The sequence below is a fragment of the Molossus molossus genome, unplaced genomic scaffold (genome assembly GCF_014108415.1).
Source record: "Molossus molossus isolate mMolMol1 unplaced genomic scaffold, mMolMol1.p scaffold_m16_p_3, whole genome shotgun sequence".
Taxonomy (NCBI): Eukaryota; Metazoa; Chordata; class Mammalia; order Chiroptera; family Molossidae; genus Molossus; species Molossus molossus.
Window position 1 is genome coordinate 66,297,119 of NW_023425366.1, and position 1,147,285 is coordinate 67,444,403.

The 1,147,285-nt window shown below is 37.8% G+C and overlaps 10 protein-coding genes, 2 long non-coding RNA genes, 1 other non-coding gene and 1 pseudogene across 31 annotated transcripts; 10 read left to right on the plus strand and 4 right to left on the minus strand.

Annotated features, from left to right (window-relative positions):
- The first annotated feature begins 8,070 nt into the window (after nt 1-8,070).
- On the plus strand, nt 8,071-70,987 carry SLF1 (SMC5-SMC6 complex localization factor 1). 3 transcript variants are annotated; one of them, XM_036279229.1, is made up of 21 exons: nt 8,071-8,175; nt 17,192-17,305; nt 17,478-17,553; nt 20,647-20,887; nt 26,725-26,887; nt 33,005-33,148; nt 35,856-36,002; nt 36,833-36,979; nt 37,886-38,008; nt 39,114-39,167; nt 40,420-40,578; nt 41,407-41,570; nt 43,640-43,771; nt 44,360-44,525; nt 51,890-52,037; nt 60,086-60,231; nt 63,020-63,183; nt 64,458-64,591; nt 66,766-66,858; nt 67,276-67,458; nt 70,133-70,987. In XM_036279229.1, the coding sequence occupies exons 2-21, from the start codon at nt 17,192-17,194 to the stop codon at nt 70,612-70,614; spliced, it is 3,180 nt and encodes a 1,059-aa protein (XP_036135122.1). In that variant the 5' UTR covers nt 8,071-8,175; the 3' UTR covers nt 70,615-70,987. The 3 variants fall into 3 exon arrangements, with proteins under 3 accessions (XP_036135122.1, XP_036135121.1, XP_036135123.1); XM_036279228.1 differs by lacking the exon at nt 8,071-8,175 and adding an exon at nt 12,930-12,952; XM_036279230.1 differs by lacking the exons at nt 8,071-8,175; nt 33,005-33,148.
- A 2,078-nt stretch (nt 70,988-73,065) lies between these two features.
- LOC118641611 lies at nt 73,066-77,784 on the plus strand. Its single transcript, XR_004961634.1, has 3 exons — nt 73,066-73,156; nt 73,979-74,040; nt 77,623-77,784. It is a non-coding gene; the product is annotated as an uncharacterized LOC118641611 (long non-coding RNA).
- Nucleotides 77,785-77,876: 92 nt separating this feature from the next.
- On the plus strand, nt 77,877-83,220 carry LOC118641612. The gene is made up of 3 exons (XR_004961635.1): nt 77,877-78,025; nt 79,370-79,426; nt 82,779-83,220. It is a non-coding gene; the product is annotated as an uncharacterized LOC118641612 (long non-coding RNA).
- MCTP1 (multiple C2 and transmembrane domain containing 1) lies at nt 80,910-571,368 on the minus strand. Of its 7 annotated transcripts, none has more exons than XM_036278918.1 (23): nt 570,236-571,008; nt 370,030-370,144; nt 333,721-333,863; nt 317,822-317,901; nt 313,999-314,110; nt 299,495-299,533; nt 292,271-292,330; nt 286,444-286,521; nt 281,323-281,493; nt 278,315-278,445; nt 262,429-262,615; nt 257,391-257,484; nt 237,623-237,725; nt 235,744-235,846; nt 235,310-235,411; nt 234,855-234,929; nt 232,754-232,873; nt 174,572-174,691; nt 148,643-148,696; nt 91,285-91,394; nt 88,797-88,906; nt 83,817-83,914; nt 80,910-82,879 (listed from the first exon to the last, which is right to left on the minus strand). In XM_036278918.1, the coding sequence occupies exons 1-23, from the start codon at nt 570,953-570,955 to the stop codon at nt 82,808-82,810; spliced, it is 2,997 nt and encodes a 998-aa protein (XP_036134811.1). In that variant the 5' UTR covers nt 570,956-571,008; the 3' UTR covers nt 80,910-82,807. The 7 variants fall into 7 exon arrangements, with proteins under 7 accessions (XP_036134811.1, XP_036134812.1, XP_036134813.1 ...); XM_036278919.1 differs by lacking the exon at nt 570,236-571,008 and adding an exon at nt 417,629-417,830; XM_036278920.1 differs by lacking the exon at nt 299,495-299,533 and adding an exon at nt 571,105-571,368 and having other exon boundaries at nt 80,952-82,879; nt 570,236-570,639.
- A 45,554-nt stretch (nt 571,369-616,922) lies between these two features.
- Nucleotides 616,923-617,040, plus strand: LOC118643017. Its single transcript, XR_004961912.1, has one exon. It is a non-coding gene; the product is annotated as a small nucleolar RNA SNORA31 (small nucleolar RNA).
- Nucleotides 617,041-728,804: 111,764 nt separating this feature from the next.
- On the plus strand, nt 728,805-787,609 carry FAM81B (family with sequence similarity 81 member B). Its single transcript, XM_036280567.1, has 10 exons — nt 728,805-728,847; nt 729,211-729,308; nt 732,163-732,227; nt 746,835-747,078; nt 751,968-752,086; nt 761,673-761,802; nt 775,871-775,977; nt 783,761-783,896; nt 785,425-785,620; nt 787,302-787,609. The coding sequence occupies exons 1-10, from the start codon at nt 728,838-728,840 to the stop codon at nt 787,433-787,435; spliced, it is 1,239 nt and encodes a 412-aa protein (XP_036136460.1). The 5' UTR covers nt 728,805-728,837; the 3' UTR covers nt 787,436-787,609.
- A 16,541-nt stretch (nt 787,610-804,150) lies between these two features.
- Nucleotides 804,151-885,565, minus strand: TTC37 (tetratricopeptide repeat domain 37). 5 transcript variants are annotated; one of them, XM_036279461.1, is made up of 45 exons: nt 885,474-885,565; nt 884,152-884,223; nt 883,132-883,228; nt 882,136-882,289; nt 880,058-880,148; nt 876,517-876,660; nt 875,175-875,266; nt 874,691-874,766; nt 873,736-873,876; nt 871,668-871,766; nt 871,451-871,559; nt 864,908-865,048; nt 864,012-864,113; nt 862,977-863,116; nt 861,218-861,304; nt 861,028-861,131; nt 860,465-860,591; nt 859,663-859,842; nt 859,224-859,348; nt 858,065-858,318; nt 856,822-856,924; nt 854,483-854,659; nt 854,250-854,394; nt 854,007-854,085; nt 853,857-853,918; nt 853,685-853,741; nt 852,184-852,252; nt 849,176-849,250; nt 848,092-848,233; nt 845,899-845,992; nt 842,701-842,778; nt 841,088-841,212; nt 840,148-840,271; nt 836,684-836,905; nt 835,361-835,433; nt 827,860-827,913; nt 827,571-827,682; nt 824,436-824,564; nt 821,050-821,171; nt 819,636-819,794; nt 814,922-815,074; nt 810,080-810,210; nt 807,801-807,924; nt 805,817-805,887; nt 804,151-804,528 (listed from the first exon to the last, which is right to left on the minus strand). In XM_036279461.1, the coding sequence occupies exons 5-45, from the start codon at nt 880,145-880,147 to the stop codon at nt 804,258-804,260; spliced, it is 4,962 nt and encodes a 1,653-aa protein (XP_036135354.1). In that variant the 5' UTR covers nt 880,148; nt 882,136-882,289; nt 883,132-883,228; nt 884,152-884,223; nt 885,474-885,565; the 3' UTR covers nt 804,151-804,257. The 5 variants fall into 5 exon arrangements, 4 of the variants coding, with proteins under 4 accessions (XP_036135354.1, XP_036135355.1, XP_036135358.1 ...); XM_036279462.1 differs by lacking the exon at nt 883,132-883,228; XM_036279465.1 differs by lacking the exon at nt 805,817-805,887 and having other exon boundaries at nt 804,410-804,528; nt 885,474-885,558.
- A 183-nt stretch (nt 885,566-885,748) lies between these two features.
- ARSK (arylsulfatase family member K) lies at nt 885,749-932,916 on the plus strand. Of its 3 annotated transcripts, none has more exons than XM_036279371.1 (8): nt 885,749-885,970; nt 892,485-892,614; nt 898,250-898,409; nt 915,482-915,764; nt 918,738-918,909; nt 922,408-922,632; nt 930,893-931,117; nt 932,522-932,916. In XM_036279371.1, exons 1-8 carry the CDS (start codon nt 885,845-885,847, stop codon nt 932,809-932,811), a joined length of 1,611 nt encoding a protein of 536 aa, XP_036135264.1. In that variant the 5' UTR covers nt 885,749-885,844; the 3' UTR covers nt 932,812-932,916. The 3 variants fall into 3 exon arrangements, with proteins under 3 accessions (XP_036135264.1, XP_036135263.1, XP_036135262.1); XM_036279369.1 differs by having other exon boundaries at nt 885,912-885,970; nt 892,485-892,517; nt 932,522-932,837; XM_036279370.1 differs by lacking the exon at nt 892,485-892,614 and having other exon boundaries at nt 885,861-885,970; nt 932,522-932,837.
- Nucleotides 932,917-936,168: 3,252 nt separating this feature from the next.
- LOC118641804 lies at nt 936,169-937,849 on the plus strand (annotated as a pseudogene).
- Nucleotides 937,850-943,689: 5,840 nt separating this feature from the next.
- GPR150 (G protein-coupled receptor 150) lies at nt 943,690-944,991 on the plus strand. Its single transcript, XM_036279372.1, has one exon. The coding sequence runs from the start codon at nt 943,690-943,692 to the stop codon at nt 944,989-944,991; it is 1,302 nt and encodes a 433-aa protein (XP_036135265.1).
- Nucleotides 944,992-959,816: 14,825 nt separating this feature from the next.
- RFESD (Rieske Fe-S domain containing) lies at nt 959,817-969,713 on the plus strand. Of its 4 annotated transcripts, none has more exons than XM_036280534.1 (5): nt 959,817-959,925; nt 962,824-962,892; nt 967,025-967,204; nt 967,340-967,374; nt 969,044-969,713. In XM_036280534.1, exons 3-5 carry the CDS (start codon nt 967,030-967,032, stop codon nt 969,305-969,307), a joined length of 474 nt encoding a protein of 157 aa, XP_036136427.1. In that variant the 5' UTR covers nt 959,817-959,925; nt 962,824-962,892; nt 967,025-967,029; the 3' UTR covers nt 969,308-969,713. The 4 variants fall into 4 exon arrangements, with proteins under 4 accessions (XP_036136427.1, XP_036136428.1, XP_036136430.1 ...); XM_036280535.1 differs by having other exon boundaries at nt 967,095-967,204; XM_036280536.1 differs by lacking the exon at nt 959,817-959,925 and adding an exon at nt 960,571-960,644 and having other exon boundaries at nt 967,095-967,204.
- A 2,324-nt stretch (nt 969,714-972,037) lies between these two features.
- SPATA9 (spermatogenesis associated 9) lies at nt 972,038-1,004,177 on the minus strand. The gene is made up of 5 exons (XM_036280533.1): nt 1,004,117-1,004,177; nt 1,003,843-1,003,931; nt 995,442-995,669; nt 976,256-976,351; nt 972,038-972,361 (listed from the first exon to the last, which is right to left on the minus strand). Exons 1-5 carry the CDS (start codon nt 1,004,175-1,004,177, stop codon nt 972,083-972,085), a joined length of 753 nt encoding a protein of 250 aa, XP_036136426.1. The 3' UTR covers nt 972,038-972,082.
- Nucleotides 1,004,178-1,034,082: 29,905 nt separating this feature from the next.
- On the plus strand, nt 1,034,083-1,094,980 carry RHOBTB3 (Rho related BTB domain containing 3). 2 transcript variants are annotated; one of them, XM_036280601.1, is made up of 12 exons: nt 1,034,083-1,034,366; nt 1,034,539-1,034,764; nt 1,040,747-1,040,933; nt 1,055,539-1,055,690; nt 1,065,251-1,065,362; nt 1,067,749-1,068,114; nt 1,075,582-1,075,694; nt 1,078,937-1,079,057; nt 1,083,721-1,083,894; nt 1,086,588-1,086,754; nt 1,089,005-1,089,101; nt 1,092,223-1,094,980. In XM_036280601.1, coding segments are annotated over exons 1-12 (1,833 nt in total). In that variant the 5' UTR covers nt 1,034,083-1,034,364; the 3' UTR covers nt 1,092,339-1,094,980. The 2 variants fall into 2 exon arrangements, with proteins under 2 accessions (XP_036136494.1, XP_036136492.1); XM_036280599.1 differs by having other exon boundaries at nt 1,034,085-1,034,366; nt 1,055,536-1,055,690.
- Nucleotides 1,094,981-1,110,261: 15,281 nt separating this feature from the next.
- Nucleotides 1,110,262-1,121,579, minus strand: GLRX (glutaredoxin). Its single transcript, XM_036279686.1, has 4 exons — nt 1,121,468-1,121,579; nt 1,118,444-1,118,673; nt 1,113,052-1,113,171; nt 1,110,262-1,111,468 (listed from the first exon to the last, which is right to left on the minus strand). Exons 1-3 carry the CDS (start codon nt 1,121,577-1,121,579, stop codon nt 1,113,061-1,113,063), a joined length of 453 nt encoding a protein of 150 aa, XP_036135579.1. The 3' UTR covers nt 1,110,262-1,111,468; nt 1,113,052-1,113,060.
- Between the last annotated feature and the right edge of the window lie 25,706 nt (nt 1,121,580-1,147,285).

The window sequence follows — 1,147,285 nt, forward strand, 5'->3', positions numbered from 1 at the left end:
GCATCGTCCTATACACCAAAAGATTGCGGGTTCATATTCCTGGTCAGGGCACATACCTCGGTTGCAACTCAATCCCAGTAGGGTCAGAAATGTATATGGGAGGTAACTGATCTATGTTTATGTTTCTCTCCCTCTCCTTCTCCCTCTCCCCCATCCCTCCCTCTGTGCTGGTAGGTTTATAACCCCATAATTGATGATTGGTAAATTATTGTGCTGCTCCATAATTGATGATTGGGAAAGTCACTGTATGCCCTCTAGCTGAACCCGTTTAGTCAAAATAACCTCAGTAAATTGGAACACTCCCTGAACCAAGAAATTGTTGGGAGCCAACTATGTGTCTGACAGAGTCCACAGAGCCTGAAGGTCTTGAGTCAGAGATTTTCGACTTTCCCCACCATCTCAAGGAATCAGGCTTGCATTGTGTTTGTGCAGGTCGGGGCTAAGTGTGACCCAACGTACCTTGAAATAACTGAAATACTTGGGCGTTCCTGTTATCCGTAAGGCAAACTTATTCTATACAGCATTGCTGTGGCCCTGGGCATTATATCAAGAAGATCCAATTTTCTGTGAGGTATAAAAGGCATGTAATAAAGCATATCGGGGCTGATTCTGCAGACTCTGTCACAGGGGTGGTCGGAATCAGACACCGCCTGGCTAATAAACGGCTCTTATTTGGACTTCAATTCTCTAGTGGCCTTTCTTTGACTCTGTCGCTCCACAACATTTGGAGGCCCTAGGGCTGGTCTCCGAGAACTCAGATCAGTCGCTGGCCGGCTTTGCTCTCTATTTTGCTTTAATTTGGCTCTGATGGTCTCTCAGTTCTCTCACGCCACAACACTTCCTTTCCTCTCTCTAAAATAAATAAAAACATATCCTCAAGTGAGGATTAAAAACACACACACTTAAATCAGGTAAACTCCAGACCTAAACTGTTGCATTAGCTGTGTTCCCCAGAGGGAAAATGGACAGTAAATTCAGCATGGCTGCTGAATGTTAGAAACAACCTCCCTGACACTTTATGGCCAGAATCAGGGAAGAGTTCCTTTCAGTAAATCTTAGCAAAAAATTAACAAAAGTGACAGAAAAAAAAAACCCTATCATATTAGCCAACTGGAAAACAGTAATTATATGCTGTAAAAGAACAAACAAGAAACCTCTTCTTGGAAATAAGAAGGCTCTTCCTGGAAGCAAGATAGAAAAGAAAGAGCTCTAGCCCAGGCTGTTTGGCTCAGGGATTGGAGCATCGGCCTGTGGACCATAGAGTCCCAGGTTCAGTTCCCGCTGGGGGTATGTACCAAAAAAAAAAAAAAAAGAAAGAAAAAAGAAAAGAAAATAAAGAGCTCTAAATTTAGATTCTTAAAACCTAGCTTCCGGTTCAAGTCACATGTTTCCTGAGTTATTCAGACAAGTTATATCACCTCTTTACTCCTCACTTCCTAATGTAAGATAAAGGAAGTTAGTTTAAATCTTTTGCTTTAAAACTCAACTGTGATCCACAATAACAAACACAATTTATAACCAAAACCTGAAGCCACACATATCTGAAACAAAAATGAAACAAATGATGGGTCATGACCTGCCATTTGAAAAGCATTGAATTGATTAATCTCTACAATTACTTATTAAAAACAATAAAAGGGGAGGGGACCCTGACATACAAAACTATAGTATCTTGCTCTTTTTAACCACAGAGGTATCTTTGTTAAGAAAGATAATAAAATTCAAGTTTAGGCTATAGATATTAACATTTCTCAGCTGTTTAAGATTGTTGTGTTTATTGGCTACCTGAATGGAGACATTTAGATAGCAGTTTGTACTTAATTATGTAATATCAAAAACTCAGTTGCTTAGCTAGTGTTTACATTTTCAGCTGTTACTTGGAAGACATCCTTTGATTCCTTTTAACAGTTCTCTGGCTAACAAAACTGTATTATAAAATATAAAAAGTTGTTAGCCTGAGAACATGTGCCTAAAATGATAAGGTCTATGTATGGCAGCAGGGACTGTACTTTTCTTAGGGAAGGTCAGGACAGGCAATAAAATTCAAGAGTTAAAATTTTAAAACACTTGTGGATTATAGCTTGTGACAGCTGTTCATTATTTTCACTAATAGCTAGCATTATATGGAGTACTGGGGTGACATGGCCTTCCTCTCTAACAGATGACTTTGGCTCAAGGATTCCCCATGGGACTGGTTGAAGAAGCAGTTTGAGATTCTACTTACCCTCCTCTCCTGCCTTCCTTCCTCCTCTCCTCTCCGTCAGATTGTCAGACCTGCATTGAGGCCTGAAGGCACTTTCTTCCCACTCTTGTTCCCTTCTCCTTTATTTGTCATAGGCACTTTCCCCAAAACACCTCTTACATAGCTAACCCCCTGTTGGCATCTGCTTGTTTGGGAATTTGAGCCAATAAAGTGCTTACAAGTACAGCCACCATATTCAACTTTATGCATCATTATTTTTTTCAATCTCCAGAAAAGTCCCATTTTTACAAATAAAGAGTAGGAAAATAACTTTCCCAATGTAACACAACTAGTGACAGAGCTGAGATTTGAACTCAAGTCTGTTTGACATCACAGTTGGAGCCGCAGACCTTATTTTAAAGCAATTAGACTTTATTAAACAACAACAAAAAATACGAGACCAAACTCCAATTTTTCTGATGCCTGTGTGCTTTCACACATCATATTTAATACTAATAAGTCCATAAAGTTGATTTTACCATTTTACAAATGAACAAATTGTGGCTCAAAGAATTTAAATAACTTCTTCAAGATCTTATTTTTTAAGTTCATGAGTTTGAGCTCATGCTCATGTGGTCTCTAAATTCAGCTGTTTTACATTATACTCCTTTGCCTAATTAATCAAAATGACAATTGTCTTTTTCTTTTTAGTTTTAGATAATTTTCATGAGAAATTTACTCAGCAAAAATCCGCAAAGGATTTAAACAGCTATATGTGTTTGCTCTCAATTTCTGTGTGGGGTGTGTGTAAACATAAATATTATGTACACTATTCTAGCCACTTAGAATATTTCCTCAGCTGCCTCCCTCCTTGTTTATTTGCCATTTAACCAAAGTTTAAGAAGAAATAGCAGGAGCATTGTTTCGAAAACCTGTCTCCAATAATAACAATTAAGGCTGGGAGGCAGTGTTCTTTTCCCACTTCCAGGACTTTTTAATATAATTATGCTGATTTTTGCCTTTGCCTCTTGACTCAACTATAGTCTTTGAGTTCACCACTCACAAACTTCCCTTAATCAGAGTCACCTGACTGCAGAATCATTACTCCTAATGACCAGACCCTGTTTATGAGACTATAAAAGGACACTGCCTAGCAGTAGTCTGCATTATTTCTGGCAGAGATGGATGCTGAGCAGCCTGGAAGTAACTCAGTAGTATTTGAAGTCTAGAAAGGGCATGGGATTTTTGTGTTGTTTTGTGTAGAGAAGGCACTGCAGAAGGTCATGAAGCAGAAAGGGGTAGTCACAGAGGACTAGGGCATAGCAAGGGGAGGCAGATCCAAGTCTGACCCCACCATGGGGGTCCTGGAATTACTCCTGGGAAAGAAGAGCTCCAGGGTCCTACCTAGTTCACCCTGTGACTGCAGATGAGAAAACTGAGGCCAGAGAGGAGCAGCTGGTTGCTTAGAGTCACAGACATGGGGAAGGGGCAGGAGTAAGTAGGAGATAACAAGAAGACGTGAAACCTCAGAGCCTGAGAGAAACTCAGACTCCTGCTGCCGTCACAGCTGGGTCCCAGCGCCCAGCCTCCACCCCAATGTTCTTGTGGACCATTCCCAGTGTGAATTCCCTGTTACCTCAGGCTGGGGGCCCAGAAACGGGGATAAATGGCCTCTCAGAGTCCCCTCCCACCTCTGGGCCAGAGCTTACTGGAAAGAGAAGGGTGCTCCCCAGCCAGGAGACCTGAGTGGGGTAAGTGGGCAGGTGAAGAACTGGGACTGGAGTAGACCTGTGGGCAAGTTTTCATTTTTCTTTTTCATTTTGGTATGTTTGTATATTCTTATATTCCTATAACAAATGGGTATTCTTTCCACAAGAAAGAAATCAAGTGCCAACCCCACCCTCCACACTCTCCTGGTTATACATACAAATCATTGCTTATTGAGAAAAGCCTAATGTCTTTAACATGACCACACTGCTATCCAGAGCTTGCCCTGAACTCAGCTTTTTTACCTTTACTATTAGCCTGTACCCATTCTACATATCTGAAGTGAAGTAGTCACTACTTGTTCTTTTCTGACACATTTTCATCCTCCAATGGAACACCCTTCCATTTTGTCCCCGTACCAAAATCCTCACCTTCCTTTAAAGCCCAAACTCTGCATTACCTTCTTTATGATGTCTTTCCTCATCTGTCCTCCTGAAAGGAAAATTTGTCTGTGTCCAATGATTATATGTAAATTGTTCCTCATAATAACTATTTGTGTATATGACTTTCTTTCCCAGTAGACTAAGTGAAAAGATTTGTCACTTTTGGCTCATTGATGATGGATTTTTACATCCACCAATCCTTTCCCACAAGATTAGGGAGAAAGAGAAACAATATTTAATTAATGGCAACTATGTATTCAAACAGTGTGTTTGAGGCTTTATACATATCATTTCACTTAACCCTTATGGTAGTTGCTTTTTACATATGAAAACAAGCTCACAAGGATTATTGCCTTACAGGGGGCATAAGCTAGCAAAAAGCATGCCTGAGTTTTTGTTTTGTTTTTAAATTTTGGTCTTTTTCCATTACAAAAACAATTGTACATCTACCTATGTTGAAGACACCAATATATACATGTAAAATTCCACTCATGGTTTTCTAGCACACTAGAACTGCTGTAATCAGTTAATATTTGAGTGAACTAAAGTCAGAGGATTTTAGAGCTAGAAGGGGCCTTATAGATCATCTAATCCAACCCCTGTATATTATAGATGAGAAATATGATCTTCAGAGAAATAAAATTTCCTGTGTATACATACATCTACTTAGTGGATGAGCCAGGATTAAAATCCAGTTGGAGGCAGTATAGCAAAGTGGTTAAGATTATATGGCCTTTGAAGTCAGCATTGGTTCCAATCACAGCTCTGATATTTCATAATTGTGTGTAACCTATGATGATTTACAAATCTTATCTTTGCTTTAGTTTTTTTCATCTGTAAAAAGAGGATAATAAAACCCTGTAGTGCTGTGAGGATTAAATATAACACTGCATAGCAGAAAGTAAACAACAATAAATATTAGGTATTCTTTTATAGCCTGTCTCACTGTTCAGCCTTCATTATAGGATACCACCATTGCCTTTTCTAAATGACTAAATACCACCACTGCATTTTCTAAATAATATTTTGAGGTTAAAGTGAGTAATAATAAGTGTACATTTATTTATGTGATAAGTCCCTTTTAAAAAAACAAGTACTTCTCTGTAGATTAAAAAAAAAATTAAGACGGATTTTTCATTCAGTAAGTGTTTATTGAGCCCCTACTTACTACATGTCAGGTACAGTGCTAGATGCTGGGTATGAGATAATGAAAAAAGTGATATACTCTCAACACTCATAAACACTGAAATGTGATTACAAATAATATCACTGTCCTGGTCAGGTAGCTCAATTGGTTAGAAAGTGGTCCCCATACACCAAGGTTGTGGCTTTGATCCCAGGTCAGGGCACATAAAAGAAGCAACCAATGAATGCATAAATAAATGGAACAATAATTGATGTCTCTCTGTCCCTCTCTCTCCCTCATCTCTCTCTAAAATCAATAAATAAAAAGAAATAAAAAAAATTCACTGAGCTCTACCTATGGGACATGTAAAGCATATATCTTTCATATAGTTAGGTTGATACAAAATATAATAAAATACACACTAGAATTTTGAGAGTAGTTATATATACTTGTGTCTTTCAGTATAACAAAATATTCTTTAGAATTCTGTTATTTCCAGTATTGGTCATTTCAACTATATTTTAGTGAAGTCTTTCAATTGGGCTATTCCTATTTCTCTACATTAAATAGAATATTGAAATTGGTAGATATGATGAAGCATATTCCCTTAATGTGTGATAATCACTATCTGGCTGTTATATGAGTAGGAGAGAACAGTTTTGCTAATAATGAGCAAATAACAATTCTTAAAGGGCATTAAAAAGTTCAGTTTCGTGAATTTGTGTTCATTCATTCGCTTCCTCTTTCTCCATACACACACATGCATAAATATATATATTTACATATATATAAATGTGTGTGAAAAGCTGACTAAAGAGAAAGCTGATACTCAGGAATTAGAGTCATTAATATACTGAGGGTCTCTAGATAGCTCGTATTTGAGTTAGGATAATAAAACTGGCCAAGGATCAACACAGAAAATAAATTGGATTATTTATGTCATTACTTTATGGTAATCCATAAAATCCTTAACACATTCCTTAATATTTAACACATTAATATAAAGAATTAAAAAACCCAAAGCTTGGAGTCAGTGGACTAGGTTCAAACTCAATCGCCATTTAATTGTATAATTTGTGGGAACACCTTTTAGTCTGTCACATATCTTTGAGTCTCAATATAAAATGTTTGCAAAATAGGGATAATATGATTTTTCTTGTAGAAATGTAAGTTTAAATAAAATAATAAATGCAAAACGCCTGGCAGACAATAACTGTGTGTGGTTAGTATTAGTGATTGGCTATATTAATTTGACAGGAGATACCAGAAACCAAGAACAATGATTTAAAAAAAAAAACAAAAACACTACCTGTCTAAAAACTAATTGCTATATAGAAACATGTAGCCTCCCTTAAATCCTTTCAACTGGAGAAAAAAAAGATTCAATAAAAATGGCAAAACTGACATTAAACAAAATCAATGCGCTGTTTTAAAAATGGTGCATTACTTTTAAAAAGTAACAAGGCAATTGCTGATGCATCAGAGGCCTTGAATTGAAGGCAGAGTTATCCTTAGCACTTGTTTTACAATTAGCTGTTTTAGGGGAAAAATTAGCTGGCTTTTCTGGAGGAAAAACGTGATTACTTAAATATCAAGTGGTGAGTAAAAACTACTTACCCCAAGAAACTGCATTACTCAGGAAAGAGTTGCCAAGGTTTACTACATCACGTTTGTTTGTTTTTTAATAAACGGCTGAAGGAGCACCTTGCCTCATATTATCCCTTACAATTATTCTGGCTACTTCAGACCTCCATCCAAAATTCTCCCGAATCCTTCAGTACCGAGGAAGCCTGGAGCAGGGAGCCAGCACACTTTCCAAGAAATCGTACCTATTTCCTGAACACTGGTGTTTCCAAAAGGTAAAGCGTATTTAAAGCACCGCCCTTGAAATTGTAAGCGTGTTCTCTATATCATGAGCTCATAGCAGCCAAGAAAATAAAGACCATTCTCACTCAACTCAAAACTGCAGCGGGAACGTTGAATTAATTCTAGATCAGGCACGACCCCCTCACCCACTCCCAAAATGTTTGTAAAAGGTGTCCACGACTGCCTGCTTCTCAGGCACTGCAACCTAGGGTGCTGGAAACAGTGTTCAGGAAAAGGATGGTAAAGCGGCTCTCGAAAATGCAGGAGACCAAACCCTGCCAACGGGAGAGGAAGAGCACTCTTTGCTTATTGGTAGAGAGGCTCGGTACTAAACCGAGTTGCGGTACACGGTGTTTTCAGCTTTGCCCAGGGACACTTAGGGACGGGGGACAAGTTCCAACTTGGAGAGAGACACCGCGAGTAAAGAAGGTGGTAAGCCGGGATCCCAAGGCCTTCTCTAGCAGCATACACGGAGGGTTAAGCACCACAGGGATGGATGGGGGCTCCGGTTCCACGCTCTCCCGCTCTCCTCTTGGTCCAGCCAAGATGCTGTACAATGCCCTGACCGCAAACACCAGGCCCAGAAGGCAACACATAAAAATCACTTACCAGTGTCCCACCTCCTGCGCTGCTGCTCTAGCAGGAGTCCAGCCAGTCCACCTGACAACGGCTGGAGAGCGTCAGTGACAACCACCCGGAAGTGATACAATAACTTCCGGGACCACGGAGCGCGCGGCGGGAAATTATTTCCCAGAGCCCGGATTAGGGAAGCAGCCCGAGCTGCAGCGGCAGTCATCTTCCCTGTCACCACCGCTACCCGCCGAAGGAAGCAAGACACTCCGGCCTGGAAGGTAAAGGGCCTCAACTCGGAAGACACAGTGTATCCCGACTCTGTGGGCATGTTTCCTCTGTGCCCCCGAAGTTTCTGCTGCTCCCAGTTGTGAGGCTGGGAAGGGGCTGGGGTGAGCGGCAGGGGCGCCTGCCTCTTGCGCTTCCTGCAGCCGCTGTACTTCCCCTGTACTTCCCCTTGGCCCGAGGACGAGGCTCCCGTGTCCGGGCGCTGTAGTGGCAGCCTCCGCCCGCGCTGCCCCTCGCTGCAGTGCACGGCTCCTCCGTTCCCGCCTCCTTGTTAGCCTGAAGCTCGGTCCCCTGCCAGCCAGGCGCTAGGCCACCTGCGTCTCTCGTTTCCATAGGACCCACTGGGACGCGGCTCCCTGAGCCCCAGATTCTTGGCTGCTTTCCGTAATTCCGCGTCACAGCAGGTGGCTGGCATCTCCCAGGCCCACCTCCGTGTGACTAGGAAAATGGTGTCATTCTTTTCTTCCTAGTAGAGTTTTTAAAAGTCCTCAAATTGTAGTGATCATATCTCTGTAGCTACTACTGTAGGCCTTTAAATATCACACACATACACTCTCTGTACACACGCTTCCCTAAAGAGGGGGAGGGTCTGTGTTCCTGGGGATGATTATATTTTAGCTGCTTGAAGACTGGGAATAAGAGTGGTAATTTTGAGATATTTTTCCCCCACTCCCAAAGCCTCTGATTAAATGTTGACAAAAAAGTGACCTGCCTTAGGTACTCCGTATCAGAATTTGACCCAGAAATTAGATGGAGCTTGATTTTGGAAGCTCCAAGCTCTCTCGCTCTCTCTCTCTCTCTCTCTCTCTCTCTCTCTCTCTCTTTTTTAAACAAATAACTATCATATACCAACAAAAGCAAAAAAAAAAAAAGAAAAAAATTTTTACCATTGGGTCTTTAGAAATGAAAATTTAAACAACGATATGTACAGTATACATGCGACACACTGCACCGTGTGAACTTTTTTGTTTGTTATTACGTTATGCCTCAGTTCCTAAAAGTAGCTTTTGATATTCAAGATGTTCCCATTTTAGGAAAGTTTAACCTGTGTTGCAGGTATTCAGTACATAAGTTGATAGTTTGGGATGGATTTTTATGAGGGCATTAATTTGATCATGTCTTCTAAGTTAAGCCAAAGAGTAAATTTAATAAATTAGGATGTTCTAATACTTGAATGTATAGTTTTTATTGTAAAGACAGTCTTCAATAGTGCATATAAGCCCCTATGAAATCTGTTTTCTAAATCCACATTTTCTTTTGCTTTGTCTACCTGAGTTCAGTTATATGATTGAATATTTTCCTGCTTCATAAAGCAAAAAGCATAAATCATGTGAGGTCTTTGAAAGGCGTTCAAATGTGGATACTTTTCATAACAAAATTCAGACCTCTGAACATTTCATAATAGTTATACACAATTTTCACTAATGTCTAAAAACATTGGTTTTTAGAAACCCAGTAGGATGGCTTTATTAATTAAACAGTATTTTCTTGATGATTGTAAGGTAGTCTTTGCCCTATTTACAGAAAAAAATTAAAAAAAAAAATCAACAATTCCATATTCCATATTGGTTCCGAATAATAAAAGCTAAAGATGGTGAAGAACCTCTGTTCTCAAAAATATAACTAAAATGGAATATGACCTGTTACTCTTATGATTGACTCTCCTTGAATATGCTAATGCAAAATATATGCTATAAAATGCACTGTACTGTTTCTTACATCTTACTGCTTAAAAGTAAAATATTCCTAAAACTTTTAGGTTCTCATAGTTTTTACTTTATATCAAAATTATTTGGTATAAAATAATAATACAGTGTTTTTTAATGTTAGCAGTTGTTATTGAATAATAGTTTTTTTAAAATATATTTTTTAATGAAGAAGGAAAGCCCATATGAATTTGCCTAGTGATTAATACCAAATCCATTTTGAGAGGAAAATAATGAAAACTTTCTTTTTTTATAGGAAAAAAACATGGCACTCTTTTGAAGAAATGTTCGAAATTTTACACATTACTGTTATTTTTCTGAAATTAATTTATGACTGTTTAAGTATTTTCAGTGATATTGATTATCTTAATGTATCCCACACTCATAGTAGATTCCATTTTGTGCAGTGTATTTTTCTCTTGCACTAACTGAGAATAGATTGCTTGTAAAATTATATTGTGGTTAAAAGTAGTAGACAGAATTCTGATAGAGTGATATTGCAGAAAAGGCATGTAGTTTTTTCAGAAATAGATTTGAATTGGGGGTTTTTTTTGTATGTTATTTTTTAATTAATTTATTTTTGTTACAGATGTTTCTCCTTTTTCCCCCATTGACACCCTCCTCCCAATTTTGACCCCTCCCCCCCACCCAGCATTGTTGTCTGTGTCCATTGGTTATGTTTATATGCATAAGTTCTTTGGTTTTTCTCTTTCCTATGCCCTGCCCCCCTCCTCTGAGGTTTGTCAGTCTGAACCCTACTTCTATGTCTCTGGGTCTGTTTTGTTCATCAGCTTATTTTGTTCATTATATTCCACAAATAAGTGAGATCATGTGATACTTGTCTTTCTCTGCCTGGCTTATTTCACTTAGCATAATACTCTCCAGTTCCCTTCATGTCATCTCAAAGGATAAGAGAGCTTTCTTTCTTATAGCTGCATAGTATTCCATGGTGTATATGTACCACAGCTTTTTTTTATCCACTCCAGATTTGAGGTTTTAAATTTTTTTTTTCACCATTTACTAGCTCTGTAGCCTTGAGCTAGTTTCTGCAGTATCCTTAATTTGTATATGAAGGGTAAACAGCTCTTACATTGTTGAGAAAGAAATGAATTAAAATATATGCAGTGTATAGACCACAGTAAATCCTCAATTGAAATCTATCTTTTTCAACCTTGGACCTTATGCTCCTACAAAGTAGTAATACAAAGTTCTTAGGATACTGATGAAGCGTGTGTGACTTTTATCCCCCATGGCTAACCAATACCTGCTGTCCATTCTTTTTTCACTGAACGTCATAACTCTTGTTTTCCCTAAGGACCCCATTATGCCTGAGCTAGCATCTCCAGTCCAGCCTGCTCCTTGTAAAGTACTGGATATATTATATATCTCCATAAATCTTCATAACTTATAATTTCTTTCTCACTATAGTCACTTTGCTGCTGCTTCTCTACTTCCTGCCAAATTTACCATCTAAGAGACTGGTCTTGACTGCTTCTTTCCCAGATAAAGTCATTGAAGTAAGAACATTCCTCAAGTCTTGCCACTGGAGACTTTAGTAAAATAATTAATTTATATTTGTATAGATCTACACACACACACACACACACATCCCATACCTTTGAAGGATGGGGCAGAAAACAGACTCTACATCTTTAAAAAAAAAATTTCCAAAGGCCTAATTTGACTCCTAGGCCAAGAAGGCACAAAATTCCTAAACTCCACTTGATGTTATAGCATTGAGAGCCAAATAGTATTTTACTCATACAGCATAAGTACTGGGATTTATGTCTACTTTATGCAATATTGGTTAAAACAGACATCCAACATTTTAACTGACCCTATTTAATTTTAACACTGTTTTACTTTCCCTATTAAATTCCTTGGGTAACATGAATCATGAAAATCTTTCAAACTTCAGTTCTAAGTAACCTTATTGGTTGTATTCAAGGCTTGGTGTATTCCTTCCAGAAGGGAGGAGTATAAAGGTTATTTTCCTTAGGTTTAAATTTTTTAAAAAGTAGGTTTAAAATTAAAATAGTTCACTTGAATAACAAACATGAAGAAATCACTGGTTTTCCCTAAAACCTTAGAGCCATAAAACCATGAAGAATATTCAGTGGCATGGAAAAACAATCACAATATAATTTTACATAAAAATTACGATACAGAAATATATAATATTTAATTTTTGTGATACGTATTTTGAGGAAAAAATTTTAGTTCTTAAAATGCAACTATATAAATTCAACTTTTTAATAAATCCCATAGTTATCTGAGTTAATAGCATAAAACTTATAAGATGCATTATATTCTTAAAGTTGTATAATACCCTATGGTTGGTCATGAAATAAATTCTAATTCAGAGTAGAAAAAGTTTCTTCTATTTTTTCTACCACAGACCTCTTTAAAGCATCCTTTAGACCCTGTTTTTTTTGTTGGGTTTTTTTGCAGCATTTTCCTCTTAACCCAACTGTTACATTCTGTACTTTCATCCTCCCCCCTGGACCATACCTTTGTATTTATATCTGTATTCCTACTCTACTTTTTTCTGAGTTCTCTTTTCAACATATTATGGCTGTCATATATTTTAAGTGTGTTCTAGCTATGTGTCATAAAGAATTCATAGGACCTAAAAAGCTAGTGCATAATGTTCTTAATTATGATGAGTGCTATAGGTTTATTTGCATGTCTAACTGGCACCAACTGCAAAGGAATTTCAGGCATCAGGGCTAGGCCCATGTGGGAGATATTTTGGGAAAGTCCATACCACAGAGACAGTTGCTTGCTCTGCATAAATGCCAGCTCTGTTCACAATCATTATCTCCTTAGTTGTGTGTATTATATGGTTCAAGGTAAGTGACTAGATTTTTTTAAATTGCTACAATATTTTAAAAAATTACTACAAAAGCTTGTTCTTATAACTAAGAATCTACTATATAATTTAAAATTTCTGACAGTAAAGATAACATTTAACTGTTAAGTAAATGCTCTTTTTGGTTTTTTTCCCCTTTTGTTGTGTTAGGGTGTAGTGTCTTCTGTGTGAATGCTTGAAGGACCACTTCCTGTAAGTTCTAGAAAAATAGATAATTTCCCTAGAAATACTACTGGTACAATTACATTGTAGTATATTTACATTCTTTCTTGGGTTGGAAGACTTCTAGAAGTTAGCTCTTGATCCTCCATACCGCAGAACATATCACCTACACAAAACTTGACCCTACTTTTAAAGACTTTGAATTGTCTGAGTCATTGATAGGTATTACACCAGATTTGTATAGTTCTCTCTTTGGGTTTATTATATTAGGCTATTGTTTTTTGTTTTCTTTATCCTTCAGGGTCATAGCAAGAACCACTAAATCACTTATTTTATAAATATAAATATATCTATCCATATATTTATATATGCCTACGTCTAATAAATAGATATCAATTTTCCAGTGGAACTGTATGAATTAGATCTGTGATCTAGGTTAATAGTTTGTCATATAATATGATATTAAGAGGAATTGCTAAATGCATTGTAAATGCTGATGCTTCAAGTAGATCATTTTATTATAGGAAGCTATTAGATTAGGTTAATGGAATTTGTTCTTAAATCTGTGCTACTTACTGCATGCAATCACTAGGATTCAAAATTTTGTGAAAGTTTAGCAAGTAGCCCAGTTTTTCTGATAAATTTGTGAGTAAATGTGCATTCTGATTATTATTTTTTTTTAGTATTAATATTTTCATGATCTTTGAATCAGGACATCCTATTTTTCCCCTGTATTTCTTCCCTTTCCTCTTTGCTCATTTAATTTCAGTTTCATGTTTGTTTTTCAAAGGAAAGAAATTGCTTTACAGGGCTTTTGCTGATTTTCACTATTAAGCATAGGTGGTCCTGTTCTTATTTTACTGTGGACTCTGACAGAAAATTTAGTTAAATATACAATGTGGATATATTTATTCTAAAGACAATATAATTTAAGATGAAACTTTGTTTGTACACTGACTCTAGTAAGTCTAAATGACTTAATCATTTTTGTTTCAAACCAAAATGTTAAAATGTCACCTTGTTAAGATAAACATTCAAGTTACAAAATAGCTAATAATTTGATGTAGAAGAGGAACATGGGATGAATTGTTTTTCTTACATTTCTATAGAACATATATTTAATTATTAAGAAGCAGGATGAAATTTTTAAAAATTAATTCATTTATTTTTGTTACAGATGTTTCTCCTTTTTCCCCCACTGATTCACCCTCACCCTCCCCCTCCCTCCCGGCCCTGTCCCAGCTTTGTGGTCCATGTCCATTGTTCATGCATACATGCATATAAGTTCTGTGGTTTATCCCCGCCCCCCCAGAAGGATAAAATTTAAAGGACAACCTTTTTTTTTTTTTTAATCCTCATCCAAGGACATTTTTCATTTTTTGTTCAGATAGAGTGGGAGGGAGAGAGAGAGAGAGAGAGAGAGAGAAATGTCAACATGAAAGGGACACATCGAGTGGCTGCCACCCACGGGACCCAACCAGGGCCGGGGACAAACTGCACATGCCCTTAGCAGGAGCGAACCTGAGTCTCTGGACCGCAGGCCAATGCTCTAACTGCTGAGCCAAACCAACTAGGGCTAAAGGACAATCTTTAAATAAAACTTTTGCCTTACAGTGATTTTTACCGGTTTTACTATACTGGATTTTAGAGTAGCCAGATAGGCAAGATTTTAGATTTTTAAACCTACCCAAACTTTTCTTTTTTGACAACATTTCATGAAATAGCTTTCTAAATAGCTTTAGAAACTCTTGAGTACATAAATAAAATACATATAGTAGATAAAATATGTATGGTTAAAACACTTGTATTCCTCTGATAAAATGACTTTCAAGAACTTGAAAAATACTTAGATCTGCCTTTTCCCTTGACTTCCAAGATGATATTCATAGATATGTTGATTTCATTTGTCTAGTATTTCTGAAAGGACCTATTATTTTCTAAAGCAAATTTGCTTAAATGATTTATTTAAATAATTCCCTAGAATTTATGAAAGCATTTCTTCTTAGTTATGATTATATGCCTTATAATCCACATTTGGCTTTATTGTATATGTGTTTTATTGTGTGTGTTCTGCATTAGATTAAATCATTATTTCTAAAACAGAGCCTATTCTTTGTAAAGTTTATGTGTATTACCAGTCTGTATTGGGTATTATCACTCAAGAGTTATGTTATTTAACCCATGAAAATGGTTTGAAAAAGTGGATGATTAATATAATTGGATGATTGTGCAAGAAGCTATTTATATTTATTTACTAATGATAGTATTTTGCTTATATGATTATTTCATAAGACACCAAACCCTATAAGTACACTTTAAAATTCTGTACTGACCAGACCCTTGTAACTTTTTAAAAATTTTATTTCATTGAAGAGCCTTATCCTTAAAGATACTTTATATTCTGTATCTTGAATGATAGGTTATTAAAGGATTAATATAGTACATCCCTTTTTCTCTTTTGGAACCAATAAAGAAATATGAAAGTCAGATATATTGAGGTCAAAGTTTCAGCTTTTTTATTGAACAAATATTATTTTGGAGGAGGTGACCTTGATGTGCAACAGTGGTGTGCTTCTTAGTGTATAGCCTCTGAATTGGTTTACCCACCCAGGCAGTCAGTGCAGGTTACTACTGGAAGTTTCTTAAGACATGTCAGAAAGCATGAATATGAATGTCATTGCAAATATGCAGATATGCTGAGCAAAGGATAACCAGTGAGTTCTCTCAAGTAGTTTCTCTTCCCTAAGCCAGGGCGTGATGAAGAGTAGAGAAAAGCCAGAAGTATTATTACTCTTACTGAATTACCCTTACCTTTCTTATTTTCCTCTTAGAAACTTTAAGTAAGGGAAATGAAGGGTCACTTTTAACCCTGAGTAATGCTTACTTTATTTATAGCTAGACTTTCTTTCAAATTTTACAGTATGTGGTTCATATATATTTAAAATAAACATATATGTATATGTAAACACACACACATATTTAGTCTTTGAAAATAGAATTTCTATAAAGAACATTTTTACTTTGCCATTTGTCTTTTACTAATCTTGGGTTCAAACAATGCTAATATTTAAGGTTTATTTATTTTTAATGTAAACTTATAATTTTTAATTGCCAGTGACATTAATTTAATGCAGAGGTATGGTGGCAAAATTGTTAGAGAAATGGGAAGTTACCGTGATTGCTCTAGTCCAGTGGTTCTCAATCTTCCTAATGCTGCAACCCTTTAATACAGTTCCCATGTTGTGGTGACCCCCAACCATAAAATTATTTTTGTTGCTACTTCATAACTAATTTTGCTATGGTTATGAATCGCCATTGGAAATAAGTGTTTTCCAATGGTCTTAGGCGACCCCTGTGAAAGGGTCCTTTGACCCCAAAGGGGTCGCGACCTACAGGTTGAGAACCACTGCTGGTCTCTGCTTTTCTCATCAATAATGAGAAACTACATTTTCTCTAAGATGCTCTCTACTTCTTAATTTCTGACCTCATGTAAACAAATAAAAAATTGTATTCTAATTAGAAGTGCCTTTCTTGCTTAATGAATGTGCCACCTCACATACAGCTGCTTTGTGAACTATATTTAAACATGGATTAAGGTCCCTATCAAAACAAATTGGGAAACCATGTATGTGTCATTTTAGGTCTCCTTTGTAGGTGATGAAATTAACATATATATCAGTTATATAGCAGAGTTAAATGTAGATTAGGAATGGTATCCAGATTCCTTATCTGTATCTACTCTACTTAATTATTTGGTGTAAAGGCTGTGGGAACATGAATTTTATCAATTTCCCCAGTAACTTACATAAATTCTTGAGTAACTGTCCACAAACTTTAAAAATCAGTATAAAATCTGATTATATTGTCAATGAGTGTACTTATTTCACAAGCTTTTAGCAAAAACAGCACTTTTAAAATTAAGCTAATATTGTGCTAATATTTATATAATTATATATTTCTGAAGAATTATATTCATTCATCAGTGTGAATGAAAGTAATGTAGTAATGCAAAATTTAAATGTTCAAACCAGAAAAAAAATCACTTTAAGGTCACATTTTGAGAAGATAACTTTTAAAACTAATTTCTATTTACAAAAGCAATTTTAATATTGGTATTTATAATTAAGCCTTATGTGTTTAATTTATTTTATGTTTGACCTAATGCTTTTAGGTTTTATTTATAGCACTCATAAATAAGGAAAAATAATAATGTTAACCCAGTGAATAGTATCTCTAACATGTTATCTTCTTTATGTGTATATATATTAGATGGAAGATGGTGCCCCAAAGCATATCATTCAGATGACAGGATTTAAAATGGAAGAAAAGGAAGCTCTAGGCAAATTGCTTTTAAAACTCGATTGCACTTTTATTAAGAGTGAGGTGAGTACAGAAACTTTACTTACCAAATGCTGAAGACATAGAAAAATAACTAGAAATAAAATGCTGGCCTAAAAATAGTAAAATGCTCCTTTAATATTATAAAAGTAAAAAGAATGTGTTATAAAGCAAATCTTACCTTAGTAACATTTTTCACGTCGAATTTTTCTTCCAGAAATACAAAAATTGTACACATCTTATAGCTGAACGCCTATGTAAGAGTGAAAAATTTTTAGCAGCTTGTGCAGCAGGTAAGTTAACTGCCTTCCCTACATCTTTGGGAAAAAAAAAATCTTCATGTTAAAGATAAAGTACCTTAGTCCCTAGAAAGATAATATGTTTATATTATGACATTTTTCTGAAAATACTTATATTTCATATACTTTTTGCTTTATTTTTCTGAGTAAAACTTTGTAGTATATGAGAAATGTATTAAATAGGCAGAAATATTTCCTTCACCAAAGTGCTTTATGTAAGAAAAAACATTTAATGGAAAATTTGCCACAAAATGCAAAAAAAAAAAGGACTATTGAAGTCTCAGCTGTTGCCAGTCAAGTATCTTTTTTTTGATCTATCATTGGAATTAGTTAATGTTTTTGTTCTTTTGCCTCCCCTCTCATCCATGTTATGAAGCAATGATCATGCTATTTTATTTTTTTAAGATTTTTAAATCTACTCTCTTTGTCACCATTAATGTTCCTTTTATAGTTTTCTTTTGTATTACTGATCTGGCATCTCAGTAGTCTACCAGTTGCAAAAAACATGAATTTAACTCAGGTGAATTTACCATTTTTTAGAGTGACTTACCAGAGAAACACTTGGATTCATTATTAATTCCACAAATGAAAACATACACTATTTAAAAATATCACTGATGCCCAGATAAAGAAACTATAGAATGTTTGTAAATACCCTGAAAAATTTTCTAACTCAAATTTGTTTTACAAAGCATAGCAATGCTGTAAACATTATTGGAGAAGTTTTTAGCATACAAGGAAGAATATAAATCTATCCTAAAATAGGGATTAATAATAGTAATTATATTTTAAGTAATACCACATTTTATTTTATTAAGCCTATATCTATATTTTATGTACTAACAATTAGAATTAGAATTATCATGGGAAAGATTACATACAATATTTAGTGATGTTGCAGGCTTCTCACTATCAAGAAATTTAGGAAAACACAATATAGTTCAGAGATAATGTTGGTAAGTAGTTCAAGAGTCTCATATTGAGTAAGGTTAATTTTTTTCATTTATAGTTGATATACTACATTATCTTATTTTCAGGTGTATAACACAGTGATTAGACATTTATATACCTGTTGAATTGATCACCCCATCAAATCTACTATCCATCTGGCACCATACATAGTTGTTATAATATTATTGACTGTATTCCCTATGCTGTACTTTACATTCCTGTGACTGTTTTCACAACTACCAATTTGTACATATCAGTCCCTTTCACCTTTTACGTCCATCCCTCCAATCCTCCTCCCATTGGCAACCATCAATTTGTTGTGTCAATGAGTATGTTTCTGTTTTGTTTGTTGATTTTATTTTTTTTTATATTATTCTCCTTATAAGTGAAAATATATGCTATTTGTGTTTTTCTGACTTATTTCACTTAGCATAATACCCTCTAGTTCCATCTATATTATTGGAAATGGCAAAATTTATTCTTTTTTATGGCTGAGTAATATTCGTGTGTGTGTGTGGTGTAACATCTTCTCTGTCCATTTGTCTGTCAGTGAATACTTCAGTTGTTTCCATGTCTTGGCTATTGTAAATAATGTTGCAATGAACATGGGGTGCATATGTCTTTTCTAATTAATGTTTTGGATTTCTTCATATAAATACCCAGAAGTAGAATTGCTGGTTCACATAGTAGTTCAATTTTAATTTTTGGAGGAACCTCCATAGTGTTTTCCAGAGTGGCTGCTTCAGTTTACATTTCCACCAACAATGCACAAGGGTTCCCTTTTCTCCACACCCTTGCCAACACTTATTGATTTACTGACAATAATCATTTTGACGAATGTGAGGTGATATCTCATTGTGGTTTTGATTTGCATTTCTCTGATGATTAGTGACCTTTACCATCTTTTTATGTGTCTGTTGGCCATCTATATGTCCTTTTTGGAGAAATGTCTGTTGAAATCCTATGCTCATTTTTTATTTGGGTTATTTTTTTGATGTTGAGTTGAATGAATTCTTTATATATTTTGGATATTAACCCCTTATTGAATATATCTTCTGCGATTTACTAAGTTGCCTTTTCATTTTGTTGATGGTTTTCTTTGCAGTGCAAAATATTTTTAGTTTGCTGTAGTCCCATTTGTTTATTTTTTCTTTTGTTGTCTTTGCCCTAGAAGACATATCCAAAAAAATATTTCTAAGACCAGTGTCAGAGAGTTTATTGCCTGTGTTTTCTTCTAGGAGTTTTATGTTTTCAGGTCTTATATTTAAGTCTTTATTACATGTTTAGTTTATTTCTGTATATGTTATAAGAAAGTGGCCTGATTTCATTTTTTTTTATGTATCTGTCCAGTTTTCCCAACATCATTTATTGAAGATACTCTCTATTTCAGTGTATATTCTTACCTTCTTTATTCTAGATTAATTGACTCTTATAGGCATGGGTATCTTTCTGGGCTTTCTTTTCTCTTCAATTGATCTGTTTGTGTGGTTTTATGCCAATGCCATGCTGTTTTGATTGCTATAGCTTTGTAGTATAGTTTGATATCAGGTAGTGTGATACCTCTAACTTCCTTTTTCGTATTCAAAATTCCTTTGGCTAGTCAGGGTCTTTTGTGGTTCATAATAAGTTTTAGGATTATTTGTTCTTGTTCTGTGAAAAATGACTTCGGCATTTTGATAGGGATTGCACTGAATCTGTAGATGGCTTTGGGTAGTATGGCCATTTTAACAATGCTAATTCTTGCCCCGGCTGGTTTGGCTCAGCCGTAAGAGTGTCGGCCTGCGGTCCAGAGAGACCCAGGTTCGGTTCCCGCTAAGGGCACGTACCTCGGTTGCAGTTTGTCCCCGGCCCTGGTTGGGTTGTGCAGGTGGCAACCACTCAATGTGTTCCTTTCACATTGATGTTTCTCTCTCTCTCTCTCCCTCTCCCACTCTATCTGAACAAAAAATGGAAAAATGTCCTCCGGTGAGGATAAAAAAAAAAAATGCTAATTCTTTCTATCAGTGAGCACATATATTCTTCCATTTATTTATATCTTTAGTTTTTAGAAAGATTACATTTTATTTGAGATTTGCTTTTTATTGTTTACCACTTATCAGAACCAAAATTCTAATTGACAGTTTATTTGCTTTTTAGGAAAGTGGGTACTAACTAAAGACTACATAATTCATAGTGCCAAAAGTGGTAGATGGCTTGATGAAAGAACTTACGAATGGGGATATAAAATTGAAAAAGATTCCCATTATTCACCTCAAATGCAATCTGCACCTAAAAGATGGCGTGAAGAACTAAAACGCACTGGTGCTCCAGGAGCCTTTCACAGATGGAAAGTTGTCCTCCTTGTTAGAGCTGATAAAAGAAGTGATTCTCTTGTAAGGTAAGATAAGACTTTATAAAAGCTAAAGCAATTAATGAGAAAATAGTGTTGATTTGCTTGAATACCTTTCTGTATTTCTTTGCAATTATTAGTTTAAGTTTAAGTGAGCCATGGTGGTTTACTCTTTGATTTCCTAATTAAACCATTCTACACATTTAAGTATATATATCTAATGGAACAAAATGTATTTTATAGTATTGCTTTAAATTATTCTTGTGGTCTTTATTTTACTTTCCTTGTTGTTTTTATTTTTGACCAAGTCAAGCCAAAAATGCTTTTTTTAATTTTTTTTTAGTTTTAAATCACTTTTAGATTTTTGCAAGTGAAATACTGCCTTATCACAAAGGCTTTCTTCTGGGTTTATATAGTGCACTCTTCATGGTTCATACTGTTTTCTTCATAGTTTTATTTTTTTATCTTCTAAAATGTCTTCTCATTGGGTAAACTAATTCTATGGTTTCATGACTTGGGGTTGGGGGTTGGGGTCACCTTTATTGAAGTATAATTTGTAGACAGTAACATCCACACATTTCAAGTGTACTTTTTTTTTTTTTTTTTTTTTTGGCACATGCCCCTAGCAGGAACCAAACCCAAGACTCTCTGGTCCACAGGCCGACGCTCCAACCGCTGAGCCAAACCGGCCAGGGCTCAAATGTACATTTTGATGAGCTTGGACAAATTTATACATCCATGTTAACCCCCACTACAATCAAGATCTGTAACATTTACATTATCCTAAAACGTTTTGTTATGTTCTCCTTGTACATTTTATTCTGCCCCACCAATACCAGACAGCCACTGATTTCTTTTGTCATTGTTGATTCGATGTGTTATTTTTCTTAAAAGGTTCATATAAATGGTATCATATTGTCTATACTCCTTTGATTTTTAGACTTATCCACCTTGTGTGAATCAGCAGTTAATTTCTTGTTGCTGAGTAGTATTCTACTCTATGGATATATCACAGTTAATTTATTTAACTACTAATGGATATTTGTGGGGTCTTTTGACTTTTCTAATGTGAATAAAGTTGCTGTGAACATTTGAGTACAAGTCTTCATATAGACACGTTTTCATTTCTCTTGGATAAATATCTAGGAATGAAATTGCAGGCTCAAATGGCGATTGTGTTCTTAACATCATATGAAAATACCAAACCATTTTCCAAAGTAGTTGTACCATATTGCAAACCCACTAGCAATGTATGAGGGTTCCAGTTGCTCTGCAGTTACCTTGGCACTATTTTCGAAAATCAGTGAACCATATTTGTATGGTCTATTTCTGTACTTCTTATTCTGCTCCATTAATACCTTTCTCTACCTATATCAACAACACACTGTTTTAATTACTGTAGCTTTATAGTGAGTCTTGAAAGTAGTTTATATGTATCCTCCAGTTTTGTCTTTTCAAATTTGTTTTGGTTATTGTAGATCCTTTATATTTCCATACACATTTTAGAATCAGTTTGTCAATTTCTACAAAAACACAAGCTATAATTTTGATTGGGATTGTACTGAAGTTAAGGTCAAATTGGGAAGAATTGAGATGTTGACAATAGTGAGTTGTACTATCAACAAATTGTGTATCCCTCCAAGTCTTTTTTAGTATCTTTTTTAAAGTTTTGATCATTTTTAAATTTCTGTCATTAATGTTTTATAATTTTCATTGTATAAATTTTGTACATATTTTGTTAAATTTAATACTAGGTACCTAATGTTTTGGGATGCTATTATAAGTGGATTTTTTCTGAAAGTTTTATCTGAATCTAATGAGACAACTGGCTTTCTCCTTTATTCTGTTAATATGGTAAAATATTCTGTCAATTTTTATTTTGTTTTATTTTATTTTTTCTATCACCATTTATCCCCTCTATGCCCTCCTTCACCTTCATCTCGCCTCCTCTCCACCATCCCACACTGTTGTCCATGTCCCGTCAATTTTTAAATGTTAAACCAAACTTGTATTCCTGAGGTAAACTTTACTTTATCGTAGCATATTATTTGTTTTTAATAATTGCTGATTCTATTTGCAAATATTTTGTTAAGAATTTTGTAACCTCAACCCGATAAATGATATCTATGACAAAATGTAAACTTAATGTCGTAGATTATTTTTCCTCATAATTGGGAACAAGACAAGCACACTTACTGTAACTACTTCTATTCAGTATTTTACTAGAGGTATTAGCCAGTGCAATAGGACAAAGAAAGTAAATACGAGCATAGAGTTGGAAAGAAAATAAATAAATAAATAATTGTTTTTATTCTAAAAGCCATGGTCATATACTAAATAATTTACTGAAAAAAGTTATTGTATTAATTAATGAATTTAGAAAGATCGCAGGATAACTCACTATATAAAAATTGTGTTTTTATATGCTAGTAATGAATGGTTGGAATTTAAAATTTAAAAATCAATATGGCCAATTTGGCTCAGCAGTAGAGTGTTAGCCCACGGACCACAGAGTTGTGGGTTCGATTACGGTCAAGGGCACATACCTTGGTTGCGGTTCATCCCTGGCCCTAGTCGGGGTCATGCAGGAGGCAACCAATCAGTGTGTCTCTCTCACATCGATGTCGTCCCCTCCCCCCCAGTCTTTCTGAAGATAAAAAATGGATAAAAGTATTCTTGGGTGAGGTTTATATATATATATGAAGCAATGTCACCTTTGCTCATTAGTGGTTTGATTATGTGTCCAGGTGTGTGTGGGGAGGGGAGGATTGTTATTTGCTTGGGGTTCTCTGAGCTTTTTGAACATGTGCAGGTTTTTTGTCTTATATTAATTATGAAAAATTCTTGGCCATATTCTTTTAAATATTTATTCTGTTGTGTTCTTTTCCTTCTGAAGTGCTATTCCCATATTTTGGACCATGTGGTTCTGTTCCAGTTTTTGCATGCTTTGTTCTGTTTTTTTTGTTGTTGTTTTACTGTTGTGTTTCAGTGGTATAATTTCTATTGACCTATCATCAAGTTCAGTGATTCCTTCCTCAGTTTTGTGCAGTCTGTTGATAAACCTGTCAAAGAAATTCTTCTTTGATATGTAGTAGTGTCTATTACTTCTACAATTTTTATTGTATTCTCTTCTGAATTCTCCATCTCTTCATGTAGATTGTTCACCTTTTTCCTATATCCTTTAACATGTCAGTCACAGTTACTTTAAAGTCACTTTCAGAACATTTCAACATCTGGATCATCTCTCTGTGCTGTTTATTCCTTTATCTCTTGATTTGTTTTTTTTTTTCCCCTTTTTGTATATGCCTCGTTGTTGTTTTTTATTGTACGCATAGATATCATATATAGAAGTAAATACTATTTATATCCAAAAACATATTCTACCTCTTCTGTAAGGCAGTTAGTAGGGGGGTGGTTGAGTTAATCTTGTCAGTTGAGCTTGGTTTAGGTTTTGTTAATGGTATAGTCACTTTAAATATATCATTTTAATTTACTCCAGCAGAGTGCTACAGTTTCTTTAGGCTTAGTGGCGGGCCTTGGGTGCTAGAGGGTTTTGTATTAGTTTTCTTGCTTTACTCTCATCTTGGTAGTCCCTATACTACCAAAAGGACTCTTACAAGGACTCATAAAAGGATTCTGTCTTCATACTGTGTTCATCCCTTGCTTGTTACTCATTTCTACAGTGGGGTTAAGGGTGGGTATATTTTTAGTTTCTCTGGATAAGTTCCATTCTTAAGCATTCTTTGTGTTCTTGGTCCCTGGGGTTGGGACTTTCTCAGTGTTTGTGTCTCAATCCCCCAAAGCAGCCATATTCTTGCCTGCTATCTTTGAGTAGGGTCTTGGGCCAGAAATAATTTTTATCCACTACCCAGTATTAGATCTCTGATTTGTATTGGTACAGGATCCTAAGCCCTAGTGGCATTCCTGCCCCTCTTCCAGGATCATTTTTTGAGCTGTGCAGCAGGTTTTTCTATCCTTCCACAGAGGCAAGTGGGTTTTACTTTCACTCTTCCAACACAAGCAGTGCACCTTTCCTGGGTTTTGAAGGTAGAAAACTTGCTTACCTTACCCAAATGGCTTAAGGCATTTGCATACATGAGAGAAGAATCCAGAGAAGTGGATCTGGTTTTATGTCTGTTGCTTGGTGGCAGTCAGTCCTGGCTGGCCCATCTGTGCTACCAGTGGGGGCTTCCTCTATTACCTGTTCCTATATTTTTTCATGAATACTTAATGGAGGTCTGTGGCAAAGATGTTGCAAGTGAGAGCCGGCTTTCATTGTGTCAGGGACTCCTATTTACACTAAACTGTCATGATACCTTCACTGGGGCTTAAATTTTTAAAATTATTCTTGACTCTTACCTGCTTTTATGACAACCACTTCTCTCCTGAGTCTTGGCAAAGTGAAATAGTTTGAGTGTTCAGTCTCTTCACAAAGTGGTTTATCACTCTATGGAAATTCAGTTTCTATGTTGGCTTGTTATCTCAGTTTTCTGACAGGTTCAGGAAAAATTATGATTTTTGTAGATTATTTGGCTTTTTTTTTTTTTTCCTGTTAGGTGGTAGCAGTGTTCTCTTACAGCTTTCTAAATCCTTAAGCAGAATCATAACTTTTATGAAACTTTTGGGGTGTGTGTGTGTGTGTCTTCTAAGTCTAAATGTAAAGTGTATTTCTTAATGTGGATTCAACTTTTTCAAAAGCTAGTTATTAGAAGAAGGTTGGCAACTAGTGCCATGTTTTGTGGTTCAGAGTGATTTCTTTGGTGGTATGTTGCCTTCTGAGGTAGCTACTTCCTTAGACTTCTTTCATTGTTTCTTTGGCTTATTGAAGTGACTTTTCCCGAAGAAGTGAATTTAATATTCTTGATATTTATTTATTTATTTATTTATTTAACCTTTATTGTTGAAAATATTACAGATGTTCCTCCTTTTTCTCCTGTTGACCCTCCACCCCCACCCCCACCTTCACAGCACTGTTGTCTGTGTCCATTGGTTATGCATATATGCACATAAATTCTTTGGTTTCTCTCTTCCTGCCCCCCACCACCCAATCCCTCTGAGATTTGTCAGTCTTTTCCCTATTTTCATATCTCTGGATCTATTTTGTATGTCAGCTTATTTTGTTTATTGTATTCCACTAAGTGAGCTCATGTGATACATGTCTTTCTCTGAGTGGCTTATTTCACATAGCATAATACTCTCCAGGTCCCTCCATGTTGTCTCAAAGGATAAGAAATCTTTCTTACAGCTGCATAGTATTCCATTGTGTATATGTACCACAGCTTTTTTATCCACTCATCTACTGATGGGCACTTGGGCTGTTTCCAGATCTTAGCTATTGTAGATAGTACTGCTATGAACATGGGGGTACATATATTCTTTCTGATTGGTGTTTCAGGCTTCTTAGGGTATATTCCTAGAAGTGGGATCACTGGGTCAAATGGCAATTCAATTTTTAATTTCTTGAGGTAACAACATATTGTTTTCCATAGTGGCTGCACCAATCTGCATTCCCACCAGCAGTGCACTAGAGTGCCCTTTTCTCCACACCCTCACCAACACTTGTTGTTTGATGATTTGTTGATGACAGCCATTCTGGAAGGTGTGAGGTGATACTGCATAGTCATTTTAATTTACATCTCTCTGATGATTAGAAACATTGAGCATTCATTTATATGTCTCTTGACCATTTATTTGTATGTCCTGTTTGTAGAAATGTCTATTCAGGTCCTCTGCCCATTTTTTAATTGGGTTCTTTGTCTTCCTTTTGTTGAGTTGTATGAGAACTTTATATATTTTGGATATTAACTCTTAGATAATTTAGATTATTTGTCTGAATATACTTATTTAAAAAAAATACTTTCTATACTATTTACATTTTTACTTAGAGTTTTGGAGGCTGGAAAAGCAAATGTTATTTTACCAAAAAGTTCACCAAGTGGAATAACTCATGTGATTGCCAGTAATGCGAGAATCAAGGCTGAACAAGAAAAAGATAATTTTAAGGCTCCATTTTATCCAATTCAGTATCTAGGGGATTTTCTTTTAGAGGTAAGTAAAATAAATAGTAGACATTTTACATTTTTTGAATGTTTACTGTATAAAATAATAATATAGTGATATATAGTAAAATTATGTTCTGAATTTTGAAAATATAATGATTAAAAGTAATTAAAATGACATTTTAAGGCAATTGCTCTTAACAAGAATACGTTTGTTAGTTCTGAAAGAAGCTTACTTATTAAATTTAAAATAGTCTTATTTTGAGTTTCTGCTTTTGTTTTCAAGTGCCTTAGTGATGTTAACTACAAAATAATTTTGAGCATTATAATGTAAGTATAAATAAAATAGCAGTGGACTATAGTATCATATGAGAATTTTGGAGTTATTTTATACCATTTTAAAAGATGGAGACACTTCTAAGGATTTAGAAATATTTTCCTATCCTATGCTACTTCCCTTTTCCAAACTACTCCTTAAGTAATTTGAATGGGAACAACCTTAGAAGAAACCCTCTGGAATTAAGCAAAGAAGAATTTTGAAAAAGGGTTATTCAAGATAGAGGAGAAACTTCAGTATGTCTAAAAACTGAACTTGATCCTTCAGGGAAAATGGACTCTTCTTCAGTGTTTCTGATCTCAATGTAGATGGCATAAACTTTTTTCTAATAATTTATGTTAGAGACCTGGGGATCTTCCTTTCCCTTATTCCCCAATTGTTAGTTACCAAGTCCGGTTAATTTCATTTCAAATACCTCTTCAATAAAATTGTGTTTCTCCTTTTATACTAACATGATATTTAGTTTATCCTCTTTACCCTGTGCTCCTCGAATAGACTCCTAGTCTTCCTATTACTCTACCTTTATACTCTTGCTAATTTCCTAATTATTCTTACCTATTCTTTCTCTAGTCCATGCTACTTCATTCAGAAGGAACAGCCAAAATGTTCTTTCTAAAGCAATTCTGATCCCGTCACTCTCCTATTTTAAACCCCCCAATGGCTTCTCATTGCCTTAGGATAAAGTTCTAAACCTCTAACATGGCTTACAAGTTCCCATAAGCTTCCTGTCACTCCTAACTTTTATTTTTATTCATTTTTTAAGTGTATTTTATAGGTATAAATCATTTTATAGAAATCTATTGCATGTCTACATGCCAGCAAATAAAAAATAGTTAGGAATAAAATCATAGGTGTGCAAGCCCTGTGGAGAAAATTTTAAACTATATTGAATGACATTGAGGAATCCCTAAATAAATGGAAAGATATATTCACTTAAAAAAGTATTGTAACTCTGCCCTGGCCAGTTTGGCTCAGCGGTTAGAGCATCGGCCTGCGGTCCGGAGAGACCCGGGTTCGGTTCCCGCTAAGGGCACGTGCTTCGGTTGCAGTTTGTCCCCGGCCCTGGTTGGTCGTGCGGGTGGCAGCCACTCGATGTGTCCCTTCGCGTTGATGTTTCTCTCTCTCTCCCTTCCTCTCTCTCCCTCCCACTCTATCTGTACAAAAAATGGAAAAATATCCTCCGGTGAGGATCAAAAAAAAAAAAAAAGAGTATTGTAACTCTGGCCAGTTTGGCTCAGCCGTTAGAGGGTCAGACCGAAGGATCAAGGGTTCAATATCCAGTCAAGAGCACATACCTCGGTTGCAGGTTCAATCCCCAGCCCCAGTGGAAGGCAACCAAATGATGTGTCTCTTTCACATCAGTGTTTCTTTCTCTCTTTCCCTCCCTCCCTTCCACTCTATTGTAAAGATCAATGGAAAAATATCCTTGTGTGAGAATTAACCAAAAAAAAGAGGTATTGTAAAAATGACATTTCTCCGCATATTGATTTATAGATTTAATACAATTTTGGGCATAGTTTTATGGTTTTGTGAATATAAATACAGTGTGTACACAGATTTTCAACAGTATACCACTCCACTTCTCTATGTTTATTGTACTATAACAAAACTGTCTTCTCCCAATTTCTTAATAGTGTAAGCCACTGTCTTCTCAAAAGCTATATTCCCTGATTGGCGAGATCCTCCCCATCACTCTCATTTCCTGTGCTCATCATTCAGGTTCTAGTGATAATGTTGCCTCTTGATCACCGTGTTAAGTTAGATTCACTTATAATGTGTTCTTATAGCATTATTTTGCTTTAATTATAATTGATTAATTGGCTGATTACTTAGCCAATGCCTATTTCCCCATCTAAACCAAAAGCACCATGTCATCAAGGATGATACCTGTCTTTTCCATAATTATATCTGAATCATCTTGCATGAAACCTGGAACATGAGTTCTCATTTTATGTTTCTTTCTTTAATAGAGAAATTTTGAAAAGCCTTTGTTTGAGTCTTCTAAGAGTATGTGTAATAAATATATCATTCTATAATTACCTTTCTTTACTGAATAGCAGCATTGTAGATTGGAAATTTGACCTCAGTTCAGAGGATGGAGCTGCTTGAACTACAGGTAGTCTTATAGCCCATCAAAGTGAAATTGCTAGGAATGGGCATGAGAACCAGTTCTGATCCATGGGATATGAGAAGAGGTATACAGGTATATGAATTTCTGGAAAGTTTGTTCTTCATTCTGAAAACAGAGTCACTGGTAGCCTGGCTCCTTCCAGAGGTGAAGATGGAGAATGAAACCTAAATTACCACTAACAACCATTCTTTGACCATGAGGGGAAGTAGTCTTAGGATGAAACCAACTCTGTGGACAGAAAAGTATAGAGACAGAATCTGGATACTTGTTGAGATACTTGAATTGCTGGATTAACCGCCCCTGAAACCACAGTATTAGACCACATTGCCATTCTGTGAGGTAGTACATTTCCATGTTTAAGTAGTTTGAGTTCACTTTCTATTGCAGCCAAAAGCATCCTGATTTAACTATCTGAACAGTTTAAAGGTAGAATTAATTGTCAACAGAATTAAAACAATTCTTAACTAAATAGATTAGTAAAAGTACCTGAATTTTCTTTTTCAATGGGAAGAAATAATTAAAGTGTAATATGTAGTGTGTTTTATCCACATCTTCTTTGCAGTAATCTCAAAACAGTCAGATTCATCTTCTGACATACTGAAGGGAAGCAATAGTATATCAACTAAAAATAGCAGATAATCTCTCCTTTATCTTTGTTTTTAGAATACATTGTTTTATAAATTCTGGCTTAGACAGCTGGGAGTTCATAACCATTCAGTCCAAATAAGAAAGGCATTTTGTGCTCACTTCCAAGAATAAAAGAGTTAACGTCATTTTGATGTCATGCTTTTCTTCTGCAGCTTTGGCACATAACATATTTACATCATTCATTAGATGGCTTCTCAAGTGTCCTCTAAGAATTGCCATTAAAATGACTTCGTTAAAAATAACAATTAAGAAATTATTAAAACAAACTTTTGTCTAACCGACTTACACTTTTTGGAAAGCTGATAAGTAACAGAATCAGGAATCTGTTTCATTCAGGTTTATAGATATGTACTGAAAACTTGCTGTACCAGGCAGTATGCTATGTACTAGGGAAAAATAAGACCACAGGTCAGACTTAAAGGCACTTATTGTTTAGTGGTAAAAACTATTAATTATAGTTCAGTGTATATTGTGCATTGGAAAAATAGTGTGAAAGGTACAGGAATGCAGTGGAGCAAATGACAAATGTGTCTCATTTGTTTCACCCAAGGAAAGCTTCACAAAACAGAGAGCATAGTTTGGAAAACTAAAAAATACTTGCAATATCCGCTTAAGAAAGGAAATATAATGAACCACAGAAAAGTCTTATGGAAAAGTAGTAGGAATGACCAGAAAAAAAAAGCTTTTTGAGCCAGATCAACAAACTTGGGGCCCATATTTATAATTTACTAGTTCCGTGACCATAGGGAAGTAAGTTATCCTGTGACTGAATTTCTTCCTTTGTATGTACTTTGGTTGTTATGAGAATATTACAACTATTACTCTGGGCTAATTGTTGAGTGATTACTGTGTAATCACAATGCTAAATATTTTTAATGCTTAATCATATTTTAAACCTGATGTTTTTGTGTGATGTTTTATGGTCCCCTTTTACAGTTGGTGAAGTGAGGTGCAGATTAAATAATTTGCACAGTTATGGGATCCCACAACTGTGTCAAATAAAAATTTAAGGCCAAACCCTCAATAAATTTTAGGGGTTCTCTCCTCAAATCTCCTTTTTCTTCTTTCATTTGGGGAATTATTAGGTTTCCTTGATATTCACCTTGTCTCTTTCTGGGTAGTTAAAATTACTTAATGCTATAAAAACAGTATCATAAACTAGTAGTTAATCATAGGATTATGAGATATTATTTAAGAATTAGGAAATAATAATAGTTAAGGACCATATATAGTGCTCAAAAGAATCTTATTCTTTGTTTGACCTCTCTGACATTCAAGTCTCATGAATTCATTTAAGTTACTTAGCAAATGACATTGCAAATCAAGGAATAAGACCTGGAGACCAGAGCATACCTATACCTAGCCCAAGACGTGAAACATCCTAATCAGAAGCCAAGCCAACAGTCATTGCCACACTGTGCTGCCCTACTCATAGATAACAATAATTTACTGAATAAGGAGGCTTTTGGTCATCTGTTCTGAACATGCCTTATAAAATAGACTAGACATGGCTCTTCTTTCTTGGATCATATAGGAGACCAACACCTAGACAGTGTACTAAAAGTACATAGTTGGAACAAAAGAAATATGTATAGAGTAAGAAATAAGAAGTGAATATTTATAGGTAAATAAAATAATTCCTATGTGTTTTATAAGAGTAAGCCAATTTGAGAGAGTATTGGTAGCTTGGAGAAAATATGTTGATTATTTGTTTAACTCTTTAGAAAATAGATTATTTTTAAAAGCCTTCCCAATGCAATGCAAGTTATGACTTTTAATTTATTTATTTAGGATTCTTGCAGTATACATCCTAATTCACAGGTCAATATATGGCATCTGAAATGGATACATAAGTAAATATATTAGAAAACATGTTCTTGCCTAATTGCTAATGATAATGGTATGTTCTTTTATATATTCTGTGTAACTGGAAAACATACAGGATTAATTTATCCTATATTTTAGACATTTCTTGATGATACGGGCCTGAAGATTTATTCTTCTGTTGTCAACTATGTGAAATTTAAAGCCAGAAACTCACTTGATTCCACTTTAGGTTGTCCACAACAGAAATTGTTATTTGTACATTCAGAGTAATTCTTTTCTTGATGCTAGGAATAGGAAGCAAGCAATGTCTTCGTTTTTCTTAGATTTCAATTTCACTTTTCTGAGTAGTTGAAGAAATGTATTCAGCTACTCTCAGTGATTGTTCTCTGTTTGCAGGATTATATCTTGCTAAAGGGCCTCTTATCCACATAGGAAGCTTTGTACAAGTGAAAGGGAACCAAAGATTACACCATGGGCCTTAACCACATTTCAGCTTATATCATAATTGGTCCCAAGGAGGACAGTGATTTTCTAGTCTCTGTGTAAAGGTAGTGAATCTCTGAATGCCCTTTCATAAATACATTTTGGGAATTGTCTTGAACTCATCTTTACTCCCAACTCTTTATTCTACTAAATTCTAGAATTATATATATGCAAGTATTTTTTGAATCAGTGATAGGTAGTTTATTAATCAGTTTGGATTTCTTGGCAAGAGAAATATAAGTGTTTGAGATAGATTTAGGTGAAACTAATTATTTATAGCTATTCAGGTAAAATCAGAGTTGTAAGGTCAGTCAGTTTTCAGCGCTTTTCCTATCTATGTGTGATATACTTGCAAATGAGAAGTCTTACCAGTAAATTGAAAAACAATGCAAGAAGTAATCTATAACCTGAAATTTTTAAATCTAGATTTGGACACACTAAATAAAATAGTTTTGTTAATGATTATTTGTAAAAAGTATTGACTGTTACTGGATCAACAAGGCATTAGCTTTTCTTGAGATAAACAGAAATCACTTTTATTCAGAATCTTTGTTGTAATGATTTTTTTCCCCTGAAAGAACTCACTAGGGTTTAATAATCTTTAATTTGGGAGAGTGCATTTTACCTACCTGTTTGGCTGTCAAAGTATTCTACAATTATAAAGTTAAATACCATAAAAAGTATAGTTATTTTGAAATTATACTTAATTTATTGCCTAAACGATATTTATATACATACAGAAAGAAATTCAAAATGATGAAGATTCCCAAACCAATTCAGTTTGGACTAAACACAGTAATCAAGAAAAAAACAAAGATTTCAGGAAAGAAATGGATTTTCTTGAAATGAAAGATGTCTTCAGAGAGACCATGTGTAGAACTCAGGTAAAACCTTATTGGTTAAAAAAAAAGTGCATTTCTAGTTCCTATAGAATTGTTTGAAAGGTGATATATGAAGAAATAGCATGGGTTTTGGAATCACAGAGCTGGTATTTGAACCCAGCTGAGTTTTAATGTCTGTGATTTAAGCATATTAGGATATTAACTGTATGTCTCTGTTTTGAGACTTTTATTGAATATAGAAACATAGTTCTTATAACATAATGTATTCTCAACACATGGTAATTACTTAGAACTCCTCTGTATGTTTAATTGAACATGTCTCGTAAAAAATTTTTATCTATTGACAATATGTTTATTCATAATTCATGGTCTAAATTCAAGTATTTTACTGTATATAGAACAAAAATTTTTAATTAACACAAATGAATTCAATTTTGATTAAAATTGAAAACAGAAAACAGGGAAGGACTTTGAACTTGAAACAATGAAAAGTACCTTAAGATAGCATATATATGTCTCTCAAGTAAAAACTTTCCAATAGCAGCAACAACCAAAAAAAGACATGATTAATGTAATTTCATACTGTGTTTTATAGAACATACTCTTTAGTTGATTTACCAAATCATAAGCCTAGTAATTTTATTATTAGTCTAAACTAAAATGTTTTTAAATGTGACTAGAAAGTAATTAAAAATTAATTGTTTTTACTGCACCTATCAAAAATTTTATAAAGAGAATTCTAGGAACAATTGGAACTTCATAAAATAAACAGTACCTTAAGAAATTATATATATGGAGAAATTAAATAAAACTTTCTAAGAGCTTAAAATGTTTATGCAGTTTTTTCTGGCTTTTCCAGAGTATAATTGATATTTATGTGACTTAAAAGACTACGACTTTCTGTGATTAACTGCATGTACATGGTCTTAATAAGATGCTTTTCAAGTTGTATCTGCTGAAATAGTTATTATAGACCACAGTATACTTTTTTTTTTTCATTCACAACGAATGGAGTTACTAAAATAAATTTAGCTTCTTCTTTAACATGGAAAAAAGAATCAAAGGGAGATTTCATAAAAGACATAGAGCTTATTAAAATATATCTGTATACACCTTGAACTCCTTTTAGGACTCAAGAGGATATGTAAAATTCACGTAGAAATTTCCATCTTTTTTTTATTTTTTATCCTCGAGGACATTTTTTCCATTTTTGTTCAAATAGAGTGGGAGGGGGAGAGAGAGAGGAAGAGAGCGAGCGAGCGAGAGAGAGAAACATCGATGTGAAAGGGACACATCAAGTGGTAGCCACCTGCATGACCAAACCAGGGCCGGGGACAAACTGCAACCGAGGTACGTGCCCTTAGCGAGAACCGAACCGGGTCTTTCTGGACCGTAGGCCGACGCTCTAACCGCTGAGCCAAACCGGCCAAGGTGAAATGTCCGTCTTTTTAAAAAATTTTTTTAAAATTATTGTTACTGATTTTTATAGTGACAGGAAGAGAGAGAGAGAGAGAGAAATATTGGTGAGAGCACAGCATCAATTGGCTGCCTCCTGCATGCCCCCTAGTGGGGATGAAGCCTGAAACCGGGCATGTACCCAGACCAGGAATCAAACCAGCAACCTTTTGGTGCACAGGACTGATGCCTAACTAACTGAGCCACACTGGCCAGAGCTAAAATAAATTTCTTAATATAATAAAACACAATATAGTTTATGATACACCTTATCTGTTTAATGTTATTATATCCATGTCCTGTAAAATGATTTTCTTGAGATGTTTTTAAATAATTTTTCTTTATTGACTTTTTTAGAGAGAGAAGAAGGGAGAGGGAGAGAGATAGAAACATCAATGAGAGAGAACATCGATTGGCCGCCTCCTGCATGCCCCCCACTGGGGATTAGCCCACAATCTGGGCATGTGTCCTGACCGGGAATCGAACCCGCGACCTCTTGGTGCATGGGTCGACGCTCAACCACTGAGCCACACCAGCCGGGCAAGATGTTTTATTTGATATGCCTAGTAGTGGCAAAATTCTATTTGATCTACAGCCTAAATTATTTTTACAAACATTTAGAGAAAATAATTAAGATAACCATATTCTGTTTTGACTGACAAATGGGAAAAAAAAGCAGAGATTCCCAGAAAGATTAAGTTAGTAAAATAAAAATACCTAATTGAATGTGTATGTAAACATAATATAAGCCTTTGTAAACTAAAAATCTACATTTTTCTGCTTTATTTATTATAATTGTGATGTAATATAATTCACAAGGCTCTTTACTGTATTTATTCTTATATGTATATTTTACAACACCTACTTTATTATTTTATTTTGAGAGTACATTTATTAAAGCTGGGGACAGTGAAACAAGAAAGGGCTTAAGATAGGAGAAGCAACAGCAAGGAGGCTAGGCGGGGCTCCTTTGGCTGTCTAGAAATGTTATAGGAAAGAAATGGCCCTGGCAGGCTGTTTTGGCTCACAGGGAAGTCCGAGAAAAGTGGGCCTTGAAGACCAGTTCAAGGGGTTAGCCTGAGACAAACTGCCTCTGCTTATTGCTCCCCTGGTTACAAATCTCATGGGGACCCTTAGAGTATAAGACCCCGAGAGAGAAGGCATGGGCGTGCTCCCAGGAGGGAGAGCACACCAAAACCTATCTTGAGTGGGTTTTTCTGTTGTGACTTGTTTTGGTTGTGGTAAGGTCATAGTTAACCCACAGTCTAACTAAAATATTTTTATAAACATGCAGAAAAAAATGCAAAATCATGATGAAGATGTTAATGTTAGTTCTGTATTCACTGAACATCAAAAGAAAGAAAAATTCAGAGAGTCCAGTAAAGATTTGAAATTTATTAAAATGAGAAATGCCTTAGAAAGACACACATATAGAAATCAGGTAAGATCTTCCAATTAAAAATAATTTATATTGTACAACTCTGTTCTAAATTTACCAAATATGTTATTTATGAAATTGTGTTTAATTTTATGTACTAACTTGTTTATAAAGCATTTGTGTACAGTTTTTAAAATAATATAAAATGAGTGCTATGTACTCACTAGCTAGTTTAAGCAATCGAGGATTCCCAGTTTTTTAAAACCTCATGTATGTGTTATTTTCACACTGCATCCCCTTTACTTCCTGGTATCCATAGCTAATCTTTGTCTTATAATTTGTTTTATTTTCTTGTTTTTCATTATAGTTTTACCAGCAATGGAAGTATCTTAATGATACATATTTCTAACAATGTATTCCTTTAGCTTTGCATGTTAAACTTTTTTAAAGTTCATGGTATTTAGTCTTCTGTGACTTGCGCTTTTTTTTTGTTTGTTTTGCTGGATTTCTTGTTGGTTTCTGATTGATTCGTTGGTTTTTGCCATTATGAACACTTATTTCCTCTATAAACCGTGTGAATATTTTCTTACGTAACTCTTGGTGCAACATGTTCAAGAGTTTCTCTAGCTTAGGATATATTCCTAGGAGTGGATTTCCTATTTTGGGCATAAGGATTGTGCATGGTCAACTGTACTCAGTAATACTGAACTGTCTTCCAAAATATGTTACTTATGTGATGCTCCCTCCAACAGTGGGCGAGATTTCCTGTTGTATATAATTCTGTTAATATTTAAGTGTATTATACTTTATAAGTCAGACTCGTCTTAAGTTTATTTGGATTTCATAACATATTCATGTTGTGATTTGTTTAATTATGCTCTAAATACATGTAGAAGGAAAGTAAGAAAAAGGATGAAGACATTCAAAGGAGTTATACTATGAGGAAAAAAGGCAAGAAAGAAAAAGAAAGAGATGATAGGAAGGATGTCGAACATAACAAAATTAAAAATACCTTAAGAGAGCACACATACAGAGATCAGGTAAAACATTGTAAACTAAGCTAAACTATTTTCATTTTTTCTTGTGCTTTCCTAATATAATCTAGACACATGTAGTCTGATTTTTATGATTGCTTGCTGTGTTAAGTATAACCTGTGTTAAATGTAAGATGTGTATCTTATGAAAAAAACCTTCTTGAATTAATCTGGTACGATATGTGTAATTAATGTTAAGATTAACTTTGTTTTACAATGAAAGTATTTTTACATGTCTACACAAAGAAATTTGAGTTAATAATCAGGATATTCAAATACATTTTGTTTTGCCTGAATGTAACAAAAAAGAAAAGGAAACAAACGTTCTGAAAAAAAGAGGCTAAAATTCTTAAAATGAAAATACCTTAAGACTACATGTGTATGTAGTTTGGGTAACACATTCTGGTCTAAAGTTTAGTTTTTATTTTTCTCTTCTCTAGTATAATACAGACCATTTTAATAACATAGCTTGTCTTTTAAACGGGATCCTTCTTGAGTTAATTTTTTAGAGTATAACGTTATTTTACAATTTAAACCACAGCATGTTTGTATACATGTATTTGGGAGAACCTTCAGAGAATGGTAAAGGTAAATAAATAATGGATTGTGTTTTATGTGAACATGGCAACAACAAAAAAACAAAAACAAAAGAGAGGTTCTAGGAAAGATTTGGGACAGCCTGAAATAAAAATACCATAAGAGAATACATATGTAAATGTCAGGTAAAACTTTCCAAATTAAAATGTTTGCTCTTTTAAAACTTTTTATTTCATATAATATGATTGTAAGGACCTTTGCTGTGGTTAACACTGCATGAATGTGTTCTTGCATTATATTGTCCATTGTGATATTAATCATTTGTGTTGACACTTTCTTTAGTACATTATCTAAAGTATTTTTTTATGTATGCAGAAAGAAATGAAGATTTCTGTTTTTGCTGATCATGCCAAAGAATCAAAAACAAAGGATATCAGGAAAGATGTGGATATTGTTGAAATAAAAAATGCCTTAAGGAAGCACATATATAGAACTCAGGTAGAAGTTGGTACACTAAAGTTTTTATATTGTTTCCTGTTCTTCTCTAGCGTAACCAAAATATAATGATAATAATAATAATAATGATAAATGGCTCATTATTATGTTTAATATGTCTTAAAATAATTTTCTTATTTCATTAATTTGTTGTTTACAGTAACAATTTGTTATGGCCATTTAATAAATATGCTAAATTCTCTGTTTATACCTTCATGATTACAGATGACAGGGTTTGCTGTCTTTCCCACAGCAATTCGCCCAGGCTTTCACCTAGAAGAGGGCAGATTTCTTTAGTCTCCTATCCTGTCTCCTTTCTTTTGCATAAGCGCTGGGTGAGATCCATGGAGAAGATGATGCTATTGGATGCAAACTCTCTTATGTCTTTGATTCCCAGGGGTTCTCTTCTCTCATGCAGCCTCACTTGACCTTTAGGTAGCAGTGAAAAATTTTAGCTGAAACTTTCTTACATTCTTTAATGGAGGCCTCCTCTTTTTACCATGCTCTATCCCAGATAAATTAGTGCTCATATCCAATGTCCTTAGAGGCTCCTGTCTTTCTCCATATTTCAGTTTAGTCAACTGTACTAAGAGGCCTCTGCAGTCTAATGGGTTCAAGAAAAATTATGATTTGGTAATTTTTTTAGTTTTTTATATAATCAGGATATTATCTCTTTATCTTTGAGGCAGATGTTCTAATTTAATATTTTAAACAAATATACAATTATAGGTATTTTAAAACAATAGAGGAAGATTTACATGTGATTATATAGAAAACATGACTACATATTTTTCTTCCATGGACCTTTATATGAAGTATTCTCCCTATTTATGTCTCTTATTATTAAGAGGTCTTCAAAGTAAATATGACTACCTTCTAAGTTACTTTAATTTAGAAGGAGAAAATAGAGAATGTTCATACTCGTCAGAGTACCATTACCCTAAAATGATAGATGTCTCTAGCCTGAGCAAACATGAATATCACATCTATTATTGATATTAATGTCTTCCTGAATTTGTTTTGTGAGTTTGTCCAAAGTTTGTTAGCAGAAATGTATTTTTTGACTAAAAAAATGTTAAATTTTAATTATATAATTGCTGTTTTATAGGCTATCAGATACAGTTGCATTAGGATAGATAAACAACCAGTATACAATGTGGAGGTAAGGGGCTTGGAGTAGGGTGGTGATGGGCAAAAATGAAGTTTTGTGTTTTGTTATTTTTAGTTTTTTGATGTAAAGGAGTATGTTATCTATACAACAAAGCTTCCTATTATTATTATTTTAATGTATTGATTTTAGAGAGAGGAAATGGGGGGGAAAAGAGAGAACACTGATTTGGTGTTTCACATATTTATGCATTCATTGGTTGATTCTTGTATTTGCCCTGACCAGGAATCAAACCCACAACCTTGGCATAGCAAGACGACACCAGGGCCCCCTACTAAATTTTAAATGTAGTTTTTCTAATTAGAAACCAAAATTAAAAATACTTTTCTGTCAAAGCTTCAAAAAAAATTTTATATGGTGGTAAAATCTAATAAGAATTAAAAACTTACCTTGTGCTCCTAACAAGGTAAAATGTTCTCACATTTTATAGCTTTGTAAATACTACTTCTAGACTAAGTTTTAATATAATATTTAAAAATGTATATCTCTTTTATATAATTGTTCACCTTAAAATGATTATTTTATTCTATGTAGTCTTTTAGAGTATTTTTGATTCTTGACTAGTTCAAAGTAGTTTTTTGTTTTTTTTTTTTTTTGCATTTATTTTCAGATAAGTGGAAGGGAGAGACGGAGAGAGAGAGAGAGAGAGAAACTTCGATATGAGAGAGACACATCGAGTGGTTGCCACCCACACGACCCCAACCAGGGCTGGGGACCGAACTGCAACCAAGGTACACGCCCTTGACCAGAATCAAACCTGAGACTCTTTGGTTTGTGGGCCAACGCTCTAATCACTGAGCCAAACTGGCCAGGGTGGTGCTTGATGAATTTTAATATATTTAGTATATCTTAGTAGACACAGTTTGCTTATAGGTTTGAAAATAAAAAATTATTTTGCACCTAAAGTATTATGTGCAATTGTAGCTCTGACTTAGTTTTTCTCATCATTGGCCAGACTTTGCAAATGCCTTTTAAAGTTTTGCCTTTAAAGGTAGTATTTCTCATTATTTAAGGCAACAGAGAATAATAAATAAAGCAGTAATACATTTTTTGCAGTGCCTTATAGTTATAAAACACATTTATATAAATCATCCTTTTTGAGCCACATAACAATCCTTTGAAGTTGTAAAGTCAGGATTTATTGTTACTTTACAGATGAGGAAATTAAGGCCCCTTGATAATTCGAGATTTGATTCCAGAATTTTACCCTTATCTTTTTTAAGTCATAGAATCTTTTCTTTCTTAGGTTAAAAATCCTGAATTTCCCAGAGGTGTATTAAATTTAATTGAAAGCCTAATAGAAGGCCAGTTTTTTAAAGAAGCAATTGAAGAGCTTTCCTCTTTGCAAGCACATTATATCCCTCCTGTATGCCTTCTTCATGCTCTTCTAGAGAACATTCTACAGGTAAGAACAGTCTTTCACAAAGTGTTAAATATGAACATCTTTTCATTTCTGGTATATTTACAACATACATTCTCTTTTCAAAACTTCTTCCCTTATTTTAATAGGAAATGTAATACCCATTTATTTCCATTTCTCTTCTGTTTTTAAACTCTTGACTAGGTATTACTCTGACTGCTTTTAACTAATTATTTTTTCAGAATTTCCAAGATAATTTTATCTTAGAAAAATTAATCTGAATTTTTTCATGGCAGTCAAGTATCCAACCTGAAAATTAAACTACAGTGACCTAGAATGCCATTTGGTAAATTACTCTTTTAATACATTGATAATAATCATTTTTATTTATAGTATAGATAGACAACATACTTTTTAAACTGTGAAAACTAATAGGAACAGCTTTTCAAAGGTAGCTTTCTAAATCATGTTCATCATCAAGGTGCCAATTTGAAGAAATAACAGGTTTAAGTTATGTCAGACTAATGTTGGTGATAATAAGAATGTTACATGAAAAAATTCTTACATTTAGTTCCTTTTAAATTACATTTGGAAATAATCTGACTGTTACTGTTAAAAATGAAATGGACATTTCATATAAGTTAGTCCCAAAAGCTAGGATTATCTAATGTTTAGATACATATTTAGAGTATGCCCCTCTCTGTTGTAGTATTTAATTAGCTAAATATAATACTTCTCTCTGAACTTTTGTCCGAACACATTTATTTAGCAAGAAAATTAGGTCAGGGTTATTATAGTTTTAGACTGAATTAGCTGGTGAAAATATACTTTTGGCTATAGTGTTTTATTTGTTTGTTTATTTTTAAATAATAGGATAACCTAGATACGTTTTCTGGTCGATACTTTCATATATTGTCAGCTCTTCTTCACCTACATCCTCCTTGGAAGTCCCCAGCCATGTCAAGATATTACTTAGAATTGTTTCAGTGTCCAACTTGTATGAAAGGAGCATGGTCTCTAATAGAAGTGCTTATCAGGTAAAGAATTTCAAATACCAGGATTTAATTTGCTTTAGTAGTTGTTATGTTTTTTAGATATTCATGAAAGAAGTACATGTCTTTCAAAATTTAATGTGTGCATGAATATAGAATGAGTGGTATTTATTGTAAAACTCATAAAAAGGCCATGTCTAAGTTGGTCATGTTTGTCAGTCAGTTTATTTAAAAAATAAATATTTATTCAATGCATGAAATGGATTCACAGGAAAGCCAAATCATTATTTGGTCTTATTTTTTTAACAAAACGTTAAGTTTGCATATTGTTTTAAAAATTAATTTAAAAAATTATTTTTGAATATGAATGTCATCATCAAACTTTGGTCATCAAAAATATAAACATTTTTAACTATATATAACATTTAGTGTTTGTTTTTTTCAGCTAGAAATTTGAATTTTGAAACTGAACTTACTGTTTGTTGACTAAATATGTCATCTCTTATGTGTCAGATGCTTCTTTTGTCTTCCAAATGTTATTGTCTCCATAAATCCTTCCTATTTCTCCTTTCTTCCCAATAGAATTAATCATTTTTCCCTTTTCTGATACCTCTCTGTTCCTGATAGCCTTCCTTTAGTTGGGAAGTACTTTCTTTTTATCCAAGTGTTCAGTTTTAAGGGGTCCATAGTATTGAGACAAAGAATACTTGACTAGCCAGGCAAAGACTAGACATTTGGTTATCAATTTGAGATCATAAAGATTCACCTACCATCTTTGTTGTGATATATTTTAAGCAAGCGAAACTGCTGGCTAGCATGCATTCATTCATTCTTTCAACAAATGTTTGTTGAATACTTACTGGGAACCAGGCACTGTGCTACATTTCAGGGATAAGAAGATAAATATAAAAAACTGTTCCTGCACTTTTGAAGGTGACTGGAATGTAAACACAATTCTAATACAACAGCACTAGCCCAGCATAGGTATAGGATGTGAGGATATATGGTTTATGTGGCTGACATTTTTCCAAATCTTCCTGATTTCCAAATCTGTTTCTTCCTACACTGTCACTGCCTTTATTTTAAAAGTCATAATTACTTCTTATGTAAACTATTGCTGGTTGATATTAATCTACTTTTTAATGTATTTCAAATATTTTATAATATGCATTTCAAAAAAGAAAAGAAAAGATACTATAATATTCATCTCTGGCAGTTTTCAGATAAACTGAATAACTGAATATGAGCATGGAGGATCTTCTAGAACAGAGCTATTAAGGATCTTGCTAACCTGAGAATGTGGTATTCAAAAAGAAGTTGGGGAAGGTAGAGACAGAAGTAGAAAGTTAGAAATATATAATTAATATAATTGACAGTAAAGTTGGAAAATTTTGTAATGAATATTGCTGCCTAGACTCTCTCTCAGACCTGTAGTTCTGAGTGATATTATATTCTCTTTTAAAAAATACTGTAGAACTCTGCTGTCCAGCCCAGTAACCATTATCACATGTAACTATTTAAATTTAATTAAGATTAGATAATTAAAAATTTAAGTCCTCCATTGCTCAGCTACATTTTTCAGTAGCACATATCCATCATCATGGAACATTCTGTTGGGCAGGACTACTATAGGGGATAGATAGAAAGAAAATAAATGCTGAATTTTTAGAACTCTAAAAAATGGCCCTAAAATGACCTTCATTTTACTAAATAATGAATAAGAAAATTATCTTGAATAAGAGAATGGTTATGGAGAATATTGTAAGTTAAGAGTATAGCTGGTAATCTGAATAAAAAGGATTTAATGAAATTCATTATTTTTTATTCTTTGTCAGTGATATAAAGAGTATAAAGGGAGAGTACCAGATGGTTGTTAAACATTACAATCATTGGAAAAGAGAAATTAGATCTGTATTATTAAAAATGTAGTATTATGAGATATTTGACATGGTTTAATTTTTTAAAGGAAGAAAATATTAATAAAATTTTATTAAATTTGCTTTATATTTTGTTGAAGCAAATGTTATTAACATTCCAGTAATACCCTGAAAAATATTATGTCCACAAATTACTCAATAAATAGCTTGTATTTTTGTTGGGTTCATGTTTTTCAGGTCTTGCCTTTTCAATGAAAGTTTCTGTCATCAAATTTCGGAAAATATTACTGGCTCTAAGGTGCTTTACCTGACACTGCTCAAATTTTTCTTTAATTTAATTGAAAGTGAAGTACGCCATCTGAGTCAAAAGTAAGTTTTAATCACAACCCCACATTTTTTTATATTTATATTGTTTTACGTACCATTTTTCTAATCATTTATATACTTTTTTTTTTTTAGATCACCTAGTTTTCTAGTTTGAAGTAGATTTATTTTTAAAACATGTTTCTAGACATAGTCCTTGAGTGGTAGTACAGGTTTATATACTCTTTTTATGTGTCCTTAGTTCACATTCTTATTTTTCACTAGCTTATACATTTGGAGAGGGTGGAGTGTTTTTACTTTTCACAATTTACATATTTTATAATTTTTTAGTAATTGAATGCTTAAGTAAAAAGCTATACTAGGTTTTAATGCTGAATCTGTAATATTCTTAAGTTTCGTTTATGCTCTAAAACTTAGATTACTAGGTGTACTTGGTGGCTATGTTGAACTCAGGCCATATTTTATATTGTCCTTTATTAAAATTATATATTATAATTTTTATGTATTATGACCTTTATTCAGAAATTACTAGCATTTTTTTGTTTGTTTGTTTACTGACAAGATATTGTATCTAATAACTATAGTGATCAAATTGGCCATAAAGATACACATTTTTGTTCATATTTTCATTAGGTTGTGTGACTGGTCAGATTCTCAGAGTCTGAAAATAACAGGAAAGGCATTTCTCCTTGAAATCTTCTGGTCAGGAATTGAAACCTCTGGTCTTTTGACCAAACCAGTAAATATGCTTTTAGAGTGGACTATATATTCTTACAAAGAGAAATACAAGTCTAATGATGTAAGTATGATTAACTTACAAAAGAATAATTGTTTATGAAAAAAGTACATCTTTGAATGATGCATCTTTTTCTTCTCTTTATTCTTTGAATTACTTGAAAAAAATTAAAATGAACCCAAACATATCAATGATTTCTATTTAGTTTGTCTAGTTTTAAGGGAAAAGGTTTTTGAAGACTTGTTTCTTTGTCAACTCAAATTGGATATAGGAACTAGGGACAGTTATTTGATCTTCAATGATAAGAAATCTATAGTTAAGTTGCTTTTGTACATTTCTATTCTTAAGGAACCTGTGATTTTATATAATTTTTTTTGTGTGCTAATAAAAATTTCTACTTGTTTTTAAAACTACCTTTCTGGATGTCGAGTTTTTCCTGAACTATTCTTTTATAGGCAGATTTTGCCTGTCATTCGAAATTTAAAATAGAGTGTGCTTTTAGTGTATTATCCATCTGAAGGGTAGTTGGGAAAGTTAAATACAGTAAAATATGTAAAGTGCATAGCAACATACTGTGCCATAATTTGGGTGCATTATAAATATTAATTACCTTTTCTCCTTTTCAAAATGATCTGCCTTTGGGTCTTTATTATCTACATTTTGTATGTTATATCATTAATTTCTGCTCATATTTGTTTAAAATGTTTTGATTTTTTTTTAATTTAATTTATTTATTTTTGTTACAGATGTTTCTCCTTTTTACCCCACTGATTCCCCCTTCCCTCTCCCTCTCCGCCCTCTCCCCAGCTTTGTTGTCCATGTCTGTTGTTCATGCACACATGCATATAAGTTCTGTGGTTTATCTCCCCCTCCCCCCTTTCTGGGGATAAAATGTTTTGATTTTTTTTAGAGAGAGAGGAAGGGAGAGAGATAGAAACATCGATGTGAGAAACATCCCTTGGTCACCTCTTGGTCACCCCCTACTGGGGATTGGGCCACAACCAGGGCATGTGCTCTGACCAGGAATTGAACTGGACCTCAGTCCATGGGATGATACTCACTCCACTGAGCCACACTAGCTGGGCTTTTTCTTTTTTTATTATTCTTTTACTGTCTCTTCTACTTGAAAGTTTGGATCTTTTTTTTTTCTCTTTATTTCTAATACACAATATACGTTGCCTTTTGAATATACCTTGAAACCCATCCCATAGGTTTTGATACTTAAGGCTACTTTTTTTTTTTTTTTTCAAAGTATTTTTTATTTTCAATAATGAATTCCCCTTTGATCCAAGAAATATTTTAAAAGTGTTTTACAACTTCTAAATGGATGGGTTTTCTTACTGTTAATGGATTTTGTTTGTCTATGCTTTTGTTGTTAATTTCTAATAGTGAATTTTGGTTAAAAAATGAGCCCTATATGATTTCTGCTTTCTGAAATTAACTAAACTTTTCTTTTTGACCCCTAAAAGATTAGGGGCCAAAATGTTCTCTGTTGTCTTATAGTGTTCTCTATCACCTGTTAGCTCAAGCTTGATAATTGTTTTAATTAACTCTTCTGAGTCTACTTTGTGGATTTTTAAATTTTTTTTTGTAGCAGTTTCTGCTTTATATATAGTGGTGCCATGTTATTATTCGTGACTGATAATTATCATTATTCCAACTAGGTAATATTTTTTTCAGGAACAGTAAGTGTAGTAGTTAAGGTGAGGAGCTCTGATGTCAAATGCCATAAAGTATATTCCATCTTAAAAGTAAGGAAAACTCTTACATTGTTTCTATTCTAATAATCCCTCTGATCCACTTTTTCTCTAATTTTTAAGTTCCAATAAAACTAATATTTCATCTCCTCTATAACTTGTGTTTTTTACTCTTATTTATATTTTTAATTTTTGACTATATTTGGAACATTCTGGATAATGCCTTTTCATCCAATTTTTGGTTCACTGTTCTCTTTTTAGCTGTGTCTAATATGTTGTTAACCATAATTGTACTTTGAATTTTTGTATTTTTTCCAATTTTAGACATTTTTACTCCCAAATTACTGTGATATGTTTTTATGGCTTCTTGTTCCCTACAAAACTTTCAGGGTTTTTTTTTTTTTTTCCCTTGAACATGGCAATAATGGTTATTTTATAGTCTATGTCTGATTATTCTATATTTGTAGTCTTTGTGGACCTGTTTCTATTGTTTGCTTCTCTTATATCCTTTCTATTCCCCTTCAAGCTAATTATTGTTTACTATGTGCCGTAAATTGCTTTCAAAAATTATAGAAAAATCGGTGGCAAAGACATAGAATATCTTCCTCCAAAGAGAATTTCTATTTGCTTCTGCTAGGTGCCTATGTGTATTACCAACTTCAGGACTGCCGTAATACAATATCTAGGTTGGAGGGTTTCTGGATAGTCCAGGTGAAGTACAGGGCTACAACTACATTTTTTTTTTTTGCTTCTAATTCACTCTTACTCTGAGGAGGTGTTAGGTCTTTAGCTATGACTTTTATACTTCTTTTTCCTAGGCTCCAAAAATCACACTTCGGTTTCTCAGCTCTCTTTCTGGGGTTAGCAAAATGTTCTTAGGGCAAAGCTTCACTTGGCTTTTACCTTCTCCCAGATCTTGGCTTAGCAGTTCCACATAACTTTCCAGAAGATGTTTTACATATTTTATTCAACATTTTTAGGTATCTTCTATAATAGGGTTTATCTGAATTATCTAGACCTCCGTTATCAGAAACAGAAGCCCTTACTGGCTTTTAAATATTCTATTTAGGGGATGTCTGAGGCATGCTTAAAAGAGGAAAAATATTTTAATGGCCCTAATTTTTTTTATTAATATTCAAAAAGAAAAATTACTTCTATGTGCAGCTACACTTTGTGATCAAGTAATCCTGTTATATAGCACCAACCAGCTGAGTAGCCATTTTCTTATACATGTATCTGATTTAAAAAGAAATATGATTATACAAATGTGTATAAATTTAAAATAGTCAACAGAATAGAACTATCTACACTTCATTGCCAGATGAGGACAGTACTTATAAACTAAAACTAAAAACATTATTAATGACCATCTGCCTTTGTATGTACTTTTTAGACAACAGAATCATTAAGGATAGAAAATATTTCCTCATTTTGACATTTCTTTTTTATCCATTTGATTGTATAAATGAAATGGCTCATTTATGACAAAAACAATAATAAAACCAACATTTTCACAATTTACTAAATCACCAAAGGACTATCACAGATAAGAATTTACTCAGGAAATATTGAAGTAAATAGTAACATATTTATACATATTTAACTTGAAGATTTTTGTTCAAATTTATAAAGTCAACATATTTGTAAAGCAATCTGTAGTAAATTGTAGCATCAGTTGTAACATGAGAACTGGTTTTAAGCTTTGCAAATTAATATTTTATTTATCATTTTCATTGCCTAAGTTCATATAAACTGTGTTTTTATTATGTTACCTTATCTGTTAGATTCATTCTCTGTACTTAATTAAATCTTTTTGGCAATTTCCAATTTCAAGAATTCCATGCATGTTCACAGACATCATTTTCTGTGCTGTAAAGCATTTGTTTCTTGATTTGCTGAGTTGAAGCATTCAATTTAAGTCATTAGCTAAACAGAAGTCCTCAGTTTATGCTAATATTGTTTTGTCATGATGTCAATCATCACATATTACAGAGTGACACCATGGCAGTGAATTTCATTGTCATTAATCTGAGAAAGCTTTGGGCTTTCCTTGGCAAAGAGCAGAAGTGGGCTGTATCAAGATTATTGAAGAGGTACAAATTTTACTAAGCTTGATGGTTAGTCCTGTTTCTTTGTGATGTCCTTAAGTTCTATTTCATGATATTTCTAAGATTAGAGGTAGAAATGGAACCTAGTTTGTATTTAAAGATAAGGAACTTAAGGCTAAAGAGTTTAAGTAACTTATTCAATATGTCACAGCCTGTTAGGGCAAAGTTTTACTGGATCCCATGTCTACTACAGCATATGTTCTCTGGTTTCCTTCAAATACAAGTGTTTAAAACAGAAAGAGACACAATGTGTGCATTATGTTTACATCTTTCTGACAGAGGTACTAGAGGAACAGTGGGATATTCAATTGCAGTGGAATATTGTAGAAAGCCCTACCTGGGAGTCAGGGAGCCAAGATTCTAGTTTGTTTTATACTATATGCTAGTCAATTTTTGGAAGATTGCCAAGTTTCTAAACTGGAGATTATTTGTAATGGCTGATAACAGAACTGTATTGATAGACTGTCTGAATAAACTTTAACATATTGATGGAGGGGTTCTGAGGTAAATATATGTCATGTATGCAAATCGTGTTGTCTTTCATTTTTTGGTTAATTCTTAGGTATTCATGTTCTATTCTTTCAGTTTTAGCAAACATTTCAGAATTTCATGACACTTATCTCTTTGGTGGTTTATTTGCCATTTTTCTCACTAATCTACTTATGGAGCATATATATATCCACCGCACTAGAAATAATAACATTGTTTATACCCTGTTAAAGTTGCATTGACTACAATCCATAGTAGAATGTCTTGGCCTTCTGTTTATATTGAGTGCCATAGTTAAAAATATAGTATAAAAGGATCCAAGAATCTGGATTTGATAGTGTCTTTTTATATAAAATTATCTATTATGGATGTGTGCTATGTGTTATGTATGTTAGCTAATGGCACACGTATAAGAATAACTTTGGCAAGATCTTTGTTAATCATGGTAAAGGAACTTCAGTTATTTCTTGCAAGTACCACAAGGCCTACCTATTTCTAACTGTTTAATAATGGTAATACCAAGGAAAACTGAATATTAAGCAATATCGATATGTCTTTGTGGTATTAGGTACATGTGTACATAAATTTGTGTAAGGAAAGTGGAAAAGTCCCAACTGGTTGATTTTATATTATTTTTAATTGATGGGAGTGCTGGATTGTGGTTTTATATGAGGCTTATTAGCTCTGTGGTCTAACCTCACTTTTCTCTATTTAGAGGCCTATGACCAGGGATCTGAAATGATCCTGATTTATTATTCACCTGAGCTGGGGATTACTTTGAGAAATTAAAATCTACCAGTCTCTTCCTTCCTGGGTAGTGTCATTGCCGATATTCAGATACACGTTATATTGGAAGGAATGTTCTGTGGCATGGATCTTGACACTATCAATTTGCTTGTTTAAATGTAGATTTTTCACTCTCCTCTTTTATGTTCTCTTGATAACTTGAACCATGAGAAGTAAAACTTGCTCAGAGTGATCATGCACACATTGGCTTTACAAGGAATGAAGTTGGCTTCCTGCAAAGTTTTTGAAATCTGGCTAAGACCCAGTGCTTAAGGAGTCAGTTCTGGACAATTGCGAGGTTTGGACTCTCCCCGGGCACAAGGGAGACACTGGCACTTTTCCAGCCTGCTAGAGCCAGTCCTGCTGCTTGCTTCCCAAGTCACACAGCTATAACTGCAAAAGCTTAAATCCAGCCCTCTTTTAAGGCAGGAGAAGAGATGGGGCTGACACCCACTCATGAATCCTGGGCTGGCAAGATAAGGTAGTAGTCGAGGTTCTATATTGTGGCCCTTGCAAATATCAGAGGAAGAGCAGTGCTTCCCTAATCATAAAGCTTAAAATCCTTTTGGCCTCATTCTTCAGAGTCTTTCTCCCAGATTTTAATGTCTAGCCCTGATAGAATACAGTGTGCTTTCCCCAGTGTGATAGGGCAACAGGGGATTGCACACCTGCTAAGGATCCTGACTCTGTGGACTTTCCCTCAGTGAACACTGTTCGGCATGCCTGATGTATGTGCTGCTTGAGCATTTGCTCTTGTTTGCACAACAAACCAGAAAGAGAACTTCAGTTTTGAAATCATTTAATAGCTTCTATGATAATGAATGATACTCTAATGAAATACAATAGGAATATACCTGTCAGAATCTTTTCTGCTAAGGTCAAAGGAAATAAATCCAGTAGTCACTGAGGGTTCAAAGTGCTAGAAATTTCTGTCACTAATCCCTTATTAGGCATGGTATGATGGCAGAACTTAGCAGTTATAATGTATTTGGATACCATAATATTTATTAAAACCTTTTCACATGCCTTATACCCTACTGTTAACTCAGTGATTTTTCTTCATGTCTAGACAACAAATACAAAAAATACAAGAATTTCAATGACATAGTTTTAATGTCATTGGGAAGAGTATATTCAATCAAAGGTGTTTAAAAATATTATTTCTATACCTCTTCATTTTTACCTTTTATGTATTGGAAAGATTTTTAAATACTAGGGTAAAGCACACGTATTATAAGTAAGTTTTGCATGCCTTGCTATAAGAATGTAATAATGTTTATTATAGAAGTAATAATATAAACAGTATGCATACTATCGGAACTGTGATCTTTATATCTCTAAGGTAGTGATATTTGATATAATTTAATTAAAATTTGAATTAATTTCTTTACAACAAAGACTAATCTTAATTGCTAAAGCTTTTTTATATATTGTATTTTTCAAGTCCTTTTCTGGAGAAATGTAAAGGTTAATTTTAGGTATAAACAGTAGGGATGGCTAATTTTTTAACTGATTTCATAGAAAGAGGAAGGAAGGAATGGAGAGAGAGAACATTGATTTGTTGTTCCATTTATTGATGCATTCATTGGTTGATTCTTGTATGTGCCCTGACCAGGGATCGATCCCTCAACCTTGACTTATTGGGATGATGCTTCAACTTCAACCACTTAACAAATTTGGCCAGGTCCTAATCAATCAACCTCTCTCTCTCTCTCTCTCTCTCTCTCTATATATATATATATATATATATATATACACATATATACATATATATATAATTTTTTTAATTTTATTTTTCTTCTTTAGTTTGTTTTTTATCACCATTTATCCCCCAATACCCTCTTGCACCTCTACCGACCCCTATACCCCCCACTATCACCACACTTTTGTCTGTGTCCATTAGTTTTTTCTTTTTGCTCAATCACTTCCCTCTATTTTTCTAATAGTCATTTTATAGTCATCTACTCCTGCTAACAGAAATCCACTGAAGCCAGTTACTTTCTCACTGTTTTAATCGATTTATTGCCTGACCGATAAATATTTGACACCATTGGATGAAGTCATCTAAAAAGTTTGTTATAAGCTATCTATATATAAATCCTGTTTATTTGTTTAATTAACTGTTTGTCATATAGCGATACATGGAGATATAGATAGGAAAGGATGGTAGAGGGAAGGAAGTAAAGGGAGAGAATTGAGAGAGGGAGTTAGTTTGCTAGGATTCTTAAGAATACTTTATATTCTTATCATACTCTGTGTTTTTTAAATAGTTAAAATATAAGTAGTTCAAAATAAATACTGATAGAATTCATATATTTTAATAATATTTTTTTCTTCTTAATGTTAGGTCTTTAAACATGAACTAGCTTACTTGTTGACTGGAATTCTTGGAGCAGCAATAGATTATTGGATCTTCCTTGGTCTCAAAATGGGTAGAAATGTGATGCGGCACATGTCTGATGACTTAGGAAGTTATGTTTCCCTTTTGTGTGATGGTAAGTGTGTCTATGTTTTGTTTGTCTTAGACCCATTGTGGAAATTAGTTTTGAGTTTTCTTTAGGCAGTCTGTAATCTTCAGCATATGTTCATGCGAAGCTTTCCTTGACGTATTTACACACACACACACACACACACACACACATACACATATATTGACAATATAAAGAGGAAGGTAAAAATTACCCATAATGAATGCTCCCACACAGATAACCACTGTTAAGCTTTTAATATATTTCTTTCTAGTATTTCTAAGCATTTCTACATAGTTGAGCTCATACTATGTATGTAATTTTATTATTTTCCTCCAAATGTTACATGAGCCTCCCACACACATACATCATTTATTATTTTTAAATATTTTGATGATTGTATGAAAATTTAAATTAGATTATAGCATAGAAAATAGTACCTGGAAGTAAATTATTATATATAATGTTCCTAATGTTTTCTTTAATTCTACAACTAAAAATTAAAATTAAACAATCTTGTGCTAGCAGACATTTAATCAGACAAATTTAAAATCAGTTTATTCTAATTTTATTAGAGAAATAGAATACCCATTTATGTGTACTGTTTCTGAATCTCAGATGGTAAGAACTCTTCATTATCTTTAATACTTCTAATTAAGTTGAGGAGAAGTGTGTCTCTAATCTTATCTGCGCCATATGAACAGTTCCTACGTATCTTCTTGAATGAATTCGTAACAGTATTAAAAATGAAATACATTGGCCCTGGCCGGTTTGGCTCAGCGGTTAGAGCGTCGGCCTGTGGTCCTGAGAGACCCGGGTTCGGTTCCCGCTAAGGGCACGTACCTCGGTTGCAGTTTGTCCCCGGCCCTGGTCGGTTGTGTGGGTGGCAGCCACTCGATGTGTTCCTTTCACGTCGATGTTTCTCTCTCTCTCTGTTCCTCTCTCTCCCTCCCACTCTACCTGAACAAAAAATGGAAAAATATCCTCGGGTGAGGATAAAAAAAAAAAAAAATGAAATACATTGAATCAGAATACTTACTATATTTTTAAGTAACTTGGGTAATATCACTAGTTATAACATTTTTCCTATATACCTGTTGCTATATAATTTTTCTTATTATAATATAAAAAGCTGCTACTATTTTTTTCCATTGAGTCTGGTAATCTAACACATGAGCATGGATGAAGCAAATAGATGTAATAAAATTTATATATATATATATATAAATTTCTTTATCTTTCTTTTCTTTCCCTTATCTAAAGTTTTCTCTCAAATAAATGGGGGGAGGAATATTATTTAAGCAATGTGATGACAAAACTCATTTTCACGTGCTCACCTTATGAAAGGTTCTCCCTAACTCTTTTTGGTCTTCAGAGTTAGGGAGGCTTCCATAAGACCTTATTGTATATTCCTCAACTTCAAAGCCAGTGTAGGAAACTATGAAACCTTTCTTTCTCTCTGTCTTTACTTTTGTAATCCTAAATTCCTAAAATAAACATATTTTAAACCAAGTGAGTTTTCTGTGGCCCTCAAATATAAAAGATGATTTTTGTAAACTTAAACATATTTTAAGCAGCCAAGTAAATATTGTTTTGTTACATGTGTTTTAGTGTCTCCTGGTTTTATATAAAAGAAAAAGTTCTTAAAAAAAAAATAAAAGAAAAAGTTCTTGAATATGCTGTCAATCACTTTAATTCTTTGTAAAGGGAATCTAAAGTAAGAATCCAGGTTATAACTGGGTTCAGGATTTATTCAATGCTGCCCTCTGCAAAGTGAGGTCTCTTCTTACACTACTGAGGTTAGAAGATTTTTATCTAAAGCACTTTATCTCCTTTTTTTCTCTTTCTTTTTCTTTGAGCTGAGGGGTGATTACTGTTCCTTTTGTGGAGTAGCTGTCCTTTGTTGCATGACTTTTTAACATTTCTTAGCTCAAATTCAATCTTCCTTCAGAACCCTTTCTTATTTTTTTCCCACCGTTCCTACTAGGTAGTTTTTCTTTTTCCCTCCCACATTTTAGATACAGCAGAATTCTGGCATTATTTGCCAGCATGATAACTAAACATTCAGTTAAGAAGATTCTGTTTTCATTCTATAATGGAATCCCATTTTATTTTGGCAGTTTAGGACAGGATTAGCAGTGACTTTAGAAACTATCAGTGTAGTTGTATGTGTTGTTTCCAGTATGTATTGATTTCCTTTAGGGAAAAAAAGTATGAAATTATGAGCCTTGCATTAACAGAGTTCTGCTATTAACAGGGTGTATCAGCTTTAGTGCTTTCTTTACTCATATTCTGAGATTTCTCTTCACTGTAAAGCAAGGTGATGTTAACCACTATTATTCTCAGTTTTCACATGACAAATTTAAACCCAACAAGTTTGAGCCTGTAACTGACTTAAGCTAAAATTATACTTTAACATTGCCATTAAAATCCTGTCAACCAACTGAGTGATTATTTTGCTCTTCAGGATCTGTTTGATCACTAATTAAAACTCTAGATGAGATTTAAACTATATTCCCTGTTTGAAAAGTATGTGTAAGCCTTTCCTTACCCTTCTCAAAACACACACACAGTTTGTTAGGCTCCAATTTAGGCTCCTGATAGGCAGTTTTTAAAAATGTAACATATTTCTCAAAATAGTTCAAATTAATATCTTTCTAAATTTTTGTTGTTACTACATTTTGATTTTTAACTTTTGTCAAGAGAAAAATCAAGTGAGCAGTTTACCCTAAGATAGCAATAGCTTTTCTAATGCTAACATGCAAAATTAAAGTGTTTATTTTAGAGTTAGTAGAATAATACACAAGATGTTCCAATAATGTCCTTTTTGTCAATAGTCAATATCTTAATGAAGAACCACTTCTTTTTCTCTGAGAATACTCTCTTTGTAAAAAAATAAATAAATATATTTGCATTATTTTTCAGCTACACTGGCCAGGGCAGATATGCTTCTTTTTTTTTTTTTAATGTACATGACTAGAGATTTAATGTTCAAAAGATGATTCTTCAGTTTACTGCTTTCACAGTAACAGTCTCGAAGGTTGTGAACAGTCTGTTGTAATAAAAGGTTGTAAATAATTTCTTTTTCATTTTCAATTCTTGCAAACTACTTCTGTTGAGGCCATTTTGGAAAGGGTTATTTGAATTCAGCAATCATGTCTGTATGGGGGCATGTGGGCTCTACTTGACATCAGACTGGAGCTGTTTGCCCATATGGCAGTCTGCCACAAGGCAAGAACCTCAGGTCTCTTTAGTCAAGGCAGTTTCTTTCTTAGCCTGGGCACTGTTTAAGTTTTAGGCCTGATAATTCTTTGTTTGAGGGGAGGGGGTGTTCTGACCTGTGAACTGTGTATTGTAGGATGTTTAGTGACACCCCTGGCCTTTGCCCACTAGAAGCCAATAGCACTTCCCCAGTTGTGACAACCAAATATTCCAAATGTTCCTTGGGGATCCCCCACCCCCTGTTTAGTACATTGTTCCTTCACACTTCAGACATAATCCAGCCCCTAAATGAAAAAGAAACAGTCAAGGACACAGGACATGAGAGCCTGAATCCTTGGGGAAGGCATCTGAGCAGGACAGGACTATCATTGGGGGTACCTGACAGCCTAAAGGAAATCAGCCCCTGAGTGGAGTGGTCAAGTTTTATACTCTACAGTCGACCCTCGTTTATCACAGTTAATCAGCTCCAGACTCTACTACAATAAATGAATTTCTGCGAAGTGGGATGCCTGATTTACTATACAGTCGTCCTTCGCCACTTCACGCTTCGACTTTTGCGGCTTCACTCTATTGCGTTTTCTTCAAATGTAGTATACGTGTATATTTATATTATGTTTATCATTCTGTCCAATTATTTTTAATTATGTGGCTTGTATCATAATTCTATTGAAAAAACTAGTGGTTTTTTTGTTTTTTAATTTTAAAGACTTCTCTTTCAATTATAGTTGACATTCAGTGTTGTATTAGTTTCAGGCATATAGCATAGTGGTTAGACATTTATATAACTTATGAAGTGATCCCCCTAATAAGATTAGTACCTACATTACACCATACATAGTTACTGCAGTATTACTGACTGTATTCCTTATGCAATACTTTACATCCCATGACTGTTTTGCAACTGCTAATTTTTTTTTTTATCCTCACCTGAGGACATGTTTTTATTGATTTTAGGGAGGAAGGGGTGGGAGAGAGAGAAACATCGATTAGTTGCTTCCCATATGTGCCCTAACCAGGGATCTAACCCGCAACCTTGGTATGTGCCCTGACTGGGAATTGAATCTGCAGCCTGTTGGTACATGGGACAGTGCTCTACTGACTGAGCCACTCTGTCAGGGCATAACTGCTCATTTGTACCCAGCCCCACAAACTCCCTCTCGTCTGGTGACCATCATTCTGTTCTCTCTATTTATGACTTTGTTTCTGTTTTGTTCATTTATTTTGTTTTTTATTCCACATATAAATTAAATCATAGTTTTTGTCTTTTCTCTTTGTGACTTATTTCACTTAGCATAATACTCTCTAGATCCATCCATATTGCAAATGGCAAGATTTTTTTTTTTTAATCCTCACCCAAGGATATTTTTCTATTTATCATCAGATAGAGGGGGAGGGTGGAGGGAGGGAGGGAGAGAGAGAGAGAGAGAGAGAGAGAGAGAGAGAGAGAGAGAAACAGAAACAGAAACATCGATGTGAGAGAGACACATTGACCGGTTGCCTCCCCATGACCCAATCAGGGCCAGGGATGAACCGCAACCCAGGTACGTGCCCTTGACCGGAATCAAACCCGAAAATCATTGATCTATGGGCCAATGCTCCAACTGAGCCAAATGGGCCAGGGCAAGATTTTATTTTTTTTTTTAACAGCTGAGTAATATTCTATTGCATATATGTGCCACTTCTTCTTTTTTTTCTGTATGCACCCAGATCAGGGATCAAACCCTCAACCTGGGTATGTACCCTGACTAGGAATTGAAACTGTGACTTTTTGGTGCATGGCATGATGCTCAACCAACTGAGCCACACCAGACAGGGCTGTACCACATCTTTATCCAGTCTTCTATCGATGGACACTTGGGTTGCTTCCATATATTCAGTATTATAAATAATGCTGCAGTGAACATAGGGATGCATATATCTTTTCAAATAGTGTTTTGGATTTTCTCAGATAAATACCCAGAAGTGGGATTTCTGGGTCACATGGTAGTTTTATTTTAATTTTTGAGATACCTTCATACTGTTTTCCATACTGGTAACACTGATTTGCAATCCTACCAACAGTGCGTGAGGATTCCCCTTTTTCCACATCCTTTTCAACACTTATTGATTTATTGACCATAGCCATTCTGACAGCTGAGATAATATCTCATTGTGGTTTTGATTTGCACTTCTCTGGTGATTAGTGACCTTAAGCATCATTTTAGAGGTCTGTTGTCCTCTTTGGAGAAATGTCTATTCAGATCCTCTACCCACTTTTTTTTTTTTATTGTTTGGGAATTTTTTTGTTTTGTTTTGTTTGTGTTGGTGTTAAGTTATATGAGTTTTTACTATATTTTGGATATTAACTCCTTATCAGATGTATTATTGGCATATATCTTCACTCATTCAGAAGGTTGTCTTCTCATTTTGTCTTCCACCCTGTGTTTGTTTCTACATGTTAGGTGGATCTGCTACCCCTCCCAGTCCTGGTAATGTATCCTTATGTAGTAGGTGTCCTGTGAGTCCCAGTGCCATAATTATCCTGATCACCTGAACTGGGTTCTTCAGGGGCATCCCTTCTGTGGGTTGTGTGTGCCCTCCTTTTATTGTTGAACCTTGATTTCTGTTGTCACATCAGTGGGTGGTGTTGAACCTCATGCTGACTGTGAAGACTGGCCATGACTATAGTGGACACGCTGTTATGGGTGAACTTGTCCCACAGAGCAGGATTTGTTTTAGCAGAGTTCTGGTGTCTGGAGAGTTCACCCTTTGTTTGTGTGGTTTGTGGATCTGATTGGGTGGTTCTCTATTGTGGTCTGAGGCCACCTACCAGGTGTTGTTTCTGTAGCTTCTTTGAAGGGACTGCTGTGCAGGCCAAGTCAGCCACTGCCTGTGCCTGGCCAGGGGCCACCTGGTAGGAGCTACAGAGTGATCTGCAGTTGGTAGCTGCCTGTGCTGGGCTTGGAGGTACCTGGGCGAGATGCTATCCTGGGAACCAAGGCTGACTGCCCTAGTGCTTGGCTTGGGCTGCTTAGCAAGTGGTATAGGGTATGCCAAGGCTGGGCACTGCTTGTTTGGGGTTTGTGGACCTTTGAGAGATTTTAGGAAACTCCTAAGCACATACCAAGTTGGCCACTTGTGAGGAACAGCCACTGAAAGAGGTTCCAGCCTGTTTGTGCATTGGTGTGGTGGGATCTGGGAATCACCAAGGTAGGGTGAGCCATATTAGCTGAGTAATAGAGACTCAGATTTGTCCCCCTTCCTGCGCCTGCAGGCTGGGTGGGGGAGAGCTTAACAAAGGAACAGTGATGCCTGGCAGCAGTTCTGTCCTGGGGAGAGCTGCCCCTCTAGCCATTGCCCTGGAGTCAGACACTCAGTTCCTCCCCATATGTCCCTGATGCTTTTCAAGCTATTATGTATACCTTTGCTGGAACTTAAGACAAGTGTTTGTGTACAAGTGAGTCTCTTTGGCCTATGTAAGAAGCTTGGGTTTACAGCAGCCCTCCATCTCACCTGGATGGAGTCCTATTGATTTTTACAGCCAGATGTTTTGGGGATTTCTCCTCCAGGCCCTGGTGCTCCAGGCTGGGGAGACTGGTGTGGGGCTGGGATCCCTCATTTATCCAGAAGGCCCTCCTGCCACACGTGGGTGTAGGACCAGCTCTGTGTTTTCCTCTGCCCCCTCCTATCAGTATCGGTGTGGCTTCTTCTATATTTCCTTAGTTATAGAATTTCTCTTCAGCTAGTCTTCAGGTGATTTTTAAGGGTGATTGCTCTATTATTTAGTTGTAATTTTGATATGATCATGGAAGAAAGGGAGCACAGCGTTTACCTACTTCACCATCTTGACTGGAACATCAAGTCTATCAGGCCATTCTGTCCAATTTTTAAAATGTATTTGAACCTATTATGTTTATTGTGCTAATTTTATTGACTTTTCCTAATTCTATATTTTTCTAGTGTTTGTAGTTAATCTTCCCTATTGTATAATATCACAACTTTTTATCTTGTTTTTGCTTAATTTTAGCTCTTTTGGTGTTCTATTGATTGGTCTTGCTGTTTCTTTATCATTCCACTTTATTATCCATTCTCTTATGCAGAGAATATTAATAGAGAACTCAATATTAAATAGATTACATGGGAATAGTCACTCTAGTCCTTTATCACTTTGCGTCATGTGTATATTTATGCATTTCCATTTTATTGGAGAACTTGAGGATTTTGGAAAGAAGAGACTTGTTAGTCTTGGTGTTTTTGTTTTGTCATTTAAGATTATACTTTTCCTCTACTACTTACCATAGTAGAGCGAGTGCAGACTTCTAAAGAAATCCTTATACATTCTCTTGTGTTATATTTTCCCTTCTTTCCTCTTTCTCTTCAGTGTTGGGATTCATGGTTATTCTCAGGGGAAGGGGTATAATTTATTTCTTCCTATCAGCTTAAGACTGATCACTGCAAATTAAATAAACTGTGCCCATGTAAAAAACAGTACTGGTTATCCAAAGGTGGAACCCTATTGTGGGAAGAGGTCTTTAACATTAATTGGAAAGTATAGTAATAAATCCCAACATCTATCTATTCATATATCATCAATCTATTCAGATGTGTATATATAATTTCAAGACTTTTATTTAAAATAATAAAAAGTAATGATTGTTTCAAATGTGAGAACATTACCATAAAACAATTTCTCGTCAAAGGCAAAGAAAGAATAGGAATGTTATCTATTTTTCATGGTTTAAAATTATGTGGGTGAATTTTACTGGTGTAGAAATCATCATTTGCATGAATAAAATCCATGGAGGAGATAGTCTCTAGAAAGAAATTTTATAGGGTGTAGCAATAACTATATTTACTTCTCTTGTTTTCTACAGACTTTTCTTCACAGGAATTAGAGATTTTCATTTGTTCTTTTTCCTCCTCTTGGCTTCAAATGTTTGTTGCAGAAGCAGTTTTTAAAAAGTTATGTTTACAGAGTTCCATCAGTATTTCCTCTGAGCCACTCTCTCTTCAGAAAATGGTAAGCATAACTTTTAATTTCCAAAGAGTCCATAAATTCAATTTTAAAATATTCTTAGTTGTGACCTGCTGGTGTGACTCTGGACTGAGCATCGTCCCATGGACTGAGAGGTCCTGGTTTGATTCCCCATTAGGGCACATGCCTGGGTTTCGAGCTTGATCCCCAGGAGGGGGCATGCAGGAGGCAGCCATTGATGTTTTTCTCTCACATTGATGTTTCTATCTTTCCCAAAAAATCAGTAAAAACATATTTTTAAAGTACTCTTGGTTGTTTCTAATAATTAGAGAGTATTAATCATAAATTTTTCAAATCTATATAAGAGTATGTATTTTTCTACCTCAATAATTGAGGAATTAGTGAATAGAAGGTTTAATTACTTGAAAGTAATTAAGGATTGATAACAAGCTCTGACCAGTGTGGTTCAGCAGTTAGCGCATCTGCCCACGGACCAAAGAGTCATGGGTTTGATTTCAGTCAAGGGCACATACCTTGGTTGCAGTTTAGTCCCAGGTCTAGGTCATGCAGGAGGCAGCCAATCGATGTGTCTCTCTCATATTGATGTTTCTCTCTCTCTCTCTCTCTCTCTCTCTCTCTCTCTCTCTCTCTCTCTCTGCTTCTTTCTTTCTGTCTCCCTTTCTCCCCCCACTCTATCTGAAGAAAAATGGAAAAATATCCTTGGGTTAGGATTATGAAAAAAAAAAAAAGAATTGATTAAAAAAATAATACAAGAATCTTTGTTTCTTCATTTGCCATAGCACATAAGATTCTTGTTTTGATCTACTGCCATTTGCGACAACATTGGATAGACCTTGAGAACATTATGCTAATAAGTCAGTCAGAAAAAGCGAAGAACCATATGAATTCACTCATTTGGGATATAAAACTGAAACTCGTAATAGACACAGACAACAGAATGGTGGTTACCAAAGGGAAAGGGGTGAAGTGGTAGTCAAGAGTAAAGGGAGGTGCAGCCACTATGGAAAACAATATGGTGTTACCTCAAAAAATTAAAAATTGAACTACCATTTGACCCAGTGATCCCACTTCTAGGAATATACCCTAAGAAGCCTGAAACACCAATCAGAAAGAATATATGTACCCCCATGTTCGTAACAGCACTATTTACAATAGTGAAGATCTGGAAACAGCCCAAATGTCTATCAGTAGATGAATGGATAAAAAAAGCTGTGGTACATATACACAATGGAGAACTATGCAGCTGTAAGAAAGAAAGCTCTCTTATCCTTTGAGACTACATGGAGGGACCTGGAAAGTATTATCCTAAGCAAAACAAGCCAAACAAATATTATATGATCTCACTTATTTGTGGAATATAATGAACATAACAGTCTGAGGAATGGGGTAGTCCCAGAGAAATGGAAGTGGGGGTGTGCAGCCTGACAATCCCAAGATGGGGGTGTGGGGGAGGGATAAACCACAGAACCTATATGCATGTGTGCATGAATAATGGACATGGACACCGGGGCTGGGGATAGGGCAGGGAGGGAGAGGGAGCGGAGAATCAGTAGGGGAAAAAGGAGAAACATCTGTAACAAAAATAAATTAATTTAAAAAAAAAGAGAGTAAAGGGGGCCACATACATAGTGACGGAAGATGATTAGACTTTGTGTGGTGGGCATACAGTGGAATATACAGATCATGTATCACAGAAATGTACATTTGAAACTTGTAGCTAAGGTGCACGTACCTCGGTTGCAGTTTATCCCCAGCCCCAGTTGGGGTTGTGCAGGAGGCAGCCACTCGATGTGTTCCTTTCACATCGATGTTTCTCTCTGCCTCTCTTCCTCTCTCTCCCTTCCACTCTGTCTGAACAACAACAAAAAAACAATGGAAAAATGAAACTTGTATGAACCTATTAACCAATATCACCCCAATACATTTAATAATAAAGGAAGACCTAGGGCCAAAAAAATTCTACATAGTACTTAATGATATTTAATAATTAAAATTACAAATGATGTCCAAGTTTCCCTTTTATTCTGTATAGACACACACATAAGCTGCATTTGATCCAAGTTTTTCCAGTTTTATCGTGGCCTTTTTTAAAAATATGTTTTAATTGACTTTAGGGGGAGAGAGAGAGAAACATCCATTGGCTACCTCTTGCACACCCCCTACTGGGGAATTGAGCCTGCAACCCGGGCATGTGCCCTCATCAGAAATCGAACTGGCGACCTCTGGGTGCATGGGGCAGTGCTCAGCCAACTGAGCCACACAGCCTGGGGACCTTGGCTATCTTTTACCATCACTAATACTCCCGTAGTTTCTTCAACAAATGAGAACTATAGTTGCTAATTGGTCATAGTGGGCAAATCTGACTGTTTTGCAACAATCTTTGTCTTTAACAACTTTTGTACTCTTCATTATTTTATTCCAGACTTGTTTTCTGTTGAAGGAAGACATTAAAATTGAAGTGACAAAATACCAGTTGTACATAAACCATAAATATTTAAAATATGCAAATAAATTATAACAATTTGGGAATGAGATTAATCTAAAGAACTTTTCTAAATGAGCATCCCAATTGAATTTGAAAAAATAATTATTTTCAAGAAGGCATTTTTCTGTGTACGTCATGTTGACTTAATGATGTGGAACTAGTAGCTTTCTTAATATTTTAGTGTGTTCAAATGAGATTGGGGTGACAGCCATAGTGATGAAACCAAGGAAATATAAATAAAATTAAATGGTAAAATGAATCAAGTAATTTTTACTGCTTTCCAGGTCTCTGTAGTTGAGAAACTAATATAATTTTATTTTGCAACAGATATACTCGTATTTGCCAGCTTTGGGGAAAGCGGGTGTGCATTGTACAGGAAAGATGCAGACACCAAAGAAAATAGGACAGCGGCCTTGTCTTGAATCTCAGAGGGCCTTACTAATGCTGAATGGTGCTAAACAGAAACAAGTTGAAGGGCTACCAGAGTTACGGTGTGTAATGCTTATGTATCAACTATGCTTTGTTTTAGAGGACAGCTCTTTTTCTGATATATTTCTTGAACTTTATGGTTATCTGTGATATTTGCTGAATTATACTGATTAGCAGAAAACTCAGTTTTATTTTTTGTTTCTTTTTTTATCCTCACTGGAGGATATTTTTGCATTTATTCTCAGATAAAGTGGGAGGGAGAGTGGTAGGAAGAGACATGAGAGCAACACATTGACTGGTTGCCACCCACACGACCCCATTGGGGGTTGGGGACAACTGCAACCGAGGTACGTGCCCTTAGCGGAAACTGAACCTGGGACTCTCTGGTCCACGGGCCAATGCTCTAACCGCTAAGCCAAACTAGCCAGGGCCAGTTTTTTTTTGTTTGTTTTTTTAAGAAATAACATTTTTTAAATTGACTTTTAGAAAGAGAGGAAGGGAGAGGGAAAAAAGAGAGATAGAAATATCAATGAGAGAGAACATCAATTGGCCACCTCCTCCATGCCCCCCACTGGGGATTTGGCCCACAATCTGGGCATATGCCCTGACCAGGAATCGAACCAGTGACCTCTTGGTGCATGGGTCGATGCTCAACCACTGGGCCACACCGGCTGGACAGAAAACTCAGTTTTATACCTATAAATACACATGATCCAGATTTTTGCTTTCTTTAACTCAAAGCACGTGCTTTCTTTCTAAGATTAAGTGGTTTCCAAAAAAATAAACTATTCATCACATTGTTTCCAAAATGTTTGCCCTGTGATTTAAATTACTACTTGCATATAATAAAGTTGGATTTCAGAATGCATGGTCATGTGAGATACTTTGAATTGTTTTAATAGCTTCCCCCCAAATGGGAAACCTTCCTCTAAAAGTATGTTATGTAAAACTCAAAAATCTAGAAATGTTTTTAGGAAGAAGAAAATAGGATCAGATATTAAAAATGGGGAGCAGAGGCCTGCATTTTAGTTTTAGCATTTTGCTTTATTCTCTCTGCGGAATATTGTTTATTTGATTTCTTTCTCTATGTGACATTTCATATTTATAAACTTTGCAGTGGGCAATTGGGGGTACCAAGTTAATAAAATGAAAATCAATTCATTAAAATTTGTTTCTGTACAGTTGAAATAAATGTAAAAATAGAAAGCGGTAAAGATTTGAATGAATGAAGGGGTTTAAATTAAAAGGGCCAGATTTTTAAAAATCTCACCAACTAATACATGTCGCCATGCCTTGGTAAAAAAACAAGCTTTTATATTTCTTACTTTCTTTTCAGAGAACTGAACCTTGCTAAATGTTCCTCTTCATTAAAAAGATGGAAAAAGAAGTCAGAAGGAGAATTGTCCTGTTCCAAGGAGAATTGCCCCTCTTTAGTAGCAAAGATGAATTTCCACAAGACTAATTTAAAAGGTATTCCAAGTGTCCAAATTAATTTATGCTAGGAACTTTTCATTGTTGTAATCAGTATTTGCAAGTATAACATACTGGCCCTGATGAATACCTGAACTTAACTCTTAGAGTGGGTCCAGGAAACATTTTCTTGAAAAGCATATATAACTGTATTTTAAGAAAGTAATTTTTAATACCTAGTATAATAGACTATTTCTTCCTTCTTTTCTCTCCCTGCCTCTCAGATACAAAACACAGTGTATAGCTCACACTGAGGTTTTTCCAGACTTGCCCGCCTTACTTTTTTATTCTACCTCAACCTGTGCCACTTAGGATCAGTGTCTTTTGATTTGAAAGTATAATTCAGTCTTCATCTCTTTCAGTACTAGACATTTTGTGAACAAAGAATGAAGACTAGGCGACTAGGCTGTGTTACATAGCCGTGTTAAGCATATGGACTCTTCCAGGCATTGAGCCCAGACTGTGAAATGTGTTTGGCTTTTGGTTCTAACTATACTGGAACCTAAGTACCTAAAGGATGGAGTAACAAGAATAGTGTTGTAATAATTCACTCCAGCACCTCGTATACTTAGGCATCTCCTAACTCACAAATTTAAGTTACCTTTAATCTATTCTTGGCCAAAATAATTTTCTGAGTGTCTTATTTATGTGCATTATTGTCTTCTTTGTTTTTGTTTTTTAATTCTCACCTGAGGAAATTTTTCCATGGATTTTTTTCAGATAGAGTGGGAGGGAGGGATGGGGGGAGAGAGAGAGAAAGAAACATCGATGTGAGAGAGACACATCAATTGGCTGCCTCCTGCACAACCCTGACCAGAGGCTGGGGATCAAACCACCCCCAAGGTACATGCCCTTGACTGAAATGAAACCTGCAACTCTTTGGTCCACGGACTGACCCTGTAACCGCTGAGCCAAACTGGCCAGGGCTGCAGTATTGTCTTTTTAATACAAACATTATCATTATGACAACAGTAGAAACAGTAACAGTGAAGCTCTTATACCCTCTCAACATGATATTATTTCATAATTGCATATCACAAATTCAAACTAACTGCTCATTTGTCTCAAAATGTGAAAAAAAAATGTATTCAACGAGAACTCGGATATTAACTTCACGAGACACTGTCCTTTTTTTTTTGTTTATTGTGTCAGAAAGTAAAATGAATATGAATGACTTTAGGCTGAGCAGCAGAAGGGACTAGAAGGAAGGAAGAGAATTGAAAAGGAGTAGAGAAAAACTTAAAAAGCCTTTCAATGCATGTAAAATAATGTTTTGGTAGAAGTTACAGAGATAGTCTATAAAACAAAACACTAAAAATGTTCTTAGTATTTTACAGCAACAAAGAATTTAATTCAGCAATTTATTTGTTTTCTAAGCATTTACTTTTAAGTATTTTTGATTCTCCTTACTTCAGATTATCACTGATGTCTTATTAATCTTGGTTATAACAGAGATGGATATAGATAATTTTAGCCATCCCTAGTAGAAAAAACTTGGCCATTCTATTTGTCATTCTTGTTCAGCTTTAAATGATACTAGGAGGTTTTTTTTTTCGTGTGTGCGCGCGCGCACGCGTGTGTGTTTATGTTAAGATTCCCCCATTTCTTCTTCTCTGTGCTGCTGTAGCCAAGCCAGACAGCCTATTGAGAAGCAGCAAACCATCTAATGGATTTGAAGTTCTGAATTATACTTGAGTGTGTAGAGCCACTCGTGCTTAGCCAGAAACATTCATTTGAATTAAGCTATAAATGTTGTATTAAAAAGAGCCATACATTTAACGTAGGTTCATGAATAAATTTAAGAGAGGGCAATTCAACTCTAAACTTTTATTGCTGCAAAACCCAGTATTTTTGGTGTTCTCTGATCATTTGGGGTTTTATAGCGGGATTGAAGCTTTAAACCTTGAACTAGGGGGAGACAATGCCTGTGTTAAATCTTTTGCAGTAGAATTTCATTGCTGAATTACTGATAGAATGGAAGCTCAATGGATTGGTGGGGTTCCCTCCCCCTCTTTTTTTTTTTTAAATGCGAGAGATGTTTAAACCAGTGAAAAGGAAAACTCAGTAAATAATTTTCTGGCATGGGGCCCGATCTCTTAGTTCATGCCCTTTGATTATTTTCTTTAGTTGATATCTTGTCTTCTCTGGAATAATCTATTAATATTTTATGGCAGGAGAAACAGCCCTCCATAGAGCTTGCATAAATAACCAAGTGGAGAAATTGATTCTTCTTCTCTCTTTGCCAGGAATAGACATCAATGTTAAAGGTAAGTTCTAAATCTTTGTGGTCTAATCCACTATCTTAATATTTGTGATATTAAATAGTTAAATGTCAACGTTAAGAAAAATCATTTATTTTTCTAACATATCTTTAAAATATTACTAGTAGCAAAACCAAGAAAATCATCATAAATTGATTTATAGCTGAAAGTGCAGAAACATTTTTTTATGTCCATATTTTGATCAGATACCAACATCAGTGTTTTAAAATTGTTTTATTATATTTCAATTTATTTTTCTTACAATTTTAAAAATGATTGCACCCTTGACATTTTTATCAAAGCATTCTATTTGTATATGAAGTAACTAGAAAGTCACACTGATAAGGGGAGTAGAGCATCATTACTTCACTACCAAAAGTCCTACTTTTGCTGTTTTAAAACTTGTCTTGATTTTTAATTTAGACAATGCTGGCTGGACGCCTTTGCATGAAGCCTGTAACTATGGCAACACAGTGTGTGTCCAGGAAATTTTGCAACGTTGTCCAGAGGTAGATCTGCTCACTCAAGTGGATGGGGTGACTCCTTTGCATGATGCACTGTCAAACGGACATGTAGAAATTGGCAAGCTGCTGCTCCAGCATGGGGGTGAGTGCATTTATGCTAAACGGATTTTGATCAATTATCCCATTTTTTGATGAATCCCTCAGAGATAGATGGCATTTTATATATTTAAGATCTGTAAGGAAAGATGCCTTTATTTTATATTAATGAAAAAGTAAAGATAAAAAGTCTCCTAGAATGAATGCACCTTTTATTTAAAAGGTATTAAATACCTTTTCATGATATGTATTTATTTATTTATTGTAGTATTAAGCTTATTTAGGTTTGTGTATGAGAATGTATTTTGAATTTAGTGTGTTGGTTTTAAATTCTTTTACTTAAAGTGTGTAATGTCTTTGTGAAACAGCCATTTCTGAAAGCTTATTAATAAATGGATATAAATGTTCAATTGTGATTACTTGGATTTTTCATTCTTGTTTCATTTCCTATATATGACTGCTAACTCTATTAATCTTTTTTAATGAGTCATTTCTTTACAGACTATAAAAAAAAGGTATCCTAGAATATCTTCATTCACATTTTGCAGTCAATTAAGTTAAAGTAGGAGGATTTTCAAATGGTAATAACTGTTGTGCAGGGATTTTGTGATAGAGGCAACTTGAGCTTAGTATTCACCTACTGCTTTTTATGCTAATATTTTATCTCTGCATTCAGGACCCCATCCCTTTTCAATAACATTCTTCTTATATATGAAGTTAATAATATAAATTTTACATCAAAATATTCAAAACTGATTTATGTTTTCAAAGAAAAACAAAGGAAAACTGATGACTTGCTTATAATGCAGAAATAAAGATTTATATAAATTTCCGGGGATTTTTTTGTGCCAATTTTATCTTGAAATTTAAAATTATTTTTTCTCATAATTAAAGCTATTTGATTCTGCATGAAAATAAAAAGCATATTTTCTTTAGATGTCTTTTTACTGTCTCTCTCTCTAAGAAAGGCTGTATAGCATGGCAGCTTAAGATGTTTGGTTATTTATAGTCTTCTCCTGCCCCCTAAAGGCCTTAATGTGTCTGTTTTACTGACACCATTTCATAATCAATATATTTTTCAGTTCTCCATTTCTAGTATTATATGTTTACTAAAACATAATGTTCTGTCTCCTATGTGTTTTATTTTTCTATTCAACCATGTATCTGACATCCCAAGCCAATATTGGGCCTTGCTTCAAATATTCTAAGTGATATAACAGCCATTATTATATTAAGTTCAACTCTTCAGAAGAGAATAGCATTATACCAACCAATGTGAATTTTTCTTGGATCCTTGGTTAAGATGAGTCTCTTTTCCTACGAGGAAATCTACTTGTACTTGCATTCATCAAGGTCCTTTGTCAGTCATACAGATTTATCTTTGCCTTAGTCATATTCTGGGTTTGGACCTGTCAAATGGTGTGATGCTATCATTTTATTAACTGTATTACTTCTTCATTGTGAGTCACTTAGGCTTGAGAGCAATAATTTTAAGAGTTTATTTGTGTTTATAAAACCTTTACTTTTGGTATCTCATGTCTATAATTTTGTTGTAATTTTTTTTTAACAGGAGTAACATGTAGCACTTTTTTTTGAAATAAAACACAATGAAAAGAAACCTAATATTGATTTAGAATTCTCTTTTTCATAAATTACACATGAAACATATCATCAGTGGTTAATCTTTTAAATACATTTTATATGTAGACCACTACATATGTCTGATCAGATTCATTATTAAGAGTTTGAGCAGGTATAATCTATTCTCTTTCTGTGACAATATGATCTATGTTATATGGTAGGGCCTTCTGATTGTCTGCTAGTACTAAAATCTTTATATTCCTTATAACAATTTTATGGCAAAGTGTATAAATGATTATGGGACTTGACTGACAGATATTCAGATATTTCTGTACTTTGCTATGTGACCAAATACTGAGTTATTATTGTTTATCTCCTCCTCCATCATCTTTTACTACCTAGAGTACAAAACACTATTGTCAGTGGTTTCTAAGTAGACAAGTAGATGGATTTAGCTAGAATAAATAGATGAAATCTGAGTTTGACCTAGAACAGTTAACATTTTTTTTTTTTTAATCGGCTACCTGTACTAAAAATTGAACATGAGCAGCCTGGCTGGTGTGGCTCACTGGTTGAGCGTCAACCCATGCACCAAGAGGTAGCCAGTTCATTTCCCAGTCAGGGCACATGCCCAGGTTGTGGACCCGGTCTCCAGTGGGAGGCATGCAGGAGGCCGCCAATAGATGGTCTCTCTCATCTATGTTTCTATCTCTCTCTCCTTCTCCCTTCCTCTTTCTTTAAAATCAATAAAGAAAAAATATTTTTAAAAAATTGAACATGAGCAATGGTAAATGAAAAATGTATTCTGTGTTTGTGCAGGGTTTTGCAGTCTTTGCACTGCTACAGTCACCTGTCATCAATGGAAAGGGGCACTATTTTCCAAGTTTCATCAAAGTTTTTTCATTTATAATCACATTTATTATTTAGGCGATTCACATTAGGCAGTTGAGTAGAATTTTTGTTTTTCCAAACATACCTTTATTAGGCAGTTAATATGTATAGCCAGTTAATTATGTCGACAATGAATTAGTACAAAATATGATTGTAAAGAGTCCTGGATGCTTAGATAAAAGGAGAGAGAAAACAACTCTTAAGCTGTCAAAATAAAAATGTTTTAACATTTGCATTCTTTTTCACAGGCCCAGTACTTTTACAGCAGAGGAACGCTAAGGGCGAATTACCCTTGGATTATGTTTTATCATCTCAAGTCAAGGAAGAACTCTTTGCTATCACAAAAATAGAAGATACAGTGGAGAACTTTCATGCCCAAGCAGAGAAACATTTTTACCACCAGCAACTTGAATTCAGCTCATTTTTACTTAGTAGGATGTTGCTACATTTTTGTTCAATCTTTGATTTATCTTCAGAGTTCCTCTTAGCTTTCAAAGGGTTAACTCATCAAAATGAAATGCTTATGGCTTGTAAGAATTATAAGGAAGCCACCAGTGCTCATACTGACTGGTTATTGGATCTTTATGGTAGAAATATAAAGACTTTGCTGAAGCTCCCAAGTATTCTTAAGGAACTGCCTGAGAATTTAAAAGTGTGTCCTGGAGTACACACTGAGGCCTTAGTGGTGACATTGGAAATGCTGTGTCGGTCAGTCACAGAGTTTTCATGATGATGCCAAAAATTTGAGTCAACTTCTTAAACCTGCTCAGCTTACTTTGTCATTTGTGTGGACTTCATAGCTCATTAACAAATATTGATTTTCTTTGATTTATTGCTAGAATTTACAGTCTTGATGAATTCTAAAAGCACTTGAACAACAACTGCAAAACTATTATATAAGCTTTTCTGTCTTTTTCCAGTATGGAATATGACTCAAAGGTTAAAAAAAAACAACAACAACAATAGTTTTGCTTGGTATACACTGCTTTCTTTAATCTTTATTATTTTTTGTTCTGAAAATGATATTATTTATCTATTTATATTGTATATGTAAAATTTTTTTAATTTAATTTTTTTTTTTTCAAATTAAACTGTAATGTTCTTTATTCTAGGTCTCAGAATCATGCCAAGGATATTCATGCAAATGTACACCTATAAACATGTATCTCCCTATTTCTTCTCTATAGGTTTTTGGACTAAAATATTCATTTTAGTTTTGTGTGTTTCTAAAATAAACATTTTTCAAATTTACAGTAATATTCTTCTGATTTTTAAATGCAGTGAACATGCAAAGTTTAATAAGATGATCCCTTCATCTATTTTATTATAGCAGTTCACATATAAGTGTTTCCAGTCTGTATAACCAATATTCGGTAAGTGAAAATGCTCTATAATAAGTTTTATTAAATAATAAGTTTATAAGTGGTAACTAAATAATAGATTTCAGATTATCTAAAATCTTAATGTACAGTATGAATTTACAGAGTAATATCATTTCAATTTGCAATTTTTTTCCTAATAGCTATTTATTGTAAAACTAAAAGAAAGGGTGTAGATAATAGCCACTTTTGAAATTGGAGTTGCTTCACTAGTGGGAATAAGTTACATTGTGATACAGTTGGAAAAAGAAACATTAATACTTCTATTTAGCCTTTATGTAACTGAAGTGATTATCTCCCAGCAATTAATCTGCTAAAGAAGCACACTTTAGTTTTATCTTAGAAATGGATCTTTTAATAAGATACAGATGCTGAGTGTTTTATTACTAGGTTTATAATCTAAACTGAAAATTACTATATTAGTATGTCAACTCTGATTAAAAGTCAAAAGTTTTTTTCTCTATTTTCAAATCAGTAATTTTTACACATACTATAAGAAATACTGTTTCTAGTTAGCCTTCAAATGTGACATCATACAGATTCTTTTTAATCTTTACTTAATCTGCCAAAGTCTCAGAGAAAACATGATGAGAGAACACCAAGGAACATTAAAATGCCCATAGATTCCCCAGATGATGAATAAAAAAATTTTTATTCCAAAAAGTAACACCACTTTACTTCATTGTGAAGGCATCTAGAATAATGTTTGCTTTGTAAACTAATATAAACTTAAAAACATAGACTTTGACATCAGACAGACATAGTTCAAATCCTTGTCTAATTTTTTATTAACTAAATTGCAAGGCAAGTTCCTTGAGCTTTGGTTTCTTTACCTGTCAAATGGAAATAACACCAGGTCTCTTTGTTGTGATAGAATTATTAGTGCTATCACCTTATATGACACTAATAAATGTTACTTCCTTTCTAGATCTTACTCTTCTTAGTTGTAATGAATCATTTAAGTATAAATTTAAAAAGGGGGAAAAAAGTCAGGGTTTTACACTAAGAAAAAGTTTTTTAAATTAAATATTCCTAAGAAATATTCATTTAGTTGCAATTAGTATATTTGCATTTCATAACTGCCAACTTCTACAAACCATGATGACATGAAGTATTAAACACTCAAATGCCATCGAGGTCTCTGTCTTTAGGAAGGTATTGCAGTTTTGCACTTCTGCAGAAGCACAACTTGGCAAACATCACTTACAATGCTCTGTGGCCTACTTAGCAATACCAGCAAATGTATAGGAACCTAAACCTGCAATGAGAACATTTCAATATAATTTATTTTAGAAAACATAATTGACTCAAATCTATCTAAGAAGTGGGGGAAGTAAAAATTCTAATAAAATTCATAGTCATTGAATTCTGGCTTTTTAGTTGTAGATGTCTCAAAGTTGCAGTAGCTGAAGACAAGGCTGAGTAATGCTATTCTTTACTGTACTCTTCATCTCATAGTTCAATGGAATTGTTTTTTGTTCGTTTGTTAAAAAAAAAACCATAAGAGTTCCTTATTAACAATGTAAATAAAGCTTGAAAGGAGATTTCTGAGCTGTTGAAATTCAGTTTTCATTATGTGTAGTCCCCACAAATATTTGGAATATAAAAACTTGAAAATGTTCACTGGAAATTCCTTCAGAAGGATCTCTATTAAGTAAGAGTTTTCTAGCTTGTTAGTTCTTAATTCCCTATGCACAATAAAGTGGTTGAAGTGTATACATTTTCTATCATATCATTAACTCCAAGATGACCAGAAAAACATTAATTCTTGTATAAATCAAATGTGAAATTAATCTATTTGAATTAATCGTTTCTTGAACACTTATTATGTAGCAGGTGGTGTGCTTGACAGGCTGACCACAATAACAGAAGAAAAGTTAACTGTCCAGGAAGGTAAACTGGTCTTAAATATTGTTAGTTTTATTGTCTTCTGTATTGGCTGTTGAAAATTAATTTCAATTTTGTCTGTTTCTAAAATTTACAATAATGATACTCTTTTAGTTTTTAAATGTGAATATTATAAAAATCTGATAGTTTAATCCTTTGATCAGTATGATTTTAGCAATTTCATTTTAGTGAATAGAATGTAGGGTGTTCTTTTTCATTCTTAATGAACTAGTACTCATTCCTAGATAAACACAAATTTATTAATGCTAGTATAATTTATATAAGTGCTAGGAAATGTTTGCCGTTTTTGTTTATACAGTTATAGAGAGTTAAATGAAGTGAATACCTCCATGTGAAAATTATTGGTGGAATGTGCAATCCATATGACTTTACACACCTTTCCAGTTAAATAGTGAACTTGATGAGACACTGTCACTATTGTTCCTTAATCAGTAGGAAGGGGTCATCCTTGAGTGATATGAGGCACTCTTCCCCTCAGGCATTTATCCCGTAGCTTCCACGGCCGTTGCACCTCTTTCTGACGTACAGTTTGCAGAATTCAGAATGATAATTGTTTTTATAACAAATGTGGATTGAGTGAGAAAGGTCAGTGATAGCATTCTTGAAATTAGGCTGTTGCTGTCAAAACTGGAGAAATGCAATAGTTAACTATTTCTTGTAAATCAAATTATCAAAAAATTCACCTTGTATATTAAAATGAATAGTGGGAGGATATACTTTGGTAGTTATTTGCTCTGATACAGAATTAAGATTTTTAGACTATTGATTAATTAGAAAAGGTTGTGGTACTATTTTATTTGGTTCCAGGCATACATCTTTCAAGGTACTACAACTCCTACTAAAAGAAGACCTTTTCAGAAGAAACACATGTAAGATATTTTGACATCATTGCTTGTTAGTTTAAAAAAGAGTTTTCCTTCTTGATTAAACACTAATATTCAGTACATCTATATATATTTATTTGTGTTTTCTATTTTATGAAAGCACGAAGAAACAAAGACCCATAAACATCTTTGTTTCTTGAGACATGTTAATTTATATGAATTATTAGAGTGGGGAAATTTTTATTAAATTATTTGAAAAAGAAGCTTCTTAATAATGTTTACCAATCACAAATCTGAATGATTAGCTTTTTATCGTAGATGAATCTGCTGTTTGGGAGTACTTTTATATTATAAATATTAAGTTATATTTTTTGTATATTTGATATACAAATATTTTTTAATATTTTGTATATTTGAATTTAGTACTGTGGGTCCTTTTTGTATAGTTATATAGTTTTGGTAATAAATACACTTATACTATCTTTCTTAAAAAAATAAAAATCTTGAAACATAACCCTTAGTATTAGATACAAGTGACTGATTTTTAAAATAATGCTGTCTGTACTGTTGAATGTGTGTGTGTGTATATATATATGTGTATATATATATATATATTTTTTTTTTTAAACAAATATAGTGAACTCCTTTCTGGTCTTTTAATTTACTTGTTGAATTAAGATCAAACAGTGTAGAGTAACTAGTGATCACTTATTATAAAAACAGTATTTCTAATAAAACAAGCAATATTATGTATACATGTAAAATACTTGTAAAGTTATTTATACATGTAATATTTAACATAGACCAAAAAATAATAAAAGTTTCTTATTTAAACACATCCTTTTAAATAGCTGTCTCCAATTAAAATTGAAATATTTCTTCCAATTTTTTTTTATTATGGCCCCCAAATCTTTTTAGAATGTTCAGTCCAGATTTGGTAAATCTAATTCCCTTGCTTTCAAAAGTATCTAAATTGGATCAAATGAACTTTATGCATAATGGGTGTTAAACATTAATAGAGAATGGCTAACTCCTTTGGAACATATGATTTAGTTCTACCAAAGATCGGACTTTTAAAAGATGTGCTTAGCACTTCCAGCAGGTAATTGCACTGAATTGAAAATCTGCAGTCCAGCTTTGAATTTACACCCATTATGCTATCATTTATCTTAATAGTAGATGAACTTAAATTTCCAATGATTCTTCATTCTTCTGTCTTCAAATGAAATAGTGATGTTGAATAAAATCATTCATCTTAAAGTAGTGACAGATAAAAAAGAACTTAAGTTTGTTGTCAGTACTTCTCAACTTAAAGGTTAGGTCAGCAATGGTTTATGTCATGCCACTAATATATTTTTCTAGTGACCAGAATGGTTTGATTTATAAGTTTTTTGTTTTAGTTTTAAGGCATATGTATCTTGAATATCAAACTTCATCCTAAATATTTTGTACTGTTTCTGTTTTGTATTGTTTCTCTTGTAACATAGAGACAAAATTACAGAATAATAATTAAATTTGGTAGAATTAAAATATGCATTTCATTATTTTTTTCCAATTTGTATTAGTTTATTTTTGTTAAGATGTTTCTCCTTCCCCCCCAGACACCCTCCTCCCCATCCTGCCCCCCATCCCCCTAGCATTGTTGGGGGGATACACACATACAAGTTATTTGGTTCATCTCATCCATCCCCCCACCCCCTACTGTGAGGTTTGTCAGTCTGAACCATACTCCTTTAAAGAGCCTTTTATGAAAACTAAAAAGAATTGTAACGATGAAAACAGTACAAAGGAATGAGGAGGGAAATGGGTAGAAATGATTCTAGTTTAAAGGAATTAAGAGGGTAAAGACTCTTACATGCTGTTTAATATATTGATTGAGAAGTTGGGGAAGGTGTAAAATCAGATATAAGACATTTGGACAAATCTCCTAATCTCAGGAATAAACTGTCTATGAGAAAATTTTAATGATGTTTGATATACCAAGGGTAAAGATAATTCTTTTGTGGAAGGGTCTTTTAGGGGAAATTTAATAGAAATCAAAATATAAGAAAAATACCAGCTTCAATGGTATCAGCAGAAATAGGCTATTTTGACTAGTAATATTCAGTGTTTTCCTCAAGTTTAGGCAAATCTAGATTTCTCATTTATTTTCCTATGATTTCAGTTCTTTTACTATTCTTTTTAAAATCTTTTTTTTAAGTTCATAGGTTATTGGAGGAAATGGACTCAAGGAGAGGTTGAAAGTCATTTAGAAAATGTGGCTGAGCCTGGCCAATGTTGCTCAGTGGTTGAGCATCGACCTATGCACCAAGAGGTCGTTGGTTCGATTCCAGGTCAGGGCACATGCCTAGGTTGTGGGCTAAATTAAATCCCCAGTGGGGGGCACACGGGAGGTGGCCAATTAATGTTCTCTCTCATTGATGTTTCTGTCTCTCTCTCCACCTTTCTTCCTCTCTCTAAAATCAATGAAGAAAAAAAATATTAAAAAAAAAATGTGGCTGAAAAAAAGGGGGTGGGGCTGAATTGGTTCTCTCCATGCCTTTTTTTAATCCTTACCCGAGGACATTTTTCTATATTTTGTTCAGATAGAGTGGGAGGGAGAGAAAGAGAGAGAATCATCGACATGAAAGGGACACATTGAGTGATTGCCACCCACACCACCCAACCAGGGCCGGGGACAAACTGCAACTGAGGTACATGCCCTTAGCGGGAACCGAACCTGGGTCTCTCTGGACCGCAGGCGGACGCTCTAAACACTGAGCCAAACTGGCCAGGGTGCTTTTTTTTTTTTTGACTAATTTTTTTTTTTAATAGAAACTATTTAAATATAATTAAAATTTTCTCTAAAATTACACAGAGGCGAGGATTGCAAGCAAATGCATTGCTACATGTCTTCACAATCAGCCTTTTCTGATTTTAGAAGTACTCATGGAACCTGAAAATTACTTGTCCTCTCATGGGTTTGTTTTTGTTTTTTCTCTAAGATTCAACATCAAAAAGCAGTGAGACTCTTAACATTAAGTGATACTTATCAAAGGAGTTCACTACTGTGTTATGAAATGACAAATTTTCTTCTATCATCACTGATCTGCAAAAATTCACTTGTTAATATAGATCTTCTTATTTACAACATTGATGTAGATGCAGCCAGCCATCTACTGAGAAAAGTCTGAGCCAATGTCTTGCCACAGTCCTCCAGAGCACCTCTTCTGTGAAGGCCTGGAAAATAGCTTCTTATAAGATACTGTTTTAAGTAGTATAACGAGAACACAATGTTTTAACGATTGTTTCATATAAATGCATGGGATGCCTACATCATAACTTCAGAATGCTAGAGAATATATCACATCAAGGTATTTTTGAGGGGAGATTTCTCACCAGCCTGTCAGGGTTGTATCATAGACATGAGAGATCATGGGAAATCATGTAAGTAACTAGATCTGTGTTCTTTGTGTCAGCATCATAGTGCCACAAGAATGGGTGGTGTGTATGTGGTACCCTACCCCACAAGAGTTAGTGCGCCTGACTCTTAGTTATCAAGTGCTGAATATTTTGTGATATGCCCCCAAAAAACTTTTTCTCTGTTATATCTGAAAATGCATTTTTTTTTTTTTTTTTATCCTGCAGGGAAATTTAAAAAGTAATGTTCAGCAACTTCAAATAAATTGGAACACCACATTGATCTGTTTTAAAACTACTCCATTCCAGCTGGTGTGGCTCAGTGGTTGAGCATCGACCCATGCACCAAGAGGTCACCAGTTCGATTCCTGGTCAGGGCACATGCCCAGGTTGTGGGCCCAATCCCCAGTGGGGGGCATGCAGAAGGTGGCCAGTTGATGTTCTCTCTCATCGATGTTTCTCTCTCTCTAAAAATCAATAAAGAAAAAAAAATTTTTTTTTAAACTACTTCAAACATTCATAGTATATTGACTTTTCCAGGTGGGTTCCCATGTGCTTCAAAAACCCTGCTATGGTTTGCTAGGTCTCTGTACTAATGGAACATGAAGTTTGTAAGAATTCTAGGGCAAAGGTAAGTGGTAGGTATGCCATTGTGTAAGGTTGGGTCAGAGCTTGGGTCAGCTACCTCCTTTATTATAAAACAAAGATAATAAAATCTCTGTATAGTAGAAAACAGATATTTAAATCTTTATCAAATTTGACACCAATAAATTGTTTTTCATGGTCTCAGTATTACATGTTACACACTAATTTTGACTTGTAATTGTCATACTCACTACTATATGAAGGAAGACTGTTTTGTGGGAATAATGTAGAGTTTAATTGTAAGGTTCTCCAGTTCTCTGAATAGCTTTATTAAAAGAAGATCTCTGAACTTGGGACAGATATTGGTATTTCCTTCCCCTCATCTTTTTTCTGTGGTCCAGCTGTGTCTATAATTTGTCTTAACTGTTATTGCAGGTATATCTCCAGTAATCAAGAGACAATTAAGAGTGGTCAGGGCCAGGTGTGCACCTCTCTCTAGAGGTAGCATTTCCCCTAAACTTGTTAACATTTTGAACTCGGGCAAAATAAAGTGCCTCAAGTTCACTCATAACATTCAGAAGCTTGTCTTTAAAAAGTGGAACTGAGCCTATCTTATCACCTTGCCTCACCAGTGGCAGCAATAGCTCCGCTCAGCCAGATCTTGGGGTCTCATCAAATGCATTCCTCCTGAGAAAATAAGAGGTTGTTTGCAGGTTTGCTCCTTGACTCAGGTTGGTCATCCCTTTACTCTTTGGGAGAATTACACTGCGATTTTATTTTTGCTACAGCTGGAAAAACTTTGCACAGCTACTTTCATAACTATTTGTTTAGCTTGATACAAAAAGAAGGTTTTAGCTTAGAGTAACACTGTTAATGGACTAGAGCAGAACAGCAGTGCCATTTGGTTACCTTTTTAAAAATGGAGTCATAACTTTTCAGTGATATTTGGAGACACAACCGTAATATAAATTAAAAAGCCTATCTACAAAAGTACTGCTTGTGCATAGACACGTTTTTTGATTTTGTCAGTTTGGAATGCGAAGGAAATCCCAACAAGTTGAAACTTATTCTAGACAATTACATATGTATTTGATTGTTTCACTTTTGGGTGGGGGTGGTCAACTCAGATCTCCTGAGAAAAGCACAAATATAATTAAATTTCAGCAAACTTTCCAGAATTGTTAGTTTCAATAGCATGTGACCACTTGATACATTTTTATTTCCATAATATTCTTACATAATGAGAGATTTTCCTTGAATTTTATTAAATCTCAGAGACTCAGCTGTAATAAATCTTATGATGTGATTGCCCCTGTACAAATGTAAAAGCTGAGGTATGAGAGGTTACATTTTCACCAAAAAAAGGATGTGTTGTATTTTTTTCTTTCAGTAAGTCATACCATTCGTCCTGGGAAAGAGAATTATAACTGAAAGGAATAACACTATTGTAAGTATTCATTGCATTATTTTTTGTGGTTTTAATTTATACTTTATTGAGCAGTTTGAAAAGGCTGATTCTAGCTACTCTAATCGGGTGTGGAACGTATGGACCATGGGATGTGTAAGTCCCTCATAATCAATACCAGCTAACATCACACGCCTCACCAAACTAGCCTGACCAAATATAGCAGGCTAATTTTTAAGTTGATAATTTTGTATGGCATGGCTGGCGAATGATGTTATAAATATTCAAATGACCCTTGGTACAAAAAAGGTTCCTCACCCCTGCTAGGTATCTACACACATACTCATACTTGACATGTAAAGTCCCAGAATTTAAATAAGCATTAATTTAATAATACCTGAGGCTTTTGCAAGAAGTATAATGGTGGCTGTGTCTTTATTTGTATTTCTGGAGCATCAACTGCCTTGTATATTTTTTTTATTTGTTTTTAAGCTAAGTGAGTAAAAAGTCAAAGATGAACATCTAGTTACATTTAACAAATGTAGAAACTAAAATTAAAGCCTCTGAGTAAGACTTGTTAATACAAGAGTAGACTACATTCAGTATTTAGGAACACTTGGATATTGAGATCAAAATGGGGGGAAAAAAATTCCTGTTGTACCTGAATAAGAGAGCTTACTACTGAAGTTTTCCTCACTTTTAAATACAGAATAAATTCTGTAAAAGATACTTTCAGAAACGTGTCAATTTAGTTTTGCTCTCACTATGATTTAGCTCCAGATTGGATTTTAATATACTATCATTAGGTTGACCATTGCCTATGACAAGGCAAGTCATATAGTAGGTACTCAATAAATGTACCACAAAGCAAAGTCATTTATGGAATCTCTCAGTTCAGATTTTCCTTGTGCATAAATGGTTCAAAATTAATTTAAAATCCCTACAAAATTTATCAATTTGGTCTGTGAAACAGTACCAAAATGAACCAGAAGTACTAAGTTCTTTTTATAGGTGAAAAAAAAAAATGCATTTCTTATGAAGTATCATAGTTTGGAATATGAATGACCTTTAATGAATTTATTCACTAAAAGATACGGAGGAATAGATTGAGTAGTTCACATGACTTCTGTATTTAGCAGTCTAAATAGGTGTCAGACTTCTAATCTTTTAAGTAAAGATATCTTGAAATATTTACATGACAAATCTCTCAGAACTAAATAAGGTTAAACAGCTTTATAAACCCCTCACATAAGGGAAAGAAACAGTTAAAATTCTATTAGACGTAGTCTCTTCTTTTTAGCCTGTGAATGCAGCTGTTTTCATGCCTCCAGATAGTTCTTACTCCTTTATTAGCTTCATTGGATACTCACCCCTCTGAAGGTATGGAGTTTTGTAAACAACCTGAGTTTCAGGGAGAGCCTTGTTAGTCCAAACCAAACATGAGTTTCTCTAAGGAAGTCTCGTTTATAATATGCACACAATCCTCCATCACTCCTCTCTCAGCCACCGAAGAAGTACTGATTACACTTAGAAAAGATTTTTTTTTTTGTATTTAATGCATTGAATGTATAGTTAACATTGCCATTGAACTAAACATCTGAAATTTCATAGAACGAAACAGAAATTAGTCATCTGTTAATGGTTACTATCCATTGGGTACATCTAAGGTTATAGAGTATCAGGCTTGTAGACATTTGGGTAGACACTGTCAGCGTGAAACGTAAATCTCACACAAGATGTAATCAAAAGTTATTTCCTATCAATAAAGTTTCTGTAGTAACATCAGTATTATGTCTCAGCAACAAACAATGATGGTATGCAGATGTAAGCATGTCTTTACAAACATGATGCACTAAACAGAGCATATTGAGGTCAAAGCCTTTCTGTAGAAAGGGATTTAATTGACATTCTTTCAACCACAGTGTATAAACAGATCAAAATAGTTCTATTATAAGAAATAGTATTTAACAACATAGCTTTAAAATAAAAATACTTTAAAAAATCAGCTTTGATGAGATTAAATTTATTTTTAAAGAATCTTTAAAGTGAAATATTTATTTCTTGCTTCTGGCTTTTCTACATTTTCCACCATAACCCCCACCTTCACCCTATACTAGTCTATTATTAATAAAGTAGTGCAAAACACTGGAGAAATTCCAACCAGGCTTAATCCCCTGCCAAGGCGGAGGAAGTAAGACACTCTCACCAAATTATTTCTTTCCAGAGGTACACTCCCTTGATATAACAGGAAGTTAGATAGAAAAACTACCATAAGAGTCTTGGGAATGCAATTGTTAAATATAGATTCTATAGTAAGTAGTGAAACATTTTTAAAAGCAAACTCCCCCTCCCCATAAGCAGTTTATTTTACAAAAGAGGCGCTCATGCATTCATATTATCAAGAATCATCATTTTTTCTGTAAATGAATGAAATGAAACACTGGCATATCGCTTAGCACACTGCATTCTCCTCTACATTAAAATTCACACTAATAAAAATTATATACATTAAAGATTTCAGTAGCCTAATGAGAAAACAGATACTTTTTTGTGTGTGCGAGAACACTTGAGCAAGTATTTTTAGATATACAGAGGTATAATCTGCCGCCAAAAGCAATGTGATATAGTTTGCTAGTATGTGTGACTACTGAACTTTTGCTAACTTAGTACAAATTAAAGTAGTGGTAGGTATAAAAATTCAGATAGGCAATTATTTATAAACCTGGCAGTATTTATGTATAATCTTGTAGAGGTTTTAGATGGAATGATAGAAGGTTTGTAAGTTTTCTTTGTAGGATATAAGAGTGTAGAAGGTTTCTTTTGAGAGGGTGAATATACCTTCACTCATTAGCTTAAAATCAGCTTAGTCATGTTTAAATACTTTGCTCAGGAATAAACATCAAGATCTGAAATCAGAATTTATGTGAAATTGAAATGCATCTGTTCCATTATTCACATCGTGGGACTCCCTTTTGAAATGTATAAAACATAGGAAACTGTAATGTACTTCTCAGATAAAAAATAGTCACATTTAAAATCAAATGGACATTTACATGTTATGTAGATTTAATCAGAGCAAAGCATTTAATCTGGTTCTTCCACTTGTAATTAGAGAAGTGTGTATCTTCCAGTGTTATCGTTCTTACATTTGTTGTTCCAGTGTGTTATATTATTAGCCACAGCTAACAAGGCTTTCACACAGTAGTAAGTAAACCTTTATCAAATTGATTCTGTACAATGGAAGTATATTTTCAAAGACATATGCCTTTATACACTATTTACAAAATCTCTCGATTATTATTATTATTTTTTTTGAAGTAAAATAAATAAAAAGTGGAAAGAAAGAAAATGCTGCTGAGGCTTGAAGGCTTTTTCTTTTTATCTTCCCAAACAGATGCTGATCTTCTCAGTGCTGGGAGCTAGCTAGCCAAGGTTGTTTTTCTTCCTTTTACATGGGCTATGAGAAGGATCTGGTTTCAGTTCTTGGTATTGCACCTGTTTAAACAGAGTTCAGAGAAAGACTGGTCAGGTGGCCACTTTCTGGCAAAGGAAGGAAAAGCAAAGGAATGAAAGACGGCTTGGAGGAAAGTGCTCACTCTGGAATCTGTATGAGAGCTGCAGCTGGGATGCAGAAAACAATAGAATGATACAGCAAGAGTCAGAAGGGAGATCCTGCCAGAAACTACATGAGAGCCCCGATGTGAACTGTAGTGACAGACTGGGGTTTTCACTGTCCATAAGACATTCCACTAAAAGCAAAACCATCTCCATCTGTTCTGAAGGGACTGATAATGGTTCTTTGAAACTTATTGTTTTAATACAGGCTTAATCTCCATCCAGCCCATTCTCATGTCTGATACTAAATCAAAAACCTCAACTGAAACAAAGGAAAGAGGTCACACTGTAACCCAGTTTCAAGATTTTGATAAAAACATTTCTCATTTTACTTTGAAAATAGTTGTCGATTAATGGACATTAGTTAACCTCAAGTGATTTTAAAGAATTGAGATGTGTTCCAGTCTTCAAAGCTGTCACTCATCCCCTCCACTAACTCCAAATATGCATCTTTAAAATTTATTTAATTTGCGCATATTGTGCACAGAAGTGTTTTTCTCCCAAATGTCCACTGGCACACCATGCTTTCATCATCTAATATTCCTGTTTCCTTCCTTCAGGTAATGGTGACCTCCCTTCACAGATTTCAGCTGAATCTTCCTGAGAGGAGGTTTGGCTCTGATGGGTTCTTAATGCAATCCCTCTTGTTCCCCATTCTCCTCTGTAAACTCTTCTAGGTTAGCGCCCCAAGTGGGCTAAATTTCTCAATGGCAAAAGCTACAGGCTTTGTTCACTTTACCTGTCTCCTCTAAAACCTTTGGAGTTAAAAAACATTGCTACAGTACAGAAAATAGTAATAGTAATAAAATCTACATACCACTTGTACATCTGAAGGGACTCTGGAAAGGAAGTCAAGAAGTTCATTGTTGTCAATTGCATAGGGACACCGAAGCTTTTTTGTAAATTTATTGATGCCTGAAAATGTGATAGATCAAATATTATTGAAATCTCCACAGTTTGTAGTTATAGAAAACACATTTCTGGCAAATGCATTAAACTGATTCAAAGATCTAGATTAAGCTGCCTTTTAACCTTGACTGAATGAACCAATAAACCCAACTTCCTCCCTTGCTCCCTTCCTGTGTCCTTCCTTCCCAACTCAATGGCTGCTGTTTTTCTCTTTGTACTAAACTGGCCTCTTCACAGAAAAAAAACAAAAACAGGCTTTCTATTTGGGAAACAAACAGCACCTGGCAAGAATGTCAGTGACCTTATTTGCCTCTCCCTTCCGTGTTACAGTGCTTAGAAGCTTTGCTTTCATGTCCCATATATGGTGAAAGTTGTCTTCCTACATTTTGGATTGGGATTGTTTTAAGGCAAGAAGTCTTATTTATTGGTTTCCTCTTTCAAAAGATAAATCTTCGCCCTGGCCGGTTTGGCCCAGCAGTTAGAGCGTCGGCCTGCAGTCCTGAGAGACCCGGGTTTTGTTCCCGCTAAGGGCATATGCCTCGGTTGCATTTTGTCCCCGGCCCTGGTCGGTCGTGCAGGTGGCAGCCACTCGATGTGTTCCTTTCACATCGATGTTTCTCTCTCTCTCTCTGTTCCTCTCTCTCCCTCCCACTCCACCTGAACAAAAAATGGAAAAATGTCCTTGTGTGAGGATTAAAAAAAAAAGATAAATCTTTTTTTTTTTAAATGTGTGTGGGGGTGTCACTGTTATGCAAGCTAAATGTTTAGAACACACTTGACCTTGATTTTATTTTAAAATGACTTTAAATGTAAGAGGATTTATCACCAGCTTAAAGAAAAAATAGATTTGAAGATGGCGATATAAGAGGATCCTGACCTCACCTCCTCCCATGAGCACACCAAATCTACAGATGCTTATGGAAAGACTTTTCTCTGGAAAAAAACTGGCTGAGTGGATACTACACATTGAATGAACAAGAAATGGCCCACATCCAAACCGGTAGGGGAGTTGGGCACAATGTCACAGTAAACTCCCCTACCCTCAGTGCAGCAACCCTCAGTCTGGAGGAACCTCCAATCCAGACCTTCTCCCCGAGGAGCAAAGGATTCGAACCCCACATCAGGCAACCTCACCTTTTAAGACTTGTATCTGGGAGACAAGCCCCCAAAACACCTAGCTTCTTTTTCTTCCAGTTTTATGGAGAAATAATTGACATACTTTATACTATAGTTGTTGAAGGTGTACAGCATAATAGTTTGATTTACATATATTATGAAATTATTGTCATAATTGATTGACTTAACATCTATCAATTTATATGGCTACGATAAAACAAAAGAAATGTCTTGTGATGAGAACTCTTAGGATCTGTTCTCTTAATTTTTAACTTTCCCATATAGAATACAGCAATGTTATTATATTTCACTAGCATAATACCATTTAGGTCCATTAATGTTGTTGCAAAGGGCAAGATTACATTCTCTTTTATGGCTGAGTCATATTTCACTGAATATATGTACCACATCTTCTTTATCCATTTGTCTATTGATAGACACTTAGGTTGCTTCCATATCTTGGCTATTATAAATAATACTGAAATGAACAGAGGGGTGCATATATCTTTTCAAATTAGTGTTTTCGATAATACCCAGAAGTGGAATTGCTGGATCAAATGGCAGCTCTATTTTTTGAGGAACCTCCATACTATTTTCCATAGTGGCTGTACTAATTTACATTCTCACCAATAACACACAAAGGGTTCCCTTTTCTCCACACCAGCATTTGTTATTTCTTGTCTTTGACAATAACCATCCTTACTGGTATAAGGTGATAGTTCATTGTGGTGGGTTTTGTGTTTCTTTTTTTAAATCCTTACCTAAGGCTTAGTTTTTATTGATTTTTGGAGAGAGAGAAACATCAATCGGTTGCCTCCAAAACACACCCCAACCTGGGATTAAATCCATAACCTTTTATGGTGTACAGGACTCCAACCAATTGAACCACCCAGCCAGGGCCATTGTGGTTTTAATTTGAGTTTCCCTAATGACTAGTGATGTTGAACATCTTCATGTACCTGTTGGCCATTTGTATATCTTTTTTGAGTTAGGACCTGAATAGACATTTTTCCAAAGAAGATAATGCGGATGACCAACAGGTACATGAAAAGTGCTCTACATCACTAATCTCAAGGGAAATGCAAATCAAAACCACAATGACATAACACCTCATACCTGTTCAAATATATATATATATATATATGTACATATATATACAAGACATAAGTGTTGGCAGAGATGTGGAGAAAAGGGAATCTTTGTGCACTGTTCGTGGGATTGTAAATTGGTTTGACCACTATAAAAAATAGCATGAAGCTTCCTCAAAAAATTAAAAATAGAACTACACTATCATCAAGTAATTCTACCTCTGAGTATCTGAAGAAAATATAAACACTATCTCAAAATATATATGTGTACCCCATGTTCATTTAGCATTATTTACAATAGCCAAGATGGAAACAACCAAAGTTTCTACTAATGGATGAAGACAGTGTGATACATAATATTACTCAACCATAAAATAGAACAAAATCTTGCTATTTGCAACTACATGGATGAATCTTGAGGGCATTATATTAAGTGAAATAAGTCAGACAGAGAAGTACAAATACTGTATGATCTTACATATGGAATCTAAAACAAAAATGAGCTCATAGATTTAGAGAACAGATAAGTGGTTACCAGAAGAGGCAGTTGGGTGGTGGGTAAAGGGGGTCGTAGGGTACACATTTTCAGTTATAAATAAATCATGGGGATGTACTAAACAGCATGGTAACTATTCTTAATAATACTGTATTGTATATTTAAAAGTTGCTAAAAGTACATCTTAAAAGTTCTCTTCACAAGAAAAAAATGTTTCCATTTCTACATCTCTGACATTGGGATTTTTAGAAATGAATTTTCCTCGTAAGGGATGCTGCCGTGATTGAGTCACTTGGATCGCTTCTTGGATTAGAACAGCTGAGAACCATTAGAGACAAACAATATCTACCTATACTAAATTATTCAAGTTGATCCTCTATACTACCTGAAGAGTCAATGTGGAAAGGGATTATGCAGGTGAAATGTCAAAATAATGTATAATAAGAGTATCTGTCCTAATATTCTATGGTAGAATTTCATTGGGATAGCTATTCTTTTACATTTATATTGCACTTGAATTACCAAACATATACACATAAAAATACATAAACAGCTTTATATGAAATCAACAGTCTGTTGAAACCTGGGCCATAAACTTGAGAATCTTGGCTCTTCTTTAGAGAGTACAGCAGAATAATTTTCTGCAATCATGATTTTGGTCCCTGTGTCCCCATGTGAGGCCCATCTGAAATTTCTGGTTAATATTTCAACAATCACCTACCACTAAAGGAATACTGTTCTTGGTTTAATTCATTGAATGAAACAAGAGGCCCAAACACATTCTCTAAAAATTACATTTAAGACAGCTAGCCGTGAGGCCACCCCAGGTTACGTAGCCAGATGTCTGCCATGGTCTCCAATTTCCAAGAACCTGGGCAAACAAAAGCAGAGGTTCACCACCTATCACAACTGAGATGGCAGGTGTGACCCTAGGTTGGTTAGAGGTAATAAACTGCCACACCTAATGCTCTACCCTAATTCCTTCACTGTAACAGCATCTGTTTTAAATATCAGAGGAAGGAATGAAAGATGAAGACTGGAACATACAATAGGGAAACAAGAACATGGTGGAAAATGCCTCTTCCCTAGTGTAGAGAAAGGACTGTCTTGGTTAAAACTGTTTCTTTAAACTATAGAAATTAAAAGAAAAAGTAATCACTATTACCCGTACCCTTCTTTCCTGGTAATAATGTCAGTGGTAAGGGGTAAGAGGGCTTCTTCATGATAGGAAAAGACAGGTCAAAAAAGAATAGGGAGATAGGAATCTTAAAACTGGCGGGCTTGGAGACATCAGACCCCTTCTCACTTTATTCCAGCCTTTAAAAAAAAAAAAAACATTCTTTTTGCTGTCAGTGCACGTTTTCTGGAATTAAGACACAGGTTCTTTGCATTTTGTATAGGTTTAGTATTCTTAGGTGTATGGAGGCCAAATGCAAGTAGAGAATTCTACTTTTACCCAGTCTTGTTTGTGCATATATACTTAATGCTGTCATTTTATGTGTTAGTCTTGGAGACAAAGAATTGAATTTTTTAAACCAAGAATTTTGGTCAGATAAAGGGAGAAAAATTCAAAACTATAATGAATGCTGAAACTTGGTACATGAGAACTTTTGGCATGTGGCATAACTGCATTAAAAATTAGGACCCCAAAATAACACCTTTAAAGTGGTTTTTTGCAGAAGTATTCTTATTTAGTACATATAAAACAGGTTTCTTCTTCCTAAGCAGCCTGTCAATGCCAAGGACCCTTTTTCTGGATCTTAAAGGTGACCTCTTAAACAGGCGGCCGTATATATACCATGTTTACAGACACTTCCACAAGACAAAGTACCATAGCACAAAAGCATATTGTCCTAAATGCACCATATGGATCGGAATGCCTGTTTATGTATAAGTGGTGAAAATAAATCAGAGTGATATCTAGACAAAGCTACTCTTTGATATATGAAGAATCTGCACAACTACATGTTTATAGTATGATGGAGCCTATGGTGCCAGATAAGAAAAATGCATTTTGTAGGTAGGCTTAAATCTTTATACTGTTGTGATTTTTAACCAACCTGTCTCTTTTCATCATGGAGTAGCTTCATGACCATAAATATAGGGAACTACTGGCAGTATAATTCATCCCTTAAAAATAGTTTGTTCTTAGCAGCTAAGACAGTTTTTTAAAAAAGGCTTTACTTACCCCAGACAAGGACGATGTATCTCAGTGGAATGAAGTACAGGATGACTGTGAACACACAGAGGGCTACAATGGCCAGCCAGCTTAGGAATGGGACCGTCCAGTTGAAAGTACTGAATGAGAAATGAACATATTAGCAATCAGGCATTTCTTATCAGGAAATGAGGCCCCCAAAGATATTTAATGAAAATATGAAATTGTACATAATGTGGATAAATATTAGTGATTTTTATATACATATATAAATACATATACATTTTGTATACATACATATATATAATTATATTTTAGTAAAAGAACCAAAGTTGGATCAATCTTGTCTTGTTTTCAGAATCTTAGCGTCTGGCTTTTCTGACTGTCTTTTTCCTCCCATGGCCAGACTGAGCAACCTGTAACTGTTGCCAGGTCAAAGACTGTGTCTCCCTCCCTTACTGAAACCTTCGCTGCTTGTGGACAGAACAGAGGCCGAGGGTCCGCTTGCTTCCCTGTGGCTCAGCTCAGAGCCATCCATCACACTGTTCCATGCATGAGGGCACCGGTTCTTCGCTCAGAAAACCCTCCTCCGGGCAGCTGCACTGAAGGGCTCCCAGTGTTCTTGCTCCCCTCGGAAGAATGAGTAGCCAGGAATCCTTACCAGTGTAGCTAAGGTCAGGGAAAACAAGACCACCCTTTTCTATTTCCACAACGTGTGACAGAATCTAAATCTAGGATGTGACCCCCCCACCCCCTCCGCCCACCTTACCATTGCAAAAAGAGATGCAATTCAAGAAAGTTCTAGAATGACTGGTAATAAGATGTAGTAATAATAGAGGCTTTTCATTTTGTACTTCAAGATTACTTCTGAATCTGCTTTCTGGATAGATGCATTATATTCCATGTGACCACAGGGGCTTTCTCTTTTTAATACTCAGAAGATGACTGCGCAGAAAAGCTGGCTCCTGTAAGACACTCTGATCCTATGCCATGTTCCTGTACCTCAGCTTGTACTTATACCTGTATCACTACTGCACCTATGGAAAGTCCCACAAAACCCAGTTGACCTCAAGGCTGGTCCACAACCAGGAGCTGGTCATATCCTTCAGCTGGCCATGATGTTTTCTGCCTAAGCACCTGTTCTCAGTTCTACCACCGAGCTATAAAGAAACCTTCTTCTCGGGCCTTCACTAACCAAGCCTCAGGGCTGACCCAGGGTCTTCTGGTAAAACGGAGGTGCTGCGGTCAGGTATTAATACCCAGTGCACCTCAGAGAAAGGACAACACAATAGGAAAATGCCCCATTTAGGACTTCACCCTAAATGTGTTTCAGTGGACAGGGTGTGGAGAACAGGGAAACATTCTTAGCAATGGAGAAAAAACATTGAGAGGCAGAAGGGAAGAAAAGATGGAATCAATTTCCATAATCCTGAGACTGAAAGTTGCTTAGAGGTACAGCTGGGAGTGAGAGGGACACTGGTCTGTCTAATATGATATGAGAATGTGGAAACTCGGCATCTCTGCACGTGAGGAAATGTATTAAATTATATGAAATAAGATGCATTATCCCTTGAAACATGAAAGGCACCAGATGAATGACACACACCTTTAATTTAAATAATTTACTCCTCTCAAATTCTGTGTTTGCCCAAGGAGCCAAATCTGCAGAACACTTTTGGTCATGAAAAATAAACAATGAATAGATATGTGAAACTGGGGGACGCGGGCTACACCGGAAACGCCGCACCCTCCTTGAGGCTCGTGCTTACGTAGTTCAGTGGTATGGGGCCTTAGTTTATTGTTTACTGATAATTATGGTAAATCACCTTAATGTTTTTACAATTAAACAGTTGTTTTTAAAAGTAGATTAGTAAAATGTATTATTTGAAGTAAAACACAAGTAATTAAGAATGTAGGTTTCTTAATTTTACATTAGATATCAATGAAGCTATATTTCCTTATTTTAAAAAAATTAGGGAATGGCAATCCTTTTAAAAAATTTAAAATTTCACGCATTTTTTAAAATGACGAAGCATTCGTTTATTTCATCTATAATTAGCTATATAAACACAAATTTGAATGTATATTTTGGCAGGGTGCTATATATAATACAATTTTCAATATAACTCAACCAATAATAAATGCGAGCATGCCTTCATTACCTGAAATCCTCATTTTGCTTGGTTTATTTTATTTTTTCTATCATGATTTTATATTCTGTTTAAGAACAAAATCTTTCACTGTGAAAATGTGCTAAAATTTAGGACGGTATTATTTCTTCAAAGCTATAAGTATGACTTCTTTCCAACCAATATGTTCTAAATTTCAGGAAGGAAATTGACAGAACTTTCATAAAACCAAAGACTGGCAGGAACAAAGTAAATAATGATGAAACTGGGCAATAGATCATCCAGAAGGAGTATCCCCTGCCAAAAAGAAGGTGGCATTTCACCCTCTGAGAAACAAATGGACACTCTGCCCCACAGAAGGCCAGGGCTCACATGTCAGCATCACTTACTTCTTTATCCTTTCACCAAAGGAAGCCACTTCATCTAGGATGTTCTGGACACTGATGCATACCTCCTGGATGGCGTAGATTTTATTTATAAACCCTTTTTTCTCACTGTCCTAAAATATAATAAAAAGAGAGGTTCTGTATGAGTAATGGTATTCTTCAGTGCTTGAATTCTTTGAATTGTCCCTGTCTTACATTTTTAGACTTAAGTAAACTTTATGTCTGAGTATATATAAATGGATACAGGGAGCCCATGAGAATTTCAGGATATGAGGAAGGTGGCGGAGGGAGAGTAGCCAGTATTACAGACCTGTGCTAGTATAACAGTGGCTGCGAATTACGGCGCTCAGACTCTTGCTTGTGCCCTGGTGAACAGAACAATCCAGCCGGGGGGGGGGGGGGGAGTATAAAGGTCTAAGAGAGGAGTCACATCTCAGAATGACCAATCTGGAACCTGTGCTGACCCTGGACTCACCATGACTCACTTCTTAGCAAACTCAGTTTTTTACCTTGCCACCCATAAGTTTGGTCTTAGCTTCAGATATTTCAACAGCAGAGACTGCTGCATACAAATGAGAGGACTTATGAGCAATCAAAACTACAAAAAAAAAAAAAAAAATGACAAGGTCAATGGAAATCCATTAAGTGGACACTTCCTAGTTAGTGCCTTAGGTAGATGAGATACACAGTAAGCCTGGCCCTCTTCTGAAGAATACCAGCCACAGCCCTGCCGGTTTGGCTCAGTGGTTAGAGCGTCGGCCTGCGGTCTGGAGAGACCTGGGTTCGGTTCCCGCTAAGGGCACGTACTTTGGTTGCAGTTTGTCTCCGGCCCTGGTTGGTCGTGCGGGTGGCAGCCACTCGATGTGTCCCTTTCACGTCGATGTTTTTCTCTCTCTCTCTTCCTCTCTCTCCTTCCCACTCTACCTGAACAAAAAATGTCCTCAGGGGAGGATAAAAAAAAAAAAAGAATACCAGCCACAGACTTCTTCCAGTAGCATATGCTATATTAGGGTTCTAAGTAAACATTTTCCCCCTTCCTTGGACTTGGTTCTTCATTTTAAAACTTATGCTAGATTTAAGCAAACTAGTGTGCTCCAGGGAACGGGTGGATGGGGATTGAGCACACAGCACCCAGAGAGTGGTGTGAGCCTGGGGGAGGTGTGTACAGTTTGTAATTTTAGACCCGGAGGAAGAAATAGTGGTGGCCTTTCACGATGGAAAATTCTGCTTAGTAGCCTGGCATCGCAGGCACTTGCCTAGGCTGTTGGGTGGAGGCCATCCAACCCTGATTCCATGACTCCACTCCTCCATGCCAGCTTCAATCGCTCTGAAAATGTAGATCCAATTTCATTACTTTAATTCTTTTCGAACACTTGCACACTGTGCCAGAACGCTTGAGACCTCCTGTGGCAGTCAGCGCTTGCTGAAAGCAGCCAGGAAGCTAGAATAATAATGTCGTCATGTTGCACATTTACATACTGACTTTCATTTCAGAAGAGTCTAAAGCACTTTGCACTGTGAACACTTGGCGGAGGCTGGCATCCTGCCACCGTAGAAACCAAGGGCAAGTGAGTGACCGGTGTGTATGTAGCCTCCAAGGACAACAGGGTACAGTGGGACTGAGGACATGGAGACCAGTTTTATAACATGATCTTTAGATACTAGTGACTTAGAGCCTTTGTTTTGAGTTTGGTTCCCATGGGAGCTATTGCCTACATTATCATCTTGCTAATGCCACAGTGGGCTGTCAGACAATGAGGTGGATGTGATGCTAAGGCTTCAGAGTAGAAGAACAAAATACGTCCCCTCTATCTTCAGCTCGTCCTTTACCTGTCATTACAGACATGGGTGAATCCATTTGTCTTTTTCTCCCTCCCCAGTAATAAAATGCGTAATTTCACCTATGCGATTTTACACTTTAGAATAATATGGACAACCAGTGGTTCCTTCTAGTTCCTTTCATAATTACAAAGTTGGTCTGCTCTGATCATCTCCATGGCCTTCAGTGTTCTCTCTCAAGCCTTGGCTAAGTTCATTTACATCTAGGAAGTAAAGTGCTCTTATAAATATCTACGTACAGAATAAATCAAGCTGGCATTGAAGCATTCTGGTTATACAATGAAAGTTCATTGAGGATAATGTCTTCCCAGTTTGAAATTATGATGTGAAAAATATTTCTTCATAATTGCAGTAAAATTTATAAAATACGTAGGCATAACTTTAACAAGAAATATGCAGAATCTATATAAAGAAAATAGAGATACTGTGTTTCTGCATTGGGTCACTAAATATTAAAAGAATGTATTCTTTTTTTCATTTGAACGTACACGTTTAATGCAATTTCAAGCAAATCCCAATGTGTCTGGAGTGGAGTAAAATGAGGAGAATGTGATAAAGTTTATTTAACATTTGTTTGGAAGAATAAATGAGGATAACCAAGAAATGTTTGTAAAAGAGAAATAATGAGAAGGTATTTGTTGTACCAGGTATTTAAGTAATTAAAGTATGAAAGATGAGCAGTGAAGGAGAGATTGGTATATGATAAAGCACCAACATAAATCCATCACAAAGAAGGAAGTATTATGTTACTAGTAATTGTGTTAACTATTTGGGGAAAATTATGTTAAATCCTGCCTTAATAGATTCTCAAATCTATTTGAGATATCCCAAATCTACCTTAGCATCTACCTCAAATAGCCCAATACAACCTAGATTAATTAAAAAGTGAAAAGCTAAGAGAATTATAAAAACAGATAAATATAGGTAAATTATTTACTAACCTTGGAATGGGAAAGAACTCTACACATACAAGCAGTAGAGGAAATCACAAATGAAAAGAACTGATACCAAAGTTACAGGTCAAAAGTCATAAATTTAAAAGGCTAAGTGGGAAAAAATTAGCAACAAATATGACAAATCAAGGGATGAGATTTCTAATATATTCAATAAGCATCTGAAAAAAATCGTTGTAGTTTGTTTACAGTAACAGAAAAAGTCACTAACGGTATATATAATTGATAGATTAGTATGAAATCACAAAATATTGTTTCAAGAGAATAATGAAAACAAAAATTCTTATGATCTAAAAGAAAATTAAAAGGCAGAAAGTAAATGTAATATACAGAATAATCCTAACTTTTTTTTTTAAATAGGTAGGCTGGAAAAAATGTGAAGGGAATGTGTCAAAAAATTAAAGGTAATGAAAGTTTATCTTCTTCTTCCTTTCCTGTAATATTCTATTTTTTTTTTTTGCAATTAATATGTTTCACTTTCATACTCATATTCTCCAATGTCATTATTAAAGGAACATGGGTAGAAAAAATAAATGAATTGGTACTCATTGAGCATGATTACATGGCTTATTTTTTAATGTTTTTTTTTTTTTGTATTTTAATACCCACATTAAATTATTTTTAGAAAGAAGTAGACTACAGACACTCATTAAACACTGAATAGTGCTTTACACATAACTCATTTAATCCACACAACCATTCTACCATGAAGATCTTCATCCCCACTGTACAGAAGAGAAAACTGAGGGAAATGGCAGAGCTTGGATTAGAATTACAACTGGCCACGCAGAGTCTGTTCCCTCCGGTATATACCATGAGACCTTCCCACTCCACCCAGGAAGCTTTCGTGTCTACTTAGAATCCCTGTGAGCTAAACAGACAGGACTTTAAAACATTTAAAAACTTATATTGAAGATGCTGTGATCAGCACAACATGAAATTTAAAAACTTGATTCAAAAGTGGAAAGTGAAAGATGTGAAAGAAACCACCAGATTTCATTTCAGTACAGGGTGGGCGAAAGTAGGTCTGCCATGCCATTTGACCTTCTGAGTTAATAAAAGCCATTGTAATAATCATAACCTGTATGCCTTTCTGTAGGAACAACTGTAAACCTACTTTTGCCCACCCCTGTATTACAGTGTGCCAATATTAAATAGAGCACCTTCATGAATGAGGTGTGTTATTTTAAGGCATCTCAAAGACTGTATTTAGTAGATACTTTCAAAGGTAAAGTGCTAAAATTATTGGCTAAAGACTTTTTAAAATCTGCTCTGTTAATTTTCTTTGTTTCTTCTGCACGTCCACCTACTCTAGCCCCTCACCCCGGTCACCAAAACCCAAAATAAGATAGTCTGTAATGCTGGCAAAGTTTTGAAAAGCAAATACTTTGGGATAAAATTTTTATTTTAAAATCTCTTTCATCAACTTCTATATTCCTCCACTGTGGTCTCCAACCAATGAAGTAATTACTCTTTATATACGGTATATGACCCAAAACTGCAATGGGTAATGGAATTGCTCTGTGTTGCATTCCAATATTTCATACTTTTTTCACTAATGTTCAATACTTTATTAGTATAGAATAAATTGGTACATTTCTTTTATTGTCGTTTTTGCTTTCCTTTATAAACCAGCTTGGATGAAAGAAATATCATAGGGTAGTTAATCATCCAAAGGCTTCGTAGTGACATTGGTTGTTTAAAAAAAAAAAAAATGCATTATTAAGGTTTCTTTTGAAGATGTAAAAAAAAAATTACCCATAAAAAAGAGCTATAACTATAAATCTGAGAACATATGAGATTTATATTGTACAACTTTTTCTAATGATTCTATATAATTTTTTAAAATCTTGTTATTATATTTTAAATAGTCCATAAAACATCAATAACTGCAACTTGAAATACAGTGATTCTTTTATATTCACCTGTTTTACTATCACATATCACAACAGAAAGTTAACTATATTTTTCCAAAGAAGTATCTTCTTCCTGCCTTTGAGATATTTAGGAAAATCTAAAGACCTAAAGAATCAAAAGGAGAATCTTAGGTATTTGGAGAATCCTATTCACTGATTTCAAACCAGTGACAAATGCCCCTGTTCACTGATTCTGTTCCAAATGGGAATAAGAAGCCAAGGACCTAGGTGTTGAGATGTGTATTGTGGGGGTGGGTTCCTCACACATTCAGCTGCATCCTGCCATGGTCATTAACGCTACTTAGGGGGCCCCGTTTCTATGACGTCAACAGGGTCATGGTCAGGCCTGTTGACATTATAGAAAGTTTGCTTGAAATATTAATGTTATAAAGTTAATGTTACTTCACTTTCTCGGGCGAGATTGTGCTAAGAGTGCAAAGTATATGTGTGTGGGGGTGGGCAGTTGTTAAATCTTACATGTGGACTAGCATAAAATGGAACTGTCCCAACAAACCAGGGCATGTGGTCACCTTACTCATTATCCCCCGCCCTTCCCCAAGAGCTCATCTTGGTCATAATTTTGCTTTTCCTTTTAAGTCTACTTGCTAGGTAACCTCTGGCAAAAGGGGAGAGAAAAGATTGATATTTGGTATGAGACAATTATTTATTATTAACTATAGCTCTTCTGGGAGCAAATATAGCCTCACAAAGCAGAAAGTGTACAATTGTGTTTAGAGTATTTTTGCTGGATGTGATTTATTTTTTATGCTAAAGATACTTTTGGTACACAACTTCCTTAGTTCGTTCAGTAAAAGGACCTGCAAAACAAATTCTTCTCAGATCTATACTTCTATCCCATGAAAAATATATTCAATACGAGGTATACATGGAATCAAGGCACACAAAGTGATGAAATGTTTTTTCTGTGCCAATGTTCCTTCTTTTTCAGATACAGAAAACATGTTTCAGCCTGAAATCTAGAATACTAAAATTCTCACAGAAGCTTAGCAACTCACAGAGACCCTTGACATACTGAGTCTTATCTCAGCATCTTACTCAGTTCTTATTATGTCAAATCTCATCCAGGTTACTTCATGCCTTGGCGATATTAACCTTAAAAATAGAAACCCTCCAAAGAATTCTGAGATATATTTCAGGTTAAGAGGACAGGTAAACACCACTTAAAACTATTTTTTTTTTCCAAAAAAATAAAACAGTTCTAAAAACATCTACATTTCAGGGTTATAAAGAGGACTAAAATAAGACAAGACAGGTGGAGCTCTTAGTACAATGCTGGGTACAAATGGTCTATAATTATAATAAATAGTAATAGTAGTAGTATATAAGTAGTATTAAAGTTGCGGCTACAATGTCTTATTAAAAGAATTCAGATTATTTTTATCTATGCTTCTATTAGAAACAAAATTTCAAAATATTAGAATTCCCAAATATATGACACCTTTCATGCATGTTTAGTTTTGCCCCAGATGACATAGTGTTAACCTGTCAGATTCCATTTGAGAAAATGATGGTAGATTCTTTATAATGTTACTTTGAATCTTTTTGTGCCCCGTCTGCTGATTCTGCACATATTTTGTGCGGAATGAGCATTTATCTGGTCTTAATTTTTTTCCTCTGTGCAAAGTAGCCCTATGCCTTTCAGAACTCATTTTCTACAATGCAGTGTGTAATCACATGTAGTTGTGCTTTGCCGTTCGTTGATGTTGTACATTCTGCATGTAACTTGATAGGTGTCCTCATCAGCCACAACCCCACTCTGCCTTTCTGAAATGGGAGGGCTGGTGGTTTACTGGAGCAGGATTGGAGTCCAGAAATAGCAAAAGCAACCTTATTTGGCCCTGGCCACATTCATGCCACACAGAAACCACAACCATGGGGCCACTGGGGAGGGACATGTGTCTGACAAATGTGATAGGCTGTTAAATAGTTCATGCCATCAGCCATGAGAACCAGGACTCACAGATAATTTCATTCTTTGACAGCAGGGGGGAAATCACATTTCTTCCGGAATTTGATTTTTCATTAAGAGCTTTCCTTTGTAAAATCTAATGCTTTGAAATGATCTGTTCTCTCTATAATGTTGTTACTTTGGGCCTATAAAAGTGTCTTGTGATAAAAAGTAGTTGAGAAGAAAAGGTATCTTCTGGGCGAGGCAACGTAAACACCAGGCATTTTTAAATGACAGCCGGTGCTTGTAAGGGTTATGCTGAAAGCCAGGAAAGAATAGAAGGAAGGGAAAGAAAGGGCGGAAATAGCAAGAACACAAAAGGGAAGAAAAAGGAAACAGGTGGAGACTGGGAAAGAGAAAGGAGAAGGGGAGGGAGGGAAAGATTCCCAGAAGAGCTACTTCTAGGGACTGAAGGAGGATGAGGACTAGACTTAGAGCTTGGGGCTGAATATGAAGAAGGGGAAAAAAAAAACATCTTGGATCAGAAACAAAAATTACAAAGCCAAGGCAAAAACAAAACTTGTTAACTAATTTCGTCACCATCTATAAGCAGAAATAATTATTATTTGTAAAAGACTGTCCACAAAATATTTCATTTTCATTTCGTGTAAAGGTAAATAAACCTCACAGATGGCCTCCGGGATGTACCTGTTGTCAGGGGAGAGAGTTCCTTGAAGCCGCATTGCTCGCTCCTCAAACCCCCTTATCATGTAGGTCCTAAGGGGCTTGCAAATCTCCCTCCTCGTAATGATTTAAGAAAACTTCTTTTAACTGTCCTGCTAGTACTTGAAAGCTCTTAAAAGATTAGGACGATATATCAATATCAAAACCTTTGACTTAATCTCCTTGCCAGCAGGCAGGAAGTGCACTTTCCAGCAGCGAGTGGCTTTACAGATGATCCCATGTCGGGCGTGGGTCCCAGGAGCAGCTCTGCGTCTAGAGGACTCCCCAGGGAAAGGGCCAGCGGCCTGGCTGCAGGCTCACCTTGACAGAAGCCACAACCGCTGTTCCCAGGTAACCAGAGAGGAAAGGGAATGAGTGACAAGGGATACTTTCACCCAGGACATTACACGTGTTGAGGCAAGAACGTGTATGCTTCACAGGGTTTTCTGTAAAAGGTTTTGAAAATGTGAAAGCACAGGCAGGATTATGGAGGCCTAGGGAAAGTTACTCCTTAGACCTCTTTTTTTTTTTTATCCTCACTCAAGGATATGTTTATTGATTTTTAAAGAGAGAGACAGCCCAGCCAGTGTGGCAGTGCTTGAGCATCGACCCATGGTCCAAGAGGTCACTGGTTCAATTCCCGGTCAGGGCATTTGCCCTGGTTGCGGGCTCAGTCCCCAGTAGGGGGTATGCAGGAGGCAGCCAAATATTTCTATCTCTCCTGTTCCCTTCCTCTCTCTCTAAAAATCAATAAAATTATATTTTTAAGAAAGAGAGAAAGAGAGCCCTGGCCGGTTTGGCTCAGCGGTTAGAGCATCGGCCTGCGGTCCAGAGAGACCCGGGTTCGATTCCCGCTAAGGGCTTGTACCTCCGTTGCAGTTTGTACCCAGTCCTGGTTGGGTCGTGCAGGTGGCAGCCACTCGATGTGTCCCTTTCACGTCGATGTTTCTCTCTCTCTCTCTCTCTCCCCCGCCTTCTCTCCCACACTATCTGAACAAAAATGAAAAAATGTCCTTGGGTGAGGATTAAAAAAAGAGAGAGAGAAAGAGAGAGACATCAATTGGTTGTCTTGTATGTGCCCCTATTGGCGGGTCAAACCTACTGTCTAGGTTTGTGCCCTGACCAGGAATCAAACCCACAACCTTTTGGTGTACTGGACAAAGCTCCAACCAACTGAACCACTCGACCAGGACCTTACACCTCATGTTTTAGGAAAGAAAATGGTTAATCAAATTATATCCTAAAATCCCTCTGGTTACCCATTAGCCATTTCACAGAGAAGATAACTGAACTGTGGAATGGCCTCCACTCCTCAGAGCTGTCTGGAAGCTTATTTGAGGACATTGCTTGGGGTGGGGGTGAAACTTCTCCTGCTGTGTTTATGGGGTCAGCAGTTGAAGCTTGAGTCACAATGAGGAACACAGTCACCAACTTATTTCTGAATCCAAACAGCACATGCTAGGCTAGTCTTTCTTTATCCCGACTTCTAATAACAAGTTGCGTGTACATGTGTGTGTTTTTAAAAAAACTCTCTTGAAATCATTTGTTCATTTTTAAGTATGTCCTTAAATAAAGCTAGAGTTCAAATGCAGAGCTGAAAGGGCATTCGGGTGTTTAGAGAAGGCTGTGAACACTCTTTTATTCTACATGACCACACACTTGCTTAGAAAATGTCCGGATTTCTATTAACTGGCCCCATCATTGCGAAGTGGGGTTCAAGTCCCACCTCCACTATTTTCTTAGCTATGTGGTTTTGAGCAATTTACTTATTTTCATCTGTGAAATGGGGATAATAATGGAACCTGTGTTTGTAATGGTTATAAAATTAACTGAGTTTAATCTGTTTAAAGCATTTACCACAAATGTCTGGAACACAGGAAATATTCAATACACGCGAGTCATTAATATTAACAATTTGAACAGAGTGAAAAAGGAAATACTATAAAGCTTCTAAATGCTAAATAAAGATGACAGGATTTTCTCTTAATTATGATATAGCTCAGGAATATTATTTTATGTTTGCATGACTTCTTTGTCATCTAATACAATCATGGATTATCTTATACATGTCATTTTACATGATCCAACAGTCACATGGTTCTCATAATAATACGTATTATTCTCATTCCCTACATGAGGAAATTAAGAACCAGTTGCCTAACATCCCAGCTCAAACTTTTACCCCAATCTACGCTCTCTTTGGTGTCTTTAGCCATATCTGTTCTCACCTGAGATCTGGGATTTGAAAAATGAGCAGAAAGTTCCCCTGTTGATAACATTCCCTGCTGAGAGCTACACGTTTTTCCTAGGCCAGTGCTAGTCATACTCATCATGGAAGGACACATGTTTTTATCATGCGGTTTGTAAGTGTTAGTGCCTAGTCAAGTAAAACTTCCCCTGAGAGCCAGTGATTCGTCCTTCAATACGCCTCATGGCTGAATCAGGGACGCATTTATTTAAAAAAATTTTTAATGGGAATATCCAAAGCAGAATTCTTTTTTTTTTTCTTTTCTTTTTTATATATGTTTTTAGAGAGAGAGGAAGGGAAAGGGGGAGAAGGAGAGAGAGAGAAACATCGATTGATTGCCTCCAGCATGCACCCCAACTGGAAATCAAATCTACAACCTGGGCATGAGTCCCAACTGGGAATTGAACTGGCAACCTTTCAGTGCACAGAAGGACACCACACCCACTGAGCCACACTGGCCAGGGCAGGATTTATTTAATTTTAAACAGCACAAGCTTTGTTGCTAGTTTACTTGCTAGTGCAGTTATATTTTTTAAAATATATTCATTTTATTATATATACAAAAAGGCATACACACAAAGGTGTGGAACCCTCAAAGATTTTTTTCTTGAATAGATTTGTTATGAAAATAATCATTTACCCATTTACCTTTGTATTGGACCTTTTTTTTATGGTTTATAAAGCCTTCTTCATGTATCTTCCCACTTAGATTGCAGGGGCAGGTGGCTCCCCCATTTTACAGACAAGGATACTGAGGTTAGGAGAAATTAAGATCTCGTTATTAAAGAATTTCTGGGACTTTAACCAACATCTCATGACTGAAACTGGGCTCCTCTCAGGTCACTGTTAAAAAGCCATCACCTCACATACGATATGTCTTCACTATATTGTTGTAGATATTTAAACTTGGCTCTTCCCCAAAACTAATCTTGAGCTATAATCCAATTGTGCGGGAAAAGAATCTTATTAACATTACAAAAACAATGCTCTTTGTGACATCTCCAAAACCAAGTCAGGATTACTCTGAAATCCGGAGGCTAACTTTTTTTTTTTACAAATATTTTACAAGACAAACTTGTACCTTTCTGAAAAAGCACATCTGCTGCACATTACTCCCTCACAGAAAGAGAGGGAATCACCATCCTTTCTTCCCATCTGAGCTGAAAAGAGATTTGTTGACATATTCTAAGGCCAGCATAGACAAAACAGCACAGGAAAGAGGAGGCGGTCAGCGGGACCAGGGCGCAGCTTTGCTTAAACTAATTCCACATGCCCCGTGAACCATTAGCTGTTTTTTATTTCCTGCTCTAAAGATCTGTAGTGAAAATAATCTGGGGTAGGGAAAAGCTGCACTTATTATTTCTTTTTCCCCAACAAGATGCTGTGTTAGCAAATAGAACATATGAGCCACCTTCAGAAAACCAAGGTCTTTAATGATCCATTTTTCAAACACTACTGGTATTTCCTTTCCAGACAAAGATGGACTGTGACTGGAATCAATTTCATCATCTGTATGGTTACAATTGCCGAGTTTCTGGAAATAATCGCCATTTAAATACTGGCTAATATTTGTTATATGAAGCCAACAACAGTTTTATTGCTATTTAATTTCCATGATTTGTTTGTTTGCTGTAAGTTTTCAGTGTTCTGAGAGCAAGATGTTTGGGGATAAAGAAAACTCTTAAGAACAGATCAGGGGGGTGGGGGGGAAGCAATGTCGAAGCCATGTTAATGGCCTGACTTTAATCAACCAAACAAGGGAAATTAACAATAGGAAAAAATGATTTGCTCTACTATTTGGGGCTTTTCTCCCTCAGTTTTCTATAAACGGCATAATATAACATCTCCTACCATTTACAGACCTTGGCATAATGCAGGAAATGAAGGACAAGATTGAGAACTCAATTGTCTCCCTTAAGAAGATAACAGGGCTCATCAATGAAATTTGACAAAACAGAGATGATGTTGGTACAAATAAAGGGCCTGGCGAACTGGAAGGGAACTAGGCTGTCTTTCTCGCTGGAGGCCATATGGAACACATACCTGAATAACAACTTCGTGCTCTACAGGATGCTGCTGATATATGGGGTGCATCTAACCCCTAAACCCCTTCTTTACTGCAGACTAAATCATACTAAAACAGGCTTTTGGGGTCAACCTGGAAGAAAACGCCAAAGGCCCACTTTATAGAGCTGACAGCAATATTGTTATTTACTTAGCTGTACAGATTAAGGTCTTCCTTTCCATTTGTGTGGGGAGGGGATGAAAGGAGTGAGAACAAGCAGGGAAAACTTGGGAAGCAATTTGAAAAAATATCTCAAATTATTTCTCTAGGGATGGCCATCAGTTCAACAGAATAAAACAAGTGCTTCAGAAAGAGTAGTTTATACTTTTGCATTTAAAATAAAAGGAGGACATGGATTGAGGCTATGATGTACTTTCCTGGGCTGGTCCTCATCATGCAGGTGGAAGCTGTGGGCTCGAAGCCTGTTGTACATTTTACAGCTGTGTGATCTCGTATAAGTTACTTAACCTCTTGGAGACTCAGCATCCCCTCAGTAAGCTGCAGACAATGTCTACCTGATGGTGTTGATGTGGGAACAGCGAAATCATGTATATAAAGCAACCAGCACATTCGTCGATACTAAATAAATGTTTCCTTCTCCCCACACATTGTGTTTCTTCTCAAAGGGTAACATTTTTATTTTTTGCCTAATTTCTCTTCTTTTCCTTTTTCCTAGAGTTTGTATGTAGAAGCCTAATTATGATCCACTCCATTCACAGCATCTCTCCATTTGAGCAATATCCTGTTTAGCCGAATCTCAATCCAGTCTTTTTATTCATTTATTCAATAAATATTAATTGAATGCCCACTACATGTCAGGCACCATTCTAGGCTCTGGGATGCAGGAATAAATAAGACAGCACCAAAAAAAAAAAAAAAGACAAAAAATAGCAGCAAGTGAAAGTACAGTGAAGAGACTCAACGTAGGTGCACGTGCTGGAGAGCAACCCGGCGGACCGAGGGCTGCCCTGAGGACGGGCTGCAGAGCTGGGAGCTGTTTCACTCCGAAACAGAAACTACTGTAGGTATTTCAAACAAATGAACTTAACACAGTGAAGCAGCTACACTGGTGATGGAAGAACTGAGAATCAAATGGAGTGACAGACATTAGGAATGCAGGAAGCCACTACTAGACGGAGGGGATGTTTCTGGGGTGCAGATGCTAGACATACAAACCGGAGCCATGGACTGGGCTGCTTCGCAGTATTTGTGATTATGGAGGAGAGGCTGTCTCAGTCTGGTGGGAGTTAAACCACGGAGGGGACCTAGCACCTAGTCATTCTTGGAAAATGCGTCCTGAAGCAGAGGTGGGGAGGTGCGTGGGGCAAGGAGAGGGCAGAGAGGAGAGAGAGAGAGAGAGAGAGAGAGAGAGAGAGAGAGAGAGAGAAATTGTCCTGTATTTTTTTTCCTTCTTTCCTCCTTCCAGCATCTCCCATTGGTCAAATCTCCCAAAAGCACTGTGAAGGGAGCTGGGAAATGTGGTTTTCAGGAGAAGTGGGGAGGGATCTACCTGGAAGCAAAAGGCAATAACCAGAACAAGCTCTGAATGACCAGAGGAGCTATCTGGGGAGTGACCAGGGGACCAGCACAGGTAATGCAAATGTTCTAGAGGAGAAGCCAACTGAACTCTCTGAGGAAACAGAGGATGTCTAGCACACGGTGGCCAGGTGTGGGGAGAGCAGCACAGGAAGATGCAGGGACATAGTGCCACCTCAGGCCTTGTCAACCCAACAAGAAGGGGGATTTTGTTATTAGTGTGATGGGAAGCCATTGGAGTGTTTTAACCAGAGGAATAACATGAGCTAATATACATCTCTAAAATGTATTGTAAAATGTATTGTAGAGGAAAAACAAGATAGAAAATGACTGTTGTAGTCCGCAAAGGGATGAAAGCTGAGACCAGGGTGGACATACTGAATATTTTGGAAGTAAAGTCACCATGGATGTGTTAATAGGTTGGATCTGGGAGGTGGGAAAATGAGAAATCCAGAAACTGCCTACATTCTTGGCTGGTTTCATTGAGCTAGAGAGGAGGAAAAGCTGCATTTGGGCCATGAAGCTCTACGAGATGCTGGGTGGGCATCCAGGAGGTGGCATCAGTAGGTAGATGGATGCAGGAGGCAGAACTGCAGATACAGATGTGAAAGTCCTTGGCATGCAAAGGTCCTTAAGATCATACTAATAGGAGGAGTCGTACAGGGAGAGGATACGGACAGAGAGGCGCCCAGACAGAGTCCCAAGACACAACAAAGCTGTTGACCAGAGGAGCCAGCAAGGGAGACTGAATATGGCTGAAGTAGGGGAAGAATTAGGAAGAGGCTTCATAGGAGTCAAAATAAAGTACTTCCAGAAGGAGGGATGGGTGGCCTCCCTGAAATTCTGCGGTCAGGTCAAGAGGTGCCAGCGGATTTGGCAAATGAAGTTTATTGACCAGCACAATTTCAGCTCAGTGGTGGGGACAGAAGCTGCTGATAGACTGAGCAGAGAATGTGAATGAAAGTGGACACACTGTGCACACCTCTCTCAGAAAGGGCTGCTGAAAATGGGGAGGGTGCTGGAGAGCATATGCTTTGGTCAAAAAAGGGGACTGGTTTTTATTTATTTATTTATTTATTTATTTTTATTTTTTTTATCCTCACCCGAGGACATTTTTCCATTTTTTGTTCAGGTAGAGTGGGAGGGAGAGAGAGGAACAGAGAGAGAGAGAGAAACGTCGATGTGAAGGGACACATCAAGTGTCTGCCACCCGCACGACCGACCAGGGCCGGGGACAAACTGCAACCGAGGTACGTGCCCTTAGCGGGAACCGAACCCGGGTCTCTCAGGACCGCAGGCCGACGCTCTAACCGCTGAGCCAAACCGGCCAGGGTGGGGACTGGTTTTTAAAGAGGGGAAATACAGCCTGACTCTTCAAATTATTGTCTGTATTTAACAAGATCCCTAGGTGAACCCGGCCAGTATGGCTCAGTGGTTGAGCACTGACCCATGCATTAATAGGTCACTGGTTCGGTTCCCAGTCAGGGCATATGCCTAAGTTGTGGGCCTGATCCCTAGTGGGGAGCATGCAGAAGGCGGCCAGTTGATGTTCTCTCTCGTCGATGTTTCTCTCTCTCCTTCTCCCTTCCTTTCTCTCTCTAAAATCAATAAAGAAATAATAATAATAATAATAATAATAATAAAGTTCCCTGGGTGATTCATACGCACATGACTGTTTGAGAAGGGCTGCACTAGGGTGCATTCACTGGCTCCTGGAATGATCTAGTTCAGAGAAGGGGACATGGCAGACAATGGGCACTAACTGCAGGGACAATGCATCTGGGAAGGGATGGGACAGAGCACAGGTAGAGAGGAGAAGCAGAGATCCCTCTTCTTCTGTGACCAGAGGGAAGGTAAGAGAGTGAGCACATGAAGTCGGTCTTAGATTTGGCAGAAGACAGATATGAAGGTGTGGGAGCTCCTGCTTGCTTCTGCTTTCTCAATGATGCAGGAGGCAAAAATCATTAGCTGAGAGTGAGCAGGGGCAGTGGTGGGTGGAGGAGGTTGGAGACAGCAGCAGGTGTGAATGTCTTTTCACGGGCAAATACATTGTCCTCAGGTCTGTCCACAGGCCCTGTGGGGTGATCCGTATGAGCTCTGCACTGTCCTACTTGCTACTGATTTTGCATTTCAGTGTTTCACTACCTTAATAAAATTAAGAATTTTATCCATCTTGCCTAGCCAGTCTTTTATTTAACCCCCTTTTATAAAGCTTAAAAGGATGGGATATCCTTTACAATTTAAATGTCTAAGCCAGTACTGTATTCAACGGCCACGATTTGTTCCCGTAAGAAGAAATAGGACCCTTTTTTTTGGACAAAGTCAACCTCTGAAGGCCCTGCCCCAGCAGAACTAAGTCAATCCAGCCTCCATCTGAGCCAAAACTGGGCACCTAAGAACAAAAACATATGGCCCTATCATTGTTTCTTTCTCACTAAGTCCCACTATTTTTTTAAATTTTTCTTTATTGATTTTAGAAAGAAGGGAGAGGGAGAGAGAGAGAGAAACATCGATCAGAGGGAACATCGACTGGCCACCTCCTGCATGCCCCCAGTGGGGATTTGGCCCACAGCTGGGCATGTGCCCTGACTAGGAACAGAACCAGCGACCTCTTGGTCAACGCTCAACCACTGAGCCACAGTGGTTGGGCTAACTCCTGCTTTTTTATATCTGGCGCTTAATTTCTAAAGAGACCTAAGACAGTTCTTAGCTAAGAACTGGATAAACAATCTAGAATGCGGTCAGGTCACAGGTGATCTATGTTTGTTTCATTATGCTGACACGATGGCTGACAAATCAGTCTCCAAAACAGGTGAGCAGCCCAGCCACGTTGATACTGTCTACCGGAAGTACTCGTTGCTGCTGAAAAGGAGTTTTGTTGACTTGTAGATCCATTTGCATCCGATGGGTCATATTAAAGGATAAAAAGGAGGTTACTATTGTTCCGTCACAGCTGCTTTAGTTTTAGTAATATGTGTTTCTAGTCCCGGTTCCTTATTTTTTATTTCTTTATTATTATTATTATTTAAAAATCCTCATCCGAGGACACTTTTCCATTGATTTTCAGATAGAATGGGAGGAAGAGAGAGAGGGAGAGAGAGAGAGAGACATCGATGTGATGAGAAACACACCGATTGGTTGCTTTCCACCCGACCCCAGCCAGGGCCAGGGACTGAACTGCAACTGAGGTACGTGCCCTTCACTGGAATCGAACCTGCGACCCTTCGGTCCACTGGCCAACACTCTAAGTGCTGAGCCAAACCGGCCAGGGCTAGTCCTGGCTCTGTAAATAAACATTCCTCAAATATGCATTCTGAGTAGACCATTTACCCCACTCCTGTTTGTGCGAGAGATTCCAGCACCAAATAAGAGGAATTTTTTTGAGGAAAGCTGGAAAGAACTGGTGACAGAAAGCCCTGCACACAGGTGGTGACCCAGAGGACATTCTAAAGCCATACCTTGTAGAGGAATTCACTGGGCATCTCATGAATGTGCCCCTGCCAGCTGCCTGGGTCTCCTGTTCTTCCCTGTTAACCCCCATTCCCAAATGTTTCACAAGGGACTTAGAAATAGATACTCATCACCATTTGGGAACCTCTGTGATAAAAATCATAAACATTTGAGTTCTGGACCACAGTTAATGTAGCAACTCTAGGCAAAGACACACACACACACACACACACACACACACACACACACACACACACACTGCAGGAGATGTTGATCATCAGAAAATGAAGTACCTGTTTGGAAACAAGAAGAAAGCCTCTCACAGGAAGGAATTGGGAGACAGGACCACTGCAAGAGGGTGTGATCTTACTTCCAATTCTTTCTTTGAGTGTACAGTCCAGAAGGACGAAGAAAATTATTTTGATATGTTTTCTTGCAGAGCTTAATAAGCCACTACATATTTAGAGGAATTGAAGATTATTCTGAGTTTAATAAGGTAAGTAAATCCTGAATTTGTAAAGCGTTTCCCCTTACTGCTTTGGGTATAGTAAGTTCTCAAAAACGTTACTTATCATTTTAATATTACCACTGTTATTTTTGTTACTACTATTGAGTGTTGGAAGACAGATTACAATAAATATTGACTTTTCCTCCTACCTGATTTTTTATATTTCCATGCTATCGTACATGCACAAACATTTAAATGCCTCTGTTGATGAATGTGCCTTGATTGTAAGCATGAAAGTTGCAACAATCTGCTCATCCTCAAACACACTGTGCAGAGTTGATAGAAATTATTTTTAACCTTCTGGTTTGTGTGACTTTTTGGCACATCTACCAGTATTATGAATTAGATATTTTATCTGCGCCAAACTACTGCTCTGCAGAAATACAAACAGAAGCATCGCTCTCCAGACAGACACATCGCCGGGGGAAACAAGGACAGCATTATGCGCGGACATTCACAGAAAAGAATTTTTAGTATTCACTTTATTAGTCCAAAGGCCAAAATTTTCCTTGTTATTTCTGTCTTGTTTTCCTATTTCTGAGAGTCATTTAAATACTTCTCTGGATGAAATTGGCATTTATTTATTCCCATTAACTTAATAGAGGTAGCAGGCAATATCAATGAAAAATGTAAAATCAGTGATGCCAGGGAGCATGTAAGGTCATTTTACGGAAGAACCACCTGGTGGGAAATGTCCTGGAGGTTTCATGAGCACAGGGAGAAAATTGTTCCCAGTGACTGCAGTGTGGAAACACAGCTTTCAAAGTACTAAAGGGCAGTGTTATCTCCTTTCAGAAGGGGTTCATGACCGGAGATGCTTCTTTAACATACCGATTGCTATGACTTCTTTCTGCCAGTATAAAATGTTCACCCATCCAAAGGTTTGTATATTTCTTTTAGTATCCTATTAGCTTAAAAATATAATCAACATTTTAATTGCTTAAAAATGAGTCAAATCATCCAGGTATGGTTTGTAAAATTGTTTATACATATTGAAATTTTATACTTATAACCTTTAAAGTTGAATTTTGCACAATTACTCGTAGAACAATTTTATCTGGTCCAAATGTGACAAATTTGCTCATTCTCATCTACTTTATTATTTAAGTAAACTCGCTGCTTTAGAGATTGTTAAAAATTACTTGGAATGCACATTAGAAAATCATTTTATGAAATCAGTACTCAAAATTTTTAATCCGATTGAAGTCAGAGAGCAAGGAAGGGCAGAGAATTTTTCCGTTAAAAGTTCTGCTTTATCTTATTTGTGGGAATTATATGAGTGATGAGGAATTTCTCAGGGCTCGAAGGTAGACATCAAAAGGTTTGTGGCTTTAGGCAAACATCCAAAACCCATACTAATGTAATAAGTTCTCCAGTGTCCTCAGGCACAGCAATGCGATCAATAGAAGATTTCCATCTTCTTTTCTTAGAACAAAATTCTGGAGGTCACAGAGAGGCTCTGTGGATATTCTGTATCAGCACTCATAGGTGCTAATCATTTGGTCTTAGATGGTCATAGCTCCCCTGGCAATACTCCATCCCCACACCAATGAAATGGGATGATCCAGATCTTAAAGGAGCATGTGTATGATTAAGTAAAATATTTGATTAAAACATTAGTCCCTCCCTTATTTCCAAACCAACCTTTAGTCCTTCATTCATAACCAGGACAAGTGATGGACATGAAGCAGAAAGGGGAGGAGGGCATCCTGAGAGCCTTGTGCATGCCTGATACCGGGCTAAACTCCTCACTTGCATTAGAAGCATACTCCGTGAGCAACCCAGCAAAGACTGTCCTATTAGCCTCATTTTGCAGATAGAGAAATAAAACCTTAGAAAAATCACAGAACATGTAAGTGGCTGAGTGGGGACCAGAACTTAGATCTATAGATAGATCTATAGATAGTAAAAAACAAGGAAAAACAAAGATCAGGTCTAATGTTACAGAGAAAATCTCAATGTATGTATAATTCTGTTCAATCAACTAACTCCAATTCTAGTTCTGTGATCCCTATGTGCAAAGTGATATTGTAATTAGCATTCAAATTATCCCCTCATGTACCTCCCGTACTCACTAAATGTACCAGCTGCCACTTACATACCACCACCATCCTTTCCAGAATTTGTGTAAGCGCTGCTGAAATGCAAACATTCCCTAGGACTCATTAAAATAGCTGTTCATTCCTCTACAGATAGACATGACAAGAAAAATAGAAAACATTTTTTTGGGAAATAGTCTTATAACACTATGGTATTTCTTCCCAATCATAAAGATAGTACATGTTCATTGTGGAAACTTGGAAAATAAAAACAATCATAGAAGAAAGTGAAAACGTCTGGAAAACATTGTTAACATTTTAGAGTATATACCTCCAGTCTCTTTCCTATTGATTGATTTTTCTTTAATGGTTAATCATGTGATTGTTATGTGTCGAGCATTGTGTCAGATGCTTTGGGGTCAATGACCAAGACAGGCTTGATCTGAATCCCTGACACTGAATATACAAATTTGCTGTACTTTTCAAAGAAGATTGTGTAGTGTAAGCACATATATTTCTTGCTTTTAATCCAAATGCTGAACATTTTTTGGTTCCTCTCATTATGTTATCATTTTAAATAATGATGCAAAGAACATTGTACATAAGTTTATGGTTTATCTTTTATAATAGTCTCAAGCTAAAGTCCTAGAACTTGAAATGTAGTATTGAAGGATATATATGTTTTTAAAAGTTCTTAAAATTAATAAAAATAAGGTTTTAAAAATAGGTAATACATATTCAAACTGGTATGGAAAACACTCCCTTTTACTCCCTGGCTCCCAGCCAGTTTGCTCCCCTCCCTGGAAGCAACAATGTCACCAATTCCTGATACAGTCTTCCAGAGATTATTCTATTGGTAAGAAAGCGAATACATATGGTAGTCATGAGTGTGTGTGTGTGTATTCTTTTCCTCTCTTAAGACACAAACAGTATCATATTATAAACATTGCCATGCCACTTTTCTACTTAACTCCATTATATAGATAAATGATAGATAGATAGATAGATAGATAGATAGATAGATAGATAGATAGATAGATAGATAGATGATAGATAGATAGAGCCACATCAGTGCTAAAAAGCTGCTTTATTCTTACAGCTGCATAACAGTCCATTATATTGATGTACTGTAATTTATTGAATCATTTTTCCCTTAATGGATGTTTAAGTTTTTTACCAACATTTTGCTATTACAAAAAAGTAGAAACAAGGAATAACTTGTGTATGTAGATGATAATTTCACGCATGTGTCAGTGTATCTGTAGGATACACTTCTGGAAGTGGAATTGTTTGGCCATAGGATTTGTGTTTTTGTAATTTTGATATCTGCTGCCAAATCGCCTTCCAAAAGAGATTGTTCTGTTTCCACTCCCACCAGGAGGACATGGATGTGCCCAATTCCTTGCCAGGCAGCGTCAGAGATGTGCCTTATCTCTTCCATGTGTTTTCAAGAATATTTGCAGATCCAGACTAGTTGCTGCAGTGGCTCCATAGTGTTAGTTTTTACACTTTTTGCCAAATATGTGTCTATATTCAATTTTGTATTAACTGATAATCATTTTTATTTACATGATTATTGAGTACATAATATATATTAGACAAGAGGATAATTTTCTTCTGGCTATAGAAATGGCCAAACACGTTCAGTATTTTACAGTATAGGAGGGTCATGAATAATTTCCAAACTACTAGTAGATTAAGTAGAAATTTTTTAATTAAATGGCAATTTGCACCAAAACTGCTATACTGAACGAGACTTTGTTATTTATACATTACGTCCATGGTATCTAACCCCATAAATATGTTTAAATCCATGTTTCTATTTTATTGCTTTGGATGGAATTTTCAAACAGGAAAATTCAACCCAGTAGTAGAGACAGGCAGTACAGCATTAGCGAGGCGCATACGCTAAGTCCTCATGAGCGGCTACCACTACACTGGTAATATTGTTGTGGAAGCACAGTCCCAAATCCAAATGATCTACCCCGTCGTAAGCTGTGTTCCTCCATGTTTACACATAAGATCAATAAAAGCAACGTAAACATAGGTTAACACTGAGAATTTAGCATAACCAAAATCTTGTTGAGTTAATCTAGAAAGATCAATGCCAAAGTGCCAGGACTCTTAAACACACACACACACACACACACACACACACACACACACACACACACAAGAACATTTTAAATAAATATTGCAAAAAACAAAGAATATGTGAACATCTTTGCACGAACTTCTTTTGAGTCATTTTCAGAAGGTAATAGAGGTAAGCTCTGATTGCCCGATTGGCAAAAAACACTATGCAGTTGAACCTGACTTACTAGAAAGGATACTGGTTTTTATTTGTTTCTTTTTTACCAGAAGGAGAGGTTCATTAATTCATTGAGAGCCTACTCTATGTTCCACACCATACCAGGACCTGCAATAAAGTTCTAAACCCAACAGACATGGACCCTGTCTTTCTGATGCTTATAGACATAAAATATCACAAGGGAGACAGTGTACGCCAATACTGAGCTCCCGGGTAGTAGCAGCAGCATCGCCAGACGGGGTCTGTCTAACGCATTACGCCAACAGCAAAGAAGAAGAAGTAGAAATAGGCTGTAACCCAGAGCAGTCAGTTCAGATATTAGGACGGAGCACGATTTCCAAGTCACTAAGCACCCAAATAGATTGATTGTATTCATTATCAAAGATACTTGCCACTATTTGACTACTAAATAAGAAAGCTTCCTGAGTAAGCCAATAGGAAAAATTAAAATAAAATGAGGAATCCTGTAGGAGTGTCATTTAGATCGATTCAATTTTGTACACAGAATGTAGCATAACCAAAATCTGATACGCTCGAAATAACTACCACTGAGCAATAGTTTCCTTTTCTCTCTCTATTAATAACTGGTTACATACGTTGTAAAGATAGATTTAACTAATAGAAAATCTAATTTGATTTCATTAGAAATTGAATTCTCAAAATTAGCTAAACCCCTTTCTCCTAAAGAGCAGTTAATCCTAAATCACGAATAACACACGTTCACCACCCAGTGGCATGTTCAGCAAACTGCAGGTACGTTACACTTGAAACAGGATTCTGCTCAGTTAACTAACGGATAACACCACAAACTTTAGGATAACTCCCATTTTCTACATAATTTATGATGTCTTAGCCCCTGGACACTTAGCAGAATAACCCCTCTCTTTATTCTCAATCCCCATTGTGCAGACCACCTTCACCTTATCCTGGCACTGGGGTACTAGCCTCCTGAGTGGATTATCCAACGCCTCTTGAACACTGACATTCATATCACTTCCTGCTTCAGAAATATGAAATACGTCGCTTTGCAGCACATCCAATAGAGGCACCTGGGCCTGACACAGAGTGACTGATCCTGAACTCGCTCGGGGAGCTGGAATCTAGCAAGAGGTCCGTGCGTGATCCCTCCGCGATGGCACATTGCACCTCCCAGCCTGTCCCGGTACTGAACCCCGGCTGGAAGCCTCCTCATCCCTCCCCTCCACCTGGGGAATTCCTACCCATTCTTCAAGCCTTCCTTGAACACTGTAGTCCTTTCATCTCTCCCTGGGATGAATTTTTAAAATGATGATTCTCTGTAGTGATAGATTTGCTTTTGAGTTGTTTTTACTACCCTCTTATTGGTGTTAAGTCTGTGGCCTAGCAGACTGTTCTCTGCAGATGCAGGAAACCCCCTGCCCCTAGCGATTGTTTGTGTGTGTTTTAAAAGGCCCCTCCCCACTACACCCAGAATACAAAGCTCAATAAATACTGGAGGGTTACATCCACCAATCCTTAATAGCATTTCATTATCCCTCGGTCTGCAGATGACTCCCAGGTGTGGCTTCTGATCACCCTGTCATCTTTCACTAGTTAAACATGTGATCTTTTCAACAGCAGCAGTAGCTTCATGTCAACATATCTGCATATTCAGGGAGGAGGAGAACTGGCAGGATGTTTCCCAGTAATTTGGGCTAAGAGAACAGTGCTTCCTTGATTACCTGGATATTTAAGGTAAAAATGAGTGTTAATATTGGCAAGAATTTGACTCATTTATTCATTTCACTTTGTATTTGCGGGTCAGTGGTGATTTATGAATAGTTTTCAAAGGTCACTATCCATCTTTAAAATACATCAATCTTAAGTAGCAACCTTCCACTTTGAAGAAAGAAACTTACTGTTTCACAAACACGTTCGACAAGAATGTGGTTTGATCAACAGGACATAGGATGCATGAAATCAACATTTATTCCTGTGACATCGCCTAAGGCAGCCAGTGCACTGCTGGTTCTGATTAAACCTCTTGCCACAACAACTAAGGCATCTGGGGAAATGCTTTGTTCTTAAATTAATTTAAATACATCCTGGAATAACAAAAGGTATTAAACTTCGCCACATGTCCCGCAACGGCAGGCATTCTAACAGGAAGATTTGCTGGTGTGTGTTGGTCTTCATGAAATGGATGATGGGGAGAACACACCAGCCCACTGGCATCTCTAAACCTCCTTTTTAACCCTCTGGTTATAAGCATACAACAGGATCTTAGTGTTCTTTAATGTGAATAAGGTTTAAGGCCGTTTTGAAGACTTTTTTTAAGGCTCAAATCTCTTCATCACATGAAGTGCTACAGCAATTACTTGCCAGACACAATATTTTCCTGAATCATATACACTGAAAATATATGTATATACATTACAAAAATAAAATTCATGTTGACTTATCATTCCTAAAATAACTTTCTCTACTCATATCCATTTATCTCTAGACAAACAGTCATTGAAAATGTGATTTGCCAAGGATTTGAATTTGTGTATCTACAGGCTGCATATTCTTACAATAAAAAAGTAGAAAAATCTACTTACATGCCTTCAGTTATCTTTGTTGAATTTGATTTTTTAGGTATAAATAACCAAACTCTCAGTGTAAGCCTGACACTGGTAATGAATGCTTCCGACGGCAACAGGAAAGCAGACTACTGCTGCTATTAAATGCAAATGTTTTGAGTGCAAGCGGTATTAAAGTCTAGTTTAAGCCACTGAATGAGAAATTCGGAAGTTAAGTGGCTCAAAAGGAATAATTTAAACCTGCTGAGTCAAGTTTTTCCAGTGAATAAGCTGCCCCTCGGGAGTAAATCTGGTGTGGTTGTAAGTGGTAGAAACTCTGTCTGTTGGATCTCATAATTTTAAATGAATTATTCTTGATACTTTAGCAATTTTTATTCAAATTACATAGGGCTTCATTCTGACAGAGGCCCCTACCTCTGTTTATTAGTCAGTCAGTCCCTACTTCCTGAGTACCCACTGTGTGCAGAGTGCGATAAACCAGGCATTTGGAGGTGCTGGATTTCTGTGCTCTCGAGGAGCTGAACAATCGATCCCTACTTGCTTTCAAATACTTGAGAATCTTGCATCCATTAATTTGGGGGGAGAGATTATCAGGTAGGTGGGATTAATCACAGAATTCCCAGAGAAGGTGAGGACACAGGACACAGAAATTTATGAATTACTATTGTATGCGGATTAGACATCAGTGTGCTGGATTACAGCCAGGAATTCACATCCAGGAGAACTGAGATTAGAGGGAACTGATGGGCAAGCTGTCAAGAGCCTTGGCGACTAGGAGCACCTATTCAGACATCTTGACACCATCTCTTTCCTCCCCGAAGTGTGAAGTGTTGACTATTTCTCTCCAGTCTACATGTAATGTTAAGAGAACCCTGATAAGTGCATTAATTAGAGTGTTTTTTTACAAATCTATTGTCAAAACTTAAAATTTCAGGTATTACACAGAAAAATCCTTGGCTTTTGGAGATAATCTCCCATCATGACTCTTGTAAATCTAAACCTTTTTTAAAAAGGCACTAATGATCCCTCACAATAGAAGTATAAAAATGTAAACCTGGTTTACCCATTTTTAAGTGTACTTTCCTTCCTACGTCAAAGTATAAGAGAAAACATTAAGAGATTCTCTGGTTTCCGACATTAAAATATTTGTATCTGCTTTTAGCAAATAAAGTGACTTTACTTTTCTTGTACTGATAATTATGGTGGTAAATTCAAGGTGGAGTCCAGTATAAAAGCAATATTGGATGATAAAAAGGGATTAAATAATGCAAACTCAGTACTCAGGCCTGACAGCTACTGTGGGAGGCTCTGCTAATGGTAAAACATACATTGTGTAAAAGAAAAGATTGTACTTATGTCTAGGCTCCACTCAGATGCTTCAGTCATGGCTGGATAACAGCAGCCATGCCACGAAGTTAGGGACGTCCTCTGGTGAGAGTCAGTGGCACCTCCTGGGTGGGAAATTTCTGCAGAGCCGCTTGTGAGAGCAGAATGTTGGGAGAACCGAGGGCCAGATGTTTGCATGACTTGAACTGAATTCCACTCTGTGATGTGGCAGAAGTTTCTTTGCTTCTCTAACCCTCAGTTTTCTCATATGTAAGATCTGGTTTAACAGGAATACCCATCTCTTAGGACTGTTATCAGAATCAAATATAACAAAATTAAAATGCTTATTCTAGTGCTTGGCCCGCAGCAATATTCCATAAATGTCAGCACGTATTTTATTTCCAGAATGTTTAAATTGTATCATGTAAGCTGTGTAGTTAAAGGCAGAATCTTGAGTGTCACTAAGGCAATAAAATATTAGGGTAAAAGTTATGGAAAGTGGAAAACTATAAGGAGAAATTATTCTAACTCTTCTATTATAGCCCAACAGCAGAAAATAAAAGCAGGTGCACATCTTTGTTATTAATTTTAAGTATTTCTACTGTTTTTTTATTTATTGGGCCTGGTTATACTAAGACAGCAGAGTACCATGGCTGTCATTTGTCTCAGTGAAATCAGAGCTGAGCCAGGAATGGTGCCAGCTGACCATCAGATCGAACACACAGCCTTCCACAGGGCTGCATAAGCACAGGCTAAGGAACCAAGTCACTGCCTGTTAAAACCGCTTCAAAAGGAGAATTAGGAATTTCTGGAGCTTCTTGATTTTGCCAAGACGTGGGCAGCAGAATATCCCTTTGCTGTTTAAGAATTTAATGTTAAATTCTTAAGTGGAGGGAAATAGAAAGAAAAGGACTATATTAAACTATCAATACCATTGATTAACTTAAATGAGTAGCATCTATGTCCCTTTATGTCAGACTAAGGAAGCGTCAATTAGATCATCTTTCTATCTATTATGCATGTACTCAAGCAATAATTCAGTCATTAAAACCATACTGACACCTATTATCCACTAGGCTGTATGCTGAGTGTGAGTGATGCAAAGACGATAATACTCAGTTTTTGCCAGAAGAGAACAGGCTAATAAATCCTTCGGAACCTATCTGGAGGCATAGAGAGATGGGAGATGGCAACTGGTGGAAGCAGGGAAAACTTCACGGGGAAAGCAAGTGATTTTTATCATCTATCAATGAGGATGATCAAGAACAAACAAAAATCTAATGAACACATCCGTGCAATCCAATGTAAAAACAAAAACAAACAAAAAAAACAACCCTGGGTAATTATTCACTGCTTTGTCACAACTACCATTTTTCTAAAAATGGGACTAAATTAGAGCCGACTACACTAAAATTAACCCAAAAACTATATTTGGTGAAGTATTAAATGTTGGGCTGATTAGCAAACCTGTCAACTTACTTAGATTCAATTCAATAAAAACATAATCGAGGGTCCACGATACGCCAAACACTGATTTCTTGCTAGGGAGAGGGCGGACAGCAGAGAAGATAGAAATGAAAGCCTGCAGCCTACAGCATCAGGAAAATGAAATGAGATAAGGGAAAATTTGAAACAAGCTTTATGACAGGTGCTAACAAGTTGCTATCAGGGACACGAACCCCATGCCTGCACCAGCCAGGCTGATGAGAGAACAGCACCATGGAGAGGGACACCCACCACAGCGTTGGGATCCTGGCCATGCCTGCGGAAACTCAGACCCAGTGCTGCCAGAACCTCCTATTTTTCAAGAGAAGCTCAAACTTCAATTTTTTTGTGAGATCTCCAGATTTTTAAAGATTGTTTTAAAATCCTGTTCATGCTGAATTCAATGCGTTGATTGCAGCCTCTGTGATTCCAAAACACACAGGAACTTTATGGTGTGGATAATGAGATAATACAGGGCAGGGGCTTTGGCACTGGATTCAAATCCCACCCTACCTGTGCTGTGCAAATCTTTAAAATGGCTTTGAGCTTCAGTTTCACAGTCTTTACATGGGATAAACAGATCTTCCTGATAGGGATTTTGTGAGAAGAAAATGTGTACTAGCATATAGTATACTCCCCACAAATGACAGTTTATTATATCATCAGAAAAGCCTTCCTAAAAGAAGGGGGAGAGGAGCTGGTTCTCAAGGGATAGGCAGGATCTGGACAGGCAGAGATGGCCTGATGGGCTTCCCAGGCATTCAGGGGAGAAGGAGCAATGGCTTGGACACTAGAAGGAGGCAAAACGTCCTGTCTTGGAAAAGTACTGTCACCTGGTCTGGTTGGAACAAGCACAAGGCGGTGTATAGAGAGGATGAATACCAGAATGTCAGACTGTGACCCAAGCTCTGGAACTCCTTGAATGCTGCACTAGGGAGGGCTGGACTTTGTGTCATAGAAAAAGAGAAGACACCGAGGTTGTTGAGCAAGGAGTCAAAATCAGACCAGCACGGTTCTTTATGATGCATTCATCCCACCGATGTTTACAGAGGGCTTTCTATGTGTTGGGCACTACACTTGGTCCTGGGGATGCAGTGGTGACCAAGGAAAACACAGAAGATCCCTGGCTCAATGGGTCCTCTGTGCTAGAGGTTACAGGAAGCAGATGTGGGTTGGATGTCAGGGTCTGGGTCGAGGAGACCCACAGGAAGGCCATTGCTACTTCCAGCAAGAGATAATGAGGGCCTGATTTACAGCAGGGTGGGGAGACTATAAAGAAGAGGAAACGAAGCAACGAGTTGTTGGTGAAACTCAGATTTTGGGGCTGGGTGTCAGGGCAGTTATGATGCATTAGCAGACACAAGGAAGGAAAGAACAATGAGGTGACTTGATCCTTGTAGAGTTTTAATCAAATGACCTGTTAATGGCCCCATCACTGCAGCATCTTAGCCAAATGATCATTTCTGAAGCAACTGGATTCCTTACCAAACTGTAATTCTTAATTAAATGACACCCACAGATTTGATACCAAGACTAACTAAACCTATGTTCGGCTCCTTTCCCAAAATACAGTATCAAACACAGAGCCTGAATACAAAGCATTTCCTGTCAGATAACCATTTGCTTTTATGATGGTGAAAACCAGACAAGAGGAAAGACTCCAGAGCATTCTTAGGATACACTCCCACCTGCATAGAACGAAAATGTTCTCCAGCTGTGGCTCACGCCTGTGCATGGACTTGACTATAGCAAGGTCCAAGAGGGAGTTTGGGGTTCAGGTTTGAGGACTTGCTTAATGACCACCCTCCTGTTTGGGAGCAGTATATCCACAAGTAAACTAACCACTGCCCCAAATGGATCTATGATCTTGTTCCCAGTGGTGACCCCATGGCTATGCCAGAACTGAGAGTGCCCTGTGGTGCGAGACACAAAGCAAGATGAAGGAGCTGCACTGGCTTTCTCGAACTATTCTTACAGAGTGCCCATTTCTTTCCGTTTTTCTGAGGGAATAAGGAGGAGTCATGTGTAATATATGGGATGTCCACCCAAAATATATATACAACTTTGAATAGTTTATAAAGCCAATGTTTATTAAAATACATTTCATTTTCAAAATGTAATAAAATCTACAGACACTCTCGAATACATTGTTTGGGGACACCCAGTATATAAAAATAGATTGGATCTTCCTGGCATTATTTTCTCTCTCTCTCTCTCTCTCTCTCTCTCTCTCTCTCTCGCTCTCTCTCTCTCTCTCTCCTCAGTGGGTAGGGATAGAGGGCATTTAGAGTGCCATGAAAGACAGAGATGGAGAGAAATGACTTTCTATTCTTCTCCCTTTGAGTATCTTCAACAAAAGCATCAGGTACTATTGCAGAGCAAAGTTAGGGAAGAATCATTACATTTATATTCCTAGCATCTAGCAAGTGCCTGACATATAGTAGGTGCTTGAAATTCTTAAAGAACTAAATGTGTTTTACTCAATGAATCTTCTAGTGAATAGCTGCAAATAACAGAATATTCAACTATTAGGAGTTTAGGTAATAGAGTTCATTTTCCTCATACAATAGGAAGTACAGAAGTTGATGGTCACTGATGGTGTTTTAGATGCTCAAAGACACCAGTGGGGTCCCAAGAACTTTCTATATTTTCATTTCCATATGTTCTTTCTTATTGTCTCTGGTGGGATGGAAGCCCCGGCCCTAGGCATTACATCTGCATTCAAAACTAAATAAAAAGAGGCAGGATGGAGCCAGCAATATCTGTCCTTTTTTTAATAAAGAAGGTAAAAAGCTTTTCTAGAAACTTCCAGAAAACATCTCTGGCCACAATTATATCAGATGATCATTTGTAGCTGTAATGAAACCTTAGAAAATGAGTATTTAGTCGTCCTTTGCTATCAGGTATGAAATCAGTCTTTTATTAGCAGGGGAAAGATGGGCGTTGGGTAGACAGTGAACAGTGTTACACTTTTAGAGCCCTTTCTGCCTCCACCCCTCTGAACACTCAAGTTACTTATGGCCCTATATTAACTTAGTTTTGTCACTTTTTCTCTCTTACTGAAGATGGAACCTATGTTTTACTCATTTTCCCCTGTCTTTTACACAGTAGGCCCTCCATAAGTGCTGTTAAACTAAAAACATTATAAATGTTTTTTGAAGTACATGTAAAATGATGCTTTCTAAGTAGCTAGGAAAAGAAAAAGAATGAATTCATTTTTACACTTGTGCATTTAGCTACTACTCTATTTTAAACATACTAGTTAAAGTAGGCTTAAGTGAAGTTTCAGAAAGAGATGTAAGAAAAAATATAAACAACAAATATAAAACATCCTTATAACAACAGTGCAGACAAAACTAAAATTCATCTCTATAACATGAAGCTAATTTCTTGTTTTCTTTTTTCACTAATGCATTCTGTACATAAAGATAGATAAATTATTCTAGAAATACTAATTCTTTCAAGTTTAGTCACGGTACCATTAGTGGATCTCAGTGCACATGAAATACTTTCCACATTCCTTGCTCCAGTGCTCAAAACCACACAGTCTGGCTCCAGCCAACCTTCCTAGAGCTGCCATTCACGACTCCTGTAGCCCAGCACTGTGCTCCAGCCAAATTTTTCTACTCACTGTTCCTCAGTGCCTCCTGGGCATTCTACTTCCCTTGACCTTAAATACCTTGGACTCCTCTCTTGGCTCGTCTGAATCTGACTTCGCCTTCAAAGGGTGGCTCAAAGATCAAGTTAATAATTAGATAATGTGAATTTCCAGCATTCTTTAGGCTGGACGTACAGACTACAAAATATCTTCTTCCTATGTTGGGTTGTTATTCTACTTGTCCAAGAGTCACATGCATGAACTAGCATCCTAGCCCTTACTCTGCAGAGTGCCGAGCAGCAACCATTTCTTTTGTAATGGGGCTGCCAGAGTCCTAATAGTGGCTATATCACCACTTAATGACCAATTATTAATTACATGTTAGCTAACATTTACTATATAGGGACTGTATAAAGGACTATATTGTGGTCCTTATAATAGTATAAGGTACTATTTGTATTCCCATTTTGAAGATGAGGAAACAGGAAATACAACTTTGTTTCTAATGTCGGAGACAGTAATTTTTTCTGTAGAGGGCTATGTAGTAAACCTTTCCAGCCTGATAGCACAGGCAGCCTCTGGTACAACTACTTGCCTCTGCCACTGTCGTGCACAAGCAGCCATAGACACTAGCAGACAAGTGGATGCAGTTGTGCTCCAATAAAAGGTTATTTACAAAAACTGGCAGTGGGCTCGATCTGGCACACGGGCTGTAGTTTGGTGACCTCTGCTCTAGTCCATATGATCCATTTTCGACATTAGGCCGCTTGCTCCACACTGCACCACAGGCAGATCTAGCGTGCAGCTCTCCTGATAGATTGCTCAGTGGTCTTTAATACCAACTGAACTGGGATAATTTATCCACAGTAAATAAAGCTTTTGAAGCTATAAGACAGACCTGATACTATTGTCAAATTAGATCCCTGTAACCCATTAGATTTATAGATATGCATTTTATTCTACTTCTGGATCTTCCAGAGGTAAATGAACTTTTGTTCCTCCAACCCCAGTTTCCCTTCTTTATTGATCTCTGACTATAGCAGGGTTCTGGGTTACCAAGGTAAATGCACTTTTGAATTCTGTTTCCATATTTATCTTGCAGAGGAAAGCATTTCCCAGACCAGATGAACACATGCCACAGTGGCATGTATAGATAGAACTCAGTGCTTGTTGAAAAGCAGGGCTTGGTGGGTTTGGTGCTCCTGAAGCCCAAGGACAGTAGTCCCTTAACAAGTTTCCTCAGAGTGACTCTGAATACAGATGGCTCCCCGCCAACTTTCTAACTTGGCCTCCTATTTTACCAGGGACATTCTGACGTGGTTAGAAAGGGCAGGTATATCCTTTGTGGTGACAGAACAAACCCGTGATTGCTTGACCTCCTTGGCCCCGTGCTCTGTAAAGTTTAGTTCTGCATTGTTGATTCAAATCTTTGACAGGAAATAAAATTTCTGTGGGGAAAGCTGTTATTCTGTGACCTTTGTTCCTTCTATTAATAGCTGTGGAATGTCCTGGAAAATATAGTTAATATTTCCTAGCACATCTACTTCTTGAGCACTGTCATGACCACGCTAAGTTTCTTGATTGTTGTCTTAGGATTTTGCAATGGTACTAACAGTTTTCTAGAAGATTTTCTTGGAATCAGAAGTATTCTAACACTGTGTTTCAAGCTTGCTGTTGGGCCCGCAAATTAAGGAAAAAATGAGAGAAGTAGATTGTACCTATTATACTTTACTCGCCTGGGTAAAGACAAGATGCTGGCTCGGCTGGTGTGGCTCAGTGGTTGAGCATCTTCCCATGCACCATGAGGTCAATAGATGGATGCCCAGGTTGGGGGCTCGATATCCTGGGGACGGGGGTGTGCGAGAGGCTGACGATCAGATCAATGTTTCTATCTCTCTCTCCCTCTCTCTCTAAAAATCAATAAAAACATTAAAAAAAGACAAAATGTTGTTACCTTGACTTTTCACAGTGGACTAACCATTGGCAGACTGGCCCATTGAAGAGCACTCAACACAATCAGAAGTCTGGGAGATGAGCTGACTCTGAAGGTCAAGAAATAGTTATCCTTCAAGCTTCTGCTGCAGTTGTGGCCCCCACAGCATACTTGTCTGTGGCTTATGTCATGACCTGGGTTATGTTTTGATGCTGAGTGTCCATATCTTATTAGGTTATGCGCATCATATTTAAATACTTAAATCAACCTTGAAAGAGGTTCAGAACCCTCCCAGCCTATATAATTTTTGCCAGTCCAATCTGCCATTAAGGAGACTAAAGAAAAAAATGTTTTTTCTTTGAGTACACAGAAGTAGTTGCTGTGGATAACTGGGCAAAAGACACCTGCAATGGTGTCTAATAGTTGACACCTCTTAGCACTTAAGTTATATGCAGCCCTGTGCCCTGAAGCCTGCTTTTGAAGAATAAAAAATATTAAAAGTAGTTTATCAAAGCAGTGAAAAAAGAGCTGTTTTCTCCAAATTTCAGAAACTATGATAATGTATGTATCAAAGTGAATAAGAAAAGGGTAAATGATCTTCTAGGGGTGGCGCCTTGGGCCAAGAGCCATATGTATATTTTATCAATGCTATGAAGTAAATGCTGTTACTACATCCATTAGACAGATGAGCAAACGGAGACTATAGAGAGGTTAGGCAATTTACCCAAGGTCATTTAGCTAGTGAAGCATGGAGCTGGAATCTAAATTGAGGAAGTCTGACTCCTGAGTCTGACTGAACCAGCCACCACCCTCATTTGTACAATCACCTGGTAAAGTCTATATCATTTCATGGGGACCTGATGAAAAAGACAAAGAGAGGATAGAGCATATTCCAGTTTCCTTATTCCCCAGAACACTGCTGCCATATTACAGGGCAGATCTGTCCAGTGCTCTCGTCCATGCCTGGGTGGTCACAGAGGGAGGTGGCTGTCACGGGAACCTGTGATCACAGTTCAACATCACTATTTCCCAAAAGTGACTGAAGTTTGCACCTTCCTTTTGTAATGTTATTTCAGTGAAGGGGAAGCATTAGGTTGTTAACGGCTCAAATTACATATTTTTGGGTGGACAAGACTTGGCTTTTATGGTCATTTTCGCCATTATTTTAGACTCGTGAAACTCCTACACTTTTGTACTAATCACTAAGGCCAAGCACAAATATTCTGGCTCTCTCTTCTCAGGCCTGTGGGAAGATTGCACTTCTCCAGCTGCAAGAAGAGACTGGCATGGGCCAGTGGAAGGTGAGCAGCCGTGGTCTGTGTTGCTTCCAGGAGGAAGCCCTAAAAATCAGTGCGTGCTTTGCCACATTTCTCCCTCCGATTCGGTAACTTGCAAAATAGCAGCTGTTCTGTCAGCCCAGGGCCCCGGAGAGGATGACAGCCCCTCTGATGAACACATAGTATAAGCAGACATAAAGCACTGCAGTCTGAGCCCCCAAGATTTGGAGTCATTACTGCAGCAAAACCTATCCTATCCTAACTGGTCCACTCTTACAGAAAATATTGATGCTTAACTCAAAGCAGCAACATAGAGAACATAGCAGAAAAGTAGGTAGGCTTCTTGCAAAGGCCATCCATGCTACCAGCTAACAGGAAATATCCAGGTGTTTGCACAAAGACTGGAAATAGCAGTACAGAAAGACAAGTGCTCATCATCCGGGACTGGACCTGGTCAGGGCTCCTCCGGAAGTAGAAGTTGGAATTTCCCTTCCTGCAACTGGCCCGAACTGTCGGCAACACTCAAGAAGCCCTGGATCCTTCCCAGGGGCCCTTACATGCAAACAAGCACACCCGGAAAACACTGTGGAGCTTGCAACTGAAAACTGGCCTGGCTGAGGTAACCACTCAGACACATACTATTTTAGCTTTCCTGACAGACTTGATCAGTCTGTAGAGCGACCAAGGACTTTTCTCTCTCCTTTCCTCTGTTCAGTAATCATCGAAAAGAGCGATGCTGGAGTTAGGGGTTTAAACAGAAAGAAATTGAAATCCATGACAGTGATGACTTAATAATATTGCAAATTATAGTTTTTAGTTCAGGTAATTTAGCATACCAAATCACAGTTTAATTTCCTTCTACAGAGCCCAGGCATGCGAGATCGTGTGTGGGAGAAGGGCCAAGACAGGGTGGAGGGAGGGGGTGAAGATGAGAGTAAGGAAAACCTTGTCAACGTCCCTCAAAAGCAGGTGTCCTTAAAAATGGATAAAAATGACCTGGAGAGTGTAAACCACAGTGTGTTAATATGTGCGAGGCCTGTACCCTGATCTTCGGGAGGCCGCGAGCCCTTGCCTTCCTTTGTTCGGGTGCATGCTTCTCCTGCCTAGTGGAATGTGAGGTTCAGGTCCCCAGGAGGCATGCATAAAGTGTGCAGAGCCCTGACAGCTGTGAAGAAAAAAAAAAGACTTTGAGAGTGTCAGCAAAACAGAGCCGCTGTTGAATGGCACGTGTCCTTGATTGTGCTCCGTATAATGCCGCGTGAAGGAATGCAGAAGGGGGAGCTGAATCACTTAACCATCGTCTTTTGTTCTAGCATCAACCTTCCAGAAATGAACCACTGTTCAATCCCTAGTCACCACGCACCTTGCAAAATATTCAAAATAGTTTCCTCAGGTACATCAATTAATTCGCCTGGCTGAAACCGTGTTTATGTGTTTGTAAGAGGACTGGGAAATAATTCTTTGGCCTGAATTTCATCCAAAATGATCACCTGAGCTGCAGTTATGAAAGGTAGTGAGGACAAGCCCTTTGAGCCTGATGGGGAAATATTAGTTGTTCAAACCTGTCAGTATCACCCAGTCAGACTGTAGCTGATCAGCTTGACCAAATGTTCACCAGAGAACCCTGGAGTATTTACATGCCTTGGCATGTACCTGAGTTCAGGGGTTAAGGGTCAAAGAGCTAGGTTGAACATTTAGGAGCTAGAAACTCAAGTTCTCAAACTCTAAAGTGACTCAGAATCACCTAGTCAAAACAATTCCTGGGTTTCATTCCCCTTATGTATTAGAATCTCTTGGGGTGGGGCTAAGGAATCTATGTTTTAAAACGGTCCCTAGATGACTTTGATGAAAACTAGGGTCTTTTCTTTAAAACATCCTCAAATTTAGCTGACTAGTAAAAAAACAACCACAACAACACATAACCTCTCATAGACATAAAAATCACAAACACAAAAGCACCCAAGGAAATAAAACTCAATCCAAGGAACTCATGTTAAGTAGAGAGATCACATCCTGTACCATCTAAACCAAGACACTTCAGAAAATAAAATCGGCCACTACTAATATACCTATAACAGATGTAAACAGGGACTCTGCTAAGGCAAACCAGGATTTCTGGTCACCTGAGTTCTAAGACTAATTTAGGCAGGAAAGTTGATTAGTATTTAAGCCACTAATTCAACAGAAAGCCCTCATCCAAGTCTTGAAGCTTATCAATCACTGCACATATTTTCATAGGGAGGGTTTATAAGCTCTAGATCCAGAGGCTCTGGTTTAAAGGCTCGTACTGGCTTGGACAGTGAAGGATAAACTCTCAGTCCCCAATTACCCTGAGTCGGAAGAAACTAGTAGAAACCTTGATCTCACAGGGAAGAGTGCATACAGCAGTGACATTTATCCACAAGCCACTTCATGAAATGTAAAGGACTGGTCCTCAGAGGCAGGGAGGATGATAAATAAACTGGGTATTATTCTACTCCTTACACTCATCCTTGTCCAGTTTGTAGGAAACACCTTCCCCCAAGTTTTCAGTTTCATTCTCACGTGGTTTGCACAAACCACCTAATAATTATTGTCACATGGATTTCCTACTGCTTTCTTCCTGAGGGAACTATTTCAATAGTTTTGTAGGACAAAGAAAGAATGGGCTGTGCATTTGCATTATTCAATGTATGCAAAGTAATCAGTGTGTAGAGAATGTTTTAGAAGTGCAAAGTAGCTAAATGCAAAAGCATGTATTTCTAAGAAATTTCATTTATTTCTTTAGTTTCAATAATGATTGTGGTAAAGTTACTTTTGCAAATAACTACAATGATGTCATTGAATGTTTACTTTCAGGTATTACTTCCATTTCTAAAATAAACTCAAAATTCAGTGTTCATTCAATTATGCATCTCTTAGCAAACAAAACTCTACTCTTAGCTTTATGAGTAAATTCCTCAATGTTGCGACCTCCTTCCTTAAATGTGAAGACTAAAGAAAATGTATATACAGAAGAATCTGGATCTTCATAAAGTGACTTCTCTTCTAGAAATTCCATGTAGGGAGACTATGCCTCTTCTGTGCATAGTTGCCTGTGCATGGAATGAAAGGGAAGCATAATTGGTGTGCTGACCCCCAAGAGAAAAGCAGTATCTGAGGAAACATTGAAATAATTACTAAATATGTCTATAAAAGAGGCAAGTGATAGTTACAGGAGAAGGAAAGGAAGAGAAAAATCGTTCTTAGATGATTATAAAATATATCTTATTTACCTGAGAGAGTTAAAGTGCATTGCTATGCTTTTTAAAAACTGGTCTTAATTACCCTTGAGACCAGAATTCCATATGAGGTAAATATGTTTTTAGATAGTTTTCTAAAATATGTATAATTTACTCAAGGAAAAAAGGACTGTCTTCTCTGGAGCTCATCGAGCCTCACAGGTAAATACAAATTTAAGTAGATTCCTAAGAAGTATATTATGTACAGTGGCTGATGGAGTGGAATGTCTATGAAGAAGCTGGGAAGGTCCATCAGTTAAGTACATAATAAAAATGTATTGGAAAAATACATCATTTTCTCAGTGGACTATAATTGGCTATGCACAGTAAAAAGTCTTATTTTCAGAAATGTATTCCGCATCCACAGAGTTTTAAATCTCAAGAACTGCGTTATTCTTAAAACTCAAAATGCTAAGCAATATTAGTGAAAGTGACAGAACCACACGGTGGATGTCATTCTATAATTTACAACTCTCTTTGACAACTTTCTTTTTTTCTTCTTTTAATGTGGACTTTATCTAAAGCCATAGGTGAAAAGTTAAAGAAGATGGAGCACAAAATTCCACTTTCTTTACTAAACAGTTTAATTGATGCTTTCAGAAGTTTTGAAGTACATTTAACTTTAACCATATACCTTCTTTCAGTATCCAGGAAGAATTTTCTATTACAAACAACAACGAGGAAAGAAAGAGAATTTAAAGTGTCCCAAGTAACACAATTACCTTGTTCTATTTACACCTTCTTTCGGTGGGCAAGCCTCCCCTCTCTCACTGATTAACAAGCTTCCTCCTTCCAACTCTTCACCATTCTTCCATCCCATCCACTCAGCGTTGGCTTCATTTGTCCCTTCTCTTATCAGGACTGTTTGTACCTGTCATTAAGTCCTTTCTGTATTATCCTGTTTCTGTACAAATCATTCTGGGCTGTTGAGTTGTGAACACTTCTGCTTTGGTTGCTATGTCCTCCTGTTATGTCACATAGCCTGAGACGGGCTTTCACAATTACTTGAGGATCTGTTCATTCATCTTCTGTTGACAGGCTATCACATCCCTCTTAAGTATCCTTTCAATCCTCCTCTTTTCTCAAGAGCCTTCCACTTCCAACTCACAATAGGTGACTATTTCTTCCACTTTCCTGAGAGAGCTGAGGCCACATGTGTTTCCTTAACACCCAACCTCTCCCCCAGAAGCTCCCCATGGAACTTCTCCCCTTCTCTTGTGTTCTTTCCTCCACCCACCCCTCTCTTCGGAGACCTTGATCCTCTAGCTCTGGAATTCAGCTTTCCCTACTGGTTCCTTTTAAAATGAGTTCTCCTGCCCGGGCCGATTTGGCTCAGGGGTTAGAGCATAGTCCTGCGGTCCAGAGAGACCCAGGTTCAGTTCCCGCTAAGGGCATGTACCTCGGTTGGAGTTTGTCCCCGGCCCTGGTTGCTCGTGCGGGTGGCAGCCACTTGATGTGTCCCTTCACGTCGATGTTTCTCTCTCTCTCTCTCTCTCTCCCCCTCCTGCTCTATCTGAACAAAAAATGGAAAAATGTCCTCGGGTGAGGATTAAAAAATAAATAATATAAAATAAAATAAAATAAAATAAAATAAAATAAAATAAAATAATAAAGAGTTCTTCTGGGAAGGGGGGGGGGGAGATAAACCAAAGAGCTTATATGCATATATGCATAACCGTGAAAATAGACAACAGTGTGGGGAAGGCAAGAGGGTGGTGGGAGTAGAAAGGATGGAGTCCATGGGGGAAAAAGGAGGGACATCTGTAATACATTGAACAATACAGATGTTTAACATAAATAAATAAATAAATAAATAAATAAATAAATAAATAAATAAATACAATGCGTTCTCCATTACTATAACGAACCCTAAGTTCTTCCCAACTCCATAAGTCCCTGTTTTTCCTCCTCTCCTCTTTCAGAGTCAAACCACTTTGAAGGGCAGTTCATACAAACTGGTTCGAGTCACCTTGTGCTTTCTGCTCTCACCACACTAGGGAAACTATGAGCACCAAAGTCAAGACTGGTCAGATCGCTAATGTTCATGATGCTTTTCTCAGTTCTCATCTTCCATGAGCATGTGCCATATTTAATTCTAGTGATAAATTTCTCAAAACTCTTGGTTTCCATGACAGGAACCTTTTTAATTACCCTCCTACCACTCTGATGATTTCTTCTTAGCATTTGCTTTGTTCTTCACCCTCCCCGGCCCCTTAAATTGAGGCATTCTCTACAGAACTGTCATTAACCCTCCGACCTTCACTTTCAACAGCCTCTGTTTTAGTACGTACTTTTATCTCTAATGAGTATTTCTTAAATTTAAGTCTCTGTCCATAACCTCTTCTTTGAATTCCAGATTTCTATTTCTAATATCTGCTGAAATACCCAGTTTGATGGCCTGGTGACATTTCAAGCTCAATATGTTAGAAACAGAAGTAATTTTCTTTCCTTCTAAAATCTATTCCTACTCAGACCTTCTGTTCCATTTAATAACATGGCAATCTTCCTGGGCACTAATAATACTGCTGCTAACAATAATGGTACTACTACTACTAACACTGTACTTATGAAATTCTGACTGTGTCAGACATTGTCCTAATATTCATGCATATTTATGCACTTAATCCTCATAACAACCCTATATGGCAGGAACTACTATTAATTCCATTTTATAGAGTAGGAAACTGAGGGACAGAGGTGAAGCACTTTGCCCAGGATCACATAGCAGCCTGGTTCCAGGGCCAATATTCTTAATCCCTACACTATCTTGCTTCAAGGAATCTTCAATATTGTTGGACAGCATTCTTAAGATAGGTATTGCTGAGAATGGCTGAAAGGTGTATAATTTGAGGTATGGAGAACTTGAATTTGGGAATGAAAAAGAGAGTGATTAATAGGGACACATTGGAATTCTGTGACAACAGGGACTGCACTCAATTTTGAGTCATCTATGGTACCACAGGTAGTGGCTGGGTCTCAGAGACCAGTGAATGGGGATAGGAATGAATTATATATACATAGGGATCAGAAAGTTCCTTTTTCTATCATATTGGGAAAGGTAGGTGCAATTTGGTTTTTTAATGGGAGGTGTAGATGTTAGAGAGGGGATCAGAAAGATACCGGCAAAATAAAGAAATGAAAATGATTTGATAGTAACTTTTCTTTTGTTAAATAATATCTAGTATACAACATGGCTAGTTTGAGTGGTTATGGGACTCACATCAAAATTGCTGTTTTACATTTATACATATCTATTTATTGAGTATATAAAAATGCTTACTATTTTTTTTTACCATTGTGCATAATATGTACCATAATACTTAGTTCTGATACTAGAATTTATGTTTTTTTTTGGAGTCAAGGTACAGTAAAATTAGGTAAGATCATGAGTTAATATAGAGCATAGAAATGTTATAAGGCAATGTGGCATAGTGGTTTAAATCATTGCCTTTGAAGTCTGGATAAAATAGTCTAATTTCAGCTTTTTTTGTGACCTTGGACAAGTCACTTAGTTTAGAAAAATGAGAGTCTCATTTCTCTCATCTGCAAAATGTGTGCATGATAGAACTTACTTAATAGTGAAGAAGAAATTCGATGATGTATGTAAAGTGCTTACTACAATGCCTGATACATATTTCCACAAAAAAATTAAAAGGGGGAAAAAAGATGAATGTCCCCTGAGGAGAACAAATACATCATTGTATGTTCTGAAGTAGAGCTCACTATTGGCTGGGGTTGAGCTAGAGGGCAGATTCCAGTTGGATCTTAAAAGATGGATGGGATTTGAATAAGCAGAAAGGGCATTTCTTATAGATAGCAAGACAGAACATGTCGAGAGAATCTAAAAGGAAGAAACAAAATGAGGAATATTACAATAGCAAGATCTATATAGAATTTTTATTATGAATTAGGCAGAGTTAGAATCACCAAAGATGATTTCAATTTTTGAGTCTCCATGAATAAAATAATTGTGCTACTAACAGATATTCATTAACTAGGAAAAGAATCTATTTTAAGAGGAAGAATAAAAGTTCAGATTGAAATATACTGAGTTTGGGGTTATGATGGGACAGCTTTCAATGTCCAAGAGGGTGGAAAGAGACAACAGACGGGACAAAAGACATACCAGAGCTTTTTAGCTCCTCAAGGAGAATTAGGTCTCATTTCTCTCTCTCGCTCTCTCTCTCTCTTTTTATTTCTCTTTTAATCCCTCTTAGCACCTAGCATTGTGCTTTGAACATCTCAAGTACATAATACATTGTTACATAAATGAATGCAAATAAAGATTTTGAAGTTATATTCACTGAGGTGACAGTTAAAGCTGTGGGTATAGACCAGTTCTCTAAGGAAGAAAAAAATTGGGAGGTACACCCAAACATTGGAGATGAAGACAAAAACTAAAGTGTTCGAGTAAAACAACAGGAGCGTACAGGGAAATAGAAGGGGATGTCAAATGGCGGTCAAGTGGGCAATGGGATCAACACATTTTAAAGTTGAAGACCAAGTGAGGTTACTGAAGCCTTTAGGGAACAAGTTTAGTAAAGTGTTATAGATGGAAGTCACAAAGGAAGAGTGAAGATTGAGCAAAAGTGGAGGCCACAGATGTAAAGCACTCCTGAGAGTGCTAGGGAATGAAGGAAAAGAAAACTCACAAATAGATTTTGCAAATATCATGCTCAGTGAAATAAGTCAGACAGAAGAAGTCAAGAACCATAGGATTTCACTCCTATGTGGAATATAAAACTGAAAGCAACAAATGAACAAACAAGACAAACAAAAACTCATAGACACAGACAACAGCATGGTGGTTACTAGGGGAAAGGGGTTTAAAGGGGAGGTAGAAACGAGTAAGGGGGTCAAATATATGGTGACGAAAGTACACTTGACTTTGGGTGGTGAACATGTATAGATGATGTATTATAGAATTGTACACTTGAAACCTATATAACTTTATTAACCAACATTACTCCAATGAATTTAATAATATTAAAACAGAAAACTCACTATACTCTTTTAAAATGTGTCAGTATATGATGTACAAAATAGACATTTGTCATAGTATGCAAATATTTATTAAGTGCATGCATACATGAATATGTGAAAGAATGAATGGAGTGAATCATTCATACTAAATATGAGAAAAATACCATATTTTAATTTCTTTTTACTTAAGCAGAAAATTTCTACCTTCATTTTTGTGCTGTGGGCATATAAATAGATGACAAAGTTGGCCAACCCTTGTAAGATAAAAAACTGATCTCTTTCTATCATATTACTCTTTTACATGTTGTTATGGGAAAAGACCCACACAGGAAGTTATATCACTATGATTTATATTGTGGGGAGGGGAGTATTTATGAATAAACAAAAGGAATTTTAATATTGATTGTTTTAGTATAAGCTATAAGCCCTCCAAGTGGGTGGCTCCAAGTGGCTCCCACCTGGATAGTTTCTTTTATTCAAACTAACTGTATGTTTGGGAAATGTACAATTTTGTCATCACAGAGAAAAGTCTGCACAGTATCATTAAAATATGAAAAGCAAACATGACTTATGGAAACAAAGAACACCTGAAATCAATAAGCATCTATTTACTTTTCCTTATATAATGAGAAACAGATAAAAAATATTTTATATATGGGTTTGGCTTTTTTTTAATGCTATGAAATTCATGCTGAGTGAAGAAAACGCATGCTTGATACATTCAACTTATATTACATTTTCAAGGTGAATTACTAAATCCTAAAAACCTGACCTTCTAATGAAGGCACTGATGCAAGCAGAGTTGGTGAAAAACCACAAAGATATAAAAATGCATAGATATATGATCAACTAGGGACAAATTTGGATGGAATTATCACCAGATCTTACAGACAAGGCGTATCTGTCAAACATGCCTACCATAGGCTTTGATTCCATTAATTCCTCGAAAAAAGACATCAGGTAGAGCTCTGGATACCAGGTGTGTAAACACCATGAGATTCTGATATTACAATATCTTTCCCATAGAAACCCGAACACAACCCAACCAGAGGCAGCAGAGAGTTTCCACTGGGAATGCTACCTACCCTTTTACTACTGGTATCATTATTTAAATGTTTAATGTAGGAGAAACTGAAGGCCAAAAAAGAACATGCCTGCACTTAATTTCAAGTGACAGCTAATACCGTGCATTAAAGGTGTAATACTATACACATGGTAGTTATATATAAATAGTAACATTAAAGGGGATACAACATCCCTAAGACATCCTAATTCTAAAACACTTAAAGAGCACATTTGCTGTATAGCTTATCTTTAAATTATTTTAATTGGTTTCAAGAAGACTTCAGATTAGTGATGGGCTTTGACTTTTTCTGATTATAAGAGAGAAATCAGATGAATGCTTTTTAGGCAGCCTAACATCATTCCCAGGTAGGCTCCCCTGTAACCTGTGCTACTTAATGCCATTAACTATTAACAAATGGCATTTTCACTTAAGTGTTTTATGTAAATTTTGTTTTCCTAAAGTTGTTAGTTCTCTCAATAAATATAGCTAATGCAAAATGTCTTTTTTTCTTTTGTTCTTACTCTGCATTCATTATCCATTTCGAAAAGAAAAGGGTGGGTGGGGGGGAGCCAGAGTGACAGAGCTTGAATACTTAGTAACCATTTTACTGTTGAGAGTTTATATATATATATATATATATATATATATATATATATATAATAGATAGATAATTTTAAAAATTCAGTTACATTCTTTAGATCAATTACTTACAAATAACTTATCTGAAGAAAAAAATCAAGTAAATCTGTCAGTTGTGGACGTTTATTTTTCCATGTGTTATCTAGAGATAAGCTAGCCTGTACTGTTACATTTCCACTGACATAATTGTGCATGAATTCTGATCTGATTTGGTATTACATGGTGCAAAAGGTGACACATTTTCTCTAATATATCCCATTAGAAAGGAAAGAAATAGCTAAAGTATGAAATCTGAGGACTTTGATTCAGAAACTATGCGACTTTGAGGTCAGCTCAATGGAAAAAAGGAACTTGTTCAACCACCCAAGGCACTGAGGTTGTGACAAGCAAACGTAATACCCAGGGTAGTTACTCTGTTGGATAATCAATAAAATCTTAACATTATCAGACTACAACAGCTGTATATTCGTTTATCATATTGCCTTGTATGTCTCCAAAATATTCAAGTGTGGAATCACAGAGAATACAGATGCTGGCCCCATTCCCAAATCACTGCTGATCAGAATACTCAGCTAAGACACCAGAACCAGGAAATAGCATTTATGTGCACAACAGGTCAACTATTGATTTTTAGCATTCACATAATGCTTCCTCACTATAGCAGAAAAACGTAGGTCCAAGGATCCCTGAAAAAGGTCTTGACAGAGCTACTTACAGTTTCTACAACAAAAATTTGAGAGATATTAGTGATCTTTTAAATCCTATGAGAAATGTCTTTGAACAAATTAGTAAAATGCCAGATGTGAACTGTTAGCTATTTCAAGTTACATTTTCTAAAAAGTAGGATCACGTATGCTTTAAGAAAGAAATATTCTTCAGCCTCCCTTGTTCACTTGACTTTTTAGTTTTGGCAGCCAGAAAAATAGTAAAACCTTCCAAACACAGGGCAGTGGCATTTTGCCCTCCCTCATGGATGGAGGACAATGGATGTCCATTACAATTTAGATAGGAATTTAAAAAGTATTCTTTACAACCCCTTCCTAGGCCCCACTAACTTCAATGGAGAACTTAGCTAGAAGATGATATTTTGGGATTGAATCTTTATATAAGAGCAAAGCAAAGTATTTAAGTAGCCTTTGAGATTTCAGCAGAGAAATAAGAATGACAATTCATACAGTCCGTGGTTGCTTCTCATCTTGCAAATAATAAAAGAAAATGAAATAAAAATATGTAGGATAATAAAACTTGGACATATTAGGCAATGTGAAAGTGCTATGTTTATTTAACATTTGTGATAACCTAATTCAGCCCGACGTGCTGATAAACTTGGTAGGTGGTAAGCTCCACATTCCTTACTGCTATGGGATGTCTATTAGAGAAGCTTTTGCTCTTTGGAAATTGTGGCTGATTTTATTTTCCAAAGATAGCCACATAATATCTCCCATTCCATAGACACTTACACAGTATGACCTTTACACTCCTGTTTAAGACACTGAATCAAATTTGTCCTCTCTTTGAATCTGGGTTGGCCTAAGTGACTTGTTTGACTAATAGTATGTGACAGAAGTGACATTTTGGGACTTCCATAGCTGGGTCATAAAAATCCTTGAAGATTCCACTTGGGTCTCTTGAAACACTTGCTTTTGGATTCTCTCTCGCAGAACCTAGTTGCCATGTTATGAGAAGCTAGCAAGCAACCTCTAATTATGAGACAGAGCCATCTTGAATGTTCAGCCCAGTTGAGCTTTGAGTTGATCACAGCCCTAGATATCTCTCTAGGACCACAGGAGAGATTTGTGCAAGAACTGCCCAGGTGAGCCCAGGCAACCCACTAAATGATGAAAGAAGAGTAAATTATTGCTTTAGATCACTCATTTGTGTGTGTGTATGTGTGTGTGTGTGTGTGTGTGTGTGTGTTACACAATACATAGTGGATTTTGGAGGGTGAAAGACTAGTTTGAAGTTTAGCTGTTTCACTACTTTTGTGACTTTTAAGGAGTTACTTTATGACTTTATGTCTCAAAAGTGTCAGCCTTTTTTTTTTTTTTTTTTAGACAGTCCTTTCTTAAGGTTTAATTTATATTTCTACTAAATTATTACTGGACAGTATACATACACAAAAATATATAAGAATGCCTAAAGCAGCTAAGCAGCTGTATTTATAATAATTCAAAAGTGCAAACAATCCAAATGCTCATGAAAAGAAGAATAAATAAACAAATTGTGGTATATCCATATAATGAAATATTACTCAGGGACACAAAAGGATTAATTAATGATCAAAGCAACAGAATGGATAAATCTAAAAATCATTATGCTGAGCAAAAGAAGCCAGACACAAGAGGGTGCCTGGTGTGATTTCATTGATTTGAATTCCAAGAAGAGGCAAAACTAATATTTGACAATAGAAATCAGAATAGTGTGGGATGGGAATTGACTGGGATGGGACATAAGGAAATATCTAGGGCTTTAGAAATATATCTAAATTGAAGTGTTAGTTACATGAGTGTATACACTTGTCAAAAATTATAAAATATTTCCAATCTGTGAATTTCCTGTAAGTAAATTTTATCTCAGAAGAAAAAAACAAACAAAAAACTAAGTAGGCATTATTCCAGTCTTGCAAGCAAATAAAAGACATCCATTGGAGATTTTAGTAAATGTCTTTTTAATACCTTCAGAAACATTCTAGAGAATATAAAGAAGATTCTTCTGCCACGTTGTCCTCATATTTTTTTTTAAATAAACAATCTATAGGAGAAAAATTTTTTTCTCTCTACCCTTCTAGGCTCTTGGCTGAGATCTCACCGTAATAAAAAGATAGATTAACAGGAGAAAAACAAGCAGATGATTAATAATAGTTATACCCAGGAAAACTGAGTAACTTCCTTAAAAGACCCAAAGCATCACCTTAAATACTATGTCCAGTTAAAGATGAGAGATGATGTTGGGGGAAGGAAACCATTTATGGTAGATTACCAGGAAAAGCTCACTAAACAAGGGTAAGGCTCTTATGCAGATTTAAATCTCTGTCATGTCCATTGCTATGAATTTCTAGACATTTATCCTCTTCTTCCTGATATAGAGAGGAAGACAGAGGTGTCAGTCTTTTCATCTAAAAAATAGTGATAATAGTAGCTGTTTCTCAACTGACTCATGTTCCTCCAGCATCAAATATTTTTTAATGACTCTTAGATCAAAGCCAGAATAAACATGGTTGCTATACTAGCTTTTGCTCTAAACCAACTTTTGAGGCATTAGATATATTTTGTTTCTTTTTACACTGATACTTCTTGTTTCTACATTGGATCTGTGTTTACTTATTGACAGCACACTGAATGGGTAAAAGGAACTGTATATTGAACTGTTACTATAATTTTTTCCCAAATGTTCCCCTAAGACCTACTGCCCAGGGAAAAGAGGACTGGGCAGGCATATAGGATATTTTCTCTGTCTATACTGACCAGAATGGTTTATGGCTATATAAAATCGCATTCCAAGTGGCCTAGTTGTCATCTCTAGGAAGATCAACAGGCTTTGCTACATCATGACTGGGAAGAAAATTAATTAGAGGATCTGTTTTCTGATCTCATTTTCTTTACCATCAGACAAGTTACCTAATTCCTAGACTAAGCTTCTTCTGTATTAGACAAGTGAACTTGTTTTTAGGCTCAGCTAGTCTTTATTTTAGAAACATTATCTGATGTCTAGATATTAGAAACATTATCTGGTTTCTAATCTTAGCTACTTCCCCATTAGCCAAGTTAATCTTCTTGATACTGAACCATGGGAATGATACTTAATAAGCCAATACACAGAGTTATTGTGAACATTAAGTAGGTAGGGAGGGAAAGTACTTTGAAAAGTGTGAAGTGCTACACAAATATAAAGATATCTCAGCTAGGCATCTCACAGTCACCCACAACCTTACATTTCCCCTTTGTCTATTCAACAAAATTTTTTTCCAATAATATTAAATTGATGATTAAAAATTTCTTTCAAATCTATTTCTTTCTGTTCTCATTATTACTATTCAAATGCAAGATGCCTTGTTTCTTGCTGGGGTCACTGTGCCACCTCCTAGCATGTTCCTCCACTTTCAGTCTCATTTCCATTTTATTCCACCCTCTGCCCTATTGCCAAAATTTTCTTCTTGAAGCACAAATGTCATCATGACAATTCCCTACTTTAGAACTGCCTTAGATTCCCCATTGCTTAGAGAATATAATTCGCATTCCTTAAATGATGGGTCAAGACTTCAGTCTTTTTTTTTTTGGCTATTAATACATTTTAATGGTCTGCCTTTTTTTTTTTCTTAAGAAAAATTATAACAAAAGTACATGGAACTTAATGAGTTTAACTATACTGGGCAGATACAGAATCTAAACAAGACAAGTAAAGTACAATCCTCCTTGTGGGGGTACAACCTTCTATTCTGCTAAGCAGCAAGGACCACCCCGTAATTCGATGTGGTCATCTCATACCAATTATTATAATCTCAGAGACTGGCAGACTTGGAGACAAAACAAATTACAAAAAGTAAAATGGAACACATCCAACTGCCTCCATTGCCCTCTCCATTTCTCCATTTCTCATTTTCATCTTGTAACCAGATGAGATGAGGACATGGGTTAGGTGCTTGGCTGACTGAATGCCAGGCAGACACACTGAGTCCCTGAGGTGACCAAGAAATGTACTTGGAATCAACAACCCTGAGAAATATAAGCAGAGGGGAAGGGGCGAAAAAGGAGCTACAAGACCTACTGGTGGAGGCCTGATGTCCACAGCACACGTTTGCCTCCACAGTCTTAAACTTATTTTCCTAGTGTTCTTTCCTTCCAGGTCCACCCACACTCTGTGGCCCACTACACCACTGCCTCCTGGAGTCTGCAGACCACACTTCCCTTACAGTCTCATTCATCCCTCAAGACAAACCAAATGCCGCCTCCTCGGTGCACCGTTTGCTGACAGCTCTGTGAAGACAGTCACACTCCTGCTTTCCCACCCAGACTCTGTTCATAACTGGATCACAGCATTTTTTCACTGTATCATAATGACTACTTTACATAAGCAAGGGTCACATCAGGCAGTCACTACCAAAAGCCCATATTGTGTCAAATTTATCTGTCTACTCAGTGATTTGTCCCTCAATGTATTTTAATGAAAAAGCATTATTTTTCAATTAGAAAGACACAATAGCAAAATGGTTAAACCTTTATCTGAGATTGGGCTTCAAGGGGTGGGGTTTGTCTGTGAACTTAGAAGGAAAAAAATATTTTAAATCCTGAGACTTTGATTTTTATTTCAGAAAATTATGTTTTATGCCAAATTATAATATCAAGACACTGATTCATACAGAGTGATATGGAATAGAATAGTGTATCTATCTGCCTTGACTAAATTATGTTGCAGTAGCAAAGATCTCAAAATCATAGAGGCCCATAAAGACACAGGTTTAATTTTTTGCTCACACTGTATGTCCACACGGGTTAGTGCCATGACATCTTTATTGCAGAAGTCAGGCTAAAGAAGGCCCTCCACCCAAAGTGGACAGTCCCAGCAGTATTTCAGAAGGAAAAGAGCCATGGCAGAGCCAAGGATAGCTCTCAGACCTTCTACTGGGGGGCAGCATGGGTAGCAAAAGTAAGTTACATGTCAAAGCCTAAGATTAGTAGGTGGGGAAGGCTCTTCTGAACAGAAGGCCACCTGTCCTAGATGTCGCTGAAGGCAAACAGGTGACATTGTCACTAACATGTTAAACCCCTCAGAATACTTTCCAGTTGATAGGCATCTAAGAAAACACCCCACTAACATGATTTCAGTCATACATCTGTGTTTACTTTGAGTCTAGTTTAAGTTGAAAATAAAAAAAAAATAGTAACTTAAAGTTTTATTATTTATATTAATTATGGAGTATGATGAAACACAAAAAGGACAGCATTTCTTGCATGGCATGGTTCTGGCCCATGGAAGTATGGGCCCAATAAAATTGAAGGAATACCTCTCACTGCCTACTCGGAAATCTATCAGACACAGTGAATTTTTAAAATTAAAAAAAAATGTTGATTTTTAAAGACTTGGACTTTACCTGGTTTTGTATTTGCCTTGTGTGTATGTGTGTGTGTGTGTATCATCATATCACCATGAAAAATAACCTATACACCACTGGAAATATTTTGGTGAAACCACACATTTCTTGAAGTTGTGTTCTCATCCAATGATGTCAACACTATGAGAATTTCTGACATTTGTTTAATATTTCCCTTTTGCATGTAACCTAATGAAAATAGATTCCTTTATTTGCATAGGCAGCTGTTCTTGGCAAGTAATTACAGTCAAGGAAAAATTCCTACTTCATGAACCCCTTTAGAATCTGCAGAGTCAATATCATTAATATGGTAAAGAATTTCTTTGCCAAACAAACTTTCAGGCAGAATAAAAATCTTGGCACTCTGGGCTCGGATGAAGCATCTGTGATGCTTGGCAACACATCTGGTTCGACTGCTTTGGTGAAGAAACATACTCCTCATCTCAACATACAGTGGTGTCAGCCGGTGTCAACGGCTCTGCCAGGGAGCCTGAAAAAAAATTGTGTCTATTTCTACAAATGTTGTCAACTTCCTGAGAGCCAGGGCTGACATGATGCTATTTCGAGAGGTTTTGTCAAGAAATGGGAGTACGTGAGGAAGTTCACTGCTGCAGTACAGAAGTTAACTAGCTTTCCAGAGGACCTGTCTTGAAACATTTGGTTGCCCTTCAAATGAAAAGTTCTGCTTGTTTGAGGCAGAGGAAATCCAATTATCAGAATAATCCAACAGTAAAAAGTCCATTTATAGTTTGCTTTACTTGATGGCTCTTCTTGTCAAATTATCTAGGCAAATTTTCCCATCTAAATTCTTTGAGCTCAACTGCCACTCTGGAAGGGCATGTAGGAGGCAGACAGCCACCTAAACATTCCAAGGCTGGGTAAGTGCTTTGGCAAACTGAAGCAAGGAGTGACAAACTTGGCTAGTTTGTTTACCAATAGAAACCTACAAACAGCTGGAATCATTAGATAGAACTCTTTGAACACTATTTCTGCCTTCAATGACCCTAATGTGAAACCGTGAATATTTAATCCTTATTAAAATAATGTAGCACTGCCCAGCCAGCCGGTCTGGCTCATAGATTGAGCATTGACCCATGCACCAAAATGACCCAGTTTGTTTCCCGGTCAGGGCACATGCCCAGGTTGTGGGCCAAATCTCCAGTTGGGGGCATGTAGGAGGTGGCCAATTGATATTCTCTCTCATTGATGTTTCCATTTCTCCCGACCTCTCTCTCTAAAAATCAATAAGAGGAAAAAAATAATAATGTAGCATTAATGACACAGGCTTTTCAAAAGATGATCTCATTGACATGGTATGAATTCAACAAGGATTCTGGAGAGCTGAAATGCCCCCATGTCTGACCCTCCTGGAATGAAGCCACAGCAGCTCCCACCTTGTCTGTGGCTGTTCTCTTCTGCCAAGTCAGTGTTTTCAACCCTTCCTGCCATGAAACTGCAGTCATAGACAGATGTGAAAAATAACAAGCCTATTGCTATGTCAAAAATTACTCCATAATTTCAATATCAAAGCCAAACATCAGCCTTCTTGTAGCAGGGGTAGTGAACGTCCCGCCTGTGAAATCAACACCAGCTAACAGCACACGCCTCATCAAATTAGCCCGACCAAATGTAGAAGGCTAATTTTTAAGTTGATAATTTTGTATGGCCCTCAAATGATGTTATAAATATCCAAATGGCTCTTGGCAGAAAAAAGGTTCCCCTCCCCTGTGAGGCTTACTTTTGAGCTGAATTAAGCTTTAGTTTTACTTGCAAAATTTGCATTTAACTCAGGCGTTAACGTCAAGAGGAAAGTGGTAAGCGCAATAGAAATATACCCTTATAAAGATACTTTATAGTCTTCATAAAATAATCCAATTTTCATTTAAAAAAATGGTATACAAAGTTTTGTAATACAAATGTTTACGTGTTTTCTTCTGGGGAAAAAGTTTACAGCCTTGTTCCTATTCTCAAAGGGTCTCTGGCCTAAATCGGACTAATACCCTCTGTCTTGGTGCTTTGCAGAGTGAAACATTTTAAGGAACAGAACAAATGTGGTAAGAAAGGGATATTCTTCTGTTGAAAAACGAAGCTAGCCTTGCCTGGGTGCTCCCTTCATCAATGAAGAAAACAGGCCCCTATCCAGGAAAGGGACCAGCTGCACTGGAGACAGGCACTAACCCACTCTCATGTTCGAATAAGGTTTTATAAAATAAAAACAGAAGTAATCTGGATGAAAGTCTTTGATTTGTTAGATACTGTTTTTAGTTTACCTGGTCAGTGAAAGACTTGTAGCCACATGTATGTAGAAGAGTAGGACTAAGTTAATAAGGAAACATTAGGAGTTCAGATCTAGTACTTTCAGTGCAGTGTTTTGTTTTGTTTTTTTTTTCCCTCACCCGAGGACATTTTTCCAGTTTTTGTTCAGGTAGAGTGGGAGGGAGAGAGAGGAAGAGAGAGAGAGAGAAACATCGACGTGAAAGGGACACATCGAGTGACTGCCACCCGCACAACCAACCAGGGCTGGGGGCAAACTGCAACCGAGATATGTGCCCTTAACGGGAACCGAACCCGGGTCTCTCTGGATCGCAGGCTGACGCTCTAACCCCTGAGTCAAACCGGCCAGGGCAGTGCAGTGTTTTCTTGAGAAGTATAGAAAATGCAGTAGGAAGGCCCCTGTATTAGTTCCTATTGCTGCTGTGATGAATTACCATCAACCTAGTGGCTTAAACAACACACATTTATTATCTTAAGAGTTCTGAAATTCAGAAGTCAGAAATGGGTTTCACGGGGCTAAAATCAAGATGTGGGCAGGGCTGCATTTCTTTCTGGAGGATCTAGAGAAGAACCTATTTCCTTGCATTTTCCAGCTTGCAGAGGCACCCATATTCTTGGCTTGCGGCCCCTTCCTCCATCGTCAAAGCCAATAGAGCAGCTCTCCACGCCCTCGCCCGGTCGGTGTAGGAATGCCGATGGGCTGGTTTAGGCAGCGCACTCCGCACCGGGTACTGTGCGGGGTCACCTTTCGCTGCCCATCCTGGGTGCTCAGGTCTCCTTGTGCTGTTGAGCATGTGGTGCAGGGCACGGACTTTCTTGGGCCACAGACACTGGGGCTTGTAGTACTTCCCAAGGTTCTCTCTCTTAATGATAGTGAGAACAAGGGTGATGGACTTCCAAACAGCTCAGTCTTGGAAAGCTTGAGCCTGGTCTTCTAACCGCGGGGAACTGAATTCTATGAACAAACTGAATGAGCTTGGAAGTGAATTCTTCTGTAGAGCCTTGAGATGAGAATTCGGCCTGCCTGATACCTTGAGTGTGTGACTCTGAGCAGAGAACCCACTTGAACCATGCCTGGATTTCTGACCTACTGAACTGACAGCTAATAAATGTGTTGTTTTAAGCCTCTAAATCTGTGCTAATGAGTTATGTAGCAATAGAAAACTAATAAACTAATAAAATGGTTTTCTAGTGAAACATGACTTGGGATTTCTTTAAAGAACTTTTTTTTGTCTTCTCTTCCCTTGCCTTCCTCCAGAGCTTTGCTCTGTTTTCCCACCATGCAGTTATTTCATTGAATAAGAAAATGCCATATTGTCAGAATAAAACCTTCTCTCATATCATATATCAGAGTTATCTCTTTTTTCTTCCTCACAGTTGATTTGAGATGCAAAGAGGTATATACACGCTGAGGGCCTGGAGAATCAAACTGGAAAACACGGGTTTCAAGAATAAAAGCAAACAATCTGTGCATTTTGAAGTAACTCAGGTAAGTTTCATTCACGGCATCTAGCTATCTTGATACACAGCAGCCCTGACATAATGGCTGGAGAAAAAGGAGAAGCAATGTGAGCATAAGTACTTGGACATTTTAATATCTTCTACTAATAAACATTACTAGAATGCCATGCCTTTGAATCCATGGTTTTTTCCTGAGGAAAACATGCATGCTCTCTTCTGCTTCCTGATATTGCAGCTGGATCCTATTATAAGGGTAGGACACACCATGGGAAGCATGCCTAAACTTTTTAAGCTACAAAATGAAAGTTCATATCCATTAATTAGCTGTGTCTAGATTATGCAGATTGGCCACTGTATGATATATAACATAGTGAAAAACACTATTATATGGCTTGTTGATAGCTTCTCCTAGGTAATTAAGCTAAGCCTTCTTTACTGAGATATTCTATTAACCACAAAGGAAGAATTTGGTGTCAGGTCAAAAATCAGATCAACTTGTGACTTTGTGGTTGATGGTGGGAAAAAAATGCTCTACAACAAAGGGAACTGAGAACACACTGTGATGTCTAACATTTAATTCGGGAAAAATTGCATCTCCAGCAAGCTTAACATAATGTTACTGCATAATGCAGGTAAGTGAAAATATTAACAAGTAAATGATTCCTAAGACTCACCATTTAAAACTCATCTTCTCTACCTTTGTGAAAACTATAGAATTGAATTAAGAAAAAGCCATGTAAATTTAGACTTAGCAAGTGTCAACAATGGATTCTGGAATAAGTCCAGGGATCACAAACCCTCAGCTGAATAATGGTTAGCTATTTTAATAAAGAGGAAGAACTCCCACACATAAGAATATACTAAAGGTCATAATGTACAAAACTTCAAGATCTGAGGATCTAGGTAAACCATGACTTAGCTTTTACCAACTTTAACCAAAGTCTTTCAAGGTGCTAAAGTCCGCACTAAAGAAAAGCTATTATAAAACTACTATGTTAAGTAATTATAGCTTTGTCTGCTTCAACTTCTTATATCATCTATATAATTATATTGAGAGAAAACACTCCAAGCTCAAATGAAATAAATGACTTCAGTTTATGCCCACACGGACCTTGTCAAGTAGCCAATGACTTGCCCTTTCATTGTGAATGACTAATATCAATGTTGGCTCTAAAGAAAGACACTTTTCATAATCGCCCAACAATCTGCTAAGTGAAAACATATGGATAGGCTTAGGCAAAGCCTGCCAGGGGTCTTTGCTGAATGGAAAACAGGTGCTCTCATTCTGTGCCACGTAATACCCCATTTACCCCCAAGTCCAAAGGTTACAGGACTAATAGTTGCCTTGTGGTAATCAGGGAAAGCCAAGACACTGGCCCTGGCGAAACATCTGGGACATATTTTACATACTTGCAACATGTGCTTCAGGTTCAATTAAAGTGAGGCTTTGGCACATTTATTAATCTTTTTTACTTTTATCCTATAAGAGGACCCACTGACCTGACCCCACTATTATACCATATGAGAAAACAGAGAAATAATGAGAGCTAGAGGTCAGTACCTGCTCGTATGGCAAAAAATACATTTGTTTTCTCATGAAATTCCATTATGCGTGACTCTATACACAAACTTTAAATAGAGGAACCAATGAATTTTTTAAAGTAGGAAATTACCCTTCTCCCACTCAGACACACTGATAACCAAGACTTACAATATTACTGCGCGAGAGCTAGTCAAGAGATGGACGCCGGTAAACAGAAACTTGAAGGATCCTTTCATATTTCTACTTCTTAGAGTTAAAACTTTTTATTTCAAAATGTCCACTCTAGGATTCTTCCTTCTATTATGCAAGCCCTGAAAGTCTATTGTAAGTTATTACATTTTGGTTTTTTTGTTCAGATATAATTTTTATGCTATAAATTACATTATGAATAAAAAGAAAAACCTCCTTATATATCATTCAAATAAAGAACTAGATTTATGAAAATCAGCTCACAATCCTTTCATATGGAAAGCATGTTTGTTGGCATCCTGTACAGAGGAATACAGTTGAATGCACATAATAATTTAAGCGCTCCTTTCAATCATCTTTGGTAACTGGATCTAAAAATGTGTCAGAGAGGGGGTGTCAATTTCAGACAACCAAACACCAGATCACAAAGATGCCACCTCAGAGATCTGGTACTGTGTTCACCACAGCATGTTCTACTTGGCATCTACGTTTTGTGAGCTGGTTAACCAGGTGTGTATTGATTCTCCACTGTTAACATCCACTCTATTAAAAAATGACCACAAAGGAGAGATTGGTGGTAAAGAATATCAACAAACTGGCTATAAAATACAGGCTGACTTCAAGCAGGGACACTGAAGTACTAGACTTCACTAAGGGTTTCCATTTATTAACATTTCTGGGGTAACGCCCGCTGCCAGAATGGATCTTTATGGTTGCTTTAATAATAAAGCAGCAACAAGCAAGAGAAAAAGGCCATAAATGGATGGCAGCTCAGTGCTGATCAGCAGAGAAATGATGATTCAGAGCTGGCATGTTGAGTTAAAATACAAGCTCTCTACAGCTCTACCACTGACCTTAACAATAAATCATATCATTTACCACCGTACGTGGATACTCATGTTATTTAACACTAAAAACAAGCACATACATGTTTTTGGAGGAACAACATTTTTGTTAGTTTATATCTGATGATATCAATAATGACTAAATGATGTACATAAGAAAATTTTTACATAAAAGCTCTATCAATTTAAAAATGTTTGAAATCGCATTAGAAGGGAGAAAGTGTATGTGTGTGTGTGTGTGTTTCCATTTTTTTGAAGCATTAAATATTAGGAAAAAAATCATTTGGGAGTTAACTAATCACTGTGAGTTTTTTTTTTTGACATTTTCAATGCTTGCTTCTAGCACACAAATTCTTCAACTAAAATATAACTGTACATCTCTACTGAAATCAAAGGTCAAGGGTATAAATTAAGACACACAGTTTTTCTCCTTTCTTCAAAAAAATTTCACTGCTTTACTCTAACAGAATTCAGATAGATTCTGGTGAAGGTCAAAAGCTGGTTTTACATGCCGAGAGACATAGAAATAATGAATGATAGTCTCTCTCCCTCCTCCCAACTCACCCTAGGACTTTTTGGATTTTAGATCCTGAACTGCCCAAGCACGATCCTCCAGCATCACTACCCTCCGTGCCACAGAAAGTTGTTCCTCCAACCCCAGGCGCTGCTGCGGTGGTGCAAGGGCATTCTCATTCCTCCCTGCAGTGTGCTCTCTCCCCCGGGGACAACCAATCCAAGCAGTCCCAGAAACTAGCTGTTATTTACTGTGGTCACCATCCACAAGCCAAGCAGCAACAGAAAACTAGCCTCTGACCACACTTTCTGGACCAAGGAACCACGGGGCCATTCCGAGTCAAGTCTAGGCGGAGGGCAGCAGCACGGGAATTATTTAAATGCCCTTCGCTCACATGTGTTCTTCTGATGAGCAATTTTTCAGAAATTGCAGATGACAATATCCATGTTCGACTCATGCAGCCTGCTATTTTTTCTCTTCGCTCTTCCCCCAAAGTGTAGCCCGATTTGTAATACTCAAGATAGGACAAATTTTTGCCCTTCAAAAACAGTTGTCACTGCCGTTATCTTCACGAGAGCTATCAAGTTCCAGACAAGCTGAATTATTTTTTTTTTTGTTCCTGGCAGAAAAATATTTGACCCAGCTCTGGACAAAAGCAAAGACGATTTATAGCCCTCTCTCCCTCTTTGCAACATGCGGTGGCATTGTTAGGATGATAAACAGCACTGTCCAATTTTCTGGACTCAAACACTTCAACTCCCTTTTTAACTGTCTGTGAAAACAGTGTCATGTCTACATTTCCCCATCCCCAGGTACCCAAGTGCTGGGAAAGATAATTACCTTGTCATCTCTGTCATCTTCTTCTTCCTCGTCCTCTAGCATGTCCTCCACTACCTGCAGACAGAAACAGAAGTCGTTTTCATGCTCTTAAAGGAGAGAATTTTGTTCTGTCATTTTGAACCTTTTGGAAATGAAAACTTTATTAACATTTGAAACAGATGCACTGAGAGGGAATATTTGATCTAGAGATAGGACGAGGAAAATGCTGTGCCTTTAATTGATTAAAACCAGGGAATTGAATCCCAGTCAGAGGAACCTTATTTGTGTGAAATATTCTGTGACAACGTAAAGAATTTGAAATATGCACAAGGTAAATGAGCACTAATTTGAGGGATGCTTTAAGTCGGGAAATTTCCTTTTTACCTACTCTGCTGTCTGTATCAATCAGGCACTTTAAATTTAGAGCTAGATAACTAAGCAGAAAACAGCGCTGCTATTTTTAATTTACTTTTCACCAAACTCTAAGATAAAGAACTATGTCTGTTCATTGATTCATGCTGGTGATCCATGGCATAAAACTAAAAATATCTTTCATGGTTTAAATTTTAATCCTTATGTATAAATGTCAAGTCTTGGTGATCTCTGTACTATTTTTTGATTTTATGGTTTACCTGATATGCTAACTTTAATTCTCTGTGATTTTACAATGAGAATGGACATTATTATTGAAAGAAAATCAGAAATGTATTTAATAATCAAATGTGACTAATCGTATATATTATAGGTGAAGATGCATGTATGTAGGTGGGTATGTGTGCATGTCTTTTTAATGGCCCATAGTTTACCTACTTCAGCAGAATAAAGTAGTCATTTTGGATTGTCCAAATAATTTCTGTTTGCCTCGATCAGTATATAACTGCAGCCATTATTGATGGGACTTCACCCTGTTTCAGGTGTTATATTATGGTTTTATATACCTACACACACCACACATTCAATGGAAACCAAAAAAAATTTTTTAAATTGGAGGGGTATTCAAGTAAGTGCCAATTTATGATTTTATTTCTGTCATTTCTAATTCTTGTGGCATTTGAATTTTTTATCTAGTCAGTATCTCTATCTCTGAATATACTCAATAGAATCACAATTATCAAATATTTTTAAACCTTTCTCCCAAAGTTCAAAACTTTAGATGACAGAGACCACTAGCCCTTCCTTCATGTCGTTTTATGATACAGAGAGGAATGTGCTTAGTTATTAAATAACTAAGACTGTATTATGCATAGTTACATAAACTAAGATAACATGTCAGGACGCTCAGTTATTCTAATAATTTTCCTCAAATATGCAGAAAGCATTAACTGCTTTAAAAGACTAGCTTAAACATAAACCTTCATTTCTTATGAAGTCATATGACTCAAAGTGTCTGACAACCTGTGAGATTGTTCCTATTCTAATTTCATACTTTAAACCTTCTAGAATGCGGTAAAATTTTGTGGTCTTTCATTTGGACATTAAGCTTTTTGAAGGACCCATCAGAGCACAATGTGCTGTCTCCAGTACCTTGTGAGAGTTCCCACACATTTTGGGGACATATAAAGCAATCTGGCCTCAACATGAAAGAAGCATCCTTGACCTTCTCTCTATACCTATATTCAGCCGCTCCATAAGCACTGTTATAAACCCCCTTGTCCAAGGAGCACAGTGCTAGGTAGTGTGGAAATACAAAACGAATAACACAGGTAATTCATCTATATTCATGTCAGCTCTTAAAAGGCTTCCAATCCAGTAGAATTTAAATGACAACTATCAGATAATTTTTCATGTTGAGTTTTGATTTTTGTAAAAATTTGAAATATTCATATCATAAGTATACAGACAATAATAGTCACAATGTGTAATGTAGGCACTATATGCCAGGCTATTCCAAATTGGGCTATTTGTGATGGAAGTTTAAACAGGAAAAGCAGTTATAATATTTCAGTATATGTGTTACATCAAAAGAATTCACCTAACAAATAACTGAACTAGAACTCAAACCCATACTGTGTGATAGTAGAGAGCTTTAAACCCCTACACAGTTCTAAAAAAAGAAAAAGGAAAAGAAATTACCTCACCCTCACAAGATTTAAAAAACTGATTATGCCCTGGCCAGTTTGGCTTAGCGGTTAGAGCGTCGGCCTGCGGTCTGGAGAGACCCGGGTTCGGTTCCCGCTAAGGGCACGTACTTCGGTTGCAGTTTGTCCCCGGCCCTGGTTGGTCGTGCGGGTGGCAGCCACTCGATGTGTCCCTTCACGTCGATGTTTCTCTCTCTCTCTCTCCCTTCCTCTCTCTCCCTCCCACTCTATCTGTACAAAAAATGGAAAAATATCCTCGGGTGAGGATTAAAAAAAAAACAAAACTGATTATAATTTGTATCTCGAATAAAATGATGTTTTATTTCTTTCAGTGGCCACCTAAGAGGCATTGATAGATGAATGGATAACAAAGTGTGGTACATATATACAATGGAATATTACTCAGCTGTAAACTACAATGAAATCTTGCTATCTGCATCAACATGGATGGACCTACAGAGCATTATGCTAAGTGAGATAAGTTAGACAGAGAAAGACAAATACCATATGATTTCACTTCTGTATGGACTCTAAAAAACAGAAACAAACTCATAGGTACAGAGAACATTTTAATGGTTGCCAGATGGGAGGACAGGTTGGGGGATGGTGAAAAAGGGAAAGAGATTAAGAAGTACAAATTGGTTGTTATAAAATAGTCATGGGGACAGCATAGGGAATATAGTCAATAATATTATAATAACTATGCATGGTGTCAGATGAGTACTAGACTTATTGAGGTGATCATTTTGTAAGTTGTATAAATGTCTAACTACTATGTTGTACACCTGAAACTAATATACTATTGTATGTCAACTGTAATTAAAACATAAAAAATTAGCCTGGCTGGTGTGGCTCAGTGGATTGGTTGTTGTCCCATGCACTGAGAGGTCTCGGTTTGACTCCTGGTCAGGGCACATGCCTGGGTTGTGGGCTCCATACCCACCCAGGGAGGGGTGTGCAGAAGGCAGTTGTTCTCTCTCACATCAATGTTTCTATTCCTCCCTTCCTCTCTCTCTAAAAAATCAATAAAAACATATTAAAAAATAAAAATAAATTATTATAAAAACAAAAATTGTGTATATTTAAGGTATATCACATGATGATTTTTAAAAATTGACTTGAGAGAGAGACTGATCAGCTGTCTCCCATAAATGCCCCAGCCAGGGATTGAACCCACAACCTGGGAATGTGCCCTGACTGAGAATCCACTCTGCCACACCTTTTGGTATATGGGATGATGCACCAACCAACTGAGCCACACCACCCAGGGCCAATATGATAAATTAATATACATTAGAATAAGCAAAAATTTTTTTGCTAAAATTACTTATGCAAAGTCATTTATCAAAACTGTGAAGAAAAAGAAAATGAACACTATATTTTCACTAGTTATTATTAAGAGCATATTATATGCCTCCCCTCTTTAGTACTTACTATCATTCTGCAGGTGCTAGGAAGACAGAATGGTGGTGTTAAAATGTGACTAGCAGATACACAGTGGGTGTTCAAGAAATTTGAGAGAGTAAATAAATGAATGCATCATCTATTCTTCATATCCTTGAACTCACTTTGGTAAAGTGTCTATCCTTTATCTCATAGAACTGAGCTAGCTTGACTGGAAAAATGTCTACCTAATCAATGATGCAGATTAATAAAAGCAAATAGTCAAAATGCCTTCAAATATTTGCCTGGAAATATACACCATGAATATTTAACCTTCATTTTAAGATTTGGAGATCTCCACTATCTTCAAGTTGATTTTCAAAAATTCAAAATATTACTGAACCATAAACCAAACCCAAAGCTTTATTTATACATTTTTACAAACCAACTGCAGATCCTATGTTTAAGAATGACTCAAAGTGGTCTGCGGATCAGGCTCTTCCTTTGTGAAACCCAAACTGCTCTCACCCTTCACAAGTGGGTAATTGGCTATGCAGGCTCCACGAATGGGCAGCCAGAACCACCCAATGCAACCATTTGCTTTTACATTTGGCAGAAGAATGTTGTGTTTGCGAGAGGCCTTTGTGTTGTGTTTAGTGCTCTAGTGAGGGCTTTCCCCTCCTCCAATGCCCCTTTAATGTTACATCATACGCATCTACAAGTGAGGATTTATAATATAGATGGTTTTCTATTGATGCCTCTAAGCTGCTTCAGAATGTATCTCACTATTATATTTTGCTAAGGTGAAGCTCAAGGTGGCTTGGAGCATGGAGATAATAATCGCACCTGTCCCATGTGTTGCTCAAGGAGCCAATGAGACAGCGTATTTAAAGTGCTTAGCACAATTTCTGTATTGAAGAAATTTAAAAAATGTTAGCTATCAATAAAAATAAAAATAACAAAAATTTAATACTATTTAAACATGAATTTTTGGAAATTTATATACATATTTTTCTGGGCAAAATATTCAGTGTTCTTAATGACATACAAAATTCCACTTCATATTCCACTAACACTGAGAAAGAAACATACAGAAGGGCACAGGTAGAGGCATGGATAAAGATGCCCAATTAAAATGATAATGCTTTCTCTAGTAATTTTCAGGCTTTAATGGTCCAATGAAATAGATGGCTGTGAAGGCAACAGTGTCTCAGAAGCTGGGCTGTGCTTTAAGATGTAAGCCCCGGCCGAATGCAATGAACATAGAAACTGCAAACTGAGCTTTTAAAAACAAACTGTATATATCACTGACGTGCATTTAATGACTGCACAAAATTGCAACCTTTCCAAGAGAACTCAAATAACACCTACTATTTAGAAAGAGAGTGCTGGAGTTTCACACTTAACTAAGGAAAACAAATAAAATAAAGGAGTCCCAGCTCTTTTCTCTTCAAATAAAAAAAAGAATTACTTAGTTTGGGTTTCAAGTATACGAAGTCCAGTGGCCCAAGCATTTGTCAGCAATAATTTAATAACAATAGATATGTAGTATTTCCTTAAGAAAATAAATGAAGAGCAATGGAAAAATGTATCTCTTAGAAAACATACATGTTTACAAAGTTGTTTCTTTTTTTCTTTTTCTTAAGGGGGAATATCTCAAATTGGCTATAGAATTCTCTTTCCAAATTATGCTTCCTGATACGTTGCTTGAAAACAAGTAGTATTAATCAAACAAAGGAAGGGCACTAGGGAAATCAGAAAGATGTAATGCAAGCAGTTAAAAGTGACATGACCTTCTGTAATGTCGCTCGTCACAGACTTATATGCCACACACTGGAGGAAGGTCTTGAAAGAAACTCATTCTTGATACTATTCCTTGAATGTAATACTAATAAAGATGACATTTTAAAAAACACACGTAGACAGCCCAAATGCAGCATGCCAGCCACATTACAGCCAAAAAGAATAAGCAGATAACATTATTTTAAAAAGCATAATATTTCTTCTTTCCTAGTCCATGTTTGCTGAACATTTGTCATTACCATATAAAAGATATGTTGCTGTACATTTTTTAAAAATCTATTTTCAAAATGGAGCAAAAGGGCATCTGTAGAATCTACGTGTTTTGTACAGTTGTACAGGGGCTCTTTTAACATTATGACTCAATTATAATTCAATACAACTAAACACTATGATTTTTATTTTCTTGTAAATAAAATTTTATCTGGCTGAAAATGTTAATAATGATGTTGGTAATCTGAGTAAAAACATGACACCATGTTTAGAATTATTCCACCAGACAAAGATGTGTAAGTGAGGGGACCAGAGAGAAGCAGAAAAGGAAGACCGAGGCAAGGCTAAGGAAAGTGAATTCAGGTAAACGTCATGTTAAAATCATTACAGTGGATACTACTCATTGCTTTTGATAACAATTTAGGGCACAAGTTTTAAAACTAAACTGACAAAAGGGGATAAAACTTCTATGAATAATTATTAAAACATGTCATATCAAATTTTCCCAGGAATTAAGTCTTCTACTAATCTATATCCCTTTAAACAAAAGGAACCAAAGGAATCTTGGTTATGTTACCCTTATCTCCAGTACCCCAAAGCCTAAGACCCTCAAAAGCCAAAGCCTACACAAAACCAGTTTCTTTTGTATGTTTACTTTTTCCTCAGAAATAATCTTTGAATTAAGTGGATGTTTTGCTATATACAGAATGAATAGTTGCACAATTCAAATTGCTTTACTCAAAAACACAGTCTATAAAAAAAAAGCAACACATTTAAATTAAAGAAATCACTGCTGTCCAGATGTTCAACTGTGATGTTAAAAAATTAAAGGCAGAAAATTGTCACAAAAGAAATGTTTCATATTTAATTTCATATTCATAGAACATCCAAATGTGTACACATGCTATTTGGATACATTACAAACTAAATGCCTATTTCCACCCCAGAGATAGGAAAGAATTTGGGGAGAGGAGTATTCTTCAACACAGTCTGGAGTCCATTTATTCCACTTTGTGTGTGCATAATCTGAGCAGAGCATGCTTTTGTGTGCCAGTGGATTTATTACACGTGCAAATATCATATGGACTGGGAAGATGCATAATCACTCAGATTATTTCAGATCACTTGAAAGTACTGGAGGTCGGGCTGAAGACTTTTGCGGTCAATAAGATTATTACAGGTGAGCTTGTGCTGTCATTTCACAACAGGAGATCTACTTCTCAAGATTTTTGAGAAGAAACTTTTGCAAAATGAATGACGCAATTAAACTATGCATATAATTTACTCCACATCTGAAAGAACAATAAGACCCATGAACAGGTCTGGGATATACTGTCTCATCCAGTATATCTCAAAAGCAACTGCATGTATGATGGCTGCTTAGTTTGATTCACGCTATTAAGAATTTGACCTTGGAGTATTTCAGCTACAGTAGTCATCAAGATAACTGAACCACTAGATGTAATAATAATTAGTGTGATAGACTTGCCAGTGAGGTTGAATATATTGCAGTACAAAAGAAGGCAGACTAAAAAGAAAAGCATTATTACTTACTGCTAAAAGACTTCCTGATTTTTACAGAGACACTCAAATACAATTATTTCTTCTTACAGAATGCATTTCCTAGGCTCATTCTGGGAAGTGCCATGTTGTAATTTAGTCTGATTCTTAATAGGAAATGTGGCTTTAATGTGGCTATCAGATGACTTTTGATGCATGCCACTGATTACACACAGCCTGCATTCTGCATCATCATCAACAGCGTTCTTACTTGCAGTATAATATGCTTTGCTGTAAAGAGCAAGGACAGTAAATTTACTTTACTGGCCAAGAGTATGTAACCTTTTATTTTTTAAGTGTCAGCTTAATATGCAGAAAAACCCTTCCATTAAGAAAGGCTAAATATAAACTTGATGATCAGTATAAGCATCTCAAATGAATTTCTTCTTGTTTTTCCTTCTCAGTATTCTTAAATGCTCATTCTTATACTTACACAAAGCACCGTGAACAGAATTCTCATGTTTATTTGAACTATGTCTCCATCTAAAGGCTTCACAATGTATTGTATTTTTTGCTTGCAGGGGAAATGCTAATCTTGGTTGTCTTGAGGATATTGCATATTAATTCAATTCAGTCGGGAGAATAGGTTAACTCTTAATCTACAATATGCTTTTTAAATAATGCTTTCTTGAGACTGTATTATTTGTCAGGTTAAAAAAATATAGAGAAGGCCAAAATATTAAATTGTTTAATGTGCTTTGTAGATGAAATTAAAAGGTAACTATTAGACTTACAACTAATGTTTTTATAAATATTAATATTTTCAAAGCAAAACATTTTTCCATTAATAAACATAATTCAAATAAAAAGAAAACTATGTACTTAAGCCTTTATATATAAAACAAAACTTCCATTCCAGAGTCACAGATTTGTAACAAAAAAGGCATAATTTTAAGTGTTTCAAATATTAAAAACAACCTAAGGAATTTTTATTTTTTTAAGTGTCTAATGAAGAGTCCACACTGAGTATTGAAAAAATTTTCTGCAAAGCAAAAAGGAGTTGCTATGACTTCTGAGAGAGTACTAAGTCCTCCAATCTCCAGTCTTCTCAGAAACTTTGCTCTAACCCCATCAGATATGTTTGGGAGCATTAAAGCCACAACAGGCAAGAAGTTCTTTTTTAGGTAAATATGTAGTTTAGCACATGTCATGCAGGGAAACGCTACATTTGGGGAATATTAGGGATCTTTGAAGAATAGAACTTGAAAACAAAAAAAATCATTTATCTTAGAGATTAATGTTAGCAAACTTTGTTAGTTTTGATTCACTTTTACAAAAATTCATAGCTACTGCCTATTTGAAGTAAAACATTGGGAGTAGTGAAGGGGTAAGAGAAATAGGTGGACATTTGACGAGAAAAATATTCTGATGCTAATTTGATTTCTCCTTTCCTTTTTTTTTTTTTCCCTTATGCCTAGAATATTTTGAGGCCTGAGGACACTGTCAGAAAATCTGACTTTAAAAATGGAGCATGTTTGGAATGTCAAAAATCATATAGTCAGAAAACTTCATTTTTTCCCACATCTCCCTTTTCTATACATAATAAAGAAAATAAGGATATTTTTGATCTATTTTGTAAAGAATAATCACCTCACAAAAGACAGCCCTTGTGGATTTAGACCTACATTTGAGCTGGAAAGAATGTCTGTGGCGAACGGTGAGTTATAGCATAAAAGCTTGAATGAAAAGAATGTTCCCAAAACCTCAGACAAAACCTCCGTTAACCACTTTATCATGAGCTTCCCACAATATGACATAAGAGCTCTACTTTCTAGGGAGAGCTGGCCTGGTCCACTTATCACTTCGGCTTTATGTAGTGTACTGTGTGATTGCTAAATTAGTGCATAATGCATTTATAATATTTATGGTACCAATATTTAGTTAAATAACCTCTATGTAAGATTTATGTTGCTTTTTTTTTATTTCCCATTTAATGGCAAATTATGAAGAGCATGTTTCATAAAGATAATTCTCCATTTAAATTCATCAGTCCATTAAATATTAAAATTATGTTTCTGATGCAATCGAGAACAAATTTGTCCAGCTTCAGTGATTATTTGCACTCATAAAAATTAGGCTTGATTAATAAAATTTAAATGCTTGATTAAGTTGACATTTTCATGTTCTATTCTGATTTATTAAAATTAGTCCCCGTGCCCAGGCCTGGAATGCTAGTGTAGGTTTACCTTTCTCCTTCCCGTGGTTGACATCCAGAGTCACGCTGTTAGGAAGAAGTGTTTTACTTTGGATTTAGTGATGGTTTCAGGGAAATGCCCTGTTCTTTGCTTAAGGTGCTGTCAACCTTTGTCCTTATGCATCATGCACGGTGAAAATTTGTATAACAATAATCAAGAAAATTGTTTCTTTCAAGTATTTATGGATATAATCTGTAAAATGGCATACATTTATAGTACTTCTGTAAGATTTGGTTACCAAGAACATTTAATCTGTAGAAGATTGTTCCAGTACCTTCATTTGCTTTCTCTGGTGATTAAAATATGTATTTTAAAAAAAATTTTCTGAGGGACTTCCATATACACAGCAGGGGGATTCTAGACACGGGAACTCTTTCTGTGGCAACGCTGTCTTTGTCTGCAAGCTCAACACCAAGAATGTCTAATGGCCATGGAAATGCATCCTCTCCAATGGTACTTACAAGGGAACGGTTCTTCACGGAAGGTAGTGACTTATATATTGAAACTCCCATTATACCCGCACTGGCATGTCCTGTTTTATACAGGGTTGTGTGCTTAATTGCCATTTATTGAGCACTCACTATATGCTTAACACAGTATGTTAACTGTCTCTAATCCTCACAAGCCTTCAACAAGGCAGGCATTATCAGCATTTTAACCGGTGAGAAAACTGAGGCTTAGGTCAATGAATAAATTCATATAGCTAACAGATGGAGGGGCAGGAATGTAATCTTAGGTCTTTCTAATTTCACAGTTTGGGCTCTTTGCCTCTACCAACTGGAAAGGGATAGTGGCAACACTGCTTTTAGAAATGTTTATGCTTTGCCCACATGAGTAACACATTTAGAAACTTTGGTTAGGTGAATTGCCTTTTATTTAGGTGTACTACCAGAATATCCAATACTTTTTAAAATAAATACTATCATAGTTATCACATTTTTCTTGAAATAAATTCAGTAACAGCCCTGGCCGGTTTGGTTCAGCGGTTAGAGCGTTGGCCTGCGGTCCGGAGAGACCCGGGTTCAGTTCCCGCTAAGGGCATGTACCTCGGTTGCAGTTTGTCCCCGGCCCTGGTTGGTTGTGCGGGTGGCAGCCACTCGACGTGTTCCTTTCACATCGATGTTTCTCTCTCTCTCTCTGTTCCTCTCTCTCCCTCCCACTCTACCTGAACAAAAAATGGAAAAATGTCCTCGGGTGAGGATAAAGAAAAAAAAAAAAAAATTCAGTAACAAATGACAAAAAATGCCTTTGAAGGTGTATTGACATTGGGTTACCTACACATACTATTCCAGTTCTTTATAAGGCATGGTGGAAAGGCTTTGAAATTGTATGCTCTTAATAAATGTATCTCATGCAACACTAAAACAAATGAATACAAAACTCTCAGGATTATTGGATCCCTAATGTGAGTTCTGATTTATAAACATTTTCCACATGCAGATAAAGACATATCATTTGGTTTTCATGTTTAGTTTGCTAATTGACATCTTGCTAATTCTTTGTACCTTTTCAAGCCTGTGGCAATAAGTCTACACAAATATGATATGAAACCATCTGCCAACACTAACCACTACACAAGATATGATGCTCTACACTAGTAATGCAAACTAATCATGGCATCATGAGTGAGCCAGAAGGTGCTTCTACTGGCCCTACATCCTACCTTCCTTACCATAAAGTTGCAGAATTCTGGTGACCTACAAAAAATAGCGTGCAAAAATTATTCAGAAAGAATGAACAGGACATCACTAGAAATAACTAGGATAACATGTCCTTCCTGAGACTGGGAACAATACAGTGGGCATCCTTTTTTCTCCTTTCTAAAGTCTCATTCTTTAATTATAGAATTCATAAGATTGTGGGGACAGATCTATAGGAAGAACAGGGATAAAAACATTTGGTTGACATATGGATAAATGCCTGTTTTGGACACTTTAGAGACCCATCTAGATGGTGAATTATTTGGATCCATGGGAGGCTTTGAGGGGAATTTAAGAAGTTGATTTTCTAATGAGTTCCTGAGCTCCAGGGGTCAACTGGGGTTTAAATGAGAGCCAACCAGCCATTTATGGGGCAAGATCTTAAGGTTTCCTTCAAGGATACCAAGATAATTAATTGGGTAAAAAAAAGCTGGATTTCAGGACAGAAATCCTCTAAAAGAATGAAGAGCATCTCTCTCCCTCATTACTTTTTCATATGGATCTTTGGAGAATCTGAGCAAGGTGGGAGAGATTCAGGAAGATGGTGGGAGTGAAAATATGAGATTAACTGTAAACATCCTCTGTGGCAGCTATCACTAACTTTAAATTCTAAGTCTCTTTCCTGAGCCCTAATAGATATAAGGCGAGAAATTTATGTTCCTGTGAGGAAAATCTTTAGTAAATTGACTTTTAAAAATAGAAGTGTTTATCTTTACATCCTTCTCTATATGAACTGAATTGTCACGTACAGGTAACACTAATTTTCTACAATTCTACAATTTTGTCCTTTCAATTTAAAGTTTAGCTGCAGTTTGAGGATAGAGTAAAAGAATTGCCAATAGACTGAAGAATTATTAAAGGCAAACATGGAGTTATTTATTGGGTGAAAAGAACAGAATGAAGTATGGAATAAGAGCTGTGGCCACAGAGAACTAGATCTCCTTTCTTTATATATGCAATACACACATATTTGGGATGATCTAAGTGTTTTTGGGCTGCACACCCTGCAGCCCTCTATTACTGCACTCATTGTTTTTGTTTGTTTTTTTTTATCCTTACCCGAGGACCTTTTTTCATTTTTTGTTCAGAGAGAGAGAGAGAGAGAAAGAGAAACATCTACATGAAAGGGACACATTGAGTGGCTGCTACCCACACAATCCAACCAGGGCCGGGGACAAACTGCAACTGAAGTACACGCCCTTAGCAGGAACCAAACCTGGGTCCCTCTGTACCGCAGGCCGATGCTCTAACCGCTGAGCCAAACCGGCCAGGGTGCACCCATTGTTTTTGATTAAGCTGTTTCCCTCACTGCAACACAAACTGTCATGGGCAAGGTCCAGGGTTTAATCATCTGTGAACAACAGCTAGCAGAGTGCCTGTAAGTGTTCAATAACCTTTGTTGTATTGAAATAATTATGCATAACACTTAGACTTTTTTTGATTTGGACAGAAAGATTGCACTTAAACATTTACTCATTCATCAAACAATTTTTGAGCAACAATTATGCTGCTAAATCCGAGGCATGTTGTTCAGTGCTGGGATTAGATACAGAAACAGAGGATATAATTAGAACAACCTCAGGCTGGTGAGGAAGAGCAGCAGTGAGATGATGACTAAAGTACAGTCAGAGGGAGCTCAGACGGGTGAGTCCTCTTCACCTCTTAGAGAGTGTGTTGGTAGGGTGGGCTGACGGTAGGGAAGAGAGTCAGAGATGGTTCTCCAGAGGAAATGGTAGATATAACTGCTGATTACGCAGGCACATACAGTCTGTATAAAATGTTAAAACCTTAATGGGTGGCAAAAATATTCAAAATGCATATAGTCTGACCCAGAAATTCTTCTTCAAGGACTTTGTCAAAGGGCATTACCAGAGACCTGCTCACAGATTTGTTTTAGATGTTCTTTACAGTATTATTTGAGATGGCAAAAACATTTGAACTAAACATTTCTAAAATGAGTGTTTCATTAAGAAAAAATACTCATGGTGAAAACTATGTAGCCATTAAAATTCATGTGATTTCCCAATAATTTGAGGAATACTTCATATATGTTGCTGAATATAAAAACTAGGTAGATGCTAAGGGTGCATTTAATGCGATTCAATTTTTGAAAAAACAAAATATGTATGCCAAGCAAGAAATATACATTACATTCATAAACATGTTTGTAAAGAACAGAGTAGAAGGCACAGAGAGTATAGTATATCCACTCCTAGCAGAACTGCAAATATATGCACTTCGCTTCGGATACTGCTGCTATGACTGCAGCCACCCTGGTTCTCCTCTCCTGATGCCACGAACCCACTGTGGGTGCCTCAGAGCTCTCCCTTCTTCCAAGATGGATGGCAACTCCTTCACCACTCCTCTGGGGTGGGGCCTTAACACCCACGGCTAATCAAAGCCAACAGGGTCCCCTAAAAGTTCACAGTGCAGGTCAAGAGGGTGCCCCAGGTTAGCTGAACCTCTCAAGGAAGTGGGCCTTGTCTTTGCCAGCCCCCAGTGGCTGCAGTCTTGGTATATTGGCTGGACCCCAACCCCTGCAATGTATGTCTCCAGTGGCAAGGACTTCAAGCGCCTCAGTCACTTGTCTAACATGGTGCCACATACCACGTCAAGGCTGGACAGATGCACTGTCTGTCCCCGGTGTCCAGATGGCTTCCAGGACTCCTCGGAGCTGGCACAACACGTGCACCTCCACTAAGTTCAAGATCCAGGCTGCACTGCCCTTCCCTGGGCTATCATGTCTACTCAACGGTGCCAACCCACAATAATCACTGTCTCTCCAGAGGTTACCATCTTATTCTAGGTCTCAGTTTCCCCATCAATACAAAGAGAGAAGCATCCTTCCTTCCCTACTTCCTACTGTGTTATGTGGACCAAGTCTTTGCATTCCTGAAGCCTGTGGAATGGGTCCTTTAGAGGAGAGGCAGGAAACACTCACCTGGGAGCCAGTCAGAATTGGTTTCAGGTCACATTGCATTGTGTGAGCCTGTGCAAGTGACATAACCTATCTGAATCTTGGTTCCATGCTCTCCCAAGTGGTGAGTGGTTGCTTTCAGGTGAAAAGAGATGACAAAGGGACATAGACACCTTCTAGTTCAGTGGTTCTCAACCTTCCTAATGCTGTGACCCTTTAATACAGTTCCTCATGTTGTGATGGGAAAGGACCCATTCCCCCAACCATAAAATTATTTTTGTTGCTACTTCATAACTGCAATTTTGCTACTGTTATGAATCGCCATCGGAAATATGTGTTTTCCAATGGTCTTAGGAAACCCCTGTGAAAGGATCGTTCAACCCCCAAAGGGGTCATGACCCACAGGTTGAGAACTGCTGCTCTAGTTCATTTCTGTAGTTCCCCCAACACACCTGTATTCCTACTACTCCCACCGTTTGCTCATTAAACATTCCATACTCAAAAACAAAAAATATAACACATACACAAACAATCCTGCTGAAATACAAGTGAGATAAAGATGAAGCTATGGTTTTGTTGGAGCCTGCTCATAAGAAATCTTTTGTGCCATGCTTGAAGATGTGGAAAAACCAAAGTAGCAGAGGGAGACTGTCAGAATTTTAGTTCCGAACTATCATCTTCCTACAGGTCTTGAGGTAAGAATACAGGTGCAATTTGAAGTCAAGTTGCCAGAAAAATACAGGACATCCAGTTAAATTGGAATTTCAGATAACCAATGAATCTTATTATAGTATAAAATCTCCCATTGTTTATCTGAAATTCCAATTGAACTGGGCATTTGTATTTTTTATGTGCTAAAAATAGGTTTATAGGCAACCCTATATTGGGGACAAATTCAGGAGGTTTCAGGGGCTCCAGTTTGAGGGAATTTTGTAAAGTAGAAGGCCTGGTCATTAATTGAGGGAAGAGATGGTAGCATGGTGATGATGAAGAGTGGATAGATGTGGAAGGCCTATTGGTCCATGTCCAGAGACATAAGGTGATGGTCATCAGCATGTGGGGAGACCAATCTGTATAGTGAACAGTTGGCATAGCTAAGCAGTTGGTGAACAGCTTGGAAAGTGGTCACAGGGGATGACCTTTTCTACTGACATCTGATTGGGTGTTGGTTTCCACTTCTTTAAGCTAGCGATTTTGTTGGAAAACTAAAGGTCTTATTCTTTTCATGGTCCTCCTCACATTTCTTGCAAGCTGGTGACCTTCTGGAAAAAAAATGTAGAAAATTGGTCTTGAAATAAGCAGGAAAAAGAAAAGAGTGATCATCCATTTTTAGATGTGTTTACAGGCTGTATGACTCAGTGCTGCTTCTGTTAAGAGCAAGTGCGTAGTCTCCTCTGGTACTGAGATGCAAATATAGGAGGCTGTGGTCTGTGCCACTATCTGTGAATGATGAAGCCCTGATGAAGTAAAGAGGGTCTGACTGTATATCCAAAGTGCTTTACATATGGAGTCCTTTCCTCTCAGCTCAGCTTTAGCCAGTCTCTCTAGGTTCTGTTAGGAATATTTCAGTTATTTATTAAATGAGTAAAATTTATTTAATAAAATAGTTCATTTGTTTAAATATTTCACCATGGATTTCTTTGGAAATGAAAATGCTGGCTGAGAAAATAATAAGTTTCTTTGATTTATAGGAACTCAGGTCAAAAATCAAATGTTTCTCTGGTTGCTTATTTTTGGTTGACCATCCTATATTTTCCAATCAGGAGCATTTCTGGAGGCAAAGAAAATTATTGGGGTGATGGCAGTTTGAGAACAGACCTCCTGGTCTCCCCTCTTAGTGTTACAACAAACTAGACAACTATAAGTCAACAGAGGATTCCCTGCTCCACACACAAACATATTTGAGAGAGCCACACACAGACATCTAAAGGTGGGTGTATCAGAGAAAGCAGGGAGGGAGGATGGTTGAAGGACAGAGACAGGAGCCACAGACACAGTCCATCACTCACAGTGGCCCTGCTGACATGGTAGCGGTAGAGGGTCAGATTGTAGCACTCATTTGGCAGGTCACAAAAAGACAGAAGCAACATTCCAGCCTTAGTGGCTTGTACACATTGCAGCTAAACCCAGTAGAAAAAACAAAGTCACAGATGAGTGAACTCACCTCCCTGGCCCCACCTATTCCTTCCCCATCTCTTCAGGGAACTCAGTAAAGGCAGCTGGGATATCCAAGCTAGTACAGCATGGTTGAGGGTTTCTGGTTGTTGGAAAGCAGTGTTGAGAACTCAGGCCCAGAGCCCCACCACCTGCACATCCCACCATGGGAATGGTGTCCCGAAATCAAGGTGACCCAGTTATAGATATGATGCCCACCTTGGGGAATATGAAGCATTTTTAATGGCCAAGGCAATATGGCCCCACTAAGATTCTGGAAGTCCTAGTAGTGTATGTAAAAGAAAAACTTCCTCTATAGCACCATCTACTGGAAAACAGACCTCTACTTATCAACCTGCTAAATTTTTAAAAACAAAAATCAGAACTTAAAAAATACAATTTTAGTCCCTCTAATGCCCCAGCAGATAAATAATTTATCAAATACCATGACTAATCAAGGTACCAAGGTACCTCATAAAGAAAATAAAAAGTCTCCAGGAAACAAACTCAAACATGTGGAAGACTATGACTTAAATGACTAAGAATTCAAGATTGCAGTTCAGAAAAAACAAAAAACAAACAAACAAACAAACAAAAAACTCACCAAGATACAAGAAAACTCAGAAAGGCAGTTCAATGAGCTCAGGAATAAAATCAATGAACATAAGATTTTTTTTTCTTTTAGGAAACAGAGCAGACCAGATGGAAGAAAGAATGAGTGATCTTGAAGATAGAAATATAGAAATGACTCAGGTGGAAGAAGAAAGTAAATTGAGAGTTTAAAAAAGTAAAAGAGGTCTATGAAAACTATATGACTCTATTAGAAAGAACAATATAATACCAGAAAAAGAAAAGGAGAAGGGAACAGAGAGCCTATTAAAACAAATAATTGATGAGAAGTTCCCAAAACTATGGAAAAAGCTAGACCTTCAAATCAAAGATGCTAACAGAACATCTAATTACCTCAATACAAAAAGACCTTCTTCAAAATACATTTTATTTAAATTGTCAAAAGTTAATGACAAAGAAAGAATTCTTAAAGCAGCCAGAAAAAGAAAAAAAAAAAAAAGAAGACTATAACCTATAAAGGAAACCTTATCAGATTATTATCAGATATTCCAGCAGAAACTTTACAAGCCAGGAGAAAGTGGACTCTAATGTTCAAAATATTAAGAGAGGAATCACCAGCTATGAGTAATATATCCAGCAAAGAAACCCTTTACACAGTATGAGGGAAAAATAAAAACTTTTTCAGACAAACTAACTAAGGGTATTTACCATCCCAACACCTGCATTATAAGAAATGTTGAAAGGAACTCTTCTACCTGAAGTAAAAAAACAAAAGGATATAATAGCACGAAACTGGAACTCTTATTTCAAAATAGGGTATTACATACTTAATTTTAACAAAGGTTACAGGGGGTAAAAGCAATAAAAAAAAAAAAGATAATAGCTTCTGCAATTTGGAAAGAAAAGCACAGCATGAAAAGGGATAATTTGTGACAACAAAAACATAATAGGGGAGGAGCAAAAGGACTGGACTTGCACAGGTGAATGGAGATAAGATGCAATTAGAAGAAAAAGGACTATTGTACATATGATACTTTTTTTTGCATAAACCTGATGGTAATCACAAAATAAAAATCTACAATTGAGACATGTAACATAGAAAAGGGAAATAGGAAAAAAAATCATAGAACACCACCAAACTAAAATAGGAAAAGAAACAATGGAGATATAGAACAATCAGAAAAGAGAAAATAGCTGTGGTAAATCCTCACATATCAATAATAATCACTCTAAGAGGAAATGGAGTAAACTCACCAATTAAAAGGCACAGAGGAGTAGGATGGAATAGGAAACAAGACTCTAGTATATGTTGCCTTCAGGAGACCAAACTTAGCTACAAAGACAAACATAGACTCAAAGTGAAGGGGTGGAAGATGATACCTCAGAAAAATAAGGTATAGCTGTGTTTATATGAGGAAAAATATATTTTAAGATAAGGTAACAAGAGACAAACATGGACATTTTATAGTGATAAAGAGGATAGTTCATCAAGAAGACATGACACTTACCAGTATATATGTACCCAAATTGGAACACCAAATATATAAAACAATTACTAGCAGATCTAAAAGGAGAAACTGAGAAATGTACAATTATAGTAGGTTACCTAAATACCCCATTGACAACAATGAACAGATCAACCAAATAGAAAGCTAATAAGGAAATACTAGTCTTAATTGACACATTAGCCAAAATGGATATAATATTTACAGATCTTTTTATCCCCAAACAATAGAATATATATTTTTCTTAAGTGCACATGGGACAGTGTCAAGGATAGACCATATGTGGAGCACAAAACAAGTTTCAATAAATTTAAGAATGTTATAATCATGCCAAGCATATTTTTTTTACCACAACAGTATGAAACAGGAAAATAACTATAAAGAACACTGAAAAAAACACAAATATGTGGAGAATAAACAACATGCTACTGAACAACTATTGAGTCAAAGAAAAAATAAAATAAAAGATCAAAATATTCACAGAGACAAAGGAAAATGACAATATAGCATATCAAAATTTGGGGTATACAGCCAAAGTGGTACTAAGAGGGAAGTTTATAGCAGTACAGACCTACCTCAAGAAACAAGAAAACTCTCAAATAATCTAGCACTTCAACTTAAAGAGCTAGATATATAAAAACAAATGAAGCCCAAAGTAAGTGGAAAGAAGAAAATAATAAAAATTATTTCATTTTAATGAAATAAAATAAAATAGAGAACAAAAAGACAATAAAAAAATAATGAAATAAAGAGCTGGTTCTTTGAAAAGATAAACAAAATTTGCACATCTCTGGCCAGACTAACCAGGGAAAAAAGATAAATGACTCAAAATCAGTAATGAAATAGGAGAAGTTACAATGAACACCATAGAAATGCAAAGGATTATAAAAAAAAATACTATGAAAGGCAACATGCCACTAAATTTGATAACCTGGAAGAAATAGACAAATTCTTAGAAATATATAACCTTCCTAGAATGAACTATGAAGAACCAGAAAACCTAAAATGGAAATTGAAACAGCAATAAAATACCTCCTGAAAACAAAGCCCAGGGCCTGATGGCTTCACTGGTGAATTCTACCAAACTTTCAAATAAAATTTAACCCCTATCTTTTTTTTTTTTTTTAAATGAAAGAAGAGGGAACACTTTCTACCTCATTTCATGAGGCCAACATTACCCTGATACCAAAACCAGACAAGGACAACACATACAAAAAAAATTATGGGCCAATATCTCTGATAAACACAAATGCAAAAATCCTCAACAAAATACTAACAAATAGAATACAATAATACATTAAAAAGATAATACATCACAATCATGTGGGGTTCATTCCAGGGATGCAAGGATGGTTCAACATTGCAAATTAATTATTATGATTTATCACATTAACAAAATAAATAAAAAGTATATGATCATATCAAAAGATGCAGACAAAGCATTTGGCAAGATACAACACCCATGTATGAGTAATACCTCCACAAAATAGGTAGAGAAGAAAAGTACTTCAACATATATGACAAACCTCAACTAATATAATGCTTTATTGTGAAAAACTAAAAGCTTTTCCTTTAAGATCAGGAACAAGACGAGGATGCCTAATCTCACCATTATTACTCAATACAATAATGGAAGTCCTATCGATGTTCTTTCTCATCAATGTTTCTATCTCTCTGTCCCTCTCCCTTCTTCTCTCTCTAAAATCAATAAAGATCTGAAAACAAAAAAAATACATAGAAGAAAACATAGGCACTAAACTTATGGACCTTTTCTTAGAGAGATTTTTATTAATATAACCCCAAAGACATATAGATGGCCAATAGATATATAAAAAGATGCTCAATCTCACTGGCTATAAGGGAAATGCAGATCAAAACCCCAGTTAGATACCTCCTCACACCTGTTAGAATGGCTATTATCCATGAGACATGAAATAACAAATACTGAAGAGAATGTTGAGACAAGGGAATCCTCATACACTGCTGGTGTGAATGTAAATTGGTGCAGCCTCTATGAAAAACAATATGGAGGTTCTTCAACAAATTAAGAATAGAGCAGCCACATAACCCAGCAGTCCCTCTTCTTGGTATCTCCTTAAACATTTTGAAAACACCTGTTGTCAAGTTATCTGTACCGTTATGTTCAATGCAGCATTAATCACAATAGCCAAGACATGGAAACAACTTAAGCATCCTTTAATTTAATGGATGATTGGATAAGAAGATGTGGTACATGTATATAATGAAATACTACTCAGTCATAAAAAAGACAAAATATGGCCATTTGCTACAACATGGATACATCTTGAGAGTATCATGCTAAGTGAAATAAGTCAGGTGGATAAGGACAGGAACCATATTATTTCATTTATATGTAGGATATAAAATAGAAAGCAACAAACAAACAAAAATAACCCTCATAGATACAGACAACAGTATGGTGGTTACCAGAGGGGAAGGGGATGTCGAGAGGGTAAAGGGGTTCAAATATATAGTGATGGAAGAAGACTACAGTCTGGGTGGTGAGCACCAGCATGAAATATACAGATGTTGCCTTATGGAATTGTACACCTGAAACTTATATAATGTTATTAACCAATGTAATCCTAATACATTTAATTAAATTAAAAAAGAAAAAAATTCACTTCTTACAAGTTATATGTATTTCTAGAGATAAGTGCTCTGAGCTTTATCGAAACAGACCTAACAAGAAACAATATTCAAACAGAGAAAAGAAGCACCAAGGTCTTTGCCGTTTGAAGGAGCTAACAAACCTTTTAGTCTTTACTAAAGCATTTTAGCAAATAAACTTTGGCTCAATTTGTGTCACAGATTCTGAGCAGAATATGATTTCATTGATCATCCTTCCTCTTCAGTTTTAATGCTTTCATTGATTAGGCAACTAAGATTATGTGGGAGGAATATCATACTTGTATGAATGTTCTTTTGAAGTGTAATTTAAAAATGCTGTTGAAGAATTTTTGTATGTCAAATATATTCAAAGACTTTCTTTACTTATGTGAAGGATTCATCTTTAATTATTCCTCTCATTTTCATCTGGGTGGGTGGAAGGTAGTCCTCCAGGTCATGTATGTTTTTGAAATGAAGGGTCACCTAGGATCAAATAGGTGACTGTCTCTAGTTCTTGAGAGGTCACTGAGTACTTCATAAGAAGTAATTGGAGAAAACCTGGGGTTTTATGTAAGGATCTGGACATTTAGAAAGTAATCCCTTGATCAAGTCATGACCAAGCATGTACCATGGGAATAGCCACGGTTTCAGAACACAGCAGCATTGGGTTCACATCCCACTTTCTCTATGGAATTCATTATTTATCCTCTTTGATTTCCTCATTTTACAAATGAGGAAATCATTTAGAGCCCTGGCTGGTGTGGCTTGATGGTTAGAGTTTCAGCCCACACACCAAAGAGTTGCGAGTTGAATTCTCCCCAGGCCTGCTTAGGGCGCATGTGGGAAGCAACCAATCAATGTCTTTCTCACACTGATGTTTCTCTCTCTCTCTCTCTCTCTCTCTCCCCCCCCCCTCTCTCCCCCTGTATCTCTTCTCCTCCTTTCCACTCTCTCTTAAATTCAAGGGAAAAAATATCCTTGGGTGAAGTTTACAAAAAAAAAACAAAAAAAAAAAACAAAGCATAACATTTAGAATAATTTACTTGATGCACTTACTGTAAAGAATAAAAACAGAAGATGTCTCTAAAAGGCTTAGCAGAATATCTGATACATAAAAGTTGCTTAATAAATATCTACTCCATTTCAATGAATGAGAGATAAGGAAGATATGGAGGGGCAGGTGGAGTGAGGAATATAAGGGCTTTCCTTCAATCAGTCTGCTTGAAGGTGGAGTTGGTGCTACTGCCTTTTCTGCAGCTCAAGGGAGAAACTTGCTGTAAAGATGCCCAGGGAGACTTAGGATGTACCAAAACATAGCCCCCAAGAGGAAACGTGACTGACTGACAGTAAGGAGTAACCATACAAACATCACATAGATTGACAGGTTCTAACACCTGCTCTGCTGCTTTCTAACTGTGTGCCTTTGGTTAAGCTATTTAATTTCTCTGCCCTGTTTCCCTGGATGTAATCAAGTAGTGATAATGATACCTCTCATAGCGAGTGCAATATTCCCGTCTTTCATTCTGAGGCTGGATTCTCCCCTCTCGAGGAAGGACTCTTGTAGCCATGCTTATGTCTCATGAATATGATCCTTTGTTCTTATAGAAAGAGACTAGGGGGACCCAGCCCAGACACAATCAGCTTCTCTCTCCTGGGGGAGGACTAAATAACATGCAAGAAAGTACTTAACACAGTGCCTGGGGTGTAATGTGGATTCAGTAGTAAGTGAAGGCCAAAGTGAAGGCCACTTCCTGGTATCTACTCTAACTTACAAAATTTCAGTCCACAGTAACTGCCATGTGAAAAGTTGGTACAAGCCTCATGAGCAGTGCAGGGGGACATTTCCCCCAGGTTTTGCATTGACAGCTCAAACCAAGACACATCCCCATCTTTATACCTCTTCATGCCAGGGACATTTCTGAATGAAGCATACATTAAACAGCTTTCTCTGGAAAAGCCTAATAATTCTCATGCTAGAAATTGTAATGTCACGATCCGACTATAGGTAGATTCAGATCTAGGACTGCTTATTTTTAACAAGCCCAGCTAGGAAAAATACCATTTCAAACCACACCTCTTGCTCACGTGCACCTGAGTCTATAGCATTAGCCTCAGGAAAGGCCGTTCCCTTACACTGCCCTCAACGGGCCCAGCTCATTAAGGGTAGCAAAAGGTACGCGGCAAGGATTACATGTGATTTTCCTCATTAACTGGAGCAGGCACCATGGTGGGAATAAGATAGAGGAGTTCAGATCCTGTGAACTTAAGTCTCCAAGAAAGGAAATGTTCTCCTAAATAAATGATAAACAAAGAGATCCTTTTCTATGTTAGTATTAATCCCAACTATCAATCAATATGTTGAAGACAGAATTTTTAACCACCTATGCACTTCTCATTTTTCACAGTGCTTTTTTTCTTTCTCTTTTAACTTCCTATGTAAGAATTATTTCCTTTTCTCTCTTTGCTATACAAACCCGAAGGTCATTTTGATTTATATATTTTTATAATTTTCATCCTAATTGAATTTTCTCAGCGCAATGTACAGATGATTTTGTTTTCATGACAGAAAATTCATTTATAATTCATTCATAGTCTCTTTCTCTCCATTCCCCCACCTCCCCAACAGAAAGTTTCATAGTTTGGAATCAGCCAACAGTGTGATTAATGCACTTCAGAGACCTTCCCTAAAGTTTTCACACAAGCTGAAAAAATTCTATTTTGTTTCGGGAATACCAATAAGGACTTAGGGCAAAATACTATTCTACTAGAGCTATGCACTGTGCAGCTGAGTCATTTAAACACAGCACGACAACCCTACAAACACTCTCCCTTAATTTACATGTGTGTGTGAATATATGTGCATATATGTGTGTGTATGTATACGGATATGCATAAAATATGTAACCAGCAAAGTAGAATCCAGGTTTCTTTTCAAAAGGAGCAACCAGTTCAAATGCACAGCTGGGTATGCCAGAAAACACATAATTAGACAAATTGGATTTAAGAATTACATAAGGTCTCAACTGAGCCAGTGAATGAGAAGCTGAATGAAACGTTGTGATTGCTGCTCTGGTGCCTCGAAAGAACAGAATATGTGGATATGTGTGTTTTGGGCAAATAAAAGGCAATTACTGGGAGTTATGGAGTGTCGTTGGCATTCCATGAAAGTTAGACTATACAATATTTCACAGTGGGCTGTACTAGGAATAAAATGTTATCCATGGCTGAAAGGGGGAGTCTGTTAGAGATGTGCCTAAAAGAAAAGATTTGGCAAATACTATTTTGGAGTTATATTTTTTTGAGGGGGGTGGAAGAAAGTAGAAAACTTACATAATATGTAACTTTTCAATGGGTTTATAAACCCATCTTAATTATATGGGGATATATCACATATTATTTCCCCTCTAGAAGTGAATCTTCCAAGTATATTCTGGAGAAGATAACAAGCAAAGTCTTTAGTTTCAGAATTTTTCACTAAGAATACTTAAACCAATGACTACATATTGAAGATAAGCTCCCTTATAGGATTAGGAAGCTGAAACTAAATTACCACTTTTTCATATTTGCAAATAATCTTATTTGCAAATTTGTCTCAAGGCAACTGCATGAAAAGTAGACAGTCTTCTCTCTTAACAATCTCCCTGAAATAAATGGGACAAAAAAGCAATAGTCTGAGAGAGTCCTATTTTCTTAAAGAAAATATTCTGCATTAATTGACAAAAGTACCTGGGTCCCCAGGACTCCAGTGCTGATGGCATTCAGGGCTTGCCTCTCAGTGTGCAATTTAAAAATATATCCATAAAACCCTTGCCAGTAATACCTTCTTGTCTGCTGACGCTGTCTAACTATTCACATCTCTATTAGCAATCTTACATTTAGTTTGTTAAACTTTACAAAATATGTTTGAATATCTCTAATTTATAAAGCATGTGCTAGAGACAGTGGCAAGTACAAAGATGAGCAGAGATGAGTGGAAGGCCCTCCCTCAAATTTGTAATCTAGTGAGATAGCCAGACACTTGTGTTGTTGGCAACTTTGCCACGTATTTGATGATTGTGCATCAGGATTTTTCTTTTATTTTGATGAAGAAAATTATTTTGAAAAGCATATTTTGCTTGAGTTACCATTTGAAGTGTATTTTGCTCATGTTGTTTAAAAGGGAAATTCTTTGATGTCATAGGTATCTCTGTGTAAATATTATAGTGCTATTATAATAAAGTGTCACATAATGTTTTTAAGCAGATAATCAAATAACTGTTTCTGCATTATTATGGGTATAGTAGTTGGCAAAAAGTCCTGATTATAAATCAAATGAAGACCCTTAATGACAAGTTAAAAAAAATATCTATGTAATCTGATGAGGACATGTAACTACCAAGGTTTGTCATGTTTGACAAAACTTTAAATTCTTATCAACAGTTGTCTACCGAGTTATCAAATTACAAATGTCTTATTTGGATAAATAACCTTTACTCCCATTTATTTATATATGAGAAAGCTTTCTGAATTTGTATATTTGCTAAGGGTATAGTCACTGAGATACTGTAAGAGAAATGAAGGTTGTCAGAAGAACAACAAATGTGATTGTTCCAAAACTCTTTCCAAGAAGAGAAAAGGTGGTCTCAGACATCCTAAAAACTTTAAAAAATGCCGGCAAGGGCAGGAAGTCAGTATAACTTTCCCTAGGTTAAATGAAAGCTCTTAATCCTTGAATAGGTCTTCTAATACATCTGTGACACAGGAAGAATGTTTGCTGTAATTAGGTGAATGTTTATTGAATTAGGTACTTTATGTACTTTTCCAGACCAACAACTATTATCAATCCTTCCTTCATTCCAATGACAGACAACAGAGAAATGTCTTAAATAAAATACATTTCATTTGGTCTGATCATTAATAATTTGTGATATCATGTCTTAATCCAGAATTCATTAATATTAAAAAAAACCCCACAGAGAATGAAAGAAACAATCATTTGTAATAACCCATTTATAGTTAAAAATCATAGCTCATACTTGGTGTGCTCCTGACTTTAATTCCTACTAAATGAGTAATGTTAGAAATAGTGAATACTTTCTTTTGTGTTAGGACCAAAGAATTGCTAGTTCTGAACTGATAAAACTTTTCTCCAAACCTGAGTATTTACAGACAGAATTTCTGGTTTGTAAAAGCAAATTCAATGTTGATCTTGTCAGAGAGACTAGGAATAAGAACAAAAACACAAATAAGAAAATAGAGACTTACTGTATCACGTTGCCTGTTATCTTTTCCTGATATTATCAAGAAGTAGTTCCATGTCAATAGTAACAACAAAACCAGTGGTATCATGTAGAGCTCAAAGTTCCAGACAACAAAGAGAAAGAGCTGGAGGAGAGAGAAGAGAGAAAAAAAGATGAGTCAACTCTAAATTTCATTAAATGGACTCTCTTATCAATACTCCACTTCAAAAAACACAAAACAAAATGCTTTAGAATGGAAAGATTTATCTTGAAAACAAAGCCTTAAAACTTGTTAGGCGTTTTCCCAAAAGTAAAGTGACCCTGGAAAGTCACAGGTAAGAGTTTTACTTTGTTTAATTCCTATGAATAAAAAACTGATATCATTACATTGTCAATGAGGCTATTTCAATTTTTCTCCTTCAGTGAAATTATTGTTAGGTTGAACAAAATAAAGTAAAAAAAAAAAAAAAAGAAAAAAGAAAGGCAGCAAAATGATCTTTATATTGTCAGTATTGTCGGAAATAGCTGGTCTACCTGCCTTTTAATAAAAAATGAATCATTGTTTAATATCAGGGACTTAAAAAAAAATCTCACTTGGATAACACAATGTAACTAGCATAAAAGGCAGATGAAAATACCAAGTGTATATAAGAGAGCCTCAGAGATTTCATATTATGAATAAAAGCACTGCTGCCAACAAGTGTTAAAAAAAGGGTTGGCTTAACATTCAGTATTACCATAGAAATAAAAAAAGCTATTTAAAAAATAATAATAATTTTGCCAAAGAAAATTTGCATGAGTCTTTCTATTATCCTTTAAAACTCCCTATTTCTCTAAGTATATATATATATTTTTAATTGGGAGACAAATATTAGATTAAGAACTCACCTAGGTGGGCAGAAGGAACCATTGTAAGAGCATTTGCATTGCAAATATCCAGCATTGGCTATCAAGTATGACTCTCTCACATCCCGCCAGACTCTTACAGTCCTGAACAGATCATTGAAATTTTCTGGCTCTGTGGCAACTGCTGCTAAATTAAGGTCATGTTAAGTCAGATGGTTGTTAAAAGCCAGATTCTCCTCCTGATGCTAACTAGCCCTATAACTTTTTGGAAATATGCATATTTTCTCTTCAGTTTGTTCCTCTGTAAAATGGGGATGATAAGAGTATCTACCTGAGGTTGTGAGAATTAAATCGCTGAAACTTTTTAACGATTTAACACACTGCTTAGTAGCCAGTAAGCACTCAGAACATATTATTGTATAAGTGATATCAATACCTTACAAAACTCAAAAGTTAAGTATCGACTAAGGCCCTCAGGTAATGAATATTTTAATAGTGAAAACTAGAAAGTCATCTACCTGCTGGAGTTTAGCTGAACCATAGTATAACTGGGAATTTGAGCCAGATGGTAACACAAACACCTTGTGTTGATAGACCAGAAGGTGTAGGAGCTTTACCCTGAGAACACAAGTGTGGAGAACAGTAGCACAGGCCATTTGCAGTGTTCTTAATAAACCCAAGCCAAGTGTACAGCCTATTCAAATGACAGAGAAAGTGAAACTGTGTGGAGTGGGGGAGAGACCCCTGCTTTAAAAGCCAGAAGACAGGTTCTAAGCCTTAGAAGGTCACTCTGCCTCACTGTTTTTCATGTCTAAACGGAGGTGGATAGATCTAATCACCTCTAACATACTTCCTCTAATATTTAAAGTGGCTTTATGATATTACTGTATCATTAGAGTTTTCTAAATGTGACATTGAATTTTAAAAATTATATATTTTACTGAATTATTTGATATTCATAACCCAGATAGATACCAAAAGCATAAATAATGGTTTAGTAACCCAAGAAATGAATTTTGGACAGAATTACATGGTAACTATAGATTCAAGTTCCTGAGTAAAAAAATTTTGAATATATAATTTATTGAACATGAGCCATTTTTTTCTTTCACCAAAAAAGTAAAACACCTTCCAGAAAAGAAGATATTTCCCTTTAATTTTTTGAAATTTATACACTATATATACAGATGATACAAAATATAATTGATGACTATGATTATTCCATTGAAATATATTTTCAAAAGATAATCCTTTATTCAGGTAGTGAAGCAAGGCAAATTTGGCAGACATCAACACATGCGAAAGGAAAATTATTTTTGGCTAGAATTCATACTAATTCTTTACATATTTATCTGTAAAATTTTAAATTTAGATAATCACTAGAGTATAAGCTCTTATGGGTAGGGAAATATACATTTTGTTCCCAGTTCTATCCCCAGAGCCTAGACCAGTGCTTGAGGCACAATGGGTGTTCAATCTATACATATCAGCTAAATTAATGAATGAATGAATACTGGGTTCTCAAGTCATTTAACATAAGTCTTCCTAATTATTTGTATTAGTAAATGTATTACAGAGCCATTGTATAAATCCAAGTGACTTCAGAAAAATGTATAAAGAATTACAACCTGGAATGCCACTAACAAATTTCTCTCTGAGGTACATAGGTAGAAGTACCTTGATACTGGTAGAAAGATTCTCCTTCCATCCTATCAACGCAGTCATGAATTGTTTGTGTATTATGGTATGACCACAATCTTTCCTACATGGCTGCCTTTGCTGAGGACATTCACGTGACCCAGTGTGTTCTGGCCTCATATGATTCCATTGCTCAATATGACCAACTGTAATAATTTTTAACCTGGTGAGCATATTATATCCCCCTTGTAATATCTCCTCATTGGTGGGAGAGTCCTGTTGTTGCTCAGAATAAACTTTCTTGTAGTGTCCATGTATTGATGTTAGTTGTAGGCTAGATGTTGCATAGAACAAACTTTTTAGATGATAATCTAGTAAGTAATCGAGACATCTGTCATGCTGTTTTCTTCTCTAGGCTCATTCAACATCACCAGTTGCTTCAAGCACCAGTTACAAGGTGTGGTTTCTAGCAGTCTCCATGGCAGACATCTTCTCACCACATCCAAATCAATACATCAATAGAAACTTTCTTAAAACATAGCACTCAGAATGGACACAACACTTCTCATGAATAGCTATGATTATTGATACACCCTCACAACATGAGCACCAGAACTCAAGATGGAGAAAAATATAGGAGAGAGACAAAGGAAGATACTTCATTATTAGTTTTATGGATAGTGGAAGTGCAAAAATAGTCTGTTTTAATATTGTGTATTCTTTAAGAATCTAATTTTTGGGTAACTAAGTAAGAAGCCTGTAATGTTGAAAATATCTTTAAAAACAAAACAAAACAAGGGTATACTCTGAAAATGATAAGATATTGAAGAAATTGAACAAGATACAACTAAATGAAAGAATATACCTTGGTTATGGATTAGAAAGATTAATATTGTTCAAATGTCTTTATTACCTAAAGTAACTCACAGATTCAATTCAACACCTATTAAAACACCAATGGCATTCTTCTCAGAATTAGAACAACTAATCCTATAATGTATACAGAACCACAAAACACTTTGAATAGCCAAAGAAATCTTAAGAAAGAACAGAGTGGGAGGTATCATACAAGCTAATATGAAACTATACTACAAAACTACAATAATCATAACAGTATGGTGTTGGCAAAAACAAAGAAACAAAAACGAAAAACAGGTATATTGATCAATGGAATAGAATAGAAAGCCCAGAAATAAATCATCACTTACATGGTCAATTAATCTATGACAAAAGAGGCAAAGATACACAATGGGGTAAAGACAGTCTTTTCACTAAGTGGTAGTGGGAAAACTAGACAGATAATTGCAACAAAATGAAATTGGACCACTTTCCTACACCATTTACATATGTGTGTGTGTGTGTGTGCGCATAAACTCTAAATGGATTAAATATATAAATGTTAGACCTATAACTATAGAAGGAAGCATAGGCAGTAAACGCTGACATTAGCATTATCTTTTTGGATATCTCTCCTCAAGCAAGGAAAATAAAATAAAAAATAAATAAATGAGGCTAAATCAAACTAAAAATTTTCCACAATGAAGAAAACCACCAACAAAATGAAAAGACAACCTACTGAATAGGAGAAGATATTTATCAATGATACATCTGATGATGGATGAATATCCAAAAAAAAAAAAAAGAACTCATAAAGCTTAACATGAAAGGAAAAAACAACAACAATTCAATAAAAAAATGGACAGAGGACCTAAATAGACATTTCTCATAAGAGGATATACAGATAGCGAACAAACATTTAAAAATATGCTCAGTATCACTAATCATCAGGGAAGTGCAAATGCAAATTACAATGAAATATCACCTCACACCTGTCAGAATGGCTATCATTAATAAATCAGCAAACAGTGTTGGTGAAGAAGTGGAGACAAGGGAACTTTGTGCACTGTTGGTAAGATTGTACATTAGTGCAGCCACTATGGAATACAGTATGGAGAGTTTTCACAAATTAAAAATTGAGCTGCTTTATGAGCCAATGAGTCTACTTCTGGGTATATATTGGAAGAAAACAAAAACACTAATTTGAAAAGACATATGCATCCCACCTATGTTTATTGTAGCATTAATAGTGATAGTATAGATATGGAAGCAACCTAGATATCCATCAGTAGACAGATGGATAAAGATCTGGCATACATATACAGTAGATTATTATTCAGCAATAAGAAAGAATGAAATCTATTCACCTGTGATGATATGGATGGACCTAGAGGGTATTTTGCTAACTAAAATAATATCAGACAAAAAACAAATACAGCATGATCTCAGTTATATGGGGTGTCTATAAAACAAAACAGAAGTAGACTCATAGATACAGAGAACAAGCTTATGGTTACCAAAGGGGAGGTGATAAGGAGATGGGAATAAAAAATTAATAAAGCAATAAATAAATAAATAAGAAATCTTTGAATAAGCTCTAAATGCAAAAGCATTTATTTTTTCTTTCTAAAAAATAAAACTACAGAGTTCAAAAGTTAATATGTTAATAATAAAATGTATATATTGAACACTGACTATGTGCTGTACAATACTGGGGGTTCAAATTAAGATATGACACGGTCTCTGGACTCAATTGCTAAGAGTCACTAAAAAAAAAAAAAAAGCAATCATTCACTATAGTATTAGTGATGTTTCTAACACTTGGTAGTGGGGAGGATCTTTTAATAAAGAGCCTTAGAGGAAGAAGAAGGGCATCATCTAGCTCATTCTCTCCACACTGAGCTTCTCTTCTCCCTAGGGCCATCTGCACTAATACCTCCTCTTTCCTTCAAAAATCCAAGATAATTCTTAAGGTTGGGTCTCCAGTGTCCTACTAGGGCAGCAGGAGGAAGAAGGCAGCTCAGAGAAACCTCAGAGGGCCGAGAAAATGCAGGATCTCATACTTTTTCATGGACTTGGGTTGGTCGGGGGAGAGATATAATCAGATAAAATGAGGTAAAAAGTCAAAGAATTAAAAAAAAAAAAAATCACTGACACATCCACAGAATATAAATATAAACCATAAAATGCCTAGAATTTATCCTGACCCAATACTTCCAGAACTCCTTTTTGCCTGTGCAGGACAATGGAAAGATGACTCAATGATACTAGAATGTCTCAATGTCAATTTAGGTAATAGAAATTCTTGTTCATTTGGACAATATTTAATTTCCTTTGACTCCATCACTATGGTATAATTTTTTTTCCCTCTCTCTATTACAGTCTCCTCGTCTTTTTCCTTCTCTCCCCATATTTTTAACAAGTAAACTTTGACTATCTACATTTTACTTTAATGGAATTCATGCCCCCCCCCATTCCAAACAAAACATCTAGCCCTATATTAGTTATCCTTGCTCAGTAGAGACTAAAACTATTCCAAAAAATCGGTGATTTTCTTTTTGAAATCACTAGGTAGCTGTTATAATATACAATTAGAATTCTATAGCACAAAATCTTCATGAGACATTGGTCAAATGGTAATAAGTACACATAATCTCCTTCATTAGAAAAAGGATACTGAGAGTTTTACCCATTCTTCTGGATGTTAGAGGCTCTCTGTCGATCTGCCTTGGACTGCCAGCCATGACCATGGGATCCCTCAGGAGCTGTGTAGTGTGCTGCAGTGGGACAGGTGTTTGACTCAGGCCCATGTTTGCATCAAAGCTCTCTAGTCACTAGCTATGTGACCTTGGGCAAGTTACTAGATTTCTCTTAGTTTAACATCTGAAAAATGGAAATCATAGTACTTTGCAGATTTGAGGTGGAATTAGCCTAGTGCCTGGCACCTATAAGATGCTTAATGAGCAGTAAGTGTTATTACAAGCAGGAATATGTTGGCTCATACCTCATATAATATTTTTGGCCCTTATTGCAACTCATCACTTTTGTTTTATCTCCCTAGAATCTACAGATAATGGTTGTTCCAATAATAAGAGTTGTGTTAAAGAAGCCATGTCAACTACAGGAGGAAAAGGTGATGAAATAAATGAGTGCCATTTTTAGTATTTTTATATTTAGCTTGTGGTGAGTGCATGTAGTATTGACTCCACTTGTTGATGGCTCCTTGTGTACATGCCTTTTGTAATTCCCTCCAGTAATGACACCAGATTGGGCAAATGGCTCATTTGGGCCCAGGGAAGAGTAGCAACTATGAATACAGAGACTTAAAAAGCACTTGCTCTCTGGGCCTTGCCCTCTGCAATCTTAGAACCCTGAGACATGTCTACAGTCCCAGGCTAGCCGGCTGCCCAACAAGAGACCTGTGACAGACCCAGTTGCCTCCATCACCCCTGCTGAAAGCCAGACAGCATCCAGAAGCAAAGCTGCCTAACTGGCCAGAAGCTGACTAGAGATACAGGAGTGAGTCCTACTGAGAACATAAGAAATACCCAGCAGAGCTTGATCCGAATTGCTGACCCAAGGAATCATCACTACATAAAGGGTATTTACTTTAAACTACTAATTATAGAGTAGCTTTTACCACAGCAAAAGCTAACTGATACATAATCCTCCTCCAAGGAGACAATGTAGTATGGACCAGAAGCCTGAAAAAGCGGTTTTAATTTTATTTCTGCTATTTGATCAGCACAGGACCTTGGGCAAGTCAGTTATCCTCTTTGATTTTAGTCTACTATCCAAGAAATGGAGATGGTAATACCTGCTTGTTTCACAGGTTGGCTGTGGGAAAGAAGTGATGCAATGTATATGAAAATGTTTGATCACAAAGTACTACTCGTTTAATGCTTTTCATATTTAAAATTATTTCTGAAAAATTGCACACACTTTATAAACTAATACTACAGGATAAGTCAGTATCATAATTGTTCTTTGAGCAGTTAAAGAGGATGGGTGGTATTCCTCAGAGGGAGTTGTGTGTGGTGGTGGTGGTGGTGGGGGGGGGGTTGTTGGAAGTTATAAGTGTTAAACACAAGAGGTTTCAGTTAAGTTTTTTACTACTTATAAAAAACCCCAGATCTTTATAGAAACTTACTATTACTAGTAAATGGCATTAGCATGCAGTGTGGCTTTTGTGAACTCTGAAGTTAAAACAATTGGGTTTTGAAATGTTAACAATTTTTAACAACCTCATGCCCCTAGATACAAAAGAATCTTGTTCTGAACTAGTAGTTTTATAAATGTCAATTCCTGTCCATAATTTTTTTTCATTTTTAAATCTACATACCTTTTATCTAAATGAATGTTATCTTGCCAATGCCATTAGTATCAAAGTCACAAAATGAAATTCTTCATTATCTATTTGGGCCAGCCTTTAAGAGCAATCTACATTTAAAACATAAGTATTCAGAATGGCTTTCTGGAAAATCTATAATTTACTGAAAGTAAATAACATAATTTGTCCTATCAAGTGTCTTATATCACATTGCATAGAATGAACTTTACGGATAAAGTCCTGAGAGGCAGGCTGGGAAGGCAGAGACCATTATTTTCATTTTACAAGTGAGGAAGCCAAGGCTCAGGAGTCTGAGATTTGTCTAAGGACACCACTACTGAGTGGCAGGCCCAGGTCCTCTGATTCCCAACCCAGCGTGCTCTTCCCACAATGCTCTTCTGCCTGTAAGGTGAAGGATTTGACAGCAGTGTCGATGTCCTGAAGGTATCAATTATTTAGGGGCTGATTATTCAATTTGTAGATTTCTGTACCTCTATTTCTTTTTCCTTCCTTTTGCTTTGGGACAACTACTTTTGCATTAGTGGGAAGAAATGAAATACTACTTCCTAGGTGTTCTGGTAAAGGTCCGGTATGACAAAGAGGTCAAAAACTAATGGCTGAAATGAGGTTTGTGGCACCAATATTATTCTTCCCCTTTTCACTGTCTCGCTTGGCTCTAAAGAATCAAAAGTTGGCTATTCACAGCGTTTCCATTAAATGGAGTTTTATCCTGTCCAACATGTTTAGAAAGGTTAGCAAAGTGGCTAAGAGGCAAAGATTGGAAAATGAATAAGCCAATTACATTTTTACAGACAAAAACAAAAGCCCATTTTCATATGAAGATTAAAGAAACAAACAAAAAAATCCTTTTCTACTCAGGAGCTATGTGAAAGTGGCCTAAGGTTTCTCACTTGTATTTAAACAAGGTAAAGTACGTAAAGTACAGTGAGCAATTCAAAATAGTAAGATTTTAAAGCAACACCATTTCTTGCTCTAAACAGGCATGATTTTTCTTTCTTTGCGTCTGGGGTTTTCAGTGCCCCAGACAGGCCTGGGTCATTCACATCACCCACCAAGTGATGCTCTCATCAAGTGCAGTGGAAGGTGTCTGCATTCAATGATCATTCAGTGCGACATGTGACAGTATCCCTGGGGGGTGCACTTCAGAAAAATCATTTAAGTTGGAATATTGAATATCCTATTCTTTTGCAAACTACAGTATATTTTAAAAAGAAATCTCATCCAAAATGATTAACACTTCCTACTGTTCAGGAAAAAAGCCTGCCCTTTCAGACTAACAGCTGTGGATCATTAGCTCTCCAGTGATGAGATGTGTTTGATGAGTATTTTTCTTTCTAATTAAGAGATGAGATTCTCTATTTGACTGTCTCTTCAGAAAGAAGTGAAGAAAAAATCCTCTGCCTGCATGGAAAGGCCATCTCCTACAAAACAATTAATTATTTCATGGCCCTTTTAGAAAATCTTTTCCTCCCTAATTTCAATTCATTTCTTTCTTAAACTTAACACATTTACACCCAGGCCTTCCCAGTATTTAACCCATTTTTCACCCAACCTTCACCCTCTGATGTTTCTCTGTTTCATTATTCAACAATATCTTTTTCAGATAAAATATAAGGAGGAAATATATATATGCATACCCTAACAGAGAGCATCTGGTATAGAAATATTCTCTGATGTATGAGAGGCCTCAAATGAGAAAGATAATAAATAGTAGTATTCATCTATTAATGTTTAATATTTCTTAACAATAAGCCTAAAGAAGAACTGGAGGTGAACCTTCTCTGCCCATTTACTACCCTTTGCATTAAGGCATGCTATACCGATCATCAGAGTCTTCAAAACTGCATCTTCTGGAAAGGGGGTGTTTTCAGCTTGATTTAAATAACCAGATGGCATCACCATCTGTACTAAGGTCTTTACTTGTGATTGGTTCTACTGAAGCCTTTGTAGCACCGCCATTCAACAAGGGAGAGAAGATAGGCAAAATGAACCTGACCAATTCCAGTATCATGATAGACTTCTCAAGGTGGTTCTATTTAAAGTATGACATATTGCTCCCTTGAAGAGAAGCTTTGATTTGCTTGGACAAATTTCTAAAATAAACAGTTGCAGGGAATTGGCGACAACCTTAGACCCACCAGATCACTCCAACTTGTTCTGCTGTTTCCTGAGGTCATGCCACCAATGACACAGGGGCCTCATCATGCTCAGATACATGTTCATATACAGTGGCTTTTCTTCCTTCTCTCAATTAGAACGAGAATGGACATGCTTCCCTCTGCTGCTTTCTTTTCAAATAGTTTCACCCAGACACCAAACTGACAAGAACTTTTGTTATGTTTTAATGTGTTTGGGTGTGTGTGGTTTGTGTGTTTAGAGAAAAAAAAAAATCAAAGTGTACGCTCTACCAAATGATCCCTTATATTGATTAGGTAAACTCTGTCAAGATAACTATCTATGTTCGTTCTGGTTACAGAATGAGTATATGGTTAGGATTAGGGGAAAAAGAGAGAAATTGGTTGATTTCAAAGGCACAGCTTTGAAGCAAATGTATATAACTTCGTTCATTTATTGACTGTTGGTGTTAAAAATCATTGTTTACTCAGATTTACCAAGACTACTTATAAAATACACATCAGAAAGTCCCAATTCCTTACAGTGTGAAGCTGTACAATGGGTTTTTGAAGTTGCTATCTGAAACTTAGTCCACAATCTGAGTTCGTTTATGCCTTTGCAAAAAGCAAGGCTTGACTCTGTCTATTAAAGAAGCAAATGTGACAACTAGATAGGACTCATTTGAAGATGTCTTACATGCGACCCTTGCAAACACCAACTGAAGAATCTCCACAACAAAATGGACCAAAACAACCTCAAAGATAGTGCTGTCAACTAATGATAGCATAATGCATACAATCCTTGATGGAGATATTACATCAATAGAATCTGCCAGCCAGAAGGCTTGGGAAGTTGTTTATTTATTTAGATATTTTCCTTTTCTGTTTCAGATTACAAATTGTACTGATATTTTGTGTCATTTTTATCAGTCAGAGATGAAAGGCTCTGGCTTTGCTTTGAGAATACTGACAACTCCAAAATGCAAAGCCCAGAGTATGTCCAACTTGAACATCACATCAACCACACATGAATAACTGATAAGAAATCCCTGAAATGTTGTGAGTTTAATGTTAGCCAAAGTTTGGATGTAGAATGAAAGCTACAAATGCTTATAGATGTCTGGAGAATATTGATTCTCTGAGATCCCTTTCATTAGAAATCAGTACTTTACCTAGAAGTTTATAATACCTATCATGGTAGCTAACAGTTATGGGTTTTTTTTTTTTTTCCATTTTAATAGCTTTATCATTCATAGGAGTTCTGCATTCAAGATCAGGCTGCATGCAAAGTCATTCTTGCAGATTACAGATCAACACATATTTATTGTTTTAAATGACCAAATATAGACAATTAAGTGGGATTGGTGAACTAGTATTTGGTTCATGAGGCGGTTATTGGTATCAAGTAACAAGCACTAAAAAATACTTAAGGACTACATCAAAGAAACACATAAGAATGAGTTAAGGGTATTAAGCTCATTGAAGCTTGTGTTTTTCTGGTTTCCCATTTCTCCAGGATCCAACAGGTTCCGGAAGGATCCATGACTATCTCACTGGTATAAGTAAGAAACAGTCCATGTTGTATTTTCTAAGTAAAAAAAAAAAAAGCCTTTTAATGTTGGTTCTCAATTTTTTTCTTGTATTTATGCCTCCAGTGCCAATGAAAAGGTCACCTTTTCCCCATTCTATTAGAATCATCATATGTCTTTTAAATTCACAAACTATTATTTAACAGAATTGTTGGATTAAATGTGATATTTTATTTAAGGATATTGTCATGCGAATGTACCATGTCGATATCTTTCTAGGACTTTAGAAGTGCTGTAAAGATTTGTCAAAGCTTATTCTAGATAGTTATCTTTTGCATGTTTAAAGAAATGAATCTGTTACCATTACTATTTTCAAAGTAGGTTATTGATCAACTTCCCTCTTTGTGTGTGTAAATGCTATGTCTAGACACACAAATATACCAATGTTTACTGACGTACAAAACATAAAAGTTTCCCTAAGCATGAAATCTGGCATTAGAGCTATCTCTATCATGAACAGGTACAATATTTAGAGCAACAGCTGGCACTGAGTTGCTCACGGGGGGAAACTCCCTCTGTTCTGTATACTGTGCCAGAACATAGGGTACTCAGCTAACAAGACAAACACATGTTAGTGAAGTCTGTGATACAAGTTACTTTAAAAATGAGTCCTGTAGTCTTTGTATTCCCCATTCTCTCTCGTGAAACAGGAACACTTATAGAAAAGCAGATGATCAATTATAGTGATTGGTTTTTACACAGTAGCTGATATGCAGGGGGTTGTACTCTGCCAAGTTTGGGGGTGTTTAGCGCCATTCTGATTCATCCCCACTCAAATGATTTCACTCAGACTTATCTAACTTATCATGAGTATCTTCCCTGGGCTGCGGACTTCTGATCTTCCTTTTTAATCCTTCATAGTATAACCTAGCAGTTACTGCTGGGTATTCTTTGTCCAGATTTAATATCTTCATTTCAATCTTAAAATCACAGAGCCAAAGTCAGCACGTTTTTAAATTTTCACCCTCATAAATAGATTTAAGACCTAATAATACCATATATTTCAGCTATCTTACCAGCCTCTGAAACTTCATCTCCCATTCTGTCTTATAATTTTCTAATTTTCTCCTTCACTGGTCTCATTCTCCCCAATCCCTCTGTTCTGGAAAAACTTCAAGAGTTATGTTTAGCAGCTCCAGCTATGTCTGAACATTTCTCTTTGCAATTCAAATAATCATTTTAGGCTGATTTTAACAGCCTCCTGTACTCCACTCCATCTTTTACCCTTGCTGTGTAATGTTTACTGATGAATGTCTTTCTCCCACGTCTTAACAGATCTAAGTGGTTTAGTTGCTGTACGGGAAGCCTAGAGGTTTGCACACTAAGTATACATTTCTCTTGGCTATTTTCCATATCTCTAAACATTCTCTTAAATGCAACAGGGCTTGTGTTTCAACGGTAACAGAAGTTATCAGAGAACACTAGTTTAGACAGCAAGCAAGCCGAACTCCAACTGTTCAAACAGCCTGACTTTTACAGTAAAAGGAAAGGCCCTGGGCCAAGACCACTGAGATGAGCAGGTATTTTTAGTTCACTTGCAGGCCAGCTCTAATGTAATTCTGAAATGTTTTCTTCAAACCAAACCCAACTTTTTCAAGGCTGTCCAAATCTGTTTTCTTTTATAGCAAGTACAAATTCTTGGAGCAAAGGGAGCATGCGTATCATTTGCAATGCTGCTGCATGTCTATGGTGTTGATGCCCGATGGCTCAAATTAGTGCACAAAACAGATGAGCGCATTGTAATGAGCTCTTGTCAAACTGTTAGAAATACAAAAACCACTTCCACTGTAATAAAAATTACGAAAAAGAAAAATCTCTCATCTCGTTTTCAGCCAAAATAGTTCCTGAAATGTCTGGTAGTTTAGGATTCCAGAGTTCTAAAAGAAGGCCATTTCATTTTCAGAAAAGCATTCATTGCACTGACATGTAGATGCTGAGATGTATTATCTTTCAGGCATTTTTGTTGTTGTATTTGCTTGCCTAGAAAACCTTATTTCTAAAAATGACCCGTTAGGAAGTGGACGCATTTTGTTCAGCCACACGATACTGATGTATGATTCCCAACACTTAATACTTCTTTGGGTAGTTTTGTAATCAAGATTTTCTGAATTTTTGTAGCAGTTGTTGTCATTATCCATTTTCCTGAATAACTAAATAGTGCATTCTATTTAAACAAAAAAAATTAATTAAGGAGGCTGAGTCATATGTTCAGAGGGGATGGCTTTGATGCTAAATTCTCATGTGATTATTATCCATTTCTTATTGATGATTTACTTGGATATTTATTTTTGGGACAGTGACTCAGACTACACTTTGCTCAACATTTAAATTATTCCCATGCTTCAGGAGGGTGCTGAAGCTCTCTGGAGCTTAGTGTCCTCTCACAGAAAAATATGGGTTATTAATAGACAACAATTTCAAAAAGTAAATTTAAATACTAACCAAAAGTTGGTGCAGTTTGAGATTAGGTGAGATACACCAAAAAATCATCTTCTTCTACTTGTTTCAGAACTTTCCCAGAGATATTTTCAGGTGTACTTGTGGGAATAGCAGGATGGTATAAATGTGACCTTGGGCTAGGCAAAGAATTCATAGATATAACACCAAAAGCACAATCTAAATATGTATTTAAAAATTAGATTTTGTTCAAGTTAAAATCATTTGTGCTTCAAAAGTAATCATTAAGAAACTAAAAAGAACTTAGCAATTGTAAATAGTGCTAAGATCTGGAAACAGCCCAAGTGTCCATCAGTAGATGAGTGGATAAAAAAGCTGTGGTACATATACACCATGGAATACTATGCAGCTGTAAGAAAGAAATACCTCCTATTCTTTGAAATGACATGGAGGGACCTGGAGAGTATTATGCTATGTGAAATAAGCCAAATAGAGAAAGACAAATACCACATGATCTCATTTATTTGTGGAATATAATTAAAAAATAAGCTAATGAACAAAACAGACCCAGAGACATAGAAGTAGGGTACAGACCGACAAACCTCAGAGGAAGGGGCAGGGGTGGGGGAGGGAAGAGATAAACAAAAGAACTTATGCATATAAGCATAACCAATGGACATAGACAACAATGCTGGGGGAGGGGGGTGGGAACTGGAGGAAGGTGTCAATAGGGGAAAAAGGAGAAACATCTATAACAAAAATAAATTAATTTTAAAAATATTATATGTGTGTGTGTGTGTGTGTATATATATATATGTATATATATATATTTAAAAAAAGAAACTAAAAAGACAAGCCGCATACTGGGAGAAAGGAATTGCAAATCATATGCATATTTGATAAAGGACTTGTATCCAGAGTATATAAAGAACACTTAAAACTTATTAATATAAAGACAAAACCCCAATTAAAAAATGGGCAACAGATCTGAACAGACATTTCACCAAAGAAAATGCATAAATGGCTAATAAGCACATGAAATGGTCAATAGCATAAGTCACTAGGAAAATTTAAATTAAACCACAAGGAGATCCTGCTTTACTCCCACTACTGTGAATATAATCAAGGCAGAAGGTTCTAAATGGAAGATATAGAGAAGCTAAAACTCTCAGACATTGCTGGTGAGGATATAAAGTGGTGTAGTCCCTTTGGAAAACAGTTTGGGAGTTTCTTTAGAAAGTAAACAAACAAACTTAGCATATCAACCAACAATTCCACTCCTAGTTATCTACCCAAAAGAAATAAAAACATATGCCTACATAAAAACTTGTACATGAATGCTCATTTATAACAGCATTATTCATGATACTTCCAAAATGAAAGCAACCCAGTTATTTATCAACTGGTGAATGGATAATCAAAACATGCTCTAGCCATACAATGGAACATTACAACAATAAAAAGTAGACACAACTGACACATTCTGTCACGGACTCAGAAACATGCTAAATGAAATAAGTTAGATGTAAAGACCACACTTATTAGATTCCATTTACATGAAATGTTGAGAAAAGGTAAATTACTATTGAGGTAAGAACAGGAGAAACTGTAATTGGCATGAGGGATCTTTCAAGGTGATGGTCATTCTACTCTGTAAATTTACTAAAAATTAGTCAACTATACAGTTAAAATGGGTGAATTTTATGGTATATAAATTATACTTCATTAAAGTTGTTAAAATAAAAGGTGATAACTTCTGACCAAGGCAATGAATGATCACAGATCTTGGATGTATTTGGCCAACACTCTGAAAATATTTAAAATACTAGTAGATGACACCATCTCCATGGTACCTCTTTGGGCAGCTGCTGCTCCTTTGAGATCAGAGACGTTTTACAAAGGTTATTAGGAAATAGCTGAAGCAAACATCAGTCTCAATCATTGCTAATTACAGTTAAGAAAGCAAGGTCCCAGAGGAAGGTGATAAAAAAATGATAGTAAAATGCTCCCACCCTAAGGTAAAACTATATGGAATTCTTCTAAATTCCCATAAAGATATGACTACTATTAAAAGCAAAAATGTTAAATCCCTTACCCTCAGAATAAGAAATGGCTGAAAGGATGCAAAAAAAAAAAAAAAAGCTAAGAACTCAGAGAAGATATGGGAAAAAATAGAAAAGGAAGGCAGTATAGCTTACAGCAACTGCTAAAGGAAAAAAAAAAGTCAAATAAAGCAAAACAGAACAAATCTTAGCACAGGAGCATGTGAATAGAGCATACAAGTTCATCTTCCCTGCCCAGAGGAAAGCACTATAGGGTAAGTATGACAATGTTTTTCTTGCTTTGCAGTCATGCTGGGGAACTCTTAAATTTGGGCCTCGAGTCTTAGGCTTTCATCTGAATTCTTCAGGGATCTCTATTACCATGTTACCTGCAGTACCACAGATCAGGAAATAAAACGTCTCACCCCTACTTCCATCCACAAAAAATAGCAGAAAAACGTTAGGAGGCATTTGTTTTAGTTTTCTGGTCAGCAACAGTCAGCAGCTCCCTTTGGTTGATTGGGTTTGTTTTTTCTCTGGATATTACATCAAGAAAATAGAAATGAAAACTGCTGAACACAGCAGGAAGAGTGAAATAAATCTGAAAACCGCTTCCAACTGTTTGCATTCAAGCACTTCTAAAACTCTAGGATAATCCTGTATCTTCCCATACTGCTATATACATTTCTTAATTTTTTTTTCCACGATAAAGCTTAATACACGTGCTTGTAAGTTAACTAAATTATATCAACCATGGAGAAGCAGGTGAGCCCTGGCAGATGTCCCACTGTTTCTACAGCCATTTCTCTATCAATTGCTGCAATCTAAACTGGCTCCCTGTTTTCCTGTCAGTGCCACAGAGCTATTCTATCTCCCAGGGCGACAGGTGTGGCTTTGTCCTCCAAGTGCATGACACTGGGCAAAATCCAGCTCACCTTTCAGAAGCTCACTGGTGTGGCAACACTGCACTTCTTTCATTTATGTCTTTGCCTTTCAGACATGTTTGACCACACTTCTGTCCAGATGTGCTCATTCCATTTCTTGCTTTAATAAAGACATCAACTCAGTGGCAACTCTGAATTCAGCATTTCCTAGTGTAATAGAGAGGAAATGGTGGGTTTCCTCTTTTTCTAGCTCCAGCTTGATCTTGAGGAGGCAAGGAGAGGTATCTGGCGTCTAAATATCAATTAGAACCGAGCACCTCCTTGCAAATTCCACCAAAATTGGCCTGGGGTTGATGTTAAAGAGAGGGCCATATACTCCCTACAAACAAAACATATACCATACCATCTGTCATGAAATTCTCTCGATTGTCTTTATAGCTTTATTTCCCTCTCCTTTATGCCTGATTCATGCAAAATGAAGGGTAACTGACATAAAGACAGAGAGGCAGAGCCTCAAAGGGATCACTGTGTAAAGGTAAAATCAAAAGGGCTGAAAAGTGTGTTCTAAGATTTCTGCATCAAACCATTAAGTCTGTTTTTCCTTCTGTTGAGAAACTCTGCATGAGAGCCTTATATCAGCTGAAACGCTTTAGTGTCCAGGGAAAATAGGTTATATATAAATACACTTACTAAGTGTATGAAGAGAATATGTTTGTGTATATGGATATAACATGTGTATATATAAATTTATATTGATCTATACTTTTATTTATTTATCCCACGAGAAGTATGTATTCATAAATATTATGTGATTATTTGTAGGCCCCTCTCCCTCAGCTGTAGAATGGAAATATCAATTCAATTACAATGTGAAAGTTCATTAAATGCTATTAATGATATATTTTATCTCACTTCTAAAGAAATAATTTTACATAGGATTAATATAGCACTGTTCATATAGTTAAGAAATTTTATTATTCCTTAATAGGAATTAAAAATGAAGCTGGCTTTAAATAATTTTAATTAAGTAAAATTATTGCCATGAAGGTATAATTATATCTAAGCATTTCTATGCCCCATGAGATCATTTAACATTTTTTTTGCCTTTATAATTTTTAATTATTTTTATTCCCATATTGCAGAAAGAAAAGTTGAGTTTGGGGTGAAGAAAATATTTTCTAACATGTATACTAGTAATCTCTATTTCACTATCTCATTTTCAGAAATAAAGTGGTAATACCGCACAGGATTTTAAACAATTTTCTCAGACTCTCTTCAAGATCATATTTAAAGATCCTAAATATATATTTTTAAAACTTGTTAAATGTAAAATATTCTTATATTATTTAAAGACATCCTTTTATTAATCTCTTTAAGAACTCCTTTCCGATCTTAAGATCTATTTAAAAGATTGTGTTAAAGATAAAAGGTGTCAAAGATAAGAAATGTTCTTGATAACTGGTACTGAAAACCTGTAACAGAGAAATCCTATACCTTGCTGAAAACCTCTTATCTTCTCACATCTTCAAGGTTCACCCAGTGCCTTGGCACAGCTAAATGTAACTGGCCTATTATATAGAAGTAGTTGACATTTGCTACAACATGACTTTTCAAGTCCACATCTTTTTGACAATTACAAGGGTCTTAATTCCCTGATGCACCTGGCATCTTTAAAATTACAGTGCTGGTTTTATTTTTGGGTTGTTGCCTTAATTATTATTTCTTTTGCTAGACTTCAACCTCAATTCTAGGTAAGTTCTAGTTGTATGAGTCTGACTTGATCTGCAACACAAGAAAGCTAATGTGAGAAGGGAGAATGAGAGAACCATACCCTACCAAAAATCAGTTAATTAGATTATTATTTGCATGTGGTAGTTCCTTTTCTTATAATTGTTGGTTTAAATATATGGTGTTTACTGTCTTTATTTAGACTGATGGCCCACCCACTATCAATCTATAGTTCACTTCTTGTTTCTTTACTCAGCGCCCTGAATTTCCTTGCAGAAACCTTTTACTACTCTCATTTGATGGTTTCTGATGGGGTCAATTTTGCCTTTGGCTGCAGAGGGATGGACAACTGACAAAGCCCTGGCCAATGAGAGCAGCACCTGTTCCTGGTCACAGTCATTCGCTCATGGACTGGCCAATCAAAAGAAGTGAAACTCAACTCTGGGTCTTTGGGCCTACTGAAAAAGAAAACCTCTCTTTTCCTGACTAAAAACTTGACTAATATAAGCCTTTGGGTGCTGATGACCATTTAGGGAAAATCCTGCCTAAGGTCAAGGCTAACATAGCAAGAAATGACAGGAAACTGAGCTCTGATCGAATCATTTAGCCACTAGATCCACACATATCTAAAAGTATCACTTGGCCTTCCACACATACAAAAGAAGGTAAAAAAGATAATTAAACATTTCAGTGTAATTCTCATCTTTTTGAAAAATTCACAATTCATCCACCACTCCTGGCTTCCACCAGACTGACGATTAGAATCTCTGGCAGTGGTGCCCCAGAATCTGTATTTTCATTATTCCTGCAGTGTTTCTGGTGACCAGTTAATTTAGGGAACCATTATGGGCATTCCTCAAAGGTTATCACTCCTTTTCCAACATCATCAACAGGACAGATGAAGTTCACATAATGCCCCAGAAGCTTCCCAGAGAACAGACTATAAAACAGATAAAGTATGCTCCAGTCGAGGAAGACAAGAAACTGTAATTGTGTGGGGGAGACTCAAAGAGAGCTCTCCTTTCTTCTTTCAAATAGCCTCTTGGTAAATTAAAACAATCTCTTAACCCCTCTGTGTTCTGGAAATGGGGTGCTCACTTTCCTTGTACCTGTTTGACTAGGACTAGTCAAAGTAGGATGACCAGAGACAATATAATTTGAAAGACAACAACCAAATTAAAATTTTTTTTCACTGCCTTAGAGAATTTAGGTAAACTGTATAGAGGAACTGAGTTTGTCTGTTAGTTCTTCGAGTGCAGGACGAGGGATTATTTTTGGGACCTATTTTCCTGAGGTATAAATGGAGTGAGATCTCAATGAACTGGCTGCGTTTATTTCCCCCCATTTTGTAGCAACAGAGATTACTCAAAATTGACCCACCTGTGTTTCTGATTGGCTTCCAGTAACACTCTCCACATAGTACAGTTGTTTGGAAAGGTTGAGAAAAACGAGGTTTTGTGCCTTCAGGTCTACTAGAGGGTGGTTTCCAATCCCTGCAGATTTTTCATCTATATCTAATTTTAGGCAATAGGCCAGTGTGACCAGATCATTAGAAAGGGGTGACTATTTAGTCTCCAAAATTATCAACCTCTTTTGTATCATTAGACATCGTGAGCTAGTTTTCCCCATAATAATTTGCAAGTCAACCTTCTTAGGACAAATTTTTATCTGAGGAACAGATAGATGCTAGGGATAGCATTCTACCACTGACAACTATACCTTTTAAGGAATTGGCCACACATGCTTTCAGATGGTTCACTCTGGGACTTTTCAAAACGGACAGGAATTCACTATGGACAAGTTGCATGAGGTCCTCTGGGTCTCCAGCGAGCAACGATCCTATAGAATCTGTCCCTTTGTATCATCTTGAGTTGGATTTTATGGGCAAGTTATCTTGGTGGATAGGAATTTCCACTGAGATAAAATAGGATATGTTCTACCCTCCTTCATACTAACCCACACGTTCTTTTTAATTTGTACCTTAATGACATCTCTTTTGACTGAGAAGAGAAGAGAGAAAAAGCATTTCCTAAAGTATCGATGTCATGGCTTTTTGTCAGAAAACAGGTATGCGTTTAAAATACAGTCTACTATTTAATTATTTTAAATATTACATTGAGATTAATCATATTAACATCCAAATAATTATTTTTGGCAGATGCTCTGTAACATTTCCTCACTTACAGCTAACCACTTTGAACAGGACTCCATCACCCAAGGGTAACAAGTTTAGGTGGAGGACTCAGGAAGTTCTAAGGTGAGCTGCTCTCTGCATGCTCTAATGGGTCTTCCTTATGCCTACAGCAGTAGGCGTTTCATAACATTCTCTTTAACATTTTTGCAGGCTAAAATAATCACAGTCATGCTCTTTGGCATAGAATTCTGAGGTTTGTGAGAAAAATCTTGTCCCATTCTCAGCCCATGTCCATGTGGAGGCGAGGTGGCATTTCGCAGACGTATGTTTTGGTTCGGCTTCTCAACTTTTAAAAGAGTTGTCAACTATATTCCCATCTCTGCTGAGGCTTAGCATGGTCTGTCCCTAATTGGCAACAGAATATTTGCACTCCAAGTACTTGTCAAAAGAGGATAACACTGAATGCTTGCTGCCCAGTGCCTATCAAAAATCAGTCATGAGAAATTATATTTACAGGAAGGTTGCTTAAAGGACATATATTCCTTTTTAGATCTTCAATTTTATTTTGGATTTAGTCAACTCCTTTGAGAGTAAAATACTTAAATCCCATGGCTACGTCATCTCAAAATAATAGTTATCATCTGTGACCATGTGCCTAGCACTGAGGTAGGTGCTTTTCATAATTATTAATAACCTTTATAATAACTATGCAAAGTAGGGGTTAATATCTCTGTTTCCCAGATGAGGAAATGATCCTAGCACCATTAAATCACTCACTGAAGACCACCCAGCAAGTAAATGGCAGAGTCACAATTCAAACCAAAGTTTGTCTTGCTCTAAATTTCATGTGCTGTATACAGAACTAGAGTTGCTTTTACAGAGTTACCTTTTAGTGTTGCAGAAGTTCCTAGTGAGGGAAATTAGAAGAAAGAATTAGAATAAAGAATTCTATGAAACACAGCATTGTTTTAACTCTGGAGATTACAAAAAAACGTGTTTTTTATTATTAATTTTAGAGAGAAAGGAAGGGCTAGGGAGAAGGAGATAGAAACATCAATGAGAGAGAACATTGATTGGCTGCCTCCTGCATGCCCCGACTAGGGATTTGGCCCACACCCTGGGCATGTGCCCTGACTGGGAATCAAACTGGTGACCTCTTGGTGCATGGGTCAATGCTCAACCACTGAGCCACACCGGCCAGGCTCTAACTCTGGAGATTTTGTTTACATTATACAGTGTCAACTTTATGGAGGTTCTTGAATAAGAACTATTCTGGTCTTAGTACCAAAAATAGTTGGGCTTTCACTGAGTAACTGATAGGTTTAATATAAAAATATGTGAGTCATGTAACTGATAGTTTTTTCCTTCATCTACTGTCTGGGACACTCAGATCCCAAATGTTGACCTTCGTCTGTCTCGTACTTGAGCTGTGCACCGTATGTGCCACCTTCCCCACTAGTATTCTGAGTTGTATCCTCTCATGCCCTGGCCTTCGAGGTGATTCCTCTACTTTATGCCTTAACTTTGATTCTGCGTGTATTTTTGTAACCTGCTTTCATTTTTTCTTTCTTTTTTTGAATGAGAAAGGATATAATAAAGCTCAAATAAAAAATCGGCACTTATTAGACATTTAGTTTCAAAAGCTATGCTGGCTGGCATTACATGATATCTTCTTTTTAATCCTTATAGTTACTGTGAATTAATATCTCTGTTTTCCAGATGAGGAAATGATCCTAGCACCATTAAATCACTCGTTGAAGACCACCCAGCAAGTAAATGGCATAGTCACAATTCAAACCAAAGTTTGTCTTGCTCTAAATTTCATGTGAATTCTTTAGGGATCTCTATTACCATGTTACCTACAGTACCACAGATCAGGAAATAAAACGTCTCACCCCTACTTCCATCCACAAAAAATAGCAGAAAAACTATTAGCCCCATTTTACAGATAAAGAGAATTAGCGTGAGAGAGGTTGAGTAAAACACCCATGTTCACACAGCTGACTTCAGAATATGAACTAACCACGGTGCATGTGCCTCTTCAGCTCCGCATCATGGTCAGGTAATAAGAAGAGATAGACACAATAGAATGGGAAATAAAGGGTGAAAGAAAATAGACGGGGAAAAGATAGCATACAGGGAAGAAAAGGAGCAAGTAAAAACAGATGAGAGAAAAGTAAGGTGGAGAAAAGGAATGGAAGGTAATAGAGAAAAGAAAGAACACAGGACAGGGGAGGAATGCGATTACATTCTGCCTCAAAACTATCTGAACTCTCAGAATCATTTTTTCTTGAAGTTTCAGCCCAGGCTATTACCAACACACAAACACTAACTCTTCACTGTCAACTTCTGTACCTCTTTTTATCTGAACCACTCCTCTGCCCAAGTACATGCTATTCTCTGTTGCTTCTGGCCTGTTTTGTGTTTCTGTTCTCAACCCAAGTAGATTCTACCATTGGTGGAAGATGGTCTTTATTGCATTTGACCCAGCAGAGGCAGCATTCATGAAGTTTCAAAATGTTAATTTCCAGGAAAGAGCCTGGTATTTTCTCACTCCAAATAAATTCATCTCTGTTACCATCCATAGCAGTAAACAGAAAGAAGATTCAAGCATACAAACAAAACCAAAACCAACTCCTTTGTTTTTCTGATGGCAGGCCAAGAAAATATCACTTTTTAGCTAAGGACGTAAAAGGGAAATGTGAAAAAAAAATCGTTGTCGAGAAGTACAGCTATTTATAATTCTCAAGAAAAAAAAAGCTATTTACATGGGCTTATATACATCAGAATAAGTTATCCCTGGAATTTGAATTTATAATTAACTTTCCAAAAAACTTTAAAAGTTGCCCTTGCTGTATTAGAAAACAGTTTCCCTCCTTTTACTTTTAAATTTAATATTTATTTTTCAAATAAAGGATTTTTAAACCCACAGGATCTCAAAGGATCTGCTATAGATTAAAGAATGCTATGGGGTTTAAAAGTTCACACTGGAACTAGCTAGGTGTCTGTAAATTTACCAGCTGAAAATACCTTCAAGATTTAGTGTCTGTCATATTGATAGTCTTTGAGACAATTAGGCTATATAATTACTAATTTCTTTATGTCATATTTGGATTTGACATTTCAAATATGAGAATTTCTTTGAGTTCTCTTATTTTCTAGATCAAATCTAGTTTTTTATTAAGTTCGTTCCTCATGGAGGAAACATGTATTTGGGGTGAACATTCCTTGTGTTTCCATGGCCACACTCTTGCTTCTATCCTTATCTTTTTTTCTCTCTATTGGAGAGATTTCTAAATATGACAAGATGGGTCATTTCTTTCTTTTTCTTTAAAAAAATTTTTTTTATTGATTTTTTAGAGAGTGAGGAAGGGAGAGGGAAAGAGAGATAGAAACATCAATGAGAGAGAACATGGATTGGCTGCCTCCTGCATGCCCCCCACTGGAAATTGGGCCCACAACCTGGGCATGTGCCCTGACCAGGAATTGAACTGGTGACCTCTTGGTGCATGGGTCTATGCTCAACCACTGAGCCAATCAATATGGGTTATTTCTTAAGTTGCATTGGCTCTCCTAAACTGAGAGGAACTATAAAATGGTGAAGCAAGACTGGGTTTGGTCCCAGGTTTAGCTTCAAATCCACCACCCATGATGTGGGCCACTTGGGCTAAACCATGGCCCAACCAATCACACAAAATTGCTTTGAAGATAATGTATGTGAACATGCTTTGTAAATGGTAAAACATTAACAAATTAAAGATAATTAAATCCAGACCCAGGTCCATATCTAGATATAAATAAAGGAAAGACTCTGGATTTTCATTCCCCTGCTGCCAATTAGCTAACATTTATTGAGTGCTGTTAGGTTATGCAGGGACACATGGAGCCACAGACTTCTCCTTTCAAGTGTAGGCTACTGAAGTGCAGGGTCACCTGAACTACTCAACACCAATATTAGTAAAGTAGTCATCATTGCCGAAGACTGAGAATTAAGTTTATAAGGAGGAATTGCAAGAAAAGTTCTCAATTACTATATGGTTATTAGCTAACATAGTTAAGAGTTGATGATATTAAGAATGTCTCTGAACAGCACAAAATGGGCCAACATGTCATGTTCAGGTTCATTCAATTTTTCATCACTAAGCATCCACAAGAGCCTCTAAACCTGCTGTATGCTTCCAGCTCGCAATAAATTATAAAGAATTTACTTGATCTTTTATAACAACATACAAATAAAAAATGTTTACAAATAATTTTTATACACCCTTGTTTAGTTTTTAAACTCCCAAACTTAATGTCAGAGAAATAATCTTTGAATGTCCTTTGAGGACACACTGAACATTTGCTTCTCGTAGTTGACTGATACCTGACATGTTAGCCATTAAGCATGGTGTTCCATCTTGTCAAAGATGCTTACATAAGAATTCTCTTTGTAAATTAAACTTGAGTTAAGATGCTTAAAAAAAAAATCGCCCTACTGGTTTGGCTCAGCGGTTGGAGCTTCATCCTGTGGACCAGAGAGTCCCAGGTTCATTTCCCAGCTAGAGGCACATTGCAACCCCCCCCCCCAAAAAAAAAAGATGCTTAAGAGTATAAATGTCCACAAAGATTTCATGGGATGAATATATATTTTTTCTGGTAGCAAATATAGGTGATTTAGTTCTTCAAATTATAATAAAAAGCAATTTGTTCATGCCAATAGTACTCAGGAGAGAGAGAAGGGGAAAAGTTCTAAGAAAGAAATACTTCTACAGAATCTTTTACTGATCAAGTAGCAACCTAGGACAGTTTCTTTAATGAATCTGCTGATGTTTGATTAGGGTATTAAAAGATTTCTAAAAATTGGGGCAATCCCAAGGGTTTTGCGGTTTCTGTGATATCCTTAATTAATTCCACTTTGAGTTCATTATTCAACAGCTGCTTTGGGAAAATAAAAGGTCTGCATCTCTTTACACAAATGTTTGGGGGATTTTATAATGCAGTCCCTCCTTGCATAAGCTATTTGTTCTAAACTAGATTAAGAGAAGGTACTCCTCATTACATTGCCAAAGGATGAATAAAGTCATCCAGTTCTACCTCTACTTTCTTCCATGTAGGAAAAGAAAGTTTTCAAATACCACCAACACCATGTCAGGAAGATAGAGCCATTTCTCTCCCAACTTTCATGGCTTCATTTCTACCTAAGGTTATTTTTGCTGGGGAAATATGCCAGTGATTTCTTTGACGGACAACTTAAACATTAAGATCTCCCTCTATAAATTGCTTTGAAAAAGTACTCTTGGCCCCTTTGACTCACAGTCCCCAATTATCCTTTGATTTCTTCCCTCAGTCATTTTGACACAGGTTCTCTTCTCTGGCTTTGGGCTATCTGAACTCTCTCTCTCTCTCTCTCTCTCTCTCTTTCTCTCACACACACACACACACACACACACACACACCCCTTCAGAACGACTTCATGACAAGGGGTCTGATTCTGAACACTACCTTAAATTTCAGCTGCCCTGTTGGCTCCTGTACTTACAAAGTCTGAATTTATTGTGGGCCCTTGTAGTGCAATTTTTGACACATCATTAAGCTCTCTTTTCATTGGGAGCCTAAGGGCATATTCAGGCTCGCTGCGAAAAGCTAGCCTAAATAACGGTTAAAACACGTGTCATGAGCTGCAAGGGGCTTGTTTGCCAGCAGGGCAAACAGTTCACTGCAGCTCAAGCAATATCCTACAACAGGGTGGGTAGATATAATGAGATAACCACACACCACAAGTGAGTTGTTTATCTTTGTCTTCAAGCATCTAAGAACACAGTTATCTCAGTAGGATCGTGCACCCTGGAGAGTTATAAATATCTTTCAGAAAGTAAAGAAAGACAGTCCAAGAAAACACACCCAAAAAATATAAGCAAAAAAAGAGTTGTAAGCAATTTTTTTAAAGCAAAATTTCAGCTGTACTAGAATTTATTGAATCATGCCAATAAGTTCTGAGTGCCTTTTTTGCAATATGTTTTACTTTAATTGTATGCAGATTTATTCTAATGTTATGATGCTAATCAACCTGTGTAACTATAATAAAATAAAGGCAATGTCAACACCTCATCAACTAATCACACTGCTTTTCTTATCCTAGACACCGTATCCTCCCTACACAACACCAAGCTACTATAAAAATTATTTATACAAATAAACTATTATCTAAACACTGAAAAGGCATAATAAATTATGCATAATATGGCCCAATTAGTGGTAATTTCTTTGTTTTAATTGTTTGTATAGTTTTAATGAAGGGTTTGCTAGAAGGTGGAACCATTTTTATATTTAATGAAAAAAAAACAAATTTGTTTTTAAGAATGAAAACAAAGATAATTATCTCTTAAATTAGAAGCACACTAATATATGCATGTTCCTAAATTATTACCAGTATTATTACTTTGAGCTGTCAAAACTTTTTCTTTCTGGAACTCTGATGTTGGCTATTCAAGTTATTTTCCCCATTTCTGTTAAATGTATTAATATCTTGCTGTTCATCAAGTGCCAAAATAAAGGTTAAAAAAGTTCCCGACATTATCTACAGAAGAAAAATACGGGTGGGTGATGACAACTATGATCTTTCAAGATGCAGTTTACGAATACATAATAACCTAAGAAAGTGAGAAAAAAATAGATTTATCAAGAAAAGAGAGAACTATCCTAAATTCAACACAGCAAATCAGCAAATTTCTTCAGGGAAAGACATCAAATTTGAAAGGCATCAATACTTTTCTGCTGTCACCAAACTGTTATTTATGCTCATATGCCAGCTGGGCTTGTGTATGTGCGTGCATAATCTTTCTCTCACCACTGATGTCATCATTAAAGCTGTGCAAGAATTTTGATTTTCGCTTTGCACAATCTTCAGGGGAGACTTGGACATGATGGTGAAAGTTTGTGACAAGTTTGTAAAGTAAGAAATGCAGGCTGTAAAGCAGAAAAATGTCACCCCTGCAAAATAGAGGAAGCTTTCCTAACTGTCTGATTTTGCCTGTCCAGTCCACAGTGAAGAAACCGGATAGAACAAATGCAGAGAAATGGTGGACCAGTTTTTGTTTTGTTTTGTTCTTGTGGAGGGAAGAAAAACTTTAGTATTACCCACTTAACACTTCCCAGAATTAGCTGTCCTTTTAGAATTTTCAAGCATATTCTAGAATTCTTTCAAGACATATATATTCTACAACATGCAGAAAGATATTGATCACTGGACATCTGTTTCTCTAAGCTGAAGCTAGTACTACTTTCTAACTGCTGTAAGCCTTATGAGGCTTATGAAGGCTTCAAGGTATTAAGATGTTTAGAAATTTTTGTTTATAAAATCTCAAAGCTGCAATGCATAAATTTTCAGACAAGGTGGCAATAATCAGGAGCAAAAAGAAGCATCTGGTTCTGGAGCTGAAGAGTTTAGGATGCATGGGTGACAACACGTACAGAACGTGGAGGGTGGAGCCTGTGAAAGGCCCCATATCATTAACATTGCTCACTGAGTTCTCATTTTTTACTGACCTAACAGTTCCTTAAGTCTAGAAACATGCTCTTCTAATTCATGCACTTCTAATTCTAAGTGCATTTTCAGCTTTTCCATAGACAATCTAATCCAAACAACCTATGCCCAAATACAACTTCATTTGAAGACCTAGTAACTGGATTATGTGATAGTATGAAGTTATTCCACATTACCTTTCTTAGTTTAGTTAGTGGCTATGAACGCATAGGTTTGAGGGTTTGGGTGCTGGGGAGGGGACTGAGGAAAGGTGAACTTGGGAGTGGCTCAGTCAATAGACAGCTTTCTCACATTTTCTTACTTTAATTTCACAGATCCCTACAGGTAGGTATGAGTTTTTCCATCCTAACAAAGGAGCTAACCGTAGGTCAGAGAGGTCAGATAATTTATCCAAGCTGGGAAATATAACAGGAAGAAGTGAGTTACAGTGGCCTGGGTGAGGACCCTGGCTCTGTCCTACCAACTCTGTTGGTGCGTGACCCCTCATATGTGCCCACTAAAAAATTGCTTCTGCCTATGCTGTGATCTCCAGGACCTCTCATGGCCACAACAGCACTAGTATCATTCTTAGTGGAGTCGTAATTTGCATCCATGCAGTTTTACTTCAAAGCATGTTTCCTTTTCTCGCTCAAGTTCCTCAAACTGGATTATGAGAAGAAATGAATGAAAGCACAAACCTATCTGTATGTCTACACTGTGTCATAGAGAGGTGCCCGAGGCATACAAATTGCTGACCAGTCCTCAAGGGCTTACTATCCGGCTGGGGGGAGAAAACACACACCTAGGACTCATTCAATACATAAAACATGATATTGTGTTGTGAAGCAGAGGAATGAATGGCAAAGACAGAAAGCACTTTAGGAGTTGAGGGGTTTTCATTACTATATTCCTTTGCCTTCTCCAGCCTCCTGTGCTTTTCTGGTTACCATGGTGGCTGGAATCAACTCAGATTCTTTATAAAGACACTCAGGGTTCAGACTTAATGCTGGAAGATTTATACTATGAAATTCCCTTTCCCTAGTGATTTCTGGTTTCACAGTCTGCGTCTTTGTCTTTGGAATAGATTTAGAGGAACCACCGATTGCTCATGGTTCTGGTCTAAGAGGCAACCTTAGTTTCTTATATAAACTAAAGCTGATAAAATTTGCAATTTTCTACTTACACCGTCTTTTGCTTCCTTTACACAAAAGAAGAAGATAAGCAAGGTAATTATTGGATTCTGCTCTGTGGTTTAAAAATCACACTCTTCAAAATGATGGGCCATTTGTATCTCAGGAAGCAAAAAGGTTTTGATTGGGAATACACTCTGCAAGACTGAGAAACGCCAATCTTATAACGTTTTATCCCCCCTAAAAGCAAATCTTCTTGTTGAAACCGGACTTTTAATCTCTTTCCGGGAAGATTCTATGGTTTTGACAAAAGTAAAAACGAGTCCGTGTCCCTGGAGGAGGAGCAGAGCACGGTGGCTCAGAACAAAGCCGGAGCTAGTCTGTTTGGCACGAGATCCACTATGAGCAGCCCTGGGTCCCTGGGCAAATTACTCCTCTGTCCCTCCGTCTCTTCATCTGTGTGCAGAGTAAGAACAACAGGAGCAACTACCTACCTTATGAGCTTGTGAGAGTTAAATAAGTTACTATTTATAAAGTCCTTGGAACAACTAAGGTTGGCACATGGTAAGCACAATTTAAGTGTAGGTTAAACAAGTCAAGAGAGTCGAGCTTGCTTGCTAGTTTTCTTTAAGGCTTCTCTCCCCTCGGAGGGGTGAGAAAGTAAATATCTGAAATGTGAGGCCCTCAGGTTTGAGGGTGAAGATTGGGACACTGGTTAATTGATTACTCTACAATTTATTGTCAGATTACTTTTCATGCTCAAGTAATGATAAAGTATTAATCTGTATATTTAACATCACTTTCTGCTTGCAAGGAGTCAGAAAGGCAGATATCCTGAGGCAAAGCTCTCGGGCAGGACTTTGGCAATAATATTTAAGCATTCCTTTATGTACCACCATTTGATTTAAGGCTGCGATTTGTTAACTGGGTCAACTGTAATACATATCCTTTCCTTTTTTTTTTTTTTTTTAAATACACCTGTTTCTGGGATTTGATTTGGCTCTTAATTCCAAATGTTCTGAAACAAAATCAATCTAAAATTATACACTTATCTAGAGTTACATTTGGGCCATATGGTTTGAGTTGTCCAAATGTCACAGAAGCAACAGCAGCAGCCATCAACATACTTTACACTTACCCAGCATTTTTCCTGCCAGAATATTATGTTAGAAAAGTTTCATTAAGACAGAGGTGTTAACCCTAATTCCAAAAGGACAGTTTCTTAACTGCTGTTTTGGTTTAAGCTGTTTCACACAGAATTGCTACATAAGAGTTTCTCAAAGTCCATAATAGATTCATGATGGTATTCTTTATAGCTGATAGTCTACTCAGGGTGGGGAACCTTTTTTTCTGCCAAGGACTATTTGGATATTTATAACATCATTCATGAACCATACAAAATTATCAACTTAAAAATTAACCTACTATATTTGGTCAGGCTAATTTGGTGAGGTGTGTGATGTTAGCTGGTGTTGATTTCTCAGGCCTTATATGGCCCACGGACCAGACATTCCCCACCCCTGACTCCTATGATATGGAAGAGAGATGGGAAGCATGTAGGACCAAGACCATTTTTTTGGTTCTCTGAGAGGACTCAACTAAATTATTAGACACACTGGATCAGAGACAGGACAATGATGAGAAAGTCATTTCTAGAAACTCCTGTAAAATGCATTGGAAAAGTCTAGGCAGTGAGGACATCTAAGTGCATTACCTTAAGTCCTTACCCATTTGAACTTGAAATTTTCTATCAGATTACCAGACCTGCTCCTAAACAGCCAGCACAATGCCAGATATATAGGAGGTGTTCAATCAATAAATGTTAAGTGGACAAAGAGATGCATAATTAAACAGTTACAAATGTAACAACCAGAGAGTTTTACAGTTTATATTTGGAGCAGATGTGATGGATTTAGGCAGAGAAAAAGCAATGTGATCATACTGGACAAGGAAGATGACAGGGTTAGCAGGAGCAGGTGTTGACTGGTTGGACTGATGGGACTGAAGGGATCCTGAGAATTGTTCATATTAAATTTATAAGTAGTATAGTGTGACTCAAGACAAAATTCCATCATTATTTTTCCTAAAATTAGTTCAATGGTATTGAATGCCTCTGGAATTATCTAGACTGGAATACTGTGAAGATCTATGCTTGCCTGCTGATTAACCAACTAACCAATCAACCAACTAACCAGCCAAGCCATGTGCTCCTTTCATGATAACTCCTCTCAGATGCCATCCCTAGTAAGTAAGCTCAAAGTGAAATGCAAGAGGTCAAAATTCAATCTTTTGAAACAGGTCCCAGATTTTAACCCTTACCGGTACTTGGCTATTAACTCCAAGTTGAAGTTATCACACTTGAATATCCAGAAAGTTTTATAATCAACTGTAACCATATCTTTGGGTAAATATCCCTTTATTCTCAGATTCCACTCTACATGCTAACCCAGAATAGGAGGGCACTAAGCCAATATATAGTATTTCCTCTGCAGTTAAGTTTTCACATGGGAATACTAAAATACTCCAGGGTTTACACAGCAGTTTGCTGAAGACAAGCCTAAATAAGACTAAACAAGATAGAAAACTTATTTTTTTCTAGTTGGTAGTAATTTTTTTTTACTGTAAAATAAAGATGAAAATGTTCTAGAATATAATGGCCAATTCACATTTATTTCAAAGTATTATAGGATACTTAAAAAAAAAGTCTCGCCCTTAATGGTCCCTCTCAGACTGGACCAGCACAGGCCTCCTTGGGTTGGGGGTTCACTCTGAACTACTAATGACAGAGTACCTGGAAAGCACTGAAATGCAAACCCACACAATGGATTTGAAGCCTGGCTCTAGCACTTTCTAACTCTGTGATCTTAGACAAATTTCTCTTTCGGAGCTTTGCCTTCCCCTTCCATGAAAAGCTAAAATAATAGCACCTTTCTTTGGAGATGATTATAAAGATCACATGATGACATTTCCACACAGCCAGGCATATAATACATGCTCAATAAATATTCATTCTTCTTAATTGAAGAAAATTAATCGGCACATCAAATTCTAGGACCTCCTATACCCAAGATTTTGTATTGAATTATGTCCTCAGGTAATAATTGAGATCCGGAGTAATGACCTCAGACTATGCACTAGAAAGACGGTCGCATCTGACCACCACTGGTGACAGAAAACCAAGTCCTTTGAATAAACCTGGAATCGCTGTAGGCTAAAACTGGGTTGGGTTCAAAGTGACACCCATCTTAAACTCAAATCATGTAACTAGGGAAAATCGCCCTTCCCTCAACACTTAGAGGGATTCTTAGGCATCTAAATCTGGTAGTGGAAGAAACAGTGAGGATTGTTTCTCATTTAAGAATGCAAACAGTATGAATAGAAAAACAGGACAAAATTAAGAAGTCTAGGCTACAGAGGAACAGAGAAGTGACAAATAGCACCCTCGTCTCTTTCTCATTCCTAAGTTAGAACACTAGGGGCCTAGGAGGATAAGTGTGAGAGAAAAGCTCTGCTTGGATCTTCCAAAAGAAGAGCTAATAATGTGAAAAGACCACTTGATTGGAGCATTTAGTCCCATGGCTGCTGCAGATTTCTTAAGGCTCTCATCCTTTCCCTGAAACCCCTTTGTTTCCTCTTTATTTCTTATTTTGGGTTGGGAGACAGAAGTACCTTTATTGATCAGGGCTTACTAGCCATGTGCTATTGAGTAAATGATTTAAACTCACTGGACTCAGTTTCCATTTCTAAAATAGAAGTACTATCATAAGATGCAAGTACTCTTATAATAGGAAAATAGTCTAATATTTGCAAGGTAATCTAGGTAAATTTCTAGAAAGGTGATATTACCACCAGAAAGATAAGTAAATTCGTTTTGAAGTTGTATTTGAAAATTAAACAAGATGTTTTTAAAGAGCATCTGTGTTTATCTGATGTGGCTTTTCTTTTCTTTCTTTCTTTGGTGGGGAAAGTTTTTGATAGACAGTAGCACTCTTAGGTTTGACCACTTCAAATACAACATCTAAGTACTGGGTACACAGTAGGTGCTCCATGTGGGAAGCACCTTCCACACTGGAGTGCTACAGCAGACAAGAGCACAGAGCTGTCTCTCAAGCGTGCATCCTAGGCTTAAAGGAAGGTCCTTCCCTTGTCCCTCTAGGATTGCCAGTCAAGTTCATTAGGGAATGAAGGTAGAGAATTAAGGACACACCCCTAAGGTGGAAATTTTGACCTAAAAACAAAACAATGGCATTGCAAAGAAAGCACTTAATAGATTGGCAAAAGGTAACTTGAGTCCCAAATCTATGGTCAATCACAAAGATTGGCATTTAGATGGGAAAAGCTCTGAGGATATAACATTTTTCTATTAAAATAGCTGAAAAACAAAGCTGATTTTCTATGCCGTTGCTACTCATCATTTCATAGTGGCACAACTCCCACTCCAAATGTTGTGGAATTGCATTCCGAATAGATTTGTTTATCAATTCTTCTACCCTATCCATTTTTCAGCAGCTGATTAGTCTCCCTGGGATGTAGACACATCTCTGATCAAGAGCTGCTTGACTCTTTCCCATCCTTACACATGCATCCCAATATCCACGTTACTTATAATAAATGTGCTTATATGTACATATATAAACACATTTGTATGCATATATGTTCCCAATGCTGTATTCAAAGGCACATTCCAAATGGATGTATATATGCACTCATATACATATAGGAATCCAACTGGATTCCCAGAGGGAAATGTGGAACACATTGTTAAAATGTCTGTCATCCATGTAAGAGAAACAGAAATGAGCTGGGCATTAAATTTGCATACAGCCCCGAGCACAGAGGTTCCTGTATGTGCACCGTTCTCCTGTTCTTGATGATGGGCATATCTGACAGAAAGATTCTGTCAGGATTAGCTCAGGAAAAACACCCCCAAGGAGATAATTTGAAGACATACTGAGAATTTGCCTCAGTACATGAAAATAAACATGAAATCCTCAGCACTCTCTGCACATTGAGAAGTTCCCACCAACACCCCGCTGCACACCGGGGGATAATCTACTGGAGCTAATTAACACACAGTCATACACAGCTCTGTTAGAAGTGGTTGCCACTTAGGATTGATTTAGTTGCTGCAGTGCTTAAAAGAGACTTGAGAAGGTTTTTGTGTAAATGTGGGAGGAAAATAGAGGAAATAAAAGTGTAAAAACAGCTGCAAAACTAAAAGGGGCTAAGGTCTCCCCTCCCCACCGCCAACGCCCTGAAGACATCAGAGAAAGTTATTGAGAAACCATTAGTATTCCGGTAAAGAAAGCTTTTTACTTGATTTTGTTTCCTTCTACATCAAAATCTCTCTTCCTTTCTCTCTCTTTCTGCAGTCTATAGGTTGTGGCTAAGAAAAAGGGCATGTTTTACTTCATAAGCAAACAAGCTCTTCATTAAATATGCATTGTGTCATCTAAAAAAACAGCAGTCTTTTCTCTTGGCATCCACTTCTTGCTTTATTTTATCTTTCTGATTTATGTAGCTTTTCAGCAAAGTTATTAATTAGTGCTATGTCGTGGGAAAAATCATCAAGGAATAAAGGGCCACAAACAATTCCTTCTTATTAAACTTTGTGACATAATCAGGATAGAACACATCTAACTACTTAAAAATGTTCTTCCTCAAAGTGAATGTTAAGGATGCTATCTTATGAATAAACAATGTCCTTAATAATAATGATGGTGAAATATCACAACTGAGTAAATAGAGAGGCTTTTGCAACCTGCTTTTTATTACTGAAACATGATGGAAATAATGTAGAAAAGACCATTAGTGTAAACCCCATTAAGTCAGGCTTTGTGAAAATTTAGAGAGTTGCAATTGATTCTTGTGCCCTGATAAAAGGGTTTACTAAAGAAAATTATAACAACATAAAAAGGATTTCAGAGGAGAGCGTGTTTACTTTGGATTTGAGAATCCATTTTTTATTTTAGCGGTATTGTTTGTATCCAAAATCGCTAGAAATCATTCTTGATTCAGGGTAATGCTATTTGGCTATATTTTGCTTTCCATTAGTTCAGACACTGTTTATTAAGAATAAAACCTACATGACCAATGTTCTATAAAATATATATTTTTTCCATCAGGTTAGACTAGCTTGCAAAATAAAATTCAACAAAAATGCATTGACATTGAGTATTTTATGTACAAAGCCCTCTACCATAGTCTGAGTAGAATAGGAAAACATACAATATCTTCTTTATTCTTTATTTTATTATTATTATTTTTTTATTCTCACCCAAGGACATTTTTGCATTTATTTTCAGAAAGAGCTGGAGAGAGAGAGGAAGGAAGACAGAGAGAGAAACATCCATGTGAGAGAGACACATTGAGCGGTAGCCACCCACACAACCCCAACCGGGTCTGGGGACAAACTGCAACTGAAGTATGTGCCCTCAGCGGGAACCGAACCCAGGTCACTCTGGTCCGCAGGCTGATGCTCTAACCATTGAGCCCCGGCCAGGGCTCTTCTCCATGCTTTATAGCCTCAAACCCAGGAGGGAAGAAAGACATATTTGCAAAGAATTAGGAAATGGCAAACAAGTTCATCTTAAGAATCAAGTCTAAATAACTGGCAGTAGTAACTTGGAGTGTTTTGTTGAAATATGACCCCGGCAGGTGCACAAGTACCCGTGCTGGGTACTTGTAGACAATGTCACTGACAACTCTGGACTAGAAAATGGAATAGAAGAGTGGGATGGAACTATACGTAAGAAAGGAGGTTAGAATGGTTACTGAGGTTTTGTTTTCAGTATCTTAAAAAAAGAAAACAGAGTGACAACAATGGTTTGGGGACTATTAATTGTGCCTCCTTATATGAATTTTAGAATGGTTTATGTAGGAATAAACGTGTGCACAAAATGTTCAATTCTAAATCTGAAGAAGATACAAAACTTTACAAGTGTCATGTAAATGCAAGTGAGAGGTCGCTTTGAACTGGACACAATACTGGAGGAGAATTTGTGGGTTCTGGGAATTTTCAATGTGGGGCCAGCCTATCTGAATGAGGAAACCTTATTAAGTAGAGAGAAAGGTTGTGTTTTGGCAAAAATTAAGATTTTTTTTTTTTGCCATATCTCCAAATGTTAAAAAAGATGAGCTGGAAGCAGCTGCTCAGTCTACTCTAAATAGAACAGATACCAAGCACCAAAAAGGACTATGAAAGATCATTCTCTTCCTATATTTCGCCTCAATCTGCTTCTTGGACGTTCCCTATTAACACTGTCATCAAGTGACATTGGGAACTGACAAAGCGTTGGTTCTTCATCTTCAAAAGGAGTTTGAAAGATAAGAAAAAAATTTAAATATTTTAAGAAATGTGTGGACATTTTGATTCATTTTATTAGTTTACTTCTACAGCTACATCATCTGCTGCAAAAGAACTACAACCCTACAGATGCCACTTCAAGAGGCTGCTTTTCCTTCTGGGTCTAAGGCACCGAGAGACACCGAGGGAGAAAGGAGGATTGAGGAGTGTCAGGATGTCAGTGAAATAAAATCCTGGCAGCTCCCCAACTGCCAGTTGTAAGAACATTTTTCTGACCCTCCTTCACTCACAACTTTTACTTTACATTGATGTTAAAAACGTAAATCTGTAGTGTCTTTCTCTTTCTCCTCCTCCAGCAATTTCTGGTTTCTTCCCTGTCTTTTGAAACTCTGACTCCTTTCCTCTCTTGGTTTAGTTCTTTCTTCTCCAAGGCATTATATATCCCTTCGTGGAAGGAACCAGCTGGGTTTTCTAGCCTGAATTCACATTAGAATAACCCAAGGGTAGTCAGATTTTACTCATCATACTGAGCCCTATCCAAGACCAGTTAAAGCAGACTCAATAAAGGGCAGAAACTGGGTGTGTGTGTGTGTGTGTGTGTGTGCTCCCTCAGTGATTCTAATGAGCTTCCAGTAGAGTGGATTGTATTAGACCAGTGGGTCTTAAAGTGTAGTCCCTGCATCATTATCATCAGCATCACCTGCAAACCTGTTAAAAATGTAAACAACCTGAGCCCCACCTCCACCATCCTACATTGGAAACCTTGGGAGCCTAGATTTCTGTATTTTTAAGAGCCTTTCTGGTGATTCTGAAACACACTAATGTTGGAAAAGCTATGTGCTAGACCATTGACATTTTTTGTGTAAGTTAAGACCTTTATTAAGGTCTTATTTAAGTGTGGTCCTCAACCAGAAGCCTTAGAATCACCTAAAAGCTCTTGGCCTATGGAGGTTTTTGTATTTTTTTATTTTATTTTATTTTATCCTCACCCAAGGACATTTTTCCATTTCTTGTTCAGATAGAGTGTGGGAGGGAGAGAGAGGAAGAGAGAGAGAGAAACATCGACATGAAAGGGACACATCGAGTGGCTGCCACCCGTACGAACAACCAGGGCTGGAGACAAACTGCAACCGAGATACGTGCCCTTAACGGGAACCGAACCTGGGTCTCTCTGGACCGCAGGCTGACGCTCTAACCGTTGAGCCAAACTGGCCAGGGCCCTATGGAGGTTTTTTTTTTTTAATCCTCACCCGAGGACATTCCTCCATTTTTTGTTCAGGTAGAGTGGGAGGGAGAGAGAGGAACAGAGAGAGAGAGAGAAACATCTATGAAAGGAACACATCGAGTGGCTGCCACCCACACAACCGACCAGGGCCGGGGACAAACTGCAACCGAGGTACGTGCCCTTAGCGGGAACCGAACACGGGTCTCTCAGGACCGCAGGCCGACACTCTAACTACTGAGCCAAACCGACCAGGGCCCTATGGAGGTTTTTAATCTGGATTTTAACAAGGCCCCCAGGAGATTTGCATGCAGATCAAAGGCTGAGAAGCACTGTTCTAAGAACTTATTCCAAGTTCCATGCACTCTGCCAAAAAGTTGGCTGTATGGTCTTATTAATAAATGCAATAATTATTCATCTCTCACAGTGGAACCCACTTATTCTTGAGCTATTAAAAGAAAAACAAAGTTGTGTTTTCAATGTAGTGCCAGGTCTAAGTCTTTCTCTATATTTCTGTTTCTGTTCTAAAGGTATTTTCACATCTCCTGAAAAAAATGAAGAAATAAAAAAATCAAAATGCTTGATGTTTTCCTTAATTCTGAGATGTATCCATTTTATTCCCTTGGAAATGAGTTCTTTGAGGTTTGACAAAGAACAATGATGGTTTCTTTGCTCTGTGTCCTCTCCCTCACACAAGAAGGGATCTCCAGAGGTAAAACAAAAATCTGTATTGACTGTATTAGGAGACAGCAATGTGTGCATTTGTATGTATATTGGGGCAGGTAAATTAGAAAGAAAGAGAGAAATGTCATCCCCAGCTAGTCAAGTTCATCACCCCTTAAGGTCATGCCCTGGTGTGAGGATGCCCCAGACTCCCCCGTAACAGAGGGAGCTCTGTTGTTCTTGTGATTATTCTAAAACTATGAGAACCAGTGTAATGGCAAAAGATCACAAACCCACCTGCTCAAGCACCTGTTTTTCCACTCTTCTATTTTCATCTGCAACTTCATCCTCATTTAGCTCAGATAAGAACTGATCCCTTGAAACTGCAGGTACTTCACATGTTTGGTATCCTAGCCTAAACCTTGATTTGGGAGAGGGTGGTAAGCAGGTGGAGAGAAGGGCTATGGGATGAACTACATTTTTAGCTAATAGAAAGAACATTTTCAGAATTGAAAAGAGCATGACTAAAAAATAATATTTTAATAGTATGCCTGAATCTGATGAAAACCAACATGTAAATCAACTATACTTAATAAAGGAATATGTCATTGAATCTTATAATCAGAAAGTCTTGGAAAAGTAAAGGATTCAAAATCAAATGTGTAACATTAAGAAATGAAAAAGCCTCCCTACCACATTACAATGATTTCTCTCATCCTAGTTTCACCAGTGGGTTTGAAACTTCTTAGTCACTCAAGTTACTTCTTTCTGAGTATCTCCCCTACCTCCAGCCCTGGGGGTTACCCTGTGAGAAAATGACTTCTCTATCTAACCACTTCAGATGTGAATATTTGTTGTGAACCAGCTGCAACTCTAATAACCACTGATCCATGGAATCAAAGGCTACTCCTTACAAACAATAAGCTCTTCTTGTTCCTGAAACCGCACTCTGTAACCTTTGCAAGTATTATAAAGAGTGGGCATGACAGGTCCAAAATGAAATCTCAGCCATAGTTTCTTATGATTGGATTAATTTCTAACTTTAAAAAGTAGTAGATGTTTTATCAACAAAGGTGGTAACTGAGGGTTTACAATTTCTAGGACTAAAAGGCAGTTTTTGCAAAATAAGATGTATCATACTGCCAATTTGGTCAATAGCTAAAACTTAAAATGCAGATAGTTTGAAATATGTTGACAATCAAAGGATGGTTTCTCTCCCATTTAAATATAATAATCCATATTAAGAAATACAATAATCAGAAACAATTTGTTCAAAGGATCCCTGAAATAAACCAAGCTCCATTCTCTAAAATTCAGTAAGTTCCTAGGTAGCTAAGGAATATACATAGGAATGAAGGTTCATAATTTTTTTAACTCCATAAAAATAACATGGAATTAGACATTCATAGGTATGAAATATTAACCTGTAAGTAAAATACATTGATGAGATTTCAGTGTAATTAAAAATCCATTTTCCTCCTCAGTAAGATGTGACTTTAATAAAAATATAAATGTTTCCACAGTTAGGTCCTAACCAATTTTGATTCTCAGTCTAGAATAGAGCCTGTACATTTAGTGGGCATTCAGTCAATGTGAGGAAGAAAGGAAAGAAGGAAGGAAGGAAAGAAGGAAGGAAGGAAGGAAGGAAGGAAGGAAGGAAGGAAGGAAGGAAGGAAGGAAGATAGGGAAGAAAGAAGGAAGAAAGGAAGGAAGGAAAGATCAAAGTTGGACAAATAGCCCTGTTAACAAATGAAAATGACCTTTCTGAGAGAAACAGAAAGCTATACTTTTGAATATTTTTCAATATTTTGAATTTAAAAACATCATGTCCCATTTTCAACCTATTAATTAGAAATAAAGGTACATTTTGGTACATGTTTTGCATTTGTTTGAATTAATATACGTATCAGTTATTCCAAAAATGGCTGAGAAGAAAGGAAACAATCCTCTTTGCCATTAAAAAAAAACAAAAAATGCAATGGCACTTCATAGTATTTGTTTAAAGATAACGAATCACAATAATAATGCTGGTTCTTTTGGCTTTTAACTATTCTCAATAATAAGATAATAACAGGTAAGATTAAACAAGCCTAAACTGGTAAAGGTTCTGAATTGCTAACAATTGTCACATTGCCTGTGAGAGTCCCTGACTTCTGAAGCACTTCTTTGTAATCTTTGCTACATAATTACTAAAATATTATTCTATAATTTAAAAGTCTTATGGATGTCTCTGTTATATGAAGGGTTGTATGAGAAACAAAGCTTTATGTTTCAGACAAGAGGCCTCATGATTTTCTATATTCCAGGTTATGTACCCAAATAACTGGCTGTCTCCCACCTACAGATAGGGTCACAATGCAAAGTAAAGTCACCTCTGAGCAAAATCATGAACTTCAAGGCCAAACAACTGCATAATCTTTAGGCCACAGACCATCATCAAAGTCTGGAATTTATGCAAATAACACTGCTTACATTTAACAGATCTAATGGTGTAAGCTTTTCCAGCCTAAATAAATGAGTAAATGGAGAGCTTTTAATGGTGCAAGATTGCTACCTACAGGCCAAACTGCAGAATGACATATGATACGATTAGGGGGGGGGGGTGGGGAAGAGGTAAACAATTTGTTATAATGTCACATAAGTTATTTGCGGACAAGTAGATAAGCCCAGAAGCATGTAAGATTGGGTAACAAATATTGGGATATATATTGACAGTTTTTGTTTTCAAACTGCAATCCAGTTTTAGAGTTTTCTATTATTTCCCACGTTTTTCTTTTGGGTACTTTTTTTTTTTTTTAATCTGCTGAAAAATGTAAATTGCTTTTCTGATGGGAAAAAAAGTTATCTTTCATTAATGTATTCTAATAGCTCTGAATATACACTAATTCTATATATAGATTCGATGTAGAATCTAAATGGATGATTTTTATTGTTTTGGTAAAGGAATCAATAACAAAATTTGTAATAAGTTTCCATGGTCCCCCAAACAAATCTCATCAGGAGGCAGTGATAGGTGGAAGGGACTGTTTATACTACATATTCCCTGACTCTGTATAGCTTTTAAAATTTATTTGTTCAATAACTATCTACTTTCAGTAGAGTAATTTAAAGATTACATATATTTAAAATTTATCCTTCTTTAAGAAAATAGTAAATACTTCAGTAATGAACACAGATAATAGTTCATCTTAAAATAAAGAAATATGATTTTTACTTGCCAAACAAATAAAATTCTTAATGAATTCTCAGTCATTTATATAGCAGCCCACATAGTCTGAAATACAAAGAGCAATTTTTAAAATGCGTATCTTTAAAATGGTAAGACACGTTATTAGAAATGCATTTTCCTTTGACTATAAAAAATTCCAACTCTAGAGAGAGTAGGTTTCAAAACTGAGTAATATATTATGGTTAAAACACATCAACAATCTGTCACACCATATGTACAAATAAACATATCCCACTATTACTTGCACATGCTATAAATGAGGCCAACAAAACATCTGAAAGGTAGAGCAAATTCTTTCTCATACTGTTTTATATGCTAAGTAACATTGTCAGCATTTTCTAAGATACTCATAAAGGAAAGTTATTCTTCAACACTGCTCTTTTTATAGTTCAAACATTCTGCTTGCCCATCTGATGAAGATGTTCACACATCCTTAATTGTAAACATAACTTAGAACATATTCAGGTTGAATAAGGACATAATGCTGTTCTTTATCATTGGATTTTGGTCTTGAATAGCAAAATTTTATTTATGACGTATCATTAAAATATTTAGACATAATAATTTTAGGTGAAATTCAATTTAAAAACTCAAATACAACAAAATAATCAAGAAAAGGCATTGTACTAGTAATACATATGCTAGTTTATCTTGATTTATAGCCAACTGTGTGTGTTTCAGCACTTTTCCCCAATTAAAGTATACATTTTAAGCACTTAGATGAATGAGTGGCATAGAACCTATAACTTTAAAAGTGGACGTGGTGAAGGCTGCAATCTACAGGTCTTTTTTTCCTTCTCTTAGAATCTCCTGAAAAGCAAATTTTTTATATATGGCATTTAATTATATATAATCATAATATAATTATGTAATGATTAAATGCCCTCCATTTTATTTTAATTAAATAGATAATCTTTTTATTAGAAACAGTTTTCTATAATTAAATTATTCAGGAAAAATTTTAATAAAGATTGAGGATGAACCATATAATTTCTAGAAGCAGATTAATAATAAATATTCTGTGAAATTAATATTTAATTCATCTACCAATATTTTCCTCTTATATATTTTTTCAGTAAATTGTATTGTTACTTGCCAACTAATTTATATTTTGTCAGTCAGTATAATTATGAAGAGAATTTGTGAAAATGTTCGGGATGTATGAGAGAGTTATTATTTAAGGGTAAAAATAAATTTTTAATATTGCCCTCTTAGGCAAAATAGATTGTAAAGGCCTTATTATTATTTACCTGGGCAAATAAATTCATATGTAGTCCTAGTTTTACCATAACATAATTTTAAACCATAATAAAGGGTAAGACTTTCCCTGTTTGCATTTAAGAAGGTCTTAAGAACAAAATATAAAGCTGAATAATAAAAAACTGTATTATGGTTGATAGATACTTATCCTAATGCTATCTATCAAAGTCACCTAAAATTATTGATTATAAGATATAGTGCCATTATTCTGTGGCACAGCTCATGGCAAGGTAGCCTATTGTGTTTACATGTTGTTTTAATGTAGATTATGTATTGGGAAAATTGCCCATATATGCAATATAACTATTTTTTGTTAGCTTGCAAAATTGTACTTGACATTTTTTTCTTATTTGTGTACCTTCTTTGTTCTCATGCTAGACATGAATGAATTCTAAAACCAAATTCACATTATCACTATGAATTCTAAACCCATCAGGTCTCTTGCTAGCAAGAGATATTACTTTTATCTTAGTTACATTCTCTGCAAAACTTACTGGGAACATACTTCCAGAAAATGCCAGCCAATAAACTACACTAAAATAATTTTCTTTATAAAAGCACAGTGATCTTTGGCATCATTCACTATTTTCAAAGCCATAAAAGAACAGATAACAAATATATGACTCACAAATTATCAATTATGAAAAATAATCTGGTTCAGAAAGCTGCACTAATGTAAAAAGATGGATCACTTGTCACAAACCAATAAAGGCTATTGTTTGTGAATCCAATATTTGCTTTTATCATTTATGTTGGGCAACTTAAAATGATTTTTAAACCACATTACTTTTTGGGGGAAAAAATTGCGATAAAGGTGAACACGGAGGTTGGGAGGAGAAGAAACCAGATGTGTAATCTGTCATCCTTGAAACAATTTATATTCTTACATTGAATCCAGCCTACAAATCTAAGTTGCAAAGACCTAGTCAGCAATGATAGATGCATTAGAAAGAACCCAACTGTGTTCCAGAGAATCAACAGTAGCAGGAATATTAGTATGACTATATCTTTCCCTTTGATGTGCCATCCTATGGCTGGAAATTTGCAGCTATCATGCTTCATTATGCAGGGAAATTTAAACCCTGTGTTTTTTCAAGCTAAGTGTGGTGTGTTGCACTTCTTATGTGGGTACCTGCTTTTGCTTATTTTGTATTACACAGAGAAAAGCACAGTGAGGTTACCAAGCTAGGAAAAACTTTATGACCAATCTCCTCCAGATTGTTTCATAGAAGGAAGAGGTACAACCAAGAATAAGCATCCTTGTGAGTGACTGGGTCCATTTTCGTATTCTACCTGCTCTCTGATATCCTAATTATAGCCTTTTTATACCTGCTTGTAAATAAGGACTTGAATGGCAAGGAATCAGCAATACTTTGTCCACAAAGCCAGTAATAAAATGTGCATACGTTATCTAGGGGTGGGAATGGGGCCACCCCTAGATAACAGATATGATCATCAGAGGATACAGGGCACAGGCGAATTTCAGTGACATAAAATATGGCAGACACAAGCAAAGTGTGGCAAGGACCATAATGCACACAATGGGGAGTAAGCCCTGGAAAATGATGTGCCCAGATGGGAATCTGGTTGAGAGACTGGAGAAGAGTGAAAGAAGGGATGGGTTTAAGGGTAGAAAGATGGTCACATCTGAGAGACATAACTGACAATGGGCTTTTACCATTTAACACTTCTTTCCTCTCCTTATTCAGTGAAGAAACGCCAGAAATCCTGAAATAAACAGGAAAAGGGGAAGTCCAAGTGCCTAGTTATCTACGCCAAAACACAGCAAGAAAAATTTATGTATTAAACCCTGGTTCAACCTCTAACGGTTTGTTTGGGGTAGGGGTCATGAATTTGCCTGAAGTGGGGCTCATGAATGTTCCTGGAGATATGCCCACATGGACTCTGAAAGAAGTGAAAATGAGGCGTGGGACAAACATAATTGAGTAACTATTCAATAATGGTAACTGCTAACTAATGAAGACCTATTACAACGAAATTTTAAATAGCAAGTGTGCTAATTGACTATGTTGGAGCTCAGAACAAACATATAGCTGAGATGTTTGATTACTTAGGCAGGGTTCCATGTCAGTGATCAACTGTAACAATGTAAAAATGAGTGTGTCTATGACAACTCCTGAGCTTACTAACGAGTGGGTGACCAACTTGAGGGATGAGTTTCTCCAAATAATATACGATCTATTAGTCCCCACACTATGTGACCTGGAAGCTCATCAGGTGAGGTATGCTTTTTCTTGTCCCTTCCTCAAAACATTCATCTTGCTCTCAGCCTTGGCAAAGTTTGAATCAGACCCTTAAGAAAAGAATATTGCATAGGATTTACTTTTCTTTAATTAGAAAGGGCACATAAACTTATGAATCTAATCTTCTTATACAAGGGAAACAAATCAACATATTCCAATCAGCTCTGAGTCTAATATTCAGCCTCATGAAGAGTGATTTTAATAATTTCAGAAGTTTCCGGACAGGGCCAGTCTCGAAGTCATAGACAACCTGCGTAGTAACATCCAGGAGGTGGCTGTTTAATCATCCACAATTTTAGACAAAAACTTTCTTTTCCAATGTCATTCTAAACTAAAATTCAAAACAGGTGTTTGATGCTAAGGCTGTAACCAAAATATTCCCCCTTATAACCTGCAACTCTGATAAGACTTCCCTCGGAAATATAATGGTTACATAGCCCTTGTACGGTTTTAACAAACCCTATTTTCTTCTTTCTGCACCATACAATGTGCAGTCTATTTGCACCCATTCAGGACTAAATTACAGATAAAGTTACAGCAAATTTGTTTTCTCAAAAAAGCAGTCAGCCCTAATATCCCTTGAGTAATAAAAGCCTTGTCTTTCATTCAGAACTAGAACTGGCATAATTTTCTCCAAGAAACAAACTCTACTTCCTGCGACAATGGACCTGTTCTTAAAATTCTGAATGGGATACAGCTCAATTTGCAGGTGTTCAGGTATAAAGGTAAAAGGGCATTTGACCCCCCAACTGGCAATTGTTGCTGTGGTAGGTAACTTCAGTCTCCTAGTTATATCATTCTATTAGATAAGCTGCCAGAGTTTTCAGCTCTGAATTACAGAGGTAGGCTCAAGTGAATCAATAATTTATACAGATATATCTCATTCATTCTGATAGTATAAAGATACATACTAACAGCCTGCTGCAGCCACGGAACAAAGCCAGAAAGACATTATTTAAAAAGAAAGAGAGAAAAAGAAACCCATTTATCTATGTGAAGAAAACCATTACGTAATAATGACCTAATGGCTTATTAATTTTATTTTTTGACTGTTTTAACAAACAATGTGATGAGAGACATAAGCTCTTTATGAATCTCAATTAGGTTGCACTGGTGAATGTTAAGCTAACATTTAAAACTTTCGATTCATTTCTTTAAAAAAGAATAATATTTTACATAGAATGTAATACAAATCATTTGAAAAAATTTATGCATTTAAGAAGTTTACCTGATCTAGCTTACTAAATTACTCACATATTTTATTACTGAACTTCAGTACAAAATTGCCTTCTAAACGATGAGAATCAAATACATTTAGGAACTGTACACTAAGAGTATTGTTAATATAGGCTTATGGTGTTAATCATTACCTAGGGAAAATTACATAGTGTTTTATTCACTAATACTATGACACTTTTATTAACTCATAATCCCTGTGCTAACAGTGGTGCATTAAACAAGTTATAATTAAGAGGGCAGCAAATATTAAAAATGCCTACTTTAAAATTCTTCAATCATGTTAAAGGGAATCCTCTAACACATGAGATCCTCTAAAGGAGCACAGACCAAAAACAGTGTGGTTACAATGTAAATTAATAATAGCTTATAAGGCTTAAAGAATATTTCCATAAGTTCCCATTGTCTTGTCCTTAAGGATGAAGGGAAGTCGTGATTTAAAAACACAATTAAAAAATCTATCCTAGCAACTTTATTTATCAACAGTGACTGTTTCTTGACAGATCTGAAAATTTGAGGATAAGATGCAGTAGAAGTTGGCTGCTTGTTCATTTTACCTTTCAGTTCAAGGCCAAACATGTATCCGGCTTGGACACATGAACCAACTGCATTCGGATTTGGTTTAGGAAGACTGTGCGAAATCAATTAGGGTAATAGATCCAAGGAGAAGGGGGATCACAATTAGAAGTAATAGTCAGGTACCATATTTTCCTGCACATGGAGAAAATATGTTTTCCAAGAAAATCTCTTGGGAAACAGGGCAGATGAGAAAAATCTGAAAAATAAATAAATAAAAGTGTACACATGAGAGAAAAAGAGTGAGAGCAAAAGACAGAGGCTAACGCTGTGGTCTCTACCTAAAGCCCTTAAACCTTTTTATGCTATACTCTGGAGCTGCCTGCTGTAAACAGTTAACATTTCTGGCTTTCCAAGGAAATACTACAGGTCCCTTAAAAGTATAGAGAGGAAGGAGAAATAATGGAGTGCCCCATTTCTGACAGTCAAGACGGAGAGAAGTGTTCCCACACTGATCTCATTAAGATGACGAAAATAATGAGTGTGAATCTTATGTATGAATCTCCTAGTAGATAGAGGAGAGCATAAATGTACCCCACATTTACCCTTTATGATGCCTGATATACTACATTTATTCTCAGCTTCATCTGATACTACTGTTGGGGGTTTCTGTTACAATATTACAGCTTTAACTTCGAGTTTTGCCGCCGAAGTCATCTGAGTCAGTCATTCAACACAGTTTTATTGAGTGTGCATGAAAACGGGAAGATCTGTTAATGGCAAGTGAAATGCATCTCAAGCAGAACAACCTGGATTTATTTCCTGTCACTGGTTCTAGTAATGGATTAAAAATACTGACAAATGGCATTTTTAAGTTTACAATCTATTTTATTTCTTGGTTCCTTAAACTTAGGTTAAGCATTCTAGTCAATTAGAAATAGAACCTAGGTATTATTAAATATGTCTCCAGTATATTTTTGGAAGAAAAATCATGCACTTCCCACAAACACTGATGGGATATTTTTCCTTGTGATTTATCTCTCTTTTTGAGGTCTAACAGAATATTTTCAAATAAGAATTTTAAGCTAAATCATTTTTCAAGATTAATACATAGCTCTCAGAAACAAAAACTTGTGTTATTGTGGTCCCGTACATTACTCAAGCCTAAATGATCCATAGGCCCTTGTAGTTAAGGACTTCAAAGCATTTCATAGAGATGATTTAATTTAGATTTTTCACTCTAGTAACTCCAGTTGCAATAAATTGGTGCACCAAGTTTATAGCAAACTATACCTCATATAATTTATATAATTATATAAGTGGGCAACGTCCTACAAATTCTAATAGAATCTCAAAATATGCCCAAATTATTAAATTAAGATAAGAGCAATATAATAAAGTTGGATCACCAGTTATTCTAAATAATTCAGAATACATACACTTTCCCCACCTCTGGCATTTATTTAGTCTAACGAAAATTTAGCCATGTACAGGTTCATCTTAGCTACAATTAAATCAATATGGATCAATATAGATGGTTTAAACTGTTTAAGTGACTCAGTGATAATATGTATTTGAAACCTGGGAAATATATTCTTAATGAGTCTACATTTACTTTTGGGAATAAGTAATTTATACTACTTAGAGGCTTAATGACATTTCTTGTCTAAAATGTACTTCACTTAAACACACAGTGAACTCTTAAGAGTTCTTTATTACCATATGCCCATATCTGCACAGTGTTTGGGGAGCTATAGTGTGGTATGACCTCAACTAATAGAAAAGTTCATCAAAACATAAGAAATATACTTATTACTTAAGCTGCAGGAATACTACTAAGAAAAGTGAACATAGATTTGCAAATTTGAGGAGTCAATACAGCCCTCCCAATCAACACACTCCTTATCAGAAAATACCAAGGGTTGGTAGTCCAATTTTACACTCTTAGAACTCTGCAGAACAATGTCAGACACTTGGTTTTTCTTAATTAACAGCAACTTGACTTATGAGATTCAGGATCTCTCTCTCTCTCTCTCTCTCTCTCTCTCTCTCTCTCTCTCTCTCTCTCTCTCTCCCTGTCTTTCTGTCTCTCTCTTTGCCTTTATCTTCTCAATGCTGCTGTCTTTGTAGCATCCATTACCAGCAAGTGGGGGAGAAGTATAGTTAGTATCTTAGTAAGTCCCTTTACCTTTTAGCAGTTTAATTTCCTCTGCTGTAATATGATCTCTAAGCTCCCTTTCCATTTGTAGCACTCCATGACTTTACCTGTGCCTTTCAAAGCCCATACAATCTCTACTTTTGCAGGCTCCATGCTTTGGCCACTAGGAAGGTGCTCTATCCTAAAGCTGAGGTTGGACATATGTGTTCCCAGCACCCTAAGCACCCAACTATGATTCCACTGAATCTAATTCCTACATGTAATGTCTCTATTCTATTGCTAGTTCTCTATGAAGGACTCAATAGGCTTTGTGAGTGCTTCTATGTCATAATTTATGACATTGCTATTATGGAAAATATGTTCCAAGGCCTAAGCAACTGTCTTACAAAACAGACATTTACATCTTATTTGGAAATTGGGAGCCAATATGAAAAATATTTAGGAGTTAGAAATAAAAGCATGATAGGAAGCTCATATTCTGAAAATTTTAAATATGAAGGAAACAATGCATACCTAAATAAACTAGTATATGCTGGGTTTAAAGGTCTTTCTCATAAGTACCAGCTTCCTGGTTGAGGGGTAAAACAGCAGTCCGAGCTTCTGTATTTATGAATTAATTTTCTCTGAGTAGCAGCCATCACTTTACTAATATCACTTCAAAAATATAACACATCTTTTACATAACCTCAGTACACTAATTTATGGATAATTAATGAACTGCTTTAATCCTTGGTGGTCTATTATTTTAAACTAAATCCAAAAGATTTCTCTAATTGACTAAGGAAAATAATATTAAACTGTATGCTATATTCTTATTTGAAAAATGTAAGATTTCCTGAGTCTGCTTGGTAGGAACTGCATAGAATGCCAACTATGGGAAATGCAATAGAATTATTTGTATTTGGCAAAGTGGGATATAAAACATCATATGTTTACATAGTATTGATAAATTGCAACAGTAGAAGGTTTTTTATTCCTGTGGGGAACTGCTATGCAGAATAGCCAGTGTAACAGGTATCTTTACAGTTTCAAATGACTTTCCTACTCCACAACCTTTATTCCTGCCCTTCCAATGAAGATCTAATAGGTAATTGAGCCTAATGAAGTATGCTTCTATATTTCTGACATAATGATATTCATTTAAGAATATAAAGATTATATATTAGTCATAAATATAGTGCAAAGTATGGACAAAACCCATCAAACTTTCATAATGAGAGGGGTTATGTTACTTAGGCCAGAATAAATGTTCACCCTACTTCTTCATTTCAGTGGAGCACAACAATGCACCCATGGAATTGGTGGAGAGGAAAAAAAACTCTCATATGTGTTTTCATAAGGGGAAGATTTAATTCTATATCTACGAAGCCAAACAAAATTTTTCTTTTAGTTGGACTCCAGTGTAGTCAATGATTTTGTATAGAGATTACAAATTATCTTTCTCCAGACTGGATAACTATGGGGATAATTTGCAATGTATACAAACTACAGTAAATCCAAACTAGATTATATCAACAGCATAAAAGTAAATATTGTTAAACTCACATTGAACTTCATTTAGAGCATACACTCTCAATAGAGGCTATATAGCACTCAAGGGGGCAAAATTGGATCTTTGAGGATAGAAAAAAATATTAATTTAATTTATTTCTTCCTTTACCATTTATCTCTATACCCTTATCCACCTCCCCCCACCCTTCCCCTCTGCAGTCACTACATTGTTGACCATGTCCGTGAGATCTTTCTCTTTTTTGAGAAAAAAAAAAATCTTAAGATAGTACTATGATTTGTGGCCCTCCAAAACTTAATACTCCCTGACAGAATCTTATTCCTTAGTATCTAATTTATCTCATTAAATTAAATGATTTTTTTCTCCTTAGATGGTGAATATAAAAAAAAAAAAAGATTTGAGAAGCATTGATTTAAGATTTTTAAAAAATATATTTTATCTCTAAAATTTTTGTTACTTTCCTTAAAATCAGCGTTGGCTTTCATTTTATCCAATTATCTGTTTACACTTGATATCATTTCTATTTTTCCTTGCTTCCTAGCTTTTCTCTAATTTGTCCCTCATTAATTCCCTGAGCCGGCAGCTGAGGAGTGGAGTGAGAAATGGCCATTCATCTCTACTCTACTACTGATCTCCACTGTTACCACTTGCTGGGTGAAAAACAGGAGCAACTTCCTTAACAACAGTTCAGGTTAGCTTCTCACTTGGTAGTCTAACTCTAATACATTCAAAATTCTAAGGTATATATTTATAAATTGGTCAAAAAAGAAAAGGAAATGGGACACTGGAAAACATTCTATTCCCTTTTCTTAATATTTACCAGATACAAAGGGGCATGGAAATACGTGGAGAGTGAACTTACTATCTAAAGTATATTAATGATTGTATTTCTATTATAATTTACAACCATTCAGAAGTTATTACTCTTTCCAAAATTTTACCAAAATAAATTATATAGTTATCTCATTCATTTAAACATTTTTCTTTGCAAAACACTTTACATAGAAATACTTTGCAATGAAATATGGCTTGCTAGTTTGTTCAGTATGTATGTCCCTCACACTTTAAATTAAAGTGTTAGGAAGATAGAAAATTCTTCAAAGGATAAGAACTTTGCTTTAGGAATCTGGTGACAGAGAGTGAGACATCTCTGATTTTATTATTTTTTAATTTTTTATTCTTAGTCAACTCTATTATAAAATCTGAACCATGCACCATGTTTTTAAAGGGTCCCATAAAGGTTTTGAAGCTGAAACTAGCTGATAAGTAATGCAAGGAGGCCACTAGAGATGGAATGGGCCCGCAGACACACAGCAAGACGGGGACTACACCCAGGCATTGCTGTGCCCCCACCAACCTTCACTGCAGATACCATTAAGGTTCATGGGAAGGCTAATTCCTATACTCAATGTCATATCATAATTATTTTTGTGATATCTGTGGTTTATGTTTAATTATAATATAGCACAACAGCACTATACCTGAGGAAAAGTGAAATATTTTATTTTCCCCAAATCACCCGTGGAAGAAAATGTCCCCAGATTATAGCATTTTACTGCTCCTGCTTTAGAGGACAAAGGAGGGAGAGTAGAGATAATAGAATGTGTGTGATGTGCTATAAGAATTAAATTCTTCTTATTATAAATATAAAATAAACTTTAAGAGGAATAAACTTTTCAGAGAGTAGTACACTCTGTGGCTTATGTGATTATCTCCCACCAAAGAGCAGGAGGCCCTTTAGCTGACATTTATTAAAATAAACCAGAAAAGTACATTGGTATCATTTAAAGAAAACTAAGTAGTGACTTAAGGAAGTGCTGTCATCTGTATATATAAAGGCTACAAAAACAAAACAAAAAGACTATACATTTAAATAGACCTCCAAACTGAACTAGAGCATCATCCCTGGAGAAGGATTAGAGAAGTCTAGTCAAAATGCTTTGTTTCATTAATATCTGATTTGCTACATTTCCTGATTCAGGGTTGATTTTAGCTAACTGTGATCAATCCTAAAATCAAATCTGCTTTCAAATTGTGGGTTTTGATGCAATTATAATGATTTATATGCAATGCTTTGTGAAAGGCACCAATTAAAAATAACCTAAATTTTCATAGGCCTATGTTTTGAAAAATTATTCTTCCTTGAAATTCAGATAACTTTTGGGGGAAATAAATGTATATTTTGAGTATCAACTTAAAGTCCCAGCATGTTCATATGAATTGGGCACCCAATCTATTTACTGAAAAAAACAAACAAACAAACAAACAAAAATGGTAGTACTATAATCTGCTAGATGTCAATGATCTTTGACTTTGTAAAATACATTTAGGCAAGTTTGGTGGTATACGATCCTCTAACTCAATAAAATTCTATATAGGCTTTCTTCTTTCCTCACACATTTATGAAGGCAATATTTAAAGTAGCTTTAAAATGTGTATGCATCAACTTGGAAGTATTGTTTAGTAAACTTAGTGTTATATAAGATGAGAGCATAAATGAAGAAGGGCTTGGAAGTTCAGATTTACGTAACTTTAAGAAAAATCATGCATACAGGAGTAGGACCAACAGTTATAGATAATTTTGCTTTAGTACTTGTTTCTTTGCTTTTCAGAGGCCCTTCTGTTTGCTATTGCAGGGAAGTAACAAAAATTACATCTGGAACATTTCCAATTTTTCTGCTAACCCTAAAATAAAATCTCTCCAACAACAACAACAAAAGGCTTCTATAATAATCATTTGAAAATTGCCATGGACTTCAAGCATTATTTTGTTGGTGTGGTATTATTGATGTCTGAAATTTTGAAAGAGAAATTACTGTTGGAAACCTAAATGTTGTACAATCACCCTATATTGTTCAGTAATATGAATGTGAAGACTAGAACTACAGGTGACGTAGATATGCCTTTGTTTTCACATTGATATTTCTCCTTAAGCAATGCTCTGTTTTTAGTCCCTGAACATGAAGGCCACTTAAAGTGTCTTTATTGTTTATAATAACTTTTAGAAAAATCCATATGTTGTTTAACAGCAGTAGGCTTTCATACAGGAAGTACTTGATAAGGCAGCCTTGGGAGCCTATTGTCTTCAGAACGTTGTATTATATCCCATCCCCTCTGCGAGTCAGTTCCTCCTGCTCTGCTTGTGCTTCCTCCATTTTCTTTCTTTCTTTCTTTTTTTTTCTTTTTTTTAAAATCATTTGGCTGCACAGAGCTGCCTCATGTCATTCTTTGCATACATCATCTCTGTTTTTTTTTCTTTTTTCCTGCACAATGGCCCAGCTTTTCTGAGAGTAGCTGTTGTCCCGAGTGTGAGTGTGATCTTTTACTAAAATGTGGATTGAATGAAGGTGGAGCACACGTTATCTGGAAGCAAAGGAAAACCAGGCATTTGAAAAGGACCCAGAAAGGCACGAGTAATGAACCAGAGTGGCCTCGATGAATTGGTATAGAGGGAATTCTCAGTTTTGACACAAAGGAACACATGGATACCAAGGAAAACTAGGGAGAAAATCTCAGTAGGAAGCCTGCCTCACAGGTGGGTCAGTACAGAGGGTCAAAGCTGGTAGTTCTCCAGATAGAAAAAGAAACAAATGTATTTTATGAGTAACAGTTAAGCATTCAAACATGCCTTATTGGAGCACAAGGTACATTGAGGGGTTGACATCCCTTCATAATTCATGTTCATTGTTCCTGTAAGTAAAATATGTGTCTCCCTGTAGTTATTCTGTTAGGAACTGTACTTTGAAGGCAAGAGGACATTTTTTGATAATGCACATCTTAAACTTTTCATTAAACTACCAAATTTAAATTCTACCTTTTTGTGCACTCTGACATTTTTGTCTGGCATTTTCATTAATTTTGCGACATACATAAATGTAGCTGAAATGTTAACTGATCAATACTTTGTCTCTCTCATGTAACACTAGCACTCCGTTCCCTAAGGACCACACAGCAGAACAGAAATTAAATGTGTAAAATATCAAATGTTAATGTTAAACACGGCGGCACTTACTGTATAATGACAGAAAAGGCTAAAACAATTCCAAATGGACAGATGGTACCACAAATTATCTACAATCACATTTAAAGATTAAAGTTTGTCCTGTAAAATAATTCTTTGACGCACACTGAAGTGTGTCCTTTTACTGATAGCTCAGTTGTCCAATTATTTTTGTGCTCATTACAGTGAGAAATGACAGTACGGGAAAGAAAGAGAGAATGTACACTCTTTTTTCCCCCCATGTTGCACCCACTGACATCCATAAGAACACAAATGTCTGGTCAAGAGCCTGATGAAAATTAGGCCCAATTTATGAGTCATTTCCACGTCTCCAATAGATGGTTCCAAAAGACAAGCAGTGCCTTCCGTCAGTGTTCGCTCTCAGGCATGCAATATTCACAGTAAAATTTAAAAACCTCATTCATAGCACAAAAACAAGGACATTCCCAGCAATATGTTTGCCTATAAATTTTATCCATCACCTTGTAGGCCGATTTCAGCTTCTAACATCGTCAGCTGGCTTTGAACCTTCCCTGCAGCACAGAAGGATAGGGCTAAGGAGGCCCGAGCGGCTCTGACCCTGCATGTCTCATTCTCTCCACTTTACTTGACATTAGGACAAAAAGTTACTGTTTTTCCACTTTGATTCCATTATTCTAAATTTATTTTGGCTAGTAAATTAGAAAAGAAAAATAAAACAGAATAGAAAAAAGACACTTAAACATTATAAAGTTTACTGCTCTGGGCCTAAAACCAAGCCACATAATGGTACCAATGCACATGCTCCATGAGGCAGCTGCATTTATGAAAAAGTGGGCCAAGTGAAACCAATATTATAATAATAGACCCATGATCCAGCCACAGGGAATGATGGGAACAATATGTTTGTAACAATGGGGTGCTGCTCATACTTTCCTGCTAATGGAAAGCAGTTCTTTTCAATAAACTGGCCTAAAAAGGCTCTAGTCATGCAATGATATCTTTGAAACATTTCATTTTTAAGTACTCACATCATTTAATATCTATAAGATAAATAAAAATCCTACAATAGTTTTTTTTTTTCTGAATTATTATGATACTGAAATTACACGGTACATAATTAAAAGTTCTTTTAGAAAGGAAATAATGTCTGCTCTGTGTGACTTTGGCCAAGGTACTTAACTTTTCAGTACCTCGGTTTCTTCCTCTGTATATTGGAAAATAATAGTATTGACCTCATAATAAGGTTTTTGGGAATATTAAATTGATTAATACATGAAAAGCACTGTCATGCATTAGTGCCTAAAAAAACAGTTTTCTGGCACATAAATGCTTAATACATATTAGCTGTTATTATTATATAAAGATCTTTTGGCATTAGAATTTAATCTGAGGTGAAAATAGATGATTGATTGATTATAAAATAGTTTAGAATGTAAATGTAAGGTCTAGGGAAAATTGCTACAACAGCAGTAAGCTATGCCTATCGTCACTTAATAACTAGCTTTATTAGAGCAAACCCTCATTTATCTGACATCATTGACTAAAGAGCTTCTCCACATAAGAAAAATTTTCATATTGGTTCATTGGTTGGTCAATTGATTTAGACAGCCATTTATACTGGGAGCCCACTCAGCGCCAGGTACCCCATAGGTGATGGAGGAGTACAGGTGAAAAAGGCAAGGCTGGCATTTTCACGGAACTCTCAGTTCAGGTTTAGATAAGTGAAGTTTGGCTTTGTCATTTATTGTTTTCATCACATTCAACAGAATGTAATTCGGTACTTTTTTTTCTTTTCTTTTAATGAAACAGTTAATATTACTGCTTCTCCTCAAAAGTACTTGTAATGTGTGTTCAGTATTAGTTTGGCCTCTTTTTCAGCACCCGAGTCAGCAGTGCCTGTTCCCACCTCTACTGTGCTCCCTCCTCCCTTTTTTAAGCTTCTTGCTTTCGGCTTGTTTCACAGGCCTGTCTGTTAGAAATTGACCACCAGCTAAGAGAGATATTACATTTCTTACCCAGTGAACTTTGACCCTCTTACAGTGAAATCACTCAAGTCTTATCATGTACATGTACCTAAGTTTCTCGGAATTTCAGTGCCTGGTGTTTTTCTTAATCAGAAAGAAATTCTGAACGGAGTCTGCCATCTTGAATTCACTTCACACGAGTGACATCTAGAAGCCAGATGAATTTTATGCAGACTTACAAAACACACTGTAATGCTAACGTGTTAAAAATGAATGTTCCTGAACAAATTATATAATTATGTAGATTTCTCTGTTTTCAAATTTCACAAACAGCTGTAGGGAATGACTTTGGAAGGAGTGAATCAAAGATGGCAGCGTAATCTTTTTGGTTGAATATTACTGTGTCTCTGATAAGGCGCCCTGGAACTTGGGCACAATGGCATAAAATGCTCAAAGAAACTCAATATCATTTTTTCCCTCATTAATATCAAAGTGCCTCTATGACAGTGAGAAATCATAATAAAGTTTGCTTAACAGTACCCCCCCATATACTTAATATGTAAAATAACTAAATAAAAGAATATTGAAAGAGGTAGAGTTTCCTTTCTAAAACTTAATGACGATGACAATCTCTTTCTTTAAGGAGACAACAACATGTCTATGGGAAGCAGGCTGCCTAACTTTCTGGTAACTTACAACATAAAGGAACATACACAGTCTTTGTTCCATGTGCTCAGACATTAATGAAAGTCCCATACAAGGCCTGAAAGGAGGATAGAACTCAAAGTCCTAAACAGATGTGCACACCCTCATTTGAATGGTAATATTAAAATGTTGACTTGTTACTATAATTAAGGCTCTTCATGAAAGGCCCCATAATAAAGTCATATTCTGTTAAACCGACAATGATAAGGAAGCATGAGGTACTTATATTCTAACAAATATGACAATAAAATGAAGAATTTCAAAAGAAGGATTTCACTTAAACTTCAGACTGAAATCCTGAACAAGCAAAAATAATGTGAAAGCAGAAATTTCCAGCTAAAGCTCAGAGAAAAGTATTCTTTCTATTTGCAAGTTGGTCTCCTCAGCAGTTTTTAAATAACCAAAGTAAAAGGCTACAAGATGAACATTGTTAGAGGACTATTTGGATCTATCGAATTCTCACTTGTTCCTTTGTAAAAACTGGAAATCTCAGAAATAATAAATGCCGCTTAAATAGGTCATATCCACTTTCAATTGATTCACATATTAAAGTCTTACCAGTTAGCAGTCTACTGTCAATGATTCTCATATTTTGGAAAAAAAAAATATCTATAGAATGAATACAATTTAAATGAGGATGGTCAAGATTATATTAATTTTTCTTTAAAACTAAGGACTTTTCTTGGCTCTGTTATTGGGATTTGGGATTATGCAATATATAAAATTTTACTTTTTAGCTGTCATGGAGAAAATTATACATTGGCAGAGATGCCTTGCGTTCCGGAAGTCTGGGGGGTGGTGGGGGGTGGCTGTATTCTTGGACTCAGACCTTGAACAATCCATCAGGTTCTGCCCACGGCAAATCTGTCCAGTCAAGTCTTAAAATAGGAGTTTTAAAATGGCCACATCAACATAACTGTTACTATAGCCACAGAAACACACAGCTATGATTACTGAATTTAATGAATAACAATGTAAGTAATACAGTATGATCATACCACAAAAGCAGCAAGGCTCCTTGGGGGTGAGTCCCAATCAAAGCAACTATTAACGTAGTATGCAGCATTTATAAGCACCATGACACAACGCTTCGTTCTGATAAAGTTTCTTAGTAGCAGCTGTAATGAAGATGAAATATTATTAGAATTTGCAGGACTAAAAACCATCAGATATGCTGCAAAATTCTTCAAGCTTACTGTGATTTAAAAAGGATTCAGTAAGTTAATAAAGTTGTAAGAATATACCAAGCAGTTTGGCTCATGTGCTAAAGGAAAAGCACTATCTCTGGAGGAAGTAGAAGAAACTGAATTATAAGAGCAATTTCTTAGCTAAATATATGTTTTTAAATAATATTATCAGGTAGGTTGGACTACTTTTGTTCAAAAGAATAAAAAAATCTCCAAAGGATTAGAAACATTTTTTGCTACTTACTGCAAACCTTAAATATATTTTTAACTCTTAAATCATATTGAGGTTTTAAGATTCTTTGAATGCTTTAATTTCAAGCTATTTCAAAGTGAAATGGATGACTCGGGATAGTTTTATTTAGGGTCTTAGAGAAAAACCTTCAAAGTATTGCTTTATTATAGAAAACCTTTTTGCCCTACCATTTTAGTAGGATTCTCCCTTTCTTACTATCATATTCTCATTTTTTCTCTTTCCCTCTCCCTCTCTCCATCTTTACCTTTCTCTTTCCCACAATAAATTTAACCTATATTTTCTCATAATTTTGGAGTTAGAAAAAAATTTATGGTAACCAAGTGCTTTACAAAATCCTTTACTAAAAAAGGTATATGAGAATTGATATAATTTAAAATTTAAAACTAAGACATGACTACGACTATAAGAAGAACAGCTCATACACTAGATGTTGTTCAAAAATTATCTATAGCTATGTTAATAATTAGAATAATATATCTGCAGGCTAGTATTTTGTTACTTTCAAATACACTTCAATGCTGATCTGGTATTTTAAAGATGTAGCAATGTAAAGATTACTGAGGTCATATGGAAAAAATATATGTGTAAATATAGATGCAAGTACATATCAGCTTTAATTAGTTATTCAAATTCCTTTCAGTCAAATTTAAGAGTCTCCCTGCTTGTTTTCCTTCTTGGCCCCTAATCAGTTCCTTTAAGAGCTACTTTTATGAATTTTATCTATAATTGTGGAAAAATATAATCTGTATTTCTATTTAGATAGATACTGCATTTGTAACTCATACACTGTCTTTCAACAATCCAAGATCCCATTGTTTATGGTGAACTGATTGGATTCAAAATAAAAATAACTTTAGTCTTCTAATAGCACAAAATTTTTAAATATATTAATGCACACAAATAAGTTCTGTAAACTTTACAGACATATCAAATACATTTTATTTTAACTGTGTTAATTTTGACTAAACATTTTTAAAGGGGTCATTTAATGCTCTTTCTTAAGTTGATTCAAACCTAATTTAATACTATAAGTCTAATTACAAGCTATCAAGCCTAATTTAAAATTTCTTCATGAAAGAAAAAAAATCAGAGTTCCTAATTTTCTATTTTCTTAGCTGAAAATGTCAATAAAAGTTCACTTCGAAAAGATCATAGTCAAAATCTCATTAAGAAGGTTTTCCTTAAAAGATGGAGCCCCCCTCTCTTGTGGATTAGAGGGAAGAGCTTTATGCTGGGCTCGCTTTACACACACCTGCATCATACCTGTGGGTGGTCTGGACATATATTTGAACCTCAGCTTTCGGTGTTCTCATTTACACATTCCATGGCAATCAAATTGTATTTTATGTTCAAAATGATCATTCTCTTGCTAACCCATGAATACAAATCCATTCCATGCAGCATCTACAGTATCCCCTTTCCTTTTTGACCACCCCCATCCAATTTATTAGTTTGATATTGGCCTTGTTTGATCATTTAAGGAAAGGAAGGAAAAAGAGAAAAAGAAAAAGAGAAAGACCCATTTCCCATAAGTAGATGATCAAAAATGTTATAGTTTTTTCCCCCCTCCATACCTCCAAAGTTTATTTCAATTTAGTTAGATGTTTTACAGATATAATCAGGTCTTCCCAGAGGGATTAATCTTTCTTTGCTTTTTACCTGTTTAGAGAGTCTGTTTTCCTCTTCAATGTACTTCTGTTCTTTGGGTATTAATGTTCGTAAGCTGGCTTTCACCTATACATCAACATATGTGTCTGTTATGGATTAATATATTATAAATGTTTACAAGTTTTTCATGCAGTTCAATTTGCAATAGTTTCTAAAGTTTCAAAGACCTGGCTGCTGTGCTCATAAAATATAAATGTACACAGTGGCACATGCACACACTTCCATTTCTTACGCAGGCAGGCAGCGGCTGGAGTTCAGCCCGAGCAGCCGCCGCCAACTACAGCAGAAAGTGTGGGTGTGCCAGGCAGTGGCAGAAGCGTATTCTCCAGGATACATCAAGGTTTAGAGAAAATGAGGAATGACAGAAATTCTCTACAAATCAGGAACAAAAGCTTTCATGAAACTGAACTCTTTAGCAGTACAAAAAAGCCAAAGTTAAGACTTACAGCATTAAAAATCACATCTATTTCAAGATAGATGACCCCCTTTGTTGGCCCTGTCAGCTGCTTGTTTTTCAAGACGTAGGCTTTCTGTTCACCATTTTGAATCTGCGGGAAAAGGACATGACAGCCGTCTGTCTCACGGTCTCTACTGAATACACTCCCTCTGTGACCTTTGACCCCCAGCTGCTGAAACTGACAGAGAACCCAAAACAACTGTGGCAATTCTGACAAGTACCTGTTCATTACCAGGATCAAGTCTGTCAGGAAAAATTAACTATCATGGGATTCAACATGGCCGTGAATTGAGTATGTTAAAATTTTTAGTGTTCTTATTACAGACCTTGGTTGAGAAATGACAGATATAGAGCTGAGGTTTTTTTTTTTTTTTCCTTGAGCAAAAGCAACACAGAGCAGGGTGTCAGGTGAATAAAACTTACAGACAGCAATGGTATAGCAACTCTGCCCAGAAAGTCAGCACTTCGATCCCGATCTTCATCATAAACTGTCACTTCAAGAACTGAATGGATATCTTTAATGTTGCTGCATAATAAATATACATAAGAAAAAAAAAAGACTTCATCAGTAGAGAACAAGAATAAAAATGCTTTTGGAAATTTAGATAGTTCCAGCTGATTTTGTGTGTATTTATTTTTGTGTATGCTATTTGCATACACACATACTTGGTTTCTGACAGAATTTCCCACAATGCACCTTAGTAAACTACAGTGATGGTTCTATTATCTAAAACTTTGAACACCATCAATTTCAAGTTATAATTTTTTAATGAAATATAATTTTCCACCTGGATGGGCACAGAATAAATTATTACAAAAAACAAAACAAAAAACCCACCCATAAGTAGCACTGATATTTTTTAGACTTTTCCTTCTTACTATACAATAATTTCCATCTTCCTATTACCCTACATGAAACACCACCAGGTTTGATATTAGCAGGTCACAATATATTTAATATAATTTTGTTTTTTATTTTAATAGGACATCTTTTTGTTTACAGCTCTCATGAAAACATTGACTTATTTCTGTTAGGTTTATAGTAAAAATTAACTAACACAGAAAACAGAATGGAGAAAATGTAACATTGATAGCAACTGTACCACCCTAGGATTTAGAAATTAAGTGGTGTTTCATTATGTTCCAAAGACAACATATGTTAATAAACAACTGTGCAAGCTCTTCATATTTTTGTTTCTGGAAAAATAAACCCCAATTGTTGACAGCATTAATTCTTTGATCAAATTGTTTACCAAGAAAACATGAATTAAGAGAAGACAAAAATGAATATATTCATTACTGAAAGACTGCAAGCACATGTGAGAAGAGACTTTATCGGAGCACAATCAATTAATGGCTTTGATAATAATCAAACCTATTCATGCAATTATGCATTCCAGAGAAAAACACTCTCCACAACCTTCTTAGGAGTGCAAGTCTCCTGAACAGGGCTTTCATCTTTTATAAAAATGTAGAATTCCTTAAAGATAAATTGGTCAGATAATTAAATTTGATTAGTTACTGGTTCTTAAGCAGAGACATTATAAGAAATTAGTAAGGAATTTAGCAGTTTTTCAAATTAAAAAACAAACAAAAAAACCTATGTTAGAAAACTTTTAAGAAGCACTTCTGTTTAGAGTTTTCTTTTGTTCGGAGTTCATTGCTAAAGCCCAGTTTTTAAACACACACACACACACACACACACACACACACACACACACAGAAAACACAATGAATTTAGGGGATACTATAGTGTTGCATTGGCAGCTTTTACAGTGCATGATCAAAATGGTTTATAAACTTTTTAAAACAAAAGGAAAATTAACTCATAGGGTGTTTTGGTATCTAGGACAATACTTAGTATTCTTATTGGGTTAAAATGCAACAAACCAAAACTAAAGCATCTGCCGAAGTGGAGACCGGATTGTTTGCTGATTTGAGCAATGGAACAAATAGAGCTTTGTCCTCCTTGGTGTCAATGCAATCGAGGAGAATTTCAATAGAAAGTATAAAAGGAAGAAGCTGTAAGGCAATTCTGTTAATGGGAGAAAAATCTTTAGTCAAATCATATAGAAAGTTTAAAAAATATATCTGTGAAAACAAAGAAAAATGGCATACCCTTTCCCCAGGTTTCACTATTAGGAAGGTGGTGCAATTATGATATTCATTGTTGCTAGTAAAGGCAGCCTAGATGCATTGGGTTGTTCATCAGTTAAGAACAAACACACACACACACACAATCTCAAAAATAAATATACCTTAGTACCATTTTTTAAACGAGCTCAAGGTAATTACTACTTACAATGTGAAGACTTTGTTCCACTCAGGATTGAGATTTTTGTAGACGGTATGTGTTAGCAGCCTATCATTATTAAGTTCAACCACACAAAATGGGTCACTTTTACCTACGAGAGATTTGGGGGAACATTTTTAGTATAAATAGCACCCACAACTCAGTGTCATAATCATGACAACATCTCTTAAAAATTAAAAAACAGTGAGTACAATTTAAAATAATTTTTTAAACAACATCAAAATAGAGTTAGCTGCAATTGAATAATGTTAGTCATTGTGATTCCCTGAAATTTAGAACCAGAAAGAAAAGTGAAAGAAAGTAAATTATACAGTTGATATTTCAGTTTGTAATTTTGACAAAAATAATAATATAATGGCTAATTATGAGGGAAAATGTGATGCATGTCCATCCTTAAGTCAGTTTTTATTTAATTTTGTAGTGATCACTTGAAAGATTCAGGCCCTTTATTTTTATCCATATATTTCCCAACTCATCTGACTAGTAACTTGTAACAGAAATTTTTAAAGTTGATTTTGGGAAAACTGTTATATTGCAGAATTACATTTTAATCTGACTTAAGATTTTTTTCTGAAATATCTAAGGTATCACAAGAGAGTAAATTAGACCCTCTGAAGCTGAAAAAAATTCTGTCACTTGAAAGTTAACCTCAACAACCAATCTGCATGTTAAAGAGCAGTATTTTTATTTTACATTTTTGTCCACTGAGAGTAAAGGATTGGGAAGTCATCTGTTTATGGCAACTATGTTCTTCCACAGTCAAATCTCATCCATTCGGCAATTATATTTTGTGAATGTCCTCAATATTTTGTAATGTTGTGTCCTGTATTAAAGAACCCATAAAGTCAGAGGCTCTATGGGGCAGCATTAATGATATTACTGTAGCATGTAATTTGTTTGATACCTTATACAAATGACAATGAAATCAATATTTGGACAAAGCTGTCCAGAGGTCATATCTTTTAAACTACAATATTGATTTAGACTACATAAGAGGTTAATGTGAATATTATTAACTTTAATGATAGAGAATAATTGTTTTAAATGCATTGTGAATTGTAGTCACAGTTTACACTTCTATGAAAGCTTAAATATCACTGAAGATTTTTAATTAAATTTTAATAGGAAAGAATTCATTAGCTATCAGTGACAGATAAGCGATGTATTCCCACACAGCAATGTATTTACTTTACATATTGTAATTCTTAAAATGAGCTGTACAAACTTTGACTCACCTTTAATGTAATTTATTAATTTTATATTAAAAAAAGAGATTTAATATTTTTGTGTTAGTTCAGTAGCCTCATATACCCTAGGATAATTGCCTAATTTAACATTATAGTAGTCTTCTCAATTTGTGATCCTGGAATAATTTTCAATCAAGAATAGAGGACTGAAAGTCTTCTAGGTCTGGTGTGAGTTTTACCTATGGCTTAGGATGTGTGTTATCTTTTTTCCCTACCTTCACTTCTTTTGCCCTACCTGCTACCATCCTCACTTACAATTCACACACCATGGACAATAGTATAGAAAAAGAATAGTTTGTTCATTCAAACAAATTGTAATAAGTTTTATTTTCTCCATGAACAACTTTATTTTCTCCCATATACTTCATGTATAAGCATACAAATTCCATTCAAACAGTTCTCAAAACCTTAGTGATTCTTAAAGCTCGTGTTAAGTATCTTCTTTCCACCTAGCTTTGTGCTGGGTAATAGCTATGGTATAAATAAAAGAACAGAGACAATAAACTATAAGCTCAACTAGTTTATAAAAATGTTGGAGAGATAAGACATATCTACTATAACAACGAGAAAGAAAATTAAAGCCATATTTATGATAGAATTCCTTGTCAAAAGAGTAACTACATCACTTTAGACAAAACTTGAGAAGAAATGATTAGCTTTGGAAGCACACACTTAAAAGACAAGTGTAACTCTCATACTCCCTCCTGGATCTCCTTTTAATTTTTCTCATACATTCACGTTAATCTTAATTCAGCAAAAAGAAAAAAGACAATATAAAGATAACACTCTTTGGTATATTTGTTCCCCCATTATCACTTGCTTTACTTCATTTACTATTCTGGTTTACTTTTATTTTATTTTATTTTTCTTTATTGCTTTTAGAAAGGGAAGAAGGAAGAGGGAGAAAGAGATAGAAACATCAATGAGAGAGAACATCGATTGGCTGCCTCCTGCATGCCCCACACTGGGGATTTGGCCCACATCTTGGGCATGTGCCCTGATCGGGAATAGAACTGGTGACCTCTTGGTATATGGGTCAACGCTCAACTACTGAGCCACACTGGCCGGGTTACTATTCTGCTTCAAATGATTTGGCTTTATTTGCCTCCAAGTGATCAATGTGCAATAAATTCTATCAAAACTGCCCCACCTCTCCAACAGCAAAATGCAGGAACTACCTCCAGAGACCAATATCTATGGGGGAGAAAAGGTACTTTCAACATCTATAAGCAGAGGATGAAAATCTTTATTTGACTTTCTTTCATAGGAATTATATTTAATTGTGTATAAATTTTCCACTTCTTTTCATTTACCTCACTACTTTCTTTGTTACTATACCTTTATTTGCTAACAAAAAGACATCTGGAGTCTGATTGGCTGAAAAATTTTAAAGAAACAAAATCTGTTCTTAATGTTTAACACTTCCCATATCTTGTTAAGAAACAAATATATTTATCAAACCCTATGTCCATGAGGCAGTTGCTATTTAGATTTTCTTTATTATTTCTCAAGACCATTCCTAGGGAAAACTAATATTAACCATTGATCATTACTTTACTTAACTCTCTCGGTCACTCTTTTTGATTGGAATAAAGCACTAGAGACCAAAATAACAGCTTGAGAACTTTCTGAAGCCACTACTCAGTCAATTTGCTATTCTAAATCCCAGTGACGTAATATCATTGTCAAAAATACTGTCCTATCTGCACTTCTAACTTGAAACAGGTAAACCATATAATTTTTAAGAGACCACGTTATTAGAGACTGTGTGGAATGCAATGGTACTTACATTTTTTTTTAAAACAAAACCTTTTCCTAAAATAGATCAAACTCCTAATTAACATGGCTTTCATTTACACTGATTTTTCCCAATCTAAAACCCATTATTCTTTGTTGTTGTTTTTTTATCCTCACCCGAGGACATTTTTCCATTTTTTGTACAGATAGAGTGGGAGGGAGAGAGAGGAAGAGAGAGGAAGAGAGGGAAACATCGATGTGAAAGGGACACATCTAGTGGCTGCCACCTGCACGACCAACCAGGGCTGGGGACAAACTGCAGCCGAGGTACATGATCTTAGCGGGAACCGAACCCGGGTCTCTCCGGACTGCAGGCAGATGCTCCAACCGCTGAGCCAAACCGGCCAGGGCTAAAACCCATTATTCTTAACGTGCTTACAGCCTTTTTAAAGACTGAACTGTGGGCAGTGACATGAACAATCCTTGAAAATTCTGCCATTTTATAATTTTCTGAAACCTTATTCTCAAGTTCAACACCTTTGATGTCTTCTCAAAGCCTGTAGGTGAAAATCCACATTGCATGACATGGAATATAGTTTTTCAGCCTCATCTCCAATCTCAAGATCTTTTGAGCCCCTCACTTGAACTCCACCAAATCTTTCAAATTCTCAAATACTCCATGTACTTCCAAGAGCACTGTGCAAGGCACTGCAGTTCAGAGTGAGAGGCCAGTGGTCTAGGGGGAAAGGCACAAGTTTTGGAGGCTGATCAAACTGGGATTGAACACTCACTGCATGATCCTGAACGTATTCTTTTATGGAGAAAGTAGTAACAGGACTGGCTCTTTGCAGAGATCATAGTTGGAATAGAATTAGCAGAATGTCTGGCACACTAGCAGGGCATCAGTACATAATAGCTTTAAGTAATGTATTTTCAAGCAGAAATATTTAAAACATCAAAATGTGTTTAAAGTATAAGAATAACAGAAAACAATTCATATCTTGAGTTAAATCTCTTAGGCAAAAGAATAAACATTTGTAAAATATTTTACAAAAAGTATAGTAAATAAAGGGCAATTATAATGTGTATTAGTATAATAATTGCAGAGATTTACTGAGTTTTATGTTATTATAAGCCCAACACTGTGGTTTATGTTCATTTGCTTGAGACTTTATGACTACTCTATGAGAAAGAAACTTTTACTATCCCCATTTTACACATGAGGAAACTGAGGCTGGGAAATTATATAAGTTACCAGATTGGAAATAGTGGTGCTGTCATTTACACCCAGGTCTATCTGACTTCCAGAGCCCTTGCTTTACCCCTATGGCCCATGTTCCCTTCAATGAAATATCTTTAAAAGGAAGCCACTAGGCAAGCCCTTTCCCAATAACTATGTCATGTCTTAATAGTAAGCCACACAGAGGAAGAACTGGCTGGTGTTTTTACCATAGATTCACTCATTCAACAAATATTACTTACCATGTTCCAGGCAGTGTTATGTGTTGAGCAGGTATAAGTTCATAAAACAATTGAAAAAACAACAGCCCTGAATTCATGATATTTACATTGAGAAAGAATAAAATTCTCATTATCTATGAGTATTGAGAGTATCTATGAGATAATGAGTATTTTAGAAGGTGGCAAGTACTATGAAGAAAAATAAAAATGGGAAGGGTGATGAGGAGTGCTGGTATGTATGTGTAATTTTTAAAGGGGCTGTCAAAGACAGTCTCATTGACAAAGTGACACGGGCAAAAGAATGAAGGAGACGGGGAGTGAGCCTTGGGTTACCTGGAGGAGCAGGTCATGGAAAGGTCAGAGAAGTGACTGTGTCTGATGTTTCTAGGAACACCCAGGAAGCCAGTGACTGCAGGAATGGACTGTGGCCAGGAGAATGACAGAGTGCAGGGAGAGTGGCAGGCCTCTGTAGAATCCCTCTGTCACTCTGAGTGGGAGGGGAAGCTTTTGGAGGAAACTGAGCTGAACTGTAACATTCTGAGGACTGCTTTTGGAGAATAGGCAGAGAGAGGGCAATGGAGGAGTTAGGGAGAAGTGTTAGGGGACTATTGCAATAATCTAGGTGATGGAAAGTCGTTAGATTCTGGATATATTTTGAGGGTAAAACTAATAGGATTTGCAGATGTCAATATTGAACAATCTATTATGCCGGATGCTATTATTTGGAGATAAAAACAATTCATTGAGCTTAGCCAGGCCTGTGTTTTTTTTCAAGGTCAAGATGTATTCAACAAAGTACATAGACTGGATATCTAAAATCTGACAAATAAGAAAAGCAGACAATTTTCCATTAACTTCTATTTATCTTTTCCATATAAAAAGTTATCTTTTTACAGGTATTAGTAATGGATGCTACTATCAGGTCTTTACACAGTGTGTTATTTTTTTACTAATTTAGAAAGTATTCTTCTGCTACTGCATGATTCAAAAGCAATTAAAAATTAGCAGCAATTTCAATTAAAATAATAGTAAACGTACAGTATTGAATTCTATAAACTTATGACTAAAATGCATACACTATAGTTTTGTTTTAAAAAAGTAGCTACCCACGGTTAATGTGCTTATTTGGTTTGCTAAATGATGCTTCAAATGACTGGCTTTTCAGTTCCTATATTTTGCAGCCCCGATTATGTGCCACTTAAACAAATGAAAACAATCACAGAAATACCAGTGATGGACTTAACCACTCATTATCTTCTTAATTATTCCTTCTTTTCATCCTTTTATCATTGCAGTTAGACCCTGTGGTATGCTGCATTGCTTGCTGATAGTATCTGAGGGGTGAGGTTGACTACAGGATGGAGTGTTGATGTTTATAAAGTGCATTATACTCTGCAAAGCTCTGGAGTGATGCAATGTCATGAGTGCAAAAAACAAAGGCAGGATCCCAAACTGAAGTGTATTTTGTTTCTGATAAATTTTGGCTATTTAAAAAGCCTAAATGTATGGGAACACAGATTATATAATATCTTGCTTCCCCTCTTACTCATTCTTGTCATAAGACTAAAGTAGACCTGCAAGTACCAACCGGATCTTCCTTAACATCTACGATTTGAGCCAAAATACACCTATTCTTGCCCTTTTCAGTACATAAAACTGGAGATTTGGTTTGGATGCAAGACAGGAAAGGCAGCAGTGCTGGCTGAGGTTGAGGGCAGTGGGGCTGATTGCATTAAGCGTCATGACAGCTAGAAGAGAGTCAGCTTTCCTTGAGAACATGGTAATTTTCCAGGTCGACAATTTTCTGGGAAGAAACAGGAATTCCTTTTGAGGCATTAATTACTTACGGAGTGTCTGCTCTTCTCACCTCAGAATTATAAGTATGATTAAGACATAGTCCAGCTCTCAAGGCACACACAATTTAGTGGGCATGATAGACATGTAAATATACAATTATAATGCAGGGTTGTAAGCACTGTAATAAAAGTAAGTGAAGGGTTTAATAGCAGCAATGAGAAGGAAGTATGTCACACTCTAACTCTAGAACAAGAAGGGGAAAAGGAAGGAAAGACTTTTACCCAATGGAGATGACCCTGGTGATCTGGCGTGAATACACATCTCTATTGCTAACAATTTTAGAAATAAAAAACAATTATATTAAGAAGACTAACAGTTTATGATCAGGGATATTTAGCTTAAATCTATTTATGTATTCTTTACATAGGGTTTCTACAATGCAAAAATCTAGATATATGCTACCTATCTACTATAAAATAGATTATAAAATAAAAAAGTCAAAAGATACTTGAGGTATTATGAGGACTAATGCATTTATACATAATCTAGTTAAACATTAAGGGCTATTTTATTTCTATAGATTTTTATAGGGATTAAAGCCTCCCAAGGGAGTTACAATTGGAAAGATACTTTTTACCCTAACTCATAAAACTAAATCTATAACAGATTTTAAAACATATCCTTTATTACTTCAGTTCTATTATGGTGAAAAACTGTTCCTTCAACAATAAAAACAAATGTCAGAATTGTCTCCAGTGGGCATCCTTTCTGGTAATCTTCAACCTGTTACTGAGGTTTAAGTGAGATGCACAGACTGGCTAATTTTTTCTCGCTGTTCAGCCCTTGATCTTGAGGTCATAGCACTGACATATCTATAAGGAACTGCCTGCCTGCTACTTGTTTTATGTGCAAGTGAACAACTTCACTTTGTGCAAACTACTGGTTCGAGCGTTAAAGTCACTCAAAAGATATTGAATGATAGTCTCACTCCCAGAATAGAAAGTTAATCCTGATCCATCAGTGGTGGGCTTTGTCCAGGGTCATTTTGCTGCTGACAAGTAGCACAGTCTGCTGGAGGATGTGATGTTACAAAAAAAGTGTGCGTGCACTCGTGCACGCATGTGTGTGTGTGTGTGTGTGTGTGTGGCGGTGGGGGTGGGGCAGTGACCACCTCTTTGTTGCCATGTCTCTGTACACACAGAAGGGCTTCGAACAGCATGAAAAGCAATTCATACCCATGGGGGCCTTTCAGTTTGGGCTCACCTTGCACAAAGTAAGCTCTCTGATTTAATTTCCTTGTTGCCACAGTTTGCAATGGCTATATTTTAATTTCTTCAAAAAAACAATTATAATCAAGGTTACCATCTGTCCTTTCTACAAACTGGAATTTCAATCATAACATATAAGAATGCCATAGTTGCCCTGGCCGGTTTGGCTCAGCGGTTGGAGCGTCGGCCTGCGGTCTGGAGAGAACCGGGTTCGGTTCCCACTGGGGGCACGTGCCTCGGTTACAGTTTGTCCCGGGCCCTGGTTGGGTCATGTGGGTGGCAGACACTCGATGTGTCCCTTTCACCTCGATGTTTCTCTCTCTCTCTCTCTCCATCTCTCCCACTCTATCTGAACAAAATATCAAAAAATGTCCTCGGGTGAGGAGAAAAAAAAAAAAAGAATGCCATAGTTGAAGGAATTCCACAGGGTCCACCAGAACAACAAGCAACTTATGTTAGAGACATCTTCCAACCCTCCTCTTATCAGGGGCTTTGACTTTAGCCCTTTTCACTGATTGACCTAAACATATTTTAAATGTCTGACTGGTAGAATTACATGACTGACACTCTTCCCTAGGTTCCCACTGGATCTGATTCAGAGACTGAATAATAGTACCAGGGCTTTTCTTTTCTCACTAAGTCATGAGCAAGTTTCATTGTAGCTGGAAACTTGACCCCCAAAGTTGTGGCTCTCGGCCCACTAGATCTAATACATCTTTATCCATATTTAAATTTTTCTAATGCCCTCCTTACTATTATGAAATAAAATAAAACTAACCCATATATTATCTCAATATTTAATAGAATGCCTTAATGCTATTATAAAGCAGGGCAAAATTAAAAGTTGTTTACAATAAAAGTATATGTTGATTTATTTAACAAGTATTTACTGAGTGTCTACTATGTACCTGGTCATATGAACAAAAATGGAAAGGATCTGGCCCTGGCCAGGTGGTTCAGTTGGTTGCAGCATCATCTCATACACCAAAAGGTTGCGGGTTCAATTCCTAGTTAGGACACATACCTAGGTTGCAGGTTTGATCCCCAGTTGGGGCATGTATGGGAGACAACCAATTGATGTTCCTCTTACATTGATGTTCTTTCTCTCTCCCTTCCTTCCTCTCTCTCTAAAAATCAGTTTTTTAAAAAAGGAAAGTTCTCTGGTTTCTTGGAGTTTACTTGCAGTGGTGAGAAAAGAGAAAGAGAATAAATATTGGATATTAATAGTAAGTAGATTGTGTTGTATGTTAGAGAGTGATACATGTCAATGCAAAACAGGAAAAAAACAAAACAGAATAGGATAAGGGGTTTAAAGAGTGTAAGAGAGGGGCACAGTTTATCATTTTAATTAGGGTAGTGGAGTACGCCTTAACTAGAATGTGAGGTCTGAGCAAAGAACTAAAGGAAGCGAGGGAGTAGTCACGTGAATACCTGGAGAAAAGTGTTCCAGGCAGAGGAAGAGACAGGCCAAAGCCTGGTTGCTCAGGGTCCCTGATAGTGCGGCAACGTGAGCAATGGGAAGAATAGGAGAACACGCCAAAGAAGTTATTGGGAAACATAATCTCTTGGCGGCAACGCTAAGGTCTTTGGTGTTTACTGTGTAAAATGGCAGTCATTTGCAAGGCTTGTGTAAATAATATGTATTTCAGGACGTAATCTAGGCTCAGATAATCATGAAACAGAATTAAACCTTTATCAGTGTCCATATTTAGTCATGTAGAACAGGGGACAATTTTCACTAATTAAGATTGTCTAATGCTTTGTAGGACATTTAGCACCTCCAATGTCCTACCAGTAGGGCTCCCAATCATTGTGGTAATTACATTTTCTCACAACTCTCTAAAATGTCCAAGGGGCTAAGAATCACTGCTCTACAGCAACAGTTTGTTTTTTTTTTAATATGTTCTTATTGATTTTAGAGAGAAAGAAAGGGAGAGGGAGAAAGAGAGAGAAATATAGATGAGAGAGAAACATCAATTGGCTGCCTCCTGCATGACTCCTACTGGGGATCGAGCCCTCAACCCAGGCATGTGCCCTGACCGGGAATTGAACCAGCAACTTCTTGGTGCATGGAATGATGCTCAACAAAGCGAGCCACACTGGTCTTAGAAAATCTTAAAAATTATTGAGTATTTCAAAAGGCTTTTGTTTACATATGCAATATAGTTATCAAAATTTACCATTTTAGAAATTAATAATGAGAGCATGTAAGATTCTTTCTGTTTTGTTTTGTTCATCCTTACCCAGGGATATTTTTCCATTAATTTTTAGATAGAGTGGAAGGGAGGGAGAGAGAGAGTGAAACTTCAATGGGAGAGAAATAAATTGATTTGTTGCCTCCTACAGGACCCCAACTGGGGCCGGAGATTGAACCTGAAAACCAGGTATGTGCCCTTGATTGGGAATTAAGCCCAAGACTCTTCGGTCCTCGGGCCAACACTCTGACCACCGAGCCAACCCCACTAGGGTGAGCATGTAAAACTATTAATTATTCATTAAAAATAACACTAATAAATTAGTGATGTGTTAACTTCAGAGTGATCAAATACCATGTAGCTTTTGAAAAATTATATTGCACACTCATAAGGGAATGAGAGTGGGGAAAAAAAAAAAAAAAGCAAAGAACATCTTAGTCTTATTATGAAAGTAGCTGTGACTTCATAGAACCTTGAAAAGGTATTGAGAATCCCCAGAGGTTCCTGGGTCATACTTTGAGAATCATGACAAAGAGCAACAAAAATAAAGCTTCATGTAAATATGAGTTTATTTCCTCTGGAATCTGGAACTAGATGCAGAAGAATATTTATGGTATTGTGTATAATGAGATGCAATCTTGAGTCCTAGAATTGAATCATCTTGGTATATGCTGGGAAGCTTGAAATTCATGACAAAAGAATAAGAAATACAATGAGACAGATAAGAAACTGAGAAAGTAAGAAAAGGAAGGCTATGGAATCTATACAATTGAGGAGAGGCTATAAAGAAAAGATGTCTAGCCCTGGCCGGTTTGTCTCAGCGGTTAGAGCTTGGCCTGTGGAACAATGAGTTATGGGTTCGATTCTGGTCAAGGACACATACCTGGGTTGCTGTTCATCCACGGCCCTGGTCAGGTCGTGCAGGAAGCAAGCAGTTGATGTGTCTCTCTCACATCAATGTCTCTCTCTCTCCCTCCCTCACACTCTATCTGATGATAAAGAAAAAAATATCCTTGGCTAAGGATAAAAAAAAAAAAAGAAATTATGTCTAAACTTTTAAGAATATAGACAAATTGTGGTAAAAACATTTAAATATTTTATTTTCCATTAGCATTAAATATAGAAACTATATGCAAGTGATTTGATACAAGATTAGGAACACAAAAGGTGTTTGGTCTAAAATGAGTATAAAAATATATCACAAGCTCCTTTGTCTTTACAAGCTTTCATAGATACTTCAGAACCTATGGTAAATATATTGATGCCCCACAGAAAAGCATGAGATTTCAGATAATCTTCCCTATAAGTAAATTAGTTAGCTGAAGAGATCCCTTACAGTGGAATAAAATTCTTTAGACTTAAAATAATTAAGTATTATATTAAGTGATTAAATCTTTTTTATATTTTTAGGCAATAAAACTGAAAATTATCATTTGTCTTTAGAATGATATCTTTGTCTTTTTATTTCTCCTCTATGTAGTATCTACTCATTCAGGAGTCTGTTGTTAATCTTGGCACCTACTTCAAGATCTCAGATTCTGAGGGCTGGGAGAATACTCCTTAGAGGCCAAGTTCAAAAGCTCATCTAGGGTTTGAACCTCTTTGCAACCATGAGGTTATAGCTCTTCTTCAACAGTGACGGGGAAATCAGCACCTCTGCAGGAATATTCTGATCTATTTTTTGGCATTTGTAATTTTTGAGGCATGATTGTTTACATTGTGCACAAAACTATGTCTCTGTAGCTTTTATTTGTTCTACGATTTTCCCACTGTAGTAACTTTTATATTTAAATAAATCAATGAGTATAGAGTGGGTGCACAGCATCTGTCACTTAGTATCTGATTAATGTTCCTTACCTGCCGTCCTATACTAGATAGTGAGGATGCCTTGCTGAGCATCTATCTCTTCCAGAACTAGAAAGGCCACAAAGTCCAAAGTGATATTTGTAGACTTTCTTGCAGCTGGGGTTGCAGATATCATTTAGGTTGTACCAATCAGATATGCTAAGACCACACATTCGAACTCAGTTAACTGAGCAGGTGGAGTCTATTTTGCTGCTGAAGACAGCAAGCAGGAATAATGTAAACAGTTGTCACAGTGTTTTCCTAGCCTGCTAATATAGACAAATTACTTAACTTCTCTCCACACCTCAGTTTTCTCATTTGTAAAGTGAGGATCACAACAATATCTAATTAGGCTATTATGTGATTAATTGTGACAATCCTTTTACCAAATTTGGAGTAGTGTCTGACATGTGATAAGGGTTCAATAAATGTTAGCTGTTGTTGCTATTATTATTATTAAGCACCAGATATCCCAATCGAGAATATATTCTGGTTAGTTTGCCAATATCTTTCTTTCTTTTTTTTTGGTACGTGCCCCTCGCGGGAACTGAACCTGGGTCTCTCTGGTCCGCAGGCCAACGCTCCAACCTGAGCCAAACCGGCCAGGGCTTTTATTTTTTTCTTTACTGATTTTAGAGAGAGAGGAAGTGAGAGTGAGAGAGAGAAACATCAATGAGCGAGAATATCGATTGGCCACCTCCTGCGTGCTCCCCACTGGGGATTGGGCCCACACCCTGGGCATGTGCCCTGACTGGGAATCGAACTGGTAACCTCTTGGTGCATGGGTCAATGCTCAACCACTGAATCACCAGGTGCCAATATCCTTCTTTAAATAAGAGCTCCCCATACTGAATTCATAACGCAGTGCATCTGATAAGTCCAAAGAGAGTATCATTCTCAACATTTCCTATTTATTCAATGTGAACAAACTGATGCATGTGTAATTCACTCTCATGTATTTAAACTCAATTAAAACCCTAAAATGTTTTCTATATTTCCTACTGTTAAAATAAGACATCACTGTTTTGTACCTAGTTAAAACTTTGATTTGTATTTTTTAATTTAAATATAGTTGGTATACAATTTTATATACCAATCTACTAGTTTTAGGGGTACAATATATTGATTCAACATTTTTATACCTTAAAATGTGATCACCCCACTAATTCTAGTAATCAGCTGTCACCATGTAAACTTACCACAATCTTATTGACTGTATTTACTTGTACTTTTTAATGCCCATCTTGTTGAGCTAAGCTATTTCTTTCAGTCTTAACTAGCCTATTATACAATTATAGATAGATGGATAGATACACAATATATATAATATACATATATAGATTGGTCTCATATTAAATGAATTAACTATCTTTCCTAGACAGTTTGATAAGAAAGCAGTCAATTATCTCCTCAAAGTCTAGTAAATAGGTCGAACAGGTCAGACCAAGGACAGATCCCTGTATTCCTCTGCTTGGCATCCCCACTGACATCAGCCTTTTAATACAGTCACTCTTTGGGCTTGACTGGTTAGTCATTTATGTGTTTAACTATATTATCATATAACCCAAATTTCCCTGTAGTAAGATTTTTTTTCAGATGCTCTCTGTGGCATTTTTCAAACCCAACTTTCTAGGAGATGCATTGCTTATTTACACAATTATATCATAATTGTAACAAAATATAAATTGTAGTTTTATTTTAAACAATGCTTCTAGCACCTGAAAACATTTCTTCAAGCACCGAGTGAAATCCTGGAGCTAGCCCTCTAAACCAAATCAGCAATAATCTATTTCTTTACTCAAAGGATCATTTTGTAATCATAGTTCTACAGAACTCAATTAATAGTTTTGTAGTATTTATCCTCCCCTCATTTCCCATTGATAGTGGGACCACCACTTTCTCAGCCCATAGTCCTTCACCTCTAGAGCACATCAAACCCAATTATTAATCTCTTTTGTTATCCTACCTATTCTTCCAGAGCAGTATCTTCTAACCAAGTGACTTGCATATGAATCACACATGATTTCTGCAATTCCCAGTAAAACACTAGTTCATACTCAGGCTTCACCAGTCTTTGTGTTAAATTACCATTCTAATTCCTCTTTTCACAAATATTTGATATCTATGGTTTGGTTTTAGGACACTTTTGCACTTTTATAATTAGATTATAATTTTTAAAAATGCAATTACTAACAGGAAACACAACTTTTATATCTATATGATGACATAAAAGAATGAAAATCAATGACTTGTTTTCTTTCCTTTTGATCCTTTGATTAATCTCCTTCTAAGGAAAGAGATTTATATAGTAAGATATTTAACATGTATGTGTGTGATATTGTCTTCTAAATTAGTATATTATAATGATAAGAATATCAGGTGTTGGATAATTTTGATGCATTATAAATTGGATGAAATTTTTTCTCAAAGTATACTCTCTACTTAATAGTCTTTTCTACAAGCTTAATTATTAAAAATCAAACAGGGATAACATTAAGTTTTATAATGGAAGTAAAGCATACTTTGCTTGGGTAATTGTAATATTTTTCATGTAAGACATAGGTTTATTTTCCAAGTGATATAATTTTAATATTTTCAGATAGTAAAAGTTCACAAAATTAAGAATGACATGCACATATAACCTCTTTTATTTGGTAAAAGATTTCAGCCTTGATAATTTACAAGTATGAAGGACTTCCACTATATTTTATATAATACTTTCAATGGAACTATGTAGAGTTTAAAGAATATATATTTTTTCTTCTTCCAACACAGATTTTAAATAATGAATCATGAAATCTAAGGCTGTATTTATCAGATATAATCAATGTTATTGAATGTAATAATGATAATAAAAGTAACTAGCTACTAAAAATTCAAACTGCTACATTCTGTATAAGAAGCAATATAGCTACTTCTTCCAGTAGACCTACTGTATTCTGAAGGCCATTCAAGCAACAATTGCATAATGTCTTATGCAATTTGCTTGAATAACCCACAAAAAATTTAATTTTTAAAGGACAATATTATATATATGTTATGTATATGTGCTTTGCATTTCTCCAACTGTATATAAAACTTTCAAAGAACAGACTCGCCTTTTTTCTATACAGCTACCTTTTCACTTTCTCTGAATAGACCCATAACGTTCAGGGAAAATACCAAGAATAATAAATCCAAATCTTTGTATAAAATACACCTTCATGACACACTCAAGCTGGAAATCACAGGAACCAATAAAAATGCAGGCAGCCTACTGATAATGAGGTCAGAAATACAAATAAATTTACTTTTAATGAAGACTGGAGGCACAGTAATCAAAGTGTTAAAATTCATTTCATGCATATCTCATTTGCTTCTTCGCTGATATTTACCACGCAATTCTGTGAGAAAGTAGAGGCCTAAGATGCTCCAGATAAATGGCTCAATTAATTGTACAGAGGTAGACCTCTTTGAGCTGAGCCAGAGCTGTGAGCTCTTTATTAAAAGCACTATTCTGTAGCCCATAACCTTGTTCCTTGACTCCTCTCTGGTTTCCAATTTAAACAAGTCCCCATGCGGCCTGCTCTAAAGGGCTTTGTCTCCCTGTCATTGTTAAGAGAGCTGAGGCATCCTGGAAGTGTGAAATCAGACCTCATGAGTTGAACGGTTCCCCAGGGAACGCTGGACTGCGCAGAAGGTCAAAGTCATGGGCCGGACCATCTAAAAGTGTCTGATCGCCCGTCTGTGACACAGCAAGTTGGGGAGGGGGGAGGGCTAGGCTGAGAGGACTGAAATTGAACACATCTTAATTAAAGCCCACAGACAGCAAAACAAAATGTTTTCTAGGCAACCTGTCAAATGAGGCTTAAATTTAGCTCTGCTAATGAATCTGAGCTGCTAACTGTTATTTCTTAAGATAATAAGACTAACGGAAGCTGGAAAAAACACAAAAAACTGTAGCATGTCTTTTTCTGCTGTTTTGCCACTTAAATATTTTCTAACAATGAAGACAGTGTTCCTAAAGAATAAACATAAGAGAAGTCTATGCAAATAAAGGGGTAGTAAACATCTCTCTTAATAACTAGTAGGTTTCCAGACTATGAGGCTGGTGAGTCCAACCAAGTCTGTATTCAGATATGCTCATTTAAATGGGGGGACTATTTCAGTGACAGATTATGTTCATTGTAATATTCTCTCTCTTCTTTTTTCTCTCCCTCCCTCTCCATTGTTTCCTGAAGGAGATGGTGCATTAATTTGAGGTGTCAATTCACCTGGCATGCAGAAGTTTTGTATTAGTGTACCTTTTAGCACAGTGAAAAGGTAGGGCATCTGTTGAAAGGGTTTCACAGTGCTCCCATATCACTGTTTCTGAAACTGAGTGGCTGGGATCCCTAGGGAGGCTGCGACCTCTTCCTCTTGAGCTTAAAAAAACAACCCAGGAGAAAATGAAGGGGAGGGGCTGAGGAGAAGAATTCTTTTCTCTTACTTCTCTTAGAACTTGAAAGAACCAATAGGCCAGGTCTAAATACTCTGCAAAGAAAGCTTCACTCAGTATAGAAGACTTTCAATGTTCTGTTGAAAGCAGAAATTAGGACCCATCCAAGAAAAATAATAATTAGGATCTAGAAAAGGCAGATTCCAACGTTAACTGTATTCCGCCGCCAGTAAACAAACAAACAAACAAACCCTGCCCCCCACTGGTTTTTCTCTGCTCACAGTCTATCCAGTTTTAAGGAACACTTGATTTAGTTGAAGAGAGAATCTTCCCCAGTGGACACAAGGGCAGACAATGTCTTAGGTTTTGCTTTGATGGCACAGAGAGACATTAACCTTTCACTGGCTAGTTGAAAGGTAAGTAAGTTGTACTGCACAGTATTTTTCAGTTAATCAAACTTCTTCCCCCCGAAGAATTTAGCTGACCAACTTTGAGAACCAGAGTGCCACTTTCTCAGGCTGTGAAAGGCGGCCCACAATTTGACTGAAATTTCAATCCACTCTTGTGCCTTGCTCAATGCATGTGTATGTGTGGGAGTTGTAAATTGAGGCCTTAACCACCAGAGTTAATCTCTTTTTTAAATCTGTATTAACCTTAATGATTTGAAGTGCACTGTCCAACACTGGGCTATTGAGACTGAAGAAAAAACTACCCTCAACTATCAACAGTTTATTAGGGGCTTAACTGAAGTGACCTACTGTAGTCGTGTTCAGCTGAACAAGGCTATAGGCTTTTTGTGGAAAGGGAAAGAATTGAGGGTTTCATTAAAAAGTAATTTGTGCTTTATACTCACTCATTCAAAGAGTCTCAACTGCTCTTTATTCACACAGAGTTAATACAGTATCACAATGTTTCTCAATGAATGTGTTGTAACAAAAGAAAAATTTTACATTTTGAAAGGAAAAAATTCTTTGTAAGTGCGGTAAGATTGATGGCTACTTAAAAGATTATAGAGTCTCTTTTTCCTGTGTTCATGTTAAATGATGAAACACTGTAATTTAACATTATTTGCTTAAATTATGAAAGTTTAACTTTATGTTTGGATCATTAAAATATTTTTAAAATAGAGCAAAGTTGGTCAAATATAAGTGTGTCTTGTTAGACTTGTCTATAAAAAAAATGTTCTGAAGCCAACCAAGCATCATTTATATCAGGTCAGAAAATATTCTTCACCCAGCATAGAGAGTTATCAGTGATTTAAAGTACTTCTTTGAACAAGCAAGAGATGAAGTATACAAAAAGCTTATTTGTGCCCCAAATGTAATGATAAAGATCAGGAAGGATCAGTATAAAAAATATTCATTCTTTTCAGAAGCAAGGATTATTTTAAAAATTGGTATTGTATTCAGATATTTCTGAGTTAAATATATGCCCCTCAGTTTCTGCCACCATCACAAATGTCATAAAGACCACAAAAGGTCTAAGAGTGAGCAAGGTCAAAGACTGAATTATCCTCTTGCCCCTGAACAGTTCAACATCTCTCTTGTTGAATTCAGAGCACATTAGATTATAAGGTCAGTGTGGAATGAGGAATCATTAGATTTATATCCCTAAAACTGGAGGGGGAAAAATGAAGAATCTGTGATTTAGTATTTCCCAAATTAACACTTATTTTATCAGATCAAAATTATGTCTCATTGAATCCTTAGGAAGAAGGCTATTGTTATTCCACTTATTTACATATTAGGAAATCACAATCATTGGGAAGAAATATATCTATTTTTGTCAGCTTTGAAAGAACATGCACTTTAACTTCCATAGTGGCATATAAGCCAACTAGGTTAATACAGCTTGCATATTCATGAAGTTTTGAAAGTAATGACAGCTTCCCTCCAAGAGAAACAAACTATCTAATTGCATTCAACTGGTGTAGTGGGCAGCTATCTAAGTGTGTAAAGTAAGTGGGACTTGGATTTTTCTATAAGAAATTATTGTGCATATTATAAATGTTCAGTGATAATTTAGAGCACTTAGGTTCCCTCTGAGATATAGATTATTTAGGCTTTTCTCTCTATCTTCAGATGTTTTCAGGCAAACACTGGGTGCTCCCCTCCCCTAAAAAAATCCTGACGAAAAGTGAAGGTGTCTCCCAAGAGAGACTCACTGCCCTGAATTTCTGAATCTATCTGCTGTGGGGAATCCCAGGATAAGCATAACCTCTGTAGTGTAAAAGCAACACTGTGTTCCTGTTCCAGTCATCTAGTTAATGTCCAAAGAGAACAAAAAAGAGCAGTCAGTCATTAATTGTTGACCATTGGTTCTAGTAATGTATGCAACACAATAATGATAATAATAAAGAAATCACTATGTCCAGATTAATTTGATTACAACCACATCAGAAATAAAAAATAAAATGAATACACTTAACATTCACTAATTATTTAGTACAGTAGCCAAGCCAGAATGTACCAAGAAAGATTACAAACTACCTTCTGTCCCACTATTTCCAGGTATGCCTATTTTGAAGGAATATTTGATAGCTATTATTATCTTCTTACTTACAAATGAGTTGATAATTCTTCTCTAAAGAAACCTGTAAACTCTTAATATTTTAATATTTTTCACACAATAGTCACTTGATAATGTGCAAATATTAACATTTTAAAAATATTGCTATTTTGGAGCAGAAATCTGCTATTTTAGTTGTAAGGCATGTGATTTTTTTAATTTGGTTTTTATTTGATGAATTAAAGAAGGGTACCAGCGATCAATGGGTTTGCAAGTCCTTAGATGGTAGGAAAAGTACATTTTTCACCTTCAAATAAGTCAGCTACCTTTTCAGGAACAACTTGTACAATGGTAAGCATATTTCCACAAATAATAAATGGATACTTTCTTTAAAAAAAAAAAAAACAGTGAAATTTGCACAAAAACTGGTCATCAGTCCTATTTATTATCCATTTTGAGATGGACAATTTAAGGTATGGTATAATCATTCCCAAATACTATGAAATTAAACAATAAATGAAGTCACACAGTTTCAAATTTAAAACAATGATTTAATTCTGGAAACTGACTAAATAATTACCATCAGCCAATTAATATGTTATAGAAACAGCAATATCCAAATGAGAAAGCTTTAAGAGACAAGATCAATTTTGGCATTTTTATAGGCTTGTTTCTTGGTTTAAAATATTTAGAACAATATTGATGCTTAGTTTAGATCCAAAACTATCTCTGGAACGTGCTAAGGAATTTGGACAAGTAAGAAATTGGATCAGCAACCCAAATACCACAAGCTCATACCAACTAATTGAGTATTATGCATCTAAACTTTTCAATGAACTATGCAACAGATTTTATGCATGCTTGAATTATAATGTTGATGCTATGGTGTCATCTTAGGTAAGTTGATACCTCTGAGAGAAGAAGAGGCAGCATTACTCCAAAATGACAAAACCTGGAAGAAAAATCCCCACTATGTTGATTAATCTTTGGAGAAGGCAATAATTCAAAAGTTATTTTATTGTTTATATTTTAACATATTACCTTTCTTTTTGAAAGCAACAACAATATAAAAATTGGTGGTTGACAATTCTTTGTAAGATCAATTCTGAAACTTTATATTTATATTATGCACTTTGATAATCCAATCAGGTAAAATGAAGAGTTCAGTCATTAAATAATACAGACTGTGCATGCTGCTTGATATCTATATCATTTACATCTACATATACACACAATAGGGTAATTGCATTGTTTTTTGTTTGTTTGTTTTTAAATTCTTACCTGTCACATCAGCAGCCATTAATCCTTCTGCTCTGATCACTTTCACCTGGAGAAATCCCACATCTTTCAAGTTGTGAAATATCCTCAATGGGCTCTGAAAGACCCCAACATCAAGTATTAGAAAAAAAAGGTCCCAACGGGTCTCAAAGAGTTTTCTGAGACAACACTAAGTTTTATGGTTGATTTCAGAATGCTGTTTAAGCGATTCAAAGGATATTTGTGTTTCTTCAGTACAGATTACCCTTCCACCATCATGAATGTGTACATACACACACACACACGCACGCACGCACGCACGCACACACATTGTTGCTAAGTAGATATTTTTGAAAGAATAAAAAAACCCACAACATTTCTTCCCCATAAAGAATTATCAGTAGATGGTGAACAATAAATTATGAAATAGGATATGCCTTTTTTTTCCCCTTCAATCTCCTTTACCAAAGCACTTCAAGAAAGTTTTCCTCTATGGGTGTGATAGTTTGGAGACTTACAATTCTTAATACTGAATCTGAAGTTGTTAATTATGTAATACTTCAGACTTTGGGAGTAAGAAACTCAACTTTAAACTAATTAGTTTTTTTTTGTTTTTTTTTTTTACTATTTTTGTCTTAATGAGCATTGGAAATTGTATGTGCTAGATGAAGGTTAAATTATTGAAAGACTATTTTCTATATTTAATTTAAAAGACTTAGGTATTCTATAAACCTGTTAAGTAGAAGACATATAATCTTCAAAAATCAATCTAATTGGCCTTGGCTGGTGTGGCTCAGTTGGTTGAGCATTGTCTTGTGCTGGGGAGGGTGGCTGGTTCGAGTCCCAGTCAGGGCACACACCCAGGGTTGCTGTGCATACCGGAGGATACTGACTGATGTTTCTCTCTCATATCGATGCTTCTCTCTCTCTAAAATCAATTAAAAAATTTATAAAAATCAATCAATCAAATTGATCACTAAAAATAAACTCAAAAGTGATGAGTAATTTTTCTTAAATTTGTAATTTTATTTACTATTGTAGTATATATAGAGGTAGAAGTAGAAAAACAATGATAGAATCAGACCCAAATAATAAAACCTATTTAACTTCATTAATTAATAATGGTAGTGTTTTAATAAGTGTAGTACTGGAAGGAATTAAAAACGGGATACCAATACAATAATTCAAAACTCTAATTAATGGGCACAAATATTTAGAGAGTAAATAAACCTATAAATGTTATATGCATTTGTTTATTTATAAATCTTAGCATTTTTCTCATGCTAAGATTAGCATTTCTACTCAGTAAATCAAAGGTATTTCTTTATCATAATCTTTAAAATGCTTTATGACCAGGGAACATAACATACTTTTGCATAATAAAGTTAGCTATTCAAATGTCACTAAAGAATATTTGCATCCTGTATTAAGCATATGAGAATACTAAAGAGCAAAGCTTATGGTCCCTTATGACTACTTATTGTTTACACTGAAGCTATGACCTTGGTATAGTGAGGGAGGAAATGCAGATATATGTGTAATCTCATAACCTAACTTTAAAAAAAAAGTATTTAGCCCGAGGATTAGCTCTTAATCTTTTATTGTTTTTAAACAGTTGCTTATCTCCCAAAACTGTTTAAACTGCCCAGATGATAGGATTCAATAAAAAGGAACTTCTTTCTCCATTTAAACTCCTGTAAACTAAGGGTTTAACAGTGGGAACTTGAGACAGCAGTATTAGAATTTAGAGGTTTGTAGGCGTGCTGTCTTCCTAATGCAGTAATGATCAGGTCTGGGAAGCTTCTTATCTCGGAGCTTACTGAGTGCTATAAACCAGGTAAGTCTGCTATCCTAATGAGGGAGAAGAATTTTCTGAAAAGGTTTCTATCCTTTAATTTTCAGAAGCAATTTAAACCAAGTTTGACTGTCACTAAAACAAATATTAACAGTCCTCATGTCCGAGAACCGTGTCATACTGCTAACCTCGCTGCACAGACATGGAGCTTCTGGTGCTTCAGTGCCCGTGCTCTGCTTCCCACGTGGAGGGTAGTTATTGTTTGAAAGCTCCATTCCCTTGAATCAGCTGACACTCAGTAATTTATTGTGAACTTCAACTGTTTAGGCTAGTGACACCCTGATTATGATAAGAATTCCAAAAAAGCAAAATACTTTAAATATACCAGTTAAAAGCTAAAACTTTAAGTCATGTTTCATCAAGAAGTATTCTTGCCTTGTTATTTATGGTTATTTTAGAAGTCTTCAAAACCTGGATGGCTTCTGAAGCCAGAAATTTCCATAGCAGAGAAATGTATGATTTGCTGTGAATCCTTTCAGCCCTCAATAGATGGGAAAAGATTGAAATGCTCTGGAGAGGAGTCCTCTTTATTTTTTTAATGAAAGGCTGTATAATATATTTTCTCTATGGCTGCAGCAGCTGTCAGGGAGAGCATCTCAGTTCAGCTCTATTACGGGAGAGGCAATACCCCATCCTATGGCATGGAGATGCTCTGAGGGGCCAGGGCTGATTGACAGCTTGTCACCGTGACGTCTTATTCCATCTCTGTTATGGAGAAAATTAATGTCACACCACCAGCCTTATGACTCGCTGTCATCTTAGAACCGCTCACCTTTTATCAATGCTCTAAATAACATTTCAAGCCCATCGTCTCGCGGTGGACAATCCGGTCAAGGGACATTAAATCAGATGACTGTGAAATGTCATAATAAAAATGGAATGCTAACAACTTCTTCTCTAAACTAGCTCCTCTGGTTTTTAAACTGTGACAAGGGGGAGCAAGGGTTCAGCATACCCATTCTGAAAAGGTCATACAATTGCTCTTGGTCTACTACCCATTACTCCCCGCCCTCTATTGACCTTCCCTGCTTTCCTCCCCCCAAAAGAAGAAAAATGGAATTAGCCATCTTTTCAGAATGTGGTGATCGAAAAATAGCTCGTAATGTCTGTTTAATTTGTGGGGCTTCAGTGCTTCGGAGTGAACCGCTGAATGACAGCGATGGAGAGACTGCGGGGCTCTTTCAAAGGAGAGTGGGACAATTCACTTCCTTTCCTCACCACAACCAAATTCTCAAGTTTAACCTAAACTTTAAAAAATACACATGTTCTCAGAGGAAAACATATAAATAATTTTCCAAATAACCTTCTTTATGTGTTTCTCTAAAACAAGAGGTATTTCAGACATGATACAGCATTCCTTAATCTCATACTTTATATAATGAAAAGGAAACACACGGAAACCCTACAATCAAGGCTGTTGTCCTTGTATTGCTATGACTGATTATAACACGTGCTATTGCGTACAGTGGCTTTTTGGGAAGTTGTGTGCATAGAGGGAGATACTGGCCAATGCTTGAAATTCAGGGCTAAAAAAGTGCATTTAAATGTGGCTCACTTTTCAATATAATGAGCAGAATATAATCTGAGAATTAGCTGGAACATCCACATAATATTTTACATTTTACTGAAATAATAACTAATATTAGAAAGAAGGTGTAGAACAAATATTCAAATTCTAAATGGAAATGGCTGATTTAAGGAAGCCCATCCAACTAAAAGAAAAAATAAAATAAAATCAATAATAGTTGTATTCTTTCTAATGATCTAGCTTGCAGTATATGTTTCTCTTTCTAATGATCTAGCCTGCAGTATCATTCCAATATATGGGATAGAATCAAATAATCCACAAAATACAGCTTTATAATGCCTAGAATAATGTTTATATTAATACATATATTAATTGACTCCTTTAAATTGTTTTAATTCCTGAGACTATGTTTTGGTAGGGACCAAAATGTGAAAGAATTTTGATCATTTCAATTCTGTATTAGAAGATGCTACACAATACCTTAGGCTCTTGGGTAGTTTAAAAATATACGCTATTTAGCCTTGCTAAGTCACCTCCATTAAGCTGTCTATGATAACACCACTGGTGGATGAGTTGTACAAGCATTAGCAGACAGCTGATTCAGGGGAGATAGCCCGAATAAATTTGCTGAAGCGCACACCCTGCTAATCTGTTTGGAGAATATTGTAGAGCATTAGTACCAGCACTTCATGTTATCTGCACAGCCTGATAAGGTACATCTTTATTAAATTCAGTTATTGAAAAGATGTCAGTCAGCAAACAGGAATATTTTAAAATCTAAAAAAAAATAAAAAATTAAGCGGTCCTTTGTTAGTCAAAGCTTAGTTCCATAGCTGAGTGTCTAGAGGAGCCTTCTAAACACCTGGCAGCATCGTACAATACAATCTTTGTAATTTTAAGTGGAAAAGCTTTTTTCCCCCAGTTTCATGGGTACTGAAGTATTCACTTTTTCGAGCCTCCACTGAGGGAGAACGGTGGAGTAAGAGCTCCCCTCTCTGTTGATTCAAGAAAACTACAAGGTGGGAAATGTACTGTGTAAGGATGCTGGGAAACAGGTAGGTTTAGCTGTGAATATTTTTGGTTCGGTAAAAACTGAGAAGGGTACTTATTTTAATGACTCACTATTCCACTCTGTCCATCTACATTTGATATAAAGGTAAGGAGGCTTCCTTTTGATATTTAACATTCAACTAAAAGATAAAATAATAAAGAGAGGCTCTTCTAAATAATGGAAAATAAAAATGTTTTTTGTGAATACCCTCTTGTTATCAAGCTACTAATCAATGTAAATGCCACTGACTCCATTTCGAACTTGAAAAAACAAAGAAATATGAATTGCAATGATAAAGAGTCAATGAATTAATTTTAAAGCAATACTGTATAAACTTGACACCCCTTCGTGGGAAGTTTCCCTGCATGAGAAAATCATTGTGGAGACTCTCAGAGTCTAGACCTTGCTCTGGAAGTGGCTATAGAAAAGACCTGGTGTCTAGACTTTAGTGGGGGGGACTCAAGTGCATCTGCCAAGATATGTGTGGCATTTGCATTTGCCCAGTTTTCTGCTTCTGCTGATTGACCTGTCAAACAGCTTTTTAGACGTACTTCTGTCACTGCAGGTAAATTATTTACAACCTCATCTAGTCACACATGACCCTGAGTGGGGAGGGTTATATACGTACATATCTCTTTAATATTTCCTCCCGTTCTTTCTGATCCTCCAGGGAGTTGACAGAGAGGTCAGAGATACTGACTGTGGCCGAAGCTGTCAAAGTGACCAGCAGCACCAGGTGTCCCTCACCCTCTTCCAGCTGCAATTCCAGCTTGTGCGTCTGTTCCCTACTGAGGCCCGACAGGTCGACCTGGCACCTAAAAACAAATGTTTTGAATTAGCAAGTGGCTTTTTTCCCCCCTCCACATCAAACAGTGGAAGTGCAGGCTGTTCAGAGCTATGTGAAAAGTCAATCAATAGAAATAGTATTTGGACCACTGGAAGAATATGTCTTTCGTGTCACCTGACTTTCTTCACAAAATTAAGCCCTTGATTGTATTAGTGTCTAATTGCTGATTTACTGCAAGATACAAAAACCCTTGCTTATCTGATTCAATTACTGCCCATTGTCACTGTATTCATAAACCGGCAGAGACTTCCAATCCTGGATGGCCTAGGTCAGTGGGGCCTTGCTTACCGAAAGACTGCCTTGAGCTGTCTGGAGAGGCCAACTCTGGAGTCTGAATTTTTGTGTCACCTTTAAACCAATAGGTGTTTTTCCCCATATAAATGTAATATATAAAGCAGTGATTAGAAGATGTACTTTAGGGATGCCATAAGTTTTATATTTTTAAAACCATGCCATTTATTCATAAAACACTCACAAATCTAAATAAAAAAATAAGCAAATCCTTTGAAAACATCAGTGTTATGTAGCAGAATTGTCCTGAGAGGTTTCATAACATGGCAGCCTATGGACCACAAACCACTCTCTCAGGGCTAACCTTCCTTGCAAGCTTTTTTCATAAAAATGTTCATTGATTTGGAAGAGAAAGATACTGTGGTGACCACAATGCCAATAAACTGAGAGAAAGGGGACAGATATGAATTAAAGGCATTTAAAACAGGAAATAGCCAATTACAAGAATAAATGTAGTAACAAATAAACAGGGTGGTCAGCTTTCAGGGACAAATTAAATTTTTGCTTCTTCTTATTCTTCACCCTATTTATTGTTTTGCTTTTAATTTTATTTATTTATTTTTATTTTTACTGTTGAATGTATTATAGATTTTCCTCATTTTTCCCCCATTGACCCCCTCCTCCCTACTCCTGCCCCCCTACTGCCTTTCCCCACACTATTGTCTGTGTTCATTGGTTATGCACATATGCATATAAGTTCTTTGGTTTATTTCTTCCTACCCCCCAAACTCCCTTCTCTTTGAGGTTTTTCAGTCTAGCAACAGATTTGTACTTCTTAATCCCTTCACCTTTTTCACTCATTCCCCCAACTCCCCTCCCATCTGGCAACCAACAAAATGTTCTCTGTATATATGAGAATGTTTCTGTTCTGCTTGTTCATTTTGTTGGTAGATTCAATTGTCGCTAGATATGTATTCATTGACATTTTGTTGGTTCATATTTTTTTTATCTTTTTCTTCAAGAAGACCCTTCAACATTTCATATAATAATGGTTTGGTGGTGATGAACGCCTTTAGCTTTTCCTTGTCTGGGGAACTCTTTATATGGTCATCGATTCTAAATGAAAGCTTTGCAGGATAGAATAATTTTGGTTGTAGGTTCTTGCTTTTCATCACTCTGAATATTATTTGCCACTACCTTCTGGTCTGCAAAGTTTCTTTTGAGAAATCAGCTGACAGTCCAATGGGAACTCCCTTGTAGGTAACTAACTGCTTTTCTCTTGCTGCTTTTAAGATTCTCTCTTTGTCTTGAACCTTTTGCATTTTGATGATGATGTGTCTTGGTGTGGGCCTCTTGGGGTACATCTTGTTTGGGACTCTCTGTGCTTCCTGGACTTGTATGTCTGTTTCCTTCACCAAGTTAGGGAAGTTTTCTGCCATTATTGTTTTAAATAGGTTTTCAATTTCTTGTTCTCTCTCTTCTCCTTCTGGCACCCCAAGATGCAAATGTTGGCACGCTTGAAGTTGTCCCAGAGGCTCCTTACACTATCTTCATTTTTTTTCTTGGATTCTTTTTTCTTTTTGCTGTTTTGATTGGGTGTTTTTTGCTTCCTTATATTCCAAATCGATGGTTTGCTCCTTGGCTTTACCTGCTCTACTACTGAATCTGTGTAAATTATTCTTTTTTTTTTTTTTACCCTCACCCGAGGACAATTTTCCATTTTTTGTTCAGGTAGAGTGGGAGGGAGAGAGAGGAACAGAGAGAGAGAAACATCGAGTGGCTGCCACCTGCACAACCGACCAGGGCCGGGGACAAACTGCAACCAAGGTACGGGCCCTTAGCGGGAAACGAACCCGGGTCTCTCAGGACCGCAGGCCTACTCTCCAACCGCTGAGCCAAACCGGCCAGGGCTGTAAATTATTATTTATTTCAGTTAGTGCCTCCTTCATTTCTGACTGGCCCTTTTTTATGCTCTTGAGGCCCTCACTAAGTTCGCTGAGGTTCTCACTAAGTGTATTGAGCATTCTTATAAGCAGTATTTTGAACTCTGCATCTGATAGGTTGCTTATCTCCATTTTGCTTAGTTATTTTTCTGGGGTTTTGTTCTGTTGTTTCATTTGGGACCTGTTTCTTTGTCTCCTCATTTTGGCTGCCTCCCTGTGTTTTTTATTCTATGTATTATTTAATGAGAGGTATGGAGCTAGCTGAGACCAGATGATGCTTGTTTGAAAGAATTTAGGAAAACCTGAAGCAGGATAGGAGACAGGCCAATGTTATGGTTAAGCAATTGACAACAGCTTGGGTGGACCTGAAAGTCGGGTAGGGCTGGGCCTTAGGGAATCACCAGGGCAGGGCAAACAGTGTGAGCCAGATTTCTGGGGTCTCAGATATGGTGGCTGTCTGCCGCCCCAGGGAAGGCCTCACCAAAGGATCAAAGGCCTCTGATAGCATGTCTGTTCTGGAGAAAGCCCCCTCTCCAGCCCTCGCTCCAGTGCCAAACAGCTCAGTTCTTCCCGGTATGTCTCTGGCACCCCTCGAGCTGCCTCCCCTCTGAGCTTAGAGGGAGTGAGTCCATCAAGTCAATGCGTGGGCCCTTAAAGGCTCCAGCTGCCTCAGCCTCCCTCAGCCTCAGCTCCTGCTAATTTTTCCAGCCAGAAGTTATGGGGATTCTCTTCTTGGCACTAGAACCCTGAGCAGGGTGCCTGGTGTGGGACGGGGACCCCTCAGTCCTCAGGGAGGACCTTCCCAGCTGAGGTATCCTCCTAATTTTTATCCGCCACACATGGGTGTGGGACCAGCCCATCCGCCTCCGCCCCTCCTATCAGTCTTGATGTGACTGCTTCTTTAATTTCATAGTTGTAGGACTTTCATTCAGCTTGATTTCGGGTGGTTTTGAATGATGGTTTTTCTGTAATTTAGTTGTAACTTCGATGTGGTTGTGGGAGGACTCGATACCGTGTTTACCTACCCGCCATCTTGACCAGAAGTCTATTGTTTTGGTTTTAAATTAAACTTCTATGAATAGGGTCTCAATGTTTATAGTTGTGCTCAAACATCTCTTTAAGCATGAATGATTTTAGGAATTAAACCAAAGTTTGACATTTACCTTTTATTTTTACCTATCAAAAATAACAGCAGAGATTGTCGGGACTAGAAACAATGGAGAGGAAGAGGAATGTAGATGCAAGAAATGAAACACAAAAGAAATGCCTTGGTCAGTGACAGAAAAATGTGTGTGTGTCAAATGATAACTATTGAGAAAGAAGGAAATTAGAATCTGTGGCAAGCCTGAAAAATATCTTCTTAAAGTTAGAATGTATATTAAATAACCTCATTATTTCTGTGAACACAACATCCATTTCAATATACTCTCATGCTGTCTCCTTAAATTCTAAATGATGATAGGACATATCAAATGCCCAATCTAATATTGTATTTTTTTTACATTTTTTATTTTTTATTTGATATATATATAGAGAGAGATCGATTTTTTGTTTCCTGTATGTCCTCTGACCAGGGATCAAACTCACAACACTGGTGTGTATCATGACGATGCTCTAACCAATGGAGCTACCCAGCCAGGGCTCTAATGTTCTAATTTTAGTTGAAATTAAGTTCTGGTCAATAACACCTAGAATAAACTGAGAGTAGAAGAAATGCAGTGGTGAAAGCAACCAATCAAATGTATTTTCTACTACAAAGAAAAAATCAGTATCATTTTCTACAGATTTTTCCAGCACCTGGCACAGTGTCTAGCCTGTAGTTTGTTGAATGTGAATTACTCTTTGAGCTAGATCAGGAGTATGATACTAGAGTATTGAACAGAAATTACAATTCAGATAGTACTTTTGGTTGGATAACGTTGGGACCTAGAAGGGTCTTTCACTCACTTCAATAATGCATTTCCCAGTCCAGTCCTTGCCTTATTCTTTGATGTGACAGACACTGCATCACTCTTAAAACATGAAAACACATTAACGCTTTCTGGAGGATTTCCTTCTATGCCAATTACTAGTTTGCACTGGTCATACAGATGCCAGACCACTCCTCATTGATATTAGTTTTTCATTTAATGCTTTGGGGTTGGAGAAGATCCTCTAAAGACAGTCTGGTCCAGGCATTGCAAATTGGGAACTTTCAGACCAAATCTAGTCCATGGATTTGTTGATTTCTATTGTAGTGTTAAAGTTTTGAAGTTAAGTAATTTTAAAGACAGAGCAAATGTCCTCTGACTTAGTTACTATCCTCAATACTGTCTATTATTTATAGCTATACCTGGTTCTAATAGGCATACGGATTTGTGATCCTTGAAATCTCTTTAATCTACCAGTGAAAAAACTGAAGGCCAGAGAAGTTACATGACTTACTGGAACTATAGTTAGCACAGTCAGGACCTGAACTCAGTTTTGTCCTGACTAGTCTATCATTAAGTAATCGTGCATCCCAGGAGGAAATGTGTGCTGTTTGCAGTGGTTCGTAAAGTGGGTAATATCTGGATTGATTTTAAACAAGAAAAAAAATCTCAGTTTTAAAGCATGGAATTATATTATTTTTATGCTTTATATATAAACTAGGGAAGAAAGCTGTAACTTATTGACCTTATAAGAGAATAAAGTAAGAAAAATTTATAAATTGAATTTTTAAAACCCTGAAACTAATAAAATTTAAATTAACATTATAAATTTATAGGGAGGACTATGCTTTTTTGCTGCAACTAAATTTTCTACAGTGAGTGTACTCATATAAATAAGTCTCAGGTTCTGTCCTATATTTAATGAATCAGAATTTTGACTTTAATCATTCTAATGTAGAAAATGTCTATTTATACAGATATATTGGACAAGACAGTATTAGTGACGTCAAGGATCTTTTTCCCAGTTGAGGTTATGCATATCTCCTATTCATCTGAAAACTCTGCTCAGGAGTAACCCTCAGATGCCATTCTAAATGAAATTCTTCATTCTGCTTGTCCGTCCATCCACATGTGGCCAAGTAGGCATACCTGCTGAGCAATCAGCTGTGTCTCTGAAACACAGGAAACAGTGGCCAGCCTGGTAACATATCTCCTTGCATTGCTTTCTAGTCTTCCCTGCCTCATGTTCTTTCTCTCTCCCTATAGTGCCTGGAATGTACCTCCCAATAAAATATCAGCGCTTAATCATTGCCTCAAGCTCTGTTTCCTAGGGAACAGGGGCTAAAGCAAAAACCATTGATATGATTCAACCCCCTTAGTTACAGGTGTCCAAAACACAATCCTGACCATATCCCTCCCCTGGCTTCCCACCACCTGTGAAAAATCCTTAGCAAGGTAACAGTACCCTCCGCAGCCTGCCATCAGCTTGTGTGCCACTTGCTGACTATGTAAGTCATTCCAGACAGTTTGTAATTCTTTCCCCATCTGTACTAGGGCTCAACTATTGCGTGTGTGTGTGTGTGTGTGTGTGTGTGTGTTTGGATAAGGCAATTGCTCTGCCTATCTTTGCTTCACTAATTTTTACTAATTCCCATAGAAATAACCTGCAGCTGTCTTTCTCTGTCAGTATTCTGAGACACCTTGAGGGTAGGCACCTAGCATGGCACCTGGAATATAGTTCGTGCTCTGTAAGTATTAAAGCACTTATAGATAAGGAAATTTCAGAGGCCAATGTGTACCCACGGTGAAGGTGGCAGAGCAGAACTAGCTTGTAATGCACTCACTGTACCATTTCTATATTGTCTTCATAGAAAGTAGACTGATTTCTTTTTAACACTCATTTCAGTCATTCATTCGTTCACTCATTCATTCACTCACTATTTATTAAGTATCTTAGGTCTCAGATCTCTGTTAGATTTATGGGGTTCTGCTCTTTGTAAGACTTCTAGTTTCTCACATCCTTTAGAGCTTCTACAAACTCAGTGTGTTGTAGTTTTATTATCACATATGTCTTATTAGTTTGATATTGAAAAATTACAAATTTACTATCTGTTCTGAGCCCAACTTATCAATTAGTTAATCAGTAGAAGAACTGAAACAAACTCAAAACGAAACATTCCAGAGCTACTGTAATCTATAATCATAAACGGGGAAATCGAGACTCAGAGAACTCAAGAGCTCAAGCCACATTTTTTGACTCCCATATCAAAACTTAAAGTTCTTTACACTTTAAAAAAATTATATGCGCCCTGGCCCATTTGGCTCAGCGGTTGGAGGATCGGCCTGCGGACCAGAGAGTCCCAGGTTCGGTTTCTGCTAGGTCCTAGTGGCTAGGGGCACATACAAAAAATATATATATATATATATTTGCATTTATTTAGCCATAGGACAGAAATTTGTCACATTTATTTGATGACATTTCCCCCTAAGAGTTCAAGGAGAGAAATTTTGGCATTTCTATCACCTTTTCTCTCCCTTGCCTTTTTATTTGCCATGCCTGAATCAGTGACCAGTGATATTTCTAGCAGATGAAACGGTCTTGTGCTTAGCACCCTGGATGCAAATTACATGTGTGAGTCCACTGGGGTGCAGGTGATACCATTATAATTAGCTAGTTATTAATAATTGGAAAGGTGCTAAGGGGGAAGCCAGACATTATAGGCATGTCATTTGGGCAGCTTCCCCAGGAAGCTGCAACTTTACACTCCCCGGGGAACCACTGGCCTATTCCCTGCAAAACACAGAGAAGGGATCCAACAAAGGGAAGATGATGTATGCCTAGTAAAGTTGGGGTGACATAGGGAAGGTACTTGCCTGTCGGTTACAACAGGGAACAAAGATCACTGGCCAGGATGGGGTGGCCACTACAAGTGCGTGAAAATTTGGGAATACATAATCTCCTATACAAAGGAGTGCTTTCTCTTCTTGCGCTTGTGGCTCATGACTCTTTTGCTCTTGGCTTGCTCTTGGCTTCCTTGCATTCACACATGTTCCCCCGTCGCCATGTGGAGCTGCGGAGCTCACATGCAATGGACTGATGGACTGCAGCAGGGAACACGAATGAAGCCAGCCTGATGCTGGATTGGACTCTGCTCCAACATGGAAAGGAAACTCAGGACATTGGCTCTGTTTTTAGCCCTGCTAGAAGCAAAATGGGACTTCTTCCTTGGCAGGACTGAGGGAAATGAAGCCTTGAAAACTCTGGGGTTTGATTCCACAGAAATAAAGCTTTCTATAATTTGCATCCTCCCGTGCAAATCTCAGAAAATTATTTTCTCTGGATGGTGCGAGAAATCCACCCCGACTAGCAACTGGGGGAGTCAAGGACCTCTCCCCTCCATTAACACAGGAAGTAAATGTTAGGGCTATTTGGATTTTTAAATAATTTAAAAATAGGATAGGAATCAAATTTTATAAATATTTTATATATGCATTAACACAGATGGCCCATACATCAGCTATGTCACATATGGCCAAGTATTTTGAGGGCAAGTAGGAGCTGAATACATGGAGGGGTTGACAACAGCCTCTCACTTGCTGACTTGCTTGCACTGAATTGCTGTTCATATATGCCCTGTTCAGTGGACGTATGGATTATATAATCTAAATTTAACTGAACTAATCCTCAAAAATGGACTACTAACTTTAAAAGATCCCAATAAAGAAAGAGTGGATTGAAGATAATGATAACTGAAGAAGAACAAGTGGACAGAATGATAAAAAAGAACCTGTAGGCCCTTCCTCGGCGCTGCCTACGGAGTTGGCAGCAGTTTCTACGTGGCACCACGGCTGCCCTCAGACGCCTTGTGAAACCCAAGATTGTCAAAAAGGACCAAGAACTTCATCTGGCACCAGTCAGACCGGTATGTCAAAATTAAGATCTTACTGTGCTGAGATTGCTCACAACGTCTCCTCAAAAACCGCAAAGCCACTGTAGACAGAGCAGCCCTGCTGGCCATCAGTCACCAGTCTCAATCCAGGCTGCGCAGTGAAGAAAATGAATAGACAGATTGTGTACACATTGTATTTGTGTTAATAAAACCATAAAATTTTGCCACTAAAAACAAAAACAAAAAAAGAATATGTAGGGCTGATACTTCTAGCTGAGCTCCATGTCAGCCACATTCTGATTTACACACCAAAGGTGCTATAGTCAGATCTAACAGGAATTTATGCAAATCAATTCAAAATGACCAAAAAAATATTTGCAATAAAAATTTTTATCTGCTCTCTTTAACAATGAACTTCTATGTGTGTATGTTGTGCCTTTCATGGGGGCAATTTTTAAAACCATATTTTACATAATTATAACCAAATTTAATAAAACTATGAAGCTTTTTGAGATTTCTTAACATAGGAGAACTAATTTACATTAGTAAAATAAATAATACAGATAGCCGATATATTATACAATAATGTTGTGTTATAAAATCTTAAAAGAAAATGTTTTTCTTTATTGATTTTTTTACAGAGAGAGGAAGAGAAAGGGAGAGAGAGAGAGAAACATCAATGCTAGAGAACATCAATGAGAGAGAACATTGATTGGCCACCACCTGCATGCCCCCCACTAGAAATCGGGCCCACAACCTGGGCATATGCCCTGACCCAGAATCAAACTGCTGACCTCTTGGTGCATGGGTCGATGCTCAACCACTGAGTCACACCAGCCGGTCCATAAAATCTTATATTATAAATCAATACAGTATCTAATTCCTGGGAGTTTTGCAATGCAAAGAATTCAATATGTAACCAGTAAAATGTTTTTAAGTTTCAAGATTATGCAGAAGTTTTTATGCCATCTCTGACACTATGAAATGATAATGCTGTTGTTACCTTTATTCCATCAGAGGTTGTCACTGTTCAATCATCTTTGAGGGCATGGCTTTATTAGAGCATACTTCTGTGAACTTGTGAAATATCCCATACATTAACTCAAAGATAAACTATTTAATATACACTTTGGAAATTTTGCCCATTGTATTAGAAATACTTCAGTGAGCATGCACTTTCTGAGAAAATCTTCAGAAGAAAAAATAGAGATAGATTAAAATCTTAATATAGTTGGTTTAGGTTGAGTTTTTGAAAAACCAGGAGAAAGATCAATGATACACTCCACTCTTCACTCAAATTTTGTCTGTCTTCCTAATGAAATAGTTCACTCAATCCTTAGTAAGAGAAATGGTGAAATATAACGATTTCATAAAAGAACTCTCTTCAGTGTAGAATTTTCTGATGATCTATCTATATGCTTTCAAAGTAATAATGCATCAGGACTACTCCTGCCCTTATTCACGTAGGAAGTAAAAGAATTATTGTAGTATTGGTATCACAAATAGGAAACATTGCAAATCAGAATCTATAGGATGTCAAATGCTTAAATGCATTGACCTTCAACTTTCAGAAAACATTAATTTGGTTAATATGCGATGTCAAATGCTTTTTTCTCATTTGCCATCTATACTTGAATACACCTATGTGTGCACCTACACATTCCACAGTTTTCTTCTTTCAGCATTAAGTGCAGAGGTGTAGATTTATTTTTATGATTGCAGAATTTGAAAGCATTTGTTTTTCACCCACAAGTTGCCCATTTGGAAGAAGTTTTTCTTGTCCTAAATCATTAATAAAAGTTTTGTTGAAATAGAGCTCCCTACTCAAGCTTACACCAGTAACTCTTTGTTGTCATGGGCAGCCTCAGCCCTGATAACAATGCAACAAATAAAGTCAGTAGCAATTCACCAACCTAAAATATATGTACCCCGAATCAATGCCACTTTACAGATAAACAAGCATTTAGCACACTAATAAATAATGCTATAAATCTTGCTATATTACATTGCAAATAACTCCAACTGGATAAAATTGCTTGACACAGGGTTTACTTATGCTGCACGTTCATAAAAACAACTTGTTCCTGACAGCACTCATTCCTGGCAATTTACCACAGCTGTCAGCAGCCAATTTGTTCAGATTCCTGCTCTGCATAAAAGTGCAACAATCATGAGGATTTATTAGCTGATTATCGTAAAGGTGGCCGTCCGTCTTGCCTGCCAAACGCAGGCGATCAGAAAGTTAAATAATTACATGCAGATTAACATTATTTCACCTTCACTTGAAATTTGTAGTTCAGTGACAGGTAAAATTTGTTGTTTAAAGTTGCAGTATGGTGTACACAACTCAAGTTGGTTTACTGACTACTCGGCATTTTATTGAGCACTTAATCGCTTTGAGACATATTGAATATAAGACTGAGGTAAAAGGAACATGAACTTTAGAGTCAGGAGTCCTGGATTTGAGTCTCAGATCACCCAGTTTCAAAATTGCTGAGCAACCTCTAAACCTGCACCTGGCTCACTTTTTGTGTCTGTAAAACTGATATATGAACCACCCTCGTTATCTCTCAGTGTTGAGCTAATGAATGTAATAGTGCCCTTTAAGTTGCACAGAATAATATTATTGTGTCTTTCTATTTGTGGTAAATTTATTTTTGTGTAAAATGTAACAACCAGATGGCATTAACTCTCTAGATATCGTAATGATGAAAAAGTTATATGTATTTTGATAAATGTATAGAGCACTTTTTTCTCCAAACAATTCTGTGTTTTTTTAGTATAAAGATTACTCAGACACTTTCATACTTCAACTCATTAATTCTCCCCTCTTGAATTATTCACAAATATCTTTCCTCAATTACACTGCAACTTTGTACGTTCCACTAAAGCATATTGTTCTAACTGCCTTTTCATTAACCCCTGGTGTCAAATTCTGTATTTATTTAGAGGAGGAAGAACCATAATTTTGAGTATTAAATTAAGCTTCAGATAATTAAATTAAAGTCCTGCAAATATTTATTGAGTATCTATTATGTACCAGACACTTTTCTAGGCATCAAGGAAGCCACAATAAACAAAACACTCAAAATCCTAAAGGAACAAAACCCACTGGAGCATTTTAGTGATAGAAAATAAATGATAACATAAGTATATAAAATGCAAAGTATGTCAAGTGGTGATACTTTAATTGAGAAAACAAAGCAGGATAGGGGATCTAGGAAAAGGGGTTTCAATTTTAAGTAGGGCTGGTATGAATGCCTCCCTAATGTGACATTTGTGCACAGACCTAAAAATGGTAAAGAAGGCAGGTGGACATCTATAGAAAGGGTCTTACAGACTGAGGGACGGGTCTTGAGGTGAGAGAGTGTCCAATGTGCTTGAGAAACAGTGAAGAGGCCAGAACAGCTCGAAGAGAGTAAGTAACCGAACAGCAAAAGTTCAGGGTAGAGGGGTCACTGGGCTAGACTGTGAAGAACATTATACTACTGGTTTTATCCAGATCATTATGGGAAGAGGAGTTCAATTATTTTATTAATGTTATGTGGAAGGAAGTACAGGAGGCTCTTGCTATTGTCCATATGAAAGTGGACGGGGCTTCAATCAGAATCATAATGATTGAGATAATCAGAGGAGAGAATTCTGAACATATTTTGAAGCAAAAGTTAGCAGGTTGCTAATGGGTTGCCTTTGGACCTGCCAAATTGGAGAAGCCTATTAGACACTGCAGACGAGATATCAAGTAGGCTGCCGGATGTGGGAATCTGGAGTTCATAGGAGTTACGGAGCAGAGATGTTTCTTTGTCATTGTCAGTCTTAGGTGCTATGAAAAGCATGAGTGAATGAAGTCACCGTGAAGCAGGTACAGACAGAAAAGATGCAAAAGGCTTAAGTCCCGAGGCTCTCTAGAACTAAGGAGGGAGATGAGGGAAAAAAATCTGTGCAGGAGACCAAGAAATAGCTGCAGTGAGGTAAGAGGAAAACAGTCTGATATCCTGGAAGCCAAGGGAAAAACGTATTTTAAGGTAAGGAAGCAATCAGCCAAGCACAGCACTGCTGCTGGGTCAGCTAAAATGAAGGTTGCAAACTGGTCATTGGATTCAACAACTTGGTGATCACGGGAGACCTTGACAAAAGCAATTTCAGTCAATTATTGAGTAAAAGCCTGGCTGTTCAGGTTCAAGGGAGAATGGGGGTGGGTAATGTTCAATGTTAAAACAGCTTTCACTGTTTCAATACTCCAGATTTGCAAGTGGCTTTCATTCATAGCCAGTCTTATCTTCATTATTTAAAAAAGCCCTGTTATTGAATAGACATTTATAAAACACATTTCCAAAAATCATTATATATGATCTAATGTGGAAAATAGAGTGAACAATAACACAATAAACTAGTCTACATAATCTAATTTATACAAAGTGTTCTCAAATTTGGGACTGAATTTAGATAGTGTTCTTTAAAAAGTTTATTAGTCATTGAAGGGGAAATATTACCCTCCATGGCCAACTTTAAATTTACTCATCAACCATCAGCCTCTTCCACAATTAGTCTCTAACTTTAAATTCATATAGAGAAAATTTAATTATTCCTACCACAAAGAAATGATAATTATGCGATATGATAGAGGTGCTAACTCTAGCTATAATGGCAATCATATTATAGTATATAAATGTGTCAAGTCACCATGGTGTGCACCTTAAATTTACATGTTATAATCAAATACATTTCAATAAAAATAAACAAATGAGTAAATAAAATAAGTTCATACAGACAGAATGTTGCAATGATGGCTTGCAAAAGAAGACAGAAGACCACAATGATAGTTTTGCTCCTATTACTTTACTCTTAAAATTCAAATTTAATTGGGAGATAAGTCAGTTCTCTTTTAAACTATTCCAGGAACCAAGAGATTCTATTATAATCTGCATTATTGCCACTGTTCCCACCCAATCTGTACACAAGCACAAGTCACTTTACTTGCTTGCCAGTTAGTTATAACAATAGGTGTTTTGTTTTGTTTTCCCCCAATGGCAGGATGTGTTTAAAGCACAATTTAATAAACATAAAGTTAAGTAACTAGAGTTTCTGGAGCTATCTGAACATTGAATAGATCAGAAATGGTCATCTACAGTGTCATTTCCTTTCTCTGCAATAGGCATCTTTGTTAAATTAGCAGAGTGTACAAGTTTCTACTGTTCATTTTTCATTATCCCAAATTCAACAGTAATTACCTTCACATGTGTACAGTGGTTTAAACTCATGCTCAAATGATGTCCCAGGAGTCATCTTATTTACACCTGTGCTCTTGTTTATTATAAAACAATTTTAGCTCAGATGGCTTTCATAAGTTGGATATATGATCAAAAATCATTTTTTAAAAGTGAGGCTGATGTCAGATAAGTAAGTATATTAAAAAAAAAGAACATGTAACTAGAAATAAAAGTAAATCATTCAAAATGAACAAGAGTTTAAAAACCACTTATTATTCTTTAACAGCTACATTTGGCATCACTGCACAAGCAGTTTTAATCCACGCACAACATTAGAGGCAGAGCACACAGTGTGTCCATGAGGGCGATGGAGTCCCGGGCTCCTTCGTTCCCCGTGCTGGGTTCTCCTGTGTAATAGCCACAAGCATAAAGAACTCATCCAAGAGGCCAGGCAAAGCCCAAACCAGAAACTATATGTGGGTGGTAAACACTTCCAATAGTCAGAAAACATAAGAAGGAAGAATACACTTCCAACTAGATGACTAGTTTATGATAAAAGGATAACTCAGGAATGGCCAGGTGGAAGAAATGCTAAGGGCAAAGTAAGTGGGAAGGGTCACAGGGCTTCCGAGCCCCGTCAGGATGCTCCCCTCCCCCAGCAGCTCCATGTGTCCACCAACCCAGGAGCTCCACAAATGAATTTCTTCTTTTCCCCGCAAAGTTCATAATTCTTAGTTCCCCCAGTCACCTAGAATAATCTATACGATCTTCCAATCAGTCATTTGTAACTGTTCCCTTTAAATTTGCGAAACTATGAATACAGTCATGAAACAAGGTGAAGTCAGAGAGACAGGTCCACGTCTGGGCCAAGCGTTTACGTCCACTAGTTAGGTACATCCTTGAAGAATTCATGTTACCAGTCGAGGAAAAGATCAGTACCAAACGGGTTGAGAAGTTTTCATAATTTCCAAATTATTTTCAAATAAAGAAAGAATATATAAAAGGATATAAGTCATTATGGGAGAAAAATGGAAAAAAGGATAAAAGAACTTCATGTAATATGGACCCAGAAGTACAGAAAGCCAGTAAACTTTACCAATTACTTCATTGTTTTACCAGTAGAAGAAAGCTTGAATGAAAGTAACAAGATTGAAGTAGAAAGTTACCCGTGACTGAGTGTCTTACCAATTATCGTTTGGTCACCAAATATAGTTAATGTTGCTATAAATTATGAAAATGAATTGATTATTCAAGAAAAAGCTAGATATAGTATCTACTTGCAAGAACCCAGAGTGCAGTGAGGGAGTCAGAAACATAGATATATAGTTATAATGAAATGTATTTAGCATTAACAGATATCTACTGGTATTTAAACTGCTGGTACCCAAAAGAGAACAAGATAAACTTTAAGAAAAATCTGAAAATAGTTTTACTAGAGAAAAAAATATGCAATAAAGGCCTGCCCTTTTTAAAGGATAGAAATATAACATACTATTAGGTTACAGTGGTATTTTTCTTATTTCACTTTATAAGTAAGATATTAAAGGTTAACAAAAGTGAATCTTTGACCTCTCACTTTATAATCCTATGATGAAAACCATTGTTTAAAACATATATATCAGAATAACAAAAAATAACACAGAGACAAATATGTTGGGTTGGATTCTTGTTTTCCCTTTTCTAGCATAAAATTCTGTTTATTAGTATGTATGCAGTTCTTCAGGCTGTATGTTTAGAGACTTGGAATCACACAAACTATAAAGAGGAAAGAATTTTCTGAACTAACAAACCCTTCTGTGCAGCATGCTTTATTTCAGGACTGGCAACTTTCAATATGTTTTGCTACAAGACATATAAAACTACCAAGAACTATAAAAACAAGCTTTAAGATGAGAAAACAATTCAGTTATCAAGCAGGCATTCAAAATAACTGTCTGTGTGCAGAGATGTCATGTAAGCCTCAGATAGCCCCTTCTTCACTGCATTATCAGATTAACATGAATCTGCCCCCAAAACACTCACTTCACTAAAACTGGGGAACTCTGCCAATGTATGAAGACTCTACTTTGTAGGGAGTTTGAGGAAACAATGCATTTTATGGTCACAATATGCTTTATAAAAAGTAATATAATCTCAGATCATTTTACAGACTATGAATATGCTCTCTGTTCCTTTAAATGTCTTATATCAATGAGATTCCTCTTTCTCAACTCCCATAACTTTTTTTGCACAATATTTCTGACATCTGGAGAAAATTTCTGGATATCTAATTTGAATAACCTGTCCATCAACTGGTCAAAACTGCCACCTACTGGTCAATCTTCAGACTTAATTTTCTGTTCATCCAAGTACTGCCTTACCATGGTACGATCCCTTCTTTCAGAACAGTCAGGATCATTTACAATAACCAGACTTAAAGCAAATATTCTTTTTACAAAATTCCCCCTCTCTAGGGTAAACCAAAAATATCAAATTTCACAAACCTGCCAATAAAATCATCTCTTTTTCCGGCATCTTTGTCCCATGCAGTGATATCAATAATTCCACCTCTTTCTTCATAGAGATGAAAATCAAATTGTTCTCTCCACTGAGGATTCAAAGTTTTTGGCATAATCTGAAAAACCAAAAAGTCATTATTGTCTCATCAATATCAGTCTTTAAAAAAATTTAACTTGAGACATTAAATCAAACGTTAGGTACTATCTAAAAGCATGAAAGTGTGAGATTTGAACAAAATCTTCCAGAAATAATGAAAATGAGTCATTAGATCTCTAGCATCTTTACTGCATAATGTCTGAAAGAACCCTATAGGATGTGTCCTAAATCAGTCACCCCCTCATCACCTTGAATATCAGACAAGAGATTTGTATTATATAAAAAAGGCAGAAACATAGTCTATAAGTGAAATAACTCTCTCTGACACTAGCATTTATTTTATATAACCAGCTAATCACAAAGACATGACCAGTAGTCTGTCATTTCATAATAAAGGACAACGAAAATTCCCAGAGGTTCTTTATTTTCTTATTCCCCCACACGGGAATTCCTGAGTTGAATACATACAAAAAATATACAGTTCTGTGGGAGAAGGAGGAAAAAGCAAGTAACTTTGGGGATATCAGGTAAACATATATCTCAGAGTTATAGCATTGATGTATCATCTCCATCTTATAAATGGAAAAACCGAGACCTGGAGTTTAAGTGGTCCATCCAAGGTCATGTTTTAGTATCTAGACTCTAGTTGAAATCTTTGATTAGAGCTTCAGATCTCTTTCTCCCAAACAATATGTCAGAAATGTTTGTGAATTAATGTGAGTATGTATGTGTATAATCTCCATGTTGTACATATAAGAAAGATACCTTATCTGAAGTGCAATTTTGTAACTTCAGGTATTCAGATAAGACACCTGATGGAATTAATGAATAAAGTGACCCATGCTGACTTGCTTGAAAATTACATTCCCCATTGAGTTAAACAACATTTGTATTTGTTTTCCTATTCTTTCTTTTCAGCAGGAGGGCATGTGGTGGCCTTTTCTCTTTTTAATGTATGTGAGACAGATCTTTAGATATAAAGACTTTGAAAGCAATGAAGTATGTTATGTGCAAAGGTAATGCAAATGAATCACAATTTTTAAAGTTCATAATCTGAAATTAATTAGCAATAGATAATGAAAAGAGAGAGCAAAGAGAGACACATGTCCATAGCTGGGTTTCATATTTCATACCTAAAGAGCAGAACTATAAAAATAAGTAATGTTTTAAGTCTACCAGAACATGGAAATGATGTTAATTGATAAAGGACAAGACAGAAGTGGTCATAGGTACCTAATTTTGGAATCAGTAGTTTCTTTAAAATATGTTATTAAGCACATGGCAGAAAAAAAGATGGCAATAGATGGATGCTATGATAATTCAAATGACTCATAACTGGGCTCAGATGAAGTCCTATGATATTTTGGGGAGTGGTCTGTCTTACTTATTTGGCCATAAAGTGCCTAATTTTTCCGTTTCCATTTTTAGGATTGTCCTTCCTGTATGATTTCCTTCAGGTCAAAAATGATGCCCTCTTCTTCCATGTGGGCACTCAGTAAGGTAATGGATCAGCCCGTGAGCAGTTCTCACTGCTTGCTAACAAGTCAGCTCTGTGATACCTCTACCTACCACAGGTGCTGATGAAAACTTCCAGGGAGATAAGAAACCTAGGCAGGCTGTTTGTCAAAAATTCATGAAAATGATGTCAAGGCCAATATATTTCCATCAAGGTAGAATACAGTTGTTAATACTAGATGGATGTGATCAATTGTCCCAAGCTATTTATGAAGCTGATGTCCATAAAGCTGACCATTAAAGAGGCTGAATTTGAATACAACACAGATAAGACTTGTGCCCCAAATATAACTATGACATTTGCTAATTATTATCACTCCTCTCAATAACATAACAATATGATTATTTAATATATTACTACTACTAATATAATTGTTATTACACAATATACTTACTACTACGGCTGCTACTCTTCTTCCTCTTCCTTCTGCTACTAACTTTTATTGCCTGTTTACTATGGGCAAGACAGTATTCCAAGCCCCTTATGTGTATAACATATTCACTCAGTCTTCTCAGTAACTTTATTAGGTAGATAGGCATTATTTTAATTCTCAGTTTTACAGATGGGGAAATTGGGGCATGAAGAGGCAAAGTGACTTGTCCCATACCTCACTGCTAGTATTGGCAGTGGGAATTTGACTCTTTGTTTTCTAAATAAATTTTAAAACAACTTTTGATCTGCACTAGTACAAATCAGTTTGAATAAAATGGCTCAGAATACTTTACACAGATTTTCACGGCATGTAAAAGAATGCATCGGTAGTACTGATACTAGTACTAATTGTAATAATAAGAGTAGCCAACACTCATTGAGCCCTTTGTGTGCCAGGGATTGACTTAGGTTTGAGGCAGGTTTCTTTTTTTTATTTTTTATCCTCACCTGAGGATATTTTTCCATTTTTTGTTCAGATAGAGTGAAAGGGGCGGGGGGGGGGGAGGGGGGGAGAGAGGTGAAAGGGACACATCAAGTGGCTGCCACCCGCAGGACCCAACCAGGGCTAGGGACAAACTGCAACCGAGGTACGTGCCCTTAGTGGAACCGAACCTGGGTCTCTCTGGACTGCAGGCTGATGCTCTAACTGCTGAGCCAAACTGGCCAGAGCCAGCCTTCTTTTTTAAAAGACAGTTCTTACTTTTATTCCTGTGTTATAAATGAAGAAATTGAGACAGAGAAGTTAAGTAATTTACCCAAGGTCACATAGCACATAAAGTAAGAGATGCAGTATTCCAGTATAAGTGTTGGTCTTAAAGGCTGACATGGTGTTCAAAAGAAGTTCTGTTAAGCATTTTTAAAAAGCAGTGTTTTCATCTTCCCAAGCATGGCTATTAACTAACCACTGCCTTCCAAACACTAGCAGGAACACAGAAGCAATATGGTTACCTTGCTCTTGTACTTCTGATGCCCAAGCCGGAACTTCACATAGGGGTCACTCAACCCGTTTGAATCCATTGCCTTGAGATCTCGCCCCTCAATCAACGTGATGCTGACTATTCCTCGCCAAAGATGTGATTTTCTGTGTGCATCTGACAGACGTAAACTTTGGGTCTGAAACTTTTGGCAAAAGAAAACAGTTAGCTTATTGTGTTTTAAACCAAATTGCCTCGTTTGGTGTTACCTTTTCAATGTTGTCAGAATTAAAAAAATAAATATCAGGCAACTACATATTTTTTTAAATAAAAATAATTGATGGATATTTATTTATTATATAATTATTAATAAATACACAATTATCATCTCATGATAAATTTAAGATCGTGTAAAATTGTAAATGCTCAAAATAAAGTCTAATTTTTCAACTCTTAAAATTACAAGCTGTAGATACTTCAAAAATAGCAGAGATTTGCATGTATCAAATATGCCTGTGTCAAAATTATCATAAAATAAATATAAATATGAAAGCCCTCATTTACACTGTGATATTTAATTTTTAATTACTTATGTATTAAAAAAATTTTTTTTCATGTTACAAATAGATTTTACAGGTGGTTTTTAGTTGTAAGGTTAGTTGTAAATTCTATTAACTTTTAAATAGTCTATATTACCATATTAAAAGAGTTTTAGCTCGCTAAAGAAGTATTTAAGGTACCATAGAACAGAAAACAAAATCAATGTCTACCTGAAATGTTCTGCTTATGTTTGAAACTTGTGTAACAAATTTTAAAAATTACATATGTGATTTATATTGGCAAGTACAGTATGCTTCTGGATTTATTTCTCGTTCTAGTATTCAAACATTTTCTTTAATGATTTTTATTATGCTCAATTCTAAGTCACAATATTCAAGTCAGTGAACCAAAACTGAATTTTTGAAAATTAACAAGTCTACTAAAAATGGCCATATAATCTCTCTGAACTAAATAACACATAAAAAAAGCCAGAGAAAGTTGCTAAAATGTTAAAATCTTTACACTCTAGATTCAGTTACATAGAAACTGCTGTTTCTTTCATATTGTCAAGTATGTTTTCTTCACTTATAGTCCTTTCATAAAAAATTCAATATTTCTCTCAACTTCAAATCATTCCACTTCTAAATTATGAATTAGCTCCACTTTTGGCCTAATTCCTTCTATGTTAACAGTATAATGCCATAGCCTATTTTGTATATCTCCCCCTCCCACTTTGAATTCCTGTTTTTATTCCACACCATAATAATGTCAGACATTTTTATCTGTCATCATCAAAAGTCATGCATTTCAAGGTGTTTTTATTGGGAAAATGAAAACTACATTCTTTAAAAGACAATACTTTTAATATTTGAACATTTCAATGGAAATCTGTCTACATGACAGTACATATTTCCCTACTTTGGTGATCAGTACATTTTGAACAACACTGCGTGATGGTTCTGCCTTATTAATAGCAGCCTGGGACGTCTTCTCCACATTCCTCACCTCTGCGAGCTCCAAGGCAGTGTTCAGATACCTCTGAAGTGCAATGGAGGTCATGGGGCACCTGTAACTTCCAGAGGACTCTATGCCCCACTTCAGCCAGAGCCCTTCTGCTCCCATCTGTTTTACACATTGGGTTTCCACATTGGATTTTCTTCTTTTTTTTCCTTATCCTCACTCGAGGACATTTTTTAATATTTTGTTCAGATAGAGTGGGAGGAGGAGGTGGAGGAGGAGAGAGAGAGAGATAGAGAGAGACACACACACACAGAGAGAGAGAGAGAGAGAGAAACATCGACGTGAAAGGGACACATCGAGTGGTCGCCACCCACACGACCCAATCAGGGTCGGGGACAAACTACAACCGAGGTACGTGCCCTTAGCGGCAACCAAACCCAGGTCTCTCCAGACCGCAGGCCAACGCTATAACTGCTGAGCCAAACCGGCCAGGGCTTGGATTTTCTTTGAATCAAGGATTTCTCAGATTAAAATAATTATTTAGAATTTATTGCGCCAAGGGCTCTTCAAAGTTTCTTGTTTAGTTCTAAGATTTCATTCTATATATTATTATATAATGCAGCAATATATTTTAGCACCTGTCTGTCTATCCACCCATCCACTTCTGTTGCTATTAAGACTGCCTGTAACAGCAAACTTTAGAGATCAGTTTCTAAACTTTGGGTCTGAAACTTTTGTTAAGAAATCTGAGTGGCAAAGAAAGAAAGAAGAAAAACAATTTTTTGGCAAGAAAAATAATGATCTTAGTGAAAACCAAGGAATTAATAATCACCCATTTATATAGGGCTTTATTTAGAATTTAAAAGTGCATGTGTGTACGTTGTTTTATGTGGTTTCCTCTAAAATCCTACGGAGCAGGAAGGCAAAGACTGCTATTCCCATTTTACTGATGAGAAATTGATGTACAAGAAGTTGGCCATGGGGTGGGAAGGACGAAGAATGCTTTCCATGGCATCCTCCATGCTTTCCTAGAAGTAAGTGCATTGGCTAATAAATAGTGAATTTGTGACCGGAACCCAGTATTTCTGACCTTTATTCCTGAGTTACTTACTCCTAATAATGGTCTTTAGTTCAGAGACTCTCTCCTAGGTTTAAAAATAATCATTTAAGTATAATGTTGCTAAAATATTTACTCTCTAGTTCAATGAGCTGAATATATTTGAAATTCCAGGCTAGATTTTCTTATATGGCAAATATATGAAATCACCTTCTACTTTATTATTATATGGGCACATGTATTCATACTTAGAATATTCCAGCTTGCTGGTGCACGTATTTAATGACAAGTTCTATGCACTCTAGAAGCAAAAGTCACACATAGCACTCAGTAAAATAATAGTGGCACAGTCCAGGTTACACAGCATCTTCTGTCAGCAAGGCTAAGTCAGGTTCCTGAATGGTACCATGTCTGAAATCCGTACTTGCCTGCTCCTCCTCCCATTTTTCATATGAGAACAAGAACTTGACTTTTGGGGTAGAAGGACAAAGAATGCTTTCTGGGATCCTTCATGCTTTCACAGAGTAAAATGAACTTAATGAAAGCTTTACCTACTATCATTAGTTGTTACAAAATGCTTTTCCATAAACTGGAAGAACATTTCCAAACCGACTTGGGAAGCTAAGAGGGAGGAGGAGAGAAAATATTTCCATAAAAAAACAGGGCTAATGAATGTGAAAATTAAGGCGATCAATGTAAAAAGTTTAAAAAAGGAGGGGAGGTGGAGCTCCAAAGACATACTAATCAGATATCATTTCAAAAAGAGATATTTCCTTCTTCAATGTATTTTTTTTTGTTAAAATAATACTCTTCTAGAAAAAAACTCCATCAATGTACCTATGATAAGATTAACTGCATAGTCATGAAATAGATAAATATTTACGCTAAGTGTGAAGACTAGGACCTTGAAATAAAATTATAAGGTAAAGGGGGAAGAGATGAATTTATGCTTTCAATAGTAAGAAAGATAAGTGCTTAACATCCACATCCACATGCATCTTTCCACCAGTTTCTATGTGACTCTGGCATGTTTTCTTGTCTATGGTTTTCCAGACTGTATTCCAGGGCCCCACGTATACTAAGAGCACTATTCTGTCTCTGTGTGCTGGTGGCTGGTGTTGGTTAGGGGTGTTTGTGTGTAGAGGGGCCTGCATAGAAAAAACTTATTCCACAAAGATTTAACCTGCTTAAGATAGCAATTTATTACTTTTACTTATTTTTAAAATTAAAATGTTGGGAAGCTCATCAAAAGGGTGGTGACAAATGAAATTCCAAAACTAAAAAATGAAAAACCTTTGAAAACCGCTAGCTTTGATGCTCTCCAAGGTACCATCAGTGTCACGTGCTGCGCTGTGTCGTTTTCTTCCCCTGTATAGCATAGTTCTGAAAGTGTAGTCCATGGGCCAATGGCACCAATGTCGCTGGGGAATTTGTTAGAAGTTCAAATTGTTTAGCCCCATATCAGACCAATAAAATCACACGCTCTGGGGGGTGGGGCCCCGCACTCTGGTTTCCCGCCCTCACTTGAGGTGGTTCTAATGTGCGCTCAGTGTGAGAACTCCTGCTTTAGAAGTTCTACGACGTACGCACCTTCTCCTGTGTTCTCATAATCATGTGAATTATTGTAATAGTAACATTATTCACTGTTTGGCATGAATATGGTACACACTAATTAAAGTCCTTCTTTGTACTGCTTTTAAAATTACTGGTTAGGAAAGCATATCGGTCTAGGTATGTGGAACATTTAATAAGAGAACGGGGCCTACTAAAAAATTAGGTGAAGTTTGTTTATTATTTCCTTCCTTTGTTAATGTTTATCATAAAATATATCTATATAATACATATTAATTCAAATATTGACCAGTCAACCAAACGTTACTTATTGAGCAGCTAAAGGACAAAGAGTGTTAAACAAATATAAGATATTCCTCAATAAAATTAACATATTACAGCTGGTACTTAGCTACTTAAGGTAATGTTTTCAACTATGTCCTTGTTGAAATAGATTTCTGTTTGAGGAGGAAAAGAAAAAAGGAGAAAATAATAAAATGAAAAACCAACTTAGCTTCAAAGGAAAGAACCAACTCTGTAAAAGGAAGAACTAATCTTCAAACTTTTAAAGCAGTGGTTCCCAAGCTTTAGTGTGCAAAGTGTTGCAATCGCCAGGCCCGATCCTCCCAGACATGAGTCAGTTTGTGGAGCAGAGACACGTGCATTTCCAACATGGGGCCTGCCTGGTTCTCACGCACAGCAGTGTGACATCCTCACTCAAAGGAACATTCCTCCAAGTTCAGATTTAACAAAGAACATCAAGATACCAGGTAACAATATACATTTCAAAGACTGAGACAGTGAGTCAATGATACTTATCTTTAGTAAGATTTTAGAATTAGTGAGCTGGCATTTTAAAGCGAATATTAGTGTATGTATATTATTCCTTGAAAAGAAACAGATTTCAATTCCTTATCCTATGTATAAAAGAGGTGAAGATAGGAAACGGGTTTTCAGAACAGTAAGTCAGCCATGAGAATTCACAGCTCATGCAAGCTCAAAAAATAAATAAATAAATAAATAAATGAACTGAATGGTTGAACTTACTTGTGCATTTTGGTAATAAACACTCTGAAGCTCTGCTCTGCAGAAGCCCAGGTCAGGGAAAGCAGGCCTGCCGCACGTCTGGATAGAAATGAACGGTCAGAGCTGTACGGGGAAGCTTTGTGCCACTCTCAACACCTCCTTTCAATCAGAGTTTAGCATTACTCTTCAAAACCATTATTTGAAAAAAAAAAAAATGTGTATTTGCTTCTTAAATCACTGTCAGAAAATGTCTTCGAGCAAAATGAAGATAAATGCCAATGCAACAATATAGTTTCCAGCCACTATTTTCTTTAGTAGCAAAATGCTGCAGTGGTCAAGAAAACAAAGGACAGAGGTCAGAGGTTATACGGTGATGGATCCCGCTTGAGCGGTTTCTGTTTTCGTTAATAGGTGTGGCAGAAAAAGAAACATAGCAAAAGAAATCATGGAAAGAATCATTTTCCCAAGTCTGCTGCTTCAAAAATTTTGGAGACTGTTTCCGATATGTTTTGTTTCCAATGTCAAAAGAAGTGATAAGGGGTGGGTGGAGGTGGAGGAGGATGTAGGGGGGACAGATGGTGATAAAAAGTAAAATAAAGAAAAAAAGAATGAATATATCTATATCTATCTATATAGATATAGATAGATATAGATATATATACACACACACATATATATATTTACTTACGTATATAGTGATAAAGCTCTAGAAGTATAAATGTTACATGAACAGGAAAGAACTATGACCATGTTAACTGTATCCCACATGTTAATAACTTGTGATGGTTAAAGAGATATTTCTAAAGCAGCAGAAATTTTGATCCACACACATTTGCCTTTGTCGTCTTTGCTACAACCAAAGCAACCCCAAGTTCCTGTTACTGCTGTAACCAAGAGCAGCAAAAGATGGACTAAGAAAGATACAGCTGAACAAGAAATACTGGAAGTAAATTACGGTGGTGCTAACAGTTTGTATTAAATGACTTCCAGAGTTGTTAGACAGTTTCCAAACAATAATATGATGAGATGAGAGTCATCAGCTTTAATAACATCAACAGAGAGGATTAGAGTAGGCCAGTCTGAAAGACAGATGAGATCATCCAGAGAGAAAGAAACGTATATTGGGCAGCTATCATGTGCTGGAGTTTTTGTTCTCCAGTGTTTTTCATGACAAATATTTTTAAGGTAAAGAAACAGAGGTGCAGAGAAGATAAAGACACTATTCAAAGCCAGATGGCTACAGACTGGCAAAGCTGACATTTGAATCTGGACTTGCTGATAACTTAATTCATGATTTTCTCCATTATATCTCAGTTTTTGGAAAGAACCTAAGCTCATGATACAAAAGAAAGAAGTTCATTTGTACAGCCTTTGTTGAACTGTTTTGGCTTACATTTAAAGAAAATATATTCTTGGGCATTGATTATTGAGAAAGGCTAATCAGGGGCTTAGAAGAACAAAAGTTGGCAAGTGGTAACAACTATAGTATATATTGTTCAGTAAAAGATCTAAGCATTAAGTGTACTCTATAAGAAAATACAGCCTACTGTCTATTAATAAAGTGGTAAAGTTGTAGAATCTTGCACATACATTGAGAACACATATATTCCAGTTCTAGTTAATAAAGTTTTTCATTCCATTCATTGAAAAACGGAATCACTTATAACAGGAGACATCCTATTATTCTAGATCCTGATTAAAAAACAGATCAAAACACCCCAAAAATCTATTTAGACTCAACATGTGGCTTAAGGAACAATCAGCCATACTCATCTCCTGATGTGTGCAAATAATCCTTGGCTTTTGTTATTCTGGATTTTATTACCTGTACACAACCTAATCCTTCAAATGAGACGCAGACACTGTAAATCTGGAATGAAAGACATTGCTTGTGTCTTTACAATAGCGGAGTGTGGAGTCAGCCCTCTCTTCTATTTTTAGCACAGAGGTGCACATGCTTTTATTTAATCAAATGATTCGCTGAGACACTACAAAGAAAAGATAATGACAGCCTAGAATAACTGTTTTGTGCTGCAAAGCCTGGAATGTGGAGCAATTATTAGCTCAATACCAAGGCACAGACATGTTCTATCTTTTTCTTTTCCTGCTGAGTTTATTCCCGTGAATTGCACCTGGATGATGAAGTTCAACAAGTAGATTTGCTCTGTAGCCATCCACCATCTCAAAGCATGATTGCCTTTACAGAAAAACCCCCAGTGCTCTGTGCAGCCTAGTTTGAAGTGTCTCATCTAATAATAGAACTTCAATCCCCTTTTTCTTAGAAGATGATTCTCTGACACTGTAATCCTTAGAGAAATTCTCCTGGTTTTTATCCTTAAACTTTCTTTCCTATTTCTATTGCTTCTTGATACAATTTACAGTGTCAGGAAAGTATTTGTGTTTACTTCAAATGTTTTAACTGCCCTCCCTAAACTTAATGGTGGCCAAACAAAAGTTCCTAATCTTTTATTATATTTGCTCAAAATATAGATAATAAAAAAATCATCATATATGTTGTAATCATGTTGGTTTCCTACAGTAATCTATCAGGTTTTTTTTTTTTTTACCACTAATATGGTTTGAAAAATGACTTTGGGGTTTTAATTACAGAGACTTTTTTGAGACTTTTAGCTAAAAGTTAGATTTTTTATTGTTTTATTTCACTGAGGGCCTTACTTTCATGTCTAAAGCTAGAAATAATAGCTAAACTTTTCTTGGGTGTATGTCATATACAATTGAGTTATTCAGAATAAAAGTACTTCGGCAGAGGATCACATTCTTGTTTTACCAAACCAATACCTCTCCTCCTTGGTCTGCAGGGTCTTCCTACAACCACACTTCTGTTTGACCCTGGGGCTCCAATGTAACTCCAAATTGTTCTATAGTCTATGCACACTCTTATGCCCATTTTATACCCTAGTCCAATTCTTCATTTCTTTATATGATGTATCTTGGCAGAACCGAGCCTTCTCCATTTAAACAATATTAAAATTTTCTTAAATCCACTGTAATGTTTTCAATTAATGCTTAAACATCAGAATCTAAATATCTAATCAATGAGATAACTGGGAAGAAACTTAAATGTACTAAATATTTTTTAAAACTAAGCTACCATCCTTTAATAGAAAGTTAAGACTGCAATGAAATTCTGACAGGGTACTCCAACTGGCTTCACATACTTTTTATTAAATTTCATGAGAGATATGGTAATTTCCATACCCATTGCTAAATGTTTTGTGTCCTAAGATAACATGTTTTATTGAATTATAAGTGCTATGCTTTTGGAAAATTAGAATGTATCTATATCACTTCAGTTTTTTCTTTCTATTATTCTGCTCTCAAGAAAATTAAGATACAGCATATTGCACTGACATTCACTGAACAAGTTCTCACCAAAATTCAGTTTCACTTAGTATAACTCAGTTGCTATCTCCTAGACATATGTTTTGGTCCTCATAACAAGCTAATAAATTTTTCCTTCAAATCACATCCAGCTTAACTCAGAAGGCACAATGCACTCTATGTAAGATTTCATCTGAGCTATTTAGGTTTTCTGCATATCTGAAAATGTCTATGGAAAACCTCCTTTTCTACACATCTCTTCGAAAAGTTCATTACAATACACATATTGCTTGGGCAAAGAGCTGCGAGGTTAGTTATCAGAATGACCCTTGAATGTGAGTAGGAAAGATCATACTCATCAAAAGTAGACTTGGTCACTGATTTGGTAAACTGGAACCTCACACGCAGCTACATGATAGCCCTCAAACACATCTATCCATTGGGGCTTAAGAAGCAATGGAGAGCCCAGCCGGTGTGCTTCAGTGGACTGAGCATCATCACATGGACTGAGAGGTCCCAGTTCAATTCCCAGTCAGGGCATGTGCCTCAGTTGTGGGCTCGGTCTCCAGTAGGGTGCCTGCATGAGGCAGCCGCTCGATGTTTCTCTCTCACATCGATGTTTCTATCTCTCTCTTCCTTTCTCTCTTTCTAAAAAATCAATAAAAACATCTTAAAAAAAAACAGAAGCTGTGGAGAAGGGTCACATAATGCCAGAAGAATTTGAAAAGGTATCAATAAAGACAGACCAAGAGGCAGCTCTATTTATACATCATGTCTCTATTTATCATCAACCCAAAAAGGAACTCTGCTCCTTTAAGTCTTGACCAAAACATTTATTTCTATGACATTCAGAGAAAAATATTGGTCCTGATCATACCATGTAGGTACTTCAGGGCAATGGACACTCTTCTCTGGGCCTTAGTTTCCTCATTGATAAAATAAATTACCTCTAAAGGTTTGGCTTTTATGATTCAATCACTTACTTTCAGAAAAAGGACAATAGACCACTGTATCTAAGATACAAAAAAACCCCAAAAACTACCTTTTAAATTTGCATATGCTATTTTAAAATAAGACAATTCAAGAGACTGAGAAATATTAATAAAGAACACTTAAGGATGAATACAACCAAATGAGAAGTACTGATACGTGGAAGATTAATTTGGAAGTAGCAAAGTAGAAAGAAGGGGTCATTTGAAAGGGAAATCCTTAAAAAGTATCACTTATGGAGTTGGTCCTAGTGGCAAGTTTTCAGTCATAATGATCAATCTGCACATTTGCTGCATATAGAACAAACTCAACACAGAACACCCCTAAATTCTGCTCTCTTGGCAAAGGAGTATGCCATATGAATTCACCATATTTGTGGGTCTTAAGAAAACAGAGACAAATTCTTGAAAAAATTCCATTTTCTATTTAGGGTAATGGGACAATTCAAAAGCAGTCACTCTGTTCATGGATATTACATGAACATATAAAAGGAGTTATTATTATTATTTTACCAAAGATACAGAAAGACATTAGAAAAGGCAGACATAGTAGACTGAAAGGAAATGAAGAGGCTACAATAATTAAAATAAACTCATAACAATAAAAAGCTGCCAAAAAAAAAAAAGTGTGTGGAGGGTACAGAGAATGAATAGATGTGGCTTATTCCTGCTCACTGGCCAAGTCAATTCATGACTTAATCTAGTACCTGCCAGTCATCTTAAGAGACACTGCAACAAATCTTAATATTCTAAAGGAGAAAGGTAGTTCTCAGTCATGAGCAGTTTAAGATCCCCAAAATGAAAATGGCAAAGCCCTACGAACGTAGCATTTTCATTGCAATATTCATTGCTAAGGTAATCATGCGCCAAGTGTGAACTTTCAAAGAGAAAACTCTTGAAAGCAAAGTAGGAAGTGCATTAGTAACAAATCATGCTGCGCATAGTGCAAAATTATAGCAGAGGAGAAGAGAGTGACAGAGTTCATTATGTTTAAGTCATGAAAGAGTAAATAGCATTAAATTGCAATGGCATTTAAAACAAATTTCCTGTAGATTTTCATTTTTTCCTTTATTTAAGTCAAAAGCAGAGTTGCTTGTTTTCTGATTTATGCGATGCTTTTCAAAGGAAGAACACTGATTATCTTGTATGTATGTGTAGTATAAGATCATTGTAAAGAAGAAAATTGTTCTCAAACAGATGGAACAGATTTTACAAGAAGGGGTGAGAACCGGAGGGACCCCTTAGACAGTACCATCAGATTCCTGTAAGGTCCGTGGGCCTCTAAGCTGTTAAGAATTTGGGATAAACTTGGTCCCAAAAGAAATTGACTTCAAAGCAATATATTAAATATTTTAAGTTCTTAATTTTACAAATGAAGAAATGAGTCAGTCACAAAGGCAAATGAATACATCTGAGAGCCTATTTTAAAAAGTAATTTTCTTAATTCATATTTAACTTTTAAAATTACTATTCAGAACCAAAATAAAAATGATTAATAAAAAGGATTTAGACATTACCCTCCAAAAGAAAGACTTCATAGAGAAATAAGATCCAACCACTTCATTTTTTGAGAGTTCCTAAAAACAAACAAATTTTTAGCTAAACTTTGAGGTGTTTTTGAGAATATTAGCCCAACAAAATCAAAACAAATAAAAACCCCAAAATTATATATCCTAAAGAAACTTTGGTTCTTTATAAACTATAAATTTTCTTCCCTTGAGTAAATTAAAGCCTTTGCCTTATTTGTATCTGATATCAATAGTAGTAAAGTGTAGAGAGGATTATTTCTGTAATTTTAAAAAGTCTACTTACCTCTTAATTCTCAATTGTTGATTAATATATCTGAAAGTCTATCATTTTATTTTAGAAAGAACTGTTAAGTATATTTTAAGAATTTGAAATAAGGCAGATAACCCCTGTTCCTTTCAACAAAACAATATTAACACTCCACAGATCTTCCAAGTGTTTTTAAAGAACAGTAGAAATCTTACTTATAAATACACACCTAGTCAAATTTGATTTAATTTTTTACTAAAATTTTCCTAGTTTTATGATATATAAATGACTTAGTTAACTTGAGCTTTCTAAAAATAATTTTAAAAACAAATGAATACAGAGACAGGTGGCTACTGGCTTGTAAACAAAACAATGAATTCATGTTGGGTATTTTATGACTTAATCCCGAGATTTTATAATGTGAAACCAATTCGACTTTAGGAAATAAAAAAAAACATAGTTACTTATTTTTAAAGAAAAAAATGCAACCTATAACTTTAAATTACATGCATCCTTTAAACTTTAATGTTTTGCATGCTGTCTCTGAGTGTCAGTGATGGTAAAATTAAGGGAACTGATGACTGTTACAGCAAATTATCAACCTTTGATATGGTGATGAAGAGGAAGCAGTTTTATAACTTATTTGAGAATTCCATGATCTTCTATTAGCAACTAAGACTGTAATGGTCCAGCCCCTCAAATGATGCCTAATGCACAGTAGATGCTCAATAAATATTTGTTGATTGACTGTTAGTCACTTGGCGTCTCACTTCATTCAGGATATGTATTCCTTCCAAATGTGATACCAAAACTCATATCAGAAAATAATAATGAATTAAAGCACTTAGGGTGTGCAGCAATTTGACTACTTTAAGTTTAAAAGTAGAACTACATCAGAGATCATCTATGCAATTTACTTGTGCTTTTCACATGAAATCTATTTCTTAAAGAAATTAATTACATTTTCCCAAGTTGCTTGCATAGGGTTTGGTCAGGGAGCATGCCTAATGTCAGAGGTGATAGGGGAAAAGTCTTGAGTTTAAGACATTGTTTTACCATCACTACAATTATACTTCATTTACATTTACAGTTATTGTTCTGATCTGTCACACTTAGCACATTGTCACATCAGTTTCTGAAAAAAATCCTTAAAGAATACCCTTATATTTAGACACTGAGACACAAACCTTAGATGAACAACTGCTGTGTTTTCTGATGCTATACTATTATTTAACTCAAAAACCTTATTCTAATTTTTTAGAAAAGATGTTTTCCTTTTGTATTGTCATTTTTTACTTTGATTCCCAGTTCTTTATTAATTAAATACCATGTTTAGCAATATGTGGAAACACTTTCAAGTATCACATTAAAGAAATTAGTGCTTAATTCTCCTTACACAAACAATTTCCTCAGAATCAATAACACAAGCTGTACAAATAACAGTAAGTTTTATCTTAATGTAAAATGTGTTAAGGCAACTTAAATGGATGTGAAAGTCTTGGCTCTAGTCTCAAGATAGTTACAACAAAAAAGACAACCACTTAGCATTTAAAAGTATTGTAAATTCATTTAAACATTAGGTGCTCTAATGCAATGGTTCTCAACCTTCCTAATGCTGTGACCCTTTAATACAGTTCCTCATGTTGTGGTGATCCCCAACCATAAAATTATTTTTGTTGCAACTTCCTAACTATAATTTTGCTACTGTTATGAATTGCCATCGGAAATATGTGTTTTCTGATGGTCTTAGGCGACCCCTGTGAAAGAGTTGTTTGACCCCCAAAAGGGTCGCGACCCACAGGTTGAGAACCACTGCTCTAAGGTGATTAATTGAAAATGCACCAACTCCATAGTTGCCCTTCTTCCTCAGATGAACACAGGAGGTAATGACCTAACTATGCGACTGGTATGCAAAGCGATTGATGAATTTGGTGGGGGAGAGATTTTAATGATCAAAATTTTTAAAATTTTAGGAATTTAGTTAATTGAGGTAAAAATACAGTTCTTTATAATAGAAATGTTCGTGCTATTTGCCCTTTGTTTATTGCTGCTTTTTGAAATCTCAGAAGCCTGAATTATGAGGTTGACTTTATAGCATTTTAAGTAATATAGATTTGGGAGCATAAAGAGTGGCAAAGTAAGGATTTTAAAAAGAATTATATATTTCCCTCAAAAAATGTAAGCATCTCATTTTTTCAAATACATATACATAATAATTTGAAATGAGGCACCAAAAATAAATAAATAAACGCTATTTTTGTCACTCACAGTTGAGAAGGTCAATGACCAAGAATGTTTATATTTTTTGTAGTTTTTTAAAAATTACCTATTTATTATCAAGATAGGAGGTCTTTGTACAAGGACCTGATAATTGTTAAATAATGACATTTTTTATTATGTCTAACTGATTGTGTGAGATACTTAAAAATGTGTTAATTTGTTTCTCTACCATTTCTTAAATTAAAGCACTTAGAGGTTTTCACTGATGTATTTTTAATGTGTCATCCAAGGTGTCAGGTTTAACTATGCCCTGCAGACTTACAGAGTTGAAAGTGTTCTCTAGTTTAAATTAACAATATTCTTGCCAAAAGTCTTATTAAAAATTGCTTTATTCAATGTGTGAATAAAGTGTTTTATAGTTCATTAAAATTATGCTAAGCGATTATAATAAAATCTTTATAAAAAGATATATTACTTAAAAATAAGCCATTAAATAACAGAAGATATGGTAATGAGACATCATCACATAGTCTATATTATATTATTCAAAGGATGAACTCTTCTTAAAACAATTCTCAACTGTTATTGTTGAGAATATGAATTGTAACATGTGTATACATTATCACAGAGGTTATTTCTCATACAATTGAAGTGAGTTATTAAAAGCGCATAAGTTTATTATTATCACATCCACTGTTAAACTCACTCTTCTACATACACACACACACAACACACATATCATGTAGTGTAAAATAATTTCTGCTTACCATTTGATAGAGGCAATTATTTTATTTTTTTCCATTTTTTCTTTTGACCCATAAAATTTATTCACAAAACACACATACACATCTTCTCTTCTGAGCTCATGAAACTTTTTTTGTTGAATGATTTAACCTCAGAGTAAATGATCAGTGATGAGCTTCTTCTAAAGAATAAAATATTACACCAGCTCAAAGTATTACCATTTCTCTGCCAAATGCATTTGCCACGTAAGTAACATTCTTTGAACAGAAAAATTATCCAGTTGCCCAAGTTTAGGAAAACATTGATCTCTTCTTAAAATAACATTTTTCTATAACAGCTGAATGTGGGGGAGAATTAAAAATATACATGATGGAAAGTGTGTTAATGTGTTGATAAAAAACCAGAATGAGTATTTTACAGGATATTACCATCCCAGATGAGGAGATGTTATGGAATTCATAATTATTTACTGGTTAACATACCATTTAAATATAGCACATATTTCATACAGAGGTAAGTTTAGATGTACTTTTTTTTCCTATTCATTATTAGATGGTAACACATTTACTCCAAACTAATACATAAGTCAGTCCTGAAGAGCAATTACAATTTCCTTGCCATCAGGTTGACTATTCATCTGTTATTTTCAATAGTAAGTGTAACCTCATGTTATGTGAGTGTCACAAATAATAAGATTTCCATGGAAAGAATCCATTATGGGCAAGATGATGAAAATGACAAGCAGATATTTAAGTAATGGGGAATTCCATGAGTGCATTCACTTGTACAGGGGAGATATGCAAATACAAAACATAACAATGTCAATTTAGCTTTTCCCTTCTTCAAGGTTATATCACTTCTGAAAAAAATACAAGAAAATGAAAAAAAAAAAAGCTGCATAGTGGAGAGAATATCTGACAACATTATCTGACCATATGTAAGTCTTTGGCACAAATTTTGTGATTCTCAGATTTATATTCACCATTGGTGCTCAAAGATAGGGGGCATATTCACAGCCCTGATATAAAACAGCAAAAGAGCTTATTTTGTAAATCAAGATTCCAAAGAAGAAAATGACCTATCTGTGTAAAAAAGTCACCTTTGGCCCTGGCCAGTTTGGCTCAGCGGTTGAGTGTCAGCCTGTGGGCCAGAGAGTCCCGGGTTCAGTTCCTGCTAGGGGCACATACCACAAGGAAAAAAAAAATCACCTTTGACTTTGAGCATATATATATATATATATATATAAAGTAATTTATTATATTTATTACATTGTGTTTAAATGTAATGCAAGTAAATTATATCTTCTTTTCAAAAATATAAGAGAAAAAAGCCTTATTCCGAAGATTGATATCATTAGAAAAGAATGCATTTCCACACAACAGTAACATAATAAACAGCAATGTAAAACTATACAGTATAGTTACTTATCTCTTAGTTTCTCAGGAAGCACAATTTACAGTAATGCTCCCTCATCTGCAGTGGATAAATTCTGAGACCCCTGGGTATGCTGGAAACCACAGACAGTATCAAACCCTACACACACACACACACACACACACACACACACACACACACACACACTATGTCTTTTTCCCTCTACATATAGGCCTACGATAAAGATTAATTTGTAAATTAGGCAAGTAAAAGATGAACAATAATAACTAATAAAAATAGAGCAATTATAACAACATACTGTAACAAAAGTTATGTGAACGTGGTCTCTCTCTCTCTCTCTCTCTCTCTCTTTCTGATCTCTGATTTGATAAACAAGGTGGCTACTGACTGACCTACGGGAGGGGAGGTATGCAGCATGGATACCCTGCACAAAGGGATGATTCATGTCCCAGGCTAGATGGAGTGGGGCGATTCAAGATTTTATCATACTACTAAAAAGGGCACACAATTTAAAACTTATTAATTGTTTATTTCTGGAATTTTCCATTTAATGTTTTTCAACTTGATTGACCTCTGGTAAGTGAAACCAGGGGAAGCAAAACTGTGGATAAGAAAGAACTACTGCACTTGAACATCATCCTTTGTCCTTCATTCTCTGGGGGAAAGAATTGTGGGAGCAGCTTCAGTGTGAGTGCAGGGTGGCAGATTGGTGGCATTAAAATTTCAAACATTCCTTGGATTTTGATTTTAACTCTCATATGAACAAATATGGCAAATGTTTTCGGGGACAGTGACGATTTGAATGATTTATCAAGTGTTCAGTATGTTCTCATAGGAAAACAAACAAATGAGTGAACTCATTTTCTTTTATTCAGAATTCTATATCCCCATTAAATTTCATAAAGTTGGAAATCCCTTTGGTTAAAAAACTCCAAAGCCATATTCCCATATACACTAAAGATAACCTGCCCGGTACCCCAGTGAGTGCAGTTAGGCACAAGGAATGTGTATCTTCAGTGGCAAGCTGGAAGAATGTACCAGTTTAAATGTATAAGTGAATTATTAATAATAAATAAAACTCAAAGAATTTTAGATATAAAAATAATGAAGATTAGACATTTATTATTAAATTGTAATTCATTTTGTAGACCAAAGGAAAAGAAGTTAATTTATGTTTAATGTATCATTAGAATGAAATTTAAATATAAATTAAATGAATTATTTAAAGAATACTTATATTTATTTATTTTTTATACCACAATAAAATTTATCATTCCCACTAATTAATACTAAGTACTACATAATATCCTGCTGTAGCATTATATCTAAGTATATCTGGAAGAGAGAACATTGCTATATATTAATGGATTACAACTTTTTACAAAGATATATCATAATATAGACATTAAATGAGGAAAACCAACTTGCATAAATTTTTAAAAATATACTTTCAATATAACACTAATTTTGAAGTATAATTACAAAGGAAAAGTTGTCATATGAACAGTGCAAACATTTCTTTAAGACTTCTTAAAACTTTATTTCCGTCACTAAAAAAACACAGTGAACACTAAATCAGAAATATTCAGCAACTTTTCTTAAAATGTTTTGCATTTTTTTACCCGTGTGAGCCAAATTATGTTTTGGTCATTAACTCTACAAAAATTGGAAAGAAAATGTATATTAGAAATACTTACTAAAGCAAATGAAGACATTACCATAAATGCAACAACATATTGATATGTTTTCTTCATCCACAATAATAAAAATGACAAAGTTAAAGAAAAATTTAATAGCATGATTCAATCAAAATGGAAGAAAAGAGATTGTCATGTTCCAGGGTCTAAAAAAATTAGTCACTAGTATAAAGGAATACTGACTTCTTAAATAAAAATTTGAGCAAACAAGATTTTTACAAATAAAAGCCCTTTGATTTATTTTAAGGAGTATTCACATAAAAGTCAATTTCATCTTGATACCTATTTGTGTCCAAGAGTGTTACCACCACTGAACAAATTCAAAGCTTAGTTTATACCTTACATATTTTACAAGTTATAAGAGCCAGGGCTTAGTAAATTATAGGGACCATAAACACCTCTCACTTGCAAAAGCATTTATTTTTTGAAGTGAGAAGAGGCAATGATGAAAAACTGTTCTCATTATACACTCCAAAGATGAGGTAATTCAGGGATTTTCGAGTTTAGAAAACCTTATGCTGAATTTTCAGTGAACAGAAACAGTAAGTTACATGGATTTTCCTTCTCTCTGAAGTTGTTCCTACTCTCGCCTCCTCGTTTTATTCCTGATCTAGAGCAGACATTTTCTAGACCCTGTGGTACAGATGACAGAAACCAGATGCTGAGAATGAGGCTGAGAAGTGACCAGAGAGTAGCAAGAGGATGATTTGGGTGCGATTGATCAGTGTGATTTCTATTGACTTAGAAAGCAACACATGGTTTGCTGAAAGTGTATGGGAAAAAAACAAATAACTGAAGAGTGAAGTCCTGTGGTATAATATGAAGAGGTATGAGAGAGATTTGGGAAAGAGGCTGATTGATAGCTAGCTCTCAACAAGAAAAGCTGAAAGATCACATGCTAAGTATTACCTTACTTGATCTTTTCCAACTCTTCCTCATTAGCATTGTCTGCAAATGAAATAAAGCATTTTTGTTATCTTATCACTCAAATACAGAATAGGGCAGCCAATTGGTTTCTAGAGGAAGCTTAGCATTTAAACGGCAGTTTGCAGCAACAACTAAGACAAAAAACGGTTTATCACATACCCACAGCTAGAAGAAGCACCTTTCACATTCAAGCAGTTTTTCTGGTGAGAGTTCATTTGTTTTATTATTATTATTTGTACCAAAAAAAAAAATGAGACCGTACATTTTAAATAGAATGGACAAATTTAAATATCTTAATTGTTGATTGGAAAAAATATACATCGAGTCTCATGATTGGCTATTTTTCCTTTTAGGTGGAGGTTGAGGATATACCATGACTTTACCAGGCATATCATACTTTTTCTCTTCAAACACATTCAAAGTCGGTTGCTTTGATGGCATCTTGGAATTGTCTCTGCTTCCAGTTAATCTTGAATTATATCAGGATCTGTAAATGCTTTCAATGGAGAAAAATGCTGCATATTATGATGGCTATTAGATCTTCCAACTAAATGTCAGAACGTATACTTTAAACTACTTTTGTGTGTGTGTCTTAGTAAGAAGTACTTATTGCTCCTTGTTTTCATAAAGGTTATGGAGAATTGTGGTGAGTGCCCAAGATCATTGATCTTTTGAATAAAGTTATAAATATCCAAAGATTTTTTTATTTCCTCTCTAGTTTTAATAGTTTCTCAATGAACACTGAGGTATTAACTTTCTGATTAACCTCTTTACCCTCTCTTAGCTTTATTATTATCTTTAAGGCACATGAAGTGGAGAATAGGAAATATTTGGAGTAAAGGATATAGCTTATAGAAATGTTTGCCATATTTGTGTATAAAGGAGGTGTACTGGTACCTTTAAGAACCATAGCTCCTTCAGCAGGGTTCACTATAAAGCAAGACCATTTCAGAAACCATTCATAAAATACAAAAATACAAGAAAGAAAATATTTTAATACAAGATTTAGTCATATTGAAGGCAACATTCAGCCTAAACCAAGATAAGGAAATTATGTTGAAGTTCTAGAGTAGGAAGCAAGAAAAGCGTAACATTGTCAAAGATAAGGATACATTTCTATTTTCTATAAATAGTGGTTTCATGAGTTATACTTTATATACACTCTTTATCAAATATTGATGAAAATATATGGAAGAGCAATAGATTTCCTAAGGTTATAATTCCCTATTATTTTCCCAAATGGAGCCAGGAAACTGCAAAGCATTGTTATTAAGTACTATTAGAGAAGCATTTTATCTGCTTTCTAAGTACTAATGTCCAATTCATTTTAAAGCAACAAAATCCGCCCACTGGAGCTGCGCATGCAGCGGGCATGTGATAAGTGTTTGTTGTGGATACAGAATAAGTTACTGCAATCAGCCTCAGCATCACCACCACTGTCTCCATCATCACAAAAAGGCAACTGGAAACCAAACAGTTTTGTGATATGACATATCCACAAAAACTGTCCCATTAGGAGTCAGACAATAAATGTTCAACTTCCTCAGAAAGCAAAGTTTCAATAGATAAAGAATGGTAATTCTTAGAGACAATGTTTTGAGTCAAATAAACAGAAAAATTAAGAAAAATAAATCAAAAAGTCAAATCTCTTAAATCATAGTCATTTATCATCATCATCTAGTATCTAAGAATCTTATAAAATTACATTCTGTAAGAAACGTTATACTATAAAAAAGAAGCTAAGAACATGAGGAAGAATTGAATTTCAGAGTAACACTACTCAGTAGTGTACAGATTCACTACTGCTGGTCAAAGCCACATCTCCTGACTCAGAACCACTGAATACAATTAGCTTTCAAAATGTAAAAGAATATAGGGTTGGTATTTTTCCTGCCTCTCAGAATCTGCTTCACAAACAGGCTGCATGGTATTGCTTTTCAGACTGAGACACTGATACAAACAATAAGTCAGTAATAATTTCCCTAAGTATCAATATGAAAGATCTGGCAGTTATAGAAACCAATACATTATTTTCTTGATTCAGTATCTAGAGTTATTTTATTAGACCCAGTGTCTCTCAAAGTTGCCCTAAATCTTGTAACAAAATTTCTGCTTCTTGGGCAAAACAATTGGCTTTGAGTATCTCACTCCCAAGTTTCTTTTTCTTGTTAGATGTTTGGGTTAAGGTATAGTCAATAAAACTGAAAACAGTAGAAAAGTTTTTTAAAAGGCATACTATTATGTTACCTTTGCTGCCTATGAGACATGTTAGAAAAGAAAGAATCTTTGGGGAATGTTAAAGACAGGAGATGAAGCAAATGATAGAAAAAGAAGATTTTTACTTTTTGCTCTATGATCTTCAACAGAGAAACATATGAATTTGTTTTTGAAAGTGTCATTATCTAATATTATAGTATAAGCAAAATTCTTCATTAGCAACTCAACTTTCTTTGAAGCCAATAAAAGAAATAAGTAGTATAAAAAGATGGCCTATAAAACTGATTATTTTTTAAAAGATTCCACAATCTTGATCTACTTTTTGCTTTTATTTTTTGTTGTAGTGACTTTTTAGGCAATTACATGGCTCTATAGGTATAAAAGAAAATTACGGTGGATAGATATTATAGTACATACATATAGTAAAATATATCACATTTTCATAGGTGGATATTTTTTTCAAATGTTAGCTATGAAATAATTCAGAAAACTTAAAAAAATAAACCAACATAAAAAAATTATTTATTAAAGGCCAATTAGGGTCTATTCATATGTTTCTTCAAATTTTCTATTTTTAGCTTTAGTCAAGCAATTTGTAGGTCAAGGTTATCTAAGAGAGTGTGTAACACAAATTAACTCACTTTTACTTCACAAATTCTCCAATGAAGAAAGTTGTGGATTGAACTCTGCTAGAAAAAGAGCCAGAAAGAACTCAAACATACCATCAGACCAAAATACCATACACAGGACACACATGTATGCATTACACACCTTTGAGTGATCAAATAGGATGTGCATTCAAACAGAAATGACATTGTATCATGCAACTCATCAGCATGCCCCCATGAAGATTTTGGTTTCTCGTACACACAATGCTGTAAACTTTAAAAATGTATTCAAATATATTCGCATCTGGGATTTTTAAAAAGGACTCAATGGAAAAAATTTTAATATAAGCAACTATGAAATACTTTGGCTGTTACTTATACTCTAGTTTTTAAATTGCTGTGATTAGACATTGCATGTCTTAGAGGCCTTAGGAGATTCAGTAGGCTGATAGGTTTTACAACCCATTCTTCAGTTTTACTGATTTCCAGAAATGGCAGTCCACACAAGGAAAAATAACCCCAACTGCATTACTCATGGCATTTATTGTCACTATTAACAGTGTAAAAAAAAATCAGAAGATAACTGATTTAGAAATCTTAGTAGTTTTTGGTGCTAAATACTATTTCCAGTACTGTTTCTTTCTACTTTTGATACTATTTTCTTAACATTACTCTTCTATTTCCTATTTGATTGTTAGAATTTGTTTGTTAATAGCTCTTGACACTCATATTCCATTCTCCATTTTAATACACATAAAATATTTAACAAAGTTTTATAAACACAGCTATAAGAATAAGCACATGGTTCTTAAGTGAAAGTCTTAAGTCCCAAAAGCTTAAATAATTTCTGAGCTAATAAAGAGAAGAGAACTCTTATAATTTTGCTGTGTGAGAGGCAATGAAAAATCATCTTTTATTTCTCCCCTATATATTATTCTAGATATTAAATGAAATTGTGATCCTTTAGTACCTGGTTTCTGGTCTGTTGCATTTTGAGGTTTCTCTAAATAAAATTTTTTCCTTGCTAATGGGTGAAAGTTCAGCTTGTTATGTTTACTGCAGCAATATGTTCTATATTTCAGGTATATAAAAATTTAATTTTAAGATACATTGGATCTCTGATTGTTTTTAACTGAGAAACTTCAAATGTATTTCAGAGGAATATATTTAGCTAACACAAAACATGTCACAAAATGAAAAAAATACAATGACCTGCTTCTAATTCATTGTCATCATTAGAAATATTGAGACAAGCAGTACAGAAAGACTCTAAGCCCATTATCATTAACACACTAATGTTAAGAGCTCAAAAGGAAAAACAAATTATTATTTAATATTGTTTGTGACAAACTCAGGGCTTTGAATATTGAAGAAAAAAAGACTTAAAATATCTTTCCCAACACCTTTGAAGAGTCCCTTCAAATCCTCATAGATATTCATCTACAACCCATTGAACAACCATTAGGGATAGAAAGTTGAGCTAGGTTTTGAGAGAAGTCACCATAAAAAAGGCAATCAGATGCAATAATTTACATATACATTTTTTACAAGGGGTGACAGAATTTAGGATGGAGGTGAGGGGAAGCATAGTACAAGTACATGCTACGTAGTATAAGTGACATTGAAGAAAGCTTGAACGTAAGAGAAGGTGAATTTTGCAGGAGTTTGCATGGCTGTGACAGAGCTTACAAGTGAGGAAATATATATTGATCATTGGAGAACCTTAAAGTCCCTCATCAGGAGTTTCTGTTTATTCAAAGAAGTAACCACAGGTCACCGAACACTTAGAAGAAAAATAAAGAGGAAGGTATAGAACCCCAAAACAATACTTAGTAGATAATCAATAAGTATTTGTTTATTTCTCATAACTAGTGTTAACAGATTAAAATTTTTTAAAAGTATGTTTTCATTGTTTTTTTTTTTTTTTAGGAGAAAGGAAAGGAAAGAGAGATAAAAAACATCAATGTGAGAGAGATACATCGATTGGCTGCCTTCTGCATGCCTCCTATTGGGGAATCAAACCTGCAACCGGGCATGTGCCCTGACTGGGAATTGAACTGGGACCTCTCAGTCCACGGAACAATGCTCAATCCACTGAGTCACACCAGCTGGTTGTAACAGATTTAGAAATATTGATAAAATAGCTAAAGAACTGCTACATGGATCAAATCAAAGGGGAAAAGAGAAAATTTATACATATTTGTTAGAAATGTTTATAATATAAAGCATATGCTTAGAAACCCAGATCCAAATCTAGGACATCAGATTAGCCAGGATGTTGAGGAACTCAGTGGAATTTCCTATGAGGAATATTTTATCCTTTCTTCTCACCTCTTGAACCACTGCACTTCTCTATAACCAAACGGATGTTTCAGGCTATTAATCACATGATCACACCCACAAGGAAGAGCCAGTATAGCCACCCCAGTCACCTTTCTCTCTGCTCCTCAGGTGTGGCTGAGGTCAGGGTGGTTCGCCAGCCAGAGGTAAGCCTGGCCCAGGCTGTGACTGTCATGCCTTCTCTGAGGCACTGAGTCCTGGCTGAGCCATTTGCATCTTGGATAAAGGAGAACACAAGTGAGGTTCCACATTAATATGGGATGCAAAACGACACTGTTTTTCAGTTGTCGCAGAGTAAGTCCAGTGCTATTTAGGACTTTGAAGGGAAAAGATGCAAAGTAAGTCAGTGAATGAAAAATACCTGGCAGTAAAAGATTTCTTCCAAAAAGCTGGGGCAATCAAAGGGTTTCAAGTAAAGAAAATGCATGAGGATTTTAAAAAGAACTGTTTGTGTTATGATGATGATGACACAAACAGTTGTGGTGATGATGAAGGGAAAGGAAAGGAAGAAAAGAAGATGAGTAGTGCCAGATTTTTGACGTGTGTGTCATATAACCTGGTTGTTTCTCCCCTATTCATGTTTGATAAATCCCTGCTGATCAACAACCAGGCACTGACATATTTTTAAATTATTTTTTTCTGATTAGAAAGACATTGTGCCTAAATAACAAGTTTGAGCAGCTATAAAGATGGAAAGATTTTTGCAAGAATTGTTGAGGAAGAAACAAAGTTAGAAATTACTTTGCCTGTTATTGAAATAAAGTTCTGTGAATTCAGAACAAGCAGCAGCTCCATCATAAGGTCACCTGATACTTATTTGACTTCTCAAGCCCTCACTTTGATGTTAGAGTACTTAATAAATCTCTCTTTTTTTATTACTTATTTTTGTTACAGATGTTTCTCCTTATTACCCTATTGACACCCTCCTCCCCCTCCGTCCCCACCATGTCCCCAGCTTTGTTGTCCATGTCCGTTGGTTATACATACATGCATATAAATTCTGTGGTTTATCTCCCCCCCACACACCCCCTCTTCTGGGAATTGTCAGTCTGTACCCTACTTCCACGTCTCTGGGACTACCCTGTTCTTCAGACTTGTGTTCATTATATTTCACAAATAAGTGAGATCATGTGATATTTGTCTTTCTCTGCTTGGTTTGTTTTGCTTAGGATAATACTCTTCGGGTTCCTTCATGTCATCTCAAAGGATAAGAGATCTTTCTTTCTTTTTTTATTTTTTAAAATTAATTAATTTTTGTTACAGATGTTTCTCCTTTTCCCCCCACTGATTCCTCCCTCCCCCTCCCTCCCTGCCCTGTCCCCAGCTTTGTTGTCTATGTCCATTGTTCATGCACACATGCATATAAGTTCTGTGGTTTATCTCTCCCCCACCACCCCCTATTCTGGGGATTGTCAGTCTGTAACCTACCTCTACATCTCTGGGACTACCCCATTCCTCAGACTGTTACATTCATTATATTCCACAAATAAGTGAGATCATATGATACATGTCATTCTCTGTTGGGCTTGTTTCGCTTAGGATAATACTTTCCAGGTCCTTCCATGTCATCTCAAAGGATAAGAGATCTTTCTTTCTTACAGCTGCATAGTACTCCATTGTGTATATGTACCACAGCTTTTTTATCCATTCATCTACTGACGGACACTTGGGCTGTTTCAAGATCTTAGCTATTGTAAATAGTGCTGCTATGAACATGGGAGTACATATATTCTTTCTGATTGGTGTTTCAGGCTTCTTAGGGAATAGTCCTAGAAATGGGATCACTGGGTCAAATGGCTATTCAATTTTTAATTTTTTGAGGTAACACCATACTGTTTTTCATAATGGCTGCACCAGTCTGCATTCCCACCAGCAGTGTACTAGGGTCCCCTTCTCTCCACACCCTCACCAGCATTTGTTTGATGATTTGTTGATGGTGGCCATTCTCACAGGTGTGAGGTGATACCTTATTGTTGTTTTAATTTGCATCTCTCTGATGATTAGTGATGTCGAGCATTTCTTCATATGCCTCTTGGCCATTTATATGTCCTATTTGCAGAGGTGTCTATTTAGCTTCTCTGTCCATTTTTAAATAGGATTCTTTGTCTTCCTTTTGTTGAGTTGTATGAGCACTCTATATATTTTGGAAATTAACCCCTTATCTGATGTATCATTGGCAATTATGCTCTCCCATAGAGTGGGTTCCCTTTCCATTTTGGTGGTTGTTTCTTTTGCTGTGCAGAAGCTTTGAGTTTGATGTAGTCCATGTGTTCATTTTTTTCCTTTGTTTCTGTTGCTTTAGGTGATGTATCAGTGAAAATTCTGCTGCATATGATGTCTAAAATTTAGTTGCCTATATTTTCTTCTAAACTTTTTATGAATTTACAAGTCACATTTAAGTCTTTTATCCATTTTGAGTTTATTCTTGTGTATGGTGTAAGTTGATGGTCTAGTTCCATTTTTTGCATGTAGCTGTCCAATTTTCCAAACACCATTTATTAAAGACGCTGTTTTTACTCCATTGTATGCTCTTGCCACCTTTGTTGAATATTAATTGAGCATAATGTTTTGGGTCTATTTCTGGGTTCTCTGTTCTATTCCATTGATCTATGTGCCTGTTCTTGTGCCAGTAACAGGCTGTTTTGATTACTGTAGCTTTGTAGTATAACCTGATGTCCAGTATTGTGATCCTGCCTACTTTGTTCTTCTTTTTCAAGATTGCTGTGGCTATTCGAGGTCTTTTTTGGTCCCATATACACTTTTGAAGTATTTGTTCTAGTTCTGTGGAGTATGTTGTTGGTATTTTGATGAAGAATGCATTGAATCTACAGATTGCTATGGGTAGTATGAACATTTTAATGATGTTAATTCTTCCAATCCATGAACAAAGTATGTGCTTCCACTTTTTTAATATCTTCCTCTATTTCTTTTTTCAATGTCCTGTAGTCTTCTGCAAATAGGTCCCTTACATCTTTGGTTCAGTTCATTCCCAGGTATCTTAATTTTTTTGCTGTGATGGTAAATGAGATTTTTTTTTAGCTTCTCTTTTGGTGAGTTCATCCTGGGTGTATAAGAATGCCGTCAATTTCTTGATGTTAATTTTGTATCCTGCTACTTTGCCAAATTTATTTATTAAGTCTAGTAAATGTTTTAAGGAGTCTTTAGGGTTTTCTATATATAATATCATTTCACTGGCGAATAATGACAGTTTCAATTTCTCCTTTCCAATTTGGATCCCTTTTATTTTTTCTTCCTGTCTGATTGCTGTGGCTAAGACTTCCAGTACTATGTTAAATAAGAGTGGCAGAAGTGGGCATCCTTGTCTTGTTCCTGTTCTTAAGGGAAATGCTTTGAGTTTTTCTTCATTGATGTTGGGTGTATGATGTTGGGTGTATATCTTTCATATATGGTCTTTATTATGTCGAGATATGATCCATCTATTTGCAAATTGCTGAAAGTTTTTATCAGAAATGGGTGCTGGATTTTGTCGAATGCTTTTTCAGCATCTATGGATATGACTACATGATTTTTATCTTTCATTTTATTTATTTGGTGTATCACATTTACTGATTTGCAAATATTGTACCAGCCTTGCATCCATGGGATGAATCCCACTTGGTCATAGTGAATAATTTTTTTGAAGTATTGCTGGATCAGATTTTCTAGTATTTTGTTTAAGATTTTGGCATCTATGTTCATCAAGGATATTGGCCTGTAGTTTTATTTCTCTGTGGTGTCTTTTTCTGGTTTTGGAATTAGAATTGTGCTTGCCTTATAAAACAAGTTTTGAAGTCTTCTTTCTTCTTGAATTTTTTAAACTGGTTTGAGGAGAATGAGTGTTAGTTCTTCTTGGAATGCTCGGTAAAACTCCCCCGTGAAGCTGTCTGGGCCTGGGCTTTTGTTTGCTGGGAGGGTCTTGATTACATCTTCAATTTCTTGTGTTGTTATTGGTTTATTCAAGTTTTCTCTCTTTTCCCGGTCCATTTGTGGGGGACTTTGTGTTTCTAGAAATTTGTCCATTTCACTTAGATTGTCGACTTTGTTGCCATATAATTGTTCATAATATTTGTTAACAATCCTTTGTATTTCTGTGGTGTCAGTTATTATTTCTCCTCTTTCATTTCTGATTTTATGTATTTGGGTTCTCTCTCTTTGTTTCTTGGTGAGTCTAGCAAAGGGTCCATCAATCTTGTTAATCTTTTCAAAGAACCACCTCTTTGTTTCATTGATCCTTTGAATTGTTTTTTGGTCTCCATGTCATTTATTTCTGCTCTGATCTTTACTATTTCCTTCCTTCTACTTGCTCTGGGGTTTTCTTTTTGTTTGCTTTCTAGTTCTTTAAGTTGTGAGGTTAGATAGTCAATTAGAAATTTTTCTTGTTTCTGGAAGTAGGCCTGTAGTGCTATGAACTTCCCTCTCAGAACTGCTTTCTCTGCATACTATAGATTTCGTGTTGTTTTGCGTTCATTTTCATTGGTTTCCAGGAAGTTTTTAATTACTTCCTTTATCTCCTTGGTAACCCACTTGTTGTTTATTTATTTTTTATCCGTACCCCGAAGACATTTTTTTATTTTTTGTTCAGATAGAGCGGAGGAAGAGAGAGAGAGAGAGAAACATCGATGTGAAAGGGACACATCGAGTGGCTGCCATCCGTACGACCCAACCAGGGCCGGTGACAAACTGCAATCCAGGTACATGCCCTTAGCGGGAACCAAACCCGGGTCTCTCTGGACCGCAGGCCGACAATCTAACTGCTGAGCCAAACTGGCCAGGGCCCCATTTGTTGTTTAATCACAAGCTAGTTAGCCTCCATTTGTTTGAATGTTTTTTGTAGGTTTTTGTTGTAATTGATTTCTAGTTTCATGCTATTGTGATCTGAGAAGATGCTTTATATGATTTCAATCTTCTTCAATTTGTAGAGACTTAGTTTGTGTCCTAACATGTGGTCTATTTTTGAGAATGTCCCATGTGCCCTTGAGAAGAATGTGAATTCTACAGTTTTGGGGTGTGATTTTCTGCAGATATATATTAAATCCATTTGATCTAGCACTTCATTCAGAGTCTCTGTTTCCTTGATAATTTTTTATTTAGATAATCTATCCACTGATGTCAGCAGGGTGTTGAAGTCTCCTGCTATGATTGAATTGTGGTTGGTTTCTCCTTTGAAGTCATCCAGAAGATTTTTAATATATGTTGGTGCTCCTATATTGGGTGCATATATGTTTACCAAGGTTATATCTTCCTGTTGGATAGATCCTTTCAATATTATGTATTGACCTTATTTGTCTCTAGTTATGGCCTTCATTTTGAAATCTATTTATTCAGATATGAGTATTGCTACCCCAGCTTTTTTTTGCTTTCTGTTTGCTTGGAAAATTTTTTTCCATCCCTTCACTTTCAACCTATGTGAGTCTTTTGTTGTGAGGTGGGTCTCTTGTAAACAACATATATGTGAGTCATGTTTTCTTATCCAGTCAGCTACTTTGTGTCTTTTTTTTGGAGCATTCAAACCATTCACATTTAAGGTGATACTTGATATGTACTTATTTATTGCCATTTTTATTTAGTGTGGTTCTATTTTTCTTCCTATTTCTCCTGCTAATTACAGCAGTCCTTTTAACATTTCTTCCAGTGCTGTTTTGGTGCTAATATATTCCTTTAGCCTTTTTTTTGGTCTGGGAAGCTCTTTATTTGACCTTCAATTTTGAATGATAGTCTGGTTGGATAGAGTAGTGTTGGATTGAGATTCTTGTTTTTCATGACCTTGATTACTTCATGCCATTCCCTTCTGGCCTGTAGTGTTTCTTTTGAGAAACACTGATAGCCTTATGGGGGTTCCTTTGTAGGTAACCTGTTCCTTATTTCTTGCTGCCTTTAGGATTCTCTCTTTGTCTTTAATTTTTGACATTTTAATTATTGTGTGTCTTGGTGTGGGTCTATTTGGGTTCTTCTTAGTTGGGGCTCTATGTGCTTCTTGAACTTGAATGCCTTATTCCTTCACCAAGTTAGAAAAGTTTTCTGTCACTATTTCTTCATATATATTTTCTAACCTTGCTCATTTTCTTCTTCTTTGGAGATTCCTATGATGCAAATGTTATTATGCTTCTAGTTGTCCCACAGTTCTCTTAAGCTGATTCCTGTTTTTTAACTGTATTTTCCTTTTTGTTTTCTGATTGACTGATTTTTTCCTACCCTGTCTTCCAATTCACTGATCCTGTCCTCAGCTTCCTCTAATCTGCTGGTAAGTTCTTCCAATGTGTTTTTTATTTTTGCTATGTCATTCTTTACTTCCACTTGGTTGGTTTTCAATATTTCTATACTTTTAATCATGGTATTGATGTCTTTACACATGCTGTGGAGCTTCCTCAAGATCATGGCTCTGAACTCTACCTCTGATAACTTGCTTAACTGCATTTTATTTATCTCATCTTCGATAGAGTTCTTTTGTTCTTTCATTTGGAATTTGTTTCTGTGTTTCACCATTTTGGCTATCTTAGTGGGTTTTGGATCCTGACAAATTTTCCCTGTGGGTGTTGGTGTTCTGCTGTTTGTGGCTCCCTCTACTGGGTTTAGATGAGCATGGGAGGGCCCACGTTAAACCCCACTGTCAAGTCTTACTTTCCTGGGTAGATTTGCAAGCTCAGGAAAGGTTCAGTTATCCTCTCATTTTTTGCTTGGAGGGTAGTAGTCTGTGTAAGAGGATTTCCAGCGGGTGGGACAAATGCTGATTGTTAATGAGCCTCAATTTGCATTTCTTTGCCTCACCTGGAAGGGGCTGAATCTATGATGGAGGGGCTGCTGCTTTTTCCCACAGCTCTGATAAGAAGCAAACTGGCCACCGTCCTTTGTGGCTGCGACTCAGAAAAAAGAATTGAGTATTCTCCAAATCCTGGGTGTCCCCACAGAGTTCCAGTCCAGTCTGCCTTCCCTCTGCTAGAGCCCCAGGTGAGTGGCTGTGGCCAATTCAGTGGTCTGTTCTGGCCCTCTGTGCTGTGGAGCAGGCTTGGTATTTTAACCCTGAGGACACACTGCTCACAGCTAAAACTGCTGCTATTTGTGGGCTCCCAGCCCCCACCCTCTTGTGCCTCCGCAGATACTACTAGTGTCCCTGGTTATATGGTCCTGTCCTGTTGCTTTCCTGTTGCTTTATTCCAATGATTTGTCTTTATTTTAGTTGTAATTCGCATTTGGTCCTGGGAGATCGTCTGTGTGGCTTCCATTTAAATATCTCTTTTATGTAAACATTTAGTAGAACTTCTATCATCAAATCACCCAAATAACTATATTGTTTGGGGAAATACAAGATCTCAGGCACTTGGGTATTTGCACTTATGCAGTGCTGTCCTTCATTAAAATAACAAAGAATTCCAAAACAAAAACATTCTATTGCCAAGTTTTATTGATGTTTCCTCCTTTTGGTAAACCTGATAGTTTTTTTTTCCATTTCTATCTCTGTTATCATCTTACACCTGGATTTTGCAATAGCCTTCTAATTGGTTTCTGAGCATCCATTCTTACTCTGCCAGCTATTTTGTACCATACAGTTATAGAGCTATTTTCAAAAAGCAAATATGACTATGTCACTTTCAAGATATAAACTTTTCAGTGACTCCTCTTTGCTCTCCAAGAAAGACCACAACCTGAACATGGCCAATGGCCCCTATACAACCCAAGCTTCCTCTTTCCAGTCCATTGTCATCATGCTCCATGACCTTCTGCACTCTCTTTGCTTTTACCTTCTCTAGCTCCTGTACTTTTTAAATTCTTGAAATGCAGCATGGTTTCTCTAGCCACAGGACCTTTGCCCATTCTGTTTATTCTGCTTAAAATACATTCTCTCTTCCTTGTAAATCCTTATTAACTCCTATTTATACTTCAGACCTCAGCTCCCATTTGACTTCCATAGAGATTCACCATCCTCTTGATTAGAACAAATTCTCCTATATTTGCTGTAATAGCAACACATACCTCTCATTCATGACATTTACAACAGTGGTCATTCTACATTTTCTTCAGTGATTATTTGATTGCTGAGTTCTTCACTGGATATAAGTTCTCTTATATCCTAGGGTCTAGCACAGGACCTGGTTTATAGTAGGTTCTTAATGAGTACCAGGTCCTCACCCACCCTTCTGTATACACGGGCCTTTGCATATGCACACAAACATACATTCTTCCACTGTGCTAAGTTCTCATAGTAGGTATTATTTGGTCATACTTGCTGGAAAAGAGAAATTTATTCATCACTGAATAAAGTTATAGACACGTAAATCATACTTAAATATTACGTATGAATATGTTTAATTTTTTTAAAGATAGAGAAAAATACTCATCAAAAAGGGTGAATTTTTCTATGAGTTTAAACAGTTCCTAATTTGAAGGTGAAATTCACTATTTTTACCTATAATAGTAGAATATCAATAATATCTTTTCAGGAGACAATATACACCAACTTTAATCATACATTATTTTAAGACAGCAATACACACATTGCTGAAATAGAGTATTTGACTTGCCTAAAAATTATATCTAGTCCTAAAATGTGTTACAATCAAAACTAGTGAGAGTAGCTCTCAGTACATGAAAGCACATTGAATCTAACAAATAATCTCTAATAAAATGTGGCAGAAAGTGTACTGGCCAGCTTAGCAAAGTGGGTCAAACCTGATATTTTTAAATATCTCTCCAGCAATGTTGGCGTAATTGGCTCCACTGTATTCCTTGTCAGTTTCTCATAGCAGCATGGTGTGCATAGAAGTACAGCCAGCCAGTGCTGGAAAATGAGTAACAACTGTATGGCAGCCCATCAGAAAAATGAAAAGTACTCATGTATCATTCAGCACACAAATACCAGAAAACAGAAACTCTGTTATAATTCCACTTCATTTTCTTTGTTATGATATACCTGACATTGTAGTCAAAATAATAAGGTCTGGATACCTCAGTGTAGAATCTCAAATATTTAATTTATTAATAAATGTATTCCTTGATGAACGCTACCATTTGTCTACAACATAACATGTCTGATACTGGGCAACAAAAATATAATAAAAGATGCAGATGTATCCCTTATTTACAACAAGAGGTTCTATTCTGGAGCACACAACAGGAAATTTGAGTTCAAGAGATACAATACACAGAGACTTGTGATACCCAGAATACTTACAGAAACAAAGGACAGGCCAGATTTTCATACGTTGCTTCTTTATTATTACCTCCAGGCTCAGAGAAGGCTCACAACATTCAGGCAATGTTGAATAAACATTCAATAGCAAGTTTAAGAGCAAGAAGGCAACCTTACAAAGCCATGGGGGTACTTACCACATCCCTGTGTTCTCCTTCTTTAGGTGTAAGGATGACTGAGAGAAAAAGGATTCCGAGATCATGGTCAGGGTAGTGGGGATCTTTCAGTGTTAGAGTCACATCTATGGGCCTGTGGTAGAAAATATTAAGTTTTGAACAGTTATTCAATGAATAAGCCAAAAATAGATGTTATATCAATATTTTTTTGTCTTCCTTTACACCCCTGTTATAATTTCTGTTGTTATTAACATTTCATCCAATAAGTTGTGAGCCAACTGGGTATACTTGGATTCACTGGATACATTTCAGTCCTGCATGGGGTTCTAGAAAGACCAAGAAACCACAACAGTGTGGAGAAACCTAAAGATCCCTACTCTATGATCTCCAAATACACAGACTGCCACGGCAGCTATTTTCTATAAATTTGAGTCCAAGAACTAGATGAGGTCACTATTGACCACTATTTTCCTTTTAGTTATTCAAGGTTTTTTGTTTGTTTGTTTGTTTTTAAATCAGGAGTATGATATAGAGTAAACAAATGATTTAGAGAAGAAAATATAAAATATAATTTGCCTGATATACACTACAAACATACCTTAAAAACAATATATAATTAATTAGAAGAAATTCCAATATTTAAAACAATGCTTCTATTTTAGGGTTGCTTAAACCTGTGCCTGAACAATTTTTAGATTCAGAAACATAAGGAAGTCTATAATTTGATTAATACTTAGAAGACTTTAGAATTAGTTAAATATCTCTGAGGAAGAGATTATGAATTACTCAGTATTGCACACAATCACTTTTAGAAAATAAGCGAAATATACATTCAACAGACAAGCATAGATGAAATCTTATTCTCATCTTTTAATTAATATTTAACAAATAAGGGTTTGTGCCCTCCATAAACCTAAGGAACTGCAAGAAGTTTGGCACTAAACTTGAATCTTGAAAATGTCAAATTAAGAACGTTCTTTTGTTTGCTCAATTATTTGTTAATTCATTTAATTCACAAAACATGCATTAAATGTTACTAATTCTGTTAGATTATGGGTAAAAACCAGAGCTTGAAACCAAAGAGAAGACCCTTGTTTTTATTGAGTTTAACTTTTAAGAAATGATATAGTTGGAGTCTATTACTGGGAAGAGAGCTTGATGGGGAAAGCTGGTTCAAATAATAATTTTTGATCCTAGCTACACATCAAAATCAACTGTGAAGCTTTAAAAAATTTCATCATCCTGAACTCTACCCACGATAACTCTGGTTCTGCAGATCAGTCAGGATGGGGTCTGGAAATCTATATATTTATAAAGCTTCCCAAATGATTTTCTCATAAAACCAGGACTGAAAACCCTAGGTACTTTCTAGTACTAAGTTATTATAATACTTGGAAACTCTTTCACATAATGCTTAATTTACCAAGTCAAGGAATGATGTTATTAAATATATGAACAGTTCTGTGATAACAGGGGCTTTAACTGAAACACAAGTAACCGATTAGATAATATACATAATATAATTGGATTGGATAATAACAACTTGTTCTTTTTATTTTAATAAATATATATTAAGCATTATATTGTGCATGTGTGTATGTGTGTGTGTGTGTGTGCGTGTGTGTTTGAGATTACAACTTGATTTGACTTATTTTCCTGTAATGATGACATAAAAATTAATAGAAAAAATTTCATTACATTTTTATAATGATTACATGATAAAGATTTAAGGACATTTCATAGATGTGCTTTATGACACATCTATTATTTTCTTTCAAAGAGATACCTTAATGCATTATATAGTAGCACATGTATTTATATGGCTACTATTATTATCCATCTTCCTGTACCCAGAGGCTACTGATTTATTCATGGAATGCAATGGCATAATTACAAATATGTAATCATTAAAAGTAGTATGTGGCCCTGGTCAGTTCTGTTCAGTGGTTAGAACATCAGCCCGCAGACCAAATAGTTGATTCCGGCCAAGGGCATGTACCTTGGTTGTGGTTCATCCCCGGCCCTGGTCAGGGTCATGTGGGAGGAACCGGTCAATGTGTCTCTCTCAAATTGATGTTTCTCTCTCTCTCTCTCTCTCTCTTTCTCTCTCTCTCTGTCCCTTCCACTCTATCTGAAGATAAATGGGAAAAAAATATCCTTGGGTGAAGATTAAAAAAAAAAAGAAAGTAGTATGTGATTTTAAAAAGTGGTTTGGGGCAAAGAGAATGGTTAGTTAATATGTAAAATAAGTAATGTGGCAACATAAACACCAAATACTTGTATATCTTTATTTTCTTCATCATCCCATAGTTTTCCACTTAAAGTTATTTTTCACAATAATTTATACTTAATAAAGAAGAAGAGGCATTTATGCTCTGTGATTAAGTCCTGTAGTTTGCATATCTTTATGCAGGAGTCTATGGAGAAAAGAATACGCCCTTTATAGACGAACAGCACAGCCCACTCTAGTTGGTGCTCAGTTTATACAATAATGGACTGCATACAATCCCATCTAGGACACTTTCTTCAACTCTAGCGAGGTGGGGAACCAGCAATCACCTGGGTTCTATACTTAGGTCAAGCCTGCACTTTAGGTTGCAACGAAGGACATGTAGGAAGTACAGAAAGGCCCCTCTTTGACCTTTGGAAGACCAATAAGCTGTCACCATGCTCAAACTTAGCTGAGTATAACACACAGGGAGGCTCTACAATTTCTATTTCTCCACTCATCTACATTTATAGAAATACAGAGTAGTCATCTAGCCCATTACACTGCTTTCCTGCTTCCCACTACTCCTGCCACACGATGTAGCACGTGAACTCCTAAAAGAGAACTCCTTCTCCTTAAAACTGTCAAGGAGGATTTTACAGCTCCCTTCACAACCCGTTCCAGCACCATTTGACCCTCTGCTGAAGCCTATTTTTTCTTCCACAGTTTTAATCAATTCTTAGCTCCTATGTTTAAATGAATTTTTATAAATATAAACCCATAATCAGGTACAAGGAATAATTAATATTATTAGTAATAATATAATTTTACAACTAGTCAAGCAATGGTAAACTGATGTAACTAAGCAAATATAACCAGTCTGCCTTATGGGCATTTCCTTGGCAACCTAGGATTACTGGTGATAGCAAAATTAGACTCTACTTTGGGATAAGAGAGTTGCTATTTTTTTTTCCCTCACCCGAGGGCATTTTTCCATTCTTTGTTCAGGTAGAGTGGGAGGGAGAGAGAGGAACAGAGAGAGAGAGAGACATCGACGTGAAAGGGACACATCGAGTAGCTGCCATCCGCACGACGAACCAGGGCTGGGGACAAACTGCAACCGAGGTACGTGCCCTTAGCGGGAACCGAACCCGGGTCTCTCTGTACCACAGTCCGACGCTCCAACCGCTGAGCCAAACTGGCCAGGGAGAGAGTTGCTATTTTTGAAGCAAAGTGCATGTTTTATTTCCCATATGGTGGCCTGATTCTTAAGTCAATAAATATGGTTAAACAGGTATAATCTTTATGTCCCTCTACAGCCATACAAGTAACGTGAGAGCAAGAACAGTGCTGTTTGTCTCTATATTCTTGGTACTTAGCACTCTGCTGAGGACAAAGCAGACATCCAAGTGCTTTTCTGCTGAATAGTTGTTGTTGAATAAGATAGTCAGAGAAAATGCTATTATTTCCACTGGGTGGAGGAGAAAAATGTACTTAAGAAAGCCTGCTTAGTGTGAAGGCTCACAACCACACATGACAGAACGGTGGCTAGGATCCAGGTCTATTGCCATTGTCGATTACTCTGGCCCATCTTCCTGACAAGGAGCAGTAATATTGCAACAGTTCACAAATCACCTGTTCAACTCCAACTGTGTGAGATCCAGGAAGGCCGAACCCATGAAATCATCCTGTAGTCCAAAATCATAGTCAAAAACCTAAGAAGCCAAAAAGACAACATTATTATAAACAATTCCAAAATAAGCTTTAAATAAAAATATCTTGATTATGAAATATTGGATTTTACCCATGTCACCAAAACAACAAAATTTCCTAATATTTATTTTAACAAATTTGTTTTTGTGCTGTGTAATACTAGGGTCTCAGAAAACATTCAAAGAAAATTGTGTTTAATTTTTTCTTAAAATTATTGATTTATACCAAATAGGACTTTAAGAAAGATAATAAGAAAATCAAATCAAATATAATAAATCATCAAAAATGTGGGAAACGCAGACTTCAAATACTTCCCCCATATTATGGAAGGGCATTAGCATTACTGGAAGGCAAAGTGAGTTGGTATAAAATTCAACAAATATATCTTCCAAACTGAGCTAAAGATGATGGGAATATGATTCCAGGTTCTTTAGGTCACTGTAGATAAATTCTGTTATCTTATCGGACAATGCCATTTAAACATACAAAGAAGTGAAAATTGAGATATTATGATTAAAACATCTTGTAATGTTATATTAAGATTAAATTAAATTGAGTGTTTATTGTCACAAGCAATGACTAGGGAATAATGTTAACGTGACTAACAACAGAAAAGAAAAGAGAGAACGCATTTCTTTCTTCCATCAAAACAATTTATCCAGTATCTTCTCTGTGCCATTATGGTCCTTATTCCTACTACAGTGAATAAGACAGGCACTGTCCCTGGCTTCCTTATGTTTAGGGCCTGAGACAGTTAATAAATAGCCAAATAGACATGTACAGTTTAGTGATGGACGCTATAGAGACAAAACTCTAAGGGGATGTGTTGGGAGCTGCTATTTTAGATACGGAGTTCGGGAAGGCCTTTCCCACGAAGTGTGTTAGTATAGAGCTCCCAGTGATGAGAAAGATTAAGCTATGTTAGTATGGAAAGTGCACTCTAAATGGAAGAAACAGCAAGCAGTGAGCATGGTCAAGGTTAATTATTAAGAAGCCAGTGTGATTGAAGCTGATTGAGAAAGATGGAAAGAGGAAGCAGATTGGAGAGAGAGCTCAGAGATGGATCAGTTAGGGCTGTTTCTGAAACAGTCTCTAAGTAAATGGGATTTGGCTAACTTCTAACCATTTATTAATTTTTTGTTATTCATTCCCTCAGCCAAGATTGATTAAGCACTTATCAAGTGTCAGAGAGTGTGCCAGGCATTGAGTAAACAATGGTGAGCAAAACTGACATTACCAACGTTTACAGTCTAATGAGGGAGACACACGTTAAACAAGGAAGTGCGTAGGTGATATGCAATTACACGTTTCGATAAGCATTGTAAAGAAAAGAACAGGGTCTGAAAAGAAAAAAATGTAACAGTGGAGGTCAGGGAAATGTTTAAGATGGAAAAAATGCTGCTAGACGAAGTTTGAATTGTGTTTCTTGACCTTTTCAAATAGAAAATCATATACTCATATATTGGAACATATGACAATAAATAGGTAAGTTCTCACTTGAAAAGCCAACCCAGGCCATTAGACTGTCCAGGATGCGAAAATCCATAGCCCAGAGTGCCTGTGCCCAATTCTTGGCACAACAGTTAGAAAGCTAGAAGCAGAAGGATCAGGTTACACAGCAGCTCTGAATAGGTTACTGTTTTTTCTCTAGTGCAGGTGTACTTCAATTTAAAAAAACTTATCATGTAAAAAAGTCAATATTAAAACAAAAAGATAAAAACTTTGCATTACAAGAAGATTCTTAAATGTAAAGAGTCATAAGGGGATTTATTTAAATAATAAGTTCCTCTAATGCCTCTTAAATTGACAGTCATTTGATTTACATACAACCTTTCAGGAGTACATTTGTTGTAGAAAATGCAGCATTCCTGTAATAAATATTCCCCTTGATCAATTACATTTCTGAGCTTTAGTAACCTGCTCAGTGGTGTATCACATGAATATATTCCACATCTGTGCAACTGACACCATGGTCTTTACAAGTGGCTGCAGTAAAGTGTATTTTGAAGCATAACATTTACACTAAAAATTAGAGAAATTTTTCTTGTGCAATCTCTTCTAATTGTATCACCCTAAGGCTTAAAATCTTGAGGAGACAATAGTGATATGTAATCAAAGAGAACACTTAGGGTACATCCATGCATGTGAAGTGAGGAGCTGTGAATCCAGTGAATGGATTAGTGTAGACAACCTAACTGGATAATTCAACATTTAAACTCTCTTTATTCTCGTGGCCAGAGTCTTTCCTACTATCTTAAAAAAAATTTTTTTTTTCCTTTATCGATTTTAGAGAGAGAGGAAGGGAGAGGGAGAGAGAGATAGAAACATCAATGAGAGAGAACATGGATTGGCTGCCTCCTGCATGCTCCCCACTGGGGATCAATCCCACAACCTGTGCATGTGCCCTGACCAGGATTCAAACCAGTGACCTCTTTCTCGGTGCATGGGTCAACGCTCAACCACTGAGCCACACCAGCCAGGCTCTTTCCTACTATCTTAATGCTAGATGTTTACTTTGGGTCTCAATTTCTGTTAATCAGCAGAGGCATAAACATGGAAGAGAATGGAAACATCAGAATGCATTCATTAATTCAATTATTAGCTATGCCAGTTGGTTCAAGATCTATAATCTATTTGTCAGAGGGAGTACTGCTCTAGATGGAGCTTCAGAAAAATAGAGCATAGAAAAGAGATAAATGGGAAAGGTACTCCCGTTACAATAACAAGCACAGTCACTGATTAATGTTTATTCTTATATTTACTATAGGTTAGGCACTGAGTTAAATATATTACATAGATTTTTAAATTTAATTCTTACATAACTCAGTAAACAAGGTGTTGTTTCTGTTTTTCAGATAAAAATCCAAAATTTAAAAAGTTTATGTTACTTTCCCCTAAATCCCAGGACTGAAAGGGGTCAGATTCAAATATGCTTATACCGAATCTCAGAAATTTAACATGTATAACTTTTACACTCACTCTAGGTAAAGCACTTGGAATTCAAATGTGTAAATGGGATCCTTGCTTTCATGAATCCTCCATTCCCCTGTGTTGGAAATACTAGGTAACTTTAGGTAGAATTGCTTGGGGGCTCAGAGACACTGCTCTTCATTCTCAAATGAGTTTAGAACAATAAATGTTTTACACCAATTTTTTTCCCTTATTCATTTCAGAGAGGAAGGGAGAGGGAGAGAGAGATAGAAACATTGATGAGAGAGAACATCGATTGGCCGCCTCCTGCACGGCCCCTATTGGGGATTTGGCTCACAACCTGGGCATGTGTCCCACAGGGAAGCAAACCAGAGACCTCCTGGTGCATGGGTCAATGCTCAGCCACTGAGCCACATGGGCTGGGCAACAAATGTTTTATTCTAATCAATGCATTTATTTAGCTCCTGATTCATCTGTCTACCAAGAAAAACTACTAGGGAGGGAATTGATTAAAATGCTTTTGGACGCAAATAACAAAAAACAATTCCCACTGACTCCAGCACCAATGGGGATCTGTTAGCTCAAATGACTGAAACATCCCTGGGTAATTATGACTTCAGGGGAGTTTTAATGTGGCAGTTTAAATAATTCATATTTTTATCCATTCCTTTATTTGAAAATATTGGGTAAGCACCTACAATTTGCCAAGTACTGTTCTAGGCACTGGAAATACAGCAGTGAACAAAACAATGCCTTTTATTTCTTGGTGCTTACATATAAGGAAAGATGTAGACAGTGAACAAATGCATGTTAGGTAGTCACAAGTGCCATAGAGAAGAATATCTCAGAGATGGGAATAATGAGAACTGCTATTTATAAAAGAGAAGGTGGCATTAGAATGAAGAGAAGAGGTTTAATGGGAGTAGAAAATGGAAAGGCACCCAGAACATACAATATGACCCAAGATATAAGATTCTACTCAGAAAATATATCTGTGACTCATTTTCATACCCAGGCAGCTTCAAAATAACCATTTCACTATAAAAAAAATAATTAAATTGAATTGGCATTGTAAAAAAAGGAACAAAACAAAACTTAACTGTGGCCATTGCAATTAATCATCTTCCATGGAAAACAGAAGCTATATTGCTTAATTGCTGAGTGGACATAGCAATCTTAATCTCTCTGAGTCTCATTTGCCTATAAAAAGGAGACGAAATGGACACAGACAACAGTATGGTGGTTACAGAGACAAGGGGGGTGAAGGGAGGTAAGAAAAGGTAAAGGAGGTCAAATGTATGTAAAGGAGATTTGACTTTGGGTGGTGAACACACAAATGCAATATGCAGATGATGTATTATAAAATTGGTCACTTGAAACCTATATAATTTTATTAACCAATGTCATCTCAATAAATTTCATAACATTTTAAAAATAATAGAGGAGATGATAGCAGTTATTTATAGGACTATTGTCAGGATTACATGAGATAAAGTGGCTCAGGTACTTAGCACAATGCTCAGTAAATGGTAGCTATTGTTATGATGATGTGACTCCAGATTCTATACAAGACTCAATAACCTCACATGTTCTCTGCCCATAAAGCAACAGCAAGTACAGTCATGCTTTTTTTGTTTTGTTTTTCTATCGATTTTTAAAATCTAAAATAGTTGAGATTCTTGACTCATGCACTTAGGAAATGTTTTTGAACCATGCAAAAAAACAAAACAAAACAAAAAAACCATATCTAAGATAACAAACATTTTCTAACTTCGGAATAATTTCATCTGGGTGCTCTGTGGTTTATGATGGCAAACCTATTTCCATTCCAACTATTCAGTTGTTTCCATTTAAATGTCTAGAAACATGACATACTTGGCAAATTGTAGGCGCTCAACAAATATTTTCAAATATGACTCTCTACCCAAACAGTACATCAGAACAAACTATTGTGTTTTGAAAATACAGAAGCTTGGAGTCTATCTCCCAGGTCCTGAGTCAGAATTTGTAGGAGACAGATTTGAACATTTAGATTCTTTAAAGCTTTCTGGATCATTCTTAAGTACAGTTATGGTTGAGGATCATTAGTATATGACAACCTCTTAGGCCCCTTAAAACCTACTGAGGAATAATTTTAGATAGAACAGCAATGTGGTCCTTTATTTGAACCAAGCATAAAGTACCTTTTCAATTTTATATCTTAAGCTTGGATAGATATGCATTATTTAATATAAAACTATCAATTTTGTTAAAATGACAATCATAGAAACAGTAGTATGACCCCCGACCAAACTGTTTTCCTAAATGTCAAAATATTTCTATTATTTCACAGGGTATTCAATTTAATACCCAGGTTTCAAACTCATGATTAGGCCAAATAAGAAACAATTTACACAAACATTTCCCCATTTATATTATTTCTGTCTCTTCCATGGTAACTCTGGGTTTTCACTGTGTACCTTAGATAACAGTGTCAGTGAAATGAAAATGGAAAATTTTAATTTAATTCTGTGGAAACAGATGTTGAATTTGCCCTATTTAAACTGTGTACCAGAGCATCCCTGAGGATACAGAGGAGGCTCCAGTGGTCCACACCTCAGTAACAAGTATTGCATTTTAACTCCCTACTTCTACCCCTATCTTATTATAAATGTTTCTCCAGCTCCTTCTTCCAGACTTGTTTTCACCTCCTGCCTTTACTGTGAAAGCATTCAGAATAGAAGGAATATTCTCTTTTTATTACAACTAAAAGCTATATGAATTTCAACCAATTGCAAAGTATATTCTTACTTATCTTTTGCAGAGTATTTAAAAATTCTAGGGTTTTTTGGGGGGGGAGGGAATCAGTTTTTACTAAAAAGTTTTAGTATAAGCACTGAAACCTTTATGTCATTTTATGACCTTGGCTCAGAACTGGATTTTGTTTCCCTTGGTAACCTTTACATTGAAAGAAATCAGATAACAGTATATACATGGGTTTTTTCTTTTAACTACAGATGGGACAGTAGTACACTTGATATTTTATAACCATCTAGTTCATGTATACATTTTTTGTATTACCTGTCACTACAGAATTAGTTACTCCCTAAGAAATCTTTTAGATAAGATTAATCTTCCCTCATGGAGGATATGGACATCATATTAAAATCAAGTCAGTCAATCACACAGGGCTGTGTGGAGACAATGAGAATGATGCAATTTCATGAAACTCTAGTAACTTAAAATATCATTTCCACCAAAGTATTTTATTTAGGTCTTTGTGTGTCCGTGGTTGGGCAAAAAGTGAATAGCACACATAAAGAGCAAAAAAAATAAAGTGAAAAATTTTGATTTTTTTTTCAAAAAACGCCCTATGCAATTAATAGAAAATGAAAATTAAATGAAAAATAGCAAAGAATACTAAAAAACCTAAAGTAATGCATAAAATAAAATACTATCATTTTGTGTTTGTACTAGTAGTTGAGAGGCCAGTGTGGTTTCTATTTAACTTCAAAACTTTTGTAATCTACTATGTATCTTCTGTATGGTAGAAGTGAAATCGTGGCTACTTAATGTTGTACCTTGAAAACTCAAAGTGGTAGATAAACAAACAAAACAACCCTTGTAATACTCTCACAATAAAAACAAAACACCACCACTTGGGCACGCTCCTAACCTCCCTGCTCAGTGTCCCTGCTTCCATGTATAGTATGAGTATATTTATGTATATCTTCTTGCTCTTTCAAAACAAAACAAAAAATTTCCCATCATTTTTGTTTTGTTTTTGAGCCAATTAAGATATTCCTTTTGAAACAGGCATTTTTGACATTTGGATTTTTATATGGATTAATATTCATTCTTGAACACGAGGAAGGCGAAAGAACCCAAGCAATATCTAATGTCATTTTGGGGAATTCATTTGCAACCCTTGTAAAGACCGGCGATCCACCTCGCCTGTCACAGAGCAATATCCCATTAAAGAAACAGATCCACAACACAGGTAAGTAAAAGTAAATCCTTTTCCTTCCCTGACTTTTCTGAGGGTCATTGAGTGACATCCGAATGCCCCCGTGCTGTCCTTCTTTGGCCTGTTTTCCTTTTCTTACCCACGTCCTTCATTACTGCAGCTGTTCTAACCCATCTCTAACCTCCCGAGGAAGAAAATTTCCTTTATATTCCACTTGTCTTTTTTAAAAAAATTTTTTCATCCCCTATCTCAGTTCTTTACTATGAAGGCGTTTCCTTTTTGCTGATGTAGACATTTCTTTCTCTGTAGAAGTGAGGAGCAGGGGAGAACATCTCCAACCCTGAAGGTCTTCTCTTTGGTGGGAGGAGGGTTGTTCAGGGATGCTCTTGCATGTATAATTCTTAGGGCATCACATTATATATTAAAAAACAGTTCACTAATTCTGTTTAATTGATTTCCTTTAGGCAATGTTCACTTGAGGCTATTTTTTTGCACTTCAACTTTCGCGGCTTCACTCTATCGCGGTTTTTTCAAATATATTCATTAAAAAGTTGATCGAGAATCAGAAGATGGAAAGATGGCGATAGGCAGGACCAGAGCGTGGGAGAGTGTGTGAAGTGTGAGAGAGTGTGAGTGAATGTAAGTGTGGAAGACTAACCTTGAGCAGTGTAGAGACATGGGGCAGAAGGTTCCTGTGCTGTGGATGGAAAGCAGAAGACTACGTGGTAAGCGGCAAGTCAGTGAACTTTCCCCAGTGTGGCCAGAAGGTCCCACCATTTTGGAGGATCCAGGGTCTTCCCTGGGAGGAGGAAACCGGGAGCCCAGAGACCTGAGTATACTAGAGCACCCTGCACCATCCTTCCAGTGAAATCAGCTGTGTTGGCATGGTCAGCACACAGTAGGTCCCTGCAGCAGTAGCTGAAACCAGCTGGGAGCTGGAGCCCCACTCCCAACAGCGGAGGCAGCTCGCCCAGGCCTGTGGTGGCACTGTGGCCTGTAGGCTTCAGGCTCCAGGCCCGCGGAGGCGTGTAGCCAGTCCAGGACCCAGGCCCTGGCCGCAGTGGTGGGCAAACCAGCCCAGCCTCCAGACCCCAGGCCCGCAGTGGCATGGAGGCCAGCTCAGGCCTCAGGCTCCAGGCCTGCAGCAGTGCAGCAGCCCACCCAGGCTAAAGGCAGCTTGCCCAGGCTTGCGGGGGCACTAGCACCAGCTTGGGAGCCTGGCACCTCCCCCCACAGCAGCAGTGACTGGGCGAGAGTAGAGCCCCACCCCCAACAGGCTTTAGTAGCTCAGTCTGGCAAGTGAAACCATACACAGTGGCATTAGCAAAGACTGATCAAAAGTGATGCCCAAGAACAAGCAGCAAGGCTAGGGCAGCTGAGACCTGCCCCTGAAAACTGCAGCAGCAGAGTTGGAGTGAAGCCCCTCCCTCAGCAGTAGCAAAATCCCAGGTGTGAAGCATCCTCAACCACCAATAACAGTAAAGGATTGGGACCTGAGAGCACCCCCTGGCAGCAGCAGTAGCACTGTGAACTGGGAGTTGACATTTGACCCCAGCAGTGACTGATCAGGAGCTGAGCCCCATGAGGCAGCAAGGTCCCCCAACAGCATACCAGCAAGACCCACACACCCCAACAGAATACCAGAGGGACCCATGAACCCCAGAAGTGCACCAGTGGAACCCACAAACCCCATCAGCATACCAAGAAAACTCACAGCCCCAGCAGGAAACCAGGAAACCAGGTGGACCCACACGCCCCAGAAGCATACCAGAGGGACCCACAAACCCCAGCAGCATGCCATTGGAACCCACACAGCTCAACAGTGTACTAGTGGAACCCCACACACCCCAGGAAGCGGGTTCCCCACACCCTAGCAGGGCACCAGACAAACCCACACAGCCCCTGGAAGCAGCAGCACATATCGGCAGCTAAGACCCATCCCCAGCAGCATCAGCAGAAGCTGATAAAGAGCGGTGTCCCAGCCCAAGCAGCAGCAAGTCTCAGGGAGCCAAGACCTGCATGACAGAACAATTCCAGCTGCCAGGTGCCAACCCTCCAGGACACAGAGCAGACAAGAGAAGCCATAAACCAAAACAGGCTGGGAGGCACAGCAGCCTTAATTGATACACACTGACCTGCCTACACATTCCAACATCCCTCACCAGGCTTAGAACTACCAGACTGCTAAAATGGTGAGACAAAAAAACAACACCCAAATGAATAAAAAAGAGGAATCACCAGAAATGGAACTATAGAAACTAGAAGAAAGCAACTTGTCAGACAAAGAATTCAAAGCAATGATTATAAGTGTGCTCAAATAATTTAGTGAGAACTACAAGCAACTTAATAAGAATTATGAAGACCTCACTGGGAACTACTTCAGCTTAAAAAAAAGAGGTAATTGCTATACATAAAAATCAAGAGGAAATAAAGACTGACATAGCTGATATGAAAAATACCTTAGAAAGGTTCAATAGTAGGTTAGAAGAAGCTGAAGACTGAATCAGTGACTTACAAGACAAGGTAGATAAAAACACCCAAAAAGAGCAGTAAATGGAAAAAAGTTTAAAAAGCAGAAGAGTTTAAGAGAGTTGTGGGACAATACAAAATGTAACAACATTTGCATTATAGGGGTACTTGAAGGAGAAGAATCAGAGAAAGGAATGGAGAACCTGTTTGAAGAAATAATGGCAGAAAACTTTCCTAAGCGGTGAAGGAAAAAACCACACAAGTCCAGGAAACACAGAGTCCCAAGCAAGATGAACCCCAGAAGACCCACAGCTAGGCACATCATAATAAAAATGGCAAACATTAAAGACAAAGAAATAATCTAAAGGAAGCAAGAGAGAGACAGAAAGTTACCTACAAGGGAGCTCCCATTAGACTGTCAGCTGATTTCTCAATAGAAACACTGCAGGCCAGAAGGGAGTGACATGAAGTATACAAAGTAATGCAAGGCAAGGGTCTGAATCCAAGAATACTCTATCCAGCAAGGCTATCATTCAAAATTTAATAAGAAATAAAGAGCTTCACAGATGAAAAAAAAACACAACTAAAGGAATTTACCACCACCAAACCAGCACAGCAAGAAATGCTGAAAGGACTGTTGTAAGAAGAAGAAGAAACAGAGAGAGAAAGAGGAACATAGGCATAAAATTAAAATGACAACTAATAACTATGTATGAATAATAACCTTAAATGTAAATGGCTTAAATGCTCCAATCAAAAGACATGGGGTAGTTGATTGGATAAGAAAGCATGATCCATATATATGCTGTCTATAAGAAATTAACCTCACAACAAAAGACTCACAAAGGATGAAAGTAAAGAAATGAAGAAAAAATTTTCAAGCAAATGGAAAAAAAAGAGCTGGTGTAGAAGTGCTCATATCTGACAAGATAGACTTGAAACAAGGGCCATAGTAAGAGATAAAGAAGGTCAATACATAATATTAAAAGGAACAATCCAACAAAAGGATATAACCCTGGTAAACATATACAAACCAAATATGAAAACACAAAAATATATTTAATTGATATTTACAAAACATTTCACCCCAAAGCTGCAGAATATACATTCTTCTCAAGTGCACACGGGACATTCTCAAAGATAGATCACATGCTAGGACACAAAGTAAGTCTCTACAAATTCAAAAATATTGAAATCATATTAAGCATCTTCTCGGACCACAATGGCATGAAACTAGCACTCAATTATAACAAAAACATTCAAATAGCATGGAGGCTAAATAGCATGTTATTGAACAATGAATGGGTTATCATAGAGATCAAGGAAAAAATTTAAAACTTTCTGGAAACCAATGAAAATGAACACACAACATCACAAAATCTATGAGATGCAGCGAAAGCAGTCCTGAGAGGAAAGTTCATAGCACTATAGGCCTATCTCAAGAAACAAGAAAAATTTCTAATTGACTCTCTAACCCTACAACTTAAAGATCTAAAAAGAAAACAAAAAGAAAAACCCAGATCAAGTAGAAGGAAGGAAATAATAAAGGTCAGAGCAGAAATAAATGACATAGAGACTGAAAAAAATAACAGTTCAAAAGATCAATGAAACAGAAAGCAGGTTCTTTGAAAAGATAAACAAGATAAATGGAACTTTAGACAGACTCACCAAGAAACAAGAAGAGAGGACCCAAAATAAACAAAACCAGAAACAAAAGAAGAGAATTAACTACTGACACCACAGAAATACAAAGGATCATTGAAACATACTATGAACATGAATTATGCCATACTATGAATTATATGCCAACAAATGGGACAATCTAGGCGAAATGGACAAATTTCTAGAAACACATAGTCTCCCAAAACTTTGTCTGAACCAAGAAGAGATAGAAAACTTGAACAGACCAATAACAACAAAGGAAATTGAAGATATAATTAAGAACGTCCCATCAAACAAAAGCCCAGACCCGCATGGCTTCACAGGGGAGTTTTACCGAACATTCAAAGAAGATCTAATACCCATACTTCTCAAACTATTCCAGAAAATCCAAGAAGACGGGAGATTTCCAATCTCATTTTATGAGGCCAGCATAATTCTAATTCCAAAACTGGATAAAGACACTACAAAGAAAGAAAACTACAGGCCAATATCCCTGGTGAATATAGATGCCAAAATTCTTTTTTTTTTTTATCCTCATCCGAGGACATTTTTCCATTTTTTGTACAGAGTGGGAGGGAGAGAGAAGAAGAGAGAAAGAGGGAAACATTGATGTGAAAGGGCCACATCGAGTGGCTGCCATCCGCACGACCAACCAGGGCCGGGGACAGACTGCAACCGAGGTACATGCCCTTAGTGGGAACCGAACCCCGGTCTCTCCGGACCACAGGCGGACGCTCTAACCGCTGAGCCAAACCGGCCAGGGCAAGATGCCAAAATTCTTAACAAAATACTAGCAAATCGGATCCAGCAATACATCAAAAAAATTATTCACCATGACCAAGTGGGATTCATCCCAGGGATGCAAGGCTGGTACAATATTCGAAAATCAATAAATGTGATTCACCACATAAACGAAATGAAAGATAAAAACCACATGATCATATCAATAGATGCTGAAAAAGCATTCGACAAAATCCAGCACCGATTTCTGATAAAAACGCTCAGCAATGTGGGAATAGAGGGATTATATCTTGACATATAAAGGCCACATATATAAAAACCTACAGCCAACATCATACTCAATGGGAAAAAACTAAAAAAATTTCCCTAAAGAACGGGAACAAGTCAAGGATGTCCACTTTCTTATTTAACGTAGTACTGGAAGTCTTAGCCACAGCAATTAGACAGGAAGAAAAAAATAAAAGGGATCCAAACTGGAAAGTAGGAAGTGAAACTGTCATTTTTCATAGATGACATAATATTATACATAGAAAACCCCAAAGACTTCATAAAAAATTTACTAGACTTAATATATGAATTTGGCAAAGTAGCAGGATATAAAATTAACATCAAGAAATCAATGGCATTCTTCTACACCAACAATGAACTCACAGAAAGAAACTAAAAAAAAATCCCATTTAGCATGTGGCAGAAAAATTAAGGTACCTAGGAATAAACTTAACAAAAGAAGTAAAGGATCTCTTCACAGAAAACTACAGGTCATTGAAAAAAGAAATAGAGGAAGATATAAAAAAGTGGAAGCATGTACCTTTTTCATGGATTGGAAGGATTAACATCATTAAAATGTCCATACTACCCAAAGCTATCTATAGATTCAATGCAATCCCCATCAAAATACCAACAATATACTTCACAGAACTTGAATCAATACTCCAAAAGTTTACATGGAACCAAAAAAAGGTCCCGCATAGCCACAGCAATCTTGAAAAAGAAGAACAAAGTAGGAAGAATCACATTACTATCAAAACAGCCTGGTACTGGCACAAGAATAGGCACGTAGATCAATGGAACAGAATAGAGACCCCAGAAACTGACCCAATACAATATACTCAATTAATATTTGACAAAGGTGGCAAGAGCATACAGTGGAGTCAAGACAGTCTCTGTAATAAATGGTGTTGGAAAAATTGGACAGCTCCATGCAAAAAAATGAAGCTAGACCACCAACTTACACCATATGCAAGAATAAACTCAAAATGGCTAAAAGACTTAAATGTGACTCGTGATTCCACAGAAATCCTAGAAGAAAATGCAGGCAACAAAATTTCAGACATCATATACTGCAGACTTTTCACTGATACATCACCTGTCCTATGGTGATAGAAACAAAGGAAAAAATGAACACATGGGACTACATCAAACTAAAAAGCTTCTGCACAGCAAACGAAACAACCATCAAAATGGAAAGGAAACCCACTATATGGGAGAGCATAACTGCCAATGATACATCAGATAAGGGGTTAATTTCCAAAATATATAGAGTACTCACAGAACTCAACAAAAGGAAGACAAAGAACCCAATTAAAACATGGGCAGAGGACCTAAAGAGACACCCCTCCAAACAGGATACAAATAGCCAAAAGATATATAAAAAATGCTCAACGTCACTAATCATCAGAGAGATGCAAATTAAAATAACAACAAGGTATCACTTCACACCTGTCAGAATGGCCACCATCAACAAATCATCAAACAACTAGGGCTGGCGAGGGTGTGGAGAAAAGGGGACCCTGGTACACTGCTGGTGGAAATGCAGACTGGTGCAGCCACTATGGAAAACACTATGATGTTACCTCAAAAAGTTAAAAATTGAACTGCCATTTGACCCAGTGATCCCACTTCTAGGAATATATCCTAAAAAGCCTAAAACACCGATCAGAAAGAATATATGTACCCCTATGTTCATAGCAGCACTATTTACAATAGCTAAGATCTGGAAACAGCCCAAGTGTCCCTCAGTAGATGAATAAATAATAAAGCTGTGGTACATATACACAATGGAGTACTATGCAGCTGTAAGAAAGAAAGATCTCTTATCCTTTGAGATGACATGGAGGGACCTGGAAAGTATTATCCTAAGCAAAACAAACCAATCAGAGAAAGGCAAAAATCACATAATCTCACTTATTTGTGGAATATAATGAACTTAACAAACTGATGAACAAAATAGACCCAGAGTCATAGAAGTAGGGTACAAACTGACATTACTTAGAAGGGGGTGGGCAAGAAGGGATAAACCACAGAACTTATATGTATGTAAGCATAACCAATGGACATAGACAACAAAGCTGGGGATGGGGTGGTAGGGGATGGGGAGGAGGGAGTCAATGGTGGGAAAAAGGAGAAACATCTGTAATGAAATTAAATTAATAAAAAAAATAAGTAGAAAGTTTATCAAGACAGTGAAAATGATACAGCACGCGCTTGGGTGTCTGAGTCAATTATACACCCCTGTATTACAATTAAAATGACTGTACGTATGGACTGTAGGCCTATGTATTCGAGCACCCCAGGACTCCTTCAATGCCAGGTGCAACCGCTAGAGTCTGGAACGAATTAACAGTGATAAACGAGGGACGACTGTACTGGTCTATTCTCCTCATAATGAATTCTAGAAACCTATGAACTATAGGCTTAGGAAATTCTCTTTTCATTGCTCTTATAAACTATCATACTATGATTTTAATAAAATCTTGACTATTTTTTCCTTTCTGTGGAGAAGAGAACAACTGGAAACAATAGAAATGAGGAGCAGAGGGAATGAGGATGCCCAGAGACGGCTGGAAGAGGGACAACAGAAGGTGTGGGGCTCACGTGCCAATTTAGAGGAAAGAATGGGTGTGTGATGTGGTAAAAGTCAAAACAGGTTTAGTCATTGAAGGGTCCTCAGAAAATAGGAGCCAAAAGTAATATACGTACCTAGAGAAATGAATTAAAGGAAAGTCAAGTATAAAATTAAAACAAGGAATTAGGGTTGTAGTCCTTTCCATATATATATGTGTGTGTATATATATTTTTTAGATAGACAGGGAGGGAGAGAGGAAGAGAGAGAGAGAAACACCAGGGACACATCGAGTGGCTGCCTCCGGCACAACCCAACCAGGATCGGGGACAAACTGCAACCAAGGTACGTGCCCTTTGCGGGAACCGAACCAGGGTCTCTCTGGACCGCAGGTTGACACTCTAACCGCTGAGCCAAACCGGCCAGGGCATATTCTTCTTCTTTAAGAAACTACATCAACTAGAGAAAAGACTTTCCTTTTTTTCATCTTTGATAATATAATAGATACAGGAATATTTCTCCCCCTATTATCTTTACCCTTCCTATTTCCCGAGTAAAGCATTTTGTTTACAATCAGGACTGGTAGATTCTCTGATATAAATCTTTTTTCATTTTTTCATCCTCACCCGAGATATGTTTTACTGATTTTAGAGAGAGGGGAAAAGTGTGTGTGTGTGTGTGTGTGTGTGTGTGTGTGTGTGTGAAAGAGAGAGACAGAGAGACAGATGAGAGAAATACTGATCTGTTGTCTCCTGTACACATCCCCACTGGTGATCAAACCAGCCACCTAGGTATGTGCCCTGACTAGCAATCGAACTGGCAATATTTTGGAGTAGGGGAGGATACTCCAACCAACTGAGCCACCTGGCCAGGGCCCTTGGTATAATTTTTTGGTCAGAAAGGCTAGTTTCTGTGTAAGCTTTCCTTGTTGTTACCTTATATGGAGACTCGTTTTATATGTTTCCAAAGTGCACTAAATCAGCTGACTGCACAAAGCAGGTGGAGGTGGACTTCATAATCCTCCTAAATGACTGGCACTAGAACTGTCCTGAAGAAAAACTGTCCCCCTCCCCTCTGTCTCATTTTTATCATATCATCCACAGATTAGAATTGTATACAGCAGAATATATCTGGTGAAAAATCTTGTCAGACAGAGAGACATGACAAAATACCATCAAACAGAAATTTTTATTTCAAATTGCATTAGGGAAAAACAAATAAATGGCTCACCTTCACATATAATGGCTCTCTGAGATGATCAACAAGAATGCTTGCTTTCTCCTCCCACACAGGATTGAGGTTCTTGTATATTATTTTACTTCTAAAAACTTCTTTTCCTCCAATTTTAAACTTCACGTATGGATCACTTGTCCCTGTGAAAGAAATGCAGGTTGATCCGTGTTAATTATGCCTTCTATGGAGGAAAGAGGACAGCTCCTCCAAACTCCAACAAGTATTTCAAGGAATAAAAGTTGAACAAAGATTATCACATGGAAAATAAGGGTTAAGAGGTTTTTTATTTTTCCTAAATTTTTCCTGAACTATTGAAGTGACAGTAAATTATTTACTCTAATAATAATAATAATAAATTTTCACACTTAGTACTGTGACCCTGTTCTGGTATCTAAAAAAAACCTCTATTACATGCTGCATATGTATGTTTAATTCATGTCAGAAATGATAGAGATTAATCTGACATTTCTCTTGGTATCATCTGATTAACCATAAAAAGGATGATCCATGACCTTGGCTGATTTAACTAGTTTTAGACTTACATATACTGCTAAACTTTTATATGAGTTTAATGGGCTTAGTTAGGCAAAGATGAGTCTCAAGTCTTCAACTTCATCTATAATCTCTCTTGTTCGGGATTTTCCATTTTAGAATGATAGGAAGAAATGAAGATCTCAGAGAAGGAGTGAGGGGGAAGGGGACACATGTTTATGAAATAATCTGGATACTTCATTTCATCCCTTAACACCTCCCAAGCTCCCAAAGATGATAAAGAAAACCAGAGCTGCCAAGGGAGTTGCGTACGGACACATAGCTAGTGAGAGAGAGTTAGAATTCCAGCCAAGGCTCTCGGACTTGAATGCCTGTGCTTTTTCTCCTGAACCTGCAAGAGAGAAGGGATTTTACGTACTTGCACATATATTATACCATTCCCCATTTTGACTGATGAATGAGACCACATTCCTCAAATAAATGTAATGGCTTGTTTTTTGTATGCCTAGACCTGGGTCTAATAGAATAGGGATCCTAATTTCCCATTGTAAAATTCTCGTTCGGGTAGTTTAATTTTATCATAATAGTACAAACTTTAAAAAATATTTATAAATGTAAATGCAGGCTATTACATGGTAACCTGCTTTAATGTGTTCCTTAGGGGACTCAATGCAGCCAAAATACTTAATACTTCAAATGCTATTTTTCACAACGCAGGCTGAGGACCCTGGGGATTGAAAGTGCTGTAACACATATGTTGAGGAATACGAAAGTCCATGTACCCATTTATATTTTCCCAGTCATGCCCTAGATCAAGTTATTGCCTTTCATTCTGAAAATCATCTATGCAATTGTTACCACCTGCTAAAATATGATGAGCTCCATAATACCAGAGCCTTCTGGGTCGCTGTTTTTATAAAATCTCCAGCACTTAGTACAGAATCAGAACATTTTGTCATATCCATAATATCATTTGAGGCAGTAAATATTCAACAGCCTGAAGAAATAACAATCCAGCTAACAAGAGTAGGTCTAAGGGTTAAGTGAGGGATTAGGGACAGATTTCTTAGCCTGTGATAGGCACAAAGATCTCAAGGATTAGTATAAAAGAAAGAGAACGGCTGTTTTTAAGGACTCTGAAAAACATGTTATGATGATAAAATATTTTATTAACATGTGGATTTGGCCACAGGCTGACCTGAATTTGAGATTGTAACTATGTTAGCAAATGTCACAGTCCTAACCACAGGAATGACAGAGTCATATACACACTCATGGGCGTCAGTGATCTGACTTTCCTCACTTGGTTTTGACCGCACAGAATAAAATTTGCTATGCTTCTCTCTTTGCAACCATTGATTAGCCCTCTGGGAACTATCATAAAAATGTAATAATTTTATAACAGTCAAGTTTCTTTAAAAACATTCTAATTGTTATTAACTTAGGGGACCTTCAGTGATTTAGAGTCCTTAATAGTTCAAAACCTCAGCTTGTAATTCCAACATAAAGAAATAGAAACATTGTTTTAATTTAGAATGAGTAAAAGATTTGTGTCTAACCTTCTATGTAAGTGTTTTTCCAAACTTATTTCAGCAGTTTATTATCTGATAACATTAATAGGTATTATTTGTTTACAAAAAGAGTTCTGTGGTCAAGCATATTTGGAAAATGCTGATTTAGAACAAAATTAAACCGATTTGTTTTCTATATCTTTTAATTAAAAAAAAATTATTGTTGAGACTATTATAGATGTCCCAAATTTCCCACCCTCCTTTGCCCACCCTCACCCAGCCCCTGCACCCCCTTCCTCTGGCCATTAGCGCACTGCTATGTGTGTCTGTGTATCACGCATACATGTTACTTAGCTGATCTCTTCACCTTCTTTCATCCAGTACCCCTCCCCCTCCCCCTCTCACCTGTCAGTCTATTCTGTGTATCCATGCCTCGTTTCTATGTTGTTTGTCAGTCTATTTTGTTCATTAGATTCCACATATAAGTGAGATTATATGGTATTTTCCTTTCTCTGATTGGCTTATTTCACTTAGTATAATAATCTCCAGGTCCATCTATGCGGCCCCCAAGCATGTGACAGTGTGCATAGTGTTCCATTGTGTGAATGTACCAGGGCTTTTTTACCCACTCCTGTCCCCAAGGACACTTGGGCTGTTTCTAGATCTTGACTATCGTAAATAGTGCTGCTATGAACACAGGGGTGCACAAATTCTTTCTGATTGGTGTTTTGAGATTATTAGGATATAGTCCTGAAGTGGAATTGCTGGGTCAAAAGGCAGTTCCATTCTAAATAGTATGAGGAAACTCCATACTGTTTCCCACAGTGGCTACACCAGTCTGCATTCCCACCAATAGTACACGAGGGTTCCCTCTCTCCACATCCTCACCAGCACTTATTGTTGGGTGATTTATTGATGGTAACTATTCTGACAGGTGTGAGGTGATATCTCATTGTGGTTGTAATTTGCATCTCTCTGATGATTAGTGACGTCAAGCATCATTTCATATGTTTACTGGCCATCCATATGTCATCTTTGGAGAATGTCTATTTAGGTCCTTTGCCCATTTTTTATTTTCATTATTTGTCTTCCTGGTGTTGAATTGTGTAAGTTATTTTATATATTTTGGAAATGAACCCCTTATAGCCTTTAAAGTGAAGGAACTCTCCAAGAAGGCAACATGACATGCAACAGACTTCTTTGACCATAGGGCCTACGTTTCTTGAGTTCCTATTTCAATACTAATAAGTCTTGATCTCTCTTTGGGAAATGCCACCTTATTATATTTCATAGATAAGAAAGTTTTACATGTTTGGAGGCTCTTTTATTGTAATAGGCTTTCCAGTGAAATCAGGAAATTTTATTAAAATAAAACCCCCAATTAATCCAAGCCATTAACATGTAGTTAATCTTTAATAAATATATTAGACAAAAAAAAAAAAAAAAGATTTGGTTTGTTGGTTCAAAAAAAATCAAATTCATGTTCCTGTGCTGTTTTGTTGCAATATTTCATTCAACTACAAGATGGCACTAACACCTATCAATTTCTGCGATTCAAAGTTAAGGCACCTCTACTGCACCCTTGTTAGGCATTTTCCTGTGCTTTATTGTCATTAGCTGTGTCATGACCCCCATTAAACATTTTTATGGTGATAATTAAATAAAAACAGGCAAGTAAATATAGGAGAAGAAAGTAGGAAATGTTATCCAAATAAAATTCAGCCTTTGCTATTAATATCATATTCAAGAACAACTTTTCAACATTCATTTTATCAGATAGCATTAACTTCAGAATTTATTTGTGACATTGTTAATTATTTTATACCTGTTAGCCATGCTTCAAACATTTTAGACTGTCAATTGTTTATTTCTGGACCCTATGGTCAAATAATAATAATAATAATAATAAAAAAGAATTAGAGGGTCTATATAATGTTTTCTCTGTATTAAAGGATTACATGTCCCTAATGCTATGTTTTATTTTTATATATTTCTTCAGTCAGGACACTGATGAGCACTTCAACATTTTATGTGCTTGGCTGGTCCAACAGAACTGAACTTTGAATGGGTCTCCTGTGCTGCAGTGAACACAGCAAACACAAGATGGCAGCCTCTCTTCCCTGAAAATAGTATGAAGACACTTAAAATATAAATAGCCATCTAATACTGAGTTTCTTGGTTTTCATTCTCAGAATAAAGGAGTCTCCTAGTTAACAAATTTAAATCAATCTTTTTCCAAACCTAGCATTTAATGAAAATAAATAGCAACTTCTATTTCAGAGACCTGTAATTATTCAATAATGCTACGTCCTAGTAAAAAACAATGCCAATTTGAGACTCAATCTCTCTGTATTAGCAGGAGAGGAAAGAAGGAGGAGGATGTACAGATGTTGATGTGAACAAACTGACTCCATCTTTGTAAGCCCCAAAGTTTCTCTATTCTTGATTTTACTTCGACTGGCCTAACGGTTCTGGCCAGCACACAGGCCTTGTAGTTAATGATTAGCTGTGTTCTATAGGCCTATACAATGTAATTATACAGATTATTCTCAGTATGGCCAGAAAGACATGACTGCTGAGATAAATATCACGCTGGGGTTAGCGTCAGTGAGTCATCCACCACAAGACCCCCAGGAGGTATGGTCCCGGCTTGCACTGTATTCTTTGTCCCTTTGTCTCATCAGTCATCAGTAGTTGGTATATACTGTAGGATGTTTACTCGAACAGCCATCTAGCAGCACAGAATAGCTTGTGTAGAACTGCTAGGGTCGTCTGTCCCCTCCGACCCTACATCCCTGTAAGTAAACTACCCTATAATAAATTCTGTTATGTTCTATAGAGTTTCGTGCTTCAATTTTGGTCTTAAAATACCTTTAAGGTTGGGTGATCACTGTACCTCTGCTCTACATTCAGAAAGAGGAAAATAAGAGAAAGAAAAAAAAGGAGACGAAAGAAAAAAGAGAAGTGAACATAAATAATAAGTGTGGCCAGTTAAAAAGAACTCAAATTTAAGCTGCATTGTCCTGAAGGTATCCAATTTTTCTACAAATATCTAAAGTTACCTTTATTGCCCAAATGCAACAAAGAGGGTAACTTTGTATAATTAGATCCTTCATACTAGAAAGAGGCTTGTAAAAACAGTGATGTTTAAAATATACTCATGACAATACATTGTCTTAATATAAATTAATTTTTACTAATAGTTTTAAATTTTTCAAAATAGGTACTGTATTTATGTGTTAAAATCATTTCTTAAATTCTTCCATTTCTTCCTCATTTTTTGTTGAAGATTTGTAATTCCCAACATTGGAAATATTACATGGGTTAAATGACTAAATATATTAAAATTAAACTGGAAGAAGTTTACAATTACATGTGGTTTCATGGAACAAAATAAAAGTAAACTAACACTTTTTTCATAATGAGGAATATAAATATTCCAGTGATTTTAAAATTTCTTGTTAATGATGTTATTGTGATATAGCACATAGATGAATTAAAAATAATACTGTGATAAAATGCAGTATAAAACTAAACTAAGTACATGGCTTTTTTTAAAAGAGAAAGTGATTCCAGACACATGAAACAGAGAAAGGGTAAATGACAGATTATTGATTTTCATGAGTAAGTTTTGGCATATTCTTTTTAAATGAAAAGTTCGGGATATGCAAGAAAACACATATATGTTGTACTTATATGTTATATAATTCATTTCAGTTGAGATAACACTAACTACTTTCTTTAATCATTTTAAAATATATGAATATATAGCAGAAAAATGATGACCATTTTCAGATTTCTCCTTCCTAGTTCCGTAGAAATAACAATTCTATTAGATTTGTTAAATCAAGGAAAAATAGCCTATAAATAATTATAAACATTACATGAATAAACAGTAGTAAACAGAAGTGTCATAAAATATACATGAAAATAACTGGCGCCCCATAGACCATAGCCACTAAAAAAATGTTATTACAACCTTAAAAGAAAGCAAAATCCTCTTTGTCAATAAAAATTGTAAGTAGTAACACTGAAAATCACTTTATGACTCTTATAGGTTGATTGGTATTATTAATTGAAAGAATTTTAAGATAACTATATTATGATTAAAATGCATCATAAATGCATGGTAACTGAATAACACATTCCTCAGCATGTTCACACATTCAATTGGTGAGAAAAAAACGTAATGGTCTCCTATCTGTCTCCCTGCTTTTAGTGGTCTCCACTCAATTCATTCTCCAAAATCTTATGCTTAGATATTTTTCTGACACAAAAATCTGCTGTTTCTCCCTTGCTCCAAATTTCTCATCGTTTTCTCACCGATTTCAAAGTTCAAAGTCTTGAGTATGCCAAACAAATTGTGATCTGCTACTAATTTTTCAGACTCATCTTTCACTAAACCTCTCTTCTACAGGACACAGTGCCTCAAATGCACAGCTTTGCTCCAACATGGGTGCCCCCTTCGTCCCTTTCCCTCTGCTTTGAACCCCTTTACCATCCTCAGTCCTTTCAGCCTAAATTCAAACCTCATTGCTGCTTGGGTGTCTCTCCCGATTAATCCATGGGCATCACTAGGTTCTTCTTTTATGCTTCCAAACACCCTCTATACTAGCACTTGTCACATTCAGGCCTTGTTGTTTATTTATGATCCCTGGTATCTGGCAACAACCTCTGGGTTATCATATGTGATCAAGAAAAATGTTGGTTGACTGAAAACATTTCTGTATAACTGAATGGATGGCTGCTTGTATCATCTCCACACAACAGAAACTAATGTAACTAGTACTTAAGTTGCACACTCTTCATTCCCCACTCCTTTCCCCCCACTCTTATTCACAATTATTCCAAGAATCACCTTTCAATTATATTTTCAAATACTGAATCTGAATTACATAAAGCTTAATATCACAAAAGCATTATGCTATACCTTCTATAACAGTAAGTATTTTGCCATTCTATTTTCCCAAACTATGGTAATTGATATTTATTGCAATTCCTAAAAATGGTCAATCTACCCTAGTGTAACAAAATGCTTTTTTGTTTTCCCAATCTCATTTTAATAGCAATCTGCTTAGACATTTTACTTAATGGATCGATTAGATTTACTCAGAACAATTCACTAGAAACCATACCAGGATAAAGGTGAATGGATACACTTGTGATATCTCTTCTATTATTATGCCAGATGACTAATATATCGATACACTAAACATACCATAAAAATTAGTATTTTTGCACAAAGTATTTAGAAGAAAAGTTATTTTCATTGTACAGAGAAATGATGGCTGAAATGCTACCCTTCACTGACACCTGTGCTTTCCTCTGCTTCTTCACAGGTAATTAGCTAAACTACCTTTCAGGATTTCTGATTTAGGTGTGGCCATGTCTGAGGACTGGATTCTGGCCAAAGGAAAGTGCACAGAAGTTTCATTCCACTTTCAGGCCTAGCCCATGCCTCTCTCCATACACAGTCCTCTCTCCTCTCCCCAACACTAGGAACCTGGACGAGGGTAGGGCCCGTTTAAAGCTTTTAAACAACAAAATATAATTAAAGCAGCCTAGAGGCCAAGTCAGGTTGGCTTTCCCACCCATGCACGGTGGCCTTAAGGTAGCTGCCATTATGTTGCAAAGGAGGAGCACAGGAATGCATCATGTTTGAGTAGTATGTCTAAGAAAGAATATTGGGTGTGGCTATTGGCACATGGAAACGTACTAAATTTTTTGATAAAAGAAACCTAGCTGGCTGAGATCTTTGATCTTATACAAGCAGGAAGCAGAATATGAAAGCTGTACATGCCCAAGGAGGGCAGACTCTTCCATACCCATTTCAGATATGGCTGTGGAGGATAATAATAGATACGGAAGACCTTCTCAGAGGGGAGCCAGTTGCTTCAGAGAACACTGGGCAAGGGGACTCTCCAAATGGTAGAGTTCTAACCAAGAAATTTCCCTCTCTTCCAGGTAAGTGGCCTTCCTGGGAATTTCAAAACTGCTATGGATGAGTAACTGCTCTGAGTCTTCCATGTTTTCCTGTGGTCGTTAGATGTTAGATGTGCAGGGCAATGTGGCAGGTAGATTAACAGTTCGCTGGGCTATAAGAAGAACCACATTTGGACTTGATAAAGGGTTTCTTTTTATTTAGAGATCCTGGACTCAGACCTGGACACAATGACCACATGGGGCTTTGGGCTGTTTCCCTTGGAAAGGGTGAATGTTTTCTATATTCAGGAAAAAAAGTGACCCAGATATTTGGTGACTAGAAAGATAGATTGTAGCCAGGACTGCTAGCTCTTGGCAATATCTATGTTTTGTTCTCCTTCTTCCCAGGCACATAGCTAGTCTAGAGTTCCCAGACACCTTTAAAATCGAAGTGGCCATGTGACTGCATTCTGGTCAGTTGAATATAAACTCAGAAGATGAGGTCTGTCAGCTCTAAGCCTGGCCCATGAAAAGCCTCCCGTGTGTGACTCTTATTTTATTTTGCCATCCATGGGCTGAAAAGAAACAACTTCAAGGACTAAAAGGAAGGTTGCAAGGGAAAATAAGTTGGGCCCCTTAATGACTGTGAAGAGCAGAGCTGGGGCCCTGCCCTCCGTCACTGACCCATACTGGCCTGTGATAAAAGCAAGCTCTAAGATTCTATTATACTACTGTATGTTTATCTGTCTATAATTATTGACCTTAACCAATACAAAAATTAATCAAAATCACGCTATGATTACATTATTTGATACAAATTATTATTTTTTAATGCATGATTTAAAGACCTCAAAGAAAGACTTCCTTGACATTTAGTATTTAAAGATACTATTTTTGTTTTTTATTCTCACCCAATGATATTTTTGCATTTATCTTCAGATAGAGTGGGAGGGAGAGAGGGAGGGAGAGAGAGAGAGAAACATCTGTGTGAAAGAGACTCATTGATTGGCTGCCACCCGCACAACCCCAACCGGGGCTGGGGACAAACTGCAACTGAGGTACATGCCGTTAGTGGGAACTGAACCTGGGACTCCCTGATCCACAGGCCGACGCTCTAACCTCTGAGCCAAACCAGCCAGGGCAAAGATACTTAAAAAAAAATTTTTTTTTCTTTATTGATTTTAGAGAGAGAGGAAGAGAGCGATAGAAACATCAATGAGAGAGAACATCGAGGGGCTGCCTTCTCCATGCCCCCTACTGGGAATTTGGACCACAACCTGGGCATGTGCCCTGACCAGGAATCAAGCTGGCAACTTCTAGGTACATGGGTCGATGCTTAACCACCGAGCCACACCGGCCAGGCTTTAAAGATACTTTTAAGATTCAATATGCAAACTATCCCACTAAGTAATCAATAGTTTATTCAAACAATGAGTCTTTACAAAAGTTAATACCAAAACTGTAATTCTAAGGATTTATAATAGTTATATATTACCATAGCATTTTATTAGAATTTAGTGACATTTAAAATAGTTTCTATTTTTTTAATTTTACATATTTTAAGAACAGCAACAAAATGAAAAAAGCCATTTTATGCATATTGTTCATCTTCCCATTCAGCAATGTTTTCTCTTCAAAACTTGGTGATGATTGAATAGTCTTGTAAAAACATAAAGTCTTAGAACAGGGAGAAACCTCATCCAGTTTTGCACTGAATACAAAAATCTCAGCTACAGAAGTGCCAGAAGGCAGGGAGTCATGTAGATGGAATGGAGAGGCAGTTCAAATACTTCCAATCAGCACTCAAAATTAAATCCAGTATTTGCTGAACACATACATTATGTCAGATTGTACTTTATTTTGGACAGGTCTGTTATAAAATGTACGTTACAGAGTTAACCTGCCTCCTCTGGATCTTTAGAGCTTAAAGAAAATAGCTAGTCCCTGCTTCACAGACACCCCTTCCAAGCGCGTCTGGTCCTTAATATGTTAGTCATTGGCACAATTACATGTCTGAGGTCATTAAAAGAAGGATATAATAAGCTGGCTTTCTTGTCCATTGTTGTTTTTTTTTTCTTTTTTATTAATTAATTTTTGTTACAGATGTTTCTCCTTTTTCCTCCACTGAATCCCCCCTCCCCCTTCCTCCCCGCCCTGTCCCCAGTTTGTTGTCCATGTCCACTGTTCATGCATACATGCATATAAGTTCTGTGGTTTATCTCTCCCCCACCATCCCCTCTTCTGGGGATTGTCAGTCTGTACCCCACTTCCATGTCTCTGGGACTACCCCATTCCTCAGACTGTTATGTTCATTATATTCCACAAATAAGTGAGATCATATGATACTTGTCCTTCTCTGTTTGGCTTGCCTCACTCAGGATGATACTTTCCAGGTCCCTCCATGTAGTCTCAAAGGTCTTGTCCATTGTTTTCCAATGAGAGAGTTTTTAAAGGATATTCTTCCACAAGTAATCAATTGGAAACATTTTTGCTTTTCAAAATATAAATTTCAAGAGAATGATTACAGTTACCTCCTTGTCCCTGAATTATTCATTAGAGACTTTTATTCAATTATGGTATAATTTGATATAGTCATGATTATATAAGTTTTATAAGCAAGTGAACAAGATAAGCAAAATGAAATGTTAACACCTACAATGTAGCTAAAATACTTGAGGAACAATGAAAAAAAAATCTTTGCCCCTTATGCTGAAAATAGTAAGCGTTCAATGTGACAAGTGACTTCAAAATTTGCAATTATCCTGCTAAAGCATGTCGTCACCGATAGAAGAAAAGACAGCATATGGAACAGTAGTAGGTGTTGTGTGTTCTCATTCCTATCTTCAACACAGTGTTCCCCCTTCAACTCTCTAGTCGGGTGTGGAAAAACTTCATGGCCTGCATTGGTAAGTTTAAGAAAAACTGTAGGACCACACTAAGCACCACATTTCCCAAGGGCCCACTCTTTCTTGCCTTCTGCCAAGCTTGCTACTTTTCCATTTCCATGAACATTCTGTTACTTTTTAAAAAGAAGACAAAGCCTTTTCTTAATACAAGATTTGTGCTAGTTAACAGAGTGAATGAATTCTCCAGCTGGTGTATTTTTCCTTTTCTGAAATACATTCATGTGTTTAACACTACTTACTAGGTGTCTGTTATGTGCTAGGCACAAGGAATGCAGCAGAGCACAGGAGAAAGGCCCTCCTCCCAAGGAGCTTTGGTTTAGTGGAGGGAAACAGGCAGGGGGCCTGAAGAGTTAGATAACATGCCATGTGGTGAAAGGTGCGTGAAGGAACCTAGAACCACAGTCAAGGTCAGAGGGCCTGCTGTCGTAGATAGGGCGTGGAGGGGAAGCCTCACGGATAGAGACATAAAGGGACCTGCAGCAAATCTCAGGCAGCAGAGCAGAGTGCAGAGGTCCCGAAGAATCCTGGTGTGGGTGAAGCGAGGGCCTAGAAAGTGAGTGGAAGGAGACAAAGTCAGAGCTTGGTGGGGGCAACAGATCACGTGGGCTTTTTAGATCCTTGGTTAGAACTTGGAATTTTTCTTCAAGTGAGTCAAAATAGAACAGCAAATGATTAAATAGATAAAAATATTTTAAGAGTGCAGTGTCTAATGTCAAGTGATCAGTCTTTGATTAAAGAATATGCCAATGCTTGAAAAACAGAATGTACTCAAATGGCCAATTATAAAAGGGCAAGTCTATTGTTTCCTTAAATTATTCAAAGTAATTTCTAAATTTAAGACCAGCTGGTCTAAAATATTTTTACAAAGCCAACCCAAAGGTTAAAAATGCTTGTAAAATGAATGTGAATTTTTACACTTTTCATCTTTATGCCTACACTACGTCCTTTAAAATTTACTTTTATACGCTATATATAATAAAATATAATCAAATATAAATGATTTTCAGAATCTGTTATTACTCCTGTTGATGTTAGTATTAGTATCTGACCATTAAATGAGATTTTGCACCCAACATTAGTTATTAAAATATTATATTTAAGGCAGTGAGAATTTATTAAATGTTGATGGTTATTGGGAGCTAGTGGTAAATGTCTTCCTTAACATGCAATCTAAAATACACCCTCAAGATATCTTGTCCTGCCCTGGCAGGTTTGGCTCAGCGGTTAGAGCATCGGCCTGCGATCCCGAGAGACCCGGGTTCGGTTCCCACTAAGGGCGCATACCTCGGTTGCAGTTTGTCCCCGGCCCTGGTTAGTCATGTGGGTGGCAGCCACTTGATGTGTCCCTTTCATGTTGACGTTTCTCTCTCTCTTCCTCTCTCTCCCTCCCACTCTATCTGAACAAAAAAATGGAAAAATGTCATCGGGTGAGGATAAAAAAAAAATGATATCTTGTCTTACTTTCTGGACTGTGAATGGTGAGATATCATGTCTGTGATTATGCTACCTATATGACAAAGGTATATTGCAGATGTAATTAAGGTTACTAATGAGTTGACTTTCCATTAATCAAAAGGAAGATTGTCAGCCCTGGTCAGTGTGGCTCAGTTGGTTGAGCTTTGTTTCATGCACCAAGAGGTTACCGGTTCCATTCCTGGTCAGGCCACATGCCCAGGTTGTGGGCTCACTCCCCAGTAAGGGGTGTGCAGGAGGCAGCTGATCAATGTCTCGCTCTCACATCAATGTTTCTCTCTCTCTCTCTCTCTCTCTCTCTCTCTCTCTCTCTCTCCTCCCTTCCTTCCTCTCTAAAATCATAAAAATACATACATTTTTAAAAAAGAGAGATTGTCAGAGTAGACCTAAATTAATCAAATTTCTTTGAAAGCACAGGGTTTTCTCTACCTGGTAGCAGAAAGGAAAGTCAAATCTGAAGCACGAGGAGGATTTGATATGTTATTGCTGCTTTGCAAATGGAAGGGACCGCATGGAAAGGACTTGAACCTGGACTGTAGAAGCTATAAGAAACCCCCAATGGCAGACAGCAAGGAAACAGGGACTTCTGACTCAGAGCTGCAAACGGCTGAATTCTGCCAATACTGGAACCACGCAAAGCCTTATGGTCTCTAATCTGGCCTTTTATTTTGATTTGTTTCCCTTTGACTAAAACTAACCTTACTTAGAGCCCTGACTCACCTACCTTCCTCTCCCCTGCTTAATCATTAAGCCCTCAGGACAATGAGGTTCTGGTCAGCATCCAGAACGTTGGTCTTAGAAACAAGGCCCTAGGTCTATTGACTAGTAAGACAAAGTTTTCAAACTAAACAGAATACCTTGGCCTCAGCTGTGTTTTAGCTCTGGACCCAGGAAAGCAGAACGATCCCACAGAACAAATTCTTGAAAAATTGGATAGAGCAACTGCATTGCTGACATCAGAACCAGATGTAATGATCACTACCCTATCACCAACCAATCAGTAGAGACCATGATCCTAACTCTCTTAGTCACCATGATTAATGATTTTTCCCTATAAAATCCATCCCCTGGAAACCTTCAGGGAGCCAAGTCTTTCAGTATAAGCTACCTGTGACTCCGGGTATGGCACCATCTCCTTAATAAATCCTTACTTTCTTGCCTACAAACTCCTGTTCATGTCTTCATGGGCTTTGATGTGCACGGGAAAATGGACCCCTTAACAATACCAAGAATGAACTTGGAAGAGACCCTGACCTCCAGATAAAAGTTCAGCCCATCTGACACCTTGATTTTGGCCTTGTGAGACTCTGAGCAGAGAACTCAGTTATGATGTGTCCAGATGCAGGACCTACATAATCTGTGAACTATTAAATGGGTATTGTTTTAGGCTGCTAAACTCATGAAAATTAGTTACAAAGCAATAGAAAAGTAATGTGTCTACTTTGAAGAACATATTTGTGGTATAATTGGAGGAATTGAAAAACGTTTGAAGGAAACTTGTTGAAATTAATAAAAGACTTTCTTATAAAGGGTATCAATGTATTAGCTATAGGGCTGTCTAAGCTGCCATAACAAAGAGATAAAAAATATATAGTGAATTAAACTACACAGAAATTCATTTCCTTCTTGCAAACCATAGAGGATGATGTAATCCTAATTCAATACAACAATTCTGCCAGTCTTAGTGTGTGGCTTCTGACCCTCGGTCCAAGACAGCTATTATTTTTATCCCCAGCTTTATTGCAATATAAATGACATATGGCATTGCATTAGTATGAGGTGTACAGTGTGCTGATTTGATATATGTATATATTGTGAAATAACTATCACAATAAGGTTAGTTAATAATCTATTAACTCACAAAGCTACCTATTTTTTGTGTTTGGTGAGTACATTTAAGACCTATTGTTTTAGCAAATTTCTAGTATATAATATAATATTAACTACAGTCACCATGCCTGACATTAGATTCCCAGAACTTATTCATCTTACAACTCGAAGTCTGAACCTTTGATCACCATTGCCCATTTTTCCCATTCCTCAGTCCCGGGCAACCACCAATCTGCTCTCTATTTCTAAGTTCAGATTTTATAGGTAAGATCATACAGTATTCAGGATAGCTACTTTTGTTCTCACCATCTCCGACCTGGAAGGAAGGTGGAAGAAAGCTGAAAAAACACTTGTGTGTTTGTCTTAAGAGTCTGACCTAGAAGTTGCATTATGCAAAATAGCACATACTGCTTCCGCCTACATCTCGTTGCCCAGAACTTAGAACTTAGCTGCAAGGAAGGCTGCAAATGCCAGCAGTAGCTGAGAAATCTTTTGCCTGTCCAATATATGAGACCTCTAAGATGAAAGATGAAAAACGGGAGGCAGGGTATTGGTGAACAGCCAGCAGGCTCTGCCACGGTCACAGATGAGCTCAGTACGGCCTGCTGAATGTTGAGTTACTCAAATTGTTATGAATTTTTTCCATGGAAGGGAGTCAGATCACTGCTTCATCAACACTCTCCCCAATGAGTCCTAAGTTTATTCTGTAGATTCTAGATCTAGAGCAAACATGAAGAATCCCTCTTTTATGTCACAGTCTTCCAAATATTCAAATCAGGTTGTCAGCATCCTCATACATTTTCAGTGTTACTAGCCACCAATGCCTTTCCTAGTCTTCTTTATGTACCATTCCTACTATCTTAAAAGCTCTGAACTCATTTTTGCTTGTCAAGAAATCCCTCAAAATATGGCCTTCAGCAAAGAACACAATCCTCAGCGAAGCTTCCTTGGCTAGCAACCTGAGTTGGCAAAGAGGGCAAGGGAGTCTTTACAGTAAAAAACAAATCAGCTTATGCTTTCAGAAACAAATGAACATGCGTACTTTCGGGAAATCTATGAAAATCACACTGGCTGATGTGAAAAAATTTAGGGGGATTAATAAGAGAAAAAACAATTTAATAGTGCATATGGGATCAGTAAATGAAGTCTTGAATGCCAGATTAAATGATTTTGATGTAATCATATTAACATAAAGAAAGCAACAGAGCCCTGGCCGGTTTGGCTCAGCGGTTAGAGCGTCGGCCTGCGGTCCTGAGAGACCTGGGTTCGGTTTCCGCTAAGGGCATGTACCTTGGTTGCAGTTTGTCCCCAGCCCTGGTCGGTTGTGCGGGTGGCAGCCACTCGATGTGTCCCTTTCGCATCGATGTTTCTCTCTCTCTCTGTTCCTCTCTCCCCCCCGCACTCTACCTGAACAAAAAAAAAATGGAAAGAATGTCCTCGGGTGAGGATAAAAAAAAAAAAAAAAAAAAGAAAGCAACAGAGGTGGAAAGTTGAAATCTGTAATCTAAACTACAAATAGCTGCTTTTAAGTGTGGATGTCAAAAAAGTAAAACAACGGATCCACAGAGCCATAAAGAACAATAATCTTTTAAAGCTTACGAATAGCTTTAATTTGTTCATGAGGTTAATAGCTTGAATACAAATAATTTTTCATGATATATAAATTTTACTTTAAATAACAATCCACTTTGTATTTAATACAAAAATAAATGATCTGAAACGTTATATAAGAATTAAAAACATAAGTATAAAATATTTTTGAAAATTAAATGCTACCCTAACACTGGCATTTTCTTTAATCAAGAGAAGAGCTAATGAACCTTAGAACAGACATGGTGAAATCCCACATCAATGTTCTTTACATCTCATTTAACAAATTCTGATGTAAATGAAATATTCATGGCATTTTAAGTATTATACAAAAGATTTATGCTACTGTGTGATGAAACCAATTAAAATCTCTCAGTGGGAGCATTATTCATTGCTTATAAGTCTTCAAAATTTCCCAGCATCAGGGAGCAAAGGGTCAAGAAAAGATTTTGACCATGGTGATTCTATAAAAGCCATCATCTTCCCAGTTGGTGAGAATCTATGATATCAGGCACCAGAAAAGTGCATTAGTGGTGGGAAATGCAAATCAAACCACAGTAAGACACCACTTTGTCCTTTATGGTGGCTACTATTAAAAAAAAAAAAAAAGTGTTGTTGAGGATGTGCAGAAATTGGAGCTCTTGTGTACCTCTGGAGGGAATGCAAAATGGTCCAGCCACTGTGGAAAATCATATGGTGGTTCCTTAAAAATTTTAAAAGTAGAATTATCATTGATCTAGTGATCCCACTTGGGTATATAACCAAATAAAATAAAATCACTATTTCAAAGAGGTAGCTACATGCCCATATTCATAATTGCATTATTCACAGTAGCCAACATATGGAAACAACCTGTCTTATTGGTTCAGTAGACAAAGAAAATGGGGTATACATATACAATGAAATGTTATTCAACCTTTAAAAAGGAAATTGTGCCATTTGTGACCAAATGGATGAATCCCAAAGTCATTAAGTCAAGTAAACTACACGAAAGACAAATACTGCATAATCTCATTTACATGTGGAATCTAAAATATTCGAATTCATAGTAATAGAGAGTACACTGTCCATTACCAGGAGCTAGGGACTGGGGCAAATGAGGAGATGTTGGTCTCAAAACATAAACTTTGAGTTACAAGATGGATAATTTTGGAGAACTAATATACATCATGATGACTATAATACATTAATAATAATACATTAATATATTATACTATATTTAATGCATAATACTATAATCTATTGATAATAATGTATTATACACTTGAATATGCTAAAAGTAGATCTTAAATGTTCTCACCACAAACAAAAGAAGGTAACTATGTGAGGTGATAAATATGTCAATTAGCTTGATTGGAGTAATTATTTGACAGTATATTGAAAGATTACATTGCACAGCTTAATTATATACATTTTGGTCAATTATACTTCAATGAAGCTGCAAAAAATAATATTTTATGGAAAACAAACAAATCATTGTAATCTGAAAAGACTAGCCCAATAAACTAATCTGATTAAACAATCAAAAATTTGGAAAAAGAAGTCTAAGAGTGGTATATGTGACCGTGTATCTTATTTTGAGACTAAAGTTACTATTTTTGAGGCTGTTGTTATTTTCTTAATAACACAGGCCAGTAAAACAGACCATTTCATGTCAGTATGTGACATCAACCCCATTCAGCAGTGCCGGTAACTAAATATGATGTCATATTAAATGCAACAATGGCTTGAAGTCACTAATTGTTTCAATTTTTGTATTGTTTGAAATAAGATAAATTTTTATTTTCTGTTCTATTTAGATTTTCACATCTACACTGTCTATTTGGAAGTGATCAGTATAGAGATCAAAGGACTTGCCCAAATGACTGGTAACAATGCTGCCATCATCAAAATATCCCAGATTGGCAATTCTCCCAGTTCTGAAACTTTTCATTGAAAAAACAAATTCTAAACCCAAGTCCTACTCTCTAATTTTTCATCAATTTGTGATTGTGGACAATTACTTTATAAATTCTGTTTACTGACCTCTCAAAACACGTGTGGAGTAGGTCTGACTTTTATCTGGCTCTGTAGCCAGAATGACATTTTTAAAATATGGAAAATTAAAAAAATTCTATAGATGTAGGGCACAGACTGACATCCCTCAGAAGAGGGGGTGGGGGTGGGGTGGGAAGAGATAAACCACAGAACTTATATGCATGTATGCATGACCAATGGACCTGGACAACTAAGTCGGGGACAGGGCGGGGGTTGGGTGGGGAGGGGGGTGCCAATGGGGTAAAAAAGGTAAAATATCTGTAACAAAAAAATAAATAAAAAATTTTAAAAAAAAAAGAATAACAGAGTTCACCCTTTAAGAAGTAACTGAGGGTTGAATTATTTTATTTTAATCTTTCAAAAACACATTATATACAACCTTGTTACCTTAAAAAATGAAAATGTTATTTAAAGACAATATTTTTAAAATTTTAAATCATCTGAAACAGTAAAAATCTAATGTGATTATGAAAAAAAATTCTATAGAAATGCAGAATGTGACTATCATAGTTATTTTGAATGTTTTTCTCTTTCAGAGCTAGAAAAACAGTCTGCTCTTATTTATTTCCTCAACCTTCACCTAATTACTTGTTTTCCATACTCTGCAGCAGGGTATGGACTCTAGCCTGTGATATCATGGACCCCTGCTACACTTCAGTCCTTTGACCATAATCTGTTTTACTAAGAATGTAATACAGGTTGTTGTTTTTTCTTCCCTAAAGATTGGTAGTTCAAATTTTGAAACACCCTAGCTCTTTGCTTAGGTCCATTCATGGTTGTTATTTTTATTAAAATAGTTAACAAATATTGCATGCATACTACTTGCCAGGCACTGTTCTTATCACTTTATTTGTCTCAAGTCACCAAATCATCAAAATAACTTTATACTACACTGTTTTATTATTTTATACTCTATAATATCTAATTAATAGGTATAATTATTAACATCATTGTCATCCATACCACCATCAACACGGGACTTTGCAGGGCAGCCATGTTGCAGAATTCCAGGTGTGAAGGGTGCTTCCTAGAATTGGCAATATGGTAGGCATTGCACAGACAGGGTGCTTGGTAAGTGCTCTTGGAAATTGATTTTCTACCACTTTTATTCTTTGTGCTTTTCTGTGACCCTTTTCTTATCCCTGGGGTCTGAAGCATTCTTATGACCTATGTTGAAGATAAACTCTGGAAAAGCAATATTTATAAAGTTTTAAAAGGGAGTACAAGTTGAAAGTAGAATCTGTCTTATACTGGCACAGGGAATAATGTTTCAGGGGCAAAATAGCACAACAGAGGTGTTTGAATGATGAAGTAATTTAAGCTGTACCTTGGGACTCCCTCCAGATAGTCGTCAGCACAATCTGTATAACCCGAACACATGACTTCACGCGTAGAAATCAGCAGCTGCACTCCATGACTTGCATTTCGGAGGCAGTGCAGTATTTTTAATAAATCAAATGCCTAATTCCATGAAAGCCCAAAAGCTTTCACTGTTACACGTAAAATCACTTGGCAAGCTTCCTAACGCTGAGTGCAGTTTTACACAGGGAGTTTTTATGGGCTTCCTCTGTTTGTTTTAGCCTTTCACATTTAATTACATTCTCATTATGAAGCTACGTAAAAATTAGAAAGCCCAAATCAATGATTTTCTCTTTGCTTTTGTCAGAAGCATTTTATCCTGTTTCCTACAGATACTCTGTACATTGCAACTAGGAAGCATTGTCCTCAAATTTCAGCAATTTTGTCCTCCTAGCCTAGGACATATCTTTATATTTCAATTTACTTGTTTTCTTTAAAGTTGTTTCACTATAACTTTATTAAAGTGGTTTCTTCCAAGCTAAGGCAAATCCACTTTCCATGGATACTAAAAGCTCTGAAGGGTTATATTAATATTTATTCTTGAGATAGAGATATCTTTTAAAAAATACCTTTACCTTAACAAATATTAAGCCCCTACCCACCCTCTTTCTTTGTCTGAGCTGATTTATAAGTCTTCACAGAATAACAGTATATCTTTTCTGAGTCATTTCAACCTTCCCTAACATCTTCATTTCCATTTAGAAATGTGATAATTGATTTCCATTGTATTCAAATCAGTGATTGCTACCTCAAGAAATCATATTTTCTAATCTTTTAGTGAAATGAAGGTGCTCTTTAGCAATTCTGTTCATTGGGTGTCATAAAAATGATTTTCGTATGTTAATTTATTTGGTTCTCTACCTTCTAGCCTTATTAAGTGTAACTACTTAAGATTTAGTTAAGTACAATGCTTCAAAGAGTTTTATCAGTGTATTTTCTAGAAGAATTGAAACAGGCTGGACAATCAAAAAGGAAAGACAATGAAAGACAATTTTGTGTCTCTCTTTAATTTAGAACCTGTATTAGTTTTCTATTGGTGTGACAAATTACCATAAACTTTAAGTAGCTTAAAACAACACACATCTCTGATCTCAAGGCTTCTGTAGGTCAGGCTTGGCTGAAATGGGAGCTATGCTTAGTGTATCACAAGGCTGCAATCAAAGTGTCAACTGGGCTGAGTTTTCACCCAGACTTGGGATCTTTTCCCACGCTCATTCAGGTTGGCAGAACTCAGATCCTTGTAAGATGGAAGCCCTTAGCTCCTAGAGGCTATCCCTCTCCATTTTCATTCACTCATGGCTGTTTGATTCTTCAAGGCCAGCAAGAGAAGCTCTCTATCCCAAAGAGGGTACCAGTTCCTTTCCAAAGATTCATCTGATTAGGTCAGGCCCACCAAGAATCATTTCCCTTTTAACTCGAAGTCAGTGATTAGAGGCATTAGTTAAATTTGCAAAAATCCCCACACTTTTGACATATAATATAGCATAATTTGAGTGCTATCTCATCTTATTTACAGATTCCACCCATACTAAAAGGGAGGGGATTAATAAATAAGGATATGGATCATTAGAGGTCAGTTTAGAATTCTGCTTATACCACAGGTCCTAAATCCAATTTTATTTAACCAGTTTTTCACATCCTAATTTCTAGACCTCTTCACAATCTCTTCAGCTAAAAGCACAAAACTTAGATAAATCATAGACTTACCAACTTTGAAGCCTTCCCTTGGTCTTTCCCTAGGGAGTTCCCATATTATTATTCCTACCATGTATCCTATAGTTAGGCTGGACTTCGTAAAAATAGAGCGTGCAATGCTTTGTCTTCACAAGGCTATCAAAATGTGAAATCTATAAAGCGATAGTACATACAGCATTAAGCACTGGTAAATATAAAATGTTCTTGTCTTTGCTAATGAAATTTCAAGGACAGTTCCTTATTTTCTTGTAAAAAGTTAACATGTAATCTTGTTCAGTTTTCTCCACTATGATAGTCTACATTAATGTATTTCAAGAGCAATAATTATCCATCTAAGATGTTTTGTCCTTTCACTCTATTGACTTTTTCGTATACGTGATAGTGTAAAAAGGAAAACCTATTGACTTCCTCTGTGGTGTCTATTTTTCATAACAGTAAATAATATTTTCATTTCTCAACATTATTGATTGAGTATAGTAAAACTAAAATCAGTAAAAAGTGAACTTCAAATACTTTTAAATACTCTGAGACACTAATTGCCTTTTATAGCCTTATATTTCTTACTATATTGAAAACTGATAATGATTCCTTTTCAGAATTATATATTAATGATCTCAGAGTGCAATGCTGAAATAATTAAGGAGATATGAATATGATATTTAAGGCAAAAATACCAAATATGTATTTTTAAGAGTTAGGGAGGAAGTATGAAAAATATCCTCAACATCACAAAAACAATCGCTCTTTCCAATTCTCAACAAGAATCCTGCTTTTATTTCCCTGTGAGGCAAATGGTCTGTTGCACTGGAGTAGGCAGTACAAAGACATAAAATGAGTAGGCTGTCCACAGCCTGTGGCATACAACCACAGAGACTCTTAAACGACAAAAACTCTACAGCTGAATTCCAGAACCCATTAGAATATCTAATGCTCATTAAAAATAACGAATAAGAAAAATGTCCTTGCAGAAATATTCACTCACTTCACCAATATTTTAGTTAATATCATGCTAATCATAATAATATTGTTGATGGAGCTAAATGATCAGAGAGTTTACTTTGCGTCCGAAAATGTCATGTGTAGAATCTCACTTAATCTTTAGAACAAGCCTATGAGGCCGATGTACTTGTTATCCCCATGTAACAGATGAGGCTTAGCTTAGTTACTCAGTGACTTACTTCTGGTCCCTCTGATGCTCAGCCTCTGCTATAGCAGATGCTGTTGACATCTAGCCATATTCCTGTCCGCGCTCTTAGCTTCCATAAACACAAAAGGCTTACTATCTTCTTTCATATCTCAAGCACCTGGAACTTTCTGCAGTCACAGGAGCAAGCATAGTCCATGCATGGGTCAATCTATAGGTGCCACACCTTTGGGAGCTGGCCTTAGTAAACAGCAAATTGGAATTGCTAAAGAAGTAAGCCATCTCCTTGGTTCCTCCCTAGAATTTGCTGTGGGCACTCTACTCCACGTCCAGGAGGTTCCAGGAGGGTCCTTCTTCCTCTCTCACTCTGTACTAGCCCCCTTCCCTTCCCTGGTTTACCCTCAGCCTTGTCTCTACTTTCTGAGATTATCCCACAAAGAAATTCCAGTCCCTGTCTTGGGGTCTGCTTCTGAAGAACCCAACCTAAAAAAACATGGTCTTTTTTTTCTATGCCTGACTGCTAATAAGATACCATTTTTAAAAAACAAACTGACATTTGAGAATTTTTAAACTTGAATGCATTTTTTTGGAAAAGCAATGTATTTTCATTCTTCTTATAATTTATTGTCACAGATTTTCTTTAGTACAGAACAAAGCCTTGTTCATTCTCTTCAAAATTTAATGAGCAATTATTCTCTGAAAACTTCATTCAATAAGTGATCCACTGGTTCTCAAAACAAAAAGCTTAAATATACAATTTTGTAGTTGTTGCCTATGAGTACATTTTGATACAAAACTGCAATCCTTTAAAATTCTATGTTTTAAAAATCTCTGTGTATGACAAATTGGTCATTCTTCAACTATAAAGAGAATTTCACTTCAGGCCCTAATTATAAAGCATCTACACATATTCACAATGGACAAAATCTATGCTTAACAGAAAAGTAGGACAAATAGCTGGGCATAATAAATAATAAACTATATGCTAGAAAGATAATGTCCTCTTTTCCCTAGAAACATTTTCTTTTTACATTTTAAGGTTAACAGACTTAGAGACACCAGTTTACATGTCAAATAATTGTAAAGATCTAAGAACCTACCATTTTCTCAAGAGAGAATGTTTACATTAGAAAGATAAGATCTTTTTCTCTCTCAGGAGTGGAGGAGGGGCCGCTGTGCAGCACTTCCTATAGCAACTACAAATTGCATAATGTTGGGGTTTCTGCAGTACAGATCTGTATGTGCAGCTGACCTTTGATCTCCCCGAAAGGAGAGAGCGGAGCATGGGAACCAATACTATAAGTAGTAATGTCTGACCTTTGATCCCAAAACCTCACGTTTACTGTTAGGATAAAATAAATAAATGAATACAGATATTTAAAAAGTGTCAATAAAATATTCATAGAAGTGAATCTTTAAATTGGCCTACAAGGGACCTTTTCACTTGCAAAAAGATTGCAGTAAATTTCTGATACGGCCACATACCTAAATTGACTTGAATGTTTTCTTCCCACAGTTCTTGGGGGACCCACAGAGATAGCCTGCTTCATAGTGTAAAAAAAAAAAAGCAAAATAAATGCAGCCACTTCAAAATATAGTTGGAGTCGCCACTCATAGGACCCGCCTTGCACACTCACTCCTCAAACCTTTAGAAAGTTAAAACTGGGCAAAATAATCTTTGGACTTAGCCTAAGGCAGCATTGTATTCCAATCAACCATTTGCAAAGCTAACAGGAAAGCAGAAGTTTTGACTACAAGCAGACTGCAATTAGGCATTCTGTACAATTAGAATCTCTATGCTAGTTTATCTGCATCTATAGAAATCCCTTCCTTATTAACACCATAGAAATTCCTTCCTTCAGTTCATAAAAACCTAATCCAAAAACACTGTTTGGGTTTCTGCCTGAATCAGTACTTCCAGAATAGCTCTTCTTTTGGATCTCAAATAAAGCCTTGTTGCTTCGCTTTGGCCTTTTATTTTTAGGTTAACAACAGGAGTGTCAAAGTCAAGCAGATGTTAGCCTCTTTATCAAGGAACAACAAGGAAGGCCCAAGATTCTTTGTGTTTCCCGGGCCTTCCTCTTACAGAGCACCTATGACCAACAAAATACTAGATTTTTCAAACACGGCGATTTGAGCTCATAATCAGAGTTCCCTCCTGTCAAAGTCTAAGGACCATTTGAAAGGACTGTGGTTTTATAGCATCTTGCCATCTAATCTTAGCCCTGGGAGAAGTGAAATGGGCCAGAAGCCCAAGGAAGACTGGAAGGATGGTTTGGTATCTAGGAGACATCAGGAGCACTGGGAAGGGGAGCTCAGAACGGCTTCACAGATTCCTAGAGAACATTTTAGATCTGAGAAATTCTGTGCTCTCTGTTGTGTGTTTGAGGAGTTCCAGGAGGCTGTCTGCTACGTCCCTGAAGAGTGATCAAAACTAGAAAAAAGCATAGGGTGAGCAAATATTCATCCTAAAGTCTTGCTGTTTGCCCTAGGAGTTAATTTTTGCATACAGTTTGTGACTATAGTTTTCTATTACTTAAAATTATAAGTAGTAATTGGTGAAGTGATTTTCTGATCATCTGTGACTATAAGTGTGTGTGTGTGTATGTGAATGTGGCCAGTGACATTCTTTAGACATTTATATCCGTGGTTCTCAAACTTTAGCACACATAAGAATCACCTAGAAGCTTTCTTAAAAAATAGATTGATGGGCCCACACCCAGAGTTTATGATTCAGTAGGTTGGGGATTGGGCCCAAGAATTTGCAAGTTCTAAAGTGATTCTGATGAAAGTGATTCTGACGCCGCTGGCTGGGGACCAAACTTTGAGAATCATTGCTATACCTGCCTATTTTTTAAGAGCACCTTTCAAAGTTAAGAATGACTGTGCATGTTATAAGAACATCTAGTTAAATGAGTAATATATATTAAAAATAAAAGGAGAAGAATCTGCCCTGGCCGGTTTGGCTCAGCGGTTAGAGCGTCAGCCTGCGGTCCACAGAGACCCAGGTTCGGTTCCCGCTAAGGGCACGTACCTTGGCTGCAGTTTGTCCCCGGCCCTGGTTGGGTCGTGTGGGTGGCGGCCACTCGATGTGTCCCTTTCACATCGATGTTTCTCTCTCTTCCTCTCTCTCCTTCCCACTCTATCTGAGTAAAAAATGGAAAAATGTCCTCGGATGAGGATAAAAAAAAAAAAAAAATTAAAAGGAGAAGAATCTGATTGCTAATTTCACAAGAACTTGAAAGAAAAAGATATTTCCCTGCAGAGAATGAACTGAAGATATACCTCTACTTTTAAAAGAACAAACAATTGAGCAAGACAACTTTCTTCCAAGACATGTTTTTTTTTTTGTGGCTAGGGTAACTTTGCCTGCCTCCAGAGAGAAATCAACAAGATCACATAGTCTCTCAAATTTTACAGAGTTCATATTTTCATTGGTCTTGAGTTTAATAGGTGCATATAAATTTAGAATAAGGAATATCAAAACCTCCCCTTCCCACACAAATGGAAGAAAAAAGAGCTGAAAAGGAATGGTAGTTTTAGTTAATAGGCATCTTGGTTACTAAAATAAAGGGAAGAACAAAAGATATGCTAATAGCTCGCCTGTAAAAAAAACCGTTTTGCCTTTAGACATTAGCTATGAGTTAAAGATTGTTGGTATTACTTAGCAAATAAATGTTAAATAATTGTAAAAAAATTTCTTTAAAATGACTTAATTAAATCCTCTTAATATTCCTGATAACAAAAAATACTTAAACAACTTAAATTGTTTCGTTGCTTGGTTAAAAAGAAAGCTCAATGTATCCTCTGCCTGCTGAGAGTGAGATATAATGCAAACATAACATTTAGTTCATTTAAATCAGATTTATTTTATGATAGGAGTCCTAATTAACTACAAATTTGTATACTTGTCTTATAGGACCTGCCCAGGATCTAATTACACTAAAAATTACACTAAAAATTTAAGACTGCGTGGATGTAAATATGTGTATAACTAAATTGGATTATAGTGAGAGTATCTTTATTTTGAAAACTATAGTTGTTTAAACTTCAGACAATGATACTTGCGATTTCATTTGGATTCCTTGAGTAAAAACTTAGGGCTCAGATAAGTTTTTAATATCAACTATTGTTGTATTACTTTGTTTACTTAAATTACAAGATAGAGCAAAGATACTCAATGACCACAGAGAAGTGTTTTTAAAAAATAAATGTTATTTTTTTAAATTAGTGTTAGGTTCATAGCAAAATTGAGTGGAAAGTACAGAGATTTCCATATACGCCTTGCCCCCCCCCCCCACTTCCCCCATTATCAACATCCCCCACCAGAGGAGCACCTTTGTACCAATAAACCTATACTGACACATTATTATCAAAGTGCATAGTTTACACAGGGGTTACTCAGTAGTTTTTATTTATGCATTGTGTCAATATGTAAATGTATTTGCAATGTAAATAGCATTCATGTTACAAAGAAAAAAATCAATGCTGTAAAACTGTATCTAATGCTTTATAAAATTACTTACATTCAATTTCTAAAGTTTATCATCTATTACTTTATACCTATATGTATATTTCAAATTATTTGTTACAAATATCAGATCAGTGGTTGACAAGGGACTGAAGAGAGAAAATTAATTACAAAGGACCACGAAGGAACTTTTTCAGGTGATGGAGAAGTTCTATAGTTTGATTTTGGTGGTAGTTCTGACTGTATATGTCTGTCAAACTCATCAACCTGTAAGCTTTACTGTGTGCAAATTATACCTCAATAATTTAAGTTGAAAAAAATTTTAGTTAAATTATTTTGAAAGAAGCTTATGTATCACAGAGGACTGGTAGTTCAGAGAGAAACATAGTCATTGAGCATGGAGTCTGTTCTCAGCACAAGGCAGTAAAAAATGTATTTGCTTTCTGCGTAGATGGAAAAAGTTTTGCCTCACTCAAACTGAACACACACCCTTAAAGAGTCTGCTTTAATGCTGATTTTGAATATTTTATAACCACGGTGAGTCATTTTTAAAAATAAGCGAACAGAAAGAGTAAAGAGGGCTAGTCATATCTAGACAACTAAAGTCACTAAACGATTTGCTATTTTACCTTTGTTATGGTTGCCATAAGGTGTTGTTACTTTGGTTTTTAATAGTTAGTGTTGTAGCTGCTTCTTGTCCTTGAGCCCTGTGTCCTTGTCTGGAAATGTTTGGTTTTGCTGTTCTCCAAGATCAGGCCCTAAACTTGGACTAATAAAACTGACAGGGTGCTTTTATATCAAACCCACTTTGGCACTTCCTCAGCAACACCAAAGGCTTGCTCCCTCACCCTGAAACTCCTCTTGTGGCACCCGAGAGCATCTTGATATAATTAGGCACAACTGGAATGTCCTATTTCTCTTAATTTTCTCAACACTTAACCCAGTGGGAAAACCTTTTCCCCTTTCTTCATGAGAATATAATCTTTGGTTAATTCTCAGTTTCCCTGGAAACCTGATTAGATAACAAATGCCAACTATGTTGCTTAGTGACATATGGTAAAAATGACCCCCTGCTTGGTAAATTTCATCTGGTCTGAGAGAAGTAGAATCACTCACCTGGTAGAAACCACATCTTTGGGCTTCCCTGAGTGTAGGGATTCTAACATTGGGCATGTCCCTGGAAAATATGCCTATGGAATAGTTACCAGAGATACTGGCTGCTGTGAGAAATGAGGACTTTATACCCAAGTGGCGTCCACACCTTTTCAATGTGGATCTTGCCTTTTTTTCCATCTGCATTGTATTACCTGGAGAACCAAGGAAGATAACTCCCAGTGGCTGCTGCATAGACTGCAGGAAGAAAAGCCGATGCTGCAGTGAATACCTGATGCTGTCCTGCTGTTGAGCTGTGGATCCTGCACTATATTCTCCAGAAAAGGCATCAAGTGTGGCCTTGGATAGTCTTGTGAGTTTGATCTTTAGTTCAACCACATAATTGCATGGAATATTGGTTTTGTGGCGGGGGTGGGGAGTAGAAAAATGTTTTCAAAATAAAAAGACAAGCTCAACTGACCTTAACAAGGTCAATTTTGTATAGGTAAAATATTATTCTTTCATAGGCTATAACATGCCCTATACAGGTACAAGGGATGACACAATGGTTGTCTATAAATTGACTTCTAGGAAGATTTTATTTGTAGTTTTAAAATACATTTATCAATTGGTAATGAGTGTAAGGCTTTGGGGATCTGCAAATATCTTCACTGTCTATACTATATTGTTCCCCTCAGAGTAACCATCACCTATTACAGATTTGCCTCTTTGTTTATGTGCTCACTTCCAGCAGGAGATTTACTCTCTTCCATTCTGATATCATTGGTTGCTGAAATAAATTCACCAGAAACATTCAGTCTATCATCAACAGGTAGCCTATATTCTCCCCTCATGCTTACCTCATGCATTCCCACTGTTAGCTACAGATCGGACACTGTGCCTTCTGATAAAATTACGAAGAAAGTCAGTCTCAGCCTTGGTGAAAAGACTATTGAGGATGCTAGAATAAACTCACAGGTACAGTTTCCAAATGTAAGTTGAGATTACCACCTTGGGCAAATACTTGATCAACTATACTAGGGGGCTTAAAAGTTGAAATTTCTAGAATTATTCTGGTCCAAAGACAGATGACTTTGTGAAAGTAGACTGCTAACCCAAGGTCAGCATAAAGGAAAATGGGATCCTGTGAAAGTGAACGCATATCTAATAGTAGTTATTTGTTTTAGAACATTGTTGGTATTACTGTTAATGGCTTATTGTATGATAAGCACATGATAAACACCTTTAGTCCTTTTTCCTCTCTCTAACCCCAAACTTACATGATTAAATTAGTGCTAGTTAGTATAAAAGCCCTATCTTAAAATAATCTTAATCAATGGTCCTATAACTTTATGTACGTTTGGTCATATCAAAGAGCTGCAGCAAATATATGAACCCATTAATCGGTATACTGTGCAAATTGACCTTTCAAAATGTATGGAAAGGATAATTTTGTGTATTTCACATGATCTAATTTCAGGGAATAGGTAACTAAATTCCTGAGGATATTTCTTCCAATGGGCACAGTACATCCAAATTCAGAAACACATAAAACTTCCTTTATGTTTATACCAAGAAGGAACATATCCTTTAAGAAGTTAATATTATTTAACTAGGTATACTATGACTGCACTTCATATGTGGAAACTTCATTTTCAGAGTCTCTTCAGGAAGTTAGGGCAGCACCTGCTCTACGGCTTATGGAATTCCAGATTTACAGTTGGTAAAGAATGGCACCTCTGAGCAAACACTGGGAATTTGAAGATGGGAATATCTCCACGTACATAGTGCTGCAGGCAGCCTGGGAAAGAGCCACTGTGCCCTCTGCTTCTGGATCAGAATAAATAAACTGTAAAGGCCCGTACAAAAAGCTTTCTAGAACAGTGTTGATTTACAAAGTCTCCAGGTAAAAGGTCATTCTCGGGTTTTAGAAATTGTGTGGTATCTGCTTAAAGTTCCACAAGGGAATCTTTGTGTGTCAGTTAGTGATTTAAAAAAATTTTATTTTGTATGTTAATTCTCACTGGAGGATATTTCCCCCTACTGATTGATTTTTAGAGAGAATGGCAGGGAGGGAGGGGTGGGAACAGAGAGAGAGAGAAACATCGATGTGAGAGAGACACATCAACTGGTTGTTTCCTGCACGACCCTGACTGGGGCTGGGCATCAGACCTGCAACCCAGGAACCCCTTGACCAGGAATTGAACCTGAGTCCCTTTGGCTGCTGAGCCAAACTGGTCAGGGCAATATGAGTGATGTTTTTTGCATCTATGAAAATAACACAGGAAAAAAAAACTAGAATATATGTATTCTGTAGAAGCTTATATATATAAGGTCATAGACTATAGGAAATAGATATCATTAAAACTGAGTCACTATGATTTAAGAAAAAAATTTCCCAATGGTAGGAAACTGCTGAAAGGAATCACATTAGCATATACGTAAATGACTGTGTCTGTATTGGGTAAAAGGAGCCTCTACCTGATTTCACCATCTATAAGAAAGGTAAAAAAATGACTGACTAGCAACACCTTCAATTCACAATCTTAGCATAAAAATGCAACACAACACACCTTTTCCTGATCAAAGTGGCTTGATCAAGGCTGTGTAAACCTACAGAAGAGGCTGCCAAGAAGTCTCTCAAACCTGCTCAGAAACAAACCTTTCTTTGATGATGTAGGCTGCATTCTCCTTCTGAGGAAAAAAGGAACATTCATAATGCTTAATTTTCTGATCAACTTTAATGGAATTACTTTTTTTTCCCCTAGGAAGCAGCAGTATATACTACGTCTCTGAATTGGGACCCTTTTGAGAGTGAAATAGAACACTGTTAATAAGTATGCCAGTCAACAAGTAAAAAAGAAAAGAAAACACAGAAGTGCCCCCAGGCAAACCAGGATATATGGCCATCCTACCATAAAGAAAATTCCCAAGAGTCAAAAAGGACCCTGTACACCAAACAGTGAGTGAATGTGTGGGGTGGTAGCTGCTCTTAGGGTCAATCCTGTTCAGATTAGAGGAAATATATGTAAGTGCCAAATATCATGCCTGATGTTTAATGTGCACTGGGAATATTACTAGGCCTTAAACTCTAACAGCTTTCATAAATTACATTCTAATGGCACAGCTGCTGCAGGCCCTGCAACTTGAAGAGGGCTTTGTTTACACCTAGAGTGCTACATATGTTTCAGTTTTATCAAGTTGAATTTATTTTTGGAAAAATGCTTTCCAATTCATATTCTCAGATCTGGCTATCATATAATTGGTATAATTTCTCAATTAGTGAGGTTTCACTAAACCATGAGAAAGGTGAAACTTGGCAGAAGATAACCTTCTAAGTCTTTCCCCAGGCCTTGGATTTTCTATAATTCTTACTCCAACTTGAAAACATTGTTCTCAGAACTGGAAACTTTCCTTTTGCATTCGACAAATCAGGCTCACAGAGTGGACATCAGGTGTTTCAGAGTGGGCTGACTGAGATTCTCTAACTGTACTCAAGGCAGGGACTTCCAATATTATTGTTAATAGAAACACAATAAACTAGTTCACATGGATCACTTCTTAATTATTTAAATTTGTTCTGAACAGAAGCAAATGTCCTCTGCAGTGGATTGACATGGGTTTCCCCAAAGACATGTCCAAGTTCTAAACCCCAGTACCTGTGAAAGTGACCTTATTTGGAAACAGGGTTTTTATAGATGCAATTAAGTTAAGAATCTTGAGATGAGATCATCCTGGGTTTAGGGTAGGCCTACACACAATGACTGATGTCTTTCTGAGAGAAAGGAGAGAAAGATTTGAGACATGGAGACACAGAGGGCAGGCCATGTGATGATGGAAGCAGAGATCGGAGTGATGCGGCCACAAGCTAGGGGCATCTGGGGCCTCCAGAAGCCAAAAGGCAGGAGAATTCTTCTCAAGAGCCTTTAAAGTGAGTGTTTCCCTACCATGCCATGATTTTTTCACTCCTGGACTCCAGAATGGTGAAATAATAAATTTCTGTTGTTTTAAGCCACTGTGTTTATAGTAATTTGTTAAGGCAGCCCTAGGAAATGAAAACATCCTTCATTATTCAAATTTCAAGAAATCCAATTGTAGGGAATTGCTATCAGCAGACACATCTACACCGATTGCTATGATTTTTCTACCAATACAAATAATCATGCAAGACATTACAGTCAACATGTGATAGATGATAATATAGTCCTGAAAAGTCTGACCCAATTAAAATATAAATGGCATTTTTCTAACAATAACTAGACATGAAAAATTTAATTAGGCATCCTGTATTTTTATTTGCTACACCTGGAAACCTACAATTTCAGAAGAGAAATTGAAGATCTCAAAGTCATACGGCTACTATAATGTTGAGCTTAGCTTTGCAATTATGTGTATCAGACTCCCCAAGATCATTGTGCTTTCTATTCCAACAGGCTTCTACAAGCCAAGATAATAAAACTCAGGAAAAGGCACTATCATTCCAAGAAGCCATCAGGCTACTGTTCTGCAAAACAAGTTGTTAAAATGGAAGAACAATGGCCAATTTTGACTGCTGAGCCGAACTCAGTGCCCATTAATATGGAGAAAGATTCTGGAGATGCAAAGTTCAAGCAATATTCTACCAATGGTGGTGAGGGTGGAAGTGAGTTTTTCTCTTCCCCTATTCTGTTCAAGGGTGATATGTGACATAGGGATCATAGGATTTTGGTTTTGCTGAGCAGTAGGTGAGGGCATCAATATAATAAATGATAAAAGAGTATATTTTCTGCTCATTATAATAGTAATAAAACTATTTTTTCTTACATTTACCTTTTTTCAAAATCCACATGGCTCCCAGGTACCATCAGCCTTAAAATCTCAATAGTGTTTTTTTAATCCTCACCAGAGGATATGTTTATTATTATTATTATTATTATTATTATTATTGATTTTAGAGAGAGAGGAAGGGGGGAGAGAGAGAGAGAGAGAGAGACATTGATGTGAGAGAGAAACATTGATCAGTTGCCTCCTATACATAGTTATGAAACCTACAACCTAGGTATGTGCCCTGATCAGGAATAGAACCTGCAAACTTTTTGGTGTACAGGATGACATTCTAACCATTGAATAATTTGGCCAGGGCTCAAAAGTTTTTTGTTTTTTTTTAACCCCCTCATCCACTTGGTCTCAGATGCAGTAATGCTGGACATTCTCCTGAATCATCTCTCATAGTTTCTTTTCCTTCTCTATTTCTACATCCATAATTCTGGTTCAGGCCCTCAAAACTATACTCATTCATAATTGCAGTGCTCCCTGACTGGTTTTATCACTTCAAACTATCCATCTCCATCTAATTATCCTATATGCATATAATTATATATACCTATAAATTCGCAAATCTAATATGCTCCAATACTAACTATACAATCATATGCTTAACACATTTGTTAGTCTAAGATAAGTTTCAGTCAATCTCAGACTGAACTAGATTGTTTTCTCTGTTTAAGTTTCTATTCTCATATCTACCCAGTGAAACCTTCATGAATTCCAGACAAGTAAGTAAAATAGTGAAGTTGGAGTGGAATTTGCATTTTAAACACTTTGGGATATTCTTTACTTCTACAAAATAATATTTTTCTTAAGAACATAGCACTCTCATTGTACCTTAACACAATTCCTATTTTTGGCAAAGACATCTCTAGAGAATAATTTGCTCCTTTAAGAAAGGTACTGGATGCACAGTATCATCCAGACTTCACATTGTGGAACAAGATTATGTACGCCCTATTCAAAGGGTAGCTGCTACTCAGCTTAGACAACTGGCATCATATCTTGCCAGAATTTGCCTGATATTTTCTCATGATCACACTAACTTTACGTGTTATGACAGGATCCCACAGACTTAATGTGCCTATCTCAGCACATCACATCAGCAGGTCCATGGTGTTTGTTTGTCTTATTACTGCTGATGTTAACTTTGATTCCTTGCTAAAGGTGATATCTTCCAAGTTTCTCCACTGTGACTTACTATTTTACTCTTTGTACTTCATATGTATGTTGTGGAGAAGCACTTTGAAATGATGCAAATACCCGTCTCTCATCATAATTTTGCACCTACAAATTTAGAATAAATTGGTGATTTTTGTCTACAAATGTTACTGTGTTGTTTGTTAAAAGGTAGTTTCCTATTTCTATTTTCCCTTCTACATTTATTCATTGTAATTCTACCCTAAAGAAAAGCTGTGCTTTCTCTCCCACTTATTTATTTATTCAATTATTTATTTACTATTAAGACATCATAGATATTTATATTAGTCTACGTTTTACAATCTTTTACTGCCATTATTTATTTTGCTGCTGAAATTGTTCCAGCTCCAGTCATTAGGATCTCCTTTAAGTTGGCTCCTATGTCATTTTGACATTCTGCCATCAATTTTTGTGTACTTCCTTACTCTCTGGCACTGCCAAGTGTTCCAGGCTCATCTTGTACTTTTGCTGCCCCAGATCTGCAATCAACCATTTCTCCAGGAGCCCTGCTTACTTTTATTGGGGAAATAAACCAAGATCTGGGACCAGGATATATTAACTACACCTTTATAATTGCTTCTAGGGCCTCTCAGCAGACAGATCTAGGAAAACACCCACAAACCTCTGTTTCAATTGTTATCTATCAATTAAAAACCATTAGTTCACACTGATACTGTTTAAACACCACAAAGTTCATCCCAGCTCTCCTCTGTTGTACATTGTAACTTCTTTCTCCAACATGAGAAACGTGGCACTCATCTACAATATATTTACTTATTTGCTCATTCTTAGCACACACAATAAGTAGTTTCAGAATTGACAATCATGCTCTAGAGCACATTATTTATGTATAGTTAGTTCTTTCTGACTTGAGGTTTACAGTGTATAATCCAAATACTGTTTTACATAATCACTTAGATTAGCTATTTATTCTCCACTCCCCTGAGACTGGTTATATTCCACTTGGGTTCCTCCCACATCCTGGTTGATTTCACCATTCATTCATTCATTCATTCATTCATTCATTCATTCCTGAAATAGTGCCATGGTTATAGAGTTAGAACTATACAAGATTTACTCAGAGAAATATCACTTCCTCATTTTACCCCATTCCCATCCTCCATTCTTTATACCTGTATGTCACCAATCTTGTTAGCTTCTGGAGTGTACTTTCAAGAAGTACACTCTGAACAAATGAGCAGATAATGTCTTATACTCCCTTCTTTATTACATGAAACATTCCATATTGTCAATACTTTGTTGCACTTTACCTTCCCACTTAGTACTATATCTTGTAACTCCATATCAATTCCTAGAGCTTTTCATTATTTTTTGTTTTACAGCTGCATAGTATTTCATCATGTGGGTATACCATGGTTTAGTCACCTCTCCTACTGATGGCTATTTTATAATTATAAACAATGCTGTAATAAATAATTGTGTGCATATGTATTTACTATTGTTGGGAGGACACATCTAGGATAGAAACATTGATCTACTGATGGCTGGTTCAATTCTGCTTTAGATGAAATGATGTTATGTAATGAAATGAAGAGTACTCTAAAAACTAAAAAAAGTTATATTAATATAGCAAAATAAAACCATGTTAAATAGCATTATTTTCTTTCACTGATCTAATTTTTACATCTTTTGAGACAACGTTCAATAAATATTTGTCCTCAGTTACTAAATTAGATGGTTAATTTTCAAAATTTCCTCCATGTGTTTAAATTCTAACATTTCTAATCACACCTTCATTTCTTAAGAATGTTCTGACATTTAGTAGATTTTGTTTAAAAATTAATTTTATTATTTGTATAGTTTCCAGTGTAGAAAACACTATTTTATTATTTTCTTTGTTTTGTTCTTGTAGAGACAGGAGATAAAAATTACAAACTATAGTCTTAAATCGCTCCCTTTACTCCCTCAGAATGGATAGCAATAAAGTTGGAGAACAAAAACAAGATTACGCAATGCCAGGGCACTGTCTAGCTTCTCTGACAGAGAGGCCTAGGGACTTTCCTCTTTCTTAGTGGGAGGAGCTACACCACATTGAGCTTTCTCTGGGATTGTGGGTCATCAGTTCTCCAAATTCTGAATAGCTGATATTTTGAAATGTGCAAAGGATGCTGTACAGTCTGTCTATCTCTGGTCCTGCCTCTAACCTGGGTTTAAGGAATCCTTCAAGTAGCCCAGGCTAGTTCATCAGGAGATTGTTTTGGGATTTGTAATCCAGAAACTAAGGCATATTTGTCTTGTCTTTGCCTTCATTATGGCCGAAAAAGACCTGTTTAATCCACCATAAGACTACTGTCAGGTCCAACTAAGCCTCAGACAATCACTTGCTGAGAATCACCAAAGTTTTGGTGCGGTGCTGGTCCTGGTTTCTGTGATGTTAGTCGACTCAACTGAGCAAATCAATGCAGCAATAAGAATGTCCAAAAGGTGACTTCTGATAGGCTTCAAATATGTGTCTCACCTACGTAACTGATTGTGTCACTGCTCACATATAATGCAGTGCCTACTTGGTCAGCCGTTTTGTAGGGACCTTGCTGTCTGGGTTGGGACCAGTTCAGTTTTGAACTTGTGTCATAACTTTTTCTTCCATGGTCACAGGAGTCAGATAACATTTCAGATCACATCACTGAACCCAACCTTCTGAAAATTTTAATATCATAATTAATTTTTTAAAACTTAAGCAACCATATTTTAAAAAACCCACAATTTTGTCAAAAACATAGAATAAGCTTCCAAGTGATATTGTTCTTATGACCTTACCTCCTCGATCTCGGGCAGCTAAACTTTGACCCCTTCTTAATGTAATGTCCAATTGGTACATTCCGGGATCAGCCAGAGGGACATCTGCATTACTGGTTCCAGAAGTATTTATTTTCTGGAAAACAGAAATACACAAAATATTAAATGTATTACCTTTCTTCTATTTTCTCCAATGAGGAACCATATATATTTAAACTCAAACTATACGAATTAGTCAATAAAATGAACCAAGTTGTGAATTCACACAATATCATAATCACCCAGTTCTCTGAAGGTTTTGAAATTCATTAACATCTTTAGGCAGTTTTTGAAATCCCTGTTTTAACTCAAATTAAAAATAACAAATGTAATATGAAAAACACTTCCCATGGAAAGCCCCACATAAGTCAACTAAGAAGGACTAACATAGGAATCGTTTCTGAAGTAAAAATACAAACAATGGTGAATAGAGAATAAAAATATGCAAGAGAAGTTGATTTCCACATAACTGAGCTGAAAATTAAAATGATTTATTCAGGCTACTTTGTTGACTCCTTTATCTGTGTAAAAAGGCTCAGATTGGTGAATTACATACTTCTATTTCAGCTCCAACATAAAATATGATATAATTATACAGAAGAAATAAATACACACTTTTGACAGTATTTGCAAGTAAATAATATAAATATAAAGACAATATCTAATGCTGTGTTCTATGGAATAAAAGTGCACAAGATATTTCTAGAACTAAAATCTTTGCAAGAATACAGCTATAGAATATCTTTAGCAACAATATACTGTTTACTTAATAGCCATTGAGTTACAAATGCAGTTGAAGAGGCATAACTATATTAAAATGACACAAAAGACACATACATTAAAACTTGTACAGATCATAGTTTTTATTTTCTGCCACTTTGATACAGCAGGAAAACTTACTTTTTTCATGTTTGAGATTATTTTAAATTATTATAATTTTTTCCAATTAAAAATAATTTTTTTTGTTGTTGTTTTGGAATAGTATGCACAGATATGGTAAAGTATTAGACACCAGTCTGGCTCTTTTAGTTCCTAAGTTTACATAAAATACAACAATAAAGCATCATTTATTTGAGGTTTTAAGACCAAAATAAGAAGCTTTGCTGTACGAGTAACTGTCATTTAAAATAAGAAACAGCACAACTTTGACTGATAACCCAAACTCATCATTTCTCTTCTGGTAACAATAAAAAATAATTCACTTCTCATATTATGCCTGTTTCTATGAATGATAGCATCTTCCCCCAGTTGCTCAGGCTAGAAATTGATGAGCTAGCCTTGATTTCTTCATTTCCCTCCCCACTCTCCACCACATTCAGATAGTTGCCAAATTCTATCCACTCCATTTCCATATTACATGCCTCCCCCCATTGTCTTTGCCTTTATTTCCTGTTACCCCTAGTTTGGATCAGGCCTTCAAACAACAGAGGAGCAGAAGGTAAAATGATTGTGTTGCTCTTCCCTCAAACATCTCATTGCCCCACCTCCTTGGGGTTACCAAGTAACAATTTAGGATATATCCTTCCACATTTTTGCTTGTATTCTTATATAAACAAATACACATACATATAGGTTTATTTTGTGGTTGAGTTTTCAGTTTTTGTTTGTTGTTAACAAAGACAGTATTATAATTTGTCCATTATTTAATAACTTATTTAACTAATTCATTTATTTAAAAATAACATGGGCACTATTCTAATCAACACATAGATTTATTTAGTTTTCTTTTATTTATTATTTTTTAAATTTATCTTTATTGTTAAATGTATTACAGATGTCCTTCTTTTTTCCCATGTTGACCCCTCCTCCCTGCTCCCCTCCTTTTCCTGCCTCCCCCACACTATTGTCTGTGTCCATTGGTTATGCATATATGCATATACATTCTTTGCTTTATCTCTTCCTGTTTTGCCTTACCCCCTTCTCTTTAAGGTTTATCTGTCTAAAAACCAATTTGTACGTCTTAATCCCTTCACCCTTTTCACCCATTCCTACAATCCCCCTCCTATCTGGCGATCAACAAAAAGTTCTCTGTATCTATGAGTCTGTTTCTGTACTGCTTGTTCATTTGGTTTGTAGATTCAAATGTTGATAGATATGCATTTATTGCCATTTTATTGTTTATATTTTTTATCATCTTTTTCTTCAAGAAAATCCTTCAACATTTCATATAATACTGGTTTGGTGGTGATGAACTTTTTTAGCTTTTTCTTTTCTGGGAAACTCTACATGTACATCTATTCTAAATGAGAGCTTTGTAGGTTGGTGTAATCTTGGTTGTAGGTTCTTGCTTTTAATCACTTTTTTAAATTTTATTTTATTTTTAATTATTTTTGTTAATTTGTTTTGGTTACAAATGTTTCTCCTTTTTCCCCCATTGACACCCACCTCCTCATCCCCTCCACCCCTTCCATAGCTTTGTTGTCTATGTTCATTGGTTATGCATACATGCATATAAGTTCTGTGGTTTATCTCCCCCACCCCCCAACACCCTCTTCTAGGGTTTGTCAGTCTGTACCCTACCTCTATGTCACTGGGTTAATTTTGTTCATCAGTTTGTTTAGTTCATTATATTCCACAATAAGTGAGATCATGTGATATTTGTCTTTCTCTGCTTGGCTTGTTTTGCTTAGCATAATACTCTCCAGGTCCCTCCATGTCATCTCAAATGATAAGAGATCTTTCTTTCTTACAGCTGCATAGTATTCCATTGTGTACATGTACCACTGCTTTTTTATCCATTCGTCTACTGATGGACATTTGGGCTGTTTTCAGATCTTAGCTATTGTAAATAGTGCTGCTATGAACATGGGGGTACATATATTATTTCTGGTTAGTGTTTCAGTCTACTTAGGGTATATTACTCGAAGTAGGATCACTGGGTCAAATGGCAATTCAATTTTTAATTTTTTGAGGTAACACCATAGTGTTTTCCATAGTGGCTGTACCAGTCTACATTCCCACCAGCAGTATACTAGAGTTCCCTTTTCTCCACACTCTCGCCAACACTTGTTGTTTGATAATTTGTTGATGGCGGCCATTCTGACAGGTGTGAGGTAATACCTCATAGTTGTTTTAATTTGCAACTCTCTGATGATTAGTGATCTTGAACATTTTTTCATATGTCTCTTGGCCATTTGTATGTCCTGTTTGGAGAGGTGTCTCTTTAGGTCCTCTGCCCATTCTTTAATTGGGTTCTTTGTCTTCCTTTTCTTGAGTTGTATGAGTACTCTATATATTTTGGAAATTAATCCCTTATCTGATGCATCATTGGGCTTTTCACCACTTTAAGTATTTCTTGCCATGCCCTTCTGGCCTGCAAAGTTTCTTTTGAGAAGTCAGCTGACAGTCTTATGGGAGCTCCTTTATATGTAATACCCAGTTTTCTTTTATGGACATCATTTTCCACAGTGTGGGGATACTATAATTACTTTATGTCCCTACTGATGAATATATGAGTTGGTTTCAGTATTGGCCACTACAAAGACTTGTACTTTTATTTCTTTTAGAACATAATTTTTTCTCAAAAGGTTTAAATAGTTCATAGTCCTTTTGAAATTATAAGAGTGCCTATTTCCCATAGCCTAACCAATATAGTTACTAATTTTCAAGTTTGGTGAGCAAAAAATGTTATCTCTCTTCCCATACATTTCCTGAACTAAGGTAAGGTATCTTGAAACTAGTTTAAACAGCAAGAGAATAACAGCTGTTCACTGGGCCACATGGAAGATGCCATCGTGGAAGGAGAGAAAGCCAACCAAGGTCTTCTGAACCACTTTTCAAAGAACAGTTTGTATGCAGGTCCAATTAATAAGCAAAATTTGAATTGAAACCCAGCATACATTTGTTAAGCTCCAAGTATGTTTCAAGACTTTCATTGGGTTCTTTTATTTACAGTTTCGAAATAAACAAACCCATTAATAAATATTAAATGTAGTTAGATTTACTTCTAAAAATGAAAGAAAATCTACAGGAAAGAAGTTTTTATACACCTTGCATCTTCCTCTAGTGTTTTTATAGGTACTTAAAGGTAGAAAAGTTTGAATGCTCAGATACTTGTACTTCTTGTAGCTTTCATTGCTCTATTTGGTGTTTCTTGAAGTCTAGAGTGAATAATTCACAGAGTACCTGGTTTTATATTTAAAAATATATACATTTAGTTTTTTTACAACTATTGGGTGACAATGGTTAATACAATTATATGGGTTTCAAATGTACAATTCTATAATATATCATCTATTGTTTTGTGTGTTCACCACCCAAAATCAAGTCTCCTTCTTTCACCATATATTTGACCTCCTTTACCCTTTTCTAGCTCCCCCCTTCATGTACAAGGAATTTTCAAAGGTAATTTTAACTATATTAGATTTTTCACTTTTGATGTTTTAGAATTTAACACCTTGTTAAGAGATAACTCTACTGGACTTACATAAATTTGTTTTTTTAAATCCATTTATGTGTGTGTATCACATTTTATTTGTCTATTCATCAAATGACAGCCATTTAGGTTGTTTTCATATCTTGGCTGTTGAGAATAATGCTATAATGATCAGCAATGCAGATAACTCTCCAAGGTACTGATTTCATTTCCTGTGGAAATCCTGCCTTGCCTGTCTTGTTCTCCATAGCTTCCTACATGCTCTTCAAGGGTCATTTCATTTGCACTTTATATCCTTTCTTGTCCATTATCACATTCTATCACAAATGTTATATTTGCCATGCTAGATTGTAAACTTTTAAAATCAGGGAATCAAGTGTTTAAGGATCAACTGAACATAAATTGTGATAGAGGCTATGAGGACAGATCTATGTCTTTCAGGACACATGATCTAGCTGAGTAGCCACATACATAGAGATCTGTAATAAAGGTGGCTACTCCTTGGGCAGTTTTTTTTCTTTTCTACTGTGCCCAAGTATGGCATCTAATCTGTTTTAGCACCTTTTTTTTTTTTTGTTATCCTCACCTGAGGACATTTTTTCATTTTTGTTCAGATAGAGTGGGGAGGGGAGAGAGAGAGAAACATTGATGTGAAAGGGACACACATCGAATGGCTGCCACCCACACAACCCCAACCAGGGCCGGGGACAAACTGCAACCGAAGTGCGTGCCCTTAGTGGGAACTGAACCCGGGTCTCTCTGGACCGCGGGTCGATGGTCTAACCGCTGGGCTAAACCAGCCAGGGCTTTAGCACCTTCTCTCATGAGGAACTTAAGTATAACCTTAGAATCCTTCTCTAGGCTGCCATTATCACTTGATCAACCCTGGCACTGAAAATGAAACTCTGTCCACCCAAAAGCTATAATTAAAGACAGACTGTGCTATAACAAAGTTATTAAGTCCATAGGAGAACAGGAAAGACCAATTACTATGGGAGAAGAACCTAAGGCGTCCTTTAGGGATGACAACAGAGCACAGTGTGAAAATATGAATACTGACAAGTGAAGAATTTAAATAAGAAAGGATGGGACAATCAACATGAGTCCAGTGGTAAGTAGTCACCAGAGGGTGCAGTCCTGGCATGTGTGAAAAACAAGGTGGAGAGGATGACTGATGTACATTGATGCCAGGCTGTGGGGCGTTCAACCTGTGGGCAACAGGAAACCACCACAGGCTTTTGAAGAGAGAAGCAATATGACCAGGCCTCATTTAACAAACATGTATTGCCTATCTTTCATCTTTTCTGTTCCGGGCTAAGTGCTTAGATTACAGAGATGAACAAAACTGGGCCTTTTCTTTCTATAGAAGGGAGGAGAATAGAGAAATACTGTGGATATAGAAATTATTTGAAAGATTTTATAATAGCCTAGTTTAAGTCATAAGGGCCTCATCTGGTCAGTGAAAATGGAAATAAAAGATGGATTTGAGAGATACCGAGAAGATTCAATCAGCTGAATCTGTCAACTGACAAGATGTAGGAGATTGGGAGAATGGTGATGTCCGCAGCAGAAAGCAGAAATGAGAGGAGAAGCAAGTTCCAGGCCACCACTGCATCCAGTTCCAAGGATATCCCCAACTCCATAAAAGAAGGAAGTCTAGAACTTAAACAGATCTAGAGAAACATCTCTCCTCAGACTTACTGAAATGGTTCCCAGAAGAAAACTAGTAGGCCAATTATGGAGGGATACTAGAAATATAATTTTCATTATAAAAGTACCTTTTTACAAATTTTTATTAAGTTTTGAAATATAAGAATTTTTAGGAAAGATGTATTTGAAATGCTAAGAACACATTAGCTCTAATACAAATTTTATCATTTTAAATCTTTTTTTTCAAATTTAACATTTATTTAGTGACTTTTATTCGAACTTCATATATACCCTTCCTTTCTCTAAACTGCCATGTCCCACACTTAGATGTGTGTTGTTATTTTTAAATCACTTTACTGAGGTATGATTGAAGTGTAAAAAGCAGTGTATAACTCGAAGAGTTTGGGGATGAGTTTACACCTATGAAACCATCACTACCATCAAGGCCACAGACACATCCAGCATTTCCCAAAGTTTCTCCCTGCCCTCTTTATTATTATTATTACTATTATTATTACTACCATCATCATTTTTGTGGGGGTGGCAAGAACACTTAGCATGAGATTTACCCTCTAAGAAAATATTAAATGTATAATAGAACATTGTTAGCTATAGGCACGATGCTGTGTAGTAGATCTCCAGAACTTAACTCATCCTGCATAACTGTAGCACTGTGCCCTGTGGCCATTACCTCCCTGTTTCCCCTTCCCCCAGCCTCTGGCAACCACCGTTCTACTCTCTGCTTCTATGAGTTCAACAGTGTTATATTCTACATAAAACTGAGATTATATACTATTTGTCTCACTGTTTATGGTTTATTCCCTTAACACAATGTTTTCCAGGTTCATCCATGTTGTTATAAATGATAGATTTTCCTTTTGTTTTTTTAAAGGCTGAATAAGATTCCATTGTATGTATATATCAATTTTCTTTATCCATTCATCCATCAGTGAATGTTTAGGTTGTTTTTATATCTTGACTATTGTGAATAATACTGTAATAAACATGGGAATAAAGGTGTCTTCTCAAGATCCTGGTGTAAATTCCTTTGCATGAATACCCAGAAGTGAAATTGCTGGATTGTATGGAACCACAAAATACTCCAAATAGCTAAAGCAATCTTTAGAAAGAACAAAGATGGAGGCATCATACTTCCTACACTACACTAACCTATACTACACAGCTGTAGTAATTAGAGGGAGTCTTTGACTCTTACAACAGAACAGAGCAAGAAACAAAAAGAGTAACAAGAATGAGCAAAAGAATAGAAACAAGAAAGCAGCCAGATAACTCAGTAAATCCAGAAGAAGTCAGCAGACAGTAATACAGGAGAAAGCTGCACAGAGAGGCTACAGAGAGAAAGGCCCCTTCAACCTCTTCCTCCAGGGTACTGTGCAGTGATCATTGACGTTCCCATACAGATGCCTGTGTAGTATTAGCTCATCACCCAGAGGTCACAGAAGGTCAATGCTTTGTAGTTGCTAAGTGAGGAAAACTGTTTTTATGAATATTTTAAATAAGAACGGGGAAAAAGGCTTATGGTAAATTTACCCATCTAATTTGTCTTTCAAGCTGGGATATTTTGGAGAGAGAAAGGGAGTGCTATTAATAAGTACATGGTATAAACAGACAGAAAACGGTCTCAGGTAACTGGGATGCATGATTATAGTACTTAATAAGTTAGCCTTCAGTTCACCAGAAAGATAAACTAAGCAGAAAAGACTGATCCTCTGATCACATTAAGCTTTACCATAGCTTGTTTTGGAACCAAACTACCTTGGGTTTAATTCTGAGATTTTGATTTTGCAGTAGCTCAAACCAAACAAAATGGGCCCATAAATTCACAGGCCCAACAAATGGCAGTCTTTAACTGGTGCTGGAAAAAGTATGAAGCTCAGTACAGCCAACGCGTCCTTCCTGGGACTCCCACAGCACGATTATTCACCCATGGCCCGTCTGCTGAATTCACTGTTCTGCGTGGCATTGTTTCATTATTGCTGGTGACCTTTCCACCTACACAAACAGTTTGTAAATAACCCATGCCCAAGGAAAGCAAACAAAATTCTCTTTTCTCCATCCTGATGTACACAGACCACTCCTTTTTTGGAATAATACTCTGCAACCAGCCTTTGTTATATAAGAGGCAAATTCCGATGAGAAAGGGCAGGCATGATATCAACCATTTAACGTCAGCCCCAAATACTTATTCTCTCTGCACCTTTGTTTTCTAATGTTTAAAATGGGGTAATAGCTACTTTACAAAGGACTGTTTTGATTCTGAGATAAAATATATAACACTGCTTTGTAAATGTAAGAAATAATTTAAGTATTGGTAGTTATTTGGTGGCAGGCGATGAGGAGAACTATTATAAAATAGAAGAAAGATTACAGGAATCAAAACACAAAGACTGTAAACAGGCCTAGTTGGACTATTAAATTTGTCTGAGGTAGAGGGAAAGTTTTTTTAGCTCTAAGGGCTTCATTTTCCTCTTCTTAAAAAATAGACTTATCAAAATTAAAATAAATAATATAATTTACAGTGTTTTGTGAAGAGTCAAGTGGTTTATAAATGCACAGTAGGTTCTTTCTGCTTTTTTCAAATTATAATGTATATTTTGTATACATGGCTACTGCTGTTCACCTTTGATCAATCAGAGATTAGAAAGTAAACCATGTTGAGGTTGTCTTCTGCTTTCAGTACTATTATATTATTTTATTGCTGTTATCCTTACTATTTTACCACAATAATACTTGTCAGACCTGAGAGCATGATAGATTTTGTCTGTGTTAATTCATCTGACCTTTTATCTTTTGGTGAATTACCAAGCACACTCTTTCTTCCCCAAAGGAAACCAAACCATATTAAAAAGTGTAGAGCTACCAGTAGAAAACAACAACGAACCTCTGAGAAGAAAACTCTTGCCAGAACAAGGTATAACATACCATATTTGCAAACCTTGGCAGGAAACGTTAAGAGCATTGAGCAACAAAATAAACATAGTATTAGGTTATAACTCAAAGTATAAATAAATATTCACAATTCCATACTGATATAAATGGTTTGAACAAACAATGAAAGAAAGAAAGAAAGAAAGAAAGAAAGAAAGAAAGAAAGAAAGAAAGAAAGAAAGAAAGAAAGAAAGAGGAAAGAAAAAGGAAAGAAAGAAGTTGCAGAGAACAGACAGGACTACGGCGCAGAAGAATTAAAAATAGTTTATGTAGGTACTGTTCTTCCTGCCTTTTTTTAAAAAAATACTTTTCCTTCATTAATTCTAGAGAGAGAGGAAGGAAGAGGGAGAGATAGAAACATCTATGAGAGAGAACATCAGTTGGTTGCTTCCTGCATGCCCCCCACTGGGGATCGGACCCACAACCTGGGGATGTGCCCTGACCGGGAATTGAACTGGTGACCTCTTGGTACATGGGCCGACGCCTAACCAGCCAGCCACACCAGCTGGGCTGCTCTTCCTGCCTCTTAAGTGTAGCTGTACTCAGTGACCTCCTTCTCCAGAGGACAGAATGGAGACGGCTGACACTACCTCAGCCAGGTGATCGAGATTAAATCAATACTGATAAGTCACCTCATCACCTGCCACATACTGCCAATAGAATGTTTCCTTAACATTTCGTGATGAGAATGGCACTTACCTCTGTGTCCTTTCTTCCAAAACACATAACCTCTGCCTATCCATGAGAAAAACCCAAATTGAAGAACATTCCATAAAATATCTGACCAGTACTACCTAAAACTATCATTCATCGAAAACAGTGAAAGTGTGAAAATCCCTCACGTCTATGAGGAGCCTAAGAAGACCTGAAAACTAAATAAAAATGTGGTATCCTGGATGAGCTTCTGGAATAACAAAAAGGACCGTAAGTGAAAAACTGAAGATGAGAATAAAGTATGGATTTTAGCTAATATTAATATATCAATATTGAGCCTGGCCAGTGTAGCTCAGTGGACTGAGAGTCATCCCATGGACTGAGGGGTCCCAGTTAGATTCCCAGTCAGGGCACATGACCGGTTGTGGGCTTGATCACCAGTAGGAGGTGTGCAGGAGCAGGCAATAAATGTTTTTCACATCGATGTTTCTCTCTCTCTCTCTTCCTCTCTCTCTCTCTCTCTCTTCCTCTCTCTCTAAAAAACCAATGAAGACTTTTTTTTTTTAAATTAAAAAATATATCACTGTTGGTTCATTAGTTGTGACAAATGTACTGTACTAATGTATGATGTTAGCAACAGGGGAAACCGGGTATGGGGTATGTGAAAATTCTCTGTTCTATCTTTATTACTTTTCTGTAAATCTAAAAATACTCAAATGAAAAGTTTATTTTTCAAAAAGTTTCTGTATAGCTAATTCTTTTGAATAAATAACCTAGTGTTTGGCAGGGCACAACTATTCTAATTTGGTCTTTGCTTAGTAAGTATAATGATAAACTTTATAGAAGGCATGTTAGTGATAAATTAACCTGATCCATCTCACCAACCCCTTTCCATTCCACCATTTAACAGGTGAGAAAACTGGGGGTGATGTATTTAAGGGAAACAGTAACACATTAACTATGTTTCACAAAAATAATTTGCTAGTACTGCTGCTGTAAACATTTTAACAGCAGGTAACTGAGAAGCATTATAGCAGTAACCATACATTAAGTTCTAAGTCACAGAATTTGGGTGTTACTTCCTACTCCTCCATAAAACTAACTTTATTAGTAACTAACTTTATTAATTACTCTCTTTGACTCTCAATTCCACATTTGTAGAAAGAGGAGATAGGTCTATATTACTTCCAAATTTACTATTAAAAAAAAAGATTCTATTCAGATTTTTCCCCATTTAAATCTTGACTCCATCACTCAGTAGCTAAGGTTCTCATCTTTAAAAAAAAAAAAAAAAAAAAAACAGGGATAAAAATGGTACCTACCTGACAGAATTATTGTGAAGACTAAGCAAAATAATATATGTGAAACACTTAGTATCCTATGTTAAACATGTCGTATTTCTGTCCTGCCTTTGTACCTAAAATGACAGTCTAATTATAGATAAGAATATAAACTAGATGGTGTGAAAGACAGATTAGTATTTAGTAGAGACTTTAAGGCACATTCACAAAGGAAGTGCTTTAAAGGAGAAAAGTCTGAGCAGTTGTAAGAAGTCACTTGTCAGGGATAAATATTGAGATTTCTCTGTTTTTAGAGCTCTTCACCCATAAATTGAAACACTCTCATCTGAGTGTGACTTTGTGAGGAGTGTGTCATTTGCAATTATTCTCACTTACAGTGGGTGGAAGGGCTGTGGACCGAGGCATGAATACTAAAAAAGATAAGAAATCAAAAGTACATTTGTATTTCCTTTTGAAATATGCTTTTACACATATTTGTGAGATTTAGAATTCTAAAATGCCATACATACCACAGGAGGGGTATTCATTGTATTTATTCAGTACACACATTTGTCATAGAAAAAGGTATTTGATAAGCGTTTTCCACACATAAATAAAATCTTTGGGGTAATAAATTTTAAAGTAGAATCTACCATGGACAAATTATGGATTCTGAAAATTATCAAGAGTTGACTATAGTAGCTAAGTAAATACAATAAAAATAAATGTTTGGCTTAGCTGTTCGATTAACTGATTCTCTTCAAGTGTTCCAAACACCTGCTAGAGCAAAGCGATCAACAGCCTGTTTTCTCAGTACCACTTGCAAAAAAGAGATTTTCTAAACTGGCAACACTTCAGCGCTATCATATGAGGAGATAATGTTAGGTGTTATTCTAATTTTTTCAAACTTTCTCATAGTTTAGCATTAAATAGATAATCCAAATGGTCAAATGTTTCTCATTAATGGGTATTCAGCATAGCAAAGCTTTAACTTATAGACACATATACTATTCATCTTGGCAAGCAAGTTGTGTGCTTCCTTTCTGGTAAAAAGTTTCTGCGGGGATAAGTGTTCTCTGAGCCCACTGAGGGACACAGATAACATCCTGCCTGGGCAGTGGACAGTCCTCTCTGTGGTGCCTGGATAACAGTGATCAATATGTTGACAAGTATTGATGACCTTCCAAGCAGGGGTTCCTGCCTATCCCCTTCCTGAGAGCACTCTATTTTCTCTTGGTAACCAGTGTGGCTGTGGGAAGCTGACTGGCTCCTTAGCTCAGAGGTGGAGAATATCACAAGATTAGGCCAATCTAACCCCTGATTCCAATGACGAGACCAGCATTGGGAATGTGATCTAAGCTCCTCCGATCAGGGAAAATCTTTGGACTTGGTGGAGAATGCTGGAACAGTCTCAATCATTCCTCCTGGGGAATGAGGAAACACGTAGCCAGCTGTGGGAGTGTGGTTAGGCATGTTGGGTTCATGAGGGGAATAAAACTGGGATAAAGCTAACAATGGGGGAGGCTGGATGGAGAGGCAGAAATACACTAGATTCTTGTGACTTGATTGAACCACTGAATTAACCACGAGGCTTTCCAGTTATATGGACAAATAAATTCCCTTTATAATTTCAGTCTGTTTTGAGTTGTGTTGTTACTTACAACCAATAGCATCCCTACTGATTATGCAACTAACATTGATGGAGCACAAAAATGGTCTCATTTTTTTTTTTCACGAAAACCTAAGAAATGATTACTTTTATCATCCTAATAACACAGACGTGGAAACCGAGGATTACAGAAAATGATTATTGCTTTAGCGAGGAGGTAGCTGAAGTAGAATTCAAACTGTTCTAATACCAAGAGCTCATGCTGTTAACCACTATGTTAACATTTTCCTCCCAGATTTAAAAACAAAAATCAGAAAGGGAATTAGACATCTAAAAATACATGGCAATTTTTACTTCTTAGACCCTAATAATATAATTTTCCTTAGCTAAAAGTTCACATCAAAAGGAAAGGATGGCTTGTGATGAAGGAAAAAGTACTTTAAATCTTTAGAATCAAGAGTTTTTAAATCACAGACGAATGTTGTTCACTTCTTTTACTAAAGCTCTTAGCATATTCACACATACAGGGGGCTCTGTCCCGTTACCGTTAGTTGGAAAGATAGAACTCTGTCTCTGAGCTCTCATCTTACTTTCCACAGAAGTTCTAGATCACATTGCAAAAGTGTGAGGACCTGAGATCTTATCTTAAGTTTTGAATCTTGCTCCCTCATCACTTAAAATATTGAATCAGCTGCTTTGTTATTGGTTCAGTGCAGTTCTTTCAGAAGTTCCTAGTTATTGATCATTGGCACACCCACAAATATTTTCACAGCCAGTGGCCTATTTTCCAATGCCAGTCAGGGATAGTTTGTTTATACAACCAAATCAAATACAACCAAATTTATTTACTGGCCAATAAATACATTGAATTCCTGTAGCAGGCATGTACTTGCAAAGGAATTAAGCATTTGGCAGTTCAAATGGCTCCATAGGAAACTGCCAGGACTGAGCAATAAACAAATGTAAATTATATAATATTATAAGAAAACAGTGGGGGATCCAGAAATTTGCTATCTACCTGGTGTCATGGTTTATAAATTGTGATAGGCAAGTAAAAAAAACAACAGATAAAAAATAATAGCCTGATATACCATCCTCTTATTGCGGACAAACCAGAGCTTACACATATAGTTGGGAGCACCACATGTAGAATTAACAGTGTCTATCTTAGGGTGTTGTTTCTCAAAAACATATGCACTGACTACAAACTGCAAACAGTACACAAATGTAAAGGCGAGAAGTAAAATTTTCCATCTCTCATCTAAACTCCAGTAATTCTCTTTAATGGGAACCACCATTGATATTTTCTTGAGCATTCTCCAGAAAGAGAAAATGCTATATACCTTTTTAAAAAATGTAGAGATATAGAAATGAATATATTGCATGTACTATTATGCACTTTATTATTTTCATTTAGTAACATCTTTTGATGTTCAGCACATTCAGATCTACCTCATCCTTTCTAACAGACCCTTATGGTCCTATTAAATGTATATACCATAATTTATTCAATTAGCTTTTTGTTGATGGACACTAGTCCCCCCACCCTTTTCATACTATTACAAATAATGCTGCAAACACTTTTATCTTATGCAGATCATGGTATATACTTTTGTGAGTATCTAATGGGTAAATTCTTAACACTGGAATTTCTAGATCAAATGGTTGTGTTTTTAACTTTAGGAGATCTTGTCAAATCACCAACCCTCCTAAAATATGTCACCAATTTACATTTCCACGAACAGTGATTGAAAGTTTCCCATATATCCACACCAAAAAGAGATGTTATAGATAATTCTGATAAACCAATTTATGCAGAGGGTCATATTTAAAGATGCACAGTCCCAACGCTAAACAATCAATTTTATTATTTACTTGCATTTATCAAAAATTAAAAATTTAATCTAACTTACAATCTATTTTAACACTTCTCAAAATTGCCTTCCTCTCCCTCGATCTTCTCACACACCAGCCCCTAAGTCGTACTTTCTGCTAATACCAATTTATCCTCCAGCCCAGCCAGCAAAGCTTCTTTCTCGAGACCTGTGTGTCCCTTTTTCACTTCCTACCCTGACTTCTAAACCCCTGATTATATTGTTCCACTTAGCACGTTCTCTTCTTTTTCCCTCTGAAGTTGTAAAGAAGAGGAAGAAATTGGGCATGAAAAGGCTGCAAATGCTGGCTGGGGAGTCATGGACACTCATACCTTCTTCAATAATGTCTGACTGTTATACACATTTTTAAATGTCTGCCACTCTGATGACAGATTAAAACAGGCACCTCCTTGTTTCTTTTGTATGCCTTTAATTACTAGTGAGACTGTCATGTCTACTGGCCATCTATATTTATTTTTTATGAACTGGCTGTGCATATCTTCGACTCATTTTTATTTTATGTTTAATTCGTTTTCATTGGTTAGTATGCACTCTTTGTAAATTAAGAAAATTAGTAAGGGCTTCATTCTAAAGAACATGGCTTGTGTGGATGGAATTAAGAACCAGGAAGTCCACCTTTAGAATGATTGTGACAAAGTACTCTTACCAATCCTAGCTTTACCTGTTAAATGCTGTGCTCATGGGCTGCAACAGAATGTCTTTCTGCCAGAAGCCATTTGCTAGTTTCTTCCTGAGAAGTACAATGGAATTCAGTGTTCTTAGGGAAAACACTGTTGTGGAGGAGTGTGATTTCCTATTTTTCTTTGCACATAGGTAGGATGATTCTGTGTCCTACAGGGAGGCCAGCACCCATCCGAGACTTTGTTGTTGTCAGTAGTATGGGGCCATACCACAAAGTGAGGTTCTGCGAGAACCTGTTCAGCAGTTAGGAACGGGTGAGAAAGAAAGGACTCTAGGGAAAGAAGAATGGAAATGGTGGAATGAATTTCTTTCGACCTGTTGAATTCAGCTGGTGTTCTGCTTGTGCGGCCACAAAAAATAAAAGCAGGGTAGGTGGTTTGGCCATTTCTGCTTTTCTGTCAGGCAGCAGAGGAAAAGCAGTTCTGCTTGGGGGAACAGAGAGCCCTCGTCTTTCTCTAAATGTTGGCATGTCCCAGGGAGTGATCTTCATCCTTCTTTACATTTGTCTTTGCACTCTGTCTTGGGTTAGCTTTTCAAATCCCAAGGCTTTAGCTAACACCCATTCCTTTGGTCTCAGATTCTCCTGAGTTTTAGGCCCACCTAGCCAACCACTTACTTGATGTTTCTACTGGAAAACCTCATAGGCAAACCAAACTTAACATGTTCAAAGCTCATCTCTTGACTGCCCCACTTTGACCTATCCTCATCCTTCAGTTCAGAAAAGCATTCACCATCTTTTCAGTTGCTCACTATCATCCTTTTCTTTCTTTTTCCTTCTACCTTGTCATCAGACCCATCAGCAGGTCTCGTCATGTACACCTCCATGACATGTCTTAACTTTGTCTTCCTTTCATACTCATCACCACTCCATCATCCTTAACTGACTTAACCCAGTTGCTTTCTAATAACGTTCCTCATACCACTCATACCCCTTTACAATTTAGTCCCCAAAGCAGCTAAAGTGATCATCAAACATAAAAATGATCATGTCACTCTCCTGCTTAAAACTTTTTAGTGGATTCCCATTTACTGAAAACTCCTTATCATAGCTTACAAGGCCCTTTAGAATCTTTACTGCCACTTCTCCAGCCACTCTGCCCTTCACTACAAGCCGGCCACTCTGGCCTGTGTGAACTTCTTGAATGTGCTAAGCTTGTGTCCAGTAGAGATGTTATACAAGCTGTAACTTTTGATACTTACATGACTAGCTCCATCTCATCCTGGAGGTCTTCTCATCCTCAGAGAAACCTTCCCTGACAACCCATCGAAACAGTTCTCCATCTGTCATTCTTTGACACAGTAATATGCTATTTCCTTTACACAACTCTTCATAATTTGGAAATACTTCACTTGTGAGCTGACCTGCTTAGTGGTTTTATATCCTCACAACTCCTGCTTTTAGCACAGTGCTTGGCACTGAGGTACTCAATAAACATTTGCTGAATGAATGAATGGATGAAAAATGTCTTTGATTCAGTAGAAGTTAGAGGGCTAGCCCTCAAGAAGAGAAGAGCTAGTGTAAGAAGGGAACAAAAGCCTTGGGATTTGGTGGAGTGTCTCAGGACTTAGCAAAATGAGGCTGGAGTCATGTGTCAACCAGCAACATCAGTGCAAGGGGTCTGCACTTCGTAGTTGTGTGTGAGCCAAATGGGACTCAAAGGCTCTGGTGCCCCCATTATTAGATATGGAATTTGTTTTTGATATGCAAACACATACCTACCATCTGATATATGATTACATGGCAATTTCTAATAGTTAAAGTTGTCAGAATGAGTTCATGATAAGAGTCCTCATTCTGCATGTTAGAAACAGTATAATACAGTGGTGAAGAATACCACTCTGTGGCCTGATTGAGCTTGAATCCTGGGTCTAATATTTCCTAGCTATGTGACCTTGGGCAAGTGGCTCAACATCTCTATACCTCAGTTTTTCTTTGAAATGGAGATAATAACAGGTCACCCCTCATTGGGTTTTGAGAATCTGATGCATTAATAATAGCAAAGTGCTTATAATTGTGTCAGGGACATAGTAAACACTATAGAAATGTTAGCTATTAGTGTTTTATTTCCAGAAATGACAGGAAAGTTTGTATTTGGAGAGGATGGACTCTGACAACATGTCCCTAGCATGCAGCATTTCATGGATCCAACCACATGTGGCAATTCATGAAAGTCTACAGCTAGAGATGCTATAATTTCATTGCTATTATTACCTTGAAAATAATTCATTTGAAAGACTAATTAGTCATTCTTGCACTTCTTTAGAAGATGCATAGAAACCTTGAACAAAGCTATGGTCATCTAAATAAATGTGAAATATATATCAGCAGTACCACCTAATTTCATAATTTGATTGCCCCTCTTTATCGTCAGAGATAGGGCTCTTAGAAATAAATGTACCTATTATATTAATTTTTATCTTGGATGTTACTTATGCTAATAGTCTCCCTATTCTACTTAATTCTTCATTTTTCTCAGTTCTCAGGAAGAAATGCTTAAGTATTTAAGGGCTAAAAAAAATACATGAATGCGAGAACTGGTATAAATATTATCTCACCACTTTCACCTTAAAACATCAAGTTATGAGTGTTTTAAAGGCTAATTAGGAGTTTACCAGAGAGTATAACATTCTCAGAGAAACCTTTCTGACCATACCTACCCTGCCAACCTCTCTCCCTGATTCCCCCTCTCCCTGTCATTAGTTACCCTCCTCTCGGTGCTAAGTCAAGACCCATGTCTGTTACTGCCTCGCTGTATTTTAACACTTGACCACACAACACTACTTATCCTGCTGGACTCTAAATTCCTAGATAGCAGGGTCAGGACTGACTCATCTTCACAGGGACCCTGATGAGGGTTTATCAATTGATTTGAAGTTCATGAAAGACTATAATCATGTTTAGTATTTGACACTAATGCGGTGTTTCAAATAGCATTCTGCTGGAAGGTAAGCTCTTTGCAAGCAATGATTTTTTTAATCTATTTTGTTTACTCCCATATGTATCTATAACAGGACATGATGGACACTCAACACATACTAAAGGAGTACATTCAATACATATTAAAGAAGTAAATAGAGGCGATACCTATATCCAAAACGCCATTTATTGTTCCTGTGTCAGAACAGGCCTGAGAATAAACCAGAGATTGGAACAACTATGAAAATAGATGATGATACCATTTATTTTTTCTGTGTTCTCATCTCCATTTTACTTTGTAGATCATCTATGAACAGGTATACAGTCCCACCCTAATATGTATAAAAATTATGAAAATTCAAATTTACAAAGTATTTTATTTAATATTCCTACTGTGGCTTAATTCATACAGTGCTTGGTTTGTTTACAATTCCAAAGATTGGATTGGATTTCCAAGGCCTTAGAAACAGGTAAGCACCAGCTTGAAAACAGGCTGCCATGGCACTGTCTTTGTGTTTGTATAAGTGGCACAGGTTGCATGCAGTTCTCCTCGCTGGAAACTCAGGATTCACTTGTTGAGAACAGAGATTAACTTGTGCATCATGTCCCTTTTGTTGGAGACTGCTTCAGTATTTTTACTTTCATGTCAATTGTGTAAAGTAAAAAAATCAGTATCAAGAACTAACTAGAGAGATATTTTCATTCTTCAGAAAATATGCCTAATCTGGCTGCCAAGTGACCCCTAAGCCTGTACCATCATGGCTCCCGAGACATCTGTTCTGCATAGTGCCTCACACAACCCTGGTTAAATGGTCCATGGGGCATGACATGCGCACCATGGCACAGACTCATACTGCTCCCAGTGAATATTGCTCCTTGGTATGGACAATTAATCCTTTGAAAGACATGTCCTGGAAGGAGGTTTTGGTCCCCTAAGCTCCTAACCGGTAGCATATGGTGTGTCACAACTGATTGACTACTACAGAAATATTATGTCATTGCATTAATAAAAATGAGGACATTCAATAATATTTCCATTTTAATAAACACTAGTGTAAGCATCCCTTGTTTTATTGTGCTTCACTTTAGTGTGCTTCACAGATGTTGCATTTTTTACAAATTGAAGGCAAGACCCTCTACCAGCAAAATGATTGCAACTTGCTTTATTGCAATACTGACTTTATTGCGGTGGTCTGGATTTGAACCTGCGATATCTCCAAGGTATACTTGAAGTTCTTTTTGACACAATAATTTAATGCAAGTTTTAAAGAATAAAGAAAATAAAAGGTCATCACCATTGTGTTCTATGAAAACATTGTACCTCCTATGAAAATAACAATGGTGGCATATTAGTAGTCTAACCCCAAGTCAAAATATTCATATCATTATTTCTGAAGAGTATGAATTCTGAGTACCAAACAGCCTTCCCACCCTCTTTTCCTCTTTATCTCCTCCCCTCTCTCTTCCACCCATCCATCCATTCATCTATTCATTAGGGAATGGATACACACCCATGGATTAAGCTATGGCCTCCAACATTAGGGAGCTCATACATTTGGTGTTGCATATAATGTAATAAAATATTAAGCAGAAGAGTTATTAAATAAGATATATATTCAAAGTAAGCTTTCTGATAATTATTGCATTTAAAATACATTGACTATAGGGAGCTTATCATACCTGTGCTTGAATAATACAAATATACTAACATAATGGCAGTGTAATTGCTTTTCCTCTCTTTCCAGTACATCAGAAAAAGGAATAGAATTTGCGGCTTTAAAAAATAATAATAGATTATCTAGGAGCCAGAGGATGATTAATTTTCTGATATACTTTTAATCTTTGTGTGCCATTAATTGTAATTGTTGTCATAAACTAAAGATGGCAAAGAAAAACCATAACATATGGCTTATATAAAATTTTAGACAGGAAAAAATATTATTTTGACTGACTTAATATTTACTTGAATTTGCACCCCATAGAAGAAAGATATAAATCCTTATAATGACAAGTCATTTGTCACTAGGATTAATTTCATTAAGAATTTATGCCCACTGTTATACTGAGAATACCAAATTATCATGATAAATGCGGTTACAGAATCCAGTGAAAATGTCACTTTTCTATCCTGAGGGAAGATGAGAAACTACTAAAACAGATGACTCAATGTCAGAAGAGTTCACCATTGTCCAAACACATATTAATTTCCCACTTACTAAGCAATTGAGGTGACACCAAAGCAATACTTAGAAATAAGATGTCCAAGTACTAGATTTCCTGCTATGAGACATGAAGCAATGGGTGTTCCATGGCTGCTCACTGAGTGACTAGAGGGCCTAACTCAGCATTTCCTCAATTGAGAAGAGTGTTCACTACAACAAGTTACAATACTAATAGAGTTCTGCAGTTTGGTTTACTATCAGCAAAGAGCAGATTTGGAGAGAGGAAGAGAATGACAAAGGATCAATGCTACCATTTCCTCTTTGCAGAAAAGAAAGAGGAAGTCAAATGTTAAACCTAACAGCTCTTGATGCACGGTTGCATGAGTCTACTTCCAAATAACTTTATTCTAGTCATTGGAAAAGAGATGTGGATGGCCAGGAAATTGCACTAATAAAAATATTTGCATGCACTGAGACAAACTGACTTCTAAAAGGCACTGGTGGCAAAGCTTCCCAAGTTTTGGCATTAGTCATTGAACTTTCACACCTCTAATTTCTTTAATGCTATCATCTTGAATTAAAGAATGATCCTATGAATCCCCAGAGTCTTACTTTCCTCACCAAACTTAAGTGTTAGGAGCTCACAATGCTGAGTATAATAAGCATGAGCTCATTTCTTGGCAAAAAAAAAAAAAAAAAGCTAAGCACTTCTGGGCTTAGCACTTCCCATTAAGTTTTATAATATTTGCCCCTAGGAACAACACTCATTCAAAGAAAACAACTTCAGTGTCCAGTGCCAAAACTCTTTTGAGGAGGATTGAACGACTGCCCACTAATAAGAGCAAAGTTTGTTGAAGGAGAAATCTCAGAAGAACACATCAAAATTTGAAATATCTTTAAGCTAATAATTATTCTAAGATAGTTTAAATAAATCAAATAATACCAAATGAGGAAGAAAAAGAGGGATAAGATTTTCATCCACAGATACAAGCACTAAAAAGGCTAAAATACAGAATAGACATTATGAAAGGATGAGTCTCCCAGGAAAGCAGTAATCTGTTCTATATTTAAATAACTCCCCTGGAAAGACCAATAGTAATCCAATCATAGTGAGTGACTTTAACACCTCACTGACACCACTGGATAGATCCTCTAGACAAAAAATTAACAAAGACACAGAGTCCTTAAATGGTAGACTAGATTAGTTGGACTTAACAGATATTTACAGAACATATCACCACAAAGCTGCAGAATATACATTCTTCTCAAGTGCACACGGGACATTCTCAAAGATAGACCACGTGTTAGGACACAAAGTAAGTCTCTACAAATAAGATTGAAATCATATCAAGCATCTTCTCAGATCACAATGGCATAAAACTAGAACTCAATTACAACAGAAAAACACAAACACTTGGAGGCTAAATAGCATGTTATTAAACAATGACTGGGTTACCAAGGAGATCAAGGAAGAAATTAAAAACTTCCTGGAAACCAATGAAAGTGAACACATAACAACACAAAATCTATGGGATGTAGCAAAAGCAGTCCTGAGAGGGAAGTTCATAGCCCTACAAGCCTATCTCAAGAAACAAAAAAAATTCCTAATTGACTTTCTGACTCTAAAACTTAAATAACTAGAAGGTAAACAAAAAGAAAAACCCAGAGAAAGTAAAAGGAAAGAAATAGTAAAAGAGCAGAAATAAACAACATAGAGACTAGGAAAAAAAAAACAATTCAAAAGATCAATGAAATGAAGAGCTGGTTCTTTGAAAAGATAAACAAGATTGATAGACCTTTAGCCAGACTCAATAAGAAACAAAAAGAGAGGACCCAAATAAACAAAATCAGAAATGAAAGAGGAGCAGTAATAACTGACACCATAGAAATACAATGGACCATCAAAACATACAATAAACCATTATACGCCAACAAATTGGACAGTCTTGGTGAAATGGCCAAACTTCTATAAACACACAGTCTCCCAAAACTGAACTGGGAAGAAATAGAAAACTTGAACAGATCAATAACAACTAAGGAAATTGAAGATATAATCAAGAAACTCGCAGCAAACAAAAGCCCAGGCCCGGATTGCTTCATGGGAGAGTTTTACCGAACATTCAAAGATCTAACACCCATTCTCCTCAAACTATTCCAAAGAATCCAAGAAGACAGAAGGTTTCCAAACTCATTTTATGGGCCAACATAATCCTAATTCCAAAACCAAATGAAGACACTACAAAGAAAACAACTACAGACCAATATCCCTGATGAACAGAGATGCCAAAATCCTTAACAAAATATTAGCAAATCCAATCCAGCAATACATCAAAAAAACTACACCTGGCCAATTTGTCTCAGTGGTTAGAGTGTTAGCCCGCAGTCCAGAGAGACCTGGGTGTGGTTTCTGCTAAGTGCACATACCTCGATTGCAGTTTGTCCCTGACCCCAGTTGGGGTAATGTGGGTGGCAGCCAGTCGATGTTTCTCTCTCTCCCTCTTGTTCTATCTGAAGATAAATGTAAAAATGTTCTCAGGTGAGGATAAAAATATATATATTTATAAATATTTAAATATATATTTAAAAATATAAATATTTATATATTTATATATATATTTACATATCTCTATCATTACCAAGTGGGATTCATCCCAGGGATGCAAGGATGGTACAATATTTGCAAATCAATAAATCTGATACACCACATAAACAAAATAAAAAATAAAAACCATATGATCTTATCAATAGATGCTGAAAAAGCATTTGACAAAAACCAGTATGCATTTTTGATAAAAACACTCAGCAATGTGGGAATAGAGAGATCATATCTTTTTTTTAATCCTAACACGAGAATATTTTTCCATTTTTTGTTCAGATAGAGTTGAAGGGAGAGAGAGAAAGAGAGAGAGAGAGAAAAACCTTGAAGTGAAAGGGACACATCAAGTGGCTGCCACCTGACGACCAACCAGGGTCGGGAACAAACTGCAACCGCGGTACGCACCCTTAGTGGGAACCAAACCTGGGTCTCTCTGGACCACAGGCTGATGCTCTAACTGCTGAGATATGGCAAGGGATCATAATAAAGGCCATGTATGAAAAACCTACAGCCAACATCATACTCAATGGACAAAAGCAAAAAGCATTTCCCTTAAGAACAGAAACAAGACAGGGATGCCCACTTTCACCACTCTTATTTAACATACTACTGGAAGACTTAGCCACAGCAATCAGACATGAAGGAAAAAAAGGGGATCCAAATTGAACTGGAAGAAGTGAAACTGTCATTATTTGCAGATGACATAATATTGTACATAGAAAACCCTAAAGACTCCATCAAAAATCTATTAGAGTTAAATAAATTTGGCAAAGTAGCAGGATATAAAATTAACATCAAGAAATTGATGACATTTTTATACACCAACAATGACCTCACAGAAAAAAATCTTATTTACCATTGCAGCAAAAAAATTAAGATATCTTGGAATTAACTTAACCAAAGAAGTAAAGGACCTATTTCCAGAAAACGACAGGTTATTGAAAAATAAAATTGAGGAAGATATAAAAAAAGTGGAAGCATATACCTTGTTCATGGATTGAAATAATTAACATTATTAAAATGTTCATACTATCCAAGGCAATCTATAGATTCAATGCAATCCCCATCAAAATACCAACAACATATTTCACAGAACTGGAACAAATACTCTAAAAGTTTATATGGAACCAAAAAAGACCCCAAATAGCCATAGCAATCTTGAAAAAGAAAAAAGTAGGAGGGATCACAATACCCAATATCAGGTTATACAACAAAGCCACTGTAATCAAAACAGCCTGATACTGGCACAAGAACAGGCAGATAGATCAATGGAAAAGAACAGAGAACCCAGAAATTGACCCAAGATAATAACTCAATTAATATTTGACAAAGGTGGCAAGAGCATACAGTGGAGTCAAGACAGCCTACTCAAAAATGGTGTTGGGAAAAATGGACAGCTACATGCAAAAAGAAAAAAAAATGAAACTAGACCACCGACTTGCACCATACACAAGAATAAACTCAAAATGGATAAAAGACTTAAATGTGACTCATGAATCCATAAAAATCCTAGAAGAAAATGCATGCAGCAAAATTTTAGACATCACATGTAGCAAAATTTTCACTGATACAATACCTAAGGCAATAGAAACAAAGGAAAAAGTGAACACATGGGACTACATCAAACTAAAAAGCTTCTGCACAGCAAAAGAAACAACCATCAAAATAGAAAGGGAACCCACTATATGGGAGAGCATAATTACCAACAATACATCAGATAAGGGGTTAATTTCCAAAATATATAGAGTGCTCATAAAACTCAACAAAAGGAAGACAAAGAACCCAATTAAACCATGGGCAGAGGAACTAAATAGACACCTTTCAAAAAGGAAATACAAATGGCCAAGAGACATATGAAGAAATGCTCAATATCATTAATCATCAGACAGATGCAAATTAAAACAACAATAAGGTATCACCTCACACCTGCCAGAATGGCTGCCATCAACAAATCATCAAACAATAAGTGCTGGTGAGGGTGTGAAGAAAAGGAGACTCTAGTACACTGCTGGTGGGAATGCAGACTGGTGCAGCTACTATGGAAAACACTATGGTGTCACCTCAAAAAGTTAAAAATTGAACTTCCATTTGACCCAGTGATCCTACTTCTAGGAGTATATCCTAAGAAGCCTGAAACACCAATCAGAAAGACTATATGTACCCCTATGTTTAAAGCAGCACTATTTACAATTGCTAAGGTCTGGAAACAGCCCAAGTATCCATTGATAAATGAGTGGATAAAAAAGCTGTGGTACATATATACAATGGAATACTGTGTAGCTGTTAGAAAGAAAGACCTCTTATCCTTTGAGATGACGTGGAGGAACTTAGAGAGTATTATCCTAAGCGAAACAAGCTAAGCAAAATAAAACAAATATCACATGATCTCACTTAGTTGTAGAATATAATGAACAAAACAAACTGATAAACAAAATAGACCCAGAGACATAGAAATATGGTACAGACTGACAAACCTCAGAAGAGGGAGTAGGGAGAGGGAAGAGATAAACCACAGAACTTTTATGCGTGTATGCATAACCAATGGACATAGACAAAAATTCTGGGGATGTGGTAGGGGGCAGGGGATTGGGAGATGGGTGTAAATGGGTGAAAAAGGAGAACTATCTGTAACAAAAATTAATTAATTTTAAAATAAATAAATAAATAACTCCTCTAGCAGGAAAAAATAATGACCTCACTTATCAATCCTCTATCTGGTTTTCAACAATTCATTAATAATTATCTGATGATGTTCTTTATCATAATGTACAAATATGCTATTTTCAAACTCACCAAACCAACATTATGCTACCACCCCACAGAACAAAAGAACCAAAATTAAGAAACTTCCCTTCATCTCATCCCACCTGAAAATGGACAAAGTAACTTAGCGATGGCTGCCAGGTTAAAAAAGCTCCCGTATCATCCTATCTTCTCTCTTAAGTCTCATGGGTCAAAGTCCAATTATACACAGTATAAAAAACAAATATTCAAGCTGAAAATAAACATTTGAAAAACATCTTCACGCCCTGGCCAGTTTGGCTCAGCGGTTAGAGCGTCGGCCTGCGGTCCGGAGAGACCCGGGTTCGGTTCCCGCTAAGGGCACGTACTTCGGTTGCAGTTTGTCCCCGGCCCTGGTTGGTCGAGCGGGTGGCAGCCACTCGATGTGTCCCTTCACGTCGATGTTTCTCTCTCTCTCTCTCTTCCTCTCTCTCCCTCCCACTCTATCTGTACAAAAAAATGGAAAAATATCCTCGGGTGAGGATAAAAAAAAAAAAAAAAAAAAAAGAAAAACATCTTCACTGTTAAATCTTTAGGCTCCCAGGGAGACAGACAGAGGCAGCACCCTGGCTAAGCCTCCTTACCCCTCAAGAACTGCTAGGCAGCCACCCAGACAATGTGGCAGTCCTCATGTCACCAAAGAATCACCTGGGAGATAAGTTCCAGAGCACTACGATTAAATTCTCCTTTTACAGTGGAAGAAGACATCGTCAATGTGACATCAAGGCAGGTACCAGGTTTAGAAAAAACAATACTGGATGACCAGCTAAATTGGAATTCGAGATAAATAATTTTCTAGTATAAGTATTTCCTGTGCAATGCTTGGGAAATACTTACAGTACTAAAAAGGATATTCGTTGTTTATCTGAAATTCTAATTTAACTGGGATTCCTGTATTTTCTGGAGTAGGGTGGGACTTTAATCCAATATTACTGGTGTACTTGCAAAAGGAGGGGATTTGGACACATGCAGGGAGGTCATGTGAAGATTGGGGTTATGCTGCCACAGCAAAGGAGCTACCAGAACATAGGAGGAGGCCTCAATTGATCTTTTCTTCATGTCTTCAGAAGAAAAATGGCTCTGCTGACTCCTTGAACTCAGACTTCCAGCATCAAAACTGTGAGATAATCCATTTCTGTTGTTTAAACCACTCACTTTAAATGGTACATTGTTAGGGCAGCCCTAGGAAACCAATATGTGCACCAAATCAGCATTCCATTGTTTATGTTTTGTTTTAATTTTTACTCTGATTATAGGAATTGGACTATGGGCTACGAATGAATTGCTTTAGCCAAAGCCTGCCTTGTATCTCAGTCTTATCCAATCCACCCCATCCCAGGCCTGAGGTTCTGCACCTATTCAGTACTTCAGATCCTTAAAGACTGAGGTCCTATAGAATCTTCAATAACTAATGAACTATGCCCTGGCCGGTTTGGCTCAGCGGTTAGAGCGTCGACCTGTGGTACAGAGAGACCCGGGTTCGGTTCCCGCTAAGGGCATGTACCTCGGTTGCAGTTTGTCCCCGGCCCTGGTTGGTCGTGCGGGTGGCAGCCACTCGATGTGTCCCTTCACATCGATGTTTCTCTCTCTCTCTGTTCCTCTCTCTCCCTCCCACTCTATCTGTACAAAAAAATGGAAAAATATCCTCGGGTGAGGATAAAAAAATAATAATAATAAAAAAAAATAACTAATGAACTACAGCTCATAAATTCAAATACCCACGGTAGATCTCTAGTGGTCTCCCAATACTGAGTTAGACTAATTTCAAACATTTTAAATTTCTCAAATGGTGATCCACTAAACCTTCACTCGCATGTTGCCACAGCAATGTCCTGGGTTCTATCTTAGAGGTACTGAACTATCCAGTCTCTTGGGGATGGAAGCCAGGCATTTTCCCAGAGAGATTTTTATGCATATTAAAATTTGAAATCTGAAATTATTTAAAGTGTTCTGGTGGTTTTAACATTCTCCTGACAATCCTTTTCTACCTGTGTATAAATTAGATTCTTGTGTTCCAGTGCCCAAATAGTTACAAGATTTTAAGATCTAAAGCTGCCATCCTAAAGCCCTTCTAAGAGCCCTCTGCTTATAGTGTAGCACAGGGGTGAGGGGACCCCAGAGTAAAGGACTGTGGCTCTTGTAGGTGTTGGTATCTAGGAATCGAATGGGTAATGAACAAAGAAAGCACTATTCAACATGTTTGCTTAGGGGTCCCAGGTTAAGTTTATGATACTGGATGGCAGGACTTTGAAGATGTAGTTTCTAAACACATAAATTTCATTTAGCTTGTTTTACAAAAGAATATTGAAGTGGCTGTTCAGTTGAACCCAAACTTTAGTACAAGGAGGAAATCCTGGGGTTTTCACTTAATTCTGGCCATGCAACAGTTAAATGAAAAGAAACTAATATCTCAACAGAGAAAAACATATTATAGCTTTCTTTACCTCTGAAAGTTACTACAGCAAGTAAAATGTAGCAAAAAAAATACTTACGCAAATCTATTTTTCAAACAAGCAAAGAATGTATTTTAAGGCACAAAACAGTATATTTGTGAATGTTCCATATTCTTTCATTTAAATCAGAGAAATAAACAATGCTTAGAGAAGTGCAGACCCAAATTTGAAGTGACAGAATTCTGTCCAGAGTTTGAGAGGAGCATCTGAAGCACGAGCTCTCTTCATGGGTGTAAATAAGCATTTCTCCACTACCTTAAATCAGAATGACGAGCTACACAGTTCCTGTAAATTCATGCACTCCAAAGAAGACATCAACTCGAGGTCTGATTGTGCTTCTGAATATGCTATTCTCATGAATATAAAACTATGACTGAACATAGGTCATGATCTGCAGCGTTCTTTTGGGGGTAGCAGTGAGGAGTGTGAGAACCCCCATCTATAGTCTCTAATTTCTACTTTGATCTTGAGGTGCAGAAAAAGCACCTGGCAACCTCTTCAAAATGCAGACTGGATTCTGTGACCTGAGGAGAGGCCCCTGGAGAGCTGAGGAGAGCTCCCAGGATGCTCACAGACCACACTTGGGCAAGCAAGGCCCTATCTAACCCATTTCCTTTGTGTTGGGAAAGAAGAAGAAATGAAAGGAGCACAAAATGAGGAGAGCAGTACTGACTGTCTGGTGGTACCAAGTAGATGGTGCTGGACTTTGATTCGCAAATTGAAACACAATCCCTCTGACTGATAGTGTGCCGAGGTATGGCCTCCACAACTCAAAATTCAGGGAGGCAGTCAACCATTCACAAAATGTTTGAAGCTGAAAAGCAGAACCTTGAAAGGAAGATAGAGGGAATGTACTATGTAATATTGAAATTGAGCTCGCAACTAAAAGAGATTTTAGGTTAGCCAACATAAACCAATTGTCTCTTATGATTAAATGTTCCAGGCTTTCCCTGTCTTAAGAACTATCTGGTCAGGCTCCACACTGACCTGCCGAGTCAGCCAGGTTTATTCTGATCATGCTTCTAATCCATTAGCAAATAGTGGGTTTTTATTTATTTTTTGCTTTTAGGAATATTGAATAGTTAAAGCTTAAAGTTATCTTATTCTGCTTTAACATACTCAAGAAATAAGACACTCTACAACAGAATAGATGAGAAGGGTAAACCTCCCACATCTCCAGAGGCCTGTCCACAATCACCCAGTCGGTCTTAGTGGAGCAAGGACTTGTTCCCATGTCTCCAGAGGCCAAATTCAATACATCATAACTATAAAACTAAATAAAATAATTTTTAAACAGAGAATAGTGATCAGGAAGATTATCTTCTTGAGATTTTTAAAAAGAATAAATCATTATTCAAATTAGCAATCATTATTCTGTGTAGGACACGGTATTAGATCCTGCAGAAGACATAAAAATGGAAAAAATAAAAATTTCTTCAGTTCTTACTTAGATCTCTGAGGACCAGGTATCACCCACTTGACAGATGTAATCAAGATCTGGTACCCAAACCCCAGTGTTCACACCTTCCCACTTATAGAACAATTCCTGGATCAGATTAAGTTTTGATGTGAAAGCACCCCCACCACCAAGTCATTAACTGTCAAATCCCCACTTTATGGAGGACAATTACTGGGTATTAATTTCAACAAATAAGAAGAAACATTGACCCTTAGCTGAAATTTATAAGGAAAAACATAAATCTACAGTATGTTTTTTGTTTGTTTGTTTTTATTGTCATCATTTAATACACAGTCTAGAGCTCTGGTATTTAGATCTTCATGGATAGTACACTACTGATAAAACAACTCATACATATTCAAAGGAATTCTTTTGTGTTGGTTTGGAAAATTAGGATTTTCAATGACTCTCCTATTTAGCATATATACAGGTATTTATTTATTCAATTGCACGTTTAATAGCATGAAAAGATTTTGACAACTTTGAGAGTGTTGAGGATCAAGGGAAATAGTTCATAGCAATAATAATGATTAGCCTTTATTGAATATTTACTATGTGTCAGGAACTTTTCTAAGCATTTTAGAAATACTGACTTATTTAATCTTTATAAATAACTCTACAAAGAGACTGAAACAAGAGGCAGTTAGGGAACATGCCCAAGCTCACATAACCAGTAAGTTAGGGCTTGAGCCCAGACATTTTGACTGAAAGTACATCTCAAAGGCAATATTAATCATCAAGCCCCTTTGCATGTTCTTAAGAAGCCATGTGGTGTGATGAAAAAGGCACTGGCTTTGGAGTTCAACAGATATAGATTTAAGTCTTGTCTCTACCACACACCGCTGTACCCCTTTGGGTAAGTCAGTTCAAATCACTAGGCCTCAGTTTCTATCATAGAATGTTTACTGCTACAGTCCTCTAAAGTATGATCTACAAAAGGATGTTGACTTAAGCCAACTGCAACAAGACAGATAACTCCACAGCCAACCTACCGTACCTATTCCATTTCCAGGGTGAGACAGGAAGATGGAGGTGCAAGAAAGACTGTGATAACAATGAAATATCAAGGTGAACCAAATTATGTAAACTTCTGCTTTAGCACCAAATGGATGAATATTTTTATTCAAATCACAACATGTTAAGGTCTAATTATTGAAAACTTATGATTCCAACAACTGTTTATTGCAACACGGGGTTAACCAGATAACCCACTACAAATAGAACTGATAGTGCAGCAAACTGATGGCAATTCATATGAGCACAGCTGCAACAGTCAGCTAAAAATGACACCAATGACACACCAGCACCAACACTCGATCCAGAAACCCATCTCAAAGATATAGGAAAAGCAACTGATAGAATTTAATACCTATTAAGTTTATAAAAATTCTAGTAAGCCAGTGATAGAAGATAACTCTCTAAATCTGATAAAAGTGATTAACAAATATCACTACAGTTTATGGTAAAATAGTAAATCTTTATCTTTGAAATCAGGAAAAAGACAGGATGCCCACTATCATCAATTCAATTCAACATTTTACTAGAGGTCATGATTAGAGCTGCAAAGATGAAAACAAAAATACAAAATATATAATTTAGACAATAAGAAATAAAATTGACATTATTCATAAATCATCTCTAATCTATATATTGATTATCTCTATAGAAAATTCAAAAGGATTTATAAATTATAAATTAAAATTAATAACTTGTTAAAAATTATACATAAATAAACTAAAGTATATTTATTATTAACCTAAAATATATTTATGTTTTCAAATATTTAAAATATATATTTTATGAAAATAAACTTTAAACAATTTCTTAAGCTCAATTTAAAAAATAAATCATTTTAAAAATTTTATCTGTATTGTTGAAAGTATTACAGATGTTCCTCCTTTTATTTCCCATGGATGCCTTCCTTCCTGCTCCTGCCCCCCCCCCCCCTTCACTGCACTATTGTCTGTTCTGTGTCAATGGGTTATGCATATGCATATAAGTTCTTTGGTTTATCTCTTCCCACCCCCAACTTCCCTCTGAGGTTCATCAGTCTGTTCCCTACTTCCATGTCTATGGATCTATTTTGGTCATCAGTTTATTTTGTTCATTAGATTCTACATATCAAATGAGATCATATGATACTTACCTTTCCTTGACTGGCTTATTTCACTTAGCAGAATACTCTCCAGGTCCCTCCATGTCAACTCAAAGGGTAAGAGATCTTTCTTTCTTACAGTTGCATAGTATTCCATTGTGTATGCATTCCACTGCTTTTTTATCCCCTCATCTACTAATGGTCACTTGGGCTGTTTCTAGATCTTGGCTATTGCAAACAACACTGCATAGGGGTACATATATTCTTTATGATTGGTGTTTCAGGATTCTTAGGATGTATTCCTCCAAGTGGGATCACTGGGTCAAATGGCATCAATTTTTAATTTTTTGAGGAAACGCCATAGTGTTTTCCACAGTGGCTGTACCAGTCTGCATTCCCACCAGCAGTGTACTAGAGTACCCTTTTCTGCACATCTTAAATCATTAAATTAATTTAATATATTATTTATTTATAAATGTTTTTATTGATTTTTTAGAGAAAGAGGAAGGGAGAAAGAGATAGGAACATCGATGTGAGAGAGAAACATCGATTGGCTGCCTCCTGCATGCCCCCTACTTGGGACCAAGCCCACAACCTGGGCATGTGCCGCGACAGGGAATATAACCGGGACCTCTAGGTCCATGGGACAATGCTCAATCCAATGAGCCATACTGGCCAGGCAAATTAATTTATTATTTTAATAATTTATGTTTTGATAGGAAAAAGAGGCAATTATTCTACTCTATTAAATGTATTACTTTATTAAAATCAAATTAAAATGAATTATATATACAGCAAGACTAGAAAATGAGCTGAGCCACATTTGAGAGTAAGTATCTCAAAGACAGAGATAAGGTCTTTGGCAGATTCCCCCTAAGAAATATCCAATGAGGAAAAAATTAATTTAATTCACAGCAAAAGGAGAACAACTGAGGGTGTGGTAATGAAAGAAGAAAATAAGTATTTAATTCTTGGGCACAGTAAATGTAGGAATTTGGATACAGTTATTTTTTTAAAAGGAAACAAACAAAGAGCATACACAACACCACAAAAAGAAGGTCTTGCTAGTGTGTTAAAGCCTTGGTGGCAGGTGGCAGTGGCACAGGCCCTCGCAGCTTTGGGTTACTTTTCCATAGTGTGCAGCATCTGGGGACACTTGGTAAATGGTAAATATTTCAAAGCTTCAGCTGCATAATGGCCCAGGATCTGTTTTCTACTAAGTTTACTTCATTTCCTTTGCTGTTCTCAGCAGCTTTCTTAGTGTCAGTCTACATTACTATGGTTTTCACAACTGGGTCAAAAAAGAAAGCTTCTATGCCTAAACATTGAGCTGACACACCTTGGCAGTCATTTCTATTTAGTAGTTTATGTTTACTGTGCCCTCTCCAATCTTACATACGGGGTCTGCAAAAGGAATTGCACAAATTTTACATCATATTTGCACATTCCAACCTGATTTAATATTAATAGTAGCATTCTATAGCTAAAAGCAAATCAGACTTAGGAGAAAATCGCGAGACTAGCATGTAACTCTTCTTTATTTTGGTTTTTCCTTAGAGAAACTGTGAAACAACATAACAGACTCTGTTATATTCACACCTATTTTCTCTAAATGGTCCTGTTTTACTCTTCGCCCATGATGATTGCTCAGAATGAAAGGGGTGATGTGATGAAGCGTGTTAATGCCATGGTAAGAGCTCTGTCAGATTATTGCTAGGTCAGTGAATGGTAACAGGTGTAACAGAAATAGACTGTAAAATCATTTTCAAGTCTGTAGAATATAAATATTTTGATGACCTCCTAACTTTGCAGATCAGTTTTCACTGGTTTTGTGGGTCTTCCAATGCAGAAGTCAAGCTGATCACATTAAACAATAAAGGAACTGCTAGCAAGGACCTTCCCTTACTCAACCCAGCTTTTGAAATCATAGGCCTTTAAAAACACACACAGAATAACATATAGAAATATGATGACATTGGCCATGGGACTTCCCTGCAAGGGCAGAATGTGATATGCTTGTCTCTGTACGAATCTGAGAACAGGAAGCAGGTGCCAGGAGCAGCAGAGACATCCTTTCGTAGAGCATGCTCTTCTTGGTGCTCCTTGTCCTTTAGCTCCACTGCACTGTGGGAGCTTCAGACAGAAAAAACAAAAGACCATCCCTTCCTGTAAGTGGTCCCAGCAGCCTTGAAACTACAAGCCTTAGAAGCCACAAAGAGAGAAGAAAACTGTCTTCCTATCCTCTGTGGCGGGGTTTGTCATTTTCACACTTACGTCAGAGCACTCTCTGATTGTTCTCTTGTCTCTTCTTATGCGTCTACCAACACCAGATCCATGAAAGGACCACTAGGCTGTAGTTACAAGCCAGTTCTGTTCTCTTGATACTCTGTCTCGTCTTTGCTTCTCGCCCTGAGTGGGGAAGAGGTGCTGGAGCCATGAGGCTAGAGGTGTACCTGCTTTCTGCTGCCTGTAGTGCCCCTGGCCCTTTGATGACTCCTGAGACAAGGCCTGCTCCATCTCCTCTAGTTCCCTCATCCTCTGTTAGGGGGGATTCAAATCCTACAGCACAAAATGGGGAATACCTTTAGGGAACAGCCAGCATCCACAGTAGCCCTGGTTCCTTCATAATTACTCCTGGATCCTCTGACAACTAATTCAAACCCAGTCCATTTCCAGCCCACTCTAGATGACGGCAATCACTTTCCCCAGGGAAGCCCAGTGTGGTCTGATCCTAATACAAGCTCTGCTACCATCTCCTTTGCCTTGGGTGGTGTCCTGTACTGCCATACCCAGGGAGCAATATGCTGGGACCTCACCAGCTACCCACGAGACTTTGACCATGTTCAAGGTAGCGTCATCAAGGGCAGGCTAGCTGTGGCAGAATGGACCAGGCAAGCCTGGGTTGTGGCTTGCTGGATTCATGCAGCATTAGTTCCATCCCCCTAGAAGTGAATGAAGAAGGAGGAACCACAAAGTCTAAAGGACAGATAAAGCTCATTCTGGTCTTAACTATGAATGGCGTTGAAGGGATGTGGCCTGGTGAAGGTGGTCTGTGGGGTAGAGGGGAACATGCTGACATCTCTCATTGGGGAGATGACAATGTCTTGGTTCAAGGTACCTTCTGTGGTGGTGGGGTTCCAGGAGATGAACTTATTCCCAAGCAGAGGACACAGACACTGAGAGCCAAGGTGAATGGACTTGAAAATGCAGGGTAAGGGAGGGGAATGGGTGCTCATCTCTGCAGAGAAATACTGAACAAAGCAGATATGTGCAGAAATGTATACACAGAGAATGCTCAGTGAGGCCAGCAGAAAGGCTGTAGGCCAGGTGGGTCCACAGCTAAGCTGGGGTTTACCTACAACTCACCAAATCCAGAGCTGAAGGCAGCACCTGCAGCCCACCAGCTGGTCTCAGAGTATTGCCTGGCTGAATATTTACAGATTAGGAGGCGGAGTGGATCTGAATTGCCTGGATACCTTTGTGTCAAATACTATGCAGGGTACTCTACCTAATTTTCTCTAATCCTCACAAACTTTCAAACAATGGGGAAACCCAAAATTAACTCTACATACTTCTAGTCTCATTTTGAAAGCCACTTTCCTAGAGCAGACTTCCCTGAGCCCATAATCTAGATGAACTTCCCCTACTATACTCTATATAACCTTCTACTGCATCTAATGTCACTCAGTGTAGTTTATAATTCGATCTTCATGAGAGTAATTGAAGCTCCTTGCTGGCATACACTGTGTACATTTTATCTGTTAAATATGTCCCCAAAGTACCTGGCATGAAGGCTTTCAAAAAATAATTTTGTGCGCTTGAATGCAGGGAGAGAATGGACGAAAGTGACCAGTGAATTGCATGTGAGCTATAGAAGTTCTTGGACATTCAAAGTTTCACTCTATGGGATTGTGGCCACTGAACAGATTAATGTATCTAATAATTAGAATGACATCTATGATTAAATAAATTGTCTTAAATATAACATTGACTAGATTTTTTATTGAAATCTGGCAATCACATGAAAGGTAAGTTTTATATTTTACTTTTCTGCTGGACTCCCAAGAAAACAGAGTAAGTAGAAATATGTACATATGAAAGTCTATCTACTTGTGCTCTTTTATAGCATTTCCATATGGGAAAACTGCTAGAGAAATTATAATAGGTTCATAAGAAAGTGTCTTCCTTTAGAGTAAGCAAGTTTAACTGACACAGATTTCTTAATCACTGGACTTCTCAGACTCTAATTCTATTAAATTAAAACTATTAATTAAGACTATTAAAATTCTCGTGTGTGTGTGTGTGTGTGTGTGTGTGTGTGGTGGTTGGGGGTCACTTGGCATAATGATGCTAGTCATATTTGGCTTTGACTCTGGAGGCACTAATGGACCCCATTCTCCTCCCCTCTCTAGAACAAAGTTTGACTAGTTACTCTTGTGTTAAATTAAATCAATATTCGGAAGCATTCTGTCAGTTCTGCAGTACATGAAATCCTACCCTCCTAACCCTAGTTGTATAAATCCTGAACAAAACAAATTACGTAAGGCTGAGAAAATATAAACAAGAGCTTGAAAACAAGAATCTAATCAATCACTCTACTGTCAAATTTATCCTCTATAGTACAGGCTGTTTCAATTTTCACCCAAAACTGTCTCATATGAATAGATTGTTCCACAGACCACTAGTTTTCTATATGCTTGAATTATAACAACATGAAAGGGCTTGAGCACTGAGCAGGTGGAAATATGGACAGCATGAGGGGGCCAACATTGTACTTTACATTCAGTATATGCTAACTTCTTCCAAAGAAGGTATTTTTATGATTGTTTTACCAGAAAGAAACTGATACCCTGCGATGTCAAATAATATTCTCAAAGTCACACAATATGTGGTGGTCTGGATTTGAACTCAGGTCTTTTAGTTCCAAATATGGACTCCGCTGACCACCTGTTCTTATGGGATGTATTAAGTGATTCTTTCTCGAGCATTTTACCACCTTGTTATATAGCTTGCCACATTACCTCATGGTCACATTGCAGCTCACAGGGCCTTCTTTCATCAGTCCTGCAATCCTGTGCAGATAAGCCATTCTCCTTTTCAGGGATTTCATGAAGGTCCACAACAAGTTTTTTCTTAATTCTCTTTTAGCCTTGGGAATAGAAGGGCTCAAGTCCACATCGAGACACTTGCCAAAGCTTTCCTTTGGCTGTTGAGCAGAATCTCAGCTTCCTCTTAGTTTGCTCTTCACACAGACTCATGGATCTCTGCTGCTGAGACTTGCTTGGAAGAGGACTGAGAGCACCTACACATTAAGCATGTCGTGACTATTCTCCACCCCCAACCCCACCTCCTTATCCTCACTGAGTATGGAATGAGAAAGGGACAGATCACCGTCCTGACTAGATTCACAGTGCAGGGTGTTCTGTGAGTTCCCCTACAAAGATCCTCCATTCACCATTTCCCAAATGGTTACACTCATACCTCAAGTGTCCTCTTGGTACTAGGACATCTCTAACAATAGACCAGGGCTTCTCTGGTGTCTTTTCAACAAGGAGATGCTCGGTTACACAGAAGTCTGATGGCTGCAAAATTATGGAAGAAGTTGACAGGACCATGCCAGATGTGCCACAAGGTAGAAAGTGGTGGGTGGGAAGGGAAGAGTGAAGAATGAATAGGAGCTTAGGTGCATCCCCCTCTATGTTTTCTGTCCTGGTTGTTAGCATCATAAACCAGAAATTCGGACACTCCTCAGTCACACCTATATGTGGTCAGCCACCAAATACTACGGCTCAGATCTGGGCCAGACTTGTGGCATCCAGCCCCCTCTCACTCCCACATTATTGCCTTTATTTCCCTAGTTGCCTTTTTGTTCAGACAACTGCAAGAACCTCCAAATGGGTGTCCTTGCCTTTAGAATTATTCTCAAGACTTCCTCCTCAACGCCTTCAACATTCCAATGACAGCATCCTCTTCCTCGAAACCTTTTGAGTCCCAAGTTTTCATTAGAAGTGTACATTAGAATCACCTGAGAGCTTTTCCCAAAATTTACATTCTTGAGCTCTACATTTAACCTAATGATTAGAATATCTTGTGTATAAGACTTGGATACATATAGTCTGAAAAAAGATTCCCGGTGAATCTGAAGCACTATCCAGCAGAAGAATTACTGCCCTCTTATTTAAGGCCATGATCCTTAGTACAGCATTGAAAGACTTTCATCAGCTGATCTGGACCGACTTCCTCATCAGCCATTCTCCTCTTTCCACCTTACACTCCAGAGATACTGTTGTTGTGTTTAAGCCAGTTTCCTGAACTGTTATTAAAGACATGCCTTTGTGCCTGTGCTCTTATCTGTCTGGAAAACACCAATACATCTTCCTGGATTCCACTTAGAAAGCATTTCTGCAAAATCTCTACCTCCCACTTCAGAGGTCATCACTCCCTGTCCTGAGCTTGCGTTGTTTTATGATAAAACAAGTTCAGAAAAATAGTATCTTAGGTGGTTCTGACATTACTGAATGAGGTGAAATTCTCAAAGTCAAAATTATCTTCACACTCAGTATTGAGCTTACATTATGAGAGGCTTATAGGGATAGAGATTCCGGGGGAACAGAACATTTGCATGTCCTAACCCACCCTCTTTCCAGGAAGTATGGTCACTGAGGAGAATATTTAACCTGTGTTTCCCGAGTGTGTTCCATGATGTGAATAGGTAATATTTTGAAAATGGGTTTGGGAAATACTGGGTTAAAGAATATTAAACAAGCCCCTCTTTTAAAGTGTCTGCCTTTTGCCTTCAGTGTGAATATTTAAAGGGGGAATTCAATATTCCATGTTTCCCAAAGTTATTTGATGATTGAATGCTAGTTTCCATAGAGCTAGTACTCCGAAGAATATTCTGAAAAAATATCTGCCTCCCTGTTCCCCACTGAAGTTGCAAATGAGGAACCAATCTTTGCTGGTTCTTATCTAGAAAGGAGATCAGACCACATTAGCTGGTATGGTCAGCAACTGGAACATCTCCTAAGGGGACCTTTCACCTGGAGAGGTAGAGATTGCTCCACCTTGAGTGCTACTTCCTGAGTGTGGCCACCCAGCTCCCCAAGCAGCCAATGAGAGACCCAGGGGCTGGGACTTCCAGTGCATTACTGCTTGGGTGACAAAGTACAGTTATTAGTAAAGAGTATTGTTTAATTTATTTGATTAAATGATTCAAATAGGTGTATATATTGTCTACTAATACAATAATTTGCATTTACAGAATTTTCTGTTGGTTTGATGTACGCATTTATTTTGAGGATCTGGACATTTGAAAAATTATAACCAGTCTTAGATATGCACAAGTGGCTAAATGTAAACTTTTCTCTGCAATTATAAGTGCATCTGCAGTGCCAAGTGAATAGACTAAAGTGTTAGGAAAAAGTTGTATGCCCTTCCAAAAAATATAGTTAAAAATATTTAGTGGCCAAAAGAAAATTAAGCCAAACTTAAATTGATTTAATTGTGCTGTGCACAATTAGCATTTTAATAAGTGAAAATCCAGTGCACCATCTGTTTACTAAATTCAGATAATGATGTTCTCGCTGACTCATGTAGTAAAAAGTTTGCAGAGTTGCATGTTAGAAACTTCATGTCCAGCTTGAGTCTTTTAGGAACTGGGTCTACGTAACCTTAGAAATCTCATTTAATTTGCCTGTGCCAAAATATTTTTCATTTGAAAAATGTGAGTTGAGTTAGTTGATCTCTAAGGCACCTTTTAATCTCAAAGTTTTGTGACTATGAATTACATGCTATTTAGGTAAAGGAAGGAATGATGAAAATTTTACAGCTGGTACAATACTCTAATTTGACTTATTAAACTAAAAATTATATTCAGTTTTTAATTCTCTAATTCTTGTTTTAAAAACTTCAATTAAAATAGTAAAATGTAATATTCATATTCCATGAAAATATAAAAATAATAGACAATAAAAAAAGAGGTCGAAATGGGAAAAATATTTTTAATGCAGCAAATATAATTTTCAGACCTTAGTTGATTTCTGGGAAAAAAAAAATCATGTTAGCATCTGATATATAAAAATCACCCAAATGGGGACTCTGCTCTTTGTTGTAAAGCACTGGCCATGAAGAATCCAAAAATATGACTATTTTCCAATAGATTTGTTTCCATTGTCTAAAGCTTGCCTATATTTTGACCCTATTTAGTTGTATTTGATCAAATATTTTATAGGAACATATTCTGCTTCTTCTGCCCTTGGAAAACTTGAAACAATAACCATCTTAATACCTTCTCTTGAAAGTGACTATAAGAAGCCGCATAGATCCATATCAGTGGCTTCCTGGTAGTAATCTGCATACCTTTGGAATCACAATATACTTTTCAAAAGTCTTGAATATTTATATAATGTGTAGTTTATCAATTATTTTAAACAGGTAATAAGGCTACAAAATCATTTTATGTCTAGTGTATTGATTCTTCATAGCTATTTACACATTTAGAGTACACATTTGCAATGAGGAATCTATCTACTATCTATCTATCTATCTATCTATCTATCTATCTATCTATCTATCTATCTATCATCTATCTATCTATCTATCTATCATCTATCCATCCATCCATCCATCCATCTATTGCACAAAAAATTTTCAAATGAGCTTAGCAAAAATTTTCAACCACTTTGGCTACCTTGGAAGTAATTGTTCCACAATTTATTTCAAGATTCACAGCAATCAATAAATTGAAAGTGAAAAAAAAAAATTCTATCTTAAACTAATTCTTAGTCTTTTGAAAACGTGAGATGGGTTAGAGGATCAACCTTCTTTTGAGGGATGTTAAAAATGAGGCCCAGACCAACTGTACAATGCAGAATTCAGGTGTGCTGTTGGCCAGAGGTAATAATGCTTTCCACTAATTGCTGGCTTGAATCACCCTCAGAAAACAGAGAGCCAAAATAATCAAATGTATTTCAAATAAGAAAGACATCTGTAAACAAGGAATAATATGTTGTCGAATAGCGAACATATGCTATTGTGCTTAGGCACAGAGAAAAGAAAATCCATCAAATGATTTTGTGCTAATCAAATCTTTTTTTCTTTTTTCATGTTTTGTTTTTAATAATTGCTTTGGGTCAAGGCCAAATCTGTAATTTTTCCAGTAGAGTTTCTTCTATTGTCTAAAACTTGGATACATTTTCTGTTTGATTGTTTTTGTAGGAAAGTTTTCTCTGTATTTCCCTTGGAACAATAACCACATTGATACTCTCTCTTGAAATCTGTAGTATTTCCTAACCCAAGCCCTTAGATACTAGTCACAGGGACATTTTGGAAAATACCCCTCACAATTGACAGATTATGACAAATATATTTTGGTTCCCAAACTTCTTTATTTGAACTCTCTAGTGGAAAAAACAAACTGAAAAACAAGCATTAAAAAATATCTTTTTTTTAATACTCTGCCTCAGTTGTTTCTTCTGCATTTTGATTTTTTTTACAAGAAACTCTAAAATAGTTAAACTTTGACAATTCCCATTAAATTAGACATTCAAATTCGTTTTGACCTTTTAGTTTAATTATCTAATCTCTTTGTGCATGTGTATACTGCATCTAAGTTATATATATGTATATATCCAATACATTTAGCTTTTTTAAATTTTTTTTATTTTTTTATTAATTAATTTTTGTTACAGATGTTTCTCCTTTTCCCCCCACTGATTCCCCCTTCCCCTTCCCTCCTGCCCTTTCCCCAGGTTGTTGTCCATGTCCACAGTTCATGCATACATTTAGCTTTTGACTCAAGGGAGTAAAGCAGTTATAGTTCCTATATGTATTAAAGAAACTCTAATATGAAATAGTGGGGAAGGCTTGTGGAAAGAAATTATTTATTGCCATGTGAGTTCTACATTGAAAAACATCATATAATACAAGATGAGATGAACTGAAGTAAACTCTTTTACAACTCATACATTATTTCCTTGTGCCCACGTGCTCAGTGACAGCCTGGTCCCAATCCAGGCTCAGGTACATGAGCCATGACTTGGAGCAGATCTGGATATGTTCCGGTTTATTCCTTCCATCCATCCATCCATCCATCCATCCATCCATCCATCCATCCATCCATCCACTGAGCCATTTACCTACCCAGCCCATCAACCTGCCAGGAAGCCAAACTAATGGCCCATTATGTATTAGGCACTGTGCTAGCACTAACAGTACACAACATTGCAAAGCAAGTTCTTATTTGTAAGACCTGGGGAAACATGAAGGTTTGAAAACTATCTAAGAATTTCAAGCATAATTTGTGGGGTCTCTGGAGAAAGCAGATCAAAATGAACCTAATGACTTCCACCAGGAAATGTTCAGGGAGTATACATAGAAAATGAGACATGACATTACCCTTCCCTCTAAACACAAACACTCCCACAAGCTTTCCTTTCCTGGGACTATTGACTATGAGCACACTGAAAGCTATTTCTCTCTCTTTCTCTCCCCTTCTCAAAAAAGGAAAATACTACAATCACCTAGGATAACTCTCAGTTATATCTGCTCCTTCTAGACACATTTTGCATTATTACTAGCCTCATCTTACATAAATTTCCAAATAATCTTAGTTTATTTCAAGTTCATAAAGGCCTGGGTTTCTATAAGAATGAGAATGTTGAAGTCATCAAAAATGAAGTAATCAAAAATGATTAAATATAGTAGCAATAAAAACATTTCCTTTTCTGTCTGTAGCACTTTACAGCAGTCATTTCAAATTACTGGAAACAAGGGATTCTAATGGGAGGCAGCACTGAACAGAGCTAAATACTCTAGCTCTGCAGCCAGACTGCCTAGCTTCAGTTCTGGTCCTTCTACTGCCGTCGGTGTAATGTCAGGGATAAGACACCTAACTTCTCTTTACTGCAGTTTCTCCTTCTGTAAGAAGATAATAATAATAATAATAATAGTGCCTAAATCTCATAAGGTGGTTTTGAGAAATAAATTACATAGTTCATAAAAAGCTATTATGTAGCCAGACTGAAATGTTAGACATTGTTATTATTTTCATCTTGGAGAGAAACACTTACAGAGGAAGTGACTTGGAACTTGATTTGTGATATTTGGTTATGCTGTAAATTGCCATGAATAAAGTTTATTAATCCCATCCCACCAATACAATGACTCAAAGGAGACCAAGTGACTAATTTGAGTATCTTTACTAAATTAAGATGGAAATAAAACCCAACAAACTATCTCCAAAGCTTTCTTACTTGGGCTTCTTCCAAAGGGATGTTCATTAAAAACCTTGGCACTTACAACAATGGCACATCCATGGACTCTGACTGAGTTCAAAGCGCTTTACCCACTTTGACGTTCACAGGATCACTGCTCAATATTTACCAAGCACCTATGGGATATATGGGACTACTGCCTGGCATTAAAGTGTTTTCTCAACTTTGTGGATAGAAAAACAAAGTCAAAAGAAGATAAGAGCTTCGCTATCACCTTTAAAACCATAGTCAATTATACAAGGAAATATTGATTTCTTTTACCAAACTCCTAACCCGGGTCTCTGGGCCTTAGACCACACACTATCCTATTGCACTTGTATTTGGTAAAGTTTTTAAGACCCTTATTTATTGATCACATCTGTTTTTCTTTCTCTCTTAATGGCTACATAGTAGATTCATGTAGTTCTTAAAATCTAAGTAAACAAACTTTATTACAAAGCAGGGCCAGGATTTGTTCATAAGAGAGCATAATGATAAATCCCACTTATTTATTGAAGACACAAGCTGGAGCACAGGATATGAAAACAACATATGCCTTTCATAACAGTTACATTTTTAATTAAAATAAATAGTGACCATGTTTTGAATTCTTAGGAGTAAGGAATAAACCCTAATAATACCACTAACACAAAAACAAAATCTTTTAATTAATCTATCTTCTAATCTTAGTGTTAAGAGGTTTTAAAGAAAAAATTTTTTTATAAACCTATGCATTCATTAGTATAGTATAGTCATGAGTTTCTATAATGATGAAAAAGTCATTTTTTCCCATCTTCTTTCTCTGAAAAGAGTAGTTCCCATAAATATAAAATAGCCAGATCAATTCTAACAGAAATGTTTGAAAGCCTATTGGTTATTTAAATTGTCTTAATCTCTTCTTAAGCTCTTGGGGAATCTCTTTTAGCTAACCACTTTCAACAAACATGTCAAAACAATCCACCATATTGTCTACAATTTTAAAAACTACAAAACCTACCCCTAATCCATTGTAGATGTTTACTTTTATAATTCAACTCCCCAGAGTAAAAGCTTGGATGCTTTTACTGTGGCAATAGCTAAGAGAGTGCAAATCAGATGTTCTAGCTTATAATCATTCTACCAATCCATGCTCTGTTAAACTAGATCCAACAAAGAATCCTCAGTCTATAAAATCTGTAGACATGAACATATGTCTTCTATGAGACATTCTTTTTTTTTTTTATCCTCACCTGAGGACATTTTTCCATTTTTTGTTCAGGTAGAGTGGGAGGGAGAGAGAGGAACAGAGAGAGAGAGAGAAACATCGATGTGAAAGGAACACATCGAGTGGCTGCCACCGGCACAACCGACCAGGGCCGGGGACAAACTGCAACCGAGGTACGTGCCCTTAGCGGGAACCGAACCCGGGTCTCTCAGGACCGCAGGCCGACGCTCTAACCGCTGAGCCAAACCGGCCAGGGTAAGACATTCTTTAAGGATATAGTTTCCTATAAGGATGTCCATCAATATCTGAAAAAGATTGTTTATTTTAAAAAACCCTCAGCAGGAGGACTCAAAAAACAGCTAGTTTTCTGATCAACTTCTAGCTAAATGGGCAGACAGAAAGACCCAGGTTAAGGTCTTGACTCGATACTAGCTAAATGAAGCTAGGCAACTTTCTTAACCCTTCTTGGCCTTAGTTTCCTTCTTCATAAAAAGAGAAACTATAACATGACATCCAAGTTCCCTTCCAAATGCATACTTTTATATATCTTACTTTGTAACAGTGATATTTGTCAGCTCTGTGGAGTTCAAAAGCACTTTCACACCAACTATCTCATTTGATCCTCATAACTGATTTTCCGAGGTGGGTGAGGGTTATCACTGCTTGTTTTTTTCCTAGCAAGTGCTGCCCTGTTACCCAGCAGGATTCACTAAGGACAGTAGGATCTAAAGCACCACCCAGAATGATTTCATTTTCAGGAGTCAGAACAAATACTCTGTTAAAAAAATTTTCCTCCTACTCAGTGATTCCTCATCATGAATCTTTCAAAGTCTTACTCAAAAGAAAAGTATTTAAAGAGAAAGAAAATATATCATCTATGTGCATCTGCCAAGGCAGTCTCTAATGGAGGTAAATCACGTTGACTTTAGGTTGAAAATAAAATTTAATTGCCACTTGATAAATATATTTTTCATGAATATGAGTTTCCTTTAGCTATTGCAAGTTTGAAGATGGTACTGGGACTTAGGTAAAATTGGGTTTTATTTTTAGAGCTTATCTTTGTAAAATATCTTTATATATGTTGGAAATTAACAGGTAAAATAGCTTAAAAAGAGGTGGGGGGAGGAGGCTCTCATTACTGAAAAGAAATATTCTGACTGCGGAGTGGAATTTTGAGATCTTTGATGTCTTGTCAGCTGCCTTACTTCAGGAAGACACAAAAACAATTCCTCTGAAATATGTCTCATACCTTACAGTTAATAAAATACAATAAAAATGTGATATTATTTCATCTCTGTGATATTATTTCACCTCCCTATAATGTAGGTAAGGTTGTCCCACCCAAGAAACTAATTATTCTTCATCAGAGAGGTCAAGAAACTTCCTAAATAATTGTAATGCACAGGTTATCTAAAAGACTCATTTTTGCCATTATATCTAACCTCTTTCTGACCTCTTTCCTCATCAAAACCATTATGAAAGGCGAGAAATAGCAACATTACACCCTTTGTGTTTGTTCACTTTCCTTCTCTCTCCCTGCCCTTTACCCAACACCCCTTATGGAAATGCAAAGAAGCAGGAAAACAGCCCAAAAATAGGGAAACAGAAAGAGAGGAAACAAGATGCCTCAATAATCTAATCAGGTGATTACCAGTTGGTTGTACAATGTCAAAAATAATTAAGTCCATATTCAAAACAATATATTATAAAAATTTGATTTTACAACATGTTATTAGTCTGTCATCCATGATAGTTTGTATAACCAATAATTAGTCTGAAATAATGCAAAGTGCACTAAGACATACTTTTGCAATGATGTAGTTGTATTAGATTCTATTTTTCTATTGACGTTTAATAATTCACATATAACATAAGGAAAAAATTATCAAGCAGAACACTTAACTAACCACGATAGCTTTCTCCCTGCCCCAGCAAAAAAGTGGAGTTTGATGTATATCTAGCATCAGAATCTCTCTCTCTCTCTCTCTCTCTCTCTGTTTTATATATATATATATATATATATATATATATATATATATATATATAACATCTGATATTCTAATCTTTTGGTATATGCACTATAGAAGGTCCCAAAGGCTCTCACAGTACTAAGACATTTCCTTTAAAGATCTTTTCAAATTTGGAATACTGTCTTCAAATATGTTTGGAAATTGAATTAATTTTTTTTTTTGTATTAAATTTTTTTTTCCTTTATTGCTCTTAGAGAGAGAGAGGAAGGGAGAGGGAGAGAGAGATAGAAACTTCAATGAAAAAGAACATCAATTGGCCTCCTCCTGCATGCTCCCCATTGGAGATTGGGACGCAGCCTGGGCATATGCCCTGACTGGGAATTTAACCAGCGACCTCTTGGTGCATGGGTTGACATTCAGCCACTGAGCCACACCAGCCAGTAGAAATTGAACTAATTATAACTTTCCCTTCAGAGACTAGGAAAACTCCATGGTTTCCATCAGTCCATTAACCCTTCTACCTTTGCAGAAACATGAGTTATTGAATATATAGCTAATAAGAAGTAATTGCCATATTATAGTTTGAGTCTAGCAATTTTGTAATGGGTATACTTTTGAATAGAAATGAAACAATCTCTAAGCATGATAGTGAGGCAATTAAACAAGAGAAAGTATTCTGAAGCCAACTGTCATTAAATATACAAAACCTCCTCAATTCATTAATATCTTTCATATGTATAGCTGGAACTCTCAAAATCAAATTAACCTTTTCTACCTCAAAATAATTCAAAGGTCTTAAACATGCATGTCTAAAGTTATGCGACACCAGACACTGCCTTTAGCTCTAATTTGATGTTATTTCCTTAATCAATAAAAAATACCAAGACAGCATTCCTGTCTTTGACATCAACCTCTTGGCAGAAAGCTTAAAGAATTGTTGAAAACCCCTCATTCTCTTCTCTGTCCACAGATTTCTCTACCCATACAATGTGTATCTGAGTGTCTCTGACAGCCACTGAGGAAGTGGTCTTCTGATAAACTCAGACACATTTTGAAATAAACAGATCAATCAGAAGTTTATAACTACAGTGGCCTTTCACTTAAATAGAAAGCCAAATATGAAAGGCTGAGAGACTTTCACTACTTTTCAACTTTAAGCTTTTTAATGATTACTAAGACCACTTTTTATTTCAATGGAGGTTTATAGTTGTAGAGCTATGATTATTCAAAATAAAATCCAAGCATAATCATGTGAATTTTATGCATATTTCACCTTTAAGCAAGATAATAAAACCATAGGGCAGCAAAAAAAAATTAAGTAAAAATAAGATCCTATTTAATCCTTAAAACACACGCACACACAATATAAAACTACTACAATGTTTCCACATCTCAGGCACATATTTTTCATTAAAAAAGTCATAAAAGGAATACCAATCTATTAAATTAAGTATCTTGTAAATGGATTGCACTGAATCTCAAACTCTACCTTCAATACCCTGTGAGAAAGCATTTTCTGAGGCATAGTCAGGTACTAAAACTGCCACATTAACTCAAGAATGTCACAATAAAATGAGCAAACCAAAATATGGAACTTACCTTATAATAAATAAGTGGCAAATTGCAGGCACTTTTCAGCTTGCAGCTATCTAGCATAGTTGATTAGAAAGAAACAAAACATCTTTCACTCCAGTGAGAGAGCTGCATATCCGGGCTTTCCTTACTGAATCCCAGTGAGGGAGGCTGTCCACCTCCCAGGACTAGTAACAGCTTCTTTGCAGGAAGCACTTGCTGCTCTGAACTGCAGCGACTTAGAATGAAAGTAAGAGGAACCCGTGATGTTTAAATACCGTTGCTTCACATTCACAGGATATGACTCAACTCTCTCTCAAACCAGTAGGGGTAGAATCTCCCTTCGCAAATTGTTAGATTATATAACAACCATCACATTGTGGGGGGTCCTAAAATGTTTATAAACTAACACTTAAAATGTCACCTCTTAAACATACAATTTTTTTTTAGTAATTAACCTCTTCCCTGTGTCACAAGGCGCAAACAGAAATAAGAATAAAAATGGCACAAAGAAAAATTATTCTGCTTGCTCTCTGCAGTAAATTTAATGTTATTAAATGTATGTAAACTTACCAACATCTCTCTCATAGAGATATATTTTAAAAGGCACCCTGGCGTCACTAATATTCAAATCAGCACAAAAAGAATGTATAGACTAAAACTCTATTTTAATATGCAAGAGGTAGCAATTCTATACAACACAATAGCATGTCCTTCACTAAGAAGAGAATTGGATATAGATGTTCGTGGTTTGTAGGTGCTGATTCCCGTAGAAGTCTTGCCCCTTGCTGTCATTACCTCATAATGCTCAACTCCAAGCTCTCCTTCATCTGTTTTGTGAACATTTCTTTTTTTTTTATCCTCACCCGAGGACATTTTTCCATTTTTTGTTCAGGTAGAGTGGGAGGGAGAGAGAGGAAGAGAGAGAGAGAGAGGGAAACATCCACGTGAAAGGGACACATTGAGTGGCTGCCACCCGCACAACCGACCAGGGCCGGGGACAAACTGCAACCAAGGTACGCACCCTTAGCTTCAACCAAACCCGGGTCTCTCAGGACCGCAGGCCGATGCTCTAACCACTGAACCAAACCGGCCAGGGCTGTTTTGTGAACATTTCTGAAGGAATATGACTAATGCCACAACCCCTCCAGTAAATTTGGCAATATTCTGTGGTTTCTCTTACCTCTATATCTGAGCCAAATTAAGCTTGACCCCACATCGAATCATTATATTTGGACATCTCAGTCAATAAATATGATAGACTTACACCCTTGGAGAAAAATCTACTACATAAATTCAATTGCCAACATCATCATTAAGGACAAAAATATTTTTTAAAAAGCACATGTCAATAATAGCAAATAAACTAAAACGATCTACACCAGAAAGGACTGTTCAATATAAGGTGAATCACATATGTAATTTCAAATATTTTAGTGATCAGATTAAAAAAGTAAGAAGAAACATGTAAAATTAATTTTAATGTTTACCTCCATATATCTAAAATATGAAAACATTTCAACATCTACTCAACATAAATTTAAATAGTTTTAAATGTTTGTACTAGTCTTAGAGATCTGATGTGTATTTTACATTTATAGTACATTTTAATTGGAACTGCGTACATTCGACTGCTCAACAGCCATACATGGCTAGAGGCTGCCATCTTAGACAGCATATAGAGTTTGAGGTCCATGCTTAGTCCTCAGGTTGAAGTTCAGATATTCTCTCTTCAGAGAGATCTTACCTTCCCACCCTGCCTGAAATGACATTGCCCAATTACTTAAAATCTCCAATGTACCTTCTAACATTGGCCAGTCTTCGATTTTTTTTCTATTCTCTTGGCCTTCTGAAAGTTCTTTTATTGACTTCAGTAAAGTATAGCTTGGATTTATTCAACTGTCAACATAACAGCCAGATTTTTATAGTAATATGCTTTATATTAATTATTAGCCTTGAAATTTGTTGGAAAACATCTCTCTAAATTGGGCACAATTGTTTTCGCAATTAACAAAAAATGTAAACCATTTGCTACTTTTTTGGCTTGTGATAGTCCTCCAAAATCTTCACATTACCTTAGATATGTGCATACCACCTCATGCTTTTGTATTTCCCTAGACTTCTACAGCATTCCCTCTGTAAACATTACACAGCAGAGGATGCTTAGAGTCTGAGGCAGGAGCCAGAGTCCTTTTGATTTCTACTAGAGCTCACCAGAATTTGAATTTGTACAGTGCGGACGAACTGATGAGTTTGTCACGCAGTAAGTACTACTCTATTTTATTCTCAAGGCCCACTTATCCTAATATCTTCAGCCTCCTCTCTTAAACATCCTAATATCTTAAAACTCCAGAGTCTGTGCACTTTCTCTTTTCATTCTCCTAGCCTCCAGTTAAAACATTAACATTATGCCAAGTTTACTTTAGATTTTCCGGAAGAAATAAAACATTACAGATACAAATGAAGCCCCCAGACCCCTTACCTATTCCACCTCTTTCCTTCCTCTCCAACGGTAAACACTCTCCAGGGTTATCTTTGATCACTTCATACATCTTTCTACGCTTTTGTTAAATATCTGTATATTCATAACAAGATGTTGATGAATGTTTTGTTTTATAAAATGAAATCATAGTATATAGATCCTTTGATTAATTAATTAGAGAGAAAGTTAAAAAAAAAAAAAGGTGGTAGTTCCTAGGAATCCTAACAATTGGCATATCTTCCTGTATTAGAGTATTTAACTGAAGTTAAAAATAAGCTCTTGTTCCTTGAAGAAATTCCATGGTAAAACATTTGTAAACAAAGCATCCAAATTTTAGTAAATATGATGTTCACATTATGTTTCTCTCCATGTAGTCAATATCCATAGCTTTTTAAAAAGTATACAATATACTTAATATTCTTCACCCTGAAGGGAGAAAAGACTCAAACCAGGAAGAGAGAAGGGTTACCAGCAGCATGCCCCATTTCCTGAGGAAAGACTCCGGGCATCCCATCTCCTTGAAGCTATGTACTTTACACTTCAGTCTTCCTATCACTGTATCTTCTGGGACATTCAAATTAAAAGTGTTTTCAATTCTTGGGGGGTGATAGTGCCATGAACCTGGAAATGAGAAAATAAGACTGCCATCTAAGAATTAAACTTTAAAATAAACTATAGTAGGTCAGAGTATATAGATAAATGAAGGAAACTTTAACTGTCAGAATGATGCAATTTCAAATGCCTAGAGTCACGTACGTTTCCAGGAAATAATGCAGATCAATGTCATGGACCTGGTGGGGACCGTGGTGAACTGAAGGAAGGATGGGACTCAAGCCTCATCTAAAGGTGACAGCCTCTGCTTAGCCACAGAGAACTGACCTGGTGTGGAAGGTTCAGGAAGACCAAATCTCTGGATATTTTACGAGAGTCTAGAGATCTGGGTTGTAATGTGAATACTCCTGATTTTTAAATCTTAGAAAACTTTTGATGTGTCCCATGACAGCTGTCTTGAACTCTAATGCAAAATTAACGCAACCTCTAGTATGGAAATAATCTGATAGAAAGACATAGTCCAGACAAGGAAATAGGTGCAGAGCACTCTCAGAAGCAAGCATAGGCAGTGGCCATTCAAACCCTGGAGATAGTGCTCTGGGCTGGTAGCACATTCCTTTTTATTGTCTACCAGCCTCTAATCCCATTAAACCTGTGAGTCTAAGAACAAACTGCCCTTCTAATTCCAAACTCACCAAGCTGCTTTCAGATTAGAATTTGGTATCTTGTTTGAATGCTTTCAGGGAGGACCTGCTGGAAATGAGGAACCTGAGGTGCAACTCAGCAGCTATGTCTCATTATAAATTCATAAACTGACAGCCTCTTTAGGGATGTGGCTGGCATGTGTTTAGGGATGTGTTGAGGCACAAAATGGGCTGGGTAGTAAACACGAGCTGCTGGTCCCAGCTGATTCACTTCTTGTTATAAATGGAAACACTGGCATTCTGATCCTGGAGTCCTATGAGTTTATTCATATGAGCCCAGCTCTGGGGGACAGGTAGGCTCTGGAACTGCTGACAAATAAGGTGTCTGGGCCCACATGGCTTTAGACCAGGCCATGGATAGTGGCAAATTCCCTAATACAAGTCCATCCTTCAAGGCCTCTTGGGAACTTAAGTCATTTCTCTTTCAGCCTCATTTCCCTCAGTCTTCCCCCTTGGCCATCCCTTTCAAAGGATCCCTACCTGGTTCTCTGAAGGTTCAAAAATGCCTGGAAGTATTAAGTGAAGAATTAAAGATAAAACCCAATGAATAGGGACAGAAACTTACAAAATTTAAAATATATATTTGAAATCATTGGCTCTCAGGAGCAGACACTGTGTTATGTGCTTGCTATAAACCTTCCCATGTCATCCTCAGAAACTCTGCGAAGCAGGTACTCTAGGCAATTATTCTATTTTAAAAAGGAGGAAACTGAGGCTCAAGGGGATTAACTTGACCACATTCGCATAGCTAACAAGCAGTGGAGTTGTGATTGGAACCTGAACCTTCAAACACTACCTATGTTGTCTGTATATTCTATTTCACCTTTAAAAAATAACACCAAACATGCATCATGCACTTACTATATTATTTGCCAGGCGGTATTTGCATTACAAATATTAACTAATTTATTCCTTATAATATGAAATGAGCATTAAAATATTCCTATTCTGATAAGGAAACTGGGGCAAAGAGAAGTTAATTTGCCTGAGATTATACAGTGAGTAGGTGGCATAACCAGGATTTAAACCCAAGCAGTCTGGCTTCAGAGTCCCTGCTCTCCATCTGTGTTACTCTCAGTGTTCCCTAGGAAGAACTGATGAAGATTCCAGTTTTTCTATTTTAACTTCAGTAAATACAATTTTTTCAGGAGGATAGATAGAAACACAAGGGAAGGCAATGCTTTATATCAAATCATTTCTCTTTATTGTATACCAATTAAAGAAACTTCAACTCTTCTGTATTTGAGAAATACAGAGCAAGTAATAACCATAAAATACTACAACGCTGTATACCATTATTCTTAAGGGATATGTCCAAGGAGGGGAAAAAATTTAAGTCTATCTTTTTTTTTTCACTACTGCAAAGAAAATAAAGGAATACATTTTATTTCTGCATTTATATATCTTGGGAGGTAAAGACTGGAAAACTTTTGAGAAATCTAAGATGAAGCAAATATTCCAGAGTTTAATTTAAAGGTCATTTTGTCTTAGAAACTGAGCAAGTTTAATTTCAGAATAAAAGTACACTGAACGTAGAAAAAATCGATGTGGCCACTTCCTACTTTAAGCCAAACTTTCTTTTAAACTTAAAATGGAACTTTCAGATCCATAAATTTCTAACTTTTATTGAGAATAATACTTTGGAATTGATTTGGTAAAAATAACACCTGACTCATACTGTAAATATGAAGAAAATGTTCTATTTAAATGGTGAGAAAAGGTTTTCATTGGTTCCTTCCCTTAAACCAATTTAGACCCTTTTACCAGGGCCTAAATTGGTAAATTCATCCTGAGTTCAGGAAGACTCGTTAAGTTCTGGATCTGTTTTGTTGCCCCTCTGCTTTTTCACTTTGTCCACAAACACTTTCAGGAATCGGCCCTTTTGGGAAATAGAGAATGAGGTGGTACTGAACAAAAAGGGCCCGTACCTGTAATCCTTTCTTCTTTCAGTCCTCTGTTCTCCGTAACAGTCCAACCATGTTGCTTAACATATTTTATATAGATATTTTACATCACTACCCCCCAGTAATACTTTTTCCTGGTCTTATACTTCATAGAATTCTCAACATAACCCACAAATATTTAAAAGAATTGTCCTGGAATAGAAACCACACATTTGTACTAAAAGAGACAGGAATAGTACAAAATGAAAAGTGGACTTTGAACACTATGGACACTCTAAGAATAGTAGACAGGCCAAGAAGGCTATTTAATTTTTCTTGTTTGTTTTTGCATTTGTTTATTTTTTATTTTATTTTTTTATGAAAGGCAAGGGATGATGCAGAGGGAAGAACCAAGAGTCAAGGGGTGGAACCAGGAGCTGCAAGTGACAATTCCCAGCAGTAACACTACACCCTGATGAGGAAACTGGCAACAGGAGCCTGGCTGGATTTTGTGACCACTATGGGCCAATGATTGGTGTTTGTCTCCTGCGTTTCCAGTCCTTCTGAATGGATGGGTCTATAGCAGTTTACCTATGCCTGTCATGCCATTGAAAGTTGGGTGTTGGGGGGGGTGGTTTGGGGGAGAAGGGAGATGTTAGTTAAATGGTACAAAGTTTCAGTTATGCAGGATAAATAAAACCTGGGAATCTAAGGTGCAGCAATGACGACTACTTAAAATTTGCTAAGATTTAAAATTTTAATGTTCTCATCACATACAAAAAAATGATAACTATGTGAGGTGATGGATATATTAATTAGCTTGATTGTGGTAATAATTTCACAAGGTATACATATATCAAAATAGCATATTGTATACCATAAATATATATGATTTCTATTTGTCAATTAGACCTTAATAAAGCTGGGGAGAGGGAAAAAGAAAGTTGGTTATGGGTAGCAGATAACTTTTCCCTTTAGTTCACAATTCCCCTCAGATTTAGGAGCTGTATCCAGAGGACTACACTAAACCTTAGATGATAAAAATACTAGACTTTAAACAGATATTTAGATTTGAGGGTCTTGGGAGAAGAAGATGAGTATATTTTGCATGTGAGGTGGATGTGAGTTATAGCTGCATGGTAAATTATGGAAGATTGCATCTTCCAAATAAAGACATACAAAAAAATTCTGCCTATTCCACATGCTCTTCTCACTATTTGACTTTGACATTCCTCCCATCAAGAGGTGATAGAAGGTCCCTTCCCCTTAATATAGACAGGTTTGTGACAATAGCAGAAGTGACGCTGGGTGACTTCTGAGGCTTGGTCATAAAAGCTGGTACAGTGTCTATCTGGTTCTCTTGAGGGCTTGCTCTTAACATTCAGTCATCACACTACAAGGAAGCCCAAGCAGCCCACAGAGGGGCCCACAGAGAGAAAAAGATAGGTTAACAGCCCCAGTCAAGCTTCTGGCCAAAGACCAGCACCAACTTTCCAGGTCTTTGATAAACCTTCAAGGTGGATCCTCTAGCCCCTAGTTGAATGATGTTACATGGAACAGAGACAATTTGCCCTTGCCAAACCCTGCCAAAACCACATGTTGTTGAATAAAATAAATGATTGATGCTATCTTAAGCTGCTGAGCTTTGAGGAAGCATGGTATGCACGATATGTAATTGGAGTACCTTCTTTCTGCTTCCCATACCTGCTATCTTCTATTTCCCATGACTTTACTAGAAGATACAGCTGACCAAGTCATATCCCAAGCCTTCCTTATTTTTTTTTTTTCCATTTGGATATCTGCCACTAAACTGTAATCACCTTGAGGTTATGAATTATTTCTTAGAATTATAATAGCATTAAAAATTTACTGAATAACTCAATTATCAAAATATTTTGTTCCTGATAATTAATAGGATCTCTAGTGGAGTCTTGACTCATAACATGGAAATTCTCTGAAACTGCTTACTAAATTAACAATACTGCTAATTTCCCTAATGTAAGGGAAACAATAAAAAATCAATTCACTTGCCAATATTAAAATAGTTTGTACTCATCAATTGAGAAATATCCTTGATGAAAACACCTTATGATTAAGAAAATATGATGGGAAAATATACCACACATTTCTTCATAAGAAGATGATATACTGTTTTGCCTAAACCTTAATACTTTGACTTTGATAAATACTGAACAATAAGTATAAACATAGTTCTGCTTTATCATCTAAAAGCATAATATTATAAACATTTCTCAATATCCAACTATAATATTTGTTATTACCATTTCTGAGAATTTCACATTTTTTTTATTAGTGAAATATACTATATATTTTTCTAAATATTTCTTTATTCCTTCTGTAACACATAACCACTCCAAAATTTCCCCTGCAACAGATTTTTGGTATTTGCACATTCTTTTTTGTTTTTCTTCTTAGTAATTATTTCTGCCCAAGGCAGGCTGCTTTCTTTTTTATTATTTATGTTAGATTTTTATAAAACACATTTTCTCCAAGGAGTGGTACTTGGCATGCAGAGTGTTTGTATGTGTTTTATTTATTTGTTTGTTTTCATGGACGTCTTTCAAGCATTGCAATAACAAAGAACAACAAAGTTAGGAGGAAAAGATCACAAGTGAATGACGAGTAGCAAGGTCAAAAGTAAACAGGGGTCAGTTTATATGTAGACAGTGAGAACTCAGGGAATTGTGAACATAACTCCATCCAAACCACATCCTACATTACAGTGCTTCCCTTGGGAAAAGAAGGTGCTCTGATTGTTCATTTTTAAGTTGATTTCAGAATCCCTGGTTCCAGGTTACTCTGCTTTTTCCTATGTCTTATATTTGTGTCAAGAAGAAGATATGCAATAGCAGTCCCTGATCTTTGTACATTATGCTGGATTTAAGCAAAGCTAAATGGGGAAGCAGCCCAAAGTCCATGACTCTTATTTGACTTCTGCTACTTTTAAACTAATTAAAGCAATGAATTGATATACCACATTGGTGGCGGGAGTGTTGACAGTGGTTTTAAAATAAAGGAAGGCATAGCAGACAGTGAAGAGAGTTCTGTGGGTCTCTTGTCCTGAGGGGTGACAAGACCTCAAAGGGGAAGGCTGGTAGTCACTTACAAAAGTGGAACTGTAGATACTCCAAGTGGGATCTTGGAATTAGAACCAAGCTGATTTAAAGACAGTGAAGAAATATGATCTTTATCACACACTGATTTTGTGGGTAGAGAGTCATTCAAAAGTGCCACATCTTCAGTAAAGCAAAATGGGAAAAGCACACACCAGTGCTCCATCTGTGCCACACAAGAGTATTCGTATTTCCACATGGAGACTGTGACTTCTTGAGAGAGAGTTTTGATAGGGGAGAAAAGCGAAGTCTTTCAACAGCTTCTTTAAGAGATATTAATGACCCAAGTGTAGTTAGTGAACTAATCACTAATGAACTTTTCCATTCTCAGGAAAATAAAAAGGAAATTCTTAATTGCTTGTGCAAGTTGATATAGTTAGAAAATAAATACACCTGTTACAACCAACTTCAGTTGGTCATGACAGAGAACTTCTAAGAGGAGTAGTTATAGGCTACTCAGTTTCTGCTTTGTTGAGAGCCTTAAAAGTGGTGAAGGAAAAGAAAGAAGAAGGATGTGTGAAGCAAGAAGTAAATGCAAGAAAGGAAAAAGCAGAGTTGTCTCAGAAGTTGCTTGAGGAAATGGGTTTGCTTAAAAGAGTTTCCAAAAATGGTAGAAGCTCTAATTCTTGCAGTATGCTAATGCACAGAAACGTTCGGCATCTTACAGAGAGAAGTGAAATACATGGGAGCAGAAACAAACCAACAGTTTATCAAACAGATCATACAGCCACATAGAGCAAACATTTATTCCAATTATTTCCACCAAAAGGAACCAGAGATTCCTAAATAAATGACTGACTACAGGTCTGAGGCAGGGACATTTTATGCCAGAATGCAACAATGAACAAAAAACGAACAGGTTATGCCATAAGAATAAAAGATACAATAAAAGATCCCCAAATTCTGAGAGAGAGAAAAGGGAGTTAGAAGGAAGCTCTTCTTTGCAAAGTATTCCAGTTAATAAACACAGAAGGAGGACTTCTGGTTTCTGGTCTAGCACGTAAGAAGCTTGGAAGTTATCACACCATCCCAAGTAAAAATGTGAACAATCTAAATAATTAACAACTTTTCTTATATGGCAGAAAAGTACAGTCACAGGGCAAACCACTGCCTCAAAAACTGGAGAGACAAATGGTTACAGAGAATTACAACCTACTGGAGCAAAAACCCACCAGCAGAAGCCTCTGCAGGAGCCAGTGCCAGGAGAGGAAAACCTAACTGTAACTGACGAAAGGCTGGAGGTTCAGTGTGAACCAGTCTGGGAGTTTAAAACTCCAGGGGCCTAGTCAAGGGTGGTGGGGGAGGGGCTCAGGGGTGGGGGTGGTGCATGCTTTTGTGACTTGACCTCCATGGCGCTCTCAGAATAGCAAACAGAACATCAAGCAAAAATCTCCTTCCAGCAGGTGGCGCGGTGGGAGGGAGGCTGCCACTGAAATGACGGGAACATTCTGTTGGTAAGGAGGCCTGCCCTCAGGGGAAACTAGTTAATCAGAGCCTGCCTGGGTATTACCAGAGTATAACTGACCTGGAGGAAAGGGAGTACCCTGGTCCAGCCCCTCTAGCCATGCTGTCAATCAAAGGGGAGAGGCTGAGAGAACTGAGAAGCCCTGTGAAGTTCGCAGCCCAAGGGCACAGGCTCACTCACTAACAGATGGAAACTGAACCATGGGGCTGTAGAACAGCCCCAGTTCCTCATACCATGCCACCACTTCGCTAAAGTCTTATTTACTGGAGTTTCTTTTACCCCATCCATCATGTCCACCTTTCAGCAAAAATTAAAAAGCACACTAAAAGGCAAAAAACACAGTCTGGAGAGACACAGCAAACATCAGAACCAGATTAAGACATGGAAGAGATGTTTGAAGAATCAGATCAGAAATTTAAAACAACTGCAATTAATATGCTAAGGGTTTCAACGAAAAATAGGTAGATAACCTGCAAGAAAAGATGAGTAACGTAAGTAAAGGAGCAGAAATTCTAAAGAAGAATCAAAAAGACATGTCAGGATCAAAAACACCCTAACAGAAATAGAGAATGCCTTTGATGGGCTCATTACTAGACAAGATAAGGCTGAAGAAAGATCTCTGAACCTGAGGCTATGCCAGTAAAAACTTCCCAAACTGAAAAGCAAAGGAAAAAAAGGTGGAAAAACAAAAAATCCAGAACAGAATATCCAAGAACTGTGGGACAACTACAAAAAGTGTAACCTACAGATAATATAATTAGAATAGCAGGAGAAGTAAAAAAGGAATAGAAAAAATATTTGAAGCAACAATGAATGAAAATTTCCATAAATTAATGTCAGACCACAAACCACAGACCTAGGAAGGCCAGAGAATACCAAGCAAGAGAAATGCCAAAAAACACAGAAGGAATAATAAATTAGAATTAAAAAAAATAAAAACCCAAAGTCCACACCTGATAAATTTATATTAAAAAGTTCTCTATCCTAAAACGAAACCCTTTTATTTCAAAATAGATAGGTTTTCTGTCAAGATACAAAATAGCCTATAGAGGGGAGAAAATACCTTGTTTCTTTTGGTTCAAGTGTATGAAGAACTGCTCTTAGTCAAAGTAACATTTCTGTGTACGTATGTTTTATGGTCAGTACAACAAACTTAATGGGGATTCTGAGCCAGAACCACAGAAGTGAGTTATTTGCTGCCAGCCCCCCAAGTCCCTAGTATATCTATCAGCTTGGTCCTGACTGTGTGTGGAAGGCCCAGGGCAGAGTGAATGAAGCCCTAAAACCATCCGGTGGAGAGAAATAACCTAGAGAGACAGATCTAAGTTGCATCAGAACAGGATCCCATTATTCCTGCAGATCTCAGGTTTCCAACGGGGAAAGTCTTCTGCTGGCCAGATGTGTCAATGGAGAGAATGGAAACAGGGAACCTGAATCATACACAAACAGGCTAAAGAGTTAGTTCATCTAAGGAACCTCTATCAAACACTAAATAAATGGTTTTATTTGCTTCTAATTTTAGGTAGTATATAAGAATATAGCTATTCTTTTGACCTTACAAATAATACAGTATTTCATCCACTAGATCATATGCTATCTTCAGCCAGGAGCTATGTTTTTGTTTTTTCACCATATATGTGGTCAATTGCTAACCTGGGGACAATCTTTTATGCTTCCGTGTATTCACATATGAGACTATGTGACTTTGCAGCAACTCTTATTAAAAGGTGGACATTTTCTCCTCTTCTTAAGTGGAGGCTAGCCTTGTGACCTGCTTTGAATGACAGGATACATCATAATTAATGCTGTGCTAGTTCCAAACATAGACTTCAAGAGGCAGTTCATGTCTTTACAAAGTTGCAGACATGAACAAGCCCAGGCTCACTGGCTGGGGGTGAGAACACTTTTCAACCAGACACAAGAAGCCGAGGCCATTCTTGCCTAGCCAGCCTTAGCTGACCCTACAGCTAACTGCAGAAGCATGAGTGAGCCAAGTCAAGACCAGAAGGAAAGCCAGTTATGCCCAGCCAAAATGCCAACTTGCAGAATGAAGAGCTAAATAAATGGCTATTGTTTTAAACCACAACGTTTAGGGGTGGTTTATTCTGCAGCAAAGGCTAACTGATACACTACAATCCTTAGTGACTACCACAGCACCAGACATTTAGAAGGCACACATCACAAGTTGGATAAAAATGTTGTTGAATCAATTAAGGCATCTAATATGATGCCCATGATGTGCTAAGTATGAAGCTACAGAGAGAACAGACATGGTATCTCTCATCAAGGAACTTTCAGGATAGAAAAGAGACAAACAATTAGATAATATTTGCACAAGATATTGTGGCAATCATGACAGTGGTATGTTCAGTACTGTGGGAGATCCCCAGGACCCAGATTAGAGGTAGGGTCAGGGGAAGCTCCATGAGGACATGATTCATTAACTAAATGTTAAAAAAAAATCAGCAAAAGTAACTAACTGAAGTAGTGGTGTGTGTGTGTGTGTGTGTGTGTACACACAAACAGAGAGAGGTGTAGGAGGTCACAAATGAAACTGCTCAGGAAGATGGGGCTGGAGAGGAGGGGGAGGTGAATAACTATTAGTGAGCTCTCTTTTATCAGCTATGTGGACCTCAGCAAATTACTTCAGTTAAGTGTTCATTTTCTCATCAGCAAAATAGGATATGAATTGTACTTGGCACTGAGATACTCTATGTAAAGTGCTAGTACATAATATATACTTAATAAAGCCTGTCTGTTATTGTTTTTATTGTTTTATGGCCAGAAGCACATATTTCTTTGGATTTAAAAGTATTTCAACAAAGTAGAAAATAAATCTTAATCACAGAGACCACTGAAAACTATACATATAAATATAAACCTTGGAAAGAAGCAAATTTTTAACCTGAATTTTTATATTATGTATTTCTGTAATAAATCAAATTAATAAAATGAAAGTGGAGAACCGGTTTTCCATACAGAGAGGACAGTAAGTATAAAGACAGGACACAGTGAAATTGTATGGCATATATGTGAGATTACAAATGTCAGATATGATCAAAATATAGTGCAAAGGACAAGATTCTGATTGATAAGGCAGAGAAAGTTCCAGCCAGGTCCTAAAGGACCTTCGATATAAAGCAGAGTTTGGAGTTTATTCCAAAGGCAATGAGGAGCCATTGCTACATTTTATTTGGAATTAATGTATGCAGCAGTCTTAGAACATAATCAAAACATACACTTGCTTTTTAAGTAAGGGTGAGACCATTTTGTTTATTCAACTTTCTCAACAAGTTTGAGTGCCCTCTATATGGATCAGCACTTCTCCAGCGTAAGGGATTCCAAGTAATACGTCCTAGGTCCTGTTCTCGGAGTTTCCAGGCTGGTAGTAAAACAGCCTTGGAAGATAAGAATTTCCACAATTCAATATGCTCTGTTGTTTTAGGGAAATGGATCAAGTTCTTTGAGTATAATGGGCTGGAAGTGCTAATTCTGGGAGATGGGGATGGGGGGTGCAGAGATGTTAAGGACAAAGCTTTAAAAATTAAATTTGAGTGATACACTGAATGAAATATGACCCCTGTCTCTGTTCATTCCTGTGATCTCCAATTTCTCTATATGCCATGCCTTCCTTTTACTACCCTCCCCATCATATGAGAGTACCATTTCTTTTTCTGCATCTACTGCTTGAGACTGCCAACATGAATGCCTAAGACACCAATTACAAAGTAAACAATTATTTATAATATTATAGAACCTGGGCCCAATAGAATTAAGTTATTAAGATTACATATTTAGATTTACCCCATTCCCAAGTCTCAGAAGTGAAAGCTGGCAATTCTCTCTGTTGGAACAGGAACCCAAACTTACAATAGCTCTCTATGCTCAATTAGTTAACCAACCACACACTTTTTAAAAAATCCAAGTTGATTATTTTGAACCCTTTGGCTCTGAATTTCATAAGTTTGAAATTTGTTCAATGTCAGATCATACATTAAAACTCATGTTATCATTTATCTCATAAAATTGAAATGTTTGGAAAAATAAAGATCCACAGTGGAAACTTTTAAAAGCAAAATCCAACATGAAAATCTTTGAATAACTTTTGTTAATATATGGGTTACTATCAGCTTAACAAGAATAACCACTGGCCACCTCTCCAATACCCAGGCATCAGCAGCCACCACGGATGGTGGCTGACAGTGACCCTTCTCACCAAGGACCCTCACCGATGGATCCATATTTTCAAGCTTCACATCTATGTTCAGTTTGTGTCCCTCTACACCACCATGTATAATTTTATCATGTTAGTTGTTTTAAATTTATCTGCTTCACCAAAAGATACTGCAAGAACAAGTATATACTAAAGAATAGATACCATGGGTTTTCTTATAACACAAGACAAAATTTCTCAAAAGTGATCAGATTTCTGACTCGGTTGGGAAAGTTAAGCCACCTTCTTTAACACCTAGTGACCATTCCTTGCCTTTGTAAAGTGTCTCTCATCAACTGCACACTTAAATAGGCAAGACTATAAATGAAATTAATATAAAATAATATTCCTTTGGATAGCTAAAATCCCTTAAGCTCCTCCTTTATCATTATTTTGAAATAAATTTTTTGCTACATATCCATGTGCCCAATGAAAGCTACTTCATGAGGTGCTAAACTGTTTCTTAAAATTCGACCTGTAACAACTCATTCCAGTATGTTGTATATATTCTTTGTAATTCTCATACTTGAGATATTCTCAGTCATGAGAGTTATTTTAGCAGCTCTTGGCCAGTTAGTAAACTGTAGGACTGAGATTTGACCCAGCCAGCCCAGCTCCAGAATCTTTGCTCTTAACTTCCATGTTCTATGTTTCACTATCTCTGAAGTAGAGGCTGATCTCCCAAAAAAAACATAGTAAGTACTTAGTACATGTTAGCTATTATTATTTTTATTGTTTGACTTGAAATCTATCTGTGTGTTTTCATCTATATATGTGATATATGTTATATATCACAAATATATAAATGTGATCATTTCAAAAAATCAATACACTGAAATAACTAACCAGAGGAGAAAGAATTAAAATATAACACATAAATTAAGAAAGTAATATATATAAGCTGTATTTCTGCCACATGTTTTCTTTGGTCTACTATGGTCATTTATTTTGTTTCGGTGAACTGTTTTTACCCATGATATCTGCAAAAACACCACAAAAGTGATAGTACTGAATCAGGTCTTCCACAGAGAAATAAAAGAAGAATATCATGCTGAATATTAACATGACATTTTGTGGAGGCTCTAGTAACCTTCTAGGAAATCTAGGAGACTAATAATAGTAATAATAATAACTAATAATAGTAATAATAATAACTATTAAGGAATCATAAAAATCCCTTAATTCTTAGAAGCATACCCAGCACTACACATTTAACAATCATATCCTCATGTGGGTCTTGATGAACCCATGCCTGAATTTAAATGATAATATGAAGACTTACCATTTAAACTTATATTTAAAATGGTATTTGTAAAATAGAAGTTTCTTTCATAGCATTTGAAATTTACTGAAAAAATATTTTCCAATGTACTGCTCCTTTATTAATTTTTCTCTCTCTCTCTCTCTCTTTTTTTTTTAGTGAGGGAAGGGGAGGGAGGGAGAGCGAGAGAAAAAGAGAGAGAGAGAGAGAGAGATGGATTTGTTGTTTATGCATTCATTGGTTGATTCTTGTATGTGCCATTACTGGGGATTGAACCTACAACCTCAGCATAGCGAGATGATGTTCCAACCAATTTAGCTACCCAGCCAGGGCTCACTGTACTGCTATATTAATTTGTATATATTAACAAAATTAAATTTTAGATAAAATATAAATAAAAAACTATTATTTTATTATAACTATATATTTCATCAGTTAGTAAAACTTTATTTTATATTCAAGTAATAATTGATATAAAATTCTTCAAGGATCAATTAATCTTTTTTCAATAAATAAAAATATTCATAATATGAAATAAAAGTAGCATACCGATATATGCATGTACTCAGCATCTTGATATATGAAAAGTTTATTTGACTACTCACTGAAATTTTATTATATTCTGCTCTAGCAGAACCTTACTTTCCAATATTCTCAATTAGTATGATTTCTGCAGACATTCTCAAACACACAATATGAGTCCCATTCACCAGGAAGTAATATCTCAGGAATAAGAGAGGCCCAGAAGACCTGAAAGTGCATCTGTATTTGAAAACCAAGGGCAGAAAGAGAAAGGTGTGCTGTTAAAGTTCAGAGTTTTTGATATGACTGCCACGAGTTTCAGCTTCTACTTAGCCTGTCCTCATGGACCTAAGTTAGGACATTGTAGCATAGTGTTAAATAAAAAATGGGCTTCCTCATGGAACTTGAGGTCATTCTTAGGGTCTCATTTGTCTGCCTTGTCCTGGGAAATGCTGGAGCCCACAAAACTTTTCACAGGGATCAATTTTCATGTGGGCACTTGTAACCCAAAAAAGGACATTTAAGAAGATGGTGGCAGGCAGGACCTGAGGGAGGGTGAGTGCATGAGAAAGTGAGTGAGTGTGAGTGGACATGAGTGTGGACGAGCAACCTCAAGCAGTGCAGAAACGTGGAGCAGAAGGTTCCTGTACTATGGACAGGAGCAGCCGACTACTGTGGTAAGTGGCTGTTCAGGGTGCTTCTTCCTCCAGGGCTAGAAGGCCCTGCCATTTTGGAAGATCCCTGGTCATTTCTGGGAGGCAGCAGTGGGAGCAGCTAGGGCCCAACAACCTGAGCCCACCAATGCACCTGACACCATTGGACCAGTGGACCCCTCTGTGTCAACACAGAACAGTACACAGTAGGAGTGCTGTCAAGGTGCCTGCTATGGAAGCCACAAAAGGCTGGGAACCCAGCACCACCCCTCATGGCAGCACCCTGATCAGAGCTGAGACCCACTCCCAGAAACAGAGGCTCAGGAGAAGACATCCATCCCTAGGCAGCAGCAGCACAGATTGGCAGCTGAGACCCATCCTCAAAAACTTCAGAAGTGGCTGAGCAGGAGCTGAGCCCCATCGGGCAGCAGCACTCCCCAGCCACCAGTGGTGGGACCCGGGGCTCCAGCAGGGCCAGTGAGATCCAGCTGCCCATGGGGCTGGTGGGGAGCATGGCTTCAGTGGGACCCACATGATCCAGCAGCAGCACCTACCAGGACAGACCAATACCAGCCACCAGTAGTCAGTGCTCCAGGACCCATAGCAGGCAAAAGGAAACATGCACACCAGAACAGTCTGGGAGGCACAGCAGCCTTATTTGATATACACTGACCTGCCTACACATCCCAACATTCCTCACCAGATCTAGAACTACCAGACAGCTAAAATGGGGAGACAAAGAAATAACACCCAAATGAAAGAAAAGGAGGAATCACCAGAAAAAGAACTACATGAAATGGATGAATATGATTTGTCAGATAAAGAATTCAAAGCAATGATTTTAAGAGTGCTCAAACAATTCAGTGAGAATTACAACTACTTAATGAGAACTATAGAGAGCTCGGCAGAAACTATATCAGCTTAAAAAAAGAGGTAGAAGCTATGATTAAAAATCAAGAGGAAATAAAGAACAATATAGCTGATATGAAATATAACTTAGGAGGATTCAACAGTAGATTAGAAGAAGCTGAAGTCTGAATCAATGAGTTAGAAGACAAGGTAGAAAAACATTGCTCAAATAGAGCAGCAAATGGGAAAAAAAAATTAAAAGCAGGAGAGAGTTTAAGAGAGCTTTGGGAAAACACAAAGCATAATAATATTTGCATCATAGGGATACCAGAAGGAGAAGACGTGGAGAAAGGACTAAAGAACCTGTTTGAAGAAATAATGACAGAAAACTTCCCTAATTTGGTGAAGTAAAAAGTCACACAAGTCCAGGAAATACAAAGAGTCCCAAGTAAGATGGCCCAAAAAGACCCACAGCTAGACACATCATAATTAAAATGGCAAACATTAAAGACAAAGAAAGAATCTTAAAGGAAGCAAGAGAGAGACAGAAAGTTACCTACAAAGGAGTTCCCATTAGACTGTCACCTGATTTCTCAATAGCAATACTGCAGGCCAGAAGGGAGTGGCATAAAGTGTACAAAGTAATGCAAGACAAGGGTCTGAATCCAAGACTACTCTATCCAGCAAAGCTATCATTTAAAATTGAAGGCAAAATAAAGAACTTCACAGACCAAAAAAGCTAAAGGAATGTACTACCATCAAACGAGCATTGCAAGAAATGCTAAAGGAACTGCTGTAAGAAGAAGAAGAAATAGAGAGAAAGAGAGAGATCAAGAGAGGAACACAGGCATAAAATAAAAATGGTAACTAATAACTATTTATCAATAATAACTTTAAATGTAAATGGCTTAAATAACCAAACAAAAGACATAGGGTAGCTGATTGGATAAGAAAATATGACCCATATATATGCTATCTACAAGAGACCCACCTAACAACAAAAGATTCACACAGGATGAAAGTGAAGGGATGGAAAAAATTTTTCCAGGCAAATAGAAATGAAAAAAAAAAAAAAAAAAAGGTGGTGTAGCAATACTCATATCTGATAAGATAGACTTCAAAATGAAGGCCATAATAAGAGACAAAGAAGGTCAGTACATAATATTAAAAGGAACAATCCATCAAGAGGATATAACCCTGGTAAACATATATGCACCAAACACAGAAGCACCAAAATATGTTTAAAAACTTCTAGAGGACTTCAAAGGAGAGATCAATAGCAATATGATTTTAGTGGGTGACTTTAACACCTCACTGACACCACTTGATAGATTTTCTAGACAAAAAATTAACAAGGACACACAGTCCTTAAATTACCAACCAGATCAACTGAACTTAATTAATATTTACAGAACATTTTACCCCAAAGTTTCAGAACACACATTCTTCTCAAGTGCACAAGTTAGGACACAAAGTAAATCTCCACAAATTCAAGGAGATTGAAATCATATCAAACATCTCCTCAGATCACAATGGCATGAAACTACAAATCAATTACAACAAAAAACATTCAAACAAATGGAGGCTAACTAGCCTGTTATTAAACAACAAATGGGTTACTAAGGAGATCAAGAAAGAAATTAAAAACTTCCTGGAAACCAATGAAAATGAACGCACAACAACACAAAATTTATGGGATTCAGTAAAAGCAGTCCTGAGAGGAAAGTTCATAGTACTACAGGCCTACCTCAAGAAACAAGAAAAATTCCTAATTGACTTTCTAACCCTACAAGTCAAAGAACTAGAAAGCAAACAAAAAGAAAACCCACAGCAAGTAGAAGGAAAGAAATAGTGAAGGTCAGAGCAGAAATAAACAACATAGAGATTAAAAAAAAAAAAATTCAAAAGATCAATGAAACAAAGAGGTGGTTCTTTGAAAAGATAAACAAGATTGAGATTGATGTACCCTTAGCCAGACTTACCAAGAAACAAAAAGTGAAGACCCAAATAAACAGAATCAGAAATGAAAGAGGAGAAGTAACAACTGAAACCACAGAAATACAAAAGATCATTAAAACATACTATGAACAATTATACTCCAACAAATTGAACAATCTAGGCAAAATGGCCAAATTTCTAGAAACACACAATCTCCCAAAACTGAAATGGGAAGAGATAGAAAACTTGAATAGACCAATAACAACCAAGGAAATTGAAGATGTGATCAAGAAACTCCCAGGAAACAAAAGCCGAGGCCTGAATGGCTTCGCTGAGGAGTTTTACTGAACATTCAAAGACCATCTAACACTCATTCTCCTCAAACTATTCCAAAAAATCCAAGAAGACAGAAGACTTTCAAACAAATTCTATGAGGCCAACATAATTCTAATTCAAAAACTGGATAAAGACACTACAAAAAAAGAAAACTACAGACCAATATCCCTGATGAACACAGATACCAAAATCCTTAACAAAATATTAGCAAATCGAATCCAGTAGTACATCAAAAAAATTCATCATTACCAAGTAGGATTCTTCCCGGGGATGCAAGGATGGTGCAATATCTGCAAATCAATAAATGTGATACCTCACATAAACAAAATGAAAGAGAAAAACCATATGAGCATACCAATAGATGCTGAAAAAGCATTTGACAAAACCCAGCACCCATTTCTGATAAAAACACTCAGCAATATGGCAATAGAGGGATCATATCTTGACATAATAAAGACCATATATGGAAGACCTACAGCCAACATCATACTCAATGGGCAAAAACTAAAAGCATTTTTCTTAAGAACAAGAACCAAACAGGGATGTCCACTCTCGCCACTCTTATTTTATATAGTACTGGAAGTTTTAGCCACAGCTATTAGACATGAAGAAAACAAAAGAAATCCAAATTGGAAAGGAGGAAGTGAAACTGTCATTATTTGCAGATGACATGATATTGTACATAGAAAACCCTTATGACTCCATCAAAAATCTACTGGATTCAATAAATGAATTTGGCAAAGTGGCAGGATACAAAATTAACGTCAAGAAATTGATGGCATTCTTGTACACCAACAACAAACTCAGTGGAAGAGAAACTGAAAAAGCAACCCCATTTACCACTGTGGCAAAAAAAAAAAAAAAAAGATACATAGGAATAAACTTAACCAAAGAAGTAAAGGACCTATTTGCAGAAAACTACAGGTCACTAAAAAAAGAAATAGAGGAAGATATAAAAAAGTGGAAGCACATACCTTATTCATGGATTGGAAAAATTAACATCATTAAAATATCCATACTACTTAAAGAAATCTATAGAGTCAATGCAATCCCCATCAAAATACCAACAACATATTTCACAGAACTAGAACAAATACTTCAAAAGTTTATATGGAACCAAAAAAGACCCTCAATAGCTATAGCAATCTTCAAAAACAAGAACAAAGTAGAAAGGGGTCACAATACTGAATATCAGTCTATACTACAAAGTCATAGTAATCAAAACAGCCTGGTACTGGCACAAGAACAGGTGTATAGATCAATGGAATAGAAGAGAGAACCCAGAAATTGACCCAAGACAATAACTCAATGTTTGACAAAAGTGGCAAGAGCATACAATGGAGTAAAGACAGCCTCTTCAATAAATGGTGTTGGCAAAATTGAACAGCTACATGCAAAGAAATCAAAGCTAGACCACCAACTTACACCATCCACAAAAATGAACTCGAAATGAATAAGACTTAAATGTGATCAATGAATCCATACAAATCCTAGAAGAAAATGTAGGCAACAAAATTTCAGACATCACATGCAGCAGAATTTTCACTGATAGAATGACTTGAGGCAATAGAAACAAAGGAAAGAATGAACACATGGAACTACATCAAACTCATAAGCTTCTGCACAGCAAAAACAACAACAACAACAAAAAACCATCAAAATGGAAAGGGAACCTACTATATAGGAGAGCATAATTGCCAATGATACATCAGATAAGGGGTTAATTTCTAAAATATATAGAGTACTCATACAATTCAATAAAAGGAAAACAAAGAACCCAATTAAAATATGGGTAGAGGACCTAAAGAGACACTTCTCCAAACCGGACATACAAATGGCCCAGAGACGTGAAAAAATGCTCAACATCACTAATCATCAGAGAGATGCAAATTAAAACAACTATGAGGTATCACCTCACACCTACCAGAATGGCTTCCATCAACAAATCCTCAAATAACAAGTGTTGGCAAGGGTGTGGAGAAAAGGGAATTCTAGTACACTGCTGGTGGGAATGCAGACTGGTGCAGCTACTATGGAAAACACTATGGGATTCGGAAAAATGGCGGCGGAGTGAACGGAGCTACACAGACCGTCTCCCAGAACCAAACTGGAATTACAACTATAACACAGACAAATCGACAGGAAAAAGCAACAGAAAAGCAGCTTGGAGGACCATACAACGCAGGACACTGATTCCATCCCGGTAGGATTGCGAAGGTGCGAGACGGGGCTGGGAGCGCACGGTCGGCAGCTCGGCAGCGGCCTCAGCTGTAAGCGGCGCCCGCGGGTCACACTCCCAGGCGGCTCCACAGCGCAGAGCCGGGACAGAGGCTGAAACAGCCACAGCCACTCACCTTGGGCTCCGGCGGAGGGAGGGCAGACTGGACTGGAACTGTGTCGGGACACTCGGGGTTTGGAGGGCGCTCAGAGCTTTGGCTGAGTGCAGCCACTCAGGACGGTGGCCACATTGCTCCTTCCCAGGGCTCTGAGAGAGGCAGCAGCCCCTCCCTCGGAGATCCAACCCCACCCTGTGGGCCATTGAAGTGCTAATTGAGGCTCACTAACAACCAGCATCTGCCCCACCCTCGTTAAAGCCCCTTGGCTGAGCACCAGAGGGAGTTTTTCAATCAACTGACAACCCAAAACTCATCAATTAACCTAGACTGCTAGCCTCCAGGCAAAAAGCTAGAGGATAACAGTACGTTTCCTGGGCTGGCAACTTTAACCAGGAAAGTAAGACTTGACAGTGGTGTTCAACGCGGGTCCTCCCTCGCTCATCTAAACACAGGAGAGGGAGCCACAAACAGCAGAACACCAACACCCATAGGGAGAACTTGACAGGCTCCAAAGCCCACAGTGATAGCTAAAATGGTGAAACACAGAAACAGAAGCCAAATGAAAGAGCAAGACACCTCCACCGAAGATGAGATCAATGTGGAGCAATTAGGCATGTTAACAGAGCTAGAATTCAGAGCCATGATCTTGAGGAAGCTGAACAGCCTGAGTAAAGACATAGAGACACTGAAAATAAGCCAAATGGAAATTAAAAACCAACAAGAAGAGATAAAAAATGACATATCCGAAATGAAAAACACATTGGAAGGTTTAAAAAGCAGAGTAGGGGAAGCTGAGGACCGGATCAGTGAATTAGAAGACAGGGTAGAAAAAATCAACCAATCAGAAAAACAAAAGGAAAAAACTATTAAAAAACAGGAAGACAGCTTAAGAGAACTATGGGACAACTGGAAACGTAATAATATTCGTATCATAGGAGTCCCCGAAGAAGAAGAAAAGGAGCAAGGGATAGAGAATATATTCAAAAAAATAGTGAGAGAAAACTTCCCTAATTTGGTGAAGGAAGAAGGCATTCAAGTTCAAGAAGCACAGAGAGTCCCAAGTAAGAAGAACCCAAACAGGCCCACACCAAGACACATAGTAATTAAAATGCCACAAATTAAAGACAAAGAGAGAATCCTAAAAGCAGCAAGAGATAAGCAACAGGTTACCTACAAAGGGAACCCCATAAGGCTTTCAGCTGACTTCTCACAAGAAACACTACAGGCCAGAAGAGAATGGCATGAAGTAATCAAAGTCATGAAAAACAAGAATCTGAATCCAAGACTACTCTACCCAGCAAGGCTATCATTCAAAATAGAAGATCAAATAAAGAGCTTCCCAGACAAAAAAAAGCTAAGGGAATACATTAGCACCAAACCAGCACTGCAAGAAATGTTAAAAGGACTGCTGTAATTAGCAGTAGAAATGGGAAGAAAAATGGAACCACACTAAACAAAAATGGCAATAAATAAGTACATATCAATAATCACCTTAAACGTAAATGGATTGAATGCTCCCATAAAGAGACACAGAGTAGCTGATTGGATAAGAAAGCATGACTCATCTATATGTTGTTTACAAGAGACCCACCTCTCAACAAAAGACTCACATAGATTGAAAGTGAAGGGATGGAAAAAAATTTTCCAAGCAAATGGAAAGCAAAAAAAAGCTGGGGTAGCAATTCTCATATCTGATAAAATAGATTTCAAAATGAAGACCATAACTAGAGACAAAGACGGCCACTACATAATATTGAAAGGATCTATCCAACAGGAAGATATAACCTTGATAAACATATATGCACCCAATATAGGAGCACCAAAATATATTAAAAATCTTCTGGAGGACTTCCAAGGAGAAATCGACAACAATACAATTATAGCAGGGGACTTCAACACCCCATTGACAGCACTGGATAGATCCTCTAGGCAAAAAATTAGCAAGGAAACAGAGACTCTAAATGAAGCACTAGACCAAATGGATTTAATAGATATCTACAGAGAATTACACCCCAAAACTACAGAATACACATTCTTCTCAAGTGCACATGGGACATTCTCAAAGATAGACCACATGATAGGACACAAACTAAATCTCTACAAGTTCAAGAAGATTGAAATCATATCAAGCATCTTCTCAGATCACAATGGCATGAAACTAGAAATCAATTGCACAAAGAACATGCAAAGACATTTCAACACATGGAGGCTAAATAGCATGTTATTAAACAATGAATGGGTCACCGAGGAGATCAAGGAAGAAATTAAAAATTTCCTGGAAACCAATGAAAATGAACACACAACAACACAAAATCTATGGGATGCAGCGAAAGCAGTTCTGAGAGGGAAGTTCATAGCACTACAGGCCTACCTCAAAAAACAAGAAAAATTTCTAATTGACTGTCTAACCTCACAACTTAAAGAATTAGAAAGCAAACAAAAAGAAAACCCCAGAGCAAGTAGAAGAAAGGAAATAGTAAAGATCAGAGCAGAAATAAATGACATAGAGACCAAAAAAACAATTCAAAGGATCAATGAAACAAAGAGCTGGTTTTTCGAAAAGATAAACAAGATAGATGGACCCTTAGCTAGACTCACCAAGAAACAAAGAGAGAGAACCCAAATACACAAAATCAGAAATGAAAGAGGAGAAGTAACAACCAACACCACGGAAATACAAAAGATCGTTAACAACTACTATGAACAACTATATGGCAACAAATTCGACAATCTCAGCGAAATGGACAAATTTCTAGAAACACACAGTCTCCCAAAACTATTCCCGGAAGAGATAGAAAACTTGAACAGACCAATAACAACTAAGGAAATTGAAGAGGTAATCAAGACTCTCCCAGCAAACAAAAGCCCAGGCCCAGATGGTTTCACAGGGGAGTTTTACCGAACATTCAAAAAAGAACTAACACCCATTCTCCTCAAACTATTTCAAAAAATTCAAGAAGAAGGAAGACTTCCAAACACGTTCTATGAGGCCAGCATAATTCTAATTCCAAAACCAGAAAAAGACACTACGAAGAAAGAAAACTACAGGCCAATATCCCTGATGAACATAGACGCCAAAATCCTGAACAAAATACTAGCAAATCGGATCCAGAAATACATCAAAAAAATTATTCACCATGACCAAGTGGGATTCATTCCAGGGATGCAAGGCTGGTACAATATTCGCAAATCAATAAACATGATACACCACATAAACAAAATGAAGAATAAAAACCACATGATCATATCAATAGATGCTGAAAAAGCATTCGACAAAATCCAGCATCCATTTCTGATAAAAACACTCAGCAATGTAGGAATAGAGGGATCATATCTCAACATAATAAAGGCCATATATGAAAGACCTACAGCCAACATCATACTCAATGGACAGAAACTAAAAACATTTCCATTAAGAACAGGAACAAGACAGGGATGTCCACTTTCGCCACTCTTATTTAACATTGTACTGGAAGTCTTAGCCACAGCAATCAGACATGAAGAAAAAATAAAAGGGATCCAAATTGGAAAGGAGGAAGTGAAACTGTCATTATTTGCAGATGACATGATATTGTACATAGAAAACCCTAAAGACTCCATCAAAAATCTATTAGACTTAATAAATGAGTTTGGCAAAGTAGCAGGATACAAAATTAACGTCAAGAAATCGACGGCATTCCTGTACATCAATGATGAACTCACAGAAAGAGAAACTGAAAAAACAATCCCATTTACCATCGCTCCAAAAAAATTACGATACCTAGGAATAAACTTAACCAAAGAAGTAAAAGACCTATTTGCAGAAAACTACAGGTCATTGAAAAAAGAAATAGAGGAAGATATAAAAAAGTGGAAGCACATACCCTGTTCATGGATTGGAAGAATTAACATAATTAAAATGTCCATACTACCCAAAGCAATCTATAGATTCAACGCAATCCCCATCAAAATACCAACGACATATTTCATAGAACTAGAACAAATACTTCAAAAGTTCATATGGAACCAAAAAAGACCCCGAATAGCCACAGCAATCTTGAAAAAGAAGAACAAAGTTGGAGGGATCACAATACCAGATATCAGGTTATACTACAAAGCGACTGTAACCAAAACAGCCTGGTACTGGCACAAGAACAGGCATATAGACCAGTGGAACAGAACTGAAAACCCAGAAATGGACCCAAGGCAATACGCTCAATTAATATTTGACAAAGGTGGCAAGAGCATACAGTGGAGTAAAGACAGCCTCTTTAATAAATGGTGTTGGGAAAATTGGACAGCTACATGCAAAAAAATGAAACTAGACCATCAACTTACACCATACACAAAAATAAATTCGAAATGGATAAAAGACTTAAATGTGACCCGTGAATCCATAAAAATTCTAGAAGAAAATGTAGGCAACAAAATTTTGGACATCATACAGAGCAGAATTTTCACTGATACATCACCTAAGGAAACAGAAATAAAGGAGAAAATGAACACATGGGACTACATCAAACTAAAAAGCTTCTGCACAGCAAAAGAAACAATCATCAAAATGGAAAGGCAACCCACTGTATGGGAGAACATCATTGCCAACGATGTATCAGATAAGGGGTTAATTTCCAGTATATACAGAGTGCTCATACAACTCCACAAAAGGAAGACAAAGAACCCAATTAAAAAATGGGCAGAGGAGCTGAATAGACACCTCTCCAAACAGGACATACAAATGGCCAAGAGACATATGAAGAAATGCTCAACATCACTAATCATCAGAGAGATGCAAATTAAAACAACTATGAGGTATCACCTCACACCTGTCAGAATGGCCGCCATCAACAAATCATCAAACAACAAGTGTTGGCGAGGGTGTGGAGAAAAGGGGACTCTAATACACTGCTGGTGGGAATGCAGACTGGTGCAGCCGCTATGGAAAACAATATGGTGCTACCTCAAAAAATTAAAAATTGAACTTCCATTCGACCCAGTGATCCCACTGCTGGGAATATACCCTAAGAAGCCTGAAACACCAATCAGGAAGAATATATGTACCCCCATGTTCATAGCAGCACTATTTACAATAGCTAAGATCTGGAAACAGCCCAAGTGTCCACCAGTAGACGAATGGATCAAAAAGCTGTGGTACATATACACAATGGAGTACTATGCAGCGGTAAGAAAGAAAGATCTCTTATCCTTTGAGACGACATGGAGGGACCTGGAAAGTATTATCCTAAGTGAAAGAAGCCAAGCAGAAAAAGACAAATACCACATGATCTCACTTATATACGGAATATAATGAACATAACAGTCTGAGGAATACAGTAGACCCAGACACATGGAAGTAGGGCACAGACTGACATCCCTCAGAAGAGGGGATGGGGGGTGGGGGGGTGGGAAGAGATAAACCACAGAACTTATCTGCATGTATGCATGACCAATGGACATGGACAACTAAGCCGGGGACAGGGTGGAGGGGGGGTGGGGTGGGGGGTGCCAATGGGGTAAAAAGGTAAAATATCTGTAACAAAAAAATAAATAAATAAATAAAATTTAAAATAAATAAATAAATAAATAAATCCTACAAAAAAAAAAAGAAAACACTATGGTGTGACCTCAAAAAGTTAAAAATTGAACTGCCATTTGACCCAGTGATCCCACTTCTAGGAATATACCCTAAGAAGCCTGAAACACCAATCAGAAAGAATATATATACCCCTATGTTCACAGCAGCACTATTCACAATCACTAAGATCTGGAAACATCCCAAGTGTCCATCAGTAGATGAGTAGATAAAAAAGCTGTGGTATATACACACAATGGAATTCTATGCAGCTGTAAGAAAGAAAGATCTCTTGTCCTTTGAGACAACGTGGAAGGACCTGGAGTGTATTATCCTAAGCAAACAAGCCAATCAGAGAAAGACAGATATCACATGATCTCACTTCTTTGTGGAATATAATTAACAAAACAAGCTGAGGAACATAATAGACCCAGGGACATGGAAGTGGTGTGCAGACTAACAAAACTCAGAAGAGGTGGATGTGGGGGGAGGGAAGAGATAAACCACAGAACATTTATGCATGTATGCATGAACAAGGACATAGACAATAATGCTGGGGGGTGGGGCGAGATTGGGAGGAGGATGTCAGTGGGAGAAAAAAAGAGAAACATCTGTATCAAAAAATAAATAAATGAATAAATAAATAAACAGGACATTTAAAAAGAGCCTAGGAACTTTTGCCAAGTCCCCAGGACACTTAGACTTAGATGCAGAAAGATAGTGTCTCATTTTTACACTGCAGGAGACCCTCTCGAAAAGAATGGGACAGACAGGGTGCTTCTGCCACCAGGGTGACGTCCTGGGAACACTGCTGAGAGGGAAGTCCAGGAATTGTCCCTTATAAGAGCTTCCATCAGGAGTCAGGCAGAAATGTCAAAACTTGAGCTAGTGGGTGTTTGTTCCAACATGATTCATTTTCCGGAAAATAATTTGGTCTCCAATGGGCACAATATCCACAACAAATTCAATGACTAAACTTTCAATATTCTCCAAACCGAGGAGAGAGAATACATTTTTCCCACCACATCTTGTGATCCAGAAGCCCAGAAATCCCAAAAGGAGACTTAAATCTATTATTGAGTCCCTGAAAACACCCAGTGTACCAGAAGCATGTAGTCCATTGGAAGGGGTCTAATCTAGTTTAAAACTTACAGTATATTTTGAATTTGTGATCTATTGCCAACTGCTACCATTCCTTATTCTGTAACATTTTCTTGGGGTGCTGATCACCTGCAGGCATCTTTCTGGGGAACCACCATCCCTATTCTTAGAACATATGATTTTGGTGTAGACCACCGGTAGGCTGTTCCTGACCCAGGTCTGGCCAGAATACACTCTTCCCCTACACAGGGCGATGGGTTCAGGAATGATGAGGCTACCTACCTAAGGCAGGCCACTGAGACTCAGAGGGTCAGACATGGACCTGTGCTAAAGGTTATCTATAGAGATGCTTCTCCTGAGCAGGCTAGCTGTCAGGGCAACATAGTCTGAGGCTGCAGGGGATCCCCTTTGCCTCCACCTTCAGGGAGCCTACAACAGGAGGACAGCAGAGTCCAGGGCAGAAAGAAAAAGGGAGAAGCATGGTGTTCTGGTAACAATGGGGAGACCCTTGGATTCTGACTGGTCTGCAGTCATGTCTATCCCTGGACATCTCAGATACTTGAGCCAATACATCTCCATTTTGTTCAGAGTGGTTTGAACTGGATTTTCCATCACTTGAAAATTAGAGAATCCTGACTTACTTGTCTATATTTCTACTTGCTTCAATTCAACAAGCATGTATTGAGGACCTACTGAGGGCCAGAACCTGTGCTAGGAGCTGGGACTACAAATATGAGTGAAACATAGTTGCTGATCTCATGGGAATTCTGTGCTTGGCAGTAAACCTAAGTTTTAGAGGTTCCCTTAGACTAGCAGGCCATGTGCTGTTTTGAAAGCACAGATCATGGGTGTCTGTATTGACCCCACCTCACTAGAGCAGAACAGTCATATTGAAGGGCAAGGAAAGAGAATAACACGCAACTGAAAAGCATGCTTTAGAAAACATTAAACTGGCAGTGTAGTTTTACAGACTAATAATCAAAGAATAAAATTATCCTTGGGAAGCTATTCCATGAGAAGCAGAATATTTACCATTTGAAAACAGTATTCTAAAACATAATAGGAAATACTGTATTCAGAGCTCACTGCACCAAATATAACCATGTAGAAAAATAAATTCATACTAAATTTAGTTGACTGTTAATTATGAGGGAGATGAAAAAAAAAAAATGAACCCAGAGAGAGCATGAAACATGGGTATAGAATAATTTAGGAGTTCATGTATTGAAAATAATTTACTTTGACACTATTAATTAATGTTCATTTTCAATCCAAAACTGCATGAGGAAACTGATTACCTTTCCAAATCATTTACTTACTTCATATTATGAATCAGGTACTCTGGAGGACATAGTATTGAGATGCTTCAGGGCATTTTCTCTTCATAAGCAAAGAACAGCATTTCCTGCTAAGAATGTAGCAACACCCTTCATAAAACTAGAGGAGAACTTCAAGCTGAGTCCAAAGAGCTCCTTCTCAAAGACCTCATATTAGTATCATTCATCATTTATAAATAGTAGTACTTTATTACAAAAGTTTTTTAAGTATGAATGGCTGTATCGACAGAGAATTTGGGGGTTCACTTTGCAGTAACATGGTAAGTCAAGGTAGAGGAATCAGCCAGACCAAGCTGAGTGTGAGTGAGTGCTCTAGTTAAGAAGGAAAAGACAGCTGTGCTCTGCACCCCTCATTATTTCCATCCATCGGGGTTTATTTTCCTTTCTCCAGTATTTAGTAATGATTAATTTAAAAGACTTAGCCTTACCTGAGCAGCCCTAAGGAGAAGGGATTTTTTTCACTCTCTCTTCAAGTGCTCTTTGCTTCAGGTTATGGAAGCAGCCAGCCTGACTCTAGACCCCACGAGGAGGACCTGATGAAAACCGAGACCCTTTGCTAGAAGTCCAGACTGCTCCCTCCTTCCAGGTCCCAGGCCTTGACACATTAACTGGCATAGAGCAAACTCACAAAATAATTCACAGCAAGGTGTTAATGATTAATAGTAAGCTTAATGTATTATGGCTCAAACACAAGCCAACAATATATTTTAAGAGAGCAAAGCATGCTCTGGCGGGTTTCTCAGTGGTTAGAGCATTGGCCCGTGGACACATGAGTCACAGGTTCAATTTCAGTCAAGCGCATATACCTCCGTTGCAGTTCGTCCTCAACGCTGGTCAGGTGGTGCGGGAGGCAGCAAGTCCATGTGGCTCTATCACATTGATGTTTCTCTCTGTCTCTCTCTCTCTCCCCCTCTATCTAATGATAAACTTAAGACTATCCTCGAGTGAGGGGGAAACAAACAAAAAAAAAGAGCAAAGCAAAGGGGATGGAATATTATAATGGAATCTCAAAGACCAAGGCAGCTTGCAAAGTGTGTCCAATATGCATTCCAGCAGCCTTCAAATAAAATCCATTGCATAATAGTGACCTCATCTACCACGGAGGGAAGCCGGCCTGGCTTACAACTGGAAAATCACCCATATCCAGACACCTTTCCCTTTTGCACCATCCATGCTGTTTCTTATATGTCATGATATCCACCAGTACATGTAATAAAGTCCCTCACATCTGCTGTATGCTAATAAATATTTGTGAAGAAGTCTTAGCATGAACTGAAAGAAATCTAAAAGAATCACTATAACCTTGAAAGGATAAAAAATTCAAAATAAATATTAATTGGTAGAAACAATAACTCTTGTTCAGTATCTACTATATGACAGATGCTCTTTAAAAAGAATAAAACAATACTCAATATGGCATTCAAAGGAATCACACACAAAAAAGTGGTATTCAATAGAAATAAAATCAAAGGACAAAGTAGGTGGGATCACAATACCAGATATCAGGTTATACAACAAAGCGACTGTAATCAAAACAGCCTGGTACTGGCACAAGAACAGGCATATAGACCAGTGGAACAGAACTGAGAACCCAGAAATGGACCCAAGGCAATATGCTCAATTAATATCTGACAAAGGTGGCAAGAGCATACAGTGGAGTAAAGACAGCCTCTTTAATAAATGGTGTTGGGAAAATTGGACAGCTACATGCAAAAAAATGAAACTCGACCATCAACTTACACCATACACAAAAATAAACTCAAAATGGATAAAACACTTAAATGTGACCCATGAATCCATAAAAATTCTAGAAGAACATGTAGGCATCAAAATTTCGGACATCATACGCAGCAGAATTTTCACTGATACATTACCTAAGGCAACAGAAACAAAGGAAAAAATGAACACATGGTACTACATCAAACTAAAAAGCTTCTGCACAGCAAAAGAAACAATCATCAAAATGGAAAGGCAACCCACTGTATGGGAGAACATCATTGCCAATGATATATCAGATAAGGGGTTAATTTCCAATATATATAGAGTGCTCATACAACTCAACCAAAGGAAGACAAAGAACCCAATTAAAAAATGGGCAGAGGAGCTGAATAGACACCTCTCTAAACAGGACATACAAATGGCTAAGAGACACATGAAGAAATGCTCAACATCACTAATCATCAGAGAGGTGGAAATTAAAACAACAATGAGGTATCACCTCACACCTGTCAGAATGGACGCCATCAACAAATCATCAAACAAGTGTTGGCGAGGGTGTGGAGAAAAGGGGACTGTAGTACACTGCTGGTGGGAATGCAGACTGGTGCAGCCTCTATGGAAAACAATATGGTGTTACCTCAAAAAATTAAAAATTGAACTTCCATTTGACCCAGTGATCCCGCTTCTAGGAATATACCCTAAGAAGCCTGAAACACCAATCAGGAAGAATATATGAACCCCCATGTTCATAGCAGCACTATTTACAATAGCCAAGATCTGGAAACAGCCCGTGTTCATCAGTATACGAATGGATCAAAAAGCTGTGGTACATACACACAATGGAGTACTATGCAGCTGTAAGAAAGAAAGATCTCTTATCCTTTCATTGTAAAATTACTGGATGCCTGGCACATAGGTTGTCTGATAAGGACATGTTCAGTATATGTACAAATTTATCAAGAGTCTGAATTAATAAGCACACACCCTAAGGTCAATGGCATTTTTCCATCCGGAGGCTCGATTTCTCTCATAGAACATCCAGAATTCAGGGATGTGCATTCAACACTCATCTTGACCACTTAGGCTTTCTCTAACACCAAAACAAACAAACAAATGAAACACACAAAAACAAAATCACCCATATTTCCCAATATAGGAGGATATACTCTTTAAGCAAAAGCAAAGCAGAGTTATCAATGGAACAATAAGAATGATATGAACTCGAATCAATTTACAATGCTGAGAGGCCCAATAAAATTCTAAGAGCCCTTCCCTCCAAACTGGCAGATATTTATAAAATTATTATCAGATTCATTATATTTTAAATATATTTTATTCTGAACACAGATTCTCAGAAGATGGGGGTCTCTTTTGCTCACCAAGGGAGGTGCTTGATATGCCAGTGATATTATGTTTACTCTGAACTTTCAGGCTAGCCCTTTAAATTCCAGTCTTTAAACTAGAGATTGAAAAAAATTTAGTACAAAAAGAATCAGAGCTGGACCGTCAATTTCAAGACTAATTTTACAGCTGAGGATGTCGTGAGAACTTGCCTAGGGTCACACAGAAGCAAAAATAAGATCAGAAGACAAATCTACTGACCTCCATGAGATAGCTATTTCTTACACACCTACCTTATGTCTCTTAGTGCAGCACTTCATGACATTCTGCTGTGGGTCAATTAATACCTTTGTCAGAAGACAATTTTCTTATATCAATACTTCATCAGCTCAAATGTTTGCAAACAAGCAAAACAAGTCAGAAGTACTTTTGCATAAATCCCCATTTCCTTTTAGAAGGAATATGCAAAATTTTTTTAAAAAAAGAAGAAGAGTAGATAAGTTTATTGAATTTGGTATTCTTATAAACATTCAGCCAGTGGCCATGAAATATTTTCCCCAAAGCAATACAATTTTTCAATACAAATTACCACTGGGTTTTCCACATAATCTTCTCTAATTGGGTGTGATCAATTTTCACTGTGCAGAGACAGCTTACTCTCTAACAAAAATCGTGGACCCTGCTCACTCCACTCCCTACCCCCCAGTATTTTACAGATACTGTGAATCCAGCAAACTTACTCACTTATGCTTTGTGTGTTTTTCTGGAAAGCAGCTGCCCAGCCAGTTACATTTCCCAGCGATCCTTGCATTCTAGATGGGACCATATCTGACCAGTGGAATGCAAATACAAGAGATGTGTGTCACTTAGTAACCAAAGTTAATGAAAGAAGGCTGGGTTTTCTCTTCTCCATCTTTTCTTTCCCTTTCTGTCTGAACACAGGATTCTAAGACCCCTAGAAAATAGCACAATACAAATATGAAAGGTACCTGGATTCCAGGAAAGCTCAGAAACACACACACTAGACATTATGTGAGAGAGAAATCAGCTTCTATTGTGTTAAGCCACTGACATTTTTTAGTTTATTTTTTTATAGCCAGTAGCAAAACTCTAAGCGACACATTGACCTTACTAGATACACCCATGGGCAAAGCAGACATCCAGATACAAGTAGCTGCCAATAAATGTGGAATAGAATAGGTCAATTTTATTATTAAATTTCTCCTCTGTCTAGCTTGCTTCCAAGATCACAGTCACTGGCTGGGCTAAACTAAGTTCAGTGAAAATTCAGAAGTGCGTATAGTCAAGCCAAACACTTAAAATGTCTTTTTTATTCTCTCACTTCAGTGAATGATAAGATTTATTGCAATAGTATCTGAATTTAGATTTCTGCTGTCAATTATGTCAATGTATCTGTAAGTTTTTGAAATCCATGTGAGAGAGTGTATTAAATGTTAAGGGTGTTTGGGGGGTAGGGAGCATCCATACCTGGTGCTAATGTGCAAGATTCTTTTGGAAACACTTTACAGATCTATAATAAACAAGGTTTTAAAACCTGTTCATATGTTCAAGTTTCTGACTAAAATTAAAGTTGTATCTCCTTTTAATTTTTTAATCTTATTTTAAAAATGTTTGCCTTTATTAATTTTAAAGAGAGAAGAAGTGAGAGGGAGAAAGAGATAGAAACTTTGATGAGAGAGAACATTGATTGGCCGCCTCCTGCATGCCCCCCATTGGGGATCAGGCCCACAACCTGGGCATGTGTCCTGACCAGGAATTGAACTGGTGACCTCTTGGTGCTTGGGTCACTGCTCAACCACTGAGCCACACCAGCCGGACAGTGTCTCTTTTTTAATTAAAAAAAAAAAAATACACAAGGTATTAATCTCCTATGGCCAATAAATCTGTGTTCAGATGATGACTTAAATACTAGTGGGAATATTTGTTGTCTATTTTGCATCTGTTTTTACAGTAACTAGTGATGGTTGATGGTGATGCCTTCTTAAAAGAGAATAAGGGGAAGATAGAGGAGCTAGTTGTTGATTCTGGACTAAACTAGAAAACGTGATCCCCGCATTGGGCACACTAAAGAACACAGACTTGAAATAAAGGGAAGTGTAGAGTCCCACCAAGTTTCTATCACAACTTTGGCAGACAGAATGACCTATTGTGAGACCCTTTACTTCCCACTTAACCAAAAATCTATTTTCAGCTTAGCTTACAGTTAATATCAGGTGTTGCTTGCCTACTCACACTCTCAAACCCTTAAGCAATTTCACCCATTTTAACTTTGTGTCATACTCGTCAGAAGACAAGGTGAGATTACTCAGAAAGAGTTTTTTTTGTTTGTTTTTTTTTAATCCTCACCCGAGGACATTTTTCCATTTTTTGCACAGATAGAGTGGGAGGGAGAGAGAGGAAGAGAGAGAGAGGGAAACATCGATGTGAAAGGGACACATTGAGTGGCTGCCACCCACACGACCAACCAGGGCCGGGGACAAACTGCAACCGAGGTACATGCCCTTAGCGGGAACCGAACCCGGGTCTCTCCGGACCGCAGGTGGATGCTCTAACCGCTGAGCCAAACCGGCCAGGGCCAGAAAGAGTTTTAATGTAGACAGAACATTTTACTTAAAACAATACATACAACAAATAATACCATTGTTATCTTGGAAAAGGTTCTAGCTCACCAAAATTGACCATTAAAAAATTAGTAAAATGATTTTTTCAATGAGACCAAATAACCAATTAATTTCCCATGTTAATTTTTTATCAGTTTCATAGAAATACTTCCTTCATAAAGCTTTCCTTATCGTTTGCTGATGGATGTAATGTCTTACTGTTTATTGATGTACCTTTTTTTTTTTAAATAGATTTTTTTCCCCTTTATTGATCTTAGAGAGAGAGGAAATGAAAGCGAGAGAGAGATAAAAATATTGATGAGAGAGAACATCAACTGGCCACCTCCTGCATGCCCCCCACTGGGGATCAGGCCCACAAACTGGCATGTGCCCTGACCGGGAATCCAACCAGTGACGTCTTGGTGCATGGGTTTATGCTCAGCCACTGAGCCACACCTGTCAGACTGATGTACCTTTTATGGCACTGTTTACCTCTTTAATTTGTTTTTCTAGCCATATGCACACTGCTTATCTATACCAACAGACCCAAGCTCTGAGAAAGCATCACATCTAATTTATCTTGGTATTTCTGGTATATCTGTATCTCATATAGTGCAAGCCAAACATTTTAAAAACAAATGTTTTGAAAGAAGCACACACTGTAGAACACTATCAACTGGACCCCTTTTGTAACATAGGAAGAAGTCTCCCTCCCCATATCTGTACAGGTAATGATACGTTTCATAACAAGGAGGTGCTGCTAGATATTTTCCTAATAACTAAACTTTGCTCTGAATAATGTCAGAGAACAGTCCTTAAGTTAATGTCAGAAGATCTGTATCTAGAATAAATGCCCAAATACTAGCATTTTTAAAAATATTGACTTAATCACCTTGTTAAATGTTGTGTTGAAACTATTCCACAGTATTTCTTCATCTACATCATTAGGTGACATTTGAAAATCAGAATATTATATTTTTAAGTGCTAGTTATATACATAGCACCGTTAAGTCTAAATATTATTAAAGATTTGGAGTAAATTTTTAGATATTTTTAATTTTTGTTTGGAGGTCTATATAGAGGCCTACCAAACTCTTGTTTATTTTATCTACCATAGTTTAATTTGTCTTTTTTTTTCCTCAAGAAATAATAAGTGGTCAAAACGTATTTCATCTGATCTAAGACACACACCATTTATTTATTGTGCCATTAAGAAATAAAAACATTGTCAACTAATTGTAAGATGCCAACAATTATAAGAAACATTTTACTTTCGAAATCAATGAAATGTGATACTTAGCGGAGAACATGTAAGATGAAATAAACGTTACGGAAATATAAAAAGAAGAAGTACTTATTAAGAGTTAAAAAGTTTTGCCCTGGCCGGTTTGGCTTAGCGGTTGGAGCATCGGCCTGCGGACCAGAGAGTCCTGGGTTCGGTTCCCGCTAGGGGCACATACCAAAAAAAAAAAAAGTAAAAATAATTGGTGAAAATAAACAGTTGCAAAGTGGACTGGAAGTACTTTAAAAAAAAAAAAAAAAGTTAAAAAGTTTCTTTTATAAAGTCTATTTATTGCCCTTAATTAATATAATTATTTATACAATTAAAGTATGTATATACTTTTAAAGGTATAAAGTATACTCAGATTTTTAGTGATGTATATTAATTGTTATGCTAGTGTAACCTCAAGGGTCAAGAGTAGAGTACTGTATATGCCTAGAAATTGGTAACACTGGTTCCCTCCAGAGAGAAGTAGGTAATAAAATACAGTATAGGAAAGAGAAGTTTTACTGTGCCATTAAGCACCTTTTGAGTGAAGTGCCATGCACATGTATTAACTATGCAAATTAAAAATAAAAATAAAATAGTCTGTCTTTTTTAAAAAAAAAAAAAAATGGGGAAATGGAATATAATATGTAAAATATTTGATTTTTCTAATCCACTGGTTTAGGGGGTGGAAACAACAACTATAAACAAGATTTAAGAGCTTAAACTCATTGCAGGCTTTACCCAAAGTTCAGATGTCACTGGTGAGCTATTAAGTGTATTTCAGAAGAGAAATGACATTCATTCTGAGGTTTGCAAGAAAAACACCCACCTCTTTGCATGTGAAATGTTTGTCACCCTTTTCATTGAAGACATCATTGGGCTTCTTCAGGAGAAGTGGAAATTTACCATTCAGAACAAAATTATACTTTTCTTTTTCAGAAATAATTTAGATTATAACAAGATCTGATCTTTTGGGATAAAGCCAAGTAGCAATGTACAAATAAGGGTTTTCTGAGACATTCTTTGTTATCTAAATGCATCAAGAATCGCAAGGGTCATACACACATGTTAGAGTACTATCCTGTTTGTGCACCCAACCTGGGGCTTCAGAGGTATCACAAGAGTCTTGGCCTTTATCCATCCAGCAGTTACCTGCTGTGGTGCAGGCTAGGACTCCAGATAAATGAAGGTTTAAGAGGACTTTTACTTTTGAGCTTTTGCCAAACTATCTCTAGCTGTCTAGCATTCTCTACTTCAGAAAGTTTCAAATTTGAACCATAGGTGGGGGTGGGTGGTGGATAAAGATGAGTGAACTGACAGATTTGTGTGGGAAAGCACATACTGTCAGACTGTCTTTATAAAATGGGGAAAGTCACTTTATTAAATGGGAGAATCTGATTCAAAATGTATGGATTAAACAAAGGACTCAAAACAATGCTTTAAAATGTTCCTAACACCTTAAAATGTACTCTCAGCTTTTGATTTCCAATCCCCTCCTAACACTTCGCTGTGATGCTGTGGCAAAGCACACACTGTCCAAGTATCTGCAGCATGTATTTGGCTTGAACATGTGCAACAGAGAACCAGTTCCTGCATCATGTACACTGGCTCTCTTACCATAGGCTTTCAGCACCTCTCCAAAACTGACCATAGGAATCCAAAATAGCACTCTTGAGAGAATCTGTTTCAATTTTCACTGGATATAGTTATGCATTTTCCACAGCCTTTCTGTCAGTAATTGAGACTTGAAAGACTTGTGGGAAGGGGACTTTTGCAGGAGGAATCAATAGTTTTGTCTTGGCTAATGTTAAGTTTGAGATGCCCAACAGAAATCAGAGCAGAGCAGTCATGTAGGCCTTTGGTTCTGTAAAGTCTGGAGCTCCTGGGAAAAGAACACCATTTGAGAGTCAGCAGTATAGAGACGGTGTCCGAAGCTATGAGCCCAGGGTGCAAGTAAAGTAGAAGGCTGAGGACAGAGCTGTAGGGAACTACAATCTTTGAAGGGTGATGGAGAAGGCGGAGCCAGCAAATAAAACTTGGAGAAAATAACCAAGAAAGCAAGAAATTAAAACTAATTAGTTTAAAAAAACACCTAATTAGTTAATTAAAATAACATTTAAAACTCTGTATGGACTAGAGATGAAGTGATTGATGTAAGATACTGTCAACCATGTTAAGACCTACTGAGATGGGAAGCAGGGTATTGATAAAGAACAGTATAGTGGTTCAGAGGAGAAATCCTAAGCCAGACTACTTCAGGGTCAAATCCTGGCTGTATCACTTCCCCACAATGAGACCTTTGTTATTTAACCTTCCAGTGTCTTCATTTGTAAAGTGGGTGTTATAATGGTGCCTACCTTATAAAGGTGGTTGTAAGAATCAAATGAGCAAGAATCAAATGAGCTAATATAGATTACGTGATTAAAATAGTGCCTGACACACAGCAGGCCATATGGAAGTGGTGGTATTATTATTAATTATTACCTTTGGCTTTGGCAAGAAGTTAACCTTGATGGAAACCATTTCAGCGAAGTTGTAAGAATAAAAGCCTACTTTATTGGATTGAGACAGTATAAGGTAAAGAAAAACATAAAGCAAGAAAAAACACTTTAAGGTGTGAAGGGAATGGAGGAATAGATGAAGGATGACATGAGTTGAAAGAGAAAATTTTGCTCCTCTCCTTTAATTAGAAATGAGTGGTATTAATACATGTTTATATGCAAAATGGGAATTATCCAGTAAAATAAAAATTATATATATATATATACACACACACACACACACACATATATCTAGAAACAGAAGGGGAAAAGAGAGCATGAGTCAACTCTTCAAGCAGTGGATGGGATTCAGGGTTTAAAGGGCAGATGAGACCTTGGACAGAGCAGGAACGTGCCTGCCTTCCTAAGAGGATGGCCAGCCAGGGGTGTAGGTCAGCAGATTTCGGTAGTGTAAAGGTGAAGAAGAGCGTATCTCAGGGTATTTATTTTCTCTGAAAACATGTGGAGAATGAATCAACTGGGAGCGGTCTCTGGATATTTGAGAAGAAAGAAGAATAAAAACACTGTCTAAGAGGAGGTGACTTTATTACATAAGAGAGGTAGGATCCCCTGGCAGTGTTAACATCTATTTCAAATTCGTAGTCATAAATTTGTAGCGAGTCCAGTCAGCAGTATTCCAAAATATCCTTTCCAAAGCACTTCCAGTGCTTTTTATAAAGAAAATACATAACACATTTCTTCTGAATTTTCTCCACATTATTTAGTTGGATTTAAATATAATTTATTGAAAATGTATTAAGTCGACTTAAGAATCTGATTATTTCTTTACTACACAGAGAGCTATATACAATACATATAAATACTTTATTATTCAGTTAGAACATTTACTTTTATACCGAAACATGGAATTTCCCAAAGATGATGATGATTTTTTAAATCAATCAACTTTGGGACCATATCCATTCATAGAATATATCTTAGGACACCAGTGATTAAATATCTGACAGACTTCAGGTTCTGAAAAGCAGTACTTTCTTCTTTGAATCTGAGAAGGATTCCCAAACTATATTCTGATATGTTTTCCCTTTAAAATGACCCTTGTATTTGTCATTCTTTCTCATTCCATCACTACCATTCATAATGCACATGCTGAAAGGAGAATATTATACTGGTCTTTATAGAAAAACAGTCATAATTCCTATAATTGTGGAATTTAGTGTGTGTGCAATTCACTTCCCACAGATATACAATCCTACAGCCTGGATTTTGTGATGACTGAACCACTCCATCAAATGATTCCATAAAATCTAAAAGGTTGTTAGACACCTCAGAGGTATTTCTCCCAATTTTTTCCTTCTCTTCTTACATTACCTCATGACTTTAATCTTCTGCATGTCTTTTTATCTTGTTGTGTTAGAATTTAAAAGTGCTTTTATCTGTACATCAAAGATGTTACTTCACATGGAGCAGGTTATAGTTAAACCATAATATCTTTCTTTGAACATACTTCAATAATGATCAGCAATCAGGAATTGGGGTGTGTTGGACTTTTAGCCTTAAAAAGCCAGCACTTTAAAATTTAAAAGGCCAAGAACTTTTTTCTTAATTAGTTAATTTTTGTTACAGATGTTTCTCCTTCTCCCCCCGTTGACACCTTCCTCCCTGCTCCCATCCACCACCTTCAAAGTGTTGTTGTCTGTGTCCATTGGTTATGCATATATGCATATAAGTTCTTTGGTTATCTCTTCCTGTCTTCCCCAAGAAATTTTTAAACTGAAATTGCACACACACTAAACATTAGAATGTGTGTGTTTTATGTGGAAGGGAAGGGAATGATGTCCACTAGTTATTAGGAAATTTGTCAATGTGCAAGTCTTAGGTTTGAACCTCCCAACTTAATAGCTTGTTCAACTGATGGCAGTCATCTTTCTAGGGTATTCAGATGACTCAAGTATTGTTATGGACTGAACTGAATCCTACCAAAAGTCATGTGATCAAGCTCTAAGCTCCAATGTGATGATATTTAGAAATGAGGTTTTGCCCTGGCCGGTTTGGCTCAGTGGTTAGAGTGTCAGCCCATGGACTGAAGAATCACAGGATTGATTCTGGTCAAGAGCACATATCTTGGTTGCATTTCAAGCCCCAGCCCTGGTTGGGGTCATGCGAGAGGCAACCAGTTGTGTCTCTCTCGCATTGATGTTTCTCTCTCTCTCTCTCTCTCTCTCTTTCTCTCTCTCTCTTTATCTCTCTGTCTCTCTCCCTCCCTCCCACTCTATCTGAGTTTAAATGGAAAAATATCCTCAGGTGAATATTTCAAAAATAAATTAAGAAAGAAAAAGAAATAGGGCCTTTATGGAGGTAATTAGCAGTAAATAAGATAATAAGGGTGGGGCCCTAACTCAAGGGGATTGGTGTCCTTCTAAGAGGAGGAAGAAACACCAGAGTGCATGTTTTCTCTCTCTCTGCACAAACACAGAGCAAAGATCGTGTGAGAACCCAGCCAGGCAACCATCTGTAAGCCAGGAAAAGGGCTCTCACCAAAACCTGAATGTGCTGTCACCTTGATCTTGGATTTCGGGTCTCCAGAACAGTGGGAAAATAAATTCCTGTTGTTTCAGCCATTCTGTCTGTGGTATTTTGATGTGGCAGCCTGAGCAAATTAATGCAAGTATATATTTATTTACTTCTAGGTAAGTCAAGTGTCTGGTTTGAGTTTTGATGAAATAATTTTAAACATATAAACGTATATTGAGGACAAACCAATAATATGATTACAATCTAACTCTCTCCTATTAGCTAATTAACCTCAGCTGCCACCTGAGTCCCAGCATCTTTGCCCTCATGACCCCTCCATCTGGAAATTGATACCCCCATTTTATCACCTGGTTGTATCCTTGTCTTTTAGGTATCAGCTTAAATGTTGTCAATTCAGTGAGGGTTTCTCTGGCCACCTAAGATTTTTCTCCACCACCATGCAAGGACACTATAAAATCAGACTGTCCTATTTACTCCTAACACTCAACAAAAACATTGTAAAGTGGTCCTCAGGTCGCCACCTGAGGAACACCGACATGTAAGCACAAGGTACAGTAAGGAACCCTCCCCCACCCCCATGCCAAAGAGACAGAAAAATAAATGGTCAGAAATGTTTGCTTAAGAATTTAGAGTTAGATGGGTGAAAGATGCCTTAAAAAGTATAGTTAAAGTGTATTCTATTGGGAATATGAAATTATAGCCATACTTATGTAGAAAAAAATATCTAGTTTCTTAAAATGATGAAAGAAAGATTCTTCACTAAACAATGAAAGATTAAAATAAATACTGGCTCAGGAACATCTTACAAGAACAGTTATTGGCTTTGTATTTTTCAGCTCACAATTTGCAGCCTTCCTTATCTGATATAAGTTTCATAGTTTTCATCAAGTGCATCAGATCAATGTAACAATAAACCCTCTGACAGAAGGGTGTTGTCCTGCACTGCTCATCATAACTGGTCTTCACTTCACCTTTATCAGGAGTAGTCACCCAATCTACAAAATAAGGGGCACATATCAGACTGAAGTCTCCAATATTTTTATAAGAAAATGTGTCTTTTCCCCCCCGAAACTTGGAGGTAACGAAGGAGTGGGCCTTTGACAGAAGGTCTATAAAGAAAGCACAGGTGCTTCCTTTCCTGTAGGAAGAAAGAGACTTTTTGACTTGTTACAGAGAGCTAGACTTAAAGGGTAAGAATAATTTGTTCAATAAATCATTATTTTTAAAATTGTTTGAAGAAAATTTCAGGGTCTTTTTTTATTATGTTTTGTTTTAATCAAAATTATTCTTCTGCCCTGGCAAGTATGCCCTGGCAAGTGGTTAGAGCATCAGCAACAGAACAAAGGGTCAAAAGTTCAATTCCTGGTCAAGGGCAAGTAAGTACCTGAGTTGCAGGTTGGATCCCTGGCCCTTGTCAGGGCACTTGCAAGAGGCAACCAATCAATGTCTCTCTCACATTGATGTCTCTCTCTCTCTCTCTGTCCTCCCTCCCTTTCTTCCACTCTCTCTAAAAATCAATTAAACATTTTTTTAAAATTATTTTTTTAATATTCAGAAACTGGGGGGTTCACTCTTAAATCAACCTAGTGTGGTGAACCACTGGTGGCCAAAGTTGGTGTCAATTTTTTCCCCTTTGCCCTACTGAAATGTTCTCATGCTTTTTGGGAATAACTGAGGAGCAGAGTTGCTTTGATCTTGATGTTGTCAAAGTGTTGCCTCTAAAAATAAGGAAAGGAACCTCACCTTTCTTGCACTACTTCAAATCTCACACCTAACTCTCAGATGTAAGACACTGCAAAGAGGAGCAGGAGGGAAAAGTCGAGTCCGAGCATGTGAGAGACAGAATTATTAGTAAAGCCAGACTGAAATCCAGAAAACATGACTTAAGGGCCTGAGTTTAATTCAACAGACCTGGTTCTGTTCATGTGGCTAGGTTTGGACACCAAGTACTTTTCCCTTACTCACTGGATCATAAAAGTTTGAGAATTGCTAGTATAACCCCAGAGTTAGAGTAATTAGTGGCCCATGTTGTGATTGTGAAATACAACTTAGGTCAAATAGGGTCAGGCTTGAATGAAAGAGAAATTGTTAAAGTTCATTACTTATTACAGTTTAGGTCTCATTTTTGGTTTTATAACATTAGGTGAGTAGGTCTGGGTACGTTTCCAATCCCTCAATTCTGCTCTACTTTTTCTTTTTTGTCATAGCAATTACCACTTCCAACATACTGTATGATTTACTTATTTAACTTTATTTACTTTAAAAAAAAATTTTAAATCTCTTTATACCACACTAAAATGTAGAGTCCTCTAGGGCAGGTATTGGCCTGTTTTATCCATGAATGTATTCCAAATACCTAGAGTAAAGCTGGTCCCAGAGTAGACATTCAATTAAGATTGGTTGAGTGAATGAATTAATGAATATCAGTTTCATTAAATGAAGTAAATTGATTTTTAAACATTTCAGAGCCCTGGCCGGTTTGGCTCAGTGGTTGGAGCATTGGCCTGAGGACCAGAGAGTCCCGGGTTTGGTTACCGCTAGGGGCATGTACCAAAAAAAAAAAATTCAGAATTCATAATTATATAAGTATGCTGTCTCTTAAAATAGTCACCCTAGGGGGAGGGGGCTCTATTCTCATTCCAGTTATGCCATTACTCAAAAATACTTAGAATTTCTTAATCTTTGGTTTACGAGCCACCTAAGAAATTAGTTTTATTACCGTATAGCTATATTTTATTTTTCAATATAATTATAAATTTTTACTTCACTCATCTATTTTCTTTCTCAAATCTTGTTTATAATGACTTTTAGTTATTTCCCCAAATCAAATTCAGTCTAAAAAGGCAAAGATTTGTGACAATTACATACAGAATTAACAACAAAATCTCTCATTGCATGCTCACCAGAATTGAAGAAAGAGCTTCAGTAACATCCTACAATGTTATTGATATCAGTACAGCCTACCCATAACATTTTTGGTGGGTCACATATCTTGTTTCTCAAGAAGTATTTGGGTAATCACATTTGACAGTGTGTTTGTTCTTTTTCACCTGTGTTTTTCCACGCTTGCTGATTGAATTAAATTGTTAAATTAAGTACTGAGTTGGGTAGGATATCAAGTACAATAAGAAGCAAAGGCATAAAAAAAAATAGCAAAGTGACACATCTTTATAAGCTATTTCATGGGGCTACCTTTTATAAACAATTTTTTTCCAATGCAAAACTATTACAGGATTAATGAAGAAACCGTGAAAGACACATGAAAGAACAGAAAAGTGTTGTGGGGGAATCTCCCTGTTTGCAGGAAATAAGTGTGAGGAAGGCGTGATGGCCATAGTTTCTTCTGAACTCACTTTCTCTTGCTTTCTCCTCACTCCAGTTCCCTGACTGCTCCCCCTGTGGCCACGCTGCCTCAGTTCCTTTGTCAATGGCTCTTTCCTCCACCAGGTGTGCTATCTTCCAGCATTCCTCCCTCCATTTGCTGCACAGCCTTCCCAAGCTGATCCTAGCTCTCACATGGCTCCCTCAGGGGAGCCTCTGTCACTTCCAGGTATGTTAGGTTCCTTCTGTTTTGGCTTTGTAGCATTAATCACAGTGGATGGCAATAGAAGAGTGACTATTTGATTCAAACCTGTCTCCATGGTTATTTAAGTAACACAAGGCCAGGAGCCATTCTTGTTTTGCTCACCAATAGTTCCTCCAGTGCTTCCTGAAAGGCCCAGCGTAAATAGATGCTCCATAAATACATGCGTTCATTCTGCACACTCTTTTCAAGTGATGACTGCCTGACAGAAACCAGATTGGAAATGTATATATGTGGATTCTGACCAAGCTCTTAGGCTCATATGGAAATCATCACACCTGTTTACCTGGTCCTTCTGGGAAGTCCTGAGCTGCTTTAACATTTGATCAAATGCCAGGCCGTTGTGGCTCAGTGGACTGAGCATCAACCCATGGACTGAGAGGTTTCGGTTTGATTCCTGGTCAGAGCACATGCCTGGATTGTGGGCTTGATCCCCAGTAGGGGGCCTGCAGGATGCAGCTAATTGATGTTTCTCACATATATATTTCTCTCTCTCTTGAAAAGGAAAATCAATAAAGTATTTTTAAAAAGGTTTGTTTTTAAAAGATAATATAAGAAATGTCTATTAGAAAAAATATTTTTGTAACTTTTGCAAAAACAATAGTCAAAAATCTATTATGGTCAATTAAGATCCATGTCATAAATTTCTCCTATGAGGAAAATTGGGTTTGTCTTTCAAATTAATTTGAATGCTTCCCATTACTTTGTGTCTACATGTTTTAATACTATAAAATGCGTCAAATATATATTTTAAATATGTGAGAGTGTAAATAATAAGTAAATATTAGGTAATTATTTGTTCCAAAGTCATGTTTTAATTATTTTAGTCAGTTTTTGCTTTTTTTAAAAACTATTTTTCATATATTGTTATTAAATATTATTCCACTAAACATATTCAAATGTTAACTAGCCTCAATTCTGATATCTGTATATATGTATATATGTTATATATGAGACAACATTAAAAAATGGCATACAGTACACAAGTATTGTGTAATAAGCCTCTCTAACTCAGTGGTTTGAAACAACAATCACCTTACTAGCTCAAAATTCAGTGGGTTGGCAATTTGGGCTGGGTTCAGTGAGGCAGGTCTTTTGCTGGACTCACTCATGAAGTTGCAATCAGACAGATTTTCAGCTGGGACAGGATGATCCAAATGACCTCACTCATAAATCTTGGTGTTGGCTGTTAGCTGGGCCACAGGTCTCCAGTGGGCTGGCCAGGGCTTCTTCAGATACACAGCACCTGGGCTCCAAGAGCAGCAAGAGAAACAGTCCCAGTGCTCAAGTGTGTTTCAAGGCTGCTTGCAACACTTTGCTAATATTCTATTGGTTAAAGCAAAATACAAGGTCAACTCAATGTCAGAATAGGACATTGATATAGGAAGGTGTGATTAATCGAAGGCTATCATTTTTATAATTTACTACAGAATATAATAACTGAATTAAATAATCTTTCTTCCCTGTTCTGAAAATATTATCGCAATTATGGTTTATTATAACCTCTATATTATATTGCTTTTCTAGGGTCTTGATTCACTTTTCTGATGGCAAAAAAGAACTTTCTTTTCCCCCAAATTAGAAAAAAGGTCAGACTTAGACACTGAGATATGTGAAAATCAATATTTCATTAGATCAAGCATAGTTTCAGTACCAAAGCAGAGAAATAAAACTGAAAAAAAAAATTATGTTTGCAGAACAAGTATGGAGACAGTTTCTATAACTGTGAAAAAATATAGTGAATAACAATACATATTCTCAACTTTTCAGTCAGGGACCAGAACTACCAAAAGATAACAAAGAAAGAAAAACAAATATTATGGTGGTAAAGTGAGGATAGTAGTGATAGTTGTGACAACATTTATAATCTGAATTCAGAAAGTTCTGTGAAATAAACAAGTTCACAAATAAAATGAAATAGCATTATGTTTAGTGAACTTTATAGTACTTTGGTTTGATAAACTGAGAAAAAAATATAGCCTGGTTTACCTTTCAAACCAGTTCATTAGGCATTTTCTACATCAGAAAATAAAGAAACATATGAAGAGTCAGTCTCTAGCATGCACTTGGAAGTTTACAATTAGAGTTCAATGTAATTGGTGTAGGTTTCAAAAATCTGTCTCTAACCTACTTTGTTATCCTCATCTCCTGCATTGCATTAATCCCCTACCCAAGTACATTAAAACACTTTGCTCTTTCACATGTGCACGTCTTGATAAGCATGATTTCTATCCCTCAATATCTCCCCCTCCTCTCTTCAATCTCACGCATTCTGTTTCTTTCTGATTTTAAGCTTCAGTCAGCAAAAACAATTACTAAGCTAAGTATTTGACTTACTGATTCTCAGTTTGCAGCAGAAATTCTTTCCCTGAATTCCTTCAGTGTGTTGCCCCACGCTCACCTTCAGAGACGTTATACAACAGCCTTATAAAATCTAATGCTGTATTTGTTGCTGGCTTGGTGCTCATGACCTTACTCTGTGCTAGATGAGGCAGGGAGCACTCATATAGTGATGGGGGAGCTATCATATAGTGACAAAGAGGAGGGCTCTGCAGCTGTTCAAGCCACACTTCCAACTGTTACCATACGACACTTCAAGTTTATTGGATTCTCTAAACCTTAGTTTTGTCATTAATAATGTGATAGTCCCTAGCTCATAGAGCTGTGAAGATTATATGAGGAAAAGCTTGTAAAACACTTATAACTATGCCTCACACATAGAAAGTGCTCAATAAATGTTATCATTAGGCAGTACCCCTCAATACAAAAGCTTCATGTAATTTCTTTAAACTATGCACTGTAGGAAAGGCTTTGCCTCTCATGAAGAGTTGACATAATTTTCTTTTTTCTGTTGTTGCATTCACTTTGAATTTCTTTCTTTCTTTTTTTATTTCCAATTAAACTTACTGGAGTGACATTGGTTAATAAGATTATATAGGTTTCAAGTGCACATTCTATGATACATCATCTGTAAACCCACCACATTCTGTGCCTACCACCCAAAATCTAATCCTCTTCTTTCACCATATACATGACCCCACTTTAATCCGCTTTTTTTTTTTTTTTAGTTTTGGTCACTACTAAGACTGAACCAAAATTTCACCTCAACTTTAACAGCTATGTACCATTCTGTTGCTTGCTGATCTCTCATCTAACATTGCTTTCCATTCTGTCTATATTTTCCCTCACCCTGATTGTTTGTATTGGTATATACATTAGTGAAGGCTGCTTCAAATTTGTGGAATAAAGCAAAAACAATAAATAATTTTGTTTGTTTATGTGTGCTCAGCCACCAGGAAAGACTATTCCCCTAAAATCAGGAACATGTTGTTTTCCCCTAACTTGAACTTGATGATTTGTATGCCACATGTTATTAGAAAATGTTCACCAATCAGTACATGAATATTAAATTACAGAGATTATGATACTAAATTAAAGTTCTACCAAAAACATTAAAATTCCAGGCTGGCTGGTGTGGCACAGTTGGTCCACCATGAGGTCACTGGTTCAACTCCTGGTCAGGGCACATGCTGGGGTTGTGGGCTCAATCCCCAGTAGGGGGTGTGCAGGAGGCAGCCAATTGATGTTTCTCTCTCATCGATGTTTCTATTTCTCTGTCCCTCTCCCTTCCTCTCTCTGAAATCAATAAAAACACATTAAAAATAAACACAACACATTAAAATTCCAGTTCTAGATAAATAATAATGCAAGTTTAAATATTTTCAAATTCAATTTTTTTTTAATGAGAAATGTTTTCCCCCATTTTGGGGTCATCTTTCACAATAATTTCAATTAATATGCTTTCTCATTCTCCCAGAAGAATCACTGTGCTGAGTCTACTAGTTAAATGACCATAATTATATTCAAGATGCATTCACAGACTTTCCTGTTAATTAGAATGATAATGTTTTGGAGCTGGATAGGATGTAGAGAGCCACCACATCCCATTTTAGATGAGAAAATAAGGTTCAGAGAGTTTATGAGATATAAAGACGACAGTGGCAGCAGAGCTAAAGGACTGACTCATCAATCTCTACCAGGTCCTTCTCATGATGCTCACCTGTAACTTTCTAGAAGAGCAAGAACCATAAAGACAGAACACTAAATTAGTTACATATACAAAGAAACAATCATCGATTCTTTCAGTTCAGGTTTCTTTTCCAAAATGCCATACTATACAAACAACAAACTATTAAAACAGAAATTCTGTGGAATTGATGTATTGCTCTGGCAGGGCCTTAGAAAGGTTAGGAAAAGGTCTGCTAATAAAAGGAATAGTCAGGCTTCTCACCTCTCAGCTCAAAAAACAAATATTACTTCTTCGTAGAGACCTTATCTGACAATCCATGTAAATAGCTGTCCCTCCTGTTGCCTTCACCCCACTCAACTGTTCCTTATCATATCACCCTTTGGAGTCCTTATCACAATATATAATTATCTTCTTTATTTTTCTCTCTCTTTTTTTTATTGCTGTTGTTTGGGTTTTGTTGTTGTTGTTAGTTTGCTTTGACTGGCATTGCCTCTAGAGTGTAAAATGTAGACTTTCCCATTAGTTGGATGGGCAGTTTGTAACCAGTATCTGTAAAGTCTCTGGACAAAGTAGTATATACTACATTATGTTATTCATACAAAATTATGTAACATATTTTCACTAGTATCTTGTAATGTATTTGGACAACCCATTATCAGCTATTTTCAATTATATCCTTTCCTGAAGTGTTAAATTTGTTAGCATGTTCATTTATACACACACACACACACACACACACACACACACAGATTTATATATGAATTGTTTACTGTGCTATCTTAACATTAGTTTAAATTTTCCAAAAATTTAGAACTTGTTTAAAACTCTTTAAAACATTTCTTTCAATACGTATATTAGTTTAATATCAATTAAGAAATAGAACAAAGATTTACTACATCTACCATAAAAGTTAGATCTACGTGTCAAAGACCAAAATATAAATGCCAAGAATAGAAGAATTAATGCATGCATGCTAATAGCCAGAAACATATCCCTCAAAACAAAGAAAATATAACTAAATTATATTATTCTTAATGTCTTTGTAATCTTGGAAGCGTTATGAGAATATACTGAACATGAAGGAACAGGGTTAGTGATTTACAGATATTTGCATGGTGTTCTTTCTGGCAAATGCAAATTTCTTAAGGAAATAAAAAGATCTAAAAATTGCAGCATGTCAAATGAAAATGAGTACAGGTGAGAGCAAGATTTGCCTGTTGCAGTATCTTTGCCTCTCACTCTGGGAACAAGAGCTTCTTTTTTCATTTTTTCCTTTCTTCCAGAACTATTTTAGTCAACAGAATTTTAAAAGAAATCTCAAAACCAACCATATGAAAATATGAAAAACTTAACAAAAAAGATATTTTGAGCCTGATACTAGATAAGAAGAATTCTTGCTACCCAGAAAACAAAGATCAGTCTCTAGATCAAATGTTTCTATCTGTAGCTCCTTACCCAGGAGCACAGGCCTGAAACTAAGGAGCTACAGATCCACAAAAGCTGTCCTCATGAACAGCACCATGTGGGATTAGCCCCATTCCCCACTAAGCTGAGAGCTCCTTAAGAGTGAAAATGGGCATCAGTTTTTGTCTTATTAATTAGCACATAACCTGACACAGATATCCCCTTCACATTAGGACACAATGATTGACCCATGTTATTTTTCTTCCCTTAAAAAATCTCAAAGATGGGATTGTACCAAGTTGAAACTTTTTTTCACTGCAATGTACTCAGGCTTGCTAACCAAGATACTTAAGTTTTAACATTTTAATCAAATCTCATTAGTTTGGTTCTTACAAATTTGGAGTTTATAATTGGAAAGTTACCTTTGCTTTAATTATGAACATTTTAAAAGGATTAAATGGAGCAAATAAAAAGGGTGAAAAGTTTCCAATGGGAATATGCTGGTTACTCAAGAGAACAGTCTTTTACTTTATTTTTTATTACTTTATATTTATTTTTATTGAATTTATTGGGATGACACTGGTTCATAAAACCATACAGGTTTCAAGTGTCCAACTCAATAAAACATCATCTACACACTGCATCAGGTACCAATCATCCCAAGCAAAGTCTCTTTCTGTCCCCACTCCCACCCTTTGACCACCTCCAAGTACCCTCCACATTACTTTCCCTCTGGCCATCACCACACTGTTGTCTGTGTCAGTGTCATACATATAAATTTCTTTGCCTAATCCCTTCACCTCCTGTCTTCTAGCCCCCAACTCGTCTTCCATCTGATAATTGTCAGTCAAGACAAGTATTTTAAAAAATATTTTTATAACTTACATGTACCTCTGATGCTATTTAATTAGCCAGTTATTCATAATAGGTAAGAAACAAAGGGAAGGCCAGGCATTATAGGCATGTCATTTGGACAGCTTCACCAGGAAGCTGCGATTTCACACTCTCAGGGAACCACTGGCTCATTCCCCACAGATCACTTGGGGAAAGGGTCCAACAAAGGGGAGATAGACACCTGAGCAGTGAAGTTGGGGTGACTAGGAAAGGTGCCTGTCAGTCACATCTGGGAACAGAGATCATTGGCCAGAATGGACATGGCCACTGTAGGCCTGAGAAAATTGGGGAATATATAATCCACTAAACAAAGGAATTCTCTTTCTTGGCTTTTGGCTCACAGGGTTCTCACAATTCCACTTCCTTGCATTCATCTGTATGGCCTATGGCCACATGGACTCCACACGCAATGGACTAATGGACTACAGCTGGAAACACAAACTAAGCTAGCCTGATGTTGGATCGGACTGTCCAAACACAGAATGGAAATTCTGGACACCAGCTTTGATTTTATCTCTTTTAAAGCCTCAGCTACAATTCTTCTTTGACTGAACTAAGAGAAATGAGACCTTGGAAACTCAGGGGTTTGATTCCATGCCAATAAAAATCACTCGTTTTGCCCTGGCCGGTTTTGCTCAGTGGTTAGAACATCAGCCTGTGGTCCAGAGAGACCCGGGTTCGGTTTCTGCTAAGAGCATGTACCTTCGTTGCGGTTTGTCCCTGGCCCTGGTTGGTCGTGTGGGTGGCAGCCACTCGATGTGTCCCTTTCACATCGATGTTTCTCTCTCTCTCTCTCTCTTCCTCTCTCTCCCTTCCACTCTATCTGAACAAAAATGGAAAAATGACCTCTAGTGAGGATAAAAAAAAAAAAAAAATCACTTGTTCTCCTATGGAATTCTCAGAAAAAATTTTTTTCGAGATGTCGTAAGAATTCCACTACCATGAGCAACAAGTAGGAACAAGGACCTCTCCCCAATGGTAACACCTACAGTCACTATGTAAATTAAATCAAGGATATCTGTTTCACTTGATAACACACCCACGTCTAGCACTTATTCACATGGTTGGGCTTCTCAGAGCCTGGCTCAGTTTAGATCACTGCTGTTACTATGCAAGGACCTGAGAGGATTTTTTATAGCAAAGCCCCAGATGTCTTTTTGCCATCTGACACCAAACTGTCAAAAAAGAATCTTTGCATCCCAGATCTGGTAATTATTGCTTCTGCTCATCTGCATCATCTTCTTAATTTTATATTTTTCTTTCCTATTTCTTTTCTGTCTCTCCCTCTCTCTTCCCTGCCCACCCTCCCTCCTTTTTTCTCTATTTGTGTGTGTGTGTGTTGGGGGGAGCATACCAGTTCTAGTTTTCACATACGAATATAACTTTTACCTTTATTTAGTCCAGAATTTTGATTGGAGCATGATAGACACCTAGTAAGATACTTGTTGAAATGTTTTCCTTAAGAAAAAGACTTTAAAACTTTAAGAGAATCTACCTGAATAAGCACAAGACTACTTGTTGCTGGTTTTCCATTTTCAACAGTAATGACCACATTCATCAGCTGCACATTTTAAAATGTTTTTATAGAAGACCTACTAGGAGTTAAAGGGACTAAAGCATTGTTCCTTTTCAAATACATTCAAATTTTCGCCCGGCAGGTGTGGCTCAGTGATTGGAGTGTCGACCCATGCACCAAAAGGTCGCCAGGTCAATTCCCGGTCAGGGCACATGCCCAGGTTGTGGGCCCGATCCCCAGTGGGGGGCATGCAGGAGGCGGCCAATCGATGTTCTCTCTCATCGATGTTTCTATCTCCCTCTCCCTCTCCCTTCCACTCTCTCTAAAATCAATAAGGAAAAAAAAATTAAAAAACAAATACATTCAAATTTTCATTCTTCATGATCTCAGATTGATTTGCCATTAGAATTTTACCCATAATTTTTTATTAGATAATTGTACAAAGCCTCTAATACAGGCTTCATGAAGGCTATACATAGTTTTAACTTCAGTTATTAGGGATTTTAAAACGCAGACTTTAGCTTGGTCATTGTCTCCAGGAAGATACCACGTGATTGTCCTAGTAGCCAAGTCCCAGTTAACAAGAATCCTGACTTACCTAATGTGTCTCTATTGTTAGTACTAATTTAAAATGCCTGCCAAGGAATAAAGCTCACAGGAAAAAGAATAACTTCTTAGAAATAGAACTTGTGCTTATAATTAGAAAACAAACATGAGATTTCTACATAAGAAAAAACCCCTAGGCATGCCTGGAAATTTCATTCCAATTAGGACCCATGTCATATTTCCTTGTAGGCCTATGTGATCAAAGTCATCAATTCCCAGAAAACTGAAAATTATCCCCCCCCCCCATTATTACAGTCACCATGGGTAAAAATAATAATAATAAAATAAATATAATATAATATAAGCAGGGACTGTGGGCCAAGAACACAGTCATGAAAAATTGTAAATTTAATTCTGTTTAATAAAAAAACTTAACAAAGCCTGTTTCAGAGTCAAAATTAAGCCTATTTACATAGAACAAATAAGAATGAGAAGAGCTCATTGGCTACTGGCCAGTGATTGCTCTGACCTTTCACCTTGGGCCTAATATGTGTAGTGTGAAATTTTGATTATCCACTAACATTAAATAATATTTCAAAGAGTCAGAAGAGCAGTCATGGTGAGAGACAGTAACCATGCAGCTTAAAGTCAGGGAGTGGCTCAAGCCAGTGAAGAAGAACCTACTGCCCTGGCCGGTTTTGCTCAGTGATTAGAGCGTCAGCCTGAGGTCCAGAGAGACCCAGGTTCAGTTCCCGCTAAGGGCATATACCTCGGTTGCAGTTTGTCCCTGGCCCTGGTTGGGTCGTGCGGGTGGCAACCACTCGATGTGTCCCTTTCACGTCGATGTTTCTCTCTCTCTTCTTCCCTCTCCCTCCCACTCTATCTGAACAACAAAAAAAAGAAGAACCTACTGCTTTAACAGTGATGATAGATGTAGAAGAGAAATATAAACTACAAATATTACTGTGCAAATAAAGGGTATTATATTTCCTCATGACAAGAAAATTAAAATTTTAATAGGAAAAACAGTAGGGCCAATGCCAAAATGTTACAAAACTATGGGTTACTACACAGCATCCATTTTACTCTGCCAAGGATGACTGCCATACATCATAGGCAGTCTCTTCTTCCACTGGTACCCGCACACAGGACACCCTCACCTCTGGCAGAAGGGCACAGAGGAACAGGATGCAGCTCAGGGGCTCTCTATTGTATTATTCATGAGAACTTTAGAGGTTCCATCCTCATCAACAGACTTATAGTTTGTTTTTTTTATCCTCACCAGAGGACATTTTCTTGCATTTTTCTTTAGATAGAGTGGGAGGGAGAGAGGGTGGAAGAGAGAGAGAGAAACATCAAAGTGAAAGAGACACATCAATTGGCTGCCACCCACATGACCCCAACTGGGGCCAGGGACAAACCACAACCGAGGTACCTTCCTTTAGTGGGAACCAAACCCAGGACTCTCTGGTCCATGGGCCAACATTCCAACTGCTGAGCCAAACTGGCCAGGGCCAGATTTATAGGTTTTAACAAAAACTGTCCCGTATTTTACAGTCTTCAAATTGGCCCAATTCTCTAGAAACAACACATTTTGCTACAAAGTTGTAAAATAAACTGTTCTACATTAATAAAAGGTCTATGAAAGAGAATCTCAACTCCTCAAGTAACAAAAGGAGTGCTTTCATTTTTAGCCATTTTTGATGAAAGCTTTCTAAAATGCAGTATCCCTTCTCCATATTTAAGTATATAACCTAATGATGATAAATCAAACTTTTGTTGATGACTAGAACATAATAAGTGTCTTTATTTTACTGTTAATGTAATAATGTCTCTGCTTTCCAATGTTTCTCTCCTTTCTCTTGACATTAGATTATAACTCTGCCCTCATGGAGCCCTCCTCTAGCAGAACAACTCTTCTTATCAACTGCTGCTTCTGATTGGCTTTGAAAAAAGAGATAACTGAATTTTATACTATGGTATCCTAAGAAAGAAACAATGAATTATATGTGAGGCCTAGGAGTAAAAACTTGAACTTAAGCTGAGAGGTTTTCTTATTAACAGTCTTATCTAACAATTTTTGGATTAAAATAAAGACTTAAAGTTAACAAAAACAATAATAAAATCAGATTTATTAATAAACTAATCATCTTTCTACTAGGAAATATGGTTATAATATTTTCTAATACCAGAAAATATTAGAATTAGAATTACTAGCATTTCTTCTGAAAAAGCAGAAAGGGCACTAAAGTGCAACTGAATTTCTGTTCTAAAAAATGATGCCAGGGGAACAATGTATATTTTTAAATATAATATTATTGCATTAAGCTTATTGTCATGTGATAGCTTCTGAAAGGGCCTTTATTTTACAGCTGCACCAAAGAGATGGCCTTACTCATGATATACAGCCCACTACTGACACCAGCTTAGACTTTCTGCAATGCTGTATCTCCATTTCAACATGTTCCCCATTGACCTGCCTTCCCCTCTGACTTGACTGGTGGGATTAGGAGGTCATACCATTTGCCACTTGTTTTAACTTTCAGAAATAATCCTCTCTACACAGAAAAGCAGTGGTCTCTGACCTGGCATTTCCTCTTTGCTCCATCATTTGACTCAATACCTCCAACCAGAGGCCAGCACTCCCAGAACAGCCCTGACCACCACTTTCTATTTCTCCCTCTCTCCTTCCTTCCCTTCCCCTCTCCCCCCCCCCCTTACACACACACACACACACACACACACACACACACACACACACACATATTGGCTACATCTCTATGGCTCCCTTCATAGAGAACCAGCAGTTGCAAATGTCAGCACTTGTGTAGGTCTTTACTGATGAACATTCTACATTATAGCAAAAGATAACATGATAACATGGAGCCATTTCTCTTTTCTTTAATGAGTTAAACAGTATTAAAACAAGCTTTGGGTTATGAAGTCAATTAACACCAGTTTTTAAAATCTAAAATAATTCAATATAGTCAAAGCAGTAACTAAGAAAAACTGAACTAAAGCCTAAATACATCATTTGCTCTCCATTACCCTGGTAAGATTCAGAAATGCGAGATGATTTGGATTTATTTCTAATTTAAATCCAATTAAAATACCAGGGTAATTACAAATTTTATTCCACTGTTTTTGCATCTTCAAATTAGATATGCAATGGAAATGACTTGGGCAGGAAGCCTCAGGACCAGCAGACTGAAAACCAAAAGCCAGAAAAATGCATTTGATGTGCAGGGTGTAAGATCTCTTTTACATCCTGGGTCTAAACTCTCAAGCTATTTTCTTTGGAGTTCATCACAGGACATAAGGGTAATATCTAAAATAATTCTTCATTTGGAAACTAGAAAATATTACCAGATATGGGGAAAAACATTAACTTTATAAGTGGTTAATTTGGACACTAGAAAGTGAATCTAGTTCTATTTAGCTTCATTAATGAGAGTTAAATTATATTCCTTTATTTTTTATTTTTTATTTTTTGGCAAATATTCATGCAGGACAGGGTAGATATCTTTGGGCTTCCTTCTTTATTTATATTCCTTTGTTTGTTTGGAGTTTTCCAAAGGGAAAAAAATATCTCATGTTAACTAATCAGGTTTAGGAACAAATGTCAACATATGCTTTGTGGTTGGTTGCCTAATACACCTGCTATGGACACCAAAGACATGAACTTGGTCCCAGCTAGCCTTTTCTCCCAGACAGAATACATACATCCCCTTTCCTGACCAGTCATTTCATAAAGGGAAATGTGCCAACATCCTAATGGAGATGGGCATGTGATCTTGTAACTCCATCATTTCCACTGAGAGGAAACAAAAGAAAACAGCTAGAATCCTTAATCAACACCATGCAATTATACTAATCATTGCATACATACACGATGATCAATTAACCTAAGTAGAATCCTGGCTAGTTCAACTAAACAGCTCAGCAAACACACAACAAACTGCCCAGGACAGCAGGTACTGACGCAGTGTGGTGACAAAGGTAGAGGATGAAATGAGAGGAAATGCGCCCAAATGTGAATGTTTGCATAGAAATTTGAAAAGCTCAGCGAAGTGGCAATTGATAAGTTTCAAAGTAATGAAAACCGTGTCCATAAATCTGCTCTGTGGTTCTCTCTCTGAAGAGTGATCAAGAGGTAGTGAGCCAAAATGCTATCTCACCAAGAGGAAACAAAGCCCTCGGTTGCCAGGAAGGTCTGCAGGATTCTGAAGCCTCATTAGGAGCAGTCTTTGTTTTTAAGGATTTTGTTTTCCTCTTGGAAAAGAGAATGAGTAATTAGAAGCCTTTGAATTATTGGTGTTCTTTTTTTTTTTTTCAATCAAAGACTTTTATTATACTTCTAAAAAAAATTAAGAAACTATATTTTTATCTCTCTTCTCTACAAATGATGCCTGAAAGAAATGCTAAATAATTTTTAATGATAAAATAACTATTCCTTTTTGATATAGCACATTTGTCACTTTATCCATTTAAAATCTGATAACATAAAAATGATGCTGCGGACTGAACCTTTGAGTTGTGATGCTGTTTTTGCTGTATTGTGTTTGTGCTCGTCTTGTCGCACTATGTCACCCAGCCACCAACAGATATTTGACACATGTTGTCCCCCCTCAATGGTGACCTAGGTGTATGCCCAGGACTCGGCTGTTTCTCACTAACAGCTATCATGTGAGCTTCTTTCTATGAAATAAAAGAATCAGAGCACCTAAAGAAACTTAGAGCACCTAGAATACTAGAAAAAGTAACTTTAACTATGAAGTACTTGTCATAATGCCTGCAAGGTTTAGGGTAATACAATCAAAAGTGCAGTGTTCTCATGCAGCAAAAGGAAGATTTTGTGCCCACAGACACCACTGAGGCCAGGGAACCATTCCCAACCTCTGACCACATTTCTACTAAATTTTAGCTCCCTCGGTGTTCACTTCCTCAGTTGTGAAATATAGGAATAGAATTAGATGAACAGTAACTCCTATTTCAGCTATACAATTCTAACATCTATCATAATAAATAAGACAGCTGCCATCACATTTGCATACTGATTAAAAAATTTTTAACTTACATAAATTAACTTCCTCAAAATGTAATTATACAGGATTATAACTAAAAACCAAAAGACTGGGGCTTTGTATAATTATGGCAAATAACAATCCTAGAGCTAAAATTTTGTGATTATTGCTCAAAACTCCTACATGAAGCGATTTTTTAAATAAATGAAATAACAAAAAATGCTAATAAAAATGAGAGCACCTAGAATATAAAAAAATGATTTTAACTATGATGTATCTTTTATAATAATATTAAATACTAGAATGGTGTATTTCTTTAATGAAAAGTGTGACTATGGTGGATACATTTTGTGATAATTTTGTCTTTCCCATCATTTATTAGGGTTATTCTTGATAGATATCCTACTTAGAGTTTCATTTTTCAATAGATAAAAAAATTTAAAGTACAAATATGATGAGTTATATGGCTTATAGAGAAGAAGTGGGTCGTCATAATTTAAGTACTAGACTGTGTGGCTATGTTTTATAAATTGAAAGGTATAAGCTTGAATAATTTGATAGTTAATAGACTCATTATGAACAGAAACAAAATAGAGGGCATTAGGAATATAAACACACCAATACTTATTAATAAAATCAAATATTCCTTTTAAGTCTTTAAGAAAAAAATATTAGCTATTTAGAGTTCTACTCATATCATTTAGTGTATATAGAAGAATGATTAACAAAATAAGGAAGGATTGCATGATAAGAACCCTTGAATATAGAGACCTGTGAATAGGATAGAATAGACTTTCCCTTGCTTAGTTTCCACTATGTGACAAAGGACATGGGATAGTGACTCCCTAGATTACATTACATTACATAAGCTTTCTGAGTAGCACACTGGAGAGAGTTTTCTCCAGGTGGCTTTGAAGGCCTAAACTGCCATAATGTGAGATTGCTACATGGCTGGACTCTGCAGTGGCCTCTAGCAGCTAAGAGCACCCCCTAGCTGACAGCCATAAGACAGGGACCTTAGTTCTACAGCCACAAGGACCTGAATTCTGCCAGTGACCTTACAGGACCTGGAAGAGGATCCCCAGTTCCGGATGAGAACCACAATGTGGCTAAGACCTTGATGTAATTCTGAGCAGAGGACCCTGAAAAGTGGTAGCCCGATTCCAGACCCATGGAAACTGAAATAATAAATTTGTGTGGTTTTAAGTTGCTAAGTTGATGATAATTTATTACATAGCAAAAGAAAGCTAATGGCCAGCACTTGACTTTCTGTGCTACATTTCAGGACCAAGTAACATACCTCATAAGTGCAGGATCTCTACTGCAAAGTAAATTAGACATAACCCAGATCAAGTGTTCAACCACTTTAGAAACCTTTTCTTGAGAACTTTAATTACAATACATATACATCACTCACTAGTGTGTATACGTTTCAACAATGATCACCATTCTCTCTCTACCATCACTCAAAACCAGTCTTTTCCACAAAAACCACATCACTAGAATGTTATGTTCTACATTTTTTTTTAAAAAAAAACTCTCATCTACTTTTTTCACAGCCATCCTGATAATGGATCTGAAGAACAAAGAGAAGTAGCATAAATGATTCATTAAGGAATACATTCCTAATGGGATTCCAACCAGAAATCTGGGCTTCTGTCAAAATCTGTACATTGATTATACATATTTTCCCTTCCTCCTACAATTAACTGTAAAATAGTTGTATAAAAATATAGAGGTTGTTTTATCCACATCACCAGCCAACTGAAACCACAGAATAATTTTAAAACTAACTATTTTAGCACACTGATGTCACAATAAAATATAATTTCCCCAATATCTGTTATACTGGTAAACCTTTATTAATTTGTATTTTTTATGCTTTCTTGGCTGGTCCTTTATTAATTCATACTTTCTCAGGCATTCTGGCTTCCTAGAGCAGCCAAGCTCATTGAGATAATTTGAGAATAACTAAAAGCTTAACCCAAAACTCTCACATCACCTTAATAAGGTGCCTAATAATATTGTTAACATTAAGAGTTACTCTGTGCCCCAAATACTTTTGTAAAGGACATATGTGAAAATTCTAAATAAGCAAGAACAAATCCATATATAAACAAATGAAAGTTTTATTTTTTCAGGTTAAAATTGTCTGAAGAAAGCCTATGGAAATCCAAATACATTATAAAGTAGATGCTAGGTATTAGAATACAGTAACCAGGTGGCTAAATTCTGTTTTTTTATAGAAGAGAATGCTGCCGTAAAGGTCCTGGAGAGCCCAGTGACAGGATAAGGCACTGGACCCTAGGGTGCCATAGAGATAAACGAATGAATTTACTTCATGGATTTACTTGCACTGACTCTAGATAAAGATAGAATATTGAAAGTTAATTTTCTAGTTTATATTATTCTATCAAAGAAATTCAACTGCCCATATAGAAAACCGAGGAATAGAAAACCTTAGCAATTTGCCTATGATATGGGGCTGATTTACATTTAATCTATTTTTGCATAAAATCTATTGAATTCAAATTTTGAATTGATCAAGAAATTTTCCCTAGTATTTAATAACATAGATAGTTGTTACTAAATATATTATTTATTTATATAATTAATGAACTATGAGGAAGGAAGTTTAAAATTTCTAGTTGTAGATACATAGGCAATACACAAAGAAAGGCCACCTGCAATCAGAGCCTCTTCTCACTTATCACTTTTGGAATAAAAAGTATGATTATGTGGAGCAAACTACGACTCATGGCCAATTTGGCCAGCTGTGTGTTTTTGTGAAGAACATTTTTCTGCAACAAAGCCTACACCCTTTCCTTTATGAATGGTTTATGGCCTAAGATATCTGACCCTTTACAGAAAACATGTCATAATCCCTTTTGTAGTTCATCAAAAATCAGCATTTTGTCTAAGCCTATATCTACTATATCAACAACACCTAAAAAAAAATTAGACATGACCCTATTTAAAGGAAGTCCTTGGTTAAGTAAATAAATTGAATTGACATTAAGTCTATATAACCAAAATTTTGTATATTGACTATATGTTGATTCCAGACACAGAGCCACACAACATGAATTGCGAAAACATCTCACTGTTTTTGGTTAGCATCCTAAAGTGGTAAATATGTTCCATTGGTAATTTTAGTCATTACGTGTTTTCCTTTGTTACAAATTTCTTCTCAAGATTTTAGTCACAAAACATTTTTGATAGATTTCACTTCTTCATAGTCCTTTGTGTAATATAACTCTATAAAATTTTTACAACCCTCTGTGTGCAAATTAATTCTAGGACCTGGCTGAGATAAAAAGTAAAGTAAAAAAATGGAAACAAAAATGGCCATAAATGCTTTTGGAATTACAGGATATGTTTTTGTTATAAATATTAAATCTAGTATGTTCTAAGGACATTATTGTTAAGGATCTAGAAAAAAAAATAACACTAGGGAATCACAAGCCTATCCCCCGCATTTTCCAAAAGGCATATAATTTAAACAGCCTGTGTAATTTTTTATAAGTGGTTACACTCAAAAGCAAATGGCTAAACCTTAAATATATCTTATATCTTTCTTTATGGTATACAATTTTTGAGTGTCTGATGAGTACAAATCTATATCGAGAAGATTATTTTTTGCAAAAATATTTTATTTTTCCTACAACCATCCCAGTCTACAACCATGTAGAAATAGAATAACACCATGTCTACATAAGAATACAAGTCAGGATATCCAATTCTTATCACAGTTTGTCAACTTTATAAAAGCATGTGTCTGTCCATATGGTAAAAAAAAAAAAAAATCCCAATTATAATATTGTGTCTCAACTTGACTCTAAATGTCACTTACCCAAAGTCCAGATACCATATTTGACATTTGCAATATTTGAGAAATTCAAGGGGTTATGTTAACAGTTTTTCTAGCTTCCCTGAGCTCATTTCACTCACTCATTCAATCATTCATTTATATGTCCACATAGCACACACTTTCTGATGACCTACTATTTGCCAGGTACATTAGCTGTTCTATCAGTATGTATGTTAGCTCAAAGGAAACAAAATGCTATATTTTATTTCCAACAAACATATTAAATGCCCATAATGTACTTTGTGTACTACCCTAGGTTCTAAGGATAAAGAGATTACTAAAACAGAACAAGGGTCCTAGAATGTGGTTGTGTACCAGATACATATGGGGATTTCATAAATATACAGAGGCTCAGGTTTTCATCCTGTTCTAGTGAATCAGAATTTCTTTCTTTTTTTTTTTTCTTGGTACATGCCCCTAGCGGGATCCAAACCTAGGACTCTCTGGTCCTCAGGCCGATGCTCCAACCATTGAGCCAAACCGGCCAGGGCGTGAATCAGAATTTCTGATGGTAGGACCAATCACTTTGAATTTTTGCAAGATCCACTAATGAGCTTAGGCACATTGAATTTTGAGAGTCATTACCATACAGATACAGACAAGAAAAGTACCATGAATAAAATGGAAATATGATGAAGGAAGCATCAAATTCTACCCTGAAAGATCAAGGAGTGCTTCTCTGAAGAAGTATCTGGAAGACAAGTATTTACAAATGGTAAGTTCGCCAAGTAGATTAGCAGGTGGAGGTAAGCATGTACAAAAGAGGTAATCCATATGGAAATAAATGAAGGCATGAGAACGGCATGGTATGTTTGGAAAATTGCAAATAGCTAGGTGTGGATGAAAGGCAAGGAGAAAGCCCAGGAGAAGTTAAAAAGGTAAGCAGAAGAACACAGACCATGAAGGACCTTGTATGCACTGCTACTAATTTTTATTCTATTTTGTGGGCCATGTGGAGCTACTGAAGTTTTATAATCAATGAAATGACATAATTAGACAAATTGCAAACAGTAAGGGAGAACCAGTTGGAAGCAGGGAGATGCATTATCCTGGGTGAGAAATAATGAGAACATAAATGAAAATACTGGTATTAGGGGGAAAGGGAAGGACAGATAAAATATATTGGTAGGAGGGAAGTAGTAATGACTTGCCCAGGTGATAAAATAAGTTGTGAAGAGATATATGTAGATTTATGTCTACTTATCTATATCTGTTCCATTCTAAACAGAATTTCATGTGGAATCTAATGAACAAAATAAACTGACAAACAAAATAGATCCAGACATAGAAGCAGGGAACAGACTGATAAACCTCAGAGGAAAGGGGGGTTGCGGGAAGAGATTAACTAAAGAACTTATATGCATATATGCAGAGCCCATGGACACAGACAGTAGTGCAGTGAAGGTCTAGGGGGAGCAGAAGTGGGGTGGAGGCAGTCAGTGGGGGGGGGGGGAAGGAAGATATCTGTAATACTTTCAACAATAAAAATACATTTTAAAAAAGAGAAAGCTGCCACTCATTTATCAAAAAATAATTTATTTATTTATTCTTTTTTTTTGGTACATGCCCCTAACGGGAACTGAACCCAGGACTCTCTGGTCCTTTGGCCAATGATCCAACTACTGAGCCAAACCAATTGTTTTTGAAAAATAAATGTAAGAATTACTTGACAGAAGTTTTCAACACTTCTTTTTTGGCCTGAAATAATAGGAAGGGAAAGCTAGAGAGGGGAAAGATTTAAAAACAAAGCAATATGATGTCCTGTTTCAGATTATTTATGGACTAAGAGGGAAATAAACTACAACACATGTGGCTAAATCTACAGACTATATTGTCATCAAGATTTTTATTAATCTATTTTTAAAGGATTATTTCAAAAAAGCTCATTGCACTGCTATGAGATTTTTCAGCCAAAATAGAATGCCATGATCTAATGTGAAACTGTGAAAGCAAAACGCACATCATTTTGGTGGCGAGGGAAATTTTGGATTACTTTTATTTCTCCCACCTTGTACAATAGCCTACTTTGTTCTGCAACAGTGAGATTTCGTGTCACCATTGCCATTAATCGGTCAAGTATGAACATTACTGAATGCTGTGCTTTTCCCTGAGGACTTACATGCAAACTTGACAGCACCATTTGGCTCTTTGTTCTGGCTCTATTCAGCAAAGGCACAATATTGGCAGGGACTAGGATTAAATACCAAGCCGTATCTGAAAGATGGCCTAAATTGGAAAGCAATGTTAGAAATATCATTGTTACCCTTTGAACAAGTCCATGTGATCCAAACCTTCAGAATTTTAATTTTATGGACTATTAAAATATATTTTAGAGTTTTAAAAAATTGCACATCAGAATTTTTTTTTGTATATGAATCTATTGAAAGTACATTCTTCTAATTACTATTTTGTCCCAAATATCTTAACTTTGTATTGGTTTTTAAGAAATTAAACATTTGGTATAGTGAAGCAGAAAGTCAAAAAAGCCTATGTTTGTCACCCAGTTGAGGATCACTAACAACTAAAGAACATGGCCTCAGGTGCCAAGGTGATAGATATAGTATGACCTTTTGGGTTAGATAGATAATGTTTGTTAAGTGTGTTGTAGTCCCAATATATATGTCATGTATTGATGTTTCTTCATTGGCATTAGCTTAAATTTAAAAATCCATTCCTTCATTATGAAAGTATTCTAAATGTTCTTTTGGTTTATTCTGTCTGAGAAAATCCTTCCACTGTTGCAAATGAAAGGAAGAAAAAACACAACATGTTGACCTGTAAGACATAATCATTTTATAGAGAGTAGTAGTACTGTTTAACAAGTATTGGGCAATAGTATATATTCATTAGTGTATAAACCATGTAGATGTATGAAAATTTTTGATTTGCTACTCTTATTAGAGAGGTGTTATATCACTAGGAAGTTCTACTTTTGCTCTTCCAGTCAGTTAAATGTAAGTATTGTTCTCTTAATGATGAAACAGAATTTGCTCTATTTTTCTCAGTTTGCTTCCATTATAGGAATTTCTCTGTAGGAGAAAGAGATGGGCATAAGAAAAAAGCATGTGACTGGAATTTTGTAGCACTAATTATCTGTGTGGTCTTGGGCATAGTCACAACTTTTCTGGGCCTCAGTTCTCCGTTTGTGAAAAAGGGGGATTCAACTAAATGATATACAGCTATCTGAAAGAGTACCAATGTGATAGACAACACAAACCATGTCAGTTCAGCACAGCACAGTGGTGGACAGTGTTCCACCCGGAGCCATGCTGCCGGCAGTGGAACCTTGGTCCCACCCTTACTAACAATGTGGCCTTAGGTGAGTGACTTCAGGATATTCACCAAGTTCATGCACACATTTTATTTGGTAATTATAAAGCCATTGTGTTTTTCTTTCTATATGGTATCAGCCAGACCTTGTGTGCTCCTTTATTTATTTATTTATTTATGTTTTCATTTTGTCTCCTTGTCTTCCTTACTTCAACATTTATTATATATTATTGGCACATATGTTAAGTTTTTGGTAAATGAGGAGAAAATAACTATGTTTAAGTCAAGATCCATGCTTAAGAAAATCAGCATAAGTAACAAGTATTTCAATAAGTAATAAGTTAACAATATTAATACCATTGAAGAAAATAATATAGCACTTGTTTACACATGGAGGGAAAAAAGTAGAATTAAAATGCTCATGTTGTCCTTTAAAAATCAATGTTTCCAAGTTAAAAATGAGTGGATCTTACCCTGTGAGACTACAATTCAGTCACTAGTGTTGAACACAAGTAATTGGTACCTGTCTACCTCTTAATGCCACCCTGATCTGACACGTTTCACTACTGTTAGGCGAGTTTCAAATTAAGAGGGGAAGCTCTGACGGTTTGGCTCAGCAGTTAGAGCATCGACCTACAAACCAAAGAGTCTCAGGTTCTATTCCAGTCAAGGGCATGTACCTCAGGTTAGTGCATGGCCCTGGCTGGGTTATTCGGAAGGCAACCAATCAATGTTTCTCTCTCTTTCCCCCTTCCACTCATCCAAAAATCAATGGAAAGGTGCCCTTGGGTGAGGATTAACATAAATAAATAAGTAAACAAACAAACAAACACATAAATAAATAAATACATAAACAAATGGGGAAAGCTTTGAACACTTGCTGCCTTTAGCATAGAAAACATGCAGGAAATAGCACAATAAGCTTTAAACCAACATCCTATTCATTTTTTAAAAACTTTATTATTGAGAGTATTAAAGATAGCCCCCCATTTTCTCCCAATTGCCCCCCTCCACTCAGTTCCCACCCCACCCCAGGTCTTTTCCACCCTATTGTCTTTGTCCATGAGTTATGCCCGCATGCATATAACTTTGGTTAATCCCTCCTCCCCTTTCCTCTATGATTCCTCAGTGTGTTCCATGTTTCCATGCTTCTGGTTCTATTTTATTGAGACTCGGTTTATTTTTCATTCACTGTGGCTGATTAGTACGTATTCAAGAAATATTGGTGCCCTTCCACTCTATTCCTTCATGAAACTATATTTTTCAGTTGTGGAGAAAATTAAAAAAAAAAATTTTTTTTTTAATTGGGGACACATGGAAGAAACTGGAACAATCTCCAAAGAAAATTCTACCTCCTACCATGGAAGAAAAAAAATTAAAAAAAGACTCTCATATAATAGAAAAATCCACTTTCAAATCAAATATCAAATCATTCTAAGGGATGACTTTTGGTAAAGACTGCTTGAAATAGCTTCTGGCTGGGTCCAGGTTTCAGCACAATTGCATTTTAAGTGTAAGGGGAAATGCCTTCCTGCAGCCACACTTCCTCTGCATAAACAAGGTGTCCTCAGGACAGCCTTCGGAGGCCCACCCCACCTGCTTGGCCTCCACCAGCCACGATCCTATCCATTACACAATGGGCCCAGCCAGTTTAGTTCAGCCTAAGAGAAACATAAGTTAAAAGTTCTTTTCAAAAATAAAACAAAACAAAAACAGGAAAAACTGACATTGATATTGCCCTTTTGTCTTCCAAGAGTGCTACCAGAACATCAGGATACAATAGACTACAAACAGGCAAAGAGTCATGGATCCTAGTTCTTACACCACAATCTGACTTAATTTTTCTGGGTCTACATTTATCCTCTGTAAAGTAGTGGCGATTTCTATTTATACACACGATTGCATCCTTGAGAAAATCAAATGAGCTAATTGATGTGAAAGCACTCGGAAGCTATCTTTTCATTCCAATCGATCTACACATCAACGAGTCCCACAGTTGTATCTCTAGCCCCCATCGCTTCCCTAAGTTCTAAATAGGTGAAAACAAGCACTTCAGCTTATCAAGTCTGAAAGAGAACTTTACATCCTCCATTTCCATGTGTTGCTTCCCTGTCTTTGTATATAATGTTATCATACCCACAGTTGCTGCAGCCAAAAACATAGAAATGATCTTTATTTCCTGTCTTTTCCTCAGAGCCCACACCCAATCCAGTAGCAAGTCTGTTCTGTTCACATACTGGAGCTGACCTCTTCTCCCATCTCCATTGCTAAAACCCTGATCCAAACCACAATTTTCTCTCACCTGAACTGATGCCAAAGCCTGTCAACTGGTTTCCTTGCTTCTCCTATAGCTGACCCATAGTCAGATTTTAGTTCAGCAGCCAGAATGATCAAAGAATACAAATAAAATTATTACTTCTCCACTTAAAACTTTCTGGTGGCTTCCAATCACACAAAGTATAAAATCCAAGTTTCTCATCATGGCCTATAAGGCCTGATATGATCTCTCCTCTGCTTACTTCTCCAACTTGTCTTCTGATTGTCCTCCTTCTTGCTCACTCTAGCTGCATTGGGCTACATTCTGTACTTGTAATACTCCAAGCTTATTCCTGCCTTAGGGACTTTGCATTTGCTGTTCCTTCCACACAATACTCTCCCCACCTCCATTTTAGCAATGCTTTATTTCTTTACTTCATTCATATCTCTTTGCTAACAAATGAGCTCTTCTAAAGGACTTCCATAATTATATAAAATAGCACTTCCCTCTCACACTTAATTTCCCCCTTTCCTCTTAATTTTACTTCATAGCAATTATCGCCCATCTTGACACTGTATTATAGACACACACACACTTTGCACATTTCCAATATGCATGGGGTTCAGTAACCATGGTTTAGTTAAAAGCAGTAGTTGTTCACCAACATAGTTCAAATTTCTGTTACTATGATGGATTAACTAACTATAAGCAATTGCACTAAGTACAGACTCTGCTGCCAGCCCTTCAGTTCGCAAATTACTATGTAAAAACAGGTGTACATCATGATTAGTAACTAATCACATCACTAATTTTTTTAAGGCTATTGGAGATTGGTCAGTACATATCTGTTACTCAGTTCATTCACTGACAGCAAAGCATGAACTTTTAAGGCCTCCGTGTCGCCCATTGATAAACTTGTGTGACATTTTACAAAAATGAATAGTTGAAAGAAAGAATTGGCCAACAAAGAAGAAAATATATTTTTTTAAAAAGTGATAACACTGGAACTAAAATTTGAATCCAATGTAAATAAAGTTATAGGAGAAAAAACTGATGGGCGTGTTGACCTTGCCACCATTCAAGAAACTCTATATAAGCAGCAAGAACTAAGTGATGCACAGCTATCCACATATGTGAGAACAGCAGTTGTAATGGAAAGGGTGACGATGTCCTAAAAGTCACTCTTGCCAAAAACTTCCCCTTAATGGTACTCTCAGAAATAATTTAAGACATTGATGACACAAAGGGTAAAACGTTGGAAGCTGATTCAAACTTAGAAAGGAGTATGACAATTTGTCAAGATATGAGACAATGTTCACTCTGTATTATAGGTTATACAATGAGAAGAACAACCTAATTATGCTTCAAAATACTCAATACACTTTTTCAGAAAATAAAACACTTTAATTCTGAATTTTTCAAATGCTTGCAAGGTTGTAGGATACAAGATTAACTCACAATAATCCATTACATTTCTAACAATGAATTTGCAGAAATTGAAATTAAAACCATAACACTATTTAGAATCATTTCAAAAAATTAAAGACTGAAATATAAAATTAATAAAACATGTATGGGATAGTCTGCTAAAGCCGCAAAATGTTGATAAAAACAAACATATAAATGGAAAGACATATCTTGTTTATGGATTGGAAAACTCAACATATAAAAATGTTAGTTAATTCTTATCAGGTTAATGTATAGGTTTAATGTATACGTTTAATATAATTACCACAAAAATCCCATCTTTGTAGACATAGATCAGATTACTCTAAAATTTATATGGAAAGATACAGGTTCTAGAATCGTTAAAACAATCTTGATAAAGAATAAAGTGTGGCCCTAGCTAGTTTGGCTCAGCGGTAGAGCATCTGCCTGCAGACCAAAGAGTCACAGGTTTGATTCTGGTCAAAGGCACGTACCTCGGTTGCGAGTCAGTCCCCAGCCCTGGTCGGGGTTGTACAGGAGGCAGCCAACTGATGTGTCTCTCTCTAGTCAATATTTCTCTCTCTCTCTCTTTCTCCCCTACTCTATCTGAAGATAAAAATGGGGGAAAAAAGTATCCTCAGGTGAGGATTTAAAAAAAAAAAAGAGCCCTGGCAGATTTGGCTCAGGGGTTAGAGTATCCGTCTGTGGTCCAGAGAGACCTGGGTTCAGTTCCCACTAAGGGCATGTACCTTGGTTGCAGTTTGTTCCCAGCCCTGTTTGGGTCATGCGGGTGGCAACTACTCGATGTGTCCCTTTCATGTCGATGTTTCTCTCTCTCTCTCCCTCCCATTCTGTCTGAACAAAAAATGAAAAAATGTCCTCGGGTGAGGATAAAAAAAGAAAAGAAAATAAGAATAGTATGGAGAAAAAATTACTCTACCTAATAATAAGGCTTACTAAGTAGCTACAATAAACAAGCCAGTATTGCACTAGATAAAATAGACAACAGAAAACAGAGAACCCAGGAGTAGATCCACAAAATATGCTAACTTGTTTTTGAAAAAGATACAAATAAAATTCCATGAAAGATATTAATTTCAAAACAAACAAAAACAGTGCTAGAACAACTGAACATCTTTAGGCAAAAAAAAACAAAACATAAACAAAAAACAACCTTAATCTGAGGCTTACATACCTTATACAAAAATTTACTCAAAATGGATCACAGGCTTAAATGTAAAATGTAAAAATATAAAGCCCTTAGGACAAAACACATTTTAGAAGCAAACACTGGAGAACATCTTTGATATCTAGGGCTAATAGTTCTTAGACTTGGCAACAAAAATACAATCATAAAAGAAAATTTAATAAAATGATTAATTTAAAATTAAAGCCTTTAGACCCCTATAAAAAGATAAAAAGACAAGCTGTAGATGGGAGAAAGTATTTGCAAACTTCATATGCAATATGAATTTTCAATATTAAGAATTTTCAAAACTGAACAGGAAAGAAACAGACAATCCAAACAGAAAATGGACAAAAGGCAAGAAGAGGTATTTCACCGAAACAAGATATACAGATGACAAATAAGCACATGAAAAATGTTCAGCGTCATTAACCATGTGGAAATAAATAAAAACCACACTGAAATATCATTCAAACTTATAAGAATGGATAAAATAAAAAGTAGTGTTGACATCAAACACTAATTAAGATGTAGAAAAGTTTAATCACTCATACACTGCTGCTGGAAATGTAAGTACAGACACAACAATTTGGCAGTTTCTTTACACTAAACATATTATTACCACATGATCCAGTAATTTCACTCTTGGGCATTTATATCAGAAAAATGAAAATGTAGTGTCAACAATAAAAATAACAACAACAACAAAAAAAATCAACAACCCTGTATACTAATGTTCATGACAGTTTTATTTATAATAGCCAAAAATGGAAACAACTTCATCGGGAAGGAACAACCATTGGTAGATGAAAAGCTTAGATAAATCTCAAGGGAATTATGTTGAATAATAATTTTCCATCTCAAAAGTTACATACTGTATGACAAAATTACAAAGATGAACAACATATTAGTAGTTTCCAGGGTTGAGAATGGGGGAGATTCCTGTGGTTATAACAGGGCAACATGAGAGGTCTCTGTGGTAATAGAATTGTTCTGCATCTTGCTGTGGTGGTGGATATACAAAGCTTCCAGAGATTAAATTTCTTAGAACTAAATACACACAAATGCATGCACACATGCACGTACACAAATGAGTGAAACAGGGCAATTTGAATGAGATCAGTGGATTGTATGGATGTCAATATCCTGGTAGTGATAATATACTATAATTTTGCAAGATATTGACATTGTATAAAACTGAATAGAGTTTACATGGAATCCATATTACTTCTTAAAGCTGCATGAATATCTATAAACATTTTTAATAAAACTTTTTAAAAAAAAAAACAAAAAGACTTGTACAGTTTCTTATGGCATTGTTTATATGAGTCCCAAACTGGCAATAACCCAACTGTCCATCAGCAGGTAAATGAAGAAATAACGTAGTATAGAGATAAAAATGAAGCCCTACTCAGAAATAAAAATAAACTAATTGTTTGTATATGCAACACCAGAGATCATCTCACAGACATTATTTTAAATAAAAGAAGTCAGTATTTCATTTATATGAAGTTCTAGAACAAACAAAACTAATCTTTGGTAATAAAAATTAGGTCAGTGGATGCCTAAAGAAAAGAGAGAAATGGAGGAATTGTAAAGGAACATGAGGGGGCTTTCTAGGATGATGGATATTTTATAATCTTGATGAGGGTAGTGGTTACATGGTAGACACATTTGTCAAAACTCAACAAATTTATTCTTAAAATCTGTGCTTTTTATTGTATGTAAGTTATACCTCAATAAGTTATTTAAAATAATAAATGTCCATACTGTTGTAAGATAGAGAAAAGGAAGGTAAAAGATTGATTGAAGCAAGAAAGTGTTTGGGGAGGTCCTGGTACAGGCATCTTATATGCTTGTCAGGTGGCCAAAGGGCAGGCTATACCAGTCAAGGAAGTAGAGGGTGCATGTCATGTACAACAGCCAAGACATGGAAGCAATCTGAGTGTTCACTGATGGGTGTATGGTAAATAAATTGTGATACACACACACACACACACACACACACACACACAAAACAGGGGGTGGGGGGAATGGGGAAATGTTGGTCATGGGGTACAAACTTTCAGGTACAAGATGAGGGAGTTCTGGGGATCCGATGTATTGCACGGTGACTACAGTTAACAGTACTGTCCTCTATACTTGAAAGTTGTTATGAGAGGAGAGTTTTAATGCTCTCACTATAACAACAAGAACAAAATGGTAATTATGTGAGGTAGAGGACATGTTACTTAAACTTATTGTGATAACATTTGCAGTATTTTTATGAATAAAATCACATTGTTCACCTTAAACTTGCACAATGTTGTAAGTCAATTATATCTGAAAATAAGAAGAAAAAAAAAGAAAAGAAAGCCAAAAAATTTGTGAAAGATAAAGCCTCTTTACTATTATAACACCTCTCTGCACCACAGGGTACGTGGGGAGTGAAAACATTAAAGCCTACACTTCAGTGAGATACTGTGCATGATGACGTACAATTTGCACAGGCTATGATTTACCTTTTTCCACGTATATTTAATTAGTGTTATGCTTAAGGTGTAAATAAACAAACTTGTTGGTTCAGGAATACACCTTAACTTATTATGCCCTCCCATGACTATGCACTTTTGATTACTGAGCACTTCCAGAGAATCAACAAATAGACTGGGAGATTGAATGACATGGAAAATATTGATTGGTGGTTTTAATATCCATACTTGGCAGGAGAGACATATAGGCAACGAGACAAATACATTTTAGAGAAAAGTAAGCTTAGCAGATGAAGCTATCTGCCTCTTATTAACGGCCCTCAACTGCCTCAGTTTTGCTGTGTTTTTAAAGCAACAGCAAGTGTTTTAACACAAACACCCCAGCAGCACACTACATTCAGGGAGGGAAGTCTGGTAAAGATACAAACAGCTCTCCACCAACTGTCTTCAGAATCGCCACTGAATTCTAATGTTCAGACTCTTGGAATCTCCCACTAGCATGCAGATGAGCCAATTCTAAGAAACTGCATCATCATCATCTTAATTTTTTAAAAGAAAGATATTAAGACATAAAAAAAAGAGGTCTTAGATGCTGAATATAAAGACAGAATTCAATTTTTCTGGAGTCAGTTCTCTAATTTAGAGGATCAATTCTTCACTATTAAGAGCAACACACCAATCTTTTTATGTATTTTTCCAGCTAAACCTCTTGGTTTTCTTTTAAATTTTATTTTTGTTACAGATGTTTCTCCTTTTTTACCCCCTTGGCACCCTCCTCCCCATCCCCCCTGCCCCATCTCTGGCTTTGATGTCCATGTCCATTGGTTATGCATACATGCATATAAGTTCTGTGGTTTATCTCTTCCCAGCCCCACCACCCTCTCTTCTGAGGGTTGTCAGTCTGTACCCTACTTCCATGTTTCTGGGTCTACCGTATTCCTCAGACTATTATGTTCATTATATTCCGTGTATAAGTGAGATCATGTGGTCTTTGCCTTTTTCTGCCTGGCTTGTTTCACTTCGGATAATACTTTCCAGGTCCCTCCATGTCGTCTCAAAGGATAAGAGATCTTTTTTTTCTTTCAGCTGCATAGTACTCCATTGTGTATATGTACCACTGCTTTTTTATCCATTCCTCTACTGATGGACACTTGGGCTGAGACACCAATCAGGAAGAATATATGTACCCCCATGTTCATAGCAGCACTATTTACAATAGCTAAGATCTCTAAACCTCTTCTTTTTAGACACTTACACCTTATAGATATTGACTTTAATCTCCTCCCATGCAAAATTGAGAGCAAATATACTCTTGACTTCCAATATGGCACCCAGGAATTGACTGAGCTATCAAAGCCTGTAATACATATTGTCTGCTTTTTTACTGGGAAAACAAGGATAATAACTCCTTCCCTATCTTCCTGAAAAGACTATTTGGAGGATCAAATGAATGAATGCACCTAAAACACAAAGCATGTTTCATATATTAAGTATTACACAATGCTATTTGATATATTTTTGAGAAGAAGCTGGACAGAAAACATAGATTTATTTATAAATACAAAGTTTGAGTACTAACTTTTGTTTTGACAACCTGAGAAACCAAAAATAAGTAAAACTATTCCATGAGACTAAAATTCTGAAATTGCAAAATTCCAAAGGAGTTGAAAATTACCTTATATGTTTAGTTTTAAGGGAGTATGATAATGGTGTGAAACCCATGTCAGTCAAACACAGAGTCTTCTTCAGTTAAATAACTCACAGCTAGTTCATGAATCTCAAAACTTCATCTCATGGTGTTTGATTTTGAAAATCAAAATATGTAATAGAAATACATATAGATTTTTAAGTAAATAATGTTTTCTATTCTTTTCATTTTACTTTTTATAATGAAAACATAAAATCTACTCATCATGATTTATTGAACTATGCCAGGGAACACTATTCAAATACCTGCAACAAAGATTTCACATTAAAAATGTCTGTGTTTAGACTAAAACTCAATTTTAGCAGAATAAACATTTTTTAAAAGAAACTTCTAAATGCCCTTAGGTTTTGAACAAAAGATTTAATAATGCTAATGAAAATACAACACTATATGCCAATTTATATTTACACTACTTTCTATTACATGTGAATTTGAAAAGGAGGCTATTAATCTAAGAAGCCATCTGCCAAAGTCTTCATCATTTCACCCAAAGAAGAAATTTATTTTATTTTCTACCACTACATCCTCTTATTCATCTCATGGCTCTCAGTTATGAGTCCTTATGAGTTGCTTTCCTTTGTTTAATTTTTTCAAACATTTCTAGCAAGGTTTTAATAAGTATATTAGTTTGCTTGAAAATATTTTTTCTATTATTTTTTGTCAAGTGGTTAATAGTATATCAGTAACAAATGCACTTCAACCAAAAAGTATGTTTCCTGAACCAACTCTCACCCCTGTTACAAATGCATTATTATGTTTGAGTAATCCATTTGTCTTCCCCTCATACTGCATACAAAATTTTTCCTGGGCTAAGATTGTAAAGGAACTTGTTCTTTAGGAATCAAAATCCAAGTAGCTATAATGAAGATACATCTTCATTCTCTATATAAATTCCAAACTTTGAAATCAATTTCTTTGTGTTCAACCTTATTTCCCAGTTGTTGAGACAGCTAGTTACTATGCAACAAGTCAGAATCCTAACTGTACAGCCAATATTAGAAAAATTATATACTCTCAAAATTTCCACTTTTTTCTCTATGGCAAATTTTTCCCTATCACCCATAGCCTGCTGCTACCAAAACTGTGTGCACGGATACAGTATGTTCAGGGAATGAGAAAAGCTTTCACACTAATTTATATTTACTAACAATATAAATTTAGTAAAATAGACATACTATGTTTTGGGTTGGTATGTAATTTCCAATTTGGATGAATCATATATGTATGGCCACATTCATAATACAGTACCAGAATTTGACATTTTTTTTTCTTTGTGATATTGAGACTATATCAAACTGCCTATTTCCATTTTTCCCCTGGCTTCCAGGAAGCTGAAAGTCAAATCAGCTTCTCATACATAATTATATTAGCCTCTTTTTGAACAAATTTGTTTTTTTCTTTCCTAACTTCTAGAGTACTGTCTAGTAAATGTTCATTAGTTTTATTGTGAACATGTTATATATCATAACCTTTTTGAATCTCTTTTAAAGAACTGGTAAGATACACTGAAAGAGCATACACACACACACACACACACACACACACACACGCTCAAGAGGATAAGTTTGAATTTTAGTAAAACTTAACTGAAGTTGACAAATACTTTCACATGTTTTTAAAAAGTATTTAAAACCACATTCCATTAAGTAAAGTAGATTTTTTTTAAGCTTATATATTTTGCATTTTCAGGCCTTCTGGGAGGGCTAGGAGGCCTCTAATTAAAGAATATCATGCCCAGCTGGTGTGGCTCAGTGGATTGAGCATTATTCTGTGGATGGAGAGGTCCCGGTTCGATTCCCGGTCAGGGCCTATGCTCAAGTGTTGGGCACAATCCCCAGTATGAGACCTGCAGGAGGCAGCCGATCAATGTTTCTCTCTCATATCGATGTTTCTATCTCTCTTTCTCCCTTCCTCTTTCTCTAAAAAACTCAATAAAAACATATATTTAAAAAAAAAAGAATTATCAGAAGATTTAAAAGGACAATGGTTGTGTCAATACTGAAACCAACATTTATAGAGGCCTATAATGGTTCTGACGTTCCCTTCCTATTTTTCCATGTCAGCAGGAACATCTTGAAGGAATGAATTGCTACTTGCTGGGGAGAGCTTCTGACAGTGAAGGGAGGCTAGGTGAGAAACTGCAAACTAGAAAATGTACAGCATATGACGTGTAGCCTGTTGTGTAAATGGATTTACCTTGAAGCTGCAAAGGAGGGTTGCTGGTTTCCCTCACAACTATGCCCTAATAAATGTCAGTGGGCAACACAATTATGCTCTACTAAACTTGATATATTTTAAAAATCATGCTAAACATATTTAAAGTTTAATAAATATTTAAAGATATTTACAAGCAAATAAGTAATCACTGTCATTGATCAACAAATTAGAGGTAAACATCTTATGCACTTTTTTATTATCTTCGAAGATTTTTTCCCTACATGAATTTAACTATAGCTGCCTTATTTCCCCCTGAAAATAGCCCAGAAAACTATTTGGTATTAATATATTTTATATTTGCATAGAATGTTTCTGTTTACAGAGGATTTTCATTCATAGATGACCTCACTCAAGCCTCATCTTTCTGTGAGAACAGATTTACATTAAAAGCATTAGATGAAGTTAACTATACAAACAGAGTTAAATCAGGCTGATTAAGACTGTAGGATTTAGGCATTAGGAAAGTTTTTCAAACTCAAGGCAATGCGCTTTATTATCAAGCACACTGAAAAGCTTTTACTAAGTAATATTTGTATGAAGCACTATTGTCCAGGATAAACTATAAACCATTAACATGAAAAATATACAGGGAGCAGACCAGTAGAGGATAAATATACGTAAATAAATGTACATAATTGCAAGAAAATAACTTAGTCTTTTATCAGTCAAAGTCCAGATGCATAGGAATGATAGTAGATAGACAGAATTTATCACTTCTTTATTTTGTTCAAGATAATATAGATTTTTTTTCTTTATTGATTTTTAGGGAGAGAGGAAGTGAGAGGGAGAGAGAGATAGAAACATTGATGAGAGAGAACATCAACAGGCCGCCTCTTGCATGCCCCCCCGCCAACTGGGGATTGGGCCCACAAACTGGGCATGTGCCCTGACCAAGAATCAAACTGGCGACCTCTTGGTGAATGGGTCAATGCTCAACCAGTGAGCCACACCGGCTGGGCAACAAGATAGATTTTAACTTACATAATTCCTTATAAGAACCCAATGGGGTAGGTACCATTATCATACCCATTTTATGCCTAGTGAAACTATGGAACAGGAATTAAGAAATGTCACTTGAGATTACACACCTAATACATGGCCAATGTAAGATTCCTACACCTTGTCCCTAACTCTACTCTACTGTGAACAGAACTTGAAACTTGAAACTGTGTGATGGGCAGGGCAGGGCTTATCTTATGATCAGGTGGTACTTACTGGCATGATTTAAGGGAAAAACGAGAAACAAACCTCTTTAAAAGAATTACCTTGCTAACTCTCCACCATTAGGAGTTTCCTTCTTAGGGTCTGCTTTCAAAAACCCCCTATTTGATGCAGGTATTTAGGGACAGGTACAGTCACTATCTAACACCTTAGTTTTCAACAAATATCATGGAGATAACAATGATTCTTATTTAATGACACCCACATGAACACATAAATAAAACCCCACATTCAGGGTTGTGCCTAGACTCAAACCCTTTAAGAGGAAAAAGCAACCAAAATAGCTTGCTCAACATTTAGGCTGGGACCATGGCAGGAAATCGATGGCATGGAGAGGATCCTACAAAACACACAGAGAAGCACCCACAGACACAAAGACTTGGCTGCACGGGTAATCACTGATCAAATGAGGCCAGAGGGATGGAGGGGAAAAGGCAAGTCTTTAAGGCTTTAAAAATGGGGACAGAGACCTTGGCAGTGAGAAATCGCTGGACAGCGTCCAGAGAAGGTTCAATGTGGAAAGGCAGACTGGCTAGTTCAGCACCAGCAGAAGTCTGAGGTGGAGTCTAGCCAGGCCCATGAGACCTTGAATCTTGAGGCTGAGAGATGGCAGGCAACCAAAGTGCAGGAGGTGCCACTGAGACGCCCTTATTCACAGCACATCCTAGAATACAGTTCAGGGGTTCAGAAGGATCGATGGTGACCAAGACGCTCTTGCTTTTACTATTCCCAGGAAAGGTTTGGGGCACAGCAGATGCAGGGAATCTTGAGTTTTTCCCCAGAGGCAACTTGACTGGAGGTGACAATTTCCATACAATATTTATTTTCCCTTTACCACTACTCACAGAAGCTCAGAGGGATGTGGAAATTACAATTCACTCTTCAAAAAGAGTGAAATAATATTTTATATCTATCTCTAGAAGAATAAAGAAACAGAGAGGAGAAACTGTGACAGAAAAAAAAAAAAAAAACCAGAGAAAATAAAAAGCAGAAGATGTTCAGCCATGTGGGGCTAGGGAGTATAGCAAAAAGCACTCCCTGGCAGAGTGACCACAGAAAGGGGCTCTGTTGGTGAACTGTATTTTTCCAGAAGGAAAGAGAGAATTATAAAAGAAATATACACAGTACACAATGTATACATTTGGATCCAAATGCCCAATCACTAGAGACTTGGGATTCTCTGAAATAAACAACAGGAGGAGGAGTAGAAATAAAATGACTCAGCTGAGCAGTAAATAATTCCTACACCCAGATTTAAAAAATTTTTATTGAATTTATTGGGGTGACATTGGTTAATTATATAGGTTTCAGGTGTACAATTCTCTAATACATCATCTGTATATTGTATTGTGTGTTCACCACCCATCACCATTTATCCCCATTTACCTTCTTCTACTTGCCTCCACCACCCTTTGCTTCTGTACTCATCATACTGTTGTCTGTGTCTATGGGTTTGTCTATCTTTTGCTTAGCTTAATCCCATCATCTTTTTCAATTAGTCCCTCAACGCCCTCCCCCCCTTTTTCCTCTGGCAGCAGTCTGTTATCTGTGTCTATGAGTTTGTTTTTATTTTGCTTGTTAGTTTATGTTGTTCATTAGATTCTATATATGTGAAATCATATGGTACTCTTCTTTCTCTGACTGGCTTATTTCACTTAGCATAACACTCTCCAGGTCGATCCATGCAGTCACAAAAGGTAAGATACCCCCCCCTTTTTTTTCTTATGGCTGAGTAGTATTGCACTGTGAAAGATAACTGTATAGCTCTTGGTGGGAAGAATAAATATTTCATGTATAGAAGTTAGAGTGATGCGTGAGTTGATTCCCAAAGATCTTGGAAGATGACAATGCTGGCCATGAGACTGAATTCTGAAAATGCTCCATTGTTTTTGTTATGTGTGACCCCTCACCTTTTTGAAATCTCTACATTGGGCCGAATAAGAGACCACTAAACTCAGTGTGCTGGGTCATTCCTAGATATTTTCATCTCTATTAAGATTAAGTGCTACGTCCTCTGCCAAAATTTTAAGTGCTTTATTAAATATAAATCTTGGAAACCTGACTATATTTTACATTGAGCCCTCTAAGTCTGTGCTGAATAAATGCAGAGATACAACTTATTAGATGAAAACAAAAGTAACTCACATCTATTCCTTATATTGAAAAATAAAATGACTGGTAAATTTGGGCTACAATTTTATAATAAATGACCTCTCTTCTAGTCTTAAGAGTTTTTCTTACATACTTATTTCTTCTTAAACTATATTTAAACAACAACAACGACAACAGTTATCATTTCAGTGTTTATAATGTGCTAAGCATGCAGATATTAAAATTAATCTTCCCCAAACAATCTTTTGAGGTATATAGCACCAATTTACAGAAAAGAAAACTGAGGCATAAGTGTTTTAGGAAACTTCCACAAGAATATATACAAAACTAAAAAGTGGCAGAACAGAAGTTTGAACACAGATCTTTCTGAAGCCCACATTCTTTACCACTGGGATCCTGAGCTCAGTGCTGCCCACAAGAAATACAATAATGAACAAGTCATGGTTCAGTGTTCAAGGAGTCCACATGAGCAGTGAGGAGAGAAAGGAAAAAGAATAAATATCATCCATAAGAGTATGAGTAGTTCTAAAAGAATATACAAGCTTAGCACTGATAACCTGAGTATAAAAAGTGAGAACAGGAATGTCTGTTCTGGACCGTATAATGAGAAGGAAGGTTGTGGAAAGCTGGGGTGGAAAGTATCCACCCAGGAGGAGAGTCTAGTACCAGCTGAACGAATTTATTCTAAACATCACTGGAATTAATCATTGGATGGAATTACCAACGAGGAAGATTCTAGTTTTAATGGCCACTTTTCCAGAAGAGCCCAAGGTCCCCATTATTCTTAAGCTGTGTTCAGTTTTATTGTCTGCTTTTTATTCCATTAATTAAAAAAATTAAGAGAGTCCACCTGGTGTGGCTCAGTGGATTGACTGTTGTACCATGGACTGAGATGTCCCAGTTTGATTCCTGGTCAGGGCACATGTTCGGATTGCAGGCTCACTCCCCAGGACGGGGTGTGCAGGAGGCAGCCAATTGATGTTTCTCTCTCACATCGATGTTTCTCTCTCTCCTTCTTCTCTCTATAAAACAACAACAACAACAATAATAATAAATTTAAAAATTAGGAGAATCAAACCAGAAGAACTTCAATAAAGAGCCTCAGATTGATGCTAAGTTATTGACTCCTGGCTTTTGGTTTTGGAACTATAGCTAATTGGTACTTGACCATTGTATATTTCAAAGCAGTTTTCCAAGTTTGCTAACACAAAAATTATGTAATTCAAATCCAAAGCTTCACTGCAAATATATTGCTTTTCTTTCTTCCCCCTTATCTACAGGGCCTCAGGTTATTACTGAGGAAATTAAATTGAGTAGTGACAAGTTTTCACAAGGCCCACTTTAAAGATTTAATACTTTGTACTATGGGAGAAGATTAGATCTACCCAAATTAATTTAGCAACTTAGAAGTATCTAACAAAATATAAAAGGTGTATAACTTATAGTCAGAGCAATCTGACTACTCAGTGGTTACTCTACAGACATCTCCACATGAGGGTCACAATGAAGTATATGAGGAGGGTCAATGCAGTGCCGTAAGAGAAAAAGCTATGAGTAACATAAATGAGCAGCCATTAGTCATCAGTTAAATAGGGATCCTATACAACAATTTCAGATACTGAGGTCAGTCTCTATGGACTAACATAGTAAGGTCTCCAAGACACATTAATGAAAAAAATCAAGTTGTGAAACATGTATAGTAAGACATACTATGTAGAAACAGCACCCATTTATATCCAGCCATGTATGTATTTACCTAAGGGTCTCTCTTTATTTATCCACATGTGTGTGTATGTGTGTACATACACATACATATATACACACATACATACACATTTAATGCATAGGGATAGGGGTTGAAGAAAATATTCAAAGGAGATTTTATCTGTCCCCATTTATTTACTGTATTGCTATAATAATAATGAATATCTATATTACTTGTATAATGAAAAAAACTGTAAACTTTTAAAATTTTATATAAATCATAAATTAATTTATTGAATTCCATTTGCTGGCTTTTCTCAAGTATACAATAATATTTTATGTCTATTTATGTTTATGAATTACAGACTATACTGGTTAGTATAAACCATAGGATTAAATTTCTATGATTACTGATTCATGTACTGTTCCAGCTTGCCTCCCTTTTGTTCATGTGTTTGCATGTCTGCATGTGTGTACATGTCTGCATGTGTGTGCATATGTTGGGGCCAGGGGAAACTGACATATGTACTTAGGCTGCCATCTTGAACTAGAAGTCCATATCAAGTACTGCATATTATATTATTTTATTTCCCTAACAAATGATAAACTCCTGCAGTATAGGGATTTCTGTTTTTATCTACATCTCATATACAAATGATCATAAATGCATTATTTAAAAAATTAGTTGAATAAGTGAATTGGTGAATTAATAAGTGAATGAGTGAGTGAAAGAAAGCCAGTAAAACAAAGTTAAAAGCTAATCCACCCAAGGATGTAAAAACTCAATACTTTCACTTTTTGAGAAAACTGGCAGACATGAATGATGACTTAATATGCATGTAAGTAAAAGTCATTAATCCTCAGCTCTCAATTAATATATAATCTTAATGAAAAATTTATATCGCTGTATCAGATAGTTCACAATCTCTTTTCTATTGCAGGATATTCAGTATTTATCATTTTCGGTTTGGATTGTTCAGGACACAATTTTATTAGATTTTTGCAAATGCATAGATTACTAACTATGCAAACAGACATGCATCAATTTGTACTTTACAGATATATCCCTGCTTATGTAAATTCACTGTCTGAGTTTTGCACTTGGAAAATCAATACCAGGATAGGTTACATATAATTATCTGTGGGGGTTCTGCGATTTTAGTTTCTTGAATTCACAATTGCACATTTTTCAAATTGAAAAAGCATATTTTAAAGTGACTCAAAGTCAATTTCTTCCATTCTGTTTTGACTTATAGCCCTATAAGTAAGTAGTGGAAGAGAGAGAAAATCAGCATTGTTGTGTGATATATTCAGCTGAACTTAGAGAATAAGAGAAGAGATACCAGGTAGAAGAGAGAAGGAAGAGTATTCCAGGCAGAGAAAGCATAGAAACCCTCAACAAACCAGGATTAAAAGGGAACATCCTCACCATTATAAAGGTCACCCATGAAAACCCCATAGCTAGTATCATATTTGATGGTGAAAGACTGAATACTTTAGCCTAAAACTAGGAACAAGCAAGGATGTCTTCATTTTTGTTTCTATTCAACATTGCACTGGCAATTCCTACCAGAACAATTAGCAAGAAAATAAAAATAATTCAAATGGTAAAGGAAGAAGTAAAATTATCTCATTTGCAGATGACAGAATCTTAAATATAGAGAATCCTAAGAAACCCATTACAAAACTATTAGATCTAATAAACAAGTTCACAAGGTTTCAGGACACAAGATTAATATATAGTCTGGGCTGCATGGTTCATTTGGTTGGAGGGTTGTCTGTACACCAAAAGACTGTGGACTAGATTCAGGTCAGGGCATATACCTAGGTTCAATCCCTGGTTGGGGCACTTATAGGAGTCAACCAATCGATGTTTCTCTCTCTCTCTCTCTCTCTCTCTCTCTCACTCTTGCTCTCTCGCGCTTGCTCTCTAAAATATCAATAAGAACATATCCTCAGGAGAGACTTAAAAACAGATTAATATATAAAAATCAATTGAATTTCTATGGAGTAGTAAAAAGCAACTGAAAGTAAAGAAAACAATTCCATTTATAGTAGTATTTAAAAAAATACTTAAATTTAACAAAATAAGTGCACAATTTGTACTCTGAAGCTAGACATTTTCATAAAAATTAAGACCTAAATAAATGGAAAGACATCCTATTTTCATGGATCAGAAGATTTAGCATTATTAACATGGCAATATTCACCAAATTGATCTGTAGATCAACACAATTTCTATCAGAATCTCAATTATCTTCTTTGTTAAAAATGACAAACTAACCCTAAAATTCATATGAAAATTCCAAGAAATCAGATTATTCAAAGCAATTTTGAAAAAGAAGAAACTTGAGGTACACTTCTTAATTTCAAAACTTTCTAAGAAGATACAGTAATCAAAATAGTGTGGTACTATCATGAGAATAGAAATATAGATAAATGGAATAGAATTTAGAGTCTAGAAATAACCCTCACATTTATTTATGGTTAATTAATTTGTGACAGAAGCGCAAAAGATTAAACAGGAAAAAAATTTTCTTCAACAAATGGCGCTGAAACAACTGAATAGCCACATAAAGAAAGAAGTTGTATCCCTATCTGACACCATACATGAAAATTAACCCAAAATGGATGAAAGATCTAAATGTAAGAGCTAAAACCATAAAACACTTAGAAGAAATCCTAGGCATATGTCTTCGTGGCCTTAGATTAGACAATGGTTTCTCAGGACATCAAAGCACAAGTAACAAAAGAAAAAGTAATTGTACCTTATCAAATTTAAAGTATTTTGTGTTTTAAAAGATACCATCAGGAAAGTGAAAATAACCCACAAAATAGGAAAACAGATTTATAAATCATAGGCTTGATAGAAAGCTTTTATTTAGAATATATAAAAACAACTTTTGCAACTCAATAATAAAAAGACAAATGAGCTAATTAACTGGACAAAGGATCATTCTGAATAGGTATTTCTCTAAAGATATACAAGTGGCCAATAGCAATAAGAAGATGCACAACATTATTACCCATTAGGGAAATCCAAATCAAAACCACAACAAAGTGCCATTTCACACCCTCTAAGATTACTGTAATCAAGAAGACTAACAATAATAAATGTTAGCAATGTGGGTAAAAATTGAAATTCTTACACATTACTGGTGGGAATGTAAAACGGTGCATGAACTTTGAGGAACAGGCTGAGAATTACTCAGAAGGTCAAACATAGAGTTACCATATGACCCAGTAATTCTACTCCTAGTTATATACCTAAGAGAAACAAAAGCAAATGTACAAATAAACACAAATGTGCATAGTAAAATTATTCATAATATTAAAAATGTTGAAACAATTCAAAAGCCCATCATTTAATAAATGGATAAATAAAATGTGGCATATCCATGTAATGGAATATTATCTAGCGATAAAAATAAATGAAGTATTAATGCATGCTACAAAATGGATGACCCTTCAGAAAATTTTTCTAAGTGAAATAAAATTTATTTTAATCCCCAACCATTCAGAATTATGGACTTAAAGAGGTAAAAGCACATTTGTATCCTTTATTTAATAAATTATTTTTAAAAGACAATTGTAGTATTTTGTATTATGTCACAGATTTGAAGAATTTCTAACTTATTATTTAATTATTACATTTATTAAATGTTGATATATATGTTATTTCAGGGATTTGTTTATTATATAAGTTAAAAATATATTTATACCCACTGACACATAAGCATCATATTATCTATATCTAAAATACCAATGATTCTTAGCCTTTTATTCTTTTACTAATTCTAACATACCTGAAGAATTTGGCAAATTTCCATCAGGAACATTCCTCAATCAGGGCATTAGGAGTGGGGAGTAGGTAGCATGTATCTGAAATAAGTGACGGAGAGGAGCATTTAACGACTGCCAAGGTGAAATATGTATTTTGAAAGTTTTCTCCCCTCAAATTCTGACAAACACATAGAGGGAGCTGTGTTTCCTGGACCTAATGACAATCACCATAGAGACAATATTAAAAAGTTTTTGCACACTCTATAAAACATTATTTAAGTATCTCAGCTAATTCTGATTAACTTGGTCAGAGTTTAGACAAAATGAAGTAGATCAGAAATAGAAGACCTAAAGTACAGGTCCAGAATATGAATAATGAGCTTTATATCAGAGTGATATAAAGTAATTGGGAGAGGCAAATGCTAATTCTTATAAAATTGCCCTGGTAAATACATAAATACAAAGATTGCAGGTTACTATATGCCCAGATCCCCTAAAAGAGTTTCTAGCATATAGTAGGTGCTCAATAAATATTTACTGAATGCATTGATAAAAAAATATAATCAAAGGAAAGAAAAGGGTGAGGGAGAAAATAAGAATAAAAGTAAAGAAAGATGAGAACAAAATTTCACAATGAGGAGACTGGGGAGACAGGAAAAAATAGGACATGAAGTCATGTCCTAACACATCCAAAATGAAGGGGAAAAAGGATCACTTGGTGAAGCAATAACAAAAGAAAAATTAATATTTTTTAAGTCTATATTTACCACCTCATCAACAGTCAATACAGATATTTTATCTGCAACACTTGTATAGGACTTACTTTACAGATTATAAAAGACTTTCACATGCATTAGCTAATTCGCAACATTCTCTGAGGTATGTATTATATTATTTTATTTTAGTAGATGAAAAAACTTAGTCTTTGAGAGTTTAAGTAATAGGAACAGAAGCATGCAAGTAGAGGAACTGGAACTGTCATCTCCTCTTTGCCTTTTTTCCCTGCAATTGCTCCATATATACAGCTGTTTCCTTCAATTTTTGGAAGACACTTAACATATCTAGACCTTTATCACTATTACTTTTGTCATAACTCTAGAGCTTGATGTCCACAGAACATCCCACTAATCCTCAAGTATAACAATGAGCAAAATAAAATTTTTTATTCCCCCAACTGTTTTCCAGTATTACCAACTTTAGGTAACAGTATCATCATTCTCCAGTTATAAATCAAAACATTGAGGTGAAAAAGTTTTAACTCCTCTCTTTTCCCCTTCCCAGGCCAATCATCCATCAGACCCTAGCTATATTGCTCAGAAATCCGTTCTCACCATGAACATCTCAATTTAGTCCACTGTGTCTGAACTTCCTGTAGCCTCCTAAGAAATATTTCTATGTGCCTGGCTCCTCCTTCCCTCTCTCTCTTATCTATATTTTTTTCTACTGCCATCAGAATTACTGTCCTTAACTATTCCTCCCCTCAAAAACCATCAGAATACCCATAATTCACAGAATGAAGTTCAGATTCCTCAACACGGCCTCAACCCTTTCCATGGTCTAATTTCAATCCACCCTTGTAGGCTCTCCTGAAAATGAATTATTGGATGCTTTGAAACATACACCTAAGGCTCACCAATGGTTACACCTTAACTTGTGTTAGGCCACATCATCATCATCCCACACCTGGAATGCTCCCATCCCTGTCCTAATTTTCCTTCAAGGTCCTACTTAGTCATTACTACCCCCGGGAAGCTCTGAATTCCACCTCCACTCCAAAGCCTCAGTTAAAATTAATGCTATTTTCCTTAATACTTCTGTTTTGTTTTACCTTTCAAGCATTTTACTCATACTTAGTCATATGACAGTCAGCATATATTGGTATTTCCCCCACCAGATTACAGTTTTCTATTTTTTATTCTACAAAGCTTTTAGAATATAAATGCTGCACAAATGTTTATTAAGTAAAAAGCCTTTAAATTAAAAAATAAAAAGCATTATGCTGACAGGTAGTATATGATATTACATAACATTAAATTGATTTCTACATACCCCCCACACTAAAAGATGTAATTTTCACCTTTATTGCTAGATCAAATGCATAGTGTAGTAGAAGTTACAAGGAAATAAACACATTTAATGGAAATGCTTAAAGTTAAATTATAGATAATAAACAAAAGTATTTCATTTATTATTATTTTTATTTTTTAATTAATTTATTTTTGTTACAGATGTTTCCCCCCACCCCCAGATACCCTCCTCCCTATCCTGCCCCTTGCCCCTGCCCCCCAGGCCAAGCATTGTTGTCTATATCCATTGGTTATGCATACATGCATATAAATTCTTTGGTTTATCTCACCCCCCCCCCCCCACCTCTGACCCATCTCTGGGTCTATTTTGTTCATTTTTTTGTATATTGCACAAATAAGTGAGATCATGTGGTATTTGTCTTTCTCTGATTGGCTTATTTCTCTTAGTATAATACTGTCCCTCCATGTCGTCTTAAAGGATAAGAAATCTTTCTTTCTTACAACTGCAGTGTTACAGTGCCAAAATGTAGCCAGTTTTATTCTACTTGCAGATAGATCACTCTATAAGCAGAATGAGCTTTGTAAGAAATACACAAGTTTGAGGGTAAAAGAAGACCAATTATGATGCTGTTTCTATTTAAAGTTCCTAGTCATGACCCTCAGATACAATCAGTAGTATGACCTAGAAGCTTGAGTCCCTCTACTCAATTCTTCACACTGACTGTCAGCTTCTAACTTGTGTGCTGAGGGCTGTTTTCTAGATCAACTGCAGGCCCCATCAATGTGAATTCAAATTCTTCCATTTTTGCTACTTTGATACTGAAAAAAACTAAGGATTTTTTAAAAGAATGAAATAAGGTGAGGGAAAAAATGCTGTGCTAAGCCAACTTCTCCCTTTGCCAAAAGAGCACAAGAAAATATCTTAGCACTGGATGAAAAGGAGAGAACACAAACTATTAAACAGGAACATCCTGTCCTGTAAATGCTTGACTTTCAAATGCAGATAAATTTAGTTTACAACAGTTTGAAAAGGGGAAAGACTAACTGCAAGCATTAATTGCCATTAGTTCGAGGCCATTTGGAAAATCAAAACCCTCTGCTATAACAAGTGATATAAAGTATTACCACATAAAAGTAAAATACTTCTCCAGTGAGTTAATTCTATCATTAAGAAATATAAATTTATAAATTTCCAAGATATCACTGGTATAAATTATATAAATTGTCTTTGAATCAATGGCCATTTGAATGATCTCTTCTATTAACTCACCACTAGAGGAAAACTCACTCTTCAGTGAAGTAATTCATGTTAGATGATCTATTATAAATTTCATAATAGATTTTTCTTTAAATTACATGAAGTTTATTGGTTTGGAATTACCTTTATTTTTAGTGTTTTTTGTCAAGTAAATAATATTTTACTCACCTATTTGTCTACTTTTCAAATAACATAATCTATAAAATTATACACCATATTGTTATATAATAATTTTTTCTATATTTATTTTTTAAGTCTTCATGTGGGAGAAAATCTTCAATATAGTATTAAAAATAAATCTAAACATAACATACCTAACCTTACCATTCATAAATTTCTCTCAATGCAAAGTAGTTAACTATAATATTAGTTTTCTAATACAAAAATAGATGTTATTGAGTGCTTAATTAATTCTCTCAACAAAGAACATTAATTTTTTCAGTATTATTTCAAAACACTCAAAGAAACTAAGAAAATAAAAACCATAAAACAGAGGATAAATAATGAACTAACATTGGTAATATTTTATTCCATATATTGCTTCTAGGGAAGATTATCACACAATAATTTATGCCTAGAAAATTATAATAAATTTAATTTCAATCAAAACCTGGAAACTCTCCAGTAAAGGTCTTTCAAATTCTAAAAGCACAATAAACTGAGTACTGTGGTATACAAGATATCACTAAGAGAAGTGATTTGTAATAATACATAGGTAAAAGCTGATTTGTCCCAAGAAAAGAGAACTGTCTCTCTTTTTGGAGCAAACAGACTGAACTGCTAACTTCTGTAATTAAATAACCCATTTGTACCACATTGGAAGGAACACCACATATATCTTTTCACGCAAAATTAGAAGCCCTATTGCATAAAACTAATTATCAATTGTTCAGCTCTCTGGGCTGAAGAAAACAGACTGGATACAGGTAGAACAAGCTGGAACTACTGGAACTACCGCCTGAGACCCATTTGTAATACGTAATTGATGATTCCTATAAAGCCTTGCTAGTATTGATTAATGAAATAATTTTCAAGTAATCAAATTTTCAGAAATTCATTCTCCCTGCCTCCCTTTTGAAAAAGTACTTGGAAAAGAGAACATAAATTCAATATAACTATCAAAAATATTTGTGCTCAGCCACAGGAAATGACAACTTCTCCGCATGTTATTTCTAAGTCCTCATAATGAATATTCCTTTTCTGATTCCACAATCACCTGGGTTAATTTTCACTGATGAGATGGGAGCTCACACTAATTAGACCACCACAGACCACTTTACTATGCAGAGTCATCTAAATTTCCCCAGGACTGTTGGTGGATTGGTCAGAAGTTGGACATTGAAGTTTTAAAGCAAAACCTGGGTTGTAGCAGGTGTTCAGTACACAATGATTCTTCATCTTGTTTTAGTGAATCAAGCAGAAGACAGTGGGAGGAGTGGAGAATGAAAGAGTTTTGTGAGAAAAAAGTGTTTCTTCTTGTCCCTTGAATTCTCATGTGCTCAATCCATCCCATTCCCTCACGCATTTGCCACTTTTCCCATCTCCCTGTGTTGTGGCCTCAAGATGTCCTTTGCCCAATCCACGGGTAGTCCTGAGTCCTTTTATCATCCTAACACATTTTTTCTCCCCCAAAATAAAGCTCCGCTAATGTGTTAAGGGATAAAACACTGGAGGTTTGCATCCACTCATCTTAATCCTTATCACCTCACCTTTCCAGGGCCTCTGACACAGACATAAGTATGAGTTAGCACAGATAATATTCTGTGCTAATATGCTGATGGAGAATCTCCTAAATTAACCAGAATGCAAAAAAGTTCTATCCTTTTAAACATTTTTTGATCCCTTTACAGAGAGGCCTTTTATAATATAAAAACCAAACCAAACAAAATGATATGACCCTGATGATGGTGTTTCTTTTGAAACTTGCTGTGTTTTCTCCACTTTTATTCTTTACCTCAGGCAGTGGTGGCAACACCTTCTCTGGTAATTGGGACTTGCTGTGCAGCATCCCTGGATTCACTCTGATGAACCACTGAAGGTCAAGTTTGCATTAGGTAATTCTCATCTGGCAGATGAAGGAGGTGATTTTAATATCTATGGTAAGACCAACAGTCTCACAATGGCTCATAGCCATGGTTTCGTGGTCTTCTTACTAAACATACTTCTAATTGGCCTCTTCTGATTTTCCCAGTTAAAAGATAGCACCTTCTGATTTTCCTCATAAAAATGTGGAAAATACACTAATATGCCTCCTATCTTATGTTATTAGAGTTTCCATGATTGGATATAGTGTGATAATTAATTAGACTAATAAAGCAGATTAAGGCCATTTGCATTTACTTCAGAGATGACACAAACTTTTATTCTTAAAAAGACTGCATTATCAATCCTACAATTTTCAAACGTGAGTAATGATGCTTACCATGAAAGATAAGATGGTTGGAAAGTGATTGCACTGATTTTACAGGGTCATTTGAAGATATGTCAATAGTGCCTCCATTTTTAAATGTTATCTCATGCCTCCAGTAGGGATATATGGCAATGTTATTCAAACACATTGTTGTCATTGTTTGGCATAACTGATAGCAAGAAAGAGAAACCCAGACACAGCAGTCTAAGAAAATTTACTGAAATAACACTGTAGATTTTCATGGAAGGAAAGGTGAAGTCGAGGGCAAACCTCTGGGAACTGGAAACTCGGATGTCTTTGGGATGATGCCTTCCATTTGTGTCTCTCTACTTTTTCTCCACACAAAGCAGCTTCTGCTTACTCCTGGTTTATGGCCTCCCCTGCTCCTCCTCACTTGGATCTGCTTGTCTGTGATCTCATTTCCACATGGCCTGGTTTGTTTCCTGAGAGTTAAATTATTAAGACTTTCAGAAACCCTTAGTTTAAATTCTCAAGAAAAAATATATTTTGCTCAAATAATCTGCTGTAAATGAGCTTCCTCTGACTCATGTGGTCTAGGAAAAAAGACAGGTCTGGAGAAACCAACACAGCAGCTTAGACTGACCCTTTAGCAGGAGTTATGGGCCATTCCCAAGACTGTTGGTTGGGTAGGCGGCTAGTCAATTTAATTTGATTCTGCAAATATATGAGTACTTTCTATGTTCTAGAAAGGTGATGAAATGTAAATTATCCTAAAAACTTAGAAAATTCCAGGTAGCCTTGAAGGAAATGGGCTATAGAAATAAAGAATGCATACTAAATAGCTACTGATGATGGCTACATTTAGAGATGAGTTTCTTTCTTCCTTTCTTTTTTTGAGACTTTAAGGATTAAAGCTTCCCTTGGATTGTAATTTAGATTGCCCCATGCTTTTCCATAATGCTACACAACAATAAGATCTGAGTATCTGACATAGTTCCCTCTATTCATTTTATTTTAGAAAGAAATGGCTATAAGAGTCTCCAAACGTCTCAGTTCAAGCAAGTCTGACCTACTAATTGTCTCTTTGTCCATAATCATATGCATCATAATCATTTGCATCTTGGCGTTTTTGTCCTTTATTTCCTTCTGTTTATAATACCTGCCCCACTTTCTTCTCCAAATTGTTGCTAAACTTCTAAACTCATCTTCAAGTTTCACTTCCTCTATGAGACCCTCCCTGGTTAATGCAATTAACTGATATCTTTTTATTTCTCATTTGTTAAATATGGTATAAATGGAAATACGGAAATATGAATAGAGTTGAGAACTACTTGAGATAATATTAATGATGGTTTTTGAAACCCACTAATTGCCAATACTTTTCATCTTCCTTCCTAAGAGGATATCAAGTTGGGGAGTTGAAGATAGTAATATTCTCGTCTAGAAACAATAACCAGCTTCTCTGGCAGAGAGAAGATGCCATGCAACACAATCTGGCCAATGACATAAGTACACATTTACTCAAAAATAGAGTAAATTCATGCTAACTGTGCATGAGCCTTTTTCTTTTTAAACCCCTCCCCCCTTTTCTTTACACCCCGTAAGAAATTATTTTGGAAAAAAATTCTTTTCTTTTTTTTTAATCCTCATTCAAGGACATTTTCTCATCTTTTGTTCAGATAGAGTGGGAGGGAGAGAGAAGAAGAGAGAGAGAGAAATATAGATGTGAAAGGGACACATCGAGTGGCTGCCACGTACACGACCCAACCAGGGCCGGGGACAAACTGCATCAGAGGTACACGCCCCCAGTGGGAACTGAACCCGGTTCTCTCTAGACCGCAGGCCGGCACTCTAACCACTGAGTCAAACCAGCCAGGGCAAAAAATTATTTTCAATTACAGGTTACATTAAAAGTTATTTTATATTAATTTCAGGTATACAACAGAATGGATAGACAATCATATACATTACAAAGTATCCCCCCCTGATATTTCCAGTACCCAACTGGCACTATACATAGTTATTAGAATACTATTAACTATACTGCCTATGCTGTACTTTGTATCCCCATGACTAGTTTGTAACTACCAATCTGTACTTCTCAATCCCTTTGTATTTTTCACTCAGTTCCTCAATCTCCCTCCCTTCTTCCAACCATTATTTGAGACCAGTTTCTGTGCTCTCTGTATCTATCAGTCTGTTTCTGTTTGGTTTATATGGGTCTTCAGAGTCCCCATTTAAATGAAATCATATGATATTTGTCTTTCTATGACTAAGTTATTTCATTTAGTATAATACCCTCTAGATCCATCCATGCTGTCTCAAAAAGTAAGATTTTGTTCCTTTTTATGGCCATTTATTATTCATATTTTTGATTTTCTACTTTTCTTCTTCTGAAGACCCTTGAACATATCATGTAATACTGGTTTGGTAGTGATGAACTCTTAGCTTTTTCTTGTCTGGAAAACTCTTTTTTTTTTTTTTTTTTTATCCTCACCCAAGGACATTTTTGCATTTATCTTCATATAGAAAGGGAGGAAGGGAGAGAGAGAAACATCGATGTGAGAGAGACACATCAAGTGGCTACCACCACCATGACCCCAACCAGGACGGAGACAAACTGCAACTGAGGCACATACCCTTAGTGGGAACTGAACCCAGGACTCTCTGATCCACGAGCTGATGCTCTAACCGCTGAACTAAACTGACCAGGGCTGGGAAACTTTTTATCTGTCCTTCAATTCTAAATGATAGCTTTGCTGCATAGAGTGATTTTGGTTGTAGGTCTTCTCGTTCCATCATTTTGAATATTTCTTGCTACTCCCTTCTGACCTGCAAAATTTCTGTTGAGAAATCAGCTGACAGTCTTATGGTATCTCCCTTGTGAGCAAATAACTGCTTTTCTCTTGCTGCTTTTAAGATTCTTTGTTTTACCTTTTGGCATTTTAATTATGATGTGTCTTGGTGTGGACCTCTTTGAGATCATCTTGTTTGAGACTGACTCTCTTTGCTTCCAGAACTTGTATGTCTATTTCCTTCACCAGGTTAGGGAAGTTTTCTGTCATTATTTTCCAATAGGTTTTCAATTTCTTGTTCTCTTCTCCCTCTGACATCACCATTATGAGAGTATTGGCATGCTTGAAGTTGTCCCAGAGGCTCCTTACATTATCATAATTTTTTGAATTATTTTTTCTTTTTGCTGTTCTTATTGTTTTCTGCTTCCTTATATTACAAATCGCTGATTTGATTCTCTGCTTCATCCACTCTATTGATCCCCTTTAATTTATTCATCATTTCAGTTAGTATATTCTTCATTTTTAACTGTTTCTTTTTTATGGTTATATGTAATTTTTATTCTGTTGAAGTTCTAAGTTTCTTGAACATCCCTATAACCATTATTTTGAACTCTGTATCTGGTAGTTTGCTTCCCTCAATTTTATTTTGTTCTTTTTCTGAAGATGTCACCTGTTCTTCCATTTGAGACCTGCTTTTAAATTTCCTCATTTTGGCTGTTTCCCTGTGTTTGTTTCTAATGTATTGGGTAAAGCTGCTACATCTATCAGACTTGGTAGAGTGGCCTTATGTAGTAGGTGTCCTTGAGGACCTAGTGGCACAACTTTCCCAGTCACCCAAGCTGTGCACTCCAGGTGAGCCCCCTGTGTGGACTGTCCTGTTGTATTTGAGCGTTGATTGCTGTTGGCATACCACTGGGAGGTACTGAGCACCCACAGGCTAATCAGCTATGAGGACCCACTGTGGCTACAGTGAAGGAGCTGCTGTGCAGAGGCCAAGTCTATGGATCAGGACTTGCTTCGGTGGAGCTCTGGTGCCCACCAAGTCTGCTCCTTGAGTGTGTGGCTCATGGAGGTGTTAGGCTGGTTATCCAGTGTGGTCCGAAGCTGTCTACTGGGTACACTGGTTCTGGGGCCTCCCAAGAGGTGCAAAGTCAGCAACCACCTGTGCCCTGCCTGGAGCCACCCAGCATGAGCTACAGAGTGATCTGAAGATAGTTGCTATTTGTGCTGGACTTGGAGGTGCCCAGGAGAGGCCAAGTTGAAAAGTAAAGCCAGCTGCCACTAGTGCTGGACCTGGGGCCAATTAGCAAGAGGTACAGGAAAAGAGGCTAGATGCTGCTTGTTTGAGAGATTTTAAGAAAGTCCAAAGCATGAGGTAAGGAAGTCATTTGTATGGAAAGGCCACTGATAAGGGCTTAGATGGGCTGCAAGTTGGGTGGGGCAGGGTCTTAGGGAATCACCAGAGTAGGGCTAACAGTGATAACCAGGTTGATAGAGACTCAGATATGGAGCTTGTCTACCAGTTTTTGGAGGGCGGGTGGCTCAATAATAGAGCAATGGCCTCTGCCAGCACTTCTTTCTGGGAGAAAGCTGCCCCTCCAGCCTTCACCCTAAAGCCAGACAATTTAATCCCTCCCATTTTGTCCCTGGTGCCTTTCGAGCTGCTGCCCCAGCCCTATAAGAAGCTAACACCTGGGACTATAGAAGCCCTCGTCTCATTCAGCTACGATCTACACTGGTTTTTACAGCCAGAAGTTATGGCGACTTCTCTTCCTAGCATTGGAACCCTGGGTTGGGTTCTGATGTGGGACTGGGACCCCTCACTTATTAGGGGCACCTCCACAGCTGAGATCTCCCTATTTTTAACTACCATATGAGGGTGTGGAACCAGCCCATTTGGAGTCTCTGCCCCTCCTACCAGTTTCAAAGTGGCTTCTTCTTTAAATCCTTAGCTGTAGGACTTCTGTTCAGCTAGATTTCAGGTGGTTATGAATTATGGTTGTTCTGTAGTTTAGTTGTAATTTTGATGCGGTGTGAAAGGTTCTGAGTATCATGTTTACCTTGCCTACCTGTTTTTTCTGCCTGGACTATGGATGTGATATTGGAGATTGAGTAGCTATTGTCTAGAAATAAGAAGACCACCAAGAAAAGGACAAGAGATTTGTAGGACCTAGACTCAAATCTTTGAACCAGCAACTACTTATCTCTTAATTTCTAGTTAAGTAAGAAAAATAAAATAGTATTTAGGCCATTGGTTTTTTGCTGGATTTCTGACATGCAGAGAATATAATTCCTAACTGATTCATGACTCCTCTTATTTATATCCCTACTGGAATTGAGCAGGACTGAGTCAACAGAAACTACCTGGATTTTCTTTTAAGTCAGTTGAGCTATTTTGACTTATAAGTTCTACTTATTTTCAGAGTTATTTTATTAGAGAGCTGAGAAAGGACAACTCACATGCTAGTTGGCTTCTCTACCACCTTAATATCAGACTTACTCTTAAATAGCATTTCTACCTTGGAATTCAGTCATAGTTTAGAAGATGTCTTATTTGCTTGTCCAGGAATATCAGATATTATAACGAAAACAAAAAACAAGGCTTCAAGTCCAATGCAATGGAACAGAGTCTTGGGCTGATAATGAAAATTAAAATTGCTTTAGATTTTGCTTATTTCTCTCATTCTTCAACCAATCTCCCCACAAGTGATGATATTTCAAGAACAATTAAGGATTCTTTGAAAATGTTCAAGGCAAATGACAGAGAAAATCCACTGTTAATTTACAGACAAGGCCCCCACTGAAGTCCCTCCCAGTGGCACTTGCAGGACATATTCACCACAGCTGCATTTAATTAAGAACTATCATCTCCAACACCCCAAATTTAAATTCTTACCTGCTCACAATATTTATTTTTAAATCATGGAGGTTATACACTGAGAATTCCTCAACACCTTAACTAACATTAGCCTGGGTACAGTTTTTTACCTATAGAATTAAAAAACAAAAACAAAAACCTTCACAGTCGTCTCTCGCCACTTCGTGCTTTGACTTTCGTGGCTTCACTCTATCGTGGTTTTTTCAAATATAGTACAGCACAGTATTTGAAAAAACCGCAGTAGAGTGAAGCAGTGAAAGTCGAAGTATGAAGTGGCGAGAGATGACTGCATATAAATAAAGAATCCTTCTTCGTGGAAATTAGTTTATTGTGGTAGAATCTGGAACTGACTAACCATGATAAACAAGGGCCAACTGTATACTACTTAACAGATTAACAGTTTTGAAACAATTTAATATTTTCTTAATGTTTATGAACATGACTTAATATATTTCTTGATTTGATAAACCAAGAGTTTACCTTCTTTGGTTTAAATGGAAAGAAATAACCAAGAAATAATAACTCTTTGATCTTTGGCATTTGTTATAAACATGTTTTCATGGTTTTCTATTATAGAGATTCATTTTCCAATGAAGAAAAATATATACTAAATATTATCTAAAACATGGTTGTGATTTTGTAAATGCCCTTGTGTCAGTGTTCTTCCTATTCATAGAGGTCTCTCCACGTGTGTGTAACACAATCGGAGACGTTGCTCTGTTGACAGAAATTCTTGCTATGATAGGAAGTCTGGGCTTTGGTCCAAGGAACTAGAGCTGGGAAAGTCCTTCCCTGCCTTTCCAGAAAATTACTAAGAAACTACTCCATCCTGTAAGATGTCCTTTTTCCACAACTACTCTACGTGAGAATATTTTCTTGGTATTTTTCTTCTGATACTGTGTTGTATTGGCATCTCTCCAGCTCAGAGAAAAGGAAGCTTCCTGAGCATCACAGGTACCTGCTGGAACAGCCCCACAGAAATGTCTACATAAGTTTCTCCTAATGTGTTCAGAGGAAAGTCCCCCTGATGTCAAAGTCCCTTCCACCATCACAGCACTCTCAGAAGCAGCCATGCACAAGAAACCTAGGTCACACACTGGGAAGTGAGCTGGCAGAATCATAAAATCTTGTTATGAACATGCTGTCATACCAAAGTGAGAGATTGCAGAGTTACATTACGCTGATGGATAATCTGGCAGCAAACAAATGTACTTAATGTCTTTTCAATCTAAGCTGTGTAACTATTCCCCCTGTCTTGCATGCCAAGTGTTTCAAAGACTTCATCTCCAAATTACTATCATTAGTAAAGTACAAGAGTACAGCCATTATTATCTCTCCTAAAACTATCCCTGGAAAAAGAAGATGAAATTAAAAGAGAAGAAGTCAACTCTTTTTCAGTTTGCATTTTCAGTGACTACCCCAGGGGTCCATGTCTCTAGCAGATGCATAAAGTTGCATATAGCCCTAGTGAAATCCACAGTAGAAAGCATACACAGAAAAGCTTTCAAAAAGCAACAAGACAGATTCGCTTTTAAATAAGACCTCAGATGCACGATCTCTGATGCCATTGCAAACTTTAAAACATACTTATTACTCATTCAATCTAGCACATTCATATTTCCTAGTATTGTTTTCAGATTCCTAGCATATACTGTAAATAGCTTTTCTTTCCTGGAATTCACCATTGACATTACTTTTTAAATGTGTTCATTGGTTTGATTTCATCAGAGTTCTTAAGATTTTTCTTCCCTTAGAGGATATCAAAATTTATCATGCCTAAATTTAGAAAGGTAATGGGAAAGGTATACCCTCTTCTCAAAGCACTTGATATAATTACACTGAGATTCAGTCAGAACAACAATTGCAATTCAGGTATTTTACATTCTAACTACAGATGGGGGTGTGTTATTAGCACAGCTGCTCTTGGCCTCAACTGCTTTCCTCTGGAAAGTGAAACATGAGAAAATAACTCTGTTATTAAACTCTCATGACATCAGATAAGCTACACTGTGATGAATTATTTCTATGAAGACAATGTAGAATTAACCGGGGGGTTCACTGGTATTGACACTGAAGAAATTTTAAGGCTTGTTAATAACACTGGAAGAAAGATTTTACATGAAAACATAGAAAAGCACTTAGAAGCATACTCAATAATATTAGTAAAATAAATATCTTTTGTATTGACCACCTTCAGAGAAATGGTTTTACCAAGCAATGTTTATATTAATTAATGTGACCTGATTGTACAGTTGAGGCCCCAGAGCACATGTTGGGATTAAAACCCAACTCACTACCAAATAGTAGCATAACTGGAAAGAAAAACCAGGACCCTGGACCTCCTGACATTAGATGTGCCTCATGGCTTTCTCATTTCTCTGGTCTTGCAGGATTGGCAGAAACCGCATAAGAAACTTGAAAATTTAAGTTTGTAAGAAGTCTGGAGATGTTCTACCTATGGGCAAGATCAAGGTACATTCCAAGACTGAGTGACTAGCTTGATGTCAGAGAGAACGAGGACCCTAAGGAGTTTCTAGGCCCTACAACAAGTTCCACTGGACTAGGGTAGCAATGAGAGAAGAGCTGGGACAACAAGTACTAGAGAAAGTAGTACTGCATGCATGACAGAACAGGTTGAAAGCAAAGATCTGTGCTTGATGGTTAGTCCATGGGGGCAGAAATCTGTGTGTTTTGTTCAACCCTGCATACCCAATTTGGGGCTATATAGTAAGTTCAATGAATGAATAAAAGAATGAATTAATTGACTAGACTATTGGATCTATGTTCTTTGTTTCTTTGATCCAATATTCCCAAACTGTGGTCCAGGATATCATTATAGGTGATAATGGCACATTAAAAACTTTAAATCAGGGATTGACAGAGTTTCCCTTTTTCAATTTTCTAATATCAAGAAGAAAAATCTCAGTTTGGTTCTAGAGGTCTTTAACATCTCTCCATTCTTGTTTTAAAAGGAGCAAGGTGTTATCAGGCACTGAGCTACCCAGTAATACCATCCAGCTAGAACTGTATACTTTGGTTTTCATCCTTTTTATTTTTATAGTTACCACCTATTTTAGGAAAGGATACTGATTTTTCTGATATATGATAATAATATAAAATTTCCTTTTAAAATAATTTATTTAAGTCACAAATTCAGTTGATTTAAAAGAAAAACAGTAGGTGAATAATAAAGGTCATGTGTATATATGGCAAAAATCAAATGATGATACTCAAATGAATTTAATTTGGATGGCTCTGTTTTAACTGTGTTGACCTCACATGGGGCCTTATGTTTAATTGCTGTTCTGAAACAGAAACTTAATGTCAGCTTTGAATGACCCTCACAGAGCCCTCTCTCAGAGTACTGAACAAGCCATAGGTCCAGAGGCCACTCTTTGCTGTCCCCTCATATTTATTCATTTGACTCTCCACTGTTATTTTATAAATAAACACTAAGCTAATTGACTCATGACCTGAAGAAGTAAGAGAAAAATACAATTTTAGAAGTCAAATTTCAGCTAGAAATCTTGTTAAACTACACATGATTTTTTTTCCCCTTTGGATGAATATAACTTTAATTTCATAAAAAGCAACTGATAGATTTCAAACTAAATTCAGCCACAGCCTGCATTAGCTAAACTGGGAGACCAAAGTTCTTGAACTAACTTGCAAAGGTGGTTTGAGTAGCTAACACATGACATTTAATTTCTGACGTTCAAAATTAGAGGTAAAAAGGGGCTAAACCAGAGGTGAGGCTCTTATACACCATTTAATGGCCTATACCATTGGAAAGTCAATAAAAATATTGATTAACTACAAAAGAGATTAATCATTTTATGCATTTAACCAAGTATAACCTGATTGCTGCAGTACATTACTAGAAATTAAGTAATGAAATAAAATAAAAATATTTAGTAATCCAAATATATTCTCATTTTCCCATTTTATAAAGGATTACTTGGTCTACAGGACTCTAGAAGCATATATATGTTAAAACAACATAATTTAAAAGGAAGATAGATAATACAGTGAATTTTTTTTGTCATCCTTAATAATTCATTTTACCAGATGCTTTTGTTTCTCTTTCTCTAACTTTATTTGCTTTTTGCCATGTCGCAATAATTAAGGCTTTGATATGAAGGCCAAGAGAGAACTGGAAAATAAAGTAAAACTCATTCATCAATCTAATCCAATCACTCTCTCCTCTCATGTCATTATACAGCCACCAAAATACTGTAACAATTCCCTTCATGGCTCAGAGCAACAAAATAACAGACATGCTTAAACTCTAGAATCACTGAAATATTTCTATTTAAAATAATTCATAATAATGTTGAAATGCTCTCTGACTGTAACTTTTTAAAACCTTACATGGATGCTATTGTTTAATACAATAATTTTACAAATATACTTTGAGTTTCCTGGAAAAGTGACATGTAAATAAAGCCTTATTGCCATAACATCTCCCTTAATGATCTAGAAGAGGCAGTAAATAGCAAGCTGATGGATTCACAGATGGTACTAAATTGAGAAGTGTTGCAAACATCAGTAAAGGCAAGAAAAATTATGCAAAAAACCTTAACATGCTTTAAATAAAGGCAAAACATTTTTAACTCTATGGAAGAAAGTGACTTTTCTTTAAAGGATCAAAATCTGCTGTCCAGCATAGATACTGCAACCAGCATATAAAAACATGCAAGCCAGAATAATTTTCAACTCTTCAAAATCAACTAACATGTCAACATGCTTTTTTCTTTTTTTTTTATCCTCACCCGAGGACATTTTCTCCATTTTTTGTTCAGGTAGAGTGGGAGGGAGAGAGGAAGAGAGAGAAAGAGAGAAACATCGACGTGAAAGGGACACATCGAGTGGCTGCCATCTGCATGACCAACCAGGGCCGGGGACAAACTGCAACCGAGGTACATGCCCTTAGCGGGAACCGAACCCGGGTCTCTCTGGACCGCAGGCCAATGCTCTAACCACTGAGCCAAACTGGCCAGGGCTGTCAACATGCTTTGAAGGGGGCCTGGCAGTTGCATATATATAAAGCTTGTAATAAACAGTAGAAAAAAAATATATAATTGCATTAGGAAGTACCAATGAGAAGTTTGAATTTGTACGTTTATAATTTTGGAAGACTACAAAGTTCTATTAAGGGAGCTTATTACAAGTAAACCTGCTTCATCCAAAGCATTTTGATAAGCCTAAATTTCTCTCTCATTTAGGAAGATTGAGAACCACTGATTTAGACCCATTTTTAATATCAAAACATTAGTACCAAAATATATATATTCCCTCTTGGCCCCCAACACACCTGCTGGTTGTTTTATTTGTTCAAGTGGCAGACACTTGTTGCTGAGTGTAAGGTCTGGATGAACTCAGTATAGGTTCTCTTTTTCGGAAGCCAGGCACATTCACCTGTTCTACCTGAGATCTCTGATCATTGAGGTTTGATACATGAGGTCTTAATGCTAGACAGGGCTTCAATGTCATTGTTGATCCAAGAACCCAGCATTAAACTTTATTACCACCAAGGAATTTATTTAAACAGGAAATCATCTTACAAGTGATCAAAAACAAAGAAATTATTTGATGTACTACCTGTCAATAATCCTGGACCTTAATAAGGGATCTAAATCCAGTAGCTGAAAATAAGTTCATTAAACAAAATAGTTTACTTTTTTCCACCAAATAAGGAAAAAGAGTGGAGGTCAGCAAGCCAGGCCTGGTATGGCATGCCATGATGGCAGCACCCAGGTTTTGTCTACTGTGTTGCTTCTTCACCTTCAACACTCAGCTTCCACCTCACAGTCCCAGATGACTGCCTGCCTTCTAACTGTCATGTCCAACTTGCAGCCCACTGGCCAGGACTGGGTATCATGGCCATGTCCGGCTGCAAGCTAACAGGAAAATACAGTCTTGATTCCAGTAATCCATGTGCCAGGCAAAAATTAGGGGTTCTAGTGTATCTAATACTGAATAAGAAAGAGAGAATAGATACTGGAGGACAACTAGTTTCAGTTAAAAATCAATATTCAAAGCTTGCTGATTGTAAAGATACTTTAAACATGAATCCTTGGTTAACAAAATAAGCAATGATTCTCGACTCATTATTGAACAGTTTCTTTGAGCGTGGTACTTGAATAAAATTTCCTATTTTTCTCAACTTTAAAAATTCTGCTTCATGGTTTTATAGTTTGTTGTACCACAGGGATTTACTTATTAATATTATCAGAAACTGCAGGGGAAAATTTTTTAAGTTTATGAAATAATAAAAGGTAACATTCTATGCTCTCCCTACTGAAGCTTTTACTTTTATTAAATTAGAATTTTAGGACCAGTTAAAATAAACACTTTACTAAGAACCATTTAATATATTTTAGACACAAGTTTTATGTATATCTCTTCACATTTAAAAAGTATGTAATTAGTATATATTCATTATGTTTTTTTTTATATAACAATCACATTATATGAACACCTATTCATTTAACCATTCTTTAAGGGGAAGTGAACCAGGTACTTTTGTGTAACAAGTGACTCATTGTTGGTTATAATAGTTAACCAGGAACATTAATAATTATATCAGTTATTATTTTATTGTTAATGATGATTCCATAATTCTCCTTTGCATATTTCTAGAAACTGAAAAAATTACTGTAATAATTGAAAGCCTAAATTCATAAAAAGTAACTAGGCAACTCATGTAAAAAGAATATCAAATACTGCAAAACTCAAAGGGATTTTCTTCAGGTGTAACAATTACAGTTCATCTTCAGATACAACCTGAGCCTAAGTCTAAATTTAATTCTCAAATCTCTAAGCTATGACCTGTATTTTGCCTAAAAACTGGGTATCTGCATGTTTTTAAAGATCATACAAACATTTATGATCACCTTGTAAAGAAACATTTTTCTGTTTTTTCCAGGCTCTTTTCACAGTAATCAATGAAACCATTTCTAAAAAATATATCTAAATAGCAGGAAATAATGTATAAACTCTGAGAAATGCAGTGGAATTGGAGGAATTCTGATCTTTAGCAACATGGGAAATGGCAATGGTTCTGATAAAATGAGTGGCAGCTACTATAAAGAGCATGTAATGAAAGTTCAGTCTCCAAACACTGTGGGTCCCAGAATAACCAAGTAACTGCAGGTAAGCCATTCCTGCCTGTAATAAGTTTTCTATGTTGTACAGCAACTCCTCAAGCCCCCTCAGAGATGGGAACTAGTCTTCTAGGCAACTTCCTGGTAAAGCCAAAAGAACTTCCAAGGTTCATTCTTGCTTTGTCAACATCTACAGGAATATTTAGATCCAACTATTAGCAAATAATGCAGAGTACTCCGAAGCAGCCAAAGAATCACTCCACAGTCCAATTTCTCTGCATTTATTTATTTATTTTCCTTTTTTTAATTAATTTATTTTTGTTACAGATGTTTCTCCTCCCCCCCCCCCCCCATTGACTCTCTCCTCCCTATCAACTTCTTTGCATTTAAATTGTCTCAAGTCAAATCTAACTGAGGAATTCAATGACTCTGAATTAATACAACTTCAGGTGCATCAGATTGGCCCAAATGAAGGCACAATTCTTAATCTGCCTCTGAGAAAGAAGTGCAGTTTGCCCTTAATTCTTTACCCAGAGTTACTGTTTCTCATGTCCAAAGAGTATGCCCAACTGCACACCAAAAAGCTGTATCTGTGTGTTTATACCACAAATAACAAAAAGATGGACAACTTTCAAACAATGTTCTACAACTTACTATGGTTTACACTGCTCAGAAAAATAAATTTGTTAAAAATTATCAATTAGACTCTCTCTCTCTCTCTCTCTCTCTCTCTCTCTCTCTCCTCTCTCTAAGACTCGCACATGTGTGCACACACATGCACATACACTCCCGGCTCCCTTGCAGCTCAGTAACACTAAAACTGGGAACTAATAGAGTGTAGGCTTTGACTTCAATTTTAAGAGGGGAGGCTTTAACACTTACATAAGTTCTCAGATTCAAGTTTTTCAGTTCTTCAACTACAGTTCAGACCCCAGTACACATTGTGTGACTTCTGACTCTCATCTCCCAAGAAGAGGGAAATGCTAAGGAGAGGGGAACCAATGTAGTTACTGCTGTAAGTAATAATGTCTGTTCTTGACTCAGAAAGCTGTGTCTACTTCTAGGATAACATGAATAAATACAGATATTTAGAACATATCAGTGACATAATTATACATTCTACAAATCCTAAAAGGATAATGAGTGAATATTGGTTAACTGATAAACCCAATCAAAATTGACAACTTAGAAGAAATGGACACATTCCCTGAAGGGCACAAACTACTGAAACTGACTCAAGAAGAAATAAATAACTGAAATATCCCTAGAGTTAGTAAATAAATTAAATTTCCCCAAAACCTTCCCATAAAAACAAAAAACAAACTCAAGTCCTATATGGCTTCACTGGTGAATTTTGGCAAACATTAAGAAGAAATTAAATCAAGGAGGGGGAAATGCTCCCCAACTGTTTCTAGATATTTCCAGCATTTCCTGATATCAAACCAAATAAAGACATTATAAGAAGATAAAATTATAGACCAACATGTCTCATGAGCATAGATGCTAAAGTTTAAAACAAAATTTTAGTACATGAAATCCAACAATATGTAAAAATCAATATATAAAGTGGGGGTTTTCTCACGAATGCAAAGTTCATATAACATTTTTTAAAGCAATTAATATAGTTCACTGTATTAAACAAATTCAAAAAGAAAACCAATATGATAATTTTAATAGATGCAAACCCTGGCTATGTGTCTGTTGGTTAGAGCACCAAGGTTGTGGTTTCAATCACAGTCAGGGCACATATAAGAATCAATCATATCACACTTGTAGATGCTGAGCTGACGTGAAAATCATAACTAACGCATGTGCGTATAACATCCTAGCAAACAAGACAATCAGAACTGCCAGAGTCAGCCCGTGACCATTGAGGAGACTTCAGTGGATTCAGAGGAAAAATAATAAGTACCTCAGTCCTTGAAGACTGTTGTGCGACCACATTGACCCTAGAATTTCAAAATTTCCCCATAAAATGGGATTTTTATTTTATTATTATTATTTTTAATTCTCATCCAAGGATATATTTTTTATTGATTCCAGAGAGAGGAAGGGAGAGGGAAAGAAAGAGAGAGTGAAATATCTACATGAGAGAGAAACATCAATCAGCTGTGTCTTGTGTACACCAATAGGGGATGTGCTCTGGGTATGTGCTCTGACCTAGAATTGAACCTGCAACCTTTTGGTGCATGGGATGACACACCGAACAACTGAGCTGCACTAGCCAGGGCCATGGAGGTTTAAAATGGCCTTCTTATTGAAGCCAATTAGTTGGGTATTCTGATTCTAACCCATAACCTATGGAGTGTAAGCCACTTTCATATCTACCAATACCCCCAGAAGGTTTCTGGGAATGCTGACTATGTAGTAATTATCTCCAGTCCCTCTTTTTTTGCATGTTCCTTCTACCCGTAACCCCAAAGATCTTCTAAGGACCAGCAAGGTGGTATTCTGCCCGAGGAGATTCCTTGTTGACCTTGCCATGATCCAGAGCCTTGTTCTCAATTCTGCCAGCTCAAAATCGGATTCTTTCAACATAACATACTTGTAGATGCTGAGTTGATGTGAAAATCATAACTGATGCATGGACCAGAATACTATTCTCTGCAACAGGCAAATATGTGACAGGCCAAGCTGCAAACCAAATATAGCAGAATAAGCATGAAATCAAAACAAGGAGACTTCATTGATGGTTCAAAACCTTAGAGACATAAATATCTATCACCATGGTGGGGAAGTCACAAGGAATAACATTTTCAGCCAGCCTTCTTGACTAGTTTATAGCCAGATCCCTCCAAAGTTTCTTTCTATACTCTCCTACCCATATATAGGTTCCAGTCTGGCATATGTAGGTTACCTTCTAAATGGCATATTATTTATCTTTATATATGTTAATTTTTCAATGAGTTTATAGTTAACTCTTACCAAATTTCAGTCAGCCATTCTGTTATTTCCATCTCTCTGCTTTATATTATATACTTCTACTTGGGGGCTGACAATGTTTCCAAGTTTCTGTATAATGCTCATTGTTATTCCCTGGAATCCTCCTAAATATCACAAAAACTTACATGCATCCCAAACTGATGTAGCACCCGTATCAGAATTTCTTTGCTTAATCCATGTTCCATCATCAGCTTCAGAGAAGTTGGGCCACACATACATATTAACATGCACTGGTAAAGAACCACAATCACAGTCTTTATAAGAGAATATGCAACAAGGAATCCTGGAACTGGCCATGACCACTATTGTCCTAACACTCACCCCTATATCCTTTCAATTAGTCCTTAAGAATAGTCCCCTTCCCTCCCTAAGAACATTAATCATATAATTCCTGGACTACTGCAGACCTCTCATTCCTCCCTACTCCACCCCTCCTCCATACTGCCACCAGCACACACATGCACATGCACACGCTAAGTCTCGCCAAGCATAATCTCCATTCCTTGTATTCTCTGGGAGATAGATCGGTGCAGCCTATCTGATTTCAATCTACATGCAGCAAAGACCAGACTTTCCATATTTGAGGGCACTTCCAAAAGCTTTTAGCTGTATTGACACATGCACTTGGGCACCTAAATGTACCAACATACACAAAAAATGGTTTTCCCCAAAAGAGGGAGAAAACTTTTGTCTCAAAGTCTCACTATTACAGAAATATAAGATTTAGTCTCCTAAAAGGAACATTTAAAAAGGCCATTGAGCCCTCCAGTGGAAAAATTATAAAAATGTTCTGATGTACATTCAAGTACCCTGGAGAACTCTCTTGAAGGCAGGGGGAAACAGCATAGAAAATATTAAGTCAGTCCAGGGGATTGGGGTTTTCAAGTTCACAGATTTTCTGTAAGCAAAGTAAGCATTATCCTACCAATGTATGATAATGACAATTGTCCAAGCATTCATTTACAGGAAAAATCTCTCCAGGTAGTTCCCATTAAAAAAAAAATTTCCAAGGATGCAAAAATGGCGGTGGAGTGAATGAAAGCTACACAGACAATCTCCCAGGACCAAACGTGAATTACAACTAAAATAAAGGGAAATCATCAGAAAATTGGCAACAGAAAAGCAACAGGACAGGACCATATAACCAGTGACACCCGTAGGTACTGCAGAGGCACGAGAGGGTGGCAGGCTGGGAGCCCACAAACAGCAGCAGTCTTAGCTGTGAGCAGCGCCCTCAGTGATAACATACTGAGCTTGCTCCACAGTGCAGAGTGCCGGAACAGAGCACTGGACTGGGTACAGCCATGCGCCCGAGGCTACGGCAGAGGGAGGGCAGACTGGACTGGAACTCAGTGGGGACAGCCAGAATTTGGAGGGCGCTTAGAGTTTTTACTTAGTCTTAGCCACAAAGGACGCTGGCCAGCTTGCTCCTTCCCAGAGCTGTGGGGAAAAGCAGCAGCCCCTCCCTCAGAAATTCAGCCCCTTCCAGGAGAGGCAAATAAATGCAAATTGAGGCTAATTAACAAGAGTGTCTGTCCTACCCTCTGGAAATCCTCTTACAAAGAACACCAGGACTATATTCCAAGGCCCTGAGTAACTGAGACTAATAGCCTCCAGGCAAAAAGCTAGAGGACAACTGAACCTTTCCTGGGCTTGCAAGTCTACCCCAGAAAGTAAGACATGACAGTGGTGTTTAACATGGGCCCTCACACACTCATCCAAGCTTGGTAGAGGGAGCCACAAACAGCAGAACACCAACACCACAGAGAAAATATGGCAGGCTCCAAAACCCACTGAAATAGCCAAAATGGTGAAACACAGAAACAAATTCCAAATGAAAGAAGAAGAGAACTCTATCAAAGATGAGATAAACAAAACGTAGCTAAGCAAGTTATCAGAGGTAGAGTTCAGAGCCATGATCGTGAGGAAGCTCAACAGCATGAGTAAGGACATCAACACCATGAGTAAAGATATAGAAACATTGAAAATCAACCAAGTAAAAATGAAGAATGACATAGCAGAAATAAAGAACACATTAGAAGGACTAACCAACAGAGTAAAGGAAGCTGAGGACCGGATCAGAAGACAGGGTAGAAAAAATCAACCAATCAGAAACCGAAAAGGAAAAATCAATTAAAAAACAGGAAAATAGCTTAAGAGAACTATGGGACAACGGGAAACATAATAACATTCATATCATAGGAGTCCCTGAAGAGGAAGAATATGGGCAAGGCTTAGAGAATATATTTGAAGAAATAGTGACAGCTAACTTTCCTAACTTGGTGAAGGAAGAAGGCATTCAAGTTCAAGAAGCACAGAGAGACCCAAGTACGAAGAACCCAAACAGGTTCACACCAAGACACAAAGTAATTAAAATGCCAAAAATTAAAAACAAAGAGAGAATCCTAAAGGCAGCAAGAGATAAGCAACAGGTTACCTACAAAGGAAACCCCATAAGGCTCTCAGCTGACTTCTCAACAGAAACACTACAGGCCAGAAGGGAATGGCATGAAGTAATCAAGGTCATGAAAAACAAGGATCTGAATCCAAGACTACTCTATCTAGCAAGGCTAACATTCAAAATAGAAGGTCAAGTAAATAGCTTCCCAGACAAGAAAAGACTAAGGAAATATATTAACACCAAACCAGCACTGCAAGATATGCTAAAAGAACTGCTGTAATTAGCAGGAGAAATAGGAAGAAAAATATAACCACACTAAACAAAAATGGCAATAAATAAGTACATATCAATTATCACCTTAAATGTGAAAGGTTTGAATGCTCTTATAAATAGACACAGAGTAGCTGACTGAATAAGAAAGCATGATTCATATTTTTGTTGTTTACAAGAGACCCGACCCATCTCACAATAAAAGACTCACATAGGTTGAAAGTGAAGGAATGGAAAAAAAATCTTCCAAGCAAACAGAAAGGAAAAGAAAGCTGGGGTAGCAATACTCATATCTGATAAATTAGATTTCAAAATGAAGGCCATAACTAGAGACAAAAAAGGCCACTACATAATATTGAAAGGATCTATCCAATAGGAAGATATAACCTTGGTAAACATATATGGATCCAATATGGGAGCACCAAAATATATTAAAAATCTTCTGGAGGACTTGAAAAAAGGAATCAACAACAAAACAATCACAGCTGGGGACTTCAACACCCTGCTGACATCACTGGATAGATCCTCTAGACAAAAAAAAATTAACAAAGAAACAGAGACTCTAAATGATGCACTAGATCAAACAGATTTAATAGATAGATTTAAGAGAACTACACCCCAAAACTTCAGAATTCACATTCTTCTCAAGTGCTCATGGGACATTCTCAAAGATAGACCACATGTTAGGGCACAAATTAAGTCTCTATAAGTTCAAGAAGGTTGAAATCATATCAAACATCTTCTCAGATCACGATGGCATGAAACTACAAATCAATTGCAACAAGAACATGCAAAGACATTTGAAAACATGAAGGCTAAATAGCATGTTATTGAACAATGAATGAGTTATCATGGCAATCAAGGAAGAAATTTAAAACTTCCTGGAAACCAATGAAAATGAACAAACAATGAGACAAAATCTATGGGGTGCAGTGAAAGCAGTTCTGAGAGGGAAGTTCATAGCACTACAGTCCTACCTCAAGAAGCAAGAAAAATTTCTAATAGACTATCTGAGCTCACAACTTAAAGAACTAGAAAGCAAACAAAAATAAAACCTCAGAGCAAGTAGAAGGAAGGAAATAGTAAAGATCAGAGCAGAAATAAATGACATGGAGACAAAAAAAAAAAAAACAATTCAAAGGATCAATGAAACAAAGAGCTGGTTTTTTGAAAAGATAAACAAGATTGATGGACCCTTAGCTAGACTCACCAAGAAACAAAGAGTGAGAACCCAAATATACAAAATCAGAAATGAAAGAGAAGTAACAATTGACACCACAGAAATACAAAGGATCGTTAACAAATATTATGAACAATTATATGGCAACTAAGTCAACAATCTAAGTGAAATGGACAAATTTCTAGAAGCACATAGTCCCCCAAAACTGAATGAGGAAGAGATAGAAAACTTGAACAGACCAATAACAACAAAGGAAACTGAAGATGTAATCAATACTCTCCCCTCCCCAGGAAACAAAAGCCAAGGCCCTGATGGTTACACGAGTGAGTTTTACCAAACATTCAAAGAAGAAATAATACCTATTCTTCTCAAACTATTTTAAAAAATTCAAGAAGGAGAAAGACTTCCAAACTTGTTTCATGAGGCCAGCATAATTCTAATTCCAAAACCAGATAAAGACACTATAAATAAAGAGAACTACAGGCCAATATCCCTGATGAACATATATGCCAAAATCCTGAACAAAATGCTAGCAAATCGAATCCAGCAATACATCAAAGAAATTATTCACCATGACCAAGTGGGATTCATCTCAGGGATTCAAGGCTGGTACAATACAATATTCAAAATCAATAAATGTGATACACCACATAAAAAAAAATGAAAGATAAAATTATATGATCATATCAATAGATGCTGAAAAAGCATTCGACAAAATCCAGTACCCATTTCTGATAAAAATGCTTAGCAATTTGGGAATAGAGGGATCATATCTCAACATAATAAAGGCCATATATGAAAGACCTATAGCCAACATCATACTCAATGGACAAAAACTAAAAGTATTTCCCTTAAGAACTGAAACAAGACAAGGATGCCCACGTTCCCCACTCTTATTTAACATAGTACTGGAAGTCTTAGTTGCAGCAATCAGACATGAAGAAAAAATAAAAGGGATCCAAATTGGAAAGGAGAAAGTGAAACTCATTATTTGCAGATGACATGATATTATACATAGAAAACCCCAAAGACTCTATCAAAAATTGACTAGACTTAATAAATGAATTTGGCAAAGTAGCAGGATACAAAATTAATGTCAAGAAATCAATGGCATTCTTATACACCAATGATGAACTCACAGAAAGAGAAACTAAAAAAAAAAAAAAAATCCCATTTACCATCACAGCAAAAAAAAATAATATACCTAGGAATAAACTTAACCAAACAAGTAAAGGACTTATTCACAGAAAACTACAGGACATTGAAAAAAGAATAGAAGAAGAGATAAAAAAAAGTGGAAGCACATACCTTGTTTATGGATTGGAAGATCAACATCATTAAAATGTCCATACTACCCAAAGCAATCTATAGATTCAATGCAATCTCCATCAAAATACCAATGACACACTTCGCTGAAGAAGAACAAACACTTCAAAAGTTCATATGGAACAAAAAAGGCCCATAAAAGCCACAGCCATCTTGGAAAAAAGGACACAGTAGGAGGGATCACAATACTGAATATCAGGTTATACTACAAAGCTACTGTAATCAAAACAGTCTGATGCTGGCACAAACAGGCACATAGATCAATGGAATAGAACAGAGAACCCAGAAGTGGACCAAAGACATTATGCTCAATTAATATTCAACAAAGGTGGCAAGAGCATATAGTGGAGTCAAGACAGCTTCTTTAATAAATGGTGTTGGGAAAATTGGACAGTTACATGCAAAAAAATAAAACTAGACGATCAACTTACACCATTCACAAGAATAAACTCAAAATGGATAAAAAACTTAAATGTGACTCATGAATCCATAAAAATTCTAGAAGAAAATGTAGGCAACAAAATTTCAGACATCATATGCAGCAAAATGTTTACTGATACGTCACCTAAGGCAACAGAAACAAAGGAGAAAATAAACACATGGGACTACATCAAACTCAAAAGCTTCTGCACAGCCAAAGAAACAACCACCAAAATGGAAAGGCAACCCACTTTATGGGACAGCATAATTTCCAATGATATATCAGATAAGGAGTTAATTTCCAAAATATATAGAGTGCTCATACAGCTCAAAAAAAGGAAGACAAAAAACTCAATTAAAAAAATGGGCAGATGAACTAAATAGACACCTTTCCAAACAGGACATACGAATGGCTAAGAAACATATGAAGAAATGGTCAACATCACTAATCATTAAAGAGATGCAAATTAAAACAACAATGAGGTATCACCTCACACCTGTCAGAATGGCTGTCATCAACAAATCATCAAACAGCAAGTGTTGGCGAGGGTGTGGAGAAAAGGGGACTCTAGTACACTGCTGGTAGGAATGCAAACTGGTGCAGCCACTATGGAAAACACTATGGTATTACCTCAAAAAATTAAAAATTGAACTGCCATTTGACCCAGTTATCCCACTTCTAGGAATATACCCTAAGAAGCCTGAAATACCAATCAGAAAGAATATATGTACCCCCAAATATCCATCAGTAGATGAATGGAAACAGCCCAAATATCCATCAGTAGATGAATGGATAAAAAAAACAGTGGTACATATACACAATGGAGTACTATGCAGCTCTAAGAAAGAAAGAGCTCTTATCCTTTGAGATGACATGGAGGGACCTGAAAAGTATTATTCTAAGTGAAACAAGCCAAGCAGAGAAAGACAAGTATCATATGATCTCACTTATTTGTGGAATATAATGAACATAACAGTCTGAAGAACAGGGTAGTCCCAGAGACATGGAAGTAGGGTACAGACTGACAATTCCCAGAAGAAGAGGTGGAGGGGGAGAAATAAACCACAGAACTTATATGCAGGTATGCATAACCAATGGACATGGACAACAAAGCTGGGGACAGGACGGGGATGGAGGGGGAAGAGGGTGTCAATGGGGGAAAATGGAGAAACATCTGTAATAACAACAAAAAAAGACACAGGTAAGAATATGAGATGCCAGTTTCAGTAAGAGAAAATGCTGGTTAAGTATAAAAAAAAATGTCCTCTCAAATTTATTTACTGTGGTTTGAGGTTTATTTTATAGCTGTAAGTTTTAATAAACAGTTTAATTAAAGCTGTTGTCACAAGACATATCTGGTGAGTCAGTTTCTGTGTTTGAGTTATACGACTTATGAAAATAAAACATAAAATGCAAACAGTATTCACTCCTAGAGATCTGTAATCAAAGCTTGAATGTCTTTATTCAGAGACTACATGGCTTGGGTTAAAGATACCCTATGACTTGGCTAATTATTTTCTCTTGCCATAGGCATTTTCCTGCATTTAGTTACATAGACTTGGGTACATGTTTACAGCTCTCTCTTTTGCTTTCCTAATTTCTAAAGGACTAAGAGGATAGAGAAAGGCAAAGGGCATTTGTTTTAGATGGCTGGTCAAGAGAGATGATCTCTCCTCCTATGAGGCTCCTGACATTTGATTATACCCTATCTCCCTCCTCATTGCATTCACCAAGTCAGGAGCCCAATTTATTGAATAGTTTGGTCACAGGCTTAGAGTCTTCTTTCTACTTCATTATGCCATCCATTCAATCATGCATTTACTCATTCATAACTCATCCAGCAAATATTTATTGGGTGCCATAAGTTTCTGTCCTCATGAAGTACAGACTTTTCCTGGCGTGAAGACTCCAAAGACTGTAGACTCATTACTCATGTATACACAAACAAGCTACAGGAAGGAAAATCACTAGGAGCCTTGAGACTATATAACAACTTGAACCTAGTGTAGCCTGAGAGATGGTCAGGGAATACTCCTTTTGAGAAAGGGGTGTTTAAAAGAGGTGAAAAGAGCAGGAGGAATCAGTTACGTAAAGATGAATGGCAAGGAGAAGGGAATTACATGAGAAGATCTGAATGTGCAAAGTCCTTGAAGTGGAGGGGGGCATATATGACGTGAGCCCAGGGTCCAGCAGGAGGTAAAGCTGGAATCTCTCCCTGGACTGCTCTATCAGCCTCCTTCCAGTCTTTGCTTACACTGTTGTCTCTACCCCCAGTCTATTCCCAACCCAGCAGCCACAGTGATTTCTTTAAAATCTAAGTTATTACTTGATCATGTCATTACTTTGCTGAAAACCCTCCAAAACTTTACATCTCATACAGATAAAAAAGAAAAAATAAATAAAAGAATCAAAAGTGCTCACAAAGAACTATAAAGCCCTATATGGCCTGGCCCCATGTTGTCTCTATGAGCTCCCCTCCTTCCATTCACCCTCCCATTCACCTGTTCCAGCCACACTAGCCTCCTCCATGCTCCTAATTCACCCCAGACATGCTCCCAGGTCAGGGCCTTTGCTCTGGCTCTTCCCTTTGGCTCGCCTATTTAGCCAAAAGGTAGAAGTCAATTTCACCCTCACACAGTAAATTTATGGACTAAAAGAAAAACAATGAAACTTTATCAGACATGTTCATATTAGAATAATTATAATTTCATGTTAAAATCATTTTACAATTTTTCTCAGCTCTGACAATCACTAGATTGCTTCTAATATGCTTTACTAAGAAGATGCTCACTTTCAACAGAGATTGGTTGAGGTATGGAGGTACATCACTTTTCCTACCACTTCCTTCATCACAGTTTGTATATTATTATAACTGATTTAAAAAGATTTCTCATTGTTGTTGCACACTACTGTGCAACTTCTTTCTCATAAAATTCTGAGTCCTAAAGTTTTCTACAAAGATTAGAATTCCAAAAGATTAGAATTATAATATGATCTCATCTGTATTCTTGTTTCATGTATTGTTATTTGAATTTTTATAATGTAAATATAAATTGAATAATTTTTATGAACATTTATTTTTTTGAAAATATATATTTTCCATAAAGATATCTAGCTAATGCAGTATCTCTTTGTTTTGTGCTATTTTTTTTAGTCTTCTATTTATTTAATTATTTGGAATTCAATAATATTTAACATAAAAAGCATATAAGGCTATTATCATTTAACGTTGTATGTACAATGCTTACCTATATTTAAAAGTTTACATTCAGCCCTGACTGGTTTGGCTCAGTAGTTAGAGCGTCAGCCCACAGACCAATGACTTGCAGGTTTGATTCCAGTCAAGGGCACATACCTGGGTTGCAGTTCGTCCCTGGCCCTGGTCGGGTTCATGCAGAAAGCAACCAGTCGATGTGTCCCTCTCACATTGATGTTTCTCCCTCTCTCTCTCTCTCTCTCTCCCACTCTCCCATTCTATCTGAAGATAAATAGAAGAATATCCTTGGGTGAGGATTTAAAAATAAGTTTACATTCAGACATCAACCTTAAAGTTGTATTCCATACCTTGCATATATAAGAGGTGTTGTATAGGTTGGTTACACATGATGCTAACCTGTTGTTCCCGCCCAAGATCAGGAATGACAGAAACACGTTAAGGTGGGTATTGTTCTTGAGTTCTCCAAAGGCTGAGACCTGATAGCAGGTTCAGGCCACAGACCTATGTTGGCTGCATATCCTGGGCAGATTCCAATTTGGTCAGACACAGTGAAGTCTTGGCAGCACTCCATTTGTGATGTAATCTAAACAACCCTTCAGCTTTAGAATCTCTCGTCATTCTCTTATTGTCCACATTTCTCTTCACACTTGTAGCTTATATTCTGACCAGTTAAATCTTAATAGTTCCTTCTTTGCTGTCTACAAACACAAAGTCACACACACACACACACACACACACACACACACACACACCTTTCTTCATGTTAATTAAGAGCACATATTAGAAAACATCCTAGTAGGATATTTTATTTTATAAATATTAGTTATCATAACCTATTCTAAAACAACCAGTTATTCCATTTTTCTTTTATGACAGTTTGTCCTTAAATACAGATTCTTGATCAGGTTTCACAAATCCAAGGAGATGCTACTATGTAATAATGCACACTTTATAAATGATCAAAATAAAATAAAAGTGTAACACTTGTAAAAATCAAAATGGCTACATGTATTTCCATGAATGACAAAGTTTAAAACAGTTTCCCAATCACACCTCAAGAAAATATTTAAAACTTTTCAGCACTATCTTTCAGTTTTTAATTTACCCATTTTCATGAAACTTTAAAAAGTATATATTATGTATAAGGTATGGCTCTAGGCACTGCCATAAATTCAGAAAATCTTTTAATTAGCCAGATAGCTACTACATATGATTGTCTCTCATGTTCAGTAAGCTCTACCACATGAGGACTGGGCTTTAATATACTAACATTAGCCTTTCCTCACAAGTACAGCTCACTCTTCATGTCTCAGTATGGCAGCTGCTTTGCAGGATAGTGTGATATTTGCAACTCATCTGTTCACGGTCTCCAAAGTAAGGACAATGCCATTATTTTTAGAACATTAAGAAGTCTGCAGAGGAAGATAACTGTATAACCCACTTCCTCATTTCTTTATACCCCAGTAATCTGAAGAACACGTAGCCTAGGAGATTTCTGTGAATTCTCAACAGTCATAAGCCTTAAAAATAGAGCTGGATGATCTGACACAGCAGGCCTGCACACTACCTGGGCATCACCCTGTTCCAGCCTGCACAGTCTCAAGTCAGTGTTTTAAAGGGAAAAAGGCTTCTCAAAGAATACATCATTCTTGCATTAGCCATCAGCAATTTTATAACACTCATACCACTTTTTTTTTTTTTAATCTTCACCCGAGGATATTTTTCCATTGATTTTCAGATAAAGTGGAAGGGAGGGAGAGAGAGAGAGAGAGAAAAAAAAAACATCTATGTGAGAGAGATATATCAATTTCAACCACAGCTGGGGATCGAACTGAAACCAAGGTATGTGCCCTGATCGAATCGAACCCTCAACTCTTCGGTCTGCAGCCGACTCTCTAACCATCAAACCAGCCAGGACAAATACCACTTTTTAATTTTCCCAAAGTTCTACCTCATAACAGAGCCCTTATCAACTTCTGATTTTCCCCCAATTTAAATTCCTAAGAAAATTTAAATCCTTCAGATTTTAGTAGCTGTAAAACTCCATTCACACTGGCAGTATCGTCTATTTCTACCTAGCAGGAGCATTCATCTAACACCTACATGCTACTGTATAGAAATGAGTCATTTCCTCTTCTGGGGGAGACTTAGAGCACAATTCTGTAAAGTAAAGGAATCTGAAGAAGGTAGAAAGTGACATACTTACCAAAAAAGGAAAAACTGCACCATAGTCCTTCACTGAGTAAAAATAGGCAGAGAATATAAAATTATAAATTGAGTGTAAGGTTTAATGAACATCAATACCTTTATGAATCAAAATGCCTATGCAAAAGGCTTAGTGTGAAAAAAAAATTCACAGAAAAATGCTTATACGACTGAGTGAGGGGCAAAAGTAAGTTTACAGTTGTTTGTATTGAAAATAATACAATAATTAATAAACAATAATACAAGAATAAACTGTGTTTCACATACTCACACTGTAAACCTACTTTTGCTCCACCCTGTATTCCATTCAAGTGAAAAAGCCCTTATTCATTTAAACACAACTCTGAAGTAAAATAAGCAGTCAGAGAAAGAAAAGTATCACATGATCTCACTTTTATCTGGAATCTAATAAACAAAATAAACTGGTGAACAAAATAGATCTAGGAACATGGAAACATGGAACAGACTGATGAATCTCAAAGGGAAGGGGGTGGATTGGAGGAGATAACCAAATAACTTATATGCATATTTGTATAATCCATGGACACAGACAACAGTGCAGTGATGGCTAAGGGGGTGGAGTGGGACCAGGGTGCAGGAGGTCAATGGGGGAAGAAATGGGGAACATCTGTAATACTTTCAAAAATAAAAATGAAAAATACAATAACCCTGTAGCAATTTTTAACTAAGAAATGAACACATTCATCTCTACCCAACAAAAACTCAGTCATTTGAAAGCTTAATTGGGATTTCAAAATTTTTCTAATGGCTGGAATCATTTAAAATACAGTTTGTTTAATGAGTCCTTAGATTACTGAACTGTGAGAAGCAGTATAAAAATATTCTACTGGAAGCAGTAATGTTTTATAATTCTGATCTTACTTGTAATAGCACAAAAGTGAAAACATCCCAAATATCCATTAACAGGTGAATGGAAGGACAAATTGAAGTGTAGCCACATACAAAGGGTATACTCAGCAATGAAAAGGAATGAACTATTAATACCTAAACCAACATAAGTAAATCTCAAAATCTTTATACTGGATAAAATAATTTAGCCCTCCCACATATACATACTATATTTTCAATTATATAAAATTCTAGAAGATGCAAACCAAATCCACAATGACCTGGATCAGTGATAGCCTGGGGAGCCTGGGGAAGGGGAATGAAGGGAGGGAGGGTTTAAAAAATGGCACAAGGAAACTTTCTGGATCCACACAAAAAAAAAAGGTTTTTTTAATGTAGATTATATTGAAGATTCTATAGGGGTCTACATATTTCAAAACTCATCAAAATGTACACTTTTAAGGTGCACAATTTATTATATGGTAATTATTCTGCCAAAAAAAAAAAAAAAGCTTTAAAAAAAAAGATCTCTTCATAAAATGCCATTTCCACAAAGCAATCATGAAAGTTCCTGTCCAAGTTGAAACTTCCAAGGGCTCTGATTCAAGGTGGCAACAGGAGAGGCTCCTGAACTCATCTCCTCCCACGAACACATGGAATCTACAGCTACATATGGAAAAATTTCTCTGAAAAAAACACAAACCTGAAAACTGGCTGAGGGGTGGCACACTAGCCAGGGAGAGAAGGCTCACAGTGAGAAGGGTAGGTGAGGCAGGGACACAGATGGCCATAAATTAATTATGAGAACAGAGGAAAGTTGGCTTTTTAGACATTTACTTCTTGATGATGAAGTAATGAAGGACTAGGAAAGTAATGGAATTCACAGAAAACACCCATGATGAGAAAAGATGAGACTGGTTTAAAACAGAAAAAAGAAAGGAGCAACTGTAAAATAGGAAACTATATGAGGCCACTGTTTTTAAACCCAGAGCAATAAGTGGCATACATTTCTGGTCCTGGAATGAAGGACATAAAGCGAGTTGAGGATTGGACTTTACTGGGGCAGCACTTTATATGTATATATTTAGTCACTGAGTCCTCATAATAACCCAGGAACAATAGTAGTAATAAGTACTACTATTATCTACAATTAACAGATAAGGAAAATGAGGTGCAAAATGACTCAGAAACTTGACCCAAATCACATATCTATTAACTATTGGGAAAATACAATTAAAAACAAAATCTCTCCCCAAAATAAAAAGTCTCTCCTTCACAAAGTAAGAAGAGAAAAAAAAATTATTATTGAAAAAGCATCAAACCAGAATGTGATGTGTATCACAGGAAATCCACTAAGAGATTGCAAAAATTTACCCTTTTTATACAGTCTAACAGATAACAACCCATTAAGAGTATATTCACAAGATAAACAATAACTAGTCTTCAGGTCAGAGGACTTGGTGACCATTTGTCACATGGTTCATCCTAAATTTACCCGGTAATTTGGGTGATGATCTGTGTTAACTAATTGGTTTTATCCAGAGGAAAAGTAATGATCTCAATCTTTCTGACAGAAGATAGCTTCTGGACCAGGCGCCCACCTAAGTTAAGCTCCTCCCCTCCACAGAAACTAGGACTGTAGGGATCCTATCTTCCTTGCTGATTACATTTCAGAGATGGTTCCCAAGGACCTTGAGAAAGACATTTCTCGGTCTTAAAGCTGGCAAGAGCCTATGTACAATTTTAAAAAATTTACACGCATTTCAAAGACAGAGAATGAACTAGCAATTACAACTTTCCAAAAGTAAACACTCCAAGAAAAGGGAGGAGGTAGAAGTCTGTTCCCTCGTTTTTATGGAGAATTAAGCCTCTAATTTTTTTACTTGTATTTGCCCTTACATAAATAGTGGAGCTGGGATCTGAACCTACACAGTCTGGTCTGGAACCTGTACTTTTATACTTCTGTTTGTTAGGAGTTCCATTTCTATTTTTCCCCATGTATAATTACATTTCTAATCCTCATTTTTTCTGCCTTTAGTTTGACAAATAATAGATGTGAGTATCATGCTAAAAATCATAAACATTTTATCCCATACTGTCAATTGGATTGATATAATTTCTAAAGATGAAATATTGTAGCAAATACAGCTCAATTCTATCAATACATTGGCAATCTGCCCACCTAATGATGCATTAACAACTCTGGCAAAACAAACAAATAAGATTATTTTATGTACATTCCAAATGATTATTTTTAAAAGTAGTTGTCTATCATGTAGCAATACTGACTAACATATAAATCATTCAAGGAAAAAAATACTTGGGGGTCAAAATGTGTAAGAATACTTAGAAAATAAAAATCAGCAGCTAGTATAATAAATATGGCAGATTATAAGGTAACTAGCAGAATATACAGGAGACCAAGATGAGGGTGAGAATACATCAGATTTACTTTTTAAAATTTCATGTATATAAAAACCACTGCCTTTTTAGAAATAAAACTTTATATCTAAACTATCTCTTTCTATTCAAATACTCTATAAGAATTTTTATATGCGTACTATATAAGAACAATGTCAGGGAATGGTATAACCAATTTTCCAGTATAATTTGAAGAGTTTCTCTGACCAAAATAAGTTTAATAAATCTGTTCAAAACAAGAAAAATGGATAATGTATTATATGGACTAGTTTAAATTTAATAGAAATTAACCAAGATGCAATTAAGCAATATATTTCAAATATAGATGTTGTATTAAGTACCCTCTTATATTAACCTTCCATAATGAATCTTTGTCTCAGTTCTTTCCCAATGAAAATGCACAAAAAGAATTACTGTAGAAAAAAACAAATTGATATATATCCTTTTATAACCACAGATCACATCATTAGAATAAAAATATAGGTATATGTACTAAGAAAATAATAAATATGTAAAACCAAACTAACATACAAAGATAAGACTATTAAATGTTCTAAAAAGAAGACATTTCATTTCATTGCATATGAAACATTGCGATGGAAACAATGGGGTTGTGTAGTAGTGTAAAATCGTTAATTTTGAAAGCATAATCCAATTTCCTAATAGCAGGCAGTTTGCAATTTTCATAATTGCTAAATATACTTGCAGTCTGTGCCACAAAATGCTTATTAGAATGTTAACATTTTATCGCACCAGCAATAAATTATAATTTTTTAATTCAAGTCAGACAATTTTGCTACTCCTGCTAAAAATTCAGTCAATAAAAATATCAATAACTTAGTCTTCCAAACCACAAAACTTCTTAAGCATTTCATTCATAATAGACCGACAGAGCTTCAAATAATTCCCTTCACTGTTGAATTTCTAAAAATCAACTTTGTATTCAAGATCCTAAATTTCCCACTGATAATATTACTCTATAAGCTACCTAAAAAGCCAACAACAAATGATGATGATGTTGATAATAGTTATGGCAGCTAACATCTGTTGAGGGCTTACTACGTGCCAACCACTATTCTAAGAGCTTTACATGCATTTAATCCTCAAAGAAACACTATGAGATAATTAGTATGATTACCCCAATTCTAGATGAGAAAATGAAGAAACAGAGTGGTGAAATAACTCATCTAATGTCACACAGCTGGTTAAGTGGTAGAGTCAGACTTTCAACCCATGAAGACTTGCTCCAGAGCTTACAATCTTAACCACAAGTTCAACTGTTTATAAAACATTTTGTCCTTCCTTGTCATCTACAAATAACACCTTTCAATATTTAATCTCAAAACTAACATTCACTCTTCTATATAAATTATGCTGAGTCATGTGGGGCTATAAAGAAATGTAAATATAGATACTTATGACAAGATGCTTAAAATATAATGAGAAAATACAAAGTAATAAATTAACTGAAATAAAGTAAAAACAAAGTTTGAGACGATAAAAATGCATTATTTAAAATTTAATTTAATTTTTTTCATCACCTTTTATCCCTGTTCCACCACCACCCATCCCCCTCTACCCCTGCAACCACCATACTGTTGTCCACGTCCATGAGTTCTCTCTTTTATTTTATACTCAAACCACTCCTGTTCCCTCCTCTCCCTTGAGCTGTCTGTCTGCTCTCTATCTATGAGTATGTCTCCATTTTGCTTGGTAGTTCAGTTTGTTCATTAAACTTCACATATAAGAGAAATCCTATGGTACTTGTTTTTCTCTGACTGGCTTATTTCACTTAGGTTCATCCAGGTTCATAATGTTGTCCAGGTTCATCCATGCTGTCACAAAGGGTAAAATTTTCTTCCTTTTTGTAGCAGAGTAGTATTCTATTGTGTAAATGTAGCACAACTCTTTTATCCACTCATCTACTGATGGATACTTGGGCTGTTTCCAGATCGTGGCTATTGTAAATAATGCTGTAATGAACATAGGGATACATATGGGTACATGTGTACAAAAGCCAATGTGTATCTTAATTGCCAAGTTAATTATCTATGTAGGTGTCATGGAAATTTAGAGGCAGGAGAGACAACTCCATGATATGAGCTCCAGTTCTGACACTTCCACTCACTAGTTCGGTGATTTATATGTCAATTAGCTTTTGGGAACAATGTTATACTAATTTATATAACAATTCCAAATTATATTGATATCAGCTTTTTTGAAATTACAGTTTAAATCCATTAGTGAGTCATGAAATCAATAAAATGGGTCAAAACCAGTCACTTTATTTAAAAAAGGGAATGGAATAGAATGGAAAATATCAAAATTATCCTAGTAAATTTCTTGAATTTAAAAGAAAAGAGTTTACATACATGAGTGTTTACAGAATGGTATGTAAAATATATTTTTAACTATAAGCATTTGCATGAAAGTTTGAAAGCCACTGTTATATTTCAAATTGATAGAAGTTGCAGGAAACTAGTTAAGTTAGAAGTTCTTCCTACAAAGAGCTTTACAAAGGTGAACAAATAGATTTCTCTACATTGTACATTGCTCAGGAGTAGCAACCATGTCTTACTGATAATATTTGTACTCCCAGCACTAGCACTGTGCCTGACACAGAGCCAGTCTTCAGTAAATGTGGGAGAGCTGAATGGTAAATGAAAAAAGCCAGAGAAATTTTAGAAAATTAGAGTTACCTCAATTTTAAAGAACTGATGGGATTTGGATAATTTAAAGAAAAGAGTAGTGGGCATTTTTATAATTCATTCTCTCATTTTCTGACCTTATAGAACAGCTGGGAAGGAAACAGAACAAAACACTTTCTGCTCAACCCTGGCCCATGTGGCTCAGTTGGTTGACATCATCCTGTGCACCAAGAGGTCTCTGGTTTGATTCCAGTCAGGGCACATGCCTGGATGCGGGCTAAATCCTCAGTAGGGGGTGTGTAGGAGGCAGTCGATCGATGGTTCTCTTCTCTCATTGATGTTTTTCTCCTTCCCTCTCCCTTTTTCTCTCTCTAAAATCAATAAAAACATATATATTTTTAAAAGCTTTCTGTTCAGAGTGAGGAGAAAAAAAAATTGAACAATGCCCTGGGCCGGTTTGGCTCAGCAGTTAGAGTGATGGCCCGCAGACCAGAGAATCCTGGATTCGGTTTCTGCTAAGGGCACATACCTTGGTTGCAGTTTGTTTCTGGCCCAGTTGGGGTCGTGTGGGTGGCAACCAGTAGATGTGTCTCTCTCACGTTGATGTTTCTTTCTCTCTCTTCCTCCCTCTCTCCCTCCCGCTGCATCTGAAGATAAATGGAAAAATGTCCTTGGATAAGGATTAAAAAAAAACAAAACAAAAACTGAATGACTCTACAGGTCCACCCAGTACCCTGATCCACCCCAGCCTTGTGAATAATGGGAAGGTTACAGGTCCTAGAGGCTGTGCCGGAAAGAGGACACTGACAAGGGGCGATGTTAATCCTTTTCTTAGAAAAGATAAAATTAGAGGGTTGTGATTCACATTTCCTATTTTAAATAGGAGTACCAAGAACAAAGATTAGATATAAACTTAAAAGGCAGAGGGTCGGAGAGCTGGGAATTAAAGACTCAGGCTAATTCACTTAGCATCTAAATGTATCCTGCCTTCAAGGACTGGACCCCGAACTGCTCAACCATTCCTCCAGAAATCCGTGAGTCACTGCTCTCCCTAAGCAACCTCTGCAGCCCAGCCCTGGACAGGCAGAAGTTCAGTCATAAACCAGCACAGAGGAAGGTGGTTCGTTTGTAGCTCAGAGGAGGCTCTTAAAGGACTAAATACTGTACTTCCTGGAACATTTTTGGTCAAAATCTACACCAAGTTGTGCCATGGAGCACTTAAATCATCTTACATCTTTCCTCCTTGGCTTTATCTCTTGATTTATTCTTTGATACTTTTCAGGAGAGGGAAGAAGGAACGAAGAGAGGAAAGGAAGAATGGAGAAAAATACACAAGGGTTTCTCTCCTGGCAGGTATTAGGGAAGTTCCCTGGAGTGGCTCTAGGAGAGAAAAAAATGTACCACCTCCACGAGGAGTAGAACATGGCCCAAAGTCCGTGCTGGCCTGGGGCCTGTGGGCCAGCAGACCACTCCTTGCCCTCCTCTCGTGCAGACGCCTGATGAATGCATGTCAGCTGGCATCTGACAGGTAGCCAGTCGGGGAGGAATCTGAACAGAGAAGGGAGAGTATTTCTTCTCCTACCTCTGAGTCTCTGGAGAAGGCTCTGGCCAGGGCTGTGTGTTTCCCATGGCTCCACTCCCTCTAGTAAGTCCAACGTGGTACCTACGTCACTAGGTAGCCCCAACCACTAGGCTCCAATCACCTCCTTCCTTCGCCAGTCCAGCCTAAGGGTGACAGTGACTGCTCTTGCCACACTCGCTTTGCCTCATTCATCTCTGTTTGGCTTCTCAGGTTTTCCACCATCTGTGCAGCCAATTCCAATCTGATATTCCCTCTGCTTCAAGCATGCAGAGTGCTGTGTGCTTTCCTTCCTGGGCCCTGACTCACATAACTTCAGAAAGAGTGCTAACAAGAGAGAGAAGGAAAAAATAACCTGTGCGCCATTAACGATGATTGCAATAAGATACTTTTTTTTTAGTAAAATAACTTCTTTTTTTAAATATTAATATATTTTATTTTTATTTTTTTGCATTTTTTAAAACACTCTTTTTCCCCATGCTTTTCACTACTTAAATCATAACAGTCAGTGTGGCCCCCAGCCCGATATGCATACCACCATGGCTATGCAAAATCACTTTAGGAGGTACATAAATAATCTCTTTTTTTCTAATTCAACAGTCATATGTATATTTAAATGTGTTAAAGCTGTAGCTTTGTCCTATTACAGGTATTTTATGTGAAAGTTAGGCCATTGATTTGGGAAATAACTGGAATAACATTAGCTAAGGAGGATCCAGAAGGCCTGAACATCAATATCCTTCTGAGATATACAAAAAGCTAACTGGTTTTCCCTGACTGGTTTTGCCCAGTGGTTAGAGCATTGGCCCATGGAACAAAGGGGCACAGGTTTGATTTCCAGTCAAGGGCATGTGCCTGGGTTGCAGGTTCCTCCCCAGGGAGGCAACTGATTGATGTTTCTCTCTTTCCCTCTCCCTCCCTCCCTTCCATTCTATCTAAAAAAATATATATATATATATGAAAAAATATCCTCGAGTGAGGATTAACAAAAACAATAAAAGAAAAAGCTAACTGGTTTTTATTCCCTAAACTTCATTATTGCTTAGTCAAATTGAACATAATCTGGGAGAGAAACAAACTGAATAAAGAGAAAAATTTACACTGAAAAGGGATGTTTGGAATTCACTAATTTATAATTTCAAAACCCTGGGGAGTGTTATATTCATTTATTCATTCATTTCAGTATTCAGGACTTTTTAGGCCATATTTACCTGTTGACTTTATATCAGGACAACCTTCACTTTATCTTTTAACTTTAATAACACTGTTTTGGCCCTGGCTGGTTCGCTCAGCGGTTAGAGCGTTGGCCTGCGGTCCAGAGAGACCAGGGTTCGGTTCCCACTAAGGGCACGTACCTCAGTTGCAGTTTGTCCCTGACCCTGGTTGGGTTGTGAGGGTGGCAACTGTTCGATGTGTCCCTTTCAGGTCGATGTTTCTCTCTCTCTCTTTCTTCCTCTCTCTCCCTCCCAGTCTATCTGAACAAAAAACGAAAAAAAAAAAAAATGTCCTCTGGTGAGGATAAAAAAAATAACACTGTTTTGTTCCACTGCATTTTGTTTTATATTTATGTTTTATTCTTGACATGAGATCTTTACTTAGGGTCCTGGAAAAAGGTTTTGTAAATATATCTAAAGTTTTTTTTAAAAATCAATTCAGCAAAAGCTGTTAAATAAATATTGGATCAGTGGTGGGTAGATATGGCAGAAACTCTAAATTAATGAAGTTTAAGTTTCTCTGACATGAGAAATAAAATGGGTCCTGACCAGTTTCCTCAGTGGTTAGAGCAGCAGTCCTCTGACCAAAGGGTTCAATTCCTGGTCAAGGGCAAGTACGCACCTGGGCTGCAGGTTGATTCCCAGCCCCAGTCAGGGTCATGTGGGAGGCAACCAATTAATACGTGTCTCTCACATGGATGTTTCTCTCTCTCTTTCCACCCAATTCCTTCCACTCTCTCTAAAAATCAATAGAAAAATATCCTCAAGTGAGGATTAATAACAAAAAGGATGTTCCTAAATAATTTCAATATGGGTAAGGACATTTCACAATATTGTGGTTTGCTAGAAAATTTCCATCATGACATTAATTGTCCTCAAATTCTCCTCAAAACAGATGTTGATAACAGCTTCTGGCTCAATTCCTGGTGAATACAGGGAGAACTTGTGGGACACGGGGGCTTAATGATGACTAAACATACAGTCTGGGGAGATGGGTAATATTAACAAGATCTGCCACATTTTACTTTTTAAAAATAATTTTAGTGTTAAAAGACACAGCTGATTTTTTTTCCCCTAATTATACATTATATGATTCATGATTCAAAATTTGGGTGGAGTATAAAAAAATAAAAATCTCACAACCCTTTGATAAATAAACTGTTGACATATCAGTACTTTTTCTTTATGTTTCTATGAACTTCTTTCTATTTACCTTATGCATGCACACAATTCATATCATGGTTTATCAAATTGTATATGTTTTAAAAATTTTGGACTATAATAAACATTGTTCTAGGCCATTGAAAATGCACTCCAGTAGTAGTCAGTACACCTAGTGCCCAGTTCTTGGCTTCGAATACCATTTTCTAATAAAAGGAAGCAGGGATTCTTAGAGAAATGGCTATTCGTAGGACAAGGGCAGAAAACACACGAGATGAGCCTGGAGCGCCCTGTAGTGAGAAAGCAAGGAAGTGCTCAAGCAGCAGACACACGGTCATGGGCGTGGGGCACAGGGACACAGGCCGGCGGAAAGAGCCCCACGTGCCAGAGCTGGAACCATCTGAGCAAAAAGGTAAATACATTAGTATTAAGGCATAACCCAAAGTATATGATAAACATCCATAAGTTCATACTGATACTATATAAAATACTAAATAAATAATTGGAGAGAATAGACAAATCTCCTGTAATGAATTTTAAGTAATTTATATAACTACTTCAACCTCAAAGAAGTAAAACATAACTTCCCGCTCCTTCAGTGTAAGCCGTGCACAGCAACTGCCTTCCGAAGAGTGCGGTCTGTGGGGTGGGAGGAGGGTAACTACAGGGAAGCCTGGCAGACACCACCTCAGCCAAGTGGTCAAGGTTAAGATTAATAGTGATAAGTAATGTTATGGTATGAACCTTTGATAAGATGTGATGAAAATGGCACTTGATCTCTATGATCTTTCTCCCCCAAACCCAGAACTCTAGTCTCATTCTGAGAAAAATATCAAACAAATCCCAACTGAGAAACATTCTACAAAACATCTGACAGGTACTCCTCAAACCTATCAAAGTCATAAAAAAATAAGGAAAAGTCTAAGAAACTGTCATAGCCAATAGGAACTAAAGAAGACATGATGAAATGTAATTTGGTGTCCTGAATTGTATCCTGGAACAGAAAATTGACATTAGGTAAAAACTCAGGAGATCTGAACAAGTATGGACTTTACGTTATTAACAATGTACCTATGTCTGTTCATTAACTGTAACAAATGTACCTTAGTTATGTGAGATGCTGGTAATAGGGAAAACTGGGTGCTGAATATATAAGAACTCTCTGTACTACCTTTGCAATTTTTCTTTACATTAAAAACTGGTCTAAAAATAAAGTTTATTTAAAAATGCATACCCAAAGTAATAACCACATAATAACCCAGAGAGTTTATTATAATTATTTAAGCATTTCCCTATTGATGAAAATTTGAGCCATTGCTAATTTTCCCGTTATAAATAAGAGTGATGAGTAATTCTACATACTTATTGGGGTCAGACCTTTGGATATGCTTAACAAAAGATTTCTAGAAGTTCTTTCTACTTTTTTAAAAAGTCAAATTTACACATTTACCTACATTAGCTCTAACTGCAATAATAACCAAAAGCATCATAAGTACCACTCAACTGTGCAACTTTTCTGAAGTTCCATTCCTCTAAACCATAAGGAAAACATCTAGAACTTGGATTCAACTTCCACCCTTATTCACTGATTTATGTATATTCATTTAATAACCACGTGAGTAGCTATTATACAGTAGGAAAATATACTATTAGGAAACTCATTTAACCACCTTCAAACCTTATACCCCCCTGATACACAATACAGGAACCCTTACAAAATTCTTACATTTGACAACTAAAGACCATTTCTGGATCCTTGCAAGGACAGTGTATATGAACATTTTGTTATACAAATTTTTGTAGCACTTGACACCCCAGGTCACAATGTGATTTTATAGCTGAAACAGATTCTTCCCACATTAGCTTTGGGCGATTTTTGAAAATACTTTAACACTTACAATTTTAAATCTATAATTAATGATAGTTTTGTACTGTGTTTCATCTTCCTTTAACTTCCTTGCCCTCTGGTGCCACCTAACGCCCATCTCCTTTGGCACCTCTGTGCTTCATCTCCCTACAAGTGTTATTTTAAGCCTGGGTGTAACCTCAACAGCAAGGTTCCCTTCATTGTCTTCAAAATGCCCGCGTGTCAACAAGCTCTGCAAAACTGTTGCCACTGTTTCCAGGACATCTCACTGTTTCTTCCTAAAACATACAGATCACTTCAAGAAATTCAGCAATGATGTCTGTCAGACTGAGTTCTTTAGAAATGTTCTCTGTGGGGGAGAGCTGCATGCAGATGTTTATTAGGGTGATGGGGTACCCCGGGAGATACACTTGTAAGGAAGCGAGGGAGGTCAGACTGGATAGAGGGAGTAGGTGCCCCACAACGTGGTTCCAATGGAGGTGTGCATGGTCGTGCAGGGAGCCCTGGAGCTGGAACTGCAGAGGTGCCCAGACCAAAGCAAGAGGGCTGGGCCTTTAAACCTCCCATCAATCAGCCATCAACTCTGAGCATCCCCTTGTAGCAGGACAACCTTGGGAGAGGCTTTTTTTTCTGTGGTCAAGGCAAAGCCAATGAGGGAACAGCAGTGAAGCCATTGCAGACTATCACCTCAGCAGCTGATAGGTGGGGAGGGGGGGGGTGAGGGAGAGGGGTGGGGGCTTACACCACCAGACAAGGGGATCTGGCCAGAGCATCAAAAATTCCACCAAAGGTCTATCTTCACTAAATCTTTGCCTGCTCATTTACTTTCACCAGTGGATCTTATATTAAAAGGATCAAGCTCTTAAAGATAAAATCTATAATCAGACACACTTTTTAATCAAACAGATTTCTGAGAGCACATAGTTCATCTCAAATATGTGAACTGGTGAAAGAAAGTGGGCTCCTACAGACAAGTCCTAGCACAGTATCTAGTGAGCACTCTGCAAATATCTTTAAAAGATACCAAAGGCATCATCATTCTTAAGCATCACAGTCATCTTTAGGAAGTGAAAGGAAATAACATAACAACTAAAATATGAACATGAAAGGATCTACAATGAGATAAAGATGTCTAAATCCATTCTCAGCACAAAAATCTGAGGGAGGACCTTGTAGATAGATGGTTTTGTGCTTGGAAAGATTAGGAACCACATTAGAACATCTGTATTTGAGAAGCTGATTATTTAACTTTGGAAAATAAAATCCCTGAAAACATAGTTATAGCAATGTAGAATATTCTCAGGAGAATAAAAAGTAGCTTAACTCAAAAACTTAGGATTTTATAAACAAAAGTTTGCATTCAACTTTCTTATGTTAGGTTCATGTGTAACTGTCTAGGTCTGACAATTACAAACATTAACAAAATCCTTTCTTTTAAAAGTGACTTTAGGACTTCCGGTCAAGATGGCGGGTAGGTAAACGCGGTATCACGTCCTCCCACAACCACATCAAAGTTACAACTAAACTACAGAACAACCATCATTCAAAACTGCCTGAAATCAAGCTGAATGGAAGTCCTACAACTACGGAATTAAAGCAGCAGCCACATCGAGACTGGTAGGAGGGGCGGAGGCCCGAGGGGCAGCGGGGAGATGGGCTGGTCCCACACCCACGTGTGGCAGATAAAAATCTGTAGGACACCTCGGCTGGGAAGGTCCTTCCTGAGGACTGAGGGGTCCCCGTCCCACACCAGGTGCCCCGCTCAGGGTTCCGCCAGGAAGAGAAGTCCCCATAACTTCTGGCTGGAAAAACCAGCGGGAACTGAGGCTCAGGGAGGCTGAAGCGACTGGAGCCCCAGGCAGCTCCTTAAAGGGCCCGCGCATGGACTTATCGGACTCTCTCCCTCTAAGCTTGGAGGGGAGGCAGCTCCAGGGGCACCAGAGACATACAGGGAAGAACTGAGCTGTTTGGCACTGGAGTGAGGGCTGGAGAGGGGGCTTCCTCAGGGACAAACGTGCTGTCAGAGGCCTTTGTTCCTTTGGTGAGCCCTTCCCTGGAGCGGCAGACAGAAGCCATATCTGGGACCCCAGCAACCTGGCTCACACTGGTGGCCCCGCCCCACCCAGCTTTCAGGCCCACCCAAGCTGTTGCCACTAGCTTAACTGTAGGACTGGCCTGTCTTGGATCCTGCTTCAGGTTTTTCCTAAATTCTTTCAAACGAACAGCATCTGGTCTCAGCTAGATCCATACCGCTCGTTAAGTAATACACAGAAACAAAGACAGGGAGGCAGCCAAAATGAGGAGACAAAAAAACAGGTCCCAAATGAAAAAACAGAACAAAACCCCAAGACAAGAACTAAGCGAAATGGAGATAAGCAACCTAACAGATGCTAACTTCAAAATACTACTTATATAAGGATGCTCAATGAACTCAGTGAGAACCTCAGTGTACTTAGTGAGGGCCTCAAGAGCATAAAAAGGGGCCAGTCAGAAATGATGGATGCACAGTCAGAATTGAAGGAGGCATTGACTGAAATAAAGAATAATTTACACAGATTCAATAGTAGAGTACGTGAATCCAAGAAGCAAAACATCGATTTGGACTATAAGGAAGCAAAAAACGCCCAATCAGAACAGCAAAAAGAAAAAAGAATCCAAAAAAATGAGGATAGTGTAAGGAGCCTCTGGGACAACTTCAAGCGTGCCAACATTTGCATCTTGGAGGTGCCAGAAGGAGAAGAAAGAGAACAAGGAATCGAAAACCTGTTTGAAACAATAATGGCAGAAAATTTCCTAACTTGGTGAAGGAAACAGACATACAAGTCCAGGAAGCACAGAGAGTCTCAAATAAGATGAACCCCAAGAGGCCCACACCAAGACACATCATCATCAAAATGCAAAAGGTTCAAGACAAAGAGAATCTTAAAAGCAGCAAGAGAAAGGCAGCTAGTTACCTACAAGGGAGTTCCCATAAGGCTGTCAGCTGATTTCTCAAAAGAAACTTTGCAGGCCAGAAGGGAGTGGCAAGAAATATGCAGAGTGATGAAAAGCAAGAACCTACAACCCAAATTACTCTATCCTGCAAAGCTGTCATTTAGAATCGATGGCCATATAAAGAGTTTCCCAGACAAGAAAAAGTTAAAGGAGTTCATCACCACCAAACCGTTATTGTATGAAATGATGAAGGGTCTTTTTGAAGAAAAAGATAAAATATATGAACAAAAAAAATGGCAATGAATACATATCTATCAACAATGGAATCTACAAACAAAATGAACAGGTAGAACAGAAACATTCTCATAGATACAGAGAACATTTTTTTGGTTGCCAGATGGGAGGGGGGTTGAGGGAATGGGTGAAAAAGGTGAAGGGATTAAGAAGTACAAATTCATTGCTAGACTGACAAGCCTCAAAGAGAAAGGGGTTGGGGGGGAGGGGTGGGAAGAAATAAACCAAAGAACTTATATGCTTAACCAATGGACACAGACAATAGTGTGGGAAAAGGCGGTAGGGGGGCCGGGAGTGGGGAAGAGGGGGTCAATGGGGGAAAAAGGAGGAACATCTGTAATACATTCTACATTCAACAATAAAGATTAAAAAATAAAAATAAAACGTGACTTTAGAACTTATAAAATGCTTTATTTGAAAAAGTTCATTATTGTATAGATATTAGAAAATAAATGGCCCTGGCCAGTTTGGCTCAGCGGTTACAGCGTCGGCCTGTGGTCCAGAGAAACCCGGGTTCCGTTCCCTCTAAGGGCACGTACCTCGGTTGCAGTTTGTCCCCGTCCCTGGTTGGGTCGTGCGGGTGGCAGCCACTCGATGTGTCCCTTTCACATAGATGTTTCTCTCTCTCCCTCTCTCTCCCTCCCACTTCGACTGAACAAAAAATGGAAAAAATGTCCTCGGGTGAGGATAAAAAAAATAAAATAAATTTAAAAAAATAAAGAAAATAAATGAAGAAATGTAAAATAGTTTTAAAACTTATGGCTAATCAGTTCCATGAGATATTTTTAATAAAATGAATAACTAAATCTATTCAATAAATATCAGAGAATAAAGTCCATATGCCATAATATATCATCTACTCCTAATAATTCTCCTAGTACTTTAAAAATTAAAAGTTTTCAATTAAGAGAAAAATCAAATATTATTCTATTTGATTTTACATTATTGGGGTACTACTATGTACAAGATATATATTAAGCAAAAACAAAGTAACTAAAAGTGACCCCTTCTGAGACCATCCACTTTAAGATGAGGTAAAAATAACTAAATAAATTGCCAAGTGTAGGAAGCCTAATCATTATGAAAATATTATCTATAAAGTGCAGGCAGCCTCTGGCTTCCCAGACTGGTGAGGTTCCAGAAGTTCATTAGAAAGCTGTTTACTGGCTTCATTTGCCCAAAGAAGCAATGTCATAAAAGGAGTCTGACTTCCAGATGAGACCGCCTCATTTGGTTCTAGGAGTTCCGAGTTCCGGGAACAAGAAGTTATGAGTGACTGGAGAAGAACATGGCAGTTTCTCATTCTCTTGCCATATTCAGAGTCATTCTATGGCAAAGTTCTACATCAAAGAAAGTCTTTAGTTAGCATTCTTCTTCCCCATGCCCCTTCACTCAAAGCTCTACTAATTTCTAGTCTCTTAGTACTTTCTCCCTCATACAAAGTCCTGTAGCACCCACCCAGGCCCAGCTCACTGCCACAAATTCTACAGATTGAGCTAATTCACTTCCATATCACCCACTCCATCCCTATTCAAAATTTACAGTTTTCTATCCAGGAATTAGGAAGAAAGAATATAATTGAATTACTTTATGCTAAAGTGTGAATGACCATCCCTTAAAGCTCCAAAAGATACTAGTGTAACTTCTAAAGAAAATACTTGCTAAACCAAATGTGGCAATCAACAGGCTATTAGCACTGATGGGTTAGGAGAGGTCTAGGAGAATAATGATATACACTGAGCCTTTATCACGTGCCAAGAATTTAAACTCTTCACCGGACCCCCTTAACAACACCATCAGGTAGATATGTTATTCTCCCAGTTTTAAAAAAGAGAAGTGTGAAGGTTGGAGAGGATAAGTACCTTACTAAGCTCTGGAAGACAACTCTCCTAGGCCATTCTTCTTTTGCACTATTTCTTCTTTTCCTTTGTACTGAAACCACAGATCTTCTAAAGGCAACACTTTTCCCCCAGAGTGTGATGGCAGGAACAGTGGGAGAAACTGAGGCAGTGATGGGTGAATACCTCTGAAAAATATTTATGTAAATGAAATTGCTTCTAAGTAAGCTGTGGATCAGAAACTGATTATACTCCAGGCTCTAAGAAAGAGAGGAGAAAATGATATCTTAACTTCAGTGTGTTTATCTTGAGGATCAGCATCGCCCTAGTATAAAGTATATCTTATAGGTTATTTTCCAACATTCTAGGATTCAATAAATAAGTTAAGCTTTAGATTAACTCAGGGCCTATCAATTGTACCACAGCTGACTTTAAAACTAGTCATTTCATTACTCTGGCTTTATAAATAGTATAACCCATTGAAGAAGAAAGGCATAAAAAATATATTTGACATACTTTTTTATTCTTCACTCTATGCTCATTTTATATTAAAAACACAGAGAAAATGGTCTCCCTCTGAAGGACTGGAATGAGTCCTGTGTGTCACTTGGTAGCTTGGTCCAGCAGTGCAGAGATAGATTTTTTGAGTGGCTGATCATTCATCTTTCCAACAGCTGCTTACTAACCAAACCCCAAATGAACAATGGCGATTTCTATGTGCCAATAGCAATTTGATTTGCCATTAAGGACCTGCCTCCCTTCCACTTTCAATCCATATTGTTTATCTGGAATGTCCTTCACTCCTGAGCTAAAAGGATACACACATGACCTGGCCATACTCCTCATATCCTGGCCACTGAGGGCAGAATATGGATCCAAATTGTTCCAATGAGACTTGCTTCCAAGAACTGTAAGGAAGATATATGCCACCATGTAGAGAGAAACTATCCGAGCAAAAAGATGCCCAAAGCCAAGAAATTTGGGGGGAAGGAAGGAAAGAAGGGGCAGAGGGGCAGAGACAAAGAGACGTAAGCCAGATTCAGGAAGACCTGGACTCCTGTCACTTAGAAGGAAAGTTCTGAATGAGACATCCCTGGTGCCTGGGCTTCATCTGTCTCACTGGGCATCGCCGTTCTTCAAATGATGATGATGGGAGCCCCTGTGTGCCTAGCCTGCCTGGAAGGACCTTGTGGCGCCAACTCCAGAAGCAGCTGTGTCTCCTCATCCCTGGTACTCCAAACATCAATTCCAACCCCAGCTCCACCCATCTTCCTTCTCAAGGGCCAATGCCCCAAGCAGAGGATCAGGTTTCCAGGGAAGGAGCTCTGAGTTAGGTAGACCTGTGGTTGGTTGGTTTATAATAAATCCAGAGCATACAGCACAGATCCTCATCTCTCTGAATTATCCATCTCTGAGGTTTGAGAACTGCCTTCTCACCTGAACAAGGCTCTTTCTTCAAAATGACTTCAGATTGTGAGCTTCTAAAAGATGGCCATGTCATCACTGAGAGGAAATGAGTAGAGAGAGCTGAGAGGGCAAAAGTCTGTTGACAATAATGCAGGAGCAAACCAGAACAATGATCCCAACAGCTGTTACAGTGAGGTAATTAAGCCTCTGTATCCCCTCAGATCAGAATTCCTTTGGTGTTATTTACTTAACAGTACATTACAACAGCACTCTAGTCCAAGAATCTGACTTCTCAGTGATTCAGTCCCCAAGAAGAGTCTTTATACAAGAGCAAATAAGAAAGGAACACAAATAAACTTTTCAATATTAATAGGAAATGCCAACTGTGACCAAATTAGGGTTCCAATTGTATGCTGATCTCTTCAGCAAATCAGCTGCAGGACACAACTGATTTTTTATTTCTGGGCATGACTGCACTTCTTCCTAGGAGGCCAGTCTACAGATCTTTCCTAAGAATCAGTCAGGTGCCCTGCAAGGTTCTGGGACAAATAAATACATAAGATCATAATTGACAATTCAAAGACTCAAGTTTTTATTGTTTCTAGTGCTAATGAGGCCATTTTATTTCATGAGAATCATCACTGAGTTCTCCTTTTATCCCAAGGGTACTAATGAAGAGTTCTGGAGTCCATGGGTTGAAAGTCACAGACTCCCTTGCTTGAAGGTGAATGCACCATGTTGGTTTTGTGTACATTTGTGTTTCTTTATGAGGACAATGCCACACTTTGCTTAGTTTCTGAAAAGGGTCTAGGATTCCCCAAACAGAGTGAGAATCAATGTTAAATTTCTTTGCTGTTCATATAGTGTTTTCTTGGTCATGACTCCAGCAAAATGCTACATAAAGACCGAGAGAGAGAGAGAGAGAGAGAGAGAGAGAGAGAGAGAGAGAGAGAGACCACATCACATTTTTCTAGGATAGCAGATAAAGAATATTAATTTCTAGCTACTTTTTGACTTGGACATGGCTGATGTCATTGAGCCTTTACGAGATGTTCTTTCCTACTCCAGATGGCAGTAGTGTTTGGGTGCTTAGGGCAGCCCACATTGCCTGGGTGGTTGTTCATCATGGTAATTAGCTGGCGAGGTCAAGCACAGATTGCCAGGCTTATCTTGGGCAGGGCTTGGTACAATTTCAGAGCAGTTACACTTGTCTCTCAGACATGTTAGAATCTGTGTCCCTAGCTTACACAGAGTGGCAGGTAGACTGGCTTATAGCTGCCACCTCAAGTTTGGTTATTTGATGGGCTTATAGCCTCCATAAGGAACTCTGACATTTCCTCTTTTACATCCTATAACATTGTGTTTACAAATGTAACGGTGAGCTTTTACACACATTGCGTTTTCCTTCATGCTTCAGTGCACTGTTGCAAATGTTTCACAAATGGAATATTGGCTGCACATGAAAATATAAAATTTGGGTTTTATATCTAAAAATATAGAACTTAAACCAAATCTCCTTTCTTGTACTTTAGATTTGTTCAACAAGCAGCCTTTATAATCACTCCACAGTTATATTAACAATGTAGACTTTAAACGTACGCCTTACAGCATCCCTTTTCAAACTTTTTTTTTTCCATTCTAACTTCAGGAAAGAAATTGGAGGTTTATCAAAAATATGTTCTCCATAATTTACAGCTGTAACATCTGGATCACTGGGCTTCATCTCATTTTTATCTCTACTTAGGTTCTGAAATGCGCTGTGAGAATCTCTCCCCTGAGCACTGACAGTGGTGGATTAGATCACCTTTCCTGCCTTCATTGCCTTCCAATAGTGCTCAGTAAGGCGCTGGCCAGTGTGCTCAGTGGTTAGAGCATCAGCCCATGCACCGAAGGGTTGTGGGGTCGTGTCCCGGTTCGGGCACATGAGCGAGGCAACCAATCGATGTGTCTCTCTAAAAATCAATGGGGAAAAAAATCTCCTTGAGTGAGAATTAACAACAACAACAAAGCAATAGGAAGAATGAAATGACATGTTTTTCCAGAGGAAAAGATATTCTCATTCACTAGGTATTTCTAATTCTTATAGACATGTTTAAAATATCATTATTTTAGTAGAGAATGGTAGCCCCAGCATAATTCTTTGTCTCTTTACAAAACAATTCTATAAGCACAGTGTTTCCACACAAAGCAGCAAAAACAAAAAACTGTTCCCAAAGACCATGAACTTTCCTAGAAATGGTTCTCTCCATGGCCAAGGACCTAGGCTCTCAAAACTGCATTAGTACTTGTGGAAGTCTAAAATCTCCGCACAGCCCGCAAGGTTCTGCATAATCTGGCTCCTTCCAACCATTCCAGACCCATCCCTCCTCACTTGCCTTCTTCTTCTTCACAAATTGCAGCTGCCTAGGCAGTTCTCTAAGTGCCTTCTGTTGTGGCTTTCTCTGCCTAGAACTATCCGCCACAGCCCTTACTTCCCCTCCTTCCCCCAAATCTGGCCAATTCCTGTTCCTCTTTCATCCTAAATATCACGCCTTTAGAAATGCCTTCTCTGTCCCTCCCCTTCCTTCAAGATCAGGTTGGACCTCTTTGTTTCCTCCTACAGTTCTCGGAACTCCTCTGAATCAGTTCTCACACTTGTAATTGATAATGGTGCACTGATGTGGTCTCTAGAATTGGTGGATTAGTGGGTGTCCTAGAAATTATGGTCCTGGCAGAAATCAGATCGCTGTTACCCAAGTTCTGCTTGGCTACTATGGACAGAACCAGAACTACAGGCATAAAGAATTTTCTAAATATAAAATGCAATGAACAATACCTCTCTGTCAAAATTACTGTGAGATTTTAAGTGAAGTAATGTATATAATCTATAATCTTTATTTAAGATACTGTATAAAGAATGCCTAGTAGATAGACCTATTTTGTTTCTTTCCCCTAATACCATGCCTTTCATGGAACAAGAAAGCATTCATGACAGAAATGAAATGAGTCTGTAGAATATAGAAAACACATAATTACAAGGGTCTTGTAACTTATAACATGTCCCGAATAACAAACCAATAACAGAAATACAGATGGTGATCTAGTGGGGTACCTGGTAAGAAAGAATTGGTTTTAAATAGGACTCAGATATAAAAGTTACTAGCCGTATCTTTATCTAGCAATCAAAGAGAGCTTACAGGGCTTACCACCAGCAAGAAGTAAGTGATAGAGCCAGGATTAAGCCTAACACCCAAATCTCCTACCTGTTACACTAAAGCCGCCTTTATTAACTTTACTTGTTATAGGATAACCTTCAGAAATAAGAAGGATGGGAAGGAAACGCAGAGGCAACGAAGAGCTGGGGAGGAAGATGAGGCTGTAAAACTACATTCCAAACTTGCGCTTAGAGTCGTTTCCCTAAACTGGGCTTCTCGGGCACAGCCTGCTTCAGACAGCCTTCCTCTGTGGTACTTAAGGGGCAGATGAACTGGATCCAAATTATACTGATGTGTGACTGTGGGCAAGTCACTTAGCCTCCTGTGGCTCAGTTTATTTATGTAGAAAATGCAAACAATAATAAACCTACTTCAGAAAGTGTTGTAGTAAATTAATGAGTTAAGACATAGAAAACACTTAGAATAGTGCCAATACATAATAAATGCACTGCATATTTAGTTACAATTAATACTAGTTATAAAGTGGTTAACCTTTGGTTGGAGCTGAGATGATGCAACCAAGCCAAGAGAACCCAGCACAGAGTGGGCTGGGGAGGACACAGTCAGCCTGTGCTAGCTCATGTACTGCAGCTCCAGAAATGAAATGTGTGTTGTGATTCAACAAAACTTCATTCAAAGGCAAGGTAATAAGGGCCAGGCCCTACCACAATAGATACCATGACGTTCTTGGATACTTAATGCAAATCAATTCACAACACCAATTTCTCACACCAAATACAAACAAATTTTGTGTAGCTACTTGAAACTCACATTAGGTTTATGCTCCTAAAAGGAAAATAATAAAATTTCAAATATGAAATAGCATTTGTAAATACACCACTCAGGATGTAGTTCAGATACAATTAAGAGGATGAATAAAGTGATAAAATGGTGTTAAGAATTTTTTTAAAGAACTACTAGGAATCATTAGCAACACTGACAGAAGTACACAATCTGTAAGCAGCCAGCAAAAAGGCTCTGCTGCCCAGATCCATTGGTTCCTAACTCAGTTATTTTCCCACTCTCTTTTTGAGGTGATTTTTTAAAAGTGAGCTTCCTGTGATTATGCGAATACACCTTTATTATCCTAAAGGTATCTTTTTTTTCTCTAATTAAAAGCTGAACTATATAAATAAAGAAGCTTACAAAAATGCCTCCTTACTTTTTTTATTTGTAAGGTTCAATTTGAAGTGGTAAAGTCAGTGCAGGTTTCAAAATACTAATGATAGACATTAGTTACTGTGACATCTAGGTTTCAAAAGATGAAGGGAACAATTCAATGACCTCTCTTTCATGGTGGCTGTAAGATGGATACATAAAGAAAATGATTATTCTACTGAAGAATAGGCATTCATTATACATTAGTTTAAATTCAAAGCAAGATTACTCATTGCCTTGGTAGAACCCACCCAGAGAAAACCACAGAAGCTGTCTTCTAATTGTTTTTTATTTTTTGCTCTTTGGCTGAGCTGGTTATTATACAACCACTCAAACTAGAAACACTTAAGCTATTTGTAAATATGTTATCATTGATGCTTAGTGTTATCAGATTAAATTTAGAAGTAAAAAATATTGGAGTTATTCGAGATGTCTTTAACTCCAATGGAAAATATGATGTGTGTGAAAACAATGGGTACATGTATAAACCATTCCTGGAAAGGCCTGAGAGTGTGTGTGTGTGTGTGTGTGTGTGTGTGTGTGTGTACAGCATATGCCAAAGCAACACAAAATGTCAAAACGGCCTGGCTGGTGTGACGCAGTGGTTGAGCATCGACCCATGCATCAAGAGGTCACTGGTTTGATTCCTGGTCAGGGCAAATGCCAAGTTGTGGGCCAAATCCCCAGTGTGGGGCATGCAGGAGACGGCCAATCAATGTTATCTCTCATTGATGTTTCTATCTCCCTCTCCCTTCCTCTCTCTAAAAAAATCAATAAAGAAAATTTTTTTTAACTATTAAAAAAAAAATGTCAAAACATCATAGAAGCCAATTATTTAAACTTCAATGTGAAAAAAATATATATTATAAAAGCCTCCAATAAAAAAGTGCCCGACTTTCCTTTTTTATTTTTATTTTCTCTGCCTTGTTCCCAGGAAGAAAGAGAAGTAAAAAAGCTGAAAGGCAGGTGACAGGGAGCAGAGAATCAAGAGCCAACTCAATGCTATAGCATCTGGGTGGTCCTGGGACAGTTGAGCAGACTCACCATCGTTGATCATCCAAGAAACACCAAGATCCTTTCGTGGCAAGTTCCATGTAGTTCTACCTCATATTCTGGCATATGCCCAGGAAGAAAAAAGTTGAAGTCAGAGAAAGTGAAAATGCCAGGTAGAGAGGAGTAGATATACGTACACTTTACAAAGTTCTATCTTCCTTAAAAAGAGGCAGAGGGCATGGGGTCTGGGAAACTGCAAATGGTAGGTCTGTCTCGGGGTCTGGGAAACTGCAAATGGTAGGTCTGTCTCGGGGTCTGGGAAACTGCAAATGGTAGGTCTGTCTCGGGGTCTGGGAAACTGCAAATGGTAGGTCTGTCTCGGGGTCTGGGAAACTGCAAATGGTAGGTCTGTCTCGGGGTCTGGGAAACTGCAAATGGTAGGTCTGTCTCGCATCTCTGCCTATTCCCCCGAGTCTCACTCGGTTGATTCCCACAGAGCAGGCTAGAAAGTCACAAAAGCAAGTTGAGAGTAAATGGATGTTGACTGCAGGGCCAGAAGAGCAGACAGGGGCTGAGGAGTAATGACTACAATGGTCATCACTGTTTTTTTGTTTTTGTTTTTAACTTGAAACTGTCCAGATGAATTGGCACATATGCAAGGCCAGAGAGAACCAGGTGAGGTCATAATCTCAGCTAGACCCCATCCCTATTCCTCACCTCCAGCTTCCTTATAGAAACGGAGGAACACAAAGGAAGGGAAGGGAAGGTGCAGTCCCCCTGCTCCGGGCCAGGAGTCAGCCGGGCCACACTGGTGCAGGGTGTTCTGATGGCCAGGAGCTTGAGGTTTGGCAACAGCTCGGCAGCCACACAGAACTTGTCTGCACAGTCTATTCCAATCTCAAAAGACATTTTGGAAAACACTCAGACTTCTAATTTGGTGTGGTGAAAATATTATTCAAAGGCAACTCTACAAATGCTGAATTTTTCTTTTATCCAAAGCTATTTTACATTTCAGTAAAAGAACAGGAGTCAAATAGGGCTTAAGGCATAGATAAGAATATGATTTCTATTTTGAGAGAACACCTATTTGCATTCTTCAAAAACTGATCATTTTTGCCCCGTACAGACCAACCTTCCATTTGAGAGGGAATGAGAGAATGTGTATCAACACATTTGAAGTACACTGCCTTAAGAATAAAAATTTCCAACAGAGTCCATGCATTCTAAACCCTGTTATTATAATTATTTCTTCAAATATGTAGCCACTCACATATCAGGCACAATATGAATCTATGGGACAGAGATATGTAGGAGGTTTGCTTGTTTTACCTGACAAACATATTTTGCCCTTTCTTTTGCTCCAGTACCATTCACTACTTTCAATCCCTAATGCTGCAGAGAAAAGAACTATTTTATTCAGGAAGAATTCAAACTAACTATAAAGAACATGAGCTATTACAGTAAATCCGTGACAATCTGCCCCTCAGGAGCCTGGCACCCCCAGCCATTCTGCATGCATCAAATTCAAAACTCAAGCCTCCCTCTCCCTCTTCAAGAAAAAGACTTCTCAATGAAAGCATTTCTGAACAGAACCAAAAAAGAGTAAATGCATGAGTAAAAGGAAAAACATGTTTTGATTAATTCCTTCCACTTTCCCTTTCCCTGAAGGTTCAGCCACAAGCTGGTCTTTTAAATCTTTCCATCTTCCCAGCCCCCAGGTCAGGTTACTGCCCAACTCTCGCTGGGGCTGTTGGGGCCTCAGCATGGTCTCCTGCCCCTGCTGCCAACTTGACCTTTCTAAGGCTCATTTTACCCTGTCTCCCCTGCTCAAATGCCTCCGGGGTCCCTGCTGCTGCCCTAGATACACCCCTCAGTCTGGCACGCTTTCATTTGCACCTTTACTTCCCATTACCTTCTTCCCACACCCTGGGCCATTCCCACACCCAGTACTGACCCCATTTCTTGAATTCACAGGGCACTTATTTGTCCCTGTGCCTGTGGCCATATTCTTTCCCCTATATCCCTATCCTAACAACACTTTGAAACAATGTAGAGACCATCAGGTGAAAACACCCTCAGATTGCTGCCACCAAACCTGCATTTTACCTGTGTCCACCTTTCAGCGGAGGCTACCACTTCCTCTGGTCTCTGGGACACATCCCCACACATGTGCTTAGGGACCTCATCCCATTGATTACCTTCATCTTTCCCTTTAACCTCAACTTCTCTATACAATTCTCCTCAACCCACTCAGGTGCTATCCATGAAAAAACTGAAAACCTTCCCCCGATCCCATCTCAACAATGTTCTCACTCTCCTCCTGTCACTTTATTTAATCCCCTGGATAGAGACAAACCACGTGGGCCTCTCCCTGTCCCCACCTCCTCTTTCCGCACACCCCTCAACTCACTGCATTCCGGCTCCCATCCCACCACTCCTGGTTTTGTGAATTTGTAAAATGTATTGACACCTGCTACATCCCAAATACATATTTACCAGCAGTGGGAGGGGAAGGAGAAATCACACATGAGCTCTGAGTCAGAAGGTCAAACTGATAGCTAAATTCAGTCCAGAGATGCATTTTATTTAGCCTGTGCTGTGTTTTTAAAAATACAAATTATTTGTCAAAATTTCAAGACTCTGGAGATGTCACACAAAACTCCAGACTTTTGGCTTCTATCCGAGAATGTAGACACCCTGGCAACGCTGCTTTTTCCACTGCGAGACAGCGATCAGCCGGAGCTGAGAAGGGCTGCCCCTTCCAAGGGACCAGGGCTCCCTGGTTCACATGGGCCCCACCAAACCCTCTTTGCTCATTTCTTTATTTTGATGGCCCCTGTGAGTGACGAAGGTTGAGCATTGGCTTTAGATCAATGCTGTTCAACAAAAATAAAAATGTGAGCCACATAATTTTAATTTTTCTAGTAGCCATATTTTTAATGAAGAGGAACAGAGGAAATGAACTTTAAATATATGTTATTGAATCCATTATATCCAAAATACTATTTCAACATGCAAGCAGTATAAAAAATAGTAATTAGGTATTTTACTTTCTTTTTTTTGTTCCAAGGCCTTGAAACCCAGTGTCTTTTACACTTACAGCACAATTTCCACTGCTCAGTGGCCACATGTGGGTAGTGGCTGCCACATGAGATAGCACAACTCCAGCTGCAAAAATAGTCTTACAGTTGGAGAGACAGAGAGAGAAACACCAAGAAAAAAGAAGAAAGCAGGCAGGACTAAGGAAAAGGGTGGTGATGTTAAAGGGTAGGCATAGTGAGTGCTTTACAAGTAGGAGAGAAGGGAGTAGGGACACAGAGAAAGGGACCAGCGCTCAGTGACAGGTTCAGCTCTAGTTCAGTGTCCCAGGGAAAGAAGCGCCCCTTACAGGCAGATGCAGTTGACTGGCAGTGCAGATTTTCTAGAGAGACGCTTTGGTGTTTTATAGTCCCAGCATTAGACAGGTGATCCGCCTCACTATGAAAACCAACTGGCCAAGTCTCTGAACCCCAGGCCACACCCTGGGCACTCAAGAGGCAGCAGAATGGATTAGGCCTAGGGAGAGCAGGATTCTTGATCAAGATTGGGATTTTAATCTATTGCAAGAAAATGGGTTTGAGGGAAAGTGGCAATGAAGTAGGAAATTATCTTGAGCTAAGATTCAAGAGAAGAGACTCGGGGATCATAAACAAGTGAGCCTATGTCAGCAAGTGTCTGGAATCCAGATGTGAGGGTGCAATGTCAGAGGCCAGACAAGGAGATTTGGGTGCAAAAGCAGATACCAGGAGTCAGAGACCATCACCAAGAAATGCATCCCTGAGCCAGAGACCTCCAAAATAGAAACCTCTTCTCCATCCTCTGTGTGAGCACAATATGGCAGACACTTAGTAGGCTTATGTCCTCCATTCATACCTGATGAAATAACCAGAATTAAAGGACAAGCTGAGAAAAGCCAAGCTACAAGCTGGGAGAAGAGAAAAATGTCAAACTCATCTGCCAGGCTTAAAAAGACTCAGAAACAAGAAGGCATTAACATCATTACACAGCTATAAAGGAATTTTGAAACTTTCCCATTAATTCCATCATTCATCCAGCAACCATTTCTTGAGTGGTCTTCCCTGAACCGTTTTACACCAACCAATTAAGTGGATCAATTGTACTGAGGTTTGCCAAATTCTACACCAGCAGCGCAGGTGCAGCTAGCTCAGGCTTAAGCAAAAGAGGGTGCAATTGCTAATACTGAAGGGCCCTCTCTGAATAAAACCGGTGGGATTAGGAGGAGGCATTGATCCTAAAACATCCGGAGGTCCATTTGTCTATCTTGTGTTGTAATTTTCTAGATTGGCTAGGACCCAAGAGAATGGGAAATATCTCAAAGAGACTTAATATCTCAAAAGAGACTTCACAGGAAAATTGTTCTCTCAGTATGCAGAACTTTCAAATCTCATTATATTAAAATACAGTTTTTTATATTGCTTACATTCAGACTAATGTTAACTACAAATATTTGAAGACATTAGAAAAATCATGGCCTGACATTCTGCTGAAACAAAACCCACACAAACATGCTAATAAGAAACTGGTTACACTGGAGGGAAAATCTGTTTGCATAAAACCTTGAATTGTTGAAGGACAGTCATCACTTTCTATATCTGATTTATAAAAAGCAATGTCAGTTAGGACAAAAGGTTGATAGTGACAAGGAAATTAAAATGGCACATAAAGTGAATCATGCAGGAAATAAAATAGATGATACCTTTAATGGTGCTGATAAATCAAAATTCACAGCAAAGATTATTTGGCAAGTGAAAAAACCTAAGTTGAGAAAGGGTGCCTCACATCTTTCCATAATTACAGCCCAGCTGGGGTGGCTCAGGGGCCTGAGCATCACCCATGGACTGAAAGGTCCCATTCGATTCCCGGTCAAGGCACATGCCTGGGTTGCAGGCTTGGTCCCCAGTAGGGGGCATGCAGGAGGCAGCCCATCAATGTTTCTCTCTCACATTGATGTTTCTATCTCTCTCTCCCTTCCTCTCTCTCTCAAAATAATCAATAAAAACATTTAAAAATGTTTTTAATAATTAACTTTATAGAAAGATAAACTTGTCATAAATAGGTATACTTTATGCTATAATTTTATGAAAATAAGCAAGCTTATCCAAAGCAAGTTTTAGGACACTATCCATTTCATTTACATTAAATAACACCCCCCCCCCAAGTCAGTATTCAAACAATGATCCTCATTTATCAAGAAAAGGTTTTATTTAGGATGTTTGGCTTTTTGAGGCAGGGAAATATATACAGTAATTTTAGTAAGTTTTCCAGAAAAAAAAAAAAAAAAAGTCAGAACAAAAAAGTTTCTCATTTCAAAAGAATCAATGTCTTCTTATCTAAAACAGGTGTGTGCTGTGAAACTGTAAATAGCTATGAATTAACAACAACAAAAAAATGCATGCCTCTAATTTCTGAATCTGCAGATGCTGTCAAGGCTTACAATGTCATCCAGACATGCTACTTACTCTTCATCCATTTAGAGTTGACAAACACTGTGATAATCATCATGAGCAAAGAAATTACACTACATATTTTCTGAGGTACCGGAGATATATTATTAACCTTTAATTTTGTGAAATCATTGCTTATTTCCAAACAGTGGGGAAAAAAAGGGGGGGGGATGTCTGTCCTATTTTCTTTACAAATCTATTAATTCTATTTTATCCCTCAAAGTACTCACTTTACATGATAATGTGCACATACTTATCAAAAATAATGTTAAGGTTTTTTGTTTTTGTTTTTTACTGTGTGAACTTGTGATGTCACCAGAACTGCCATGATTAATTTTGAGCTACTTTTGCCACCACAGCAAGTATAATAATATATACCTTAAATTAAACACAAAGGACCAGCAAAGCTCCCTGTTAAATTTTTTTAAGCACCCACTTATTTGTAATGGTGGCAATGGAAAAACTTTAATATACTGTCCAATAATAATAACAACCCAGCAATTGCTAATGTTTATTGAGCTGTTTCAAGCCAATTTCAACATTATGACACTTCCATTTATGCAATCTTCATAGCTCTACTCAAATCTACCTGACACATGGAATAATAACTAAAGATTACACGGAAATTACTCTACCCCAAAGTAAACCTCTCACCCACTCTTTTTACTCCCTTTCTTTGGAATGACCTGAAGATCCCAGTAGTTTTCAAGGACGCTATCACACATTAAACTTCACTTCACACCCTGCCCCAAAATGTCCTAAGATCTGGTCAACTTCTTCCTGGCCACCGCACCGCACCCCCCCCCCCCCCCCCCAACACACACACATACACACGCACTTTGAAAAGCTACTAACATTATTTTTAGGGGCTTCATGTGATTAGTAGATTTTTAAAAGTGATTTTAGTCATTTCCATTTGAAACTTCTTTTTTAATTTGTGCATTCCCAAGATTAAGTTATGTTCTTTGAAGTAATATTAAAGACACCCAAAAAATAGACAGCAAAATTTAACCAAAATCACCTTTGAAAAAAGTTTTTGAAAATACAGGCTCTCTTCAAAAGGTGAGATAACTAATAAAGCAAGATGCATTTCACATAGACTTAATGTTAGAAAATATTTTTCCACTTTTTGTCAGGGCTTACACATGTTTCAGGAATTTCATCCCAATGAATGAATATTCCTCTTACTATGTTTTGAAACGTTTCTATCACACCTTGAATAATTTACATACTAAAAAAAACTGTTTTACTTCTCTACAAAGACAATTTTAACAAAATGAATTTGAAGGAAAAACAATAAAAGATTAACATTCATGAACACTACAAGTTTTTTGTTAAAACACTAAAAAATGCAACATATTCATTCCTCACTCTTTATTTTAAAATACTGACTCTCTGATTCTAGCAGAATATAATTTTAGTAACTCGTCAAGACAGAATACATAAAATTGGCATATTTTTGATATGCACACAAGTTGAGAAATCGTCTTTCCCAACTGTGCTGCAGAAAATGAAATGCATCTGGTGAGACAATATGGCTCAACACGTGAACTGAAATCGGTGGGACGAAAAGCTTCTCTTCTTTTTCTTTTTTCAAAGCAAATTATTTTAAATAATGCACATTATTTAATGTTCAAGACATTACCAAGTGTGTTACGGTGTGTTTCAAAGGTATATTTGGCTAAAGAAAACATAATAGCAAAAGGGGGCTTGCAGGGCATGAGAGATAGCTTCTTCAATTTTAATCACTATTCATCAGTGACTTCTAAATCTCTTTCCCCAGCAACTCAATCTGATTTTTGGCTTTTGCTTAACATTTCTACACAGTGTCAGAGCATGTGCACATATGTTGTTGGGGCCTCATGCTGGGCTGGGGGATGGGGAATGTTTTGGAGAACATGACTGATGCCAGGATCAAGCAGAGAACAAGAAAAAAAACTGAGCAATTTGCCTTGTTTATGTAACAATTTTTCTTTCTCCCTTGAAAGAAAGTTCTTTTTGTCTAAGCAATCTGAAGATGGAGTTAATGCTTTCATTGTTTCTTCTTTCATGTGTTCCCATCTGTTCTTGTGAACTGTGAATAAAACGAAAATCTACATGTGCCTACACTATCTCCCCATGCCCAAGTATTTTTTCAGATGAGGTGCTGGCAGAGCCATAACTCTGAGCTTGGACGGGTGCTGCAGAGCTAAGCCTACTCCTAGACACCTCTTCCAGTTCCAAGTTCCACCCCATTTCTTCCTCCTCCCCATTGAGAGAAGTAAGCAGACTCCTTTCAGTTGGGCAAAGAAGTAGAGGACTCAGGAATCCTTTCTTCTGCATTGGTGAGAGAGTGCTACTGAAACTTGGATTTGTGACTCATGACAGAGAATAGTGTCCAATTCTCTGGGAACACGGTTCTATCAGCAGGAGATGTTGGGTGTAGTTGGTATGATTAATAATGTCATTTGTGAATGTGATATAACTGATATGCAACAATGAATCAAAAAGAACAAAAAACAAATTAATATACCTAATTCATCATTGAACTCATTCTAGGGATGGAGGAAAAATTCCAGGATATATGTGAACTTGCAAGTATTTATCAATAGGACTGAACTCATCTCAGAAACAACAAGTTCTAAAAGTTGTCATAGGTAACTATAGTCATGGGGAAAGATTCTGGAGAATGACTTGACTACAAAACCTCTGATATTTATTAAGCATGTGACCCTAGCAAGGTTACTTTAATTTCTTCAAGCATTGGTTTCCTAATCCATAAAAACAGCAACAAGAATTCTATCACGTAGGACTGCTGTGATGATTAAATCATGTATGGCTACAAAGTGCCCAGCGTATGTTTAGTATCTTCTCCAAAATAGGTTTAGGTCTTTTGAGTACAAAATTCATATTTATACAGCAGCATTTTAAAAATAAAAGTTGATGGTATCAGAACACTTTTGGTAAATATAAACATAAATACCAATTCAGAATTCTTTGATTTTGCTTTGAAAATATCTTGTTTCAGTGAACTGCAAAGTAATTTAGTAAGTTAACATTTGCAGTAATATATCTACCATCAAACTAATTCAATTATTATTTGTTGTTTCATAATTCTTGATTGTAAAGGTTCATAAAAGCAAATGTAAACAGTATCCCAACTCTAAAATTCTTATAATTAGGATTATGTACACACTGGAAAAAACAACAACTGCTTTTAAAATACACAGTACTAATCTATACTAAATTTAAAACATCCTTTTAAAATGACTTTTTACCTTACTTTTGGAACCAGAAACATGACTTCTTTTAAATTTTATATATATTTTAAATATATATATTTAAATTATAAATATAAATATATATATTATATATATATATATATTTTTTGGTACGTGCCCCTAGCAGGAACCGAATCCGGGACTCTCTGGTCCGCAGGCCAACGCTCCAACCGCTGAGACAAACTGGCCAGGGCTTAAATTATATTTCAAGATGAAGGGAAAGGTAGGTGTGTTTAGGCTTTATGTCAATAATATCTCTACCTACTCTTCTGAGAATAATTAAAAACGTTTTCTAGAATATCAATAACATCAGGTTGCTGTAATCAATTGTGTTTATTAAACAATAAAACACTCATGTTTTACTTCATTTTCTGAAACTATACTAATAAACTATAAAACGTTTCAACTGAAAGCACATCTATTTCCATATCCTTTCAAAACATGGCCTTATGATTTTTGTAGCTCAACTTTTAATCAAATTAAAGTTTTAATGTATATGGCATTAGTCAAACAATAATTCAGAGTCAAAATACTGAGTTTAAATAATGTAAGATATATCAAAAGAAAGGAGTATTTTAGGTCCCTGGCAGAATGGAACTTTCAAAACATTTGCTAACACTAACACAATTTGATAGACATTTACAAAACAAGAGCCTCCCTCTACAAAACAGAGGGAGTAAAAACAGCTGCTCAAACACCTCAGGGACCCCACATGGACATTTTCACTTGATTCTTGTCTGACCAAACTTGGGTGATCAGAGTCAACAGGATGTAGAAAGCAGCGTTGACTGTTCAATCTTACAAAAGGCCATAGGAACTTGTTTGACTAACTCGGATGAGACGCTCAGGCTGCCCACTTGTTGGGTAGCGATCCACTTGCAGGAGGAAGTTTTAAGAAGGGAGTGTGGGTAAATCAGCAGACTTATACTTTAAATTAAGGCTTTCCCCAAGCCATTACCTCACATTTACCACCAAGTCACCTCTCTGCATTTCTATTCCTTCCTGCAAACCACATGTTTCAAATGCTGGCCCTTCCACACCACCGTCACAGGAGGTTGTAACGTTGTTGTTGTTTTTTAAGTTGTTGGGTTTGTTTTTCTTTTGACAACCTGAGCCATAGTGGAATCTTTCTAGGAGACCTCCCAAAAGTACCCGAAATTATGTCTAAGTTCATTCCTTTCGGCTACTATTAATACTACCATTTTCATTGGCAACTCATAAACCTATTTCTGCCCAAAGTAAAATCATGGTACAAGTCTTATCTTTACTAAGCAGGAGCGGGATGTTCTTTCCACTGTTTGACTGACTTGGTAGTACCTGCACCCCGTACAACTCTCGGGTCATGGTCGCCCAAAGCTGGAGGCGTGGCCCCTGACGCCAATCACTCACCTGCCTGCTGTCGAGCTCCTCGCCCTTCTCCAGGGTCAGAGGCACAGCCGGGCTCCGTGCCGGTTCCGCAGGAGGCGGAGGCGGCTGCAGCAGCTGCTCCACGCTAGCGGTGCCCGGCAGCGAGGAACTCTTCTGATGGCACAGGTGCGCCGCGGGGCCCCTGCGCCTTGCACCCTCATCTCGGGCACGGTCCCCCCTCGGGGGTGGCTGGGGAGAGGAAGACAGGGAAGACGATGCGGAGGATGAAGGAGCAGAGTCTGGGGAGAGTCCGCCAGGAGGCGTCACTCCACCTGCTCCAGCGGCGGCAGCGGGCGCCTTTCCCGCCGGGAGCAAATGATCGCGGATCCTGCGGCGCAGTGTGGAGCCCTGCTCACCTCTGCTGGGCCCGCCGGGCTCGAGGGGCTCTGACGAGGAGGAGCACAGGTTGGGCTGGGAGGAGGAGAAGACACGGTCCAACACTTGCTTCCGTTTCTTGAAGCCAATCCACCTACTGCCCGTACCACCCAAGCCGGCCAGTGCGTCCCGCCTGCCCCCTGGGGGTGGCGGGGAGGGCGACGGGGTGGCGGCAGTGCGTTGCTCCTGGCCCCCTGCACGCCCGCTGCCGCCGCCCTTACTCTTGACCACCCCTAGCTGCAAGTTCTTCCAGAGCCGGGCCTGGAACGAGGAGGACGCCGCCACTGCAGGTTCCGGTGAGCCCGCAGCGGCAGCCGGGGGCTCCATCCTCCACTCCCTGCTCCTCCTCTTTCCTCCTCCTCCTGCTCCACCGCCCTTCCTGGCTGATCCTTCTCCCGGAGCCCCGCGGCGGTGGCCCCTGCGGCGAGGGGCGCAGCAGCAGAAGCTGGGAGTGCCCCGTGGCTTCAGGCCAGCACCTGGGATAGACGCCGCTGCAGCTGTTCTCCGGCCGTAGGACTCCGGCGCTGCCTCTTCCTCCTGCACCTGCCCGAATGGGCTGGATCTGTTTCTGAATCCCTGCAGCTGAGCCTGCAAAGTTTCTAGCTCCGACCTCCACAGCTCTAGTCCGCTGGAGTCCCCCGGGCCGCGCCCTGCCTCCCTCTTCTTGATGGTTTCAGGTTTAGAAGCTACGCTCACCTGGGCGTGTGCCAGGGACCGCACCCTGTGCCCTACAGAGAGCACCTGTCAGCGGCTAGGTAGGCTGCCTCCAAACTGGATGCAAGCGCGATTCACACAATTGGGGATGTTGGGCTGAAGATACCCGGGACCAGCAGCCCCGCGGAAGCACTCCTGGACCATCCTCCAGCTCCTATGTGGGAGGACAGGCAGGCGACAGCCGGGTGGAGCTGGGTAGGGACAGGAGCCAGCTTGCTTCCTAGGATCCAGCCACAGTTCCCAGGCAGCTTGTTCTGGGCCGCCACTGGACGCTCCAGCCAGCGATCCTCTGGGTCTGATGAAGTGAGGTAGAGTGGAGATCATGCGCCTTTCGTGGGTACTGTGGGACGCAGAGCGTCTACACAGACAGATGAACCCGACTGAGTTCTGGGGCTGAACACCGCTGCCCCCGCCCGGTTGCGCTCTAGGTCTAAAAGGAGAGTTTGATTTTTTTCTGTGTTGACTTCACCTCCCTCCACCCCTCCCGGCTCTTTATTTGTATGTGCACTGTTTCTCTTACGACCAGAGTCTAGAGATTTCTGGAGTCTGACAATAAGGCCAGCCCTGGAGTTGCAGGGAGTTTACCGTGGACAAGGATGTGGAGGATGCGCACTGCTTCTGACCCCATTCTAAATGCCGGGAATCTTGTTTTGTTTTTTGTTTTTTCACTCAATTGCACTTTCCTTTGGTTACTTCATTTTCTTCGTTGCCACGGCCAATGCAAAAGGCTTTTTAGCTCATTCAGACTTCGCTTCTCCCCACATCTACTGATCCGAGGGTCTTCTAATTCTACTGAGAGCCTCTTGAAAGGCAGGTGACACAGTGCTCCTCCCCTCTTCCACTGCCATCCGCACCTCTAAATGTGGGAAACATGGAAGAATTCCTTGAGCTTTTCCACATTGAGCTTATTCCAATCTCATCTGGCTATCAATATGACCTCCAGATATTACCAACCCCTCTAACCTCTACTTTTCTATTTTTACCTTTTTAACAAATACTTAAATAGTACTGAGCACCTACTATGTTCTAGCCACTTTGATAGGTTCTGGGGATGCAACTGTAAACAAGGGTCTCACCCTAATGGAGCACATCTTCTAGTAACAGAGTCAGACAACAAACACAGTTTCTGATTGTGAAAAGTTCCATGCAGACAATAAACAGGCTACCATAGCAACCTCTATGGAGGTAGGGTTGCCTGCCAGATAAATTGCAGGACACCCAATTAAATTTGAATTTCAAATAAACAAATGATTTTTAGTGTATGTATGTCCCAAATATTGCATGAGCCATACTAAAATGCTATTTGTTGTCTATCTGAAATTAAAATTTAACTTATTGTTTTTATTTTTATTTGTTAAATCTGGCAACCCAATAGAAAGAATTTTGGGGGTTTTGATTTTTTATACATTATGTATACAGGGAGAGTCTTCCTGAGCACTTAGCTCAATGCCTGAGACTTTTTCACAGGAGAGTAGATGAAAGTACCACGACCACAAAACAACAAAAAAATTTTACCTGAATACAGAGATACTCTGATAGCCCAAAAGGAAACTACAATAACCAGAAAGGTTCTTCTCTCTAACATAGAAAAAATATTTTGTTATTAGTTTTTCTATTACATGGTAAACAAAGTATGGAAAAGATAAGTAAAGGAATATAGGATTACTGTAGAGAATTAAGAAAGAATGACCACTACTTCTTCAAGAATTTTTTATAAATATGTTAAGTTTGTCATATTTATATGGTAGGGCAATTCAACCTTATGCTCATCTAGTCTCATAATGATGCACTTAACTGACTTTTGTACCTTAATATTTTTTATTTTTTTCTTTATCTAATTTTGTCTTGAATATACTGTCTCTGAAATACTATCTCTGAGATGTCAGGTTCTAAAATCTATTATACCAAATCACATTTATCCATCAATATTAATTCATTTACACAACTTGAAAAAAAGCATATGTACTTTTTCTAAACAACTGAGTTGGATTATAAAATGTGAGGCTGTCCTACAAACTGTGCATTATATGAAGTTGTACTGGATATGGCCTCTGCCATTCAATGTCTTACTGTATTTAAGAGAAAATACTTATAAAAACTCTACAACACAAGGGGAAAGTAAATGGTATGAACTGATCACTGTGGGGACCACAGAGGAGTGAAGAATCACTTCTGGCCTGACTAATAAAAGGATTTTTGTTGGAGGTATCATCTGAGGTAAGAAGATGTACTGCAAGTGACAGAGTACACTAAGACAAATGGCCACCTGCAAAGGAAAGCAAAATGCATGGCACACAGAAAAACTTCAATAAATGTTACCTATTCTTTTTATTATAATTTACTATCCATCTTAAATATCGACAGAACACCTATTGATTGAATTAATATGAAATTAATATATGCATCACATATTGAAATATAGGAGGTTGGGAAGGTGATGGATAATGTAACATCTGAGCAGAAATCCAAAGGAAGTGAGGGAGGGAACAAAGTAGTGAATCTGAAGGAAAGTTTTTCCAAGAAGAGGGAACACTAAATACAAACAGGCATAGTAGGAACTTGCTCTGCTTGAGGAATGACAGGAAGACAAAGAATATGGAACACTGAAAGAGGGGATGGGAGGAGGAGATGTTGCAGAGATGCCTAAGGGAGAGATCACTGTAAGACTGTAGGTAACAGTGAGGACTTTGGACTTGGGTGCGATGGAAAGCCACTGGAGGTCTTTGAGCAGAGTTTCTTAATAGTCTAACTTGCATTTTTAAAGATCCACTCTGGCTTCTAAAGTGGAGGAAGGGAATGGGTGGGAACACAGTTTAGATAGGAGCTGTACTATATGTGAGGGACAGTGATGGCTTTGACTGAGGTGTAGGAGAGAAGTTGTTAAACTGGTTAACCTCTAGATTTACAATGTTTTGAAGATAGAACTGACATGACTAGCCCTATGTCAGTGGTTAGAGCATCAGCCTGCAATCCAGAGAGACCCAGGTTCGGTTCCCGCTAAGGGAGTGTACCTCGGTTGCAGTTTGTCCCCAGCCCTGGTTGATTGTGCGGGTGGCAGCCACTCGATGTGTCCCCTCCCTCCCTCCCACTCTATCTGAACAAAAAAATGTCCTCGGGTGAGGAAAAATAAAAAAGAACTGACATGAATAGACATAGTTTGGACCTGGGGTACTCAAGTATGAAAGCATGATGCTAAATGGTTCACATCACTTAACATATGTAATTCTTACAGCAACCTCATTTTACAGATAAAGGAACCAAGTCTGGGGCATATTAAGTGATCTCACAAGGTCACCCCTTGTGTAATTAGCAAATCCCAGGTCTGCATGATTCCAAATTTTCTAATTTTAAAATGCATAAATAAACAGAATAAAATAATTGAAGGAGACCTCAAAAGATGCACTGATTCTTGTCCTTGCCTTGGGTGAGCAACAAGACTGTCCTGGACAGAACTACCACTTCTACTTGCCGAGATCAAGGACATGAATGCAAGCACCAAAACTGTCTTGCTGGGACTGTTTGAGTTAAACTGCCAACTCAATGGCACGTCAGGAGCCCTCTTGTCTGGGGAGCCCTGGCAGCCGTCCCAGCTCTCAGGACTGGGCCAGATGCCTCCAGGCCCTCATTTCCTCTCCCTATCCCTGAAATGGGGATAATAACATCAATTGGCCTGACCCACTTCATAAGGACCCAATTAAAAATCAAATGTAGGCAGGATTTTTGATGAGTTAAGCTTGTCCTCGAGAGAGACGTTATCATCACTTTGTTAACAAAAACAAGAAGAAAAACTACCAGACCGACTTGCACTGACTCTGTCACTGTAGAGAGAATTTTAAACCTTTCAAAACCAGGAACCTAGTCATCACGTCGCATGACAAAATGGCAGCTGATACACAGTCACCCCGGAGGAATCCATTCCTGTTCAGGTGTAAACTAGTTTTTGCCTTTTTCTTCCTTGAAAGTTTTCTCCTTAGTTCTCAAATGCAGCTTAATGGCTAAGTAACTTCGGGGGGGGGGGGGGCTATTTCTGTTTATTTTATTTAACTTAAGCCACTCCTGTTTTCTTTTTTTTTCACCTAAAAGAGTTTTAATAACCGAGGCATAGGATAACATTTTGGGAACATTTGTTTGTTAGTTTAAATATTTTTTTCTTTATTGATTTTATTTATTTTTAATTTTTGTTACTTTTTAACCATATTGGAAAAAATTCTAGAATCTTAGACCAAGAGATGCTCTGAAATTTTTATATTGGAAGGATATAAGAGTATCCATGTGGCTTAAATTAGAGAAAAGGGGGATTTGAAGCTGTATTTACACTGACATTTTTAAAAAATCAACTGTTCACATAATAGAAGAGAAGGAGTTAGTTGGAGATTTGGAGGGAGCAGAAACCTCCCATGCCCATTTCTCACCCAGTTCTGAGCCGCACAAAGTCAGAAGACAAGGGTGGTTGTCTGGTGTTGCACCTAAGTGCTCTGTAACCACCGGCAACCCTTGGGGCCTGTTATTCATTAGTAATGTGAAGAAATAGAACTAGTTTCTATGTAAGGTTCCTTTCAGCTTAAAAATTATGTAAGCTTCTAAAAGAGTTCTGCAAGGTAGAATATAATTCATCTATTCATTCTTGGTTTGATTTCCCACTTTCAGTGGTATATACAAAGGCAGGTACTACCGGGTGGCATATAAATAACCCCCTTTGAATAGATACACCATGTGGCAGAAGCTGATGGAGCCCTAAACTCTATTCCCAGGCCTCAGCATTTCAGTGCAGGTACCTAATCTCTCCACTTGAGAGCTTTCTTCCAAACCACACTCCCCAACCCCAGTGCCTGGAATAGCTCTCAACCAATGAGCACTGGCAGTCTAGGTATTCTCAGCTTCCTGATGCCCCCTGAGAGGGGGTCAGGTGGAATCATTCAGAGGCAGGGATTTGATATTTTCCCAGTTCCAGTGCTCCTGATGCTAGTTGGCTTGACAACATGCTTTCTTTCCTTCCTGTCTCACATATTTCTCTCCCCTAAGACTGGTCCCTGCACCTTACAAATAAATTGCTTGCATCTGAATTCTGTGGACATTTTAATGCCTAGCAAATGAGGTTCCCAACTTGGCCATTCTATGAGGAATACAATAATGTTCTCCAGCAAGATTCCCTGGGATCATACAGCCCTTCTTCTTTTTTTTTTTTTTTTTCCAATTTTTATTAATTTATTTTTGTTACAGATGTTTCTCCCCCCACCCCAGACACCTTCCTCCTCTTTTATACAGAACTACAAAAAGAATTTATCCCAGAGCCTACAATCTATCTGTCCCTTGAAAGTGAGACCCCTCAAGAACAAGAGTATTCATCTACGATTTACCTCCTTGATACAGTCTACTGACCTCCTGGAGTAGACAATAGGTGGACACCTCAGCAGCCATACACCCTAGAAAATTAGTCTCAACTGATCATGATCATTCTATCCTTTTTGTTAGACCTATCACCAATCACAGAAACTAGAAGGGCACATTACTTGGGACTGGATTCAACGACAATTAATACATAAACCTTAAACGTGTTCCAGAAGTCTGAAGGTCATCACGAGACCTATATGACATTCCTTCTATCTTATTGCCCCACCACACATGCCTACCATGCCCTAAGTCACCATATGCCCCAGGATCGCCACTGGAGCTCCAGCCACTTACAGGCCCTTTCCAGCCAGCCAGCAAACAGGAGAACAGCATGGGGGAGAGTATGCATCCTTCCTTTAAGGTTACTTCCCAACTCTTCTTATATCCCAGGGGTTAGAACTCAGGCACATGGCCATGCCTAGTTATATAAATCTTTATTCTGGGCAGTCAGGTGTCCAGCTACAAATCTGGATTTTTCTATTGAGGAAGAAATAAAGGTGGATATTGGGGAACAAAACCTGACTCTGACACAGACCAGTAGTCATATGATGACTTCTACACTCATAAAGAAAAAGCACAAAAGAAAGGATCTCTTTTCTTCATCTACACATTTTGATGTTTGGTGAAATGCACAGAACTGCTGCAGCCTTCCCGTTACAGGCCTGTGATGAAGTGAACACCAAGATGGGTAGAAAAGAGAGATGAAAACAAGCCCAGTTCTTGATGAGGTCACTGTGCTACAGTCAGTGAACCTAAGGCCCTCCTTAACTCTGATCCTATTATCATGTAGTTATCTATTAACTATTAATTAGAAAATTAACTTATCTAGGTTTTTAGTCATTTTTAGCAGAGTTTTATATTAGTCTTTTATTGCTGTCAAAACAAATTACCACAAATTTAACTGCTTAAAATGACACCCATTTATAATCTCTCAGTGTCTGTGAGTCAGAAGTCTGGGTACAGTGTGGCTTAGCTGGTTTCTGTGTTTCGGGTCTCACTCAACAAAAATCAACGTTTTGGCCAAGCTGTGCTTCTTTCTGGAGGCTCCAGAGAATGTGCTTCTAAGCTCATTCAGATTGTTGGCCAAATTAATGTATGTACCCTGTGGGACTGAGATCCGTTTCCTTGCTGGCTGTGCAGGAATGGGGGTGGGGGAGGGAGTCCCTCCCAGATTCCAGGGGCTGCTTGCAGTCCTTGGCTCACAGCCCTCCTCCTTGTCGTCAGAGCCCACAGAGGCAGACTGAGTCCTTCACACACCGAATCTCTCTGGCCTCCTCTTCTGTCTCATATCTCTTACTGACTCTTCTGCCTTCTTCTCATTTTAAGGGCTCATGTGATCCCAGTGGGCCCACCTAGAAAATCCAACATAACGTCCCTATTTTAAGGTCAGTTGATTAGAAAACATAATTACATGTACAAAGTCCCTTTACAAAATCTGTAACTACACTAGCATTTGATTGAAAAACTAGAAGACAGGAGTTGTTTTTTTTTGGGGGGGGGGGCACATCTTTAGGATTCTGCTTATCACAAGTTCCCTAGAGCCCCAAGTATCCTGATTGACATGTCCTTGTTGTGGACCAGAAAACAGGACACATTTCCCAGACTACCTCATTCACAGTATTAAACCCAGAGGAACTGGTTTAGCACTGCAAAGTAACAGAATTAATGACAGACAAATATTCATTAATGATAAGAACACTGAGAGACTGGCTAAACAGGGCAGACCTTTCCTTTTTGTGGTGTTATTTTAAATCTGGCCATTTCGCTAATTAGAATCAGACTGCTCTCCCATTTTCTCCTAACACCATGCTTTCCGTATTATAATTAGTTCCTGGATTTTTTCAAATTCAATCCCCTAATTCACACCTTTTTCTCTAAGTGAGATAAAATGCTTATTTAAAAATATATACATTATTGATTTCAAACCAGTGCCTGAAAATTTAGCTGCTTTTCTGGCAAGCCCTGTTTTCAAAATGCCTGCCTAGAAAATACACAAGCAAGAACTAGTTAGAAGTAACTCATAGAGTTTTACTCTGAAATGACTTTCTCTCTGAATTCCGTGGGGAAAATAAGAAATGGAAAGAAAGATGGAATGGCTAAATGTGTACAAAAGCATCATTGGGAAAATAAAAGCAAATACAATGCCTTTTATGAAGAAAATTACTTTCCGTAAAACTACATTGGCTAAAATAGTTTCTCAGATCTTGATTTGTAGCCTATCAGTCCATGCCCCAGGCTTATTCTTAATTATAATTTAAATAATTCTGCCATCATCTACATGTAAACCTCTAAATTCTGGCCATGTAATTATGTACACAGTGCAGATCTTGTATCTTCCATTTGCTAGAACACCTAAGAACCCATCATATGAGGGAACTTGACCCAGATCTCATATAAAGCCAGTGGTGGAATCAGGGAGGTAATTAGAGGAAGCAGAATCTTTCAGGGGGCCTTAGGGTTTGAGCCATCCTTATTCCTTACTATGCCCAGTGTTTGTGAACCTACTCATTCTGTTCCACAGTTCAGCAGATTGGATATAACCACAATTTAACCATCCCAAGATCAAGAATTGTTTGTCTGTCAGGATACATCTGACAATAGCCTGAACTAATGGCATCAGGTCAGGCATTGCACAGCCTTGGCTCAGGCTGAACAGCAGTGCCTAGGAACTCAGTACTTTTTCTCCAGAATTGGGTTCAAAAACAGAGTTAAGGCAGAAAAATAACTGCCATCAATCAACACAATGTCATTCATCATTTATTGGAGCTGCCATCTTTATATAGGACCTCTGGGCATTAATGAGATTATACATATGGCAAGAGGGCTAGAGGCCAGTAGGAACAGTTTCACATTGTAAAGAAGCAGTGTATTGGGATAAAAAATAAATCCTGCTAACTTTTGTACAGATATGTAGAAAAATATAGCTCCTTTATGTTTTTTGTAACCAATCTGGTTTTCCTTAAAGTAACACCAATCAACCAGGAGTTAATGGAGAGAAAAAATTACAAAAATTTAACAATCATCAAGATTTAATTATTTAGTCAATCCCTTTAGAAAATGCCTGCAGCTTTCTTGGAACATGTTTGTCCCTCAGGTGGCCTTCTCTTCCCTTGTTACTCTTCCTAAGAAGGAATCTGGGTGGATGGGGAGAGGATGTGACCTTTACATTTTCATGAAAGCAGGAAAGAGTCATGGTCTGACAGCAGAGCCATCTGCCTCTTCTGCTCCGAGAGAGCTGTCCCCTGTGACCTGGTTTGCTTGCTAACATTCACAAGTAAGTCTGCACTCACATGATCTGGTCTCTTCCACACAAATCAGAGAAGGCCCAGAGAAGCCCCCAGATGACTCAACCTCCCCTTGGCTCCCAGAGGCAGAGTCCCTGACATCTAGCTGTCATTTCCTTCATCCAGCCCACTGGCTCTCAGCTCAAAATCCACAACACAAGGAATGATATAGCTCAGAAAAGCTGACTGTAGCTATGGAGCACCACCTAGTTTTTAATGTGGCTGCATTCTAAGTTGGTTTGCAACAGCTCTGACCACAGGGAGTAAATATTGGAACTCTTGCTCTGTAACCTCTCTCCCTATCCCTATCGCCCCTATTTTTCATCCCCTTGAACTATCCTTTGGTATCTAGACAGACTGTTTACTAGTCAGGGTTATAGCAGGAAATAGATGGCACAGTCAAATAAGAAAACATGACTAAATAGTTATAAATTAATAAATAAATTTGATTATTTTCATAGATGTGGCAAGGTTTAAAGAGAAGTGGCTCTCAGAATGTGGGCCAGAAACCTGAGATCCTTTTGGGCCAAAGCTGTTTTCTAATAATTTAAGAAGTCATATGCCTTTTTTATTTTCAGTCCTCACAGTGTGCAGTGGCTCCGTAACATGTTTACAACAAAGGGCATCATGAACAAAGTAAAGGGGAAAAAATAGGGAAAATATTTGTGAAATATATAACAGGAAAAGATTAAAATGCAGAAATGATAAAGAGCACCTCAAATTGATAAGAAAAAGATAAACAAACCAATAGAAAAATAAGAAAGGATATAAATAAGAAATTCACAAAAGAGAAATAACCACAGCAATAAGGAAAATGCAAATTTAAACCTCAGTAGGACACAGTATAAAATTTTTTTTACAGAGATTAGTTAAATATAAAATTTCTTGAATGTCAGCTTTGGTATGGGTGTGGGGAATGGATATCATAGTCATCATCAATGGCAGTGTGAACTCTTACAGCCACTTTAAGAGGTCAGTTTGGCAATATATATTTAAATGCACATGATATATAAAATTCCATTTCTAGGCATCTTCCCCACCCCCACCTCCAAACTCTGCATATAGACTTGGAGATACATATAGGGATTGTATTATAGCATTGTTAGAATTAGCAATAAAGGTTAATAATAGTCAAAAAAGGAAAAAAAACTGAATATCCTTTACAGAGGAATGATTATATAAATTGCTATTACTTCATGCTATGAAATTCTGTGCAGCACACAAAAAGAAAGGGATAGATCAATATGTTCACATCAGATCACCAAAACATTGCTGAGTCAAAAAAGTAGGTTGCAAATTGATATTTATCTTATGATAGCATATTTATAAATAAATACATTCACAATAGAAATCAGTAGTAAAAATAATAACCAAAACACTTTTAGATTTATCTCCACAGTAGAATAATATTAAAATTATTTATTAAAATAGTATGCCCTGGCCCTGGCCGGTTTGGCTCAGCGGTTAGAGCGTCAGCCCACAGACCAATGAGTCACGGGTTCAATTACGGCCAAGGGCAGGTACCTCTGTGCAGTTCCTCCCCAGCCCTGGGCCCTGGTTGGGGTCATGAGTAAGGCAGCCACTCAATGTGTCAGGAAAAGGGTCCTCGGGTGAGGATAAAAAAAAAAAGAAATTGAGAAAATAGTATGCCATCCCCAACTGGTGTGGCTCAGTGGTTGAGCACCAACCTATGCACCAAATACTCACTGGTTCAATTCCTGGTCAGGGCACATGCCCAGGTTGTGGGCCCAATCCCCAGTGTGAGGCATGCAGGAGGCAGCCAATCAACTCTCTTCAATGGCTCTATCTCTCTGTCCCTTCCTCTCTCTTTAAAATCAGTAAAAAAAAAAAAAAAATTTATAATAAATAAATAAATAAAATACAAATAGTACACCCTATTCATTATTGGTCAAATGAGATCAAACAATACTTAGAAGGTATGCAACAAAATTTAACATCCTTCCACAGTTTAAAAATCTTAGTTAAGTAAGATGGATAATTCCTCAATGTGACATAATAATATATGCATACATCCCAAAGCCAGCAATATTCTTCATGGCAAAGCAGTAACAGAGGCAGTCCTCTGCAAGTCAAGAACAAGGCAAGGATTGCAAACTAGAGCACAGCTACTCAAATGCTCTGCAAAAGTGAGCCAATGTAGTTCAATAAGAAAAGAAAATAATGTGAAAATATTGAAAAGAATGAAGACAATTTTTTATTATTTATAGATAATATGATGTGTACTTGAAAAATTGAAGGAAAAAATTCCATAAAAACAATAAGAAAGCCAATAATAGAGAAAGTTATAAAATTAATCTACAAAAATCAATAGTTTTCCTTTCTACAAAAAGAAGGCATAAAATAAAATAGAAAAAAATCATATTGTTAAATATAATAAACAAAAAAAGTGAAAAAAATAAGATAAATTTAAGAGCAACATAAGGAAAGCTTTAAAACTCTACTGTGGGCCATGAAAGAAGACTTTAATAAATTAAAACTCCTGGATGATGAGGAGATTCACTGTTGAATAGCAATCATTTCTACTTAAATGAGTCCATCAACTCAATAGGATTCCAATTACAATACTGAGAATTTTAGAAAATATGACTAAATAGTTACAAAGTTTGTTATGTTATGAGTCAGAAAAATAAATCTGTTAAAGAAGAGTATCAAAGGGAAATGAGTTCCTTTAGAAATCAAAGTTTATTATAAAGCTACAGTAACTTTAAAATTATAACACTGGTTCAGGAACAGACACAATTGTTCAGAATAGAGTCTGGAAATAAACCCAAGTAACCTACAGGTAGTTAGTTTTTCATAAGGGTGGTGGTACTTGAAAGGCAATAGTAAAAGATAAAATATTTAGTTGCGATAAATAGCTACTTCTATGAAGAAAAACAGAACAAAGATGGATTCCTACTTCATTCCTTTTATCAAAGTAAATTTCATATATCTCAAATATTAATCTAATGCTAAAATAATTTAAAAGAGCATAGCAAATCAAATTGAGTATGTTAAGAGTACTTAAGTGGATCAAACTCATTCAGTGAATGCAGACATTTTGTTCTGTTTTGTTTGCTAACATATGATGCTTGACACAGTGGGTGTACAATCAATTTGCTGAACGAATGACTCATAGACTGAAACATTATTAGAGGTAAAACTACAGAAGAAAATATAAATGATTATCTTTGAAAATCTTTTTTTTTTTTTTTAATCCTCACCCGAGGACATTTTTTCATTTTTTTTGTTCAGATAAAGTGGGAGGGAGAGAGAGGAAGAGAGAGGGAGAGAGAAACATCGATGTGAAAGGGACACATCGAGTGGCTGCCACCCGCACGACCAACCAGGGCCGGGGACAAACTGCAAGCGAGGTACATGCCCTTAGCGGGAACCGAACCCGGGTCTCTCTGGACCGCAGGCCGACGCTCTAACCACTGAGCCAAACTGGCCAGTGCTATCTTTAAACATTTGAATTCAGATTGTCTTTTGCATTTTTTCCCCTCACCTGAGAACATTTTTTCATTTATCTTCAGATAGAATGGGAGAGAGAGAGAGAGAGAGAGAGAGAGAGAGAGAGAGAGAGAGAGAAACATTGACATGAGAGGAACACATCGACTGGTTGCCTCCCACACGATCCTGACCAGGGCCGGGGTAGAACTGCAACCAAGACCTGTGCCCTTGACCGGAACTGAAACCGAGACTTGTGGACCAATGCTCTAACAGCTGAGCCAAACTGGCTAGTGCAGTTCTTTTTTCATTTTAATAGGAAATTCAGAAAGCACCGGGAAAAAAGAAAGATTGGGAAGCACCAAACCTGGTCAAATGGAACTTAAACTTCACTCCACAGAAGTTCTCATATATAAAAAACACACATGACAGGTAAAAGACAAACCTTAATATTTAAAAAAAAAAAAAAGTACTAATTAATGCTAAAACACAAAAAAAAACAATGGAAAATTTAGCAAAAACTAGTGAATAGAGAATAAGCTACACACAGACAAAAGAGTAAGATGGTGACAACAACTTCACCAGTAAATAAATACAGATTTCTTTAAACCCCTTATTTTCTAACCTATAATATTGGAAAAGATCTATTAAATGGATTCTATGCAGCTTTCACTTGTGTTGCTTTTTTAAAAAGGAATTCTCAGGCACTGGTACTGGAAATGCAAACTGAACACCTTGGTGAAAGTATATTGGGAGCACATATATAAATGCTGAAAATGCTTACCATTTGATCAAAGAAATGTTGTTCACAACCTCCAGAGTTCCCCCAGTGAAATGCAAAACTGGCCCCCTCACACAGGTTTAATATGCAAGGGAACTTACATACGAGGCTCCTCTTGGGGTGGCCACAAGACAAGTAGATCTTGCACCTGCCCACTAGAATCTTGTATGTAGAGTGGCCTTCACTGGGTTTAATGACACACTGAGTTCAGCTGGTCTCCACAATGCCTTACACTCTCAAGGCAACCTCCTTGAAAGGGCTGCGGGTATGGGAACAGCAGGCAGAACTACATTCCAAGGATAGGGGAGGGGTCTAATTCTCAGGTCGACCAAAGGTTATATACTCTTGATGATCTCCTTCAATAGTAAATTTTTCTAAGAATTTGTCCCACAGATACACTGTGATAAATGTTCACAGATGTGTATTTATCACAACATGTTTATAAGAGTAAAATTTCGAAACTAAGTATTTAATCAGTAGGGCTCTAGTCAAATAGCAATGGATAAAAACAAGAGAATAACACATCACCATTAAAATAAAATACGCAAGATATAAAAAATAACAACTATATATATATTTAAATTTAAAAGAAAATTATAGATCAACATGAGAATGCCATTTTTTGTCTTTAAAAATGTGTGAGTAGGTATACGTACACCCCATGTGCGTACTTCGGGCACCTAACTCTTAGTGGGGGCGACTTCTGCTGTGGGGCCCCGAGCATTTCTCACGTCACATAATGTTGACCTGCCAGAGCTTCACAACCATTTTTTGGCTTCATAATGAAAACCTTTTACAAACTGCTTAATATTTTAAGACAATAATGGAAAACCTTAATGTTTTTAACAATAAAGAAGGAACTTAATATATAGGCCAAACATATATTAAAATTAATTAATATCAACTATATATTGATATAGGACATAATCTAGGGGACATTAGAAGACCTGTGTTTGAATTCAGCTTTAATCCTTACTTACTCTCAATTTAACAAACCAGTATTTACTGAGGCAGTGGTACCACTGTGCTAACTACTATAATTCTAGCAACTAGTGTCACAGAACAGAACTTTCAGTTACGGAACCAAAATCCCATTTACTAGTTGTATCAGTAACCTGTCTGATGGGGAAACTGATTCCTCATCATTACAATGGGAGTAGCAATGCCCACCTCTCCAATTATTATGAACATTAGATGTGTTAATGCATGTGAAAATGTCTGTCTAATGCCTGGACATAATAAGCACTCAGGACACATTTGTTGAATGTGCAGTGTGTGCAGTCACAGTTCACTTCACTAGTCTGGGTTTATAGTGAAAATAGAAAGACAACAAAAGTACCTTAGTTTGAAAAATAAATGATGGATAGATACTGTCTTATTCACATCAGGCTGCTATAACAATAACAACAACAAAAAACACAGACTGGGTGGATTAAACAACAGAAATTTATTTCTCTCAGTTTTGAAGGCTGGAAAGTCCAAGATCAAGGTGTTGGCAGATTCCTTTCCTGATAAGAGATCTCTTCTCTTGCAGATGGCCACCACCTGGCTATGTCCTCATGTGGCTGACAGAGGGAGGGGGACAGAGGGGAAGAGAGAGCTGTGGTCTTTCTTTATTTGTATGGACACTAAACCCATCATGAAGGCCTTATCCTTCAAGAACACATCTAAACCTAATTACCTCCTCACCTACCTACCCCCAAATATTACCACAGGGGGTTAGGGTTTCAACATATGAATTTGGGGGAAGGACACAGATACCAAATTTTGTGTATTCATGGCATGAGAAGATATTGCTTCCCCCTGAGAATGAACCAAGTATTATTTTATTGGAGTAAATTTCTTAGTGATGCTGTGAACAAATTATGATTTTTTTTATCCTCACCCATAGACTCTTCTCCATTTTTTGTTCAGTTGGAGTGGCGGGGAGAGAGAGAGATAGAGATAGAGATAGAGAGAGAGAGAGAGAGAGAGAGAGAGAGAGAGAGAGAGAAACATCAACATGAAAGGGACACATTGAGTGGCTGCCACCTGCACAACCCAACCAGGGCCGGGGACAAACTGCAATTGCAGTACATGCCCTTAGCGGGAACTGAACCTGGGTCTCTCCAGACCACAGGCCAACGCTCTAACCACTGAGAAAAACTGGCCAGGGCACAAATGATGATTTCGATATGTCAACCTGGCATATGTCATCACACACACAAAAAGCTCTTGGGTTCAGTTTGGATTTGCTAATTACTGCCAGATTCACATCCTAAAATTCCCAGCTTGAATCCATAAATAAAAGATGACAGACTAGTATTACATAATTTTGTCAAATATTGACTAACCTGACTTTGGTTTTAAAGTATTTATTATAAATGTATTTTAATAGTCTTTGTTTATGATACTGTGCATATAATTTTGAAGCAACTATTTTTCATTGCTTTGCTCAACTAAATTAAATTTATGTGAAAGGAGATGAAATCAATAAAAAAGAAGTAAAGGGGAAGAGAGAATAGGTAATACTTATGTTGAACTCATTGATAACAGTAGAGATCCCATTGAGAACAATAGAGATAATTGCTTTTCTATCAATATAACTTTTATGTGCAATGAACAGAAAAGCATTTCAGTTTGGAAATCACTTGGTCAACTTGAATTACAGGTGACTCCACAATTTTACTGTAGCAGACATGGTGAAGAAGGATTGCATTTACTTCAGCCAAGGCATTTTTCTTTTCTTTTCAGTGTTTTTGAGTTATTCTTATGATTTTATTTCTCTGGTAGTAAATTGAACAACTAAAAAGATTTTGAGTGGCATGAGTAACTTTTAAGGCAATTTCAAATTTTAAAATGCAATAAAAGGACCCAATAAATCAATTCAGCATACACATTATAAGTACTTCCAGAGTACAGAGACTGTCCTAAGTGCTAAGTGGACACCAAGATGAGTCATGCCTCATATTCACCCTTGCAGAGCATATATTCTAGAACGGGAATTGTGACACATGCAAATAATAAAGAATAACTTATTTCCTTTAAGAGAAATAATAAATGGTTGGGAGATAGAGAAGGAAAAATTTTTGGCTGGTAGATGGTGAGGACAGTGATGTGGGCCAGGAATTTTCTACAACCAGTGTTGTTCTTGACAGATTGATAAGATTTTGTTTGACCAGTGGGGATCGAGAATGTAAAAAAAAAAAAAAAAAAAAGCCTAAGTAAAAGCACAATAATAGAAAAATAAGAAGATAATGAACAAGAATCAGCAAATTATCTAGGTTGTCTAGCTTACTTTGGCAAATGTTGGGGGGGGGGCATATATTATGAAGAAGCAGAATATTGGCATACTTTATTTATACAGTGTGTTGAATTTTATTCTAAGTAATAAACAGTTACTGATACATTTTTAGGTGTAGAAGTGACATTGTTTGAGCTATGCTTTAGGGAGATTACACTTAAAGGGAAAAACTGGACCATGAGACAAGTTATGAATTGCAATGTCAAGGAGATAAGTAACAAGGGCCATAGAGCCTTAGGGTCAGGTTGTGACAAAAGGAAAGAGTGTTGAAACCCAAGAGCAAGTGAAACTCATACATATTGAGATCTTATTTTATTCTAGATGTTTTATATATGCGCTTTTGTAATTCTCGCAAGAATTCTTGGAGGTAAGTAATACTATCCTCCCTACCTGAGGCTACGAGAGATTAAGTACCTTGCTAAGTAAGTATGTCTGATTTGAAAGTACATATTTTTTTCTAATGTACCTTTCTGCCTTCTTGAGTAAAATTGACAGGACTTGCACATGGATTAACTTGGGGAAACAAGAGAGAGACATAAGTAAAGGACAGCTCTCTGGCTTTGACCGTGAGTGGTAGAGAGCATGGAGGTGCCACCAATAAAAATAAAATTCTGAAGAAAAAATAGTTTAGGAAGAGGATGATAGTCCAGTTTTAGACCATTTGAGTTTGCTTCGATTCAAAAGTTCTTTCTATATTTATTGTATCTAATTTCTGTCACCCACTTTCTCTTATTCACTCACTATAATCAGGCTTTCATCTCTACTATTCTGCCAAAACTACTCATGTGAAGGTACCCATGACTGCCTCACTGTTAATCCAATGGCCAATTCTCTACTCACTCTCATCTGAAATTATCAGCAGCATATGATGCAACTGTGCTCTCTCTCCTCCCTGATAATGTTTTGTTTTCATTTTCTAAGATCTTGTTCTCCCTTGCTTTTCCTCCTACCTCACAGATGAACTTCTTAGTTCCCTTTGCTGGTCCTTCCTCTCCTCCCCAAACTTGTATTGCTGTAGTGCCCCAGGGCTCAGTCCTCACTCCTGTGGGCTTTTCTATGCACGCTCATCTTCTTGGTGATCTCATCCCGAATCATGGCTTTAAATACCATCTATATGCCACCAATGGTCACGATTTTATTTCCAGCCCACGATCACTCCTAAATCCCAGACTCCCATAATCCAACATCCTATCCAACATCTTCATGGGAACATCTTATAAATGCCTCAAATTTAATGTGTCCAAATTTATACTTCTGATCTTTCCCATCAAACCTGTTTTACTTACAGCCTTCCAGTTTTAACTGATAAAAACTCCATCCTTCCAGTTGCTCAGGCTAAATATATCTACTACATCAGGAAATTCTAGGCTCTGTCTTCAAAATATATCCACAAGCTGCCCACCTCTCAACAACAATAATTCTATCATTCTGCTCCAAGCCACTGTCATGCCTTGCCCCGATTGCTACAATAACTTTATAACTGGTCTCTCAGTGCTACTTTTACCGCCCCCCACCTATTCTCCACACAGTAACCAGATCGATCCTTTCAACAAGTAAAATACATTATGCCATTCTCTGTTCAAATCTCTTCAATAGCTCCCTATTTCACTAAGAATAACAGTCAGTCCCTAGAACAGTTCATCAAGATCCTACACAACTTGATTTCTCACTTTATTTGTGATCTTCTCTCCTACCACTATTCCTTGAATAAACCAGGCACACTTGTGCCTTGAGATCTTTGCAGTGGCTATTCCTCTGCCCAAAATGCATTTCTCCCAGATTTTTACAGGGTGAACTCCCTTAGATTGTTTAAGACGTTTACAAGTATTTTCTTCTCTCCAAGGCCAATCCTGAAGCCCTCATCACCTCTAGAAGAGTACAACCAGCCCTCCCATCACCACCCCTGCTAACTGCACTCTTTTTTTTTTTTTTTAATCCTCACTCAAGGATATGTTTACTGATTTTAGAGAGAGAGGGAAAGGGGGGGGGGATGTGAGAGAGAAACATGGGTCAGCCCAGACCAGGGATCAAACCTGCAACCTAGGTATGTGCCATGACCAGGAATCCAACCTACAACCTTTTAGGGTACAGAATGATGCATGTAAAGCATTTTATTTTCTTTTGTTGCAGCTCTGTACATGGTGGCTCTGCCTTTGAGGACATCATGAAAAGAAGTTCAAGTACACAATTCAAGATTAAACATGCCAGATAATACTTTTAATGGTGCTGATCATCACCTTTCGCCAAGCCTGTGCACCACAGCTGTGCTTTACCGTGGGATAGAGGAAGATAGTTAAACAAGTAATGGTCATCAATCAGAAAAATGCAGTATTTTCATTAAAATCACAAATCTGTAAATAATGCTAATATTATAAATGGAATATGTAACAAAATGTTCATTTTCAAAGTAACTGCAAAATATAATGCATATGCTGCTTAAAATTATTACTTTATTTACTTGAAGTCTGCTTTCATAAAAAATATATTTGGTCAGTTTGAAGGACATATAAAACATAACATAATAATATAAATTAGAATAAATTTTAAAAGTAAAAGGAAATAAAATATAACTATGAAAAACATTAATATCTAAGCTAACAAAGTTCAGAAGTTAATTTAATGAAATAATGTGTTATGTTACCTGGGTTGTTTTTTTCTGTAAAGTCAAGTACAAAATAAACATATTTTTCAAGCCATAGTTCATGGAAAATGCCCCAAATAGCTTTATGAAGGAAGTTGTCTCTCTGAGATAGATGTGCTCTGAGCTCATAGGATTATTGTTTCTGGGGTATATTATTTGAACACCAGAAAACTAAGGATATTATTGTAAGCATGATTCTTTGGGTGTTGATCCCTTCTTTTGGAAAGTAAATTCAATCAGTAAATTCAATCAATCTAAATTAACAAACATGAGACCCCAATGTATATATAAGATACTATTCTTGTCTCCTCTTAAAAAAAAAAAAAAAAAAAAAAAAAAAAAAAAAAAGTCCTTAATAATGATTAGTGTTTGCTTCATACTTTGGGGACAATTATCTCCCTTTGCTGAAACTAGCTTTTCCTGATTCTTACAAAGCACAGCACATTTAGAGGTAAATTACAATTGTCTGAGCAAATCACATTAAGTGCTAAATTTATCTGAATAATCCAAAACAACTAACAGGAAATAAATGTTTCTAGCTCTGAAGAACTAGAATTCTCAATATCTCGGCAGAGTATTTTAACCCGATGAAAGGGTTCCAGAGAAGTGAGACTAAAATCTATATTACTACAGTCTTGGCATGTATCCCATACTAATTGCATTTTAGTCAAATTAAGTATGAGAAGCAAATGACTCAAAGCTTCTAATACATTTAACTGTCTACAAGATTACTAAATCCCCTTAGGTTTGTTTCTTGCCTTTAATGAATTAGCATCATTTTCCTTTGTAGAAGCCAATTTGGTTTCTGGGAGGCCTGAGGAAAGGACAAAGGCCAGTGAGCAAGTCCAGTATCTTCCATATATAAGTCCTGCTGATGCCAAGGAAGCAACAAAGAAAGGGCAGCAGTGGCGTGGGGTCCACACAAGGGCTTCAGAGAGTGAACCCAGCAGTTGTGAAATGGGCAGGTATGGTCTGGCTAGAGGTCAACTGGTTTCACCTAAGATGGTCCAATCTGCCTGACCACAGAATCCCCAACCAGCATCCCTTGTAGTTCATTTCTGATCACAAACACCACAGGAAATTAATCCACTGATATCAGTCTCAGGAATATCCCTGAATACCAACATGTTAACCATTTTATATCTGCTTGAGTACCCTGGATTTTTTCAATTGTAAATTATCCTTGTCTTTTGAGGGGTTTTGCTCATTTTCTGGCATTAGGATTAACACCAATCCTTTCTATAGAATTATAAATATAGGGTCTCCACTATATTGGATATGAAAAATGCTTGTGAGAGATCTATAATTTAATTCCTAGCCTCTGTATTACAGGACAAGTTGAATTATTTATTATTGCTCTAAACTTTACAATTTAAAAAAATTTTTTAGACTTTATGTTCTAAGAGGCAGGGAACAGGAAATCATGGACCATGTCCATTACATTCACTGTGGGATAGATAGCACTGAGCAGAGGGTTGATAGAACAGTGGCTCAACATTTAGATTCCTTAGTGTTGGGTCTACTCCAGCCTAGGACATCAGGACAGAGTATGAGACTATACAAATGAACCACCTGCCTTCCATCCTGTCAGCACAACACAGGGCAGTGAGCAGCTAGGAGGAACTGGGCGTCGGGGTCAGGCAGAACTGGCCTCAAGATTCTTCTGTCACATGCTAATGTGTCAAAAAGCCCCAAGACTCTCACTTTCTGAGATTAGCCTTTCTTTTGTTATTTAAATAAAATGCCATACAGACTTCCAGTCAAGATGGCAGCATAGGTAAATGCTGTATAGCCTGCTCCCACAATGACATCAAAATTACAGCTAAACTACAGAACAACTGTCATTCAGAACTGCCTGGAACTGAGCTGGATGGAAGTCCATCAATTTTGCAATTAAGGAAGAAGCCACATTGAGACTGGGGATGACCTTTACACTCAAAGAGAGGATGCCGCTTGGAATCCATGGCCTCATCCACCTGCTTCCTGAGTCAGGACATCCAGCTCCTCCAGATCATGAGATGCTAGGAGCGGCAGCAGAGTGACCTGGAAGGGGACTTCATTCTTATGGCACTCCAAGATTGGAATGAGAAGCTCTTCTGCCGCGTGCTGACATTGGAGCTGGAGAAATTCATGCGCATTGTGTGCACACCCATGTGGGGCTGGCTTGTCAAGAATATGGCCTCACCTCCGCAGGCCCTGGTAGCCCAAGTGAACTCTATCTTACTTAGGTAACCAGGAGAGCCAAATTGAAAAAGAGTTGTGAAATTAGATGGGTCTGATCGGTACCCTGATCCCCTTGCTAATCGGGTGGGTGGGGCTAACATTCAAGTAGAGCATCTCAAATTTGAGCGTGCATTAAAATCACCTGAAAGGCTTGTTTAAAAAAAAAAAATGCCATACTCAGAGAGAGGTCCAGTACCTCCCCAATATTTCTGAGGATTTTGGGAGAAGGGACCTTTATGTTTCCATTCTCTCTTGCTTTAAATTCTTTCTCTGAGTTTGATTCTCAACTCCCACTCGTATCTTCTCTCCTGTAACTGCTCTTTTTACTTCCTCACTTCACCCTAAACATGGACCACACAACCAAAGTGCTATCAGCATGACTCTGAAGTGTAACAAGGTTTTACTAAGTTTTTACTGCAACCAAGAATAATCGAACACAGTGCAAAATACCGCTTTGAATTCAACGCAGATCTCACTGTTTGACCATTTCCAAACAGATGATTGTTTGCTTCCTCAGATTCTGACTTGCTACTGGGTGCCTGGCCATACTTGGTCTCCTGGCAAGTCTCAAGTCTCTTCTTTCTCTTCATTCCTCTCTCTTCCAGAAATCCTGTCCTCCTCTCCAGTCACTAGGGATTAACCCAAAAACTTATGATGTTTTATTAAGTACAGCCACTCCATTTCTCAAAATTCAACTTAGACTAACTGGTTGCTGGGTCCTTTACATAACCAAAAGCAAGCTCTCCTCCCCTGAAATGAATTATATTGCTATCTCGGAATGCTAATGCAATGACTACAGTCATCTTTCCAAATCGCATATTTTTTTTCTTTTCATGACAGTAGCCACATGATTGTGTGCAAGACAATAAATTTTTCTGAGCCTACTTCATTTGCTTGTTATGAAAATTAATCATGAAAGCCCAGCTTAACACTTGCCAAATGATAGCTGCTAATAGTATTAATCACTGGGAATTTCCCTTGGGAAGAGTAGTTAATAACAGCAGCACTTGAGTAGTATTAGCCAGCACCCCAGCCAGTAGCTGACATGCCAAGCTAAAGCTGAGGGTACCACACTGGCATTAGGGACTGCGTTTCCTGATCCCTTGGATGTCATGTTTCCTGGCAAATACATAGTTAGAAATTTTAGGCAAATCAGCACTTCAAAGAGATAAAAATATCACCACCACCTCCCAACAGCAAGGGATGGAGTTCTATCTTGCTTATGTTGTTTACTTCTTTCTCTCAGAGAGGAGAATCAAGCTGGACAGAGGCCCAGCTATGTGCTACACGCTTCTGCAATCCACTGCCTACCATTGTATATCTGCTCTGAGAATAAACTGCAGTCACAGTTTAACAAGGTTTTTTGTTCCCAACCAAACAAAAGTCAGATTGCAGATAATCTGCAAATCATTTCAGCTGACAGATTAGTTCTTGTCAGTTAATGTCAATGAAAAAGGAGCCACATTTAAGGTGAACACCAGAAACTTGAGCCAGGTCCCATCAGCCAACTCTCTGTCCCCAGATTATCTTCACATCAAAGTGACCTAAGGTTTTCTTTAGATAAAGATGCTCTCTCTGTCTCCCTCTTCCTCTTCTCTTTTTCCTTCTTAAGTCCCTCTCTCTCATATCTTTTTTATACATTACAGGATGATTTCTACTCTTATAAATCCTCCCCTGAACCATAACATAGGCACTCACTTAAAAAGGAGGTGATCTAGCCTTGGCCAGTTTGGTTCAGCAGTTAGAACATTAGCCCGTGGACCAAAGAGTCATCTGTTTGATTCCAGTCAAGGGCATGAACCTTATTTGCAGTTTGGTCCCTGGCCCTGGTCAGGGTTGTGCAGGAGGCAACCAGTTGATGTGTCTCTTTCACATTGATGTTTCTCTCTCTCTTTATTTCTCTCTTTCTTCCTCCCTCCCTTCCTCTCTATCTGAAGATACATGGCAAAATATCTTTGGGTGAAGATTTTTTTAAAAAGGAGGTGGTCTAGAATCCCAAAATGGAAGCACAGTGAGCGGAAGCTACACAGACCATCTCCCAGGACCAAACTGGAATTACAACTAAAATAAAGACAAATCATCAGGAAAAAGCAACAGAAACGCAGCTTGTGAGGACCATATAACCAGGGACACTGAATCGATCCTGGTAGGACTGCGGAGGTGTGAGAGGGGGCGGGGAGCCAACAGACAGCAGCGGTCTTAGCTGTGAGCAGTGCCCTCGGAGTTAAACTCCCAAGCCCACTCCAGAGCGCAGAGCCGGGACAGAGGCTAACATAGCCACAGCCACTCACCTTGGGCTCTGGTAGAGGGAGGGTGGACTGGACTGGAACTGTGTGGGGATACTAGAGATTTGGAGGGCACTCAGAGTTTTTGCTGAGTTGTGGCCTCACAGGGCAGTGGTCATCTTACTCCTTCCCAGGGCTCTGGGGAGAGGGGGTGGCACCTCCCTTGGAGATTCAATCCCATTTGATGGACCACTGAAATGCAAGTTGAGGCTCATTAGCAACCAGCATCTGCCCCTCCCTCAGGAAACCCCCTTACTCTGAACACCTGAAAGAGTTTTTCATTCAATTGAGAACCCAAGGCTCTTTAAGTAACTGCAACTAGTAGCTTCCAGGCAAAAAGCTAGAGGATAACTGAACTTTTCCTGGGCTTGCAACTCTACCATGGAAATTAAGACTTGACAGTGGTATTCAACATGGGTCCTCCCACACTCATCCAAACCCAGTAGAGGGAGCCACAAACAACAGAACACCAACACCACAGAAAAAATATGGCAGGCTCCAAAACCCACTGAAATAGCCAAAATGGTGAAACAAAGAAACAAATCCCAAATGAAAGAACAAGAGATCTCTACCGAAGATGAGATAAATGAAATACGGTTAAGCAAGTTAACAGATATAGAATTCAGAGCCATGATTTTGAAGAAGCTCAACATCATGAGTAAAGACATAGAAACATTGAAAATCAACAAATTGGAAATTAAAACCACCAAGAGGAAATGAAGAATGACATAGCAGAAATAAAGAACACATTGGATGGACTAACCAGAGTAGAAGAAGCTGAGGATTAGTTCAGTAAATTAGAAGACAGGGTAGAAAAAAATCAACCAATCAGAAAACCAAAAGAAAAAAGCAATTAAAAAACAGGAAGATACCTTAAGAGATCTATGGAACAACTGGAAACGTAATAACATTCACATCATAGGAGTCCCCGAAGAGGAATAAAATGGGCAAGGGCTAGAGAATATATTTGAAGAAATAGTGACAGTTAACTTTCCTAACTTGGTGAAGGAAGAAGGCATTCAAGTTCAAGAAGCACAGAGAGCCCCAGGTAAGAAGAACCCCAACAGGCCCACACCAAGACACAGAGTAATTAAAATGACAAAAATTAAAGACAAAGAGAGAATCCTAAAGGCAGCAAGAGATAAGCAACAAGTTACCTACAGAGCAACCCCCAAAAGGCTCTCAACTGGCTTTTTAACAGAAACACTACAGGCTAGAAGGGAATGACATGAAGTAATCAAGGTCATAAAAAACAAGGATCTGAATCCAAGACTACTCTATACAGCAAGGCTATCATTCAAAATAGAAGGTCAAATAAACAACTTAAAAAAAAGGCTAAGAGAATATATTAAACGGAACCAGCACTGCAAGATAGGCTAAAAGGACTGCTGTAATTAGTAGAAGAAATAAGAAGAAAAATATAACCACACTAAACGAAAATGGCAATAAATAAGTACATATCAATAATCACCTTAAATGTAAATGGATTGAATGCTCTGATAAAAAGACACAGAGTAGCTGACTAGATAAGAAAGCATGACTCACATATATGTTGTTTCAAAGAGACCCACTTCACAACAAAATACTCACATAGGTTGAAAGTGAAGGGATGGAAAAAAAATCTTCCAAGAAAATAGAAAGGAAAAAAAAGCTGGGGTAGCAATATTCATATCTGATAAAGTACATTTCAAAATAAAGGCCATAACTAGAGACAAAGAAGGCCACTACATAGTATTGAAAGAATCTATCCAACAGGCAGATATAACCTTGGTAAACATATATGCACCCAATATAAGAGCACCAAAATATATTAAAAATCTTCTGGAGGACTTCAAAAAAGAAATCGACAGCAATACAATCATAGCAGGGGACTTCAACACCTCATTAACATCACTGGATAGATCATCTAGACAAACAATTAACAATGAAACACAGACTCTAAATGAAGCTCTAGATCAAATGGATTTAATAGATATCTACAGAGAATTATACCACAAAACTACAAAATTTACATTCTTCTGAAGTGCACATGGGACATTCTCAAAAACAGACCACATGTTAGAACACAAACTAAGTCTCTACAAGTTCAAGAAGATTGAAATCATATCAAGCATCTTTTCAGATCACAGTGGTATGAAACTCGAAATCAATTGCAACAAGAACACGCAAAGACATTTGAACACATGGAGGCTAAACAGCATGTTATAGAACAATGAATGAGTTACCGAGAAGATTAAGGAAAACATTAAAAACTGCCTGGAAACCAATGAAAATGAACACACAACACAAAATTTATGGGATGCAGCAAAAGCAGTTCTGAGAGGGAAGTTTATAGTACTACAGGCCTACCTCAAGAAGCAAGAAAAATTTCTAATAGACTATCTAACTTCGCAAGTTAAAGAACTAGAAAGCAAACAGAAAGAAAAACCCAGAGCGAGTAGAAGGAAGGAACTAGTAAAGATCAGAGCAGAAATAAATGACATAGAAAGCAAAAAAACAATTCAAAGATCAATGAAACAAAGAGCTGGATTTTTTGAAAAGATAAACAAGATCGATGGACCCTTATCTAGACTCACCAAGAAACAAAGAGAGAGAACCCAAATACATGAAATCAGAAATGAAAGAGGAGAAGTAACAACTGACACCACAGAAATACAGAGGATCATTAACAAATACTATGAAAAATTATATGGCAACAAATTCGACGATCTAAGCAAAACGAACAAATTTCTAAAAACACATAGTCTCCCAAAACTGGACCAGGAAGAGAAAAAAAAGCTTGAACAGACCAATAATAACTAAGAAAATTGAAGATGTAATCAAGACTCTCCCAGCAAACAACAGCCCAGGCCAGGATGGCTTCACAGGGGAGTATTACCGAACATTCAAAGAAGAATTAATACCCATTCTCCTCAAACTATTTCAAAAAATACAAGTAGAAGAAACACTTCCCAACTCTTTCTATGAGGCCAGCATAATTCTAATTACAAAACCAGTAAAAGACACTACAAAGAAAGAAAACTACAGGCCAATATCCCTGATGAACATAGATGCAAAAATCCTGAACAAAATACTAGCAAATCAGATCCAGCACTACATCAAAAAATTATTCATCATAACCAATTGGGATTCATTCCAGGGGTGCAAGGCTGGTACAATATTTGCAAATCAATAAATGTGATATCCCACATAAACAAAATAAAGAATAAAAATCATATGATCATATCAATAGATGCTGAAAAAGCATTCAACAAAATCCAGCACCCATTTCTGGTAAAAATGCTCAGCAATGTGAGAATAGAGGGACAATATTTCTACGTAATAAAGGCCATATATGAAAGACCAACAGCCAACATCATACTCAATGGGCAGAAACTAAAAGCATTTCCCTTAAGAATAGGAACAAGACAGGGATGGCCACTTTCATCACTCTTATTTAACATAGTACTGGAATTCTTAACCAGAGCAATCAGACATGAAGAAAATATAAAAGGGATCCAAATTGGAAAGGAGGAAGTGAAACTGTCATCATTTGCAGATGACATGATATTACACATAGAAAACCCTAAAGAATCCATCAAAAATCTACTAGATTTAATAAATGAATTTCTCAAAGTAGCAGGATACAAAATTAATGTCAAGAAATCAATGGCATTCTTATACACCAATGATGAATTTACAGAAAGAGAAACTGAAAAAACAATCCCATTTATGATCACAGCAAAAAAAAATTAAGATACCTAAGAATTAACTTAACCAAAGAGGTAAAGGATCTACTTGCAGAAAACTACAGGACATTGAAAAAGGAAATAAAGGAAGATATAAGAAGGTGGAAGCACATACTTTGTTCATGGATTGGAAGAATTAACATTATTAAAATGTCCATGTTGTCCGAAGCAATCTATAGATTCAATGCAATACCCATTAAAATACCAACAATATATTTCCCAGAACTAGAATACTTTAAAAGTTCATATGGAACCATAAAAAACCCCAAATAGCTACAGCAATCCTGAAAAAGAAGGACAAAGTAGGCGGGATCACAATACAGAATATCAGGTTATACTACAAAGCTACTGTAATCAAAACAGCCTGGTACTGGCACAAGAATAGGCATAAAGATCAGTGAACAGAACAAAGAACCCAAAAATGGACCCAAGACATTATGCTTAATTAATATTTGACAAAGGAAGCAAGAGCATATAATGGAGTAAAGACAGCTCTTTAATAAATGGTGTTGGGAAAATTGGACAGTTACATGCAAGAAAATGAAACTAGACCATCAACTTACACCATACACAAGAATAAACTCAAAATGGATAAAAGACTTAAATGTGACTCGTGAATCCATAAAATTCCTAGAAGAAAATGTAGGCAACAAAATTTCAGACATCATACACAGCAGAATTTTCACTGACACATCACCTAAGGCAACAGAAACAAAGGAGAAAATAAACACATCGGACTACATCAAACTCAAAAGCTTCTGCACAGCAAAAGAAACAACCATCAAAATGGAAAGGGAACCCACTGTATGGGAGAACATAATTTCCAATCATACATCAGATAAGGAGCTAATTTCCAAAATATATAGAGTACTCATATAGCTCAACAAAAGGAAGACAAAGAACCCAATTAAAAAATGGGCAGAGGAGCTAAATAGACACCTCTCCAGACAGGACACACAAATGGCCAAAAGACATATGAAAAAATGCTCAATGTCACTAATCATTAGTCAGATGCAAATTAAAACAACAATGAGCTATCACCTCACACCTGTCAGAATGGCTGTCATCAACAAATCATCAAACAAGTGTTGGCGAGGGTGTGGAGAAAAGGGAACTCTAGTACACTGCTGGTGGGAATGCAGACTGGTGCAGCCACTATGGAAAACACTATGGTGTTACCTCAAAAAATTAAAAATTGAACTTCCATTTGACCCACTTCTAGGAATATACCTTAAAAAGGCTGAAACACCAAGCAGCAAGAATATATGTACCCCCATGTTCATAGCAGCACTATTTACAATAGCTAAGATCTGGAAACAGCCCAAGTGTCCATCCGTAGACGACTGGATAAAAAAAGCTGTGGTACATATACACTTGGAGTACTATACAGCTGTAAGAAAAAAAGATCTCTTATCCTTTTAGACGACATGGAGGGACCTGGAAAGTATTATCCTAAGTGAAACAAGCCAAGCAGAGAAAGACAAATATCACATGCTCTCACTTATTTGTGGAATATAATGAACATAACAGTCTGAGGAATAGGGTAAAACCAGAGACATGGAAGTAGGGTCCAGACTGACAACCCTCAAAAGAGGGGATTGTGGGGGAGGGAAGAAATAAACCACAGAACTTATATGCATGTACGCATAACCAATGGACATGGATAACAAAGCTGGGGGCATGGTGGGGGGGATGGGGAGGAGGGTGTCAATGGCAAGAAAAAAAAAGAAACATTTGTAATAAAAGTAAATTAATAAAAAAAGAAAAGAAAAGAAAAGAAAAGAAAGAAAAGAAAAGAAAAGAAAAGAAAAGAAAAGAAAAGAAAAGAAAAGAAAAGAAAAGAAAAGAAAAGAAAAGAAAGACGTGGTCTAGCCCTGGCCAGCGTGACTCAGTGGTTAGAGCATTGGCCCGTGCACTAGAGGGTCACAGGTTCGATTTCCAGTCAAGGACATGTACCTGGATTGCAGGATTGATCCCTGGCTTCAGTCAGAGCATGTGCAGGAGGCCACCAATTCATGTGTCTCTCTCACATCGATGTTTTTTCTCTCTTCCTTCTTGCCCCTCTCTTCCACTCTCTCTAAAAATTAATTGAAAAAATATCCAAGGGTGAGGATTAACCAAAAAAAAAAGAGGTGATCTAAGTATCTTTGGCTTTGTGGTAAAAGTCCTTTGCACCAGCTACATCCCAGGTTCTCTGCTTTATATACATAATCTCAAGTATCTTCCCAGCAATGCAATAAGATAGTCTACCCATTTCAAAGACAAAAAAAACACACCCAGAGAAGGAAAGATACCTGAGCATGGTCCAGTCCAAGTCTCATGGTTTTCACCACATTACCCAGCGCTAAAAGGAGATTCCTACTTGGAGTGAAAGAATTATACACTTTTTAGTGTGGGGCTGTTCACAGTCTGAAATGTTTCATAATACTTTTACCTCTACCAAACAAGGGTTAGTGTGGCATTCTTGGGGAATGCAGGAATAATCCACCATTTCTGGCTAATTTGATAAATTATAAGATGCTATCTGGTACTACATATGCGATTAATGTATTTCCAGCCCTAGGAACTACCTTAACAATGGAGTACTCATTCCCAGCCTCTGTTCTTTCCAGTTCAGCTTACATCATTGTGCATTTACTGTTTTAATTCCCTACTCCCATTATGGCATTTCTTTCCTTCAAAACTACCTTGCACCCTCTGAAGTACCTCTGCTTAACATTTAAGGCCCCATACAATCTGGTCCCAATGCAATATTTCAACTTCATCTTCCACTGGCCCCCACATATATATGGCTTTTTAGTAAAGTGAAATTCAAGATGCCACTCACATGACCTGAGCCTTTGCTCTACAATTTACAGTGAATGCCCTAGTTCAGGGTAGAAGGGAGAGTAAATGTATATGCAGTAAAAAGCAACAGAACGTTACCACAATGAGATGCTGCTTCATACCTACTGGGATGGCAATAATCAAAACTGGTAAATAAAACTGTTGGCAAGAATTACAGGGCATTCGGAACCCTCACGCATTGCTAGTGGGAGTGTGAAGTGGGACAGCCACCGTGGAAACAGTTTGGTGGTTTCTCAAATGCTTAAACATAGAACTACCATGTGATTCAGCAATTCCACTTCTGAATATATATACAAAAGAACTAAAAGGAGGGACTTGAACAGATATCTGTACACCAACATTTATAGCAGCATTACTCACAACAGCCAAATAGTGGAAACAATCAAATGCCCATCAATAAGTGAATGGATAAACAAACAAACAAAAAAAGGGATATGTACAAACAATGGAAGGTTATTCAGCCATATGAAAGAATGAAATTTTGATATGTGCTACAACAGGGAGGAACTTTAAAAATATTACACTTATTGAAGTAAGCCAGACATGAAAGACCATGTGTTTTATGATTTAATTTAAATGAAATATCCGGAATAAGCAAATCCACAGAGACAGACATCAGATTAGTGGTTGCCAGGGGCTGGAATCGGGTGAAAGGACATTGATTGCTTAATGGGTGTCATTTCCTTTTGGGGTGACATGATGTTCTGGAACTAGATAGTGCTGGTGGTTGTGCAACACTGTAAATGTACTAAATGCTACTGAATTGCACACTTTAAAATGATTAAAATGATAAATTATGTTATGTGTATTTGTTACCAAAAAAATTTTAAGTCTTACTCGGTAGTTCATTTATCTAAGGATACTTGTCTTGCCCTGGACAGTTTTGCTCAGCTGTTAGAGCATCGACCTGCGGTCCAGAGAGACTCAGGTTTGGTTCCCGCTAGGGGCACGTACTTTGGTTGCAGTTTGTCCCCGGCCCTGGTTGGGTTGTGTGGGTGGCAGCCACTTGATGTGTCCCTTTCATGTCGATGTTTCTCTCTCTCTCTCTTTTCCTCTCTCTCCCTCCTACTCTATCTGAACAAAAGATGGAAAAATGTCCTCGGGTGAGGATTAAAAAAAAAAAAGGACACTTGTCTTGAGGAGAAATGCACTCCAAGCCTAATGAGACTAATGTTTATTTGAAAGTGATACAAACAAAAAAGTACCATTAACTGATGTCAAAGTAAAAGAACTGGGTCCTCTTTTTTTGTTATTAAAACTCTAGGCATAAAGTATGTGATAGTATATTGTTAAGAATTAGATAGTATTTGTATTTTGAGAAATATATCAAATTAGTCAAGATGTACTGGATTCAAGTCAATTCCATAAATAATCATCCATGAGAAATATCCAAAAGATTTTTAACATTTTAATATCTATATTCTTGAGAAGCTCCATGACCATAAACCTGGGCCCATTCTTACCACTAAAGTAGCATTTCAGACATTTATCCATTGCCATCAGTTACCTATTAATCCATTAATCAGTAGTAAAGAATGAAAAACTCTTTGCAAGCTATGCAAACCCAAAGGTAAGGACAGCCTTGGTAAATTCTCACTTTTCAGGAACTGGTAAACAACTATATAAATTGTTCAGCATATCAAATCCAATACAGCAGTTAGTTTCTATAAAAATGGATTTTTCTTTCCAAACAACTTAGGACAAATATAATCAAAAACAAAATATGCATTCCTTTTACCATTTGGAGCAATGTGCTGCATACAATTTGCAATAATTAGAGCTTCAGCCATTCATTAAGAAATATATTTTTCCTGGAGTCATTACAGATGATGGGTTAGAACGGAGAAGCCAGAAAAAGCACTGTACAAGTTAATGTTTGTCACTCTTCCACTTGTTTCCCATGTGGTTATAGCTTTGTGAACACCAGTTCTGATGCCAAGACCTTTCAAATGTATTCATTCAAATATTATTATCTGAAGGCAAGGTGCTAGGCAGGATAGAGCCCATATTGCATGGGAGAAAAAGCAGTGACTTTTCAAGATAGAAGATTCAGATGAAAATCCTTTATCTGCTTCTTTTTGGCTGGAGAAATGAGTTCCTTGACCCCGGTCCCACATGATCCCCATTTGTAAAACAGAAATGACAGGATAATCTTTCCTACCTACTTCATGAGCTGCTCTGAAGATTAAAACAAGATTTATATTGCAGATTCCCCCAAAGGCTCAGGAATTAACAGCACTGGCACCTCTCAAATAGATGAATGGGACCCTGACAACAGAAAGACTGCCTGAAAGTCTCCTTAGGAAGGAGGCTCCTGGTCCTCCCTGTCCCCATTCTGCGCAGGCCAGCTTGTCATCCTCTCACACACCAGAAGGACACAGAATCCAGTGGGAAAGTGAAAAGGCCCCGACGACACAGACACCAGACTCTACAGAATACTACCTGTTGTACTGACAAATATTTTATCACCTATGCCTATAACAATGTCTGACACATAGGAGGTACTTGGTACATATTTGAGCTCCAGAGATAGCATTATCCTTGGGCTTTTCAATTATATGGACCAGTACATTTTTTGTTTTATGGCTAAGCCATTTGGAATCTGATTTCAGTCATTTGCAACTAAGGTCCTAACTGAGATACCACCCTGCTAAATAATCCACCCTTCCCAAAAATCCCAACAAAAGAAAATATTTCTTAGCTATTCTTTCCCTAGTAAAGCCTGTGCTCATAAGGTAGCACAATTTTCTACCTGCCCTTGGAATAGGTAAAGTAAATCCACGTGCAGTTGTCTGTGACTTGAATTAGAAATTATAGCTCTTTACTATCTTCTTGTTACTTACAACTAATCCAACACTCACTCTCTTTATACCTTCTTCCTTTATTGTTATTAAATTGACTTTCACAGGAGATTGTTAGGGGAAAAACATCTCACCCTACAAGATAAGCAGAAGGTTGATTTTCTTCCAATACTATTGCCAGCAAGTGCGGATGCCTAGCTCCACACAGATAAAGGGCTGAAGAGTTTTTAAGAGCTGGGATGCAAGATCCTAAGCTATCTATGTTTGCTAACTGGCCTTACCCAAAGGAAAAGTAACCTCTCACATCTTCAAGACAGAAGGGAGTTTTCAACTTGGAGTAAGATGCCTGAGAAAGGTGGGCTCCTACCCTCCTACCCTCCTACAGAGATTGGGAGAGCAGGGCTCTATCACTTTGGTGATTACATTTCACAGGGAAGGCCCCAGGTCCTGGAGAAAGACATTCCTGAGTATAAAACTTGCAGGCAGCTTTTAACAAGATTTACTTCTCAAAGGGGCAGAAAAAGAATTTACAATGACAAATTTTCTAAAGTACATGCTCTAGGAAAAGAGAGGTCAGGAAGAAACCTGGCTAACATTTAGTCAAGCTAAGGGAACATGAAGGCCATCTTGGTCAAGGCCTATGAGAAAATGGCAGCAAACTGACTTTTTTTTTTTATGACTTATAAAACAACTGTCAACATGTTTTAGTTTCACTGGATTCTTTCCTAAGAGAAATAAAAAAAAATCTTAATCTTATTTATTCAGGAAAAATTTATAGGGAGAGTTAACCTCATGTTCAGCAAAAGAAATTCTGTTCCCCTGTCTGATGCCAATTAGTCTTCTTGGAATGGAAATCTGTACTGAATAGAGTATGTAACCTCTCATCCTATATGATCTCCTACAGAAATGACCCCTGAGTTCAAACACTGGTTGTTATAACCTGAATACAACAATTTTTGGTCCTTATAACAGAGAGGGAAAGAGTCTGTAATGGAAATCAAATAAAGCCTATTTATTGCAATCATTTAGAAGCTTCATTGATAAGCATAGCGGGGGAGATAATAAAGTGCCCAAGCCATATTAAAGAGAAAATAGAGGTAAGAAATTTTTTTAAATCTTTAATTTCTTCTCTTAAGCTCTGAAGCCCATCCTGGGTTTACTTCCCTCCTTACCAGGCCCCTTGATCAATCAACTCAATGATATCTTCCAGCTTCCTAAATTTAATTACCTCCTTGTCCTTGTACCTTAATCTTACCCTAACAATCTCTAAATTTGGATTGATTCAACACTTTACTTTCTCTACCATTACTGCTGCAAAGTTGAATTTCATTAGAGAAATCTCAGAACTTTTATCTACTGACAGTATTACATATGTAAAGTTTCTACAGAATAATGCCCCCCACAAAGATGTCACATCCCAAGCCCCAGAATCTGGGAATGTGTGGCCTTATGTGGCAAAAGAAACTTTGTAAGTGTGATTAAGTTAAAGGTCTTAAAATTGGGAGACTATCTTGAATTATCCAAGTGGGCCCAAGAGTCAAAAAAAAAAAAGAAAATGTGACAATAGAAGCAAAGAGATGATATGCTTTGAAGATGAAAGAAGAGGCCCTGAGCCAAACAGCAGAGGTGTTTGCTAGAAGGTGGAAAAAGCAAGGATGCAAATTCTCCCGCTGGATCACCCAGAAGAAACACAGCCCAGCAGACACCTCATTCTAGAACCACAAGATTCAGTTCAGACTTCTGACCTCTAGCACTGAAAAATAATAAACATGGGACTTTCCCAGGTGGCTGAGGGGTAGGTCCCACTGCTTGATGACTGATGCCATTCCCTGGCCACCTAGTGACCATCATGAGCACACAGGCACTGCTGGACCAGAAGGTGATGGGTGTGTGCTATCGACAATTCTTGCAGTTTCTACAAAAACAAGGACATACCATTCAAGATGTGCAGCCCCACAAGACCAAGTGAAGTCAGGCTGCCCTGGACTCCCTCAAGGTATTTGGTGGGATCCCATTGCCCTACGAAAGGAAAAAAAGCAGGTGGTGCTTTCTGGTACCCTCAAGGTTGTGCACCTAAAGACTATGTAAAAATTTGCCTGTCTGGGATGGTCCTAGGTTGGCTGGAAGTAGCAGATGGTGACAACCACCCTAGAAGAGAAGAGGGAGGAGAAGCCCAAATTTGTTACTGGAAGAAAAAACAGGTCATGAGACTATGAGAACAGAACACAAAGAACATGGAGAAGAAAACTGACCAATAACACACAAGACTCAAGACTCAAAAACTCCTGGACCCAATAGACTTTATACTTTATGCTTGACTTGGCCTACCCTTCCATAGTGAAGTGGAAAAAATGAAGAGGGAACATGCCATGAAGTCATGGCAGAATTAGAAAGAGAACAAATGTGTAGGGAGAAATGTACTGTACAGGCTGGGTCAGAGTTCCAGGGAAGCCATAGGGAGAGTATTCAGTCTAGGTACAGAGCCGGGTCCTCTAGAGCTCAGTCATGCACAATTTCTCCTGATCAGGTGAACAAGTAGGCCATTCTCTCCTGGTAGAACATGGCTGCTGCCCCAGGCTTTCTTTCCAGTGGTGAGGGCTCCATCTGTCTACTTAATAGACTACATTCTGAAAATAGCTAATGTTTAGATGCCTACAACAAACCAACATTTCTAAGTAACATTGAGTTAACAATACCAAGTTAATTATTTCCAATAAATTTTCTTTTAAAAACAATTTTTTTTTCCTAAATTGACTTTAGAGAGAGAGGGGGAGAGAGAGAGAGAGAAACATCAATGAGATAGAACATCGATTGGCTGCCTCCTGCAGCCCCCCACTAGGGATTGGGCCCACAACTTGGGCATGTGTCCTGACTGGGAATTGAACCTGCGACCTCTTGGTGCATGGGTTGACACTCAACCACTGAGCCACACTGGCCAGACAAATGACTTTTCTTTCAAGATATATTCACTTTGTATAACCAAAAATCTGTAAACCAGGTTTTCCAAAATTATAAATGCTAACATTTCTGCATGCCAGTTGTAGGGTGAAATTGTTAAGGGCATGATCTTTGGAATAAGACGTGTGTATCCAGAACTGTGCCCTGCCCCTCCCCGCCGCCAAATCCATATCTAAATGCTGGAAATTGTGAAGATATGGCGAAGGAAAATTAAAGTTACTGATGGAATCAACTTTGCTCATCCGCTGACTTTACAATAGGGAGATTATCCTGAATTATACAGGTGGGCAATGTTATTGCAAGGGCCCTTAAAAGTGTAAGAGGAAGGCACATGAGAAGGTGAGAGTGATAATGTGAGGACTCAACTTGCCTTTGCTGGCTTTGAAGTTGGAGGAAGCAGGCCAGGAGTCATGGAAGGTAGCCAGCCCCTGGAAGCTGGAAAAGCAAAGAAATGAATTCTCCCCTAGAGCTTCCAGAAAGGACTGAAGCCCTGTCCAACACTGATTTCAATCCAGTGAGATCTTTGTCAGCTTTGTGACCTCTAGAAACATAACATAATAAATTTGTGTTGGTTAAGATGCTAAATTTGTGACAATTTGTTTTGGCAGCAATAGGAAATTACATGGTTCAATTTCTGACTATCATTTAGCAACTGTGGGAGTTTGGGACTGTTACTTAACATTTCTATTACTATTTATTTGCCTGTAAAGTGAGATTAATAATACTATTTATTGGAAGATGAAATAAAATGAAATAATAATATTTAAAATAATGTCAGACACATAGTAAGTACTCAATAAATGTTAAACGCTGTTATGGTTATTTTATTGTTGTTTTGTATTTACCTTCCTCTTAGATATTTATCATGAGATTTTACCTGAGAACCATACTTCAAATGTATGTATTTGTGTGTGTGTATCCATCTAAACAGCACAAGAAAAATGCCAGGTGAATGTTTAATAGCCTTAAAGTCCTCCATGGTCTGGAGTACCTTCTTAGGATGTGTTGTTTTTAGCTTTGAACATCTAGCTGGTCTTATTTCTAATTTGCTAGAACAAGCTGTGCTACACCATTTTTCAAAAGAACATTTTTAGTTCTTGAGGTCTTAATTACAGTGCTACTGGTTGATGAGTTTGCATTTTAAACCAAGACCTTGAAATAAACACAGTCATTTCAGTTCTTGATACGACTGAGTGAAAATGTGCATTCTCTGATTAGCTTTTTGGCCTAAGAATGCTCCATGACAATGGAATAAAATTGGTCACACTTGCCAATGACTAAATATTCAGTACAAATTTTGGCCTTTTCTGAACTTTTCCTTTTGAAACATACTGTGTTTGATATATTTGGGTGTCTTTACGGTTTATTTAGCCATTTTATTTGGGAAAAGTAATATGTTTTCAGTATTTAATTAACTTAAATGATTTACATTTTCACAAGAGAAAAGTTTTGTTAGGCACATAAAATATAAGGTGCTTTTATTTTTAACAGGTAGAGATACCAATTCTAAGCAACATTCATCCTCATGCCTACAAAGTGTGAGGAGTCCCACCCTTATACTCTTAATGGTTATTAATAATAGAAACGTCTTTTATTGTGATTGACAGCAATATACATTTGAAAGTATAAAAGAGCACTGTTTAGAAATGAGGTTTCAGTAATGCACCACACCTGTGCCAGCTTCAGTAGCTGGTGAAAGAGAATAGATTGAGCTTCCTTGTTTGCCATTCACCTGTTCATTTATTCATTCTTTCAACACATATTTATTACGCTTGTTAATGTCCTAGGAAATATGAAACTCCCTCAAAAATATTACATATACATGTGGTCTAATTGATTTCAAAACCCACAAATTCACAATCGTGCTGCCCCTTGGGGAGGTAGGGAGGTGGGGTGGGTGAGGAATATGCAGGTAGCTGCAATGGTGTGAACGGTGTTAGAGTTCTGGGTTGAGTGGCAGGTCCTCAGGTATTAGATCTATTATATGTTTAATAATATACATACAGTTTATTTATATTCATTTTATGTATCAAATGTTCATTTTAAAAAGGAACAATTGATTGATGCCTTAAGGAGGTTAGAGTCTTGTGTGGTCTCCAGAACACTGTAACCATAGTCTCTCAGCCTCCAATTTTTAGGAATGTTGCCTATTTCTTTAGGAAAAAAAAAGCTATATACACCTTTTTTTTAAAAAAAAAAATCCTTGATTAAACTTTTCAAAGGCTTATTCAGGGGTGGGGAAACTTTTTTTCTGCCAAGGGCCATTTGGATATTTATAACATCATTCGAGGGCCATACGAAATTATCAACTTAAAAATTAGCCTGCTGTATTTGGTCAGGCTAATTTCGTGAGGCGTGTGATGTTAGCTGGTGTTGATTTTGAGGGCCTTAAATGGCTTACAGGCTAGACATTCCCTACCGCTGAATGGGTGCATCTCCTTGTTTCCTGCTGCTGAAGATCAAGGCAGGGTCGGCCCCAGGCACACCTCATGTATAAAACAGGGCGAAATAGTCGAAAGTCAAGTTTCTAGACCCAGTTCTAGTAGTAAGTCACTGTACAATCTTAGGTAACTAAATGTTCTGTATTTTATTTATATTTATTTATTTATTAAATGTATTTTGGTGACATTGGTTAATAAGACTATATAGGTTTCAAGTGTACATTCCTATTGTTGACTCTTTTGCAGGTGTTTTCCATTCCCCTGTCCTTTTGTTTCTATCTTGATTGATTTATGTATGTGCCTTGACCAGGGATCAAACCCACAACCTTGGCATATTGGGTTGACGCTCCAACCAACTGTTCTACCCAGCCAGGGCAGTTGAAAACCACACATGTAAAGAGAGGCTAGATTTACCCGAAACAAGCATAGGTAGGGATTTCGACACCTGCCTTTAGTCAGCACTACATCTGGAAGCTCAGGTCCCACAGGTGGTCCCCCAGAGCCCTCAACACCCATGTAAATTTAGGGACCAAGGACATTCTGATGGAATGCAGCAATAAAAGAATCTCAAGACTGGAACAGCCATTAATTACACTTAGCGCCCCCCATTACTGGAGGCCCCTCCCTCCTTAAATCTCCCTTCTCTTTCTACACTTGTTGCTGGATGGAGCAGACTTTGGGGACATAGGTGAGGTCAGAGCTGCAAGGTGGAAGGAGCCTGGTTCTCTGAGTGAACATGAGTAATACACCTTATATTCAGATTTTACTTGAGGAAGACATAAACTTTATTGGGTAATCCATTGATATTTGGGAATTGCAGGAGTTGTCATTACTTACCGTAATTTATATACCAAATGAAGACATTTAAGAAGGTACCATCTGCTATCACAAAGAAAGAACATTTTAACATCCAAATTGTAGGAAGCATACAATCTTTAGACACAGGAGCAGTCCTTCAGATTGAAAAGCTAGTTCTCTGAAAACTCATTGCCTTGAAACTGATTTTTCTTATTTCACCATGAATGAGTGGAAACCTCATTAGAGTCATTGGTCCATGAACCAACACTGAATATCCGGGACAGATGAGTCTCCATGAATCAGAACTCAGGTGACAGGCTGAATTCACCTGCTCAATAAGGCTGTTGGGGAGGAACCTCTCTCCACCTCAGGATGTGCTGTCCTCTATGTTGCTTCATTTCCAGCAGGCTCAATTCTTGCAGTGGGCTCACCCTCCAGGCTAACGTGAGCATAGCTCCAGGGGGAAGAAAAGTCTTCCTGTTGCTCCTTGACAAGTGCCAGGGTCGGTGAGTGCTCACCCTAACGAAGCACTACAGACAGCAGGACAGGGTATGTTGTGTGGCCAGGCCCAGGTCACATCCAGGGCTGATTCCTCAAAGAAAATGAGTGTGTTCTGTTATCCAAAGAAAGGAGAATGAGCTCCAGAGAGCCAAACAGCAGATACCCACGACAGTTCCCTGTGCCCTTCCAGTTCTGACATCCTGTCTGTGACTGGGGCAATGTGACTTGGAGAAGCTGAGAGAATATCACAGTACCTTATGGTATTCCTTACAGCTGGGCACCATAATGCTGCAGAAGACCTTAAACAAAGATCCTGCCCAGCTTTTCAGTGGGACTTAAACAAACAAACAGAGAAGAATTTTAGTTTGTAATGAAGCATTTGAAGATAAAGGGCAAATGAATAATAACTAAGCAGGCAATATATTTCAAATAAAATGTGTTCTTATCCATACCAAGATAGATGTAGATGCCAAATTCTTGGGCTCAAGCAGGCTTATTAATGTAAAATGTGAGTGTTGTTTATTCTTTGGAGCATTGAAAAAAATAAGATAAATTTGGGATAGTTGAAAACTCAATTTCTTCATCTATCATAATATTTTATATGCTATTAGTATCATCCCATCTGTGAAAAAAGATTCAAAATAAAGACACCCAGCACTTAGTATTATCAAGGCCACGTAATTGTTTCCTCTCCTGAAATCTATTGCCATCCTTCCTCCTTAACTTGGTGATTCTTCGTATAACTAAACATGCTTCTTCTTTACCCAGATTTGTACAAAGTTTCTGGCTCTCAGTTCAAGTACTACAGAATTTAGTATCTCTCCGAATCCTTTGATAGACCTGCACTATCATTTTAGTTTCTTTCATTCTAATTATGGCAGCATATTGCATTTATTTTTCTATTTCCAACAATCTAGCCTAGACTCATAAAATGTAACCAATATACATCTGCCAGAAATAATTGGACAAAAAGAATTTTCAAACCTGGTTTAGATAAAAACTACAGTATTATTCTCAATTCATTGGTGTTTGGGGGGCTATTTTTTTTTTCATTTCTGTTGTCATAATTCAGTCAAGAGCCTTTCAGTATATGTTTTCAACATAGTAATAAATTTGTTTTTGGTTTTTCTGTTCATACATTTTTTTCTCAGACAAACATAAAGTCTAACTCTTGTCTTTATTGTTTCAAGACTACACCTGCCCTGAATCACCATGTAACACTGTTCTTTTAATTTTTGCCCTCAAAAGGGAGGGGTGGTCTATTGCCCTGGCCAGTTTTGCTCAGCGGTTAGAGCATTGGCCTGCAGATCAGAAAGTCCCAGGTTCAGTTCCCACTAAGGGCACATACCTTGGTTGCTGTTTGTCCCCAACCCTGGTTGGGGTCGTGTAGGTGGCAACCACTTGATGTGTCTCTCGCACATCAATGTTTTTTTCTCTCTCTCTGCCTCTCTTCCTCCTGCTCTATCTGAAGATAAATGCAAAAAAAAAAATCCTCAGGCAAGGATTAAAAAAAAAGTCTACAGTCCTATACATCTGCTTCTTATTTCTAACCTATCAAAACATGTGGATCAACCTCTGTTTTGGAAATCAAGTGTTCATAATTATTAAGATGGGGATCAAATGTAAAGATAAAATTTACAGTTTTTTCTAAATATATTTGACATTTCTAAAGTATTGTCAAATATCAAGAAATAATCAGTTATTCATTCTTTTATTAAATGTTTTTTTGCTCTCTGATTGTGCCAGCCATTGCTGTCTAAGAGCTGAAGACACAGCACTAAACCAAGCACTAGATGCTGCGCTCACGGAGGTTATGCTCCAGAGAAGGAAGCAGGAAGTAAACACAGGAACAACCACAACAAAATATCATGTTGTGGGAAACAAACTGAGTAGAGAGGTGGAGTGGCTGATGGAGAACACCTCAGGAAGTCTCCGAGGACATAACATGTGAGATCAGACTAAGGGGATGAGAAAAAGACAGCCACACTATGTAGGTGAGTGGGGACAACCTTCTAGGTGGAGAGGACATTTGCACAAAAGTCTAGAGGCTGGGAAGGTTCACCAAAGTCTGGGGACAGAAAAGGGGCCAGTGTGGCTAGATCATTATCTTCCTTCATCTCCATGATCACTGTGAAGTCTAATTTAGAGATATTTTTTTTTGTATCTAATGCACCATTTTAATTTCCTGGAAAGTAACTTACTCCTTAACTTGAATAATGGCATACACGGTGCGGCAGTTCTAAATTCTCCAACTGAGTCTGTCTTCAGCATTAGAGAAACCTTTTGAAAGTCAATGTTTTGAAAGCATCAGCTACCACTCCAGTGGTTGGAAAGAGTTAATACACCTTCCAAAATGCCCAGTTTACTGCCAAGAAATCCCATATACCCTGAGACAATCTGGCTGGGTATTTGTCACCATCTGGTATTTAAAATAAAATCCATTGTGAAGAGCTGGCCAGAATTTTTAAAAATAATACAGCCAATCTAGGTTTTAAATGCATACATCCATTGAACCAGGCCTTTGAGTGCCCTAGTTTTAATAACATTTTATTCTTTCTAACAAATGTCATGTAATAAAGACTAAAGGAGCAGGGCTTGATTGTCTTATCTAAGCTCAGTGGGATCCTGGTGTCTGCTCCATCTGCTTCCTATAAGTACTGAGCCAGTCAGGAGTCAGTCAGTTTGAAGAGGACAAAATGCTGACAACTGCCCAGCTCTGCCCCAGTTCTGTAGCAAATGGGGGAAGAGGCCCCCTGGGCAAGGAATGGGGTCATCATTGACTGGATGAACTGGGAGACTTGAGTGCCAGTTCTAGGCTGGCACTCACAGCCATTAAGACCTCAGTCCCCGGGTAACTTACTGACTTCTCCAAGATTAACTTGTAGTAACTATAGAAGGATAATAACTATTTATTTGATTTGTTGTGAGAATTCAGTACAAGAATGTATTTTACGCATATGGCTCATACTAGGTGGTCAACAACAGCAGGTATCATTTTTATTAGTCTTTTTAAAAATTTATTTATTTTTATTTTTAATTTTTAAATTTTTTTTATTAATTTATTTTTGTTACAAATGTTTCTCCTTTTTTCCCCATTGAAACCCTCCTCCCCATCCCCACCCCCATTTTTATTAGTCTTAATAAGAAATTTCATTCTTCAGTTGAGTAGAGGAACACCTGCTAAACAACTCCCCATCTGCAGAGAGATACAGCAGATGTTGAGTCTACCAGCCTACCACAACCACCTTGTACCAGTTCAATTGCGACATCTGCCATGTCCGCCCTTACCTAAGTCTAGAGACCTTAGAAAGACCACTGACCTAGTGGCCCCCGCTGATGAGGAACTTGAAATTTAGATACTTTAAATAACTACCTTACGAGGTATTTCTAATATGACTTTCTAACTGCCCTGTGCCTTCTCTCCCAGGGTCTCCTGGATTTCCACATGGGAGAAAATAGCAGCTGGTAGCAACTTCTCTTCACTTACCATTTCTTTTCTTTCTTTAAAAATAAAAAACAAAAAACTTTCTTTATTGATTTTAAAGAGAGAGAAAGGGAGAGGGGGAAAGAGATAGAAACATCCATGAGAGAGAACATTGATTGGCTGCCTCCTGCCTGCCCCCCACTGGGGATTGACCCACAACCTGGGCATGTGCCCTGACCAAGAATTCAACTGGTGACCTCTTGGTGCATGGGTCAATGCTCAGCCACTGAGCCACCCCAGCTGGGCTTCACTCACCATTTCTAATATAGCTCTGTTAAAACCCTATCTCCTGGATATCTGGTGATCTCAAAGTTTAAGAGAAATTTTAGAAAATAGCTCTTCTAACATAATAAATGTCTAGAATGTTCTACCCTAGGTAGAGGAGAAAACACTTGAAACTCAGAAATGATTTTAGATACTCATCACTTGGCACAATTTGCTATTTGAAAGTCAGTAACAGCCAGTCAGCTTATAAACTCTGTTTCCTCAAATCAAACAAGGTTCTGTTAAATGCTACATTCCCTGTAAAGAAAGAATACAGGACTGGAAATGTACTTTAAAGCAACAACCTGGAAAAAAAAATTCCTAGTCATTTTTTTTATATATATATAAAGAAAGAAACATCGACGTGAGAAAGACAAATCAAGTGGTTGCCACCCACATGACATTGGGACCCCAACTAGGGCCAGGGACAAACTGCAACCGAGATACGTGGCCTTAGCAGGAACCGAACCTGGGACTCTCTGGTCTGCGGGCTGATGCTCTAACCCCTGAGCCAAACTGACCAAGGTGATTCCTACTCATTTTGAAGATCCCTCTACTTGGTGCTGGCAATGGGCTTCCGAAGGCCAAGATTCCAGCAATGGCCCCAGTGGGCTCTGCATCTGGATGCAGCTGCCTCTACCTGGAGATGAGAACATCAATAGGAAGCCTCCAGGTGCTGGCTGTCTTCCTACCACTTGTGATCTCTTTCTGGCCTGTCCCAAGGCTTTAGCCCCATTTTAGTGATGGGTTCTCTGGAAAGCCCTCCTGCAGAGAACCTTTTAAGGGAGTGACCCTGTGCCACCGGAAGCACTTGAGTGTATGGCGGAGACACACAGCTCACTCCCGCAGCCGCCAGAGTTTCTGCCCTGCCCCCTCTGACCTCACCCCCTGCCACTCTGCTCCTTGTGCAGCTTTTCCTGCCCTTCTTTCAATTCTGCTCACTCAACCTGTTCTTCCCTGCCTCGAGTCTGCGAACATGCTGGTTTTTCTAACTGGAATGCTTTGCCCCAGAACCAGCCACATACTTTGCAGGGTCCAGAGCAAAGGGAAAATGCAGGTATTCTTATTCAAACCTTATTAATAAATTAAAGATGGAGGCAGAAGAGCTTGACACCAGGCTCAGGACCCTTCTAAGCGCAGGACACTGAGCAAATGCACAGGTCTTACACCCACAAAAGCTGGCCCTGCTTTTCTGAAGCTCTTCCCATGGCCAGCTCACGCTGTAGAGGTTGTCACGTTTGGTTATTCTTTTTCAGTTTTTAGACAATTTTCTATATAGCGTTTATCACAATTTTAGATACTAATTAATTAATTAGCTTACTTTTCTGGTGTGTATTTCCCTGTTCAACTTCTTTTTAGACCATAAGCCCATAAGGGCAGAGGCTATGTCTAGTTTGACCACGGTTGCATCTCCAGTACCTCGAAATGTGTCTGGTATATACAGACACTTAGAAACACATGTTGCATGAACGGGTTAATTTATGTTCCTCTACTTTCAGCTTGAAGGCACTTTTAGTATTGAAATTTCAGCGCATAAGAAAAGTAATCAGTGTTTGAGTTCAGTCAGTGGAGTGGTATTCTCTCCTCATCTGAGAAACTGATTCATGTTTCCCAGATAAGTATTGCTTTCTAGAATTATTTCATTGCTTTTATGATATCTGATCCACCAAAACGTTCATATTTTTCTTGTATAAAGAAAACATCTATGAGATATATTTAGAAAATAAAAGGATGGGTATCATGTGTCTGTTGACTGTAGAAGTGAAAGAGGAGTTATTCTGATGCCAGCGGGTGTATAGTATACTGCCATACAATTCTGGCACTAACCACTCAGAGTTAGCACACACCCCACAGGCGAAAGGGTTCTAGCCCCAACAAGACTGCCCCCAGATATCAGCCACAAGTGGAGTCCCCAAGCAAGCCACATTTCTGACTAGCTGGTTACATACTTGAATTCATTAGGGAGAGAACAGGACAGGCCTCTCAGGCAGTTTAAAAAATGGCTCAAAGGAGCAAAGAAAAGCCCTGGCCAGTTTGGCTCAGCGGTTGGAGCATTGGCCTGCGGTCCAGAGAGACCCTGGTTCAGTTCCCGCTAAGGGCACGTACCTCGGTTGCAGTTTGTCCCTGGCCCTGGTTGGTCGTGCGGGTGGCAACCACTCGATGTGTCCCTTTCACGTCGATGTTTCTCTCTCTCTCTTCCTCTCTCTCCCTCCCACTCTATCTGAACAAAAAATAGGAGAAAAAAAAAAGAGCAAAGAAAAGAGACTGGCATAGGTTTTACTATGGTTTGGGGTAGGGACAGGGTGAGGACTCCTATGCTTGGGAAAGGACTTGTGAGGTTTGAAATACCAAACACCAGGCTTTCTTATCAGCTCGTCCAGATATGGGTACAATGGGAAGAGTGAGGGGTGAGGCTTAAAAACTGTTAGCATGAACAATCTGTTGTTCTTTTGGTTTGCACTGGGATGCAAAAGAAAGAAATCCCTGCGCTTTCCGTCTGCCTGTGTGGCAGCCCGGATTGAATAGGGGACTACCTCTGAGGGGAAAAAAAAAAAACTGTTAGCAAACATAAAAATATAAAGTCAGATTTCTCATTACACAATCTAAAGGAGACAGAATATACCTTGATCACCATGTATGCATCATATAGCTTAAAAAATTATCATGTGACTTTTTTTGTTTCTTCTGAAACGTCCTACTTTCTCATGCCCATCAGATTATTTTGAGGTTAAGCCCTAAATATCAAACTATTTTGTGTATGAATTTTTTACTATATATCTCTAAAATAGACATTCCTTTTAAAATATGACCACAATGCCATCATAAGACTAAACCATTTTAACAATAATTCCTTAATGTTATCAAACATTCATTCTGTGTTCATATTTCCAATCAGCCTATAAATATTTATTTTTGTTTCTTTTATTGGAATTTGAATCCAAACAACAATTTGTTAATATGACTTCTAAGTCTAATAATTTATAGGTTCCCAATAGATCTAATTATATTTTTCTTGCGATTTTATTGCCAAAGAAACTAAGTAGTTTGTCTTGTGGAGATTCCCACAGTCTGACACACTTCCTCCGTGGTTTCTTCACTTCCATTAGGAGGCAGGTGATATCTGATTGCCCTTTTTCGTGTGATGTTAGGAACCACTGATAGTTGGTTCATAGATCTATAATCCATTAAGGGTTGTACAATGATGATGTCCTAATTCTATCATTCCCTCTTAATTAACTAAAATACTTTTATAAGAAACAAGTTCTCATTATCACTTGCTGAGTCTCTTAGAAGAAAATTATAATAAATACTTGATTCTTTCCCTGTATTTATCATTGTTGATAATGAGTTGGTACCCATGTCCCTGAGAGTCGATCTTTGATTTTATTGGAGGCTTTTAAATAATATTGTTTTAACTTATGAAATTAAATATATTTGATTTTATTATGATGATTATCAAATTTTCCGACCTTAAGCCAGTGAGAATCAGTTCAGCTCAGCTCTTGAGTTCATTTGGCATGACCCCAGTAGTCTTTCAGAGTATTCTTGTTGTTTGTTGTGACGAGGCTAGTCATGAACATTTCCTTGAACCAGACTTTTCTCCATGATGCCCTTGTTCCTTTCATGGGACATGGTACTTAAGAGATCACAATCTGAGAGCTAAAAGTATTCATTACTATTTGGTTGGTTGTAGAACTGTTTTATGATAGGAGATCTTTGTATTTTCATTCCCATTTTAGATTGAGTTTGTAAATTCTAACTTTCATCTTTATTAATTTCATAGTTTTACAGTGTTTCAATGTCCTGCCAGGGGTTACTAGAAGTTATAATAATTATCTCCGACTTATCAAAATCTAACATGAAAAGTATTTTATTTCCTTCCAGATAATGTAAGGACTGAAACAATTTCATTCCATTCACCCTTCTCTCATTTTGTATCCTACTGTTGACTTACATAATTTTAAAGTAGGCATACTTTATTTATATTTTTATTATTTCATACTGCCAATATTCATTTATTGCTCATCATTTAGTGCTTACCCCTTTTTAGTGTTCATCATTTCTTCCTGCATCTGTAAACTTTTATCTGGAACCTTGGTCTACCTGAATAGTATTAATTTCTTTAGTGAAGATTTTCTGGTGATGAATTCTGTCAGTTTTTATTTATCTGGGAAAAAGACTTTATTTTGCTTTCAGTAATTTGCAAAATACTATCCACTGTTTTCAAGAGTCCATTGTTTTTCTAATTTTTGTCTTTTTACTCTGGCTATTTAAAATATTTTTATCTTCATCATTTCTTTTCCAGCAGTTTTACCATGAGTTCTCCAGGTGTGATTTTCTTTGTACTTAACTCGTTTGAGGCGTAATACTTCTCAAAACTATGGCTTGATGTCTTTCATCAGTTTTGGAAAAATCTTCAGCCATAATCTCTTCAAATATTCCCTCTGCTCCCCTCTTTTTCTCCTTCTTCTGGAACTTCAGTGGAACATACATTACCTTTTTCTATATCCTCTTTGTGTCTTTTACTCTCTTATGTCCACCCTTTTATTCCTTTGTACTTTATTCTAGATAGTTTCTTCTGACCTATCACTCTGCTCATTAATTCTCCCTTTAGTGATATCTGATCTACAAAGTCCAAATTTGGAGCCATCAGTTTTCTTTTTTTAACTTTATTTTTATTGCTGACACTATTACAGACACCCCCATTTTCCTCACTTCCACCCAGCCCCAGTCCCTTTCCCTCTGGCCAGCACCACACTGTTGTCTGTGTCTATAGGTTATGCATATGTTCTTTGGCTGATCCCTTCACCTTCTTTTATCCAGTACCCCTTCCCCGCTCCTCTCTGACAGCTGTCAGTCTGTTCCACTTATCCATGTCTCTGTTTCTATTTTTTTTTTTTTGGTCAGTTTATTTTGTTCATTATATTCCACATATAAGTGAGATCATTATATTTCTCATTTCATTTCATATTTAGGTCTTGGCAAAAGTTCTTGATGTTGTATTTTATTTCCTTAATAAAATTATATAGTTTTGAATTATATTATCTAGATCCCCTGCGGATCTGTTTTAATTTTTAATTATGTCCAGTTTCCTTACATACCTTTAATTTTTTTTGCATGCCAGATATTATACATTTAAAATAATAAATGTAACTTGAGCCCTATGATATCATTATCTTTCTCGAAAGAGAAGTTACCTTTACTTCTGGTAGGGACCATGCACACTGCAATTCTGGATTTGCTTAATACAGAATTGAAATTATTTGAGCTAGACTTCAACTCTTGAGAGCACCAGCCTAATTTCTACACACCCTTACTTGGGTAGTGGATGGATCTATGGGGTGCCAATTCGATGCCTAGAGGTTCACTCAGAACTTGTTTCCTCCCATTCTCCCCCTTAGCCACATGAGTCTGTTGAACTATCTGTTCAACTTTTTAGGTTCTCAACCAATGTTTCTGGATTTTGCAGGCATCACTGTGGGAAGACCAGCCCCAAATTCTGAGCTAACCTCTCTGGGTTTGCCTACCCTGAATCTTAGTCCCCTAATTCTTTGCAGTCTTGGTAGCTCTCTGATGCCTTCAAAAAATAATGCTTTCATTATTGCTTAATGAAAATGTCACCCATTCTGCCTTTATTAGAAGCCAAAGGCTGATGTCTATGCTCTTAGATTACTAGCATAATTCGGATTAAAGTTAATCAAAGCTATTCTCTCTGCGAACTAAAAATATTCAGCATTTTAAATCTGAAAAATTTAGTAGTACATAAAATAATTTTAGGTGACAAACTTTTAAATTTTATTATGTATGTACTGATTTGTATAATTGCCTTTTCTGTGGAAAGTTAAAAAATGAGTTGGCTTGAAAAACATTAATGAGAGAAATGGCAATTCTTTAATATAGCAAAAATCATTGATATCGTTCACAAATAACTGCAGTTTTAAAAAAAAAAACAACAACCTGAATTTAAAGAATTATTGTGAGCAATTAGAGAACTGGGAGAGATTCCTTCTTGGCTTTATTCAAAATATAAATTAATTATTCATCTTGGGCCCTAACTTTAAGCCATCTGGCATACAGAAACTAACTTGAATAAGCATAAGCATCACTGCCAGTCATAGATTCACTTCTCCAAGACATACAGCAAATACCTTTTACAGAAAATGAATACTTTAGGAATAGCTATTTATTTAAATAAGTTAGTTGACAGAGATATGCCTTAAAAGGATAAGAGTGATGGATTCATCCCTGAAAAGGTGACTATCACTGGTTCATCCCAAGATGTCCACTAAATGATCCAAACTGCTCTAAAATATCCTCTCCCTGGGGGAAGACATGAGAAAAGATGGGCAAAGACATAAAAACAAGCCCTGCAGGGGCTTTAGAAATGGTTTCTATTCATTTCATTTGTAGGGATCCCAAGTTCCCTTCTTCCAATTGCACTTCGAAAGATCTCTCCCCAACTTTCAGATTTCTCAGCATCAAATTTTGCTTGATTAATGTGGTATATATGTTGTTTTTGTCTTCCAGTGTCTCTCTGGAAAAGACATCTCTCCCTCACCCTTCCTGTGCTCCTATTCGAGCTAGCAAACCATTGTGCCCCAGTGCCCCTAGTAGGTTGGGCACAGACTGGGTGTGTCAGTTTACTACTGCTGCTGTAACAAACTGCCCAAAATTTAGAAACGCAAACAATGCAAATTCACTCTCTTACAGTGCTGGAGGTGAGAAATACTAAAATCAAGGTGTCACAAGCCTGCATTCTTCCAGAGTCTGCATGGGAGAATCCACTTCCTTGCTTTTTTTAGCTTCTAGAAGACCCCTGAACTTGTTGGTTTATGGTCACATTCTCTAGCTTCAAAGCCAAAAACTTAGCCTCTTCCAATCTTGCTCTCTCTCTGACCTTGACTTTTATCATCCTAATCACAATCACCTTCTCTCTGACTCTGAACCTCTGGCCTTCCTCTTATAAGGAAACTTGTGACTACATTGGGCCTGACAAAATAATTCAGGATAATCTCTATTTCAAAATCCTTAATTTATCACATCTGCAAAGTCCCTTTTACTTTGTATGGTAATGTCACACGTGGCATGGATTCAGTTTACCACACTGGTTCAGTCTGAGTACTAATTTCACTGGCCACAGATATTTTTTAAGAATGAGAATATAACCCAATCAGAGACAGCTAGGGAATTTTCTAAATTTAATATGTGATGTTGAGAAATTTAATCTCTTTATACCAAGAGATTAAATTTAGTTGTTTTGTTTAAGATACTGTGAATGGTCATCTAGCCTGACACATGGAAAAAAACTGAAACAGACTCATTTCACTATGATGGTTTAATTCATTCTCTTTTTGATTAAGCTAATTTTATTTTTTTACTTGCTTACTAATGAAATTGTTTATTTGTCAACTGATCTTTAATCTCTAAATCAGATGCCAGGTCATCATATTATCTTAGTTTAACTAATTCACAAGGAAAAGCTTATTTTATACTCACTTTTTTTTGTGATCAGAATTTCTACTTTTCTTCACATGAGGAAAAAAAGAAGAAAATGCTACATGTGGCATCTTTCCAGTGAGAATATAACAGCACCTTCCTCTTTATGCCAAAACTCTCTTCAGCGGCAGACTTCTTTTCCAACTACCTTTGCATTTTTAGTCTTAATTTCTTTTTCCAGAATGACTCATATGTTTAATTTTCCAGTAACACTCATTTCAGCAAACTGAGTTGAGATACTAGCTACAGGGAGCTTAAGTGATTATTTAAAAATATTGTATTCTTTGTAGAAAACAGAACTCTAAACAAAATTTAAACATGGATTTTTTAAAGAAATCAAAATTGCTTTCATAATATGATACAACATTTTAGGAATTTTCTTCACAGAATAGCTTACTCTGTGGAGAAATAAATCAAAGTTTGGGTCAGTTATCAACTACATAGGTCTGTGAGCCCTCTCCCCACCCAACACTCAGCGACACAGACAGACACACAGAACTTTAGATTGTCAGGTTCACTACATTTCCAGCTCATAATTACTTTCCGCCTGTGATTTCTCAGAGTGATTATGTACTAAGCCCCATACTTTTAAGCAACTTGGGATTGCCAGAGGTCCAGTCTGGCTTTCTGGGACAACCCTGGGAACCACTAGCCCAAACAACCAGTCACTGGCACCAGTAATTTTGGCTCTATTGCCAGCACATTTGCTGTTAGTTGGCAACATTTTTATCTGACTTCTGCTAAAATTAGCCTCACTTGGAATACAGTCTTTCTGTTTCATCAGTATAATTACTGGCCCTAGAGTGCCTTCCCCAAGCTGTTGTTTATAATGATTCATGTAGCAGAAAATATACAACGTGCTTCTTGAGAGCAAAGCAATGACAATTCAATCTTGTGGCAGAGAACATGCAAAAAGAATCAGTATAAAAACCCAATTGTATAGATTTCTTCCTCTTTTAAAGGAATCATTTTTGGATGAAGAAAAGACACACACACACACAAACCAACACAAGGCTGCACTTTAAAACATCTCTTACTTTTAAAATCACTGAACAACATCTATTTGGTAGTTCATCTCAGTCAGGTTAATTATCAACTGGGTAAACCACATGAAAGATCACAATGAGGGATGACTTCTGATGTTATTTCAGGAGTAATGAGAAGGCCCTGATTCTTCTCCAAATGCTTTCTCTGTCCTGGTAAATGACTGAAATGTCACCACTAGTGATTCATTCCTTTAGCTTAACACTTGGATGTGGTTAAAATGCTAATACTCTCAGAGAAGGTTAGCACTTAAACTTCATCATCCTCTGGGTGAAGGATGGACAGTCTCTCCCAAGCATCAAGTTTAACTTGCAGCAGTGGTTCTCAATCCTGACTGCACATTAAGATCACCTAGGAAACATTTACAAAATACAACTGAAAGGGCTTTGTACATGCCTTCTAGGACTCTCTGACAGGTGGGTCCTCCACTTGTTGGGGAGGGAAGATGTCACCCAAGCCTTGCCCATTTGAACCACTGCTTCCCTCTAAAATAGTGATTGGTTTGGGCTGAACCAAACTGAACCAGTAAGAACCAATAACCTTCATATCCAGACCTTTCACTGGAACTGCTGGGATAGAAACTTTCTTTCCACTAAGATTGCTGAACTAAGAAGATGAAATTCTAGATCTGCAAGTGGCCATCTGACCACTGATGGGAGGAGTTGCCTGAGAAAGAAGCTAGAGCAGAGGAAGCAGAACCAGCATTGAGAGAACCCTAATGGCATCCTATGACCACTGGTTCTTGCTTAGCACATTGCCCAGTTTTTATAGTGCTGGGAGCTAAAAAGTTATTTTGCTTGAGTCATTTTGAGCTGAATTATCTATAAATTACAACAACAACAAAAATCTGAATCATAGACAAGTAGTGAGACTGAAATGTTAGTCAAACCCTTGGGTTTCAAGTCAGATATTACTACCCCTACCCTTGGGGTAGACTTGGTTGACTCAATAGGGGTAAAAGTTACTATAAGCTATATAGAAGATTGAGATTCTCATAGTATCTCAAAGTTAATGTCTTAGACTCCTGTTTTTAGTTGTAAATAAATATCACTAAGAAGAGTTATGCCTCTGACTATGCTTCTAATTTTAAGAAAATCTACAGTCCTTCTTTACTAATTGAATTAAGTTGAGCTAGATTAATACCATCAGTTAATTATCATTAACATTCAACCTCCTAGTGTAAATCAACCTCCCATGAAAAACTTAGTTTACAACTATAAGTGAAAAGACACAGTTTTCTACAGCATTCTAATAAATTTGGTATATACACACACACACACACACAATAGTCTCAATTGGAACTTACAAGACAATTCCTGAAACTACTCAAATCGGCATCTTAATAGTTTAAGAAAGCTGAAAGTCCTTCATAGCAGAGACAAATATTCAATTTTATGATGACAAGATATAAAATAAGTTTATATTTAATTTAATTTTATAACTGTTCTGAAAATATTTGTCACAATGTTGTGGCTGATTTAAGTCTTATCTTCTCAAATCTGATGTCAACAGACCGCCTTTCTTTCCTGGTTCTTTATAAACAATTTCTAGTTGAAAGTGAAAATCTACCAAATTCTGTTATACTTTTTAACCAAAATGGATTTATATAAAATGAGCTTATAATTTTTCTAATTTTACAGGTCTGTTTTCAAGGTGCTTCAATCTTGTGTTTTCTCTGTGAAGCAAGAATGTTAAGATGAAGTTTTAGAGATAAGACTCCACAAGGGTGGAGAAATGAGCTTAGGACCAAACCACATGAGTCAAAAAGTACCAGGCACAAGGCTAAACCATGACCTGTGGGTGTCCCAGGTCAAATAATCATCTGCCTCCCTTCTAATTAATACTCCTTAAATTTGTTCAACATTTAGTGATGTGTGAACTGCTAGCAAGCAGGTTTGTTTTTTGGTAGTTGGTTCCAAGTTGTGATTGTTGCTTTAATTTCCACTCCGGAGCCGAAGTGGGACCGATTGATGCTTCAGTCATTGTGTAAGAAGTTGCATATGGAAACTCGAGATAACTGGTGCCATAATTGTCAATCATTCTAACTATATCTTAACATACCTTAAAAACAAGTGCCCTGACTGACCTGCTTTCTCTTCTGGCCTTTGGCCTGCCATCCTGGTTTGGAGCAGGCCATTGCTTAGATTGAATCCTGGTACTGTGGTGGCTTTGTCCTTGGTGATAATGTACCTCCAAAGGCTCTTGCCTCTAGGATTTCACTTCCTGAAGTAGATGCACTCTGCCACTAACCCAAAGGGAGCTCAGGAAGTTCTGTCTCCAGTTCATCTTCATTTCCTCTCATCCTGACATGTGCCTTTTATCCCATCCCATAGGCTCCATGAGATCGAAGCGGGTAGTCAGCCCATCTCTCACCCTGAATATTTCCTAGGTAGGAGTCAGACACCAGCCCACTATCCCCTCCTAAATTAAGGGGACACATATCAAAAGATCTCATCGAAGCCCTGAAGCCCCTTTCTTCTGACTTGGTCTACAGAGGAAGTACCTCCCCACCACCACCACCACCACCACACACACACACATACATACATACAAACCTTTCCCCTTGGGGATAGGTCTCCAAGGAAATCTTCCTCACAATTATTCTTGATCCCCAACAACTGACCCTTTTTTATCCTCAAAGTGGCTGAAATGTTTTAGCATCATGTAATTAATTTTTGGATACTTGGACATTCCTATAGGATGCTCTGTCTTACAACTCATATTGTTAACTGAGCAGCATCAAAACCCCATAAAGTCATGCAGATAAAAATGTAAAAAAAATAAAAGATTTGTTACCAAGCACATTTAGAACAGCCACCCTTCATCATGTTTCACCCGCAGAACTATCAGGTCCTGACCACCTTGTGCTCTATTTTTCATCCATGAGGTTACATGCCCTTGGGGGAAAGTTTGACAAAGAGTGTTGCTTTGACTCATTCTGAAGACAGAACCACCTTGACTGACTGAAATAATTCCCTTCTTGATCCACCTATAAGTGTCACATTCCCTCCGCAGAGAGCGCTCCACGTTCTGCAGACGGAGAGGGCACACAGGTTCGGCTCAGCTGGAATTCCAAAACTGTTATAAATAAATATAAGCCACCTTTCCACTCTGGGGTTTGGTAACTTGAGTCTATGCCTTTCTATGTTTGGGTCTCCTAAGTAATAGGACAGATAAATCTACGTTAACATTAGATGAGGTATGGGATCTTCTAAACACTTATAGAGGCAGTGTGCTCTTTAATATTTTGGAATAAAAATTGTAAAAATAATACATAAGAATCAGTACTGACCAGGATAAAGTACAGTGTTTAAAAAGTCACTTGAATACCACTAACTAAACTATTCATGACTAATAACAAGTAAACATCATTTCAAATACTTTTCTATACATAATATACAAGTATAAGGGTAGCTAGTTTAAATAGCTAAATAGCTAAATGGAGAGACATACTCATTCTTTCTTTCATAAGCAAGAATAAAATCGAATGTAGCATCAAATATCTCTAAGCACCAAGTACTTTACCCATCCACCATTTTATTTATTTGTGAAAATATTGGGGCTGTCTTTTGTCTCTAAGAACAACCAAACAAAATGAAACAGAAATCCTCTTCAGAGATCACAGAGGAGAAGTCAGGTGAGACGTCTAAGGTGGGTTCCTGAAATTTCTCCAAGAGCACTGGCAGATATTGGAGCAGGCAGACTGAGAAACTGCGTGCCAAGAGCTCTGAGAGACTAGAGGAGGTTTGATAGAATATGAGTCTGAACAAGAAGGAAGTACAAAAACACTTGATTTTTACACTTTGCCTACTTTTGAGCTATGGTCTTGTTTTATAGGTCATTTTATTTATATTAAAGATGAATTTTGTCTGTGAATATCCATGGCCCTATTTTGAACAGGAAACATTTTCCAGATGCTCTATTAGGTTTTGGAGATACAGAGATGAATCCAAGACCAGCTGCACACTCAAGATAGTCCCAGCACAACACTGAAAAACGACAGTAAGCTAGGGTAAGTGAAAGTCACTTACAGAGGGCCGTTAGAACAAGAAGAAAAGAAAGGGGCACTTCAGGCAGAAGGAGTGGAGTGTGCAGGTCTGGGAAGTGACAATGCATGAATCATTCTGGGATGGGAACTAATTTTTCAGACAGAAAAAGCTGCCTTTCAGCATCCTTGCCTGGGTTTGCCGACTCTGATGTTCACACCTATAGGCTGACATCCATTTCCTAAGTTGAGTAACAAGAAAGAGGAAATGTCTGTGAGGGCTTTACCCAGTACCTGTCAAGTAACTGGGATATCCTGAAACCACTCTGGTATTTGGGTTAAATGTGCTTCACAGAAAAAGTCATCTCACTTACTTGTCTAATTCATCAAAGAAACTGGATGCCTGCTACATGCAGGAGACTCTAGTCAACTAAAGCAACACTCTCTGGTCCCTGTCCCACGCTCAGACCCATGGTGCTCAGTAATTTCTTCAACTGTGCTACTTAGAGCATCCAGAGGAATACTGTTTTAAATAAACTTATTTTAAAACCTTAAAGGGCTTTGAAGTTATCCTTCAGTAATCCGCTAAACACTTATCTAATCATTTGGGGAAATGATTTTTTAAAAGCCATGGGTATTGTTCAGCCAGTGTGGCTCAGTGGCTGAGCATCAACTCATGCACCAAGAGGTCACTGGTTCAACTTCCGGTCAGGGCACATGCCCAGGTTGTGGGCCCAATTCCCAGTAGGGGGCATGCAGGCGGCAGCCAATTGATGTTCTCTCTCATCAATATTTCTCTCTCTCTCCCTCTCACTTTCTCTCTAAAAAAGAAAAAAAAAATCAATAAAGGGAAAAAAAGTTTATAAAGCCATGGGTATTGGCAATGCCTTCCCCTAACCAGATACTTTTTTTAGGTAGGTTTCTTTCAGACCAGATGAACTGGACTTTGTTGGAGACACGATTTCCCCAACCCCACCCTAGCCCCACTGAATCAGAAAGTCGCGGCTGGGCCTCAGCGGTCCTATCCAGCACTAGGTGATTCTGGTGCAGGCTCAAGGTAAGATGCCAGTGTCCTCAAGTTTCAACTATGGGCCTGGAAAACCCATAAACCAACACACAGGACTGCCATTTATGTCCCCAAATGTTGGTCATTTAAATGTATTCCTTGAGATCAATGCACAAGCCCCTTAAAGTGACCATATCTTATTTGAGGGAGGCATAGCCATAGACTCACCAGAGAGGTGCCCCAGGGGTCATCTGTCTCCATTAAACTTCTTTCATTGGTGAAAAGACAGAAGCCCAGAGAGGCCAGGGAACTTGTCCAAAGTCACAGCCACCCATCAGAGGGCGAGGTCTAGTCTCCAGATTTTTTTCAGGAAACTCAAGGTCTGTGCCACAAATATTGACATAATTGTACAAATAAATTCAGTTCCTCCAGCAAAAACCAGGGATTCAAAGAAATGGTCCATAGTGAAAAGAGTTCTATTATAAACAGTTTATTTTCTTATTTGGAAAGTAATGTGTGTTCTTTGTAGAAAATTTGGAATTAATAAAATGCATAAAGAAGATAAAAACCAACTATAATTATATTGAAATAAGTGCCTTAACATTGTAGGGTGTGCGCATGTATGTGTAAATAGGTGTATATATGGAGTACTCATGTAGAACATATATGTGTGTATAGAGAATGTATATTCAGAGAGAATTTATACATATGAATTATGTAATACATAGAATTTATTTATCTTTTTTTTCACCTAACATTTCTTCAGTACACAAAATCAGCATTCTAGTGGTTGGTTTGTATTTCATCAGAATTTATTTTTTAATTTCTTACTGTTTTATATTTGTTTTTTCAATGTTTTGCTCTTATAAATAGGAAAGATGGTACGATTTGAAGTTTCAATAAGATGCAAGACAGATGCATTATATAAGCAGGCCAGCATGGAGTAGCAAAGAAGGGACACTTGGCAGCCAAAAGAATGGACCCCTTAGGAGATACTAAAATGGGGAAGAGGAAACCCCTCCAAAAAACTGACCATTCACAATTTTCCTGGGCATATCCTGTGTACGAATGTGGCAACATAGGTTCATCCAGGGCCAACATGTTTCCCCAGTCCCCTCTGTCTTATAACCCTTAGAGAAAAAATATTCTTCCAGAATATATCAGTCAAGTGATAACAAACCTCTTCAGTGTTTTATTTAGGTTGGAATTGATAACTCAATCAAGACGTATCTTCAAAAGAATTCTTGAAAAATAATATACCCTTTTTCTAACTATTCTTAATCAATGCTATTGTTTTCTCTCATCTGAATAAAACCCCCCCTTTTTGTTTAACTCAGTGCAAAAAAAAAATTCTCAAATAATGATGGATAACCTTTTATATCATAAGAACATAAGAGTATATTGCTTCTAGTCTAAAATACTATGTTTAGGCTGCTCAGCTAAAGTGCTCTAGTTATAAAATATTTATAAAGTATTTTTTCTATGTTTTGCCCTTTCAACAGGTTAGCAATATAAGGGTCGTGTTTTGATTAGGAACTGCATTTGTATTTTACTAGTTCAACCAATTTTTCTAAGTAGATAACAATCATTTCCAATGGGCCCTTGCCCAACATTATAACACTCATTTTTAATTTCATCCAAATATTAGAAGTTTAACACTGGTTTGAAGTAATAATATTTTTAATTTAAATACTATTCTGATCTTCAAATGACTTCCATTTTTACATTGCCTTTTTAACTCTTTTCTTGTTTGCAGCATCTCTAAAAGATGAGTGTCCTTTATTTTTTAGGTTTTGAATGTCTGTTCAAAGAGAAGATTCACAAAGATTCAGTCATGCAGAGCTCCAGTGAGGTATCACAGTGCTACTTTTCTGAAAGGCCAGATATTCCAATTCCAAACTTGGGTTCTGGCAGAGGGACCAGTCTCCTGAGCAGCTGGTATTGATGCTGGTCCTATACCTCTGGTTGGGGGAGGGGTCCCACTGTCCCAGGGTGGAAGTCCACCAGTGAAGATGCCATTGATCCCTAAAAGAATTTCCAGAAAATTCTTTCCTGAGCTTTTCACTGAAATTATTCTCAGATACAAACTTTCTAAGGCAGTATTTCTGAAAGTATGTTCTGTGTTTCACTATTTCCTGGGGATAATAATTCTCAAATTAAAATAAAATAAAATGAGGTGGTTATATAACTCTTGAAAAGAGTTACAGTTAAGCAGTTTGACATGCTAAAGTACATGCTGAAGACAGAGCTAAGGGAAATGGTCTTTCCTATACTTATTTGACCACGAAACTCTTCTTTCAAGGAAAAACAATTAAATGAAGAATTTGAAGCCACTGAGGCAGCTTCCAAGAGAAAGTATCTCTTTATGCTCTGCCCCAGTCCCTGTTACCCCCACTCTCCACCACTTTTTACTGGCGATTCTCCAGGTTCCTTTACCCTTAGCTGTGTGTCCTTCCTGGCTTTACATCAGCAGGAGCTCACCCCATGTGTTAGAAAGCCTTGTCTTTGTGAATTAATTCTCCAATTCCTGCAAAAGAAGAGAGAGCTGCTTCTAACGTGCTCTCCTTGTATGTTCCCCCAGGTGTCTTTCCCATGAACACACATATCTTGAGTTGAAATCAGTGGAATCTTTTCCCCACATAATTTGATTGTCTCATCCATATTTATTTTCAAAGAGCGATGGCTTCTTCCAATAGAAGCTACAAAATGTGCTTTGTTTCCTGCCAGGAGAGTGTCAAGTTGAACAAAGAGCCAGCTTCTTGCCATGGCAGGGGTGGGGGTAGAACAAACACTTCATAGCCAGGCTTCTACCATCACCCCTTGCATCTCACATTTCCAATCTCTTTATCTCTGTCTATTGGCTTCCTGAAACCTAAGAGTGATCTGAAACCTCAACAGAATGGCTTTGTCCTTTCTCTGGATCAAGGGATCCAGAAATCCTAATGGAAATGAAAGAAAAGTAAATCTCCTACATGAACCATTCTTTTCAAATGTGCTCCCATTGCTCTTCCTTTGATCTTCCCTGGCTAGTTAGTAATCCTGCACCCAAGACAGCACCACCATCTGTCTGCAAGGTCCCTGAGCGCCAGCCCGGCATCACATTCCACAGGACTCCAGGGTGACCAACCACTAAAGGGTTTCCCAACACTCAGAACTTTTAATGCAAAAATCAGGAAAGTCATCGGCAAACTGGAATTGGTCCCTCTGTTCTCAAACACACCACCTTTGACAGAGTCTTCCCTAGGAAAAGCACAGTTAAGGTAGCAGAACTCCTTCCATGAAATTCCTTCTTGAAAGCTCTTGCTTCCAGGGAGCGAGTGACCAGCTGGAGCATGGCCAAGACCATGAGTCCTTTCTTCCTTTCCTCCTTCCCTTCAGCACCTCAAACATCACCCTGAAACCTCCTCTTTCCATCCCTAAGTCCTTCGAGTCTTGGTCACAGGAAGTCCCACCTTAGTTAATGTCCTCTATCATGTCATAAATATGTCATTTTAATTAGGAGAGTTAGTTAGAGACTATCTCCCTGGGGACCTGCACATAGTCAGTACAGTCAGATGTCCCTTGGGGTCAGCTGGCACTTTCATCTCCTTGCAGTAAAGCTGATGCTCTTTCTACCTAGTTGCTGTTTGTGACCAATGGGGCTCATGAACTCTCCAGTTCTGGTACAGTTCTTCCCAGAACTGTCTGGCTGACTCACAGCTTCCTGGATTCATCCTTCCTCATTTACACAGAGAGAAATACATGTCTATGTTCTATGGGTATACTGAATGGCGAACACTCAATGCATATGTGTGTCAGTTTCTCTCTATCCGTTTCTTTCTCTCTTACAGCAAGTCCCTAACGGAGAGACATATTACAGAAGCATGATTCCAATAGGTTAAGCCACAGCTCTTCAGTAAATGTGAAAGAGAATCTTAAAAGTTAATAGAAGCTGCAGTAGGGAAAATGGATCTGGGCTCAGATACTCAGGACTGCACCTCCTTCTTGGAGGTAAATGTAAGTTTTCTAATGTTCAAAGGGTCAATAATTAAGTTGTTATACTTGAGACAAGATTTTATCTATGTTCTCAGCTTACTAACACTTTGGTTACTTGGAACAATATCATTCCAGAAGCTTTAAAAACCTGAATCATTGCAGAAGGTACAGGAAAAAATGATTAAGTTTGTACTTTGGGGACATTACTCCACATCTCTTAAACACCACAGGTCCATGAGCAACAATGAGCAATTCTGAAATGAGTTTACTTTTGCAGAAAAAGAAGTTCATTTTGGTTTATCACAGGCTAAATTTGTCATGCTTTATCAGTATATAAAAAAATCTATGAATATATAAAAATAAATTTGGAGTTGAGACCTAAATATATTGCCAAGATGAGGTAATGTTTTATACTTTCTAATGTTCAACTAACCATTCATAAAATATATTTAAAACATTAAAAACTATTCCACACCACGTGATTCAGTGCCTATCTCACAAAGTCAGTGGGCTGTTTTATACCGTAGGTTTGCTCACTGGAAGCTTTTTAAAATAAATATGCCATTTACTGATTTGTACACCTAACATCTAAACAGTATGGTCTACATATATGGTAATACACTTTTTACTAAATAAATTTGGACTTTTCTATTACAAGTAACAAACAATCCTATTCAAACTGATTTGTACAATAAAGGAATTGTATTGTTTTATAAAACCTGAAAGTCTAAAGTAGAGAAGTTTCTAGAAGTTATCTGACTCAGTCCTCATTGAAGCCACCTAGGATCTAACATTGTTTTCATTGTCTGCTCTGCCTTTCAAGGTTTTGCTTTATTATAAGACTGGAGTCATTATCCCACAAAGGTTTGTTTTTTACCAAAAAGTGGATCACAGGAAGTCCTCAAGGCTTACTTCTTCATGTTCCTCTCTCGTGTCCAGCTCCTACATCTGTGCGCTTGGATCTCTGCCCCACCATGTAAACCAGGCACAAAACCATGACTATTCACTTGGCTTCAAAACAAACAAACAAAAATACCATTCTCCCCAAGCACTTAATGAACCTAGAAACAGATTTGCCATCAAAGGTGGGGTCATCTCAAGTCCTAACTGGTCAACACTTGGACGCTCTCCCCTCAGTCTTTCACACACATTCCAGCGATTTTCTTCCTTCTCAGGATCAGACTAGTCCTCACCAGCTCCCTGTAGAGCAGCGTTCTCTGGCATCTTCTCAGAAGCCAGGCACCAGCAGACACACTCCCCAGGGGTAATGACAGCCTTTTCCTTTCAAAGTGGTTGGCTCCATCTTAAGGCAGATATACCACACCAGTCAGATAGGGGAAGGGTCCCCACAGGGACTGAGACCTAGAGAGGGCCAGTGTCATCCCCCAACCCTCTACTGTGTGGCAGCAGGTGCTAGGTCCTTCCACCAGGTAGTGCTGCCCAGAGAGATGGTAAAGAACAAACTCTTATTGGCTATCTGGATGACTTTTTACAGTGTTCATCATTTAGTTGGCACCATTATCATATATATTCAAGTGTTATAAGGTAAATATATTTTATTATCTTTCTTTCAAATTAGATAAATTGAAAAACTGCATTAATGAATAGTTTTATTCTATGACCTAAACATCGTTTTATTCATTATTTATTACTTAAACATATGTCATAAGCAAGACAGAAGACAGAAAGTAATATTGAGACAAAGAATTGAACTCGGTTTCTATGACACCAAAGCAAGAACTGCCTCCTTCTGCAACTTTTGCCACAAGTTGGGAAATGCTTGTAGAAGAGAGAAGAGCTGAGTGGCTTCTGGGGCACAATGGGCGTGTGACGCTAGCAGCTCTGACGACATTTGTTTGACACCCTATTACCGGCAGGGCCACTTTTGCTTCTCTATCACTTTTAGCCCTTAAATAGCCCCACAGAATACATCATCTGAAATCCACATGTCATTACAGATGGGGGAGGAGCGCAGACTGGAGTGATAAAGCACAACGTCTTCATAGCAAATTCTAAAAACCCAGAGTTTAAATGAATTTATTGGGCAGTTTGCCTACAATAAAGTGCACCTTTAGTTCAATAGGGTTTGACTAATGCTATACACATCTACTTAATCATCACCACGGTCAAAATAGAGAACATTTCTATCACTCCAGAAAGTTCCCTGTGCACTTCCATGTAAATGCCCAGAGGAAGATACTTTCTAAGTCATAGAGCATTTATTTGAACATTTTTAAATTGAGGTAGCAAAGAAAAGAATCGGTTCACTTGCCAGGAACAACATTTAGACCTTCTATTCTTAAAAAATCAGATAACACTTCTCTAAGTACAGTTTTAGCACAGACTGGCTACTAATAAGAAGCTGATGCTGCAGATTCTGCAAACCTGGCTGCATCTGAAGTGTAACGTTCACCCAGAAATCTGAGTGGGAGAGGGGTGTTTAAACCTACTTGACATATTCTGAAATTATAAAGGTCTCCTACTAAGGCGACATGGTAGATGGTGAATGTGGATGAGGAGATTGGAGGAAGGAGGAAGCAAAAATGGACAGAAAAATACTATTCACTTAAAAATGTGATATCACATTTATGCATTTATGTAAAATTCTGTATGTATAAATTGAATTTAAAATGTAAAAATTAGTTACAGAGACACCACAATTCTCACAAAAATGTGTGTGAGTGTTCTAGTGAATCCCCTTCAAAAATTTCTTGTTTTAGTCTGGTTGGTGTGGTTCAGTGGTTAGAGTATCGGCCCACTCACCAAAGGGCCACGGGTTAGATTCCCAGTCAAGGGCACATACCGGGGTTGCAGGTTCTACCCTGGCCCGGTAAGGCGGGTGCCCAAGGCAACCAATTGCTACGTCTCTCTCACTTCACTCCGGTGTTTCCCTCTCTCTTCTCCTCCCTCCCTCTCCCTCTCTCTAAGAATCAGAGGGAAAAATATCCTCGGGTGAGGATTAACAACAACAACAACAAAAAACCCACAACATTTGTTGTTTTATGTCTCAGCAAGTCATTTTATCTCCCATCTTTAAAAGTAAAATCAAACTAAAATCTAAAGCAGATTATTAACTAATAGAAATTGAGTGTGAGATTTGGAGTGCAAAGTACTTTCTCAGCTGGAAGCTGAACATTCTACTTCGAAAGTGCCTGGCCGCCTGCTTCTCCAGGGGTTGGAAACAGATCGGACAGGAACGGGCCCTGCCACTACTTTCTAAGAGGTGCGGAGCTTCGGGCAGGTAAGGAACACAACCAAATTCCCGTCCTAAGCCCCCTCTGCATCTGCCAGGTGCAGTCTGCACCGCTTCCGGAATTAGCAGCCACTTGCAGCCTGTCCACTTCAAAGTGGCCTGCAGCCCGAAAACCCTTACGATTCCTAGTATAATTTCTTTACCATTAGAAAATGAAACTATGGCTGAAGTACAGTCAGAAACAGACATTGATAAGGAAATCTGGTTCAAAAAGTATAACGACACAACTTAAATTAGTAAATAATTATTCACTTTAAAATATAATAAGAGTTCATACTTAATAAAAATATTGTAGACTAGAAAGAAAAAAAAAATTTGTAATTATACCTCCCCTGAAACAATTAAAATTTTGATAAAATGCCTTTTGTAACATAAAATGCCTTTCTTAATATATTTAAAATTAAACTGTATGTTACATTTTGCACCCCAATTTTTCACTTAATATTGTAATATATACATTTTAAACATGACAAATAATTATTAATAAACATTAGTGTTTATGTTTGTCATAACTAAGTTATCCAAATAATACTCAGCATTTCCTTAGTGTTGAACAATGAAGATAAATAATCATTTTTTTGGTTATTTTAGCACTATGGTAAACATGTTTGTTTGTCTTCTTCTGTATATTGGGATATTTCCCTAGAATGTATTTGAACATGTGCAATTTCTGCATTTGGGAATAAAAATCATATGTCTCTTATGACATATTTTCAATTTGCTTTGCAAAAATATCATACTTTTTAAGGTAATTTGACAATATGTATCAAGATCCTCAAAAATAGCCTGGCCAGCATGGCTCAGTGGATTGAGCACTGTCCCATGCACCAAGAGGTCCCTGGTTCAACTCCCAGTTAGAGCATGTGTCCAGGTTATGGGCTCAGTCCCCAGTACAGGGTGTGCAGGAGGCAGGTGATCGATGTTTCTCCCTCATGGATGTCTCTCTCTCTCTTCCCTCTCCCTTCCTTTCCCTAAAAAATCAATAAAAACATATTTTAAAAAAGATCCTCACAAACATTCCTACTCTTTGATCCATTGTTTCCTTAGAAAACAGAGACATACAAAATTTTGTGTACACTAGTATATAAGATTTTGTGTACAATGTTATTATAGTATTATTTACATTACAAAAAAAATTAGCCACAATCTAAATGTCCAAAAATTAGAAAACAGTTAAATCATATTATGGTAGCCATAGAATGCATATTATACAACTATTAAACTCCTATTTTCAAAAATACATAATAACAGTTGAAATGTCAAATTATAGCATATCATTAAGTTTAAATAAAAAGGTCAGGATATGGAAATTAGATATATAGATATATAGATATAGATATAGATATAGATATGACCTCATATGTATATGTTCATAACAAAAAAGGCTAAAAACACACTGAAATATGTACAATGATTATTTCAATGATAATTTCAGAGGGAGTGATTTACAGTGTTCCTTCCTATATATTTTGTGATATATTTACATATTCAGGATATTATTCTTATATTTCTATATGTCACATTTATGCATTTATGTAAAATTATACATGTATGTATATACATGGAAATTGATATATTATTTTAAACATAAAAATAATTACAGAGACACCCCAATTCTTACAAAATAATTTTTCAGAGTATATTTTTGGTGTATTTTATTTAGGGTAGAGAAGTGTATATCAGTTTATATGAATAATTTTTCATGTTACAAAAATAAAATTACTGTGCTGAGTTCCTCTAACAAAGAGCCATGAAATGCTTCAGTGATAATGTGGTATCAGAGGCCCAAGTTTCTGATAGTTCAAATGGTTTATACAATGGCAATATTAGACACACACACAAAAAAATTTTTCAAAAGTTTTCCATAAGAACTAAAGATTTTAATCACAGTTTTACATTATTGATTTAGTGTCTTCAGGTTTAAAAAGAGTTCCTTCACAAGGAAGCAGAAACAGAATTCACAGGTTGGCCTATTTACAGTCCACCAGCCTCTTGTGGGGCTCTGTTCTAGCATACAACACAACCAGGGACTCAAGGACCCAGCCACTCAGCTCTTCATCACCTGCAGAGGAATTCTAAACTCCTTAGTTTGTCTGCAAAGAAGCAAGACAAGACCTTTGGGTTCTGGCCTCTACTCAACTGTACAGCCTCAGCTCTGATTATCAACCCTCTTGTTCCTGCCACTCTGCCCGACTTGCCATGGGGAAGGGCATTCACTAAGTGAAAAGGAGTTTCATCTACTCTATGGGGAGGTCATCCCTACAGTGCCACGGGCCTCCCCTCCGGCGTCACCCCTTTGAAAAAGAAGAAATCTTTTCCCTTTCCTCCCTCCCTGTAGGCTACTGTGTGCTCTCTGGAGGATCGCCACAGCATCTTTGCTTTCCTCTCTCATCGCACTTACCACTCTTCCTGAAAGTCTGTGTACTTATTCGAATTCCCCTGCAGAATGTCAGAGAAGGCACAGGTTTTTTCCTGTTGTGCTCATTGCTATTTGGTGTCGAGAAAAGCACTTAGAAGACACCCAACACATGTTTGAAAAAACTTATATGACTGACTGACAGAATAAGTGAGTGAATGAATGAGCGAAACCAGCAGAGACCTTGAGTATCTAAAACACAAGGCAAACAGAAGTAATGCCAAAAGAGGAAGGAGGCAGAAAAAGATGAAGGCACATAGTGATTTCAAAGATAAGCAGTTTGGAAGGGTGGAAAGAGCATAGACTTTAGTCAGATACACTACTGGATGACTTTGAGACAGTTCCTCAACTTGTACTGGAAAACGGGACACCATACTCATTCGGTGTTGTGAGAATTACCTGAGCCATAAATAGATAAAAACACAAACACTGGGCTTTACTGGTCATAGGCATTCAGTAAACGTTTGACTTTTTCCCCTAGCCCCTTGTGTTACACTTTGGTGTAGTTATTTCTATAACTATGAAAAGCTGATTACCAATTTCTAGGAAAAAATGTACTGGACAAAATTATTTTTACTTTCAATTTAAAAATGAGAAACCAGCCCTGGCTGGTTTGGCTCAATGGTTAGAGCATCTGCCCGAGGACCAATGAGTTGTGGGTTCGATTCTGGTCAAGGGCACATACCTTGGTTGCAGTTTGTCCCTGGACCTGGTCAGGTCGTGCAGGAGGCAACCAGTCAATGTGTCTGTCTTACATCAATCTTTCTCTTTCTCTCGCTATTTCTCTCTCCTTCTCTCTCCCTCCCACTCTGTCTGATGATAAACAAGAAAAATATCCTTGGGTGAGGATTTTTTTAAAAGATAAACCATGCTAGGAAAGCAAAGGGAAGATGCCCAAACTCTTACAAGGTCAGGCCCCATGACCATGAGGAGATGAGCCTGGTAGCACATACTGAAGTCATGGGCCCCAGAGAGAGTTATTCAGGGTATGTTTTGTACAGCACAGAATCTCACATATTTTAATGGTGGGATCTGTAGTTATTCTCAGGGCAAGAAAAACCTTTCTTGTGGATTTCATTACCCTTTCTATTAATGAGACAAACATACAATGTTAAATTCTATCCTAGAGCCATTTGGCTAAATGTGTGGATGTCTAGGGCCAAAAATACATTCACTGATTTGGGGATTACGATCTATGTGTATGCTTTTCAAACAGATATTTCTGTTTATCTTGAAGAACTTGTGCTTGTGTTAGGCTGGATGGCTGAGGACACTGGTCTTATTACACAACAAAAACAGACTCCCCAAGATCATCAAAGCAGCAAATGGGATCACTGGCCATGACCAGCCTGTGCCTGGTGAGCTGACACACTCGGGGATGACACATTGAGCCTTGTTAGAGCAGACTGCTGGATCCACAGGGCTCACGCAGGGCCTCCCTAGCAGAGCAAGAAACCAACCCATAGCTGAAGAGATTTTTGCAGGGAAATGAGGGAAATAAGTCATGGGACTAGAGCAGCTAAAATAAATATTCCCGCTGCCAGTAGCAAGAGATTCTGTAAACTAATTTAACAAGTGCAAGATTTTATTGTTGCCACAAAACCTCATGGCTCCCATATCTAGTGGCAACACAACATATCCACTCAAACTGGCATTGTCTTAGAAGTATTAGCTTATCTACCTTTGTACTGCATTATCAGTGAGGTGGGATTTTGTAAGGTTTCTTTAGTTGTATTTTGTTTTGGACTTTGCACATGTGAATATGTGTGACACACTGCATATAAAGGTAAATCCACTTTCCTATTGTGTATTTTATTTCATTGTAAATTATCAATGTTACTCTATTTTAATGCATCACCCTTCTTAGTTTGGTTAACCAGTGTATTTGGCTGATGTTAACCAAAGCCAGATAAAGGGTAGTGGGTGAAGGACGCAGGTAACACAGCTAAGGGAGGTGGGAATTCACCACAGCAGCATGGCTACAATTAGGTGTCTAGGGACAGGCTGTTTGTTCAGAGGTGGGAGACACAGAAGTGGTAACAGGGAACCTGAGAATGGAAACAAGAGTCTGGCTGTCAGGCGGAGGAGGAGGAGGAGCAGCCAGGTATAAACACAAGGTAGGGATGACAGCAAATCGCTGTTTGGCCCCTGAGGAGAGACTGCCTGGTAGGATGTGGCTTGGCCTGGGGGGAGGTGCAGATGGAAATCAGGACCTAAGGAAGTTGTTTTGAAAGGAGAAAGTTCCAGTGTAAGAAAATTCACATAGGCAGGGAATCTAAGACACTGAGAGATGGATGGATGGGTAGACAGACAGACAGGCAAATAGATGATTGTTTATAGGAATACAGTAGCAATTTTAGGAACAACAGAGCAGCCCCTGACCAAAATTGTGTTCACTGTGGGCCTTCAGTGATGCCACCTTTACAAATTATTTCCTTTGAGTTGTTCAGTATGTGTTCCTTGGATCGCTGGATCGAAATGAGCTTGTTTAGAAACTCGTGGGAGTGGGGCCTAGGAATCTACAATTTAAGAAGCTCTCCAGGTAAGTTTTATACATACTAATGTTTGAAATGCCTGGACTAAGGTATCAACCTTTGTCAGGTGTAAATTCCAGACTGACTTTATCAGATCCTTTCTGATTGACTACTGCCTAAAAGACAGGAAGAGAATACGACAATCAATATCTGGTGGTGGAGAAAGTGGCATTTCTCAGGGTCAGTAAGAGCCCCTGGAAGTGTCCTCAGGGTTGTCTTAGGGGTAAGAGAAAAGTGAAACCCTCATGAGTGTCACTCAGGAGTTAGGGACTAATATAGTTTTCAGGGTTCAAATAAAGTGTCCACTCCTTCACAATCTACACCACTTTCATCCACCTAACCCCAAACAGAAGTCTCCTGTACTTCTGAACTCCCCTGTAGAATTTTGTCCACATGTCTTTATGGACTTCATTTATTCATTCATTTAACAAATACTTACTGAGCACTTACCATGTGCCAGACACTGTCCTAGGCATTGGGGCAGAGCAGTGAACAAAAGAGACAAAAATGTCTGTCCTGCAGAGCTTAGGTTCTAGCAGGGGAAACATTTAGTGAGAAAAGTAAATGCCTATTAGAGAGATAAATGCAAAGGGGGAAATATCGCATGAAATAGTAATCAGAAATGTGTGTACATAAAAGGAAACTGTAATTTGAGATAGTTATGCAAGGCCTCTTTGAGAAAGTGATATTTAAGACCAGAAGGAAGCAAGGAAGGGAGCAGAGGGAATATCCAGGGAAAGTGCATTTAGGCAGAGGCAACAGTAAGATGAAAGGCCCTAGGCCGGGGCCTGCCAGCATGTTCCAAGTACCCAAGTGGCCTTTGCGGCTGGTGATGAGGTCAGATGCTTCTGCGCGGACCGCGTCAGCTGGGCTTCAGAAAGCTTTTGTAGATTTTAGAAAGCTTTCAGCCTTTACAAGATGGAAACTATTGAAGGATTTTGAGCTGACAAGTTTTATGGTCACTATTAACTTTGACAACATCACCGGCTACTTTGTTGAGCATAGCTGATGGGGGGAATGTTTGACAAAGGAAAGACTAGCTCGTGCACGCTACTGCAACAATCCCAGGGAGAATCATGGCAGCTTGGACCAGTGAGGCAGCAAAAAAGGTGGTGAAAGTTGATTCACTCTGGATATATTTTGAAGGTTGGCCAACAGGTAGCGTATGACAGAACAAGAGGAGTGACCACTGCAGAAATTTATGTGCCATAGTTCCTGATCTGATTCAGTATTCTGGTTGCCTAGGTACAGATGTAAACAAAAGTGCCTCCTTGACTGGAGAAGAACATCCAGATCAACCTAACGGCCACCTTTCTGGCTCAGCCAGTGACTAAGAAAGCAAAGTAAGAACTTTTAGCTATTCTTATTAAAAATAGAATATTTTGTTCAGTTTCTTTAAAGCTCAGCAGTGCTTCGAGAGTTCTACGGAATCCTGGAAAAGTTTTCATTTTTGCTCTACCCATATTTCCTGTTTTATTTTGTTTTCTGCTTTGACAAAGTAATTAATGACAACACAAGCAGAAAAGCAGAAGGGGCTCAATTTGTGAATATATTTATTGAACTGAATTTTAATATGTATGGCTAAAAATTAACAAAAATGTAATACAAAAGAAACTATGATAAAGTCAAGGTATAGACATTATCTCCAACATGAAAAAGAGAACAGCTATATGGAATGTTTCTTTTATTGGTACTTTTCATGTCTTGCCCATCAATGAAAAAGCACACTCAAAGAAGAAGTGTTTTTAGACTTTGCTTTGTAATTCTCATAACACCTGACCAACACATGCCACCTCTGAAGGAAAGAGCACTGGAAAGCTAGCACAATACCAAGCACTGGTATTTTCTATCTATTGGCTATACCACACACTAGCTGTGTGACTGTCAGCAATTAAGCCTATCATTCAAAGAAGTGGGGTTTGAATGAGCCACTAAGGTAAAGAGTTTAGCAGCAGGTAGGAAGGACTCAGTCAATAGCTATAATATAATTATTATCATTATCTATATTATCTTGAAGTCCATTACTTCTCTGCTCCTCAGATTCCTCACCTATAAAAATAATCATCTTAAACTCTTTCTGTAATAAAGAAGGATTTCAGTTACTTACCATAACTAATGCTACTCTTTTGATAAAGGTAATGATTTCTACCTTATAGGACTGTTGGAAGAATAAAATCACATCAAATATGTGAACACGTCTTATAGGCAATTAAACCATAAAGGACCACAATGTTTTCAAGTATTATTATGAAACAGGTGAAAACTGATGCACGTTAAAATTCCCATCATAAGTATCACGTTGTTTGTGAGAATGTGTATGTAATTACATTCTAGCTCATAGGAATAGGGATGAAATATTCTTAAATGTAATTAGCAAAGATATAAAATTTACTGTCTTAAATATATTTTAAAAATTTGTAGAAAAAAAGGAAACATATATGTCACAATATTAATGACTTTTAGTCTAGATAATAAATTTATAAGTGAAAAATATTTTTTCTGTACCTTTTATTTTTCTATATTTTTAAAATTTTTCTCTTTTATTGGGTTTAACATTTGTTACCTAAAAGGATGTGAGCTGTAGGTGTGTTAAGAGGATGCTACTTATGATTTCCCAAATAAGACTTAAAAATTAATAAAATAAAACATATATAGCCAATTGTTTCACTCAAAGAAATAAGAAGACAATAACCCAATAATTTAGTGTTCTTGGGAAAAATTTTTATCATTAATCTTTCAATCCACAAACACTTACAAAGAGCTACGAGGTGTCGAAAAGATAAGGCTGGGGAGTAGCCAGTCGCTGGGGACATGTCACAAACAGGCTCCCCCAGGCCAGGGGCAGCAGTGGAGAGCTAAGAACGAAGTAGCTGGCATTAGTTGGTGAGGCGCTCAGGGCCCAGCACTGTTCCAGCAAAAAACTGCGGTGGAAACATGAACAAGAGCAGGCCCGTCTCAGCCTCGAAGGAGTTGGAGAGGTTTTCACAACGTGGACCTGGGCACCCAGTGGATCATTTTATTCCTTCTTTAGGGGAAGACCAGGCTTCAGAGCAGCAGACCCACTGCAGACCCCACTCAGCAATGGGGAGAGAGGGTCTAAAGCACCGACATGGCAGCTCTGGCCTGTTCTGGTTGCCCCACCAACTGGGCCAGGTCAGGAGAGCCTGTCTATTGTCAGGTGTCCTTTATTAGCTTCCTTGGTGATTGATTTTTATTTATTTATTTTTTTAGTTTCACTGGAGGAGATAGATTTCCAATTAAGTTTTTAGGCCTTATATTAAGAAGTAATTCCTTAAGTATTTGCCTAAGGAATGATTTCTATATGTGGGTCTTAACATATTCTGCTCGCCATTAAAGTATACAATAACATAACAAAACAAAAAAATCTTAGGAACATATTTTATTCAAGTTTTAAAATGAGGTGGATCCAGCTCAGTGACAGGCTATTAAAATAAACATAAAAATGTGTCCTGTTTTTAAACTTGAAAAATAAAAAAACATTAGAGTTGGAAACAGTTTCAGCATATGCAAAAACAGTGAGTACATTTTGATCTTCTCTCTTCCTAGAAATGCTTCAAAATTAAGAACTTTGAAGCAACTAGAACTTTCTAGTGGTACCATTTTATTGAATTATTTAAGGATTCATATGGCCAGCTATGATTAATACTAGTAAGTTATGTGCATAACTGTGCTCTGACTTTTCTCATTGGCTATAATAATCTGGCATCCAGTTTATTATGAAATTACCTGGATAAACTGGTTTTCTAGTTTTTGTTTTTTTAATTAGCTGATTTCCCTTGGAATTCAGCATGTAAGAAATAATTCACTCTGTGAGAAGTTCTTTAGTAACTCAGCCAATAATCATTAGATATTTCATTTTTAAATTATCTAAGAATAATCTATGGCTTTGACCTTTCCAAAAAGTTTTTCCTGTGACACCAAATCTGTGAAATGCAGCTCCCTAGTATCTTCCCAGAAATTGAATTTGGTTTTAGTCTTTAGCAATACAGAAGGGGCTTGTATAAAATTAACTGGACCGATGGTCTATGATCTACAGTTTATATTTTCTTTAAATTTTTTAAATTTATGTAAGAATAAGATTGATAAGATTTCCCTGTAAAGTACCTAATGATACATTTTAAACCAATGATTTTTGTTTTAGGTAAGATCATCTCCAGCCAAAATGTCAACCAAGAATTCTACAGATCTAGTTGAATATGTTGACAAGTAAGTCTGTAACTTACTGGTTTTAACCATTTACTGTATTTAATGATTCAATTGGAGATGAAAGGAGCTGAAAGAAGTCTTTGAGTTCATCCAAACTAGCCCTTTGCTCTTGAAAGAGACTGCATTCAACCCCCTCAGAAAGGCAAGCCTCTCTATCCTATTCCTTTCTAATTGACAAAGCAAGCTGGTTTCACTGTTTCCTCTTTAATAACCTCCATAGGTTCCCATATATTTACAAACAAAATAGTACAAGATAGGCAATGAGTGACATACAAGATCTGATATAGTTAACTGTGGTTTTCAAAAGAAATCTTTTAACATTTCATGTTAAAAAGTCAGAAAGTTTTTAAATATATTAACTTAATCATCAGAAAATTTTGATTCAGCTGTTTATAGTTTATAGTGTCACACCTGGTGCTCATCCGGGGAGGGTCTATACAAGAGGGACAACTCTTGGGACTTGGAAACATCTTATTGATACATGTGCAATGTCCAAGAGATCCCAGAATTCCATTTTGAAAGGTGAGATCACAGAGCCATTGCATATCAGTTTTGTTGTTTTCTATTCCATTTGCCAGAGGAAAATTTAGTCTTATACAACAATTAGTGTTTTCAGAGCACTTGGGATTTAGTATTAGACTTTTTACAATTTTCTGTGTGACCTCAGTCCACAACACCTCTGGGCTTGGGTTTTTACATTTGCCAAATGAAGTTAGACTAACTCTCTAGAACCCACTGTGGCTTTAAAATAACCCCGATTCCAAAATATACATCATGACAACAGATGGAAAGATGACCAAACAAATGAAATGAGTCAATGTGAAGAGAAAACTCTACATACTGAATTTTTATTTAAAAATTATCTTTACTAATAAAAATGATACAATTTTCAAATTCACTACTTTTTATTATAATATATTCACAATTAAAATATTTCCTGTTCCTTATCCAACTGAATTTAATACTTCTACATAGTTCAACCACAGTATTCTGGCCTCTCTTTTGATGCTAACCATAACTTATATTTGCTTATGTGACAATGGGACTATAATTTAGAGGCAATAAAACCAAACAAAACAAATTATTTTTTGCAATTTAAATATATGATATTTGAATAGCTACCATTTTTCTGAGTTAAGGAAAATGAATGTGGTATACACAAAAATAATTCTCATTAAGGATATATTAGGTAACCTTGCCATCCAAGGAGAAAGGAAGACCTGTTTCCACCTGGCTTTTCACAGGACCAGCAGAAAATAGAAATCATTCTTCTGAAATGTGACTTGTGATTCCATAAAAATCCTAGAAGAAAATGCAGGCAACAAAATTTCAGACATCATAAGCAGCAGAATTTTCACTGATACATCACCTAAGGCAACAGAAACAAAGGAGAAAATGAACACATGGGACTCCATTAAACTCAAAAGCTTCTGCACAGCAAAAAAAAACAACCATCAAAATGGAAAGGGAACCCAATATAGGAGAGCATAATTACCAATGATACATCAGATAAAGGGTTAATTTTCAAAATATATAGATTACTCATACAACTTAACAAAAGGAAGGCAAAGAACCCAATTAAAAAATGGGCAGAGGACCTAAAGAGACACCTCTCCAAACAGGACATACAAATGGCCAGGAGACATATGCAAAAATGCTCAACATCACTAATCATCAGAGAGATGCAAATTAAAACAATAATGAGGTATCATTTTACACCTGTCAGAGTGGCTGCCATCAGCAAATCATCAAACAACAAGTGCTGACAAGGGTGTGGAGAAAAGGGGACCCTAGAACACTGCTGGTGGGAATGCAGACTGGTGCAGCCACTATGGAAAACACTATGGTGTTACCTCAAAAATCGAACTGCCATTTGACCCAGTGACCTCACTTCTAGGAATATACCCTAAGAAGCCTGAAACACCAATCAGAAAGAATATATGTACTCCTATGTTTATAGCAGCACTATTTACAATAGCTAAGATCTAGAAACAACCCAAGTGCACATCAGTAGACGAGTGGATAAAAAAGCTGTGGTACATATACACAATGGAGTACTATACAGCTATAAGAAAGAAATATCTCTTATCCTTTTAGACGACATAGAGGGACCTGGAAAGTATTATCCTAAGTGAAACAAGCCAAGCAGAGAAAGACAAATATCACATGATCTCACTTATTTCTGGAACATAATGAACTAAAAAAACTGATGAACAAAATAGACCCAGAGACATAGAAATAGGGTACAGAGTGACATTCTTAAGAAGGGGTGGGGGGGATAAATGACAGAACTTATATGCATGTATCCATAACCGATGGACATAGACAACAAAACTGGGGACGAGGTGGGTGGGGATAGGGAGGGGGGAGTGAGTCAATGTGGGGACCAAGGAGAAACATCTGTAACAAAAATAAATTAATAATAATAATAAAAAAAGAAATCATTATTCTGATCCACCAAATTCTAATATGAATCTAAGTGGACTTCTTTATCCCAGGCTGGTCACCTACATCCCAGGAGACGAGAGAACAAATATCTGAAAGATGTCAATAGACTTAAAAAGAAATCCAAGGACATTTCTGCCATTTCTTGGATTCCAGAGAAATTAAACTCAAGAGAAAGTGGAATAAATATTCTATAATTCAAATCAAAAGCATGATGAAGATTATCTGACCCAACATTTATGTCTACCTTGATCTGTCCCACATCTCATCTCTTGCTGCCTAAGCCATATATCTAGAATTTTCTGTGTAGCAACCGAAATGGTTAGTTTTCTTTTGGTCTTGCCCCTCTAATCTCCCAGAACAGGCTGCAAGCTCCGTAAAGTCTATGACTTCATGTTTTTGATACCACTAGTATCACATAGGGTACAATGAATATAGGTTCCCAAGGAACTGTAGCTGTCAGATTTACTGGAGAGTGATGGTGGGGCAATTGCATCTTTAGGGCTCTGCTTAGAGTAGTAGGCTGCTGGGAGCTGATTAACTGAAAAAGCAAAATGGCATCTGGGCATTTCAAACATCAGTAATATATTTTGAATTGAGTTGTTGAATCCAATTAAATAAACATAAAAACAATCATATTTAAAATAATTTCATCTTTCAATTCATAGTTGTCACTGAGTGGTAACAAATTTATTGATATGCAAACAGAGTACTTACACAAGTAAAAGTCATTTTTGACTCATTAAACTGTCTGAATGTATACAGGGGTGGGCAAAAGTAGGTTTAGTTGTTCATATGGGAAATAATACAATAATAAATAATTAATAGTGCAAGAATAAACTGTTCTCTTCATACTCACAACTGTAAACCTACTTTTGCCCAGCCCTGTATTACATATTCTCCTAGGTTCTGCCTTATAGATCTATATGAATATAGCTAATATTAACACAAATAACAACTGGAAAAAACAACAACTAAAATCCAGCAACAAAGGGGGTAATGCCTACCCTATCTTATCCTAGGTTTAGCTAGAGATATGCACATTTAAAAGATAGGCAGACCAAGGGCCCTAATCAGCCTCTGGAAGTTGGAGCAACACCATACATTATTAGTGCTTGTTAAATGCTAGTTCATATTAATAATCCATGGGGCAGGGGAGGCAGGATGCTTGCAATCACTTATAAAAACAATTATGGTGACACTATATTAAAAGCAGTAAGGAATCTGGTTGCCACATGTTCATTCACAATGAGCAGACATCCACTGATTGTACGTCAGAGTGTCCAGTGCTCAGTTAAGCTTAACCGAGCAGAAAGCACCGAAGGTTTTTTTCTCTTTCTTCTTTCCCTTCTGCCGGTGAAAGGAACACCATGGAGACCAGGCACCCCAGGTCTGCTCTTGAATCTGCCTCTAATAAGCCATGTGACCTTGAGAAAAAGAAAAGGCCATCTCTTCTCTGTACAATCTCTGCCTCCTCTATAAAGTGGAGGGAGGTTTGAAGTGGTGGGTGATGAGCAGCCCAAGCTCCAAGGCCTGTCTTCTTCAAGATAAGACCCAGATTTTATTTCTAAGATGTGGATTAGAGGTATACTTCTACTTTCTATTTCTCAACTCCGCCCACAATTTCTCATAAATATTCTTTTACGTAAAGTAAGTAGCTAAGATTCAAGAACATACATTATTTGCCCTTGGGATTTAATTTTGTGAATGGGAAACAAATTCCACCCATATATTACTTTTCGTTTTCTTCAATTGACACTCCTTAAAAAAGTTTCTTATCTCCGAGTCCAATACTTTATAAGGTCTCTTCCATCCCTTAGATTCTTTGGTCTTCAAAAATTGATTACTATTCATTCACTTAACAAATACTTATCGAGTACTACATGTCAGGCACTATGCTAGGTACTTAGAGAGCCATCAATGAGCAAAACAGACAAAGATCCCTGCCCTCATGGAGCGTCTATTCAAGCAGGAGGAAGGGACACACATTGTTAGAAAGTCTGACAAGAGTAGGCCTCATTGAGAAGTTGGCATTTCAGTGAAGACCAGATGAGGGAATTGGCCATGTGGACATCTCGAGGAAGAGCAAAGTTTCTAAGGCAGGAATATTCCTGTGGTGTGGCCTAAACAGCAAGGGCGTGAAGATGTCTGGAATTAAAAGTAGAGAAATATAACCCAGCTGGTGTGGTTCAGTGGTTGAGCGTCAACCCAAGCACCAGGAGGTCACCAGTTGGATTCCCGGTCAGGGCACATGCCCAGGTTGTGGGCCAAATTTCCGGGGGGGGGGGGGGGGGGCACATGCAGGAGGAAGCCAATCGATGATCCCTCTCATTGAAGTTTCCAGCTCTCCCTTCCTCTATAAGAGCAATAAGGAAAAATTTTTTTTAAAAAGGAGAGAAATATGAACTAGAACTATAATGCCATCTTGATGAGAGAAATGAAATTGCGTTGTACTGAGGAGTTGTCTGGGCTGGGCTAAAGCCAATATATACCTTGGGTATTCTCTCAGCTGCATCTCAGAGGCACTGCCATTGGCCACACACTGCAGTCCTTTATTCTTCTCTCTCAGTGGTACATTTTGGGAAGATGAGGGTCTAACTGACATCCAAAGAATAGTATCTAAAATTTGGATATATAAAACTATCAGTAAGTCAAAAGGGGAAAATAATCTATGATTAATGATTTTCCCTTGTCATAGAATATGGCATTCAGGGTCTGAAAAGTATTCATTGTCAAGGTTTTTTCTCTTAGTACCATGGCAGATGTGTTATTATATCGTGATGTATTGCTTTTGTTTCTATATGATGAAGATGGATATTTCACATTACAGTACACAAGAAAGGAAGACAAAACACTGTTTTTGAGCTTTCTGTGGGATAAGTCTTGTTAGGCTGGGGCTCTTTCAGGTTTTGTTTTGCAATTTCATATCCATCCTTGAGGGCAACTAGCTCCCAGATGAGAAATCTCAAAATAGTCTGCACTGCTTATGAAGAGAGGGATACATGGGGCCTCAGGGTTGTCAGGTTTTATTACCTGGTGGACCCTCTCCTGCTCTGAACAGTTCATGGCCCCAATGACCACATTTATTGTTACAGCTTCCAGCTTTTACTCGGTGTTAATCATATTTAATCCCCACAATAACCCTAAGAGGTGAATAATATCACTGTTTTAAAGATGAAAACAAGACACTGAGGTTCAGAGGAGTCGAATATTTGCCCAAGGCCACACAATAGTATGATAGAACCAAGATGATAACCCAGAAATTTATGTCTATGTTACTTCAAGGCCTATTTTCTTAATCATTCCTCTAGCCACACTCCCTACAAGCCACACACACACACACACACACACCCACCCTGGGACATGTCACCTCCAGCCCCTCCCTTGCAGCAGAGATGTGACACAACCACAGATTTCTAATCTTCCTCCATGGGTGCCCCTGCAGGGTATAGGCAGCCTGGAACCAGAGCACTTTAGCTGCATCGCAGAGGCACTGCCATTGGCCACACACTGCAGTCCTTTATTCTTCTCTCTCTAGCATCTCACTGCTCCTGCCTGTGGTGGGTAAGACTCTGGCTGGGGGTGAGCACCGCTGCAGGAATTGGCCATTACCCACAGCACCTTCCGCCAAATCAGTCAGGGCAGAGTCTGCCGAGGTGCAGCTCGGTTCCTCCCACCCAGGAGGCCCTCTGGACTCTGGTCGCACCTAAGAGCTTCTGTTCAAGTGTGAGAACTCTGCTGTGGTCAGGCTGAGACCAGTCTCAGTTCTCTAGAGCAGAGAGGGAGCCCCTCCAAACTCTGGCCTCAGAGAGGACCCTTAGGACTCCAAGGGGAGATGTGAGCCAAGCAGAGGAAAAGTAACTGGGGTGAAAATTATACAGTGTTGGGAGCAAGTTATATATTAAAATCAGAGAAGTAAGGGCATCTTACATCTGAGAAGAATGCAAATGTAAAAGGAAGAGCTACTCATTGATCTAAACAGAGGTGCTGTGATGCAGAAGAAAGAGTCAAAGAGGCAGCTTAACACGTTTCCAGTTGAGTTACTGATCATTTCTAAGTCCCCATTTTCACTTAAATTGAAAAGCTTTCACTTATGCCACAGAGTAGTTGTGGGAATAAAATGAAATAATTGTTTATGAAAGTGATATGTTGACTATAAGTACTATATAGAAAAAAAGAGAGTGTAGTAATAAATTCCGTGTACTTCCAGAATTCCCTTAAATCATGTACCATCTGTATTCGTTTCCTAGGGCTGCTCAAACACAATACCACACACCAGGTGGCTTCAAACAACACAATGTATTGTCTCACAATTCTAGAGGTTAGAAGCCCAAAATCACGTTGTCAACAGGGTTTGTTCCTTCTGAGGGATCTGAGGGGGAGTCTCTTCCATGCCTCTGTCCTAGCTTCTGGTGGCAGCCGGCAATCCCTGGCATTCCTTGACTTGCAGATGCATCACTCCACTCTCTATTTTCATCTTCACATGGTGCTCTTCCTGTGTGTCTCTGTCTTTACACAGCCATTCTTGTAAGAACATTGGTCATATTGGGTTAGGGGCCCATGGTATTCCAGTATGACCTCATCCTAACTAATTGTATCTTCAACAACCTTATTTCCAAATGAGGTCATATTCTGAGGCACTAGGGGTTAGGACTTCAACTTATCTTGTTTGGGGGACCACAATTCAGCCCACAACACCATCTAATAATTACTAATAACTGTAATAAGAGTGCATGTCCATAAAATTTGTAGACATTACAAAGCATTTCAGGTACATTATTTAAATTGATTCCCTAGGCTAGATGGATAGGGCAGAAATCATTATTTCCACAGGACAGACAAGGAGTTCTCTTCTGGGCAACCTAAAAGAGGTTCAAGGTAGTAAGTGGCAGAGGCAGACCTTGAATACAGGTCTTCTGACTCCAAGTACAGTGTTATTTCCCCTGCTGATGCACATAAACAACACACACCCTCCAAAATAGCAAGATAACATGGGAAAGTGTCTCAAAAGTGCTTTAAAATAGGAAATCCAAAAGCCATCAAAACAATTTGCTGCTGCAGTTTACATACGTCTACCTGTAAGTGTCACCTACTCACCCACCGTGTCCTCACTCACACAGGGACTCGAGCACCTGCCAACCTGCTTGCCTCCATAAGAAAGCCTATCACAACGGGTACATCATTCATTCTGTAATTTTGTTGTAACAATTTACTGAACATGAGAAGTTTGCCTCACACAACTTTTCTCTGTAAAAGAGCCACAACAAGTTTCTCCAGTCTCCTCCTGGCTTGGTCATTGTCTGTCATCCTCTCCTGCCCAAGCCCCTTCATAGGCCCCAGTGCTGACCTAACCCTACTGGCTGTAGTCTGCTTCCTCCTGGACTTCACCCACAGAAACTCAAATTGCCTCCCTCTCCTTCCTGGAGCAGTCAGCTTTTTGTAAAACTCAGCAATGGAGACTCTTGTAACCACCAAAATCCATCTGCCACATGGTTATAAATAAGCAATTGAGAAACTTTAGAAAATATATTTTCAATTTTATTACTACACATATATATTCAGATTATTTGTGAGGCATCAAAACGTTCTGTGAAATTTCACTCTGTGTGTGTGTGTGTGTGTGTGTAGTAGGACTCTACGCACTGTCAATGTAACTACTCATATATTAGATCTCACAAAAATAAAAATTTTTGTTATGATGCCCTTTTGTGTTCTAGAAAAGGGGTTAAAATTTCAAATTTTTGTGTTTTGAGAATTACAGGTTTCCAAATGGTTCTCGGAATCTTCTAAGTAAATTTAGTTCTCTGTTCGCGAGAACAGAACAGGCAGAGAAGTGAGAGGCTATGCACAGGTGCGTCTGCCAGCGACAGCACAGCTCGTGGAAGTCACGCCGAGCAGCAGAGAAACAGAACTCAGAGTCTGTGGGAAATCTGTTCAGATTCAGTTGCCAGCTGCATCATCAATGATTTCTGTAAATCCCATATCTCTCCCCAAAAGTCCCCCAGGAGTTCTTCCTCCTGTGGGGAGTAATTCCATCTGGACCAGTCTGGAATAGTCAGTTACATTTCCTTTCAAAATTAAAGTTACATATTGGTCCCACTGATATAATACATATACTAATGAAGCAGTGAATGGTTTTCATTTGCTGAAAGAATCATGGTGGCCACACTTTGCTGTAGCAAAAGGCCTCAATTTTTAACCTTTAGATGATCTGATGATTTGGACAACAGTCAATGGGAATCTCTCTAAGAAAGCTGAGTGTTCACGTGGGTGCTCCCGGTTGATTTAGAAAGACAAGTGGAAAACAACTTTTCTTATGGTAAATGGAAACCAGAAAAATCATGAGCTCTATGTTCATCTTGAAGGAATCCTGTAAGTAGAACTAAACAGGGCATTCTTCGATGTTTCATTAAGCATCATTAATAAGTAGCAATGATAACACTCCAATTAATAGTAAATCTTAGGTATGAAAAGAAATTTCAAAAAGCAACACCCTCCACTTAAATTTAACTTTAAGGTAAAGAAGTAACTACAGTCCGGAATGTGTATGCCACTTAATGTCCCCATGGTTTCAGGCAGGTACATTTACATAGCTCTCCTTAGAGGCTTCCTCCAATGGTCCCAGTAGTGACAACATTGAGGACAGCCATGACAGGCAGGGCCACAGACTGGCATCTGAGCAGAGAGGCAGCCTCATTCCATTGACCCTTCTGCTGGCTTAGGTCTGCTTCCTCATCTCCTTCTGGATGCAGTCCTGATGCCAGCCAATAGCGCAGCTGAAGAGTGAGTATACACGGGCCCCTCACAACCCTGGACTATGGAGCAGCTGTATGTCACATGCTTCCCATGAGTCATCTCAGAGTTTACAGCCATACAGCCAAGGAGGCCCTGTAAGCCCTGTTTAAAGATGAAGTAACTGAAACACTTGGTTGGTAAGTGGTAGAACCTGTATTCTATCCTCAGTCTATCTTGCCTTCCAACTTGCCAAGCTGCTTCTGAATATCTACATAACTTGAGAGCTCATATTCCACATTTCGTACTTCAGTACTTTATTATATATCCTGCCTTATATTATTCACTGATTCACACAACCAGTCTTAAAGCAGTCATGTTCGGTCTTTAGAGTACATTACAATCGCCTAAGTGCTTATTTATTTTTAAATCCTTACCCAAAGTTGTGTATTTATTAACTTTTAGAGAAAGAGAGGGAGAAAAGGAGGAAGAGAAAGACAAAGAGAGAGTGAAGCATTGATCAGTTGACTCCCATCAACCCTGACCAGGGATTGAACCTGCAACCTTTTGGTGTACCAGATGGTGCTCCAACCAACCAAGCCACCGGGTCAAGGGACATCAGGAGAGAGTAGAGAATGCAGAAAATTCAGAGAATCAGGAGAAAGAAGAGAGAACACACAAAACAGAATCAGGAGAGAGAGGAGAGAACGTAGAACATGGAGAGAATCAGAAGGGAGAGGAGAGAACTCAGAAAACAAAGAGAATTGGGAGAGAGTGGAGAGTTGGCAGTAAATGCAGAGAATCATGAGAGAAGGCTGAGAACGCAGAAAACCGAGAGATACGGGAGATAGTAGAGAGAACACAGAAAACGGAAAAAGTTATGAGAGGGAAAAACAAGGAAAATGATCATGAGAGACAGGAGAGAATGCAGAAAATGTAGAGAATCGGTAGATAGAGAAGAGAATGCAGAAAACAAAAATCAAAAGAGGTAGGATACAATGCAGAAAACAGAGAGAATCAGGAGAGAGAGAGCAGAAAACAAAAAGAATCAGGAGAGAACTCAGAACATGGAGAAAATCAGGAGAGAGGAGAGAATAGAGACAATCGGGAGAGAGGAGAGAATACAGAAAACGGAGAAAATGAGGACATTTAGGAGAGAATGCAGAAAATGCAGAGAATCGGGAGAGAGGGCTGAGAACGCAGAAAATCTAGAGAATCAGGAGATAGTGGAGAAAATGAAAAAAATCATGAGAGAGCGGACAGAACAGAGAAAATGGAGAGAATCATGAGAGAGAGGAGAGAATGCAGAAAGCAGAGAGAATCAGGAGAGATTGGAGAACATGCAAAAAATGGAAAGAATCAAGTGAGGGAGTAGAGAATGCAGAATACGGTGAGAATCATTAGAGAGAATAGAGAAAGAAAGAAAGAAAGAAAGAAAGAAAGAAAGAAAGAAAGAAAGAAAGAAAGAAAGAAAGAAAGAGAGAGAGAGAGAGAGAGAGAGAGAGAGAGGAAGGAAGGAAGGAAGGAAGGAAGGAAGGAAGGAAGGAAGGAAGGAAGGAAGGGAGAGGGAGGGAGGAACAAAGGGAGGGAGGGAGGGAGGGAGGGAGGGAGGAAGGAAGGAAGGAAGGAAGGAAGGAAGGAAGGAAGGAAGGAAGGAAGAGAGAGGGAGGGAGGAACAAAGGGAGGGAGGGAGGGAGGGAGGGAGGGAGGAAGGAAGGAAGGAAGGAAGGAAGGAAGGAAGGAAGGAAGGAAGGAAGGAAGGAAGGGAGAATCAGGAGAGAGAAGAGAAAATGAAAAATGGAGAGGATCAGGAGAGAGAGCAGAATATGCAGAAAATGGAGAGAATCGGGAGAGTGAGATGAGTATGCAGAAAAAGAAGGGAATCAGGAGAGGGAGTAGAGAACTCAGAAAACAGAGAGAATCAGGAGAGAACCAAAAAAGGGGAGAGAATCATAAGAGAGGACAGAGAACACAGGCATTGGGGAGAATCATAAGAGAGAGGAAAGACAAACAAAGGGGAGAGATTCAGGAGAGAGAGAAGAGAACACAGAATACAGAGAGCATCAGTAGATAGTGGAGAGAACATGGAATATGGAAAGAATCAGGAGACGGAGGACAGAACACAGAAAACAGAGAGAATCGGGAGAGCGGAGAGAGAATGCAGAAAACGGTGTGAATCCGAAGAGAGGAGAGACTACAAAAAAAAAAAAAAGGAGAAAATCAGAAGATACAGAGGAGAACACAGAAAACAGAATAAGGACAGGAATCAGAGCACACAGAACAGGAGGGAATCAGGAGAGGGGAGAACGCAGAGAACGGGGTGCACCAGGAGAGTAGGAAGGGACAGCAGACAGTGCAGAGAACGCAGAAAACGGAGAGTTGTTCAGAGAGAAGACACACAACACAGAAAGTCAGAAGAGAGAGGAGAGGACGCAAACAGTGAAGAGAATAGAAATGTACGGAAGAGAACGCAGAAAACAAAGAATCAGGAGAGAGCGAAGAGAACGCAGAAAATGGAGAATCAGAAGAAAGTGGAAAGAATGCAGAACACGGAGAGGATCAGGAGAAAGTAGAGCGAACACAGAATACTGCAGGAACCAGGAGAGCGGAGAGAACTCAGAAAACGGAGAAATTCTAGAAAGAAACGAGAGAACTCCAAAAACGGAGAGATTCAGGAGAGAGTGGAGAGGACGCAGAATATGGAGAGAATCAGCAGAGAATGAAGAGAATGCAGATATGGGAGAGACCCGGGAGAAAGTGAAGATAACTCAAAACTCAGAGAGAATCAGCACATGATGGCAGGCAGGACAGGAGGGAGTATGAGTTTGTTACAGCGTTAGTGAGAGTGAGAGAGAATGTGAGTGAATACGATTTGGACAAATAACCTTGAGCAGTACAGAGATGTGGGGCAGAATGTTCCTGTGCTGTGGACACCGAGCAGCTGGCCGCAGTGATAAGCAGTGCGTCAGCGATCTTCTCCCTGTGCAGCCGAGAGGGAGGTTATGCCGTTTTGGAAAATGCCCGATCTTCCCTGGAAGGAGGAAGATGTTAGTGGATAGGATGAGAGATGTGAGTCCTACAGCGCACCTTGCTCCATCTGTCCAGTGAACCAGTGCACAGTAGCAGCGCTAAGGAGGGGCCCACTGTAGTAGCTGAAATCAGCCATGAGCCGAGCACCATCCCCTAGAGCAGAAGCCTGATCAGAGCCCAGCATTTTTTCCTATAGCAGCAGTGACTGTGCAGAAGTGGAGCCCTACCCCTAACATCAGTGGAGGCTCAGGGAGGCTCTGGTGGGTGACACAACCCCAGAAGCACTAGTGCCAGGTTCAGATCATGGCACCTCCCCCCATAGCAACAGTGACTGAGTGGGAGAGGAGCCCTACCACTAGCAGGCAGTATCAGCTCAGATAGGCAGCTGAGACCCATCCCCAGCAACATCAGCAGGGTCTGACCAGGAGTGGTGCCCCAGCCCAAGAAGCAAGGCTTTGAGCTGCCAAGACCTGCCCATGACAACTGGAGCAGTGGATTTGGAGTGGAGCACCTCCTCCTGGCAGCAGCAAAGTCCCAGAAGCAGAGCATCCTCAGCCCCAAACAGCAGCAAAAAAAAAAAAAAAAATCAAACCTGACAGCACCCCCTAGCCACAGCAGCAGCAGTAGTATTGTAAACTGGGGGCTGAGACTCACCCTAGTAGTGACTGATCGGGAACTGAGACTCACCAGGCAGCAGAGTACCCAGCAGGACACCAGCGAGACCCAGGCACCCCAGCAGCTTACCGGTGGGACCCATGAATTCCAGCAGAGCACCGGTAAAATTCATGCACCCTAAAAGCATACTAGTGGGACCCCATGCACCCCAGAAGCACACAAGTGGGACCCACAAACTACAGAAGCATACCAGGTGGACTCATGCACCCCAGAAGTTCACCAGCTGGATCTACACACCCCAGGTAGGACCAACACAGATCCACAGCTGAGGCCCATCCCTAGCGGCATCAGCAGAGGCTGATAAGGAGCAGTACCCCAGCCAAGACTCAGGGAGCCAAGACCTGCATGACAGACCAATACCAGGTGCCAGTTGTCAATCCTGCAGGACTCACAGCAGGCAAAGAGGCCATACACTTAAACAGTCTGAGAAGCACAGCAAACTTTGATACACAATCACCTGCCTAAACACTCCAACATCCCTCACTGGGCCTAGAACTACCAGATTGTTAAATGGTGAGACAAAAAAACAACACCCCCCAAAAAGAAAACGAGGAATCACCAGAAAAGGAACTACAGAAAAGGAAAAATAGCAACTTTTCTGATAAAAATTTCAAAGCAATGATTTTAAGGGTGCTCAATTTGGTAAGAACTATAAGCAACTTAATAAGAATTATGAAGAGCTCACTGGGAAATACTTCAATTTAAAAAAAGTAGAAGCTACACATAAAAATCCAGAGAAAATAAAGAATGGTATAGTTTCTATGAAAAATACCCTTATAAGGATTTAATAATAGATTAGAAGAAGCTGAAGACCAAATCAGTGACTTAGAAGACAAGGTAGAATAAATACCCAAATAGAGCAGCAAATGGAAAAAAAAAAAAATTTAAAAAGCAAGAGGAGAGTTTAAGGGAGCTCTGGGAAAATAAAAAAGGTAACAACATTCACATTATACCGGTACTGGAAGGAGAAGAGTCAGAGAAAGGAATAGAGAGTTTTTTTGAATAAATAATGACAGAAAACATTCCTAAACTGGTGAAAGAAAAAGTCACACAAGTCCAGAAAACACAGAGAGTTCCAAGCAAGATAAACCTCAAAAGACCTAAAGCTAAACACATCATAATAAAAATGGCAAACATTAAAGACAAAGAAAGAATCTTAAAGGAAGCAAAAGACAGACAGAAAGTTACCTACAAGGGAGCTCCCTTTAAACTATTAGCTGATTTCTCAATAGAAACACTGCAGGCCAGAAGACAGTGGCATGAAGTGTACAAAGTAATGCAAGGCAAGGGTCTGAATCCAAGTCTACTTTATCCAGCAAGGCTGGATAAATTTAATAAGAAATAAAGAGCTTCACAGATTAAAAAAAAAAAAAGCTATAGGAATTTACCTCCACTAAACCAGCACTGCAAGAAATGCTGAAGAGACTGTTGTAAGAAGAAGAAACAGAGAGAAAGAGAGAGAGAAACACAGGCAAAAAATAAAAATGGCAACTAATAACTATCAATTAAAAATTGGAAAATTTCCAATTCAAATTGGAAACAAGAAAATGAAACTGTCATTAGTTGCAGATGACCTGATATTGTACACAGAAAACCCTAAAGACTCCATCAGAATTTTACTAGACTTAATAAATGAATTTGGAAACGTAGCAGGATACAAAATTAATGTCAAGAAATCGACAGCATATTTATACACCAACAATAAACTCAAAAAAAAAGAGAAACTATAAAAACGATTCCATTTACCATCATTGCAAAAAAGTTAAGATACCTAGAAATAAATGTCACCAAAGTAGTAAAGAACCTGTTCACAAATAACTACAGATCATTGAAGAAAGAAATAGAGAAAGATATAAAAAAGTGGAAGCATATACCATGTTCATACATTGGAAGAATTAACATCATAAAAAATGTTATGCTACCCAAAGCAGTCTATAGATTCCATGCAATCTCCATCAAAATACCAACGATATACTTCATAGAACTAGAACAAATACTCCAAAAGTTTATATGGAACCAAAAAAGGTCCCGAATAGCCACAGCAATCTTGAAAACCAAAAACAAAGTAGGAGGGATTACAATACCAGATATCAGGTTATACTACAAAGCCACTGTAATCAAAACTGCCTGGTACCAGCACAAGAACAGGCACATAGATCAATGGAAAAAGAAAAAGAAAACAAACAAACAAAAAAACAGAGAACCCAGAAATTGACCTAAGACATTATACTTAATTAATACTTGACAAAGGTGGCAAGAGCATACAGTGGAATTAAGACAGCCTCTCCAATAAATGGTGTTGGGAAAATTGGACAGCTACATGCAAAATAATGAAGCTAGACCACCAACTTACACCATACCCAAGAATAAACTCAAAATTGATAAAAATCTTAAATGTGATGCATGAATCCATTAAAATCTTAGAAGAAGATGTAGGCAGCAAAATTTCAGACATCTTAAGCAGCAGAATTTTTACTGATACAACACCTAAGGCAAAAGAAACAAAGAAAAAAATTGAATTCATTGAACTACAGCAAATTAAAAATCTTCTGCACAGCAAAAAAAAAGACCATCAAAATGAAAAGTGAACCCACTATGTGGGAGACCATAATTGCCAATGATACGTCAAATAAAGGGTTAATTTCCATAATATCTGGAGTACTCATACAAGTCAACCAAATAAAGACAAAGAACACAATTAAAAAATGGACAGAGGGCCAAAGAGACACCTCTCCAAATAGGACATACAAATGGACTAGAGACATGAAAATATGCTCAACGCCACTAGTCATCAAAGATGCAAATTAAAACAGCAATGAGGTATCACCTCACACCTGTCAGAATGGTTATTATACACAAAGCATCAAACAGCAAGTGCTGATGAGGGTTTGGAGAAAAGGGGACTCCAGTACACTGCTGGTGGGAATGCAGACTGGTGCAGCCACTATGGAAAACACTATGGTGCTACCTCAAAAAATTAAAAATTGAACTGCTATTTGACCCAGAGATCCCAATTCTTGGAATATACACTAAGAAGCCTGAAACACCAATAAATAAATATAAATATATATATATATCTCCCTATGTTTATAGCAGCTCTATTTAAAATAACTAAGAACTGGAAACAGCCCAAGTGTCCAACAGTAGATGAGTGGATAAAAAAGCTGTGGTACATATACACAATGGAATACTATGCAGCTGTGAGAAAGAAATACCTCTTATCCTTTGAGACAAATTGGAGAAACCTGGGGAATATTATCCTAGCAAAACAAGCCAAGCAGAGAAAGACAAATATCAAATGATCTCACTTATTTATAAAATATAATGAACAAAACAAATTGAGAAACAAAATAAAACCAGAGACAGAGAAGTTAGGTAAAAACTGACAAACCTCAGAAGAGGGGGTGGGGGAGAAGGAAGAGATAAACCACAGAATTTATATGCACATATGCATAAGCAATGAACATACACACAAAACCTGGGGACGGGACGGGTAGGGATGGGGAGGAGGGTGTCAATGGTGAAAAAAGGAGAAAGATCTGTAGCAAAAATGAAATAATAAAAATAATTTTAAAAAAAGAAAACAGAATCAGGAGAGAGTGAAAGCAATGCAAAAAAACAGAGAGAACTAGGAGAGAGTGAAGAGAGGTTGAAGCTTCCCCAGCACATACTGAAAAGGCAAGAGAAGTAACCAACGCTTTCCTGAGAGACATCATCCTGAGATGTGGAATGCCATTGACTATAGGATCAGATAATGATCCAGCCTTCGTAGCAAAAATAGTACAGCAGGTACTGAAACTCTAGGCATCCAATAAAATTTGCATATGGCCCACTGACTCCTGAGCTCAGGGAAAATAGAATGCATGAATCAGACCCTTAAGCAGACCATGGCAAAACTATATCAAGAAATCAACCTGCTCAGGACTGTTATACTACCCCTAGCTCTCCTGAGAGTACATCGTACCCCTTAGGCAATTATAGGGTTCTCCCCTTTTGAAATCTTATATGGGAGACCTCCCCCACTGATTAAATTCAAAGGGGATATACAAGAACTGGGAAATTTGGAAATTCAAAAACAACTACAAGAACTAGGAAGAAGGCATTCTTTTTTTTTTATCTTCACCTGACGACATTTTTGCATTCAGTTTCAGATAGAGCAGGAGGGAGAAAGGGAGGAAGAGAAAGAGAAAAACGTCGATGTGAGAGAGACACATTGAGTGGTCCCACCCACACGTCCACAGCCAGGACTAGGGACAAACTGCAACCAAGGAACACATCCTTAGTGGGAATGAACCCGGGAATGTCCAGTCTGCGGGCCAATGTTCTGACTGCTGAGCCAAACACGTCAGGGCTGTAAAACTATTCTTGAGTATGTAAATTGGTAATCGATAGACTATACATTTCCCTGGGAACAAATGTACACCCTCACATACCAGGGGACCAAATTTGGATAAAAGATTGGAAAGAAGAACCACTCAAACCAACCTGGAAGGGGTCTTGGTTATACTAAGTACTCCCACAGCTATCAAGGTTGCAGGTCTGAATACCTGGATCCACCACTCACAGGTGAAGGCAGCTCACCTGCCACACAATAACCAACCTGCCTGGGGAGTGACCACCAGCCAGAACAATACTCTGCAGGTCTCCCTTAGAAGGACACTGAAACCTGCTGATCTGTCTATGGCAAGCACCTGATGACTCCATCAGTAGGATTGATGGCTATCACCTGCGGGACTGATTCTAGCACTGGACTCTGTATACTTAGTAGCCTTACAGGATCAAGTAGACTCCTTAGCAGCAGTAGTATTACAAAATAGAAGGGGTTAGACCTACTGATTGCTGAAAAGAGAGGAATATGCCTCTTCTTAAATGGGAAGGTTGCTTTTATGTTAATCAGTCAGAAATAGTTAGAGACAAAACCCAGCAGTTAAAGTAACAAATAATGGGCATCTTGGATATTCGCATTAGTGGGTCCTCTCTTACTGCTTTTTATAGTGCTCCTGTTTGGCTTTTGTATTCTCAACACACTAACCCGTTTTATTTCCTCTCGCTTAGAAACAACAAAGCTCCAAGTGATGATTCAAATAAGGACCCCCAACTATTCACCTCTGATGGTGAAGAACTCTAGTTGCTGCATCCCTCCTCTTCAACATTATTATTTCAGCAGGGAGTAGTCAGAGAGATGATCGCCCCTCTTTCTCACGCAGCACTGAGAACTCCCTGTCCAAGATATTCTCTGTCTGCTAGGAGCAGCTTGAGAATCAAGAGCAGGGGGACTGAGAAGGCAAGCCAGGTGCAGCCCCTTAGAGAGTGCAGAAACCCCACCCCTGGCTTTTATAATTCCTTTACATCCAAAATCTGCCTAAACTACAGAGGAACTAGAAAGCCCTCAACTACCAGGAGGCTTATCATGTATAAAAGGCGGGTGAAACCTGGGCTTGGGGCTCAGCCTTTGGAGGTGACTCTGCTGGGACAGCACCAGTGCACATTAAGCAGTCCTTTTCTAATCCTCCCAGTGCGTGCAGTCTGTCTCTTCCCACTGACCAGATTTCTGCCACAAAATGGGAAGATGTGAAGGCCATCAACAAGAAGATTGTGAGACCTTGGGAGCTAGCCGGCTCCTCAGTGATAAAAACAGCAGCTTGGTTGTCACACAGCTATCAGGGAAACACATCCCCCTGCCTTCATGCTGTGTTTTTCTGTTTTCTGTACTCTGTAAAAGCTTGTGTTGGGAAAGCCAGCCACTCCTGGTCTGCCTGTCTACAGCTGAATGGACTTTAGCAGTTCCACTTCACTGGTGGCAGCCCATGGGCATAGCAGTAAAGAGCCACCACCTGTGCTCAAGGAGTCCTAATAAACCCATGTCTTTCACAGCAGTCCTCCAGGTTATTTCTTAACTCAAAACAATGCGCTGAGGTTTTCTGAGACCTAAACACTTTGCATAACAATACATAATCCTAATGTATACACTCAGTCAGTCTTTACTTGGCCAAGAAATAGTCCCTGAGGTACCTGCACACTGTATTTTTCCATGATAAAGGCATAGCACGACTCTACTAACTAATAAGCTTGTCTCAGTGAGGCTCCCAAGAAGTGAGGTGGAGGACTGGAGGGTGGCATTAGCTCTGGCAGTGGTACTGGAAGCCAGCAGATGGGAGAGAGACTTGAACCCAAATAATCTCTTCACAAGGTCTTACCCCACTTTATTGTAACTATACAATACAATATATTTTAGTGTCTGGTCTGATTTTCTTCTATTCATAATTTTGCTTTTTAGATTTTTCTATTCTTCCTTATTTTAACAGGTGAAGTTAAAAAAAAAAAAAAGCAAATTTACCTTTTTAAAATATTGCTGAGGAGAGATTCTAAAATGGCAGTGGAATTAAATGGAAGCTACACAGACCATCTCCCAGGACCAAACTGAAAATACAACTAAAATAAAGACAAATTGTCAGGAAAAAGCAACAGAAAAGCAGCTTGTGAACCTTAAAACCAGGGACACTGAATCAATGCTGGTAGGATTGTGGAGGCATAAGAGGGGGGCTGGGACCCCACAGACAGGAGCGATCTTAGCTGTCAGCAATTCACTCAAGGTTAAAATACCAACTAGGCTCCACAGTGCAGAGGGCCAGGACAGAGCACCAAAATAGCCACATCCCCTCATATTGGGCTTTGGCAGAGGGAGGGCAGACTGGACTGGATCTTTCTGGAGACACTTGGGATTTGGAGGGCACTCAATACTTTTGCTGAGTTGCAGCCACACGGGACGATGGCCATCTTACTTCTTCCCAGGGCTCTGGAAAGAGGCGGCAGCCCCTCCCTCAGAAGTTCAACCTCATTCAGGTAGGCCAAAGAAATGTAAATTGAGGCTCATTCACAACCAGCATCTGCCCCATCCACAGAAATCCTCTTCTGCTGAACACCTGCGGAAGTTTTTCAAGCAACTGAGAACCCAAGGCTCTTCAAGTAACCAAGACTAACAGCCTCCAGCAAAAAGCTAGAGAATAACGGAACAGTTCCTGGCCTTTCAAATCTACCCAGGAAAGTAAGACTTGACAGTAGTGTTTAACGTGGGTCCTCCTACGCTCATCCACACTCAGTAAAGGGAGCCACAAACAATAGAACACCAACACCCACAGAAAAAATTTGGCAGTCTCCAAAATAAACTGAGATAGTCAAAATGGTTAAACAAAAAAACAAATCCCAATTGAAAGAACAAGAGACCCCCTACTGAAGATGAGATAAATGAATTGCAGTTAAGCAAGTTATCAGAGGTAGCGTTCAGAGCCATGATCTTAAGGAAGCTCAACAGCATGAGTAAGGACCCCAACACCATGAGTAAAGATATAGAAGCATTGAAAACCAACCAAGTGGAAATGAATAATGACATGGCAAAAATAAAGAACACATTGGAAGGACTAAAGAGCAGAGTAAAAAAAAGCTGAAGACTGGATCAGTAAGTTAGAAGACAGGATAGAAAAAAACAACCAATCAGAAAACCAAAAGGCAAAAACAATTAAAAAAAAACAAGAAGACAGCTTAAGAGAACTGTGGGCCAACTGGAAACGTAATAATATTCACATTATAGGAATCCCCAAAGAAGAAAAAAATGAGCAACGGTTAGAGAATATATTTGAAGAAATAGTGACAGGAAACTTTCCTAATTTGATAAAGGAAGAAGGCATTCAAGTTCAAGAAGCACAGAGAGCCCCAAATAAGAAGAACTCAAACAGGCCCACACAAAGATACATAGTAATTAAAATACCAAAAATTAAAGACAGAGAGAATCCTAAAGGTAACAAGAGATAAGCAACAGATTACCTACAAATGAATCCCCATAAGGCCCTCAGCTGACTTCTCAACATAAACACTACAGGCCAGAAGGGAGTGTGGCATGAAGTAATCAAGGTCATGAAAAACAAGGATCTGAATCTAAGACTACTCTATCCAGCAAGGCTATCATTCAAAATAGAAGGTCAAATAAAGACCTACACAGACAAAAAGACTAATGGAATACATTAGCACAAAACCAGCACAACAATAAATGTTAAAAAGACTGTTGTAATCAGTAGAAGAAATAGGAAGAAAACTATAACCACACTAAACAAAAATGTTAATAAATAAGTGTATATCAATTATCACCTTAAATATGAATGGTTTGAATGCTCCGATAAAAAGACACAGAGTCGCAGACTGGATAAGAAAGCATGACTCACATACATGTTGTTTACAAGAGACCCACCTCACAACAAAAGACTCACATAGGTTGAAAGAGAAGGGATGGAAAAAAATCTTCCAAGCAAACGGAAAGAAAAAAAAAGCTAGGGTAGCCATACTCATATCTAAGAAAATAGATTTCAAAATGAAGGCCATAACTAGCGACAAAGAAGGTCACTACAGAATATTGAATGGATTTATTCAACAGGAAGATATAACTTTGGTAAACATATATGCACCCAATATAGGAGCACCAAAATATATTAAAAATGTTCAGGAGAACTTCAAAGGAGAAATTGACAGCAAGACAATTATTGCAGGGACTTCAACATCCTACTGATATCACTGGATAGATCCTCAAGACAAAATATATTTTTTTTATCCTCAACCAAGGACATTATTCCATTTCTTGTTCAGACAGAGTAAGAGGGAGAGAGAGAGAGAGAGAGAAATATCAATGTTAAAGGGACACATCGAGTGGTTGCCACCCACACGACCCAACCAAGGCCGGGGACAAACTGCAACTGAGGTACGTGCCCTTAGCGGGAACCAAACTCGGGTGTCTCTGGACCACAAGTCGACACTCTAACCACTGAGCCAAACTGGCCAGGGCTAGACAAAATATTAACAAGAAAACAGAGACTCTAACTAAAGCACTAGAACAAATTAATTTCATAGATATCTACAGAGAATTACACACAAAAACTACAAAATTTACATTCTTCTGAAGTGCACATGGGACATTCTCAAAAACAGACCACATGTTAGGACACAAACTAAGTCTCTACAAGTTCAAGAAGATGAAATCATATCAAGCATCTTCTCAGATCACAATGGCATGAAACTAGAAATCAATTGCAATAAGAACATGCAAAGACATTTGAACACATGGAAGCTAAATAGCATGTTACTAAACAATGAATGGGTTACCAAAGAGATCAAGGAAATAATTAAAAACTTTCTGGAAACCAATGAACATGAACACACAACAACACAAAATCTATGGGATGCAGCGAAAGCAGTTCTGAGAGTGAAGTCCATAGCACTACAGGCCTACCTCAAGAACCCAAAAAATATTTCTAATAGACTAACCACACAACTCAAAGAACTAGAAAGCAAACAAAAAGAAAACCCCAGAACAAGTAAAAGGAAGGAAATAGTAAAGCTTAGAGCACAAATAAATGACATGGAGACAAAAAAAAAAAAAAAAAATTCAAAGGATCGATGAAACAAAGAGCTGGTACTTTGAAAAGATAAAAAAGATTGATTGATCCTTAGCTAGACTCACCAAGAAACAAAGAGAGAGAACCCAAATACACAAAATCATAAATGAAAGATGAGAAGTAACAACTGACACCACAGAAATACAAAGGATCATTAACAAATACAACAAACAATTATATGGCAACAAATTTGGCAATCTAAGCAAAATGGACAAATTTCTAGAAATACATAGTCTCCCAAAACTGAACCTGGAAGAGATAGAAAACTTGGACAGACTAATAACTAAGGAAATTGAAGATGTAATCAAGACTCTCCCAGCAAACAAAAACCCAGGCCTGGATGGCTTCACGGGGTAATTTTACCAAATATTCAAAGGAGAACTAACACCCATTCTCCTCAAATTATTACAAAAAATTCAAGAAGAAGAAAGACTTCCAAACTCGTTTTATGAGGCCAGCATACTTCTAATTCCAAAACCAGAAAATGACACTACAAAGAAAGAAAACTACAGGGCAGTATTCCTGATCAACATAGATGCCAAAATCCTGAACAAAAGACTAGCAAATCGAATCCAGCAACACATCAAAAAAATTATTCACCATGACCAAATGGGATTCATCAAAGGGATGCAAGGATGGTACAATATTCGCAAAAAAATAAATATGATACACCACATAAACAAAATGAAAGATAAAAACCACATAATCATATCAATAGATGCTGAGAAAGCATTCAGCAAAGTCCAGCACCCATTTATGATATAAACGCTCAGCAATGTGGGAATAGAGGGATCATATTTCGACATAATAAAGGCCATATATGAAAGACCTACAGCCAACATCATACTCAATGAGCAAAAACTAAAAGCATTTCCTTTAAGAATAAGAACAAGACAGGGATGTCCACTTTCGCCACTCTTATTTAACATAGTACTGGAAGTACAGCAATCAGACATGAAGAAAAAATAAAAGGGATAAGAGATCCTAATTGGAAAAAAGAAAATGAAACTGTCATTATTCACAGATGACATGATATTACACAAAGAAAACCCTAAAGACTGCATCAAAAATCTACTACACAATAAATGAATTTTGCAAAGTAGCAGGATACAAAATTAACATAAAAAAATCAATGGCATTCTTGTACATCAATGATAAACTTGCAGAAATAACAAATAAAAAAAAATAAAAAACAATTTCATTAACCATCGCAGAAAAAATTAGGATACCTAGGAATAAACTTAACCAAAGTAGTAAAGAACCTATTTGCAGAAAACTTCAGGACATGAAAAAAAGAAATAGAGGAAGATATAAAAAGTGGAACCACACACCCTGTTCATGGATTGGAAGAATTAACATCATTAAAATGTCCATATTACCCAAAGCAATCTATAGATTCAATGTAATCCCCATCAAAATACCAACAACATACTTCACAGAACTAGAACAAATACTTCAAATGTTCATATGGAACTGAAAAAGACCCCAAATAGCCACAGCAATCTTAAAAAAGAAGGACAAAGTAGGTGGGATCACAATACAGGATATCAGGTTATACTACAAAGCAACTGTAATCAAAACAGCCTGGTACTGTCACAAGAACAGGCATATAAACCAGTGGAACAGAACAGAGAACCCAGAAATGGACCCAAGACATTATGCTCAATTAATATTTGACAAAGGTGGAAAGAGCATATAATGGAGTAAAGACAGCCTGTTTAATAAATGGTGTTGGGAAAATAGGACAGCTACATACAAAAAAATTAAACTAGGCCATCAACTTACACCACACACAAGAATAAACTCAAAATGGATAAAGTACTTAAATGTGACTTGTGAATCCATAAAAATCCTAGAAGAAAATGTAGGCAACAAAATATCAGACATTATACACAGTAGAATTTTTACTGATACTCACCTAAGGCAACAAAAACAAAGAAAAAAATGAACACATGGGACTACATCAAACTAAAATGCTTCTGCACAGAAAAAGAAATAACTATCAAAATAGGAAGGGAACTCCCTGTATGGGAGAGCATAATTGCTGATGATACATTAGATAAGGGGTTAATTTCCAAAATATATAGAAATGGGCAGAGGAGCTGAATAGACACCTCTCCAAATGGGACATACAAATGGCCAAGAGACATATGAAGAAATGCTCAACATCACTAATCATCAGAGAGATGCAAATTAAAACAACAATGAGGTATCACCTCACACCTGTCAGAATGGCTATCATCAACAAATCATCAAACAACAAGTGTTGGCGAGGGTGTGGAGAAAAGGGAACTCCAGTACACTGCTGGTGGGAATGCTGAGTGGTGCAGCCACTTTGGAAAACACTATGGTGTTACCTCAAAAAATTAAAAATTGAATTGCCATTTGATCCAGTGATCCCACTTCCAGGAATATACCCTAAGAAGCCTGAAACACTAATCAGAAAGAACATATGTATCCCTATGTTCATAGCAGCACTATTTACAATAGCTAAGATCTGGAAACAGCCCAAGTGCCCATCAGTAGACGAATAGATTAAAAATCTGTGGTACATATACACAATGACGTACTATGCAGCTGTAAGAAAGAAAGATCTCTCATCCTTTGAGATGACATGGAGAGACCTGGAGAGAATTATCCTAAGCAAAACTAGCCAAGCAGTGAAAGACAAATATGACATAATCTCATTTATTTGTGGAATATAGTGAACATAACTTTCTGAGGAACAGGGCAGACCTGGAGATGTGGAAGTAGAGTACAGACTGACAACCCTCAGATGAGGGGGTGTGGGGGGTAGAGAAGAGATAAACCACAAAACTTATACGCATGTGTGCATAACAGATGGACATGAACAACAAAGCTGAGGATGAAGTTGGGGGGATGGGGAGGAGGATATCAATGGGGGGAAAAGGAGAATCATCTGTAACAAAAATAAAATAAAATATTGCTGAGATTTTAATCTATATCACAAGGAATGTATGGACAACTTTGAAAAGTTGACATCATTATACGTTTTTCTTTCTATTCAAGAACATGATGTTACTTTGTTTATGTATTTATTATTTTATGTGGGAAGCATTTAAAAATTTTATGCAGGTCCTGCATATTCTTGATAAGGTTATTTCTAGGCATTCTATCGGTTTTGTTGTATTGTGTGTTCTCATTGATTATACATTTAAGTTACTGTTTGTATTTATAAAGAATATTTATTCATGCATCTTATGCTTGACAACTTATCCTTGAAGATCCTGTTGCGAAGATGACTCTGGGTTAGCAGAAACCCATGCTAAAAAGTGGGCAGATCCTGTAAACCTGGATGCAAGTCTGAATGTTTCTAAATGCTCAAACACCGAGTTCCCATCAGGGAAGGATCAGTACAATATCTTTAAGGTTTATTTTGGTGGTAATTTAGAATATCAACTATGTTTTTCAAACTTCCAAATTTATAAACAACATGGCTTATGTTAATATACAGTTTCCAAAGCTACAAGTGCTCATTTTGACCTCAGATTTCTAGTTTGAATTAGAAAATCAAATTCCTGAAATGCCTAGGCTGAAACCATTACTTTTGGATGATATGTGATTAGTTGAACTGAATTTTATGACTATTTTAGAGTGCATTATTCTAACATAAAAAGTGTTCTGGGATTCATCTTTGTATTTGAGGTCTGCTGCAGGGTCAAACATTTAAGGTCTGTGTTTAGGGTACTGGTCTGGCTCTGACATCTGTCAACCTAGGTCATTGACTCCCATTCAATGCCAACAGGAGTTCCCAAGTTGGGGTGCAGCGAGGCAGCCCAGGTGAATTCCCTCTTATCCAGACAGCTCAGCTCTGCTCTGCTGCCCTCCATGGTTTCTGGTTTGGTCCTGTCATTTCTACTTTTCTCGGCTCCTTTCAGATATCTTCATTGGTCCATTTAATGCCAAAGGAAGGCAGGTCAGCACCAATTTATCCTTGAAGTGTGAATTGCGTGAGAATCCTCTGTGTAGAAATGGCTGCCAGGCTCTTAAAAAAAAAAAAAAAAAAATGAGCTGCTTTATCCGCCAAAAGCCCTTCTCAGTAAGTTTGTTTTTTTTTTTTTCAAGATCCACATGTTTGATGCCTTGCATGTGAAGGTCACAGGGTATACTAGTGTAAGAGAGAAAAGAACTGGAGGTAAAAAAAAATCTGTGCATTGACTTCATTTATATTTTTTCTTTATTGATTTCAGAGAGAGAGGAAGGGATAAAAAGAGAGAGATAGAAACATTGATAAAATAGAAATATGAATAAAATAGAACATTGGTTAGTTGCCTCCTGCATGCTTCCCATGGGGGATCGGACCCACAACCTGGGCATGTGTCATGACCGGGAATTGAACCAGTGACCTCTTGGTTCATGGGTCGATTCTCAACAACTGAGCCACAGCAGCTGGGATTATTAATTGATTTTAGAGACAGAGAAGTAGAGAGGAGGGAGAGAAAGTGAGTGAGAGAGAGAGAGAGAGAGAGAGAGAGAAACATGGATTTGTTGTTTCCCTTATTAATGCACTCACTGGTTGATTCCTGTGTGTGGGGATCGAACCTGCAACCTTGGCGAAACAGGACAGCACTCTAAGCAACTGAAGGCAAATTTTTTATCTAGGCTCCATTAAGGTTTTGAGGAGCAGAGAGAATGTCTGGAAAAGAGGTGCTGGAGACATGGAAGCAAATTTCCATTCTGACTCCAGTGCATTGTATGAGGGTGATGGATGTTTCAGTAAGGAGTAGGAGAAAAGTCGGTGTTGTAATTGGTGCTTTCTTACTTTAGGGGTCTTCTGGGGACATTTCAAAGGTATGTTCTTGTGGCTGCCCAAAAATAATGCAAAGAGCTTGGTTAAGGTAAAGATAAGCCTTTACTAAATAGTTTTTATGCATTGGGATTGACTAACCACCATGTCCTGTTTAATTCAGAATTTATGAACAGATCACCAAGTGGTTTATTTCCAGAGAACCCCCTTTTTTATCTACATTGTATATTTTTCTTGGTCAAGAGTCTATTCAGATATTTACCCGTGTTAGGTGGGGCTGTTTGCTTTAAGGTTCTTTGTGTATTTTGAGCAGACATCTTTTTATATATGTATTTTGCAATGATTTTTTTCTAGTTTGTGGCTTGTTTTTTTTTTTATTCTCTAAACAAGTTCTTTTACAGAGTAGTTTTTATTTTATAAAGTCATATTAAAAAATTTTAAATATGCTTTCATTGATTATTTTTTAGAGAGAGAGGAAGAAAGAGAGAGATAGAAAAATTGATGTGAGAGACAAACATTGATCGGCTGCCTTCTGCACACTCCCACGGGAAATCAAGCCCACAACCCGGGCATGTGCCCCGACCTCTCAGTTCTTGGGATGACGCTCAGTCCACTGAGCCACACCCACTGGGATGTCTTGTGCTTTATTTCATCTCCTGATGTTTTGTACGGTAAGGTTTTATGGTTTCGTATGTTTGAAGTTTAAATGTTCAGGGTTTCACAAGTTAGGGATGTGGGATAGGGTTTTAGGGGTCAGGTGAGGTTTTGGGGTTAGGGTCTTGGTTCCCCGTCTGGAGTACTGTAGACAGTGCAAGGGTCCGGGGCCTGTGGCTCAGCTCCTGTGTGGCATCTGGTAACTGGTGTTCGGTGTCCAAAACCCACTTAGGATCTTTTGTTCCTAATGATACATGAGAGTTTTGACTTCACTGTCCCTGGTTCTGAGGAATTGTATTAGGCTCTTTGTCTGCTGTCCGGATTCTGGTTGAGTGTGGCTGGTTTCCTGGATTCGTGTGGGGTCCATGTGCAAGTATGTCACCTGGGTCTGAGGTACGCTGTCCTGTGTCAGTCAGTGTCTGGCACTTGGTGTGTGGTGTTCATGGTCCAGAGTCTGGCTTTGGGTCTGAGGTTTAGCTTTTCGTTTCAGTCTTCTGTGCAGACCGAGGTCTGTGTCTGAAGTCCTGAGTCTGGCTGTGGTGTCTGGTGTTTGTTAACTGATGATCATTCTCTCTACTAAACACCAACTGGAGTCCTTCAGTCGGGGTGCAGTAAAGAAGGCAAGTAGCTAATTGTGATACAGCACGCTGTGAAGCTGCACCCCTGTGGAAACGGCTCAGGATTGCTGCTTCTTAATTCTGCAGCATCATGGCTTTGAGGGGGCCCAGGGGGGAGGCTGCCTTGGGAAAACTCCCTTTTGGGCTACACAACTCAGGCCTGCTCTGCTCTAATCCATGTGGTCTGTTCTGGTGCTGCCATTCCTCCTTTATCCAGTCTAGATGTTTTCATACGTCAGTTCATTTTGAAGAAAGTTTGCAGATCACTCCCTGAATTGCGGTTTGTGTGAGAAGCCCCTGTTTGCAAATGGATATGAGACCCAGTGTTTTAAAATTTGACCCGTCCCGCAGGTCGAACAACGAGGACTCTAGAGGGGGAGTGAGGATGAGGAGGGACAAGAGACACGAGAAATGGAGACAAGACAGGATTCTGATCAAGTCTCGTTTATTCAGGGGTAATTCACACAATATATAGGGTAAGAAGTGCCTGTTGCCAAGCACCAGGCTTGCCCGAAGCAATTCTAGGAAATAGTACAAAAGGAACAAAAGGTCAGTAAAGACTGGCTGATGAGTAAATGGTTACTTAGAGAAATGCAAAATACAGAGATAAAGAAATGCAGAATGCAGAGATATCCTGCCTTGGGGCAGGCGATGGCAGAGCAGATTGTAACAAAATTGACGCCATGCAAAATGTCTCCCACAAAAATTAGAGTCCAGTTATCCACCAGAAGCCCTGCCGAGTAGGTATCTCTTTTCTTAGCATCCACGTGTCTGTTGTCTATCATGTGAGTTATACAGGGAGTCCTGGGGTGAGGGATGAGGAGAGAGCTGGAGGCGCACTTTCTACCTTGGCTCCAACAAGCTATGGAGGAGAAGAGGGGTGTCTGGGGAGGAATGTAGGAGATGTGGGGGCAAATTTTCCATTCTCCCTTGCGTTCTGTTCTTGAAGGTTAGAGTGGGTGCTTGGCTGAGGGGCAAGGAGAGAAGTGGAGGTGAATTCTGCATTCCAGCTTCCTGCAGTGTGAGAGGCAGAGGGGCTGTTTGAATACGGGTCTCGGAGAGATCTGGACATGAATTATTTATCTCCTCTCCACACAGCGTTTGAGGGGGTTGTGGGTAAACAAGCAAGTAGAGACTCCTTGCTTCAGTCAGGATGTAAAGAGCTCGGTGATTTTGGGGGTAATTGGGGAGAAAAGACCTTGAACAGCGTTCTGCATCCCGACTGTAGCCAGCTTGTGTGGTTAATGCAGTTGCCTGGCAAAGGGAGAAAAATCCACAACTGAATTTTTATCCCTGTTTAAGCAGATGTGATGGGCAAGAGGGTATGTGGATCTGAGGAAGAGGCACAAGGACATGAGGGGCCAGTGGATACACTGAGGGGAATTGTAAATTCTGACTCCAGCCCAGCATTTAATGGGCATCTCTGAAACAGGTGAGGGGCAACCTGGAGCCATTTTTTTCTTTCTTGCTCCACCAAGTAAGTGATGGGCAGAGGGTATCTTGAGGTACAGGGCGAGGAGAGACCTGGGTGTGATTTTTACATCCTGGTCTAGGCACTGTGTGTGAGGTAGAGGGGTTCCCTGTGATAAGGAGCAAGTTCCAGCAGGTGTTTGAGAATCAGAGGGATACCTGGGGTACAGGGTGCACTTCAGCCAACTGGAGTTCAGTGGCACTTTCTTCAGGTCATGTTCAAGTCAACGCTTTCTCAGGACTAGTTTCCTGGGGAGAGTCCTTGGGGTTTGGTGGGACCACTTTTTGTAATCACCTCCTCAGGACAGAATTCAGGACTGCACTACTTCCAAATAGAGAAAGTAATGGAATAGAATAGATGGTGTAGTAATAGGCCCGAATCCATAGGTGAATTTTGTATGATAAAAATATCTTCTTAGATCATTAGAGAAAATAAACATTATATAATAAATGTTGTTGGGACGTGAGGCAAACAGCAGGTCACAGGGAAGAGTCCAGTGGCCACTCTTTCCTGAGTGGAGACGTGGGTCCATGTGGGAGCAGAGGGGCGGATTCGGGACTGGAGACTAGAGCTGGGGCCAGAAACTAGGTGAGTGGCTTTGCTGTGCACCCAAAGCAGAAGGCTCGGCCATGATGTGCATGGCAGAGGGGAACTGCAATAAGAGGTGGGTTTAACTTGGGGGAGTGGAGGTGTGGACATGAGGAGTGGACGGTGACCCCCTTCAGCCTAGACGTGTGTTTTGGTTATGAGGCAGGCAACTGGCAGACATGAGGTGTGTAGTGGCCTGGCAGCGGCATGGCCGGGTCCTGAGGTGTTAGGTGAGCAGTGGGAGGACCTGAGGTGAGAGGTGGGTCAGGGGTAGTGTGGGGCAGTGGCCAGGATGAGTGGCTGGGGCTACAGGTGAGGTCAGCACCTACTCTGCTCCCTTCTGTCGCTGTGACTTTTATTTGTTCGTGAGCCAAAACCACCCTCCTAAGTTCTCTTATGTTGCTTCTTCTAGGCTAAGCCCATGTTTGTGTCACGAGCCCCAGCTTTAAAGAATGTACTGTCAAAATAAGAACATTTGCCCCAGCAGCAAAAAAACAAGACACTGGTCACGTGGCTTGGTGGGTTGGAGCATCAACTGGCACACAGGAAGGTTGTGGGTTTGATCCTGGGTCCGGGCGCTTTTGAGAAAGCAACCTACGGGTGTTTCCCAGTCATACAGATGTTTCTGTCCCCCCCTTCTCTGTCACTAAAATCATTGAAGATTAGAGGGAAAAATATATAGATAGGCTTAGCTTGGAAAGAACATGAAGAAATGTAAAATTCCTTTCCTTAGTCATAATTCTATTAATGATTTGATAAAATAGTAACAAGATTCTTAGCATTTGAAATAAGGTCGGGGTCTGGATGCTTGGTATTCTAGGAATCAGAAGTGATATGTCAATGAAACTGTATCCTCTGTAGGTAACCTGAGAAACTCACAATATAGCAAACATTGCAATTTCAAAGACAAAAACTTTAGATGGTGAATTTTGGCAACTGAAAGTCCAAGATAATTGATTCTTAGCTATATTATGGAACAATTTTTAAAGAGTGATTTATGATTCATGAACAGAAAAGTAATAATTTTCAGATACCTACAGTGGTTCATCACATGATTTGGCATACTAGGGTGTCAGACACTCTATGCAGGGGGCCCCCAAGTGTCCTCTCTGACCCACCTGGCTTTTGTACCTTCAGCCTGTGGTGTTGGAGTCCAGAGAATGCCCAGAACAGCTTAGCCTTGTCAGAAAGCCAGACAGAGACAGCTCTCGGTGTTTCCGGTGGCAGCATTTTGCTTAGGTGTTCAATTCAGCTCAGCAGACACCCAGGAGGTGTCTCCATGAGACTCAGAGGAGTCCACACAAACCTAAAGGAAAAGATGAGGCAGAAAGAGTGTCCATCTACAGATGACCAGCAGAGGGAGGGCTTGATGTGTGTGTGTGTGGGGGGGGGGGATACACACACACACACACACACAGACAATTTTTATAGTTTACTGTGTTCTGTAATATAGTGAGGGTTTGGGTGAGGATTAGGGTTATTAAACATAGGTTTATTTATGTTTTGCTTTACATTATAGAGGAGTTACAGATATTTGGGAGTATTAGTGAACACGTCTATTTGTGAAAAGAAATTTGTTTATAAATTTGCCAATCTTAAGAATAATGGTATCACTGATAATTCACAATTCACAGATCAAAAATCTGTGCCCCTGCTGATGGTTTTTGGAATATTGATTTTAAGCTGTTTATCAAGGACCAAGACTCAGAGAGAATCTTGGACCCCGGCCCCCATCCCTCCAGTTCCCTGAATTAAATGCTCTTCTGTGTCTTGTGTATATTTTAGGAAATAGCACCTATGTACAAAACATCTGCTCATAACATTTTGCAAGGATTCACTGAAGGCCTCAAGGCACCTTGTATTATGCCTAGTTCAGAATCTTTCTTTCTATCTGTGAGTCTGTCCTGCATATAGGGTCTGTGAGTTCCCATACACATGCATGTATAAAATTTGTTTATTTTCTGTGCTAATCTGTGTCATAAGTATTTGATTAGTAAACAAGTAAAGACCTTTCAGTTCAGAGGGAATTTTCTCCCCTACATAAGCTAGTAATCAGATATTTAATAGAGTGTAAATTTTGGAAGTACATCTATTTCACTCTTAGAAATTTAACAATGTATCTACAGTAATCGTTTTTGGATTGAAAGATTTTATCAGTGAAATTTGGAACAGTCTCCTAATTTAGCTTCTGGATGTAAAACTTTTTTTAAAGATCAAGGACTAGAAGCAGGATTTTTTCATGAATCAAAAGGTGTGGCGGACATTTATTAGGTGAGCATTTCCTGTGAGACCACTTTTCCAGGGTATACTCTCTAGGCTGACTACCAGAATTCCAGGTCCACCACTACTCTTGTGACCTCACCCGAGCACTGAGAGGTCCAACCTCAGTCTCTCTGCAGGCTGAACCCAGACCCAGCCGAGGCCCTTCAGCAATGACTGTCCTAAGCCATAAAATAGAAAATTTTACAAGTGACGCAGTGAAGACCCTCAGAGCTGAGTTTTGTGGTGTAAAGAACATACCTTGTAAATTTTAAAACATGGTCAGATACATTTCAAAGACCCAAAGCCTATAGGTTCCCTTTATCCAAACTCCTGCAATGTCACATGAAGAAGTGCCATGAAATAGGCAGCCGATCGCATCCATGTTTCTCTCTTATCTATGTTTTTATCTCTTTTTTCTCTTTCTCTCTCTAAAGTCAATAAAAATATTGCAAAAAGGTGCAAAGTAGAAAAGCTGCCACTTTGAGGTAAACAATTAGAAAGAGTTTTTATTCTCTTTAGACTGACAAGAGACCAGGCTGGAAGAGAAGAGAGAACCTTCTGGTATTGTCACTGCAACAGTGCTGCTTATTATTTTTAAATTATGTGATGTGTTTCTCTAGTACTTTTTCCCTAAAATATAAATGGCTTTGTTTTTTGCAGTTGACTTAATACAGAAAAATAAATTTACTTAAAATTTTACCTCAAGAAGTAAAAAAACTGCTTTGATTTTAAGAATATACCTTTCCAGATATCTCTACATGCACATTTTCTTTCTTTTACTTATTTTAGATTTCATGTACTATTTTAGGTTATTACTATTAATGCAAAATATTTTTAATTTTTTCCTTTTCTAATGGGTGCATTTAAGGGTGCACATGTTTTCATAAGTTCTGGAATATAGTATAATTTTATTAATATTTAGTGAGAGAAGAAGGGAGAGGCAATAAGAGAAACATCCATCGGTTGTCTTCTGTACACCCCTAAAGAGGTTCGAGCCTGAAACCCAGGCATGTGTATTGACCATTGACCTCTTGGTGCATGGGTCAATGCTCAACCAGTGATCCACACCAGCTGGGTGATATGTAGTACTGTTAATTATAATGAAGTTCAAATTATGTTCTAGCTCTAATGGTGGTTTATTTTTGTTGTTATTTAGAAGTGTATTTCATATCTTTTAAATATAAGGAGTTTCACCCTGATCAGTTTGGATCAGCAGTTGGAGCATTAGCCCACAGACCAAGGAGTTCAGGTTCAATTCCGGCCAAAGACAGGTACCTCAGTTGCAGTTTGTTTCCGACCCTGGTGTAGATCGTGTGGGTGGCAACCAGTTGATGTGTCTCTCACATCGATGTTTCTCTCTCTCTCTCTCTCTCTCTCTCTCTCTCTTTCTCTCCCTGCCTCACTCCCCCCTGCTCTATCTGAAGATAAATGAAAAAATATCCTTGGGAGAGGATTAAAAATAATAATAAAAGTATCTATAAGAAGTTTCTAGTTACTTTTTCTTTACTTTTGAATTAATTTATTTATGTTACAAATGTTTCTCCTTTTTCCCTCATTGACACCCTCCTCCTGATTCCTCCCCCACCCCAACCCTTGCCCAGTCCCCAGCACTGTTGTCTATGTCCATGGTTACACATACGTGCATATAAGTTCTGTGGTTTATTTCTTTCCTCCCCCATATCCCCTCTTCTGAAGTTTGTCAGTCTTTACCATACTCCTATGTCTCTAGGTCTATTTTGTTCATCAGCTTGTTATATTATATTGCACAAATAAGTGAGATCATGTGATACTTGTCTTTCTCTGTTTGGCTTGTTTCACTTAGGGTAACAATGTTGTCAGGATAATAGTCTCCAGGTCCCTCCATGTTGTCGCAAAGGGTAAGAGAGCTTTCTTACAGCTACATAGTATTCCATCCAGTTACATTTAAAAATTTTTTTTCTTTTATAATCCTCACCTGAGGACATTTTTCCATTCATCTTGAGAAGAGTGGGAGGTTGAGAGAGAGCAAGTGGGAGAGAGAGAGAGACATTGATGTGAGAGAAACACATTGATTGGCTTCCCTCCGCATGACCCCGACCAGGGCCAGGGACCAAACTGCAACCCAGGTACATGTCCTTGACTGGAATCAAACCCACAACTCTTCTGTCTGCAGGCTGAGGTTCTAACTGCTGAGCCAAACCAGCCAGGGTGCATGTAGTTACTTGTTCTTCATTGTTTATAAGTAAATTGCAAAGACAACAAGAACCATACTTGATATAATTTTAATCCTTTGTATTTTGTTGAAACTTGCTTTTTATTTATTTTTTAAAATCTTTATTGTTGAATGTATTACAGATGTCCATCTTTCTCCCCCTTCTCCCCTCCTCCCCACTCACCCTCCTCCTGCTTTTCCCACACTATTGTCTGTGTCTACTGGTTATGCACATATGCATATCAGTGCTTTCGTTTCTCTCTTCTCGCCCCAACTGCCCCCTCTCTTTCAGATTCATCAGTCTAACAACCAATTTGTACTTTTTAATTCCTTCATTGTTTTTCATCCAAACCCCCTCTCGTCTGGCAACCAACAGAAGGTTGTCTGTATCTATGAGTCTGTTTCCGTTCTGTTTTGGTTCATCTTGCTTGGGACTCTCTGTGCTTCCAGGACTTGTATGTCTGTTTCCTTCAAGTTAGGAAAGTTTTCTGTCATTATTTTTTCAAATAGGTTTTCAATTTTTTGCCCTCTCCTCCTTCTGGCATGCTTGAAGTTATCCCACAGGCTTTTTACACTATCCCTATTTTTTTGGATTTTTTTTTTTTTTTTTTTTTTTTCTGTTCTGATTGGGTGTTTTTTGCTTCCTTATATTCCAAATTGTTGTTTTGCTTCTTGACTTCACTGACTCTACTATTGATTCCATGTAAATTATTCTATATTTCAATTAGTGCCTCCTTTATTTCTGACTGATCCTTTATTATGCTCTTGAGGTGCTCACTAATTTCCTTGACATTCTCATGAAGCTCCTTGAAATTTTCACTAAGTTCATTGAGCATTCTTATAAGCAGTGTTTTAAACTCTGCATCTGATTAATTGCTTATCTCCATGTTGTTTAGTTCTTGTTCTGGAGTTTTGTTCTGTTCTTTCATTTGGGACATTGTGCTGGCATGTTTATAACCCCATAATTGATGATTAGTAAATCATTGTGCTCACTTGTTTATAGCTCCATAATTGATGAGTGGAAAAGTCACTGTGTGCCCTCTAGCTGAACCTGTTTTGTAAAGACCTCCGGAACCAAGAAATTGTTGGGAGCTGGCTACATGTCTGACAGAGTCCCCAGAGCCTGGAGGTCTTGTGTCAGAGACTCGACCTCCCCCATAATCTCAAGGAATTGGGCTTGCATTGTGTTTGTGCAGCTCAGTACTAAGTGTGACCCAATGTACCTTGAAATGCCTGAGTGTTTCTGAATGTTCCTGGGTTCCTGGATGTTCCTGGGTGTTTCTGTTATCTGCAAGGCAAACTAATTCCATACAGCATTATTGTAGCCCTGGGCATTAGATCAAGAAGATCCTATTTTCTTATATCATTAAACTTTTGCTGTGAGGTATAAAAGGCATGCAATAAAGCACATCGGGACTGATTCCGAAGACTCTGTCACAGGGGTGTTCAAAATCAGATGCCGGCTAGCTAATAAACGGCTCTTATTTAAAATTCAATTTTCTAGTGTTCTTTGACTCTGTCATGCCACAACATTTGGAGGCTCCAGGGCTGGTCTCAGAACTTGAGATCAGTCGCCAGCCAACTTTGCTCTCTATTTGGCTTCAATTTGGCTCTGGTGGTCTTTCGTGCCATAACAACATGTTTGTCTCCTTATTTTGGCTTCCTCCCTATGTTGTTTCTATGTATTAGGTAGAGTTGCTATGTCTCCTAGGCTTCCTAGGGTGGCTGTTGTAGTAGGTGTCCTGTAGTGTCCAGTGGCACAGCCTCCCTGTTCACCCAGCTGGACCCTCAAGGTGCACCCCTCATGTTGACTTTTCACCCTTCTGTTGTAATTGAGTCTTGATTGCTATTAACACATCAATGGAAGGGATTCACTCAGGCTGATCAGCTGCAAGGACTGGCTGTGCCCACTATCCACTGATGTCTGACTACCTTAGATGGTCAGCTGTGCAGGGGCCCACCGCACAGACAAAGACCTTCTTTAGCAGGGCTCCGGTACTCCGAGTCCACTCTTTGAGTGTGTCACTTACTTGTGGAGGTGGTTGGGTAGTGGTGCTTCAATGTGGTCTGAAACTGTCCACTGGGTGTGCTGGTTCTGGGTAAGTTCAGCCACTGCCTGTGTTCTACCCGGGGCCACCAGGCATAAGCTACAGAGTTATCTGCCAATGGTTGCTTCTTGTGCTGAGCTTAGAGATGCCCAGGTGAAACCAAGTTGTGAACCAAGGCTGGCTGCTTCTAGTGCCAGGCCTGGGACCGCTTAGTGAGAGCAATGGGGCTTGCTGTGGCCAGATGCTGCTTATTTGAGAACATTTAGGAAAATCTGAAGCAGGAGCCAATACAGGCCAATCCCATGGTAAATCCCCTGAAAACAGCTTGGGTGGGCCAGAGGTTGGGTGTGGCAAGGCCTCAGGGAATCACCAGGGTGGGGCAAACAGTGCGAGCAGGTTCCTGGAGTCCTGGATATGGTGACTGTCTGCCTGCACTGTGGGGGAAGGGCTCACCAAAAGAAAACAGCCTCCACCAGCATGTCTGCCTAGGAGAAAGCTACCTCTCCAGTCCTCGCCCCAATGTCAAACAACTCAGTTCTTCCCAGTATGTCTCTGGTGCCTTTCAAGCTGCCTCCCCAAATCTGGAGCCTGGAAGGTGCGAGTCCAAGTAAGTCTGTGCGCTGGCCCTTTAAAAGGAGCTACCTGGGGCTCCAGAGGCCATAACCTCCCTCAGTATCAGTTCCCACTGGTTTTTACAGCCAGAAATTGTGAGGATTCTCTTCCAGGCACTGAAATCCTGAGCTGAAAACCTGGTGTGAGATGGGGACCCCTCACTCCTCAGGGAGAACCTTCATAGCTGAGGTATCCTCCTGATTTTTATTCGCCACATGTGGGTGTGGGCCCAACCTGTCCACCTCTGTCCCTCCTTCACCCCTTCTACCAGTCTGTATGCAGCTTTTTTAACATTTTGTAGTTGTAGGACTTTCATTCTGCTTGATTTTAGGCAGTTCGGAAGGATGTTTGTTCTGTTTAGTTGTAATTTTGATGTGATTGTGGGAGGAGGCAATACTGTGTTTACCTATACCACCATCTTGACTGGAAGTCTCTGAAACTTGCTTTTTAATACTATGTGGTCACTTAAAAATGTCCCAAGTGTGTTCTCTGCTGCTATCTCATGTGCATCTTGGGACTGACAACTTAGTGTGTGTGTTAGTGCATAGGGATTTCTTTTCTTTTTTTTAAATTGTCATCATCTTTATTATCATCACATGAATCTAAATACCCAATTAAGCAAAACACTTGCAGGTGGTACAGTAGAGAATATACTTAAATGATAGTATGCCAAATTTCCATATTTAAGAGGAAAAGGATGACAATCTACTACTATAAACATTAATATAATCATGTACTTATTTTTATTTATTTTTATTTTTTAATTAATTTATTTTTGTTACAGATGCTTCTCCTTTTCCCCTACTGATTCTCCCCCACTCCCTTCCTCCCAGTCCTGTCCCCAGGTTTGTTGTCCATGTCCATTGTTCATGCATACATGCATATAAGTTCTGTGGTTTATCTCTCCCCCACCACCCCCTCTTCTGGCCCTTGTCAGTCTGTAACCCTCTTCCACGTCTCTGGGACTACCCCATTCCTCAGACTGTTATGTTCATTATATTCCACAAATAAGTGAGATCATATGATACTTGTCTTTCTCTGTTTGGCTTATTTCGCTTAGGATAATACTTTCCAGGTCCCTAATGTCATCTCAAAGGATAAGAGATCTTTCTTTCTTATAGCTGCATGGTACTCCCTTGTGTATATGTACACTGCTTTTTTATCCATTCGTCTATTGATGGACATCTAGGCTGTTTCCAGATCTTAGCTATTGTAAATAGTGCTGCTACAAACATGGGGGTACATGTATTCTTTCTGATTGGTGTTTCAGGCTTCTTAGGGTATATTCCTAGAAGTGGAATCTCTGGGTCAAATGGCAATTCAAGTTTTGACTTTTTGACGTAACACCATATTCTTTTCCATAATGGCTGCACCAGTCTGCATTCCCACCAGCAGGGTACTAAAGTCCCCTTTTCTCCACATCCATGCCAACACTTCTTGTTTGATGATTTGTTCATGGAAGCCATTCTGACAGGTGTGAGGTGGTACCTCATTGTTGTTTTAATTTGCATCTCTCTGATGATTAGTGATGTTGACCATTTCTTCATATGTCTCTTAGCCATTTGTATGTCCTGTTTGGAGAAGTGTATATTTAGTTCCTCTGCCCATTTTTTAATTGGGTTCTTTGTCTTCCTTTTGTTGAGTTGTATGAGCACTCTCTATATATTGGAAATTAATGCCTTATCTGATATATCATTGGCAATTATGCTCTCCCATACAATGGGTTGCCTTTCCATTTTGATGATTGCATCTTTTGCTGTGCAGAAGCTTTTGAGTTTGATGTGGTCTCATGTGTTCATTTTCTCCTTTGTTTCTGTTACTTTAGGTGATGTATCAGTGAAAATGATTCTGCATATGATGTCTGAAATTTTCTTCTAGGATTTTTATGGATTCATGAGTCACATTTAAGTCTTTTATCCATTTTGAGTTTATTCTTGTGTATGGTGTAAGTTGATGGTCTAATTTCATTTTTTTGCATGTAGCTGTTTAATTTTCCCAACACCATTTATTAAAGAGGCTGTCTTTACTGTATGCTCTGCCCCCTTTGTCAAATTTTAATGAGCATATTGCCTTGGGTCTATTTCTGGGTTCTCTGTTCTGTTCCACTGGTCTATATGCCTGTTCTTGTTCCAGTACCAGGCTGTTTTGATTACAGTGGCTTTGTAGTATAACCTGAAATCCAGTATTGTGAACCCTGCAACTTTGTTCTTCTTTTTTAAGACTGCTGTGCCTATTCGGGCTCTTTTTTGGTTCCATATGAACTTTTGAAGTATTTGTTCTAATTCTGTGAAGTACACCATTGGAATTTTGATGGGGATTGCATTGAATCTAGCGATTGCTTTGGGTAGTATGGACATTTTAATGATGTTAATTCTTCCAATCCATGAACAAGGTATGTGCTTCCACTTTTTTATATATTCCTCTATTTCTTTTTTCAATGACCTGTGGTTTTCTGTGAATAGGTCCTTTATTTCTTTGGTTAAGTTTATTCCTAGGTATCTTAATGTTTTTGCTGCAATAGTAAATGGGATTGTTTTTTTAGTTTCTCTTTCTGTGCATTCATCATTGGTGTATAATAATGCCGTTGATTTCTTGATGTTAATTTTGTATCCTGCTACTTTGCAAATTCATTTATTAAGTCTAGTAAATTTTTGATGGAGTCTTTGGGGTTTTCTACATATAGTATCATGTCATCTGCAAATAATGACAGTTTCACTTCCTCCTTTCCAATTTGGATCCCTTTTATTTTTTATTTTTCCTGTCTGTTTGCTGTGGCTAAGACTTCCAGTACTATATTAAATAAAAGTGGCGAAAGTGGGCATCCTTGTCTTGTTCCTGTTCTTAAGAAAAATGCTTTTAGGTTTTGCCCATTGAGTATGATGTTTGCTGTAGATCTTTCATATTTGGCCTTTATTATATCAAGATATATTCCTTCTATTCCCAGATTGCTGAGCGTTTTTATCAGAAATGCATGATAAATTTTGTTGAATGCTTTTTCGGAGTCTATTGATATGATCATATGATTTTTATCTTTCATTTTGTTTATGTGGTGTATCACATTTATTGATTTGAGAATATTGTACCAGCCTTGCATCCCTTTGATGAATCCCACTTGGTCATGGTGAATAACTTTTTGATGTACTGCTGGATTCAATTTGCTAGTATTTTGTTCAGAATTTTGGCATCTATGTTCATCAGGGATATTGGTCTGTAGTTTTCCTTCTCTGTAGTTTCTTTTTCTGGTTTTGGAATTAGAATTATGCTGGCCTCATAAAATGAGTTTGGAAGTCTTCCTTCTTCTTGAATTTTTTGAAATAGTTTGAGGAGAATGGGAATTAGTTCTTCTTTGAATGTTCGGTAAAATTCCCCCATGAAGCCATCCGGGCCTGGGCTGTTGTTTGCTGGGAGAGTCTTGATTACATCTTCAGTTTCTTTTGTTGTTATTGGTCTGTTCATGTTTTCTATCTTTTCCAGGTTCAGTTTTGGGAGACTATGTGTTTCTAGAAATTTGTCCATTTTGCTTAGATTGTCGAATTCGTTGCCATATAATTGTTCATAATATTTGTTAACAATCCTTTATGTTTCTGTGGTGTCAGTTATTATTTCTCCTCTTTCATTTCTAATTTTGTGTATTTGGGTTCTCTCTCTTTGTTTCTTGAGTCTAGCTAAAGGTCCATCAATCTTGTTTATCTTTTCAAAGAACCAGTTCTTTGTTTCATTGATCCTTTGAATTGTTTTTTGGTCTCCATGTCATTTACTTCTGCTCTGATCTTTACTATTTCTTTCCTTCTGCTTGCTCTGAGGTTTTCTTTCTGTTTGCTTTCTAGTTCTTTAAGTTGTGAAGTTCGATAGTCTATTAGAAATTTTTCTTGCTTCTTGAGGTAGGCCTGCAGTGCTATAAACTTTCCTCTCAGAACTGCTTTCGCTTCATCCCATAGATTTTGTGTTGTTATGTGTTCATTTTCATTGGTTTCCAGGAATTTTTAAATTTCTTCCTTGATCTCCGTGATAACCCATTCATTGTTTAATAACATGCTATTTAGCCTCCATGTTTTCAAATGTCTTTGCATGTTCTTGTTGCAATTGATTTCTAGTTTCATGCCATTGTGATCTGAGAAGATGCTTGATATGATTTCAATCTTCTTGAACTTGTAGAGACTTAGTTTGTGTCCTAACATGTGGTCTATCTTTGAGAATGTCCCATGTGCACTTGAGAAGAATGTGAATTCTGCAGTTTTGCAGTGTAACTCTCTGTAGATATCTATTAAATCCATTTGATCTGGCACTTCATTTAGAGTCCGTGTTTCCTTGTTAATTTTTTGTCTAGATGATCTATCCAGTGATCTCAGTGAGGTGTTGAAGTCCCCTGCTATAATTGTATTGCTGCTGATTTCTCCTTTGAAGTCCTCCAAAAGATATTTTAATATATGTTGGTGCTCCTATATTGGGTGCATATATGTTTACCAAGGTTATATCTTCCTGTTGGATAGATCCTTTCAATATTATGTAGTGGCCTTCTTTGTCTCTAGTTATGGCCTTCATTTTGAAATCTATTTTATCAGATATGAGTAGTGCTACCCCAACTTTTTTTTTCCTTTCTGTTTGCTTGGAAGATTTTTTTCCATCCCTTCACTTTCAACCTATGTGAGTCTTTTGTTGTGAGGTGGGTCTCTTGTAAACAACATATATATGAGTCATGCTCTCTTATCCAGTCAGCTAATCTTTGACTTTTTATTAGAGCATTCAAATCATTCACATTTAAGGTAATCATTGATATGTACTTATTTATTGCCATTTTTTGTTTACTGTGGTTATATTTTTCTTCCTATTTCTTCTACTAATTACAGCAGTCCTTTTAGCATATCTTGCTGTGTTGGTTTGGTGCTAATATATTCTCTTAACCATTTTTTGTCTGGGAAGTTCTTTATTTGTCCTTCTATTTTGAATGATAGCCTTGCAGGATAGAGTAGTCTTGGATTCAGATCCTTGTTTTTCATGACCTTAAATTACTTCATGCTACTCCCTTCTGACCTGTAGTGTTTCTGTTGAAAAGTCAGCTGAGAGCCTTATGGGGGTTCCTTTGTAGGTAACCTGTTGCTTATCTCTTGCTGCCTTTAAAATTCTCTTTTTGTCTTTAACTTTTGGTATTTTAATTACTATGTGTCTTGGTGTAAGCCTGTTTGGGTTCTTCTTACTTGGGGCTCTCTATGCTTCTTGAACTTGAATGCCCTCTTCCTTCACCAAATTAGGAAAGTTTTCTGTCACTGTTTGTTTAAATATATTCTCTAACCCTTGTCCATTTTCTTCCTCTTCGGGGACTCCTATGATGTGAATGTTATTACATTTCCAGTTGTCCCACAGTTCTCTTAAGCTATCTTCCTGTTTTTAATTGTTTTTTCCTTTTGGTTTTCTGATTGGTTGTTTTTTCTACACTGTCTTCTAATTTACTGATCTGGTCCTCGGTTTCCTCTACTCTGCTGATTAGTCCTTCCAATGTGTTCTTTATTTCTGCTACGTCATTCTTCATTTCCACTTGGTTGCTTTTCAATGTTTCTATATCTTTACTCATGCTGTTGATGTCCTTACTCATGCTGTTGAGCTTCCTCAAGATCATGGCTCTGAACTCTACCTCTGATAATTTGCTTAACTGCATTTCATTTATCTCATCTTCGATAGACTTCTCTTGTTCTTTCATTTGGGATTTATTTCTTTGTTTCACCATTTTGGCTATTTCAGTGGGTTTTGGAGCCTGCCAAATTTCCCTGTGGGTGTTGGAGTTCTGCTGTTTGTGGCTCCCTCTATTGGGTTTGGATGGGCCTGAGCGGGCCCATGTTAAACACCACTGTCAAGTCTTACTTTCCTGGGTAGATTTGCAAGCCCAGGAAAGGTTCAGTTATCCCCTAGCTTTTCCCTGGATGCTAGTAGTCCCAGTTACTCAGGGCCTTGGAATGTAGCCCTGGTGTTCTGCATAAGAGGATTTCCAGAGGGTAGGATAGATGCTGGTTGTTAATGAGCCTCAATTTTACTTTCTTTGCCTCACCTGGGAAAGGCTGAATCTCTGAGGAGCGTGCTGCTGCTCTTCCCACAGCTCTGGGAAGGAGCACACTGGCCACTGTCCTTTGTGGCCACAACTCAGCAAAAAAAGTCTGAGTGCCCTCCAAATCCCGGTGTCCCCACAGAGTTCCAGCCCAGCCTGCCCTCCCTCTGCTATAGCCTTCAGGTGAGTGCCTGTGGCTATTTTAGCGCTCTGTCCTGGCTCTCTGCACTGTGGATCAGGCTTGGTCTTTATTCCCCAAGGGCACTGCTCACAGCTAAACTGCTGCTGTCTGTGGGCTCCCAGCCTGCCACCCTCTTGCACCTCCGCAGATCCTACCAGTGTCTCTGGTTATATGGTCCCGTCCTGCTGCTTTTCTGTTGCTTTTTTCTGAGGATTTGTCTTTATTTTAGTTGTAATTCCCATTTGCACCCGGGAGATTGTCTGTGTAGCTTCCATTCACTCCGCCTCCATTTTCACATCCTATGCGTAGGGATTTCATATTTAGGACTATTGACTGAAATTTGCTTCTCATGCTCAGTTTTTATATCATTACAGATTTTTTCAGACTCTATTGTTTAAAAAACAGCTGTGGTATGTCACTGAATGACAGGTGTGTCCAATCTATTATGATTATAAATTTGTTAATTTTTCTTGCAGCTCTGTTATATATAATTTAGTTGGTGTTACAAATTGTATAGAAATGTAGTTTTCTGGTAAATCAAACTTATACATACAATGTGTTCTTTATTTTTAGTAATGGTTTTTGTCTTCAAGTGTATTGTATGTTATCCTGTAATTTTAATTAGGTTTATATTTGCATAAGAAAGGGTGAGTCAGCTGAGGATTGACCAGCTCTTATGCTTGGTTGTCAAAGTTTCTCATTTGCTTAGTATGGGATATTCAGTCAACAGCTGGACAAAGGGAATTGGTGAAAATAGGATTGGTTGCCTCCTGCATGACTGACCATGGCAGGGGATCAAATCTGCACCCTAGGTATGGGTCCTTGAAAAAGATATGAACCTGCAGCCCTTAGGTGTTCAGGAGTATGCTCTAACTGCTGAGCCAAACTGGCCAGGACTCACTGCTATTTCAATCTGTAATTCTCTAATGATATATTAAACTATTTTTGTAAGTTTATTTACTATGTCTCCTTGACATAACAAATATCAAAATCTGTAGATAATTTTTTTCAGTGAATTTGAGCAAAATTAACCACAAATGTTTGGGAATGAAGGTCTGAAATGCTCCAGAGAATGTCAGTGTTGCAGTTTCTTTTACTCATCTGGAATGAAGGAGGAATGTTAAAGAAGGTGACAGAAGGTGAGGGACAGCAAGACCAAAATTGGGTTACAAACTAGTAAAGAATGTGTGCAGTCACAGTCTAGAAGGAGGAACTGCCAGGGGTATTTCCAAGGTTTGTTCCTGTAAATGCAAAGAAACAATGAACCGTTTCCTTAAGGCAAATATAAAGAAGTTATGTGCCTGGGGTACGACCTTGCACTTTGAGCTGGTCAATGAAAAAATTTTGATCAGATTACCAAGAAGTTATTTTCTTTAAAAATTTTCTTTTCTTTATTGATTTTACAGAGAGAAGAGGGGAGAGATAGAAACATGAGAGACAACAGTGAGTGGCTGCCTCCTGCATGCGCCATATTGGGGATCAGGCCCATAACCTGGGCATGTGCCCTGATGAGGAATTGAACCAGTGACCTCTTGTTGCATGTGTCGATGCTCAACCACTGAGCCACACCAGCCAGGCAAGAGGTTATTTTCCATGGAACCCCTTTTTGTCCACATTGTATATGTTCATTGGCAAGGTATCTGAGATCTTTCTCCATTTGTATGGAGGTTTTTTGTTTTATAGTTCTTTGTATTTAGAGGGAAATCTTGTATCAGAAAGATATTTCACAAAAATATTTTCCCAGGGCATGGTTTGTGTTTTTATTCTTTGAACAAGTTATTATGCAGATCATTTTTTTTAAGTTGCTAAAGTCTACATGATTAATTTATTTCTTCATGAAACTTTATGTACAAAAATAGAACTGCTTTCTGCCCTGGCTGGTTTGGCTCATTGGTTAGAGTGTCAGCCTGCAGACCAATGAGTCACGGGTTCAATTCTAGTCAAGGGCACGTACCTCGGTTGTGGTTCCTTCCCAGCCCTGGTTGGGTCGTGCAGGAGGCAACTAGTGGATGCGTCTCTCTCACACAGATGTTTCTCTCTTTCTCCCTCTCTCTCCCTCCCACTCTATCTGAACAAAAATAGAAAGATCTCGGGTGAAGATTTAAAAAAACAACAACCAAAAAACAAAAATAAAACTGCTTTCTGGCTCTTTTCATTTAAATGGACAACTAAAAGGTAAAGTAATTCATGAGAGGTGAGATGTGGGGCCAGGACCAAGCTTTGAGCTGGGCCTGAACTTGAGGCAAGAAGCAGTCCGAAACTGCGGTGAGAATCTGGGTCAGATAAACCACTGGGTCCACACATCAGAGAACCAATGAGGCTGAATGAAGTAAGTTGAAGTCTGTTCTTGCAAGTGGTGGGGCATGGTTGTGAGACCTGGGGTGAGGTAAGAGATGGGGCCCAGAGTAAATTAGATGAGCAGTGGGAGTCATTGAAGTGAGCAGGGTCAGGGAGCAGGTATAGCCAGGATGTGATGTGAGGACCAGACAAGGGTTTCTAGACAGTGTGTGGGGTATGAGTCTCAGATGCTGGTTTAACTGAGCAATTACTCTAGGACTGCCTTTCCTCTATATATCCCCTAGACCGGATAACAAATTTAGGGGCGTGCAACTTTTGTTCCAAGTTGACTTGAGCATTGCACAGTCCAACCTTACAGATTCTCAGTAGCAGTCATATCTTTCAGTAATGAATGTAGTAAGCTATAAAAATAAGAAATGTATTAGTAACAAAACAAAGACCCTGAGAAGTTTGTTGCATCTTCAAAAGAGCATTGCTTGTAAATGGTCAGACCCAGGCTGAGATCCATTCTAGAAACCGAAAGCTTAGGAGTTTGTTCTATCAGAAGTGCTGCAATTGCACAGGAAAAAGTGTAAAGTAGAAAAGGAGTGAATTTTGGGCTTCATACTTTGTGGTAATTTTTCTCCACACCCCTCCCCCCATTCCGGCTGTCAAAAGACCAAAGTGGTTGAGCAAAGAAAAAGCTTCTGGTTGTTGTCACCATCATAATCTAGGTTATTATAATTTTTAAATAGCCTGTTTTTCTCTAGTAGGTTATTTTCTGAAATAAAAATAGCTTTGTTTGTTGTAGCTTATTTAACGAATATGGGAAAATAAAGTTAAATCAAAATCCTACCCCAAGAGTTCGACATTTTTTTCACTTTAAGTACATAGGACATTTATTATTATGTTTTATGAATTTAATGTACCCTTGCAGTGGAACAGGAGCAAGTTTGGACTCAATATTTCCCAATAATCCCCACCCACACACACTGTCAAAATACCACTATAGCTCACTACATTCATTGCTGAAAGATTTGGGTCTGCTACTGAGAACCCGTAAGGCTGGACTTTTCAATTCTCAAGTGTACTTGTGTGGAGGGTGGCTGAGCCAGTCTCTTGTTGCCCCTGTGGTGTTTGCAAAGCTCACCCAGGAGCATTCTGTTTGAAAGGCTCATACAGAAGCAACCTGTCTCTCATAAATCCTGTGTGCTGGCAAAGCCCATGCAGAAGCCTAATGAGCTGAGGGCAAGAATGTATCAACAGTTTCGACCTGAGCTCAGAGGCCTATGAGAAACATCTGGGGTTTGAAGACAATAAAACTTTTAAACTTCCCCGTTTCAATTGGCTATATAATAAACTTGCTGAGCTAGCTCAGGGTCACTGTTTCTCCATCAGAGAGCAGTGTCTCACCTGGCCCCAGCTCTTCTCTCTATAATGTCTCTGTGTCTTTCTTAGTCTCCCGTCGCCCCTCCTCAGGTCTGGTTCGACTAGCCGTGCAGGTGGCGGTGACACTTGAACCAGAAGTGGTGCACCCCTAAATTTGTTATCCAGTCTCAAGGATGTGCTGAGGAAAGGTGGTCCTAGAGTAATTGCTCAGTTAAACAGGCACCTGAGACTTGTACCCCACACACAGTCTGGAAACCCTTTTCTGGTCCTCAGATCACAGACTGGCTGTACCTGTTCCCCAAACCTGCTCACCTCAAGGACACCCCCTGCAGATCTAATGTGCTCTGGGCCCCATCTCTTACCTGACTCTATGCAAACATAAACCTTTCTGACGCAAACATAAACCTAATTAAAATTATAGAATAACACAATAGACTAGAAGACAAAAAGCAGTACTAGAAATGAAGAACACATCCTATGTATAATATTACTTTACCAGGAAGTTCCAAATTTCTATGAACTTTGTAACATCAACTGAAATTATATACAACAGGGCTGCAAGAAAAATGAACAAATTGATCATCATATTAGATTGGACACACCTCTCATTCAGGGACAGACTGCACCTCTTATAAACAATAGATTCTCAAAAAAAAAATAGTAATGGTATAAAAACTGAACATGAGCAGCAAGTTGTAGTCAGTATTCCTAAATACAAGATTCCTATGCACTAAGACATGCACTGAGTTGTCATTCCCAAGATGCGCACGAGGTAATGGCAGAGAACACACTTAGGACATTCTTAAGGGACCACATTGTATTCAAAAGCAAGTTTCAACAAAATACAAAGGCTTGAAATTATATCAAGTATGTTTGTTGTAGTCATTGCAGTTAGCCTGAAGACCATGAATATAAAATAACTAGAAACTCCTTGTATTTAAAAGTTATGATCACTTCTAAATAACAAAAATAAACCTCCATTGGAGGTAGAAAACAATTTCAACTTAATGGTAATTAAAAATACTACATACCACACAGCTTCTGGGGCTATGGGTTGAGCATTCACATATGCACCAAAAGATCAATGATCGATACACATGCCCAGATTTCAGGATGGATCCTCTATAGGAGTGTGCAGGAGGCAGCCAATGGATGTTTCTCTCTCTCCTTCTTTCTTCTCTCGCTAAAAATCAATAAAAAGTATATTACATTCCAAAACTTATGAAAACATGTGCACCCTTAAATGCACATATTAGAAAAGAGAAAAAATCAAAAGGTTTTGCATCAATATTAAGAACCTAAAATAGTACATGATATCTAAAATAAGTAGAACGGACATGGGCATGTAGAGCTAACTGCAAAGCTTTGTTCTTAAAATCACGGCAGTTTTTTTACTTCTTGGGGTAGAATTTTGAATAAATTGTTTTTTCTGTATTAAATAAGCTGCAAAAAACAAGGCCATTTTCATTTTAGGGCAAAAGTGCTAGAGAAAAACATGACATAATTTAAAAATAATAAGCTTCACTGTTGTGATGACAACACCAGGAGCCTCTCTTTCCGCTCCCAGCCTGGTCTCTTATCTGTCTGAAGAGAATAAAAACTCTTTCTAATTGTTTACCTCAAAGTGGCTGCTTTTCTACTTTGCACTTTTTTGTAATGTTTTTATTGACTTCAAAGAGAAATGGAGAGGAAGAGAGAGACATAGAAACATTGATGAGAGAGAAACATGGATCCAATTGGCTGCCTGTTTCATGGCACTTCTTCATGTGACATTGCAAGAGTTCAGATAAAGGGAATCTATAGGCTTTGGGTCTCTGAAAAGTATCTGACCCTAGTTCTAACATTTACATGGTATGTTTTTTAGAACACGGAACTAAGCTCTGAGGGTCTTCATTGTGTCGCTTGTAAAGTTTCCTATTTTTATGACTTACGACATTCATTACTGAAGGGCTTAGGCTAGGCCTGAACTCAGCCTGCAGAGAGACTGAGTTTGGACTCAGTGCTCAGGTGAGCTCACAGGGAAGTAGTGAACCTGGATTTCTGGTATTGCGCCTGGGGGGTGTACTCATGAAAAGTGGTCTCACAGGAAATGCTCACCTAATGAATGTCCGCCACACCTTATGATTTTGGGAAAAATCCTGCTTGTAGTTCTTGATCTGTAAAAAAAAGTTTTACATCCAGAAGCAGAATTAAGAGACTGTTCCAAGTATCACTAAAAAAAAATTTCAGTTCAAAAAAGTTACTTTAGATAAATCGTTAAATTTATAAAGGTGAAATAGATGTATTCAAAATTTACACTCTATTAAATATCTGATTACTTGCTTATGTGGGGGAGAAACTTCCCTCTAAACGGAAGGTTCTTTACTTGTTTACCAATCAAATACTTATGACACAGATTAGCAGCAGAAAATAAACAAATTTTAGACATGCATATATATGGGAACCTCCCATACATGAAACTCACAGACCCCATATGCAGGACAGATTCAAAGAGAGAAAGAAAACATGAGTATACAAGACAGTCTAAGGTAGGGATGATACAAGGTGCCTTGAGGCCTTCAGCAAATCCTTGCAAAATGATATGAGCAGATGCTTAGTAGATAGGTGCCATTCCTATAATGTACACTAGATGGCAGCACAGAAGAGCATTTCATTGAACAGGTAACGGGGTGGGGGTCCAAGGTTCTCTCTGTTTTGTTTCTTAAAAAACAGCTTAAAATCAATATTCCAAAAAGCGTCATAAAGGTCGCAGATTTTTTATCTCTTCGTAAGAAATTGTGAATTATCTTTGGCACCATTATTCTTAAATTGGCAAATTTATTAACAATTTTTTTCTACAAATAGACATTTTTACTAATACTCCCAAATATCTGTAGCTCCTCTATAATATAAAGCAAAGCATAAATAAACCTATGTTCAATAACTTAATCCTCATCCAAAGTATCACGATTTTATAGCACAATAAACTAAAAAATCCCACAGTTTTTCACATCAAACCCTCCCTCTGCTGGTCCACTGTAGACTGATGCTCTTTCTGCTTCACCGTGTTAAGGTTTGTGGTGACTCCTCTGGGGACAATGGCAATGCCTCTAGTCTCTGCTGAGGTCAACAGACACCTAAGCAAAATGGTGTGACCTGAATCAGTGAAAAATGTCTCCAGCTCACTTCCTGACAAGCCTCTCTCTACCTTTCTCTCTAAAAAATCAAAAAAGACTTAAAAAAAAAACCGTTGTTCCTATTTCCATGTAATCATTAATAGAATTAAATCTAAGGAAAAAAATGTTTCTAGCAGCTCACATTACATTTCTTTATGTTCTTTCCCAACTTTGTCTATCTATATATTTTTCTGCTTTAATCTTCAATAATTCCAGAGACAGAGAAGTGGGGGAGACAGAAAGTTCTATACAACCAGGAAATGCCCATTGGTTGCCTCCCCAAAAGCGCCCTGACCTGGGATCAAAGCCACAACTTTCCTGTGTACCAGTCAATGCTCCGACCAACCAAGCCACAGGACCAAGTTTTTTACTTGTTTTTACACAGCTCAAACAATTTTCTTATTTTGACAGTACACTCATAAATGCGGTGGCTACTGAAACAACAATGTGCTTAGCATAGAAAAAACAGCCTAAGAGAGGCTAGGAGGGGAGACTTTGGCTCACAGACAAATCAGTCACAGTGGCAGGAGTGAGCTGAGTTGGGAGGCTGGCCTTACCTGTGGCCCTAGCCGCTCATCCTGGCCACTGCTCCAAACCTCACAGAAGACGGGCCCCTCACCTCAGGTCCTGCCCACCACTCACCTCTCACCTCTCACCTGCCTCTCACCTCAGGTGCTCCCCACAGCTCACCTAAGATCTCAGAACCTGTCCATGGTGCTGCCAGCCACTATTTACCTCATGTTTGCCTGCCACCTGCCTCATAACAGAAACACCTAGGTAGGCTCAAGGGGTCCCCCTTCTCCTCATTTCCACACCTCCTATCCCCTCAAGTTAAACCCACCTCTCATGGCAGTCCCCACTCTGCCATGCACGTCATGGCCGGGCTTTGTTTTGGGTGCACAGCAAAGCCACTCACCTAACTTCCAGCCCCAGCTCTAGCCTCCAGCCCCAGACCCGCCCCTCTGCTCTCACCGGGCCCCACCTCACTACACAGGAAAGGGGGGTCCCTGGACTTTTATCTGTGACCTGCTGATTGCCTCCCTTCCCACAACATTTGTTATATAATGAGCATTTTCTCTAATTATCTGAGAAGATATCTTTATCATACAAAATTCACCGATGGATTTGGGGCTATTATTACACCATCTGTTTTGTTCCATACTTTGTCTATTTGGAAGTGGTACAGTCCTGAATCCTGTCCCAAGGAGGTGACTACAAAAAGTGGTCCCACCAAACTCCCAGAACTCTCCTGAGGAAGCGTTACTTGAACATGACCTGGAAAACGTGCCACTGAACTCCAGTTGGCTGAAGTGAAACCCATACCTCAAGCATCCCTCTGATTCTCAAACACCTGCTGGAACTTGCCCCTTACCCCAGGGAACCCCTCTACCTCACACACAGTGCCTAGACCAGGATGTAAAAATCACAGCCAGGTCACTCCTCACCCTGTACCTCAAGGCAACCTTTGCCCATCACCTACTTGATGGTGCCGGGAAGAAAAAAATGGCTCCAGGTTGCCCCTCACCTGATCCCCAGCTGCCCATTAGATGCTGGGCTGGAGTCAGGATTTACAATTCCCCTCATGTATCCACTGGCCCCTCATGTCCTTGTGCCTCTTCCTCAGATCCACATACCCTCTTGTCCATCACATCCTGCTTAAGCAGGGATAGAAAATTTAATTGTGAATTAGTTTCCTTTTGCCATGCAACTGCATTAACCACACAAGCTGGCTACAGTCAGAATGCAGAATGCTGCTCAAGGTCTCTTCTCCCCAATTACCCCCAAAACCACTATGCTCTTCACACCCTGACTGAAGCAAGAGATACCTACTAGGTAGGGCTTCTGGTGGATAACTGGACTCTAATTTTAAAACAATGGGACTCATATCCATTTCCAAACAGGGGTTTCTCATACAAACTGCAATTCAGGGAGTGATCTTCAGAACAGGCCTGAGTTGTGTAGCCCGAAAGGGAATTCACCCAAGGCAGCCTCCCCCCAGGGCCTCCTCAAAGCCATGATGCTGCAGAATTAAGAAGAAGCAATACTGAGCTGTTTCCCCACGGGTGCAGCTTCATGGTTTTTCTGTAACAACACTGAGCTTCTCACAGCCAAAGTGTATCACAGCTGTGCTGTATCACAATTAACTTCTGTTTCTCTTTACTGCACCCCAACTGAAGGACTCCAGTTGGTGGTCCGTTGAAGAGAATGATCATCAGTTAGCAGACACCACAGCCACACTCAGGACCCCAGACACAGATCCCGACCTACACAGACGACCCAAATCAAAAGCTAAACCTCAGACCCAAAGCCAGACTCTGGACCATGAACGCCACACACCAGGTGCCAGAGACTGACTGACACAGGACAACGTACATCAGACCCAGGTGACATACTTGCACATGGACCCCACACGAATCCAGGAAACCAGCCACACCCAACCAGAATAGACAGCACTCAAAGAGCCAAATACAATTTCATCAGAACCATGGACAGTGAATTTGAAACTCTCTTGCATCATTAGGAACAAAAGATCCTAAGTGGGTGCTGGACACCAGTTACCAGATGCCACACAGCAGGTGAACCACAGGCCCCGGACCCTTGCACTGTCCACAGTACTCCAGATGGGGAACCAAGACCCTAACCCCAAAACCTCACCTGACCCCTAAAACCCTATCCCACATCCCTAACTTGTGAAACCCTGAACCTCTAACATTCAAACCTATGTAACCATGAACCCTTACTGTATAAAACAACAGGAGATGAAATAAAGCACAAGACATCCTAGTGGGTGTGGCTCAGTGGACTGAGCATCGTCTCATGCACTGAAAGGTCTGGGTTTGATTTCCGGTCAGGGCACATGCCCAGGTTGTAAGCTCGATCTCCATTTGGGGGGTGTTCAGGAGGCAGCCAATTAATGTTTCTCTCACACATCAATGTTTCTATATCTCTCTTCCCTCCTCTCTCTCTAAAAAAAATCAATATCAACATATATTATAATTTTTAATAATGTAGACTTTATAAAATAAAAAACTACTCTGTAAAAGAACTTGTTCAGAGAATTTTTTTAAAAGCCACAAACTGGAAAGAAATCATTGCAAAACACATATATGATAATAGATTTCTGCTCAAAATACAAAAAGAATCTTAAAACCAACAACCCCACCAAACATGGGTAAAGATCTGAACAGACTTCTGCCCAAAGAAAATATGTGATGTGAATAAAAAGGTGGCGGGGGGCGGTGGTTCTCTGGAAATTAACCACTTGGTAATCTGTTTATACATTCTGAATTAAACCGGACATGGTGGTTAGTCAAACCCAATGCATAAGGCTTGTCTTTGCCTTACCCAAGCTCTGTGCATTGTTTCTGGGCAGCCACAAGAACATACCTTTGAAATGCCCCCAGAAGACCCCTAAAGTAACAGAGCACCATTTACAACAATGACTTCTTTCTTCACCCTTTGCCAAAACATCCATCACCTCTCATACAATGGACTTGAGTTATATAAAAATTATTCCTCCAGGTCTCCAGCACCTGTTTTCCTACACATTCTCTTTGATCCTCAAAAACTGGCTGGAGCTTAGATAAAAAATTTGCCTTCAGCCCTAGCTGGGTAGCTCAGTTGCTTACAGTGGTACCCTGATTCCCCAAGGTTGTAGGTTTGGTCCCCACCCAAAACACACACAGGAATCAACCAGTGAGTGCATTAATAAGGGAAATAAATCTATGTTTCTTTCTCTTTCTCCTCCTTCTTCCTCCTTCTCTGTCTCTAAAATCAATCAAAAAGCCCAGCTGCTGTGACTCAGTGGTTGAGAATCAACCCATGCACCAAGAGGTCACTGGTTCAATTCCCAGTCAGGGCACATGCGCAGGTTGTGGGCCTGACCCCATGGGAGGCATGCAGGAGACAGCTAACCAGTGTTCTATTTCATCGATGTTTCTATCTCTCTTTTCATCTTCCTTCCTTTCTCTCTAAAATCAATAAAATAAATAAATAAATAAAATCAATACATTAAAATTCATCTCCAGGTCTCTCCTCTCTTACACCAGTATACCCTGTGCCCCTCATATACCAGACATCAAACATGTGGATCCTGAAAAAGAAAATACTTACTAAGAAGGGCATTTGGTGGATAAAGGGGCTCATTTTTTAAGAACCTGGCAGCCAATTCCACACAGAGGCTTCTCACATAATCCACACTTCAAGGATAAATTGACGCTGATCTGCCTTTTTCCAGCATTAAATGGACCAATGAAGATGTCTGAAAAGGCAGAAAAAAGTAGAAATGACAGGACCAGATCAGAAACCATGGAGGGCAGCAGAGCAGAGCAGAGCTGTCTGGATAAGAGGGAATTCACCTGGGCTGCCTCACTGCGCCCCAACTTGGAAACTCCTGTTGGCATTGAATGGGAGCCAATGACCTAGGTTGATAGATGCCAGAGCCAGACCAGTACCCTGAACACAGACCCTAAATGTATGACCCTGCAGCAGACCCCAACTGCAAAGATGGATCCCAGAACACTTTTTTTTAAATTAATTTATTTTTGTTACAGATGTTTCTCCCACTGATTCCCCCCTCCTCTTCCCTCCCTGCCCTGTCCCAAGCTTTGTTGTCCATGTCCATTGTTCATGCAATACATGCATATAAGTTCTGTGGTTTATCTCTCCCCCACCACCCCCTCTTCTGGCTATTGTCAGTCTGTAACCCACTTCCACGTCTCTGGGACTACCCCATTCCTCAGATGGTTATGTTCATTATATTCTACAAATAAGTGAGATCATATGATACTTGTCTTTCTCTGTTTGGCTTGTTTCACTTAGGATAATACTTTCCAGGTCCCTCCATGTCGTCTCAAAGAGATCTTTCTTTCTTACAGCTGCATAGTACTCCATTGTGTATATGTACCACTGCTTTTTTATCCATTCGTCTACTGATGGACACTTGGGCTGTTTCCAGATCTTAGCTATTGTAAATAGTGCGACTACAAACATGGGGGTACATGTATTCTTTCTGATTGGTATTTCAGGCTTCTTAGGGTATGTTCCTAGGAGTGGGATCACTGGGTCAAATGGCAATTCAATTTTTGACTTTTTGAGGTGACACCATATTGTTTTCCATAGTGGCTGCACCAGTCTGCATTCCCACCAGCAGTGTACTAGAGTCCCCTTTTCTCCACACCCTTGCCAACACTTGTTGGTTAATGATTTGTTAATGGTGGCCATTCTGACAGGTGTGAGTTGATACCTCATTGTTGTTTTAATTTGCATCTCTCTGATGATTACTGATGTTGAGCATTTCTTCATATGTCTCTTAGCCATTCTTTTGTCCTGTTTGGAGAAGTGTTTATTTAACACTTCTGCCCATTTTTTAATTGGGTTCTTTGTCTTCCTTTTGATGAGTTGTATTAGCACTCTATATATTTTGGAAATTAACCCCTTACCTGATATATCATTGGCAATTATGCTCTCCCATACAGTGGGTAGCCTTTCCATTTTGATGATTGCATCTTTTGCTGTGCAGAAGCTTTTGAGTTTGATGTGGTCCCATGTGTTCATTTTCTCCTTTGTTTCTATTGCCTTAGGTGATTTGTCAGTGAAAATTCTGCGTATGATGTCTGAAATTTTGTTACCTACAGTTTTTTCTAGGATTTTTATGGATTCATGAGTCATATTTAAGTCTTTTATCCATTTTGAGTTTATTCTTGTGTATGGTGTAAGTTGATGGTCTAGTTTCATTTTTTTGCATGGAGCTGTCCAATTTTCCCAACACCATTTATTAAAAAGGCTGTCCTTACTCTACTGTATGCTCTTGTCACCTTTGTCAAATATTAATTGAGCATATTGCCTTGGGTCCATTTCTGAGTTCTCTGTTCTGTTCCACTGGTCTATATGCCTGTTCTTGTGCCAGTACCAGGCTGTTTTGATTACGGTGGCTTTGTAGAATAACCTGAAATCTGGTAATGTGATTCCTGCAACTTTGTTCTTTTTTTTCAAGATTGCTGTGGCTATTTGAGGTCTTTTTTGATTCCATATGAACTTTTGAAGTATTTGTTATAATTCTGTGAAGTATGCCATTGAAATTTTGATGGGGATTGCATTGAATCTATAGATTGCTTTGGGTAGTATGGACATTTTAATGATGTTAATTCTTCTAATCCATGAACAGGGTATGTGCTTCCACTTTTTTTTATCTTTCTCTATTTCTTTTCTCAATGACCTGTAGTTTTCTGCAAATAGGTCCTTCATTTCCTTGGTTTAGTTTATTCCTATGTATCTTAATTTTTTGCCACAATGGTAAATGGGATTGTTTTCTTAGTTTCTCTTTCTGTGAGTTCATCATTAGTGTATAATAATGCCTTTGATTTATTGATGTTAAATTTGTATTCTGCTACTCTGCCAAATTCATTTATTAAGTCTAGTAAATTTTTGAAGGAGTCTTTGGGGTTTTCTACGTATAATATCATGTCATCTGCAAATAATGACAGTTTCACTTCCTCCTTTCCAATTTGGATCCCTTTTATTTTTTCTTCATGTCTGATTGCTGTGGCTAAGACTTCTAGTACTATGTTAAATAAGAGTGGTGAAAGTAGGCATCTTTGCCTTGTTCCTGTTCTTAAGGGAAATGCTTTTAGGTTTTGCCCATTGAGTATGATGTTGGCTGTAGGTCTTTCATATATGGCCTTTATTATGTCAAGATATGATCCCTCTATTCCCACATTGCTGAGCGTTTTTACCAGAAATGGATGCTGGATTTTGTTGAAGGCTTTTTCGGCAACTATTGATATGATTATGTGGTCTTATTTTATTTATGTGGTGTATCACATTTATTGATTTGTGAATATTGTACCAGCCTTGCATCCCTGGGATGAACCCACTTGGTCATGGTGAATAATTTTTTTTGGTGTATTGCTGGATCCGATTTGCTAGTATTTTGTTCAGGATTTTGGCATCTATGTTCATCAGGTATATTGGTCTGTAGATTTTTTCTTTGTAGTGTCTTTTTCTGGTTTTGGAATTGGAATTATGCTGGCTTTATAAAACGTGTTTGGAAGTCTTCCTTCTTCTTGAATATTTTGAAATAGTTTGAGGAGAATGGGTGTTAGTTTCTCTTTGAATGTTTGGTAAAACTCCCCCGTAAAGCCATCCAGGCCTGGGCTTTTGTTTGCTAGGAGAGTATTGGTTATATCTTCTATTTCTTCTGTTGTTATTGGTCTGTTAAAGTTTTCTATCTCTTTCTGGTCCAGTTTTGTGAGACTGTGTTTCTAAAAATTTGTCCATTTTGCTTAGATTGTCAAATTTTTTGCCATATAATTGTTCATAGTAGTTGTTAACAATCTTTTGTATTTCTGTGGTGTCAGTTGTTACTTCTCCTCTTTCATTTCTGATTTTGTGTATTTGGGTTCTCTCTCTTTGTTTCTTTGTGAGTCTAGCCAAGGGTCCATCAATCTTGTTTATCTTTTCAACAACCAGCTCTTTTTTTTTTTTATTGATCCTTTGAATTGCTTTTTGGACTCTATGTCATTTTTTTCTGCTCTGATCTTTACTATTTCCTTCCCTCTACTTGCTCTGGGGTTTTCTTTTTGTTTGCTCTCTAGTTCCTTAAGTTGTGAGGTTAGATAGTCTATTAGAGATTTTTCGTGTGGTTTTTTTGTTTGTTTGTTTGTTTTTGAGGTAGGCCTGTAGTGCTATAAACTTCCCTCTCAGAACTGCTTTGGCTGCATCCCATAGATTTTCTGTTGTTGTGCCTTAATTTTCATTGGTTTCCAGAAAGTTTTTAATTTCTTCCCTGATCTCCTCGGTGACCCATTCATTGCTTAATACCATGCTATTTAGCTTCCATGTGTTCAAATGTCTTTGCATGATCTTGTTGCAATTGATTTCTAGTTTCATGCCATTGTGATCTGAGAAGATGCTTAATATGATTTCAATCTTTTGAACTTTTAGAGACTTAGTTTGTGTCCTAACATGTGGTCTATCTTTGAGAATGTCCCATGTGCACTTGAAAAGAATGTAAGTTCTGTAGTTTTGAGGTATAATTCTCTGTAGATATCTATTAAATCCATTTGGTCTAGTGCTTCATTTACAGTCTCTGTTTCCTTGCTAATTTTCTGTCTGGAGGATCTATCCAGTGATGTCAGCAGGGTGTTGAAGTCCCCTGCTATAATTGTATTGCTATCGATTTCTCCTTTGAAGTCCTCCAGAAGATTTTTAATATATTTTCGTGCTCCTATATTGGGTGCATATATATTTATCAAGGTTATATCTTCCTGTTGGATAGATCCTTTCAATATTATGTAGTGGCCTTCTTTGTCTCTAGTTATGGCCTTCATGTTGAAATCTATTTTATCAGATATGAGTATTGCTATCCCAGCTTTATTTTCCTTTCCGTTTGCTTAGAAGATTTTTTCCATCCTTTCACTTTGAACCTATGTGATTCTTTTGTTGTGAGGTGGGTCTCTTGTAAATAACATATAGATGAGTCATCCTTTCTTAACCAATCAGCTACTCTGTGTCTTTTTATGGAAGCATTCAATCCATTTACATTTAAGGTGATTATTGATATGTACTTATTTCTTGCCATTTTTGTTTAGTGTGGTTATATTTTTCTTCCTATTTCTCCTGCTAATTACAGCAGTTCTTTTAACATTTCTTGCAGTGCTGGTTTGGTGCTAATGTATTCCCTTAGCCTTTTTTGTCTGGGAAGCTCTTTATTTGACCTTCTGTTTTGAATGATAGCCTTGCTGGATAGAGTAGCCTTGGATTCAGATCCTTGTTTTTCATGACCTTGATTACCTCATGCCATTCCCTTCTGGCCTGTAGTGTTTCTGTTGAAAAGTCAGCTGAGAGCCTTATGGGGTTTCCTTTCTAGGTAACCTGTTGCTTATCTCTTGCTGCTTTTAGGATTCTCTCTTTGTCTTTAATTTTTGGCACTTTAATTACTATGTGTCTTGGTGTGGGCCTGTTTGGGTCTTCTTACTTGGGGCTCTCTGTGCTTCTTGAACTTGAATGCCTTCTTCCTTTACCAAATTAGGGAAGTTTTTTGTCACTATTTCTTCAAATATATTCTCTTATCCTTGTTCATTTTCTTCTTCTTCGGGAACTCCTATGATGCGAAGGTTATTACATTTCAAGTTGTCCCAAAGTTCCCTTAAGCTGTTTTCCTGTTTTTTAATTATTTTTCCTTTTGGTTTTCTGATTGGTTGATTTTTTTCTACCCTATCTTCTAATTCACTGATCCGGTTCTCAGCTTCCTCTACTCTGCTATTTAGACTTTCCAATGTGATTTTTTTTTTTTTATTTCTGATATGTCAGTCTTCATTTCTTCTTGATGGTTTTTAATTTCCAACTGGTTGATTTTCAACATTTCTATGTCTTTACTCATGGTGTTCATGTCCTTACACAAGCTGTTGAGCTTCCTCAAGATCATGGCTCTGAATTCTAGTTCTGTTAACTTGCTTAACTGCACCTCATTTATCTCATCTTCGGTAGAGGTCTCTTGTTCTTTCATTTGGCTTTAGTTTCTGTGTTTCACCATTTTGACTATCACAGTGGGCTTTGGAGCCTGCCAAATTTTCCCTGTGGGTGTTGGTGTTCTGCTGTTTGTGGCTCCCTCTCCTGGGTTTGAATGAGGCAGGGAGGACCCACTTTAAACACCACTGTCAAGGCTTACTTTCCTGGTTAGAGTTGCTAGCCCAGGGAATGGTAGTTATCCTCTCGCTTTTTTTCCTGGAGGCTATTAGTAGTGGTCACCTGAAGAACCTTGGTTTCTGAGTTGAATGAAAAACTCCCTCAGGTGCTCAGTGTAAGAAGATTTCCCGAGGGTGGGGCAGATGCTGGTTGTTAATTAGCCTCAATTAGCATTTCAATGTCCACCAGGTGGGGTTGAATTTCCAAGGGAGGGGCTGCCCCCTCTCCTCAGGGCCCTGGGAAGGAGTAAGATGATCACAGTCCTGCATGGCTGCAACTCAGCAAAAGCTCTAAGCGCCCTCCAAATCCCAAGTGTCCCCACACAGTTCCAGTCCAGTGTGCCCTCCCTCTGCCAGAGCCCAAGGTGAGTGGCTGCTGCTAATTTAGCCTCTGTCCCGCCTCTGCACTGTGCAGCTGCTTGGGACTTTAACCCCAGTGCGACGCTCCCAGCTAAGGTTGTTGCTCCAGGCCAAGGCTGTGGCAGCTTCCAGCGGAGGCAGCCGCAGGTCCCAGCCGAGGCCACAGGTCCCAGCCGAGGCCACAGGTCCCAGCCGGAGCCGCAGGTCCCAGCCCAGGCCGTTGCGAACCGTGGGCTCCCGGTCCCCTCTCGCGTCCTCACAAACCTACCAGGATTGAGTCAGTGTCCCTGGTTATGTGGTCCTCCAAGCTGCTTTTCGGTTGCCTTTTTCTGACGATTTGTCTGTATTTTTGTTGTAATTCCAGTTTGGTCCTGGGAGATGGTCTGTGTAGCTTCCATTCACTCCGCCACCATTTTCTTCCCAGAACACTTTTTATGTTAAAATAATGCACTCTAAAATAGTCATAAAATTCAGTTTAATCACACATCATCGAAAAGTAATGGTTTCTGCCTAGGCATTTCAGAAATTTGATTTTCTACCTCAAACTGGAACTCTGAGGTCAAAATGAGCACTTGTAGCTTTGGAAACTGTATATTAACATAAGCCATGTTGTTTATAAATTTGGAAGTTTGAAAAATATAGTTGATATTCTAAATTACCACCAAAATAAACCTTAAAGATATTGTACTGATCCTTCCCTGATAGGAACTCGGCGTTTGAGCATTTAGAAACATTCAGACTTTCATCCAGTTTTATAGGACCTGCCCACTTTTTAGCATGGGTTTCTGCTAACCCAGAGTTGTAAAGGACAAACACATGACCTTGCCCCCTGGATTTTAAGGGAATAGCAAGAACTATCTGCTAATAGATAACCACTGCATTGTATAGATAACCATTGCTTTGTGTGCACAGAAACTGATTGTTCCCTCAGGCATAACAGCTAACTGCAAATATCTGCTTCTGTACATGCTTGCTTGCTCGCATACCCTTAACCCAAATTCCTTAACAGGGCTTAAGACAACTTTATAAGCAACCCACCCCCTGAGCTCGGGGCTGCTCTCTCCTCTGCGTAGGATGGGACAGTTGCCACGCCACTAATAAAGCTCTCTTAATTTGAACCCAGTTCAGAGTCTAAGTCTGGTCGGTCTCGTTGGTCTACAACAGAGTCATCTCCGCAACAGGATCTTCAAGGATAAGTTGTCAAGCATAAGATGCATGAATAAATATTCTTTATAAATACAAACAGTAGCTTAAATGTATAATCAAGGAGAACACACGATAGCAACAAAACCGATAGAATGCCTAGAAATAACCTTAACAAGAATATGCAGGACCTGCATAAAATTTTTAAATGCTTCCCACATAAAATAATACATACATAAACAAAGTAATACCATGTTCTTAAATAGAATTAAAAAAGTATAATGATGTCAATTTCCCAAAGTTGTCTATACATTTTTTGACATAGATTAAAACCTCAGCAATATTTTTAAAATTTAAAATTGCTTTTTTTACTTTACCTCTTGAAATAAAAAGAATAAAACATTCTGAAAAGCAAAATAATGAATAGAAGAAAATCTGACCAGATAGATACTAAAACACATTTTATTATAATGTTACAATGACAGACTGGGGTAGGACCTTGTGAATAGATTTATGGGGTTCAAGTCCCTCTGCTGTCTGCTGGCTCTCAGCACCCCTGCCAGAGCTGATGCCACCCTCCAGTCCTCCATCTCACCCCCATGGAGCTTCAGGGACAAGCTTCTTAATTAATAAAGTCATTCTATGCTTTTATCATAAAAAAAAAAAAAAGTTTGCAGGTCCTTCAGGGGCTAATTCTTGGCCAAGTAAGGACCAATTAAGTATATACATTAGGATTAAATATTGTTATGCAAAGTGCTGAGGTCTCAGATAATCTCAGCGCATTGTTTTGGGTTAAGAAGAAATAACTGGAAGGACTGCTGTGAAAGACATGGGTTTATTAGGACTCCTTGAGCACAGGTGGTGGCTGTTCACTGCTGCACCCATGGGCTGCCCCCTGTGAAGCTGAGCTGCTAAATTCCATTCAGCTGCAGATGGGCACACCAGGGGTGGCCGGCTTTTCCAACATAAGCTTTAACAGAGCATAGAAAACAGAGGAAAACATGGCATGAAGCGAGGGGGATGTGTTTCCCTGATAGCTGTGTGTAATCCAAACTGCTCTTTTCATCACTGAGAAGCCAGCTAGCTCCCAAGGTCTCACAATTTGCTTGTTGATGGCCTTCACATGATCCCATGTTGTGGGAGAAACTGAGTCAGTGGGAAGAGACAGACTGCACACATTGGGAGGATTAGAAAAGGACTATTTAATGTGCACTGGTGCTGTCCCAGCAGAGTCATTTCCAAAGGCAGAGACCCAAGCCCAGGTTTCACCTGCCTTTTATACATGATAAGCCTCCTGGTAGTTGGGGGCTTTCTAGTTCCTCTGCAGTTTAGGCAGATTTCGGATATAAAGGAATTCTAAAAGCCAGGGGTGGGGTTTCTGCACTGCCTAAGGGGCTGCACCTGGCTTGCCATCTCAGTGCCCCTGCTCTTGATTCTCAAGCTGCTCCCAGCAGACAGAGAATATCTTGGACAGGGAGTTCTCAGTGCTGCGTGAGAGAAGGGCAATCATCTCTCTGACTGCTCCCTGCTGAAATAATAATGTTGAAGGGGAGGGATGCAGCAACTAGAGTTCTTCACCATCCAGAGGTGAGTAGTTGGGGGTCCTTATTTGAAGCATCACTTGGAGCTTTGTTGTTTCTAAGCGAGAGGAAATAAAACGGGTTAGTGTGTTGAGAATACAAAAGCCAAACAGGAGCACTATAAAAAGCAGTAAGAGAGGACCCACTAATGCGAATATCCAAGATGCCCATTATTTGTTACTTTAACTGCTGGGTTTTGTCTCTAACTATTTCTGACTGATTAACATAAAAGCAACCTTCCTCATTTAAGAAGAGGCATATTCCTCTCTTTTCAGCAATCAGTAGGTCTAACCCCTTCTATTTTGTAATACTACTGCTGCTAAGGAGTCTACTTGATCCTGTAAGGCTACTAAGTATACAGAGTCCAGTGCTAGAATCAGTCCCGCAGGTGATAGCCATCAATCCTACTGATGGAGTCATCAGGTGCTTGCCATAGACAGATCAGCAGGTTTCAGTGTCCTTCTAAGGGAGACCTGCAGAGTATTGTTCTGGCTGGTGGTCACTCCCCAGGCAGGTTGGTTATTGTGTGGCAGGTGAGCTGCTTTCACCTGTGAGTGGTGGATCCAGGTATTCAGACCTGCAACCTTGATGGCTGTGGGAGTACTTAGTATAATCAAGACCCCTTCCAGGTTGGTTTGAGTGGTTCTTCTTTCCAATCTTTTATCCAAATTTGGTCCCCTGGTATGTGAGGGTGTACGTTTGTTCCCAGGGAAATGTATAGTCTATCGATTACCAATTTACATACTCAAGAATAGTTTTACAGCCCTGACCTGTGTGGCTCAGCAGTCAAAACATTGGCCCGCAGACTGGACATTCCCGGGTTCATTCCCACTAAGGATGTGTTCCTTGGTTGCAGTTTGTCCCTAGTCCTGGCTGTGGACGTGTGGGTGGGACCACTCAATGTGTCTCTCTCACATCAACGTTTTTCTCTTTCTCTTCCTCCCTTTCTCCCTCCTGCTCTATCTGAAAATGCAAAAATGTCGTCAGGTGAAGATAAAAAAAAAAAAAAAGAATGCCTTTTTCCTAGTTCTTGTAGTTGTTTTTGAATTTCCAAATTTCCCAGTTCTTGTATATCCCCTTTGAATTTAATCAGTGGGGGAGGTCTCCCATATAAGATTTCAAAAGGGGAGAACCCTATATTTGCATAAGGGATACAATGTACTCACAGGATAGCTAGGGGTAGTATATCTGTGCAGGGCAGTTTGGTTTTTTTTTTTCCTTCACCTGAGGACATTTTTCCATTTTTTGTTCAGATAGAGTGGGAGGGAAGGAGAGGAAAAGAGAAGGGGGGAGAGGGAGAGGGAGAGGGGGAGGGAGAGGGGGAGGGAGAGGGAGAGGGGGAGAGAGAGAGAGAGAGAGAGAGAGAGACATCACATGAAAGAGACACATCAAGTGGCTGCCACCCAACCAACCAGGGCCGGGGACAAACTGCAACTGAGGTATACACCCTTAACGGGAGCTGAACCGGGTCTCTCTGGACTGCAAGCCAACGCTCTAACCACTGAGCTAAACTGGCCAGGGCCAGTTTGGTTTTTTGATATAGTTTTGACATGGTCTACTTAAGGGTTGGATTCATGCATTCTACTTTTCCTGAGCTCTGGGGCTGGTAGGCCATGTGCAAATTCCATTAGATGCATAGAGTTTCAGTTACCTGCTGTACTATTTTTGCTACAAAGGTTGGGTCATTGTCTGATGCTATAGTCAATGGCATTCCATATCTTAAGATGATTTCTCTCAGTAGAGCATTGGTTACTTCTCTTGCTTTATCAGTATATGTGGGGTAAGCTTCAACCTCTCTTCATTCTCTTGTGATTCTCTCCATTTTCTGAGTTCTCTTCACTCTCTCCAGATTCTGTTTTCTGCATTCTCTTCACCGTCTCCTGGTTAGCTCTGGTTTCTGAGTTTCCTTCACTCTCTCCTGGTTCTCTCTTTTTTTCTGAGTTATTTCCGTTTTCTTTCTTTTTTAAATTCTGTTTTTAAATTAATTTATTTTTGTTTCAGATGTTTCTCCTTGTCCCCCCATTGGCACCCTTCTCCTCATCCTCCCCCCACCTTCTTCATCAGCATTGATGTCTATGTCCATTGATTATGCATATATGCATATAAGTTCTGTGGTTTATCTCTTACCTTCCTCCCCCACCCCCACTTCTGAGATTTGTCATTCTGTACCCTACTTCTATGTCTCTGGGTCTATTTTTTTCAACAATTTGTTTTGTTCATTATATACCACAAATAAGTGAGATCATGCCATATTTGTCTTTCTCTGCTTTGCTTGATTCACTTAGGACAATACTCCCCAGACTCCTCCAAGACTTCTCAATAGATAAAAGATCTTTCTTTTTTACAGCTGCATAGTACTCCATTGTGTATATGTACCACAGTTTTTTATCCATTCATCTACTGATAGACACTTGGGCTGTTTCCAGATCTTAGCTATTGTAAATAGTGCTGCTATGAACATAGGGGTACATATAGTCTTTCTGGTTGGTGTTTCAGGCTTCTTAGGGCATATTCCTGGAAGTGGAATCTATGGGTCAAATGGCAATTCAATTTTTAATTATTTGAGGTAATATCATAATGTTTTCCATTGTGGCTGCACCAGTCTGCATTCCCACCAGCAGTGTACTACAGTCCCCTTTTCTCCACACCCTCGCCAACACTTGTTTGATGATTTGTTGATGGCGGCCATTCAGACAGGTGTGAGGTGATACCTCATTGTTTTAATTTGCATCTCTCTGATGATTAGTGATGTTGAGCATTTTTGCATATGTCTCTTGGCCGTTTGTATGACCTTTTGGGAGAGGTATCTCTTTAGGTCCTCTGCCCATTTTTTAATTGGGTTTTTTGTCTTTCTTTTGTTGAGTTTCATGAGCACTCTATATATTTTGGAAATGAATTCCTTATCTGATGTTTCATTGGCAAATATGCTGTCCCATAGAGTGGGTTCCCTTTCCATTTTGATGGTTGTTTCTTTTGCTGTGCAGAAGCTTTTTAGTTTGATGTAGTCCCGTGTTCATATTTTTGTTTGTTTCTGTTGCCTTAGATGATGTATCAGTAAAAATTCTGATGCATATGTGTGAAATTTTGTTTCCTACATTTTCTTCTAGAATTTTTATGAATTCATAAGTCACATTTAAGTCTTTTATCCATTTTAGTTTATTCATGTGTATGGTGTAAGTTGATGGTCTAGTTTTATTTATTTTTTTTATGTAGCTGTCCAATTATTCTAACACCATTTATTAAAGAAGCTGTCTTTACTCCATTGTATGCTCTTGCCACCTTTGTCAATTGTTAATTGAGCATAATGTCCTTGGTCAATTTCTGGGTTCTCTATCCTGTTCTACTGATCTATATGCATGTTCTTGTGCCAGTACCAGGCTGTTTTGATTACAGTAGCTCTGTGGTATAACCTGATATCCAGTATTGTGATCCCTGCAACTTAGTTCTTCTTCTTCAAGATTCCTGTGGCTATGCAGGGTCTTTTTTGGTTCCATATGAACTTTTAAAGTATTTGTTCTAGTTCTGTGAAATATGTCATTGGTATTTTGATGGAAATTGCATTGAAACTATGAATTGCTTTGGGTAGTATGGACATTTTAATGATGTTAATTCTTCCAATCCATAAACAAGGTATGTGCTTCCACTTTTTTATATCTTCCTCTATTTCTTTTTTCAATGTCCTGAAGTTTTCTGCAAATAGGTCCTTTACTTCTTTGGTTAAGTTTATTTCTGGGTATCTTAATTTTTTTGCTGCAATAGTAAATGGAATTTTTTTTAGTTTCTCTTTTTGTGAGTTTATCATTGGTGTATAAGAATGCCATCGATTTCTGGATGTTAATGTATCCTGTTACTTTGCCAAATTCATTTATTAAGCCTAGTAGATTTTTTATAGAGTCTTAAAGGTTTTCTATGTATAATATCATGTAATCTGCGAATAATGACAGTTTCACTTTCTCCTTTCCAATTTGGATCCTTTTTATTTTTTCTACATTTCTGATTGCTGTGGCTAAGACTTCCAGTACTATGTTAAATAAGAGTGGGGAAAGTGGGCATTCCTGTCTTGTTCCTATTTTTAAGAAAAATGCCTTTAGTTTTTGCCCATTAAGTATGATCTTTCTTTATGGCCTTTATATGTTGAGATATGATCCCTCTATTCCCATATTGCTGAGTGTTTTTATCAAAAATAGGTGCTGGATTTTGTCAAATGCTTTTTCAGCATCTATTAATAAGATCATATGGTTTTTATCTTTCATTTTGTTTATGTGGTGTGTCACATTTATTGATTTATGAATATTGTACCATCCTTGCATCCCTGGGATGAATACCACCTGGTCATGGTGAATAATTTTTTTTGATGTATTACTGGATTTGATATGCTAATATTTTGTGTTCATCAGAGATATTGGCCTGTAGTTTTCTTTCTAGTATCTTTATTTGGTTTTGGAATTAGGATTATGGTGGTCTCAAAAATTGAGTTTGGAAGGCTTCCATCTTTTTGGATTTTTTGGAATTGTTGTAAGAGAATGGGTATTACATCTTTTTGAATGTTCGGTAAAACTCCTCCATGAGGCCATCCAGGCTTGGGCTTTTTAAAATTTTTTTATTTTTTGCTGTAAGTTTCTCAATTACATCTTTAATTTTCTTTGTTGTTTTTGGTCTGTTCACGTTTTTTATCTCTTCCCTGTTCAGTTTTGGAAGACTGTGTGTTTCTAGAAATTTGTTCATTTTGCCTAGATTGTCCAATTTGTTGAAGTAAAACTGCTTATAGTATGTTTCGATGGTCCTTTGTACTTCTGTGGTATCAGTTGTTACTTCTCTTATTTTGTTTCTGATTTTGTTTATTTCGGTCTTTTCTTTTTGTTTGTTGGTAAGTCTGGCTAAAGGCCCACCAATCTTGTTTATCTTTTCAAAGAACCAGCTTTTTGTTTCATTTATCTTTTGAATTGTTTTTTTACTCTCTATGTCGTTTATTTCTGCTCTGACATTTACAATTCATTTTCTTCTACTTGCTCTGGGTTTTTCTTTTTGTTTACATTATAATTATTAAAGTTGTTGGGTAAGAAAGTCAATTATAAATTTTTCTTGTTTCTTGAGATAGTTCTGTAGTGCTATGAACTTCCTTTTCAGGGCTGCTTCAGCTGCATCCCATAGATTTTGTGGTGTTGTGTGTTTGTTTTCATTGTATTACAGAAAGTTTTTAAATTCTTCCTTGATCTCATTGGTAACCCATTTGTTGTTTAATAACATGGTATTAGCCTCCAAGTGTTTGAATTTTTTTGTGTCTTTTTGTTGTAATTGAGTTTTAGTTTTATGCCATTGTGATCTTATGAAGATGCTTGATATGATTTTAATCTTGTTGAATTTGTAGAGACTTACCTTGTGTCCTGACATGTGGTCTATTTTTGAGAATGTCCTGTGTACACTTGAGAAGAATGTATATTCTGCAGCTTTGGGGAGAAATGTTCTGTAAATATCAATTAAGTCCAACTGATCTAGTTCAACATTTAAGGACTCTATGTCTTTGTTAATTTTTTGTCTAGAAGATTTATCCAGTGGTGTCAGTTTGGAGTCAATGTCACCCAATATGATCGTATTTCTATTGATCTCTCCCTTGAAGTCTTCCAGAAGTTTTTAAATATATTTTGGTGCTCTTGTATTTGGTGTGTATATGTTTAACAGGGTTGTATCCTTTTGTTGGATTGATTCTTCTAATATTATGTACTGACCTTCTGTGTCTCTTATTTTAGTCTTCGTTTTGAAGTCCATCTTGCCAGATATGAGTATTTCTACATCAGCTTTTTAAAACTTTTTTTTTTTCCATTTGCTTGGAAAATTTTTTTCAGTTCCTTCACTTTTATTCTGTGAGTCTTCTGTTGTGAGGTGGGTCTCTTGTAGACAACATATATATAGGTCGTGTTTTCTTGTCTAATCAGCTACCCTATGTATTTTGATTGAAGCATTTATGCTATTTACATTTAAGGTTATTATTGTTATTATTTAAGGATATGATTGATAGTTATTAGTTGTCATTTTTATTTTATGCCTGTGTTTCTCTTTCTCTCTGTTTCTTCTTCTTCTTACAACAGTCTCTTCAGCATTTCTTGCAGTGCTGGTTTAGTGGTGGTAAATTCTTTTAGCCTTTTTTAAATTTATTATTTGTAAAGCTCTTTATTTCTCCTTCAATTTTGAATGATAGCCTTGCTGCATAGAGTAGTCTTAAATTCAGACCCTTGCCTTGCATTACTTTGTACAATTCATGCCACTCCTTTCTGGCCTGCAGTGTTTCTATTGAGAAATCAGCTGTCAGTTCAATGGGAGTTCCCATGTAGGTAACTTTCTGTCTGCCTCTTGCTTCCTTTAAGATTCTTTGTTTTTAATGATTGCCATTTTTATTGTGATGTGTCTAGCTGTAGGTCTTTTGAGGTTCATCTTGCTCGGAACTCTGTGTTTTCTAGACTTTTGTGACTTTTTCCTTCACCAGTTTAGGAAAGTTTTCTGTCATCATTTCTTCAAACAGGTTCTCCATTTTTTCTCTTATTCTTTTCCTTTGGTATCTTTATAATGCAAAAAAAAAAAAAAAAAAAAAAAAGCTGATGTAGCAATACTCATATCTGACAAGATAGACTTCAAAACGAGGGCCATAATAAGAGAGAAAGAAAGTCACTACATAATATTAAAAGGATCAATCCAACAAGAGGATATAGCCCTGGTAAACAAATAAGGGAGCACCAAAATATATTTAAAAACTTCTGGAGGACTTCAAGGGAGAGATCATTAGCAATACAATCTTAGTGGGTGATTTTAACACCCCACTTACACCACTGGATAGATGTTCCAGACAAAAACTTAACAAGAACATAGAGTCCTTAAATGACGACCTAGATCAGTTGGACTTAATTCATATTTACAGAACATTTTACCCCCAAAGCTGCAGAATATACATTCTTCTCAAGTACACACAGAACATTCTCAAAGATAGACTACATGCTAGGACACAAAGTAAGTCTTTATAAATTCAATAAGATTTAAATCATATCGCCCTGGCCGGTTTGGCTCAGCGGTTGGAGCGTCCGCCTGCGGTCCGGAGAGACCCGGGTTCAGTTCCCGCTAAGGGCATGTACCTCGGTTGCAGTTTGTCCCCGGCCCTGGTTGGTCGTGCGGATGGCAGCCACTCGATGTGTCCCTTTCACATCGATGTTTCCCGCTCTCTCTCTTCCTCTCTCTCCCTCCCACTCTGTCTGTACAAAAAATGGAAAAATGTCCTCCGGTGAGAATTAAAAAAAATAAAAAATAAAAAAAAAAATAAATCATATCAAGTATCTTCTCAGACCACAACTACATGCAACTTGAACTCAACTACAACAAAAACATTCAAACATTTGGCAGCTAAATAGCATGTTATTAAACAATAAATGGGTTACCAACAAGATCAAGAAATAAATTAAAAGCTTCCTGGAAACTAATAAAAACAAACACACAACAACACAAAATCTGCGGGATGCAGCAAAAGCAGTTCTGAAGGAAGTTCATAGCACTACAGGCCTGCATCAAGAAACAAGAAACAAGACACATTGCTAATTGACTCTCTAACCCTACAACTTAAAGATCTAGAAAGAAAACAAAAAGAAAAACCCAGAGCAAGTAGAAGAAAAAAAATAGTAAAGGTAAGAGCAGAAATAAACGACATAAAGACTAAAAAAAATAAATAAATAATTCTAAAGATCAATGAAACAAAAAGCTGGTTCTTTGAAAAGATAAAAAAGATTGATGGACCCTTAGCCAGACTCACCAAGAAACAAAAAGAGAAACCAAATAAACAAAATCAGAAATGAAATAGGAGAAGTAACAACTGACACCACAGAAATATAAAGGATCATTGAAACATACTATAAACGATTATATGCCAACAAATTGGACTATCTAGGTGAAATGAACAAATTTCTAGAAACACACAGTCTCCCAAAACTGAAATGGGAAGAGATAGAAAACTTGACCAGACCAATAACAAAAAAGGAAATTGAAAATGTAATTAAGAAACTCCCATTAAAATAAGCCCAGGCCCACATGGCTTCACGGGGGAGTTTTATCGAACATTCAAGAAGATCTAAAACCCATTCTTCTCAACCTATTCCAGAAAAATCCAAGAAGATGGGACACTTCCAATCTTATTTTATGAGGCCAGCATAATCCTAATCCCAAAACTGGATAAAGAAACACTACTAAAAAAGAAAACTACAGGCCAATATCCCTGATGAACACAGATGCCAAAATCCTTAACAAAATATTAGTAAATAGGATCTAGCAATACACTGAAAAAATTATCCACCATGACCAAGTGGAATTCATCCCAGGGATGCAAGGATGGTACAATATTTGCAAATCAAAAAATGTGATACTTGCCCTGGCCGGTTTGTCTCAGCAGTTAGACCATCGGCCTGAGGTCCAGAGAGATCCAGGTTTGGTTCCTGCTAAGGGCACGTGCCTCGGTTGCAGTTTGTCCCTGGCCTTCTTTGGGTTGTGTGGGTGGCAGCCACTCGATGTATCTCTCTCACGTCAGTGTTTCTCTCTCTCTCTCTCCTTCCCACTCTATCTGAACAAAAAATGAAAAAATGTCCTCAGGTGAGGATAAAAAAAATAAAAAAAATAAATATGATACACAACATAAACAAAATGAAAGATAAAAACCATATGATCATATCAATAGATGCTGAAAAAGCATTCGACAAAATACAGCACCCATTTCTGATAAAAATGCTCAGCAATGTGGGAATAGAGGGATCGTATCTTGACATAATAAAGGCCATATATGAAGGACCTACAGCCAACATCATACTCAATGGGCAGAAAATAAAAACATTTCCATTAAGAACAGGAACAAGACAGGGATGTCCACTTTCACCACTCTTATTTAACATAGTATTAAAAGTCTTAGCCACAGCAATTAGAATTAAAAAATAAATAAAAGGGATCCAAATTGGAAAGGAGGAAGTAAAACTCTCATTATTTGCAGATGGCATGATATTGTACATAGAAAACCCTAGGAGGAAAAAAAATGGTGGCAGAGTGAATAGAAGCTACATGGACAATTTCTTAGGACCAAATGGGAATTACAACTAAAATAAAGACAAATCATTGGGAAAAAGCAACAGAAAAGCAGTGGGAAAGAACCATATAACCATGGACGCTGGTAGGATCTGTGGAGTCGCGAGAGGGGGCTAGATTGGGAGCCCACAGACAGCAGTGGCCTTAGCTGTGAGCAGCACCCTAGGGGTTATAATCCCAAGCCTGCTCCACAGCACAGAGGGTCAGTATAGAGCACTAGATTAACTACAACCACTCACATTGGGCTCTGGCAGAGGGAGGGCACACTGGACTGAAACTCTGTGGGTACACCCGGGATTTGGAGGGGGCTCAGAGATTTTGCTGAGTCGTGGCCACAAAGGACAGTGGGCACCTTGCTCCTTCCTGGCCACACAAAACGATGGCTAGCTTGCCCCTTCTGGGAGCTGTGGGGAGAAAGAGCAGCCCCTCCCATGAAGATTCAGCCCCTTAAGGTGAGCCAAAGAAATGCAAATTGAGGCTCATTAACAGCCAGCATCTGTCCCACCCTCTGGAAATCCTCTTACACAAAAAACCAGAGGGCCCCATGGAATACATCATCTGAAATCCACATGTCATTACAGATGGGGGAGGAGCACAGACTGGAGTGATAAAGCACAACGTCTTCACAGCAAATTCTAAAAACCCAGAGTTTAAATGAATTTATTGGGCATAGTTTGCCTACAATAAAATGTATCCATTTTAAGCATATAGTTCAATAGGGTTTGACTAATGCTATACACATCTACTTAATCATTTCCATGGTCAAAATAGAGAACATTTCTATCACTCCAGAAAGTTCCCTGTGCACTTCCATGTAAATGCCCACAGGAAGATACTTTCTAAGTCATAGAGCATTTATTTGAACATTTTTAAATTGAGGCAGCAAAGAAAAGAATCTGTTCACTTGCCAGGAACAACATTTAGATCTTCCATTCTTAAAAAATCAGATAACACTTCTCTAAGTACAATTTTGGCACAGACTGGCTACTAATAAGAAGCCGATGCTGCAGGTCCGCAAACCTGGCTGCATTTGAAGTGTAACATTCACCCAGAAATCTGAGTGGGAGAGGGGTGTTTAAACCTACTTGACATATTCTGAAATCATAAAGGTCTCCTACTAAGGCAACATGGTAGATAGTGAACATGGGTGAGGGGATTGGGGGAAGGAGGAAGCAAAAATGGAAAGAAAAAAACTATTCACTTAAAAATGTGATATCACATTTATGCATTTATGTAAAATTATGTATGTATATATGTGTAGATTGAATTTTAAATGTAAAAACTAATCATAGACACCACAATTCTTACAAAAATGTGTGTGAGTCTTCTAGTGAATCTCATTCAAAAATTTCTTGTTTTAGTCTGGTTGGTGTGGTTCAGTGGTTAGAGTATCGGCCCACTCACCAAAGGGCCACGGGTTAGATTCCCAGTCAAGGGCACATACCAGGGTTGCAGGTAAGTACAGGGCAGTACCCTGGCCCAGTAAGGCAGGTGCCGGAGGCAACCAATTGATATGTCTCTCTCACTTTGCTGTTTTTCTCTCTCTCTCTCTTTTCCTCCCTCCCACTCTCTCTAAAAATAAGTGGAAAAAATATCCTCTTTTGTGAGGATTAACAAAAACAACATTTGTTGTTTTATGTCTCATTGAGTAATTTTCTCTCCCATCTTCAAAAGTAAAATAAAACTAAAATCTAAAGCAGATTATTGATTCATGGAAATCGAGTGTGAGATTTGGAGTGAAAAGTGCTTTCTCAGCTGGAAGCTGAACATTCTACTTCGAAAGTGCCTGGCCGCCTGCTTCTCCAGAGGTTGGAACCAGATCGGACAAGAACGGGCCCTGCCACTACTTTCTAAGAGGTGCGGAGCTTCGGGCAGGTAAGGAACACAACCAAATTCCCGTCCTAAGCCCCCTCTGCATCTGCCAGGTGCAGTCTGTAACCACTTTCTGGAATTAGTGGGCACTTGCAGCTTGCCCAATTCAAAGTGGCCTGCAGCCAGAAAACCCTTACAATTTCTAGTATAATGTCTTTAAAAATGTAAGAAATGGTGTACATTAGAAAATGTACTATGAATGTACTATGTATCATTAGAAAATGAAACTATGGCCCTTGCTGGCTTGGCTCAGCTGTTAAGTAAATTTGGTTAAAAAAAATATAACTACACAACTTAAATTTGTAAATAATTGTTACTTTTTAAAATATAAAAACAGTTCATCGTAATAAAAACATGGTAGACTCAGAAAAAAATTATTTATAATCCTACCTCCCCAAAAACAATTAAAGCTTTGAAAATGCCTTTTGTAATGTTTCTTAACATATTTCAAATCAAACTATATGTTACATTTTGCATCCCAATTTTCCACTTAATATTGTAACATATGTTTTAAATATGACAAATTATTAATAAACATTGTTTATGTTTGTCATAACTAAGTCATATAAATAATACTCAGTATTTCCCTAGTGTTGAACAATAAAGACAAATAATCATTTTTTTATTATTTTAGCACTATGGTAAACATGTTTGTTTGTTTGTCTTCTTCTGTATTTGGGGATATTTCCCTAGAATATATTTGAACATGTGCAATTTCTGCATTTGGATATAAAAATCACATGACTCTTATTACATAATTTCAATTTGCTTTGCAAAAATGTACTTTTTAAGGCAATTTGGCAGTATGTATCAAGATCCTCAAAAATAACTCGGCCAGTGTGGCTCAATGGATTGAGCACTGTCCCATGTACCAAGAGGTCGCTGGTTCAACTCCCAGTCAGAGAATATGCCTGGGTTATGGCTTAATCTCCAGTACAGGGTGTGCAGGAAGCAGTTGATTAATGTTTCTCCCTCATGGATTTTTCTGTTTCTATTTCCCTCTTCCTTCCTCTCTCTAAAAAAAAAATCAATAAAAACATATTTTAAAAAATAGATTCTCCAAACATTCCTACTCTTTCATCCATTATTTTCTTAGAAAACAGAGACATACAAAATTTTTGTGTACACAAATATATAAGATTTTGTGTACAATATTATTATAGTATTATTTCTATTACAAAAAAAAAATTGGCCACAATCTAAATGTCCAAAAATTAGAAAACAGTTAAATAATACTATGGTAGCTATAGAATGTACATTATACAACTATTATAATCCTATTTTCAAAAAATACATAATAACAGTTGAAATGTCAAAATACAGCATATCATTAAGTTTACATAAAAAGTCAAGCCCAGCCGGGGTGGCTCAGTGGTTGAGCATCAACCCATGCACCAAAAGGTTACCCAGTTTGATTTTCTGTCAGGGCACATGCCCAGGTTGTGGGCCAAATCCCCAGTGCAGGCATGCAGGAGACGACCAACCGATGTTCTTTCTCAAAGATGTTTCTATCTCTCTCTCCCTCTCCCTTCCTCTCTAAAATCAATAAAGAAAAAAAAAAAGGTCAGGATATGGAAATATATATATAATATATATTATATGATCTTGTATGTATACATATATATGTATATGTTCATAAAAAAGGCTAAAATCACATTGAAATATGTACAATGATTATTTCAATGATAATTTCAAAGGGGGTGATTTTAAGTGTTCTTTCCTGTATACTTTGTTATATATTTACATATTCAGGATATTAATTCTTATGGTATTTCTATAATATACCACATTTATGCATTTATATAAAATTATACATGTATGTTTTATAAATGGAAATTGAATATACCATTTTTTTTAATCCTTACCTGAGGACATTTTTTTTGCATTTGTCTTCAGGTAGAGAAGAGGAAGAAGGAGAGAGAAACATTGACATGAGAGACACACATCGAGTGACTGCCACCCAAACGACCCCAACCAGGGCAACACATGTTTGAAAACTTGTATGACTGACTGACAGAATGAGTGAGTGAATGAATGAGTGAAACCAGCAGAGAATTTGATATCTAAAACACAAGGTGCTGGAAAGGGGCAGAAGTGATGCCTAAAGAGGAAGGAGGCAGAAAAAGATGAAGGCACATAGTGATTTCAAAGATAAACAGCTTGGAAGGGTGGAAAGAGCATAGACTTTAGTCAGATACACTGCTGGATGACTTTGAGACAGTTCCTCAACTTGTACTGGAAAATGGGACACCATACTCATTCGGTGTTGTGAGAATTACCTGAGCCATAAAAACACAAACACTGGGCTTTACTGGTCATAGGCATTCAGTAAACGTTTGACTTTTTCCCCTAGCCCCTTGTGTTACACTTTGGTGTAGTTATTTCTATAACTATGAATAGCTGATTACCAATTTCTAGGAAAAAATGTACTGGACAAAATTATTTTTACTTTCATTTTAAAAACGATAAACCAGCCCTGGCTGGTTTGTCTCAATGGTTACAGCATCTGCCCAAGGACCAATGAGTTGTGGGTTCGATTCTGGTCAAGGGCACATACCTTGGTTGCAGTTTTTTCCTGGACCTGGTCAGGTCGTGCAGGAGGCAACCAGTCAATGTGTCTCTCTTACATCAATCTTTCTCTTTCTCTTCCTCTTCCTCTTCCTCTTCCTCTTCCTCTTCCTCTTCCTCTTCCTCTTTCTCTTTCTCTCTCTCTCCCTCCCACTCTATCTCATGATAAACAGGAAAAATATCCTTGGGTGAGGATTTTTTTAAAAAAGATAAACCATGCTAGGAAAGCAAAGGGAAGATGCCCAAACTCTTACAAGGTCAGGCCCCATGACCGAAAGGAGATGAGCCTGGTAGCACATACTGAGTCATGGGCCCAGGAGAGAGTTATTCAGGGTATGTTTTGTACAGCACAGAATCTCACATATTTTAATGGTGGGATATGAAGTTATTCTCAGAGCAAGGAAAACCTTCTTTCTTATGAATTTCATAACCATTTTTATTGATGAGACAAACATACAAGGTGAAATTCTTTCCTAGAGCCATTTGGCTAAATGTGTGGATGTCTACGGCCAAAAATACATTCATTGATTTGGGGATTAAGATCTATTTATATGTTTTTCAAACAGGTATTTCCGTTCACCTTGAAGAACTTGTGCTTGTGTTAGGCTGGATGGCTGAGGACACTGGTCTTACTACACAACAAAAACAGACTCCCCAAGATCATCAAAGCAGCAAATGGGATCACTGGCCATGACCAGCCTGTGCCTGGTGAGCCGACACACTCGGGGATGACACATTGAGCCTTGTCAGAGCAGACTGCTGGATCCACAGGGGTCACGCAGGGCCTCCCTAGCAGAGCAAGAAACCAACCCACAGCAGAAGAGATTTTTGCAGGGAAATGAGGGAAATAAGTCATGGGACTAGAGCAGCTAGAATAAATATTCCTGCTGCCAGTAGCATAGAGATTCTGTAAACTAATTTAACAAGTACGTGACTTTATTGCTGCCACAAAATTTCGTGGCTCCCATATCTAGTGGCAACACAACATATCTCCACTCAAATTGGCATTGTCTTTGAAGTATTAGCTTACCTACCTTTATCATTACCTGCATTATCAGCCAGGTGGGGTTTTGTCAGGTTTCTTCAGTTATATTTTGTTTGTTTTGGACTTTGTTTACATGTGAATATGTATGACAGACTGCATACAAAAATGAATCTACTTTCCTATTGTGTGTTTTTCTTCAGCATTTTATTTCACTGTAAATTATCAATGTTACTCTATTTTAATGCATCGCCCTTCTTAGTTTGGTTAGACAGTGTATTTGGCTGAGGTTAACCAAAGCCAGATAAAGAGTAGTGGGTGAAGGGCGCAGGTAACACAGCTAAGGGAGGTGGGAATTCACCACAGCAGCATGGCTACAATTAGGTGTCTGGGGACAGGCTGTTCATTCAGAGGTGGGAGACACAGAAGTGGTAACAGGGAACCTGAGAATGGAAACAAGAGTCTGGCTGTCAGGCGGAGGAGGAGGAGGAGCAGCCAGGTATAAACACAAGGTAGGGATGACAGCAAATCGCTGTTTGGCCCCTGAGGAGAGACTGCCTGGTAGGATGTGGCTTGGCCTGGGGGGAGGTGCAGATGGAAATCAGGACCTAAGGAAGTTGTTTTGAAAGGAGAAAGCTCCAGTGTAAGAAAATTCACATAAGCAGGGAATCTAAGACACTGAGAGATGGATGGATGGATGGGTGGATGAATGGGTGGACAGACAGACAGACAAATAGATGATTGTTTATAGGAATACAGTAGCAATTTTAGGAACACCAGAGCAGCCCCTGACCAAAATTGTGTTCACTGTGGGCCTTCAGTGATGCCACCTTTACAAATTATTTCCTTTGAGTTGTTCAGGGTGTGTTCCTTGGATCGCTGGATCGAAATGAGCTGGTTTAGAAACTCGTGGGAGTGGGGCCTAGGAATCTACAATTTAAGAAGCTCTCCAGGTAAGTTTTATACATACTAATGTTTGAAATGCCTGGATTAAGGTAACAACCTTTGTCAGGTGTAAATTCCAGACTGACTTTATCAGATCCTTTCTGATTGACTACTGCCTAAAAGACAGGAAGAGAATACGACAATTAATATCTGGTGGTGGAGAAAGTGGCATTTCTCAGGGTCAGTAAGAGCCCCTGGAAGTGTCCTCAGGGTTGTCATGGGGGTAAGAGAAAAGTCAAACCATCATGAGTGTCACTCAGGGGTTAGGGTCTAATATAGTTTTCAGGGTTCAAATAAAGTGTCCACTTCTTCACAATCTATGCCACTTTCATCCACCTAACCCCAGACAGAAGTCTCCTGTACTTCTGAACTCCCCTGTAGAATTTTGTCCACATGTCTTTATGGACTTCATTTATTCATTCATTTAACAAACACTTACTGAGCACTTACCATGTGCCAGACACTGTCCTAGGCATTGGGGCAGAGCAGTGAACAAAAGAGACAAAAATGTTTGTCCTGCGGAGCTTAGGTTCTAGCAGGGGAAACATTTAGTGAGAAAAGTAAATGCCTATTAGATAGATAAATGCTAAGGGGGAAATATCACATGAGATAGTAATCAGAAATGTGTGTACATAAAAGGAAACTGTAATTTGAGATAGTTATGCAAGGCCTCTTTCAGAAAGTGATATTTAAATAAAGACCAGAAGGAAGCAAGGAAGGGAGCAGAGGGAAGGAATATCCAGGGAAAGTGCATTTAGGCAGAGGCAACAGTAAGATGAAAGGCCCTGAGGCCGGGGCCTGCCAGCATGTTCCAAGTACCAAAGTGGCCTTTGTGGCTGGAGGTGAGGTCAGATGCCTCTGAGCGGACCGTGTCAGCCGGGCTTCAGAAAGCTTTTGTAGATTTTAGAAAACTTTAGCCTTTACAAGATTGAAGGATTCTGAGCTGACACGTTTTATGGTCACTATTAACTTTGACAACATCACTGGCTACTTTGTTGAGCATAGCTGATGGGGGGAATGTTTGACAAAGGAAAGACTAGCTTGTGCACGCTACTGCAATAATCCCAGGGAGAATCATGGCAGCTTGGACCAGTGAGGCAGCAAAGAAGGGGGTGAAAGTTGATTCACTCTGGATATATTTTGAAGGTTGGCCAACAGGTAGGGTATGACAGAACAAGAGGAGTGAGGAAGAATTCCAAGGTTTGGGGCCTGAGCAATTGAAAAAATGCTGTTGTCACGTATTGCGATGGGAAAGGCTGTACGGAGAACAGCTTTGGGGGGAAGGAGTTTGAGGGAATATCAGCTTATAGCCATTAGATTGGTGAGGTCATCAAGGTAGTGAGTGTAGAAGTCCAAGAATTGAGCTCTGGCACACTCAGAGGAATAGTGACCAGCTGTCTGGTTTGCCCAGGACACAGGATTTGTGAGAAAGCTTCAAGCTGACTCAGGTGACTGGTCACCCGCTCAGAGGTCAGGGAGATGAATGAGAAACCCATGAAAAGGAATAGCCGAGCCCCAGGAGACACATTGTGTGGGGAGCCAAGTAAAGAACAAGTTTCCAGTAGACGACAGCTCTCGACTCTGTTAGATGCTGCTGACGGGGCAGTAAGTAAGCCGATTTAGCAACAGAGAGTCACAGGGGGACTTGCCAAGAGCAGATTTAGTGGAAGGAGCAAGAGACAGAAAGCTTGATTTTAATGATTCAAGATTATTTTAGTCAGCCCAGGCTGCTATAACTAAATACCATGGACTGTGTTGCTTAAACAACAGAAAGTGATTTTTCACAATTCTGGAGGCTGGGAAGTCCAAGGTCAAGGTGCCAACAAATTCAGTTCCCAGTGAGAGCCCTCTTTGTGGCTTACAGACAAATGTTATCTCACTGTGTCCTCACACCTTCTTCAGTGGTGTGTGTGTGTGTGTGTGTGTGTGTGTGAGAGAGAGAGAGAGAGAGAGAGAGAGAGAGAGAGAGAGAGAGTTTTATAAGGACAATTTTAAGTCCTATAAAATTAGAACACTACTCTTAAAACCTCACTTAATCTTAATTACCTCCTAAAGGTCCTATCTGCAAATACAGTTCCATTCAGTGTTAGGGCTTCAATATAAGAATTTGGGGAGGGACACAATTCAGACTATAGCAAGGAGAGAAACTGGGAAGATGAAAATACAATCAACACTCTCAGGGAGTTTTCCTGTGCAGGAAAGGAAAAAAGTGTGTGGTAGCTGAAGGGTATATAGGATCAAAAGACGGTTGTTTATTTGCTTTAAGGAGGGTAGATGGGGGGTGCGTTATGTTTGTATGGTGCTGGGAATAATCTAGTAAAGAGGTAATGGGGTCCTTGGTTAGGTAAGAGGGAGTGGGACCTCAGGACAACTGGGATGGACCTGAGTGAGGTGCAAAGATGCTTCATCAGCTGAGAAAGGAGGCAGAATTTATGGACACAAATTCATGTAGGTCTATAGATGCAGTGGGTGAACTTATTAAAATTCCCCTCTGATCACTTCTATTTTCTTGGTTAAATAGAAAAGAAAGGTCATCAGCTAAGAGTGATGATGAGAAAGGAGCTGATGGCAGTTTGAGGTCAGAGGAAAAGGCAGGAGAGTCCTCTAAGAGAGGAGGAGCATGATGGACCAAGGAAATAAAATACAATTGCCAGGGAGCATTAAGGACCCTCTTGGCACTGAGCACCCCTTACAATGGAAGTCAAACACTCACACCTTAGCAGAATTCAGTATGTTGCATCCCAGGAGGAAGGTGTACAAGGGAGGACTGGAAGACTTGGAATATGATCAGGTTTTCACCATTTATTTATGCGAGTCACTTAACTTCTCTGAACCTCCTTGTATTTTCATCTGTAAAATTGGGATATTCACATCTGCACTGCCTTCTTCAGAAAAATCATGAGGTGAAACATGAAGAGTATCTCCTAAAATTTCAAGGGCTAAATACATCGAGCTTACTTGGAGACTAGAGTGGGTACAATTAGGACAGCACAAGAAAAGGTCTAAGGCCCTAAGGAGTTCCCAGGTCCAAATGAGGTCTTTCAAGAAAGGATGGCCTAAGGCCATTTGGGACAACAGGTCATAAAAGAAAAAGAGAACGAAAAGGAATTTGAAGAGGATACACTCTGCCAACGACTGTGGGCTGCTGTGGTCCAAGGCTGGTTGAGGCTAGTTCAGCTGAGGACACAGCAGACACCCCAGGTGGGAGCTGTCACTGGCCCACACACACTCTTTATGAAGTTAGAAATGGTGCACCTTCCTCAAGACTCTTTACCTCCACTTGTCAAAAAATTGTTCTGAGCCCTGGCCATTATGGCTCAGTTGGTTGAGCACTGTCCCATGTACCACGAGGTCACTGGTTCAATTCCTGGTCAAGGCACATGCCAAGGTTGTGGGCACAATCCCTGGTGTGGAGCATGCTGGGGGCAGCTGATCAATGTTGTGCTCTCTCATTGATGTTTGTCTCTTTCTCCCGCTTCCTTCCTCTCTCTCTAAAAATCAATAAACTATAAAAGAAATTTTTAAAAAATTGTTCTGATATACCTACTTTCTTATAATAAGATATTTTCTTGATACATGCCTGAAATATTGTTGAAACAAATGTGAACATCTAGTGTTATTGTGTAGATGATGCCCCTAGGGTTGTATAGGGCACAATTCCACACAACAGTTCTGACTTGGTTAATCTTCAACACAAACCAACCCCTTTACTGAACACCACCTCATGATGAATGTTTCATGTCTATACTTAAAATAACACCAAAATATAATGTTTTAAGATAAAAATTGAACATTATTGTGTCTTGTGTTTTAGGCTATAAGAAATATATATATACTCTTGGTATGCCTGAATTAAAAGTGATCTTTGAAGATCATTGACTTCAAGGAAGGATCTTACATAAACATTCAAGCAGATGGGAATTTAATGGCGCTCACATATTATGTGCATTGTTCTGTTAAAAACTAAGCAGCAACTTAGAGAACAAACAAGTTAGACTCATTTCACTTGGGCCCATTTTTCTAGCCAAGTCATGTGGATTAGAAGCTGAATATAAGGAAGGACTCTCACAAAGTTGTTTGTGAAATTCAGCTTTTCTTTCTTACACAGATCCTGCATCTAGTTCTTAATTGCCGCCTTGTGAAATAATCACTAATAATAGGTACAGCTTAGTAGATTCAACATGATACTCAGCTGAGAACTTCAAGTGATTGTTGTATTTAATCCTATCAACAACCTTATGAGGTCACTGTTAGTATCTTACTTTACAGATGAGAAACTGAAACTTGAAGAAGTAATCTTGCCCAAAGTAAATACCAGTAGGTTGAGAGTCAAGGTTCTCACCCACTCTCCGTATCCACAGCCACCTGTCCAATCACTGGTGTGTTAGTCTCCCTTGACACTTGATAAAATAATGATTAGGATGATGTAATGAGCCTTTTGGGATGCTTAAAAAAACATTAATTACTGTATCTCTAAGTTTTAAGGGCTTAACTTAGCACTAAAAAATGTACCATTAAAGCCAAAACTTATGGGTGGTATTTATCTGTGGGATAAAAGTTTGTCATTCAGCATCCTGAACATCATGTGTTCTCAGAGTAAGGCGGACAGAGCTCCATAATCTGAAATATTATCAGACAATAATATTTTGTCTGTATATGAGGACAAAGTAGTATTAGCAAAATAGGCAAATTCAAAGTTAAAAAATATTTCAGAGCTGAAATAATTCACATCTTTTCTGGTCAAATAACTGAACAAAATTTCCCCTACAATGCCAAAGTTCAGTATTTTATTTAAAGCCCTGTCCCACTTCACCTGTCATTGCTGCGTTCTTTTAGAAACCCCCCCTAGTGGCCTAGAAGTGTTAGCTTCCTTAACATACTACAGGAAGGTCTGGGAGTACTGCAGCAATTTTGTCTACTTTCTTTTTTGTAATTTAGCCCCTCTAGGCTCGTTTTTAAAATTTTACTTTTCAGTTACAGTTGACATTCAATATTATTTTATATAAGTTTCAGGCGTACATAATGGTTAGATAATTATATAATTTACAGTGATTCTCCCCCTTCCCCCTTCCACAATAATTCAAGTACCCACTTGGCATCACACCTCGTCATTACAATATTATTGACAATATGCCTTATGCTGAACTTTATATCCCATGAATATTTTGTAACTACCAATTTTTCTTTGTCTATTTTTATGGAAATTAGTCTCTTACCAAACTGTGAAGGTGAAATCAGAGGAAGGGTATGAAATGTCAGTTTTTAAGTGGCCACATCACACAAAATGAGACAAACAGGTGAAGGAACTAGTGACTTTTAGGACAATGAGCATTAAGGAAGACACTTCACGCTCCTAACTTTCAGGGATTTAATGACTTTAAATGTGAGGCCAATCCACTGACATCACAGATTCTTCCTGCAGTCACAATGCTGCTGGGCCACCTGGAAGATGCGCCATAAATATAAAGACTTTAGTCAGGATTTAATCAACATTTATTAGTACTTTGGCTTTCAAAAAAGAACATTTTCTTTAAAGTCTCTGTTCCCTTATCAAATCAATAAAAAATAAAGCCAGGAAATCAAGCGTCATGAGTTCAGGTATTTATCTCATACAAACAAGGTAATAAATCCCAAAGAAGATGGTTGGATGGCTTAGGCACAATAGGCTGAAAAACCATTCCTTATTATTTTAGAACAGTTTGGTCTGAATGAGTGCATTTCAATAAAGTTTTCTAAATGTACAATGGAAGTACCGAGATGATAAGCTCTTCTAGCTATAGGTGTGATTGGGGGGTCTTACGGGGGATTGGTGCAGGGGAGAGGGGAGTATAAAACAGACTGGAAGGCTCTCTTTAACCATTGCCATACGTGCAGTAACACTGTCAATAATTTTTTTAAATTACCACTGCAGAAATTCACATGCCATAGTTCCTGATCTAATTCAGTATTCTGGTTGCCTAGATACAGATATAAACAAAAGTGCCTCCTTGACTGGAGAGGAACAGCCAGATGAACCTAATGGCCCCCTTCCTGGTTCAGCCAGTGACCAAGAAAGCAAAGTAAGTACTTTTAGCTATTCTTATTAAAAATAGGATATTTTGTTCAGTTTCTTTAAAGCTCAGCAGTGCTTAGAGAGTTCTAAGAAATCCTAGAAAAGTTGTTTTTCTTTTCACTCTACTCACATTTCCTGTTTTGTTTTGTTTTCTGCTTTGACAAAGTGACTAATGACAACACAAGCAGAAAAGCAGAAGGGGCTCAATTTGTGAATATATTCATTGGACTGAATTTTAATATGTATGGCTAAAAATTAACAAAAATTTAATACTTTGTTTTTTATTAAGATACAAAAGAAACTATGATAAAGTCAAGGTATAGACATTATCTCTAACATGAAAAAGAGAACAGCTACATGGAATGTTTCTTTTATTGGTACTTTCCATATCTTCCCCGTCAATGAAAAAGCACATTCAAAGAAAAAGTATTTTTAGACTTTGCTTTGTAATTCTCATAACACCTGACCAGCAGATGCAGCCTCTTGTGATGAAAGAGCACTGGAAAGTTAGTGCAATATCAAGCACTGATATTTTCTATCTATTGGCTATACTACACACTAGCTATATGACTCTCAGCAATTAAGCCTATCATTCAAAAAAGTGGAGTTTGAATGAGCCACTAAGGTAAAGAGTTTAGCAGGTAGGAAGGATTGAGTCAATTGCCATAATTATTATCATTATCTATATTATCTTGAAGTTCATTACTTCTCTGCTCCTCGGATTCCTCACCTATAAAAATAATCATCATCTTGAATTCTTTCTGTATTAAAAAAGGATTTCACTTACTTACTGTAACTAATGCTATTCTTTTGATAAAGGTAATGATTTCTACCATACAGGACTGTTGGAAGAATATAATCTCATAATATATGTAAACACTTTCTATAGGCAATTAAACCATAAAGGACAACAATGTTTTCAAGTATTATTATGAAACAGGTGAAAACTGACACATGTAAAAATTCCCATAGTAAGCATCAGGTTGTTTGTTCAAATATGTATGTAATTACATCCTGGCATGTAGGAATGGGGATGAAACAGAGCTGACTCCTATGTGCAGTTAGCAAAGATATAAAATTTAATGTCTTAAATACATTTTTTAATTGTGTAGAATAAAAGAAGAAATATATATGCCACAATGTTAATGGCTTTTGCTCTAGGTAGTAAAATTGTGAGTGAAAAATATTTTTTTTCTGTACTGTTTATTTTTCTACATTTAAAAAATGTTCCTCCTTTATCAGGTTTAACATTTGTTACTCTAAAAGTATGTGAGTTGTAGGTGTGTTAAGAGGATGCTACTTATGGTTTTCCAAATAAGACTTAAGAAATAAAAATAAAACATATATAGCCACTTATTTCACTCAAGGAAGAAAAGAAGACAGTAACCCAGTAATTTTGTGTCCTTGGGCAAAATATTCATCATTATTCTTTCAATCCACAAACACTTAAAAAGGGCTAGTAGGTGCCAGAAGGATAAGGCTGGGGAGCAGCCAGTCGCTGGGGACATGCCACAGACAGGCTCCCCCAGGCCAGGGGCAGCAGTGGAGAGCTAAGAACGAAGTAGCTGGCATTAGTTGGTGAGGCACTCAGGGCCCAGCACTGTTCCAGCAAAAAACTGCGGTGGAAACATGAACAAGAGCAGGCCCGTCTCAGCCTCGAAGGAGTTGGAGAGGTTTTCACAACGTGGACCTGGGCACCCAGTGGATCATTTTATTCCTTCTTTAGGGGAAGACCAGGCTTCAGAGCAGCAGACCCACTGCAGACCCTACTCAGCAATGGGGAGAGAGGGTCTAAAGCACCGACATGGCGGCTCGGGCCTGTTCTGGTTGCCCCACCAACTGGGCCAGGTCAGGAGAGCCTGTCTATTGTCAGGTGTCCTTTATTAGCTTCCTTGGTGATTGATTTCTTTTTTTTTTTTTTTTTTTTTTTTTTTAGTTTCACTGGAGGAGATAGATTTCCAATTAAGTTTTTAGGCCTTATATTAAGAAGTAGTTCCTTAAGTATTTGCCTAAGGAATCATTTCTGTATGTGGGTCTTAACATATTGTGCTTATCATTAAAGTATACAATAACATAACAAAACAAAAAAATCCTAGAAACATATTTTGTTCAAGTTTTAAAATGAGGTAGATCCAGTTCAGGCTATTAAAATAAACATAAAAATGTGTCCTCTTTTTAAACTTGAAAAATAAAAGAACATTAGAGTTGAAAACAGTTTCAGCATATGCAAAAACAGTGAGTACATTTTGATCTTCTCTCTTCCTAGAAATCTGCAAAATTAAGAACTTTGAAGTAACTAGAACTTTATAATGGTACCATTTTATTGAATTATTTAAGCATTCATATGGCCAGCTATGATTAATACTAGTACGTTATGTGCATAACTATGCTTAGACTTTTGGCTATAATAATCTGGCATCCAGCTTATTATGAAATTACCTGGATAAACTAGTTTTCTAGTTTTTGGCTTTCTCTTTTAAAATTAGCTGATTTCCCTTGGAATTCAGCATGTCAGAAATAATTCACTCTGTGAGAAGTTCTTTACCAACTCAGCCAATAATCATTGGATATTTCATTTTAAAATTATCTAAGAATAATCTATGGCTTTGACCTTTCCAAAAAGTTTTTCCTGTGACACCAAATCTGTGAAATGCAGCTCCCTGGCATCTTCCCAGAAATTGAATTTGGTTTTAGTCTCTGGCAGTACAGAAGGGGCTTGTGTAAGATTAACTAAGCTGATGGTCTATGATCTACAGTTTATATTTTGATTAAAATTTAAAAATTTATGTAAGAATAATGTTGATAGGATTTCCCTGAAAAGTACCTAATGATACATTTTAAACCAATGACTTTTGTTTTAGGTAAGATTATCTCCAGCCAAAATGTCAACCAAGAATTCTACAGATCTCGTTGAATATGTTGACAAGTAAGTCTGTAAATTACTAGTTTTAACTATATACTATATTGAATGATGCAGTTAGAGATCAAAGGAGCTGAAAGAGATCTTTGAGTTCATCCAAGCTAGTACTCTGCTTTTGAAGGAAACTGCATTAAACTCCCTCAGAAAGACAAGCCTCTTTATCTCATTCCTTTCTGATTGACAGAGTACGCTGATTTCAGTCTCCTCCTTAATAGCCTCCATAGATTCCCATATATTTATAAATAAAATAAATAGACAATGAGTGACATACAAGATCTGATATAGTTAACTATGGCTTTCAAAATAAATCTTTTAACATTTCATGATTAAAAGTCAATAAATTTTTAAATATATTAACTTAATCATCAGAAAGTTTTGATTGAGCTGTTTATAGTGTCGCATCTGATGCTCATCCAGGGAAGGTCTATACAAGAGGGACAACTCTTAGGACTTGGAAACATTTTATTGATACATGTGCAATGTCCAAGAGATCCCAGAATTCCAGTTTGAAAGGTGAGATCACAGAGGCATTGCATATCAATTTTGTTGTTTTCTATTCCATTTGTCAGAGGAAAATTTAGTCTTATACAACAATTAGTGTTTTCAGAGCACTTGGGATGTAGTATCAGACTTTGTATCAGGAATTTGTTCTCTCGTCTCCTGGGATGTAGGTGACCAGCCTGGGCTAAAAAAATCCAATTTTCTGCGTGACCTCAGTCAGTCTCACAATGCCTCTAAGCTTGGGCTCTTTCATTTGCCAAATGAAGTTAGACTAACTCTCTAGAACCCACTGCGGCTTTCAAATAACCTCGATTCTAAAATATACATCATGACAACAGAAGAAAAGATGACCAAATGAAATGAGTCAATGTGAAGAGAGAAATCTACTTACTGACTTTTTATTTAAAAAGTATCTTTACTGCCCTGGCCGGTTTGGCTCAGTGGTTAGAGCGTCGGCCCATGGTCCAGAGAGACCTGGGTTTGGTTCCCGCTAAGGGCATGTACCTTGGGTGCAGTTAGTCCCTGGCCCTGGCTGGGTGGTGCGGGTGGCAGCCACTCGATGTGTCCCTTTCATGTCGATGTTTCTCTCTCTCTCTCTCCCCCTTCCACTCTATCTGAACAAAAAAGGGGGGGGGGAGTATCTTTAATAATACAAATAATATAATTTTCAAATTCACTAATTTTTATTATAATATGTTCACAATTAAAATTTATCCTGTTCCTTATCCAATTGAATTTAATACTTCCAAATAGTTCAACCACAGTATTCTGGCCTCTCTTTTCATAACTTGTTTTTGCTTATGTGACAATGGGACTATAATTTAGAGGCAATAAAACCTAACAAGGGAAAAATTATTTCTTGCTATTTAAATATATGACATTTGGATAGATAACATTTTTCTGAGTTAAGAAAAATGAATATGGTATGTACAAAAATAATTCTCATTAATGGATATATTAGGTAACCTTGCCACCCAAGGAGAAAGAAAGACCTGTTTCCACCTGGCTATTCACAGGACCAGCGGAAAATAGAAATCATTCTTCTGACCTACCAAGTTCTAATGTGAACCTCAGTGGACTTCTTTATCCCAGGCTGGTCACCTACATCCCAGGAGATGAGAGAACAAACTCCTGAAAGATGGCAATAGACTTAAAAAGAAATCCAAGGACATTTCTTGCATTCCAGAGAAATTAAACTTAAGAGAAAGTGGAAGAAATATTCTATCATCCAAAGCAAAAGCATGATGAAGATTATCTGACCCAACATTTATGTCTACCTTGATCTGTCCACATCTCTTCTCTTGCTGCCTAAGCCATATATCTAGAATTTTCTGTGTAGCGACTGAGATGGTTAGTTTTCTTTTGGTCTTGCCCCTCTAATCTCCCAGAACAGGCTGCAAGCTCCGTAAAGTCTATGACTTCATGTTTTTGATACCACTAGTATCACATAGGGTACAATGAATATAGGTTCCCAAGGAACTGTAGCTGTCAGATTTACTGGAGAGTGACGGTGGGGCAATTGCATCTTTAGGGCTCTGCTTAGAGTAGTAGGCTGCTGGGAGCTGATTAACTGGAAAAGCAAAATGGCATTTGGGCATTTCAAACAGATATTTTGAATTGAGTTGTTGAATCCAATTAGATAAACATAAAAACAATCATATTTAAAATAACTCATCGTTCAAGTCATAGTAGTCATTGAATGGCAACAACTGTATTGATATGCAGAGTACTTCCACAAGTGAAAGTCATTATTGACTCATTAAACTTCCTGAATGTATAAAGGGGTTGGCAAAAGTAGGTTTACAGTTGTTCATATGGAAAATAATACAATACTTAATAAATAACTCAAGAATAAAGGCTGTCTTCTGCATACTCACAACTGTAAACCTACTTTTGCTGACTCTGTATTAAACATTCTCCTAGGTTCTGCTTTATAGATCTATATGGATATAGCTAACACTAAAAACAAATAACAACAACTGGGGGAAAAAAAACCTAAAATTCAGCAACAAAGGAGGTAACACCTATCCTATGAACAAGGTTTAGCTAGAGATATGCACTTTTTTTTTTCATTGACAGACTCAACGAATTTTATTGTCCTCATACCCACCAGGCCAAGCACTACTCATCCAGAGGTCATCCCACAATTTTCTAGGGTCCCAAATGAGAACAAGTGGCTAGTCCCTCCACTGGGTGCTGGCTGCAGGTGGGGGTGGCTGGTTAGCTCAGCAGTTAGAGTGTCGGTCCTCGGTCCAGAGATATGCACATTTAAAAAACAGGCAGACCAAGGGCCCTTCTCAGCCTCTGGAAGTTGGAGCAACACCATACATTATTAGTGCTTGTTAAATGCTAGTTCATATTAATAATCCATGGGGCAGGGGAGGCAGGATGTTTGCAGTCATTTATAAAAACAATTATGGTGACACTATATTAAAAGCAGTAAGGAATCTGGTTGCCACATGTTCATTCACAATGAGCAGACATCCACTGATTGTACGTCAGAGTGTCCAGTGCTCAGTTAAGCTTAACCGAGCAGAAAGCACCGAAGGTTTTTTTCTCTTTCTTCTTTCCCTTCTGCCGGTGAAAGGAGCACCGTGGAGACCAGGCACCCCAGGTCTGCTCTTGAATCTGCCTCTAATAAGCCATGTGACCTTGAGAAAAAGAAAAGGCCATCTCTTCTCTGTACAATATCTGCCTCCTCTATAAAGTGGAGGGAAGTTTTAAGTGGTGGGTGATGAGCAGCCCAAGTCCCAAGGGCTGTCTTGTCCAAGATAAGACCCAGATTTCATTTCTAGGATGTGGATTAGAGGGATGCCTCTACTTTCTATTTCTCAACTCTGCCCACAATTTCTCATAAATATTCTTTTACGTAAAGTAAGTAGCTAAGATTCAAGAACATACATTATTTGCCCTTGGGATTTAATTTTGTGTATGGGAAACAAATTTCACCCATATATTACTTTTTAGTTTTCTTCAATTGACACTCTTTTAAAAAGTTTCTTATCTCTGAGTCAAATACTTTATAAGGTCTCTTCCTTCCCTAAGATTCTTTGGTCTTCAAAAATTGATTATTATTTATGCACTTAACACATATTTATTGAGTACTACATGTCAGGCACTATGCGAGGTACTTAGAGAGCCATCAGTGAACAAAACAGACTAAGATCCCTGCCCTCATGGAGCATCTATTCTAGCAGGAGGAAGGGACACACATTGTTAGAAAGTCTGACAACAGTAGGCCTCATTGAGAAGTTGGCATTTGAGTCAAGACCAGATGAGGGAGTTGGCCATGTGGACATCTCGAGAAAGAGCAAAGTTTCTAGGGCAGGAATATTCCTGTGGTGTGGCAGAAACATCAAGGGGGTGAAGATGGCTGGAATTAAAAGGAGAAAAGTATAACCCAGCCAGTGTGGCTCAGTGTTGAGCATCAACCCATGCACCAAGAAGTGGCCAGTTCAATTCCCCGTCAGGGCACATGCCCAGGTTGTGGGCCCGATCCCCAGTCAGGGGCATGCAGGAGGCAGCCAATTGATATTGTCTCTCATTGATGTTTCTATCTCTCTCTCCCCCTCCCTTCTTCTCTCTCTAAAATCAATAAAGAAAAAATATTTTTTAAAGGAGGGAAGTATGAACTTGACATATGATGCTATCTGCATGAGGGAAATGAAATTTCTTTGTACTGAGGAGTTGTCTGGGCTGGGCTAAAGCCAATATATATCTCGGGTATTCTCTCGGTGGTACATTTTGGGAAGATGAGGGTCTGGCTGACAACCAAAGAATGGTATCTAAAATTTGGATACATAAAACTACCAGTAAGTCAAAAGGGGAAAATAATCTATGATTAATGATTTCCCCTTGTGATAAAATATGGCATTCAGGGCCTGAAAAGCATTCATCGTCAAGGTTTTCCTCTTAGTACCATGGCAGATGTGTTATTATATCGTGATGTATTGCTTTTGTTACTATATGATGAAGATGGATATTTCACATTACAGTACACAAGAAAGGAAGACAAAACACTGTTTTTGAGCTTTCTGTGGGATAAGTCTTGTTAGGCTGGGGCTCTTTCAGGTTTTGTTTTGCAATTTCATATCCATCCTTGAGGGCAACTAGCTCCCAGATGAGAAATCTCAAAATAGTCTGCACTGCTTATGAAGAGAGGGATACATGGGGCTGCAGGGTTGTCAGGTTTTATTACCTGGTGGACCTTCTCCTGCTCTGAACAGTTCCACGTCCCCACTTACCACATTTATTGTTACAGCTTCCAGCTCTTACTCAGTGATAATCATCATATTTAATCCCCACAATAACCCCAAGAGGTAAATCATGTCACTGTTTTAAAGATGAAGACAAGACATTGGGGTTCAGAGGAGTCAAATATTTGCCCAAGGCCACACAATGATAGAACCGAGATGATAACCCAGAAATTTATGTCTGTGTTACTTCAAAGCCTATTTTCTTAATCATTCCTCTAGCCACACTCCCTACAAGCCACACACACACACACACACACACACACACACACCCTGGGACATGTCACCTCCAGCCCCTCCCTTGCAGCAGAGATGTGACACAACCACAGGTTTCTGATCTTCCTCCATGGGTGCCCCTGCAGGGTATAGGCAGCTTGGAACCACAGCATTTTAGCTGCATCGCAGAGGCACTGCCATTGGCCACACACTGCAGTCCTTTATTCTTCTCTCTCTAGCATCTCACTGCTCCTGCCTGTGGTGGGCAACACTCTGGCTGGGGGTGAGCACCGCTGCAGGAATTGGCCATTACCCACTGCACCTTCCCCCAAATCAGTCAGGGCAGGGGGTGCCCAGTTGCAACTCAGTCCCTCCCACCCAGGAGGCCCTCTGGACTCTGGTCGCACCTAAGAGCTTCTGTTCAAGTGTGAGAACTCTGCTGTGGTCAGGCTGAGACCAGTCTCAGTTCTCTAGAGCAGAGACGGAGCCCCTCTAAACTCTGACCTCAGAGAGGACCCTTAGGACTCCAAGGAGAGATGTGAGCCAAGCAGAGGAAAAGTAACTGGGGTGAAAATTATACAGTGTTGGGAGCAAGTTATATATTAAAATCAGAGAAGTAAGGGCATCTTACATCTGAGAAGAATGCAAATGTAAAAGGAAGAGCTACTCATTGATCTAAACAGAGCTGCTGTGATGCAGGAGAAAGTCAAAGAGGCAGCTTAACACGTTTCCAGTTGAGTTACTGATCATTTCTAAGCCCTCATTTTCACCTAAATTGAAAAGCTTTCACTTATGCCACAGGGTAGTTGCAGGAATAAAATGAAATAATGTTTATGAAAGTGATATGTTGCCTATAAGTACTATATAGAAAAAAGAGAGTGTAGTAATAAATTCCATATATTTCCAGAATTCCCCTTAAATCATGTACCATCTGTATTCGTTTCCCAGGGCTGCTCAAACACAATACCACACACCAGGTGGCTTAAAACAACACAATGTATTGTCTCACATTCTAGAGGTTAGAAGCCCAAAATCAAGGTGTCAACAGGGTTGGTTCCTTCTGAGGGATCTGAGGGGGAGTCTTTCCATGCCTCTGTCCTAGCTTCTGGTGTCAGCTGGCAGTCCCTGGCATTCCTTGGCTTGCAGATGCATCATTCCACTCTCTATTTTCATCTTCACATGGTGCTCTTCCTGTGTGTCTCTGTCTTTACACAGCCATTCTTATAAGAGCCTTGGTCATATTGGGTTAGGGGCCCATGCTATTCCAGTATGACCTCATCCTAACTAATTGTATCTTCAACAACCCTGTTTCCAAATTAGGTCACATTCTGAGGCACTAGGGGTTAAGACTTCAACATATCTTGTTTGGGGAGACTACAGTTCAGCCCATAACACCATCTAATAATTACTAATAACTGTAATAAGAATGCATGTCTATAAAACTTATAGACATTACAAAGCACTTCAGTTACATTCTTTAAATTGATTTTCTAGACCAGCTGGGTAGGGCAGGAATCATTATTTCTATAGGACATACAAGTTCTCTTCTGGGCAACCTAAAAGAGGTTCAAGGTAGTAAGTGGCAGAGGCAGACCTTGAACACAAGTCTTCTGACTCCAAGTACAGTATTCTTTCCCCTGCAGATGCACATAAACAACACACACCCTCCAAAATAGCAAGGTAACATATGAAAGTATCTCAAGAGTACTGCAAAATGCAATCGGAAATCCAAAAGCCATCAAAACAATTTGCTGCCGCAGTTTACATACATCTACCTGTAAGTGTTACTCACATGCCCACCATGTCCTCATTCACAGAGGGACTCTGGCGCATCTGCCAACCTACTTGCCGTCGTAAGAAAGCCAATCACAACAGGCACATCATTCATTCTGTAATTTTACTGTAACAATTTAATGAATATGAAGAGTTCGCCTCACACAACGTTGCTCTGTAAAAGATCCACAACAAGTTTCTCTAGTCTCCTCCTGGCCTGGTCACCGTCTGCCATCCTTTCCTTGCCAGGTCCCTCCACAGGCCCCTGTGCTTGCCCAACACTACTGTAGTCTGCTCCCTCCTGGACTGAGCCCACAGAGGCTCGAATTGCCTCCCTCTCCTCCCTGGAGCAGTCAGCCCTTTGCAAAGCTCAGCAATGGAGACCCCTGTAGCCACCAAAATCCATCTGCCAGGTGGTTATAAATAAGCAATGGAGAAACTTTAGAAAATATATTTTTAATTTTATTACTGCACATATGTATTCAGATCATTTGTGAGGCATCAAAACGTTCTGTGAAATTTCACTGTGTGTGTGTGTGTGTGTGTGTGTGTGTGTGTAGTAGGACTCTACGCACTGTCAATGTAACTACTCATATATTAGATCTCACAAAAATGAAAATTTTTGTTATGATGCCCTTTTGTGTTCTAGAAAAGGGGTTAAAATTTCAAATTTTTGTGTTTTGAGAATTACGGGTTGCCAAATAGTTCTCGGAATCTTCTAAGTAAATTTAGTTCTCTGTTCGCGAGAACAGAACAGGCAGAGAAGTGAGAGGCTATGCACGGGTGCGTCTGCCAGCGACAGCACAGCTCGTGGAAGTCACGCCGAGCAGCAGAGAAACAGAACTCAGAGTCTGTGGGAAATCTGTTCAGGTTCAGTTGCCAGCTGCATCATCAATGATTTCTGTAAATCCCAAATCTCTCCCCAAAGTCCCCCAGGAGTTCTTCCTCCTGTGGGGAGTAATTCCATCTGGACCAGTCTGGAATATTCAGTTAAATTTCCTTTCAAAATTAAAGTTACATATTGGTCCCATCGATATAATACATATACTAATGAAGCAGTGAATGGTTTTCATTTGCTGAAAGAATCATGGTGGCCACATTTCGCTATAGCAAAAGGCCTCAGTTTTTAACCTTTAGATGATCTGGTGATTTGGACAATAGTCAATGGGAATCTCTCTGAGAAAGCTGAGTGTTCACATGTATGTGCTCCCGGTTGATTTAGAAAGACAAGCGGAAAACAACTTTTCTTATAGTAAATGGAAACCAGAAAAATCATAAGCTCCATGTTCATCTTGAAGGAATCCTGTAAGTAGAACTAAACAGGGCATTCTTCGATGTTTCATTAAGCATCATTAATAAGTAGTAATAAAAACACTCCAATTAATAGTAAATCTTAGGTATGAAAAGAAATTTCAAAAAGCAACACCCTCCACTTAAATTTAACTTTAAAAAATTAACTTTAAGGTAAAGAAGCAACTACAGTTCGGAATGTGTATGCTACTTAATGTCCCCATGGTTTCAGGCAGGTACATTTACATAGCTCTCCTTAGAGGCTTCCTCCAATGGTCCCAGTAGTGACAACATTGAGGACAGCCATGACAGGCAGGGCCACAGACTGGCATCTGAGCAGAGAGGCAGCCTCATTCCATTGACCCTTCTGCTGGCTTAGGTCTGCTTCCTCATCTCCTTCTGGATACAGTCCTGATGCCAGCCAACAGCGCAGCTGAAGAGTGAGTATACACGGGCCCCTCACAACCCTGGACTCCAGAACAGCTGTATGTCACATGCTTCCCATGAGTCATCTCAGAGTTTACAGCCATACAGCCAAGTAGGCCCTGTAAGCCCTGTTTAAAGATGAAGTAACTGAAACACTTGGTTGGTAAATGGTAGAACCTGTATTCTAGCCTCAGTCTATCTTGCCTTCCAACTTGCCAAGCTGCTTCTGAATATCTACATAACTTGAGAGCTCATATTTCAAATTTCATACTTCAGCACTTTATTATATGTACCCTGCCTTATCTTATTCACTGATTTGCACAACCAGTCTTAAAGCAGTGATGTTCAGTTTTTAGAGTACATTACAATCACCTAAGAGCTTATTTATTATTTTTAAATCCTTAACCAAGGATATGTATTTATTAATTTTTAGAAAGAGGGAGAAAGGGAGGGAGGAAGGAAATAAGGGAGACAGAGGAAAAAGAGAAAGAGAGAGAGAGAGAGAGAGAGAGAGAGAGAGAAGCATTGATCAGTTGACTCCCCCACCACCACCCTGACCAGGTATTGAACCTGCAGCCTTTTGGTGTACCGAATAGCGCTCCAATCAACCGAGCCACCCAGTCAAGGCACATCAGTGCTTATTTAAAATACATATTCTTTCCCTCCCCTTTACACCCCAAAGATACTATTTGAAGTAGGTCTATGGTGGAACCAAGGAATCTGTATTTTAACAGTTTTCCTTCCTTCCCCACCCCCATGACACTAGTTTAAGTTTCTTTACCAGAAACACTGGATTAGACTAAGCTCCTTGAAGGATGAAACTATTGTGAATTGTGTAAGGACTAGAGTAGACATTTAGAAAATTCTGACTCACTGATATATTTCTAGTGCAAATGACATTTTTATTGATAATTTATTAGACACAGATACAGTGTTTTCGGCTGCACATAAAACAACAACAACAACAAAACTCCAATTAAAATGGCTTAAATGGCCCAGCCAGTGTGGCTCACTGGTTGAGTGTCGACCGATGCACCAAGAGGTCAGTGGTTCAATTCCCAGTCAGGGCACATGCCCAGCTTGTGGGCCAAATCCTCATTGGGGGGGCATGCAGGAGGTGGCCAATAAATGTTCTCTCTCATCTATGTTTCTATCTCTCTCTCCCTTCCTCTCTCTCTAAAATCAATAAAACAACAGCTTAAATGTAAGGACATCAATTAGTTCACATTTTTAAAAAGTCTAGAGTTTGGTTAATTAAAAGGCTTAACAACATCATGAAGAACCCAAGTGTGTTTTATCCTTCCTCCCTGCCATCCTCTTCTCCCTCACGCTCAGATGGCTTCAAGAGTTCCAGGCATCAAACACAGACATGACAACATCCAGCAAAGAAAAGGAAAGTTTCTTCCCGTGTGTCCCTTCTTGAAGGCAAGAAACCTTACCCAGAAGCTCTGCAACTGGCCAGAATTGCTTCACATACTGCTACCTAAACGAACTGCATCTCCGCCCAGAATAACAGGACCACCATGATGATCTTGTCTCCCCTGAAGGTCATGGGGGTGGGTGGGGGCAAGAGGATGAAGCAAATCAGGCAGAAGGGAAGGATGGCTATTGGGAAGGTAGCCTACAATAGCTGCCCACTGGGCACTCCTAAGGGAAAATCTAAATTTTGAGAGGAACGCAGCATAATTTACAAGTCTCTGTATAGAACTGAAGACTGAAGATCAAATACCCTTTCACTAGAAAATCCAGGCTGCAGATTGTCTCCAGGCCAGAAAGAAGCACTAGCTCAAGGAAAATAGTGAGCACATCTGCAGCCCACCACTAGGCTATATGTCACCATCAGTCGGGCCCAACATCTTCCTCTTTCTGCCTATGACTCATACATCCAGGGTAGCACTGTCAGCATGCTGGGGTTTCAGAAGAATAGATTTTCTTTAGATAAGGTTCCATTTGGTAATTTTCCAGAAAAACATTTTGAGCCAAATGAGTGGTGGATGGAATCTGATTAATGAAACCCCTTAGCAAAGCTCTCTTCATTGATCAAGTGTGCAGGTGACAGGAAAGGGGAACCTCACCCAGGATGGAAGCTATTTTATGCTGCTTAAGAAAGGAAACTGGAAACCTTGAAGCTCTAGCAATCTGTAGCTTTGTGAAACCGCTTTTTCTTTCCTACAAATTTTCAACAACTGAGCCTTAAGAGAACAAACAGTCCAACTAGAGAAGTCATCTAGTCAGTCAAAAAGTATTTATTGACCATCTACTGCATGCCAGGCACTCTCCTCAGTGCTGGGGACACTGTGGAGAACAAATCAGAGTGCCTGCCCAAAGGGAGCTTTCATCTGGTAATGAAGGGAAGAACATAAACACAAACAAGTAAATACAATAATTTTGGTTAATGACAAATGCTATAGAGGATGAAATGGACTATTATGATAGAAAGTGACTGAGGGGGTGGCTTGTCTGAGGAGAGGATATTGGAGGTGAGACCTAAGCAAAGAGATGGAGGCAGGCAGGAAGTAACGTCAGAGAATCTCTTTCCAAGAAGAAATAGCAGGGCCAAAGCTCTGATCGAGGAATTAGCTTGGTTTGTCTGAGCAACAGAAAGAGGAAAGGGAATGGAGGAGAGAGTGGAGGACATGAGGTTGGAAAGAAGAGCAAAGATTTTACTCTCAGAGAACAGGGAAGCCAACAGAGGGTTTACGTAGGCAAGGCTATCATTTACACTTTCAGGAAGACCCTCCAGCTGCCGTGTGGAGGATGAATTTTGTTAGGAGGCAAAAGTAGAGAAGACAATGGTGGCCAGGACCAAGGAAGGAAGAAAGAAGTAAAGAAAAGAGCATACGGAGCTTGGGGGCACTTCTATGTGTCATTTCCGCCGCTACTCTATTAGGTCACATGAGTAGCATCAATCAAATTGTGCTCCCTGTTTCTGCTTATTATCTCCTCAAATGATAGGAATACATGAGAGTTAAGGTTAACATTTTGTTTTGGAGTCAGACAGACATGAGTTTCAAATTCTGACCTTAATATCTGCAAAGCATATGGCCTCCCTTATTGTGCCTGGTAAATTTCCTTCATCTGGTCTCCCAAATCTCTAGTTTATTCAACTAATCCCTCTGCCATCTTTATCCCATCTTTTAGTTTTCTTTATTTCAGTTATGGTTTTCATGCCTAATATTTTGACTGGTTTTACTTTTTTATGTTTTCTAGTTTTGGGGTTTTTTTTTTTGCTAATATCTTCCCATATCTTCAATATGTCTATTAGCCTTTTTAACAATTTCTGATTGCATATATTTTTTATTTATCTTCTGTAGGAATGTTATCCAGTAGTTTGTGTCTTTGTGGGCCAGTTTTTGAAAAGACTATGCTCTCCAAATGCCCTGTTATTTTGGCCTGTGAGTTCATTTTCTCCCTGGGATTTCAGCCTACCATGTTCTCAAATGGAGTATTGTCAGCTCCAGTGAGCTCAGAGGGTAGGGTGTGGAGAGCTCAGCACAATAAAACCATAATTGTACATTCTACAGAACAATTCCTCATTGTACAACATAATTTCTCCTATCCTTTACCTTTTGCTCCTTAGGAAGAGGTAACCTTAGGAGAGCAGTTGCTTCTCTACCCCTGCAATATGTGGAGGTAGAACAGTGAGGGAGCAACTGCCCACAGTCAGTTGGTCCCCAAGTTGTTTGTTATTATAGTTTCAGCTTCTTACCAACACAGGTCTTTGCTTTGCCTGATCTTTTTTTCATTAATTAATTAATTAATTTGTTGTTGTTGTTGTTACAAATGTTTCTCCTTTTCCCCCTGATTCCCCCTTCCCTTCCCTCCCCACCCTGTCCCCAGCTTTGTTGTCCATGTCCATTGTTCATGCATATATGCATTTAAGTTCTGTGGTTTTTCTCTCCTCCTCCACCCCCTCTTCTGGGGATTGTTATTCTGTACCCCACTTCCACATCTCTGGGACTACCCCATTCCTCAGACTGTTATGTTCATTATATTCCACAAATAAGTGAGATGATATAATATTTGTCTTTCTCTGTTTGGCTTGTTTCACTTAGGATAATACTTCCCAGGTCCCTCCATGTCATCTCAAAGTATAAGAGATCTTTCTTTCTTACAGCTGCATAGTACTCCATTGTGTATATGTACCACAGTTTTTTATCCATTCATCTACTGATGGACATTTGGGCTCTTTCAAGATCTTAGCTATTGTAAATAGTGCTGCTACAAACTTGGGGGTACATATATTCTAGGAATATACCCTAAGAAGCCTGCTTTACCTGATCTTAGTCAGAGTCTGAAATTCCACACAGTAGAGCAATCTGCCCCAAGGCAACAGGGAAAGCTGCAAAGCAGACCCACAACCACAGCTGCCTCAGGCCAAAGTGGCCAACTGACTGAGGTTGGGTTGCCCAGGAAACAGGCCCTGAGACAGAGGTTGGTGAACAGAAGAAAGGCTATTATAGAGTACTCTGGGATCAGCACCTGTGGAAGGGAAGGAAACAATTAAGACGAAAGAAGAATATTATAATAGAATACCAAGGAGAGATCAGCTGACCACACAGAGAGCTCTGGAGCTGGGATGGTCCTCAAAGTTGTTCTGAGATAGAGCAAGTGTGCCAGGCCTTTATACCCACTGAATTTGAGCTGCTCCAGGAAGTGGGCATGACCTTTGGCACACTGTCTTCTTCAATTTCCAGAGAAGGCTAATAGCTGAGGTCTGTCTGCTGGCAGCATTGCCAGGAGTTGGGGAAATAAGTCATCCATTTCTGGCATATGACAGCACCCACTAAACCGTCCCACACATTCACAGGTATAAACTAGCCCCCACTGCCCGAAGAGGTTTGCACCATTTTCTCATTTGCTCTCTTGGTCCTGTGAGGTTTTAAGAGGGAGGGAAATGGGAAACCAGTAGTCATGCTAGTTCAATATTTTGGTCAGAACCATGGTGAGCCCAGAAAATTGAGCTCCCAAGGAGCTGTGTAACCCATTTCCTTTCTTTCTCTGCCTCGCATGAGCTTCTGGAGCCAATTTACTTTACTGATTTGTTTACTCTAGACCTCAACTCTCGCTCACCGAGAGCTTCAATTTTCCTGGGAAGCGGAAGCTAAGTTGGTCCTCGGAGGACCAACCAGAGCTGAGCAGAGATGCACTGTGCTTGAATGAGCCTCATCCATGGGCTCTGCAGAGACTCAAGCAACCCTAGCCATAAGGATAGCAATATTTCCCATGGTTCCCAAGTCTGTCCTATGAGCCCCAGAGAATCCCCATCAATTCTCAGGCCCTAGACTACCCCACCTCAGAACAACTCCAGATTTGCCTTCCAGCAACATTATACTGATGGCAATGGGAGAGTGGGGTGCAGGGAAAGGTACAACTAGAGATAGAAGCCAGTTACATGATTATGACAGAGTGGGGTTTTTAAATGACCACAAATTCTTTGATATTCCATTTTTTAAAGAGGTTAATTCCAATTCTACCCCTACCCCCACCCAAGAGTATAAGCTGAATTTAGTGACCTGCTTCTAAGGAACACACTAAAGCAAAATTGCCGGTGTATGACTTCAAAGACTGGGTCACAACACTAAGCAACGTCAATAAAAAAAAAAAAGACATAACAAAAGTAGCTTGTCCTTCAAGAAGTTTATCTATGAAGGGAAGGAGTAATACACTAATGTCAATAGGGGCTATCAGGATCTTATATCTCTTTGCCCTAATACTAAATACTAAATAACCCTTGCCTTTGTCTTTTCCTGTGCTTGTTTATTCCATTTACTCTTTACTGAACTTCTGGCCTATTTGTTAATCTTTGCCTTTGAGCTCTCATTTTCTCCAACTATAAGAAAGCAGCCCCGTTCTCAATACAGAATTAACAGGTATTGCATTTATGTGGCTCCAACTTGGCTTGTTAGAATATTAGGTAAAATACAGAATAATCCTGCTTGGGAAGCATAGAAAATGCGTGCCAGACGATCGAGGCATAGTCAGAACTGCTTCTTTGATGAGATATAAACCAAGACTGGAACCATGCAGGTACTAAAGTCCTACCAGACTTCTCATGGGTGAGAGAAAACAGGAGTGAGGGTGCAGTTCTGATTCTGGTTCCTCCAAGCTCATTCTTGTAATGGCCCTGGTGTTGTTTCCTTTTCCTGACCAGGGGTCATTCTTTCCTTCCTGTCATTCCAAACACCCGGAGAAGTCAGCTAGAAGACAGACTGAACATTCAGGAGCGCACCATCGCTTTCCTTCTTGAACAAGCCTTCCACATCAAGGAGGAGATCTCTGCTTGTCTTCAGGGGACCCATGGCTTTCAAAAAGAGGAGTTGCTGGCCAGGAAGCTACTGGAAAACCATATCCAGACCATCACCAGCATCGTCAAAAAGCTCAACCAGAACATTGAGGTATTTCTTTAATTTTTATATGATGGCATCATTGTGTGACAAAGATTATCAACACCAATGTCATTATTCAAGTATAAAAATGAGCTATTATTTAAGTTTAAATTATTACAATTTAGTTGCCTCTGAGGAAAACACTTCAATATTCCACCTGTTCATTTATGCCAAAAAGAAATTTTATTACAAGGAATGCTGAATACCTATGTGACAGCAAAGACAACTGCTTTTAACATTTTGTCAAACATTGTGCTAAGGTGTTCATCTTAGTCTAAATCTCCAAGGTTATATTAATGTAATCATTTCAAATAGAGGTTTTTATAATGCACTGTTAATGCTGGTTTGGACCCTCAAAACCAGACCCTCAAAATCTCTGACCCCATCTCCCACTGCTCTGTCCTTCAGCCCACAGCCTCCCTGCTCTTCCTAGAGCATACCAAACTCGCTGGCTTCAAGGCCTTTGTGATTGCTGTTGATTCACTCTGAATCATCTTCCCATAGAAATCCCTATGAAATGTTCCCCTTCCCTTCAGGTCCCTGCTCAATTATCACCTTATCAGAAAGGATTTCCTTGACATGCTATGAAATAGCACCCTCCCCACCCTAACAGTCACAATCTCCCTTAAATCCTATTTTATTCATAGCACTTATCACAAACAACTATATTCTATATTTGTTTATTGTTTGTTTATAACATCCATGAGGGCAGAGACTTTGTTTTGTTCACTGCTAAATCTCACATCAGATGATGAGAGTGCTGGTGTGTAATCAGCACTTTGTAAATATTTCCTAAATAGATGGATGAATGAATGAATGAATAACATTTAAGTTATTAAAGGAAAAATTGAGATTCTGATCAAAAAAGAAAATGCTTGGGTTAAACCACAATAAACAGATTTTTGTGTTTTTCTTTAATATTTTTAATTGATTTTAGAGAGGAAGGGAGGGAGAGAGAAATACCGATGTGAGAGAGACTTTTTGGTGCACCAGACAATGTTCAGTCAACTAAGCCACGCCAGCCAGGGCAACAGGTTTTTATTACAGGTCTTTCAGCCCTGTTTTAAAGTGCCAATTGGCATGACTAATCTGGGGTGGCAACTTTCAGGCAAGGGTTTCACAGACTACACTTTTGGAAGCTGGCCAAAACTGTGTGGAATTATCATGAGACTTGATGACAATTCCCTCCCACATGTCTTTTTATACTATCTGAGAGAGTAGTAGACTGGGGGGGAAATAAATGAGATTGACCCACCAATTACTTCCTTATGACTTTGTATGTAAGACTAAGAATACTGCCCTGGCCATTTTGGCTCAGCAGTTGGAGTGTCGGCCTGTGGTCCTGAGAGACCCGGGTTTGGTTCCCGCTAAGGGCATGTACTTCGGTTGCGGTTTGTCCCCGGCCCTGGTTGGTCGTGCGGGTGGCAGCCACTCGATGTGTCCCTTCACGTCGATGTTTCTCTCTCTCTCCCTTCCTCTCTCTCCCTCCCTTCCTTTCTCTCCCTCCCACTCTGTCTGTACAAAGGATGGAAAAATGTCCTCGGGTAAGGATAAAAAAAAAAAAAGACTAAGAATACTGTATTTATTAATTTATTTTTATCTACAGGGTCTGGCAAAATCCATAATGCATTTGAGAGAGTGTATAGACATTTTTAAAACCTTAGTGAACTTTTATTTTATTTATTTATTTTTGTACGTGCCCCGAGCAGAAACCCAACCCAGGACTCTCTGGTCCGCAGGCCGATGCTTCAAAGGCTGAGCCAAACTGGCCAGGGCACCTTAGTGAACTTTTAAAAGACACTTTGTTGTTACTTAGCACATACTGAATTGACCCCAGGGCCTAAAAGTCAAGGCTACTTCTAAAATCACTCAAAGCTATTTCCAGGCATAATAAAGTGTCATAAAAGTGACAAGAGATAAAGAGCTCAGTGCCTGTAAGATGATGAGAAAATCAAGTAATCATAGAACTAGCACTTAAATAAGATCCTAATGTAGCAGTCAAAACTTCTTGGTAATTGAAAAGAGAACAGCATCCTCAGAAATATCAAAATGCCTCTAGAATATTCTATATTATGATCTGAATAGTTGTAACATGGTTGATTATATTCATCCAGATATAAACTTTGATTTCTACATTTTAATACATATTAATTATACCCAATAAAAAATATTAGCATTAAGAGAAGAAATGTTCCTAGGTCCTTAGAAGTCTTGCTAAGAGCTTCTTTTTCTATAATAATCATCTTAGATTAGCTCTGAAAAAAGACAAAACCAAATTATTTTCCAAAAACTGTAAAATCTTAAAATATTTACAATCCTATTAAAGGTTTGGCATATATAGAAAAAATGAGGAGGACGAATCTGATTATACAGAAAATATTTTAAAGGCTGTAGATTAGTTAAAATAATAAAGAAGAAACTATTAGGCTACCTTTAGTAAATAACTGACTATAAAGTAATAAGCATTGTGTAGAGAAATGGATGATATTCAGGTATTTTAAGAGTCTAAACTCATTAACCAGATCAACCTATTTGCACATTGGCTGGCAAGATAAATCTAAGTGGGAATTGAAGCTTGACTTGGGTCAGTAAAAGGAATAAAAACATATATATATAATTAGCCATAATTGCAGCAATTAAGTTGCTGTTCCTTTTAAAAATCAAATTATTTCTTTTTTTAATCTGCCAGCTGTTTTTAAATTATTTTAAGTCAAAGAAAGAATTTTATGGGTAACATTGCTTCATTGTGTTTTTCCCCAACTTATAAAAGTAATATTTGTTCACTGTAAATATTTTGAAAGTTTAGGGAAAAAATTTAAAATCTGGGACCAACAGAGTCACGCAGTGGAAGCGTGCTGGGCCCATAAAATCTGGGACCAATATTTCTCATAATTCCATCACCAAAAGGTAATCTCTACACACAGATGTATCTTCCTCTAGTCCTTCCAAACATTCCATTTAGAATGCTGAGACTACATTTGTAAGCACAATCTTTAACATAAAATTATGTCATAAATTCTTTTACATATCATTAAAAGCTCTTTGCATGCTGCATACACCATGATTTGCTTAATTATTCTCCTAATATTGAAATATCATTGTGCATAGATATGTGTTGGCATTTGGATTATTTTCATACTATATACTCTTAGAAGTAGAATTGCCAGATGAACACTGAAAAATTTTGTTGCATTTTTCCAAATTGGTTTTCAGAAAGTTTATAGTTATTCATACTTCCATTAGCATTATATGAAAGTGCTTTCTTGACTGTGCTAATGCCAGCATTGAGATTTGTTTTTAATCTTTGCTAATTTGATGGGATAGAAATAAGATCTCTTTTTCATTTCTTAAAAGTAACTATAATAATTTGCATTTTTTTCTGTCAATAATCTGTTAGTATCTTTAGTCAATTTATTTAGGTGGGGGAGGTTAATAGTACTTTTTAAAATTCTTATTGATTTGATGTGCTTTTTTACTAATTAAGAATAATGATCAATGGTACTTTGGTAAGTGTTTAACAATCAGTAAGCAATTTTGTTCTGCATAATAAATATCTGATTTGCAGTGTTTGCCTATTTACATTCTATAAATACTCTATAACTGATTTCAAACACCAACAGTATGCTACTGAACATGAAGATGAGAAGAGATATACAACTGGCTCTTGCAAACAGGTGCATTCTGATTGTAGCACAGCATTGAAACCTTTGACAATAGAATTTGTTATAAGTGTTTCCCCTGCCCTCAAATTCATATTTTGAAGTCCTAATGCCCAATGAGATGGTGTTAGGAGGTGGGGCCTTTGGGAGGTGTTTAGGTCATGAGAGTAGAATTTTTGTGAATGGGATTGGCACCCTCATAAGAGAGAACCCAGAGAGCTCCCTAGTCCCTTCCACCACATGAAGACACAGCAGGGAGTTGGCAGTCTGCAACCCAGAAGAGGGCGCTCACCAGAACCAGACCAGGCTGGACCCCTGATCTTGGACTTCCAGCCTCCAGAACTATGAGAAATAAATTTCTGATTTTATAAGCTACCCAGTCTATGGTATTTTGTTATAGCAACCCAGACTAAGACATCTACACACATTCAGAAACAAACAAACAAAAATTCTAGCTAGTGTTTTTGACACTTTTATGTCTTCAATTAAAGCTTTATTTGCTCTTAAATTGTCTTGATCTGCCAGCTTACAAATGGGAATGATTCTGTATATGGTCTTTGTAATTTCTATAATTTGTTTGCTACAAAATTTCTTCTTTTCCTCAGAAAATACATAAACATAAGTTTAAATATAGTTCAGGTCTTGGTATATGTAGCAATGAACTTAACTGTTTTTCCACATCACAAATTTGTGTTTTCCAAAGACCCATACTTTGTTTTCTGAGTAAATATAAATTAATTTTCATATGTCCTGACTTTACATTGGAATTTGTTTGTCAGTAAGAGTTTTTTTTTCCTATGGACAAGCAAAATTTTGCCATTTAAATGTATATATTATTAGTGCAAAAAAATAAAAACTGTTCTTGGGACCACCAACCTGGTGTTACAGGACAGTCAGCTCTATTTCAGGACACCAAGTCATGATGAAGACAGGACTAAGGAAAGATTTTGAATGCCACATCATATGTAAGCACTGCAAGAGTTAACATAAAATCTGGAGTCCTGGCTTCTGTTTAAACACGGTGGAACCATTGTTCCCACCTGGCAACAATCAGCTGGAATCAAGCCATTGTGCCTCCCTGGAGTAAAGCGGAGATCACTTCTCTCTGACATGGGACTCTCTCACTCAGTTACACTGTCAGCCTAAGAAATGCATTCCGTGTTTTAACCTCTGCTTTAAATGGTATTTTCTTATCATATGTGAAGAGAAATTAATAAGAATTTTAACTCAAAATTATAGATTTTAGAAGACCAAATAAGATTCCGAGACCAGGTGGCCACAGGAACAAACTTTGCAATACAGGAGCTAAACACCAAACACCTCCACGGAGTGGGAGACCTTCGAGGAAGAGTAGCCAGGTGAGAAGCAGCTTTTAACTAATGCTTAGCAGTCAGTTCTTGGCCGCTGAATTGTCATTCTCAAATCTGTTCCATATTGTTCCAAACAACATACTGTCTTTATATTAAGCTAAGCTTATGAAATGATAGTTGTAAAAGTGTGTCATAGAATTTGAGAACCTCATGCTACCTGTGATACCCAAAGTTTCTAGAAAAGCCCCCTTAGGCAGAATGTCCAGTCCAATCCTCCTGTGACAAAAGTCATGTCCTTACAGCCCTCAACTGTCCAAATGCCACCATTCATACAAGGACACACCCTCATAACCATACATAAAATCCCCAGAGCTTTCAGATTCTGATTAAAAATTTAACATATACAAGAATTACACGTAAAAGTCTAACTGAAGGGATCTACTGCCAAAGGATACATTTTTGAATAACATCTCATGTATGAGATTTTTAAATCAAAGGAATTAATGGTATACAATTCAGTAAACAGATGAAGGTATTGAAATGGCAGGACCACTCTGGTAGACACATCAAAGATGACTTGTGAATGGCTGACCGTGAACACCTTCCCATCTCTATGTCTTCTGCCAGCACCTCTTTCCTTACTCCTGGATTACCCCTACCTCCATCTTGTTAATCACTCTGAAGTGTTAATGACCAAATAAGAATTAGGTGATTAACACCTAAGACAAACTTCTCCATCCAATTTAACAAAAATTTATTAAGCACTAGTACGCCGGGCAGTGTGCTAGGATTCAGGGATTCAGTAACACAGTCCCCTTTCCTATAGCTTTCTACAGTCTATCTGAGGCAACAAAGCCACAAATAGAAGGAATGAGGTCAACACTATAATGAAAGCCTGGGTGCTATGGGAATATTCAAATTAGATTGGGGCATATGGGGAGGCTACCTGGAGAGGGTGACCCTTGAGATGAGTTTTGAATGATTAGAGCAGCAGTCAGCTGGACAAGGAAGGGTGGGGAAGGTACTTCACATTGGTGGAATAACATGTTCCAAAGAACTAAGGATGAATTATTGTGACATGTTTAAGGGCCTACCTGTGAGAATAATATTTTACTTCTGATATTTGGGGAGAGATGAGAGATTGGAAGATAAAGTTAGAGAAATGATCCAGACTTGGATGGTGAGGGATCTCTCGGGCCAACCTAAAGAGTTGGAACTTAAAGTATAAGGTTATAAATAGCCATGGGAAGATTTTAAGTAAATGGATGACATATAATTTTCAGTGATATCCTCATAGTAACTTAATTGATGGGGTACAGGAAGAAGGCATGAAGATGAAAGGAAGCCCACTGCAGCAAAACAGGAAAGAAATGTCAAGGGCCTAAACCAAGCTCCAGCCATGCAAGTTCAGAGCAGGTAACACACAACACAGACGTTAGGAAAACAGAATCTACAGAATTAATACCTGTATGAATACACATACACACATACATATATATTATATTATGTAGAGGTATATTTTTATCTCTCTAAAATACATTAAATTCCTACTTTATTATACAATATTTGCTACATACAAAGAATTTTATAATAGTTGTGTAAGTTATGAAGCAAGAGAACAAAACAAACACCCTACTAAGATGTGCCATGATTTTTCAAAGAAGATAAACACCAAACATGTGTTTTGAATGAAACTTGGAGTTTGGTTCAATCTGGTGGTGTACTGATGACTCTCCAACCATTTATTTCTTTTCTTCTGCAAACTATGTACAAGCCTATTATTTTACTCTTGTGAATCATGTCTTATGTACAAGACAAAATAACAGATTTAATTGAGACCAAAAGATAAATGAAATATCAAGAAGATGTGCAACTCTCTTTGCTCTGCTCCAGTTCTTTTTCCTTTTTAAAAATAAAAATTGTGTATATTCAAGCGGCACAACCTGATGAGTTGATATACATATACATCATAAAATGAGACTGCAAGCAAGCTAATTAACATATCTTCTCCTCACAGAGTGCCCTTTTTGTGTGTAACTAGACCACTGAAATGTACTCTTTGCACATTTCCATTCTTCAATATGGTATTAAGCATAGTCATCATGCTGTATATTAGGTCTCTAGACTTACTCATCCTACATAACTTCAATTTTGTATCCTTTGACCAATATCTTCCCATTTATCCCACCTGAAAAACATCATTATACTCTGTGCCTCTATGAACTTGACTTCGTTAGATTCCACATATAAGTGAGATCACACAGGTTTTGTCTTTTTGTGTCTGGCATATTTTACTTAGGATAATGCCCTTTAGGTTAATACATGATGCCTCAAATGGTAATATCTCCTTCTTTTTTGAGGCTGAAAATATTCCTGTCTGTGTGTCAATTTATTTCCATTCATCTGTCAACAAACACTTAGGTTGTTTCCATAGGTTGGCTCCTGTGAATATTGCTGCAATGAACATGGGAGTACAGATATTTCTTCCAGGTACTGACTTCATTTCCTTTGGGGATATATTCAAAACATGGATTGCTGGATATCATCTATTTTAAGTTTTTTGAAGAACCTCCATACTGTTTTCTATAATGGCGAATCAATGTGTGTTCCTGCCCTCAGTGTACAAAGGTTCCCTTTCCTCCACATACTCTCCACCATTTACCTTTTATGTTTTACCTTTTACTTTTTAATAATAGCCATCCTAACAGGTATGAGGTGATACCTCATTATGGTTTTAGTTTTCATTTCCCTGCTGATTAGTGATGTTAAGTATCTTCTTATGTACCTGTTGGCCATTTGTATGTCATCTCTGGACAAATGTCTATTGAGTTCCTTTGCCCATTTGTTTTTCATCCTGTGGCTATTTAAAACCACCTCTTTGTTTTCTGTGGTCAGAGGCCTCGCACATAAACCCCATCAGCTCTCAGGGAAAGGTGGATCAAGAGGCAGGCTCCCAGGGGCAGCTGTAAAAGTTGGAGTGTTCAATGTGTGGTTCGAACCCTTTGCTCCTCAGGAAGAAGCTGGGATTTGGGTGTTCCCTACCAAGAAACTGTGCCAGGGATGAAGTTTATGGCATCAGTGTGTCTCAGCTTTTTGTATCCATTTTGATGTAGATGTTTCCTTATTCACCCCACGTGTGTAAGTCTCTAAGCTCGTTTCCATGAATTGATCCACAAATAGCTGTTTATTTGGTGTGTCTGAGGGAAGAGTGAAAATCAAGGGACTCTCATTCTTTCACCTTCCTCTCCAGTTGCTTACTGGCCTTCCCCTTCCATCTTAAGCCGTGGTTTGAAGACAAAGTCTTATTTTTCCTTGAAAGGTCTTCCTTTTATGAAAATGTCTTTAATCTATTTGGTAATCTGCAACAGAATCTAACTGAAAAGATTAAATTCACCTTTCCTCTCCTTATTCCTTTTCTGTATTTTTGCCAGGCAATTGACTGATGGGCAAACTGAGGCAGATTAATTACTGTCTTTCCACATATATTGACCTTAATTTCAATTGGCATTTAAAAAATTATTTTGTCTTTATTGATTTTGAGAGAGAGAGGAAGGGAGAGGGAGAGAGAGATAGAAACATTGATGAGAGAGAACATCGATTGGCCTCCTCCTGCATGCCCCCCACTGGGGATCAGGCCCATAACCTGGGCATGTTCCCTGACCAGGAATCGAACTGGCGACCTCTTGATGCATGGGTTGACGCTCAACCACTAAGCCACACCAGCTGGGCGTCAATTAGCATTTTGACGTAAGTGAAATTAAGTTGATTATTTTGACATAATTCTTAGCAAACGTTTTATTGCTTCATAAATTATACTCAATATTTGATAACTACAATGTTCTTTGAATTTTACACTGTATTTTCCGTCCAAATAAAATAGCAGTCTAAAAGCAAGTACTTCCGATGAAATGAGGTTCTCAGAGTTGCCTGACCAGCTTCTGACACCCTCTGCTCTCTTTGATAGATTAGTCTTAACTGTGAAACAGAAAAAGGCAAGATGTAAAGGGCACCTCCGGGATGGCTAGGACTTCCACTCCCTAGCAGCAGCCAGAGGAGGCCAACCTCCAGCTGTCTTTGGCTACGTGGGACTCCAAGATAGACCTGCATATGAAAAAAGTGACAGATTGCCCTGACTGGTTTGGCTCAGTGGTTAGAGCGTCGACCTGCGGACCAGAGTCCTGGATTCGGTTCCCGCTAAAGGCATGTACCTCGGTTGTGGTTTGTCCCCCGCCTCAGTTGGGGTCATGTGGGTGGCAACCACTCGATGTGTCTCTCTCACATCGATGTTTCTCTCTCCTTTTCTCCCTCTCTCCCTCCCACTCTGTCTGAAGATAAATGCTAAAATGTCCTCAGGTGAGGATAAAAAAAAATGACAGATTGTATTGATGTGAGATTAAAAGCAACAGTCACCTCCTTTGAAGAAACAAGAACAATATTATAGATACTGTCAATTTTTAAAAGGTAAAGATTGAGGACTTCTGATTAAAGGTAATAGAATAAAGATACTTTTACTCCATTCTCAACTGAGATGTCTCAATGCCAGTAAAAATAAAAGAAAAACAAAAACTCTGTCTTCAATATAATATAGATGTTGCACAACCAATGACCCCAAGAGAAGCACACTTACTAAATATTATATTTGGACAGAGAGAGTCCTCCTCAGACCTTGAAGATACTGATTTCCTTCAAACAAGGGTCATAATCCTGAAAAGGGTAGACCAATAAACCAGAATAGAGCACTCCTACTGAGGGGCTTGGGTGGCTCACAGGAGAGATAAGAGATGTCTCTTTGAGATTCCGGTCAGCAGGTGTCGCTGAAGATGCAAGCATGCTACTCTCCATCTAACTGCTCTCCCTGCTAACTCTTACCTCAGAGGAACTGGCTGAAGTGCCCCAGGCTGAGGAAGGAGAGCAGGTGGTAGTGTCACAGCACAGATTTACAGCAATGATTTGATATGAGATATGCAGTCTGGTTTTTGAGGAGAAAATGGAAAGAGGTGCCCCCACCACCACTTCCCGCCCAGGGAAATAGTAGATTTCTATTCAGACAAGCCTGAGTAGAGATATCGTCTACTCTCCACCAAACACATACTCACCCGTCTGCAGGAAGCCAGAATTATTCAAAAAAGTAATAGTAGTTAGGAAGAATCTACTCTGTGCATAAAAATTACCACCACCATCATCAATCGAGCGTTCGATCAATGATTAGATAGATAGGTAGATAGATAGATAAAAATATAAGGTTGACAAATATACCTTATGAGATGAATTACCTAGAAAAACACAGGAAAAGTTCAAATCAAAGGTTCTCCTGGATTCAAAGAAATTAAGAGTGAAAGAAACATAAAGATGGCAAATTGAACAGTTATACGTCATTTTGCTTCTTCCAAACATCCCACTAAATTTATAGTAAAAAGGTTTTCTCTTTAAAATAGAAACCCACAAAGACCATGGATATCAGCATAGAAATCTTGGAACCTAGAAAACGGATGTGAACATGTGGAAACTGACTGACAGACACAATAAAACCAATCTTAAAGCTGAGAGATAAGCTGAAAATGACTTGGTTTTACACCAGAGAATTCCCAAAAGGAAGCCTCTGAAACTAGAGTGACGGGAGCACTTGCCTCGAGGGAGAAGAACTGAGAGGCAGGAAACCGCTCTAACTGTTAGCCTTGTAGCTATTATTGACTTTTAAACTACAGGCATATTTTACTTGGATAAAAATATGAGATAAAAGGGCTTCCCCCAAAGAAGAGATTATGAGGTAACAAAAGGGGATAGGTAAATGAATTGCTCAGGGTTAAGGTGAAAGAAAAAATTAAAGTATTACATAGATTAAATCTACTTTAGAAGCTTCCAAATAGAGTAATACAACTCAAGGTAGTAGAGTTGTTTTTAAAATAGCATGAGCAAACCATACAAAATAAAAAGAAAATGACTTTTAATATAAAAATGCTTATAGAGAAATGATGTATATGGCAGAGAAGTAAAAATCATTTGACATAGACCTAATAGGAGCTCCCGAGGAAGAAGCAGAACAAATTCTTCAGAAAAAAAATATTCAAGGATATGAGAAGAGATTTGCATTTGTACCTCAAAAGAACAAACTATAACCCCAGAAAAATTAATATAAGAACACTTAAACACTTAGTTAAAGTTACTAAACATCAAGAAAAAGAATCACTAGACATCTAGGTAGATAAAACAGATCTCATGAAACACGGAAAAAACATAGTTACTTCAGATTTCTCCACCTTAACCAGTGCCGGAAAACAATGGAGCAACACCTATCATGTTCTGAACCAAAAAAACAAAAGTCACCAGGTTATGTTATCTTACCAAGTTACCTACCAGGTAGAAGAGAATGGAGAGGCATGTTCAAGCACTCAAGAACTTCAAGATTCCAACACTCTTAAGGCTTTATTTGAAATCTGGATGGCAAAATCTGGCCAACCAAGGAATACATCAAAATAAGGATCTCAGGAAAGAAATCGTGATTTAAAAGAATTGTCAGTGAACACAGAATCTAAATGTAGAATGAAGATTTAAAGAACAATGGGAAATTCAGTTACAGAACACAGTGTAAATGTCATATAACTTCCCATTTTAAAATAGCAGATTATGAACAAAAACTTTTGCAAAAACAAGTATATAAACTTATTTATTTCCTCAGTTGAGTTCAGCAATGTTTTCATTTTTCACTACAGTTATCTTTTCTTAGGTTAAATTAAAATTCGATATAACATTTTAACTAAAATTGGCATATATATAGTACAAATATTCTAAAATTATTTTATTTTTATTGTATCTTTTTTATCCTCACCTGAGGACATTTTTGCATTTATCTTCGGATAGAACAGGAGGGAGAGAGGAAGGAAGAGAGAGAGAAACATCGATGTGAGAGAGACACATTGAGTGTTTGCCACCCACACAACCCCAACCAGGGCTGGGGACAAACTGTAACCAAGGTACGTGCCCTTAGCAGGAACTGAACCTGGGACTCTCTGGTTCTCAGGCCAACACTCTAACCGCTGAGCCAAACCGGCCAGAGCCTAAAATTATTTTATTACAGAATTTCTATCTTTCTCCCATTTATATGGATATATATATATATATATATATATATATGAATGAAATGATAAACAAATATTAACAATGTTATTTCTGAAAAGTGGGACTTGGGATGATGTTAACTCAACTTTTTGTTCTTTTTTATTATATAAAATAGTATAATAAATGTGTTAATTTAAAAGAAACAATAAAATTATGCCAAAGGAAGAGAGAAGGAAAACTTTTGTTTGAAATATAGGGTGCAGCTCTGAAAAACCACTCATGCTTGACTTCAGCGTGTGGGATTAGGCTGGCTGGGTTTGCTGGGAGGTGAAAATGAGGAGGTAGCAACTCCCAAGTTGAATAAATAATAACTGCTGATCTCAGGTTGGTGCTTCTTCTGTTCCAGGTACTAGCTAAATGATTTGCATTCATTACCTCCTTTCATCTTTAAATCACCCTATTAAGTAACATTATTCAGGACAGCTACTTATGGTTTTGAAGGTTGAGCATGCAGTGTTTCAGGAGATACTATTCACATAGTCACCTGTGTCTGTAGCTGCTGTAGTTATGTGGTGGACAATGGTGCATCTATAGGCAGTGACCTTGGCATCATTACCTTCTCATAGAGGTGAAGAAACTTGTCCCAGATCACTAACCTAGAAGTAGCAGAAGCCAGATTCAAAGCCTGGTCTACCTGACACCAGAGACCAAATTCTTTGTTTTTTGTTTTGGAAGGGAGAGGGAGAGAGAGATAGAAACATTGATGAGAGAGAAAATAAATTGGCCACCTCCTGCATGACCCTCACTGGGGATTCAGCCCACAACCCACGCATGTGCCCTGACCAGGAATCGATCCAGTGACCTCCTGGTGCATGGGTCGACACTCAACCACTGAGCTACATTGGCAGGGCAAAGAGATCAAATTCTTAGCCACTAGCCTGCTCTGCACAGATCAGCTGTCCCAGAGGGTAGGGATCAAGGTCGAGGCTGGGGGCAGAGGTATGAGGGAGTGGTAGCAGCCATCACTCCAGTGTAGTCTTTAGGGGTCTTAGTGTGAACTCACATAACACTATGCTAACTCATCAACAACAGAGGTGGTTTTGACAACATTTTACATACACAAATGTGTTAAATGACTTTTGCCCATGACTGTGGTGCATACCATCCAGATCCCTTTTTAATTGGATCAATTTCTAATTTTTTCACCTAGCAGTCTCCTCACCCCCCAACCACAGCCCCCTGGTATCCCCTTAAAGAGATTGGTCAGGCAAAATTGCCATCTTAGCTTTGAGTCAACATTGGCATAAAACATCCTAAGAAAATAGCATTTATTTCTGGATCCTATAAAATGTTAAGTCATAAAATAAGCAATATTTATAGCACTTATCATGATAACACAAAAATGTGGTTCCTAATACATATTATTTGATGAGTCAAAACACTTAATTTTATCAAATAACAATCTTCAAAGTGATCTCTGATAACTTGTATACAAAAAAAAAAAACAACCCAATCAGCACTCTATATCCTGTTTCTCAAGTATGTATGAGTTCTGACACATATGGTCAACACTCTCTGCAGCCTGCTCTCTCCCAAAAGAGGCCATGAGTTGTGGTGGTGGTGGTGTGGGAAGATAGTTCATCTTCAACACTCCAACCCCATTTCACTAGAGTTCCTTTTTTTAAACTACTAAATGCAACTTTATGGGCCAAAGCTTCATTCACGTGCCAGAGTGAATTGTTTTTGTCCTGATGTAAGACAACATTTGACTGAGACTACTCAAGGAGCAGGAGTTTTGATTGGGGCTAAAAGGAGGGGAGTTGTGTTTAGAAGATGGGTTGGAAGATATAGGTGGGCCTGGGCACCTTTTTTTAATCCTCATCGAGGATATGTTTCTATTGATATTGGAGAGGAAGGGAGAAAGAAAGAGAGAAACATCAATGTGAAAGAGAAACATAGATTGATCAGTTGCCTCCCACATGTACCCTGATCAGGGATCCAAACCGAAACCTATTTTATGTGCCCCAATCAAGAATCAAACCCACAACGTTTTTGGTATACAGGATGATGCTCCAACCAACCAAATCAGCCAGCCAGGATGGACCTGGACACTTTTTCTAGCCAAAGGAGAATTGAGAACCTGGGACCCAAGGAAAGAAGTTAACAGAAAGAAAGGGGATTCTGAATGTAATGTAGAGAGGAAAATTTTTCAATTTTGCCTGACCATAGGCAACAGGGAATAACCCCAAAACATCAAAACCTGTTGGAATGCCTATGACTAAGTTAACAGTAGGCTGAAAATCTAAAATCCCGCCCCACTCCCTCCATTTTCCCTCAATGTCTTTACCTAGTCCAACTCAGTTATCTGGTTTGGGCCAGAGTATTACTATGTAATCTGGCTTCTCTCCCATCAAGAGAAGAGGAAAATGAAAGAGAGTCCTGCATATGCTCCTACATCTACCAAGTTACTATTCAAAGATCTAGAGAACTTTTGCCGTCAAATGAATACAGATCCTACTGTAGTATTAAAAATGTTATGAGCCTATTGATCTCACAGCCAATGTTCGTCTGCCACTAGGTGTGACGCCAGCATTGTGAAGCTTTCTGGAGATATTAATTTCATCAGGCACAAGTACCAGCACATTGAAAAAACAATTCAAGAGCTCATGTCTTCCCTAGAGACTGTTTCTAAGAACTTGGATACAAAGGTAACTGAACAGAGATGGAACTCTTATAGTACGTGTTACTACCTGAAGATCATTACAGCTTATCAAAATGCCCAGTCAAGTGGTAATTGTTCGAAAGAACTCTTTTCTTCCAAAAGGTTTAAATATGACAGCTCATGCATGCACACTATGACTACTGTCAATTCGATCAACAAATATTTAATGAGTGCCCCCTATGTTCCAACACACCCACCCAATCAAGTATGCCATCTGATTATCCTGTTGCCATTGTTTCTTTCCTCTCTGGGTTCCCCTCAAAGACTGTAGAACCAGGAATCATAAGCACAAGAATTTCCCATGATAGTTACTATTACTAAAGTTCCAATATAAATGTGAGTTGATCATGTTAAATCTCTGCAATGGGTTATGTCTCTTACAAAATAATATACAAAGACCATTGGCCTGGATGTCAAAAGGCCATTTCTACACTGACCCCTGCTTATCTCGTCAGCTCACCCTCTGTGCCTCCTGGCTCACCCTTTATACCCAGTGATACTGAAGTACCTGCAGGGAGGTCCCCACTCACTCCTATATTGTTTGACCTCCATCTCCTTGTTCTTTTCGGCCTCAAGTGTTTCTTCCCTTTCTCGTGTAGTTAGTGGTTTGACTAAAAGGGCCAATGCAAAGTCTTTTGTGCCCCACTTTGTCACATGTCTTATGTGAAACAAGCACATCCTCTGAAGTCGTTTGAGCAGTATGAAGTGGAAATTATTTGGGAATTGGGAAGATGAAGGTTTTGGGTTTATTTGCTTCTGGGAGCCAGTTTATCAAGAGCAGAAGGCTCACAGAGACACACAGCATTAGGACTATGTCAATGTTTGTCCACCCCCCAACCACACACCTATATGATTAGTCTTAACAGTTTGTTATTGATTCTCTTAGTTTTTGAAGGTACTCATTAATGTTAACAACAAATTATCTCTGGTTTTCTGATTTAATACCTCATTATTTTTTTCTTAAGGCTTTGACCAGAATTTCCAGAACATTGTTAAATAAAAGTTACCTTAGAAGGCAAGCTTATTTGATTCCTGATTACACTGGAAATGTTTTTGTTGTTTGCTGTTGGATGTTTATTTGATATATTTTTGATCATGTGAAGAAAATATCCATCACCCTGGCCGGTTTGGCTCAGCAGTTAGAGCGTCAGCCCATTGACCAGAGAGTCCCAGGTTCAATTCCCAAAGGTCACATACTTCAGATGCAGTTTGTCCCCGGCCCCAGTTGGGGTCATGTGGGTGGCAACCAGTCGATATGTCTCTCTCATGTCGATGTTTCTCTCTTTCTCTTCTTCCCTCTCTCCCTCCCACTCTAACTGAAGATAAATGCAAAAATGTCCTCAGATGAGGATTAAAAAAAAAAGTATCCATCAATTCCTACTTAATTTTTATTAGAACTGAGCATTTAATTTTGTCAAATGCCTATTAGACATTAATAAATGTCTTAATCACCATATGGATTGGTTTTTGGTTTGGGTTTGTTTGTTTACTTTTCTGGTCTTCTCATATGCTATGCTATTACTGAAAAACATTCTTACATTTCTGTAATAAAAGCTATGCAGTTATTGTATAGTATTTCATTCTATATCTAAGTTCAAAAGTGAAGTGACATTGAACTATAGTTTCTCTCTCTCCTTGTTTTTTTTTTTAAACAGGTAATGCATACATATGGTCCAAAATTAAAACTATATAAGATAATATATTCTGAGAATTTTCACTCCCATCTCTGTCGCCAGTTATCACAGTCATTCATGCCTCTCATAGATAATCATTTTTACCAGTCTGTTGTGGATCCTCTCAGTATGCCTTTTTGCAGATACAAGCAAATGCAAACGTACATTCTTATTTTCCCTTTTATTACCCAAGAGATAGCATAATGTATATATCACAATGCATTCATCTCTTTTCCCCCTGAACAAGTATCTTAGAGATCCACCATATCGGGACATGGAGAGCTTCCTCATTCTTTTTAAACATCTGTATACTCTTCCTCTGTATATAATAGTTCATTTAACCATCTCTTAGGATGAACATTTGGTTCTTTTCAATATTTTGGTCTTTCAAACAAAGCTGCAATGTTTAACCTTGCATTTATGGCATTTAGTGTATGTGTAGGTATGTCTGAAGGATAATATTGGAAGTGGAATTGCTGGGTCAAAGGTACATGTATTTGTTACTTTGAAACATCTTGTTCTCGGCAGGACTTTTACCATATTGCCCACCCACCTGCAACAGTAAAATGTTCTATCTCCCCACTGCCTCACCAATGAGTATTGTTTGACTTTTAAATTTTGCCATTCTTATAGGAAAAACACAGCATCTCTGTGTTTAAATGAGCCTTTCTTATTATGAATGAGGTTGAGCATCTTTTCATATATTTAAGAGCTATTATTTTTCCTTTTCAGTGAGCAGTCTGTTCATGTCTTTTATCCATTTCCTTATTGGCCTCTTTTTCTTTTTCTTCTAAATCTCTAGAAGGTTTTTATAATATGAGCTGCAAATACATTTTCCCAGTTTGTCATTTGTCTTTTGACAAGCATATGTTTCTATTTGTAGCTGAATTTATCAGTCTTTTTCACTGTGGCTTCTGGAATTTTAAGGCATAGCTAGAAAGAACGTTCTTATACAAAGGCTTGAAAGAATTGCTCATATTTTCTTCTAGTATTTTCAATGCTTTATTGTTTACATTTAAAAGTACTTGATCCATTTGGAGTTTTTCCTTGTACAGGATGTCTTAACTATTAATTATTGAAATCTTATAATATTTTTAATATCTGGTAGGGCTAATCCCTTCCATTGCTTTCTTTTTTCCCTTTTCTGGTGACATTTGCTCTTCCATACAATTTCTAAATCAACCTAATTTCAACAAATAAATAAACAAATTATGCTTTAATTTTTATTGAATCATAAATTTATAAATTAACTTTAGCATTGACATAGTCATAATGCTGAGTGTTTTATCTAAAAACATAGAATGCTTTCCATTTATTCAAGTTTGCTTTTATATCCTTCAAGAGGGATTTCTAATTTTCCTAATATAGATTTGGAATCATTTCTTCTTAAATATATTTCATGATTTTGTTACTTTCTTTACTTTATTGTAGTGGGGTTTTTATTGTATCTTCTGACTAGGTGTTAGTTGTACATTATGAAGGCTATATTAATTTTATACTCCACTGACTTAAGAGAATTCACTTTTTCTTCCAATTTTTATTAATTTATTTTTGTTACAGATGTTTCCCCTTTCCCTCCTCCCAGACACCTTCCCCCCAAACCCCTGCATTGTTGTCTATGTCCATTGGTTATGCATACATTCATATAAGTTCCTTGGTTCATCTCCTCTATCCCCCATCCCCATCCCCCTACTCTAAGGTTTGTCAGTCTGAATCATACTCCTTTCTAGTCTCTGGGTATATTTTGTTCATCAGCCCACCTTGTTCATTATATTCCACAAATAAGTGAGATCATGCGGTATTTCTCTTTCTCTGATTGGCTTATTTCACTTAGCACAATACCCTTCAGGTCCCTCCATGTTGTCTCAAAGGATAAGAGGTCTTTCTTTCTTACAGCTGCATAGTATTCCATTGTAAATATGTACCACAGATTTTTTTATCCACTCATCTATCGATGGACACTTGGGTTGTGTCTAGATCTTAGTGATTGTAAATAGTGCTGCTATGAATAGTAAATGTATTCTTTCTGATTGGTATTTCAGGCTTCTTAGGGTCTATTCCTAGAAGTGGGATCACTGGGTCAAATGGCAATTCAATTTTTGACTTTTTGAGGTAACACCATATTGTTTTCCATAATGGCTCCACCAGTCTGCATTCCCACCAGCAATATCATGTCAACTGCAAATAATGACAGTTTCACTTCCTCCTTTCCAATTTGGATCCCTTTTATTTTTTCTTCCTGTCTGATTGCTGTGGCTAAGACTTCCAGTACTATGTTAAATAAGAGTGGCAAAAGTGGTCATCCCTGTCTTGTTCCAGTTCTTTTTTTTATTTATTTATTTTTTTGTGGTATGTGCCCTTAGCGGGAACCAAACCCGGGACTCTCTTGTCTGCAGGCCGACGCTCAACCACTGAGCCAAACTGGCCAGGGCTTGTTCCAGTTCTTAAGAGAAATGAGTTTAGTTTGTGCCCATTGAATATAACGTTGGCGGTAGGTTTTTCATGTATGGCCTTTATTATGTCGAGATATGATCCCTCTATTCCCACGTGGCTGAGCGTTTTTATTAGAAATGGGTACTGGATTTTTTCAAATGCTTTTTCAGCATCTATTTGTATGATCATATGGTTTTCATCTTTCATTTTGTTTATGTGGTATATCACATTTATTGATTTGTGAATATTGTGCCAGCCTTGCATCCCTGGGATGAATCCTACTTGGTCATGGGGAATAATTTTTTTTAATGTATTGCTGGATTCGATTTGCTAGTATTTTGTTCAGGATTTTGGCATCTATGTTCATCAGAGATACTGGCCTGTAGTTTTCTTTCTCTGTGGTTTCTTTATCTGGTTTTAAAATTAGAGTTATGCTGGCCTCATAAAACAAGTTTGGAAGTCTTCTTTCTTCTTGAATTTTTTGAAATAGTTTGAGGAGAATGGGTAATAGTTCTTCTTTGAATGTTTGGTGAAACTCCCCCAGAAAGCCATCCAGGCCTGGCCTTCTGTTTGCTGGGAAAGTCTTGATTACATCTTGAATTTCCTTAACTGTTATTGATCTGTTCAAGTTTTCTGTCTCCTCCTGGTTCAGTCTTGGGAGACTGTGTGTCTAAAAATTTGTCTATTTCACTTAGATTGTCCAGTTTGTTGCCATACAATTGTTCATAGTATTTGTTAACAATACTTTGTATTTTTATAGTGTCAGTTGTTACTTCCCCTCTTTCATTTCTGATTTTATGTATTTTGATTCTCTCTGTGTGTTTCTTGGTGAGACTAGCTAAGGGTCCATCCATGTTGTTTATCTTTTCGAAGAACCAGCTCTTTGTTCATTGATCCTTTGAATTGTATTTTTGGTCTTCATGTCATTTATCTCTACTCTGACCTTTACTATTTCCTTCCTCCTACTAGCTGTGGGTTTTTCTTTTTGTTTACTTTCTAGTTCTTTAAGTTGTAGGGTTAGAAAGTCAATTAGAAATTTTTCTTGTTTCTTGAGGTAGGCCTGTAGTGTCATGAACTTCCCTCTCAGGACTACTTTTGCTGCATCCCATAGATTTTGTGTTGTTGTGTGTTCATTTTCATTGGTTTCCAGGAAGTTTTTAATTTCTTCCTTGATCTCCTTAGTAACCCATTTATTGTTTAATAACATGCTATTTAGCTTCCATATGTTCAAATGTCTTTGCTTGTTCTTCTTGTAATTGATTTCTAGTTTCATGCCACTGTGATCTGAGAAGATGCTGGATGTGATTTCAATCTTCTTGAACTTGTAGAGACTTAGTTTGTGTCCTAACATGTGGTCTGTCTTTGAGAATGTCCTATGTGCACTTGAGAAAAATGTAAATTTTGTAGTTTTGGGTGTAATTCTCTGTAGATATCTATTTAATCCATTCGGTCTAGTGCTTCATATAGAGTCTCTGTTTCCTTGCTAATTTTTTGTCTAGAGGATCTATCCAGTGATGTGAGCAGGGTGTTGACGTCCCCTACTAGGATTGTATTGCTGTCAATTTCTCCTTTGAAGTCCTCCAAAAGATTTTTAATATATTTTGGTGCTCCTATATTGGGTGCATGTATGTTTACCAAGGTTATATCTTCCTGTTAAATTGATCCTTTCAATATTATGTAGTGGCCTTTTTGTCTCTAGTTCTGGCCTTCATTTTTGATTTTGTTATTTGTTTTTTTGTTTTTTTAATCCTCACCCAAGGACATTTTTTGCATTTATCTTCTGACAGAGTGAGAGAGAGAGAGAGAGAAGGGAAGAGAGAAACATCAATGTGAGAGAGACACATCAACTGGTTGCCACCCACACAACCCCAACCAGAGCCAGGGACAAACTGCAACCAAGGTACATGCCCTTACCGGGAACCAAACCTGGGATTCTCCAATCTGCTGGCCAATGCTCTAAATGCTGAGCCAAACTGGCCAGGGCATATGGCCTTCATTTTGACATCTACTTTATCAGATATGAGTATTGCTGTGCCAGCTTTTTTTCCCTTCCTGTTTGCTTGGAAGATTTTTATCCATCCCTTTTCTTTCAACCTATGTGAGTGTTTTGTTGTCTGGTGGGTTTCTTGTAGTCAACATATATATGAGTCATTCTTTCTTATCCAATCAGCTATTCTGTTTTTTAATCAGAGGGTTCAGTCTATTTACATTTAAGGTTACTATTGATATGTACTTATTTATTGCCATTTTTGTTTAGTGTGGTTATATTTTTCTCCTATTTCTTCTACTAATTACAGCAGACCTTTTAACATTTCTTGAAGTGCTGGTTTGGTGCTAATATATTCCCTTAGCCTTGTTTTTTCTGGGTAGTTCTTTATTTGACCTTCTATTTTGAATGATAACCTTGCTGGGTAGAGAAGTCTTGGATTCAGATCTTTGTTTTTTATGACCTTGATTACTTCATGCCATTCCCTTGTGGCCTGTAGTGTTTCTGTTGAGAAGTCAGATAGCCTTATAAGGGTTCCCTTGCAGGTAACCTGTTGTTTTTCTCTTGCTGCCTTTAGGATTCTCTCTTTGACTTTAATTTTTGGCATTTTCATTACTATGTGTCTTTGTGTGGGCCTGTTTGGGTTCTTCTTACTGGGGGCTCTCTGTGCTTCTTGAACTTTAATGCCTTCTTTCTTCACCAAGTTAGGAATGTTTTCTGTCACTATTTCTTCAAATATATTCTCTAACCCTTGATCCTTTTCTTCTTTTGGAACTCCTATGATGCAAATGTTGTTACATTTCCAGTTATCCCACAGTTCTCTTAAGCTGTGTTCCTGTTGTTTAATTGTTTTTTTTCTTTTTGGTTTTCTGATTGGTTGATTTTCTTCTACCCTGTCTTCTAATTTGCTGATCCAGTCCTCAGCTTCCTCTACTCTGGTGGTTAGTGCTTCCAATGTTCTTATTTCTGCTATGTCATTCTTTATTTCTTTTTGGTGGTTTTTCATTTCCAATTGGTTGGTTTTCAGTGTTTGTATATCTTTACTCATGGTGTTGATGTTCTTACTCATGCTGTTGAGGTTCCTCAAGATCATGGCTCTGAACTCTACCTCTGATAACTTGCTTAACTGCATTTTATTTATCTCATCTTCAGTAGAGGTCTCTTGTTCTTTCATTTGGGATTTGTTTCTTTATTTCACCATTATAGCTATCTCAGAGGGTTTTGGCACCTGCAAATTTTCCGTGTGTGTGTGTTAGTGTTCTGCTGTTTTTGGCTCTCTCTACTGGGTTTGGATGAGTGTAGGAGAAACCACGTTAAACACACCACTGTCAAGTCTTACTTTCCTGGGTAGATTTCCAAGCCCAGGAAAGGTTCAGTTATCCTCTAGCTTTTTGCCTGGAGGCTATTGGTCTCAGTTACTTAATGATCCTTGGGTTGTAGCTCTCAGCTGAATGAAAAACTCCCCCAGGTGTTTAACATAACAGGATTTTCAGAGGGTGGGGCATATGCTGATTGTCATTGAGCCTCAATTTGCATTTCTCTGGACCAGCTGGGTGGGGTTAAATCTCCAAGGGAGGGGCTGCTGTTTTTTCCTAGAGCTCTGGGAGAAGATGGCCACTCTTCTGTGTGGCTGTGACTCAGCACAAACTCTGAGTACTCTCCAAATCCTACGTGTCCCCACACGGTTCCAGTCCAGTCCACCCTCCCTCTGTCGGAGCCCAAGGTGAGTGCCTGTAGCTAATTAAGTGCTCTGTCCTGGCCCTCTGGGCTGTGAAGCTGCTTTGGGATTTTAACCTCGAGGGAGCTGTTCACAGCTAAAACAGCTGTTGTCCATGGGCTCCCAGCCCAGCCTCTCATGCCTCTGCAGACCTACCAGGCTCGATTCAGTGTCTTCTTTTGTTGTCCTTGTTTATATGGGTCCTTTCCAGATGCTTTTCTATTGCTTTTTCCTGATTTATCTTTATTTTAGTTGTAATTCCAGTTTGGTCCTGGGAGATGGTCTGTGTAGCTTCCATTTACCACCATTTTGAAATCTCTTCTATTCTTGATAATAGTTGTTTGGTTTTTTCTAGTCACACAATCATAAAATTTTTAAGTAATTTTACCTCATCTTTTTCTGTTTTTGTACAAATTATTTTTCTTCCTTTCCTAACTGTTTTCATTAATAACTCCAGTATACTATTAAACAGGAGAGCAGGGATAGTGGGCTTCCTGCTCTTGTTCCTGACTTTAAAAGAAATACCCCACCGTTTCCCGTATTGTAAGGAAGTACGTTTCCTCAATAAACATGTTTGATACACAGCTATTTCTATTTTATTGGGGGTTTTTTAAATCAAGAATTATAAACATTGTCAAATGTTTTTACAGCATTTGTGGAGATAATCATGAGTTTTCTCTTCAGTTTTCCTACCATAATTATTCACATTAATATATTTCCCATTATTAAACCATCTTTACTTTTAAAAAAATAAGTTGCACTTGGTTATATTTTTTATTTTGCTGCTGGGTACTGTTTGCTGATAGTTTATTTAAAAATCTTGATCAACCCTGGTCCGTTTGGCTCAGCAGTTAGAGCGTCGGTCCGCAGACCAGAGTCTCCCAGGTTCGGTTCCCACTAAGGGCACGTACCTTGGTTGTGGTTTGTCCCCAGCCCTGGTTGGGGTTGTGTGGGTGGCAACCAGTTGATGTGTCTCTCTCACATTAATATTTCTCTCTTTCTCTTCCTCCCTCTCTCCCTCCCATTCTATCTAAAGATAAATGCAAAAATGTCCTAGGGTGAGGATAAAATACATATATTTATCTTGATCAATGTTTATAAATAAGGTTAATCTCTGGGTTTTTGTGCAATATTTTCAGATTTTTGGAATTAATGTTACACTTGCTTTTTAAGAATAATTTCAGCCCTGGCTGGTTTGGCTCAGTGGTTGGAGCGTTGGCCTGTGGTCCAGAGAGACCCGGGTTCAGTTCCCGCTAAGGGCATGTACCTCGGTTGCAGTTTGTCTCCGGCCCTTGTTGGTCGTGCGGGTGGCAGCCACTCAATGTGTCCCTTCACATCGATGTTTCTCTCTCTCTCTCTTCCTCTCTCTCCCTCCCGCTGTATCTGAACAAAAAATGGAAAAATGTCCTCAGGTGAGGATAGAAAAAAAAAGAATAATTTCAAAGTTTCTCTCTTTTTTTCTATGCTCAAACAATTTAAAGAATATTATAATTTCCTGTTCTTGAAGGATTTAGTGACTTCTCTCCTTAAATATGTGATGCTTTGGTGGAAAAGGGAGTCCTTTAGTACTTTTGCTTAGTTATTTTTTCTCCTATGAAAATTAGACTGTTTAAAAATTCTACCTTCTCAATAAATTACTTTTTCTTGGAAAAAAAATCTACTTCACCCAGATTTTGAAATTTACTGGCATGAAGTTGTACAAATTACTTTTACAATTATTTTAATCCTCTCTACATTTATTTTTTCCCTTTGCCGTTGTATCGTTTTACTTGTACTTTTCTTTTTTCTTAATTAGTTTGGTTAGTTGTCCCTTAAGAATTAATTATATTGATTGTTCTCCAATGAGCTAGTCTTTTAATGTATTTTTTAATCCGGCTGCATTTCACCAATTTAAGCTTTGTCTTATTAATTTTTTCCTTTCCTGCAGTTTGTTCTGCTGGTCATTTTCTTACTTTTTAAACATAAGTATTTATATTGTTTTTTTTTTTTTTTAACTGATATAATCATTTATCATTATGAATTTTCCCTCAGTATTCATTCATTTCTATATCCCCTGGGGTTTGATATATAATGTTCTCATTATTGTTTCCTACAAATTCTGCAATTGTATATATTTTTAAAATATTTTTCTTTATTGATTTTAGAGAGAGAAGAAGGGAGAGGTATAGATAGAAACATCGATGAGTGAGAACATTGATTGGTCACCTCCAGCATGCCCTCCACGCACTGGGGATTGGGCCCACAACCTGGGCATGTGCCCTGACCGAGAATTGAACTGGTGACCTCTTGGTGCATGGGTCAATGCTCAACCACCAAGACACATCGGCCAGGCTGTATATTTTCTTTAACTGAATATAAGAGGAGTTATTGTTCATTTTTACCCTGAGTAAAGAATTGTATGCTGTTATACTCTTATTCATTTTAATTTTATTTCATCATAATTAAAATTTGTTGTTTATACTGGCTTTAGTTTTTGGAATATATTGAGGGTTTTTTTGTGGCTGGAGAGTAAAATTTTGTATTAAAAGAATGCATATTTGGTATTTTGGGGGTACAGCAGTTGAAATCTACAAAAAAGAAGCTTATTTGGCTGGTGTGGCTCAGTAGTAGAGCATTGACCCATGCACCAAGAGGTCGCTGGTTTGATTCCCGGTCAGTACTCATGCCCAGGTTGTGGGTACAATCCCCAGTGGGGAGTATGCAGGAGGTAGCCAATTGATGTTCTCTCTCATCAATGTTTCTATCTCTCTCTCTCTCCCTCTCACTTCCTCTCTCACTAAAAATCAATAAAAAAAAAAAATTTTAAGTAGCTTATTTGTTAGGTCTTTTTATCCTTACTTTTTTGTCTCCTTTTTCTTTTTCTGTCTTGGATTGAGAACGGTGAATTAGAGTCTCTTATAATTATTGAGTTCCATTTCATCTATAATTTCAGCTTCGTGACTGTTTTTATTTGTTATTTGGATCATAAATATTTATAACTACTCCATCTTTTCTTATTCCTAATTTTAATATATATGTTTTCTCTTTTCTTTATGTTTAAAGTAGGACAAATTTTGCCTATTACCTTTTTAAAGAAACAGCCCTTGAATTTACATATTAATCCCATATTTTTTGTTTTTCAATGTTTTTAATATTTGTATATTAGTCTTATATTGCTGGCATAACAAATCACCACACACTTAGTGGTTTATAAAAAACTAATACATTATCTCAGTTTTTTATTGTTTGTTTTGTGTTTTTTTTATCCTCCCTTGAGGACATTTTTGCATTTATCTTAAGATAGAGCCGGAGGGAAAGAGAGAGAGAAACATCAACGTGAGAGAAACACATTAACTGGTTGCCACCCACACGACCCTAGCCAGGGCCAGGGACAAACTGCAACCAAGATACGTGCCCTAAGTGGGAACTGAACCCAGGACTCTCTGGTCTGTGGGTCAATGCTCTGACCACTGAGAAAAACCAGCCAGGGCTTATCTCAGTCTTTGTAGGTCAAAAATCTCGGAGGACAAGACTGGCTCCTCTCTGAGGATCTCACAAGGCTGAAAGTGAGGTATCAGTAGGATTGTGTTCCTTTGGCTCCAGGGATGAATCCTCTTCTAAGGTCATTCTTAAGTTTTTGACCAAATTCAGTTTCTTGAAGTTGTAGGACTGAGGTCCTTGCTGGCTGTCAGTTGAGGATTGATCTTCCTCCAGCTAGCTGTCTTCCTTCTCAAGTTTCCAATGTGACCTCTCTTCAGCAACAGCACATCAAGTTCATCTCACACTTCAAATCTCTCTGACTCTAGCTAGAGAAAGTTCTCTGCTTTTAAAGGGCTCACATGATTAGATTGGGTCATTTAAATAGGACAGTATAGTCTCCCTATTTTAAGGTCTGTATCCTTAATTACAGCTGCAAATCCCTTTGGCCATCTAATGTAACTTATTCACAGGGTCCACAGATTAGGGCATGGATGTCTTGTCAATTTCTTCATCCTGCTTTCCTTTGGTTAGGTTTATTATTCTCTTTTTAATTTTATGAAATGAATTATTAGTTTATATAGCTTTATTCTTGCCTTGAATAATTATGGAAACATTTAATGCCACAAATTTATCTCTATAGATGTGCTGTGTCCTTTTGATATGCAATATTCTCATTATTCTTTCCTATATTACAATTGCAGAGTTGAATTTTTCTTTGATACTTGTGTTAGTCCTGTGAGAAGTGTAAATGCCACCAAGGAATTAAATGTGCAAGATTTATTGAGAGAAAAAGAAACTGAAGGAAAATGGGAGGGAGCTGGAAGAGATGGAGAGAGCCATCAGATTACAATACTGGTTTGCCTTCCGCGCAGGATGGGGACGGAAGGTCTTAGGTTGCAATGCCATGCTAATAAAGTTTCATTACATTCCTTGAGCCATAGTTGCTCATCAAAGCACTACTACTCAGGGCCTGGCTGGTGTGGCTCAGTGGTTGAGTGTTGTCCCATGCACCAAAGGTCTATGGTTAAATTCCCGGTCAGAGCCCATGCCCAGGTTGTGGGCTTCATCCCCATTAGGGGGCGTGCAAGAGCCAACCCATGGATGTTTCTATCTCTCTCCCTTCCTCTCTCTCTAAAATCAATAAAAATATATATATTTTTTTGCTTTTTAAAAAGAAATACTAGTCTGGCATTGGCCAGGAGCAGCCAGTAGGAAGAGTTTTTGACCCATCAGTCAAGGCCTTTGGCCAATTATGCTCCTTGTAGGAGATCTGAGAGGCACATGTTCATATGAAACACTGGAATTAAATAACAGAATTAAGTGGGTTTTTTTTTTACTCAAATGATTAGATTTTTGCTTCTTTATACTTAACTAGTTTCTAGTTTCAGTACAGTATAGTTAGAGTTAGAGTCTGTGCTTTTTCTGCTTTTAGAGTAATTTAAGTCTCTTTACAGTCAGGTGCTTAGTGATTGCAAATGCTCAGTGGGCCCCGGGAAAGAATATATGTCTGCTGTTTGCAAGTGAGATTGGTATATAAATCTATTAAATAAACTTGATGTTTTTTATATCTTTCTATATCCTTATTTATATTTTTCTTATTTGACCAGTAAAGAGTCAAGAAAAGTCATTTAAAATCACTAATATATCACTTCTGTTAGTTTATCCTTGTAATTCTTTAGCTGTTTATTATTAGTTCAATATACATATAAGGTAAATATAGGTTCAAAACTCTATTTTTTACTGTGGATTATACTTTTAATCAATAAAAATGACCATTTTTGTCTGTGTAACATATTTTGCCTTGAGTAATATTTTATCTAACAATATTGCTCAGCCTGCTTTCTTTTTCTATGCTTTTTCCAGGCATGTATTTGCTTATTATTTTACTGTTAAAACAATCCTGCCTTTAAATGTGCCTCCCATCAATAGCTTGTTTTAAATGGATCTCCCATAAAGAGCCATTCATGTGCTATTGGTTGCCCACCCAACATTTACTACTTCAGACCATTCTACGTTCCCTCTTCCTTTTCTGAGAGAACTCTGATGTTGTTAAGTGCCTCGTCTCCATATGACCCTTCTTGAGGAACCGAATCTGTCTGGCAAAGCCAATCGTGGATCTTCCTTCTCCTCGACCGTGGCAGAATGTGCTGCAACTGCCTAGATTTTCCAACCCGGTCCTTTGATCTAAAGGAACATCCTGTGTTTCTGGCACTGCTGAAGGCACTCTCCTCCTAAGATCCAGGACTAGAACTTGGTTTTTCCTACCTGTATACGCCCTAGGTCATTTCACTGGGTTTCCCTTATCTTCATGTCAGAATTCTGCCTGGAAATTCCTGAGGTGTCATCTCAGGCCACTCATCTGTGTCTTTCTCAGACCCTAATTGTACATTTAAACATTTATTCAATAAGTACTTGGTGAATATTTACCACTGGCAATTCAATGTGCACTGAGGATAAACTGGTTTACATTGTAACTGGGAAAACAAAGTAAAGAAATAATCAAATTCATAGATAAACTGATGTAACGAGTATGCTTTTGTAGTATCATTAAGTAGCCTATTATCAACAGAATATCATAGACAGCAGAATGAATATTCCTGTTATTCTTTCCCTGATGATAATTCTACGACTACTGAATCATTCCTTTGAAAAAATTATCTTCAAATAAAAATGTATTTTAGACTCAGGTCTGCCTCCTGGCTCCTTTAGAAAGAAAGTATAATTAACGTAAGTGCTGGTGGTTTTGTTCACACACAAAAAGAGTTCCTTTTTGTACTTTCATTAGGTAATACAGCTCTTAGGAAAAATAGAGGCTTCCAGTTCTGAACAAACCTCAAATTTAAAGATGTTCCAAGGGGATTATCGCCTTGAAATGAACCTTTTGGAGTTCAAGTAAGTAAATGAAAGATTTTTAATTCTGTTAAATGCATTCCAAAGGGTTTTGCCTAATGAAAGCATTGGCATTAAATAAAAGCCCATCCTGGGAATATAAACCTGGTCAAGAAATAAAGCAACAAAATTAATGTAGAGAATATTCTACACTAAAGTACTTATGCTATATTCAAAATAAAAGAAATATATGAATAGTAATTTCATCATTCTCTTTGTTTGCATCATATCTCAGAATTGATATACTCAGACCTCTCCTTAGTGGAATTTTAACTTATCATCAATTGTGTATCAAAATGCCTCAACAACCTGCAGAGAGTATTACGCTAAGCAAAATAAGCCAGTCAGAGAAAAACAAGTACCACATGATCTCACTTATTTATGGAATATAATGAAAACAATTAGTTGACAATAATAATAGATCCAGAGACAAAGAAGTAGGGAACAGACTGACAAACCTCAGAGGGAAGGGCAATGAGGGGGTGGGAAGAGATAAACCAAAGAACTTATATGCATGTATGCACAACCAATGGACACAGACAATAATGTGAGGAAGGCAGGTGGCGGGGAGGGGGTCAAAGGGGAGAAAAAAAGAGAATATCTGTAATACTTTCAACAATAAAGTTTTTTTTTTTTTTAAAGAGAGAATGAAGGAATGAATTTATGAATGGAAAAGCATATAATACTTTATCAATTTCAATTAATGTATCATTATGTTCCCTATGAAATCATGCCCTACTGAATGTGTCACTTTTTATTTAATAAAAAGAAAAACTTTGAGAATAAGAAAAAATAAATAAGTAAAATAAAATGCCTCAACATAAAGCATTATTGAATGTATACTGATTACACAAGATTATCAAGTAATTTTTAAAACAACTTTGATTACAAAAGCTTTTTTAAGAGCTTTTCTAAGATTTTTTTTTTTTCTAAGATCCTCTACTTGCTCCTTTACTTATCCCTTTGAAGACTGGTCTCTAACCCATCTTAAATTGAGTTGTTTCCCTATGCAATAAAGAAAGTAGTAAAGGAGTCTGGCTGACTCAGTTCCTGGTCAGGGCACATGCCCTGGTTGTGGGCCAGATCCCCAGTGTGGGGCATGCAGGAGGTGGCCAATCAGTGTTCTCTCTCATCAATGTTTCTATCCCTCTCTCCCTCTTTCTTCTTCTCTCGCTAAAATCAATGAAGAAAAAAATATATTTAAAAAAAAAGAAAGAAAGCAGTAAAGGAGACAAGAATCCACAAATATTCAAATTACTGGCCTCATTGTCCTCAAATCCTCTTTGTTTATTTAAATGAGCACCACTTCCTGGGATTGTAGTGCAGGCAACAGAACATTCCAATTTCTTGGCTGAGACTACCTTACAGCCCCTCTTACCCTTGTTCGTTTCCTCTCTGTCCCCCATCACTTGGATTTAATGCCTTGATCAAATCTAGTATTCTAATAATACTCAGCTTTCTCCATTTCCCCCCATCTCTACCATATTTCAAGAAATCTAAGTGCCACTGACTAGAAGATGTACCATATTATTTGCACCTCTAGGACATGAAGCTAACAAACCATAGCACACCCTCATTTTAAGACACCTCCCAATTTTCAAGATGTGAAATTGAGAAATGTGTCCTAGGACTTGATGAAAAACAGTACTCATAACTAAAGCCCAGAGAAAAAGATGTTTTGAGCAAAGACAAAAAAAACCCACTTTATTCATACTCTAAAAAAACACATTATTTTCTTAAAATCTAGCACAATGATAATGCTCAATAAATATATGTGTGGTGCTTCACCTAATCCCCATTGGCTTTGAATTAAGATAAAGAAAAATATCCAAAGGAGAAGTAGAAAAGTAAACTGTTTCTAGAAGTATACTTTAAGAATTACTTTTATTGGGGGAGAATGAGACTTAAAATCTGAAATGGAAAAATGGCTTAAAGAAATGAAGCGTATTAACAAGTAGGAAAAAGGGGGAAAGAAAATGTTTAAGATCCAGACCTAAGTGCTTTATTGCTGATACTGTGTACTTCTGCTGTCCTTAGTGGATTGGCTTATAGAAAAATAATCAAGTAGTGAAATCTGAAGGTCAGCACTTTTGTAATAGTATAAAGTTGAATCTTCTTCTCCTTTGAAACAAAGATGTTTAAAATTTTCATTAGTGTTACAGTTGATTACAGTGAGCTTATAAACCAGATTTTTTACCAGGCAAATATTTATGAGCTCTAATAAGTCACTGAATTACATGATTGATTCTTTTTTATTTAAACATTCCCTACCATTTTTAAATTAAAAAGTAATAGCCCTGGCCCGTTTGCCTCAGTGGTTAGAATGTTGGCCTAAGGACTTAAGAGTCTTGAGTTTGATTCCCAGTCAAGGGCACATGCCTGGGTTGCAGGTTCGATCCCTGGCCCCAGTCAGGGGCATGTGGGAGGCAGCCAATTGATGTGTCTCTCTCATATCCATGTTTCTCTCTCTCTCTCTCTCTCCTCTCCCCTCCCTCCTTGCCTCCCTTCCACTCTATCTAAAATAAAAATCAGTGGGAAAATATTCTTGGTTGAGGATTAACAACAACAACAACAACAAAAGTAACATGCATTTGTTGTAACAAACAAAATAAAACAAAGATGAAAAAAAGAGGTCATCATCTCAGCTTCTTAATGTAACCAATGCTAACACTGGGCATGTTCCTTCCACACCTTCCTCCTTGTTAATATAAATATATAACAGAAAGAGGATACACACACACACACACACACGTTTGTGTATATAACATTTATCCACATTTATACCCATTATACCCACATTTATATATACATATGTATATATAACATATATATTATATATAGATATATAAATTAATCATTATATGTATAGTGAAAGCATGGTTTTAAAAAATAAATTCTATACACACTACTCCATAATTTGCTTTCTTGGATGTATATCTTGGATATCTCCTCTGGTCCAATAAATACTTGTTTTTAAAGCTGCATAATATTTTAACTTACATATATGCCACAATTAATTCAATCATTTATGTTATTGATAGATTCTTTTCAATTTATGGTTACCATAAACAAACAGAATTTTCGCTTGTATATATCTTTAGATAAAGGTTCTTTTATTTCTACAGGCAAGATTCTTAGGTCAAAGAATTTACATATTTATTAATTTTCATTTCTAAAAATGTAGCAGTTTACACTCCCACCAGCAGTGAGATCTTTCTTGACATTCTTACCAATATTAGAATGTCTCTCTTTTTAATATTTGCCAATTAAAGAATAGACAATAGCATCTTTGTTTTTTTTATTTTCATTCCTTTCACCACTTGAATTTTATTTTCTGTGAACTGCCCATTCTTATCATTTGTCAAATTTTGTATTGTAATTTTCATAATTTTTAATCAATTTACAGGATTCCTATACATATGGGATATTAACCTTTAACGGAGATATGTATTGTGAATATATTTTCCTCAAAGAAAATGTAAGGCATGAGGTAGGGCTCTTTATTTTCAATCGGAGCTCTTGTCAATCAAAGTAGATGCGGTATAGAATTAGTTTGTTTATTCTTTAAGTGTCTACGATCAAAGGGATTTAAAGCATATTAATAACATTAAAGGGTAAGTTTAATTAAGCAGTTTTCCCATTTAGAAACTTTAATAACAAATTCAAATTTAATAGTCAACTAAATACATTTTATCTTGAACTTTAAAGTCACAGTGTTGTCTGAGAGTTTGCTAATGAATTCCTGGAACTTTGGCACTGATCATTAGACCTAACAAAGGTGTCACACAGGCTCTGTCATTCAAAGCCCTGCATTGAGCCTCCTTTTTCCAGAGGGTCTTAGATGTTCAGCTAAGTAATGACTTAAGCCAACATTTTAGTGTTTATAGAGCAAGTTTTGAACACAGCCATCTCTTAGCACAGGGTTGCAGAGGCAGTGCCTGCCGGTCACTTTCCTAGAGGGTTCTTACTGCCAATAGTGATTTATAAGAAAAGAAGCAGCATTTGGTCAATGAAGCAAATGTATAGACTTGAATTTTACTGTAAACTTTGAAAATGCTAATGCAGTAGAAAGTTACAAATATCCAAGGCAAGGGCATGTCTCCTTCATCTTTGTATCCTCAACACCCCTTATTTAGACACAAATAGAAGTCAATCAATGAGTGAATGGTTTTGAGCACCTATCACATGTAAGTTATGTTTTGGGATATTCAAAGACATAATCATAGCCACACAGAGTTGGGGAGAATTAGCATAAATAAGTGACAAGCTAAACACAGGTAGGTAAAAGTTAAGGTGATGAAAAATGAGATATATCAGTAGGTAGAAGTAATAGATATAGTAATTGTAAGTTACAAATGCCTACCAATCACTAAGTCCTCCAGATATGCAGGTGCACCCCACTCTGTAGAGTGGGTCTTACCACAGTTTAAAGATTAGGAAACGTATAACTATGCAGATTAAGTAATATGCCCAGTCACGCAGCTAGAAAGTGTCTGACTCTAAACCTCAGGCTATTTTTGTTCATCTATGATGCCTCCTTATTAGTAAATAGGCTAGTCTATGATATTTGTTAATCTATGATTCCTCTTATTAGTAAAATAATTATGTACAAATATTTAGGGAAATAAAATATCACATCTTCTTGAAACCAGAAAGGTATGAGGCTGTGAAGATATTGGGATTTAAGCTAACCTAAACATTGGAATGAACAAGAAACAAGTCTTGCTATCAGAGTGGAGTTGAAATTACTTTTTAATTAGTGTCACTAATCAGAAATCACAGAACATTAATAAGAAATTTCTTTAATGTATATAAGTAAGTATAAACTTAGCAGAAAAAAATGTTTCTGAAAATTAATTCCTTGTTTCTGAAATGAAATTTAAAATTTTAGATTTACTCTCCACTTATTTAAATATTACCACACACACACAAGAAATATATTCTGTGTTTATCTGCCCTTCAAAGGGCATTAAATCTTTTTATGTTCACATTTGGTTAAAGGTACTATTGAAATTCTTAAAGGCCTGTTAATAGTTATAGTTTCTAAAAATTCAAAATTTTCATATCTTCTTGAAGAGTTCATTGAACAGATTGTTGAATGCAAGACGCTGAGTTGATAAAACCAGTCCATGATGGAGCTATCTACTCATTTACGTATGTCAACCACATCCAAGGTGGTCACTAGGATGTTTGTACCATGCCTTACATTCTGCCCTCATTATTCATTTTCAACACCGCTCTCTGCTCTGCTCTCTGCTATGTCTATAGATCACCATTACATTTTATTTTACTCTTTTGTAATTTCCCCCATTAAATTGCCTTGGAATATATTTTAACCTGACTCAACCAGTATAAAAATTAAGAAAAAGAAACCCAGACAACATTATCCTATTGAGGTTTCTGGTCATAATTTAAAAGTTTGACTTCTGCGTTTTGAGAAAAAGGTTGTCTATCTACCTACCTACCTACTTTGTCTACACCTGATAGAAATATCCCATAACCATTAGAATAAAATATTTGGAAACTAAAATGTGAATCTCATGCAAGATAATTCATCTTGTTGAGATTTTAACTGTAAGTTCTACAATGAACAGAACAATAATTGTTACATGGTAAATCATGTCCATTATGTCAGGGAAAAGTCCAAGGAAAGAAAAAACATATTTACATAAACTTTTACTTTATCCTTTTTATCTTTCAAGAAGAATGCTATTTAAATAATGCTTTCATGTTTTAATAAACTACCAACAGACAGAGTCTGTAAGTCTCCAATTGCAGCAAAACCTTGTAATGAAATGATCATATATAGTAATTCATTCTTTATGTCTTTATTTTAATTTCAGAATTTCAATTACTGATATGCCCTTTTCAAACATATTACTTGGGCACATTGGTTGTCAAAGGGATTTTACTATTGTACCAGTGATGAGACTAAATATTCTCATCTATTTACACAGTAAAGGTGAGCAGCGAAGGCTGCATTTTCTATTGTAAAGCTACCTCTTGGTTATCTGAGGACTTACTGTCCCCCTTAACCATCACTATTAATATTTCCACCAGAAACAAAAAAGGCAAGATGAAAATCAAAGATTAGGTCTCTAAAGAGCTTGGCAAGTCTATGGTTTATTTATGAACAGCCCTAATAAAAGGTATTGAAAAAGAAAAAAAATGGTTCATGTATTCATTTATTTAGCATCTCTTTATTGAGCATGTTCTGTATTCTAGGCATTGTTCACAGCCATGAACAAAGCAAAATCCTTGCCCTCATAGAACTTAGTTAGGTGTCTTTTCCAGTTGTTAGTCCAAACACTTTTTCAGAACAGCTAGAGAAGCATATACCTGCAGAATGTGTCCAGCATGTTTTAAGCAATTTCAAGTGATAAATATCACAAACTAAATTATCTGCATAAAAGTTATCCTAAAAACATTAACACAACTATTATTTCAAGCCACAAGTAATATGAATATTTCCAATACCAACATGCATTGTTCCTCCCAAGATAATATTTTGCCTAGTCTAAGAGGGAATCTGACATTGACATCTTTCCATGAGCAAGTCATACGCAGAAAACACATACAGGAACCACGTGCCAGTCCCCATCCCCCATCCCGCTCCCTCTCAGTCCTATGTTTCTTACTCATTCAGATGTGGATCCCCTTTCTAGTCAAACCCTCAGCCACTCTACAATGATTTTTCAAATGGTTGATATATGATTCCACCCTTTCAATAACATCCCCTTCTATTTTTTAAAATCCTTCATTCTCTGTTATTTAATACTCCTATGGTGCATTATCTTGATGCCAATAGTCCCTTCCTACACTTTTTGCCTATTTTTTCTGTTTCTGTCCCACATGAGTAACTCAGCAACACTTTAAGCCCTGCCCCTACCCTGCCCCCAAAGAATCCACTCAGTGATAATGGGGACTTTACTGAAGATTTCACCTAAGACAGAAAAGAAAACCAAGGAACACTGTGCTTCCCCGAAGTCCTCTGGGGCTCTCTTCCTTCTTTCTTCCCCCCTTCCTACCTCTGTGTTTTCTCTGCTCAACTAAACAATACAGATCCTGTCTGGCCCAGCTACTCTCTGAGCCTCGTGGTGGCCCCTTGTAGTTCAGGGGTCCCCTAGCCAACCTGCCCACAGTGAGGACTGTTTTTCACCCTTTCCAATAAATTTTAAATAAAAATTTATAATTAGTGATGTGTGAATAGAATATGAAATTTAAATTCCAGTGCAGATAAAGTTAAATTAGACTACATCCATGCTCTTTCGTTCATTTTTTGTTTACAAAAAGGCCATGCTAATTTGTGTCAGTTGGGGTTGCCCTCTGGCTTCTGTGGTGGCACCAAGTGGTTGCAGAAACAGCTCAGTGGTTGCAAAAAGACCAACCTGCAAGGGCTGATGTTTACTGGGACCCACACAGAAGCTTGCCAACAGCTACATAAAGTAATCCCCCCAGCCCAGGTGACATAGTCAAGTATTTCTTCCAGACACACACATGCACCCAGGGCTCTGGGAGGAATCTGTGTGGGTGGCACGTGTTTCTGTCTCCTGTTGGTGTGTGCATGTATTTTAGGGTGTATGGAAGGGTGTTGGCAGCAGCTGGGCTGAACACAAGCTCAGGACAGGACCCAGAGTGTGCTGCCTCAACCCCACATCAACCCCAAAGTACTTGCTACCCACACTGAGCCTCATCATCTGAAAAACAACTGCAGATTTTTCTCAATGCTAAATTTTGGTTTCAGGTTTAAATTTACTTATTAAAATAGAACAATTTTTTCCCTTAGATTTAATTCACTTTCAAATAATCTGTATGAGGAAGTTGAGAAAAATCAAAAGAGGACAGAAAGCCAGTTCATCAAATACGAAAAAGACCAGCTGGACAAAATGAACCAGGGTCTGATGCTCCTGCAGGAGAGACTGGTAAGCAGCTGTGCTGCAGAGGTGGGTGGTGGGTCTGTGCGCTCAGCCAGGAGCACAGGGCTCGAAAGTCACACTTCAACATTCACAGCAGCCTTGAGGGGCGGTGACCTACTCTGTGGGGGCACCAGAATGGGAATCCGGAGGCCCGTCTTCTGTTCCTGTTTGCTACTCTCCACCTCTGTGAACCCACACTGCTCAGAATGTGTTCTACTCCAGAATAACCAAAAGAGAGCTTTAAAAAAAAAATCCATATTCCTGTCCCAGCTCAAGGGGAGGCATCAGAGAGGACTTCCAAGGCCTCCCCTGGGGATCTGTCCACCTAGGCCAGTTCCTGGGCGATGCTTAGACATGACAAAGCCTGAAAACTTCTGCCTCAGACAAGCTGTTTGACCTGTCCCAAGATATGTTAGCGGATCGAAGGTTTTCCAAACTCCTTTTCCAGATCAGACCACGCAGAGGAAGCCCCAGCTTCTTGGTGAGGAGGCTGCAGTTTCTGGGAAATCCATTTGAGGGCTCCCTTCTCCCCCTGCCGCCAGCTCGGCGGCCACACTGGGAGCCCGACCAGAGCAGCGCAGGCCCTCAGCGTCCTCAGGGGCTGCCAGCCTTGCGGCTGATTCAAATAAGATGCTTCTGGAACTTCAGTAGAGGGGCTTTAGGCAGCTAAGTAGATAATGTTCCTGGCCCCGCACCTGGGTTTGTAAACAACTGATAGAGACATGGTCCAAGAGATGGAGAGAAACACTACAGCTTTATCACCAACAAGGCTGTTGAACGGTGTGCCGTCAGACCTGCAGCCCAGTGGGCCTGTAGTTGTCCTACCTGATTTAGGCAGACGCTTCCACCGGTTCTAGGCCACAAGCCTGGGTGACCACAGGATTACCTGCAGGCAGAAGCTCCCACCACAAGGAAGAGAGAGACTGAAATCCACCTCCTGAGGCAGGTAGGGCTCACTTGAGGAGAACCCAAAGGTCTCAGCCTGTCCAGCCGGCTCATGCTCGCAGTCCCTGTAGGGGAGAGGGGAGGAGCAAAGCCCATTAGCCTTAGGCTGCTGCACGTTAGAATCACCTGGAGCACTTTTAAACTAGGTCAATTCTGAGCTCCATCAGAGACAGCTGGGTGGAGAATCACTGTTGTAGCTGAATGTGTCTACGTGGAGGTATATATGAACAGGGAATAAGGGCGTCTAACACTTACGAGTATGTTCAAGGAGCATGTCAGGCAGAATCTAAAACGCCTTCTTTGGTTACCCTTCTTTAAACAAGAGACTGACATTCCAAATCCTCAAGGTGTTTCAGCAAGACTTTTATTTTATTTTCTTCCATAACCTATGGAATTACAGAAACTACAAATGAACCAGGCCAAACAAAGGGATGAATTCTTACACTTGGGACCGTAGTTTTAGATACAAGGGAACTTGGTTTCAATGTCCATGTTTAACATGGAAAAGCTAAACATTATCTAAGCTGAAATACAAAGTCTACATAGATTTTCTTGTGTGCAGAGTTTTATCATGTGATCTCTTTTATAGGAAAAGTCTGAAAATAAAATGGAAGAAAAATTACTGCAGCTTTCAAGCAAATTAGAGAATTTCATTCACACACACAAACAGGATGCAGAACTAAGCAAAGTAAAGCATATAGAAAATAAACTGTATAAAAAGATGAACCAACTGGAAAAGCTCATCTGGGATGAATTAGAGAAAATGCAGAATGAATACCAATCAGGTGAGAAGGTACCTTTGATTACGATTACGTAAAAACATCTGTTCTTTACGATCCAATCCCCCAGTTTTTACTTTGAGCTAATGGCCGGCAATCAATATTGCCATTAGTGACATCTTTTAACCTGACTTTCCTAAACATCCTCTAGAATGTCAGCATACCACTGGAAGGTAGGTAAATAAATTCACTTTCTTCATTCACACTTGGCAGTGTCACAAGCTTGCCATTGATGTGAGATTTTTTTTTTTTTAACTAAGATCAGAGGCTCAGAATTGTTAGGCCTGTAAAGTCCCTGGAGATCATCAAGATGTGGCTTGTGGGTGTATCATGAAACTAGGAGTGTAAATCAAATGCCTCTCGCTGAACTTGCAGGTAATGAGCCTGGACAGATGTCAGACTGGAGACCTGACCTTTAGAAGTAAGAAAGAGATGAATTAACAGTCCTATAATGATTGTCTTTCTTCCTAAGGAGGCTAATGGCAGCAGCGTCAAGCTGAGCTGACATCAAAGAGGATTAATTTGAAAGGCTCTTCTAATTTGTCAAAGCAAAGGATGTGGAGAGGTGCCGTGGAGCAGCCATCGGCCCTCGTTCACAATTCTGAGGGAATTACCAGGATCAAGAAGTTGCCTTTATTAGAGAAGGATCAAAAAGTTTCCTCTATTAGAGAAAGCCCCAACTCATTTTCTGTCCTCTCGATCTCAGAAAAGTGCATGTTAATTCTACCTAATTTTGATCCTGTATAGAGATGCCATGAAGGTATCTTAGAAAAACATCATGGTCTCATTCTGCCAGATGTTGCTGGCATATAAGTAAAAGTCTCTGCCTGGAAATCTGATCTTCACCACCTCCACCCCCAACTCCCACTGCCAAATCAAAATAATGAATTATCTGGCCAGGAATCATCTCCCAAACTTAATTGACCTTTCTTTTAGGGAGGGTCCTGCTTTCTACTTAACTACCAGAGGTTTAATTTTATTCATTTCAGTAGTACAAACACAGTATGAGCTGAAGAGGGATTTGCAATCTCCCTGTCTCTGCAGTTTATTAGGCGGGAAATAAGCAGGGACTCCAAATTAATGGTTTGTTCCTTTATGCCTTTAATAAAAATGTGTTGAGAACTGAGTATGTGAAAGGCTTCAATGAACAAGAAATGGGCTGTACCCTAAGAAGCTTGAAATCTGGTAGGTTGTGGTCATGAGTAACTAGACTTGCATTAAAGATACAACGTGCAGGGGGTGCAGAAGCAGCCCGTGGCCAACTCTTTAGTCCCTCAAACAAGCTGATGTTAGAGAAAGTTTAAAATCTCATTGGAGATTTCAAAGGTCGTTCTCTTCCATTTGGTAACAAGAATTAAGACACCATCCAAATCTCTTGTCAAAATGTACAGAAAGAAGAAACTATTTTAAATCTCTCTTGAAACATGGAATCATTTCATTATGCAATATATTTGGGGGGAGAAAAAAAGAATTGAATTAAATTTTCATAATGAAGCAAGATACAAGTTGACACACTATTGCTAATGCATCTTCATGACACAAAAGAAATGGTTATACATTTTTAGACTAGTCTTAATAAAATTTATTGTGCTTTGAATTTAAAAAGATTGCAGGATTGCTGATTAACAACTTCTGTAAAAACAAAAGTTCCAGTGCATTGTTTAAGTATACTCATATCCTCTTCCAGGATTTAAATCAATTCATGACTCTCTCAACTCCCTCCAGCAAATACAGAAAACAAAGACGGATTTAGAGATATATAAAGTAAAGAAAGAACTAAAGAAATTACAGCGTAAGGTAGTGGAACTCCAGGAAGAATAAAACTTTCCAGTCTTCTTCTTTTTCACCAGCAATGGAGTGGTTTGTTAGTAAAAGTTGGGAAGTTGAAAGTTTATACCTCTAGGATATGTATTGCTTCTACTGTTTCTGTATTTCTTACCACCTTTATAAGAAGATGCATGTATCCCAAAAAAATCCAATAAAGCAAAGAAGTTTTATGGGGTTTTCATTATTAATAAAAAAGATTAAGAAATTTTTACATACAGGACTTTTTATATTTTTATTTACTCACAAATAAAAAAGAGCAATCTACACAATGTAACTGAGAGAAGTAGGCCAGGTGTCATACATTAAAGAATGATGGGAACTGTGGCAAATTGGAGACCACTTACCCTGTCTTAAAAGAACAGCTACGATGCATTTTCCATTCATTATTAACATATGCATAATCCATCATTGCCTAAAATTTTCTTTTCCAAGAGAAACCAGAAATCTGGGTTGTATATGAAATCTCTCCATTTATAAGCATTAGCAACAGTTGGTCCTTCATATCCATGGGTTTTGCATCTGCAGATTCAACCAAATGTACATGGAAAATATCACCCCCCCACACACACACAAAAAAAATAAATCCCAGAATGTTCCAAAGAGCAAAACTCAAATGTTCCATGCACCAAGCACCATTTGTTGTAGTAAAAAAAATAAAATAAAAACTGAAAACAGCCCAAATATAAGGGATTAATTGACTAAATCAATAATATCATCCAACAAAAATGCTATCCAACCCTTAAAAAGAATTCAGAAAGATATTTAGGATACACAGTTGGAAAAAAGCATGTTGGGAAGCTATATGGATATAATACCACTGTGTCAAAATAAAAATAAAAATAAACATTTTTTAAAAAGTTAAACACAATATGTATTCCAAAATATGCAAATTTATAACAAATTTAGCAGTAATGGGAGTATGAGAGGCTTATTTTCTATTAAGCATTTATTAATGCTTTTACATTACAACACAATATTTTGTTTCTAGTAAAAAGACATTGTAAAAAACAACCACAACAACAAATATACTATTAGGCTTAAAGAGAAACTCTTTGTTCAGCCACATAAGTGGAGGTAGGAAGGGTTAAGTTACGAATTCACACAGGCCAAGGGCCAAGTTCTCTCACGCATACCTAATTTTTACTCTACAGCTACAAAAGCAGCGAGAACATACAGCATGAATATAAGTAAAATGCTGTGGACTAACATGTAATTCAAATAAGAGTGCAGGATCAAGTCAAAAGCTTTCTCAGAATGGGTCTCATTGGTGTTGACAGGGTGGTAATATGTAGAATCAAATGTAATGCAAGGGGGTAATCAAAGGATCCCCAAGCTAGTGTTCCCTTGCTTGGGATCCCAAGTTGGGGTGTTCACAGGTTTGCATAGACTCTAGAGGGCCTGAGATCTATGCCTACTGAGGAGTGGATCCGGGTTTGTGCGGCCTGCAGCTTATACCATTCTGATTTGTTGTCCCGTCCTGAGTTGGCACAGTGATCTATAGAAATGTTCCTGGAAGCCATTGCTACCTCAGGACAGCAGCAACTTAACTCCATACAAAAGTGACTGTAACTGACATAAATATACCCCTGTAACCCAAATGTATCCCCAACTCAACTTCTTTTTTGCTGGATCCAAAGATGCCCACACCCACTCCAAGGAAATGGAAGGAGATAGTGGTCTTAATCAGTCAATGACCTTATTGTGATTGAAATGTCTTACTCCCCAAATTTTACAACCATTCTGTAAACACATTGCTAGTTCTCATGCAAGTGAGGGCCTCTGAAGGTGAAGAGCCATTGTTTCACAGTAGATTCACCTCTGCTCAGAGACCAGCAGAGCATGGGACCTCCTCCCCTTTGCATTTATTTCCCCATGGATCAAAAAAGATGACAAGGATGAACATTTTATTCTACACAAAACAATCCCTTGAGCAAGTCAGACTTCTCTCTCCACAAATACAAGAGGGTGTTTGAGTATCATAGAATCTGCAACCCAGATCCACCTGTAGACTTGAGGCAAATGTTAAAATACCTCAGACAGTCCTCACTTTTACAGCAGAATTTGAGTCCAAGCAGGCTTGTAGTCCAAGGGTCCTGCCACCTCTCAGCATTTCCTGCTATTTCTTTCCTTTTATCAAAACCTGCTCTTAGTGGGCTGGGTGGGTGGGTGGGACACAAAATTATTCACACTGAGGACTAAATGATAACATTCAAAGTATTTTTGCTTCCTCATTGAAGATGAAAGTCAAATCATCACCTTATGCTACACAGGTAGCTACCTTTTCAGCCCCACTGGGAAGCAGATGTGCTCACCACCTGATAGCCAGGACAGCAATAAGGCTCAAGGTCAAAGTAATTGCATCCCCAGAGTGCTCTGGACACCAGCAGCTCTCCCCTCTCCTACAGAAATTTACCAAACATCTGCTAACTACTATCGGTCACCCATAATAGCAGCAAGTAGCATCCAAAACCACCAAGAAGAAAAATTTGGTCTATAACAAATAAATATGCACGCGTGCGCGCGCGCGCACACACACACACACACACACACACAATCTGTATTTTTACCTTATCAAGGGTCTCCCACTTTTGTGAGATACTACTATGCAGGCACCATTCATTCATGTGGTAGGCACTTGAGATACAATATTGAATTAACAAGACATGGGTGCTGCCCTTGGAAAATGTACAGTCTACTAGAAAAGACCAACAATTAAACTTGCAAATATGTGAGCAAGTAAAGGGTGTAATGGGAACCAGGAGAGGCATTTAGCATAAACATGGGAGTTCAGGCAGAAAGTCTTCCAGAAGAAAGGGTATCTAAATTGAAACCTCTAAAGTATACACAGACATTAGCCAAGGGAAAGGAGCTAGATAGGCAGATGTGGGGGCTAAGATGGAGGAGCCTGAGCAAAGGCCTGGAGACCAAGAAAATGGAACACATGCCAGGAATATGTGTCAGAACATCAGGTATGTGTGGTGAAGGTGGGGAGAAGGACAGGGGATACAAACAGTGAAAGGAAAGGCTGGAGAAGTTGGGGGAATGGGGAGTCTATCACAACATGCCTTATAACTCATGTTGAAGAACTTGGTCTTGATCTTCAGGACCTGGACTAGACTTTAAAGGATTTTAAATAGGAGAACAACATAAAATTTGCATTTGAGAGAGATCCCTCTGGTTATAATGTGAAGAGTGGATTACACTGCAGAAGCAAGTCTGGGTGGGAAAGGAGGAAGATGATATAGGAAGAGGATAATGAGCTGTTTTAAACTAATTGATTTGGAAGTATCTATGTGATGTCTAAGTGGAGATATCTAGTGGTGAGTCTGAACCCTGAGAAAAAGATCTGAACTGAGGATTTAGCATAGAAATGGTTGTTGAGTTATGGTTGAGGAAGGATTGTCTATGGTTGGGTGGAGGAAGGGGGACATGAAGACCAGTAAGAATAGAGTTGGGAAGAACTCCAAGGACCCCAAACACTGAAGGGACAGGCAAAGAGGAGCCTTGGAGTCCTGACAAAATTTCAGACATCATATGTAGAATTTTCACTGACATATCACCTAAGGCAATAGAAACAAAGGAGAAAATGAACACATGGGACTACATCAAACTTAAAAGCTTCTGCACAGCAAAAGATGCAATCATCAAAATGGAAAGGCTACCCACTGTATGGGAGAGCATAATTGCCAATGATATATCAGATAAGGGGTTAATTTCCAAAATATATAGAGTGCTCATACAACTCATCAAAAGGAAGACAAAGAACCCAATTTAAAAATGGGCAGAGGAACTAAATAGACACCTCTCCAAAGAGGACAAACAAATGGCTAAGAGACATATGAAGGAATGCTCAACATCACTAATCATCAGAGAGATGCAAATTAAAACAATAATGAGGTATCACCTCACAGGTGAGTATGTGTACACAGCAGTGAAGTAAGAGCAGAGTATCATCATTTGAGGGTTTCAGGCTTCTGTAGGAGTTTCTGCTCCTTGATGATGCCAACACTCAACTTGGAGTTCTACCAGTAATGCTTTAAGACCTGCCACCTGTCCTTCTGACTCTGTAAACTCAAGAAGTTGGGTATACTACACAACTCAGCAGGCAACAGTTGTAAATACCTTCCTGAGTGCCTTTCCAAGCCATAAACAAGTGTGTGCATCTCCTCCCACAGAGAGGGTGAAGAGCCCTCCCGGACAGAGGCAGGACCATTGCCAGGAAAGATATTAGGTTGTTTTGGCCTCTACCCAGCCTGGCACTTCCCTTCCCAGGAAATTCGAGTCACTTACATTTATGGTAAAGGTCTGTTATTTCCCGTATTTCCCTTAAGACACAGTCAAAAAATTTTCCAGTTCCATAGACTGAATTTCCATAAGCCCCAATCTTTGGCAGAGTTGTGCTACTTCATTTTCTGAGGCCATTTACACATGATAAATGTTGTGAGTAAAAAAAAATGATGTGCTCAGCAGTATGTCACCAACCAGGTCCTCTTTTACAGTCCCAACAGACAAACTGAGAAAATAGAAAATAACCTAAATTTCTGTGTTGAGAAGTCTTGAGGTATGAAAGATGACTGTAAAACCAGTGCCACCAAGTCATTGTCTGACTTTGATGTGTTGTTTAACTTGAGGGTCTTAGTTTCCTCATCTTAAAATGTGGGGTGTCCTGGCTGGGTGGCTCAGTTGGTTGGAGCATTGTCTCTTACACCAAAAGGTTGCAGGTTTGATTCCCGGTCATGGTGTGTAGAGGACACAACTGATCTCTATCTCTTCCTCTCAAAAATCAATAGAAGACACAGCCTCAGGTGACGGTTAAAAAGGGGGGAGAAAGGGAGAGTAAAAATACCTATGTTTTATATTATTGGAAGAATTAGAAAAACATTTACAAAGCTCTTTTTAAGCACTGGATAAACTCATTTAATACTCCAGACAGATGTCTATTGTTGAGGCATAGAGAGATTAGGTTATTATGTAAGGTTTCACTGCTAGTGGGAGATGGAGCCAGGATTTGAATTTGTCAGTCCAGAAAACTACTCTTAAACATACTGCTATATTGTTTTTCTAAATATATGGACAGCATCTAGTACAGTTTGATACATAGGTATTATACTTGATAAACAGTACTGATTAATAATAAACAAATTTTTTAAGTTTTTTAAAATTTTTTATTAATTCATTTTTGTTACAGATGTTTCTTCATTTTTTCCCCACTGACAACCTCCTCCCGATCCTCCCCACACCATACCCAGCTTTGTTGTCCATGTCCATCAGTTATGCGTACATGCATATAAGTTTTGTTGTTTATCTCTTCCCTCCTCCCACCACACCCTCGTCTGAAGGTAGTCAGTCTGTACCCTACTTTCACGTCTCTGGGTTTATCCTATTCCTCACACTGTAATGTTCAGTATATTCCACAAATAAGTGAGATCATGTGCTATTTGTCTTTCTCTGCTTGGCTTGTTTCACTTAGGATAATACTTTCCAGGTCCATCCATGTCATCTCAAAGGATAAGAGATCTTTCTTTCTTACAGCTGCATAGTACTCCATTGCGTATATGTACCACTGCTTTTTTATCCACTCGTCTACTGATGGACACTGGGGCTGTTTCCAGATCTTAGTGATTGTAAATTGTGCTGCTATGAACATGAGGGTACATATATTCTTTCTGATTGGTGTTTCAGGCTTCTTAGGGTATATTCCTAGAAGTGGGATCATTGGGTCAGATGGAAATTCAATTTTTTATTTTTGAGGTAACACCATAGTATTTTCCATAGTGGCTGCACCAGTCTGTATTCCCACCAGCAATGTACTAGAGTCGCCTTTTCTCCACACCCTCGCCAACACTTGTTGTTCCAACACTTGTTTTTTTGATGATTTGTTGATGGCAGCCATTCTGACAGGTGTGAGGTGATACCTCATTGTTGTTTTAATTTGCATCTCTCTGGTGATTAGTGATGTTGAGCAATTCTTCATATGTCTCTTGGCCATTCGTATGTCCTGTTTAAAGAACTGTCTATTTAGCTCCTCTGCCCATTTTTAAATTGGGTTCTTTGTCTTCCTTTTGTTGAGTTGTATGTGTACTCTATATATTTTGGAAATTAACCCCTTATCTGATGTATCATTGGCAATTAGCTATCCCATACAGTGGGTTCTCTTTCCATTTTGATGATTGTATCTTTTGCTATGCAGAAGTTTTTGAGTTTGATGTAGTCCCATGTGTTCATTTTTTCCTGTTTGTTGCCTCAGTTGATGTACAAGTGTAAATTCTGCTGCGTATGATGTCCAAAATTTTGTTGCCTACATTTTCTTCTAGAATTTTTATAGATTCATAAGTCACATTTAAGTATTTTATCCATTTTGAGTTTATTTTTATGTATAGTGTATGTTGATGGTCTAGTTTCATTTTTTTGCATGTAGCTGTCCAATTTTCCCAACACCATTTATTAAAGAGGCTGTCCTAACTCCATTTTATGCTCTTGCCTTCTTTGTAAAATATTAATTGAGCATAATGTCTTGGATCCATTTCTGGGTTCTCTGTTCTGTTCCACTGGTCTATATGCCTGTTCTTGTGCCAGTACCAGGTTGTACAGTAGCTTTGTAGTATAACCTGATGTGCAGTATTGTGATCCCACCTACTTTGTCCTTCTTTTTCAAGATTGCTATGGCTCTCCTGGGTCTTTTTTGGTTCCATATGAACTTCTGAAGTATTTGTTCTAGTTCTCTGAAATATGTTACTGGTATTTTGATAAGGATTGCATTGAATCTATAGATTGCTTTGGGTAGTATGGACATTTTAATGATGTTAATTCTTCCAATCCATGAACAAGGTATGTGCTTCCACTTTTTTATATCTTCCTCTATTTCTTTTTTCAATGTCCTGTAGTTTTCTGCAAATAGGTCCTTTACTTCTTTGATTAAGTTTATTCCTAGGTATCTTAATTTTTTTGCCACGATGATAAATGGGATTGTTTTTTGTTTCTCTTTCTGTGATTTCATCATTGATGTATAAGAATGCCATCAATTTCTTGATGTTAATTTTGTATCCTGCTACTTTGCCAAATTTATTAAGTCTAATATATTTTTGATGGAGTCTTTAGGGTTTTCTACGTATAATATCATGTCATCTGGAAATAACGACAGTTTCACTTCCTCCTTTCCAATTTGGATCCCTTTTATTTTTTCTTTTTGTCTGATTGCTGTGGCTAAGACATCCAGTACTATGTTAAATACAGGTGGCAAAAGTGGGCATCATGTCTTGTTCCTGTTCTTAACGGAAATGCTTTTATTTTTTGCCCACTGAGTATGATATTGCGTGTAGGTTTTTCATATAGGGTCTTTATTATGTCGAGATATGATCCCTCTATTCTCACATGGCTGAGGGTTTTTATCAGAAATGGGTGCTGGATTTTGTCGAATGCTTTTTCAGCATCTATTGATATGATCATGTGGTTTTTATTCCTCATTTTATGTGGTGTAAAACATTTATTGATTTGCAAATATTGTGCCAGCGTTGCACTGCTGAGATAAATCCCACTTTGTCATGGTGAATAACTTTTTGATGTATTGCTGGATTCGATTTGCTAGTATTTTGTTAAGGATTTTGGCATATATGTTCACCAGGGATATTGGCCTGTAGTTTTCTTTCTTCATAGTGTCTTTTTCTGGTTTTGGAATTAGAATTATGCTGGCCTCATAAAACAAGTTTGGAAATCTTCCTTCTTCTTGAATTATTTGGTACAGTTTGAGGAGAACTGGTGTTATTTCCTCTTTGAATGTTCGGTAAAACTCTCCCGTGAAGCCATCCGGGCCTGGGCTTTTGTTTGATGGGAGAGTCTTGATTATCTCTTCAATTTCCTTGGTTGTTACTGGTCTGTTCAAGTTTTCTATCTCTTGACGATCCAGTTTTGGGAGACTATGTGTTTCTAGAAATTTGTCCATTTCACTTAGATTGTTAAATTTGTTGCCATATAATTGTTCATAGTATTTGTTAATGATCTTTTGTATTTCTATGGTATCAGTTGTTACTTCTCCTCTTTCATTTCTGATTTTGTGTATTTGGGTTCTCTTTGTTTCTTGGTGAGTCTAGCTAAGGGCCCATCAATCTTGTTTATTTTTTTGAAAAACCAGCTCTTTGTTTTATTGATCCTTTGAATTTATTTATTTATTTTTTGGTCTCTATGTCATTTATTTCTAGTCTGATCTTTACTATTTCTGTCCTTCTACTTGCTCTGGGGTTTTCTTTTTGTTTACTTTCCAATTCTTTAAGTTATGAGGTTAGACAGTCTATTAGAAATTTTTCTTCTTTCTTGAGGTAGGCCTGTAGTACTAGCAACTTCCCTCTTATAACTGCATCCCATAGATTTTGTGTTGTTGTGTGTTCATTTTCATTGGTTTCTAGAAAATTTTTAATTTCTTCCTTGATCTCCTTGGTAACCCATTCATTGTTTAATAACATTCTATTTAGCCTCCATGTGTTTGAATGTTTTTGTTGTAACTGATTTCTAGTTTCATGCCATTGTGATCTGAGAAGATGCTTGATATGATTTCAATCTTCTTGAACTTGTAGAGTCTTAGTTTGTGTCCTAACATGTGGTCTATCTTTGAGAATGTCCGATGTGCACTTGAGAAGAATGTGAATTCTGTAGTTTGGGGTGTAATTCTCTGTAGATATCTATTAAGTCCATTTGGTTTAGTGCTTCATTTAGAGTCTCTGTTTCCTTGCTAATTTTTTGTCTAGAGGATCTATCCTGTGATGTCATTGGGGTGTTGAAGTACCCTGCTATGATTGTATTCCTGTCGATTTCTCCTTTGAAGTCCTCCAGAAGATTTTTAATATATTTGGTGCTCCTATATTGGGTGCATGTATGTTTACCAAGGTTATATCTTCCTGTTGGATAGATCCTTTTAATATTATGCAGTGACCTTCTTTGTCTCTAGTTATGGCCTTCACTTTGAAATCTATTTTATCAGATATGAATTTTGCTACCCCAGCTTTTTTTCCTTTCTGTTTGCTTGGAAGATTTTTTTTCCACCTCTTCACTTTTTTCCTATATAAGTCTTTTGTTGTGAGGTGGGTCTCTTGTTAATACCATATATATGAGTCATGCTTTCTTATCCAATCAGCTACTCTGTGTCTTTTTATCGAAGCATTCTATACATTTAAATTTAAGGTTATTATTGCTATGTACTTATTTATTGCCATTTTTGTTTAGTGTGGTTATATTTTCTTCCTATTTCTTGTACTAATTACAGCTGTCCTTTTAACATTGCTTGTAGTGCTGGTTTGGTGCTAATGTATTCCCTTAGCCTTTTTTTTTTGTCTGGGAAGCTCTTTATTTGACCTTCTATTTTGAATGATAGCCTTGCTGGGTACAGTAGTCTTGGATTCAGATCCTTGTTTTTCATGACCTTACCTCATGCTATTCCCTTTTGGCCATAGTGTTTCTTTTGAGAAGCCAGCTCATAACCTTATGGGGGTTCCTTTGTAGGTAACCTGTTGCTTTTCTCTTGCTGCCTTTAGGATTCTCTCTTTGACTTTAATTTTTGGCATTTTAACTACTAAGTGTCTTGGTGTGGGTCTGTTTGGGTTCTTACTTGGGGCTCTCTGTGCTTCTTGAACTTGAATGCCTTCTTCCTTTACTAAATTAGGGAAGTTTTCTGTCACTATTTCTTCAAATATATTTTCTAACCCTTGCTCATTTTCTTCTTCTTCGGGGACTCCTATGATGCAAATATTATTTTGTTTCCAGATGTCCCACAGTTCTCTTAAGCTGTCTTTCTGTTGTTTAATTGTTTTTTCTTTTTGGTTTTCTGATTGGTTGATTTTTTTCTACCTGTTTTCTAATACACTGATCCAGTCCTCAGCTTCCCCTACTCTGCTGGTTAGTCCTTCTAATGTGTTCTTTATTTCTGCTATGTTTTCTTCATTTCGTCTTGGTGGGTTTTAATTTCCAGTTGGTTGATTTTCAATGTTTCTGTCTTTACTCATGTTGTTGATGTCCTTACTCAAGCTGTTGAGCTTCCTCAAGATCATGGCTCTGAATTCTAGCTGTTAACTTGCTTAACTTAATTTCATTTATCTCATCTTTGATAGAGTTCTCTTTTTCTTTCATTTGGGATTTGTATCTTTGCTTCACTATTTTGGCTATTTCAGTGGGATTTGGAGCCTGCCAAATTTTCCCTGTGTGTGTTGGTGTTCTGCTGTTTATGGTTCCCTCTACTGGGTTTGGGTGAGCAAGGGAGGACCCAAGTTAACCACCACTGTCAAGTCTTACTTTCCTGGGTAGAGTTGCAAGCACAGGTTCAATTCAGTTATCCTCTAGCCTTTTTGCCTGGAGGCTATTAGGCATGGTTACTTGAAGAGCCTTGGGTTCTCAGTTGAATGAAAAACTTGCTCTGGTGTTCAATGTAAGGGGATTTCCCAAGGGTGGTACAGATGCTGGTTGTTAACGAGCCTCAATTTGCATTTCAGTGACCCACTGAGTTGGGTTCAATCTCTGAGGAAGGGGCTGCTGCCTCTTCCCACAGCCCTGGGAAGGAGTAAGATGACCACCGTCCTGTGTGGCTGTAACTCAGCAAAAGTTCTGAGCGCCCTCCAAATCCCGAGTGTCCCCACACAGTTCCAGTCCTGTCTGCTCCCCCCCTGTCAGAGGCCAAGGTGAGTAGTTGGGGCTATTTTAGCACTCTGTCCAGGCTCTCTGCGCTGTGGAGCCACTTGGGTGTTTATCCCTGAGAGCGCTGCTCACAGCTAAAACCACTGCTGTCCGTGAGCTCCCAGCCCCCCTCCCATGCCTCCACATTCCTACCAGGATTGATTCAGTGTCCCTGGTCGTTTGGTTCTCACAAGCTGCTTTTCTGTTGCTTTTTCCTATTTGTCTTTATTTTAGTTGTATTCCAGTTTGGTCCTGGGAGATGGTCTGTGTAGCTTCCATTCACTCTGCCACCATTTTGGAATCTCCAGCTTTTAAGTTTTTGAGAAAAACCAGTTCCATGGTACCCTTTGTTCAACTGATTAAAATCAGTATCTAAAAATATTTGAGTTCAAATAGGCCCTTTTACTATATATGAGAAGAAACACCTAGGCTTGCAATAATTCTAGCAAGGAGCAAAGCAGAAAGAAGTGCAAAATATAGATTTCTCCTGGAACAAAATTATGAGAAAATATTCCTCTACTGTAAAAGGACTTCTTCTTCTCTGAGGAGCGAGGCCAACAGCTGATGAGACATTACAGACATTGACTGGAGGTGGGCAAGGTGCTGATGTCAATGTCCAGGGAAACACATTTCCTCCATGAGTCCTGCCATCAAAGCAAACCCCCCATAACTATCACTACTAGGTAAAAGCCATTAGCATCCAATTACCAGATGCCTCTCCAAAAGTAATGCACTCCATTCACAAGGAAAACATTCAGGAATGGACACAAAGTGGGAAGTGCCTACATGGAGGCATGTGAATGGTACTGGACAAACCAACCCCGGCAACCCATAACAACAACTATACTAAGAGGTCTATTTAGTGTTTTGTTTTGGGGTTTTTTTGGTACGTGCTCCTAGCGGGAAGGGAACCAAACCAAGGACTCTCTGGTCCATAGGCCAACACTCCAACTGCTGAACCAAACTGGCCAGGGCTCCATTTACTCTTTATGCCTACATTCCATCGCCTAGCACTTAAAAGCCTTTAAGTGCTATTCCCAACACCCACAAAAAATCCTCCAAAAGGTCACATCCATGTCCTTTTATGAGAATACCTCCACAGGGATTAGTTGGAAACTAAGGAGGGCAAGGGTCTTTCCAAACCAAGAAAGTTCTAGGTAACTAAGACTCAGGAGGGCCCAATAAAGTTAATGCAAAGAGGGTTAGAAAAGCAAAAGAGAAAACCAAGGGCCAGCACTTGTGATGTTATCAAAGATTAACTAAAACAACTAGTTCACTGCTGGTCTCAGCTTCTATCAAGTTCAAAATCTACCAAGGGTGGAATATTCCTCATCCTTGCATAGATCTAAATTTGCAAATAAAGCTGGGGGGAAAATAATAAATTTGCAGTTAGTCCTTTGGAGGGGGTTCTCTTCTTCCTAAGGTTCTTCCATTCTTCCTAGAATTCAGATAGTGGCACCAGAAAACTGGTAGCATCAAAATGCACCGTGATAGGATCATTGAGTCAGTCCCAAAGGCACACACCTCAATTCATTTATATTTTCTGAAGAGAAATTGTAAATAAAATTCAACAATAGTATTGGAAATGATCACAGGGCCAGATTGTTTTCCTAAGAATTGCACACAATTTATAAGTGTCTCTCTTTGAAGGTTTTTTTTTTGTTTTGTTTTTGTCTGGCAAGTAAGGATACTACCTAACGTCAAATATAATGTGAGCATTACATGAGATAATAAAGAGCTCTGCACACAGTAGACATCCAAGCTGCCCCTGCCCGTAAGTCCTTGGTTTCTGGGTCCTGGTGGGTAATGGCACTGTACCAAGATACTCTGCAATGCTGTATCTTACTTGGGTCTTCTCAGAATCTAATCAACATGCACAAAACTGCTGCCGGCATATTTGCCAGTGTTAACAAATATTCCCCTATTACATATCTGGGTTTAGTGAGTTAATTAGTACATACTTTATTCTGAGCTTCAACCTAGATGGAAAGTCTCCCAACCATATACATAGTACTTGGTCTGAGGCACTAGAGTGCTAGTTTCAGGCAAGTCAGAAATGTATTTCCACCTTATTGAAGCTGTGTATGACAGCATAAATTTGCCTTCCCAGCTGTGCATTTTCTCTCTAGTCTCCTTTTTCCCACATGAAGAACCTTCTGCTCCATCTGGCTTTTTTCTATGCCCAGAGATACTTTTCAGGCTAATTTCCAAACTTCAGAAGCCAGCATATAGTCTTTATACACAGACCATTTGTACCCTATTTGCCTTGTCTTACTTAATCCATTATATTGAGTAGAACAATTAAGATGAGAACTTTTAAACCACTTTATACTGGTTTGCAAAAACAAACCCTTCAGATTGCCTAATACTAAACTATGCGGCTTTTTTTTCCTTCACAGAGATTAAGCAATGACCATACTTTGTTTGATCAGGGAGGAACTGGCATTAAAAACATGGGGTTCTTAGAAATTCAAGTTATTTAAGTCATCTGGGAGTCAGATCATCAAACAATGCGCATATTTTATTTAATGTGGGTGATCTTTCTGAATGAAGTATAACCTGTTTGGCATGTAGCAGGCACATGTAATTGCATTCAAACATTTACAGATGGTGGCTTCCATTAAAATACTGCTTGTAGGTCTACTTTCCTTCTCAGGTTCCTAGTTCCTAGAACTGATTATCTTTCTAAGTAAAGGTCTTGTTGAAAAAGAAGGTCTGTAAGCACAGGGGGCCCTCTATTCAATGAAAACTGGAATTGCCACTTCATAGGGTCTGCACCAAGCTGTTTATTTCAGTGTTTTGTTTTGTTTTTGCTTCATTCAGCTCACTTAGGACTTAGAAGATTTTGGTGACCTTAGAACAGAATACAGCCATTAGAAGTCTAACACAAGGGTCTGATTTTACAAATTCACATTAAAATTAAAGACTCACTTAGTCACATGTCAACCTTCAAAATGTGAAACATACCACTTAGGTTTTGTTTAATTTAATGCAGTTTCTTTTAAAAAGAACTACAATGATATACTTAATCAACTGTGTTGATGAACTGGTCTGTAAGGAGCAAGATGAGCGAGAATAGTCCAGACACCATTACAGAAATGAACAGCCACATATTTTTAGTCAACTACTTTTGACATTTATATTTTCACAGTAACCATTTTTTTTTTTTAAATCCTCACTCGAGGACACTCCTGCATTTTTTGTTCAGACAGAGCGGGAGGGAGAGAGAGGAAGAGAGAGAGAGAGAAAGATCGATGTGAAGGGACACATCGAGTGGTTGCCACCCGCACGACCAACCAGGGCCGGGGACAAACTGCAACCGAGGTACGTGCCCTTAGCGGGAACCGAACCCGGGTCTCTCTGTACCGCAGGCCGACGCTCTAACCGCTGAGCCAAACCGGCCAGGGCTCACAGTAACCATTTTTAATAACTCACCTTTATCTATCTGATGACCCCCTTTTGGGCAACAGTTTAGATAATGATCCCCAATGTCAGTAACCTTGTGAAATTCAAATGCAAAGGAATGTTTCTTCATCTGAACAGTACACACAATGAACAATGTAGTCATTTTCCACTGCTCCCAAAACAAACTACCATAAACTTAGTGGCTTAAAAAATTTGAAATGTATTATTTTACATACGTCCCACATGGGCCCCACCAGGCTACCATCAAGGTGTCAGCAGGCTGCATGTCCTTCTGGGAACTCCATAGGAGAAAGTTTCCTTGCTTTTCCTAGTTTCTAAAGGATACAACTAGAATCTCTCTGACCTTCTGTTGTCACTTCTCTCCCACTTTTAAGGACTCTTGTGATTTCACTGGATTAACCAGAATAACCCCCCTTCCAAGGTCCCTACCCCCAAGCACATCTGCACATCCCTCTTTGCCATGTACTTACGATATGGCATTAGGGCATGGACACCTTTGGGGGCGATTATTCTGCCTACCACAGGCAGAAACATCAAAATAAGCATTTTTTTTCATTATCTATCTTCTCTCTGGAAAAATTAATATAACTTAAACATGGTTTTATAATAGGTATTATATCAGGGAAAGTGTGTGGTGAAGCATGAAGCCCAAATGAGCTTTTGTACCTATTCAAATTGAGAAGAGATCAACATGCAAATTATTTCAAATTATTTCAACAGTCCAGAGATGTAATATGGAATGCAACTGCTTTTTCAATGGATACACCAATTTAGTTATCCCTTTCCTGGTATCATTTCCTTTCACTATAACAAATACGTTATCAATTCTAAGTTCAAAATATACGAAAAAAATATCAAATGTTTCATAATAGTTGTTTGTTAGAGATATTATATTCTTAAGTTTCTTAAAACATTTGAGGTCTAAAGATAATTCAGCATTTATTTAAAATTTTTAGTTGTGCAGGCTATTTGTTTAGGTACATTAGACTTTAAAATATTGCTACTCAAAAAGTTCCTATCCTAATCAGCCAAAGAAAGGAAAAACACATTACATAGCACAGGGACAGGAAGAAACTGAATGGATTGATCTCTAGGTGCAATAGAGCAAGTGACTATATTTTCTAAACCAAAAATGAGGCATATACTCTAAATAAGGGAATTTTCTGACTTTTTATTTTATCTGTATAGTATTAAAAATATACATATGGAGCCCGGCTGGTGTGGCTCAGTGGATTGGGCATCATTCCATGCATCAAGAGGTTCTGGTTCGATTCCTGGTTGGGGCACATGCTCAAGTTGCAGGGTCGATCCCTGGTGGGCATGCCGAAGGCAGCCAATTGATGTTATCAATGTTTCTATCTCTCCCTCTCTCTCTAAAATCAATAAAAATATATTTAAAAATATATATATGGAAAGATTATTATACTTGTAACTGATACACAAATGTATCTTTCTAAAGTAAAAAAGAAACCAAAAAACCCCTCCTTCGATGTGAAAGTTTATTACCAACAGCCGTTATACCTTGTAACAAGCAGCATGGGAGCCTGAGATGTTTTTTATCCATTATCTAATAAAGTGCAAGAACGGAAGCCTGTAGAGAGACAAGGGTCTACTCTGCCAAAACAAAGTTTCCATGTTTTTTAATGTGCAAAAATTGAAATATATCTGCAAGCACTTAGTGATACAGAAATTATGCTTCCTTTTTTTGTTCCTATAAAATTTCCCCAAAGCAGACATTAAACTTTGAACGGAACAACCAAATAATGTATTGTTTCATGTCCATATATTACTTATCAGTAAATATTTTTCTAATTAATGCTTCACACAGTTTTAATCCCTTAATGTACAGTAACCTGAGTATTTCTGTTCTATGTATATTACCAAGTTAAAGGAAGTTTGTCAACTCATTTTATCAAGTGAAAAAAAAAAAGAGTATAGCATTTTAAACTAAGATTGTATTTTTATCCTAACCAGAATTTAATGCAATAGACACTTCAAATAATGACATGATCCCAAAGATTGTTCCAAAAGTTTACTCATAAGCTGAACTGTATTTCTACCACAGAAAATGATTAGATGCCAAGCTAGTGTATAAATATCCAATTAATAAATAATAGCAAAATAGTAGATTAAAATGATCAGAAAAAGCACTATAATTCTCAAAAAAATCTAACCAAAGTAATAAAATAGGCTAAATATTGGTTCTTAAGGAAATAACACTTAATGCAATTTCTCTAATTATGCTTATGTATAAACTCTGAAGGGTAATTTCAGCTCCTTTTAAAGTTCCTGGTCTCTGTTAACACTGATCCACCAAGAATTGCCTTAGCTGTAACCATACTGTTCAGCACCACTCTCCTCTGTTAACTATGATTAAATGACAATGTTTAAAACACTTAGCATAGGTCTGATCTGTCATAAGCTCTATAAGAATTATATGGTTAGGAGTGACTTAAGGCTTCTAGTAACTGGGCAGCAATTTGAAAAGAAGGCAACAAATAAGAAGAGGAACCCTGGCTGGGATTCCCAGCGGTTAGAGCGTCAATCTGGTTGTGGTCGGGGTCATGTGATATCCTTAGGTGAGGATTAATAAAAAAAAAAAAGAAAAAAAAGGAGAGGATGTGTGCATATCTATGCCAAAAAGAATTACCTGGGTTAATATTGTTACTTTTATTTGTTTTTTTTTTCCAATATTGCCTTCTAGAAAACTTGGCTCTGAGGTCCCTGGAAGTCAGAACTAGAAAACAGAGTTCAAAGGTTCCTCTTTGATTACAAGCTTGGAGCAAAGGCTAACCAAGTCCACACTGTACATGAAAGTTACCTTGTGAGGTGACACCCCAGAAAACAGAGACGCAGAACAGAATCCTAAGCGTGGAAGCAGATGGAAACAGCCCGCTCTGGAGGTAAAGGCTAAGGGCTTCCCTGAGGACGCAGAAGGGCATGGGCACGGGCACTGGGTGGCACAGGAGTCTTCTGCAGCGCAACTCTGGCTAAGTCTGTGGGCTGGGCTGTTAAAAGCACTGAATCAGTTTGACATACGTGAGGATAAGAAAGAAATGGGGAGAGAACGGCAAGTTGTCTGATCTTGTTAAGGAAAGAATCATTATTGGATTAATTTAGTAGTGCACAAACCAGAATGGGCATCTCTTAGGTATGCCCTTAAAATGTGGAGGCCTAGGCCCAATGCTTAGATATTCTGATTGCACAGGTCTGAATGATGAAAATATTCAGAAAATGTCAGGAATTCATCAAATTATAGGTAGTTCAACAGATTATTAACCTCTTAAGTAAAATTTAATTACAGAATATTACCAATTTATATTATTTCACAAAGTAACATTGTGAAGTTGCTGGTTTAAAAAACTATGTACATAAAATATAACCACACAGTTTTGTACAATAAATAATAGATGTAAATGTTTAAAAATGTTTTTTAAAAAACTAATCCAACATAAGTGACATATAGTTTCTTCATATAGTTAAAGGGCTTTTTGAAAAATTAAAATAAGTTAATGTGCTCTCAAGTTTTAAAATTTGAAATTTAAAAATTATATGATATGGATACTATAAAGAAAATAAGACACTAATTTTCTTTATTTCAGAAAATTCAAGTCTTTTCATCATAATTGAAGGAATTACATAATCAATAGTCAGCATTATTTTCCCAAATTTTCCGTTCATTTTTTAAAATGCAGTCATACACTGAGTGTCCTGAATTATATTAACATATCCATTAGCAATATAAGACTCACAAACATTTACATCATGCTCTTTCAACAGAATCTGAGATGAACCAATAGTAAAGTAGGTCATAAGATTATTTGGATTTTATGATGAATTGATTCGCTGAACTCTAAAAATTCATAAAAGAAATTAAATTCTGCATTTTGCATTTGCTTTTGCATAATATTTAGAAAATGACTATTAAGGCTTTATTGTAAGGGAACACACACAAAAAATCCTATTGTGCACCATGCAAAAATGGAGAAAATAATGGTTACAAATAACTGCTGAATAACTAAGGAAATCACGGTTTTTCCTCTCATGATGGAGTTCTCAAAATCAAAGCTGTTGCTCAGATTAAAGTTATATTAGAGTTCATGGAAAATTACAGACCTAGTTGAAGAACATAAATTTCTTTAGATTTAAAAAAAAAGAATGAATAATATATAGTTTTTTGGTTTTTTTAAAAATGTTACTTTGGGGAAAAGCATTCACTGTTTCACTCTAACAGCTGTTTTTTTGTTTTTGTTTTTTTTTTGCTTGCTTGCTTTATATAAAAAAATGCATTGTTACTGTGAGGACAATTTTTGATTCAGTTCCAATGCTCTTGTATCTCCATGAGTTTTGGCATTGTTTACCAGCACCTGTGGGAAATCATATACAGGATCATTAGTATAATAAAAATTCATTAACGGTATCTATATTTAGATTCATAAAAGCCAAATATGCTGAAGAGCAGCAGGGAATGTCAAACTACACAAAAAACCTGACTGTGTGTGTGCAATCTTTCAGTCATTTTTGTTGAAACTAATTGTTCAACCAGAGCTAACATCAGAGATCAGCACAATTTATTCAAATGCTCAGTTCGTATAGATACCAACATTTTGATTGTTAGCACTGCATAAAATTAAAAGTTTTATTTGGCAGCTGTTTTCAATACTGTCACCTCTAACCTCTTTACCCAAAAGGACCATTTTATGAACAGAAGTGTCCAAATGAAATTTTCTCCTTTAAAACCACAGCTTAGGATCAAAGCTCCAGGTTCTAGGCTCTATCTCAAACTTTTCCATAATTTTCATCAATTCCACAAACTAGAAGACTTAATTTCAGTGGATCATTAGACTACTAACACAGTTTTTGGTTTTCATTTTCAAAAACTGTGAAAGAACCGAGGTTTTGATCTACTTGCAAGGTAACAAATTATCCCACCACAGTATTACTCATGGTACAGCAAATGGCATGAGTGTCAATATATTTGCATCTGTTCCCCTTGCCCTGTAAGTATCACAGAGGCGACACAGATGGACTCATATAGTTTCCCACATCCATACTGGGGTACATTACAAGAAGGAACCCTGATCCTAGGAGACCTGAGTCTTTTAAAATGGGCAGTAAACAGGCCTGTCTTTTGCACTGATGGAAACATCTCTCTGTCTCCCAAGGCGGTCACTATACATACATCCTTGAAAAACTATTCTGAAACAAAGGGCCATCAAGTCCTTCTGCTCACAGGATATTTAGAAATGCAAGAGACCCATGGTGAACTGTCTCCCAAGACTCATACAAGTTCTTCCTTTGTGTTGTGCAATATGTTGATTGTAATGCCTTTCTCTAAACATAGTTTTCATTAATATTTCCTTAATGTTGTATGTTTCACTGAAAGGCAAACAGTACTTCAAATGTCATAGGTATTTATTAAAAACCTTTCATTCCTTTTTATTGTGTTTTTAAAATTGCTGGCTGAAGTTGAGAATCTTAACCCAATCTATATTTTTAAAAATAATTTTAGATATATGCATATATGTTTATATATTTAGAAACCAGAGCCATCCTATAAGTAGAAATTGTCTCTTCCATTTTTATAGGGGAAAAGAAGATGCAGTAAAATAATTTTTCCAAAGATAATATGAACATCCCATTAAATTCTACTACTTCTTTTTCATCCTCACCCGAGGACATTTTTCCATTTTTGTTCAGGTAGAGTGGGGGAGAGAGAAAGGAACAGAGAGAGAGAGAGAGAAACATCGATGCGAAAGGCACACATCGAGTGGCTGTCACCCGCACAACCGACCAGGGCCGGGGACAAACTGCAACCGAGGTACATGCCCTTAGCGGGAACCGAACCCGGGTCTCTCAGGACCACAGGCCGACGCTCTAACCGCTGAGCCAAACCGGCCAGGGCTAAATTCTACTACTTCTAAACATATCCTGTCTACCTATTTACCACCATGGCAATGATCACAAAAAAATACCACAACCAGCATCTAGCACCTGTCTATCTTCTCTTCTGTACATAGCACATTAGGAGGATGTATCTTCAACAGGTTAAATCAGTGGTTCTCAGCCAGGGACAGTTTCACCTCAGGAATCATTTGGAAATGTCTAGAAGACGATCTTGGTTGTCACACGTTGGAGAGAGGAAGACAGTGCTACTGGGCTGTAGTGGTTAGAGTGGTTAGGGATGCTGCTGAAATCCTACAGTGCACAGACAGGAGCCCTCACCCCTCTTCCAACAAAGGAATAAGATGAAATATTTGGAATAAAATCAATGCCTTACATCAATGAGCTCGCCATCATTTTTGGCATGTAAGTGCCTCAGTAGGTACCAACGTGCAGTTGATACAATTGATTTGGGATAGCCAGGCTGATACACCAATCTTTCCAAAAGTCGACGTGTCTCTCTGGGAAAAAGATATTCACATTTAGTCCAAAGCATTTAAATTAATATAAAATATTTCATATATTAGTCTCTCACACACATTATCTTTTTTGTTCTTTTGTAGACCTGGTACTAATTTTAAATTTATTTTAAGATATAATTATTTTGTTTTTTGAGAGAGAGGGAGAGAGACAGAGAAACATCAGTGTGAGAGTGAAATATTGATGTGTTGCCTCCTGCATGCCCCTACTAGGGATTAAGCCCACAAACTCACAAATCTTTTATTCTTACAACAATAAAGGTGATAATAATGGTTAACATTTATAAAGTGTTTACTATGTGTTATGTATGCCTAGTGTTTTATATTGATGGTCACATTTAATATTCACAACTTTTTAAGGCAGAGTGCTGCTATTATTCCTGTTAAGGCTCATTCCAAATACGTAGAATAAGGAAAAGGCCTCTATTTTATGAGCGCTTCTGAGTGCTCTACCTCTAATCTTTTTTGAAAATATGCAGAAAATGAATAAATCAATAAATTATACATAGAAGAGTTGAACAAGAAGAAATACTCAACATCCTATACTACAACCTAGATGTTGAGAAGAGATACTCAACATCTATACAACCTAAATGCATACTCTCAGGCTTTGAATATATGTTTTCAAGGATGTGTACAATGGGTGAACCCACGTAATAACAGGCTGATGTTCTAATTTTTTCTTTTCTAACTTACTAACATCTATGACTCTAAAGACTTCCATACTGGTAGAAACAACATAAACAGTGGTAACTCAGAACTACCTAACAGAAGGATCTTATAAGTAGCATTGGTTTGAAGCAGGAGCTAAAGAACTTATATGAGGATGCTTTTACACAGAAACCACATAGTGAGCACACTGATTTCTTAGACTGTGTATTCGGGCTGACTTTGGTGGTGATGAACATTACGAGAGGTACTACCAGAGACCACAGGGGAAAGGGGACTAAGGTCCTCTAAGTAACCCACATGGAGATAAGCAGAAAGAGTTCATTAGGAAGTTTAAGTTATAGCCTAAAATGTGTTTTGGTAAAACCAGTCATATAAAAAATGATCATAAATAAATATTAATAAATGGTGCTGACGTTGCTGATCAGCCATATGTCCTAATTCTCCCTTCACTCCTATTTTGTGTTCCTGTGATCTCTGCCACATATTCATAGGAACTAAGCTCTGGGTCTATACCACTGTTCGGTTCCAGTAATGTATGCTTCTACACCACTGTTTTACTTATACTGCTTTGTCATGTGTGATATCCATTAGAACCAGATACTATTCTTAGTCTTTTGGAATATTTCTTGCCGGTTTCATCATCCATATAACCTTTTTTTTTTTTTATCCTCACCCAAGGACATTTTTGCATTTATCTTCAGATAGAGCGGGAGGGGGAGTGGGGGGAAGAGAGAGAGAGAAACATCGATGTGAGAGAGACACATCAACTGGTTGCCACCCACATAACCCCAACTGGGGCCAGGGACAAACTGCAATGGAGGTACTGCCCTTAGCAGGAACCGAACCCAGGAACCTGTGGTCCTCTGGCTGACACTCTAACTGCTGAGCCAAACCAGGCAGGGCTCATCATATAACCTTTAAGTCATTTTCTTTATATTTATTTCTGACTTCATCCCCACCTTCCAATAAAAAAATTTGCTAAAATTTTTACAGTTTAATCTGTAAAGCTTTTAGATTTTCTGGATATAAAACACACATTATTTATGCCTCTTCCTTTTCAATACTTATTACTTTTTTCCCATAGCTTATTGCCTTGGAAAATTTTATGTCAATCTAGTCTTGAACTTGGGGTTTTTGGTTTTGTTTGTTTCTAGCATCCACATTATACTAATGGCTCATCCTAAGACAGTCAAAAGCAAAAACTCCAAGGCCTTCTTCACTTGAAATACTGTCATACCAAATCTCATATTCTTTATCTGTGCTAACATCTATGTCTTTCAAAAACAAATGTCAGGCTTTATTCTCTTCCTTATTGGGTTACTGAAATCAACCTTTCTAAAGTAGATACAAATATATGAGTAATGACAAAGTTGTTAAACTAATTCTAAAACTTTCTTTGCTTCCTAGAAAAATTAAAAGTAAAGAAATATTTTCAAGAAAAAACATGAACAAAGATTCTTCACACCTTGACCCCATTTTGCGGTTGAACTGTAACAAAGCTTGTAAAAGGACAGCCAGTGGACAAAAGCAAAGTTTCAAGGCCTCTGTTGTAGCTTCTTGAACCAAAGATGGCCAATGATCATTGGAAATGTTGGCCTGTAAAAATATAAGACAAACGTTAAATCAAAGCTTTTGACATGTTTACTTGAAAAGAATGCAATTCTACTCTTACTTATTGACTGCCTCCTTGTCCAAGTTGCCATGTAAATGCTCAGGGAGCATAATTCTACAAAACGATTGAGATCTGATTCCTGCCCTTAAGGAGCTACATAACAGAGCAGACTGGGATAAAGGAAGGTTTCACAGAGGAGATATCACTTAAAAACACTAAAATATGTGTTAACAGAAAATGCACTATTCTATTATATAGGTGAATAAAATCTACTAGTTACTGACCCTATATGGTCTACCAAACATACAAAACTCAATTTAACACAGCAATGATAAATATAAAGTTCCACATCTCAAAAATTATCTAAGGAGAGAGGAAAGGCTGAAATGAAATACTTTAATAGAGTCCCAATATAGAAAAAAAGCACAAAGCAGAGAGATAAAGAAAAAATTAAATCAAAGTCACCAAAACTGAAAACATTTTTTAAAGTACTTTACAGAGAAAATGTTAACAGAAATATTCATTACTTAGGTTGCAAGCTTTTGTTTTTTATAGTATGTACTGACTCAGAAATAACGTAGATAAGTATTTCCTAAGAAACAGTAACTGAAAATAAAATGAACACTACTGAATTATGTAAGGAAAAAAGAGATTTAAAATCTTCCATTGAAAAACTCAAACTGTAACCAAGATTTCATAATTACAGGTAGCTAAATTACACATTTTAATAAAGTTGAAATAATAAGTCTTACATAGTCCATTTCAAACACTAAATGATAAAAGAAAAAGAGCAATAAACTTTGAGGGCAGTACAGGCAACAGCAATTTGTGTAATCAAGAAAGAGGAAGCTATAAGGATAATGAATTTGAAAACAGAGAAAAGAGGCTGTGAGGTATCTACAAAGATAGGATCTATGGGACCTTGGGTACAAAAATAAGGCAAAGCCCATACTAATACAATTATTCTGAATATATTTTTTGAAACAAACAACACAAACTCACTGGCTGATTTTATAATACACTATGAATTCCAAGAATGCATATAAAGTATTCTGTAAAGTTAGGCCAACATTATTAAATAAGGTAAAAGTTTCTGTATGTAACTGGTATGCTAAACAATGTGATTAGAATGCACTTATTTTGTCTCCAATTATGTCTTTAGAATTTATTTTATGTGAAAGACTTTTACTCTGTTCCTAGATGTAAATTTATAGTAGTCCCCATGACTTTTACATCCATTCTTCTTACATTGATTCACAGTCTTAATTAGAATGTCTTCTCTTTTCAATACTTCAATCTTCATTTAAAGGTAATGTTTGCACCCCACTCCCATTTCCTTGGAGCCCAGCTAGGGTATGGTCACAGGTAGCAGCAGATGGTTTGTTCCTCTCCCCAATACCCGACTTTTTCTTGTTAATTGTGGTTTCAGGTCCCTACTAAAATACCAGAAGTTTATATTTGACTGGTACCATTGTAAGATGATATCTAGCTCTCTAGGCCTGACAAATATTTAAAGTTTTTTTTCATCCAGACTTTCCTTGCTTTATCAGAGATTCCCAACTTCCCAGGTAGTTTCTTACCTGCAGGTCCAGTTATGTAATCTGTGCAAACTAAAAAGGCAGGGCCTTTTGTTAAAAAATGATTAAGGATTTCAAGACAGCAACTGCAGAGCAAGGGAGCCCTGTGCAGTTGCATAGGAAGCACATCCATGGAACAGCCCTGCTAATCTGAAGTTCTACTAACCTGGGTGAAGGTACTTTATTCCACTTAGTCTTTTCACATCCGTTAGCAATCTAGAAACCTCCAGCTTCCTTTCTCCTGAGATCTCATTACTCTTCTAGGTAGCCCTACCGGACAGGAACGAAGAGAATTCCTATCTACTTTCACACTTGGCATCACTCATTCCTGACTCTAAGAAACTCTGGGGGTGCTGCTGGTCCCACACTGTAGAAATGCTCCTTCACTGCCTCCATCTTGTACCCAAGTGTATACTCCTACCCACCTTTGGGATTCACTCACTGCCAATCACTTTATCCCAAAAGCATATAGTCAATTCCAAAACACTAGCAACTCTGTCCTAACACAGCAGGTAAGAGCCATGGCTCCTGAGGAATGTGTCAGATACATGTCCATATGCTTCTAGACATGTGCCTCCAGGACCCTGGAGGTCATATATCAAGGCCTCCCTCTCTCTGGCAGCCCTTCCTTCCTCATCTTGGTGGGCATCTCTGTGTGGAAATGTACCAGAGAGAAGTACCAGTGACAGCAATAGCTTTCTTCAAAGAAATTTCTTCACAATCCTTCTCCAATTACAATCTTCTAATCCCTTTATAGCTTCTGTATAGGTTAGTCTTCTACCTTCTTCAGAAATCTGTATCTTGATCTCTGATATCTCACTTTGGAATCTGATACTTAAATCTTAGTTGAACCTTTAGGTTTAATATCCTACTCATATATTACCACAAATACAGTAGCCTCTCATAAAAGTCTAATTTTAATATACCCCTCCTCTGCACACTGCATCTGTTCACCACAGAAATAAGAACTCTTCTTACAATAATTGTTGGGTGTCAAATCTTATAACTTACATTCTTTTAGTCTAACTTATGATCTGTTAATAAATACTTAGTGGTGTGCTTGTTTTAGACAGTGCTTTAAAGTTTACAAATACATTTGTAAATGTTATTTTATTTGATATTCAAAACAACTCTATAAGAAGGCAAAGCAAGCATTATCTCCACTATTACAAAAAAAAAAAAAATGTGTGTGTGTGGGGGGGGCTCTAAATAGCTTAATTGGCTGAAGTTTTCACAGGTTCAGCAGTTCTCAACCTGTGGGTTGCGACCCCTTGGGGGGTAGAATGACCCTTTCACAGGGGTCACCTAAGACATAACAGTAGCAAAATTACAGTTATAAAGTAGCAACAAAAATAATTTTATGGTTGGGGGTCACCACGACATGAAGAACTGTATTAAAGGGTCACGGCATTAGGAAGGTTGAGAACCACTGTGCAGAACCAGAACCAAGGTTCTCAGAGAAAACACTTTTGTGGTGGTAGTTGGGGGTCAGGACAGGTATAGATAGTTATTACTAAGCTGCAAGTGAATTTCCTTATCTGTAAAATAGAGTAATTGTGCATATTAAATTAGTTAATATGCATAAAGCACTATAACAGTGCCCAGCACAAGCTAAGTGCTATATATGTTTGCTATTATTGTTTTATTCCAGGTCAGATTTAATTACCCAGCATTAAGAACAAACAAAACAAGCACAACACTAAATTATATTATTAACTAATAAATAATAAGTTAGACTAAAAGAGTAGATGCTTCTTCAACTCACATATTCAAGAGCTTTTATAGTTACTCCATGTGGCTTCCATAGCTCATCAGCTACCAATGTCACAAAGACCTTTGTTAAATATAAATATGGGACAAACAAAACAAAATGTTTGGTGGTATGCAGTCACTATTAACCATGATTTATTTCCACCAAATCATCTCAAATATGACTACCGTTATTATTTGTCTATTTATTCAAAAATAACTTATTGAGGAACCTTAGGTACACAGCAGAGGGGCAAACTAAGGATAAAAAGATGACCAAAACATGGCCCCGACCTGAGGAGCTCTTTAATGTGCTCTATGGTAATAGCACCAAAGCTGAAAAATGTCCTAATTCTTATATTTCTTTGTCAAACTGTATAGTTAAAACAAGTAAACAATATTGACAATGAATTACTATGGTGAATGGATGAGCAAATTCAGACCTGTCGAGGACAATTCCTTCTAATCTTTTCAAACAAAAAAAAAAATTGACAGTTTATCTTTTAATTACAGAAGTAACATGCATATGATTTTTAAAAAATGCAAACACTATTAAAGAAAATAAAAAAACCAATGGAGCCCTGGCCGGTTTGGCTCAGCGGTTAGAGCGTCGGCCTGCGGTCCACAGAGGCCCGGGTTCGGTTCCCGCTAAGGGCATGTACTTTGGTTGCAGTCGGTCCCTGGCCCTGGTGGGGTCATAGGGGTGGCAGCCACTCGACGTGTCCCTTTCACGTCGATGTTTCTCTCTCTCTTCCTCTCTCTCCCTCCCGCTCTATCTGAATAAAAAAGTGGAAAAATGTCCTCGGGTGAGGATAAAAAAAAAAAAAAATCATTGAAAAAGCTTTAAAAACCCACAAAAAAAAAAAAAGAAAAAAAAAAAAAAACCAATGGAAAAATATCCTCAGGTGAGGATTAACAAAAAATTTTAAAAATTAATAAGCTTAACTTGAATCAGAAAACAAAATGTCAAGTTAAAAATTACCAAATATCCTTCTTATACTATGTCAAACTGAACTGAGAAATAAATGAAAATGTTAATTATTGACATCTTTGTCATATATGAGTAGCTGGGTTAATTCTAACTTAAATTACCAAGAAACAAAAATGTATATTTTGCTGTAATCCAACTTAAAATTGGAATCTTTGTTGTTTTTTTTCTCCAAACACTGAGAAGGTCTGGCTGGAGTCTATGGATTTAGGTTACTCTTATGTCCACCAAGAGCCCAAATACAAAGTTTACAGGAAACCACAGTAGAAGGTGATGAAACAATAGGAACTTGATAGGATATCACTATATAAAAAGCTTTCATCTGAAAGAAAAATAAACAAATCACATTTTTCATGATCATAAATAATAACATAGTCTTACCACACAGACTTCTAATGCAAGCAGTGCTAGCCTCAACAGACTTGACAGCTTCCCACTCCAATTGCCCTGCTGGGATGCGACTTGTAGACTCTTTCTATAACACATTTCTGCAGAACACATCATTCCTTGAGACTGATATATGTGTGCCAACCACTGAGAAACAGAAAAAAACAAGCACCCAAAACATTTTAGTTTAGTACCCAGTGTGATATTCTACTTTCAACAAACTCAATAAACTTTGATAAAGTTACTTTTAAAAAAAATTTGGTAAGTTTTGTGTCCAAAACTAAAAATCCTGGGTCAGGAAAGGGGATAGCATTCTTGGCCATTCTATTAGCAACAGCTTACTACATCCCTTGTCTCAATTCTCAGAAGTTTTTCCAAATGGCAAGTCAGGAATTAAATCAAAATGCAATGTAAAAATAGATATATTATGTAAATACTAACCAAAAGAAAGTTTGTATAGGTGCATTAACTTCCCAAAAAGCAGATTTTAGACAAGAAATATTGAGATAAAGTAGGCTGTTTCATAATGATAAAAGAGTCAATTCAACAGGAAGAAATAATACTCCTACATTTATATACACATAATAACACAGAATTTATGAAGCAAAAGTTGACAGAAATAAAAGGGGAAATAGAAAAATTCAGAATCATAGTTGGAGATTTGAACACACCTATCTCAACAATAATAAAAGAAACAGACAAAATTAGAAAAGGTATAGAAGTTTTAAATACAGTGAATTAGCATGATTTAAATGACACATTTAGAAGACTGTCCTTAATAACTTCAGAATACATATTATTTGCAAGAGTGTATGCAACATTTACCAATCTGATCATATGCTGGTTTATATGCAAGTCTGAACAAATTTCAAAAAAGAGAAATCATAAAGTAAATTCTGATTAAGTAGAATTAGACTAGGAGTCAGTAACAAAGAAGCTAACTAAATCTTTCCCACCAAATTAGAAATTTTGCAACATGCTTCAGAAAAAAAAAAAAAAAAATGAGCCAAAGAAGAAATCCCAATGGAAATTTAAAAACATTTTTAAATGAATGACAATGAAAGCACTACATAAAATCTTGTGGGATGCATATGCTAGAGAAAGATGAAAAACCTACTGATATAAATTTCTATTTCACAAACTAGGTGAAAAAAACTAAATCCAAAAGAAGTAAAGAAAATAACAGAAAAGAAATCAATAACATGTAAAGAATAATAAAATCAAAACAAAAGTTGGTTCCTTCAAAAATTTATAAAATAGTGTATGTTAAAGGAAGAAAATTAGAGAACATAAATTACCAATGTAAGAAAGAAAAAGGGAAAATCATTACAGACTTTACAAACATTAAAAAGATATCATGAACAACTTTATGCCTATAAATGTGAAATTGAGATGCACTATGAACAAATTCTTTGCAACTCAACAAAGCTAACAAAGGAAATCTTAATAGTACTATGTCTATTAAAGAAATTTAATCTTATAAAAAAAACTTTCCCAGCCCTGGCCAGTTTGGCTCAGCAGTTGAGCATCAGCCTGCAGACCAGAGAGTCCCGGGTTCGGTTCCCGCTAGGGGCACATACCACACACACACACAAAAAAAACTTTCCCATAAAGAAAATTCTTGGTCCAAATGGCTTCAATGGTGAATTCTTCCAAATATTAAAGAAATAAATTTTTCACAAAACAAAGAAAAGGGGAATAACAACCTTATGAGAATGAAAAATTATAGGCCAAACTCTTTCATAAATAGAAGTACAAAAATTCTAAACAAATATATTAACAAACTGACTCTAGCAATATGTAAAAGGAATAATACATCCTGACCAAACAGGGTTTCTTCTAAGAATGCAAGGTTGTAAAGCTGGGGATTGGGGGGGGAGGGTGTCAATAGGGGAAAAAGGAGAAACATCTGTAACAAAAATAAATCAATAAAAAAAAGTTCTAAAAAAAAGAACGCGCCCTGGCCAGTACAGAGAGACCCGGGTTCGGTTCCCGCTAGGGGCATGTACCTTGGTTGCAGTTTGTGCCCGGCCCTGGTTGGGTCGTGTGGGTGGCAACCACCTGATGTGTCCCTTTCACGTCGATGTTTCTCTCTCTCTCTCTTCCTCTCTCTCCCTCCCGCTCTATCTGAACAAAAAATGGAAAAATGTCCTCAAGTGAAGATAAAAAAAAAAAAAGAACGCAAGGTTAACATTTGAAAATAAATGCAATCCACAACATTAATAGAATAAGGAAAAGAACCATCCTGATACTAAAAATATTTTGATAACGATTAATTAACACCCTTTCGTGATAAAAAAAAACAAATCTCTCTTGAAAAATTCAGAACTAAAGAGAACTGCCATAATCTGATAAATGTAATACAAAACCTACAGCTAATACACTTCATTGGGAAATATCAAATATCTTCTTCCTAAGGTAAAGAATAAGACAAGAATATTCACTTATCACCACTTCTATTTAACATTATAGTCAAGGTTCTAAACAGTGCAATATGGCAGGAAAAAATTTTTAAATGTTAGAATAAAAAGGTAAAACTTGATTCTTCACAAATGACATAATTGTATATGTAGAAAACTCAAAACTGTTTCAAAAGAATAAGTGAATTTGGCAAGGCTGCTGGTGGGCCAATACAAAAATCAACTGCATTTCTAAATGTTTGGAGCCAATATACAGAAAGAAAAAAAAAACAACTACTTTCAATGAAACAAACAAAAAAAGACCTAGAAATAAATTTAACACAGAAATGGAACAAACCTCTACATTGAAACTTGTAAAACATGCTAAAATTTAGAACTTAAATAATTTTTTTTAATCCTCACCCAAGAATAATATGCTTAGAGAGAGGAAGGGAGAGAAAGAGAAAGAGTTGCCCTCCATATACACCCTGACTGGGGATTGAACCAGCAACACATGTATGTGCCCTGATCGGCAATGGAACCTTTCGGTGCACAGGAAGGACAATGCTCTAATCACTCTGGCCAGGCTAGAACTTAAATAATTTGATGGGTATACCATATTCAAGGATAGAGAAATTCAATAGTTTTACTTTGTAAATTTTCTCCACATTAAACTATAGGTTCATGTAATTCCAATTAAGATACCATCAAGGTTTTCTAAGGTGAGAGGATTAGTGGGGAAGAATGATTGATAATTTATATGTAAATGCAAAAGACCTGAAATGACTGAGACAACCTTGGAGAACAAGAAAGTTGGAGGTCTTAATATTACCACATATCAAGATTATAAAGGTATATATATGCAGGAATAAACAAACAGATCAATGGAACAGAATAGGGAGCCTTAAAAGACCCACACATACACAAGTACCTGATTTATGATAAAAGCATCACTACACTTCACTGGAGACAGAATGTACTTCTCAAAGAATAGTGCTTGAACAATGAGATATCTATATGGAAAAGAATAAACCCTGACCCTGCAGCATTCACAAAAATTAACCCAGGATGACCCATAGACCTACATGTGATAAATAAAACAAAAGCTTATTAAAGAAAACAGAAAAATATCTTCATGAACTTGGAGTTCATAAACAGAGTACCTCAATAAAGCATAAACCATCAGAAAATGACAGATTTCGTTAAAATTAAGACCTATTCATCAAAAAAGTAACATTGAGTACTAAGCCAAAGAACAGATGTGAGAAAATATTTGTAAGACACATATCCAAAAATGTGATTATATCCAGAAAAGTTAATGAATTCCAACAATCCAATAAAAAAAAGTAAAGTTTATGATAAACTACAAAAAAAAAAATTAATTTTTTTCTTTATTGATTTTAGAGAGAGAGTAAGGGAGAGAAAGAGAGACAGAAACATCAGTGAGAGAGAACATTGACTGGCTGCCTCCTGTGTGCCCCCCATTGGGGATTTGGCCCACAATCTGGGCATGTGCCCTGACGGGGAATTGAACCGGCAACCTCTTGGTGCATGTGTTGATGCTCAACCACTGAGTCACACTGTCCAGGCAAAATAACTATTTCTAAAAGCACTAACTTACCATTAAAATCTTGGATATGGGTCATTTGTAAAGTAGTTCATGAAAAACTACATATGCCCTCTAGAGTGAGAGTTAAACATCATTATAGTAACTTATTATAAAATGTTTTCAATGCTTCTTTAGCTCTCTTACATCAACCTTATGTAAAAGATAGTATTTTCAGCATTGTTTAAATTAATAAAATTTATAATCAACCATTAAGAATGCTTTGAAGTAGCCCTGGCCACTTTAGCTCAGCATTTAGAGCATCGGCCTGTGGTCCAGAGAGACCTGGGTTTGGTTCCCGCTAAGGGCATGTACCTCGGTTACAGTTTGTCCCCGGCCCTGGTTGGGTCATGCGGGAGGCAGCCACTCGATGTGTCCCTTTCACATAGATGTTTCTCTCTCTCTCTCTCTTCCTCTCTCTCCCTCCCACTCTATCTGAACAACAACAACAACAAAAAAATAAAAAAATGTCCTCGGATGAGGATAAAAATAAAAGAATGCTTTGAAGTATTATAACAACAGATACTAAATTAGTATTCAACTTTCTTAGTTCCTCTAATCATAACACCCTTTAAATCTTTAAAATGAGAGATTTATGGTGAATTTAAAGGCAAGACAAATAAAAATGGAGCATTCCCCTGACCTCAGTTAATTATCATAGAGTATTTTAATTCAGGACTCACATAAGAAAGGAGAGGTTTACCTGCCAAGCTGGAACAGAGGTTGAGTTGGACATGACTGTTTTTTGCAGCTCTTCAAGTACAGCATCTGGCAGAGGCTTTTGTGATTCCAGGAGTGGTTTACACTGAACTTGTCTCAAAAGTAAGATAATAGCTGGCTGATCAGGGTTACTTTTTAAGTTCTAAAATGTAAACCCCAAATACAAATACATCAAATAGGCTGTTAAATGTTAAATGTAACAGGCAATCAAGCTATTCTCCATGTTGAGGGAAAAAATCTAAATTTGACTTTTTCAAAATCTAAATTTGACTTTTTCTTATTAAAAAGATAAAAAACTGCAAAAGTAAAATAAATAAAACACTGAACATCTTGGGCATATCAGACTCTACATACAAATAATCTTTAAAATCGGTAATACTATTACTGTAGTTTGTAAGTCATTTATTTTAGATTTAGTACATCCCTTTCATTTGGTTTATTCTCAGGTGATATCGCTATTTACACCCTAAAACATGTACACATGTACATAAGTTCTCTACCCAAGTCCTTCCACTATTGTTTGACTATTTCTTCCTTTATTTTTTGTCCTTCAATAACATGTTCCTCTTTATTTTTTACTAATTAGGTCATAGTCTTAAATGTATTTATTTCTAAAATGGACTTGATTGTTTTTTTCTAAGTAAGAGATTGAAACAGTAAAATGACAGACAAGGTTCATAAAGCATCTCTTATTCTGTCACAGCATAGCCAGCTGTCAATTTATAATTACTAAACTTTCACTATAAAATACTAACCTGTCCTGAACTTAGATGAAATTTCTTAAATAAAAGAGAAAATTTATTACTCTGCTTTTCAGAGCATTCAAGGGCCAAAAGAGATCTTAAAAAACCCATTCTTCTTTCTCTGCGAAATTTATACTGCTTTTTCAGAAAAAATTTCTAGGACAACAATACAATCTTCCCGGTAAACATTTAAGAAACAAGATGTTTTCAAGAAAAGTGATGCTTAAAATGCTCCCATTAAATTATTTCTGAGTAGGTTTATGAAATTGATTTATTCATTCAATAAATATTTATTGAGCCCTTACTATGTGCAAGGTAAGGTGCTAAGAATTTACTCACAGTAAGTTTGAAAATTCACAGTAAGTTAGTAAGTTCAAAAACTAACTTACTGTTGGTCTTCCCATTTGAAAAATGGAGATAATTATAAAAACCTTTGCCATAGGACTGTTGTGAAGTTCAAATACAAACTGCTAAATGTAGTGACTAGCCTGTGGAAGTACTCAATAAATGCTAGGTGTTATCATCATTACTATCATCATACCAATCCACCACCAACCACCACCATGTGCTCTTCAAATAACATGCACTCTGGCTTTGAAGTTATTTTCCAAATAGGATAAGAATCCATAAATCTCATCAAATCCATAACAATACCTTTGTGCATAGGGCTTCAGCTTCAGATATTCTTCCTGTGTCTACTAGACCAGTGACAGCTTGGGAGAGAGACCACTTTTCAAGAGATTCATTGTAATTTTCAAGAAATTCTTTGTCTTTAACTATAAACAAAAAATGTCAATGTTACTTTTTCCTGCAATTTATAATGTTTACTCAAATGAGTAATTAATTGCTAATTAGTATTGCAGCAAGACTTATGCATATACAATTTTTGAAACTTACATGAACCATTGGAATAGCATAGACTATCCGGAGACAGGTTTCTGAAAAGTTTCATGGTAGGAATATTTGTGATGGAAAAACTTAAAGCCTTATATATTTGTGACATATTAAAAATCACTATATCTATAGTAAAAGTGAAAATAATTCATTGAAAAAATTAATGATTTATTGCATTATAACTAACATACAGTAAGCTGCACTATGTACATACTCAAACTGTACAATTTGATGAGTTCTGACATAAGTAAACATCTGTGAACCATTACCACAATCAAGACAAAGAACATACTCATTATCATCATACGTCTCCTCCTGCCCTTTGTAATCAGTTTTGTCCCCAACCTACATCCCCTCCTTTTACACTATGCCCCCAATCATTGTCAGTCAAAATAAATCAGTCTGCATTTTGTAAAATGTCTTATAATGAAATCGTAAAGTATATACTTTTTGTCTGGCATCTTTCACACCTGTTAACACAGTAAATGACATTCATTCGCAAATGTCAAAGCTACCTTGCATTCCTAGGAAAAACTACACTTGATCATGATGTATTATCTTTTTTTATCTGTTGTTGGATTTGAACTGCTCAAGTTTTATTAATAAATTTTTACATCTATGTTCAGACATGATGTCCTTCTGTAGTTTTCTTATAAAGTCATTGTCTGGTTTGCTATCAGGGTAATTCTGGTTTCAGAAGAAGTTAGGAGATATTATCATTTCTTCAGTTTTCTGGAAGAGTTTGTATAGAACCGGTATTATTTCTTCCTTAAATGTTTGGTAGAATTCATTAGTGAAGCCATCTGGTCCTGGAGTTTTCTTTATGAGAGGATGTTTAACCACAAATCTAGTGTCTTTAACAGATATAAAACTATTCAGTTTATCTCTTCCTAAGTAAGCTTTGTGTCTTTTAAGGAATTGGTCCATTTCATCTAAGTTGCTAAATTTAATGGCATAAAGTTGTTCACTAGCTTTTTAATGGCTATAGTAGTGTAACCGCTTTCATTCCTGACATTGGTACTTTATTTTTTCCTCTGATGTCTAGCTAGAGGTTTAGCAATTATATTGATCTTCTCAAAGACAAAATTTTTGCTTCTGTTGATTTTCTGTTTTCTATTTCATTGATGTCTACTCTTATTTCTTTTTGTCTACTTACTTTGGATTTAATTTCCTTTTTCTAGTTTAATCTTAAAGTAAATGTAAGGGCACTAATTAGAGGCTTTTCTTATTTTACGATGTAGTCATTTAATGTTATAACTTCCCTAAAAGTAGTGCTTTAGTAGCATTGTAGAATGTTGATATGTTTTATCTGTAATAAAAATAAATTAATTAAAAAAGAAAAAAGAAAAACGGCCCAGACTTTCTCAACACAGGATTGCCTCAAACCTTCAATTTGTAAAGAACCAACATCTGCAAAGTGCTACAAAGCAAAGCACTATAAGACAAGGCAGACCATATTGTTAAGTCCTCTTAATGAACTGATTCCATTGTGAAATGACCCTCTTTATCACTGTAATATTCTTTGCTCTGAATTCTAATTTGTCTGAAATTAACATGGTCACTCCAGCTTTCTTTTGATTTGTGTTGGCATGGTGTATGTATCTTTTCTATCCTTTTACTATTTAGGCTCTTTTATCTTTATATTTAAATAAAGATTTAGCCATGGCCGGTTTCACTCTGTGGTTGGAGCATCGGATGTGGACCAATGAGTAGCGGGTTCGATTCTGGTCAGGGGCGCGTACCTTGGTTGCGATTCGTCCTCGGCCCTGATTGGGGTTGTGCAGGAGGCAACCACTCGATGTGTCCCACTCACATCAGTGTTTTTTACTCTCTCTCTCCCTCCCACCCTATCTGAACAAAAATGAAAAAATATCCTCAGGTGAGAATTAAAAAAAAGAAAAAAAAATCAATCAATAAATACAGATTTATATTTTGTCTATATGTTTCTTTCTGGCAACAGATCACTCTTGCTTTTTTATCCAGTGAGAATCTCTGCCTTTTAACTAGGGTATTTAGACTATTTATATTTAATTTTATTACTAATGTGGCTGGGTCTAACTCTAATGTGTTATGGTTTTATATTTTCCTTATCTATTCTTTTGGATAATATTTTTATGATTCTGGTTTGTTTACTTTGGTGGCTTATTAGCTATAAATCTATTTTTTTTAGTGTCTATTTTAAGGTTTACAGTGTTTGTCTTTAACTTGTTACAATCTACCTTTAAGTAATTTTGTACTACTTCACTTATAGTACAAAAATTTTACAACAAAATACTTCTATTTCCGCTCCTGGCCATTGTGCCATTGTTGTCATACATGCTTTAAATCGTCCATTACATTCTAATGAGATTTTTATCATGTCATTTGTGGATCTGTTTCTACTGATGGGTTTTTCTCCTCATTCTGGGTGGTATTCTTCTGCTTATTTGCATACCTACTAAATTATATACATATGTTTTTATTGATTTTTTTTAGAGAGAGGGGAAGGAAGAAAGACATAGAAACATCGATGTGAGAGAGAAATATTGGTCGGCTGCCTCCTGCATGCCCCCTACTGGGGGTTAAGCCTGAAACCCGGGCATGTTCCCTGACCAGGAATCTAACCGGGACCTCTCAGTCCATGGGACTATCCTCAATCCACCGAGCCACACTAGCCGGGCAAAGTTTTAATTGGATACTGGATGTTGTGAATTCTGCCTTGTTGAATACTAGATATATATATTTGTATTCCTATAATGTTCTTGAGTTTTTTAGTTTTTGTTTTTATTGACCCCCTCTATCCTGCTCCCACACCTCTCCTGCCTTCCCCACAGTACTGTCTGTGTCTATTGATTATGCATACATGCATATGTTACTTGGTTTATCTCTTCCCGCCTCCCCCCGCCTTTCTCGTTGAAGTTCTTCAGTCTAACAACCAATTTGTGCTTCTTAATCCCTTCACCCATCCCTCCAAACTCCCTCTTGAGTTTTGACCTGTAAGCAGCTCAGCTTCTTAAAAATAATTTTATCTTTTCAAGACTTGTTTTTAAGCTTTGTTAGATGAGATCATAAGAGTCTTTAGTGTAGAACTAACTGTTCCCACTGCATTTTGGCAATACTCTTCTGAGTACTGAATTTATTATTATAAAATCCGCTTTTAAACTTACTTGAAGCAGAAACCGCAGATAACAGTGCCAAGTATAAATCCATCCTTTTTGGCTGAGAATTGTTCACTATAGCCAGTTTATCATCAGCATGACAAGCTGCCATCAGCCCAGCCCAGACAGCAGGATCACCTAAACGTAAGAAATAGAGTTAGAACACTTGTTAATATTAACATATTGCTGAAAAAAGCCACCAAAATGAGAGTTTACAAACATACAAAAAATTATCTGTATCTAGAAAAATTCCATTTTCTTAAAACAAAATTACACTTGTTTTCAGAAGATACATTATTATATTCATCCTTCAAGGTTTGCCATTTTTATCAAACATGTCAGAGGATGAGAAATATCCTATTAAACTTTTCTTCCACTAGTTAGTGCAGTTACCTAGACTGCTATGCCACTGTGGAAAGGCCAATTATATTCACTTTCATTGGACATGAAGGACAAGTCTCAAACAAGCACTCATGTTCATTAATCAGTCCCTGCTTTAAAGGCCCAGTTAATAGAAAAGCAAGATAACAATTTTTCAGTTCTTAAAAGTTTGAGCCAAAAGAAAAGCTCAAGACAACTACATTTTAGCTATGTTCTAACAGCCAAGCATGAAAGTCACTTTATCATTCCAAGTGAAGCAATTGTATTATTATATATCTTTTCATTCATTTGCTCTTTCCTTCCTCCCTTCACATCCTGATAGAAGCTTCAGGAGTAAGGGGTAAAGACTGAAAGAAGTGGGTTGAGGAAATAATAACAGAAAGAGATTATGACTATAGACTCCTCTTTTTAAGAAAGGTAGTTGTGAAAAAGAAGCTAGAAGAGGACTTGGAGCTTAGGTTTTAAAATTTTGGCTTTTTATTTTAAAAAGAATATTTTGCAGTTCACTTCTATGGTTAATATTTTAGTCCAGCTACCCTTGAAAAACAAATAATTTTAAAATTCCACAAGGGAGTGCTAGTTAACAATAGTCATTTATTTAAGTATACATTTTTAGCTTTAGTATGTGTGTGTGTGTGTGTGTGTGTGTGTGTGTGTGTGTATATATATATATATATATATTTTAATCTTACTGCCCCATCCAGCCTAAGTCTCCCATCAAATGTCTGAAATCTATATCTATTTCATTTGTAGATGATCAGTGTTACTACTAACAGTACAAGAATCATTAGAAATCTTATACAGATCAAAAACTTTCACACAAAAAATTATGTATCTCCATATTACAAAATATTATCTGCCCCAGATAATAACTACCTTATTTTAAATAACATAAAACACATTCAAATTTCATAATAAGGAAATCAAGACCATTCCCTAGAATTTATGATAAGATCTGACTACTATATAATAAAAGGTATGTGGCTGAGTACTAGCTCTGGGTTTTAGGGCTAACAATGACACTAATGAACTATGTGGCAGCTTTTCCTTTGGGACTCATTTTTCTCTGAAATAAGGCAATTGAACTACATGATGGCTCACACGCTATCAGGTCTAAAGTACTATAATTCCAAATAAAGTGGACTCAATTTCTGAATACTGTTTTACCCTGAAGACACTGAACAACATCTTCAGGGATCTTAGGGCGTTCTAGTATTTAGATTTTGGTAGGAGGGATGGACATTAGTTTCCAGATATTTCTTCTGTCGTAATTCAAAAGAATTGCTGTTTTATTAACTTTTTCATCGATAATCAGCAACTCAAATTCCCCAGGAAACAAAGTAATAATATAAATATATATAAAATACATAAACTATAAACTTAAAAAAATTTAAATATAATTTGCTAACAATATCTCTTAATATCACAGAAGCAGTAATCTAGCAAAAATTGGTTTTCCTTCCATTTAATTCTAAATTTCTTGGAATTATATTTAAATTTCTAAAAAGATCCCTTGGAGTACCACCTGTCAAAACTGTACTTTACTCACCCAAAGGAGGTGTACAACTACTACATACAACTACAATTATATTCACTTTCACTGGACTCCAAGGATAAGTCTCAAACAGGTACTCATTTTCATCACTTGGTCCCTGTTTAAAGCATCTTATATGATGACTCTGCTTCCTTGAGTATGTATTTCTCCAGATAATAAAGGAAAATCAGAAAATATCATTAGAGAGGATCTTAACTAGGCAATCTTACCTTTCTAAAGTTTATGCCACTTAACCCAAAGGCTAACAGATCTTCTGTAACTGTGGATCCACAGTAAGAATTCTTGAGAGTAATTCTATCTAACACTTGATTGAGAACACCTCCAAAAATCAGAAACACACTCAAATGTGTAGGCTCTGTTTTTGTTCTGATTATTTTAAAAATGAAAGAAATAATAAACAACAAAATATTGTTCCATTTGTTTTATAAAAATTGTCTGAAATATTAAATATTTTGTAGTTAAATTGAGATGTTTACAACTTTATTGTAAAGATAACATTGAACCTGTTCTTTGTATAATTTGTTTCCTAATAGTCCCTGGCCAAAAGCAATAGCATTCTGATCAAACAATTGTTTCAAGTGCTCTGAGGAAATAAATTTTTTAATGCTGTATTTCATATTAAAAACAATTATATATGAAAATATATCTCAGAATCCAACACTGCTAGACATTCTAGTCCTCCAGAGGTAGTGGAAGTGCTGATGTGGTCCGTGTGCAGTGCCTCAGTACCTTTGTGATAAATGGCACACAGGACACAGCTGGTCAGAACTAAGGGATAGCTCAGGTGAGGCCAGCACTGGCATTTCAAACCAAAGAAAACATATTTCCAATTTTCAAGGAGATAACTACCCATTAAAATAATTGAATAAGTTTATTAAATAATTTAGTATCTATAGGTAGACCTTACTAAAGCCTGATAGAAAAATTAAAAAAATAAAACTACTTCTTGAAAATATACAATTCGGATTTTACAATAACAGGTAAAAAACTATCTTTAAGCAGATATTCCTTTGAGCCTGCTTCAGTAATTAATTACATCTTAATTATCACTAGCCAAATGTAGTTAATCAAATACTTACATGCAAAATCTTCAAATATTTTCTAAAAATTTCCTTGTCTTATTTCATAAAAAATACAAACTCTGCTCCTATAAATCACAAATGAAAGATGAACAGAATCCTAATTAATGAAATGGATATTATATTCACCTGGAGAAAGAAGAGCTGCCTTCTGAATGGTCTTTAATGCAATATTTTTTTCATCTTCTGCTGAACTGCTTCCCATAGCCAACTGATTTACTGCAGTATACAGTAATGCCTTCTGTGTAAGAGAAAAGAAAGGTGTTAACCAATTCTCTTTATAGCTCCTTGACTTTCAAAGTGACGAAAAGTATGACTTCATTGGCTATGATGCGACCCTTAAGCCTAGGAGGAATTATTCTTTCATCAATAACATTATTTAACAGGTAGACCATTTTCTTTACTGGGAAAAACTAACCTTTCCATGATGTGAGTCCAAAATATGAGCCACATTTCCTGCTACAGCACCTCCCTATAATAAAAAGAATTGATTTTCTAAATAAATGCACAGACTTCCACAAAATAATAAAAATTCAGTCTGATAAAAATCTCCATTAAGTTATTTGAAAGGTTCTGTTATATCACATTCACAACTTTTAAACTCCTTAAGTATCAACTTATTATTGCTTTAAAAGACCAGTTTAATATTTTTATTAAAAAATCTTTTTCTACTATAACCATTTCAACCCTACTCATTAAAGGTCTAAAAGTTGTATGATTTTACATGGTACCAAACCAATGTACACACGTTCTAACAATATAAAAGACTGAAAGAAAAAAGAGAGAATGAGGGCAAGAGATTACAAAACCTATTATGAGATAAACTAACATGGTTTCTTCACAAAAATACAGTATTTGAAAACTTCCGTAATCCCTACTAAAATGAATAAAGTTCAGAGGACCATGAAGCTGTTCACAGCTTCAACTCAATACTAAAATGAGAAAAACATATGCATAATAGTTTTCATAAAGGCAACTCATAATCCTTTACTTTTAAAAATTCAATTAGATATTTTACCTGAAAAAGAGAATGATTTCATTTTAAATCAGAAGTATAATGTAGTCTTCATTTTATATCAGAAATGTATATACGTATCAGAAAAGTTTTCAAAACTGTATTTAGCATATCAAGAATACTAAAACTAAACTTTTTAAAATGTCAATATAAAACAAATAGAAGATGGATTAAAAACAAGATAACACAACAGAGTAGAAGGAAGATTCAGGAGTTAGACCTGGAATGACCCATTACCACAGCCACTAACTGTGACTTTGGACAAGTTATTTAATCTCTGTGTCTCAAGTGTCCTCTGTACAATGGACATTTGCACCTTCTTCATATGGTTCTTGGGATTAAATGACAAAATATATAAAAATGCCTAGCACAGTAGCTGGAACATAATAAGTACTTCATTTCAGTGTCTAATAATGATGGTTTTCTAGGTTCTTTGAACCAAACCATACACTGAAAATAACTAAAAATGTAGGATAAAACTTTGCTACTCAGTGTGGTCTATATACCAGTAGTATCAACATTTTCTAGTAAGTTGTAAGAAATGCAGAATATTAGGCTCCATCCCATACCTAGTGAATTAGATTCTGCATTTTAAAGAAGCATTAGGATAAGATATAAAAAACATGTATTCTTTTATTTTTTATTTTTTACTTTTTTTGTTACAGATGTTTTGTCCTTTTCCCCCCATTGACACCCTATGAGCACTCTATGTATTTTGGAAATTAACCACTTATCTGATGTATCCTTAGCAATTAATCTCTCCCATACACTGGGTTCTCTTTCCATTTTGATGGTTGTTTCTTTTGTTGTGCAGAAGCTTTTGAGTTTGATGTAGTCCCATGTGTAAATTTTTTCCACTGTTCCTGTTGCCTTGGGTGATGTATCTGTAAATTCTGCTGCGTATGATGTCTGAAATTATGTTGCCTACATTTTCTTCTAGGATTTTTATGGATTCACGAGTCACATTTAAGTCTTTTATTCAGTTTGAGTTTATTCTTTTGTATGGTGTAAGTTGATGGTCTAGTTTTATTGATTTTTTTGCATGTAGCTGTCCAATTTTCCCAACACCATTGATTAAAGAGGCTGTCTTTACTCCATTTTATGCTCTTGACACCTTTGTCGAATATTAATTGAGCATAATGTTTTGGGTCCATTTCTGGGTTCTCTGTTCTATTCCATTGATCTATATGCCTGTTCTTGCGCCAGTACCAGGCTGTTTTGATTACAGTAGCTTTACCTGATATCAGGATAGCAATACCTGATATCCGGTATTGTGATCCTGCCTACTTTCCTTCTTTTTCAGATTGCTGAGGCTATACGAAGTCTTTTTTGGTTCCATATGAACTTTTGAAGTATTAGGTAGTATGGACATTTTAATGATGTTAATTCTTCCAATCCATGAACAAGGTACGTGCTTCCACTTTTTTATATCTTCCTCTATTTCTTTTTTAAATTTCCTGAAGTTTTCTGCAAATAGGTCCTTTACTTCTTTGGTTAAGTTTATTCCTAGGTATCTTAATTTTTTTTGCTGCGATGGTAAATGGGATTTTTTTTAGTTTCTCTTTCTGTGAGTTCATATTGGTGTATAAGAATGCCATTGATTTCTGGATGTTAATTTTGTATCCTGCTACTTTACCAAATTCATTTATTAAGTCTAGTAAATTTTTGATGGGAGTCTTTGGGATTTTCTATGTATAATATCATGTCATCTGGAAATAATGACAGTTTCACTTCCTCCTTTCCAATTTGGATCCATTTTATTTTTTCTTCATGTCTGATTGCTGTGGCTAAGACTTCTAGTACTATGTTAAATAAGAGTGGCAAAACTGGGCATCCCTGTCTTGTTCCTGTTCTTAAGAGAAATGAGTTTAGTTTTTGTTCATTGAGTATGATGTTGGCTGTAGGTCTTTTATATATGGCCTTTATTATGTCGAGATATGATCCCTCTATTCCTACATTGCTGAGCGTTTTTATCAGAAATGGGTACTGGATTTTGTCAAATGCTTTTTCAGCATCTATTGATATGATCATGTGGTTTTTATCTTTCATTTTGTTTATGTGGTGTAAAACATTATTTGATTTGCGAATATTGTACCAGCCTTGCATCCCTGGGATGAATCCCACTTGGTCATGGTGAATAATTTTTTTGATGTCTTGCTGGATCCGATTTGCTAGTATTTTGTTAAGGATTTAGGCATCTATGTTCACCAGGAATACTGGCATCTTTGTAGTATTTTTTCTGGTTTTGAAGTTAGAGTTATGCTGGCCTCATAAAATAAGTTTGGAAGTCTTTCTTCTTCTTGATTTTTTGGAACAGTTTGAGAAGAATGGGTGTTAGTCCTTCTTTGAATTCTTGGTAAAACTCCCCGTGAAGCCATCTGGGCCTGGGCTTTTGTTTGCTGGGAGAGTCTTGATTACATCTTCAATTTCCTTCGTTTTATTGGTCTCTGAGCTTTCTATCTCTCCCTTGTTCAGTTTTGAGAGACTATGTGTTTCTAGAAATTTGTCCATTCCGCTTAGATTGTCTAATTTGTTGCCGTATAATTGTTCGTAGTATTTGTTAATGAGACTTTGTATTTCTGTGGTGTCAGTTGTTACTTCTCCTCTTTCACTTTTGATTTTGTGTATTTGGGTTCTCTCTCTTCACTTCTTGGTGAGTCTAGCTAAGGGTCCATCAATTTTCCTTATTTTTTCAAATAACTAGCTCTTTGTTTCATTGATCCTTTGAATTGTTTTTTGGTCTCCATGTTGTTTATTTCTGCTCTGATCTGTACTATTTCCTTTCTTCTACTTACTCTAGGGTTTTCTTTTTGTTTGCTTTCTAGTTCTTTAACCTGTGAGGTTATTTAGTCAATTAGAAATTTTTCTTGTTTCTTGATGTGGGCCTGTAGTGCTATGAACTTCTCTCTCAGAACTGCTTTCGCTGCATCCCATAGATTTTGTGTTGTTGTGTGTTCATTTTCATTGATTTCTAGGTAGTTTTTAATTTCTTCTTTGATCTCCATGGTAACCCATTCATTATTCAATAACATGCTATTTAGCCTCCATGTTTCAAATGTCATTGCATGTTCTTGTTGCAATTGATTTCTAGTTTCATGCCATTGTGCTCTGAGAATATGCTTGATATGATTTCAATCTTCTTGAACTTGTAGAGACTTAGTTTGTGCCCTAACATGTGATCTATCTTTGAGAATGTCCCATGTGCACTTGAGAAGAATGTGAATTCTGCAGTTTTGGGGTGAAGTTCTCTGTAGATATATATCTATTAAATCCATTTGATCTAGTGCTTCATTTAGAGTCTCTGGTTCCTTGTTAGTTTTTTGTCTAGATTAGTGGTTCTTTACCTGTGGGTCACAACTCCTTTGGGGATCAAACGACCCTTAGACAGGGGTCGCCTAAAACATAACAGTAGCAAAATTACAGTTATGAAGTAGCAACAAAAATAATTTTATGGGTGGGGGTCACCACAACATGAAGAACTGTTTTAAAGGGTCTTGGCATTAGGAAGGTTGAGAACCACTGCTCTAGAGGATCTATCCAGTGATGTCAGCAGGGTGTTAAAGTGCCCTACTATGATTGTATTGCTGTCGATTTCTCCTCTGAAGCCCTCCGAAGATTTTTAATATATTTTGGTGCTCCTATATTGGGTGCATATATGTTTACCAAGGTTATATCTTCCTGTTGGATAAATCCTTTCAATATTATGCAGTGGCCTTCTTTGTCTCTAGTTATGGCCTTCATTTTAAAATTTAATTTATCAGATATGAGTATTGCTACCCCAGCTTTTTTTTCCTTCCTGTTTGCTTGGAAGATTTTTTCCCATCCCTTTACTTTCAACCTATGAGTCTTTTGTTGTGAGGTGGGTCTCCTGTAAATAGCATATATATGTCATGCTTTCTTATCCAGCTACCCTGTGTCTTTTTATTGGAACATTCAAACCATTTGCATTTAAGGTGGTTATTGACATGTACTTATTTATTGCCATTTTTGTTTAGTGTGGTTCTATTTTATTCCTATTTTTTCTACTAATTACAGCAGTCCTTTTAACATTTCTTGCAGTGCTGGTTTAGTGCTAATATATTCCCTTAGCCTGTTTTTGTCTGGGAGCTCTTTATTTGACCTTCTATTTTGAATAATACTCTTGCTGGATAGAATAGCCTTGGATTCAGATCCTTGTTTTTCAAGTCCTTGATTACTTCATGCTATTCCCTTCTGGCCTGTCATGTTTCTGTTGAGAAGTCAGCTGAGAGCCTTATGGGGATTTCTTCATGAGTAATCTGTTGCTTATCTCTTGCTGCCTTTAGGATTCTCTCTTCGTCTTTAATTTTTGGCATTTTAATTATTATTGTCTTGGTGTGTGCCTGTTTGGGTTCTTCTTACTTGGTCTCCCTGTTGTTTTTGTACTTGAATGCCTTCTTCATTCACCAAATTAGAAAAGTTTTCTGTCACGATTTCTTCAAATATATTCTCTAACCCTTGCTCATTTTCTTCTTCTTCATGAACTCCTATGATGCAAATGTTATTAGGTTTCCAGTTGTCCAACAGCTCTCTTAAGCTGGATTCCTGTCTTTTGATTTTTTTTTCTTTTGGTTTTCTGATTGGTTCATTTTTTTCTACCCTATCTTCTAATTCACTGATCCGGTCCTCAGCTTCCTCTACTCTGCTGGTTAGTCCTTCCAATGTGTTCTTTATTTCTGCTATGTCATTTTTCATTTCCACTTGTTTGGTTTTCAGTATTTGTATATCTTTACTCATGGTGTTGATGTCCTTACTCATGCTGTTGAGCTTCCTCAAGATCAGGGCTCTGAACTCTACCTCTGATAACTTGCTTAACTGAATTTCATTTATCTCATCTTCATAGAGTTCCCTTGTTCTTTCATTTGGGATTTGTTTCTTTGTTTCACCATTTTGGCTATCTCAGTGGGTTTTGGAGCCTGCCAAATTTTCCTTGTGGGTGTTCGTGTTCTGCTGTTTGTGGCTCCCTCTACTGGGTTTGTATGACCATGGGAGGGCCCACGTTAAACACCACTGTCAAGTCTTGCTTTCCTGGGTAGATTTTTAAGCCCAGGAAAGGTTCAGTTATCCTCTAGCTTTTTGCCTGAAAGTTATTAGTCTCAGTTACTCAGGGCCTTGGAATGTAGGCCTCAGGTGTTCTGAGTCAGAAAATTTCCAGAAAGTGGGAAGATGCTGGTTGTTAATGAGACTCAATTTACATCTCTATGGCTCACCTGGCTGGGGCTGAATCTGTGAGGGAGGGGCTGCTGCTTTTCCCCATAGTTCTGGGAAGGAGCAAGCTGGTAACCGTCCTGTGTGGCTGGGAAGGAGCAAGCTGGCCACTATCCTTTGTGGCCATGACTCAGCAAAAACTCTGAGCACCCTTCAAATCCTGGGTATCTCCACAGAGTTCCAGTCCAGGCTGCCCTCCCTCTGCCGGAGCCCAAGGCGAGTGGCTGTAGCCAATCTAGTGCTCTGTCCCGGCCCTCTGTGCTGTGGAGCCGGCTTGGGGTTTTAACCCCGAGGGTGCTGCTCACAGCTAAGGCCACTGCTGTCCATGGGCTCTTAGCCTGCCAACCTCTCATGTCTCTGCAGATCCTACGAGTGTCCCTGGTTATATGGTCCTTTCCCAATGCTTTTCTATTGCTTTTTTTCCAATGACTGGTATTTATTTTAGTTGTAATTCCCATTTGGTCCTGGGAGATCATCTGTGTAGCTTCCATTCACTACCAAAAACATGTATTCTTAAAAGCACTGACTAACTGACAAAATATTAAGAATTTACCAGGCCAAGTCTAAAAATGAAAACTGGAATCCAGAGAGATAAGGGAGCAAGAAAGCCATTTCTGCCATTTGCAGGTTCTAACAAAATTGAATTTTAATTTTGAAGGAGTCACGGGCTAGTGGGACAGAAATCAAAGCCCAGTGCTCACATAACAATGGGGAATATATAGGAAACCCATAATAAAATAAGCTGAAACCCCAAGGAACTATCTATACCCTCAGGTTAAAGGTGAATCAGAAGTAAACCAGGTTTCAAATGACCTTGAAACCCAGGCACATAGTAACCTGTTTGGTCTAAAAACCTCAAGCTCTAAACCTTGTTTAAGGTGGTTCCAGATTGGTGGAGCTCCCAAGCACCTGGCAGAAATAAGTACAATTTCTGTCTCCACAAAGGTACCTTAATCCTAGGCCATAAATTATTTCCACAAGTAATTTTCATATATACACAATCAAGCAAACAAAGTCACCATGTGTAAAAGCAGTAGGAATAACAAACAAAAACAGGCCCGTACAAACTTCAGATATTGGAATTTTTAGATGTAGTTAGTTTTCAAAACATATTAGCTATTATCATTATGTTTACCAACTAGTTAAGTAAATAATAAAAGCTCAACCATAGAAGTTAACAAAATATTTTAGATTCATGAAAATACCTGGTTTCTATGATTTAAAATACAGTATGTAATCCCCTGTATAGAACATAAACAATTCCATGTTTAGATTTACATTTTTCAACATGAACAGTGTTCTAGTTCATATTTTCTAATCTTTAAAGAGCTTTTCAATAAAATTATCTTTTGGGATTAAAAAACATAATAATCTTATTAAATGACAACATTATAAGCTTAACCTTATCATATAACCATTCATGTAACTGTACGTGTTCAAGAGAGTCGACCTAATTCTTTGTATTATCCATGACGCCCAAACTAGTATAAGAGTACATGAAAGAAACTCAATGTACTACTTATTGAGTAACTAATGAACAATTTAATTAAATAGCAGAACTCCTTCACTGTATTATTCATTTCTTTTTCAAAATGATAATGCTAATACTTTAAAATTCTATCATTTACCATGTCACAAGTTATTTAATCTTTTTGCCAGAATTTAGAATATTACTCACCTTTGCATTTCGTTGTCCATACTGAGCAACCACACGGGATAGCAGAGACCAAAGAGCAGGATCAGCTGGGTTACTAGAAAGATCATGAAAAACAAAGGACTCAGAGATGAGAATTACACAAAAAGTACAAGCAACCAACACTTTATTTAGTACCTAAGTTTAAAATCATTTAGACATCTAAAGCAAGTTTATGATTGTGCATATGTGGTTGAAAGTGTCTTAATTTTTAGAAAACACAGTTTATATCTGGTTTATACAGCAACTGTCCTTATGAAAATAAGGAAAAAAACCTCAGCACTGTGATTATTACAAATCCATGAGATCTTGCGCTGGCCAGTGTGGCTCAGTTTGTTAAGCGGTGTCCCATGCACCAAACAGTCACCGGTTTGATTCCCAGAGAGGGGACATGCCTGGACTGTAGGCTTGATCTCCAGTTGGGGGAGTGCAGAAGGCAGTTGATCAATGTTTCTCTCTCTCTCCCTATCCTTTCCTGTCTCTCTAAAATCAATAAAAACATATTTTTTAAAAAGCTTTGTTTAAAAAAAGCCATGAGCCCTGGCTGGTTTGGCTCAGCAGTAGAGCGTTGGCCCGCAGACCAATGAGTTCCCGATTCAATTCCAGCCAAGGGTATGTACCTCGGTTGCAGTTCGTCCCCAGCCCTGGTCGTGGTTATACAGGAAGCAACCAGTTGATGTGTCCCTCTCACGTCAATGTTTCTTTCTCTCTCCCTTTCTCTCCCTCTCTCTCTACCTGAAGATAAATAGAAAAATATCCTCGAGTGAGGATAAAAAAAAAAAAAAAAAACAATTAAAAAAAGCCATGAAATGTAATTAAGAGAGGTTAAGAAAACGTAATACATTGGGTTCAAAGAAAACACAAAGAGATGAGAACTATGGAAGGAAAAGAAACTCCTAATACAAAACTTTAATGCTGAAAATAAGTACCAGTGTTCTATTTTCCAAACTTTAACTACATTAATGAATACTTACGTGGCCAAAATATTCTTAAAGCCATCAAAGTGGACAATATCAGATAACAACCTGACAACATCACAAACTTGAGAATTAGTAAGGGCTTTCATACTAAAAGTTATGAAGTGCAAAATTTCTGTTCTCTATGTCTGTATTAACTGAACTTTTAAAAAATCTTCATAGGTGAAATAATGTGTACAGAAAGTTACCTGATTCTATGGACAATTTCATGAAACCACATTTCCAAATGCATATGCTTACCACTTCATTTTACATTCTTAATAAGATTCAAATGTCAAAGACCACCTCATCAAGTATAATTAGACCCTGAGTTCATAAGCACATAATTTACCTGTGAACAGCTTTAGATGCCTGTCTCTGCACTGCCGAACTGCGGCCTTGCAGCACATAAATCGCTGAAGTAAGAAGGCACCTCTGATAATCATTGTCTTTCTGTTTGATGTGCTTCAGTAACTCGTTAAGTGCTGCTTTTGACAGTGTAGCATCCTGCATTGCCAATCCCAGAGCACACAGGGCTTGAAGGCTCTCTGTGGTTGGCTCCTTTAAGATAGAGCTGTAAATATATTTTTTAATTGCTAATTAGCCATGAATACAGCAGTGTGTAACTATTACAACATATTTTATACTTAGTACAAAAAGCAATTTACTTAAAGATTCATCAAACTAAGCCTAGCTTTCAGCTTTGAAAGAAATATAAGAACAAATTGCTTGGCTTATTGGGACAACAATTTCCCTGACTAATAAGCATTTTAAAGTACCAATGACCTTTAAGAGAGCAGTCATAGCCAAATATTTTTCTGGTCATTATATCTATGTTTTAGAAACAAATTTAATATTTCTAATAGTAATTATGAATGTTGTACCATAACAAAACAGAGAAACTTCCAAAAACTTTTAGAACAGTTTATTAAAATATAATTGAAATATTTAAAACATTACAAAAATATCACATACCTACCACTATGTCTTTCTACTATTTTTTGGAAGGGAAAAAAAAGTGTTTAGAATTTACTTTTGACAAACAGGTATAAAATCATGCATTTTCATGAGAAACTCTGGAATTAACAGCTCACTTAGAGCCCATAGTAACTCTTTTACAATAAGGGATAAGAGATGTAGCAGTCCAAATATGGAAGAGTGTTAATTAGTCAGTCATTTATATCAATATAACCACATTGTATGTTGGTACAACTGAAAAAGCACATAGTAAAATATAATTTCCAATACTAAGAGCAAAAGAAGAAATTTCTATTTATACCTTGGTTCAAAAGGAAAACAAACCCATCTGCTCTAATACTTACTAACATACAAAATCTAAATTATTACTGAAATAACTATATCTCATTAAGCTACATATGCTGAATTCTCAGTAAATGCACCATGTCTTGTACCATGTCCTAGTAATTTTATAGGCAGTTTTTTAAAATAACAAATTCTATGGAGTTGGTAACCAGATATTTTCCCTTTACATATTGAACTTACTCTCATTCTCCCTAAATAAGCACCTAAGCGCCCAAATGCTGCTTAGTTCTCAACATATAAATGCCAAACAAAATCAATAAAGAACTGGTCACTGGCCCTGGCCGGTTTTGCTCAGTGGTTAGAGCATTGGCCTGTGGTCCAGAGAGACCCGGGTTCGGTTCCCACTAAGGGCGCGTACCTTGGCTGCAGTTTATCCCCGGCCCTGGTTGGTCGTGCGGGTGGCAGCCACTCAATGTGTCCCTTTCACGTCGATGTTTCTCTTTCTCTTTCTCTCCCTCCCACTCTATCTGAACAAAAAATGGAAAAATGTCCTCGGGTGAGGATTAAAAAAAAAAAAAAAAAAAAAAAGAATTGGTCACTGAATTTTTCATAGAAAATTAGTCAAAGAAAAGAATTCCAAGGGGGCCCGGCCCGTGTGGCTCAGTGGTTGAGCACTGACCCATGTACCAAAAGGTCGCCGGTTTGATTCCCAGTCGGGGCACATGCCCAGGTTGTGGGCCTGATCCCCAGTGGGGGGCATGCTGGAGGTGGCCAATCAATGTTCTCTCTCATCGATGTTTCTCTCTCCCCCTTTCCCTTCCTCTCTCTGTAAAACCAATACAGAAAAAAAATTTTTTTTAAAAAGAATGCCAAGGGGTAGGGAGAGAACAGTCGGCAGTGATAAGTTTGAAAGATGACATGCAGAGAATCAAAAACAAATGTAAATCAGATAAAATACTCAGTCCTGGATCCAACAACATACAAGAAGGAAGTAAAGGTCTTCCTTCTTAGGAGAGGAAAAGGGTAAGATTACATTCTATAATTTTTTCTCACTTTCACCCATATTCAAAATGATTTGGGTTATTGTTTTAAATAGTAACCACAAATTAATTTAATTATCTCTACTTTGAGGTTATTTTCACCCTTGATAAGTGCAGTAATATATTAGCATCTATAATTCTTGTCCCTAAGCCATTTGCAATTTAGTTTTTCTCTGAATGTATAATATACAGTCATACATACACATTATATGGATGTATTCATATCAAATGACAAGATTTATTCTTTTATTCCTATTGATTTTCTCAAAATAGCAAAGAGGAAGAGAAAGACTTACTTATTATATAAGAAAATGACTTAAATCAGGATGGGACAAAGCATCACAATGAATAAACAAGTATAAAGTTTACCCTACAGAAGTGGTTCTCAACTCGTACCAGCTAGTCATCTCCCACTTCCTACCTTTACAGGGGGTTGGGGCATCATCTGGAGATGTATAGAGGCAATTTTTGGTTTTCACAATGATTGAGGGGTGTTATTAGCATTTAACAGGTGGGGGACAGAAAGATATTCTTCTTGCAGTGAGAAGACAATTCTGTACTATGAGTATTTGTACCACTGAAAATGCCAGTGAAGTACTACTCATTGATAACCACTGTCCAAAAGCATATATTAATCATCTACTGCTTTTGAAGAAATTAAGATCAACTTCCTAAAAAAAATTCCAGAAGTCAAAACAATGCCATATAAATAACCACATATATATCATAGGCTATTATTTTTAACTTATGCAAAAATACAGAAATAGATACACATTATATTGGTAGTATTTTGTTGTTGTTGTTGTTAATCCTCACCCAAGGATAGTTTTTTTGTTTTTTGTTTTTAATTCATTTTTAGATAGAGTAGAGGTTAGAGGGGGGAGGGAGGGGGGGAGAGAGAGAGACAGAGAGAGAGAGAGAGAGAGAGAACATCGATGTCAGAGAGACACATCAATTGGCTGCCTCCTGCACAACCCCAGCTGGGGCTGGGTATCAAACCTGCAGGCCAGGAACGTGCCTTTGACTGGGAATCAAACCCAGGACACCCTCAATCCATGGGCCGATGCTCTAACCTCTGAGCCAGACTGGCCAGGGCTTGGTAGCATTTCTTTTTAAAAGACTGAATGTTAAATTAACTTTATCAGGTTAACTTGAAAAGGGAAGAGGAAAAAAATCTCTTTGAATACAGGAAAGGCCAAAAAACAAACCAGTTATGACTGCCTTCATTAAAATTTTAAGATCATACTAGCTCAGATGATCAATTACTCTTTTTACAAATAAATAAAACACACAGTGTACAGGATGATTTTGAAGGACTGGTTGGATCCAGGACTAAGAATTAAGCCATGTTCTCTAGTTCTGCCTGTGACTGTCAGTTCAGAACCAGGTGGGACCAATCCCTTTTACCCACCAAACAGGTCTTAAAGCATTACGAACTTCATTTTACTGCTCCAATCTGAACCAACTATTTAAATGTTTGGTTATGTTAAGTGTTGACATCAACTATACATACCATTTAAATAGCAATGTCTTGGCTACATCCATTTTCCCTTGTTTATACTCCGTTATTGCTAGAGCTGTCAAGATATGGGCTTTGTCTTGCTCTGACTCAACAACAGACAAGGCTCTCTCATAAGCTGTTACATAGGGTTGGAAACAAAAGGAAAACATATAAAAGCAATCCTGATTGACATTGAACTATGGTATTTTTTCCTTTCCTAATTCTATTTTTCAAAAAGATCTAACTAAAACTATATCTTATTGTTCCCTAGTTTTCAAACAGATGAAATAAAAGTTTATAATAAAATAATTGGTTTAGCTGTTCCCAGGTGATTCTAGGGATATCATTAGGATTATTATGGGACGTTCCCTAATTTCTATCTTCAGAATCTTGAGGGAGGTCTCAGTCACCATCTTCAAAACAAGTGGAGCAGGCAGACACTGAGATAGCACCAAATTCCCCGTGCAGACCAGCAGCTCCATCAAACAGATCCTTAAATGATCTGCACACACAGAGGTTGGGCCCATAGATGCGAAAATGCACTCAATTAGCACTTCTGCAGAAGTCAAAATATACTATTACTAACAATGGCTGAGGTTTTCATTTATCAGAAATTTACATTTAAGCACTGTGAAGTAGTAAAGACCTGCTTTCAAATGCTAACTCACATGTCAACCATGTGATCCTGGTCCTCAGTTTCCTCATCTAAATAAAAATAAAGCTCAGCTCATCACACTGGTATAAGGACTATTCACCATAATAACCTGCTAAATGACAAAACAGATAAAAAAGTTCCTAGTATTGTTCCTGACTCCTAGTCAGATTTTAATAAACACTATAACCCGTATCTCCATCTCAACATCACATCTTTCTTTATGTAGTCACTGTGATCAAATTCCTCTCAGCCCTGGAAAAGCAAAATGTATCCTTCAGCTTCAAGCAACATACTCACCTTTGCTGCTCTCTTTATATAGACCCTTCATAAATAAAGCCAGTGCAAAACCTATGATGTCTTCTAACTCTTCAAGGGGTGTTGACTTAAAAGCCTGGATAGCTTTATCATATTCACCGATAGAACTAAGAGGCAAAACAAAACTTACTTTTAATATAAAAAACAATTTTGGCTTATTTCACCAAAACATAGAGACATTATTATATCACATTTCTTTAATAACTTCAATTCATCTATCAGAGTTAAAGCTGTAGAAAGGACTTAAAACAGAAGGCATATCACTTATTTCACAGAGGATGTATTAGAGGGATTTAATTTCATACTGCTTCTTTTATATGACATGTGAAAATGACCAGTCTTGCTAAATTGCAAAGTGTTTTTTTAAACAAATTTGAATTAAAATCCCAAATTATAAAAATAATTTCAAGTTGACTTTTATCCAGCACTCCACATTTTTAAGGTTAATACATTAACTAAATGTTACTCCCATAAGTATGGTTCTAGCATCTTTGATGAGCTTAACAAGTCATCAAATACCTTGTCAGCATCAAAACTAGCCTTCATGTACACTGTTTACCTGCTCATTCTTTTTAATGGAGGACATATAGACACATTAAAATTCCACAGACAAAACTACACATTATATTTGCTGTACTTAACAGGTATAAAAGTATCTGATACTAAATATAATACTTTTTAATAACAAAAAAATAACTTGTTTTGCTTATTTAAAAACAAAGAGAAACTGTGTAAGCTCAGCTGCCATCACCTGGAATAAAAACACTGTATCTTTGATATTCTTATTTAGTATCCATCACTAAAATCAGAAGCTGTTTCTATTTTGAATGTATTATTGGAAATCTTTTCATACAATACTTTTAATCTTTGGGGTGTGGGTGGGATCTAAAAATACAAGCAATCTTTGCTTCTAAAATTCATTTTATAATGGTGAAAGAATTTAAAAATCAATAAAATCAAATTTTGATAAAGGGAAGAGGGCTATCTTAGATTGTTTATGAATAAATACATTCAGTGTGGGGGCAGCTCTCAACTTGAGGAATGCTTCCTTAACTTGAGCCCAAAACCTTCCTTCCATAACACCTATCTATTCTCTGGTCCTAGTTCTAACCTCTAAAACAAATGAATTTATTTTTAATCTTAAAAAAAAATCGTTTTTAAAGTAAAAATGTCCTTGAGAATCTAATGGAAGCTTATGTGGCTCCCCTCTACCATCAAAATGCACCCAAGAAATTTTTATGTACTATTTTAAAAGAATTCAGAATGTTTCTGAAAACCTAATGTCCATCCCAAGTTTAAAATATAGAGGAAATCCAAATAAATCCAATTATCCCAATTAATGAGGCTTCTACTATTAGAGATAGTAACTGCCTCTCTTCCAAATGTTCTTATACCACACAAACATCACTTCAGATCTGTTCCTCATTGTTACAGTTACAGGAAACTATTAACACAGCCTGCTACCATGAGGAATATGTATCCTTGGGGAATGCCACCAGCCCACTATAGAAACTGGTACCCAACTCACTAGTCCCATAGCTTTCACCACATTTATCTAGTAGGATCACAGAATTAATGGGAAAAAATATGCTTACCATAACAATCTGCCATAATTTCTAACTGCATCATTATAAGTAACTTTGTCTTCGGCATTCTGTAACAACAAAATTGCCCTAAAAAAAAAAGGTATTTATTTTAAATTATCTAAACGCAACAGCATTCTTTTACCCTTCTTTGTTAACTAAATCTACAGGTTTTTGTTTCCATTTAATTCTACTCATTCTTTAATGCTAGTTATAATACCCACTCATAGTTTATTACCTTGGCAACAGAGAAGAGTACTTAATACAGTCAAACCTGTTATCAAATGTCTCCCATCTCGAACAATTCTGTTCTCAACCAAGTTATTCAAGAAAAAAATGTCTTGGTTGTTGAACAAACTTCGGTTTGGACCTGACAACCCTTTCATGTTGATACATGAGCATGACAAAAAGCATCTCTCAGGTCACAAACAAAGGAGAGAATGCACCAGTGTGGGTCAGTTTACCACTAAACCTCTAGTTGTTAACACCTCAGGAAATCGTGCTGTGAATATTTTTGTGTTTTTTGCTGGTGAAATGGATGACTAGACAATTTTAAAACATAAAGAGACCATAAGAGTGTTAATGGTACAAAGGGTGTGATAGAAACAATGATCACAGGCAACTGAAGAGGTAGAAATATTGTTAATTTGGATAAACCAAAAGCAGTAATGGGTGAACACATTTCCAAGGTAATAGAAAAGCAAAGATGCTGCCTTCTAACCTCCTGAAGGACACCCCTGGGATGAGAGTTGAAAGTGATTCATTTAAGGCTAGTAGGAGGTAGTTTAGTAAATTTAAGAAGTGTTTGTTTATAGATTAAGTAGTATATTAGACATGTACTGTATATAAGAAAGGTTAAAACAGGGAATCATTTGGGGATCTAGAATGAATTAATTCAATTTACATTATTTCTAATGGGAAAAAAAAATGATGGGGCTTTTGAACAAATTGCTTCTTGAACAGCCTTCAGAAATGAATGAAGTTTGAGAACCGAGGTTCCACTGTACTTAGATTTTAGATTGTCAGAAAAATTACTTTAATAAAGTGAACCTTGTAAGTGAAATCATTTCTCATACGTGAGTTTTAAATATTCCCCAAATTTTAATCTAAACATGAAAAAACAACTGTGTTGTTTTGTTTTGACATATTTGAACTACATACAAAAACACTCTTTGAAATATTTATATACTAGCAGTTTGAGTTAGGTAGCCAGGAAATTGAGTGCTTTCATGTGCCTTACCTGTTACTTACAGAAACGTATTTGAGCAATATTGAGTTCAGAGAAGGGAAAGAGTCATCAGGAGCCCCCAGAGGCTTAGCATTAATTCACCAACATACTGACAGCCAGTATGTTCTCTCTCATGCTCAGTCCCCTTTGGGCAAGCAGGAAAATGTCTTAACAACGAAAAGGAGTGAAATACTTAGTAATGTTTTATTTATTTTCTTTTCTATTTAAAGAGGATTGGCCAGGAAGAAATATCCAAGAAAAGCTTCTACTCCCCATGATGTCACATAAAAAACAAAAATTTGCCAGAGAAATCTAGAAGATAGTATTACAGACAAAACTATATTAAAAATTATACCTCTAGTTAGATTTATAACTAATTTGTAGTTTCAAGTCTCAAATACTTGTTTAAGGCAAAAAACCACAGTGGTGATCAGTTAAGAGAGTGGTACATATCCAAGTGACCATGAAGTTGCCACTCTAGACTGAAGGTATAACCAGTATCACATTCACAATATACGTGACTATAATATGTAACCTCAAAAAATAGTGAGCACCCTAAAGCTATCTAGTTTTCTGTTTAAAATCCTGCTCACTGTTGTATTCTATAATATGTATACATATTTGTTTACTGGTGAGTTTACTGTGACATTGAAAGAAATACAATTGTGGTTTTTCATAAACCTCTCTCCACATACACCTGGAACAAGAACCTCTTCATTACACAGCCTCCAGTACCATCTAGTGATTAGTCCTTTGAATGACACAGAGATCCATAAAAAATGGCAAGTATTGGCCAGCTGGTGTGGCTCAGTGGATTAAGTGTTGTTCCATGGACTGAGATGTCCCAGTTTGATTCCGGGTCAGGACACATGCCTGGGTTGTAGGCTTGACCCCCAGCAGGGGGCATGCAGGAAGCAGCCAATGGATGTTTCTCTCTCACACCTATATTTCTCTCTCTATATATAAAAATTAATAAAAACATTTTTTTTAAATGGCAAAGTATTTAGGACACCTCAATTATTTTTTAAATTTTTATCTAACAAAGCCTCTTCCAAAAATCTATTTATCTAGATTGAGGGTAAAGATATACTTCAGAGGTTAGGCAATCAGGTCTTTTAACTTCTCATTTGATCCTCGCAAGATCAATAGTTCTTTTCTTATTCACAAATCAATTAATTTGCAGAGAATAAAACTTCAAAATGAGTTCCTTCCCTGTCATTCCCCTGACTGGTCATTCCACTTGAGCACAACCCTTGTTTCCTCAACATGCTAAGTGTACTCCTGATTCACAGCACTTGCTCTTGCTGTTCCTTCTGCCTGGAATGCTTGTCCTGACAAACAAATGGCTTATGGCTTCACTTCATTCAGGCCGGGCCTCACTTGCTCCTTAGTAAACCTACCCCTCCTAAAACCTATTTCAAGTTCACTGCCTGCCTCTGTGATTCCTGGCCCTTTACCTTGATTTTCTTTCTTAGCAATTATTACCATCACAGATGCCTATTAGCTTATCATGTATCTTCCCCTACCAGAACACGAGCTCGGTGAGAAAGGGGCATGAAAGGACACTGCTTGACACACAGCAGCTCAACAAATATTTATCCATGGATAAACATACAGTAGATAAAAGTGACTTAAACTAATATATAACGTTCTGACTTCTTCTCTGAATAAATACATGTATTTAATAAAGCTAGACAAAGACTAAAGGGATACCTTTTTCTAAAACAAACTTAGGGGTTTTTTGTTTGGTTTTTGTTTTTTCTTCTCTCTCTTTCTCCCTCAGGTTAAGGAACAGAAATCAAAATATAGCTGAAAATTTGGAACTGCCTATTTTCAACTTCAAAGATGTAATAATAATAAATAATAAAAGATTAGGAAAAATATCTAAACATTCGTTTTTACCTTCTTCATGAGAATGAGACTAAATAAGCAAAGGCCAACTGAAAAATCAGGACAGCATTTCAGTGCAAGGCAGAGCTCACCTGTGGAAGGCATCTGCGGCTTCCTTTCTCAGTAGTAGATGTTCGTTTAAATAACCCAACATTGTGAAAGCTGGGGCGTAGTTCTGAATTCTTTCTGGAAATCCAAAAATATTTTCTTTACATGTACATAATAGATGTTTGTGAAATATTAGTTTTATTTTCAATTTTTTTATTTTAAATACCATATTCTCTCTTAAGATCATTGGTACTATTAAGAATAATAGCCTGATTATCTTGGCTATAAAATAGCAGTAATCATTTTAAAATTCTTCTAAATTATTGAGAAACATTTATAGTTATTATATACTATGTTTTAAAATTTAAACATTTTTATCCTAATGGTATAATAACTTGAAAATGTACCTCATGATAAAACTATTCATTTGATTCATAAGGAAAATTCAGTTCTTTGGCTAATCACTTAAACTTTCCTGTGATTAATTTTAGCAACAATTTTTCTTGGGAGTGTGTTCCAATTTCTATGTGTGTGTGTGTGTGTGTGTGTGTGTGTGTGTTTAATTTACTTAGAATTAGTGAATGACTGGTACTGCCAATACAGTATTTTGAAATTTTAATGTCAAAAAACATCATGTATCTAATGGTGTACAAAAAAGAAACATATCTGATCTAATTAAGTTGTATTGGGAAGCAAGCCTTCAAATCCCTTAAATTGTTTAACAAAATACAGTGTAATCATATCTTATGCGGTGGTTAGAATCTAACATCAAAGCATACGGTGAAAATCACAGTCAAAGTCATTTTGAAATATCCTAATGATACCACACAAGAAGAGGGTCACCAAAACTGAGTCAAGACTGAATAAGAGGACATCCATGACTTCCATCCACTCATCCTGAGGCACTCAGCAGGACAGATGAAAACACTGTACTCTCCATATTCCCCCTCTTCTCTCTTCTAATTTATTTATTTTTGGCTAAGCACATGTATTGAATTTGTTAAGTGAATATGCTACCACTATGACTCCACTATAGAGTAAAAAATGTAGCTATGTAAAACTGTCAGGAAATGATTTGTTCATTATTCTAAGTATCTGAATTTTTCAGAAAGCTCAAGATTTACCTCTTTATGTAAACTCTTTATAAATGTTACCCATTCTGCAAAGAAACCTCTCATAAAATTTCTGATCTTATGCTTTCTCAGGTTCTAGGCATTCTTTTGAACCATTCATTTTGGCATACTGATACATGTGGATGGCCCAAAGTGCTGATGACTTTAAACTAAGTGTGTTCTGCTCAAGTGCCCCAGGCTCAAGGCAGTGAGAGTGTCACAATCCTTCCAATATCTATGATGAGGCATTTTTCTCTTTGGCTTTTTACAAGCTATCTGATTCTTCATATTATTCAACTACCGATATTCCTTCTTAAAGGCCTTGTTTCTTTATTAGAATTTTGTCAAAAGATTTAAAAAAAAAAAAAATCTAGTAAAGCTAACATTTCTTGAGCTTGTAGGAAATGCCAGTACTCTGGATATTTTGTATAAATTATCTTATTTAAACCCTAAGCAATTAATATTTTCATTATTGTATTATAGGTGAAAAAACTAAAATTCAATTAGGTAATATGACCAAGGTTTTATAATGGCTACTAAATCATAGAGCAGAAATTAAAATTCAATAGTAGTTTCACTAAGGAAAGAAAATTATTATAATAGGTAGTTAATAAAACACCACCACTCTGTCCTTTTCCTAAACCCAAACATATTTTTCCAGTACCTTAAAGAAAAATCAGATGTTAAAGTGGGAGGTTAAAGGCACTGGGTTTGGCACCTAAAGCACATTATCTCATTTCATTCTCACATCTCTACAAGGTAGGTATTTCTCTCTACTTTCCAAGGTTAAAAGCAGTTAAGGAAAGTAAAGTACTTGGCCTAAGACTATAGAAAAAGTAAATGGCAGAACCAGAATAGCTCAACGCAGGCCCTTTAGGCTCTAAAACGCTTCCACTACAACAGAGAAATTACTTTTATCTTGGATCATTAGCTAACATTTCATCACTCTTCAAAAGCCCTTACTAAAGTTTAAAAAGTAGACTGCTTGGCCACTGGGGGGAGAAAAGGCAAATTCATGTCTTAAGAAACACTAATATCTAAATTAAAATTAACTGATTTTTTAAATTCATTAAATTATTTCAACAGTCATTAAAATATCTTGTCATTACGTATCAGGTACCTTACCTATGTATTTACTCAAAACAACTTGTGCTGCTGGGATAGCATTCATCTGGAGGATGTTGTACCGGTACAGATCTGTTTCTCTGTTGCTTTTATCTTGCAATACAGTACAGACCCAGTATGCATAACCGATTGCTCCCTCAGTCTTTAAAAATGCCAAAAATTAACAAGTGGATATCAGGTAATAAATACACCAATACAAATTAAGAAATTAAAACAATGTACTTCAATACAGTAAACATCACACCTTTGTCTTCTTTAAGTCAACTGTTAAGTGCCTTTACAGAGTCACTATGATACACCACAGCTAAGAACTTCTATTAAAATCACTTGTTCTGCCCTGGCCAGTTTGGCTCAGCAGTTAGAGCATCGGCCCGCGGACCGGAGAATCCCGGGTTGGGTCCCCGCTAAGGGCACATACCTCAGTTGCAGTTTGTCCCCAGCCCCAGTTGGGGTCATGCAGGTGGCAGCCACTCAATATGTCTCTCTCACATTGATGTTTCTCTCTCTCTCTTCCTCCCTCTCTCCCTCCTGCTCTATCTGAAGATAAATGCAAAACTGTCCTTGGATGAGGATAAAAAAAGAAAAGAAAAAATCACTTGTTCTAGTAAACAGAACTTCTATTTAAATCACTTGCTTCGACCCTAAGTAGAGGAATCAAATGTGATAAATTAGGTGCAGAAAACAGAGTCCTGTGTGATGGGTTAGTTTGCTTCTTCTTAGCAACATTCCCATAAATCAAAGTAACAATGAACTATCAAAAGAATTCTAAAACACTTTCATAAATAATCTAGAATGTCAACCACATCTCGTCCTTACCTTATGTTTATTTTTTCTAGTCTCGGTTTCTAATCTACATGACTACTACTGCATCTACTAAATCCCAATGTCATTTCTTCATCAGATCTTGAAAGATGCTAGCAAGATGAAAACGAGAAGTTCTTTAATTAAAGACAGATTATCTTTTAAGAAAGGAGCAGAAACAAGTGCCATCATTAACATCCGATACCACGAAGTATCCATTTTCTCAACAAAGATAATACTTGACTCATCAGTGAATCCTAAAGAAAAATGTTCAGATTCTTACATGCATGCTGAGTTCTGTAGTGTGCCTGAAAAGATCCATGGTGTCGTAACTGCCAACTGTCTCTGCAATAAGAGCCTATAAAGAAAAAAAGAAGTTCTTAATGTGTTTAAAAGGAGTAATCAACATCATCATCACCACCAATGAAACTGGAAAAAACAAAGGTTTAAAAGCTGTGCTTAAAAGCGAAGTTAATTTCTGTTTCTGTCTTGGCTACCATGTTCCCAAGGCTCAGAGGACAAGAATGATTTTTTAAATTGGCCCTTAAGTAGACAAGTACTTTCAGAATTCCATCTGCAACCTTCTCCTTCCCCTCTCTCCCTTGATTTATTTACACTGGTATTTGTCTGGAATAGAACTGTCAGTCACAGGATCACCTCAGATTCACCTGAGTAGCTTTTTTAAAAGGAGGTCCTCACCTCTACTTTCCACAGATATGGGGTAGAGTCACAACATGTTCATTTTTAAAAACTGCCTCAGTATTTTAAATACTACACTTATACTAGTGACTTTATGAGACTATGTAAGAAGTTAAAATTACTTTCAAGCTCATTTATCTTTTACAGAAATCAGAGGTTTTTAATTATCATACAGTACTAATATTATTAAAAAATTAATATTAAGTCTCACTTCTATTGTGACTATTTTAATTCAATCTATCAGTTATTTCCTGAAACAAATTATTTTTAAGAATTAAAATATTTAAGCCCTGGTCGGTTTGGCTCAGCGGTTAGAGCGTCGGCCTGCGGTCCGGAGAGACCCGGGTTCGGTTCCCGCTAAGGGCACGTACTTCGGTTGCAGTTTGTCCCCGGCCCTGGTTGGTCGTGCGGGTGGCAGCCACTCGATGTGTCCCTTCACGTCGATGTTTCTCTCTCTCTCTCCCTTCTTCTCTCTCCCTCCCACTCTATCTGTACAAAGAATGGAAAAATATCCTCGGGTGAGGATAAAAAAAAAAAAAAGAATTAAAATATTTAAAAAATAAAGAAAAAAATAACTTTTGTTTCTGATAACATCCAAGATGTATGAACCTAGAACAGTGCTATTCAAAGGAAGACCCTAGACCAGCGGCAGCATCAATGCAAATTCTTGAGCCCCCTGTGTCCAATAACTTACACAGAGATAAGTATAGTAATGCTCATTCCCAGATTCTACCACAGTTAATGGGAACAAGAAGTCTGCTTGCTTTATTAAATAACTAGAATTAGACTCAAGGGTCAAAAGTACAATAAAAATGATCAAACCAACCCCAGATTAACAATTTTATTGTTTTTAATACATTAACTCATTTATTAAAACTTTTTTCTTTTTTATAATCATCACCTGAGGATATGTTTTTATTGCTTTTTTAGAGCAGAAAAGAGGGAGGGGAAGGGAGAGAGAGAGAGAGAAAGAAAGAGAGAGAAACATCAATGTGAGAGAAAAACACTGACTGGTTGCCTTCTGTACACACCTCAACCTGGGGATTAAACTTGCAACCTAGGTATGTGCCCTGACAGGGAATAGAATCTGCCATGTTTTGGTGTATGGGGCAACGCTCCAACCAACTGAGACACTGGCCATGACCAGATTAATGATTTTCTGATATGGGTGATGATTCTATTGTTCTCTGAACCAAAAAAACCCAACCATTTACTAATTCATTACAATTTCTCAACTACATAGGACTTAGTGGCTACTCTTTCTAATCCCCTTCTTTTTCAGGTGAGAAAATTAAAATCCAGCGGTATTGCCTGGCCAGTGTGGCTCAGTGGCTGAGTGTCGACCCAAGCACCAGGAGGTCACTGTTTCGATTCCTGGTGGGGGCATGTGCCCAGGCTGTGGGCCAGATACCCAGTGGGGGGTGTGCAGGAGGTGACCAATCGGTGTTCTCTCTCTCATCAATGTTTCTATCTCTCTCCCTCTCCCTTCCTCTCTAAAATCAATAAAGAAAAAAATATAAATAAAATAAAATACAGCTGTTTTGAAAAAAAATCAGCACTGGCCGGTTTGGCTCAGCAGTTAGAGCGTCGACCTGTGGTCCAGAGACCTGGGTTCGGTTCCCGCTAAGGACACGTACCTCGGTTGCAGTTTGTCCCCGGCCCTGGTTGGGTCGTGCAGGAGGCAGCCACTCAATGTGTCCTTTTCACATTGATGTTTCTCTCTCTCTCTCTCTCTCCTCCTCCCTCTCCCTCCCACTCTGTCTGAACAAAAAATGAAGAAGTGTCCTCGGATGAGAATAAAAACAATAAAAATAAATAAATCAGTCAGTGATAGACTCAGGTTACTAACCAAGCATCCTGACTCCTATTTGGCAATACAAAAATCTAAATTTGGGGTTGGGGGAGAGGGTCACATAAGCCCTGGCTGGTGTGCATTAGTTGGTTGAATGTCATACCATGCACCAAGAGGTCACCAGTTCAAATCCCAGTCAGAGCACATGGCTGGGTTTCAGACTTGATCCCCAGTAGGGGGTGTGCAGGAGGCAGCCAATCCATGTTTCTCTCTCTCTCTCGCTCTTTCCCTTCCTTTCTCTAAAATCAATAAAAACATATTTAAAAATAAACAAGTACAAAATCAAATTCTGAAGAGTTTTAAAAATAAAAAATATAATTAAAATTATCTTTATAAAGTTTTATTTGGGGGAGGGGTAAATGTGCATTGACAGAGCTCTTGATTTATTCTTTAAGCATAATAATATCAGACTAATGGGGTTCAAAGCTCCCCAAATCAAAGCTTAATCATTACAAGCTGTATGACTTTGGGCACAATACTTAGGCTCTCTGAGCTTCAATTTCCACATCTATAAAAAGTTTAAAAACTACCACCAACTCAAAGGACAGATAAAAGTTAAACTGAAATAATGTATATAAAGAACACAGCACAATGACTGGAAAAAATAAGCCCTCAAATGTTACCTGTTATCATTATTATCACCGTTATTTAAATTAACAAGATATTTATTTATACCACTTTATATTAATTGGTTATTTATAGCTACAGGATAATTAGTAACTAAATATTATATATCTTACTTGTCCAATCCAGCACATTAAATAAGATGGATCAAGGGATTGAGCCATTTTGAAAGCTTCATGAGCTTGCTAGGAAAATAAAAAATAATACATTAAGTCAATGTATAAATTTAATATTAAATTGTCTATGTTTAAAAATACAACATATTAGTATTTAATAAGAGAATAAGAAAAGTCAGATTTATCAACATAAACATATATGAACTTAAAACTGTTTAAGCACAATTAGCAACGCTTAAAAAAACAGTGTTCCCCCAGAATACTCCTGGATGCAACAGAAGTTTAGGGATTCTGGACCCCAGAAAAAGGGCAATATAGATATCCACCGCACAGTTGGTAGAACTTTTAACAAACTACTCATATATTTGTTAACCACAGGTTTGAGGGAAGTAACTAAGTAAGACTGTATCTATTCCCCTATCTTTGAGCTTAGCTGGGAGGATAAGAACTAACAATCAACAAGGTCTGAGATATATACACGCTACTAGAAGATTGTAAATAGAACAAAGGAAAATATTAATGTGAATCTTAAAATATGTGAAAATATTTTTTAAAAACTAAAACAAAGCAAGGACTTAGTTAATAAACCATGAATGTGCTCAACATAAACTGTGCTAATTAGTCAGGAAACTTTAAAGACACCTCACTTGGACACATTAAGTTGCATGCCTTTTTTATCCTCTACAAAAAAATTACATTATACGCTGCTTTATATCACTTTCTCAATTATCTAAATTTGGCAGAAAACAGTCTTATTTTTCCCCTAAAAAAGTAAGCTAATGGGCAACTAACTGTGCGATGCTATCATAAAACCAAATTCATGGTTTATTAACTGCATTCTTGCTTTGTTTTAACGTTTAAAAAATATTTTCACATATTTTAAGATTCACATTAATATTTTACTTCATTCTATTTACAATCTTCTAAAGCAATCTCTGCTGTGACTTAATGTATTCATAAGAATAGTACAAATGCTATTTTAAAAGGATGATATTCAATATACTGGCTGAAATACAAAACAATACAGATGTTATCTGTAGATCTGTAGAAACTTCTAAACATGACCTATAAACACATGCCCAATGTTCTAACATATAACTGTTGGAGTGTGACAAATTACATGTGGCTTATAAAGGGATTAATATCAGCTAAAGCCAAATCTAAATCACCCAAGAAAATGTTAAATGTAAGCTGCCCTTACAAGTGTACAGATAAAAAGAAAAACACCCAAATTTATAAAATTGTTTTCATTGCTAAATAAAAAACCAACATAATTATAAAATCATAAATTTCTTGAGTGGTGTGGAAAGGAAATAAATCTTATACATTCAATAGTCAATAACATAAACAATGTCATTAATTATCTAGTGTATTAGAGAGCATACTGGACAGATAACAATATACAAAGTATTTCTCCAAAGGAGGTTGAGCTATTATGAAGAGATCATATATAGAAAATGTTCTTTACTTTTAATATGACAAAACAGACAACACATTTTACCTCAATGTTTTCATTTGCAAGGTATAACACTCCCAAGTTGGTCCATGCAACAGGATTCTAAAAATACATGTATATATACAAATTAGGTCCCTTGTCTGCATGGAAGTCTCAGAAAACTATTAACACAAAATTTTGAAGTTCTTTTTCATTGACAGATACACAGAATACTCACAATTTGCTCCGAATGGATTGACTTGATGAAACAGTGCTGAGCAAGGGCATAATTTCCAATACCTAAAAAATACAGAATAAGATAAAACTGAATTTTATTACCTGGAATGAACAATCTTCTAAAAATTTTGAAGTGTTACTCAATTCTTACCACTGTAACATGACACCACACCAAGCGCATTCCAATATAAGTGATTATTACTGTTGAGTCTCACTGCCTTTTTCAGACACTGAAAAGTAAAATTAATTTTTATTTCCTTGAATGTCAGCATATATATCAAGAGAAATGTGGTTTACATGAAAACACTATACTATCTACTTTATCAAAAAACATCTTTCATAAAAAGCACTTCATTTTTTTTTTAAGTTTATGAAAAATTTCTTAAAACCATACATGTAATGATTTCTCCAACAACTCTTTAAGATCATTCATGCTGCTGCCTGTTTCTGCTAGATGTTGTGCTTGGCGATAATAATTAATTCCAAGATCACACCACGTATTAGATGTAGGCATCAGTTTTAATGCACGCCCATAACACCTGTGGAAATATAAAACTGAATGTTATGTTCTGTTATAATGTCCTAATTCAGTTTGAATGTCATTATCTGGCCATCTTTGTCAATTACCTTCCTCCAAGATGGAGGAGCTCATTTTTCTTCAATACTTGTGTTCCTTGTTTCTGACCTAGAAGGACTCCTAAAACATTCACGTTCACTTTTGATGGTGAGACAGCATACAGACTGGTACAAGCATCCCCAACCAGCTTCCAAAGGCAAGAAACATCAGCTCGATGCTGCAGAGCCCTGGAAAAAAAGAAGTGTGATTCTTTCAAATTGTTTCCAAAAGGTATAGACTTTATCTCATTCATTATTAATTACAATTAAAACAGAAAAATTATACATATAATCCTGATTAAAACCTAATTCCTTAATTAAGTACAGTGAATGATTTACTAAAATTCCTTCTAACTGAATTACATCTCATCACCTCCCTAATAGGAAGAAAGAGAAGGAATTGATTGTTTTAAGGGAAGTGCCAGAAATTTTATAAACATTTCTTTGATACTCTTCATTATTTTTTATAGAAGTAGCAGAAATCAAATAAATCAGTAAGTTTTTCAGAATCAATTTACCTTTAATAATGACATTTTATAAAGTATGTTCTTTGTGTTTGTTCATTTGTTTGGACAACAACCAAGCAGTAAAACTGACAACTCTCTTGACAGTTGATTACTGTACACTCAAGGTTTTGCTTTCAGATCTTCCACAAATAAAAAAAAAAGACTAGTAAACGTATGACAAAGGATTTTTACTCTCTGAGACCAATACCAAAAATATAAACATGTGAAATATAAACATATAAAAATGTGAAGTCCCATACTTATTGAAGCAAGTAAGACTGAATGGACAAGCTCAAAAAGTAAACAGCAATATTAATTATGATGATAAAGGGAACTTCTTTTCATAATAAAAAAAATTTCACCTACACATTTCTCTTCTTGATATCTTATAAATAAAACACAGCAATTTCATTTAAGCCAAATCTTGATAATCAGCTATCACAACAGCTATGTTACTGGCAGATGGACAAACACATAGAACATTTTTTATAGCCTTTTCTACTCATAAAGTCTCAACCAAAAATCATTTTCCAGTATCTTCCAGGGAAGTAAAATTAATTACTGTAGTTACCACTGAAAGTTCCTTGTGAGGACCAGGACACTATTTCTAGTTCCTATGCTTAAATATCTGAGCATAATTTCTAAAATAGACACCATGAAAAAAGAAAACAGACATTAAAGAAACAAGCAATTTTAACAGTCTTTACACTCATCTCCTTTGAAATTCAATAAATAGGAAAATGTCTGTGAAGAAAAATAACTTTTATCACCCTTACATAAAAATTGTGATAGTGTGAGTTTTTAAGTATAGACGTAAATATAAATTTCGGATTCTCACTTTAAAAGTTTCATATACCTCCTTATAGCTGGTTGTAAGTGCTACATGCTTTCCAGAACAAAATTCCCCAAGCTAAAAAAAAGCAGTATTTTTAGCTCAAGTATCATCACTCAAAGGTTCACATTTATTTTTTAATATAGTTCCAACAAAGTATGCCTTCTTCACAATACCTCTCTCTTTGGAAAGACTTGAAAAGTAACAATAAAAATCAGTGGGAGAAAAAAGGCTTAATAAGGTCTTCATTTCCTATTTGGTTCATATTCTAAGCAAAGCAATACGGGAGCACCCAAATCAAGAGGGAACAGAGGAGAAGGCAAGTAGGAAAAGAAAGGAAGGGACACACAGAAAGATGTTTAAGAGCAAAAAACTCCAAGTGTATGCTTAACTCGTAGACTTTTTAAAGCCATTTACCACAAATAACACTCTACCTAGCTAATGAATTTACAGTTCAATAAAATACCAGACTTACTCAAATTTTTCTGATTCCTTTCTTGTTATTAGACATCACTTTTTCCCTAAACAGATTCTCTCCAGGAGCGATCATTATTCATTTCCCTTTACCCCTGGCTCTACCAGTAAGCCTAAAATAAGCCCTTACCACTGAGGTAAACCATATTCTGCACCTGAAGCCCTATTTTCCAATCATTCCAATTCTGGATACTCACATTTCTAGGCTTCCTGAAAGAACACTAACCATGGTTATCAGGACCTCCGCTCCACTAGCAGATGGCTTCTTCCTTCCCACCCTTCCCTATGCGTCCAGCATGTCACCTACTAGACAGAAAGAAATTGCACCTGTCTCCCAGTGCACAATTAATACAATGTGTATTAGAATATGTTCTAGAATTGATTGGTTTATCTGTTATTCTTTATGCTTGATATTTTGAATAATGAATGCTATATCTAACAAAATAAATATAGAATATTTATTCTAAATAGAATTTATTCTTAATTTGGCTTATTATAATACAAAGAAAATAAACACAATGAATAATAATAATACTAACCAAGTAAAATATTCCAGTGCTTTTTCTATGTAGTCTACAGCTTTCCCATCAAGATAATCAACCAGAGCTGCTTTTGCCATCATGAAATGACATTCCCCCAAACCTAAAATCAGGTAAGTTTATAGTTGTTAAAACATGTATAAGATACACTTAGAATAAACTTCAAATAAATTTATGTAGCTGTTAAAACATGTAAAAGAAACACTTAGAATAGACTTTAAATATATTTATATTAAAGTCACTTTCCAGAAAACAAAAATTAATGGTATTTTATAAAAATTATTTTTAAGTATGGTCTTGCATACATCTAGTAAGGAATTCAAATGGCAGGGCTCTATTGGAGTAAACACATACTTTAGAAATAAAAACTATATATGGAACCTAAGAATTTCCTTGACTTTAGGCAAGTTACCTCTTAAAACCTCAGCTTTGCACATGAGAATATTACCTAAATGCTACTCTATATCATATTACTACTTATCAATCATTGTGAAACAAAATCTTTTTTTTTAATGTTCAAAACTATATAACAAACTATGCCATAAAGATTAAATAAAATAACAATTTCCTGAAGTGCCTAGTAAATATTTAATAAATGTCAGTCCTCCTTGAGTTTTACAAAATTAAGAAAAAGGTTTTCAAGGCTTTAAATTACATGTCACTTAAAACATAGACTATTTCTGATTTAAACCTCAATTGTTTCTTTAAAGAGGAAGAGAAAATGGAGAAAAACATATATAATGGTTTTGGCTAGATATAATAATAAAAATTTGATCAGATATGAATGATGGTATTTTACTTTATATTACTAAAAATAATCTATTGAGGAACTGAACTTAATTTAGATATATAATGTAATAATGCAAGTTGCCTCTAATGCCAAAAAAAGTGAAAAAAATGAGCTTCAAAGTAATCAAAAGCTATTAACCTGTTCTGAGGATATAGTGAATTACCAAAATATAACAGAAAAACTCTTGTTTTAGAAATCCATTTTAGATCCAATATCTATCATGATATCTAAAAGTTACATCTCTATCATATTACTATTTACTGTTATGAAACAAGCTTTAATGTTTCTATAGTCAAATCTATATAACAAGCTATATCATAAGGGGTTCACACTGGATGCTCACTATTGACCAAAGAAGTCATTTTTTTAAGTTACTCAATACATTTAAGAAATTCACTCAAGGATTTTGCACTTTAGTATCACAAAAGTTAAAGGAGCTATTTAAAATATTACCTTTCAAAGCAGGCACATAATCTTCTTTCTTTTTAATGATCAGCTGGTATTGAGCTATAGCCTCCTTATATTTGCCTAGGATTTGCTGTATTGCTGCCACCTTAAACACACTGTATGTGGACTCTGGATTCAGCTCACTGGCTTTTGTGAAGGTTTTCAAAGCTGTCGTATAGCCACCTCTGCTTAAGTATGCCTCTCCTAATGATTCCCAACAATTGAAGTCCTTTGGGTCTGCCCTTAATGCTGCCTGTAAACTAAAATGTCAAGAAACAATAAGAGAACTAAAAGTAACAGAAGTACTTCCACATCTGGAAGGAAAATTTAAAATAAATAATTCAACTGAATTACACATATCCATGCTTCCTTCTATTAATAAAAGTGCTATTTAAACCAGGTATTATTTGTTCCTTTCATAACCTGAATATTTTTAATACTAAGGAATCTTATTACAAATTTACAAATTTAGAATGAAGAAGAACAAAATAATTTTTCTGTAGTGCTGATCAGAATTTCTTATCTTGACTATCTGGAAAAACCTCTCTCCTATCTCAGCATGCCTCATCTATAAACCCATACCAAACCTACCAAAACAGAAATAATCATAGTTAGAAACAGGAATAATAAATAGGTTTGCTTTAAATTTCTGATTAAATTCCAATTCCAGGAAAAATTTTAATGCCTGTATTCTAGATATTTACATAAATAAGAAACAACTTTATTTATCTTGATTAAAATATACATATATTTTATTTACCCTTAAGTGTAGCTCAAACCAAATAACTAAACATTTGCTGCTCCAAATGCTCTTCAAGCTGCCAAATGTCTCCCTTGCCCAAAAACAATGTACGTCATTGGGAGAACAAAGATGTTAACCTCAGCTTTCATCATTCCTTAAACTTCTATGAAGAATCTACTATATGTATGATGCTATTAAGGCTTCACTAAATTGGCTATCTCCTTAACAACAGGACATCATTTAATCCATTTTTTAAATTTCAGTGCTTTGCAGATAATAAGAACTAATCAACCTTACATAAATCTTGCTATTTCTCCCCTCAAAACACAACCTGATATGAGGGATCCTGTAAAGTGGGTACAAATGGAACTTAAGAAACCACTAGGCTGCCTAACAGAGTTCAAATATAATAAGATGCCTTACTCAGCTACTGCTTGAGAATGTTGACCAGCTTTCAAATAGTATAGTCCTCGCCTAAGCCAGGCCCATTTGGCTGTTCCAGCACTTGCCTTTTGAGTTACGGTTGTCAGGATAGCTAAGGCAGTTTCCTAATAAGAAGAAAAGACTAATATTAGACATATCATATATCATAAAAATACAGAGCACCTATGTAAAGTACTCAAATATATTTTTATTTACCACTTCTGGTTTTTTAAACTTATACCAGTTTCAACAATAAATCATGGGATTTAATGTCTGCCAAAAAAAAAAAAATTTAAAATGACAAAAATATTTCTATTGCATCTATAAAATAAATAAAAACAATAACTTCCAAATATACGTATTAAAAAATGCTTCTATTTCTACACTTCATACAAAAACAAAGAACAATAGACAAAAGTGTTTGAGTTATTAGCCATACCATGTCTTCAAGCTCCACACTTAAATCAACAGCTGCAGCTCCAGATTCAGCATCAGTGTCATCTAATTCAAAAGCTTTCCTGTAACATCCACGGGCTCTGTTTTTATCTCCTGCTACTTCTCTGTAATAATGACCTAAATAGCAGAAAACTTTGCCCATATATGTATCCAGTTTGGCAGCCTTCCAAATGAAAATTGGTTACAGAATATTAAAGTTTGTTTGAATGGATTTCTTTAAAAACACAAAATATAAATACACAGATTAAAGAAAAAAAAGGAACAGTTTTATTAAATAAATAAAAATATGCCAAAACATCTTTAATGTAAGATTTAAAACAGACATGAAAGCTGGCTGTCACAGCTTATAAGTGTATAATGTTATCTTTGTTTAAAGAAATGTGAAATTGCATTACATTAACGTGCTTTTATTAGTCAAAATAAGAAAGTAACACTTCTAGATGTTAAATAGCTAAACAACAACAAAATTAAACATTTGCAATTACATAAGGCTCATATTGCCCATAAAACTGAGTGGAAATTACCTAAAAATAATATTGTTTTTCAGAGATAATCATGTCTCATTTTCTGTATCACATAATTCTTAAATAAGTAACTTTTATACTTTTATGGTTTAATTTTCTCTTTGAAACCCCATATAACATTCACACAAAACCTTATGTGTGAGAGATGAAATGCAAAAACAGTTCGGTGATAATTTTAAGTACCTAACTTATATAATTATTATTTATGCTTTTATAATGAATCCATTTTAACTAAGAATTGAATATTAGCACTTATTTTACCTTTAAAAAGTGGGTAAGAGCCTTTGTTTTATCTTTCCTTGTTTCTTCACCCATGAACCAATATGTTAACCCAAGTTGGTAATGATATTCAGCAACTTCAGCATCTTTCTCGAGAGCTCTCTGAAAACTAAGTCACAAAGGGAAAGTAAAAATGAATATTAAGATATGTATGATATAGCAGACTCCTCGTTGAAACAAAGTTTGAGTGATTCAAGGATGCTGATTTTGAAATCAGTCATTACTTCAGGATTCAGATTATAATGAAGAAAAAAAAGATGTTTTTAATAACAGGATCTTTAAAAAGCACAATGTGCTAAGTGTTCAGACAAAACATCATGTCTGCTTACTGAACAGTATGGTCAGCTAATCACATTTCAAACCCATCACAGAACTTTTTTATAGTTACTATGTTACATGTGAAATACATTTCTTAGAAATACTAATAAAGTTTACACAGATCAAATTTTTACAAAACTGGATTTTTTGCAAGCCCATTTATTTTGAATTTCTGAAAAATGCAATAAACTAAGATATGACTTGATGAGCAATCTATATATCCTTACCATTTTTCTGCTTGCAGATAGTCCTTTTTAGTAAAATGAATAAAAGCCTCCAGGGCATGAGCTTCAGCTAGGTCAGGATAAGAGGAGAGAATGTCTTCCATAATCTATGAAGTAGATATCTGTCAATTCCATATCCAAATAAAAATAACTAAGTTTTTAAAAGAGTCTCACTTTAAATCAAAAAACCAACCTTTGAAGCTTCATCTAATGAGCCTTTGTTCAGATAGGCCAAGCTTCTGAGAACCAAAAGTCTTGGAATATTATTTGCATCAGAAACCTAAAAAGTAATTGTAAAGAATTGCTATAAATCTTCAATACAATGCAGCAGCTGTATTTGCTTTAATTAAAGAGTAACCATAGAAGAGTACAAAATAAAGACACAAAAGTTTGGATTTCTATCACTACTAAAACTATTCTCTGCAAACCTTTTATTAGGGAAAATTTCAAACACATAAAAAAATTAGAGAAGAATATAATAAAACCACCTGTACTCATCTTCAAAATTATTAACTCAAAAGTATTAAGTCAACGCCAATCTTTTCTTTTCTAGACCTCCACCCATTTCACCACATTCCTGGACTGTTCCCACACATTATAACTTTTTATCTGACACTTCAGCATCTATAGCTAAAAACTGAGTTCACTACCATTATAAACACTTAAACAAAACTGATATATCATTAATATCATCAAATAATTAGTGTTTAAAGTTCTCAATTGTTTCATTTTGGAATAATTATTTTAATCAAAATCTAAGTAAGGTACATACATTTCAAGTGGCTAATCGGTTTCTTAAGTTTCTTTCAATCTCTAGGGTTCCCTTTCATCTCTTTTTTTCCTCCATTACAATTTAACTGTTGAAAAATATGGGCCATTTGTCAGCTTCTCATAATCTAGTTTTTGTGGAAGGTAATGTCATGGTATTGTCATGGTATTGACATGTTCACTGATCCCTTGTAGCTTCTGTAAATTAGGTCTAAAAGCTTGATCTGACTCAGGTTTGATGTCCTGGCAAGAATACCTCACATGTCTTGTACTTGGTTATGTCTAGTTGTCTTACTTTTCATGATGCTAGCAGTCATTGATGCTCAATGCCTAGATCTAGTCGTCACAGATTGCAAAAATAGTGATTATTTTTCTCATTCTATCATTCACTTGTGGAATGCTACAACAGAGAGAAATTTCCCCTCCTCCCCTTACTATTTGATTATCAGGAACAGTTCATACAGGAAAAGCAGGATAAATGCCTTAATTCTCTTCAATGGGTTCCTTAGTATCCTCCAAAGATTTATTTTATTGAGGATGTTTTGTTGATTTGTTTTTTTTTTTTTTTTTTGGTTGAACACAAATATTTAAACATATCTGATGTCTTTCAATCCACTGCAGTTACTGGTACTCAAACTACCCCATTTTCAGCCACTGAGAATCAATCATGCTAGTTTCTGAGCCCTTTTGACACAATGCTAAGTTTTTCCTAGAGGATTTCAAACTGCTTGAACCAAAAACATTAAGAAATCAGTTTTAATCTTGAATATGAATCTTCATCTGAGTATTTTATTGAAAAAACAAATAACATTCTCTGCTAAGATGCTACTAGTGTCCTTAATTATTCTTGTCAATAACTGATAAAATACTTTCTATAGGAAAAAATTTTGAATCCCAAATTAGTAATAATCTAGTAGCAACCTAAGAGGAAAAGAAGAGAATAGTAAGAGCAAGAACTAAAGAAAGAAATTGTATCACATGAAGAGTAGTTTAAGTACTTAACCAAGAAGCAAACATGTAATTTTAGGAGTTTCCAATTGTGTGAATGAAATACAGACGTGATGAATTCATACCTCTGACACAAAATTTTGTAAGTAAATATTTGGGGTAAGAAAAAAGTGGTTGATGACTGGTTGATTGGAAACTAAATAAGTCGAAGGGGAAAATGTGATGCTAATAAGTACCTGGTCAAGAATACATATTGCTTCCTCCGAGGATTCATTATCTGGGAGTTTAATCAAAGCCTCTACTTTCAAACGAAGACAAAGATTCTTCTGATGAAGACTGCCACCAGACACACCAAGATTATCTATGTTCTTTAGAGCTGACAAAATTAAGGACATCTGAATGAAGACAACCATATCATTTCACTGATTTTCTTTTTAAGAAAGACATAAAATTAATTACAGTTACAATAAGAATAAATTGCCAAAACAATATACATGAAGAATAATTCAAAGCTAAGTATAAATTATTCCCTGAACTCTTTATGGAAATATCTAAATTTAAAACAGAATATCTCAATTTAAAACCTTTTCTTCAAATAACACAATAAAACTGAACATCCTGCCCTGGTCCGTACGGCTCAGTTGGTTGACCATCATCCCATTCACTGAAATGTTGCCGGTTTGATTCCCAGTCAGGGCACATATACCCAATTTCCAGGTCCAATCTCTGGTTGGGATGCATAAGGGAGACAACTGATCAATGTCTGTCTCTCTCTCTCTCTCTGTCTCTTTCTCTCTCTCCCTCTCCTTTCCTCTTTCTCTAAAATCTATAAAAACATATTTTTAAGAAAACAACACTGTGATCTTTAAAACAACCATCCTAAAACACAACAATGGCTATCCCCATCTGCTACATAACAAAGGTTAGCCCTTAGGCCAATGCATCTGCAACAAACAGCAAATTAAAAATATTGGAAGAATAGATCAGACTTAGATCTATTGACTTAGAATAGATCAGAGTGAATTGTTTCTCAGCTACAGAGATTAGGCCACCAACTGTATCATGGCAGTGAATTACTTGTGATTTTCTATCCCATGTCATTCAAATAGGCTCCAAAATGCCTTTCATTATCTACATCAAAGGAATCAAGAACTAATGAAGGTCCTAGGACACACCAGGATATACCTATTTTTGTGGAGTTTTTTTAAACCACTTTCTCATTTAAGATGAAAAGAAACAGGGTTGGCCACACTTAAACATGTTAAGAATACCTTGATTGCATGAAAGAACAGCTTCCTTAGGTCTATGCATTTTGACTTGGGCTTCTGCGAGATGATACCATCCAGTTGTGCAGAGAGGGCTTTCTTTTAACCCTAAAAAGATAAAAGCAAGCACAAAATCCAAGGTTTCCACCACTACTGAGATGAATGGCACCACCATCTACTCTCCAGATCAGACTCCTCCCCTCTCCCTCATCTCTCACATCGAATCAGTCACAAAGCCATACTGATTCCAGGCCCCAATCCATTTCTCTACCACCAGGACTTAAGTTCAGACCTCCATCATCTTTATCCCAGATCACTGCAAGTGCCTGCCATCTACTCTAACTCATTCTCCACAATGTGGTGAGAATATGCCTAAAAATACAAATGTCATTATGAAAGTCCCCTGCTTGAAACCTTCCACTGGTCCCTGCTGCCCTTAGGATGCTTAAAAAGGTTTTCAAGGCCCCTCCTCAGCCTCAGTTCTTGCCCCTTCCTGCTCCTATTCTTCATTCGAAAATCTGGCCAAACTACAAGCAGGTCCCTGAATACCAGCTTTCCTCTAACCTCAGGCTATTTCATTTCTTGGCCTGAAATGTTCCTCCCAATACCAGGCTTGTAACTGTCATTCAGATCCCAATTTGAACATAAGGATGGAGATATTATTATCCCTATTTTATAAATGAAGACACTGAGACACAGCATTTAATTAAGTTCCCCAAAGTCCAGAAATTAGTAAGGAGCAGAGTTGGAATTAAAATTTAAGTATATTCTACAATATGTAAGTTCATTTTTTCCCACTCCTATCTTAAATACACATTCCTTTACGAAAGGCCCAAAGATAAACACCTACTGACCAAATAATAACTATACCTCATGTCACATGCTAGCCACTGTACACTTACCTTCTGTTAAGTTGCTAACAGCATCCTCATACTTTTTGTCTTGTAATGCTTTAACACCTAAACCAATGAGGCCTGGACCACTTTTTGAATCCATTTCCACTAGTCTGCAGCAATACTGTTGTCCCTCATTAGTAAGACTTCCTGGAATTAAAAGAAAAAGTTATTAGCATACATATATCAAATTTCTAAGCACCAAAACCTATATAACTTAAATCTCAAAAGCTGTCTTAAAAATGAAAATTAAATGGCTACTAAAATTTCACCTTCAATTTTTACCCATCTGAGTCAAACTCTCTTACTCCACAGAAACATAATGTATGACAGACTACCTGGCTACATAAACTGTTATTATTGGAAAAAAACACCGGGAGAAAAAGAAGAAACGCCAATCATCCATGATCATCCTCATTTAGGGAACCTAAAAACTGCACACAGGGAAATAAATTGTGGAAAGACACTTGAAATACTTTCCAAAAGCCTAAGATAAACACAAACAACTTTTAAAACAAGGTCAACGTTCCTAACATATTCCCCTTTGCTAATTTCTGGAAACACAATTATAGGAACAAAAAAGAGATTTGGGAGGATTACATCCATGTTTAGCCCCATGTAACATATGCTTTACATGTGACCAGATGGACTTACAGGAATTCCCTGGAGTATTCCCAAAAACCATCAGCAGTAATGTAACACAACTGTCCTGTATAAAGAGACAAGGAATATTCCAACTTCAACCCTCAATCCTCCTCTCCTTCAGACTAATTCCTGTTGAAAATATTAGCTAAATAAATGTAGAGGATGACAATAGAAAATCGACTTGTTTTTTAATAGAAAATCAGTTATTTAACTTATCTCTTCTTTTTAACGTTTAAAAGATTCCAGATTTAATAACTTTGAAACAGTTTAACAATATTATTTATTATTTTTATTTCTCAATAAGGCAAGCCAGACTTGGGGATGATGAATACTAAAGGATAACAGGTATTCTGAAGAGGTTCAGGGTAGATGCTAAGTAATACCTATGAAAATTCTGTTTCCTAAAGTTTACTACAAAAACAGTGAGTTTTTAAAAATAACTAGTCCATTTCTAAATCCCAAAGAAACTGGTCACTACTATAGCATTTTTCTTTTAAATAAACCTAATTGGGGGAGGGGGGACCAACATGCACTCATTTCATTTTCACCTGAATTTTCTAATATTTCTAGAACACAAAATCTTAAACTCTTTTCTCTTTGGATTGAAGAATCAAGCTTTCTTATCCTCCCCCACTTCAGCAATAAAGTAAAATAAATCGAAAAGGTCATATAACGTGAAATAACATTCATCTGAGGACATCTGTGAAAGCTATTCACTATTTGTTATGTGAAGCTTTATTGACTGAGTCATTCTGAAAATCAATCTTCAAGTCTCCACATGCAAAAGAGGACAAAGGAGAATGAAATGTATTTGTCCCCAGTGGAAAAGAACGCAGCGATTAAATACAATCAAGTAGTAAATTCCACAGATACTAAAGTATTCTAGAGCGGGGCAGGGGGATATTGAACTGAGAATTTAGAGATTTTCAGAAGTTCTTACTACACAGAAAGTTTGGTTTAGAGGAGCAATAAAAAGAAAAAAAGGAATCATTAAGCAGTTGCCTACTGTCCTGCATTAACTATTAAACCGCCATTCCAGAATATTGATTTACATTAGAATGAATGAACTTAAGCCTAACCTGCTACATTCCACAAATTTACAACCAAAAACTGAGCAGGGAAAGCACTCTTCCTTAGGGTACCATATGTGTAAATAGTTACCCACCCCACTCCCTCTTTGCCAGGATATAGAATCCTCTTTCTTTCAATTCTGCAAAATACCCACACCAAAGCCTCTTCAATATTTTTTTTTTCACATAAATCAACACACTAATCAGTCAGCACAATCCCTCTGCTACCTCTTTATTAAAGAACTTTGTCAAATACTGAATTCAGGTACAAAACTTTGCAGACTATTTGTTGATCCTATTTCTTCTATATTTTTGGTAGGCTTTTGGATTATAAGGACCATGTTTACACGACAAATTCACGTTACAAGCATCAATGTGCTCACCGAGAGAGCATTCGATCAGTTCTTAGGAAGAAATTTTAAAGGATCCTCTTGTGCCGTTTGGCATATGAACAGGTCAAGAATGAGGAAAAGGTATAAACCACTAATAGCTGAACAGGCATAGAGAGAAAAGAGTGAACATCAGCCATTAATTTCTTAGTAGTAATTTTAACAATGGAAACAGGTACCAGAGGCAACACAATAAAGAAAATTAATCCACTTATACTGGAAACATCTTGGGACTCCTTGATTTCAATTCACTGTTCATAATGTGAACCCTTTCTTCTTAAAACTCTCCTTCCAGGTGATACCCTTGCAATTCTCCTCCTTCTCCTCTAAAAGTTTACTTTCACTTTACATGCTTCCTCTTCCTCTCCTTAAATGCAGTCAGTCAAGTCCCTGGATTGCTGTTTTTATACCTGCTCACCACTTCTTCCTACTCTCATTCCATCATTGTAGTCTAAGTTCCAATTCAGTAACTCAAAATCATCCACTACACTCCACTTTCACCTACTGCTGTGCACTGGTTTGATACTATTTCAAATCCACTCGTTTATGACAAAAATTAAGTTTTTAAAATTTTATTTTTCAATTACAATTTATTTTGTATTAGTTTCAGGTGTACAGCATAGTAATTAGACAATCATATCCTTTACAAAGTGATCTCCTGATATTTCTAGTACTCACCAGGCACCAAACATAGTTATTACAATGTCACTGACTATATTCCCTATGCTGTACTTTACATCCCCGAGGCTATTAGATAACCACCAATTTGTACTTTTTACTCTCCATCTTTTTCACCCAGTCCCAACCCCCCTCCCCTCTGGCACCCATCAGCGTGTTCTCTGTACCTATATGTCTGTTTCTATTCTTTTTGTTTGTTTTTATTCTTTAGCTTCCATGTGTAAGTGAAATCATACAACATCTGTCTTTGCCTGATTTATTTTCTGTAAAATATTTTTATGGATTTTTAAATTTTTTAAAAATATGTTTTAATTCATTTTTTAGAGACAGAGAAACATCAATGTGAGAAACATCGAATGGCTGCCTCCTGCACGCCCCCTACTGGGGATCGAGCCTGCAATCCAGGCATGTGCCCTGACTTGGAATCAAACAGGCAACCTTTCAGTGCACGGGGACGATGACCAACCAACTGAGCCACACAGGCCAATACATGGCTTGTTTCTAAGAGTAAAGTTGTTTGATATAAGAGTGAAGTAAGCCCTGGCCAGTTTGGCTCAGTGGTTAAAGCGTCGGCCTGCGGTCCGGAGAGACCCAGGTTCGGTTCCCGCTAAGGGCGCGTACCTCGATTGCAGTTTGTCCCCGGCCCTGGTTGGTCGTGCGGGTGGCAGCCACTCCATGTGTCCCTTCACGTCGATATCTCTCTCTCTCTCTCCCTTCCTCTCTCTCCCTCCCACTCTATCTGTACAAAAAATGGAAAAATATCCTCGGGTGAGGATAAAAAAAAAAAAAAAAAAGAGTGAAGTAAGATGTATCAGTATGTCATCATCTCATCTTTTGTCATTGATAAACACTCAGCAGTTAAGCTGCTAAGGGGCACCACTGAGAACATACTGATAAATATATATATTTGAAGAAACAACTATAGCCAGGGAACATTTAGACTATAAGTACTTCAGAGTTTGTGAGGACTACTCAAGAGTGTTGGGTCTGGACAAAGCAGCCCTTTGCTGATGATCCAAAAGCTCTCCAAGGACCTCTGGGGCATTAGCTCCCACCGTGGTAAGTGGGACTCTGTACGAGCAGTGCTGAAAGCTGTGCAGGGCCCCTGAAAAGAGAACATCCTGCTAGCCAGCGCCAGCACTGTAGTCTCCTAGCAATGTGCTCTAGCAACAAGGGACTTTCGGGGTTTTTGTGCTGGCAGCTGGAAGACACCTCTTTTGGTTAAGCCATCTTTCCTGGAGAAGAGAACCAAATGTGTAGAAAAGGTACATCACAACTAAATTTGGACTTTATTTTTTTCATCTTCCCTTACCTTAAACAACAGTGTGATCAATTTATCATTGGTTTGGAGTATGTCATTTCTTTATTGGCTTGTTAAGAGACATTATACTGTATGCTACTGGCTTGTGAAATTCCCACAATAAACCTGTGTTAAATAAACTGTTGACAAAAACACAGTCTCTGAGCATAAATTTCCACTGGAAACAAAACACCTACATACAAATGACTTCCAAACCATATGTCTAGCCTTAGTACTGATCACTCGTCTGCAAACCACTGATGGGCAATTCCCTTCCAAGGCCCATTAACATCGCTCAGCAACTCAACTTTCATACAAATCATTACTCCACATTAGGCCAACTTTTCAGCAGACCTAAAAGTTAAAATTGATTTTGCCCTCCCTTTACCTCTAAAAATCTCTTCTATTTTCTCATTCATTGTTACTTTTAATTGCTATCTTATTCCCAGTATCACTTATCTACTTAATCGAGTCAATCTTCTACATAATATCTCCTGCACACTATATTAGTTGAAGACTTTGTACTTCATAAATTGACTCAACATGACACCTCTAATGTTTTCTTTTCTCATATTCATGAAAAGGGCTCTTACAAGTCTAAATTTGACTCAGAGAAAGTAAGAAAAAAAATCCAAATTGACAAAAAAATCCAAGACTGAAGGTAGCAGTTCTCAATTTTAATTCACACACAAGGGGAATATAAATATCAGTAGGATTTATAAGGGAAGGTAAAGTGGGGAGAGCTGAGACAGATAAAGTGATACTTTTCTAACAGCAATTTTCCCCCCGTTTTCTCCTACAGTGGTTTTCAACCATTTCTCTGTTATGAAACATGTAATGGTCATTCATGTACAAAGCATTGCCATGTACCCATTAATTAACAAAGTGAGGAAAAAATAAATGGATTAGTAAAACTCTTCAATAATTTACAATCACTACCATATTGGTACTGGTACTGTTATTTTTACTTCAGTGACTGATTTCTTTGAACTTTGTTTACATGGGATGAATATAGGCAAGAAGAGAAGTAATATTCAAATTATTTAAAAAACAGCCTGGGCTGGTTTGGCTCAGCTGTTACAGCATCAGCCTGCAGACCAAAGGGTCATGGGTTCATTTCCAGTCAAGGGCATGTACTTGGGTTGCAGATTTGATCCCCAGCTCCAGATGGGGTCCAGTGAGAGACAACCAATCTATGTGTCTCTCTCACATTTCTCTCTCTCCCCCTTCCTTCCTCCCTCCTACTCTACCTAAAATCAATGGGAAAATATATACATATATCCTCGGGTGAGGATTAACAACAAAAAAAAGAAACACCAAAAAAACAAAATATGTATATATTTAAAAAAAAAACAAACTACGCCCTGGCCAGGTAGCTCAGTTGGTTAGAGTGTTGTCCTGATACACCACAGTTGCAGGTTTGATCCTTGTTCAGATCACATTCAAGAATCAACCAATGGCCCTGGTTGGTTTGGCTCAGCGGTTGGAACATTGGCCTGCAGACCAGAGAGTCCTGGGTTCGGTTCCCTCTAGGGACACGTACCAAAAAAAAAAGATTAAAGAATCAACCAATGAATCCGTAAATAAGTGGAACAACAAATCGATGTTTCTTTTTCTCTCTCTCTCTCCCCTCTCTCTCTCTAAAAATCAATCAATAAAATTTAAAAACAACTTATTCAGCACAGATATTGAAAAAAACAACAGAGGCTGCTGTGAAACCCAATATGGTTCCTCCCGTAAACTGGCTGAACACCAGCCTTGATCACAATACATCCACTGCTAGAGGTCTTGGCCACTCCCAGCAAGCTGGCTGTCATCACTTCTTTATTCTCCCAAAGAAAGTACACAAAGAAGCAAGAGCCTGAAGTATACACTGAGATACTCTCTAACTTGAATCTGCTCCATTTCATTGAAAGAATAGATCATTTGCCAACTTCACTGCTGTATAATATTACAGTATTTACAATAATGTCCTTGTGACATTGTAACATCAACGCTGAGAATGCTAATCTCCATAAAATCCTCTGTGACATTCATAGCAATATGTAATATAGTCCAACCCATTTAACTCAAAATATATCTTAGTTATTCCTTCCACCATAGCAAATAAAACTATTTTATTATTCCCAAAAACCGCCCCTAGCTCCATACCTCTGCTCATGCCATCTGGAGTACATTGCACCTCCTCCCATTCATCTAATTTCTATGGGAAATACAAGATCTTCAATCCCAACCTTCAAAAAGACTTCACTGATCAACAACTCATAATTCTTCTGCATCACTATACTTTCCTATATTTATCAGCCTTTTCATGTGCACAAAGACCACGCTGGACTTCATTTTATGTCCAGAAATATTGAAACAATACCTTACACATGGTCGGTACTAAAACAATTTTTTATTGATAATAACATCACTCCCACACATTCATACACCTCTAGGACATGCAACATAATAAAGAAGAAATTACCTGATTCAATTAAATGCAAACAAAGCACTTCTAATGGATATTGCACAGTGGGATAGATGTTTATCATTCCTTCACAGGCCTTCTTCAACCTAGCAGTCTCATGAGGAAACTTGAAAATATAAAAGTAAAATAAAATAAGTAGCAGTAAAATAAATTTCTGGACACTTTCCTATTTAGAATAGAAAACTCACATTAGAGATTTTAAAAATCAACTTACTTTGGATAAACACTGAATGAAATGTTTATAGAGTACTTGATGATCTTCATTAGGAATCTTATCTGATAAATCCAGTGCATTCTCAAAAGCAGTTAAAAGCTGAAACAAACAAAAAAGCTATCATCTGTAGCTTATTTAAATAACAACTGTAAAACAGTTGAACATATAAGACTCATACAAACTACACTCTCAACTAACTGCAAATGGATTTTATGGTATGGCCCTGATAATTTCAATGAGGAAAATATGTACTTATAAGTTCTGGAATACATCCTAACTCCACTGGCCAGAAGACTGCACTGAACTAATAATAAATAAATTAGCAACATTAATTTAACAAAACATTCTTATAATTTTGCTGTTCCCTACAAATTAGTCAACCAGAGACGTATAGTCTTATATGCCAATGTAACTGCTACTATTCAGATCATTTTCATGTTCTTTCAAACATCTTTAATGGTAGAAAATTTCTAATCTTAAAAATATATTTTATGAAGTTAAGTTATACTTTTGGTAAAAGAAAACCAAAAATATGACTAAACTATAATAAAATAATTAATCTTATACAGTATTATTAACTTGAAGAAAATTCCGAAAACGAACTTCTAAATATATTTTGAGCCAGAAAGCAATACTAGAACCCAAGGCAAACCCTTTAAAAGATACCATTCATTTGGTTAAGTTCTATATTTTTCAAAAGATTTCCCATTACTCTATAATGAAAACTCATAATACAGTTCACTACCTCAACTTTTCTTCATAAAATATGGTACAAAGTACATATGAAAAAGTAAAATTTCACTACTCTGATAAAGTTGATGATGTTAAAAAAACAGTTTAACTTAGTCAAGCACAAGGGTTTTAAAAAAAGGTAACGAAAATAATCCACATTGAAAATAGGTGATACATTTGTTTCAGAACACAAATAAAACACTTATCATTAGTACTCAAGGTGAAAATAACCACCCTCAAAATTCCTTTTATTGTATTTCTAACAGTTAGAAGCCAATTTTAAGATGATAAATATAATTAGTTCTCTTTCATGAAGATGTGTAGTATAGATAGTCCACAAAAACATTTTACTTATTTTGGTATGTGTTTGATTTTCTGGTAACCTATACTATTTCTAGAAAAATAATGATGTCATAATATGAAGATATCATTTAAAAAAAGTTGGTAAATCATCTAATTTTGTCACTGTTCAATTTTTTCCACAACTGAATCTACACACAGATAAACTAACACACAAACAAATGCAAATCATATTCTCACATTCTAACACCCAGCTCTTAGGATACTGCCAGACATATAGTAGGCTCTTGATAAACATTTTGTGAATAAAGGAACAAATTAATGAGCGAACAAATGAACAACATACAAAGAAATGAGCTTCCCATCCTACAGAGAGCCTATCATTACTTACATTTAAAATTTCCATTCAATTTAAAATGTATACATGGCTACATACTATAATAAGACTCTAAGTTTATTTTTAAACTTACAAGTATTTTTTTAAAAAAGGACTACTGGAGATAGTTTCCAATTATGGTTCAAAACCCATGTTTTTTAAAGTTTTTAAAAAATTATTTTCAATTACTTCAAAATCTGCACATTAAAAAGGACTATGTCTATGAATTCGTACTAAAATGCAAATATAAACACTCTGAATAAAATTCTCTGGCTGAACTGTTAAATCTCAAAGTGATTTAGTACTCCTAGTTCATAAATATAAAGGAAACATGCCTTTAAAGTACAACTTTTTAGAAATTATAGCAGTTTTGTGAAAGCCAATTTCATAGTTTCTTTTTACAGAGAAAAAGTAACTGGACTATTGTGGATTCTTATGAATATAAAGGAGTAAAATTCTGATATCCTGAAGACCAATTCCAATCTATCTTGACTTGGTATGAGACTGTAGGCCAATAATTCTGACTTTATCAGGAAAAGCCTCTAAATTTAAAACTAAACATTTATAAAATATCTAGTCTAACATATAGTACCTTTCTATATTCTAAATATATCATTATGCTTGCATTTCCTAAATTCAGGGGAATAAACAGGTCAATACCAATTGCTGGGTCTCATTATTCTGATCCTCAGTACTCTCAGCCAGCAACTGAGTCAATTTCCTCCATAACTGATGAAGCTCTTGGTTGTCTGCACCTGCTTCCTGCCGTGTCTTTATTAATCTGTGCCATGTTCGGGCCACCTATCAAGGAAATTTTAAATGGTTATTTTTATCCTAAATAGTAAAAATGTCAATAAAGAAATGAAATCTGCAAATAAAAATATTTGTATCTGCTAGTACATAAAAATAGCAAAAGCACATTAATTCCACCTATTATGAACTCCATGAAAAATAAGTTGACTGGGTAAAATCTACCTAGTCCCTATATCAGAAATATGACTGAGATATCAGAGTAGATACAGGAATAATGACATGTCCCAATCCTTATAACTTAAAGTATCCACTATGGAGACACCACAAATTAGGCCACTATATTCTACAGATAATGCTCTTACTTATTTTATTTATTCCTGCAGTTTTAAAAAGGTTTGAAAGTTATAATACCTGAAATTTGAATTCTAATTTAGTTTTCAAATCACTGTAATTTGTAGTATACCTCTACATTCTTTTAATACCATACTACATAAGAAGTTTTTAAATTTTCCCTTAAGTTGAATGAAAGCTTTCTTCTAATAATGGTTTTATTCTTTTTTTTTTTTCCTAATCCTCACCCGAGGACATTTTTCCATTTTTTGTTCAGATAGAGTGGGAGCGAGAGAGAGGAAGAGAAAGACAAACATCGATGTGAAAGGCACACATCGAGTGGCTGCCACCCGCACGACCAACCAGGGCCGGGGACAAACTGCAACCGAGGTATGTGCCCTTAGTGGGAACTGAACCCGGGTCTCTCTGGACCGCAGGCCGATGCTCTAACCGCTGAGCCAAACCAGCCAGGGCCTAATTAATAATGGTTATATGAACAGAAGTATACTACTCCAGTAAATCATTAACTAACCTCTACGTGTTTCTTTTCTTGGTAATACAGATCCACAAGTTTCTTACAGACATCACACCACTTCTGTTTGTCAACACTTAGAATTTAAAAAAAAAGGATTTTGAATCTGATTAATAAAAACAATCGAAGATTTACATTCAAAGAGCTCAATAACATTGTCAGGTAATATTTTAAATTAGTACATACTACAGCTTTCATAATACAGTAAATTTTTACAAAATAAGACTCATAAAAAGAAAAGGTTTAAGAAACATTATCTTCCATTACACTGACTGAAAATAATATCAAAGTTTCCAAATTAGTCGATCCTCTTATTATCAGTATTTTGATTCAGTTCTGATCACAATCAAGTGATTCTATTATAACTGAAAGAAAAATGTTTCCCGAATTCCAGTAAATGTCTGGAGTACTTGTATATAATTTTTCATCAGTTTTTCTAACTCATGCTTTTAAAGAAACTGGCCTTTCCCCATATATTCATTACCTTTCATAAAGATCCAGGAGCTTTTGGTAAACACCAGGTAAGTCATCCTTAGCATTTATCTGATTACATTTCTCATATAGGCTTGCCAACCCCTAAAAGAGGAAGTAGTAGAGATTACTCTTTCAAACATATCTAATGTTCTTGCATTTATTTTGTTAAAGTGACAATCTATAAAGATTACTCATAATAAAAATAATTATCATTAGTAAATGAAATATGTCTAGGACTTGCCTGCAAATAATTTGGGGAGGAGAGAGTAGGTGAAAGTTTAGATGAAAAAATTGACTGCAAGAGGACTTTTACAGAAGCTGGATGATAGACATAGAAGGCCGCATACCATTGTCTTTTCTTTTGAAAACATATTTGAAGTGTTTCACAACAAAAAAATATATTTTAACTGTTATTATACAATCTTAACCTCTAAGACATTACCCTATAACACTATTTTTAAATGGTGAAACAAACAAACAAAAAAGCCAAGTAGTCTGTAAAAATCGTCATTTTTTATTTCAAAAAATATCAGATACCCTAAACCAGGGTTCTCAACCTGTGGGTCGTGACCCCTTTGGGGATAGAACAACCCTTTCACAGGGGTGACCTAAGACCATCGGAAAACACATATTTCCAATGGGTTTAGGAACCAAGACATCACTCCTCTATCCGTCTCCAGGCAGGTCTGCCCACATACAGATACGCCCACATACAACATGAGGAACTGTACTAAAAGGTCGTGGAATTAGGAAGGTTGAGACCCATTGCCCCTAAACCAATTAGAACATAATAAAAGCAAGCATCTCCCTAAGCATGTGACCAGATACCTTCATTCATGTTCTTGTTCATGTAACCTGAGACAAACAGGTTCATGTTATTCAAAGTTATTAAATATGAAAAAGTTGGAGACCATTAAATTTTTTAAAAGACCATTAAGAAAAAAGAATTTAGCTTGTACTCAAAGATAGAGAATTGAAAGTTTCCTATATCATTTTATTTTTAGAAGACATATTAATATATTTATTTTATCTCAGGCAAACATAAAGAATATTCTTGATAAGTCTTTCATATGCACATATAATTAAGTTTGAGATATAGATAATGATGTTTTAATTCCATTCCTCACATTTGGAAATAATTTATTGGATTATTAAATAGTAGTAAAATAGCATCATTGGTACCACCATTTTTAAAGTAACTTTCAGGTTCAGAAGACCAATAAATAAAAAATTTTTCTCATGTAGGGTAAGTGAAGGTTTAAATTGTTTTAAAAAATAAAGCTGTTACCTGTAATTTTAAAAATGGGAAAATAACTCTTTCTTATAATATAAGGAAAAACTCTTTTACATACCTGCCAAGCTAGTAATTGGTCTGGCTCTAGTTCAGCAGCTTTCTTATAGGCACCCTGGGCCTGATCAGGTTGTTCTAGTTCAGCTGCAGCAACACCAATAAAAACCCAGGCATTATAGTTATTTTTCTCTTGTTTTAACACTGTCTGCGTAAAAAAAAATTAAAAGAGCAGGTAATTAAATTTTGGAAGTAATGGACAAACAACAAAAGACAGTCTACCTGAAGATCAGAAAGTCTGGATCTACCACTAACTGGACAATCTTAAAAATGCCACTTAACCTCTGGTCTTCCGTTTCCTCAGCAAGAGAAGAAGTTTACTGGATCAATCATTTTAAGGGGCCTAAAATATGAGGTCTATTTTTTTAAAGCTGCCCAAGTAATACTGATGCCTTCATCAAAAGCCTCTTCTTGTCCCTTGAGCATACTGGGTATAAAAAGAATAAGACTGTCCTTACCACCCAACCACTCTGCCTGTCCCTACACCACAGTGCCACTAGTTAACTCACCAAACTGTTTTCCATATTGTTTCACTTTATCCAACTCCCATATTTTCGTTCACTGTGATAACATTTCCTTATATTAGACAGATATTTTCATTTAAATTATAGGCTAGGAAACTAGACTGACCCCAGTATGACTGTATGAAATATGTTCCAATAAATAGTGGTGATGAATGCTTAAACAATACCTGCCAACTAGAACAAAAATTATATGTAAGCTTTTACTTTCTGAAATAACAGCTACTTGTTAAGGTAAAGCAGTTTGAAACAGAAAGAAAAGATGTTCTAGTAAAAGAAAATAAAACTTGTAGTTAAAATAAAATCAGCTCTTAAGGTTTTACATATTCTAGAGAATAAGAACATTTCCATAAGTTGAACAAGTTCACATAAAACTTCTAGCAATCTGTCACCAAACTACAGCACAAATTCCATTCTATCCAACAATGCTGCCTCCCAGAAGACCAACAACGAGGTAACTACCAAAGTTAAGCTCTGCACACTGGGGCCTTATTAATGCTTGTGTCCCCCACACCAAGAACAATGACTGGCGTGTAACTGCTGAACAAATGACAAGTGCTATAGTTAACCAGCAAACAGTAAGTACCTACTATCTGCCTAATGACCAGGTTTTCAAAATCTGAAACAGACTTTCAAGGAAATAATAATAACAATGTGATGAAAGCAGGTATGATATTCTGAGAGAACATAAAAGAGTGAAAAAGGTAAAGGGATCAGGAAGTACAAATTACCAGTTATAAAAAATAGTCACAGGAATGTAAAGTACAGTATAGGGAATATAATCGATAATATTTAAAAACAAAAAAGTGCCTAACTTCAAACTTCATTTAACAAGCCAGAGAAGGCTCCCTGAAAGGATGCTTATACCAAATTCTAAAGGCACACGGGCAGACAAGATACAGCAAATACAGAGATGCAACATTTCTTTATAAAAAATTTTATTTGGTCTCAATCAACATTATAGATTACTACACATAAGCAATCACACTGACTAGTTCCTTATCTCTGCTTTCTAGTTGGGTCTCTCCAGTATAAATTGTAAACTACTCAGTAGAATTCACACTGAATCAGAAAGAAGACAGGTGTGGTGCTGCTGTATGTAAAAGCAGAAAAACTCGCATGTGTATTAAAGAACCCTAGTGCTGAAGGAAACAGTCCCTCTTCCTCCAATGCTCCCTACAGCTTGACTGGACTGCCCATCCTTCTTCTATATCAGGATTAGTCCTGTCATGGCCTCCATCCCTGCTGGGCTGGACATCCTTTACCCCTTAAGACTCTCACCCTAAATTGTTATGTACCCCAATCCTACCCAATTCCCTCCCTCCCATCTCTTACACTCTTCATTGTACCCTCAGATACTGCCAATTTGGACCGGCCAAGTTCCCTTTACTTTTCCCAACTTTCTTTTAACTGTACCAAGTTCTCCCTCAACTGAAACTTGGCTATTCCCCTATTGATCTTACATACTGCAGCTGATTTCTTTCCTTACAACCCACATATCACAGGACCAGGAATTAAGGAAAGGGTTCTCCTTGCTCACACTGTCAACTACATTTCTCCCTCCTTCAAAAACCCCAGTATCTTTGAGTATAGCTCAAACCATCCAGCTATACTACAAAAAATGTGATCCTTGCTACCATTTAACACCCTCCTAGGAACTACCCTTTCCATCAAAGAAATTTTGTATCCTTCCTCTTCCTCTCCACCTCAGTTCCTTTAGTCATTTTGATGTTCATGTTGATGACCTACTAACACAGCCTCTCAGCTACTTACCCTCAGTACTGCTAAGCCATCCAAAATCTGGATTTCCAGCATGCTCTCTCCTGTTCTCCCATGGAAACACAATTCCTTTCTCTGACATTCTAACTTTTGAGCCCACTGCCTTTTTTCTCTATCACCCGTTTCTCAATTCTCATCCCTCCTTTCCCATCTTAGACTCCATGACCCATCACAGTCATCACTCCCTTGCAAACACCCTCAACAACTCTGCCTCTTTCCCCTCATCTTTCTCGCTCTCCATAGTTGAATTCCATCATGCCAAGTCTCCAAGTCTGAGACGCTGAACATGAAGGGAGAAATTACACAGCTGAGTCCACAGATTTCACGTTAGTAAATTGAGACTTCCAATGCAATTCACTAGGGCCTGGTAATCCTTTCAATCCTTATTAGTATGTTTGTTTTCCCACTATGAATAAAAACTACTTCATACCTCTTTTTTTTCCTAAATTTATTTTGTATTTAAGTATAATTGGTATTTAATCTTATATTGGTTATATTAGTTTCAGGTGTACAATATAGTGATTTGACATTTCTAAGCCTTACAATGTGGTCACTGCACTAATTCTAGTAATCACCTCTCACTGTGTCAACTTATCACAATATTGACAATATTTATTTCACACCCCTTTTGACTCAAACCTCCTACCAACTCTTCCACTCTCACTTTATACTTCACTAAGAAAACAGAAGCCATCAGAGTGGATCACTCTCATCTTCCCATCCCCTAATCTCCAAACCTGACAGTGAGTGGATCTGCATCTACCTTCGTTCCTTTTAAGATGAAAGAAGTATCAAAGATCCTCTGCTTAAGCTCGAGATCCCAACCTCTCTCACCTTCCGAAGGACTTCACTCCTACTGCTACCCTCTCTCTCCTGCACATTCACTTTCTCCTTCTGGACTGGAACATTCCCATCAGTACACAAAGACACTTCGGAATCCGCAAACCAAATAGAATTAAAATGTGAACATAGTATTAAAGAATGAAAGCTGCAAGATACAGTAAAGTCCCACGGTAAACACGTCAAAAGATACCTAAGAGATATTCAGGTTTTAAGAACTGGGCTTTGGTAAGTTAACAATACAGAGAAAGACAAAAGTAAGTGTGACAGAGTAGCTTATCCTTGCACAACCATTCTAGCGGTTCTACTAAATAACCTTACCACTTTTGTTATATTTAAACAGTAAATGGTTCACATATTATAAAGAGGTAACCCACTTTTATTGTGGAAAAAAATATCAGTTACCTTACAATGTTTCAAAGCTTCTTTGTATTCTTTGTTTCTGATTGCATCTCTAGCACTTTTTAGAGCATTCTTCACTTCCTTGCTGGACATTCTGTCAAAATAAAAAGCCTGACTGAGTGTACAATGATAATCTGTCTAACTGTGACAGTTCAAGCTAACTTAAACCATCTGAACAAAGCACATGTGATTCCTTCTACGAGGAACACTCTTTCCCTCCTTAATATACACATAGCTCATTGTCTCACCTCATCAGATTTTTACTCAATGTCACTTCCTCACTGAAACATTTACCAGCAACCCTATTTAAAATGTCAACACTCGCCCTGGCTGGTTTGACTCAGTGGTTAGAGTGTCAGTCCACGGACCAAGGAGTCATAGGTTCGATTCCAGTCAAGAGCACTGTACTTCAGTTGCAATTCGGTCCCCAGCCCTGGTCAGGGTCATGTGGGAGGCAACCAATCAATGTGTCTCTCTTACATTGACGTTTCTCTCTCTCTCTCTCCCTCCCACTCTGTCTGAAAATAAACAGAAAAATATCTTTCGATAAAGATGTAAAAAAAAAAAAAAAAACCAACACTGCCTTACTTCATTCTCAACCACCTAATACTCCCTTAACCCCCTTCTCTAACACTGCATTTATTTTTCTTCAAAGCACTTATCACCATCTTACACACTTATATTTTGTACACTATATATATTACTTATTTATCTTATTTATTATCTATTTCCCAACCCCATCAGAAAGTAATTTCCATGTAGTCAGGAATTCTCATCTGTTGTTATTCTTGCTTTTTTTCCCTGCTGCTGTATAGTTAGCACCTACTATCTGACAATTTGTATACATTAATAAATATTTCTTGAAACTGAGTTGTATTTGAATCATACTCACGCTCTATATAGTAGACTAAAACACAGATGATCCTATGATCCAGAACCCAAAACACATACCAATTTCAATCCAATTCTACTCTAAGCAAGATTTAGTAGAATAAACCCAAGTCACAGAGTATGAACAGCAACACACAAAAATTTCAGTAACTATGATATAAGAGTTTGAGAGCACTCTGTTTTTAAGTTAGTTTCTTTTTTTCTTTTCTTTTTTTTTTTTGCATTTATCATCAGATAACAGGAGGGAGAGGAGTTAGACAGAAATAGAGAAACATCACCAGTGTGAGAGAGACACATCGACTGGTCACCACCCACAGGGCCCCAACCAGGCAGGGACAAACTGTAACCAAGGCACATGCCCCCAGAGAGAACTGAACCCAAGACTCTCCGGTCCGCAGACCGACACTCTAACCGCTGAGCCAAACCGGCCAGGACAAGTTAGTTTCTTTAATATATAAATCAGGATATCACCTTTCTTCATAGTCATAGTAAGGGTTACTGTAGGACTATAGTAATTTAGTATTCTTTGTAATATAGTAATCTTTGAAAAGAAATAAATGCAATGTTTACACATAAATGAAGGTGATGAAGATGCAAGAGGATTGTACACTAACTTCAGCCATAAAAAGATTAATCAATTCATAGACAAAGTAATTCTTCATTTAATATTAAATGTGTTATTTAATTTTAAGTAAACTAACATATATTAAGACCTCACAACTTATTCTTGTTTACCAGTCAACAAGTCAAATTCAATCACAACTTAATGTTAAAAAAAAAAAGAAAGAAACATTTGTATTTTTTACCAGCCCCACAGAACTCTAATATCATCAGGAAGGTAAAACAAAGTTGCATAAATATGAAGTCATTATAGACTGCAGATGTTCAAGGCAGCAAGATGAACTAAGAAGGTGGTATGCTGCCATGGTACACCAACAGTCCTTTATATCCAAATGAGGCTGAGGCAGAAATACAAGGTCAAAAAAGTTAGATTCTAAAAAATCCTTTTTTACTTAAAGAATGTTAGATTAAAACTAATATAAAAATTAAGATATCATAAAATCAATTTATCTGCAGCTAAAACCAGATTCCTTTCATTAGGATAAAAATGACTTTTTGCCTAGTTACAATAATTCCATAAGTAAAGCAACATATTTCACATGCTCTTATTTAAGAAACTGCCCTCTTACCTGAAATTATCAGGGTATAAATGTATATCTGCAAACTTCAGAGGGATTTTTTTCCTATAGTTTATAAATCTTGTTTGGAGCAGGCAAATTTCAATGTTGATTTCACATTATGTTTTTTCATGCCAAAGTTGTCTTTGGTGGATAAACCTGCAGACTAAAAAAAAGAGAACATCAATGATGATAACTATCCTAGACCAGAAGAAAGGGATAAAAAAACATACAAGGGGGAAAAAAAAATCAAGAGAGTCCAAGTTAAAAAAGAATAAAAACAGTTTCAAGATAAGGCCAAGCAAAAACAAACAGAAGAATGACAAAGATCACCATCTTTTCTATTACCTAACATATAAATGGAGGCACATCAAACAAGATAGAACCAACCAGCACCAACACTCCCAAGCTAAATATAGCATATGACATAAAAGAAATAGAAAAGAAGGCCCCTGTTCTTAACAATACTCTAAATCAAGAGAGAGACCTAAAGCATATGAGTCATTAGTGGATCAAATGCTAAACTAGGATAATGAGTATAAGTGCAATAGGAATTCAGAGAAGAAAAGTGTGGTGTGAAGTAATTAAAAGCTACCAGACAGAAAAGACAGGATTTAAGAATGGAGAGAAGAAGGAAAATTAGTCCAGTCAGAGGCAACTGTATTAGTAAAGTTAGAGAGATAGAAATGAATGTGGCATGTGTAGGAAACAGTGAGAAAACCAGACTGAATGGAACAGAAGGGACTTGATGAAAAATAGAAGAAAATTAGGCTGGGTAGGTAAAGTAGAGCACCAGATTACAGAGATCTTCAAAGTGAGACAGACAAGTTTAGACTTAAACATAGCAGCAAACACAGAGATGTTAAATGCTTCTAAATAGGTTATTTTTCAAGACCACTAGAGACAAACTCCATTCTTCTCTTGGTAACCAATTCTAACATTCAATACCCTTTCATATCCCTATATGTCTCCATACATAGCTACAATGACTCATGTAATTATAATTACTCTTGCTTCAGCGGAATCCTCTATTCTTCTCTTCCTATTCCTTCTTCATTGATTTGGCATTTAGCATAATATGCTAGCACTGAGGCCCTCTCTTCACCTAAAATAAGCAAATACATCTTATAAATATCACATATATAGAGATATATAGAGATCATGTACATATGTATGTTTCAGAGGTTTAAGTAATTTTTAAAAAGACAAAAAAATAAATAAATTCTGCCACTGTCTAGCCCTGAAAACATCTTTCTCTTTTGGGGAGGTGAGGTGGAGAAGGGAGAGGCTCATTCACTCATTTTTTCAAACAAAGTACTACTGAGCACTAACCACCTCCTAGGCACCATCAAACTCACTTCCTTTCAGAGTACAAACCTACTATCCAAAATGATTCCAGGTAACCCCATACTCCTCTAATTTGGGATATTTACCTCTATTCTGAGCATTCCCAACACTTTAAAGAAAAATCTAGCTCTCTTACAAGTGTCTGATCTTCTTCCTCAACCCCGTACACTTTCCCCTTATACCTCTCCTACTTTTTTCTCCAAAAATCTCAACTGAGTTTTTAAAATAAGAGCATTCATTCTGCACATTTTCACTCAATAAAAGTTTTCTACTACCAACCTAAAAGATTTTAACTCAACATACCAAGCATAAAAAGCAGTAACAACTGCATTTTTAAAAAGAAAGTGACAACCATGCCAAATAGATAATGATATACATCAAAACTAATACAGGTAGATGGGATAATATATCCTACATACCTCACCTAAAGCTATGGAACATTAAGCTATATTCAGTTGTGCAGATACAAAGATTCCACAAAGCAAAAATAATAACAATAACTATAAATAACAGTGACAATGAAAGTTAATTACAGAAAAGCAAAAAATGATACCTTTAAATCTAATAAGAAAAGTCTAAAAGTATTTTATGATGACCTTTCTTTTGAAAGGAATTGGTAAAAACAATCATTAAGTAAAAGTAGACTCCAATCACTTATTATTGAGCATTCTAGCCACTTACCTTTTACCTATTATCACTAATTCTATCTTCTTCTTGAACTGAATTTCAGATTGTTCCTTAACCGTTATCCATCTAAATTAGTAAAATACAAGAAAAAAGGATCACATACATAACCCAAAACCTACTGAACTTTTTAATACATCGGATTCAAGATCAATTTTCATAAATAACTTAAAACATAAGAAATAATTATGTCCAATTTTTCATCTCTTTTCTTCCCAAAGAGATACTAATTTTAATCTCCAAATTTCAAAATTAGTCTAAACCGTGTTCCCACAGCCTCGGGAGATAAAAGGAATTTCCATAAACAATCTGTTCTGAAAAAATACTCCATGAACACAAAATACACTAACTTCAATATAAAAAACTGAGCCAAAAGAGAATAGTGCCTATTTCTACACTACTTTGTTTTGAATCTAGGACAATTAAGGGCATTTATTTATACCAAATTTGAAGCCTAACTACACTAAGGTGAACCTTGTCCTAAGCCATGTAAAGAATTATAATATTTAAAATGTTGCCCAGATCAAGCAACTAGATTAATATGTAATGTAATGAAAATAGAGAAAGTTTTTAAGATTAAAAATCCATCTAAATAGCCATCTAAAATATTGATAACACTCTACATGACTACAAACTCTATGGCATCCCTGGAATAAACTGTCAAACAAAATTAATCTAGAATATTTCATGGAGAGAATGGGGTGGGGTTTTGAAAAACTGAATAAAGTTAAAAAAAATGCTACTTGAGAACTTGGAAATGAACAAAATTTGGATGAAGTAGGTGGAGCTGAACAAGAAACAGAGTGAGTTAACTGGACTAAAAGGCGTTCAACGCTCAAGGACCAGTGATTCTTCTGCAGCAAAACAATGGGTTTTGAACCTACGTCCAATAATCGAATACGTCACATAGACCAACATTTCTGTCTCTGAGAGACTGTTCGTTTCCCTTCTTTGCACTCCGAAGGCAAGATGCACCTAAGCTTTTCTCTGCCTAGAACCTGAAACTGTATTTACCAGGCCCCGCTCCACACCCCACGCGAGTACAATCAAGTCTAACTGAATCGGCAAAGCGGGCATAAGATGAGGCGGATGTATTCGAGAGGCCCCACGGTGTCCATATCGCACCTGTGGCAGTCCAGCCAGAGGCCTCACAGAGAACCACCGGTCCAACTTAAGTGACAGACGCACCGCCACCTCACCACCGCCCAGCTCACGGTCCCGCCTACTACTCAGCCACGCTTGTACAGTGAAAACGAGCACCCACAGCCCCTGACCCTTTCTCTTCCTAGGTTTTCATTCCAAATATTTCAACCACCTACCAGTTCCAACCACTGCAAAAGCGACGGCGACCCGAACCCACCTGGGACAGGTGCTTTCCTGCAACCAAGGCGAAAGTCGGAGCGCATGCGCATTTCCCAGGCATTGCTCACGTGACTGGGAGTGACTGGCCCTCAGTTTGCTCGGTATTTGATTAAAAGGCCTTAACGTGGGTTAAGGCAGGGCAGTCTGACGCTGCGCAGGTACTCCTCCCCCCCCCCCCCACCACCCCACCCGCCCTGATGGGAGTTGTAGTTCTGTGGATGAAGCGCTGGGAGGACGCAAGCGGCGATCTCCGCGAACCCCCCCATCTCAGATCGCGGGGAGGAGGCATGTCCAGCGCCTCCAGGCGGGCTCTCGGCTGCTCCCTGCGATGCTGCTGCTGTGCGTGTCTGTGGTCGCGGCCTCCGCGCTGGCAGCGCCAGCTCCCGGCACTAGTGGGAAGAGGCCCGGAGCAGCTCAGATGCCTAACGTGGTGCTGGTTGCGAGCGACTCCTTTGTAAGTACCGAGAGGAGGCGGCGGCGGCGGCGGGGTAGGTGGGCGGGCCCCCGGTCCAGATCCGCTACCCGCCCACAGCCTTTCTTGTGCCGTAGGCGTTAGGGAACGGAATCTGAAACTTGCGAAATTGTTTAAACCCGTTGCAAAGTAAAAAGTGTATTTATCTTGAAGCCCCATATACACACGTATACCACATAGTTATGCATATAATACATATAAAACAGTACTTTCGTAAATAAAGTGCGATCTGATAGCTTCTTTGCAAATATTTTTATTTTATTGCTAGCCTCGATCCACTAAATTATTTTTTCCACTATTAAGGAACGGTCATTCTATATCCCGTTTGATTTAATAGTGGGGGAAACTAACATTCTGCATCTCCATAAAAGCTTGTTCGTTTTCTAGCGGTCATTTTCCAGTTCACCTGAAGTTTGCCGGAATTTGTGTTTGGGTGAGAAGTGAAAAATGTTAACGTTATTTTTATTACCCAGGTATCTGATAGTCCAGTTAGTGCCGATTTAACTGCATTAGTTTACATAATTTGACCCACTTCCTTATATTCCAGGGAACTTGAGTGTATGCGTTTTGTTGTTGAATCCTAAACTTGAACAGCTCTTGGAACTTTCCCCTAGACATCAACCAAAAGACTACTACTATCAATAGTACCTGATACTTTTAGTATTACCCATAATTTTAAAACTAATGCTTGGACAAATGTTTGGTTACAAATCATAACATTAGTTCATTATCCCTGGGAGTTAGTGTGGTCACACAGACAGTTGGTGTTAAGCATGTCTGGCACCAGAGTGCTTTAAATCACTATGTGGTATTGCCTTGCTCATAAATTAAGCCATGATGATTCAAGGTACATAATCTGGATATGCCTGAATGATTTGTTGAGACTATTACTTAAAATAATTTTTTCAATGATCTAAACCTACAGAACAGGCAGTACTGGAGGATAACATGAAAGAGTTTATCAGGGAGTGCTCTTGAGAGCAAAGGGAAAGGAAGAAAGCAGAATTGTGCAGAGAGAGAAGTTGAGTTTTGTTGCTGTTATCAATGGAGGCCTCAGCTGACCGTATGGGTAGTTCTCAAACTAATATGATGCTTCAGAACTGATGAGGTGCCAGGCCTGTGTACCCTCATGTTGGATGGCCATTAGTTATGGGCTGCTCCCAGAATGGGGCATGATCATGGGCAAGACAACTCTCTTCAGCAGGGGCAATTTTTCATTTCTAAAAGGGAATATGGATGGTGCATCACAAATCCTAAAAACTTCCAAAGATAACTGAAATATTTGGTTTGTTATTTTTTTTAGTATAGTATGAATACGTAGCTTTTTATATATTTGTGTATAGAAATACATAATATTGTATACAGACTAATATATCTTATGAATATAAAAGCAAAGATCCTGAACAAAATACTAGAAAATCAATTCAGCAATATATGACTAAGTGGGATTTATCCCTAAAATGTAAGGTGGGTTTAATATCTGAAAATCATTTAATGTAATACATCATTTTAATCAAATTAAGGGCAAAAAATGACATGATCATCTCAATAGATACAGAAAGAGCATATTACAAAATTCAATAATGCTTCATGATAAAAGCATTCAGCCAATTGGAAATAGAAGAGAATTTCCTCAATCTGATAAAGGGTATCTGCAAAAAAGCCACAGCTAATATTATACACAACTGTAGAAAAATGAATGTTTTCTCCCAAAGATCAGGAACAAGACAAGGAAATCTGTTCTCATTGTCTTTTCAACATCCTACTGGAGGTTCTAGCCGGGGAATTAGACAAGAAAATGAAATAAAAGGCAAAAGATCTGAATAGACATTTCTCCAAAGAAGATATACAAATGGCCAATAAGCACATGATAAGATATTCAACACTGTCAATCCTTAAGGAAATGTGAATGAAAACCACAATGAGACACCAATTCACACACAGAACAGCTACAGTAAAAAAGACACTATAATTAGTTGTCAAAGATACAGGGGAACTGGAACCCTCATCACTACTGGTAGGAATGTACAGTGGTGCAGCCACTTTGCAAAACAGTTGAGCAATTCCTGAAATGGTTAAACATGAATTATCATATGACCCAGCAATTCTACTTCTAGGTGTATATCCAAAAGAAATGGAAACATATGTCCATATAAAAACTTGTACGTGAAACTATATATAATACTGCCAAGTAGTGGAAACAACCCAAATATCCAGTAATATTATTCAACAATAAAAAAGTAAATGTGGTACTGACACATGCTGCGATGTGATGAACCTGAGTCATTAAGCTAAGTGAAAGAAGCTAGTCACAAAGGATCACATATTGTATGATTCCGTTTACAAGAAAAGTCCAGAGAAAGCAAATCTGTAGAGACACAAAGTAGAGACAAAAGATTAGCAATTGCCTAGGGTTTAGGAGGATAGAAGAGTGAAGGTTAAGGAGTGCAGGGTTTCTTTTTGGAATGGTGGATGTCCTAAAATTGACTGTGGTGGTTGTTGTATAACTCTTAGAATATACTAAAAACCATTGACTTGTACACATTAAATAGGTTAATTGTATGGTATGTGAATTATATCTTCATAAACTTGTTTAAAAAAAAATAAAATAAGAACCTGCCCAGGTCTTCAAGGACATAAGCATTTCTCTTTCTCTCTCTCTCTCTCTCTCTCTCTCTCTCTCTCTCTCTGTTTCTTTCTCTCTCTCTGTCCTCCCACCCCTACCTTCATTCATTTTCATTTTGGTGAGGTTTCAGGAGTGGAAGACAGGACAGGAATACCACAGAATCTAGTGAGAATCTCATTCAATCTGATGGACTCATCTTCGAATAACACTATATAAACAGTCTTGCTTTGATAACAGGTCAGACAGTTCAAGTTACTGTTACATTCTATCATTAGAATGATGCCTTGAAATCTAAACTTCACTGGTTTTCCCTGGCCCAGGATGATGAAGAACTGAGTACCAAGTCATGATTCTAGAAGGAGAAATCCAAATCACAAATCCTGCAGGCTCTGTTCAAACTGGTGTAACTACTACTACAAGTGGCTACTGCAGCATATCAGTAACTCATGTATGAGATTAAAATCCATGTTAGCAATTTCTGGATTAATTTCTGACTGGTACAGGACTTCATCTCTTGAAAGCAGAAAGAAAAAGCTGGAGTCTTTAAAATGCAGAGTGGCAGGGATGGAAACAGAGGAGGGAATAACCACCTCATTTGGAGAAGTTTCTAACATGGAATGTGAGAGGTGGTCTATGTCACGATTACTGACTAAGATATTTAAGGCACTCAATAAATATTTAATGAATGAAGTTGATGCCATTGTAATTAGCTAGTTATTAGTAACAGGAAAGGAGAGCCCGTCCAAGTCCATTGGGCGTCTTCCCATGGATTTAGATGTCCTGGTTTAATTCCTGGCCAGGACACATGCCCCGGTTGTTGGCTCAATCCCCAATAGGGGATATGCAGGAGGCAGCTGATCGATATTTCCATCTCACTCTCCCTTCCTCTCTCTCTTAAAAATTCCAAAAAAACATATTTTAAAATAAATACTAGGAAAGGAGCAAAAGGGAGGCCAGACATTATAAACATAGCCATCTGGGCAGCTTCACCCGGAAGCTGCAACTTCACACTTCTCAGGGGACTGCCGGTCCATTCCCTGCCAACCACTGGGGGAAAGGACCAGACAAAGTGGGAAATGGTTGCACGCACAGTGAAGTTAGGGTGACGTAGGGAAGGTACTTGCCTGTCAGTCTAGCCTGGGGAACCATCAACTGGCTAAGGGGTGTAGAAGCAATGCAAGCCTGCCAAAATTTGGGAATACATAATCCCAAAACAAAGTAATTCTCCCTCTCTTGGTTCTTGGTTCTCTGGTTCCTTTGGTTTTGTTCCTGCTCCCTTGCATTCACCTGTAGCCCCTCCATAGCCATGTGGCTCTGCAGACCCCACACACAATGGACTAATGGACTGCAGCTAGAAACACAAACTAAACTAGCCTGATGCTGGATTGGGCTGTGTAAATATTGGGACAGAAACTGTGGGCAAAGGCTTTAATCCTATCCCTGCTGAGGGCACCGTTAGACTTCTTTCTTGGTAGGATGAAGGGAAATGGGACTTTGGAAACTCAGGAGTGTAATTCCACAGAAATAAAACTTTCTACAATATCTCATCCTCTTGTATGAGTCTCAGAAAATTCCTTTTCTTGTGACATCACAAGAAGCCCACTTCCCCCAGCAACAAGTGTCATTTTGCCAATAACAAAGTGAAATGAATCTTTAATCCAGAGAAGTTCAGTTTACAAAAGACTAATTTAATATGTTCAGAATTCCAACAGTGTATTTTTGCAAAGCTTAATAAACCTGGATTAAGTACATGAATGGCAAGATTTGTAACTTGATTGGGTTCTTAGGCAACATTTAAATTACACTACACATACCCTCAATGTCAAAAGCATGCTAATAATACTCTAAATGAAGATCAAACTTATATTAGAGAATCTGAATTGTGCAACATCACAGTTTTTCTGCCGTGTGACTTCCTGTGCCATCCCACCAACCAGATAAGCTAGGTTTTCTAAATTCAAAGCAATGACCACAAATGATTATTATCTCCTATGTCCAAAAGATTGTAAGAATAAGATATTGAGGCATCTGGGATTTGTGAGGATAAGTTTCTGTGAGTTTGAATTTATGAATTTAAAGAAAGTCTTATGAGAGGAGAATATGCACTTTTGTCTTGGGCTTCCTAGCTCATCATTCAGGAAATCAATCATTGTTGGCTTAGCATTCAGTGATTACTCCTGCTAGAAGTGGTTATTCCCACATACGAACATGCTCTAATTCTTCCCATCTTACAAAGAACCTGATCTTAATCCTACATTCGCCTCCATCCCATACTCCATTCTCTGACAGTCATCCCATTTTTCTGTTTCCCTTTGCAAAACAACTTCTTAGCCAAGTGCCTCACTTTCTCACCTCCCATCCTCTTTTCCCATCTCCAGCATAGCTGTCCATTCTGTACTCCGTGAAGAGTGCTCTTGTCAAGATCACCAGCTGTCTCCATACTGCCAAGTCCACTGCATTTCCTGGCCTTGTTTTAGGTACCTTCTCAAGACAAAGCGTTGACATTACCTCTTTCTTGACATAGTACTGTGTTCTCTTGGCTTTCATCGGACCCAGTCTCCTGATATCTTCCTCCCTCACTGGCTGTTCTTTCTCAGTTTCCCATGCTGCCTTTTCCTCTTACTTGGGAAACCTCAGGGCTCCCAAGGGTTTCTTTCCTATTTTCACTATCTCCTTAAATGGTTTCATCCAGTCTCACAGTTTTCAATACTGTGAATGTGCTCAAGACTCCCAAGTTTATTTCACCAGCGGGTAGACTTGTCTGGGCTCCAGATTCCTACCTGTATGCAACATCCTACTTTATACATCCATTTAGAAATCTCACGTATATCAAGGGTTTATATATATCACATATTTTGGATTGGCTTTTTTTTTCTTTATTGATTTTAGAGAGAGAGGAAGGAAGGAGAGAGAGAGACAAACATCAATGAGTGAGAATATCGATTGGCCACCTCTTGCATGCCCCTCACTAGGGACTGGGTCCACAACCTGGGCATGTTCTCTGACCGGGAATCAAACCGGTGACCTCTTGGTGCATGGGTCGATGCTTATCCACTGAGCCACACCAGCGGGGCAGGATTGGCTCATTTTTTAAATTGTACATTAATTTATTTATAATTATATTGAAAACATATAAATATAATAGATACAACTCCAGGACTAGAATATTCTTTTTTCTGTCTTTGCTCTTCAATTCCCAATTCAATTCCAAAATGCATATCTCTAACCAAACATCTCTTCTTTCGGGCTCATTTATTTAGCTGCCTAATTGATACCTCCATTTGTGTCTTGCAGGTATCTCCAACTTTAAATGCCCCTTAAATTATTTGAAGGGGTGGGTCCTTCTCACTATTTAGGTCTCATACTTCCCATAGAAGCCTTCTCTGTCTATTCTGTCTAAAGTAGGTCACCCTTATTATCTGTATCTCAGGTTTGTTCAAAAGCATATATCACAATTTTTAATTACTCAAATTTTATTTACCATTATACTTTTGGCTCCCCACTAGACTAAACTTCAAAGACACCAGGGACTGTTTTATTTCTAGATTGTCTCCAGATCTTTCACAGTGCCTGGCACATAGTAAATACTCAGTAAATATTGTTTTAATCAGTTCATCCCCTAAAAGAACTTTCCAGAAAGTCCTTTAATTTATTTACTATATTCGAAAAAATCTAAGCGTAGCACTGCATTGAATTCTCAATATTATGAGCTAGATACTGACATCACTATTTATACTTGTTTTTATCTTTTGAGGATTTTATGTTGTACTGAAGTCTTTTGGTGCTTGTAAATTTTATGGTTAAAATTAAAGGAAATAATTTTCTTTTTTTGTGTGATCAATCAGTGTTAATTAAATTTCTTTATTCCAGGATGGAAGGCTAACATTTTATCCAGGAAATCAGGTAGTGAAACTTCCTTTTATCAACTTCATGAAAGCTCATGGCACTTCCTTTCTGAATGCCTACACAAACTCTCCAATCTGTTGCCCATCACGTGCAGGTATGAACATGCTTAATATTAATGGAAGAAAGCAACCACACACTGAAAATGATTTTATAGTTTAAAAGATAATCCCCAGCCCTGGCCAGTTTGGCTCAGCAGTAGAGCATTGGCCCACGGACCAATGAGTCTCGGGTTTGATTCCAGTGAAGGGCATGTACCTCAGTTGCATCTGTCCCCAACCCTGGTCGGGGTTGTGCAGGCAGCAACCAGTCGATGTCTTTCTCTCTCCCTCTCCCTCTCCCTCTCCCTGTCCCTCCCACTCTGTCTGAAAATAAATAGAAAATATCCTTGGGTGAGGATTAAAAATATATACAGTGATACCTAGGTTCTCGAACGCCTCGGTTTTCGACCAAATCGGTATTCGACCAGGAGATTCGAGAAACTTTTGTCTCGGAATCCGAACAAATATTTGGAACTCGAACTTCCGAGATGAGCCGAGTTGAGCCGAATGGCGTTCATTCGACCCAGCGCGCCTTGCTTGCGTCATCAGTGTGAGTGCAGAGAGAGAGTCACGCTTTGTGGAGAGTCACACTTTCCTATTGGTTTCATTGCTTCGGTTCTCGAACAATTCGGTTCTCGACCGTCCTCCTGGAACGAATTATGTTCGAGAACCGAGGTATCACTGTATATATAATCCCCAAAAGTAGTATAGTAAGTCATATTTGGCATCTATTTAAAAAATGTTAAGCCCTGCCCAGTTTGCTCAGTGGTTAGAGCATCTGCCCACAGACCAAAGAGTCACGGGTTTGATTCTGGTCAAGGGCACGTACCTTGGGTGCAGTTCAGTTCCCAGCCCTGGTCGGGGTCGTGTGGGAGGCAACCAGTTGATGTCTCTCTCTCACATTGGTGTTTCTCTCTCTTTCTTCCTCCCACTTTATCTGAAGATAAATGGAAAAATATCCTCCAGTGAGGATTTAAAAATTTAAGTGATATGGTTTTTAAAGTATATGTGGGTATTGGGCTTATTAGATTTTCTAATTTATTTTTCCAGAGTAGGAATTTTGTCATTTGAAATGCTATTTAGTTCATGTGTTACTGTTTCATTTCTTTATGATTGGTGGCTAAGAATCTTTTGACCATACAAGCAAATGAGGAAATACTCATATTTCCTAAAAGAGTTCTATTTCCAAGGAATTTTTCAGTAAGAGTATAGGGAGTTGGGAGAGGACTTCAGAGTATACCTCAAAGTAGTTAAAACTTGTCACACATCAGGTTTATCTGAAGTTTTCCATGTTATTTCAGATTACACACTTTATCTCTTCAGGCTCAATTCACTTCTCCCACAAACTATCACTTTTATTATAGTAATTTAACAAATAGGTGTAGTTTAATGGCAAGATTTCAGTGACATTAAGCCATGAATAATTGAGAGACAAGAAAAAACTGCCATTCTTATAAATTCTGCCTTCTCTAACAGCGTTGCTTTCTGTGTTCAAATGTATGACTGTTTGCTTTGAACCCCGTAAACAGCACTCAGCAATTCACTTTTGTCTGTAAGTCCCCAGCATGATATTCTTTGTGATTTGAGTCACAAGTTTCTTCACCTACATTTTCAGACTATCAACTATATAATCACCAATGATTAAAGGAAACCTGAATTATATTATAAAGTATATTTCAGTGATGAAGGACCAGGTATATTAAAAAGGTTTTGTTAATCTTTCACATCTCCAGATCTTCTTTAGCTAGAAATTTTTATGTTTTCACCACTTTACCCCATCTACAAACCCTGCTTCTAGCAATCCAGGCTGTTTTATTTCTTTGCATTTGGTTCTTTTTAGATTCCACAGTATTCAGTATTTGTCTTCCTTTGTCTGGCTTACTTCACTTACTAACCACAATGCCCTCAAGCTGATTGTGTGTGTGTGTGTGTGTGTGTGTGTGTGTGTGTGTGTGTGTATTTACATCGCTTTTATTCATCTTTTAATGGACACGTAGGTTGTTTCCATGTCTTGACTATTGTAAATAATACAGTGAACATGGGGGTGCAGATATTTCTTTGAGATGACTTAATTTCCTTCACATATATACCCAGAAACCCAGAAGTGGAATTGCTGGATTATGTGATAGTTCTAGTTGTAATTTTTTGAGGAACCTTCTTAGTGGCTTCCTCAATTTTCTATAGTGGCTTCACCAATTTAGATTCCCATCACCATGCATGAGAGTTCTCCTGGGTTTCCTTTTTCCCATATCCTAGCCAACATTTGTTATCTTTTGTCTTTTGATAATAGCCGTTCTAATAAGCAAGAGATAATATCTCATTGAAGTTTTGATTTGCATTTCCATGATGACTGGTGATGTTGAGAATTTCTTCATGTACCTGTAGGCCATTTCTTTTTTTTTTTTTTATCCTCACCTGAGGACATTTTTCTATTTTTTGTTCAGGTAGAGTGGGAGGGGGAGAGAGGAAGAGAGAGAGAAACATTGATGTGAAAGGGACACATTGAGTGGCTGCCACCCGCACGACCAACCAGGGCCGGGGACAAACTGCAACCGAAGTACGTGCCCTTAGCGGGAACCGAACCCGGGTCTCTCGGGACTGTAGGCCGACGCTCTAACCGCTGAGCCAAACCGGCCAGGGCCTTGTAGGCCATTTCTAAGTCTTCTTTCGAAAAATTCACACCCTCTACTTATTTTTAATTGGATTTTTGCTATTGAATTGTACAAGGTATTTATATTTCTTTGGATATTAACCCCTTATTTTATAGATGATTTGCAAATGCTTTTTTCCAATTCATAGGTTGCCTTTTCATTTTATTAATAGTGTCCTGTGCTGAACAGAAGTTGATTAGTTTGATGTATTTCCACTTATTTCCGCTTTTTTTGCCTTTGATTTTAGTATCAAATCCAAAAACTTACTGTCAAGATCAGTGTCAAGGACCTTACCCACTATGTGTTCTAGAAGTTTCATGGTTTCAGGTTTTATGTTCATGTGTTTAATCCATTTTGAGTTGATTTTTGTGTGATGTAAGATAGGGGTTCAGTTTCTCCAACACCATTTATTAAAGAGACTATCCTTTCCCATCGTGTAATCTTGACTCCTCTGTCATCAATTAATTGACCGTATATGCATGGGTTTATTTCTGGGCTCCCTATTCTGTTTCATTGAGCTGTATGTCTGTTTTATGACAACACCATACTGTTTTGATGATTATAGCTTTTTTAAAATTACTTTTATTGATTTGTTTTTGTTACAGATGTTTCTCCTTTTTCCCCCATTGACACCCTCCTCCCCATCCCCCGCATAGCTTTTTAATATGGTTTGAAATCAAGACATCTGATGCCTCCAGTTTTGTTCGTCTTTCTCAAGATTGCTGTGGCTATTCAGGATCTTATATGGTTCCATACAAATTTTTGGATTGTTTATTCTATTTATGTGAAAAATGCTATTGGAGTTTTGATAGGTATTGCATTGAATCAGTAGATTGCTCTGGGTACTATGGACATTATAAGAATATTCATTCTTTCAGTTCATGAACACGTTATCTTTCCATTTATTTATGTCTTCTTCAATTTCTTTAATCAGTATCTTGTAGTTTTTAGTGTACATATCTTTCATCTCCATGGGTAAATTTATTCCTATGTATTTTATTCTTTTTGATGCAGTTGTAAATGGGATTGTTTTCTTAATTTCTCCTTCTGACAATTCATTTGTGCATTTTGAACCATCTTTGCTTTCCTGGGATAAATCCCAATTGATCATGCTGTGTGATCCTTTTTTTTAATGTATTGTTGAATTCAGTTTGCTAATAGTTTGTTGAGACTTTTTGCATCTGTGTTCATCAAGGATATAAGCCTGCAATTTTCCTCCTTTTCTGTGTGTGTGTGTGTGTGTGTGTGTGTTCTTATATGATTTTAGTACTAGGGTAATGCTGGCCTTGTAAAATGAGTTTAGAAGTGTTCTCTCCTCTTCTGTTTTTTTGGAAGAGTTTGAGAATGATTGGTATTAATTCTCCTTTTTTTTTTTTTTTTTTTATCCTCACCCGAGGACATTTTTCCATTTTTTGTTCAGATAGAGCGGGAGGGAGAGAGAGGAAGAGAGAGAGAGAGAGAGAGAAACATCGACGTAAAGGGACACATCGAGTGGCTGCCACCCGCAAGACCAACCAGGGCCAGGGACAAACTGCAACCGAGGTACATGCCCTTAGCGGGAACCGAACCCGGGTCTCTCTGTACCGCAGGCCGACGCTCTAACCGCTGAGCCAAACCGGCCAGGGCTTAATTCTCCTTTAAGTGTTTGGTACAATTCACCACTGAAGCCATCTGTTCCTGGACTTTTCTTTTTTAAGAGATTTTTGATTACTGATTCAGTCTCTTTACTCATAATTTGTCCGTTCAGATTTTCTATTTCTTCATGATTCAGTATTGTTTGGTTGTATGTTTCTAGGAATTTACCTATTTCTTCTAGGTTATCAAATTTCTTGACGTATAATTGTTCATTGTAGTCTCATGATCCTTTTTCTGTGGTATCAGTTGTAACATCTCCTCTTTCATTTCTAATTTTATTTGAGGAATTTCTATTTCTTGGTAAGTCTAGCTAAAGGGTTATTTTGTTTATCTTTTTTTAACTAGCTCTTAGTTTTATCAGTCTTTTCAGTCTCTGTTTCATATATTTCAATTCTGATCTTTGTTATTTCCTTTCTCTTACTAACTTTGGGTTTAGTTATTTTTTTTCTAGTTCCTAGAGATGTACAATTATTGTTTATTTTGGCTCTTTCTTTTTTCTTAATGTAGGTGTTCATCACTGTGAACTTCCTTCTTAGAACTGCTTTTTATGCATCCTATTAGTTTTGCAATGTTTTATTTCCATTTTCAATTGTCTCAAGCTATATTTTGACTTCTATTTTGATTTCTTCTTTGACCTATTGGTTGTTCAGTAGCATGTTTCTTAATTTCCACAAATTTGTGGAATTTTCTAGTTTCCTGCATTGTAGTAAGAAAGTTGCTTGATATGATGTCAGTCTTCTTAAATTTACTAAGATTTGTTGTGTAGCCTACGATTCAGTTTGCTAATAGTTTGTTATACTTGTTGTGTAACATGTGATCTATCCTGAAATGTCCCATGTGCACTTGAGAAGAATATATATTCTGTTGCTTTTGGATGGAATGGTCTTTAAATGTCTGTTAAGTCTATCTGGTATAACAGGTAGTTTAAGTCCAGTGTTTCTTTATTGATTTTCTATGTTGTTGAAAGTGGGGTATTAAAATCCCCTGGTGTTATTATTGCTGCCTACTTCTCCCTTTAGGCCTGTTAATATTTGAAGAAGGATTTACAGAATAAATAGTTTCAGAAAATGAGAAATTTAACCAATGAGTACTTAGTGGTTATTTTTATGATTAGAAGAAGACTCTAGAGTCAGACAGGCTTTTTAATTCCAGCTATATTTATCTTAAATAACTCAACCTGTAAGCCTTAGAGACTCACCTGTAAAATAAGTAACTCCTTGCAGAATGTTCCCCTTGATAAATGCGGTAATTAGAAATGTTAGGTAAAGCCCCTAATGCAGATATGTTTTATTGCAGAGTATGAGCTTTAAACTAGTAAACTCTATTCTCTCTTGGAGTAATTGTCTTAATAGTTAACACAAATTATTAAGCTTTACACTAATCCCAATTTCTTCTTTTTTCCCAGCAATGTGGAGTGGCCTCTTCACTCACTTAACAGAATCTTGGAATAACTTTAAGGGCCTAGATCCAAGTTACACAACATGGATGGATATCATGGAGAAGCACGGGTACCTAACACAAAAATTTGGAAAATTGGACTATACTTCAGGACATCATTCCATTAGGTAAAAAAATAAAACAAAATATAGTCCTAATAGGCTTCTTTCTGCTATATCACATAAATGTATTCTTTTTGACTTTTTATTTCTCTACAGAGGTAAAATTAAATCTCTTAATCCCTCTATTATGTTAATTTGGCTAAAACCTGAGCTTTCTTTAATCTTCTAAAAATATTAAATTTGTTAATATGCTGGTAATTTTGATATTAAAAGTCTATAAGAGTGTCTACAAAATTGTTTAGCCTGTGTTTATTTTTATTGAGTTTTTGCTATATAATGGCTACTTTATTATTTATAATCAGTTTTCTTGCTACTTGCTTTTGTCAGTTCATTCTAATGTGAGTCTACTGTAGCTTCTTTTTTTTTTCCATTTTAACGAGTCCTCAAAAACCAGGCAGCCAAGCTTGGTGGATCACAGCAGAGATCTAGAATCAGATGAACTACTTTTGAATCCTAGTTTCTCTATTTACTACTACCCTGTAGTAGTATAATCTTGGGAACATTATCTAAGCTAAGTAACTTTAATTTCTTTGATGAAATAATGTGTGCATAAAAGAGCTAACACAGTAGGTTTGAAAATTCTGTCCTTAGAAAGATCTGCTTTCTAAGTTGGCCCTTGGCTGACGTCTGGAACCCTGAATTTCAGGAGTGTTCCCTATATTCACTAGCTGATAAAATGACCTCCTGTGTACCTAGAGTGTTTGTACAATATGGTTTATACTAAACACCTCCTTTCACTCTGGGAATCTGGAGTTTTGGTATGTTACAGGCAGAGGGTGTCTACATAATCAGCCTCCAATAACAACTTAGGTATTGAATCTTCAATGAGCTAGCTTTCCAATTGACAAAACTTCACATATATTGTCACAGTTAGATGCTGGATGAATTAAATGTGCCCTTTGTGACTCCACTTGTCACACTTCATACCTGGCTTCCTGTGGAATTACCCCAAGCATATTTTCCCTTGCTGATTTTACTTTGTATCTTTTCATTGTAAAATAAGTCTTGGCCATGAGTAAAACTAGTTGCTGAGTCCTGTGAGTCCCCTTCATAAACTTAGGTGTGATTTTAGGGTCCCCCAACTTTTGTGACCCCTGTCACAAATATGTATTAAGATTTTAGAGCAGTACCTCTTACCTAACAGGTGCTAATTGAGGGCTGTGGAAAATATAGTAGTGATGAGGGTGACGATAATAATTATAATGAGTAAGAACAAGAGATATTAATTCAATAAAAATAATGGTGAGTATAGTGAGAGGAATAGTGTTCCCCAAGGGTTCATGTCCACCTGGAATTTCAGAAAGTGACCTTTTTTGGAAATAGATCCTTTTGCAGACTTAATTGGAGGTGAAATCGTCCTGGAATTTTAGTGAATCCTAAATCCAGTGACTACTCCTTATTAGAAGACAAAAGGACACAGACTGACAGAGAAGGCAGTGTAGAGACAGAGGCATAGATGGAAGTGATCACAGCCACAAGCCAAAGAATGCTAAAGAACAGTGGACATGGACAACAAAGCTGGGGACAGGGTGGGGAGGGAGAGGGAGGAGGGAATCAGTGGGGGGCAAGAAACATCTGTAACAAAAATAAATTAATTAATTAATTAAAAAATAAAAAACAAAGAATGCTAAAGATTGCTTCTTCCTAGCCTCTGATAACTCCTGGCAAAGAAAAATTCTTGCCTAGGGCCCTGTTTGTTAATCCTCACCCGAGGATATTTTTCCATTTATCTTCAAATAAGAGTGGAAGGGGGAGAGAGAGAAAAAAAAAAAAACATCAATGTGAAAGAGACACATACATTGGTTGCCTTCTACCTGACCCCGACCAGGGCTAGGGACCGAACTGCAACCGAGGTATGTGCCCTTGACCAGAATTGAACCCAAGACTCTTTGGTCCACTGGCCGATGCTCTAACTGCTGAACCACACTGGCCAGGACTTGCCTAGAGCCTTTAGGCAGCAATTTTCAACCAGTGTACCACAAGAATTTTAAAAACATATAATACCTATTTAGTCAGGGGCACTGACCTTTGTTCTTAGGTTATCAAATTAAAAAATGACAACAGCCATCTGGTGTGAATGAATCAAAATGATACCTATTTTTGTCAGATCAGCACAAAAAATGTATTTTTTGGTGTGCTGCAGAATTTTAGTAATTAGTTTATGTGTACCATGAGACGAAAAAGGTTAAAAATCACTGCTTTAGAGGAAGCATGGCCCTGCCAACACTTGTTTTCAGATTTCTAGCCTCCAGAACTATGAGACAGTAAACTTCTGTTGTTTTAAATTCACCCAGTTTGTATTAATTTGTTTTAGCAGACTGAGGAAACTAATAAAATGAGTTTTGGGTAAACAGACACTAAAATAATCTAGAAGAATCTGAGTAGAGCAGATCTTCCAATAATGTCCTTTTGTTCAACCCCACATTTCATTATAATGCTGATGAGATGCCCTAGGAACATAATGCTTTTTTGTATCAAGTGGCCAACGGTAAAATTGGTTTTGTTATATGTCATTTCACTAAAGGCACAGAAATGATCAGCACTGTTGAGTGAGGACTTACTGTGTTATTCTTGCTCTTCTAGTTAATATTAAATATCTTCCCTTTTCTGTCTTCCAAAATCTAAAAGATACCAAGACTGGAAACCCAGAAGTAATCCTGATTTCTCTTTCCCACCACTGTCTAGTAATCCATTGCCAAATATTGCCAGCTCTACTTCTAAGATATTTCTCCAATCTGTTCACTTATCATCTCCACCAAGTACTACCATCCCTTGCCTAAACTACTGAAATAGCCTCCTAACTTCTTTTCTTCTCACTTATTTTCAATAGGCAGCCAGAGTGGTCTTTTTACTTTTTTTTTTTTTAATCCTCACCCAAGGATACTTTTCCATTTACCTTTAGATACAGTGGGAGAGAGGGAGAGAAAAACATTGAAGTGAGAGGGACACATCGACTGGCTGCCTCCCACACGACCTGACCAGGGCCAGGGATAAACCACAACCAAGGTACATGCCCTTGACCATAATCAGACCCGCGACTCACTGGTCCATGGGCCGATGCTCCAACCACTGAGCCAAACCGGCCATGGCCAGAGTGATATTTTAAAAAATAAACATCTGATCGAATGCCTTACCTGCTTAAAATCTTTCAGTGGTTTTTATCTCGGCAGGTAGGCTAAAATCCCAAATCCACAACATTGCTTATAAAACCCTACCTAATCTAGCCCCTGCCTACCTCCAGTCTCATTTAGTACCACTCTCTTTCTCCCCCAGTATGCACTTGGTCTTTCTTTAATTCCTTTATTATGCTTTTTACTACCTCTAGACCATTGACAAGCTAGTTCTTCTGTGCAAAATGCTATTGCCCTCCTCTGCCTTGCTAACACAGTAGAAAGACAGGGCGGGAGAGGAGGTAAGTGTGGTGGGAGGAGCATAGGCCTTGAATCTGTCAAAATCTGCCCAGCTGCCTTGCCTTCCATCCTTGTGACCTTGGACAAGTTACTTTACTTCCCCAAGTGTCAGTGCTCTCGTTTGTAACTAGAATTAATGATACCCACCTTATTGGATAGCTGTCATTTTTAAATGAGTTAATAAGATTATATGCAAGAATTAAAGGAGACAATACAAAGTATTTAACAGTTCCTGGCACAAAGTAAGCATTTAATCAAAGTAAAATATTGTTGTTATAAAAATGGCTTAGCCAGAATTGTAATGTAACACCTATATAACTTTTTCTTTTTCTAAAGTTCATTGCACTGCTATTATTTCATGGAATGCTTCAAATTTCTCTTTAAAAATCCTTTTCCTTTTTTATAAAGTAAGGCTATTCCAAAGTAAAATACAACTATTCATATTATCCTATTTGAAATTCTTCCTATTTGTTTCCTCAATCAATCCAGTAAGAAAAAGAATCTGAAGTTGAACCCCTTGCACTCTCTGTTATCATCATTCTGTATGAAATGCTTAAAATATGGCCTGGATTTTATTCCTCAGTGTGATCATTCTTGGAGAGCAAGGACCCTGTCTCTTTCACTGCTTTATTCCCATGGCAGTCATGCTAGCGCATTATAGGCACGCAGTTAAATGTTTGTTGAATGAATGAATGGAATAAAAAATTATATTGCTCTACCTACAGCTTATTATTTGATAAACATTGATGTTCTATTTAACCCAGGGTCATAGCATCTGTTCATTATCAGTATTTTGTATTTAGCCTCAACTAAGAGTATATCCCGTTTTTCAGTTTAAATATCCTTAATTTTCTTTCTCATGTGGAATATTAAAATTAGAAAAAGGAAGAGCCACTTAAATGTTGATATTTTAGAGGTCAAAGATGGTTTTCAGAATAATAATTGCTTGGGGCATATTTTCATTTACTGAGCCTTCCACCAGACCTTAGGAAATTGAAATAAATGATCAGGACTGTTTGTATAGGTACTGTATGTACCCACACAGTCAAATGGCTGATAAAGGTCAAGGTTTCTGTTAACAGCATGTCTGCAAAGGTTATATGTATTGTGGCACATTATGTTTCAGATATTTCTATGCAAGTTTAAAAATAGATCTCAGGAAGAAAACATTCTCTTAATATCAACTTTCATAAATAGAGGCATTCAGTGTTTTAGATAGCCTGACTCTCAAAGTCAAAACTCAAGTTTTTATAACTCTTTGTGCTGCATTTATCAGTGAAATTGGCTATTTTTGATCCTGCTTATATTTTCAGCCAGAAATACAAGTTTTTTTTTTAGTTTATTACTACAATGCCCCACCTGTCTCTTTTAGGCATCAAGTGATGCTTCTTCTTGTACCAGCGTAGGAACACTAGTCCAGCTGTGTGTCCCTTACTGTATAACATATACTGTACCATACTGGGAGCTCTCAGGGCTATACACTGTTTCTTGTGGACAACTGTAAATCAAGTATTGGTGGAACTGTACTCATTAAGATGGCAATTACTGACTAGAAGACCTTGAACAAGTTGCTTATCTACTAAGTATGCCAATCTTATCAAATGAGTTTACACTAGATGACTTTAAAGGGTTTTTCTTTCTGAAATTCTGTGACTTCAATAGACTATAGTTAAGTGGTTTATAAAGTCCTGATATTCATCTGCCCTCTAATATTAGATGTATTGTGCTTATAGTAGTTCTGATTAGGTTCACATTTGCTCTATCTTCTTAGCAATTGAAAAGAAACATTCGTATTTATTTCATTAGGTGTTTTGATCATTTTTGCTAACAGATAAACTGTTCTGCCAACATATTCCCTATTTAAAACAGCGGTTCTCACCCTGACCAATGCAGCTCAGTTGGTTGGGTGTCATCAGGGCATATGCCTCGGTTTTAGGCTCAATTCCTGGTTGGGGGCGTGCATGCAGGATGCAGCCAATCAATGTTTTGCTCTCACCTCTCTCTCTCTCTCTCTCTCTCTCTCTCTCTCACTTTCTCTCTCTCTCTCTCTCCCTCCCTCTCCCTCCCTCCCTCTCTCTCTAAAATTCAATAAAAAATATTTTTTAAAAAACCAGTGGTTCTCAACCAAGTGTAGTTTTCACCCCAGAAGACATTTTGGGGTGACAACACTGGGAGAATGCTGCTGGCATCTAGAGGGTAGAGGTCAGAGTTGCTGCTAAACAGTCTGTGATGCACAGGATAGCCCCCAACAAAGAATTATCAAGCCCAAACTGTCAGTAGTGCAGAGGCTGAGAAACCATGATCTAAATGTAAGTATTTTATACTCAGCAGCATGGCTTTTAGAATATCACACCTGCAGTTTTTATCTTAAATTTATTCTTCCATATGCTAAGGGATCAGAGCCAATTGGCACTAAAGTGTCCATTTTTGTAGAATTAACAAAACCAAAGAAAATGTTAATTTGGAAGTGTACAGAATTATGAGGTAATTGATTTCATATAGACATTTTAAAAACTAGATTTCTAAGATCAGTACAATTATTAAAGAATTTGAATATTAAGTAAGATTCCTTAAAGTGCTAATACTAAAAGATGATCTTCATTTAAGTAAGTTACAAAAGTAAAATCAGATGTATGCATTACCCATTCAGCAAATATTTATTGAACCACCTAACTATGTACCAGACACTATTTTTAGATGATGGCAATTCAGTAGTGATCAAAACACAAAATTCTCTAATCTCATGGAACTTACATTCTTGTGACATCAGAAGACAATTTAAACAAGCTGCTGTCTTATCTTTCCTAGCTAAAAATTTAAAACCAAAAATCCAATTATTTTGTATTTCATCTTACCACCATTGTAATTATATAGGTTCTCAATCCATATAGCGTCATGTTTTTCTGAAGCCAATTTACAATAGGCAATTTTAATCCTCTCAAAAAAAAAAAAAAAAAAGGCCTACTTCCAAAGTGAAAGAATTACTATGGAAAAAATTCTTAAGTTAGAGCCTCTTGGCAAACAGCAAAGGGAAGTAAATCACAGGCTGCTAACACCACTGTTCCTATGCCCCTGTCAGGCCAGCAGACCAGCAGCATCACCGGCTTTCTAAGCAGAACCAGAGAGACATAAAGGAGAGTGAGAAAACTGAAGAATAGCAGCTACAGGGCTCTCTCTCAGTCCCTCAGAACTCTGCAGCCTAATGAATAAGTCTGTGCTTACCTAACTATATCCACTATTATTTTCTAATTTACTACAATCTAAACCTTTCCTTCAGTTCTTTTCATACTGAAGATGATTTAATTGTATTCTTTTGCCTACGATGGAGAAAGACACCTTTGGTCATTTTAGAAGCTTTTTTAGAGCCTCCCCCATCTACCCACACACACACCTTATTATCTTTATTGATATTCAGTATCTAGAACAGCTTGCATAATTCTAGGTGCATTCTCAGCATGTTATTTGATGATAGTGGAAGAACCTGCTATTGGTTTGGTTTGGTTTTGTTATTCCAGAACTCTCACTTCTGATGACTAGCAGATTCTTGGCAGAAGCAGCTTCTGAGGTGTCTTCAGAGTACTGTCTACCATACCTCCTACTCACTTTCCTGTAACATAAGTGATAGCTCTGAGACTACAACCTCATTCCAATTCTTGGATTTTTTTTCCCATTTAATTACTGAAGTTTAACATGTTGTGTTTAGCTGCCCATAATGGGGTTTATCTCCTACTTTGGCCAGCATTAGCCATTTGAGGATGTGGAGGTTTATCTCAGTCCTTTTGAGAAGAGCCTGGAACTGTCTACTAATGTGGAGATTTAACTTTTTCAATGTAATTAATTTTAGCCCTAGCCAGATATGACCTAACTAAAGAGATTTATGGTTTAAAAGAGATTTTTTAAAAAGAAGTCTAGATGACTACATTAACGGGCAAAATGTGGTGAGTTATGTTTAAAGAGGAATCGATCACATACAGATTTTTTTTTTTAAGGGGTGGGAGAAGAGGCTGTTAGATGCTGTATTTAACCTGTTCTAAGGTGCACAGTTTTTCAAAATTTAACATCTCTGAAATTTGCAATGCATCTTACAATTGATGAAAATTCCCTCATATATTGGCAATGTTTTTTCTTAACAATATACATTTTTTAAAGTACATTTTACATTAACAGTATTTTAGATTTAATGAACTTTCGGAAGTAGAACATCACTAGTGTCAAATGGAGGACAAGGAGAAATGTTTAAATAAAGACATCCAAGTAGGAAAGTACAGACTCTCTGGAGGGCACTGGATCAAGAATTCCTATAAGGAAGCAATGAAAGGTAAGGAGATGACGTGAAAAGGACTAGAATAACTGACTGAGGCACCTGGCAGAAAATAACCTGTATGTTTTATCAATAAGGTGAATTTGATAGCCTCCATAAAGATTTTTCTCTAAAAAGAAAATTACCTTCGAATGTTTCAGTTCTATTCTTTTCATCCTTGAACATATTTTTTACCCAGTTGTTCCTAGATGAATTTTTTGAAGTTTATGTAATTGATTGATCTAATCTGCCATCCCTTAAAAGTTTCCCTGTTTTCCTTTAAGCAGTCTTTTCATCCTTCCAGTGGTCACTGTTACTAACCACATTACATTTCGGTTAGCCCTGAAGAATCTAGCTGTCAGCACCTCTTTTCCTAGTATGAGGCCAGAATGCAAAATTGCCAAAGCAAGGCACTTATGTAGAATGAATATATAAAAATTTTTAAACTTGTTCTACAATTTCGAAAGAAGAATGCTAAAATGTCTAAAAGTACATAGGTAAATTATCATTCTGGATATTAAATAAGGTAACAACCACGATAATACCTGCCATATCCAAGTCTGACTAAAGCAAAAGAAGAATGTATTAAAAAAGAACATTGTTAAAGTGAAAAAAATTTTCTCAACCAGACAAGGTAATTAAAAATCATGTCTATCAACAAGGAAGAACAAAACTCATTAATAGCAGGCAGGAAAACAAAACAAAACAAATCTAATTTAGTAGGAGGGCAAATAATGTTAACCCAGAATAATAGCTTATTTTCACATTGACAATCCTTGGTCATTTAATACAAAATTTAAGCAAGAAAAACATTTAAAGTAATATTATATGAGGTAGGAAAGGACAATGCTAACCCAACTGGTTAAGATTGTGTGTGTGTTGCCCTACTGTTGTGACTCAGTAGACTGAATTTCCCCTCAAAATGCAGATGGTTTGAAAAACATGTCACATCCTCAACTTGACTGTCTTAGTAGCACTATACCCAGTAACTCACTGAACTAACTGGCCAAATTTTAGTTATCTAACAGATTTTAAATAATTCAGACATGTCATGTCATCCATGCCCCCATTACCATGAAAGTTAACTAATTTAAAATCTATTGACTGCCCCAGGCTAGTCTGGCTTAGGGTTGGAGCGTCAGCCCTCGGATGAAGAGCTACAAGTTCAATTCTCAGTTAAGGGCATGTACCTTGGTTGCAGGTTCGATCCCCAGTCCCATTCAGGGTTGTGCGGGAGGCAGCCAATCGATGTCTCTCTCTCACATCAATGTGTGTGTCTCTCTCTCCCTCCCATTCTATCTAAAAAATCCATGGGAAAATATGCTTGGGTGAGGATTCAAAAAAATAATGAAATAGAATGTATTTAGCCCGGCCGGTGTGGCTCAGTGGTTGAGCATCAATCCATGCACCAAGAGGTCACCAATTTGACTCCCAGTCAGGGCGTATGCCCAGGTTGTGGGCTGCAGTGGGGGGCATGCAAGAAGGCAGCCAATCGTAGTTCTCTCTCATTGATGTTTCTCTCTCTCCCTCTCCCTTTCTCTCTCTAATATCAATAAAGAAAATAAATAAATAAATAAAATAAAATGTGTTCACTGCATTCCTTTGATCAAAGTGACCCAGAGAATAATGATAGCTATCATGTATTAAGCTCTTACACCTACTAGACACTGCTTTAGGTTTAAGAGAAAATATTTCCAAAGACGTCAGTGTGTATCTCCCTAGGATTGGTAGAGTCATATATTCAGAAACACATATTGAAGACATAACATCTTTCAGCCGGCAAAGGGACATTTTGCAAATTTATCAAAAGATTAGAACAGCCCCCAAATTAGATTTCTTAGCAGTGAAGTCATTTTAACTACTTATAAGCATAACAGATAGACTTCAGCAGACATTTCTGTCAAGGGCTATAGTCATTGTCAGAATTTAACATTATAAATATTAATGCTCCCATAGTCATGAATTCATAAGCAGACTAGACAACAACTAGGTTTTTCATAACCTGAAGTCCATTAAATCCCTGAGTATCCACCACCACACTCATGCAAAACAAATCTTAAAAAAACTTTTTTTATTTATTGATGTTAGAGAGGAAGGGGGAGAGAGAGAGAGAAACATTGATGAGAGAAAACATGCACTGGCTGCCTCCTGCATGCCCCTCACTAGGGATCAGGCCCGACCGGTGTGGCTCAGCGGTTGTGCCTGGGCATGTGCCCTGACTGGGAATCGAACTGGCGGTCTTTTGGTGCGTGGGTCGACATTCAACCACTGAGCCACACCGGTTGGGCCAAAATAAAACTTTTGCTTAAAATGTATTTACTGTTGCCCTGGCCAGTTTGGCCCAGCGGTTGGAGCATCGGCCCATGGACCAGAGTCATGGGTTCAATCCCTGTCAAGGGCACATACCTCAGTTGTGGTTCAGTCCCCGGCCCTAGTCGGGTGGTGCAGGAGGCAAACAGTCGATGTCTCCCTGCCCCCACCCTCACTATCTGAAGATAAATGGAAAAAAATATCCTCTGGTGAAGATTTTTAAAAAGTGTTCAGCTCACTGCCTCTTCTCAGAAACTGAGTATACTCATTGGTTGTGGCTGAGAAGCCTTTAAAAAAATATTAAAAAAAAAAAAAAGCCCGGCCAGTCATTGAGCGTCAACCCATGCACCAAGAGGTCGCCACTTTGATTCCCAATCAGGGCACATGCTCAGGTTGGGGGCCCAATCCCCAGTGTGGGGCATGCTGGAAGTGGCCAATCGAGGTTCTCTCTCATCAATGTTTCTATCTCTCTCTCCCTCTCCCTTCCTCTCTCTCTAAAAACCAATAAAGGAAAAAAATGTATTTACTGTTAATAAATAGTATTTTATATAATTGCATAACTATATTTATAATAAATATATAATAAAATATAAAATAAATATAGCATACATAATCAATAAAATAAAGTAATAACTGTATAGCCCTGGCCACTTTTGCTCAACAGTTAGAGCATTGGCCTGTGAAGGGTCACAGGTTTGATTCTAGTCAAGTGTGCATACCTGGGTTGCAGGTTTGATCCCCAGCCCCATTTGGGGTCCGGTGGGAGGCAACCAATCAGTGTGTCTCTCTCACATTGATGTTTCTCTCTCTCTCTCCCCTCCCCTCTTTCCCCCTCCATCTCTCCCTTCTAGTTGCTCTAAAAAGAAAAATCAATGGAAAAATATTCTCCGGTGAGGATTAACAACAACAAAAATTAGTAACAGTATAATTAATGTATAACGTTATTAATTATAACAATATTGTTATGAAGTACAGTAATATTATATAAATATTATATAATATGTTACAACTTATTAATAAATTTATATTGTTTAGTGGTAAAACATCCATGATTTTCATCATATTTACAAATAACCGTATGAATAAAAAAAGATTAAGGAGTACCAGCTACTGTAATTTCACACACACAAAAAGAAAGTAGTTGGAATTAATAAAATTAATTAATGGGAAAACATACATATATTGAGCATTCATATAATATATATTGAAAAGTGATGTTCTGATCTGAATTTGCCAGAATTGGTATTATTCATTCAATTAAAACAGACTGTTTTTGTGAGTGATCATATATGTAAGGAAGATTGATGGCAACCCTTAAAATTTAACGTTTAAATGTTTCTCCCAACTTGGAGAGAAGAGTATTTCATGGGAAAGTGTATGGATTCTTTTTTCTCTTACAGAATTTGTTAGGCTTACATTATTTTCAAGGACATTATTCAGAATTACCTCTTACAGTCCCATCAATAACATGATTTCGTGTGTGTGTGCATGAGAGAGAGAAAGTTAATTATCTTAGGAATTTTAGGAAGTTGAAGGTTTAAGTTTAGGCTCCTAATTCAGTTTGAAAGAAAAGTTATGTTCTCATCAATTTTAATGCGTGATATTTTTTTCAGAGAATGTTACTATGTAAATTAATCCTGTGCTACCTGTGGACTGATGGTATCCTGGGCTACATCTGTGGAATTTGGCACATTGGTGCAGAAAACCCATACAGCAATGGCACATATGCAAATTTATACAATAATTAGTTGGCAATGTGTTACGTAGTTTTACTTTCCATTTTTATTAAGAGGAGATTTCTCAGTGGTTAGAATGTCAGCTCAAGGACTGAAGAGTCATGGGTTCGATTCTCAGTCAAGGGCACATACCTGGGCTGCAGGTTCGATCCCCAGCCTCGGTTGGGGTCCTGTAGGAGACAACCAATCGATGCGTCTCTCTCACATTGATGTTTCTCTCTCTCTCTCTCTCCACCTCTCTTCCACTCTATCTAAAAATCAATAGAAAAATACCCTCAGGTGAGGTTAAGCCAAAAACAAAAAAAAAGGAGATTTTGGTGTTAAAACAAAGCTAATCAAACTGCTCTCTGTTGGATAGTGTGTTAAGCCATCATCTTGTTTTCTGGAATTGAACCAAGGTTGAGTAATTCTCCTATTTATGGGCTACTATGGAAACTATTTTGATTATTCAGTCTAAAAATTTAGGGGTTTTGTCCATAAAAGAATTCTTGCACTGTTATGTAGAGCAGTGCATCTCAAACTTTAATATGCATAAAAATCACCTGGGCATCTTGTTAAATACCCTTTCTGATTCAGTGTGTCTGGGATGGGGCCTGAGACTACATTTGTAACAAGCTCCCAGGTGATGCCGATGCTGCTGGTCTATGGACCACTCTTGGGAGTACCAGGGATACAAAGAACTTGATCTCAGTTTAGTACTTTCTCAGGAGGAAATAAGACAAGGTGTAACCAACTGTGAACACCTTTATCAGAAACATGGTTATTTTGTGCATCCCTTTGAGAAGAGAAGCCCCTCTTACTTTTTGTCCAGTTGAGGAAGATTTTGGACCTTAGACAAAATGACACTGAAGCCTCTCTAAGTTTATAGAGAACAATCTCCTTGTAGATAGTTATACTCCACATCTGAGTTCCCACCTGAGGCTAAATTAGTGGTCTCCTTCACTGTACACTCATGAGAGAAACAGAATGGAAAAGGCAAACAACATATTATTATTGTGACAATAGTTTTGACCTCATGGATCCTCTGAAAGCCTCTTGGGGTCCTTGCAGGGATCCCTGGGTCACACTTTAAGAAATGCTGGCAGCCCTGGCCAGTTTCACTCAATGGTTAGAGCATTGGCCTGTGGACAGAAGGGTCATGGGTTCGATTCCCAGTCAAGGGCACGTACCTGGGTTGCAGGTTAGATCCTGGCCATGGTCGGGTTGTTCGGGAGGCAGTCAATTGATATCTCTCTCATATTGATGTCTCTGTCTCTCTCTCTCTCTCTCTCTCTCTCTCTCTCTCTCTCTCTCTCCTCTCTCCCTTCCACTGTATCTAAAAATCAATGGAAAAAATATGCTCAGGTGAGGATTAACAACAATAAAAAGAAATGCTGGCATACAGAAAACTACACATTGTATGTTCACATGTATTGTAAATTTACAATGAGAGGAGCCAGTGAATTATTATCTAAACCATAGCAGTTTTGGTTCCTCCCCATTAGTACAAGCCCTTTTTAATTGTCCTGATTGAAACTGTACTCTTGATATTCCAGACAAAGCACATAGAAATAGAAAGGAAAGAAATTTGTTTAAAATACCCACATTGGGCAAGTAACTAGAAAGTTTATATTTGAAAGAGGTTATAGCAATGAATGGTGGGCAAGGTGCAGAGAAAGAGAGCACTTAGAACAAGACAAGACATGGATCTCAGCACACGGTCAAAAGACAGTTTTCTGCTGCAACAGCTTGGCCCAGTTAAAAAAGGGATTGGGCCCTGGCTGGTTTGGCTCAGCGGTTAGAGCGTTGGCCTGCGGTCCAGAGAGACCCGGCTTCAGTTCCCGCTAAGGGCATGTACCTCAGTTGCAGTTTGTCCCCATCCCTGGTTGGTCATGAGGGTGGCAGCCACTCGATGTGTCCCTTTCACGTCGATGTTTCTCTCTCTCTCTTTCTCTTCCTCTCTCTCGCTCCCACTCTATCTGAACAAAAAATGGAAAATGTCCTCAGTTGAGGATAAAAAAAAAGGGATTGGAGAAATTGGTTTAGTAAACAGAATTATACTTTTAAGAGTTATCTTTCTGTTACATAATTCTAATAGATTATAAACTTACATATTGACATTCCCTTTCCCCATTTTCCTCATCTGTGTTATTACTGACCAAGAGGAACCTTGGACTAGAAGAACAGACTCTGTGAGCTGAATCACAGCTCCTGAGCAGCTCCCTGCTTATACTGTGTTTACTGTTCTGGTGCCTAACAAGAGCCAGGAGGCTTGGAATGGCCTGGGAGTAGTGAGAAAGGAACAGCCAACATTGACTGTAGTTTTTAATGTTACTGAATACCTAAAACATGCTAAGTGATTTTAAGTTATAGAGAGGTAAAATTTCACTTTATACTTAAGCTCAATGACTGAGCATGGATCAACTAACCCAAGGGTTACTCCCTTAACCAGCTAGCTCAGTCAAGATTCCGGGGGGAGCCAGAAACGAGGAAAACTTGAAAATTATGAGAGAGGAACTTTTACCTTCAACCATAATCTTGTCCCAGCTGCCCTAATAATGCTGAAATCATTTGCCGTAACCCTACTTGAGTACCAGCAGTTACAGGAATCATGCCAAAGGTACACTTAACCATGAACTGACAAAAGAGGATGCCACTAATACAGGAGAGTAAATCTGTTATTTAGTAAGAGGGCAAAAATAAAGCTAAACTTGAGATTAGCCTTAGTGATAACACTAGGTCAAAATTAACTTGATTTGAGCCTTTTAACCCTTAAGGTCTCAGGAACACAGAGAGTTTAAAAAAGAAAATAGGGAGGAGGAATAATCTCACCAGAAAGGTTAAATTGGAATCACACGTATTCATTGCTGTGGCAAAAGATACAGCAATCTGGGTTTGGTACAGCCATCTTTCAAGGCTTAATAACCAGTTAAGATTCTGAACCCAATTCCGACGTGTATGTGGGTGGAGGGCAAGTTTCCACACACCAACAAGCACTCTCCGAAAATCTCTGGTTGTTCTACAACTCAATTCTGACACTGTCTACCTGTTGACAGCATCAGATTCCACAGGGTAAAGACTGTCTCTTCCTCTCCACTCAGATGCCAGTCACAAGTCCAGCTGTCACCTGTGCTACTGACCAACTGGCTATAAATCAGAACTTCCCATTACCCTCTTCTTAGTTTCTATTAATTTGTTGGAACAGCTCACAGAACTCAGAAAAACATTTTACTTACTAGATTACTGGTTTATTATAAAAGAATATAACTCAGAAACAGATGAATGGAAGAGACGCATAGGCCAAGGTATGGGGAAGGGGCAAGGAGCGTCTATGCCTCTCTGAGTCGGACTCACTCTCCCAGCTCTTCCATGTGTTCACCAACCAGGAAGCTCACCAAACCCTCTCTTTTAAGGGGTTTTACGGAAGCTTCATTGCACAGGCAAGATTGATTAAATCATTGATCTTTGGTGATTGAACTCAATCTCCATGCCCTCTCCCCTCCCTGGAAGTGATGGTGGTGGGAGGGCTAAAAGTTTCAGCTCTGGAATAACCTGGTTGCTTCTCTGGGCAATCAGCCCCATCAAGTAACTTCATTCAAGTAACAAAAGATACCTTTGTTGCTCTCATCATTTAGGAAATTCCAAGGGTTTTAGGAGCTGGAAAAAGGACGAAGACCAAATGTACTGTATTTCTTATAAATCACAGCATCACACCTGAAAGCTAGTTAGTTAGGTTGTATCACAAGCTTGCTTGAATTTTCTTGCTTCCAGTAATAATTTCTCAGCCATATTTTCTCATGTAACACTCCTTGGTTGAAAAGAAAGCATTTTGGTTCCTAAACATGTGTATGAATCTCAGTTTCCTATTCTTAACATCCTTAAGCTCTAGCACAAGTACTGCTAGTGTAATAAACCCCTAACATCCCTCTCTTCTGCAGTAACTCTAATAATGGTCACAGATAGTGAGCTTTCAGCAATGATTTAAGCAAAAGACTGAGAAACTAATGCTATACTGTTTTCATAGGATACATTTTATTATAAAAGTTACTATTTTAGGGCTTTCATGTGCTAGATAGAATTAATTAGAATCTGTTAGATATAATTCCACCAAAATTCTACTTTTCATTATAATTATCAAAATATATTGAATACCTACTACAAAAATTATGTTTTCTTTATGGCTGCTTAAATTCCTTTACTTGTCTTCAAAGAGCAGATAAGCATTCTATTTTGGCTCACCTGTGGGTTGTTAATCATTTTAGGTGGTTTGAAATTTCCCTATGTGGAGTATAATGTTTTAATATAAAATATTCTTTGTTTCTATATCGGTATCTGAATTTTTAAAAACTTCACAGGTGCTTACCTCAACTGAAACTTATAAAAAACAAGCTTCTTAGAAATGTTCAAGATAGCTTCCTAAACAATTATGCCAACTATATATACATGGATTGAGGAAAAATAGCAGTAAGTACTGCTACTTATGAAGTAGTTAGATAAAATAAAGATTTAGAAATATGGAATTGATTGAATCATTTAACTTTTAAATCACCTGATAAAATATATCTAGTTATAATGGATAAGAAATTTATATCACTATTAGCTTAGTTTAGATCATAGTTAAAATTGTTCTTATAATAAGAAAGATATAGCTGGAAACAGTTTAAAACAAAACTTCAGAAACACATAAGGTACACATGGGAGGTAGGATTTAAAAAATATAAAGATTTAGTGATGGGAGAAAATGATACTAGCTTTGGTTAGAAATATCATCTCTGTTTTTCTAACAGAAAAAAAGACAAACTGCTAGAAAATCAGAAGTACTAGGAATCCAAAACATCTTTTATTTTACTAAATATCCTGTTATAAGGAAAAGTAACCTTTCTAAATAATCTTAGTTTTAAAGCACACACAAGTGAATATTTTATCCTTGTTATTTTTTCCCTAATTTTTAAATTTGCAATGCTCAATAACTTAAACATTTACATGACTGAGTCTAAAAATTGTTTTCCATGCCCTATCTCAGAGAAAATTTTTCAGAAAATATCAAGTGTAACATTTGCTCTAAGCTCTTTGCAGATGTTCTTATCTGGTTAAGAAAGATTTCTTTTGCTCGTACTTTGCAATAGTTTTCCCACGAATGGGTATTGCAGCTCCTTTATTTTGTTAGTAAAGTGAAATACGTTATCCATTTCAAATGTTAAACCAAATTTTCCTTTCTAAAATATACCCTTTGTCAAGTCTAACAAATAAAAATCATTTTCCATATTGCTTCCTTATGGTTTATGTTTAGTTTTTAAAACTAGTGAAATACCTTAGAGTATACATGTCTTTTTGCCTCCCCAGCAATCGTGTGGAAGCATGGACAAGAGATGTTGCGTTTTTACTCAGACAAGAAGGCAGACCTATGGTTCATCTTATCCCTGACAAGACTAAAGTAAGAGTCATGGAAAAGGACTGGGAGAATACAGACACAGCAGTAAACTGGTTGAGAAAAGAAGCAATTAATTACACTCAACCTTTTGTTCTGTATTTGGGATTAAATTTACCCCACCCTTATCCTTCACCATCTTCAGGAGAAAATTTTGGATCTTCAACATTTCAAACATCTCCTTATTGGCTTAAAAAAGTAAGTGCATGTATGTTCTCAAAACCAGAAGTTAACATTATATCTGTATATTACTGGTATTTATTCACTGTTTCTTTTATTATCACTTTTAAAGAAAAATTTAAATATTGTATATTCTCATTAAATCAAATTGACCAGTTGACAAAAACTAAAGGGGCAATTTTACAGGAATAAAATAAGTGTTAACACTTAGAAACCTGCTTCTGAATTGAATACATTTGCATATAATACATCTATTAAAAGAGACAATGAAAGACATTCTCTAAGGAGTACAGGCAGTGGCCACTGCACAGTTCAGGACCGTGAAAATAACCATACAAGCTGAAACTATCCAAAGAGATCCTAATACCCAACAGGGAGAATGACCATTTTTCTGGGACTCTTAAAACATTTGCTAAAACATTTAAAATCTCTTTTTTGAGGTTATAAATATATAGGGAAATGAAAAACAGTGAAACTATTTAATGCACTGTAACCAAAAACAATAGAAGCATTGAGAATTCAAGTGTTTTGCTTTTTTGTAAAAAAAAAAAAAATGTATCAAAAGTATTTTGAAAAGTGCTTAGACACTTCTTCAAACAGTACAGACAAATGGCCTTGAGATATATGAAAAAATGTTCAACATCACTAATCATCAGAGAGACTCAAATTAAAATGACTATGAGGTATCACCTCACACCTGCCAGAATGGCTGCCATCAGCAAATCATCAAACAACAAATGCTGGCGAGGGTGTGGAGAAAAGGGGATTCTAGTACACTGCTGGTGGGAATGCAGACTATGCCACTATGGAAATCAATATGGTGTTTCGTCAAAAACTTAAGAATTGAACTGCCATTTGACCCAGTGATCCCATTTAGGAATATATCCTAAGAAGCCTGAAACACCAATCAGAAAGAATATATGTACCCCTATGTTCATAGCAGCACTATTTACAATTGCTAAGATCTGGAAACAGCCCAAGTGTCCATCCATAGATGAGTGGATAAAAAAGCAGTGGTACATATACACAGTGGAACACTATGCAGCTGTTAAGAAAGAAAGATCTCGTATCCTTTTTGAGATGGCATGGAGGGACCTGGAGAGTATTATGCTAAGCGAAATAAGCCAATCACAGAAAGACAAATACTACATGATCTCACTTATGTGTGGAATGTAATGAACAGAAAAATCTGATGAACAAAATAGACCCAGAGACATAGAAAGGAGTACAGTTCAGACTGACAAACTTCAGAGGAGTGGGGCAAGGTAGAGGGATGAGATAAACCAACATGTGTAACCAATGGACATAGACGACAATGCTTGGGCGTGGGGGGGGGGCGGGTCAGGATAAGGAGGAGGGTGTTGGGGGGTGGGGAGAAACATCTATAACAAAAATAAATAAATACAAAAAAAAAGTGCTTGCCTTCTCTGTATAATTTAGGAACAAGCATCTTCTCTATTTCTTTGCATATCTAAATTTAGATTACCTTCCCACATTTTGCCCTTTGCACTTTCAATGTACTGATATATTTCTGAGTTTTTTCTTGTGAAGATTTTTGCCACTGTCTCTTCCACTAGGATATGTTTGTTCTTTCTTCACAATGACCTTACTCACTTACATAAACGAGTGTGTCTTCACCAAGTTCCTCTGCCTGCATATCTAGCAGTGTCATTGTTACCATGCCAGCTATTTAGAAGAAATAGTTATAGAAGATAACTCCAATTAATGTCTGATTCAAATTTCACTTCCAGTGTTACCACTTTTTATTTCTTTATTGTACATTCATCTTTGTTAACCAATTCCCTCTTTGGATTATCCATTTTTATAAAATATCACATGGATTTATCACTAGGAAACGGAGGCAGCACAACTACACCGTGTGCTGTCTGTGGGTATAATGAATAAAAGGTGTGCAGTGACCAGTTGTGACAGTGAAAGAAATGGCCTGATTAGTCACTGATACCCATCTTTCATTCATATAGTGATTTGTAGACTAAAGAGCTAGCAGCATGTGACTGTGAAAGTTTGTACTTTATGTACTAACTCGCCGTTAATATACCTTGGTAACTGAAATCTGAACCCCATGGTTGGAAGACTGGCGTTATCTAACTAAACAGTGGTAACTGCAGTCTATGCATGGCTGAACCATGCAATGGGAGGACTGCCTGTGTTTTGAAATGTGTCGTCTTGTTTATGGCCATACCACCCGGAACACACCTGATTTCATCTGAAATGTGTTGTCTTAAATCAAATTTAAGTTACTTGAAACACTCTTATCAGAAACACTATTTAATGCACCCTATTTTAAAGGAAATATTGTCAAAATTCCAAATACATTATGTTTTCTTAAAATAGTTCTAACTGGTTCCATCTTAAAAAATTCATCTGGAGTTAGTACTAGCCTAATGAAATGAGTCAAATAACTTCTAAGTAAATAGTAAGTAGATAATTGAATTTTTAAAAGTTACTTGAATATATGATTTAAATCTTAAGTCTTAACTGTTTTCACCAAAACTGTATGCATTTATATATATGAAAAAGTTGTATTTGTTTTTAACAGACATTTGGCTGTCTCACTAGATATTGCCATTTTTACTTTGATCCGTTAGAGAAAAGGAGTCTACATTCTTAGGGTGTTGATCTGAAATCTGAATTGATCACACAACTATATTAAAATGCTTGGACCCTTTTTCTGTACTAGAATACTTTCTAATATAGCATATAGCTCATGTTATTTTCATTGAACTATATAATTTTTAAAATAATTTTCACAACTGTCTCACTATATATATAGTTATTAATATCGACCTTCTGTTAGTACTGGGATTAACTATTATTTCTAATTTATGTATTTGATTTACTATTTTCAGTACATAATTCATAACCATTCTTTTCTACTATCATAAATAATTAAAGTATATATGTTTAGTTCACCATACATACTCGTTGGATGAGAAGAACATTACTACTTTGTGTTTTTTCCCTTTTCAGGTGTCTTATGATGCCATCAGAATCCCAAAGTGGTCGCCTCTATCAGAAATGCACCCTATAGATTATTACTCTTCTTATACAAAAAACTGCACTGGGAAATTTACAGAAAAAGAAATTAAGAATATTAGAGCATTTTATTATGCTATGTGTGCTGAGACGGATGCCATGCTTGGTAGGTGGTATAATAATTAGTAATTACATGAAGAAATCATACAATATTTTTCTAGCAAACTATGATTATGCTGGTTGGTGACTTGAACATACAGCCTGAGATAAATAATTTCTTTTTTTTTTTTTATCCTCACCCGAGGACATTTTTTTTTTTTTTCATTTTTTGTTCAGATAGAGTGGGAGGGAGAGAGAGAGAGAAACATCGACGTGAAAGGGACACATGGAGCGGTTGCCACCCGCATGACCCAACCAGGGCCGGGGACAAACTGCAACCGAGGTACATGCCCTTAGTGGGAACCAAACCCGGGTCTCTCTGGACTGCAGGCTGACGCTCTAACCGCTGAGCCAAACCAGCCAGGGCCTGAGATAATTTCTTAATATCAGTTGCTTAGATACTTCACACGTATAAAAATTGGATAATTTGCATTATTAATAGTAAAATAAAAGCCTTTTCTATTTTATTTATTCATAAATTAATAAATGCTTAAATGTATTCAGACATAAAGAAAAGGTCACAGAAGACTATATCATCTGCTTAAAACAAAACCTTTTACCAGCTTCAATCAGTAATCAGTACAGGCATACCTCTTTATTGTGCTTCCCAGATGTGTTTTTTTACAAATTAAAGGGAAGACCCTCCATCAGCAAAAAGATTACAACTTTATTGTGATACTCACTTTATTGTGGTAGTCTGGAACCAAACCAGAAGCATCTCTGAAGTATGCCTATATTCAGCCAAACTCAGATACACATGTGACAGGTCATTGTAAGGCAGCTTAGGTTCTAAGAAATGAGACCGTGTAGTTGTAGAATCTTGTGACTTCTCCCAGACTTGTAATAACTGCAAAACAAATCAATTCTCCCCATGCCCTTCAGAGCAAGGCTTAAGTAAAGGTGAAGTCAGTTTCTCCATGTGTATTCTGGCCCAGAATCGTATTGAATTTCCTTCTCTAATTCAGCTCAAAACCAAACCTATCTCCATAAGATGATTGGCAAGAAAGTATTTTGCCTACTCACTTGTAGATTTATGGAAGTTTCCACTTCTGGTGGAAAAACCCTGGTTTAAAAATACATAGATTTTTATAACAAGTTCTTTTCCCAAAACCATATAATTTATTTTGCTGCACATTGGAGTAGAGCATAATCACATTAGTGAAGTATGGGTAGCACCTTTTCTGTATAAAGTAAAACTCAGGAGTGAACGAGTGAATGGCTGTTTCTTAAGAAAGCATTCATTGGGCAAAAATAGAAGAGTATAAAACAGAAAGCAAAATAGCCATATGGACAAATTATTTATAATGTAATAAGTATAATATGTATTGAAAGAATCTTAATGACTTTCCAGTTACTTGATCTAAAATGCACATACAATTTTAAGTAAGTCTCCTTCATCCTTAAATGCACGCAGTGTTGAATTGTATTTATATATTTTCTGATGTTAGTGATCTTCATCCATTTACACCCTGAAAATCTCTTTTGAATGTTCGCAGCTATCCATTCTTCCATGTCTACTAAAGCGAAATAGTATATAAAGTTCTGCGGGCAGTGTGGGAATACTACTCTTGAAGTCTCTTCAGGAAAAGAAATGCAGCAGCTCACTTCAAGTTAGAAAGGTTATGAAATATATTGCATCTTTGCTGTGAAATCTACAGCTGGTTTGGTCACCAAATAGTATTTATTACTGTTCACAATGCTTGTTCAACAAGCACTGAGTGTCTTAATGCTACTAGTAGTATTAAATTGCATATTATCAAGAAATCATGTATGAATATTATCATGTATGAATCAAACAACCTCTAGGCACATACTCCAACTGAGGACCTTATATTCACTGTTCCCTCCTCCTGAGATGCTCTTCCCTTTGCTTTTGACACAGCTGGCTATTGTCAGCCTTAGTTGTCAGCTCACATATCACCTCCTCAGGAGCATCTTCCCAACCACTCTAAGTTAGTATACCAACCCCAGCATCCGACTTACTTTATACCTTGTTTGCTTATGTCATAATCTTTCATTATTTTGTCTATTTACTTGTTTACTGTCCATTTCCCTTTAAGAATATGAGCTTCATGAAGGCAGGGACATTCAGTCTTATTCAACATTGCATTTTAGGGGCCTAGCTTTGCCTCCATAGTGCCTGCCACATACTAAGAACTCAGTAAACACCAACAATTATAATACATTGTTGTAACTACAGTAATACACAAGATGTAGGATCCTGGAGGACAGAGTGATTCACTCTGCCTAGAGGGGTGGGGAATGCTTCACCAGGGAGGAAATGCTTGAGCTGGGTCACAAAGGAGGAGTGGCAATTTGCCAAGTAGATGGTGGGAGAAAAGGCATTCAACATAGAAGGCAGAATATGTACAGAGGCAAGACAGTCTAACTCTTACTAGTCCGGAGAATTCTGAGTTGGTAGGAATGTAAGAGTTAAAGGTGTAGGGGGAGGCTGAGGGTGCGGAGCTTGGAGAGTGGGTAGAGGCTTTGTGTATCACACTAAAGAATTAAACAATAGGAAGCTGTGGAAAAGGTTTAAACCGGGTGTGACGTGATCAGATGTTTTAGAATGATATCGATCAGAGTGGTACAGGAATATTGTGAAAGGGAAGAGGAGAGCAGGCAAGAAAACCAGTTAGGAAGGACTTACAGTTGTCCAGTTGAAAGAGCCTGATGTTCTGAACTCCATCAGTAACTCCACAGAGCACTGGGTCTCTGTTCTGACTGGACCTCTGAATCATCTGTGCTTTCTGTTTTGGTTTTTTCATTTTTTAAATAATACATAGGGCCCTGTATCCCAGACTGAGGAACTGCCAGAATAGGGATGACTTCTCTCTGGACTATGCCTTACTGTGATTCTCCTAATTATAATGAGGAGGAACTTTCAGGACACTAAGAAACAGAGACTGGTGAGAGGAATTTTCCTGTCCATAGATTTTGTCTGAGAATAAGCTACGTAACACTCATATACTGTCTGTACTGCTTCCAGCCCTTCCGCAAAGATGAGATTTCCATAACCCTCCACCACCTTCACGGGCATGACCTGGTGATTGGGGATGTGGGAAAAGGGTAGCCAGCAAGAGGGGTTCTAACCCTTCTTATCACTTCCCATGGGGCAGAAATTGTGGGTCAGTGTGATATCAATCCTTTTATTATCTGAGATGTGTACAGTACTGATGTCCAGACTTGTCTTTTTTCATTCAAGTCATTAAAGGGAAAAAATTTCCCCCTATTCTCCAAAAGAAACATAGAAGGTTTGCTAGCATGATCTTTAAATATAGAAACTATCCTATAGATTTTATATTTTCTCCATCCTCTCTCTTGTCTATCAACTGAGGAGTAGGCACATGAAACTTTGCATTACCTACTTAAGAGTAGTAGATAATATTCAGATGTTAAGTAACATCCTGACAAACTCTTATTGGATTGAATTGTGATAAGCTTATGATGATAGAATAAAGCATTAATTAAAAGGTAATTAAGATTTTTCTTGATTATATTGTAGGTGAAATTATTTTGGCTCTTCTCCAGTTAGATCTTCTTGAGAAAACTATTATCATATACACTTCAGACCATGGAGAGCTGGCCATGGAACATCGTCAGTTTTATAAAATGAGTATGTATGAAGCTAGTGCCCATGTTCCACTCTTGATAATGGGACCGGGAATTAAGGCCAACCTACAAGTATCAAACGTGGTTTCTCTTGTGGATATTTACCCTACTATGCTTGGTAAGTAATGTAAGTCTGTAAATCTTTATTGGTAATAATGCTGGAGAATGAATAAACAAAGTAGTCAGAGGCCTTGCTGACTTGTTTATAACTTTGAGCAAATCCATTAACGGTGAGTCAATCCATAACTGAAATATGAGGATAATATTCCTCAGGTTCCTTTGGCCTTCACTCACTGTAGTGAATTTTCCTTCAAAAGATCCCCCAATCAGGATATGACCATAGAGTAAGCCATGTAAGATATTCAGGTTCATAACTTCATAGATATGATTTGTATATCATTTGATTCTCCACCTCCCTAAAATATAAGCATTTCCTTTCTTGATTATTTCATCCACTTTGAAACTACTAACTGTGTACAGTGTTAGCAAAGTCCCCTAATCTGATGCTATGAACATTTCTCCTGAGAATCTTTAGATTGTTCCATATTATCTGCTTAACTGGTTTCTTCAAGTCTATAAGCATAACCATAGGTCTGGAACAGCTCCACTGGGTAGTGTAGTTAGCAGTGTTTACTAAACTACTGCCTTCATCAAATCCAGAGAGAATGATGTAGAACTGTTAGTCTCTATGTAATTTAGCAGAGTACTTTAAATCCAATATAATTTAAATACTATAAAGAGCCATCAGTTACAAAAAGTACTCAATTTGTAAATAGATGATGGTGAAAGAAAAAGATAACACAACATAAGATATAAGTTTAATATATATATAAGATATATAATACAACATAAGACATATGTTTAATATATATATTAAAATGTGAAAGAAACATGTTCCTGAAACGAGTTCTTTCTATCACCTTCCTTCTGCTACAAAATCTTTCCCTTCATTTACTGAAAACTATTCCAGGGTCTTAAATTTCTGTACAGTTCATTTATATCAGTGTCCTTCCTTTTCTCTTTTATTTCACATCACTTCTTGTATATTGGAACATACTTTTTTTTTTTTTTCAAATCTTTATTGTTGGATGTAAAATGTATTACAGATGTTCCACATTTTTCCCCATTGATCCCCTCCTCCCCACTCCCTCCCCCCTCCCACCTTTTCCCACACTATTGTCTGTGTCCATTGGTTATGCATTTAAGTTCTTCGGTTTATTTCTTCCCACCCCCCCAACCCCTTTCCCTTTGAGGTTTGTCAGTCTAGCAGTGAATTTGTGCTTCTTAATCCCTTCACCTTTTTCACCCAATCCCCCAACCCCCTTCCCAACTGGCAACCAACAAAATGTTCTCTGTATCTATGAGAATGTTTCTGTTCTTCCTGTTCATTTTGTTTGTAGATTCCATTGTTGATAGATATGTATTCATTGCCATTTTGTTTGTTCATACATTTTATCTTTTTCTTCAAAAAGACCCTTCATCATTTCATATAATAACGGTTTGGTAGTGATGAACTCCTTTAACTTTTTCTTGTCTGGGAAAGTTTTTATATGTCCATCGATTCTAAATGACAGCTTTGCAGGATAGAGTAACCTTGGTTGTAGGTTCTTGCTTTTCGTCACTGTGAATATTTCTTGCCACTCCCTTCTGGCCTGCAAAGTTTCTTTTGGGAAATCAGCTGACAGCCTAATGGGAACTCCCTTGTAGGTAACTAGCTGCCTTTCTCTTGCTGCTTTTAAGATTCTCTCTTTGTCTTGAACCTTTTGCATTTTGATGATGATGTGTCTTGGTGTGGGCCTGTTGGGGTTCATCTTGTTTGGGACTCTCTGTGCTTCCTGGACTTGTATGTCTGTTTCCTTCACCAAGTTAGGAAAGTTTTCTGCCATTATTGTTTCAAACAGGTTTTCGATTTCTTGTTCTCTCTCTTCTCCTTCTGGCACCCCCAAGATGCGAATGTTGGCACGTTTGAAGTTGTCCCAGAGGCTCCTTACACTATCCTCATTTTTTTGGATTCTTTTTTCTTTTTGCTGTTCTGATTGGGGGTTTTTGCTTCCTTATATTCCAAATCAATGGTTTGCTCCTTGGATTTACATACTGTACTATTGAAGCTGTGTAAATTATTCTTTATTTCAGTTAATGCCTCCTTCAATTCTAACTGTGTATCCATGATTTCTAACTGGTCCTTTTTTATGCTCTTGAGGCCCTCCCTAAGTTCACTGAGGTTCTCACTAAGTTCATTGAGCATCCTTATAAGCAGTATTTTGAACTCAGTATCTGTTAGGTTGCTTATCTCCCTTTCGCTTAGTTCTTTTATTGGGGTTTTGTTCTGTTCTTTCATTTGGGACCTGTTTCTTTGTCTCCTCATTTTGGCTGCCTCCCTGTGTTTGTTTCTGTGTATTACTTAATGAGAGGTATGGGGCTCGCTGAGACCCGATGCTGCTCATTTGAAAGAATTTAGGAAAAACCAGAAGCAGGATCCAAGACCGGCCAATCCTATGGTTAAGCAAGTGGCAGCAGCTTGGGTGGGCTTGAAAGTTGTGTGGGGCAGGGCGGGGCCTCAGGGAGTCACGAGGGCGGGGCTACCAGTGTGAGCCAGGTTGCTGGAGTCCCAGATATGGCTTCTGTCTACCGCCCCCCGGGAAGGGCTCACCAAAGGAACAAAGGCCTCTTACAGCACGTTTGTCCCCGAGGAAGCCCCCTCTCCAGCCCTCGCTCCAGTGCCAAACAGCTCAGTTCTTCCCTGTATGTCTCTGGCGCCCCTGGAGCTGCCTCCCCTCCGAGCTTAGAGGGAGAGAGTCCGATAAGTCCGTGCGCGGGCCCTTTAGGGAGCTGCCTGGGGCTCCAGCCGCCTCAGCTTCCCTGAGCCTCAGTTTCCGCTGGTTTTTCCAGCCAGAAGTTATGGGGACTTCTCTTCCTGGCACTGGAACCCTGAGCGGGGCACCTGGTGTGGGACGGGGACCCCTCAGTCCTCAGGAAGGACCTTCCCAGCCGCGGGAGCCTCCTGATTTTTATCCGCCACACGTGGGTGTGGGACCAGCCCGTCTCGCCACCCCTCCTACCAGTCTGGATGTGGCTGCTTTTTTTTTTAATTCCGTAGTTGTAGGACTTCCATTCAGCTTGATTTCAGGCGGTTTTGAATGATGGTTGTTCTGTAGTTTAGTTGTAACTTTGATGTGGTTGTGGGAGGACACGATACTGCGTTTACCTACCCGCCATCTTGACCGGAAGTCCTCAGAACATACTTCTTTGTATGAGATTTTTAATCTCAATTTCTTTGTCACCATTTGCTGGTTCTCCTTCATCCCGAGGCACTTTTAACACTTAGCCATATCTTTGCCACTTTCTGGTTCCATCTGTTTTTAGCCAATTCCTATTACTTCTCCTTTCTGTTTTCATAAGAAATGTGTATGCAACTGTGCATATTTGTAAGTATCTGTCTTTACAGCTTCCTCCTCTAGTTTTTCCTGTTGCAAAACTCCCCACCCAACCCCATTTCCAACAAAAAGCCTCCTCGGGATCATCATATTTGATTAGCTTTTTAGCCTTGTTCTGTTTTCTTGAACTACAGTGATTACGACTGGGGTGGTTATTTCTCTGTTTTTCCTCATTATGGTATTTTGTTCATCTTTTTAACTGTAGCAGCTAAATAATCCAGTATTTTAGGGGGCTATCTACAGTATATTCTAGTCTGTTCATAGTCATCCTATCACCATATAGGTTAGTTGATTAATATGCATTGTTTACAGCATTTAAAAATATATTGTTTATTTTTCCAATAATGCAAATTTTTTACTTTATAATCTTGAGATAAAACAGTATGCACACTGTTTCTCAAAACACATACACCCATATCCAATTCTAAAGTTCCAATATTAGAAAATAACCTATAAACAGAAAGATTTATCTCCATGGATTTAAAACATTTTTTTAAAAATCCTCATCCAAGGATATGTTCTTATTGATTTTAGAGAGAGAGGAAGGGAAAGAGACAGAGAGAGAAACATCAATCGGTTGCCTCCCATACATGCCCTGACCAGGGATCAAACCCACAACCTAGGTGTGTGCCCTGACCTGGAATCAAACTCATAACCTTCTGGTGTTTGGGATGACTCTCCAACCAACTGAACCACTCAGCCAGGGCTCCATGGATATTTAGTATACTATTATCTTATCTATATTATATTATATTATATTATATTATATTATATTATATTATATTATATTATATTAAAAAATTAGAAACAATATGAATATCTAGTAGTAATACATTGGGTAAAAAATTAGTCAACTTTATTTTAAAAGGTGAAAATGGCCCCCATGTAGTATTGAAAAGAAAATGTAGGCTTTAAAACAATATCAACAGAGATTTTTTTTGTTTTATTTGTTTGCTTATTGAGATAGGATACTTAACTTTTAATAGTAAAAGGGTGCTAGTAACAGTTATAACTAAAAATAAAAATAAATCCAGATTTTTTGAATTGTGAATTGTGAAAATGTAATTATGTAAAAATACAGTTATGTTTAAATGTGTACTTAATTCTAGTGACTTAAATTGCAAAACCCTCATTGTTACGGGATCTTAGTAGAGGGTCGGGAAGGGCATTCTACATAGACTATTTTTGTTTTGTTTTATTTATTTTTCAACTATAGTTGACATATAATATTAGTTTCAGGTGTACAACACAGTGGTTAGACATTCATTTAGCTTCCAAAGTGATCACCCAGTAAGTCTAGTACCCACCTGACATCATACATAATTATTACAATATTTTTTACTATATTCCCTATGCTGTACTTTATTTACATTCCCATGGCTGTTTTATAACTGCCAATTTGTACTTCTTAATCCCTTGTCCCTTTCACCCAGCCCCCAAACCCCCTTCCATCTGGCAGTCATCAATTTGTTCTCTATATCTATTAATCTGTTTCTGTTTTGTTCATTTTGTTTTTTAGATTCCACATAAAAGTGGAATCATACAGTATTTGTCTTTCTGTCTTACATATTTCACTTAGCATAATACCCTCTAGATCCATCCATGTTGTTGCAAATGGCAAAAGGGAATCCTCGTCCCCTGTTGGTGGGATTGCAAATTAGTACAGACTATTTTGTTTTTATTGGCTGTAAACTACTGTAAAGTTGAATAACTACAGTAAAGCAAGACAGTGGTGGGCTGCCTAAATTCAAATCCCTCCTTTGGTATTTACCAACTGTTTGGCCCTGGGCAAGTTACTTAATATCTCTGGTCTTCAAGTTTCTTATCAATAAAATGGAAATAATAGGGCCTGTTCCATGATTTAGAACAATGACTAGGACACGGTAAACAATTAAATATTATATTTATTATGATTAATTTTTTTTAATTTTTCTTGGGTATGTCCTTAACATGTACATAGTTTGCACCATTGCGATACCAGTCTAATTCCTTATCTCTTCATATGATCAGGAAGAAACATAATCTTTTCTCACTTTAGGAAATTATCACATATATCCAGGTCTGCATTTTTACCCATTACTGTTTTAAATTTAAGTCACTTTATTAAGAATCCTGTAGTTAGTTTTAATCTTTGCTTATACTTCCAAGAAAGATAAAATTTACTTAAAATTGAATTAGAGTGACAGATTTGCCAGAAAAAACAATGAAAAATGGTTTTAAAGAAAGGTCAGTGAGCTTTTTGAAAAGCAGTTTAAGCTAAAGTGCTTTTAAGGAAATTATTGATAAATACATGAGAAGTGAATATGTAGTTTCCTGAGGCACAGAAAAGTTAATAAATATGTAAGATATTTATTAAATACTATGGATTTGACATGGGTTTTATTCAACATCAATTTACAAAGGTATAGTATTCTACTAACAATAATAGACTGGAAATGGGTCACATCATCTCTTGCCTGGACTCCTGCAATATAGCTTCCTAACCCCTACTACCTTCTACCTGTGCCCACTTTTACTCAATTCACCATACAGTAGTTAGTGTAAGACCATATCACAATTCTGTTCAAAATCCTGTACTGGTTTCCCATTTCCCTTAGAATAAAACCCAAAGTCTCTCATTGGGCACGGGAGTCCAACATGATCTCTTCCCCTCCCCAATTCATCCTTTACAATGTTACCCCTCACTTACTCTGCTCTAACCCCACAGGACATCTTGGTGTTTGGAGAATGAACCAGTAGATTCCTGCCTCAGGGTTTTTACACTTGCTATTCCCTGGGCTATCACCTTTCCTCCAGCCATATATAGGGCTCACTCTAGCCTTTCCTCCAGTCTCTATTAAAATGTTACTTCATCAGAGAGGCCTTCCTTGACCACACTATATAAAACAGCACGTCGACACATACCTGTCATCATTCTCTATCTCCCTTATCCTACTTCATTTTTCTTCATTACACTTATTACCCGCTGACATATTGGTATGTCTCCCCCATCAGAATGTCAGCTCTAAGCGACCTTACCTGCTTTGTCCATTGTTTCCTTCCTAGTCCTGGGACAGAACCTCGTTTGTTGAACAAATGAAAAAAAATTATGCTTAATGTACTGTTATCCCAGCTTACTACTCACTTCTCATACAAGCACAGGAAAATCATGTCATTTTTCTTAGGAAAATTAGGCTAAGAATGGATATGAAATAAGGTATGTCTAAGTATTAGTTATTAAGATAGCTACTTCCCAGCTATCTTCAAAGTCCTCTTCTCTCCCTTCCTGTGCCTTGCTAGTGGTGCCACCTGATGGCTGGCACACTTACCCGCCTCATGACCAGACCCAGCCTATTCCCTCACTGCTTTGTTTCCTTCCAGTAGACCTTGCAGGAAACAGCCTACTGTCTGGTAGTGTGATTCCTCTCATCTTGGGTAGTCCCTTCTCTCACCCATGTTCCCTGCAATGTCTTTCCTCTTCCTTATCCCTGTTTTTATGATTATTTTTTTTTTCCTTGGGTATGTCCTTAACAAGTACATAGTTTGCACCATTGCGATACCAGTCTAATCCCTTATCTCTTCATATGATCAGGAAGAAATATAATCTTTAAACTGGTTTTTAACCAGTTATCTCTGAAACAGGCTTGCCTGCCTGTCTTTCTCTCTTTCTCTTTCTCTCTCTCTCTCTCTCTCTCTCTCTCTCTCTCTCTCTCTCTCTCTCTCCCTGTATTTTTATTTCTTTCTTTCTACTTCCCCCTCTCCTCTCCTCCCCTTCTGCCTCTTTCTCTCTCTCAAAAAATGCCCTGATTATGATTGGTTGGCAGAAGATTTGTATTTGCAATATGCCCCTTCCAAGAAAATGGAAGACACAGAATTTTTAATTGCTATATGTAAAACAGGTACCTTCAGAACACTTGATGAGGTCTTTGTCTATATTCTTATTATTCTTTAATTAACCAGGTTTTCCTCAAATACATTCAAGTTAAATTAATTTCCATATTCAATTTTGTTTAATTTCTACCAATGCAGATATATTACTTTCTGTTTTTCATTAGAAGTATTTTAATTATACTTAAAAACATAGAACACTGAAACCAGAAAAGGGTGGAGAGGGCAACTACAGACTCTTTTGGGAACTACCCTGAGTACCCAGCCATTAATTATGGTAATTTTTCTATAGGAAAAAAGTTTGAATTTTTTTAAAAAATCTTAAAAGCAATATTTTACATTACATTATAAATACCTCTTTTTTTACAACTTCTTTTTAAGTTAGACATTTCTCATGCTATTGTTTATAGATATTTGATGAAAAACACAAATTATTTTTCCCTAAATCAGCATAATCAAGGATTTCCCAACATATGTTCTGCAAAATACTAACATCTCAAGGTACTACTTGGGGATAAAAAAGGTCTGTCATAAAATAACTTTGGGACACATCACACTCTATACCACCTCCAAAGGTTTAGGGTACATAGCAGTCAATTTACATCTACAATAACTTTACTTATGTAATTGTAACCATTGTTTGTAAATATGTGTGACTAATAAACCCCTTTTTCATATAGGTCTTATTAATATCTCATGGAACAAATATGAGAAACAATTGTGATTATTTAATAGTTAGAAATAAAGTATTGATGATATTAATATTTTTTGAGGGTTTCCTGTGTGCCAGGCACTGGTCTCAGAATTTTACATAAATTATCATATTGAAACCTAAAATAAGCCTGTGAAATGCAGGTATTACTATTATTCCCCTATTACAGATGAGAAAACTGAGGTTCAAAGTAGTTAATAACATGCCCAAGCATGGCTACTGGAGTAAGTACTTTGATCCAGGCAATCTACTCACAAAATCCATGTACAGTCTCTAGTCTCTGTGACCTTTAATGATGTCATTTATGAATCTCTAACTAATGAAAACATGAGTTATTTAAAAATATTACATTATTTGTATTATAGATATTGCTGGAATTCCTCTGCCTCAGAACCTGAGTGGATACTCTTTGTTGCCATTATCATCAGAAATGTTCAAGAATGAACATAAATTCAGAAACCTACATCCACCCTGGATTCTGAGTGAATTCCACGGATGCGATGTGAATGCTTCCACCTACATGCTTCGAACTAACCAGTGGAAGTATATAGCCTACTCTGACGGTGCTTCAGTACCTCCTCAACTCTTTGGTAAATTTGTTGATATATTTCTTTTTTTCTTTTATGTATTTTTTTTTTAATCCTCACCCGAGGATATTTTTCCATTGATTTTCAGATAGAGTGGGAGTGAGGGAAGGAGGAAGAGAGAGAGAAACATCAATGTGAGAGAGACTTTGACTGGTTGCCTCCTGCACGACCCCACCCAGGGCGGGGGATGAACCACAACTGAGGTACATGCCCTTGATCTGAATCGAACCTGCGACTCTTTGGACTGCGTGCTAATGCTCTAACCATTGAGCAAAACTGGCCAGGGCTATTGACATATTTCTTAAGTGAATATGGTGTGTAATGAGCTGACCTACATAGTGTTGCCTCAGAGATCCAGTAATCATTATTAAATAAAAATCTGCTGCTCCTCAGGCTGGGACAGTCTACAAAAGGTTGCCCATGTAAGGAGCACCTTCTTTGCAAATCACCATCTGAATGCCAGAGCAAGTACCCTAAAGCTTTTTGATCTGGGACTCAACATTGAAACCACTTTTTCTCTGATCAAGCCTGTCTTCTAATACTCACGGTTATCTTTCCCGATCAGTAGTCAACACCCTCTTATTGTACCTTATTGTACCTTGGTTCTGGAGGATTGACACCTATATCTTATGGAGCCTGGCATCTTACTTACATTATTTAATGTCCCCCTCAACCCAACAAGATGATACTAGTATCCTCATTTTATAGAGATGATCAGGGGTCAAAAAGATTCAGATACCTGTGCAAGATCTCACAGCTAAGAAGTGGCAGAAAGGGTTTCAGCCCTCTTCTGACTCCAAAACCCATGCTCCTTTCACCCAGCAATAATACCTCCTCGTTTCACTATTCTATGAATTCATTTCAAAAGAGCATTATTAGAATTAAGGTTTTACTTATCCCTTCCCCCTTTTTGCACATAAAATATGTGCTAATGTAATTATTAATATTCATTTCTCCAACTTTGTTTCCTTCCCAGTTACAAATGTCAAAATTATTAACTCAAAAGAACTCGTTAGTTTGGGGTTATTGATATGGGACAATAAAAACATACTTTTTTTTCTCTGCCTGTCAAAGTAAGCAAGGCATCAAAATCAGAAAGCACTGGGGCTAAGCCAGCTTACTGGTGACAAGGGCTTGACTGTTTCTGCCATCCAAGGATGGATAAGAAAAAAATGGGATAGCAGGATGATGGTAGGAAGGAAGATAATTTGAACATACATTTAGAAAGGTGTTTAACTTTTGGTGTACTGTTTTACCATTTATATTGGCCTTCATCTTACTATACTAAGAGGAATCAAAAATAAAAATAAATTCTAATACATTATCTGTCACTGAGTAATGATACTTTAATAAATGTTCTTGTCACAGGTAATTATTTTGACAGGTATTTAATTTTTTTCCTTTCAGATATTTCCTCAGATCCAGATGAACTAACAGATATTGCTGCAAAATTTCCAGAAATTACTTATTCTTTGGATCAGAAGCTTCGTTCCATTATAAACTACCCTAAAGTTTCTGCTTCTGTCCACCAATACAATAAAGAGCAGTTTATCAAGTGGAAACAAAGCACAGGGCAAAACTATTCAAACGTTATAGCAAATCTTAGGTGGCATCAAGACTGGCTGAAAGAACCGAGGAGGTATGAAAGTGCAATTGATCAATGGCTTCAAACCCACACTAGTCCCCCCAAAATCTGAACAAAATAAGAAAATAATGTTCTGGAGCTATGTAGAAATATGTTAAAAGATCATAATTAATTAATTATGTGTTTTAAATGTTAGTTTTAATAATTACTGATTTTTACTTTTAAAGAATGTAAACTATTTTTTAAAAAATCATTATAGAGCCCTGGCCGGTTTGGCTCAGCGGTTAGAGCGTCGGCCTGCGGTCCTGAGAGACCCGGGTTCGGTTCCCGCTAAGGGCATGTACCTCGGTTGCAGTTTGTCCCCGGCCCTGGTTGGTTGTGCGGGTGGCAGCCACTCGATGTGTTCCTTTCACATCGATGTTTCTCTCTCTCTGTGTTCCTCTCTCTCCCTCCCACTCTACCTGAACAAAAAAATGGAAAAATGTCCTCGGGCGAGGATAAAAAAATAAATAAATAAATAAATGAAAATCATTATAGAATTATATATTTTAAAAAATGATTACTATTAACATTTTTCTTAGCAACTTCTAACAACTTAGTGGAAATATTAAAAGTATGGAAGCAAATAGAATATAAAGTTATATTCCTCTGAATAATAGGGAATGTAGAATAACTTTAACTATTACTGATTATTACTTATGAGCCACAAAAAGTAATTTGTGAGTATTTGATGGTGTCTGATAAATTATTTGTTTCTGATGAGACATGGACTAAAATTTGTGTTTATTTGATGGGAGTATTTGGAATAACTGATGGTACATAGACCCTGGCTATGGCTGCCTTTATTACTGTTTTTTTTTAAATAGGTAATATATGTACAAAGTACAAACTTTGAAAAGTACAAAGGAGTTAACAGTGAGCATGAAGTCTCCCTTCTTTCCCAGCCCCCTAACCACCCAGTTCCCTTTCCTGGAGGCCACTACTGTAATTACCTTCCTATGTATCCCTGTAGAGAAAGACCATAGATCTACAAATGTTATATCAACACACACACACACACACACACACACACACACACACACACAAATGGTAGCGTACTATACAAAATGTTCTGCATCTTACTCTCTTTTCTTTCCCCACTTAACAATAGATACCTAGAAGTGAAATTGCTGGGGCAAGACCTATGCCTAGCAAAATTACACTAAATACTACCAAATTACCCCTAAAGAAAGTATACCAACTTAAATTCTCACCCAGCAACTCATGCTCTCGTGTCCTTTGCCAAACTGATATATTAAAAATATATTATTACTTTTATTTTTATGAGTAGGATATATTATATTTTCATATCTTTAATAGCCATTGGAATTTCCTTTACTGTGACCTTTTCTATTTTTCTATTCTTTTCCCATTTTTCTTTTGATGGCATGCTTTAGATATTAGCTCTTTGTAATAAAAGCTGAAAAAATTGTTTTCATTTTGTAATTTGTCTTTTGACTTTGTTGTGGTGTTTTTGACATGCAGAAGTTGGTATATTCATGCAATCAAATTAATGAGTGTTTGCTTTTGTAGCTTTGGGGTTTTGTGTCATATATATTTAGAATGGTCTTCCTGACTTATTTTCTTTTAGAGTTTTATTTTTCATCCTTAGATCCTTGATCTATCTGAAATACTTACCAATTAGATATCCAACTTTAGTGTTTTATAAGATGGCCACCCAACTGACCTTTCACTGAATAAACTAACATTTGTCCCATTGGTTAGAAAATGCCACTTAATTATATAATATCTTGCATTGAATACATTATCTTTTTCTTTTTTTCCTTGAAAAGCCATTTTAGCATATATCAATGTCTCATTTACATTTGAGTCCTTTCAGAAGATTTTTTTATTTTGTGATGGACCATTCTAATTTGTTTATTAGTGTGGTAGTCAATATCTGGTCAGACTAGTCCTTTTGCAACAGTTTTCTTTTTCAGAATTTCCCTAGCTACTCTTGCTAACTTAATTTTTCCATACAAATTTAAAATAAGTTTGGTTTGAAAAGTGAAAATTTTTTATTTCTTAGTCTTCTTATGAATCATATTAAATTTATAGCCAAATTTAGGGAGAATTGAGTTCTTTATAATATTTAATTATTCTAAAGAACAGAATATGCTTTCCCTTTATTCAAGTCTTCTGTTATAACATTCAGTAGTATTCTGAGTTTTCCTCAAATAGGTAAGTTTCTTCATAGAAATATTTGGAAAGTAGGGATCTTTAAACATATACTACCTAGTCCCCACCCCATACCAACTGAATCAGAATTCTAGGAATGGCACCTGGACAGTTTTGTTCTTGTTGTTTTGTTTATTACACTCTCCAGCTAATAATCCTAATGTGTAGCCAGGGGTGAGTTTATTCCTAGTTGTTTTATCCTTTGTTGTTGGTAGTGCTATTGTTAAGTGGATCTTTCTTCCATTATGTCTTCTAACTGGTTATTCTTTATATATGCAAACTCTGTTGCTATATGTTTATTTTGTACCAAACTATTCTATTGTTTGTAATAGTTTTTCAGTTGGTGTCTTATATTTTCCAGGTACAAAAGCTAATCTGCAAATAATAATTTTACCTAAATTCCTTTTTCAAACTGTCCTTGAAGTTTTCTTTATGAGCCAGTTCATCTCCTTTATTTTATGGTTCTTCAGTGAACTTGTATGAGCTTATCTTTGTACTTGCGTATGAATTTCTGAGAAATAAATTTCACTTCAGGTATATTCTGAAGTAAAACCCTTAAGAAAAAGATCTCAATCTTAGAATATTATGTTAAAATTAAAGTATGCAACTCTACCTTCCATCTCCTAATTAAAACCAAAGAACACAATATAGCTAATGTGTGGGTATATGTGCTAATTTTAGGGAAGAATAAAACAATCATAGAAATATAATTCTGAAAACACAGGCATGTGAAGATAAATATAATCCACCTTTTTCTACCAAACCCTTTAATATGCATCCATTGTTAGAATTTACCAAGCATGTGTAATATTTTAGGCATGTTAAGTACAGGATCACAATTAGGTACAATTGAATTTTAAGGACAATACCTAATTCAAAATGGCATGTAACAATCACAAAAAAAAAAAAAAACAGAAAAGAAGAAAAACTTGCAAAACTAAGACAAATTATCTAATGCCAGAATCTGAGAGAAACCAACACAAGCTATAAACTGGACTGAGGGAAATATTTGGGCTTCTTTTTTTTACTACCTCCACTACTACCATCCTGTTACTACCATAATCTGTTTAGAATTTTGCAATAGCCTCCTAAGAGGTCTCCCTGATGTACCATGGCTTTCTTCAGTCTATTCTCACCACAGCAACTGGAGTGATTCTGTTAAAATATATCCCATCACATCACCGGATACTCAAAACCCACAACGGGTTTCCCCATCTTACTCTGTAAAAGCCAAAACCATCGATTGAGCAAGATGGCAGCCTCCGAGACTGTTAGACTATGGCTTCAATTTGATTACCTGCCGCCAGCCACCCCGCACTGCATGGACTTCTGGCTTCTTGTCGACTTGAACAGATGCCCGGTAGTCGCAGATCTCATTAGTCTCATCTGCCAGCATCTTTGGCTTCAGTTCCAGGGCCCCCCTCACCCTCTACTTGGAGGGGGCGCTTCTGCCCCATGGCAAGAGTGGGCACCTGGTATGAGACAATGATTGCCTCGGAGTTTAATTAAATTAGAAGACAGAGAAGTTGCTGAGAATCCCGTAATAGTCAGTAATGGTGATAGTACTTATTTCTTACCTAGGAAAGCAAAGAAGTGGTCATTTAGGTTGGAGGAGGATGAAGAAACTGATTACAGAAATTCAAAGAAGCATTGGAAGAGACAAGAGAATGATAACGAGAATACCTTGGATATAGAACAAAAAACTGTCACAAATCAGAAAGTGAGGGGAAAAAACAAGAGGAAAAAGAAAGCTCCATGTGTTGTAGTAGATGATGTTGGAGAGACAAAAAGAAAATCACCGAAGAAGAAGAAATGTGTGTATAGAAAACAGAGGAAGAGTCCCAAGTCTTCTAAAGCACAGACAGGGAAAGGGTGGACTGTTGAAAATTGTAGTCCTCCAAAAGGCTCTCCTGCTAGAAACAGCCTGGTTAAAGCCAAGAGCAAAGGTGGCGTGGGCGTTCATACAAAAGATAGTCCCAGTTCCTCCTCGGAGTCTGAGTCTTGTCATGAGTCAACCAGCAATGGTCTCAAAAATGTCATCTTGGAGGTCAGAATGTCCTCAGAGAAGGTGTCAACTGTATTATCAATGGAAGGGCCCTCTATAAAAAACACAACTGCAAACAAAATAGCTACAGAAACTGGCTCTAACTCTGCCCTCATCGAGGATGAGACTGTCAGAACATCATCTAGTTCAGACTGGTTCAGAGTCAGATGACCAATGCATGGTGTCAAAGAGCCGCTTGGGGAAGGCTGAGCCGCTTGGGGAAGGCTGCCGGGCTCTTAAAGACAGGAAGAGGTCCAGGTCCAGGGTCATCATCACAGACTGCAGATGCCTCAGGATGGAAGCATTCTGACTCAAATGGTGGCAAACAGGCTCCTGGTCCTCCTCCCAGTGTGACTCTCCCTGGCGGTTTGGGAAGAGATTGGGATAGAAGAGAGGACCTTCTTTCTTGCAAGGGAGTTAGGGGTCAGGGCATTCGGGGGAGAGGTCGAGGATGAAGACTTGCTCTTCCCCATGTTTTAAATAGAGATGCTGACTATCAGAAGCAGCAGCATTTAAATGAAATGGTAACAAACTCATCTACTGTTATCCAGAATCCAGTAGAGACACACAAGAAGGACTACAGTCTGTTACCACTGTTAGCAGCTTCCCCCCAAGTTGGAAAAAGATTGCATTTAAGGAAGGAAAAATATTAAGCCACAATCCAGAGACCCAGCAAGTAGATATAGAAATTCTTTCATCTGTACCTGTTTCAGTCGTGAAAGAACCTGGGAAATTCTATTTGGTTTATCACAACAAAAATGGATCTGAGGTAGTGGAGTACGCTATGACACAGGAGAGAAAGATCACTGTTTTTTGGAGACAGTTGATTGATCCAAGACTGATCATTGAATCTCAGAGTAATAAGACATCAAGTACAGAACTTGCCTGACTAGGACCTGTCCACCTCATAGTTTATAAATGCCTTGTTTGTGAAAGTGACTATAACCTGAACTTAAAAAAAGCTTTTTAAAAGTTGTATGCATTTTTTTATCTTCACTTTACTGCATAGGACAGAATAACTACCTCAGCATCTTAAATAACATGGGTGTGTTGCTTTGTAGACCTTTTTTCCCCCATGTTTAATTTCAATAACAAAGTTTAAAACATGACATTCCCTGCAGGTATTGTTATATACCATTCTGTATGGTTTCTTCTGTTTTATTTTATTTTTGACCATCAAGTAGCCATTGTCAGAAGCAGTTTATAATACCAAGTACAAGAAAGTGCTGCATATTTTTGTCTCAGTAAGGTTTATTAAGTAACATTTTAAAACATGAAAGCATGTTACTTGACTTAATTTTTTACATTTGAGTTCTATTAAATGTGGAACCTCTAATAAATTTCAAGTATTTTATCCTTGTAATTGTCAAGAATTAACAAGTAGTTGGATTTGTTGCAGGCAGTGGGTTAAGAAATCCTTTCACATTTTTCTCAACTTGAAAGTGAAGGCTCCTTAGGGCCCCGTGTAGAGCATGAAAATCAGAGCTGGTGTGTGCGCCTGGGGAAGAACTGTTTCACTCGGTGAGAGGATTTACTGTGAGTTCCAGGAGTGTGTCATCTCGCTGTAAGAGTCCAAGCACCTGGCTGAGTGTGCTGGAGTGAGGATCTTGAACAGAAACTTCCTTTCCTGTTGTTATTCCACACAAAGCTAAAATGACAAAATATTCTGTGAAAATTGCTTTCTTTTAACAAAAGCTGAGATCTCTCCTTGAGCTCTGCAGATTTTTAAATAAAATCATATTGAATGAAACATCAAAAAAAAAAAAAAAGCCAAAACCATCACAATGGCCTTCAAGGCCCTAAATGATCTGCCCAATGTTCTCTCTCAGACCACACCTGCTGCCACTTTGTTCCCTCTGTTCCAGCCACACTGACCCCTGTTCTCTGGCAACCAGCCAAGCACCACCTCAAGACCTGTGTGCTTGGCAGTGCTTTCGGCCTGGGATACAGTTCTTCCCTCTTTCCACGTGGCTCACTTTCTTACCTCCACGGGTCATTGCTCAAATTCTACCTTCTCGCAAGGGCATCCCGGTTTTCTTTTTCTCCACAGAAAACATTACCACCCAATTCAGTGTATGTTTTACACATTTAATTTGTTTATAGGGTCTCCCAAACCCCTACCCCACTGGGATGAAAGCTCCATACAGGCATGGCCTTTTGTCCTTTTTGTTTCCTCGAGTATCCCAAGTGCCTGACACGTAGTAGAAGCTTAGTAGTTGTTGAATTAATTGGAGTTAGAATTAGCATTTTTCAGATATCACACTGGAGGAGAAAGCTAACACATTAGGTCATGGCAGGGCAGGGGGTGAAATGGAAGGCTACTCCTTCCCAATAAAGCAAAACCTTCTAGAAACAGTAAATTCTAGCAAAAGCATGCACAGGAGAGTTGACAAAGGGACTCTCTCTATTCCTCTTTGTTTTATCTTTTTCTGTGGAAAAGGCCAGATACTATTTTAAGCTTTGTGAGCCATATGGTTTCTTTGACAACTACTCAGCCCTGCCCTAGGAGCATGAAAGCAGCAACAGACAATAAACAGTAAACACTTGAGCTTGGCTGTGCACCCAGGAAACTTCGTTTACAAAAACACAAGATTCGACCTGTGGGCCATAATTTGCTGCCAGTCTGCAACAGTGGTTCACAACTTTGCTGCAAATTGGAATCACCTGAGTATGTTTAAAACCTAGCGATACCTGACTCACCTGCAAGCATTTTTAAAAGCTTCTCAATTTAAAAATGAAGAAATAACAAACACTATTTTTTCATGTAAGAGAATGAAAAAAATCCACAATGATGAGGCTCATTATTGTTGGGACCATAGGGAAAACACACATACATTGTGTACCGTGTATTAAAATGCTTTAAAAATGCATGTGCTCTTCCCTAGCAATTCCATTTCTAGGATTTTATTTTAAGGGAATAACTGAATGAGCATGGAAGAATATATGTGAAGAGGTGGTCTTCACAAAATTAGTTATAAAGTAAAAACTGGAAAGCCCCTGTCCAAATTAGGAGATTACTGTAATTCCTTTCACATTAAACAGATAATTGTATCACATTTTTTTACTGAAAAACATGGAAAGCTGTCCAAATATAATCTTAAGTGGGAAAAAAGCAGGAAACAAAACATTGCATGTAGTATGATGTATTTCTGTAAATATATAGATCTAGTTATGATAGTCTGAAGGATATATAACTTGAGTATTAAAATTATCTCTGGATTGTATGTTAAGTGGTTTTTGTTCCTAATCTGTATTATCTAATTTTTTCAATTAATGTGTATTATTTGTATAATAAAATAAATGTTTAATTTTTTAAACATATATGTCACACTTAAAACATCACCAATATTGAGACAAACTAGCATTCTGTGCCCTGAAATGATTACACCTATGCAGTATCACCTATGCAGTATTTCTGCTCAAAAAGTCCAATCCAAATTTAATTATGTGGAAACAAACACAACTTTAGAGACAGTCTACAAAATATGTTCCATGGACCCTTCAGATCCATCAGTGTCATGAAAGGAAAAAAGCTAAGAAACTGTTCTAGATTAAAGGCCAGTAGTGAAATACTACAATGCAGTATAACTCATGATCCTTGATTGTGCCTAGCACAATGGATGAAAATAAATGCATAGCCAACCACATCTCTGTGAAATTTGTCAGAGACAAGAAGAAGAATCAATAAGCTGCTAGAACAGAAAAAACAACAACAATGACTACATCTAAATAAGGAATCAGAATGGCCTTAGTCTTCTCAACACAAACACTTAGAAGCCAGAAGACAATGGAGCAATGCCATCGAAATTCAGAAGGAAACTGTTTCCAGTATTGAATTCTAAACCTAGCGAACTCATCAGTGAAACATGAGGGTAAAATAAATTTTCAGACATGCAAGGTCCCAAAATTTACCCTTTCTCAAGAAGCATCACTGAAGGATGTTTTCTACCCAAACAAGGAAATAAACCAAGGAAGGAAGGGAGGGAGGGAAGGAGGGAACCATAAAATAGGAAAATCAGCATGAGATAGGAAAAGGGATCTCTAGGATGATGGTGAAGGAAGACGCCTGGATGACACAGCTGGATGGTACACCTGGCCTAGAGGGCACTCTGTCCAGACTGAATCTACAAGTAATAGGCACAATGAGGGCTCTCGTTGCTATGTTCTCAGCCTTTGTACAATCTTTTTATATATTGGATAATGTATACTACCAAAAGAGGAAAAACCAAGAAAAAAATCAGAGATTCAAGAAACAGGAACTGCAAACCAATAGAAAGGCAGAGAGTTTTAATGACAACAAATGGATGTTCCAGGACAATATACAGCAGCCCACACAGGAAGGAAATGGTAAGAAACCAGCATAAAGGAAAATGGAGGTTTCCGATAAGGTTTCCAAGAAAAAAATTGGAATTGCTATATTATGTTAAGAAACTGACTTTGTGCAAATTGTACTGAGGGACTATTTAAAGGTACAGGAAGAATTAGGTGTGGTAACTGAAAATTAAGAAAAGCAATTATTAAGTTCAACAAAAAGTAAAAGAAAATGATACACTACAACTTTCAGCTAGTAATATTTTCATTTCATAATAATGTAAACACTGAATATAGATGTAACCTGAAATTACAACATTATGGTATTAATAGTATATAAAGAGAGAAACAGTAGGGATAAAGGTGTGAGAGCTAAATCTTTAGCCTTATCTAATAAGAAGGTATTAAATAATATCTAAAATTATTTAATCAGTAAAAAGCATGACACATTTACTATTTAGAATCATGGAATGAAGTACATGCCAGAACAATCAGCACACAGAATCCAACTGGTCCCCTCTAGAAGAATAAGGGAAGGAGTGTAGATAGCCTTCGGTTCCATTTGACTTTCAAAATAATGTGCATATATTATTTTGATAATTTTTTAATTAATGTTTTATCAAGTCTTAGTAAAGTTCTATGAAATATAATTTCACTAGTAGAGTCTTGTTTTATGAGAACATTTCAGTAAATTTGAAACAAATTACAGAAATATCTTTAAAAACATTAAACTGATATTGGCTAGGAGAATCATTGAATTATGGGTATTGCTCACAGAGAGCTCCCTGGAAGAAGCAGATCATAAGCTGGGGTGAAGTATGTTACACAGAAAAAGGCCCTGGGCGAAACCTTCTGAGGGGAAAATGTGAAAATTAAGCCAGGAGTTTGATTTCCCAAGGCTATCATTCTACCTTTCCAGAGCTCCCTTGGGCTTCTCTGGAGAATACTGGTGTAGGTATAAAAGGCATTTTTCCTTAAGGGATGGAGTTATAGTCAAGGCAGGAATGTTTGCTCAAAGTTATCTGAAATGCATCACATCCATTAGCTTATCAACTCAAAACCTATTTACTGATAACTACCCTGTGTCAGGCCTAGTGCCAGGCACTAACAATATCATGAAAATGATAAGAGAATGTGACCAAAGGACAATAGCTCAGGAAATGGGATTACCACAGCAATGGGCAATATTGTCATCTGTACCCACCAAGCACTCCTATTCCATGCATCTTGAAATACCCAACAGACTCCCAGATCAGGAATGCAGGAATTCTACTTTCAGGGTGACTAATACAGAAGGGTGCACAAAAGACAAATTGATGCTTCCAACAGGAAAACTAAAATTTGTTTGTGAGGATGGAGGGCTAAAATAAGAGGCAGCATTTAATCCAAACCATTTCCTGTAACTTGGATTTCTTTTTTAAAAATTGGCCACCTTATTATTTTCTTAGTCACCGTTTCTCTAAGCTTATTGGAGGCGTAGTCCCTCCTAGCAACCTCCCATCTGCTGGAAAACAGGATCAAGAGAATGAGAAGCCTGATGACACATCATCACTGGATGAAAATATTAGGGGAAAAGTAATAAATGTACTACCATTTGCATAAAACCTACTGATGCCCTCTTCAGACTAATGAATTTTACATCACTGAGAGAGCAGCTGTGATCTTTTGCTGCTTGTAGTATTTGAAATTATCTGCAAACCACTGCAACTCCTAATTGTCAAACAACATTACTGACTTTAGTCTAAGTAAATCCTCTCATTGTTGGCCAGAGAAAGACATATCTTTATCAAAGATCCTTCTAATTGGGCTCCTCTTTGCTCAAAATGCTGTTAGGTTTCTTGTTTCTGTTTTTCTCCTGCTAGTACAGATCCATGGCATCTCAAACCTTTTTTAAAAATTAGAACTAGTTTATTTTTTTCCCCACTGGCAATCATGAAACCATTTTGAGGGGTACAATCTCAGTCAGGAATTTCATCTTTTGTATATTGGTCCTGGGTTAACATAAGCCTTTACAAGGGCCTCGGCAAAATGACCTGCTCAGATGTGCTCTACTGGTAAATAGCGAACAGGGGAAGTTCCAGAGCCCCCTGGTCCGCGGCTCCTGCGAGGGTAGCATGGGGGCCTTGGCAAAGGTTGGAAGGGAAAAGGGATTGGGAGGGGAGACATGGAGAAGGTGGAGAATAGCATCATGTGTGTTCCTCGAATGTACAACCCACATTCAGTGACAAGTGACGAGAACAACCTATAAGCAACCGATCGCAAATATACCCGAATCCAGCTCCCTCTCTGTGTATGTGGGTTTTCAACTAACTTTGGGAACGACAGACCCGGCATCGCACCCGGCGCAGCCTCGCCTCCACCTGGGTTTCCCGCGTCCTGCCTACAGTCTTCGGTACCTACTCTTCCTCCAGGGTAAGGATGGAGTATCCCTTCAGCCTCTCAACTCTGTCGCCGGAGCCCAACCTCTCTGTACCCATCTCGCTGGGCTGGGGTCCCAACCTGACTTCCGGACATCAAGTCCCGGCTCCGGGGCCACCGCCGTCACAGTCGCCGTCGCCGCCGCCCGGGCCGCCCAGCCGCCTGGTCTACCTGGGGGTCATCCTGGTGGTGTCCGTGGCTGGTAACGCCAAGGTACTGTGCCGCCTGTGTGGTGGCGGCGGGCCCTGGGCGGGTCCCAAGCGTCGCAAGATGGACTTCCTGCTGGTGCAACTGGCCCTGGCCGACCTGTACGCGTGCGGGGGCACCGCGCTGTCGCAGTTGGCCTGGCAGTTGCTGGGCGAACCGCGTCGGGCAGCCGGCGACCAGGAGTGCCGCTTCGTGCAGCTGTTGCAGGTATCCGGCCGGGGTGCCTCGGCCCACCTGGTGGCGCTCATTGCCCTCGAGCGCCAGCGCGCCGTGAGCCGTCCGCAGGGCCCGCCGCTGCCCGCGCGCGCCCTCGCCGGCCTGGGCTGGCTGCTGGCGCTGCTGCTGGCGCTACCCTCGGCCTTCGTGGTGCGCGGGGGAGCCCCCTCCGCGCCACCGACCGCGCCCCTGGCCGCCCGCTCCTGGTCCGGGGAGCATCGCTGCCGCGGCATCTTCGCGCCCCTGCCGCGGTGGCACCTGCAGGTCTACGCGCTTTATGAAGTCGCCGCGGGATTCGTGGCGCCGGTCGCGGTTCTGGGCGTCGCTTGCAGCCGCCTGATCGGCGCCTGGTGGCAGCGCCCGCCCCCGGCCCCATCTGCTGCGGCCCCCAGGTCGGCGAGTCCTGACCGAGCCCCCGCCCACAGCGCGCTACCGCGCGCCAAAGTACAGAGCCTAAAGATGAGCCTGGTCCTCGCGCTGCTCTTCGTGGGCTTCGAACTGCCCTACTTTGCTGCCCGGCTGGCAGCTGCGTGGTCGTCCGGACCGGTGGGAGAGTGGGAAACCGAGGACCTGGCGGTGGCGCTGCGCCTCGTAGGGGTAGCTAACAGCGCCCTCAACCCCTTCGTCTACCTCTTCTTCCAGGCGGGCGACTGCCACCTCCGGAGGCGGCTGCGGAAGCACCTGGGCACTATCTGCTGCGCGCAGAAAGGAATCTCGGAGGACCAGGAAGGGGCCCATGGCCACCAGGCGCTCCACCGCCAGCGATGGCCCCACCCCCATTATCACCATGCCCGGCGGGAGCAGCCACAGAAGGGCCACTTGCGCCCACCGCCGCCGCGCCCACGGCCCAGGCCCTGCTCCTGCGAAAGCGCATTCTAAGTGGTCCGTGGCCATAGCCGGCTCATCTGTCGTCGAGGCCTAGCCTCCGAGGGACACGAGGCCGGCCGGGGTCAATCTAGATCATAACGGACAGGAGAGTGTCCGAGAGAGTGACACTGAAGCTGTCCACTTTCTCCACTCTCCCGTTACATTTCTTTGTAATGTTTACATTTTCCTACATGCTTCTATTTTTGTTTCCTTCCTTTCAGTTCCTTTTCACCTTTTCCCCACTTTGAAACGAGGGAGCGAGCCATTGGGAAATTGTAAAAACAGTCCAAGTTAGTTATTTTTGAAGTACTCTTTTACGCTCCCATAGTTTTCTGTATATCTTCATGTTTTAGCTAAATTGACAGGCTTTTCTTTGTTGGGTTATCGTCTGTTTTAACTTATTTTGAATCGTGTTTAAATGAAGTGTACCTTCGGGACCAATTTGCCTTTCTTTCCAGGAGTAAAATCCCCATGTTCCTCTCCCTGAGGAATCCGGAAATTGTACCAATGATCCTGTGAGAAATGTAATCGTGCTGTTACTTCAGAGCCACAGAGTATTTGTAAAGTAAAAACATTTCCCAGAGCACAATTACTACTGGTTGCTTGTTTGTTTGTTTGTTTGTTTGTTTTTACATAGTAATGTGTTTTCTCAGAAAATCGGTGTGGACTTTATTTCCAGCCTAGCTTCCACTTCAGTAGAAGCTGGGCTTGTAGGAGGGAGACATAAAAGCTTCCCTTAGTCCCTTTCAAAAATGCCCAGTTTCGGTAGAAAATTGTCCTTGAGCCCAGACCAGCCTCTACAGCGAAAATGCTGCCCACAGGTGGAACCTCCTAGCAGAAGCCCCCAGCTTACTAAAGAAAAGAAGCACCAAGGTGGTGGATATAGGCGGGGCTCATTGTCCCAAGTTGGGGAGCCTCCTGGAGATTTGCAGCTAGAAAGGAAGCTGCAACCTCAGAATGCTGCATGTACATATAAAACTCCTTTTTAAAAAATGAAAGCAGTGTCTACTGGTGTGCATTGCTGAAATTAAGGTTAAGGAGTAGATTTAATTGGTACCCTCCTCTTAATTGTCCTTGGTTCTACAGCACTTATGAATAATATACAGTCATCCCTCACCACTTCGCGCTTCAATGTTGGGGGCTTCACTCTATCATGGTTTTTTCAAATATATTCATTAAAAAGTTGATCGAGACAGTGAAAATGATACAGCGCATGCTCAGTTGTCTGAGTCGATTATACACCCCTGTATTACAATTAAAATTAAAATTACTGTACATATGGACTGTAGGCCTATGTATTCGAGCACCCCAGGAAGCCTTCAACTGCCAGGTGCAATCACTAGAGTCTGGAACGGATTGGCCGCGATAAACAAGGGATAAACGAGGGACCTGTATCCATTTGTTTTCCAGTGTCTTGCAGCTGAGAATCTGTAAGCTTTCCATTACAGTGTTTCTGTTCGTGCACAAATGTAGGACTAAGATGCAGACAAGGTCAAGGATTGGTAAAATTCACTTGCAGAGTCAATGCTCTCTCAGGGCTTTCTTTGTTTTGTTCACTGATACATATATTCCAAACTCTTAAACAATACATGACACAGAGTAGGCACAAAACACATATTTGTTGAATAATTCACCATATGAGTCAAGCATAGACAGAATGGATAAAAGATTTACAAAAAGAGATATTTGTTAGGCTTGAATCTCCATACTGTTTTCCATAGTGGCTGTACCCATTTACATTCCCACCAGCAGTGAATGAATGAAGATTCCTTTTTTCTCCACACCCTCTCTAACACTTGTTACGACTTGTCTTTTTTATAATAACCACTGTAACAGGTGTGAAGTGGTAACTCACTGTAGTTTGGATTTGTATTTCTCTAATAGCTAGTGAAGTTGAGCATCTTTTCATATATCTTTTGACCATCTTTATGTCTTCTTGAGAGAAATGTCTGTTCAGGTCCTCTGCCTGTTTTTTTATAAAACATTATTTTATTAACTTTTAGAAAAAGAGAGAGAAACATTGATGTGACAGTGAGACACTGATAGGCTGCCTCCTGCATGCCCCCTACAGGGAGCACACAACTTGGGCATGTGCCCTGATTGGGGAATTTAACCAACAACCTTTTGGTGCATGGGATAATGCTCAACCAACTGAGCCACACTGGCCAGGGCCCTCTGCGCATTTTTTAATTGGATTGTTTGTTTGGTGTTAACTTGTAAGAGTTCTTTATATATTTTGGGTATCAGCCCTTTGCCAAAGCTGTTATTTGCAAATTTGCAAATACTGTATCTTCTCCCGTTGCCCTTTTTTGTTGTTGTTGCTGGCAGTTTGTTTTGTTTTGTTTTGTTTTTCTGTACAGAAACTTTTTAGTTTGATTTATTTTGGCCTTTACTTCCCTAGCCTTTGGGGTCAAATTCATAAAATCTTCTCTAAGCATTATTAAAAGAGATTGAAAAAGACACAATGAAATGAAAAGATATTCTGTTTATGAATTGGAAGAATCAACATAGTTAAAATGCCCATATTACCCAAAGAATATACAGTTTTAATGCAATCCCCATCAAAATCCCAATGACACTTTTTAAAGAAATAGAACAGAAAATCATCAGATTTGTATGAAACCAAAAAAGACCCCAAATAGTCAAAGCAATCCTGAGAAAAAAGGAATGAAGCCAGAGATATCACACTACCTGACTTCAAATTATACTAAAAACATGATAATAATCAAAATAGCATGATATTGGCAGAAAAGCAGACACACAGACTAATGGAACAGAATTGAGAGCCCAGCAATAAACCTATATGCATATGGGCAAATAATTTTTGACAAAGGAGCCAAAAACATACAATAGAGACAAGAAAGCTTCTTCAATAAATGGTGCTGGGAAAATTGGAAAGCCATATCAAAAAGAATGAAACTAGACTACAGTTTGTTTCAATGTACAAAAATTAACTCAATATAGCCCCAAGACCTAAAATAATAAATTACATAGAAGAAAATAAAGGTACTAAAGTTATAGACCAATACATTTTCTTATTGCTTAGGGAAATTAAGTTGGAGTTTGTTATTTGTAGCAGAAAGCAGCCTCTAATTTAAGAATTTTGGCAAGAAAAGGGTCTCATTTTAGCTTACTGCATGTTGTTTATCAAAGAAATAGGAACATTCCAAGTGTACTTTTATTTATTCCATCAGCCAGTATGTATCAAGGGACTGTATTAGACACTATATTGGGCATAGTGGGGCAAATGGGAGAAAATAAAAAATGTAATTCATCTATTTCAAAAATCTGTATTCTACAAAGAGTTATAATTTCTTTTTTTTTTTTTTAAATCCTCACCTGAGGATATTTTTTCATTTATCTTCAGTCAGAGTGAGAAGGAGAGAAAGAGAGGGAAATGATGTGAGAGAGACACATCGACTGGTTGCCAAGGCTGGGGACCAAACTAGAACCCCAGAACCAATGCCCTTGACCAGAATCGAACCCATGACTCTTTGGTCCGCAGGCCGACAATCTAACTGCTGAGCCAAACTGGTCAGGGTGAGCTATAATTTTTATGTTAAAGACTTTGTTGAGAAACCTCAGCCTACAGTTATTAATGACATTATTTGCAAATTCATGTCATTGATAATTTTTGTTTTATTAATTCATTGATTTGATATTTATTAAAGATCCCTTATGTGCAAAATAATATATGAACTTCACAATATACATAGATATATATCACTTGGCACAGACATATATTCCATTTAAAACTTAGTCAGACCAAAAAGTGACAGCCACAAAATTAGCTGGGATAGATTATTATATAATGTTTCACAGTAAATCACTCTTCTTGGTAGCCACCATTTGTGTAATCTTTTCCCATAAAGAATATGGGCTTGGCCATGTCACTTGCTTTGGCAAAAAAAAAAGTCTTGATAGCATTTATGCATGGGTATTTGCCCTCTCAAAGCTGCCCTTAGACTACAATGCAATGAAGAAGCCCAGAATATAAAATGATATAGACAGGAAGGCCCAGCTACTCAGCCATGGCAGCGGGGCCCTGTTCCCAGAAGACCCTCTAGCTAAATGTACCCTCATGAATGAGCTCAGGGAAAACCAGCAGGAGAACTGCTGAGCTAACCCACAGACTTGTGAGAAATAGTAAATCATAGTCATTAAGTTTTGGGGTGGTTTTTTTTTTGTTTTTTTTTTTTGTAGCAATAGATAACTAAACCATGGGTAGATCAGTAAAATGGTGCTGATGTCTCAAAAATGGGAGTCAAAGGCCCAAATATAAAAAGATCTGGGTTACAGTCTCCAATCACATGTCAAATTGGGATATTCAACTGCTTACTGTATAATTGATAAGATTTCTCCTCAATCTGAAATGAGAGAAACCCAAGGGTAAGGTCAAGCTTAGGGGACAGAGTTAAGCCCCAACCTTAACCCCTGGAGACTCTGGAGAGTCAGTGGTGTAATTCCAGTCCAAGGGCAGGAGAAGACCCATGTCCCGGTTCAGTAGTCAGACAGAGAGAGTGGCTCTCCCTTCATCCATCTTTTGTTCTATTCAGGCTCTCCTATGGGGGAGCGCAATCTGCTTTACTCAGTCTTACTCAAATGCTAATCTCTTCCATTACACCCTCACAGGCATACCCAGAAATAACATTTAACCAAATATCTGGGCACTCCATTACCCGGTCAAGTTTTTATTTTTATTTTTCTCTCTTCCAGAAAGTGCTCTGAGTGATACACAATTTCATCTTATTAAGCACAGAAAGATACAGATGACTGAAAATTTATTCTGTGTCACCATCCATGAGGTTATACTAAGTGAAAAGATTTAGGTACTGGACATTCAAGAGTCACTATGCAAGCTGCAACCTTCATCCCTCTGGCAATGAAGTCACACCACTGTTAAGAGCATTAGAACTCCTTCCTTGCACATGATATAGCAAACATTTCCTCAGCTAGCTGGACGAAGTTTTTAAAGTATGTTTGAATTTTTTAAAAGATTGTATTCTTCACTGAGCATTTATCATTATTGTATCTCTTTAAAATGTAGTCACTAAGAACCTGCCCTAGGTCAATGTGTCCTAGAGTATACTTTGTGAAGCAGCAGATGCTTCGATGTTAATGTATTATAAAGAAAAAATTGTTTCATAGTTAAATATTTGGAACAGGAGGTCAATTAAATAGGGTTTCTCTCTTTTTAAACTTTTTATTACAAAATACAGAAAAGTTGAAGAATAATACAAAAGAACACCCACAGATTCACCACTGAGCTTCGACAGTTAACATTTTTAAATATATATATATCTGTTGATTTTTAGTAACTTGAAAATTAGAAAATTACAGTTCAGCTCTGAAAATTTGAGCATGTATCTCCTAAGACATGCTTGCATAACCACAAAAGCATTAGCACCCTTAAGAAATTTAACATTAATTCCCTAATATCACCTAATACTCAGTCCACAGTCAAATTTTACCTTTTTTTCCTCAATATAATTTGTAAAGATTTTTTTTCTTTTGAACAAAAATATATCTGCAGTCCATACATTGCATTTGATTGTTAAGGCTCTTTAGTCTCTTTTATTCTAAAACAGCCTCCCTGGTCTTTTTTAAAAAGGTATTGTGTTCTTGAAGAGACTGAGCCAGCTGTCTTCCAGAATATCCCACATTATTGATTTTTCTTAATATTTCTGTATGGTATCTTCTAATTTATTCTTCTTTTCCCAATAGGTTTCTTTATAGATGGACCTCTCAGAGTCAATATATTAATGTACAAAATGACTCTCCAAGTGGACACCTTTTAAGAACCTTTACCCTCCTCACAATAGCCCTTTCTTTAGGAATTGTCCCCATCTCCAAACAACACACACACGCACACGCACACACACACACCCTCTAGCAGTCACATATATATTATGTAACCCCATCTTTGTGGCTAGCCCATTAGAAATACCTCCTTGAAGACAAGTGCAGATCTAAGTGGTTACAGAAATCTGGACAGATTTATGAAAGGAGAAGACTAGGAAAACCAGGATTAAATATTCAGTGGGTTCGAAACTGATACTGTTATTATAGTTGTAGATACTGATAATGCCTATACCTGAGGAAAGAGAACTGTGTTGATTTGGGGCCCTAGAGAAGACACAACCAAGATGACACACACTCAAGTAACGTCAGGCTGGACAATACCAGAGCAAGTACAGTCTGACTTAGATATGGGTCTGATGGAAGGTTATCTACTATTGGTATCATCCAACTAAAGAAAAATTTGTTTTTGCGCAGTGTATTATTTATGCAGACCCAGAAAAAAATAGTCTGGGCTAGAAAACAAGTAGAAAATAAAAGGCAGTAAGGAAGGCACTCAATTTGGGCACACAGTAGAGAAAGAGATCAACAAACAAATCAAGTTAAACTGTCAGAAACAGCTGAGCCTTCCTAGAAGGAATCGGGCACAGCAGAGGGGACTGAAGCTCTGAGGGCATATTGCACCATGCAAAGTGCAGAACATTCCAGAACTGAAGACAGGCAGTGTCTTGAAAAGCATGTGGCAGAGGTCTTCTTGCTCCCTAAGACCCAAGGAAACCAGCTGCAGGAATAGCAACAGCAGGGTCAGAAGTGTGCAGAGGTGATACCCCGGGTGGCACAAAGATGAGGAATATTGGAGAATCACCTCTGCAAGCAAGTTGCATGAACCTCATTCATTCCAGAACAAGAGGAGTTGAAATCAGCCTCTGTTCAAGAATTAAAATGCTGCTCACAACAGATGTGGAGACTTTGACACTATATAGACTCTACCCACAATGCAGCACACCCGTGCCAGAAACACCAGGCTCAGTGGAGTGTTAAACAGTAACATACATCCCTTACCCTGTGGGTCTCGTGTAAAGGCATTTCCATTAGACTAACACTCCAGGACTCTCTCCCCTGTTTGGATTAAAAAGGCCCAGTTAAAAATAAAATCAATAAAAAACAAAAAGCCAAAACAAACCTTTTCCATATTTGTGTTCCAAACCAATGACTAGGAAGAAATCGAGGTTCAGAGATAAAATCCTCTGAAGTTAAAGTCCAAAGACAACAAAACCCAAATAATTAAAATTCAAAAATTAAAATGTCTTACCCTTGTAGGAAAACATTAATCCTCAATTGCTGATTCCGCATAATCTCTGCTGGGGGGTTTCTGAAGCTCTAGTGAGCTATGGATCCTTTAGCAGTGGCAGACGAAGCCTGTCGCTCCCTGAAATAGGTCATTTCTCTAGGACCTCCAAGGTTCTATTTGTTCAATTCCCATTTTATGATGAGCCTCACTCTTTTAAAGAGTTCAAAGTGTTAATAGGAAGCAGACAAATCATAGCGCAAATCAATTACCTACCAAAGTTAGGAAAACAAACCACTCCCTGCACCTAGAGCAATGGCCAAGCAAAACTGCATTCCCAGAACCCAGTATTTGGTGTCGCCAAATATTCTAGCATAGACAGGATCCAAAAGAAGGTAAGGTCTTGGTCTCGGGTGGGTCCAAATCTACTACCTCTGAAGATAAACTCAACTGGGAGAAATCTTTTCATAAGAGGTTAATTTGGGTATCATGTTTAACAAATATGGGCTAGGGACAAGGTCCATTTATGTATTTATCTGAGCCAGAGGCACCTGAGTTATTCCTGTCTTCTTACAAGTTTAGAAATTTGCAAAGTTGGAAGCCCCCGCCTCCAGGTGCCTTTTCCTTCTCATGGATTGCAAGTCTTTTCATTGCCATTTCCACTCTGAGCCCTCCCACTTAAGTGAGCAGAGGCTCTACTGCATGCCATAGAGCTCTCTTGAGCATGTGTTTTCAGTCCTATGCCTCAGTGGCTATTTTCAATGAACTTGGTAAAATACTCTGCTTCTAGGTACATTTTCTCCAGCATCATCTTGAGTCCACAGTATGGTGTGGAGTGACTCTGAGCATGTGACATACTACACGAATCCAAGGCTAGTCCTTCCATGCTTCCCTCTCTGAACCAGAATGAAAAATGGAATTTGGAGCAGCCCAGGCAGCACCATCTACCCAGACCTGTCATGCACAACATCCAGTTAATACTCATAGTACACGCAGAGCTCAGCCACCTTGCAGTTTAAATGCAGCTGAGGGTAGATCCAAGGCACAATGTCAGTGGGGGGCTCTTTTAAAAAAATAAATAAATAAAAAGAATATAAAATAATAAATAAAAATAAGGTATAAAAATAAATATTTACTTAGAGTAGGCAAATAATCATGAAAATATAAATATTAAAAACTGACATAATAGCAAACATTCATTTATTAACTTGGTGCCAGACACACCTCTACAGTACTTTTTACCTACAGTTTTCATCTACCTACTCTTTAGTCATCCCTTCATGTGATAACAATTTTATGATAATATTTTATGTAAAGAGAATAGAAACATAATTCAACCTTTTCTATAGCATAATTAATCATTTTTTTAATTGACAGAAAGCATAAACAAAAACTGTAGTCCTAGTACAGGTTTGTGTGATTGTAAACACAGGTATTTTGATAAATTCTCTTTCATATGATTCCCATCAAGAAAGACATAGGGCAGGTTCCTGAGCATATCTCATGTGTATTAAGTATCAATGAGAAGAGAATCCTGTGTTTACAATTTTGCTAAAAGTCTGATGATAGAATTTCCCACAAACTAGTTTCTGGCTCCATCCACTGAAATCTTGTTTCTATTCCAGGATTCCCATACTTCCTGTGCTGGACACCAGATCACATGCGCATATAGTGACAAAACCCTGGCCTTCAACCGCATGTCGGCATGGAGGAGGTCATCACAGTGGGCATTGAGAGTATTCTGGGAAGCCATTTCTATAGTGGGACAGCCAGGAAAAATTTCACCATGCATAGAATTAGCAGCAAACCATATACATATATCCCACTAAACCTAAGCTAAGTGTATTTCCAACTCACCTATCCCTTAGCCAAATATTCAAAATGCCTGTGTGATGGCTGAAAAAGGGACAATGACCTTAATCCACAGAAATGATATCATCTTACTTTTGCACATTTTACAAAACATATGAAGATTATTTTTCTCCTCTCTTTCCTTCCTGAACAATTCTGTCCTAAAGCCAGTAGATGGGACAGAGCAGGGGACATACCCATGCTGGCCGGGGGAAGCACACAACGGCTCAGACTGAGATGACAGAGCCAGAGTGGGGTGATGGCAACATTATAGTGTAGTGAGACTAGCTAGGGACAAGTGAGAAGGGCACAGAGGGGCAGCTCAAAGTCCAATCTCTGATTTCCCTGCCAAAGATGCATAACCTGAAAGTAATCATGAGGAAATGTCAGACAAGTCTCAATTGAGGGACATTTCACAAAATAAATGGCCTTTAAAATATATATCAATGTCATGAATGTTAAGGAAAGACTAAGAAACTGCCCCAGACAAGGACACTAAAGAGACATGAAAACTAAATATAACTTTATTCTAAAGTGGACTTGAGGATTAGATAGTAGAACTATGTCAGTGTTAAATCCCTGATTTTGGTGGTTGCATTGCAGTTATGTAGAAGAATATCCTTGTTTGCAGGAAAAACACACTAAAGCATTAGGGACTGATGGGACCTCAGATTGGCAACATACTCTCAAATGGTTGTTGGGGAATAGAGTTCCCTGTACTACTTTTCTTAATTTTGTTTGTTTTCAAATTACATTAAAGGGATATAAAGAATAACCATGTAAACATTACTAGGGTCCTTCAGGGTCTTGAAAAGGGTCCAAGCATATGAGGGGACCTGAAGTTTAAGTTTCACAACCTCCAATTTCAGCAAATATTACTCTACCCAGTACTGTCTGAAAGGCCAATGTACCAAAAAATGTTTTTCGTATAATTTACGAAATTGCTTTAGCTATGCCTGCTTTCCTTGCTTTAGTTAGGCCTGCTTTCCAAAGTCTTTGTGGCCTCCCTACCTCTGTTGAAACCCAATGTGGTGGAATGAATATGTTCTGACCATTGGTCAAGGTCAGGGGCTGAGGACCTCATCGTCTAAGGCCCTCTAGGCTGTGCCTTTGCTGGGCCCACATAACACTGTGCATATTTGCTAAGCCTGGCTTGATACCAATACCAGTGTTTTGCTTGGGGCTCTTTGCATTCTTCCTGGTGTTCACTGACCACACTTCCCTCTCTGCCCCCATTTATGGTCAGTTTGTACATCATTTGCTTAATGCCCAGGACTTAGGGTTCCACTTGGAAGATAAAAATCAGGAAAAAGAAATCTTAAAATCTCCAACCTTCACATGCCCACCTTTTGGGGGGGAGGGGGAAGTATGTTCAGCTCAGCCACTTCTTTCTCCTTTCTATAGATTTGTGTGCATGCAGAGAGGGTAAAATCTGGTCCATTATCTCAAGAGAACAGTTCTAAAGATAGCAGTTAGGGTACATAAATTTAATTCAGGGTGCTGTTAGCAAGTCCATTTGGCTGCATATTTAAGTCACCCCAATACAGATTTTCATTATTAAATAAAGCTTATACTTTGATCTCTTCCTGTTTGGTTCCAAACTTAGGTAGAAAAGAAAGGTGTTATTTATTGGGTCGTCTAAAAAATCCAACACAAATAAAAGATGATGGCACCTTTCAGAGTGGTGACAACAGATTAAGGAAAGAAGCAGAGTAATTTGAAATACATTTTAGAAAGTAGAATTGACAGGGTCTAGTGCTGGATTAGATATGGCAAGATATTATGCAGGTCCCTAAGACCGCCTCATGTCTGGGGATTTACTAGGACTCATGGACTCATTATATAGTTCTTCTCACGCAGATTCTTACAGAAATGTTGTAAAGATACACTGCTGGATCATAAGGGAAAAGGACACAAATGGAATATGGAAGAATCCATACGAAGTCTTCCTTACCCTCTCTCCCCCTTGTGGGGGTAGGGTCACACAGAGCTCATTCTACCTCCAACAATAAAAACACAGAAACATGTGTGCAATGTTTCTACCCAAGGAAGCCCGTTAGAGACTCAGTACCCAGTTTTTATTGAGGACTGGTCACATAGGCACTTCTACCTAAAATGTACCAAAGTTCTAGACTCCCAGAAGGAAAGCAGATTGTGGTCAGTATAAAACTATGTTGTTTGTACAAACAGTTTAGTCACCCTTATTATTTAGGGAGCCTTATATCAGTGCAGGGAACTATTTACTATCCAAGTTCCCAGATGCCAGTCAAGGGCCAACCTTGCAAGCAGGGCTTTTTAAGGATAAAAGTCTCAGGTCAGCCATGCGAGCTTTTCTGCACAGGAGGAGTGAGGAAAAGAGAGATGTATCTATGACACCCAGGTTTCTACCTTAAGCATGTAGATGGACAGTGTTGTCACTTATGGAGATGGCAGGGACAAAGGAAGCATAGGTTTATAGAAGAAAAGTATTTCAATTTTGAACACATAAAATTGGAGACAGCTATGTATGATATATCAGATTAAATACGCTATCTTGCAATCATAACCAACCTTAACATTTCAGTGGTTTAACACAATAAAAGTTTATTTTTCACTTAAGTTACATGGCTTTTATAGCTTAGTGGAAATTGGTGAGTTGAGGGAGGGGTGGGTAGTCTCTTTTCCACTCAGGGACCCATCTGGTGGAGGCTCTACCATCTAGAATGTCAACTGTTGTGACAGAAAAAGAGATGATTGAAGAGGTCTGATATCAGCGCTGCTATGCCTCAGTCTAAGAGTGAGCGGCTGCATTTTCACTCAGTTCATTGGCCAAAACTAGTCACCAGGTCTCAACCAACTGTAAGTGGGGTTGGGAAATATGGGGTAGTAGATGGGATGTTTGGTGAGCACCACTGTTTCTGCCACAATATCCAGGTGGGACCATCAGAAAGGTATGAATATTATGGAGCCTTCCATTTAGGAGTCATAAGCAGATAGGTGATACCCTCTCTTTCTCACAATCTGAATCACAATGGCCTAGTAAGGGTAATGTTATCTATCACCCTTTTCTGGCTTGAAGGAACAGGAAATCCAGATTGGTGGATACTCTTCAAACCTCCCTGTAGTGAAATTAGCAATACATAGATGTTTTCACTAGCTCACAAGACAGACTTTGGCTTAGGATTGAAGGCAGTTTTTGAGCCTCTCTGAGAGGAAGGACTTAGTCCCAGAAAAGTCTATCTAGAAACAGCCAGATGCTCAGAACAGAACCGTTGGGCTCACAAAGGTGAGAAGGAGCATGTGAAACTATCCTGGATACAGAGGGGCAAGATCACAGTAGAAAAGCCCGTTTTCCATGGTAGATAACAAAACTCATGTCAGGGGCTACCACTAGGTGTCACTAGTAGGAAAGAAAAGGTTGAAAGGAGGAAGAAAGGGCCTCGGAATAGCCTCAGGTCCAACACTGGCTGGAAATGTAATGAAAAAGAAAAGGGAGGGAAGGGGGCTAGGGGTAAAATGGCAGTAGATATCATGAATTTTATTCTGAAGTGTAATGGCTTTCAAATGGACTTTCTGGGTTCCTGCTTTTAACACATGTGCATGCCTAAACTGTATGGGTGTGTGCCTGTATTTGTATAACAGAAGTGGTCAAAGGTAAGTTTCTTCAGCTGCCCACTACAGTTTTCCAAGCATTTTGTACTTTTACATGACTCACGACATTAATACTTTAAGTGAAGATTTTTTAAAGTTTCCATTTCTCTCTCATTCTTGTGTGTGTGTGTGTGTGTGTGTGTGTGTGTGTGTACATGCATGCATATCTACCAAGGTCTTAAGTTTATTCAAAATTCAATTTAAGGGCAGTGAATCTAAGATGTGTCTTATGTTAATGCCCAGTTTTTGCCAAAGCAAAAAACGAAAAAGGAAAGTAAAAGAAAGAAAGAACTTTTCATTAGAAATAGCAAACTTTATTTCATCCTTCAACGACACCAACTGAGGACTGCTAACATACTCCACATGCCAATAAAATAACTTGGGAATGTTAACAGATAATGTAAATTACAATAAACCCAAATATATTTTATTATTATAAAGCAATTCTTTTTTACTGTTGTTAATCTTTACTTGAGAATATTTTTTCCATTAATTTTTAGAGTGGAAGAGAGGGGGAGAGAGTAATATCGATTGGTTGCCTTCTGTGCCCCAGAGTGGGGATTGAACCTGCAAACAGGTAAGTGCCCTTGACTGGGAATCAAACCCACAACACTCCATTGCTCGGGCCTATGCTCTAATCACTGAGCCACACTGGCCAGGGAGTGGTAAAAAGATTCTTCAAAACTAGATGGTTAATTTGTGCTTGGATCAGTGAAACAAATGGTCAAAAGCGAAATCATCCCATAAAATATGACCAGCACCCTAATTCTGTACTGAACAGAATAGAAATCAAAAGAAAATAGCATTGCAGGCAAATTCATTATTCTGGGCTTCTCAATCTTTTACATTTTTGGCTCACAGAAAAAAAAAAAAAAAGTGTCATTTACATGGTGTATTGTGGTAAATGATCAAAGCTCCTGGGTTTCAGCAGCCCCAGGCCCAATGGGCAACTCAAGGATCTGAGATCAGTATGTCAAGATATCAAATATAGATGGTTGTTTTCAGCCTTGAGGTCACCCTGGAATCACCTGAGAAGTTAGAAAAATGTATACTTCTCTCTCCCCCCCTCAAGATTTTTACTTCATTGATCTCAGCATCAAGAGTTTTTATTTTATTTTATTTAATTTTTTATTGATTTTTCTAGAGAGAGAGGAAGGAAGAGAGAGATAGAAACATCCATTGGCTGTCTCCCGTACACCCCCCACCAGGGAAGAGCCCGCAACTCCAACTCCAGTATGTGCCCCAACCTGGAATCGACCTGGGACTTCTCAGTACATGGATGAGAAGGAATCCATTCTCATGGAATGGATTCTACATGGAATCCATTGAACCATACTGCCCAGGCTCGGCATCACAAATGAATTTTTAATACTGCCCAGGTGACTCTAAGGCATAGCCAGAGTTAATTAAGAACCACTGCATTAGCTCTGCCCCTGTGGCTCACTGGTTGAGCATCAACCCATGCACTAAGAGGTCCCTGTTGGATTCCCAGTCAGGGCACATACCCAGGTTGTGGGCCAAATCCCCTGTGGGGGACATTCAGGAGGCAGTCAATCGATGTTCTCTCGTCAATGTCTCTCTCTCTCCCCCTCTCTAAAACCAATAAAGAGAAAATATTAAAAAAAAAAAAAAAATTGCATTAGAAGACAATCAAGGAAAAACTTTAAAAAACCTATTTGAACCCAAGTATGAGGTGTTGTTTTTTTTAATTCAGAGAAAAAACAAAACTGCAAAGTTCAAAATATGAAAGTGAAATTCTTTCATCACTCCCCCAAGCAACCATTAAGATTTTTTTTTAAGAAAAAGTTTATGTACATACCTACATATTTGTATCTTGAGAAACAATCTTTGACACTAAAGAAGACACACTACATATAGCATTCTATGGCTACAAGTAGTTCACACGTCTACACTGTATCTCATGTAACCATTCCCCAGCTGCTGATCGCTTTAGCTATTCTCATTCTTCCATGCAATAAAACATCTTTATATGTGGATTTCATGCATTGTGACTAACGTTTCCAAATACTTTTGTAAGGTAAATTCCTAAAAGAGAGATGGCTGGGTGCATTTAAAATTTGGATAAATTTGGTGAGATCAACAAACATTTCAAAATAAACGGATGCCAGCTACGTTTGCCAATATAAGGTTAGTAAGACTGGAGGCCTGAAGGTTCTGGCAGAGCGTGGTTGGCTCACTGTCGCTGTCAAGTGGGTCCGGGGACAGGCGCTCTGGGTCACGTGTCCCCTGGGTCACGTGAGGGGCTCGGCCCGCCTCTCGGAGGCTCGGAGCTGTGACCACAGCCCTGGCTCACGCAGTAGCATTCCGCGGGGTCCGCGGCGGGCCGCTGTCGCCCAGGTGGCGCGGGGAACTTGAAGGTAAGTTCAGTTTTCGCCGGGGGGTTGAGCGGCGGGGCGCGGGGCGGGGCTCGCGAGGGCAGCTGCTTCCGGCTGGGAGGCGGGCCTGGGCTCAGACTTCCGGCGACGGCGGCATTGGCTCAGGCTGCCGAGGGTTGGCTGGACTGGAGGTTGAGTGAACTTTGTCCCCGGCCTGAGCCCTGCGGCCTTCCCGGGCCTCCGCCCTGCGCAGGTTAACCATTAACCCCCGGAATTAACCATTCTGCCTCGTCACAGTGAGGCCCGCGGACTTCGTTTCCCGAAGAGCCGGTGCCGCACCCCGAACTTGCGCCTCAGTGGGGCCGGCGGGGCGCTTTTCACAAGCTTCCCCAGCGTCAGTGCGCTCTCAGCCGTGAAAACCGCGGCAGGCTGTCCCTGCGTCCCGGCCACCTGGGTGCATTCCGCTCCTGAGGTGTGCGGGCGGAGCACCCACGTCCGGACAGCCCGGCCCAGCTGTCTCCGGCCTTTGCTAACATGTCCCAACAGCTTCAAGTCCTGTGCCCATAAACTGTCAGAGCCCGAAAGACCTTAGCGATGACAGCTAACAGGGGGTCGCGCTTCCCACGGCCATGCGCTGCTCCGGACATTTGGCCGCAGTGACGCATTAATCCCTCTCCGGAGCCGCAGGTGGCAGGCCTGTCTCGCTGCGCACGGGCAGACAGACGCGCCCCAGGTCACGCAGAGGCAGGAGGCAGACCCAGGTGAGTTCGCCTGGTGATCTCGTCGCTGGTATCACAGACAATCATAGCAACTCCAGAAGGGCCACGTGACTTTATTAAATCATTGGGGGAAATAACTCCTTTTTAAACATTTGTTGACGTAACTTACATATTAGCGTTCCTAAATTTTAAAAAGTTCAGGACCATCATCTTTGGTGCTATATGGTGAGAGAGAGAGAAATCTTTACTTTGCTAAAAGGTTTGGTACCTTTAAGATAATTTACTTGCAGGCCACGTGTTTTTATAAGTCCATGCATACTACTTACATGAAATGTTAGGATTTATATTTCAGTATTCACAAATTTAGACTCACAGATCTGGGTTTGAATCTTGACTGCTACTTTGTAAGTTTGGGTAAGATTTTGTTAAAAAGAGTCCTTTACGCCTATTGTCCTAATCTGGAAAGCAGATATAATACCACTTGGGGGTATTGTGAGGATTAATGAATTCATATATATAAAGAGTCCAAGCACTGGCACTCTTTGAAAGATAGCTAGTTTTTTTCTGTTATTCTGCCATCCCAAGAGATGGTACAAAACTACTATTAAAGGCATTTGTGGCTCACTGGTTGAGCTTGGACCCATCCATGCACTAAGAGGTCGCCAGTTCGATTCCTGATCAGGGCACATGCCCAGGTTGTGGGCCAAATCCCCAGTGGGGGGCATGCAGGAGGCGGCCAATCCATGTTCTTTCTCATCGATGTTTCTCTCTCTCTCTCTCCCTCTCCCTTCCTCTCTCTCTAAAACCAATAAAGAAAAATATTTATTTATTTATTTATTTTTTAATCCTCACCCGAGGACATTTTTCCATTTTTTGCACAGATAGAGTGGGAGGCAGAGAGCGGAAGAGAGAGAGAGAGGGAAACATCGATGTGAGGGACACATCAAGTGGCTGCCACCCGCACGACCAACCAGGGCCGGGGACAAACTGCAACCGAGGTACATGCCCTTAGCGGGAACCGAACCTGGGTCTCTTCGGACCGCAGGCGGACGCTCTAACCGCTGAGCCAAACCGGCCAGAGCAAGAAAAATATTTAAATAAATAAAAAGCATTTCTCTTCACTGAACCTTAAAGCAAGGATGACACCCTGGAGCTATGCATCCTGACAATGTGTAGACAAAGTCCCCAGACTTAGTAAAAACATCTTGGTCAGTGCTCAAGAAGAGTAACAAGTTAAGTTTCTTTCATTTCTTGTCTCTTGTATCCTGTGTCTTATGGAAACTGAATTACTGTATTTTTTTTAATTCAACCTGAATGGATTTCCTAATCTGGGAAGGTATCTAAAAAAGACTGAGGATCCAATTAGCTAATTTGTAATTTTGGGTGGTGCTAACACCTTTAGAAACCTAATTTTAGTCACAAGTCAAAAAAATATTTTTTGAAGAGTGAATTGTAGAACAAAATGGCTAAATTTTTCAGAAGAAAGTTTTCTTAATCTGGTCTGCAAACTGGGTAAGCTGTTTACTTTTTCCACTTTCTTTTTATTCAGTTGAAGACTGGAGTATCTTAAAGTTGATTCAAAATAGAGGAACTGTGAGGGAGCATATGAATAGTGCATCAAAGTAACTAATGTAAACATATTGACTTTTATTGTTCTCTGAATGGACCAATCATGATATTCACAATATTTAATTAAGAATAATATGAGTGTTAATTATAAATAGTCACCAGATATCATAAATAAATAGAACCATTTATGATGCGTAGAGGGAACAGTTATTTGAAGGATGAGATAATACTTTCCTAAGCAAAATGAAAGACTATAATCATAGTTCTCTGAAACCTTTATCATTAGCCCCAGCTTTCTCTGCTCATCTATCAGCCCCTGCAAAGTTCACTACAGTTTTTTTTTTTGTTGTTTTTTTTTTTTTTTGATTGAGGGCAAAACCCTGCAAAGACTGCATGTTCTAAGAGACTGAAACTTGAGGGAGGATTGTATTAGGTTCTCATTTATTTGGGAGTCAGAGAGAACTTATTTAACTTTTGATGCTACTCCACATCTCATGTATTTTGTCTCTTGCTTGATACTATTATTTCTTTTCTGGTTTTTGCCTGGAAAAAGAAAAGTAAGAGAACTATTCCTTTATTTCCTTCTCTGATGCCAAGTTTTTAAATAAGCTGTACAAAATTCTCAAATAGTCCATTTATTATCTATGTACAGGCACATTATCTGAGGATACAGAGTGCCATTTTATCCCCTTTTTCTTGGATTTTGGATCATAATTATAAGGTAGGATACAATTTAAACATTGAAAAAATAATTTTAGATATAATACTAAATGAATGTAATTCTTTGAAATGTTTAAAAATTTTGTGTTTACTATCCCCTTGCTTTTCTTTATAAATTTACTCTATATACATGTGTCCATGGATAATATATTGTTTGGTTTTGCCTGTTTTTGATAAAAATGAAAGCATATTCTAAAATATTTAATATTTTTTCATTTAAAGTTACGTTTTTGAAATTAATTCAACTTAATATAGCCATAATACTGCTACATTACTTTGACTGACTACAAAAATTATCCATTCCACTGTTGATCATTCTGAGCTGTTCTCTGTCTAATTTGCTATTATAACATTACTTCAGCATGTCTCCTGGTGTACCTGTGAATGTTTCTCTGTAATATACAGAAAATGGGATTATAGGGTTATGAATATGTTCAACTTTACTAGGTAATGCCAAACTATTGGAAGCACTAATTGATGTCATCACTATCAGTTGCTCCATATCCTCACCAGTACTTTGTATAAGTTTCTGCTAGTCTGTTGGATAGAAAATAGTATCCCATATGTGATTTTGCTTTGCTTTTTTTTTTACATTTTTTACTAATGAATGAGGTGGAGCATCTTTACATATGATTAGTCTCCATTTAAATTTCCTCATCTGTAAAATGTTTGTTATGTCATTTTTCTATGATTTTTTGACATTTTCTTTCTGGTTTATAGGAGTTCATGTATTCTAATCCGTTGTTGGTTAAATGTGTTCAAATTCCATGTTTCTTTCATTTTCTTCAGTCTGTTTCCCCTTCTTTCAGTTCATGTTTCCGTTCCCATTTTTCTTATCATTATTGCCCTTCTGTCTGTTCTGTCACAAAATATGATACAGGGCTGCACGTTTCCAACACTGGGGAAGTAATTACTACCACATGAGCAATTTGTGCACTTTGGGTATCTTCCAAACTGTTTAGAAATGTAGCATCCAGCCTTCTGTCAGCGCTAATCCAGAAAATTATGGTTTTAAAAAAAGTGTTGTGTTTTTTTTTGCTTATATTATTATGAAATATTTTTTCAGAAATAACCTGTGTTTTTTCCTATTCTTTAAAAAAAGTAACTAGGCTAGTTAGAGCAAAGTTTAACAATGCTAACTTCAGAGTACAAATACGACGACATCTCTGTACTTTCCTAAACTTGATTTATATAATGCTTTCCTTTATACTTTGAATCTAAAGCTCCTGCTTCTTCCCATCGAGACACACACACACACACACACACACACACACACACACACACACACCCCTCATCCTATACTTCAGTTTTGGAGCTCAGGCTTACGTACTATCTAATATCTGTCTTCCTATGGCTCATTCCTATCCTCAGAACAGTGGTCTATAAATTCCTTCTTTCTAAAGCTTATTTGTACACATTCACATAGAAATTTTACTTTCTAATAATTTTTTTATGAACTTATTCTTTAATTTTTTAAAAATTCTCACCCAAGGGTATACTTTTACTGATTGTTTTTTTTTTTTTAGAGAGAGAAAGATTGATTGGTTGCCTCCCATGCACTCCCCAATCGGGGATCAAACCCACAATTTATGTATGTTCCCTGACCAGGAATCAAACCCAAAACATTTTGTTGTGCAGGACAAGACTCCAACCAACCGAGCCTCCTGGCCAGAGCTGAACTTATTTTTCAAATGAGTCATCCTCTCATTTGAAATTTGCTAAGAGAGTCTGGCCAGTGTGGCTCAGTGGTTGAGCATCGATCCATGCACCAAGAGGTCGCCAGTTCGATTCCTAGTCAAGGCACATGCCCAGGTTGTGAGCCCAATCCCCAGTGGAGGTCATGCAGGAAGTGGCCAATTGATGTTCTCTCTCACTGGTATTTCTATCTCACCCTCTAAATCAATGAAGAAAAAAAAAAAACATATAAAAACAAAAAATGTTGCTAAGAGAAATCTTAAAAGTTCTCATCACAAGAGAAATTCTGTAACTATGTATGGGAACAGATGTTAACTAGATTTATTACAGTGATCATTTCACAATATATACAAATATCAAATCATGTTTTAAACCTTAAATTAACATGTCTTATATCAGCTATACCTCAATTTTTTTTTTTTTAATCCTCACCCGAGGACATTTTTCCATATTTTGTTCAGACAGAGTGGGAGGGAGGGTGGGAGGGGAAGAGAGAGAGAGAGAGAGAGAGAGAGAGAGAAACATTGACGTGAAAGGGACATGTGAAAGGGACACATTGAGTGGTTGCCACCCGCAGGACCCAACCAGGGCCGGGGACAAACTGCAACCGAAGTACATGCCCTTAGAGGGAACTGAACCCTGGTCTCTCCGGACTGCAGGCCAACGCTCTAACTGCTGAGCCAAACCGGCCAGGGCTAGTTATACCTCAATTTTTTAAAATAGCTAAATGAACCAATGGTCTATTTCTACTAACATTTTCAAACTTCTAGTCAGCCATGCAGGATTAAATAAGTATTTAGAGAAACTACTAGAAGGCCTGAAGCCTATGTCCTTAAAGTATACAAAAGATCTCTTTGAAAGGATTGCTTTCAAAGAAATAGACTGAATATCTGTGCTGAGAAAAAATATATATTTAGAATACCTTCAAATTCTCTACTAATTCTTTGTTTAGAAATATGAGTTTATATGCTACTATAAATTAACTGAAGAGATGTCATCTCTTTGAATGCCCAAATGAGGTGGAAGAAAGTAATGACAATTTCTGAATTAAGAAAGTGAAAAGTGTTCATTCACACCTACCCCTTCTGCTAGAATAGTTATCTGGTTGATCTGTAAGAGTTGGCTGTCCATGCCAGGCAAAACTAAGTGAGCCAGCCCAGTGACTTCACTTCTGGGGATTTATCCAGAGAAACCCAAAACACTAATTTGAAAGAATATATGCACCCCTAAGTTCATTGTAGTATTAGTTACGATACCCAAGCCTATGGGAGCATCCCAAGTGCCCATCAATACAGGAGTGGATAAAAAAAGCTATGGTTCATATATACAATGGAATATTAGCAACAAAAAGAATGAATTCTTACCATTTGTGACAACATGGATGGACCTAGAGGATGTTATGCTCAGTGAAATAAGTCAGTCAGAGAAAGACACACTGTATGATTTCACTTACATGTAGAATCTAAAGAACAAAGTTGAAACACTCATAGACACAGAGAGAGAACTAGTGGTTGCGAGAGGTAAGGGGTGTTGGGGCACTGTGTGAAGGAAGTGAAGGGACTAAGAAGCACAAATTGGTCGCTACAAAATAGTAATGGGGAAGCAAGTCACAGGAAATATAGTCAATAATGTGATAGTTATGTATGGTGCCTGTTGAGGTACTGGAAATATCGAGGGGAGCACTGTGTAAATTATGACTGTCTAACTGTTAAGCTGTACACCTGAAACCAATACATAATTTTTAAAAAGGCAAAAACAGCCCTGGCCGGTTTGGCTCAGCGGTTGGAGCGTCGACCTGCGGTACAGAGAGACCCGGGTTTGGTTCCCGCTAAGGGCACGTACCTCGGTTGCAGTTTGTCCCCGGCCCTGGTTGGTCGTGCGGGTGGCGGCCACTCGATGTGTCCCTTTCACATCGATGTTTCTTTCTCTCTCTCTTCCTCTCTCTCCCTCCCGCTCTATCTGAACAAAAAATGGGAAAATGTCCTCGATTGAGGATTAAAAAAATAAAATAAAATAAAAAGGCAAAAACAGCAAATGATCCACCTCAACCTAGAGATCCAAGACTATACAGACTATCGGAGAAGCCTACCTTCAACAAGATAACAACCAAATGTTGTTTAACGTTGAGTTTAGGAATAAAAGGATAGTGAAACTTTAATCTGAAATATCCATCTTACACATTGAAATGAATCTAATACAAGTCCAGCTTCAAAGTGAGGAGTCCTCCCTAATTTTGCCAAGCTTTAAGAGTCTCTAATTCAAAATCATAACTAACTATAGTCCAGTATTTAGAAATGTTATAATTTATATAGCTACAAAAAATGCTTCTATCAGTCTCAGATAAATCAGATTTCTCTTACGATATGATTATCTCTAAGTTATAGCCAAGAGAGTGAACACCACTTGCAATTTTATCTATTTATTTATTTTTGGTTCAGCTAGCATGGATCTTGGTGGCTCTGAACAAGACCCTGAAATGAAGGAATATTCTTCTGTCTATGTTGGCAGAGAAGAAGACATTAAGAAATCTGAAAGAATGACAGCTGTTGTCCATGATAGAGAAGTGGTCATTTTCTACCACAAAGGAGACTATCATGCTATGGATATTCGCTGTTACCGTAAGATTTTATTTTTCATTCATAAATCTTGTGTTTGTTTATTAACCATAGAACTATAAAAATTTCAGGGTTTTTGATTTTTGTGGGTTTTTTTTTTTTTTTAGTGACTAGATTTAATATTTAATTCCCTTTCAGACTCAGGAGGACCTTTACATTTGGGAGAAATAGAGGTATGTAAAATTAAATCTATTCTCAAAAAACTCAGATGTTTTCCTACTTATATTCTTATTCCATTCTATATTCAAAAATAACTTATGTTTGGATTTGGACTATATTTTAATGCTTCTAGTATAATCTCTAATATTCTAGGAATCCATAGCCCTACAATATAAAGAAAACCATTTTACAGATACATGTGAGAAGTACGCATGTCTTCTGACCAAGGAATTATACTTTGAGATATCTACTCTACAGATATAATTGTACAAATGTTTAAATATATAAAGGAGGGGGGTCGTTGTAGCATTATTTATTGTAATAAAAATGGACAGAAGTGTAAATGTTTTAGCAATAAGACCATTGAATAAATTATGAATAGCCATGCTATGGAATACTGTGCAGCCATTAAATTAATGAGGCAGATCTGCGTGTGTTGGTGTGGAAGGATGTCACCAATTTATTTTTGAGTGAAAAAGGTAAGTAATAGAATAATAATAATTTAATAATTTTAATAATCAAATAACACATAAAAATAACATTCATTTTTAACCTTATACACTTCTGCATAATTAAAATTTTTCTAATGAGTATATAATGTAATATAAATATAAACACATATTTTTTGAGAAAGAAACCACACTTTGAAGGCTTAACTGAGAAAGAAATGAGAAAACTGTCTTACTTCCTTGCATTCCCAAACTATCTACATTATTTCTTGTTTTTCTACTTCATGAAACTGACACATTCTCTCTCACTCTCTCTCTCTCTTTCTGGTACAAAGTATAATCTTAAACTTAGTGTTCCACTCTCTCTATACTTTATATCTACCTAGTTCCCCACATGCCCTCATGTTAAAGGACGTGTATTTAAATAATGGATGTTAATTTATAAACTATGAAAATGTGCATGTTTGGTAACAGTCCTCTGAGGATACAGTATCAGTATTCCAGCACTTCTGGTGTTAAAAAAAAAAAAAAAAAGGAAGCACCTGGTGATGATAAATGTAGAATTTCTCTCAGTTTCAGACCATGAGAGCTGTAAGACCTTGCCACTAAAAGTGTGGTCCATAGACCAGAAATATTGGTGTCACTTGGGAGCTTCTTGGAAATGCAGAATCTTGCACCCATCCTAGGCCTACTGAATTTAAACAAGATCTGCTTTTAAAAAAGATATTGGTGATTCCCATGCTCTTTAACATTTGAGAACTTTAATACAGTTAGAAAGTTGAGAATTGACCACTTTGGATCATAAATCATTCTTCAATTAATATACATTCATGCCTTTAGTAACCTCTTGAATTATATCTGAAGCTTACCATTCTTCTAGCAGTTAGTGAAAATTCCCTAAGAAGCACCTGAAGCTATTGGCTTCTTTCTGTCAGGGAAGTGACACTGACATCTGATAATAATAGCACAGTTGCAGTAACATGGTATAGCTGCTGAGCTGGTGATCTTCTGACAGAGCTCTAACACATAGGGTTTCTCATCAACAGCCAGAGGGACTTGATGCCTGCTAAGATTAGGTTCTGCCTTATGCTGAATCATTTCTCAATGGGAGGAAAAAGGAAAAGCTCACTTGATCTTTAACCTGGTTCTTCTGCAATAGATTCTTTTCTGAATCTGAGATTTATTGTGAACATTGGAAATGTCAAACTATTAAATCAATGATTTTCTTCCCCAGGATTTTGATGGACGACCGTGTATAGTTTGCCCCTGGCATAAATACAAAATTACTTTGGCAACAGGAGAAGGACTGTATCAGTCTAAAAACCCTAAAGATCCATCAGCAAAACCCAAGTGGTGTTCTAAAGGAATAAAGCAAAGGATTCATACAGTGACAGTGGACAGTGGGAATATTTATGTGACACTTTCAAAAGAACCTTTTAACTGTGATTCTGATTTTTATGCCACTGGAGACTTCAAAGTAATTAAGAGTTCTTCCTGATAAAATAATTGACAATGAAAAATGTATGTGTTTTTAAAATAACCTTGCTTCAATACCAAAGATGATTAATTTTTTCCAACATAGGCATATTACTTATCTTTAAAAATCATATAAATCTGAGAAGTTCAAAAGCACAGGTACTAAGTATGATATAAGGATTATGATGAGGATCTATGGAATACATTTCATCCAGGCCTCTGGATTAGAATCTGAAGGCTGTAGGTCTGATGTGTGCATTTTAAAAAGGGTAAAAGTAATTTGAAGTAATTAAAATAAAAGGTATAAAATAAGATCTACTAAGAAAAATTTGGAGGGGGATCCCTATTTTATGTAGAAGGTTTTATCATGGAAAGTTTAATATATACCAAGTAAACAGAATTATATAATAAACTCCCATCATCCAACTTCACCAGTTTCAGCATTCTTCCATTCTTGTTTCAGTGGTACTTCCACGCCTCCCTACCTCTCCTATTTGATTGTTATTTCTACTTTTATAAGGTAAAATTTAGATACGTCGAAATGCTTAAATCTTAACTTCTGTCTTTCCAAATATGTATATGGCAGACTTTTTGCACTTAAAAATTGCATCCAGAAATGGGGTAAGTTTACATGCTGAATTTAAAAGTAAGAAACTTATCAGTGTACTGGACATCAGAACCAAATAAACCTTGGCTCAGTTTTTCTCTGGCCAAGACAAATAGTCTCAAAGTAGGAAGACACACACAGCTGCTACCCAGTCATGGGAGATAGGTCTGCTATTCAGTGAGCCAAAGTACTTTGAATGCCTATATGAAATTTTCAAAGAAAGAGTTTTTGTTTTTTATTTTTAGAGAACTTTGTCCATGTATGTACAACTAAGTGTTTCATGAAAATGTTACAGAGAGAAGAGATACAGGGTATTATTTCCCAGAGTCCTTTCTGCTGAGCTGATGTTAAGTGGTTTACCCTGCTTTTACCATGTCAGTAATTTTGGGCCAGTGCATTCTGGTTGCCTGGTGTCCACACTGTACTATAACACCTGGCTGCTGGTCATCTAAAACATGGCAGCACACAGAATGTAAGAATAAGGGAAACCAGAAAGACCTAGCTGTAATGAGCAGAATATGAATTCGGAGTGAGAAAAACTGTCTGAAACTTAGTCTCAAAGCGCAATAATCTTCTTAGAGGCATAGGATTGAATTAAGGGTCCAAACCTAATGCTTGGGATTCTAAGGGACCCACCTGGACTCTTTCCCTTGGTTATTGTAAAAATAATAAGTGACTCAAGTATCATTAAGGCTCTGCTTACAGAGCGCTTTGCTGCATATTATTACATTCCTTTTTCTGTTGGAATATGAGTAGCATGAGGTAATGCAACACTTGCTACTCATTTATCAGACTGCTACTAAAGAACCAGGCTTGGGCTTTGTATAAATACTGTTTATGACAGCAGCTACTCACCAGGTATAGTGAATATACCATCTCTGGGATGAACACATCCAAGCCTTTTATATTAGGTGCTAGTCCGCCAATGACCAGTCAGGTCTTAAAACTTGGCCAGAATTTTAAATGCATGAAAGAAGCCCAAGTACCTCCTGCAGGCAAAACCATGGCGCTTGTATGCATGGTCAATTACAGAAGCATTTTCTCTCAGGATCCAGAGGCAACAATGAGTAATATGGACTTGATTTCTGGTTTTACATTTGTTACTCTAAATCTGGAAATAAAAAATGTCATGTCAAGTCCTGTCCTCATATACAGAAATTTCATCAAATTTGTAAATAACATTCTGGTTTATAAAGTTCTGACATCTATGAATTTCAAGACAATCATACTTTATACATGAGTTATAAAAGAAGTGATAATAGGCAGACTCAAACTCTGCATCCTGTAGATAGAAAACAAATGTACTCCTGTGTTCATAGCAGCACTATTTAAAATAGCCAAGATCTGGAAACAACCCAAGTGCCCATTAGTAGACAAGCGGATAAAAAAGCTGTGGTACATATACACAATGGAGCACTATGCAGCGGTAAGAAAGAAAGATCTCTTATCCTTTGAGACGACATGGAGGGACCTGGAATGTATTATCCTAAGCGAAACAAGCCAAGCAGAGAAAGACAAATATCACATGATCTCACTTATTTCTGGAATATAATGAACTAAACAAACTGATGAACAAAATAGACCCAGAGACATAGAAGTAGGGTACAGACTGACATTCCTCAGAAGGGGGGAAGGGAGGAAGGGATAAACCACAGAACTTATATGCATCTATGCATAACTGATGGACATAGACAACAAAACTGGGGACTGGGTGGGAGGGGATAGGACGGAGGGAGTCAGTGGGGGGGGGGGGCGGAGAAACGTAACAAAAAAGAAAAAAGAAAAAGAAAACAAATGTCCTCAGAAAAATATCTCTAAAAAAAGATATGTAGCATTTTGATAGAGAAGGTTTTTTCCCTCCCAGAAAAATAATTAGAAAGATATTTGAATAAGTCTCTAATAAAAGCATAAATATATTATACATACTCCTATATTATAAACCATAGCATAAAGTCTAACCCACCAAAGGGTACATTTTCTTGTTCATTAAAAAATATCAGATAGTCATACATATATTCTACATCAAGATTAATTTTGTTTTCTCTACCATATAAAAACTTGAGAATGGCATTTTATTTGTTCCTCCCCACCCTTTTTAAAAACATAAATTACTTCCCTAGTTTTGTCAGATGAAATGTTATTAGATAGATACCTCTTAAGCTGTTCAGTGATATTTATTTTCAGATTTGCTCATTCATTTATTTCAGTTGATTGGTCAAACACAGAATGTAAAACTTGGATCTTATTACTCAACTTATTAGCAAAAAGATCTGAAATATTGCCTGGATTCTCTGTTAATGACCTATACGGTTTTGCTTTGATTTCACCATCGGGAAAAGTAGGCTCAGAAAGCACAGGCTCAGAAAAGGCTCTTCTAAGATTTTCGCTCTCCTCTCTGCTTTGCCTTATGGATTCTTCTTCTTGGAAAATTTTCTTTACCTTCTCCAGAACGGCATTAACACAGACTGTCTAATATTGAAAAAATTTTTTGAAAAATAAACTTTCTTTTTAAGCTACTAAACTTGCAGATAAAAAGTCCAATAAAATATTAAATATAAAGTTATTAATCTACATATTCTAATAAAGAAGCACTTCCTTTCAGGAACCCCTGGCATATGATAAACATTAAGAAATTGAGTCCTTGCTCCAAATATATTACACCATAATCTAGAAAGAAAATTAAAATCTAGTGTGATTCAATAAAGACATACTTTATGTCTTTATTTCAATTCATTATTTTATACATTCTTTGATTTAATTAAATGAAGTATTTCCATTATTCCCCTGATTTAATTAAATGAAATTATCTGAGAGATGAAATTTGTCCCCAACATGTTAATAACTCACAATAGGCTTTTTGTTTTTGCTTTTTACCCCCTGGACTTTGCTTATACCTATGTGTACAACTGGAAGGTCACAATCATTTTGGTAAAAATTTAGTAAGCTGGTAAATCAATGACTTCTAAACAAATGTGATCCACTCTCCCTTAAAAAAGGTCATTTAGTAATTTAGGAAAGTGTCAAAACATACAGAGAAAAATAATTTCAAAAACAGAATCACTAAGAACACTCTGTTAAACTTATTCTGTAAGTTTACTGATGATGAAGATAATGATGCCACAAGAATAATAAAATTCACAAACTATGAAAAGACCTAGACTAGCCTATTTTACCAGTGATAATTGGCTATAAACACTTGGAAGGTTTTCAGAAAGTAACAAGAAAGGAACGAGGACCTTGGCTTGGAAAGCCTCGATTTCCTCCTGACCTCCAGACTCCTCCTTTTTTCTGGCCTCCCCCTATAGAATGGGTAAATGTCAGATGCTTCCCTTAACCTGCCTGCAAGTTAGAGTGTGACCATGTCACCCTGTTCTGGCCAGAGAAACAAAATGTATCTGCTAGGCAGGAGGTCAGGAAGGACTTTTGAAAAAGATTTTCCTCCTATAAAAAAGAAAAACTCTCTGTCTTTTGTCTCTACCTACCCCTCCTTCCTGCTTTGGACACTGATATAGATGTGATACCCAAGCAAACCTAAGGACTAAAAAGAACAAACAGGATAGCAGAGAGAAAGGTAAAAAGGCCTTGCATTCATGATGACATTTTAAATCCACTGTACAAACCTGGAGATTCCAGCCTGACTCCAGATTTCTAATTAAGAGGGATATTTAAATGTCTGTATTGCTTGAGCCACTTGCAGGTGTTTTTTTTGTTTGTTTGTTTTGTTTTGTTTTGTTACTGGAATCTAAGTATATCCAAACCTAGAGCTATATAACTTGAGGTGTATCACTTCCAGCTGCAAACAGCTTCATGCATTTATCCCAAATGTGATCATTTTCTGGGTAATGTATGCTGTGAAAAAAGGTTGGGAAGCCCTGTCCTATTTGATACATTTCTGCTTCCCTCGCCTACAAAATTGTATCTGTGCCCATTTTAACCGCTCTGTCCCAGTTTTAGAAAATGAAGGATCTTGATTAATGTCAGTATCTATCTTTGCTTTTAACGTATACCCTTTCATTTTCCCTGTCAATTATTACCTGCCTTTTCAGCCTCTCATTCTTGACTAGCTCTTCCTGCTACATATAACACATTTAAGTATCTTCCATTATAAATTTTTTTTAAATCCATGGATCTTGTTTTCCTCTTGACTGCTATACACTGTCCTCTTGATCAAACAAGAATCCACATTCATGGTTTCTGTTTTATTATCTCTTCTTCATTCCAAAGCCTGCTTATTTCCACCTTCCCTACATCACACCACTGAAATAGTTCTCAAGATGATTAACTCCATCTTTACTACTAGATCTAATAGAAACTTAAAATCTTCATTTTACTTATGTTTTCTGCTTGTTTTTGACACTAAGCTCATCATAAATGTTGCTATTCTTCACATTTCTGTCAAGTTTTCACTCTTGGCATGGTTCCACTCAGAGTATTAACTTCCAAATATATGTTATTTGCCTTCAAAACCATGATTTCAGACCTGATCACTCCTAGGCTTGCTTGGATGCATATATGACCAATTATCAGATAACCAAAAATTGTTTCTATTACCTACTTAGAAAGTTTATAGCATAACAAATCATGTGAGATGATTTCAAAGCCTTTGAGAAATTAGAGTTTAATTTTGATTTTAGACTCATTTTTTTGTTTCAACACAGCCATTCATCCTACCCATTTTTTACAGTGCATTTTCATTCTAGCTGAGTTGAATGTCAGTTCTGTGTGAAATTCACATTTAAGATATTCAACATATCTCAAAAACTTAAAACACCAGTAAAGTGAATTAGTTCAAGTAGATACCCGTGGAGGAAAAATTTGATCCTTCATACCAATTCTAGATGTATTATAAACCTAAAAGTGAAAGGTAAAATAATAAAGCTCCTAGAATACATCAGAAGTAAGAGTTTCATGACTTTGGATGTAGGTCAAAATTCCCTAATTAAGATATGCAAAGATATTAACATAGAGGAAAAAATTAATAAGTTGAACTACATTAAAATTAAGAACTTCTGTTTTAGAAGACACTGATAAGAGAGAAAAAGGCAAATCATAGGATAAAATTAATTTGCCCATGTGTAACTAAAAGAGATCTTGTTCCTAGTATATTTTTAAAGTATAAATCAATAAAAGGGTGGACAAATCCAAATAGAAAAACAAGAAGATACTTTAACAGAAATTCACAAAAAAGGATATACAAATGTCCAATTAATGTATAAAATGGTACTCAATCTTTAATAAAGAAATGTAAATTAAAACCTCAATGTGATAATACTACATACCCACAAGAATGGCTAAAATGGAAAAGATTTACAATACCAAGTGTTGGTAATGATGTTGAGCAACTGAGACTCATATAATCTCCTGGGATGAATTGTTAAAACCATTTTGGAAAACTGGCAACATCTACTAGAGATGAATAGGTACACAGTCTATGGTCCAGCAATTTCACCAACGCATATGTACAAGAATATTCATAGCACCTTATTCACAATAGCCAAAACTGTAAATAATCTAAATGTTCAACAGTAAAAGGGATAGTAATATAGTCAATCAATGGAATACTACACAGCAACGAAAATCAACAAACTGCTATAGGCATCAGATAAATGATAGTGTTGAGCAAAAAGGGCAAATACAAAAGAATATATATATAGTACGTGATTTCATTTATATATAATTCAAACAGAACTATAGTATTAGAAGTCAGAATAGTGGTTGCCTGTATAGATAAGGTTAGTGATTATGAGGGGAACAAGAAAGAGGCTTTCTCAGAATATTTTGTTTCTTGACCTGTGTGATAAATAGGTTAATAGATTGTGTGATAATTCTTCAAGCAGTTTACTTTTCTCTTTGTATGTTATTCTTTTTTTTTTTTAATTTAAAAGTAAGGATAAATAGGAATAGATTAAAAGAAATAATCCCTTATAATTTATAGAATCTTATATTTTTGTCATGCTTTTTGATGAACACTTTGGAATTATAGCATTTGTAATTCAAAATACACATTTAATTTATAGCACTCATAATTCAAAACACACTAATATTTGTTTTCCCCCAAATCACAAATTTAAACGATGGAATGCTGAATTTTAGCTAACTGTGGCACAACGGCTGAAATGAAACAGCTGTACCTAAATGAAAGCAAAATCACCATATTTTGACCAAGTGGTAATAAACTTTATAAAAATAAAATTATTTAAGCAAATTTATTTTTAGAGAATTGAAGTAAATTTTTAGTGTAAAATTATTTTGTATAACAAGAATATAGTACCTTGGTTTATGAGTAGAATGTACAGTATACCTTTAACATTACATAAAATAAGTACATTTATTTCTAGATTCTAATAATTTTTCTTAACTTACCAAATAAATTAGCGCTGCATATGAAGCATATATTATGCTGGTTAAAGCAGTCTTTGCTGGAAAGGAAATGATATCAAACAAAGAACCCTTTCTGACCTGCAAAAAACAGAAGAGAGTTTTTTTATTAAAACAAGTGTTCAAGGTTACAGTGTTATTGAAAATGAGAATTTAAACATTTCTTTCCAAAGAAAGTCATCCACTCTAGCTTTATCTGGGTTTTTTCCCATTCTAAAAATATATTAGTTGCCCTGGCCAGTTTGGCTCAGCGGTTAGAGCGTCGGCCTGCGGTCCGGAGAGACCCGGGTTCGGTTCCCGCTAAGGGCACGTACTTCGGTTGCAGTTTGTCCCCGGCCCTGGTTGGTCGTGCAGGTGGCAGCCACTCGATGTGTCCCTTCACATCGATGTTTCTCTCTCTCTCTCCCTCCCACTCTATCTGTACGAAAAATGGAAAAATATCCTCGGGTGAGGATAAAAAAAAAATATATATATATATATTAGTTTCTTTTTCTCCTTTTATAAAAAGATACTCTCTTTTGCTCATCAAAACCCATTATTACATATCGATTAAAAAACCTTGCCCTGGCTGGTGTGGCTCAGTTGGTTGAAGCATCGTCTCAAGTACCAGAAGGTCACAAATTTGATACTTAGGTTGTGGGTTCAATCCTTGGTAGGGGCGCAGACAATGGGCAACCAACCAATGTTTATCTCTTTCTCCCTCTCTGAAATCAATTTAAAAAGCAAACAAAACACCTTAACTTTTTTTTCATTTACCAAGTGCTCACTAGGGTGTGCATGTTAGAAAACAGTCTGTTCAAATTTATGTAATTATCCTTTACTAAATTATTCATTTCTCCAATTAAGCAAACAATCAATATACTAAGCATTTCCTGGAAATTAATAACCTGTTTAGAAATGTTAATCATGAGTCTGCTGAAGGCCAACATTAATCCTAGATGATCATTAAGCTTCAGGAAATGCTCTGTGCTCATGTACAGCATGCTTTTTAATATGTTTTCATTGATTTTTTAGAGAAGAAAGGAGAGAGAGAAACATCCATGTGAGAGAGAAACATCCATCGGCTGCCTCCTGCACACTCCCTACTGAGGATCGAGCCCGAAACCCGGGCATGTGCCCTGAGCGGGACCTCTCAGTCCATGGGTCAATGCTCAATCTACTGAGCCACATCAGCCAGGCTCCAGCATGCTTTCTTGAAACTTGAGAAGGTTCACACCAATAATCAATTTATCTCTCAGATGTTTCTAGCTTCTGGTAATAGAAGGTGTCCCTGCCTAAAACATTATAGTCTAATATATTCAGTTTAAGGGAACTATACTTTCATAGGCCGCCTCTATTGCCTTGAGCAAGGTATAAAATGAGGTCATTAGGAAAACCATTCCCTTTCCAGTTAGCCATGCTCCTCTGAAGTAAGAGCCAAGCCACTTGATGGCTTCAATAACTCCCAAAAGGTACAGGCTATAGCAGAAAAAGCATGTAACTGCTCAGCAAAAATGCACACAAACTAGAAAGAACAGTATTTACATGTTCATTAAAAGTTATTTATAACATTGAAAAACTGAAACAATGATAGAACAATTAGGTAAATGATACTATATCTATTCAATGGTATATTGCAGCCTTTTAAAATGTGCTTCCAAAGAACATGTAATAACATTTGAATAAACAAACATTTACATGACACTGTGTACCAGGTCCTGTTCTAAGTTCTTGTTATTGTAGTAAACTCTGTTTTTGCTTACTGCTGCCATTACTGAATGGTGAACAAAATTTCCCATCACAATTTTCCTTCTCTCTTAAGAGATTTATGGAATGCTGAAGCAAGAATACTATCTATCTAGTCCAGTAGCTAAGAAATGGCTTTTGTGGGGAGGGGCCCTTCTTATTCCCTCTCAGGCCATACCAACTCCTAGATAGGTAGGGGCAGTTTTAGCCCCCTCTCTCCATATGTCATTTTGGAAAATTTCCTAGTGTTTCTGGCTTCTGGAAAGAGTTTCCAGGAAATAAAGCAGCTGTTGCTGTTTCCCTCTTGTAGGATCAAAATGATAGCATGCCTCTGAATCCCACTACTAGGCTACAAGGAGATGCGATACTAGTAGAGAGCAGATGCAGTCATTAGGAAGGAAAGCAGATCCTCTGCAGCAAAATGCCTCCTAGCAGAGTAAAAGATTATGACTTTGTAAATGTATAAATGTAAGGAAGGTCCATATTCAATAAAAATCAAAGTGGTGTCTGCATACATAAGTTACTGTTTCTGTTTCACAGAATCTTTTTCAGATTTTGTCCTTCACCTAAAAGTAATTAAAACTGATTAGTTTCAAAATAAATTATTTGATATATGTTATGCTTCTGAAGGAGGACTCTTTATTGCTTCAGGGTCACTTATTCACCATTTTGATGCTTTTAATAAATACTTGCTATTCCTATGACAAATCATCCCTGTAGAAAATACATTTCCTCCAAAATTCATGTGGCTTCTGGCAAGTAGCTATTTTTCAATTTTATGACTCACTTGTAATACATGTTTTTCATATTATAAGTTACCCTGTTTCATCTTTGGTATGCTATGAGCAGGAACAGTAGATGGTAAAATTGAGGTAAATAAACAGAAGAAATTTGGTAAATGGGAGGCTTTATTTAGAATGTCTTGGCCTATTTCAAAAATTTTATCTTAACCTTGTTATATTAATTTTATGGGGGTTTTTGCATATTTAAAATTATTTCATATGAATATTATATCCATATATTTCTTTTTTAATTTGGTGATATTAATACATAAGACACATGGATAGTTCAACAGTAAAAACATTTCAATCTTTAACTAAATTTCTCCCACTTAATTTTGACTCCCTTGTCTCATAAAAGAACTGTGTTCATCTTATTTTCACTAATAATGGGATAAATTACCAAAAAAGCAAACTATAAGCAGTTTAGAAAATAAAGGTCCAATTATCGGTGACCTGAAGGTCAGAGAATTACCAGGCCCCACTTAGTTTATGTTGGGTAAAACCACCTTGGTGAGGATACCAGGGGACTAATGGGAAACTAACTCAGTGATTCATGAGTAAATGTTGCAAGAAGTATTGCTACTATTAATAGGTCCAGAAAAAAGTTTCCTGTAAGTTTGGGAAAGCTACATGACCATGTCTTTGCTCAATACTCATGAGCACAGGAAAGACTTCTAGCAGTAGACTCCTGGCAGTCCACACACAGTAAAGAAAGTTATTTGACTCTATTTATCCCAGTATTGACATCCTGTGGAACACTGGTCTTGAATAAGCTCTTAATCAGGTGGTCCTGTAAAAGTCTAAATGTCCCAAACCCTTGGCCAAACAGGAGAATTATGTCTTCAAGATTCCAGTAGTTCTGCTTTCTAGTAATTGTCCTTTTTTCCCAGGTCTTGAATTACACCACCCAAGAGAGCCTCATAGCAGGCTCATCCAAGGACCAACAGAAGTGCCTGATATTTGTGAGGTTTACAGTTTAGACCCCAAACTGCAGTCTACCCTGCAGGGTTAGGGATGAGGAGTGAACTTTACTTAGAAAAGCCTCTGACCTTCATCTTGAAAAAAGGGACCACACATCAAACAACAAGTGTTGGCGAGGGTGTGGAGAAAAGGGGACTCTAGTACACTGCTGGTGGGAATGCAGAATGGTGCAGCCACTATGGAAAACACTATGGTGTTACCTCAAAATATTAAAAATTGAATTGTCATTTGACCCAATGATCCCACTTCTAAGAATATACCCTAAGAAGCCTGAAACACCAATCAGAAAGAATATATGTACCCCCATGTTCATAGCAGCACTATTTACAATAGCTAAGATCTGGAAACAGCCCAAGTTTTCATCAGTAGATGAATGGATAAAAAGCTGTGGTACATATACACAATGGAGTACTATGCAGCTGTAAGAAAGAAAGATCCCTTATCCTTTGAGACGACATGGAGGGACCTGGAGAGTATTATGCTAAGTGAAGCAAGCAGAAAAAGACAAATATCACATGATCTCACTCATTTGTGGAATATAATGAAGTAAAGCTGGGCCCTAGCTGGGTAGCTCAACTGATTAGAGATTATCCTGATATACCAAGGTTTCAGGTTTGATCCCTGATCAGGGCATATACAAGAATCAAACAGTGAATGCATAAATAAGTGGAACAAATAGATATCTCTCTTTCTCTCTCTTTCATATCAATAAATAAAAAAAAAAAAGTAAAGCCTGGCTCATGTGGCTCAGTGGTTGAGCAGCGATCCATGTATCAAGAGGTCGCCGTTTTGATTCCCAGTCAGGACACATGCCCAGGCTGTAGGCTTGATCCTCAGTGGGGGGCATGCAGGAGGCAGCCAGTTGACGTTCTCTCCCATCGATGTTTCTATCTCTCTGTATTCCTTTCTCTTTTACAAATTTCAATATAAGAGGGTTGAATTTGTTTTTGAAAGTAAGTAAAGTATAATTCTACTTTTTCATTTATTCAACAAATATTTATTGGAAACCTGACATGTAAAATCACTAGTTTAGGTGCGAGGGATTCATAGATGTCTTGCAGTGCCAGTAGAGTGGAGCAAGTGATCATCAAACTGTGTAGAGTGCACCATGGATGCATCAACAAGGGGCATGGAGTTCCAGAGTAGTCAGTGTAGGCTTTCCAGAAGGTAATGCTTGACCTGAGATTTGAAGTAGGAGAAATTAACCTGGACATAGGAGAATTGTTCCAGGAAGAGAACAGTGTATATTACGATGCTGAAGCAAGACAGAACATGCCTTACTTAGGAAATTTAAGTAGTTTTACATTGCTGGAATGAGACAAGTGGGAATAGTCCCAGGTCAGAGGTCCCAGGGTCCTCCAGGGTAGAAGTGAAGAAGAAGCTTTACTTGGGAAATATGCATTAGCTAGGGTGGAGAATCAGAATGGCTACCGAGAGGAAACTAGGTTGTATCAAGGAAGAGAACAACATACTGTATCTCTCATCTGAAAGTCTCAGTGATGACTAAAACAGAAGTATGCACAGTGAAGTCAATAGCCTGGAGACTCAAAGGAACAACAGAATAACATATGAGGTGTGAAGGTCAATGAATGGAGTGTATCATGGTACCAGAGTGCTCTAAGAGGTAAGTGGCATAGCACGGAGGAGCTATATCAGCCCTGGCACACTGCTTGGCTGCCTTCCCAAAGTGACAGAGGTCAGCTTACCTAGAGTGAATTCCAAAATAAATTCCTTCAAGAATTGTCAATCTATGTGTGTCAGGGTGGAACTTTGTGGTGTGCAGAAGTAAAAGGAATGAAATCTGAAATTACTTTGCAAAGAGATATGCTTTGTGGATGCATGGAGAACACTGCTCTATGTAGGAGAGTACGCAGCCTTATTAACCTATCTATAGGTATGTTCAAAGATTCTCTTCATGTGCTCTGTCTCATCACTGGTAAGATGATATACCTAGAGCACCTTAAATGGTTCTACCAAAATTCTGTTAGATATTATGTAGCTGGGAACACCAGTCAGGCAGATTACCTCCCTCAAGAACACGCAATAAAGGAATATTTTCATTAGGACACTGACTATAACTATGATAGTGTTTCAGTTCTTTGATGTGATCTGAAATGAAGCATATAATGGTCTCCTCCAGACTGAAAATGGACACTATCACAGGACCTTCCTCAACAACCTACCCAAGCCTTTTTGGTTAATTATATTTAGTTCTAAAGCATGTCCTATATATCTTCAAAGATATATTCAAAGATATTGTGCCAAATATAAATTACCCAAGACCCAGCTGATACAGGTGACCTGAAGAGATTCTGGTGGCTTATTGTGACATGAGCACAAAGAGTTGGGGTTGGGAGGTTCCAGCTGGACATCATTAAAGAAGACTTCCTTTGCACCTGGCACTATGGGTGCTGAGTCAAGTGGCTCCTCAAACTCTTACAGGTTCTGCAGGGCTGAGATGGTAGTGTTATATCTGCTTGTTTTATAAGGGACCTCAGGAATGGAAAACTGAGTAGACAGTATCCTGATGGTTTTCAACATCCCCAGCACCAGGACTTACGGAATGGTGCATCTGCTTAGCCCTGTAAGCTGCCTGGCTCAGTGAAGCTGGCAGCTGCTCTAAGCTGCAGTGACCTAGATAATCAGCCTGAACACTGACTTCGGCCAAAACATGTCAGCTCCCAGACATCGTTGTTGACTTTGGCAGGCCAAGCAGGGCCACAGGACTGGGAGCACTTCCTGTCATAGACACTTCCTTATAGTGGCATTAGAGATAACTGTTTCCACTTGTGCAGGCAAAATGAAGAAAACAGCCTCTAAAATGTCTGTGCCACACGAGGACCCCAGTGACTTGTGGTCCCTTTTTTCCTTGCAAAGTAATTCCAGATTTCATTTCTTTTACTTCTGCACACCACAAAGTTCCACCCTGACACACATAGATTGACAATTCTTGAAGGAATTTATTTTGGAATTCACTCTAGGTAAGCTGACCTCTGTCACTTTGGGAAGGCAGCCAAGCAGTGTGCCAGGGCTGATATAGCTCCTCCGTGCTATGCCACTTACCTCTTAGAGCACTCTGGTACCATGATACACTCCATTCATTGACCTTCACACCTCATATGTTATTCTGTTGTTCCTTTGAGTCTCCAGGCTATTGACTTCACTGTGCATACTTCTGTTTTAGTCATCACTGAGACTTTCAGATGAGAGATACAGTATGTTGTTCTCTTCCTTGATACAACCTAGTTTCCTCTCGGTAGCCATTCTGATTCTCCACCCTAGCTAATGCATATTTCCCAAGTAAAGCTTCTTCTTCACTTCTACCCTGGAGGACCCTGGGACCTCTGACCTGGGACTATTCCCACTTGTCTCATTCCAGCAATGTAAAACTACTTAAATTTCCTAAGTAAGGCATGTTCTGTCTTGCTTCAGCATCGTAATATACACTGTTCTCTTCCTGGAACAATTCTCCTATGTCCAGGTTAATTTCTCCTACTTCAAATCTCAGGTCAAGCATTACCTTCTGGAAAGCCTACACTGACTACTCTGGAACTCCATGCCCCTTGTTGATGCATCCATGGTGCACTCTACACAGTTTGATGATCACTTGCTCCACTCTACTGGCACTGCAAGACATCTATGAATCCCTCGCACCTAAACTAGTGATTTTACATGTCAGGTTTCCAATAAATATTTGTTGAATAAATGAAAAAGTAGAATTATACTTTACTTATTTTCAAAAACAAATTCAACCCTCTTATATTGAAATTTGTAAAAGATATTAAGAAGTAAAGCTGGGCCCTAGCTGGGTAGCTTAACTGGTTAGAAAGTTATCCTGATATACCAATGTTTCGGGTTCAATCTTCTATCAGGGTACATATAAGAATCAACCAGTGAATGCATAAATAAGTGGAACAAATAGATCTCTCTCTCTCTCTCTCTCTCTCTCTCTCTCTCTCTCTCTCCCCCTCTCCCCTCTCTCTCATCAATAAATAAAAGTTAAAAAAAAAAAAAGTAAAGCCTGGCCCTGGCCGGTTTGGCTCAGCGGTTGGAGCGTCGGCCTGCGGTCCAGAGAGACCCGGGTTCGGTTCCCGCTAAGGGCATGTACCTCGGTTGCAGTTTGTCCCCGGCCCTGGTTGGTTGTGCGGGTGGCGACCACTCGATGTGTCCCTTTCACATCGATGTTTCTCTCTCTTCCTCTCTCTCCTTCCCACTCTACCTGAACAAAAAAATGGAAAAATGTCCTCGGGTAAGGATGATAAAAAAAAAAAAAAAGTAAAGCCTGGCTAGTGTGGCTCAGTGGTTGAGCAGCAACCCTTGTATCAAGAGCTCGCCGGTTTGATTCCCAGTCAGGGCAGGTGACCAGGTGTTGGGCCTGATCCCCAGTGGGGGGCATGCAGGAGGCATCCAGTTGATGTTCTTTCCCATCGATGTTTCTATTTCTCTCTTCCTCTCCCTTTCACTCCCTAAAAATCAATAAAGAAAATTTTTTTTTTAAAAAAGGTGAAGCTGAAGGATATCTGGTTCCAGCAACATGGCAGAGCTAATGGGGAACCTGACACCCAGAAAAACCTACAAATTCTAGATAAACTCATACACCAAAAATTTAATATAAAACTGAGTTGGAAGAAAGAAAGAAAGAAAGAAAGAAAGAAAGAACGAACGAACGAACGAACGAAAGGAGGGAGGGAGGGAGGGAGGGAGGGAGGGAGGGAGGGAGGGAGGGAGGGAAGGAAGGAAGGAAGGAAGGAAGGAAGGAAGGAAGGAAGGAAGGAAGGAAGGAAGGAAGGAAGGGATCCTTGTGCTAGAAACAAAGAGGCAACTAAAAGCTGAAATAGTAAGTTTATGTCCCAAGAACTCTGGGCATGTTATTGGAGCCTGAAATGAAGACTGGGGGCTTGAGCTTTGACAAGGAGACTAGAGGTAACACTCAGAGGCACAGAAGGTGAGGAGCAGGCCTTCGGGTAGTCTCAGTGCAGGTGGGACTAGAACAACTATACCCACCAGTCCAGAAGAAGGTAAGGATATTGGTCTCCACTGGGGCTAGTACCCCTGGAGCACTAGCAAAATCCTCGGAACAGTTACAGGAAAGAAGGAATTTCTGTTTTTAAAAAATCCCTGTTGAAGAAAAACTTGTAGTTAAATAAAACAGAGCATCAAAAGAAATTATCTACAATGAGTGAGACTCAATATAGATCACAATAGTCAGGAAGATTAGCATTCCTCAAATATCTCAAGGAAAAATCTTTTCAAAGACCATAAATAAGTGTTTAAAATAATTATATATTTTTAAGAGAAATAAACTCATAAACGACACTTTGAAAAGAAAAAAATAGAGATTGAGAGGAAATACCAAATAATATTTCTAGAAATGGTAAGTATAATGTTTGAAATTTAAAAAACACTGAATATGTAAGATATTGTATTAAATACAGCTGAAGAGAATGGGTTAATTGAAAGATAGCTTAGGGGACATTATTCAAAATGCATAAAAAAAGGGGGGGGTGGGATATGAGGAAGGTAAATAAACAAAGAATAAAATGAGAAGGTCCTAAGTATATGTTTAATAGGCATTCCAAAAGAAGAGATTAGAGAAAATGGGAAAGAGGTAATATTTGAAGAAATAATAGCTAAGAATTTTCCAGAATTGAAGAAATTATTGAATCACAATGCTCCTAAAGTGAACCCATTCTGAAAAGCATCTTGGGTCAAAGATGGCAGAGAGCAGGACCAGAGGGAGGGTGAGTGTGTGAGAGTGAGTGGACATGAAGGTGGATGACCAAACTCATGCAATGCAGACGCGGAACAGAAAGTTTCTGTGCTATGGATAGGGAGCAGCCGGCTACCCTGGTAACCTGCTCTTCAGGGCGCTTCTCCCAGCACCACATGGAGGTCTCACCATTTTGGAAGATCCCGGGTCTTCCCTGGGAGGAGGCAGTGGGAGTGGCTAGGGCCCAGCAACCTGAGCCCACCAGTGCACCTGGCACCATCGGAGCAGTGGACACCCTGTGTCAACACAGAGCAGTGCACAGTAGTGGAGCTGTCAAGGTGCCGGTTGTGGAAACTGCCGACAGCTGGGAGCCCAGCACCATCCTCCACAGTAGCAGCCTGATCAGAGTCGAGATATACCCCCAGCAACAGAGGCTGGGGAACCGACATCCATTCCCAGGCAACAGAAGCACAGACCAGCAGCAGAAAACCATCCCCAAAAACTACAGCAAAGGCTGAGCAGGAGCTGAGCTCCACTGGGCAGCAGCACTCCCCAGCCACCAGCTGCAGGATCTGGGGCTTCATCAGGGGCTGTGCAACACAGTGGCCCACAAGAGCAGTGGGAAGCCAGAGATCTAGAGGCCCAGAGGCCCACAAGAGTGGTGCAGAGCCAGGGTCCCAGACAGGCCTGTGTGACCCAGCCACCCAAGGTAAAGGCAGGAAATGCAGCTCCAGCAGGGTCTGAGCAATACAGCTACAGGGGGCACCAGCGACCAGCAGGGAACACAGCTTCAGAGGGGCCCACACAACCCATCAGCAGCACCTACCAGGACACACGAATACCAGCCCCCAGTAGTCAATCCTCCAGGATCCACAGCACTCAAGAGGCAACATGCAACAGAACAATCTGGGAAGCACAGTAGCTTTATTTGATACACAGTGAACTGCCTACACATCCAAACATCCCTCACTGGGTCTAGAGCTACCAGACTGCTAAAATGGGGAGACAAATAAACAACACCCAAGGGAAACAAAAAGAGGAATAACTAGAAAAGGAACTATAGGAAATGGAAGAAAGCAACCTGTCAGATAAAGAATTCAAAGCAATGATTCTAAAGGTGCTCAAACAATTTGGTGAGAGCTACAAGTAACTTAACAAGAATGAAGAGCTCACTGGGAACTACTTCAGCTTAAAAAAAGAGGTAGAAGCTATGCATAAAAATCAAGAGGAAATAAAGAATGACATAACTGTTATGAAAAACACCTTAGAAGGGTTCAATAGTAGATTAGAAGAAGCTGAAGACTGAATCAGCGACTTAGAAGACAAGCTAGAGAAAAACACCCAAATAGAGCAGCAAATGGAAAAAAAAGTTTAAAAGGCAGGAAAGTTTAAGGGAGCTGTGGGACAATACAAAATGTAAAAACATTTGCATTATAGGGATATCAGGAGGAGAAGAATTAGAGAAAGGAATAGAGAATCTGTTTGAAGAAATAATGACAGAAAACTTTCCTAAACTGGTAAAGGAAAAAGTCACACAAGTTTAGGAAACACAGAGAGTTCCAAGCAAGATCAACCCCAGAAGACCCACAGCTAGACACATCATAATAAAAATGGCAAACATTAAAGACAAAGAAAGAATTTTAAAGGAAGCAAGAGAGAGACAGAAAGTTACCTACAAGGGAGTTCCCATTAGACTGTCAGCTGATTTCTCAATAGAAAAGCTACAGACCAGAAGGGAGTGGCATGATGTGTACAAAGTAATGCAAGGCAAGGGTCTGAATCCAAGACTACTCTATCCAGCAAGGCTATCATTCAAAATTGAAGGAGAAATAAAGAGCTTCATGGATTAAAAAAAAAAAAAAAAAAAAAAAGCTAAAGGAATTTACCACCACCAAACCAGCACTGCAAGAAATGCTGAAGGAACTATTGTGAGAAGAAAAAGAAACAGGTGAGGGAGGGGGGAACACAGGCATAAAATTAAAATGGCAACTAATAACTATCTATCAATAATAACCTTAAATGTAAATGACTTAAATGCTCCAACAAAAGACATAGGGTAGCTGATTGGATAAGAAAACATGACCCATATATGTGCTGTCTATAAGAAACCCACCTCACAACAAAAGACTCACACAGGATGAAAATGAGGGGATGGAAAAAAATTTTCCAAGCAAATGGGAATTTAAAAATAGCTGGTGTAGCAATACTCATATCTGACAAGACAGACTTCAAAACGAGGGCCATAATAAGAGACAAAGAAGGTCACTACATAATATCAGAAGGATCAATCCAACAAGAGGATATAAAACTGGTAAACATATATGCACCAAATATGGGAGCACCAAAATATATTTTAAAACTTCTGGAGGACTTCAAGGGAGAGATCAATAGCAATATGATCATAGTAGGTGACTTCAACATGCCACTGACACCACTGGGTAGATCTTCTAGACAAAAAATTAACAAGGACATAGAGTCCTTACAAGACGAACTAGATCAGTTGGACTTCATTGATATTTACAGAGCATTTCACCCCAGAGCTACAGAATACACATTCTCGAGTGCACATGGGACATTCACAAAGATAGACCACATGGTAGGACACAAAGCAAGTCTCTACAAATTCAAGAAGATTGAAATCATATCAAGCATCTTTTGAGATCACAGTCGCATGAAAGTAGAACTCAATGACAATAAAAGCACACAAAATCATTCAAAAACTTGGAGGTTAAATAGCATGTTATTAAACAACAAATGGGTCACTAATGAAATCAAGGAAGAAATTAAAAACTTCTTGGAAACCAATGAAAATGAACACACAACAACACAAAACCTATAGGACACAGCAAAAGCAGTCCTGAGAGAGAAGTTCATAGCACTACAGGCCTACCTCAAGAAACAAGAAAAATTCCTAATTGACTTTCTAACCCTACAACTTAAAGAACTAGAGAGTAATGAAAAAGAAAAACTCAGAGCTAGTAGGAGGAAAGAAATAGTAAAGGTCAGAGCAGAAATAAATGACATAGAGACAAAAAAAAAAAAACAATTCAAAAGATCAATGAAACAAAAAGCTAGTTCTTTGAAAAGATAAAAAAGTTCAATGGACCTTTAGCCAGATTCATCAAGAAACAAAAAAGACAGAAACCAAATAAACAAAATCAGAAATGAAAGAAGAGAAGTAACAACTGACACCACAGAAATACAAAGAGGCTCATCAAAACATACTATGAACAATTATATGCCTACAAATTGGACAATCTAGGAGATACGGACAAATTTCTAGAAATACAGAGCCTCCCAAAACTGAACCAGGAAGAGATAGAAAACTTGAACAGACCAATAACAACTAAGGAAATTGAAGATGTAATTAAGAAATTCCCAGCAAACAAAAGTCCAGGCCCAGATGGCTTCACAGGGGAGTTTTACCAAACATTCAAAGAAGATCTAATACCCATTCTCCTCAAACTATTCCAAAAAATCCAAGAAGACAGAACACTTTCAAACTTATTTTATGAGGCCAGCATAATCCTAATTCCAAAACCAGATAAAGACACAATAAAGAAGAAAACTACAGGCCAATATCCCTGATGAATACAGATGCAAAATCCTTAACAAAATATTAGTAAGTTGGATCCACCAATACATCAAAAACATTATTCATCATGACCAAGTGGGAATCATTTCAGGGATGCAGGGATGGTACAATATTTGCAAATCAATAAATGTGATACACCACATAAACAAAAGGAAAGATAAAAACCATATGATCATATCAATAGATGCTGAAAAAGCATTCAACAAAATCTAGCACCCATTTCTGATATAAAATGCTCAGCAATGTGCAAATAGAGGAATCATATCTCAACATAATAAAACCCATCTATGAAAAACCTACAGCCAACATCATACTCAATGGGCAAAAACTAAAAGCATTCCCCTTAAGAACAGGAACAAGACAGGGACGCCCACTTTAGCCACTCTTATTTAATATAGTACTGGAAATATTAGCCACAGCAATTAGACATGAAGAAAAAAATAAAAGGGATCCAAATTGAGAAGGAGGAAGTGAAACTGTCATTATTTGCAGATGACATGATATTGTACATAGAAAACCCTAAAGAGTCCATCAAAAAACTACTAGATTTAATAAATGAATTTGGAAGAGTAGCAGGATACAAAAACAACATACAGAAATCATTGGCATTTTTATATACCAATAATGAACACAAAGGAAGAGAAACTAGAAAACAATTCCATTTAGCTTTGCAACAAAAAAAATTAAGATACCTGGGAATAAACTTAACAAAAAAAGTAAAGGACCTGTTCACAGAAATCTACAGGACATTAAAAAAAGAAATAGGGGAAGATTCAGAAAAGTGGAAGCACATACCTTGTTCATGGATTGGAAAAATTAACATCATTACAATGTCCATACTACCTACCAAAAGCAATCTATAGAGTCAATGCAATCCCCATCAAAATACCAATAATATATTTCACACAACTAGAACAAACACTCTAAAAGTTTATATGGAACCAAAAAAGACCCCGAATAGCCACAGCAGTCTTGAAAAAGAAGAACAAAGTAGGAGGGATCACATTACCAGATATCAGGTTATACTACAAAGCGACTGTAATCAAAACAGCCTAGTTCTGGCACAAGAACAGACAGACAGATCAATGGAACAGAATAGAAAACCCAAAAATTGACTAAAGACATTATGCTCAATTAATATTTGACAAAGGTGGCAAGAGCATACAATGGAGTAAAGACAGCCTCTTTAATAAGTGGTGTTGGGAAAATTGGACAACTACATGCAAAAAAATGAAACTAGACCATCAACTTACACCATACACAAGAATAAACTCAAAATGGATAAAAGACTTAAATGTGACTTGTGGATCCATAAAAATCCTAGAAGAAAATGAAATGGAGGCAACAAATTTCAGACATTATACGCAGCAGAATTTTCACTAATTCATCACCTAAGGCAACAGAAACAAAGGAGAAAATGAACACATGGGACTACATCAAACTAAAAAGCTTCTGCACAGCGAAAGAAACAATCATCAAAATGGAAAGGGAACCCACCATATGGGAGATCATAATTGCCAATGATGCATCAGATAAGGGATTTTTAAAATATATAGAGTGCTCATACAACTCAACAAAATGAAGACAAAAAAACAATTAAAAAATGGGCAGAGGAGCTAAATAGACACCTCTCCAAACAGGACATACAAATGGCCAAGAGAATATGAAGAAATGCTCAACATCACTAATCATCAGAGAGATGCAAATTAAAACAACTATGAGGTATCACTTCACACCTGTCAGAATGGCCACCATCAACAAATCATCAAACAATTATTGGTGAAAGTGTGGACAAAAGGGGACTCTAGTGCACTTCTGGTGGGAATGCAGACTGGTGCAGCCACTATGGAAAACCCTATGGTGTTACCTCAAAAAGCTGAAAATTGAACTGCCATTTGACCCAGTGATCCCACTTCTAGGAATATACTCTAAGAAGCCTGAAACACCAATCAGAAATAATATATGTATGCCTATATTCACAACAGCACTATTTACAATAGCTAAGATCTGGAAACAACCTAAGTGTCCATCAGTAGATGAGTGGATAAAAAAGCTGTGATACATGTACACAGTGGAATACTATGCAGCTTAAAGAAAGATCTCTTGAATTTGAGATAACATGGAGGGACCTGAAGAATGTTATGCTAAGCGAAATAAGCCAAGCAGAGAAAAACAAATATCACATGATCTCACTTTATTTGTGGAATATAATGAACTAAACAAACTGATAAACAAAATTGACCGAGAGACATAGAGGTGGGGTACAAACTGTCAGTCAAGAGGGGATGTTGGGGAGGAGATAAACCACAGAACTTATATGCACGTATGTATAACCAATGGACATAGACAACAAAGCTGGGGAGGGTGTGGAGGGGACGGGAAGGAGTATGTCAATGGGGGAAAAAGGAGAAACATCTGTAATAAAAACAAATTAATAATAAAAAAAAAAGAAAAGTATCTTGACAACAGATGATAAAATTGAAGATGCACATCTTCCACAGCCCAGCAATCCCTCTTCTGGATACAAACCCAGAGAATACCTTATACATGTGGATAAGGATATACAGCCAAAGAACATCTCATACATGTAGATGAGGATGTACAGCCAGAGAACGTCTCATACATGTGGATAAGGATATACAGCCAAAGAACATTTCATACATGTATGTAGATGAGGCTATACGGCCAGAGAACGTCTCATACATGTAGATAAGGATATACATCCAGAGAATATCTCATACATGTGGATGAAGATATACAGTCAGAGAACACCTCATACATGTGGATGAGGATATACAGTGAGAGAGCACCTCATACATGTGGATAAGGATATACAGTCAGAGAACACCTCATACATGTGGATGAGGATATACAGCCAGAATGCCTCATACATGTGGATAAGGATATACAGTCAGAGAACATCTCATATATGTGGATAAGGAGTCATTTATAAGACTGTTCACTGAAGCACTGTTTGTAATACAAAAAAATTTGGAAACTGTACTGTCCATCTGTCCTAGATAAACTATGGATTGATCATTTTTCTTGTAATAGAATGCCACTAAAAAGTTAAAAATAATAAATTATAGATACACATATAAAAATGTTGATTAAAAAAGGGAGTTTCAAAAAGATAAATACAGTATACTTTTTATATAAATGTTAAATATACATAGTAAAATAGCTGTATACAAATGTAAGTAAAAATATAAACACATGCAGGGAAATGTTGACATCACCTTCAGGATAATGATTTACTTTGGTGGAGGGAAAAAGAGGACAGGATTTGGGCATGGTTAATTATATATATATATATATATATATTTTTATAAAGGAGATATTTGAAGGCAATATGGCAGGATATTACTACCAGGTAAATTTTGGTGGAACTGCTGATAAACTACCTTTTACATAGTTTGAATATTTTATTGATAAGGGTTTTTAAAATGAGAGCTATGTCCTAAGACAACTCAAACAAAAGCAAAGCAGAAGAGATGGCATGGGTGTTGATCCTGAACAGATGTCCAAAGAGAGTCACAGTCAGCATATGGACTTTAGACAAGTCATTTAATCCTTCAACCTGTTCCTCTCATCTCAGGTTCCTGGAGTAAGTTAGCACAACTAAGCTGTAAATTTACATGTGAAACCCACTGTCAGTCAAGGCAAAAAGGCAAACACATTTTTTAAAAAAAATCTCATTATTGAATAAAAAGGAAACACAAATTCAACTGAAAATAGAGATTATTTTTATGCCATTGAATTTTTGTGAGTATTGGAAGACAATTCTCCATGGATATCTCTTATTCCTATACAGATTAGATCTTCTGAGCAAAGGACATGGTTGAATAGCAAATAGTTTTGGGAGAAAGTATATTCCTTTGGAGAGGTCTAGTGATGTACTTCACAAGACATGTCACGGGGCACTAAAAATAAAGCCCTCTCCTTCCCCTCCAGAGACATTTGCTTCTCTCTCCTTCTCCCTCTCTTCTCCTTCTCTCTCCACCTCCCCACCCAAGCTGGGTCGACTCACCAGCAACCTTATAAAAAGCTGAATCTCCTAATTTCAGGGTTCCTCTCCTGTGGCACAGCTTACTATGTACGCACAGAGGTAGCATCTGGCTCCCATAACATTGCCCTGTGGTAACTGCGGTGTAAAAGATTGACACAGATATTGCTCTGCTTACTGCTTTTGCTGTGAATAATAAACAATCTGTGTCTCTGCCACCAGGGTCTTATGTTTCTGTCAGTGTGTGTGTGTGTGTGTGTGTGTGTGTGTGTGTGTATTTGTATAACTGGCAGGCGAACTTGTAAATAACGTAAAAATCTCAGATCCTTCACAGCAAAGAGGAACAAAAAAGAAAGACACTGATGCCCTGGATGGTTTTGCTCAGTGGCTAGAGCGTCAGCCTGTGGTCCAGAGAGACCCGGGTTGATAGGTTCCCACTAAGGGCACGTACCTCAGTTGAAGTTTGTCCCCGGCCCTGGTTGGGTCATGCGGATGGCAACCACTCAATGTGTCCCTTTAACGTCGATGTTTCTCTCTCTTTCTCCCTCCCACTCTATCTGAACAAAAAACAAAAACAAAAAATGTCCTCGGGTGAGGATAAGAAAGAAGGAAGGAAGGAAAGAAGGAAGGAAGGAAGGAAGGAAGGAAGGAAGGAAGGAAGGAAGGAAGGAAGGAAAGAAAGAAAGAAAGAAAGAAAGAAAGAAAGAAAGAAAGAAAGAAAGAAAGAAAGAAAGAAAGAAAGAAAGAAAGAAAGACATTGAGTAATGGACAGTGTCTTTAAACATGATTAAATAATAAAGACAGAAATAGTCTTCAAAGGACACTTCTTACATCAATCCTCTATAAAAACTACGAGTCTAACAATGTAAGGAAAAAACTGTCAAGGCAAAACGAGATTCAGACAGATATTTCAGTGGGAATTTAAAATAATATGGGTCAGCTATGTTTCTTTTTGATGATCTGAAGATGCAGAATAAGATTTATTAGTGCTTAGAGAATCCAGTGATTAACAAACTCTGGCCATTTTTTACTTTCTCAAACATCAGATATTATGAGAGAGCCTTTTATAAATGCTGTCTCAGACAGTTCATAGTTTAAATATCTGATGATTTCTGGAAATGTCAAAATCTCTGATTAGAGGGATTCCTGTATAATGAATATTTTGTTCATTTTAGTCATCTCATCCATCATCTATTTTCTCATCTCAAAACAACCCAGAATTTTGTTTGAGGATTCATCCTTTCCCATTCTCAGGTCATGTACTCCGGATGAAGTTCCCAGCCCTGGTCTAGGAACGCAGCAGGTAGCTGAGTCTGAGGCCAATCAGTGATTCCCACTTCTCTGGTCTAGAGGTCAGCCATTCTCTAAGAGTGAACCTCAGGTCTTGGCCAGGAATGCTGGGTCAAGGACTCTCCTTTTCTGCTATAATTCAGCCTGAAGGATGAAGCCCTGGAACAGCTGTAAATCATCATGTGACCATGAGAGAAATGTCAGTCTAGGAATGGAGTCAACACAGGGAAAACAGAGCCAGGCGGCGGAGAGAAACGAGATCCTGAAGGCATCATTTGAGTACCTGTATCCAGCTATGCCTGAAACCTTATCAACTCTGTATTGTTCATCTACATGAACTAATACATCTCCTTTTTGGCTTATCTCAGTTTGAGCCAGGTTTTGTCTCCCTTGAACAAAAGAGATAAAATTGATTCACTCTGGGGATTAGATGCCAGATTTGCAAGACTCCAAATCTTTTGTAACAAACATTTAGAATGCTTTAAATAATGTCCGGATTGAAAAACCCAGAGTTCTGTGACATAAAGTTTAGGGGAAAAAAATTGAGGCCCAACAACAGAGTTTTAAGAACTGTTATCCTTTAACAGAACCTCAATGAAACAATGTAGAACATATAATTTGAAATATACCTGGATGTTGATAGGTCTATCAAAATGAGTTTATAGTTAATTATACTCAATGTGTTATGTCAATCAAAGATTAACTTGGAAACATAGGTTATGGGGGAAATGGAACAAAACACAATCATTTTTAAGGTTTGTTGTAGGATTTTAGGTTTTGTCATAAGTAGTAATTTGTATGCTTATATTTAAGATGAACCATTTGTAACTGAGTTTTATATAGTTCAATTAAATAACAAAGTAAAAAGAAGTCCACATTACTTCCTCTTTCAGATTTATTTAAAACCAGAGAATATACTGTCTTGAAAAAGGGCTCAACTATTCATTTCTCTTATCCAGCTATTCTTGTTTTACACGTAGAACCACCAAATGTGCTACATTTTTCATTTTTCAAATCTTGCCATTTCAAAACAGTTTCTATAAAAAGGATCCATATCTTGTGCAAATGAAACACTCACTTACCTGCATGTTATAGAGGGGCTGCTTTGGTGCATTAACGTCCCTCAGCAGGCGATGAGATATGCCCCTTAACTCTAAAAGTCTACAAACCAGCTGAGGGTGCAGAAGATTGGCCACTGACTTGGAGGATCTGGATATGCCGTTTAATCCTTGAATTAAAGTTCCTCGGTTGATCTTGGCTAAAGCCACAGCCATTCTGATTTTAGATGGTTTTTGCATGGCTTCCTTTTTCTGAAAAATAAGCCTTTCAAAAGTGACTGATGTTTGATTCTCCAGAGAATTATTAAAATCTACTTTAGGCAGAGACTAAATACCACATAATTACACATTGTGCATGGTCCCATGCATACACTCAGTGTTTAATAATTATATCCCACCCTCCATACAACTCATTGACCCCACTATGTACTTAAATCTTTATATGAATATATAAATTTTTCCTTAGGATAACTATCCAGAATTTCAGTTACTAGTGTAAAGATATAAATTTTTCATTTTTCTCTCTAAGTTTATTTATTTTTTGCATTGATTTTTAAGAGCTCTTTCAAAAGTAAATAATTCCTATTTAAACATTATTCAGTGTTTGAATTATTCAACCAATAAGTCTTATTCAAAAGTTACAAATATTTTCCCAGTTTACTTTAAAATTTTTAAATGATAAAATGTAGTATACATACATAATGCATAAAGCAAATATCCTATATACTAATCAACAAGCTTAGGAAACTTTTACTTCTAAAAACTTCAAAACTTCTATGAGCATTCCGATAGAAAAAAATTTGTGACATTACCAAAACACATAAAACGTAGTTCTTTGTCTGCTGTACCAGAAAATGAACCACGGGGGAATTACTTACGATGTGGTCAGACCGCATTCCAGGCAACAGACAAGTATAGTTTCCATTAGTCTTTTAAGTAATGTCATGGGCATTTCTGGCTTTTTAGTATAAGCAACTTTTAATCTCTATTTACTGAATCAAAATATATAAGTATAAAACATCTTTTAAATGGATTTTTGGGCTACAATGAACATTATATATTTGTCTAGGGGCTAACATGCTGTATATTTAAAATGCCTCAACTTTTATCTTGAAGTAATTTTATTATTGTTTTTATCCTCAAAGGTCAGTCTTCTCTTGTTGGTCAGCATTTGCCACAGGAGATAGATAAAAGCTGTTCAAGCCTGTCACTGAGGATGCATTTCTGCAGCATCTGGTGTCCTATTGTGTGGTTAGATCTGTTAACTTGATTGAAAAAGTCCCATTAGCTCACCTGTGGCGTTGACCCTGCTAGTCAATACAACAGCAGAAAGTGCGATCTAAATTGTGGGCTGCTACAATTCCAAGCCATTTTAGCACAGAGCAATGCTTACAAGCAGTTTCATGGTAGACAGAGCAAGCAAAATAACTCGAGGTGCCATCGCTTCATAGTATCTGCTCCAGTTTCACAGCATACTCATACCCAGAGGAAAACCACATTGTCTGCAGTACACATGGATTCAATTCCTCTTGTGATCTATGCTTTGCTTCTTTCAGGGCCCAGGACAGGCCATCCCCAAATATTCCACAATGGTATATTATTTACTTTGAATTTAAGTGACTTAAGAAACTGCTAGTGCAAGAAGAACTCCTCTTCTCTCTCTTTCTGTCTCTCTCTCCCGACCCTCCTTCCCTCCCTCCCTCCCTGAGAGCAGGAGGTAAATCTCCTATGTGAAAGGTTCTATCCCTGCACCTGGAGTCTAATGAGAGAGACATCCTTGTCACCAGAGTTGGGGGTTAGAATTTCTTTTCTGACATTTAGAGATGTGCTTAGAGGAAGAAAATGTCAAAAAGAATCATCTAAACCTGCATCCTTTGCAACAATTAGAGGATGCTTATTTATGCCAAGGGAAATTCAAGGTTGAGAAATATATGTATTAAAAAAACCTTGCCATTTTCTTACTAATTTACTACCCAAGCCCAAACTTTGCTTAGATTTCTCACTAATGAGAACCCAAATCTAAGTTCCTTCATTCTGGTAAGTTCATTCATTCTTTGCCTAAAGGTGTAAACAGCTGTCTCCATCGATCATTTCTCTGAGTATCACTTATGATCTGTATGAATGCATTAAATTTGTTTTTCTCCTGTTATCTGGTCTTGTGCCAGTTTTATTATTAGTGCAGCCATAAGAACTCGAGAGGGGTAGAGGAAGGAATTTCCCTTTCCCCACTCTGCGCTGATTCTCCTCCCAGCTCCTCCTCAAGGGGGAGCAGCTAGAATAAGTTTGGTTTTGCTTCTGATTACAATTGATTGTGCTTTGTTTCATTACAATTTATAATCATTAAGGTGAGGGCCATAGTGCCAGGCAAACAGGACCAAGTTATGTGCAGTTCCACCTTCACTGAAACGTCCCCTATGTGGTCATTCAGCGTTTTAGAAATCCTTCATTTTTGCAGTTGCAAAACATTAATATTCTCAGTTTTCCTCTCCTTATTTTATGTTTCTTTATAAAATATTGGTGATCTGTACATGTTGACCTAGATTCATTGACTTTATAACATGTATTTCTATTAATTAATTTTGACTAACTCCCCCAAATACTATACTAAATTGATCCATTCAACTTTCCCCTCTTTTACAAAAATTGTCTTTCTAAATTTTTATCTCTGCAGAAAAATAAGCTTGTGTAATTGACAATCTGTTAATCAAAACTCTCCTATAGGGTTCACATAATTTGTATTGAGCAAAATATAGCATTTATTATATACAATATTTTTTAAAAATTCAAGTGCATATTACAATAATGCTTTAGTGCACTTTTTATTATCTTTCTCATTTTAGTCTCATCACTAATTTGTAGCTTTTTCCAAGAAACATAACCTGTTTTTGATACTTTCTTAGATACCTCCAAAAGAATTACTTCTGACAACAAAAAGTTTCTGACCACATTCCCTTTCCGACACAAAACACAGAATCAACTTGTTCCCAAGAAGACTATTTGTGCTTTTAAGAACAGTATTAGACACTAAACCCAGGCACCAGGAGCATGTTCAGTGGTTCCTCTGGTCTCTGGGATCATGAAGTGACAGCAGAGAATAGGCTACTTACATTCTTTTAGATGCAGAATGAGACATTCTTCTTTTTTAAAAAACAAAACAAAACAAACAACCCTGGTTGATTTTTCTCAGTGGTTAGAGCCTTGGCTCTCAGTCCGAAGGGTCTCGGGTTCAATTCCAGTCAGGGGCATGTACCTGGGTTGCAGGTCTGATCCAAGCCTGGTCGTGCGGGAGGCAACAAATTGATGTGTCTCTCTCACATCCATGCTTCTCTCTCTCTCCCTCCTTCCTTTCCACTCTATCTAAAGACTCAATGGAAGAATATTGGCAGGTGAGGATTAACAAAAACAAAAAAAAAGTCACCAGTTTAAGTTGATGGGTCCAATTATTTACTTTTTAAATGTGCCCTAATAGAAACATTTGTAAATAAAACATTTCCCCCCTTTTTTTTTTGAGCTACCAGCTTTTTTGTGTGTCTATTATAAAATATTTTCTTACTGAACCATGTGTATAAATTTAAATGTAAATGCCAAATTAAGAAGTCCTCATTTCTTTTTCCTCTATTTTTTACTCTTGGCATAAAAGTATCCTCGAATTGATTGCAAAGTACACAAGTTTAGATGCTTTGTTTTGTCATCATTATCTTCATCTGAGCGTATCTCCAAACGTCAGAAAAAAAAAATTCCAACCCCCAACCACCACCATCACCTCAGAGACTCAAAAAGGTACTTAGAGACCATTTACCAAAAGAAACTTAGCATCAATTAATCAGATTGATTAAAGAATCCTGCTCCAGATTTCTTTATTTGAGTTCCCTCTTTTCGATATCTATCCTGCTTTCCCTTTTTCTTTTCTTTTCTCTAGAGCCATGCCTATTTCTCCAACATCAGCAGTTTTAATGCTCAACTCCAATTTCTATTATGTCAGCTTTTTACTACCTATAAAGCCAGCCTGTCAGCAAATCGTATTCAGTTCTTTCTCTGCATAGCTCCATAATTTGACCACTTCTCACTGTCCCCGTACCAATACCCAGTCCATTATATTCATATACCACCATTGTGTCTTCCCCAGACTAGTAAATTAGCCTCCTCTGTGGTCTCTCTGCTTCCTCCCTTGCCTGTTTTCATTCTTTTCCTCAACACATCAGCCAGAGAGCTACAATGAAAACTTATGTCAGATCATATCTTCTTTTGCTCAACTGCTTCAGTGGCTTCCTGGTGCACTCAGGGGGAAAGCCAAAGTTCATACAATGATCTGATCTACAAGGCCCTACAAAAGCTGTCTCTTTACCTCCCCGGCCACCTCATCTGTTTTTCTCACTCTCCCTCCTCAGTATTTGTTGAACTTGTTAGGTATACTCCCACCCCAGGGACTTTGTTTGCACTAGCTGTGTCATTTGATCCTCAAGGATACAATGTTCTCTTCCTCACTTGCTTCACGTCTTAATTCAAGAATCACTTTCTCACTAAGACCTTCTAGGGTCTTAACCATCAGTTGCTCTCTCTACCCCTACTTCTTATCCCTTCTCTGCTGTATGTATTCCTTCTACTTCATATCTCTTCTCCGCTGTATGTTTTCTTTCTACTTCATATCCCTTCTCTGTTGTATGTTTTCTTCTCCTTAAGACCTACCATTAACATATTATGTTTTTCCCTTGTTTATTGTTTTTCTGCTTGACTAGACTTTAAGTTCAATTACTTTTGAAAAAAACTTAAAAGTATTACAGATGTCTCCCCCTTTCCCCCACTGACTCCCTCCCCCCCTTCCTGTTTTCCCCACACTATTGTCTGTGTCCATTAAATATGCATATATGCATGTAAGTTCTTTATCTCTTCCTGTCCCCCCATCCCCCTTCCCTCTGAGGTTTGTCAGTCTGATCCCTAATTCCATGTCTCTGGATCTTGGGACAGTGTTTTATATCCACTTGGCTTACTCATCTTTCTCCAGTGCCTAGAACAGTGTCTGGCACACCGTAGGTACTCTATAAATGCGAGTTAAAATGAATGAATAAAGAGTATCAGAAAAAATGTCACAAATTAATATTGAGAATTATAACAAATATTAAATTAGAAACCACTCAGAAAGTTTTCAGTGCAAAATGCATTTTGTAACTTTCACAATAATGATAGTGTCCTACAAAAAACAACTCACTGAAAACAAAAAAATAACTGGATTATAGAACATTTTAGCAACGGTCCTACTCTCGTTATATTTAGAAACCTTAAAATACCAACATAATTAATCTCTAGATGTTAATGGTGCATCCCCAGTAGTTTTTGTACCACATTTTTTAAGCATAGAGAATTTATTAAAGTACATCTACTGATGTAAAAATCCAAAATTTTGCATGAATTCTTGTACGTTCTGTCTATAATTTCCAATTTGTCATACAGTTAAATGCAAGATAAGTACACAATGAAACACATAATCATTTTTCATAATTATAACCCACAAAAATTGACACTGTTTACCACAAAAGACTTCTCTCATCAAGTAAAGATCATATGAATTAATTTCTTTTTTTAGTTCTCCAAATGTGTTCAAAATGAAAGGTTTATTATTTTAAGTCTTTATATCCTCATATAAAAATCATCTGCAGTTTTCAAATGTAAATCTTAAAAACTTAGTTTTTACTCGAGGAAGTAGATGCCGAGGGTACTGGGGTCTGGCTGGTTGGAAGGGAGGGAATGGAGAGTGCAGGGCTTCAGACCCACAACCTCAAGCCAAGATCTAGAGTTAACTTTCCCCGGCCCCAGAAAAAAAATGTCCTTCAAAATTTTTAGCCATGAAGAACAATGTAATAACCATTAGTTGGGTAGATTCCTCTATAAAATCTCACCATCATTTCCATCAATTTTTTTCTTGCCCCAGGCCAGCAATATTTCCTCTTACTAAACAAATGCCTAAAATAATAATTTTTAAAGTATTTAAATACTAATCACAAAACTTAGAGATTTAAAATACAATCCAATTAATAAAGCCCCTAAGTAGTCTTAAAACCATTCTTTTCAATATGTTTGGGAACTAAAGAGGATTGTGGAAATAATCAAATTTGCAGCATTTAAAATCTGACCTTTTATTTTATTATTATTATTATTATTATTATTATCAATCCTCACCCGAGGATACTCTTCCATTTATCTTCAGATAGAGTGTGTGTGTGTGTGGGGGGGGGGGTAGAGAAAGTGAGAAACATTGATGTAAGAGAGACATATAAATCGGTTGCCTCCTGCACAACTCCAATCAGGGTCCGGGACCAAACTGCAAATGGGGTACCTGCCCTTGGCCGGAATCGAACCTGGGATTCTTTGGTTCCCCAGGCCAATGCTCTAACCACTGAGCAAAACTGGCCAGGGCACAATCTGACCTTTTAAAATAATCTAATTAACAACAGAGTATTAGCATTGTTTTCTGGATAATTTATTTTTGAAGAGCAAATAACTTCAATGTGTTATCATATCCCCTAACTACTTAGGTTCCCTGCCTGAGCAACACATTTTTTATAGTAAATGGAAAAAGAACAATGTTAAGTGTTTTGAAAATGAGAAATGGAGAACCTTTAACTATGGGGTAAAGTTCTTATAAGTAAATGACTTCAGTGAGCTGGAACTAGGAAGCTAGAGTTCTTTCTTTGAGGATCAGAATATCAATCTATTTTACCAGAAAGCATGCGATGGCTCCAGTGATAACGAAGCTATGCAGAGGTAGCAAGCAATGAGGGGAGTTGTTAAAAAACCTTCAACTTCTTTGATTAAATAAAACCCCTGTTTCTCAAATATTGGCAATGGTGGAAGAATCATAACTGGAAGGGGCAATGGGGTTTTCCAGGTCTGTCTCTGGCTTCCTAGGATTCACCCAGGCTCTCTCAATAATTACTGCCACTACTGTGCTGGCTTAACCATTTTACATCCACACCTAGCATGGTTACCTGCCCATCTCTCAATACTCCAGAGCATAGCCACGAAAACTCTCCAATGTTTCAAAAGACTTTATCCCAAAACTAGGGGAATGCAAAGAGGGGAAACAAGGAGACACTAAATCTAAGATATAGTATTACAAAATCCAGTTTGCCCTCTGGAGCACTTAAGCCTGATCCTACCCTACTTAGATGACCACAATCTGGATACCATCTTACTTCTATGCATCCAGATAACTATACTTCAGGGTCACCCCTCCCCAAAGTCTAGATCCAAGACCCATGCCATTTATTTAGATTTACTTGACATTCTGGGAACATGCTGTTTCATATGTTTTGGTCTAACTGACACTGCTTCCTTTGAAATATTCTTCTCTGTTCCTACCCACTTATATACCTTATTCCTTTCTTCACCATGAAGCCCTCTCTGACCGTTCAAAATAAAATTATTCATTCCTTTAAACTGGATATGCCTCCTAGCATATTCTAATGCAATTACTTTTTTACAACTTGGTCTCCATTAGATTAAGCTCAATGACTGAAAGAATCCTATCATGTTTACCTCTGTATTCTCTCTCCTCAATCCCATGCAATGATGAAGTATTTAGTAAATGTCTGATGCCTGGGTGGCTGGATGAATGGTTAAAGGTAGCTCTAATATTCCTTTCTTCAGAATGAAATATATAGACTTTGTGATTAGTATGTCACTCAGAATGCTTTTTTTGGTTTACTTCCAGGTTTTGGCTATGTTCCTCATATTTGACATTGCCAAAAGCCAGATTTCTAGATAAGCAGATCATTGTTACTGTACCATGTTACTTTGCAATGTATTCCATTTCAACTGTGGACTGAAACAACACTTGTCCACTAAGAGCTGTGTACTTTTGAGTAAAGTAGGTGACTCCTAAACACGAAGTTACTTTTTCCTGACCACATGTTTCTTCAAATTCTCTCTTCAACCCCTCTTCCAATCCTAATATTTTCTGTCTCAAATCCTTTTTGGAACAGATGTTTAAAACACATACATATATACTTTGTTAAATTTTATATCACTGTTTTCTTTCCACATAAAACACACACCCAAACAATACTTATCTTTCCATTGTTATAAATTATGTCAATTTAGTATTATATTAATTAAAGTATAAATAGGCATTTTTTTCTGATTTTACATTAAGCAAATCTAAGTAAACTACATTGCAATTGTGGCTACAAGAGAGTTCTAGATTTCCAATCTAACAACACGATGACTGTCTTTAAACTTATCTATCTACCTCACTTCTTTGTCCCCAATCTCTCCCAATGAGTAAGAGTTGAAATTTGTTTTTCTGAAGTGAAATTAATGTTTTCATAATCTTCAAACACTGATCTGAAAATTAACCATTAAATAATTGGTATGATACTAAAAATACATTATATTTTTATAATTCTTCTCAGTTATGAAATCACATTACCTGATTAGACTGTGATAATCTTAGGATGGTAGGGAAATCGTCTTTAAACTCATCTATAAAGTCCATGATTGTTTTCTGGATCCCCTCGACTAAGACAAAAAGAAGTTAGAGAGAAAAAAAGAAAAAAACTTTAAAAACATCCCCTAACCATAATTCAAAAGAACATAGAACACTGAATCCACTGCTTAGGTGGCTGAAAAAGCAAACAAACCCTAGGGGACTTTATCCCTGGTGTCCCACACCCAAATCCCCTTTACAACAAGCTTGTGTATACTTCTTGCAGAAAAGTTCTTCAACACCTGCCCACATATCCACCCAACAGGTTTGATTGGCATGATGAGTTCTTGCTTGGGTTCCTAGTGCTTGGCAAGCTTGCAGGCCTGAGCAATGCTTGTCCCTCTCTGCCACGGGTGAGGGATGAGAGCAGCCTTCCACTCAGGAAAGCAGGGAACGACGGAACCTACAGCTTACTGCCAGAATTCTTTGTGACTGTACAATGGGCCTCTGAGAACTTGGTACAGAATCTTCTGAAACTGCTCTAGCAGTGTGAAGGAATGTTTGGAAGCACTGGGGGAGGAGAAAGGAGATTGAAAAATGAACCACTCTAAGGAATTCCACAATATAAATTGAATTTTGTTCCAATTTCTGCAGTGATACCTCAATTAATGGATCATCTGAGAACAAAGCTCCCTTTGAAATGAGTTGGCATATGTGTTAAAAGAAATGCTTCACATATGATGCCAAGTGGAAAAGAAACACCAACAGTGAATTCAGAAAGACTTCTGAAGGATTGCTTTCCCTTACCCAAGTAAGGGTCATGAGGTCCAACCCAGGCAAAATTGTGAAGTCTTTGTTTTGTCTGTCTTCTTTAAAATCTCTTCATCTTTTTCCCTCCTAATACTCTCCCATTTAGATGACCATTATTCTCCCCTTATCAAATCTGGGAAGACTGCATATCATGTACACTTGATTGACGACCTAGTTACAATTTACTGTGGATGTGTTGAGTTGGTTATCTCAAATCCCACTGTAATTTGAAGCCTTTATATTTAATTGTAGCTAAATGGTTTTCTTCAGCAAACATCGAGTGACTGCTGGAGGTCTATTAGTGGGAAGTGTTTGGAAAGAGAAATGTCCATCAGAGAGTTCCTCTACCACGTGGAGCCTGGCAGATCCCTGGCCTTCACACAGTCCGTAGTCCTAAGTACACTCCCACCACAGCATAACCACCTCTCCTAACCTTAACCTGCCTTCCTCCATCATGACCATAATGCTTAAGATAATCACACCCTTAACATTTGGAAAGTGCAATCATTGCCAGAAAGAATATCTAATTAAACCATGGTGAATGCACAAACTGGGAGGCTATAAGATGAAGCCCTTTATTTGTCCTATCAAATTACTTGGTTATTAGAGTCTTTCTCAGAGAAACACCTGGTAGTACCTTCTCTCTCTTATCTTCTTTCCTGTCCTCCACTCCCATCTACCCCCTGATTCTTTTCATCCATCTGCTCACCCCCAGTGTCCTTGCTCCCAATTGGTTTTGCCCAGTTTTATTCTCTGTTCATCACTTCTCACCCTCTTAGGCATCCTATAAAATTAAAAAATCTACAAGAAAAACATTTCTCATCCTAATATTTCCTACACTCTAAGCATAATCTGACTCTGTGCATTATGCTAATAAAGTCCTTTTTGTCTTTTCCTTCTTAATGGCTCCGGGCATGCTGGTGGTTATAAAGTAAAAAACAAAACAAAACAAACAAACAAACAAATTGAATCATTTGAAATACACTAAGGAAACTTATTCTTTAAAAGTAATCCTAGATAAAATTCTTCTGTAAGGTAAATAACCATCTTTTTAAACCAAAAATAAATACCTGCTACATATCTTATAAATACAGATTTTTCAAAGATGTTTCAAAACAGGCATATTTATAATATTTTGTTTCTTCTTAAAAATTCTTTGATAACTATATTCTACAATTTCAATTGGGGGCCATTAATATATAGTAGACCTGGAAATCTCAATGGAAATCTTCAAATGGTTATAGTAAAATGACAGGCTAGACAGGGGACAGAATTAGCAACATCAGAATCACTACCCAGCCCTAGCCGGTTTTGCTCAGTGGTTAGAGCGTCGGCCTGCAGTCCAAAGAGACCAGGGTTCAGTTCCCGCTAAGGGCATGTACCTCGGTTGCAGTTTGTCCCCGTCCCTGGTTGGGTCCTGCGGGTGGCAGCCACTCGATGTGTCCCTTTCACGTCAATGTTTCTCTCTTCCATTCTATCTGAACGAAAAAATGGAAAAATGTCCTCAGGTGAGGATAAAAAAAAAAAAAAAGAATTCTACCCACGTTTGGGAATTGCTGACATTTGGTTAGATGGTAGGAAATTGAGAAGGTCAGACTTGTTTGTTCACTGTTTTCCCCATCACAATATAAACTCCATGAGTTCAGGGACTCTGGTTGGTTCAAGGCTATATTCCTAATACTTAGCCAGTACTTCTACAATTTCACAATATTATAATAAATATTTCCTGAATAAATGTCATCAAACTTGTTACTTATGTCTCAGGAAGAATGAAATATTTTATCATTAACAAATTCATCATGGAGTCAATCAACTGATCTATAAATGCAGAACACATAAGACATTATATACATGCATGTAAATGCACACAAAATGCTTATCAAACATTAGGGGAAGAAAACGTTTTCTCCTACATATAAAGCACTACACTTTTATCAGTATAGACTTAAAATGGCTAGAAACATTGTAGACTCAATAGAAAAAAGTACCCCTAGCACCTTGACTTTGGATTTTAATATTATTCCCCACTACAATGAAACAGCACTCTTTGAAGAAATAGCATATATAAGTCAAGGGCAGAAGTACAAGGTGAACCAGAGAGATCTCAAGCCAGAAAGAAAGAAAGTTCTTTGAAGGCTAATGGGGTCCTACTAAAAGGAAACGGAAACCAGCTTGAAGGGGCTCTTACTGGCCTTCAGTGTGATGATTATGATTTAGGCTTCACAATGGAAGGATCAGGCCATCATTGTGCTAATCCAGTGGTCAGTACAGCATCACTAATTATGGGACAAATACTATATGTCTCCTAACATAATGCAATATGAAGTACATACCATCTGTGACATATCCTAGCCAAAAATGTTCCAACTTGATTTAACTTTTAGATCTATCTTCTAGTTTCCCACAAATACAGGAGATAGACAACCTAATTCAGTGCTTCTCAAGCTGTGGTAAAGAACCAATACTTTGATAAATTAAATACCATACGATCTCACTTATATGTGGAATCTAATGAACAAAATCAGCTGACGAATAAAATAGAAACGGAGACATGGACACATGGAACAGACTGACAGCTATCACAGGGGGTGGGGAACTGGATGAAAGAAGGTGAAGGGATTAGCCAAAGAACATATATGCATACCCCATGGACACAGACAACTGTGTGGTGATGGCCAGAGGGATGGGGGTGGGGCTGGGTGGAGGTGGGCAAAAGGGGTATGGGGGTGAGGATATCTGTAATAGTGTCAACAGTAAAAATAAAGTTTAAAATACTAAATTAAATACTAAAAAAGAAAGAAATGTATATAAAAATAAAGACATTATTTTGTTTATTTTTAAATATTTATGCAGTCAGATATAACTATATTTTCTTTTTAAAGCTTCTGGTTTTCCTGTTAAGGAAATTTTACCAGGCCCTAAGTTTTATAAATATATACATAGTCTCTTAAATAGTCTTCTGTTGTTTTTTAAAATTAATTTATTATTTAAAAATTTTCAATCTATGTTTCATATTTGTTGTTGTTAATCCTCACCCAAGGATATTTTTCCATTGATTTTCAGATAAGAGTGGAAGGGAAGGATGGGGGGAGAGAGGGCTAGAGAAACATCAATGTGAGAGAGACATATTGATTGTTTGCCTCCCACATGACAGGGGCCATGGATCAAAGCAATTGATCAGGTATGGGATCTTAACCAGGAATCAAATCAATAACCCTTGGTCCTCAAGCTGATGCTGTAACCGCTGAGCCAAACCGGCCAGGGCTATCTATGTTTCATTTTTAATAGGCTGTTATTTTTTTCTATCTAAACACCCAATTGTTTTAGTACTACTGGTTAAACTATTGTTTTCTCACTGATAGGAAATACCACTTTTATTTTATATATGTATACACACACACACACACACACACACACACACACACACACATACAGATATATATTGCAAACTATTTCTGAATTTTCTATTCTGGTCCACTAATCTATTGTCTATTTCTACATCATTACAATACTGATTTGACTAGAGTGGCTTTTTAGTATGCTTTATTTTCTTTTAAAGAAAGTCTCTACCACTCTTTTTTTTTATATTAGTTATAGTGTATGTTCCCTCAAAACTCACCCACCAACTAATCTTGGTTTTTCCATTAATCACTTGGATTTCAGTATCATCCAGGGGAAAATGATCATTTTATTGCTTCTTTTTCCATGTCCATACCTGTTATTTTATTATCATATTTAACTGCATTCCCTAGGACTTCCAAATCAAAGCTGAACAGTAATGTTTACAGCAGGAATGCCTATCTTGTTCCTGTTTTCAATTAAAATGGCTTTGACATTTTACTGCTTACCAAAAACTAACAGAAAATATTCTTCCAAACAACCCTTAATATATTTAGTTTCCTTCTATTACCATTCTGGTGTTACTTGTTTTTATTAGAAATGGTTGTTAAATTTTATTAACTTTCATTTCATAATCTACGAATAGGATCACTTTCCCCCCTCAATTTGTTGATATAATAAATTATGTATTAACTCTCCTGATATTAGAAACATCTTAGCATTTCTGAAAAAAGAATTTGTATATGACTATGGAGTATTATTATTCCTTTGATGTTTTGCTAAACTTTATTTGTTAAGATTTCATCTACATTTTTAAAATTTTTTTTTCTTTATTGATTTTAGAGGGAGAGGAAAATAGAAGGAGAGAGAGATAGAAACACCGATGAGGGAGAACATTTATTGGATGCCTCCTGCATGCCCCCCACTGGGGATCGTGCCCACAACCTGGGCATGTGCCCTGACCAGGAATTGAACCCACGACCTCTTGGTGCATGGGTCGACACTCAACCACTGAGCCACACCGGCTGGGCTCATTTACATTTCTTTCAACTATATTCATAAATGAGATTGGTTCATGGCTTTCTTTTTTAATGTAATAGGTTAGTATTACGTTCATGTGCATAAGAATTGAGAAGGCTTCCATATTTCAGAACTGTCTGGAACAACATCAGAATTATTTGGAATTCCTTATTCTTTTTCTCTTTTCATTTTTTAATAATAGAGTTATTTAAATACAGTAAAATTCCTTATCTTATGTTTTTTAATGCTAGCAAGAACTCTGTTGTAGAACTATTTGATCCTGATGTTTTTTAAAAGCTCTATTTATCAACTTTTAAATTTCATATGTCCATTTGTATATTAAAATTTTCTTCTTGTTAGGTAGTTTTGATAATTTATGTTCTATTAGGAAATCCTCTTCTATGTTGTCACAGAATTGCATATAATTATTTTGATCTTTTAGATATATACTATTTCTAATCTTATACATTTTTCTCTTTTTTCTTTACTCCATGCTCAGTGTGAATTTAAGATAAATAAAAAATTTCCCTATTTTTAGTCTTTCTTCTTTAATAATAAAAGTATTCTAAATATATCTTTCACTTTATCTCATAGATTTTTGAAAGAAGAGTTCTTTTCAATGCTTCCTTTGATTTCCTCTTTGCTCTAAGAGCTTTCTTAATTATGTTTTATAATTTCTAAATAATTTCTAAATAATTAAGATTTGATACTCTTATTACTTATTTCTACTTGATTGGCTTCTAAGTAAGAGAATATGGCCTATAAAATTTCTACTTTCCTGATTTGAAGGTTTCCTTTGTGTCCTGCTACATGACAAAATTTTCATAAATGTCCTAAGTCAAACAAAGCAAACATGTTTCATCAAAGAATATAAAAATACAATCAACTGAGTTTATCAATTGTTTTATAGCCCACTAATAGTTGCCTATTAGCTCTATTACTAAAAAAGTAATGTTAAAACCTTTCACAAGTTGTATTTTCATCAAGTTTTCCTTGCATTTTTGACTGTTTTCATATGGTGTCAAGTGCTACCAAAGATGTGGAGTTCAGAAATTTCATACACCTGGTGGTAAGATAGTAAGATGGCATATCACTTTGAGAAACAGTTATTGAGAAACAGTTAGTATTATCAAGTACAATTAAAGCTATGCATAGCTATGACCACCAATTTTAATCTTACAAATATCTCTTTACACCAGGAGACGTGTGCCAGAATGTTCCTGGCTGCGCTAATTGTAATAGCAAGAAATTATAAGCAACCCAAACATCCATCAACTATAGAGTTAGTAAATAAATAATAATATATCCATAATGGTTAATATACAGCAATAAAAATGAATTATTGCTACCTGCAACATCATGAATAAATCTCAAATGTAATAATTTTGAATGACAAGAAGTACAGAAAAGTAAAGCTCAACAAGATTCCATTTACATAAAGTTCAAAAATATTTAAAATTTAGTAATATGTTCAGAGCACACATATATGTGGTAAAACTAGAGAGAAAAAGGCAAGGGAATGACAAAACATTCAGGACAGTAAAAAGGTCAGAGCCGGCGGGAGATCACATCCACAATGCAAGGCCAACGTAGAGCAAAACGATTTTATTGTATGTGCCTGGGTGCAGGTGGGCTGAGCAGAAAAGGGGTCAGCCTTGAATAACAGTTGGGGTGTAGGTTATATATTCTACTTTTAGCTTCTGGCAGTTCCTGCTGACGTACTCTGCCTGGCCCATTGTCCACTTCGCAGCTGGACTGGTCTGGTATCTCGTCCTGCATCTGCTGGGCGATTCATTGCCTTGCACAGAATCCGATAATCTGTACTCAACAGAAGGTTGAGAAAAGGTCATGCAAGCAACGCATTTTTCACAGTTTCCGTCTTTTGCAAGCTCTTACCTTTACCCTTGAAAACGTTACTAACCCTTTCAGATAGTGGTTGCTACCTCTGAGGCAGGAATGAAGAGATAGGATTGGACAAGGGCACATGAGGATTTCGAAGGTAATACTTTTTCTAAAACTTAATCACGTATACAGATGTCAATGTACTATCATTCTTTATGCCTTAATCCAACTTATAAATAGATGTATCTTCTCAATATTAACAAATTAAATAACCTGATGAATAAATTGCTGTAACAACTTTAATAAAAAATTATTATTAAAGGCTATTCCAGTAATAATGATAAGGGGACTTCTTTCATTCATTCAATATTTACTGAGCACCTACTATGTGTCATCACTGTTCAGCACTGGGGATTGAGTAATGAACAAGACAGATAAAAACTCTTGCTCTACTGGAGCATAGATCCAGTGGAACAGACTGAAACTACTTATTCGCTATTTCCTGTGAAGTTAAGTAGTCACTTGCTCAGATTTTGAGGTGAATATGTCACAACTGCAATCTCTATAACACTTGAAAAAATTAACTATATATGATATAAATTATTCCTCTGGTTGAAAAGTAGATCTTATTTTAACCTGAAAAATTTTTGTTATAAATCTGTTTTAAATTAAAATCTTTTTCTTACATCTTGCTCATCAAATCTGTAGTCATCACTGCCTAAAAATGGTTTTTGAGCAGCTGCATATCTTCTGATAGATTCCTCCACTTTGGAAACAGGCAATCTATAATTGACGCATTTTAAGAAAAACAATATTAAATACATTTAAATACCTATTACATTTATGTAAGTATTCATAATCCACATATTTTCATGGCCTTTGTTTAGAAGTCTTAGATTTACCTCTATAGAGCATGACTAAAAATACAGATTTTGTATTTTGGTCCCTTCACTTACAGTCACAGAATATATAACTTAATTGCCTAGACACTTAAGCTGGTGTCCCTGGTCAAACCAATAGTGTTCGAGCATAATGAAAAACAAAACAAAACTGGTTATTCTATGTAATTCTAAATAATTATTTAAAAATTGTTATGTTCACTCAACAGTGCTAGAAATGAAAACACTACGGATGCATTCCACTCTCTTTTCATCCAACACTTAGACAGCAAGTTGATGACACCTCTTTAAAGCTGAGCCCATGTGTGAATTTATCTCAACTTGCCATGAGACTACATTTATTTTCAGCCAGTACCAACAAATCCTCCTAGGTATTTCTAAGTTATTTTGTACAAAAATAATTCTTACATGTTAAAAATGTAATACATTGCTCAAGTCCTAAATTATGAAGACTACATATAACATTTATATTAATAACAACACCCTTTATTTTGAAATAAAGTCTTCCTAGCCAACAATTTAATCTGTATCTGCCTGATCTGTGGGTTTTATTTTTAGATGAAAAAGTCAGTAAAACTCAAAACTAATTATATCTAATATGTGTTATCTTGGCAGTTAGAGGATTGGAAAAATAAAGACTGTTTTTTCTTTTAGAGGGATGTAGCAAAGACAGTTTTTTCCCCAGATGCTATATAAAGATAGGAAAAAGAATGGTTTTGTGGACCATACTTAAGTCTTACTATCTCTATATACAAATGACAAACCAGGCACTGAGGAATTTAGAAAGGATCCCCAAACCAGCCAGTGGCAGAGCAAGGACTCTCGTTTAGATTCGCTTTTCAAAATCTTGAATTATTTTCACCACACGTACTGCCTCTCTTAGTTAGACAGGCTTTCAAGATCTGTGAGAAAAATGAGAGAAAAACATTTTCTCTCATTTAAGAAAATCTAAGAAATTTGGAGAAAGATACAGATCAGAAATTGTGTTATGTATGGTTTTCACCTTTTTCAAAACCTGAGTGTTTACTATATGCCAAGCGCTTGGGATACAAAAATGAACATAAAAAGTCCTTGATCTAAATAAAGGAGCGCACAATATAAAACAGACATGTTCAGAGACAATTACAATAAAATATAAAAGCAATAACACAGACATGCAGAGGCTGTTACTCCAACTTTGGGTGGCCAAAGTCAGAAAACATTTTATTTGATAAACAAACATGCCAGGCACTGTAGGGGAAACAGGGGATAATGGTAAATAAAACAGATGGGGTCACTGCCACTCTCATGAAGCTGGCATTATAGTGGGAGAAGCGACCGCAAATAAACAAGGCCATCCCATGTAGCGACAAATGCTATAATGGAAATGAAACAGAGCAAGGTATAGATAAGACTGGGCCACTTACTTTAAATTGGAGTGTCAGGGAAGAATGGGCATGAGAGACACTTGAAAAGGCAGGCATGCATGCTGCTGCAAACTGTTACTGCTTAACTTTTGCAGCAAAATCAGTACATTTTTAAAAACTAAGCACCTTTATTCTACAGTGTTTACCTTCTAATAGTGTAATTTTGCCATAGCTCCAAATTTATTGATTTAATTTTCATCTTTCCATACTTAAAAAAATTAAGATGAAAGATCGCCCCCAATAAACAGGAGGCTGGGCCTGGCAGTGGTGATGGGCGGACAGCTGGAGGCCGCCAACTCACACTGGCGCTGGGCCAGTCCCCGTGCATCCCCGCTGGGCCCCGCGCTGGCCTTCCTACCTGCAGCCTTGGTCTCCACCGCACCTCCACCCAAGACCGAGGGCAGCACGCCAAGGCCTCACTACTCCCACTTCCAAACACTTGGGCCATAGGCCTTCCACCAGTACTCGCAGGCTCCACTGCACATGCCGTGACAAGTGACTTCGAAAGGTCACACAGGGCTGGACCGACGCGGGGGAGGGGGCGCTGAGGCATTCAGGAAGCTCCAGGCACGCGCAGGCCCATGAAGTGCTTGAGTGGGTGTCCTGGAATCCGGCCTCTCCAAGTTCCTCGCCGCATGTGGCACAAATACCGAGGGGCTGTCTTACCTTCTCCTCCAACTCTTGCCCCATCCCCGACTTTGGATGCCCTTGAAACCCTTGACCCTGACACCTAAACCCCATCCCAAAGAAATGCACTCCTGTCTGAAACCAGAGGCCCTCAGGTCAGAGGGATTTGGAGCTTTGCCTGTGGGGAAGAATGTGGTTGGCTTATTTGTGATGAAAACAGGCTCAAGGGACGGGACTCTGCCGTGCATCGTTTTGAAGGAAATGGATGATGGTTTTAGGAAAAAAGTCCAAGAATAGTATCAGCAGAAAGATTTAATCATAAAAGATAACCCTTTTTAATTTTTGTCAACCCAGTATCCCTTATTTTTCAGAGGTTTCTTTACCCTCTGTAGCTTCTGTCTCAGCTACTGTCCCTCACCCCATATATCAAGTTTCTGTTATATCACACCAGTAATAATTTTTGGAAAATATCATAAAAAATAACTGGATGTGACTAAGGGACCCCTGGGTTAGAAGTCACGAGCCACTGGGATACTGGTTTGTCTTGCACCTTGAATAGATCTTTTACTGATGCGTGATTTTGTAACATCATGTATTTATCATCTGGATAATATTAGTTTTCTAAGTTATGTAGATCTTCCATTGACATGTTTCATTATACAACAACCTCCCTGCCACCTAAAAACCTTTTGTTACTATCACCATCACTCTTATCAGAAAAGACTAAGTTTTGTGAAGCTGTTATATTAGCTACCTATTATTGCATAGCAAATTACCCCAACTTTAGTAATGTAAAACAATTAACTTTTATTATCTCATAGTTCCTGTGTGGCAGGAATCCAGGAGTGGCTTAGTGTGTGGTTCTGCCTCAGTGTATTTCAAGAGGTTTCAGTCAAGCTGTTGGCTGGGCAGCGGTCATTTTAAGGCTCAACTCGAGGATAACCTACTTCCAAACTCACTTCTGTGCCATTTAGCAGGCTTCAGGAGATCCACTTTCAAGTTCACTCACATGGTTGCTTGCAAGCCTCTGTTCCTTGCCATGTGGGCCTCTCCATAGGTTGCTTGGATCTCCTCACAATGTGGCAACTTGTCACAATGAGAGTGATGAGAGACTGATAGAGAGAGAGAGAGGATAAGAGTAGCCACCTGAGACAGAAGCTACAGTAATTTTATAGCCTAATCTCAACATGACAGCTAATCATTTCAGCTGTTCTATGCGCTAGACACAGTCCAGCCGATACTCAAAGGAAAGGCACCCCAGCTCCACCTCTTGAGGGGAGCTGTATCAAAGGACATGGAGACATATCTATAAGACCACAGGTTGTCAAGTCCATGGTGCCAGATGCAAGTTTTCATAAATTCCGGTTTTTGCTTTAAAGCCCAAATTCATTATTGGCACTAAATAATGTCAGTTGTTTCTCTTGAAATGATAGGCTTACTTCTTTCACTTTTGAAAAAATATATTGCCAAACACTCAACTCTGTATAACCATAATTTCTCTGACAGTCATGCTTTCAAGTGAAAGTGATGCTTCATGAAAACAGCAGCTCATAGCTCAAATACTGCTTTTCCTGAGGCAATCATGTATTTCTGTGTGCAGTAAGAGGGCTTTCTGCATACTCCCTGTTAAGTCACAGAATATTAAAATCCTGTACACTCAAGGGTCAATATTTTTAAAAATTAATAACTTTACTGTTTCTCCAAGATATTCTTAAGCCCTGGCCGGTTCGGCTCAGCGGTTAGAGCGTTGGCCTGTGGACCGGAGAGTCCTGGGTTCGGTTCCCACTAAGGGCACATACCTTGGTTGCAGTTTGTCCCCAGCCCTAGTTGGGTCATGTGGGAGGCAACCACTCAATGTGTCCCTTTCACGTCGATGTCTCTCTCTCTCTCTCAACACAGACATTAGGCTGGGGAAGGCAGGAGGGGGGGGGGGATGGGAAGGCGGGGTCAATGTGGTAAAAAAAGGGAACATCTGTAATAGTTTCAACAATAAAAAAGAAAAATATCATAATGCAATTTAAAAGCATTCCAAATAAAAAAAAAAGTTTTAAATGGCTTGCAATATACTAGGTAATAGAATTATAAAGCAACAGTTATTCTAACAAAAATAACTAGCATTTTTTTAATGTACTAGAATATTATATTCTAGAATATCTAGAATAACTAGAATATTTTTTGAAAATATTTTTACTCCAACTTAACTAAGTCATCATGAGCCATTTCTATTCTGGCAACATGTAACATATTAGATTGCGCTTCATTCCTTCTCAATTAAATCAAATGATATAATACTCAGACCTGGGCTAGATAAGGAGGAAACTTCTATTTAGGAATAAAACAGTATTAGGTCAATTGCCAAGAAAATTAGTATTTATAAACTAGGACCCCCCCTCCCCCAAGATTGCAATTAATTTCATAAAAATAATAAAAACTTTTGTGCTTGGACAAAAGTGTTAGTAGAAGATCCATGCAAGTGAGATGTTAAAGGAAATATTTGTAGGCTGAGTGAACACCACTTTGTACAAGTGGCCATGAGAGGCAGACTGTACAGCAGTCACACTAGGAAGCTGGACAGACTTCCTAGGTTTCACATATTGATGGCAACACACTGCAATGGTAAGGTTAGATTTCTAATTCAGTAATGTTCTAGAAAATAACAACAGTGGACTAAAGCACTTCATGATGTTCCTTTTACTGAACTATAGTTAATGGAGTATATTTAAGTTCTTAAAGGATTGTTCAGTATCTTGTTCCATTTAAAACTGTACAACTAGTTGCACTTCATGAGATAGCAAGATCCTTTCAAGGGAACACTTAAGAACACAAAGTACTTGGCTTTTAGTCAACAAAGTTTGTAGGAGAAAAAAAGTTTTCTCCAAGAAGTACAAAACATGACACTGCAAAACCCAGGTGTTTAAAAATAACGATGGCAAAAATATAGAAGAAATATTATTTTTATGTTATCTTCAAATTTTGGGCAGAGAACCTTAGCCCAATCTAGGGATCTACATCTAGTTTGTTCTCATATTTAAGACTAAATATCCATTTTGGAAATACCTATCAAGGGATATGATGCCACAGACAGACCATTTGTTGGGCACAAGCTCAGAGAGGGAGGTCTTGGTATCCCCAATTTACAGATGCTCAGAGGTATTAAGTGATTTTCCGCTATCACACAGCTGCTAAGGGGCAGAAATGAGGTAAGAACCAAGTCCGTCTGACTCAAAAATGTACTGCTCTTAGGCTAATATCTATACACCATTTCTATATATTTAAATAGAGCAGAACTCCTACTGAGATGCATCCAGCAATTAGCTTTTATTTATTTACTTATTTAAAAATCACAATAAAGCACCATTTCTATTCAATCAGAAAACTTTTTAAAATTCAATTAAACTACATGTTTATTATTTTCCATTCTTCTTGGAAAGGAGCATTAAAATTAAATATAAATAGGGAAAAAAAGCATTTGTAACAGATATAACGAAGGGCCAAAATCTTCACATCCTATAAAATTCATAAATATATAAACATTATATTTTCCAAAGGGAAAAAACAGATAAAACAAAAGATTTCTCCATTTATTTAACAAATATTTTTGGAATGCCTTCTACATACCCTGCACTGTGCTATATGTTAGGAATAGAATGAATGAGTATTCATTGATTTCATTCCATATTGCTAAAAGTGGTTTATTTAGGATGATTGCATTTTGCAGAAATATACATATATATACATATAAAATATCTTGAAGAACATATATCAAGTGGTTATCAATAGGTGGTCAGATATATTTGAAACATAAAATAATGAACATACATTTCTTTTTCTTTTTTTTTTATCCTCACCCGAGGATATTTTTTCCATTTCTTGTTCAGATAGAGTAGGAGAGAGAGCGAGGGAGGGAGGGAGGGAGGGAGAGAGAGAGAGAGAGAGAGAGAGAGAAAAACATCAACGTGAAGGGAACACATCGAGTGGTTGCCACCTGCACAACCCAACCAGGGCCGGGGACAAACCACAACCGAGGTACATGCCCCTAGGGGGAACCGAACCTGGGTCTCTCTGGACCGCAAGTTAACGCTCTGATCGCTGAGCCAAACAGGCCAGGGCCATACATTTCTTTTTAAATAAAGTTTTATTGAAAGTATCATCCTAAGCGGAACAAGCCAAACAGAGAAAGACAAGTATATGATCTCACTTATTTGTGGAATATAATGAACATAACAGTCTTAGGAATGGGGTAGTCCCAGAGATGTGGAAGTGGGGTACAGACTGACAATCCCCAGAAGAGGGGTGGTGGGGGAGAGATAAACCACAGAACTTATATGCATGTGTGCATGAACAATGGACATGGACAACAAAGCTGGGGACAGGGCAGGGAGGGAGGGAGAAGGGGAAATCAATGGGGGAAAAAGGAGAAACATCTGTAACAAAAATTAATTTAAAAAAAAGTTTTAAACATCTAGACATAAAATTGTTCAGTTATTTTACTTATTATCTGGGGGGAGGGTGTAATAAAAATACACTTCTCTTTTCTTATCCAGCCAGTGGAAAATGGATTCCAGTAGAAATAAATTCAATTTTTTCTTTTCTTTTATTTTATTATTTTTATTTATTTATTTTTTTTATCCTCACCCAAGGACATTTTTTCCATTTTTTGTTCAGATAGAGTATGAGGGAGAGAGAGAGAGAGAAACATTGACGTGAAAGGGACACGTTGAGTGGTTGCCACCCACACGACCCAACCAGGGCCGGGAACAAACTGCAACCGAGGTACATGCCCTTAGTGGGAACTGAACCCGGGTCTCTCAGGACCGCAGGCTGACGCTCTAACCACTGAGCCAAACCAGCTAGGGCTCAATTTTTTCTTTTATATCTCTATATCCCCACCTCCTGGAGCTGCCCCCAAAACACAACACATACACAAACACTAACAGATATGCACACAGATACACAAATACATGGACACAAGACAGTCTTCCACACAGTAGACACACACACAGATGCACAGTCTCATTAAACTTATTTTGGTATAAGTGAAAGAGTTTGGCAGAGAGCTGATGGTTTTAACCTTGGAAATGGCTTTCTTTATTCTCTAAATATTTTTTTCATTTGCAACACTTGAATGTAATATTTTTCATGCTTGCATATTATAAAATGTATAACTTCTTTTAGTAGAACAATAAATCTCTAATTGATGCATTTTTGGGTTTCTGTTTTTGTAGCTAATCATCTGTTCTATTTGTCCTGGGTACTAGACTATCTTGGAACATGTGATAGATGCATGGCATTGCAGCTGCTGGTCTAAAGAGATGACAAATAGCTTTGGGGAATCAAAACAGAAATAGACTAATATGGAACAGTTGACAGGAGATAGTAATTTTTTTCACTTAATTAAAAATATTATTTTGTTTAGGCTCATATGTACAGAATTATGTTGTTAATCTATAATAAATACTTTTAAATAAAATATGGGTATCCATTCCTTAATTAATCAAAGAATGCAATAGAGAGATAAAATCAGCCCCCATAATACAGTCCATATAAATACATACTATTAAATATTTCATGAATGAAATTTAATAATTCCATGTCAGTAGCATGTCAATGACTGTTTTAAAAAATACATCAAACGTTTAAACACAATTAAATGTTCTCTGATTCTCAACTTTTTTAGTTTTACAATTATTTACAATTATGATTAACATTTTCTTTAAAAGTAAAATAAAGGTCATCTGGTAATAATGTTTATGAAGTACATTTCCCTAATACAATTTTGTAAAAAGAAAATTAATTGAGTATTGATGGACAGCCTGCTTTAAACCCAACACTATACATTTATTTGAATGGCTATAGACTAGGTTGAATTTCACTGTAATCTAATAGTTATCCAATTTTTACCACAGTGTAAAAAGCCTTTGCATTTTAAATAGTTTTTTAACAACTAATAACTATCAAGAAATGCACAAACATTAACTGAAATTTGAAACAACACAAGAGTCAGTGAACACCTACTTCAAGAGTACTATAATTCTAATGTGTGTCCACGGTTTCTATTCAAACATAAATAGTCTAAGGTTTCTATTAGTCAGAAACCTTCAGATTTTTTAAATATTCCATAAAGATTCATCTATCTCCTTACTTTTCTATTTCTGTAAGGAAAATAAGGGAGGCACAGAGGGAAAAAAGGAGCAAAGATAAAGATAAAATGTTTCCTGTAATGTTTACGGGTTCACTGGTTCCTGAACACCTTCATTTGACCTCTTCCCACCCCATTGGGAAAAAAAAACATTACCCAGACCCTCTTTTTGATTGATTAATAACAAATTATTTGATGGTCCATCTGATTCCTTTAGGATATGAAGTTTTCCTTTCTCAGGAACTACTCAAAATTTTATACATAATATTATGTATAAAAATTTGTATGTAAAGTATATCTTTACACTCAATAGTAATAAAGTATAGGTTCATTTTTTGTTTAATATTTCTGCCTTACAGTTAGAGACAATAATCTTCATGCTAGCAGGAACAAACCTAGTCAAGTTACTTGTATAATATAATGGACAATGGAGGGTTTGATCTTGCCATTTTGACCCTACTGTTTTTGAACCTGAGAGTGTTTGACTTAAAAGCATTTTTTAATAAAAGTATTTAACATCAAAAACAAACATGAACTAATCTTAGAATTCTATAGTCAGCTAAATTATCATTCAAGAATAAAAGTAAAATAAAGGTGTTTTTTTCCTCAGATAAAAATCTGAAAAACTTACCAAAACTAGGGCCTATTCACTTGTATTCTTTAATGACAATTCAGTTGAAGGAAGGAGGGGTGTATGATGACTACAGTTAATAAAAGAGATTTATTAACATAGGCATAAATCTAACCAAACATTGACATTTAAAATAGTAATAACAAGGACTAAGTTTAGCAGTAAAAATAGCTAAAATACTGAGCACAAAGAGAGCACACGAGTAAGCGATCTGGCTGTCCTCCAGCTGAAATCCCGGCCAGATGCAAGCATCGTGTGTCAGACGTGGAAGTAAAGATGTGTCCAGCTGATCCCAGGATCAAGTCATCGGGCAAAGCTGTTGCTTCACCTCGAGGCACTAGAATCTGTTCTCTCTCATGTTGATTTATACATCAGGGTTAGCCAGAGGAGCACTGTGGTTCTGTTTCTCGGGCTAGCCCTGATGAAGGTAGTTGGTGACCAAACCAACTCTAGGGAAGAGACTCTAGGGAAGACAGCAGAAGCAGGAAATATTCTGTCTTATTTTGCTCCCTCTGATCTTCCAATTGACTAAATGCAACTAGAAGCCAGAAAAGAGAAGGGACCTGTTGATATAGTTCATACAGCCTAGCTTCCCAGTATTCAGAGCAGGGTGGAGAAGAGAAAAGAGTGGGTCTGAATAGGCAAAGAAAAAGTTAAACTCATATAGAAAAGCTGGGAAATTATTACCATAAAGTTTGGAATGGTGGTCACCTCTAGAAGGGTGAGATGGTAATGATCCAGAAGGAGCACATGGGTGGGGTTATTTTCTTAATCAGAATGGTGGTTAAATGGGTGTTTGTATTTATTTATTTATTTATTTATTTATTTATTTATTTAATCAATCAATCCTCACCCGAGGGCATTTTTCCATTTTTTTGTTCAGGTAGAGTGGGAGGGAGAGAGAGGAAGAGAGAGAAAGAGAGAGAAACATCGACGTGAAAGGAACACATCGAGTGGCTGCCACCCACACGACCAACCAGGGCCGGGGACAAACTGCAACCGAGGTACGTGCCCTTAGCGGGAACCGAACCCGGGTCTCTCTGACCGCAGGCTGACGCTCTAACCACTGAGCCAAACCGGCCAGGGCGGGTGTTTGTTTTATAATTATTCATTGAACTATACATTTAGGTTTTATACTTTTTGCATATTTCAGAATTTAAAACTTTAAAGAAGAAACAATGCCGAACAATAAGAACTTGTATGTTTGAATTCTAAACATCATAATAAAATTTCAGATGAGCACATTTGTGGCACTTAAAACAAGTCTGTTTAAAACACAAGAAAATTTGTTACAGACAAACATACAAGTCCTGACAAGTGAAAGAATTAAATAACTCATAACAAAAAAGTTCTTTTTTAAAAAAAGTTGCTTTGAGCCAGATGGGGAAGAAAGAATAGTAGCAGAGTCTTGGACATGTTTAAATGCTGATAGTAAAAAAAAGGAGAGAAGTCAATGTTGAAGACATAGGAGAAGAAAGGGGAAACAGATGGAATGCAGTCCCTCCACGGTCAAAAGGAGGCACACAGCACTGTCACAGGATTAGCGAGGGGAATATGAGGAGGAATAGTTACTGCCCTGTGGCTGAAAGCAAAGCAAAGTATGTGTGTGGCTGCATGTAAATTTGTCAGCTCAGTAGTGGAAAACTGGGGGAAGTTCCCTATTACATGCTTCCTTTTTCTGTGACAGAAAACATGAGGAAGGAGAGGTCAAAGTCAGAGATGGAGGACAACGTTCCTTGAACCACTCTGACATCATGGAGGACCTGGACATATCAGGGTAGAGAGAAAAACAGTGAACAGTGTATGCTGGGAGGGTGGGGGTGGGGGGTACATGGGAGTAGACTGGTTGCTAAATGACAGAAACAGGAGGGGGGGGGAGTACAGCTCTCTCTTGGATCTCAGAAGTTCTTCAGGAGGATGGAGTGATGGTCTGGCTCTCACCCTCCACTCCAACTGAAATTCCATAAGGTCAACTAGAAAAATTTGGTAGGAAGCAAAGCATGGGCAAACCCAGATGACCAGAATAAGTTAGAGCTGGGCCTGTAGTAAGAATATCAGGAAATGGGATATGTTAGGTTAAACCAGTTATAGGGTTTTAAAGAAGAATTTGCCCTAGAAATGTCCTGGTATTGGACAGTGAATGCTATTGTAGCCTCAATGCCCATGTTGGCTCTGGAAGACACATTTTTAAGTCACTCCCTGATAGGAGAACCTAGTGACAAGAATACATGTTCATTATGCACAATTGTTTGTATACCTGTTTAGTGGGTTATCAGATTCCTTTGAAGCTCTGGGTGAAGAACCATATTTAGAAGGTAGCTCTGTGTTGAATGTGGCTATCAGATGATCTCCATGGCTAATTCCATCATGTCCTAAAAGGCCAAACCTGCCAATCAGAAGAGAAAATTTTAAGAAATTGATCAAAGCGTAAATTGGCTTAATGTAGTTTGCTTTAAAAAATAATGTCTCTATGACAATTCAGTGTTCCCATAATTCTAATTAAAGTGCTTATATATGCAAAACATCCTTGGAATCAAAATGAGCTGTACCTTAGGTGCTTAATACATGTTTATTGAACTGAGAAGATAATAATGGGCTTCCTATGTAGCCTTTCCTACAGAAAAAAAGAAGTTGTTGGCCACATACCATGTTTGGAGGCCCTTTGATAGTTCCTTTTCTCATTATAAATGAACAAATTAGTATTCTAGTTTACGCACTGGCCTTTTGTGCATTGGATTAGCCCAAACTTTGTCCCTTGGGTAAGATCAGCTTTGGGCACCCTGACAAAATTAAGTTTCTGGACTTGCAAAACCAAGGCATGAGCCCTGGAAAATGTAACTTGACTGAAGCAAGGTATCCTGGGGCCAGCCTAAGCAGCCCAGCTGGCCTCTCCCTAAGACAATCCTAGCTTGGTTGTTTGGAACAGGGACTCTATTTAAATCAGTTTGACCTCCTGCAATAAAAATCTTTGAGACCATGATAGAATTGTTACCAAAACATTGTTGTAATCATAGTTGATGCAAGAGGATTGAGTAATTTCTTAGAAATCATAGTGAGTTAATAAAATACACTGGCTGAAAATGCTTCCTAATTCTCAAGTCTAACACTGGGGAGTTACTAATAGTGTACAATTTGTGACTGTTCATGGGTAGCGACCTAGAAACAGACTGTTCCATTTTAAGGCTGCAGTTAGTGAGTTTTAGCTTGTAGTAAAACAAAACAAAGCAAAGCAATGTAAATTCTACATTTTGATCTCTGTTTTATACCATACTTCATGGTCTCTTACGTTATGCCAGGGTCGCACATTTCTGAGTGTCTCCTTTTTGTTCATAGAAATTGTGCTCTTCTCCCAATTCTGAAGAGGTAGACATAATGACCAGAAAAAACAGGATTTTTTTCCAAATTGGCAAACATTCCAATAACAATGACTGATTATTCTTTTGTTTCTGTTCACCTACAAAAAGATAGTTGACAACTAAGCAGTTCTACAAAGTGTCATTTCTTTCCAGATTTCACTAGAAGAGTTTTTTTTTTTTATCCTCACCCAAGGACATTTTGGCATTTATCTTCAGATAGAGTGTGGGGGGGGGGGGGGGAGAAAGAGGGAGAGAGAAACAGCTATGTGAAAGAGACACATCTAATGGTTGCCACCCACACGACCCCAACTGGGGCCGGAAAAACTGCAACTGAGGTACATGTCCTTAGTAGAACCGAACCCGGAACTCTCCAGTTCGCGGGCTAATGCTCTAACCTCTGAGCCACACTGGCCAGGGCTAGAAGAGTTTTCTTGCCTGTCAGAATTTCATAAATTCTCATTAAGATTTGCCAATTTCATCAGTACTAAACCAAGGTATGTGAAAGAAAAGTCACAGTATAAACAAGGCCCATCGTTTAATTATACCTGTTGTCAACAAGGTTATATTGTGGCTTAAAGGCAAAATTTGGGAAGATTAAAAAAAAAAAAAAATGATGGGTTTGCAGTGGGCAACTTATCCTGCCCCTTGGGTGGGAGGTTAGGTATGGAATGTTGGAGGTCCTGCTTAAGTACCTTTCTTTTGGGGGACATTTCAGAGGAAAGTTTGCAAAGCTCTGTTTGCCGCTGAGATTATTCCAGAAACATCTTTCCTTTGTTTTTCTTTCCTTCTTATCACTTTACTGAGAAAGTTATGAATGCCTTTTAGTGTGGATAAATTGCCCTTGCCCAACCCCGTCCTAAAGCTGGAAGGAGTCTGTACACTAGAACATCTTGAGAAGCACACGGAACACGCCCCTTCATTAGTAGAAACTGTATCAGCCTTGTAGAAGGGAGGCGGTGTGGGCTGCGAAAGGATTTGGATCTGCTATAGCGCAGAAAGAAAGTGGTGGTGTAGCTGAAGAGATGATCAATTATTGCGGAAGTCCAGATGTTTTCATTTAAAGGTGAGAGGAGAGAATATCAGTCAAAAATAATACTCACATCACAGGTTAAGATTTAAAAAATAGAATGGATTCTAAAGAGAAGCATGGAGATCAGTGTCAGTGTAAATGTGCCCAAAGGGATCTCTGGAGAAAGTGAGAAGCAGGAAAAAGAAAAAGAAAAAAATATCCTTCAGATAAGCCAAAAAATTTAAATACCTAAGCTAGGTGATTTGCTAGAATGCCAAAAGGACTATTCACCAATAACACAAGCTGCCAACTTCATCTTTAATGGTAGCAGCTGGGCTTTTCTCAGAAAAAAAAAAGACCTATAAGTAAATATCAGTTGCTGTTCACTGTAAAATAGAGTTTTAAACTGCAGACAGGATTATAGGCTCAGAAGTGTAAAGTAAAAAGCAAGTCGAGAAAAATAAGGACAAGAAGTATTGTATGAGGGCAGAAGTCAGGTTAAGAGGCTTCTGATAGATGTTGAATGGAAAAGCAGCACATGGCAAAGCAGGCTTGTGAAATGCCCCAGTTGGGATGATGCCCAATGATTGACACATGAACTAGACAAGTGAGAGAGTTCAAAAGATGATGGGAACACTTCAGAGGAATTTACCACTGTAAATGGCACAACTTTCAGTACAGTTAAAACTAGAGCCAGATTACAGTAATATTGGAAAAAAGTCTATTTTTTAATGTATAGGAGTTCTTCAAAAAAGTCTATAGCAAAGTATTACAGCATTCAAATCTAAAACCCTATATTTCTATATGGCTATGAATAGAAAACTTCACAAACTAGTACACATAAATGAATGATATAATCAATAGTGCTTCATTAGATACCTGTATATATATTTTTCAAGGGCTAAATAACACAGCAGGCATATTAAAGGCCAAGCAACCAGATGCTGATAAAAACGGGCAGTATTGGTTCAAAGGAACATACATGCACTGGTATTTTAAAGTAAATACTGAAAAACAGAACAGTTGTGTTAAAAACATGATTGGGCACAATGATAGAGGTGGGTGGATAACATAAATTCAATCAACAAACATTTTAGAACTTTTCTGAAAGAGTGTGGAGTAGTTGTATTTTGCATATAAATAACATTCTGGATTCCCACTTTAGCTTCTCCAAACAGAATTGAGGATATTGCAGCCTTGCACTTTAGAACAAATCCACATTTTAGAAGAAATTGTTGGCTATTTCTCTGGGGAAAATTACCCAGGTAATAAAACAAATGAAGTCAACCTTTCTTGTGACTAACTGTATGGTTACTGCCACTGTACGTGACCTTGCTTGGGTTACTCTATATGAAGTACGTGCAAGCTCTTGTAAAAAAAAAAAAAAAAAAAAAAAATGCTAATCTTGAATTCTATACTTTTTGTGTAAATTTGCAAACTTTATCACTCAGAAGATTAGTAAATACATTTTCACTTGGCTGATTTCTAGGCAAGTAGGCCTGCAGTTTATCTCCTCCTTTCTCCTCCCACTTCCTTTCTCACAGTCTCCCTCGCCCAGGGAACAGCCCAGACTCCCTGCTCTACTTCCTGGTGGTGGGAGGTCTGGAAGCTTTAGAAAAAAAAATTTTTTTTAAATTTTTCAATTACAGTTGACAGTCAATATTATATTAGTTTCAGGTGTATAGCATCATGATTAGACATTTATATAACTTACAAAGTGCTCTGCAAACTTTTTTGACTGAGCACCCTATCAGAAATAATTTTGAGTACAACCAACCCCCGGAATCTTTATAAATTATATGCACATATTACTGTCAATATATTATGATTACAACAAAATATACTGAAATAGAACATTTTCAATAGATGAGATAAAGATGAAATAAATCATAGTTTCAAACATTTAAAAATGAATTAATAATACAAAATACATTTTTCTCTAAAATGTTATTGTTAATAAAGCTTTTAGGGAGAACAGTAATCGAATATGCCTCATTATTTTTAAAATCTTGGTTTCACATTTTGTGATACAGCAATGCAGATGTCTGCTTTTATGTTCAGTCTATTTAAAGTCTCTCTGAGAAATGTGGATTTCAATGGAAGAACTGCTTCATTAGCTGGGTTACTAAATCATAATACCTACTTTTCAGTCCCATCAACTCATTATGAAGAGATTTTGGTTGAAATATGATAAATATATTTCCATCTTTCCTACTGTTACTCATTTGTTCCAGCAAACTAATTAGAAGGTGTTGTACATTTTTATATTTTTAACAAAGAACTTCAAAATCCATAGCAATTTTATTTGGGAAATGTTTAGGTTGGTTTTTAAAGTCCTATATGATATTAGAGTTTTTATAGGCCACATGCATTATTTTAAATCACAAAAATTACATAACAAAGGAAATATAGTCAAACATCAACACAGCATAGTGGGTAAGGACACAGGTCCTGGATCCCAGCTCCTCGACTCACCACTTTTGTAGCTGTGGGCAACTTACTCAACATCCTCTGCCTCAGCTTTCTCTCCTCTAAACTAGGATTGTAATAGAGCCTAATTCAATAGGGTCATTATGAGAATTAAATATGTCAATATCCATAAAGCACTTCATATAATATTTGACATATAGTGAGTATATTTAAGAATATAAATGATCACGGGTAGATTTCTTGTGCCCTATTGTTAGAAGTGTAATCATTAAAATCACTTTTGAAATCACTTGGGTATTATTGACCAAAGTAGGATAGACACCTACCTTGTGAGAGCATACCCACCCAGAAACTATGTTTTAAAACAAGAGTAGTCCTAGCAGCTCTGTTTGTAATAGGCAAAACAACAATAACAACAAAAACAAAAAACAAAAAAAGCTAGAAACAAACCACATGTCCATTATAATGAAATGGATAAATAAACAATTTCAATGAATGCTATTCAGCAATAAAAGAAATGAAAGGAACAAATCACAGCTACATCAACATGGATAAATCTCACAAATGATGATAAGCATAAGAACCCAGACACAAAAGAGTATATATGTTGTGATGTCTCTTATATAAAGTTCAAAGAGAAGGACAACCAAGATATTAGTTTAGGAATGCGCATAGAGGCAGTAAGACTCTAAGAAAAAATCATCATCACAAAAGTCAGGCTCGTGATTATCTCTGAGAAAAGAAGAGGACTGTGACTGAGGAAGGGCCACAGGGGAGCATGTGTATGCACTCTTGCATGCGTGCTGATAACACTCTATTTTTCTGACTTGGGGCATGTTTAGAAATGTTTGTTTTATAATTATTTATTAACTTATGTGCATAGGTATTATTCACTTTTCTTTGTGTGTGTGATATTTCACAATAAAAAAAAATGTTTTTAAAAAAACCTGCCCAACAAATCTTGTTTTCACAAAATTAACCACATCCTTTATTGCTGTGTGTTCTGGCTCCAGCTTCTTTGCTGAAAAAACTGCTCATGAGATATACTGTGAATGAATTTAATGTGGTTGCTCTCACTGTAATCTCAGCTTGGACTCCTTCCTTTACGTAAAAAAAATTTTTTTAGTCTAAACAACAAATCCATCAGTGGTTACACTTACACGAGTTTTGCATACAACAGTTTTTATTTTTTAATAGTCAATTACTATTTAAAATATCATCGAAAGACGTAATAGAGAAAGAATATCTTCTCTACTATCACTACTCTTTAATGGCTCACCAAAAATGGCATTTTAAAATGTATTTTATTATTAAAACACAATCTAGTAAATACCACAAACAGAATCTATTCAATACCATAATGTGAGATATATTAAAAACATCTGCACTTTTGGTTTAACCTTATCATAAACTTCCCACACGGTGTAACTTGTCCAATACTTGTGTCTTTGGGTCTTCAGCAATATTTTATACCCATATTCTAAAGATATTTGCTGTCAAAAGAATGCAGTTTTTTTGTTTGTTTGTTGTTTTCCTGTTTGGGTCCCATGTACATTTCAGCCATTTTTAAAATATGTTTTTATTAATTTTTTTAGAAAGGTAGAGAAACAAAGGTGAGAGAGAAACATTGTCCTGCTGCTTCCTGCACACGCCCCTGCCAGGGATAGAGCCCACAATCTGGGCATCTGTTCCAATGGGAAATCAAACCAGCAACCTTTCGGTGCATGGGATGATGCTCAACCAACTGGGCCACACTGGACAGGGCTGTTTAAGCCATTTTTGTCTTGGCAAGGAGAAAACTATTTTTCCAACTGTATGTTGCTTTTAGACTTTCCTCTTTTAAAGAAAGTTCAGAAGAGGCATTTTAGCATTTATAATTGGTGAGTTTTCATTCAAGTATCAGCTTGAATAGTACTTTAATATCCAGTAAAGTCTGCTGAGTTTTATCTTCATGTTTGGATGCCTAGTTTTTAAATTTCTAGCTAATTGTGATCGGTTCAGAATATTATTATCTATCCACTATAATACACACTTAGAGTGAAGTTGATGTCAGCAAAAGTAGATGCAAATTCATACTTAAACAATGGTTCTTTATAATTTCAGTTATTGTCAGATCTGGTTAGTCATTAGTTTTTCACCTTCCAATGTGATTTCCAAAGGGTATCAGAAATGTCAACTTAGCCAATTGCGCTGGCTTATTATTGCATTATTAAAACTATCTCCATTGGTCGGTGCTGTAACAGTTTACTTAAATATCATCCGTAAATCCACTTAGATACAAAAACTGCAACATGTGGCAATGTGCTGAAAGTGAACAAAGGAAAGAGCTCTCTCCTCCCCACACCCTGCTGTCCTGGAGCTGTGCTCCCACCCACTCCAAGGACACAAGTGCTTGCCTACTACAGAGCAAGTGGGGGTGCCAGTGCCAATCCTCACATTAAACATTAGTAAAGCTTAACTTCTTTCTCTCTTTTTGGTAAAAATAATAATAATAATAATAATACATATGCTTGTACACAGAAGTTCAAATACCTAATTCTAGAATTTCAGGGGTCATCTTCTGTACCCCATTTTGGAGACCTTGTTGTAGATAAGTGCTCTTACATTTTTGTTTATAATATTAGAAAGCCCTCTTTTTAATGAAAATGAACACAAAACTCTAATATTAGAAACAACAGATGAAAATAAGACCACTCTGATTGACTTTGAGATGGGAGGAGTAGGGCTCAGACCTCTCTAGGCATTTTCTCCCTGTCCTCTTCAGGTGGACTTTAAGTTTCCTCTGTGGAAACCTACTTTCCTTGAAATACAGTAGGAAAAATTTTAGGCCAGGCCTAGGTCCTCAGACCTGCTCTTTCTAGCACTTACTTCCTCTCTAGGCACAAAGCAACTGGCATGTTTTTTAAAGGCTAGCATGTTAATATTCATGATTTGGGGACCAATAATAGCTCACTGAGTTACCTCCCCTGTACTTTACAGTCCTATGTAACTATATTTAATTTGAGGATAAGAACATCTATCAAAATGAATATAAAATGGTGGCATTTCAGCCAATAAAATAGAAAAACACGTTGTTTGGGCTGGAGGCCCTTCCTCTTGTGTTCTCCAATGACCTTGAATTTGGAGAACACATTATAATCCAATTTGTTACACCCTGGTTAAAAAAAATTTAATGCTACTAATGAGGGAAACCACAAATATATAAAGCCAATAAAAATTGTAAATAAAAGAAAAATAATTATAAAAATGTCTTAAGATAATTATGAAAAAAAAATCATTAAGATATCAGGAAATGGACCATCTGTGATATTGTATTAACCAAGATAAGTAACACTAACTGCTGTAATAATTGACCCCAACATGTCTGGCTTAAACTCAATAAAGATCTGTTTTCTTATTCATATCACAGTACAGTACATGCTGTGAGGAGGCTTTGCTGTAACCAGTCACTTAGGGACCCAAGCTTCTTGTCAAGGTTGACCTGGTTTCATCTAGTTGGTAGATGGAAAGATAAAAGAGAGTGGAGAAGGACTACCTTCTCTTAACTGCTCAGCAAGGATGATGTTCCACTGATGAGAACTAATCATGTAACCCTACCTACATGCAAAAACTTTGGTAAATATGGTTTCTCCTGGAAGAGAAAATGGGTTTTTGGTCAGCATCTAACCAGACTTTATCATATAACAGAGGTTGGTCTGGGGATTCCCAATCTGTAACCTGAATATCATCAGGCCTTTGGAAATCTCTTGGGAAGTCTTTTTTTTTTAATCCTCATCCGAGGACATTTTTCCATTTTTTGCACAGACAGAGTGGGAGGGAGAGAGAGGAAGAGAGAAAGAGGGAAACATCGATGTGAAAGGGACACATTGAGTGGCTGCCACCCGCACAGGGCCAGGGACAAACCGCAACCGAGGCACATGCCCTTAGCGGGAACCGAACCCGGGTCTCTCCGGACCGCAGGTGGATGCTCTAACCGCTGAGCCAAACTGGCCAGGGCTCTTGGGAAGTCTTTACAACTCTTTTCAACCTGCTGTGATAAAGAAAGCTGCTTGCCAGCACTAATTTCATCTCTTGTTCCCAGAACAAGCCATGATTGTCCATGTCTTTACATCTTTGCATGTGTTTGGATATGATGTCAGTTTATTCTTTCCAGTGCTCCTTCCCTTCCAGCCTCCTCTTCCTCCAAATCTAGCAAGCTCCTATTCACCTTTTAAGACCTAGGACAATGTTTACTTTTCCTAGGAACTGGCTCTAATGACACAGAAGGAACAGATCTCTACTTGACTCTTGTACTTTTTATCTACCTCTGTTACTAGATTCATTAGCCTGTATTATAATTATTTAACGACCAGTGTTTTCAAAAGGATTAAGTGCATTAATATTCACAATATAGTGACCATTATAGCAGACAGCTTCTGGAGGATAAAGACTGAGTCATATATATCTTAGTGTCTCCCACGCCTACTCAGCACAGGTCTGGCTCACATAATAACTGAGGGGAAGATGCATCCTGTCTCCCTTCCTGCCACTTCTGTGTCTCTCCCTTTTGGGTATTGTTGTAAAAATTTACCACCTTCACCATTTTTAACTGTACATTACAGTAGTGTTAACTATATGTCCCTTGTTTGTGACAGATTTCTAGAACTTTTTCATCTTGCAAAACTGAAACTATACTCATTGAACAACTCCCCATTTCAGCCCTTAATGACCATCATTCCATTTTCTGTTTCTAAGAGTTTGACAACTTTAGCTACCTCATATAAATAGGAAAATGCAGTACTTGGTTTCTTTTTTTTTTTTTTATTTTTATTTATTTTTTAATCCTCATCCGAGGACATTTCTCCATTTTTTGTACAAACAGAGTGGGAGGGAGAGAGAGGAAGAGAGAGAGAGGGAAACATCGATGTGAAAGGGACACATCGAGTGGCTGCCACCCGCACGACCAACCAGGGCCGGGGACAAACTGCAACCGAAGTACATGCCCTTAGCGGGAACCGAACCCGGGTGTCTCCGGACCGCAGGCGGACGCTCTAACCGCTGAGCCAAACCGGCCAGGGCAGTACTTGGTTTCTTTGTGACTGGCTAATTTCACTCAGTAAAATGCCCTAAAGATTCATTCATATGACAGAATTTCCCCCTCCTCCTTTTTTTTTTTTTTTTTTGAGGCTGAATAATATTTCAGTGAATATATACCACATTTTATTTTATTTATCCATTCATCCATTATGTGTCTTTGATTTTGGCCTGTGGTCACTAGAGAGGACTATGAGAAAATATATTTTCTATTGACCCAAGAGAAAAGATGTTCTCGTACTCAAATATTTCAGGATGGCTTAGGTTCTGGAGACTAAAAGAGAAATTATACTGAGTGCCAAGGGAAATGAGATTAAAAAAAAAATCAGTGACTACAGAAAGAATGCCTACTATCATACCCTATCTGAGCACAAGAAACTATTACACTATTTTCATCTGAGAAACATAGGCCCATAATAAAAAGCTGTTTGCATTCAAAAGCCTCTTACCCTAGTCTTTTTGCTGCCCTACTCAGTACCTCCTGTTTCACACCCTCAAAATAGCTCTGTTGAGAAAAGCAGCAGCAAAATTTTAAAGTAGGGTAAAATAAATGAATAAAGGGATAAACAAGAACTCTTTCAACACAGAGCACTTGTAAGAATTTTCATGTGTATGGAGAAGTTGAGCCCAGAGTAACCTCTGGCCCTTCTTGGTATTAGTGGATTCCAGTGTTCATTTGCACTGAGCTAGTTTGAGGCCCTTTAAAGACATTCATAACCTTTACTTCAGTGCCTTATAATGAAGGAATCTGAAGTATCCTTGCATCAGCATGAACATTATTTTTGCAGTTGGTCCAAAGGTCTACTATGAAATACATAACCATAATGTGTACTGAAAAAAAAGCTCAAAGTAAACTAGCATTTAGCTTGTAAACGCATTAAACACCTCATGTATAACTTGTTTAAAATCATCGCAGTCAGAATTCCAGCACTTAAAATCCTGCAGTTTTTGGTAAAATATGCCAAACATAGCTTGAAATTGTAAATAATCCCCCCGTCAAAGCGATATTAGCAAATTGGTGTGTGAACAAAGAGCCCTTTCTGCACCAGCGTGAATGTTGCCTTTTTCTCCCCCCACAAGCGTGATTTTAGAAAACAGCTGTGGTACATGTTGACAAACGACAAAGCGGCAGACATGGTAAAACACTTTCGGTCAGGGCCAAGAAGGGGGGAAACCCGGGCTGTTGGAGAGACCAATGGGCTTGAATCCCTAGCTTCACTAACCTCTTTCTTCCAGTCTTTAGGGACCGGGGCCTCACCGCCCCACCCCCTTTCCCTGGCTCTGGTTACAGCCTTTCGAGTTGAACAAACTTGCTGCAGCTCTCCGGCCTGGGCTTTGCATTTATTCATTTATATTCCGCGGCGCCCCACGCTCCAGCGGGCGGCTCCTTTGTATCCGCCGCGTCCCCCGCTCCGGGCCTCCACCGGGAGCCAGTCCCCCGCATCCGCCCGACCCCCGAGGCCGGCACGTGCTGCGCCCGCCCGCCCTGCCGAGGGGGCGGAGGCCCAGCTTTTCTCCTAACCCCCCTCGGCCAGGAGGAGGAGCAGCTGCAGCAGAAGCAGAAGGCGACAGCTGTCCGGCCGAGGGCGCGCGGCGGAAAGGGGCTGCAGCGCTTGGCGCCCAGCGACTCCCGGAGGCAGCGGCAGAGGCGGTGGCCGGGTGGCGGGCAGCCGTGCGGCCGCCCAGGATGTTCCTGGGCACTTCCTGACTGGCTGGCCCCGGCACTAGGAGGACCCGCTCGCCCCCCGCCCCCTTGCTCGCTGCCTGGCTGGGGCCCGCTCAGAGTCGGCCGTGCCGCCGCGGTGGAGGCACGAGAGGTGGTCGTGGCCTCGAATGAGCTGATTGCTGTTAAATACGCCGCGGACACGCCAGGGACCGGCCCGAGAGGCCGCAGGGAGCCGCAGCATTTCTTCGAGTCACAGCCCTGCCCTTGGATTTGAGATCATGTACGTACGCGTCGGTCCTGCTATTGTCTGTATCCCACGCGTGTGGTGCGCCCCAGGGCGAGGGGCGCGTGCCCATCCTCTGCGCGAGGTCCCCCGCACTTCCTGTTTGCCCTGAAGTTCTCCCCGCGCTGACCACGCGCCTCTCTCCCCTCGCCCCCTCCCTGTCTTGCAGGTCCATTCACATCGTGGCGCTGGGGAACGAGGGGGACTCCTTTCATCAGGACAGTCGGCCTTCAGGGCTCATCCGCACTTACCTGGGGAGAAGCCCGCTGGTCTCTGGGGACGAAAGCAGCTTGTTGCTGAACGCCACCAGCACTGTCGCGCGCCCCGTGTTCACGGAGTATCAAGCTAGCGCATTCGGAAATGTCAAGCTGGTGGTCCACGACTGTCCCGTCTGGGTAAGACGCGGCAGCCGCTCTGATAAGGCTGATGCAGCTTTTCTCTCATTTTTTTCCTCCTCCCTCCCTTGTATGAATGTGAAGTGCCCAGGTCACCCTGGTAGAACTTTCGAACAATTTGGGGAAAATCTTTGTTTCTTTGTCTCATCAGGCAAGGAGCACTCTTAGAAGGCAAGACGCCCCAGCGGGAAAGTGGAGCGCTTACACTTCACGACTGTGGCTTGGCCCTTGGTAGACGCTGACAGTAGAATGTGCCAACCACAAGGGACTGGGTCACTAAGTTTCACCAGCAGAGAGCAATGTTTTTTATGCCTACCCTGTGAGTGATAGTGTAATATTAGTGTTCTAAAAATAAAGCCCTCTGAAACCTCGACACAGGCAAAAATACATTTCACTGGGGCAGTTTAGAAATAGAACCCTGGAAAGGAGAGACAAAGACAGGGACTGAGAATTTTTAAAAACTCACATTATCTACCTTTGAAAATTTTAATTAGTGTTTTTTATTTTAGTAATGCAGATACTTTTGATATATTAGGCGTTTGTTTTTAGTGATTCACAAATCAAATTATATTACTAGCACTTCTTGGAATTTTTTAAAAGCTTTAAATTTTGCAATAATTGACAAATTGTAATGAAGTTGGTAAATTCTAATCTGATTTTTGACTGTTTGATAACAGGAGAAAGGAATCTACTCCCTGACGCATATAAATGTTTTCAGTACACACTAACATCATATTTTAAATGCTTTTGTTTAATCTTACTTGAAAATGTCTGATTCTTTACTGGTTGGAGTTACATTGGTACCAAAGATTACATTTTGTTTTTGTTTTTTTTAAATCCTCACCTGAGGATATTTTTCCATCTATCCTCAAACAGAGTTGGAGAGAGAGAGAGAGAGAGAGAGAGAGAGAGAGAGAGAAAGCGAGAAACATTGATGTGAGAAAGACACGTAGACTGGCTGCCTCCCTGACCCGGACCAGGGACTGCTTGAACTGCAACAGAGGTAAGTACCCTTGACCGGAATAGAACCCGTGACCCATTGTTCCCCCGGCTGTGTCTTTAACCACTAAGCCAAACTGGCCAGAACAAAGATTATACTTTGTAACAGAAGAAAGTTTAGTGTCTGAAAAAGAAAATACAAATTATCATTATGTGAGATTTTTACATTTAAACAGCACTTTCTAAAAACTGAATTAGGGGTTATAGGGAACTAATAACTTTCTAAGGAAATGTATAGAATGTACATAGAAAAACTTCATATGCAAATTTCTATATTATGGAAAGAAAAGATCACTTGTCCAAATAAATTTGTGATTATAATAGGTTAAAATAAATGAAAAACTGGCTTTTCCAATAATAGAAATGCGATTAAACTAGTTATGACAGTGATGATGCTGGTCAGAAGTATTGATAGAGAATTTATTGTCTGGAGTTCATGCAAGCAAATGAAATGCTTCTTTTAACTTTGGTCATTTCATTGTGAAAGACCTTACAGTCTAAAAACTTGTTGGTTCTTCACGAACTTGATCTATCATTGAGTGAATAGAAGAAATAAATGTCAGGAATATAAAATAAGCTGAATTAGAACGTTAGGATTGCCTTTTACATTTTTTTCTTTGAGCTATTAGCTCTTTCCTGTTTATGTTTTTAATTTAGCAAACAGCAATACTTGTGATCCCATGAACTGTAGTAAATGAAATCGTTCAAATGGATTAAAATAAGCCCCAGTAGTCTGGATTTTTGCCATTTACTGATTGTTGTGGTTTATCATAAAATCCCCCTTGTTTGGTTAGACTTTGGCCTTATTTAAGGCATTGAGTTAGTAACCAGGTGTAATTTTCTAGGTTATAATGGTTTGCAGACATAGTAGAATACATTCGCAGAGTTATTCTTCATAAGGTGCTTTTCTTCTCTTGGTGTTAAATAAAAGCACTTCAGAGATATTAAAGTTGATTGTATTCATCAGCTGATATTTGATATTTACTGAATCAGAATATTAAATATAGTAGAGCAGATAGAGCACAGGTTTTGATATCAAAAGGACCTGATTTCAGATCCTCACATTGCTACTTAGTGGCTGCGTTCTTGGTAAGTCACTTGTCCTCTCTCCACCTTACTTTCTCCATGTATAAAGTAAATATAATAATCCCAGGCCCCTAGAGCTGTACTAAAGAGTAAATGAGGTAGTACAGGTAAAAATCTTAGTAGAGAAGCTGGCATGTAGTAGGTACTCAATAAACGGTAACTACTATAATAATATTTATTGTAATGTTAGTGCAGCCATATATCACTCATGCTAAGCCAAAGTAGTTTTCCTACACAGAATTCAAGATTTAAACAATTACAGTACATCAATGCAGAAATGTTAGTAAGTATTGTATGTGCAGCCCCACAATCAAGTAGAATAAAATTGTTGTTTTGTAAAAATTCAGATTAGTTTTAAAAAGATGAATTTCTTCTCCAATTGTGGCTCCAAACCTTGTGTTACATAACCTCCCAGAGGAAATCCTGGAACTGATTTACAAGGGGTGGGAAAATTTTATTTTCTTCATATTTCTAGAAACCAGTGGAGCATTTTCTCTTTGACATAGTTTGAGGAGAGCTGTGTTGTTTCCTTGGAGCTGGAATGAGGTAGCTGTGCTTTACTTTTCTAGTTTTCTTCTCTATATCTCTAACCTTACTCTGGATCCCTGCCATATAAACTTGGCAATTTAAAAATAAATGTGCTTCAGATTCATTTTATGTAGCTCATTATTTAGTATGCCTTTCTCAAACCCACCCCTTATTTTTGTTGCAGTTATGTTATTTTATATTTCTAGATACTTTACTGTTTACCAAAAATAATTCCACAAGAAGCAGTGAAGTAATGCATGCAGTTTTCTTGAGCAAGGTTTGAAACTCTGATTTGTATTAAGAATAAAATTATTTATGCCCTGGTTGGTTTGGCTCAATGGTTAGAGCATCGACCCACAAACCAAAGGGTCTCAGGTTCAATTCCCAGTCAAGTACCTGGGTTGCAGGTTCCATTCCCCACCCTGCAACCAACTGATGTGCCTCTCTTACATTGATGTTTCCCTCTCTCTCTCCACCTCCCTCCCTTCCACTCTATCTAAAAATCAATGGGAAAATATCCTGAGGTAAGGATTAACAATCAATCAGTCAATAAATAAAATTATATATATCTTTACATTCCCAGCCCCATAGTGTTAATGACATCAAAACCCATTTTTTCATGACAATTTCCCTTAAATGTCGCCCCCACATACACACCATCCCCTCTTACAACTGTCTATCTAGTAACTCAGGAATTTTGAACTATTTGGAATGCAAAGAGCAAGTTACTTGTGATTTGTTCTCCCAGAGTGAAATGGCTGCTTAACGTTAGTTCCACTTAGGTTTAGTTTTTGTATACCGTTCTTCTGAAGTCCTTTCTCATTGTTATACTTCTATATCCTCTTATACTTGTATGCTTTGAGCTTGAACACTGTAATAGATGCAATGGGAACTGAATGGGTTCTGTGGTTTGGGGTTTGGAAATTAGCACAGAGTTCTGCTGGGAAGCTTTCACATGTTCTTGATCTGTGTCCCACTTCACTTCTCGCCCTCTTACACCCTCTACTAAGTGCGGGACTTTGCACTTTATATTCCTGTAGTTTGCCATTGGGGTTTTTTGGTTTGTTTGTTTGTTTGTGTGTTTGAATTTTCCTTTGAAAATGCTGTATTCATCCTACTTTCAGTAGGGTATGCATATCTAAAAATTCTGTAATTCTTGTTATTCTGAGTGCTTGCAGGAAATGGGTGGGTTGGGAAGGTATAGGGAACTGACACAGGCTTTGCTGGGGCTGGGGAGGTACTGGCGAGAAGAAACTCTGCTAGAGAGCATTGCTGGGTAACATTTCTCCAGCGTTTTCCATCATAGGATAAAAGCTCTGACACATGGACACAAATCTTGATTGGTTGATTCACACACTATTAATCTTGTAGACTCCTAGTAAAAACTATCATAGTCCAACAGGTTTGGACAGGTTCTCCACATCTTTCTGTTGTCTCTCTCTCTCTCTCTCTCTCTCTCTCTCTCTCTCTCTCTCTCTAGTGTGTACGTGCGATCCAATAAGTCTTTATTCACACACACACACACACACACACACAAAACCAGGCACTGGGCCAGATTTGGCTGCATAACTATCTATTTTATTAATCCAGGTTTATTACCTCCTAGAAATACATGCAAAAAGCCACATGAAAGAACAAATAATGATTAATAGTTAACTAGAATATGAGAAGAAAGCTGCTTATGCATATTTAGCAGTGGTATTAAGACACATAAAGATATTTTCTTTATACTACTATTCACACAAAAACTTTGAAAAATTGTTTTTAAAATGTTAAAGCACTAGCCTGGCCAGTGTGGCTCACTTGGTTGGGTGTTGTTCTGTGCACTAAGGGGTCATTGGTTGCATCCTGGTCAGGGCATATGCCAGGGTTGTGGGATCCCCAGTAGGGGGCATGCAGGAAGCAAACAGTGGATGTTCCTCTCTCATCCATGTTTCTGTCTCCCTTCCTTTTTCCAAAATCAATAAAAGCATATTTAAAAATATAAATTAAAGCACTAAATTTGAAGGACTGGGGTCCATAATGAATTACTTTTGGCCTCAGTTCTAAATATGATATTAACTATAGTCCAAAAGTAAAAATTTCAAAACTAGAAAGATTTATTATAATTTTTCTAATCACTCGAGGATATGTTTTCATTTGATTTTTAGAGAGAGAAGAAGAAAAAGAAGAAGAGAGACAGAAACAAAAACATCAGTTGGTTGCTTCCCATACAAGCCCCAACAGGGGATCAAACTGCAAATCGCAACCTAGATATGTACCCTGACCAGGAGTGGAACCTGCAACCTTTTGGTACACAGGACGATGCTCCAATCAACCAGGCTACCCTGCCAGGGTGTAAATTTTTTTTAAAATATGTTTTTATTGACTTTAGAGAGAGAGGAAGGGAAAGGGAGGAAGAAGAGAGAGAAACATCAGTCAGCTGCCTCCTGCACGCCCCCTACTGGGGATCGAGCCAGTGACCTCTATGTGCATGGGATGACACTCAACCAATTGAGCCACACCAGCGGTGTTAACACCTTATAATACATAGGATCTTTTTATGGAGGCCTCCATTTACATGTATGTACACACTATATGTATGCTGTACTGTTGAAAGGATACACGAAGTTGAAAAGTATATATGAAAGTATATATTGAAAATATGTATAAAATATATGGAACTCCACAGAATTTACAGTGCATTACAATTCAAAACACTGAACAATTCTGCAGTGTCTAACTGGGTCATGGAAAATCCTTTGACGCTTCCTTACTCATACTGATGCTTTTGCATCTAATGTATAATGTTATGTTTTTTAAATTATTAGGTGATAATATTAAGGCATAATTTTAAAACAAAGTGCTTAATTTTAACTACAAATATTGAAAAAGTTTGCTTATTTCATTAGACTCTATTCTCTGTATCATCTACCACTACTTAGTTGTCTAGGCTAAATGAATAAATAAAAAGTTGATGGACTTAGCCCTGGCCAGTTTGGCTCAGCGATTGGAGCATTTGCCTGTGGACCAGAGAGACCCAGGTTCATTTCCTGCTAAGGGCACGTACTTCAGTTGCGGTTTGTTCCCAGCCCCGTGTGGGTGGCAACCACTCAATGTGTCTATCTCAGGTTGATGTTTCTCTCTCTCCCTCCCCCTCTCCCTCCTGCTCTATCTGAAGATAAATGCAAAAATGTCCTTGGATGAAGATTAAAAAAAAGTTGGTAGATTTAAAGCATTTTAAACATTATGGAGTTAATTTTGTAAAATAAAAATTTTAATGAATTTCAAAGGATAAAATATAGCAAATAGATTAAGCTACTGTGTTATAGTTTATTTCATGATTGATTTGAAGACAGACTAATAATTACTGTTTGCATTTTGGTTTAGGACATTTTTGACAGTGATTGGTACACTTCTCGAAATCTCATCGGGGGTGCCGACATCATTGTGATCAAATACAACGTAAATGACAAGTTTTCATTCCATGAAGTGAAGGATAATTATATTCCGGTGATAAAAAGAGCATTAAATTCAGTTCCAGTAATCATTGCTGCTGTTGGTACTAGACAAAATGGTAAGTATATAATTTTCTCTTTTACAATGGGAGTGCAGGTACCATATTAATTTTAAATAGAGCTAAGTTTACTAATAATACCGTTTTTATAAAAAACCCTAAATGACTGTGGGTTCAATACCAGCTGTTATTTCTTTATCTTTGAATATGATAAGAAGATAACAAATGAAAGTATTGAAAACTTCTGCTGTGATTGTGATGGGTCAAATATCTCAGGGCCAAATCAGAATTCACTTGGATATCGTGATATTTTATATTTCTTAGTAGTATTTTCTTAGTAAATCTGTGTTGACATTTTAGTTTTATTCATTTATTTATTTTTATTGAGGTATAACAAAGTAAAGGATATAAAGTTCACTAATCTTTGAAAACAGTTTAATGTGTTTTTACATATGTAAACATCACACTGATTGAGACATAGAACATTTGCAGCACTTAGGAAGGCTGTCTCTCATGCCTCCCAGTTAATAACATCCCTCCCCAGAGGTAACTGCTATTCTGTCTTCTAAAAACATAGATTCAGCCCTGGCCAGTTTGGCTCAGCGATTAGAGCGTCGACCTGTGGTCCAGAGAGACCCGGGTTTGGTTCCCGCTAAGGGCATGTACCTCGGTTGCAGTTTGTCCCCAGGTCTGGTTGGTTGTGCGGGTGGCAGCCACTCGATGTGTCTCTCTCACGTCGATGTTTCTCTCTCTCTCTCTCCCTCCCACTCTATCTGAACAAAAAATAGAAAAATGTCCTCGGGTGAGGATAAAAAATAAAATAAAAACAGAGATTTGTTTCACCTATTCTTGAACTTCATACAAATGGAATTATACAGTATGTAATGTCTGATGTCTGATTAATTTCAGTTAGCATATGTTTGAGATTCATCTATGTTGTGCTTATCTGTAATTTGTTATTTTTATTGCTGTATATTATTTCATTGTATGAATATGCTGTAATTTATGTATCCATGCTGTTTTTGAAGATGCTTAGGTTTTTACCTAGAGGTAGGATTGTTGAGTCATAAGGTAGGTACATGTTTAACATTAGTTGATACAAATAAAGTAGGTTTGACCGGTCCTTGACCCCACATCCCCTCTGTTTTCCTATCTTTTTTTTTTTTTTATTGCTGGCCATGATTCTTGAAAGTGTCGTCCATACTTCCTGAGTTCATGTCCTGACTTCCCATTCATTGTTCAGTTCACTACAGTCCGATGTAGTACACTGAGTTTGTTTTCACGCAGGGTTGCCAGTTTATATGCTTATTGCCAAATTTAATACATTTCAATAATAATTCGCTCTTTTAAATTATTCGAAACACCTCATCCTTCTGCTAAAGTCATGTGTACTTGTTCTAATTCAGTTTTTTTTTTTTTTACTGGTCCCCCCAAGCTGCCCCCTTACACACATACACCAATACATCCTGGTTCCATTCTTTGACTTCAGCTCTTCTTGCTCTTTACTCTGACTGTGAACCTGCTCATCTCTTGCCCTAGCTTGCCCTTATAGACACTGATGATTACCCAGTCTGTTTCTCTGGCTTTAGTCTTCTTTATCCCCATAGCTCCACAGCCATCTTCTCTCTACTGACTTCCCTGTCTTGGTGAATAATACCAAACCTGTGCATTCACCCAAACTAGAATAATCTATTCCAGCTTTCTCTCCCATTCCCTATGTCCAGTTGACTAAGAAGCGCTATAGATTTTACATTTAAAATAAATCTCAGACTCATTGTTTCCTCTTCATCTTCAGTGGATTTCAGATCCTAGTCATTTAATTATGTCATAATGGCCTTCTTTTTGATCCCAGATTTCGTAGGACCTGAAACTTACACAATTTTAGAGGTTCTTTGTAAGGAAACAAAACAAAAAACACTACAAAATCACAGATTATATAGATAGATAAGTAGATAAATAGATAGATGATAGATAGATAGATATGTATAAAAGTGAATATTTATAATGAAAGAAAAAAGAAACCACAACAAATTAAAAATCAAAAAAAGTTGTCAAATACCACAAAATATTTTTTAAATGTTTCTTATTTCACAGCTTGACACTTCTTTAAACTTTTTTGTATATGGAGGCTGCATAGTCTTTGGTCACCTCTTCATATGATAACCACTTTTTAATATTTTCTGTAGAGAGAAGAAAATGATGATCAGTTTTTCTTCCAGCATATTTCTTCACTGTCCACACTGGTTCTGGGCACTGTAGTGTGTGTTGTGTTTCTCTTTCTGTTTGGCATCTTTGTGTCATGACACCAAATAAATCGGCACAGTGGGTAGCAGAAACATTCCCCATGGCCGCTCATGTACCAGGACACTTAACTGTGCAAGAAAGTGACTACAAACTACAAAGTAATGTATCACTAAATCTAAATTTAAATTCCTCTTAGCATGATCCTTGAAATGCCCCTGGGTACTCTAGAGCTGCCTGATACAAGATGAAGTGGGTGGGAGTGGAAAGAGACAGTGGTCTTAAACAAATGTAGTTAAAATGTCTTATTTTGAAAACTTTACAAAAGCACATGACAATGTGAAAGAATCTGTCGCTCAGGTCCCTCCCAGGGCTTTGGGAAGGACCCACAAGAACATGGCCTGAGGCTTACACTTTTTAAGCTTCATGGTAAATTGACCTCTAGTCTCCAATTCCTGCTTTGCTTCTTTCAGAATGATCATCCTAGAATACAAGTCAGATCATGGCATGCAATGCTTTAAATTATTTAGACACTGTTTTATTTTCCCCTAATTTTTATTTACAAAATTTAAAACCTTAGAAAAATGAACTTCAGAAATTACACACACACACGCATGCACGCTCTTCTCAGCTGAACCATTTGAGAGTAAATCGTAAACATTATGAGATTTCTTCAGTCCTGATTATTTAAGTCTGTATCATCTAAGAACAAAGCCATCCTCCTACTAATTGTAGGTAATCATCACTCAAAAAATGTAAATATTATCTATTATATTATTATTTAACATCTAATTCATATTCACATTTTCCCAATTGTTTCAAAGATGCCTTTTAAAAAACATCCAGTATTACACATTACATTTAGTTGTCCTGTCTCTGTAGTCTCTTTAAATACAGAATAGTTCCCCAACTTTTTTGGGGGTGGGGGGATGGAAGATGGTGTCTTTCATGACGTTGACATTTTTATAGAATCCAAGCCCATTATTTTTCACAATTCCTTCAGGTCTGATAACTGTGGTTGCAAAATAGCGATTTATTTATTTAATTTAATTAATTTATTTTTGTTACAGTTGTTTCTGTTTTTCCCCCATTGACACCCTTCTCCCATTTCTGCCCCTGACCCAGCATTGTTGTCTATGTCCATTGGTTATGCTTATATGCATAAGTTCTTTGGTTTATCTCTTCTCTCCCCTTCACTCCCCTTCTCTGAAGTTTGTTAGTCTGTACCCTACTTCTGTGTCTCTGGGTCTATTTTGTTCATCACCTTATGTTGTTCATTATATTCCACAAATAAGTGAGATCATGTGATACTTGTCTTTCTCTGACTGGCTTATTTCCCTTAGCATAATATTCTCCAGGCCCCTCCATGTCATCTCAAAGGATAAGAGATCTGTCTTTCTTACAGCTGCATAGTATTCCATTGTGTATATGTATCACAGCTTTTTTATCCACTTATCTACTGATGGACACTTGGGCTGTTTCCAGATCTTAGCAATTGTAAATAGTGACACTACGAACATAGGGTACATATATTTTTTCTGATTGGTGTTTCAGGCTTCTTAGGATATATTCCTAGAAGTGGGATCACTGGGTCAAATGGCAGTTCAATTTTTAATTTTTTGAGGAAACACCATATTGATTTCCATAGTGGCTGCACCAGTCTGCATTCCCACCAGCAGTGTACTAAAGTCTCCTTTTCTCCACACCCTCGCCAACACTTGTTGTTTGATGATTTGTTGATGGCAGCCATTCTGGCAGGTGTGAGGTGATACCTCATAGTCATTTTAATTTGCATCTCTTTGATGATTAGTGACAATGAGCACTTTTTATGTCTCTTGGCCATTTGTATGTCCTGTTAGAAGAGGTCTAGTTAGGTCCTCTGTCCATTTTTAATTGGATTGTTTGTCTTCCTTTTGTTGAGTTTTATGAGTACTCTATATATTTTTAAATTAACCCCTTATCTGATGTATCATTGGCAATTATGCTCTCCCATACAGTGGGTTCCCTTTTGATTTTGATGGTTGTTTCTTTTGCTGTGCACAAGCTTTTTAGTTTGGTGTAGTTCCATGTATTAATTTTTGTGTTTGTTTCTCTTGCCTTAGGTGTTGTATCAGTGTAAATTCTGCTGCATGTGATGTCTGAAATTTTGTTGCCTACATTTTCTTCTAGGATTTTTAAGAATTCATGAGTCACTTTAAGTCTTTTATCCATTTTGAGTTTATTTTTGTGTATGGTATAAGTTGGTGATCGAGTGTCATCTTTTTGCATGTAGCTATCCAATTTTCCCATCACCGTTTATTAAAAAGGTTGTCTTTGCTCCATTGTATGCTCTTGCCACCTTTGTCAAATATTAATTAAGCATACCGTCGTGGTCAATTTCTGGATTCTCTGTTCTGTTCCATTGATCTATATGCCTGTTCTTGTGCCAGTACCAGACTGTTTTGATTACAGTCACTTTGTAGGATAACCTGATATCTGGTATTGTGATCCTTCCTACTTTGTTCTTCTTTTTCAAGATTGCCATGGCTATTCAGGGTCTTTTTTGGTTCCATGTAAACTTTTGGAGTGTTTGTTATAGTTGTGTGAAATATATCATTGGTGTTTTGATGGAGATTGCATTGAATCTATAGATTGCTTTTGGTAGGTAGTATGGACATTTTAATGATGTTAATTTTTCCAATCCATGAACAAGGTATATGCTTCCACTTTTCTGTATCTTCCTCTATTTCTTTTTTTTTAATGTCCTGTAGTTTTCTTTGAACAGGTCCTTTACTTCTTTGGTTAAGTTTATTCCTAGGTATCTTAATTTTTTTTTTGTTCCAATGGTAAATGGGATTGCTTTTTCAGTTTCTCTTTCTTTGTGTTCCTTATTAGTGTATAAAACTACCAATGATTTCTGGATGTTGTTTTTGTATCCTGCTATTTTGCCAAATTAATTTATTAAATCTAGTAGTTTTTTGATGGAGTCTTTAGGGTTTTCTATGTACAATATCATGTCATCTGCAAATAATGAGAGTTTTACTTCTTCCTTTCCAATTTAGATCCTTTTTTTTTTCTTCTTGTCCGATTGCTGTGGCTAAGACTTCCAGTACTATGTTAAATAAGAGTGGTGAAAGTGGGCATCCCTGTCTTATTTCTGTTCATAAGGGGAATGCTTTTAGTTTTTGCCCATTGAGTATGATATTGTCTGTAGGTTTGTCATAAATGGCTTTTATTATGTTGTGACATGATCCTTCTATTCCCACTTTGCTGAGAGTTTTTATCAAAAATGGGTGCTGGGTTTTGCTGAATGCTTTTTTAGCATCTATTGATATAATCGCATGATTTTTATCTTTCCTTTTGTTTATGTGGTGTATCAAATTTATTTATGAATAATCCATTCCTGGAATATAAATTTCACTTGGTTGTGGTGTATAATTTTTTTAATATATTGCTGGATTCAATTTGCTAAGATTTTGTTGAGGATTTTGGCATCTATGTTCATCAGAAATATTGGCCTGTAATTTTCTTTCTTTGCAGTGTCTTTATCTGGTTTTGAGATTAGGATTATGCTGGCCTCATAAAAAGAGTTTAGAAGTCTTCCTTCCTCTTCAGTTTTTTGGAATAGTTTGAGGAGAATAGGAATGGTTCTTCTTTGAATGTTTGTTAAAACTACCCTGTGTAGCCATCCCAACCAGGGTTTTTGTTTGCTGGGATTTTATTGATCACTGCTTCTATTTCTTTAATTGTTATTTGTCTGTTTAGGTTTTCTGACTCTTCCCAGTTGAGTTTTGGAGTAGTATATGATTCTAAGAATTTGTCCATTTTGCCTAAGTTGTCAAATTTGTTGGTATATAATTGTTCATAGTATTTTATTACAATACTTTGTATTTCTGTGGTGTCCATTGTTACTTCAACTCTTTTGTTTCTGGTTTTATTAATTTGGGTCCTCTCTCTTTGTTTCTTGATAAGTCTGGCTAAAGGTTGATCAATCTTGTTTATCTTTTCAAAGAACCAGCTCTTGGTTTCATTGATCTTTTGTTTTGTGTTTTTAGTCTCTATGACATTTATTTCTGCTCTAATTTTTATTATTTTCTTCCTTCTACTAACTCTGGGTTTTTCTTTTAGTTCTCTTTCTAAATCTTTAAGTTATCGGGTTAGATAGTTTATTAGAAATTTTTCTTCTTTCTTGAGGTAGGCCTGTATTACTATGAACTTCCCTCTCAGGACTGCTTTTGCTGTGTCCCAAAAATTCTGTATTGTTGTGTGTTCATTTTCATTAGTTTCCAGAAAGTTTTTTTATTTCTTTCTTGATATCATTGGTAACCCATTTGTTGATTAATAACATGCTATTTAGCCTTCGTGTGTTTGAATGGTTTTTTTTTGTAATTCATTTCTAGTTTCATGCCATTGTGATCTGAGAAGATGCTTGATATGATTTCAGTCTTCTTGAATTTGTAGAGAGACTTATTTTGTTTTCTAACATGTGGTCTATCTTTGAGAATGTCCCATGTGCACTTCAGAAGAATGTATATTCTGCAGCTTTGGGGTGAAATGTTCTGTAAATACCAATTAAGTCCAACTGATCTAGTTTGTCATTTAAGGACTCTGTTTTCTTATTAATTTTTTATCTAGAAGACCTATCCAGTGGTGTCAGTGGGGTGTTAAAGTCACCCACTATGATCATATTGCTATTGCTTTCTCTCTTGAAGTCCTCCAGAAGTTTTAAAATATATTTTGGTGCCCCTATATTGGGTGCATATGTGTTTATCAGGGTTATATCCTCTTGTTGAATTGATCCCTTTAATATTATATAGTGACTTCTTCATCTCTTACTATGGCCCTCGTTTTGAAGTCTATCTTATCAGATATGAGTATTGCTACACCAGCTTTTTTTCATTTGCCTGGAAATTTTTTTCTGTCCCTTCATTTTCATCCTGTGTGAGTCTTTTGTTGTGAGGTGGGTCTCTTGTAGACAGCATATATATGGGTCATGTTTTCTTATCCAATCAGCTATGTTTTTTGATTAGAGCATTTAAGCCATTTACATGTAAGGTTATTATTGATAGATACTTACTAATTGCCATTTTTATTTCATGCCTGTGTTCCTCTCTCTATATATATTTCTTCTTCTTCTTACAATAGTTCCTTTAGCATTTCTTGCAGTGCTGGTTTGGTGGTAAATTCCTGTAGCTTTTCTTTTTTGTTTTTGTCTGTGAAGTTCTTTATTTCACCTTTAATTTTGAATGATAGCTTTGCTGCATAGAGTAGTCTTGAATTCAGACCTTTGCCTTTCATTACTTTGTATACTTCATGCCACTCCCTTCTGACTGCAGTGTTTCTATTGAGAAATCAGCTGACAGTCTAATGGGAACTCTCTTGTAGGTAACTTTCTGTCTCTCTCATGCTTCCTCTCTCATGCATCTTTCTTTGTCTTTAATGTTTTCCATTTTAATTATGTTGTATCTAGCTGTGGGTCTTTTTTGGTTCATCTTGCTTGGGACTCTCTGTGTTTCCTGGACTTGTGTGACTTTTTCCTTCAACAAATTAGGGAAGTTTTCCTTCATTATTTTTTTCAAACACGTTCTCTATTCCTTTTCTGATTCTTCTCCTTCTGGTAACCCTATGATGTGAATATTGCTATGTTTCATATTGTCCCAAATCTCTCTTAAACTCCTGCTGCTGTAATTTTTTTTTCCCATTTGCTGCTCTATTTGGGTGTTTTTCTCTACCTTGTCTTCTAACTCACTGATTCGGTTTTCAGCTTCTTCTAATCTACTATTGAATTTTTCTGAAGTACTTTTTATATCAGTTATGTCATTTTTTTATTTCCACTTGATTTTTATTCATGGCTTCTACCTCTTTTTTTATGCTGATGTAGTTCCCATTGAGCTCTTTATAATTCTCATTAAGTTGCTTGTAGTCCTCACTAAATTGTTCGAGCATCCTTAAAATCATTGCTTTGAATTCTTTTTTGACAAATTGCTTCCATTTCCTGTAGTTCCTTTTCTGGAGATTTCTCCTTTTCTTTCATTTGTGTGTTGTTTCTTTGTCTCACCATTTTAGCAGTCTGGTAGTTCTAGGCCCAGTGAGGGATGTTGGGATTTGCAGGCAGCTTGGTGTGTATCAAATAAGGCTGCTGTGCCTCCCATGTTTTGGTGCATGTCACCTGCTGTGGGTCCTGGAGGATTGACAATTGGCTGCTGCTATTGGTCTGTCATGGTAGGCACTACTGGGGTATGTGGATCCAGCTGGTATGCTGATGGGGTGCATGAGTCCAGCTGGTGCACTACTGGGGTGCATGGGTTCAGCTGGTACACTGTAGCCTGATGGGGCTCAGCTCCTGATCGGTCACTGCTGATGATGCTGGGGATGAGTGTCAGTTCCCAGTTTGAGCTGCTACTGCTGCTGCCAGGGAATGCTCTCAGCTCCCACTCCTCTGCTGCTGTTGTGGGCTGAGGATGGTCAGCTCCCGGGACTTTGCTGCAGCTAGGGGAGGAGCTCCATTCCAGATCTGTTGCTGCAGTTGTCAGGGGCATGTCTCGCCTGCCCAAGCCTTGCTGCTGTTTGGGCTGGGACACCACTCCTGATGAGCCTCTCTGATGCTGCTGGGGATGGGTCTCAGCTGCTGATCTGTGCTGCTGCTGCCTGAGGATGGATGTCTGCTCCTGAGTCTCTGCTTCTGGGGGTGTGTCTCGGCTTTGATCAGGCTGTTGCTGTGGGGGATGGTGCTCGGTTCCCGGCTGGTTGTGGCTTCCACAGCTGGCACCTTGACAGCACTGCTACTATGTGCTGGTCCGCGTTGACACAGTGGGGTCCACTGGTCTGATGCTGCAAGATGTACTGGTGGACTCAGGTCATTCTGCTCTAGCCATTCCCTGCTGCCTCCTCTTAGAGGAAACCAGGGATCTTCCAAAATGGCAGGGCCTCCCAGCCACACAGGGAGAAGCGCTCTGACAGGCTGCTTACCACAGTAGCCGGGTACACCCTAGTCCAAAGCACAGGAAGCCTTTGCCCCATGTTTATGCACTGCTTGAGGTTGCTTGTCTACACTCACGTCCACTCACACTCTCTTTCACACTTGCTTACACGCTCACACACACACCCTCGCTCTAGTCCTGCCCCCCCGCCATCTTTCTCTCTTTCAATTTTTTTTTTTTTTTGCAAAAGCAATTTTTTTTTAAAATCATTCCTTCTACACTTATTAGGTGGTGTTCTTCTGTAAATAGAGCTTTCCCTTCTTTCTGCTCCTACATGTTTCTTTTAGAATTATTATGATTCATGGATTTGTTCTTTAAATTCAATATTTTATAATCTATTCTTCTTGTTAGTTTTTCTGATGCTCAAATTACCCCAAATTTGCCTAGAGGGAGCCTCTCCAAGCTAGCTCCAATCAGTTTCTGAGTTCGTCCTTATTTTCTAGCACAAGATGTCCCAGGCTCACCTTAGACTTTGCCTGTCCCAGCCCTGGAATCAGTCCTTTCTTCAAGGAGCCCTGGTTCCTTGTAATGAGTAGTGATATTTAGAAATCAAGATATGGGCTCTGGGGGTCTTCATTACTTTAGGTGTCATGGCTTCTAGGCATGCATATATATATATTTAAATCCTCTGCCAATTAATTATATATATATATTCTAAATCATGGGTTCCCACTGACACCCTTATTCCAATCTAATATTTTTATCTTATTTCATTAATTTTCTATTGTAAGTCTTGCCAAAAATACAAGAGAGCTGTATCCTCTGTGTCATATGCTCATCATACTGAACTACTTGAAGAACTTAATGTCTTTCTTTAGATCTGGAAAAGTCTCAACTTTGTGACTTCTTCAGGTATCACCTTCCCTTCATTTTCTCTATTCTCTATATTTGGGACTCTTACTAGGCTAATGTTAAAAGTTCTGGATCTCTCCTCCATTTATCTTTCTTTTATATTTCCTATCCCTTTATTTCTCTCCCTATTACATTATGGGAGAATGTCTTTTGTTTTGTTTTGTTTTTTCAATTCACAAATTAGTTATTTTGAGTTTGTTTCTGCTTTATTAAAATTTTTTTTTATTGCAACAGCTTTTTATATCCAAGATCTCTGTGAGTTCTCTTTCATAATTTCCTGTTCCTGTTTTAAGGATGTAAATACTTTTTCAAAAAAATCCTCTCTCAATTAATTATACATATTTTAAGATTCTGTTTTGATTGCTCTATTAAGTCTGGTTTTGAGATTTATTATATAAGTCTTTCCATTTGATGAATTTTATTTCATGGGATGGATGCTTCTCAAATGTTTCCTAATTCCTAATTTGCCTAGTTTTGCAGTTTAGATTCCCTGTTGGATGGATGCCTTTCTTCTCCTCTGCCCATCTGCTCCCAGGGGCAGGTGTGGGAATGGGAACACACCCAGGATCTGCGGGCCCAGCTGCTCTCACAAGGGTACTACCGCTAATCTCCACTGGGTTGCCCTTGGGCCTTCTCCTCCCCGCCCCCATTGTTGAGCAGTGAGCATTCTGGATGTTGCCACAGTGCGTAGCGGATGTCCCGCGTGTGCTCAGAACTTCAGCTTTCCTCTTTGGTCCTGTGCCATCAGCCTTCAGCTTTCAGCCTCTCAGTCTGCGGGCTAATGAGAACCTCTCCTCTGATTTGTGTTGCTGTGGATGCACATCCTCCTCCTTTCCTTTCTTCCTTCCTCCCATTCCTCCCTTTCTTCCTTTCTTTGCCCCATTACCTCTCCCCCTCTTTATCATTTTGTGATTCAGCAGGGAGAAGAGATTGCAGTGCGGGCTTAGCTTGTCATCTTGAAACTGGAAGTGAATGTGTTCTCTTTTTTTCTTAAGTCCAGGCTATATTCTCTGATTGGAATATCCGTCTGCACACCACCCATCAAACCTGCACAGCAAATTCATGTCTGTCTTTTAAATCAGCACCTGTTCTATGAGCCCTCCCTAATCCTCCAGGCAGAGTTAATTTTCTTCCACTCCCTTGGTGATTTTGTTCATCTTTATTTTAGTACTTACCTTATAATTGTTTGCAGTCATGTCTGTCTTGGCTCAGTTGACTATGAACTTCTTTTATCGTTGTGTCCTTATATCCTTAGTATTTGATGTGGTAGGTGCTTAATAAATATTTGTTTATGAATGCTTGAATGATTTTATGAATGATAATATATAAGTGAAAAAAATAAATTTCACTGACAAGATGAAATTAATTTACCATATAAGATTTGATTCCAAAGTAATTGAAAAGCTAAATCTCTCTTCAACTCAAGGACATTTATTGTCTCCCCTTTCCTTGCCAATCCCTTGTAACTCCTAGTTACTCCTCTCTTGATCTCTTTTTAGAATTAGTTCAGCAAAGACAGTCAGTCTCACCTCTTTCTTTTGTTATACATGTTTTGACAGGCTTGACTGGGTATATCTTCCTCCTCATTATTGGCTCTGAATAAATTTTTGGCTTTTACTAAATACTGAATTTATCTTTAAAGTAGAAAAAATTTTTTCAAATATGTCTAGAGTATATTCATAGCCTTCAGCTTCTGAAAATTGGCATCCTGTCTTCTTTTCTATTTGAAGCTCTGATATAGCCTAGTACTCTGCTAGGCTAGAACTCTTACAAGGATTTCTAAAAGTTTCAAGCATTGGCAACACTGTAAGAATCACTCTACAGGTTCTCAAAACCACTGCTTTGAAAGATGCCATTTGCCCTGGCCGGATTGGCTCAGCGGTTAGAGTGTTGGCCTGAGGTCTGGAGAGGCCCGGGTGATTCAGTTCCCGCTAAGGGCATGTACCTCGGTTGCAGTTTGTCCCTGGCCCTGGTTGGGTCATGCGGGTGGCAGCCACTTGATATGTCCCTTTCACGTCAATGTTTCTTTCTCTGTCTCTTCCTCTCTCTCCCTCCCGCTCTATCTGAACAAAAATGAAAGAGTGTCCTTGGGTGAGGATAAAAAAAAGAAAAGAAAGAGATGCCGTTTATTTGAATTCCAGTTACACTGTGTTTGCTGTAAAATAATAGACTTTTAGTGATAACTAAAAAGACAACATATAGGAAAAGGCTACAGTGTTAACTAGAAGCCTGATTCACAAAGTCCCTTGGACCCTGAGGCAGGCTCACAGGAGTGAGTCTTGAAGAAGGCACCGTAGTTTAAGACTATGTTGGGTCCTCTCTTTGTTCCTCAAGGCATGCTCAATGAAGGGTTATTTATTCTATAAATGTGTTGTTGATGCTCCTACCTAACACATAATGATTAGGCCTGTTTCCTTTTCTGTGTGTGTAAACCCAAAGAAACATCTTTTGTGACATGGAAGCTACATAAGATTAGATATAAGGAGGAACTTTATTAAAATGCTTATGACTACTCACAGTGGGGAACCCCACACAGCTAAATTAAACCTGAAATTAGTTATATTTGCCTTCAAATCAAGATTATTTGTTAAAAATTATTTTAAATTGTGTTGACTTAATTTTTCAATTGAAACACTACTGACTTTGCTTTACTTTTGTATAGAAATAAAGTTGAATGCCTACCCACCCCATTCCATCAACATAAGGAGAGCTTTGTAGACATAAGAAACCTTCTGTCTTCAGAACATTAAAGGCACTGTTTATAAGTGCTTTGTAAAGAATGTAAAATACCAATGTGCTGTTTTCAAAATAGGCTAAATTCTGTTTGAAAACTTCATCTTCTCCAAACTTACATTGATCTTGGAAATAGTAAATGCAGAAACTCAGAGTAGAATTTATAACATAATTTAGAGAATCCAAGCTTAACTGTTAAATCACCATTTGTTTGGAATCTATAATTCTTTACTCAAATTTTTAGCTTATTTTTTGATGTCCCTTTATTTATCAGGTGGAACAAGTAACAGTTTTTATTGTTTCTCCATCTCTAACACAAGGAGACTTGGACAAGTCACTTAACCTCTCTGAGCCTCAGTTTCCTCCTCTATAAAATGAGGACGTGAGTATGTACATGGTTTCTGAGCTCTAAAATGCTTTCAATGAAGCTGAAATTAAGTCATGTGCACACACGTGTAGTTACATATACAGTATGCACATGCACTAAATACCCTTAGTGTACACTCTATTTGTACATATGTGTGCGCCATCAATATGCAGCTCTGTGGTAGAACATCTGTGGTGTGTGCTGTGGGGAGTTTTCCAAATGCCCTTTCAAGGCCACTGATCTTACCTCCTCTGATACTGGGCTTGTGGGCTGCTCGTGCCCCATAGTTGAGTCCCTTTTCAGGCATGACCCTCCACTGACAGAAGCTGCTTGCCCGAGGTTGTGCCCCCTTTACTCAGCGGTCCTCTCTAATTTCTAGCGGGTTTATGAATACAAAGGTCCAGCTGCCTTTCTCCAAATGGGGAACCATTCACAGGATCAACTGGGTCTCTGTTGCAACTATATTGCTGTTTGAATTTTTCCTCCGCCTAGTCCTACTTCCTTCACTCCTGAGAAGAGCTGTTCCCAAGATCACCCCCTAGCAAACCTCCTGCACCCCAATTTCCATCGCAGAGTCTATTTCCCCTGGAAGCCAACCTACAACAGCATGCATTTCTAGAAACAGATTTACCCCTTTTTGACTTGGCTGCCTGTGAACAACGACATGTTTGATGTTTCTGCATGAAACACGGTGCAGCTGGCTGACAGATACACGGTTGAACATACATTCTTAGCCTACTGAGGAGTGTACTTATTGATAGGCTGATCTAGCACCTTCCCAGTCATGGTCTGTACATTGTACAAGCATGAATCTTGGGAGAGAGTACACATTTTGAGTAAATACTTTTGATTCCTTTATTTTTTTATTTTTCAATCTTGAAAAAGATTGAGTGATTGAATTTGGTCTCTGCAGCTGAATGCTTTAGTGTCTAGTAATTGAAATGTCTGGATTAATAAGAATGCACTTTATATGAAATCTACAAAGAGAAAAGCAGTTTTGCCACCTTGAAGATTCAGGTCAAATTGAGAGTTCTATTAAAATAAAAGTATAAGGTCTGTTCAGAGTTGCTGAATATATTTAAAATGTATTACCAAACAAACAAACAAAAACCCCACTATTTTCCATGATTTCTATGGGCAACCAAGTTGTTAAATTTGTATTGATACTCAGGATGTCAAGTTTGCATAAAAGGAAGCAGGCCAGCCATTACTGGCTCATGGTACAATTTCTGTAATAGCCTTGGTAATACCCATTCACATATTTTAAAATTATTCTGTTTTCTAAAATACTGCTTATTCTTCTTGCAGTTAAAGCTTGTTTATTTTAGGAACTTGCCTATTATCGTTGACACTTTTTATTCAGAGTCTTAGTGGATCATGGATATACTAAATGCCCTTGAGCAATGACTCTGGTATGAGCTCTTAATTTGTTGTTTAATGTTGAGATTGTCTATGTACATTTTTACCATTTAAGTTCAAAGCTCCTAATTGCTCACATTCTTTTTCTCAGAAGAATTACCTTGCACATGCCCACTGTGTACATCTGACAGAGGGAGCTGTGTCAGTACGACAGAAGGGATCCAACTTGCTAAAGAACTAGGAGCCACCTACCTGGAGCTGCACAGCCTCGATGACTTCTACATAGGGAAATATTTTGGAGGAGTGGTGAGTGGAAATTCCTGTTATATAAATTAAAGTCATCTGTCAGGTGGCTCTTTAGCTATTTTCCTGAAACTCAATTAGAACTTTAGTTTTAAAAGCATTCTGAGTTTTAATCTTGAGAAACAATATGAGTGTAAGTAGAATAAAAGGTCTTGTCAGAATAAAATTGTTATTTTTCTCTCCAAATGAAATATCTTCTATTGTCTAGTACGATATTTTGCAATTTTCCATTTGGTGCCACCTTATTAAAGCATGTTTTCTCACACAAACCTGTGATGTCTGCTTTCACAGTCATCTTTAAATAGCTCAGCCAGCCTGGCAACCTGAGCTGGTGGGCCTGGAGGGTTCGCCTTCATTTCTGTCCACTGCATGGAAAGAATAATTATGCTTCTCTGTGTGTGTCTCAGGAAGACTCCAGGTACTTCTGAGCTTGGTGTGGCTCACCACTATCCAGAGAATAACTTATAAATAGCTTCTTTCTGGATGGGTGAGGAGCAGGGTCCATCGCTCTGGGGCAGTGACGTGTATTGGCTCTGCAGGCATGTGGAGGCCCATCCTAGCGCACAGCACCCAGCCTACAGGACTAGGGTTACAGGGTCCTTGGAGAATACTATAGAATTGTTTCATCTAAGTATTAGCTGACTTGGGAACCATCTTTCCAACCCTCTAAGAAGTGACTTCTTTGAATAGACAAATTTAGTAAATATTGATAAGAGGTTTAAACCAAGTAAACCCGGCATTAAACAGGAACACTTTGGATTTCTCCCTCAGTTCTCTAGCTCCTCATCAAGTACCCTTTCCAATATGCCAGAATATTCATTATGTAGATTTATTTATTTTAAATCCTCACCCGAGGATATTTTTCCATTTATTTTTTGATACAATGGGGGGGGGGGGGGCGCAGAGAGAAAAAGAGAAACATAGATGTGAGAGAGACACATCGATTGGTTGCCTCCCGCACAACCCTGACCAGGGCTGGGGACCAAACTGCAATCAAGGTTTAAGCCCTTGACCACAATTGAACCCATGACTCTTTGGTCCACAAGCTGATGCTTTAACTGCTGAGCCAAACTGGCCAGGACTCATTATGTAGATTTATATTGAGATATTGAGGTTTCCACAGATAACTTCGAAATTTCATTTGTTCTGGAGTTACTAAACTCCAGATAAGAACCAATGATAAAATAAGTACCAAATAAAAATAGTTCTGCTTTCTAGCAAATATAAATGACTATTATTCACCCAGTAAGATAAAGAAGCATTAATAATGAACCATTAAGGGAGATATAATAGTCATAGTATCAATGAATGAAAAATCTCACTTATTTATATTGATAAGCAATGGGTAGAAAGATAGACAGGGGTGAAATTTAATTTTTCTGTCAAGCAGATTATGTTATAGTGGCTTTTAAAAAAATCTTAATTTGGATTCCAAAATGGCAGTGGAGTGAATGGAAGCTACACAGACCATCTCCCAGGATCAAACTGGAATTACAACTAAAATAAAGACAAATCATCAGGAAAAACCAACAGAAAAGCAACTGGAGAGAACCCGTATAAGCACGGTCAGAAAGAGGACACCAAAACGAGCCGGGTAGGAACTGGGGAGGTGCAAGAGGGTGGGCTGGAGCCCATGGACAGCAGCTGTTTTAGCTATGAGCAGCTCCCTCAGGGTTACAATTCCAAGCCGACTCCACAGTGCAGAGGGCTGGGACAGAACACTAAATTAGCTACAGCCACTCACCTTGGGCTCCTGCAGAGGGAGGGCAGACTGGACTGGAACTGTGTGGAGAGACTTGGGAGCTTTGAGAGCTGGGACGGCAGTGGGAGTGCTGTGCTGAATCACTCCCTCACAGGACAGTAGTCATATTACTCAAAAAGCCCCAGGGAGAAGCAACACCACCCAGCCAGGTCAGAGAAATGCAAATTGAGGCTCATTAACAGCCATCAAGCATCTGCCCCACCTATTGGAAATCCTCTTACTTTGAACACCTGAGGGATTTTTTTTTAATTCAGTTGAGGGCTACAACCCAAGCCTCATCAAGTAACTGAGACTAATAGCCCGCAAGCAAAAAGCTAGAGAGGATAACAGAACCTTTCCTGGGCTTGCAAATCTACACAGGAAAGTAAGACTTGACAGTGGAGTTTAACATGGGTCCTCCCACGTGCATCTAAACCCAATAGAGGGAGCCACAAACAGCAGAACACCAACACCCACAGGGAAAATTTGGCAGCCTCCAAAACCCATTCAGACAGCCAAAATGGTGAAACAAAGAAACAAATTAAAAATGAAAGAACAATATAATTTGTCAGAAGATGAAATAAATGAAAGGGAATTGAGCAAGATATCAGAGGGAGAGTTCAGAGTAATGGTCATGAGGAAGCTCAACAGCATGAGTAAAGATAGAGAAGATTGAAAACCAACCAAGTGAAAATGAAGAATGACATAGCAGAAATAAAGAACACTTTGGAAGGAATAACCAGCAAAGTAGGGGAGGCTAAAGATCAGGTCAGTGAATTAGAAGACTGGGTGGAAAAAAATCACCCAATCAGAGAACCAAAAAGAAAAAACAATTAAAAAACAGGAAGACAGTCTAAGAGAACCATGGGACAATATCAAACTTAACAACATCTGTATCATAGGAGTTCCAGAAGAAGAAAAAATGAGCAAGGATGATAGAATATATTTTAAAAAACAATGACAGAAAACTTCCCTAACTTGGTGAAGGAAAAGGCATACAAGTACAAGAAGCACAGAGCCCCAAGTAAGAAGAACCCAAAGAGGCCCACACCAAGACACATAATAATTAAAATGACAAAAATTAAAGACAAAGAGAATCCTAAAGGCAGCAAGAGATAAGCAATAGGTTACCTGCAAAGGAATCCCCACAAGGCTCTCAGCTGACTTCTCAACAGAAACCCTGCAGGCCAGAGGGGAATGGCATGAAGTAATCAAGGTAATGCAAAGGATCTGAATCTAAGACTACTCTATCCAGTAAGGCTATCCTTCAAAATAGGTGAAATAGCGAGCTTCCCAGACAGAAAAAAGGCTAAGGGAATATATTAGCACCAAACCAGCACTGCAAGAAATGTTAAAAGGAATTCTTTAATTAGTAGAAGAGATAGGAAGGAAAATAGAACAATAAACAAAAAGGGCAATAAGTAAGTACATATCAGTAATAACCTTAAATGTAAATGGATTGAATACTCCAATCAAAAGACAAAGAGTAGCTGATTGAATGAGAAAGCATGACTCATATATTATTTACAAGAGACCCACCTCCCAAGAAAAGACTCACCTAGGTTGAAAGTGAGGGGATGGAAAAAAATCTTCCAAGCAAACAGAAAAGAAAAAAAGCTTGGGTAGCAATACTCATATCTGATAAAATAGACTTCAAAACGAAGGCCATAACTAGGGACAAGGAAGACCACTACATAATATTGAAAGAATCTATTCAACAGGAAAATATAACCTTGGTAAACATATATGCACCAATATAGGAGCACCAAAATATATCAAAAAACTACTGGAGGACTTTAAAGGAGAAATTGACAGCAATACAATAATAGTAAGGGACTTCAACAACCCACTGACATCACTGGATAGATTCTCTAGACAAACAGTTAAAAAGGATACAGACTCTAAATGTTGCACTTGATCAGATGGACTTAATAGATATCTACAGTGAATTATATCCCAAAACTGCAGAATTCACATTCTTCTCAAGTGAACATGGGACATTCTCAAAGATAGACCACATGTTAAGACACAAACTAAGTCTCTACAAGTTCAAGAAGATTGAAATCATATCAAGCATCTTCTCAGATCACAATGGCATGAAACTAGAAATCAGTTACAACAAAAACATTCAAACACATGGAGGCTAAATGGTATGTTATCACACAGCAAATGGGTTACCATGGAGATCAAGGAAGAAATTTTAAAATTCCTGGAAACCAATGAAAATGAACACACAACAACACAAAATCTATGGGATGTAGCAAAAGCAATCCTGAGAAGGAACTTCATAGCACTACAGGCCTACCTCAGGAAACAAGAAAAATTTCTAATTGACTGTTTAACCTCACAACTTAAGGAACTAGGAAGCAAACAAAAAGCAAAACCCAGAGCAAGTAGAAGGAAATAAACAGTAAATATCAGAGCAGAAATAAATGACATAGAGACAAAAAAGAAAGAGACCTAGCCAGTTTTGCTCAGTGGTTAGAGCTTCAGCCTGTGGACCAGAGAGTCCCGGGTTCGGTTCCCACTAAGGGGCACGTACCTTGGTTGCAGTTTGTCCCTGGCCCCGGTTGGGGTCGTGTGGGTGGCAGCCAGTCAATGTGTCTCTCTCAGGTCTATGTTTCTCTCTCTCTCTACCCCCCTCTCTCCCTCCTGCTCTATCTGAAGATAAATGCAAAAATGTCCTCAGGTGAGGATAAAAAAAAAGAAAAGAAAGAAAAGAAATTTCAAAAGATCAATGAAACAAACAGCTGATTCTTTGAAAAGATAAACAAGATTGTTGGACCTATACCTAGACTCAAAGAAACAAAGACAGAGGACTGAAATAAACAAAATCAGGAAGGAAAAAGGTACCAATTGACACCACAGAAATACAAAGGATTGTATACAAATACTGTGAACAATTATATGAAAACAAATTAGACAATCTAAGTGAAATGGACAAATTTCTAGAAACACACAGTCTTCCAAAACTGAACCAGGAAGAGATAGAAAACTTGAACAGATCAATAACAGCTGAGGAAATTGAAGATGTAATCAAGAATCTCCCAGCAAACAAAAGCCTGGGTTGATTGGCTTCACAGGGGAGTTTTATCGAACATTGAAAGAAGAACTAACACCCATGCTCCTCAAACTATTTCAAAAAATTCAAGAAGAAGAAAGACTTCCAAACTCGTTTTATGAGGCCATCATAATTCTAATTCCAAAACCAGATAAAGACACTACAAAGAAAGAAAACTACAGGTCAGTATCCCTGATGAACATAGATGCCAAAATCTTTAACTAAATATCAGCAAATCAGATCCAGCAATACATTAAAAAAAAAATTATTCACCATGACTAAGTGGGATTCATCCCAGGGATACAAGGCTGGTACAATAATTGCAAATAAATAAATGTGATACACCACATAAACAAACAAACAAAAAAAGATAAAAATCATAGCATCATGTCAATCGATGCTGAAAAAGCATTTGACAAAATCCAGCACCCATTTCTGATAACACTAAGCAATGTGCAAATAGAAGGATCATATCTCGGCATAATAAAGGCCATATATGAAAAACTCATAGCCAACATCATACTCACAGGACAAAAAGTAAAAGCATTTCCCTTACAAACAGGAACAAGACAGGGATGCCCACTTTTGCTACTCTAATTTAACGTAGTACTGGAAATCTTAACAACAGCAATTAGACGTGAAAAAAAATAAAAGGGATCCAAATTGGAAAGGATATAGTGAAACTGTCATTATTTGCAGATGACATGATATTGTACATAGAAAACCCTAAAGACTCCATCAAAAATCTAGATTTAATAAATAAAGTAGCAGGATACAAAATTAATGTCAAGAAATCAATGGCATTCTTATGCTTCAATAATGAACTCACAGAAAGAGACACTAAAAAACAATCCCATTTACCATTGCAACAAAAAAATTAAGATACCTAGGAATAAACTTAACCAAAGAAGTAAAGGACCTATTTGCAGGAAATTACAGGACATTGAAAAAAGTAGAGGAAGACATAAAAAAGTGGACGCATATACCTTGTTCATGGATTGGAAGAATTAACATCATTAAAATGCCCATACTCCCCAAAGCAATCTATAGATTTAATGCAATCCCCATTAAAATACCAATGAAATATTTCACACAACTAGAACAAATACTTCAAAAGCTCATATGAAACCAACAAAGATCCCGAATAGCCACAGCAATCTTGATAAAGAAGAACAAAGTAGGAGGTATTACAAACCAGATACCAGGTTATACTACAAAGCCATTGTAATCAAATCAGCCTGGTACTGGCACAAGAACAGGCATATAGTTCAATGGAAGAGAACAGAGAACCCAGAAGTAGACCCAAGACATTATGCTCAGTTAATATTTGACAAAGGTAGCAAGAGCATACAGTGGAGCAAAGACAGCCTCTTTAATAAACAGTGTTGGGAAAATTGGAGAGCTACATGCAAAAAAATAAATAAAAGTAGACCAACTTATACCATACACAAGAATACACTCAAAATGGATAAAAGACTTAAATGTGACCTGTGAATCCATAAAAATCCTAGACGAAATGTAAGCAACAAAATTTATGACATCACACGCAGCAGAATTTTCACTGATACAATGCCTAAGGCAAGAGAAACAGGAAAAAATTAATACATGGGACTACATCAAACTAAAAAGCTTGTGCATAGCAAAAGAAACAACCATCAAAATCAAAACGGAGCCCACTGTAGGGGTGAGAATAATTGCCAATGATACATTAGTTAAGGGTTAATTTCCAAAATATATAGAATATTTATGCAACTCAACAAAAGGAAGACAATCCAATTAAAAAATGGGCAGAGGACCTAAATAGACACCTCTCCAAAGAAGACATACAAATGGTCAAGAGACATATGAAAAAATGCTAATCATAAGAGAGATGCAAATTAAAACAACAATGAGGTATCACCTCACACCTGCCAGAATGGCCGCCATCAACAAATCGTTAAACAAGTGTTGGCGAGGGTGTGGAGAAAAGGAACTCTAGTACACTGCTGGTGGGAATGCAGACTGGTGCAGCCACTATGAAACAATATGGTGTGTCCTCAAAAAATTAAAAATTAAACTGCCATTTGACCCAGTGATCCCACTTCTAGGAAAATATCCTAAGAAGCCTGAAACACCAATCAGAAAGAATATATGTACACCTGTCTTCATAGCATCACCATTTACAATTGCTAAGATCTGGAAACAGCCCTAATTTCCATCAATAAATGAGTGGATAAAAAAAAAGCTGTGGTACATGTACACAATGGAATACTGTGCAGCTGAAAGAAAGAAAGATCTCATATCCTCTAAGATGACATGGAGGGTCCTGGAGAGTAATGCTAAGCAAAATAAGTCAATCAGAGAAGATAAACACCACATAATCTCACTTATTTGTGGAATATAATAAACAGGAAAAGCTGATGAACAAAACAGACCCAGAGACATAGAAAATAGAAAGTATGGTTCAGACTGACAAACCTCAGAGGAGGGGGGCGGAGGGGAGGGATGAGACAAACCAAAGAACTTATATACATGTATGTGTAACCAATGCACATAGACAACAATGCTTGGGAGGGGGAGGGATGGGGAGGAGGCTGTTGGGGGGGGGGGAGAAATATCTGTAACAAAAATTAATTTTAAAAAAAGAAAACAAAAAAATCTTAATTTGGTTTAATACTCTTACATTTTTCTAAAATATCTAGGGATTTGGGGGGGAGAGGTTGTTTCTTTTCATTTGTTGAAGAGTGGGCTGGTTCTCTTGGGGGGGGGGTGCTTAGACCTCCTGTTTCCCATTCAAGTTCCTGAACCTGAAATTCTCAGAGTCACTCTTCTCTCCCCTCAACTTACACATTCTCTTCTCTCTTCCATTTTTTGTTTCTCTTTGCTCCTAATACCTAGTGTTACAGTTAGGGTTGGCAGTATGATGAGAAGAATTGAGGATGTGGTCAAGGTTAAGAAAAACATGGCGGTTTCCTTTTTCCTTAACTCAAGACTTAATGAGAATATGGAAATAGGATCAGAGTGATTTCTTCTCAGATCCTGGAAAAGTATAGTATACCTGAGATCTTGACGGTGAAAAAATAATGGTATTTGTAAGCATATGGATGGAGACGATAATGTCAGAGTGAAAGGAGCATTTAAAATTTTTTTCTTGCCCTGGCTGGTTTGGGTCAGTGGTTAGAGCGTTGGCCCGTGGACCAGAAAGTCCCAGGTTCGGTTCCCACTAAGGTCACCTACCTCAGTTGAAGTTCGTTCCTGACCCCAATGCGTGGGTGGCAACCAGTGTGTCTCTCTCACATCGATGTTTCTCTCTCTTCCTCCCTCCCGCTATGCAAAAATGTCCTTCAGTAAGGATAAAAAAAATTTTTTTTAATTGATTTTAGAGGGAGAGAGAGATAGAAACATCGATGAGAGAGACTGTTGATTGGCCACGTTTTGCATGTCCTCCACTGGAGATTTGGCCCACAACCTGGGCATGTGCCCTGACCGGGAATAGAACCAGCGACCTCTTGGTGCATGGATCGATGCTCAACCGCTGAGCCCCACTGGCTGGGTAATGAAAGGAGTATTTGAAATTTTATGTTTACGAGTCAGGGATGGAGAGAGCTGTGCAAGGTTACCTTCAGATCAGGGCCCTCAAGCTGAGAGAGCCCCACCCAGCCTCCTCCAGTGCACCCTCTCCATGAGGCAGAAGATGCTGGAGCCAAAGGGATATGCGCACTAGGGCTGGTAGCCCCTCCTAGACCCACAGCATCTAATGTGGTAGCTACCAGCCACGTGTGGCTAATTATATTTAAATTAATTTTAAACATTTCAGTTCCTTAGGTGCACTAGTCACATTTCATGTACACATTTTAATACCTACATGTGGCTACTGGCTCCTGTACTGATTCGCACAGATGTTACAGAACAGACTTGTATGGGCCATGCTCCAAAACCAGGACCGCGGAACTCTCTGGGTAGCTGGTCCTGAGCCTGTGTCCCAGGCCTGTGCAGGTCTCTTTCCTGGTTCCATCTTCCTGAAAGTGGACCACATCCTCCTGGTGTGTGCACCCCCAGACCTGAGAGGTGGCTGAGGGGTGATTGTATGGGAGGATTGGGGGAAGGGAGAGTGGTCGGAGCTTGGATCTGCAACCATGGATGTCTGCTTGTGTGCACAAGCCTCCTCGAGGCATGGATGGAGCAGGGGCTGAGAAAGAAGGGGTGGTCTTCCGGCCCTGGAGTTCGGGCCCAACTCTCTCTGTGCTGCATGGAACGGAGGACTGTGGGAATGCAAATCCGAACCTGGCATTTGTACTTTTGCCCCGGGCCTCACAGAGGCCGTGTAGGTTCATGTGGTTAATATTTTAAATGTATTAAATAAAAAATGTATTTCAAAGTAATTTATCCAGGAAAAAGATAGAGCACGTGTGAGCTGCCCTAATTGATAGGAGCATGTGACAGCCAGATCTCTTCCTGCCTTGACCTCTGCCCTTCACTGCCGTGGCTACCAGAGAGACGGTTATCAACACTCACGCGGTTGTATTGCTAGGCTCCCTTGATTATTAAAGAGAAGAAACAGTTCCTTCTTGAATGATTATTCATATTTAGACAAGACCCAATCTGCTCTACCTGATACATTTTTCTATTTTAATGAAAAGAATGTTTGAAAGTGTTTGCTAAAGCTTACATGTAGATGGTACTGGCATTGAAAATATCTGGCAAATGTGATTTGGGTACAAATAATCATGTCAGATACATAATTTTGTTGGAGCCATAATTAAAATTTGATTCATGTTTTAGTTGGAGTATTTTATGATTCAAGCCTTAAATCAGAAGACAAGCGAAAAAATGAAGAAAAGGAAGATGAGCAACTCGTTTCATGGAATTAGACCGCCTCAGCTGGAACAACCAGGTGCATTGATTAGCCAATGTCTAGCATTCAGGTGATGTTATTATAGATCATCTCACAGGCCTCGGGGCAATTGTTCTCAGCTCTCAGTATGTTTAGGACTCACCTGGCGTTCTGGCTCAGGAAATCCGGGTTAGAGCCTATAACCTGCCTTTTAAATAAGGTTCCCACGTGATTTGGAAGCCGGTGTCACTTGGTCCACATTTTGAGGACTACTGTCTTAAAAACTTGAACCTAGTGTGTGTGTGGAGAGCTGTTCTAGATTGTAGTCCAATGAGAAATAACAACCAAATGCAATGCATGAACCTTGATTTGTTTCTGGCTCCATAAAAACATCTCAAAGATGTTCATGGTAAAATTTGAATATGGATTGGAAATGAGATGATATTATGGAATTATCGTGAATTTTCTTATGTATGATAATGCTATTGTGGTTAATAGGAGAATGTCATTATCCTTAGGAGATGAATGTGAAAGTATTTAAAGCCCAAATGTCCTGATGATTGCCACTTACTTTTAAGTGGGTCAGCAGTGAGTGTGTGTGTGTGTCTAGAGATAAGGCAAAAAATGACAAAACGTTAATAACTGCAGAATTTAAGGGAAAGTTATATGTGTGCTCATTGTATCAGTCTTTCAACTTTTTTGAATGTTTAAAAATGTCCTTAATACAAGATTGAAAGAAAATAAAGTTAAAAATTAATAAAATTACATCAACTGTTATCAGAATTCTGCAGCACACCAAAAAATATATTTTTTGCTGATCTAACAAAAAAAATAGGTATAATTTTGATTCAGTCACACCAGACCGCTATTGTTGTTTTGGCGCTTGTCATTTTTTTATTCAACAACCTAATGAAAGAGAGGTCAGTGCCCCCGACTAAATAGTCAGGTATTGCATGTTTTAAAAGTTCTTGTGTCATGCTGGTTGAAAATCGCTGCCATAAATGATACACACTTGGTTTTGAACTTCCTAGTGCACAAGAAAGGAGAGACATGGTCTGTTATGTAGCAAACACTGGGGCCTTCAGTACTTTCTGCATGGGGAGTAGCCAAATACATAATGCAGAAGATAGATAAGTTCTTAGTTCTTTTTAGTCAAGAAGAGAAAACACACCCGTTCCTTGGAGAAAGCAAAGCATTTCATGTCATTTACCACTAAACAAGTTTCTCCCGTGGGTCTTCATTTGGGGACACTTGGTGATATAGCTTCCAAATGCAGCAAATGCAGTCTCAACTTTCACAAGGCTGTTTCCTGCACCCTTCTGTTAGGAGAGCTGTGGACATCACACTGAACACAGCCCAGGGCTCCAAGACAGCACAGGCCTGGGTATCATTTGTTGTGGTCCTGACTTGCTCGAAGGACACATCCTGGATTCTGGGGCACATGGCTTCCAGACTCTCCTCTGCTTTAAAGGGTCTGTGAAGGTGCCCCATGCAGTGGAGAGGATGAAGGCTGGGGTTCAGTGCAGAAGGAGCCTGGCCCCCAAATTATCTTGTTATTGTTCATTTTATAGATTGGAGTTTTGCTTTAGCATAAAGCATTTTTATTGCCAAATAAGTTTGAATTTCACGTAATTCCGGTGATTTACAATCCTTCACAGATAACACTTTCCTCAGCTCAGCTTTGGATAAAAGTTAGACAGCAGAACTTTACAATTAGGGCCAATGATGGGAGCCTAGGGTGTGGGTATTCTGAATTGATTGCAGGCTAATCTATTTTTGTGAGTAATCAAACCAGGAAATGGAGCCTAGCCAACACTCTGCCTCAGGTATGCTGAGGGGAAAACTGATTCTGGGGAAGTATCTCGTTTTACTAGGAGGAACAATGGACTAATTTTAGGATCAACACAAAATGGTCAAGGTGGTTTTAAACAATAAAGTCCAAGACACTGAGCCCTGGCTTTGGGAAGTTGTAGTTTTAATAAGTTTTCTCCCCACTTCCAGTCCCAGGAGGAAAATGACTCCTGATATGAGGTTGGGGTTCTTCAGGACTTATTCAGGAATTTGTTTGAATTTTCATCAGGTGACAGTGAAGAATGATGACTGCCAACATACTAAAATTCAGTATTTGATTTATTTCACACAAATAATAAAAAATGCTATTTTATTGCTCCGTGTGGCATTAACAGGTTTTTCATTTGCACTATAAAAAGTAATACAACATTACTGTGTGTCTGTGTTATGAAATCCTATAGTCCTTGCATAATTCGTTTTTATATGTTTTTAAGTAGGTTAAACTATATATAAAATTGCTGTTTTCGCAGGTCAGAAAATGGCCAAATATTGGCAATTTTATGTGATTCAAAAAATACTGTTTTGTTGCAAACCTGAAATAATTGGGTCTGGAGACCTAAAGAGTAGTTTACTATTTTTTTCTTTCTTGAAACAGAAAAAATGCCTGTCTTGAAGGCTGAAGCTTCACATTATAACTCTGACTTACATAACTTGCTGTTCTGCTGCCAGTGTGTGGATGTGGTATTTTACAACCCAGACGTGAAGGAGGTGGTAGAGGCCCACAAGATCGTTCTCTGTGCCGTGAGCCACGTGTTCATGCTGCTTTTCAACGTGAAGAGTCCAGCTGACATTCAGGATTCCAGTATCATCCGAACTACCCAGGATCTCTTTGCTATAAACAGAGAGCCTGTGTTTCCAGGTGCCAGCCAGGACTCCCCAGGCAACCCACCGCTACGAGTCATCGTTAAAGATGTTCTCTTCTGTTCCTGTTTATCGGACATTCTGCGCTTCATTTATTCAGGTATCTTGCCAAATGGTTCTCGCACATTGTCCTAATCTTTTGAAATGAAGTATGCCTGTGGTCCTCAAGAGTATTGGATAGTTTTACATTTATCTTCCCATCATCTGAAGTGAAGATTATACATGAAATAGTGTTTGCTTTAAACACAGGAATTGTTCCAAGCTTTCCATCTTCCCGACAAGTTTACGGGCCCTGTTAAATCTTCTTCTAAAAACCATAATCTTTCTTCATACTAAGCAAGAAATAGCCTAAGTGTGAAACTACAGAATTTTATTATCTAGTTTAACTTTAAAGAAATAAAATGTTCCAGGTGTATATCAAAATAAGTGTCTGCATCTTCAAACTTAGCTACATATTATCCTTTCTGTTTGACGCTCAGATTTGGGAAGGGATAGAGAGAGATATTAGCAGGGTCATTACATCTCGTTTGGGAATGGGAAACAGCACTAAAAGGTAGGCTGAGATATGGCTATGACTATTTTAGACTTAACTTTTTTTCTTAACTGTGCTCTTACCTTTTTAGGATTCAGTTTATTATTTTTCTCCTTATTTTTAAAAAAACTCAGTAGCAACTATATTTTAAAGAATAGAAGTTTAATCTGAATCGTTTCAGCAAATGAATTGAAGGTCTCACATCTAAATGTCCCATATAGGAATGAAAAAGAATTAATGTAAAATGACTTTACAGTAAGCATCTAAATATATATATTTTATCCTTACCCAAGGACATTTTTCGATATTTTGTTCAGATAGAGTGGGAGGGAGAGACAAAGAGAGAGAAATATCGACGTGAAAGGGACACATTGAGTGGTTGCCACCCACACGACCCAACCAGGGCCAGGGACAAACTGCAACCGAGGTACGTGCCCCCTTAGTGGGAACTGAACCCAGGTCTCTCCAGACCGTAGGCCAACGCTCTAACCGCTGAGCCAAACCGGCCAGGGCTAAATGTATATTTTTTGAGAACTTCCTTTCATTTTCTTTTTCCACTTGGGATCATGTGCTGATGAAATACTAGATTAAGGTCAATCCTTCTCTCGAACGTGTCTGGAGAAACATATATAATCTGTTTCTAGACATCAGAATCGGGAACAGATAAGTTTATAAAGGTCTGCAAATAGAGAAGTATCATTTCTTTTTTTTTATTTTTATTTTTTTATCCTCACCCGAGGATATTTTTCTATTTTTTGTACAGATAGAGTGGGAGGGAGAGAGAGGAAGGGAGAGAGAGAGAGAAACATCGACGTGAAGGGACACATCGAGTGGCTGCCACCCGCACGACCAACCAGGGCCGGGGACAACCAGGGCCGGGGACAAACTGCAACCGAAGTACGTGCCCTTAGTGGGAACCGAACCCTGGTCTCTCAGGACCGCAGGCCGATGCTCTAACCGCTGAGCCAAACCGGCCAGGGCGAGAAGTATCATTTCTTATGGGTAAGAAAGTTTTGATAACCTTCAATTGAAATGACTGATTTTAAAAATAAGATTTTACTTTTTTCATTTGCGTTGTAATAGTGTAATTTTATAAATTAAAAATCCTTGGTTGGGTAAAGTACAGTTGCAGCGTGCAGATTTAACTGGATTAAAAATATGTGCATAGATTGGGCTAGAATGTGGTGGTAGGTGTTACATCCATTGTTCAGTGAACATTGGCTTGGAGAAAGCATAAGTGATCACTCTGACAGGGTGCACAAGCACGGTGCCTTCAGTCTGTCAGTGTCGGTTGAATTAGAACTACGGATTATGTTTAAACCTAGAATCTCACAGTTCAGAAATTAAGACTAATTTTGAAAGAAAAACAATGTTTACATGTTAAAAGAAAAAATATGACTTTAATGATGTGTTTAGAAAACTGTGAAGGAAGTGTTTGGCTTTCCCTTTCAGTGATTTTACTGTTGCAATTATGAATTATTCAGCAAGTTTCCCACAATACCCACTGAATACTTCCATAGGCACATGAACACTCTGAGGTCAGTTATATCCTCTTTACTTCTGTGGCAGTAAAATTACTAGATGTCTCTCTGGTGACAGAACCTGCTTGTCTTTCTCATGGGGACTGATATTTCTTTTTAATCCTCCCCCGAGGATATTTTTCCATTTATGTTCAGATAGAGTGGGAGGGGGAGAGAGAGAGAAACATCGACATGAGAGAGACACATCGACTGGTTGCCTCCCTCACGACCCCGCCCAGGGCCGGGGACAAACCGCAACCGAGGTACGTGCTCTTGATCGGAACCGAACCCACCACTCTTTGATCTGAGAGCCGATGCTCTAACTGCTGAGCGAAACCGGCCAGCAAGGGAGTGATTTTCTTTTAGTTGCAAAATTAATATATGCAGATGGGAAAAAGGAGGAAAGAAAAGAAAATGAAAAGTTTTCCTCATCCCCCAGTTCCATTCCCCAGAGTCAATTACCTATTAGCGATTTTGTTTTTTGTATGTTCACTCTGATGGTATTTGAAAGAAATTAAATCCTGGGAAATCTGCATCAGTGAACATGTAATATTTGGTAATTGCTGTTTTCTGGGAACCACGGGTAGTTCTGAAAGGACATGAGGCTGGCCAGGCTGGTGGCACCAGTTACTGCTGTTCTTAGAAGTTTTTCTGGATTTTTAAACATGATCACTGAGCTTTAGACAACTCATCCCTGGTGATGGTGGGAGCAATGAATAGACAGGAGTCCACTCAGGAGGCCCCCCACTCGGGCAGTCAACCTCAGGAAGGCCAATGTTCTGACAGCAGGTGGTTAGTGTTGTGGTTTGTCCATTACCTGAGCCAGTGCTTTTCAAACCTTAAAGTGCACAAAGTCACCTGGGGATCTTGTTAATGGGCAGGTTGTACTGCAGGAGACCCAGGTGGGGCATGAGATTCTGCAGTTCCAATAGTCTCCCAGGTGATACTGATACTCTAAACCATAGCACTTGTAATACCTGCTCTTGGAAGAACTGGGTACCAGCCACAGCCAGGGCATAAGGGCCTAGAGTTCACCCCAGAGACCCAGGAGAGGCCCCCAGTTCTCAGTTTTAGGGCACAAAATCAAAATGGGGTGAGCTGCAAGGCGGACTGATGCAGAGCTGGGGCTGGCAGTGCTGTTGTAGTCCGTTCCGGAAGCTGGCGAGGTGGATGCTTAGCGTTTGGGTGGAAACTAAGTGAGCCTGGGAATAGCGACTAGAGGGCTGTGGGCCATGGTGGTGAGGACAGCTTGCTGATCTGCAAGCTCTTGACCGGTTCAGAGCTCCGGCTGCTTCATCCGACATTGAGCTGTTGCCTTTCTGATCTGATCTCTCCTGAATGTCACGGCAAGAAGTGGTGGCAGCTATGACCAAAGCCAAAGGCCGTTGACCTGGGGCTGCAGGGAGATTCTGATGCTGGTTGGCAATGGAAAAATAAATGTTCCATTAGGTACCTATGTATCGTTCTTTAATTATTCACAGAGTATAACCTCAGACTCCAGCAAAAATTGTATTATCTAAGTTATGTTTAACTTAGTTATGTTAAAGCTATATTTCCACAGTAAAGACAAATTTTTTAAAATACAGAAAATTTATTTAGAAAGAAATCAACCAGATGCCCACTCTCGGATGCGTAAACATTTATTAATATTTTGTTTTACCTTCTAGTCTTTGTGACTTGGTTACTGGTTTGTTTGTTTGTGGGTTTTTCTGTTGTTGTTTGTTTTGTCTTCATATTTTTTATCAAATCAAATGACAACTTTAAAACAACTTTCTTTTTCAGAGACTTTGGTAAGGAAGCCAGATTCATGGGGTGGTTTTCTTTTTTTTTTTCTTTTTGTTGTTAAACATTTAAAAACGTTTGAACAGAGCCCAGGTTTAAAGACTCAGGTATGTAATGGTTTCCTCGCAGAAGCCTGCCCGCAGGTGATGCTAGAGGCCTGTGCGAGGCAGGAGCTGTGTGTACTCACGTCAGCTGGGTTGGCAAAGCAGAGGCAGGACTCCATGATGTGGTACACAGGAATATTTGCCCTGAGCAAACGTGGCTGAAAACCCATAGAAATCTAGCTCCTGGCTTTGTTTTTAATGAACCAAATTACAAAGAATATCTTAATTTTTTAAAATAACATACTTTTTTCAAGCTTTAAGAATTTGAAATGTTGTATATAGGACAGTTGGGTCCTGTATTTAGGAAGGGGCTGTTTTATAGTCTGGCTAATACGTTAACACCTGTAAGGTTTTTCATTTTTTTATTCAAATCTCTAGACTAAGTAAAAATATGTCTGCATTGTATATGTTAATTTTCCACTGGATAATAGCTAACCCTGCATGATGTATAAGTACTTAATGACTAGCACTAAAGAAGGAGTAATCTGAAAAGTGAGGGCTACAGTTTCCTGGGCTTCATGGAGTAATCCTTAAAAGGCTTATAATTGTAACATTCTTATACCCCTGGACACAGTCTTGATGCTTGCAAACTCCTGAGTCACGTGATCTCAGATGGTTAGGAAATTAAATATTTGTAAGAGCCTCAAGAATTTAGTTTTGAGCTCTTCTTGCCACAGATGGCCTTAGCATTTCACATCGCTGACTGAAATGCCACCAGGGTACATGAATATGTGGAAGCGCACACCATCTTCAGTTTGCAGAGGATTCTTCAGCTCGTGGAGTCATTCTGTGGCATGCTCTTTTCTGCACTGCATAAAAACATGGCTTAGGACACTCAAGTAGACCATACTCTCAGTGTCTAGTAAATAAATGCTCTGAGAAGTTAAGAAAATCTCAGCCAGTTATGCAAGACAAGCAGGTTCTAGAGATCTGCATACATACATCATACCTATTGTTAACAGTATTTTATTGAACATTTGAAAATCTGGTAAGAGGTTCAATTGCATGTTAAATGGTTTTACCACAGTTAAAAAAAAAATCCCAATCTAAAGATTATTGCTTTATTAGTTGGCATTTCTAATTATGAAAACAGCCCAATCATTGGAGTGCCCTTATGAACTAGTCTTACTTTCAGTTTTAATTATTGGATCTTTCTGTGTCTGTTCTTCCTCTTTTTTTTTTTTTTATCCTCACCAAGGACATTTTTGCATTTATCTTCAGATAGAGCAGGAAGAGAGAGAGGGAAGAAGAGAGAGAGAAACATTGACGTGAGAGAGACATATCGAGTGGTTGCCACCCACATGACCCCAACCAGGGCCGGGGACAAACTGCAACCGAGGTACGTGCCCTTAGCGGGAACCGAACCCAGGACTCTCTATCCGCAGGCCGACACTCTAACCACTGAGCCAAACTGGCCAGGGCTCTGTGTCTGTTCTTAAACAGATCAGTGACCTGTCGGGATTTATCTGCTACTAATCCCATCTATTTAGATTTGATGTTTGCTTTCTTTCACATCATCTTCTTACTGGAGATAGTGTTCTTTCTTTAATGTGATTTTACTTTTAAGAGCCAATGTCTGTGCTCTCCTTTAACGTGCATGAGTGTAGACAATAAAAAATACTTGCATATACTGTTTGCTGCACACCACTAAGCCTGGGTTTTGATAATGGATGAAATGTAGAAGGAAAGAGCAGTGGTCCCAGTAGTCAGTGCACATTAGATTAACCTGGGAGGCTTTTAAAACCCATGTCTGGGCCCCAGCACCAGACATTTTAATTCAGTGGGTCTGAGGATGAGACCTTCCACAGTGGTATTTTATAAAAGATCCGGAGGCAAATGTAGTGCATAGCAAGAGTAGAGAATCACCGGCATAGAGTAACTTGTCTTGCCCTGGCATCCCTTGGCTTCCATAGGGTTCTTCTACCCCTGACATTGTTATATAGACTTTAATGTCTGCATGTGCATGGGGAATTTTCTGGAGACAAGACAAAGAATTTATCAGATTGTGAAAAGAGTATGTGACCTTAAAGTTAAGAATCATTAGTGCAGGAAGAGGAACACAAAAACTGTAGACTTGTTCTGGACTGCACGCCTTTGAAAATTTCTGGTGGAAGGGGAGCTACAGTGAAGTTAGAAAATGAGCCGTCAGAGGTGGGAAGAAGCACCGGGTGTGGAGCCAGCTGGCACTGGCTTGCAAGAACTGATTGCGATTATTCCCAATTCCGTGTTCTGTGTTCCGCAGTGTCATGTTGGTAGCTTGAATGTGGCCTTGATGGAAATATTTACACCACAGAAACAGCACATGCCTCAAGTCTGGGCTCTCCTTCCCCGTCCCATCCCCCCAGTATACATTGTAGTCTTAAAGGTCAGGGAAGGAGAAGTTTGAAGATATGGGAGAATGCTGAATGCTCCAGGGCTCTGCCGTCTGGAGGCCTGAGGGCTTCTGGACTGTCAGTCTGATGCTTCAGATTAGCTTTGGGTCTCATCAGTACAGGCTGGCTGCAATGGCCGGATCTCATTGGTTCAATACATGTTTACCTTGTGCTCTCTACTCCCCAGTATCCACGGAGGCATCTGGCAAAGTTCTTGCTACACAAAGGTAAACATCAGAAGAGCTAGATTGAGAGCAGATAGAAAAGGACTCAGGTTACCCAGAGAGGTGAGGTGATTTGCTTAAAGTGATTAAAGGCAGAGATAGAACTGGAACCTCGGTCCCCCAGCTATGCCCACCCACACCACATCTTTTTGAACTATATTTTTAGGAATTAAGATTGTCTATAAATCGTGGATTAGATGAGGGTAATCTCTCAGAATATCATGAGCAGAATTGTGCTTTTGGAAACACATCAGCATTGAATAGTGGGATAGATCGGAGGGGACAAGGCCCTAGGGAGCCGGGAGGCTGCTGTAGGCCAAGCGAAAGGAGTGCGTGGGGACAGGGTGAACTTCTGACCATACAATTGGAATGTCTTAAGACAGTGAGGCGAAGGGGTGGCAGAGTGTGATGTAGAAGCGAAGCAAGCCTCGGCAGAGATAACTTGGAAGTGAAGACTGGGGAGGGAGGGACCAGGTGAGGTGATTTTGATCCAGTGCCATGCTCATGCAGCTCATCCGAAAATCATCGAGCTCCCCTTCTGGTTGGTTTGTGGAAGTGGTTGTGAAACATGTCCTAATGTGATCCTGACAGTGCATGAGACCTTCTGAGTGCGTTCGGTTCCTCCTGCCCGTTCCTCTGCCTGATGCCAGTCACTGCTCTCCATGGTTAGTACGATTAATTCGACCTTAGGGAAGCCCACATCTGCCTTCTTACAGGGCAAGTAAGTCGTTTGGGTGTTGGAGCACTTGTGATGGTAACTCATGTTCTGGCCGTGGCTGTTGCCCCCAGCTGAGCATCTGCAGCAGAGGTGGCAGCGCGCACGGAGGAAGACTAGGTTTTGAATGATTCAGGGGAAGTCAAACTGATTTTTTAAAATGTGAGAGTTGTTTCAATGTTTTGGCGTAATTACAAGGTTGTATTTGGTAAAGAAAAATTAGAATACTAAAAAGGAGAGAACACTGATATCTAGTAAGGTACTTATTTTTCTTTCTGCTTTAACAGAAAAAGTCAATACATATTCATTTGTTTACAGGTGCTTTCCAGTGGGAAGAATTGGAGGAAGATATCAGGAAGAAGCTGAAAGACTCTGGGGATGTTTCAAATGTAATTGAGAAAGTTAAATGCATTTTAAAAACACCAGGAAAGGTAAGTTAGTTTATTGTATGTTAGTTTACTTTGACTTTCCCTGAATTATAAGTGATATACTATAATGAATATACTATTGAGTCATGAAAAGACTCAATAATATACAATTGTGTTTTCCTTAAGTATATATTTTTGTCATTTAAATATTTTAAATGTAAAAAACATTATGTCTCACCATCTCACATTTTAATTTATGTAAGAATTTATATATGTGTAAGTCATATCTTTAAAATGTTGACTTATGGATTCCATCCTCTGAAACATTCTCTGGAATGTTCAAGAACACGGAGGTTTCTGGGTGTGCCTTCTTCAAGAGTTCTGAGAAATCTCTTTGAGCAAAAGAACAGTTAGAGGTTTGTTTTCCACCTATCAATACAGGTTCAAAAGTATACGTTAGATTCAAAGATTATAAAAATACCGACTTTCTGTACAGTCATCTGCTGTGCATGCTAAACCTCTGATCATCTAGATTGTGCAGAGTCTGCAAGGGCTAGAAAAAGAAGTTTGTGTCCTGGCCGGTTTGTCTCAGGGGTTAGAGCATTGGCCTGCCGTCTGGAGAGACCCGGGTTCAGTTCCCACTAAGGGCACGTACCTCGGTTGCGGTTTGTCCCCGGCCCTGGTTGGGTTGTGCGGGTGGCAACCACTCGATGTGTCCCTTTCACATTGATGTCTCTCTCTCTCTCTCTCTCTCCCCCTCCCTCCCTCCCTCCCTCTCTCTCTCTCTCTCCCCCTCCCTCCCTCCCACTCTATCTGAACAAAATATCGACAAAAAAAAAGTCCTCGGATGAGGATAAAAAAGAAAAGGAAGTTTGTTACACTTAAAACAGCTGCATTACACAGTTTAGCCAGTGTATTCTTATTTCCGATTCTGTGATAAACGGATTGGCTACAGTAGCTAGAAGGTAAGTTATGCACAATGCCTAGCAGAATATAGGTTTATATTAAATGTAAGAAAAAATTATTTCTTTAATATTTTATACAGATGACTGTCAATTCTACAATCTAAGTTACTAACATTTTTTAAATCCTCACCCCAGGATATGTTTTTATTGATTTTTAGAGAGAGAGGGAGAAAGAGAAAGAGAGAGGGAGAGACATCAATATGAGAGAGAAACATCTATTGGTTGGTTGCCTCCCATACATGCTCTTACCAGGGATTGAACCCACCACCTAGGTATGTGTCCTGACTGGGTAATTAAACCCTCAACTTTTTGGTATATGAGACAAAGCTCCAGCCAACTGAACCACCTGGCTAGGGCCTAAGTTATTAACATTTTAAGTTGATATTTTAAAAATATCAAGTTTTACTAGTTTTTAATGAAAATTCCTGACTATTCTTTGAGAAAATTGATACTTTTTGTGTTTTTTAGCAAAGTAACATGGAATTAAGGGCCAAGACCTTTCTTCTCATTTCAATAACACATTGAAGCAGGTATACAGAAGCTGTTCAGTTTCATAAGTGTGTGGCAGTGTAGAAACTATTTTGCAATTTAAATAAACTAAATAATGCTTTCGTAGAAATGCGCACATAAACCTGCATTCATTTTTTAAAAGTTATTTAGATTAACTAGTTTATGGACCAGAGAAAATGTATATCCAAACTTCAGCCTTCTCGTTCAAGGCATGGGTGACAACGGAATCTGTTATATACATACATAATATACATCTATATAACATTTATGATATCCAAACTGATAACCTTTATATATAAATAGATAGAAGTGTTGCTGTTTGTTATCAGCTAAGCCTTTTTTGGGTTTGATTCTGAACACAGTGATTCCTTTGGGTACTAAGAATGAAATGAATTCTTGTTGGGGAAGGGGAGGCTGGGGGCTATATGAATCCATGATATTGAACCCAATTCCCTCCTTTGCCTGGGAGGAAAGAAGAGTTTTCTGTGCCTTCTTCCTGCACTGTCCGGGGGAAGAGTCTCTCTCATTCGTGGAGTGTGACACAGGGAGGTAACACTGATAAGGAAATGTACATTTAAATTGTGCTGCCACAAATGATCTCTGTGGCTTTGTGCACGTCTTCTCAGGGCTTTCTATAAAATAAGGAATAAGCAGGATGATTTCTGAGGTTCCTACTAGCTCTCAAATTCTGTGATGCTTTTGACTGTTTCTCTCTTTTGGGTGGGCATTTCCTGAATCCTCCCCATCAATCCCTTCATAATGTGTTAAGGTGTATTGTGTATAGAATCAGAATGTTCTCTCTCATACCAGAATGTGTATAGTCCTGTTTTGATTTTCTGTCTTGCTTACAGATAGCAATCTGGAGTGTTTCTCTTCCTTATAAGGAAGGATAATTTTTCCCCCTCTTCAAATATTTTTACTTCCCAAGGCAGTAGATTAATCCAGAGTGGAAAGTAGATGATATTTATTCTTAATGCTAAAGTTATATGCTTGATTATTTTTGGGGGGATAAATCTTTCTGTGTTCCCCAGCTAGGCAAGCCAAGGTCAAAGTTCCCAGGCTGAGATTGTGAGTTTCATCAGGGGAAACAGGGCAGAGGTGAGGAAAGAGGGGCTGGCTTTTGACCCCTGGGATGTCAGAAAGATGACAGAAATGGTAAACAAAGCACAAGATCCTGAGCTGGGAGCCCAGGAAGGCTGGAGACCACTAGGTCAGACAGAGGTACAGTTATTGGAGGCCCCTGGCAGGAGCCAGGGGTGTGAGAGGACTAACAGGCACAGCCCCGGAAGAGGTTCTCTGGATCCGGATCCGGATCGAGTCCTTGTGTGGGGAGGGGTGACATTGAGAATCATACAGTTGTAGATAAAGGTGGAGATAAACTAATTCATCCCTCTCGGGTATTTTAGTAATGATTTAATAAGCAGTAGGACATGGTGTGATTGGAGGGGGTGTATTTTTTTTTCTTAATTACAAATTGAATTTTTGTGTGTGTTCTTTCTTAATTAGTGAACAAATGAGCAGGTTGTATGCATAAACATATTTTTCTAGGCGTTCATATAAGGTTGGGCTGCTGCTGTTTCCCAGGTAACAGAGACCCCCCCAGGGCTCAGGACCCAGAAGCTTCTCAGCTGTGGAGTTGAGTTTTCCCTTAGCCAGTTCCCTCACCAGGCAGAAAATGTAGTTCTTGAGGGTAAATTCCCATGAAAGCTATGATCAGAGAGGCCATAAGTAGTCACTTAAACATTTCCCACAGTTTTCCAAATTCTCTAATCAGCCCATGTATGTTATTAAAAGGTTTTTTTAAAATAACATTTTTGTGTTTCCTTATAGATTAATTGCCTAAGGAATTGCAAAACCTATCAAGCCAGAAAGCCTCTGTGGTTTTATAGTACTTCCCTCAAATTTTTCCTCAATAAACCAATGCTTGCTGATGTTGTCTTTGAAATACAAGGTATGCTTCAGTTTTCACAAAGTTTATTGTTCATTTTTATTTCCTGTTTTCTTACCTTTCTGTTTCAGCTTTGAATATTTTGGGTACAGGGATGACTTTGTTCTATTGCAAGATACAGATTAACCCTGCCTGAATTTCAACAAAATCTTGTAGGGCAATGAAGTAGTGTATTAAAATAAGAAAATAAATTTATATTTTCCATTGCCATATGTTTCATTAACTTTCAGGCACCGGTAACAGATGGATGGGGTGATCTTCACTATTACCCAAAATATTTTTGTCTGTGTAGTTCTTTAAGATCCTATCTTTTTAATCATCTGAAACCAGTCCCCTTAAAATTATATGACTCCTAGCTTATTTCATTCAGCTCTCTTACTTTTTATTTGAGCAAAAGGACCTAACCATGGGTGGAGGGTCATGCCTGGCTTTCATCAGGCATCTGTAAATGGTGTAGTGTTATCACCAAGGCAACTGAGAGCTCTTTTTTATCTCTGTAGGAAAGTAATGCTACCTACTTTTAATTAAGATGAGTTGTTTTAATGCCCATTATTGATTATTTGCTTGGATAATTTTGTCACTTTAGTAGATCAAAAGCATAATCTTAAAAATGAATTGTCAGATCCCTTTAATTATGCAAGGATAGAAAGAGTTGTGTTTTTTTTTATCCTCACCCGAGGACATGTTTCCATTTTTTGTTCAGATAAAGTGGGAGAGAGAGAGAGAGAAACATCGACGTGAAAGGGACACATCAAGTGGTTGCCACCCTCACAACCCAACCAGGGCCGGGGACAAACGGCAACCGAGGTACGTGCCCTTAGCAGGAACCCAACCCGGGTCTCTCTGGACCGCAGGCTGATGCTCTAACCGCTGAGCCCAACCGGCCATGGAAAAAAAGTTATTTTTAAGTGAAATAAGCAGGTGGACTATTACTAAAAGGAAGATATAATTCTGTTTTATGGTAGAAAAGTATGGCAGCTAACAGTCATTTACTTTTTTTAAATGCTCCCCAGAAAGATCCATTTTACTCATAAATTTGGCCACTTACCAAGACAAACAGTGAGCTGGAAACTTTCCAAAGTGCCTTCTGATAAGGTACAGTCATCACTGTCTGCAGTGTGAGCCTGGGACACAGAGAATGGGGCAGTAAAGGTGGCCTTGAAATATGTAAAAGTATGATTTGGAAAAAAAGAAAACTAACAAGAGACCCAATTTGCTTATTTGCACAAGTCGTTAACATCTGCTTATAATTTGCATTGGAGGTGTTGACACCAAACATTATGTTAGTGTAACCTACTGAGAAGATTTTCAGAAGGAACATGCAACACATGAAATTATGTTATATGAAAAACAAAGAAATAAGCAGTGATGTGGAGAATCCTTTCTCCTCGTACTCTCTCGCTTGTCTTCCATGCTTCTACCTATGGACCCTTTTACACGCACCTGCTCATGCCCCCGCTGGGGCAGAGGCCGGGGTCTGGAAGGGCTGGTTGTGCTGATGCCTGGGGCACTCTTTGTAGCCTCTCCAGCCCCCAAACCAAGGCCTCCCAGGAAGTCGGGAGCAAAGAGAAGCAGATGGGTGGAAGCAGGGGCCAGCGACGGTTCTCTGACATCATCTAGAGGAGAGGCAAGCCTAGCTTCTGAAAAGTGTGGGGAGGGCGGCTTCCAGGGCATAGAAGGCAGTAGTGCTGGCTCCTCCAGAGGAGGCTGAGCCTTCGTGCTGGAGCCCCAGCTCCAGCCCTTGGCTTTGATTTCTGACCAGTATGTGTCCTAGGGCAGGTCACTCAGCGTGTCTGGCCTTAAGTCTTCTCATTTGCAAAGTGAAGAAGGTCCTTTTTAGTGTTGAGCTTGATGAGGTGGTAGTGACAGGGACTAGAAAGACCTAGATTGGATCTTGCTTAGATGCATATTTACTATATAATAGGTTTGGCTGTGTTATTTTACATTCTGATCCTTTGTTTCCTTGCCCATAAAATGGGGATACTAATTTTCACCTGGTAGAGTGGTCCCTGGGATGGGGATGGTGTGTATGAAGGTGCAGATAGAGGCCTGACTGATAGACCACTTTCTTTCCCCTGCAATGACAGCCAACACTGATGGACTGATGCACTGTTTCCTGTGAACCCAGGGCCTCAGCAAATCCTTCTTTTAAAACGTTCCAGGCCATTGTCGACAACTGGCTGGAGTGGACCTAGGATATATAACCTATTTACTGTTCCTGCAATAGATAGTCCTCAAAAAAATACTACCACTCCCAATTTGGAGTGTGAGTGTGTGTCTTTTTCCATGAAATAATTTTTATTAAAGAAGCTACTATAGCAGTTCTAAAACTAGTCTTGGTAAACATTAGACCTGATATAGAAAGATATGAATTTCCATTTGACATTTGAATCTGTATTTCATAGAAATCCCTTTGACATTCTGTCCCTGTTTACTTAAGTAGTACATATTCTTAATCTCTCTTGAACTAGCAAGTTTACTATTTTCAGAATAAAAAAAAAATTTTTTTTTAAACTTGGCAAACATTTTCTTTTAGTATATTATAAAAATAAAGATCTTTGATAATCTATGCAAAATTACTAGAAAACTTGGGCTTTTAAATTTCGTTTCACTCTTAAAACTCTTTTCCTTAGAAAAAGTGTCTTAAAACTATAACAGCAATTAGATACTACAAAAAAGACACTTTGGCCTTGACATTTTCAAAGAACATGTTTATCTTTTAACAAGAAAATTAGTGTCTTTTTTCCTCCCCGAGTAATTCTTCTGCTCTATCCTGTTGCTGTTTAGTATATAAACACTGCATTATGTCTATTCCACAAGTCTGATACAGTGTCTATATATTTATCTAGTTTATATACACTGTTTAAAAATGTGGCTCTACTGAGGTGTTGTCTTAACAGTTTCACAATAGAAGAGTTTATAACACCAAAACAGTAGTTTAAAAAGGTAAAAAACAGAGGTTAAGGTTAAAAACAGAGGTTGTTTTCTTAACAGGAGGTATAATGGTTTTCTAAACTAAATTCCAAGCTTGAAATTGGCTTAAAAATGCTTTAAGGTATTGAGCCTTTTGTTGCTGATTTTGTAACCACATTATCTAATTCATATAAGCCATGCTTCTAATTTTCCGTTGTTTCTTTTTTTTTTTTTCCATGATACCCTATTTAAGATTTTAAAACCTTAAAATTACAAGCCAAATTGCATTACCTGTTTGAACTCTTTGTTAATTTCTGTATACAAATGTATCTAGCATGCATTGAGTGTGGAAACTAGTCATTCCGTAGGTGGCCACCAGTATTGAGGGCAGGTGGCCGAAAGGCAAAGAGGCAGGGAGGGGAAAGGGCTGAGAGGGTAGGTTGTCTGCTAACAGATGTGTGGTGCCCTGGTAGGAATGCTCACTGTGGCCCCTTCTCCCTGCTCCCGTGGGAGGCCCGCCTGTGTAAACCACAGCGCCTAGCAGTGAGCTCAGAACTGCCGGGCCGGGCGTTGCTTGTGAATCCTGAGAGATTATTGGCTTTGGAGAAAGCCCCTGGGCTTAGACGGAACTCTTTTCTGAGCCAAAAGATGTTTTGCTTAGATTTACAGAGGGTTAGGAATCCAGTCATTGTAAATATTTTAGAGAAAAATCTATGTCCCTGAGAAGTATGTGACTTTAGGGATGTGTAGGTGAAGACTCTTGGACATGGCAGGGTGGTTTGGCTGATAGAGTCTTTCCAGAGAGAGGGTGATAGCTTTGTCTCACGCTGGCTGTTAGTGTCTTCTCCTAACAGGGCAGCTTTGTCTTTCTCATCTTTGTATCTTCAGTATTAGCACGGTGACTGGCACGTGGTGGGTGCTCAGGAATGATCTGTTGAACTTATCTAGACTAAGCTGAAGGCTCGCTGTGGATTGCTAGTTTCCTAATGTGTTTCTCTACCCACAAGCCCCAGGTGACATATGTCTCTTCTGGAGCTTGTTGTGATGGCACAGTAGCTGGAGAAGAGGCTTTTACTAGAGAGTCAGTTTAGTTTAATGAGCTTCAAGGAAGGGTTTGGTCTGAGGGGCCTTTAAAATTTAAAGTAGCTCTGGCTCTCCTAGAAGCAGGCATCATTCATTTAGGGAAGAGAGGTTCCCTTGGGAGGTAGGGTGCTGGGAGGCAGCAGGGGGACTAGGCCATCTCCTTCCGAGTTTTCCATAAGATCTGAGATGCTCCCCTTGGCTCCACAGAGATTCCCTTGGCTTAGGCCAAGGATGGTTTATTTCCTGTCTCTGATAAGGGGAAGCCTGGCCAGGACTGTCCATGAGTTGGCCAAGAAAAGAATGGTATTGTTTTCTTAGGAGGCACGTGGGCAGGGGTGGGTGGTGGTATCTCAGACCTGGAAAGTATAAAAAAGTTTCATTACAAATACATGAAGCAAAATATTTTATTTCAGTGTTTCTGTTTTCAAGAAATATAAACTAAGTAACAAACAATTGCCAAATTTTTGGTTTCAAAGTCACCTTTTGAACTTTTTATTTTTCAATGAAAAACTAAAAAGGCTCTGAATTAAAGCTGGTTATCACCCCAAAATTTGATATATCAGCCGAGTTGTACCTAATGCAATACCAGTCTAATCACAGGGGAAATTGCAGGAATAATAACTCTGCAAGTTTATGTTACTTAAATTTGTTTCCCTCTGGACCCCTGCAGGTACGACGGTGCCAGCCCACAGGGCCATCCTGGTGGCCCGCTGTGAAGTGATGGCAGCCATGTTCAATGGCAATTACATGGAAGCAAAGAGTGTTCTGATTCCAGTCTATGGTGTTTCCAAAGAGACTTTCTTATCATTCTTGGAATATTTATACACAGACTCCTGTTGCCCAGGTGAGCAGTATAAATTGTTAGATAACATCTCAATTCTTTCTTTGCGAAATGTTTAATGCATTGCTTTCTGTGAAGTCTGTTTTTGCTTAAGGTTTATCAGAGTTGACATCATGGAATGTGCTGAGCAGATGGAGGTAGTGTTGGGCAACAGTGAATTCTGTCTGTTCAAGTGGAAGAGCTTTGATTGGGTACCTCTCATGGGCTCTCAGACTCTGACATAAGTACATGCGTCCCAGCCAGCGGCAGCAGCACATGGTCACTGGGGCACCCTGGGGACCTAGTGGCTACTCCGGTTCTCCAGACCGGGACAGAAAACCTCTTGGAGCACTGTCCTTTCCACGAGAAGGAGATTGGACAACTGCCTTTATGGCTCTGCATTCTGACGAAGGCACTGTTAAGGACTTTCGGTATTCTGGTCATTTCTCTGGCCCAGAGAATGCGGGTGGTGGTGTTTTGTTTTGTTTTTAAATATAATCTTTAAAATATATATATTTTTTTATTGATTTGGGGTGGGGAAAGAAAGAAAAAGACATTGATTTGTTGTTCCCTTTACTTATGCATTCATTGGTTGATTCTTGTATGTGTCCTGACTGGGGATTGAACCTACATCTTTGGTGTATTAGGACGATGCTCTAAGCACCTGAGCTACCCAGCCAGGGCAAGGAATTGGGTGTTTTGAAGGCATTCTTCTGACTTCTCCTAAAGGCAGACTCTTCCTGAAGCTGACTCCTTTGAAAACTTTTCCTAAGATGTTTAGTGCCCAGTGGGCTGCAGGCTGAATTTCCCTAGTCCCTGACTGTCTTTGGACGAGGAAGGAACTGTGGCAGCTGTAGGTCGGAACAGGTCTCCCAGGTTCCACTGGCTGCAGGCACCTTGGAGAAACAGCAAAATCCTTTCAACAGGCCGTAAAGCCTTGGGGTGTGGGCACAGGATCCCCTTTGATTGATCTTCACCCTTTGGCCACCAGATGGCTCCCACCACAAACACAACTAGAAGGCCCCGGTTGGCTTAGTCCAGGGGCCTGAGAGACCTGGATTACAGAACAGGCCAGGCACCCCACCTAGCTAACCGAGAAAGAAAACACACATTTCAGACCATTCCTCCCTTGAGGTTTTGTCTTTTGATTTTGAGATTTCAAAGATAGCCTGTGTTTGTTACTGAAAAGTTTAAAACAAGTCTGAAACCTCTAGTCAAAAGTTTTAGAGTTCCAAAAAAGAAAATTCTCTTTTCAGTTAAGTTAATTCTGGTCTTTCAGTTAGCTATGATATTTAGGAGCCAGTTACAGTTACTACTGTCCGTGGTAAAGACTGGCATATCGTTTTTGCATAATAAAAATGAAAGCATCGATTCTCATCAGAATAAGTGTTATTATTTATGTTATTATTTTGATACTGGCCAGTATGTATATTAAATTAAAAACTTGACCACATTTGAAATAAGGAAATTAGGTTTCTCAGTCATCCTGTCACTAGAGTAATTGGTGCTTTAATTTTGGGGTGTTATCTTGCTAATTAGAAAAAAATGCTCAGAAAAGCACTAATAAGTGTAGGACAAAACACTTTAAAAATTGGTAAAAGGTGTAGGGGGAAAATTAGTCAAAATGAATAATCTAAAAATTAAGCTGAATACTGGAATATCTGCAAGGAGGTGGGGGGCAATCACAGAAAGAAAGGTAATCTGTTTATCATGTTCAACATCTTGCACAGTATTCTTTGTTCCTAGCTATGAAAGAATGTAAGGAATTTAAGGAGGGCTAGGAGAATTACATCAGAAATCAGACTTAAGGGAAGTGTTGAAATAAAAACAACAACAAAACAACCATGGTGATTGTCAGGTTGCGAGGCGGGGGATGTGGGAGTTACTATTCATGGACACAGAACTTCAGTTTGGAATGATGTCGAGTTCTGGACACGGATGTGGTGATGGTTGCACAGCAGTGTAAGTAGACTTAATGCCAATAAGCTGCACACTTAAAAATGGCTGATGGTAGGGTGGGGAGGGGGAATTTGGGGAAGGTAGTCAATGAATACGTTCTAGGGGCATAATGTACAACACGAATATAGTTAGCACTGCTATGTTATATAATGGAAGGTTGCTAAGATTGTGGATCCTAAGAGTTCTCATCACAAGGAGACATTTTTTCTTTTATTTTTAATTGTATCTACGTGAGATAATGACTGTTAACTAAACCTGTTGTGGTCATCATTTCACAGTGTACGTCAATCAAACCATCATGCTGTACACCTTCAACTTATACAGTGATGTATGTCAATTATTTTTTTTGAAAAACTGGGAAAAAAATGGTTAATGGTAAATTTTATGTTTATTTTACCTCAAAACAAACCTAAACTAAAGCCAAGAGAAGAAAAATGGCATGAATTTAATTAGCCAGCAGAAGGAATTGTCCCATAGTATGGAATTGATTATTAAAGGTAATTGTAGAATCCCTCTCTCTGGAGAATTTTTAAAAAGCAAAACCGACACATAAATTTTTTTTCTTCTGAGTCTGAAGTCTTAAATTCTTTTTTAAAATGGATTTCGGAGTGCTGACTCCTTCAAGGTTTTCTCGAAGCATTCTGTTCTACATTGGATGACAGAGTCAGCATTTTTTGTTTGTTTTTTGTTGTTTTGCTTTAGGTCATAAAAGAAATGGCTTTATTATCCATGTTCTCTCATTTCCCTCCTTGCGTCAGCCGGCATTTTCCAGGCCATGTGCCTCCTGATCTGCGCTGAGATGTACCAAGTGTCCAGACTGCAGCACATCTGTGAGCTGTTCATCATTACGCAGCTGCAGAGCATGCCCAGCAGAGAGCTGGCGTCCATGAACCTAGATGTAGTTGACCTGCTCAAGAAAGCCAAGGTAACTGGCCCTGTGTATCTGCTTATTTGATTTTTTAAAAATCTTATTAAAAATTATACGATTTTAACCTTTCTGCTTATTAGGAGATACGTTAGGACCTATCTTGGTTTGGAAGTTTGGCTAAAAGAGGCTCAAGTATCCTCACAATGTCTGTGGGCAGGTCATTTGAGGAGAGGGTTTTTGAGCAATCCTTTTCCAAGGATGTAGAATTTGCTGATGTGGACTTTTTCAACTGAATGATGGTTGTTATTAGAGTCATTTGAGTGTGGTGCCATATTGTGTCATATAGGCATTATAGAAAATAGAATTTACATTGAATTTCATTCCATCTCTTGCCAAGGGCCCACACTTAATGATCTCTTAAATTTTGTTCAAAAATAAAATTCTGCATTTGAACTGTGTTTTTGTAAGCAGCTATTTATTTCTGTGATCTCCTTTCTTTTTCAAAGTCACAGCCATCAGGCAATGTTTTGAACTTTGGTTGGTAGGTTATTTGCTCTGGGTTAATCATCTAATAGTGTTGGTGGTGTCTGTTAAATCAGCTACATGCTCTTCTCTATTCCCTTGAGATCATTCACACTCATCTGCCAAAAAATAAGGTGAAAAAAGGTGGTTAAAATGTAATGTGGGATTAGATGAACGATAAAGTCTCATCCAACTCAAAAAGTCTGATTTTGTGTAATAAGAAGCAGGAGACCTACAATGAATTTACATGTTAAAGTATTCCCACATTATAACTTTTTAGAAGAGCAATACTTGAGTTTCTTCTTTAAGATTTGAAATTACAAATCTTCAATTTAGCATTACTTATTTTTTATATATTTTTGAGTGTCCTTAAAAGAGCTATATGAAGCCTAAAGGTAGAAACAACCTAAATGAATCAACAAATGAATGAATAAACAAAATGTGGTATATACATACAATGGGGTATTACTCAGCTTTAGAAATAATGAAATTTTAATACATGCTGCAACATGGATGAACCTTGAGGACATTATGCTAAGTAAAATAAACCAGACAGAAAAAGGACAGATACTGTATAATTCAACTTATATGAGGCACCTGGAATAATCAAATTCATAAAGGTAAAATAAAATAGTGGTTACCAGGGACAGGACCTAAGGGAAAGGGGATCTATTATTTAATGGGGAAAGAGTTTCAGTTTAAAATGATAAAAAAAGTTTCTGAAAATAGATGGTGGTGATGGTTGCATAATGTGAATGTATGTAATTAATGCCCCTGAACCATACACTTAAAAGGGGAAATTTTTATGTATATTTTACCATATTGATAATGAAAATAACTATACTTATGTATCAAAATTCCTTACCAACAAGTTACCATAGTCTGAATTGAGTGGTTAGATGGATCAGTGACTGTCACTGGATTAGCACCAAGGTGATGACGTCATGGCCAAGTTGCTCTGAGTGCCCCCTCCATTAGCTATTGAAACTCAGAATGAGAAATACATGGGGAATCCTGCTCAGTGTAACAGTATATCTGAGTTAAAAGCAACTATTCAGATAAAACCTTCTCAGAGAAATATGTGCACATTGCCATCCGCAACCTTAGATTGATGACGTTTCTCCTAAAAATAAATTTTGGTTTGCTCCTCTGGTGAATTTGTTTAGATATAGCCAAATGTATGCCTTTCCTAACCATAATCATTTTTTTAATTAATCAATTTATTTTTGTTACAGATGTTTCTCCTTTTTCTCCCCAGACCCCCTCCTCCCCATCCTGCCCACCCCCAGCATTGTTGTCTGTGTCCATTGGTTATGCATACGTGCGTATTAGTTCTTTGGTTTATCTCATCCTTCCCTGGCCCCCCTCCTCTGAGGTTTGTCAGTCTGAACCATACTCCTATCTCTGCTACACAGATACAAGAATAGTTAGTGAAGGCCATGACCATAGATTAAAAGCTTAAATTAAATCCTCAAGAACTTCAAACAGCCGTTGTGAACCACGGATGCAGCCATACATCTGCTTAAAGACATTCAGCCACTGCAGCAGCTGGGGCTTGTTATTCATTGATTCAGTTTTTTCACTGATGTAATTTTATTATTATCTGTTATCAATACTCCCTTTTCCTTTCTGCATCCAGAGTAAGCTGAAGGCTGCCTCATATGTGGACCCATTCATTGTGGATTTGGGCTCTCCTTGGTTTCTCCCAGACCCGTTCTCCCCGATCTGACAGTCATGTTGATGGTCATTATGTCCGATACTGTCTCACTTTCATTTTTCCTGCAGTTTCACCACTCTGACTGCCTTTCAACCTGGCTGCTTCATTTCATCGCCACTAACTACCTCATCTTCAGTCAAAAGCCTGAATTTCAGGATCTTTCAGGTAGATTGCCAACTACTGCGTTGAAATAAAACCTTATGTTCTTTAGTCTTAGATTTGAGATGCAATTCAGAGGAATAGTAATTTTTAAAAATTAAAAAGTCAATGTAACATATTCCTTTTAAATATGCAGTGTGGTCATTAAAAACGTAGCTTGACCTGTGTTACACAAGTTTGCTAGTGATTGTTTTTATAGCTCCCTTCATTTTTAATGCATTTCCCCTCTGAAGTATAGTGATAACGTGGCCTCTGGTAGCATTTGCTTTTGATCAATAAGATCTTGGTTTTAACCACCCAAGTCAGAAGCAACATTTGAACAATACAGATTGAAAAACATTTTTTTTGTAGAGGAATTATAACTATTATGTATTATTTATAATATATAGTTCTGTTGTACTATCTATATCTATTAAGTCTATCTATATAGGAGTTCACTGTCGTACCTGGGAATAACAATTTTTTAATGACTAATGGATGTTATAAAACTTACTGTGCAGAGAGTATACATGGTGTAATTTTTCAGATAAAACAAAGATTAGAACCATTCGAAGGTTGAACTTCTCAGTGTGCATAAGAGGAAAGAACATGAAAATAGACTAGTCATCGTAGTTGACCCTCTCTTTAGACACAGTGGTGTGCCCACGTTATTACCTGGAGTAGACTCAAGGAGTAATCAAATGAAAAGGGACAGGAAAGGAAAGTTCACCTAGTCAGGTAGTTTCAAACTCTAAACAGTGAACTCTCCTTAGAGATGCCTGAAGGTCTTCTGAGGTGGGGCAGAGAGGAGAGTGGACGAGGGAAGAGGAAGGCGCCAGGAGAAGGGAAGGGGAGGGAAGGGAGAGAGAAGGCTGCATGTGCACTGCTTGGTCACGTCCCTCCCACTGTCAGCCAGGGGAGTTCCACTGTTATCTGCTTATATCTTAGCCTTCTACATAAAATTTTACTTGTATAAGAGAATCTGCTGCTAAAAAATGTTTACCTGCCTGGTTTCATTCAGCTTCATTATGTAGACATGGTTGATTGTCAACTCCATTTTCAGTCCTTTTCCTTCTTAGGAGAATGGTGGGGGTGGGAAGGCTGGAAAGTTTAAGCTTCTAATCATGGCTTTTCAGTGACCAGCCCACATCCAGGAGCCCACCCAGAGAGGTCTAATTAAAAGAATACAAGGCACTACTGTCACCGGGAAATTGCAGATGTTTCAGGAGCTGTCAAACCAGGGTCAAAGACCACATATTAGAACAAAAGGTGCTCCGAGTGCTTTTATTATGGAGAAATTGCAAGGGTTTCAGGAGTTCTGTGCTAAGAACTGGGTGCAGAGACCAATATATATTTCCTATTACCTCACAAGAGGAAACTTAGAGGAATAAGGAGACACAAGGAGTAGAAGAAAACTTTTTTTTTTTTTAACTGGCTGGTGTGGCTCATTGGTTGAGCATCAGCCCATGCACCAAGGAGTCGCTGGTTCGATTCTCAGTCAGGGCACGTGCCCAGGTTGTGGGCCAAATCCCCAGTGGGGGGCATGCAGGAGGCGGCCAATTGATGTTCTCTCTCATCAATGTTTCCATCTCTCTCTCCCTCTTCCTTCCTGTCTCTCTAAAAATAAATCAAAAAACAAACAAAAAACTATAAAAAGAAAAGCTTTAAATTTAATATCCTCAAAGAATTAGAGGTATACATCCATAAAAAGTAGAGCTAGAGTGTTACTAAAAAGAAATAATAGTAGTAAAGACAGAAAGCAGAATGGTGGTTTCCAGGGACGGGGAGGGGAATAGGGAGCTGTGGAATGGGCAGAGTTTCAGGTTTGCAGGGTGAGGAGTTCTGGAACTGGGCTGCACAACAGCGTGAATATACTTAATGCTATTTACCATGCACTCAGCACTTAAGAATGGCTGAGATGATTTGTTTTATTTTATATGTGTTTCACCACAATTTGAAAAAAAAAAACAACAAAAAATACAATAAAAGAATAAGAAGTCACTTTTGGACATTAGAAATATGATAGTAAAAAACCCAGCTGAATAAAATAGTTGAAAGATAAAGGTAATGAAGTCTCCCAGAAAGAACGACAAAAAGACAGGGAAGAAAGGGTTTAAAAAAAATTGGAGGCTCAATCCAGGAGGTGAAGTACCTGAATAATAGAAGTTAATATAGAAAAAAATAAATAAAAACCAGTAGGGAGGAACTGATGAAGAAAAAATACAAGAAGTTATCCCAGGAGTGAAGGTCTTGAGTCAGCAGATTGAAAGAATCCACTAAATGCTCAGCTAAGTGCTCTGCTTAATGAACCAGGCGCTTCACTGAGACACGAAAGAATGTCGAGTGTAAGTAGAAAAAAAATCGAAAAATTTACAGGAGAACAAAACAAAACATACGACTTACCAAGGACTCTGACTCTGAACGGTAGTGGACCTCTGAGCAACCTTGGACACGGAAGGCGGTGGAGTCTGTCTCGAGCGTTCTGAGGGGGTCTTCAGCCTAGAACTCCGGACTGAATTACGTGTGAGGAGAGATTAGAAGCGTTTCATCACAAGCAGAGTCTCAGAACTATTTCTTATGCACCCACCTTTTGTAGGAAGCTAATAAAGGTTCTGCTTCACTAAAACTAGAGGATAATCGGAGTGAAGGACCTGGCGTCCAGGCGTGGAGGGTGAGCAGGAAAGCGCGAAGCCGGCCCGGGGAGCAGTGGGGGCAGGCGGGAGGCAGGGTCTCCAGGCAACGGCCTTGACCCCACTGCCGACGGATAGGTTGTCTGATGACTGGTTTGGTGGAAGATAGAATTGAGAGGATATAAAGAGTTTGAAAGGTTGAGTTAGTTACAAAGGAAAAAAACCAATTGAAAAAAAAAAAAATGAGTCCATTATCGTCTCCAGGAAAAACAAGTCTTATACGAGACAAAAAAACAACAACATAAATACTCTGTGATGAAGCAATGGAAAGATGTATCCTGAGGACTGATTTGACCAGAATTGTATTTAATGCCTTTGGAAGGCTTGAGGGAGGAGTAGGGGGTATATAGCAGAGCTTGGATGTCATTCATTAAACAGGAAACCAGTAATGCTTAAACTCGATCCCAAATAAAATATATTCAACTAACTTTTTTTTTTTTTTTTTCTAAAAATTTTAGTGGAAGAACGCAGTTTTGTTGAAAAGCACAGATGGCCGTCGAATATGTACTTGAAGCAGCTGGCGGAATACAGGAAGTATATTCACTCCCGGAAATGCCGTTGCTTAGTAATGTAACCTGGCAATTTTATATTCATACACTTTTAAAATTATTATAATGAGGAATGGGTTTCAGTAAAATTCTTGTGACCTAAAAACAGGCGTTAAAAAAAAAATATGGGCGTTAAAAAAAAATCACCATACAGCTTAATGTGTTTACTAGCTCTCTGAAAAAACTACTGTTGTAATTTTAAAAGGGAACAAAATATACCATAGGTTAAATCTAAGGCTTCACCTAGTGTGTAAAGCTGTTGCACAGCTATTTATTCCCCTTAAGATGCCCTGTTGCTTTAGTGATATTTATACCCTTCCCAGTTAAGAAATATTTAAATTTTTAAAAAATCACGTAGGGTTAATACAGAAATTTCATCATGTCTGATTAATTGCTCTGTTAAAATAAGGGGCATTTAAAGACCCAGGGTGACTATTTCTATAATGAAAAATCTAGGGGAAGACTGATCAACCTGAGACGTGAGGAATCAAAATTTTGCTGGGATTTTGAATGTGAAATGATACTTGTTTCCAAATCAGTGACAGTGTTTGAACCATCCTGAAAAAAAATTCTGCTTTTTGTCCGAACAACCCAGCTGAGCCACCTTGTCTCTAACCTGGGATTCTGATGAGGCAGGAAATCTAAGCAGGGGTGACTCTATGGCCAGGTAACCTGAGCAGTTGTACAGGGCCACAGGCTCAGAGGGGCCCCCTCTGGGCTCTGAGCTCTGCTGTCGCCATCTGGAAATTCATAATAATGTTCAAAGAAGGGCCCTGCATTTGCACTTTGTACCGGGCCCCAAAACTATGTCTGTCTTGTAGCAGGATATGTATATTTTCTTGCTCAAACATTGTTGACCTTGAAAGCAGAAAAGTGGCACTGGCCTCAGGGAAAGAGTAGGAGGCCTTCTGGAAGGGAGAGAGCATATTGGGATTCTGGTATCTTTGGGGAAGTCTGCTCCACCCAGGGCCTCTGTGCCACCTCGGCTAGCAAGTGAGAAATGCCTTGTGTTGTCTTATCTTTAAAACACTCACAGTTCTGGCTTTATCACAGATGAACAAGTACTTTCTTGATCATTCTGTAAGACGAGGATATTGGTAAAAGTGACTGATCCACATAACTTTAATACATATTTATGAAGATGCTCACAGGGAAACATCCTTTTTAGAGAATTTGCTATCAAAGGCTCAAGATGTTTTTGTTTTAGTGTATTTACTAAGATTAGGATGTCAGTGACTTGAATTATTTGGATTCTTTCCGAGGACTACAAGGTCATTTGATGAGGAATAGCATGAGTTTTGTCCTTCAAGATTACCCAGTAAGTTAAAAGAAAGGATATAAATGAAAGGCTTGTTACATGTAGAGAAAATGGTACCAGGGTAGAGGACAGAATTCTTGTTTCTCTTGTGCTACTTGTCAACAGAAGCTCACAAGCTGAGATGGAAAACCAGATCACTATGTTATTGTTGGCATCATCTTCATCAGTAATGTAATTCAGTATTGGATATATTTTCCTTTTAATTTCCAGTTACTTTAGAATACATATAGTTTCCCAACTGTTCAAAGATTTGATTAAACAGTTTTACACTCCAGTATTAGAATCACTAATACTATGTGTACCTGGGATGTATACAACATTGTCAGAGTGAAACAATAAAAATCCCCTACATACTTCTTCCAAGAAACCTGATTTTAGTTGAATGGTGTTGATGAAGATGACTGGGATGCATTTTATGTTTTTTGTACTCTAATCACTTGAGTTAATCAACTATTGGCAAATCCCACCTGGCATGGACGAGCATGGTAAAGAATAGATACTGTAGTGGATTTCTAGAAATTCATTCACATTTAAGAACATTTAAAATTCAGTGATAGTATTTTGTTCTTCATAAGCACATTCTTACCCCTATGTGAATTAGAGCATTTAAAATTCTAAACCAGTAACTTTTAATCTAGGAAAAGAAAAAATAAAAGTTCTAAAGCAAAATATATTCTTGCAAATACTATTTAAAATTTAAATAGACCACAGATAATTTTCAGGTTGTTCGACTGGAGTTGAGTTTGGAAGTTGATAACCCTGTTGATGTTCAGCGTGTAGTTTTTGTTATAGAAGTTTTTTACCACCTGTGCGAGTGACTCAGACATGCAGATATCACAGCTGGCCAGAGCTAGTCAGGACAGTAATCAAATTAGCTTTTAAATCTAGATTAAAATCTTTGAATTAACTCAATTTAAAATAACAAGATATTGAAAAATGCTTTTATGCTATCTTGGAGAAATGAGTGCTCTTTTGAATTTTTTTTTTTTTAATTGAAAGATTATTTCTAGGTGAATGTATGCTCTCTGCTGATCTCTGCTTCGATATATTTACCAATCATTTTAATTAGAGAAGATACTGTATGGTAAAGCTAAGGCCTTTTCTTTCTGGACCAGGTTTTCACCTTATATAACCCTTTGTATACTGCTGGCTACTCTGTGTTCATATTATAGGAGAGTAGGCTTGTAAAATAGAAGTTTCAGTAACATAACTGAAATCCATCCAGTCCAAGCCAGCCTGGTGGCTTCGTATTGGGCAGCAGCAGAAAACTGAAGATTTGGATAAATTTGACTTTCAAGACAGATAAACTTTTCAACTATGATTTTAAAAACAACACTACATTGATACAGTTAGTTATACAAAAGAATGTCCTCAAGAGTATTTTATTTTATTTAAAGCATCTGTTTAATTCAGTCTTTAATAATTTTGCAAAGAAGGGTATGTGTGTATTTTAATATAGCCTGATCTGAATTTATATGTTTTTAGCTTTAGTATTTAACATTTTGTAACAAATAAACCTTTTCTAAAAAACAAGTTTGCCACAGTATTCTGTAGTTATTTTACCTTGGATATTGAAGTGCTGGAATGAATATGGGAATACTGCCTCATTTTTATCAAGAGTAATTATGTTTCACAGAAAATTTTCATCATGTGTAAAATTGTTAGAATATTGCTGATATTGTAGATGATTCATATGCATGTGATAAGAGAAATTTATATTATAGCTTATATAGAAAATTCTATTTAACAGCTGTCACCACAGTTTCTCTTAACACAATAACTGCCTCTATTTAGAAAAAATACTTTGGTAATTATTTAGTGTACCTGTGAGCCCTCTGCAGGCTTGACTGTCGACTGTGCATAAGAGAGTTAAGGATTAGAACTTTCGCCCTTCCCAGGGACCTCGGTTAGAGCGTCGTCCTGATATGCCAAGGTTCCATCCCAGTCAGGGCCTCAGCCAATTAGTGGAACAGCAAATCAGTGTTTCTTTCTCTCTCTCTCTCAAATCAATCAATAAATAAAAATTTTAAAACATATAAAATCGTTTTTAAAAATAAGATAAAAAAGGAGAAGAACTTGGAACTTTGCAGAGCTGAAGAGCCCAGACAGGAGGAGCAGGAGGGAGACCAGGCAGGCATACACGAGGATGGAGTGTGCACTATATAGTTCAGACTCTCCCCAGGGGGCTCCCAGGTTTTTAGTAAAGGCTGTTAAATCCATAAAGGCTTCCACAGTTTCATTGGAATTGTGTTCCTGACACACATCTCACCTGGGAACACACTCTCCTAGAATACCCCTATTGCCTATTGCCTATGCCTGACACACATCTTACCTGGGAACACACTCTCCTAGAATACCCCTATTGCCTATGGAAGAACCTCCACGGACCTCATTGCCTTTCATAATCTATCCCATCTTTACTGCTTGGACATTCAGGACTGTCCATCCAGATTGTCTATATACTTGCACACCTCGTACACTTCCTCTGCCTTGGCTTAGGTTCCCATCCCCTGTTTACTTGGCAAATTCCTGCATATCCTGTAAAGCCCAACTTAAACATCATATCTCTCTTGCTTTCCAAGACTCTCCCAGAAAGAATTAGTTGCTTGTGCATGTGTCTTTCTTAACTCTTTATTCACTTAACTATGGCACTTACTGCACTTTAGGCATTTATGTACTGGTGGTCTCTACTTGGCAAGAACTTGAGGGTGGAACCATGTCTTGATTTATCTTTGTGACCCCCTCTCCAACCTTCAACTAAACACAGGGACTAACATAGACTGTATAAAATAAATGGCACTGAAAATGCCAGATTGGCCCTGACTGGTCTTACTCAGTGGTTAGAGTCGCAGGTTCAATTCCAGTCAAGGGCACGTGCCTCTGTTAAGATTTGTCCCCAGCCTTGGTCAGGTCATGCAGGAGGCAATCGGTTAGTGTGGCTCTATCACATTGATCTCTCTCTCTCTCTTCTTCTCTCCCATTCTATCTGATGATAAAAAAAGAAAATGCCAGATTGCCTCAGCTGGAACAATAGTCAAAACTTGCAAATGAAAAGTACGCTCACACTTGAAGTTCTGCTTGTCCTGTCAGGAGTAGCCTGAGTCAGCTGACGTGGGACCTGGGGTGACCAGGGTGGCTGGCTGGCTGGGGAGTTGATGAACACAGAATGGAAAAGTGATTAGGTGTTGGACCAGTGAGGGGGTGCAGAACATGTACAACATTATCCTTGTTGGGGACACCTCTGCCTGGGAGTTTCTATTGGAGATTGGGCAGCAAGATGGGTTTAGGGGGACAGAAAAGTTCTTATTGGACATTATGAGGGGAAAATGGCTCCTTGTGTGAAATAGTGTTTAACCTGATGCAAACAATCCTTTGACTACATGCAAATGATCCCTCCTCCCCCGTGCAGTGGGCTAGGTTCTCAGAATCTTAGTCATCTTGCCTGCTGGTACAGATAAATGTTCACCAGTGAGCTATGGATCAGCAGTAGTAAGAGAGTGCCTGACATTTTCTCTTTCATATGTTCAAAGCAAAGAGCTCTTATTTACTCACATTTAAGAAAATGGCACACCATTAAGTGGACACAATATATTACTTATTTTTAAACATTAAGTGGAATGGAGGTGGGATCCCAGCCGCCCTTCCTTTGTTGGAAAGTTGGACTGGAAAGATCCTCATGAGAATACTTTAACTCAAAAGCAAACCAAAAGATAGATTTAAAATAAAATAAAATAGATTTAATAAAACCCTAACAGTAAATTGTCCTTAAAGGCTGAGCTTAGCCCCTCATCAATGACCTAGTGCCTATCCTGTTTACACTAACAGATTTTGCTACTATCTCAAAATATACTTTTTCTTTTTGCCTGAAAATTGCCTACCTTTTTGTTTTCGGATTTTTAATAAAAGATTCAGCTGCCCTTAAGAATTGGAAGCAATATTGAAGCACAGTTATAAATGAATAACATTTTTATGCCAAAGAGCCTGCAGGACAAAGTTAAGTTAAACCCTCCCACCGGTCTACTTCAGACTTCTGAGTTCTTTTCCCTTCCTCCTCCTGATTGGAAGTGTCTTGCTTTTGCCTTCACTTTTAGTAACTTTAAGGCTGTAGAAAAATAACTATTCCCACAGTTCCAGTTTTCATAAAATTTGTGTAGATGATTTTTATTTTCCAAGAGATCTCATGTCTAATCCTCTCCCCATGGTCATCTAGGTGACAAGACATTGTTCTTGAGTCTTAGCTATCCTTGGTTGGAAGAGGAGTAGGGGAAATTTTCTAAATTTACAGTGACTTCCTCTGAAGAATTGCCTCAGAGCACATTAGGACACACCCAACCCCTGACAGGCCACAAGCGGAACCCCCTCGTGAGGTCAGGGAAGGCAGGTCACAGCCGGCAATGCCCGGGAGAGGTTCACATGCTCCTCGACCAGATGGAAAGTAAAAGTTAAGACATATCCTTGGCAAAAGTTAAAATGTAAAGACCATTAAAAAAAAAGTAAATAGATACTGTCGAGAATTGCCTGGGTATTTTCCTAAGCTACACACACACACCGCCGCCACCACCACCACCACCATGAACAATAAAACTTTATTTTATCAACCCTCACCATTTTTAGTGACTGTGGTAAGATAGGCTGATCTTGTATGGGACCTTAATATTCGTGGACATCGGGGGTTCCGAAGCTGCTGTAGGGTACCAGTCTGGACATACTGACTGCTCGTATCTTGGTGAGTATGTCTTCTGGCACCATTTCCAACACATACTAGTTGCTTAAGAGATGTCTGCTAAATGTAACAGGACGTAGGTGATGGAGATCCCAGCAGAGTTACTAGTCTCCAAGTCGACAGTGTTGACTGTTATGCCCCATTTCTGCTTAGGGACCAGGGAGTTGAGCCCTGTGAAGGGGCACAGAGGACACACAACAGAAGTGGGTGAGGCCGCACCTTCCAGGGACTTCAGGGGCCTCCAGGAGGGGCAAGTGCGGGAGGACAGGAGAGCCATCTGGGACACCCCAGCAGTAACTTCAAGAAACTTAGGGACCCACGTCATGCAGGCAGAGGCATAATCGAGTGAAATTTCTGTCATTACTGTTTATATAAACTTAGTAGGCTTGGGAGGCCTGGGGAATTGAAGTATTATTTACTATTTCAACATTACCATTGATTGCACTTGTACTAATGCCAGGTACTTTCCATGTATTTTTTTTTTTCCTTTAGAAGAGACAGTTTAGTGCAGGGAAGTAGTCTGATGGGGTGATTAAATAAATGCAAGGGTGATGAAACCAGACTGCCCAGTTTGATTCCCATCCCACTCCACCTCTCACTGTGTGACCTCGGGCGGAAGGGGTGGCCTCTCTGGACTTTGTTTGCTTATTTGTAAAATGGAGCTAATGAATGTAGCAACCTCACAGTTTCATTGGGAGGAACAAAGGAAGTGATACATATAAAATGCTAAAACCAGTGTCTCCCATGAAGTTAGCTCTCTGTAAGCATTATATTATTATTATTATTATTATTAAAACATTGTTCCAGCAATCCCATGAGCCAAGTGCTGTTGGTACCTCCATTCTCAAATGAGCACAGTGAGCCCTGGCTGCTGTGGTTCAGTTGGCTGAGCATTGTCCCATGCACCAAGAGGTCACTGGTTCAATTCCTGGGTTACTGGCTCCATCCCCAGTAGGGAGCTTGCAGGAGGCAGCTGTTCAATGTTTCTCTCTCTCCCTCCCTCCCTTTCCTTTCTCTCTAAAATCAATAAAAAACATACAATAAAAAATTAAATGAGCACAGTGAGTAAAAGCCTAAGGCCATGTAGTTAATAAGTGGCAGAGCTAGGAAGAACCCGAACCTGATTCCAAAGCCCACATGCTCTACCAACCAGCAAACAGCCTCCATAAGCCTTGTAAGAAAAATGTAAATTAATCCAGCTAAGGCTGGAATTTCAGCTCCCTTTGAAGGTGTTACAACACTGCTAACTCTGTGAGAAGAACAAACTGGACATATTTCTGGGAGATACAGTCTTTGAGCTTCCTTGCAAGGATAACTCCAAGGTCAAGGAATCATCAAGGTCATCACTCCTACCCTACCTCCACTTCCCAATCATGATTCTTCAAATGTTATGACTGGTTAACACACTACCCTTGTGGTTAATATTTGAAGTAAATAACCCAAGGCTGATGACTAGAAAACAAATAGCATATCCTGGTATGAAAGTGGTTAGAGAGAATGGTAGCTGCTCGCAGAGCCCATTCAGCCCCAGCAGCCAGGAGAAATTTGCACAGCCACAGGCACACATCTAGGAAGTTGCCTAACCAGGGTTTGAATTCAGTCCATGTCGCTTTTTTTCCCCCCTGTATTGACTTTTAGAAAGAGAGGAAAGGAGAAGGAGAGAGAGAAAGAAACACTGACGAGAGAGAACGTCAGTTGGCTGCCTCCTGCATGCCCCCCCACTGGGGATCAGGCCCACAACCTGGGCATGTGCCCTGACCGGGAATCAAACCGGTGACCCCTTGGTGCATGGGTTGATGCTCAGCCACTGTGCCACACCAGCCGGGCAGTCCATGTTGCTTTTAAACCATAGAAATCTACCCTTGGAGCAGCAATTTCATGTTCTTGGGCCAGTTCCTGTAGCAACTGTGCAGCTTAGATGGACGTTCACTGAATTGTAGAACTGACATGGGTGAGTTACATGAGCTATAGACTATGCCTGAATAAAGTTTTTTAAAAAGGAAGAGAGAAAGGAAAAAAAGGAGAGAAAAGAAGGAAGGGAGGGAGGGAAGAAAGAAGGAAGGAAAACATGAGTAGCCAAAAAAATCTTTTCTAACTGGTTCAATAACCACTATAAACCAGTGACATGAGTTCTGTGAAGGACAGAAGAGCTGGATAAGGACAGAAAAATGTTTCCGGGTAAGTGCTGTGTGCGCTCGCTTGTGAACTTCTTGTTGACTTTCTTATCCAACCCTCCCCTCCCCACGTCACATGCACAATACAGCCTTGTGACCAAGGAACCCTACCCTCCATTAAGTGGAAACACCTTTGGATACGTGTTTGCTTTGGCAGTGGCACTCGTGTGGAGTCCTGGGGGCTGTGACTTTCAGAAGGAGTTCAGTCATTTTATGAAGTTGGTAATGCTTAGGACCGTGGATAAATCAACTTTAACAACTTTTGGCACAGACTTTGGGTTACAATAATGCTTGAATTGAACCAGCAGATGAAGACTTTGATGGATTCTGTGTAAGTCTTGGGAACCTCAGGACTTAATGCCACTTGTCAGCTGAAAGTGTAAATGATGGAGGAAATGCCAAACATCGACAAGATGCACCTGGTAAGCATCTCTTGCGTGCAGTGGTGTTAGCAACAGGAAAGCAAGGGAGGGCTGGCGAACTGAGTTAGGAGAGGGTTGGAAAGGATAATAAATCAGTATTTGTGGTGCTCGTTGCTCTTAAAGTGAATTCTGAGAAGTGCTTCTTGAAGAAAGGACAGCCAGTGAAAAGCTTTGAGAAATAATAGGTACTTCATTACTACTTTGGAAACTCACAATGCACACTAGCAAAGTGAAGACTCTGACGAGTCCCGGGGGAAAGCTGGCGGCCTGATGGGCACTGGCAATCTTCACAAGCCTGCGTGGGCATCTCCAGGTAAATTCAATAAGCTTAGTGCCTGTCCAGTGCTACTGCCGCTGCCCTGCTGCTTGTGCCCAGGACAAACCAAACATTCACTTCTCCTAACATGTCCCAGAGGCTGATTTAGTGCATCTGGGAGGTCCAAAGAGTAAGGCTGGTTTCAGGGCCTGGTCGAGCTTACCTACTTATGAGCCTCTGTGACCCATCCCCACATCATCCCTCCAAGCTGGAGATGCCCCTCAGGGAGGCTGTTTCCCCAACATCCATCCTTTGTTGTCCCTTCCTATAGCTCAGCAAAGGGGAAGAGGTGAAAGTTTGTATATGCATGTGGAGTTTGTTGCGGCCAAGAGCCTAAGTTTTGCTTTTTAATAGAATTTATTTTAGAGCAGCTTTAGGTTCACTGCAAAAGTGAGCAGAAAATACCGAGGTTTCCCACGTAGCCCCTGCTCCCACACATGCACAGCTTCCCCCATTATCCACATCCCCCACCAGAGTGCTACATAGGTTACAATTGATGAATGTACACTGACACATCGTTACCATGAAGTCTGCAGTTACATAAGTTCACTCAGTCGGTGTACATCTGCAACCTTGTACAATTGCTCATTGGTTCCTGAAGGTTTTTTCCTCAGTTCTTTTTGATTTTTTACGTAGACGACTATGTCATCTGTGAACAAAGAAAGTTTTATTTCTTTCTTCCCAGTCTGTATACCTTTTATTTTATTTTCTTGTCTTATTGAATTAGCTAGAACATCCAGTAAAATGTTCAAAAGGAATAGTGAGGGGGTGCATCCTGCCCTTGTACCTTGTACCTGATCTTAGTGAGGAAGCTTCAAGTTTCTTACTATTAAATATGATGTTAGCTGTGAGATTTTTGGAGATAGTCTTTACCAAGTTGAGGAAGTTTCCCTCTATTTTAGTTTATTGAGAGTTTTTATCACAAATAGGTGCTGGATTTTATATAATGCTTTTTCTGCATCTATTTATTTGATCATGTGATTTGTTTAGCCTATTAATGTGAATGAGTACATTAATTGATTTTCATGTTTTTTTCCTACCAATTGATTTTTATATGTTGAATCAGCCTTGCATATCTGAGATAAATCTACTTGGTTGAGGTATAGAACTCTTTTTTCATGTTTGCTACTGCTTTCTATTTGTTTCCCTTATTCATTATTCCTGTTTTTACTTTCATTCTTTTTCTGTGTTCATGAGAGAGACAGGTTGCAGGTTTCTTGCAATGTTTGATCTTGTTTCAGTATTAGGATAATGCTGTTCTCATAGATAAGTTAGGAAATATTCCCTCTGTTTCTATCCTCTGAAAGAGGTAGTAGGAAATTGTTAGAATTTCTTCAGGTGTTTGCTAGAATTGACCAGTGACTCCATCTGGGGCTGATGCTTTCTGTTTTGGAAGGTTATTAATTATTAATTCAATCTCTTTAATGGGTACAGACCTCCCTATTCAAATTGACTATTTCTTCCTGAGTGAGTTTTGGCAAATTGCATCTTTTAAGAAATTGGTCCATTTCAGGAGTGGAGAATGTCCAGCCTGAGGGCCATATTAGGCCTGCAAAATCAATACCAGCTAACATCACACACCTTATCATATTTGCCTGGCCAAGTACAGCAGGCTAATTTTTAAGTTGATAATTTTTTATGGCCCACAAATGATGTTATATCCAAATGGCCCTTGATAGGAAAGAGGTTCCCAACCCCTGATGGTTATCAAATTAGTGGGCACAGAGTTGCTCAGTGTTTCCTTATTATCCTTTTAAAGTCCATGGATCAGCAGTACTGTGTTCTCTCTCATTTCCAGTATTAGCATTGTGGGTCCTCCCTCTTTTTGTAGCCTGGCTAGAGACATATTGATTTCACTGATCTTTCCAAAGAACCAGCTTTTGGTTCTATTAATTTTTTTCTACTGATTACCTATTTTCAACTTCATTGACTTATGATCTACCTTTTATTATTACTTTTTCTGCTTAATTTGGATTTAATTTGCTCTTTTCTTTATAGTTTCCTAAGCTAGAAGCTTAGATGACTGATTTTAGATATTTTTTAATAGCTGCACTCAGTGATACTAATTTCCCTCTAAGCACTGCTTTTGTTGCATCCCATACATTTTGATAAATTCTCTTTTCATTTTCATTTAGATCAAAAAACTTCTTTTGAGATTTCTTATTTGACTTGTATTTTAGAAGTGTGTTGTTTAATCTTCATGTATTTTAGGATTTTTTAAGGTATTTTTCTGTTATTAATTTCTAATTTAATTCCATTGTGGTCTGAGAGCAAACATTGTATGATTTCTATTTTTTTTAATTTGTTAAATTTGTATGAATTCTATTATTTTAAATTTATTATGGCCCAGAATGTGGCTTATTGTGATGGATATTTCATGTGAGCTTGAGAAGAATGTATATTCTGCTATTGTTAGATATGGTCTATAGATGTCAATTATATCCCATCATTGAAGTGTTGTTGAGTTCAACTGTGTCCTTACTGATTTTCTGTCCATTTCTGATAGAGAGGTGTTGAAGTCTACAACTATAATAGTGAATTTATCTATTACTCCTTGAAGTTCTATCAGTTTTTACCTCATATATTTTGGTGCTGTGTTGTTAGGTACATACATGTTAAGGATTGTTATGTCTTCTTGGAGAATGTATCCCTTTATTTTTATGTAGCACACCTCTCTTTATCCTTGGTAACTTTTCCTTGCCTTGAAGTCTATTCTGCCTAAAGACAACATAGCTACTCCTGCTTTCTTTTTATTAGCATTAGCATGGTGTATCTTTCTTCATTCACTTACTGTTAATCTATATGTGTCCTTATATTTAAAGAGTTTCTTGTAGACAACATATAGCTGAGTCTTGTTTTTTGATCCACTCTGACAATCTCTCTCTTTTGATTGATGTGTTCAGACCATTGACATTCAAAGCAATTATGATATATTTGGATTAACATCTGCCATATTTGCTACTGCTTTCTATTTGTTGCCCTTATTCATTATTCCTATTTTTGTCTTTCATTCTTTTTCTACCTTTTACGGTTTTAATCTAGAATTCTATATGATTCCATTTTTTTTCTCCTTTTGTAGCATATCAGTTATTTTTTAAACTTTCTTGGGGGGTTTAGTAGTTGCCCTAGAATTTGCAATATATTTGCAACTAATACAAGAACACTTTCAAATAACACTATACTGCTTCACAGGTGATGTGAGTACTGGATAATAACAAAATAATCCTAGTTCTTCCCTCTTGTCCTTGTGTGGTTTCTGTCCCTAATAGCATGTATTTTAGATGTTGGGGAACAGCTTTGTGGCAGCTTCAAGCTGAGCTCTCCAATTTGGCCTTCCCACAAGTGGTTGGTCCTCTATTCCCAGAGTGGATCCTCCAGTCCCCATTTAATGCCTCTGGTTAGAATCTAGGGCAGATTGTTAAAGGGCACCCATACTCATTCCTCACGGTGACGTGGAAGATTATTAAGGCAAAGTCCCTCCCTTAAAAACAATTTGTAATTTTATGCATGAAGTAGTCCAGGTTTCACAAGATACACAAAGGAAAGTGAGAAGGCAGTTGCTCTGCTCTCTCCTGAGAAAGCTTAGCTGTAGGTGCTGCCCAGAGGTTGCAGCCCTGCTAGCTGGGAGGCAGAAGCCTGGCTGGGCAGGAGGAGCCACTGGACATGAAACCCCAGGTGAAGGAGGTGCAACCCAGGGAGGTTACACAAACGTCTGCGCTCTCATCGGCTCTCCTAATACCCTTTCCTCTCCTTCATTATTCAGCTCTGCACAGCTTGCTAGAAAAGCCACCTGGGGACAGGAACTATAAACTTCTGCATAGATATTAACCCATGTATTAAATATCACTTGTGCTAAAAGGGACCGGGTCACAGTTCTCTTCCACTAATTAGTAAGATTCAATTCTGCCCCTTCAAGTGTTCAATGCACTTAACAAGAAAACATCACCATTAATTTAAGAAAGAAATTGTATTTAAAATATATCAGGAGTCCAGCTTTTTCAAATATTTCCAGGACTACTAACAATTGTTACAGTGCAGTGAATTAGGGAGCATAGCTGTCTTACATCCAAATATCAAGATAATGGCCTAACAGTATGCTGTCAGCCACACAGGCCCATTTATTGCCCACAGCTGTTGTTTCCTCTTATGGGCCATCTTTGGACAGCCTTGAATTAGGAGGATTGATTGCCAGTGTCCCATTTCCGGAGCCAGGCTGGAAGCAGAAGGCTGAAGGCAGTTATTAAAATAATATATGCAGCCCTGGCGGGTTTGGCTCAGCAGTTAGAGCGTTGGTCTGTGGTCCAGAGGGACCGGGTTCGGTTCCCGCTAAGGGCACACACCTCCTTGCAGTTTGTCCCCGGCCCTAGTTGGTTGTGCGGGTGATGGACATTCGATGTGTCCCTTTCACGTCGATGTTTCTCTCTATATATATCTTCCTCTCTCTCCCTTCCACTCTATCTGAACAAAAAATGGAAAGATGTCCTTGGGTGAGGATAAAAAAATAAATAAATAAAATGATACATGCAGAGGGAATTGAATCACTTGCTTTTTAAAGTAAGCGGGAGCGGAGCTTTGGCTATGCATTTTTTGCCTGGTTATTCTTCTTGCTTCCCTCTACCAACCTCTCAGTGCTCTTTGGATTATATAGTCTCTTTTATTCCTGTATCTCACACAGAATTACTTTGCAAGGAGCCAGCAGAAAACAGGAGATGATGGGAGAGTCAGTACACTGACCAGGGGCTGCCCAATCCTTTTTCCTGCTTGGCAGCCAGAACTGGAGGCAAGACCCAGCCCTCCAGGAGAAGAATAGGGAACCCTGAATGGCTAGAAAAATGTCCAGGAACTAAGAGTTGGGGTATCTGCACTCGATCGTTCATTCATTCATTTATCCATTCATTCAAACACCTAGCAGATATTTATCAAGTGCCTACTCTGTGCAGGTAGTCTAATCCACACTGTAGATACAACAGCATATAAACAGACACAAATTCCTGGCCTCAAGGGGCTTACATTTGAGTGGTAAAGACACACAGTAAATAAAATTAGTAACATATAGAATATATTAGGTGACAAATAAATTAGAGAAAACAAGGAGGAGGCATGGAGAAGTCTATTGACATTTTTAAGTAGAGTCATGTGGAAGGCCTTGCATAGAAGGTGATATTTCAACAAAGACTGTGTGAAGCCCCCCAGTTGACAAGCCCAATCCACACACACAGATCTTCCAACCTGTTTTTGGTGTGTCATTCTTAAATATTTGCAGACAACCAGATCTCAAATGTTTGGTGCAGAACATTGGGAAGCCTTCAGATGTAAAGCAGAATCAGAAAATAGGGACTCAGAGAGAAGAAAGAGAATACAGGAACTAGAAGATAGCTTTACAAAAGGCCTCAACTATAATTAATATCTTTTGAGGCTTAAAAGAAGGGATTGCATCCATAAAACGAGAACAAAAGGAAACAATTGAGAACAAGAGAACTCCTGGAAATAAAAAAATCATAATTGGAAATAAAGAGATCACAATAACATCAGAGAAATAAGGTACTACATTCATGAACAGTTTTATAAAAGAACATTCAGATCATATTGAAGAGCTATTGGAAATTTAAAATATGATATCAGAAATTAAAAACTCAGTAGGAAAATAAGAGAAAGATGAACAAATCCCTCAGAGAAAAAAAGAGATAGAAAATTGGAAAGAAAATATAACAAAAAGTAAATTAAGGACAAGTCCAGGAAAGCCAATATCTGATTACTAGGAGTTCCAGAAAAGGAACGCAGGAAAATGGAGGGCAGGAAAGTATCCATAAAATAATCCAATAAATTTCCAGTGGGCCCTTCAAACCACCAAGCAGCCCCCATAATATATGAAAACAGACCCTCACCGAGGTACATTACTGTGCACAGGCCTCAAAGGGAAGAGTTGTGAGCTTCTAGAGTATCAACAGAATGGCTTCAGACTTAACAGCAATGCGGAAAGCAGTCAGTGAACAGTGTCTTCAGACTTCTGAAGGAAAATAATTTCCAACTAGGAGCTATAAGCCAGTCAAACTATCATCAAATATGAGGGTAAAATACCAATCTTTTCAGACAAGAAATGCTTCAAAAAGTTTATTTCCCATTCTCTCTTTCTTAAAACCTATGGTGGATATATGGTCTTCTGAAATGAAGAAGACTAAACAAGATAAAAACACAATCTAATTTTCCCCTAATTTTTTTAGGTGTACACCTGCCTGAGTGCTAGGGGACAGGGGGTCCCCAGCAGGGACACCTTCCTAGCCTCCCTACAGCTCCGCGGGCTGCGGGCTACACTCTGGCCAATGGGGTTGAGCCGAAGTGGCGCATACAGCCCCTGGGGTGATGCGACTTGTGAAGCAAAGCCACCTGCCTGCCCCTGGACTGTTAATGAGAAGTAAGCTTCTCGAAAAATGTTACATTTTTGTTACAGCAGTTTAGCTATAACATACACACATGGGATGTGGGAAAGAGGAGACTCAACCCAGGAGAGAGGGAAATGGTATCCCTAGGGTGACAGTGAGGGGAGAGTGATGCCAGGGAGAGAGCGGTACCCTGGTGTAGAGGCCCCACACATGCTGGACTTCTTTGTTTTTAAATTGAGGACAGACTGCCCAAACAAGCCTGAAGCAGACCCCTTATCTGTACTTTGCTTGCCCTGCACTGACGTTCTCCACACTAGCCAGCTGTAGGAGTTGCCACCTGCCACAGGAGGGGTGTGCGCCCTGAGCTGCCCTGAAAGGTGGAGGGGCCACAGGAGGGGCGTGCGCCCTGAGCTGCGCCTGAGAGGTGGAGGGGCCACAGGAGGGGCGTGCGCCCTGAGCTGCCCTGAAAGGTGGAGGAGCCACAGGAGGGGCGTGTGCCCTGAGCTGCCCTGAAAGGTGGAGGAGCCACAGGAGGGGCGTGTGCCCTGAGCTGCCCTGAAAGGTGGAGGAGCCACAGGAGGGGCGTGTGCCCTGAGCTGCTCCTGAAAGGTGGAGGGGCCACAGGAGGGGCGTGCGCCCTGAGCTGCTCCTGAAAGGTGGAGGGGCCACAGGAGGGGCGTGCGCCCTGAGCTGCCCTGAAAGGTGGAGGGGCCACAGGAGGGGCGTGCGCCCTGAGCTGCCCTGAAAGGTGGAGGGGCCACAGGAGGGGTGTGCGCCCTGAGCTGCCCTGAAAGGTGGAGGGGCCACAGGAGGGGCGTGCGCCCTGAGCTGCGCCTGAGAGGTGGAGGGGCCACAGGAGGGGCGTGCGCCCTGAGCTGCCCTGAAAGGTGGAGGGGCCACAGGAGGGGCGTGCGCCCTGAGCTGCCCTGAAAGGTGGAGGGGCCACAGGAGGGGCGTGCGCCCTGAGCTGCCCTGAAAGGTGGAGGGGCCACAGGAGGGGCGTGTGCCCTGAGCTGCCCTGAAAGGTGGAGGGGCCACAGGAGGGGCGTGTGCCCTGAGCTGCCCTGAAAGGTGGAGGAGCCACAGGAGGGGCGTGTGCCCTGAGCTGCCCTGAAAGGTGGAGGAGCCACAGGAGGGGCGTGTGCCCTGAGCTGCTCCTGAAAGGTGGAGGGGCCACAGGAGGGGCGTGCGCCCTGAGCTGCTCCTGAAAGGTGGAGGGGCCACAGGAGGGGCGTGCGCCCTGAGCTGCGCCTGAAAGGTGGAGGGGCCACAGGAGGGGCGTGCGCCCTGAGCTGCCCTGAAAGGTGGAGGGGCCACAGGAGGGGCGTGCGCCCTGAGCTGCGCCTGAAATGTGGAGCGGCCACAGAAGCAAAAAGTACAAAGCAGACCACTTCCATTGACCATATTTCTGGGGGTTGCCCGTTATCTGCTCACACAATAGCGTCTCCAACGATGGGGTGCCCAGTGTTTCCAAGGGTCACTCAGGACCACCCCTTTAGTAAATTCCGAGGGAGGCTGAGCCTCTGTTCAGCTTATCTCCTCCTGGGATCATTCATCTGATTGTTGATATTGCCCGTTTCTTACATATCTAGTTTGGCATTGCTTTTCAAAACTAAAATGTATTGCTTAGGGGTATTATAGGAGTAAAACTATAAAGCGAATCATTAGAATGATTACAACAGAAACGAGCTTGATTACTCTATGGAGGGAGGAAAAGATTCATTGGGAAGGGGCCCATGGGCCGCTGGTACTTTATCATTACTTTAGAAACAGTTATATAGTTGCTTTATTTCTTAACCAAGAAGGCAGATACCCAGGTGTTAAACAGACCTCCACCTGCTTACACTCTTACATATTTTTAATACACTTTACCGTATTTGTAAATAGGTTTAGGCACCCATGAAACTGGTAAGTGTGTGGCGAGGGCTGGGTTTGGGAGGGTGGAGTAGTAGAGACGGCATTGTTTGGTATGTTACACCACATGCAGCCGTTGCTTTGAAAAAATAGAACTTCCATGCTAGGACCTGGGCACACAAAGATGCTCACGCCGGGCTCTTGCCTTTGAGTGCGGTGTTTCTGACACTGGCAAGAGACCAGTACAGGTGATCAACTATGACACAACCGGATGAGAGTCAAGTACCCAAATGCAGCTGTCTTAGAAGAGGGAACGACGGCTGTTCCTAGTCAAAAAGCAGTGAGAAGAGAGGGCACATACAGGGGAGATAGTAAATCAGGCCTGGAAGAAGGAATTGGAAAGTAGAGCAAAGGAGAAGAAACAGAGTGAGCAAGGACACAGGTGGGAAAGGACACAGGTGATGGCCTGGAGCGGATCGGGGCTCCACGGGAGGCATTCCGAGTGCAGCGAGTGCGTGACCGGCAATGTGCACAACCCACGACAGTCGGGGTGAAGGGAGGGGCCAGGGCCCACGGGGAAGGGAGAGGAAGCCAAAAGTACGACGTATTAGGTGAGAAATGGAAACATGGAATGTGAAAGGAAAAAAAAACACAAAACTTATTGAACCCTAAACATTATTCAATAGGCTAGTGTTGACATATTATATTCAAGTTATTTATCATTTCAATATTAAATTAAAAATCACAACCATTTTTTCCTCAGTGAAGGGCAGTAATGTGCCTTTATTTATGGTGGCAGGGGACAAACAAATAAAGCTTCAAATTGATGGGGTCACATTAATATCATTCCTTAAGGACTTGAGAACATAGAAAAGAATTGGACAAAAAGAAATCATTGTCATCTATGACTGCTTCTCTATTACAAAAGAAATTTACCTTTCACACTAGAGACAACAAAAAAATTAATCTTGTGATTCTAGAACAAACTTCACAATGAGTGATTCTTAAGGTTTCATAGAGTGGGGAATAAAAAGTTCTTTTGAGACAGTGTTTCTCAAATTCGACCATTTTCACAGACATTCTTGGGGGAGGGGTTGCAAGTTTTTTATGATAATGTTTCGAATTTGTTTAACTTTTGTTTTTAATCTAAATATGTTAATACACATTGTTCCGGAGTACCTGGGCGATCACCCCACATAACAGTGCTGCCCAGGATCGCTGCATCTGCAGGTGCACCTGAGCTGCATCTGCAGGTGCACCTGAGCCGTGAAGCACCAGGGGAAGACCCGGTGCTTAACTTCCCTGTGGTGTTTCTCAGATGGTCCTCAGACCCTTCAGAATTGTTGAGCGTTTCCTATGAGCTCTGTGTGTGGTCAGGGTTAAGAACACTGATTCAGAGCAGTGAGTCTCAAGACGTGATGAGGGAGACGCATGTAGTTTGAAGAAGCACATTTAAAATACCTGTTGATTTCATAATACAAACTCTATAAATTCAAACTCTATAGCATTTTGGGGCAGTAGCATACAATGAACTAGACTCATCCCAGGGCCTGGGATGACCTTGTGGGAAGCACTGGCGAAGAGGCAGAGAGTCCTGGCACACGAGGAATGGTGAGACCACGGGCGAAAGAGAAAGAACTTTCTTGGGTCAGTGAGGGAATCTTGAGCCGTAACTTGTCGCGATCTGTTGGAACCCAAGGGCCAATCTGGAAGGAACCCAAGATGTCCATCAACCTTCTCAAACCTGTGGTTTGTGGCAAGTGGAGTCAAAAGAAGAGAGTCAAAAGAAGAAAAGCCTGTTTTGGCCAAGAAACTGCCCCCCTCCATTTTTTTTGGTGTCGATATTTCAGGATATTAAGGAGAAAGTTGCTGTAGCGAGTACAGGTGGCCCCAGGGCATCCGCCAGGAAATGCTGCGTCATTCGCGATGCCATCCAGCTGGCCAGGGAGATACCAGCCTGGGGTCTGCTCTGCCAGGAAAAATGCAAAGAATTAAATTTTCTTGGAAAGGTGAATTTCCCTCGAGTCCCTTTCATCACCAAATGCTTATTCTTGCTATCTAAACAATCTGTTACAGATTGCCTTGAGAAGCAGCTGTCAGCAAAGTACTGAGGGCACAATGCGCTGAAGGACAGTGCCAATGCAGAGGCTTTGTGAATATGGGGGACTCTCATAGTTGGGGAAATGCCATTTTCCATATTCCAAAGAAAGTCATTAAGTTTTCTTCCATTCTGAATCTAAACCTAAACTGCTAAAAGAATAAAAGTGGTCTAGAATAGGACACATTTGGCTCCATAATTGAGTTTCGAAAACTTGAGTACATGGGGTGAGGTCAGAAAGCTAACACAAACAGACATGGTGTCCATCTGCTGTGATGATATTGCAAAATTGTAATGATAAGATTTATAACATTGATTTTTACTTCAAAGAATTCAGTTGTATTTTTTCAGAACTTGTGGGTTTTTTTTTTCACTTCTGTTGCTATTCTGAGTAACCACCACAAATTATATATACTCGTTGCTCAAGGGTCAGTTATTAATTACTGGGCAATAAATGCCCCTCAAAGAACATTTTGGTTTAAGAACCATAAATGTCTCCTTTGACTAAAACAAAACAAAACAAAAAACCACTGAGTGTCTCCGTGTAGGAATCTGTGGAACTGGCTGAGTTAGAAACCAGCTAGCACTAAGAAGAGCTGGAGGGGAGGGAACTCATCAAACCCCAAAGTATCCATCTGGTTCCCTTCTAAAGCGTTCATCGCCCTATGCTTTTCCATTCAGCCAAGGATATCGTTTAGGTTACAATTTTAGAAAACGATTTTGGTGTTTGGGAAGCATATTAGATTAAAATTGATTTGCAGTATGAACACAGGTGAAGCAAAAATTACCTTGATTTCACATTGCACTAATTATAATCAGAATTGCTTACCGTGGCCTGTGAGCTCTGGCCCAGCCCACATTTGATACGACTCTTCCTTCTCACAGCTCTTGACTTAGCCTGCTCTTCTTTGTTTTCTAATTCTGAATTTTCTATACTAGTCACCTTAGGGCCTTTGCACTTGCTATTTTCTCTGTCTTAAAAGCTCTTCTGCTTCATCTTGACATGATTGTCACAAGATCTCAACTCAGCCAGCCTCTATGAGAAAGAACTTCCCTCACCATACTAGCTAAATGTGTTCCCCACCCCCTGCCAAGTTCTATCACATTAGTCTAATCATTTGTTTCAGGAATTACTTATGTTTTATCTGTCAACCTCTAGAATATAAATTTCATGTTATCTTTTTGTTCAGTACTATATTCCAGTGCCTAGTACAGTGTCTGGCACATAGTAAATGCTCAATAAATATTTGTGAAATAAATGTTGAGTGAAAGGGTTTCTTCCTTTAACACAATTAACCCCTTTATTAAAAGGCAAATTCATAAATGACATTCCAGTTCCTCAGATCACTCCAAACCATCCTTTCTCTAGCCAGAGTGCCTTCCTAGAATATGATAAAACATGGCAGCAGAGTTCCACCACCGCCCAGTGTTCCAGCGCCCCATCTGTCACTCACCTGTAATTACTATAGAGCTCCAATTTGCCTTAGCCGCATCAACAGTTCCCCACGTTGATGCATATTCATGAGGTCAGTGTATCCACCTATACACTCTTGACCAATAAAGACTCGAGGTACCTAAAAAGCAAACCAGCCAAGACAGGTAAGGAACTTAATTATTAGCTTAGAGAGAATGACAATTTATCATTTCTCTAAATATTTCCCATGATCCAAGCTTTTCAAATCACTTGACTGTCTCCGCATGTATATTCTTCCAGGTCAAAACTTTGTTCTAAGCATAAAATTATCCATTAAAGAATGTTTTCAAGCCAAGATGTCTTTCACATTGAGTGTGCTGTGTTTGAGATTGTCTAACTTGTCAAAGTGATCTAAAAATTTCACTCTACAGAAACACATTTCAGGGAAAGAATTCTGGTTGGCTGCAGATAGACCACCCTGATTGAATTCTGGTGTCTGCATCTAGGACCACACCGGAGACCTTATAGTGAGCCATGGTGCCTGGGAAGGAGTTTGCTTCTAAATACAGCCAGGAAAGTATTTGTATTAGGTGTCTGTCCCTGATTTTCAGACCCACCATTTATTCGAGTCATCTCTCTCCCTTGTGAGCTCTGTCCTTAGCTGGGGCAGCGGTACTGGTGTCTGAGGCTCCTCCAGCTCCTGGCCCCTCCTAGGATGTTTAAGTGCTGGGAACAGAGCCATTTCTGCTTCAGCTTCACACCTGCAGCAATGGGTCACCCAAGGCAAGGCAGGACGACGCTGTCATTGCGCCTGGAGTTGTTCATCTCCTGTCGCACACAGGCTGCCTCCCTGCTGCTAGGTCAGGGCCTTCCAGGGTCGCAAAGGGTTTTTGGAATCCTGGAGGAGGAGGAATTCTCCTCATGTGGCCCAGACAACTTCCAGGCCAAGGGCGCTACAGAGAGGCAGGCTGGCCTTTGGGAAGCAAGCAGCCCAGTATCGGTCCCGAGGGTCAGAAGCAGGCCCTCTCCCTGAACACCAGCAACACCCCAGGAGAGGGGAACACAAGCAGAGTGTTTTCAGAGCTTCCGGCTTTCCTCAGAAGCCTCAACGATTCCAGTGAGTTTTTTAAAAAGTGAGAGAGATAAGAAAAAGGGCTGAATTGTTTCAGGTAAGACCTTACATTATTTTTATTTAGAAGGGGTCTAGGTGGAAGTGGGCTTTAAAAATTAGGGCTGAATATTTAAAAAGAAGTCCACAGACACTTCCTGTGCCCACGAGTGGCAAGAGCACTCGGGGCTGTGTTCCCGAGAGAAAGCCCGGCCGGCCTCCTCCATCAGGGGTGCCGCCTGCTCCACCAGCACCGCACACCGGGGTGGGGCTTTGTAAACAGCAGGTGTCACCAAGGCAACATTGCGCTTGTGAGGCTGAAAGAAGAGCCACGGAAGGCTGAGGTCAGAAACCTACGTTTTCCCCTGGGTCCTGGCCATTACTTTAGAGAAAATGAAGCTTCCCCCACAAATTGTTGGGGCCTTTTGGCTTCTGTCTCCCCAGGAACACTTGGCTGTAGTCAGTTGTGACAGTTAGAACAGAACTCTAATGTAGTTCTAATACAAGTACATGGCTGAACTCCGATGGAAGGCCTAATGAAATAAAAACCACCTGGTTTTTATATTACTTTTATACTGTATAAGGAAGAGATGTAGTCATTCTAGAAAGTATCTTTTCACAAAGAGTTCAGCTATTTCACCATTCCTACTTCTTGCCACATCACTTTTGACGGGGGTGTTGGCCAAGAACGTGTGAGCCAAGTGCGTAGGAGTCCTGAGAAACCAGGAGTCCTCTTTTGAGACAGTGGAATGTGCACCAGACCTGCCGATGAGTTGGTTGAAACATAGATGTCTATACCGCCTCACCTCCCAGATTTCTGGTAAAGGAAATCTGGGTTGGGACCCAAGCATTTGCATTTTTGACAAGTTCCTAGGTGATGCTGAGGCTGCTGCTCCGGGGATCATGTTTGCAAACAGCTCGTTGACACTTAGCAGCTGTCCATTCCTCCCAGGGTAACAGACTTCAAAAATCCACAGGCCTACAGCCGCCCCCGAGGCCTGACACAGGCGGTGAACCGATCGGCTGTCTCCAGGGCGGAGCTTTGCCTACACCATCTGGCAAGGAAGCTGGTTTGCCTGAGAGCTGAAAGGCCCCTTTGCCCTGACACCCTCCCTCTAGTTGCAGCAGCCCCAAACCACCAGTTACAGGCACCTCCAAAGGGAGCTGAAGTACAGGCTGCACCACCAGTGGGGGGCTGGGGTGGCAATACAGGAAACTTGGTTCAGCAGAGGAAGGAAGAGGATATGCACCATCAGTGCCTGCCCCGCCTAACCCATCTCCCTTTTCTAAGGAACTTGAGAGTCTTACTGTCAAGAAGCAGAAAGAGAACTCCTGTCATAAACAAGCCGGGTCTGAATACCAAGTAGTACAGAGACAGACTCACAGACAGAGAGCAGGCAGACCGCTGGGGTGGGGGGTGGGAGGGATTGAGCGAGAGAAAAGTCATGGACAACCATGTGGTGACTATGGGGATACACGGGGGGGGGGGGGGGGGGGGGGGGAGGGTAGAGGTGGAAGAGGGCATAGTAGGGATAAATGGTGATAGAAGAAATTAAATAATTGCATTTTTTAAAAAGAAATATAAAAGCACAGGGCCCTTAACTCCCCCGGAATAAGTTTCTCCAGTCCTCTGCCAGGTGGCAGCAGCTCAAAGCTACTTCCCAACTTCCTTGGCTGCCTCCCTGGGATAAGCCACCATCATTCCTCTTCCTAAATTAGAACTGTAGCTTCCAGATGTGTCCCAGTTTCAACCTCCAACCTGGCCTTCCTACAGGGTCTCTTCCCCACAGCTGCCAGAGCAGCCCTTTCGAAATGAAGGCAGACCAGGTCTCTCTTCTGCTGGCTAACATCACCAGCCACAGCGCTTACAGTAGCATGAAAGGCCTCCCCAACCTACACCCATTATTTCCCAGACCACAGTTCCTCTTACAATTGGCCACCTCCTGCATGCTCCCCACGGGGGACTTGGACAACCTGGGGATGTGCCCTGAATGGGAATCGAACCGGTGACCTCTTGGTGCATGGGTCGATGCTCAACCAGTGAGTCACACCAGCTGGGCTCCGATAGCTCCATTTAAAACTGTACCTTACTGCTTGCTGCTTACCTCCCTTTCCTGCTTAGTTTTCTCTGTAACACACACAAACGAAAATTAAGGGAATTTGTTGCCAAGAGACCTGCCTTGAAAGAAATGTTTAAAGGAGTCCTTCAGAGAGAAAGAAAATGATAGAGATAAAAACTCGAATCAACATGAGGAAAGAGGTTTTGAGAAGGAATAAATGAAGGCACCAATCCGTGAGATGTTGCCGCAGCCAAAGTTAAACAGGTTTCTCCAGGTACCAGCCTGATTGAGGGCATAGTTTCTGGAATCAATCAAGTCCTGCCGGGCTCTTACTATATGCACAGCACCAAGGGTCATTACAGAACAAGATAGGAACTTCTTTCAAGTTTGCAACCTCTTCCAGTACAGACCCATCACTGTTGGGGATCATGAAACACATAATTTGTTCTTCCCCTTGGAGGAAGCTGTGAAAAATATTTTTTTTCATTGAAAACAAACTTAAAAGACCACTAGGAAAAAAAAAATCACTGCATTACAAAGAAATAAAAAAAAAAGTCAAATGAATGCCTGAAAATGTTTGTTTTTCCTGCTAGAGAACAGATACTGCCCAGCTGGACGCTGTAGCTCCCAAAGCTTGTTGCAAATTGGAATTACCTGGGGATCTTTTTTTTTTTTATAGAAAATAAACTCTTCTCAGCTTTACTGAGGTGTGATTGACAAATAAATGTGTGTATTTGTAAGAGTAAGGTATAAAATGTCATGGTTTGCTATACGTAGACATAAAATGATCACACAATCAACATAATTAACACCCCATCACCTCACATGGTAATCATTTTTGTGTGTGTGGTTAGAACACTTAAAAATCTCTCTTTGCAAATTTCAAGCATAGAATAGAGTATGATTCACTATAGTCACCATGCTGTACAGTAGATTCCCCAGAACTTACTCATCTTGTAACCGAAAGTTTGTACCCTTTGACCTAGAGATCTTCAAACCTTCTGAGGCCTGGTTCTCACCTCTGACATGGTGATTTCATTGGTTGGGGGTATGACTTGGGCATTGGGAATTAATTTTTTTTTTTTTTTTTAAAGCTCCTCAGATGATTCTAATGTGCAGCAACATTTGGGAACCACTGGACAGTTGGTGGTCCAGCCAAACAGCAAGAGTTTCTCTCACCATTACATCCTCTGCTCCAGGAGACACGAGTCCTCAGCTCCCGGCTGGGGCCCCAGAGTGCTGGTTTCCCCCTGGAGAGGGGGGAGACAGCCTCCTGAGCTTTCACCGAGAAGCAGAGAAAACCCTGCAACTAACACGAACTAGGACCTGTGCTTCTGCGACTCTGCCCTAGACGGTGCATGTTGACAGAATTTGTTGCAGTGGGACACCGCTCACCCCGCCAGCACCAGAAATGACATAGGCAATCTGGTTGAGTGGACATCCCACAGGAAACCTTGGGTACTGAAGAAGAAGATTTTTCAGAGAACAGAAATTCTTAAGGGGTCCCTCAGGGGTTCACAGCAAAGGAAACCTAGAGATTGGCTCCCCTATTCCAGTCTTGCAGCAGGGAGGTCCTTGAGGATCACAGGTGGTGACGAGCCCAGGAACACAGCAATGTGCGAGCCAGGCCGGAGCTCTGGCCCCTGCACTTCCTTCAATGACAGGCCTAGAAATACCCCAGCATTTAGAACAAGGGGCAAATATTAAGCCACTTTTATTATATTAATAATTAATGATTTTAATTAAGATTTTTCCAGTGGGAGGAGTGAGATAAGGCCGAATAAGCAAATTAGGTTAAGTTAAAGAGCGCCCAGGGAAAAGACTGAAGGACAGCAACTCCCACTTACACACGATTTCCACGTCAACAACAGAAATGTACAGATCACACTCGGCCCCTTCACCCCACCGTCCACCCCCAGCCCTGCAAACTGAACACTGTCACTTCTCAGCGTGCTTATAACAAAGACTCCAGAGAACTCCTCACACTCAGGACAGCTGCTGGACCCACGGACCCAGACGCCCAGCACCGTCAGCTCTAAGAGGACCCTTGGCTGCATTCCAGCTGCCGATGGGGGAGCAGAGTCTTCTCCCAGGCGCCCTCCCCTCCTCCCTCCTCCCTCCTCGCACAGCCCCCGGGAGCCCTAAGTGACTGAGCCCTAGCGGGGCCCTAGAGAAAGGCACAGGCTACCCTTTCACAGCCCCAGCAAGAAAACGGAAATCGGGTAGCTTTTCCCCGACCTTTTAGAACAAAACCCCAGACTCACAGTTCTGGCTCCAGTGATCTGCTGCAAATAGTCTTGAATCCTCTCTGTGTCACCGGTGGCTGTGATATCGACAAATATCAAAGCCCCTGGTTTGAAGGAGAGCTGGCTGAGGAAGTCTTTGGTCTGTCTGCAGTAGGGGCAGGTGGGCTTGATGAACACCACCACCTTCCCGGGCTGGATGTTGCTGTTCACAAACTCCATGCTGACAGGCTGCCTCCTGGGGAGGAATTCTCAACGGCAGGTATTGCTCAGAAGTGAAAACGAAGGCCCAGTCAGCTGGCTCCCATTTAAGGGAACCTCCCTGGAGGAGGGGTTTGCCTGATAGCGCTCGATTTTTAAAGGGACAGCTCAAAATCTTTCCACCAGCTAGTGATTCCAAGGAATGCATACTTGCAATTCATCATCAATAGCTGTGCTCAGGGTGTCACTGTTGCCCTCAGATCTTCAGGAGTGCCTGCCCTTTGGCAAACAGCGGGGTCAGAACACTCTCTGGGGAATGACAAAGCACACAGACCAGGCCCAGGGAGGGGACTGAGCAGGCAGTGACCTCCTAGATTAAAATCTCTGTTTGCTCCCTGGGAGATGTGGTTTTGAAAACGCGCACCATGCAAACAGAATCATTCAAGAAATAGAACAGGCTGAAATCTCTTCAGAGGAAGTGAAACTCAAATTGTGTTTTGTCTTGTGGTTGCTCCGGGGGACCTTTACTTAGCCTGCACAGGGTTTTTCCGTGGCTGTTTCAATGGAATGACTTGACAACATTTACAAATCTGGAGCTTTCACAGGAGCATCTGGTCTTGCAGTTCTCGGAATAGCGGGGTCTGATGAGAAACAGCTTTCGTCCGGGCTGAGTCCCGGCCTCTCCTTGGACCAGGAGGAAGCTGCCCTCTGGAACTGGTTGGTAAGCTAAAAGAGCAAATCCAAGAACAGCCCTATCCTTTCAAAGTGAATCATCCTTTCCCCAGGAAGTTTGGCGGCAGGATAGATAAATGTTAGGAGAATTTTTTGACAAGTGGAAAAAGGAAAACTGAGGCAAATGGTTAGACAAATAGAACCAAACAAGTCAAGTAATTTACAGCCAGCTAGTAAATCACAGGTCTTATCTTCTTTTCTTCTCTAACCAAGGACACTTGAGAGCAAATAGTTTACACCTCTCCTCCCTAACCAGAGAGCAAATAGCTTAAATCACTGTGGTCTGGGAGTGCCAGCCAAACACAAGGACAGATGAACTCAGAGGAATAAGTAACAAAGAAATAAAACAAAATTAGAGTCCAACAAATCCAAGATAGAGACAAAGCTGACCAGAAAAATGACCCTAGTCCCTCTATAGACAAATTTTGAAACATCAACATACTGAAAAACACACCTAGAAAGCTGATGAATATTCTGCTGAAACCCTCCCCCACCCTGGAGACCTCCCCTAGGATTTCCACCTGCAAAAGAGAGAGAAACACTCTCCGGACAAAGGATGCCAGCTCAGGGCTCTCTCTGGAACATCTGGAACTTTTCATTTTCTTGGTCCTAAACTCTCACTGTGCCCAGCTTTAATAAATACATTTTAAAATTCATCCGGACTGATATTGTGAAATCTTTCTTGCACGAAGTCAAGAACCCATGCACTGGCCGGGCTGGAGGCAGCCTGCCTGGGCCCCGTCCAGTGAGTTTTACACTGAAACTAGAGTATCTTCAGAGAGACATGCCCTGGTCAGAGCTGGACTTCTCCATGGATCATCCTGTCTGTGCAAACCCCAGCATGGTGGGATTTCTCAAGGGAAGAGAAGTGACTCCCAGAAGCTGAGTTAATTATTACAAAAATGAAATGGCAAATGAGAAGCGCGGATTCCGAGTCACAGAGCGGGAGCTAGTAAGTGAGCTCTGCCCACAGAGAGAATGTGTGGGGCCGGGAGGCCTGTCTCTCGTCTTGGGACTTCTCAGGCCTCAGCTTCCTTTCCCTCTTGAATAAGTTCATGGAAGAGTCTGTGTAGTCTCTTCTGTTTCTCCCTTTAGCTCGGACTCCTGTGGCCAAGCCCTCCCGAGGCCCAGGGTCTCTTCAGGACCCTCAAAGCTGCGGCCTTCCGCTTGCCCGGCCAAGGCTCCTCAGCGCGCTTGCCGTCCCTCAGAGCTGTTCTCCCCTCAGTGTCTGGGGTTCACTTCTCCTTCTCCGGTGGATCTTTGTCCTCAGCCTGTGACTCTGCCCAGGCTTTCCCCTGTTAAAAACCACCACCACCACCGCCGCCTCCTGTCTCACGTGGCCCTGCATTCCGCCTCAGTGGACAAGGTCATGAAACCGACGGTTCTGTTTGCTCTCTGCACGGTCCTCGCCTCCCAGCTCTGCTCGTGTCCGTGCAACCTGGTGTCTGTTTCATCCTCTCTGCCGGGATTCCTTTGGCCAGTGTCACTCATGCTAAATCACCCTGTCGTGTGTGCAGTGCAGCTGTGGAGAGAGCACTGGGGGCCGAGTGGGGAGAGTGGGGAGAGACAGCCAGAGAGCAGGCAGATGATGGGTGCCCTTGGCCAAGCGAAAGGGTGAGGGGTTTACACAGAGTGAGGAGCCATAGTAGGTATGTTTAAAGCATGAGCAGATTTGCAGTTAACTGTTTGGTGAGGACTTTCTAGACTGATCACGGCCACTTCGGCCCTTTCGGCATCTGCTATAGGTGAATGAGTCACCTTGCCAGCAGCCTTCAGACACAGAAAGATGCTGGTTGGTGGCTGCGCCTGTGTTCAGTCTGACCCTGCCTGATGCTTTCTTTCTGGGCCTTTCTAGGTTTGACCTCAGAGGACTTCTGACTGTGACTTGAAGTATAGTTCCTCTGGTCAGACTGTTCCTCACCTTCCCCCTCTATTGGGAGGGCTCGATGCTGAACCCGCTGACATGACAGCGGCCGTTTACTATGAGCCCGTTGAGGTTCAGGCTCAGAGCTAGCAGCTTTACACACGTCATCTCTCATCCTCACAGCAACTTGGAAGAGCAGATATTTTATCTCCCAAACCGACTAGAAGGTTAAGGAGAGGACCCCTTACTTGGAGGCTGAAGTTCAGCTAAGGTCAGGAGTGGAGACTGCTTTCCAATCTGCTCCACCATATATTTGGAAGGTCTCTCTTGTTTTCTAAGATCCAGGCTCAGCTTAGACATGCATACCACCTACTGATTCTGGTGACCTGAAAGCCCCTGGGTCCCACTGAGGTTTCTTGCTGTCATTTAAGCTCAAGACTGTGTCCTTGAGCTTTATGGGTGTTTCACCACACATAGATCTTACTCTTGCCATTGGCTTCCTGGGAGGGAATAACCCCTAAGCCTTGTCTCTCCTTCGCCGAATCATATCAGGCAAAGCAAACTAAGCCCTTTATTTCGTTTGAATTTATTAGGAATCTCTTTATTAGGGGCATCTAAAAGAAAGTGGCATGTGTTCTCTTTTCCCGAGCCTGGGTGCCTAGGTAGAAGATCTCACGGGACACCATACCAGTCTCCTTTGGGATGGGTGTGGTTGGGGTAGAGGGAGGGTTAAAGGCTCCCCTGGGGCTGTGACTGGATTCCCTCTGAGGGATCCTGGATGTTTTGAGGAAAAGCACATCGATTTACATTTCAAAGCATCATGTGAATAAGCATAATATAATACCCTAGGTTTTGTGGCCGCAGCCTCTAACCATATTTATCCATTCAAATATTTCAGGTAGAAAGTAACTGGTTTGGATTAGAGGGGTTTGTTTCTCTTGGCTGTCGGGAAGTCGGAGGTGGGCCATCGGCTCAGAGGCGCAGTGGTCCGGCGCTCTGGATGAGTGTCTCCGAGGTTCTCCTGGCCTTCCCTCCATGGTTGCAGGCTGGCTGCAACCTGTCTGAGCATCCGTCCTCACACAACTGTGCTGTAAGGTAGTAAGCAGGCAGAGCCTGGCACAGGCAGGGCATTCCCCCTTCCAGGCTTTTTGCCTGGCACACTTCCCTTGTATTTCCTGCCTGGAACTGGTCCCCATGCTCACCGCAATGTCAGAGTCTCCCTTCCCTAAGCACACGGATGCAAGCTTGACGCCTGACTTCTCTGGGCCAGCAAGACGAGACGGCACGCTCGCTCTGGCTGGTGAGCTTACAGACGCATCACCCAAAGCCCATCGCTTCCTCAGCTTCTGTCTTGATGATGTCCAGTCTGTGGGTGTGGACATGTGTATGATGAGATGCACCACTTTACACAGTAGCTGCCCTAGAACCCTCTGTGTTCTACTTACTCATCTGTCCCTCCCCGGAAGAGGCTTTTAATTTTCCATGTTATACCTTCTTCGGTAAATTTTTATCATATGCATGTGTGAGTTTTGCATTTAATGTTTTATTTATTTAAAGTAGTGATTGGGTAGTAGGGAGGTGGAGAAATCCAGTGCAGAGTAGCCTTTACAGAACTTCGTCAGAAGAAGGGGCCGTGACAGGGCAATTGCTTCAGGAAATAGAGTTGAGAAAAAGTATCTGTAGTAAGGGGAGCTTGAGTACTTTTTTTTTCTTTGCACAAGTAGCAACCATTTGAAGGAGGAAAATATGCATGAGAGAGGAGATGTTCGATGGAGCAAGGTCACAGAGAGCCGAGGATAGCAGACAGAGGGTCAGGCGGTGGGGTTGACCTGGGTGAGGAGGAGGGGAACATCTTCAGAGGGACTGCTGGGGTGGCGGGGAGACGTGGGGAGGGGCTTCTGCAGCTGATGAGGACAAGCCAAGAGGCTGCAATGGGAGCCCAAGGGACAAGGGACTCCAGACTCTGACACATGGCTGAAACAGCCACCCGTGGGCTCGGGGCTGGAGAGGAAGCGGGCAAAGCCAGCAGAAGATGATGAAAGAGCAGAAGAGGGAGAGGTTCATGTCAAAATTAAAATGAAAAACTGGTTCAGTGATAGGGATTAAAAAACAGTAATAAAAACGTTATGCTCAATAACAGGAAACGCAGGCTTATGAACAAGCGCTTGGTGGACGCTTCGCTGTGTGGCTACGTGTGCCGACACAAAACACTGAAGTTAAAAAAATAAAGCCGGATTAAGCCTTTCTTGGGAAACACAACTTTACTTTCCCTAAAATGATCCTGCAACTAGACACGGTGTGTGTGACCAGGGAGACAGTGCTAGGGAGAGCAAACACCCAGGCCAATTAGTGACCATGCATGACAACATTCAACTAGTGCTTCTGGCTCAGCAGGATGAGCACATTCATGCAGAGGTGGGTGCTGCATTTATGTGCAGCTGGTTGTGGAAAAGATTCCTCACACATGAGCTAAGAGGAAATGCTTCACTTGGGACAGAGCAGGTTTACTGGGGAAAGACAGCCTGTCCCACCCAGAGATGATCACTGGGCACGCATGCACACAGCTGTCATTCAGAATGGCTGAGTGCTTGGGGTAAGACGGAAAGAAGCTGAAACTGGGAAATAAAGACCTGAGCCCACAGGAATGACAGAACACCATCACCGGCAGGGCTCAGCGATGAGTGCAGAGGAAACACCAGACTCTCAGCCCAGGAGTCTTCCCCCTATTTCTTTCTGGCCAGCTCTAAGGTCTCATGATTCCCCCACAGAATGTGAGGTTCAATTACAGATACGAAGCGTACTTGTAACAAAAATGTTCTTCAGTGGGCTTCTGGTTAACACATTTTGGACATTCAAGTGATGAAAAAGGATATAGTTGTTAATAATAATGAGATAAGAATGTGCTGAGTTTTCTGGATTCTAAAAAATAAAATGTGAAATCACGTGTATAGAACAATCTCTTCTGTATGAATATAAAAACGTAGGGTATGAGAATATAATGCTGAGTGCATATCTGTTTATGAGATAAATATATTTCTCATATAGGTAGATAGATATCCTAACATTAAACATTTCCAAGTGAAAAACATCAATTTTGAAAAGATGCAAAATAATACCTCTATTTTGAAAAATGAGAAATAGAAGATATATGTGCATGGATCCATGCAGTGTGTGGGACGCAAGCACCAGACTGTGCCTGCGAGTGTGACCTCTGAGGGGGAGTGGTCGTGGGAGGGATGGCAGATGTTCAGCTTTGCTCTGTACACTTCTGTGTTATTTGAAACGTGTACAATACAGATAGATTCACGTATTACTTATGTAAGAGGAAAAGAAACAATGAAGACCAAAAATGAAAACTATGTGGTCCACTCTAGCTGCACCCCTTCATGTGAAGGAAAGAGTAGATGATCAGAACCTAAGGATATCTTCTGAAAATGAAACTGTCATCCCAGAGACACCTGAACCCTGGGTCACAGTAAGGATCTGCCGAGTGGCTGGTCTCGGGGTGAAACAGCAGCCGCTGATGGAGGTCTTGTGTCTCCAGGTGAGCGCTGCCTGACTGGGACGGACTGAGGAGCGGGGGCCTAACGGCTAAAGTCAGTCTTCTGAACCCCCCACCAAAATTCAGGGAAGAGGTGTCTCTTTAAGCACAACGGTTAGAAATACTGGTGCAGGGAATGCTCATTAGGGGAGGTCAGGGTGCCGACCACGGGACCCGCTGTCCTGGAGTGAATTCTCCCCAACCAGCCCGACTGACCACGAGCCCTTCCTGGGGCTTCACTGCTGGGCGAGGAACCGGTCCCCTGGCCTCAACAGCAGGAAGTCAGATGTGGAACTGCAGCCAGTGCCGGAGGGGAACAGGGACCCAGTGTTTGTGGATCTCCGCGGCTGGGGGGTGCGGCGTGGAGGCGGGGGCCTGGGCCCTGCCAGCGAGGGAGAGGGGTGTACCTCACAGCTCGAGAATCCCTGGACCACCCACTCGCTGCTTCCCCAAAGCCTGCTGAGACACTTCGTGCTCTGCTCTCCCACATCCCATCTGCCTACCAAGGCAAAGGGGTCTCAGCTTTCCTCTCTCGCTGATGCCTAAGGATGGGTCACTGGGTGAGGGGTGGGGCTCTCTCCTTCCGATATCCAGGGCACGACAAGGGGGACCCAGGAGGAGCAAGGGCCCTCACCATCTAACTGTGTGTGGTGTGAAAACTCGGAGAACATACCGAGGGTGTTCTGAAGACACACTCTGGGGAGTGAGATTGGGGCTGGGAAGCCAGCCCACAGCTCGGCTGACATGTAAGCCTTAGGCCTGTATGTGATCAGCTTGCAGTTGTCTGCACATGAGACACCCTTGGGAAGCTTTGAGCAGGTCCCGCCCTGGACCTGCTGCATCAGAACCCCTTGGGTTCGTGCTCCCGCCAAAGACCTTAGGAAGACCCACCCAAAGACGTTCTCTCTGTTCTTGCCAGGAGACAGGAAATCCTCTTTGTGCTCAGACTCACCTGCCAAACATGGGAAACTTATGGACCCTGAGAGGTGCCATTTTGCTGTGAAAATTCCTCTTCTGTGACATTAACTCCACAAAACCGGGCCTCGGGTGCCCTGGATAAGCAGGGCCCTGGCCTCCTTTGAAAGTCTCCCTGTGTATTTATGGAATGCATGTCCCCGTGTACAGCGCAAGGATTTACTGAGGGGTGGGTGTACCAGAGGAGAGGCCTGATAGTTCCCGTGTGGAGCTTTTGGTGGTGCAGGAAACTCCCCTGAACAGCAAAGACCAAAAAGGCCTTCGTGTTCTGTTCTGGATCCCCTTGTCCGGGGTGGGAAGGGCCAGAGTTATGTTTTTTTGCACGTTAGGATGGAAACATTGATTTTGAAACGTAAAGAGAAGCTGGAGAGAGGAGGGGATGGGGAGTGAATTCCACGGGGAAGAAGGGACCGGCCTGGCCCCAGCGGCAGAGGGGCTGTCAGGTCTTGAGTAGCAGGGACCAGTGTACCTCTCATTATCCAGTACCCTGAGCTGTGGCACACCTGGGTGAGGTGAGCGAAGGAGGTGGCGGAGACCTGCAGGTGAGCACTGGTCTCAGGGGCCGCGGAGGGAGAGAGCCCCGGGCCTGGCTGGCCTAGCAGAGGAGCCTGCGGGGGAAGCCGGGCAGGGCCATGAGCAGGGAGATGGTGTGATGACTGTGATGCACCCAAGGCCCGGGCCCAGCGTGCCTGGATCCTGAAAACTTTAGAACTACAGAAATCTTTCATGGTCCCAGAGGAGGGACTAGGGCAGGGTGGCTGAGGACTGAGCCAGATTGCCTCTTCTTTAGAGATACTGAGAAATGCGGCATCCCCACCCTCAGGCAGTGGAGGGGTTCCCACCACACGCACAGATTTGTCGGTGAGTCACTGGGGAAGGGAGTCTCCACCCAGTGGCGCTGCAGGAGGAGGAGGATTTGGGTGGAGGAATGAGAATGCAGGGAGAGACAGCAGAGCTGAGGTCATGCGGGGAGGCCAGCAGTGGGGTCCGAGAAGCCCTGTTAAAAGGGACTTTGGGACCAGAAATCTCCGGGCTTTCTATGGATGTGGATATAAAGCCCTCCTCTGCCTCCTCAGGATATCCTCAGTGAAACTGAAACCTGTTCCCTGATGCTTTCAAATGGGTGGCTTCTCCTCCCCCGCCTTCCTCTTTAGAAATGTTTTCAAAGTAACTCTGGTTCATTGTTACAAAAGGTGATATACGTGCTTCCTCTTACTCCTGACCCCGAGCCTCTAGTTCTTGTCTCCACATGCAGCTATGGTTACCCAGTTCTTATGTATGAACATGACTGTTCATGTTTTTTTTCCTAAACAGTAGCATATCTGCCCTCTGTCCCACCCTTGCTTTACTTGCTAACAGTTGACCTAGAGAATGTAGCTCCAACTCACCTTTATCGCCGCTACTTAGTATTCCGTTTATGAATGTTCCATAGCCCATAGCACGATGAGCCACTTCCCTACTCTGGAGTTTGGGTTGTTTCTGTCTAGCAGGACCGCTCCACGCATGTCCTTGTGGTGTGAGCCTGCTCGTCCCCAGGGAGCCGTGGTGTGGCCGAGCTAGTTGGAGGGAATCAGGAGATCGAGACCTTAACTCACAGGGAATTGTTAACATTGGGGCACTTTGGGCTCCCTAGCTCAGGAAGAGCAGATTCGAGGCGACCCTGGAGATCTCAAGGCTGATGGTCCAGTTTCTCCCTTCCCGGAATCCCAGAAATACCTGACTTTCCCTCCGTGCTTGAAGCAGGGCCTCCTGGAGAGGAACTGACTTTTACATTCTCTGCCGCACTTTCGCGTGGGCCTCCACAACATCCGACGGAAGTGAATAGATCTTACTTTTTGGTGAACAAAAATACGGCATGTGTTTCACTGTTGTTGTTTTCTTTCTGAATCTTCCAGTGCAGAACCGCAGACTTTCCAAGACCTTCTGGCTATTTCTGGGAATCAACAGAAGGGGGTTTTGCATGAACTTCTTGGTCCTTTTGAGACTGCAGGATGTCCCTGACACATCTACCTCCCTCCTCACTCTGGCTCCATCTCTTCTGGGCCCTGCTGCTCTTCACGCGGCTGAGCAGGACCTCGCTCTGTCGCCCGAGGCTCTGTGTTGTTCCACAGGAGACCGGTGCTGGCTTCCTGCTGTGTCACTGTGCTCCTCGCCCAGGCAAGAGCAGAACTGTTCAAGTGTGGGTGTTGGCGGCTCCCCCTAAGACTGGGTGGATGTTCATGGTTATGAAACCAAGCATTTCTTTTCCTCCTGACCTGAAAAGCACATGGAAATTCCTTTGGGAGGATTAAGTGGCTGCCGTAGAGATTTCTGCTGAGTTTCCTAACAGTTGAAGACGGAGATGAGCAGGAGGGCGAAGCACCTGAGAGCAGCTGGTTGGGCTGCAGGGCCTCATTTGCACGCGTGACGCACCTGGTCACTGCTGCTCACCTTTGAGAATTCTGCCCCTTGTACGAGAAGAAATCTCATAGGAAGGAGGGTTTATGTCAAAAAAGGAGAAGGAGAATTACATAGTTTTCATTTTTGTTTCTTACTTACCTAGTGGAGTTGACCAGTAATAGCTGGGACACTGGGACCCACTTCATTCACTCTCAGCTGGCGGGGGGAGAGGGGCCCCCGGGAAGGCGTGGGGGACAGGCAGGGCTGCTGTTCCCTGGGCTTCGCCAGCAGGCTGTCAGGACCGGCAGTGTTCTGAACGTCGGGGTCCATGCCATCCAAGGTTTGAGTATTTTAGATGTTTGGGTGTATCATGTTCAATATTACACAGTCATTTTATATGTGGAAAATAAAAAGGAGTTTCTTTTGTAATTCAAACTACAGGAAGTGAAGCTTTGCAAGTCCATTAGCTGGTGAGATGGAGAAATGCAAAAGGCAGAATGGGGAAGAAACCACTGGGAGCAAAGAGTCTGGGACAGCGGCAGTGAGAAGTTGCCCCTTTGAGAGAATCCATGGATGAAATAAGGTTGAGAAACACTCAATGACGTAACATAGAGGTGATTCTGGTTAGGTACCCCTGAGGACAGCACATGAAGAAAACCCCTATTATAGTCTCTTCTGTGTTTGTTGGTTGGAGACGTGCGTTGTGAGACATTCTGAAATCACTCAGCCCTGTGGGCGTCAGAGGTGACAGTGGCCTTCCTGTGTCTGTGGGGGCTCCTGAGGGGTCTCTGGTGTCACCCTTGTCTGTTCTTGTCATTCTGTGCCTTCGGGCTTCCATGCTGGAAGCAGAGGTCCGCGGAGGACAGTGTGTTAGTTCAAAGTGCAGCTTTAACATCAGGCGGGCCGATTCCAGTCCCTTAGTCACCAGTGACTGGCCATGTGACATCAGGCCAGTGACTTCATCCCTCTCGCTCCCAGTTTCCTCGTTGGTGGGTGGTATTAGATTGGATAGTACTGGAACCGCCCTCAAAGGACAGGGGAGGATTACATGCGATGTTTCCGTAGTGCCTGGCCCAGAGTCAGTGCTCGGTAAGTGGAGGCTGGTTTTGCTCATTCTCAAGGGTAGGAGAGAGATTCTGGGAGTGTCACTTCCTGTGCAAGAGGAGACAGACATGTCATAAAGGTCCAGGAAACCACCAGGGTTAGGAACCTGAAAGGTATAATGATCAGGAATAATGACCAGAAGAGAACTGTGAAGTTTCTGAATCCTCAGTGTATCTCCAATCCTAATGAAAAAACAAATCTACTCCTTATTTACAAGAGTATCAATGTAGCTGGAGAGACATGTCCTAGACCTAGCCAAAGTCAGGAAAAGAAGAACTCCCAGGAAACAGGAGAGACAGAAAATCAAAAAAGGCTGGGACCCTGGTGCTTGCGGAAAAGTCGCTGGCCACCAGCCAAGGTGCAGACCACGGCTGCCGGGACTTGGCCAGCCCCTCGCCTGGGTACTTCCTGACGCAGTGGCTCCTGGAAGCCAGTTTACCCAATAACATTTCCCACATGTGCTCAGTCCAAGTGAGTGGCTTATTGTAAACAATCATTAGTTTAATGAACACATTGTCGAATGGGCAGGCCAGCTTCGCTAATAGCGTCTGTGAGCTAGCGGCCTCCAGCTCACCCAAGGCATCGGGTGCATCACCCTATCAGCACCGAGAGTGCGTGGCTAGGCAGGGCAGGGACACCACGGCTGTGGTTTCTGCCATCTCAGCTTCCCTTCTACCAGCAACGGAACCTGACTTTTCCTTTGGGGAACCACGTTTCCCCTACTCTCAGCCCTTGATTTGGGTTCTGTCTTTAAGTCTTGCTTCTAGCAGGATGTGACCCCTGGTAAATTCTCAACTCCCAGTGCCAGGGGTGGGCATGTGACCCATCAGAATCAAATCAGCATATTAAAGGAGGAGCATATGCTACCATCCAATTCAATAAGGTGCTACTCCCAGTACGTGGACACAGGGGTTCTGTTCTTGGAGGGCTGTAGGCTTGCATGCCTGCAACTGTTGGAGTTGTGCTTTCCCTCAGGGAGACTCAGTGAGGATGAAGTCAATCAGAAGGAAGGGGAGGAAGAGGGGGAGTGAGAGAGGCCTGCTCATCCACAGGAAGCCCCGCCCCGATGGGCGATGCGCCCACACTTCCTCTGACAGGGCTGCCACAGTCGCTTTGGCTCCAGCTGGTTGACCGTGAGCTGCTTTCACCGAAATACTGCAAGAAACTGAGGGACACCTTCTGCTTTCTTTTCATCCGCAGAATAGAAGAGCAACAGGGTCCCTTTCCTGGGGACTAGGTTTATAACTTTCCGAGCACGTTTTAAGAGTCAATCTCTTCTTGCTGACCCTTGGTTCTCCCAACTCACATCTTGACTTAAGCTCTCGAAGCCAGTCTGAAATTAATCCCCCATTTTATAAAATAAGGAGGGAACAGAAGTTGGTGAGAAAGAGTATAAATATTTTACAATGAGATTGGATTTGGGGCCAAACGTCTACCAGTGTGTCCACAGCCACGCCTGGACTAGTGCCCGTGGCATCGCCCAGGAGAGTGCTGCCTTTTTCTTAAGTGTAGCGGAGGCATTTTAACAAAGAGAGGTAAATAGCTTTAAGACAGTGAAAAGACGGAAGAGAAAAACAATTCATCTGGGCAATGGAAATAGGCATTCCCTGACTTTTCAAGTTCTCCGGCCGTGGGTGTGGGACTTAGTAAGGACTGAATACGTGCTGCCGCTGAGGCTCCATGTCTGTCTCTGGTAAGAGCAAATGTCTTTCTTCACGGAACCTGGGAGGCAACTATAAACTGCCTTTAGGTTCACACGGCTCGACGACATGCTGTGCTACCTGTGGTCCGATGAGATACGGACACACTGTTGTCCCTTCTTCAGCGTATCCCAAGGGTTCCCTGCTGAGTGTGGCTTCGGGAAGGCCCTGGCGTGCTTCAGTATTCCCGTCTGTAAAATGGGCCGTTTGGACTAGATCAGTGGTTCCAACTTAAAAAAAAGAAAGAAAGAAAAGCAGCAGGTTCCCATGTTCAAACATAGTCTGTGCAGAAACCCAACAGACTGGAGTTACTGGGCTGAAGTGGGTGGCAGGGACTTCTACCTGCTCGGCCTCCAGGGCGGCTCCGGAGGTAGCGCCCCAAACCCCCGGGCTCTGAGGGACCGTGTGAAACACCCCGCCCAGGCGCCCCAAGGCCCGTTCCGCCCGAGACATGGTACTGTTGTTGTCAGTGCCGCCTCTTTAAGGAAACCTCTCTGGTCCCCGGCCCAGGTGCATGGCTGCTTTGCAGCACATCGCAGTACTTGCGAGCGCATCGCCCCCGCATGTGTGTGAACTGAGACGGGCATTTGTCTTCCTTTGAAGCTGCCACAGCCTATGTTTCTTTGGGGAAGTGGCTCAAAACTTATTTGGGAAACCGAATGTAAGTAAAATACTCTAGGACATGGGAGAGAAGCTCCGTTCGCAGACGGGGGCCATCAGGATCTTTGCATCTTGCAGCAACTCGCCTGTGCTGAAACAGCTGAGCTGCTGGCCGGAGCGCAGACCAGGCAGGGCCGGCACAGGCCTAGGCCCTCTGCGGTCCTTCCCCCAGACCTTTTCCCACCGCACACGGCCAGGCCGTGGCAACCGGACGGTCGTGGACGATATCTGGGTGAGCTGGGTGGTGACCTCACCTTCAGCATCCCTGGGCCAGCCCCAGGATTTGGAGATTAGCTTACTGTTGAAACACCAGCGGGAGGAAAAGGCTGGGCCTGTCCCTAGCATCCCACCTGTTTCAGTTATTTTCTTACCACTGTGGATAGAGTTCTGCTTTCCTGAATAGAGTACTGTACCAGTGTCATCCTCACTCCGAGGCTTTTTGTTCACTTTAGTGGTTTTAAAGATAAACTTACAGTGAGATTTTATTCAAGACTGGCCTTTGTCCCGTGGGGCCTAACCGAGGGTGGTCTGCAACCAGCAGGTTCCAGGCTCAGGGAGAGACATTATGACTGGAGCACCATCTAGTGGCAGAAAAGAAAACTGCGTGTGATGAATGGCAGGAATCTTTCCAATGGATGGATTGGAAGATAAAAAGCACTCAGAAATCTTGGATCCCCAAAAACAATTCCGTTGAATATATGCTTTACAGAAAAATTATGCTAAACATAATTACTAGTTCTTTCTTAATGATTCTGAAGACATGTCAGTTCATCATAATGAACACTAGTTACTACTATAGAATACTATAAATGTAGAAGATTGGAAAAAATCTATAAGAAACTTTCCATCCCATTTAAATTTCTATTTTTGAAAATTTGGTACATCCAGAAATAATATACTGTGTAACTATTAGAAATAAAGAGGCTTATGTATAGAACTGGCTAGAAATAAGATGTAGAATAGTATCATAGAATGCTACAATTTATGTGAACAACACATTAGAAGATTTCTATTTATATATGATTTTATCTATCTATGTTTATCTACAGGTCTATGTATAAGATTTATAGTATAGAGCTACATGCTTGTTTTGTTACCTTGGATGGGTATCTAATAAAGTAATAATCGTGGTGACCTTTGGGGAAAATCATGGGCCCGGGAACAGGAAACTACCATATACATACATACGCATGTACGTACACATGTAATTATTGCTTCTGTGTTGCTTTCATATTCTTTGGATTCTGGCAAATAATGTGTCATCTATTCAAACAAATACAAATTACAAATATTGATAAAGTACTTAATAGTACATATCAATGAGTAGCAGTTATTATTATTATTAGTAGTAGTAGTGGTAGTGGTAGTAGTTACAATAGTCAAAATATTATCATTTTTATCTTCTTCCTAGGAAAGCTGAGTGCAGAAAATACTACCTCCCTCCCAAGCTAGCACTTTATTTGTAAAATTATTTTTATTAATTTATTTTTGTGACAGATGTTTCTCCTTTTTGCCCCATTGATACCCTCTTCCTGGTCCCCTCTCCCTCCCACCCCATCCCCAGTACCAAGCTAGCACTTTAAAAACTCTGACTTTTCTCTGTCAGTGAACTTCAACACAGTGAAGGTTTTCACTAGCTGATATTCCTTTATCAGGCAAATCCATAGCTTTTTATTTATATCTATTTATTTATCTATCTGTCTATCTATCCATTCATCCATCTATCCATCCATCCATCAATCCACCCATCCATCCATTTATTCATCATCCATCCATCTCTTCACTAAATATTTATTTATTAGCTCTGGTGGTCTTTATTTTATTTGTTGACAGGCACAAATAAATGAGTATATGTAAAGCACTGATATGTGATAGCTATTATTATTCACTCACTGGTATCATGTGTGTTTTATAATAACGTGTCACTAAAAATTTTATTTTACTTAATTTAGTTTTTTTAAAAGACCATTTTTAAAATTTTTTTCTTTTATTTTTATTGATTTTAGAGAGAGAGAAAGGGAGAGGGAGAGAGATAGAAACATCGATGAGAGAGAACATCAATTGGCCACCTCCTGCATGCTCCCCACAACCTGGGCATATGCCCTGACCCGAAATTGAACTAGCGACCTATTGGTGTATGGGTCGACACTCATCCACTGAGCCACACTGGCCGGGTGTCACTAAAAATTTTTAATTATATCTCTATAGAAGTATGTATAAATGATACTACATGAACTGCAGATGCTAGGCTGTTTCTAACCCAAGCTTGTAAGTAGTGGTGTGGTTCAGGAACACCTCATTTGGCCTCTGGGGTAATGGCTGGGAAGATTTGGAGCCTCTCCAGTAGGAAAGAGTCTGATATATTCAGGTCTAAGTTCAGGGTCAGACACTTTGAAGTTTGAAAGACTGTTTATTCTGATTCTCTTTAATTTATGGACTTTTGAAAATTATGACTCTTTAAGGAGACAGGGTTAAAAAGCAGTTTGTGGGTATATGAGTGTCTGCGGGCCCTGTTTCAAAAGCTCAGCGTGTACACACATGTACACCGCCTTGGTCTCGCACTGCAAACTCCCAGCATAGCACACAAGAGTGGGCCCTGGTTACCAAGGATACTGAGGACACTTCTCAGTGAGTGCTACAGAACAAGGCCCTTTTGATTCCTAGACCTGCTGTTATGTGGGACCTGAGGCTCCGGGTCCCATCCCTGCTCACCGGTCAACCACTGCTACAGTGGCAGCAGCTGATCCAGGCTTTCCTGGGTGAGTTCAGCCCGTGGCTGAGCTTCACTCTCCCTTCCTGCTTGCCCAGAAAATCATGGTACATGTTTCAACTGACCAATTAAGAAAGGTCTTCGGTAATTTTGAATTAACTGCCAAGTGCTGCAGACACTTTAAACACAGAAATGGTTGGGGTTGGTGACTCGGGACTCTCGATGCCACTGCCTCGTGCTCAGAGCACCTGCTTCTGCAGGGCAGGTGCAAGACCTCTGGGGCTGGCATGACAGAGGTGGTGGCAGGGTCACTCAGACAGAGCCAGCCGTCCAGGCCATCAGAGGCTGGGAACCAGCTCCGCTTCACATGTGCGTTATGCCTTTGCTAACGGCGCTTTTAGTGGGAGTTAATTATTCTCTGAAATCTCTGCTTCTTACCAACTGTCCAGCTGGCCTGGCTGCAGCTCCTTTCCCCAAACCAACACTGAGGAAACTAGAGAATCAAGAAAGAAACACAGATTCTAAAAATTAACAGCAAACCACCCACCCCAACTGTGCTTCTCCTCAAGGTTAAGGGCCTGAGCTCTCACATACTGTCAAGAGAATGTCTGAATGTTCTTCGCTCTCTTAGCGCTTCTCCCTCCTGGGATGAGTCCAAGGAACCCCAAAGGCCGCATGGCCCAGTCGAGTCCCAGGGCCTCCGTCGGTGCTGCTCGGGGCCTTGCAGGTTGTGGAAGGAGTTGAACTTGGGCCCTGTTCCCTGCTGTGGTGACTGAGGCACAGAGGTACAGTTAGTCCTGAGGTGTGGCCCCTGATGTGGGGGTGGGAGAGAAGTCTCCTCCCCTGGCCTCTCATTGTTGTTACAGCTTTTGTTAATCTCTCTCTCTCTCTCTCTCTCTCTCTCTCTCTCTCACACACACACACACACGTGCACACACGCGCGCACACACACGTGCACACACGCACAGCCATTGCCCCCAAGACATCCCCATAGTTCGGGGTGACTAGTTCTAGTCCTGATACACACTGGGACAAGTCCTCCCTGAGAAGGCTCTCTCCTAGGCCTTAAGCTTGGTTGCCAGTCCAGACTCCCATCGTCCCTCACCAGCCTTTCCCCTGATGTTGCTGCTAGTCTGCTGTCCTCATATGAAGCTGCTGCTACCCACTGAGATGTTCTAATAACATTGCACCTCAAAAGGGAAGGGGGCAGGGACTCCACCTGTACACCTTCTAAATAACCAGATCCAGATGCATGTCCCTGGGCAGCCTCTCGACTCTCCTCCCCCAAGTCCTGTTTCAATCTTCTGTCACAGCAAATTGTAACCAGGGACACTGGAACAAAGACCATCTGTTTCAAGGGCTCATTGTGACATTTAAGTGGCCATTTTCCTTGATTAATTTTTCTTCTTCACCAAACAGTTCATTACATGGATTATCATTTTATATGTATCTGTGGTCATTTTCAAACTTGTTTTATAGGAACAGAACTGTTTTTCCAAGGAAAACAGAGAGGATCACAGTGATAAAAATATCAGTGTGGGACTGTTTTGGCTGAGGAGCTTGGGGACGAGAGCCCTGAGCTCCACCCTGAATGCCCCTGCTCCCCCCGCAGAACCCTGCACTCTGGGAACACGGTGGGAAGACTATTCACGTGGAGCATCGCCTGTAGGATCTAGAATGAGAAATCTCACTGTGTGACGACTATGAGTCAGGCTGCTGGCTATAAGCAGAGAAGGAATTTGTTGACACAGAACGGAGCTCACTATACCCCTGGAAGAAAGACAGCAGACTTGCAGGCAGGAACAATGGCCCCAAATCACAACACAGTGAAGATACTGCTGTCTGGGCTCAAGGACCGCGGTGCACCCCCCGGACACCAGGGGGCCGGGACCCGGGACCCTGCTGCTGGAGCTCTGGACAGGGGGCCTCAGGAGGATCCGTATTGTTGGGGTTCCTGTGTCGTCACCCCCATCTCACTGGGAAAAGCCTAAGAAGTCTGTGCTTGTTTAGTCCACCGTGCCTGACTCACAGCCTGGGCAGGAGTGTCTGATCGGATGGTCTTGTATCATGGGCACCTTGGCTTGGAGGACGACTGGGGAAGTGAGCACGTGGCATTTTTCAGCCTCTACATTGTGAGATGGATCTATTTTAGGATGTAGGGAGTTCTCCAAAAGGAGGAGGTTCGGGCGCTGGAAAGGAGGGAGCATGACAAGTGTCTGCTATGGTAGCTTTGGCAAGTTGCTTGATCTCTCTGAGTATCATTCCTTTAGGAAAGACTGGCATTTCTAAGTCATCCATCCATCCATCCATCCATCCATCCATCCATTTATCCATTCATTAGTAAACATTTATTGAGAACTGTTCTACTTATCTATTCTTTCAAAACAAACCACGCCAAAGCTTAGTGGCTAAAACAACCGCTTAACTGTGTCTCATGATTTTGTGACTTGAGAATTTAGAAAGGGCTTAGCTGAGTGATTCTTCTGCCCCATGTGGAGTCAAATGGGGTCCTTTGGGACATATAGATGGTGGCTGATGTGACCTGGAAGGTTCACTTGTCTGTTTTTGGCGGGGATGGCTGAAAAGCTGGGTTCTTCTCTTTTTTCATGGAGGTCCCAGGCCTCTTCATGTGGACTGTCCAGAAGGGCACCTGGACTTCATACATAAAAGCTAAGGGCTTCCAGAGCCTTAAGGCTGAGCTTGGAGCTGGCATAATGTGATGTCCACCGTATTCAATTGGTCAAAGCAGTCACAGGCCAGCCGAGATGCAGGAGGAGGAGAAAGAGACTGCACCTCTTGATGGGAGTATCCAAGAATTTTCAGCCATCTTTAATCCACCAGAAGAACCAACTACGGACCAGGCATACATAGAAGAAGAACACACAAAAATAAATAAGACATGGCCCTGCCTTCAAGAGTCACATAAGGTTACCTGGTGGCAAACAGTTGAAAGCAGTACACGAGATCACCGCAAAAAGGCATTGCAAAGTGTAAATCAACTCTAATATGAAGGATTCGTTCTAAAACCAGGATATAAGAAACTCTGCTAGTGCTCTCAAATATCAGAATTCATTTATCGATTGGTTTGGCAATAATTGCCAACCCAGCGTGAAGTTTTCCATCTCCAACTCTCAAACCAACTCTATTGCTGGAACTTCTACATGGTAGAACAGAATAGAATCAGTGCTTCTTGTTCAATCCCTGAGATCCTGATCATGTCAGCACCCATCATGCCCTGCTTATCGATGCCATTGAATAGATGCTCCTCAAGGTGCCCACAGGCCTCTCCTTAAGGAGACTTTTCATTTTATAATGACCCACCCAGGGACTCCTTGAAGGCTCTGATGCCTTCCTCTCCCAATTACTACTTTAATTTGCTCCTCACCGGAGCCAAGAGGCAACAAATTTTCAGGCTACAAGGACACAGAGTTGAAGACATATTTAAAAGTACTAATGCTTCCTTGGCAAAATTTATTAAGGTCCTACTGTGTGTAGAGGACTAGACAGTTGACTACTCTGAGTATATACAGTTTTTGCCTCAAAGAATAGTCACCCAGACAAGATTTTAAAACTGTACATGTGTGTGACCTGACTGATCAAACAGCACACAAATATAGACAAAATGCAGAAAATTCAGAGGAAAAAAAAGTCATAATCTCATCATCCAAAAACAGTACTATTATCATTTTGATTTATTTCCTCCTGTCTGTTTGTTTGTTTATTTTTAGTGAACAAAAGTAATAGACCTCATATTTTAGAACAATTTTAGGTTTATAGAAAATTTGAGGAAACAGTACAAATATCAGTCTTATGTTCCCATTTCCTACACACAGCTCCCCCTCTTATTAAGATCCTGCAGTAGTTGGGACAGTTGTTACAACTGATGAACCAATATCAAAATGCTATTATTAACCCCAGTTCATCATGTACATTAAGGCTCCTTGTTTGTGTTGTACAGTTTGGCAAATGCATCAATGAGCTCTTGCCTCCACCATTACAGTATCGTACTGATGAGGGTTACCATTTACCTTTTATATTGTCAGATCCTACACGACACGCTTCAGCAGCAGCTTTTTCCTGTATTTTTCGTGGCCTCACGCGAGCCTTCCTTTACGTTACTGCCCTCTTCCTGCACAGGCTGATAAACGGGTGCATCATGGGCCACACTAGCCTGTACTTAACCATTGCCCTAATGATGGGCATTCATACTACTGACTATGTTTCACTTACCATATAGGATATTTTAAAACCAGTTGAAATAGTTTTCCAGGATCCAGATAACTTTCAGAAAAAAAAAAAAATCAGTTTAGGAAGCAGCACTGTGCTGGGTTCCCCAGCAACCCCCAGACCCCCAGATAAAATGCTTTTGACTGACGGCTTGAGGCCTGTGGCTGCCCCACACTGCGTGGGGGGAGGGGCTCTTCCTGGAGGCCAGGTTGGGAGCGCCTGGCTGGGCTTTAGCTTCTCTGCTCCTGAGGGAGGGGGGGGCTCCCCGACGGGCTCCCCTCTGACTCATCCATCCAGTGTCCTCAGAGCCTTCAGGTAAACCTGCCACTACAGTAGCTCCCCTAGCTGCAGTTTCATTTTCTGAGGTTTCAGTCACCCCTGGTCAACTGTGGTCTGAAAATCTTAAATGAAAAAATTCCAGAAATGCACAATTTGTAAGTTTTCAGTTGCGCGCTGGTCTACGCAGCGTGACGAAATCTTGCGCCGTCTGCTCAATCCTGCCCAGGACGGAACCAGCCCTTTGTCAGGTGTCTGTGCGGTGCGGGCTGCGGCCCTTCGGCCTGGGGGCCAACTCGGTTCTGAGAATGACCGCCAGGGCCTGTGCTGGGGAACCCTCATCGGGGCACCCTCCTCGGGACACCCTCATCGTCGCCTAACGCTGCGTCCAGTGCCTGCGTCACTCACTTCCCCGCATCTCATCCCGTGCGCTCGGGTCGTCTCACATCACAGGAAGGGCGAGGAGAGTAGAGTAAGCTATTTTGAGAGAGAGAGAGGCCATATTCACATAATTTTATTACCGCATATTGTTGCAATTGTTCTGTTTTATTCTTAGTTATTGTTAATCTCTTACTGTGTGCCTAACATAGATTGCACTTGATCAGAGGTGTGTATGTATAGGAAAAATAGAGTACGTACAGCGTGGGGCGAAAGTAGGTGTACAGTTGTTCGTATGGAAAATAACAATAATTAAGACATAATAATCACACAAGAATCAACTGTTTCTCGGACTCAGAACTGTAAGCCTCGACTTTGCCCCACCTGTGTAGGGTTCGGCACTACCGTGGTTTCAGGCGTCCACTTGGAACGAACGCCCCGTACATCAGGGGCACCGCTGTCCTTTCTGTTGCCCTTGGGAATGGCTGGAGAAAGTGATGTGGGCCGTGCAGGACAGCGCTGACATTCCCACTACCAGCCACGTCAAACCCCTTCGTGGAAACATCGAACTAGGTAATTCTGTCCAGAAAGTGTTCACCAGAGGGCCAGTCTGCAAGGATGCTATCCCCTTGCTGTGTCCCATGTCAGCACACCCAGAACTGATGACCACAGGAGGACCTCTTCCCAGTGGAATAAGAACCAGCAGGCTCAGTCCCCACGGAGCCCTGGAGCACGACAGCACTTTCTTGTACATCTGCTCACGTAGCCCCACAACGACTCAGCACAGTGGGCACCGTTTGTGCCACTCTACAGCGAGCCCTGGCATCTCTGAAGTTCTCCGGGTGCTGCTGCCGCAGGCTGCTCCTGCATCTGCCCCACAGCGCCACACCTGGTATGTGGCAGAACTGGAAGCTGCATCCGGGACAGCTCTTTCCTCAGCTTCCCCAGCTGCCTAAGAACGGGCCGGCGGCCCTCAGACCTAGCCCACCCCACTCAGAGACACATGCCTCAGCCTGTGGCTCCCCACATGGTACTGAGAGCTGCTGTGACAGGCTTGTTTGTTTTTGCTGTCATTGTCCAGTCTGTCCCCTGACCTCTGACCCAGAACAATTTGTTCCAACCACTTCCCAGTCTGTTGTCCTGGCTCAAAACAAAGTGAACCAAAGCTCTTTCCTTAAGCCCTGCTTTGCTACGAAGGGGGTCAGTGAATATGAGTAGTGTCATGTGGCCGATGAGTCACTTTGGCCCAGAAATAAACAGTAAAGCATACCATAGTTCAGGGGCTAGCAGGGTACAAACAGCTTGGAAAGCAGTAAACATCAGGAGCATAGTCTTTGGACCAAAGAGACCTGGGCTTGAGTCCTGGCTATATTCCTCTGAGCTGTGTATCCTTATGCAGGCCTCTCAACCTCTCTGGGCTACCGTGTCCTCATCTGTAAAGAAGGCGGGTCATAGTACATATTTTGTAAAGCAGTTGTGAGGATTACTTGGAAAAAGGAAAAGGTAAAGCACTTAGCCTACTGCCTGGCAAAATAAGCCCTCGAGGTACTGTCATTTTCATTATTTAGTCATCAGGAAAATCTAGAAGAATCAACCTGTCGGTCAGCAAACACTTCCACGTGGCCAGAGCAGCCGTGCCTTTCGAGCACCTTCGCTTTGTCTTCCAGGCCTCCTGCGTCAGCAGATGTCCAAGGTTGCAGTTAGTAGCTTCTTTGACAGGGAAGTCATCTTATGATCGTGACATATGTGAGCTCATCCCTAAAGAGCCAAAGAAGTTCTGGCAGAGACCTACACATCTGGCTCACATGTCTTCTGACATACCCACGACCAGTGCTTGGACGCCACTGAAGTTTGACCTCCGACCTCTGCTTCCCACAGCTAGCTGGGATTTACTTCATCTCAGATCGGCCTTGACCTCCAACACGGATGCCCGACCTTCCCCGCTGCAGGATTGTGACAGTCTTTGTGTCCATGTGGGTGAAGTCTGTTGAAAAGGGGGAAAGTCCATTAGTTAGCTGTCTTCCTCAAATGTGGTTAGGCGATGAGTAATTCTTCTAGGAGAGCCAAGGTGCTGGCAGTTCATCTGGTTGAGGCTCTTTTATCTACATGTATCTAGTAGTGGGGGTTTAGTTAAATGGCATAATTTATATAAAGTCTGTCAACTGGAGAGTTCCTTACAAATCCAACAAGGAGGAGGATAATGACATCACTTTTCCTACCTTTGAGAGGTTACCTACCTATGTGCCCAAATGCACAGCCACCTCCACACACATGCAGGTGCACACACACCACACCACATTCTATAGTGTGGAAAGAATCTCATGCGGCGCTGAGGATTGCTTTGGATAAAGGGTGCATATTTCAGCGAGTGTTTTTGTTTTCCTTCCAGTCCGGCCTGGGTATTGCCTCAAAGCAAACAGGGCACTGTCAGGATTTCTTGGTCTCCAAGGTCAACTCCAGTTGTCCGCTTGAGCACTCGGTGTCCAGCAGGTGGCGCTGCGTCCCACGGGGACCCGGCCCGGCTGTCTTTGTTCCCGAGGAGGCCAGAGTTGCTGGGAAGTCGGGAAGTGGGTCTGCTCGCACACCCGCGGAGCTGTGGCCCAGGCCAACGCAAATGATGACACACCAGCTGGAGAGGGTCTTTGTCAGAAGCAGTGGGGATCCGGCGTCACCACACCAGGGAAAACAAAGTGCTTCTGCCTGCCTGGAGAGTTCACATTTCCTCACCATTGAGTTTGGGGCATTTACAGGCAGAATGAGTTCATGTGAAATTTCAGGACTTTGCCATGACTCAGATTCACTTTCTGTAAACTAGAGTCAACAGTACGCTTCCCCTACTATGGGCCATTACTTGAACTTTTACATCACTAAATGCATTTGTGCTAACTGGAAGGATTTGAGTATTTCATAAGCACTTCTTTAAAAGCTCAAAACACTTGGGACAGATTTATACTTTGAGATTTCTGCCACGCTTGGCTTATAAAAATTGTTGACCTTATGTATTATTTACGTGTTTAAACCAATGCCGTGTAGAAATATTTCTTTACAAGTGAAACTTGCAAAATACTTTCCTGGCAGGAAGCCTCGGAGGGGATTATTCCTGGAAACAATGATCGGACCTGTCACGGGCGCAGCAAGAAATGCAGGTGAAGAGGAAGTGAACTGAGGAGACCGGCCCAAAGTTTTCTTTTCTTTCTTTTTTTCACCCAGAAAAAAAAAATGCAGGTGTCTGGGAAAGATCTGTCCTGAGAATTATGTCAACAGGTTGATAGTGGTGGGGAAGATGTGATAGGGTGAGAACTGGAGAGAAACAACTGACCTAGGACGGTTTGAAAGGGTTTGAGCTAGTGAGCAGGAGGGAGCCTGAGTAAACCCTGCATTTACATCAGGGGAGCACCGGAAGAGCGCCGAGTTGGGAGGAGGATGGGGGTACCGGAAAGCCTTTCAGGTGCACAGAGGCAGGAGAATGGTGCTGGCCTGAACTTGGAGGTGCGTCAGAGAGCGTCCGGGATGTGAAAGGTGATTGATGCTCCTATCGGCCTTTCTCCAATGGTAACGGTGCCCCAGAGACGTTCCTGCATCCCCACCCTAGTTTCAGCTGGTTTCCCCCCAGGATTCTTTCTGCTGATAACCAGTACCCTTTCTCACCTCGTGACACCTCACATCTCTCTGCCCCCTAAAAGTTCTCCTACAAAAACCACTAATCCTGGTTGAATTTTTTGTGCTTTCCTTGATGTTTTTCTCTTTTGGTTTTGTTTTGCTTTGCTTTTGGTCCTGAAGAGTGGAAGGTAGGAAACTGCCTGTAGCCCCTCGAGCCCCCTTTTCCTTCCAGGCTTGGGGTGTGGGGGGTAGGTGCAGGGCGGGGGCGGGGGGTTGTCTCCAACTGCCCCGCTGACCTCTTGCTGGTGGAATTGGGCGGGGGCCAGCAGGGGGCTTGAGCACATGCACTGAGTACCTTTCAGACGCAAAGACAGGGACGTTTCAGGTGACTGAGCAAGCAAACGAGAAAACAAACAGAAAGCCTAAATCACCACTTTGAAAACCAAGTCCAGCCCAGTTTAGCTTTGTCCAACTAAACTCATCCCCATCCCCACCCCTCAGGTCACACAGGAAGAATGATGCTCATGTGTGTAATATATCCTCGTAGAGGTATGAAGTGTTATGAGTAATTCTTGGCTTGTGAAGTAAATTCTACCCTCTTCTTCCTCACTCAGGGAAAGATGAGTGTGTGTTTATGTGTATATGTTTTATGTGACAGAGGAAAAAATGCAAACTGAAACTTTGATAAGTAGTAGACCGCGGCAGAATCCAGTGCCTCAGCGTGGTAGCGAACAGTGGGGCAAAAAACCCAGAAAGGCCTTGGCCAGTTGCTCAGTGGTTAGAGCGTTTTCCTGTGGACCAAGGAGTCATGGGTTCAATTCCAGTCAAGGGCATGTACCTCGGTTGTGGATTGGTCCTTGGTCCTGGTTGGGGTTGTGCAGGAGGCAACCAGTTGATGTGTCTCTTACATTGATGTTTCTCTCTCTCTCTCTCTCTCTCTCTCTCTCTCTCTCTCTCCCCCCCCCTCTCTCCCTCCCTCCCTCCTACTCTGACTGAAGATAAATGAAAAAATATCCCTGGGTGAGGATTTAAAAGAAGAAGAAAAAAAACCGACCAGAAAGAACAACCCTCCTCCCCCAGACTACTATCCACACATACACACTGTCTCAAACACACTCATGCATAAGGAACCTTGCTTTGCTGTGGCATTTTTAATATCTGACTTTGTAGAACAGGTAAAGCAGATGTACATCATTTTGGAGATGGGAAAACTGAGACTCACAGAGGACTTAAGTGAATTTTCTGAGATCATAGTATGTCAGGGATGCAACTAAGTCTTTCTACTTCTAATTCATGTCTTTCAACTCCTGCCTCTTATCCTTGACGAGGTAAATGGGGGAGACCAGCTGCAGGTGGGATAAATGCCTCATTCCATTTTCAGAGACGTGGAGGTTGAGTACCTCCGACAATTCGAGAAGGCTTGCCAAGACCACGGGCGCGTTCCCCAGCGCTCAGGTGAGAGTTCTCCCCCGGGTGCTAGTGCCTGATGGGTCCCACGGCTGCGAAACACGCAGGCAGGGGGACTGGCTGAATATCACTCCGTATTCTCAGTAGAGAGCATTGGTTTTACGTAATTTGAGAAGAGTGTGGCATGTCAGCCAGGCTCTTATCACACACCCCTCTTCCCTTCCTGAGGATTGTTTGCGTTGTGGAGATTTCCTGTCTATATTTTTAGTGTCTAATTCTCCATGGTTGCTCAAGTATCTGTGACCATGCTTTACTGACTCACGCAGATGCCCCCATGCCCCTGACAGACTGGTAAGTGTTCAGTGGAAAGCAGTCAGTGCGGAAAGCCCAGAAACTGTCCCAGAACTTGCCTTATTGGTTACAGCTGATTTTTCACAAAGTTTGCAGATAGCTTATCTTTCAGAATAACAGATGTTTCATTAGTTACCCTTCTTCATGCTGAATCAGAAAACACGGGTATGTTCTGGGGTAAAGCAAAAGGGAAAGGGTGCAGCAAATGTTCATACACCGCCTTCTCTCTGTTGCCTCTCATGACAGCCGGAGTTCCCAAAGCCCTGCGTCTGCGGGCAAAGCTGCACCGTGAAACCGCTGAGTCACGGCTTTGCCTCTTCTTTATAATTATAAAGTTTATCACCTCATCTGACACAGAAAGGGCGTTGGTTGGAAATAAAATACACATTACAAATAGCAAAAAAGAAAAAAAAGAAAAAACGTTTTCATAACATGAAGGTTTTTTTTTTTTTTTTCCAAAAGTCTGGAGCTAAGGTGACGAAGAGAGCAGAGGAGTCATCTTCCCTTCCCACCAGTACAATTACGAAATTTAAAATATCGAAATAAACAATTGTAAATTTCTCATTCTATCCACACGCATCCTCTAGTTATTTTGTTTCATGTCCTCTTTGCTGTTCTCACTGTCTTTCTCGTCCCCTTAGTACATATCTCTTCATGGTATATTATTGTGCTTCTGAAACTTTAAAAAAAAAAGTTGTTCTCAGGTTACTGTCCGAGTACATCACGTGTCCACCAGGTGGGACATTCCTCCAGAGCAGGGGCAGGGCGTCTCAGCCCTTTTCCTCTTCCTCCCATGGGGTGATCTTTCAGTATGAGAAGCACCCATCTCAGCTCTCTCATTTCCCACTCAGACCAGCCACATGCCCTCCCCGCCAAGCTAGGAACAAAGCCCCTTCCCAAATGCTCCAGTGGCCAAACAGCCCCCCTGAGAGCCAGGACAGACAGCTGATTAACTTCCCTGTTCCAGCCCCACCCACATGACCTTCCCGATACCATCTCCTGGTCGATGACAGGCCTGGCTGTTTCTATTGCCCAGTTGCTGTTTGCCACATGGCTCCCTGGACAGGTTTCCAGGTGACCTTAATGGCTGTGCTTCTAGGGAAGGAGGAGTAGGAAATAACTCACCTCTTCAGTAAGTGGTTTTAAAAATACAACAGCATTTAAAAGCTTTTAAAGAGCAGCTCCCTCCTTCCAGCTGCGCAGGCCCAGTTTGCTGATAGGAGCTCCGGTCATGCTTCACGCTTGGCAACCTCTGACCAGGACAGAAGGCAGATCTAAAGGCCAGAAGATTGATTTTTCTGTGGAGGCCCTTCCATGAGGGGCGTGGGAGAGAAATCACGCTCACCGCGGCCAGTGAGGCTGACTTCTCCATATGCTCTTCATTCATGTGTGAGGCTGAACCAACTCTTTGTCTCTATGGTGGAATTCGAAACCAGTTTATCCCAGGGGTGGGGGGTGCTGAAGGGTAAGAGATTGGGGGCCATCACAGCCTTATCTCCCACTCATATTTCCATCCAAATTTTGCCGGAGAAATGTGCCCAAATTGCTTGGGTGTTTTGCTTTGATGTGGCCACAGTGTGGTCACCCAGGCTTCCTCCAGTGCTGCTGGATCCCGTGGTTCAAAGTAGGCCTGAGTGTCCAGTTTTGGAAGCTGGGAGGAGTTTTCCCTCTGCCAGGGCTTGGGATTTACCTTCCCTAGGGCACTGAGCAAGCACCTCATGTTTACAAAATTCTGGGCCCCAGGATTTTTTCCTGTCAGGGCAGGAGGAGAAGTGAGCGCATATGTCACGTACACCTTGGGACGTCTGTCCCTCCGCTGCTGCCCAGCACCAGTTGGCAGGGAAAGAATATGCACAGGTGGGGTGCGGGGCTAAGGGGATGGACTGGTTGTTTGAGCTCTGAAAATAAAATTTTGAAATTCTAGCTGTGCACCAAATTATTTGATCTGCATAGTTTTATTTTTTCCAAAACTATTCATAAAATCTGTCTAGAAATGAAAATATAAAACCTAACCTCTATGTTTAATGTCCTAGGCAATGCAGTGTTTTTCTGTTTTTTTGTTTTTCTTCAAAGGAGTGTTGTTGTGGATCCTCTAAAAGATGTATAGTCTCCACCTGGTTTATTTTTTGTGAAAATGTATATATTTTTATTAATATATCAAAGGTATTTAAAATCAAGCACATCTTACGGTATTTGATGGTACCTACTAGCAGCTAATTCAACCCCAGATCTTCTCGAGGGTTTTATACCCTTTGGTGCTGCCTTGAGCAGAAACACTTACACACAGGCTGCCCATCCCAGTGGATGGCCACAAACACATGGATGATGAGCTTTTTTATTTTAAATCCTCACCTGAGGATATTTTTCTATTTATCTTCAGATAGAATGGGAGGGAGAGAGAGGAAGAAACATCGACATGAGAGAGACACATCGACTGGTTGCCGGGGACAAAGCACAACCAAAATACATGCCCTTGACCGGACTTGAACCCGAGACTCATTGGTCTGCGGGTCTGAGCCAAAGCAGCCAGGGTGATGGTGAGCTTTTCCCCTTGGTGTGCAAACCGCTTTCCATGGTTTAAGGAGAGCTTGGTTACATAGCATCTCCTAGGTCTTAAAATAACAAATATCAATGTCCTTTTTGTACAGTGGGTCTTGTGGGACCTAATTATAATATGCAATAAGTCTTTTAGAAGACCTGAGAGGTGGGAGTCCCGCAGGTTTTACATGTGTGAAAAGATAGCCATTATATTCTGGTG

Excerpts from the sequence above, each read along its gene's own strand:
- SLF1 (XM_036279228.1), top strand. The coding sequence starts at position 12,932 with ATGCTTGAAGGACCACTTCCT. Across the intron at positions 36,003-36,832 it reads GACACACATATAGAAATCAG|AAGGAAAGTAAGAAAAAGGA; the intron begins GTAAGATCTTCC and ends AAATACATGTAG. Across the intron at positions 39,168-40,419 it reads AACCAGTATACAATGTGGAG|GTTAAAAATCCTGAATTTCC; the intron begins GTAAGGGGCTTG and ends TTTCTTTCTTAG.
- MCTP1 (XM_036278918.1), bottom strand. The coding sequence starts at position 570,955 with ATGGAGCCCCCGGCTGCCGCTGCGGGCTCACCGGAACCTGCAGTGGCG. Across the intron at positions 278,446-281,322 it reads ATCAGAAGTACAAGAGCAAG|ATTATGCCAAAAACTTTGAA; the intron begins GTAACCATATTG and ends TTGGTTTTTCAG. Across the intron at positions 235,412-235,743 it reads TTGCTATACCATTGCTGTCT|ATTCAAAATGGTGAACAGAA; the intron begins GTAAGTTTTATT and ends CTTTTCCCGCAG.
- FAM81B (XM_036280567.1), top strand. Across the intron at positions 729,309-732,162 it reads CCAGTGACCAAGAAAGCAAA|GTAAGATTATCTCCAGCCAA; the intron begins GTAAGTACTTTT and ends CTTTTGTTTTAG. Across the intron at positions 785,621-787,301 it reads GCAGAATGAATACCAATCAG|GATTTAAATCAATTCATGAC; the intron begins GTGAGAAGGTAC and ends ATCCTCTTCCAG.
- TTC37 (XM_036279462.1), bottom strand. The coding sequence starts at position 880,147 with ATGTCCAGCAAGGAAGTGAAGAATGCTCTAAAAAGTGCTAGAGATGCA. Across the intron at positions 841,213-842,700 it reads AATTATGGCAGATTGTTATG|TTCTATCGGTGAATATGATA; the intron begins GTAAGCATATTT and ends TTTGCCTCTTAG. Across the intron at positions 810,211-814,921 it reads TTGCATTAGAAGTCTGTGTG|GCCAACATTTCCAATGATCA; the intron begins GTAAGACTATGT and ends ATATTTTTACAG.
- ARSK (XM_036279371.1), top strand. The coding sequence starts at position 885,845 with ATGCTGCTGCTGTGCGTGTCTGTGGTCGCGGCCTCCGCGCTGGCAGCG. Across the intron at positions 915,765-918,737 it reads CTCCTTATTGGCTTAAAAAA|GTGTCTTATGATGCCATCAG; the intron begins GTAAGTGCATGT and ends TTCCCTTTTCAG. Across the intron at positions 918,910-922,407 it reads TGAGACGGATGCCATGCTTG|GTGAAATTATTTTGGCTCTT; the intron begins GTAGGTGGTATA and ends ATTATATTGTAG.
- GPR150 (XM_036279372.1), top strand. The coding sequence starts at position 943,690 with ATGGAGTATCCCTTCAGCCTCTCAACTCTGTCGCCGGAGCCCAACCTC.
- RFESD (XM_036280534.1), top strand. The coding sequence starts at position 967,030 with ATGGATCTTGGTGGCTCTGAACAAGACCCTGAAATGAAGGAATATTCT. Across the intron at positions 967,205-967,339 it reads TATGGATATTCGCTGTTACC|ACTCAGGAGGACCTTTACAT; the intron begins GTAAGATTTTAT and ends ATTCCCTTTCAG. Across the intron at positions 967,375-969,043 it reads TACATTTGGGAGAAATAGAG|GATTTTGATGGACGACCGTG; the intron begins GTATGTAAAATT and ends TTTCTTCCCCAG.
- SPATA9 (XM_036280533.1), bottom strand. The coding sequence starts at position 1,004,177 with ATGCCAATCAAACCTGTTGGGTGGATATGTGGGCAGGTGTTGAAGAAC. Across the intron at positions 1,003,932-1,004,116 it reads GAAGAACTTTTCTGCAAGAA|TCGAGGGGATCCAGAAAACA; the intron begins GTATACACAAGC and ends TTTTTGTCTTAG. Across the intron at positions 995,670-1,003,842 it reads GATTATCACAGTCTAATCAG|AAAAAGGAAGCCATGCAAAA; the intron begins GTAATGTGATTT and ends CTTATTTTTCAG.
- RHOBTB3 (XM_036280599.1), top strand. Across the intron at positions 1,055,691-1,065,250 it reads GGAAATATTTTGGAGGAGTG|TTGGAGTATTTTATGATTCA; the intron begins GTGAGTGGAAAT and ends TTCATGTTTTAG. Across the intron at positions 1,075,695-1,078,936 it reads TTTTAAAAACACCAGGAAAG|ATTAATTGCCTAAGGAATTG; the intron begins GTAAGTTAGTTT and ends GTTTCCTTATAG.
- GLRX (XM_036279686.1), bottom strand. The coding sequence starts at position 1,121,579 with ATGTCTAAGCTGAGCCTGGATCTTAGAAAACAAGAGAGACCTTCCAAA. Across the intron at positions 1,118,674-1,121,467 it reads AGCTGAACTTCAGCCTCCAA|AATTCCTCCCCAGGAGGCAG; the intron begins GTAAGGGGTCCT and ends CCTGCCGTTGAG. Across the intron at positions 1,113,172-1,118,443 it reads AGATCACTGGAGCCAGAACT|GTACCTCGAGTCTTTATTGG; the intron begins GTGAGTCTGGGG and ends TTTGCTTTTTAG.